Below are 863,686 nucleotides of genomic sequence, written 5' to 3' on the forward strand. Positions count from 1 at the left end.
GATTCACCTTCTTTGCAGGATTTCCAGGATTCTGAGCCCTGGCTGGTTGCCTGTGACTGTGTGCTCATAGTTGGCTGCATCCTCCACTTTTTTTTTTTTTTATGTGTGTGGTTTGTGTTTTGGGGTGCCGCTGCTCCCCTTGTTACTCTCCAGCTCTTCCCCAGTAGTTTTCTACTAATTGTGTTCTTTACATTCCTTTTTGATTTTCTTTAGCAGTCTTTCCTCTTGATTCTGGAAGCAGGTCTCTTCCTTCCGCCACAGCCAACAAGGTGCGGAGGGCACAGGAGCTCTGGGGTTCTAGATAAAAGGGGTTGCGTACCCATGTGGTAAAGGCGAAGGCTGCATCTCCATCTTGGTGCACCTGGTAATTGGCGTCGCCCCCACCTGCCAGCACAGGGGAGGGGGAGAAATGCTTGGGGAGGGCGGTCTGCAGTCTGGGAAACCTATTACTAGGAGTTGGAGTCCCCAGATTGCAGGTTTCAGGGTAATAGACACTCGGTGCAGTGTCTCAGGAAAATTGTTTCTTGTGGAGTCTTAGTTGTGTCTAGTGTTTGTAGTGTGCAGAAGAGGAAAGGGAGCGTCGAACAGGGAAAAAAAGAAGACTCCTGGTATAAAAGAGGATATCCCTGGCCAGTTGGTGATATAGGGAACTGCTGCATGTGAGTGAGAGTGTGGCTGGGGGACACGATAGAGGAAGTGTTTGGTATTTAGATTTTTGTTTTTGTCATGGGTCACAGCTTATCTCTGCCTGTACTAGAGCCACCTGTTAATGCACCAGCCAGCTGGTTGTGGCACCTCTATGAACCCACCGATGTTACTCACTTGAAGAGATGACATTCTAGCACTAAAGATAGCAAGCAGATGTAGTTTCCCCTTGAGGGAACCTATGATTGGGATAAAACTGTATACCTGGAGAAGGTATTAAAAGAAAGAGAAAAAGTTAGTGCAGGTAAATGGTTAGCGCTATCAGCATGGACAGCACAAAGTATCATTTAGGAAAGGCAAATCTGGCAAAGCTAGTCTGAAATCTCAAAAAGAGGAAGTAGCACCCCTGCGCAGTGAAAGTTTAAACGAGGAAGTGAAAATGCGTGCCCATGTCTGGAATCTGCAGCTCAATAGAGATGAAAGGTGTGAAAGGGCTTGCCCTTGCCTCTAGCCCAGCCCTCCCCACCCAGATATACCGCTGTCCCTTTATAAGCACCGATATTTAAGATCTGGGGCAAATCTGGGTGTATTAACCTCTGTGAAGATCAAACATAGATTTGATCTTCACAGAGGTACAAACAGGGTGTATTTACTAAAGGTTTTCTCCCATTCTGTGTCTATGGGAAAAAATGCTTAGTACATGACCTCCTTAGATTGTAAGCCCTCTGGGGATTGGGAAATACCTGCTTATAGTACCTGAATGTAATCCACTTTGAAGGGCTGAAAAAGTGCGAAAAGCGGAATATAAAAAAAAAATCTAAATCTAAATCAACAGAGGTTGCCTATATGGAACACTATTCCCTGACTTAGAGTAATTTTGTGAAATACTAATGTGCATAGCACAATGTGCTCCGTGCTACATCTTTCAGCTTATATTGCATCTATCAGATTTTCCTGCAAACTTTGAGAAAGCTTTTGCTTAAAAAAAACTTTTAGAAATGTTTCCTAAGTCAATCAGAAAGAAACTCAGAGAAAAAGTGACAGATTTCTTCCATTTAAGTCTAATGCCTTCACAGAAAAAAAAGAGCAGTAACTGCCAGCCTAATGTTGCAGATACTGGAAGTGAAAAGGGGGCGGGGAGGGACTCTGCTTGCCAGCCTGCAAAACTCCCTCTTCGACTCCTGCAAAATCTACACACTGCACATATGTACTGTTTAGAAAGAAAGCCTGGTGCAGTGGCAAAATAATTTCAGTTTCTAATGCTTCCGTGCTACATTCAAATATTGGTTAATCAGAAAAGACATTCAGTAACAGAAGGAGGAAAGACATAGGGCTCTCTACCCGTAACCCTTACCCACTCCACCCCGTCCCACAAAAAAACATAACCCTCCATTGGCGTTTATAAATTGGCCGCAGTTTATTTCACTGAACCCGAGCCCTTACAATCATAACATACTCTTCCACCCCCAGCTCCTCCCCCTCTCCCCCTCAAGTTTGCCTCCACCACCATGAGCCCGAATGGTGGATAACCTCTCCCCCCTCCCCCCACCTGCCCCACCTCGTGCCAGCGTGAGCAGGCATGCACCGGGAACCTATGCCCCACGGCTCACCGGTCTTCCAGCATAGCAGCCCCCCCCCCCCCACCGGCTACACAGGGCCTTACCCCCCCCCCCCCCCCAACTCCCCTTTACAACAATAATAATAACTCTGGGCTCGGGTTACCCACCAACACTGCCACAATATTCAAAACCACACCTTGATTATATTTGCTGGTGAAGGGCGGGAGGGCGGGACACTTTACCTCCGCCTGTCTTCAAGCCTTCCTCTCAACTGACGCTCTCCTCCCTGAGGTCACCCCTTTCCACCAATCGCCACCTCCTATTTGAATTTTCTCCCCCCCCCCCCCCAATCACCCCTCCCCCCCTTTCCCTTTGCCCGCTCTTATGGCTGCTCCCCTCCCCCTGGCCCACTTACGATCGCGCGCTTTCCCTCTGTTACTCTCGTCGCGCCGTAGGTAGCACGACTTGCTTGAAATAGCTTCCTGTTCTGGACAAACTGCATCGTAAATCATTGACTATTTTATTTTCTTCATAATTCTAGTAATTACCTAACAGCTTTCTTTTTAGATAATTCTTTTAGAAGCAAGAAAACTTTGTAAGCTTTCTATATTTGAAACAAACATAATAAATGTCAGAAAAAGGAAAAGAGAATGGACTTTTCAACTGCCAGAAAACACATATAAGTGTAAATTCCTCAGTTAGCACATTCATCAGAATAAGCTGCATTTTTTTCAGAAGCTGTTAGCCAAAAAACACATAATTAATTGCACTAGGTATTTACAAAAGACATCAAGATTTCACCTCTGTCTTTATAGTCTTTTTGAAAAGATCCAAAGGTCTCATTCTTCATTGTTGGATGCATCACTTTTAACTTCTGGTTTTTTGCACAGAGACACTCCCTTTGGCCAGCCCATGTTTTAGTCACTTCTTTTCTTTAAGATGAGAAAGTGCAAGTGTAACTGGCCTAAATCATTTTTTAAAGAAGCACCTGTTGTTATTAACAGACTTTCTGAGCATGCTCAATTTTTAGTTTTCTTTTTCTTGTTATGAGAGGAAGGGAGTGACATCAGTGCCTCTCACTTGAGTATTTTGCTGCTTTATTGGGGCCCCGGATTCTTTTAAAATACTGTATCACTGATACCATTATTAGAATGTTCCATTTTCTTTCAGAGATTGCTGTACTGAGGTATTCTCCAAAAATGCCTGCAGATTTCTTTAAAGCTTGTAGGAGTACTTGCATATGCATGAGGCCCTCTCTGATATTTACATTTTTCCTCCCTCATTGACACTTTGTTCCCCTTTTAGGTGCTGGACCAGATTTTTGTATCTGACCTCCTCTTCTTACAGAATGAAATTACTGAAGATCAGCTTGTAGAAGAGTCAACCTTTGTATGCCCGTCCTACACGGGAGCCCCCAATCGATGTCCAGTGGCTCCTTACCTGGTTCCTACAAGTTTCCATGCGTGCACAGGGGAAGGGAGTGATATTGCTTTTGAGTGTTGTAGTACATGCCTAGTCCATAATATTGGAAAAGGCCTTTGGGTTGCATCCCTGCACCTAAACACCCCCAGGGGATCTTTTGTTAAGTTGCAGATGAACTTTATTGTGATGCTACCTGTGTTAAAATGGAGATATTGGACATGTTGTTTGTAGGTTGAACAAGGTGTTTCCTGTAAGTAATGATGATTCCCATGAATGTGTAAAGAAACTGTTGACTGAGGTAATACCAGAGACAATTTAAAATGATAAGGATACACATTTTACAGGAAAGGTGATGCAAGTAATGTGAAAGGTGTTAGGGGTAAAACTCCACTGAACATTTAAATTAAGTCCTGAAGAATAAATTGGCCAAAACACATATAAGGCTTCCTTGAATTGATGTTCTGCTCTACCACTTGTTCTTGCACTCCAGAGTCTTTCTAAATCAAGTTCTTCTAGATGTCTAACCTGGTGATTTTGTTTATAATAAAGTGTTCCACAAAAAAAAACCTGTTTACAGCCTAAGTAGAAAGGCCCTTACCAAGTGCTATTGGTATTCACTCAGCCTTAAAGCTGCAGGGAATTGATCACTGGGTGCATGCCAACCACTGCAAAAAATCTTACGAGCCAGAGCCACAGATCTTAGTGGGCTAAGCAGAGCCTGTTTCCAGTAATCCTACCAGAGTAGCTCCTTTGGATCCTGGTAGGGCCACTCGGTGAGGCATGCCTGGCCCTGCAAGGATCTCCCAAAGCCAGTGCATCTTCTAGCCCTCATATGAGCCCTGACACAGTCAGGTGTCTGCTGGAGTCAGGTGCTGCTACATTTTGTGTGCCTAAGGGAGTGGAGGCATTGTCTGGATTACTACTTTAAAGTGTTTCCTGACTCATCTCCTGACCATGTGGATTCCCCTGACAGTGACTAGGTCCTCCCATCTGGTTCATGGAGGGATCCTGCTGTAAGATCAAGTTTCTTGGTCATGATTTTGTCAGTATTCCTGGTCCTGTGCTTCCTGCCTGCTGAATTTCTGGGTTCACATCTGTACCATCGCCACAACCATGCCATTAAGTTGTTCCAAACTATCAACTCTGGACTCAACCTCTCCCAATGCTGGCTGTGTACCAATAAACCTCCTATTGTGACTAACTTTGCTAATATGTTCACAGCATTCCCCGTGAATCTCACTATTCCAAAGTGGGGAGATCTTTGCAACCCATCAGCTGTTTGCCAAGTGAAAAAACCTATTCTGAAAGTTTCTCTTACTCATATTACTTTATCTGATGTCTTTGAACCAGCTGAATAGTGTTTCAAGTTTTGGCCTAACAATTTCACACCGCCTTCTTCTCCTACAAATATCTCCAATGATTATCCACTGTGCCATAATTTTCTGTATGCCTATTCTGATGGAAACATCATGCTCACTAAAGCTTGGGAAAAGAATTCTACCTACCTAATGTGGTTTCCTTGGAGCTCTGTTTTCAGCTCTTATGTCAACTAGTTCTCTCTGACTCCTATCAACATATACCAAAAGAAAGTGCACTCAAGGGGTCTCATGAAGGTTTATTGTTTTGCCAAACTCCATTGCTACACCTGAGAACTCTACCCTAATGGCCAACATTTAATTTCAACCCCTATCCATGATCCTTAGCCTTTGGGCCTGCATGGATGACCCCTATGTCAGAATAGACATTGATACCCGAGATAAGAAACAGACTGGGCAAGGGCAGTTGTCCCACTACCCTCATGGTCATTAGTGTCATATAACCCTTTGGCAATGCTAGGAGCAGTACTTGTAAGACACCAAATTCTACTATGACAACCCATTACATTTTAGGCCATGTGATGCCCCACTTCTCTGTTCATTATCAGGTCACCAATAATCCCTTCTCCTATCATTATGACATCCATCCCCATCACAAGTGAAAGAGTTACTATCATCCCCTGAGATAAAGTAATTGAGATAAATGTGTTTGTTTCCTTTTTCCAAGTTTAGGAATCACAGAACTTGAGACATTTGTCCTCAAACCTTTCTCCACCATTGAAGATTTAGCAAACCAAAGTAGTACAGCTATAAATGCCCTTCAGCAAGAGTTTCCTCCCTTTCCAGAGTTGTCCTGAATAATTGTATGGTCTTGCACATATTGCTAGCCAAAGAAGGTGGTGCTTGTCAAGTGATTAATACTATCTGTTGTGTTTATATTGATAAACAAAAGGACATTCAAAGATCCGTCCTTACCCAGAGAGATTTAACTAATCAAGCCGATGAAGTGAGTGTGGGTGGTTTCCAGATTGATGGGACCTGGGATTTTCTGGGAATAGGGGACTTATTTGGAGGATTGGGAAAGAAATTTTCTTACTGTATTCTTTTGATTGTTGATGGATTGGTTATTATATTATCTATCTGTTTTCTTGTACAGTGCCTTATATGTCTTTCTGCAGGAAGAATGCCTCCTTGGTGTCTTCTACCACCATCATGGCAGTTGGCACCCTTCTGCCACCTCCACCCCTGGAATTGTTGCTGTTGAGTTATCACAGAGCTGAGTGGTTACCTGAACCACACAGTAGAAGCAGGGAGAACTTCCCCAGTAGTTTAGTTTAGGATTATGATGACAATTAGCATAAAAAGAAGAGGAACTGTGGGAAATTTCAGGATTTACAGCTTGAAATCCTTAGTTTGGTTATCTTAACTGCTGTTATAAGGTTTGAAATTGTGCTTTAAGCCTAGCTAGTAACAGCTAAAGGAAGAAGTATTGAAAAAGACATAGCTACAGCATGCTAAGAATTATATATTTATATCTGTAGTAGCCAAGTGTAACCATATATGGAGGTATTTAGAGTTATTTACTCCAATATGTTAACTGCAATTTCTTAAATTACACCGAATTCAGTATAAGCTCTTGGAATTTGATTAATATTGATAAAATGTCATCCACATTCATGTATGGTATGAGATGCTGACCGTTGATTTGTCCAGAGCTTGTTATCAGTGTCTTAAGATCATTTATAAGGTGTGAATTGTTGCTGCATCAGAGCTCTCACATTTTGGGTTGCCACTGGTAACCTGTTTTATCTGTGTGCACATGATCAGATAATAAAATAAGGAAATAAGCTAATTGCATTCTGTTTCTTTCGTGATTACAAAGTTTTCTTTAAAGCTTTTAAATTGGTACAGACAGAAGTGTATAAAGCCAGGCTAAGGGACCTCCAAGGTAAGTCCCATCTATGGGATTTTCCACAGGTGTGTAAGGGAGTCTGTGAGAAAAAGCATGAGCCTGTGTGTGAGTGTGAGAGGGAAGAAAAGAAGAAAAGAGAAGGAGAAAGAAGAAAGAAGAAACAGAAAAAGAAGAGTGACCCTGAAAAAGGAATTAAGAAAAGACTGACAAAGGGAAAGTGCAAAAAAGAGGCCGGGACCAACTGATTTGAAAAATAAAAAGATCAAACAACAAAGGTAAAAAAAAAAAAATATATATATATATATATATATATTTTGAGTTTTTAGTGAATAGAATATACCATCTTTGGGTCTGTGGAATTCTTATATTTTTCTATTTTGCTCTTTAGAGTTCTACTGTACAGAGTCTGGTTTCTAATTTGTAGCTCCTTACTTTTGTATTAGGTAAGGGTTGGTCTATGTTCTGCCTGCGTGTGACTGAAGTGCAATATTTCTGCTAGCAAGTAGTTTCTTTGTAGGGATTTGTAGCAGTCCGGCTTGTTCTGTTACCCCAGTTGGTGATGTATTAATGTTCTAGGGCCTGGTGTAGTATTTGCATTGTTGCTTTTTCATAAGGTTGCTGTTCAAACCTGAGAATTAGTGCTGTGATTGTATGGTATGGCATGGTCCTAGGCATTTTTTTTTTGTAAACGTTTGTGTTATAATCAGCAGCCTACAGGTTGCCCCACAGACTGCCGCTATTCCTCCAGGCCTGGTCCCGATGCACATGGCAGGATGCTGCTAATGATCCCAGGCCAAGCCAGCCCCTTCTTGACGCGGCGAGACACCGCCGACGGCTCTGACTCGGCATACCCCCATTAAGCGTATGTGGCTCTTCTCAACATTTAAAGGGACTGCGGAGGGAAAACCCCTGTGGGCCCCTATTGATGACGTCAGCGCTAAAGCCCTATAAAAGGGCAACGAATCAGTCTCAACTCGCCTCAGCAAATGGTCCTCTATGTTCCAGTAGTGCGAGTTGCTCCTGTGCCTGTCTTCAGTTCCTGCGTCCTTGTCTTCATCTCTTCAGTGTCTTCCTTGTTGCCCCCACCTGTCCATCTCCTTGCCTGCCTGCCCTGCCTATCCACCCCACCTTTCTCTTTGGATGGATTCCTGGAATTGACCTCAGCCTGACCTCCCGACACGCCTGACTGCCGCCTGCCACTGACCACTGCCTACCTCCGGATATGCTGACCTTTGCTCACTCCGACCCAGCTACCTTGATGGACTTCTCCATCTTCAGCAGAGGCCCCCCCCCTAAGACCTTCTGGCCCTGGCAGCCAAAAGGCTCAACCCAAGGGGAATGAGGGCTGGTAAATGTGAAACTCCAATATGTATCTGCCTCATCCAGCTCCATCTGCTAATAGTGAGGACCTGCACGGCTACTCCCTGCAGGTTGCACCAACCCTGCCTCAGTCTAAGGGTCCACGAACGCAACATTTGAGTTACTTCACAAAATGTTTAGCAGTGGAGGGAGTCTTTTTGCTGAGAAGGCCCCAGAATTTGAATATATTTTTTTTTCAGGTTGGGCTGTAATGTGCTAAATAGGAAGTGTAATTGCGTGTGCATAGTTTTTTTAGTTAATCACATGGCAACAGCAAATTTTCAGGTACACCACTAACTTCAGCAGTCACCCTATGCCCCTGATGAGAATACATTTCATAATAAAGAACTGTGATGTCATCTATCTTATTTCTGTGTGTAGGGACCCTTTAATATGTTCCCTACTAATGTGGGTTCCTTTTACAAGGGCATGTTTTTGTAATAGAGTGTATTATATGGTCCATTTGTAAGAGCATCCTTTTATGTGAGCTATTGTGTAATGTGTCTTTCAAAGGAGATATACAGTAGACCCTAAATGTTTCTAGAAAGGTCAGTGAAGCAGTGATGCAGTCTCTCTAGGCTGCATTGGGAGCAGCTGCAGACTCAGAGGCAACTGGGAAGATTTTGCAAGCACCATCCCAAGGGAATAATGCAGAAGTTTTCCATTCCCAAAGTACTTCTTAGCATCCTAAGATTGAGAACAAGTTAAAAGTGCGACTTTCTTAAGAATTAGAAGAAATAGTCAGTGATGGCGAACTCCAGTCCTCGAGTGCCACATACAGGCCAGGTTTTCAGGATATCCACAATGAATATGCATGAGAAAGTGTTTGTAGCACTCAGGGACAGGAGTTCGCTATCACTGCTCTAAGTAGTTTTCAAAAAAGCAAAGGATGATAGTCTTGGATCAGGAGAGCAGGTTATCCAGAAAGGATCTGGGACCCATGCAGCAGTCCACTGTGATCTTGAGGAGGAGGAAGGTGAAGTATACTGACTTGTTCAGACCATGTAATACAGTGCTAATAAGGTACTTTACATCTGCGGAGGCAAGGAGCTGTACTGACTGGTGCTAAAAAAGAAGAATCTGTTCTATAGATGTGCAGTTAAACAGAATTTTCATGTACCAAGTGAATGAGTTCCCTTCATATAGTTCAGTGGGAGAATTTGCCACAGTGAAATAAGAAGAGTCTGTCTGAATTATTTGATGAGTTAATGGAGATTACAGATTCCTGATCATGTATATGCACTTTGTCAAACCTACTGAATAAATTTTGTTTCATTAAAGACTTTTTTTTTTTTTTAGAACACCATTCTGAGTGAGGAGAGTGTTATTTGGGTCCAAGTCATTATACTTTACTGGCTTCAGGAACAAACTACAACCAGTGTTACCCCAACCCCACCCTCCCAGTGATGGCTCAAGAGTGAGGTTAAACCTCCTCGCCTTCATATCAAAGGCGGTGCTGGTAGGCAAAAAAGTTATCCTGGCTGGTTGATATCAGCTAAAGCTCCAAATATTGAACATTGGTTTCAAAGAGTACTCAATCTTAGCTCCCATGAATATCATACTGCACAACAACAATCTAGTAAGGGTCTAGAGAAAATGCAAAGGATATGGGGAAAATTCCTGGAATATTTAAAACCGAAAATTTTGCCATCCTCATAGACTCCAATATCTAATACCAAATTAGGCCATCAACAACAGAGATCCTGCCAGGCATAAATAAGATGCACCAGTGATAGGATCTACACTAGAGAGCCTGGTCGTTCGCATGACACAGTCATCCAGACGATGTATAGACTCATTGCCAACAAAGGAAGTACATGCCCGCTCTGAATCATTCCGGCACGCATCTACTAGCTACCAGTATTATGACTACGAGTATCTTCATGCTTAGCCCATCCAGCACTGGCTTCCCTCAGTTACCTAAGTTGCAGTTGTAGGTGCAGAGGTAATTATTCCTATAAATGGCACTTAGGATAATAGAGGGTGGAGAGGAGGGGGGGGGGGAGAAGGGTCTGGGGGGTTCAAGGAGAAAAGGAGAAAAGTAGAAAACTGATTGGAGTACAGCACCAGCTTGTTATATGGATTAGGACATCAGTTATATATCCTGTAATATGTCTAATATGTCAGGATTACAATTTAGACACGACACTTGTTTATGGTTATTGAGGATTTTATATGCACTCTTATATGTTACTGAGTTCAATATGGCAAGTTACTATGTAAACAAGCTACATGGTTCATTTATATATGTTTCTTGTTACTTCAATAAAAAATTAAGATTAAAAAAAAAAAGAATGGGGTTAAATTTGCCTGACAGTTTCCTGCTGCTTCTAAATTCTGGCTTACACTGAGATATGGTGCTATGTACCATCATTTGCAAAAATGTGAATTTTTCCTTCTTTCACATCCACACTTCCCATGTAGTTCAATCACAGAAGTGGCTACTTCTGAAGCTTACTACATGTGTACCCTGAGTCTTACCACTAGGTGTCACTGTTGTATAATGGCTGAGATGCCTTCCCTATATAGGCTGTAAGCAATGCATCCACAGCATCCCTAGCCTGCCAGAGGAGCAAAAGCAGGGCTCAGGAATTAACACCAGGACGCCTGCTTGAGCCATCAGACCAGCCAAAAATGCATTTTTTAATAAAATTCTTATTCCATTTTGTATATATGAGAAAGAAAAAATTAAAATGGTTGTATTTTCCTTGGTTTCATAACTCACCTATTCATGGAAAACTTCATGTTTTCCTTAAGAGAGACATTTCTACCTTTAAAAGTTAATAAGTTAGCTTGCCCAAAGAAAATCATATTCTCCAAAGAAAAGCATCTCTAATATTCACTCTAATGGGTTATATCATATCTTGTGCCCTGAATCTGTTACGATCCCCCCTGTTGCTGCGCTACAGGTGGTCTCTCACCTTCCTCCGGAGGCCGCTCCGAAGCCAGGGCCTCGCCTGTGTTCCATCCGGGACTTGCTCCAGGGCCTGAGAGGCCTAGCTGTTCCTGTGGCCTGCCTGTGGCTTGCATGCCTCTGTGTTTGGACTTCCTGTTTGGCGACGCCCTTCTCCTAGGGGCCGGCCCGCAGCTCTCTACACCACTTATAGGGCCAGCGGTGGGCGGTCCTGGCAAGCTCCTCCCAGGGAGTTGCCTTCTACCTCCAGTATATAAGGACTTCCTTGTCACTTGCAACTGGCCTTCGGATCGGGCTCTACAGTTGTCTGTAACCTTGCCGATCCAGGTCTACCGTGGTCTGCCTTGCCTTGATGGCTCTCTGTTCCTGACCTTGCCTTGATGTCTGTTCCTGACCTTGCCTTGATGTCGGTTCCTGACCTTGCTTTGATGTCTGTTCCTGAAGCTGCCTGATTCCGTTCCTGTTCCAGTTCCGGTTGTTCTGCCCTATGTCTTCGTCTGGTTCCTGAGCCTTCTGTCCTGTTGGGCCCTGGAGTGGCCAACAGGAGGGATTCGTCCCCCGGGCTCTTGAGCTTCCCTGCCTGCCAGCCGAAGGGGCTTCGGATGTCAGTATCCCAGCATCGGAGTTCCTGCTCGCCTGGATCTTCCCAGCACTCTCCTGTTCCCAGCGTGGTCCGCGACCAGCCTTCCTGGGCTGAGTAGGGCGCGTATGGGACGGGGTGGTCCGCGACTCAGTCCAGTGGGTGGGCTGAGTAGGGCGCCCTCAGGGACAGTGCCCATGTCTCCTTCCTGCCCTCTTCTACAACGTCTTGCTTCAGCCTGTCTTGGATGTCTGCTTCAGCCCCCGTCTGACGTCTTCAGTGTAAAGGACTCTGTCTGCCCTCGCCTCTGTCCGGCCTGCTGCCCATTGCCGTTCCCAGCGGCACGTCCGAAAGGGCCGGGAACAGTCGGAGGACCATTCATCAGTCAACTTCCCAGTGTTGGCTACCATGGGCGTGCAGGTCCGGCTGAGGGTCAGACTCCGTGCCTGCTCCCCTGCTTTTGTACCCGCCTGGCTCACCATGCCTGCCCAGCTCACCTACCACGGTGTGGCTTGGGGCTCCTCCTTGAGTCCTGCCGTGGCCCAAGGGCTCACCACCAGCTCGAGACGACCGCGCGCGCTCGTAACAGAATCTATTGGCCAGTATCCCATATTTCAAATAGCTGTTTTGATTACTGCTCCAGCTACTACAGGCAGCCTTTTATTTTATTGTATTATTTATTTTTATTTATTTCATTTATATTTCGCCTTTCAGGCACTTCAAAGCAGATTCCAGCCCCTCCCTTACCTGTTCTTTAGAGAACAGGTAAGGGAGGGGATGAAAAAGGGAGCAGAGCAATTCAATTGCTTTCTGCTCTCCAATGTGTGCTCCAAATTCCCTCTCTCCCACTCCTCCTGGGGAGATGAGGAAGTAGTTGAATGCTGGGAGGAGCTTGAAAAGGGGTAAATGCTGGGAGGAGCTTGAAAAGGGGAGGTGAATGTGACTTTCTCCCACAATTCCCCTGAAATCAGCAATGCAAAGTGATGAGAGAGAGAGCCAGGGTATGGGAGTGCATGAGAACTCTGTGGGAGGAGGGGATGTGTGTGGAGGAGTTCAGGGGTGCAATACCTGGGGAGAGAGTACAAAAAAGCTGGTGGTAATGTGGTGCTAAAGAAAGCCAGAGGGGGAGGGTATGTGTCATAGAAAATCACAGATGAGCTTGTAGTGGTGGTGGTGGGAAAGAGATGGTGATGCAGGTGTGTGCATGTGAGAGAGAAGAAGTGGTGAAGAGGTATGGTGGGGATGGAAGAGAGTCAGAGATGTGATGGGTTTGGGGTGGAGGTGGAGGTGGAGGTGAGACAAAGCCAGAGTTAGTGTTTGGGAGGATGAAGGGTGTGAAACAGAGGAGGAAAGAAGGTGATGGCCCTTAGCCCATACCCAGAGATCTCTTACCCTCTTCCAAGGATCTGCAGTGTAGAAAGGAGCAGAGGTGATCCAGATGACTATTCTGCTGAATATATCTGGATAATTTTAGGATGGGCATTTGTCCAACCAAACCTATCTGGCTAACTTTGTCCAGGAACTGCTGAATATCAACGCTGTCCAGACAAAGTGAAATTGCACCCTGGGAATGCTTCAGCACTGCTTCTTTTCACCTGGGTAAATTTTGTGCAGGTAAGAAGTTATCCAGACAAAATTTAGCTGGGAGTAAGAAAAATATTCAGATTGTGGGTTCTTTCCAGCTACCTCCAAAATGTTATCCAGACAAACCTTATTTGTTGCTGTATAAATATTATGCTGTTTTTATTGGATGGGGAAAAGAGATCTCAATTATAAGTACAGGGGGGAGTTTACAGGGATGGGGAGAGGAAAAGGAAGGGGTGAGAGGACCAAGGAAGGGGAGAGGGAGGACCAGAGATTTGGGAGAGGAGAGGGAGGAGGAACAGGAATGGAATGAGGTGGTGAGAGAACTGGGGATGGGAAAGATTAAGGAAGGGTGGAGGAAGATAAGAGGGCGAGAACCATAAATTTGAGTTGGGGGAGAGGGGAGGAGGATCCAGGATCTAGGAAGAAAAGAAAGGTAGGAAGGAATGGAGGTTCCATGATCTGGGGAACAGAATCCAAGATAAAGGGAAAGATGATTCAAATTATGGTGAGGGGAGGGGGATGTCTCTCTACCTACTCTGGTCCTGCTCTATCCTAGCATCTCCGTCTTCTCTCTAACCTCCCACTCAATCTGACACTTACACATACACTCCCAGAACAGATCCATTCACTCCCTGATCCAGAAACACTGCCCTCCCAGCTGATTCCCTCAGCCCCTAATGACTTGCCCTCTCAGCTCCATCCTATGTCCCCACAATGATCTTTCTTTGTAAAACTGGCAGCCATAACTAGAACATCAAACCCAGTCCTGCTCCCCCCTCCTGCCACACACGATGAGCGAAGCCAAGACAAGCAGTAGGAACACAAGCAATGTAAATTGGAAGAAAAGGCTGCAGCTTTACAGAATAACCATTAACCTATATCCGAGCCATGGTAATGAACATCCAGGCTGTGCCCATAAGTTTGCCGCCCACTGTGATCCAAGCAAGGCAGCGATATTTTGGACCCAGCTCCCCCCCCCTGTTGCTAAGCAAGGAGGCCTCACCTCCAAGGCATAACCATGCCCCACCATTTTGACATAAAGGTGTTCTCTTGCCAGCTGACGGCTGACCACTCACTCTGGTGAAACACTAGTGCCACCTATTAAAAGCTCGCCACTGGCTCAGGTACCCGCCCCTGTTGTGACAACACAATCAACACAAATTACAACATTTTTAGCTAACTAACATTGAGTACCAGGCTCAATCTAGTTAACGTCAGCCAACTGTCTACCAGATGCCAATAAGGTAAATTAATCTACACATGCCAATATAAACATACAGAGAGCCCAGCACCCATGTTGTCTTTCACATATAAAGAAGATTAGGTAAATTGTCAATAGATATATGACCCACCCCTGCTTGCATGCAGGCCTACACATGTGCATCTACACAAGTCCATATATACACATATGAATAGTGCACATATGTATGTGCCTAATGTACAGACCTAACCAACTGTTTAACCGATATACCCAATCATTCAACAATTTATTCAATTGCTTAGAGACAAGGCCCACCCGATGAGTAGATGCTTATTAAAAATGGGGGGAGGGTGGAAAAGATAGAGCAGGAAATGGGGAACAGCAGCTTTGTGGACCCCGTATTTGAGGGGTTCATGTTGTCACAAATCCATGACCGTTGTCTCCCTCTGTCAACATCATCTGGTGCTATCAGTACTCCCAGGTGATGACCCCCAGTGCACTGAGATAGGACCAAGGAACAGAGAAGGCTGGAAACATAGCCCACAGACTCTGCCGAGGCAGAGGAAGTGTTAGGTTTGGCAGTCTGTGGACTACTCCCTGAACTGCTCCACTCACCTCCCTGGCCGGGCCGTTCCTTCCAGCTCCTGATGCGGCCAAGCGCTATTGGCACTCCATGTGGCAGGACACTGCTAGCCCCATCTTGATGTGCTCCTCCTGAGGCACACGTGCCAGACCTCATGCCTTTTAAAGGGCCAGTGGTGGGAAAAGCCCCAAGCACCAGATAATGGCATCACACACCAAGCCCTATAAAGGGCTCACTTTCTCATAAGAACATAAGAAACTGCCATGCTGAGTCAGACCAAGGGTCCATCAAGCCCAGCATCCTGTTTCCAACAGAGGCCAAACCAGGCCACAAGAACCTGGCAATTACCCAAATGCTAAGAAGATCCCATGCTATTGCCTCAGCAACAGGTCCTCAGCAACAAGTCCCACTACTTCTTAGTAGAGCTTGTTGCTTCCAGCATTCCTGTCTATGATCCAGCCTTGTCTTTAGTCTTCATTCCAGTCCATCCTTGTTGCCCATTTGTTTATTTATTTATTTGTAGACTTTTATATACCGTTGTTTGGTGCTAGCCTTCACAACGGTTTACAGGTAACATAAAACATAAGAAGATTAACGTCTGTAAGATACAAAAAGGTAACTTACTGAAATAAAATTCCTAATACCTCGAACTGTAGATAAATAAACAGTATATGCAGAACTTAAGATTAAACAGAGTTGAGGATCAGTTAGTCATATGGTTAATTATTGTCTTGTCCTTGCCTGTCTGCCTGCCTGCCTTTCCAACCCTCTTCTCCTCCCTTGGACAGATACCTAGTTCGACCTCGGCCTAGACGACTGACCGCTGCCTGCCTCTGACCATTGTCTGAACCTTGGACATGACTGATCATTGCCTGCCTCTAATCATTGCCTGGACCTTGGGTATGCCTGACTGCCACCTCTCTATGATCCAGCATACTATGGATCTTCTCTGCTGCCATCAGAGACCCCACCTAAGTCCTGCAGCCCTGGCACCTAAAGGATCAATCCGAGGGGAATGTCAGCTGGTATAGGTGAAGGTCCTGATTGGTCTCTGCTTTGCTTGAGTCTGCCTGCTGATGGTGGGAACCTACAGGGCTCCTCCCTGCAGGTAGATTCAATCCTACCTCAGTCCAAGGGTCCAGAGACAAAACAGAAAGGAGGAGGGAACCTGGACACGATGCCAGGTTACTCATGGGCTCCAGGTCATTCAGCCTTGGCCTGTTCATTTCTCCTTACTATTCAGCTGAACTCTCTCTCATGATCTCTCTCTCAGGTCTTCCTCTGCCCCCACCACATTTATCCCCCTCTCATTCCCTCATCTTCAACCCTCATCTCCATTCACATGATCCTCTTCTCTACACCAGTTCACATCTCTGTGCTTGAAGTAGGAGGAGAGCAACAATAACAATACAGGAGGGGAGGGACTGGACTAGGGAATCAAGCCATTTTTCCTAGGCTCTAGTCTGGTTTCCTAAGCCTCACCTTTCCCTCCTGTTCCCTGGGAGGGGAGGGGATAGAGCAAGATGCAGAGTGTTGTAACCTGCAATGAGAGCCAGCATAGCTGGGCAACAACAATTTTGCTGCCCTCCAATGCCTAGATTTTTGGCTCCCTAGGCATAGATCTATAGTGTGCCTATTGGCAAATCCAGACCTGGTGATCCTGGATCAAAAGTGGCACTGGTCGGCCCTAAGGCACATGAACTGAGAATAGTACTATTCATGGTGCCTGTGTAAAGAAAGTACATCTGTTTTAGTGTAAGCCTTGCCCCCTGGGAACAACTCACACCCCAAGTCTCCGCTAGAGTAGTCGCTTTCCTGGCCTTCTAATATAAGGGGTGTTTGTTAGCAGTGGGGCTAAAGGTTTACAAGAATAAAGAATTAGAAACCAAAAGTTGAATTTTTATACCTTTTTGATCACTAGGTAAATGTACACTATCTTAATGTGCTTAGGGAGAAAACAGACTCAAACTGGTAGAGTTAGAGCAAATAACTTCTTTATTGTTTTTTTTTTAGTTTGTTATATAACATTCTGAAAATATCCCACGTCCAACAGAGTTGACAACATAAGTCAGAAAAATATAAATACAAAATTTGCTTTCTCTATCGTTTAACATGTATCTTTCCTTTTTATTATAATTTTATTTTTAAAAATAGGTTCTTTAAATTCCTTGTAAATTCAATGAAAACATCAGGTAAGTAAATTTTTCCTTGCTCCGTCTCTATTTTGTTTTTTTTTAAACTCTCTTTCTTGCTAGAATGTTTCTCAAATTCCCATGTAGAGGTGAAATATATCATTTAAATCATAAATATGTTTTTTATGAGGTGACTCAGCTTCAAAAGTTTTTAAGCTCTCATATCCCAGGAACCACAGGAAATGGTTAGAAGCAAGTATTATTACCCAGTGTAAACTCTGTTTCTTGTAGTATAGATTTTTTTTTAATATAGTTTAAATACCACTTATTTTCCTGACTAGCTCGTATTTACCAGTAAATAAAAACAGGTTTAGGTTTGAAGATATTGGTAAATGTTTAACTCATATTCTTGATGGAAAATTTCAACCTATGACACCTGTATTTCATTTATAATGTAATGTTATAATGTTATTTAGAAAACCCTCTTTCTTTCCTTTCATAAATGTCTCCGTTTTTATACATAACCTCTAACACTCTTTCTGGAAATTCTTGTATTGTCTTTGTTTTAGTGAGCTCAGCAACTGAACACCGGTGGGGCCCTTTCTTTCAGATTTTGCTTCTTTTTCTTGTTTTCAAAGACTCCAGTTTTCTCCACTGCAGGTCTTCCTCAGATACCTACTACATATCTAAAAAAAACGAATTAAAAGAATCTATTATATATTTTTTTTTTACTTAAACCCTACCTAACTAATACAAATAAATGAATAATTATAAGCCCTCTAACTAAACCCTTAACCAGACAGTTTCTAAAAAAATGTAAATAAATTATAGGTGGTCTTTATGCATTACATTGTTTACTTGTGCACATATACTGAACCTCTTTAGAAGGTAATAATTCAAAGCTTTAGTTATAGGCACTTAGGCAATAAATATGGCCCTCGGTCTACAGCTCAGAACTGGCCAATTTTTAACCTGTGCCTCAGCTTTTACAATATTTCTTAAAACTTAAGAAATTCCCTTGACATCAATATAGGATCCTCAGACTCCTAAAGGGTTCCTTTAAATTCAGGTGGTAACAGCAGCTTAACAGCGGATCTGCCTTCCCATCAGTCAGGTTTAAGTTCAATCGGCTTGAGAGAGGAAGTTATGTTACATTAACTAGACCACTGTCAGTTTAAAACTAAATCTTCAATAAAATTATTATTATTTATTTATTTATTTATTTATTTCCACACGCTAGAGCCAAACTCCCATGGGGCTCTCTAAGTTAACAAACTCTCACTCACACAACCACATCCCCAAACTCTCAGACTGTCATAAAACAAACTCACAAAAATGCCTTTGAGAGAGAGGATCTTCCCATACACGACCTCTCTCTCTCTCTCACTGTTTAACTGTCACACTTGGAATGCTGACAGCAGCCGTCCCAAGCTCAGTGAGCTTGCGACAGCCACATGCATACAGAACTTTCATTCAGACACACCTAAATTTGCCCCTTTTATTCCCCCTTATCTCTTTTCAGAACCTTTCTTCTTTAATTTATTTTCCATCCTTTGCTTTTCCCCCTACACCAATTTCCCAGCCTGAGATCCAGGGAATTACATTTTTTTTATTTTAACCCATATGGGTTACATTAGAACCCCTGCTTTAGGAGTTGTATGAACGTATTCCTCAGTCACAGCGCAGGATAACCTGCTTTACAGAGAAGCCTGGTCTCCCTTACTTTGAGTGGGAGTTCACATTCAGTTCCATTGCGCCATCTGATTGACCACCTTGAAAAAGAACCTCATCCTTACAGAGATCCAAAGGTTACACTATATAGTGGTCAGTTTTCAAAGGAGTTAGATGGCTAGATGGACTTTTGGGGAAGAAGCCAGTCACCCTGAAAAGATGTGCACAATTGAACCAGGGACTTGTAGTCCTTGGAGACTGAACCAAAGTGCACCCCTGAAGCAACACAATGATGGAGTCTTCAACTGCATTAGTTTCCCTTTTAAAGGCTTTTGAGAAACTACACAGAAGAAGAAACTGCAATTGTTCTTCTATCAGACATCAATCTGCACCTCGCAATTTATTAGTACACCCTGGACACATGAATTGCTATGCATGTCCTTGGTGGAAACTTTATATCTAGCCATGAAGCATGTTATGAGGTGGGTATTGCTCATGGATGTCCATTGATGAACCTAATTACCAAAGGTGAGAATATGCATATACATCTCAATTCAGAAGATATCAGCATTCCATCAATCATGTGCCTCTGGATGGTGGAAACATCCAATCCAGATCAATGTTTGGACCCTATGGAACTGAACATGCAATGAAGTCCCAAGCAGAGATAAGATTCTTGATTACATAGACTGTGGAATCTTTTCCCAGGACTGCTCCTACGTGTTACACTTCTCACCTCTGATCCAAAGCAAATCTGGCATAGCCTCCAGCAGCATGCTGCTCCAAGGACCTGGGATACAACGTCCTCCAACTCTGGATTGCCTTTATAGGTTCTCTAGCTGGGACTTCCTGTGGCACTGGCTGATGATATCACATCCTCTCAGAGTATAGAAGAAAGTCTCTTGCAACCAGCCAGCACCTCAGCCACAGGTCTCCTGGTGTCCTTGTGTTCCACAGTGTTTTGTTATCCTCATCTTGTTCCTGCCTTGTACTTTTTTCTATGTTCTTTGTTGTGGTTCCTTGCCTTGTCCCTTGCTCCTCAGTGCTCTGTTTTTCCAGTTCCTTGTCCATCCACTCTTGTTCCAGTTTCTGCTTGTCCTGTTGGTCCTGTCTGTCCTGTTTTTCATGGACTGACTTCCTGGATCCTGACCTGGCCTCTGTTCTTCTGCTGTCTACTGTCTGCTTAACCCACGCTTTCCTGGACTCTTCTCTTGGATTGCCACCTAAGTCCTGCTGGCCCTTGAAACCCAGGGGCTCAAACTGCAGGAACAGGGCTGGTATAGGTGAAGCTCCAGTCGGTCCCACCACAGGGTTTCTCCACCAGCTGATGGGGTGGGCTTAGTGGGCTTGCTCACTAGGCAACATCAACCACCCCTCGGCTCTAGGTCCACTTCTTCAAAAGGCATTATACTATGACTGCCCTGCTGACATAACTGCCACCTATGCAGAGCTTTTCATTAAACACATGAACTAGCAAGCTTTAAAAGCTCTTAGCTCAGCACAGCCTGCTCTGTTAACTTTCAAGTAATTGTCTTGTCATATTTTCCAATTGTTCCTGCCTGTTCATAGACTTACGAGCATCTTTGTCTGGTTATACCTATTATTTGCTGGAGGTTTAACTGGATTCCCTCTGTGAGACAAGGTCCCCTGACCTTCTCCAGAAGTTTAACTTCTATAACAGCTGAGAAAGGGTGAGATAAACTGGCTTTACTGCTTTAGCTGTGGGTAGCTATTGCAATTTTCCTTTGCAAGTGCAGGTTTGTTTTAGGGTTAACACAAAGGCATGTTATATATTCTTTGTATACACAATCAACCACCTGTCATCGACCACTAAATTTACTTGTGAGGTAGGGATCAATATACTAACCACCATTTATCCAACAAATCCCGTTATCTCAATAATCCAAATTCAATAGCGCATACATTATATGACCTTCATACTAGGCGTCATAGTGTTGCAATCCATACCATTTTGTCACTCTGCCTTATGCTTAATCATTGGTCAGTCCTTTTTATAATATTTTTCTTTGTGCAAGTGCTCCGTGTATTAAAACTATCAATATTTATATTTTGTATTTTCTTCTCAATACTTATCTTGAAATGCCATGATTTCTTTGCATGTATTAATTGCAGCCCGAGTCTCTCCAAACCGATGGTCCACGGCAATATGACCAATCTCACATTGCCTCACCGTGTCTGTGCCCGACACTGTACAGGGTTTCGGACTTGTCGTCCTTTCTCAAGGGCAAAAATTCATTTCGGGTTCATAATGGCTCTCAGCGTTTTCCGTGAACCCGAAATGAATTTTTGCCCTTGAGAAAGGACGACAAGTCCGAAACCCTGTACAGTGTCGGGCACAGACACGGTGAGGCAATGTGAGATTGGTCATATTGCCGTGGACCATCGGTTTGGAGAGACTCGGGCTGCAATTAATACATGCAAAGAAATCATGGCATTTCAAGATAAGTATTGAGAAGAAAATACAAAATATAAATATTGATAGTTTTAATACACGGAGCACTTGCACAAAGAAAAATATTATAAAAAGGACTGACCAATGATTAAGCATAAGGCAGAGTGACAAAATGGTATGGATTGCCACACTATGACGCCTAGTATGAAGGTCATATAATGTATGCGCTATTGAATTTGGATTATTGAGATAACGGGATGTGTTGGATATATTCTTTGTAATCATGGTGCTTTGCTCTGTAAAACTTAGAAACTTAAGACAAAACTATATTTATCATATGATCTACCATTATCTGCTATAATAAAACTGATTGACTACCTCACAAAAGTGCACGTTTTACTCCTTTAAACTACTAAACTAGGATTGTAAATTAGGTAATCTATTCTGTGGCCAAATTACCCTACAGGCTCCATGGAAAACCTCTTGGGGCCGAGTGGCTAAATTTAGCTGCTCTAAATGTGGGCAGCCCTAGAATAGAGTTTGGTCAAGGAAGTTAAGTACCAAAATCCTAGGTGTCACAATACCAGGACTATTTCTAGCCACTTAGACATGGGGTAGCTACATTTAAGTTCATTTTCAGTTGAAAATGAGCTTAATTTAGCTGCTCAAAATCTAAATGGCTATGTCGGGCACTCAGCTGCACGGATATTTGGGACTATACCCATAAAGGGAAGACTGATGACAAAAATGTTTATTGGAAGGATTTGGGACGCATTTTCAGTTAGAGCTTTCTCATTTTTCATGGTTAAGATAACTCCAGATTTGAAATGGAAGAGAAGTGTTCCAGCCTTCAAGTTTGCATCGTAATTTTCGTGACAAGACAATGTGTTTCATTTCATTTTCACTTTTATGTTAAAAGAAAATAGGTTTAGCAGGAAGGAAAATAGCCTGCATCAGCCTGAAGTACAGTATTTCTGTGTCTTTGCGTCAGATTCATTCTTTCTTTATAAAGCCATTTGGACGAGAATCCTGTGGCAGTAAATGTTATCTGACAAGCTTTCTTTAAAGTACAGTAGCCAATTTCCAAATGCTGGCAACCAGACATTACTGTGTCAAATAAGACAGTTACCGCGACAGAACTCATCACTTCATTACACTGCGGTTATTTATAAGAAGATAGGGTTGCTACGGAAGGTGGGATGGTCTACATGGCCCAAAAAATCAGGAAAAGGGACAAGAGGTACATATTTTCCATAATAATTCCATCCTTCTGGAATTACTCCTGGGGTTTTGCTATGTGAGTTAATGGGTGCATAAAGAAGTATCTTATACCAGAAAATAATTTTTTTTTCATTTTTTTTTCAAGAGGACCATCAAAAAAAGATTTAGGCACAGTGCCCCCCCCCCCCCCCCCCCGCCTTCCCACATCTGGAAGCTGCTAAGCCACCATGCAACCTACAGTTTTTAGGATCATGCCCAAGGGACAGAAAAAAACATGGCGTAACTTCACCAACTCTCCAGTCTGTGTCTAACTGGTCTGTACCAGCCACAGTGGGCTCCTGATTTTTAAGAATTACCGAAAATAAAGTATCAGCTTTCTTCTGAAAAAGCTCTGCAGGCATTCAAGTTTTTATAGCTTAGGGAACTTTTCATTGAACACTTAAAAGGTCAGTGCATACTCAAAAAACATTCAAGTGCTCACCCATGCAATACTGAATATTCAAGTGCTACATTTAATTTTTAAGATGAGAGCATTAATGTCAGGGTGGTCTGTGCTGATTTTTGAGAAGCATTTCTCAGTGGAAAGCCTCAACATGGAAAATATGTTAAGAGAAATAATGCGTAAGAGGAAAAACCCTTTCAGAACTAGCTTTGTAGCTGTCATGTAAGTTACAGTTTCATCAAGATTATGATCATGGTGAACCATGATTTGCTATAAACAATTTCTGAATGCAATAGAACCTTGAATTTGCAAAATATTATGTTACTTTTTCTCTTTCAAGACAAAACAGAATTTATGTTTTATTTGTTTAGGCTAGCAATCTGAATCCGGACAGTAACTTACTAGATCAATGACCAAAGCTCTTGAAAAAACAAAAATGAAGCAACTATCTGGCAATACCGGCTGACAGCCTCACCAATGAATGCTAACTATATACAAGAAATCTAGTTAATTTTATGTTGGTTACTTGATAATAAAGATAAATATGAACTATTGGCTCATATTTGCCCTCTGACTTCTCTTGGTATTTTAATCCCTTTGTATATTTGGAATCTCTGATTTATGTTTTAGAACATCTATGTATTGGTTTCATTATTCATCTCTCTGATGATGCCATTAGATAAGAAAAGGACAACCCAACTCTGTCCCAACTTCACCCCAAGAAAATAAATGTATGTATTGCTTGCCAAGTCTCAAAAGAGTCTAGGTGGGTTACAATATCATCTTATAAAAGATAATGTTGAACACAGATATAAAGACTAAAATTTATATTTATCACAGACTAATAAGGCATAATAAAAGTACATATTATCCACAATGTTGATAAATCAGCATAACAGAAGTACAATTAGGGTTAAAAAAATGTTAATGGAATAATCCATTCAACATTTCCATGCTATAATTCATGTAATGGCAATAATCCATTACAACAACATATCATGAAAATTCCAGTTATTTAAAAGCTACATAAGTAGACCATGATTTACTTAGCTTCTGAAATACTGTAAGATCATATGCAAGCCTAATCTCCCTTGCAACTGAATTCCAAAGGGTTGGGCCACAAAAGAAAAATGGCCTATTTTCCTCTCTCACTACATTTTGCCATCTATAAAGATGGAATACACACTGAACAGTCCTGAGAAGAATGCAGTCATAATCGGTGAATAGAACTGCAGTTTCTGCTTTAATTATTCTGGGCTCCCATTAACAAAAAGCTTTCAAATCAATTCAAGAATTTTAATATTTACTGTAAAGAAAATCCTAAGCCAATGCAGACAATCCAAGGCTGGGGGTGACACAGTCATACAGCTTCAAATCTAACAGGATTCTGGTTGCTGAATTTTGGATGTATTGAAATCTAAACATTTGGAGGTCCATATTCAAAAGCATTTTGGGTACATATCTGGCAAATTTGTAGCTAATAAGTTAGTTAGGGGTATTCTGGGGGCATAACTGGGAGGAGTTCAGTTAGCCGACTAAGTCTGGTTGGGCCAAAGAGCTGCCCTATAGTTAGTGCAGCTGCACTATTGAATATACCTCCAAAGTTAGCCAGATAAGTTTATCTGGCTAACTTTGCTATCCAGATTGAGTCTGAATATTGACCTCTTACTTTTGGGGAAGACCTATATATAAAGCATTACAATAATCAATATATTTGATTACCAGAGCTTGGTGGACTGCCACTAGGTCATCCTTTTTAAGATACAGATGTCAATTACTCATCAGTTATAATTGATAAATAGTATGGTCAAACAATGCAGTAATAATGGGACATTTCAATTACCCCAATACTGACTGGGTAAATGTATCATCGGGACATGCTAGAGTTCATGGATAGATTAAAAGGCAGTTTTATGGAGCAGTTGGTTCAAGAACAGACGAGAGAGGGAGCAATTTTAGATCTAATTCTCAGTGGAGCACAGGATTTGGTGAGAGAGGTAATGGTGCTGGGGCCGCTTAGCAATAGTGATCATAATATGATCAAATTTGAATTAATGACTGGAAGGGGACAGTAAGAAAATCCACAGCTCTCATGCTAAACTTTCAAAAGGGAAAATTTGATAAAATGAGTAAAATGAGAAAAGGAGCAGCTACAAAGGTAAAAAGTGTGCAAGAGGCATGGACATTGTTAAATAATACCATCCTAGAAGCACAGTCCAGATGTATTTCACACATTAAGAAAGGTGGAAGGAAGGCCAAACAATTACTAGCATGGTTAAAAGGTGAAGTGAAAGAAGCTATTTTAGCCAAAAGATCTTAATTCAAAAATTGGAAGAAGGATCCAACAGAAGAAAATAGGATAAAGCATAAGCATTGGCAAGTTAAATGTAAGACATTGATAAGACAGGCTAAGAGAGAATTTGAAAAGAAGTTGGCCGTAGAGGCAAAAACTCACAATAAAAACTTTTAAAAATATATCCGAAGCAGAAAGCCTGCGAGGAAGTCAGTTGGACCGTTAGATGATCGAGGGGTTAAAGGGGCACTTAGAGAAGATAATGCCATTGTGGAAAGATTAAACGATTTCTTTGCTTCAGTGTTTACTGAAGAGGATGTTGGGGAGATACCTGTTCCGGAGAAGGTTTTCATGGGTAATAATTCAGATGGACTGAACCAAATCACAGTGAACACAGAAGATGTTGAAGGCCTGATTGACAAACTGAAGAGTAGTAAATCACCTGGACCGGATGGTAAAAACCTCAGGGTTCTGAAGAAACTAAAAAATGAAATTTCAGATCTATTAGTAAAAATTTGTAACCTATCATTAAAATCATCCAGTCTACGTGAAGACTGGAGGGTGGCTAATGTAACCCCAATATTTAAATAGGGGTCCAGGGTTCAATCTGGGAAACTACAAACCAGTTAGCCTGAGTTCAATGCCAGGAAAAATAGTGGAAAGTGTTCTAAATATCAAAATCACAGAACATATAGAAAGACATGGTTTAATGGAACAAAGTCAGCATGGCTTTACCCAAGGCAAGTCTTCCCTCACAAAACTGTTTCACTTTTTTGAAGGGGTTAATAAACATGTACATAAAGGTGAACCCGATTGATTAAAGATGAACTGTATAAGTAATGATGTATATATTGACACTTAGCTCAAAAGGAACATCATCAATGTAACTGTGTTGTTAGGATGTGACACCTCATATTTTGTGTGGAGCCTCTCAATACTTTTCAGAGGGTGCTCTCGTCAAGTCGTTTTTCAAGCGTTAACCATGATATGTGGACTCGGTTATACGCTGTATGGACTTGTTGATTTTATAATCACTGGTGTCAGCAATCCCTGATCTTAAAGCAATGGATTTGCAAACATGAAACAGAAAAAATTTTTTAAAGAATTTTTTAAGGTTAATTATGCGATGGAAAGCGTTCACTTATCGTATTCTGCTGAGCGTGCATGGGTGACAGCTTTTTTTCACAAACTCCGTTTTGGAACCGCTAGCCATTACTTATACATTTCATCTTTAATCAATCGTGTTAAATAGTACTGTAACATGGATCTGGCGAAACTTAAGGAGACATTCAGTTACTCAGCAGATCACGTGTCTAACCTATTACAGCATCAAACCCTACTTACTATGGAGACGACTCCGGTAAAAATTGATTTTGAGGCTGAATATAGTGAGTTACAGAAAAAATTAATAAGATCTGAACTCCATTCAGCGACATTAGTTCAGTATTTACATCAACAAATGATCCCGAGGGGTCTTCGAATGAATAAAGCCCCCCTGGTATTTCAAGAGGATGACGAATTCATGGCAAAATGGATTTCCATCCTTAACAAATGTTCCATCGATTTAATGGTACTAATAGTAGAACGAACAACAATAGCCATTCAAGAAACTAAGGATGAAATCAAATCCATACAAGAACGGATCACGTCTGAATTATCCTCTGACCACTACCAAGAAATTGTGGATAAACAAAAAAGTAAACTTGATGAGTTTAAAAACTCTATCAAACAATTTAAAATCAAAAAACTTCAAAGGGATGAAGGCGATTATTCGACCAATAATGTTTACCGCTGGCTTAATCCAGATAACCCCAAGCCAGAAAGTCATGTTACTTTCGCAGACTCAGAAGGCAGCGGATCCAGCGATTCTGATGATGGAAACTACAACAAATACCAAAAACGAGGCTCTCACAATCAGCCTTTTTTAGGTTGCGGCAACCGCGGCAGACGCGGCAGATGGCAACCACGCAGAACCAACCGTATGGACCCAGTATCACAAGCCCACTCACAGTGGCAAGGTCCACAGACGAGATCTCGCACACGCCACGATCAGCAATCATAAATATTTCTGATTATACCTTAACATCTGCTCAAAAGCAAGTACTCAATTTAGGATTATCCTTCGTCCCATTCAAGAATCACAACGCGTTTCAAAGTAGAATCGCGATAGCTAGATTCATTCGTAAGTTACAAATCAAACTTTACTGTGATGTAAATACGGTTCCCTCTGACACTATATCCATAGTGCGCCCCAAATCCAACTGGATTCCACCTGGACCCATGGACCCAAACATCAGCACATTCCATTCTCTGATTCTTAAAGACATCGAAGAATTTGAAAAAACACCAACTCAGCCTTATGTAAATTTATCCTCAGATTTAAAATCATCTTTACAATCTCTATCTGAAAATAGAGATATCATCATTAAGCCGGCCGATAAGGGAGGTAGTATAGTGGTGCAAAATCGCACCCAATACATTGAATCCTTGTCCACCCAACTCATAGATGAAAAATATTATCGTCGACTCCAAGAGGATCCCACATCACAACTTATTAACAAGATCAAAGACCTTCTAGATGAAAAAAGTCCCCTTTTTTGATACGTAAAGAACGACGTTTTTTACAAGTGACTCACCCACGTATCCCAATATTATATGGGGTACCAAAGGTTCATAAATCTACACACAATCCCCCTCTCAGACCCATAATTTCCAGCAATGGGTCCGTTTTGGAACCGCTAGCCATTTTTTTGGACTCTTTTCTTCAGCCTTTTGTAAAAGAAATGCGTTCTTACGTCAAAGATTCAACACAAGTTTTAAAAAAATTACAGGAAATTCAGAACACATCACCGGACGTAATTTTAGTCACCATGGATGTAATTTCCTTGTACACAAATGTATCCCAAACTACAGCATTGTCTATTGTGGAAGATTGTCTAAAAGAGAAGCAAAAAGGCAGTCGCATTCCATTCAAATTCATCTATGAAATAGCACAACTTGTTTTACAGCACAACTACTTTCAGTTTAATGATGCATTCTTTTTACAGATCCATGGCATCGCAATGGGGGTCCTCAGTGGCCCCCTCAATAGCCAACTTAGTTATGGACCGTTTCGAATGTTCATTCATTTACTCTTCAACCTGGTTTTCACACATCAGTTTTTGGATTCGTTATATAGACGATCTTTTATTTTTTTGGACAAAGGAAGAAACAAATTTACAGAATTTTTTATCGTGGATTAATAGTTTGGATCCTGATTTAAAATTCACCTTGCAATCCAGCAAAACACAAGTGCCATTCCTAGACATCATGATCTATAAACAAGCTACCACTCTTCATACCACTATATACCGTAAGGATATTGAAAGAAATAATCTCTTGCGTTATAACAGCTTCCATCCGTGTGCATTTAAAAATGGCTTACCTGTCAGCCAATTTTTTAGAATACGCCGTCTTTGTTCCACTAAAACTGATTTTAAAGCCCAAGCGCAAGTTCTGGCATTAAGATTTTTTGAAAGGGGATATCCATTTTCAGCGGTACATCGGGCTTACAAACGGGCTCTTTATTCCCCCCGTGAATCACTCTTACAGTACCGAACAAAGGATCCAGTGACAGCTAGTATCTGTGTTTTACCACACACAGACAAATCGTATCTAATTGTTGAAAGTATTAGAAAACACTGGCACATCTTACAATTACATTCCTCTTTCAATGAAACTCCATTAATTTCCTATCAACGCAGCAGTAATATCAAGGATCAGGTGGTGCATGCTTCTTTAACGCACACTAAACCTAAAATAGCTGATGGCACACACACCAGATGTGGAAGATGCGACATTTGTGAGCTCACCATTGAAGGGCATGAATGGCAACATCCCACTACTCGAAAAATCTATTACAAAAATGCAAATACCACATGTGAATCCACACACATCATTTATCTAATCCAATGTCCATGTCCCCTACTATATGTGGGTCGCACCAAAAGGCAGATAAAAGTCAGACTACGTGAACATCGGAGCCGCATTAATACAGGGAACATCGAAGCCCCAATTGTCAAACACTGTTCCCAATATTTGCATACATTTGACCAATTAAAATGGACTGTTTTAGAACAGGTACAAATCAATTCAAGGGGCGGTGACGTCATGAACCATCTCAACCACAGAGAACAATGGTGGATTTTTACTTTGGCTACTGAAGCACCAGCAGGACTCAATGACACCATTGAGTGGACATCATTACTTTAGCCTGAGTCTGTTAACGTCACTTCCGGCATTATTTCGACTGGTCTGCAGCTGACTGAGAAATGTCTCTTTAAATAAAGCGCGGTAGAGTAATGGCGGATCCTGCTTTTTCAAGCTGTGATCGCGCACGAAGCGTCTATAAGATGGGACAAGCTTTCAACTATGTATGCCTACAGCATTGGATGACGTATGTGTTAACATAACTTTTATTTGAAATTACGGTCTAGAAGTTTAACCTTTATTGTTTATATTTCAGACACCGTTGAGAAAGTAAAAAACCCCTGAAGAAGTCCACGAAACACGGACGTGTCGGGTTTAAACCGGTGTTTGTGAAAAAAAGCTGTCACCCATGCACGCTCAGCAGAATACGATAAGTGAACGCTTTCCATCGTATAAAGGTGAACCAGCAGATGTAGTGTACTTGGATTTTCAGAAGGCCTTTGACAAAGTTCCTCATGACAGGCTTCTAGGAAAAGTAAAAAGTCATGGGATAGGTGGCGATGTCCTTTCATGGATTACAAACTGGCTAAAAGACAGTAGGATTAAATGGCCAAAAATGAGTTGGATTAAAAGGACAATTTTCTCAGTGGAGGGGAGTATGCAGTGGAGTACCTCAGGGATCTGTACTGGGACCCATACTTTTCAATATATTTATAAATAATCTGGAAAGGAATATGATGAGTGAGGTAATGAAATTTGCAGATGATACAAAATTATTCAGAGTAGTTAAACACAAGCGGATTGTGATAAATTGCAGGAAGATCTTGCGAGACTGGAAAATTGGGCATTCAAATGGCAGATGAAATTTAATGTGGATAAGGGCAAGGTGATGCATTATAGGGAAAAATAATCCATGCTATAGTTAGACAATGTCAGGTTCCATATTAGGAGCTATCACCCAAAAACATCTAGGCGTCATAGTGGATAACACATTGAAATCGTCGGTTCAGTGTGCTGTAGCAGTCAAAAACGCAAACAGAATGTTGGGAATTATTAGAAAGGGAATGGTGAATAAAACGGAAAATGTCATAATGCCTCTGTATCGCTCCATGGTGAGACCTCACCTTGAATACTGTGTACAATTCTGGTCGCCGCATCTCAAAAAAGATATAGTTGCCATGGAGAAGGCACAGAGAAGGGCGACCAAAATGATAAGGGGAATGGAACAGCTCCCCTATGAGGAAAGACTAAAGAGGTTAGGACTGTTCAGCTTGGAGAAGAGATGGCTGAGGGGGGATATGATAGAGGTGTTTAAAATCATGAGAGGTCTAGAACGGGTAGATGTGAATCGGTTATTTACTCTTTCGAATAGTAGAAAGACTAGGGGGCACTCCATGAAGTTAGCATGTGGCACATTTAAAACTAATCGGAGAAAGTTTTTTTCCACTCAACGCACAATTAAACTCTGGAATTTGTTGCCAGGGAATGTGGTAAGTGCAGTTAGTGTAGCTGGGTTTAAAAAAGGATTGCATAAGCTCTTGGTGGGAAAAGAGGATGGGGTAGAGGAGATAGAATACAGGGTAGGGGGAGGGGGTAGTGGGAGATGAGAGAGGGAGTAGTGGACAGGGAGGTAGGGAGCAACTGCAGGCCGGTCCCAGTTATTTGGAGGAGAAAAGGCATTAGAGGGAGGTACGTTTTTCAGTTGAAAAAAAGGATTTGTTTGCCAAGAAGTGTATGAGAACTACCATGCACTCTTTGGACAAAAGACAACCAGAAGGTTAAAGAAAAGAATATGGGAGAGTATAGCCAAAAATGTAAGCAGCCTGTCGGTGGCAAACAGGTCAGTGGAACAAGTAAAGCATTACTTTAGATGTAAATGCCATTGTGGCCAAGATAGAAAGGTCACAGCGCTAGGCAGGAGGAGGGCCACCATACCTGCCTGCAGTAATATGATGCCAGGATTGCTCGAAGCAGACCTGGCTTGACAGAGAAAGGGGGGAAGGGGGTGGGGGTTAGCTGGACTGGTATTCCAGTCAGTTAGTGCAGGGATAGTGGTTTGAATTTCAAACCACTGGGAAGTCAGGAAATGATTGGTTCCTGTGGGCTGGGGTTGTCAGCTGCCTGCTGCTGCATCTGGGTGTCTTCCTTTGCATCTTTCCGATGGATTCTGAGGAGGCCACAATGGGTATTGGAGGAGACTTCTGATGCTGGCAGCGATAGAGTCTTTACAGCGATGGAGGTGACTCACAGCAGCATGATTGTCCCTGCAGCACCTCCCCCACACCCCACCTCTGTGGTGAGTGTCTCCGGTGCGCATTGAGCTGTAAAAGGTTGGGCCGGCGCGGCTTTTTCTGTCCTGCCTGCCCCTGATAATGCCGATGCTAGCGCTGCCTCGGGAGACTGGGGTGGGGTGTTGGGCTGCGTGCTCATGGGTGCACCGCAGCAGGCCTTCGGAAGTAAAAAAAAGACAGCACCTGCTTCTGCTTTGAGTCCTTGCATCAGGCCTGCTCCCTCTGATTCTTGCGAGGCTCCGGGGCCTCGGCCGTTGGCAGCTGCTCCTGCTTCAGCGAGCACTTGGAGCTGTCTGGAGCTGAAGCTGCCAGCTTTTCAATTGCTGTTGCTACAGAAATAAATTATTCTCATTTGGGTCCTGTGCAGAGTTTGGACCCAGTGATGGGAGGTGCAGGAGGTCCGCGATCTATATGGGGTGAGTCTGGTATGGGGTCGGAGTGAGGTGGGTCCAGTGGATGGCCAGAGTGGTGTGGGCCTAGTCCTTGGGGGCTCCTCATCCTGGCAGAGAGGCCCCTGTTGGAGCGATTGGATCTAGGCCCGCTCTGAGTGCCAGTTTTGTTTGGCGATTGAGGGCTCGGTGCAGGTGGTTCGTCAGCAAACGTCAAGGGCTCCTGGGACAACTGGGGCCTGTATTTTTCGGCTGGGGTGAGGGCTCTTTGGCTCCGTGGTTTGCACCCTGTCTCCAGGGGAGGTTTCCTTCTCCTTATGGAGCTAACTGAGATGCCCCTTCAAGTTTATGGCATCCTACTCCTGAGGCAGGGGCTTCTGTACCTGGTGCCCTGGGTCTAGGTCCTTGGCATTCTGCTCCAGGTTGTTTTATGGGTTGGGGCCCCTTCGCAATGACCCAGTGACCAATACGACTGGTTCTTTGATCCCGTCTCCCAGAGAGGCTGACCTTGGTAGTGATCAACAGGATGAGTTATCTGCTGATCCTAGTGGAGGGTGTATTATTCCTGATCAACCTGCTACAGTGCATTCGGTTGGGGGTTCGGCGTCATCTGCCCCATGGGTGGGCTAGGAGATCCTCCTGATGTAAAGAATCGGGATAAGTCTAAATGGAAGAAAAAGCATTCCAGATCTAACTCTTCAGATTCTTCATCCTCCTCTTCTTCCTCGACATCTTCCGATTCTTCAGTTACTGTGCCTGCAGTGTCTGTAGGTTCTGGTGAAAAAGGGTCTGAAAGGGGGCTCCTCCACTGGTTACCTTCTCAGAATCGTAGGAGGATGTGCTTAAGTCCCTTAGAAAGAAAATTAAGCAGCATAAGTACATAGACATTTTTCAGCTTTTGGAAGGCCGCAGAGGGAAGAGGAGGGAGAAGAAGAAAAAAGGGGATGTCAAATGATTTCCAGGGATGCAAAAGAAAATGGCGCACAACGTCCTAAATTGGATTCATTCCTTCCTTCCTTTAGCTAGTTAGTGTGGTGGGGCGTCATTATCCGTCTCAGTATGGGCCCCCTTCTTGCTTACGCGGATGCTATCCTGGCCACAAGCCGCGTATACGAGGGATTGTCCTGGCTCAACTATGATGAGAATTTTCACTACTGGATGGAGAATAAATTCATGTCCTGGGGCACTCAGGATATAGGGCTCTGGTTGATCCAGATGAATAATAATGTTGTGTCATCATCAGGAACCAATCTGGCAGGAGCAGTTGGTGGATTGGGTGGGTGGTCCTTTCGTATGGGGCCTACTATGACCAGTGTGGGTCATTTGGGATCTGGACTATCAGACGTGTGCTGGCGGTACAATTTTTCTGCCTGCAACTTTACCGATTACAAATTCAAGCACATGTGCTTGAGTTGCGGGGCCAGTCGTTCAGTCTCGAAATGTCCGAAGCGGTCCGGGGATGGAAACACTGGGGGTGTTACCTCAAAAAGTACTCCTAAGTGAGTCTTTTTGTCGGGCCCCTACACCCATCCACATCATGGCTTTTTTTTCTCTAGTTAGAGAGGAATCCGAAAGTAGAGGTTGCCTTTTTGTTTTGCGGTTTCGAATACAGTTTTCATATCCCTTTCACAGGTCTTGTAGGGGGTCGGGGGGGGGGGGGGGGGGACGACGACAGAGTTGTCTTTTAGTACAGAAACTGACACACACTGTAGCTTGCAAGTTGCATGGGAAGATTAATTTAGGAAGAATCGCTGGTCCTTTCGTGGAACCTCCGTTCCTTGGAATGGTTCTGTTGCCTTTATTGGTGGTTCCAAAGAAGGAACCTGGTAAATTCCACCTGATTCACAATCTCTCATTTCCGGATGGTATTCTGTCAATGGCTTCCATTCTGTGGGACCTATGTACTGTACGGTATGCTTCTTTTGACTCAGCTGTGAGCATGGTTTGACGTTGCAGTCAGGGAGCCCTGATGGCTAAGGTGGACATTGAGTCGGCCTTCTGGTTGCTCCCAGTACACCTAGAATGTTTCTCCTTGCTAGGTTTTCATTTTAATGATGCATTTTATTTTGATAAAGGTCTGCCCTTGGGGTGTTCAATTGCATGTGTCTATTTTGAGGCTTTCAGTACTTTTGTCCATTGGGTAGTGGCTGAAAGCATAGGTTCAGCAAACATCATTCATTATTTGGACGATTTTTTGTTCGAGGATGAAGCGTCTTCAACTGCCTGTATTCAGTTGTTGTGGTGTTTTCAGGATATTGCATCTGAGTTCGGTATTCCTATCATGGAAGGTAAGACAGAGCCCTTGCACTCGATTGGTTTTCCTTGGGATTGAACTGGATTTGGTGGAGATGATTTCACAGTTGCCCGCAGAGAATGTAGAAGTCCTGAAGGATCTGGTGTCCAGAGCACTTCTCTGCAAAACGCTAACCTTGTGTCAAATGCAATTCTTGATGGGTAGCCTGAATTTTGCTTGCAGCATGATTCCCATGGGTAGAGTTTTTCTGTGTAGTTTGAATTTTGCTATGGCCGGTGTGAGAAAGAGCGATCATCGCATACGAATTGCCCAAAGAATGTGTGAGGATTTGTGGTATGGGATCATTTTCTGTCAGATTTTAATGGTAGTTTGCTGTGGAAATCTGAGTCCTTGTCTAATCGGCGGGGTCGATAGGTTTTGGTGCCTACTTTCAAGGTTCTTGGTGTGCGGCTTCTTGGCCGGAAGAATGGAAGTCTTCCGGTGTCATGAAGAATATCACTTTTTGGAGTTGTTCCCAATCGTTGTTTCAGTATTCCTGTGGGGTTCACATTTGCAGGACAAAAAGGTAGTTTTCTGGTGTGATAACCTAGGTGTGGTCGAGGTTATCAATAAGCGTTCTGCAAAATGTATTTTAGTTTCAGACTTGTTGCGGGAGTTTGTGTTACCCTGTTGTGGGGTTGAATATTACTGTGTGGGCTCGTCAAGTTCCTGGGATATCTAATGCTTTGGCTGATTCTCTATCTCGTTGCAAGTAGGTCTTATTTCGGAAGCTTGCTCCAGAATTGGATCAGCATGGAGCATCAGTACTGCCGCTCCTATGGAAATTTGGTTTCTGGAAGCATGGAAACTGCTCCGGGCATCCCTAGCTCTTCCACCTGGAACAGTTATGTTAAAGGAGCTGACAAGGTGGTGTCTTTTCCTTGCAAGTTTGGACTGGCAGTGGGGTCCAGTCTCGGACATATGCATCTTGCAGTTTATGAAAAAGCTAAAGCCAACGGGGTCTCGAAGGCAGCTATTGGGGTTCTTCTTTTTCATGAGAACCCACAGCTAGGGTTTTCCCATGGGGAGGTTTCCGGTTGGTTGATAGCTATTGAGGTGGTCCCGAGGCGCTGTGCATGAATCCAATAAATATTTGCCCATTACTCACGATATTCTGATCAAATTATGGGATGTGTTGTCGAGTATTTGTGACTTGCAATATGAGGATGGTTTATTCCATCTAGCATTTGTGCTTGCCTCCTTCTGAGCTTTCCATGTTACCAAGCTGGTCACCAAAGCGACTAAAGGGGCAGAGTCTTCTGACCTGCTATATCAACGTTACATTGAATACTGACTCTGTTATTATTTTCATTCCCAGATCAAAAACAGATCAAAGTGGTAGGGGTGCCTCGGTAGTACTCCAGGCCATTCTGGGCTTGCAGACCTATCCCGTGGCTAACTCTGTCGCCTTCAGGAAAATTTGCTCAGCTGGGGGTTCCCGTTTTTTGGTCCATTGCAACTTGCACCCTTTGACTAAATATCTGTTCGAGATGGTTTTTGCTGTTGGGTTTGACTGCGATCGTTTGGACGTTGGACGTTTTGGAACACTCATTTTGGACTGGGGCCGCAGCGTCTATGGCTTCCTCTGGATTGTCAGGTGGTGTTATTCAAAAAATTGGGTGAAGGAAATTGGACACCTTTGCTGGGTACATTCATCCTGGGGCTCCTTAATCTATATATGGTACTAATTGTTTTCTTCTTGCAGGTGCTGCATGCTGGGGGACTCTTGCATGGATAGTAGGCCATTCATACATCATCTGGGCCTATACGCATACTTGTGGGTGTCCGTACGGGACACAGCTGGACTTGGGGTGTTATGGGGTGACTGTTTTTTTGGTTGGGGCATAGAGAGATGCACTGGGATGAACTGCTTCCTTGCTTGCATTGTGGGCTTGTTTGTTTTGGACATCTACATGTTTTGATTATTCATCTTGGAGGTAATGATTGAGGCAAGATGTCTGGCCGCAAGTTCATCAGTATGGTCAGAAGGTACTTGATGTCCATTTCAACCCTATTGCCTGCTGCTGTAATTTGCTGGACTGACAAAATTCCAAGGCCTGCTGAGAATAATAAGAAAATATGACGACGTAGCCGAGACAAAGCCATTCAGTAGATTGGTTCCTGGCTGGCTGCTATGGGAGGCTTCCATATTAGAGATGACTGGTCATGGGACCTGCAGTGGGGGGGGGGGGGAGGGGGGGTTGTTTCAGGGGGAGAGTATTCACTTGTCCTTCTTTGGTTTGGACTTATTCTTGAACATATTCCAGGAGGCCTTGAAAGTCATTGTTTGTGGGGATCCTGGTCGCACCTTTGGGGGTCACAGGTAGTTCCTACCTGTGCCTGTGGCGGGTAGCCCAAGCCAATTTGGGGTTATGCCTGGTTTAACGGTTGACTGACTTGATGGTGGTCATGTCAGGGATTCTAGCAGAACAACTGGGTGCAGTTGTTACTCATATGGCTCCTTGCTGGGTAGTGGCGGGGGTCGTGGGTATGCTTATTGTTGATGATATTAACATACAGGTTGGGTAGCCTGGTTGTGCCCAACTTACTGGTCGGTGGCGGATGGATGCTGGGGTTGATTGTTATGTACATCTGGCTCGGGCTCCTGGTTGTGAATTGTAATAAAGATATGGCCTGTTTTGACTCCACTCATTTGTATTTATTGTGTTGTTTGTGAAGGGACGGGTGCGGGAGAAGCGTTAGTCCTGGCTACCCATATTATGCTGTAGAGGAGACAAGAGCAGAGGAAGAAAATTCATCCTTTGCAGCAAATGGGTTGTAGGAAGAATCGATAATGTTGATTAGTGAGCCCAAGGGACAATGATAATGTTCAGCTAAATTTAACTTGCGTTGAGACATTACCCATCTCTGGGAGAAGTGGGTCCCCTGCCATTGAAGAGGCCTCTAATGGCAATGAGGAGGGGATAACAGTTGAAACTCCATGTATATCCATGGATGCCTTTGCAGAAAACCTGGCAGCTGAACTCATTTGCTAGGCAGGAGCAGATTCAGGGCAATATGACAACAGGATGGAGGGCTATCTAGTATGAGATTAAGCAGCTGTGCAAAGAAGTTAGAAGGATGCAAAGGCAGGCTAACCACTCAACTCAGAACCTATGTGCTGCTAATCAGGGAGTTGAATGCTACTTTGCAAACTCAGCAAAACTCAGCAAGTGAAAGTTCAGCCACCCATAATAACCCCTCTCGCAGAGATAGAGGCAGAGGCAAAGGCAGAAGGGGAAGGGGACAGAATCAGAATAGCCAGAAATAGATAAGGCAGTTCTAACTTCATCACTCATCCATGCTGTTCACGGAGAGGAGCAGCTTCTGCACTTCCTTCTGGTGTTGACAGACCTCATGTCTGCAAGCCTCGCCTCTTCGCAGACAGCTCTCCCTCCCTGACTTTGCCTGTCCTGCCTTTGCTTGTCACTGCTGTACGTGGATATGTACAATGAGCTAGTGCATCTCTAGCCGGTGCAAATGCTTCTCGCATAGTCAAGTGACTGGCCTATCTTCATTCGTTGCTGCTGTATGTGAGTAGTGGTAACCTCACCTCCCCCACCCCTCTTTCCTCTAGTTACTCACTCTCCCATCCAACCCCTTTTCATTTCCCCCTTCCCCTTTCCTCTTCTCTTATACAAGACTTGCTCATGACAATTTTTCCAACCCCTCCTCTAACACCTTCTTTCTTCTAGGTGTTACTCTCCCAAATCCCCCTTCCTTCCCCCTTCTTCTGTGCAAGATTTGCTACTCATAAATTCTCCAACCTCGCCTCCCCCATCTACCCCTTCTTTTCATTTTCCCCCTTCCTCTTCTCTTATGCAAGACTTGCTCATGACATTTTTTCAATGCCTTCATTTGTTTATTAACCTCTTTTCAGGTGGATGTCATTTTTGCTGCTCATCGCTGCTGTTCGCGTAGATGGCAATTATTGGCTTCTTCAATTTCTTTGAGTGTTGATGCTTTTTATTACTGAAAGCCTCGTCTATTTGCAGAGACCTCTCCATCCTCAACCATTGTCATTTTATTTTAATGTTAAATAAACCATTTGCTAAGAATTCACCTTGCTTTATTTAAAGGTTCTGGCCATCAATTTCTAAATATTTTTTTCACCTAAGGTACTCCCTTCTCCCAAACCACCTTCCCACCTACTCCCTCCTCCCCCATGCAAGACTAGATCCTCACATCTTCTCCACTCACTAACCAAACCCCTATTCTCATTAGGTAATCTCTCTTCCAAATCTCCTTCCTCCCTCCTCTTCCCACTTTCTTTATTATCCTCACAATTTGACCTCTTGCCTCTAATCACTTTTATTCTGCCCTCCCCCCCTTGTCATAAGCGAGTTGTGTTCATCACAGCACTCCCTTCTCTTCCCTTCCCCCTTCACTAAGTAAAAACCCCTAATGTTACCCTCCATCTACTGTCTTCCCCCACCCCGCACACAACCTTCCCTCTCATTGCAGAAACCCAACAAAATAAAAGATACACTCACTTTTGGAATTTACATTTTTTTTCAAATCCTTAAATATATTTATAAAATAACTATTTACAATATAAAAAAAAAAAACAAAGGGAAGGGGTGGGATTATCTAAGGAGAAAAAAATATTTACATGGAAAAAAAATGGGCCAGGACAATAGGGAGGGCAGGGGCAACAGATTTAGGAGTGTTGCTGAGGCGGAAACAGGCCCATGTGCCTAGCTAAGGCCAGCAGAAGTCTAATGTGATTCTGCTGGACCTCAGCTAGGTGTATGGCAGCCTCCCCCTCCAGCATATGGACAGCTCAAGCAAATTGCTGCTGAGTAACCGGCTCATTGCCTACAGCAGTTGCTCCAGGCGATGAACTGGGTTCTCCAGCCAAGCTGCCAGATGTTGAGGGAAGAGATGGAGGGCAAGACAGGCCTCCCTCATGCAGCAAAAGCTGTCCAGTCTATGTCTTTGCCTCCCTACTGTACCATTCATAATGGGAAGGAGGTCCTACGGGAGGGGGGGAGAGTGCTGTGGCTGAGGTGGGGGGAGGAGCATCCCGTCTTCCCCAGGATCGAATGCAGCTGCCTGGGTGGGGCCTGGGACTGGTGCATTTCCGGCCACCATCTTTTCTTCCTCCTTCTCCTCCTCCTTGTCCAGCAACGGGATGTCATCTGTGAAGAGAACAAAAAATAACTGTGAGAGGGTATAGCTTTAACAGTGGAGATGTAGGGCAGAGGAAAAACTAATAGGTCTGAGGAGCCTTAACCCATAGAAAATACCTTGGACTTTCAGATTAAAAAAATAAAAGGGATGTACTTTGATGTGTGAATACCACTAGAAACTGGGCCTAAACTGACCGTATGGCCTTGATAGCTAGAGATAAAAAAAACCTACCGCCAGTCCTGGCCCACCAACCTCACTTCCGATCCATCCACTGCTGCTTCTTCAATCAAAGCCATCTGGCAATATTCTTGAGGTCCTCAATCTATAAGATGAAAATGCACAAACATAAATGTAACACTGGATTAAAATTTATGCATTATTATATAAATAAAACTATGGCGTTTTACATAAATTACATAAAAGAGAAAAATTAAACTAAGTAACACCCCCTGCACAACATTACAACTCCCAGAACCTAAAGAACCCAATCGAGGCACTACCTCTTGCACAGCATTACAACTCCCAGCACCTAGAGAACCCACCCCGTGCACCAAGAACCCACCCCCCAAGGCCCTAACCTAGGTACTACTTACTCCATGTGGGTGGGTGTCTCCTCTGTTGAACTCTGCCTTGAGTTGGTCCCAGCTTGGGCCAACCTTCTCATATTATGCCTCTCACCAGCTTGCCGATACAGGTATTCTTCACTTGCCACCACCAGGGATTTCAATAGGGTTATGTTCCCTGGTGGTAAAATTGGGCTGGCATGCTGTTGGAGGCATTGTGGTGACGCACCCAAGAAGAACAGGAAGTTCTCTCACAGAAATTAGCATGAGCATGTGTGTTTGCATTTGTATGCGCTTAGGTGCACATGGTTCTACATGCATATGAGTGGTGCTGAGATAGGCACCTAGCTAAGCACGAATCTGGCTGCTTGGCCACCAGATAGGAGCTCAGCTGGGTGTGATTCTGGATGCTCGGGTGCACAGAAAGACACCTAGTTAAGCATGAATCTGGTTACTTGATCAGAAAGATAGATGCTCAGCTGGCGCAAATCTGGATGTTTGAGTGCCCAGAAAGGCACCTAGCTAAGTACGAATCTGGTCACTCAAGCACTGAGATAGGTGCTCAGCTGGACATGAATCTGGATGTTCAGGCACCGAGACAGCTGGACATGAATCAGGATGCTCAGGCACCCAGAAAGGCACTTAGCTAAGCACGAATCCTGCCGCTCAGTGGTCGAGATAGATGCTCAGCTGGGCATTAATCAGGACACTTGGGTGCCCACGAATTGGCTGTCAGTTACCTATAGATGCTCAACTGGGTGCTCGGGTGCCGAGATAGGCTCTCAGCACCAAGCTAGGTGCTTAGCTGGCCACGATTTTGGATGCTCAGTTGCTGAGATAGGCACTCAACTGGGCTGGGTGCTCAGGTGCTGAGCTAGGTGCTCAAATAGGCTAGATGCGAGTTTGGCCACTTGGTCACCATAATAGGTGCGAATCTGGGCACGAATCTGGATGCTCGGGTACCCAGAAACACACCTAGCTAAGATGAATCTGGCTGCTCGAGCATGGGTTTCTCCTAAGACTTTATCCTCCCCCTCCCCCACTACTAACACCTCTTTCAACTGTTACCTCCATCCACCCCCTCTCCCACCACCCTTTCCCATATTCCCTCTCCCCTCCCAAAATTCCATCAATTCCATTACTCTTTCCTCCCCCTCCCCTCCGAAGCAGGGGTTTCCTCTATCACCTGATCCTGTCCTCCCCCACTACTAACCCCCTTCCAACTTTTATCTCCATTCACCCTTCCTCCCTGAAATTACCACCCCAGTGAGGATAGAAATAAACTGCAATATGGCTGCTGAGCTTGGCAGAGGTGTGCTTTGTGTGCTGCCTGTCTAGTTTTGTAAGCCAGTGGACACTAGGCTGTCAACCCCAAAAAACCACCCATACCTGAAAGGATAATCAAATCATTGCCTTAATGAAGAGATAATTGCTTTGAAGAAACCGCTGAGCTATGGCTGACAGCATCCAACACAGATAGAGACCCAAGGACAGCATCCAACACACAGGTCGATCCAGTATCGTCCGCTCGAGGATTGCCCGTCTGTAACGTGCTCGTAGCGCACAATTCGGGCGCGCAAGGCAATTCAGCGATACAGTCTCCAGTTTCACGCGTCCGTATCGCTTCTGAAAACAGACGCATAACCCTTTCCGCACCCGGCATGTAAATGAACGAAAAAGCTGTATAATGAAGGAATTAGCTATTCCCCTGCGATACTGTAACGGGCGCTGATATTATCTCCTCCGTAACCCGCTGTTCTGCCGCGGCCTTAACCTGCTAGTTTACCGCCTCCCCCTAGTAGGAGTTAGTGTAGTGTAGTGTAGGGTAAAAACATTGCTTACCCGCCCTGGTCCCGTCCGGTCTCCTGCAGCCCCGTCCGGACCGGACGGGGCTGCAGGAGACCGGACGGGACCAGGGCAAAAAAAAACAAACGAAAAAGTAGCAAGGCTCGGGCCTGCTATGGTAAGTTTAAAAAGTGTAAAAAACAAAAAACCTGTGTGTTATATAAAAAAATAAAACAATTTTAAATACCTGTCGGAGGGCCGTGGGTCCCGGTGGGCGGCGGGCAGCCATCAGCGGCATCCGGTAGTCCCTTCTCCCTTCCTCCCTCCCTCCCCTGCCTGGATGAGCGCCAAAATCGCACGGGCGGGTCGGCAGCGGGGGGGGGGGGCGGCAGCAGGATCCGGGAGCGGCGGGTAGGCGGCAGCGGGGTCCGGGGGGGCAGCGGCAGCGGGGTCCGGGGGTGGCAGCGAGATCCGGGGAGCCAGCAGCGGCAGCATGTTCGATCGGGTAGGCAGCTAGGTGGCAAAGTAAAGATGGCCGCCTGCACGGGAAAATCGTGCAATTGGCCGCTGAAGACGTGACGTCACGACGTTTGGCGTCACGGGGTGTGACATCACGTCTTCAGCGGCCAATTGCACGATTTTCCCGTGCAGGCGGCCATCTTTACTTTGCCACCTAGCTGCCTGCCCGATCGAACATGCTGCCGCTGCTGGCTCCACGGATCTCGCTGCCACCCCCGGACCCCGCTGCCGCTGCCCCCCCGGACCCCGCTGCCGCCTACCCGCCGCTCCCGGATCCTGCTGCCGCCCCCCCCGCTGCCGACCCGCCCGTGCGATTTTGGCGCTCATCCAGGCAGGGGAGGGAGGGAGGAAGGGAGAAGGGACTACCGGATGCCGCTGATGGCTGCCCGCCGCCCACCGGGACCCACGGCCCTCCGACAGGTATTTAAAATTGTTTTATTTTTTTATATAACACACAGGTTTTTTGTTTTTTACACTTTTTACACTTTTTAAACTTTTTTACACTTCCTGGTGCCTGTCATTTCAAATGTCATTTGAAATGACAGGTACCAGCGCACCCAGGTTACTGTATAGGCGCTGTTACAGCGCCTATACAGTAAAATGGGTTGCGCGGGCATAACCCTTCCCTAAAGCTTCACAGCCGCGGCATTCATTTGCATGCGATTAGAGGAGAGTATCGGGGAGTTAGTGAAGAGAACTGTGCGTGCGGGGAGGAAGGGTGCGCCTGACACTACCTCACTGTTTTTACCGCGGCCTTACTGGATCGACCTGACAGATAGAGAACATTTGGAAATAAATGTTTATTTCTTCACAAAATACTTATTAACAATAATAACCAGTATGTAAAAGGACAAATAACCAGCTGAAGAAGAGGTACCCATTAAGACACAATTCTTATTCTAAGTCTCCAAAAAAGTCTTGTATGACACGCCTACTGACCTCATTTCCCCAGCTGTGTTCTCTCCAGGATCTGCAGAGCTCACAGCTAGCTCTCCCTCCAGGTCCTGTGGAAGGCCATGCTGCAGAGCGAGGTTGTGAAGCATGTTGCATGCCACCACAATGTCCGCTACCTTCTCAGAAGAGTACTGTAGCGCCCCTCCTGAATGATCCAGGCAGCAGAAATGACTCTTGAGGAGACCAAATGTTCTCTCTATGATGCTTCATGTCCTGACATGTGCCTCTTAGTACCTCAAATCAGCAGCCACCTTTGCATGCATAGCCAGTATCATATGTAGAAAAAAAATTATTTCACCTAAAATGAACTAGATTCCTTTAAGCTGACATCTGTAACATTTTCTTTTTAATTATTTGTTTATTTATTTGAGAATTTTTTTTATACCGGTATTAGTCGAAACATCATATCGGTTTACAGTGGAACAATAGAATGGAAAATACAATGAACAGGGGAGAGGGGAATTACAAATGAAACTCCTATATGCAATAAAAAAAAATCTTATTATTCTGCCTTTGGGACTCAGCCCTGTTTACTAATATGTGCTACATATTAATAGACGTAGTGACTGCCATGTACAAGATAGCATGAACAATGTTGCCATTACTTATCTGATTCAGGGGTGCAAAATGTGGCCCATTCTTTACCATCTGTTCTTTAACTCACAAACCTCCATACCCTTTAAAGTCCATATTATCGAATAAAAACATCAGTTACATGAAATATTAGACTAATTTCCTGGCTGTCTACCTTACCCACCCTCAAAAACATGGTGATACCAATGAGGGCAACCCCCTTCAAGTCCAATTTGAAAAAAAAAAATAGGTACAAAACTATTATCCTCTCCCCTGATGAATAATCCTCTACTTTCCAAAACAAAGCTAATATAAAAAGTTGATCGTACAGAGGCGAGGAGGGTGATTTTCCTGCCAAGTGGCTGTGTTTTCCTGTATTGCTTTACCTGTGGCGCCCTACCTATTTGATTGCTTCGTTGGAACAAGGAATTGGACTTCCGGGGGTTGACGTGCTTCAGCCTCGACGGCATTAACAACAGCCAATCAGCTGCCTTAACGTCACTAGGAGGGGCCGGTAAGGAGCTATAAACGCCAAACCTCTAGCGGAGCTACTAGAGGCGAGGAGGGTGATTTTCCTGCCAAGTGGCTGTGTTTTCCTGTATTGCTTTACCTGTGGCGCCCTACCTATTTGATTGCTTTGTTGGAACAAGGAATTGGACTTCCGGGAGTTGACGTGCTTCAGCCTCGACGGCATTAACAACAGCCAATCAGCTGCCTTAACGTCACTAGGAGGGGCCGGTAAGGAGCTATAAACGCCAAACCTCTAGCGGAGCTACTAGAGGCGAGGAGGGTGATTTTCCTGCCAAGTGGCTGTGTTTTCCTGTATTGCTTTACCTGTGGCGCCCTACCTATTTGATTGCTTCGTTGGAACAAGGAATTGGACTTCCGGGGGTTGACGTGCTTCAGCCTCGATGGCATTAACAACAGCCAATCAGCTGCCTTAACGTCACTAGGAGGGGCCGGTAAGGAACTAGAAACATACAAGCATATCGGCACGCAGCTGCCGACAGCGCACCGCCAAAGGGGCGCGCGGCTCTGACCGGATCCGCACGGAGACGCAAGGATAATTCTTGGTACGGTAAATTGCGAACAATGTAAAGGTAATGACAAAGACAATTTCATACTTTATTTCTGTATCTGGTTAAGGAAGGTACAATTTCTTTTTATTAAAAAAAAACAAAACCCTCAGCCTCCACAAGAGAAATTTTATCTAAAATTGTAAGTTTTGCCTCTGCTTCTCCTGACCTAAAGCCATAAGTGGAATTTGTTACATGCCTCATACAAAGAGAAAAGCCAAGATAAGGCCAATCTCTAGTACTCCAAACATGGAGCTAGGTCAAAGGACTGTTGCAGATTGGCTAAATTCTCCACAAACCACCCCTGTTGAGGGGGCCGCTATGGGGTTGGATTTAGGGCAAATTCCACCCTCATTGGCCGAGGACATCTCACTAAGTCCAGGGGCGCCAGAAGTACCTACACCACCCGGCAAAGAGGGGTCACTATCCCCTAGTTTGCCGGATACCTCGCAAGGAGATCCTGGGAGTGTGGAAGAGATCGGTGAAAATACAGAGGAACAACAAGGGAAACTGAGTGTAAAATTTGACCTGCCAAAAAAAGTAGATCAGAAGTCTATTCAAGATGAAAAGAATATCCATGAAGTGGTAATGAGACCTCCTAATATAACATTAGAAACTTTATGGACATTTATGACCAAGTTAGATTCTTCAATTAAAAATTTGACCAAAGTTACGAATGAGATTAATTTAGCTGTTAAAAGTAATGCTGAGATGATGCGTAACCAACAAAATCAAGTGAAAGAAATTGCAAATAGATTATCACAAGTAGAAAAAATTCAAGTGAATCAGATAAAAAGTGAAAATGAGTTTAAAAGGAAAATAGAGAATATTGAAAATTATTCACGAATTCTAAACTTGCGGATAATTAATTTCCCAATTATTAGTAAAATGAATCCAATTGATTTGTTTAGAACTTATGTAACACAAGTATTACTGATTCCAGATCAATGCATGCCTACAATAGTAAAGGCCTTTTATATTAATACCTTAAATGAAAGGAAAGAGCAAGTACAAGATGAAAAACAAGTTGAAAAACTGGGAGACCAAGATAAGATTGATACCTCGCTAGATTTATCTGATCTACTTGAAAAGTCTCAAAGTGAATTAGTAGTTGAAAAAAGGGGAAATCTATGAGTTACACTAGCATTCATCTCAGACAAAGACAACATACTTAAGTTCTTTTTTCGAAACAGATTGAAGACTTTCTATGGATACAAAATCTGGATTTATCCAGATCTTGTAAAAACTACCCAACTTAGGAGGAAGACGTTTTTGACTTTGAGACAATTGGTAATTGAAAAGGGTGGTCAGTTCTTGCTACGTTATCCCTGTAAATGTCTCATAACATTGAAAGATCAGAAGTATTATTTCACTGATCCCGAACACCTCAGTGTATTATTGGGGGTAGATAAGCAGGCGGAAAAATAGATAGATGGAGAAACTAAACTTACTTTCAGTAATATAAAATTACAATGAAGTTGCTCTATATTTGATATTATTTCTCTTTTTTCTTGCAAAAGACTACAGAAAATGAAATAAGGAGTAATTGTTTTTCTTGTTGTAATTATATAGATTTCTTTTTTCTGTAATTATAATATTGCAAGTTAATACTTGTATTGTATTTGAAAATCAATAAAGAATTAAAAAAAAAAAAAAAGTTGATTGTAATATACCCCTTTTTACCCCAAACCAAAAATGTAAAAAAAAAAAAAAAAGGTATTACAAATCTATAAAAAAATGTGAGATCACAGATTAGTAAGCACTTTAGCACCAAAGTACAAGAAAGCACTTACTACTATGCCTTAGGTTCCCACCCCATCACACTTACTTTTTAAATTATGTTTGTGCACACCCTCTACCCCACAGAGCTCACAAACTTATTCCAAATTCTTGTACCAGCTTTCTTTTCACACTTACCCAGCAACCAGCCTTCACCATATATCCCTTCAGTGAATTGCTGTGCCAGGATGAAGGAATCATGGCTGCTACCAAGAAATTTTGCCACTACTCTGAGAATCTTTGGTTCAGCGTTACACACCACTTGCAGGTTAAGGAAGTGGTGATGTTTCCGATTCTGGTATGCCATCTCTCTTCCATGAGGAGGGGTGAGAGCCACTTGGGTACACAATCGATTGCACCCATCACATCTGACACACCAGCTATATCAAAAAATGACCTCATCAAATACCCCACCTGAAGCTGCTGTGGGTATCTGATGTACTGCTTAACACTCTACAACATAGCCCTCAATACCTGGGTGAAGTGACGAGAGAAAGTGGATTGCTCCATGCCAGCCACCACAGCCAAGGTATTCTGGAAAGAACCAGTGGCCAGAAAATGAAGGGCTCCGAGCAGCTTCACCAGGCCTGGGATGGCATGTCCACGTTCTGTGAGGGGATCAATGTCCTCTATGAGCTCTTCATACAGGCTCATGATAGCCCTGGAGCTCAGTCTATAGGTCCTCACCATATCCGACTCCAGCATCCTCAGCAGTGTGGTCCTGAAGCGAAATGTCTGCTCCCTCTGTAATCTTCTTTTGGCCTGTTCTAGCCGGAATAACCTGCTCTTCACAATCCCTTCTCTCTGCCTGTTCCCTCCGGATCCTCTCTCTCTCCTGCCACAACCTCTGTCACCTGCCAAACCTTCTGCTGCAATCATCCTTCGGCAAACCCGCAGGATATACCACAACATCAGGAACAGCTGGACACAATTCAAAATCTCCATCATAGAAATCACACCGGGGCTGCACGAACACACAACCACACCACACCAATGCAAGCAAAGGAATAAAATGGCCCCCAAATTGGCCCTGTCACTTAACTCATGTCCTGACTGTGGCGGTAAAAAAAACCTGCATTAAAAAACACACACTAGCATTAACGCATCTCCCTGCATTGCCCATGATTAGATAATTGTGCCCTTTCTATGCACAAGTGCAGAAAAAAACGGTGGCCAGTAAGCACGTTCGTACTCATTTTTTCCCGCACACAAAACCCTTATTACATCCCCGTTTAGGGCTTCGTGCAGGAAAACATACATACAAATGCGTGTACATACCCGCGGCAGCTTCAGCGCACCTTATTACATTGGCCTCAATGTCCGTACACATAAGGTAATCCAACATTCCTGAACATAGAGGTTAAATTGCAAAGCAAAGAAGATGGACCCCCACATTTAGATTTTCAAGCATCAGAGAAATTCTCATCAATTTTCATTTGCTGTATTCTGTGATATAAAGAGAACTCAAAAGAGAATCTGTGATGAATGTGTCATTTTCATAAAAGCTAAAACAAATAAAATACAACCCTTCCCCTGCACCACCATCAAAAAGTATCCTCTTACAAAGTCATTTAAAATGCAGGATCAGGCTGACTTAACTATTGATCCTGTTATTGGTATTGCCATAGTTATAAGAATATGAACCTTCAAGGACACATTTCAGAGTAAGTACTATTTTACTTTATGAATACAGACAACTGCAACATTGTAATTTTATTTATTTATAATGTATTTCTTTATAAAATTTATAACCCCGCTGATCTAGCATTCTCAGTAAGGAACAGAGAATGCATACATATTAACCATCAAACAAAAAAACAACATAAACATATTATTTAGCTAAGCTGGGAACATACAGCTGGGCAGGATTTGGCCTGGCACTTTTCCTCCTGCATCTTTCGGCTTTCAACTCATTTCAAACTGGCCAGTGAGGTTTATAAAATCATGAGAGGCATGGAACAGATAAACAGGGAACACCTAATTTACCCTTTCAAATAGTACTAAGACCAGGGAATGCTCCACCATGAAACTAACTGGGAGCAGATTCAAAACAAATTGGAGAAAGTGTATTTTTTTTCACTCAACAAATAATCAAGCTCTGGAATTTGTTGCCGGAGGATGTTGTCAAGGCATCTAGCATTGCTGGTTTTAAAAAGGGATGGACAAATTCCTGGAAGAAAAGACCATAAACAATTATTAGCCAGGTGGCCTTAGGAAAACTACCCCTTATCCCTGGAGTGTGCAACAAGGAATGGATGTGCTAGGTAACTCCTGGTGATCTGGTTTGGCCACTGTCAGAAACAGGATGCTGGAGGTGTCGTCAGACTTTATTCCCAACTATCTGAGGATTTTCCACCTATTTTACATCCCCTCCCAGCTTGCCGTTGCAGTGACAATATGGGTGGCCGCTGCCCCACTGACGCAGCATGTGGCGGGTGGGCAGGAGCCACAGATAACGTGGTGACTGGGAAGCCCACCTACCACGGGCAGCTCTGCTACTCTTCTCCTCCACTTTGCCCCCCGCCTGGCATATCGAGCGGTCTGCTGCATCTAACAATCACCGGACGGGCAGAGGGGAGGATCGTCCCACCTTCACCGGGTGGGGATTCCAGCAGCCAGGGGGGAGGGGGCTTCTTCTTTGCCTCACGGAGGTGGCGGGATGGACGTCTCCTCCCCTCTCCGGGCCGACATCACGGTGCCTGCCATGTGCGGCGCACCGTTGCACGCTGAGACCTGCAGGTGGCCCGCCTGACGGGGTGATTGATTGGCTGCTTGTCGCCATCGGAAGCGGGTCTGATGGGCTTTAAACTCTTCTGGCGGCGGTAAAGAGCCCTTTTGCAATCGCCACTGCCAGCCAAAGCTTGTGCCTCAGCCTCTGCTGTTGGCCTGCAAACAGGGTGAAACCCTCACTTAGCGCTCCCTCCCCTCACCAAACCAGTAAATTTTATAACTAAATCGGTAGAGTTGTAAACCTGCTTGCAGCCACTTTCCTAAAAACAAACCAGCAAAAATAAAAAAAACAAGGAAGACAGGAATTGAATTGGACAAAGAAGCCTGCCCCTTTTAGTGGTCTCCTGTATTACCTGAAACTCTAATCAGGACATTTTCATCTCATGTGGTGAGTGCTTCTCACTACTCCCTGCCTCCTTCTCTCATATTATGCCCCGTAAATTTTGTGGCAGGGCTGGGAATTTGGAATTCACTCCCCTTAGAAATTCGACAGTGTGATTCTATCAAAACTTTTAGAACCCTTTTAAAAACGTTTTTGTTTAAACTTGGTTATTTTTAATTTTCTTTGTGTTTTAATTTGTTTCTTTTCATGTTTTAAGAACTTATAGGTTTTTTTTAAATCATTAATTATTTTATGTTTGTTCCTCTTTTATGTATGTACCTTTTGTAAATCGCCTAGACCTTCGTTGTGATAGGTGATTCATAAATTTAATAAAATGTAAATGTGACCGCAGCGCAGGCCTGTCGTGCCCCAATACAGAAACTCTGAACAATCCCCCTAAAGTTAAAATGATCAAACACTTTTAAACAATAGAGCTGGATTTTTAAAATTCACTAATAAAAATAATTTTCTGCCTCTCCTTTTAATTAGGAAAGTGCAAAGAAAAATGTGTTTTGGGGTTCTGTTTTTATTTTTTGTTTTTCATTGCATTTGTTTATTTTGATTTATTAGACAAACACCAAACAGAAAGAAAAAATAATCAAAAGAAAAAAAACATAATGAGGGGAAGGGACACCCCCCTGCAGAAAGCTGCCCCAGCACCGCTGACATTTAAAATTTGAAAAACTGCAACCAGCCCGGACCTTCCCTTATGCCCCCCTCTCCCCACCTTCTCAGAATGGCTCTTAGCTTATCTTTGGGCTTTTCCAATGTTGACATGAGAAAGGAGTGATCCTCAGTGGTTCCAGCCCCACTAACTCCCGTTTTCAAAAAGGCACTGAACCATCCTAAGGTCAGTGTCATTTTGTGGTATAGACATACAGCATTTAGCCAACCAATAAAATGGTAGTGGTGCAATTTTGAAAATAAGATCCAGCGAGGCAGGAGAAACTGGGGATTGATTGTGCATCCATGCATTCATAGGAGCCAAATGTGGATCGCAGGAGTAAGGCCCTTTTGAAAGGCAACTGCATGGACTCTACAGTCCACATAAGAACATAAGACTTGCCATACTGGATCAGACCAAAGGTCCATCAAGCCCAGTATCCTGTTTCCAACAGTGGTCAAGCCAGGTCACAAGCACCTGGCAGGATCTCAGGGGATAGACAGATTCCAAGCTGCTTATCCCAACAATAAGCAGTGGATTTCTGCAATTCTACCTTAATAATGGTTAATGGACTTTTTCTCCAGGAACTTGTCCAAATCTTTTTTAAACGCAGCTACATTGATAGCTTTCACCACATCCTCTGGCAACAAATTCTAGAGCTTAATTATGCATTAAGTAAAATAATATTTTCTCTTATTAGTTTTAAATATATTACCTAATAACTTAATTGTGTGTCCCCTAGTCTTTGCACTTTTCAAAAGAGTAAACAACTGATTAAGGTTTACTCATTCCATTCATTATTTTATAGACCTCTATCATATCTCCCCTCAGCAATCTCTTCTCCAAGTTGAAGGGTCCTACCTCTTTAGCCTTTCTTCATAAGGAATTGTTCCATCCCCTTTATCATTTTGGTTGCCCTTCTCTGTACCTTTTCTAACTCTGTTATATCTTTTTTGAGATATTGTGACTAGAACTACACAATATACTCAAGATGAGGTCGCACCATGGAGTGATTCAGAGGCGTTATGATATTCTCTGTTTTATTCTCCATTCCTTTCCTAATAATCCCTAGCATTCCATTTGCTTTCTTGACTGCTGTTGCACACTGAGCAGAAGATTTCAACATATTTTCAACGATGACACCTAGATCCTTTTCCTGAGTGGTGACTCCTAATGTGGAACCTTGCATTTTGTAGCTATAGTTTGGATTACCCTTCTATAAGTGCACTTGTCCACATTAAATTTCATTTGCATGCACAGTCACCCAGCTTTGTAATGTTCTCTTGCAATTTCTCACAATCCTCTTGCGATTTAACTTTAAATAATTCTGTATTACATTATAGAAAAGAATGAAAAATAATGGAAAGGCAAAAATATAATTATATATGAAGAATCAGCTAATAAACAGGCCGATACAGTAAAGTGCGGCCTCGGTTACCCTGCTTCTAACCCGCTTTCTACTCATAATTTGGCCGCGTTAGTCCAATCCGCGATTCACTATCACTTTTAACCCATCCTTACCGCTTCTTTAAATCTACGGGAAACCCTTTCGGCCTGCGGCATGTATACGAGATGTAAACGATCGGATTAGCTATTCCCTCCCATACAGTAATGTGCGCCACGATTATCGCTTTTTTAACCTGCAGTTTTGCCGCGTGTTTAACCTGCTAACTTACCGCTTACCCTTACCCCTGCGTTAGTATGGAGCGTCAGGTCAGAGAGACAAAATTTAATGGGCAAACATCCCCCTCACCCCCCCGGGACAAGAGTCAGGATTGGGCAAACTTTCCCCCAGCCCCCGCTCACCTGCCCTGGTTGCGTCCATGGTGCCGGTCTCCCATGCGGGCGTGCTGACTGCTCCGGAGCAGGAAGGAAGGACCTGTTGTTTCCAAGCATAACCTAAACTCTTGCCTGCCCAACCTAAAATCCAACACACCGGGAAAGCCACTCTTCAGATCGTGACTAATCCCATCCCCCAGCCCCCGCTCACCTGCCCTGGCCGCGTCCATGGGTGCCGGTCTCCAGGGCAGCCCCAGTCCTCTCTCCCATCCTCCCGGGGGCAGCCGGCGGTGAGAGCGAGAGCAGCCCGGGGCGGATCGCGAGGCGGCTTCCAGCAGCCCCCGCCGGCGAGGGTGCATGAATGCACGCCATGACCTGAGCGGCCGGCTGGACGTCAGAGGTCACGGCGTGCGCTCATGGCAGCGAAGGTGCATGAACGCACGCACGCCGTGACCTGAGCGCCCAGCTGGACGTCAGAGGTCACGGCGTGTGCCCATTCACCATCGCCGGCGAGGGCTGCTGGAAGCCCCCGGGAGGATGGGAGAGAGGACTGGGGCTGTCCCGGAGACCGGCACCCATGGACGCGGCCAGGACAGGTGAGTGGGGGCTGGGGGATGGGATTAGTCGCGATCTGAAGAGTGGCTTTCCCGGTGCATTGGATTTTAGGTTTTTAGGTTTTCTTTTGCTTAAAGTTGGGATCCACTTCCTGGTACCTGTCATTTCAAATGTCATTTGAAATGACAGGTACCAGCGCATCCAGGATACTGTATAGGTGCTTCATGGACGCGGCTTGCATTTGCATGCCATTTAAATACAGTATCGAGCGGTATGTGATCCAGACTGTACGTGCAGCAAACGCAGGTGCGCCCGTCACTAATGCACCTCTTTCTACCGCAACTTACTGTATCGGCCCGAAAGATAGAGTATAACAATATTAGAAAAGCTTTGCCTTTCAAAACAACAGCAGGAACTTTACAGTTGCAAGCAACATCCAATCACACTCAAAACAGACACTATAAATTGCAATAGAAAACACATATAGTTGTACATAAGACAGCAAGCTTGCAATGTTGGAAAGATCTGGCAACATTAGTCAATGGTGAATTCACGAGGCCAAATTTCCTGTAGCTGCTCTTAGCCATCTATTAGGACACTAGTAGCAACTAGTAGCAACAGCTACAGGAAATTTGGCCTCGTGAATTTATTTATTTTATTTATTTATTTAGAGGTTTTTATATACCGCAGTACGTAAAAAGATACATCACCGCGGTTTACAATTAAAAAAAATTAGCAACAGGCTTTACAGATAACAGGTATATACGATAACCGGCAGTACAGATAGTAAACCATAAATTAATATAATGTTTTACATACAAATAACTGAATTCACCATTGACTAATGTTGCCATTCTTATGGTCAGGCAATGACCATCAACAAGGGACACCTGCATGTTTATATTATGTAGCATGTCTATAAGGGCAATGCTGCTAAACCATTTCAACAGCTGTCATCTAGTATAGCAAAGGTCACACTGTATGAATACATCCTGCCATATATTTCCCCAATATAGAGCCGCTTTTAGAAATGGACAATAAGAATTAGTGGAAGGTCTCAACTCTTGTCTCCAGATATGTCCATGCTTTTGTGCATGCCTTGCTTGTCAGGATGTGTTTATGCAAGCAGTCTCCTTGTACAGGTCTGAAAAAAAATATGAGTAGGGTTTCTTATGGTATAGAGCACTTTCCCAATACGTATGCTGGTTGTGTTTTAGAAGGTGGTAGAGAGCTCACGGGAGATGGATGTATGAAAGCAGAACCCTCTCAATTATGCATGACTGACTGTGAGAGATGGAGGGGAGATGAGGCTCTTTTGTCCACTGCTCTTAGGCTTGCTGTTCTGTATTCAATGTGTGGAAAAGGGTTGTTAGGGATGTGCTTTCGTTAGGAACAAATGTGTAATCCAACCTGAAAAAATCCATTTTTGGTTCATTCCAAGAAAGTAAATGAATAGGAGCTTGGAAAATTACAAAAATTGCATGAAATCCAGGAATACGGCTCAGCGTCCCCAAATCCCCAGGTGCCAAAACATTCAGCTGGCATGGTAAAACAGAAATATAAACAATATGGTGAATAAAATTGAGCAATAACCAGTACAATAATAAAGTGAATCAGATATTGCATGATTACATGAGCTGAAGGAAAATATTCCTGCAGATGTTCCCATTTTATCATATGCAGCAGTCTCCAAAACATTAACATTGTTTTTTCAGTTGTGCTGGCAAATGGTGGGAAGAGGCATTAATCAAATTTACCAGAGATTCATAGATGTGAGTAGGATTGAACAAATTTCTTAGAGCCACCCATTTACACTAATTTAGGTACTTACTTAGTAAAGCTTTGCCGGTCAGTTTTAAATTCTTACAGTCAAAAAGATCCATTGCCCTGCCTGTTTAACTTAAATGTATTAGGAATAAAATCTCAGGATTCTTCCGCTCATTCAATGGAGTATAAGCAGAGCTCAAGCTAATGAATTTGTTTTATACTATGGGACAGAATATAAATAACTAATTCTTACTAATTTGATCAAAAGTTATGGAACACTAGGGCAACTTTTTACAGGCTTCTCAATACTGACTCCATTTCAAATTATAAAAACTTACACAGACGCTTGTCTCAGGAAAGTTGGAAAATGTGTGTTTTAACCCCACACAGAACACAGAGAAACAAGCAACTGTAGATTAAGAAATTCCCATGATTATGAAAAGTTATCCTGGAACTTACATTCCATCAAAATTATAAAAATACAACACAAACCTAGAGAAATGGATTTTGATTCAAGCACATTTATTTAGCATAACAATTTGCATAGCCTACGGGAATTAGAAGCCTGCTGCTTCACTGTGTCCCTTTTCCACTTCTTAAACAACTTCTGTTATTCAAGCAGCTAGTTTTCTTTCAGTGCTGTCTTCACACTAAACTTTAAGCAGTTATTCTTGCACAAAAGCTCCCTGCTTACAGAACCTATTGGATAAGGGGTAGATTTTTAAACTTACATGCGCGTGTCCATGTGCGCGTGCTTCCCGGCGAGCACACGTGGGCGTGGCTATTTTATAACACACGCACTTTATAAAATACCAGGGGCGCGTGCACTTGCGGCAGATTTTAACATCTGCGTGCGCATGTGTGCACAGCCCGCAAGTCGCGCACGCATGGGGGGTACATTTTTAATTTAGGCACAGCGATACAATGGTCCCTTTCCCCAGTTCCCGTCCAGTCCACTCCAATTAAGGAGCAGACTAGGAGGGAGCTTTCCAAACAATCTAACTAAACTTTCTCCCTCTTCCCCTCCCCTCCTCCTATCCCTATCTTATCTAACCCCCCAAAGTCTTTCCTTACCCGTTGTTCAGCTTCCGGAGCAGTAGTAACTTGAACGTGCCGGCAGCCTGCCGGCGCGTGCATCCCCGGCGCAGCGGCAAATGGCTGCTGTACCAGCCGTCTCCTGCCCTGCCCCTCCCCTTCCCCCGGAACGCCCCTCCCCCCAGGATCGCCCCTTTACCTGGGCCCGGCCCTTCGGCGCATATCAGGGGTTACGCGCGTGGCCAGGCCCCTTTGAAGATGCGCGTGGCACGTGCAAGGCCTGGCCATGCGCATAACCTCTGTTTTTTACGCGCACAGGGGAATACAAATTTGGCCATAAGTAATCCCATTCCTTCCATACTATGAATGATGTGCAACTCAAAGAAGACTGCAATCACAAATCTAAAGTTTCTCAAGGGCAATGCTTCCTTTCCCTGCAGCACCAGTTACAGCAACTAGGATCAACCATTCTACATCGCTCATTTATTTATTCAGAAAGTTTTTTACCTGCTTATAAGGAGCCAGTCAGGCTAAGTGGGTTATGACAGTAAGAATGAACAATAAGATATTTCATACATCGTAATAGCCATTTAAATAAAATATTAACAAAAAAAAACAAACTATGAAACACTCTGCACTAAAATCCAAATGGCCGCAACTAACTCAACCATACTTTTCACAGATATCTCCAAATGTTTCTCTAAAGAGGAGGGCCTTCAACTGTTTTCTAAAAATCTTTATATCAATAATAGCAAGTAAGGCATTCTACACTAGTGGACCGATAACAGAAAAGGCTCGGCTTCTGGACTCTTTTAGATGTATTGATTTAGCGGAAGGGACATCCAATAGGCCCGTCCCTTGAGACCGTAAAGTACTAGAGGGAGTATAGGATGTCAGTAGCTCCTCCAACTATAACAAGAGCCTTCCATTTTTACTAGTTTAAAAACAAATACCAGTATTTTAAACTGGATCCATTGCTGAGGTGATAACCAATAAAGGTTGTACAGAATTGGACTAATATGTTCGAAAGGGATTCCTTGCACAATTAATCATCCAGCGGCATTCTGTAATTAACACAATGCCCGAATAATTGAGATCGGGAGCCCAACACAGAGGGGGCCAGATTTTAAAAGGGTTACGCGCATAAGTTATGTGCGTAACCCTTTTAAAACCCCCCTGTGTGCGCCGAGCCTATTTTGCATAGGCTCGGCGGCGCGCGCAAGCCCCGGGACGCGCGTAAGTCCCGGGGGTTCGCTAGGGGGGCGTGTTGGGGCCAACGCGACATTCGGGGCGTTCCGGGGGGTGTGGTGCCGGCTCGGGGGCATTTTGGGGCGTGGCCGAGGCCTCCGAAACGGGTCCCGGGCCGGGGAATCGCGCGCCAGCAGCCCGCTGGCAGGCATAACTTTTAAAACACAGGTGGGGGGGGGGGGGGGGGTTAGGTAGGGGAAGGGAGGGCAAGGTGCAGGGGGTTGGAAGGAAAGTTTCCTCCGAGGCTGTTCCGATTTCGAAGCGGCCTCGGAGGGAACGAGCAGCATACACAGGGCTCGGCGCGTGCAAGGTGCACAAATGTGCACCCCCTTGCGCGCGCCGACCCCGGATTTTATAAGATACGCGCGGCTACACGCGTATCTTATAAAATCGCGTGAACAAAAGTACGCGCGGGCGTAGATTTATAAAATCTACCCCAGGGTGTTACAATAATTATTCATTAATAGCACTCGTCTTGTCCCCCCCACCCCTCTACATTTAACTGTGGGATGACAACAAATGACAAATAACCTTGTGCACTATGGGGTCATTTTGTATCATAATTCATACATTAGCTGGCAAATGTGTGTATAAATTATACCAGTTTTCAAGGCAGACTTACGTGCATAAGCCAGCTTTGAAAATTATCCCTGCAAAACTACACGCAAGTATACCTATTTGGTGCATTTGTTTTTGCCAACAGAATTTATGGCCATACTTTTAAAAATAAAAAATTATGTGCATAAATCCCAACCCTGCCCAGTCGTCACACACCCTAGAATGCCTCTCCCCTATGCGTGTAAAAGTATGCGCATTTAGGGCCTGATTTTGAAAAGCATTTACATGTATATAACTGGGTTTACATGTGTTAATACACTTTACCCATATAAGTGGGCTTTTGAAAATTGCTACAACAGTGTCTTACATTTACATGCATAACTTCTTTGAAAACTCACCTGAAAGTGTGCATGCATGACATAGTGGTTAAAAATTTTTCTAAAGGGCCATTTCTGTGGCTGAAGCCCTATTTTACTTTAAAATGTAATTTTCTAAGGGACTTTTGACATCCTAAAAACTAATTCAAGTTTCAGAGATACAATACACAGACATAGCCATAAGCTAAAACATTACCGTAAAGAAATGTATACACTTACTGAACCAGCCACAGGCACACACATCATTCTGGGTAAGTTCCAAATAGTCAGGAACTGGATTTTAGGCCTTCCTGATAGTCTTTAGGGCTCCTAAAACCTTGCTAAAAGATGTGGACGACCTCCTGATCTTTGTCTTTATATCTGTGATTATTAAATTCTGCATTCTTAGCAGCTTGCGTCTCTTGGTTCACTAGCTTTTCCGTTATTTATCTGAACATTATATTTCTTTGTGAACTAAAAAGAAATAGGTAAGCTAACACCTCATAACCATAAAAAACAAACTGGAGAGGTGCCGAATGAAAATTACCACTATACAATTTTTTAAAAATTCTTTTAAGTAATGGCATCAGAAATTATGTCCTGAAATAGCGTAATCTACTGTCTTTCGCCCACACTCAGTTGTCATGTCACATATCGAACCAAAACATTTTTCACTTTAAGTAATAGCTACTAAGTGAGAAACTACCATAAATTGTACTTAAAACTTATAACTGGTGCCTTATGCCCTTCATTATACCCAACATGGCCAGTGTTTCAACATCAGAACACTGTCTTCATCAGGGGTCAAAATCACCTTTTCTGTGCGTTGAAAAACAAAATATAGTTCACATACATATCTATTTAATATGACTAAAAATATATATATCAACTATAATTTACAGGTTCCACTTACATGGAAAAGTTTCACATGCTGCCTATAGGAATTGCAAAAGATGGCACTATCTCATAACATTACTACCCAAACTTTTATATATAAACTGAACTTCATAAACTAACCAATGATAATCAAGCAAGAAAACTATTATCCAATCATTCACCAACTTATCTTCAGATATGCCTACAAGGCCCATCTTCAAATACTGACCAATCAAACCACAAGAAAATTAGTAACAACAGGAACCACCAATCAGCTGTTATGACTCTCTTAAATTCCCTCACCAAATTCTCACAAAATCCCTCACTTTATTTATGGTAGTTTTTCACTTAGCAGCTATTACTTAAAGTGAAACATTTTTTGGTTTGATAAAGGACGTGACAACTGAGTGCTGATGTCTGACAACTGTTTGTGGTCCACTGCGGGCAAAAGACAGTAGATCACAGTATTTCTGCACACATTTTCTGATGCCAATCCTAAATACACTAAAAATTGTTTGTACAGTAGTAATTTTCAATGGACCCTTCTTCAGTTTGTTTTTCATTATATTTCTTTGCCAAATACAATAAAAATGGTTACACCAGCCTTTCACCATTGACATCAAGGAGGGATAAACTACCTCTATTTCTATACCTTACTAACCGAGTCATTCATCAAGCTGTGTTAGGGCTCTAACAAATGCATGCAAAGAAGGTCATTAATAGGCAATTTGATGCAAATATGTTATCACAGCCAGCCAAGGTGGTCAGCCGCAAAAAAATAACAATTCCTATGGAAGCCATGTAGCAGGAGGTCCGGGACCCTAACTTGGGTCCTGAGGCTCCCGCCGCACATTTAAAAAGGTAAAAAAAAAAAAAAGAAAACCCCAAACTGTAGCCAAATAGGGAGGTTCAGCAGGTGTCAATGCTGACCCATTTCAACCCAGGGCCATCTGCTGAGCCGGCCCAGACTTCCCAAAAACAAAAAGTAAGTGCACATTTGCGTGTCCCGGGTTGAAACGGGGGTCAGTACTGACCCCACTCAACCTCTTTGTTTTGCCATTTCTTTTTTGGAGGGGGGACAGCAGCCCTTTAAGACAATGGCGGTCCCATGAAATTGGGGCCACCATTGTGTTAAAGGGTCGCTTGCTGTGCTCTTTTGTGTTGTGGTGTTTGGATGCGACACAAAAGAAAGTGCCATAGAGCTGCGATGCTTTTTTGGGGGAAAGGCCCCACTATAATGGCGACAATTCCCTCCCCCCCCCCCCCGTGATAGTGGGACCTCTCCTTTAAGAAAACATCACGGCTTGATGAATCTGTTTGTAAATTTGATAACTATTGCCATTACTTAACACTTCTCGGTATCCAAATTCCAAAACCATCAAGCACCCTACTGTGTCACATCATCATAAACCAGTCCTGTTTACTCATTTTTTTAAGCTCCATAACGTGGTACTTCTGTTATCAAAGTCCTGGAGGGACAACTTACTCCCAAATTCCACCCATTATGGGACAATTTGCTCTGTTATTACTGTGTTTTAACCAAGCCTGTACGGCCAAGGGGATACAAATGTTATCAGAACCACTTAAAATTATAAGATCACAGAACGCAATAAGAAGATTTGTCTTTATTTATCCATTAGCATTTTTCTTAAGAGAACAACACACAGTTATTAGGAGTGTTTGGCTTATCTCAGCCTTCTGCCAGTTTCTCCCAGAGCTCTGATCAGAGGGTCTTGTAATATTTATACTGAACTATCCAAACATTATCCCCTCTTATCAGTAATTTTCCAACAACTCCCTCTAGCCAGCCAGACACCCTCCCACCCAATTCACCGTTTTTTTTTTGTCTGAGCATGTTCTGTTCAGGTTTATAAGCAAAGAATAAGTTCTGCCTGTTTGTCGCATCATTGTGCTGCATGGTCCAAGATGCCCCAGCTTCCTTATAATTACATTTAACATTCTTTTATAAAAGCCTGAAGCTCTCTTCTTTGGGCTAGCTATAACATTTCATCTCTTCAGGGCTAGAAAACCATTCCCTGCTTGGGATTGGCTGCTTGCTGGTTTTTTTCTTTTATTAAGAAACACACTAAAGTACTAGCAGTGCTATAAAGCAGAGCAGTGGAAAAGCATGAAATTAGGTTTTCAAGTACTTTCAGTTCAGAATTATTTTTCATTGCTATGGGCAATTTTTTGTTTGCTTACTATTTTTAAAGAAAATTTGACGATTGTGAAAGGCATTAGACTGACAACTCCAGAAATGTGTGGAAATACAGATTTCAGAGCAGATGCTGAAGGGGAATGGCAGTGCAATCTTATCTATACAGTATTACTCATCTAAAGTGTCTTAACTCCACTTTGGAAAGGCTACAGAGAGTTTAGTTCAGATTTCATGATGTTCACTTAGCCTATCCATAGATGTCAGCTATGTGGGTGTTTGAGAAGCCCCAATATTGTCTCCTGTACTCCTCTGGATCAGGAGCTGAGAGCCCCATGCTGCAGTGGAAGCAGGAAGCAAGTGCTTCTGTCCCACCTTCCCTTGTAGCTTGTCTATGGCATGTCTGAGCAATGGGCTTTGGAGAGGGCAGGCACTGCACTTGTCTCCCAACTACTGGTCCTGCCTTCCCCTGCAGCTATTGGTTGAATAAGGCATGTTTGATTGATGAAGAACAGAGACCAGCAGGTTGTCTGAGGGAAGGACTGCTGATAGAAACAGAGAAAATGACGGCAGAAAAGAAACAAATGGTCCATCCAGTTTGCCCAGCAAGCTCATGGTAGCATGTACTGCGCCATACAGGTCACCCCCTTACTTAGTTTCCCAAACTGAAAGTCAGGGTCCTTGTTGGTTGCTGTCTGAGTTCAACTCCCTGTTACCTCTTACCATTGAAGCAGAGAGCGATGTTGGAGTTGCATCAAAAGTAGTCAGGGCCCTTGCTGGTTGCTGATTGAGTCCAATTCCATGTTACCTCTTGCCATTGAAGCAGAGAGTAATGTTGAAGTTGCATCCAAAGTATCAGGCTTATTGGTTAAGGGTAGTAACAGCTGCATCAGCAAGTCACCCCCATGCTTGTTTTCCCAGGCGATAAAATCCAATGTCTTTGTTGGTTGCTGTTTGAATCTAATTCCCCTTTTCCCCCTGCCATTAAAGCAGAGAGCAACAATGGAGTTGCATCAACAGTATGAAGGCTTATTGGTTAAGGGTAGTAAATGCCACACCAGCAAGTTACTCCCATGCACTCTTTTCTTCATTTTCATCCTCTACCCTTTAGGGATCCACAGTGTTTATCCCATACCCCTTTGAAATCTTTCACCGTTTTTGTCTTCACCACCTCCTCCAGAAGGACATTCCAGGCATCCACCACCCTCTCCGTGAAAAAATATTTCCTGACTGTTCTGAGTCGTGACCCCTAGTTCTACTGATTTTTTTCCAATGGAAAAGGTTTGTCGATTGTGCATCATTAAAACCTTTCAGGTATCTGAAGGTCTGTATCATATCTCCCCTGCACCTCCTCTCCTCTAGGGTATATACTGAAGGGCTAGAAAGGAAACAAGGGACAGAAGAGCTATAAGCGGGGTGAGAGAGGGGCTGAGAGGACTGCTGGGAGTTGGCTGTAAAAGGGGATTCTGGTTGGGAGAGGAACTGAAAGAAGGAAGTCTGATTGGGTGAGGAGAAGTTATGAGGGGAAAAGGGACTGGGAGAAGAATTGAGAGGAGGGGGAGGAGTAGAGAGGCTGTGAGGGTGAGAGGGGCTGGGAGAATATCAGAGAAGGCCGACAGAGAGGGAACATGGGCTGTGAGGAGACAGGCTGTGAGAAGGGAAAAAGGGATAAAAGCTAGGAGAGAGGACATGGGCTGTGATAAGAAGAAGAGAAGGGGGTGAGGGGGTTAGATGAAGGGAATTATAAAAAGGAAGAGAAAGGTGAAGAGGACTGGGAAAGGAGCTCTGAGACAGGAGCAGACATAGGCTGTGAGGCTGAGAGAGGCTGAAAGAGCAGCAGAGGGGGGCTTGAGAAGGGAACAGTAGCTGTGAGAAAGGAAAAGAGGACAATCTAGGACAGAAGACATGCACTGTGATAGGAGGAGCAGGGGAGAGTGGTTAGGTAAAAGGAATGTTAAAAGGAAGACAGAGGTGACGAGGGCTGGGAAAGGGGCTATGTGGGTTGTGAGAAGAGGAAAGGAGAGGTGAGGAGAAAGATGAAGTGGCAGGAGGGTGTGAAGCAAGTAGGAGGTGAGAAAAGATAATGAACTATGGAGAGACAGCTGGTAGATAGAAAATTATACACATAGAGGAAAAATAACAAATAACAAAGAAATGTCAGAAAACTAGAAAGTAAACTTTAAAAAGAAAAGGAAGGTCTTAGACAGAGAGGAAACTGAGAAGAAGCCAAGAGCCAGCAGAGATGGGGGACAGAGAAATTACAGACGGAAAATTATTTATTTGAAGTTTAGTAAAGATTTCTATGCTAGCTGGGCAGGATCAAGAGAGGAGGCAGGTGGTATCTTTCTGCCCTGCAGCCACCAGGGTAAGTTAGATATTTTACTGGAAGGATGGGGAAGGGGAAGGAGGTTGTGGTGGCATCTGCTATCATAGGGTCAAAATCTCTTAAAAAAAACTGGCAGCTCTAGTATTAAGAGGGGCTGTGGCTAGGCCTCGAATTGAAATGAGCATTGCTTTCCTTGCTACAAACGTAAATGAAACATTCCCCTGTTATATCCCACAGAAGACATTAGTTATCTAGGGTTTCCAAATCGAGGTCAGGAAGCACCACCTACAGCTGTGGACCTGGAGCTGGGGAGATTCTAACTACTGAGCTGCCAGGGTTCAGGACATGCAAGTAGCAGAGTGTCTTATGGGAACTCTGCAAACATGGGACTGGGATCTGTGAGAGCCAGGAGGAGGCAGGGATAGTTCCAGAAAAAAATAATGCCTGGACTCAGGGGGTGCAGAGTAAGCTTGTAGAGGAGGGAAATCATAAACAAATGTGTGAGCAAAGGGAAGCCTAACCTGCTGATGAGGGATGGGAATCGGTGAATGGATGGGTGAACCAAGACTGCACAGGTCAAGGAGTGGTGAGGAGGAACCTGCTGGGGAGTGTAGGGATGGGAAGAGGAACTGGGAGGGGAACAGAGAAGGACAGGGTCAGTAGGAAAAGGGGAGCAGAGCATTCTAAGGGGATGTAGGGAGAGAAGTTGGAAGGGGGGAATTAAACCCTCTCCCCCATGCAGAGTATGTCCATGCAGGAGGGTGAGAATCAAGAGAGGCGCGGGAATAAGAAGAGGAGATTAGGAGAATGAGAGAAAAGGATAGCTGAGAAAGTGTGATGGTAGCAGGAGAGGGTAGGGGAAGAGACTGTGATGTGGATGGGAGATTGGTTGGGGGGAGGGATGGAGCAACAAGGAGGCGGCTGGTGAGAATGAGCTTGGGTTGGGGAGAAGAATGAATTGTGGGATTTTGAGTGCTTCCCTGGCTTTTATTTTAGTCACATGAGTCTGCTGCATGTTCACATCATCTGTTCCTCTCTGGATATTTAAATACAGGCTATTCAGTCATATTCACAACCCACTGTATTCTGTGTTTTCTTTTTTGCTAAGGGCATTGTAATTTGTGTTGCGTTCAGCAGCTCCTATGAGTATCAATTGTCTATTGGTTTCAAGCATTAAAGAGCAAAATAATGTTTTTCATATTTCTTCTTATAAAATTCACAGATAACACATTTCACATAAAGAATTCTTTAAAAAAACTAATAAAATGGTGAAATGGATGACATCTCATGCTTGGATGTTCCTGACCAGTGAGAAAATGGGGAGCACCTCTAATTTCAGCAAAATCAAACTCTGGTTATAATGAAAAAATCTTGGGAACACGAGTATTTCTGTGTAACTAAGACAGAAGGGCAAAATTCAAGGACAAAAAAACCCCAAACAACAAACCACAAAACACAACTAGATACAAATATTTTACATTTATTGGTAGAATACAGTAAAAAAAAAAAAAAAGGACTATAGACTCATTAGTGGTCCATTTTAACAGAAAACAAGGTGTCTAAAATGGTCTGCAGTTCAAGAACACTGAACTTTTGTTTTACACCAGTAAAAGAAGTTAAAAACGATAAATGTTAGCTTAAGTTCAAACATGTAAAAATGGCAAATAAATAAAGAGTTAAAATGCAGATCTGTGTTAAAATTATAAAGGACAGACAAATAATAACTGTTGTAGATATCTAATAATAATCTTAAGACTCTAAAGCCAGATAAAAATGTACTAGGATTTTTATTACACATGTACTTTCTGGAAGAAGCACCCATTTCCAGTGTTATGTATTATCAGTTTCACAAATATATTATTTTTAACAATACAAATTAAAAAAAAAAAAAGCAAAAAAGGTGCTTTACCTGATATTAAACTTGCTGGTGCATACTTTGGCACTAACTGGAAAAACAAAATCTAAACAAACATTAAAGGTGAAATCTTCAACAGTGCTCTGCTCAAAGTTTCAGGTGTTCAAAGTCTAGTATACTGCTAAGTAAGGCTGATAAAAAGGGGAATGCCTTTTCATTAAAAAAAAAAAAAAAAAAAAAAAAAAAAAAAGAGTCATAGATGATTAGACAGAGACGCTCATAACAATACACTCAAGTGCCCATTTCTGAAAAACATTGACTGAATATGTAAATAAACTGCTTCTGAGAGCAAAAAAGGGTCTTACTTTTCAATTAGTGAACTCAGTAATGTGTATAACTTAAGAGAATGTTTTTTTGTGATATTGGTGGATTGCTGATGTCTTGGAAAAAAAAAAAAAAAAAGACTGTGCCTAAAACAGGAATCTGAAAAGCAGGTTTCTTTACAACACAGCACAAAAAAAAAATCTGTTAACCATGAAACAAACAAATCAATGGTATTAATAGTGACCATAACCAGAATTGATAATGGACCATCATGGTAAGCACTCCAGGTCAGAAAGACCTTCACTGCATTACCAATAATCATAGGTCCTCAATGTTCAAGACATTTTATATTTTTAAATGCACATGAAAATTGACAAGCAACTTAACTTGTAGTCGCTGCTATCCAAATAGTAATCCCAAGAGTCCCGACACGTGCCGTATTTCGAAGATTCTGCATCAAGGAATTAGTATGTTGAAGCACCGGGTTGAGCCGGTGGAATGGATGAAGGAGTGGATGACGCTATAGTGCTTCAACATACTAATCTCCCCTGATGCAGAATCTTCAAAACACGGCGCGTGTTGGGACTCTTGGGATCACTATTTGGATAGCAGCAACTAAAAGTTAAGTTGCTTTTCAATTTTCATGTGCACTTAAAAATATAAAAAAGTCTTGAACAATGAACACCGATGATTATTTGTAATGCAGTGAAGATCTTTTTGACCGGGAGTGCTTAGTATGATGGTCCATTCTGAATTCTGGTTATGGTCACTATTAATACCACTGATTTGTTTGTTCTCTGGGGGAGTTTAAGCTGATAATTGACTCTCTATTTTGATAACCATGTAACAAAACCGTTGATGTCACTTTAAAAAGCAGGCATTTATTTTAAAAGCAAACATTTATTCTGAATTAAAACTGCAATATCAATATATAAACTATAAACCAATTCCAACGTGAAGTGCACTTGACTCTTTTCTACATGAGTCTTTGTTAAACAGGGCTATTCTACCTTGGCTTTTACATTCCCAACACATTTAAACCCCTTTCAATTCACTGCATTATAACACTCAAATTGCTCAGCCCACAAGAGTAGCCTCAGAGAGAAACTACATTTCTAATTCAATTAATTAATAAATAATGTGTGTGCATTAACAGATTCTCCTAACTACTTTCTTCTCTTCTGAACCTTCACATCAACATGCCATTACCCCCTGTGACTACTGTCAATCTGACAACCAACTTTTACAATATATCATAAGGGTCAATAACCTCCTAACCCCTGATTTCCCAATGTCTTAGGAAGTAGTCATCTGCAGGGCCTCAAGGCCCATGGATGCAAAGGAATGAATATGAACCAGAAGATACAAAAATAAGTGACAGAGAGAAAAAATAATCCTATTTGCAAGTAACTTCTGCTAAATATCACAAAAGTAGAAAAATAATCATGGATAAGTGAAAGCACACCGAGTTATGTTTCAGTAACACACATATACTTATAATAATTGAATAAACATAAAAATCTATCACCTATAGACAAAGGTAGGTGGCATGATCAGTGGAGGGAAAAAATTATTGTGGCTTGAAGCTAAAAATAGTTTTGTTCCTAAATAAGGATGAAGTTCTGGACCTAAGGCAAGCTGCACTACCAGGCAATGCTTCCTTATAGACAAATGGTAAGAGTGCTCGGAGAAGCAGTCATACTGCAGTATGAGAAAAAGCTCCTATGGAACACCAAATCCAAACCAAGATTCAAAAAGATGTCAAATGATTGCAAATGCTTAAAGCATGGTTTATGCTTTACATCTCCAATAAAAAGGCAAATCCCTTAAATATTTAAAAATATTGTGAACAGATGTCATACAGCTTTAGGATAGATGTTTAGCTTTCAATTCTTTCTACTTTACAGTATTGCACATTACATAAAATTATGACACTGAATTTTGACACATTCCAAGATGACATTTTAAAAATGTTAAAACATATTTAATATGCTAGCTCCAAATGTGAAAAATCAAAATGCATAACAGCATTTTGACCCATGTCAGACCTTTCATAAATGTTATCATTTGAAAAAGTTACAGATAAAAAAAAAAGTTAGTACCTCACTTTCATGGAGAACATTGAAAGGGATTTAAACAATGGACCTCCAACTCCATCTTACATTATACAATGTTTAAAATGCTGACTTTAATGGTGCTAGTCCTATAAAATTGAAATAATACACAGTCATTAAAATGAAGGACAAAAGCATCCAATTAAATTCTAAAGCATTAAGGACTGCAAGCCAAATTCTACTTGGATCTGTTATATTCCCTGTAAATGGAAGCCTTTGATATTGTATCAACATATTGTACAGAACATAGTACAAACATTATATGGTCAGTATTTGGTTAACTTATTTAATATTACATGGTACTGTACTCAGCTTAATTACAAAACATTAATACTATATAAAAGGCAGAGAAAACAATTGCACCTTTGGTTCTTGAATGCTACAACTACCATTTATTACTAAAAATCACAGTCTTTTCTTCGAACAATTGCAGCCCTCATTTATAAGCTTGTACATTAAATTACAGTATATAAATGCAAATACTTGGTCAAGATTGACTTGATACAGTAGTAATAACTATAAATAACAGAGGGGATAACTAAATTATATCACAGACATACTAAGTGAAAATAAATGGTTCAGGTTTTTTTTTTTAAATTTAATATGAATTCCCATGTTAGATTTAACATTCTAGACAACTGGCTGCTTGGAAGAAAAAAAGGAACTAGGCCAGGTTATATGCATATAAATATGAAGTCCTCAGCTCATTCCTCCCCTGGCAAGGTGAGTCTCCTGCAGCAGCCTTTGTGTAAATGGATCCCTCAGAAGGAAAAACTCCTGCTAGGTCTTTGGGAGGCCACAGGAAAATATGGTAATTGGTCAGTTTCTCAGGAGATAAAAGGAGAGTGAGTGGGTTACATGCCTCCTCCTTGCCTCTCCCTGAATGGACATGTCCTATCATCTACTCTACAGAGATAGCAATTATTAGGATAAGGGGTGGAGGAAAACAGAGTGATAGATGCATCTCAGCTTGAAGAAGGGAAATTCGAGCTAAGGGTGTATTTTCTGGAGGGGTGCTGATGAAAGCAAAGAGTAGAAGCAGAATCCATTTGGGAGACTGTCTAGTGGATGGCAGTCCTAGTTAGGAAGTTTTGAGTGGAGAAAACATGGCTGCTTCCCGGCCCTCGTAGTTTGCGGGTGGCATAGTGCTGGATGATTCTAGAAGACCATTTGTGAACCATTTGTGCTGGGTTCAGCAGCACAAAGAATTGGGCAATTTGGATGGTAAAACCATGGAAGGCTGGATAGGAGAGCAATGGCAGCAGCCTACCTGATCCTAGAGTGCGCAAGGCCTAAAAGTGGGAGGTAGAGATTGAGCATCCAGTCCATGGTAGGCAGTTCACTAGCAGAAGCATAGGATATAAGTGTTTATGACACACAAAGATTAACACACAAATGTTTATTACCTTCTTTAGAGTTGGGAGTACCTCTGGAGGACTCGAGATACATGTGGTTCCTCTTCACAAAAGTGGAAGTAAGGAGGAGGCTGGGAACTACAAGCTGATTAGTTTGATCTCTGTAGTGAGTAAATTAATAGAACTGCTGCTACAAAAAGAGGATCGTGTAGTTTCTGGAATCCAATGGATTAACAGATCTGAGGAAGCATGGTTTTACCAGAGGTAGATCTTGTCAGATAGATCTGTAAAATTTCTATGAAAGGATGACCAAAGAGATGGATTGGGAGAGTGCTGGGGGAGGGGGGGTGGAAGGTAGTGTACTTAGAGGTAGATTTTTAAACATATGTGTGTGTCCATGTGCATGCGCTACCCGACGCGTGCATGTTATAAAATCGAGCACACTGGGTTGCATGCACACAAGGACGCATGCGCGTATGTTATAAAATCCTGGGCAGCGATGCAAGGGGGGGGGGGTGGTATAAAGCTATTTTCACACAGCGACACATAGCAGCCTTCCCCCTACCCTAACCTCCCTTCCCATCTTCTCCCCAACCCCTAATTCTTAACTTTCTTCTTCTTTTCCTTTTATTTCACAACTACCTTTAGGGCCCTACCTGAAGTAAGTCACACGTGCTGGCATGCGATCCCCCAACACAGCGGCAAATGGCTGCTGTACTGGTGCCTTAAGCTCCAACCCTCCCTGCCCCCCCCCCCCCCCCCGGGCTGCCCCTTTTCTTCAGTCCGGCTCTTGTGTGCACAACGCGGCCGGGCCCCTTCTAAAATGCGCGCAGTGCACCCAAGGCCAGGCTGCATGCATAACCATGTATTTTACATGCGTGGGCGATTTAAAATTTGGCCGTTAGATTTTAGTAAGGCCTCTGACACAGTTACACATAGGTGACATAAATATACTGAGTGCCCTTTTTATGAGCCCAAAAATGATTGACTGAGTTAGAAAACAGTTGAGTGGGAGGTGACAAAGGGTACTGTTAAAAAGATTTCTCTCCGAGGAGAGAGGCATTACTAATGGTGTGCCAGAGGGATCAGTCTTTGGACCAATTCGTGATATTGCAGAAAGACTAGTGGGAAAGATTTTAATTTTTGCAGATGATACCAAAATCTACAACACCCAGGAAGGTGTGGAAAACATGAGAAGGGATCTAATGAAGCTTGAGGAATGGTCTATAGTCTGGCACCTAAGCTTTAACGGTAAAAGATGCAGGATCATGCACTTGGATTGCAAAAGTTCAAGGAATCGGTAAAGTATTGGGTGAAATCTTTCTATGCCACAAAACAAGAGAAGGATCTAAGACGATCATTTCTGAAGATCACAAGACCGAAAAACAGTTTGATAAGGCGATGACAATAGACAGAAAATGTTTTGGTGCACAGGAAGAGGAATAGTCAGCATAAAAAAGGAGGTAATATTGCTCCTATATAAATTCCTAGTAAGACCTCATTTGGAATACTGTGTATAATTCTGGAGACCGCAACTTCAAAAGGATACAAACCAGATGGAGTCGTTCAGAGGATGACTACTAAAATGGTAAATGGTCTTTCTTCAAAAGCATATGGGAACATTCTAGATCTAAACACGTTTACCTTAGAGGAAAGGCAGGATAGGGAAGATATAATAGAGATGTTTAAATACCTCCAAGGTATCAATGAACAGGTGGCAGGCTGCTTACATTGGAAGAGATGTCTGAAACAAGAGGTCATAGAATGAAAGTGAATGGGGCTAAACTCAGAAGTAATCTAAGGAAATATTTTTTTTACAGAAAGGGTGGTGGATGCATGGAATAGCCTCCAATGAAGGTGATGGAGAGGACAGTACCTGAAATCAAGAAAGCATGGGACAAGCAAAGGGGATCTCTGAGGGAGTGGTAGGGATTGTAGAGCTGAACAGCTGGTGTGCTAGGCAGACTAGATAGGCCATATGGTCTTCTTCTGCTGTCATGTTCTATGTATAAATAAGGTTATGGCTCTCATTATTCTATTATGGGATCTATTTACTAAGCCACATTAAAACTTGGCAGTGACATTGGTTAATTCCTAATGCACAAATCTCATGAGATTTAGTACAGATCTGTAACACACACATATCATAGGTATAACACATGCATCTTAAGGCCCAAATTCATTGGGTATTAAGTTGATCATCAACATACTTAAAGTCTTGTGCTTAACAATCCCTGTGTGGTTAGTCCCACTCCCCCCATGAGGGCCCATGGCACCTGATCTCCATATCAGCTCCTCAGACTGAAGGCCAAAGGACTCCGATCTCCCCACTCTTCTGCAATCACCCCTGAGTCAAGTACCTCCCCCAAGGTAGCTCCCCCTCCACAGTTTACTCGCTTTTGATTTATTTGCATGAAGATTAAAGCAGGAGTGATTCCCTCCTGCCTTGTTAGCACCAAATTCATATAACACTGACATCACTGTTGCCATTTTGATTTGGGTGATAGTGAGGCAGGAGGGAGCTATGTCCCCTCCTGCTTCAATCTTCCAGTGAACAATGTTGAAAAAGGTAGACCATTAAGCAGCTGGGTGTGGTTTCACCTGGTGAGAAAAGTGAGGCCAGCATAAGGGGCTTAGTTGGGGTAGGGGAAAAGAGCCTAATGACTCCTTGTTTTTGACTGTGAGGTATGGGATGATCAAAGGCATGGAGGCTGAATTTTTTGTGTGCCAGTAGGGATCAGAAGCCCCTTCTTTTAGGTACTGGAGAGGAGAAACTGGGGGTTCCATTTGCACTTGTGTTAGCTTGCTTAGGAACACACAAACTTTCGCATTACTAGTGTGTTAGCAGAGATCACAGTACTTAACATGATTTGCGCTAATCCATATACATTTTTAATGAGCTGCTTAGCATGTGCTTGAATGCTAATCATCTCATTTTCATTTTTTTACATTAGATTGCGTTACATCTACATTATGCTAATGTGGACTAATGCACAAATTTGCAGATGTCGACAAAAGATGCATGCTAATTAACACAGATGTCTAACATGCATTAAACCAAATATGCTTTAGTAAACAGATCCTTAAATGGTCTCTGGTACAATTTGTGTTTCAGTGAATAATGAGTGTAGTAAGCAAGTTTGGGTCGGAAGGCATTATTGAGGCTGGAGGGGAAGGAATACCAGGAAGGTCGTAGTTCTTCATCTGCCATAGGACAAAGAAAATCAAATCTAACTACTGTAGTTACTTCCATGTTTTGCAAAAAAGCTTTCAATTTGAACAGTTTAAAAATTTAGATGAGTGAAATATAAATGCAGCTTTCATCTATTGCATTTATACTCTGCAAAGAGAGAGAACTGAACTAGTTTGCTGGATAACATTTTCTTCAGGAATAGTTTTAGGGCTGAAATCTAAAGTTCTTTGAAAGACAACAATACCGAGAAAGTGACTAAATTAATGAGTATAACTACCCTAAAGTTGCCATTAGTTTATTATGGGACTCAAGATAAAACAAATTAAAGAAAACATATCAATATAAACTGAAGAAAACACTATTTTTCTACATATATTGAAATTACTTTCATGGGGTGGAGGGAAGTATTATGATTTTTTGAATGATCAGAATATACATACTAACTGCCCATTTAACTCTGTCAATAGATTACAATCACTAAAAATGCAGAGCAGCCAATTTAGAATGCCCAAAGGGCCTATGCTCACTCTTATCTAAACTCCTATTTATTGTTGCTCTCTATTTTGTGAAGAAGAAACTGACCAAACCCTATACAAACATCAAAAAGACAAGAAATAAAAAAGGAATTTTGCAATAGAAACTTTCCAACAGCAGCATGCTATAAATACATTCACTTAATAATTATTCCAAGTCATATTCTGGTAGCTGCTTTTCTGAAGCAATCTCAGAAGCAATCACCTTTCTTGGGGAATTAAAATCTGAGAGTACATTTCTCATTATTGAGATTTCTAATCCTGATTTCCAGAGTGACTAGTTACTTTTTTACTTTGAGAAGAGAGACAATACTCATTACAACCCATGTACCCTAAAATGCCTTTAGCCTGTTTCATATACCATTTTACAGACAGCTTATATCCCCTTGGTGTCAGAAAGACCTCAGGGATTCCTGCTAGTGTTCTGTTTCTTGGCATTGAGAGCAACTGAGTGAAAGACAACTGCAATTCAGTGTTGTGAACACGTCAAAGGCTCATAGAACCTTCATTTTAAGTCATAAGAAAATATTACACAATGTGATTTGTGAAACATATCTTTGTTTCTTACTGTATGCATGTCAAGTTTACTACTCTTATTTCTTCTTCTTTGATATAGTGCACACAGTGCATTGCACATTAATATATAGTTCAAGATAAAGTAGCTGAAGAAGTTTATCTTGGACCTGCCTCGGCTCACTCCTGAAATTCATGACACTGACTTTCTTTCTTTCACACACCTCAAAATCCAAAACACCTCCTTACTGAAAGCATCCTTACATGCACATTAAGATTCAGATATTTCCTTATGATTTTGCAAAAAAAAAAAAAAAATATATATATATTATAGGTTTTTTTTTTTTTTTTTTACTGTGAGTGACTCATATCGTGATTTTATATATATATATATATATATATATATATATATTGTCTTCCATAAAATACTGAATCTTAAAACCTTTATTACCTAAAATATGAGAATTTCAAAAACTCAAATGAATTTCCTATGAGATACCTGTGAAATTTAGGCCACAAATGCCCTTCATGTAAAGACAAATTTCTACAAAACTGTGGCTTCAGCTAATAGTTTAACAGGCTTAGTGTAACATCTGACTTGAGCAAATTATGAACTCAGAAAAGAAAACATTAAGGAATCCCTACAATAGATACACGCTGTGAAAATGACATTCTTCAGTCCCTCTCATTCTGCACAGCATGTACATAGTCCATATGCCCTAGCAGACAAACCTAGAGGAACCTGACAATGCAGAGTCTGGCAGTGTGGTGTGTTTCTGTATCACATGCCTAAAAGGCACACATAAATGCAAGAACAAATGTTAATTTAAAAAATGGGGGCTGTAGAAGAATACTACAGTTAATGCTCTGTACTGTAACTTGTAGTTCCAAAAAAAATGACTGGACAATTTACAATTCAAGAAGAAAGTCCTTTAGGCTGTGTCTGTCACTATGTCACTTTCTTTTTGATTGAAGACAGCTCTTTCTGCATTTCATAAAATTTGGGGCGGTTTTCTGGTTTGTACTCCCAACACCTCTGCATGATTTTAAAGATTTCCTCTGGACACTTTTGGGGGGCTGACATTCTGTAACCTGGGACAGAAAAGAAGGGAAAAACTTGTATAAACTTGTATAATAGCTATTACAGCAATATATCAGAATGAAGACAAAAGGTATTTCAACATCATGAGTACAATCTTCAAAACAAAGTTCATGGGCTGAGAGTGGTTTTTTACCCAAATTTGTTAGCTGTCTGAAAATTGCTGTTCCTCACTGCAGCTAAAACTCAATGCATGGACGTTTAGCTGAATTAAGAGAAGGTGTTCCCAAGAGCATGTTTAGACTGTGGAATAGAAATAATGTGAGTGGACTGTAGGGATTTGCATTTATTTAAAACAAATGTGCAGTCAACGACAAATCACTCTAATTCATGTTCAGGGCCCACAAATAAGAATGGGCACTTTCCACAAATGAAATGTGTCATTCATTTCATTCATTTACTTTTCCCATACAATAGCATTGGCTACATTCAAGACCATTGTAAAGGCTGGGTATATGAGAGTTTCCATAGCAACCAGCCTTTGTGCCTATGACTCGTGTGTGAGGTCAGAGAGGGGATGATGCAATAATGTTTGCTGACTTTTCAGCGCCCGCTTTCTTAACGCACGCATGGAGCCCGCAAGGGGGGTGCCATGCAATATGTAAATTAGGGGGTCACGCTAGGGTCGCTTGCGTGACCTTAGCGCCTCCTTGCTAATGCGACCCACCGCAGCTGTCGGTTATGAAGACAGACACCGGTAAACCCGGCCTTGGTTTTCATAACCTGCCTGTCTGCCAGTAATGAAAACAGACGCCGAGTTTACCAGCGTCGGTCTTCATAATTCGACGGTCTGCCAAGTTATTTTATTTTACTTTGAAAAAGAAGTACAGAAAAGCAATTTTTTCTACTTTTCTGTACTTCTTTTACCTGTGCTCAGCTATTAACGCCTGCTCCAGGCAGGCGTTAATAGCTGAGCAATAAATGTGCGTCTGAGACTCTGCGTCTGAGACGCATGCGGAGTGAATAATAGGCTCATTCACATGCATTTGCATGTGATGAGCGCTATTTCATTCACTCCGCGTCGGTCGCACGTTAAATAGGCGTTAATCCCCCTATTGCATTAGGGGCTGGATTAGCGCCTATTTATCCTGCGTCCGACTGTGGGCTATACAGTGCACTCGGCTGAGCGTACTGTATTGCATCGGCCCCAGAGTAACTGGGATCTGTTAGCAAGGAAACCAGACAGACAACATATGAGAAAGAATCAGAGGGAAGCATTTTTCTAAAGCAGTGAATCACTGCTCTGTCTATTATTCTTATAATATGTGCAGACTGTTTGAAAGTGCATTTGAATCTTTCTCTCCAGGAAGAAACATTGCTAGCTGTCGTGTGAGTTGTGTTGTTCCATATTCCACAGTATTTTAAATCAACAGTGAGCTCTTGTTCAATATTAGAAACATTCCATTCCAAACCTTTTGGCTTCTGCATATGTTCATCTGTACAGGTTTTTAATTTTTATTTATTGTAACATCTCACTGACACTGCCATTGAAGAGGAAGGTTTGTGTGTCAAGCCTTTTCTCCTCTGTTGGGGAAAAGCTGAAGACTGCAGTTTCTGTCTTCAGTGCAGTGACTGATTTAAGTTTGGACTTGTTGCAGTGAACCGGCAGCTGTGCCAGGCAGCGAGCTAGCGCTAGACAGTCTTACAATAGCTGTGCCACAGTGCCAAAGATAGCGAGGCTTTTTCTATACTCTCTATCTGTCTGGGTCTGTGCAGCAGAGTCAGTGCATCTACAAAGAATGCAGGCAGTCACTGTCAGAGGTACAGCCAGCCACTTTGTAGATTAATTTTGTTACTGCAGTACTATTGCATGCATGGCTGCACTCATGCACATATTATAGCATTTTTCATCATTCTATGCTTTGTGCGAGTGTATTGTTCAGTGCAGTAGTCTAAAGAGGAAAATACAGTATATTAAAATAGTACTGTAGTGCATTCTAGTGCATTGGTGTTCAATCTTACACTCAGAGTGATCACTCAGTTTAGTCAGTGTCACACACATTGACCTGATTGAAAATAATAAAGATTAAAACATATTTTGTCCAATCCATCATTTAAATCCCAGTAAGCAGGTACAACATCTGATAAAATCACATCATCTCAGGCAAAGTTAGAGGCCATGGCAAGTTCACATTTGGAAAAGGATTATTTTATAAGACAACAGTGAATCCCCCCAGACAAAATAAAGAAGAATGTTTCTAAAGTCCAAAATATCAGCAGGAGAGGCAGGCATGTCAAGCTGCAAGAAATTGAAATTTTGGGAATAGGATATGCCAGCACCAGCTGTATCTCAGCCAGTCTCTGTTGTGTCAGAGGAAAGGGAAGGGGCAGGCAGCAGCTGTAGGGTACAAATACCACCATTGCTTGTGGAGGTTGAAGTGCAAGAGGTAAAAAACCTAAAGCAAAGGCAGCACAATCAACCATTGGTGTAGCAGAAGCAGCAAAAGAGGTTATGTCATCCTCTTCGTCTGAATCAGAGTTTGAAGAATATCCCCTTTAAAGCTTTCCTGAATTAGAGATGGAAGGGCTGTTAGCTACAGATCGTGAATTAGGAGGATTAATGAGTACTGTTTTAGCCTCCACTTCAGTGATGGAGGAGAGAGAGGCAAGAGCTGATGCTGGTGAAGGAGAGCAGGCCACTGACAGTGCAGGAACAGAGAATGAATGATTCCTCTGTCCCAGTTTATTGGGCTCCATCTGTCTCCATCGCCACTTCAGTGCCACCAACATCCACTCCCTTGCAGACAGAGGCAAGGGATCACAAAAGAAATCTGTGATTTGGAGCCATTTTCAAATCAGGAAGAACCCATGCTTTGCGCATTATAACTACTGCACAAAGGAAATCAACTGAGGAAGGCAAGCGGGCCATTTAAGTAATTCAGGGATGGAGCATCACATGAAGAAGCAACATCCCTTTTAATATGCATCTGGGGATGGTGGTAGAAGCAGTAGTCAGGGGGACCCTTCTGCAAGGCAGAGGACAATAATGTAAAAGGGGACGAGTGTTCCGCCAGCTGTTTCCAAGCCTTCAACTCCTTCAACCAGTCAGTTGACAGCCCAGGAGCAGCAGCAGACCCCAGCTATACCTAGGAAGTGACAGCCCACAAAGGAGGAAATGGGGTGGTGTTCAGTGGCACTGTCATGGGAAAAGAGTCAGGCATCATCCAAAGTGGTGACTAGGACTACTGGCAAGATGATCGCTTTAGATAACTGGTTCCTGCAGATAGTGGAGAACACGGGTTTCAGGCGGTTGCTGCATCTATTAGCGCCAAACTATAAAGTGGTCTCCAGGACCATTTTCAGCAGAAAGGTCATCCCCAGTTTCTACAAGCATTGCCGTAGTTGCATCCAGGCGCTGCTGGAGAAGTCATGCCTCACACTCCTTCCCTCTCTCTGATGGCATACTGATGGGACTTGGCTGAGGTAGAAGCAGGCAGCAGCTCCCAGGGGATGCAGTAAGAGGGCGCAGGTGGGCTTTGCTGCACACTCACCTGGCGGACGGGGCCTATACCTCGGCCAATATTTTAAGAGGCACTAGAGGAATGCTGAAAGGCTGGCAACTGGATCAGAGAGCCAGAAGTGTAAATGCACTCCAAAATGGTAAAGGCAGCATCTGACGGGGTATATCAGGGTGTATGATGCTTTGCTCACACCCTTCACTTAGCAGTGAAAGAGGCCCTGGGGCAGGGGTTCTGGGAACCACAGAATATCTACCTGCATGGTTTAATAGAGAAGTGTAGGAAAATAGCTAGGTAATTCCACTGAACTGTGAAAAGCAGGAGGAATTAAAAATGCCTCACAAGTGTCTCATTCAAGATGTGGGCACCCACTGGAATTCTACCTACCTGATGCTGCAAAGGCAAGAGGAGCAGCAGACACCCCTGCATTATCTATCTATGGGAATGGAGATAGGTGTGCAGGCTCCCTTAGGGCATCATGATCTGTCAGCCATGAGACAGCTTGTGACAATCTTGAAGCCCTTTATGGATGCAACAGAGGAGCTGAATGCCATTCATGCCACCTAGGGAGATGTCATCCCTACACTAAACATCATGTTAGAAAAGTTGGAGGACTTTCAACAGGAAGAGAGATTGAGAGATGAGGTGGCTGCATGGTCCAGCATTTTTGGAAAGCAGGAGATAGAGAGACTAGGATCTTGGACCAGAAACCCCACATACATGCTTGCTATATTTGAACCACGTGTGAAAGGGAGACTTGCAACTGCAACTGGAGGTCAACAATCTGGCACATATGAAGAGCATGCTGACAGAGGTCTGTTAACTAGCACGCCAGAAGTTGAGGCAGAGGAGGGATATAACACAGAAGAAAACTCCATCATTGGCCAGGTCAGACAGTAGTGCAAGTCAGAGCAGCACCCTGTCATCGCTACCTAGCACTCCCCTCCCCTACAGTAAAATGGAAACATTCCTCACTTATATCCCAGGCAATCACAAAAGCAGCTGGGAAGAAAGAAATATATCCGATACTAGCAATGGAATCGGCAGCTCAAATCTCAGTGCCACTCTATCTTACAGAGCCCATCAAAAATATGGCACAGATGTGCTGGCATATTGGTCCCAGAAGTCCGGCATCTGGCTAGACCTCGTGAGAGTGGCTCAGCACTCTCTCTCTTGTCCACCAATGAGTGTCCTCAGCAAAAGAGTGTTTTCAATGACAGGGGACATCATAAGCCCTAATCACTCCAGGCTGACACCACCCTTGATGGAAAAGCTAGTGTTCCTGAAAATTAATCTGCCTTTGTTTGAGTATCCAGAATAGTCATGCAAATTGGCCAGATGAATGAAAGGAATTTGAAGGGCCACACATCTACAATCACACTGCTGCTGCCGCCCAGGAACGAGATGCCAGATTGAGGGCCACACTATCTTGAAAGCTGAGTCCCCAACACTCATTTGGGTCACACACAACCTGCTTCCTCCTGCCATGTCTCCAAAAACATCACTGGGGCCAATATGCACTGACGACTACTGCTTGCCTAGTCCTTAGCAACATCACTGGGGACAACATGCACTGATATAATCTACCTGCCTAGCCCTTAGCAATATCACTAGGGCCAATATGCAGGGACACTTTGCCTGCTTAGCCCTTAACATCACTGGGTTCAACATACACTGACACAGTCTGCCTGCATAGCCTTTAGCAACATCACTGGGGAAAACATGCAATGACACCCTGTGCCTGCCTAGCCCTTAGCAATATCACTGAGGCCAATATGCATTGACACCTTCTGCTTGCAACAACATCACTAAGGCAAACAAGCACTAACAGAATCTGCCTGCCTAGCCCTTAACAACATCACTGGGGCCAACATGCACTGACATCATCTGCTTGCCTTGCCCTGTTTACCATCCCTGGGGTCTGACCAATCATGATAACTCCTGACTGACTCCCATCAACAACACTGGGCGCTGTCACATCCTGCTGCCTCCTGTCATGTCCCCAATGGCAAAATTGGAGTCTGACCAATCCTGCTGCCTGGTGTTATGTCCCCAACGATAACATTGGGGTTAGACTCAGCCTGCTGCCTCCTGATTTGTCCCCATCAACAAAATTGGGGTCTGTCACACTTTACTGCCTCCTGACTTATACCTATCAAGACAATTGGGGTCTGTCACACTCAGCTACCTCATGACTTATCCCATCAACAAGGGCCTGTCACATCCTACTGCCTCCTGATTTGTCCTCAACGATCACTGGGATCTGACCAATTCTGCTGCCTCCAGTCACGTCCCCAACTAAAACAATTGGGTCTGACCAATCCTGCTGCCTCCTGTCACATCTCCTACGACAAAACTGGGGTCTGACCAACCCTGCTGCCTCCTGTCATATCCCCAATGACAACTCTGGGGTTTGACTCAGCTAGCTTCCTCCTGACTTTCTCCCATCACCAAATCTCAGGCCTGCCACACCCTGCTGCTTTCTGACTTGTCCCAACAAGATAACTGGGGTCTATCACATCCTGCTGTCTCCTGACTTGACCCCCATTAAGACAACTAGAGCTTGTCATATCCTGTCTCCTGACTTGACCCCATTAAGACAACTAGAGCTTGTCATATCCTGCTATCTCCTGTCTTGTCCCCATGAACACTGGGGGGCTTTATTCCTCCTGCTTCCTCCTTATACGTCCCTAACCACAACAGTGGGACCTGACTCAGCCTGCCTCCTTACACATCCCAAACAACTCTGGGGCTTCACTCTCCTGCTTCCTCCTTACATGTCCCCAACAACAGTGGGAGCTGACTCAGCCTGCTTCCTCTAAACACGACCCCAACACCTCCAATGGAGCTACATTCCTCCTGCTTCCTCCTTACACACAACCCCAACAAAAACTCTAGGGCTTCACTCCTCCTGCTTCCTCCTTACACATCCCCAAGAACAATGGCCCTGACTCAGCCTGCTTCCTCCTTAAACATTCCCAACAACAACACTGGGGCGTTACCCCTCCTGCTTCCTCCTTACACGTCCCCAACAAAAACAGTGGGAATTGCCTCAGCCGGCTTCCTTCTTACACATCTCCAACAATAACAGTGGGGCATCCCTCAGCCTGCTTCCTCCTTACACATTCCCAACAACACTTGGGCTTCACTCCTCCTGCTCGCTACTTTCATGTCCCCTACAACAACACTGGGGTTTCACTCTTCCTGCTTCTTCCTTACACAACTCCAACAACAGTGGGTTGTGACTCAGCCTGCTTCCTCCTTACATGTCTCCAAAATCAACACTGGGGCTTCACTCCTCCTGCTTGCTACTTACACATCCTCAACAGCAGCAGAACCTGACTCAGCCTGCTTTCTCCATATACGACCCCAACACCACTGCAGGGGCTTCATTCCTCCTGCTTCCTCCTTACATGTTCCTAACAACAACACTGGGGCTTCACTCCTCCTGCTGCCTCCTTACATGTTCCCAACAACAGTGGGACTTCACTTCTCCTGCTTCCTCCTTGCAGGTCCCCAACACTGGGGCTTTACTCCTCCTGCATTGTCCTGACATGTCCCCAACAACACTGGGGCTTCACTCATCCTACTTCTATTTACATGCCCCCAACAACAACAGTGGGAGCTGACTCAGCCAGCTTCCTCCTTATATGTCAACTACAACAGCAGGACCTGATTCAGCTTGCTTCCTATGTTCATGACCCCAACACCACCACTGGGGCTTCATTCCTCTTGCTTCCTCTTTACATGTCCCTAACAACACTAGGGCTTCACTCTTCCTGCTTCCTCCTTGCACATCCACAAGAACAGTGGACCTGACTCAGCGTGCTTCCTCTTTACATGTCCCCAACAACTCTGGGGCTTCACTCCTTCTGCTTGCTACTTACATGTCCCCAACAACAAAAGTGGGACCTGATTCAACCTGCTTCCTCCTTACATGTCCCCAACAACAACACTGAGCCTTTACTCCTACTGCTTCCTCCTTACATGTTCCAAACAACAACACTGGGGCTTTATACCTCTTGCTTCCTCCTTACATGTCCCCAACAACAGTGGGAGCTCATTCAAACTGCTTCCTCCTCACATGTCCCCAACAACAACACTGGGTCTTCACTCCTGCTTCTTCCTTACATGTCCCCAACAACAATGGGACCTGATAGCCTGCTTCCTCCTTACAAATCCCCAATAACAATACTGTGGCTTCACTCCTCCTGCTTCCTCCTTGCACATCCCCAACAACACTGGGGCTTTTCTTCTTCTGCTTCCTCCTTACATGTCCCCAACCAACACTGGGGCTTCACTCCTCCTGCTTGCTACTTACATGTCCCCAACAACAAAAGTGGGAGCTGACTCAGCCAGCTTCCTGCTTGCACATTCTCAACAACAACGGCAGGACCCAACACCACCAATGGGGCTTCAATCCTCATGCTTCCTTTTTACATGTCCCCAACACTAGGGCTTCACTCCTCCTGCTTACTCTTTACATGACCCCAACAACACTGGAGCTTCACTCCTCCTGCATCCTCCTTACATGTCCCCAACGCAATAGTGGGACCTGATTCAGCCAGTTTTCTCCTTACCCATCCCTAGGAACACCACTCAGGCTTTACGCCTCCTGCTTCTTTCTTACACGTGCCCAACAACAGTGGGACTTGACTCAGACTGCTTCATCCTTACATGCTCCCAACATCATTACTGGAGCTTCACTATTCCTTCTTCCTCCTTACACACTCAACAACACTGGGTCGTTACTTCTCCTGCTTCCTCATTACATGTCCCCAACAACACTGGGGCTTTACTTCTTCCTCCTCCTTACATGATTCCAACATTACTGGGGATTCACTCCTCCTGCTTCCTCCTTACACATTCCCTTCAACAACAGCGTAAATACACTCAGCCTGTTTCTGCCTTACATGTCCCTAACAGCAGAACTGGGGTTTCACTCCTCCTGCTTCCTCCTTACACGTTCCCATGAACAGTGGGACCTGACAATCTGCTTCCTCCTTACATGGTCCACCACCACCACTTGGGCTTCATTCCTCCTACATCCTTCTTACACATTCCAGACATCATCAGTGCAACCTGACTAAGCCTGCTTCCTCCTTAAATGTTCCCAACATCACTGGGGCTTCACTCCTGCTTCCTTCTTACGCGTCCCCAACAGCATTAGGACTTCACTCCTCCTGCTTCCTCCATACATCCTTGAGAACGACAGTGTGACCTGACTCAGCGAGCTTCCTCCTTAAACATCCCCACAACAACATTGGGGCTTCTCTCCTCCTGCTTCTTCCTTACACCTCTCGAAGAATAACACTGGGTCTTCACTCTACAAATTTTTGGCAGAATGTACAGTATCAGCCTTCCACTGCCACATCCTAACGCCAACAACACAAGAGTCTGGGAGCACATACAGCAGCAACCTTCCACTGCTATACCCGATCACCACCACAGGGGTTTTTTCACATCTTGATTCTGCCTGCCATATTCAAAGCACCACCAGTGGGGCATAACTCTACTGATTTTCTCTACCTGCTTAGCTCCAAGAACCATAGCTGGGGCATGACTCCACTGAGTTCCTCTTCCTGTTGAGTCCTCAGCACCATAGCCGGGTCATGACTCCACTGAGTTCCTCTGCCTACAGAGTCCCAAGCACCACAGCTGGATCATGACTCCACAGAGTTCCTCTGCCTCCTTTTCCCAAAAAACAACGGTGGCATGACTTCACAGAGTTCCTCTGCCTCCTATTCAGCAAACAGCACTACTGAGGCATGACTCCACTGACTTCCTCTGTCTGCTTCACCCCAAATAGTTGTTGAGGTGAAGCTGCAGGGGAAGTTGGCGGAGTCATGCTTCAGTGGTAGCATTTCTTAAACACCACCATTGGGGCATTTCTCCACTGATTTCCTCAGCTTCCTTTGCCACAATCATCACCACTGGGCATGACTCCAATGACAGCCTCTGTCTCCTTTGCTCCAAACACCACCACTGAGGCCTAATGCATCCTCTATAAGCTTTTCTTGCTCTAACCATAACCATCGTGGCCTGATCCTTCCAGCTGCAGCACATCATGCTTCGTCATATCCACTCAGGTCTGATGTATCCTGCATAAACCTGTCTTGCTGTAGCCATGACCACTGTGGCCTGACACTTCCATCTGCAGCATGCCTTACTCCAACCATAACCACTTTGACCTAACACTTCCAGCTGCATCATCCCATTCTCCACCATATTCACTGAGGATAGAGGCTTAGTGCCCATAGTGCACTAACTTTAAAAAGGGGTGTGCTGTGCACCATCAACTAGTGGAATCCTTAGTCTGGGCACAAGGGCCTGTGCTCCGAGTCTGATGATCAGTGCCCTGATTTTTTTTGTTGCGGTAAGAAAAAAAGAAAAGAAAAAGAAAAGGTTTATCTTCTGATTTCACTGATTTCATCAGTGAAAAGATCCCCACCTTCTGTTACCTCCTCAACCATGCCTTTTGTCACTCTTTTGCTGGGGGAGGGGAGTGGGGAGTCAGCTTGGCAGACTGTAATAGACACGCACCATGCTGCCTGCATTCCAGCTCTATCAGCAATGCAGACAGGGAGCAATTGCTGCAGTGCAGGCCGTGGGGGATTCACATCATGCATAATGCTGCTGATCCCCTTAGCCCCCTCCTGCTCCTCTGCACTTCTGAAACAACTGGCAACAGGAAGGAAGGAAGGGAGGGGGCCACAGAAACAAACATCACTGAACATGTTCGAAGTTCCCATAGCCTGCACTGCAACAATTTCTGTGTGTTTGTGTTGTTGATAGACCTGAAAAGCAGGCACCACATAGCACCTCTACTACTGTCTGCTCAGCTGACCTCCCCCTGAAGCCCAAAATCATGAGATTCTGTGGGCATTAATGGCCATAGTAGAGGTTCTCGAGGTCATTACAAAAGTATTATATGTCATGCAAACCAGATTCTTTTTATACTCTTCACTGGTCTTCAACAGAAACTTCTGCTCTTAACCCATCTAAATATGGCTTGGCACGGATGGCAGCAAGACAGACTCAGGGTAACAAACCTGATTCAGCATCAATATGCTTGGCACTGAGAGGAGGAACATTTGACACATCAAGAGGCACTGAAGTGCCTGACACTGGAACCTCAAAGTATTTGGTGGATTTAGTGAGTGATTCTCCCATCCAGTTATGCCTCAAAGAGTTCCTAAAACTAGGATCAACTTCATAGAGAAGTGGATGTCCTCAATGGCTTTTTGAAGTACAAGGTTGAAGACTATAGGCTGGATACCAACATGTCATCACCTGAGCCTGGGAGGCAGAGTTTACATTCAGACATCACTGCTTTGCAGAGTGCAGAGATTTCTGTGCCTCTTAGAGTCCTGTTTCAAAATGATGCATTGTTTCAGAGCATCTACTTCATGCTGGCTCCCTCTGGTATTATGCTTGAAAGTTCAAAGCCCATGCTTCAGCTCAATTTGGGGAAATGACCCTTCTCTCAGCTCCTAGATATGTCCTCTAACTGTGAAACAGAAGAGGTTGAAGGCCTCTTTGGCATGATCTGGCCACCAGCAGTTGATATGGCTCTTTGGTCCTTGTGTTGAGCTTTTGGTGCCAGCTTTTGAAGAGTTGGACTTTTGTTTCACAGTAAAGTAGGCAAGAAGCGTGACTTTCTGAATCCAAACTGCTCAAGATGACATCTTTGTGCAGATGTCACAGCCAGAAGAATTATAGTCTTGTCCTAATACTTGCAGCAAATCTCACAGGTCAGGGATAGAAATCATTGGTTTGAACTTGAGGCAGAGCTTTAAGTAGCTGGTCTGTTTCTCTGACATTGTAAGGAAAACTGACAAGGCAAAATGAAATTGGGAAATTTTATTTCTCGAAAGCCAGGAAAGAAAAAATGGCTGGGTGGATTACTGGTGAAAAGCTACATCAAAGAAAAAATCCCACAGGCTAGTTCAGCATAAAGAAAAAATTAAAATGTGTTTGAATAACTAAAAACTTAACTGGAAAGAACTAAGAGTATGGCTTTAAACCGGAGTCTGAAGAAAAAGGCAGATTCAGGTGAAGTGCAACAGGGCAGTTCAAAATTAATCTGCATCCAATGCTACTGGCAGATAAAAAGAAAGTGAAGGGAACTGCCAACCTGCAATAGCATGGGAACTGCCACACATGAGCAGTAAAAGACCTTTGTTTTCTAGAAAGTTCTAGAAGAACTTTCTTTGGTGCCAAGATCACATGATCCACTTGTGTAACTTGATGAACCTGCTTCCTCAGAGAAAATATATTATGGAAGCATTTATAGTATCAAAAGATCATAGGCTCTGTAACAATTACAAAGAAACTTTTTTTTCTGTCCTCAGCAATTCCTTCTGCTTCTATGGGCTTCCAAAAACAATGGGAACCAAGACTGGAATTTGGTACCATGAGACTTCATTTGCAACTACCCAGTGATTTCCCCTCATTTTATATCCCCTGATGTAATCCGCCTTGAACTGTGGGATGTATGAAATATATTCTCTAAATAAATAAATAAATAAATAAATAAATAAATAAATAAACTCAGCCAAGTCATTGTGGCAAAAGTCCTCTGCCGGGGGCCATATACAGGAGCTCCTTCCAGAAACCTGTACATATGGGCTCTAAATTTGGCTGCCAGCAGGCCAATGCAGTAGCGGCGTGCGTTAAATGGGCGCTCAGTCATGAGTGCCCGTCCACCTCTCTGGGGCACCCAATGCAAAATGCAAATGGGCTGCTGAGGTAAAAAGGAAGCACTAAGGGAAACTGCCCGCCCCTACCGCCTCCTTGGCAGCTGGCGCCCGGGAGAGGTGGCTGTCAGCAGGTTAGGAAAACAGATGCTCAATTTTAGAGTGCCGTTTTTATAACCTATGCATAGCTACAGGTTAGGAAAAAGGATGCTCATTAATTGAGCATCCTTTTCCTAACCTGACCGCCAGCACCTTTTTTAAAAAATGTATTTTTTCAGGACATTCTTATTTTTTTGTTCCTCTGACTTAATATCGCCACGATATTAAGTCAGAGGAGGTACAGAAAAACAGTATGTTCTGCTTTTCTGTACACTTTTTGGGCTCCTCCAAAATTAATGCCTGCTCAGGGCCAGCGCACGTTATTGTGCCAGCCTGTAGGTTTTGCCATCTGGCTTGGGAAAAGGGAAGACCTGACTCAGGAATTGAAAATAGATCCTCCCCTAGCAGTGTGCGGCACTGGGTCTTCCCCATGGCAGCATGCAGTTACAGGACCAGCCCTGATAAATACAATTCTTGAGGAAATTAAACACATCTTTACCATCAAGTACTATAAACAGATTTTTAACTAAGCTGGGTGTAAATAAATGCTAGAAAACAAAACAAAAATGAGCAATGCACTTAAGGATTTATTAAAGCGTGTTTCACTGTTCAATGCCATGGTCTAGATAATTCCTATGACAGAAAGGCTTCTATGCTGAAATTAATAGCACGTTTCACATTTAGGAAACACATTAAAAAGCTGTACAACATTCCCAGTCAAAACATATTCCTACTTAAATACTTTAATATTTAATGCAGAATAAGAAAAATAACATCACCTTTCAACAACCTATGTTCTGAAAATCAGATCTGATATCTGAAGAGAAAGCATCCATTTAGAGGATCATCCAAAGTCAGACATCTAAGACACTTAGACATAGAATGCAGAGTGTTTGGAAACAAGAGGTGGTAAATTTTTAATAGGGTGCCTGATTGCTTTTCAATCCACACAAACCTAGTCAATTGTTAAACAGGTTGATTTTGATTATTGGCTTGTTATACAACTAAAAATATGCATATACAATTAAGCAATGCTGAACGACAGTGTAAAGAATGTATGATAGCATGCCTTCTACATACATTCATTTTTGAAACTTTAATGAATGCGCATTTTCAACCATGCCCCTGAAACCCATTCTAGAATGCCTCTTTTTAAAGTGGCTAAAAGTATATTTACTGTGAAAGTAGGAACTCTAATTTTATAGGGTGAATTTTCAAAATGCTACATGCATAAAAGTGAGCATACAAGTGTATAAGTAGTCTCTATTCACGTATTCTGTATTTTATAGAAGTTGAAAATATGCGCATACTTTCACTTTTGTGTGCACATATATGCATGTAAAAAAGAGGTGATCAAGGGACGGCGTCAACAATTACACGCATAAATTGCTAAGAGAAGCATGTATATATTTGCCAACTTATTTATGTATTTTTATACCTTATAATTATCTAGCATAAGTGTTTATTGTGTAGTACTGACTCGGCGGGAAGTCTGGGTGAACTGGGGTGAGCTCAGGCTGAAGAACCATGAAGGTCTTGCTAACTAGGAGGATTGGGCAAAATGGTGGGCTAACTGGTAAATTGGTTAATTTCATTTAAGTATACCTTTTAAAATTAGCCAACTTATAGAAATATTAAATACTTCAGTTCGGTATTTATTAAAGAAGACCCTGGAGAAGGCCTGTTACTGATTAACATGATTGTAGATGGGGATGGAGTAGACGAAACTCCATTTACAGACGAGAATGTATAGGAGGAGCTAAGGAAACTGAAAGTGGACAAGGCCATGGAACCGGATGAGATATACCCAGGCATACTGAGAGACTTCAGAGATGTGCTGGCAGGTCCGCTGAAGGATCTGTTCAATAGATCCCTGGAAACGGGAGTGGTGCTGTGGGACTGGAAAAGAGCGCCTGGTTGTCCTGCTTCACAAGAGTGGTAGCAGAGAGGAGGACAGAAACTATACACTGGTTAGCCTCACCTCGGTGGTGGGAAAATTAATGGAGACTGCTGAAAAAGGATAGTGAACTACCTACAGTTCGGTGGGTTGCTGGACCGGAGGCAGCATGGATTCACCAGAGGAAGGTCCTGTCAGATAAATCTGATTGATTTTTTTGATTGGGTGAATAGAGAATTGGATCGAGGAAGAGTGCTAGATGTGATTTACTTTGATTTCAGCAAAGCCTTTGATACGGTCCTGCATAGGAGGCTTGTGAATAAAATGAGAAATGTGGGAGTGAGTGCCAAGGTGGTGGCGTGCTTTAAAAGCTAGGTGACTGATAGGAGACAGAGTGTAATGGTAAATGGTACCTACTCTGAAGAGAGAACCGTGTTAAGTGGAGTGCCACAGGGATTGGTGTTGGGACCGGTTCTGTTCAATATTTTTGTGAGTGTTGTTGAGGAAGGGATAGAAGGTAAATTTTCCTATTTGCAGATGATACTAAGATCTGCAACAGAGTGGATATGCCTGAAGGAGAAGAGAGAATGAAAAGTGATTTAAGAAAGCTGGAAGAGTGATTGAAGATTTGGCAGCTGAGATTCAATGCCAACAGGTGCAGAGTCATGCATATGGGATGCAGTAATCCAAAGGAGCCGTATGTGATAGGGGATGTAAGCCTGATGTGCACAGACCAGTGTTTGGAGATCAGAAGATGGCCAAACAATGTGAAAAGGTGATAGCTAAAGCCAGAAGAATACTGGCCTGCATAGAGAGAGGAATAACCAGTAAGAAAAAGAAGGTTAAGCCTCATTTGCAGTACTGTGTTCAGTTCTGGAGTCCGTATCTGAAGGGGGATAAAGAAAGGATGGAGGCGGTCCAGAGAAGAGCAACCAAAATGGTGTGTGGTCTGTATTAGAAGACCTATGAGGAGAGGCTGAAGGATCTGAATATACATACCCTGGAAGAGAGGCGGCGCAGGGGTGATATGATACAGACCTTCAGATACCTGAAAGGTTTTAATAATGCACAACTGTCAAACCTTTTCCGCTGGAAAGAAATCAGTAGAACTAGTGGTCACGAAATGAAACTTCAGGGAGGACGACTCAGAACCAACCTCAGGAAATATTTCTTCAGAGAGGGTGGTGGATGCCTGGAATGCCCTTCCAGAGGAGGTGGTGAAGACAAAACGTGAAAGATTTCAAAGGGGCATGGGATAAATACTGTGGATCCCTAAAACTAGAGGATGGAAATGTAGAAAAGAGTGCACCCTTAACTAATAAACCTACATAACGTAAATGCAATTCCATCAGTGCCCTCTGCTTCATCGGCAAGGGAAAAGGGTAATGGGATTCAGACAGAAAAGAATGAGGGCCTTGACTTTTCCAGTCTGGGGAATCAAATAAACATGGGTGTAACTTGCTGTTGTACCGGTTACTACCCTTAGCCAATAAGCCTACATACTGCTAAAAACAACTCCATCATTGATTTCTGCTTCAATGGCAAGGAGTTACAGGAAATTGGATTCAGACAGTAACCAACGAGGGTCCTGACTTTTATGGTTTGGGAAACCGATAAGCATGGGGGTAACCTGAATGGCACGGCAGATACTACCATAAGCTTGCTGTGCTGACTGGATGGACCTTTTGGTCCTTTTCTGCCATCAATTCTATGCTTTTATATTACACAATAAGTCCTACTGTATATTTGTGCATAAAATATACGCTCATATATTTTTTAAATAGGTAAGAAAAGTATGCACATTCAATGCATTGATATACATGGTTTTAATACACTGCAAGTATTTGCGTGTAAGCCTTGGGGTAGAGATATGTTTATTTTATAAAATGAATGTATATCACATATGTGCATTATAAAATACTTGTGTAGATTTGCTCACAGTCATATACGCACATATATGACACCATGCATTTTTGTCTGAAAGTTAGCCTCCTGTTGTGTAACTGCTCATTGTATGTACATGAATCTCAACTAAACCTTTGAAATTTTATTTCAAGATGTCTAACATGTTACTAGCTGTCCAAGTGCAGATTTTAGACCTCTAGGTTCGGTTCAAGTTTTGAAATCTTCCTAAAATACTTAATATATTTTTCCATCAGTTCGGTACAGTACTGTTCTAAAATGGTGCACAAAGTGCAAATATTTAACAACAGTACCAGTTTTGTTATGTAAGGATTATTCACTCAGGTCAGAAGCCACCTATGGTTGTTCAGAATGCTTAGACTAGCTGTTTTATACCACATAATTGTTAAAATATCAAAGCTGATATGGGGGAGTAGCCTTGTGGTTACAGCTGCAGGTTGAAAACAAGGGAAACCAGGGATCAATTCATACTGTTATTCTTTGTGACTTTGGACAAGTCACTTCATTGTCTCAGGGACAAACTTAGGGGTATTTTTTACTAAACTACAATAAACATTTAACGAACAAAAAATAGAGTTTATTGTGCAATGTTAAACACGTGATATTTATTGTGCAATGTTAATCACGTGATATTTTCACTATCATGCAACAGCCCCCCCCCCAAAAAAATGTCCTGTATTTAAATGAGCTACTTTGCAAAGATATAAATATGCAAATAAATGCAAAGCAGCTCATACATACCTAATCTAATGCAAATAGAAACACGGCTTGCTTCACATAACGCAAGCCACATTAATTTCCAAAACGTCAGCAACAAATCAGGAACTGTAACTAACTTTTCTCAGATGCATCAGGATGCTAACTTGCATCCCAATACCTCTGTGCTGAAATTTAAAGGGCCACACCAGGCCAAATAATCCCTCCCCCAATGTGTGAAAGTTCCCACCCCTAGCAGCAGTATCAAAGATATCATAAGATGATCTGATCTCATGCTTGCCTGCCTCAAAACCTTTGTTTACTATGGTTTGGAGCTGTTCTTGAAATTGCTGAGGCAGGGAGTCCGTCAAGTCTTTTATTTGCTTAAAAGTGACCCTGTTATATTGGGTCATATAGAGCTGATAAGCGGCAATTCGTGAGATGAGCATTGATCCTTGGAAGACTCGGCGACCAATGGCATCTAGAAACTTCTGTTCCTTGCCAGGGGGAAAAGAAGTGTGAGGCTTTGATCTCTTTGCTCTCTTCTGTGCAGATTCCACCACTACAGATTGGTGATCCAATTGTGGTTTCTGAAAGCTGGGAGCTGACTGCACCAAATAGGTAGTGTCAACTTTCCTGTGGACTGGAGCAATGGAGCCAGGATGTTCCCAGTTCTTCTTCAGGAGATCCAGAAGAACCTGGTGGATAGGGATGGAGGTTATTACCTTGGGAGCATCCAAGAATTGGAGCAACTCCATCTGATGCCTATCATCCTGTTCAGTCTGTAATTGGAAGGGAACCAATTCAGACATTTCATTTACAAAATTTATAAAGGAAAGGTCCTCTGGAGGAGAACGCTTTCTGCTTTCAGTGAGTGAAGGTGGTGAAGGCAAATCATTGGTGTCTGGTGAGGAATCATCAGTCCAGGTATCATAAGGATCAGATGTAGAGGGGGACGGGATGGTGGGATACCTGAAGGTCCTGGTCTAGGCTCCGAAGGAACCGAAGGAATAATTGGAGGCACCGATGAAGGTATCAAAGGCACCGGCACAAGCATCGAGGGCATCGATGGATGGCTCGGTGGTGCCGTCTGGCGTATCGGCACCGATGGTTGGATTGGTGGCGATGGACGAATCGGCATTGATGGCTAAGGCAGAACTCCCGAAGGAGGGATGCGAAATGGTGTTTCCCCTCCCGATGACAGAGTGAGCAGAGAGGGCACCGGCGCCATCGGTGACCCAGGATCCATCGGTGGAAAAGCGGCATTTGGCGCTTCCATCCTGGAGAGCAGCGGTGCCAACGCTGCCAAAATCGGGTCGGTGATCGGTTCTGCAATCGGTGCCAGAGGAACCTGGAGTCGTTGCTTTGCCTTGTCGATGGCCTCCGGAACCATCCGGTTCAGTTCTTCTCAGAGACCTGGAGCAAGCAGCCCCAGCTCCGGAACATAAGGAGTCAGAGGCATAGCCGGAGGGACCACCGTTAAAGGCGAAGTTGTGGCTCCCGATGCCCCATCGGGGGAGGGTTGCTTCGGTGACCTGGTCGTCGAAAAGGTCGGTGTCTTTTCTGGACGGGGTTTCTTCAATGGCGGTTCGGACAATGGCGAGGTTGATGATTTCGCTCCCTCGATGGTCTGACACTTTCTATGCCGGTGGCGATGTTTGTCTCTACAATCCCCTCGGTTCTGAGGGGGAGTAGAGGGTGTCGAAGGCTGAGATGTCATCGATGCCAGATGGTCACCGGTCGGTGGACGATGCTGGCATGAAGTTGACGGTGCCGGTTCCGACGATGTCGATGCAATGGACGGAGTTGGGGTTTGAGCACGGAAGAGAAGTTTCATCTTCTCCATTCTGGCCTTGCGACCTTTTGGTGTCATTAAGGCACATTTGGTGCAGGTCAAGACATCGTGCTCTCATCCAAGACACATTACACAGACTTTATGGGTGTCTGTGATGGATATGGTGCGATTACAGTCCGGGCACTGATGGAATCCTGATGCCATGACCATGAAAGAAAATTGAGCCGCGGTACGGTCAACTGCCAGTAGGCTGTGAGGGCCAAACTTGATGGTAATCGACGGAAAAACGGGTAAAAACTTACTGAAGTATTGCGGCTTGAAAAAATTAGAAGAGGGACCCCTGTGGGGCAAATTAACTTTTAATAATTCCGTGAGGAAAATTCCTGTCAGGAATCTCTGCAGAGCTCCTTAACCGCGAGGCTACTGCTGCGCGGAAAAAAGAAGACTGAAGCGGGACCCAGCTGGCTGCAGGGTTAGTGCCATGCTGGGCATGCCCAGTAGGGGCCAGTCAAAGTTCTGGAAACTTTGACAGAAGTTTTCCGTGATTGGGCTCCATCCTGTGATGTCACCCATTTGTGAGGACTACCATCCTGCTTGTCCTGAAAATTCATATACATTTAGGAACCTAAATTTAGCCCTGCTATTTATTTTCCAAGAACTGAGACCATAAGTTACATACATGGTTCTGAAAATCAGTGCTAAGCTCCTAACTTTGTCTCCTGCCCTAAAACTGCCCCTGTAGTCACCGATTTTTTAGGGTCCTAATGAAATTAGGTGCCTAAATTTTCAAACATGGCAAATTAGGAGCCTAATTCCAAAAGATAGGAGCCTAAACCCTTTGAAAATTGACTCTAATGATTATATTGTATGCATAATTTTGCAGAATTGTAAAATGTTGTGTACAGTACTCCCTTAGGAATAAAACATGGCTGTATGAGACTAGGATAACTGCTATTGAATGACAATGATCAAGCATCACTGCATTATTCCCATAGCTATATAATTTTCTTTACACCCATCAACAAATTCAAATTCCCTTAACCCAGACATGAATTTTAGCAACAACCTTTCTCAACTTGCTCTCGTGCTTGCTGATTAGTCATTCCAGGGTATGGACAGACTCCCAAACTGAAGGTCTCCCACAGAAGAATCCCAAAACTCCACACATCACTCTCAGAACTGTATCTCCCTAAAAATAAAAGAAAATAAACAATACATTTTTTGAGCAGGTAGACCAGTGGAAAATATTAAAAATATACATTAATTTAACAATTTTTGTTCATTTTTTCCCATGTAAATAGTTCATAAAATGAGAACAGGTGCCTTGTGCGAATTACTGTGCCCCCCCCCCCCCCCCCCCCCGTTCATTCATTCATTCTCTGTCCCAGGCCCACAAAACAAACAAACAAAAAAAAAACCAACCCACCCAGCTCCCTTCAGTGATACAAACTTTAAAAACTGACATCATCCCCCCACCCTCCCCGAACCCATAGCTGGTGAATCTTATATCCATGCACAACACCTCCCGCACCATTCCACACACTGTTAAGAGTTATGCATTTATATTTTACATGAAAAATGTCAAAGTACAGTAATCTGCAGTAAAAATATCACTCAAATTAATGAAGCAGCTACCTCTCCTTAATCTAACACGTAACAAAGGAGAGAGGAGAATGAGCTCACTCAGTACATCTTAACACACAGGCGTTTTGCATAAACTGTTTTACTCAAAGTGACTAACTAGACAAATGACAATATCATACGATGTTTATGCTCAAACAGTGTAATCTGCAGCCTCTCACCGCGCAATGGGTCACAGGCTGTAGTCAGCTCATAGAGCTTAATTTTTTGTAATCATTTACCGTCATTTGTCCACCCACTACCTTTATTTAAACCATTTCATTAACTATCTAAAGAATTTTTTATTAGTGATTTTTAATTAGAACAGAACGTTCTTCTAAATGTCAAATCCAAAAATAGAATACTTAGCCATCAGTATTTTTCAGACCAGCCACTCCGGGCTTTGCTGTTTAAATTTTAACCAACCCAACATGAATCACGTTTCAACTGAAATATCAGTCTTCTTCAGGGGAGATATAAATTGTCAATTCAGGCCAATATATTCTGTGTACCCCGGACCAAGTTTAAAAGTCTCTTTATTGGGATACAAAAAATGGCGGGTCAGCGTCTCAGATGACGCGCCATTTTTTGTATCCCAATAAAGAGACTTTTAAACTTGGTCCGGGGTACACAGAATATATTGGCCTGAATTGACAATTTATATCTCCCCTGAAGAAGACTGATATTTCAGTTGAAACGTGATTCATGTTGGGTTGGTTAAAATTTAAACAGCAAAGCCCGGAGTGGCTGGTCTGAAAAATACTGATGGCTAAGTATTCTATTTTTGGATTTGACATTTAGAAGAACGTTCTGTTCTAATTAAAAATCACTAATAAAAAATTCTTTAGATTGTTAATGAAATGGTTTAAATAAAGGTAGTGGGTGGACAAATGACGGTAAATGATTACAAAAAATTAAGCTCTATGAGCTGACTACAGCCTGTGACCCATTGCGCGGTGAGAGGCTGCAGATTACACTGTTTGAGCATAAACATCATATGATATTGTCATTTGTCTAGTTAGTCACTTTGAGTAAAACAGTTTATGCAAAACGCCTGTGTGTTAAGATGTACTGAGTGAGCTCATTCTCCTCTCTCCTTTGTTACGTGTAAAAATATCACTTACATTACATGCACCGATGTGATGCCAACCAGAAATCCCTGCAAAAAATCACCTGGAACCCATATGGCATTAGGCCTATTGTGATGTGTGATGGGTGTAGGCTTGACCCTCTGAAAGCCCGAATACACTTCCTATTAGGAGGATGCCTCACCTCAGTCATACATGCAGAACATAAAAGACTCTCACCAAATACAGAATAGAGCAACCATAAAGTAGAAATACAAACGCACAGACAAAAACTGAACTGGAAACCGCAAGATGCCAGACACTCTATGCAGTACAACAGTGAAAACACAGAATCATCACCATTCCTCAAATGTCAAACAATAAAATCAAGAAATAAAATACATATATAAGCATAATATTAAAAACATACTATTTCAAAAAAAGATGATGAATCAAATAATTAAAAACTCATATACAAGTTTTTTAAAATGTCCCAAACACCAATAAAATATTTCAAAACAGCAGACACATCAAACAACACCTGAAAAATAAAACTAAAAAGGATTTTAAAAATTCACACTCTTTATACCTGGGAACTTTGATTTCCAGTCTCCCTCAGATTGTCATGGATTAGTGGGAGTGGGATGCATAAACTTTTTCCTCGTTTTCTTATATACAAACAAGTTCATATACACATACGCTCCCCTCTCAGAAAAACTCGCAGGTGTCTCCAGCTCTTCTTTGGTTGGGATTTACCAGCAGCATCAGGCTCTCATCTTCATTTCAGCTGCTGGCAGGTTGAAATCCACCTGCAGCACCCCTTCTCTCACTCTCACTCACACACACAACCTCCAACCCACACCAGGCAGCTCACATTCTCTCCCCCCCCCCCCCCCCCCAGTCAAGCTCCCATTTACACCCACACACCACAGGCAGGCTCCCATTCAACATCCACCCAAATACCAGGCAGACTCCCATTCTCATACCCCCACCCATCCCAGGCAGGCACCATTCACATCACCCACTCACCCCAGACAGGCTCCCATTCACACTCACACATATGCATACCAGGTAGGCTCCATTCATTTATCCACCCATCCCAGGCAGCCTCTCAGTCACTCACACACATATGCAGACCAGGCAGTCAAGGTCCATGGATCATTCTTTCTTGAGAGCAGCTGTTCTGCAGCAACTTTTTATGTGCTGACCCTGAGGTAATTCAACACTCGTGATACTAGGACTTCCTATATTCTCATCGCATGCATCGCGAGATGAGAATACTGGAAATGCAAGCACTGCGAGTGCTGAATACCAGTGGGGCAAGCACATGAGGAGGTATTGCCGGATGGACTTCCTCCTCTGCTATGGCCTCCTTTTTCTTCTGCCGCCAGTGGGATCGGGTCCACCGGTGGCACCATGTGCATCCTGCTTCTTCTGCCACCGGTGGAATTGGGGCCACCAGCAGCACCATGGACCTCCTGCTTCTTCTGCCACAGTGGACCCGATCCCACTGGCTAGCTCTACAGGCCACCACTTCTGCTGCCGGTGAGATCGGGTCCACCGGCAGCAACACGGGACTCTCCCTGCTCCCAACACTGCCCCACTAGGTATGCCGCCCTGTACAATTGCACGGTTTGCATACCCGGTGGCACTGGGCCTGTCTGTCTTTCTGTCTGTGGCCTAGTATTACAAGACAAACTGCCAAAAAGAATGAGCTGATATTTTACAGTTTATACTTTGTTACCTAGAAGATGATTTTGATTGAAATCTTTCTTGGAAATGTTATTGCCTTCCATTTTCATGAGTTTCTTTCTCCATGTTCTAGTATCAACAGCGCACCAACTGGGTGTTATGTGCGGAATACAAGAATGCCACTTCCTCAGGTTTACTGAGCCTTCAAGGTATACAGATTTCTCTCATGCATATTCATTGTGGAGATCCTGAAAACCTGACTGGCAGTGGGGTCCTCAGGATAGGTTTGAGAAGTCCTGTTCTATTGCTGGTGGTGAGCGGGAATGCTCCATAGTAGGTCGTCTGGGTGTCCGAACCTCTTGGTGACACTCTTGGAGGCGATGATCAATACGGCCTGCCAGGTCGATAAGATCCTGGGAGGCCGGTAGGGAGGAAGGTAGCTCATGGGCCGCGAACTCATCCTTGAGCTGGGGGGACAGACCATCCAGGTAGATGGCTCGGAGGCAATATTCTTGCCACGATAATTCTGTAGCAAGAGTTCGAAACTCAAGGGTATAATCATTGAGGGCTCATTGACCTTGCCGCAAACGTATAAGACTGGTACTTGCCCCAGCCTGCCTCCCTGGATCATCAAAGGTCTGACGGAAGACAGCCACAAAATGAGACAGTTCCTGCAGGAGAAAGTCAGAGCGCTCCCACAGGGGGGAAGCCCATGCCAATGCCTTACCCTCTTTGTCGAGAGAGAATGAAGGTAACCTTCGTGAGTTCATCCTGGAAGATGGATGGCTGCAGAGCAAACTACATGAAGCATTGGTTGATACACCCTCTGCAGAGTTTGGAATCCCCGTTGAAACAGGGAGGAGCGGGTAGTGCCAGCAGAGCCCTAGAGGGCGAGGAAAACGGTTGATGGCTGGCTGGAGTCGAGGTTTGTGCAGAAGGGCCTGCATAGGTAACAAGACAGGCATGGATGCGCTCGACGGAGGCCAGTGCCTCTAGGAACCACTGCTGCTCCTGGACCTTGGAAGCCAGGCCTGGAATGGCCTGGAGGGTGGACGGCTCCGTCGAGTCCATGGCCTTGGCAACTTGATGCGCCGGAGTGGACCCTTGACCTAAGGTGGGGTTGACACTACCCGCAGGGCAAGCCCCATGAATCCCCACTGTCAGAAGGCAGAGCTGGCTGATCGACGGAGGCTGGCAGGAGCTTTGCGAATACCAGCCCTCGTTCCCCGCAGGTTGAGTCCTTGGGTGCCGGGGTCGGCTGATCTTAGGTGGGCCTCTGTCCAGGGTATGATGATGGATTCAGCTAGGGACCAGCAGTGGTAGCAGGAAGATGAAGACGAGTCCAGACGAGGCAGAGATCCAGAGACCTGGGCGCCAATGGAGTACAGGAGGCAGGACAGGTGGCTCCCGAGTAGTAGTAGGCCGAAGCCTGTGAAGCCAAGTCCAGGGTAGAACCAGTAGAGGCATTGGTGAGCAGGCTGTGGTCAGGACAGGTGGCAGACAAGGACAGGCGGTCAAATGAGCAAGGATCAAACTAGGAGACAGTCCGAGAATGGTCAGATAAAGCAGGGGTCAAGCCAGGAGTCAATCCGAGACGTGGTCAGGCAAAGCAGGGATCAAACCAGAAGTCAATCTGAGATGTAGAGGCAAGGATTGGGTATAGGAGCAGGAACGAGGACAGGATCGGGAACCAGGAACGTAGAAAGGATCACGTACAAGCAACGAGCACATGAGGAACGTGGAGACCTGTTGCCAAGGCCAGGAAGCATTGGCTGGGCCCGGCCTTATATACCGGGACCCAGTGACATCATCATCCAGGGCCGTGGGGTGGATTCCCGCTGTGGTCCTTTTAAAAAACAGAGAGGTGCGCACACACCTAGAGGGTGGCGTGGTGCTGGATGGCGGCATCTCCCCATGGACCACGCGTTGAGGCCCGCTATGGAACTGAGGAGTCTGCGGAGGAGCCGAGGACGGCAGAGGAAGCTCGGGTGCACAGGTGGTTGCCTACTGCTGCGAGGGAGGTCGAACCAGGAGCAGGAGCTGGCAGTTGGGGTAAGTGGGCCCGGATGTGGGCCTGCTGTGGGCGGCACATGCAACACTTCATAGTTCCACGTGCAAGAATATTGATAAGAATTTCTGACATCGAGAATTATAAATTCAAATCTTCCTCACTGCAGTAACAGTAAAACAACCCAACCATAGAACTCATGTTGGCCAGTGATTTGCATGAAGCTGCTTCAGGGCTCTTCCTAAATAAAAAAATGTATGTGTCAGAAAGACTTACTCTCTTAAAAACAGTATAATTTATAATATATATACTCTACAGTACCATATAACTTCATAAAGCAAACAAACTTTTCAAATGGAGCTATACTACTAATTTTGTGTGGCTTAAAATGGTGCAGGCAAACAAACTTTTATATGAAGAAAGTAGTACATGATTAAACTGGTATAATCAATCAAAACTTGAACAAATATGCACTTAAGTCCCATTGGTTATTTCATATTATTCATGAATTTCTATGTAAAGTCAATTCTAATATTATGATTGTTCATTCTGTAATCTTTAAATGAAGCAAATTTGAAAAAAGAATCCTAAAAATCAAAACAAAAAATAGTCCCCATTCAATTATTGAATTTAAGATTAAAACAAACAAAAAAAAAAAATAGTCCCCACTAGATTGCTGAACTTAACCTGTAAGGTACTACTGCATTGAAATGAAAATTCCATCATTGTTCAATTCAGGATAAGTTTGTCTCTATTGCCTCCTCTCATACTATTCTCCTGAATGTGATCCAATGCAAAGAACCTAAATGAGTCAAATTATGTCTGAAATGATAACCAATGGGACTTAAGGGCATTCTTGTTTGAGTTTTGATTGGTTACCAATTTAACCGTGCCTGCACCATTCTGAGCCACACAAGATTAAATCAATAGGAGAATGGTTCAGCTATGTTTAAAGAATTTGATTTATGAGGCTATATAATGCTGTGAGTATATATATTTAAAAATTATACTATTTTTAAGAGAGCAAGCCTTTCTAAGAGATATATATATATATATATATATATATATATATATTTTTTTTTTTTTATTTAGGAAGAGTCCTGAAGTAGCTTCATGTGAAACATTGGCCAATATTCGCTTCATGGTTTGGTTGTAAGGAAGATTTGAATTTATACACCTCGATGTCAGATAAGTTCTTACCAGTATTCTTGTACATGGAACTATGAATTAACAAGAACAGTCACATAATTTTTTATTAAAATTATAAAAATCACTTTTATGAAAATAAAGGATAGGTGAGGGGGGATTTTAGATCTTGGGCCAAGTTGCTTTTAGCAAAAAGGCATGCAGAATTATCTGAAGTCTTTTCATCCTTGTAATATAACAGCCCTATTGTGAGTGTTTTAGGGTGACGTTTTCTCTGACAGTTACTTTTTCTTCACATGTTGTTCAGTGTTTTGGATTTAACTGGATCATAACATATTCATAAATGACTCACAGATTTATGCATAGGATTCGCTTAAGATTAGCAAAATAATGCTAGAATGCACAGCTACTACTAGTCCTTGCAATGCAATCAACAATGTCCCAGCTCAAGTGTCTTACTGTGTAGCTGATTTGAATGCAGGATGGCAAGAAAAGTCGATGCCGTTACTTATGCTGAAGAGCTACTTAAAAAATCTACACTGAATTGCCATCAAAAAAATAAATCTTCTGCTTCCATGAAATCAGGCAACTCTGAAGTCTTCACGGTGCATAAATCCTTAATTGCAAACAAATAATAACTTTTAAGCATTGCATCAGAGGAGATTTCCTTCCAGACTTCTGTCTTGGGCTAGCAGAATGAGCGATCTGCCTACACATGCTCTGTGCTAGCCTGTAACACTATAACTTTTAAAGAGATAGCACACACAGGCCTGGATTTATCAAAATGCACTAAATATCACATGCGATAGGAAACCAGCCTAGCTGTCAGTGCCCTTCTTCTACAACCACCGCTGGGGGGGGGGGGGGGGGGGAGGGAAGGAAGGAAGAGGAGAGAGAGAGAGAGAGAGATTAGCCATAATGCCCTCATCCTAGGTAGGTATTTATATCTCTATAGGAGGCCCACCTAGTAACTCGAAGTCAGGTTTAGGTATTAGTGTAAGGGTTAGGGGCCCCTTTGACATTCAAAGTGAGACGTATGAACAGAATAGTGCTCTCTTGTGAAGATTTGATGACCTTCGGAGTGAGGAAACTCACCCAAAGATGAGAATTGTTGAATGTTCTCTCAACCTAGCTTGATGGACTCTCTACCTTTTATGTCACACACATTGCTTAGCATTGAGACCAAAAGGCGTCACTTTGGTTTCATCAGACCACAAAACCTTTGCCAACATGTGCGGGATTTCATTTTTGATTGTAAAGTTATGAGGCATATACTATGGCTTTTCTTTAGCAGTGGCTTCCTTCTTTCCACCCTCCCATATAGGTTTGAGGAGTAAGAGCAGGGATGGGCAATTCCGGTCCTCAAGGGCTGCAAACCAGTCGTGTTTTCAGGATATCCTTAATGAATATGCATGAGAGAGACCTGCATACACACTGCCTCAGTTGTACGCAAATCTATTTCATGCATATTCATTAGGGGTATCCTGAAAACCTGACTGGTTTGCAGCCCTCGAGGACCGGACTTGCCCACCCCTGAGTAAGAGTAATCTTGAAATTGCTGAACCATCAACATTCTCCACAGTTTCAGACAGAGTCCTCTGTAGTTCCTTAAAGTAATCTTAGGTAGCCCCAGTCCTCTCCCCCCTCCTCCCAAAGCAACGAAAGCGGAAAAAATCTAAAAATAGAAAAGCGAAAAAAAAAAAAAAAGTAGCAACGAAGTGGACGGTCGGGATTGCCAGTCCTCTCTCCCCTCCTCCCTAAGCAAGGCTGCTTTACTGGATTGACCAGACACGCTTTGAAGCTTTCCCGTATTTTTTCTTCCCCTCCCTCCACTTTCTTCCAGCACTTTGCCTGTTTTCTTTTGGGGGACTCTCGTTTTCACCACTTCAATTCCCTGCTCCCCCCCAGCAGCTAAGGCCTCCTCCCTCCTCACAGTCCCATGTGTAAAGCAACGACTAACTTTTTTTTTTCGGAGCCACTCGAGATTGCCAGTCCTCTCTCCCCTCCTCCTGGAGCAAGGCGCGAAAAGCGCAGTGTAAAGCAACGACTTACTTTTTCGCAGCCCTACTCCGAAGATGGACATCGGCTCCCCTGCCTCCCGGAGGCGAAGATGGATGCCTGCATGGGCGAAAGCAGCCCCTGTGCGTGCAATTGGGCCGCTCAATGCGTGACGTCACATGCCGTGACGCCAAACGTCGTGACGTCACGCCTTAAATCCCTCCCCTAAACAATGTTTATAAACATACACCTATTTAAAAATCTATCAAAACCTAGCAATTTTTATATCCCTCAAAAAAGGATTTGAAAAAAATCCAAAAAAATAAAGTGATACCAATCAGAAGCAAAAAACTGCTTTGCAAAAATGTAAAAAAACAAAATAAAAAAATCAAACAAATATTTGGCTATAAACAGCAGTCTTGTTGTTTCACTATTATCCACCCATATTAGTGCTGCTCCAGATTTGCAGTCATTGATATCGATGAACCAGCAATCATGTTGCTCCAAACTCACAATGCAACTTTCATAGAATGGTTATCAAATGCAAAAGAATGCCAATCCAAAAGTTAAGACACCTGAAACTAAGACCTTTGGGGATTAGGGCACAATATGAGTGGGGAATGGATTTCCCCCTGAGCGATGGGTTGTAGGGGATGGGTGGGATAGGGAGTGGGGGGGATGGACGTTGCTAATGGAATAGGAGCACAAGTAGGTGGGGGGGGGGGGGAGGGGAGTAGGCATACCTGGTTAAAGGCCAAGCTGTTCTTAGAGCAGCCTTTTTCATTGTGCAGAAACCACCCCAAATTTTACCTTAGCTTCAGGCCTTTTGTCCATATGGCCTTTGTAGGGGCCATGTGGCATAAAGCCTTCCCACTAGAGGTGACAGTCAAGGAGCCAGTATAAAGAAGAGGCTGTCACAGGCACTGTGGGACCATGCCTGGCTAGTGTGAGACCTGCTCTCCTCCTTCTAATAAGAGCAGTGGTCACACCTGGACAGGGTTTAGGCCTCAATGGCAATTGCGACGAAGTAACTTCTCCGTTCATTGGCAGAATGGGGTCATCCTCCCCCTTACCTATTCTGGTTGTACGATGAGTTTTTTCTTCTCCTGCATACAGATAGTTGATGGAGCAGTGGGAGGGAGCTCAGGCTGCTAAATGCTTGATGTGTGGGTAGGCTGAGTCCTGCAGGGGAGGGGGTGAACCAGAGCCGTTTTCATTTCCTTGAGGCACTGATAGAGGGGGTGCCTACTGCACACATGGGTGGGAAGAGTCTGTCGGGCGGAGGGGGATAGAAGCGAGGCAGGCTAGGCACTAAGAGTGTGCTAGGTATTGTGGTGGATAAACTAAAGTGTAGATTTTAAAACGTGAGTGCATGTGTCCATGTGCGTGCGCTTCCCGGCGAGCATACATTGACACGGCTATAACATGCGCGCGTATGTTATAAAATAAAATTCCCCTGCACACATGTAAATTTGGGCATGTTTCCATTCTGCAAGTTAAACCTAACTGTATTAATATTCATTCCAACTGTTTTGGTTATGTTTATGTTCATTTGTGTTACACTGCAGTCATATTGGGAATTCCTTCCGTGGGATGGGCTCGACAGAGGGGGAGGAAGATGAGGAGGAGGGGTGCTGCTGATGGAACAGGAGCCTAGATAAGCAGGTAGGTAGCATTTGGGGAAACATTAGAATTGTCATACTGGGTCAGACTGAGGGTTCATCAAGCCCAGTTTCCTGTTTCCAACATTAGCTATAAGTCACAAGTACCTGGCAAAACCCCAAACAGTAAAAAGATCCCATTCTGCTATTGCACAGTGATAAGTAGTGGCTATTCCCTAAGCCTACTTGGTTAATACCAGTTTATGGTCTTCTCTCCCAGGAACTTGTCCAAATCTTTTTATTTTTAATTGAGCTATACTAACTACCTTAACCATATCCTCTGGAAATGAATTCCAGAGCTTAATTTAAAAGCACTTCTATTCCTGCCAGGCTAAGTGGATTATTAAAAAAACATGTACAAAATATAAATATGCAAAATACAATATGAAACATAACTCTGGAACACCCTCCCAACCGAACTGAGAACACAGCAAAATTTAAAAACCTTCAAAAAAGAACTAAAAACCTGGATGTTCACCAAAGCCTACCAAAACACCCAATGACTCTATGTTCTCTTTTAATAGTTTTCCTGTATACTTGTGTTAATGTATTCTGCCTTGAGGCAACTGTTTTAATGTATTTCCGCCCTGGAGGCGTATGTTCAGTTCCTTGTAAACCGGTGCGATATGTATTCTTTACAGGAACATCGGTATATAAAAATTAAAAATAAATAACTAAATAAATAAATAAATGTTATAACTTCCTCCCTACTGACCCATATAAACATGTAGATCTAATCCATAGCACGTAATTTAACCTGTTCAATTCAACAACCGAACTCTCTTATAATGCCTACTATAACTATGTTAACAAGCACGTAAATTTTTGAGCACCCTGTTAAACATCGAAACTTTGTAAACCGTTGTGATGGCGAAACCGGACAGTATATAAAACTCGATAAATAAAAAAAAAACTCGATAAATAATTGTCTGTTGAGTGAAAAAGATTTGTTTCTGATTTATTTTAAATATGTTACTTATTAACTTCCCCTAGTCTTTGTATATTTCAAAAGAGTAAGTAACTGTTAGGGTTGTGGACCCTTGGCCCGAGGTGGTGTTGGTGCAACCTGTGGAGGGTGAACTCCACCGGTTCCCACCATTGGGAGGCGAGGCAGGACGGGAAGCAGAGGCCGGCAGGAGCTTCGCCAGTACCAGCCAATGTTCCCTGCAAGTTGAGCCCTTGGGTGCCAGGGCCGGCTGGTTTTAGCTGGGCCTCTGCGTGGCTGGTCCTGGGAGCTGGCAGAGGATGGTGGTGTCAGGTCTTGGCCCAAAGGTGGAAGAAGAGTCAGGTCCAGTCCAAGGTCGGAGGCAGGCGGCAGTTGGCAGGGTCCATTCTGTGGTCGAGGCAGGCAGCGAGAGTCAAATCTGGTCCAAGGTTAAAAGCCAGTAAGAGCAGACGAAGAAGGAGTCAGGCCAGGGACCCCCAGGGGGCCCGGGAGGGCCGAAGCTGAAGGCCGGGGTCCAGTGGCTAGCACCCCAGAGAGACGAGGAGTCTGCCAAAGCTGAAGACTAGAAGCAGGAACACCTGGAGTGAAGAACGCAGAGAAGGAATCTTCAAAGAAGTACACCGAGACAGGAACCAAGAAGCAAGCACCTGGGAACTCATTGCCAAGTCGGTTTGCTGGTCTGGGAGCTCCCTTAAATAGACCAGAGGATCTGATGTCATTGTATGGGCCGGACCTGGTTTTCCCGCCGCTGGCCCTTTAAGAAGGGGCAGACAGGCGCATGTGGACCTAGGGAGGGCCCAGAATAGACCAGTGACCGGCGGCGTCTCGGCCTCCCCGTGGACTGTGGGAGGATCGAAGCAGGGGCGGAGTGCAGCAGCTCGCCGCCGCTGCAAGGATGCCGGGACCAGAGTCAGCTGCCGGGCGGCAGGTAAGAGAAGCCGACCACGGCCGGCAAGTATAACAGTATCCCCCCTTCTAGGCCCCCTCCTAGGGGGTTTCAGTTTTCGTGGGTGAGATGCATGGAATTGTGCGAGGAGATTCTTGTGTAGGATATTGGAAGCTGGTTCCCAGTTATTTTCTTCAGGGCCAAAACCCTCCCAGGCGAGCAAGTATTCCCATTTTCGATCACGTCTCCTCACATTCACGACAAATTGTATTTGGTAGGTGACATCTGCCTCGGAGGAGATGGGCTGTGGCTCGGGTGGCTTCTTCGGCCAGGATAATACCACTGGTTTCAAGAGGGAAACATGGAAGGAATTATGGATCCTGAGTGATGCTGGTAGCTGGAGTTGGTAGGAGCCTAGGCCCAGGCGACGAAGCACCGGGAAGGGTCCGATGTATAGGGGTGCGAGGCGCATAGATGGGGGCTTGAGGCAGATGTACCGCATGCTGAGCCAAACATTGTCGCCGGGTTTGAATTGTGCGCTAGCCCTACAATGGGCATCCGCAATTTCTTGGCTTTCTGGCTGGCCTTATGTGGTAGTTGTTGGCCGAGGTCCCAGAGTTGGTGTAGTTCATGGGCGGTTAACTGTGCCGCCTGTGAGGGCACTGCTATGGGTAGTGGCAGTGGAGGAAGTGGTTGTTTGCCGTAGACCACCTAAAAAGGTGAGGACCCGGTGGCTGAAGATGGGTGTGAGTTGAGGGCGAATTCTGCCCAGGTGAGTAGATCCACCCAGTTGTCTTGTTTGGTATTTATGTAGGCCCGTAGGAATTGCTTAAGGGTTCGGTTTGTCTGTTCCGCTTGCCCATTGGCTTTGGGATGATAGGCGGTCGTGAAGTCCAGAGAGATGTTGAACTTCTTGCAGAGGGACCTCCAGTACTTAGCAGTGAACTGGGTCCCACAGTCAGAAAGGATGTGTTTGGGTAGTCCATGGAGCCGAAAGACATGGCGACAAAGAGCTGGGCTGGCAGTGGAGCTGAGGGAAGGCCGGGCAGGTCGACGAAGTGCGCCATCTTAGAGAAGCGATCTATCATCGCCCAGATGGCGGTATTGCCATTCGATGGATGGTGATAGACAATGAAGTCTGTTGAGATGTGCGTCCAGGGCTCAGTGGGAACAGGTAAGGGGTGCAGTAAACCCCAGGGTCGGCCCGTGATTGGTTTATGTCGGGCGCAAATATGACAAGACTCCACATAGGACTGGTCGTCCTTCTTCATGTCTGGCCACCAATAATAGTGTTGGAGGTACGCAAGTGTCCGAGCTTGTCCGGGGTGGCCTGTAACTCGGGAATCATGGGCCCAGAAAAGTACTTTCTTGCAAATCTGGCAATCCCATCAAAAGTTTTGGCGTCATTCTTGATGCAACTTTATCATTTCAGTCTCAAATTAAATCAATTATTAAAACGGGTTTTTACAAATTACGTTTAATTGCTGGACTACGTCACTTGTTATATAATTCCGATTTTCACACCATTGTACGTGCACTCATCTTTCCTCATGTAGACTACTGTAGCAGTCTACTATTAGGCTTACCGAAGAATTCACTTAAGCCATTACAATTGTTATTAAATTCAGCTGCCAGACTTGTATCGAATGTGAAACGCTATGATCATATTACACCAATTCTGAATAGCCCGAAATGGTTATCCATTCATGACCGTATTTGGTATAAAATTGCTATGTCCACCTTTACATTGCTGAGCCGTGACTCTCCATCTTGGTCCAATGCTCTCTTAAGGATTTATAAGCCAACCCGGGTTTTAAGATCATCCCAACGTGGAGTATTAGACATTCCATCTGTTCGTCTTGCCCGTTTGACTATAACTAGAGAAACCTCATTTTCAGTAGCAGCCCTTCTTTATGGAACTCACTGCCATATGATCTCCGTCTTGAAGGTAATCTTAAAAAAATTCAGACTCCAATTGAAGTTCTTCCTTCTGCAGCAGGCCTATGGCTAGCCCGTGCTGATAGTGGTCTGATAAGGTGACTTTTGTCTATACGACAATTCTAAAAAAATCAGACTCCTTCTGAAGAACCCTCTATCGTAATATACCCATGTTTATTCTGTGCTGTTGTCGGTTGGTCCTTACTTTTATGTCTTTTTATTGTGTATGTTTTGTCATCAATTTTAATTTTATGCTTGTTTTACTGTAAATCGCTTAGGCCTATTTTGTGTTAAGCGATTAATACATTTTAATAAATACAAATACAGCTTCATATCCCTTATGTTACTTTTCTTATAATAAAACAAAGAATATCTTCTTACCATAGTTGAGAGCCTCTGGAGCAGTCCACTTGATGGGAATCTGCTTTAAGCCAGAAGATGAATATACCCCATCATCCTCTTGACGAGACATTCCAAAGTCACTGATTTTCAGAATATTATTTTCACCTACCAAACAATTTCTTGCAGCAAGATCCCTGGATTAAAGAGACAGAAAACATCTGTTATAGTGGGCTAAAAGCTGCTTTTAGATTTTCAGTTATAATAGCATATTACCTTCTAAATAGCTTAAAAGACATGGGGGCCTATGCAATAAAACTCATGATAGGTAAAAATTTAATATGTATGGTAAAATACCACTTAAAATGGTATATAATAAATTTTCAAATCATCAAATAGGAGGCAGAGTCTAACAAACATACACCAACAAGATTCCAAAGGGGAAAGTGCATTGCATCAAATGAGGGCTATCCTCAAGCTCTAAGTCCAAAGAAATCAGAATGTTTTAATAGCTTCAGTTTACTAGAATATACAACAGTCAACAGTAAAGATGGTTACATCAAAGTTCAGTCCCCCGACATGGGCCGTGTTTCACCAGGGGTTGCACTGGGAGAGACGAGCAAAACAAGTAGAAATGGTGTTATAACATTTCTTTTAATATTTCTTGTCATTGTAAGGTTTAGTGGCTGTAGAGCACATTAATTTTATTGCCACAATAATGTGGCCATGGTAATAGTGGGCATAGAAACAAAAAAATCCTATTGTGCACACTAGCTACAAGCTGAAATCTCTTTACTAACTGATGTCAAATTTTCAGGTTTCACCAGACCCACAGGAAATAGCAGGTAGAGAGCAAATCACGCTATTTCCTGGGACTGGTAAAAGTTGTAAATGACACTCCCTCAGGTACATTCACGCACGTGCTAATTTAACACTCGCATGTTAATGTGATGAGAGACCATCTTAATGTGCATGATGCATAGCACAATATTTTTAGTGTGTACATTAAAATTTATTGCATAAGTTCCATAGTGCTTGATTATTATCTAGTGAAATCTTAGTAAGTTGTGTTACTTATTATTGGTCCAGCATAAGGATAATAAAAAGATATCATATTATATAAGCTTTAGAGACTGTATGGGCCCCTTCTTCAAGTATTGCAATTTATTGGGATTCCAGTTGTCTAAGTCCAACATGTTCACTAAAATGTTGTACTACAGATTTTTTTTTTACAAACATATTTATCCTTGGAGAGTTGTATATAACTGCTAACAGGAAAAAAAACATTTTTTAACCAAACTATCATATTTTATTAAACAATAAATTAAATGGAAAGCAGTATGATGAAATAAAATTAAACTTATAGACTTCTAAATATCACGCTTGATTCAATTAGATAGCGTACTAAGAAAGCATGATTTGCCTTTTACCACTCGAGGCAACAAGAGCCTGCTGGACTTGCCATCCTCCAGCTTCCTGTTCCACTTTGCCGCCTGCTGTTCCCGCCGCCTGAGTCCGAGCACTGCCTGGTCCCGCCAACACCAACTCCTTCCCCGTGACACGTCATCAGGGGGTGCGGGATCAAGAGTGAGCATGTGACGCCAGAGGCGCCTTTAAAGGTCCCCACTGCTGTCTATCGAGCCATTTGCCTTTTACCACTCAGGGCAACAAGAGCCTGCTGGACTTGCCATTCTCCAGCTTCCTGTTCCACCTTGCCGCTTGCTGTTCCCTCCGCCTGAGTCCGAGAGCGCCTGGCCCCGCCGACACCAACTCCTCCCCAGAGTGACATCATCAGGGGGCACGGGATCAAGAGAGAGTGCGTGATATCTGAGGCGCCGCGCACCAAAGGAGTGCGTTAAAGGGGCAGGCCCCTTTGCGCACCCCTTTGTGTCGTCCCTGAGCGCCAAATCTCTGGGACTTTGCTGGTCTTTGCTGTCTTTTCATCTGTAAGTTTCTCAGAGAATTCTATTTTGTTACTTTCTCAATCATGTCATCATCATTTATAAATACTATACCTGTTGTCTCTAACCGTGGAAATTATATTAGTTTTAGTAAATTATACTAGCTCAAAAAAAAAAGGTTACCACTATTCGTTATTCAATAAGTCACCGTCTTTGATTCATCCTAGAATTTAGCGCAATATTCCAATAACTGCACCTATTTCCTTAACATCCTGTCTGACATTAACTTGGATTCTGCTTAATGCTCAATCTATTAGCAAAAAAATACCTATCATTAATAACTTATTATCAGAATACTCCCTATTTGTGGAATAACTGAAACTTGGTTAAAACAGTCACATATTGCTTTAGTTAACCAAATAAGAAATGCTATTTTTGATGTTTTTTTCTTTTCCATGTCAGAACTGCAAAGGTGGAGGCATCATGCTAATAGTGAAAAAAGAATTAATGTTACAACAAGTGCAGTTCAACATCTCTGCTCCTTTTGAAGTATGTCTTTTTAAATCCAAATTTATGCAAGTATGTCTTGCCTATTGCCCTCTGGGCTCTTTAGATTTTAATTGCTCACCTTTAGTTGAGTTTTTAGCCACCCATTTATGCCCTGATGTGCCAACCATCATAATGGGAGACTTTAACCTTCATACTGATGTGGTCCCATGTTCCTCTGCTTGTGAGACTTTTTTCGATTCCCTTAAAGCTATGGGATCAAAGCATCTTAGGTCCAATCCACAAAGCAGGGCATACTTTAGATCTAATATTTGCTAACGACTGATGTTCTGATTCTAAATTTGATATTAAAGCTGACCCATGGTTCAATCATCATCTCTTTTCCAGTACCCTATCTTTTAAATCTCTTCCATCTGTACAGTCCACGACTAACTCTATATTCTCTTCTCGGAAACCATTTAAACCTGAAGACCTACATAATGATCTTCCTGATGCAATCAATAGTATCACTTTTGAAAATGATGCTTTAACCACCTCTCAATGGTCCAAGGCTCTTGAAAAATTAGCAGACAAAATTAGCCCACTGATTAATAAAATGTTAGAACAAAAAAAACAACAAACCCTTGGTTTACACAAAGTTTAAAAGAAATGAAAACTTTACTTAGAAGAAAAGAGCGAACTTGGAAGAAACATCCAAAAATGGATAATCTTTCCAGTTACAGAATTCTGCTCTCTAAATATAGAACAAGTATTAACAAGGCTAAACAGACATTCTATGGAAATAAAATACATGGCTTAAAATTTAACCCTAAGGCCTTATTTACCTGTGTACAAAGCATAATTACTCCCTAATATTCTATTCAATTTCCCAACAGTGATGATATCCAAAAGAAATGTGACAACATTGCTATTTTCTTCAAAGAAAAAATCTCCAATCTTACTTCAAAATTATCAGCCATATCCAACCAAACAATCTCGTTGGCAGAAGATCCTTCCATCTCCTGGTCTTCTTTTGAACTGGCTAGTTCTTTAGAAATTTCTTCAATCTTATCTAATCTTAAACCATCCTTGGGATCCATTTTCCCCAAAACACTTAAAACCTGTCTCAAACCTGATTCTTCCTACTATCACCAATATAGTTAACCTTTCCCTATCAGAAGCTTTCATGCCAATGCCGTTAAAAAGTGCTATTGTCAAACCAATACTTAAAAATAACAAGAAAGATCCTTTTGATTTCAATAATCTATGACCTGTTTCCAATTTACCTTTTCTTACTAAAATCATTGAAAAAGTAGTTCAAAAACTATTATCAGATTATCTAGATTCAAATAATATTCTCTTTCCCTCACAACATGGATTGAGAAAACACTGAAACCCTTTTATTAGCTTTCCGACACTATCCTTAAGGCTTTGACAATGGTACTTCTTATTTGCTTGTTCTTTTAGATCTGTCTGTGGCCTTTGACACTGTAGACCCTTCCATTTTACTGCAAAGATTAATCGATACTGGAATAAATAAACGTTTAGAATAGAAATTGTTAATCTATCCTTTCTTCTAACAACCATGTTCGATCTCCCTGTTTTAATGTAACTTTTTCGCTTCCTATGTTAACTGGTTTCCCCCTTGTTTATTGTAAACCGGTACGATAAGACCTAGTCTTGAGCATCGGTATATTAAAAGAACGTAAATAAATAAGATAAATAAATAAATGGAACTTTTCTAGCATGGTTTATATCTTTCCTGTCTGATTGTTATTTTCAAGTTCAATTAAACTCAAAATTTATCTCTTCAAAAATTGCAATCGACTTTGGGGTTTTCCAGGGAACTTCCCTTTCAGTGATTCTGTTTAACATCTGTTTTTTGCCCCTTTGTAAACTTTTAACTGGATTAGGTATTTCTCATTTTACATATGCAGATGACGTTCAACTTTTGATTCCTATCAAAGACTTATTGGCTGAACTCTGAAATGAGTTGAACTCTATCTCTCCTCTATCAGACAGCTTCTTTCACATATGAATCTAATACTCAACCATCACAAAACTAAAATAATCCTGTTGAGTAGAAAAGTGTCCTTAGACAAAAATTTCCAATTTAAGATCAATTTTATGCGGATAGACGCCACAGTCTAAGTTAGAGATTTAGGGATCATGCTAGATAATGAATTTAACCTGAAAGGCAACATAAACCACAAAATCAAGAAAGGTTATTATAAACTCCATGAACTAAGACGGCTAAAACCTTTACTAGAATTTAACGACTTTCAAACCATTTTACAATCATTAACATTCTCCACGGTCAATTATTGTAACTATTATTTGGTCTACCATCTTCTTACTTCAGACCATTTCAGATCATGCAGAACACAACTGCAAGAGTTCTATGTGGTGGTAAAAAACCTCCACTCATTAATCTGCACTGGTTACCTATCAGTTATAGAATAGAATACAAAGTTTTATGCTTAATTCACAAATCCATTTATCATAACAACGTTGAATGGCTTAACGCCTCACTTCACCTTCACACCGCAGAAATAAACTTAAGGTGTGCCAATAAAGGGTTCCTATCAGTACCATCCATCTGTTATGGTAAAGCGGTGTTTGGATGGATTCTTGTGTACTGTGGCAGATGACCACGCCCACGGGGAGGAGCCCCGTGGGGAGCCACAGTACTGGGCTAGATTCAGGATGCACAAACACAGAATTAGATCTTTTATTGTACAGCTTGAGGTATACCACCAGAGGTGGTAGGAGTGAGGTAGTCTGGATGTTGCAGTCGTGGGACCCTCGGCAGAGGGGACTCTTCTCACTCCATTGGTATAGAGGAATTCCGGTGAAGGTTTCCCAGCAAAGCAATGCTGTGGAGGAGATAGACAGAGTTAGATTACTCACTAGATGGTAGCTGTAGGTATGCGATTCCACCAGGCTGAAGTAGATGGTACTGGCACCGAGGCAGGGAGAGCAGGCCCTCGAGGCGCGAGTACCTGATCCCTGTAAGGCACCTGAAATAAAGCAGAGAGCCACCGAGGAGCGGGTACCCAAGTTAGTCAATACCCCGAAGGGCAGAGAGAGAGCTTCCAGGGGCAGCACAGAAGCGGCAGAGTAGCTTAGACAGGACAAATCCGAGTCTTTGCTAAGAACATAAGAAAATGCCATACTGGGTCAGACCAAGGGTCCATCAAGCCCAGCATCCTGTTTCCAACAGTGGCCAATCCAGGCCATAAGAACCTGGCAAGTACCCAAAAACTAAGTCTATTCCATGTTACCACTGCTAATGGCAGTGGCTATTCTCTAAGGGCCGGATTTTAAATGCCCTGTGCGCGCAGGCGTAAATCTGCCAACAAAAGGTGGGGGGGGGGGGTTTAGATAGGGCCGGGGGGTGGGTTAGGTAGGGGAAGGGAGGGGAAGGTGCGGGGGGGATGGAAAGAAAGTTCCTTCCGAGGCCGCTCCGATTTTGGAGTGGCCTCGGAGGGAACAGGCAGCGCGCGCCGGGCTCAGCGCGCGCAGGTTGCACAAATGTGCACCCCGTTGCGCGCGCCGACCCCGGATTTTATAAGATAAGCGTGGCTACGTGTGTATCTTATAAAATCCAGCGTACTTTTGTTCGCGCCTGGTGCGAGAACAAAAGTACGCGCTCGCACAAAATTATAAAATCTACCTCTACGTGAACTTAATAGCAGGTAATGGACTTCTCCTCCAAGAACTTATCCAATCCTTTTTTAAACACCGCTATACTAACTGCACTAACCACATCCTCTGGCAACAAATTCCAGAGTTTAATTGTGCGTTGAGTAAAAAAGAACTTTCTCCGATTAGTTTTAAATGGGCCCCATGCTAACTTCATGGAGTGCCCCCTAGTCTTTCTACTATCCGAAAGAATAGATGCTCAGTGAGCTAGCAATTGAATACAGGCTATATACCCGGATGGCGTGACATCAATTGAGGGGGACACCCCCGAGGTTCGCGCCATAGCTGGAATAAAGATGTGGGTGGCGTGTGCGTGCGCACCCTAGTAGGCCCTTGGGAGGAGCATGGCGAGAGGCAGCACCATAGCCATTCCGGGGATGCCGGAGAGGGCGGCTTGCAGACACGGTGGTAGCCATTTTCCCCAAGGTAAGCGGGAGGAGCAGTGAACAAGGTGAGGCAAACAGGGGCGAAGCCGTCTAGGACCGACAGACGCAACACCATCCGATTGGCTCATTTAACAGAAGTAAGAGAAAGAGCCTTCTCAATAGCAGGCCCTATATTATGGAATCAATTACCATGCAAACTGAGGACACAAAAAGATCTTAAAGCTTTCAAGAAATCATTAAAAACTTGGGTCTTTAAAAAGGCATACAACATCTGAATTTGCAGTGATGACATGCTCTTGAAAATCATGACACATTTTATTTCAAGTTTTATTTAATTGCTTGGATGTTTTCAATTTTGTTTTATTATATTTATGCTTTTATCTTATCTTGTATTGTATTATTATATTAGAGTATTTTAACCTGATGTAATTATTTATTTTTTATTTTTATTAGTTGTTTTCTTTTATGAATATTTTTGCTAATCATGTTTTATCTTTTTGTAAACTGTTATGAGTGTATTACAGACCAGCAGTATATAAAAAGCATCAAGTAAATAAATAAATAAATGCTAAATAGAAGAGAATGTAAAAGCTTTAAGTCCCAAGCACAAATTGGAACATTATTTATATTCACCAGAATATACAATATGCCAAGTGCTGATCTGCCAGTCTTCAAGTCAAATGTGAGAATCTGGCTCCGTCCAATTTCTTAACTTTGGTCTTCTATGCATTCTGAAACTTGTATAATCCTACTTTCCCTACTAAGATGTAGAGCTGCTGTTGCGTCCGTCGGTCTCAGACGGCTTCGACCTCTGTGCCTCACCTTTCCTCCTCCTCTTTCCTCAAGCCTTGGGAAGATGGCTGCTGCCGCGTTTTCATACCGCTCTCTCTAGCGTCCCTGGAACGGCAATGGCGACGGTATTCGCCATGTTTCTCCTGAGGGCCTCCTAGGGTGTGCGCGCGCACGCCACCCACATCTTTATCGACGTCATGGCGGGAACCTCGGGGGCATCCATTCCGAGTGACGTCATGCCATCCGGGTATTTAGCCTGCCCTTCGTTTGCTAACAAACAGGTCGATACTGTAACGTGCGGTTGAAGATTTCCCGTCTGTAACGTGCTGGGAGCGCACAATTCGGACGCGTAAGGCGATTCAGCGATACAGTCTCCAGTTTCACGCGTCCTTAGCGCTTCTTAAAACAGACGCATAACCCTTTCCGCACGCAGCATGTATATATGTAAATGAACGAATTAGCTGTATAATGAAGGAATTAGCTATTCCCCTCCGATACTGTGACGCGCGCTCAGATTATCTCCTTTGTAACCCGCTATTTTGCCGCGTCCTTAACCTGTTAGTTTACCGCTACCCTCTACTTGGTGTTAGTGTGGTGTTAGTGTGGTGTTCGAAAATTAAAACGGGAATAAAGTGTAAAAAATGGTGTAAAAAAAGTGTAAAAACATTGCTTACCTGCCCTGGCCCCGTCCGGTCTCCGGTGCAGCCCCAGTCCTGACCCCTCCTCCCGAAGCAAAAAAAAAAAAAACCGAAAAAGTAGCAAGGCTCGGGCCTGCTACGGTAGTCCCTTCTCCCTTCTCCTCTCCTCCCGATTTCGGCGCTCAAGGCGGCCGGGTGGGCGTGCATTCATCTAGGCAGAGGGAGCCGGCGGCGAAAGCGGCCTCCGGCTCCCTCTGCCTGGATGAATGCACGGCCCCCGCCGGCAGCGAATGAATGCCCGTGCGATTTCGGCGCTCAAGGCATGAGCGCCGAAATCGCACGGGTATTCATTTACTGCCGGCGGGGGCCGTGCATTCATCCAGCGGCCCCTGCCGGCAGTGAATGAATGCCCGTGTGATTTCGGCGCTCAAGGCAGTCACATGACGTGACGTCACGCCTTGAGCGCCGAAATCGCACGGGCATTCATCCGCTGCCGGCGGGGGCCGTGATTCATCCACGCAGAGGGAGCCGGAGGCCGCTTTCGCCGCCGGCTCCCTCTGCCTGGATGAATGCACGCCCACCCGGCCGCCTTGAGCGCCGAAATCGGGAGGAGAGGAGAAGGGAGAAGGGACTATCGTAGCAGGCCCGAGCCTTGCTACTTTTTCAGTTTTGTTTTGTTTTTTTTGCTTCGGGAGGAGGAGACAGGACTGGGGCTGCACCGGAGACCGGACGGGGCCAGGGCAGGTGAGCGGGGGCTGGGGGATAGTTTGCCGAGCATCGGGGAACAAAACTGTCCACTTCCTGGTACCTGTCATTTCAAATGTCATTTGAAATGACATTTGAAATGACAGATACCAGCGCGGCCATGAAGCGTTAGGCCCACGAACCCAGGATACTGTATAGGCGCTCTATACAGTAAAATGGGTTGCGCGGGCCTAACGCTTGCCTAAGGCTTCGCAGCCGCGGCATGCATTTGCATGCAATTAGAAGAGAGTATAGAGCGGTAGGTGAAGAGAACTGTGCGTGCGGGGAACGAGGGTGCGCCTGACACTGCCGCACTGTTTCTACCGCGGCCTTAGAGTATCGACCCGAAACTGAGTTAGCAAGGATCGTGAATGGATTGGAACGCCTCCAGTCTAAGCTGCTCTGCCACTTCCTTGCTGCCGCTGGAAGCTCTCTCTGCCCTTCGGGGGTCTTTCATCTCTAACCTGGGTACCCGTTACTCGGGGGCCCTTATGCTTTCCTTCAGGTGCCTATCTAGGATACCAGGTACTCGCTCCTCGAGGGCCTGCTCTCCCTGCCTTGGTGCCTGCAATTCAACTACTTCTGCCTGCCAGGATCTCCATCAATACAGCTATCTACTTCAGTGAGTAATCTAACCTTGTCAGTCTGTCTCACCTACAGCTCAGCGCTGGGAGTCTACATCCGGGACTTCCTCTACTACCTCGCGCTGCCTACCATCTATTCAAGTGTGGGACTGGTCTCCTCTGCTGAGGACCCCTGAACTGCTTCTACTGGATTATCTCACTACTGCCACCCCCTGGCCAGTAGCTCCAAGCAGTATAATAAATACAAATTCTCTGTGTCTGCATGTATAGAGTCTAGCCTAGTACTGTGGTTCCTCACGGGGCTCCTGCCCGTTGGAGTGGCCATCGCCGCAGTACCCAAGAATCCACTCCAATACCTCAAAACCATAACACTGCAAGTGTTAGTATGCATTAGTTGTAATTCTAATCATGTTATGTATTATTTTATTGTTGATGTATACCACTTTGGTTAGAACAACTGGTCTACAAAGGTGGTTTACACATTAATAAATTAAATTAAATTGAGACAGCTAAAATAACAGGCATGACAAAAAAGTCAAACAGATGACTTGGAATTGGATATCAGGCACAGTACAAGCACTAAGCAAAACTTATAGTCATATAAAAATATAAATATTTGTGTGCGAAAGAACAGGCTAGAAAACTAATAAATAAAATGACATGAAATTATAAGTGTAATATTCAGACTGCAGAGCGATAAAGTCTGCATGTGCATTGAACACACAGACTTTAGCAAGTATTTTCAAAGCAAACTTAAGTGCATGAAAATACCCAGGTAATTGGCCGAGTACATGCACATATTCACTCGCATAAAGTTATAGCTCCTCTTCAAAGGGCTAACTTACATGTGTACACTTATTCATACACCTTTTTAAAATAAAAGTGTATGCAAGTTCTGAATCCAGCTCTGCCCCAGGAACATCTCTCAGTATATAAGAAAGCATGCATGAAACAGAGTTTCAAGCACTGAATGAACTTTAGTATAGCCTTTTATGCATATATAACTGGTTTTGAATATGTGGCACCTATGCCACAGAAAGTGCATGAAAGTTAATAGTGTTAAAAAGTTAATGGTAAAGTGCAGAATTCCTCTCTAATGGGAGCCTTGAATAGTTTAAGCTGTGTGTAAATATCTGCTAGAAGTGCACAGGATGTGCATGGGGCAAAAGGTTAAGCTGGAGCCAGTGTAGGAATATTCCAGAGCTCTGGGTCAGGTAAATGACAGAAGCAGGAGTGGATTGGCGAATCGGGGCTTTGGTAATGACCGAGAGGGCCGGTCCACCCAATCACATGGTTAGTGAGGGTTGCAGTGGGTCCGTGTGGAGCCACTGAAATCAATACCAGGTCCCCAGGGCTTCCCGCGCAATAAGAGCCACCGTATGTGGCCTATTCTGCTGCATTCACAGTGGATGTCATGGCTTCCCATAGGCAGTGAGAAATGTGATTATAGCGGGATGAGCGGCACCATAAGTCCCCTTCTGCTGTCTGCACGTTTTTCGCACAGTTCCCTATCCTCTTACGGCTCTATTGGATCCTCTCCTCCACCTTCAGCCATCTCTCCTCCGCGGCCATCTCGGCATTGCAGAGGAGAGATGGCTGAAGGTAGGGGACGAAGATCCAAGAGAGCCACGAGGATAGGGAACTGTGCCTCATGTGTCCTCTGCTGACTCAACCTCTGCTGCAGGCACCGCCAAAACAAAAGCCCCCCCACTAAACTAGAGAAGAAGAGCGAGAATAGCATCCCTTTAAAATCCTTGAGTCATTCCTAAACTGAGATATTTGGGTGTTCCAGGGTGAGGCGGGGGCTAGGCAGAATTATGAAGTGGCTGCCTCACCCTGCCTCATTGGCTCGTGAGCAGCGGCGTCCCCCCCTTATGATTGACGCCCTAGGCCCAGGCCTAGTTCACTTAGTGCTTCCACCGGCCCTGCTAGTTTCATTGTGGGTCCCCTGGTCTTTGACAAACTAGAGTAGCATTCGCTCTTGTGATTGGTTAGGTTTCTATGATTGTTGCTTTTCTATGAGTTCATCTAATTGGTCCTCCTCCATTTTTTATTATATAAAGTCAGTGGCAACAAAATGGATGCTTAAGATGAAGCTGGAAATGGTTTCCTGACGCAAAAACTCCTTTGAAACATGAACCGTGGAGAAATGAATTCGTCATTGTTTTGCCTTAAGAACTGAGACAGACCGGCATGTAATTTTCAAGACTGTTGCTGAGGAACATTTTTAATTGCATCATAAAATTTACAAAAAATTGTTTACCTGTGTGTTGGTTTTAAACAGACTGATGATTATACCACTGAATCTTGCAAAGTAGCAAGTTTCTTCACTATGAAGATTCCATTTTACTAATGTAACCCAGCATCTTTCTGGGTTACTAATAAGCCCTGGGACCATACATGTTAGTGCAGTTAGAGAGGGAAAATTAGGGGGAGGATCCATTCATTTGGCAGCCCTCCTATTACAGGGCTATAATGGATAACCCCTGCAGAAGGGTTTATAGCAGAGCTCTGCAAAGGGTTCTAGGGGCAATTTTAGATGAAAGTCAGAGAGAGAGGTTGGAGTTTTCTTGAGTTATATTTTATGTCCACCTGGAGCCTTGGAAACCATATGAGATCCTCCAGAGTGGGTCTAGACATTTCTGCTATGCTCTCTTTCAGAGGTACAGTGGGTATCTAAGGAATAATTTGGGACTTGGACAATTTGCTTGGCGGAGCCTTGTTGAACACCTGGGCCTTTCCGAGACAAAGGGATTGGGGAACTTTAAACTCTATTTGATCTGCGCTATATGCGCATGTGCCACAGGATTCACATACACATTGGAGGCCATCAAATCATCTATTCTCAATATAGGCCAAACTGATGTCTGCTAACTCTGTATTATACCTCTCATAATAGCCTCAATGTCATTGGCTCTGTTCCTGAGGAGATAGGCCATGACAAGAGTCACAGCTAGCACAAACAAAATTAATTACAGTTGAGGTGATGGGTCTATATAAGACTTGAACAAAAATGACAAAACCCAAAGGTCTACACATGGATAGTGACTCACATGGATTCATTTGCCCCTGACTGAGGAGTGACAATGGTCAGCCAATCATCCCAGCAAAGAGAGAGTAAAACACATAAACCACCAGTTGCTTAAAAAGATTAAAACAGCTAGGCATTTGATTAAAACCTATGGAGCTGATAAAGGTAAAAAGATAGTATATGGTACTGGAGATGCAGGAGTGCTGCCACAAATGTATAGAGATATCGCTTTTGACTATGATGTATTTCCAGAGGCCTCCTTGAGATCCAGGAACAGAGACAGTTCCTTCTTTTTAATAATAGAATAATGGTACCTTGAGAATTCATTTTGAACTCCTCATGAATTTGCTCATGTCCTTGAATTGGCCTGAATCCTCAAGTCCTATGGAGATCAGACTATACATGCAGTAAAACCTCCAACCTCTATCCTGTGGTAGGACGTTTTTGATTGTTTTGTCCAGCAAACAGTAGTAGATTCCTGTTAATGGGAGGATGATATAAATTACTATCAACAGATATAACTAAGAATTGTTTCTTATGATCTGGAGGACTCATCTGCCCAAAGTTATGATTGGTCAATGGTTTGAGAAAACCTCAGCATCCCCCTCCCCCAGGGAGATCTTCCAGAACAAAGACTGGGTCAATGGCTATCTCCTCTGGGTCTAATCAAAACTCTGACTCCCAGTATTGACTAGGTGACAGTATATGGTTTTGAGCTAGTTTGATCTTGATGATGAGATCAAAAGCTCTGTTGCCTTGGGCAAGAGGGCCTCTGTAAATGCCTACTAGGAAAAATTTGCTTCTTCAGGAAACCACTTGAGTGCCAAGGTTGGTTTACATTTAGCAGTGGAGATGGTCTGAAGCAGTCTGTTCCTCTATGACATTCACTGCCTCCTTGGCCAATTCTCCAAACAGACAGCAAGCTTTTCCTATTCGTCTTGATAAAGGCCTGAAACTCACAGTTAAGAGAGCTTACGAGTGTCTATGGCCTTTGCAGAAGCTCTTAATGCTGCCTGGAAAGCAACAAACTCCTATCAAACTGAATGTTTCTGAAATCTTTCACCTTTCTCCAAAAGGGTGTGAAATTTGTTTTGGTTTCTTGAGGGAAACAACAAAAATCTTTTTGTGGCTTATTCTAAAATGTTATGCAAGTACTCAGCCATGGTTGGAAGCTATATAAGAATATAGCCTAACAATGGAACTTAGCCTTAAGCAACACATATCATTAAATGTAAGAGAAGGCTACGCCAAACTAATGGTCCTTAGGAGACTAAAACCCTTACTAACTCAAAAACACTTTCGTACAGTACAACAAGCACTAATATTTGCTAGCACAGACTACTGTAACATAGGATTACATGTTACCACAATCAGGCCACTACAAATACTACAAAACTCAGCTGCCAGAATACTTACTGGAAAAGGCAGGAGAGATCATATCACCCAAACACTTGCGGATTTACACTGGCTCCCAATAGAACAAAGAGTGCAATACAAAACACTATGCACAATTCATAAACTAATAAATGACGAAAATGCTGACTGGCTAAACACTGCACTACGTCTGCATGTCCCTCAAAGAAATCTCAGGTCTGCCAATAAAGCACTACTAACCATACCCTCAGTCAAAACAGCAAAGTTGACAAGTCAGAGAGCGAGCACTATCCTTAGCAGGGCCATTGCTATGGAACACATTACCACTTGAGCTAAGACTAATGAAAGAACTGAAACTTTTCAAAAAAAGCTTAAAATCCTGGCTCTACAAAAAAGCATTTCACAGTGAGGACGCTGAATAACAACAAAATATTCAGGCGAATGTCACCTGTAAAAAAAACTGAACTGATTATTTTATTATTTTAGTCATAATTAAATATTAAATTAAAACAGTATTCTCATATGATTATCTCATTAATCAGACAAATAGTAACCCCAATCCACTTATCATTTAGAATATATTATTGATCTATGTAACCGTATAATATTGGCACCCTATGGATAACTTAGAAACCAACCAAACCTATTTTGTGCCTATATGTAAACCATTGTGATGGTACACCACTGAGCGACGGTATAGAAAAGCTTTCAAATAAAATAAATAAATAAATAAAATATAATAAATTAAACTCCTAATAAAATCCATAGTCTTAGGCTTACAACCCAAGGGCACAAATAAATGGATCGTAGTATTCTTGCACCTTTTAAGTGTGGATTCAACAACCAGACTGTGTGGCAGTTCCATGAGCTGCCCAAAAATGCTTTGTGTTATCCTTTTCCCATGAGCAGAATGTTATATGAGGTTTCCCCCACATTCTTGTGCACATACCTTGTGGAAAGGTGGATAGGTGGTGCTCTCAGGTCCTTTGGGGCATCGAGGTACCTTAAGAGATAAAGTAAATGCATCTTAGGTTCTCCTGCCATCTCTAATTAAAAGGGAGAGCCTTAGCCATCCTTTGAACGAAACACGGGAGGGAAAAGTACTCAAGTGTTTCATTCAAAGGATGGCTAAGAGAAAAGGGGTGGCTCCAGCTGCTGAAGAACAACAGTGGCAGCCTCCGGGCCACAAAGAGGAGCTCTGGGGTGGCCTCCTGGCTGCAAAAGAAAGAAAGTGGAGGCAACGGTCCTGCTAGCGCCAAAGGAGGAGGATGTCGGCGGCTCCGGCCGTGAAGAGGGAAGCTTCAGGGCGGCCTCCGGGCCGCACGGGGACGGCGTCTGCGGCCTCCTGGCCGCAGGATGGAGAAAGGTGTCCGTGGCTCCTGCCGCAACAGAGGCAGGATGATGGCGGCGGCTCCAGGCCGCGAAAATGGCATCGGGGGCTGGCTGGCAAAAGGTGAGAGACTGCTCATGGCCTAGCCGCAGGCAGGATCGTAACATATTAGGTAGTACTGTGTTCACCAGATGAGATCTGAATGATGAACTGTAACTGGAATGTGTATGTGGGTACAACTGAAATATTAGTGCAGACGTTTTGTCTGATAAAGATATGACTATATATACTAGTGCTAGGAGTAGTGAGGGTGATTGAGTCCTGCATAGATTTTATGAAACTTATGACTCTTAGAAGACTAAAACCACTACTAACGCCCACTAACTTCCTCTCAGTCTTACATGCCTTAATTTTTTCCAGTACCGACTATTGTAATGCCCTCCTACTGGGCCTGCCATACACCACAGTAAGACCATTACAGATACTACAAAACACAGCGGCAAGAATTTTAACTGGGAAAAGTAAGAGAGACCATATCACTGAAACCTTAATAGAACAAAGAATACAATACAAAACTTTATGCACCATTCATAAATTAATACACGACGAAAAAGCAGAGTGGCTGAACACAGCCCTCCGCGTACATACCCCCCACAGAAATCTAAGATCAGCAAACAAAGCGCTGCTAACTATTCCGTCAGTCAAGACAGCCAGATTAACACAAGTAAGAGACAGGGCCCTATCCCTAGCAGGACCTATAATATGGAACACCATGCCGGTGGAAATCAGATTGGAAAGAGACAGCAAAACCTTCAGAAAAAATGTAAAAACATGGCTATTCAAGCAAGCATACCACAAAGAGAACCAAGAGTAGAACCCAGGGAAATGTTAGTTGCGGTCAGGCAAACTCCCACACACACACCTTTCTTCTTAAAGTGTGTCTTCTCTTTTATATTCTAAATTCTTCTTTTTATTTTAAACAACAAAGAACTAGAGTTAAGTAACACCAATCTTATAGCGGAGTAAGAAAAACTGGACATGACTTATAACACTCACCAAATAATATTTATTATGATATTATGTTACAGTATTTTTGATGGCACCTGTTTAAGAGCTAGAATTCTAGACACTTTATACAACATAGTTTTTGTGCCCTATTGTGATGGCACCCACTTAACGACGGTATAGAAAAGATTTTAAATAAATAAATAAATAAATAAATAAATAGATGAGCGTTTCTTATATTCCCTGCCTAGAATGTTAAATGATGATTATTTATTTGATTTATATTTTATTTTAGGCACTTCAATGTGAATTACATTCAGGTACTATATTTATTTATTTATTTATAATTTTTCTATACCGAACTTCCTGTACAAGTAGAAATCACACCGGTTTACAATATAACCAAAAAAATTCACTAAGGAGCGTAGGCAATTTCCCTATCCCCAGATAACTTATAATCTAAGTTTCTGCTAGATGATTGTGGGTAATAAATCTTTTTTAAATAAATAAATGTAGCAGAGCTGTATGCCAATACAGTTTTTATATAGACCTAAAAAGACAGTCCTTTGGAAGTTTGCTGCATTTTTGACTGGATGAAAACGTTTTCTTTTAGAAAGTATGTACAGTGCAATTGTGACTGTACATGGTCTAAATAAATGAATGAATGTGTATGTGTAAGAGAGGGAAGGGATAGTTCAAATGTGAAAGCAAGAGATATTGGTGTTTGGGGTGAGGATAAAATGTGTGTGCATACTTTCAAGGGAAATATAAGAGTCATTCTAGGCCACAGCATTATTTTAAAGGAAAGCACTTACAGGGAAGAAGCTTATCAGGAGAAGGGTGTTAATATTCTTTGGGAGTAGTAACTTCAAAGAGTAAAAGTAAAAGATTTGTCATATCCATATCTGTCTGGGCAAAATGAAGGGCAATGACAAACTATCTATGGAAGTTCTTTTTGCATGCTTTGCTTTTGAGATTAATCTATCTATACATATATTCATACATACACACAATGACTATCTCAACAACATCTCCTTGTTTACAGTTATTATTCAGTAAAATCAGAATATGTTCCCATATTTTCATTCCAGAGGCCTAAACTCTGGTAGGTCAATCAATTTCACATCGAAAAAGTGGCCTGTAAGATGTAGACCTTAGCAGGATTTATTTGTGAAAAAAAAATCCTCCCCCCCAAAAAAACCACACATATATATATATATTCTAAAAATAAAACAAAATTAAACAAAACAATGCAACTTACATCTTTCAGATATGGGGGAGAGGGATGGGGAAGGGGGAAAGAAGTGTAAAGAAAACTTTGTATATACTAGGCAGCATTGTTACTTCAAAATATTTGAAATATTTCTTGGACCCAAATATTATTCTGTATGGTAGACTGCCTTGAAAATATTTCAGGAGCTTGAAAATACAAATTTTTTTTAAAGAGATTTCTTTACTGAGCTTTTATTTATTTATTTTCTAATTAAAAAACCGCTTTTCCCCAATGAGGCTAAAAAGTTGTGAACAAAAGCACGCAAATACAACTCAACATCAACACATACATTTTTTACCATTTTATAACAATGAAATAAAAACTGAAAACAAAATAAGTAATCTATGGAGGTAATTTTCAAAAGAGGTGCACAATTGTAATACTATTGTAGCAATTTTCAAAAGCTATTTACTCGAGTAAAGTGCACTTATGCGAGTAAATCCTATGAAGAATTCAATGGCATATACTGTAGCAATTTTCAAAAGTTTACTTATTCGAGTAAAGTGTATTTACATATGTAAAACCCAGCTTTACACATGTAAATGCTTTTGAAAATCAGGCCCTTTGTTTTTATATATTGTAAGAAAACAGTTTCAACTCCTAGATCACAAGCATGATGAGCCTTAATTGCCTTATACAACTCATATCTTCTCAATTTTGAAAATGTAAGCAATTTCCAATTTTTCTAAAATGTATAACTGCAATTCCTATCCAGATAAACTGCTTTCTCATTTGGGTTCATCAAGTAAAATGTCTGCCAATCAGTCTTCCTTAGGTGGTGCCTGTGCTATCCCTTCATGCTAAAGCCAGAATCATCACCAGATTAGTATAACAAATACTCACAACTTCATCTTCTTCCAGACAGCCAAAAAAAAGAGTTAAAGGATTGACAGGAATTACTCTATTGTAAACCTTATTAATGATGAATGCAATATCATTCCAATAGCAATATATAGCCCCACAGAGCCACACCATATGGAAGAAAATGTCCACTATATATTTACACTTTGTACAATTTGAAGACCCTTTCCACCCTATTTTGAAAAGCCTTTGTTAGCTACAATAAATCTTCTGAACAAAGTTAAAGTGAATAACTGTCAAATTAGTATTTAGAGAAAAAACTGTGAAGACATCAACACAATTTTTCTTAAGCTTCATCATAAAAGAACATCATCACCAGACTATGTTAGACTGTGGTGGCTGTTGTTCATCATTCCCTTAGAATATTATAGAAGGCTGAGGTGAATTTAAAGAAACAAATCCAAATATCCAGATATTGAAATGTTGCGATTACTTACCTGATAATCTCCTTTTCCTTAGTATAGACAGATGGACTCAGAACGAATGGGTATAGTATGCTCGTGCTAGCAGTTGGAGACGGATCTGACGTCAGCACGAGTATATATACCCCCACAGGAAGCTTGGCAACTCAGTAATCTTCCTTGCAAAAGCTGTTTTGGATATATGTGTACTGACGATCAATGAAATAGTGAAACAGGATTCCCCTGACCGATTGATAGTAGCTGGAGACCGCCAGCATTCACAACCGGAAGGCGTCGACACCTGGCAAAGGGGACGCTCTTATGTAAGAAAATGACATGGCCTACCTTGAATCGGTGAAACCCATGTATACCGGCAGCCGGGCGGGATGCTGAGTCCATCTGTCTATACTAAGGAAAAGGAGATTATCAGGTAAGTAATCTCAACATTTCCTAGCGTGTAGCCAGATGGACTCAGAACGAATGGGATGTACAAAAGCTTTACTCCCAGCCTGGGCGGGAGGCTGCCTGAGGACCGCGTAGGACTGCCCTCGCAAATGCTGTGTCCTCCCTGGCCTGGACATCCAGACGGTAGAACCTGGAGCAAATTTAGTAAGTAGAATAGAGAAAGTAGAAAATAGAAAGTAGTATTGGAAAACATGCTCTGCGAGCATGCAGGCTCTCCAAACTGCTTTGGAGACAGAAATTACTGAGTTGCTACGCTTCCTGTGGGGGTATATATACCCGTGCTGACGTCAGATCCGTCTCCAACTGCTAGCACGAGCATACTATACCCATTCGTTCTGAGTCCATCTGGCTACACGCTAGGAAATGTATGTGTTTCCATTTTAAGTGTCAGACCTGCATCACTTATGAGTCAGCCAACTTCTCCAAATTGCCCCAAGATCCTGAACACTACCCCTGACCTGTCCTGCCTCCAAGGGAAACACCTTAGATAATAACCCATTTGTGTTAATTCTTGCCTCTGGCAATTAGCTTAATCCAACTCCAAAAAGTAGGCCCAAAATAAAACTTAGAAAGTGTGCTTTGCAAGAAATGTCATTCCATGGAGTCAGAAGCTTTCTCAGCATCCAGTACTAAAATTCCTAACGATCTAGGAGTTAATTTCACAGCCTCAAAAACTTACCATAACTTCCTAATGTTGAAATCAGCAGACCTCTGTGGAATGAAACCAGTTTGGTCAGCATGAACCAAGCAGGGATTAGCTCCCAATCTGCTAAAACTTTAGCCAAGATCTTCAGATCTTCATTGAATAATGAAATAGGTTTGCATGATTCACAATCTAATTTGTCTTTTCCTTTCTTTGGTTTCACTAAAATAACAGAGCATCTCAGGCAGAATACTGGTAACAAAGCACTATTATAGGTATCCATTAGCTTAGGAGCTAAAAAGTTCTTATTTAATTTATACCAGTCTGATGAGACTCCATCGATTCCCAGAGCTTTTCCTGTCTTCAAGAATGTTGTGGCTTCCAGATCTTCACCTACTGTAAATGGTTTACCTGTCTTTCTCAAAAGGCTATATATATGGAAGTTGGTCAAGAAACATTTGTATGCTGAGCCCCTAATCATTGTTTGAGAGGCATATAGTGAAGTGCAATATTCCACAAACTGATTATGAATGCCTTTTCAGGGTCTAGTACTTCACCATCTGCAGCCTGGATTGCAGTGATATACTGTTTATCATTCTCAACTTTCAATAACTGAGCCAGGGAACTATTTCATTTCCAAATTCATACAAACAATGGCCTTGAGCCATTAGTAGCTTCGCAGCTTGCTCAGCATTAAGCAAGTTGATATCTGCTTGAACTTTTTTACGTTCTCTTAGGTTTTTCTAAGGATTTAGTTTCAGCAACCTTTTTTCCCCCCAAGTAGAATAGTTTACTCTCCAACTTCCTTAGAGCTTCGGCTTTATTATTTTGTATTAGCAACTTAAGCAATAACATACCCCCTGAGGACAGCCTTAGAAGCTTCCCGGAAAGTATTTTTATTTCTCATAGAAGGTTCATTTTTTTAAATCAAAGTATAACACCATATGTTTCTGTAAATATGCCAAAAGTTCACCATTATTCAGCTGCTGGTCATATATTCTGCATACAGGAGTAAATGGTGGCTTTTGTACCATTAACTCAATTTGAAGAGGCAAATATATATGATATGATATATTGGGGCGGATTTTCAGAGCCCTGCTCGCCTAAATCCGCCCAAATCCGGGCGGATTAAGGCGAGCAGGGCTCTGCGCGCCGGTGAGCCTATTTTACATAGGCCTACCGGCGCGCGCAGAGCCCCAGGACTCGCGTAAGTCCCGGGGTTCTCCAAGGGGGGCGTGTCGGGGGCGGGCCCGGTCGTCGCGGCGTTTCGGGGGCGTGTCGGCAGCGTTTGGGGGGCGGGTACGGGGGCGTGGCTACGGCCGGGGCGGTCCGGGGGCGTGGCCACGCCCTCTGTACCCGCCCCCAGGTCGCGGCCCGGCGCGCAAGAGGCCCACTGGCGCGCGGGGATTTACTTCTCCCTCCGGGAGGCGTAAATCCCCGGAGAAAGGTAAGGGGGGGTGTAGACAGGGCCGGGCGGGTGGGTTAGGTAGGGGAAGGGAGGGGAAGATGAGGGGAGGGCGTTAGTGGATTCCCTCCAAGGCTGCTCCGATTTCGGAGCGGCCTTGGAGGGAACGGGGGTAGGCAGCGCGGCTTGGCGCGCGCCGGCTATACAGAATTCATAGCCTTGCGCGCGCCGATCCAGGATTTTAGTGGATACGCGCGGCTCCGCGCGTATCTACTAAAATCCAGCGTACTTTTGCTGGCGCCTGATGCGCCAGCAAAAGTATGCCTATTCGCGTTTTTTGAAAATCTACCCCATTATGACTAAGATAATACATATCAGCTACTCTGCTTAAATTCCTTTTTGGTGTCAAGCATAAATCGAATATAAGTTGCAGAGAAGCAGGAGTAAGCTTTTACATTTGGATTTTACATCTTCACAATTCACAGTAGCTCAGAGAAGTCATGGTATCTGCTAGCATGGATTTCACCTCCGGTAACATATGCAGTCCAAAGTCTATCCAACTTATGTTATAGCACTACACTGAAGTCTCCCATTCAACAAAGATTTTTCTAGGGGAAGTCAGCCTCCAGCAAAACTACTTTATTAAGTAATTCTCCACTTAATGGTGGGGGCACATAGATATTAAAAAATATAAAGGTCTCAGAGTTTAAGAGATCAAACACCACCAAATATTGACCATTAGATCAGCAATAGCCTTAAGAGATTGTATAATACAGGCAATGCCTCTAGAATTATTAGTAAAGGAGGCATGAAATACATGTCCCATCCATCTTCTTTTCAACTGCTGTGCTGTCTGTTTTGAGATAGGTTTCTTATAAAAGAATGCCATCTACATTCTGCTTCTTAAGATATTGCAATACCACTGCTCTTTGTATTGTGTAGTGGGTCTCCTGTTTGTGCATAAAAACAACATCCAGGGGTGCTACAGGTTTCCAAGGTTCACGTCCGGATGTGGGGGAAATTATCTTCAAGGACCACTTCCGCAGAGGGTCACTATTGAATCAAGGGGTCACTCTCCAGCTGGATGATTCCTACCACATGCAAGTGTGTTTAATATAGGAGCAAGGAAGCCAGAATTAGTAAAATGGGTAAAAAGCAAAAATCAAACCAATGTCAATCCATTCATATGGGGCGCAACAAAAATACTTCGCAGTTAAAGATTTAAATATTTTTCCATCATACTAGGCACTACTGGTATCATGCCTTCATTGCCTTTCCAATAATCATATGGCATTAAACAAGTAGTGTCCCATCTTTTTATATATTTTTTTTTGCAAATAAAACTTATCTTAGTCTTGGCTTTGCTTGTTCAAGTTCAATCATCACCCCCAAATTCTTCAACAGAAGCTAAACTTTGAAGAGTACATATAATATAAGAGTACAAATACCTACAGTACCTGAATGTAATCTGCTTTGAAGTGCTTAAGAAAAGCGGAATATAAAAAAAAATATATCTAAATCTAAAAGAGCTAATTTCACAGAAAATGAAGAATTTATGAACAAGAGGTTTTCTGTTCTAGATAAATGTGCATTATACCTAATGCTTTTGATTAAAGAAACTACAAAAAAAAAAGCTAAACTTTGAAGAGCTGATTTGGATACTTGAACTGTTTGTTTCAGGTCCTCTGATTATTGTTTTGTAATTTCTATAATTTTCTTATTCATAGAACATACTTATTTTCTTATTCATAGAATTTTCTTATTCATAGAACTAATTCATAGAACTAATTCATAGAACTAATTTTCTTATTCATAGAACATACTTATTCATACTGTTATTCTGCTTGTTTTTGGTTAATAAGATATTTTATTTTAGTTCTTTGTAATTGTTTCACATTTGAAGCTCTGTCAATGTTCAATGTAATTGCTTTCATTTACTGAAGCACTGTTTCTGTTCAATGTAAACCGAACTGATTTGTAAACCCTTACAAGAATTTCGGTATATAAAACTGTTAAATAAATAAATAAATAAAAAATACTATGGTTATTATACTCTATGAAGTTAGCAAGTTATCCTTGAAACACGTTATATTTATAAAGCCTGTAGCCATTTAATGTTCTACTGTTTAACCTGTTATATGTAAAGCCTGTTGCTAATTTATTGTTTCACTGTGAACCGAGGTGATGTATGATTATACGTACCACGGTATATAAGAACCTATAAATAAATAAATAAACATATGGGAACAGACTAATTGATCTAAAAAATACTTTGGAGGAAAGAAGAAAAAGGGTTGATATGATAAAGACATTTAAATACCTTCAAGGAATAAATGTACTGAAAGTAGGCTCTAGAAAGAGCATAGACTCAGGAGTAATCTAAGGAAATATTTTGTTACAGAAAGGGTGGTAGATGCATGGAAGGCGGTAGAGACAAGGACAATATCAGAATTCAAGAAAACATGGGAGAAGCACTGAGGGAGAAGAAGGCACTATAAAACTGAACAAGAGAAGTGGATGAGAAGACTGGATGGACTGTATGGTCTTTATTTGCCATCATGTTTTATGTTTCTATTTATCAACATTTACCAGTAAAAACGGAATCTTACCAAGTCTACCTATCAGCAGTATCTGTCAGGTAAAACAAAATATTGTTTATGCCCATTACTGATGGCCAAAAGATAGAGAAAAGCTAATTTAATGAAAACAAAGATAATAATTACATAGTAAAAAGAATATTTAGATAAGACAGCATAAATACAAATTGCTAAAAATTCTATTACAAAGTCTAAGATGAAAACACTTATTTAAATTTCTATCAAGGTAGCATGTCTATCTTAAAAATTAATTTGTCAACATTTTTATTTTTCCCTGCATGCTCTTCCACGTCTATATTATTTATTTATCTAAGCTTTGGCTCAGATCAATACTGATATAAAACTTTCTATGCACAGTGATGGGTCATACTGAAATTCTGCAGCTCAATTCACAAGAAAACCCACAGATGAAAGACAGGCATAAAATATGAATTATACTGTTTTCCCTTAATCAAAGGTACATGGATCCCATGGGCCACCCATTCTATTCAGATCCATTAAAACTGGTTTTATAAACATAACTAAAATTGTTCAGCTATGCTATTTTAGATATAATAATATAAGGGAAAAAAATGTAGGGATGGAATTAAGGCAGAGGAATATTTAGAAATAGACCAGGGGGAAGCAGAAGTAACAAACAACTTTATGCACTATTCTCAGTAAAAAAAAAAAAAAAAAAAGGAGATGGTGGGACTGTAAATAAAGAGCACAAATGAAAGAAATTGACCTAGTTTGTTTTCAGCTGATCACGGGTCTCAAATTCCACTCAAGGACTACAAATAGCTCTCGTCAGGATATCAATATTCATGAGGTTCATTTGCATAATGGAACTATTGTGCAAGAAAATAAATGTCATCAATAATCACTGTAGATATCCTATAACCCAGACCTGTTCAGATCCCTTGAAAACTGGAATATGAGACCTTTGGTATAGACAGAACTAGCAAAACTGGAACAGAACAAGGCAAAGGATAATCATAGCATATAAGGGAATTTAGAGAGAAGCTGTCACTAACAGCTTGATCACTCTTGAGAGATAGCAGTGGTTTCAGGGAAGGGACGGGAAGCAGTTGCCCCTTTCCACAAAAGCTGATGTAACTGGAGATCAGGGGATTATCCTGAATGCTCTTAGGGTAGGTAATATTCTTTTGTAGTTTTGTTTATATCTTTTTAATAAGCCAAAGATGGAAACTGAAATTTGGACTATGACTCATCACACAAAGATCCAAATGCAAATTCTCACACAGGTCCAATGAATCTAAAAAACTAAATACAGCTAAAAGGATTGCATTGAATTCTAATTGCAACTAAAAAGTTAAGCACAGAATGCCTGCATTCCACAGCACCTAATATGACAGTGAAGACTGATACAGCTGCTCAGTGAAGAGAGGTAAGAAAACATCTGTGTCTTCAGGAGGATGGGGTCTAGCAGAAAAGAACCAGTCACAGACTGCACAAAACACATCACTTTTTGCCAAGCAAACTGGCCATGGGAACAGTCAGAATAACACATCATCATCTGGGAGACAAAGACCTGAAAATACTCTAACAATATGAACTTTCCCATTATTGTTTGAGGAAATACCTTAAGCTCTAGAACCAGATGCGCAGCTCAACACCACCTAAGGTATGGCGAACCTTAGGTGTTCATTAATACAGAGATGGTAAAGTATACATTCCAAATCCCTATCTTATAGAAAAAGTTCCTCTGCTACTAAATAAAGTTTAGTAAATGATGAGTAATGTTTGGGTATGACTGACAGCTAACACTAGGGTTTCTTTTAAATGGAAATTGATGTACTGGATTGTGGGTGAAAACAATCAACATTAAGGATGAGTACTCCTATTTGTATCAGAAAAGTTTTCTTTAATCAGGCCAAAAATAATGGCAGAGCACTACAAATCTGATAACTTATTTACAACTTGCTCCACAGGCACCATTGAGTGTACATGGGTCTCCTAAATCTGTGCTGAGCATCTGGACTGTGCAATTCACAGTTTAAGTGGAGAGATCCCTGAAATTACTCAATACATAAGCAAATATCTTAGTTTAGGAATGACTCAAGGATTTTAAAGGGATGCTATTCTCGCTCTTCTTCTGACGTCAGAACAGCGTTGGGCGGAGGCTTTTGGGCACCGAAAAAGGAGCAGTAGCACCAAAGAAGGAGCAGCAGCGGTTTCTTGTGACATTCAGCTCTTTGAAAAAAGACAAAAACAGATAGACAGTTCCTGAGGAAGGCATTTTTGCCAAAACTTGTACAAGTCGAACATTGTTACCATCTTTTAGAAGGAGGACTTGGTTACTATCTTTCAGAAGGATACTGTCGCTATCCAACATCATGGACTCTCAGAACGCAAAAGCTAAGTAACAAAATTAATTTATAGCAAGTGAATGTGCTATACTGACAGAGATAATATTTAGGAGGTGTGTGTACACACAAAAAAATCACATATATATACACAAAAAGCAAAAAAAAAAAAAAAGAAAGAAAAAACAAGTAAGATACATAGAGCAAATTTTATTGCCAAACTCAAAAAAAATTTTAAAGAAAATTTTGATTAATAAATGGAGGTTGGAAGGTGAGTTAATGATTAAGCAGGAAAGGCAACATGGAGAGTGCCCAATGGTAAAAATATGAAACCACCAAACAAACAAGGAAAAAAACTAATATCACAGGGCTGTGCTCTAAAGGTTACGCTCAAAAATTTTTTTTTCGAAAAAACGTTTTTGAAATAAGACTGACCGTATCGGCAAGCCTGGCGACAAGTCCCTGGAATCATTCAACAGGGGTTGTCCGGACTTCTCATCATTTACAGTCAACCTTAAATACACTATTTTTTACTATACTTTTTTAAATTTGGTTTTTTAGTTGTTTTTTTAATTTTTCAAAATATTTTCAATAACATTTATAAATCCAGAGCAATTTGTTTCTATTTTTAACTCAGTCCAAGGAATTATTTCCTATGTCAAAGGACAAGAAAATAAATAATCTCGACACCCAGCCGATGTTTCGCTACTGCTTCATCAGGAGCGCATGTTTTCTTCAAGTATCTCCCGTCGGTATTTATTTCACCGGGAGCATACTGACATCCTTCTTGCCCAGATAGTACTTCAAAAGTTAGAATTAACTTGTGGTGTCTCCCGCCAGTATTTATTTCTCCGGGAGATATCCGCTGAAATTCAAAAGCGGTTTGAATCTCCTACACCCGCCAAATTTTCGGCGGTGTCTCCTCACCGAAAATTTGCCATAGTTTCTGATTTAGCAAAATTATGCTGTAAAGACTCCATCTTTAACAATCTTTCCTCGTGTTGCTGAATTTTCCCTTTATTTATGCCAATCATGTTATCATTTGACTTAGTTTGCAGTTTAACTTCAGTAATAGACTGAGCAGTAGATTTTAAAGCTGAATCAATGGCTTTAAGAGCATACCAGACTTTCCCCAAAGTTATATCTTCAGGCAGTCCTAAATTTACTTTAACTGTAGAAGATTCCTCTCGGGTTCCACCCAAGAGGGCTGATGTCAGATTGAAATCTGATCCATCTCCAACTGCTATCAGGAGTACACTATACCCATTGGTCCTGAGTCCATCTGCTACACGCTTGGAAATATGGCTTTATCGCGCTTTGCGATGTTTTCACAAATACCGTTTTTAGTATTTTAAGCTGCTGGAGAGCCAGCCTAGCTATCAGGGCCCTTATACAGAGAGAGAGCGCGAGCCTAGCTATAAGGCCCTCATAGTAGTTAGGTATTTATACCCTTATATGAGGCCCACCTAGTTACTCGAGGTGAGGTTTAGGTAGGAGTGTAGGGGGGTTAGGGGCCACTTTGACATTCAAAGTGAGATGTACGAACAGAACAGTGCTCTCTTGTGAAGATTTGCTGACCTTCGGAGTGAGGAACTCAACCAAAGATATGTTACCCAGGTAGAGAGTCCATCAAGATAGGTTGAGAGAACATTGCAGAAATCTCATCTTTGGTTGAGTTTCCTCACTCTGAAGGTCAGCAAATCTTCAGAAGAGAGCACTGTTCTGTTCGTATGTCTCACTTTGAATATCAAAGAGGCTCCTAACCCCTACGCTCCTACCTAAACCTCACCTCGAGTAACCAGGTGGGCCTCATATAGAGGTACAAATACCTACCTAGTATGAGGGCCTTATAGCTAGGCGTTCTCTCTCTCTCTCGTTATAGGTAGGAATTACAACAATTTGGGTATTTACCGCAAAGTGCGAAAAAGTTATCGCAGTCTGCGATAATACCTATGCGCTAAGATAGGCTGTTTATCGCAAAGTGCACTATTACCATAAAACACACCTCTTTTCCTATCGCATGTGATATTTAGTGCATTTTGATAAATCCAGGCCTAAATTTGTTTCTGTCCATTGATCCTTTATCATGGGTATAATGGTATATTTTGATTTTAAAAAAAACAAGCAGTATCAATAAAATTCAATTAATGAAGAGCTGACTAGGAACATAACGCTTTGCTGGAATGAAGGAAAAATAAACAATTGATGTCATAAGCTCAGATACATTTGTTCCATCCTGACAATATAAAGGCTTAATTGCAGATGTGCAATAGTACACTACATTCTTGATTTGTAATGCATCATTAACTGTACATAATGCAAGAAAATAATTAATAGGACAATAACAATTTGGTATATACACATCAACTTGCTAAGGTTTTTGGTGGGATTAGGTGGGAGAAGAGATATTGAGTTTTTGATCCTTGGATACCAGATTAGGGCATGGACGTTTGGTACAGGGTCTATGGCACTAACCTCTAATAGAAAGGGTTTGTGTTAAGGCTGAAACTTAAACATTTTAGATTGTAAAAATTAGTTAAAGTAATTAAACACTTTAATAGAACATTTTTTAACATGGATCAAAGAAATTTAGAGATGATAAAATAACATGCTTCAGTAGCATTTTATTGCAAAGGTCTTAAAAAAAGTAACCCTATTCAAATGATTTAAATCAGACATCACTGTTACCAGTACTGCTATATTCACATGACACATTTACTGGCTTTTATGAAATTTTCTCTATTCCCATTTCAATCCATAATATGCTTTTCTCGTTTATATATACATGGTTATATCCCAGTTGACTGTGTAATACATTTTTCTGCACTACTGCTGTCAAAGTACAGTACTGAACACAAATAGAAGACTAAATTATGAATACAGGTAGTTTTATCATAATTCAATTTTTGCTTGAAACAGAGGCCTGAAATTTAATTTCTTTTCTCTCTCTACATATTTTATTTCTGTAGCCAGGAAAGCTTGCCCTATTGGTGACCAATTTGAATAATTCAGCACTGCATCGAATAAGGCTTTATTTTCTCTATTTCATTAGAAGTTCAAACTCATACATATGGTTTTCATTTCTTGTAGTTACTGTTTATAATCTAAAACTTCTTTTGACAATCTGTTCACTACTAAATCCAATATCCATGCTTAGTTATATTCCATGTAATATGTCTGTTGCATCTGTGCCACACAGTTTACATTTTATACCTTTGAAAAATTACTTCACATGTTTATGTTAGCTGTATAATCTGACAGAGTAGGTTACCAACAATATTTTAACTTCACGGTCTTGAAACCTTATATATTACATCATCTTTTATATTGGTTCTTTAAAAGGTATATCACAATTCACAAAGACTCCAGACAATTTAAAGAAACTGATGACATAAAATAATGTTTAAGAAGACTACCAGTTCGGCTGTTAGAAAAGTACTACCATGAGTGCAGAAAAAGACCATAAGGTCCATCTAGTCTGCCCATCTGTCCAATTTATCTAGCCATTACAATTCCCATCACTTCCTTATAGATCCCCCTGTATTTATTCTTGAATTCAGATGTCGATTTTACCTCTACCACTATCCACTAGGAGGCCATTCCATGCATCTAATACCCCCTCATAAAGAAATTTTTCCTAAGATTACTCCTGAGTCTCCGCTCTTTCACCGTTATCCCATGACCCTTTGTTAGCTGCTCCTTCCATTTTCGCATTCTGTACGGCATCAGAGCTTCCCATTCAGTATGTTCTCTGTCCTTGGATTTGCCCTGAATTTTAAATTTCCACAGTGCAGCAGGGAAATAACCTCCTTTTTTTTTATCATGTCATAGTGGGAAGAAATTTTGGACACCTTGGTTCGGTACACAGTGGAAACCTAAGGTAAGTAGTGAGGGAGCTGGATTTGTTTTAGACTGCCGTTTCTGATTCCTCATTCATCATGGTCTTGTCATCTGGGAATTTCGTTATTTTGGGACTAGGGAGTGGAGGTAGGGTGGGTTTGTCCATCTTTTGATTTCTATACCAAGGATGGAATCTTTCACCTTCAGAAATGGGATGTACAAATGTCTGGTCATACCCAATCCCAATGGACAGGATGGGACCTTCACCCACGTCAGGCGCTGATTCACAACCATAACAAGGAAAGTTACTGGGAGTGGGGTGGCTTCTTGATGGCAACTGAGCACCTAGCTGTCAGAAGAGGTTGGGTATCTATGGCTTAATCTCTTATAGAAGACTAAGTGCATCTGCAGTTCCATTCTCCTGCAATGGTGATTCCAGGAAGTGAGCCATTTAAGTCCTACTGGCAGAGCTAGCTACTGCACTGAGGTAAGCAAGTATATCTTGAGGAGGATCATGCTGGCATGAAGCTGACAACACTCTCATATATCTACTGGTGGCAGAAGTGTGTGGGGGGTGGATAGCAAGAGTAATTGATGTGTGTGTAACTCAAGAATGTCAATGAGACTATCTGATTGGCTGTCTCAGGGTTCTGAGGACTCTATTTAGCAGGTAACATTGATGAATATTTTGATTTAAACTCCTAATTGAACAGGATCCCAAGACAGACAATTCTTCAGGGACTGAAAACCTATCTTCACAACAAAAATATATTAGTCATAGCCTGTTATAAATTGGGTAATTAGTTAAACCAGTTGAGCTTTGAAGAAATGATTAATTCAAGAACATATATAGTCTACAATGATTAGTTTCACTGCCTTTATCTTTCTTTAGCATTTTCATTAAAAAGACAGCTTTAAAACTAAAATAATAGAGAAAAAGAATTACTTGCGGTGTAAAATGGATATCGTCATTATGTAGGCCACAGATTGGCAGCTGTAATTTCCTCTCATGGATGCATTATATGCCATTTGAGGCATGAAGAGAAATGAATGAATGAAATTAAAAAATTAAAGGTTAAATTATTTAGATTACAAATAGTTTCCAACCAACTAACTACAGGCTTGCTTATTTCCATGATTTTCACAGAATTAATACATACATAAAAAAAATAAACTCCTGAAGCTCATTTTTAAATGAAAGATCTGATATTTAGTGCAGGCTGGGATTTCCAAATAATAACCTAGAGCATAAGTTCAAAATTATAGTAGCAACTCTCGAGAATTGACACCATAAAAACAGAAAATTCATTGGTAACACTCTACTATTTCATGTAATAGGAATTATTTAAATTTTGGATACCTATCAATTAATTATGCCAAACCAAGATAAGGAGTCAGAACACATCTTTTAAAATATATGAATTCCACAGAGCTACATCTAGGACTGCAATAAAAACAGCTTTATCTCAAGGAACAATGCAAATAAAAGCTATGACAATTACCCAGCTGTGGATTAAAAAAGGAATTCCAATAACTTTCATAATGATTCCTCAGGAGGAAAAATGCTGAGGATATATTTTGATTTATTTTACTACACATAGGGCTCTAGTAGCACTATGGTTTATACACTGAATGAGAGTTCAAACATTAACTATTATTCACAACTTAATATATAATGCATCATCTATATGGCTATGCTCGTCTTAACGCTTCTACCAACCTCCATGCCATTTACGCTTAATTGAAAAAAATTACTTAAGTCCCAAACGTCAAAACCGCCAAACTAGATTTAACTCGCAAATGTGCCTTCTCTGTAGTGGAACCCTTATGCTGGAACTCACTTCCTAATTTCATCCAACAATGTACCACAAAAAACGAATTCAAAAAAGCTGTTAAAACCTACCTATATTCATTAGCATTCCCTGACTCTCAAACATGAGTCCACTTTCATTACTTTTCTACAAAGACAAAATCTCCCCCCCCCCCCCCCCACAATCTTTGTCCAACCCATAAAGTTTTTTAATGCGTTCATTTTTGTTGTTTTATACTGATTATGTATGTATTTTATCTGTAAACTGTTTAGATCTGCTACAGTTTGCATAGATGATATAGAAAAACTTTTAAATAAAATAAATAAATGGGCAAACTATGGCACAGAGGCCAAATCCAGCCCATCATCAACTTTCTTTTGGCCTGCCTATTTAAAATGTATATTATATGCGGACCATGTGCTAGTGGGGTTCCCATGCCTGCCAGCAGGAAGAGGACCCGGTTGCCTTGTGGCGCATAAAATTATGCGCTGGCAGGGTTCCCATTCCTGTCAGCATGGAAAAAGACTGGCACCGCGTCATGGCTCACTGGAGAGGTTCCCACCCCTCACCAGCAAGAAGACGACTAGCACCACGGCATGGCTCACTAGCAAGGTTCCCATCCCTTGCCAGCAAGAACAGGCCCTGCGGTGCTGTGGCATAATGTGATAGCAGGGTTCCCACTCCCTGCCAGCAAGAAGAGGCCCTGCAATGTGGTGGGCCCAAAGTTGACCTGCCAGTGGGCTTCCGGCATCCAGCCGGCAGGAAGAAGACAACAGAACCCCAAGAGGAAGGGTGAGTCACATGGTGGGCTGGGAAGGGGAGGGGGTGAGGGTAGGGAGTGCATGAGAGAGGAGAGACTGAATAGGGGGAGGGAAAGGGAGTGAATGAGGGGAGTGAGAGGGTGTGTAACTGAGAAGGAAAGGAGTGAGTGGGAAGGTGAGAGCCTGACAGAGAGGAAAGGGAGTGAGAGGGCAGGAGGGTGCATGACTGAGTGAGAAGGGAGTGGGAAGGAAGGAGCATTACTGAGTGGGAAGGAGGGAGAGTGACAGAGGGAAGGGAATGAGTTTAAAGAAGGGAGAATGACTGAGTGGTAAGGAAGTGAGTGGGAAAGAGGGAGCCTGACAGAGGGAAGGGAGTGAGGGGTAAATAAGATGCAAGGGAAGAGGATGAGTGGGAGTGAGGGAATTGAATGGAAAGGTGAGTGACTGATTGAGAGGGGAAAGGAAGGGATGAATGACTAAGGGGGTGAATAGGTGAAAGGGGAGGGGAGGGAGGAAGTGGAAAAGGGGAACACGAAGAGAAGGTAGAAGGATTCATGAGCGTAGGAATGTGTATATAAGAGAGAGAGAGAGATAGAGGAGAAAGTATGTGCTCTCCCCACCTCCCCTGAACTAATCGAATCTCAGGTTAATTGGTGTTGTGTTTGGTGGACCGCGGGCTGCCATCCTTACCTTCATGGCCGCACTCCCTCTCAGCGTGGCGGGAAGCTGCCAACACTCACCCTGACTGGACACCATCAGACGCCATACAGTAGGATGCCACCAGCTTCTGATCTTTGTGCCTCTGCTATGTGCGCACATGCTTGACATCTGGTCATTTAAAGGGACTGCAGCAGGAAAGTCTCTGTGGCCCTATCTGATGATGTCACAGCACTGCCCTATATAAGGGAAGTTCTCCTGATGCACCTTGCCTCAGCAACTGGTCCAGCTATGTTTTTAGTATGTGTTGATACCAGTCTTCATTCCAGCCTATTCCAGTCTTTGTTGTTCAGCCTGTTCAAGTCCTTGTCTACCCGACCTGCTCCTGTCTTGCCTGCCTGCCTCAGCCCTATCTGTTCCTCTTCCTCTCCCTTGGACAGATACCTGATCTTGACTTTTTCCTGGACACGCAATACACCTGACCACTGTCTGCCAATGGCTATTGCCTGGATACCTGATTGCTGCCTGCCTATGACCCTAGCCCAGCCTTGGACCACGTCTCCAGTCATCAGTAGACACCCTCACCCAATTCCTGCTGGCTCCGGCACCCAAAGGATCAACCCGAGTGGAACATGGGCTGGCAAAGGAGATGCTCTGACCGGTCTCTGCTTCGCCTGGGTCCGCCTGTTGACAGTGAAAACCTGCAGGATTCCTCCTTGCAGGTAGTGCCAATCTCACCTCAGCCCAAGAATAGGGAGAGGAACATTTTTATCCTTATTAGTTTTATTTATTGGGTGTTTGATATGACTGCTGTTTTGAAATATTTAATTTATTTTGGGGAAACATTTAATTGTTTTTATCCTTATTCTTCTTAATTATTATATGTTCCATTCTTCACCTGTTCAAAATATTCTTTTTATTAGAATGGTTTACTCACTGTTATGATTCATAATTTATATTTCTTAACTTTGCTTTATGAGGAATTGAGATATTTCTTTTTTCGCACTGTTGCACTGCATAAGAGTGGTTTACAATTCATTTTTTGGTCTGCATCTTTCTATTTATACTTTACAGCCTTTTAATTCTTATTTGGTGAGGGTCTGTCTGTGTTCTACATTTGTGACTGAGGTGAGGTAGTCTGCTAGTTGGGAAAATGTCTTGTACCTTGCTGATTTTGTTAAGAGTCTGGGATCCATGATTGAAAGGGCTCCTCGGGTGCTAAAAATAATTGTGCATAAGTCTGCTGTGTACTGAAATGCCTACAGCAAGTGCTGGGGATTTGGGTGTTGTGTCAAGGAGCTTCAAGGGGGACCACCACTGAGCCCCACCCCGCCCAGCCCTCACTGTGGTCGATAACTTGAAAGCTGGCTCCAGCACAAAACTGTTTAGATCTTTAAGTCTATCTCAATATGGTTTAGAACGAAGACCAGTGACCAATTTAGTAGCCAACCTCTGGACTGACTCCATCCTGTTTAAATCCTTTTGAAGGTGCAGTCACCAGAATTGTACACAGTGTTCCAAGTGAAGTCTCACCTAGGACCTATACATGGGCAATATCACCTCCTTTTTTCTGATGACCATTCCTCTCTCAATACAGCCCAGCATCTTCCTGACTTTTACCGTTGCTTTATCCACCTATTTGGCCACCTTAAGATCATAAAATACAATTACCTCAACATCCCACTCTTCCTTTGTGCTTAGAAGAATGACACCTTCAACACCTTCAGTATTAAATCTTAGTTGCTAGACCTTAGACCATTCTTTGAGCTTTGCTAGATCCCTCCTCATGGTATTATTGGCAAAAAGACAAACCTTTCCTGACAATCCTTCTGCTATGTTGCTCACAAAAATGTTGCAAAGAATCAATCCAAGTACCGATCACTGAGGTACACCGCTAGTAACCCCACTCCGCAGAGAAAACTCCATTTACCACCTTTGTTGCCTCCCACACAGCCTGTTTCTAATCCAGTCAGTCAATCTAGGATCAATACCAAGGGCACACAATTTTTTTTTTTTTTATAAATCTTCTATGCAGAACCGTGTCAAAGGCCTTACTAAAATCCAAGTACACTACGTCTAGCACTCTCCCTTGATCCAACTCTCTGGTCACCCACTCAGTGAAACTGATCAGATATGTCTGACAACTAAACTTCACAGAATGTGAGATTTCTATGCCTGTCCAATATGAGATACTTAGTTTAAAATGAGACACAATTAATATTTGCTTTATTTATTGCCCCCCTGGTCTCCTCAAACTAGATTTAGCAAAAAACATTATTCTAGGAGATTTCAATCTCCAGTTAGATTAAAAAACATTGACCCATGCCACACGTACAATTCTTTATACTTTTTCATCTTGTAACTGGCATCAGATCATATCAACCCCAACTAATACAAGAGGTCATACTCTTGATCTATTTTTTGTTAATAAATCCAATTTAATGGTGATAGAATCCGCTGTTTCAGTTAAAAAGATCATCCAAAAATAATCCAAAGTGGATGAGAGTGAAGAATTCAAATCAAAAAACAAAAACACTCATCCATGCAAATTAAATATTCAAATAAGCAAAAGACTAAATACAGTGTGAAAGAATTAGGGGTAGATTTTCAAAGGGTAACGTGCATAAGATATGCACATAACCCCTGAAAAGCTGCACCAAGCTGCCCCTGCGCGCGCAAGCCCCGGGGCTTCGAAAAAGGGGCAGGAAGGGGGTGGGTCCGGGGGCATGGCAGCGGTCCGGGGAGGCAGTCCCGAGTCCTCCGGCACAGTGGCCTGTGCTGGGGGATGGCGAGCCGGCGCGGGCAGGCGTAACTTCGGAAACAAAGGTAAGGGAGGGATTTAGTTAGGGCTGGGGGTGGGCTAGATAGGGGAAGGGAGGGGAAGGTGTGGGGGAAATCACAAAAAATGTTCCCTCCAAGGCCGCTCCGATTTTGGAGCGGCCTTGGAGGGAACGGGGAAAGCCATTGGGGCTCCCCTTGGGCTCAGCGCATGCAAGTACACCCCGTTGCCCCCGCCAACCCCGGATTTTATAACATGCGCGCCCATGTTATAAAATCTATACCTGCGCATAAGTTTAAAAATCTGGCCCATAATTTGTTAAAGGTCCATCATAACACCAGAGCAGATACTTAATTCAACATTTTTCTCCGCACGAATGGTTATGTATAATCATGGGACCAAGGGTCTTTTTTAAGATTGCTTATTAAAGATCTGTGCAATGTCTGCAATAATTGTGAGTTGTCAAGAAGAAACACAATTCTCCAAATAATCAAAAATATGCTTACTTTTGCTCAAAATTAAAGTTCCACCGTGCCTGACATGGCATCATGTTTCAGAGAACCTGCTTCAGGGGCTTCAATTATAGATGAAAAATCTATCAGCCCATGAACCCATAGCGGTAGATTTAAAAAATCTGCGCCGGATTTTAATAGATACGCGTGTAGTCGCGCGTATCTTTTAAAATCCTGGGTCAGCGCGCGCAAGGCTGCGCAAAATTGGCAGCCTGCGCGCGCCGAGCTGCGCAGCCTGCCTCCGTTCCCTCCCACCCCCCCGCACCTTCCCCTCCCTTTTTCCTACCTAACCCACCCCACCTTCGTTGGACAAGTTACGCCTGCCCGAGGTTGTCGGGGAACACTCCTAATGATGTGCAGCATTATTTAAAAATGGCTGTCGGGGAACACCCTAACAGCGTACATTTCTCAAGATGGCTGTCGGGGAACTCCCCTAATGACATACGTTGTCTCTCAAGATGGCCATCAGGGATCGTCCTGATCACAACATCGAGGACTCAATTAAAAGAATATGGTCTATTCGATTTCTTTGTTTAGCCCATCAAGGGCCACTGTATTTAAATGAAAAATCCAAGATTGTTCTTTTTGTGCCAAATTGAGAACTCTATCTCCCCATGCCAATGTTCTCTCACAGTCTCTAAGATGGCCCAACGCATGTCTGAGAAAATGTGATGATGTTCCAAAAAGAGAGCAACCAACGGTGCTTCCATTTTACAAGTGTGAAGACAACTTTTGTGTTCAATCAGACGAGTTTGCACCATGCGTTTAGTCATTCCAATGTAAAATAAACCACATGGACAGCTCAGAATATAAATCACAAAAGATGCTCTGCAAGAAATGTCTGTGATGGCAAGAACAGATTTACTTGATTGTTAAGATAATAGAGTTTACTTGAATTTTAAGTGCACACCAAGGACATTCCTCACAGCGCTTGACTGAGCTCACTTGAGGTTCAGGCTGGAAATTTGAAGCTCTGATCACCTGGTGACGTATGTTGTGACCTCTTGAGAAGGAAAATCTAACTGCATCTTGAAACACAGGGGGACTGCATTGTAAAATTAGCCAATGTTTGCGAATGGATCAACAAATTGATTTAGAAATCATGGCATGCTTTAGGACCAATGTCTGTCTGTCAGATGGATCAGGTGTACATGGTTGTAACAAAAGGTCACGATTGCCAATCAAAGATCGTCGATACGCAGTCTTGACACATGAGACAGAGTAACCTCTGTCCAAAAAACGATTGGCCATCACTTTGGCCTGTAATTTAAACTCATTGATGTCAGAACAAAGCCTTCGTAATTGAAAAAATTGTCCCAAAGGGAGATTTCTTTTGAAATTAACAAGATGAAAGCTGTCATAGGAGAGCAAGTTATTGCGCTCAATTGGTTTACAATGTATCAACATTTTTAACATCGATTGATCTTTAGAAATTTTGATTTTGAGAAAAGCAATCTCCTGCTCAAGATAATACACAGTGAATTTTAGAACAGAACCATGAAAATTTAGCCATGAATGGAACTGCATAAGAGATGTAGATGAACCCTGTCAAACAATGAATATGTCATCGATGTAACGCTTTCAATATTTAATCTGTTTCCCACGGATTGCCAAGTAAATATCGAGATTCAAAGGTGGAGACATAAATGTTGGCAATATCAGGGGCCATAGCTACTCCCATTGCTGTACCATGCGTTCATATCATCAAAGGCAAAATACTGGAAGGGGGACAATAAGTAAATCTGCAGCTCTAACACTAAATTTTAAAAAGGGAAACTTTGATAAAATGAGGAAAAGAGTTAGAAAAAAACTGAAAGTTGCAGCTGCAAAGTTTAAAAGTGTTCAACAGGCTTGAACATTGTTTAAAAATACAATCCTAGAGGTGCAGTCCATATGTATTCCGCGCATTAAGAAAGGTGGAAGGAAGGCAAAATGATTACCATCATGGTTAAAAGGTGAGGTGAAAGAGGCTATTTTAGCCAAACAAACATCCTTCAAAAGCATTGTCAAGGTAAGTGTAAAACATTGATAAGACAGGCGAAGAGAGAATTTGAAATGAAGTTGGCCATAGAGGCAAAAACACATAATAAAAACTTTTTTAAATATATCCAAAGCAAGAAACCTGTGAGGGAGTCGGTTGGACCATTAGATGAGAGGGGTTAAAGGGGCTCAGGGAAGATAAGGCATTGCAGAAAGACTAAATGAATTCTTTGCCTCCGTGTTTACTAATGAGGATGTTGGGGAGATACCAGTTCCGGAGATGGTTTTCAGGGGTGATGAGTCAGACGAACTGAACGAAATCACTGTGAACCTGGAAGATGTAGTAGGCCAGATTGACAAACTAAAGAGTAGCAAATCACCTGGACCAGATGGTATGCATCCTAGAGTTCTGAAGGAACTAAAAAATGAAATTTCTGATCTATTAGTTACAATTTGTAACCTATCATTAAAATCATCCATTGTACCTGAAGACTGGAGGGTGGCCAATGTAACCCCAATATTTAAAAAAGGCTCCAGGGGCGATCCGGGTAACTATAGACCAGTGAGCCTGACTTCAGTGCCGGGAAACTATTCTCAAGATCAAAATTGTAGAGCATATAGAAAGACATTATTTAATGGGACACAGTCAACATGGATTTACCCAAGGGAAGTCTTGCCTAACAAATCTGCTTCATTTTTTTGAAGGGGTTAATAAACATGTGGACAAAGGTGAACTGGTAGATGTAGTGTATTTGGATTTTCAGAAGGCGTTTGACAAAGTCCCTCATGAGAGGCTTCTATGAAAACTAAAAAGTCATGGGATAGGAGGCGATGTCCTTTCATGGATTACAAACTGGTTAAAAGACAGGAAACAGAGAGTAGGATTAAATGGTCAATTTTCTCAGTGGAAAAGGGTAAACAGTGGAGTGCCTCAGGGATCTGTACTTTGACCGGTGCTTTTCAATATATATATATATATATAAATGATCTGGAAAGGAATACGACGAGTGAGGTTATCAAATTTGCGGATGATACAAAATTATTCAGAGTAGTTAAATCACAAGCAGACTGTGATACATTACAGGAGGACCTTGCAAGACTGGAAGATTGGGCATCCAAATGGCAGATGAAATTTAATGTGGACAAGTGCAAGGTGTTGCATATAGGGAAAAATAACCCTTGCTGTAGTTACACGATGTTAGGTTCCATATTAGGAGCTACCACCCAGGAAAAAGATCTAGGCATCATAGTGGATAATACTTTAAAATCGTCGGCTCAGTGTGCTGCAGCAGTCAAAAAAGCAAATAGAATGTTAGGAATTATTAGGAAGGGAATGGGTAATAGAACGGAAAATGTCATAATGCCTCTGTATCGCTCCATGGTGAGACCGCACCTTGAATACTGTGTACAATTCTGGTCGCCACATCTCAAAAAAGATATAGTTGCGATGGAGAAGGTACAGAGAAGGGCAACCAAAATGATAAAGGGGATGGAACAGCTCCCCTTTGAGGAAAGACTGAAGAGATTAGGGCTGTTCAGCTTGGAAAAGAGATGGCTGAGGGGGGATATGATAGAGGTCTTTAAGATGAAGAGAGGTCTTGAAAGAGTAGATGTGAATCGGTTATTTACACTTTCAGATAATAGAAGGATTAGGGGGCATTCCATGAATTAGCAAGTAGCACATTTAAGACTAACTGGAGAAAATTATTTCATTCAACGCACAATAAAGCTCTGGAATTTGTTGTCAGAGGATGTGGTTACTGCAGTTAGTGTATCTGGGTTCAAAAAAGGTTTGGATAAGTCCATTAATGGCTATTAATCAAGTTTACTTAGGGAATAGCCACTGCTATTAATTGCATCAGTAGCATGGGTTCTTCTTAGTGTTTGGGTAATTGCCAGGTTCTTGTGGCCTGGTTTTGGCCTCTGTTGGAAACAGGATGCTGGGCTTGATGGACCCTTGGTCTGACCCAGCATGGCAATTTCTTATGTTCTTATGTTCTTAATATTTACTTAAAGCAAAAGAAGCCAATTCAATCACATAAGCTGTTGGAATTTATGCTCCCTCTCATCTCTAGTGTTCAAGACTTCAGTCAAAGTGACTAATGCCTCGTCTTGTGGAATAACTGGACCTATGACTATACTTTTCGTGAAGAAAAATATTGAATTAAGTATCCGCTTTAGTATTATGATGGTCCTTTAACAAATTAATTCTTTCACGCTGCATTTAGTCTTGTGCTTACTTGAAGATTTAATTTGTGTGGACGAATGTTTCTGTTTTTCAGTTAAAAAGATTCCATGGAGAGACCAATCTCTTAGGACTTCAGGCCATGTATTATCCTGGTTTACTTCCTATCTTTCCTATAGATATCAACAAATTAAAGTTGATTCTTTTACATCAACCTGGCATCCAGTTAGCTCTGATGTCCTGCAGGGATCCGCGCTGTCTGCAGCATTATTTAAGATCTATATGACTCCACTTTGTCATATACTAGCAGAATTATTAGGAAGGGAATGGTAAATAAAATGGAAAATGTCATAAAGTCTCTATATTGCTCTATGGTGAGACCACACCTTGAGTACTTTGTACAATTCTAGTTGCCGCATCTCAAAAAAGGATATAGTTGCAGTGGAGAAGGTACAGAGATGGGCAACCAAAATGATAAAGGGGATAGAATAGCTCCCCTATGAGGAAAGGCTAAAGAGGTTAGGGCTGTTCAACTTGGAGAAGAGACAGCTGAGGGGGGGATATGATAGAGGTCTTTAAAATCATGAGAGGTCTAGAATAGGTAAATGTGAACCAGTTCTTTACTCTTTGATATAATAGGATGAGGGGGCACTCTATGAAGTTAGCAAGTAGCACATTTAAAAATAATCAAAGAAAATTATTTTTCACTTGATGAACAATTAATCTCTGGAATTTGCTCCAGAGGATGTAGTTAGTGCAGTTAGTGTAGCTGGGTTTAAAAAATGGTTTGAATAAGTTCTTGGAGGAGAAGTCCATTAACTGCTATTACTGGCATCAATAGCATGGGATCTACTTAGTGTTTGGGTCCTTACCAGGTACTTATATCCTGGATTGGCCACTGTTGGAAACAGGATGCTGGGCTTGATGGACCCTTAGTCTGACCCAGTATGGCAATTTCTTATGTTCTTATGACTACAAAATTTATACTGACAATATCCAGTTTTTCTTTCCCACCAAAACTACTTGGGATCAAACTAAACAATTTCTCATACAATGTCCCTCTACTATTCAAAATTGGCAATCGCAAAACAAACTTGCACTGAATATAAGTAAAATATAAATTATGTTTTTGTCGAGATTTATAGTATCCAATGCTCCAAAGAACATTTATTTTAGAAATCATGCATTGCAGTTTAAGAATCTGTCCAGAATCTGGGTGTACTAATTGATCCATCATTAGCAATGAGTAACCATATCAAAAGTCTAGTACAAACTTATCACCTTAAACCATTTCTTGCGACACCTTAAACCTTCTTGATGCCAATGATTTTCACACTGTTCTGCAAACTCTTCTCTAGTTTTAATTAACTGCAATTCGCTATTAATAAGTCTCCCAACATATGCCACTCGTCTTCTTCAAATCATCCAGAATTCCGCTGCACACCTATTAACTGGTACTCCAATTCGTGAACACATTACTCCTGTCTTACAATCAACTCCACTGGCTTTCAATAACTTATCAGATACAATATAAACTGGCTACCATTGTTCACTCCTTCATTAATAATCTATACTCCCCTTGGATTACTGCTATTATGAAAATTCACACTCCCACCGGAACTATGCACTCATCTAGCCAAAATCTGTTAGATACTCCTTCGCCTAAGGTGGCTCACCTAGATGAAATTGGGGAACATGTGTTTTCAATAGCAGGCCCAACACTTTGGAACATACTCCCTAAGGAACTTAGAAATTTGAAGCAGCCCGAGTTCTTTAAGAAGGCCCTTAAGACCCACCTATTTAAGCAGGCATTTGAATGTTAAAATATGTTATGCAGCCTCCAATCTTTAATTTCACGTCATTATGTTCTGTTATGAAGCATGTTATTTTGTATTGTTTGTTTTATTGTTATGATGTATGCTATTTTTAATATGGTTTGTTTTAATGTAACTGATTTTGGATGTTATGATGTACCCCACCCTGAATGTAGGAAAGGCAGGTAAGAAATGTTTTAAAATAAATAAATAAAAATAAAAGATTTACCTCTGGTAAAATCATGCTGCCTTGGCTCTTGCAATCCATTGGATTCCAAAATTACACTATCCTCCTTTTTAGCAGCGATTCCATTAGTTTGCTCACCACAGAGGTCAGTCTAACTGGACTGTAGTTCCCAGCCTCCTCCTTAATGAATAGATACCACAACTGCCCTTTCCAGTCCTCTGGAGCTACTCCAGACTTTAAAGAAGCATTGAAAAGGTTGGCCAGCGGGGCTATTAGGACATCTCTATGTTCCCTTAGAACCCTCAGGTGTATTCCATCTAGCCCCATCAACTTATCTACTTTAAGATTAATTAGCTCCTCATGAGCACACACTGTTCTTAAAATCAATTGAACTCTTACTCCAGGCTCTTCCACAGTGAACAAGGAACATAAATATTTGTTAAACAATTTTGCTTTTTCCTCCTCAGCCTATATATATTCCTCCCCTTCACCTTTGAGTCTCACAATGATACTTTTGTGCTTCTTTCTATCACTTACATATCTAAAAAAAAAAAAAAGTCTTCCTCGTATTTGCTATTTTTTCTTCTATTTGAAATTTCGCATTCCTGACTACTTTCCCAACTTCTCTTAAGTTTCCAGGTATCACCTGTCTTCCTCTTTCTGCAATCTCTTGTAGTTTATCAATGCTAACCTTTTTTCCCTTACCTTTTCAGTTACTTCTTTAGAAAACCATAACAGCCTCTTTTTCCTCGTTCCTTTATTTACTTTCCTAACAAAAAGATTAGTTGCTCTTACATCTCCTTTTAGTTTTGCACACTGTCCTATTTCCCCTAGAATTTTCCATCCATCTAATGACTCCTTGAGTTACTCGCCCATTTTGTGAAAGTTGATTTTCCTCACATCTAGGACCCTAGCCTTAGAATTAACTTGCAACTCTTGCGTCCTAATATTGAACCAAACCATCCAGTGGTTACTGGTTCCCAGATGATCATCCACTACAACATCATAAATACTGTCTCCGCTGGTAAGCACCAGGTCCAATATAGTCCCCCTCCCGTGTGGGTTCCATTACCAGTTGACAGAACATTTATTGCAGAGAATCCAGGATCTCCCTGCTTCTAGAAGACTCTGCAGTTGGGATGACCCAATCAAGATCTGGAAGGCTGAAATCCCCTAGCAGCAGCACCTCCCCTTTCACAGAAATCCAATGAGTATACTCCACTAAATCTCTATCTATCTCCTTTGTGTGTGATGGAGGTCTATATATTACACTAATATAAACAGATGTTCCATTCCTTCTTTCCAGATTAACCCATCATGCCTCCTCCTTACCTCTTAAGCCCAGCAATGCTGTTGCTTTAATACTGTTTTTTATATATAATGCCAAGCCTCCTTCCTTTCTTCCTACCCAGTCCTTCCTGAATAGATTGTAGCCTGGTATAACTATATCCCAGTCATGGCTTTCTGTGTACCAAGTCTCCATGACAGCTACTACATATATCTAAATTTTAATTCTCACTAAATTCATAAGATATTTAGTAGATTCTGCTACTTCTGACCTAAGTTTCAACAATAAATTCTGATTAGGATATTTTTCCTCTACAGGTGGGACTTTTGCCACAAGAGTCTACAGCAGGGCTTCCCAAACTATGGGTCAGGACCCCAAATGGGGGTCACAAAACCTTCAGCTGGGGTGACAGGTTCCTCAAACAGCAGTGTTCTTCAAGTGCCAGCAACATTAATAGTGGAAGTTAGCATGAGGCCTGTGAGCCAGCACACACTAACAGGCTCTGTAGTGATCCCACCCTCCCATAAGTTTCCATGGTAATGAGAAAGGCCTGCTCGAGGAGGGATCAGAGCCTGTAAATTTGCACTGGCTCAGGCCTTGTGCTGATTTTCATTACTAATGCTGCTGCCACCTGCAGATCATCATTGGGCTTGGGAGCAGCCATGAGGGAAGACTGAGTGTGCATAGGCCAGTGGAAACTGCCACTGCTCCTCTCTTTCCACATAGCACAACCACTGAACTTACCCAAAGAAAAATGTTGCCCCTTTCAGCTGCCTGCCCTCTTTTCCCATCAGTTGTCATCCAACTGTGGCCCAGGGCCAAAGGAAAATGTTGCAGCTGATCCTGACAGGGAGGCTGTTTGGAGAAGGGGCTGCTTGAAGGGATGGATTAAATGCAGGAGGGTTTTGAGGGTTCAATCAGCTAGAGAGGGATTAGCTATGGAGGATGAGAGAAGAGGAATATCAGAAGATTAACTGGGGAAGAGGAGTTGGGGAATGAGAGAAGGACTGGAAATGAGGCTGGGAGATTTGAGGAAGAGGATGGGAGATAGGGCAAGAGAGAGAGAGAGGATGACGGGAGTCAGTAGGTGGTTAGAAAGGACTTGGGGCAAGAAAGAAGCAGCTAGGGGGATATGAAAATGTCTGGAGAAGGTGAGAGGGGATGGGCTGGGGAGATGTAAGAGGGGCTAAGGTTGAAAAAGGGGTTCTGCTGGAGGGGAGGAGGTTAAAGCCCTCTGGAAGGGGTGGAGATTAAGAGAATGGATTGACTAGCGAGGGTGGAGGTTGAGAGGCAGAATCACCTAGAGAGCAGGGAGGGTGGCGTGACCATAGGAGGGGGACTGCATCCTTACTAATTTGTTTTGGTCGTTTTCAGGGGTCATATGAATTTTCAAGTGCTAATATGGGGTCATATTGGCTAAAAGGTTGGGAAGCCCTGGTCTACACCAAAAGGTTTTCTTGAAAATTGTCAACTTTTAACATATATTCAAAATTATAATTTAGGATTTCCAATGTAGTCATCCTCTCATTAGAAGTCCATTAATATTTATGTTCAGCGTTTAGTGGGAAAGCCCATCATCTTAATTTTTTATTTTACAGTTTATTACTAAGGGCCTCATTTCCCTCTCTACATAATGATAAACATTTTCAAATATTGTTGTAATGGGCTTTGCTGAATCTAAAAATTATAATGGGTGATTTTCAGACCTAATTTGTCAAATATTTTCCCTATAGGCACAGCATGGAAGAAAATATTTGAGAAACAAGGCTTTTTGCACTACAGCTTATAAAATGGTGGCTAGCTTGCTAAAGCAAAGAGACAGATTATATGAACTGAAATGGTAACTTTATAATAACATTTCATAAGATTTGTATAACTTCAGTTTCCTTTTCCAAGCTGTTTTCAGTTTACAGTGACACAATGTGGACCAACAGGTTGTCTGTGTGGGAGAGAATCTGGTTTAATGATTTATCATGGAGACATATAGTGTCTATGTTAGTTTCTACCTTATGTTCCAATTGGCAAAGAGCAAAGTGCCAGCAGTTTTCCTTCATTAATATTGATAATCTGAAGCAAATGCAGAGAGGACCTTAATCTTTGCTATTTTATGGCAGATATAGTAAGATATTTTTGGATCAAAGAGAACAGAAACTCATTTTGAATTCCAACTATTTAAAAATATGTTCTCTGCTATGATTTTTTTTTTTTTAAGAGGTCATCTTTAAAATCTTAAGCTAATGCCAAGATAGTGTTTGCTATTCAATGACAGTTACTAAGGGCCAGATTCACTTAAGTCTTTTTCCTCACAAATACAGAACGGGTGAAAAGCCTTACTAAATCAGATTCTGAACTAAATAGCAGTGTTATGTGGGATACTGCACATGCCCCTATTTTTATGGGCAGAACCCTCAGACCTCGTGTGTTTTCTTTCATGTTCCTGCTGGTTTGTACCTATTCTTATTTTGCTTGAATGGAACCATTTTCAATCTAGTGTCCTGGATTTCATATTTATGATAAAAAAAAATATAGAAATGTGTTTTCAGCTTATTTTATATCATGTAATTCAATATTTTTATTTTGCTAGAATATAATTTAAATAACCTCTCTGGTGGAAATCTTTAGTAAGTGTGGATAAGGACCACAGTAATAGGTAGCGGAGTGAACAGAGAAAATGGACCAGAGTGGTAAAAGATGAAAAAATAAAATACCATCTCTGTTTCTAGAAAATTGACATTACATTTTGTCATATGCTTAAAAATATATTCCCATGTTAAGTAACTGAAAAGTAACTGAAAAGAGAACATTGATAGTTTAATCTCTTCAAGGTACTCGAGCAACACACTGCATTGTCTCCCAGGGAGCAGTATATGCTGGGGGATGAGGTAATGAGATGTGCACCAAGCAGGAGAGACAGTTTGGAGGTGATAATTCCTGATCATCTCATATTAGCAAAACAGTGTCACAAAGCAGTAGCCAAAGCCAGAAGAATAACCTGAAGAAAAAAAAGGAGGTGATAAAGCCTCTGGACAGGACATTCATAATACTTCACTTGGAGTATTGTGTCCAATTCTTGAGACTATACCTCTAAAAGGATATAACAGTGAAGTAGATCTAGAGAAATGGCTACAAAATGGTGAATGATCTGCACTAAAGTCCGATGAGATAAGATGAAAGAATTTAATAGGTGAATTTTAAGACCCATGCACATTTGTGCAAGCGTATGCTGGCTTACGTCAATGGATGAAGCCATTTTATGATATACGTACACATATGCACATATGTTATAAAATCGGCTATACGTGCGCTCAATTTTATACAGATGTGCATGTGCGTGCAAATGCCGCATCTAACATGTAAATGGGGGGGATTTTTTAAGGGGTGCGCACTGAGGCTACTTACCTTTTTCTCAGTTCGTTCCCAGTTCACCCAGTGTAGGGATAGGACTTCCTAACCCCCCTATTTTTGAAGGCTCCCTTCTCCTCTGTTAGACCTGACCCTTTAAACCCTGTTGACTAGCCTTGCTTTTTGTTATTTTTTGACTTACACACCAGCAAAAGCAGAAGTAAAGTTTCACAGTGGGGATCCCTGGTGCACTCTTGTGTGCTTAAGTATTCATGCGTACATCTCTTGGTCTTCCCCCAACATGCTCACGCCCCACCCTGACTTGCCCACGCCCCGCCCCTTTTTTGAAATTTTTGATTTGTGCGCATACACAGGCATTTCTTAAAATCCATATAGTGCATGCTGGCCGGAGACACGTGTACATCTCCTGGCTTTGGCATACATAAGACTTTTAAAATCCACCATTGCTGGACACAGAATGCTGAGCTCAATGGATCATTGGGCTGACCTAGGTATTCAGATGGGCTCGAATATATTAGTAGAGTGCAGGAATCAAAGTCTGCCTACACTTTTTGATCATCAGGCTCTTGTCATTCTTCGCTTCTACCCTACAAAGGGTTATTCACCCACCTAAATATATGGAGGTCCATATTCAGACACAGTCCGGATAGCCAGATAAACTTATCTGGCTAACTTTAGAGGTATACTCAATAATGCAGCTGGCTAATTTTATGACAGCTCTTTGGCTCGATTAGCCTGCTAAATCATTTGTCTAACTCTCAATATTGGAATTAGTCAGTTAACTTAGACAGCTAACTCAACTCCCAGTTACACCCCCAGAATGCCCTAACTTATCTGGCTGAATTCTAGCTCCCTAACTTGGCTGGCTAGAATTTAGCCGGGTATGTGCCCAAATATTTATTTAGATGGCTAACTTTTGATTAGATGGCTAAATGCTTTTGAATATGAACCTCATGTCTTCTATTTGCCTGAGGGTGTATACTTCAAATAGACTTACTCCTTTTTAAAGAAGAGTTAAGTTTGGACAACTTCTCTTTTGCCTGTGTAGCTCCCATTATTTCCTAAGGGAGGAAATATTTGTTCTTTTCTTTTCCTCTCATGGACAATCCTGGGAGTCATACCACTCACTTTTATTTAACTTTATTCAGTTACACTGGAATGAGAAAAAAGCCTTGGAAAAAGCTACAAAAAATTACAGTAGAATCTATATAATCTTGGGGGAAACAGGAAACAAAGCTGCTATGACTTTTTAGTTTTCATAGAAGCCTCTCATGAGGGACTTTGTCAAACGCCTTCTGAAAATCCAAATACACTACCATCTACCGGTTCACCTTTATCCACATGTTTATTAACCCCTTCAAAAAAAATGAAGCAGATTTGTTAGGCAAGACTTCTCTTGGGTAAATCCGTGTTGACTGTGTTCCATTAAATCATGTCTTTCTATATGCTCTACGATTTTGATCTTCAGAATAGTTTCCACTATTTTTCCCGCCACTGACGTCAGGCTCACTGGTCTATAGTTACCCGGATCGCCCCTGGAGCCTTTTTTAAATATTGGGGTTACACTGGCCACCCTCCAGTCTTCAGGTACAATGGATGATTTTAATGATAGGTTACAAATTTTAACTAATAGATCAGAAATTTCATTTTTGAGTTCCTTCAGTACCTTAGGATGCATACCATCCGGTCCAGGTGATTTGCTACTCTTTAGTTTGTCAATCTGGCCTACTACATCTTCCAGGTTCACAGTGATTTCGTTCAGTTCGTCTGACTCATCACCCCTAACAACCATCTCCGGAACTGGTATCTCCCCAACATCCTCATTAGTAAACATGGAAGCAAAGAATTCATTTAGTCTTTCTGCAATGGCCTTATCTTCCCTAAGAGCCCCTTTAACCCCTCGGTCATCTAACAGTCCAATCGACTCCACAGGTTTCTTGCTTTGGGTATATTTAAAAAAGTTTTTATTATGAGTTTTTGCCTCTATGGCCAACTTCATTTCAAATTCTCTCTTCGCCTGTCTTATCAATGTTTTACACTTAACTTGACAATGCTTATGTTTTATCCTATTTTCTTCAGATGGATCCTTCTTCTAATTTTTGAAGGATGTTTTTTGGCTAAAATAGCCTCTTTCACCTCACCTTTTAACCATGATGGTAATCGTTTTGCCTTCCTTCCACCTTTCTTAATGTGTGGAATACATATGGACTGCGCCTCTAGGATTGTATTTTTAAACAATGTCCAAGCCAGTTGAACACTTTTAACCTTTGCAGCTGCACCTTTCAGTTTTTATCTATTTTCCTCATTTTATCAAAGTTTCCCTTTTGAAAGTTTAGTGTTAGAGCTGCAGATTTACTTATTGTCCCCCTTCCAGTTATTAGTTTAAATTTGATCATGTTATGATCACTGTTGCCAAGTGGCCCCACCACTGTTACCTCTCTCATCAAATCCTGCATTCCACTAAGAATTAAATCTAAAATAGCTCCCTCTCTTGTTGGTTCCTGAACCAATTGCTCCATGAAGCAGTCATTTATTACATCCAGGAACTTTAGCAAGTCCTGATGTTACATTTACCCAGTCAATATTGGGGTAATTGAAATCTACCGACAATATCCGTGTACTTTATCCAAAATACAACGAATTATACAAACACTGCAAATGAACACATTGTACAAAAATCTTAAATTTTTCAATGTGTTGAATTTTTTATATAAGTATATTTGGGACCATCATAACACCCGCGGTCTGCATGCATGTTATGCCTGTATTTTCAGCCACTCGGGTCATTTTTAATCATCGGTCCAACACTGTGAATGTCTTTTTTGTATTTGTCACTTTTTTCAATATTTTTTTCAAGATTTTCAATAAAATATGTGGAATGGGTACTTCCCTTTTTTTGGCGCTGCCGCACAAGTCCAGTCCAGGTACTTCCCTTTTGCTGGCGCTACCACGCTGCCGCACAAGTCCAGTCCAACGTACGTTTCGCAGGGCTATTGCTTCAGGGACTATGATAGACCAGTGTACTTGGAACAGTATCTTTGTAAATAATTTACTTCAACTCCACATAAGTTTCCAAAGCTTATGAATTCTTATTGCTTTGCTTCAGGTTTTGCCGGAAAGAGGATATGGCAGCAAAACCTGAAGCAAAGCAATAAGAATTCATAAGCTTTGGAAACTTGTGGAGTTGAAGAAGTACATTATTTACAAAGATACTGTTCCAAGTACACTGGTCTATCATAGTCCCTGAAGCAGCAGCCCTGTGAAACGTATGTCGGACTGGATTGTGTGGCAGCGCCAGCAAAAGGGAAGTACCTGGACTGGACTTGTGCAGCAGTGCCGAAAAAAGGGAAGTACTCATTCCACATATTTTATTGAAAATCTTGAAAAAAATATTGAAAAAAGTGACAAATACAAAAAAGACATTCACAGTGTTGGACAGATGATTAAAAATGACCCGTAGCGGCTGAAAATACAGGCATAACATGCATGCAGACTGTGGGTGTTATGATGATCCCAAATATACTTAAATAAAAAAATTCAACACATTGAAAAATTTAAGATTTTTGTACAATGTGTTCATTTGCGGTAATTGAAATCTCCCATTATTATTGCACTGCCAAATTGGTTTCCTTCCCTGATTTCTCTTAGCGTTTCATCATCTGTCTGACCATTTTGTCCAGGTGGATGGTAGAATACTCCTATCACTATACTCTTACCCAACACACATGGGATTTCTATCCATATAGATTCTACTGAGCATTTAGTCTCTTGTATGATCTTTATTCTGTTGGACTCTATACCCTCCTGGACATAAAGTGTCACACCCCCGCCAAGTTGATCCTCCCTATCATTGCGATATAATTTGTACCCTGATATAGCACTGTCGCATTGGTTATCCTCCTTCCACCAAGTTTCTGTGATGCCAATTATGTCAATCTCATCATTTGCTGCTATACACTTTAACTCTCCGATCTTACTTCTTAGACTTCTGGCATTAGCATACAGACATTTCAAAGTGTGTTTTTTGTTTGTTTTAACAACCTGCTTTTCAGTTATTTGGGATAATTCGGAAATCATTAGCTTTGGTGATTTTTTATATATAAGCATATGGACTATGTTTGCTTTTAATGGAACCTCTCTGTTGGGATGCCCTAACTCTCCTGTTTCATTAGTATCCTTCAAGGATATATTTCTCCGAACCATGCACTGCTGAGGGACTGTCAGCTTTCCCCTTTGTTCTAGTTTAAAAGCTGCTCTATATCCTTTTTGAAAGTTAGTGCCAGCAGCTTGGTTCCACTCTGGTTAAGGTGGAGCCCATCCTTTCGGAAAAGTCTCCCCTTTCCCCAAATGTTTTTCCAGTTCCTTACAAAGCTGAATCCCTCTTCCCTGCACCATCGTCTCATCCACGCATTGAAACTCTGGAGCTCTGCCTGCCTCTGGGGACGTGCAAGTGGAACAGGAAGCATTTCAGAGAATGCCACCCTGGAGGTTCTGGATTTTAGCTTCCTACTTAAAATCCTAAATTTGGCTTCCAGAACCTCTCTCCCACATTTTCCTATGTCGTTGGTGCCCACATGTACCACGACAGCTGGCTCCTCCCCAGCACTGTCTATAATCCTATCTAGGTGACGCGTGAGGTCTGCCACCTTCGCACCAGGCAGGCAAGTTACCAGGCGGTCCTCAAGTCCACCAGCCACCCTGCTATCTACATTTCTAATAATCGAATCACCAACTATGATGGCCAGCCTAACCCTTCCCTCCTGGGCAGTAGCCCTGGGAGACTTGTCCTCGGTGTGAGAGGACAATACATCACCTGGAGAGCAGGTCCTTGCTACAGGATCATTCCTGCTACACCAGGGTGATGTTCTCCTACTGGGAGACCTTTCTGATCCAAGGCAGCACTGGGGCTGCCAGACTGGATTTGGGACTTGGCATAGCGCCCTGATACACCATATTACCTAAAGCATCCAGCACCCTTTAAGCCCAGCCCAGAGGGGCAGAGGTGTGGGTGCAGGAGCGCGGACTCCATCACAAATATTGGTGAGGGAGGTGGCACTTCTCAAATCTCATGTAGATGGCATCTGCCTTCCTGTTAACAGGAGGAACTGATATCAGATGTTCCCAAATCCTAAGGAGAAGTTCCTTAAAGATATCATGGACTGGGGCAGCCACTATCTCTTTCAGGGCATCGACGAACTAGAGGACTTCCAGCATCTTATGTCGAATGTCCTCCTCTGTGAGGAGCTGAAATGGGATGGCTTCAGCCATGGCCTGGACAAAGCCTGCAAAGGAAAGATCCTCCAGGGGAGACCTATGCCTCTCATCTAGTGGAAAAGGCTCTGAAAGGAGATCACCGGAGTCCTCAGAAAAAGACTGCGAGGTATCATCTCCCCAGAGGTCATACGGGTCCTCTTCCTCGCTAAGGTCCCTTGGGGGCTTGAGTGGATGGGCCCTGTTGAAACTGCTCAGTCTAGATACTGAGGGCACCGATGGCCTTGAAGGTGGCAAAGGCACTGATGTCACAGAGGTTCCCGACGGCCTAGAAACGGGATCGGGGAACTCTGGTCGTGGGACAAGTGGACCAAAAGGTGCCGGTGGCCATAGCAAATCTTCCTCCTCGGAGGACCCAATAATGGGAATAGCTCCGGAGAAGGGCATCTGTGGCTGCTAGGGAACTGAAGGTCCCCCGGGTACCAGTTGCGTCGAAAGAACACAGAGTAGGATGTCCAGACGCTCTAGCAGGGGCACCAAAAGAGATGGTGCAGGCTCTGGCTCCAGTATGGGGGCTGGTGCCAGGGGCGGTTCGATACCTCGCAGGGCTCGAAGCACCATAATATCAACCCTCGGTCCAGATCCTCCTGGAAGTCCGGTGAAGTTAGGACTGATGAAGGAGGAGGAGGACAAGGCGTCACTGGAGCCTCCTTGGAGCCCCGAGGAGCCTCGGTACCCGGCACAGATATTTGTGGAGAATACCTAGGACACCCAGGTCTGATAGAGGACAATGCCTCCTCCCCACGGGGTTGCTTTGGTGGCAGCATGGTGGCCGCTGATGCCGCATCGGTTCTGGGGCCGTGTCGATGGTGACTGGTGCCAGTGTTTGCGGTGGTGCTCGACTTGGTCTTTCCTTGTGCCGAGGAAGAGAAGGCTCATCTCCAGCTCCTCTCTAGAGAGAGGGGCCCGCTGGGGGAGTGGCTTCTAGGAGTCAACGCCCCCGATGCCAGAGTGGATCCAAAAAGCTTTTCCATTTTATCCAGCTGGGCACAACCACCCTTGGGGGTCATCTGATCACACAGATGGCACCCATGGACATTGTGCGATGCCCCCAGGCAGAGGATACAAACCTTGTACAGATCAGTAATAGACATGTCCATTGGGGGCACCGTCGAAAATCAAACAACACCATAAATAACAGCCGGCAGCAGTCGATGGCTGGCGGCCACCAACGAGCAACATGCCGGGAATCGATCGCTACAAAGGGGAAAAAGTACCTACTACGCCGCTGGATAGCACTGACCAGAGAAGAGGAAAAAAGTTGAAAAAACGAATGGGAACACTTCTTTTAGAAAAAAGGAAGAGCAGAGCTCCAGAACCTTGAGGCAACTACTTTGCAGAAAAAAAGAGACTGAAGAGGGACCCCACACAGACATGTGGATAGTGGCATGCTGGGTATGCTCAGTGTGCTAGTCAAAGTTCTAGAAACTTTGACAAAAGGTTTCTGTGCCAGGCTCCTTGTGATGTCACCCATCTGTGAGGACTACCATCCTGCCTGTCCTAGGAGAACTGTGTTTTATTATCCTGTGGTTAGCAATCTAACAGGTATGGATGCTGAGGGAAGAGGAAAGAGAGCTCTCAATTGCATTTAACAAGTCTAATGGTCACAGAGAAGATGAGAGGAGTTAGTCTTGGGAGGCGGCAAAGATAGAAACAGAGCAGAAAGCTGGAGTTGGAGCTGAACTGCAAAACATTTCCCTTGAGCCTGAAAACTGAACTGCAAAAAATGGAAACTGAACTGCAAAAAAACTGAACTGCAAAAAATTTCCCTTGAGACTGAAGTGGAGGATATAGAATATTTTGATGGCCTTGCAGCTTTAAAGTATTAAATAGGAGAACTGTAATACAGCTTTTAAACAGAGTAACTCTGTTTAGTCACTGTGTGGGCAGCTGGTGGTAGCAGTTAATGATGTGCTACCGTAAGAGGGTTTTTTTCTTTTTTTTTTTTCTTTTTTTATAGCAGAGTGCCCAGTTTGAAATACTGCTAAAAACAGAAGTATGTCAATATAATATAGAAAACAGCTCAGCATCTTAATATATCATTGCTTGAACTGTACATTGAACTTTTTGGATAAACTTTGTCAATCATAGATTATACACTTCAAAGTTTGTTTAAAGTGAAGAATATAGCTTTGCACTTCAATTCAGTTATATCAGTTTATCCCGGTAGCATATCCCTGGGGTTGGACTTATATTGGCTAAAGATTGCATTTATCCTATGGTGTTTGAATCTATGGAAGCATAAATCTTTACCTTTGATGCTGTGAGGTGAACTTATCAGAGGAAGCCCAGGCTGGACAAAGCAACTGCACTTTACAGATTTTTTCATCTAGGAAGAAGGAACTATAGAAGAAACTACCCAGAGAAGAGAGACAAGGGCCAATATACAGTATACATATATATATGCACACAAACACATTGAAGCATATAAAAATACATATACCAGCTACAGAACTGAGTCCTCAGCACAAAAAAAATCTAGATGCTCCGCTCCAACCATCCAGTCATAACCAATATGGGATGCAAACTGTTCACTATGACTTTTGATCATTAATACATTTGTGAGTGAATTCAATGAATTTTTATGCTAAATATGTTAAATACTGACATCATTGTGTAGGATGTACTGTAAGCAGAGATCCACCACTCTCTTTTGACTTTATGACTAATAATATAGCATTATGAATCAATTTGTTATGAAATACATGTAGGTAGCAATCAGTTCTCATGCATATTGTTTATGGTTCATATGTATGAATGATTTTGCCTCATACTAGAGATTTAGCTGTAAAGGTGCCCATTTATTTTATTTTTGAAGAAAATGTTAATAAAGATTTGATTTTATATAATTGAACACTAGTGTTATCTCTCTCAACCTTTTGGGATATACTTTTTCTGTTTATTGGCTGAGCACTTCATACAACATATATATTGCCTAATTTCTGGTAGTTTTCTCTCTCTCTCTGTCTCTCTCTCCATAGATAGATATATATATATATATATAATTTTTTTGTGTTTTGGGGTATTTTCATGGTAATATGTTTGGTTTTTATGACCCTGACAATTTGTAACAATTTCTAAAAGTATCTAAGTTACCTCATTGTTTGATGATGTGGAACTTCTCTGACAGCTGTGTGCCATGTTTTAAAATTTCCTAACGTATTTACATATAATATTTTAACTCTTCTTTGGTCTTTTCCACAAAGAGGGTAATTTATAACAGCCCATAAAGGGCTAAAGTCTACATATAGAATGTACACATAGACTTTGGACCAAATTTTCTAAGACAACTATGCATACAAGTTCACTTTGAAAAGTAGTGGGCAATGGCATACATGTATCCCTGCACTACATCTGTGTATACATTTAGATCTGTTAGTGATCAGATGTAAATGTGTACACATTCATCTATGCACATAGTTTCGAACATCAAAAGAGTGCACATAAATGGTTTTCCTGCCCCAACTCCATCCCCTGGAATGCCTATTTGCAGTGCATATAAAAGTACCGGTACATACAGAATGACCTGTGCATAAAACCACGGACAAGTTTCAAAAGCTGATTTACATACATAAAACCAGGTTTTGTGTGCATAAATGCTTTTAAAAATTCATCTTAAAATATTCAGCAACTTACAGTGCAATAAATGTTTCTAAGTTACTTAGTATTTGCTAATTGTAAAGGTTTCTAACAGCCAGAAAAGGCAACATTTCTAGAATACTTTTATAGCGGGTAGATGAGAGTCGTCAATTTGCTATTATCAAAAAATTGCATTCTCTCACATTATTCTTTATTAGTGCTTTTCAACACAGAGTATGAAACTGCTTTAGCAATTATTTAATCCATCTTTCTATTGGCCCGACTGGAGACATGATAATATTTTCTAAACTGAACCAATTGGCTCAAAAGTTAGAAGGAAAGTGTTGCGGAGGTGGACCCTTAGCTCGAGGTGGAGTTGGTGCTACCTGTGGGGAAGCCCCCATGGATCCCCACCGACGGGAGGTGGAGCAGAACAGGAAGCGGAGGCCAACTGGAGCTTTGCCAATACCAGCCCTTGTTCCCCCACAGGTTGAGTCCTTAGGCACCGGGGCCGGCTGGTCTTAGGCGGGCCTCTGCGTGGTTGATCCCGTGGAGGGTGCTGAGGCTGGGAGTCAGGAAGCAGCAGAGACACAGGGTCCACTGAAGCTGGGTTCAAGACAGAGCCTGGACAGGCTGAAGCAGACTAGGAGTCAGGAACACGTTAAATCCGGGCTTATAAATAGGCAAAAGCCCAAGAAAGGCCAAGTCCAAGTAATCAGCCAGAGACAAGGTCAGGTACAAGCTGAAGTCAGGGCAGGCGGCTGGAGAGAAAGTCAGTTACAAGCAAGGGTCAAGCCAGAGAACCCGTCCAAAGCGTGGTCAGGAACAAGCGAGGGTCAAAGCCAAGAAATCCGTCCAAAGGGTAATAAGGAATCAGGAACTAAGGCACAAGTACTGGAACAGTAATGCAGGTCTGGAACTAGGTCAGGTACAGGTACAGGAACAGGAAGACGAATGAGCAGCAACTAAGCACACGACTGGAAGCGTGGAGACCTGTTGCCAAGGCAAAGACCGGATGGCAGAGCCATGTTGCTGAGTGCCAGATGGGAGAGGCACGCGACCGATTACAGAGGGTGGAGCGTCCTGTGCGGGCTGCCTCTGCTGAGTGGCATATTTGTATTTTTGTTCAATTGGTGATTTCCCGCCTCCCACTTCAAAGAGGATGCTGAGGTGAGCGGGGACACCATGAGCAGGCAAAACAGTTCATCTCCTGGCTGCCGCAGAGCTCTTGAGGACCAAGGTTTTATCGGGAGAAGGCAAGGCAAATTGTAAGCAGTGTTCCATGGTGGCCATATCAGCCATAGGCTAGCTACGGCTCTGTCTACATATATGCCTTTAGTTTCCATTAGAAAGATATGGCCTATCTATAGGAAGGCCCTTACCCTCCAACAACCTTGCCCTAAAATATCTGAATGACTCATCATCGCCTCAATCTTCCTCAAAGATACTAACCCAGATTTGCCTCCACCCCCACCAAATGGTCTGGCACCCACTAGGCCTCTCAGTCTAGTAGAAAGCTCCTCCATCCGCAAAGCCTGTAATCTGTCACAACCTTGATAGGCAATTTGGGATGTGTAAGACATGCCTGTAAGGAATATTGGTGGCCTTGCTGTATGTTCCTAATGTATGTTTTGGTAATGCAGATAACATCAAACTGCTTTGATGCCTTGTGGATGTTCCATGGACTCAGGAAGGTCACTGATGACTTCTAGACAATGTTTCAGCAAAGCATTGCTTTAGCAGCATGAAGAGAAATGGACAGATAGGGCCACTTCCTGTCTTCCTGAGAAAGGTCTAGATCTAGGTAGACTTTTCTGTGATGTCCCTTTTGATGTGTTTGATGTTCCCATGGGTGACTACGAGATTGCTGATACCTGATGCTATTCATTGCCAAATGCACTCCTTGGCCGCCATGGCTTTTCTAGTGTAATTTCCTGAATAGCACAGTTGAGTTTTGATTATCAGTTTAATAATCATGTTGCGTGAAGCTAAACATGCATTGGTAAGGTTGTGCCCCTGCCTCTGTGTAGTACTGTGTTCAGCCTCAAGCACCAATTCCTCCTGTAACTACTCAGCACTTTCCTTCTCTCTTCTGCCACAACGTCTCTCTCTGAAAATTTGCATAAAGTATGCATGTTTGAAAATTGCCTCCTTAAGGATTAGCTCCTCTCACAAAAAATATCATCATACAAGACATAATGAAGAATATATTAAGCTCAGACATGCTGTTTGTCTTTATTCAATGTGCTTTTCTCAAAGAAGGTACCACCTGAACAGTAAAATATTTATTTATTTAAACGTTTTTATATACCGAGGTATAGCTAGCAGCCCTCACTCCGATTTACAAGTACGATGCAAACTGTTTTCTCCATGTAAAAAACTGTGATATGGAGACAGTCTTCAATCATGTACATCAGCAGAAGAAAAGAACGTAAAATGATCATTTGCGCTCAACATAATGCAAAGCATAAACATGTTTTAGCAAGCAACTTTAGTCAACACTGTATTTTAATCATCTTTACTTTACTTTATAAACATGGCCTTATAACTTAATAGCTAAAAACTGAATAACATTTCATTTTTGTTTTACCATGCTATGCTACAGATAATAAGGAAACAGTGACATCTTTTGCAACAGCAGAGCTATTAATAGTAGTGACTTGGCTTGAATTTTCATTTCCTCACTTAATAATATTGGGTAATTAGTAAAAATTGCTGGAATGAGAATGGGCTGTCAAGAGGTTTTTTGTTTTTTTTTTTGCTTAGCAGTTTCTTCCTGCTTCTTTGGGTTTCCAACTTAAATTAAATCACCTCAACTGATCTACAGTGCCTTAGCTTTCATCTGCAATTAATAGTTTTTACCATTTTAACCCTCTCATCCCCTTCTGTCTAGTCCAGCTATTGTAATAGCAGTCTTTGGCTAGGTACCACAGACAAAATCTGGCATGTGCATATCCTGGTTTGATCAACAGTACATTGCTAAAATCCAGTTACAGGTGTGAGCCAGAAACTGGTCCATTAATAAATCCAACATAATCTGAGGTTTTGAAAAAAAAAAAAATCAGCTAAATGGATGTAGACATTAGTGTCCACATGATGGAATGATTTGCCTTCTCAGAAAATGTCTCAAAACTCACAGTTTAATCTATATTTTAATAATAAGGTTCCTGGAAGGTTCATCATCTCAGCTTTGACTCAAAAGCTCTATTCGCTTTCGTTTCCAGCCTCACTAAACCGATCACTCCAGATATCCCACCCGAACAAGCCCAGACTAAAGCAGACGAACTGGCTCTTCATTTCAACAAAAAATATCGGATCTCCTTAATCAGTTGTCTCCAAACACTACTTCTCCAGATAACACATACTTCCCCCAAAACAAAGAGATCCAGCTTATTGCCTTCGAACCCATCACAATCACAGAGATACTAACGGTGTTAAAAAGAATGAAACCATCATCTCACCCATTTGATCAAATCCCGTCCAAAATGCTCCTTCTCATCCCAGACACAATAGCAAAAACCCTAGCAGATATCATAAACTGCTCTCTATCACATGGTATCTACCCTGATGACCTAAAAACTGCCTCAATCAAGCCACTGTTAAAAAAACCAAATCTAAATGCATGTGATCCCAACAACTTCCGCCCTATTTCCAACCTCCCATTCATAGCGAAAATCATGGAAAAATTGGTAAACACCCAACTATCCAACTACCTAGAGGACCACAGTATTCTGTCCCCAAACCAATATGGTTTTCGCAAATCCGCAAGCACTGAAACGCTACTACTCTCACTCACGGACTTCCTCCTCTCTGGAATTGATAAAGGTCAAGCATATTTACTAATCCTCTTTGACTTTTCGGCGGCCTTCGACACCGTCAACCACGCCCTCCTTCTACAACAGCTGGCAAACATTGGTTTAACAGGTGCCACACTAAACTGGTTCAAAACATTTCTAGAAAACAGAGGATATAGAGTCAAAGTTCACAATAAAGAATCCCAATACCACCATTCCAATAGAGGGGTGCCGCAGGGTTCATCACTTTCACCCACGTTATTCAATGTCTACCTCCTACCACTATGTCAACTTCTCACAAAATTAAGCCTGAAACACTTCCTATTCGCAGACGACGTACAGATCGTGATCCCCATAGAAGAATCAATATCAAAAACAATGGAATTCTGGGACAGTTGCTTATTAGAAATTAAACTTCTCCTCAACAGTCTAAACCTTGTACTTAATGCTTCTAAAACAGAATTCCTGATCATATCACCGGAAAACAATAACACACTCCCAAAACCACCCACACTCCTTCAAACAGCCCACATAAGAGATTTAGGAGCCATACTGGACAATCGACTCAACCTCAAACCATTCATTAACCAAACCACCAGGGACTGCTTCTACAAATTACATATTCTGAAAAGAATTAAACCACTTTTCCATGCCCAGGACTTTAGAACAATACTGCAAGCAATAATCTTTTCCAAATTAGATTATTGCTACTCATTACTACTAGGCCTCCCAGCTTCTTACACCAAACCTCTACAAATGGTTCAGAACTCTGCAGCCAGAGTCCTTACAAACTCCAGGAAAATGGACCACATTTCACCTATCCTCAAAAACCTCCATTGGCTACCGATCCACTACAGAATCATGTACAAAACCATCAACATCATATACAAAACTATTAACCAACACACGCACCTCGACCTACAAATACCGCTTAAAAAATACACTTCCGCCAGACCCATCAGGGAATACTACAAAGAGTCACTCCAAATTCCAAAGGCCAAAACCTACCAACATAAATCATTGAGTCTCAGAGCCTTCTCTTCAGCAGGTCCAACTTTCTGGAATTCTATCCCACCAGATTTGAGACAGGAGCCATGCTCTCTAACATTTAGGAAAAGACTAAAAACTTGGCTTTTCAGAAAAGCATTTCCAAGCTTTGAATAAAACCTCCACTCAATAGCACAAACTATTATCCAATAACTGGACCTAAATACGAATTAACCAACTTTAAATTGACACTCATCAATACCTGCGGTGCTTTTATCATACCATTGTCGTATTTATGCATTTGATTATTTATGTACCATTCATAGTGATGTACTGCCACAGTTACTCACATATTTTATTTACTCACTCTGCTACTCTATTACATTAATAGGCTGAAATGTAAATATTGCTCTGTTCTATCTCTCCCCTCTTCCAGCTCCAAGTTAATTTCCCTGTTTTATTGTAACTTTCTCACATCCTCTATCTGATCCACTATATCTAAAGTTCAAGGTTCTTATTGAGAACATTGTATACGTTTATTGAGAACATTGTTTACGTTATGTTATGCTTTACACACTCTGTTAATTGTAAACCGGGTTGATGTGATGCATGTCATGAAACTCGGTATAACAATAAATAAATAAATAAATAAATAAATAAATAATAATACTCAAAAACTTTTTTCAAAATGAATGTTAATTTCTCTAATAGAAAGGGAAAATAGAATACCGATGTTGTGTTAATGTTAATATGCATAGCTCTGCAGGGGAGGCAACAGAGACAAAAACAGTAACAATAAAGCATGGGATGAATAAATAGTATACCTAGATGTGAATAGAAAACTAGAGATCAACTGGAGTCTGTGGCATGCACCAGAAAAAAACAAAACTGGGTATTGTAGATGGGGCTTACGATTTTTATCTGCTGTCATATTTTATGTTTCTATCTATATTCCAATGGAGATTATAGATGTGCTCTTGTATAGTTCCAGTTTGAGCTTTATTACATTTACAATTTTGTTTAGCTTTTTATTGCAGTGATAGAAAAGTTTTACACTGGCATTCTAAGAAACAAGGCAAAAAACTATAAAGACCAGGATATGTAATCTTTGAATTAGAAAGATTTTTGTTTGGATTAGCAGGTAATTCCTTGACTGGTGGTAGCTGCAATTGAACTAATGTTGCGACCTCTGCCACCTGCTTGATTTTTTCCAAGACAGCCGATTTTCTAGCTGTAGCAGACCCTTTTCCTTCAAAATTTTGATGGTTAATGATAATACTTTAAATTTACAGCAAGATCTTATTGAGAGCCAGTGTAGTTTTTTTTTTAAAAGGGGTGCCACTGGATCTTGCCTTGTGCATCACAACACTACCCTTGCAGCCATTTTTTAGATGACCTGCAAACACCTTATGAATGTTCCAGGAAGACCACAATAGATCACATTACAGTAGTCAACCATGGACAATACCAAACCATAGGCCACCGATTTTAGTGCATGAATATTAAGGAAAAGCCTCAACCGATGGACCATTCTCAGACATAAGAATGCCACATGTACTACCTTAGAGATTTGCTTGTACCACTTTACCTCCAATCTGCAAACTAAGCTTTTCTGGACCACCTGAAATGTGCAAAATAAGAAAATTATTATTTACCTGCTAATTTTCGTTCCTGTAGTACCATGGATCAGTCCAGACAGTGGGTTATGTCCCCAATCCAGCAGATGGAGTCAGCACAAGCTTTGAGGGGGCGTATCCATATATACTACTACCCCCTCTGCAGGAGTTCAGTATCGAGTATATCAAAGCCCGAGTAGAAACCCCCGAAGGATCAAGTTTGTGGAAACAGATAATGAAAACAATTGTAACCGCAACAAGTAACTGCAAACATCCTACCAACTTGTAGGGAGCTGTGAAAAACAGCGAAAAGAAACAACTGTGAAGACACAGAACACTGCGAGCAAGAAGCAGCGCAGAGCTGAGCAGGATCAAGAACCCAAACGCGGTGGGCGTCTGGACTGATCCATGGTACTACAGGAACGAAAATTAGCAGGTAAATAATAATTTTCTTTTCCCTGTACGTACCTGGATCAGTCCAGACAGTGGGATGTACCCAAGCTTCCCTAAATCGGGTGGGGTCCTGCGAGGCCTGCTCGGAGAACCTGCTCGCCAAAGTGTCCAGAGACCGAAGAGGCGAGGTGCAGACGATAGTGCCTCGAGAACGTGTGTAACGATTTCCAGGTGGCTGCCCTACAAATTTCCTGCGAGGATACCGAGCGAACCTCCGCCCAGGAAGCCGCCTGAGAACGTGTAGAATGCGCTACGATTCCGGGTGGGGGAGTCCGACCCGCCCCAATGTAAGAAGCAGCAATGCCGGCCTTCAGCCATCTGGCAATGGTAGTCTTCGAGGCCTGAGACCCCTTCTTAGGACTGGCCCAGAGTACAAAGAGATGGTCAGAGGTTCGGAACTCATTTGTAGCCTCCAGATAGAGGCGCAGAGTGCGCTTGACATTCAAGAGACGGAGAGACTTCGGCTCTGAGGAAGAGAAGGACAGCAACTCCACCGTCTGGTTCACATGGAATGCAGAAACCACCTTCGGAAGGAAGGAGGGAACGGTGCGAAGCGAAACTCCAGAGTCGGAGAAATGGAGATAGGGCTCTCTACACAACAGAGCCTGCATCTCCGAGATGCGTCGAGCGGAACAGATGGTCACAAGAAATACAGTCTTGAGAGTGAGATCCTTTATCGTTGCGCTGCGCAGCGGCTCGAACGGTGGTCCCGACAGGGAGCGAAGCACAAGGTTAAGACTCCAGGAGGGACAAGGGTCCCGTAACGGAGGACGCATATGCTTGACACCCTTGAGAAAACGAGCAATGTCAGGATGCTGTAGAAGAGAGCCCCCATCGCTCAACAGCGAACCAAGGGTGGCCACCTGAACCCGTAGTGAATTATAGGTGAGCCCTTTTTCCACCCCCGCCTGTAGAAACTGAAGGATCTGAAGTACAGAAGCCTTAGCGGGTCTCGTGGCCTGGGTGGTACACCACAGCTCGAACACCTTCCAGACTCGAACATAGGCCGATGTCTTTCGTGCCCGCAATAGCGTGGATACTACCGCCTCCAGGTAGCCCCGACGCCGGAGGCGGCGCCTCTCAAAAGCCAGGCTGCAAGACAGAAGAATTCTGCCTGCTCGAAAAATACCGGGCCCTGATGTAGGAGCTGGGGGAGGTGCCCCAGCCTGATTGGCCTGTCGATCACCAGCTGTAGCAGGTCCGCAAACCAGGGTCGCCTGGGCCATTCTGGGGTGACGAAAACCACGGTCCCCTGATGGCTTTCTATTCTGCGGAGCATCCTGCCCACCAGGGGCCATGGTGGAAAAGAAAGATATGGCGGCCATGGGAGGACCAGGGCATCCACTCCCTCCGCGCTCTCTCCGGCGACTGAAGAAGCGTGGAGCCTTGGCGTTGAGAGCGGACGCCATCAGATCCAAGTGGGGGGCCCCCCACCGATGGACGAGAAGTTGCATTGCTTTGTCGGAGAGAGACCACTCTCCGGGTCCAGCAGTTGACGACTGAGGAAGTCCGCCTGGACGTTGTCCACACCGGCGACGTGCGAGGCCGCTAGCCGGACGAGATGACGCTCCGCCCATTGCATCAGCAGCGCCGCCTTGAGCGCGACCTGCGGGCTGCGCGTGCCTCCTTGTCGGTTGATGTAGACCACGGTGGTAGCGTTGTCCGATAGGATTCTGACTTCTCGGTTCCGAAGAAGCGGGAGGAAATGTCGCAGAGCTAGCCGGACCGCTCTGGTTTCCAGACGGTTGATTGACCACTTCGCCTCCACCGTGGACCACGTCCCCTGCGTGGCGCTTCGATCGCAGACTGCACCCCAGCCTGCTAGACTGGCATAGGTGGTCACCACCACCCAATTTGGCAGATCGAGGGACATGCCACGGGCCAGGTTCGGCGGATCCAACCACCAGCCCAGACTGTCCCTGGCATTCTGTGGGAGCGGGAGAATCATCTGATAGTCCTGCAATACTGGTTTCCAACGGGAGAAGAGCGCCCACTGTAAGGTCCTGAGGTGCGCGAAAGCCCAAGGTACAAGGTCGATGGTGGACCCCATCACTCCCAGGAGTTGCAGGTAGTCCCAGGAGGTGGGCTCTGGTAACGCAGAGAACCGTCGTGTGTGATCCCGCAAGGATTGAGCTTTGTCCTGGCGCAGAAAAACTTTGCCCAGTAGGGTGTCGAAAGTTGCCCCCAAAAAAAAACCCAAGCGTTGCGAGGGCATGCGGGAGCTCTTGGAGAAGTTCACTACCCATCCCAGGGAATGTAGAAACCGTACTACTCGAGTCACCGCTGAGCGTCCATGATCGAATGACTTCGCCCGGAGGAGCCAATCGTCCAGATAAGGATGAACCAGGATGCCCTCCTTCCGGAGAGCTGCCGCCACAACTACCATGATCTTGGTGATGGTGTGCAGCGCCGGCGCCAATCCAAACGCGAGAGCCGTGAACTGAAAAAGCTGGTCCAGAATTTTGAAACGAAGGAAACTGTGGTGGTCCGGGCGGATGGGAATGTGCAGGTAGGCCTCCGTTAAGTCCAGGGAGGCGAGGAACTCCCCCCGATGCACCGCCGCAATCACTGACCGGAGCGTTTCCATGCGGAACCGAACGACTCGAAGGGATTTGTTGACTTCCTTGAGGACTAGGATAGGCCGGAAGGAACCGTCCTTCTTTGGTACGACGAAATAGATGGAATAGTGGCCCGAGCCCACCTCTCCGAAAGGCACGGGCGCAGTAGCGCCTATCTCCCGGAGTCTGTCCAGAGTCAGCTGCACCGCTCCTCTCTTGAGGTCCGAGCCACAGGGGGAAAAGATGAACCTTCCCTGCGGGGGGCGGACAAATTCCAATGCGTAGCCGTGTTTTATGGTATCCAGGACCCACTGGTCCGAGGTGATCCGTGCCCACTCCGCTTAGAAATACGTTAGTCGGTCCCCAATCCTGGGGACAGGGGAGTGGGCAAGACTGGCATCATTGTGAAGACTTGGTATAGGGGTTCCCGGTTCCGGGAGTAGTGCGTGCGGGCCGATGCCCGCGGAAGGCGCGCAACCAGGGCTGAGACCTGGGGGCGGATGGCCGGGAGCCCGTCTGTCTGTAGCCCCTGTAGCGCCGTTGCGCTCTGGCTCTGGTCCGAGAAGAAGAAAACGCTCTGGATGGTCGAAACCTATCCTCCGGCAGCCGATGAACAGCGTTCTCCCCCAGGGACTTGATGATCTGGTCCAAATCCTCCCCGAAGAGGAACTTGCCCCTGAAGGGAAGAGAGCCCAGACTGGACTTAGAGGACGTATCAGACGCCCAATTGCGTAGCCACAGTAGTCGTCGTGCTGCCACTACCGAAACCATGGATCTTGTGAGGACCCGAAAAAGGTCGTACGAGGCGTCCGCCCCATACGCCACTGCGGCTTCTAGCCGATCTGCCTGGGCAGCCTCATCGGACGGCAGGTTCTGAGACGTGAGGAGTTGTTGCACCCAAAGGAGACTAGCCCGCTGGGCAAGCGAACTGCACATCACCGCCCGCATACCCAGAGCGGAGACCTCGAAAACCCGCTTAAGGAAAACTTCCAACTTACGATCCTGTGTGTCCCGCAACGCCGCACCTCCCGTCACTGGGATAGTCGTCCTCTTCGTGACCGCCGACACTGCGGAGTCCACCTTTGGGACCTTGATGAGGTCCAGAAAATCTTCGGGGAGCGGGGTACAGCTTTTCCATAGCCCGGCTGCTCTTCAGGGAGGCCTCCGGGGTGTCCCATTCCCTGGTGAGAAGTTGTAAAAACGAGTCATGAATGGGAAAAGCCCGAGCCCTCGGCCGGAGTGCCGCCAGGACAGGATCTCCCTTCCTTGAAGAAGTGATGACAGCGGGAGCTACTGGGGCAGGCGGGTCTGGTGGCGGATCCAAATCTAATTCTTGGATGATCTGCGGGATGAGGTCGTCCAGCTCTTCCCTCTGGAAGAGGCGTAGGGTACGCGGATCATCCCCCTCCTGTGTGCCGTCCCCTTGTCCCCCGTCCGGGAGGTCAAGTCCATGTCCCGCTGGGTCTGGCACCGCCCCCACTGCCGCGGGCGTGGATCGGACCCGGGTAGGAAGGCGGGAGGCCCCCACTCCCGGAGGGTCGGGGGGGGCCGGCGTCGAGGGCGACATCCGAGGGATCTTAGGAGGGGGGGGGTCCCACAGGTGCTTCCAGCCCCTGCAGATAAGCGGTATGCATGAGCAGGATAAACTCCGGAGAGAACCCCGGCCTGCTCGGGTGCGCTTCGGGGGCGGCGTGGTTCCTGCTCCCTGGCTCTGGGTGCTTGGTTCCTGCACCAAAATCGGGGGAACACCCCCGCTGGTAGAGTCCTCCAGGGATCCGTTCTCCCTCGTGGCCTCCAGGGATCCGTTCCCCCTCGTGGCCTGCGCCTCAGGGCGCTCAGAATGTAAAATGGCCGCCGTTCCCGCCAAAAATGGCGGAGTGGCCGGCCCGCACCGCCCGGGCAAAAAAGAGAAATCAGTCAGGGACTGTGAGGTACCTTCCCCCCCGGGAAGGCATCGTGCACAGATGCCCTCCCGGGAAATCCGGGACCCCGGGTCTCCGCAGGCCGCACAGCGGGACGGCCGCGGCATCGGGATCGCTGCAGGAGAAAAGAAAAAGCCACGGGGGGGGCCACGCGCACAAAGGCGCCGCTGCGGGGGGGCCCGGTCGGCCCGCACTGCCCGCTGTCTGAAAATAGAGGAGGGTGCCGCGGGGGGGGGGGGCCTTCCTGGCCACACGACCCGCCCCAGACATCTTTCCCTAAATGGCTCAGCAGCCCATGAGGAGCTGTAAAATGGCCGCGGGTGAGGGAGTAAAGAGCGAAGAGGCCGGCTCCACCGGCTTTCGCGGGCACCGGGGGCTGAGCTGTGAAGGAAAAAAACTACAAAGGAAAAACAAACTTACCCCTGGCTGCAACGAGAAATAAACAGCAAGGCTGCAGAGAAGAGACAAGGAAGATAAGCCACTCCCCAGGAGTTGAAAGAACTCTGCCTTTTTTTTTTTTTTTTTTTTTTTTTTTTTAAACTTAATACAAACTTGATACAAACTTGATCCACAGAAAAAGACAACAACAAGCCATAATCAAGCAAGAAAGTGAAGGAAAAGGAGGGGAAGCCTGATTCCCCTACTCGCATCTGCTGGAGTCAGAAGATACTGAACTCCTGCAGAGGGGGTAGTAGTATATATGGATACGCCCCCTCAAAGCTTGTGCTGACTCCATCTGCTGGATTGGGGACATAACCCACTGTCTGGACTGATCCAGGTACGTACAGGGAACTTGGTCTTATTAGAGTTCAGTTTCAAGCCACTGTGATTCAGCCACCTATCGACCTCCCCCAAACAATCCCTAAAGGTCTATTTGCTTAGCATGCAATATACATTTTCAAGCCTGTGTCACTTCATTTTGAAAAAAAGATTACTATGATTATTCTGAAGATATTAAGCAAAACTAACTTCTCTATGCAACAGACTTCTATGGTCGTCTTTGTATTCTAGACATTTTTCAGGGAGTCTAGTAATTCAATTTTGTTACACCTATTCATTGATCTGTTTTCACCCATAATAGTTACTTTGTAAATATCTTGTTTGACATGCCTGTATTCTTTGTGTTTTTTAGTGACAATTAATGTGACTCTCTTCTGCCACTGGTCTGTAATGCAAATGAAACAATTATCATGAATGCACAGAATTTCACATTTATACATAAGGCAGATAGTACAGGTCAACTAATGGAACCTCTGTGCATAATAAACCAAGAAAAGAATAGTGGAAATAGTGCTCTGGTATGTCCTGCTTTGAATAAAAACTACAGATAGGAATGCCGTATATGAAAAACTAATGACTCTTGTGAAATTTCAAGAGATTCAAGCATTTCCAAGCAACATTAATTAAGACCATTGGAAGGAGAGCCACTTAAGCATCACTGAGAAATGGCAAAAATCTTGCCATTTGAAGCTTAACACCATACAATTCAACAGCACACAAACATATACATTTAGCCGATGGTCAAGCTCAAACTGCTCAACGTGATGGTCACAGCAGTGTGCAGTGGTCTAATTGCAAGAGATCAGAAATGCAGTTTCCAAATATGTTTCTTTTGTGATAGGCCATCTGTTCATTATGATCATGAGGAATGTCATAATAAAAGATATAGAAATCAAAATATAACAGTATATATCTGAAATAGGTGATAATATTCTAACCACAGAGTTGGAGAAGGAAGATATGGTTGCTAAAAATGCAAATATCATCTGAAGTGTTTGAATAAACCATACAACTCTTGCCATCCAAAAGTCAGAACTCCTGAAAGTGATTTGTCTGCAATCCTTCAAGTTATTGTTTTCTCTCAGGTTCTGAATTTCATTGAAGAGTGCTGAAATACATAAATTGACACTTTCCCCATGTGACAAGTGCCAGTCTAGTTAGGTCTTGACTCTTCATGAGTACAGGAGATGGCATCACCGCATGGAATATCTGAACACTTTCTAGAACCACATTCTGTATGTATAAGAAATTAACTGTTGGGAGGGGCTTCAGTACGGCGAGGAGGAGTGGCATTGGAAAGAATATCCGAGTTGGAGTCTGCTTGTGTTGTGCGGTGTCAGGGGTGAGTGTCATGGCTCGCGGGGCCTGTCTTGCAAGCCACAAAGCGTAACTATTCCCGACCCCCTCCTGAGGACCTGGGACCAGTATATCACTGCTGTCAAGCAGAATAGCCTTTGCAGTTTTACTCTGACTGCCTCTTTCTTCTCGACAGAGACAAGGGGAATCCATAATGTGGTACAGGAAAGGACTACATAGCTCCTATAAAAGGCAGGCACAATACATCCGTGGGTTCAAATATCAAAGGATACACCTAGCTGATTGTCCTCTCTATATCCCACTTCAAATTCTTCCTATTTTCTAACACAAATGGATGGATACTTTCAAATCTATGTAAAAGTATGGGCCTGTATATTCTTAATGGGAAAGCTAGAGGGAAGACACCTTAGACAGATTTCTTTCAAATATATATAAGGCTACAGTGTTACTGAATATGCTATAACCAACCTGAACATTAAACAGAGACCCCAATGGAGAAACCCCAATCTTATCTATCAGAATATAGTCAAATGCTCATATACATCAAAAGATCACCAGCAGCCAGTGTCCCATCTGAAAATCTCCAGAAACATACACTAAAATATATATGGACACAATAAAGTAAAGAAAAGTGGCAAAGAATCCTTAAGGTCCCAGCAATGAAAAACCATATCAACACTTTCCTGATTAATATTTAGAACTAGTCCCCAGAGTCACCAACCATGTAGTAAGAGATTTAAATGCAATTTTCAAAAGTGTAGCAAAAGAACCACTAATCACTAGATCAATAACAAGAAAATCCACCAAACAAAACATCTAAAATGGTGTGATTTGATAGGGAATGTAAAAGCCTAAAACAAAAGGTTACGAAAATTATCTAACCAGAAGCAGAGAGAGCTCACCAGCAGGGAAGATTTAAGGAGCAAATATCCACATATGCTGCAGGATTATATAACAACTCTCAGACAGGAAATGACAGTATACCTGAACAAAAAACTATCTGAAAGAAAAGGGGATATAGATAATAATTTCCTCTGGAACTTGTGAAAGGAACAAACTCCAAAACAAACGATGTGGCAATACAAAAATGTAAAGCCTGGACTGAGCCTTTCCAATATCGCTATGAAGATATCAAATCTGAAGACTTCACATAAGATAAAAAATACATAAAAAAAGAAACTAAACCTGCTAGAAGGTATAATCAAATTTTATCAAAAATCATTACACTCTTAAAACAATACAGGAAACAAAGGAAATATTTTGACAAAGTTCCTCAAGAGAGGTTTCTAAGAAAAGTAAAAAGTCATGGGATAGATGGTGATGCCCTTTCGTGGAATACAAACTGGCTAAAAGACAGGAAACAGAGAGTAAGATTAAATGGTCAATTTTCTCAGTGGAAAAGGGTAAACAGTGGAGTGCCTCAAGGATCTGTACTAGGACCCATGCTTTTCAATATATTTATAAATGATCTGGAAAGGAATATGACGAGTGAGGTGAGCAAATTTGCAGATGATACAAATTTATTCAGAGTAGTTAAATCAGAGGCAGGTTGTGATAAATTACAGGAGGACCTTGTGAGACTGGAAATTTGGGCATCCAAATGGCAGATGAAATTTAATATGGACAAGTGCAAGGTGATGCATATAGGGAAAAATAACCCATGCTATAGTTACACGATATTAGGTTCCATATTAGGAGCTATCACCCAGGAAAGAGATCTAGGCGTCTTAGTGGGTAATACATTGAAATCGTCAGCTCAGAGTGCTGTGGCAGTCAAAAAAGCAAATAGAATGTTAGGAATTATTAGGAAGGGAATGGTGAATAAAACGGAAAATGTCATAATGCCTCTGTATTGCTCCATGGTGAGACTGCTCCTTGAATACTGTGTACAATTCTGGTTGCCGCATCTCAAAAAAAATATAGTTACGATGGAGAAGGTACAGAGAAGGGTGACCAAAATGATAAAGGGGATGGAACAGCTCCCCTATGAGGAAAGACCAAAGAGGTAATGGCTGTTCAGCTTGGAGAAGAGATGGCTGAGGAGAGATATGATAGAGGTCTTTAAAATCATGAGAGGTCTAGAATAGGTAAATGCGAATCTGTTATTTACTCTTTCAGATAATAGAAGGAACTAGGGGGCATGCCATGAAGTTAGCCTGTAGCACATTTAAAACTAATTTGAGAAAATTCTTTTTCACTCAACGCACAATTAAACTCTGGAATTTGTTGCCAGGGGATCTGGTTAGTGCAGTTAGTGTAGCTGGGTTTAAAAAAGGTTTGGATAAGTTTGTGGAGGAGAAGTCTATTACCTGCTATTAATCAAGTTGACTTAGAAAATAGCCACTGCTATTACTAGCATCAGTAGCATGGGATATACTTAGTTTTTGGCTACTTGCCAGGTACTTGAAGCCTGGATTGGCGACTGTTGGAGACAGGATGCTGGGCTTGATGGATCCTTGGTCTGACCCAGTATGGAATGTTCTTATGTTTCTAACACCTAAGCCAACAAAGTCATATCTTAACAGAATGCTAAATGAGATGCTCAAATGTAGATAAGAGCTGATAATATATATCTAGGGACCTTCATTTTCATCTTTTATTTTTTTCCCTACAAATTTCATTATAACAACCAAAAAAATCACTGGAAAAATGACTTCGCTATTACACACAGGAGAAAAATCAGTGGAAAAGTCATTTTTCCACCAATTTTGTTATAACATTAAAATTGCCAGGAAAAATAATAGAAAAACTAAAAAACGAAGGTTCCTATATAAATTGTATTAACATTATAGAAATAATTTTATGGGAATAAAGAAATTTATTCTGGTCAGTTGATATGAAACACAGTAGCCACAAAATCTACTTTATAGATAAAGGAGTGAATTTTCAAAGTTACAGTTGTAAAACTAGCATATATCGTAGTAATTTCCAAAAGCCCATTTAAGCACCTCTGACCTTTTGAAAATTCAGCTCTATGGAGTAAATTTCACAGTGTGTGTAAAAGCAGCAATCTTGATGTCAATTTATACATGTAAATCCTTTTGAAAATTACTTCCATATTCTGTAAAAAAAAAAAAAATTTTAGAGTATAACAGCAATTTACTTTTCTGTTTTGGGTCCAGCAGTTTCCTCCTGCTCCTTTGGGGCTGAGATCAAGTCTGATAAGCCTTCATTCGCATCTACTTACCCTACTTTATATTCCCTCCCAACTTAGTCAGGTGATTGTATTGATGGTTCTCATTGTATTGATGGTATTTATACTGATGGTGTGGCCACTTTGTAATGACTATGGCTTCCTCTCTCCCAAGGACTATGAATGCTGTGTCTCCATGGCTTCCCTAACCTTCCCCCCACCCCCATCCCATCTCAGACAGCAAAAGACCTGAGCCAGGAATCAAATCCAGGTCTTCTCAGAGCATAGCACTGAAACTGAAGCAATCCCACAATTCAGCATCTTAATACATGTTACACAGTGAATGAATAGGAGAATAATATTTGTTAGTGGAAGAGGATGACCAAAAAAAAACAAAAACCCAGATATATTTTAGTAGTAGACAAACTGTTCACCAAACCTTCACTTCAATGCAATAATCTAATTTATTGAATAGAGAGGGCCACATGACCACTCTACATTATGACCTGGGAGCTGACTGCAGGGTGAAAGGATGGTGAAAGGCATTAGAGAGTTATAAATAAACTTATGGCAGCATTTCTCATATTGAGAGTCATTTGCAGTAGTCACAGCACTCAAATTGCATGAAAAAGACATTACGTTCTGAAATAAATGTACCAAAATTTAAACAGGACAGGCATGCAATATACATGTGAGTTATGTGGCTTCTCCTTATCTTCAATTAACAGATGATATACCATCTATTGTATGATAGTCTGTCTGGAAAGCAGAAGTTGCAGATGCAGATTCTGCCTTTTACTTGGCAGCCCAATTGAAAATAAATGTAAAAATACCTAAATTGTGGCCTGATTGACAAAGGCCCTTAGGGAATTGAGGCTGTTCATGAAAGGTCATCCTTTAATATTTGCCTACATAATCCTTATTTTAAAGGTTTATTTAGAAACCTGGTAAATTTTAGAGTTAAAACAACTCTATTACATGCTATCATTTACATAAATATCAAAGAGAGTCACTAAACAACATATCTTGATTGCTGAGCTGTTCTGCTAGTTGTAACCAAATGTTTATTGCTGAAGTCATTTTTAAACCACATATTAAAAATTAATCATTTCTGGCAAGTTATTATATATATATACAACTATTTTTCTATGCCACAAAGTTCCAACTGCCACACTTTAATGCCAAGGTAACAAATAACCACCTTTCCATGAAAACATGATGAAACAAAATAGCTTTCACCTGTCTGTGATCCTTAGCAGATGGCAGTATTGTGAAAAGTGAACTGCATTAGTCATTCTGAAAGCTTATACACTTCACAGCACAGGTAACAGCATAAAAGCTAATGTATAAAAATGGGGACAGTGCATGCAAACCTATTTCATGAATATTCATTGCAGATATCCTGAAAACCAGGCCTGTTTGTGGCTCTTGAGAACTGGAGCTGACCACCCCTGAAGCAAGATGATCAAAACATCCATGGTGTTCCCACTCCCAGCCGGCCTGAGAATCTCAAGTCAAGGTGCAAGAACTGAATCTTGTGCAGCAGCGCACAGAGCTACCACTGTGCTTTCAGGTCAGACCTAGAAATGTATTTCTAAAATTAGAAATGACTCCCAGAATACCTTTTCAAAGTGGCTAAAAGTACATGCATATTTTCAGGCAACTAAAAATCCACTAAAGTGCATCCAGCAAAATTACTTGCAGGTAGATTCCAACTACCCATGCTTTTCTTTATAGCAGAACACATGCTTCCACTGTTGCTATAAGAGGTTTTTAGATCCTAAAATATATTCCCTTACTCTATAATTGAAGCAAGGGTATTTGTCTTAAATGAAACCAGGCTTCATAAGCATGAATTCTTTAATTCTGCAGTAATGGGCCTACCCTCCTCCCCAATCAACATTGAAGCAATGACAGCATGGCTTGGACTGTAACTTTCATAGTGGCGCATGGGCGCATGTGTGCGCGTTCCTCGGCCCATGCCCAGGGACACGGCCATTTTATAATATATGTGCAAATATGCATATCATGTGCACACAATTTTAAATGGACGGGCGCCTGTGCATGCAAATGCTACTTTTATCGCATAAGGGGGAATTTTAAAAGCCACATGTGCTGATGCAATTGGTTGTTTTCCCAGTTCCAAACCCCCCTAGTTTAATAGTCTCCCTTCTCCCGTTAGCCCAGATCTTTAAAACCCCACTGATGAGTCTAGAAATGTTTTGTTTCACAACTTACATGACATCCATAGCTGAAGTAAGTTACATGGCAGGGGATCCCAACTCACGCCCCTACGTTTAAGTATTTGCACACTAATTTCAAGTTAAAATCCAGGAATGCCCATCCCCACCCCTTTTTTGAACTTTTCATTTGTGCACGCTTCAGCAAATATGTGCGGATCCAGGTCGCTTTTAAAATCCACTCGGTGTGCACCAGCCAGACTTGTGCGCCTATCTCCCAGTTTTGCCGCACGCTGGGCTTTTAAAATTCTCCTTTTACTGTATATCCCAGTAGGTCTCAAGTCAAATAAATTGCTTCAGATTTTACACAAGATTACATTATACCATGCTTTAAAAACCCTCTCCTGCAGTCCAATATGATCCACAAAGCACCATTCCTCTCACAGCACGATGCAGCAGCCAAGGAAAAGATCTGTGGCCCTTTACGGACCACTCGTCCCTCTTTCAGAATGTGATTTCTCCCTTAGGAATGGTTCTGAAGAAGGAACCAGGCAAGTTCAGACTCAACTACAATTTCTCTTACCCAGAGGACAAGTCAGTAAACGAAAAGATTCACCTGCACTTATGCGCATTTACTTATGCATCATTGGACCAGGTCATAGCTATTATTCAGAACCTAGATGACTGGTCACACTTGGCAAAGATATTCATCAAGTCTGCTTTTCGCCTGTTCCCGGTTCATCTGAAATCATTTCAACTTCTGGTTTTTAAGTTCACATGAGAGAACTATTTCGACAAAAGCATCCCAATGAGCTGCTCGATCTCATGAGCACATTTTGAAAATTTCAGCTCATTTGTACAGCGGGCTGTTGGGCAGGTTTCAGGATCCCCAATATAATACACTACCTGGAGATTTCCTTTTCATTGGCAGGGATGCCTGAGAGTGTAATTTCTTACTATGTTTTCCAAAGGATAGCAGCAGTTTTTGACATCTCCCTAGAACAAGGCAAGATGGGCCCTTCCTCTTTCATTGTATTCTTGGGCACAAGTTTCCAGGATCCCACGGGAGAAGACCATTAGATTGAAGGAAGCTCTGGTATGTATGTGGCAGGCAAAGAAAGCCATCTTGAGGCAGTTCCAATCTCTCATGCGATCTTGTGGGGGAGGGTATTCATATGAAGGCTAGCTACAGCTTCTGCTGGCATTACATAAAAGCACTACTGCATCAGAGAAAATGAGACCATAAAACAGGATATTAAGATTTGGGAATACTTCCTGCAAGAATTCAGTGGGACAACAATATGACAGGACCCATTCAGGTACAACAGCAAACTTGAACTTTTCACTGATGCATGAAGAGCTCAAGGTTTTTTGCATACATTTCAGAAGGGCTTGATGCTTTGAGGCGTAGCCTCTAGAGTGACACAGATTGGGGGCCCACTAGGGGCATAACTTTGCTCCAGTTGTTCCCTACAGTTGCCACTTTGTGGATCTGGGGAAAACACCTGTGCAATTCAGGTGTGGGTTTTTTTTTAGTTCAGATAACATGTCTGTATTTGAGCCCATAACTAGATTATATTGCTAGAATTATTAAGGGATTTAAGGGCAAACTTTCAAAAGCAGCCGCATGTAAAAACCGGAAGATACACGTGTGCCGCAGGGATTTTTAAGGGGTGCCGGCTACGCGCATATCTCCTGGTATGCACGAAAGACTGGCTTCGACAAAAAGGGCAGGCCAGGGGTGGGGTCTGGGTGGAGGCAGAGCCATTAGGCACTGTCCCAGTGAAGCACATGCTGGCAGCCAGCCAGCACGCTCAACTTACTACTACACTGGAAGCAGATAAGTATAAAAACAAGAAAAAAAAAAAGCTAGCTAGAGGGGTTTTAGAGGTCGGGGAGTATAGGGGATAAGGCAGGCAGGGTAGGTAGGGGTTTTAGGAAGTTCCCTCTCAGTCCGCTCCAGTAAAGGAGGGAACTGGAGAAAGGCCCAGTCCATTGCCGCATGCTTGTCCTAAAATCTCCCCTGTTGCGTGCGCTAGTCAGCACTCGCGTGCACATGTATACACCAATATAAAGCTGGATGTGCATGTGCACGTGGGTAGCCAATTTTATAACATGCGCACGCATGTCATAAAATTGGAACATCCGTGTGCGCGTGCCAGGAACCGAAAATAACTGCTGATTCTCTCTCTCGCTTTATGTGGCCTCTTTCATAGTCCTGACTCCGGAGGTGGACTGGAACAGGACACCTGACCCTATGGCGGTATGGCTGCTTGGCCGCCTGTGATTTGGAAGATGATTCTAGACTTCTTGGCTGAAATCACAAAGAAGAATTACTTAGATGCATATCTGATATTCGGCTATTTCCTTTCAGTGTCAGCAGTGCTCTGGACTGGTCTACTTTTGTACAGACGTTAAGTATATCAGAGCTTCTTAACCTTTTTTTTTTTTAATATCAGGGCACACTTGCAAATTTGCTTGATTCTTATGGCGTACCGAACCAAATTTTATATTGCCATATATTCATATCTGCTGGTCACTGGTCATGTAAAGTGAAAATGCCAAGAAATGTACTTTTAACTAAACTGAACAGTCTAAAAATCCTAAAATATAATTAGACAAATTAAGAAATATAGGATGGAAGTCACAGCAGAAATATAGGATGGAAGCTAACTTTGTATTATAATGTGCTTCCACATTCCCCTGCAGGCTTCGTCTCTCCATTGATATTTAAATTTCCTAATAGTAGTTTTAAGAAATTGTAAGCCAGTCCCCCTCCCCTCACAACAGACCCCAGCATCTCCCCTCATGCCATTCAACTCCAGCACTCTCATCCACACTGAGGCAGGAACAGTCAGTATTTTCCTCCTCCCCACCCCAGCAATAAAATCAAAAGATATAAAACATTTATACTATTAAAATGAAACTAATAAAAAGAATGTCAAAACAGCTGAACATCCAATAATTAAAAAAAACCTCACATAAATTTGTTTTATTTCCTAACCACCAATAAAATATTTCAAAACATCTGGGGATGCCTGGAGAGAGAAGCGGCGAGCTATGAGTCCTAGATGGGAGAATGCCAGCGTGGATATCTTCCTTTCCCCTCTCCTGCAGAGACTGTGACTTCATCAGAAGAGGCCGGGTCACATCATAAAAGTGGCATGCCTGTGGCCCTAAGGGAAAATTTTGGCCCTTAGGGAAAGTTTTGTCATTTGTGTTTTCCCCTCTGTTAATGGGAAAGAAACAGGAAGGGAAACTCCAGGCTTATGTAATATCAACATCAGCAATTTTGGGCACAGTTGAGGAGGACTCAAGTTCATCATGTGCCTCCCTTAGCCTGGTTTTCAAATCCCCCTCATTACAATCTAAGTATCTGGGTCTTAAAGAGATGAAGGAAAGAGCCTCAGTGTTTTCTTCGACCCCCAAGGCGATATCCTCCTTAAAGACTATGGAGGTTTTGGAGAACTTGGAGACCACTTCTTATTCTAATGCCACTTCGATCGAAGGTCCAGGAAATAAGGGAAGAACAGAATCATCATCTGTTGGAGAAAGCAGAGTTGCATACCTGTAACAGGTGTTCTCCCAGGACAGCAGGATGTTAGTCCTCACATATGGATGACATCATCAGGATGGAGCCCAATCACAGAACACTTTTGTCAAAGTTTCTAGAACTTTGACTGGCACACTGAGCATGCCACTAATCCTGCATCCAGCAGGGGTTCCCCTTCAGTCTCTCTTGTAGCAAAAAGTACGAGCGAAAAATAAAATAAGAAAATGTAAGCGAACCCAACTCCGCGGGGTGGCAGGCAGGTTTCGTGAGGACTAACATCCTGCTGTCCTGGGAGAATACCTGTTACAGGTAAGCAACTCTGCTTTCTCCCAGGACAAGCAGGATGGTAGTCCTCACATATGGGTGAATAGCGAGCTACAGGATGCCCAAGTAAAGTGACCCAAAAGCACCCAACGAAGTACAACAGGCACAACAACAGGGATGGTTTTGGGTATGAGGGCAGCCTGAGTTTCACAGTAGGTCGCAGGAAGGAAGTTGGATTATTAAACTGGAAACAAATTATGCAGGACAGACTTGCCAAAGATGGAATCCTGCTTGCCAGGCTTGTCGAGACAATAATGAGCTGCAAAGGTATGGAGAGAGCTCCATGTAGCAGCTCTGCAGATGTCAGCAAGAGGTACAGAACGGAGGCGCACTACTGACGTTGCCATGGCTCTTACTGAATGCACTTTCACGTGTCCCTGTAGCGGAAGGCCTGCTTGTTGGTAGCAGAAGCTAATACAGTGCTAATACAGTGCGAAAGCCAGGTGGACAGGGTCTGCTTGCCCACCACAAGTCCCAGTTTGGTTTTATCGAAGGAAACAAACAGTTGGATGGACTTCCTATGGGTTGCAGTGTGGTCTAAGTAAAAGGCAAACGCATGTTTACAGTCCAAGGAATGCAGGGCCCGCTCACCTGGGTGTAAGTGGGTTTTCTACACCGAAGGCATCCTTCGGTGTAGGAAGTATTATGGACTGATTTAAATGGAAATCAGAAACTACCTTTGGCAGAAATTTAGGGTGAGTGCGGAGTACCACATGATCGTGGAGAAATTTTGTGTAAGGTGGGTATGTTACCAGCGCCTGTAGCTCACTGACTCTGCGAGCTGATGTTAAATCAAGTAGAAAGAGCACTTTCCAAGTGAGATGATGTAGCTCGCAGGAGTGCGGGGGCTCGAACGGAGGTTGCATGAGCCATGCTAGTACCACATTGAGGTCCTATGCCGGAACCGGAGGACGCAGTGGAGTCTTCAGTTGTAGCAAGCCTCTCATAAAGCGCCCTACAAGGGGTTGCGCCAAGATCGGGGCATCTCCTATGCCTTTGTGGTAAGCAGCTATGGTGCTGACATGCACTTGAATGGAGGAAATTTGCAGACCAGACTCCGAAAGGTACCAGAGGTAGTCCAGGAACTTCGTTGTGGGGCAGGAAAAAGGGTCTATTTCCTTTGGGGTGCACCACAAGGAGAATCTTTTCCACTTGGAATGATAAGATTTCCTAGTAGAAGGCTTTTGTGACGCTACGAGGACCTGGGACACATTGTCAGAAAGGTTAAGGGATTGCAGTATCAACTTTTCAACATCCATGTTGACAGAGACAGGGGGTGGTGGTTCGGATGACACAATAGTCCGTTGCTCTGCATTATCAGAGTTGGATCTGTGCCCAGGCAAATTGGTTGCTGGACTGAGAGGTCACAAAGGACGGGAAACCAAACCTGACATGGCCAGTAAGGGGCTATGAAGATCATTGAGCCCCGGTCGTGTCGTAACTTCACGAGAGTCTTGCTGATGAGTGGAAGTGGAGGGTAGGCATACAGAAGACCCTGTGTCCACGAGTGGGTGAAGGCATTCTTCGGTGATGTCTTGCGGCTGTGATGTAGAGAGTAGAAATTTTCCACTTTATGGTTGTGAATTGACGCAAAGAGGTCTATGTGCGGGTGGGCCCCACTGGTTGATAATTCTGTTTGCTACAGTGGGATCCAGGGACCATTTCTGGGGATTAAAGGTCCGGCTGAGATTGTCCACCATCACATTGTCCACGCCTGCCAAGTAGGTCGCTCTCAGTAGCATGGAATGGGAGAGAGCCTAGGCCCAGATCTGCGCCGCCTCCTGGCATAGCAGGTAAGAGCCTGTGCCCCCTTGCTTGCTGAGGTACCACATCGCTACCTGGTTGTCTGTTTGAATTAGGATTACCTTGTTGGATAGGCTATCCTGGAAAGCAAATAGGGCATATCATATTGCTCTGAGCTCCAGAAAATGTATCTGGTGCTTTGATTCCGCTGTGGTCCAGGTTCCCTGGGTTTGCAGGTTGTTGACATGGGCTCCCCAACCGAGGTTGGAGGCATCAGTTGTTAGTGTAATCTGAGGTTCTGGAGATTGAAAGGGTAGTCCTATCAGAAGACTGGACTCCTGTATCCACCAAGCTAGTGAGAGACGAAGCTGGCTGGTAACGTGGACAATGTGGGACATATGTTGATATGAATCGGACCACTGGGACTTTAAAGTCCATTGTGCTACTCTCATGGCTAGATGAGCCATGGGGGTAACATAGACCGTGGACGCCATGTGACCTAGTAATTTAGTAGATGACGAGCTGTCGTGATTCGGCGAGTCTGTATTGCCTTGGCCAAGGTTGATAATGTGTGTGCTCAGTCCCTTGGGAGGAACGCTTTGGCTTGTATGGTGTTTAAATACACTCCAATGAACGAGAGAGTACATGATGGAGTCAGATTTGACTTGGGATAGTTTATGAGAAACCCCAAGAATTGTAGAGTGAGATGGAGGGAGTGAAGTACTACCTCCTTGGATGGACCTCTGAGTAACCAATCGTCTAGATACAGATAGACGTTGATGCTTTGTTGTCTTAGGTAAGCTGCTACTACTGCTAGGCATTTCGTGAACACACGGGGTGCTGATGCTAGGCCGAACGGTAGCACTCTATATTAGAAATGCCGGTGACCGACTAAGAATCTGAGGTATTTTCGATGAGGTGGGGTTATTGCTATGTGGGCATACGCCTCTTGAAAATCTAGAGAGCAAAGCCAATCTCCCTTTTGGAGGAGAGGGAGCATGGAACCCAAGGTTACCATCCTGAACTTTTCCTTGCATAGATGTTTGTTTAGGGCACGAAGATCCAATATAGGACAAATGCCTCTCACTTTTTTGGAATTAGAAAATATCGGGATTTTCCATGCTGCAGACAGGGAACCGGTTCTATGGCATTGGACTGGAGGAGGGTTGAAAGTTCCTCCTCGAGAAGTGGAGAATGGTTGGTTAAACTCCACACCAGATGAGGTGGAGAGTCCGATGGTAGCGTGAGGAAGTTTAAATTGTAACCTTGGGCAACCACAGAAAGGACCCATTGGTCCGTTGTGATTGTGTGCCATATGTTTGCAAAATGGCACAAGCGGCCTCCTACAGGAAATGTTGCTGGAGGTGGGAGTTGATTGTTGTTCTCTAGATGGGAGTCAAAATCTTGATGCAGGACCAGTCTGCGGAGCTAGTTGGGTTTTTGGAGGCCTGTGCTGACGAGGTTGACCTTTTTGATAGGGCCTGGTTGGACAAGTCCAGGACAAAGGAGGGTAATACCTACAGGTTTTATAGGTCAGCCTCCTGGAATCCCTTCTGAACTGCCTTTTGGTAGTGGACGAAAAGTCAGAGGGAACAGCAGATAGTTGGTGCAATGTCTCATGATGGTCTTTGAGTTGAGCAACTGTTTCTTGGATTTTCTCTCCAAACAAGTTGTCCCCTGTGCAGGGAAGGTCTGCCAACCTGTCTTGGACGTCTTGATGCAAGTCTGAAGATTTTAACCATGCCCATCGTCTGGCACTTATGCCTGCTGCTGACACTCTGGAGGCAGTCTAAAATATGTCATTGGCAGCTCTGACTTCGTGTTTTCCAGCATCAAAGCACTTCTGGAAGATGGAATTCAGCCCTTCTTGAAACTCCTCTGGTATGGATTCTGAGAAATCTTGCACCTGCTTCCAAAGGTTTCTGGAGTAGTGTGTCATTATAGCTGGTAGGCTGCTATACGTGCCATCAACATAGACCCCTGGAACACTCTGCATCCATAGGCGTCTAAAGATTTTTGCTCCTTGCCAGGAGGAGCAGAAGAATGAGGGCGGGACCTCTTTGCTTTCTTCTGAGTGGATTCAACCAGTACAGAGTGGTGAGGGAGCTGGGTTTTCTGGAGCTGAATGAACCAGGTAGGTAGTATCAGTTTTCTTGTTCACCGGTGGGACTGTACCTGGGTGTTCCCAGATATGATGCAACAGGTCAAGCAGAACTTCGTGGACTGGAATTGCCATCACTTCTTTGGAAGCATCCACGAATTGCAGCACTTCCAGCACCCTGCGGCTGCCATCCTCTTCAGTTTGCAGCTTAGAAGGTATGGTTTCATACAGTTCCTTTATAAAGCTTGCAAACAAGAGGTCCTCTGGAGGGGAGCGTCGTCTTTCCTCTGGAGGTGAAGGCTCCGATGGGATGCCCTCAGAATCCTGGGAGTCAGAGGAATCATCAGTCCAGGGATTGTATGGCTGGTCTCCACCACTCTGTGGTGGAGACCAGCCATACATTTCGATGGAGGGAAAAGTCCTAATCCAGCCGGATTAGGAGGTGGCATCGATGGAATCGGTGGAGGCACTGAAATAGGTGTGGCGGCACCGAGGCCAGTGGAGGCACCGATGGACACAATGTTTTCGATAGGCACTGGGGTGGTAATATACCCGATGGCCCTGGAATCGGGTCTGGCATTGATGGATCACGGTCTTCATCATCCGGTGGAAGAATCGATGGTCTCGGAGGTATCATCGATTCGTGAGGCATGGGCACCGATGGAAGTGCGCCGATAAGGGTGTCTAGCCTTTCGAGTAGCGGAGCGGCATCGTAGGCAAGATGTCATAGGAGTCGGTGCCGGTGGCTACTGAAATCATCGAAGAGCTTGGAGGACTGCCTCTTGGACCATCCGGTCCAATTCCTCCCAGAAGGCTGATGTTGGTAACACAGCTTCCGATGTTGGAGGCTCCATGGGGTGTTGCCGGAGTGTCCCCACCTGACACCGTTGCAGGTGGGGAACACCTCAGTGTCCTGGGTCCAGAGGAGGATGGGGGCTCCTCTCCCCAGGACATTTTGGTCGGTGGTTCCATCGATGTCGATGGTTTATTGGTGCCCGTTCCAGAAGATGGGTCTCGTCGATGCCGATGCTTTTCTTGGTGCTCGGCCCAGTCCTTCTCCAGCGCCAAGGACGATGATGTGGAGGTCTTTGAATGAGACAATGCCAGTGATGGCCGTTCACCTGTGTCCCAATGCTGAGACGTTGACGGAGATGAAGTTGATGACGATGACGGCTTCCGGCTCGGTGCACTTTTGGCCGGCGAGGTGGATATCGAGTGCTTAGTTTTGAAAAGGTGTTCCATTTTCTCTAAGTGGTCTCGGTCCACTTTCAGTGTCATTTGGGAGCAACTGGTACACAGTTGGATGTCATGGGAAGGCCCCAAACACAAGATGCAAACGTCATGAGGGTCCATAATGGACATAGTCCTCGGATAGGGCACTTCCTAAAATCGGTTGCCATTTTTTTTTAAATAAACACGGTGGGCGGTCGGTGGACATCGGGTACCAATAGGTGCTCTTTTGGGAATTGACTGCGAAGAACGAGGTAAAAAACTTACCGGCGTTAATGATGGTTGATGGTCGATGGGGGACCTCGGGATAGGGAAAAGGTTTGAAATTTTTGAAGAAAAGTTCAGTGAGGAAAAAGTTGTGAGAAATTCTCACAGAGCTCCTGAGAACCGTGAGGCAACTGCTGAGTGGAAAAAAAAAGAGACTGAACGGGGACCCCTGCTTGATGCAGGGTTAATGGAATGCTGGGCATGCTCAGTGTGCCAGTCAAAGTTCTAGAAACTTTGACAAAAGTGTTCTGTGATTGGGCTCCATCCTGATGATGTCACTCATATGTGTGGACTACCAACCTGCCTGTTCTGGGAGAAACAGACGCTTCTAGTATGCCCTGATTATCGAGATCCCTGCAGTTGGGAATTGTTTCAACACCTATTATATCTAATAATATGCCTGGTATTGTGACTTTAATAGATACATGAAAGGTTTTCTTTAGGACAGAGAAAGATTTGTTTCAATTGAGTGCTCAAATAGTTAAGATCCCTGAGGACTCAAACAAAAGTTTATAGAACAGGATGATGTTTAGGTATAGTAAGAGCTGACTGAAGTAATGGATGATCGGGCTTTAAAATTTGCTCATATTAAATATATTCTTATTATTAATAATTGTTTGGAAATATAGAGAATTTCCAGCGAGGGAAAAATGTGAGATTCTTGAATTTCCCAATGACACAACTCTTATCTCCATATGAAATGTTTGTGACATATTAGGGTTTGCAGATAATAAAATCTCATTGGTTTCTAATAGCTACCAAAAAATAAGAGGTTGGTTAATGAAGAGGAAAGGGCGATAAATCATTTGATTAGTAATGAACCTAGTCTTTCCACATTTCTTGAATCCTCTTTGGAAAATATTCTCTTGAGGGCTACTTTATTGGTTTCCTTTTGTCTAGATAGGGAGAACGATAATGTGTTTCATAAATATTTTCCTTGTAAGCAATTCCAATTTTGTGGACAGCAATTCCAATTTTGTGGACAGAGAATTCAAATATTTCCTGTTTCAGTTATTACTCAGAAGAGATGGAAACAGTTCCTTGTTTTAAAGCAGAGCATGCTATCTATTGGAGCTACATTCTTTCCCAAGGTCCCATGCAAATGTCTGATTAACAATTTTGAAACCTTTTTAAATTAAGAAGTAGAGTTAACAATATTGATTCTTGAGGAGCAAAAGATTTGATACAAGTAACTAATAAATTGCTTATCTTCAGTTTATTTTTCTTGTGATTTACTACCTGTTTTTTTGCATCCCATTTGAATGTGGACTAGAGATTGTAATGTTGATGTCTACGTACTTATTTTTGTATTTTGGGGTTTTTTTGTAAATTTGTATTTTGTATTTATCTTGTAAATTTCTACCTATAATGATATAAATTTAATAAAATATAAACTAAAAAAAAATTTCAAAAACATCTCAGTGATGAATAAAACATTCAATAATTAAAAAATATTATAAATTTCCCAAGACAGCAATAAAATATTTAAAACAGCAGAAACATCAAATAACACCCGATAATTAAAATAAATAAGGATCTAAAATATTTTCTGCTTGCCATACCTGGGATATTTTGATTTCTAGTCACCCTCAGATTGTCATGGATTGGGGGAGATAGGGCCACACAAACTTCATCTTCTCTCTTTCACACACACTCTGCAACACATTCATTCTCTCACATAATCCCTCTATCACATACATGCCCATGCTCTCTCACACATTTCCTATCTCTCCCTCACATATACACTCTGTATGTGGGCCTGTGAGAGCCTATATGTGACACATAGGCTCTCACAGGTACACATACAGGCTCTCAGACACACACATACATATACATGCACACAGGCTCTCACACAGAAACATATATACACATGCAAGCAGGTTCTCACACACACAGACACTCAGTGCCTCTTCTCTTTGGGCCACGTGGAGATGGGCTCCACTATGGCCTAGCTAGCCTCATCTCTTTGGGCCATGGCAAGATGGTCTCCAACACTATCTCTCCAGCCTCCTTGACTTTTTGGGCTGTGGTGAGATGGGCTCCACTGCAGCTCCCTTGTCTCTTTGGGCTGTGATAAGATGGGCTCTACCGCAGCCCTGCTGGCCTCTTCTCTTTGAGCCGAAGTAAGGAAAGGGGGGGGGGGGGGAGAGAGATCACCAGGGCATAGGAGGAATCTTGCTGTGGCACACTAGTGTGCCGCAGCACAATGGTTGAGAAGCTCTGCAGTATATATTACAGCACAAGTGAGAGGATATAGCCAGGTCTACAGTGACGATTAGATTACCGGGCACAGTCTTCTTTTCAAAAGCATTGGGTTGCGAGATTCCTGCTGGCAAGCTTGCAGTTAAAAGAATAATGCATGGATGGGCCTGAGCTTCTGGAACACCCCTTCTGAGATGATCTGCTTGCAACCACCACTGTAGTTACATGCTGATCTCCACCGGTAACTGAAGCCATATCGAGTAGTCCTGAGACTGTGGACTCCAACGTGCAAGCAGTGTGCGCTGAAGAGGATGCATATGCGCCCTTGCCCATGGAACCACCTCTAGGGGGCTGCCATCAACCCTGTAGATAAGAACATATATTGTTTCTGTCAATAGTTGCACCTGTGCCATCGGTTTCTGAATTTGAATCTCTGGCAGGAACACTCTGCCTTGCTTCATGTCAAAAACGAACAACGAGATACTCCAGTGTCTGGGATGGCTGCAGAATGCTCTTGGCCAAGTTCACAACCCAATTTAGTTCCTGCAGCAAGGAGATCACCTTGCGCGAGGCCTGAAGGCTTGCTTTCATGCTCTTGGCTCGAATTAGCCAATCATCTAAGTACAGGTGGATCAGAATGCCATCCTTTCTCAACGCTGCCGCTACCACCACCATAACCTTGGAAAAGGTTCTGGGTGCGGTGGGCAGACCAAAGGGTAGCGCTTGAAACTAATAAAGTTAACCCAAAACAGCGAAAAGCAGAAAACCATTGATGCTCCAGCCGGATATGAAAATGCAGAAAAACCTCTGACAAATCCAGAGATGAAAGAAACTCCCTCACCTGTACTGCCATTATCACCGAGCGTAAGGTTTCCATGAGGGAATAAGTCACAGTTAACTCTCTTGAGATCCAGAATGGGGCGAAAGGACCTCTCCTTCTTGGGTACAATGAAATAAATGGAATATTGGTCCATATTTTCTTGTGACATGAGTACTGGGATCACAGCCCGCAGGCTGAGGACCCTTGACAATGTACATGCCACTGTCTGTCTCTTCTGCGGAGAGCTGCAGGGAGGCACCATGAAAACGACCCAAGGAACGCTGAGAAACTCCAGAGCATACCCGTCTCTTATCACCTCCAGAACCCACTGGTCTGACGAGATCTCGACCCACCTCTGATAAAAAAGAGGCAGGTGACCCCCTATCTCCTGTTCCTAGGGGTAGGTCGGCAAATCCTCACTGAGGGGTCGGGGGCGTCTGGGCTGCCTGGGATGAAGGACTGAGACCTACCCAAAGGTCGAGCCCTTTGAGGAGCTGCTCCTCTGTAGAGTCAAAAATGTTTGAAACCCCTAGCATGAACCCTTGCGCCGACTGAGCGTGGCACATGGTTTTTATCCTCTGCTAACAGAGGAACCTAGGACTCACCTCAGTTATTGGCCATTTTTTCCAACTTACTCCCAAACAAGAGGGATCCTTTAAAAGGCAATTTCATAAGATTAGACTTTGAAATTGTATCGCCCAACCAACTCCTAAGCCATAGCTAACACCTGGCTGCTACCACTGAAGCCAACCCTCTGGCAGAAGTGCAGACCAGGTCCAGCTTGCAACTGCCAAAAAGGCGGCTGCCAGTTCCATCACTGCTATGGAATTCAAACCAAACTCACTAACTTCCTGAAAGAGAAACAAGCAAGAATATGTCCCCACCAGGGAGAAGAAGAGGCTATCTGCAAAATCATAGGGAGGAGGAATAGCCTAGTGGTAGGAGCAGTGGACTATGACCCAGGAGACCAGGGTTTGAGTCGCGCTGTCGCTCCTTGTGACTTTGGGCAAGTCATTTTACCCTCCATTGCCTCAGGTACAAAAAACTTACGGGCGGATTTTAAATGCCCTGCTCGCGTAAATCCGCCTGGATTTACGCGCGCAGAGCCCCGGGACGCGCGTAAGTCCCGGGTTTTTTTTTAAAGGGGGCATGTCGGGGGCAGGCTGAATGACACAGCGTTTCGGGGGTGGGGGCGAGGTGCCGGCCCAGGGGCGTGGTCGAGGCCTCCGGACCAGCCCCGGGTTGGATGACGGCGCGCCAGCAGTCCGCTGGCAGGCGTAAATCGAGGGACAAAGGTAAGGGGTGGGTTTAGATAGGGCCGGGGGGGTGGGTTAGGTAGGGGAAGGGAGGGGAAGGTGAGGGGAGGGCGAAAGAAAGTTCCCTCCGAGGCCGCTCCGATTTCGGAGCGGCCTCGGAGGGAATGGAGGCAGGCAGCGCGGATCGGCGCTGATCCAGGATTTTATAAGATATGCGCGTATCTTATAAAATCCAGCGTACTTTTGTTTGCGCCTGCTGCGCGAACAAAAGTACGAGATCGCATTCTTTTTTAAAATCTACCCCTTAGATTGTAAGCCCTCTGGGGATAGGAAAATACCTACAGTACCTGAATGTAAACCGATATGATATCTCAGATCGAATGTCGGTATATAAAAAAATAATAAATAAAAATTGCTACTTAAAAATAGCCTCAATTCTCCTATCCAGCACATTCTTCAGCGCTGCTTCCCCTTCTACAGGGATAGTTGTCAGCTTGATCCACACCAGTGCATCCACTTTCAGAAAGAGTAACTTGCTCTCTCGCTGCCAGATCCAGGGGATACAGCACTTCCAAGGCTCATCCCCCTTTAAAATTAGATTCTGAGGCGCCCTATTCAAGATCAATCAATTCTTGAATAGCATCCATAATGCTTTACATAAATAAACTAAAATAGGATTTTTCTTTGGCTCAGACATAGCATCACCACCTGGCACCCTTAGTATCTTCAGTGTCTGGGAGATCAGAGCTGGCAACTCATCTCTATGAAAGAAATGGAACATTATTCTCTACGGCTCCAACCCCGGAGGAATTTCTCCATCCTCCAGAGAGTAAGGACCACCTTTCCTCATCCGTGCCATCTGGGTCCCTATCAGCGTGTTCCACAGCAGGTCTGGACATACTCAAACGCTTGCCCACAGCACCAGGCATGGAGGGATCCACAGTCTGCGATCCTGAACTCTAAGCTTTGGCCAGCTCCACAGACTGTGCCTGACGAAAGTACTGCAGCCCTTGAAAAAATTCCACCCAAGAAAGGGTAGAAGTAGCCATACCAAAGCCAGGGGGCGTCGGTCCTGCGCCCACTGAGTTGCTTTCCTCTGCAGACAAACCAGTTAGAGGAGCCCCAAAACCAGGCAAAACCTCTGACAGGTCTCCCTCCGGACCCATTCCCGCATCATGCTGGGAAGGGCCAGGCTCAGCAAAATCAGCCAGAGACAACTCTCCCTGAGCCTCCAAGCAATGCTGACACAAGTTAGAGGGGATACCAGGCTGAGATGCCCGAATATGTCAAGCAGCACAAAGGGTAAGGCATTTATGTTTCTTTGCTTCTGGCGCCATGGATAAACTAGCACTAGCAGCACACTCCCAAAGGCATCTGACAATTGTGTGTCCAAGGGCTCATCTACGCAAGCAAGCCTGGACAGGGCACCCAAAAACAAGCTCTGTCCAGTAAACGCATACTACGGATGCCCAAAATTTAGGCACCCAATACGCGTTCCAGGTAGGCACCCATCGGAGCGCCCACCTAAGTGCCAAGCCGGCTGTTACCTTGTTCTGTCTTTGTGAGGGAAGTTATGTGTGTAGTTGGGGGATGGGAAGGGCTTCAGTCTTTTTATGTACAACTGTACTGCAACTAGACTGTATAGGTCTATGTGTTTGAGGCAGTTGGTTTGGAATTTTAAGGCCATCTTATTCATAGTTGAAAAACCAGCCCAGAAAATTACAGCAGTGGCACCAAAATAAACAACCAAGTCAGTGTCTAATTTGGACTTTTTAACATTGAGTATTAATAGGGTACTAGTTTTGTGAGAACAATGCTTTGCACCTTTCTAAAGGCTGCTGTTCCTATGACTGGTTTGTTCTGGTTTATAGCTGATATTACTAACTAGCATCTTCCAATTTTATTTAAAGTTGCTTATGTAAATTCAAGTGAATTTGCATATTTCAAACATTTTTCTTGCTGCATCTTCATGCTTTATTATTTGCAGAGGAACATGTTTAATTATTCACTAATGAACTAAATATTCTTGTTGTATTGTTACATAATGCCAGAAGATCATGCTTGAGTGAACAAGTTTATTCTGTGAGGAATGAGTGTTATGAGTTTGGTTTAAGAATCACAAAAATTAAGGAGTTCATGTTCAGGAAGCCTTGCTTCATTTAAGATAAACACCTTTAAAGTAAGGGAATATATTTTAGGATCTAAAAACCACTTATCGCAACAGTGGAAGCACATGCTTTGTCATAAAACAGCATGGGGTATATTTTCAAAGACTTAGTTGAGACCTACCTACATGCAGATAAATTTGCTGGATCCACTTTAGTGGAGTTTTGCTTACCTGAAAGTACACAGATACTTTTAGCAAAAAAGGTGTCCCGGGAGTTGTTTTAGGGATATAACATGTGTAGACGTGTGCTATCTCCTCCTGACCTTTCCTGCATAGCAATTTGCCTCTCTAAATAAATGAAGACACAGCCAGTAGGTATCAAATTGAACATGATTTATGTGGAATTAGTATGGCCAGAGCATAACATCAACAAAGAAAATAATCAAATAGATAACAGAACCACAGATACAATTATCATTAAACCTGACAAGCTTAACCTACAACTAAAACCTGTCAGTGACCAGTATCAAATGTTATCGGTCAACACAATGTTTTAACACTAGGCTCAGACCAACATAAAACATTTCTTAGCATTCAGACAGGTTAATCCACGACCAGTGGGTTATGAAACCTCCACCAGCAGATGGAGACGGAGCAAAGCTGACATCACAGTATATATATATATACACCTCTCCACTGACATCAGTCCACCAGTATTTTCTGTCTGCAGTAGCCTTTCAAAATTCACATTACTTGATATCTATTTAAATATTTTTCTGCCTGAACAACAGAAGAATTGTTGTGCTAGGTTAGACCAACGGTCAAACGAACCAAGCATCTTGCTCTGACAGTGGCCATTTTGGATCACTTGTAAGTACCTGGCATCCTAAATGGGAGAATCATTCCTTGTTTTCACTTCCAGAAGTAAGAGGTGATGATCCCAAGTCTACCTGACTAATAACTGTTAACGGACCTGCTCTCCAGTACAGTGTTTCCCAACCCTCTAGTGGAGGTACACCTAACCAGTCGGGTTGTCAGGATATCCATAATGAATGTGCATGAGATAGATTTGCATACATTGGTGACCAAGGGTATGCAAGTTTATCTCATGCATATGAATTGTGGCAATCCTGAAAACGCCAACTAGTTAGGTTTGTCTCCAGGAGAGGGGTGGGAAACATTGCTACGGAAGCTTTTTTAAACCCAGCAATACTACTAGCCTTGACCAACATCCTTGTGTGTTGATTGAAGGAATGCTTTCTTAAATTTGTTTTCAACTGGCCACCAGTTACTTTCTTGTTTTTTAAAAACAAGAGTTATATTGGCTACCCGCCAGTCCTCAGGTACAGTGGCAGATTTTAATAATAGGTAACAGATAATATTAATATACTAAATGACAGCAGATTAAAGACCAAAATGGCCTATTAATTTGCCCAGTTGAAAATCATCCTCTTTTAGTAGATATGCATAAAAAATTCTCAAATTCACCTCCTCTTGGGTATTCCAACCTATCTCTCCATCCTCTTATCATATCTGTCCCAAGCAAGGCTGATGCTTCAATTAGGTATACTAGGCAGTCGCTTAGAGTGCCAAAATTGTGGGGTTAGCAAAATCCTACCAAAACAAGGTCCAGAGGGGTGTTGTGCCAGAGCCATTAGGAGGGAGCGCTATGCTGGACTTGTCGCCAATAGGTTTGTTGGGGAGGGAATTGTGCATGATCAGAGATTTGCCAAGGGCACCACAAGAACATAAGAAATTGCCATGCTGGGTCAGACCAAGGGTCCATCAAGCCCAGCATCCTGTTTCCAATAGAGGCCAAACCAGGCCACAACAACCTGGCAATTACCCAAACACTAAGAAGATCCCATGCTACTGATGCAATTAATAGCTGTGGCTATTCCCTAAGTAAACTTGATTAATAGCCGTTAATGGACTTCTCCTCCAAGAACTTATCCAAACCTTTTTTGAACCCAGCTACACTAACTGCACTAACTACCTTCTCTGGCAACAAATTCCAGAGCTTTATTGTGCGTTGAGTGAAAAAGAATTTTCTCCGATTAGTCTTAAATGTGTTACTTGCTAACTTCATGGAATGCCCCCTAGTCCTTCTATTATCTGAAAGTGTAAATAACCGATTCACATCTACTCTTTCAAGACCTCCCTTCATCTTAAAGACCTCTATCATATCCCCCCTCAGCCATCTCTTTTCCAAGCTGAACAGCCCTAACCTCTTCAGTCTTTCCTCATAGGGGAGCTGTTCCATCCCCTTTATCATTTTAGTTGCCCTTCTCTGTACCTTCTCCATCGCAACTATATCTTTTTTGAGATGTGGCGACCAGAACTGTACACAGTATTCAAGGTGCGGTCTTCACCATGGAGCGATACAGAGGCATTATGACATTTTCCGATTTATTAACCATTCCCCTTCCTAATAATTCCTAACATTTGGTTTGCTTTTTTGACTGCTGCAGCACACTGAGCTGATGATTTTAAAGTATTATCCGCTATGATGCCTAGATCTTTTTCCTGGGTGGTAGCTTCTAATATGGAACCTAACATTGTGTAACTACAGCAAGGGTTATTTTTCCCTATATGCAACGCCTTGCACTTGTCCACATTAAATTTCATCTGCCATTTGGATGCCCAATCTTCCAGTCTTGCAAGGTCCTCCTATAACGTATCACAATCCGCTTGTGATTTAACTGCTCTGAATAATTTTGTATCATCCGCAAATTTGATAACCTCACTCGTCGTATTCCTTTCCAGATCATTTATATATATGTATATATATATATATATATATATATATATATATATTGAAAAGCACCGGTCCAAGTACAGATCCCTGAGGCACTCCACTGTTTACCCTTTTCCACTGAGAAAATTGACCATTTAATCCTACTCTCTGTTTCCTGTCTTTTAACCAGTTTGTAATCCACGAAAAGACATCGCCTCATATCCCATGACTTTTTAGTTTTCTTAGAAGCCTCTCATGAGGGACTTTGTCAAACGCCTTCTGAAAATCCAAATACACTACATCTACCGGTTCACCTTTATCCACATGTTTATTAACCCCTTCAAAAAAAATGAAGCAGATTTGTTAGGCAAGACTTCCCTTGGGCAAATCCATGTTGGCTGTGTTCCATTAAATCATGTCTTTCTATATGCTCTACAATTTTGATCTTGAGAATAGTTTCCACTATTTTTCCCGGCACTGAAGTCAGGCTCACTGGTCTATAGTTACCCGGATCGCCCCTGGAGCCCTTTTTAAATATTGGGGTTACATTGGCCACCCTCCAGTCTTCAGGTCCCAGTCCATCATGGTCATCACACAGTTGGCCTCCCTATGTTTTCTTTGAGCTCCGATGAGGTCTTACCACTGCTGTTTTGGGGTTGTAATTGACACTCAGTTCAGGCTACCCCCTTGCAATTGTACCTCCGCTGTTTTTGAGTTTTAACTGCCACTCCATGCATGTTATATCCCCATGTTTTTTGGAGCCCTGATGCAATTGTACTACTGCTGTTTTGAGTTGTATCTGCCACTCTATGCATGTTATCCCGATGTACTTCAGTTCCATTCTCTTGCCACTATGGATCCTCTATGCTTATCTCATGCATTTTTTAATTCCGCAACAGTTTTTGTCTTTACCACTTCCTCCAGAATGGCATTCCAGGCATCCACCACTCTTTCTGTCAAAGATATTTCCAGACATTTTTCCTGAATCTTCCCCCTCAGAACATTTCTGCTTTTTCCTCATTTCTTACTACCCATTTTTCTTTTTCTGCTCTCAATCTTACAATTCCTCCTTTAGTTTTCTTTCACCAATACACCTGAAAAAAGTTGTTACCTCACTTTACCTCATTAGCTATTTTTTCTTCCACATGGGCTTTTGCCATTCTGACTTCTTTTTCTGCCTCTTTCAGATTTACTAGATATTCTTTCCTGTGTTCTCATTTTTTAGGTCCTTTGAAATTTTTCAATGCTAATCTTTTGGCCCTTATGTTTTCAGCCATCTCTTTGGTAAACCATGCTGGTTTCCTTTTTTCTTGCTTTTATTTACCTTCCTGACAAAGACCAGTTGCTCTTACTATAGCACCTTTTAGTTTAGTCCACTGTCCTTCCACTTCACCTATCACATCCCAACCTGCCAGAGCCTCCTTAAGGTACTCGCCCATTTTATCAAAGTAGTTTTGAAATTCAGGACTTTGTGTTTTGTGAGGTTTCTCACCATCTTGACAATTATATCAAGCCAGACTGTCTGATGATCAATGGGCATCTACCTGAAAATTAAAAACACAGTCTCCCTTCATAAGTATCAGGTCCAGTATAACTCCTCTCATATGCTCTATTATCATTTGTCTGAGGAAAGCACTTTGAAAGGAGTCCAGGTTCTTTCTACTTCTAACCAAGTCTATAGATGGAATACTCTCATCTATATCTTGTAGGTTAAAATCTCCCACCAATAACAACTCCCCCTTCATTGCCACTTTGTGTCTGTCTTCAATCAGTTCTTTAGCCAGTTCCTCTCCCTGAATGGGAGGTCTGTAGACCACACCAGTGCCAATGGAAGTGCCATCTCCCTTTTCCAAGGCAGCCCACACCACATCCCCTTTTCCCTGGATAATATGTAGTTCTACTTCTTTGTTATTTTTAACATAAGGATCAATTCTACCCTCTTTTCTGCCAACTTTGACTTTCCTAAAAAGATTATAACTTGGTATGGTCATATCCCAATTAAGGGACTCATTTCACTAAGCCAAGCCTCTGAGATTGCAACAATATCCAAATCCACCTTTACCATTAGGACTTAAAGATCTGGAACTTTGTTGTACAGATTATGAGAATTTGTTCTAATCATCTTCCAGCTGTTTCCCCTTGGCTTACTTAACCACCATATAACCTTACAAATGCTTTCTTCAATCTTGATTACCAGTAGGTTTTCAATTTTGTACTTGAATCCCCTTTAAAACTGTTGGTGAATACCACCTAATCCTGGTGATTCACTCAGATTTAGTTGGCAATTTGATTTAGTACTTCTTCCAGATTCACAATAACTTGCTTCAGTTCTTCTGAAATATTACTTTTAAAAGAATGGTTTTAGTATGGCTCTCTCTCCAACATCTACTGCAGTGAAGATTGAAGCTAAGAATTAATTGTTTTTCTTGCGATGGTTTTATTTTCCCTGAAGGCTCCCTTTACCGCTTGACCACCTAATGATTCATCTGACTCCCTTGCACACATTTTGCTTTTGGTGCACTTAAATGTTTTAGTATTAGTTTTTGCCTCTTTGGCTAGTTTCTGCTCAAGTTATCTCTTGACCTAGCTTAACAGATTTAAGTAATTATTTTTCTCATCATACTATCCTCTACTCTCATCTTGTATTCTCCGGACTTTTTCTCTAGGCTCTTTATGTGCTTCTTTCTCTCTTTTCCACCCTCCAACATTTTTCCCTTTTTTTTTTTTGCTTCTCAATCTGTCTTTTATGTCTCTTTCTTTCCTCTATTACTACCTGCTAAATTCTTTCCCACTCCACTTTTTTCCCCTTCCCTTCCATCTTTTTCTGACATTACTTTCTAGTCTGCTTTTGTATCCCCCTTGAAGAACTGTCAAGTTAACCAGTTTCAAACGAGATACTTTAGGCCAGTCCTGGACTTTTGACAACTTGATCCTTATCTGATATGGTACTTGCAGCACTGATTTCAATAGTTAGAAGCAGGGACAGATACCACACTGCTTTGGAATGTAAATTTCAAAATGAGGACAGGCTAAAAAGTCTCCTTCATAGAATTGAGTAACTTGGCAGCTCCACCATTGATATGCCCATGGCAACTGAAGAATAATTGGCCAAAGATCAACTGTGAGCAACCCCAGTGACTTGAATGAGCACTTCTGGAATTGCCTCAGGGCACACTGCTGTCCTGTTACTGTGATCCAAGATGGAATCTAGAAGAAAGGCAGCTCTATTGGTTATCCTAATGAATTGTACACTCACCCCCTGCCGTTGGGTTTATATTACTTTATGCCAGCAGCCAGCACTCCACCTCCACCAGTTGTGATGGTCACAAGGCAGGCCAGAGACCACACTAAACTTGTTTGAGGTCCACATGGGGTCTAAGGTCACCAGTGGACCAGCACAGATTTACACATCAATTAGTACTAAAAATGCCGACCTTTCTCCCTATTAGGTTAAAAATAGGAAAAAAAAATGCATAGAACTGCATTGCAGTGCTCACATCTCCTATCCTGAAAACTGCAGCAATTAAAAGCTTGATTTTCAGTTAACTGATTTCAAATGTGCCAAAGTGCTCTGATTTTAGACCACATAAGAAATATCAGAATTTTTAAAATAACACACAAATGGTTATAAATGAAACAAAAATATAACATTTTACATTTTATACAAAGTGCATCCTTTCACAATTATGAAAGAGAGCCTTTTGCAGTTTTGTACAAAACAATTTTAAGCTCTTCAGCAACAGGCACATACTGTAAGAGAATAATTTGGAAAATTACATATATATTAGAAACTATACATGCCAGTGTGGGCATAAGAATACATTTCATTACTTCTGTAGTGACATGAGACAGATTAACATAAGGGATTCTCAGGACTCTTCAGCTTGGAGTAGAAATGTCTGAGGGGAGAGAGATGTTAGAGGTCTATAAAATAATGAGTGGAGTATAATGAGTAAACATTAATGGTTATTTCTCTTTCAAAGAGTACAAAGACTAGAAGACATACAATGAAGCTACTAGGTGATACATTTAGAACTAATAAGAGAAAATATTTTTTTTCTTACCACATAAATAACCTCTGGAATTCGTTGCCAGAGGATGTAATGAAAACTATTAGTGTAGCTGTGTTAAGAAAGGTTTGGACAAGTTCCTGGAGGAAAAGTCCATAAACCATTATTAAGATGGAGTTGCAGAAATCCACTTCTTATTCTTATCCTGGGATAAGTAGCAATGCATTCAGAGCAAATACTTCAATGCATTGAATGCATATAGTTATCCTCAGTCTCAGTAAAGTAGGCAGAGATAATTAGCAGGTCAGCAGTGAGCTGACACATTGAGAGCACATTCCTGGTCTCTGAAGCTGATCTTCCCTCTCCTAACAAAATATTATCTTTCAAAACAGGAAGTGTGCACTGAGGGCAGGAGGAAGAGTTAAAGGAGCAGAAGCACAGTCTTTTGCTATGTTCCTGCATTACTGATCTGCTGACTCTCACCTGCTGTGGGCCATGCTGATTTCTGTGGCCTGGGGAACTAAGTACTCAAATAGTCACTCTAGAATTAAGTAGAAGAAGCAGTGCAGAGTGAGGCCACTCTAGTCTAGTGGCCTTAGCTGAGCTGCAGACTCTAAGGCATTTTGAATTGACTCAGGAAACAGATGCCACTGGAGATGTTAGGTGAGAAAGAAAGGTACAGGGGTCTGACAGCAGGAGGCGGTGGGGAAGCAGAATGCAGTTGGGGGTAGGAAAGCCCAGGGAGTTGGGGGAGAAGTGGGTCCAAGAAACAGTGAAAGCAATCAGTTACTAGGGGAGCAGAGGGAAAGCTGGTGGAAGGTTTGAGAAGGTAGACAACCATACCTTGGTGTCTGTTCACACACTCTTCCAAATGCAGCCCTAACCATGATAACCTTCCTGTGAAATCGTACAAGTTTCCATTTGTACTATTTTATACATTGTTTTAATTATACGACGTCTCTCATATCAACTATCTGCATCTGTTTTCATTATAGGATTTTCTTTTTTTCTTTCATACAATATACAATAATCCAGATAAGGAGGATAACTTTAAAGTAACTCCACTTGGCACCATATACGTGCTTATATGGTCGTGCAGAGATCTACAATAATATTTTATGTCCCGCACGTGTCAGATATGCACATTTTATAAAATACTTTCAATTCAACCCCGCAACATACGCACATATGTATGTTTGTGCAAATACATGCAATGCAATCAGAACAAATATTTCAATGCATTGAACGCATATAGTTATCCTACCAATTTAAAAAACATATGCATATTTTCCATGGAAAAATAAAGTAGGACTGTCGCATAAAACTTGATTTACACACAAAAGTTGGTATATTTTAAAACATGCATGTGTAATTGAAATGATCAATCTTCCAATTCCTGTACCAGTTTTCTCTAGCCATGGAGACCTTCCTGGTTCTTCAGACTGGACTCCTTCCAGTTCACTCAGACCTCCCACCCAGCCAATAGTAGACAATAAACAAGTCTGATATCAATTACACAAGATAATTAGCAGGTATTAAATTACACAAGTTGCCAAACCTACACATGAAATAAAATACCAATTTTGTAACTGTTGACTCCACTCTAAACTGTTCCTTTTTTGCACGTACGTGCATATTTTTTTTTTTTTATAAAATAGCGCTCTCGAGTACAAGCTACTTATGCGAGTATATACTAATTTTTACATGCATAACACTTTGAAAATGTATTCCATTATGTTGATAACATTTGTTACTTGATACTTCTCTTTACTATGGGATCTGTTGTAAGTATACTAATAATTAAAAAAATATATATATACCAAAGAAAGCAAATTTAAAGCAACTGCTAATACACATAATTTTAGAATATCCAACTATAAAATGCATTAAATCTTAGTGAAATAATTGCAAAACAAAAAGAACATGAGGCTTTAAATTAATATAAAATATATTTTTTTAAGTGAATGTAATATAAGGCCCGATTTTAAAAGGCCCATGTGTGTAAAAAATGGGGGTTACAAGCGCATTTTAGAATGGGCCCGGCCACGCATGTAACCCGTTACACGCAGACATGCTGGGCCAACAAAAAGGGGTGGGCCGAGGGCTGGCTGGGACAGCAGCCATTAGGTCCTGTCTCAGCTGGCGCGCAGAAGATATTTCTGGTCGGGAGGAGCAGTAAGTATTAAAATAAAAAAAAATGGGGAAAGCTAGGGTACGCTTAGGGGTCGTGGAGGAGAGGGGAAGAGGGTGGAAGGATAGGATTAGGGTTAGAAAAGCTCTGTCTTAGTCCGTTCCTTAACTGGAATGGACTGGGAGGGAACTGGGCAAAGTCCCAATCGTGTCACTGCACATACTTTTTAAATTTCTCCCCTCTGTGCGCGCGAGTTGTGGGCCATCTGCACATGTGCACGCAGATGTTAAAATCCAGCGCGCATGTGTATGCAGATATTGCACTTTATAACATAAGCACGTTGACGCGTGCATGATATAAAATGATCGCATCCATATGCGCGCACCGGGAATCACACGCACATGGACGCACGTGTGCTCGTTTTGAAATCTACCTTTTAAATGTTTAACGTTTGAATTAGTTGAGCCTTTCTACTCTCGCTGTGAAATATCCCCAAGCTAATTCTGAGAGGCACTAGGCAGTAATGTTACCATCTTTTAGAGTGGCAGTGAACCAAGATCCTATCAACTTTATAGAAATTATAAATTCTATGGCACTTTTTACAAGATCAGAGATATTAATCCTAGAATCATGGCTACATGCTAACAGATTACACAGTCTGACATAACATAAAATCTGAACTTGGATTATTGCCTAGAAAATAAACGCTTCAAATTTGCAGATGATATCAAGATAGGTAGATGACAACATCAGAAGTCTAAATGATCTTGACAAATTGGACTAAGGTCAGAACAAACAGAATGAAATTAAATAAGGACAGATGCTATGTTCCACACTTAGAAACAAAACATCAAATACATATATACAAAATAGGGAATGACTAGCTAGGCAGTAGTAATACAGTAAAAGATATGAGATCTTTAATAGACCACAGGAAGTGGAGGGGGCAGGGGGCGAAGAGAGCACGTTAAAACAAGGATAGCGATTAGTTGTTCTCTATCTTTACAGAGAATAGGATAAATAGTAATTGCAGCAGGGGAGATTCAGACTAGACATTAGTAAAGAATATTTAACTGTAAGGGCAGTTAAACACTAAGACAAGTTTGCTAAGAAAATAGTGGAATCTCTGTCAGTAGACAGAATAAGATTAATAAACATAATAAAAACAGTTAACAGAATTTCCAAGTAATGATAAAAATTGGGTATATTTTTGTAATTTTAATAAAAAATATACAGTAAAACAATAAGAGCAAAGCAGATTATACCCAATAATTCCTAATTAAAAGCCTGTTAAGAGCCATGTTTTAATTTCTTTTCTAAAAAGTAAACAATCATTTAACCGCCTAGAAGTGATGATAGCGCAGTCTACAAATTTTATAAATATTTAAATAAAAATAAATAATAGTTGAGTCTCCTTAGGTACTGAGTTCCATAATTCTGGACCAAATTAAGTAAAAGCTGGTTTCCTAGTGCTGGCATCTTTAATAAATAAATAAATAAATAAATGTTAAAAAAAGCTTCATCTGCTGAATACAAATATTAAAGCGCTCTATAAGGAACTAATCAATCCTATAAATATAATGGCTCAGTATCATGTAAAGCTTTGAAAATAAGGATCAAACTGTTATATTTATATATATATCTAGCAACTACTGTTCCATGTAGCCCCAAGCCTTCTGTTAAGAAAAATGATCCAATATATAAAAATCTAAGCGTGCAAAGTTGGTGGAGACCTATCTCAAAAGACTCAGCTGTAATTGCTGCCAAAGGTGCTTCCATCAAGTACTGTCCCAGGGATGATAGAGACTTATTCAACTGTTGGATTTTAGTTTTGATTTTTGGACATATATATGCTTTGTCCAACAATAAAACATTTTTGGCTTCAAAAGGTATTAAGTATGGTGATGTTTGTGAGCAGGATAAAGCTCCTCGTTTAAATGCATGCAAGTCTGACGCACTTACACAATAAAATCTGAAAAATGTTCAAAGGGATGCAAACTTTTGATAGCCATAGTAATTGTTCAATCTGTATGCAGAAGAACTCAACATGTAAGTGTCTTAATGTTTCCTTCAGTAAACCTATAATCATTATACTAATGTACATAAAATATTCATAACAAAATGCTGGGAAAGTTTTGTCATTCAGTACAGCTAAAGAAAAATTCAAATTTTCAAGTGATAGATTTCTTCAAAACATACTACCTTACCTATGCTACAGCATCACCATTTTAAAGCTATAAATAATGTAGCAGCTTAAATATATTCAACCAGTACAATTAAATTTGGAAAAGAAAATCAGTCATAAATGTTTACTCTACCTGCCAAATTCTATTGCGTCTTTATGCTAATCTTGTTTTTCTAATTAACAAAATCAAAAAAGGAATTATAGAAGGAAACAATCCTTCTAGCTCTACTTAATTAAATGGAGCAGCAGAACAGTACACACTTTGCTACAGGTTGCACAGCTGGTTGGTTAAAACAGAAACAAAAAACCAATCTCGATGTAAAATTATATTTTATTAATCTGACTTCTGCTGCCCTTACGTATTTCATTTTAGATGAGAATGCCGAAAGTCTCCAACAAGTAGATATAACTTTTATTTCAACTGAGTGAATGACATTTACTGTATATACTCAGTGATATATCCAGGTCTAACACAGGGAATTTTTCCAATTTAGGAAACATCAAAATATGGTCATCCCCTGGTGATGTCTACTGCTACTGCCACCCTGTGCCTCCTTTTTCATGCAAAGCAACAGGTGGCCCCTGACCCCATTGCTATCTGCAAGCCGTGGCGGCAGCATTCACTCTTTCACTGCCTATGGGGATTGAGTCAGCATATGCACAGTCCATGCAATAATCCTATTGCTTTCTGCTCTTGCCAGTTTACAATTTAAACAAGAAGCCTGCCCTGGAGCTAAAACCTCCGCAGGAATTATGATCACATGCTGGTTCACTGAACATGTTTACAGGCAGGGAGAGATGCTGCTATCTTCAGATAGCAGCAGAACCAAGGGCTACCTCACTGCCAAAGAATGGGGTGGCAGCAGGTGCTTTGAGAGAGCAAGGTAAAGTGCAGACACACAAATAGATGGTGGAAGGAGGAAGGACAGCAGTGGTGGAGGCCCACTGTAATAGCTTTGCCATAACACTGGGCAACAAATTTTCACAAAAGTCATGTTACGGAAAAGAAATTAGTCAATTCTTATAAATTTCCATGTGCTAAACACGAATGTGATTGTGAAAATGCAAAATTGGCTCTAGTTTTTTTGTAATATGCAATAATATAATTACATCTTGAACTGTATGCCAGTAGCTCACTGGGCAACAAATTTTCACAAAAGTCATGTTACTGAAATGAAATTAGTCAATTCTTATAAATTTCCATGTGCTAAACATGAATGTGACTGTGAAAATGCAAAATTGGCTCCAGCTTTTTTTGTAATATGCAATAATATAATTACATCTTGAATTGTATGCCAATAGTAGGAGACCTACGGTTAATACAGTTTGAAAAATGAAGTCATAGACTACGTCTTAGATTTCTTTGCTTGTCTCTTGTAGGGATGTGCAGACAAAAAGTTTGCGTTGATAAGTTGAAGTTGAGGGTCGATTTCGGTCAATATGGACATATGGAGAATTCCATAAGTTGAGGGTCTGTCCATACGTTCACCGGTTCCCTAAATAAAAATTTAAACCCCTCACCCTCCTTAATCCCCCCCCCCCAAGACTTACCAAAACTCCCTGGTGGTCCAGCGGGGAGTCAGGAAGCCATCCCTATATTCCTTTGCGAGGAGCACGTGACGTCGGCGTCACGTCGGAGTGACGCGGATGTCACGTGCTCCTCGGCACCTCCGCTCCGGGACCCCCGTTGGACCCAACCGGAACTTTTGGCCAGCTTGGGGGGATCAGGAGGCCCCCCCAAGCTGGCCAAAAGTTCCGGTTGGGTCCAGCGGGGGTCCCGGAGCGGAGGCGCCGAGGAGCACGTGACGTCGGCATCACGTGCTCCTCGCAAAGGAATACAGGGATGGTTTCCTGACTCCCCGCTGGACCACCAGGGAGTTTTGGTAAGTCTTGGGGGGGTCAGGAGGGTGGGGGGTTTAAGTGTTTATTTAGGTTCAACGTATTCAACATAGCTATGTTGAATAAGTTGAAAATCGCGATGCGTTGCGCATCACTTTTTTAAGTTTAAAAAAAAAAAAGTTGCGTTTTACATATGCGTTCAAAACGAATGCACACCCCTAGTCTCTTGTACACCTGTTCGGGAGCATCTCTGCGGAGTGTCCAGCAGTAGTCAGCCAGCATGAATATTTCAAATGCTCACCCTTTCTGACTGGGCTTCATATAGTACACTGCTGACGTCAGCTTACTCAGCAGCAGCATGGCAGTAGAACTGCATTGCATCAGAAAATGATGTAATAAACTCTGGATGATGTGTGCATGATGGTATTATGCAATATGATGCAATATTACATCATTCTAGGCTTATCTACAGTCCTACTGGATAAATTTACATGACTAAACATAGAAAATGAACTATATTAAATATCTTCAAAACGAGAGCCAATAAAAACTTTTCATGGTCATATTCGTGTTCAGCACATCAAGATACTACAGAGTAGGACCTTTTTAAGTCAGTAACACTTTCATTGCTGCCCAGTATAATCTGCAGCGTGCCGAACTACAGAGTCACCTGAGCTGCTTAACTGGTAGATCTGGCTCAGATATCTCATGCTTTCCAACCGATGACATTCAGTTGAAGTTGAAGAAGGCTGCGCCATCTTCAACTTTAACATCAAAATGTTTCTTCATTAAGTCAAGATTTAAAGGAATTTAGGTGTTTTCCAAATAGTTTTCCTTCTGCAGTAAGAGGAAAAAAAGTGATTACAACATTTTATCCATTTAATTTATATTCTCTTTTATGGCATTTCAAAGCAGATTACGTTCTGGTTCTGAAGCAAGGGACTGAGAGAAATCTCTTCCCCTGGCAAACCCGATACTCCTTCACCAGTGTCTGCAGTAAGGACTATGCCCCTGAGTATAGGACATAAAGCTGGCCATGGGGAAGACTTGTACCTTCCCCTTCCTTCGTGAAGGCAACTCAGAAGCAAAAGCAAGGTAAATTAGAAACAATACATCCCAGTTCAGCTCTATGGTCACCTCACGCCATCAGACTCCTGGGGGAATTCTGCGCAAAAAATTTTAAAATTCTGCGCACAAAAACTGAAAATTCTGCAAAATTCTGCAAACTTTATATTGTTCAAAATAACACAATTTACATGACAATCTTTAAGTAATTACATTTTAAATTATTACAGAAAAAAGTTATTACTTAAAGTTGAGGATTTTTAAATATTTTGAACTGAATTTCCTCAGAAATTCACTGTAAAAGTGTCCCTTCCACATACACACACCCTCATACAGGCTTCCCTCACTCTCTCGCACACATACATCCCCTCATACAGGACCCTCTCTATTGCATACACAACCACACAAGCTCCCTTTCTCTCTCATGCATACATCCTCACACAGGCTACCTATGTCTCTCTCTCATGCATCCCTTCACACAGGCTCTTGTCTCACACATACACAATCCCTTCACACAGGCTAGCACCTCACATACACACAATCCCTTTTTCATACACATGAGCTCCCAAACTCACACAAATACACACTCCTTCACAATCTCCTCATATAGGCTCCCTCTCTCTGAAACCCACACTCAAGCATCCCCCAGTCCCCTTCTCTTACCTCCCATGCTCCCTCTCACACTCTCCTGCTGTCACCCTCCCTTCATATAGGCGCCCTCTCTGAAACCCACACTCAAGCATCCCCCCCACTCCATCTCTTACCAACCAAGCTGTCTCTCACCCTCCCCCACACCTCCTCTCCTCATATAGGCTCCCTCTCTGAAATCCACACTCAAGCACCCCCCCCACTCCCCCCTCTTACCAACCAAGCTATCTCTCACTCTCCCCCACACCCCCTCTCCTCTCACACACACACATTCTCTCTCACTGGCATCCCCCTCCCCTTATAGAGGCTCCCTCTCTCTGAAACCCACACTCAAGCATCCCCCCCCACCCACCCTCTTACCTCCCATACGCTCTCTCTCACACCCTCTGCTCTCTCTCACCCTCCCCACCCCCTCTTACCAACCATACTCTGTCACCCTCCCCTCTCTCTCACACACATTCTCTCTCACCGGCATCCCCCCCATGCTCTCTCTCACACTCTCCTGCTCTCTCTCACCCTCCCGTCCCCTCTCACGGCATGCCGCGGGATGCACTCCGTTCGTGGCAAAGATGAAGGCCTGGCGTGCCGTTTGCGGCGAAAAGGGAAGGCCCCCATGTGCCACGAACGGTGCGCTGGCCCTTCATCTTCGCCGTGAACGGAGCGTGTCCCGCGGCATACAGGGGCCTTCCCTTTTCGCCGCGAACGGCACGCCGGGCCTTTATCTTTGCCGTGAATGGAGCGTGTGTCACGGGACGCTCCATTCGCAGCATGCCGGGGGCTCCTCTGCTATTTTCTGCGCAGAGTTTGGCAATTCTGCGCAGGGGGGAATTCTGCGCAAATTCTGCATTCCGTAGTAGCGCAAAATTCCCCCAGGAATAACCATCTTAATTCCTTTGCATTGCTGCCAGCAACTCCATTGTTAAATTTAATTTTTCCCCCAGGCTTTCATAGATGTAAGCTTGCAAAGCACAATTATCATTGAGCTAGATTCATCATTTTGCTACAAATTTTGCGAGAACAGCACCCGCGCTTAAAAAAAAAAAAAAAAATGGGGCCTATTTAGGGTAATTTTCCAGATACCGTATAGCTATTTAACCGCAACACGTGTAAAATTTCTATTTTCACATCGCAAGCTGAGAAGTACCCAGACAGGCTTTTATTGCATTCTGGGCTGCAGCTGGAGAGAGGGAGAGGGAGACACTTTATAAGGCGCTCATATGAGTAAACTGTTTGTACCACTGTAAGAGGGGCAACTAGTAACTCAAGGTGAGGTTTTGGTGGTAGCCGAGGTTTTGGGGGGCAGTTTTACATGTACAGTCAAAGGTAGGAACAGCACAGTAGACAGTGAAGATTTTATGTGATTTGGAGTGATGAAAGGTACACAAAGATGAGATTTGTACATTGTACTCTTGACCTAGCTTGATAGCTTTAATGGCCCCTCTAACAGTGGTATAAAAAGTGGCCTAATATGTGTGCCTCCCCAGAGGCTCTCTCTCCCCTCCCCTCTCCCCCTTTGAAACGGGATTTGCGATATTTATCTCAAATCCCATTTCAGGTATAATGCATTGCATAGCGCTAGGAAAAAAGGTGTAGTTATTTTCGGCATTAAATCCTGCAATAGCATGCGTTATGCTATCGTATGCAACGTTAAGCACCCATCATTTTCATAACTCCGCCCAAACTCCTCCCATTTGACTACATTTTAAAAATTTGCATACACAGATGTGTTAATTATCACATACATTATGGCATTATCACGCGTGTTAGGGCCTTAATGCCCGCGATAAGGCCTTAATGCGATTTGATAAATGACCCCCCCCCCCTATTATCATAGCATATTAACATAATAGTGTTGACAGATAAAATCAGATAGGCCATTCAGTCTACCCAGCAATTTGCTTTATGGAAGTAACTGCCACTCTGTGAAGATTATTCCCATGTGTTAAGGGTAGTAACTGCCACTCTGTGCAAGTTATCCCCATGCAGAAATGTTACACCATGCTTTTCTTTATGCCTTTAGAAATCTGCCATGTTTGTTCTTATTTATTTATTTATTTATTTAATTAACAGCTTTTAATATACCGGTGTTCGTGCAAGCACATCACGCCGGTTCACAATAAACTTGAGGAAGGAGGAAATTACAAAAAACAGGGAGTGGGGGATGGAGCAGGAGTGAAAAAGGGGGGGAGAGAGATGGAGGAGGTGAAAGGAGGAAAGCCAGCAGCTGAGAAAGGTAGAGGAACGTAGCAGAGTTTACATGAGAGGTAGATTAACGGGGTTAAACATAGTCGCTTAATTACAGTAGTTAATGGGGATATATAGATTATATAGAGGATATATATGGAAGCTTAATTACAACAGTTATGGCAGGTTATACAGATAACTTATTTAACATTTAAACAGTTATGGCAGGTTCTTGCCTTCACCATCTTTTTTGGGAGAGCATTCCAGGCATCCACCACCTTCTCCGTAAAGAAATATTTCCTGATATTGGTTCTGAGTCTTTCCCCGGAGTTTCATATCATGACTCCTAGTTCGACTGTTTCCTTTCCAGTGGAAAAGGTTTGAAGTTTGTGCATTGCTAAAATCTATCAGATATCTGAATATCTTGTTGTGCCTGTGGACCATTGAGCTGAGGTGAGATTGGCTCTACCTGCAGGGAGGAGCGCTGCAGGTACTCGCCATCAGCAGGCAGACCCAGGCAAAGCAGAAACTGGACATGATCTTCACCTTTCAAAAGCCCATGTTCCCCTCGGATTGAGCCTTTGAGTGCCGGGTCCAGCAGGACTTAGGCGAGGATCTCTGCTGATGACTGGAGACGTGGTCCAAGGCCAGACGAAGGTCATAGGTAAAGCGGCGAGTAGACGTGTCAATGTCCGGACAAGGGTCAGAGGCAGGTAGCAGTCAGGTGTGTCCCGAGTCCAGGCCCAAGTCAAGGGCAGGCAGCGGTTAGGCGTATCCAAAGTCCAGGCAGAGGTCCACCCGAGGAAGAGGAAGATATAGGGCTGGGGCAGACAGGCAAGGCAGAAGCAGGTCTGGGTTGAGCAGGTGATGACTAGAGTAGGCAGAGACAAGGACTGGGGCAGGCTGAAGACAAAGAATGGAACAGGCTTGGGAAGCAACACGCACTACACTCGGTAGCTGGACTCGTTACTAAGGCAATGAGGGAAAGACAGCGAAAGCCTTTTATAGAGCTAAGTGTATCAGGTATTCAGGAGGTGCTGCAGGGCTTTTCTCGCATTGGACCCTATAAATACAGTGACGTCAGGCATGCGTGCACCTAAGAAGAAGCATGGCTGATTGGGGCCAATGGCATCCTGCTACGTGGTAAGCCAGCAGGGACTGCCTGGCCGGGGAGGTAAGAGAGGTGGTTTGCAGGAGCAGCCTGCGGACCAAACATAACTCTGTATCATATTTCCCCTGTACCTCCTCTCCTCCAGGATAAACATATTTAAATCATTCAGGCTCTCCTTGCAGGTCTTCTGAAACAGACACCAGGTACTTGTGACTTGGATTGTCCACTGTTCGAGACAGGATACTGGGCTTGATGGACCCTTGGCCTGACCCAGTATGGTATATCTTAGGATGTACCGCATCCAGCCCCATGGCCTTGTCCACTTTCAGATTTTCTAGCTCTTCCCATACATTCTCTTCTATAAATGGAGTTGCATCTACTCAACATCGGTCCCTTCTTCAGGGTCTTCTTTAGTGAACACAGAACTAAAGTATTTAATATTTCTGTTATTTCTTTGTCTTTTTCCACACATTGCTCCTCGTCACCTTTCAATTTCATTATATTACCTCGGGCCTCCCTTTTTCTTATATATCTGAAAAATGTTTTGTCACCTCACTTTACCTATTTGGCGATCCTTTCATCCGCTTAATCTGTTGCTTTCCTGATTTCTTCCTTCATCTCCCTCAGTTTCACCAGGTATTCTTCCCTTTGCTCCTCTTTTTGGCATCCTTTATACTTCCTGAATGCTGTTCTTTTTGCCTTTATTTTTTCAGTCATCTCCTTTGAGAACCAGCTCGGTTTCTTTTTCTTTTGTTTACTTTTCTAACATATAGATTTGTTGCCTTTGCAATAGCTTCTTTTAATTTGGCCTACTGTTGTTCCATCTCACCCATTTTCTACCAGTCTTCTTGTACTTCCTCCAGGAACATCCCCATTTTTGAGAAAGTTGGTATTTCTGAAATTCAAAACTTGAGTCTTTTGCAACTTCTACAAATCTTATTTGCGATATCAAACCATACCGTCTGATGATCACTGGTGCTCAGATGGGCACCTACTCAGACATTAGAAACATTATCCCCATTTGTGAGCACCAGGGCGAGTACCATACCCTCCCTTGTGGATTCTATTACTATTTATTGAGCAGAGCCTCTTGAAGGGCATCTACTATTTCTCTACTTGTAGATTCCGCAGAAAAGATACTCCAGTCTACATCTGGAAGATTAAAATCTCCAATGAGCAACACTTCTCCTTTCTTTCCCACTTTTTGAATGTCTTTGATCAGATCTCTGCCCAGTTCTTCTGACTGAATCTGAGGCCTGTAGCCCACACCGATGTAAATGGAAGCACCATTTTCTTTTTCAAGAAGAGCCCATAATGCTTCTTCCCTACCCCATGTCGCTTACATTTCAAGTTGCTTGGATATTATTTTTGACATAATACACTACTCCTCACCCTTTCCTGTTCTCTAATTTCAACTTTATTCTCTTTTTAATAACATGTACTAATATATAACTGAATTTATTTCTTCACATGTTTAGTCTGTAATATAGTTATAGCATATGTGAAAGCATAACTGTGGACATGAGAAGAAAAATCAGAATAATAATTGAGGGGAGAAATGACAAAGTCCACATTCATACCAAAATTAACTACTATTAAACTTAGAGCATCAGATGTGAAACACAATGCTGGGTATCATTCTTGTATGTAACAGATATAAAAGAGGAAACACTTTAGAAGCTTGTAGTGGATCCCAAGGGAGGAAAATGGTAATTCTAGCAATATTCAAGATTCATAGAGAAAATACGCAGTATAATAAGTTTCCAAAATTTGCACACAAGAAAAATTTGCAAGGTAAATGATTTTATTATTTCCCACACCAGCTATGTATTATATTTGATGGACAAGATATGTAAGAATGACTAGAAGCACATTAAAAGAATACATTTCAGAACACAAACCAGCTTTTGATAGACTATAAAGATATCTTAATTTTGCTCTATATGGTTAATTTTAAAATTTTCTTTTCAATTTTCTGTCACTCTAAAACTTTTATATATTAATAAAACTGTCAATTACCAATACATCAAATCTGAGCAGTAGGCATCCCACGCCCAAAATGCACAATGTGGCATGACATAGCTTGTGTTATTCTAAAGATGGACATTATAGAGAAAGAAAATTAGACTAAAGGTAACATTTTGTGAGAGCCTGAGTTCTACTGTGATTTTAAAGCCTGGGAATCATAATATGAGTGTGATAGCATTGAGATTTTAAGTGGTTTTGGCAACCTTTACTTACTTTGAGCCCTTTGAGCTATAAACCCTTCTCTTCCCCTTTTACTGTGGACTATAGCAATAAGAAAATATATGATATACTTTTCTTTTCATTGGGTTATAATCTTGGGCTCTAATTGAATTTTCTCATTCTGTTTCTCTGCAAAGTTTATTTGCTTTGTAAATTTCAGATATAATTAATAAAGATTAAAAAAAAAACCCCAATGAAATTACTCTAGAAAATAAAGTGGCCTATTAAAGGTCAGTTTCAGTTTGTAGCATGATAGGATTTTGAAACAGAGTCATCAGATTTTGCTGCTCTGTACGCTATGCTACCAATCTAATAACTGCTACTTTATTTTCACATTTTCAAGTCAAATAGATCCCATTCTGAGCAATTTATGATTTATGGGAAAGAAAATATTTTCTGCCTAAAATTTAAGTTGATTTCTGACCAACAAGTAGCATCAATATGGACTCTGAAGGTTATTCTATTGCCTCTTACCTCCCGAGTAGTGCCTTCTGGCCGTAGGCTCCTCCGTCATAAGCTTCCAGCACTATACTGCATCCAGTGACACTGATTAGGATGCAGACTGCAATCTCTGAGCCTTCAAAGGCCCTGTATCCGGGACTTTCTGTGGCGCTGACAGATGACAATCAATGCCTTGAGATATAAGGAAGCTCAGTGCACCTAGCCGGCACCTCAACAGTAGCTCTCATGGATTTCTTGCCTAGATGTCATTACTCCTGTTCCTGCTTCCGTTCCAGACTTTGCCTGCTTCCTGTCTTGCTCTGCTTCTATCTCCGTGCCTTTCCTTCACTTTGGACTGTCTTCTCGTTGCTTCCCTGACCTCAGTTTGTCTCATAATCTCTGCTTGAATTCTGCCAGCCCTGACCTCGGCATGTCTCCTTGTTTCTGCTTGAACTCTGCCAGCCCTGATCTCAATTTGTCTTCTTGTTGCTGCTTGAACTCTGCCAACCCTGACTTTAGCCTGCATTCTGTTTCTGCCTCGACACTGGCTGTCCTGACCCTAGCCAGTAACACGTCAGTTGCTGCCTGCTGGGGCCTAGTCCGTGCTCTTATGAACTAGGCTGTGCCAATCCAACAGCAGCCCAAGGGCTCACTATCCTAAGACATAACAGTCTGCTGAGGCCATGAGCTCTGCTGATGTGTCTCTGCCTGAGTTCTTTCAGGGCCTGGTGTGGATGGTCTATCAGTATCAGTGTCACCTGGAACACATTACTGGATTTCTGCAAGACCATATCCTCCACATAAATGATTTTCAGGCTGTCAGACCCATAAGCCTCACCTGCCCCTACTTGACCAATGACCCCTGTACCAACTTTGCTCCATCGGTAGCTACTTTGCGCTTGTCACTGCCACCTCGTTATGACAGTGACTCCAAGGCTTGTTGAGGTTTTATTAATCAATGCCTCATCCAGTTTGAGCTGTAAGCAACCAGTTTTGCTTCTGACCAGGCCAAAGTAAGATTTATTATTTCATTATTTTCGGGCCAGGCCCTGGCTTGGGTTTCTCCTCTTTGGGAGAGAAATGATCCCATCTTTGCTGACCTTCAGGCATTCCTGGTATTCAATGAACCAGCTTGAGCATCTTCGGCAGCTGCCGAGTTGCTCCGCTTGTGTCAAGGTCCCCAGACCGTGGGGTAGTATGCTATCCAATTTTGCTCCCTTGCTTCTGAGCTCCATTGGAATGAAGAGGCGCAGTATTCTGTCAGGGCTTAACAGAAAAGATACAATATGAGCTGGTTGGCTATGAGATTCCTGCATCCCTAGGTGACTATCTCGCTGAGCCAGAAGGTGGATATCCGCTTCCAGGAAAGAGCCTGGGAGCATGATGCTCAATGATGGAATGTATGCTTGGCACCCAAGTATCAGAAGCCATCGCTGACCTGGCCTCGCCCTAACATAGCTTACTAGAGAATATGCAACTGGCCAGCCTAAACTACCTGATGAGGAAAAGCCTGGTTCTCTCAACAGCCAAAGTTGTAAAAGAGAATGGAAGATATCTTCTAGGGAAGAACCCACTGATTGGGAGAAAGGGTGAAGGAGCACCTCTGCTTGAATTTCTAGAACTCGGTCAAAGGAATGTCCAGGTTCCTGGCAGAAACAAATGCAGGAGATTGGATGGTTATGGTTCTACAAGAATACCCAAAACCCGGGGCTCCTGCTTTTCTTTTTTGGCCGAAGAACTTACTCATCTTGGAGCTTCAGTGGGTTGATCTGAAATCCATTCACATTGGTGCCCCACCTGATTGCTAGTATGGCAGAGGCTGCTTCTGCCAGTCCTTAAAATTCAGGGCCTCAAGAGTATCAGTTCAAAACATTTGTCTGTACAATGATGATGTTGGCCATGTGAGCTGCTGAACTCCACCCCAGGCCAAATCTGACTCACTTACTAGGGTACCTGAGGGCTAAGAGACTTCCTCAGCTTGTTCACATCGGTTAATGCTGTTACACTGACTTCAGGCAGCTGGGCTGCCTTTTCCCAAACTAACGGCCAGGATTTCTAGAGAGATAGAGAGCCCTTTTTACAGCCTTATCAGAAGAAGGGGACAGGGAAGAGTTCACCTCATTCCAAATCCAGCAGATTGTAATATGAGTCTGAGAGACAATCCAGGGAAAAGGCTTTGTTGGAAACCTTTTTTTTTTTAAGTAAATTTTATTACATCCTTGTTGCTCTTCCAGAATAGAAGGAAAGTGTGCAGTCCATAGCTCCTGCTGCTGGACCAACCAAGGGAACAAAGGAGAATCACCTGGTGCTTGACTCATCGATGTGGGAACTTAGATCCCAATTGAATCGGTTCCTAAGAGGGAAGGGATAATCAGTCCCACCCAGAGTGCTCCCAAGACTTGGCCTACACTCCACTGCAAAACTGGACCTAAAGCCTTTCAGGGAGCAGCCTACTTGAAACTGCAGCATCAGTCCACATGTCTGCACCATCTGCTGGAGACAGAGAAATACTGAAGAACTGAAGGCAGCAAAGTCAAGAGTGTGAAGTAAAGTTTTAGATTTTTCTCTCTGTCTCCATCTGCTGGCAGGGGGGTACATAAACTATTTGTCTGGTTTGGACAACATGGATGTTTAAATCTTTAAGTCTGTCCCCATATGGTTTAGAATGAATACCACAGACCATTTTAGTAGACACCCTCTGGAATAATTCCATTCAGTTTATATTCTTTTGAAGATGCAGTCTCCAGAATTGTACACAGTATTATAGAAACATAGAAATGACGGCAGAAGACCAAACGGCCCATCCAGTCTGCCCAGCAAGCTATGCATTTTTTTTCCTTTTTTTTTTTTCCTCTCATACTTCTGTTACTCTTGGCTCTTAGTAACCTTTTGGTTCAATTTCCCTTCCACCCCCACCATTAATGTAGAGAGCAGTATTGGAACTGCATCCAAGTGAATATCTATCATAGTTAGGGGTAGTAACCGCCGCAATAAGCAAGCTACACCCATGCCTTTGTTTACCCAGACTATGTAACTCAGTCCTTGTTGGTTATTGTCTGTATATAGATCCACCTTTCTACATTCCCCCTGCCGTTGAAGCAGAGAGCTATGTTGGATATGCGTGAAGTATCAGACTTTCTCCCCTGCTGTTGAAGCAGAGAGCTATGTTGGATGTGCGTGAAGTATCAGACTTTCTCCCCTGCAGTTGAAGCAGAGAGCTATGCTGGATATGCCAAATGAGATATGGATATGCCAAATGAGGTATGGATATTCCAAATGAGGTCTCACCAATGTCATGTACAGGGGAAATATCGTTTCCTTTTTCTGCTATTTCTTCCCCTATACACCCATGCATTTTTCTGGCTTTTGCCTTTATCTTATCCACCTATTTGGCCACTTTGAAATCATTAGATATGATCACCCCAATACCCCACTCTTGTTTCATGCACAGAATTTCAACACCTTAGGGATTTTAAGCGGGTTTTAATTGAAGAAACCACTTATACTATGCCAATCCCTTCACTTTATGCATTCCAAATGTATAACTGCATTTTTTATCATCAAAACCATTTCTCAAACATCACTAGATCCTGCCTCTTATTCATTTATTTTTACTGCACCTCCTTGGGTATCTATCTTGTTCCTGAATTTGATATTATCCATAAAAAGCCAAATTTTACCATATAGCCCTTCTGCAACATCACTTACAAAAATGTTGAAAAAAAAATAGTCTAAGGACCAATCCCTGCAACACACCACTATTAAAGCTCATCCCCTTGGAGTAAACTTCATTTACCACTACCCTTTCTGCCTCCCACTCAACCAATTTCTAACCCAGTCAGTTACTTTAGGGCCTATACCAAGAGTGCTCAATTTATTTATAGTTGCCCATGTTGAACTGCGTCAAAGGCATTACTGAAATCCAAGTACACTACATCTAGCACTCTCCCGTGTTCCAACTCTCTGGTCACTCAGTCAAAGAAATTAATAGATTTGTCTGACAAGATGAAGGTTAAGGAAAAGAATGAAATAAAGAAATAGGTAAGCTGATACTGTAAGGAAAATAAATAGAGCTGACAAAGCACAGACACCAAATACCACTTATGTTTCGCAACTTTGCAGTAACCAATAATTGCATTTCTCTGCTATTTAAAACTGCAGAAAAATTACACATGTTTTTGCTAAATAATTCTCTTTACCTGTGAATACAGTTTTTAGACTCAAGGTAAGCCATTCCAGCAGCAGCATCTAATGCAAATTTCACTAACTGTTTGGGTTTCAGATCATCCTTCTTCTTTCTTAAAAAGGAAAGGAAATCACCACCTAGAGAAAAAGAAAGATGAATGATAAGATATCAGCAATGACATAAAATATAAAATATATATACATATATCTCACACAGCAGCACACAAATTGTCAATATAATGGTATAATTTTGGGCAGCCGGCTTGCGCAAGGCTGCCCAAAATCGGCAGACTGCGCGTGCCTAGCCGCGCAGCCTGCCTCCGTTCCCTCTGAGGCCGCTCCGAAATCGGAGCGGCCTCAGAGGAACTTTCCTTCGGCCGCCCCCCACCTTCCCCTCCCTAACCCACCCCCCCAGCCCTATCTACACCCCCCTACCTTTGTTGAACAAGTTACGCCTGCTCGAGGCAGGCGTAACTTTGCGCGCGCTGGGCCGGCTGCCGCGCGCCATGTTCCGGTCCGGGGGCTGGTCCGGAGGCCGCGGCCACGCCCCGGAACGCCCCCGGATGACACGCCGGCCGCCTCACGCCCGACCCGCCCCTGATGACACGCCGGTCGCGACACGCCCCCCCCCCACCCAGAAAAGCCCCGGGACTTACGCATGTCCCGGGGCTTTGTGCGTGCTGGAAGCCTATGCAAGATAGGCTCGGCGTGAGCAGGGGGGGTTTGGGGTAGGTTTTCAGGGGTTACGTGCGTAACCCTCTGAAAATCTACCCTTAAGGGAATAGCAATGGGGGCCACTATGGCCCCTGATGTGGCTAATCTATACATGGGACATTTTGAATATATCTGGCTTCCAATAAATCCTTTTCTGCAACATATCAAATTGTGGAAGTGTTATATTGACGACATTTTGATTGTCTGGGAAGGGGATGCCAGTGATTTCACTAAATGTATGTAATTGCCAGGGTCTTGTGACCCTAATTTAAGTTTCACTTCTTCTAACAGTGAAGTAGGCTTACCCTATTTAGATATATTTATTACTATTCAGGAATTGAATTTTGGTTTTACTATACATCGGAAACCCATGCATAGAAACACAATATTATGTTATGATAGCTGTCATCCATTACATCTACGGAGGAACCTCCCTTCTGGACAGTTTTTACATTTGAGAAAGTTATGTTTCAATATCTAGGATTATAAGCTGAAGGCAAAAGAGATGATTAGTTACTTTGCTCAGAGAGGTTACCCATAACATATTTTGAGAAGAGCTTATAAACGTGCCCATTGGGTTAATCGTGACTTGCTGCTTATGCCGACTAATAACATCTTGGACACTGAGGCACAGAAATCTATGTGTGTGTTACCTTTTTCTTCTTCCATATATTGGGTAAAAAATAGTATAAAAAAACACTGGCATATTTTAGAGTTACATAAAAATTTTTCAGAAATGCTGTGTTTTGCCTTGAAGCATGGCAGGAACATTAGAGATATGACTGTTCGTTCAAACTTTGAGGAGGAAGCAAGCTGTATCCCTGCAGTTGCATTGGGTAATTTGGGACATTATCCTTGCAATAAATGCTCAATTTGTGAACAATATTTGTCTGAAGAGATCCTTCCTTCTTTTTTTTTTTTTTTTTTTTTTTTTTAGAGGGGGTAAATTCTGGTTACGAGCTTGTCGAATTGTTTTTCTGTAGGTGTAATATATGGTATATGGTGCCCTTGTCCACTTCTGTATATAGGTAAAACAAAATGGTGTTTGCGTATGCACATGATTGAGCACCGCAGTGAGGAACCGGTTGGAAGCCCCCTTGATTCAGCATTGTTCTACTCAGCAACATTGTTTTGCGGATTTAACATTTGCAGTAATAGAGCAACCTAAATACTTCTCGTGGTGGCGATTTTGATAGGTATTTGTTACAATGAGAACAAAAGTGGATTTACTATTTTGAAACCGTGACACCTAGAGGATTGAACAAAGAAATAGATTGGTCTGTCTTTTGATTTTGATAGAGTTTGCAAGAATGTTACTACTCAGGATTTGTTGATTGACAGCTGTGCTGAGGCTTACTTCCTGTGATATTAGTGTAGCAGGCATTTAAATCGAGGAAGTGTAGGGTGGGAGCTGGGAGCGTTATGGCGCTATTTGTGAAAACCACATATCTTAAAGAAGGTAAGATTTGTAGTGTTGTATATGGATTTTGAGTGGGATGTTAGCCTGTGGTTTGGAGTTATTTGTGAGTAAGAAGTTTTTATTATAATATACATAAAAACATTATATATTTTCTAGGATATGGTTATGCAAAGATGTTTTGGTGATGATTGATTTAAAATTCATCCCCTGATGAAGGCCGGTTGCCTGAAACATGGTCCATGTTGGGAAAATTTTGAACAGCAAAAATTTTTTGAACACCGGATTACATGAGCTAAGTATTTTGTTGTTTTTAGTGTGGGGCAGCTAGTAGGGATGGAATAAAATAATATTTTTTTTGTAAAAAAATAATTAAAGGCATAAATCTTAAATAAAATAATACTTCATGAGCATGACGGTAGATGATTACAGTGCTGTTGAGGCTGATACTGCCTGAGGCCCATTGCGGGCGAGAGACAGTGGATTAAAATAGAGGCACTTTTGCTCTGATACCGTCTCTGCTCATTTAATGGTTTTGTTTTGAAATAAATGAATGGTTTTTTAAGTAAATAATTGTTTGGGAGATTTACATTTTCCCTCTCCTTTCTTTTGGTTTTTTACTAATTTAGTAAACAGGCCTCTTTTACTGTAATATAAATTGTGTTAAAATCAGCTGCTAAAGCACATTAATAATGCACATTATAGTTGCCATATTTTTGTGAGGTTTAATAAATCAGTCTATGTTGTAGAAGCTATTTTTTCTTTTAAATTCCTTTATTAAATGTTTACAATATATATAGAGAAAAAAAATAAAACAAAAAAAGAAAATAATATGTTTAAGAAATATATAGATACACTACAGCAAACCCTTCAGTTACATAAAGCTATAACAACAAATAACTAAGTGACACTAATGACTATTATTTTTCAACACAATGAAGAACCAAGACAGTAAACACAGAAAAAAGATTTTAAAAATTCACATAGTTTCTCAAAAGAAAAATTAGAAAGAGCTGCAAGTGAGGCACAATTATCTAAATATGGGATAATGAATCTACCATTCTTCTCCTCACTCCCATAGAAAGAGACCATAATTAACAGGGTCATCCCTGGATATAAGCCAAATTTTACTTTGAAGAAACATTTTTACATGATGTGGTTCATTAAAAAATATATATCTTCTTGAATTCAAGCAGTTACAAGGATAATGAAGAAAGTATTGTGCATCTAAGGAAAGTGCTATTGAACAATAAGACAAAAATTGCTTCTACCTAAGTTGTAAGGATTTAGAGATATTTGCAAGAATTCCAATCCCATCCCTGGGTGTGGATTGCTACCCGATGAGGCCATAAAAATATTTTACTCGTCGGGACAGTAACCTTCCCAAGCTAGCTTGTACACCGATTCTTCCTTCCAGGGCCTGGCTCCTTTGTCAAGTGGGGGGTGGGAGATGACCCAAGTCCCCAAGTGCTAAAGGTGACTCCTGTTAGTCCTTTATCTGATCTCTGGGGTAATCAATGTGTGTTTGCCCCAATGTGTGCTGAGAATGCCAAATAAACAACTAGAGTCACTGTGTTAGTGTCATAATTTCTTTACTGTTGTAAATGTATGGAAATGGCACAGCTCTTGATCCACAGCAGCACCATGTTCTCTTTGTATAATATCTTCCTCTATCTGTGCAGGAATATCGGCTGCCAAAGCCAGGAGAACGTCTACCCTCCAGGGAGTGGAAAAATAGATTCCTCAAGTGGGCAGGTGTCACGTAGATGGGAAGAACTCTCTTCCAACTGGCAAAGATACGTTTCAGTCTCTGCACAGAGAGATAAACTCTCTCCCCCAGGGGTTTGGAAGCACTGGATGGGTGCCCTTTCGAATGTTAGACTTCGTCTTTATTCACAATTTGTTGGTATTGGTATGTCCATGTTACTGATGCAGTCCTTATTCTTTTTTTGGCATGTCAAAGCAGATTAGATTTGTGAGCCCTCTGGTCACAAGGAGCAGCAGTGGGCTTTGAACCTTGGTCTCACTGGTTCAAAGCCCACTGTTCTAACCACTAGGCTACTCCTCCATGCCAAGTCTATCCAGTAAATATGTGAGATGATAGGTGACTTCAAAATTCAACAGATGCAAGTTAGGACATGCTGTTTTTCAAGCTTTCAGCCTTAGCTCTTGGTGCCACATTTTCCTCAATTATGGCAGATTGAGCAAAAACCGGTGGCAGGGTTTTGGGGGCAGACACTGCCTTTGCCTGGGTTTCCTCACTGGCCGCTGAGGCCTAGATCTCACGGCAGGAGGGTAATACCTGCGGGGCCGGAAAAAAGGGCACTTCAGATATGACCGAGCGGGCTACCTAGGAGGCTGGGTGTCAGAAGTACTAGCCGACAATTGTTGAAGGGTCTCTAAATAGTCCTTCAGCTGAGCCACAGCCTCCTTGATCTGGTTGCCAAACAGGTTCTCTCCAGTGCAGGGCAGGTCTGCAAAACAGTCCTGAACCTCTGAGTGCAAGTCATATGTACCCACTTGCAAGAGGGAGGCACTGGGGGCATCGGAGGGCCTCAAATTCTCAAGAGGTCCGAAGGTGCCATCGGCATCAGGGGCACCGAAGGAATCAGTGGAATCAACTCTGAGGGCCCTGGAAGAGCTGGATGGTGAAGGGTCATCACGAGCCTCCGGTCCGCCATCGAGCCCAATGGTGTGTCCTCTTCCGAGGAGTTGCTCATCGGTATGGGGGCCGGTAGCAATGGCAGCGATGTGCTCAAAGGCCTCTGAAGAGCCTGAGGCACCAGTGCTGGCTGCGTAGGGAACATCCCGAGCAGCATGTCAAACCTTTCCAACAATAGTGCAAGCACAGGTGTAGCAGGCTCCTGCAGTGGAGGCTGTACCCAGGGAACCAGAGGCTTGAGGCCCTGCAGGGCCTGGCTGACCGCCATCCACACACGCCTTTTGAGCTCCTTCTCGAATGTTTGGAAAGAGAGCACTGTCTGAGGAGGAGCGGGCGGAATCGGTGGAACCTCTGGTTGGAGGGGAACTGATCACTCTACCGGAATCGGTGGAGGCCGCCTAGAGGCATCGGTGGGTTCGGAGACAATGATGTGCTCTGCCTTTGATCACTTCGTAGGAGGCACCGAAGTTGATGCCCTCTCTCGGTCCCTCTTAGAGGAAGAAGAGGATTGATGCTGATGCTTTCTGAATCATTCCAGGTGATTTCCACAATCCTTCGCCAAAGCTGAGGGGAACGTCGAGGAGCCTGAAGGGGAGTGGGAAGGGACAGACAGTGGGCAGTTTCCCATGCCCACCTCGGAGCATGCCCGACAGGCACAAGGGAACAAGGCTCCGGAGGTTTTGCCTCAAACAATTTCTTCATTTTGTCAAGGCAAGCCCTGCAACTCTTCGGGGTCATTTGGGTGCAAAACTCTCAAACACAGACATCGTGGGAGGCCCCCAGACAAAGTACATAGACCTTGAGGGGGTCTGTGAAGGACATAGTCCACGGGCACTGGGGGCATCGGCAGAAGCCGGACGATGCCATTGTGTGCGTTAGATGGTCGGCGGGTATCTGGAAGGAGTTCCATCTGCGATCGACCGCGAATACCTGAGGAAACTTATCGATCTCCAAAGGAAGGGAGAGGGACCTTACGTGACGCGTGGAAGCAAGGAAAAAAACACATTTTAGGGAAAAAAAAGTGCGAGCTCCTGAACTGCATGGCGACAGCTTCGCAGAAGAGACTGAAAAGGGACCCCGTGTGGATACGTGGTTAGCAACATGCTGGGCATGCTCAGAAGGTTGGTCCAAGTTTCTAGAAACTTTGACAAAAGTTTTCCGTGCCGGGCTCCATCTGATAATGTCACCCAGTTGTGAAGACTACCATCCTGCTTGCCCTTGGAGAAATAATATTATTAAGACCCAATCGCCATTTATATTGAGTCCAATATTACTACTTTCGGTGTTCTCAGTCCACTGGACCATTTATCCTGCCTTGTCTCTGTGACTCAAACTGCCTCTCTTTGTTGACCTCCACTGCTGACAGTCCCATCTGAGATATAATTTGGGATCTGCAATTGACAGACTTCTTTTAGTCATCGTATAGAGAGTCTCAAAGCTCACAGGGGACAGTTACAGAAAGATTTCACTGAAATGCACAACCGTTTTAGTATTTCTTCCAGGGGTAGATTAAATCATGGTCAAAGCCACCCTTTCATCTGCTTTTGGTAGCACCACTTTCACTGGCTCTAGCACAGTAGGACTGCTGTTTCTTCTCTGTGCTCAAGGTGCGGAGGGAATAAACCCATACTCTGCAGCTCAATAGTGTCTCTCTGACAAGGATAGAACTCCCCCAGCCAAAGACTCATCCAGGGCTTTGCTCCTGTTGAACCAAAAAACTGTCCAAAAATGCTGGCAGGGACAAATAAGGACTCAGCAGAGAAGACCTCAATTTCCTTTTCTTTTTCACCATAGTGGTGAGATAAGAATGTGCCATTATGAAAAACTGGACCTGGTCAGGTAAAAGTTCAAATCAATAATTCCCTTGTGACTGCAATCATGGACCAGTGTTGTCCATCTAGAAACTTCTTTGAAAATTTGAGATTACAGAGTATCCCCTCTCCCCATCAACCTAATAATTGAAGGTTGACCAACGTGCCGCAAATGCGCGGAAGAGGCAGCGGGCGGCGGCGGCCAGTAGCGAGGGAGGGAGGAGAGAGAGAGAGGGAGGGACGGACTGAGTGAGAGGGAGGGAGAGAGTGGGAGGGAGTGACTGAGTGAGAGGGAGGGAGGGAGAGAGTGGGAGGGAGTGACTGAGTGAGAGGGAGGGACTGAGTGAGAGGGAGGGAGGGATTGAGTGAGGGGGAGGACTGAGTGGGGGGGAGGGACTGAGGGAGGGGGAGGGAGGGACTGAGTGAGAGTGAGGGAGGGGGAGGGACTGAGTGAGAGGGAGGGAGGAGTGGGTGAGTGTGTGGGAGGGAGGTAGGGAGTGAGGGGAGAGGGAGAATGAAGGAGAGGTGAGAGACAAGGATGTGAGTAAGTGGAAGGGGGAGAGGGAGAATGAGGGAGAGGTGAGAGACAGGGATGTGAGTAAGTGGAAGGGTACGAAGTTGTGGAGCAGAGAAAAAGGGAGTGGAGGAGGGCTAAGGGGGAGGGGATGGGATTGAGAGAGGGTGGGGAGTGACTGAGGGAAGGGGAGAGAGGTGGGAGTGACTGAGGGAAGGGGAGGGAGGTGAGAGTGAGGGGAAGGAGGCAGTGGGAGGCAGAGGGTGAGTAAGACTGAGTGGAGGAAAGGGGAGGAGTGAACGAGGGGAAGGGGGAGAGAGGGAGAAAAAGTGTAGAAGGGTGCTGTGTTAGAAAATGGACTGAAAAAAAAATGTAATGTAGCCCGTTTTAACGGGCTTAACGGCTTGTATATATATAAAAAATGCTCTAAAATTCAATGTGCAATGAGTGAAAATTATACATCTATATAGAAGAAAATAAGAGTTATACATTTATGATTACACTAAAATGAGTTACATTTTCAAAATAATTTCTAAAAACTAAAACAAATCTATTTTTTTGAATTACTTAATAAACTTACATTTATGAAATCAAGGCAACAAGGGGAAATTTTCCCAAAAGAAGAAGACATTTTAAATAGAAAATGAAATATTAACTTCCTTTTCCTCTGTGTAATGCACTCTGTTCAGTACTTCAGTGGGTATAAAAGAGAAATATGCTTGCATTTTTTTTCACCCCAATTTAATTAGTTAACTATTCTTTCATAACTACAGGGATCTCTTAGTGACCTTTTGTAGCTAAGTTCATTGGCTTCTAATCCTTCAAAATAAGTTACTGAAAAAAACCCACAGGTCCTATTAAAAAAAACTATGGAACAGGGACTGTTTTCTTCAGTGTCTCTGTATATTAAAATCAAAAGCAGGCTGAAGAGGGTCCAACCAGCAAGAAATTCCAAGTGTCTAAAGCTTTCCCAGCAGGGCCTTTATATATCCTGGCAGAGTTACAATTTGGTACCATTCTGATACAATAATGAAAAATAATAAACTATGATGAGTTTGAGACACTGTAATTAGAATAAGTAATTTTAAATCCTTTAATGAGGATCCACTGGAGGATAAGTCTAGTGTCATGACCTTTAACTGTCACTAAATCAAACCTTGGAATCAGAATCAGTGCTTTTATCCAAGGCACATTGTTCAGTGGGCTTATATCACTTTATTCCAGCGATTCTCAACCAGTGTATCGCCAAGCACCGGCAGGTGTGTCTCGTGCTACCCGCAGCCGGCGAAGTGAAGATCAGAGTGCTGCTGCCACCAGAGACCAGGCTGGTGGGGGCTGAAGATCGGAACGCTGCAGCCGCCGGAGACCAGGCCACAGGGCCTGAAGACTGGAGCACTGGCGGGGCCCGAAGACTGGAGCTCTGGCTGCTGCCAGAGACCAGGCCAGTGGGGGCCAAGACTGGAGTGCTGCCGCCACCGGAGACCTGAAGATCAGAGCGCTTGGCCGCTGCTAGCCGAAGACTGAGCTGTTCAGCTGAGGCCAGTGTGTGTGAGTGTGGTATGTATTTGAAACGGGGAGAGTGCTTGTGTGTGTGTGTGTGTGTGTGTGTGTGGTAGGTATGTGAGGGGGAGGGTGCTTCAGTCTGTGTGTGTGCGTGTGTGAGAGAGAGAGAGAGAGAGCATGTGTGTGACTGAAAGCCTGCATGTGTGAGAGAGAGAACACATGTGTGTGATTGAAAGCCTGTGTGTAAGTAAGAGAGAGAGAGCATTGTGTGACTGAGAATGGTCAGAGAGGTGACGTGTGTATGTGTGAGAATGACTGGTTTGTGTGAGACACAGAAACTGGTCCTGAGGGTGTGACTGGTGCGTATGTCTGTGAGAGAGAGCCAGAGACTGGTTGTTGTCCCTAAGGAAGAGGACCATGAGGATAGCTTCAGCAGCTACTGCTGCTTCTCGTGTGGCCTGTCAGGGAAAGGAGTAAGAGAACTGTTGGAGAGGGTAAGTAAAGGTGGCTTTTCAAGTTCATTTTTCTTGACTGACTGTCATTTAAATTATTGGGAATTATGTGATGTATCTGCTGTTTTGAAATATTTTATTGGTGTTTGGAGAATTTTTTATATTTCTTTAAGAGTTTTTAATTCTTTTAAATTGTTAGATGTTGTTCTGTTCATCAGCGCTTTTGAAACATGTATTCATATAGTTTTACAACTATAAAACTATGTAGGGATATACAGCAGCTTGGCATTTTCTGTTTCCCTAACTGGAGGTGTATTGGTGTTTAGGGCCTGGTTTAATATTTGTAATGTTGTATTGTAGAGTATTTTTATAGGTAGGGTTGTTCCATTTGAGTGCATGCCATAATACAGGTGTAACTTTTTGCTGATTAGTTTGTATGCATTATTGCAGATCTGGTTCTAAGTTAGGTGCTATATATCTGTTTCAATTTCTCCAGTTTTGTACTGCATGCAGAGTGGCTTTTTTGGGTTTCCATTCCAGTTTCTGTCTCCATAGTTATAATTTGTGGTCTTTTTGTACTTGGTGATGGTCGATTTTGTGTGTGTGATCAAGGTGAGATATTTTACTAGCATATAGGCTAGTAAAATACCTCATTATTTGTTGTGTTTTCTCAATAAGTTTATTGGTGGTAAACTGCAGTCTTTTTATTGCGCCTGGCAAGTAGAGGGAGTTTGTGTTGCTGTTATTGAGATAACACTCAGAATATCTTTTTTGTATGGTGAGTTGTATGGGGAATGTTCTAGTTTTGATTTCTACCCATTGCTGAGGGTTGGGATGGGGGTGGGGTTCCCGTGGCTACAAAGCGTACATTTACATTTCGCCTTCTGACAGTCATGTGTTCAGTGTGTCATGCATGTGAGAACTATCAGATGTGTCCCGACAGAAAAAAAGTTGAGAACCACTGCTTTAATCAATACAATAAGTATGCTTATTATTCTATTTTTTTCTCCAGCTATCAAGAGCTGATGGGTAATAACCTAATCTTGGTACACTATTACAGCTCTGAATGGATCTCAGGTATTAATAGTAACTTTGTTTTAAGTGGATACAAGAAAAAATATATTTATATTTACAAAGCAGCCCTGTTAACAGGAATGCTGTGAGGAAACTGCCAGATAGCCTAAAACAGCCAGGCAAACTTGTGTAAGCAGTTTTTCTACAATATAAAGGCTGACATAAATCCCCATGCAACAACTGGAAATGCCCTTTAAAGCTGCAACCTGCTGCTCTCTAACAGGCCGATACAGTACAGTGCCCTCCAGCGGAGCGCACTGTTAACCCGCGTTTGGATGCGTGTTTTCGACGTGCTAACTTTACCCTTTATTCAGTAAGGGGTAATAGCGCGTTGAAAACGCGCTGCCAAACACCCCCCCCCCCCCCCCGAAACTAATAGCGTCCGCAACATGCAAATGGATGCTGATGGCCCTATTAGTTATTCCCGTGCAATTCAGTAAGTAAAATGTGCAGCCAAGCGGCACACTTTACTTTCAGAAATTAGCACCTACCCAAAGGTAGGCGTTAATTTCTGCCGGCACCGGGAAAGTATACAGAAAAGCAGTAAAATCTGGCTTCCTCTGACCTGCCCTTGCTTCTCTGGTTCTCCTGCCTTCCTGGTAGACTCCACCTGCTAATTTATAGTCCCTCTGTTTATCAGCTGCCTTTTTCCAGCTTTTCTAAGGACTTCTTTTTCTGCTTAAACCATACTCTAAATCAGCCACACTTTTCTGCATGGCTTCTGTTCCCTTACAATGCCATTACAAAACAGCACATAGCTATAAATGACATCACTTCCACTTCCTCTTTAACTGTCCTCTATGCAGTATGCTTTGCTTCCCTGATGAGCTAATGGTTCCTTATCTTAGGTCTGCGCCCAGCTGTAGGGAGATTGTAAGCCCTTTGGGGATAGGGAAATATCTATAGTACCTGAATGTAATCCACTTTGAAGTGCCAAAAAGCTGAATATAAAAATCTAAAAATAAATAAATATCCCATGTTTTACCACTGAAAGCACCTAATATGAATCATAATAGCCAAAGAGGGATGCAGACAAGTATGCTGACAAGCCCCAAAACACTGTCACAGCTACAGAAAAGAAACTTTGCCCAGATGAGAACTTTAAACAAGAAATGAAGGATGCATATCAAGATCTGCCTGTTTGTAAGCTCCTCTGTAAATAAAACCAAGGCAGAGGGACAATGCAGCAATTTAAGCTCATAAGCTGAAGTCACTGACCAACCCCAAGAAGGAAGTCCAGAGGTCAGAAGACCCCCACCCTTGGATGAAGGGGGAGCATTCTGAAATGGAGAAAACGCTGACACTGGCATATAGACATGGCTGTCGTCCCCCCCCCTCCGAAGAAAAGACCTGCAATGCACAAGCTTAATCATATTTATCAGCTAGAAAGTATAAGACAGGGCAAATAAGGAGAAAAAAGGAGCAAACCCAATGCAGCCTAGCACCCTCTTCTATCGTGGAGGGGGAAGACTAGGTGTGGCCAGGAGACTGTTGAGAGGAGACGTCCTGCTTAGGGTTGGACAGTGACATGGCAGTCTGAGGCGGTGAGGAGCCAGGAGCAGCCCAGCAGCTCTGCCAGTACCTGACCCGGAAGCAAGCCCCAGACAGCCTGGCATCTCTGCCAGTACCAGACCCAGAAGCAAGCCTCTTCCCCTGCTCACATTCTCCAGACCTCCAGCCAGAGCCTAACAGGGAAATCCCCTAAAGTTGGCACCAGGGGTAAGTAAGTTAGCCATAAGTATTAATATATTAGGCAGGCTAAGGTTTATGGCATCTTTGCAACCACCCATGGTACAGAACTTTCTTTAGGGTAAACTGGTGCTTAGTGGCCAGGATGTCAGAGACAGGAATTATCTTCTAAATGCTAAATCCTGACAAGTCTGATAAATAAAAGTCTAATTCTGAGAACACGTTGTCTTTTCCTAAACTTAGGCTTGTGAAGTGAAGTGGGAGGGGAGCTGGAAATGTCCTGTAGTGTTCTGCACCCCTAAGCATACTTACAGGTAGAGTCCTGACTCAGTTATAATCTACAACCTCCTACAATCTCTTTAAAATCACCTTCCTTCTCTTCTGCTCTGCCCTTTCAAACGGTTCTTTATATCACAGACAGCCTACCACTCCATATCACTAGTCTGTCTCCATGTGTGCGGAGCATTAGTTTCAACATTATATTATTATAAAATTCTTGATTTACCAATGAACCTGAGATAAAAAGTTAAATGACTGCAGGAGAAAAGTATTCATGTCATTTTTGTAATAAAACATTAACAAACAATTTCTACATGTCGCTGACTTGAAGGCATTATGCTCTAAGTTTAAAGATATAAGAAGAAATAAAATGAGACATGCAGAACTTCTTTCTGCTCCAAAACTTCATCCACTGGTCTGCTTTGGAATACCATGTAAAAGTTATTAGAAACAAGAACTCTAAACTTTTCACTACACTAAATTGAAAGAATTACATAAAGAAACCTTAAATTCAAACCAATTTTAACAAGTGATTGCTTTGCTAGGGAAGTAAATCTTACAAGAAAAAAACCCCAGGGTATTACCTCAATTAGAACACTGTGCTAAGAACAAGAGGTTGAAATATTGAAATTACAGTTGAAATTTGTTTTCTTTAAAACATGGTGGAGATACTTTGTTTAACCTTGGCAGGGACAAGGCTGCTAGTTTCATTCTTTTTTCGGACATGCCTGTATTTAGTGCATTGCTTTGCTGAAGCACTAATGAGGGTTTTTTTTTTTAAGGAGAAGAAAAATATGATTTTTCCATTATCATGCTATGCTTTCATTGAGAAACTGCATTTATATGGTGTGCCGAGGCCAGTTTGTAAAATGAAAGTATTGTGGAAATTTCAAGACAAGCAGCTATCATTGGAATGATGCAATGTTTTTGGCACAAAGCCAATTTCAGATCTAAATTAAATAATCCCTCTGCTTTCATTCTAAACTAATACTACTAACTTTGACAAAATGAGGAAAATAGTTATAAAAAAAGAAAAAACCTGAAAGGTGCAGCTACAAAGGTAGTGTGCAAAAGGCATGGACATTGTTTAAAAATACCATCTTAGAAGCACAGTCCAGAAGTATTCCATGCATTAAGGAAAGTGGAAGGAAAGCCAAACGATTGTCGGCATGGTTAAAAAGTGAGGTGAAAGAGGCTATTTTAGCAAAAGATCTTCATTCAAAAATTAGAAGAAGGATCCATCAGAGGAAAATAGGATAAAGCATAAGCATTGGCAAGTTAAATATAAAACATTGATAAGACAGGCTAAGATATTAGTTTGAAAAGAAGTTGGCCGTAGAAGCAAAACACATAATAAATTAAAAAATGAAATTTGAAACCTATTAGTTAAAATTTGTAACATATCATTAAACACTGTTGTGTGTCCTGGCCGCATCCGCTCCGCGGCCCGCGCTGCTCACCTCGCTCTCCCATCTACTAGCTCCGGGCTCTCCTCCATTGCAGTTGCTCCCAGTTCACGGCGTCCCCAGCTCCCCCGCTCGTAGTCTCCCATGCAGGCCTCACAACAGAACTCACATTGGGGCTCCGCGTCCTCCGCCCCGCCCCTAGGCGTGCGGCCAACCTGCAACCCTTTAAAGGGCCAAGCGCGGGAAAACCCCGAAAGGCGTACGCTGATATCACGAAGACTCCATATATAAGGCAGGGCTCAAACCTATGATCCCTGCTTTGGCAATCGGGTCGTACACTCTGGTATGTCTAGTTTGCCTTCCCAGCGTTCCAGCATCTCTTGTTCCAGCCTCTTCTGTGTCCCCTGTTCCTTCGTCTCTCCATTCGGACTGATCTCACGGTACTGACCTTTGCTTGTTCTTGACCTCGTCTGACTAATGCCTGGATTTGACATCTGCCTGACCTGACCATTCTTGATTGCTGCCTGGAACCTGACCTCTGCCTGACCTTTCAATCTTGACCGCTGCCTGACCTGACTACTCCCGTATTGACTACAGGTACTGACCCCTGCTTCGGCTGACTATTCTGGACTGATACTCTGGCCTTGATCCTTGCTATCCACTCGAACTCTGTTTTGGCCTCCTGTGACCTCCGAACCTTCCTGTCTGGACATCGACCACGCACCCTTGTTCGTGGTGGGCACTCCCCTGTGATTCATCTCTAAGAGACCCTGTGAGGCCCACCTAAGACCATGGTGCCCAGGTAACCAAGGGCTCAACCTGAGGGAACCCCGGGGTGCTAGTGGTGAAACTCCAACACACCCCTGTCTCCTCTTGTGCTCCGCCTCCTGGTGGCAGGCACTCTCCGGGTCCGACCAGAGAGCCGTACCAATCATGCACCAGGCCAAGGGTTCACCTCCAGCACAACAGGTTGCCAAGGCCATGGACTTGGTGGAGTCTCCCGCCTTGCAGGCCATTCCTGGCCTAGCAGCTCATGTCCGAGAACAACAGCAAACCCTAGAAGCTTTGGCTTCATCTGTGGAGAGACTAAGGTCTCAGTTACAGGATTCTGTTATGGCCAATTCAGGGGGTTGGGCTCAAACCCCGCCTTCACGGGCATCACTGTCCCTTCCAGCTCCACCCCGTTTCAATGGGGATCCGTGCCTCTGCTGATGCTTCATCAATCAGTGCTTTATGCAAATCGCACTGCAGCCTGCATTGTTTCCAAGTGAGACCACCAAGATTACCTTCATCCTCTCACGCCTTGAAGGGAAGGCCCTGGCATGGGCTTCCCCACTTTGGGAATCTTCTGATGATATCCTCCGCCATCTCTCCAACTTCATGACCGTCTTTCAGCGGACCTTCGAGGATCCCGGCTGACAGGCGGCCGCGGGTTACCAGCTTCTCCACCTCCGTCAAGGCTCGCATTCGCTCGCCAAATTCACAATAAAATTCAGGACACTAGCCACAGAACTGGGGTGGCAAGAGAACTGCCTACGGGCGATCTATCTGGAAGGCTTGTCTCCTGCCCTCAAGGACAAGCTGGCTGCTTGTGAGATCCCCACATCTCTGGATGACCTAATTTCCCTGGTTGGCAAGATTGACCACCGCCTACGTCAGCGACATCAGGAAGTAAAGGTCCCCCGGTCTTCTGCCTTTCTCCCAGAGGAGCCGATGCAAATTAATCATGGGTGCCTATCCCCTGAAGAGCGCCTCCGACATAAGATACTGTGGTGGCTCCGGACACCTCCTGCAATCCTGCCCCGTACGTCCGGGAAACTGCAGAGCCTGAGCCTGGCGGGGGTCCTGAGCTTGGGCGCTACTGTTACTGGCCCCCAACTACTACTCCCTGTATCCCTCTTTAGGGAATCACGCTCCTTTGCCACTACTGCACTCATGGACACTGGGGAGAGTGGTAATTTCATTCTGGACGACATCATCACACTCCTCCAGATTCCTCTTCAACCTCTGGAAAAACCTCTCCGATTCGCATCAATCCAGAGAGAGCACCTCCCAGGACACATCACTCATCGCACCGTGGCCTTCCGCCTCATCGTGGGAACCCTCCATGATGAGGAGATCTCTCTGTTCTTCTTGAAGCATTCTACGCACCGAGTAATCCTAGGACTTCCTTGGCTCCAGGAACACACACCCTATTTCGACTGGCAATCTCTGCAGTTAATTCAGTGGGGACCCCAGTGCTAGAACCGCTATCTGCGACAAGTGCCTCCAGCAGTCACCGTCCTGAACACTACAACCTTTACCGGGTTACCTGCTCCATATTCTGACTTCCAAGATGTGTGCTCCAAAAAGAATGCTGACAATTGCCTCCACTCCAAAAATTCAATTATCCCATTGACCTCCTACTGGGCACCATGCCTCCCAAAGGCAGAACCTATCCCCTCTTGCTTCCGGAAACCAAAGCAATGTCAGAGAACATTAAAGAGAACCTGGAGAAAGGGTTCATAAGACCCTCTGATTCCCCAGCAGGAGCCGGGTTTTCTTCGTGAAGAAAAAGGATGGCAGCCTACGTCCTTGCAACGACTACCGTGGGCTAAATGCCATGACCCGCAAGGATCGTTACACTCTGCCACTCATCAGCGAACTATCTGATCGCCTACAAGGAGCCCAGATCTTTACAAAGTTAGATCTTCAAGGGGCATACAATCTTGTACAAATCCAGCCCAAGGATATCTGGAAGACCGCTTTCAATACAAGAGACAGCCACTACAAGTACATAGTAATGCCTTTTAGACTTTGTAAGTCCCTGCAGTCTTTCAGCTCTTGATGAATGAGATCTTCTGGGACTTACTATACTCATTTGTCATGGTATATCTGGATGATATACTGATTTTTTCCAAAGACCAGAAGTCCCACCGCTCACATGTTCAAACTGTCCTCCAACGCCTCCGAGACAATCACCTCTACGCAAAGTTAGAGAAGTGTATCTTCGAACAGACCCGTCTTCCATTCTTGGGCTACATCATATCCAATTGTGGTTTCACCATGGACCCCGAGAAACTTCAGGGTATTCGAGATTGGCCCCAACCAGTAGGCCTCCGCGCCTTGCAAAGATTCCTTGGATTTACAAATTATTACAGAAGCTTCATCGCTAACTACTCCACACTAGCTGCTCCACTCACGGCCATGACTAGGAAAGGTAGTAACCTTCATGTTTGGAGCACCAAGGCTCAGTCTGCTTTCCACGCCTTGAAAGAGGCCTTCTGCACCGGACCATGTTTATGTCATCCAGATCCTAACCACCCCTTCATCGTCGAAGCTGACGCCTCCGCCATTGGAGCGGGGGCAGTCCTGAGCCAGTATTCCTCCAAGGGGTTCTTAGTACCCTGCTCCTTCTACTCGCATAAGTTTTCTGCCGCAGAGCAAAACTACGCGATTGGAGACCGTGAACTATTAGCCGTGAAATTGGCCCTTCAGGAATGGGGTCCTTGGTTAGAAGGAGCACAGCATAAGTTCACGATATTTACAGACCATAAGAATCTTGAACACTTAAGGGAAGCCCAACTCCTGAACCCTAGACAGGCCCGCTGGGCACTGTTTTTTGAACGTTTCCATTTTGAACTCCACTATCATCCAGCAACCAAGAACGCCCGAGTGGATGCTCTCTCTCGCTCCCTCGAGCCAGAAGATATGCTCGAGATCCCGAGTCATATCATTGACCCAGCGAGCATAACCTCGCAGTGACCAACACGGTACCAGCCGGGAAGACGGTGGTCCACGCTGACTCTGGGAACGCGTTCTCTGCTGGGCCCACGACTCAGAGTTGGCCGGGCTCAAATCCTTGAAATGTTAAGAAGACATTACTGGTGGCCTAGCATGGTTAAGGACTTCTGCAGTTATGTGGATTCATGTCCCATTTGTGCACAGCAAAAGCCCCTGACTGGCCATCCATGGGGACTCCTCCAACCACTTCTGGCTCCCACCGAACCCTGGTCAAGCATCTCTACTGATTTTATGGTTGATCTTCCCCATCAAGGCAAGGCCACTGGGAGACCTACACAGGAGGGCTACTGCGAGACTCACAGGAAGAGGAGAGCCACTGGGAGGCTCACAGGGAGCCAGGCAACAAACAGGCAAAGAACACAAGAACAAACAGAACAAGAAAGCCTAAATAGGCCACACTGGAAACATAGGCAAGGCAAGAAAGCCTCTAATAGGCCACCCAGGAAACCAGGCTAAGCACAAGGTTGGCCAAAGCAAGGAACAAAGGTGAGTTGATGATGAGGCCTCAATCAAACTCTAAGGGAAGGTTTTATAGGACTGACCTTGCTGCATCATACAGCCTTCAAGGTGGAGGTAAGAGCAGAATTGTGTGGTCCACTGAGGGCCCCTCTCACAAGGGGGCTGCCTAGCAACCAGAATTATGACAGAAACAAAGGAAAACAGAAAATTAACATTAAATGTCCTAAGCCAAAACGTAAGTACTACATAGAAGAGTGTACACATACATCATCAGGTACCCAAAGCACCACCTTAGCATCCAAAGAGAAATGGAATTGCATGGGTACAAAAAATATATATGAAGTATTTTCCAACTTCATAAGACATTTACATGGGTATCAAACAATAAATTGCACTCCGGAAGGAAACTACCTCCTGGAGTACTCACAAAACTTGTTTATGATGTTCTTGAGCCTTTCTACTTAAGTTTGGGAAAACCCAGATTCCCCAAGAAATAAAATATTATGATTGAAGAAGGAGCATTATAGAGTCCTTATTATCTTGGACCAAGACAAAGGTCACTAATAAGGTGGCCCTATTGACTTTCACTCCAATAAACTTGTCAAGTTCAAACTGTCCAGAAATAAATTACCATCACCCTGTGCCTCCCACTATTCTTCCAAATGTTAGGTAATACATTTTATTCAGTAGAGAGATAGCATTTTCCGTAACCTCCCAAATTTCAATCAAATATTTCTTAAAATGTTCTACTGGTGTCACTATAACCATCTTTGGGAAAATTAATCAGTCACAAATTAAGATGTTTCACAAAGCATTTCAGGTTTTCCAACTTTATGAACTAAAATCTTATCCTGAATTCAAGTACTTTGAAGAGCTGTTACTTGAGTGAAAATTCTTTTTCACTCAACGCACAATGAGGCTCTGGAATTTGTTGCCAGAGGGGGTGGTTGGTGCGGTTGGTGTGGCTAGGTTCGAAGAGGGTTTGGGTAGGTTCTTGGAGGAGAGGTCCATTAATGGCTATTAATCAATTAAACTTAGGGAATAGCCACTGCTATTAATTGCATCAGTAGCATGGGTTCTTCTTAGTGTTTGGGTAATTGCCAGGTTCTTGTGGCCTGGTTTTGGCCTCTGTGGGAAACAGGATGCTGGGCTTGATGGACTCTTGGTGTGACCCAGCATGGCAATTTCTTATGTTCTTATCAAAGGGCCACACAGTTATCTGGGTTATTATCGACCGCTTTTCAGAAATGGTCCATTTTGTCCCATTGCAGAGCCTCCCATCGGCCCCTGAGATGGCGAAACTCTTCCTCAATCATGTATTCCACCTACATGGATTACCTAAAGAGATCGTTTCTGATTGTGGACTGCAATTCACTGCCAAATACTGGAAGTCATTACCCTGAATCTGACGTCGGCCTACCACCCTCAAGCATAGCCAGGCCGAGAGAACAAACTGCTCTTTGAGGACATTCCTAAGATCTTATGTCAATGATCAGCAGGATAATTGGGCTGAGCTCCTGCCATGGGCCAGGTTATCTCACAATACCCATGTCGCCTCTGCCACTGATATCTCACCTTTCTCGGTAGTATTTGGACGTTAGCCATGCCTGCCTCTTCCAGTGCCTCTCTCCGTACCCTCGCCTGCAGCCCAGTCCACTGTACAGACAATTCGATGACTATGGAACCAAGTCACGGAAAGACTGACCCAGGCCAAACACTTCACGGATGCTCATCGTTGCACCACTCCCCTGTTCCATCCCGGCCAGAAGGTTTGGCTAAGTACCAAACACATCAGGCTATGCCTTCCGTTACAACGACTGGCCCAGAGGTTCATCGGGCCATTCCCGATCATCCGGCGCATAGGAGCAGTTACTTATCAATTACAGCTCCCTGCTTCCATGGGGATCCACAACACGTTTCACGTGTCTCTTTTAAAACCGCTAGACCTGTCCTGGCTTTCACGAAGGCCTCCTGCTCAAACTCAGCATGACACCGAACCTGAGAACACCTTGCAAGTAAAGGACAAATTGGACATCAGACAACAGAGAGGCCATTGGGAATACCTTCTGTCATGGGAGGGCTTCGGACCGGAGAAGAACTCGTGGGAGCCTTCCCACCACATCTATGACAAGTACCTCCTGTCGGACTTCCATCGGGCTCACCCTGATAAGCCCAGGCCAGTAAGGGGGAGGCCTAGAAAAGGGGGTACTGTTGCGTGTCCCGGCCACATCCGCTCTGTGGCCGGCCCTGCTCACCTTGTTCTCCCATCTACTCGCTATTGGGCTCCACTCACTGCTCCTAGTTCGCGGCGTCCCCGGCTCCCCCGCTGTCTATCTCCCGTGCCAGCTTCACAACGGAGCTTGCGTCGGGGCTCCACGTCCTCAGCATCCTTGGCCCCGCCCCTAGGCACACGCGTGGCCAACCTGCAACCCTTTAAAGGGCCAAGCATGGGAAAACCCCGAAAGGTGCACGCTGATGACATCACGAAGACTCCATATATAAGGCAGGGCTCAAACCTATGGTCCCTGCCTTGGCAATCGGGTCATACACTCCGGTGTGTCTAGTTTGCCTTCTCAGCATTCCAGCATCTCCTGTTCCTTCGTCTCTCCATTCTTGGTAGTACCCTTCGGACTGATTTCACAGCACTGACCTTTGCTTGTTCTTGACCTTGTTTGACCGCTGCCTGGATCTGACCTATGCCTGACCTGACCACTCTTGATCGCTGCCTGGAACCTGACCTCTGGTTGACCTGACACTTGACCTCTGCCTGACCATTCTTGATCGCTGCCTGGAAACTGACCTCTGCCTGACCTGACTACTCCCGGATTGACTATAGGTACTGACCTCTGCTTCGGCTGACTATTCTGGACTGATACTCTGGCCTTGATCCTCATTATCCACTTGGACTCTCTGTTCTGGCCTCCTGTGACCTCCGAACCTTCCTGTCTGGACATCGACCGCGCACCCTTGTTCGTGGTGGGCACTCCTCTGCGCTTCATCTCTAAGAGACCCTGCAAGGCCCACCTAAGACCAGGCGGCCCAGGTAACCAAGGGCTCAACCCGAGGGAACTCCGGGTTGCTAGTGGTGAAGCTCCAGCAAGCCTCTTGTCTCCTCCTGTGCTCTGTCTCCTGGTGGCAGGCGCTCTCCGAGTCCGACCGGAGGGCCGTACCAATCCTGCACCAGGCCAAGGGTCCACCTCCAGCGCAACAAAAACTGCCCAATATACCTGAAGACTGGAGGGTAGCCAATGTAACCCCAATATTTAAAAAGGGCTCCAGGGGAGATCAGGGAAACTATAGACTGGTGAGCCTGACTTCAGTGCTGGGAAAAATCATGGAAACTGTTATAAATAATAAAATCACAGAACATTTAGATAGACATGGTTTAAAGGAACACAGCCTCCATGGATTTACCCCAAAGGAAGTCTTGCCTTACAAATCTCCTTCATTTTTATGAAGGGGTGAATAAACATGTGGACAAAGGTGAACTGGCAGATGTGGTGTATTTTGATTTTCAGAAGGTGCTCGACAAAGTCCCTCACGAGATGCTTCTAGGAAAACTAAAAAGTCATGGGATAGGAGGCAATATTCGATAACAAATACATCAGTACTAGAAATAATGTTAACAGAGTGAGCAATAAGCAATGAATGATGTGACCTACAATGAAGTTAATGGAGCGAGCAATAATAATGAATGATATGATGTACATTGTTAGTAGGATTAGAACTTGTATTCCTGTTAGGTCGACTGTGAAAATGCATGAATATGAAATTAGAATAGAAAATGCACGAATAAGAACTAATCAGTAGCTAGTGTAATTTCCTAAAATACTTATGATTATGAATGAGAACATGTATACAATACGGTGTCCAACTAGAAGGTGAATGCTAACACAGTATAGGAGCGTTGACCATGAATATGTTTGCAGATCTAGTAAACCATTGTGATCTACATTTGGAACAACGGTAAAGAAAATGCCCAATTAAACAAACAAATAAATAAATATCCTTTTGTAGACTGGAAAATGGCTAAAAGACAGGAAACAGAGTTGGATTAAATGGTCTGTTTTTACAGTGGAAAAAAGAAAACAGTGGAGTGCCTCATGGATCTGTACCACGACCGGTGCTTTTTAATATATTTATAAATGATCTGGAAAGGGTACAAAGAGTGGGGTGCTTAAATTTGCAGATGACACAAAATTATGCAGAGTAGTTAAATCTCAAGCAGATTGTGATAAATTGCAGGAGAACTTGTGAGACTGGAAGACTGGACGACCAAAGGGCAGATGAAATATAATGTGGACAAGTGCAAGGTGGTGCATATAGGGAAAAATAACCCTTGCTGTGGTTACACAATGTCAGGTTCCACATTAGGAGTTACCATCCAGGAAAGAGATCTAGGCATCATAGTGGATAATATATTGAAATCGTTGGCTCAGTGTGCTGTGGAGGCCAAAAAAAAGCAAACTATGTTAGGAATTATTAGGAAGGAAATGTTGAATAAAATGGTGGATGTCATAATGCCTCTGTATCGCTCCATGGTGAAACTGCATCTTGAATACTGTGTACAGTTCTGGTCGTCGCATTTCAAAAAAGATATAGTTGCACCGGAGAAAGTGCAGAGAAGGGTGACCAAAATTATAAAGGGGATGGAACGGCTCCCCTATCAGGAAAGGCTAAAGAAGTTAGGGCTGTTCATCTTGGAGAAAAGATGGCTGAGGGAGATATGATAGAGTTCTTCAAAATCATGAAAGGAATTGAACAGGTAAATGTGAATAGGTTATTTACTCTTTCAAATAATACAAGGACTAAGGGGCACTCCATGAAGTTAGCAAGTAGTCATGTAAAACAAATGGAAGAAAATTCTTTTTCACTCAGCGCATAGTTAAGCTCTGTAATTCATTGCCAGAGGATGTGCTAACAGCAGTTAGTGTATCTAGGTTGAAAAAAGGTTTGAATAAGTTCCTAGATGAAAAATTCATAAACTGCTATTAATTAATAAGCAACAGTAGCTTGAGATTTATTTAATGTTTGGGTTCTTGCCAGATACTTGTGACTTGGATTAGCTACTTTTGGAAACAGGATACTGGGCTTGATGGACCCTTGGTCTGACCCACTATGGCATATCGTATGTTCTTATCAATTAATCGGAGAAAGTTCTTTTTTACTCAACGCACAATTAAACTCTGGAATTTGTTGCCAGAGAATGTGGTTAGTGCAGTTAGTATAGCTGTGTTTAAAAAAGGATTGGATAAGTTCTTGGAGGAGAAGTCCATTACCTGCTATTAAGTTCACTTAGAGAATAGCCACTGCCATTAGCAATGGTTACATGGAATAGACTTAGTTTTTGGGTACTTGCCAGGTTCTTATGGCCTGGATTGGCCACTGTTGGAAACAGGATGCTGGGCTTGATGGACCCTTGGTCTGACCCAGTATGGCATTTTCTTATGTTCTTATGTTCTTAGTTATATTATATTTTTTAGAGTGGGAGAGTGAACGTATTCCTCGGGCTCTATCAGAGATTAATATATATTTGGAAAAAGGGACATATGTCAATATCTCTAGTTTATAATTTGCTACACTCAATTAGTCAATATTAAATATTAAAACCCTCGCAGACGGTTGAGTAAAGATTTACAAGTGAATTTGCTAGAGGATGATATCTATGAGTGTAATGCTCTGACAATCAAGGTAGCAGACAGCATTATGCTGAGGGAACTGCATTTTCAAGTAGTAAAAAGAATCATTTTTTGGCCCTCTAAGGTTTCAGGGCTAATATAGCTCCATCTGACAACTGTCTAAAATGTCACCATTCAGGAGCTTCCTTGACACATTGCCTATGGAAATGCCCTATGATCCAATCGTTCTGGCAGAATATTTTACATTTTTTAATGATTACAAATAAAGAGGTTTCTGGATGATATCTTTCTCTTGGGTTATCTTGCAAAGTCTATTTGTATCAGTAAAGTTCAGAAAAACTTGTTGGCTAAAAGCAGTCTCATTGCAATAAAATGAATTTTAAACAAATGGTTAGATACTAAGGATCCTGTTTTCACTGTATGGAAAATCTGTATTTTGGAAATATTATTGCTTGAACACAACTCAGTTGCACAAATTTCTCCTAGGGCTATCTTCAATTTAAAGACATTTGGTACCCCTTTTTTGCTCAGATACCAGTAGAAATACAGCAAAAAATACAGTGCGGTGAATGTTTTCCTTATCGCTTATTCTTTTATTTTTGATAGGTCAGACTTGTTTATGGTTATTAGTAATCCTCAACTAGTCCTGAGAGAGAATAATATTTTTTGCTATTGTGGGATTTAGGGGTGGGGTAAGGGAGGAGGAAGAAAAGGGAAAATTGATGATATTCTTTGTCTATTATTGAGATTAAAGAGGACTCAGTTTTGAAGAACTGAGTTCTTACAATGTTTCTGGATTATTGTTCTTGTTTGAGAATTGTATGCTATTTTGATGGACTTAATAAAGAGATCTGAAAAAAGAAAAAAGAGGAGGAGGAGTACAGTAGGACTGATCTACCTTGATTCCTATTGCCTCCTCTTCCCCCTGCAGTTGATAGAGAATTCAACAGCAAACACTGCAGATGCTCAACCTGCAGCTCCGCTCCTTCCTTCAATCACAGTACAATTACATCACTTTTAAGTCATCATGCCATCCACCAGCTCTGGGATTCAGGCAGGACTCCCTGAAGCTCCTCTTTTCTCCTCCACGTCAGACATTAGAAGGGAGGGGGAGAAATGAAGCCCAAAACCCACTGAAAACACTGCCATACGCAAGCAGAATCATGACTAATATCATCAGTTGCCAGTCAGTAATCTTGACACAGATTAGAGCAGTAAATTTTGCAGAGTATTAACTTGCAGCAGAATTCGTTAATAAAGATTATTTTCCATTCCATAGGCAGCTTGACAACTGTTGGTTTCTGATCCCAAGACCCCTTCCCCCAACTCTGCCCTTTTGGGAGCAGAGGAAGAACTCCTGAAAGCCATCAAAGCCGCTGCTGCATGCCCACATCATCAGATGTGGGTGTGTAGCAGTGGGGGTGCATCATCAATGGACCTTAATCACAGATTTCATAAAAACAAAAAGTAGTGAAATAAAATTGAAAATATATAGAAGGGAATAGATGTTCAAGCTCACTAATCTTTCACTTTAACCTATTACAGTTCAAGAGCAGGTCAAAGTTTAAATATAGCACACAAGTGTCACAGCTAGTTTTGCACTCATACAGCACCACCTATCTGTTTCTTCTCTGTCCTCACAGGATTCAGATAAATGGCATGCTGCCCCAGTTCCATACTGTCACTGTTCTGATCTTCTTCTGAAATTTGGTTTAACTGTTGTTAAGGCCATCAATACGTTTAATACTGTTTAGGAAGTCGTGAGCTGCCCCACATCTTTGAACCTTTTTGTTTTACTCTGCCAAATAATTTGGAGAGTCTCAAGGTATAAGGGGCCTGTAGTATAGTCCTTACTAACTGAATTGTTTTCTTAATGGCGTAAATGTCTGTCTTTGGTTATTTCAATAGTAAGGTCTGGGAAGATAAGGACACAAGGATCGTGCCATTTTAAAGGATATGTATTCATAACCTTAACTATGATGTCATCCCAACTGGCAGTGTGGCATAGTGGTTACTCAGCCCCTAGATGGGACTGGACTGACCTATGTGCCCTTTAAATTTTAACCAATCACATGCTTGGTGGTTACGCAGACCCCGGATGGGATTGGACTGACCTGTGTGCCCCTTAAATTTTAAAGTTAGTGACCTTGGGACGTGATAGTGTTTACGAAAGCACATTATAAATTCATAAAGCACTGCACCATTTTCAGCCCCCTCTAGGACCTTTACTATTCAGAAGTTGTTCTGCCGGAGTCTATTTTCAAGGTCATCTAGTCCATACTTTAATGCAGTAATTTCTTTTGTATGCGTGGCACTGAGTACATGGATACTGTGTGAATATAATTCTTTGCAGCTGAAATTCTCTGCTCTGTCTCCTGGATATGACTGCTTAATGTTGCAGTATTCAAATTTGTTCCAGTAATATCTTCTTTGAGCACAGTAATGCCGTTAGCTACTGCCCTAACTGCTCAGTGTAGCAATTGAATCTTTTCAAATATTCTGTACACGTTTTCCTGCCAGTGGGACTTGGCAGAGTCTGGCTCAGGTACATTTTCTACTTCCCTGCCTGGTTTTGAAATTTATGCAGACTGATTTCTTAGCTTTATGTTTTGGTGCCAGATACAAGTTCTTAATTAGCCAGCTGATTCTATTTTTTTTGCTCACTTAAAGCACCTATTGTCATCCATGCAGAACATCATCCATGCAGTACAGAACTCTCATGCTTACCTAGCTCACCCTGTCTATGTATCCCCAAAATGTCCTATTTGCTTGGTTGCTTCCACTTTTCAATAAATGTACTATACTCTCTTTTGCTGTGTAATGTAATTCTGTACTATGTCATAAAACCCTATAAAAATATTACTTTACTCTTTCAGTAAAGGTGAAAAGTAGGAAAAACACACTTTTTAAAGTCTACATTTACAAACAGTATACATTGCAACTAAACCATATCATCTATGGACATTTGATAAGTTTCATACTGTATGGGCTCTTTAGAAGACCTGTATTTTTTTGCTGTAACCAAGTAGAATCTAGTAATTCATTTCAGAGTAATAAATTCTGTCTACGAAACTGTACTCATGTTAAATTGATCACAAATTGGTTGGCTGACTGACAGAGTGGTATTGTGAGGCAGAAAAGATTCACATAACCACTAAAACAAAAGGAGATTAGCTGTCAATAGGAATTACTAAGGAAAGGCAACAAAAACAAGACTCTGATGTCTGGACTATTTGAACATAGTGATGCAGTTGATTTCTACAAGATCAAACATCATGCCTATCACCTGAACATTCAGAAAGGAATTCATTTATTCTGTCATCTGTAAAGATGTTGGTTAGTGATGAATATTTTCCACAATGGTTTTTGTCTTCCTTTTCAAGCAATTACCTTGTCTCCCTATACTCTGCAGTCTTATTATTTATTTATTTAAAAAATTGTAGCTCACAGATACACAATTCTAAGCACGAATTGTTTAGATCTAGCAAAACCCTGCTGATTCTTACAAATTCTAAAAACAAACACACCCCTACAACAGGTCTGTGAGATTGCAAGGGGATTTACAATTTTCATACTGTATTTAATAAATATCTATAGAGAAAACCTAAAGGTGTAGCGTCAAAGGGTATATATACAAAACAAATGCATTATTCAAATGACTTACTCATTCATATATTATATACACAACAAAGAATTTAACTAGCATTCAATCTTAAATTTATCACAAAAAATCCCTTATTTTACAATCAGCATGTTTCACTGAAATAGTTTTGAAATTAGTAGTACCTACATACTGAATAAATGTCATCTTAGAGAAGCATGTAAACACATTGCAAATAACGCTATTAAAGTATGACATCAGAGCAGCTCAAGAAATTGCTTTGTATGCACTCATTTCTTTAGTATTGATTGATTACAATGTTTTATGGCAGGTACTAAAGTACTATGAAAATCAATCCAGTGAAACCATGCATGCATAGAGGGAAGTCAAATGCTATATTGTTTAAAAAAAAAAAGTTTTAATTTCTAGTTTACCAGATCTTGTACAACTCTAGCAATTTCCAGAGATCGCCATGTTCCTTCATCATAAGAAAACTATTTTATCCTATTTTACTTATTTGTCTTATGCTCTCCTGGGTTCCATTAGATAGATTTTTTTTTTAAAAGATGACTGAATTATGAATGTATATAAAAAATGTATGGAGAGTAGCCATGGTTAAAACCTTGACAATTGGCACTATTGTTCATAAGTTTAAAACTTATGCTAATTAACCCCTTAGTGGATTTGTAAACATGTGTCCACTAAACATGCACATATTTTTCTGTGTAATTACAGTTAGGTGGATTTTGCATATTATGTACCAAAGATAATCTCTTTATAGATCCAAGGAAATAGATCCCCTGTGTGGCTAGATCGTCACAGCTTTGAGTGTATCAAGAATACTTGTAATTATATTGGACAGTCTAAAAGCTTAAAAAAAAAGTTAGGCATGCTTTGGAATTTATATAGTAAAGGGATGAGGACTATGGCAGAATAGGGGAGTAAACTACAATTTTTGCTTTTCTTCACAAGGGCACCTGCTTACACCTGGCCTTGCTACTGCCCGGAGGCAATAACAGGGGGAGCAGGTAGCCCATAGGGAGGGGCCCCTTGCTCCTCTGGAGGGTTTCAATGATACTGAAGCAATGTAGCCTTGGGACTGGTGGATGCCCCAAAAAGGGCATCCACCAGTCCCCAAAAAGGGAAAAGAGTTACAAGTGGGTGACAAAAGGCGGGAGAGGTGTTGCCTGGAAGGTGGTTTTTTTTAGCTGGTCTGACGTAGAATTTCTTTCGCAGGGCTGAAGCAGCTTACTGGCAGGTTTCTTCAAATTTCTGTTGCTTACTCGATTGCAACGTGGCATGGAGCTCGAGCTGGTGTAGACGAGAGGTGCCTGTGACTGCATCAGCAGATGGGGATGTCAATGGACAGGCTCTGTGTATGGATGAGGCGGTGGGCATGCAGGAACCTGCGACGGGAGGAGGCTGGCTGTGAAATGTGACTGCCAGTAGAGAATGTGACCGTGGCAGCTGGGCAGTGGTAGCTGGACCTTCGGGGCGCAGTGTGGGACAGGGGGGCAGAGCTAGGAAGAGTTGCGGTCGAGGGACACGTGCAGGCCCGAGGTGGGGAGCAGTGGAGCGGTGCTGGCGGTTGATTCGGAAGAGATGGGAAAGGGGGTGTTGGTCAGCTCGTGACTGCGCCTGATGGAGGAGATGAAGTGCCAGAACAGCTTGACACACGGAGACAGTTTAGGTATGTCTTCTTCACCAAAGGGAGTGTCTAAAGGGGTAAATCCACAGAGGCATTTTGGGAGGCCCTTGTCTGCACACATGCCAGGGTAATTTTCAGGAGTAGGGAGTCTGAGGGGCTGTTGAAAGATGGCTATTGGAGCTAGCAGGAGAAGGGGGTAGCGCAACAGGGTGATTCAGTCCCTGGTGAGAAATCAATCCTGTGTGTGTGTGTCTTTGGGATGGGGATGGTGTCAAGCCTGGTTGTTAGCGAAGGGCGAGCTTTCCAGTGGTCAGGGGTTTTGGCAAGGCCAGGGGGCGGTGCTCAGGTGTTAGTTAGGGGATTCCAGTGTGGAAGGAGAATCAAATGGATTAGTTTGCACCAGGGTCTTTTGGCAATCAGGGAGATTTATTCAATGGGTCATCCAGTTTGGTGGGGAAGGTGGTCAGAGGGGGATGCATCCCAGTTCTGTCAAAAGGGGCATGTGGGGGTTTTCGGGAGTAGAGGGTTGTCTGGGCCTTCTTTGCAGGTTGCAGTGTCAGCTAGTGCTCCTGTGGAAGCTAGGGCGAAAGAAGGCCCTGGTACCTCACGAGAGGAGAATTGGAGAAACCAGAAATTCTTGACGAAGTAGAGGGTCAGTAGGGAAGAGACAGAAACCATATCCGGACAGTGAATAGATGTAGGGGTGGGGGGGGGGGGGGCAATGCCCCAACCACTGGTGGAGCATGGTAAGATGGGGGATAGTGTGATCTGGGGAGATAGGTCTGTAAATGGTGTGGCTGAAGGGAGAGGGGAAGCCCAGGTTGGGCATAAGATGGGGTTGTGGGCACGGAGGGAGCACCCAGAGAGGGGTAATTTGAGGCCATGGAAGGGGGGATTCCAGTGGCCATTATTGGGGTTGGATGAAGTGGTGATATTCCAGTGCAGTCTACTGAGGGTGGGGTCTCAGTAATTCAGCTATTGTGGGAACGAGTGTGGGTGATAAAGGGAGTCAGGCAGTGGGGAAGTAATGGAGCCAGGAGCACCACCAAGTTGCCAAAAAAGAAGCATAAGCATCATGGTAGGAAGAGATATTCGTTGAGAACCTCGGAATAATCTTCATCTTCTACCTCCAGTTCCTTGTCTTCTTTGTTGGGGAGCTCAACTTTGGCCTCCATGACGAACGCTGGACAGAGTGTGGATACAGGTGCTCCAGCCTTGGTTGCATTAACAGAGCTGTGGGAGGGAGTAACTCATTCATACAAAAATAAGTTAAAGAAGTGAAAATATAGACATCTTTTGGCTCCTCGAGGAATGAAGGGGAAGGAGGAAGAAAAAGAAGAAAAGCAAACCTGAAGGTTTTTGGGGAACAGAAAGGAGAGTTACTTGTACAATCCTCAATTGGATCAAGTGTTTTCTTTGCTTGGCCAATGTGGTGGATCACTTTGATCCATCTCAGTATGGGGTCTTATTTGCTTATGCAGACAATCTTGGCAGCACACAAAGACTATGAAGATTGAGCTTGGTTCAACTATGATGAATGTTTCTAGGATAAGATAGAGGAGAACAAGTTTGTGTCTTGGGGCATTCAGGATGTAACCTTGTGGTTGACTCAGATGACGAACAAGGGGCCAGGAAGCAGTCAGACAGCTGATGCTGTGCAGTCTGGTGCAGGAAAGCTTTTAAATGGACAAGGGGTTGCAGCAAAGACTACAAATGCTCCCTCCCCAGCATCTTAAGTGTGTTGGTGCTTTTAACTCTTCCACCTGATCCTTTATAGATTGCATATTTAAGCACTTATGATCAACTTGTGATGCTGTGCATCCAGCCACCAAATGTACCTGTTGTGGAGGTGGCAGCTCCAGTGGCAGTGCAAACAGGGGGTGTTTTGATAGAGCTACTCCAGTGTCCCTAGAGCACATGTTGCCCTAGTTAGACTGTTACCCATGAATGGAAGCAGCAAGCATTTTGCGAGATGATTTTCATTTGGGTTTCCAGAATCCATATACGGGCTTCTTGGTTGGGAGTGCAGCTAACTCAGAATCAGCGTGCTGCAGGAAGGAGAAAAAGTTGGGATAAGAATGGCAACTAGGCAGGATTGCTGGCCCATTTCCCAATCTTCTTTTTCAGCATATGATTCTTTATCCATTGACAGTGATCCCAAAAAAGAAGTCTGGAAATTTTCTTTTGATACCCAATTTGTCATTCCCCAAAGGTGGTTCAGTCAGTGATTTTGTTCCACATGAATGTTGTATGGCACAATATGCGCTTTTAATTCGGTGGTGCAGCCAGTTCAATGTTGTAGTGTGGGAGCATTTATGGCAAAGGTGGATATTTAATCATTCTTTCGTTGTTGCCCTTTGTTTGGTTTTCAGTTTCAAGGGCAGTTTTATTTTGACAATTTATGCCAATGGGTTGTTCCATTTCCTGCGCTTATTTCAAAATGTTTAGCATTTTTGTGCACTGGTGTTCTGATTGTATCATGCATTACTTTGATTTTCTTTTTGTGGGTCCTGCAGCTTCAATGGCATGTTCAGAGATGCAGCTTTCTTTGTCATTCTAATTGCTTGTGACAAAACGGAAGGGCTGACTGCTCATCTTGTTTTCTTAGGCATTGAAATGGATTCCTTGGGAATGAATTTGCAGCTCCCGGAAAGGAAGGTGGTTCAATTGAATGACTGGGTTAATGAGATGTATGGGGCTAAAAGTCACATTGCAAAGCATGCAGTCTTTAGTGGCCAGTTAAAATTTTGCATGTAGAGTCATGCTGATGGGTGGAGTGTTTTTGAGGCATTTGCCAGCAGCGAAGTTTGGTGTGTGTAAGGCTCATCAGGATAACCCAACATATCAAGCAAGACCTCGGGGTGTGGGCTACGTTCTTGGTTCACCTCAATGGAGTGTCTATGTGGTAGGTGGCTTTAGTGGCTAATAGTGAATTAGAATTATTTTCGGCTGCAGCAGGCTTGCTGTGTTTTGGGGTCTATTTCCATGGTTCTTGGTGTGTAGTGTCTTGGCTGGAAGACTGTGAGTGGGCTGGACTACCAAGAACATCCTTTTTGGAGCACTTTCCAATAGTGGTATCTTTGGTGATTTGGGGGGACAGGTTGAGGAATAGAAGAGTATATTTTTGGTGTGATTATAACCAGTACCACCCCCAATTTAACAGGCAATTGGCAAAATGAGCTCTGGTGGTGGATTTGCAGCGCAAATTTGATATGTGTTTGCTGCTGAACAGGACATTTTGTGCCCATCACGTCCCAGGAGTGCATAACGCAATTGTGGATTCATTTTCTTGTTGTAAGTGGTCACAATTCCGGATGCCGATGCCAGAGGCAGATTGATATGAAAGCAGTGATTCTAGATTTCCTATGGAAGTTAGGTGTCCAAAACCCTGGAGCCTATTACGAAACTTATTAGTACCATCAACGTGGCCTGCATATACCAGTGGGTCTGGGAAGATGGATGAGTTATTGATGGAGTGTGTTATCATTGCCAAGGAGGCAGGGTTTTCCAGGGCTGCAGTCTCTAGTCCTCTATCTGGATTTTCCTTCTTTGCAAAGGTGCATGGATGGGGGTTATCTGGCTGATCATTTTTTGGTTAAGTGGTTATTGTCAGAGTGGGCTAAGGATTCGACTTTGGTTTGGATATTAGATTGCCCATCACAGAATGTTGGGAATTATTAGAAAGGGAATGGTGAATAAAACAGAAAATGTCATAATGCCTCTGTATCGCTCCTTGTGAGACCGCACCTGGAATACTGTGTACAATTCTGGTCGCCGCATCTCAAAAAAGATATGATTGCGATGGAGAAGGAACAGAGCAGGGCTACCAAAATGATAAGGGGAATGGAACAGCTCCCCTATGAGGAAAGACTAAAGAGGTTAGGACTTTTCAGCTTGGAAAAGAGACGGCTGAAGGGGGATATGATAGAGGTGTTTATAATCATGAGAGGTCTAGAACGGGTAGATGTGAATCGGTTATTTACTCTTTCGGATAATAGAAAGACTAGGGGGTACTCCATGTGGTACATTTAAAACTAATTGGAGAAAGTTCTTTTTATTCAACGCACAATTAAACTCTGGAATTTGTTGCCAGAGGATGTGGTTAGTGCAGTTAGTATAGCTGTGTTTAAAAAAGGATTGGATAAGTTCTTGGAGGAGAAGTCCATTACCTGCTACTAATTAAATTGAATTAGAAAATAGCCACTGCTATTACTAGCAACGGTAACATGGAATAGACTTAGTTTTTGGGTACTTGCCAGGTTCTTATGGCCTGGATTGGCCACTGTTAGAAACAGGATGCTGGGCTTGATGGACCCTTGGTCTGACCCAGTATGGCATGTTCTTACTCATAAGCTGCTACTCTGTGAGATTCTTTGTCCTCTGTGTATCTTTCAGATTACGAAACTTGTTTGTTATGGGTGGTCTTCGTCCTGGCCTTCTTCAGAGTTTTTTGGGTGGATGAACTGGTGGCAAGATCAGCAAATCTGTGGGTCTCTTCCAGTTTGTTGTTCGAAAATGTAGTGTTGGAGGGAGACAAGGTTCGGCTGCTGGCTTCTCATTTTAAGACAGATCAGCTGGTAAGAGAGGCTTGGTTAATTTTAAGAGCTTTTAATGGTTTGGTGACATGCCGGGTGGATAATGACAGGAGATTTCTCCTGCTATTCATCCCGATGAGGATGAGCAATTTTTGCTCACAGTAATTTGAGCCCACTTACCAAATATTAATTTTCGGCTGTGTTGTGCAGGACTGTGGGGATGTTGGGTTTGGAGGTGAATCGCTTTTGTACTCACTCCTTTCAGATTGACACGGCAACATCAGCAACGGTATCAGGTTTGTCAGGGGGTGTAATTCAACATATGGATATCGGAAGTCTGGGGCTTTTCAGTCTTACGTGAGAGTGGGGGAAAATGTTTAAATGGGTAAGGAGATACTGTGTAACATTCTTTGTTTTACAAATTGCAGAAGCACAGGCTGGACTGAATAGATTATTGGCGATTCCTGTATAGTGCAAGCTCATGGGCGGGCTCAACAACTATCGTATGGACCTCTGCTGGGCCTGACTTTTCAAGGTGCAATGGTGCAGTGGTTTGGCAGATGAGGAATATGCTGGGATCACTTACTGGCAATTCCTCAGTCAGTTGCTGAAGTGTTGGGCCTGACCAGACTTTCTTTTGTTCCATCTGGGGGGGGGAATGGACATGCTGATAGTTAATGCATGCAGCCCAGGAGGACATTTCTCAAGCAATTGTGGTTGCTGCATACCATGTTTTTCTGGCAGACATTATTCCAAGGCTTGTTATACCAGATCAGGTTATTTGGGAGGTGGGAAGAGCAAAATTGAATCAGCAGATAGCATCCTGGTTCTCCTCACAGGGGTGTGGACACAAGACATCCCTAGTCCTGGGATCTGTGTGTCAGGTTGTTTAGAGGGTATGTGGTGCATTTATCTGGCATTGGGCAAGATCTATTCAACAATGATTTCCAAGAGACCTTAGAAAAGGTCTTATCTCAGGAATCATAGGGCGCATCTTTTGGAAAGGGGGGGGGGGAGGGCACATCATCGCATATCTGCGGCAGAATACCTAAACAGGTTAGGGACTGGCTGGTGCCAACTGTTTGACCGGGAGACCGGATGGTTGGCTACAAAAAACCTTGTGGGTATTGAGGGTGGGTACAGTTACATCTGGTGCAAGGCTCCTTGCTGGGATGTGGTGGGGACCTCAAGGGGAGTAGCAGATGCTGTTGGATGCCTACAGGTTGGAAATGCCTAAGGATGGTGCATTTTGATGGGGAGTGGCAGATGACCACCATGGCATTTTAGGGGGTAGATGTTTCCATTATGGTTCAGGTATCATGTTGATTGTTGTGTTTTCCTATAACAAAGCTGCGGCTTTTGATTCCCAATTTTGCTTCTTGGTGGTTATTTCTTGGCAGGCAAAATATTTATATGACAATGTTTGTGAAGATTGTGCATACGAGAATATGCTGGCTGTCTGGGCTGCCCATATTATGTGATTTTTAGCATCTATTCCTCAGGACATCTCAGCTACTTTACAAAAAAAAAAAAATGTACTTCTCTCCCAGTCCCTGCCTTCCTCCCCGGACAAGCATTGCATCTAAAACTTGTACATTTATTTATATTTAAATTTTCCAAGGTTACTCCTTAAGAATTCCCAGCTGCATACTGCCCAGCTATTTCTGATGCAAGCATAAGGTAAATGAAAGTGTGTGTGTTATACTCTCCATTCAAGATATTTTTTCTTTTCAAAGATGACTGAAAAATGAATATATATGAAAGATGCACAAATGGACAGAAGCCAGGATTCAAGCCTCGACAACTGGCTATACTGCTTATAAGTTGCAAACTTATACTAATTCAATCCCTTTGTGTGTCCACTAGATGAAAAATCGGGAAAAAAAAATCCTTTTGCACATCTAGCCATGAGTGCATACAGCAGAAAACTATTTGTCAATTTCTCTTGAATCAGCCTGGGCCAGCATTGTGTCTAATGTAGAATTACAGTTTATTCCATTGAGTGAAGTATGTCTGAGGACATCTGATCAACTCTACTGGTACTCTGAAGGTTCACTCAGTTAAAAAATAAAGGAAATCTAATTGATAAAATATTTTAAAAAGTTCTTCCTCACTGTATTAGACTAGAATATTACCACATTTTCTACAAAGCTTTTACCACACAATCAAGGATCTAGTTTTATCCTCAAGAGTCAAGTAAAAGTACAGTGTGCTTTCACTTTTAGAATTTAAGTGGCCTGTACAATAAAAATCACACTAAAATCAGTCGTTAAAACAGCAAAGAACTGATCACACAAAGGAGAGAGACCAACAGAGTTAGAACTACCTAAATTGCCTACATTTAGATATAGGGATAACAATGATTTAGAAACATACAAGCCAGAAATTATTCTTCAGGCATACTTCCCACCTATAATCTACTGAGTATCACATTCAATAGTAGGTAAGTGTTATTTCAAACACTGATATCATCATCATTCAACTGTCCCAATAATGCACTGAATTTCCTAGGTAACATTTGTGAATGACACAGCCCTCAGCAATTTTTTTTTAATATTACCACACTTTTAAAGCACTCTTGAACACTTGGCAAAGCTGTCCATTTCTAATACAGCAAGACAGGTCTGTGGGCAGAAATAAGTAGGCAGTGCAATAATTCCCTCTGATGTTTGGTTAACGGCATACCCTGTTAGTCTATTTCAAATACTGTCATTAAAGGGCTTAGTTTTCTAGAAACTCACCAGCATAACTATACTTTTCATTATCTTGGACCAAAATTCACAGATCTTCGGACAGGTTCAAAATATAAATCCTGAGGTTTCAATCTGCCCACACATACTGCAGCAAACCAATGCCACCTGCTAGTTTCATCCTAAATAACTGTTAAGTTGTAACATGTGCCCACTGTTCTATCAGGTACTGCATATCACAAAGTCTTGCACAGTAGGAGATTTTTGCTATAATACTTGAATGAGCAACTGAGATACCAAGCTCTTTAGCCCACAAACTACAAAAAAATTTCTTTTCCATCTTCATTTCAAGTAATTAACAATTTAAGCATGTCAACAATTATCAGACATCTGCTTTAACGTTCAGTTACCAGGAACTGTATGTATGGAAGGTTCCTAACTAAGCAGAATATGCAAGATCTTTTTAATGAGATAATGGGTAACTGACTAAATGCAACTCTATAGGAGTTTACCAAAATCGAGAATGTCATCAATGAGCTGGTTTTTTTAAATACATTTCTACAATATATTCAAGGTAATCATCTCGAAAAAGACAAAGCATTGAAACTTCAGTTGCAAAGAGAAATCAAATATTACATCACTTTCCTGATAAATCACCATGCTATTAAAGTCCACAGTAAAAAGAACTAAGACCAAAGAACAAAACAAAGAAAAACAATTATTTAATAGCACCAAAGATAATCCACATGAGAAAACTGAGGAAATACCATTACTGAACAATTCTTAATACTACATTACTTTGTGTGTCAGCTGAGCTAGACAGACTGAAAAAAAACCTGATGAAACAAAATTCTATTTCTAATTTTTCTTTAAAATACCTTCAAATACCAGTGGGTCAAAAATAATTTCTTTCAGCAGGTGCCAAAAGCTCCTAACAACTGAAAGATGGCCATGAAACATCATATTGCTAAAACTGTCACTGCTGTTACTACTACAGCTCTGTCCAGGCAGATGTCCTGATCCACTGTGAGGAACCAGTTCAGTGTGAAAGATATTTGTAGATCAACCCCCTTAAGTAACAGGTGGCGAAATTCAGAGAGGTGGCGGTGAGATTGAGAAGCGTCTGGGAAAATGCGGACCACGTCGATAAAATGCTTATCAAGGCATCAAAGATGGAAAATTCAAGCAGAGAAGAAAGTGAAACTGGACCCAGATTACTACAACTAATAGACTTTACACCGCAACTCTAATTTTTCTTGAGCTGAAGAACCGATATGCAGCTCGGGAAGTAGAGGAGGAAAAATCAGCCCAGTATGAGGAGGAACCAAAACGTACAAATCCCAACGCTATGGATTCAATAACCACAGCACCTAGAGGGCAGAGGGTAGTGGTGCTTAGTGACTTGCTTCTGAGGGGCATGGAGGAATCCATCTGTTGACCGGACATGTTGTCCTGGTGTTCTGGAGTTAGCAATTAGAGAAAAAGAACATGGACGTCAGGTAGCCTTATATGTAAAATGAATCACTGCCAAGGGCCACACACACATATACTGCTTGCTTATTATATTTGATTATTTTATGTAGTAAGAAACTGAAAAGTGCAGAATGAGACTGCTTGCATTAGGATGTTATACATATTATAGTTAGTATTACATATATGAAACTACATTTGAAATGTTAAGATAATATGGAGGCATTTTCCCATGAGAGAAAAGCCATCTCTGTTACCATTTCAGCACTTACAGTAGACTTGTAGGCATCAGAACCAGACTCTCTTATAATAGCTAGGAATAACTGTTCTGTCCATCTGCTTCAATGGGACATGCTAGAGAGATAAAGTTCCTAGATGAATAAATAACAGTTTTATGGAGCTATTGGTTCAGGAACCAAAAAGAGAGGGAGCAATTTTAGATCTAATTCTCAGTGGAGCACAGGATTTGCTGAGAGAGGTAACAGTGGTGGTACCGCTTGCAACAGTGATCATAATATGATCAAATTTGAATTAATGATTGGGAGACAGTAAGCAAATCCACGGCTCTAGTGCTAAACTTTCAAAACGGAAATTTTGATAAAATGAGAAAAATGTTTAGAAAAAAACTGAAAGGAGCAGCTACAAAGGTAAAAAGTGTGCAAGACACATGGACATTGTTAAAAAATATCATCCTAGAAGCATAGTCCAGATGTATTCCACATATTAAAAAACGTGGAATGAAGGCAAAACGATTACCGACATGTTTAAAAGGTGAGGTGAAAGAGGCTATTTTAGCCAAAAGATCTTCATTCAAAAATTGGAAGAAGGATACAACAGAAGAAAATAGGATAATGCATAAGTGTTGGCAAGTTAAATGTAAGACATTGATAAGACAGGCTAAGAGAGAATTTGAAAAGAAGTTGGCTGTAGAGGAAAAAAACTCACAGTAAAAACTTTTAAAAATACATCCGAAGCAGAAAGCCTGTGAGGGAGTCAGTTGGATCATTAGATGATAGAGGGGTTAAAGTGGCACTTAAAGAAGATAAGGCCAGCGAAAAGATTAAACAATTTCTTTACTTCGGTGTTTACTGAAGAAGATGTTGGGGAGATGCCCATTCAGGAGAAGGTTTTCATGGGTAATGATTCAGGCCTGATCGCCACACTTCCCGGTCCCCCGCTGACCCAGCTGCTCCCCGGTCCTCCTCCGCCCGGGCTTAAAATGCTGTCAGCCTGGGCGGAACGCGGCAGGACAGCTGGAGTCAGCGGCATCGGCATGGTCTCTTTTTCCCGCCCCCCGCGGCCCGGAAGAGGAAGTGGTGAGCAGCGTGCACGGGAAGAAGAGACCATGCTAGTGTGGTCAGAATCGGCCCGAAGAACAGAAGAGAGGCGCGGTCTGAAGAGTGTGCAGCGCGGCTCGGAGGAAAATGAAGAAGAGCGTCAACCCCCGCGGCCAATGGGACTTCTCCTCCGCGAGGGCTGAAAATGAAGGAGGTTAGGGTTGGGAGGAGGCTGCTGCTGCCGCTGGTTCTGGGGGAGGGAGAGAGATTGAATGAGCAAGCAAGCATGTGTGTGAGTGAGATAGCATGCATGTGTGTGATTGAGAGCCTGTATATGTGAAAGAGAGTATGTCTGTGATTCAGAGCCTGCCTGTGAGAAAGAGAGCATGAATGTAAGTTTACGATTGGGAACCTGTAAGTGTAAGTTTGTGATTGAAAACCTGTTTGTGTGAAAGAGTATGTGTGTACGATTGAGATCCTTTGTGTGTGAGAGAGATCATGTGTATCTATGATTAAGAGCCTGTGTGTCTGTGTGTGATTGAGAGATGGTTTAGGGGAAGGAGCACATGAGTATGTGATTGAGAGCTTGTGTGTAAATGAGAGAGAGAGAGAGAGAGAGAGAGAGCATGTTTGTAAGCATGTGAATGAGAGTCTGTGTGTGAGAGAAAAAGATAGCATGTATGTGTGTGATTGAAAGCCTGTGTAAGCGTGAAAAGATAGACAGCATGTGTGTAAATGTGTAATTAAGAGCCTATATAAGTGAGAGAAAAAGCATGTGTATATGTGAGTGACTGAGAGCATGTGCATGTGCACATTTAAAACTAATCGGAGAAAGTTCTTTTTTACTCAACGCACAATTAAACTCTGGAATTTGTTGCCAGAGAATGTGGTTCGTGCAGTTAGTATAGCTGTGTTTAAAAAAGGATTGGATAAGTTCTTGGAGGAGAAGTCCATTACCTGCTATTAAGTTCACTTAGAGAATAGCCACTGCCATTAGCAATGGTTACATGGAATAGACTTAGTTTTTGGGTACTTGCCAGGTTCTTATGGCCTGGATTGGCCACTGTTGGAAACAGGATGCTGGGCTTGATGGACCCTTGGTCTGACCCAGTATGGCATTTTCTTATGTTCTTATGTTCTTATGTGTATAGGTGTGTAATTGAGAGCCAGTGTGAGAGAGAGCGCTGGTATGTGACTGAGAGAGAGGAGAAAGTTCCAAGCAAACCACCCCTCCTCCTGCTAATTCAAAACAATCTCAGGACACCTGGATATCAAACGTTTACAGGTATGCAGAGCAAAAACATTTTTGTATCCTTATTTTTCATTACTGGGTCTTTGTGTCTGCTATTTTGAAATATTTTATTGGTATCTAGAAATTTTTTATATGAGTTTTTAATTATTGGATATTCCACTCATCAGCTGTTTTGAAATAACTGTTCTTTTTGTTAGTATGGTTTTACTGCTACTGATTTTAGATTTCTTGATTTGTTTTATAAGGATGGGTGATGTTTCTTTTTTCCTTTATTACGCTGCATATAGAGACCCTGGCTTGTTGCAGTTTCCAATTCAGTTTTTGTCTGCATGCTTCTAGTTATGCGTTTTGGTCTCTTTATTCTTTGTTAGGTGAGGGTCAGCACATGTGATTTAGGTGAGGTTTTCTGCTGGCGTGTAGTTTCTGTGTAGGGCTCTATAGCAGCCTGACTTGGTCCGTTTTCCTAATAGGAGATGTATTGGTGTCTTAAGGCCTGGTGTAATATTTCAGTGTTGCCTTTTCTTAGGTAAGGTGGTTACTGTTTAAGTGCTGGAAATTGGTGCTGTTTTGGTGTGGGATGTTTACTATTTATGCAATTTCTGTTCAGACAGAATGTGTATCTTTTCCTTGTGTTATTTTAAACAATAAAAATAATTACCGGACCTTTATTTTTTATTTCCGCCGTGAATTGTAATGAGCAGTGTGTCACACATGTGAGCGTGGCCTGTCAGGTGTGTCACGATGGGAAAAAGGTTGAGAACCACTGGCTTAGAATATACTGTTTCATAATATTTTGGTTAAAATACAGAAATGTTCTAACATCTTACTTTTAATGCTTTTCTTTTGAGTATTTTATGAGAGAAATATTTTCGCTTACATTAAGAAGAAATATTAAGAAGGCATGGGGTAGATTTTAAAAAGGTGTTCGCGTGCGCACATGTGCACCCGATTTTATAACTTGTGCACGGCAAGTTATAAAATCAGGGGTCGGCGCATGCAAGGTGGTGCACAATTGTGCACCTTGCGTGTGCCAAGCCGCGCTGCCTTCCCCCGTTCCCTCCTAGCCGAAATCGGAGCGGCCTGGAAGGGAACTTCCCTTCACCCTAACCTGACCTTCCCACCCCTTCCCCTAATCTTTCCTCCCCCTAGCCCTACTCTAACCCCCTCCCCCCAATTTTTATTTTACCTTTTGCACCTGCCTCCGGGCAGGCACAAGTTGCACGCACAGGCAGGCTGCTGGCACGCGATCCTTCGACACAGCAGCAATGGCCGCTGTGTTGCAGGCCTCCGGATTTACACGCGTACTGTTTAGAAAGATGACGTTATCTACAGTAAGTTCAGACAGCACAGAATTAGGAAGCACATTTCTGTTTCAGTGAAAGATGAGGCTAAGATGTGTTCATGATATCTAGGATGTAGCTTATGGACTCCCTCTATTCTTTCTAATTGGGGTGATGAAAATATGGCCAAGAATAAAGAAAATTAAATTGTGTCTGCACAGTCAGAAAGCCCTAGATTGCTAACCAAGACTTTGCTGTCATTCCATAACTGAATGGTAGAAAGGTACTACTTCTACAATTAAGAATATTTAAATTAGAGGTCTGGAAGTAGCTCATTGCACTGAGTGGACAAATGATCCTGATTGCTGACCATGCAACCACAGTGCCTGGTGAGTCACCTGCTTCCCCACAGAGACCTTTCTTCGTAGACACTGAGGAGGGTGAAAGAGGGGAGACATCACTCAGAGAAGTATCTTCTGTAGATATCCTTTCTTCCTGGTTATTCCTATAAGTGATCAGGTGTATATATGCTCTTTTATATGATATTGCCTTTACATATTCAATTATTTGCTTGCTAAGATATAATCTGAATGCTTTGCTGCTACATTACTCTTTTCATTGTCTATAATTTTTGAGGGCATGTTTGAGGTGAGTTATATTACTGCTATTAGTTCCTGTCTAGGAATAAAGCTTACATATAATTCTTTTGCCAATTTATCTCAGTAAGTGTCCCTTAGTTCCGCTGGGTTACATAGGGCAAACATCTCACCCTACCTGTTGTGTTTTAGTGAAAATAACAATGCTTAAAACCACTAGCTGTAAAGAAAACATTTTTTTATTAACTGCTATAATGTAATATAAATCTTAGACATTAAATAATAAGGTACCTTATGGAGAGAAAGAGTGCCAGGCAAGACACTAGCATAAACTCCCTCTCAAATGATTTTATTGATAACACAAAATTATCTAGAATTTCAGTTGTATATTTCCAACCACTAAACTACGTTACATAATTGTCAAAATTTATATGATTTGTTTTCTATTGTAAACAAATAATCTAAATGGTTGTACGGTAATTTGCTTTCATTCTCCAAGTTTATTAATCCTCATCTTTAATGCAAATGCTTTCTTGGAATTTGCCAGCATTAGCAACCTTGTGCTTGTTCTAAGAATATTTTCTATAATCTTAGATGGAAGATCATTTGGCCTTGTCCTTGTTCTAGATATGCTTCTGTAATCTTAGATGGAATGTAAACTGACCTCATCTATGTCCTTAGATGGAATATAAACTAACCTATCAGTTCAAAATGTTCTACAGCCTTGTATTTCAGCATCTTTTATCTGGCTTATGAAGTCTTCTGTCTTGGAAAAACAAGTGCAAGGCCGAGACTATAATTTTGTAAGTAATTACAAAACTGCTTATGATCAAAAATAAAAAAACCCAGGAGTACAGGAATAACAACTTCATATGTGACATGTCACAAAGTGTTTCACTGAGACTAAGGGCCTATGAGCACCCACATCTACCACACTATGGCTACACTACACCTGGAAAGACTGCTTTCTGCTGGTGTCAAAATCCAAGACATTACTGAGAGATTGCCAAACATCCTTCAAGCCTACTGACTATTATCTGATGATGTTCATCCATGGTGGCACTAATAATAGTGTTAGGTATCACACAGGTCATATCAAAAGTGATAAAAAGGCTCTGGGAGAGAAAGTAAAACATATGTGCATAGGTGGTATTCTCGTCCATCCTTCCAGTCAAATATAAAGGTCTAGGCAGGAAAGCTCGCATTTTGGTGATAAATGAAGGTCAACGATATTGTTTTGGCTTCCTGGACCATGGGAAGCTGATTCAAAGACTGCTGAACAGAAATGTGGTCAACCTCAAGAAGGGGTGCAGCGTCTTCCAACAGAATGGCAAACCTATTGAGGAGGTGGGCTTTAAACTAGGATCACTGGGGCAGGGTGAACAAAACCCAAAGGTAAGTAATACATTAAATACTTCTAAAGAAATGGCAAAAAAGGGCAAAATCTGGAAAGCTATGAAGACTAATGCTCATAGAGGTAGACCTGGAAGAAGCTGATTTAGAAGTGGTGGCTGTCATGGAGACATGGTACATAGTTATCCTGGGCTGCAAACTATTCAGGAAGGAGTAGGTAGAAAGGAAGGGAGAGGTGTGACATTATATATAAAAAATATTAAAGAAACAGAATTGTAGGGCGACACTCTGGAAAGAGGGAATGGAACATGTATTTATACTGGTGTAATATACAGACCTCTATCACATACAGAAGAAATGGAGAGAGATTTAATGGAGGGTATTCAAAAAATTGTTATGAAAAAGGAGATGTTATTGCTAGGGGATTCCAATCTGCTGGATACTGATTGGGACATCCCGGCTGCAGTGTCTCCTAGAAGCAGAGAGATCCTAGATTCTGTCAACTAGTAATGGAACCCACTTGAGAGGGGACAATACTTCAACCTGGTGCGCACCAATAGGGACAGTACTTCTGATACTTTAGTAATCATCTGGGAGCCAGTGATCAGCAGATGGTGTGCTTCAGTTCTAAGGACCAAGAGATATAGGTACATTCAAAGGCAAACTAGAATGAACAGACTTCAGGAAAATTCAACTTTTTTAAAATGGCTAAGTACTTCAAGAAGTTAGCTGTATGGCAAAATCTAGGACGTAGCAGTAGGCAAAAATAAAAGGAATGCAAAAATTCAAATGGAAGAATAAATAGCAAATGCAATAAAATAGGGGGACAAGACTTATTTTTAAAGATATGTTAGTAATAGAAGAAAGTGTAAAAGTGGCATTGTGAGACTCAGAGGTGAAGGGGAGGTATATGAAGAGGTTGATGAGGTAAAAACAAAATTGCTTAACAAATATTTCTATTTGGCATTCACTGTGGATGAGCCTGGAGCAGGATTACATAAAACAAATATAAATAAGATTGGCAGTGAAGTAATTTATTTTAAGAGTTTTTTTATACCGAAGTATAGCTAGCTGCCTTCACTCCGGTTTACATATACAACAACCTATTACATTTAACAGTGTTTGTACCAGAAAAAGCTAATTATTACAATCGACAGCAACATTTATAACAGGATATATCTGTGGTCAAACCATGTGCAAGAGGTGAACAATTCTGGGTAAAGATCAATAAGTTTTTCCGAATTATCTAGGTTAATTTCAAGAAAAATTTTATTTGTGAGGCGCTAACTAAATGTAAAGTACATTAGGCGATGGGGCCAGATGGATACATTTGAGAGTACTAAGGGAACTTAAAACAGTCCTGGCAAATCTGCTGGCTGACCATTACAAAACGTAAGAGTCAGGAGTAGTTCTGGAGCACTGGAGACAGGTGATTGTGGTTCCTATTTATAAGAATGTCAATAAAGAGGAGGCTGGGAAGTACAATATTTGAATTCAAGAAGGTATGAGATAAATATAGGGGATCTCTGAAGGAGTGATAGGAACTGCAAAGCTAAATTAGTTGGGCAGAGAGTAGCAGACTAGATAGTCCATGCAATATTTTTCTGCTGTCATGTTAATAATTAGCTTAATAAATAATTTCATGCTTCCATGGACAGATGTCGTAACAAAAACAAAACTCCAATCTGAAATATAGCTTGGTAGAGATACAGCGCAGTTTTTTACCTGTAACAGGTGCTCTCCTAGGACAGCAGGATGCTAGTCCTCACAAGTGGGTGACATCATCCGATGGAGCCTGGCATGGAAAACTTTTGTCAAAGTTTCTAGAAGCTTTGACCAGCACATTGAGCCTTCCTAGCATGCCGCTATCTGCATGTCCATGTGAGGTCCCCCTTCAGTCTCGTAATATAGAGAAAAAATACGAGTGAAAAAATAAAACAACAAACCGGAAGGAGAACCCAACTCCGTATGGAGGCAGGCAAGACCACACGAATGTGAAAAAACCTCATGTAAATGACCAAGGCCTAAAGCTCACTGACCCTGCGAGCCAAAGTAATCGCCACCAGGAATATCACTTTCCAGGTGAAAAACTTCATGTCGCAGGAACGCAGCGGCTTAAAGGGAGGACGCATGATCAGGACAATGTTAAGGTCCCAGGCTGCAACCGGAGGTCGAAGAGAGGACTTCAGCTGGAGCAGATCCCACCATAAAGCGGCCTACTAAAGGCTGTACAGATATGGGTGTGCCAGCAATGCTTCGATGGAACGCACTCATAACGCTGAGATGGACCCTGACGAGCTGATTTGAAGCCCAGAATTGGAAAGGTACCACAGGCAGTCCAACAGCTGGGGAAGGGGGCATGAGAATGGATCTAAGCCTTGCCGTGCACACCTGATGGAGAATCTTTTCCATTTCAAGCTGTAGGACTTTCTGGTGGAAGGTATCCTTGAAGCCACCAGCACCTGAAAAACACTGTCCAAGAGGGCCAAGGGCTGAAGGATTAGGCGCTCAACATCTAAGCTGTCAGGGCCAGCGCCTGGAAGTTCGGATGGCATAGGGTGCCCTGGTTCTGCATGATCAGATCGGGTGTGGTCCCCAGCTGGATGGGGGGCCTGGTCAACAGGTCGCGCATTAGAGGGAACTAAGCCTGTCAAGGCCAAAAGAGTGCCACGAGGATCATGGTCACTCTCTCCAGTTGATTTTTCAGCAGGGTCTTCAGGAGGAGTGGAAGAGGGGGGGTACGTGTACAGCAGACCTCTCCCGCAGTGGAGGGAGAAGGCGTTGCAGGCAAGATGCCCACCCCCTCCCAACAGGGAATAGTACCTGCTCATCTTGTGATTGTGTGGGGAGGTAAAGAGGTCCACCTCTGGTGTCCCCCACTGATGAAACAATTCAGTTGCTACCTCCGGGTTGAGGGGACCATTCGTGTGGTTGGAAGGAAAAATTCAGCCGGTCCCGCCAGCACGTTTAGAGTCCCAGGTAGGTAGGTCGCACGCAACGATATCCCCTGCGACAGGGCCCAGGTTCATACCTGCAATGCCTCGTGACAGAGGAGGAACAAGCCCGTACCTCTCTGTTTAGTTGATATACCACATTGCCACCTGGTTGTCCATCCGGATCAGGACTGCCTTGTGTGATAATCTGTCTCTAAATGCCCATAGGGCGTAACAGATTGCCCGAAGTTCCAGAAAGTTTGACAGCGGGCTTTATGAGTGGTCCAGAGACCCTGCATGTGGAGGCCATCCAGATGGGCTCCCCAGCTCTGAGGAGAGGCATCAGTAGTGAGGATTGCTTGAGGAGGAGCAGATTGAAAGGGAATTCTTCACTCCAGATTGGAGAGGTATTTCCACTAGGACAGGGATGCCCACAGGGGTTCTGTAACAGCAACGCAAGTCTCAAGGTCCTGAGAGGCCTGCTGCCACTGTGACCGCAAGGTCCACTGAGCCCTCTGCATGCACAAAGCTGGAGGTGTAACATGGACAGAAGCCGCCATGTGGCCCAGGAAGCGGAGCAGAAGACAAGCAGTCATCTGATGACTGCTGCGGACGGTAGCTGCCAGTGAGGCAAGGGCAAGAGCCTGATCGCGTGGCAAAAACGCCTTCGCTTGCATAGGTCTGGTGCCTATGAAGTCCAGCTGAGGAGACGGGCAGAAGTGAGACTTTGGGTAGTTGATCACGAACCCCAAGGCTTGCAGAACCCGCACTGTCAGGGCTAGAGCACTCAGCGCCCCTGCGTGAGTATCACACTTTATTAACCAGTCATCTAGGTACGGGAAGACATGCACCGCAAGACGCTTGAGGTACACAGCCACTACCACCAGGCATTTGTTGAAGATGCGAGGGGCTGAGGCCTAACCAAAAGGCAGCACCTTGTACTGATAGTAAGCCTTCCCCACCACAAAACAGAGGTATTTTCTCTGGCTGGGGAAAACGGCTATGTGAGTGTAAGCTTCCTTCAGATCGAGGGAGCAAAGCCAGTCCCCTCTTTTGAGGAGGGGAATCAGCATACCCAGAGAGACCATCTTGAACGTTTCTCGAGAGAAACTTGTTCAACGCCCTGAGGTCAAGGCGTTCATTTTCGGAATTAGAAAGTATCTCGAATAGAAGTCTCGGCCCTACTGGGGGAGAGAGACCAGCTCTACTGCTCCTTTAGCGAGAAGGGCAGAGAGTTCCGTTTGAAGTATGACCTGCTGGGTGGACAAACCCCACGATGGACATGGGGGAGAAGTCCCTGGGAGATGCCGGAATTTGAGACAATACCCCTGACGGATTATGGTAAGAGTGCCTGGCTTTCTTGAGGGCAGAATCCACAACCACGAGTGGTGGGAGAGGTGCTGTTTCTCGAACCCCACAGCTTGTATCAAATAGATAGCATCTGCCTTCCTATTGACCGGAGAGACAGAGAGATCGGATGCTCCCACATCCAGAGGAGGAGATATTTGAAGATGTCATGGATGGGAACCGTTACAATCTCCTTGAGAGCATCGACAAACTGAAGCACGTCCAGCATCTTGTCACGCATCTTTATCCATGAGGAGTTAGAAGGGGATAGCCTAGGCCATTGCCCTGACAAACCATGTGAAAGTCAAGTCTTCGGGGGAGACCAACGCCATTCCTCTGGCGGGGAAGGCTCTGAAAGGGATTCATCTTAGTAATCGGAGGAAGACTCTGTGGAATCATCACCCCATGGGTTGTAAGGGCCTTCCTCCTCACTAGGACCAGTGCGACGCAGGCAAGACCTGTGGAGGAAATCAGCCCTGGGCTCCGACGGCTTTGGAGGTCTTGAGAGCACTGCGAGAATCAACGGCTCCCCTGGCATTGAGAGGATGGGAGGCCGCAGAAGACCAAAAGGACCCGGTAGGGGCTTGGGGAACAGAGGCATCGAGAATGATTTACAGTCGCATCTTCCTCCTCGGATGACCCAAGAATCAGAATCGCTCCGGTGGGGGGCATTGGTGGCTGCTGGAGAATCAAAGGCCCCTTGGGCACCGGTTGCATTGGTAAGGTGCCTAACAGGACATCAGACACTCAAGCAGAGGTGCTAGAACAGATGGTGGAGGCTCAGAACCAGCATGGGGGCTGGTGGCGCGGGCGGCTCGACAGTCTGAAGAGCTCTGTGCACCGCAGTTTGCACCCTGCTGTCCAACTCCTCCTGAAAGTTCGGAGAGGCCAGGACAGAGGAGGTGAATGAGGCATCACCGGCTCTTCCTCGATTCTCTGATGTGGCACAGTGCCTGGCACCAATATTGGTGGGGAACGTCTGGGACTCCCAGGGAATTCAGAGGATAAGGCCTCCGATGGCTGGGGCTGCTTTGGTGGTGGTACGGCCATCGCCAGTACCGCACCAGCACTGGTGCCGACAGCAATCAGTGCCAGCTCTTACGGGATCTCCCACGGTGCTCAGTCCTGTTTTTCCCCGGCGCTGAGGAGGCGGAGGATCCCAATGTTCAGAACATCGGTGAGATCATGGAGGATTGGTCACCGTCCCCGCGATCCTTCGTAGGAAGTGGAGAGAGGAGTAGCGAGAGGAATTGTATCGACAGGCTCCCCATTACCTCTGAGTGTCAATGATTCTGACACTAGAATGGATGGAGCAGACTTGGAAGAACCAAAAAGCTTCTCCATCTTATCAAGACATGCACGATGGCCCTTGGGGGTCATCTGATCACATAGGCAACACCCCCGGATGTTGTGCGAGGCTCCCAGGCAGAGGATACAGACCTTATGCGGATCCATGATGGACATGGTCCGCAGGCACTGGGGGCACTGGTGGAAACCAGATGACACATAAAAGTTACCCGGTCACTTATTTATTTATTTACAAACTTTTCTATACCGTCGTTCAGTGATATACCTTCACAACGGTTTACAAATAGGCACATGAATAAATTTGAAATAGATTTTACTTTAAACAGGGGGTGCCGAAGTTATTCAGATACATGATTCAAAATATTATCAGCTATATGTAGTGTGTATTGAACTTCCCATTATGGGCTACCCATATATGCGATATACTGTAATTCTTTAACTTAAAACTTAGTTGTGATAAAATAAAAAACGCATATATGTTATCTGGTGACTTTGCCTGTGTATATAAGTCCTTTTCTAGTTTCTTAGAACTACCTATTCCCCACTCTCATTTTGAAAAGCTTTTTTGAAAAGCCATGTTTTTAGGCTTTTTTTGAAGAGTTTATGGTCTCTCATTAATCTTATTTCGGGTGGCACTGAGTTCCATAATATAGGGCCGGCTAATGATAATGCTCTCTCCCTTACTTGTGTCAATTTAGCTGTCTTTACAGAGGGTATGGTTAGTAAGGCTTTATTTGCTGATCTGAGATTCCTTCACTTAGGGTGAAAAAGTTGGGAATCGACTGCAAAGAAGGTAATAAAAACAGCAACTTCACCTACTACATCGAAAAGGCACCGACCGCGAAGGGGGACCTGACGATGGAAAACGGGAATAAACACTTTTTGCAAAAAAGAACTGAGAAAAAGTGGAGCTCCACGAACCACAAGGCAACTGCACCACGGAAAAGAAGAGACTGAAGGGGGACCTTGCGTGGACGCATGCATAGCGGCATGCTGGGCATGATCAATGTGCTGGTCAAAGCTTCTAAAAACGTTGAGAAACGTTTTCCGTGTCGGGCTCCATCGGATGATGTCACCCACTTCTGAGGACTACCATCCTGCTTGTCCTAGGAGAAAAATATGTCCTTACAATGAGGAAGATATGGTAGCCCTGCACTTCAGTGTTAGGGCTGAATTGGTGCAAGGGACACAGTCATGGGGATAAGTTCCTGGGCACCAGTCCTTTCAACTCCAGGGCATGAATTATTTTGATGGGAGGAGGCTTAACCTACTGGGACCAAGGCATGCAAGGGGACAGGGGAAAAACTTTCAGTCCAGTCATACTCTCTTTTTCTGCTATGTAATCATAGGCCCATTGGCTCACAGAGATAATACCTTCGTTCAGGAGAAAAATGAGCAGGACACTGGAGGTGGGGTTCAAATAAAATTTACTATGACAAAAACTAGCTGCAAAGCCAATTCAAAAGATAAAGTTCAGAAATCTTCACAAAACACACAAAAACTCCACAGTGCCTGTTTTTTATTTGATGTTCTCTGAACCAGTATCCCTATGGGGTAGGAACAATTTCAGTACTCATGTTCCTGGGCAACTGAAAGTGGGCTTCTGATAAAAAGGCCAGGTCTCTCATGGTTAAAACTCCTTGGAACTTGGATGGCAAAGTCAAAAACTTCCAAAACAAATACTGGGAAAACTAATCCTTTCAAAATACTTTTCTCAAACAGATGCAAAAGTCACCCCACTTCAACTGGGCATAGGGCAGGTACAGCAATCACTCTCTTTCCCACAGGCCAGGGGGGGAGGGAGGTTCCCTCCTGAAGTTGCGATCAAGTCTAAAAAAACAAAAAACTCTTCACCAAAATCAGTCTCTCTAGCACCTCTGTCCCTTTCTTCTCCAGGGACCTTCACCAAAAACTCTCATCATCAACTCCAATCCAGCTCCAAATCCTGTTTTTTGCACATGCTGAGCTCCAATATATAGGGCCAAGCTGCCCAATCCCAGCCTTAGAAGAAGGAACATTTTAGGGATGGTCTAAAAAACTTAAGGTCCCTTAGTATTGGTCAAAAGGGGTCCAGTTATTAGTAAGTGATCAGAGTATCCTTTTCAATAGTATGCTACAATTATTGGTGGGAGAGCTTCCTTAGCATTTTGAAGCACTTCTAGTAAATATCTTTTAAACAGATCCAAAAGTAATATTCTTCATCATAAGATAATTCATCTTTCACAAACTTTATGAGTTTAGGGCAAAGTTTCCCAACCCTCTCCTGGAGGCATACCTATCCAGTCAGGATTTCAGGATTACCATAATGAATATGCATGAAATAGATTTGCATATCCTGGGTCTCCAATGTATGCAAATCTATCTTATTGCATATTCATTATGGCAATCTTGAAAACACGACTGGTTAGGGGTGCCCCAGGAGAGGATTAGGAAACATCTACCAACTGCAATGCAGTTGTTTTAACATTCTAGCTTTTTTAACTTCCCCATTAATTAAACTTTTTACCTTGTTCAGAAAAGTTTATACAAAGAAGAAGCAAAGTTGATGTCATGTTGTTTATCTTAGACTCAAATATCTGAAATTAAACAACAGACAAACCAAACAGAAGAACCTGCTGCTCTACGATCAATTTCCTAAAATGTAACCACAGAATTCAAATTTTTGCTCTAAGATATTTTGGGTGATGAAATCAAAATTGGAAAGATTTGATATTTGATGTCAATAAAAATTTCCTTTACTAATAAATCTGAAACTGAAGGAAAGTTTAGCAGAAAAGAATGTTTGGTTTAAAATTCACTGCAGTTGTTTACAAATATGAAAAAACTATTATATAAAAACAACATTTGTAAAGAACATGAGGAAGGATATTAAAGAATGTGTTATTTAGGACATCTGCAGCTTGAAGGGATACTAGACAAGTCAATTAACCTGAAATTAAATAAAAAGTCAAATTTATTAAGGAAATGAAACCTTATTGACCAATAAATGCAATTCTCTGAAGGAACTGTAACTTGTGTGGCTTATGCTTTCTTGCATAAAATACTAAAGAAGCTTTATCAATTTAAATTTTAGAAGAGAGTGTGAATGATTCCGTTACCTCTGGAAAAAATTTCTACCTATAATCTAACACAGTGCCTGAAGACTGGAGGACAGCCAAGTTCACACTGATTTTTACAAAGGTCTCCAGAGGTGATCCAGAAAACTACAGACCGGTAAGCCTGATGTTGGTGCTTGGCAAAATAGTAGAAGCTATTAGAAACAGAAACATGATGGCAGAAAAAGACCATATGACCTATATAATCTGCCCATTTTCCTAATTTACAGGCCAATACAGTAAGGGTGCGTAAGAAAAAGTGCGGCACTGCCGGGTGCTCGCTCATTTGCCGCGCGCACAGTTTGGATCACAAACCGCTCGATACAGTATTTAAATAGCATGCAAATGCAAGCCGCGTCCAAAGTGCGTCCATGAAGCGTAATCCATTTTACTGTATAGAGCGCTATACAGTGCCTATACAGTATCCTGGGTGCGCTGGTACCGTCATTTCAAATGACATTTGATATGACAGGTACCAGGAAGTGGATGGTTCTCCTACGCTCGGGCATCGGGGATTGCCATTCTTCTCTCCCCCCCTCCCGAAGCAAGGCGCAGGGCGAAAATCGACTAGACATGTTATTAAAGCAAATAGAAATTTTAACAAAAGTAAACTTACTGCATGCTTCCAGCAGACCCAGTCCTCTCTCCCCTCCTCCCGAGGCACCCACCACGGCTCCCCTGCCTCCCGGGGGCAGCCGGCGGCGAAAGCGGCTTCCAGCAGCCCCGCCGGCGAAGATGCATGAACGCACGTCCAATTTGGGCGCTCAAGCAGTGAAGGCGCATGAGCGCACGCTGTGACCTGAGCGCCCGGATGGACGCCCGAGGTTACGGCGTGCGCTCATGCGCCTTCGCTGCTTGAGCGCCCAAATTGGACGTGCGTTCATGCATCTCCCCTCCTCCCGAGGCGCCCACCGCGGCATCCCTGCCTCCCGGGGGCAGCCGGCGGCGAAAGCGGCTTCCAGCAGCCCCGCCGGCGAAGGTGCATGAAAGCACGTCCAATTTGGGCGCTCAAGCGGCGAAGGTGCATGCGCGCACGCCGTGACCTCGGACGTCCATCCGGGCGCTCAGGTCACGGCATGCGCTCATGCGCCTTCGCCGCTTGAGCTCCCAAATTGGACGTGCGTTCATGCACCTTCGCCGGCGGGGCTGCTGGAAGCCGCTTTCACCGCCGGCTGCCCCCGGGAGGCAGGGGAGCTGCGGTGGGCACCTCAGGAGGAGGGGAGAGAGGACTGGGGCTGCTGGAAGCATGCAGTAAGTTTACTTTTGTTACAATTTCTATTTGCTTTAATAACATGTCGAGTCAATTTTCGCCCTGCGACTTGCTTTGGGAGGAGGGGGAGAGAGGACAGAGAGGCCTAGCAATCCCAGATGCCCGAGCGTAGGAGAACCAGGCCACACCATGTTACTCGCTTGCTCCAACCCACCCACTTATTTGACCGGAGCCTGCCTATTGCTGTCACATCCCTCTAACGCCAGGGTCAGGGTAGGCGGTAAATTAGCGGGTTAAAAATGCGGCAAAACAGTTGGTTAAAAAGGCGATAATCGGGCCACATGTTACTGTATGGGAGGGAATAGCTAATCCGATCATTTACATATCATATACATGCCGCGGGCGGAAAGGGATACGCGTCGATTTAAAGAAGCGGTAAAGATTGGTAAAAACGGATAGTGAATCGCGGGTTAGACTTACGCGGCCAAATTGTGTGTAGAAAGCGGGTTAGAAACAGGGCAACCGCGGCCGCGCTTTACTGTATCGGCCTGTAATTTAGCTTTACAATTCCCTCAGAGATCCGCTGTATTTTATCCCATGCTTTCTTGAATTCAGATACTGGTTTTGTCTCCACCACTTCCACTGTGAGGCTATTCCATGTATCTACCACCTTCTCTGTAAAGAAATACTTCCTAAGGTTACTCCTGAGTCTACCCTCCCCTATCACTCTCATCCCATGACCTCTCATTCTAGAACTCACCTCCTGTGCATGGAAATGTTTGAGATATTTAATGTCTCTACCATATCTCCCCTATCTTGCTTTTCTTCCAGAGTGTAAATGTTTAGATTTTTAAATCTATCCCCACATGCTTTAGAATGAAGACCACTAAACATGTTAGTAGCCATCTGGACCAACGCCATCCTGTTTATATCCTTTTGAAGGTATAGTCTCCAGAATTGTATACAATATTCCAAATGAGGTCTCAGCAGGGACCTATTCAGGGGCAATATCCCCATCCTTTTTCTGCTGATCATTCCTCTCCTTATTCAGCCAAGCATCTTTCTGGCTTTTTCCTTTCTTTATCCACCTTAAGATCATTAGATACAGTCACCACCAGATCATGCTCTTCCTTCATTGCTAAGAATTTTACCTCTAATACTGTATTTCTCCCTTGGGTTTTTGCATCATAAATGCATTACTTTGCATTTTTTGCATTAAATCTTAGCTGCCATTTCTCGAGCTTTGTTAGATCCCTCTTCATGTTTCCCACACCTTCCTGGCTCTCCACCCTCTTAAGAATTTTGGCATCTGGCAAAAAGACAAATATTTCGACAATCCTTCCGCTATGTTGCTCATGAAAATGTTGAAAAGAATTGATCCAAGGACCGATCCCTGAGGCACACCACTAGTAACATCCCCTCTTCTTCAAAGAAAACTCCATGTACCACTACCCTTTGTCACCTCCCACTCAACCACTTTCTAACCCAGTCAATTACTCTAGGTCCCATGATGAACTGCAAAGGCATTACTGTAATCCAAGTACACTACATCTAGCACTCTCCCTTGATCCAGCTCTCTGGTCACCCAATCAAAGAAATTCATTAGATTTGTCTGACAAGATTTACCTCTAGTAAAATGATGCTGCCTCAGATCTTGCAATCCATTGGATTCCAAAAACTGCACTATCTTCTCTTTTAGTAGCAATTCCATTAATTTGCTCATGACAGAAGTCAAACTAACCGGCCTATAGTTCACAGTCTCCTCCTTACTTCCACTTTTATGAATAGAAATCACATCTGTCCCAGTCCTCCAGAACTACTACTGACTCTAAAGAAGCATTGAAAAGGTCAGCTAGTGGAGCTGCCAGGAAATCTCTAAGTTCCCTTAGTACCCTCAGAGGTATCCCATCTGGCCCTATCGTCTTATCTACTTTAAGTACTTGTAACCTGGATTGGCCACTTTTGGAAACAGGATGCTGGGCTTGATGGACCCTCGGACTGACCCAATATGGCAATTTCTTATGTTCGTAAGTTTAGTTAGCTCCTCATGAACAAACTGTTCTGAAAACTGACTTAGGTTTACCTCACGCCCAATCTTATTTGTGTTTGTTTTATGTAGTCTTGCTCCAGGCCCTTCTACAGTGAACACAAAGCTGAAATATTTGTTAATCAATTTTGCTTTTTCCTCATAAGCTTCTACATATGCTTCTCCTTCACCTCTGACTCTCACAATACCATTTTAGCACTTCTATTTATCACTAACATATCTAAAAAAAAGTCTTGTCCCCCTGTTTTACTGTACTTGCTATTTTTTCTTCTATTTGAATTTTTGCATTCCTATTTTCCCAGATTCTATTTTTCCAGATATTATCTGCCTATCTTCCTCTTTCTGTGATCTCTTGAAGTTTATGAGCGCTAACCTTTTCTCCCCAACCTTTTCAGCTACTTCTTTAGAAAACCATAGCAGCCTCATTCTCCTCATTTGCCATTATATCTCCTTTTAGCATTTGGTCACTGCTCTTCTGCTTCCCCTAGATCTTTCCATCTGGCTAACGACTCTTTCAGGAAGTTACCCATTTTAAGAAAGTTAGTTTTCCTGAAATCTAGGAACCTTGCTTTTGAATGAAACTTCACCTCTTGCACCCTGATTCTGAAACACACCATCTGGTGATCATTAGATCCCAAGAGATCATCCACTACAATATCAGAAATACTGTCCCCATTGGTAAGCACCAGGTCTATTATCGCCCCCTCCTGTGAGGGTTCCATTACCAGTTGACAGAACAATTATCCTTGCAGAGATTCTAGGATCTCACTGCTTCTACAGGATACTGTCAACAGGATGTCCCAAACATTTGGCAGATTAAAATCCTCTAGCAATAGCACTTCCTGTTTCACAGCAACCCTGTGAATATCATCCATTAAATCTCTATACCTGCAGAAATTATTTTGAAAATTAGATTTTTAAGGTGTAAAAAAATGTATAAAAAAGTATTTGCTGGGACCAGTGATTAAAGACACCCAGATAAAAGCTGATCTCTAGTTCATAAAATTCTTCTTAGGTGATCACCTGGTCTTTGTTATTGCCTTGATGTAGCTGCAGTTGGTCTCATTATTTTTATATGATGTAAGGTCACTCCCCACCCCAAAACTTATCCTTTAAAAATATTTGCAAATTAGAAAGAGAAATGTTCATTTTTCATCTCATTACATTTTTCTTTCTTAACTACTGTTCAAGAATATTTTATTTGTAATGCATACCTCAAGCATATTTCTTTTGCATAAAACCTAGCTCACTTATTAATGGTAAAATATGCACAGAGTCCATAGTTGATGGAAGATAGTTAAAAAGCAAAGTATTCATAGAGATCATTTTCATATAGATATGCATTTTTACATACCATGAAACTATTTTCTCATTTCAGAATTTCTCAATATGCAGAGAAAGTTATGGAGTTTAAGGATCTTTGATACATTAATTCTATAAGTAATCTAAAATTAAATATCCTTACTTTCATTTTTACATAAGATCAAAAGATATTCCATACTGGATTACATCAAGGGTCCATCAAGCCCAACATCCTGTTTCCAACAGTGGCCAATCCAAGTCACAAGTCCCTGGCAAGTACCCAAACATTAAATAGATCTCAAGCTACTATTGCTTATTAATTAATAGCAGTTTATGGATTTTTCCTCTAGGAATTTATCCAAACCTTTTAAAACCCAGTTACACTAACTGTCATAACCACATCCTCTGGCAATGAATTCCAAAGCTTAACTATGTGCTGAGTGAAAAAGAATTGTCTCAGATTTGTTTTAAATGAGCTACTTTCTAACTTCATACTGGTCTTCTCTCAAGATCTCCAGTGCCATCATCTAGATGTCATTAACATTCTGCAGAGATTACAAGACAACCGCCTATATGCCAAATTGGAAAAATGTTCCTTCCACCAGGAGTCTGTCCCCTTTTTAGGCTATGTGGTATCCAGAAAAGGGTTCCAGATGGATCCGCAAAAAACCAAGAGTATTTGGGATTGGCCACAAACCACTGGCCTCAAGGCTCTGCGAAGATTCCTAGGGTTCACTAATTACTACAGATCATTCATTCACCATTATTCTACGTTGACTGCGCCTCTTGCAGCCATGACTCAAAAGGGAGCTAACCCCTCTCACTGATCTCCAGAAGCCGTGACCGCCTTTCAGGAACTTAAAGAGGCGTTTCTCCAAGAGCCATGCTTATGCCACCCAGATCCTCGATGACCCTTCATCGTAGAGGTGGATGCTTCCAACATCGGGGTTGGTGGCATCCTCAGCCAACATAATGACAACCACACCCTACATCCCTGCTCATTTTTTCTCAACGCTTCTCCCCTGCCGAGCGAAACTATGGGATTGGAGACAAAGTTATTGGTGATTAAATTGGCATTCGACGAATGGCGTCCATGGCATGAGGGTACACAACATCAAATCACGGTTTACACCGACCACAAAAACCTTGAATACTTACATCATGCGCAATGCCTGAACACAGGCAGGCCCGCTGGTCTTTATTTTTTAATCACGTCGACTTCCTCTTGCGGTACCGTCCTGCAGACAAGAATACCCACACTGACGCACTCTCCCGTTCCTTTTCCACAGAAGATATACCTGATACTCCACGTCACATCATTGACCCTACAAGAGAACTCCTCTCTGCTACCCAAATGGTTTGGCAGGGAAGACAGTGGTTCCCCAAACACTTAGAAAAAAGATCCTCAGATGGGCACATGACTCTCTGCTCATAGGTCATCCTGGACAAGCCAGAACACTTGCCACCCTACAAAGATTCTACTGGTGGTCCACCATGAAGAAAGATGTCCAGACCTATGTTGAGTCATGTTCAACATGTGTTCGACAGAAACCACCAGTTGGTCGTCCCTGGGGACTTCTTCAGCCACTCCCTGCACCTAGCGAACCATGATCGCATGATAGCCATAGATTTCATTGTTGACTTACCCATATCCAATGGCAACAATACCATCTGGGTCACTGTGGACCGCTTTTCAAAGATAGCTCATTTTGTGACATTACCCAGGTTGCCTTCTGCTCCTGAATTGGCGAAGCTTTTCATCCGCCATGTTTTTCGCCTCCATGGCCTGCCAAGACACATCCTCTCCGAACGAGGGGTCCAATTTACAGCAAATTTCTGGAGATCCCTATGTAAAAAATTTGACAGCTCCCTAGATCTCACTTCAGCTTACCATCCGCAGGCCATTGGACAGACAGAAGACGAACCGTATATTAAAACAGTTTCTCCGGGCACACATTAACTTCAGACAGAGTCACTGGTCCGAATCGTTTCCCTGGGCTGAATTTGCTTTAAAATCACACCATTCTGCTTCAACTGGATCTTCACCTTTCCAAATCGTCTACAGACGTCAACCTCTTCCTCCTCTCCCAGTAACTTTGTCGGTATCGTCCCCTGCAGCACAAGCTTCGTTGCAAGAACTGCACCAACTCTGGGTGCATACCAAGCAACTCCTCCAAAAGGCTGGACAAAAGGCTAAGAAGTTCTATGACGCTCACCATCAGGCAGCTCCACAGTTGCATCCCAGAGACAAGGTGTGGCTCAGCACCCGTTTCATTCACTTAAAGCTGCCTTCTGCTCAATTTGCACCCAGATACACTGCACCTTTCTCTGTACTTCGTTGCCTAGGCCCAGTCACTTACAGTCTTCTGTTGCCTTCTTCTCTTAGAATCCACAATGCCTTCCACATCTCCCTTTTCAAACCACTCATTCTCTTGGAATTGTCAAAGAGAACACCTGAACCTCAACCTCTTACTGCAGAAGAGGACATCACTTATCAGGTCGAGGATATATTGGATGTAAGAAAACGTGGAAGACAATGGGAGTATCTCATCTCATGGGAAGGATATGGTGCCGAGGAGAATAGTTGGGAACCTGCAAGCAACATCCTCGACAAGGAGTTGATCAGACAATTCCACATTTCTCATCCTAGGAAACCAAAACCGTCAGGGAGGGGCCTTAAGAAGGGGGTACTGTTACACCCATCGGTCGCAGATGGCTGCGACCACTAATGCTCACCTCTTTCTTTGCTGCATGATCATCTGTTGGAAGAATGGCGGCCTCTGACAACCACCGCCTACCAGCCTGGCATTCCCGGGACGGTGTGGGCGCTGCCAACCTCCATCTTGTTCCAGGAATTACTTATGCACACGCGCATGGGCCACCTTTGTACACGCCATGGCAGGAACCTCGGGGGCGTCCCCTCCGGATGACGTCACCCATCTCTGGTACTTAAGCTGGCTGGCCCTTCACTGTGATGAGTTAGCAAGGAGTTCCCTTTTGCTGAATTCCGCTTCATCCTTGGACTTCCGGTTCCAGATTCTACGTTCGGTGTGAGACACTCTAGGTACCCGCTCCTCGGGCCAGGGGTACACACTTTGACAAGACATAACAGTACATTTTCTTTGTAAACAGCTCTGAACTTCGGAGGAAGCGGTATATAAGAACTTTAAAACAAATAAATAAATAAAGAGATGTTGCTTGACATCCAAGGTCTGCAACAGACTATGTTCCTTCACATCTCTTTCCCTATCCAGCATCAGCAAGGAAATCAATTGATTCAAGTAAAAGTCAGAAACACCACTTTTGGCAAAAAAGTCGGAACAATTCGCAGCTGGACCACCTCACAGAGTCACTCGCAGGAATGGTTCCCAGCAAGAAAGTTTACAGCTCAGAAACTCTATGTGCAGAACAAATTGTCACCAGAAAAAACGTCTGTATGGTAAGTAACCTGAAAGAGTGGGTACACAGTGGCCGAAAGGTGGAACCCGCCAGAAAATCCAGAACCAGATTAAGGTTCCACAAAGACACCAACAACTGCAAGGGAGGATGAAGATGCTTCACCCCCTTCAAGAAGTGGGCCACATCCGTATGGGCCGACAAGGATCTACCATTCATATGGCCCTGGAACAGGCAATAACTCCCACCTGTACCTTCAAGGATTTAAGGGCCAAGTCTTTAATCAACCCATCCTACAAAATGTCCAAAATGAGCGGGATATTAACTGAATGAGGATGAACCCCTTGTTCCGCACACCAAGCCTCAAACACTCGCCAAACCCAAACGTATGCTAAGGAGGCTGAGAACTTCCAAGCTCGAAGCAAGGTGGAAATCATAGCAGTGGAACATCTACACTTCAGCAACTGGATCCCCTTTCAAGGATCATAACATAAGACAAAATCAAGTCAGATTCTTGTGAAGAATAAGCCCCTGTCGCAACAGATTTCTATGGAGTAGAAACCGGAGAGGACAGCCGGACAAGAATCTCTGCGGATCCCCCCCAGCTGGGAGCCACCAGAAGCACCATCTCCATATGCCTCTCGAATAGGATTGCCAAATTTCAGTCATGAAAATTCAGAACACTTGGAGGTGCTGAACAAAATTTTTGCTGACAGTGTACTTCCACATTCATGCATGAATGTTATTGCTACCCCACCATTAACAACATAGTAAATAACAGCAGATTAAGACTAATTATTCAATAGCATTCAATCAATCCTCATTATGAGTGATCATCATTAATCCCCAACCTATACAGAATAGAACAGAACCCCTATAGAAATCCTGCATCTCCAGTTCTGCAAATATTCTGTATCCAGAGAAACACCCCAAAAGCGTGCAGAGCAGGAGGAGAAGGTTTCCCCTTAGTATTCTTTTTCATATGGTGAAAAGTCAAATTTAAGTATCATTTCAGTAGCAATTACACAAACTTCATCCTGTACCACGCACATGAAGCAACATAAAACCCTACAAAAAAGCAAACTCTGCACCTATGTTGCAAACCTGCCATCCCCAATAGCCCTAACACCCGGAACACAAATAGCAATAACCCTACATATGAAAAGGCGGAACTGTAAATATTGCAATGAGCTCTAGAAAACTAGGAAAACAGAAGCAAGACGACTGCTATTAATCTTTACACAAAATACATACTGACAGTATACCTCGCCTCAACCATATGCAGAACACAGCCAGAAGTTCTTCTATGTACATAACAAGAGTGGGATCTGGTTTAATCATATTTGATGATCTTAAGGGCAGCAAACAAGTATTTAAGGCAATGGCAAAAGCCAGAAGGTTACTTGGGTTCACAGGCAGAGGAACAGCCAGCAGGAAAAAGGAGTTAATATTGCCCCTATATACGTCTCTGGAGTACTGTGCATAATTCTGTAAACTGTACTTTCAAAAGCATATAAATCAGATGGAGTCAGTAGCTGCGGGCAGCTACTAAAAGCATATGGGGCAGACAAAGATCTGACCATTTATATACTGGAGGAAAGACGGGAAAGGGGAGATATGATGGAGACATTTAAATACCTCCATGGCATCAATGCATAAAAGGCAGGCCTCTTTCAATGGAAAGGAAGCTCTAGAAAAAGGCATTATGGGATGAAGTTGAAAGGGGATAGAAACTCTGTTGTAATCTTAGGAATTATTTCTTTATGGAAAAGGTGTCGGACTATAGAACCGACTCCAAGTGGATGTGCTAGAGACAAGGATAATATCAAACTTCAAGAAAATATGGGACAAGCACAGAGGATCTCAAAAGGAGAGAAAGAGACTATAAAGTTAAGCAGGACATGTGGATGGATAGACTAGATAAGCCATATGATCTTTATCTGCCATTCTATGTTTCAATATATAGTCCTCAGATGCTTTTATACCTACAATTCTCAACTCTATTAAATGTATTTGTACCTTTACCTATAATTGTAAGTGTTTAGATTTATGTTCAGTTTAGCAAATTCCAGCCAAGCATCTGCAGCACTGAAGAAGGCATCAAAAGGGCAACAGATACATTTATAAAATGTAGATTACTTTTTTTTTTTTAACTACATACCAAAGAGCAAGTTAAAATAGTACCCTCAACAAATTAACCCATAAAGGGGAATTCAACCAAACTGCTCAATCAATTGTCTTTGAATCACTGGAAATATTGTTGCACATAGAAGAACAGCAACTGGAGAATTCCACTTCAGGCTGTGAAAAGCATGTTTACCTAAGGCACTTTCTGAAACAAAAAGACCGAATTTTATGAAAAGGCACAGTGACAACTTTTCACCAAGAGACCCATTTAAATATGCAAACTAGAATATTTCTTCCAAAAAACTAATGTAAAATAAAAGACTATAAACACAGAAGCCCAAACACTTAGAGACAATATTTATTATTTTTCCTACAAAACGATACAAAACGTTTGGCACATTGGTCCCTTAGTGGAAGTTTGCTGCCCTTACTTCAGACTCACCTAACAGCAGTCCAAAATTTATCTGTACTCATACAGTAAACCAGGCCTTTGGCTTTAAACAACAAATACTAAGTCCTTAGGAATAACAGCTTTCCCCATCAGTTAGAGTACTTCTTCTAGCTCTAGGACATACCAATTTTCATCTACTCTCACTCTTTAAGAGTCAGACTACAAACTAGCTACTTTTATACTGCTTTAATTGCAGATTTCTGTCACCTGGCCTAGTCTGTGATGTTGGAACAATAAATCTGTCCTGTTCCCTGTGCTCCAAACAGGAATCATTATACATAGGTTGGCCTCTACCAATATATTCAGAGGCTAGCTTTTCCTTGGGGCTTTTCTCCTCATGTATCTTCTTTAATAACCCTCTGCAGGGTCCACTCAGCCTATCAAAGGCATCTACAAACAAATATTTCATAAACATTTTTTAAGTTATTACATTACCATGTGCTGTTAGTGATATATCTTATTATAGTGTATCACTACTTACACATTTGGCTGACAAATATTCACGTGACAACATTCATATAATAAAAGACCAGCAACAGTAGACATTGATGACCGTATAAATTAAATGAACGGTGTAGTTATTTCCTCAGTAATAGTAGAATGAAAAGCTTTAATTAGTCTGTATTTTTTTTTTAACAGCCTTTAAGTGCTTGGTTTGACTTGGAAGAAATGAATAGCAGCCCACAGAGGTTTCCAGAATGTTTAAAACAAAGAATTCATAGGAGCAAATAATAGCAATTATAAGATAATGAACCTGTTACTAAATTTATCCTGGCAAAAGAAAGTAAACATTTACCTGGTACAAGTTCCATAACAATATAAATAGGTTGCCTCTGCGTACACACTCCTATAAGCTTTACAATGTTGCTATGGTCATATTGTTTGAGTATTCTGCCGGAGAATGAAAAAAAGCATAAAAATTACATCGATTATACAAATTTATTACGAAAATCTTCATTAGAAAGCATTCTGCATTGTGCTGAAAGGTTTTGGTTGGTAGGAATATGTACAGTTGTTGTATGTCAACTAAAACTACAACTAATACACAAATTAAAATATTTGCAACAAGGCAAATATTTCCCAAGATTATTTAGATGCATATCTGATTAATATATAAAGGAAAGCATATTACACTAAAATCTAAGAGGATTAAATATGAAAAGGGGACCTAATATAGCATGAAAAAAATATATGTCAAAAAATGAAATCTATAATTTGAATCTTAAACCTCATTTATAACCTGAGGGTTTTCCCTAAGGTATGAATTTATTGGATCTTGATCACAGAACACAACTATATCCCTGGAAATTAGAATGAAAATGGCCAATATGACTGGGAAAGGTGTCATTTTCTCTCCGATTTCCAATAATTTTATTGAACCAATTATCATGGTCTGATAACCCACAATCATGTAAAATTCCCCAGGTTATAGGCAGAATTTAAATTTATCAAGCACAATTTTTATCCATCTTTGCATGAAAAAAAAATGGAGAACACATAGCAGATGAAGAGAATCTACTATGGGTAACTAAATATCAATTATCAGTAAAAGAAGAATCTTTAGGGCCATTTTGACTTATAGAATATAATAAAATAGAAAAGCATGAGAAAACAAATGAAAACATTAAAACATTACTAAACAAATTATCTAACAATTTCTAAATGAAAATGTTAAAAATGAAAGATTTTCAATAATTTTGACTTTCTTGTGCACATTAATCATTAAAAACAGCATGTTATTTAATATAAATGTACAATACAAAACTGTTAAGCTATTGTATAATACAAAACTGCATATTACTTTATTCAAATGCATCACAGAATTGTAATGGACTCAAAAACGAACATAGAATGTTCCAGCTCTTGCTGCTGAATCTAACTATCAGCTGCTGCATAAAACTAGAGACTTGTTCAATTATATATCAAAACAGGCTGAATATTGCTGCTCCCCAAATGAGGCTGTGAAATTTGCTATTACATTTTATGTGAAGCCTTTTTTTTCAAAATGATTTTTAGACTACCAATCTTCATTTTTATTTCCATCAAATCCTTTACAAATGTTCTTTACAAACATCATTTCTTTATTATTGCAAATATTATTATTATTATTGCATTCTGAGTTCTTTAAAACTGGTTTATCAGGAAAACCACATTAAGATAAAAAAAAGGTCAGTGTTCAAGAACTATTTAGTACAAGCAAGATATGTTAAATAGTATAGCTTAGGATACAGTGGCAACAATGAGGTGGAAGGAAGGCAAAACGATTACCATCATGGTTAAAAGGTGAGGTGAAAGAGGCTATTTTAGCCAAAAAGAATCCTTCAAAAATTGGAAGAAGGATCCATCTGAAGAAAATAGGATAAAACATAAGCATTATCAAGTTAAGTGTAAAACATTGATAACACAAGCAAAGAGAGAATTTAAAAAGAAGTGGGCCATAGAGGCAAAAACTCATAATAAAAACTTTTTTAAATATATCCAAAGCAAGAAACCTGTGAGGGAGTCAGTTGGACCATTAGATGACTGAGGGGTTAAAAAGGGGCTCTTAGGAAAGATAAGGCCATTGCAAAAAGTCTAAATGAATTCTTTGCTTCCGTGTTTACTAATGAGGATGTTGGGGAGATACCAGTTCCGGAGATGGTTTTCAAGGGTGATGAGTCAGATGAACTGAACCAAATCACTGTGAACCTGGAAGATGTAGTACGCCAGATTGACAAACTAAAAAAATAGCAAATCACCTGAACCAGATGGTATGCATCCTAGGGTACTGAAGGAACTTAAAAATGAAATTTCTGATCTATTAGTTAAAATCTGTAACCCATCAATAAATCATCCATTGTACCTGAAGACTGGAGGGTGGCCAATGTAACCCCAATATTTAAAAAGGGCTCCTGGGCAATCTGGGTAACTATAGACCAGTGAGCCTGACTTCAGTGATGGGAAAAAAATAGTGGAAACTATTCTAAAGATCAAAATCGTAGAGCATGTAGAAAGACATGGTTTAATGGAACACAGTCAACATGGATTTACCCAAAGGAAGTCTTGCCTAACAAATCTGCTTCATTTTTTTTGAAGGGGTTAATAAACATGTAGATAAAGGTGAACCAGTAGATGTAGTGTATTTGGATTTTCAGAAGGCATTTGGCAAAGTCTCTCATGAGAAGCTTCTAAGAAGACTAAAAAGTCATGGGACAGGAGGCGATGTTATTTCGTAGATTACAAACTGGTCAAAAGACAGGAAGCAGAGAGAAGGATTTAAATGGTCAATTTTATCAGTGGAAAAGGGTAAACAGTGGAGTGCCTCAGGGATCTACACTTCGACCGGTGCTTTTCAATATATATATAAATGATCTGGAAAGGAATACGATGAGTGAGGTTATCAAATTTGCAGACAATACAAAATCATTCAGAGTAGTTAAATCACAAACGGATTGTGATACATCACAGGAGAACCTTGCAAGACTGGAAGATTGGGCATCCAAATGGCAGATGAAATTTAATATGGACAAGTGCAAGGTGTTGCATATAGGGAAAAATAACCCTTGCTGTAGTCACACAATGTTAGGTTACATGTTAGGAGCTACCACCCAGGAAAAAGATCTAGGCATCATAGTGGATAATACTTTAAAAATCATCAGCTCAGTGTGCTGCAGCAGTCAAAAAAGCAAACAGAACATTAGGAATTATTAGGAAGGGAATGGTTAATAAAACGGAAAATGTCATAATGCTTTGTATCGCTCCATGCTGAAACCACACCTTGAATACTGTGTACAATTCTGGTCGCCGCATCTCAAAAAAGATATAGTTGTGATGGAGAAGGTACAGAGAAGGACAACCAAAATGATAAAGGGGATAGAACAGCTCCCCTATGAGGAAAGGTTGAAGAGGTTAGGGCTATACAGTTTGGAGAAGAGATGGCTGAAGAGGGATATGATAGAGGTCTTTAAGATCATGAGAGATCTTGAACGATTAGATGTGAATAGGTAATTTGCACTTTCAGATAATAGAAGGACTAGGGGACATTCCATGAAGTTAGCAAGTAGCACATTTAAGACTAATCTGAGAAAATTCTTTTTCACTCAATGCACAATTAAGCTCTGGAATTTGTTGCCAGAGGATGTGGTTAGTGCAGTTAGTGTAGCTGGGTTCAAAAAAGGTTTGGATAAGTTCTTGGAGGAGAAGTCCATTAACTGCTATAATCAATTTTACTTAGGGAATAGCCACTGCTATTAACTGCATCAGTAGCATGGGATCCTCTTGGTGTTTGGGTAATTGCTAGGTTCTTGTGGCCTGGTTTGGCCTCTGTTGGAAATAGGATGCTGGGCTTGATGGACCCTTGGTCTTACCCAGCATGGCAATTTCTTATATTCTTAAAAGTCACATTTTCAGTTTTACTTTAAATAGGGTCAACTTTTGGGATATGCGACCCATGCGGTTCCTCAGGGTGCCATTCACTAGGGGGGTCACCAGTTCCCCTCCCAATGCATCCGTAAAAGAGTTGCTGCAACCCCAGGGATGAAGAAAGATTGCTGGCCTGCAGGGCAGTGACAGATTTACGATTTTGCCACCACTACGCACACTTTGTGCTGCCGTCCCTTGTCCACCCCACCCCCACAGGTTGGACAACAGGAAGCAGAAGGTCTAAAACACAGTCTCACAGTTTTCCAAGGCTGTTCAGGGTATTTAGTGGCAAAATTTTGAAAATTCTGAAACATTTCCATCTTTTATACTACATTATAAAAAACAGTTTTCCAAATTTTATTTATTTATTTATTTATTTAAGGTTTTTATATACCGGCAATCATGAGAACATATCTTGCTGGTTTACATGAAACGGGAGTGCATTAAATACATCAACTAGGAACTGTTGTGACCGAAGAAATAGTTACAAATAACGAGGGTAGAAGAACTTGGAGAAGGAGGAAGAGATAGGAAAGAGTAAACGGTTAACGGTATACAGAAAAATTAAATTAAATGTGCTTGTGTCTCTCTAATTTATGTTTTGTTTTTATTGAATGAAGAAACAGAATCTCAAGTATCAGTACAGGGAAGAGATCTCGGGTACGGGGAAAGAATGAGAGGACTAGGGATGGGAAAAAGGGAGAAGGCTAAAGAATGCGGTGAAGAAAAGGTGAAAAAAATGGGTATGGGGAAGAGTGTGAGAAGCAAAGTGAACTAGGGATGGGGAGGCTTGGAGATAGGGATGAGCAGGAAACTGAGCTGGGGAAGAGGAGGGAGAGAGTGGGAGGTTCTAAGATTGAGAAACAAGAAAGGGAGGAGTAGGAGAGGTTGGGGAGTGGGTTTCAGTAGCTGGAGAGAAAGGAAGGGAGGGAGGTTCCAGGATCTAGGAGACTGCTCCCCCACTTCATTCACCTTCTCTACTTTTGCACCCTCCACACTGTTCATTTTCTGAAATCACAGAGAAGAAAATAGCCCATCTTCTCGTCTCCTTCTCTAAGCTCACTACTTGTTCTTTTGACCCCATTCCAACCCAGCTCTTCAGTTGTCTCTCTCACTGCAATTCCCTTGTCATCTGTTCTATCTTAAATTGATTACTTTCCACTGCAACCATCCTCTCTTCTTTCAAACATGTTGTACTCACATTGCTCCTCATAAAACCTTTCCTGGACCCTACACGCCCTGCTACTGTCCCAACTCTCTCCTTCCTTTCACATCCAAACTGCTTTAGTGTGCCATTTACCACCATTGTCTTGACTTTTTTTCATCTCAAGCAATTCTGGATCCTCTCAAGTCTGCCTTTTGCCCTCTATATTCCACAGAAACTGCTCTTGCTAAAGTCTCCAGGGACCTCTTTGTGGCCAAGACCAAGGGTGTTTGAGTCTCATCCTCCTTGACTTACTATTTGCTGCTTTTGACATTGTTGATCACTGTCTACTTCTTGACATGCTGTACTCAACTAGATTTCAGGACTCTGTTCCATCTTGGTTTTCTTTGTCTCTCGCCCATCATACTTTTACAGTATCTCTGGTGTTTTTCTTCATCCACTGCTTTTGTTATTGCTTGATGTGCCTCAAAGCTAGGTCCTGGACCCGCTTTTCTTTTCCCTTTACGCTTTTTCCTGTGATGCTCTGATTTCCTCTCACAGGTTACAGAACCACTTTTATGCTAATGAATCCCAGATCTACTTCTCTACATCAGAAACTGCACTACAGATCCAGTCCCAAATTTTTGTGTGCTTGTTGGAAATCGCTGCCTGGATGGCCCCCGTACCACCTTAACATGACCAAGATGGAACTTCTTGCGCCCCCCCCCCCAACTTGCTTTCCATTTTTTTCTCTCTCTGTTGATGGTTCTCTCATCTTCCCTATTCTCTCAGACCATACCCTTGGGATCATCTTTGATTCCTCCCCTCTTCTCTATGCACGTCCAAAACACTATCAAAGCATATCATTTCTTCCTCTGTAACGTTGCTATAAATTAATTCCTTCTTTTCTGAACAAGCTATCAAAATACTCATCCACTCTTAACATTTTGCACTTATATTATCACAATTTGGTCTTCACAAGCCTCCCACAAAACTGTCTTTCTCCACTGCAATCTATTAAAATTTTGGCTTCAATACTTAGTTCAACATCGCAATGACCTTTGTACCCCTCTTCTGAAGTAGTTACACTAACTCCCTGTCTGCTTCTGCATAGAGTTCAAGCTTCTCTTACCTGCCTATGAATGCATTCACTGCAGCTCCTCATTACCTATTTTCTCTTCTCTCTCCTTATATCCTTGCTCAAGAACATCATTCTTCAAGCGAGTCACTTTTAACTGTGCCCTTCTCTTCCACTACCAGTGATGCACTTTCATCCTTGCTGCGCCATACGCTTGGAATAAACTTCCTGAATTAGTGCCTCATGCTCCATCTCTGGCAGTATTCAAATTCATTTTAAAATTTCCCCAATTTGAATCTGCTTTTAAATCCTAAGCACTTCATTACAATAAGGCTCATTTGTCATGTATATTTGTCTTGACTAGATTGTAAGCTCCATGGAGCAGATTCATGTGTATCTATACATCACTATGTATGCTAGAAGTGCTTAAGAAATGTTAAATAGTAGTAGTATTTAATATTTTTTTAGCAGAGAAGTAAACATCTGCTTGTTCAGTCATTACTGGGTTGGACTAATGGAAATACGTAATCCACTAGTTAACCATATTTATCAATACCAATAATAGATATTGGATTAACTAGGCATCAATTGTAAAGAGATAAAGAGCCATTAGGCAGCACCATTCTGGGCAGCTCTGCAGTGTCTGCAGGATGGCAATAGCACCCTCCTGCAGGCAATATTGGAAGACTCTCTGGAATCATGAGTTGAGATTCCGGGGGGGGGGGCTAGGGATCCCAGGATGTCAGGATCTTCTGGGATGAGAGGGAGGTGCCACCGGAGGGTCTTTATTATTTGAAGGATGGAGTCTGGGGGCTGTAGGAGAAAGCAAAATTGCTTACCTATAACAGGATAGTAGGATAGTAGGAAAAAACAGCCACACAAATGGTGATGTTGCCGCATGGCACCTGTGACAGTTGTCGTCCATGGGTTGTCCCAGAAACAAGTAGCCTAGAGTCAAGAGTCAAATCAAGGCCACTGACTATAGAAGGTCTTCTGCTTATGCCAGCTACCTTCCCTTTGGGTTAAGCTCTCAGGTGCTGCTGGCTGGCAAGATATGAGAAATGGGGGTAGTCCCTAAATGCAAACAAGGAGTGAGAGGTCTGGAATGGAATGATAAGCTGGAATAAACCAGGAGCCCAGGAAGGGAAATAGACAGGAGTACTGAATGTAGAATCTGGAGACGAAGAAGTCTTCTGCATACTGGAAAACAAGAGTATGAGGAGCAAAATGTAGGACCAAGCTCTGGCAACTGACAACTTAAGACTGCCTCATTATGAAAATACAAGTCTGTACAGGAAAAAAGATGACCGCCGGAGGGGAAGCGGGGGGCACAGGGCTGGTAGGAACGTACAGATAGTCCAAGCAGCTCACAGCACCACCCGCAGATTAGAGGAGAATTTAGCAATAGATTCTTACAGTACCCCCCTGCCCCCCCCCCCCACCCACCTTCAGGGATGGCCCCTTGCATTGCTTTGCAAGACATTTCTTCAAAAAAGACGAGATGTATAGAGGTCAGTTGCATTAACCCAAGATCTATCTTTGGGCCCATGGACCAGATAATTAACTCTCTTATGGGACACTCTACAGTGCAGAATATCTTCAACCTTGAATTCATACTGGCCATGTTAATGTTTATTTCTTGATTAATCGCAACTTATTACATTTATAAAACAGAGCAATGTACATATCAATTTAAAATAAGACTAGCTCAAATATAACATAAAAACAACTAAATCAAATAACAACTGGATCAGCAGTTAAAATAAACAATAAAATGCAAAACAAGTAAAAGTACAAATTATAAAACCAAGCGAATATAAAACCAAGAGAAAGAGAACCTGCCTCAGAGGGAACTTTCTTTCCGGCGCCCCCCACCTTCCCTTTCCTTCCCCTAATTCCCCCCCTACCTTTATTTGAAAAGTTACACCTGCCCGAGGCAGGTGTAACTTGCGCGCGCCGGCGCGCCATGTTCCGGTCCGGGGGCTGGTCCGCATCCACGGGCCGGAACCACGCCCGCGACCCTGCCTCAGAATGCCCCATATGATGCGCCCGCCGCAACACGCCCCCCCGACACGCCCCCCCAGGGAAGCCCCGGGACTTGCGTGCGCAGGGTTGGAAGGGGCAGCTTTTCGGGGGTTACGCGCAACCCCTTTGAAAATCTGTCCCATAGTGTATTTGCAGAAGTTGGGTTATAGCTTGTAACAATCTGAATATCATTTGCATAAAAGTACCCTGAAAAAAAACAAATTCTGTATTAAGGTGGCAAGATATAAGCTAAAAAAAAAAAAAGTTGAAAGAATGGAACCTTGAGGGACATCACAAAGTAGAGGTGAGGATGGAGAAAGTTCAGAGTTCCAGCTGACACTATAAGTACGCTGTTCAAGAAAAAATTTGAACCAAAGTAAAGATTTCTCTATGATGTCACAGTGAAAAGGTTGGTTAAGTAGGAGCTGGTGGTTAACGGAGTCAAATGCTGCATTTAGGTAGAAACAAATGAGACAAGCAGCATTACCTCTATTCTAGGCACAGTCCAATTCCATTTAGCAAAGAAATGAGTGGTGTTTCCATACTATGGTCCTTTTTATATCTGGACTGCATAAGCTGTAATGCCTAAGGCTTAAGGAGAAAGCCAGATAATTGAGATTAGACTACCTTCTCAATTACCTTTGTGAGAGTGGGGAGATTAGAGATAGGACGATAGTTCTCTGGAAGTTCTGGATCTAGATGTCTAGATGACTTTTTTTTTTCAAGACAGGTTGAATTATAGCAAACGTAAGGGAGATTGGAAGGGTACATGTTTCAAAACTAATACTGACAATGTCGGCAACTAGAATCAGATCCGGAGGCACTCCTTGCCTTTGAAAGGATCTGGCGAGGCTGGCTTCACAAGAAGATGTGAAATGTGGATAATATCTTTAGAGTGTTGGGAAGCTGAAGGAGCATGGTTACTGGGTTGATTTTCTCAATAATGCAAATGGCCCTATGTACTTGGGTACAAGCTTAGCACAGGGAGCTTCAGACATTGATTCTTTGTAGAGAGCCGAACCTTATTGTTGACCTGAAAATAGGGTTCACATCTAAGATGATGATCAGCAAATTTCTTCTGCTGGGCCATGGTTGTCTCCAAATTATTGCACACCTATACACAGGTTTTCTTTAAGTGTGGCACCAAGTCATCAGCCACAAAGATTTTCAGTAGCTGGAGCTTCAGGAGGTAAACAAACAGGGTGCCGGCCGTAAACTGTGAAGAATGGTGAAATCCCCATAGATTTGCTAACATGATTGTTGTGAGTAAACTCAGCCCAAGGGAGCAATCTGGTCTAATCATTCTGATGAGCAGAGATGAAACATCTAAAGAACTGCTTAAGATCTTGGTTTTTCTTCTTCATAAGGCCATTTGTCTGGGAATGGTACGCTGATGAACACTGCAAATTGTTACCCAGTTCTTTATAAATGACCTTCTAGAATCTGGCAACAAACTGGGGATCTTGATCTGATATGATAGTGGTCAGGATTCCATGTAAATGGACCAAAACCCTAATGAAGATGATGGCCAGTTAAGGGACCAGAGGCAGCTTAGAGATGGGAATGAAGTGCACCATTTGAGATAAAATGGAATACTTCCACCAAAGATGTAGTATAATCAGTGGAAACTGGAAGGTCCTTGATAAAATCTGTGGAGAAGTGAATCCACAGTACAGAAGGAACTGAGAGTGAATGCAATTTACCTGAAGGTGCAGCATGAGGGACCTTGATTCTAGCACAAACTGAATAAGCCAAAGCACAAATTTTTTAGAATCCTAGTGCAGGGAAGGTCACCACAAAACCCTGTAAATCAGTTCATAAGTTTTCTTATTCCTTGGATGTTTGGAGAGTTTGGAATCATGCCTCCATTTCAAAACATCTGGGTGGCAAGTATCTAATAACAAAAGTATATCTGTTGGGAACTCCCAGATGTTTCTCTGGACTCCCCAAGAAGTTTTTACTTAACTATTTTTTTGGAACAGACAAATGAGGAAATGAAGGATCACACTACTTTACTGATTACTTGCATTTCTGAGACTTACAAACATTTAAAATTGAGATTATTTTTCTGTAATAGAGATTCTTTTATAAAAGGGACCTTTAGTTTCTCCTTCTTAAAGGAGTGTACCAATTAACTGGGAAGGTTCAATAATGAAATAAGTGAAAAAGGTTTGGGTTTAGCTCTCCCATGTGAGACCATACAGATGGTTTGTCCTAGTTGTTTATCATCCCACAGCACAGTCTTTCTTTGTGGATTTTTAATTTGGAACTTGGGTTAACAGGTTGAGATTTTTAGTTACCCTTTCAAGGAAGTAGGTTGCTCTCTGTCTACTGCTTATTTTTGACTAATTTATGGGGCAGGAGTAAGGATGTGTCCCTATGTAGGAGTCACCCTTCAGCCCCTTAAATATTGCTCTGGACTCTTTTAAGACAATTTTTTGAGAATTCCCTGTGAGAACCTACCTCCCTGGTTTCAGTGGACTGTGGTGTCCCTGTATTTGAGGCTGGATTTGGAGTAAGGAAGACCTGCAGTGTACTATAGCTCCTTCACAGTATAGACCTGACAGAGACCTGAAACACAAGGAAGAATAATTTTGCATTAACTCTCTTTTGAACTATCTTCTCTGTTGGAGGCACAGAAGCTTTATTCTACCTTTCCTGCTTCTTACTTGATTTCCCCCTTTTTGATTTATCTAATATTTTTGTCTACTTGGAGCAGATAATCCATGGTACCTGGAAGTCAGTACACTAAACCATTGGAAGATGGAAGTCTTTCATCCAGAAAGATACAGTGATGTTACAAATTAAATTTAAAGCAAGGGATCACAGTAATGTGCACTACCAGGAGAAACAAAGAAGAAGGTAACAAGAACTTTGTTGCTATTAAAAGAAGTCTTAGATGAGGGAGTGAGAGGTGCCCACCAGGCACTGCCGAAGGAGTTAAAAGAATCAAAAAAGAGAGTAAAGTACCCTTCTGGTGCTGCATGAGGAGTTAAATATTTCAAAAGTATTTCATGGAAAGATACATCTGGGACTAAGTCCTGGTTAAATACTGGGACTATATACTACATTCTACCACCTTCAGAGGGAAGATGTAAGAATTATATTAGGAGTTAAAGAAGGAATGTATTACATTCAATTTACTAGGATATTGGAGAAAGAAATTTTAGGAGTTCAGTGCGAAGATGAGAGCTTCTAGTTGAGAATAGAGACTTTGATGAAGAACTGGAATCACAGGTTTATTATACCTTCTTGCTATCTTATTTACTTGAACTACAAAAAGAATTACATTGTAAATAGCATCTAATAACCTAGGCAACTATCAGTAAAGAAGTTTGAAAACCACCATTCTTCTCCTGTGTGTTATTTGGATGCAGAGACAGTACAAAGCTTAATGTTGTGTAGCAAGGATGGGAAAAAAGGGTTGAAAATGCAAAGAAGCAGGGTATAAGAACTATTGTTCGTCCTCACACTTAAGAGCCTAGACCTCAGAAAGGAAAGCTATCCGGTGGGAGGAAAGGAGTTTCAAGAAACATTGATGGTGAAAAAGGGTCCATCTCTATTTCTTTCTATATGACCCTGGGTGCTAATTAAAGGATCTGTCCCACCCAGGTGTTACATTTATATTAGGTCAGAAGATCTGGGTACATCCAGATGTTTTTAAACAGACCCAAAGCAGAAGAAAATCCTTTAGATGTGAGATACTGTTCTGGGTTGAGGTGGGGAATATTGATTTTATGTTAGCCAGCCAAGCATTTAATTAGGATTTCTGGAAGTCAATATATCTTCTTTGAACCTAGTCATCTTAAGTGTTTTCTTGATAATAGAATTACAGATGTTCTTGCTTCTACTCCAGAATAATTTTATCATCAGGTTGTATGGCTTTATGTATTTTCTCCTTGGGTCAGTGCTGTTTCTTTTTATTATGTATATTATCTTTGTTAGTCCTTCATTTTGTGTTGCGGACACGCCTTGTAGCTACGTATTCCGTGGTGAATGTGGGCAGGAAGCCCTGGAAAGGGGCGTAGAGGCGTGATCACTTACTCCTGTGTGAGTGTGAGCCCCTGGTCCATGAGATAACTCAGAGGAGCACAAGATACCCCGAGGATAGGAAAGCAAGTGTGAGTTTAGACACAGTTCAAACTCATGAAGAATGGAACCAGGACAGGGGACTCCTGGACCGGAGAGCTTAAGAGTCAGAGTTCATAGAAGAAGGAGGATTCCTGGAACTTGGACAAGATGAGGACTCCCAGACATGGATGAAGAAGAGGTGTACTCTTGAAGATGAAGACGAGACGAGGCTCTTGGAGATGATGAAGAGGAACACTTTTGAGTAGGAACACAGACAAGACTCTTGGAGACAGTGAAGAGAAACACTCTTGGGTATGAAGAAGAGTCGAGGCTCTTGGACTGGAGAAGAGACGAGGCTCTTGGAGTTAGGGAGTGCGATCCCTCAAGGCGCCCTACACAGAGGACTGGTCGCGGATCACATTGTAAGCTGCGCACCCTACACAACCCGGAGGCTTGTCGCAGACCACGCTAGGAACGGGAGGAGCACCAGATGGAGAGGAGTCGGGCAGCACTCCACGAAGTCCAACGGAGAGATTCCAATCTATCAAGCAGAGACTGATTGGAGAGTCAGGGGAACACCAAGATCTGCTGACATGTTCTCCAGGCTAAAGAAGTGCAGTGAAGAGAGAGGTACGCAGAGGGCAGTATATCAGAGAAGCCATCTTGACATCAGTACATCGAGACATCGGAGAGTCAGGGACATCTATGAATAGACAAGGGATCCCGAGGCTTATGGAAGGGAAGCCTGAGACTGGAACATACCATGAGAAAGGTAGACGACAGGGGAGACCTGGACGTCGGACGAAGACATCACGAAGAAGACATCACTAAGAGAGAACACTTGAAGACGAAGTCTTCTGGACAGAAGCTTGAAAATATCCACGCTGGAACAGTAGAACTCTGAGGATGGAAGCTGGAGGATGTTACTCCGAAGATGGTGTGAATCCATCCAAAGGATGTTGATCCAAGGAAGATGGTGTGAATCCATCCGAAGAATGTTGATCCATCCGAAGGCCCTGAAGGAATGAAGCAGTACCCTTTTATAGGGAAGGAGCAGGAAGAGCCCTGAAGATGTCATCTGGGAGGGCTGAAGAGGAACTTCCTGCGCTGTATTAAATAGGAAGAGCAGCCGTGTGGCCAGCCCCTGGAGGGATCCCTGAAGCACAGGGGGCGGAGCCAAGGCCTGCAGTGATGCTGAGACGAAGAGGGAAGACCGGAGGCAGCTCCTGCCACTGAAGAGGAGCAGCGCTGGGGCTGGACCAGCCCCAAGGAAGAGGAGATGGCGTTAGCGGCTCCCTGCCGCGAAGAGGAGTCAGCGGCAGCACTCAGGCCACGGTGGAGGGGAATCCCCATGAAGGGATTCCCCCAAAGTGGAGGAGCTCCGGCGGCGGCACAGGCCACGAAGAGATGAAGATTCCCAGTGGGGGGATTCCCCCAAAGACGGTAGGAAGCGCGGCTCCAGTCACGCAGGAGGGCCTGCAGCATGGCAGCAGGCTGCGAAGGGAGGAGGCAGCACGGCTCGGTGGCAGACCGGGCTGCAGAATAAAGGTAAGGCCCTGTCCGCAGAGCAGCTGCGGGCAGGGGCGCAACAATTTTGAATGATTTTCCTTTTCACATTTTGGGCTTAGAAGAGGGTACTATGTTTTAATTTTCTTCTTGTATGGTATTGTTTCATTTTTTTCTTTTGTAATACACTGTTGTCTGTCAGATGGAAGCCTTGCTTGCATTGTGTTATATTAAATCCTATAAATAAAAGTTAAAAAAAAAAAACAACCTCATAGGAGACTCCTGGATCAAAAATTCCAGATGAATTTTCTCCATCAGATCACTCTTGATTGTGTTTGTGCACTGATCCTAGAGGTTAGTATAATGGGGCCTTTATCGCCAAGTACAAGAGTCTCTTCAGAGGAAAACTGTCATGACAATGCATCAGCCTTAACATTCTTAGGCCAGAAGTGTAGAAATTATGGTGCAATACATTAAATTGTGATGAGTTCTACAATCACTGGTCATAAGAACTTAAGAACATGACATACTGGGTCAGACCAAGGGTCCATCAAGCATCCTATTTCCAACAGTGGCCAATCCAGGCCATAAGAACCAAACCAGGCCATAAGAACCAAACAGAAATGCTAATTACAGGTCAGTAAACCAACTAGTGGATTCTTATTGCTACCCTCAAACATTCAATGAATGAAGCATCACCTACACATTGAAAAAAATAAGTATATCCAATGGGTTTGTATTGTGTGTCACTCAGTCACTAATAGAAAAACAGCACATTGTCCGGAGGGTGAAGCGTAGGTGGCAAAAGGATAAAACTTCTGAAAATGCCACAACTTTAAAAACAGTTCACAAGGCTTATAGAATAGCATTTAATCTAAGCAAAACAATTATATGCGATAGCTTAAAAAATCCTTTAACAGGCCATCAGAGCCATTCTTTATAGTTCGTTTATTATATAGAACTCCAGAGACAAGATCTGACGAAGAACTGACTCACAGTCAGATGCTTATTTTGAGAATAAGATTGACTCATTAAAATCAGTTAATAATAATACTTTAATAAATAATATACTTTTGATTCAATCACTTCCATTCAGATGGAAACCATGCTTAATAGTTTAAGAAAGTTCACATTGTTTTCAGACCCATGCCCAGTGAGATATTATTGTAACAGAAAGGAACTTTTTTGAATATTTTACTTACTATAGTGAATGGCTCTCTAGCCAATGCCATTTTTCTAGTTGCTCTTAAAAGAGTTAAATATAAGACATTGATAAGACAGGCTAAGAGAGAATTTGAAAAGATGTTGGCTGTAGAGGCAAAAACTCACAGTAAGAACTTTTAAAAATATATCCAAGGTAGAAAGCCTGCGAGGGAGTCAGTTGGACCGTTAGATGATCGAGGGGTTAAAAGGGCACTTAGAGAAGATAAGGCCATTGTGGAAAGATTAAATGATTTATTTGCTTCGGTGTTTACTGAAGAGGATGTTGGGGAGGTCTTACATATGAAAATGGGCTTTTGAAATTTTCTACTGTATATACTACTTTTGCTTACGTAAATCCTTTTCAAAATTACCTCCTTTGTTTATAATATGAATAAGGTTAATACCTTCCTTCTTAGATAATAATATTGTCTTTTATACATGATAACAAATCACACATTTGTGTGCTCATATTGTGACACTGTGCGATAAACAATTACTACGTGACCGCATTGAACATAACGCCATGACATGCAAAAACTGTGTGTGTATGTATGTCTAAAAACAGAAAACGTGGTAAACTGGAGAAAAACTGTGAAGGGGAAGATTTATATGTTGTTAAGCGCCTGTACCAATGGTAGCTTATATTATCTCACGCAAGCACAGTGTGAACACTATAAGAGAGGGAAATAGTATCTTAACTATTCACCCAACCATATATTAAACTAGACTGGAGACAATATCATAGGCAAAATGCTCACAACCAGTTCTCGATCTGCTGTCTCTCGCCCTCAATGGGCCGCAGGCAGTAATCAGCCTGTGAGCTCAAATGGTTTTTAATCATTTATTGTCTCCTGTCTACCCAACCCTCACTCCAACGAACATACTTTATTTAATCAAATAATCTCTAAACCATGAAAATGCAAAATTTATCAAAGCGGCTCATGTATTACTCAAAATCTGTAGACTTACTACCGGTTAGTAACCCACTAATAATCAACAAGTATTCAGCCACGTGAGTGGTCATTCAAATATCAAAAAGGTATACTTCCATTATCCACCCCGACATGGTCCATGTTTCGACTCACAAGGAGTCTTTTTCAAGGGGAATGAAGATGACAGATCACTATGTCACCGGTATATTATTTTCATTCAGTTCCTGTGAAACAATATGAAAAAATATGTAAAATTAATTAAAACTGAAATCCTAAACCCACACACACACACTGGCAAAATGCTCCCAACTGCTCAACTGAAAAACTCCGTTAGAACTTGAAGGCTAACAGGTAGATACAAACATCATCCTTAAAGATGACAAACCATTCAATCTGAAAAATAACATATCATTCGGTGTAAAGGAAGTAAGAAACTCACCGGAACGCCAGAATCATTGTAATCAACTTCACAGCATGGCGATAAACGCCTTTGTTCAACCGAACTGGCTCGCCTGATTTAAATAGACCGCTGAGTAATGCAAAACCGGAAAACACAGAAACACCTGGTTTCCGGTAAAATGTTTATACACCGAAAACTACTAGTCCCAGCATGCCCTGCCGTGATAGATTAACCCTGCTGCTACAAAACATAAGATTTCAAAAAACAGACCAATCAATTTCTTTATTGAGTCCTCTCGGAATCACTGAATCAAAAAAGTGTATCCATTTTTGTTCCCTTTGAGTAAGGTACAGATCGAAATTGCCCCCCCGATTGCTCGGAATGGGCTGTTCAATCACAGCAAATTTTAATTCTGCAAAAGTGTGGCTCTTGTCAACGCAGTGCTGGACGCATGGTGCCTCCAGTCTGCCTCTAGTGATGGCGCTCCGATGTTCAATCATACGTGTCTTGAGACATCTTTTGGTTTTTCCAATGTATAAGAGTGGACACGGGCACCACAAAGCATAGACCACTCCTCTGGATTCACAGGTAGTGGCCGCTGCTAATTTAAAGTTCCCTTTGGCAAAAAATGGCAACGTGTTACCATCATATGACTGATCACAAACCGAACACTTCATACAGGGATGATGCCCGGCATGAAAACTTGTTGCCATCAAGTTATCCTTCATCTCATCAGAAAAATCTGAATGTACTATCAGGTCCCTGATGTTTTTACCTCGTTTGAATGCAAACATTGGGAAACTTTGAAAACCATCATGCAGACTTAATATATGCCAATATTTTTTGATCACTTTTTGTACTTTAAAAATTTGGGATGAAAATGGTAATACACATACCAACTGTTCTGTATCAGTACTTCTGCAAGTAGGTTGTAGTAGTAAATCTCTATTAATCCAGCGGGCACGCTTATATGCCTTTTTGATGATATGTAAAGGGTAACCACGTGAAGTAAAATTTTGAATCATCACCTGTGCCTTCAATTTATAGTCAAATACGTCTGAGCACAGACGTCTTAATCTTAAAAATTGACCAAAAGGTAAGTTGGAACGAAGATGAAAAGGATGACAGCTGTCAAACCGGAGAACCGTATTCCTATCGGTCGGTTTTCGATAAATAGAAAATTGGAACCCCATCTGCTGAATGCTGATAGAAATGTCTAGGTAAGAAACGTTTTTTCTGTCAAAAATATAAGTAAAACTTAAGTTGACGTCACAATTCTGTAACCATTGCATGAATCCAGAGGAGTGGTCTATGCTTTGTGGTGCCCGTGTCCACTCTTATACATTGGGAAAACCAAAAGATGTCTCAAGACACGTATGATTGAACATCGGAGCGCCATCACTAGAGGCAGACTGGAGGCACCATGCGTCCAGCACTGCGTTGACAAGAGCCACACTTTTGCAGAATTAAAATTTGCTGTGATTGAACAGCCCATTCCGAGCAATCGGGGGGGCAATTTCGATCTGTACCTTACTCAAAGGGAACAAAAATGGATACACTTTTTTGATTCAGTGATTCCGAGAGGACTCAATAAAGAAATTGATTGGTCTGTTTTTTGAAATCTTATGTTTTGTAGCAGCAGGGTTAATCTATCACGGCAGGGCATGCTGGGACTAGTAGTTTTCGGTGTATAAACATTTTACCGGAAACCAGGTGTTTCTGTGTTTTCCGGTTTTGCATTACTCAGCGGTCTATTTAAATCAGGCGAGCCAGTTCGGTTGAACAAAGGCGTTTATCGCCATGCTGTGAAGTTGATTACAATGATTCTGGCGTTCCGGTGAGTTTCTTACTTCCTTTACACCGAATGATATGTTATTTTTCAGATTGAATGGTTTGTCATCTTTAAGGATGATGTTTGTATCTACCTGTTAGCCTTCAAGTTCTAACGGAGTTTTTCAGTTGAGCAGTTGGGAGCATTTTGCCAGTGTGTGTGTGTGGGTTTAGGATTTCAGTTTTAATTAATTTTACATATTTTTTCATATTGTTTCACAGGAACTGAATGAAAATAATATACCGGTGACATAGTGATCTGTCATCTTCATTCCCCTTGAAAAAGACTCCTTGTGAGTCGAAACATGGACCATGTCGGGGTGGATAATGGAAGTATACCTTTTTGATATTTGAATGACCACTCACGTGGCTGAATACTTGTTGATTATTAGTGGGTTACTAACCGGTAGTAAGTCTACAGATTTTGAGTAATACATGAGCCGCTTTGATAAATTTTGCATTTTCATGGTTTAGAGATTATTTGATTAAATAAAGTATGTTCGCTGGAGTGAGGGTTGGGTAGACAGGAGACAATAAATGATTAAAAACCATTTGAGCTCACAGGCTGATTACTGCGTGCGGCCCATTGAGGGCGAGAGACAGCAGATCGAGAACTGGTTGTGAGCATTTTGCCTATGATATTGTCTCCAGTCTAGTTTAATATATGGTTGGGTGAATAGTTAAGATACTATTTCCCTCTCTTATAGTGTTCACACTGTGCTTGCGTGAGTTAACTATTGAGAGGTGTTGCTTCTGTTGAGTGATTTTATATCAGCTTATATTATCTTACATGAATAATATAAGAACTTCTCATCACATTAATTTGAATTACTGGGAAACAAAAAATACATAATGTTGTATGGGAAATGTACACATACTCACATGGAGTGAATTTTTGTCAAAAAGAATAATTAAATTGAAATGTTTTGTCAAAAAGAATAATTAAATTGAAAAATTATTCTTTTTGAATAATTAAATTGAAAATAATTAAATTGAAAATAATTAAATTAAATTGAAAATTCAATTTAATTATTCTTTTTGACAAAAATTCACTCCATGTGAGTATGTGTACATTTCCCATATCAGTTTACCTTCTCCTGAAACATTCCAACGCAGTACTGTAACTTTGAATGAGTACTCATATTATTATGACCTTCATACTAGGCATCATCGTAATTGCTTGCGCATATATCAACTCTGCCTTATATATATAATCATTTGGTCATTTTCAGTTCCAGATTTTCTCTGAACCAAGTCCTTATTTTTTTCAAAAACTTTTTTGTTTGCACTTAAAAATTATTATTAAAATTATATATCTGGCGCTTTAATTCTGCACTTATCTTTCACGCATTATATTCTTCCTTAGTGTTGATTGTTGTCTTGCTGAAATTCACAAGAAACAGTTGACCCAACTGGGTAGATGCGAATGGACGTAATTTCACATTAAAGCATCATGCAGACTGTAAATCTACACATGTCATTTATTTGATCGAATGCCCGTGCAAATTGTACTATGTTGGAAGAACAAAGAGAATGATTCGAACACGATTAATCGAACACAGAAGCTGCATAACTACTGAAAAAATTACAGCCCCCTTGGTATTGCATTGTAAAGATCATAATCACATCTTCAATGATTTACGTTGGAGGATTTTGGAAAAAATATATATTCATCCTCGGGAGGGTAATATTAATAAAACTTTAAATTTGAAAGAACAACAGTGGATATTCAAGCTTGATACAGTTGCTCCAAATGGTTTAAATGCTTCGATTGAGTGGTATTCATTGATATAACCCTACCGCGAGGTAAATATGACGTCAGATAACAAATTAGTATAGGAGGCGGAACGCGAGAGTAGTGGAGAATTTAAGTGAGTTCCGGTTGGGTTCCGGATGTGAACCATAAGAAAAACGCCGAGACGCATTTGCAAGAGTGAAGTTCAACATGGACAAAATGTAAGAATAATTGTGAGTACACAAGATCACAGTGCCAGCTTGCGGTATAACTAAAGTCCAAGTTTGTATATTTAATCATCTTTTGGAAACTTATAGTAATTAAATTACAATATATGGTGTGTTTAGACGCAGATTAAATTACCCTTGACAAAGGACTGAAGATTGTTCACAGCAGTCCGAAACACGGTCCAGTGTTGGGTCAACTGTTTCTTGTGAATTTCAGCAAGACAACAATCAACACTAAGGAAGAATATAATGCGTGAAAGATAAGTGCAGAATTAAAGCGCCAGATATATAATTTTAATAATAATTTTTAAGTGCAAACAAAAAATTTTTTGAAAAAAATAAGGACTTGGTTCAGAGAAAATCTGGAACTGAAAATGACCAAATGATTATATATAAGGCAGAGTTGATATATGCGCAAGCAATTATGATGATGCCTAGTATGAAGGTCATAATAATATGAGTACTCATTCAAAGTTACAGTACTGCGTTGGAATGTTTCAGGAGAAGGTAAACTGGTATTGGCTTTAAGATTGATGTTAGGTGTGTTCCGATACAGTTTGACATAAAACTCTAGTATCCTCACTTTGAGTAATTGGAGGTATACATTTCCCATATAACATTATGTATTTTTTGTTTCCCAGTAATTCGAATTAATGTGATGAGAAGTTCTTACATTATTCATGTAAGATAATATAAGCTACCATTGGTACAGGTACTTAACATATAAATCTTCCCCTTCACCGTTTTTCTCCTGTTTACCACGTTTTCTGTTTTTAGACATACATACACACAGTTTTTGCATGTCATGGCGTCATGTTCAATGTGGTCACGTAGTAATTGTTTATCGCACAGTGTCACAATATGAGCACACAAATGAGTGATTTGTTTTTAATTTGTCAGTATTTTTAATTGTCAGTATTTATATATATGCTTATCATTTTATTTAAATGTTTTATGCTGATGACACTTTATATGTTGTAACATTTTAATGTTTATTTGTCAGTGTATAGGTATGTCTATTATATGTAATTTTAAATAATATTGTTTTTGTAGTAGCCCCTGAGGCAGTTCTTGTGAGCGAAACTCGGCCAGAGTCGGGCGAAGACCAATAAAGAATCCCTTATTTTACCGATGACCATATTGTCTCCTCCTTTTGAAAATAAGCCCGGCGCGCTTAAGTCCATTTACACGCGTAACCTTTTGAAAATCTGCCCCATTATGAATAAGGATATGAATGATAACTGTGAGCTTATATTGTATCCGAAATGAAATTGGGAGCCAATGTAACATTTGCAAAGCTGAGGTGATGTGTTCGCGTATGTCTGTTCCAGTCTGGCAACAGAATTTGGAATAACCTGTAAAGAGAGAATTGAATAAGCAGGCAAACCGGTGAAAAGTGCACTGCAATAATCCAAACCAGAGAAAAGAAGAAATTGAAGAACTGCTTGAAAACCAGAAATGGTTTTAGATGGCGCAAGAGTCACAGCTTGAAAATGAAGTTTGTGTAAGGGCCTTGATGTGAGTATGCAAAGAGAGACCGGATCAATGAGAGTGCCAAGATTACAAACTGTTTTGGTATATTTTGATTTTTGAAGACAATTTTTTCAGGAACATAAAAAAAGAGGGAAACGAGATAGGATCATAATTTCAGCTTTCAGGACATTTAAGGCAAGTTTGTTTTGAAAAGTCAATCATGAATGGTTGTTAGACATGATGAAATGAATTGCTCTGTGAGATGCCAAGTATTCTTGAGGGATAAAAAAAAAAACTGTATGTCATTCGCATACAGTTTACAGTGTACCCCAAGGCCAGCAAACAGCTGACATAAAGGAGTCAGATGTTGAAAAGGGCTGTGATAATGTTGAGCCTTGGAGTACACCAGAGGTCTGAGGGACCCTAGTTGAAATTTCCAACCCAATTTTTACTTGGTGATAACGACATGTTAAGTATGAAGTAAACCATGAAATCACAGAATCAACAATATCAAGAGAGTGCATCCTGGAGAGAAGCATATAATGATCGATGGTGTCAAAGGCAGAGAAATATCTAGAAGAATGAGTACAAAAGAAATTCCACAATCAAAACCCCGTTGAATGGTATCAAAACTAGAGAGAAGGAGCATTTCAGTATTATGAAATTGCCGGAACCCAATTTGATACTGATCCAGAGAGGGGTTGGAATCGAGAAAAGTGGTAAGTTGTTAGAGTACAGCATTCTCTACTATTTTGGCCAAATATGACAGGGACAAGATGGGACAATAATTCAATAGTAATGTTGGGTCAGCAGAAACTTTTTTCAAGATTGGATGTACCAATGCTCTTTTCAGTGAGTCAGGAAGACTACCTGCATTCAGTGAGGTATTTACAATTTTGAGATGAAACTGGCTGATTCAACTTTGATAAGTTTTAACAGAGCTGTAGCGGATGAATTAAGAGAGCTAATTGATAAATTCATTCTATTAATGATGGAAATAATATCAACCTCTGACAGTTTCAAAACATTCCTATGTCATTCCCACCATTAATATATCGATTACAGCATTCACAGAAGTTTGAAATGTTTGCCTGATAGTAATCATTTTTTCATTAAAAAAATGTGTGTGTATGTGTGTGTGTGTGGGGGGGGGGGCTTCTTTGATATCTATTTTCAGAGACCACCAAGTACCTGACTTACAGGCCGATACAGTAAGGAGCGTAGGAAGAGGTGCGTTAGTGCCGGCCGCACCCGCGTTAGCCGCACGCACAGTTCGGATCACCTACCGCTCGAGACTGTATTTAAAGAGCATGCAAATGCAAGCCGCGGCCAAGAAGCGTCCGTGAAGCGTTAGGCCCACGCAATCCATTTTACTGTATAGAGCGCTATACAGCGCCTATACAGTATCCTGGGTGCGCTGACGTTTGAAATGACAGGTACCAGGGGGGATTGCGAGTCCTCTCTCCCCCCCTCCCGAAGCAAGGCGCAGGGCGAAAATTAAAACAAAAGTGAATAAAGTGTAATAAAAGTAAACTTACTGCATGTGAATTTTCTTTGAACAGTCCTCTCTCTCTCTCCTCCTCCTGAGGTACGCACCGTGGCTCCCCTGCCTCCTGGGGGCAACCGGCGGCGAAAGCGGCTTCCAGCAGCCCCCACCGGCGAAGGTGAATGAATGTGCGCCTGTGCGTGCAATTTGGGTGCTCAAGGCGTGACGTCACGACGTTTGGCGTCACGGTGTGTGACGTCGGTGTTCGCTAATGCACTGCCCTGAGCGCCCAAATTACATTCATTCACCTTCGCTGGCAGGGGCTGCTGGAAGCCACTTTGGCTCCCCTGCCCCCGCCGGCGAAGGTGAACGAATGCACGCCTGTGTACGCCTGTGCGTGCAATTTGGGCGATCAAGGCAGTGCATTAGCGAACGCCGACGTCACACGCCGTGACGTCAAACGCCGTGACGTCAAACGCCGTGACGTCACGCTTTGAGCGCCCAAATTGCACACACAGGCGTACACAGGCGTGCATTCATTCACCGCCGGCGGGGGCTGCTGGAAGCTGCTTTAGCCGCCGGCTCCCTCCGCCTGGATGAATGCACGCCCGCCGGCGCGTACGGGCGTGCATTCATTCACTCACCTTCGCCGGCGGGTGTGCATTCATCCAGGCGTCCATTCATCCACCTTCGCCGGCGGGGGCTGCTGGAAGCCGCTTTCGCCGCCGGCTGCCCCCGGGAGGCAGGGGAGCTGCAGTGCACACCTCGGGAGGAGGGGAGAGAGGACTGTTCAAAGAAAATTCACATGCAGTAAGTTTACTTTTATTACACTTTATTTACTTTTGTTTTAATGACATGTCGAGCCGATTTTCGCCCTGCGCCTTGCTTCGAGAGGGGGGGATTTTGACCAGAGCCTGCCTATTGCTGTCACACCACACTAACACCAGGGTAAGAGTCCCGGGGGGGGGGGGGTGAGGGGGTCGTTTGCCCATGACATTTCATCTCTCTGACCTGACGCTCCACACTAGCACAGGGGGGGTAAGGGTAGGCGGTAAGTTAGCAGGTTAAACACGCGGCAAAACTGCAGGTTAAAAAGGCGATAGTCGGAGCGCACATTACTGTATGGGAGGGAATAGCTAATCAGAGCGTTTACATCTCATATACATGCTGCGGGCGGAAAGGGTTACCGGTTGATTTAAAGAAGCGGTAAGGATGAGTTAAACGGAATAGTGAATTGCGGGTTGGACTTGCGCGGCCAAATTGTGAGTAAGAAGCAGGGTAACATTGTTCTTATGGTACAATTGATTTTAACATAACATTTCAAATTAAGATCCGTTTTTAAGAAACCAATTTTGTTTTAATTCTAAGAACTTTTTGCATAGATTCTAAATCCATTTTTGTCTCTGTAGTCTAATTGCATCATCTAGATACATTATCCATAATTGTATGGCATGTAGGGTGAAACCTGATTTTTTACTGCTGTACAGGCTGCCAAAATGGATTCTCTGACATAAATGATATGGATACTTGGCCTCTATTTATCTGCATTGGATGAAAAGATGATGGACTTTACTTATCAGGCAGTGTACATACCTGGCTTATCTGAGCTACAAGGGCTCACTATTTATAGAGCCATTTATTCTCTGTAAACACAGAGGGGCCCATGCAATATAGTGCGCTCAGCTGAGCACACTGTATAACTCACAGTCGGATGCGGGTTGTATAGGCGCTAAGTAATCCCCTTATGCAATAAGGGGATTAGTGCCTCTACAACATGCGTCCAATGCAGAGTGAAGCTAATAGCGCGCATCACATGCAAATGCATGTGAATAAGGCTATTAGCTATTCACTCCCAAAGCAAAAAAAAAAAAAAAAATGCATCTAGGACGCACATTTCAGTGATCAGAAATTAACGCCTGCCCGGAGCCTGCCCGGAGCAGGCTGTACTCGTTTTAGTAGCAGGTTGCTACTAAAACTAGTACAGAAAAGCAGAAAAAAATGCTTTTCTGTATTGCCTCCTACTTAAAATCATTGGGATATAAAGTAGGAGGACAACTCTTTAAAAAAAAAAAAAAAAAAGTTAAAACAAAAGTGCTGGCAGTCAAGTGCAGGAAGCAGATACTCAGTTGAACCCCTGGCACATCCATGGGTTAGGAACCCTGGCACATACACGGGTTAGGAAAACGGACGCTGATAAATTCAGCGTCCATTTTCCGAACCTGATTGCCAGCACCGTAAGGAGTGAATAAATCAATATTAAAGTTTCGGGCACTTAATATTCATTTATTCACTCCTTCACTTGTTGCTTATTGGTCCTTTTCATGCAACGTTTTTGCATCAGTCCCAGAGAAAACAGAAAGACAATGGAAGGCTTATATATGTGTAAAAAACAGAGCTTCTGAGGCCCTCAGAATTGCTCAGGTAAAAGATGGTAAGCCCTCCAACTGTTAAGCCCGTCGGTCACAGACAGCTGTGACCACTAATGCTCGCTTCCTTTGTTTCTGCATTACCATCCTTTCGACGCATGGTGGCCTCCGCCAACCATCGCCGACCAGCCTGGCATTCCCAGGACGACGTGGGCGCTGCCGACCGCCATCTTGGTCCAGGAATCACTTAAGGCGCGCGCACGCACATGGGCCACTCTTGTACACGTCATGGCAGGAACCTCGGAGGCGTCCCCTCTGGATGACGTCACCAACCTCCGGTACTTAAGCTAACTGGCCCTTCACTTCAACGAGTTAGCAAGGAGTTCCCCTCTTGCTGAATTCTGCTCCTTGGATTTCGGTTCCAGTTTACACATTGTGGTGAGACTCTGGGTACCTGCTCCTCAGGGGCTCTATCTCGTCTTGGGTTATCCGCTCCTCGGATGACCCTCTGCCTTGGTCTGCTACCGGTTCCGCTCCCCGGAACCTCTACTGGAACTACCTTCTATGAGTACCTAATTCTATGACTTCTACACTCTAAGCCTCATTCTGGGATTCGCTGCTGTGTACCCCGTGCCTCGGGCCACTACCGCTTCTTCCCTGAAGGAACCACTCCGGCATACCCTGCCTACAGGTTATTGCTGCACATAGGACAACGTTCTCATTTCCATCATGGAGACACATCCCTGGTGTACCCCGCTCCGTGGGCCACTACCGGATCGTCTTCTGAGACATCATTATTGGGTATACCCCCTACTCTGAACTTTACTTTCTGCACCTCCCGCTCCTCGGGTTCTGCCCTTCTGTGCTATCAATAAAGACTCTATTCCACAGCTGTCTGACGTCACTGAGACCGCGCCTACCAGCGGTGAGGCTCACAGGGCTCCTCCCTGTGGGCGTAGACACCTCTCACCTCGGCCCAGGGGTTCACACTTGTACTAAACATAACACTAACAAGCAGTGGGGGATTTATCAGCCAGATCCCTGCTTACACTGTTTGACAGGTGGTCCTCTTGCTGGGGGGGGGGGGGGGGCACTGACGCTATCTGAAGCGGGAAGAGAGATCAATCACACCTCCAATCATGCATTACCTCATACATATCAAATCCCTTAAAACAGCAGGAAAAACAGACAGGGATGTTTCACAGTCAAAGAAAAGAACCATCATCAGAAGACAAGAAAAACATCCTTATCAGAATCTAAATCCTGAAGCTGCCTCCCTGCAAGGTCTGAAATCTCCAGAGACAGGACAAGGATAGTCAAGCTAAAGTATCCCATCCATGCTACCCTTTACCCTAAGGTTGAACTAACTTTGTTCCTCTCCAGGGATAAAGTGGGTCCCCACATGCCTAAGTGAGAGACCTTGAGAAAAGTGTTGGAACTGCAGCTGAGAATATTTCTGTAACAGCTAAGATCATAGCACGGACAGTGGTAAGATTTGGGGTTTTCTCCAAGCTCATATCAGCAAGTCAGGAAGGCTGTTTAGCTATATTTAAATGCAACTTCAGGATAATGTGATGTGTTATCATCTTGATAATTTTCTAATATCTGCTAAGTTCTTAACCACCAAGTATATGCTATTTGTAATGTTTCTATTAAACCCTTTCTCTGACAATTGCCAAGTTATTATGGTAACTCCTGGTAATAAACCTAAAGATCCCTATAATAAAATTTCTTATCTGACACAAAGGTATTGTGTAAATCCCTGCAATACTCAGATCTTTTACAAAGGTATAATAAGTGAATAAATATCTTCAACATTCTCCAGGAAAGAAGGAGAGAGTGTCATTACAAGCAGAACGTTTACGCTTAGTGCCTACAGCATCCTTAATTGATGAATTAATTCAAGAAACAATTCCAACAAGATTTTATATTTTAATGTTGTGAACTCACCTGGCCTCTGATAAAAATTTTATTTTGAGTTCCTGAGGAAGATCTTCTTTACATGTTTTTACAGCAACAGGTGTTTTATCCTTTAATGTTCCCTTAAACACTTCACCAAAGTTACCCTGAAATGGAAAATACATGTCTTTTAAAGTAAACACATTTACAGAAGACTAATATTTGCTAGTTGTAACCCTCCTTATGATAAATGCAAATAGACAGTTGAACTCAACTCTAATAAAATATTTACTATATTTATTTTAGTTATTTCTAATTTGATGATAATGGAAAAGTGAGTAGAGTATTTTGCATCTAAGTTCACAAAATATAAACAGTCTTTTCTGTTTAGTATGAGTGTGAACTATATTACAGGAGAATGAGATTTATTTAAAATATGAACTTATTTGCTTGCCCATGAATGTACCCTACTATAACCTGAGGATTATAGAACAATCCTTCAAGCGATCATGTTTGCAGGTCTGGACTACTGTAACTCTCTTCTTATAGGAATTCCAGCAAGTTCTGTAAGGGTTCTACAACTTCTACAAAATCTGCAGCTAGACTTCATACCAGATTATCTAAATATGACCACATAACTTCAACCTTAGCAGCATTACATTTGCATCCAATTAAATTCTGGATCAACTATAAAATCCTGACATTAATACATAAGATTCTCAATAATGATGACTCTATATGGTTAGGGTCATCGCTACATGTTTATACACCACAACGTCCCTAAACAATTTCAGTCGCAGGACCTATCCATTGGAATACAATGCCTGAACACCTATGTTTAATATCAAATACGAAGATATTTAAAAAGATGCTAAAGACATGGCTTTTTAGACTTACATTTGAAAAAACATTCTAAATAATTTCAGAGGGATCAAGAAAATTGAGACAGTTCATTCTAGTTGCTAATTTTATTTTTATTTTTTATTAATCTATTGATTTGATATTGTATGTTTTAGTCCTTGTCAACAATTATGAATGTTTCAACTGTAAACTGCAGTGAATAAATATATTAAATAAATAAGACGAAGTACTTGTGAACTTAATATATAAATAATAAAACAGTCAAATTATACAAATCATTAAAACACAACTACCAATCATCATAATTAAATTCACATCACAGGAACAGAAAAGTCAATTCACCAACAAACAAAATCAGAGGAGAAAAAAACCCCCTATAAGACAATGAACCATAATCATAAAACAAAATGGACCATCCATTCCACTAAAACAAACCCCATAACTCTGCGAATAGAAATAACTTCAATGGCCAACGTACAACACAAAAATTAAAATAAACAAGTAGAAGACCCAAAAGAGAACAACATATGTAAATATCAAAAAAACATCTCATATGTTATTTAAAACTTTAGGAAGGCACATTCAGAAGTTGTATGCAGGTAAGTATATTTATCTGCATAAAAATGTGGTTTGGAAAGTCCACTCCTTCCCCCTCTGCAGGTAAAAACGGGCTGGCTTAGGTCCGGGGAGAGAAAGTATGCAAGGTGAATGCATTTTCAAAACATCACATGTACTTTCAGTACACACTTTGCAGGTACGTTGTGCACACCACCCACTTTTTCAAAGAAAAACTCAGTGGGAAGCTGAAGGAAGTATTATAACATATCTCTTATTTGTTAGAGTATTATTTATTTACCATTCCATACTCAGGATGTCTTTGACTTGTCAAAATTTAAAGTAATTTACTATGAGTTTTAGCAATTTAATATAATTGATCAGGTATTACATAATCATACAATTGTTTTAATGATTCAAGATAGATTCATTTTCACTTTCTAAATTTCAACAACAGATCACTGACTAAAGTCCGAGTGACGTGTCAACCAATGCTGGTGACATCACTGACGTGGTGAAACCAAGTTTGTATTATACTTAGATAAGTGAGAGCCACTCAATTTTATCATTAAGTCCAAAAGGTTCCAATGTGTTGAGACGATGAATCCAAGCGTTTTCTTTCATGTTCAGAATACTGACCCGATCTCCCCCTCTCCACAATGGGCGTATATGCTCAATTATAAACCATTTAAAATCGCTGAATGCATGACCATAAGTCAATACAATGCTGCACTGTGGGGGCCCTCTGGTCCTGATTATTGATCCTGCATTTGTGCTCAATGAGATGTATTCTGATTTTACGTTTAGTCCGTCCAATATATACTTTGGGACATGGGCACTGGAGGGCATAGATGACTGTCTGTGTTACAATTTACATCACAATTGACTTTTACTCTAAATCCTGTGGAAGGATGGCACCAAATGGTGCCTTGATGTGCTTGAGAACAGAAGGCACATTTGCCACAAGGCATTTGGCCGGTGACTACTGGGGTTTTTAATTCTGGAATAGATGCTCTGATAACCCGTTGTCTGATATTCTGGCCTCTGGAATACACAAACATAGGTGCTTGGTGAAATGCCGAATATGGACTTAAAACGTGCCAATATTTCAATAAAATTTGTCTGATCTGTGGCGTCAATTGGGAATGTTGCAAAACACAGACTAAGTCCCTATTTGCCAGCTTGTTCTTATATCGTAAGAGAGATTCTCTGTCTGAGAACATCGCTCTTTTATTCATGACTGATGACTTGTTTGGGATATCCTCTGGCTAAAAAACGAGATGAGAGTGAGCGCGGTTGGCGATGGAATTCATCTTCCTCTGAACACAACCGATGAATACGGAAGAACTGACCTATGGGTAGGCCTTCCTTGAATCGCCTAGGATGGTGGCTGTCAAACCGGAGAAAATTATTTCTATCTGTTGGTTTCCTAAACAGCATGGTTTGCAATGTAGATCCTTGCTTATGAATTTTAATATCCAAGTAGGATATTGGATCTTGATGATATGTAAGGGTAAATTTGAGGTTTGGGTGGGATTGATTTAACCACAAATGAAAAGAGAGAAGTGATGTTTCCGTGTCTGTCCATATGAAAAAGATATCATCGATGTATCTTGACCACTGTGTAATATTGGCAAAATATGGTGAGGGGGCATAAGACCCCGAAGCATCCTCTTAATTTTTGGATCCTAGCCACTCTTTGCCTCTGGGTGCGTGCAATTAGCCTGATCGTGATTTGGTCCCAGGCAAATGTAGCAGCGGGTATGTCCGTCTGTAACGGATATGATCTTCCCACACCAACAGAATTTGAATCCTGGTGGTCACAGCATTTTCTATAAATCGATGAAATAGCCGGAGTAGATGTAGTTAAGCCTAACTACAGCGATTCGAGGCACGAAAAACACCTCGGGTTTCTTTTACTTCTGAAAATCTCTCTGAGGAGACAGAAGAGCTCCGCGTGCTGTCAGGCTCGTGGAAAAAAAAAGGACTGAGGAGACTAAGGGAAGCAGGGGAAGTGCCAAGCAGGCACACACTACACCAAGACTCAGTTCTTTACTTTGGGAGCTCCGCACCTACAGGGCTGGAGGACGTTCCAGACAGCATGGCTAATTCATGCTGTTTATCTATGGGAAAATAAAATGTCTTTCAGATTTACGAAAATCTTTAGTATTTTCAATGTAAACTTTTAAACATTTCTTAACATCCAGATACTTTAATGATTCTAAGTCTTCTTTACATTCCTTCTTATTAAAGGCAGGAAGAACAAGACGCTGATTAATATGAAACAAATATACTACCTTAGGTAAAAAAGAAGGGACCAGTCTCAAAATAACACAATTTTTAGTGAATCTCAAAAAAAGGGTTTGGCATGACAAAGCCTGGAATTCAGAAATTCGCCTTGCAGAAGCAATTGCTCCTAAGAAGATTGTCTTTCAGGTTAGATCCTTTATAGTTGATTGACTTAAAGACTCAAAAAGAGGTCTAGATAAAGCTTACAAAACTAAATTTAAATTCCAATGAGGAAAAACACTTTAGATTGGTAGACATATATGCTTCATATAGATGGGAATCATCTATATGGGAGGAAATCAAACTACCCTTTATTCATCCACGAAAACAAGAAATGGCAGCTATTTGAACCTTTAAAGAATTTAAAGCTAAACCTTTATCCAATCCACACTGTAAAAAAGCTAGAATATCCTCTATCTGTGCAAACCATGGAGATAAATTGCTATTTCTGCAAAATTCCTCAAAAATGTGCCAAACTCTTATATAAGATAGAGAAGTAGATCTTTTCCTAGAGTGTAATATCATAGTAATCACTGAGGAGGAATAACCTCTCTTTGCTAAACTTGCCCTTTCCATAACCAAGCCATCAGCAAGAATGGAGTTGGATTGAAGGCTCTTGACTTTCGGCAGATGCAGAGGCTGATCTATTAATAACCTCCTTAGGTCTGCATACCATGGCCTTCGTAGCCATTCAGGAGTTACTAAGAATACTAACATTCTTTCCTTTTCTATTTTCCTCAACACGCGAGCTATTAGCGGCCATAAAGGAAAAAGATACAAAAGCATGTATCTCTTCCAACTTTGTTGAAATGCATCTATCACCTTGCTGCCTACTTCTCTGTGGTGACTGAAATACCTTCTTATTTTGACTGGAGGCCATCAAATCTATCTGATAAGGCCCCCATTTCTGTACTACCTGAAAATAGGCATCCCGACTTAATGCATGAACATTGATCTGGCCTGCTATGTGTTGAGCTGTCAACTGAAATAGAAGGTTCTCAGCCTAAGCAAACAAAAGATGTCTCCTCCGAAATGCCCTGACTGTGTGTCCGCCCTGTTTGTTTATATATGCAACTGCTGTTGCATTGTCACATAAGACTCTCAGTGCCTTCCCCTGAAGGAGATTCTGAATATATAATAAGGCAAATCTGATGCCTCTGGTCTCTAGGCAATTTATAGACTAATGAGCCTCGTTCTGGCTCTAGAGACTCTGAGCATAATGATTCTTGTAATGAGCACCCCTGCCTAATAGACTGGTATCCGTTGTCAGCAGATCCCAATTGGGACTTTCTAAAGGCATTGCTTTTTGCAAATTCGGAGGATGCGACCATTTTAGAGAAGCATGATTCTTGTTTGATAATGGAAGGCATACACTGTAGTCCTGAAGTTGTGGATTCCATCTCGATAGGAGTGAGATCTGTAGATATCTCATATGAGCTTTTGCCCAAGGAACTAATTCCAGAGTCGAAGCCATTGAACCTAGAAGCTGCAGGTAATGCCAAGCAGTTGGTGCTTGTTGAACCGAAAAACTCTTCACCTGGGAAAAAATCTTTGATATTCTCTTTTGCAGTAGGTATACCATACCTGCGGTTGTTTCAAATACCGACCCTAAATGTTCTATAGTTTGGGATAGTTGCAAAGACATTTTGCAAAATGTATCACCCAACCTAACCTTTGCAATAATGAAACTACCATTTCCATCAATGCTATTCCCTCAGATTCCAATCTCCTTCTCTTATGAGATTTGGAAACTTCAGCAGCTGAATTTTCACCTTATCCTTGACCTACTATGCCTTCTCGCTGATCCTGTAAGGCTTGAAAGGCCTGTAGTAACAGGAAGCCCTGCATGAGGAAGGATCAGGGCCACTGCAGGACTTGTGTGCTTGCCTGGCTCACAGGCCCTGTGCTTATGCTGCTGTTGCTTGCAAACACCATCAAGCTTAGGACCAGCCATGAGGAGAGGAAAGGGCTGAATGTGCATGAGCCAGTAGAGATTGACAAAGCTCCTCTCTCCTCACCAACCACTGAACCTACCCAAGAGAAAAATGTTGCGCCCCTGTCATCAGCCTACCATCTCTTCTCACCAGTTTCATCTACCTTTGAACTGGGGATGTTTAGAGAAGGGGCTGTTTGAAAGGAGGGATCAGATGGAGAGGGAATGGCTGTGAAGGGGATGAAAGAATTACTGGTGATGTAATAAAGGAGCTGGGGGTGAGAGGAGATCAAGAGAATACGAGAAAAGGGTTGCAGGAAAGGAGGGGAGGCTTGGAGACGAGTGAGGCGAAAGGATGGAGTGAGAGGGAAATGATGACAGGATCGAGTTTGGGGTTATAAGAAGGCATAGAAGTGAGAGGATCAGCTGGGGATACAAAAAGGACTGAAGGAGATGAGAGGGAGTAGGCTGGAGAAGCAAGAGGAGCTGGGGGATATAAAAGGGTATCAGCTGGAAGGGTGGAGGTTGAGAGAGGGGGTATGCTGAAGTGTAGGATTGGGACTGAAGGAGGGGGTGGAGGTTGAGAGAGGAGATCAGCAGGAGTGTGGTCAGGGTGAGAATGGAGAAACTGTTGTAGAGGACTACACCCCTTCTAATTTGGCCCTCCCCTGGGATCACATGAATTTTCAAATGCTAAATGGGGTCACAGTGGCTAAAGTTTGGGAAACCCTGGGGTAAATAGTACCCACAGGCTTTGCAGCAATGTGGGCAGTTTAATGTGGATAGTTCGAATATTGTCCCCAGGGAGGATAATTTTAAAAGCTATTTCCATAGGTAAAACAGTATTTTACCTATGGAAATGGGCTTTTGAAAACTGCCCACCCTATCTGCAGGTGAAGTACGCAGCAGGGGGCACCAGTGAGCCTGATCTAAGATGGCTGCTTAGCTCTTCAGCTCCCTTCCCTTCCTATAATTATTAGCATTTTAATTTGCAGTAAATGATTTTTTACATCTCCAGATGCAACATACTGGGTACCTTAACTTCAATGCTTTTTTTTGTTTTGTTTTGTTTTTGAAGCATCAAAGCCATTCCCCAGATAATATTTTCAATGCAGTGATTTGCCATGGACCAGGAGCAAGGAGAAATGTGAAAGCAGGATTTAGAAGTTACCTTTCCCTGAGGATTTGAAGATGAGATTCAACCACAGGGACCGGCTAAATCGTGCCTTCGCTACCTTGGCTTACTTGGATATGGAGAGTTGCCCAACTTGCCATAAGTCTGCAAGCGAGAACGCAGGGATAGCACCACATGATGACTTAAGAGGCTACACTGCTGGAGCATCAGGGAAAGCCTCTGGGCTTGATTTTTAAGCAGATGTCATAGCATGGGTACATGGCACAAGGCCTACAGCATAAATTCTTTACTTGAGTCTCTCCCATGTGCCCTTTCAGCAGGGCTTGTGCTTAAATGAACTCAGAAACTGTAACTGTGGGTGCTAGTGCTAAGGAACAATTCTTAGCAGGAGGCATAAGGGACAGCACGGGCACATGACAGAGGAAAAAATCAGGAAAAGAGGGCAAACTGACATTTCCCTAAAAATACTCTGACTCATGAGTAACTCTTGCCTTTACCTCAGTTATGTTTATTTTTTATTGTTGTTTTGATCAATGTTTAAGCCCCACGTATAGCTCTATGGATTTGCTGAGCCTGGGAGAATTTTCAAGCCATGTGAATTACTTTACTTATTATATACAACGGACAATATCCATGTCATCTGATTATGATGTGACCTGTTTACTCATTCCAGCATGGGTCTTAAATGGATAGATGACAGTAAGTTCATGACAACCTAACAAAAAAAAAAGCTACACAGCAGCCTTAGCAGAGTTTAATAGAACTTTACATCCTTAAGAATGTGGCTAAGAAGAAAGTAGGAGACTTCCCCTGTTAAAACTTGTTCCTGAAGATTCGAGGGTTGATGCAAACTCTCCTGATCCCAAAGCAATTTGGCAGCCTTAATCCAGGAAATTAAAGTTAATTGCCATAACAAGCACAATCTCTACTATGTAGAAGAACATTATGGAAATTAAAGGAAGAATTGAAATTTCTGAGGCTCACACTGGAGAACAAATTGATAATATGGCTTGGTTCTATAAGAGAATAAAATCTTTGGAGAAGAATGTCAGTGAATTGCGAGCAAACAGGAAGATATGTAAAACAGAATTCTGGGGGTCCTGGAGAAAGAAGATTAGGAAGATTTTGTGAGCATAGAACAGGAGATCTCAACCAAATTCTTGGTCAAGAATTTCATAGCATTATCAAAATTGAGAACATGTAACAAATACGTAGATGTATTGCTCAAAATTGAGAATGTGTACCAAATACGTATACATAGATGCATTGCTCGGCATCCAAGAGCAATAGCAGTACGTTTCCACTCTTTCATGGATAAGCAAAAACTGATGGTGAAAGTCAGAGGCAAGGATTCATTAATGTTCAAAGTATTTCCAATCAAGATCTTTCCAGACTTGGTTCAGCAGATGTTGATTAAATGAAGAGAAGTTAAACGCCTTACCATGTGGTTATGTGAAAGGAATGTAAACTATAGATGGGGTTTTCCATTTGCCTTTTACTTCTCATATGACTCCACAAGATTTCATCCAGAGTGTGTACAGGTCTGCCAAGATAATTAGGGAGAGCTAAAGGTCAACAGTTCTAGTGGTCAGCAAGAAAGATCTCTGACTCACATCTATGGAGAGAGGTTAACAGTAAATGTAGGCGACTGGCATCTGAAAGATGTCACTTCCCCGTGAGATAGGAGAAAAACATCTGACTAGAGAAGAATCATCTACTGGTGCCTCCCAAATCTGAGGATTTGAGAATGTCCTATAATTTATGTCTTATATGATATGATATGATAGAGTTGGTACCTGTTTAGATATTCAAAGGGATAGCCTTGTTAGTCTGGTGTAGCAAAAATGACACAAGACAGGTGGCACCTTATATACTAATCAATTTATTGAGGCATGAGCTTTCAAGGACAGAGTCCACATCATCAGATGCATGAAGTGAAGTACAGAGGTGGGTAACATTTATTGGGAGGGTGAGAGGGTGGAGATACAGAACAAAGAGAAGGCATTTAATAGGCAAGTAGGGTGTGGAAACAAAGTGATAATATCATTATAGTCCAGACTAATGACAATTTATGTAAATGTGAAAAGACAGAATGATCAGTTTAGTGGAGTGTTTTGTCCTTTCCTTATTCCCTCTATTTCTTTTCTCTCCAGTTATTTTCTTTTTCCTGTTTTGGCTCATCTGGATCCTGGAGTTTATCAAAACAGGGCATTATTCTCCTGACTTCTCTTAATGAATAACACTTTTTTGTCCTTCACTTTATTTTCTTTAGGGAAGAGAGGAGTGTGTCTTTTCTGCCTGAGAGGAGACATACAGGCTGTGCTCCAGTTTGATGCAGAGCCTAATGGGGACAAGAATTTCCTTGTTCCGTTTCCAGGGAATTTACAGAATGGAGGGGTTAGAGTTCTAAACCTATTTGCAATTATGCTATATTTTTTGGGAATATTAGTAGGAAAGGGCATTTTTAAGGTTTGTCCTGCTGAAGGTATTTTGTGTTCGTCAAGGCCCAAGAGTCAGTCCTATTATTTGTTTGCTGTAATATGAGTATTTGGGCCAATGTGAAAATTCTGTCATTAATCGTGAAGAGTCCAAATGCCCCATCTAAGCATATAAAACTATACTGAGAATTAGCACTATGGAAACCACTGGTTATTTTGGTTTAAAAACCCCACTTCTGTAAATCAAGAGAATTCAGTTTAGTATCTAAATTTGTTGATCGGGCTTTCTATGCCTTGAACGAGAAGAAAAAAAGTGAAGTGGGCATTCTTTTAACAAAGCGTTTTCCTTTCACTCTAAATAAATCCGGAAAGATCTGGAAGGCAGATTTATCATTATAAAGAGCTCCATCTGCAAACAAATGATTATGCTAATTTCAATATATGTGTCCAATGTAAATTAGTTGAAATGTGGTGTTTTCTTTATTTATTTTTAGCAATTTTATTGTATAAGTAGTTATTGGGGCAGATTTTCAAAGGGATACACGCGTAACCCCCGAAAAGCTGCCCCTTCCACCCCCCTGTGCACGCTGAGCCTATGTTGCATAGGCTTGGCGGCGCGCGTAAGTCCCGGGGCTTTCCTGGGGGGCGTGTCGGGGGCGTATCACGGCCGGCGCGTCATCCGGGGGTGTGGATGCGGACTCCGGACCAGAACATGGCGCGCCGGCGCGCGCAAGTTACGCCTTCCTAAACTATAAAGGTAGGGGGGGAATTAGTTAGGGCCGGGGGGGGGGGGCGAGTTAGTTAGGGGAAGGAAAGAGAAGGTGGAGGGCACCGGAAAGAAAGTTCCCCCCAAGGTCGCTCCGATTTCGGAGCGGCCTCGGAGGGAATGGAGGCAGGTTGTGTGGCTCGGAACAAGTAGGCTGCCGATTTTGCGCAGCCTTGCGTGCGCAGACCCTGGATTTTAAAAGATACGCGCGTATCTTTTAAAATCCGGCGTACTTTTTAAAAATCTGCCGCACTGTGTGTGTGTTGGGGGGGGGGTGGGAGACTTCAACTTGACTGTGGAACCGACATTCAACAAGACAGGAGGGATGACACCACAGAACATCTCAAATCTATTTTTCCAGCAAATGGTTGCAGGTGGGTTAAATCGATATGTGGAGGTATGTCCACCCATGGGACAGGGAATACACCTATTCTTCTCCATATAATTTTTATACCAGAATAAACTATGTCTGGGTTTCTAAAGATTTACTCCCTGACTGTTGGTCAGACCATGCATGTCTTAGTCACTTGCGAATTGCAGCTACAATCTCCATTGAACAGGAAGTGGATATTTGATGTCTCAATTGGTAATGCATCAGAGAATACTTTGTTTTGCTTAACACCACTGAAACACACAATATTATTATTTGGGATGCTAATAAAGGTAGTAATTAAGGCCAACATCGTTGTGTTAAAAGGTGACATTAATTAATTTATTTATTGGGTTTTATATACCGTCATTCAGATTCATAATTATAAATCCATCATAACAGTTTACAACAAATATGAAGGTTACAATGTTAAGGGGGATAAACAGGGTTTCAAAAAGATTCAAACTGTTGGTAAACATAGGGGTATCAAATGCTAGCTATTTAATGATCTGTTTACGTTTAACTTCTTAGTTATAGTCCATAGTTGTGATAAGTTAATTTATTCATTTAATCTTCAGGTTGAAGTGGAGGGTGAAGTTGTTGTGTTGTTCATTGGGTGAGTTGGTATGCTTTGTTGAACAACCATGTTTTTAGATATTTTTTGAATGTTTTTAGGTTTTCTTGCGTTCTTAGTTCAGTTGGTAGGGAGTTCCATAGTTTTGGGCTACCTAGAGATATTGCTTTCTTTTGGTTGAGGTGAGTTGATTGGAACGTGTAGGTGGTGTTTTTAGAAGTCCCTTGTTTGCTGATCTGAGGTTTCTATTTGGGGTATGCAGTTTTATAGATGAGCTTAGACAATTTTCTAAGAGGAGAAGATGAGGCAAGATCCCAGATGGAGGCCAGGATTTTGGATGCGAGAAATTATAGGTACCCCACAGAAGTTAAGAGAAGAAGCCTGACACATAAGAAGGGTCTCCTTAATGCCTTTATCGAGTGCAAAGTGGTGGCTTCCCTAAGAAAAACTAAACATTAATTCTACAACTAAGGTAACAAAACCTGGAGGTTACTAACTTGACAATTTAATTTATTGATGGTAAATTGCAAGGTTCTTGTGGCCCGGTTTGGCGTCTGTTGAAAACAGGATGCTGGGCTTGATGGACCCTTGGTCTGACCCAGCATGGCAATTTCTTATGTTCTTAATAGATACAGTATGTTAAGGAAATAGAGGGGGACAACTGGTAACTAATCCCATTGACATCTCTGAAGCCTTTGCCTCCTATTACCAAAAGCTATACTCTAAAGAAGCATCAGGTCAAAAACACAGAATGGAGGAATTCTTGGATAGGGTAAAGCTGTTCTCTTTGAATGCAGAGGAATTGAAAGCTTTGGAAACAGAAAGCTCGCATTTTGAAATATAAAATGCTCTTAAATCTTTGAGCACAGGGAAATCTCATAGCGAGGATAGATTATTTAAAAAACCCTTTGCTTCCTCTCTTATTCCTATATTAGTAAACCATACAGACATTACTGGAGACGTGCTACCACCAACTCCTCAGGGACTCTGAGGGGGCCTAGAAATGAAGCCCTGGCCTAACCCTCAATCTCTAAATTAACAGGGAATGGAAAAACTGGAAAGAACAGGACCTCAGGAGGGGACCTACTGTATTTCTCACCTGTTAAGGGAAGGTCAGGAGGATATTCCTCTTCAGTCTAAAATTCTTCAGATCTATAGGCTGATCCCAGGACCCTCAGATTCAGAAAGTATGACTTTAGCTATAGTTTGGAATAGCACTGACCCTTAAGCAATAGCCTCAGTATGCATATAGGGAAAAATAACCCATGCTATAATTACACAATGTTGGGTTCCATATTAGGTGCTACAACCCAAGAAAGAGATCTAGGTGTCATAGTGGATAACACATTGAAATCGTCGGTGCAGTGTGCTGCGGCAGTCAAAAAAGCAAACAGAATGTTGGGAATTATTAGAAAAGGAATGATGAATAAAACGGAAAATGTCATAATGCCTCTGTATCGCTCCATGGTGAGACCGCACCTTGAATACTGTGTACAATTCTGGTCGCCACATCTCAAAAAAGATATAATTGCGATGGAGAAGGTACAGAGAAGGGCTACCAAAATGATAAGGGGAATGGAACAACTCCCCTATGAGGAAAGACTAAAGAGGTTAGGACTTTTCAGCTTGGAGAAGAGACGACTGAGGGGGGATATGATAGAGGTGTTTAAAATCATGAGAGGTCTAGAACGGGTAGATGTGAATCGGTTATTTACTCTTTCGGATAGTAGAAAGACTAGGGGGCACTCCATGAAGTTAGCATGGGGCACATTTAAAACTAATCGGAGAAAGTTCTTTTTTACTCAACGCACAATTAAACTCTGGAATTTGTTGCCAGAGAATGTGGTTCGTGCAGTTAGTATAGCTGTGTTTAAAAAAGGATTGGATAAGTTCTTGGAGGAGAAGTCCATTACCTGCTATTAAGTTCACTTAGAGAATAGCCACTGCCATTAGCAATGGTTACATGGAATAGACTTAGTTTTTGGGTACTTGCCAGGTTCTTGTGGCCTGGATTGGCCACTGTTGGAGACAGGATGCTGGGCTTGATGGACCCTTGGTCTGACCCAGTATGGCATTTTCTTATGTTCTTATGTTCATAAGAAATGGCTTCCTTTGCATTGAGACTGAGCATTGCTGGACAAGTGGAGAGGTTTCCTTCACCAAAGCAGTTTGGATTCAACTCAGGACAGAGCTGATGTTGAGTCTCAGAACTTAGATAGTGATTTTAGCACCAGACCACTTGGCGCTATGGCAAAGATCTCAACGACCAGCTCCATCAGTGTCAAGGACAGTGCTCAGAAGATAAGCACCAACAACTCAACTTGCTTGTGATGCCACTTGAGAACCTCAAGGATTCTTCTATCAAGTTCCCTCTCAAAGATTTCAGAGGCCAACAGTTTAAAACTCTCTATATGCAAATTATATAACTTATTCCCAAACAAGGTTATGAGAACATGTTTTTCTGTTAATACACCAAAACTAAGTATAAATTCATTAACATACAAATGTACTTGTTCTACTATAAAACTTAAAAATGGATAAGTAGTACATTTAATAAAATTATATACAATTGTAAAACTTCTCAGGCAATATATTTCTTATTCATAGGCAAATTAATATCTTTAATCTGTTTAGCTAAGTTAATTACTTACTTTGCCCAGTAATTCTCCCAGTGTGACATCTTCATGATTGAGAACCCATTTCTTATCCTGTGGCAAATAAAAAATAAAATGATTTGCCCAGATAATATTACATTTTCTAAAGATGTAACTGACCCTATGGGATATTTTCATGGAGACTATGACCAGACTTTTAAAAATGTTTCATTGCAGTACTACCCTTAGGAGAAGGCTGGTGGTAGCCTGCAAGACACAGCAGTTGCTACTACTCTTAACAGAAGACTTGAGGGTAGCCTACATGAAACGGCAATTGCAACTATCCTAAAAAAAACAAAAAACATGCAGAGCAAACAAAATGGACAATTTTGGTCTTTATCTGCTGTCATTTGCTATGTTACTATGTAAAATAGTTATGCCTCCAACAGACATGACCAAAAAATTGTTACATTTTTTTCACTCGCCCCAGAAGTTTTGTGTATTTACTTTGTTAATAATAGTTTATACACTTTTCCTCCAGGAGGTCTGGACATGTTCTAGAGGTAAAGTTCATAAACCATTAGCAAGGTAGACTCTGCAAACCCACCACATCTCTTGGAGGAATGAACAATGAGGACGGAACTACGTTTTGGGATACTGCCAGGTTCTTGTGACCTGAATTGGCTAGTGTTGGAGAGAGGATGCTGAGCTTGATGGATCTGTAGTCTGACCCATCAAGAAACATCTTACACTCTTATATTCTATAAATTTCACCTAATTTTATTATTTTCAGTTCAGTATATTGGTTATGCCTACAGTGCTTGTGTAACCATCTGTCTTTTTTTGTTTAGTGAATCTGCATTATACCAATAACCTTTTTCTCATCACTGTTATTTAGTCAATCTAAGTCCATTAAAGAATCCATTAACTATATTAGTCATGAACCAGATGAAGAACGATGGGAACAATAAAGAAATACAAATATATGTGTACAATATATATATTTCAGGATTTTATACATTGCTAAGTTTCAATCATAAAAGCAAATAGGTTTGAATGCCAAAGGGGCTGACAATCATCATCAATTTTGAATAATTACCTAAATTAAATAATTTTACATCCAGAATAGCAATTATGCAAAAAAAAAAAAAGTACCAAACAAAATTTGTGTCCAAAAAGATAGGCAAATTTATCTAATGAATATTAGAATAAACAAAAAAGTTAATTCATAAGAGTTAGTTCCCTAACAAATAGTCTTGGAGAAACATCAACCCATGTAATACCTTTTAAACTTCTCTGCTCTCAATATGAATTCAAAGTAGCACAAATACAAATGAAACAGTACCCAAAGCAACCTGTATTTTGAACTAGTACAGTTCAAGGGAAGTTTATTATCTGTCACTTTTCTTTCTTTTTTTTTTGCCCAACTTCTCTCAAGATCATGGTGTCTACCCTTCTATAGAAGATGAGGTATTAGGAACCCATATTTCATAATGCAGAAAAACTAGTGTGGCAGGAAACAGGAAAAATATGAATGCATCAGACACTATATTTAAAGTAATAGCTCAAAGTTCTTCCTAAATATATTTTCTACTAATTCTGACACACATGGAAGCAAAATATATGATTAGATTATATAGTGATATTCTATCCTATCTACATTTTTTTCCAAATGTGACCAAAAACATGAGTAGTAGTTATTTCTGCTTTAAAATCTACCTCAATAACATCTTCAGAAAGATAACTTTTGGTATCATGATAATTATAAGCTCAGAATAGTATATACATGTATATATTGCATATATTTTAAGTTTTACAATATCTACTGCTGCTGATTGTAAAAACTTCTCTAGTTAACATCAGATAAGAAAATTCATTTTGCAATATATTTTCTCTTTATTCTTTGAAATTCTAATTCTCTAATTCAGATTTGATCAACCAAAAAGACTTTATTCTTCTCTGCAATGTATCAACCAGTTTTCCCCCTGAATGAACAAACCATATGTTAAGCACTTATAAAGTTTAGAATGTGCACTTGCATATTTTTCTCAAATATCACCCTGTACTTTACTAAAACCACCAAGGTCAAATACTAGTGTCAAGGCACTACTGTTTAGTGATTATGCAAATACAAGACACCCTTTCAATATAGTGTGAAAAGATATTAATACTTAATATTGGAAAAGATTAAGCCTACTACACTGAACAATTAATATACAGAATTGGAACACAAGATTTTCTTTTATGTTTATTAACTTTAAATAAAATAATTTTGGAAAATTCATAAACAAAATAAATATAGAGAGCCTTATTCATTAAAGACAGATTTTTCATAGGAACAAAATGAGAAAATGTCCTTTTTGAATAAAGCCCCTGGCTTGGATTTCTGCACCCCAAATATATAGCCTGCAATTTTTTTCATTAAAACTTAGCTGCTGAGCGCACAACCACTTCTTGAGCTCTTTTAGACCAAAATGCCGATGTACTAAGCTGTGATAACATGAACTGTTATTGTATGTTAATCACATTTCACACAGATTACAATGCAAGAGAAGTACAGAAAGGTTACAGGGACACCAATAAAGCAGTAGTTCTTCGTTTAACACACTACAAGATATGAATTTCCTGCCATGCCGAGTGTTGCTAATTTATCTGGGTAAATCTAGTCACGCCAGAGCGCAGTCCTAAAGTAATCTGAATCATTTTATTCAAATAACTTGGACTTTATCCTGGTCTGTTCAGCTGAATACACAACTGGCTGCATTCTATTGACTATACGAGTAAAGTTATCTGGGACTCTTTACTCATATAGGATATGTAGAAGATATGCAAGCAGTATTTGCGTAGGACAGGAAAAGTGATCTAGGATCTTGGTCTTACATCAGAGAGTAAACCTCCTCTAGTTGCAATCATATGACCTTCTAGTGGATTCCTTTCTAGAAGCCAGAAGTATTTGAGAGAGCAGTTTGGAGAGGCCATAAGAATGTATTACTTTGCTCTCAATATTCAAGCCATGACAGTAAGGGATGGGGGTGATAAAACATTTCTTTGATCTGTGATATTAGTGTTTGAAAAACATCCAACCCGATTGGTTTCTTTATAAGTAAGCCCTGAAAAATCAGAAATTATATTTGTCTTAGGCAAGAGGGAGCTATGAGAATCATAATTCCCTAAATTCTTCTGAGTTTTATCAAGGTTTTTGTCACTAGAGGTTTTAGAAGATATATATACACAAGCCCCTTTTCCCATGGCAGAGAAAAAGCATTCAAGGCTAGTCTGCTTTCTGATCTCTTACTAGAATAGAAGCTGGCACTTTCCTGTTCTGAGTTGTAAATAAATCTATCTCAGGAGTTCCCACCAAGAGAGGATACAAATCACAGATTCAGAGACAACCAATGAGGGTTTAACTGGCAACTAATCCTGTCTGCCAAAACATTTTCTTTCTGTCCCTGCCAGATAGTGGCTCCTAAAGTCCTCCAGTTTGAGATGGCCAAATACTAAATTCTGGCAACTTCCCGAAACAAGACAGACCCCATTCCTCCCTGCTTGTTAAAGGAGAATATGGGTACCTGATTGTCTATCTGGACCAGGACAATTTGGTTGATCACCAGATTTCTGAAAATCTTTAGAGCACAGTAAATTGTTCTTAGCTGCAAACACTATGTATTTATTTATTAATTATTTTTACCGCTAAATAAGAACAAGTCTAATCAGAACTGTGTACAATAACCTAAAAAATATAATAGCTTAACAAGGTACAAACCATTAGAACACATTACTCCAATTTTACACTCCTTACACTGGCTCCCTGTCCACTATAGAATACATTATACACAATTTAATATATAATGATTCTTCTACCTGGCTTTGTTTATTACTTCGTATTTACCAACCTAAGAGGCAATTACGCTCTCCACATAAAAATCTCCTGGAAGTCCCTACTGTCCATCTTGCAAGGCCTTGATATTACTAGAAGATATGCCTTCTCAGTTCCTGGCCCACTCACTCATGAAGATGTGTTATGAGGATTATGTGGATTGCTGAGCCACAAGGCCTGACATTCTCAGCATTGTCCAGGATGATCTCAGTTGACTCCGTCTTACTTATTCCATTGTAGACACTAAAGGGCCGATTTTAAAAGTAATGCATGCAGGGTACATTTGAGCGCGCCACTCAGCATGCACATATGTACACCCGATTTTATAACATGCACGCCCCTGCAGTGTGCTTGTTATTAAATCCGAGGTTGGCGCGCGCAAGGGGGTGCACACTTGTGCACGCCAAGCCCTAGGAGAGGCCTGATGGCTTTCCCCGTTCCCTCCAAGGCCGCTCTGAAATCGGAGCGGCCTTGGAGGGAACTTTTTTTTTTGGTCCCCCCCCACCTTTCCCTCCCTTCCCCTATCTAACCCACCCCCCAGCCCTACCTACATCCCCCCCCCCCCACCTTATCTCGATGAATTACGCCTGCCTCTGGTTTAGAATGTGCACTTACATATTTTTCTCATCCCCCAGCACAGGCTGCTGTGCCGGAGGATTAGGCCCCACCCCCCGGACTGCCCCCGAACCGCCGCCACTGCCCCAGACCGCTGCTCCGCCCCTGGCCCGCCCATTTTTGAAAGCCCCGGGACATACGCGCGTCCCAGGGCATGCGCGAGCCGCCGAGCCTATGCAAAATAAGCTCGGCACGCACGGGGTAGGTTTTCGGGAGTTACGCGCGTAACCCTTTGAAAATCTACCCTTAAGTCTGCAATTTTGATGGCAAGAAGAAAAGCCATGGCTCACAGGTTGTCTAGCAGGACTCCTATGAATTCCAATTCAGATGTCTTGATTAATTGGATTTGGTATAATTGACTACAAACCCTAGAAATTTCAACTTCTGGATGCTGTTGCACATGGATTTATTGCTTCTGCCTGAGAGCTACCTTTGATCAGTCATTCAATGAGTCAGTCGCAAAAGAATGTTACAACAGCAGCAAACAGTAAGAGATTTAGTGAAAACTTGTGAAGCTGATGCTAGGCCAAAAACAGTACACACTAGGAGTTAGTGGTCCTCTACAAATTTGAGTTTAGCTATATCTCTATGTGTGAGCATTCTTCCTTCAAATACAGAGAAAACAGCCAAGCTTCTTTGTTCAAAAGGGGTATGTGTTGGAAAAATGGACCCTTAAGCCAAGATGAGGTTGTTGCTACCTCCAGGGTAGTGACCCTGGAGGTCCTCATCATCGGGTGGTGATTCTGGAAGAGAAGACCCAATTGGACCTTCACCTATACCAACCCTCGCTCCCCGCAGGTTGAGCCCTTGGGTACTGGGGCCAGAAGGACTTAGGCACGGGTCATCCCAAGCGTGGAACCAGAAGACGAGAACTGAGGCAGCGTTGGATGAATCAAGGGGTCGAGGCAGGCAGCTGACATAAGAACCAGGAACAGAACAGATGTTGGGACAGGTAGCAATCAGCAGAGTCGGAAAACCAGGCAAGGAGTCAGGGCAAGCGGAGATCAAGCAGAGTTGAATACCAGGCAAGGAGTCAGGGCAGGCGGAGATCAAGCAGAGTCAAATACCAGGCAAGGAGTCAGAACTGAGAAACCAATCCCAAGAATGAGGAGCAAGGCAGGAACCGGAGACAAGGATCAGGAACACTGGAACCCGGAATCAGGAACAAGGCAAGGCAGAGTCAGGAACTCTGGGATCAGGAACACAGACAATTCACACTCTCTGAAGAACAGGACCTGTTGCTGAGGCAAAGTGGAAGCAGAAAGGCAGAGTTTAAATACCCGCCTAGCCCGACATAATCAGCCCGGGCCGCGGGGAACTTTTCTGCCACTGGCCCTTTAAATCCCAAGACTCAGCGCGCATGCGTGCCTAGACAGGCAGCCATGAGGTGCTGGAGTTAGCGGCATTCAGGGCTCCGTGAGCGCAGGCTGCGGTGGAGTCGGCGGCAAGGAGCGGTTATGGAGTGAGCTGAGCCAGGCCTCTGACTAGTGCAGGTGAAGGGATGCAGTCACAGGCCTGTGCATCCAGGGATCCTAACAGTATGATGGCACCTAAGATAATCATTTTGAACTTTTCTGTTGACAGATTATTTTTCAAGGCCCCTTAGTTGGCGTGGTTTAGGATGGGACATACTATGTTCCAGTTTTTTTGGGCAGCAGGAAGTGCCTGGAATAAAATTCTTGCTCTCTCTCCTGTAGTGATACAAATTTCACTGCTTTTGTTTTCAAAAGGGTAGAAAGTATTCTGAGAAAGTTTTCTTTTGCTGAGTGTCAATATCGTGTCCCTCATTTTGACTGAGTAGCAGTGTAGTGTTTAGAACTGCTACATCTATGGTGGTGATGTCCAAAGTCCTGATGTTACTACAAGCGAGCCAGACTTTGGAGACACTTTATTTGCTGAAAAAAGAAATACTTCCTGGACACTGAAAGAGAAGGTTATATTGAAACTTGTGGTAGAAGTGAGGATCTGAGGCATTGCATGGTGGTCCTTTAGGATATTCATAGCTCCTTGAGCATATATCCAAAGAGATTTCCTCTTGTACAAGGCACATCAGCAAGTCTTTCCTGAACATGGCCAGATGCATATAGTCATGAGAGTCCACTTTTATCTATAGCCATTGCAGATACTCTCGATGCTTTATTTATTTATTTATACATTTTTATATACCGACATTAGATCAAAGATATACATCGGTTTACAGATAAAAAAGGAAATAAGCGGGGGGGGGGGTACTTATTTCTTACAGTGAAGCATTTTCTTTAACAGTGCAATGAAATGAAACTTGAGGTTTATCAACGGGATAAGGAAACAAAATGGGAATATAAAAAGGATGAACAATTATATGTGAATTCTTCTAGCGCAATTTAAAGGGATTGGATAGCCTTAAAATGACACGTGTTGGAGAAAGCAGCATGCGACCGGGGACGGGGGTCGGACAACATGCTAACAGGGGAGGGCTAACAAGGAAGAATGATAGGGTGGTTGGGAGTATGCTCATTGGGGGAAGACTAGCCTGAAAAGCCAGGTTTTTAGGTGTTTTTTGTAGAGCTGTATTGAGGGTATGGATCTTAGTTGAGCTGGAAGGTTGTTCCAGAGAGAAGGTCCGGCTATGGAGATTGTGTGTTCTCTTGTCGTGGTTAGATGTGCTTCCTTTGGGGTGGGGTTGTGGAGAAGACAAGTGTTAGAGGATCGGAGAGTTCGCTGCGGTGTGTGGTATCGTAGGGGAGTGTTTAACCAATCCAATTTGTCATTGTGGAGTTACTTGTGAATGAGGGATAGAACTTAGTATTGTGTCCGGAAGGCGAAGGGTAGCCAGTGGAGGTCCTTGAGGATGGGGTGATGTGATCTGACTTCTTTTGGTTTGCGATGGATCTGGCTGCCGCATTTTGTAGTAGCTGCAGCGGTCTGATTGTGGCTGTGAGTAGGTCAAGCAGAAGGGAGTTATAGTAGTCAAGTTTTGAGAATATTATGGTCTGAAGGACGGTTCTGTAGTCGCATGGGAAGAGCAGCGGTTTGAGTCTTGAGTGTCTGGAGCTTGAAGAATCCGTCTTTGATGATTTGTTGCCAGAGGAGGTGGTTAGTGCAGTTAGTGTAGCTGGGTTCAAAAAAGGATTGGATAAGTTCTTGGAGGAGAAGACCATTAACGGCTATTAATCGAGTTTACTTAGGGAATAGCCACTGCTATTAATTGCATCAGTAGCATGGGTTCTTCTTAGTGTTTGGGTAATTGCCAGGTTCTTGTGGCCTGGTTTTTGGCCTCTGTTGGAAACAGGATGTTGGGCTTGATGGACCCTTGGTCTGACCCAGCATGGCAATTTCTTATGTTCTTATGCTTTTTGAGGTGGATTTCTGTATCAAGAGTGATTCCGAGGTTTCTAGCTGTAAGGGCTAGTTGATGGTTCGGGAGGGTTGTTGGGCTTTGATAATTGAGATGGCGGTTGGGGGTGTTGGAGATGTGAAGGATTTCAGTTTTTTTGAGGTTGAGGGAGAGTGAGAGCTGAGCGAGGAGTTGTGTTATGTCCGACAGGTGGGTGTCCCAGGTTTTTAAGCTTTCAAGGGAGGATTTGAGGGGGAGTAGAATCTGTACATCATCTGCGTATATGTAAAATTTAAGCCCTTTTTTAGAATGAAGGTTGCAGAGGGGGAGCATGTAGATATTGAACAGTGTTGAGGAGAGGGATGATCCTTGGGGAACGCCATGTGGTAGGGGGAATTGTTTTGATTGGGATGATTCTATTTTTACTGATAGGACCTGCCAGAAAGGTATGAGGCAAACCATTTGAGTGTGGTGTCACATAGGCCAATTCCTTCTAGTCTGGTCAGCAGGATGATGTGGTTGATTGTATCAAATGCGGCGGAGATATCAAGGAGTATCAGGAGGTATGATGTGTTCTTGTCCAGACCTCTAAGAATGGAGTCAGTGAGGGCTAGAAGGAGTGTCTCTGTGCTGAGGAATTTTCTGAAACCGTGTTGAGCTGGGTTTAGAATGGTGTGGTGTTCCAGATGTTCAGAGAGCTGTTTGTTGACAGTTTTTTCCAGGATCTTGGCAATGAAGGGCAGGTTGGAGATTGGTCTGTACTTGGCAGGGTCTGAGATGTCTAGATTCGGTTTTCTGGGGATAGGTTTGATGATTGCAGATTTGAGTGTCTGGGAAAATGCCCTGTTCCAGGGAGAGGTTAATGATGTCGGCAATTGGCTTGGCGATGATGTTTTGAGACTTGTTTTAGGAACTTTGTTGGAATATGGTCAAGGGGGTGTGTGGCTGGATTTGCTTTTCGAATTATTGGCTCCACTTCCGTTGATGCGATGTGATCAAATTGAGTCCAGGAGGGGATGGATATGTTGGGTGGTTCGGTAGGTTTCTAGTTGGTGTTAGGGATGTTTGCAATCAGGCTGGCGGTTTTGTTGCTGAAGTATTGTGCAAGATCTTCGCAGATTTTGTCTGGGTTTTCGTTTGCAGAAGGATTGTGGGAGGGGCTGGTCAGGTCGGATACATAGGCGAATAGTGTTTTAAGGTTGTATTGATAGTTGTGGATCCTTTCTGCGTAGAAGAGGCGTTTGGTGTTGTTAATATCAGTGTTGTAGGTATGGAGGAGGGTTTTGTATTTGTTTTTTAGTTCGGTGGATTGATTTCTTCTCCACGCTTTTTCTGTTTGCCTAAGAATGCGTTTAGAGTTTTTTTTAGCTCCAGTGTGTACCATGGAGTTTTGGTTTTGTTGGGGGTTTTGATTTTTTTAGTTATGGTAGGGCATAGGATCTTTGCTGTTTTAGCGGTTATTGAGATCCAAGAGTTAGTTGTGGTGTTTGCATCGTTCATTTTTAGAGACTTTAGGGCTTCTGGAAGGGATTCGATGATATCCTCTGACTTGCGAGCCTTGGTGAAATGTATGTATTTCTTGGGGGGGGGGGGGGTGTCGGTGACGGTTGGGGATTTTTTTAGGAATAGCTCGGACTGGATGAGCATGTGATCTGACCAGGGGATGGCAGAGGTTATGGGAGGGTTTAAGCTTGAGATGTGTTGATTGATGAAGATTAGGTCCAGGATGTGGCCTGCCTTCTAAGTGGAGGAGTTGATGATTTGATTGAAGCCAATGGCCGTCATGGTGTTGATGAGTTCACAGGTGGGTGAGGGGGGTGTTTTGTCAAAAGACCTGTGTGCTAAGCATATATGATGCTGATCTCACTCTTTGCCTTGAGCCATTAATGAATGGAAATAACCTTGATCCTCTTAAGAGATATAATTGAATTCTTGTGCTCCTTCCAAGATGGCAGAAACAGGGCCAATTAGGTTTTGAAGGATGCTATTTGAGATTGGCAATTAGCATTCCAACAGTACCTTCTCCCAAAACAGCCTAACATTTATGGCCTGGGGTGTGCATCTTAGACTTCTTAGTACATTTAAAGACAAATTTAAGCAGCACAGACTAGTGCAGCAATTGTGGCTGAATTCCTCAGCTAGATGGCCACAATAGTTGCTATCCAACATCTTATCCACCAGGGTTACAGTGTGTAGAGTTTCCCACAACCTATTCTAAATGCTTTGGTAGAGAGAACATAAGAAATTGCCTTACTGGGTCAGACCAAGGGTCCATCAAGCCCAGCATCTACTTTCCCAACAGTGGCCAATCCAGGCTACAAGTACCTGGCAAGTACCAAAACACTAAGTAGATCCCATGCTACTGATGCCAGTAATAGCAGTGGCTATTCTCTAAGACATGCCAAACATCTAAGACAAGCCAAACCTTTTTTAAACCTAGCTACACTAACTACACTTACCACATCCTCTAGCAGAAAATTCCAGAGCTTAATTATAAGTTGAGTGAAAAAGAATTTTCTCTGATTAGTTTTAAATGTGCTACTTTGCTAACTTCATGGAGTGCCTCCTAGTCCTTCTATTATCCAAAAGAGTAAATAACCAATTCACATTTACCCATTCTAGACTTCTCATGATTTTTAAAGACCTCTATTATATCCTCCCTGAGCCGTTTCTTCTCCAAGCTGAACAGCCCTAACCTCTTTAACCTTTCCTTATAGGGGAGCTGTTCCATCCCCTTTATCATTTTGGTCACCTTTCTTTGTACCTTCTCCATCACAACTATATCTTTTTTGAGATGCGGCAACCACAATTGTACACAGTACTCAAGGTGCAGTCTCACCATGAAGTGATACAGAGGCATTATGTCATTTTCCGTTTTATTCACCATTCCCTTTCCTAATAATTCCTAACATTCTATTTGCTTTTTTGACTACCACAGCACACTGAGACAATGATTCCAACTTATTATCTACTATGACACCTAGATCTTTTTCTTGGGTGGTAGCTCCTAATATGGAACCTAACATTGTGTAACTGCAGCATGGATTATTTTTCCTTATATGGATCACCTTGCATTTGTCCACATTAAATTTCATCTGCCATTTGGATGCCCAATCATCCAGTCTCGCAAGGTCCTCCTGCAATTTATCACAACCTGCTTGTCATTTAACTACTCTGAATAATTTTGGGTGGATGGGCACTAACACCAACTTTTTCGGTCTATCTAGGTATTTGAAGAAGTGAACTGGGATGCCTTGGGCTGACCCTTGACTTACAAATCATTTGAAATGGCCTTAGGCATTACCTGACCAAAATCAGAAAAGGAGAAAACATGTAGTTGAAAACTATTCTTTTTTCTGTGGAAAGGGTCCAAAGAGAGGTCAGGAAAGTATGTTTCTTTAGAGCTCAACACCTCTGACTCACAGAAACACACCAATGACTGCTTAGTCACTCTTTATAAAAATCGGAAGCAATATCTGAGGTTGTGCCAATCCTAGAACTAAGTGTCTTTCCAGATCAAAGGCTGGCTTGGGGCCTCAGAGTTAATTGTTGATTAGGATCTGGGGAGGCTTCCCCCTCTGAGATAGTTTCATTCTGACTCAGTGTGCTCAGCACCAACATCAATCCTTGATGCTGGAAGCTAAATGTTGACACTAAGATGCTCGACACAACATGGGAGGCCAAAGAAGGTGAGTCACTCGACACTATGAATGGAGTCCAGCCTAACACCAGTCATTCAGTACTCCTCACATATTGAGTAACTGCCTCTGCTATCTGCCTTCAAAGTTCTTCCTTATAGATAGCTGAGCAGAAGAGTCAATGAAGCTCAGAAGGAGGGCTGACCTTTCTCAAAGCTTGACTTCTGGAGACAGATAAAGGTGAGTTCTTAAGACAGAAGGCAGAACTTTCCTCGAAGCTCAGCCATTTCAGTAGTTGGCATCATGCTCCATCTACTCTTGGGTTGCAAGATGAGAGAACAACACATAAAACTATGGCAGCCAGGTATGTTAAGTGATTATTATGTACAGCAAATACTAATGCTTGGAAATACAAACTCCAGCTATGCATATAGGCTGAAGATAACCACAAAATAATCTGTTATGGATTTGAGAGGTTAAAGAATTAGCAGTAAGAAAAATGTACAGTGCTAATAATCAGGAGACCAGAAAGTCACTAAAACTAATATTGTATTATAACATAAAACTTTATGATAGGCATAGCCAATTGTAAATTACTGTGACTTCTGCTCATACAGAGAATAATTCTACTCATTAGCTTTGGTTTAGGATCTTTCAGAAAGTATATGTAACAGCAACAAAGATTTACAAATATTCCTGCAAACTAATCCTCAGAAGATACTTACACCAAAAGCTGGCAGTCAGCCAAGCTGAATTAAATGGAGATGGCATTTCAGAGATGAGAGCAATCTTCATGCAGGGCGTGTCTAAATCCCTTGGTTTGCCCAGAGGACATCGGCTTAAGCTGTAAACTCAGAATGACCCTGTCACACTGTTGCCAGCAAACCTTGGGAAAAAGCAAATGTGCTCGTGTTTTGCATGTAGTATTCTGTACTTTTCCATCTGTGTTCATACAGACATTCTAATGTTATTTCTTTTGTACATGTCCAACAGTGTACTGTCAGCATGGAATCTATCTTGTTTAGTTAGCAGAACTACCAGTTTACAGTTGTCTTCTTCAGCTTAAATGCATAGCTGAAGTTTAATGTATTCCCAAGCATTAGTATTTACAATACATAATTTCATATAACCTGCCTGCCACAAAGCCACAGTTAAAAGAGTAACACTATCAAAAGTTGGACTACAGTTAAAAGAGCTGCAATATAAGTTGTTTGGCCAAATATAGGTTGCTTAGCACAAGAATAAGCAATTCCATACTGGGTTAGACTAAAGTTTATCAAGCCCAGCATCCTGTCTCCAGCAGCATCAAATCCAGATCACAAGTACCTGATAGGAGCCTAAAGAATAGGTTCAATTCTTCTTGTTCATAACCAGGGATAAGCAGTAGCCTTTTCCATATAAACAGCTAATAGTTGTTTATGGATTTTTTTCTCCAAAACTTGTCCAAATCCTTTTTGAACCCAGCCATGTGAACTGCTTTCTTCACATCCTCTAGCAACAAATTACATGTTGAGTAAAAAAACAAACTTTCTTCAATTTGTTTTAAACGTGCTACCTATTCATGGAGCATCCCCTTGTCCTGCTATTATTAGAAAATGTAAAGAACCATAACATATTGATCCACTCCATCCCACTCAGAGTTTTATAGACCTCTATCATATCTCTTCTCTACCATCTCTTCTCCTGATTCAAGAGCCATAACCTCTTTAGCTTTTCCTCTTAGGAGAGCCGTTCTATCCACGTTATCATTTTGGTCACCCTCTTTTGTACCTTTCCTATTTCCGCTATAACTTTTTTGAGATGGGGCAACTAGAACTGCACACAGGGCCAGTGGAAGCACTAGGCGAACTAGGCCTTGGCCTAGGGCGCCGAGTATTAGGGGGCGCCGCAAGCAGTGGTATCCCGAGGGGAGCCAATGCCCCCGGGCGCAGGGAGGCTCATGCGGCCGCCAGTGGACCTCATCCCACTGGCGGCTGAGCAGCGACACGCATACAGCAGGCAGATCGGCAGGGCTGCGATGAAGCTCACATCACCACGGCCCGAAGAAAAAGATTGCGTTTAAACGTGCAGGTGCTCCTCCTCCTTCCTGCCTGTACGGCCCTGGAAGAAAACGTTGCCGGAGCCGCATGGGCAGGAAGGAGGAGGAGCATCAGCGCATGCAGAAGAGGAGCAGCACTTACGGGCCGCCGCGAATCCCAAGTCACAGCGGCCCAAGAAGAGGAAGAGGCCCGGTAGCAGGGTCGCTACGGCCTGAGAAGATCAGGGCTGCTGCAGAGCCCATCCTGCGGCGACCCGTGAAGAGGAGGCCCAGAGGTGAGAGAGAGGCTGAGGGTCTGTAGAGTGTGTGTGTGTATGAGATGAGTTGAGAGACTGTGTGTGGGAGTTAGGACCTGAATGTTTGCAGAGACAGCATGTGAGAGCCTCTGTGTGTATGAGAGAGAGAATGTAACAGTGAAAGCCTGTGCTTGAGCAGAGACAGCATGTGGGAGTGAGACAGAGCCTGCGTGTGTGAGAGTCAGACAGCATGTGCCAGTGAGAGATGTGTGTATGAATGATTGTATGAGAGAGAGCATGTGTGTGTGTGTGTATGAGAGAGAGAAATGCATGTGAGAATGAGAACCTGACTGTGTTTGAGGGAAGAAGATGGAGAGAAAAGAAATAGAAAAAAAGACAATATAAAAGGGATTGGCAAAAAAAATAAGAAAGGGAAGGTGGAAAAAAAAAGCCTGTGACCAACCGATTAGAAAACTAAGATCAGACAGCAAAGGTAAAAAAAAAAAAAAATTACTTTTTAGTGTGGCATATGTAATCTTTGGGAATGTGCAAGAATAGCACTTTCTTTATGTGGATCTCACAATGTACGAGCGCCGGAAACCCTTGGTATGCCACTGGGTGCGAACCATATGGGGCCGCTAGCGGCAGCAAAGAGGAGTGAAGATTTGGCAGGCCGCAAGCAGTGCCCAACCTGCTTGCGACCCAGAAAACCTCACAGCCGGTGGGCGTGATCGAGAACGATGTAGGAGTCAGGGCTGAGACTGGGGGGGGGGGGGGGGGGGGCGTGCCTAGGGCGCCTAATCCTCTTGCACCGGCCCTGACTGCACACAACACTCAAATGGCAGTTGTACCATGATGATATCTTCTGTTTTATTTTCCACTGCCACCCACTTACCTGATGATTTCAAAAGTTTTGTCCACAGTGACTCCAAGATTCTTTTCCATGGTGGTGATGCCTAATATAGAATCTAGCAGTCTTTATCTATCTTTGATTTATGCTTTCCTATATTCATCACCTTCCAATTTCCCACATTACATTTCATCTGCCATTTAGACACCCAAATTCCCCAGTCTTGCAAGGTCCTCTTGCAATTCCTCATAATCAGCTTATTTAACTAATTGATAATTTTGTGTCATATGCAAATTTGATCACCTCACTCATTAATCCCTTTGCCAAACCATTTATACTAAAAAGCACCAATCTCAGTAGTGATCCATAGGGCATTCCACAATTTACCTTTCTCCCCTGAGAGAAATGATCATTCAGTCCTACCGTTTGTTTCCTATCTTTTAGTCAGTCACCAATTCACAATAATAGGGATGTGAATCGGGCTTTGGACGATTGAAAATATCGTCGATATTTTCAAAATCGTCAGAAATCGGGGGCTCCCCCAAAACGATAAGGAAAACCCCACGATATTGATCGTGGGGGTTCCCTTATCGTTTTGGGGAGGGCAGGAAAAACGGCACACAAAAATAACCCCTAAACCCACCCCGACCCTTTAAAAGTAACCCCTTAGCTTCCCCCACCCTCCCGACTCCCCCCAAAACCTTTTACAAGTACCTGGTTGTCCAGTGGGGGTCCCGGGAGCGATCTCCCATGATCTCCCGCTCCGAGCCATCCTCCCGCTCCTGGGCCGTCGGCTGCCACTAATCAAAATGGCGCCGATGGCCCTTTGCCCTTACCATGTGACAGGGTATCCATGCCATTGGCCGGATCCTGTCACATGGTAGGAGCACTGGATGGCCAGCGCCATCTTGTGCTCCTACCATGTGACGGGGCTGACCAATGGCACCAGTAGCCCCTGTGACATAGTAAGGGCAAAGGCTATCAGCGCCATTTTGAATACTGGCAGCCGACGGTCCGAGTGCAGGAGGTCGCTCCCAGACCCCTGCTGGACTTTTGGCAAGTCTTGTGGGGGTCAGGAGGGTCCCCCAAGACTTGCCAAAAACCCTGGGGGTCCAGCAGGGGTCCGGGAGCGATCTCCTGCACGCGGGCCATCGGCTGCCAGTAATCAAAAAGGCGCCGATGGCCTTTGCCCTTACCATGTGACAGGGTATCCGTGCCATTGGCCGGATCCTGTCACATGGTAGGAGCACTGGATGGCTGGCGCCATTGGATGGAGCTTTGCTGAGCTGGAGAGCGGGATCCGTTCGGTGCTGTCGAATGGCATCACACACTTGTGGCCAGTTTATCCTGTTGCATATGGAGAAGCCCATTTATAACAAGCAAGCTCACTTTTCTTCTAGTTTGAACAGCTTTACAGTTGAAGTCAATTTATGTGAACATTTCTGGGGAGAATAAGTTATCTTTCACTTATTCTAACCTTCCCTCATCTCTTAATTTATGTTTGTTGGATATTTACATTTCCTTTTATTCCAACTAACTTTCTTGAAGCAGTCCTTGCAGGAGATTTGCTGTCCTACATGCCTACTTCTCAATTCGGTTGTCTTTTGCAATTGCCTCTTTTTCCTTTGAAGGTACATTGAAGTATGAAATGTTACAATCTTCCCATTTTCACCTTTACCATTTCTTACTCTCTTTTAGGCGTTGCCAGTCACATATTGATGCAAGAAAGTATGCCCTCTCTCTCTGTATCAGTTTTCTCTTCTCTTCCATTTCTTGATAAATAACTTTAAGGTTCAATTTTGGAGCTTCTAAATATGAGGAAAATTAAATAAAAATTAATGCTGTTCGTAACCTTCATATTTGTTTTAATTTTCTTTTCTTTAACCAGCATCTTTTTACCACTCTCTCTAATATTAGATAATTTTATATGGATTACAGTAAATATAAAACATTTAAAATGATAAAGAAATGTTTAAAATGTGTGCAATTTGAAATATTGCTGTTATTGTATTGATTTTAATTATGCATGTATCCTCTATTACCCGCCGAGATTTGTAGATCAGCAGGCTACAAATTGTTTGAATCTAATTTGATTCTATTTATTTATTTAAAGTTCTACATTACATCAGGCTACACTACCATTATCCAAGTGACATTTGTATTCATTATCCACAGAATATCAATCAAGGTTATAACAAATCTCTTAATTGTTTCCATTTACACTTTAGATTTTGTCATTTTAAAAATTCTGATACAAAGAGGAAACTGATGAATGCTAGCAAAGAGTATTCATGGGCCAGCGATATGTTTATCCCTTCTCTGGGTCTACCAGCAAATGTCTCTAGGTTGAAGAGAAGGGATCCATGACCATTATATATAATGATGTTAGTGGCAGCTGATTGAGCTGGGCTTTTGTTTATTTGAGAGAGAGAAGAGAGAGAGAGAGAGAGAGATTAACAATAGTAACTAACAATTGCCACAAAGTTTTTTAGCTTTCTTTGTTCCAAGTAAACAATGTACTCTTACTAACCACTACAATTTTTGCAGCAAAGCCATGATATTTACATATCCAAACACCTTAATCATATCCCAGGGCAACAGAGAATGCACAACAATTGAGTTTGCACAAGAATGCTATTCTTATACAGATAGTGCTATCAGTAAATACTAATGTGCATTTTAAAGTTTTCAAACATATGGAATGTTGGAAATACTTATGTAAAAGGGATCTGTGTCTCCCAGTCTGGGAGTAAAATAACTCAACAAACAAGGGATAGACAATCATCAAATTTGGCTCACTGGTCAAAAATGGGAATATGCTGGACAAGATTCAAAAAGAGAAGGGCTGGGGGAGACTATGAAGAAGCAGACGAGCATAAAGGGTAATTTTTTAACAAAGGCTTCTGTTCTGTGTGTACTGAGGAAGGGCTTGGAATAGGACCTCAGAAAACAGACATAATTAGGATTGAAAGTGATGCAAATCTCAATGAATTTTCAGAAGGCTGCATTTGCAAGAAGATAGCAAAACTTGGAGCCTGATGCAATACATCCATGAGTATTAAGGGAATTTAGGGAAGATCTGGCAGCTCTACTGTCTGACCTACTGAATGCTTTTCTAGAATCAGAAGTGGTTCCAAAGAACGGAGCAGGTGGATGCGATTTCTCTTCAGAAAAAAAGAAGTAAGAAGATAAATGGAACTAGTCTACCTTTGGTGGTAAGTAAATTAATAGAATCAATGCTAAAATAAAGGATAGTGCAATTTCTGGAATGCAATGGATTAAAAGATCCGAGGCAGCATTGTTTTACCAGAGGTAAGTCTTGTCAGATGAAACTAATCCATTTCCTTGGACTGGGGGACCAGAGACAGGCCAGAAGAGAGATCAGCTGCAGTATATAACACGGCATTACAGATGGTTAGGGTTAACCCGCAGGGCAGAATCAGGCTGGATCCAGGTACAATTAGCTAGAGCAAGAACAGGAAAAGGCTGTGCAGGACAGGACTGGCTGAATGACAGGATCCTCTGCCTGACCAGCCATCTCTCCCTCAAGTTCAGCCTTCAGGCTCTAGTGGCTGGAAGGACTTCACAAGAGGTGCACTTGGGAAACAAGACAGCACCCACTAGGGCAGGACTGGCTATGGAAACAAACAGGGAACAGAAGGATGCCTACAAACAACACACAAGACAAGAGTGCCCCATAGGACTCCATTCCTTTATTGCTTTTTTCTTCACAAACTGAAGGCTGTTCCGTTAGCAGTTTACTTTTCTGTCCTGTGATATTTTATTAACATGTTTTGTTCGATTTGACTGATTTAATTTATGTGACTTTTCTTTCCTGCTCCGAGCTACTGGAGAATGTGGGATATAAATTTTTTAAAATAAATAAAGTGCACTTGGGAAACAAGAAGGCACCCACTAGCTCAGGCCTGGCAGCTGAAATTAGCAGAAAACAGGAGGATGACCACAAACAAACACAAGGCAAGAGAGCACCACCAAACTAGACAGAACAAAGCTAAGACAGGACAAGCACAGACAAGAGGACTAACAAAACTAGGGCCACACACCAGGTAGGAACAAAGCAGACAAGGCAAGAGTTAAGACAAACTACAACACAAACAGAACAGAGTATACACCAGTCAAAAACAAGAACACGAACAAAAACTCGTGCCCAATACCAAACAAGGAGAAGGACTAAGATGCAGGAACAAATGGGGGACACAGTAAGAGCAGGGAAAACTCAAAGATGAATCCAAGTACTCTGTATGATATAGGTTTATAAGTTTCTGGCAGTGTTTGAAAATAGCCACCAGCAGGACCTCCAAGTCATAGGGTTTAGAGGACTGAGACAGCAGATTACATAAGAACATGCCATACTGGGTCAGACCAAGGGTCCATCAAGCCCAGCATCCTGTTTCCAACAGAGGCCAATCCAGGCCATAAGAACCTGGCAATTACCCAAAAAACTAAGTCTATTCCATGTTACTGCTGCTAGTAAAAGCAGTGGCTATTTTCTAAGTCAACTTAATTAATAGCAGGTAAATGACTTCTCCTCCAAGAACTTATCCAATCCTTTTTTAAACACAGCTATACTAACTGCACTAACCACATCCTCTGGCAACAAATTCCAGAGTTTAATTGTGCGTTGAGTAAAAAAAGAACTTTCTCTGATTAGTTTTAAATGTGCCCCATGCTAACTTCATGGAGTGCCCCTTAGTCCTTCTATTATCCAAAAGTGTAAATAACCAAATTCATATTTACCCATTCTAGACCTCTCATGATTTTAAACACCTCTATCATATCCCCCCCTCAGCCGTCTCTTCTCCAAGCTGAAAAGTCCTAACCTCTTTAGTCTTTCCTCATAGGGGAGCTGTTCCATTCCCCTTACCATTTTGGTCACCCTTCTCTGTACCTGCTCCAGCTGGCATGAGGGCAGCACGGCACACATAGTTGGATTTCAGCAAGGCCTTTGATATGGTTCTGCATAGTTGACTTATTAAAAGAGAGGAAAAAGAGAGTAGGATTAAATGGTCAGTTTTCTCAGCGGAAAAAGGTAAATGGAGTGCTCCAGGGATCTGTATGAAGACTGGTGCTTTTTAATATATTTATAAATGATTTGGAAAGGGATATGACAAGCGAGGTGATCAAATTTGCAGATGACACAAAATTATTCAGAGTAGATAAATCACATGCGAATTGTCATAAATTGCAGACGGACCTTGTGAGACTGGAAGATTTGGCATCCAAATGGCAGATGAAATTTAATGAGGACAAGTGAATATAGAGAAAAATAACCCATCCTGTAGTTACACAATGTTAGGTTCATATAAGGAATTACCACCCGGGAAAAAAAGATATAGGTGTCATAGCGGACAAAACATTGAAATAGTCAGCTCAATGTGCTACTGTGGTCAAAAAAGCAAACAATGTTAGGAATTATTAGGAAGGAAATGGTGAATAAAATGGATAATGTCATAATGCCTCTGTATCACTCCATGGTGAGACCACAACTTGAGTACTGTTTGGAATTCTGGTCACCGCATCTCAAAAAAGATATAGTTGCACTGGAGAAGGTACAGATAAGGGCAACCAAAATGAACGGCTAAAGAGGTTAGGACTGTTCAGCATGGAGAGGAGATGAATGAGGGGGGGAATAGGATAGAAGTCTAAAAAATCATGAGAGGTCTAGAACAGTTAAACGTGAATCGGTTATTTATTCTTTCAAATAATAGAAGGACTGCAAGTCATTTCATGAAGTTAGCAAGTAGCACATTTAAAACAAATTGGAGAATGCACAATTAAGCTCTGGAATTTGTTGCCGGAGGATGTGGTTAAGGCAGTTAGTGTAGCTGGGTTTAAACAAGGTTTGGCTAAACTCCTGGAGAAGTCCAATAACTGCGTGTTTACTAATTAGAATGTCGGGGAGATACCAGTTCCTGAGATGGTTTTCAGGGGTGATGAGTCAGATGAACTGAACGAAATCACTGTGAACCTGGAATATGTAGTAGGCCAGACTGACAAACTAAAAAGAGTGGCAAATCACCTGGACCGGATTGTATGCATCCTAGGATACTGAAGGAACTCAAAAGTGAAATTTCAGATCTATTAGCTAAAATTTGTAACCTATCATTAAAATCATCCATTGTACCTGAAGCCTGGAGGGTGGCCAATGTAACCCCAATATTTAAAAAAGGCACCAGGGATGATCCGGGTAACTATAGACCAGTGAGCCCGACTTCAGTGCCGGGAAAAATAGTGCAAACTATTCTCAAGATCAAAATCGTAGAGCATATAGAAAGACATGGTTTAATGGAAAACAGTCAACATGGATTTACCCAAGGAAAGTCTTACCTAACAAATCTGCTTCATTTTTTTGAAGGGGTTAATAAACATGTGGATAAAGGTGAACCAGTAGATGTAGTGTATTTGGATTTTCAGAAGGCGTTTGACAAAGTCCCTCATGAGAGGCTTCTAAGAAAACTAAAAAGGGATAGGAGGCGATGTCCTTTCGTGGATTACAAACTGGTTAAAAGACAGGAAACAGAGAGTAGGATTAAATGGTCAATTTTCTCAGTGGAAAAGGGTAAACAATGGAGTGCCTCAGGGATCTGTACTTGGACCAGGGCTTTTCAATATATATATAAATGATCTGGAAAGGAATACAACGAGTGAGGTTATCAAATTTGCGGACGATACAAAATTATTCAGAGTAGTTAAATAACAAGCGGATTGTGATACATTACAGGAGGACCTTGCAAGACTGGAAGATTGGGCATCCAAATGGCAGATGAAATTTAATGTGGACAAGTGCAAGGTATTGCATATAGGGAAAAATAACCCTTGCTGTAGTTACACGATGTTAGGTTCCATATTAGGAACTACCACCCAGGAAAAAGATCTAGGCATCATAGAGGATAATACTTTAAAATTGTTGGCTCAGTGTGCTGCAGCAGTCAAAAAAGCAAACAGAATGTTAGGAATTGTTAGGAAGGGAACGGTTAATAAAACGGAAAATGTCATAATGCCTCTATATTGCTCCATGGTGAGACTGCACCTGGAATACTGTGTACAATTCTGGTCACCGCATCTCAAAAAAGATATAGTTGCAATGGAGAAGGTACAGAGAAGGGCGACCAAAATGATAAATGGGATAGAACAGTTCCCCTATGAGGAAAGGCTGAAGAGGATAGGGCTGTTCAGCTTGGAGAAGAGACGGCTGAGGGGGGATATGATAGAGGTCTTTAAGATCATGAGAGGTCTTGAACGAGTAGATGTGAATCGGTTATTTACACTTTCAAATAATAGAAGGACTAGGGGGCATTCCATGGAGTTAGCAAGAAGCACATTTAAGACTAATCGGAGAAAATTCTTTTTCACTCAATGCACAATTAAGCTCTGGAATTTGTTGCCAGAGGATGTGGTTAAGGCAGTTAGTGTAGCTGGGTTCAAAAAAGGTTTGTATAAATTCTTGGAGGAGAAGTCCATTAACGGCTATTAATCAAGTTTACTTAGGGAATAGCCACTGCTATTAATTGCATCAGTATCATGGGATCTTCTTATTGTTTGGGTAATTGCCAGGTTCTTGTGGCCTGGTTTCGCCTTTGTTGGAAACAGGATGCTGGGCTTGATGGACCCTTGGTCTGACCCAGCATGGCAATTTCTTATGTTCTTATTAATCAAGTAGTCTTAGGGAATAGCCACTGCTATGAATGGCATTGGTATCATAGAATCTACTTAATGTTTGGATACTTGCCAGATACTTCTTGTAACCTGGTTTTGCTGCTGTTGGAAACAGGATGCTGCACTTGATGGATCCTCAGTCTGACCCAATATGGCAATTTTCTTACATTCTTATGAGTGGTAGGCAACAAAAGGTAGTGGTAAACTGAATTCATTTTGAGGAAAAGAGTTACCAGTGCTGCAGGAATTGGTCCTTGGTCTGGTTCTAGACAACATTTTCATTAGTGATACTGCTGAAGGGCTACTGGGAAAGGTTGCATTTTTGCAGATAACAAAATCTGCAACAGGTTAAATACCATGGAAGACCTAGAAAGTATGAGGAGATCTAGTGAAGCTTGAGTAATGTTCTAAAGCAGGATTCTCCTGTCCTCGAGGGGTGCAAACAAATCTGGTTTTCAAGATATAGCTAATGCAGAGGTGGGCAATTCTGATCCTCAAGGACTACCAATCAGTCGTGTTTTCAGGATATCTTTAATGAACATGCATGTGTAGGGATGACAGAGCAAATCTTCTGGGCTGGAGCAGAAAACCACCCTGCATGAGAAAAGCCTGCAGTCAATCTTAATTTTTATTAATATTAACAGAAAATCAACATACCAGTAGACGCCTATCTTTGGAGTTATTCTGACAACAACTTCAGAAAGGGTCAGGATCTCCTTGCTCCTGGAGATGCAGGGGCCTCCTGATCCTAACTGGGCTCACATTCTTATTCCCCTCCTAGCAGGGTCCCACTCACAGAGCTCTCTCCCTCTGTAGGATTGAAGGTGGACCACAGAGCTCTCTCCCTCTGTAGAATTTAAGGTGGATTTAAGGTGGACCCCCTTTAACCTAGGTAGAAGCAGGCTCATTCCATTGCATCATGATACATACTTGCATACAATTAAGGCAATGTGCATGCAAATCTATCTCATGCATATTTATTAGGGATATCATAAATACCTAACTGGTAGATAGTCCTTGAGCACCAGGATTGCTTACCCCTAGACTAATGCGTATACATGAGATAAATTTGCATACAACTGAGGAAGCAAGCATGTTGAATTAGGAATATCTGAAAGCCCGAACCGTATGTGAATCTCGAGCACCAGAGTTAGACAACCCTGGTTTAGAGTCTGGCAGCTAGGATTTAATGCTAAAGCCTAAGGGAGCAGTACAGCATAGAGAAGTGAACTTCTAAGCACAAAACGGGGGGGGGGGGGGGGGGGGGGAATGATCATATCTGATGCTTTTAAGGTGGCTAAGCATGTAGACAAGGCAATGACAAAAGCCAGAAGGCTACTTGGGTACATAGAGAGAAGAAGAGACAGCAGAAAACAGGAGGCAATATTACCTCTGTATAAATCTTTTTTAGACCTCATGTGGAATACAATTCTATGTACCATTCCAGAGAATCATTAAAAGGATATAAATTGGATAGAGTTGGTTCAGAGGGCTTTTACTAAAATGGTTAGTGGTTTTTGATATAAATCATATGGGGACAGATTTAAAAATCTAAACATGTATACCCTTGGGAGGAAAGGAGAGAAAGGGGAGATATGTTAGGGCAATTATAAAATTCCAAAGAATAAATGCACAGGAGGTAAGCTTCTTTAACAGAAAAGTGGCTCTGGAACATGGCACCATGGGGTGAGGGTGATAGGGGATAGACTCAGGAGTAATGTAAAGAAATATTTATTTACAGAGTAATTGATGCATGGCCCAGCCTCCCTGTGGAAGTGGTGGAGATTAGAATAGTACTAGAATTCAAGAAAACATAGGCTAAGCACAGAGAATCTCTGAGGTAGAGGAAGGGACTATAAAGCTGAGCAGGAGATGGGTGGACTGGATGGGCTGTATGATTTTCATCTGCAGATATGTTCATTGTCTCTATGTTCAAATACCAGAAAACTTCAGGTAAACATTTTGAAAGAATGGACCCTCTAAAGACTGCTCATTGATTTTGCATGCGACACACCTCCCTCTCCCCACACACACAAATATAGACAGACACACCCATGCTGATATCTGAGATTTATCATGGTTTGTGTGCATATTTGTCTGCTTCTCCAAAATGTCATTTTTCTTCTGATTTTTATTATACTAAACAATTTTAACACTGGGGATCCACTTTGCTTTCCTTGCTTTCTAAAGTTTTAATTTCCACCAGAAAGGTTGTAGTAACTGCTTCAGTTGTTCCCCCCCATCTATGCCTGTCTGCTTGTTTTGCTCTGGGCAAACTGCTGAAGGGTTGTTTGGGGGATGGGGTTTGCAGGGGGGGGGGGATTTTGGAATGGTGCACTTACAAACATTTCACCTAAAGCCTCCTATAGACACACATGAACAATCTTAAAAAATACCATGTTTTATTCTGAAATAGTCTTGTCTCCTCTTTTCTAGAAGATGTTTCTTTGCTTCATAGCCATGACACAAAGATTCCAACATGTTAAAACAAGTAAAAATCCATACTGAGGAATAGCATTAGGATTGTTACCTGGCTCCATATCAAAAGGAACAGGCTAATCCAGTTCTGGTTTTACCCCATTGCAATCAGAGACTTAATAGTCCTAAATGCCCCACTGGTTTACCTAAAAAAAATCAAAACTACAATTCCTTGCATGCAATAGGAGCAGGTAGCATCCTACACAGCATATAATATATACGGTAGCAGAAGAGCTCAACTACACCCTTCTACACAAGTGTTAGAAAGCACTCTTGAAGCTATGCCCTACTTATTAGGACTGTTGCATATGACTGGCTGCATGGCTCTCTCAAGTGGGATAAACATAATTCAAAAATCAGTTTCAACGGACGTGACCATGTGGTTTGGCTAAAGCACTGCATGAAAAAACAGTGTTTCTAAGGCTTCAACATATCTGGCGATTAAGCGTTTGGGTTGGTTTCAGGAGGGAGAAAGGATCACTAACTTACAGGAAGAATCTTTGCTGGGGTTAAAGAAGTTCTGAGGCCAGTCTCAGAGGAGATTTCTCCTTTAAACTTTGACCAGCAAGATAACAATCACCCAAGTCAGTCATCTAAGGAAGTGGGAGAAAAGGGAAATGGAGGGGAATAAAAGCAATCATTTTTACTATTCATTGATTTATGACATGCTAAGTATAAATAATATCTCAGTATGGTATAGCCAAGAAATAAAAAATGCATTATACATAAAATGACAAAAATCAAAGCATATAAGAAATTAAAATTCATAATGCAAATCACAAAGAAATAATGGCAATCATAAATTAGCTCATAAATGCTAAACGGTAAATTTTATATTAGCTATCAACTTATCCTTCAGAGCTACTAGAAATACTATAATTAGACGGCATGCTATCTACTGTCAGTTCTAATTAACATAATAAGTATCAGTCCCATAAATCCATCCATAATAGACTAAATTTTAACAACCATATCACTTCTGAATTTAGAATTTCAAAAGACAGAGAATGTTCAGTTATTAATCATTAGATACTACAGACTTGTCTAAACAAAGGAAGAGTATTCCATAAAGGTAGTTTGTGGCATGAAAATACATGCTGCCTAGAACAGGCTAGATGAGCTATCTTAACAAATGGCACAGAGAGAAAGGAGGTCCCAAGAAGATCTTAGTTATCTGGCAGGAAAAAAAAAAAGGTGTTAGAAGGGTATAGACATAAACAGGCCCTGCCTTATGGAGAGATTTGAAGGCCAACAGAATATTTTTAATCTGGATATGGCAAAAAATAGGCAGATAATAGAAGCTGTGAACAGTAGGGGTAATATGATCTTTAATGCTAATATCAGAGAAAAGTCTGGCAGAAATGTTTAAATTAATTGAATCTTGTTAATAGACTTAGCAGGAAGGCCCGCTAACAAGTTGTTACAATAGTTGAGATAAGAAATTATCATCTGGACCACTGCCAACAAATCTGTCCTATTCAGTAAGGTCAGAATAGTCCTAAATGTTAGAGATGGGGGGGATGAAGAACTGATATGCACTGACTAGGACAGGTTCCTATGTGTAATAGTGTATGATGATCTCAAGGTAGGGGAACAGCATAAGACATTGGCCAGAGCCAGAGGAATACTGGGATGCATAGGAGGAAGAATAATTAGTAGAAAAAAAGAAGTGATACTGCTTCTCCAAAGGTCATTGTTTAGGCTTTACCTAAAATGCTGTGTTCAGTTCTGAAGGTTGCATATCAAAAAGGACAGAAATAGATTAGAGGTGGTCCAGAGAATGGCAAGCAAAACGGTATGGAGTCTGCACCAAAAGCCATATAAGATGAGATTGAAAGACCTAAATATGTACATCCTAGAGGAGAGGACAGACAGGGAAATATGACAGAGACACAAATTCCTGACAGGAAAGTGTAGAATTAGGAGTTGTGATAAGAAGCTTCAAGGGGGTAAACAAACTTGGGAACATCAGAAAATTTGTTTTTCTTGGAAAGCATGGTAGATGCCTAGAATGCTCACCCAGAGAAAGAGGTTAAGAAAAAAATGGTAATGGAACTCAAAAAAGTATTGGTTAAAAACAGAGGATCAATGGAGATAAGAGGATGGTAATTAAGCATGGAGAAGCGGTTACAACCCTAAACAGTAGTGATATGATTACATCAGTTAACCAAGAAAGCTCAGCATGATCATAAGTAATGGAAGCTATTTAGGTCATACTTTGATAATACAATCAAACTAGAAGCAGAGTCTATTTGGCAGGCTGCATGTTCTGTAATTCCTATGGTAGACATTCTAGTAGAAAGACAGGCACTCATTTAGCCAGGTTTGTCTGGCAGATTGCACAGGAGATTGGATGATTGGCCAATGGGCACGCTAGTATCACTGGATATTAAGAATTATCACAGATCATTATGGTTAAGCATGGCAAAAATGGGCACTGGTGGAAAATAAGTGGGGATCTGTATAGTCTTTCACCTAAAATAAAATACAGAGAAAGACAAAATAGACTACCCTGCATATGATGAAATCTTGTACATGGTCTAACTCTGTATAGCTGGGATATATATTTAGCAGTTGGACAGGACAACTGGGCAGTCTGGATGGTCTTTTTTTGCCATCATTTATTATATCACTATGGGCCTCATTTTCTAAAGTATCACAGGCCTGAAATACTTTAGAAGATGAGGGGCGGGCCTGCGCTAGCCGGCAGCGATCGCACCATCGCGGTGCGATCGCTGCCAGTTTCGCACCCAATAGCGCCACCATAGGAGGTGTAGCTATTGGGAGCGAAATAGGCAGCAAAAAGGCACTTACCTTTTCGCTGTCGTCGCGGAGTCGGCCCCGGTGACGCCCCGACGACTCCTCTTCCGGGGCCGACTCCACCCCCATTTTGGTATCGCACGCGAAAAGGGACATTTCGCATGCGAAACGTCCCTTACCGCGTGCGATACGTTTGGAAAATGAGGCCCTATGTTTGCTATGTTAGAACATATTCCATTGAGGTTTCATTATTCTAACCACTAGGTTAATGCTTAATTTCCCCTTTGTCAATCATATTAAGTGATGAAGGTATCTAACTGCCTATTGTTTGATAGCTCACACAAATCAGCTATAGCCCAACTCTGCTGGCCAAGTGGATATAACATAGTAACAGCAGAAAAGGTCAAAATGGTCCATCGAGTCTGCCCAGCAAGCCTCTTATGGTAGTATCTGCTGTGCCATGCAGGTTACCCTCATGTTTCTCTTAAGGGTAGCAACTGCTGCTCCGTGCACTTATTCCCAAACCTTATGATAAACCATTAAAAAAAACCTAACATTTTTACTGAGTGATAAACCTTCTTGAAAATTCAGACAGTGCTGATGTGTTTTGCTTATGGACTTGGTCTTAGAAGCAGTCCTGTGCTTTTTCACATGGATGATTGTCAGTACCCCAAGACAGTAAAAGTCAGGACCCATGTTTGTTGTCATCTGAATCCAATTCCTCTTCAACCATGACCCCCATCAAAGCGGACAGTGATGCTGTAGACATGTCAAAGCATCAAGGCTTATTGGTTAAAGATAGTAATACCTTGTCTTTTAAGGTTAGTAATTGCTGCTCCGTGCAGGTTACCCCCATGCTTATCAGTTCCCAGGACCATAGCAGTCACAGCCCTCATTGGTTGCTATCTGAATCCAACTCCCCTTTTCCCCCTGCCATTGAAGCAGAAAGCAATGATGCAATTGCATCAAAAGTATAAAGGCTTATTGGTGAAGCGTAATAACCACCACACCAGCAAGCTACCCCATGCACCCTTTTCTTCATTTCCATTCTCTCGCCATTAGGGATTCACAGTGTTTATCCCATGGCACTTTGAATACTTTGACTGTTTTCTCCTCCGAAAGGGCATGCCAGGCATCCACCACTCTGTCTATGAATAAATATTCTCTGGTGTTAGTTCTGAGTCATCCCCCCTTGAGTTTCATTTCATGATCCCTAGCTCTACTGATTTCTTTCCAACTGAAAAGGTTTGAAGCTTGTACATCATTAAAACCTTTCAGGTATCTAAAGGTCTTTGTCATATCTCCCCTGCACCTTCACTCTGCCAGAATATGCATATTTAGATCCTTTAGCCTCTCCTCATAAGTCTTCCAATACTGACCCCATACCATTTTGGACCACCTCCATCTTATTATTTATCCTTTTTGAGATATGGGCTCTAGAACTGAACACAGTACTCCAGATGAAGCCTCACCAAGGACCTGTACAAGGGCATTATCATCTCCTTTTTCTTCCTGGTTATTCCTCTCTCTATGAAGCCCAGCATTCTTCTGGCTTTATCTATTGCCTTCTCACATTGCTTCGCCACCTTCAGTTGCCAGACACTATCACCCCCAAATCCCTCTCTTGTTCTGTGCACATCAGTCTTTCAACCCCCATCACATACAGCTTTTTAACTTTTCTAATCTATTAGCAAGCACCAGATAAATACCATTTAGTAAATGGATTTCACATTTAGGTGACAAAACTAGACAAGCCACATTGCTAAAATGCTCATGAGACACAGAAATCATCAGCAAGTAAATCTGCTGACACTAGTTTCAAGCAAAAGTGAGAAGAAGCAAATTGCTTTACTTCAGATGGCTGAAAAGAAATACAGTAGGAATTAAACAGATGATTACTGAAAAAAACGTAAAGGAACTTTTTTTGTATTTTTTAAATAAAAATTTACAAAATCTCAAATCTCATGTATTTTCACTAGAAGATGAATCATCACTGCCACCTAAATTTATGATAGTCAAGAACATAAAACAGAAATACTAAAAATGGATCTTCATAATCAATGAAAACATTAACTTTCTTCTTCCAAAACTCATGCCTTACCCAATAAACATTTGTTGACTACAAAACCATATTAGACATAAGATCTAAACTTTTTCATTTTTATAATCACAGAGGGCAAAGGGGGTACTAAGACTAAATTCCTCGGCCCATTGCCTTACCTTGACTGCTGTAATAGGGAAGAGAAAGGGCAGAATGTGGATCTTACTTTTCATGGATCCCCAGACTGCCTTGGTGCCCATCAACAACTCTATATAGCACTTAGCTGCATTTGAGCCTTGTTCTGCGAGTATTCCAAGAGGGGACATGACTGTTTATGATGCTATTTCACTCTCAAAGACAGAGGAATCCTTGTTCTTTATGTAACTATATCTCTGTTTCCAGTTGGCTGCAAAGCCTCCTAGTAAAACTCCTAGATGTACGTCATGGGCCATGACTACTGATCCAGTTATGGCCTGAATCGAAGTATACATCAGGAGCAATGAGAAGTAAAATTAGGCCTTAAATTTCTTTTATAAAAATTTTCACATACTTTGCTGGCCCATAAAAATGGTGGTATGCTCATATTAGGTTCCAAGCTTTACACAGGAATTTAGCAGTAAAGGTTGTAATCATCCACAAAACTTCAGGCCCCTAACAGGGGTTTGGCTGCAGTGCCCAGACAAAGTGGCTGTTTTGTGTTGTGCGGAGCACAGTACTCTAAAAGTGACTCTAAAAGTGACCTTCATTCAGCTCTTGAACCAATAGAGATCCCAGCCGAAAAATTCTGCATAGTTTTGTTTGAGACCTTAGCAAACATCCACACAAAATTTTATTCAATTTGAAGGAAGTTGAGCGAGGATGATTTTCTAAACTGGTCCATTTGACATGGAATGTCCCAACAGAAACATTACCATTCCTCACATAACATATGTGAATACTGATTTTGTAAACCATTGTGATCTTCTTTTGGAACGATGGTATATAAAACACCTAAATCAATAAATAAAATAACAATAAAATTAAGAAATATAAATATCACTAATAGGAAACCAATACCAATAAAAAGAATAATTCAAAAAGCTAATGAATAGAATAACATACAATAATTACAAACTCATATACAATTTTTCTAAACACCAATAATATATTTCAAAGAAGACATCAAATAACACCTAATAATTAAAAATACTTTTTTAAAGGATTTAAAATAATCCTGCACTCTGTGTCTACGAACATTTGATTTCCAGATGCTCTGAGATCATCATAATACTTTTGGAGTGTATAATTTATATAAGGTTATCCACAGTGTATAAGGTTATACACAGTCCCTTACTGAGTGTATAATTTGCAATGCCACTTATGTTCTTTTTTTTTTCCATCAGGTACTGTTCCCTTTTCTCCTCTTCTTGTTTTTCCCTCTCTTCTCTCACCCCTTCACTCTTCCTATCTGCTTCCTCTCCCCCCACCCTGGTTTTTTGTAATTTCTTCCTTCAGTTATATTGTAAACCAGCATGATGTACCCACGAATGTCGATATATAAAAGCTAATAAATAAATAAAATCATGTATCAGCAGGCAGAGAGAGTTGCTGCATACAAATGTTCTCCTCTCTCTCTCAAATACACACATTTTCTCTCACTCACTTTTTCCCCACTCTTGAAGCAGAAGCAGCAGTCTCCTCCTTTAGCCCCATGGCTAATGGGATGGCTACTTCTCTGGGCTGCGGGGGCCAACCATGCTCCTTCCTGTAGGGCAGGACATGCTGTTGCTCTTCCTCCTGGCCACGCTGTTAGTTTGGGCAGGGCCGTACTGCTCCTGACAGCAGTGGCAGGTGGCATCTTCTTTTCTGCGCCAGTGGAGCAATGGAGCCCTTCTGATAGTGGCACCAATGGCTGAGGCCATAAGCACGCTATGGCTCTGGAATCTAGAAAGCCTACAACCCGTGGTTTCCCCCTTCACTTAGGGATTCTTTTAAAGTTAGTAATTATTATAGTCCATGTGAATTAACCTCTTAAGACGTATCTTCATTTCACTAGAAATTACTCAAGTTTAGCTTTTCCCCAGATTATGTTCCTCTGTTTTTTTAATTACTTTTTTTTTTTTTATATATATTAGACTAGATGAAACTTATTTTTCTGTTTAATTATATCCTGACATATACAAACATGTATTTGTCATTAGGTCCAATTATTATAGGTTATTCATGACTGTAAATGAAATTTGTGAAATTAATAAATTAAAAATTACAAGGGGGCAAGTCTTAGAAAGCAAATTAATTGATTACACTTGAAGCACTTTTTACTACTGAAGGTTGCAATAAAGTTCAATGAATGGATGAGGATTTCAATACTGTTCTCCCAAGTCTAAAATAAAAATTCAACCATGCAATCCTCAACAGTACCTACATTGGTATGCGTCTAAAGAATAAGATGGGAGAAAGTACAGATCTGAATGAAGAGGTACACATAACTCGCATCTTAGAGACATGGTGGAAAGGGGATAATACATGGGATAGTACTATACAAGGGTACAAATTATATTGCAATTATAGGGTGGATCAACTTGGTGGGGGGTGTGGTGCTTTATGTTAGGCATGGCAGAGAGTCCAACAGGATAAAGATCCTGTAGGAAAATAAATTCACAGAAGAATCCCAAAAAAGATATAGTTGCATTGGAGAAAGTACAGAGAAGAGCGACCGAAATGATAAAGGACACGGAATGACTCCCCTATGAGGAAAGGCTTCAAAGTTTAGGGCTATTCAGCTTGGAGAAGAGAAGGCTGAGGGGGGATATATACAAAATCATGAAAGGAACTGAACAGATAAATATAAATAGTTATTTACTCTCTCAGACAATAAAAGAACTAGGGGGCACTCCATGAAGTTAGCAAGTAGCTCATTTAAAACAAATCACAGAAAATTCTTTTTCACTCAGCGCATAATTAAGCTCTGGAATTCATTGCCAGAGAATGTGGTTATGGCAGTTAGTGTAACTGGGTTTAAAAAAGGTTTGGATAAGTTCCTAGATGCCAAGTCCATAAACTGCTTTTAATCAATAGTAGCTTGGGATCTATTTAATGCTTGGCTACTTGCCAGGTACTTGTGGATTTTCAGAAGGTATTTGACAAAGTGCCTCATGAGAGACTCCTCAGAAAATTACAATGTCATGGGGTAGGTGGCTGTGTTCTATTGTGAATTGGTAACTGATTAAAAGGCTGGAAACAGAGGTTAGGGCTGAAAGGTCAGTTTTCCAAATAGAGAAAAGTCCTTAGTGGAGTACCACAGGAATCAGTACTGGGACCTGTGCTGTTTAACATATTTATAACTGATCTGGAAAAGGGATCAATGAGTGAGATCAGATTTGAAAATGACACAAAATTATTCAAACTTGTTAAATCAGCAGATTGAGAGGAGCTGCAAAAGGACCTTGTGAGACTAGACAACTGAAGGGAAGATTAAATTTAATGTGGAAAAGTGATGCAAATACACACAGGAAAAAGATTTTGGAGTCCTTGTGGACAATACATTGAAATTCTAAGCTCAGTGTGTGGCGATGATCAAAAAAATAGTAGAATGTTAGGCATGAACCAAAAAGGAATTGCAAATAAAATGTAAAATGTCATTTTACTTCTGTTTCAAGCCATGTTGCGTACTGTGTGCAGTTCCAGTTACCCCATCTTAAGAAAGATATAGCCGGGGCAGGCAAATCAGAGCACAGAAAATTTTATGCTCCAGCATTATTATAAGGATAAGTGTCTTTTCAAATTTTTCATGCAATGCTCTTTAAAGATTATGTGGCTTCATGGACATAAAACAAGCGTTGAACCCCGTGATTAAAATTACCAAGCACGTTCAGTGTTACACTTTGCAAGGTAAAAATTGCATTATTTGTAAGTGAACATCCACACAAAACGTTTGCTTACGTTTGTGTTTGTCTGCTCGTTTATGAGGGTTATCACTTAAAAAAAAACATCGCTTGAAATATATAAAAATTAGTGGCATTTACTACTATTGGTGCATCAGCACTGCATGTTGCTCCCATGATCAAGCTCTCCAGCTCCTTCTTGAAGATTGCACTGCTGAAATAGGCTGGCAGATAGAAAGGGAAGCTACATCATCTAGGACACCAAAGGTGACAATTTTCTTGGGCCCATAGAAACTAGCATGGTTCCCAGGATTGTAAGGAGGATAAGCTCTTCTCCGTATGGGACACACTCCATCTGGCATCACGTGTCCTAGATCCCTCGATGTTGGGGCCTCCATCGATGACCATCGGTCAGAGTCTCAGACCTTCCGCCTGGAATGCTATCTAAACAAGGGGGAGGCCTCATAAGGAAGGGCCACCAGAAACACCATGGTCTGTACGCAAGCGTTCATGAACCTGGGGTAAGAGACCTAGCCTGCCCATATAGGGGCCCTGAAAACTGCAGACTCCATGAGACATTAGAATAAGGCAAAAACATGTCACAAAGGCTGAGAAAAAACCTTGACCAGGCTGTGCTGGGCACCATACTTGTGCATCATGCAGTCAACAGAAATAAAAGGTAAAAAAAACAAGGAAAAATCAAAATAGGCAAAACCTAGCTAAAGGTACTCGAAAGAGAAAACAAACCCGCGAGGCCCTGTAATAAAAAACACAGCTCCTTCAGCTCCAGAAACATTCAATGCAGTAGCAGTGAGAGAGAACAAAGAACTGTGATTTGCAGGTTCTGCAGAAACAATGAGACTGAGGGGCCCTGCCTGGGAGGCAGGGAGGTGGCTAGGGCTGCACATGCCCAGCAGGGAGAAGCTTTGAAATCATAGTTTTGTGCCAGGCTCCATCTGATGATGCAGCCCGCATGTGAGGACTGCCATCCTGCTTGTCTTCAGAGAAATGTAATATTCACTTTGAAATTTGTTTTTTTCTTTCATCAATAAAGCTGGTTTATGAAAAATATCCTATCCTTGATTACTGTTTTTTTGCCTTTTGGCTAAGATCAAGTGTAGTGTAAAAACAGTGTTTTGAGCTATGAGCTAAGAATGGCATTTCAGCTGAGAAAGAAAACTCCTGAATACGGGGGGGGGGGGGGGGGGGTTAATTCCCTGCCAACTGACCCCTCTGGAGACAATGATGTAAGCATAATTGTAAAGACAAGATAATTAAACCTTCTCCTGAAAAAAAAAAAAATTACCTTAATATGGTTTGTTCATCCATAGACCACTGCAGACATTCTGGGGTAAATAATCAAAACTGGGCACCTTAGTGTAAACTGCATGGGTACTTTTATCCATGGCGTTTATGCCAATAATGAAGGCAAAATAAGAATGGCAATTTTGTTTTGATTATTGCCCAACAAAAATGTATGTATACAGATTTTTGCCTGCTTTTTATGCACACAAGTTTCACCAAAACTACATGCACAGTTGCCTCTCCAGACTTAATTCTGCCCTGGGAACACCTATAACAGGGGTCGGGAACCCATGGCTCGCGAGCCAGATATGGCTCTTTTGAGGGCTGCATCTGGCTCGCAGACAAGTGTCGCCATACTTCGCGGTTCCCCGCTGACCCAGCTGCTCCCCGGTCCTCCGCCGCCCGGGCTTAAAATGCTGTCAGCCCGGGCGGAACGCGGCAGGACAGCTGGAGTCAGCGGCACCGGCGTGCTCTCTTCTCCCCCCCCCCCCCCCCCGCGGCCCGGAAGAGGAAGTGGAGAGCATCGGGTGCCTGCACAGGAAGAAGAGACCACACTAGCGTGGTCTCTTCTTCCGCGCAGGCACCCGATGCTCACCACTTCCTCTTCCGGGCCGCGGGGGGGAGGAGAAGAGAGCACGCCGACTGGAGTCATCCGGGTGCCTGCGCGGGAGTCATCGGGTGCCAGCCGGGTGCCAGCGCTGGAGTCATCGGGTGCCTGCGCGGGTCTTCCCGCGCAGGCACCCGATGCTCTCCACTTCCTCTTCCGGGCCGCGGGAAGAAGAGAGCACGCCGGAGGAAGTGGAGAGCATCGGGTGCCTGCGCGGGAAGACCCGCGCAGGCACGCTAGTGTCCGACGGGAAGAAGATTGCAGCGCGGCTCGGAGGAAAATGAAAATCTTCAACCGCGGCCGATGGGACTCCGCCTTCGCCTCCGCGAGGGCTGAAAAGGAAGGAGGTTAGCGTTGGGAGGTGGCTGCTGCTGCCGCGAGTTCCCGGGGGGGGGGGGGGGGGGAGAGAGAGTGTGAATGAATGAGCGAGCAAGCATGTGTGTTTGAGATCCTGTGTGTGTGAGTGAGAGATTGCATGTATGTGAATGATTGAGAGCCTGTATATGTGAAAGAGAGTATGTCTGTGATTGAGATCCTACCTGTGAGAGAGAGAGCATGAATGTAAGTTTACCATTGGGAACCTGTATGTGTAAGTTTGTAATTGAAAACCTGTTTGTTTGAAAGAGTATGTGTGTATGATTGAGATCCTTTGTGTGTGAGAGAGATCATGTGTATGTATGATTAAGAGCCTGTGTGTATAAGTAAGAGAGAGATCATGTGTGTCTGTGTCTGATTGACAGCTGGTTTAGGTGATGGAGCATGTGAGTATGTGATTGAGAGCCTGTGTTTAAATGAGAGAGAGAGACCATGTGTGTCTGTGTGATTGAGAGCTGATTTAGGTGAGGGAGCATGTGAGTATGTGATTGAGAGCCTGTGTTTAAATGAGAGAGAGAGACCATGTGTGTATGTGTGTGATTGAGAGCTGATTTAGGTGAGGGAGCATGTGAGTATGTGATTGAGAGCCTGTGTGTAAATGAGAGAAAGAGAGGACATGTTTGTAAGCATGTGAATGAGAGTCTGTGTGTGAGAGAAAAAGACAGCATGTATTTATGTGATTGAAAGCCTGTGTGTGTGTAAGCGTGAAAAGATAGACAGCATGTGTGTAAATGTGTAATTAAGAGCCTATATAAGTGAGAGAGAAAAAACATTTGTATATGTGAGTGACTGAGAGCATGTGTGTATAGGTGTGTCATTGAGAGCCAGTGTGAGAGAGAGCGCTGGTATGTGACTGAGAGAGGAGAAAGTTCCAAGCAAACCACCCCACCTCCTGCTAATTCAGAACAATCTCAGGACACCTGGATATCAAACGTTCCCAGGTATGCAGAGCAAAAAAATTTTTGTATCCTTATTATTTTTCATTACTGGATCTTTGTGTCTGCTATTTTGAAATATTTTGTTGGTATCTGGAAATGTTTTATATGAGTTTTTAATTATTGGATATTCCACTCATCAGCTGTTTCGAAATATGTTCTTTTTGTTAGTACAGTTTTACTGCTGATGATTTTATATTTCTTGATTTGTTTTATAAGGATGTGTGATGTTTCTTTTTTCCTTTGTTACACTGCATACAGAGACTCTGGCTTGTTGCAGTTTCCAATTCAGTTTTTGTCTGCATGCTTCTTGTTATGCGTTTTGGTCTCTTTATTCTATGTTAGGTGAGGGACAGCACGTGATTCAGGTGAGGTTTTCTGCTGGCGTGTAGTTTCTGTGTAGGACTCTATAGCAGCCTGACTTGGTCCGTTTTCCTAATAGGAGATGTATTGGTGTCTTAAGTCCTGGTGTAATATTTTCAGAGACTTATTGTACTTTAAAAGTGTGATCTTACATAAAATGCACACATTTACTTGTATTTAGTTTTAAACATATTGTATGGCTCTCATGGAATTACATTTTAAAATATGTGGCGTTTATGGCTCTCTCAGCCAAAAAGGTTCCTGACCCCTGACCTATAAAGTATATGGGTAAAAGTACACTCATTGACTAACGATGCATGTACTTTTATCTGTTTAGAGGGTGAAGGAGTGGAAATGCCTTTGTTTATTGCCCTCCCTAAATCTGGACTCAAAATAGTTTTCTGGGAGAAAAAGGTTCTTTGAGGTCAGCACTTTTTATTTGTTGTTTGACTTTGGAGCTCTATTCTGAGAGCTTTGACGACCTCCTAGACTATGTCATTATTTATTTAAAAATCTTTATATTCTGCCATGCTAATCGGAGTACAATAAGACATGCACCACTAAAATCATAAAAGGAATCAAATGAAAAGTTAACAAGACATCATAATTCAGTTAGCTTTCTTCTTCATTTTACACCCTATTATACTAGGACCTGAGAAAAAACCTCCTGGAAAAAATGCCTTCAACATTTTCCAAAGCTATGCATAATCAGTTAAAAGTTGAAGTTCTACTGATAATGTATTCCAAAGTATGGACCCTACTACTAAAAAGGCCAGATGGTTTTCTTGAAGATGTGCCATCTTCAATATAGATACAATTAGTGGGACTTTATCTACAGAGTGTAATGCTCAAGGGGGGTACGGCATTTTACAAGTAAATCAGATAAGTAACCTGGTCACTCCCATTAATAGCTATAAAAACTATCATTAACATTTTAAACTTCACTCCTTAAGTGACCAATAACCAGTACAGTTGTGCCAGTAAAAGGGAAACTTCCTATGCAGCTTCAGCCAGGTTTGCATTGGTCTCTCTCCCTTCTCCCATACACAGGGCACCAACACTACAAAAGCTAACTATGGACTCCAACATTACAAGTTCTCACAAACAGGCCGATACAGTACGTGTTTTCGACGTGCTAGCTTTACCCCTTATTCAGTAAGGGGTAATAGCGCGTCGAAAACATGCATCCAACCCCCCGAAACTAATAGCGCCCGCAACATGCAAATGCATGTTGATGGCCCTATTAGTTATTCCCACGCAATACAGAAAGTAAAATGTGCAGCCAAGACGCACATTTTACTTTCAGAAATTAACGCCTGCCCAAAGGCTGGCATTAATTTCTGCCGGTGCCGGGGAAGTGCACAGAAAAGCAGAAAAAACGATATTAAGTCGGAGACCCCAAAAGTAAAAAAAGTACCGTATTTTTCGGACTATAAGGCGCACATAAAAACCTACGATTTTCTCAGAAATCGGAAGTGCGCCTTATAATCCGGTGCGCCTTATATATGAATTCTTCTGCTGCCACTCCTTTTATATTGTCTTTTTTTCTGTTTCTTTTCTCTCCATCTTCTTCCCTCAAACACACAGGTTCTCATTCTCACATGCATTTCTCTCTCTCACACACACACAGGCTCTCACTGTCACATGCTGTGTCTCATACAATCATTCATACACTCAGTCTCTCACTCCCACATGCTGTCTTGCTCAAGCACAGGCTCTCACTCACCTCTAGGCCTCCTCTTCACGGGTCGCCACAGGATGGGCTCTGCAGTGGCCCTGCTACCGGGCCTCTTCTTCTTCTCGGGCCGCTGCAACTTGAGATTCGCAGCGGTTCGTAAACGCAAGAGCTGCTCCACGTCTGCACGCGCTGATGCTTCCCCTCCTTCCTGCCCTCGCGGCTCCAGCAACGTTTACTTCCGAGGACGCACAGACAGGAAGGAGGAGGAGCATCAGCGCGTTTAAACGCGATTTTTTTCTTGGCGGCCGCCCACCCCTCGCTACGCCACTGCTGCGCCTTATAATCCGGTGCGGCTTATATATGAACCAGGACGCATTAGCAGGCGCTTATTGATAATGCGCCTTATAATCCGGTGCGCCTTATAGTCCGAAAAATACGGTAAAAAAAAAAAAAAAAAGTAAAAAGTAAAAATCGGCCTGCGGCCTGGAAGACGGACGCTCAATTATGCCGGTGTCCGGTTTCCAAACCCATGACTGTCAGCGGGTTTGAGAACTGACGCCGGCAAAATTGAGCGTCAGCTGTCAAACCTGCTGACAGCAGCAGCTCCGGTCAAAAAGGAGGCGCTAGTGTCCCAGGCGCCTCCTTTTACCTCAGGCCCTAATTTGCATAGGCCACCCTCCTGAATCGCTCGCCCAGGAGAGTGGCCTTTGCGCTCGCCAGCTCTCCCGCGTGTTTTTCTGAATCGGCCTGAAAGGGAGGGATGAACAAATGCCAGTATCCTTCAGAGTCAGGGCTGGCAGACTTTCCTCTCTGGCATCACTGTGTTGGATGTGCTATGAAAGGCCCAAACACCATCTGATGTCAGTCTCTCGCTTCCTTGAGGACTCTCCTGGCTGGATGTATTTATGACCATGAATTTTTGTATTATTCTTATTTTTTTACATCTTTTATTATCTTGTTTTATGATTATATTTCATCTTATGTTTATATATATTTTTAATGGATTTTGTCTGTTTGAAATGTTTGTAAACTGTTGTAATGGCTAGTCTAAACGACGGTATATAAAAACGTAATAAATAAAAATAAATAAAATGTTATGGATCCAGCAACCTGGGTGTTTGTGGCACAGCCTTCAGGATAATGCCATCATCTCCCTGCTACAATTCATATTAACATCATAACCTAGCAGATGACAGCAAAAAAGAGACCAAATGGCCCATTCAGTTTTCTCAGTTATTCCTGTTCACCCTGCCAAAGATACATGGCACTTTCCATTTCTCTCTCCTACCTTTTCATCCCCATCAGTGTCTTTCCTCAACCACTACTGATCTTCTCTACTAATTTCTCCACCCCCACCCTACACAGCCTTTCTCCACCAGTCGCTCCCCCCAAGCCATCTGCCTAGTCTCTCTCGCTCCACTCTTGTGATCTCCCATGCCACTCCTTGCAATCTCTCTCCCCCTCACTGCCTATCCTCATTAGTCTCTCTCCCTCCTCCCTAGGCTCTACCCACCATTTTATTTATTTATTTATTTATTTATTTATTTAGCGTTTTTCTATACCGGCATTCATGATTAGAATCACATCATGCTGGTTTACATTTAACAGGGGGTGTAAATTAAAATAAATAACTGAACAGAACTGAAAAAAAAACTGTAACAAGTGAAATGAAAAACTCTGAAGTTACAATAAAACAGGATGCTAAAACTGGGTGGAGGAAAGTCTAAAGGAACTTAACAAAAAGAGCCATTATTTACAGTATTCTAAGAATGTCTGGTTCTTTTCACACAGCCACTCCCCACTAGTCTCTTACACAAAGCCCATCTTCACAAGGCTCATTTTCTCTATTTTAGCCTCCAGACCAGTGTATACTTATCAGTATTTCTCACTACCTTCCCCACTAGTCTCTCTCTCCCCCTGCCCCCACCAATCCATACCCACCAGATTTCTTCTCTCCCTCCAGTCCACCCACAAGTCTCTTTCTCCTCTCAATCCATCTCCACCAATCTCTCTTTCCTACCCTGGCCCAGCAGCATCAGTCTCCTCATTCCCCTGCTCCCAACCAGTCTCTCTCTTCTCATGATATGGCTACTGTACCACCGATCCCCTGGCCCATGCTGGCTGATGCTGAATCTGCTGCCACTGCTACTGGCCACAATGCTGCTACTACTTAACCCATACAGGCTGCTGCTGCTGCTACTGCTCCTGCTGCCAATAACCCAGCCACATGGAGTACAGCTTCATGAAGGGACATTTTTTTCCCCCCGTTTACAGTAAACCCATTGGGATATCCTCATAGAACATAAGTTGTGAACCACTGTATTACACTGAAATCTTGTGGAAACATCTGGTACCGCATTATTTCACATCTTATGAACAATAAACTATCTGTATTTTTTCTTAATATTCCACTTTTCAGCACTTCAAAGCAGATTATTAACCTATCCCCAGAGGGACTTACAATCTAAGACGGTAATTTTAAAACAAGCGTGCGTACGCCCATACATGTGCATACTGGCGTGTGAGTGAAGATATGCTGGAAATTTTAATCGTGTGCACTCTTGAGCGTGTATGTTGTAAAATACACCAACTGTTCATAAGTATGCTCCTAATTTTAAGAGGTAACTCGAGCACAACTAGTGCGCGTGTATCTTCCATAGGACTTTGTCGGCTTTTAATTTGTGTGTATGTCAGCGGATTTTAAAACATGCTCATGCAAGGCACATTCCCAGTTTTTCAATTTGTCCACCAATTTGTCCTGTTAATATCAAGGTCTTTCAGATCCCTCTGGTTCTTCATCCTGCACGCCATCCAATTGATCCAGACCCCTCACACTGTTGTATAAGCCCTAAAACGCAAGATCTACAGACAGTAAAATTATGCAGATATCTAACCTACACCTGCTGCGATTTTAAAATATGGAGGTGCGCACATGTATGTCTCGGCCCGATCCTGGAATGCCCATACCTCACTCCTTTATTCCCTCTTATTCCTCACACACACACACACACACACAGGGACATATGCGCATATTTTGCAGTTTTTAAAAAATCTGCGTTGCCTGGGCACAGCCCACATACGTGCATATTTGGGTATTTTTGTCCAAGGTCACAAGCAACAGCAGTGGGATTTGAACTCTGGTTTCCCTGCTCTAATCACTAGGCTTCTTCTCCACTGTAATTAGGCTATTTCTTTTCCTAAAGAAGTGGTAAGGTAGGTAGTCATACAAAGTGAAATGTTTTAAATGTAGGAACCTGTTAATTATGCAGTACCCTCTACTAAAAATATTATACATAACAGCTGGTAGTAGATTAATATTTTTATCCTTACAGCTCAATTAATGAAGTAGAGAACCTCTACAAAAGGTACCAAAGAGAAGACATATTTCAAGATGATAATGTCCGATGAACTAAAGGTAGCAATAAGGTACTGATGAGAGATAAAAGAATGCCAAGTTGCACAGGGAGAGGTAACACCAGGAAAAACAAGTAAGGAATTGAAATCATGATCATTCATCAGTTTTCTATCACTTTTCTACCACACACCTCGCCCAGTAGGCCATGGTGGTAGCGTTGGACTGCTACTCTCCCTCTCATGCAGATTTCAACCCCTTCTCCCACCTCAATCCCACTCTTTTTCTTCCTTTGAAGCCCATTCCATCAGCCTATTCACTCCACTACCTCTCTGGGTAGCTGTTACCTATTGACCCCCTGATAAATCTCCCTCCTTTCTCACTGGCTTTGATTCCTGGCTTTCCTTCTTCATTGATCCATCTTTCCCTCCCCTTATCCTTGGTGACTTTAACCTCCATGTTGATGACCCCTCTTATGCCTCAAAACACCTTTCTTTAACTTCTCCATTTATTTATTTTTTTTATTTAACATGTTTTGTATACAGTCATTCGGTTTCGCCATCAGAACGGTTTACAGACAAGGTTAGATAAACATCATTGCGGCAACTTTTCATGCATATGGTCTGAGGTTTTGGGATATCAGTGTTAGTTAATTATATAAAGTTGTTATTAGTTATACTTATTAGATTATTATATATATATAAATATACAGCAAAGATTATTACATAAAAACTGTTGTTACATATAGTAATAATCTCCGCCTCTGCTCACCAGCATGCCCACTCTGCCTTGACTTAGTCTTTGCTTCCAACTGCTGTCTCTCAGTCTTCGCCACCTCAGTTCTTCCAATCTCAGACCATCACCTGATAACTTTCACATTAAACTAACCTCCCCCACAAATTCGTCCAGTCATCACTTACACCTTTAGGAATCTCCAAGCTGTTGATCCTTGCATTTTTTCCAATACTGTTTCATTTCTCTTTTTCCTCCACAACTTTGTCTGAATCTGTTGATGAAGTAGTTTTTGCTTACAACACAATACCCTGTTCAGCTTTAGACATTTTTGCCCCTCCTATCATCTGCCCTGTAAGGCGCACTAAACCCCAGCCTTGGCTCACCCCTACAATTTGCTACCTACGTTCCTGTGCCCGCTCTGCAGAACGTCTCTGGCTAAAATCTCATGCCCATGCAGACTTCATACACTTTCCAGTATGCTACTGCACTTGCTAAACAAGACTACTATGTCCATCTGACAAACTCTCTTACATCCAACCCTCGTTGTCTCTTTGCCACTCTCAAATTCCCTCCGCAAACTTCCCTCCTCTCTCTGCCCAGACTATGGCTGACTACTTCCATGACAAGATTCATAAAATTAGTCTTGAGTTCTCAACTACTTCACCTTTACCTGCCTCTTCTTTCCTCTACCTTTCCCCTAACCTCCATCACTCTCTCCTCCTTTCCTGAAGTCACAGTGGAGGAAACTGCTCATCTTCTCTCTTCCTCCAAATTCACTACTTGTTGTCTGACCCTGTCCCCACCCGATTCCTCAGCCCCATCTCCCCTGCAATCACCCCTTCTATCTGTCACATCCTCAATCTATCACTCTTCACTGCCACTGTTCCTGCTGCATTCAAATATGCTGTAATCATACCACTCCTTAAAAAACCCTCACTGGATCCTACCTGTCCTGTCAACTATCATCCCATATCCCTTCTCCCTTTTGCCTCCAAACTACTTGAACATGCTGTTCACCGCCACTGTCTTGACTATCTTACATCTCAAGCCATTCTTGATCCATTACAGTCTGGTTTTGATCCTCTACATTCAACTGAAACAGCCCTTGCCAAAGTTTCCAATGATCTGTTTATGGCTAAAGCCAAAGGTCTTTATTCTATCCTTATTCTCCTTGATCTGTCTGCTGCTTTTGACACTGTTTGATCACCACCTACTCCTTGATACCTCTGTCCTCGCTTGGATTTTAGGACTCTGCCTGTCTTGGTTCTCTTCTTATCTCTCCCATCACTCTTTTAGCATTTCCTCTGGTGGTTCCTCCTCTACTGCCATTTCACTATCAACTAGTATGGTTCAGGGCTCCATCCTGATCCCTCATCTCTTCTCACTATATACTAATTCCCTTGCTGCTGATTTCCTCTCATGGCTTTCAATACCATTTTTATGCTGATGACTCCCAATCTACCTATGTACATCAGAAATTTCACCAAAAATCCAATCCTGGATCTCGGCCTGCCTGTCTGACATTGCTGCCTGGATGTCCCACTGCCACCTTAAATTCAACATGGCCAAGAAGGAGCTCCTTATCTTCCCCCCTCCCCAAAGTCCATCTCTCCTCTTCCTCCTTTCTCTGTTTCTGTGGATAAAACGGTCATCATCCCTGTCCCATCAGCTCATAACATTGGAGTCCTAGACTCCTCTCTCTCCTTCTCTACTCATATTTTATTTATTTATTTGTAGTTTTTTTATATACTGATAACCATTTTCACATCGTATCGGTTTACAAGGTTTACACTGCTAAAACGTTGTTTCTTTCTTTATAACATTGCCAAAATCCATCCTTTCTGAACACACTACCAGAACCCTTATCCACTCTCTCATTTTCTCCCACTTAGACTATTGCAACCTGCTCCTCACAGGTTTCCCAGCAAGACATCTCTCTCCACTGCAATCTGTCCTAAATTCAGCTGCGCAAATTATCTTTCACCAAAGTCGTTATGCTTACATAACCTCTCTTCTGAAGTCACTGCATTGGCTCCCTATCCACTCCCGCATACAGTTCAAGCTCCTCTTTCTCACCTACAAATGCCTTCATTCGGCAGCACTTCACTACCTCTCCTCTCTTATCTCTCTCTATACCCCTCCTTGTGCACTCCGCTCGTCGGAAAAGTCACTCCTACCAGTGCCCTTCTCCACTACTGCCAATTCCAGACTTTGTGCTTTCCACCTGGCTGCACCGTGTGCTTGGAATAGTCTACCTGAACTGATGTGTCATGCTCCCTCTCGTGCCATGTTTAAATCCCATTTGAAGACCCACCTTTTTGAAACCGCTTTTAAATCTTATGCCTGATTGTCTGCTTTTACTCTTGATTTTCTTTTAACCAAGTCTCTTGTCCTGTATGTTTGTCTTATTACATTGTAAGCTCTACTGAGCAGGGACTGTCTTTTTGTATGGTTGTACAATGTTACGTATGTCGTGTAGCGCTATAGAAATGTTAAGTAGCTGTAGTAGCAGTAATAGCAGCAGCAGTAGCAGTACTTTCAACTTTGAATCAATTGAAAATGAACTCATCCATAATGGTAGGTTCCAGGAACTTGTTCTCTCCCCCAAGTTTGGACTAGGTCAGTGAATTTTCACATATTATTGTACCTCCAGATGGCTGGACAAGCAGATTAAATTAGTTAAGTGGTTTTATACATGAATAGGTGAAGTGATAATAAGGAGATGAAAATGCCTCATTGATAAGATCTCATCTGGAGTATTGTTTTCATTTCTTGACATATAGCTTTAAAAGAACATAGACAAGACTAGAGAAGTTAACAGAAGTGCAGATTATACTTCCAAAACTCTATGAAATGAATCTTAAGTATGTAAGTAGGTATATACTAGAACAGAGGGTTCTCAACCTAGTCCCTCAGGACACCTTGCAGTCAGGTTTTCAGTATTTCTACAATGAGATAGATTTACATACGATGGAGGTAATGCAGACAAATCTATCTTACAGATATGCATTGTGAATATCCTGAAAACCAGACTAGCTGTATGTGTCCTGAGGACTGGATGGAGAACCACTGCCTTAGAAGAAAGGAGGTAGAGGGAGGATATATTAAAAACATTGAAATACTTCATAAGTATAAATAATGCACGAAAAGACGGAATTTTTCAGCAGAAAGGAATTTCTAAACATGAAGTCATGATTTTAGGCTCGAAGGAGATAAACTCAGGATTAACATAAATAATATATCTTCACAGAAAGGTTAGTAAATGCAAGTGACAGCCTACCAGTGGAGGTAGAGGAGACAAAAACAGTAACAGAATTTAAGAACGCATGAAATAAACACAGAAGATCCTTAGTTGTGAAGATAAAGCCTGCAAGCAAAAATTCTCTGAGGTATTACAGCTTTGCAATCCTATTGCTATCATATTTTGTGCTTCTCTCTCATGAATTATGAGTTCCACTTTCTCCCCTGTGAGCAGTGAGGATGAGAGCTGTTTTTGTCAATCAGTAAGGATTAAAAATATATTCGAAGATATTGGCACTACATAAAAATGTATTATAATAATATGAAGATTTGCTATGAAGTAGATATACAGTGGCAGACATTTAAACCTCGCAGCAACATCCAATCAACTTTACTGGAGTCAAGGAAACTGCAAACTGTTTTCTTGACAATCCCAGGCAAATCCTAAATGGTCTGTCTGGCACAGCTAAATTTGTGAGACTGCTAGTTATGCCGTATAATGCGTTATTACCACTGGAGCACGGACCATAAAATTCAGTACATTAATCTTCTACCCAATATTGCAGCTTAATCTGCTAGCATACTCCAATTTAAAGAAACCTTGTTTCACTGTATATTTTGTTGTATTAAGCTTGTGTCAAAGTGTTGAAAAAGTGTTTTCCTTCTATGGTAAAAGCGCCATTATCTAGCACATCACTATTAGGAATGCTCTGTTAACCGGCATCTTGCACGCCTTTTTTTTTTTGGCACAACTGCATGGAGGCAGGGCCTTCCATGGGGCAGGAAGCACAATGCCAATGCTACTCTACAACCCCTCCAGCACCACACAGAAAGCAAAGTTGCTTACTTGTATCAGGTGTTCTCCTAGGACAGCAGGATATTAGTCCTCACACATGGCTGACATCATTGGATGGAGCCCGGCATGGAAAACTTACATCAAAGTATGCCATGATCTACGCATCCACACGGGGTCCCTTCTTCAGTCTCACAGAATTACGAAAAAATAAAATAACAAACATAGGAGAAACCCAACTCCGCAGGGTGGCGGGTGGGTTTTGTGAGGACTAACATCCTGCTGTCTTAGGAGAACACCTGCTACAGGTAAGCAACTTTGCATTCTCTTAGGGCAATCAGGATGGTAGTCCTCACCCATGAGTGAATCTATAGCTATAGACTGTTCCCGAACAAGAAGCGTGACCAACACACACACAACCAGGTGCTGTTCGTAACAGAGGGAGTTAGCCTGAACCCAAAAAAAGGGCCATAGGCAGAAAAAGTTGGGTTCTACAGCTGAAAAAGATTCCGAAGGATAGACTAGCTGAAACTGCTGTCGTGATGGCCATCCCTGTCCAAGCAGGAATGGGTGGCGAAAGTGTGGAAAGAACTCCATGTTGCAGCCTTGCAGATCTTGACTATGAGAACCGCTCACAAGTGGACCACCGAAGCCACCATGACTCAGAGAGAGAGCCTTGATATGGCCTCCAAGCTGAAGGCCTGCTTGGGCATAGCAGAAGGAAATATAATCCGCCAGCCAGTTTGACGGTGTTTGCTTGGTAACCGCAACTCCCAATCTATTCTTGTCAAAAGAGATGAAGAGCGGCGTAGACTGCCTGTGGCCTGCTGACCGCTCAAGATAGAAAGCTAAGGCCCTCTTGCAATCCAGATATGCATTGCCCTCTTAGCTAGGAACATAGGGTAAGTATGCAGGACCATCCTATCATGAAAGAATTCTGTATAGGGTAGATATGCAAGCAGCAAAGGTCCTCCCTCCACCTCAGAGGGACACGCCCAACAGACGGCTGCAAGGCAGCCAACCAGCTGAGGCCAAGTAGCCATTTAAATCAAAAACCACCCAGACGCCACGAGTCGAACGCCACACGTCGAAGGAGCGCGTCAAAGGGGCTGGCCCCTTTGTGCGCCCCTTAGTGCAGACCGGAGTGCAGACCACCGCAGACATCAGAATCAACACCGTCCCACTTACTTAACAACCTAACAACTGCAGGCTCATACTCATACCTGCCTCCTCAACACTCACCCAGACTCGCCAGCTTGCAAGTAACAACGACAGCAATCGTCCTGCCTCACCAGCTCCCATCCAGCCTCACCAGCAATCATCCAGCTAAGACAGCTCTCATCCAGCCTCACCAGCTCCCATCCAGCCTCACCAGCAATCATCCAGCTAAGACAGCTCTCATCCAGCCTCACCAGCAATCATCCAGCTAAGACAACTCTCATCCAGCCTCACCAGCAATCATCCAGCTAAGACAACTCTCATCCAGCCTCACCAGCAATCATCCAGCTAAGACAACTCTCATCCAGCCTCACCAGCAATCATCCAGCTAAGACAACTCTCATCCAGCCTCACCAGCAATCATCCAGCTAAGACAACTCTCATCCAGCCTCACCAGCAATCATCCAGCCTCACCAGCAATCATCCAGCTAAGACAACTCTCATCCAGCCTCACCAGCAATCATCCAGCTAAGACAACTCTCATCCAGCCTCACCAGCAATCATCCAGCTAAGACAGCTCTCATCCAGCCTCACCAGCAATCATCCAGCTAAGACAACTCTCATCCAGCCTCACCAGCTCCCATCCAGCCTCACCAGCAATCATCCAGCTAAGACAACTCTCATCCAGCCTCACCAGCTCCCATCCAGCCTCACCAGCAATCATCCAGCTAAGACAACTCTCATCCAGCCTCACCAGCAATCATCCAGCTAAGACAACTCTCATCCAGCCTCACCAGCAATCATCCAGCTAAGACAACTCTCATCCAGCCTCACCAGCAATCATCCAGCCTCACCAGCAATCATCCAGCCTCACCAGCTCCCATCCAGCTAAGACAGCTCTCATCCAGCCTCACCAGCAATCATCCAGCTAAGACAGCTCTCATCCAGCCTCACCAGCAAACATCCAGCTAAGACAGCTCTCATCCAGCCTCACCAGCAATCATCCAGCCTCGACAGCTCTCATCCAGCCTCGACAGCTCTCACCCAACCTCACCAGCAAAAAACTCACCAGCAAAAAACCAGCAAAAAAAAAAAAAATCACTCACTAACACTCACTAGGATTCTATATCACTCACCAACAACGCATCATGCTCCCTTTCTCTATACCTACAATCCCATACAATTACCAACCTACACCCAATAAACCCAGAACTCTAGGCATCAGGCAACAGAGATTGATTCCAATCATGATCTCTCCAATCTCCCAAACACTGGGTCTAGCCCTATTTACGCTCACATTGTTCAACGCACAGTCGATCTCTAAAAAACTCCACCTTCTCAACGATCACCTGACTGATGACAACCCCGACATCTGTGCGATTACGGAAACATGGCTGAGACCCACTGACTCAGTTCTATTGAACCAACTCCCCAACAACCTCTATGACTTACATTCTATCCCCAGAACCAAAAAAAAAAAAAAGGTGGAGGGATCCTGCTTGCCTCCAAAAAGAGCCTAGGGCTCTCACTACAACTCTCCACCACAATAAACAATACTGAAATCGCCTTTTTCAATTCAGACCATCTACAAATAGCTCTAGTATACTCACCTCCAGGTACCTTAGATACTGACCCCTCACCATTAATTGAATTCACTACCAAACACTTCAAACAGGACAAACCAGCTATATTGATGGGTGACTTCAACCTACATGTAAACAGCACTCGTTTAACCCACAATTGCGACATCCTCCTCACAGCTCTAAATCACCTTGGCTTCAACCAGATTATCAAGGATCCCACACACAAAGCGGGTCACACGCTAGACCTGATCTTTCTCAATGGCATAACTTCGACCAACAACCCCACTTGTGTCCCAGTCCCTTGGTCTGACCATTACTTCATCTCTGCGGAACTTCAAATCAAAGACCAGCCTCGTCTTAGCTTCCCAGCAACTACTATTCACTACAGGAAGCCTTGCACCATTGACAGTCTTAATAAAGTGCTCTCTAAAGAACTCGACCGCCTGGACCTCTCAGACGCCTCATCAGCAATCAACTCCTGGCTTAAGATAACAAAGGAGGTCGCAGATCTATCCTGCCCTACCACTACCAAAACTCTGAAACCTCCGCAAGCTAATAGACACCCGTGGTACACCCCGACTCTAAAAACTCTCAAACAAGAACTTAGGAAAAAGGAAAACATCTGGCGCAAATCTCCATCCACCAACACAAGTCTAATCTACAAATCCCACCTCAACACATACAGACTAGCTATTCTCAAGGCAAAAAAAGACTTCTTTGCAAAAAAAATCCATAACTTCGTATTCGACTCTAAAGCCTTATTCTCATTTGTATCATCCCTTACAAAACCCTCTCCACCAACCATCCCGGACGAACAAGCAGCCGTCAAAGCATTGGAATTAGCAATCTACTTCGACAACAAGATCACCAATCTCCTCAAACCAATCACCACCCAACAGCTGACAACAACAACTCACCATAGCACCGCTAGGCCAATTTCCTTCCAACCTCGGACTCCTACACCCACCAGCACTCCGACCCACAACAAAAAATGCAGCTTATCATCATTCGAGACCCCATCATCCCTGGAAATTGAAATCATCCTCAATAAACTTAAACCATCTTCTCACCCTCTGGACACCATTCCTTCCAATCTATTACTATCGACTCCCAACACCATCTCCAAAGCATTAGCAAACATCATTAATTGTTCTTTAACCCAAGGAAAGGTCCCAGAACAACTGAAAATAGCCATTCTTAAACCACTACTAAAAAAACCTAACTTGCCAACAACAGACCCTGCTAACTTCCGCCCGATAGCCAACCTGCCTTTAATCTCACGAGTAATGGAGAGATTTGTTAACAAACAACTGTCTGATTACCTGGAGGAGAATAACATCCTCTCCCCCTTACAGTTTGGATTCAGGAAATCACAAAACACAGAAGCCCTATTAACTTCACTATCTGACACTATCCTCCTCAACCTTGAAAAAAAACAATCGTACCTCCTCGCTCTTCTTGACTTATCCGCCGCATTTGACACCGTAAATCATGAAATCCTCCTCGAGCGGCTTTTGGACATAGGAATCCAAGGACAAGCCCACAGTTGGTTTCAATCATTCCTAGAAAACAGATACTACAAAGTCAAGATAAATAATGTAGAATCACCTCCTATCAAATCAACCAGAGGAGTACCTCAAGGTTCTTCACTCTCTCCTACCCTTTTTAACATCTACCTGCTTCCGCTCTGCCACCTACTCTCCAGCCTCAAGCTAAAACACTATATCTTCGCCGATGACATTCAGATACTTCTTCCCATCACAGAATCACTCCAAAAAACCTGGGCGCATTGGAACAATTGCCTATTATCCATCAAATCCTTGTTATCCAGCCTCAACCTTATACTCAACACTAATAAAACAGAAATCCTCATCATCTCGCCCGATGAAAACCACACACTCTTCAACGTCCAAAACTCAACACAATCCATAAATCCACCTATCAACCACTCACCTTCAGTCAGAGACTTAGGGGTGCGCATCGACAATCAATTCAACCTTAAATCTTTCATCCACAACACAACTAAGGAATGTTACTTCAAACTACAAGTATTAAAAAATCTTAAACCACTCCTTCACTTCAATGACTTCCGCTTAGTAGTCCAGTCTTTAATACTGTCCAAGTTAGACTACTGCAACTCCCTTCTGTTAGGTCTTCCGCTATCATCCATAAAACCTTTACAGATGGTACAAAACGCCACGGCGAGGCTACTCACCAACTCCAACAGAAGAGACCACATCACTCCAATTCTGCACTACCTCCACTGGCTTCCCATAAAAGCTAGAATCACCTTCAAGACACTATCAATGATCCACAAGGATATTATGGGAAGCGCCCACCTAAATCTTACCTCGCAACTCCGCCTTCACACATCAAAAAGACCTATCAGATATAACTACAAAGGTTCTCTACACACTCCCCCGATTAAAACCTCGCTAGCTAAACGAGCACTCTCCACAGCCGGTCCCACCCTTTGGAACTCACTTCCGCCAGATCTTCGACTCGAAACTTGCCATCTAACCTTCAAGAAAAACCTTAAAACATGGCTCTTCCGGCAAGCCTTTCCAGAATCGCAGGAACACTTCGACACAGGTCAAAGAACAAAATAGCGCAATTTAAAGTCCACCACCAACCTAATACCCTCAGGACCATCAGAACCTTATTGATTGTTCAAAGTAACCCTACACGTTCTCTGTTCAATACTATGTTTATGGTTTAATGTAACGACCTTACTTATTGTTTAAGGTTACTCTGTTCAATATTATGTTTATTGTTTAATGTAACGCCCCCCGACGATAGTTGTGTTATTTGGAAACCGACTTGATTTGATATATATATATATCAAGAAAGTCGGTATATAAAAACCCTAAATAAATAAATAAATAAATAAATAAATATGCCACCTATGCCTGAAGTTCACTGACCCTGTGTGCTGAAGTGACCACAACCAAGAAGATAACCTTCCAGGTCAGGTACTTCAGATCTCAGGAGCGCAGTGGCTCGAAAGGATCTCGTATGAGATGAGCCAATACCACATTGAAGTCCCAGGACACAACAGGAGGCCACAGGGAAGGCGTCAGCTGAGGCAAACCCCCACATAAACCACCCCACTATGGGCTGTACAGAAATGGGTGAACCATCAACACCCTGGTGGTAAGCATCGATGGCACTCAGGTGTACTCTAAATGAGTTGGTCTTTAAAAAGGATCTGAAAGGTGCAGCAAGTAGTCGAGCAATTTCAGAGTAGAGCAGGAAAACATATCCAAGCCGTGGCCCTCACACCAAATGGAAAACCTCTTCCACTTCAGGCTATAAGACTTCCTGGTGGTCAAGGGGCTGCAGAACTAGCCTTTCAACCTCCAGGTTATCAGAGACAATGCCCTGAGGTTTGGATGGTGCAGCCTGCCCTGATCCCCAGATCAATCATTTCTCTGACAGAGAGATCCTGCAGGAGCAGGAAGCAGACTTGCCTCGGCCAACGAGAGGCAATGAGAATCATAGTCCGTTTGTCTTGCCAGAGCTTCAGAAGAGTCTTCTTCACCAGAAGAAGTGGAGGATACGCATACAGAAGGCCCTTGCCCCAATGGCAGACAAAAGCATCCAAGGCTGCTTCTCCGTCCCTCCTGTACAGGGAGCAGAAATGCCTCACTTTACTGTTGCAGGAGGCAGCGAAGAGGTCCATGTCTGATCAAAGATGTGATCCGCCACTGCTTGATCCAGGGACCACTCATGGGGTCAGAATACTTGACTCAGCCGGTCTGCCACCAGATTCTCCGTCACGGCCAGGTACATGGCTTGGAGCAGAATGCCCTGGGTCTGCGTTCACGACCAAATTTGAACAGCCTCCCGACATAGGAGGAATGACCCCGTACCTCCCTGCTTGTTGATATACCACATGGCTACCTGATTGGTTGTCTGGATCAAGACCACCTTCTTGGATAAGTGCTCTCAGAATGCCCAAAGAGCATTGCAGATCGCCCGTAGCTCCAGGAAGTTGATTTTGCACTGAGCTTCCTCAGCAGACCACAGACCTTGTTTGCGGAGGCCGCCACACGTGCACCCCAGCCCAGGGTGGATTTATCCGTTGTAAGCACAACCTGGGTAACCCCCTGCTCCAGATTGGGCAGATTTTCCTACCAGGACAAGGAAGTCCAGATAGGTGGCGTGATGCGGATGCACACACTAAGGTCCTGGGTGGCCTGCTGCCACTGAGACACAGGGTCCACTGAGCCCTGCCCATATGCAGGTGAGTCAAGGGAGCAACATAGACAGATGCGGCCATGTGACCCAGAAAGCAAAGCAAGAAGTGGGCCAAGACCTGCTGGCTTCGGTAGACCAGACTCGCAAGAGATGCTAGAGGATGCACCCAATCACGAGGTAGATGGGCATGGGCAATGCCCAGCCAAGCACTGATAAAAACTCAACTGAGGCGATGGGGTGAGATGGAACTTCAGGTAGTTGATGACAAACCCGAGGGACTCCAGGACCCGAATGGTCACGCACAGGGAGCACAACGCCCCCTTCAGGTTGGTGCTCTTGACCAGCCAATCGTTCAAGTAGGGAAGCAGGTGCAGCCCCCATCTGGCGGAGGTGTACACCCACTACTGCCAGACACTTGGTGAAGACCTGCAGGGCCGAAGTGCCTCCCACCCACGAGAAGCCACAGATACTTCCTGTGACTGGGGAAGATCTCAATGTGGGCATACACATCTTTTAGACTGAGGGAGCAAATCCAGTCCCCTCTTTGCAGGAGGAGAATCAAGGTGCCCAATGAAACCATCTTCTTTGCTTAGAAATTTGTTCAAGGCTCTCAGATCCAAAACGGGGCGGAGTCCCCCTGTTCTCTTTGGAGTCAGGAAATAGCGGGAGTAGTATCTCTGCTCCTGCTGCCGCAGCGGTACGTGTTCAACTGCTCTGGCCATTACAAGGGTGGAAAGCTCAGTCAAGAGAATTTCTTGATGAGAGGACTGGCCTCAAGTTGGGCATGGAGATAGATTCTGGAGTAACCTTGAAGCAGTGGTCAGCAAAGAACCGCAGCCGACCACCGACTGAATGGCCCAACGTTGAGGGTATGGTCACAAAGCTTATGCTCCCCCGCAGCCAGTCAAAACCCCACAGCGAGGCTCTCCTGGGGTGCCGGCTGAGGCCTGGGGGTCCCTTGCTGTCTAGAACAGCCCTGAGAGTGCACGCATGGAGTTTGAGCATGCGAGGCAGGAGGGTAGTATTTATTCTGGTGCTGGAAGGACCACCTAGGTCTCTGATGTGAAGATTTCCTGGTGAAGGATGGCGGATCAGACGTACTGGCCAAGAGATGCTGAAGGGTCTCATGGTGATCCTTCAACTGAGCTATATCATCTCTCACCATATCCCCAAATAAGTTCTTGCAAGTACAGGGGAGGTCCGCAAGCTTCTCCTGGCCCTCTGGTCAGAAATACAGATGATCAACTTAGCGCCCTGGAACACCTTCCTACCTAAAGGCATCCAACGCCCTGTGCTCCCAACTCAGAGGCTTGGCATTCTTGAGGGCCGACTCCACCACAACTGATTGATGTGGGAGCTTATGCCTCTCAAATCCTAAGGCCTGCTGTACTAAATAAACCGAATCTGCTTTCCGATTTACCTAACCTAGATCTTTTTCAAATTTGTTGCCTTTCTCCATAAGGGCGTGAAAATAATTCTTCTTTTGAAGAGATAGCTTCTTACCAATTCTGTATGAATATCTGCAAATTAACTATCAGGCCGATTCAGAAAAACGCGCGGGAGAGCGGGCGAGTGCCCGCTCTCCCGGCGCGTGCACAGGCCACTCTCCTGGGCACGTGATCCAGGAGTGTGGCCTATGCAAATTAGGGCCTGCGGTAAAAGGAGGCACTAGGGACACTAGTGCGTCCCTAGCTCCTCCCTTTCGACAGGAGCGGCAGCTGTCAGCGGGTTTGACAGCCGACACTCAATTTTGCCAGCATCGGTTCTCAAACCCGCTGACAGCCCCGAGTTCGAAAAACGGACGCCGGCATAATTGAGCGTCTGTCTTCCGGGCCGATTTAAAATTTTTTTTTTTACTTTTGGGGCCTCCGACTTAATACCGCCATGATATTAAGTCGGAGGGTGCACAAAATAGCAGTTTTTTCTGCTTTTCTGTGCACTTCCCCGGCGCCGGCAGAAATTAACGCCAGCCTTTGGGCAGGTGTTCATTTCTGAAAGTAAAATGTGCGGCTTGGCTGCACATTTTACTTTCTGTATCGCGCGGGAATAACTAATAGGGCCATCAATATGTATTTGCATGTTGCAGGCGCTATTAGTTTCGGGGGGGTTGTACGCGCATTTTCAACACGCTATTACCCCTTACTGAATAAGGGGTAAAGCTAGCGCGTCAAAAATGCGCGTCCAAATGCGGGTTAACAGTACGCTCCACCAGAGTGCACTGTACTGTATCGGCCTGTATGTAGGACCATAGCATGGCATTCTGATAACTGCATTTCCTAATAAGTTCCAAGGTTTCAGGTTCACTATCTGGGGGCACCTAGGCATCACTCTTAGTAGTTTTGGCCCTTTTGAGGGTAGATTCAGCAACTGTGCTGCAGCCCAGCATTAGGGTTTGTCAACACTAGATGTTGGCCCAATGGCCTGTTTCCTGCAGAAAAATACATCAGAGCATTACGAGATGTGATCAATTCAGTAGAAACATTAAAGATAATAAACTTAATAAAGAACTGAAAGCCTGGCAAGAGAAAAAAGAAGAAAAATAGTAAAATTCACTGCATTTTGGACATGCCAATCTCTTTACTGCATCAGCTGCTAGTCTTGCGCACCCAAAATGCGTGCCCAAATGTCAGGAAACCCGTGCGCTAGGCTAGGCACACCTTATTGCATTGACCTATCAGTCTTTAATAGAAAGTTCGGAAAATTTATTCTGCTTGGTCACACAGAATGATGTGATCCACTTGAATGACTATTGAAACTGCTTGTTTTCAGAAAAAAAAAAAATATTTAGTTACTGTATACCTCCCAGAAGCCAATCAACAAGGATTAAACTGTTCCTAATCTAATTTTAAAAAATCCTACTGGAAATTCAGGAATACCAAAAGATACCTGAAATGTTATAAGTAGAAAATAGAAAATCCAGACTCCAGAATAGATCTAATTACTTTGAGGGCAATATTCAGAAAAGCAGCAGACAGATAACTTATTCTATTAGTAGAATAAAATTGCCAGGGATTTTTAGCGGGATAAACATTCTGCTGATTATCCTCACTTAAAGCTATCCAAATATCTTTCAAACCTAACTGGTTATGTCTAGAAATACCCGGTTAGGTTTAAAGTTATCTGGGTATAAGACATAGGGGCAGATTTTCAAAGCCCTACGCGCGTAAATCCAGGCAGATTTACAAGTGTAGGGGGGTTACACGCACCGGGCCTATTTTCAAAAGGCCCGGCAGCACGCATAAAGCCCAGGGACGCGTGTAAGTCCCGGAGCTGAAAAAAGGGGCGGGGAGGTCGGGGGCGGTGTGTGGCCGGAGCCTCCAGGCACAGCAGCCATTTGCTGCTGTGCCCGGGATCGTGGGCTGGCCATTGACCGGCACACGCAACTTGCGCCTGCCCAAGGCAGGCATAACTAGATAACTTTTTTAGGGGGGTTTAGCTTAGGGCTGTGGGGCGGGAGAGTTAGGGGACGGGAAGGTGGAGTGGGAGGGTGGGGAAGCTCCCTCCGAGGCCGCTCCGATTTCGGATTGGCCTGGGAGGGAATGGAGGAAGGCAGCGCGGCTTGCCGCGCACCCCCTTGCACATGCCAACCCTGATTTTATCACAATCTCAAAAAAAGAAAGTCACATATATCACACAGTTCATCGAATAAGGTTTACCCTCATAGGTGGGCTAATGTACACTTCCGCTTGCCAGCGTTTTTAACTTTTATGCACAGATGCCACTCTGGCTGCCCATTCACAATACAATCATAGGGTAACTTTTTTTTTTTTTTTTTGAACCGTGGTTCACGCTGCCGCTTATTTTTCAAAAGTGCTGCTGCTTATTTTTTAAGGCAGAACTTACTCAATCATACCTTTCACAATATCTTTTTCAAAATTTTTTGCAAAATATTTTTTTCGGAGTTTTTTTCAAACATCCTCCAATTTATGTTAAAGTTCTTCTTCACTATGAATATGTGTACTTATCTCATTATCATAGCAATATGGATAGAGTCCGTATAGTTCCTTTGCTCGCTCTATTCACTTGCCCGGCACCGCTGGTGTTTCGAAGTTTTCTTCTTCTTCTTCTTTAGGGGCTTGTATGAACATTGGAGACAAACTTTAACATAAATTAGAGGATGTTTGAAAAAAACTCCGAAAAAAATATTTTGCAAAAAATTTTGAAAAAGATATTGTGAAAGGTATGATTGAGTAAGTTCTGCCTTAAAAAATAAGCGGCAGCACTTTTGAAAAATAAGCGGCAGCATGAATCACGGTTCAAAAAAAAAAAAGGTTACCCCATGAGGAGAGATTGAAGAATCTAAATATGTACACCCTGGAGGAGAGGAGGAGCAGAGGTGATATGATACAGACTTTCAGATACTTGAAAGGTTTTAATGATCCAAAAACAACGACAAACCTCTTCCGTAGGAAAATAATCAGCAGAACCAGGGGTCACGATTTGAGGCTCCAGGGAGGAAGATTCAGAACCAATGTCAGGAAGTATTTCTTCACGGAGAGGGTGGTGGATGCCTGGAATGCCCTTCCGGAGGAAGTGGTGAAGACCAGAACTGTGAAAGACTTCAAAGGGGCGTGGGATAAACACTGCGGATCCATAAAGTCAAGAGGCCGCCAATGAAGAGTGGGTGACTCGCCAGAATGATGGCTATTGACACAATACCCTTATTAAATAAACATACACATGCTTACTGTGACTCCTACATCGCTCTAAGCTTCAACAGCAAGAGGTAATGGAAAAAAGGATTTGCACTCATAAAGAGGGGAGTAGCTGGCTTGTTACGGCGGTTACTACCCCAAACCAAATATGCCTGATACTTCACTTTCAATGCATATACAGCATAGCTCTCTGCTTCAATGACAGGGGAGAAGAATAACTGATACTTCACACATCCAGCAGAGCTCTCTGCTACAACGGCAAAGGAGAGGAAAAAGGGTTCGCACTCAAAACGCGGGGAGTAGCTGGCTTGTTACGGCAGTTACTACCCCAAACCAAATGTGCCTGATACTTCACTTTCCATGCATATCCAGCATGGTTCTCTGCTGCATCGGCATGGGAGAAAGACTGACACATCACGCATTTCCAGCATAGCTCTCTGCTTCAACGGCAGGGGGAAAAAACAAAAAAAAAAAAAAAAAAACAAAAACAAAAACAAAAAACTGATGCTTCACGCATATCCTGCATAGCTTCAACGACAGGGGTGAAGAAAAAAAAAAGGATTCGCAATCACAAAGCGAGGAGTAGCTGGCTTGTTACGGCGGTTACTACCCCAACCAAATGTGCCTGATACTTCACTTTCAAGGCATATCCAGCATGGCTCTCTGCTTCTACAGCAGGGGAGAAGAAAAAAAAAAAAAAAACCAACAAGAGCTGTACAACATAGTCTAGGTAAAACAAATAAGCATGGGTGTAGCTTGCTTATCGCAGCGGTTACTGCCCCTACTACCCCTAACTAATCAAGCTAGATATTTCACTTGCATGCAGCTCCATCACTGCTCTCTACATTAATGGTGGGGGTGGAAGGGGAATAGAACAAGGAGCTAAGAGTAACAGATAAGAATGAGAGAAAAAATGTGTGAGGCTTGCTGGGCAGACTGGATGGGCCATTCGGTCTTCTTCTGCCGTCATTTCTATGTTTCTATGTTTCTATGATTGTATTGTGAATGGGCAGCCAGAGTGGCATCTGTGCATAAAAGTTAAAAACGCTGGCAAGCGGAAGTGTACATTAGCCCACCTATGAGGGTAAACCTTATTCAATGAACTGTGTGATATATGTGACTCTTTTTTTGAGTCTGTGTCAAAATTTAGTCACTTTTTTCCAGTTTTTCAGTTTAAGAGTAAACCCTGATTTTATAACATGCGCGCGCATGTTATAAAATCAGGCGTACATTTGTGCGAGCCAGGTTGCGCTCACAAATGTACGCCCGCGCGTATGTTTTAAAATCTGCCCCTTAGCGAGTAAGTTATTTGACTAAGTTAGCTTTATTTTGGAACACCACCAGAATGCCTCTAATTTATCTGGATACATTTTATCCAGTTAACAATTTAGCCTGATAAAATACTGTATATCCAGTTTCAGAGGTCAGATATTTCAACATCAGGGTTTGTCCAGCTAACTTAAAAGTTATCCAGACAAACCGCTTTGAATATGAATCACTAAATTTTGACAGATGAGTACCTGGTACTTAATAAGGTGTCTCATACTTCCTGTATTGGTCAATTAGATTGACGACACTTTTGTATACAATAACACTATTACTTTTGACCCTTATGTACAGTGAATTGTCACCTATGATATGATGGGTTCTGTCATATATTATCTTGTAGGAGTCAATTCACAGTGACCTGAACTCACTTCATTTTCCTCAATTGGTGAACTTGCTTAGAAACATTAAGAATGAGGGAAGCAAGGCCACATCTGAACATACTTATGTCAGTACCAAAAAAAACCTCAGAAATGCCTATGTAAGCAGAAAGCAAAAGTTGGCAAGGGAGGTCAAAGAAAAGGTGAGAGAATATTACAAACTTTATTTTCTAAAACAAATGTTGTTCAAAAAAGTAAAAGTCAAAACAGGAAGTATTAATATGAAAAAACTTCTATTCCACAGCCTACCAGAATAAAGGGAAAACAAATTACTTGCTTGCCACTTTATTTTTAAACAGAACAGCAAATTTTTCAACCACATGTGCAAGCAACATTCTGCTTTCCCTAAAATTATTTCAATCTTTCTGATTTGTGGATATTAGCTAACAATTCTTTTAACTTCACATTACTAAGAAGTAAATATTCAAAAACCCATTGAAGAGGAAAGGTAGCTAAGTATTATTTACCCAGTTTCCATTAGCCATATATTAGCTGGTCAAAGTTTAAGCCATAAGATTTGTAAACAAAGCTAGTTAAATCTGAAAATAAATACTAGTCATTTAAGAAGATAGGTAGAATCAGGAACATCATCAGGAAATATTTTTTCACGGAATGGGTGGTGGATGCATGGAATGGCCTTCTGGTAAATGTAGTTAAGCCAAGAACTGTAATAGAATCTAAAACAGCTTGGAATAAACACAGAGGATCACTAGTGGTTAAAGGTTGGAAATGAAGATAAGGGATATCCTGCATTGGGATAACCTGTATGAAGCAGGCGTTACTAAACAGAATAAAAATTAATTAAAATAAATAAATAAAGCTTGCTGGGCAGACTGGATGGACCTCTTGGGTCTTTAGTTCAAAATAATTTTGATAGTTATATAAAGAACAAGGAACAAGATACATGACTCTGGAGTACAGAGGCTCTTATGTACAACAGAGATCATAATACATGGTGTTGAAGACGACGAAAGAAAAAAGAAAAAAGGTTTCGGGAAGATGGGGGGGAGGGGGAGAGGGGGAGAGAACCAGACCTGAATTGGGCAGGTGGAAGGCAAGGAGTGATATATGTCTACTTGACAACATAGCAAAAGGAGGTCAGACTGCTGAAATAAAAAGGTAACAGAAGAGGAACATAAAACACAAACTATCATTAACAGCATCAGTGAATAAATGGCTTCTACAAGACGTATCAGTTGCTTAGACGGTGATACCTTCAGGCCGCTTTCCTTTTCATATCGATAATATAAACAAACATTATGCCACCAAAAGGTAGCATTCAAACAGGAAGGTTGCTTTCAGTGGAGCAACACTAACTTAACAGCTACAGACAATAAGAAATCCAGTAGTTTCCCCCTGGGGGAGGGGGGTGTGTGGGGGGAGGTGGTATCACAGTGAGGGACTTAAGAATGACCAAGCTGTAAGACATTGTACATGTTAAATGCAGCATCTTAGAGATCATAACCCAGACCTCCTGCCAGAATTGATTAGTAAGGAAGCAATGATGCAAAAGGTGAGACAGGGCCGCCTATGGAGCATTATAAGACCAGCAAGAGTGTGACTGCGAGAGCCCAGCGTTAAACTTGGTCCAAGGTGTCCAAATCGCACAGTAAGCCAAAAAGAACATAGATTGTATAAGGTGAGAAGAAAGAGAGACACAAATAGTTTTATTCCAAAACGTAGGCCATGGGAAAACATCAGCAATCAGCAATTCACAGAACCAAACTTTCTCCAAACCAGCACAATGGGGAAAGGAGTGCAATTTAAAATATTTATATATGTGCGAGGCACCATGCCCATTAATGATCAGGAGGCGAAGAAGTTGCAATGCATGCGGCAATTGGTAAGTAAAGAAGTATCAAGGGATAAGTGACACAAGCAAAAGACCAACTGAACCCAATAATAAAATTGTGACTGGGGGAGGTGATAGTCAGATTGGAGTTGAGAAAACGTTAGCAATTTACCATCCCGATATAATTGATTAAGAGACCACAAACCAGCTGACTGCCAGCTAGGCCAGGACAAGGGCACAGAGGTGTGAGCGTAGATGATTCCCAAGGAAACGATAATTGGGGAATAGCACATTCAAAGGCATGAAAAGCAGAATATGTAGCTAAGAGAATAGGATGAGAACAAAAAGGAGTCAACGAAGCCAGTCCTGGAACAGCAGAGAGGGTGAGCGGGTGTACCAGCGCCCTCTCCAAGGGGAGACAAACTGGAGTAGAGAAGGAGCAGATATGATCCAAAACCCAGGCAAGACCCTGTTGAAGAATAAAAGAAAGATGGTAAAATTTGAAGTCAGGAAATTTAACCCCCCCCCCCCCCCCCCCCGGACTGCCTAAAGTGCACAGAGAGCAATACGAGAAAGTTTATCTTTCCATAAAAAGTGAGATAAAAGGCTATCAACCTTATGATAAAAGTGAGAAGGAAATAACATCGGAGCATACTAAGCATAAAATTAATCTGAGGAGTCAAGACCATCTTAATTGTGTCCAGGTGGCACCACCAGGAGAGAGAAAGTGACGACCATCTATTCACATTGTCTTGTATAAGAGAAATAATATGCTCCTCTGGTTTGGAAAATGTGGAAGACAAGGAAGTATAAAAATGTATACCCAGGTATTTCAGGTCTTCTGGAAGCCAACCAAAATGGAGTAGGCTCCTCATATCAGAGGCAGACATAAACTCTGACTTAGCCCAATTAACATGATAGCCAGAAATTACAGAGAAGGAAGCTATATATGCCATTATTTTGGGATTTGCAACAAGCCACCAATTTTGACTCAACTCCATGATATTGAAGGTTGGATACAACAGGGTCTTGCTTTAGGGCAAGAAGGAGAGGTTCTAAAAGAGATGTTGAATAAGTAAGGGAGAAAGGGCAACCTTGACACAGTCTTCATTGTAGCAGCACCTGTTGGGAGAGGAAACCATTGATAGAAAGAAAGGAAAGCAAAGAATGGTATAGCAATTTAGTGAGAGAAAGAAAGGAGTCGTCACAGCCTTATTTTGGTACAGAGAAGGGCTACCAAAATGATAAGGGGAATGGAACAGCTCCCCTATGAGGAAAGGCTGAAGAAGTTAGGACTTTTCAGCTTGGAGAGGAGATGGCTGAGGGGGGATATGATAGAGGTGTTTAAAATCATGAGAGGTCTAGAATGGGTAGATGTGATTCGGTTATTTACTCTTTCAGATAATAGAAAGACTAGGGGGCACTCCATGAAGTTAGCGTGGGGCACATTTAAAATTAATCGAAGAAAGTTCTTTTTTACTCAACGCACTATTAAACTCTGGAATTTGTTGCCAGAGGATGTGGTTAGTGCAGTTAGTATAGCTGTGTTTAAAAAGGATTGGATAAGTTCTTGGAGGAGAGGTCCATTGCCTGCTATTAAGTTGACTTAGAAAATAGCCACTGCTATTACTAGCAACGGTAACATGGAATAGACTTAGTTTTTGGGTACTTGCCAGGTTCTTATGTCCTGGATTGGCCACTGTTGGAAACAGGATGCTGGGCTTGATGGACCCTTGGTCTGACCCAGTATGGCATGTTCTTATGTTCTTAATGCAGAACATTAAAAAGGTAGTCCCATTCAACATGTTCAAACTTTCCTTCAACGCTGAAAAAGCTTTTGATCAAGGGTTCTCGGATATCTTTGGTTATATGCAATAAATGTAAAAACAGCTGTGCGTTATCTGTAATAACTCGGCCTTTCATAAAACCAGATTGAGAAACTTGTAAAAGTTTACCAATAACACCATAAGAAGCGAAAGTTTAATAATTTGGCAAGGATTTTTTAATTCACATTTAGTAAGGAGATTGGTCTGTAATTAGAAACCAGAAGGGGGTCTCTATTCGGTTTAGAGAAAACAATTATCTTAGCTTCATTGAAACATGGTGAGATTATGCCAGATATCTGCATGGACAGGTATAATGACTCAAGATGAGGGAGAAGTGGGGAGAGAAAAATTTTATAAAATTCTACAGGTCCAAACCTTAGGCGTTCCCAAAGCTGAGCGATGAGATAGCACTTTGGATTTCAAACTAAGTAATAGACATATCAAGCTTTTTGTGGTATGGTCTAATGTGGAAAGGAAGAAATAAGAGAGAGATTGAGGAGGGACTCCTAAGTATAAAGAGAAAGGTAGTATTTCCAGAATTCATGAAGGATTTCAGTGTGAGTGGAAAGTAATGTTCCATCGGTAAATTTGACAGCAGCTATCTTCTGGCGCTCCTTATGAGTGCAAATAATTAGCTAAGAGTTTGTCAGATCTTTTCTGGACTTTTGTAGAAAGAGAGCTTTACTGGCATGGTTGCTAAGAATTGAATTGTATTGATATTTCAATCTATGAAGTTGCATGAGAAGGGAGGCATCTCGGGATTGAATATGAGCCTGCTCCAGGCAAGAAATTTGGTTTTCCAAGTCTGAAAGTTGGACATTGAGGGCTTTGCGAGAGTGAGAAGACAATTTTGCCACGCAGAGAAGCCTTAAAGGCCTCCCAGATAATGGGCTGGGAAACTTCCATAGAAGTATTAAAGGAAAAAAACCTCCTCAATAAAAGTGAAAATATTGGACTGCAAGGAAACATCGTCCAGCAAAGTTAGATTAAATTTCCAGCTAGGATCGCCAGAAGACGGGAAATCCCAATGAATAGAAAGAGACAATAGCATGATCGGAAAGCAGAATCATGGAAAGCTTGGAGGCAAAGACCAAGGATAGCAAGGAACTAGAGATTAAGAAATAGTTAATATGAGAATAAGACTGGTGAGAGAAAGAAAAAAAGGTGAAGTCCTTATCTGTAGGGTGTAATAAATGCCATGCGTTGTTCAAGTGCTAAGTAGACATGAGATTCTGGACGGCTGCATGAGACAAAGAGGGCTGAGAGGGGGCAGCAAATTGGCGATCCAAAATCAAATCAACCAGCTGGTTAAAATCACCACCCATAACAACTGGAAGGTCAGCATTAGAAAGTAGTAGGGTAGAGAAAGTAGTAGGTGTAGAAAGTTGTAACAACAACATGCGGAGCATAAACATTAAACAGCAACAATTTAGTGTTATGAATGGACACCACTGCAGCTATCCAATGACCGTCCGAGTCAGAGTCTGGTTGAATAAGTTGTAATGGTTACGGATTTAGACCAATATGGCCACGCCACACTTCTTGTGGACCACCGAAGCAAAGAAAACCTGACCCACCCAATCTTGTTTAAGCGACTTGGATGGAATAGATGGGTTTCCTACAAAAATACAATGTTGGGATGTAAGGATTTAAAATGAGAAATTATTTTCTTGCATTAGATACAGTAATTAAGACCATTCATATTGAGAGTAAAAAGGTGTAAATCAGATGCCATTGCAAATCAAAAAGGTCAAGGGGCAGCTGCAGGGTGACCAGTAGAAAAAGAAAAAGCACTGAAGTAGGCATGAATTGTAAAATGTCCGGGATAGTGAAAGGGGAGGTTCCAAGGGTCCGGGGGAAAGGCATAGGAGGGAGCAGAAAAAGAAAAAAAAAAGCACACATAAAGGAGTGCGCTAATGATCCCTTGGAAGAGGGAAAAAAAATCCAGAACGGAGGTGGTGAGGCAAGGAGACAGGCAACTCAGTCCTCCCGTATATCAAGAAAAGAACAATAAAACCACTACTCATTAGCAGGAAAGGTAAAAAATGAAAGCAAGAAGGAAGCCCAAAGAAAGAACGAGAAAACAAAAACCAAAATGATACAGTTACCCAAAAAAACAATTCAGGAAGTGCCAAAACACAAAAAATAGGGAACATCTTGCAACATGATAAAAATTATCACAGTCCCAATGAGTCAACAGAACGATAAAAGTCTATTGGCAAAACAACAAACCAAACAATCTGTGGTGCAGTAAGGTCTGTAGTATTCTGCGCTGGATGACAAAGAGAAACACAGCCATCACAGGTAAAAACAAAAAGACAACCAAAAAAATCTAAAAAGGGAGATAGACGTCATACGCTGCCCACATAAATAAAAAGAAAACCAGACCCGCACCCTAGGGATGCAGAGAGGAGAGCAAGGAAGATGAAAAAACTAATACAAAATGGCTGTCTCCAGTCTACATGAAAAGAATATGACAACATCACTGGTGAAGCTATGTTACCGTTTGAGGTCAGCATGGTCCTGGGTCCTCTGCAGTTTCGCCGTGCAGCAGCCGGCAATAAAGTTTCTCAACACACTTCGGGCTCAGGCCCCGCCCCCTTTAAGCACATCAGTTCCCGGAAGCCCTGCAATCACATGGGAACTCTCTACTATTTAAAGCCTCAAGCCCAGCACAGCATTGCCTCTGCTACAGACTTGCTTGTGCTGGTGCTCTGTTTGGATCATGTTGCCTTTCTGCCTGACTTGGTCTGCCTGTGATTACCCCTGTCTGCTGACTGACCTGATCTTGGTTTCCTGGACACTCTGCTTCGCTGCCTGCCTACAACCCAGACCGGATTTGGACTTGCCTTTGCTCGCTGCCTGCCACGACTTATTTGTTCCCCGGACATTCTACTTTGCTGCCTGCCTACAACCCGGACCGGATTTGGACTTGCCTTGCTTGCTGCTTGCTTATGACCTGGTCTGGAGTTGGATTACCCTGCCTGTATTTGGTTATACACTGAACTGAGTTTGTTGCGTGATACTACCCTTACCAGTTACCTCGACTTATCCATCACGGCCTAAGGTAAGACTGTTATCCATCAAGGATTCACAAATTCATAACAAGCTATAGAAGTGGAAGATGTGTAAAGCATCTTCAGGTAACCATGAGGAAGGAGAATCGCAGGGTATCCAAATATTTGGCTAGCTCCAAGGGATCTTCATAAAAACAGATGGCGTTATTATGGATCACCTGCATCTGAGCTAGGTAGAGAAGGCCAAATTGAGCACCAGCCTCATGCAAGCGGGGCCGCAGACCAAAAAAGGCTTTGCGGCGAACTGCAGTTGTTTTGGCCAAGTCCAGCATGAAGGTGAGATGCATGTCATCAAAAGTGATCTGGGATTTGGCTCTAGCCGCCGCCAAGATCACTAGTACCTGCAGATATCGTAATAATTTAAGAATGATGGGGCATGGGGAAGAAGCATGCTGTGGCTTCCGCAACAGGGTGCAGTGCGCTGGCTCGATTTCCAACGGGAGGTTGAATTGGAGATCCAAACTCGCTGAGATTAGGTGCCATAGGAAGGGTAGGATGTCAGACCCTTCTCTGCCTTCTGGAACCCCCAAGAATATGGATATTATTGCAGCGGTTCCGATCAGAAAGATTCTCAACGTCGTGTTGCAGAATGGAAATCTTCTGTGCCAGCAACAGCAAATTTGTGTTCGCCGCTTCACAAGCTTCTACCCATGTTCCAGGGAGTCAATGCATGAAGATAAAGTGGCAACACTGGTAACCAGGTCTGGTGGTTCCAATTTGATTGCACAAGTGGTGTCAGTATTAGCACATAGCAATTCTTTCAATTGTTGCAATTTGACAAGAATCGGTTCTTCTGCAGATGGGACCCGGTCAGTTTGATCCTTCATGGGTGATGAGGGGTTGTGTTTTGACTGTTTGGTCCCAGAGGCAAGCGCAAAGGCTGCCTTGATTTTCCCAGATTTTGAAGTAGACCTCGCAGGATGTACAGCCAGCACAAAAAAAAAAAAAAAATACGATGAAAGGCACAACAGGATGCGGTAGATAGAAAAAAGAGCCGGGAGTTCTGAGGAGCTTAACAACTAAGCAGCCATCTTCCTTTGTGCTCACCAGCGCTTCCAGATCACTTAGTAAATGAAATGACTGCAGAAAAAGAAAAAGATCCAAGTACTCTTCACAAAACAAAATAAATAAATAAAATCTGCAATGCCTCCCCTACTTCCCTGCTCCCAGATTTGGGTAACTGTATCATTTTGGTTTTTGTTTTCTCGTTCTTTCTTTGGGCTTCCTTCTTGCTTTCATTTTTTACCTTTCCTGCATCAGAGCAAAGCTGGAGTGGAATATACAGGAGGAAAAAGCAAATCATCCTGCCTGCTCGATATGGCTTCAACTTTGGGGGTCCTGGATTGGGGGGGGGGGGTTATCATTGTGGAGAATCAGGAGAGGGTGACTAATTTTGATTTTTGGGGAAGGAGGGATTTGGGATTTACATCCTGGGAAAGTCTTCTTTTTAAAATTGGAGCTGGGAATGGGGAGGGATACATTATCAACAAACTTTTTTTTTATGAGGTTTGACAGAGCAGATTTAGGTTTGCTATTGCTGCACCCAAATTTGCCTAGCCCTATTTAGCCCATTAGTACTAATATCATGATAAGTGGCTAAATACTGGTGCCTGCCCCTGGCATGCTTCCACTTCGGCCCCCTTTTTGACTGGCTAAATCTATACACACAGCAAGAATATTTTAAACATAACAAATTTAATCAGATAACTATCAAAGTTAGTTAAATCTTCTAAAAATTGATCTAAAAGGGTTTTAAATAGCATTTCTAAAAGTTTACAGCATAATTGTAAAATGTAGTTAGGAAGCAATGCTTCTCACTAGTAGCTTCTGTGTCAAGGGTTACAAAATTCTGTACAATTTTTACATTGGGCAATAATTATGTGGTACGATTATAAATATTCGTGCATGAATATATGCATAAAGCATCTTTTACATTTTATAAATGTTGAACTTTTTTTTTTTTTTTAATTGTTTTTCAAGATTATCTGAAAGCCTTTTTTATTTTATGTCTTTCATATATTTCTCTCTCATTTATCTTTTCACTTCCTTATTCCCCTTAATTACTCTATTTATTTTCTCATCTTTCTAGAGGTTCTCACCCTAGCCTAAGGTGTTCTCCTTTCATCTCACCTAACAACTCTCTAATCTATCCTGCATGCTCGTAACTCCCTCCTTCCCTCTCTCCTCATCTATCTACATCTTTACCTTCCATCCAGTATTTATTCTCTTCCAGTCTAGTCTTCCTTCCAACTGTCATTCCTACTCATTTTCTTACCCTTCTCCTCCCACTTCTAGTGATGATTTCCTCTCTTCTTTTCATTCCCTCTGTCCCAGTTTCTCCCCTCTTGTGCTCCTTTATGTTCTCTCTTTTGATGCTCTCAAAATTTTCAACTCTTAAGCTGTCTTCTTTGTACAGCAGCAGCTTAGGACAGACCTGCAATAAACAGCTGGCAGTAGACCTGTCAAAGTCCTGAAGGAAAGAGCCAGCTGTGTCTCTGCTTTAAATGGCTTGCAAGGAGGTGTCTGTCATTTCTACTTGGGACTCCCTGGGAAATAGCCTGTAATGGAGTGGTCACTAAGGATAAGCAGTACCATGCATCAGAGCATAAGTGAAGGGAAAAAGACAGCAAACACCCAAAATTACACTTGGAAGACAGTTTGCCAAGATTCTGTGGCAAGGGACAAATTATGAAGCAGGTTAACTCCTCAATTTTAACACTTTATACCTCAATACTTACAGGGCATCTAATGTTTCATATCATAATCTCATATCTGCTAGTGTTGTGCAGAACTGTCTTTTTGCTACCCAGAGATATCAACTTGTGCTGCTGGATGTTTCTGTACCTATCTTCACTCACCAAACTTGTGTGCATACAGAGCACAGTGCCCTCCACTGGATAAGGGAAGAATTTTGCAGAGATTCCAGAAGCAAAACTCCTCACCTCCACCTTCTTAAAAAATGGAGGTATAAAAAACTGAATTAATTTGACATTTTACACTAATGAGAATAGAGGAACTGGGGCACTGCCCCATTATGGAACATTTTCACAAAAAGAAAATGTTTTCCTTCAGAATCCTCTCAGATCTTATAAGTGGTCATCAGGAAAATGGTCCACAACCATAGCTCCCACAAGAGTTTGCATGAATGAAGATCTGGGAAAAGGTCTTCAGAAGCCTTTTAGGTTCTCAGATCTTCAATTAATGCAGCAGTTCATGCAGCATCACAGCAAACTCCGGCCTTGTCAATTGTCAAATCATGTGGCATAGACTGCTTGACTATTAAGATTACTGATGTTTATACATTTCTCACTCATACAGACTAACTTTCATTATACACAATCCTCACACATTTGCTACGCTCAAAATCCTTAGTCACAGTTGATTTACAGAGCCCAGGGATTATTCCAACTACGATAAGCTTTGTCACTGCCTTTCTCATAGTTGCTGTTTTTAAAAAAAGATCCTTATTGACAAGCATATGCAAATTGCTTGGCTTACCAGAATCAGTTTTTACAAGCTTTCCATAATTGAACACACATTTAAATGGACTATAAATTAATACCATTTAATCCAAGAGTTCCCCTGAATAAAATAATGCTTATTTATGAGGGATTTGTTCTATCAGTGTAGATGAATTTAATTAGCTATCTAGGTAAGTTCATTTCACTTTTTGCAGTATCATTTTTTTATTGTCTTCAGAAATTTTTAGAGTTTTTTTTTCTAAAGAAAATACCTTAATCATCACCTGTAAATACATTATTTAACAATCTGATATAACTATACAGGTTATCAAAGGTCTTTAAAAAACTCGAATATTGATGCTTTTCCCCCTGGGAATGCCTCTATATAGTGTAGCCTGCAGATCAGCATCAGATTTCTGTGGAAATTGAAGATAGTTGTGAAAGTTAATTCTGTATTTGAATGCCACCTTTCCAAACTAATGCACAAGGAAGACATACATTACAAAACAATATTATTTATCTACCCATTAAAACAAATTAAGATCAATATAAAAATCATACACATTAATAAACTAAAAACATAATATTTTATCAATGCCATTCTATTTAATCTTTTAAAATCATAATACAGGAAGATAAAATCCTTATAAAACAAACCAAACAAATTAAAACCTTATCTAAAAAGCCAGAACTATACTATATATCAGAAAACAAAATAGTCATTCTTGAACATGTATTCTTTGGGGAGTGAATTCCACATCTGGTGGGGGGAGGAAAGGGGGAGCTGAGGGAGAAAGGGGATACCCCTGAAAAAGTTCTAGTTCTTATTTTCATCAAAATGCATTTCTAAGAGTGAAGGCACAGCAAATCTGATAAGTACAGCAAACAATCCTTTTAAATTACTTGAACCAATCTTGTTCAGAGACCAGTGAGTAAATGAAAGATATAGCACTCTGCTGGGCTCTCTTCCATGCAATGGGAAGGATTAGATGAAGATTAACAGGCAAAGTAGCATTGTGGATTTACTTAATGTCCCCCTTCCAGTCATTGAATTAAATTTGATCATATTATGATCACTATTGCCAAGTGATCCCACCACCATTATCTCTCTTACCAAATCCTGTGATCCACTGAGAATTAAATCTAAAATTGTTTCCTCTCTCTTTGGTTCCTGAACCAATTGCTCCATAAAACTTGGCAAGTTAAATGTAAGACTTTGATAAGACAGGCTAAGAGAGAATTTGAAAAGAAGTCGGTCATAGAGGCAAAAACTCACAATAAAAACTTTTAAAAATATATCCAAAGCAGAAAGCCTGCAAGGGATTCAGCTGGACCATTGGATGATCAAGGGGCACTTAAGAGAAGATAAGGCCATCGCAGAAAGATTAAACAATTTCTTTGCTTCGCTGTTTACTGAACAGAAGGTTTTCATGAGTGATGATTCAGATCAACTGAACCAAATCACAGTGAACCTGGAAGATATGGTATGCCTGATTGACCAACTGAAGAGTAGTAAATCACCTGGACCAGATGGTATACACCGCAGGGTTCTGAAAGAACTAAAAAGTGAAATTTCAGACCTATTTCAATTAATTTGTAACTTATTAAAATCATCCAATGTATCAGAAGATTGGAAGATAGCCAATGTAATCCCTATATTTAAAAAAGGGATCCAGGAGTGATCCGGGAAACTATAGACTGGTGAGCCTGACTTGTGCCATGAAAAATTGCGGAAACTGTTATAAAGAATAAAATCACAAAACATTTAAATAGACATGGTTTGATGGGACACAGCCAACATAGATTTACACAAGGGAAGTTTTGCCTCACAAATCTCCTACATTTTTTTTTAAAGGGGTGAATAAACATGTGGGTAAAGGTGAACCGGTAGATATGATATATTTGGATTTTCAGAAGGCATTTGACAAAGTCCCGCATGAGAGGCTTCTAAGAAAACTAAAAAGTCATGGGATAGGAAGCGATGTCCTTTTGTGGATTGCAAGCTGGTTAAAAGACAGGAAACAGAGAGTAGGATTAAATGGTCAGTCTTCACAGTAGAAAAAGGTAAACAGTGGAATGGCCTCAGGGATCTGTACTTGGACTGATGATTTTTAATATATTTGTAAATAATCTGGAAAGGGGTACGATGAGTGAGGTGATCAAATTTTCAGATTACATAAAATTATGCAGATTGTGATGAATTGCAGAAGGACCTTACGAGACAAAGACTGTGCTTCAAAATGGAAGATGAAATTTAATGTGGACAAGTGCAAAGTGATGCATATAGGGAAAATTAACCCTTGCTGTAGTTACACAATGTTAGGTTCTATCTTAGGAGTTACCACCCAGGAAAGATCTAGGCATCCATAGTGGATAATACATTGAAATCATCGGCCCAGTGTGCTGGGGCGATCAAAAAATCAAACAGAATGTTAGAAAGGGAACGGCAAATAAAACAGAGGATGTCATAATGTCTCTGTATCGCTCCACTATGTGCAATTCTGGTCACCGTATTTCAAAAAGGACATAGCTGCACTGGAAAAAAATCAAAGAAGGGCGACCAAAATGATAAGGGGCATAGAGCGGCTGCCCTATAAGGAAAGAGAAGACTGAGAGGGGATATGATAGAAGTCTACAAAATCATGAAAGGACTTGAACAAGTTAATGTAAATCGGTTATTTACTCTGTCAGATAACAGAAGGACCAGGGGGCACTCCATGAAGTTAACAAGTAGTTCAGTGCATGGTTAAGCTCTGGAATTCATTGCCAGAGAAAGTGGTTACAGCAGTTAGTGAAACTGGGTTTAAAAAAGGTTTGGATAAGTTCCTAGAGGAAAAATCCATAAACTGCTATTACAATAATTAATAAGCAATAGTAGCTTGTGATTTATCTAATGTTTGGGTACTTGCAACTTGGATTGGCCACTGGGTAAAATGACAGAGTGTGGGAAAAAGTATGCTTGCTGCCTACAATCCTTTTGAAAACTTCCAGCAGAATGTTTTGCACAATGGTTGGAAGGTGATGTTAGTCTGAATACTGTTCCAATCATCATTATTTGTCAACAATTTCCAGTATTTTCATAATTACAGATTACAATAGCAGATGACTGTGATTAAGCCCATCTAGTCTGCCCATTATTCTTTCCTATTACAATATCATACAGCCTACATGATCTCTAGTTACCTTCATTTCCTCTTAACTAATGAACCTTTTTTTTTTTTTAATTCCTTTTTTGAATTCTATTACTATTTTTGCTTCTACTACTTCTAAATTCTGCAATTGCCATGCCTTCTTTATCTTTATACCACTTTACCTTGTGTACATTGCACCTCCAAAGTGCATGGGGTAAAGATTCTCCATGGCACTGGCCCACCACAGATTTTAAAAAGGAAACTCCACAAGGAATTTATCTTTGAAAATCAGCTTTTACCCTGGGGGAGGTTGAAAATTGGTCTTTAAAAGTCCTGATTAAAGAAGGGCCAACAAGGAATAAAATCACTACAGAAGTAAATATTTCCATTCCCTGCTACTTGCTCAGGTATCCAATGCCCAAATATACATTTCCAAGTAAGCACACAAGATTAGATAACTCACTGACATATCTGTTAACAGTAACATCTCTCAAATTTGAAGTCTAGCAGCTAAAAACTATTTAGATTAACTGGAAAATGTTTGTAATAAGCACATCATGGGAAAGACAATTTTCAAAGTCATTTATGTGGGTAATATGCAATAATTGTCTCTCTTATCAGAGTTGTCATCCAAAGGTGTTCAAGAAGCATTTGCCTATAGGACAGTTTTAGTGGATCAGAAGGTTATGCGCAGGCACACAGAATTATAAGACTAATACCCAGGAGTTGAGTAATAGATTCCTTCAAAGAGGCTATCCAATAAAGCATTTGAAGCAAGCCTATTCTAGTGCGTTACTTGCAAATAGGGATTTTTTTGTTACAACAGGCACACAAAAAGAAAACAACCAGGCAAATGGGCATTTTAAGATGCATTACAACTTTGGGTACAAAATTATTAGAACACATCAGAGAATTATGCAACAATATGAGATTTTTTATGAGCTTCTGACGTTTGCTTTTTCCTGTGGTTGTAATATTAGAGATCAATTAGTAAGATCAGCATTGCAAGTGAGAGATTCAGGTTCCCAATAGCGGTTAGAAAAATTTGGGACATCCCCATGTGGTAAATCCACAATGTGTGCATTAATATGACATAAACCACATATCAGCTTTCTATCGGGTAATAATTTTGCAATCAGAACTCATGCAACTGGGTGTGTCTATACATATATGGGTAGATTTTAAAAGGCCTCTGCATGCCAAAGCCGGGAGATATACATCTCCAGCCAGCGTGTGCTACACAGATTTTAGTTTAAACAATTTTTATTGAGCAAACATGAAGTAAAGAAAACCAAACCACCGGGGGGGGGGGGGGGGGGGGCCTTACACTCTTAGCCACCCCTGAACAGAGTGTGCACATATCTCCCAGTATGTGTACAAATCCAAAAGGCAAAAAAGTAGGTGGGGTATGGGCGGAGTATGGGCGATTCAGATCTATAAGTAAAAACGTGCGTGTAAGTAATTAAGAACATAAGAAAATGCCATACTGGGTCAGACCAAGGGTCCATCAAGCCCAGCATCCTGTTTCCAACAGTGGCCAATCCAGGCCAAAAGAACCTGGCAAGTACCCAAAAACTAAGACTATTCCATGTTACCATTGCTAATGGCAGTGGCTATTCTCTAAGTGAACTTAATAGCAGGTAATGGACTTCTCCTCCAAGAACTTATCCAATCCTTTTTTAAACACAGCTATACTAACTGCACGAGGTCCCCTACCATGTAACTTTACTTCTGCTATGGAGGAGGTCTAAGTAGGGGGGGAAAAAACTAGGTTACTCAGCAGGGTTTTAAGGGTTGGGGCAGGTAGGGTAAAAGAAAGGCTAGTCAGCTGGGGGTTAAGTCCTATCCTTTAACTGGGTTAACTGGGAATGAACTGGGGAAATGAGAATTGGTGTTGGCACGCCTATCTTACAAAATCCCCCCACTTACACAGTAGACGCATTTGTGAACACCCATATAAAATGGGGCGCACATGCACACACGTCCTGCCGATTTTATAACATACGTGCATATGTGCAAGCATGTTATAAAATGGATGCGTTCATGTGCGTGTGCCGGCAAACATGCGCACCAGAATGAAAGTTACTGGCATAGTTTATTTGATAACTTGCCCTTATAATAAATACTGTAGCCCTTACTGGGAGGTGGGGTTAAGTCCCAAGGGCTCACAAACATATTTGATTTCCTTTGAGGCTGGTCCAGGTAGCAGTTAACTCCCATGCTTGACTCTCTATCCCAGGGTGGATTCTTTTTATGGGGGGAAGCTCTCGCTTAAGGTCCAGACCACGGTGTCTTGTCTTCAGTGAGTGTAGAAAGTAGCTGCATCCCCAAGGGCTGAGATGCTGCAACAAATCAGAGAGGATCAGGCTCTGGATGTTAAAATAAAATTTACTGATTTGGCAATGATTCAATAAAAGTACATTTGTACATGTGTATTTCTCTGTAAGTAGGTGTCCTTAATTTCAGGCATCTGGGAAGAGCTCCTATGGTAGTTTAAATTGCACAAAGCTCACCCAGTAGTTTACCAGGAATCCTATTGAAGGGTTCCCTCAATAACAACAAAAACAGTCCTATCTGAATCCATATCCTTCCTGTTCACCCAGCCCCATCCTGATCCCAAGGATGGCAATCCGATTGGGCTCTCCCGGTCTTATGCGGTCCTGTCCTCCTAGTTGTGGTTACTGAGGACTTCTCTTTCAGGAAAAGCCAAAAGGGGATCAGGCTACCTAGGTCCTGCATCCCTGTGGGGAGGAGTTAATCGGAAAAACCTCCCCACACAGCCAATCTCCAAAAAATACATCTAAAAGGTAAAGCTGGATACAGCTTCAGCCATCACTGTCTGCCTCAGAAGGATCTGTCACTGGTGCTTGCCTCATCTAGGTTGTAGAGTGGGCTCACAGGACTTCAGCCCTCTGGTTGAGAGCTCTTTTGCCCCAAAAGGGAATACGGCAAAAAATCTCTCTCTCTCTCTCTGTAATTAATTTGAGAAGGATCCTCTGGGCAGGGAGTGCTCGATGAGGTATCATTTCAAACAAAATGCAGAGGCTGGGAAGTCTCACCAGAGAGAAAAACCAAAACATTGTTTGGAGGCTCTCTAAAGTTAATCACACTGAGTTCTAAAATGGCTGTGCTAAATAAGTTGAGGTGTTCAACCACAGACCTCCAGGTTGGGAGAGGCTGAGAAGGGATAGAAGGCTCATCGTTAGTGTGCTCTATACAGGGACCTTGTAACATCTGGTGGCCAACCCACAGGTATGCCACATTATATTAAGAAAATGAAGCATCAGGTTTATACATGGCTGATTGAACATAAGAGCTGCTTTTCAACTGGAATATGAGAAGCAACAAGGGTGGTACTGGATTACATTCCAGAGGGTAGACAGGGTGGTGATAGACTATTGAAGCTGTCACAATGTGAACAATAATTGATTTTCAGGTTACAGACAACACAACTCTACGGATTAAACAGAGAAGTTGAATGGGGAGTTTGGGCTTAAATATAAGTACTCTATCCAGTTTAGTAAAGCCTCAATGAAATGAGCAGTATTTCAAACAGGACACTGTTTGCATCTATAATATTTTTCAATGTGATATTTTTACGTGATTTCATTGGCAGACAAAGATATAATGAATCCTGTGTGTTCTCATTCAGATTTTTAAAGCAAAATAGAGGTTCCGCCCAAATTCAGTGAAATACGAAGGGATAAATTACTAGAAGAATCCCTCTAATGCAGAGCATATAGCTCTGAAACATGGTATCATGTCAGGCCTTAGCTTTGGGGAAAGGAAAGTAATATTTTATCATCATAACACGTTGGATATTTTATATGCATAAAAACATTATAAAAACAGACACTGAACCAATGATTATAATTATTCCAGAAAGAATCATGCTTCATTATTGAAAGCTTCACTCTGCTTATATGAAGGTCCTTAAATAATTCGTTTTGGGTTATGCTACATTGCAATCAAGAAATTTAAGTGAACGGTGAATGCTTTTTCTCTGAGACTTGTTGGGGTGCATTCATTTCTGACTTTGGTGCGAATGTAATAAACCTTTAAAAAAAGCTGTCACTTCAGTTAGCAAGGCCTTCTTTTAGATGCATGTTTTACTGTTCTATATTTAAACTACATAGGATATAATTGATTAGCTATTTTAAAACTATTACTCTAAATTTACATAGCAAAGCATAAACTAAAGCCTATGCTGAAACACCTAACTCTTATATTGCAAGAAAGAAATCCCAGAGAAAAAATACACAACAGCAGATGTAAAATATGTACATGTGTCTCAGTCTAGGCTTTTTCCCCACCAATAAAAAATTGTGCATTCCATTTCTATAGCATTTCTAGACTACTAACTCGTATATGAACAAAATGATGCTAGATATGCTTGGCTATTCTGTTTATTTTACATTGCGTATTTCTAGTTTACCTATCTACAAAAAACTCTAGCAAACTAAGATCTTGTTTATTAAAATTCAACAGCATGTGCTGCTGCTTATCTTGAGCTAAAGTAATAATCCTCTGCTCATGACATCACAGTCTGTTGCTGTAGCAATTATTGTGAAAGTACAAGTGATAGATTCTAAGACTTCAGTTGAAGAAAGGCAAGGAGAATGAGAAAATAGTAGTCAACATCTATATTAAGTAGAATGTTAAAGCGGTTCAAAGTATGGTTATAATTTTACAAATATTCATTGGCATGTCAAAGTAATCTAAGTAAATTAATACCTCTCTTCTCCCCATCTATGACAGATGGTATTTGGTTCTGACTTTTGATAGCTAATTCTAATTGGCAAACATTTTTTTAAAATGTCAAAGGCAAAATACATTTGAACACGTTCCATATCAGAACATTGTGATTCACCGTCCTTAAAATGTGGATGGTTACAAAACAAATTATCTAGATCTAAAATTTAAAAATAGTACATGCAGTTTAACTATAATGAAGCATTTATTCTAATGGAAAGGCAAACATATCCTGTGGCAGTTCTGGAAAGATGGCCGCCAGCCGGACCTCCAAGCTATAGGACTTGGAGGACTGAGCAGCAGACACCATGGCCCACTGAGGGACCCTGCTGGCAGGAGGGCAGCATTGCACACTGCCCCTTATATACAGCTTTCCAAGAGTATAAATCAAGCCCATGGTTTATCCCAAGTTATGCCAGAACGTGAAAAATAAGCATCTATGTTGCAATTTGCTTGTTTTTGAGGCAGGGCAAGCTTAGTCTCTGCAGGGAAGGAGAAAGTAGATAGATAGATAGATAGATAGATAGATAGATAGATAGATAAAAAACAAAGTGGAATTAGAAACATCTTCCATATTACCCAACATACAATTACCTATACAGATATAAAAAAATCAGGCAATATATAATTGTAAAATGTGCTCGACAACAGACCCAAATACACTCCAATGGAGTGGGGAAAAAGCACTATGAATGAAAATAGAATCAATTAAAAAATACAATTTTAGTAACGTATAATCACAGATAATAAAATAGAACACTTTTGTCTTCTTACCAAGAATTATTTGTGTACATCTATGGTTCTGACTATAAAGTGCTGAATCCTCCCTAATACACTGTTAGAATAAACAAGACAACTATACACATAACATTGCACATCCTGACAATTTAGTTACAATGTAAACAGCTCAAAATGTTGTACATAAGCATCAAGTGATTATAGTATGATGTAATCAGACAGGGGTTTCACAATATAATTGCTCTGTTATAGCACTCTTAATAATCACATCATACTGTTTTAACACAATAGTGTACATTCACACAACAGCCACCAAAGGAAACTAATACAATGGTAGATTTAAATAGTGGCATTTATTTAATGATCAATGAGAGAAAAGATATAAACATGGTGATCCTCCTGGGTATGATGTCAAATGCCCCAACAAGGCCCTTGTTTCACCAAGTATGGCTTCCTCAGGGGGAAACACTGACAAGATGGACACCAAAAAATCTATTTGCCACCTTGATATTTTTGCATCTCTTAAAGTTGAACAGAGCACAGGAGATAATGAATGTGACTGTGTATTTCAGAAAGCAAACCTCACCTTTAAACAAGGATAACGGAAAAAAAATTTGTTTCAGCCACTCAAGGCTTAAAGAGTTCAGATACTGTGCAGATGAAACCAGAATGGCTAGCTGGATAAGGTGTAGGAATACCTCTCATTACAACAGCTTCCTGTCGCAGATCCCGAATCGGGTAAAACTACTAGCAAAGCCATTTGTGATGTCTTGCTCCCGTGCTGTACATGCTTGAAAAAATGTTTGCAATTGACATATATATATATATATATATTAGAGATGTGAATCGGAACCAGAATCGGTTCGGATTTCAGTTCCGATTCACATCTCTAATATATATATATATATATATATATGCAGTAAGGCTTAGCTACTGACCTAATTTCAGTACAACACACAGGCTGATGTATAACTATCACCATACTTTCCAACTAATGAGCTAATGAAATTATGGTAAAACAATAAAGCTATAACATTTTTCTTGTTTGCAGGAATGAAATTTATCATTTTATCATTTTCAAATTAAATTAGGATTTCATTAATTATAAATACTTCAAGTCAGTGTACACAGAGATGTACAACTGTATGCAATTGTAGAAAGGCAAAAGAGTTACACACAATAAATGAACAAAATAAAAGTAATACTTAAAAAAAAAATGGGACAGATACTCTTCGGAAGAGCTTACAATTTAAGTGAAGGCAACAGTGGAGAACACATAAGAGAAGGAATAAAAAGAAGATGTAGGGCAGAAGAAACAAAAATAGGCATAGCATAAGGTTACTTGAAAAATGCAGAAAATATTTTGCTGTTAGGAACCCCGGGACAAATTAGCGGATGCCAACATTAGAAGTAGGATACTGAACAATGGAGCCACAAAACACAAAGTAAATAAAGATTGATAGATACTCCAGGAGAGCTCTAGGATCATTAACTTCAAAAAGTGAGGGTAGAACCTTAACAGGGAGCAGAATATAAGGACAGGAGGAACAGACAGACCTTGCTTGCACAATAACTGCCTTGCCTGGTCTCTAATTCCACTCTTATAGCCACCCACTTCCATTGGACCTGAGACTTGAAGCCACTTGTAGATGCAAAATATGTGGAAACTTTGCTCCAAGATGGCCTACAGCTCATTCAAAACTTGACATTTGCTGACTACAAGTAGACAAACATTTAGAGAAAAATAGTATGGATTTTTAAGTATGCTAATAAAAAAAGGGTTTAAAACAGAAGAAAACATTCAGGAAGAGGCACTAACAATCACAGGAAAAAAAAATCTAATAAACTTTTGAAAACATTAGATTATGTTATCACACTGAAAAATGCTAAACTAATTTTCACATTGTTAATAAGCCAAATGAGGGCCACTCAACCGCCTCCAGATCATCATCAGAAGGCTGCCTACCTATATGCCTTAAAAAAAGCCATGGTTAGACCCTTACTTGAGAAGCCAAGCCTAGACCCAACCATCCTTACTAACTAGTCTCATGGAGAGTGGTGCATCATGCCACATTCATCTCTCTCGCCTCCCCTCAGCCCAGCCAGTTCTCATCAGTTCCTCTTCCCCAGGAACAACTGCCAGTGCCCTCATTCACTCCCACTAGCCAGATCCCATCAATGCCTCTGTATCCTCTTTGTGACCCCATCTCTCTCTCTCTCCCCCTCCTTACTTTCTCTCCCCTCTTTTCAATCCAACCACTACTCTCTTGCTAACCCCACAATCACCCTCTCTCTTCCCCAATTTGTTCCCAGTGTTTCATCAGTCTCTTTCTCCTACTTCAGCTATTGCTTCTGCACTTTTCTCCCAGGCCCCACGGGCTTGTACTAGTCCCACCCCTCTTGCTTCACGCTTGTGCCATTGCCGTTCCCGCCCCCTGGCTCCTGCTACTTCGGGCCTCGCAGCTTTTGGTGTTCCTGCTCCCACCACTCCTGCTGCTGCTTCTGGCCAGCAAGATACAGTTTCAGAGGCTGCTTGTTTCCCTTTTCCTATGTTACGCAAACCCCCTGGCATGGATTCACGGACTAGCATAGATCAGAGTTTTCAAACCTTAAGATATTTAAAATAAGTAGTGATTAATCCTTATAACACAATTAAGTGGAAAATCTAACAATTTTCACAACGCAGCGGATAACATCCATGGTGTTTCCAAATCTTAACCAAGATTCCAGACCTGCTTGGTTTAGCATGTTGGCTTATTATTCTTATTCCCTATACCAGGTAGTCTCTCAGCCCTGGAAGATGGAGATTGTCAATGCACCAGATCAAGAGTACAGGATCTTGACAACAACCCAAACTCCCACAGAGCTATGCTGCTGGCATGCTGCAGTTTTTTTCAGTTTTGTACTAAACTGTTACACTAATGAAAAGTAGCCAGCATCTGAGGTTTACTTAAGTGCTGCAAAACCCTGAAAAAGATGCAAACAAAAATGATTCACCATACTTCCTTCAAAAGAAACAATTTGTTCTCCCTGTAATTCATGGTTTCCTACCATTATTTGTCATTGTCAGCTTTTTTCCTAGCCCGTAAAGAGCCTTAAGGAGTCATATGCTTGAGCAACAGTTCCCTGGTAGCTTTTATACTGCTGTTACTATAACTAGACCTCCAAACTAAACCCAAATGAGTGGATCCCCTTGAACCATTCACTAGGTGGCTGTAGCACTCTTGAGCTGCTGTTGTAAAGTTCAAGTCTGCTGTAGGTGTCAATGTCGTAACAAATAATTCATAATTCTGAGTGGCAACTTTTCCTAAACCAAACCGATCGGGGTCGCTTTGGGGGCAGCATGGCAAGCACAGGTGCTGACCCAAGCCCTGCACCGAAGGCTACCAAAGCTTCTTCAGCTTCCCTCGATGCTCTGCCCGGTCCTTCCCTAGTGCCAAGGTCGAAGACAACAAACCTGATGTCCTCGACTTGGAAGAAACTGACAGGGGCCGGTCCCCGGCACCCCTATCCACCAGCAGTATTGACAGAGCAGTTGGCCCCGCTGATGTCGATGTCTCAAGCTTTCTCACCCCGAAGAGCTTCTCCATCTTATTGTTGCAATTGCGACGTCCCTTTGGGGTCATTTGGTCACAAAAGCAGCTCCCCCAGATATCATGTGATGCCCCCAGGCAGAGGATACACACATCGTGTGGATCTGTAATAGACTTAGTCCTTGGGCACAGACAAAAATTCGATTAGGCCATGATGTCGACACGAACTTAAAGAGAGAAAATGACAATGGAGGCAGCGGGCGACCGACACACAGCTGCCACTGGGGAAAGGAAGGCAAAGAAAATTTACCATACCTCCGAAAAACCAAAGGGACCCTCACATGGGAAATAAACAGAAAACGATTGGTGACATTTTTCCAAATACTTTTTTTTTTTTTTTTAAAGTAAAAAACACAAGCTCAGTAACTGTGAGCAAAAGCACCACGGAAAAACGAGACTGAAGAGGGACCCCGCCTGGATGTGTAATATAGGGCATGCTCAGTGTATCCAAAGTTCTAGAAACTTTGACATAAATTTACCATGTCGAGCTCCATGTGATGCTATCACCCATGTGTGAGGACTACCAGCCTTGCTTGTCCTAGGAGAAACCAGTCATATCGCCTCTCAATAGACTCTTCTCCAAGCTGAAGAACCCTAACCAGTACAGCCTAATGGGCCAATCAGTAAAAATCACGGGAGGCGTGCGCCCAGGATACTCTCCAGGGGGAGAGATACAGTAATTTATTTAAATTAGGGTCCGTGGCAAAAGAGGCGCTAAGGACACTAGCGCGTCCCTAGCGCCTCTTTTTGGACAGGAGCAGCGGCTGTCAGCGGGTTTGACAGCCGACGCTCAATTTTGCCGGTGTTGGTTCTCGAGCTCGCTGACAGCCACGGGTTTGGAAACCGGACGCCAGCAAAATTGATCGTCCAGTTTTCAACCCGCGAGCCGCGGGCCCATTTTTGTTTATTTTTTTTTTTTACTTTTTTTTTTTTTTTTTTTAACTTTTGGGGCCTCTGACTTAATATCGCCATGATATTAAGTCGGAGGGTGCACAGAAAAGCAGTTTTTACTGCTTTTCTGTGCACTTCCCCGGCGCCGGCAGAAATTAACGCCTACCTTTGGGTAGGCGCTAATTTCTTAAAGTAAAATGTGCGGCTTGGCTGCACATTTTACTTACTGTATCGCGCGGGAATACCTAATAGGGCCATCAACATGTTGCGGGCGCTATTAGGTTCGGGGGGGGTTGGATGCGCGTTTTCAATACGCTATTACCCCTTACTGAATAAGGGGTAAAGCTAGCGCGTCGAAAATGCGCGTCTAATCGTGGGTTAACAGTGCGCTCCGCCGGAGCACACTGTACTGTATCGGCCTGCTTGTAAGGGAGCAGTTCCAGCCCCTTAATTTTTGTTGTGCTTGCAAACTCAAAACAGGGATGCACCCAGCTACGATCAGAACCTTGGTACTTGCTTTATGTTTTTTCAATGCTGATTACAGTTGCCCAGTACAGGAACGCTCTGCCTGTGCACAAAAATCAAACTGGTGCTGAAATTTCTACTGCTGAATTATCACAGGCTTTCTGAAACCAAATAATCGCCCCAATTTATCTATTTTTACTGGAACACCCCCAGCTATTTTAAGAGTTGTGGTAGCAAGCAGAGGACACTAGATATCTTGTGTACCATCACACCATGGGAAAAAGTCTCCTGAAGTCAAAAAGAAATTATTTATGATAGAGGGAATTGATACCACACCTGTGACTGCCCATGAGGCAAATGCACTAGGAACAACTTAGTGATGATGATGCTGCTGGGATTAGCAAGAATATTAGAGTGACTGAGCAGTTTTCTATAGGGATGGAAGAGGAAGAAAGGGCCACCTGAAGGGCCCTGATTTGTTTCCAAACCCAAGTCAGCAGGTCAAGAGCTAACATGGTAAAATGGAAATACTCTACCTAACCCGAGACCTTTGACTGTGGTGAGAAGCAAACCATGTAACACTTTTTGGACTGCCCACTGCTCAATGATGGCCCCTGTACAGTTGGGACATTACATACAATCCCATACATCAAACAGAGCAGTTCCTGGATCACTGAACTGCACAGCTGGCAGAGAACCCATGCACTGCCAGAAGAACAGAAGGCAATGCCAAGATACCTGTGTGGCACAGCTAGCAAAGAGATCAGGCCTTGCCAGCCAAACAGTAAGAAGCAGTGAAGGAACTAAGTGGCAAGGCTAGCAGGAGAGAATGGAGGATGGAAGAGAAAGTAGAGGAAGAGTTTGAGGAGATTCCCTATCATTTTTGATGGGCTTACTAATTACTTGTAGTCTGAATCAGTCTGAATGTTTTTAGAAAAAATTAAAGACCTGGCTTTTCTCAGAAAACAGATGAATACTCTGGGATGACAGGTACAATTATACTCAGTAACATGTAAGATGATGGGTTCTATTTTTATATATTAGTTATAAATTTGTAGCTGAGACTTTAGTTATAATTTTAATTGTATAATCTTATTTTATAAATGTTGTATACCGCCCTAGATCGATTCTAGCGACCAGGAAGGCAATATAGAAATGTGCTAAGTAAATAAATAAATGAATGAATGAATGAATGAATGAATGAAGTATAAATTAATATATGGGGATGACAATTTTCTGATGATTTTATCTAGAAAACTAAGCAGATGCTTCAGTAAAACTTCCCTGCCTTTCTGTGGATAAAATTCCCCACACTATTTCCCAGTGTGGTTACTTTTACCCACACTGTAAAGGGGCCTGCACATAATATAGAGCAGATTTTATTTTTTAAATCCAAAAGGCTATTTAGGGTATAGACTTTGCACTTGCTGCACAGCAGGTACAAGGTCCACAGGTACTTGGCAGGTCCTATATTTTCAAAATTAAACTCCATGGGGTATTTTTCTTTGAAAACGTGCTTGCAGGTCACAGGTGCAAGGTACTTGAAGAGTTTCAAAATTGCCAAGGAAATAAAACATCATAAAACCAAGCAGCAGACCCAAGATCTACATTGCTGACAAAATCCAGAGATACTATTTTTCTGGGAGATTAGTATACTCCAAATTATTCCATAATTTATCATTGGGTTTTGTTGAATTCAGGATTCCATTCCTGATGGTAACTTAAATATGCATAAGACCTCATCTGAAGCCCTGGAAATATTTGGGGATTAAACTATAACCGGATGCTTTTTCCAGCCATATGACAAAGAAGGCTCCATTCAGAACAGGCTACACTGTCCCTATTCTTCCATAGGAAAATGTAGCTTCTTGGCAAGTACACCCTGCTTTTACGAACAGAAGAAGAAAGATCAAAACATCTACCTTAACAACAGGATTCAGCAGAACTACACCCGATTTCTTAGTAATGACTTGTTTTGTTGTATAATGATGGTCTATAAGCTGAGGGATAGTCAAGAAGCCAGTTCCTTCAAACCGATATTGATTCTGCAAGGTAAAAAAGCACATTCAAATCAATGACAAAGTTTCAAAAAAGAATAAATTTATAAGCAAACAATTTTTCTCTGAATGATACTAAGTGATTAACACCATACAACATATATAATCTACACAAGATAAAATATCCACTTACGATCAACATAAAATCATAGAAATCAATAAATAAAAGAAAAACCATAAAAGATATACAACATCAAGACAAAACATATAAAACATCCTTGCCCAAAATTAAATCGGCCCACTTAAAATATATCTTAAGGCTGTTTTAAAAAAAAAAAACAAACAATCTCAAATCATAATATATGTAACAAATAATCTAGTAAATCAAAGATAGGTAATCTTGTTATAAATGAAATATACTGAATATTTTATATACTGCACATATTTTTTATATCCGTAGCCAGTATCTGCACTTAAAAGCTTAAATATGTCTATTTCTAAATAACAAGTATTGGTAGCATGCTTTTTTGTTTGTTTCCTATGTGGGGAGGGGAGGCAGGAAAGTTAATTAAGCTAGCAAATCAAATATTCTCTTCTATTCCTGTTCTGGTATACATATACACACATACATACATAAAATCAAAATATATGGTGTATGTGTGTATAACACAGCTCAGATAGTTTATGCCATTCAATGCCCATAAAACATGGTATATATAAGGCACACTTAATTATCCATTAAGACCTGGATTATTTAGCATAAGAGTTGTATCCAGACTAGCAAGGAGTCCCCATTAGTTCAACACTGGGAAGAACTGGCCCATTGATTGGATTAGCTAACATTTTTTTTTATTATCTAACAAGTCAGATGTTCTAGGAACAGTAATACCTCTGAAGCGCTAAAGCACTGTGAACACATTTTTTTTTCTTGGCACACCATTGCTCCTGAAGGTATCATTTTGATAATAGACTAGGAAGCCTTCTTATAATTGATATTTATTATTGAGCTTGTACCTTTCTATTTTTGGTGTCAGCTTCCTAGCCAGCCTCGGTTTCATTTTTGCACGCAGTTTTCTCTCCTCAGCTGTAAATCTAATTGCTTAAAATCCAGAGCGTTTCCAAGGGACTGCACCCCAGTTTGATTTCTCTTTTGCAATAGTCTAAGAAGGAAGGTCTGAGGTACGTTCTGTGCGTTCATTGCTTAAATTGATTTAAATTTCATTTTAAATATGTATTAGAAAGAGCTTCTGATATTTTTGTATTTATACATGTTTTCAGTTATTAAAACTTTGATAAAATTTTAATCAAGATGTGACATGATCGGTTGTGTTTTTGTAAGTATCTACACTAGGAATTTGATCTGTATTAAAGGGATTTTTATTACACACTGATATTTTGTTGATTTGGTGATTTTACAGCATTAAGACGCAATCAGTTGTGCATTTCGCTGATAAACTGTCTCTATCCTGATGAATCACTTCCATGTTCATATCCTCTTCCACCCGAAGAAGCCATTTGATGGCAAAATAGGGGCCTTTATCAAGGAAAGAGAAATATCAGGAAAACTGATCTGAAAAAAAAAAGAGATCTGAACAATATTTCTGATTCATCTAGCTTTAAGTTATCATGGAGCCCAACACGGAAAAACTATTTTTCAGTTTCCAGAAATGTAATGAGCTTCACTGGGCATGCCCATGCATTCATTAAACTATATGTACTCACGGAGTCTCTTCAGTCTCGTAATTTATTAAAGAAAATTTCTGGAGAAACCAACTCCATGGGGAGGCTGGTGGGTTTCTTGAGAACGGACATCCTGCTATCCTCTGAGAACACCTGTTACAGTAAAACAACTCTACTTTCTCTGAAGACAAGCAAGATGGCAGTCCTCACACATAAGTAATCCCTAGCTACAGGCTGCCCCTAATGAAGAAAAGGGCAACATCTAAACCAGTGCGAATGGTCACAAAAACGTTTTTGTTAACAAGACTGTTTTGTATTTGATGCTTAAGCTATGGGGGGCAGTCTGGAACAAAAACAACGAACCCTAAGCAGAAAAGAGTTGGGTTCTGCATCTCAAACAAGTTCCTAAGAACAGACTAGCCAAACTGCTGTCATGTTGGCCGTGTCTTTCCAAACAATAATAAGAAGTGAATGAGTGGCCACGTCGCAGCCTTGCAGATCTCCTCCATGGAGATTGATCACAGGTGAGCCGCAGACGCTACCAAGGCTTGGACACCAGACTGAACCCCGCTTAGGCATAGCAGGAGATGCAATCTGCTAGCCAACTATATATAGTCTGTTTGGCAATGGCAATCCCAAGCTTGTTGTAAAAAAAACAATAAAACATTTGGTGGACTTTCTATGGACTTCAGGCTGCTCAAAATAAAAGGCTAAGACTCTTTTGCAGTCCAAACTGTGCAGTGCTTGTTCACCTTGGTGGATATGTAGCCCAGGGAAAAATGCTGGAAGGACGATTGACTGGTTAAGATGGAATTCTGACACCACCTTAAGCAAAACTTAGCATAGGTGTGCAGGACCACCCTATCATGGTAAAACTTGGTATAAGGTGGATAGGTTCATAGAGCCTGAAGCTCACTGACAACCACCAAAGATATGATCTTCCAGGTCAGGTACTTCAGGTCACAGAATTGCTTCATCAGGAGCTTCATCAGCTGAGAAGAAAATAACATTAAGGTCCCAGAGAACAACAGGAGGTCTGTTGGGAGGTTTCAAATGAAACAGACCCCACATGAAACCTAGAGGCTGTACAGAAATGGGTTTACCTATTACATGATAATAAGTGCCAATCGCACTAAGGTGGACTCTTACAGAGTGGGTCTTGAGACCAGTCTCGGACAAAAGTAGAAGGTAATCAAGCAGCTTTTGTGTGGAACAGGAGAAAGGATCTAGGGCAAGGGTAAGCAATTCCAATCCTCGAGGGCTGCAAACCAGTCAGGTTATCAGGATATCCCTGATGAATATGCATGAAATAGATTTACATACAACTGAGGCAGAGTACAAATAAATCTGTGTCATGTATATTCATTAGGGATATCCTGAAAACCCAACTAGTTTGCAGCCCTCAAGGACCAGAATTGCCCATCCCTAATCTAGGGCCTTTTGCTCGCACCACACTGAAATAGCAGGTCTAAATTATCCGGCTAACCTAGCCAAATAAGTCTGAATGTCGTTACTCATCCAGCTAAGTTAGCCAGATAAGTAACTCCTCCCCATTATGCCCACATTTGCCTGCCATTTAGTCAGCTAACTACTTTGTTGGATAAGAAGTTACCCAGCTAAGTGCTGGTGGCTCAATGGAGCTGGATAGTCAGATGTCGCTACTTAGCCGGGTAAGTCTCTTCTTATCTGGCTAAGTAGTGCTGAATGTTAAGAAAAGTAAACCAAACTATAGTTACATGATGTTTGCTTCCATATTAGGAATTCCCACCTAGAGAAAGAATCTAGGTGTCATTGTGGACAATAGTTTGAAATCCTCAGCTGAGTGTGTGGTAGCAGTCAAAAAGCAGAAATGTTTGGAATTATTAGGAGAGGAATAGAGAATGTCAAAAGCCCTCTGTATTGTTCCATAGTGAGTCCACACTTAGAGTACTGTGTACAATTCTGGTCGCCATATATCAAAAAAGATATAGATACTTAGATACTATATAGCTGATCGGAAAAGTGCAGATAAAGGGAACTAAAATGATAATTGGGGTGGAAATATTCCCCTATGGCAAAACGCTAAAGAGGTTAAGGCTCTTCAGCTTGGAGAAGAGATGGCTGGGGGGAGGGGGATTATAATAAAGGTCTATAAAATCATGAGTGGTGTGGAACAAGTAAATGTGAATCATTTATTTAGTCTTTCAAAACACACAAAGACTAGGGGATACTCTATGAAGTTACTAAGTAGCGCATTTAAATTAGAGAAAATATATTTTCACTCAATGCACATTTAAGCTCTGGAATTCATTGTCAGAAGATGTTGTAAATGCAATTATCATAGCTGAGTTTAAGAAAGGTTTGTTCAGATTCCTGGAAGAAATGTCTATAAATCATTATTAAATGTGTAGACTTAGGGAAAGCCACTCCTTATCCCTGGATGTTAACATTATAGGATCCATTTACTATGTGGGATTCTGCCAGGTACTTGTGACCTGAATTGTTATGAGTTTTGTAATTGATCGAACATGCAGCTATTCACACAGTGTTTAATTTAAAATGGAATGGTCATGGAACGCCTCAAATGAAAATGCTTCATTGGTTGTCAATTTATGAGGACACAGTTTAATATTCTGATTATGCATAAAGTACTCTATATAGAAAACTACTATTTAGCTAAAAAGGTACACTTTTACAATCCAGTTAGAGTCTTGCGTTCTTCTACTTAGAATTATATTGCTGTTCCATTGTTGCATCTTTCCATCAATACCATATCAGTGAGACAAGAGCAAAGATTTTTGTATTGCTGGACCCCTATTGTGGAATAATTCGCCAGTGGAAACTCATGAAAAGCTAGATTATTTTAAGTTTAGGCAAAAAGTGAAGTCCATTTTGTTTGCATAGTCCTATGTTCAATGATTTTAATGTTTACTGTTATTATTAGGCATAAGTAAGAAGAGTTTTAGTTTTAATTGTATTTAAAATAATGTAGTTTTATTTTTTTTTTTTATTATGTTTGTGTGTTCTGTACTGTTTTCTTTTATTAAACTAAGTTTATCTGCATTGATTGATGTAAATTGTGGAATATAAGAACAAATAAATAAATAAAATTGATCAATGTTGGCAACAGAATACTGGGCTTAATGAACCCTTGGTCAGATCCAGTTTGGCAATTCTTATGTTCTTATGCGTTGAACACTGTTTCCCTTGCTCACAAAAATAAATAAAACATCCCCCTATTATATCTCACATGAAACAGCAGTTATCTCTGGGGTTTCCAACTCGAGAGCAGAAAAGCACCACATGCAGTTATGGCACTGGAGCTGGGGAGTTCTAACTGCTGAGCTGCCAGGGCTCAGAATATGCATGTGGCAGAGAATCCTACATGAACTATGCAGGAATGGGACTGGCTCCGGCTTGGAATCTGTGAATGCTGAGAGAAGTGCCTGGTTTCAGAAAGTGCAGAGCTGGATGTGATCTAAGCCTGTGGAAGAGGGGAAAATCAAATTCAAAGGTTAGCAGAGCCTGCCAATAAAGAGAAATCTAACATGCTGATGAGGGGTGGGAATCAGTGAAGGGACCGGTGAACCAAGCCTGCAGAAAAGGGCATCTGGTTAAGAGGGGTGAGGAAGAACCTGTCGGGGAGTGTTGAGAGGAGAAGTAGTTTTGGCTTGCAGCTGAAAAAGACTGGTAAGTTTTGCTTGCTGGGTAACACTGGGACTTAAAAGTTTGGAGAGAGGTGAAATAGTGGGGAAATTAACTTCCAGTGTGCTTGTCTTAATTAAAAGCTAGAAAAGGTAGGTAATTTCTTTTTGGGTGCTTTGCTTTGAAAGAATAGACTAGGGAAGGCATTGTCTGTATGTGTGTGGCTTGCTTTGAAAGAAAAGACTAGAAAGGCTGTTAATTTATTTTAGCGTCATTCTTTCCCTCCTCCCACCTACCTCTAAGCTCATACTTTGATTAATAGACTCTTATCCTAGATGAGAAGACTCATTTTCCCTTAAAAAATCAATCAGGGATTTATCTAGAACAAGGGGGTGACCTAGCCCTTATCAATTAGATTAATTGCCCCTTGCAAATCACTGCCAAATCAACATTAAATGCATCACATAAATGAAAAGGACTCTGATTTACACCTCTTACTCCCAAAGCAACCTAAACTAACTAGGAACTGTCCAGCAGCAAGAGGGGAAGCTTCCAGTCTTTTGCACTGAGTTCCACATGTATGACTATCTGCCAGATGGTGAGAGGTTATATGTGTGAGCCTGGTGCAAAGAACTCCTTGTTCTCAGAGGAGGAGTCTGATCTCTGGAAGCCACAGTGGCAGACCTGGAGGAGCTGAAGCAAGCAGAGAGTTATATAGAAGAGACCATCAGGGACATAATAACCAAGTCCCAACTCCAGTCTGGCAGCCCAGGAGGGAAGGGTTAAATCGGCTGTCATAGATGGGGTTTCAATTATTAGAAATATAGACAGCTGTGTGGCTGGTGTCCGTAAAGACTGCTTGGTAACTTGCCTGCCTGGTGCAAAGGTGACGGACTTCACCCGTAACCTAGATAAGATTTTTGACTGTGCTAGGGCAAAGCCAGCTGAAATGGTACATGTGGGTACAAACAACAAACGGGCCGATACAGTAAAGTCCGCGGAGGCACGCACAGGCCACACTCCTGTGTGCGCGATTCCGTATTCAAATTAGGTCTGGCGGTAAAAACAGGTAAAAAGAGGCGCTAGGGACACTAGCGCGTCCCTAGCGCCTCTTTTTGGACAGGAGCGGCGATTGTCAGCGGGTTTGACAGCCGACATTCAATTTTGCCGGCGTCGGTTCTCAAACCCGCTGACAGCCAAGGGTTCGGAAACCGGACGCCGGCAAAATTGAGCGTCCGGTTTTCAACCCGCGAGCCACAGGCCGACTTCAAATTTTTTTTATTTTTTAAACTTTTTGTAACTTTCAGGACCTTGGACTTAATATCGCCATGATATTAAGTCAGAGGGTGCACAGAAAAGCAGTTTTTACTGCTTTTCTGTGCACATTCCCGGTGCCCGGAGAAATTAACGCTTAACTTTGGATAGGCGCTAATTTCTGAAAGTAAAATGTGTGGCTTGGCTGCACATTTTCCTTTCTGAATCACGCGCGAATACCTAATAGGGCCATCAACATGCATTTGCATGTTGAGGGCGCTATTAGGTTCGGGGGGGTTGGACGCGCGTTTTTGACCCCTTACTGAATAAGGGGTAACGCTAGCGCGTCGAAAACGCACGTCCAATCGCGGGTTAACAGTGCGCTCCGCTGGAGCGTACTGTACTGTATCGGCCAAAAGTAAAGTATGGGAGGCTTTTAGGTAGAAAGTTGAAATCCAGAACCTATAGGGTAGCATTTTCTGAAATGCTCCCTATTTCACGCAAAGGACCCCAAGACAGGGAGCGCCAGAGTCTCAATGCATAGATGAGAAAATGGTGCAAGAAAGAGGGATTCAGTTTTGTTAGGAACTGACCAACATTTTAAGGAAGGGAGAGCCTATTTCGAAAAGGATGGGCTTCACCTTAACCACTGTGGAACCAGGCTGCTGACACATTCAAAAAGTAGATAGAGCAGCTTTTAAACTAGATCATGGGAGAAAGCAGTGCATGGTTCAGAGGGAGGTATCTTTGAAGAATACTAAAATAACAGAGGAGTTAGAGCATCCCAATAGAGAAGGTCCGATAAAAGCAACAATAGCCCACATGCCTACAAGTAAAAAAACACCAGAGTTAAAAGATTCCAAAAGACCTCGTCAAATGATAAACAGATTATTAATACCAAAAAAAAAAAACCATACTTTGAAATGCCTGTATGCTAATGCCAGAAGTCTAAAAACAAAGATAGGAGAGCTAGAATGTAAAGCACTGCATGAAGAGGTAGACTTTATTGGCATCTCAGAGACCTGGTGGAAAGAGGATACCCAATGGGACACTGCTATACCAGAGTGCAAATGATATTGTAATGACAAGGTGGATCAACTTGGTGGGACGATGGCATTTTATGGTAGGGATGGCAGAGTCCAACAGGATAACAATCCTTATGAATAGAAATTCATATCTGATGAGGAAGAATGTAGTGGTGGGAGTATACTACCGTCCACTTTGCCAAAATGAACAGATGGATGATGAAATGCTAACAGAGATTAGGGAAGCTAAAAAATTTGGCAGCACAGAAAATAATGGGAGATTTCAATTACCACAGTATTGACTGGGTAAAAGTCACATCAGGATATGTGAGGGAGGTAAAGTTTATAGATCAAATAAATGGCTGATACATGGAGCAGTGGGTCCAGGAACTAACGAGATTCTTATGGAATGCATTATTTGGTGCAAGAGGTTACAGTGGTGGGGGCTCTCAGCAATAGTGATCATAGTGCAAGTAAATTTGACTAATGGCTGGGAGGACATTTAAGTAAATCTACAGCTCTAGCATTAAACTTTTAAAAAAGGAGATGAGGAAAATACCTCGAAAAAAAAAGAAAGGTGTAGTTGCAAAGTTTAAGAGTTTACAACAGGCGTGGTCATTGTTTAAAAATATTATATTGGAAGCCCAGTCCAGATGTATTCCACACTTTTAAAAACGTGGAAGGCCAAACAACTGCCAGCATTGTTTAAAGGTAAGGTGAAAGAGGCTACTTTAACCAAAGGATCTTCATTCAAAAATTGGGAAAAGGATCCATCTGAGGAAAACAGGAAAAAGAATAACCATTGGCAAGTTAGATGTAAAACCTTGATAAGGAGGGCTAAAAGAGAATTTGAAAAGAAGCTGGCACAGTGAAGCAGAAATTTAAGATCAAAAAATCAATTACTGTTACAAACTCCATCACCAAAATCAACCAGGTTGAACATAATACGTGAACATACCTTTTCAATTGCAGGTCCAATTCTATTGAACACTTTACTTCCTAGCCTTAGATTAATTTCCAATTCCAAAGAATTTAAGAAAGCACTAAAATATCTTTTCAAAACTAGCTTTTCCAGAATTTTGTGACTCTTCTACCTCCCAAAATTAGCCTTATTTTTATTTTATCTCTTTTCTCCAAAATATTGGTTTCTATTTTGATGTTATTTTCATTGGTCATTTTATTATGATGTCTTTCAAGTTTTATTTTCTAAATGAAGGTTTAAGATTAGTCTTATTTCTGCATCTATGCTTTAATGTTTGATTTATTTTAATTTATTTTTACTCTGTTTTATTCAGTATTATGTATGTTCATTGTAACCTGCCCTGAACATTGCAGGGCGCGGGATATAAATACTTTAAAAATAAAATAAAGCACCCGTACCAGATGCCATACACCCCAGAGTTCTGAAAAAAAAATAAAAAATGAAATTGCAGATCTGTTACTGGTAATTTGTAATCTTTCATTGCGATCGTCCATTATGCCTGAAGATTGGAGGATAACCAGTGAAAGCCCGATCTTTAAAAAAGGCTTCAGTGTCGATCCAGGAAGATATAAATTGGCAACTATTGTGGAAACAATTATAAAGAACGAAATTACAGAATATATAGAAAGGCATGGTTTTTAATGGATTTACACAACAGAAATCTTGTCTCACCAATATGCTACATTTTTTCAAGTGGTTAATAAACATGTGGATAATGGTGAACCGGTGGATGTACTTTATTTGGATTATCAAATGACATTTAACAAATTGCCCCATGAGAGACTCCTGTGAAAACTAAAAAGTCACAGGATAGAAGGCAATGTCCTATTGTGGACTGCAAACTGGTTAAAAGGTAGGAAACAGAAAGTAGGACTAAATGGTCAGTTTTCTTAGTGGAGAAAGATAAACAGTGAATGCCTCAGGAATCTGAACTGGGACCAGTGCTTTTTAATATATTTATAAATGATCTGGAAAAGGGAACGAGTGAGGTGATCAGATTTGCAGAGAACACAAAATTATTCCAAGTTGTTAAATCACAAGTAGATTGTTAAAAGTTGCAGGAGGACCTTGTGAAACTGGAAGACTGGGCATTTAAATGGGAGATAAAAGTTTAATGTGGACAAGTACAGAGTGATACTCATAAGGAAAAGTAACCCACACTGTAGTTACATTATGTTAGGTTCCACATTAGTTTTGTATTTGTGGACCCTTAGGCCGAAGTAGGGTTGACACAACCTGCAGCTAGGAGACCTGCAGGTTCCCACAGGTAGCAGGCAGACTCAGACAAAGCAGAGGCTCAGCTGGAGCTTCACCTTTACCAGTCCATGTTCCCCTTGGTTTGAGCCTCTGGGTGCAGGGCCAGCAGGTCTTAGGTGGGTGCCTCTGCTGGTGGGAGAGACATTCATCAAGGCAGCTGGATCGGAGGAGACGAAGGTCAGGCATATCTAGTAACAGGCAGTAGTCAGTGTCAGGCGAAGGTCAAGCATATCCAGAGGCAGACAGAGGTCAAGCGTACCAAGAGGTCAGGCTGATCTGAAGGGAAAGGCAGAATGGATAGGCATTCTGCCTTTCTCTTCAGACAATGAGGGAGACACTGTAGAACTAAAGAGCTGAAGACAAGGATGCTGGAACTGAGCAGCTGAAGACAAGGACACTGGAACTGAAGAACTGAAGACACTAGAACAAGAGACAAGACCCTGGAGCAACAAGCACTGCTATCAGAGCAGGAAGACCTGTTGCTGAGGTGTTGGAGAAGAATCAACAAGGGCCTTTAATAGGCCTAGAGCGGTGATGTCATCAAGAAGTGCTCCATTTCTTTCCTTCCACAGGCCTTATAAATAAGGCGACGTCGGGCTTGTGCCCGCCCTAGGAGGAGGGGCAAGCAGATGTTGGCGGCATCCTGTCGCGTGGACTGTCAGCGGTGTATCAATATGTTGGTGTGCGGCTATTCACTGAGAAGACGCCAGGAGTGAATGCACCACATCAGGAACCAGTTAGTGAGGCCCTACTGGGGAGGTGAGTACGGCAGGTTGCAGGAGAAGCCCATGGACCACCAAGCACAATAATTAGGAGTTACCGCCCAAGAAAAGGACCTGGGAGTCCTTTGAAATCCTAAGCTCAGTGTGCAGTCAGTGGTAGTCAAAAAAGCAAATTAAATGTTAGGAATTATAAAATGCTTTGTAGACTGAACTTGTACATTGCTCTCCTAAAGAGAAAGTCTATGAAATGATTCAATTTTAGAGAAATGTGTACATACAGGTATGGCACCAATTCAGACTACTTTGGTCAATTATTGGGCTCCAAATAATCTCTGACTCAAAGTTTTCCACAGGCTGTAAGAGATATAGGGGGGGTTTCTGGGTGGGAGGGTCCACTCTGTGTGTTTAATGCTTGTTTTTAAAACACTAACCAATTTCATATATTGGCAACCAAACAACTGCCAGATGTTAACAGCTTTTCAATCACCAGTGAAACATTTTATCTTCGACAATGTTTAACAGAAACATAATGTAGTTTAAAAATAATTGCCAACATCCCATGGTCTTTTGCATATTATTACTGACCTGTTGTTGTTTAACAAAATCCTTTGTAGATATGGCTTGTGAGAGGCAAAAGATGTGGGGGATATTAAAGCTTAATTCTTGGAGCAAAAGGGGTTGCTATGGAGGGGAGAATAAAGCTATAAAACCTAATGGTTCATTTTACAATGGATGTTTAATATATTTCAGAAGTTCATGTTTGATGGATTTTTATACACTTACTAATTTTTTAACAAAGTTTCAACATAAAAATATTTGCCAAATATTACCAAAAACATCAGAAACCTACTTCAGCATATTGAATGATAAAGTGCCTCCGTTGTCCATCTGAAAACACAGAAAGGACATATTCACCAGGTTTCCCATGGCTCTCTCGCACCAAAAAGTCTCCCTGCTGTTTTAACAACTCCTGGGCTTCCACTCTTGGGATTGCACCATGATACCAGTCCTGCTCCGCCAATGGCTTCTCACTAGTTGATATCACATCAAAGAACTGAAACGAACATAAAAAAAAAAAAAAATCACCATTTCAACTATACTCTTAACACGGAACATTATTCTTTTATTAACAAAGTCTTTAACTGCAATCCACTGCATACCTGAGTCTCCAAACTGCTGGCTATAAATACTTAAATTGAGTTCTACGTTGATTAAATATAGAGAGTTTCAACTGTTGCTTATTTCAGAAATGTAAACATTACACCACTGTTAAGTACACCTAATTTGGTTGGGCATCTTAACAACATGTACATTTAAGATTTTATGAAACATTCTACCAAGCCATGTATTAATACACGTAACGGCATATATTTATGGTCTATAAAGAAGACAGAAAATGAAAAATATTACTAAATTATCTCTTACTATTAATTTTTATTAATGTGTCTATTCTTCCAGTGAACATCTCCTAGATTTCTCATCCTTGGCTGTAGATGAGCAATGTGGAAAAGCTGTTGCAGATCAATAACGATTTCAATATGGATACATTACACTAATAGGCTGTTCATTTTTCTGACAAGAGGCTGCAGTACTAAAACAGGGCACAGTATAATGGATTAATCAGAGGTCGCAATACCTACAGCAGCTACAATGTGTAAGTATAATCTTGATTTTCATTCATTCATTTCATTCATATTATTAATCCTTGCTGTATTTTCTCTGTCCTTCTCCTAATCTGATTTCGATAAGTCATTCAAATTTTTCAGTTATTGAACAAGTTTTGTTTTTGTTTTTTTTAAATAGTTCATATTGACTTGAAATGAGACAGTGAGATACATATATATAAATATGGCGACATCTCACTGTCTCATTTCACACATGCAGAAGAAAAGTATATATTTACAAATATTTGATATTCCTCCATTCCCTAAGATAGTCTCAATTACAATTACAGTTGTACCATAATTTACACGGAGGGAGAGGGGGCACTGACCACAAGGGAGAGGGGAGGTCAAAATCAGATATGAGCAGGCATACAAGGTAGATTAATGTGGCTATCTGAGATGTGGGGGAACAAATGTTAAATCACCCATCTGCTTGACAGAGTGTAAGATTAGAGACAGGAATGGGTGCAGATGCAAACATAAGGCAAGCGCCAAGTGTAGAAGGAATATAGATCCGAACTCAATTCAGATCAACCCTTCTCCTGGTCAGATCACTACCTAGTGTGGGCCACCTTTCTAATCTCAAAACAATCTCAGCTAACCCTTGTGCTCAAGCTTCCTACTAGAAATTTCTCCTCACACGAGCGACAATCTAACTGAACTCCTCAACATATTAGAAACCTCAATTGCCTTGAAATCAGAATTCCCAGTACAAAAATGAAACAATGAATTCACCATAACTAAGGAAACCCTAGACCTACTTAAGCCAACTCCTAGGAGACTATCTCCCCACCCTCAAGAACAACCCCTGCTTCTATGAAGGCCTAATTCTACTCAATCAACAATCTTGTCAACTCAAAAGGAAATGGCAAAAAAACAATCTGCAAGAAACACTTGAAGAAATATAAAACAGCCATTCGGCAAACAAAAAAAACAGACCATCTCTATACAAATAAAACAAAAAATCACTCTGTGAAACTTTCAGTTAGTATGGAAACACTGCAAGCCCGATCCTTAAATACCTACTTACAAATGCAGACAATCCTTCAGCTGAGGACTTTGCAGAATTATTTATAGATACAATTCAAACTATACATTCCATCTTCATTATATCCTCTTCCCCTTCACTCACCCTGGCCCACATTTTTCTCCAATCACCCCTCTGTCAAGCAAACCTACAGTTCCTGTGACACCAGACAAACCAGTTCAACTTTCTTCTGACAATCTCCCCCCCCCCCAAAGAGACTGAAAAAAATCCTTCAGAGGATCAGCCTTATCCACCTGCCATTAGCTCTGTTGCCTCTCAAACATATCTGCAATTTAAGACCAGACTTAGCCCTCTGGCTAACTACCATGGTAAATGCTATGCTAACCCAAGGCTCCCTGCCACTCCAAATAAAAAAGGCCATAATCAAATCCATCCTGAAGAAACCAAGTTCTGCTCCTAAAATAGTCGACCACTATGGTCCAGTCTCTAGCCTGCCATTTCTCGCTAAACTAATGGAAAAAGTGGTCTACCTCCAATTCCTAGACTTTCTAGAAGAAGGCAACATCCATTATCCTCATTAATCTGGGTTCAGGAAAGGCCATGGAACAGAATCCATCATATTAGCCATAACTTACAATATTCACAAAGAATGCCGACCAAAGTGGAGACTACCTCTCAGTGAGACCAGATCTCTCAGTTATCTTTGACACTGCCGATCACCAATTTCTGATACAATGCTTAAGTGACCCCAGCACTAAAGGCACAGACCTTAAGTGGTACAAATCTTTCCTGGATAACAGGACTCAGTCCATATCACATGCCAACAAATTATCCTCACCCAAATATCTCAAATGTAGAGAACCGCAGGGTTCATTACTAATACCAGTCCTTTTCAACATTTACATTTGTCTGATCTGTGACATCCAGTCCTTTAACATTGATTGTCACCTTTTTGCTGAATGCATGAACTCTGCATCAAAACAGTATCAAACCAAACCTCAGCCATTGCAAATCTTAATCACTGTCAAAAAGCAGTAGCCTAATGGCTCTACAACTACAAACAAACTCAACTCCCCCAAGATAAAACTCCTCTGGTTAAGCAAACAAGGATACCTCTTATTATCTCTGGCTTCTTTATTGGGCACGCATTCCCCTAAGAACATAAGATATGCCATACTGGGTCAGACCAAGGGTCCATCAAGCTCAGTATCCTGTTTCTAACAGTGGCCAACCCAAGTCAGAAGTACCTGGCAAGTACCCAAACATTAGATAGATCACAAGCTACTACTGCTTATTTATTACTGTTACAGTAGTTTATGGATTTATCCTCTAGGAACTTATCCAAACCTTTTTTAAACCCAGTTATACTAACTACTGTAACAATATCCTCTGGCAAAGAATTTTAGAGCTTAACTATGCGCTAAGTGAAAAAGAATTCAATGTGAAGTTTTGGAGTCCAACTTGTTAGCAATGCAAATTAAACTGAGTCCAATATATTAATTACTATTACTTTTTAACAGTTTTTAAATGTGACTATATTATTGTTTTTGAAAGGTTTAAATGCTTATGAACAATTTGTGAATATTCCAGTAGGCAACAATGAAGCCTAGATAATTGACATTATCTAAAGGTTTGTATAATTACTAAATTAAAATTATTAAATTATTTTTGTTCACAATTTTATTTTATTTTATTTTTAAACTCTTCTATACCGTTAAGTTAGATAACCATCATAACGGTTTACAGAAAGGCACGATAAAGAAAATTATAAGTGGTATAGATTACAAATTAAACATGTGCCATCATAGTACGGTAACATTTTAATACGATAAACTATGTGTTTAAGTTAAGCCTATATGTTGGTTAGGAAACTGTTAAGCGGTTCAAATCTAACATTAATATGCATTTGTAGGTTAAAAACAACAACTGCTTGCTTGGTGCGCCTTATCTATTAACTGTTTTTCTCCTTCTCTTTGTCTTTATAAAAAGCTTGTTTAAAGAGCCAGGTTTTCAGGTTAGTTTTGAATATTTTCAAATTTCTCTGCAGCCTTATTTCGAGTGGCATGGTGTTCCATAGCACAGGACCAGCCAGTGACAGTGCTCTTTTCCCTTACTTGAGTGAGGCGTGCTGATTTAACAGATGGGACAGTTAGTAGAGCCTTATTAGCAGATCTCAGGTTTCTGTGTGGAACATGTACGCGCAGTGCTGTGTTAAGCCAGTCGGCTTTTTCATCATGGATTAGTTTATGAATTATACACAGTGCCGTATACTGTATTCTTTGTTCAAATGGAAACCAGTGTAATTCAGCAAGTGTTCCTGTCATGTGGTCACTTTACTTTTTGCCAGTCAAAATTCTAGCAGCGGTATTTTGCAATATTTGCAGTTGTCTAATCATAGATTGAGGTAGCCCTAGTAGCAGGGAGTTACAATAATCTATGCTCGTGAATATCATTCCCTGTAGAACTGTACGAAAATTGTTTAGCGTTAGCAGGGGTTTCAGTCTTCTCAGGGTCATTAGTTTGGCGTAGCCTTCTTTTAATTTCTGTGAGATGTATTGTTTCATGTTAAGCTCAGGGTCAATTATTTCCCCTAGATTTCGTACTTTTTTTATGATGAAACAAACATGAAATATACTTCTATATTGCCTTATAAACTTACGAAGATTTCATATGGCATGCCTGAATGTGTTATCTCTATTAGCTACTGTCCCATATTATAAAGGCTGGTTTCTATTTCTCTATCATTTTGTCTGTAATGCTCAGTACTACATCACACACCAAAAGTAATTCAAACCAAGAGTTTAGAAGCTACATAGATAAGGTGATGATATGGTTGTATGTTAAAAGACAGTAATAATTGAAATACAGAATAAAGTAAGAATCCACACAATAATTCCAATATGGTATAGAAAATGATTAACTCGGTGGTAGCAACTCCAAAATCTTTACACAGTGTCTTACAATATTCTTAGCAAGTCCCCCGACACGGAACCCGTGTTTCACCGTGAGGCTGCTTCGGGAGGGACAGAGCAGAAAATTCTAAATTGTTTCTGTATGTTAAAAGATTCAGGTTGAGCCAATAGACGTTTTACTCTATTGCAAGCATGGAGATGTTGGTCTGAATATATGTCTATGTACTTCCCCTCCATCCTTTGATCATGTAGGGTTATTTATGCCATAAGTAGTATTCACAGATGGTCTGCTGTATGTTGTATTGATGAGAACAAGATCAGAAAATAATTTTAAAGTGTTTGTTGCTTAGGATGGGAATCGAGGAATGATGAAAAGAGTTAGGAAAGTGGACCCTTGAGCCAAGACAAGGTTGTTGCTACCTCCAGGGGGCGGCCCTTGGAGGTCCTCATCATCGGTGCGGCGGTACACTGAGGGGGAAGACCCAACAGGAGCTTCACCTATACCAGCCCTTGTTCCCTGCAGGTTGAGCCCTTGGGTACCGGGGCCAACAGGACTTAGGCACAGGTCTTCCCGGGTGTGGAACCAGTAGGCGAAGAAAAGTGGTGTCAGAGGAGTCCAGGTGTAGAGGCTGGTGGCGAACAAGCAGTGTGAAGTACCAGGCAGGGAATCGGGGCAGGTGGAGATCAAGCAGAGTCAAGTACCAGGCAAGAGGTCCAGGCAGGCAGAGATCAAGTGGATTCAAGTACCAGGCAAGGGCAGGTGGAGATCAAGCGGAGTCAAGTACCAGGCAATGAGTCAGAACCAAGAAAGCAATCCAGGGGACAAGGAGCAAGGTAGGAAAGGAGGCAGGGAACAGGAACTCTGGAGCCAGGGATCAGAAACAAAGCAAGGCAGAGTCAGGAACTTAGACAACTCATACTCTTCAGGAGATCAGGACCCGTTGCTGAGGCGATTTGGGAGCAGAGAGGCAGGGTTTAAATAACCACCTAGCCTGCAGTCATCAGCCCAGGCCATGGAGAACTTTCTGCTGGCCTTTTAAATCCTGTGACTCGGCATGCGCGCCTGCCTAGGAGCACAACCATGAGGAGCAGGAGACGGCGGCGTTTGGGGCGCCGCAAGAGCAGGCTGCGGGCAGAGTCTGTGGCCGGGAGCCGCAGCCGAGCCAGGCCTCTGGCTGGTGCAGGTGAGGGGACCTGGTTGTGGGCCCACACAGCCAGGGTTCCTAACAGTACCCCCCTTTATACCCCCTCTTAGAAGGCCCAGGTTTATCAGGATGTAAGGCGTGAAACTGACGAAGGAGAATCTTATCGAGTATGTTGGACGTAGGCTCCCAAGTGTTTTCTTTGGGACCAAAACCTTCCCATGCAATTAGATACTCCCATCTCCTGTGTTGGCGTCGTACATCCAGTATTTCTTTTACCTACTAGATCTCTTCTTCTGCTGATAAGTCCTGGGGTTCCATGATCTCCTGGTGAGGCCAGGAGGACACCAGGGGCTTAAGGAGGGAGATGTGGAACGTGTTATAGATCCTTAACAAGGAAGGCAGTCTCAGGCGATAGGTGACTGGACCGATGCGTTCTGTGATGGAGAAGGGACCGACGTACCGTGGGGCCAGTCTCATTGAAGGTAGTCGTAGCCGGATGTGACTGGTGCTAAGCTATACCCAGTCTCCAGGTTTGGAGAGAGGCGAGGTCTGCCATTGCTTATTGGCCATCTTTTCTGCCTCCTCGGCCGCCCTTCGAAGGCGGTACTGGTGTGTGGTTCCAAAGGGTATGTAGTTGCTGGGTGGTAAGCTGAGCTGCAGGCAATGGCACCGAAAGGGATGTGGTAAGTGGCGGAGCTGGTTGCCTACCATAGACCACCAAGAAAGGTGAAGAGCCAGTTGAAGACTGGACGTGCGAGTTGTGTGAAAACTCGGCCCATGGGAGTACTGTGGACCAGTTGCCCTGCCTGCTGTTCCCAAAGGCACGTAAGAAGGTCTTTAGGGTCCAGTTAGTGCGTTCAGCTTGGCCGTTGCCATGTCATAAAGTCAAGCTGGATCCCGAATTTCTTGCACAAGGAGTGCCAAACGTTAGCAGTGAACTGCACTCCGCGATCTGACGCGATGTGCTGGAGAAGTCCATGTAGTCAGAAGATATGTTGGGTGAACAGGTGGGCTAACTCCGGGGCTGATGGCAGTTTGGGAAGGGCGGTGAGGTGGACCATTTTGAAAACCTATCTATACCCAAATAATGTGATAACCATTAGAAGGTAGCAGGACTATCACGAAGTCCATGGATAGGTGAGTCCATGGTTCCTTGGGAATGGGTAGTGGTTGGAGTAGGTCCCATGGACGTCCAGCAAGGGATTTCTGTTGGGCGCAGGTTGGGCAGGACTCGACATAAGCCTTGACAACCTTCTCTACTTGGGGCCACCAGTAATAGCATTGCAGTAACTCAAGTGTGCTGTGAGAGAATCATAGGCCCAAGACAGCACCTTCTGCCAGAATCGAAGAGGCACCACCATCTTCCCTAGCAGAGCAGTCTGGGTGGCAGCCAGGACCACCCTCGCTTGGTCAATGATGTATTGGGGAACAGATGGAGAGTCTTCTGTCTCATAGGCTCTAGAAAGAGCGTCAGCCCGAGTATTTTTGGAAGCCGGTCGGTAGCGGAGGAAGAAGTTGAATCTGCTGAAAAATAACAACCAACGGGCCTGGCGGGGATTTAGTCGTTGGGCATGGCTGAGGTATTCAAAATTCTTATGATCTGTGAAGACTGTAACGGTATGCTAAGACCACTTCAAATACTACAGAACCCTGCAGCATGAATTCTGACTGGTAAACATTACCGAAACCCTGGCTGAATTACACTGGTTACCCATTGAGCACAGAATACAGTACAAAACACTATGCACTATACACAAATTAATACATAACGAAAATTAGAATGGCTGAACACAGCACTTCGTGTACATGTCCTTCATAGAAACCTGAGATCAGCCAACAAATCACTCCTAACTGTCCCTTCCTTCAGAACAGCAAAACTAACCCAAGTAAGAGAAAGGGCATTATCATTAGCAGGACCTATACTATGGAACACCATGCCTCTAGAGATCAGATTACAAAGAGACATCAAAACTTTTTAAAAAAAGTTTAAAAACCTGGCTCTTTAAACAAGCTTATCACAAAGAGAATGGAGAATAGAAAACAGAAAGGAGTAGGGAGCGGGCAGTAGAACATCCATGCACAACACCTAACCCAATATGTGCGTATTTTTGTTTTATCTCACTACTAAAAGAAAGATTCAGTTTTAAAATTATACTTGTTATTAAATATGATGCAGCTTATAAAAGGACAAGATTTATCACATTCACCAAACAGTATTTATCACAAAATTATGTAACCGAACCTTTATGGCACCTGTTTAGATTAGATGGTTCTATACACTTATCAACATTAATTTATGTGCCTTACTGTAAACTGTTGTGATGGTATTTAACTTAACGACTGTATAGAAAAGTTTTTAAAATAAAAATAAATAAATAAATGCTGGGCCCCCTGAAGCTATTGCCGCCATTCCTCGAACGCCATTTTGATGACTAGGAGTTCTTTGTCTCCAATGCTGTAATTCTTCTCAGCAGGCATGAACTTTCGGGAGAAATAGGAGCAGGGCAGCAGGGCTCCCTTTTGAGAATGTTGGCTCAGAACAGCCCCCACGGTGGTGTCAGAGGCGATTACTTCCACCCAAAATGGGCGTGTGGGATCCGGGTGCCGCAAGCAGGTGTCTTGGAGGAAGGCACACATTGCCACGAGTGGCCATTGTTTGGCATTGACCCCTTCTTCGTGAAGGCAGTAAGGGCTGCTGCAAGCTGGGAGTATTGCCGGATGAAATGCCTGTAGAAGTTGGCAAACGCGAGGAAATGCTGCAGAGCCTGAAGTCCTGTAGGTTGGGGCCAATTCTGGATGCTAGAAACCTTTTCAGGGTCCATGTGAAATCCTGTGGACGAAACAATGAAGCCCAGGAAGGGAAGTGCCTCCTGTTCGAAGAGGCATTTTTCCAGTTTGGCGAACAACTTTGTAGTCCCATAAGCGTTGAAGCACCCGCCTGATCTTCTTGCGATGGGAAGTGAGATCCTTGGAGAATATCAATACGTCGTCAAGGTACACAATGACGCAGGAGCATGTCCCGGAAGACCTCATTCATAAGGTGTTGGAACACAGCTGGAGCATTACAAAGACCAAAGGGCATCACTAAGTACTCATAGCGGCAGTCTCTTGTATTAAAGGTGGTCTTCCACTCGTCACCTGGCTTTATGCGTACAAAGTTATAGGCCCCTCAGGGGTCCAATTTTGTGAAAAGTTTGGCCTCCTGTAGACGGTCCAGGAGTTCGGGGATGAGTGACAGTGGGTACTGCTCTCTCCAAGTAATGGTGTTCAGCCCATGGTAGTCAATACAGGGCCAAACAACCCATATGTTTTTGCCATGAAAAAGAAGCCAGCTCTCACCAGGGATGTGGTTGGCCTGATGAAGCCCCTGTCAAGGTTCTCCTGAACGTACTTGGACATGGCTTGGGTCTCTGGTAGAGATAGGGGGTATTCTCACCCCCGAGGGGGTACCTGGAAGGAAGTTGATCGCACAGTCAAAAAGGGCGATGTTCAGGGAGTGTCTCGGCCTTCTCCTTGGAAAAAAGTCCACAAAATCAGTCGTACTGAGGAGGTAAGTAAAAGGGGTGGTAGCTACGAGGAGAGCCAGGCGAGACACCTCTTGGAGGCAGGTAGCATGGCACTTTGGGCCTCAGGAGGCTATTTGTAGCATGCTCCAGTCAATGCGAGGAGAATGTTTCTGGAGCCAGGGAAGGCCCAAGACTGCCAGGTGGATCGTCTTTTCCAGGATGAAGAAGGTGAGCTCCGCTTCATGAAGAACCCTGGTGCGGAGTCTCACCGGAGCGGTGGTGTGGCTGATCCTCCCAGGAAGAGGGTCTCCGTGGATGGAAGAAATAGTCAATGGTAGTTCTCTGAATAGTGTGGGCAGATCCAGATGTGTGACTAGATCCGCCAAGATGAAATTCCCTCTGGCGCCAGAATCAATCAGGGCTTGGGTAGTGAAGTCCCCTTGGGCATGATGGAAGGTCACCGGAACAATACATTGGGGAGCAGAATTGGTGCAGCCCAAGGTCATCTTCCCCACTGACTCCTAGGCTCTGGCGTTTCCCAGCCTCTTGGGGCACCGGGCCAACAAGTGCCCTTTACCAGCACAGTACAGGCATAGGCCCAAGGTGCCCCGTCGCAGCCTCTCTTCAGGGGTCAAACGGCTCCGCACCAGCTGATTGGGTTACTTCATGAGAGGTGTCTTGGGTGAAGCCATGGTAGGTGGAGTTACAGGCCACGAAAAGGACAGGGTTAGCACCACTGGGCCTGCGGGAGGGGTGCAATTCTCAGAGGCATTGCTGCAGTCGTCGGTCGACCCAACCAGCAAGGTCAATCAGGGCCTCGAAATTCTCAGGGAGGTACCGGGCAGCCAGCTCATCCTTAATTCTGGACGACAACCCTTCCAGACAGATACTCCGGAGGCTTCCCGCCATCCCAGCTCAGATGCAAGGGTGCGGAACTCTACCGCATACTCCAGCAGGAGGCATGACCCTGTCATAAGTACAGAAGTTCAGAAGCAGCTGTAGACTGTCTTCCAGGATCAAAGACCTGCTTGAATACTTGGACGAAACTTGGGAGGTCCTGGAGCAAGGAGTCACCTTATTCCCAGAAGGGGGAAGCTCACGCAAGCATCTTGCCATCCAGGAGTGACAGAATAAAGGTTGTTTTGATTCTGTCATTGGCAAACTGGATCAGATGTAAGGAAAAGTGCATGAAGCAGTGGTTTAAGAAGCCATGACACTACCGGGGATCTCCTGAATAGCAGAGTGGCGCCGGCAGATGGAGGTTCGCTGTGGGAGCCGTGGGTACCAGAACTGGAGCCAGCTGGGGACTGAAAGACGGGGTGGAGTCCAGTCGATTCGCCAGGCGTTCCACGGTGGCAGCTAGCACATCCAAACACTGCTGCTGCAGTTGCTGGGCTAGGCCAGGAATGGCCTGTAAACCGGACAGGTCCGCTGGGTCCATAGCCTCAGCAATCTGTTAGTAAAGTGGACCCTTGAGCAGAGACTAGGTTGTTGCTACCTCCGGGGGCAACCCCTGGAGGTCCTCATCATCGGTGCAGTGGTACTGAAGGGGAAGACCAAAAAGGAGCTTCATCTATACCAGCCCTCGTTCCCCACAGGTTGCGCCCTTGGGTGTCGAGGCTGGCAGGATTTAGGCACTGGTCTTCCTGGGTGTGAAACCAGTAGGCGAAGAGAGGTGGCATCAGAGGAGTCCAGGAGTAGACACTGGCGGCAAACAAGCAGTGTGAAGTACCAGGCATGGAATCGAGGCAGGAGGAGATCAAGTGGAGTCAAATACCAGGCAAGGAGTCAGGGCAAGTGGCGATCAAGCAGAATCAAGTACCAGGCAGGGAGTCAGGGCAGGTGGAGATCAAGCAAAGTCAAATACCAGGAAAGGAGAGAACCAAGAAAGCAATCCAGGAAACAAGGAGAAAGGCAGGAATGGAGGCAGGGAACAAGAACTTTGAAACCAGGGATCAGGAACGAAGCAAGGCAGAGTCAGAAATGCAGGAATCAGGAACGCAGACAACTCACACTCTTCAGGAGAGCAGGACACATTGCTGAGGCGATTTGGGAGTGGAGAGGCAGGGTTTAAATACCCACCTAGCCTGACGTCATCAGCCCAGGCCGCTGGGAACTTTCCCACCGCTGGCCCTTTAAATCCTGTGACTCAGCACGTGCACACGCCTAGGGGGATGACCACGAGGAGCAGGAGTCGGCAGTGTTTGGGGCACCGCAAGAGTAGGCCGCGGGCGGAGTCTGTGGCCGGGAGCAGCGGCCAAGCCGGGCCTCCGGCTGGTACAGGTGAGGGGACCCAGTCGCAGGCCTGTGCAACTGAGGTTCCTAACAAAAGTATTCTCAAGAAATGCTGTCTACCATGTAATATCTGAAGTATAATATAGGTGTGATGATATAATGAAGTGGAATACAATAAAAATTGAAATAAAATACACAACCATAAATAACAATGAATAAGTTGCAACCTCAGGGTTTGTTTTTTTTGTGGGGGGGTTGTATTTTTTAACAGGCATTTAAGCTAGATCACAGAATGTTTGTGACATTTTTAAAAAGCACATCTCAATATAAAATGCAATTACGCATTTATATTACAAACTATAAACAAAAGATTGGGTACAATGATAAGGGCAGGGAAAATCACTGCAACCTATCATATGAAGGAAGGAAAAGGAAAGAGGAATTTAAAGCATAAAGAGAGACTGAACTTGACTAATATCTTTTAGCTGCTAAGGGCAAAGAATAGACATACATAAAGAGAATATTATGCTACAGATGAGGAGCAGCGAGACTACAATGGCTAAAATTAGTGGTATAATCATAAGTACATAGAACAAGTAAAGGATCAGCTTTGGAGCAGAAAGGGTACAGGAGAATATAAATAAAAACCCAGGAAAAATTGGGCCAGAGTTTATGAGGATATTTATTTATAAATTTTTATAGACCGTCAATCAGAATATACCATCATAACGGTTTACATAAATAATTAATTTTAAATAAAAACAGTTAAAAGAATATAAAACAGAATGCAATCTTAAGCAATAATAATATTAAGCAAAAATAAAACATAATATAAAATAGATTCAATAAAATAATAATATAAAGAAAATGTCAATAATAAAAGAAAAACGATAAAATCAAGTAATTTTAAAACTTGATTTCGCCTCATGTGTCCTGCATAGGTATTCAATCCAATCATGGAGTTTCTTCATCATATGCCTTACAAAATAGCCATTTTTACATCTTTCTTAAATGATTTAAGGTTCTGCTGTAGTCTTATCTTTTCAGGTAATGTATTCCAAATTTTTGGGCTAGCTAGGGAGATCGCTCTCTCTCTGACTTGTGAAAGATGGGCTGATTGTACCAATGGGATTGATAGCAGCCCTTTATTACTGGATCTTAACTATCTTTGGGGTGTATGTAATGTAATGGCTGCATTAAACCATTCTGTTGCTTCTCCGTAAATTATTTTGTGTATAATGCACAATACTTTATACTCAATCCGGTAGTTAATTGGCAACCAGTGTAAGGAAGACAGTATGGGGGTGATATGATCATATTTCTTTGTATTTGTTAGAACCCTGGCTGCTGCATTTTGAAGGACCTGTAGTGGACGAATAGTTGATTGTGGAAGGCCTAACAGTAAAGCATTACAGAAGTCAGTATTAGAAAAAAGCAAGGCTTGGAGTACAGTTCTAAAGTTGTTTTGGTCCAGTAATGGTTTTAGTCTTTTAAGTGTATGTAATTTGTAAAAGGGATGGTCCAAGAAAACAAACCGGTAACCGATCCAAGATGGCTAGCAGCAAACAAACAACAAGGTGGAATCGGTATAAATTGGACTTTATTGAATCTTGCCCGACTCTGGCAGAGTTTCGCTCAACGAGCTGCCTCAGGGGTTTTAGAGCCACTTGAATTGGCTCAGATTAGCACAGACTTCACATGTATCATAATTGAAGCAGCATTAATCAGCTAACTATCGGACCTGTTTTGAAATAGATACTTTCAACAGCAGACCACTGTGAGGGCAATGATATCACAATTCTACTCGCCGCTCAGTTCTGCACAGCATTTGTTGAGCGGCGAGTAGAATTGTGATATCATTGCCCTCACAATGGTCTGCTGTTGAAAGTATGTTTCAAAACAGGTCCGATAGTTCGCTGATTAATGCTGCTTCAATTATGATACATGTGAAGTCCGTGCTAATCTGAGCCAATTCAAGTGGCTCTAAAGCCCCTGAGGCAGCTCGTTGAGCGAAACTCTGCCAGAGTCGGGCAAGATTCAATAAAGTCCAATTTATACCGATTCCATCTTGTTGTTTGTTTGCTGTAATTTGTAATAGCCTTCTTTTAACTTAATAGATATATGCTTTTTGAAATTAAATTCAGAGTCAATAATGACTCCTAGATCACGTGTGTTGCTTCTGAATTCGAGAATGATGTTGTTATTTTTAAGTGCTATGTTCGGTAACTTATCATGGCATGTTCTTCTATCCAGATAAATGATTTCAGTTTTTTCTATATTCAGTATTAATTTCATATTAGTCAAAAGTTTTTTAATCATGGATAGATACATAACTATCAGCTCAATAGTCGACTCGATAGAGGAATTTATTGGAATTATAATTTGAATGTCATCTGCGTATACATAATGCAGAAGTCCTAGTCCGCTCAGGAAATGACAAATCAGAATCATGTAAACATTAAACAAGGTGGCTGATAGGGAAGATCCTTGAGGGACTCCCGTACTCAGTTCTTTTTTTTATCTGAAAGCGGTTTTTTTTAATTTTAACTTGGAAATATCTATTTTTAATGTAAGAAGAGTACCGTTTGATTGTGGAGTCAGTCAACCCTATTTCAGTTAATCATTCAATAAGTATTGAATAATTCACCGTGTTGAAAACTGCAGAGAGGTCTAACAATATAAGGAAATATTTTTGTCCGCTGTCGAATCCTCTGAGAATTGTATCAGTGAATGCAATCAGTAGTGTTTCAGTGCTGTAATGTTATCTGAAGCCGAATTGTGAGGGGAATAAAATATTATTGCTTTCAAGATGATCTGTAAGTTATTTTTGTACTACTTTTTCTAATAATTTTGCTAAGAAAGATAAGTTTGAAATTGGGGTTGTTTTTTTTTTAGAATTGGTTAAATTATTGCACTTTGTATTGGGGGGTAATGACCTTCCTGAAGGGAAAGATTATTTTTGCTATGGGAGTAGAAATCAAATGTGCAGTTGCTTTTAGTGCTGGAATGGGAATTTTATCAAGAGGATGCGTTGCAGGGTTCAAGTTTTTTTTGGTTTTTTTTTATCAGATTTTCTATTTCTATAAATGAGACCTCCTCAAAGTTGGACCACTTCGTGTATTCCCTGTTACCCATAGTAATTCTGGCGTCTTGTTATCTAGCCCATTTAGTAAATTTACTATTTTTTGCTTAAAGAAATCAGCAATTTCTGTACATTTTGATTCTGGTAGAGAATCACTGTTTTCAGATGGATTTCTGATGAGATTCTGAACCGTTGTAAACAGGATTTTAGGATTGTGCAGATAATTTTGAAATTTTTTTTTTTTTACTAAAGAACTCTTTTTTTTAGACTCACTAATAAGTTTCTTATATTGGGCCAGGAGACTTCTATATGCTGCCAAGTTTGAGTTTGTGGGTTTTTTTTCTCCAGGTTTTTTCCTTTTTACGCAATTTTTTTGGGTGAATTTTATTTCTTTACTGAACCATGGTTTGTGTTCCTTTATTTTATTTTTTTTTAACACTAAGAAGATCCCATGCTACTCAACGTACAATAAAGCTCTGGAATTTGTTGCCAAAGGATGTGGTTAGTGCAGTTAGTGTAGCTGGGTTCAAAAAAGGTTTGGATAAGTTCTTGGAGGAGAAGTCCATTATCTGCTATTAATCAAGTTTACTTAGGTAATAGCCACTGCTATTAATTGCATTAGTAGTATGGGATCTTCTTAGTGTTTGGGTAATTGCCAGATTCTTGTGGCCTGGTTTGGCCTCTGTTGGAAACAGGATGCTGGGCTTGATGACCCTTGGTCTGACCCAGCATGGCAATTTCTTATGTTCTTATGTAATAAATTTCTAGGGTGAGGAGGGGTAAAGAAATATAATATGCTAAAGAGTAATAATAATAATAATTTATTTATTTAAAGAGTTTTATATACCGTCATTTGGAAAATGTCAGAATTAACGCCATCATAACGGTTTACAAAAATGAGGTTATAAGGGATAGGGGGTAGATAAGGGGAAGACAAAAATGTTATAAAGGTTATCATCACCTTCCCTCTTCCTGACTCCTTAGCATCAACATCACCTTCTCTTTCCACCTCCTCACCCCTGGAATCATTATCACCAACTTCCCTTTCCTTCTACCCATTTTCCCTACCCCCTGGCATCATCACCTTTCCTCTCCCATTACCCCAATCATCGTCAACTTCACTTTCCCACCATCTCTTCCTCCACTATTACATCATGATCGTCACCTTCCCTCTCCCTTCATCACTTAACCCCATCCCCAGGCATCATCATCACATTCCCTCTCCCTTTACCCATCATCACCTTTCATTTCCCCCTGACATCATATCCCTCTCTCTCTCTGCTCTACCCCTCTCCCTCACCCATTGGCATCATCAATATTCCTCTCTCTCCATCCCCTGGCTTCATCTTTCTCTTCCCTATATATGAGTTTTCTCTTCCTCTCCCCTCCACTCTCCATGCCAATCAACTTCTCTTCATCCCCTGGCATCAACTGCCCTCTCCCTCACCCCCTAGCATCATCACTTTCTTCCTCTCTTCATTCCTCCACCCCTCACTGACATCAATCTTCCTTCTCCCCCACCCCCCTGGCATCACCTTCTCTTCCCGCTCCCTCTACCCCCTTGCACCATTATCACTTCCCTCTCCTTTCACATCCCCTTAAATAATCATCTTCCCTCTCCATCCATCTTTCTCCCCCAACCCCCTGGCATCATCACCTTCCCTCCCCCTCCCTGTGGTATATCCATCTGTTCTTTTCCCCACTCCACACCTTATCTCTGAACAGCAAAAGTCTGGGAGCAAGCTTACTGGTGCTGCTCCTTCCTCCATTGCCAACTTCCCTCTGCAATCTAAACTGCATGGAGCCAGCAAGTCTTACAAGCCTACAGAGCCCCATGCAGTTTCTGTTGCAGGGGAGAGCCAGCAGAGGGGAAAGCAGGAGCAACTGCCGATAAGTATTGCTCTCCCATGCCCCCTGCTAGCGTAAGGACATCCTGAAGGCACCGCACTCTAGTGTGCAGTGGTAAAAAGTTGGGAAACACTGCCTTAATGGATCTCCAAGCTATTGACCCCCACATCCTCTCCATGACCTATCTCTCCTAAGCAACCTAGTCAGAATCTGTTGAAAAGGCAGTTTCTCTTTGCAACACTGAATTCTGATAACAAATTCTTGCCCCATCTGTCCTGTAAGGCATATCAAACCTCAAACTTGGCACATCTCCAGATTTCACTTCCTACATTCCTATACCTATCCTGTAGAGTACCTCTAGCTAAAATACGCTCCCATGATAACTTTCTACATTTGAAATTCATATTTCTTTCCAGTGTTACTATACTCGGCAAGCAAACCTGTTACATCCATTTATAAAAAAAAGTCTTTGCCTGCAGCCCTTGCTATCTTCTAACCAAACTCATCACTCTCCTGAAACTTCCTCCACCATTCAAAGCCTTGCCCCAAATCCACCCCTTTACCCTATACTCAGAGCATGACAGACTTCTTCAATAACAAGTTAAACAAGTTTAATCTTGATTCTCTATATTCCCTCTAGCTCCATAACTCTTCCCTTATTCCCTGCCAGTCTTTCTTCCTTTTCTGAAACCAGAGGAAGACACTGTCTATTATTCTCTCCTCCTCCAAACTCACTTGCTCCTCTCAACCCATCTTTGCCCAGCTCCTCAGTTCTATCGTTCTGTAATCATCACCTCCATCTGTCACATTCTCAATCTATCAATTTCCATTACAACTATTCCCACCTCCTTCAAACATGCTCTGATCACACCTCAAACCTTCAAAGAACCCTACCTGCCTAACTATTGTCTCATCTCCCTCCTCCTCTTCACTTCCAAACTACACAAACTGTTGCGATTCTGCATTTGGCAGTCTCTCACCTTTCTTTTTCCCCTGCTTCTGTGGCCTGGAGGCCGCCAACAATCCCACCACACAGCTGGAGCCGCTCTGAGTGCTGTCCTGTGCAACCCAGAGGTCACTGACTTTTCTGCCGCTGTACCACGGCAGAAAGCTGTTGCCATGCCCTGTGCGGCTAGGCCGCTAACAGTGTTTCCACGAGGCCCAGAGGCCGCCGGTTATCCAAGCGGCTGGGAGGCCGCCGCCGTCACCTCCACCATCCGCGGCGGGAAGCCAATGCTGCCCGGGTCTCCATGCAGTCCGGAGACTGCAGATGATGCTACTTCACGGCTGCTGGCCACTGCTGGTGCCTCCAGTCTCTTCTTCGTGGCTTGGACGCCGCCACTCCAGCGTCAGGGCCTGTTCTACGGCCCAACCCTGCTCCTACTTGCTCTGCAGCAAGGACGTCACTGTCCAGGGTCTTGCCCACTTCCTGCTTCCTCCTTAGGCGCAAGGCTACGTCTCTCTTCACCTTTTAAAGGGACAGCGTGGGAGAGGTCCTCCTGTGATGTCATCTTGGAAGCCTCCTCTTCAGCCCTTTAAAAAGGGCCTTTCTTCATTGCTTCGTTGCCTTCGCAAGGAGCCAGTCCTCCTTAGGACTTCTCTTCCATCTTGCTTCTCGTTGGTACTCTGTTCCATGTTGAAATTCCATAACTGTCTTCGTTCTTTGCCAAGGTCTCTTGTCAGATCCTGTGATTTCTTCGTCCAGATTCTGATGTTCCTGATGTGTCGTCCTTCATTTCCACCGAGGTCCTGATGTCCTCTCGCCCTCAGCTTCCTTTATCCAGATGTCCTTTGCTTCGGCAGGGTAAGCCTCCCGAGGATTCCGGCTTTTAACCCTCAGCTTCAGGTTCCATACTCAGAGTTCGCTCGAGCTCCTTGCCAAGTCTTTTACTCAGAGTCCCTGGGATCCTGAAGTTCTCGTCCATTCCTATATCTTGTCCGGGTCTTGGGAGCCTCTTGCGTTTGCCTCCATCCATATGAATTGAACTCTGCATAACATGTATCGTAATAGTGTGGTCCATGCCTTGCCTTAACTGGCTGTGGAGGGCATGCCTCGGAGTCTTTGTTGTGGAATCTCTAAGCAACCTGAGTGGGGAACCACCAACGTGGTCCACGACCAGCCCTGATTGGCTGTGTAGGGCACGTGATGTGGCAGTACCAATTCAGAATTGTGGATTTATTTATTTAGGGTTTTTATTTACCAACACTCATCAGGGATATCACATCGGTTTACAGTAAACGTAAACTGCACATAAAGGGGCGGATTTTAAAAGGCGCGCGAATAGCCTACTTTTGTTTGCGCTCCAGGCGCAAACAAAAGTACGTTGGATTTTAGTAGATACGCGCGGAGCCGCGCGTATCTGCTAAAAACCTGGATCGGCGCGCGCAAGGCTATGGATTTTGTATAGCCGGCGCGCGCCGAGCCACGCAGCCTACCCCCGTTCCCTCCGAGGCCGCTCCGAAATCGGAGCGGCCTCGGAGGGAACTTTCCTTTGCCCTCCCCTCACCTTCCCCTCCCTTCCCCTACCTAACCCACCCGCCCGGCCCTGTCTAAACCCCCCCCTTACCTTTGTCGGGGGATTTACGCCTCCCTTTGGGAGGCGTAAATCCCCGCGCGCCAGCGGGCCTCCTGCGCACCGGGCCGCGACCTGGGGGCGGGTACGGAGGGTGCGGCCACGCCCCCGTACCCGCCCCCAAAACGCTGCCGACCGGGCCCGCCCCCGACACGCCCCCCCTCGGAGAACCCCAGGACTTACGCGAGTCCCGGGGCTCTGCGCGCGCCGGGAGGCCTATGTAAAATAGGCTTCCCGGCGCGCAGGGCCCTGCTCGCGTAAATCCGCCCGGTTTTGGGCGGATTTACACGAGCAGGGCTCTGAAAATCCGCCCCAAAATGCGCTTGACAAATAACAATAGAACAGGTACATAAGAAGAACTTAACAGAGAACATGCTTAAAAGTCTAAATGATATATGTATGGGACAGTGTAGTTGGAAATAAAGGAAACTTATGTACAGAGTAGTAGGGTTATTTACAATCAATTGCAATGCTATTCAACTTGTGGACATTTTAAATGAGTGAAGCCGGGGGAAGCATGCTGGGAGTGTAGGGGTGTAGGATTAGGTGTACGCTTGTGCGAACAACCAAGTCTTTAGTTTGTTTTTTTTAATGTTTTTAAGCAGTTTTCCTGGCGAAGGTCTACGGGAATTTTGTTCCATAGGGCAGGGCCAGCTATGGAGAGAGCATGTGCTCTGGTAGATGCCAGGTTGTTGTTTCTAGGGGAGGGTGTGCGTATGGTTTATGACTCTGTCGGAGTCCTTCTCTTCAATCAACCTGAATCTGTCTCAGTTCTTCAATCAACCTAAGTCTTTGTGTCAATTCTCAACCTTCAAGTATCCTGACTCTTCGTGTGAAGCCCTCACATATCCTGAGTCTTCGTTTGATGTCTTCGCCCTTCAGCTTCTGTCCATCCTGTCGCATTTGCTGTGCCGAACGGCAGGTCCGAAAGGGCTTTTGAGTGGCCGGAGGGCTACCCCAGAGACCAACATTGCGTTGCTGGGTCTCTTTGATGCGATCAGGTTCAGCAGAGGCCAGGGTCCTGCATCTTCAGCCTGTGATTGGACACTCCTCGCCTGCCTCGGAACTTCACGGAGCTCCTCTGTGGTTGCGTCGTAGCCAAAGGGTACACGAAATCCCAGAAATGGGACCGCCTCAAGCGTTCCCACTACACAAATATGCAATTTGCTTCCAGCGCCTTGACTTTCTTGCTTGCCAAGCTATTCTGAATCCACAGAAATCTAGCTTTTGCTCTCTACATTCACAGAGGCATCATAAAAACATAAGAGTTTGCCATACTGGGTCTGACCGAGGGTCCATCAAGCTCAGCAGCCTGTCTGCAATAGTGGCCAATCCAGGTTACAAGCACCAACGAGTACCCAAACATTAAATAGATCCCATGGTAATGCTAGTAGCTATTCCCTAAGTCAACTTGACAAATAGTTGATGAATGTCTCCTCCAGGAATTTATCCAAAACTTTTTAAAATCCAGCTACACTAACTGCCTTAACCACATCCTCTGGCAATGAATTCCAGAGCTTAAATGTGCACTGAGTGAAAAAAAGATTTCTCTGATTTGTTTTAAATGTGCTACTTGCTAACTTCATGGAGTGCCCCCTAGTCCTTTTATAATCTGAAAGAGTAAACAACCAATTCACATTTACCTGTTCTAGTCCTCTCATGATTTTGTATATCTCCATCATATCCACCCCTCATCTTTTCTCCAAGCTGAACAGCTCAAACCTCGTTAGCCTTTCCATCACCTTTATCATTTTGGTCACCCTTCTCTGTACCTTCTCCAGTGCATTATGACATTCTCCCTAATAATTCCCAACATTCTGTTCGTTTGGTTTTTTTTTGATTGCTGGAGCACACCAAGCAAACAATTTCAACGTATTGTCCACTATGACACCTAGAACTTTTTCCTGGGTGGTAACTTCTAACATGAAATATATCGTCATATAACTACAGCATGGGTTAATTTTCCCTATATACATCATATAGAAACATAGAAATGATGGCAGAAAAGGACCAAATTGTCTATCCAGGCTGCCGAGCAAGCTTATGATATCTGCTGCTCCATCTAGATTACGCCCATGCTCACTAGTTTCCCACATCGTAAAAGTCAGGGCCTTCATTCGTTGCTGTCTGAATCAAATTCCCTGTTATGCCTTGCCACTGAAGCAGAGAGCAATATTGGAGTTGCATCAAAGTATCTGGCTTATCCCACTATGTGAAGAAATATTTTCTGACGTTGGTGCTGAGACGACCTCCCTAGAGTTTCATTTCATGACCCCTAGTTTCTACTGATTTCTTTCCAATGGAAAAGGTTTAATATTTGTACATCATTAAAACCTTTCAGGTATCCGAAGGTCTGTATCATATCACCTCTGCGCCTCCTCTCTTCCAGGGTATACATATTCATATCCTTCAGTCTCTACCCATAGGTTATAGCCCTTCTCTGGACCGCCTCCATCCTGTCTCTATCCCTTTTGAGATAAGGGCTCCAGAACTGAACACAGTACTCCAAGTGAGCCTTCATCAAGGGCATCACCATGTCCTTTTTCTTACTGGTTATTCCTCTCTCTATGCAGCCCAGCAAACGTCTGGTTTTAGCTATTGCCTTGTCACATTGCTTCGCCATCTTCAGATCGCCAGACACTATCACCCCAAGATCCTTTTCTTGGTCCATGCATATCAGCCTTTCCCCCCATCACATACAGCTCTTTTGGATTACCGCATCCCTGCACATCTTGGCATTAAATCCCAGCTGCCAAATCTTCAACCACTGTTCAAGCTTTCGTAAATTGCTTTTCATTCTCTCTTGAAGACCTCATTATCAACTGGACAAACTGGTGGACTAATTGGAAAAACTTTTTCCCTCGCGCGAGCATGTTTTAAAAAAACTCCTGCATACATGCATAGAAGCTGTTAAAGCCCTTGCAGAAATACGCGCAGGACATTTACTTGAGCCGCCTCTTAAGATTACACATGTGCGGCAGGGGGATTTTAAATGATACGTATGTACTTGCGTGCACGATATAAAATTGCAACATATATCTGCTCGCACGCCAGTATGTGTGTTTTTGGGCTGTTATGGTTAATGGTGTTTGGGTGGATCCTTGGACACTGTGGCAGCTGACCACGCCCACGAGGGGGCAGTCCCGTGAGGAACCACAGTGTCAGGCTAAACTCCGGACAGACAAACACAGATTTGAATCTTTTATTAAACAGTTTATGGAACCACCAGAGGTGGCAGTAGTGAGTAGTGGTTGTAGAGTCCGGCTGGGCGCATCTCTCACAGAACGCTGGAACAGCGGGTCCTCTGTAGAGCAGTGCTGTAGTGGAAAGAGACAGAGTTATGAATACAGAATAAGATAGCATTCAGAGTCCCAAATAGAATTAGGAGAGCTCCGAGACAGGGAGAGCAGGCCCTCGAGGAGCGAGTACCTGATCCCTTAGAGCAGAGAGACTCAGTGGTGTTGTACTCACTAGCAGTTGCAGAGATTCCACTAGACAAGAAGTCTGGCACCGGAGCAGAGAGCAGGCCCTCGAGGAGAGAGTACCTGATTCCGGCAAAGCAGTACAGTAGAGAGATGTTTTCTGTACTCACTGATAGTGACTGTAAGTTAATTCTTCCAAGTAGAAGGGTAGAAGTAGAGGCAGTGACACAGGGAACATGGGCCCTCGAGGAGCGAGTACTAGTTTCCTGATAGCACCTGAAAGAAGCAGAGAGGCCCCCGAGGAGCGGGGAGCCCGTTAGCAACCCCGAAGGGTAGTAAGAGTTCCAGATAGAGCTGGAGTGTCAGAGTAGCTTAGGAACGGAGGGCGAATCCCATCCGTACAAATCCTGTTGCTAACTCAACGAGCTAGCAAATACTGTAGGTAGATATACCCTGGAGTCGTGACGTCAAAACAGGGGGACGTCCCTGAGGTTCACGCCAACGTGAAGATAAAGATGAGGGCGGCATGCGCCCTAGAGGTACCTTGAAGGAGAATGGTGGGAGGCAACACCAAAGCTGGTCCGGGGACGCCGGAGAGAACAGCAAGCAGATGCCGTGGCGGCCATCAGTCCAAGATGAGCGGGAGGAGCCGCAAGTAGAGAGAGGTAGGCGAGGCAAAGCCGTCGAAGACCGGACTCAACATGGGCACACACACATTCCTTTCAAAATTAGCCAGTAAGGGTTTACTTAGTGCAGTTGGCACTTATAACAGCAGATAGAATGTAGGCCCATCTTTGTACAGACTTTGGTTGTCCAATTCATACAGAGTCTGCTTCATTTTAAGCTTTCATTGATAAAACAGGCTGAGAGAATTTGAAAAGAAGCTGGTTTTAGAGGCAAAAACTCATAATAAGTATTTAAAATATATCCGAAGCAGGAAGCCTGTGAGGGAGTCTGTTGGACTGTTAGATCATTGAGAGATTAACAGAGCACTTGCAGAAGATAAAGCCATCACAAAAAGACTAAATGAATTATTTGCTTCGGTGTTTACAAATTAAGATGTTGGGGAGCTACCCATTCCAGAGATGGCTTTCGAGGGTGATGAGTCAGATGAACCAAAGCAAATCAAAATGAACATGGAAGATATAGTAGGCCAGATTGAGAAACTGAAGTCTAGCAAATCACCCGGTAGCAAATTGTCCAGACCAGATGGTACACATTCCATGGTTCTGAAAGAACTCAAAAATGAAATTTCAAATCTGTTATTAGTAATTAAATCACCTATTGTACTTGAAGACTAGAATGTGGCCAATATAACTGCCATCCTGCTTGTCCTCGGATAATACATTGTAAAACTGGTATTTAATTTATACTTTCCTAAGAAATATAGATTGTTTCCAGAGCTGGAAAAAGCAAGATAATGCTGAAGAACTCAAGCTACTATCCCAACCCAGACTGACTACTGACCTACAATCATCTGGCAGCATTTAGTAAATAATTGTTTTAGGTCTACTAAAATACTAGTTTATTTCAAATGAAAAAAGAATATACAGCATAAAATTGTATATTATCAATTTCCTTATTTCATTTATTTTACAAAAAGATTTTTGTTAACATTCAGGCCGATACAGTAACCTGAGATTGGACGCGCGTTTAGGACGCGCTAGCTTTACCCCTTATTCAGTAAGGGGTAATAGCACGTCCAAACGCGTCCAAAACGCGCGTCCAACCCCCTGAACCTAATAGCGTCCGTAACATGCAAATGCATGTTGATGGCCCTATTAGGTATTCCTGCGCGATACAGAAAGTAAAATGTGCAGCCAAGCCGCACATTTTACTTTCAGAAATTAGCGCCTACCCAAAGGTAGGCGCTAATTTCTCCGGGCACCGGGAAAGTGCACAGAAAAGCAGTGCTTTTCTGTGCACCCTCCGACTTAATATCATGGCGATATTAAGTCGGAGGTCCCGAAAGTTAAAAAAAAGTAGAAAAAATAGAAAAAAAAATTTGAAATAGGCCCGCGGGTCAAAAACCGAACGCTCAATTTTGCCAGCGTCTGGTTTCCGAACCTGTGGCTGTCAGCGGGCTCGAGAACAGATGCCAGCAAAATTGGGCGTCAGCTGTCAAACCCGCTGACAGCCGCCGCTCCTGTCCGAAAAGAGGCGCTAGGGACGCGCTAGTATCCCTAGCGCCTCTTTTTACCGCCGGCCCTAATTTTAATAAATTAAAATACTGTATCGCGCACACAGGAGAGTGGCCTGTGCGCTCGCCCGCTCTACCGCGATTTTACTTTATCGGCCCAACTGTTAGATTTATGTTTTCATTCAGGGTAACATTGTACTAGGGGACATGATTTGGGGCAGAAAAGTTTAGACATGGGAGTAAGATAAGGAACTGTTTCTTTGAAGTAATGGATGCATGGAAAAGTCTCCCAGTGAAGACGATGGAGGCAAAAATTAAACAGAATTAAAAGAAAGCATGGGATAAGCACAGATGATCCTTAATGGGAGAAAAATGACAGTAAAGCGGGAGATCAAGCAGAGTCTGCAACAGGAAAGGAAAATAGGCAGAGTAGTTTAAGCTTTGAGATCTTCATCTGTCATCATATCCTATATTATGATTTTATTGGGATAAAAATAAGAACCTTCAAGAAAACTATTAAAGCTGGCATGGGTTTCTGTTACCTGCTCACAGTGAAGTAAACAAAAGTTTGACTTTATTTGTACAATTGTATTCCTTTAAGACAGTATATTTAATAATGTATGTAAAAAAATATATTTATTCTGTTAGAAATAAACTGTTTTATTTATATGTTTATAACTATCTGATATACTCTACTTACGGATGATGAGCTCAGCACAGATTTTGGAGACCGTATTATTCCAGCTATAGAATGACGAAGCGTATCAAATTTGGACACCCTGTCCTTCTTATCCTAGATAGCAAATCAGAAAACATCAAGGTAAGATTTCAGCAAGGAAAAACTGTTGCACACATTAAACCTGCATATGAGCAAGTTATACTTGCTTCCTACCTATATGTAGGATACAAGAAGAGGAGAAAAAGTGGTATTCAAAATCTGCACAATACTGAATCAACAAGTTACCATAAGGATAAAAATCTTGGAAGTTTATACCCCTCCCACACAGACACACAAAATACCCTGAAAAGTTAAACTGAACCAAGATGATCTCTTCTGGAGCTCTTAGTGGAATTATTACACCTAGTCCTATCTATGTATGAAAAGTATTTTGTTTGTATCAGACAATGAGCCTTTCGAATGTTTATAAGACATGTCATGACTGTCAGTCTGTTTAACTCTGAATCTGTACCAAACTAGAGTTTTAACATAAAAAGTTTAATTAGTGTGAAGCTGTTAAACGTATATCTATTGGAACAGCTGAATAAAGCATTTTGCTATGCACTTACAAAAAATAAAAGGTTTAGGAACCAGATTAAAACTGTTCTTTTTCTTCTGTTTTTTTTACTGATTGCTAAGAATGATTTAAGTTATGTAGGCAGTGTGAAAAACTTGGTGGCACCAGTTTGTCACCAAAAATGTCAAGCTGGTGAATGACTCGCCAGTACACCAACATAAGTCAGTGCTGACAGACCCTTCTCTCAAGCACGGTTTTTCCTGTGTCTTCCAACAGCCTATTGGTTATGAGCAAAGTACTCACAATTAATAGGTCAGGAGGAGAGGTGGTAACATCCGCACTTGAATCTAACGTTTCCTGACTCTTCTTCCCATGGTTCACTCATGTTGCGGCTCCATTTCTATACAGAGCTTCAGTATGAAACAGCAAATGAGACAGAGCAGTAAGGGAAATGAGAGCAAAGGGGAGAGGGAGAACAGGAAAAAAAAGGATAGGAGACAGCAAGCAAGCAAAGGGAGAAAGAAAATAGAAAGAGCAAAGGAGGAGAGATAACGGAGGAAAGGTCTAGGATAGAAAGCAAGCAGGACATTTTCTCAAAATGATGAGAGAAGCAAAAAGTCACCTTATGTGCAAGGAGGAGCCCACCAACAATATGCCTCTCCACCCATTTCCTTTACCTAATCTTGTTGATGGCAACTAGTAGAAGTTTGCGGCATAATCAAACGCACCACAAAATAGTGATTACATTTTTTACCCCTTTCTCACACTCCACATCCCCAATGTCCCAGCTAATGTCAAAATAAGAGCAAGGAAAATATATATATATTGGCTAATGCATTTGGATCTGAAATGTCCTGCCCCATGTATTTTTTTTTATTTATCAGCTTTAAGATATTTAAGATACATATCCATCTTATATAAGAACATAAGAACTGCCATGCTGGGTCAGACTGAAGATCCATCAAGCCCAGTATCCTGCGTCCAACAGTGGCCAATCTAGGATACAAATATCTGCAGTATTCTAAATAATAGATATATCCCATGCTACGAATGCCCAGGGATAAGAAGTGGCTTTCCCCAATCTACCTGATTAATAATGGTTTTGAACTTTTCCTCTAAGAACTCACACCCTTTTATAAACCCAGCTATGCTAATTATCTTTATCACATGCTTCTGGCAATAAATTCCAGAGATTAGTTGCGTGAAAATGAATTTTCTATGATTTGTTTTCAATGTGCTACATACTAACTTCATGGTGTCCCTTCAAGTCACTGTATTTTTTAAAAGAATAAACAGATTCACATTTACCCTTTCTGCTCCACTCATTATTTTATAGACCCTTATCACATCCCCCCCTCAGCCATATCTTCTCCAAGCTGAAGAACACTAAAAAGTTGCACAACCACATGATCCATACTATACTGTATTTTACTTTTTGATATACCTCTTTTAATCCTACTCATTTTAATGTTTTATCATTTCATGTTTTTGTATCCTATGTTACGGCTATGGCTGCTGTGCAACCGCCTCACCACCAGGGGTCCCTCTAGAGCTGGATCTCCTGACAGGCCCAGTCCATCTCCCTTCTCCTCTCTATGTTCTGGGCTGTCCCTTATAACCCTGCCTGACAGTTCCCTCAGGGCTTTGGCATCGAGCTCGCCTGGGCTCCCTGCTCTAGCCTTCCTTGCTTGCTGTGCATTTGGTCCCTGGACCTTCCCTTGCCTTGCGCGGCCTTCGGGCCTTATTCCTTGCCTTGCCTTGCGCGGCCTTCGGGCCTTATTCCTTGCCTTGTCTTGCCTTGCCTTGTGTGGCCTACAGGCCTTCTGTGTGTGTGTGTGGCCTACGGGCCTTCTGACCTGCCTTGCCCTGCTTATGGTGTGTGGCCTACAGGCCTTGTGTGTGTGTGTGGCCTACGGGCCTTCTGACCTGCCTTGCCCTGCTTACTGTGTGTGGCCTACGGGCCTTCTGTGTGTGTGTGGCCTACGGGCCTTCTGACCTGCCTTGCCCTGCTTACTGTGTGTGGCCTACGGGCCTTCTGTGTGTGTGTGGCCTACGGGCCTTCTGACCTGCCTTGCCCTGACCCAGCCTGAACCCAGACACTGCTACTTGCCGCCTGCCCTGACCCAGCCTGGACCCAGACACTGCTACTTGCCGCCTGCCCTGACCCAGCCTGGACCCAGACACTGCTACTTGCCGCCTGCCCTGACCCAGCCTGGACCCAGACACTGCTACTTGCTGCCTGCCCTGACCCAGCCTGGAACCAGACACTGTTTCTAGCCATTCCTGTCTCTCTCCACCTGGAGCCACCCTGCTGGGTGGTGTTCACGACTCCTGACCGGAGCCCAAGCGTAACATCCTATGGTTTTATCTTATTGTTTTGCATTTTATTCTCCTTTAGATTTCTTTTACTCTTTTTTCCGCCTTTTGAATTTTGTATCTTCTCATTTTATTGTAAACCACTTAGATCTTACAAAACATTTGTATAGGTGGTATATAAATGATTTTAAATAATCTCTTTGGCCTTCCTCATAGGGAGCTGTTCCATCCCCTTCACTATTTTGCTGCCCAAGCAAAACCACACATGAAAAAAATATATGTATATCAATTAAAGAAAATGCTTGCTGCTGTTAAGACCACAAAAAGTAAAGAGGGAGAGTCACAAAATACTAATATATCAGCTAAGAATAATGCTATCATATTATTTCCAGGATCCCAGGTACTTAACTATTCAGTTTCTTACTCTCGTTCTAAAGAAGGACCACCAACTGGTCAGGATCCAAAAAAATATCATCACACAATCTAAATTTACATTTATAACAATGATATAATCTGAATTTAGCATCCAATTTCAACATGTTTGCTTTTGAATCCAAAAATCTTTTTCTCCTCAACTGCGAAGCTCTGAATCTTCTCCTCCAAGAACAAAACATCCATTTTAAGATTCTTAAAAACCAGTCCTGAACCATTTTGAGAAGAAAAGTAACCAATAAAGTTTTCTTTGCAAGCACTTGATAAACAAAAGTGTTTAATTCTAAGAACAAATCTAATAAAATATGTTCAGAATTACTGGTGCTAGGCATATCCTTAGATAGAAGGCAATACACCTTCAATAAAGGAGGGGCAGACTCCTTTGGAATCAGTAAACACTCACATACAATGTATTTTTTTAAGTTCCTGAGAAGAAATCCTTTTAACCACAGGAAAGTCTACCAATCTAATGTTCTAATATTTCAGAGTATTCTCATAGTACCCCATCTGTCACAATAACCCATTATGTCCCAAATCGTTTATGAAGCTGCCCTCTAAATAGGACACTGGGACATAATAGGTTAAAGCTATAGTATCCTGAACCAATTTATTTACCATCAAAGTAGTTGCTTCAGTTTTTCTTCCCCAAGCACCCAATTCTGTTGCTCTGTAGCTTGAAGTTTTAAATCTGACCCAGTTTTATTCAAGCTATTAACTTAAGGAATCAAAGCTTGTTTTTTATCATACTTATTCAAAAACTGTTTAAGCAGTAGCTAATGTTAAAGTCTTGACGATTGGCATTACTGCTCACAAGTTTCAAACTTGTGCTAATTCAACCCCTTTTTGTTTCTGTTACCCTGAGTCCAATATATGCGCACACGCTTTTCTTTGTATGTTTTGATACCTTTTATTAGGCAAAGAAAGACAATGCCATACACATAATTCTTATGTTGGTCCAAAAATAATTAGTTCCCTAACGGCCTTTGCCTTCTGCCATACTGTGTATAAAAGCTGATAGGAAGTTATTACAGAATACGCTACACGATGTTGAGACCTACTGGTTAGTTAAACTAGGGATAGCTGTGCCTTCAATGATCTGCATAACAGAGATGTTAAAATGCAGTTAGTAAAGCAGATCAAGATCTTACTTCATTATGTTTCCAGCACATTAAATTATTTCCTTTATAGATGAATTGGCTGCAAAACCACCTTTTATTTCTGGAAATAAGTAAGCTAGCTTATCACCCTTCTCCTTATGTAAAAAGAAAGAACTGGGTATAGTGGAAGTTTATATTTGCTAACAAACTATGGGCTGCTTTATGAAGCACACTGGGTAATGTTTATGTTTCAATGTTTCTAGAAGAGAAAAGGGAGAGGAGATATGAGAGATACTAAAATGCCTCAAAGATATAAAGAATGCACTTGAGGCAAGCATTTTACAGTGAAAAGGAAGTTTAAGAACCAGAGGACAAGTTAAGAAGTTGAAAAGGGGTCAACTCAGAAGTAACACAAAGATATAGTTCAGAAAGGTATGGAAGCAGCACAGAGAATCATTAGCTGTGGGAAACAGAGTAAAGCAGGTGCTCAAGTATGATCTGCATTATTACAACAGGAAGGAAAAGACTAGATGGGGCTTGCAAACTTTATCTGCAGACATATTCTCTGTCTGTAAATATATTAAATGGAAATATAAAGGACTGGTGGGTATTCAAGTAAATTGCTCAACTGGTTAATATAACCCTTGTCTGCAATTCTGATATACGACAGAATGGCAATAAGGCTGCTCTACTGTAAACAGTCTGAGGGGACATTTTCCCTTTAAAAATATTATAAAGCACATTTGGTGTGCACTATATAACAAGATTTGTGCCTTTTTACATAAACCTTGCCACTCACACATTTGGCTTGCCAGATTCCTCAGACCAAACACGTACACACTGAAGACATATCAGCCTGCAATTAAATTATATTACGTTGCAGTTACAGTGCCTAGTGTTTACAGTTTATATTCTGAACCCATAAGTTTTTCAACAAGAAACCATAAAAGATTAAACAGGTAAACTTGTTCAATCTGTTTATTGGTTGTAAATCCTTTTATATTTGAGACTTTGCGTACGTGTATGTGTTTTTGAGTCTCTAATTTTCCACTCCTATTTTCAGAATGATTATAGACTGCAATATCTATCACTAACACCCACTGATGGAGGCAGAACTGCTGTCTTACAACAGGGCTTCTATTAACAGAAATCTGAAAGTACTAACTACTCAAAGTACAATACACACAGCTCAGCAAAAACAAAGTCACACTAAATATCTTCCTCTTGATTTTCCTCTCAACTAAAATACAAGAATTAAAAACATAAGAACATGCTGGGCAATTAAGAAAATTGCCATGCTGGGTCAGACCAAGGGTCCATCAAGCCCAGCATCCTGTTTCCAACAGGGACCAAAACAGGCCACAAGAACCTGGCATTTATAGAGGTAAGGCTTTCTCGTGGAAGGCTTCCGTGAAGCAATCAGGACACGGGAAACTGGCTCCGAAAGGTTAAGTGGCTGAAGAATTAACCTTTCAACATGCAGGCTGTCAGGAACAAAGCTTGAAGATTGGGATGGTGTAGGCACCCGTCATTCTGAGTGATCAGAAGCGGGTCCGTTCCCAAGGGAATGTGCCTGCGAATAAAGAGATCCTGAAGTATTGGAAACCACACTTGGCGAGGCCACTGAGGTGCTATCAGGATCATGCATCCTTTGTCCTGACGTAACTTCACGAGAGACTTTGATAGAAGTGGAAGTGGAGGGAATGCGTATAGGAGACCGGTTGCCCATGAGAGGGAGAACGCATCTCTTGGCTGAGAGTGCTGGCTGCGAGTGAGAGAGCAAAAAGTTCCCTACTTTGTGGTTTTGAGGTGACGCAAAGAGGTCTATGCAAGGATAACCCCAATGTTGGAATATTGAGTCCGCTACTGTTGGGTTGAGGGACCACTCGTGCGGATGGAAAGCGCGACTTAGCTTGTCCGCCAACACATTGTCCACTCCCGGCAAGTAGGTGGCCTTGAGGTACATCGAATGGGAGAGGGCCTTCGCTCATATCTGTGCAGCTTCTTGACACAGGAGGTAGGAGCCCGTCCCTCCTTGTTTGTTGATGTACCATATGGCTACCTGGTTGTCCGTCTGAATCAGGATGACTTAATTGGAAAGGCGATCCTGAAATACCCTGAGAGCATATCTGATTGCTCGCAGCTCCAGGAAATTGATTTGATGTTTGGCTTCCTCTGGAGACCAAGTTCCATGTGTCTGAAATCGGCGACATGGGCTCCCCAGCCGAGGTTGGAAGCATCGGTGGTGAGAATTATTTGAGGGTCTGGAGCCTGGAAGGGTAGGCCTTGGAGGAGATTGATCTGATTTTGCCACCAGGCTAGAGACTGACGAAGTGAGTCAGTGATATGGACAGTGGTCAATAGAGGTTCGACGGACTGAGTCCATTGTGACCTCAGAGTCCACTGCATGACTCATGGCCAAGCGGGCCATTGGGGCAACCTGTACTGAGGACGCCATGTGTCCTAGCAGGATGAGGAAGTGGCGTGCAATTGTGCGGTGTTGAGACTGTAACTGGTGTGCGAGAGAGATGAGAGTGAGAGCTCGCTGTCGAGGCAGGTGTCCAAGTCTGCCCCTATGAATGATAAAGTTTGAGATGGGACTAAGCAGGATTTTGTGTAGTGGACGAGAAATCCTAGTGTATAAAGTAAGACGTAGGGATGACAGAGCAGCTTGCTGAGTGGGAGCCCTGATCAACCAATCGTTTAGGTAGGGGTAGATGTGAACACCTTGAGTCTGAGGAAGGCTGCTGCTACTACTATGAGGAACTTGGTGAAGACTCGTGGTGCAGATGCCAGGCCGAATGGTAGCACTCGGTACTGATAGTGCTTGGGACCTACCAGAAATCTCAGGAACCTGCGATGAGATGGAGTTATCGCAATGTGTGTGTATACGAGTCTTGGAGGTCTAGAGAGCAGAGCCAGTCTCCTTTTTGCAGAAGAGGAAGGAGGAAACCCAAGGTTACCATCTTGAACTTTTCTCGGTGGAGGTACTTGTTAAGGGCATGTAGGTCCAGAATTGGGCGAATGTTGCCTGATTTTTTGGGGATTAGAAAGTACCGGGAATAGAATCCTAGGCCTTGTTGGTAGTAGGGCACTGGCTCTATTGCTCTGGACTGGAGGAGGAGGGAGACCTCCCGCTCCAGGAATAGTGAGTGGTCGGATGTTCTCCACATCGGGAGAGGTGGGGAGTCCGGTGGGATGGAGAGAAAGTTCAGGTGATAACCCTGATAGATTATGGCAAGGACCCACTGGTCTGAGGTGATTATGTGCCACCTGTTGTTGAAATGGCACAATTGACCTCCCACTGGTATCTGAGGCAGTGGAAACTGGCTGCTGCTCTCTATGCAGGAGTCAAAAGCCAGAAGCAGGGCCCGGCTGAGGAGCTGCTTGTGGCTTTTGTTTACGAGGTTGACGAGACCTTTGAAAAAGTCTCGTGGAACGAGTTCTAGACGGTGGTGGATAGGACTTCTTTGGACGGAAGAATGACTTCTTAGTATCCTTCCTGAATGGCTGTTTGGAGGAATACTCAGAGGACATCAGAGAGAGCTGGCGAAGGGTCTCATGATGCTCCTTGAGTTCCGCCACCGTCCGCTGAATCTGTTCGCCAAACAGATTGTCTCCTATGCAGGGCAGATCAGATAATCTGTCTTGTACCTCAGGGTGCAAGTCCGAAGACTTAAGCCAGGCCCATCTTCTTGCAGAAATAGCAGTTTCAGATACCCTGGAAGCGGTGTTGAAGATATCATAAGAGAATCTTATTTCATGCTTCCCTGCCTCAAAACCCTTGTGTACCAGGGTTTGAAGCTGTTCCTGGAATTGCTGCGGCATGGACTCTGCAAAGTCCTGTATCTGCTTGAATAAGACCCTGTTGTACTGGGTCATATACAGCTGGTAAAGAGGCGATATGAGCATTGATCCCTGGAAGACACGCCAGCCAATGGCATCCAGGAATTTCTGTTCCTTACCTGGGAGAAAGGAAGAATGGGGTTTTGATCTTTTTGCCCTCTTTTGAGCAGATTCTACAACCACAGATTGATGATCCAGCTGAGGTTTCTGGAATCCTGGGGCTAACTGGTATCAGCTTTTCTGTTGACTGGAGCAACAGAACCAGGGTGTTCCCAGTTCTTTTTGAGGAGATCCAAAAGAACCTGGTGAATAGGGATGGAGGTTATTTCCTTGGGAGCATCCAGGAATTGCAACAGCTCCATCATTTGATGCCTGTCATCTTGTTCAGTCTGCAATTGGAAGGGAACCAATTTAGACATTTCCTTCGCAAAATTTATGAGGGATAGGTCCTCTGGAGGAGAACACTTCCTGGTTTCAGTAGGAGAAGGTGGCGATGGCAAGTCATTGGTGTCTGGAGATGAATCATCAGTCCAGGTATCATAGGGTTCAGCACCTGTCCCCCTAGGAACCTGAGAAGGACGGGATGATGGAATTCCTGAAGGTCCTGGTCTAGGCTCTGAAGGCATCGAGGGAAGAACTGGAGGCACCGATGAAGGCATCAAGGGCACCGGTGCAGGCATCGAGGGTATCGATGATGGATCGTTGACGCCGATGGACGCATAGGCATCGATGGTTGAGGCATCGGCAAAACTCCCGATGGAAGAATGCGGAACGGTGTTTCTCCACCCGATGACAGGGTAAGCGGGGAAGGCACCGGAGCCATTGGTGACCCAGGATCCATCGGTGGAAAAGCGGCTATAAGCACGTCCATCTTCGAGAGCAGCGGTGCCAATGCTGCTGGAATGGGATCAATGGTCGGTGCCGGGGGAACTTGGAATCTGTGCATCGCCTTGATGGCCTCCTGGACCATCCGGTCCAGTTCTTCACGGCGATCTGGAGCAAGCAGCCCTGGCTCCGGAAGGGAAGAAGGAGGCAGAGGCACAGCTGGAGGAACCACCATTAAAGGCGGAGTCGCGGCTCCAGATACCCGTCCGGATGAGGGTTGCCTCAGTGACCCGGACGCAGAAAGGGTCGATGCCTTTTCTGGATGGGGTTTTTTCGATGGCGGCTCAGACGATGGCGAGGTCGATGATTTTCCTTCCTCAATGCTCCGAGACTTCCGGTGTCAATGCCGATGTTTCTCTCTACTATCCCCTCAGTCCTGAGAGGGGGTAGAGGTAGTCAAAGGCCGAGAAGTCATCGACGCCGGGCGGTCACCGGCCGGTGGCCGATACTGGCGCAAAGTGGACAGTGTCATTTCAGATGATGTCGATGCAATAGACGGTGTCAGGGTTTGAGAACAGAAGAGAAGTTCCATTTTCTCCATTCTGGCCTTGCGACCTTTTGGTGTCATTAAAGCACATTTGGTGCAGGTCAAGATAACATGCTTGCACCCAAGACACATTACACAGACTTTATGAGGGTCTGTTATGGACATGGTGCGAGTACAGTCCGGGCACCGACAGAACCTCGACGCCATGGCCTTTGAAAAAATTGAGCCGCGGTATGGTCGACGGCCAGTAGGCCGCGAGGGCCAAGCTCAACAGGAATCAACCGAAAACAGGTAAAAAAAAAACTTACCGGAGTACCGCGGAGTCAAAAATTCGTAGGAGGACCCCTGTGGGGTATGAAAGTTTTTAGTAATTCTGTGACAAAATTCCTGTCAGGAATCTCTGTGGAGTTCCTTAACCCGCGTTGCTACTGCTGTGCGGAAAAAAGAAGACTGAAGGGGGAACTCTGCTGGCTGCAGGTTTAGTGCCATGATGGGCATTGCCCAGCAGGTGCCAGTCAAAGTTCTAGAAACTTTGACAAAAGTGTTCCGTGATTGGGCTCCATCCTGTGATGTCACCCATATGTGAGGACTGCCATCCTGCTTGTCCTGTGAGAAACCTAGGGACCTTCATTTTCAGTTTAAACCAATTTTCACCCTAATTTTGTCTTCAACAGCTGCAGAAGCAGCTTTTCCAAAGCTCTCCAAAGCCAGTGCAGGCAGAACAGCCTGCTGTGTTTCAAGTCTCTCCCCTCTTCCCTCCCCCAAGCAGAGAAAATATGTGTCAGACCTTTTCCCGAAGTCAACCATGTTCCCCTAAAGGAGTCAAGAGGAACCTTGCAAGCTCAGGTCTGCTGATTTCATCTCCATTTGTCTGGGAAGGCATTGCTTAAGTGAAGGTTTTCCTGGTGTATGGAGATAAGGTCATCAGAACTGAGTGTGCAAGGTCCCTCCTGGTTACTGTGGAAGAGTGTGGCTGCCATCAGGAGAAGGGTCAGTTTGCTGGTTTAATTCCAGGAGAGAGCTGGAACCAAAGCATTGCTCATCAGAGAATTGCTTCATGTCAATCACCCACCAGAAGTAGTAGTTCCCCAACTAGAAGAATTTCCTGGCAGGATTCCTGGTGTATGGAGATAAGGTCAGCAGAATTGAGCATGCAAAGTCCCTCCTGGTTACTGTAGAAAAGCGTGACTGCCATCAGGAGCCTCTCTGGCTCAGTGCAGACTCAGATGTGCAGTGCAGGTCTGCAATGAAGAGTGGAGGAAAGAAGCCGAATCTTTCAAGAGGGGAGACAGTTGGGGGATACTTTGAAAGGGACAGAGATATGGGGGATGGATTCTTGGGGAAGGGGGATTTTGTGGGAAGGAGGATTCTTAGGGGAAAAATATTTTTGGGAGGAACTTTTGAGGGAGAGGGGTGTTTTGGATATGGAGAGTGTTTTTGGAGAGATTCTTGGAGGAAAGGGGGAGAAGATTTTTGGAAAGAAGGGAGACAATACAAGAGCAGGAGAGTGAGAAAAAAAGAGAAATACTGGGGAGGGTGGGGGAATCAGGATTACCTGAAGAACTTGGGGGGAATGGGACAGTGGGAGGCTTCTGCCCACCAAAATAAATTCCAATCTTCTCCTTGAAAAATGAATATTTTTTTCCGCTAATTGTCTCCTGTATTTGTTCTTGTAAAAATAAACTCTGATAAATTCCCAGGAAACATTTAAAAAAATAAAAGCCTAAAATGAAGGTCCCTATTGATACTCCCTCCTTAATTGGGTTGAAAGAAACAAACAGTTGTGAAGATTCTAACACTTTGGGGTCCATTTTCAGCTGCTGTCCAGTCAGCAAAGTTAACTGGATAAACTTATCTGGCTAACTTTGCAGAATATTCAGTGGCACAGCCACACCACTTAAAATACTCGACTATCTAAAAGTTAGCCAGATAAGTTACCCGGCTAACTTACCTCTTTCCACGAATTCCCCTACAATTATCCAGCTAAATTGTAGCCCAATAATGAGTTATCAGCTAACATTTAGCCAGATAAGTGGCAGAAATATTCAAACGTCAGCATTTAGCAGATAACCCATAAGTTATCCAGCAAAATGCCATTAAATAAGGACACCTTTGTTCTGTTCAAACAGAATAATAAAGACCTTCCACGGTCTAATCAACGGAGAGATTTTTCACCGTTATGGTTGTAAGGCCTTGGAAAGAATGTTGGCAGTATAATAGACTGATGTAAATGAAATAAAGAAACCACTTTCAGTAGAAGTTTGGATGAGTCTTCATAACTATTCTGTTATGGAAAAATTGAGTATAGGGAAAGTATGAGACTAGATCAGTGATGGCGAACTCCAGTCCTTGAGTGCAACAGACAGGTTAGGTTTTCAGGACATCTATAATGAATATGCATGAGAAAGATTTGCATGCACTTCCTCCATTGTATGCAAATCTATCTCACATAAGATATGCTATACTGGGTCAGACCAAGGGTCCATCAAGACCAGCATCCTGTGTCCATATTCATTGTGGATATCCTGAAAACCTGGCCTGTTTGTGGCACTCGAGGCTAACTAGTAGGGTACATTCAGTGGCACAGTTGAGCTACTGAATACACCCGGCTATCTTAAAGTTAGCCGCATATGTTTATGCGGCTAACTTTAGGACAGGTCCACAGCAAGACGAGGACTGGAGTTTGCCATCACTAGACTAGACCTTGCAATTTGTATACTCTTCAAAAAGTAGTAACTGTTATATTTAAAAAAAAAAACAAAAAAAAACCTATTTTCCAAGAAAGGAATTCTAGATGTGTTATAGCCAGTGGTTCAAATGGGGGCTTCATGAGCTAAGCAAGAAGTACATTTAAATCCCAAGGCATAGGTGGATTTTTTATTGGAGACTTTAGATTCATGAAGCCCTTTATGAATCTTGCAACTGTAGACATAAGAAATAGGAGCACTATCAGATATGTTTTTGTAAACAGACTCACTTAAACATAGTCCAACTCAAAGTGTTTCACAAAAGATAAAATACAATAAACAGCAATATATCATAAATATAATACATCATAAATACAATGTATATCATAAAATACATTAAATATACAAATGCATTTAAAATATGTTAGTAGAACAGCCAACTTTTTTTTACACCATAGAACAGCCACCAGCACATTTGTATGACATTTCTATTTTAGGCTCTATCAGTAAAAGAAAAACAAATTTTATAGTGAACAAATTGATGCTCTGCTAAATACAAATGTTAGAGTACAGATAGAAGTCAAAGCACCTCAGAAGATGAATCGGGATGAGCAAAAATTAAGAAAATCAACCAGTGGCACATTTTCGTTGTTGGTTGTTTTAGGGTGTACAACATATGGAGCAAAAACTGGATGGGGTAGAGGGGTAATATTTTCAGGAATCAAAGTTCATCATAAATGAAGAAATCTCACAGAATTACAACCTGCTGTGATCATGTACACTGATTGTGCAAAACTTTAAATGTTCCACCAGCACATAGTTATGTCACTATATAGTAGGCTCTATCAATAAAAGAAAACAAATTTTTATGGTGCACGAACTGATGCTCTGTTAGACACAAGAGAGTACAGATAGAAGTTAAAATACCTCAAAAGATAAATCAGGATGAGCAGAAATTGAGAAAATTCACTGGCACAAAAACATGCCGCCAGTTGTTTTAGGGTATACGACTTCTGGAACAAAAACTGAAGGGGGGGGGCTAAAATTTTCAGGAATCAATGATAATCAAAAATGATGAAAAGTCATCAAATTTCAACCTGTTGAGATCACATGCATGGACTATGCAAGCCTTTAAAACTTTCTCCGGCAAACAGATTTGCTGTTGGCTGTTCTAGTGTTCATAGCTTGGAGGAAGTCTGCAATTTTGGCTCCCCATACTTCTCCAACATCTGCCGTCCTGTATCCTCCCCTCCTCCACTACAAAAACTTCATGGTAAGCTGCTATAGTACTCTGATGAAGTGGGTTTTCAAACCTGACTTAAATTGGGTTAGCAGATACTATAGTAAAAAAGACAACAGGACATTTAAAGGGGCCTTGATGAAACTGAACACCAGATAGAAAATCTTTTCTATTTAATGCTATAAGATCTCCTGATAGAGAACTTTCTTGAAGCAAGAAGAACCTTTTCAATTTTTAAAGAGATCCTCATAGATACTAGATGACTTTCAGCATCCAAGCAGTGAGAGCAAAAGATTGAAGATTGAGATAAAGTAGATTCCCTCTGCACTGTGTGATGAGCTAAGGGAATATTCATAATCTTATTGGTGGATGAACAGCTAGGCACTGCAGTCAGGAAACCTAACTCAATGAGGCCAAAAAAAGGCTATCATTATCTGCCCCCTCCTCCTTTTCTTAAGCATGCACCTCATAGCATGTACCCTCAAGAAACAAATGACATAGGCGCCCACTATATAGGCAAGGAAGGCTCCAATTACAGATAGAAACAGAGGTTCAGAGCAGTGTTTCTCAAGCTAGACCTTAAGTACCCCCTAGCCAGTCTTGTTTTTAGGATATACACAAATCTATCTCATGCATATTCACTGTGTATATTCTGAAAATCAGCCTGGTTATTCAGTACAACAGGGTGGCTTAAGAAACACTGGTTTAAGGGACAGACCTGTTATGATTATTTATTCATCCAAAATACTTATATACCACTTCGTCATTCTTAGAAGTTGGCCCAAGGCGGTTTACAGTCTTAAACCAATGATTATAAAACCAAAGTAAATCCATATCTTATAACAAATGAATACTAACCTAAAAAAGAAACCTTTGACCAACTGTAAAAATCCCAGCTGGAAGCCATGACAACCTTAAATCAAACATCAGCTGAAATCAGAAATATATCTATTATTATGCAAATCCAAAACAACTGTTTCTGACAGCTCCAGGAAAACTAAAAATCTCTAAGGAGTAATCAATTATCCAGTATCAATTAAATCTTAGGAAAGAGAAATGCTGTTTTCTAAAATTGCTTCCTAAAATTTCCCAAGGACATTTCTTGTTTATTTATTTTATTTTTGAATAGAACATTTATAGTCTGTCTTTCCAATGATCAAGGCGAGTTCCAATAATAAAAACATACATAATCTATTAGGACATACTTGTATATAAAATTAAATCATAACAGTAACGTAAATTCAAAAATGACATAATACAGTCAGTATCTCCTGCTAGAAATATCTATATGTGCAGCATAAGCTGCTGACATTCAATAGTGATACTTGTGGAATTCTACAATCTGAGAAAGCTTGTTTAAAAAGTCAAGTACCTGATTCACTAAGGGTTCATCTTAAACTCCTTGATGTCAGTTGTGAGCCGGAGCTCTTTAGGTAAGGTGTTCCACAATATGGGACTGGCAACTGAGATTCCCACTTGCACACCTCACCTAGGTGGCCTGGTGCATTGTTGGGATGACAAGTAAGCCTTTGTTTGCCAATCTAAGAGTTCTTTGAGGAGTATAAACATGAAGAGCTGCTCCCAGCCACAACGAGTCCTTACTGTAAATGACTGTCAGTACTTGTTTAAGAGCATTAGGAAGATGGTTCCAAAATTTAGGTCACTCTACAGAGAACATCACATCATGTAGGCAGAATCTCCCCACCACCTTATATATAGATATACAAACTAACTCTGCATGACTGGACCACAGACGAGTTAGAACATACCATTCCAGCAAGATACAGAAGGCCATTTATCCTCAATGCATGAAAACACTAAGTATAGAAATTTAAACTGGGATCACAGATGTATTAGAGCCAATGCTGCATTCTGCATATAGGAAAGGAAGAAGTTCCTCTAGAAAATAAAAGAATAGTTCTCGCAGCAATATTTTGGGCCTTCTGCAACTTGCAGGTGTCTCTTTGTGAGGTCAACATACAAATAGTTGCAATAATCGAAGTGTTAACTCACTGTAGCCTGCACTAAAGTCCTAAATAGCTATCAATCTAGAAATGGACAAAATTTACTAGCTAACGTTAATTTAACAAAAGCCATCCAAACTATGCAAGTGACTTGAGATGTCATGTCAAAGTCTGAGTCCAAGAGCATTTCCAAAGATTTCACCTGTGAAGCCAACTCAATCATACCAAGCTTACTGTTCAATAGGGAGAGAGAAGGCCCTGACCTCAGACCATCAATATGAAGAGCTTCCATTTTTTGTACATTCAGTACCAGTTTACTTTGTTTTACCCACCTGGCAATAGTATGGAATGTAAACAAAACATTAAAATGATCAACCAGTGGATCTCATGACATCACCAACTGGATATTTTTAGCGTACCTATAAGGCTGTCAGGTCAGATGCCTGCAATAGATGACCCAAAGGTTGCAAAATGTTAAAAAGAGCAGGTGAAAGTTAAGACCCTTGGGGTACTCTGCAAAGCAAGGGTATGTAGTAGATAAATAACTCATAACTCTAATCTGGACCCTTCTGGAAGAAAAAAAGGAAACCAGCCAGCCAGCAAATATTTCCTCGAATCCCAATATTTTACATCCTTCTAAAAATATTACATGAACTACTAGATCAAGTGATTATCAAGTGTTTCAGATAAATTTAGTAAAACATGCTGTCCCTGATCCAGCCAGTATAAAATATCATCATGTACTAAGACTATAAGTCTCCTTACTGTATTCTTTCCAAAATCCTATCTGGCTATCAGCCAAACTCCTGATCTCTTCCAGAAAGAGTCCAATCTGATGATCGCCTATTTCTTCTGTATTATTAGCCAAAAAGGGCAGGTTGGCAATAGAATGAAAGATTTATAATTTGTTTTTTCCAAGTGGGGTGGCTTCATATTTGGGGCAATAATAGCCTGCTTCAATGAAGAAGGCACAGAGCCCTCGGCTAGTGAGGTGTTCACAATTTCAAGTAAAAAATTAAGTTACCTGTAATAGAAGATCTCCAATTGGCAGCAGGATGTCTGTCCTCACATGTGAGACCGATGCCATCTGACAGAGTCTGGCATGTAACTTTGATTTCAAAGTTTCTAGAAGCTTTTAGCATGCTTTGCTGAAGATGCACAGATGTACTCACCTTCCTGCCACCAACCCCTTGTCAATGGCGACTGGTACTGATCTGTGACACTCAGCATTGGGGACACTCAGTGGTGCCTGACCACACTTGGCAATGATGGCCCAATGACACATGATGGCACTGGTTATTGACAGTGCCTATGGCACTCAACAGCATTGTTGGCATCCAATGCACCCATGAAGATCAGCAGCATCCAAGGCACTACACAGTGCCCCTGGCATCACACATTTGATGGTGCTTCATGGTCTTTAATGGCATCCGGCACTTCATTCTGTTTAGCACCCAATGCCACTGGGCTCTACGCCCACTGTCTATGACCACTGGTTGCTCTAGCAACCAATGTCAGGGCTTGGCACAATCGCTGCATCCGTGTGCTGATTGCCCATGCTCTTTTCTTTGGAAACTGCCCTGCCAAAGCATGCTGGCAGATAGAAGGGGAGCTATGTCATTCGGGGCATCAGAAGTGAAGACTACTGGGCCTGTGGAGACAAGTGTGGGATGAGCTCCCCTCCCCATAGGTACACTCTGGTGCCCTCCGCCATCCCACGTATGACAAGGAGAAAGGATCAATTCTGTAATCCTTCACTGTCTGGGCCTCCATTGAAGCCCAGCGGTCATAGTAAATTTGACGGAGCTCATGCCTGGATGGGAACTCAGGTACGTCCTCAGACTAGAAGCCTAGCCAGACCACACAGGGAGCCTACAGACAAACACAAAAAAAAAGCATGAAGGCTGAGAGAAAGAAGAAAATGCATAAGCTGCAATGCAGCATTATTTATTAAAGTAAAAGAAACCTTCAACCAAGCTGCGCAGTGCAACATGCACTATGCAGAAGAACAAACAAACAAAAACTATCTAAAGGTACATGAGGGAGAAAACAAAACCCACAGAGGCCTTCAAGGAAAAAGCTTCTGCAGCAGCTTTGTGAAAGAGATGGGATTGAAACTTGCAGACTCAGTGGAACAAATGAGTCTGAGGGGCCTGCCTGGGAGGCAGGGAGGTAGCTACAGCTGCACATGCTCAGTAGAGCATACCCATAACTTCTAGAGGCTTTGAAATCAAAGTTCCATGCCGGAATCCATCAGATAATGTGTCCCCCACATGTGAAGACAGCCATCCTGCTTGTCCTTGAAGAAAAAGAAGCAACTCATCTGGAAAGTTTTGTTTTGTTTTTTTTACCACCCAGGAGAGAAAAAGCTAGCAGCAGATCTCAATTTATCTAGAAATATCTTAGGTTCAGGCAGGGCAATACTATCAAATGATAATAAAATTTGATTTTCTGACTCTAATGATAGAATAAGTGCATTCAAATGTTTTCTGCCCTCTTGGAAAAAGAAATCAATCCCAATCAAATGTGACTGAAGATATAGTATTTTGATTTGAAAATATGATGCAAAACAATTGGCTTCTCTAACAACTAGGTACCTAACCTCTGTGAAAAGTTCACATACATTACTAGCTGCTCAAATCCTACTGTTATACAACTATTTAGCTTTCAGTAATTCCGCTTTTTAATAATTAACAGCAGGCCTCCACCTTTTTGTATTCTGAGTTACTCAATTAGCTAACCAACATCTCTCAAGGCAACATACAGAGCTTCTGAAAGAGCGCAGCTCCTTGGAAAACCATTCCTCTTTTTGAAAGTGAAGTTTAGCATTTTTAGCAGAGCAGCAGTAGTCTCCAAAGCCCTATTCAAATTATAATTCCAAATTGTGATTAAAGACTCCTTCTCCTCACTCAAAGACCATTGAGGCAGGTAAGACAAATAGCTTAGCATAAATTATACCATAGGAATATGCTGGCTCTTAACTAACTTACTGCCTCTAAATCATATAGATAAAAGCTAAAAAAAAAAAAAAATACAACAGAATGAACTGACCATGGTACCACTTGCATGTGATTCACCTGAAGAGCACAGGACTCCATGAATGTCTTGGAACAAATCATCAGATCCAAAACATGACCATTAATGGGGGGAAGGGGGGGGGCCTGATTCACCAGCTGTAACAAGTCTAAATCACCAAGAAAAGAAATAAAAGCCCTGGGCTAACACATGAGATGGGTCATTCATGTATGGCCCCCTCTCTTGGTCCAGAGTATAAATTACCCCGATATTTGGGATGGGGAATACCACATGAGAAATTATATTTACCAGTATGATTTATCTTTTGGATCATAGCCTGAGTGGGGGATGAGACAGGGTCCCAGTCACCCTGATACCACCATTCTGTGCCCTTCCCAAACAACCTCTCATTGTAGCACCGCAGACCAGATAAAATCATCACACCAGAATAAAACAGTAAACCCTTTTACTAGGATTGTGTGAGTAGAGAGTAAATCTATCCAGAACATTAAATGGGAGAAGTACAGTAGTGAAGTACAATATAGACTTGTAGTTTTCATATTTTAAATCAAGCAATGCAAAAATATCACTGGGTATGGCCTGGTTAGCCAGGGCAACCGACATATTCATATGGAAAGTAAAAAAAAAAAAAAAAAAAGAAACTAATAGAGAAAGGCTGGGGGGGGGGGGGGGGGGGGGAAACAGTGAAGTATGCAGCTTTCAAAAATTGTGTTTAACCTTGAGTACTCAAAAGGGGGGAGGGGGGACTGATCCACCCCAAAGTCACCAATTTATAAAGGGTGCACCCTGTCCCAAACACAAAATTGTGTAGGAAAAAAAAAAATCAAGAAATGATTATGTCCCTCCTTATGGAGGAGCTGGCTAGATGACAAACCAAATAGATGAGTACTGCAGTGTGGGAAATGTCTCTCTCTCCTGGGGAGTTTTCCCCAAATGGCTTACTTGGTACTAAACAGAAAGCTGGCCTAGTTTCAGCTCTTACAGAAAGACTGCAGTCTATCAGCTTTTCTTTCCCATCCCTATCTTGTGTGGATGTTCCTGTCAACGAGGGATTATGTTTGACTTCGGCTGAAAGGCTGAAGCAGTTAAGATGAGATACTGAATTTGGGACAAAAGGCAAAGAAATAAACCTTCTCCCTCCTCTGCTAAGATGCTCCCTGTGCAAAGTTTAGATTACTTAACTAGGTCTTTTAGGAGGGTGACCCAACTATGTGCTCCTGAGCCTGGATATCTCTGGAAAGGAAGTCTCTCAGCTCCTGGCTTCTCTGTCCCTTGTTGAGATTTTATATTTAGCTCAGCTATAAAGCAAGAACAGCTGTCTGTCTACTTCCTCAGAGCACTCCTCTCTTCCTGACTCCAACTCCTGGCTGTCCTCACCACTCACACAGACAGAAACAGCCAAATTGCGGCTTTTCTTCCATAAATGGTCTCCCAGCATTCCTTTGGTTTCCTCCTCTGCTCGCTATGTAGTGCTGTTCTCTGGGCAGGCTAAACAGTACATCCCTTTTCCCAACTTGGTGGTAAGCAGTGAGAGCACTGAGGTATACTCAGACCGAGCTGGTTTGGAGGCCAGACTTGGACAGATGCCAGAGATAATCCAGCAAGTGGGGAAGCAGACAGGAAATTGGGTCCAGTCCATGGCCACCGTAGCATATGGAAAAGCGCTTCCACTTCGAACTGTAGGATTTCTGGGTGGAAGGTTTCCAGGACTCAATCAAGACCCTGGGGCACCATCCAAGAGCTGCAAAGGCTGGAGGATCATGCGTTCAACATCCATGCTGCGGGGGCCAGGGTCCGGAGGTTTGGGTGGCACAGGATACCCTGGTTCTGCGATATGAGGTCGGGAGCCATCCCCAGCAGAACTGGTGCACTCACTGACAGGTCCTGGAGAAGAGGAAACCACACCTGCCTTGCCCAGGAGGGTGCCACCAGGATATTGGTCCCCGTCCCCCCGTCCTCTGCAGTGAATAGCTGGTATGTAGCCCGCTGCTCTAACCACTAGGCTACTCCTCCACAACCTGATTCAGGTCAAAACTGAATGTCAGTTGTTGGCAGATAACATTCAATTTAGCATTACAGTAGGATCCAACTATGCTTATTCCATTGCCAATGTCATTGTCTTACGGTGGTAGCCCAATGGCTTAGTAACCACAAATTCAAACTTAACCACTCCTAATCTGAACTCTTCTGACTGAGCCGCTAAGGCTCAAAGTTACTGCCATATTCTTAAGCTCTACAGAGAACATTTTCAATTCCTAAAGAATTAAGCTGCTAGATCCCTTGGAAGAAAAGGAATTTCTACCTCCCATCAGCTAAACCTAGCTTTCCATTTTCACTAGATGGTTAAATGTAGCTATTGCAAAAGACGACTGCTACAGAGGTATTCCCAGGTTTCAGAGAAGAGGGCACTTAGGCCCATCTTTTGTGCACTATGGTTTGGCAAAATGCCCACTAAAGGTTTTACTAACATGTTCAACCTAAAACACTTGATCAGGGTTTTCTAACTCATTCAGAATGCAGTTGCCCACATTACAGATTGTAGATATCACAAGCAAACCACCCTATTAAGCAACCTTCAATGGCTACACCAATAGCTCTGCAAGTCAGGTTTCAAATTCTTATATTGGTCTTTAAGGCCTTTCAAGGGGAAGCCCCCTATTATTTGAGGGCTGTGTTGAAGAGTTTGTACTCTCCTGCCAGTTACAATCTTCAGGGAAAGTCATGCCATCTCTTCCTTTGCTGAAGAATGCTTATATAGTTGAAACATGTAAAAGATCTTTCTTCATAGTGGCCCAATGCTTTGGAACATTCTCTCAGTAGAGCTCAGGGGAAAAAAAAAGTCTATCTGGCTTTTTGGAAAAATATGAAAACATCCTTTTCCAGCAAACTTTTGGGTCCAATGACAATTCTGTTAATTGTGAACAGATGTGAGGTTACTAAACAAATGTCGGTATATAAAAACTGCAAATAAATAAATAAAATGGGGTACTTCTATATTTCTAATTTCTCAGTCATGGATCTTACATGGAACCTTCAGGATTTAGACTTATTTACTCGTTGTTGCTGGTTTCATCTGTCATTCTCTTTAAGAAACTGTTTATGTCTTATGATTGTACTTCATAATTATTTTATTGTGATATTTATTTATTGAGTTGTTTTACATACCGTCATTCCAAAGAAGATCCCAACAGTTTCAAAAATCGGTATTCATATTCATGGTCAATTATCACAGAAAGCAAGATTTAATAGCATCAGCAGAACAGAAACTTTGGTAAATAAATTATGTGATAACTACAATTATCATTAATTTAAAAAAAACTTGATTTAACTTCCAACTTATTCTTGTGCTCTGAATACATTAATACAGCTACCTCTGTAACCCATGTTATGATGCAGAAGGTAGTGAGTGCCTAAGTGGAAAGCCTGGGATATCATAACATTTAGATATTAATATCTATCCTCCATAGCACTGCTAACAATTTCCTACCATTAGTCTCTGCTACTTATCCACCTGTTCCCCTCCATGCTGTTAACTGCACCCATTTAAAATATGGCATCCAATAACAGCCTTAAAACACTTCAGAAGGTGTGAACAACAAACATAAATCACCATATCATAGTACTTGATACTATAGAGGGCATATATAGCCTGTATAACCCCCATCCATAATGAAAAAATGGCAGGCATAGATTATTCTAAATTCTCTCTTTATACTGTGAGCAATAAGTAATTCTCCAGTTTTTATTTATATTTAGAAACAAAATAGTCTCTGTAATATCTGTTTCAATTTGGGTGCAAAAAGCATTGACAGCATAGGAGCAAATTATTTTTAAGCATTTTGGTTTGTTTTTACCTTAAGCGCCACCTACTGATCTTTTATTTAATTTTTTCCAATCTGTACAGCATTATTCAGCATGATTTAAAAAAAAAAAAAAAAAACTGTCTTCCTTTAGATAGAATGAGAACCACATTCCAGGGTTAGAGAAGGAAAAGAAAGGCTAAGCATGTACAGTATCTTATCCCCAGTAGTATTCTTTGCCTGTGTTTGGAGTAAAGTCAATAATCAGGGGAGCTCAAGAAAATACAAACTGCTATGCTGGGTTAGACCAAGGTCCAATGAGCACAGCATCCTGTTTCCCAGAGTGGTCAGACTGGGTCACAAATAGCAGGACTGCAGAGGAAGAAGCAAAGAGCAAGACATGGAGCAAGGACTGCAGAGATGGATGCATAGCAGGAACAAGGCCAGACAAGCAGAGACTCCAGAGGACATATCCCAAGAGACGGTTGTACTAGCAAAGATCTGTCTCTGTTGCTCTTCATATATAGTCACCAATCAGGGCACACCCTATGCTGGACCTATGAGGCTTTCCAAGGGCACGTCTAATTCCCTAGCAACCAGAGGGAAAACATTCCCTGGCCTTTGCCTAACTCTCATGGCTTTTCTGCAGCTTCCCTACCAGTGTCACAGATTCAAATACCTGTGGAATCTGCTGGCACCTGACAGTGCTGCACAAAAGTAGGGCCCAGCTATCCACACCCTGCATGAAATGCATTAATTCCCACACTCCAAAGCTCATGCTAATGGCTAGGTAGGAGAGGCATGACTACCTATGTCTCAGAAAGGAGCACCTGTACATTTAAGAGCCACTGCTGGTGTGTCTTGTCGCTGCAAGCAAAGTCCAGGTACTAGTAGAGACCTGAGCATCAGGAAGTGGTGACTTTTCCAAGGCATATCAGATCAGATCTAAAGACCCACTGGTAGGGGGAACACTGTTTTTTTTCTAATGGTATCTCAATGTGGTTGATAAAAAATTATACTATCAGGAAAGAAAAAAAAAAGCAATTAACTGTCTTCGACACAGTGCACAATGTATTAGGTTTAATAATCATGAATGATTTGATCAGCTACATATAGGCTAAAATTGTCCAAGTGCTTACTGACAATAACACTGGTCTACATTGGCAAAAAAAGTGTTTTCTGCTGACCTAATTATTTTTGCTGATTTTACCCAAATGAAAGGTGCTGATTCCAAATATGAATTAAAAAAATATGCAATACGTCAAATTTTTTCACAAATCAGAAATGTTTGATTAAAGATTATGAAGTCAAATATCAAGGGTAACAAGAAGTTCTGAAGAAGCAATAGCACGTAATGGGCCAGATTTTAAGAGGTACGCCCGATTTTATAACATGCGCGCGCAGCCGCGCGCATGTTATAAAATCCGGAGTAGACGCGCGCAAGGGGGTGCACACTTATGCACTTGCGCGCACCGAGCCCTAGGGGAGCCCCAATGGCTTTCCCCGTTCCCTGAGGCCGCTCCAAAATCGGAACAGCCTCGGAGGGAATTTTCCTTCCGCCCCCCCCCAACCTTCCCCTCCCTAATCCGCCCCCCAGACTTACCTAAAACCCCCCCTCACCTTTGTTTTACAAGTCGCACCTGCCTCCGGGCAGGCGTAGGTTGCGCATGACAGCCGACTGCCGGAGCGCAATCCCCTGGCCTAGCGGCCCTACGAAGGCCTCTGGCCACGCCCCCGACCCACCCCTGACAGCCCACGCACCGCCCCTTTTTTCAAGCCCCAGGACATGCGTGCATCGCTGGGCCTATGCAAAATAGGCTCGGCGTGCGTACCCACCCCCCTTTAAAATCTGCCCCAATTTGTTTCATTTAAAAAACGAGTCTAACCACGACAGCAATAGCTGTGTAAATATTAATTGTTAGGGAAAAATTTTCTCTTTTTGGATGCTCTGGAATAGTTATGATCAGGGTTGTCACGCTGTAAACACCAGCATTAGTCTGCCATCATGTTTGTGTTCCATCTGCCTTGATATCTATGTTCTATGGTCTTGATGTCTTGGTGAAAGCATTCTCCTTATTCTTCACTCATAGCTCCAAGATTTGAGGGGAAGTAGTTCAGGTGGCTATCAAGGAAATACAATTTGACACTCATGTTTGCTCCCAGTCTTTAAAAAGCAATTAACAAATTTTGAACTAAAAGGTTATAATTTTCGGCCCTGAAGTTGCCAAGAAAGTCTGTAATCGTGTCAGAAAAAGCAGGCCAAGCATCTTTTTTTTATGGTTTTCATTGTATTGAGGAATTCTCTGTCTTTGATTAGAAGCCTAATTTGCGGGCCATCAAATATGCCAGCTTTCAACTTCTCATGTGAAAGAGCAGGACATTTGGTTTACAGGTATTTGAAGCACTCACCATCTTGATCCAAAGCCCTAACAAACTGTTTCATGAGTCCCAATTTTATATACAATGGGGGGAGCAACACTGAGGATTAACAAGTGGTTCATTCTTAATATTCTTTTCACAGATCTTAAATTTCTCTCTAGCGGGCCATTCTTTCCTTGTATAATGTTCTGCCTTTGCTCGGCTATCCCAAAGGCACAAGAAGCAAGTTAATTTTGTGTAACCGCTTTGTTGTCCTAGAAGCATCGATATAACCTTCAGATTACCACATAAAATCCAGCAATGATCATTATATTTGATTTTTTGGAGAATGGTTCTCATGGATTCATAAGTTTCTTTCATATTTACCGAGTGAGCAATACGAATGGAAGCTAATTTACTGCCATTGTGAAGCAACACACACTTTAGACTTCTCTTTGAACTGTCAATAAAAAGCCTCCATTCAGCTACACAACTGTCACATCCCATTCACTCAATAAGTCCTTTGATGTCGATGCAGTATACAAGCTCCTCGTCCATATGGAAATATTTCAGAAGATCTTTCTCTGTTACAATACATAAATGTGGTACCGAGAGCCAAATGGTTCTTTTCCTTTAGCCTTGAACCCAGTAACTCTGCTGACGACTTTGGCAGATCAAGATCTCGTACCAGGTCATTCAACTCAGCTTGATGAATGGCTGGCACATTCTGGCATCAACTTCTGAGGCCACAAAATCTTCGGAGTCTTTGTAAAAATTGGAATGACAGAATTCATCATCGTCGGAACTTTCCAAAGAACTGAAGATAGGTACAGGGACTTCGTCGCAGTGAGCAACCGGTCTTATAGCTGAGGGGAGATTTGGGTACTGGATGGAAGATTTTGTCTTTGTATTCATGCCTGTAATAATTACCATGCAGAAGTAGCAGTCATCAACATGGTTTTGGGGCTCTCGCCACACCATTGGAACTCTGAAGCTGAGACTTTTTCTCTGACATTTAGTCCACTGTCTCAGGTTTTCAACACATGTCCTGCACACTTTATGTGGTACCCAAGGTTTGTCCTGGTCACCCAGTTTAACCCTGAAATATGCATGATAAGGTTTTCGTACAAAATCAGATATATTTGTCCTTTGTTTGGGTGTTGTAAAACAACCACAAATTTAAAAGAATATATCAGGATCATTCCGGCACCGTCCACAAACTATTCGAGTGTTGGATAACACATTCAACAAAAACAGATTTAACACAGTTAAATCTGCTGTAACTTCTAAGCCTCTTGAATGACTGAATGCTTCCATCGGTTTTCTCACTGCTTATATCGGTTTTCTCACTGCTTATATAGCCACAAAATGCCGACATCAGCAGTTTTAAACTGTTTAATAAGCAGTCTTCCTATTGGTTATACCAACTGCATATTCAGCATTTCCTTTTGCGTATTCAGCATGTCTTTCTGCGCATTAATTATCTTTTTCCATATTCAGCATATCTAAATAATAATGTTACTTTATTGCCATAAGAGTTTATGAGTAGACAGCGTTTTGTGGAAAAACTGGATGTGACTGGAGGAAACGGATGTGATTTTTGAATTCAGCACACAAAATACATAAAGATCACATGTTATCTTGTAGTCAGCAAAATTGATGTAGACCAGTGTAATCAGTAGGAGCTGCTTTTTAAGTCAAACTTTTCTGCTCCCAGTATTTGTTTGACAGCAAAATGAATTCTAAGATATGTAGTAAAATAGAATACGTTAAGTCAAATTGTTCTAATGTGACCAGTTTTAATCCTATGTGATAAATAGCTTGTAGTAAAAAAAAAAAAAAAAAAGCATAAAGAAAAAAAACATACATTTTAAATGTGGTGTTATAGAAGAACAGTAAAGATTAACTGAAGGAAAAAGATCTCAAATGAAAGATGCATAAGATGACAGAGAGAAGAAACCTGGAAAAAAGACTTAGTTAAAAGAAAAAAAGATCTGCTGATCATATAGTCAGTTCTGGTAGCTAATCTAGTACTGGAGGGAATAGTAAAAAGCAAATGGGAAAGAAACGCAGAGCCCATCGGGAACGATGACATTTAAAAAAGATCCAGACCTAGAAACCGGAATGCAACTGTCAGGATCAACAGGATTTGAAACCAAGACCCTGGGATTTCTAGGCGCGAACCTGCAGCAGAGCTGCGGAGACTGTTAGCTTTCCCAGGATTTCCAGTGTATTTGACCTGTTTTCTACGACAGTCAGACACCCCCCCCCCCCCCCCCCGCAGCCATCCGATTGGACAAGCACTGCCTCTTTATTCGCAGCAGAATATAAGGCATGCTTAGAGGACACATAGTGCTGGTTCAACAGCCACCTTGGCATCTGCCCTGTGGAAGCACAACTGGTTTGTTTCCTAATTTCCAAGCCTTGCCTTATCTAAGTATTCAAGCCTTGCTCTGATTAATGTAGTCCTGATCCAAGTTTCCTGCATTTGTATTTGAAGATTCCTGCACAGCATTCCTGCACATAAAGCTTCCTGCTTCACAGTTCAGTTTCGAGTGTCCTGCTTGTGTCCGGATCAAGAGTTCCTATCCCATGTGTTGCTCCTGGTGACTCTCCAGTTTCTGACTTTGCCATCATGTCTCCACCCTGCCTCTCAAGTAAGCACCTTCCCTTCAGGACATCCCCGATTGCCAAGCCTAGACACCCATTCCAGAAACCTAGAGAAAAGCCGAGCACAGAGAGATCAGGATAGTTGATAACCTTTGTAATGAAGACAGCACTTGATAATATCTGATAGAAAAGCAGTCTTTTGTCCACTGCTCTTAATTTTAAGAGGAAAGATTTAAGCACTTCAAATGACACCAAAATTGAAAACTTCATAACATAAAACTCCAGTATTCAATGATTTTCCATCTGAAATTTCTGCTCATATGTCAAATGTTCTTCACTGTCTCTTTGTTACTATAAACAAAAGTTTTATAAGTGCCATTTCACTCAATGCAGGCAAAAGGATTTCATGATTATAAGTATTTCACCTTTTGTCATTAGACCATGAACAAGTGTGATAGAGTTATTCAACAATTTTTTTCCCATAAAACTTTTTCTTTCCCCAGAGATAAATAGAGACACAGAATATTTTATCAGTAATAAAGTAGGTTGAACATAGTGTATCAAAAAATATCTCAGTAACGATAAAACATTAAGGCATACTGACAGCACCTTCTCAAAAGACAATAAAAGCATACCACTTAAAATAAATTGCTCAGCCAATATTATTTTTGCCTCTACAATAGAAATATCTTCAATATAAAATGAATCATGCACAAAGTATTGTACAACTTTTTAAGAGGCCTTGCTACATTCTAATTATAAAAGAAGTAAAGTTGAAAAGGAGAAAGCAGGACAGTTAAAAATTCAAATATCTGTTTTCAGATAGGACTAAGACTCATGTTTGTGTAGAGGAAGAGGGATAGTACAGAAATACAGCAAGGGCCTTACTATCCCATTGCTTCTAGCCTTATATTGTCTCATTATTGAATCTGTACTAAATTAAACATAACTAACTAGCTAATGTTAATACCATGCCTTCTGTTCTTCAGAAGCAGTCATGAAGTCAAAGCACCAAACCGTAAGTCAGGCAATCCATCCTGGAGATGGCTGCAACTAAAAAAAGAGAATTAAATGTATTGGAATCCAACATGCTATCAAAGCTTAAAAGGAGGTGGAGACAGCCGAGGCTCTAAAGGCAATACTTTCTGGGGAATTTCTTTTTGTTTGTTTGTTGCTTGGTTTTTTTTGCCAACATTGGTATTGTCCTTTTCTTTTGTCACAGAAGGTGCGTATATATGATAGTTTACCAGTGGTGAGCTACAGGAAACAGTCCAGAGTCCAGTTATAGTCAAGATTTTTATAAGCAAAATTGAGTAAGATACCAAAATCTGCAACAGGGAAGAAGCCATAGAAGGTATGGAAAACATGAAGAGCAATCTGGTGAAACTTGAGGAATGGTCTAGAGCAGTAGTTGTCAACCTTTTTCCCATCATGACACACCTGACAGACCACACTCTCACGTGTGACACACTGCTCATTACAATTCATGGCGGAAATAAAAAAATAAAGGTCCAGTATTATTTTTATTGTTAAGAATGTCTGTCTGAACAGAAATTGCATAAATAGCAAATATCCTATACCAAAACAGCATCAACTAGCACTTAAACAGTAAACACCTTACCTAAGAAAAGGCAACACTGAAAATATTACACCAGGCCTTAAGACACCAATACATCTCCTATTAGGAAAATGGACCAAGTCAGGTTGCTATAGAGCCCTACACAGAAACTCCATGCCAGCAGAAAACCTCACCGGAATCACATGTGCTGACCCTCACCTAACAAAGAATAAAGAGACCAAAACGCATAACTAGAAGCAATCTGACAAAAACTGAATTGGAAACCGCAACAAGTCAGAGTCTCTGTATGCAGTGCAACAAAGGAAAAAAAGAAACATCACCCATCCTTATAAAACAAAGCAAGAAATATAAAATCAGTAGCAGTAAAACCATGCTAACAAAAAGAACAGATTATTTCAAAACAGCGGATGAATGGAATATCCAATAATTAAAAACTCAAATCAAAAATCTCTAGATACCAATAAAATATTTCAAAATAGCAGACGCAAAGTCCCAGTAATGAAAAATAATAAGGATACAAAAAATGTTTTGCTCTGCATACCTGGGAACATTCAATATCCAGGTGCCCTGAGATTGTTTTGAATTAGCAGGAGGAGGGATGGTTTGCTTGCAACTTTCTCCTCTCTCTCTCTCTCTCACACTGGCTCTCAATCGCTCAGATATACATATGCTTTTTCTCTCTCACTTATATAGGTTCTTAATTACACATTTACACACATGGTGTCTATCTTTTCACACTTACACACACAGGCTTTCACACACATACATGCTGTCTTTTTCTCTCATACACAGACTCATTCACATGCTTACAAACATGCTCTCTTTCTCTCACTTCCTCACATGCTCTCAATTACATACTCACATGCTCCCTCACCTAAACCAGTTGTCAATCACACGCATAGTCACTTTCACATATACAGGCTCTCAATCATTCACATACATGCTATCTCACTCACACACATATGCTTGGGGAACAGTAATATTCTGGGTGAAATTTGTCTTTGCTATGGTCTTATCCTCTCCTGAGCACACCTTTTAACCCTCAATCATCTAACAGACCAACTGATTACCTTGCAGGTTTCTTTTTTTTTTTTTTTTTTTTTTTTTTTTTTTTTTTAATGCACTTGAAAACTTTTTTATTATTAAGCTTTTGCCTTTTTGGCAAGCCTCTGCTTAGCTTTATTAACATTTTACATCTAATTTGGCAGCACTTATGTGCCTTCCTATTTTCTTAATTTTAGGGAATGTGTGTGCACGTTTAAATAGTTATCATAGTTTGCAATTACTCGAGCTGTTTAAAAATTGTCCCATATGCTTTTAAGAGTAGAAAATAAATTATGAAAAAATGATTTTCTTTAATTTTCTCTAATTTTCCTTCTAAATTAGTATTGTGAAAAAAATAGTGCAATTCTTAATCCTTCAATAATAGTTTACCCTGTGTTGCTTTTTAAAGAAAATTTGAGCTTTTTTTTGGATTAGATTAGTTTGATAGTGAATGATGACTCATCTTTGGCATTTTCCAATCAGATTGTAAACACACGATCATTAATCCTATTTTGAAAATGTCGTTATCTATACAGGATGCTGGCTATTTTAGACTAGCCTCTAACATTCCTTTTAACAAAGAAACATGACAGCAGAAAAAGACCGTATATCCACCCAATTAAATTAGCTTTATAATTCCCATCACTCCCTTAGAGACGCCCTGTATTTTTCCCAATCTTTCTGGAAGATAATTAAAAAGGTTGCTGAAAAACAGCTAATGCAATTTTTAGTTTCAAATTATCTTACTGATTCCCTGCATTCAGGTTTTTGCAGGGGACATAATACAGAGATTTTCTTGTTAACTCTATTGGATTGTCATAAACCTGATCAGAGATTTCCCATTATGCTGATGCTGCTTCATTTGCCTGATATCCTGGATCATGCAATATTGCTATGGTAGCAACATGTTCAGGGTGTCCGAGGCTTGACTTTTAAATGGTTCCAGTCTTTATCTCTTGAATTTAACCCAAAAGGTAGCTATTGGAGATTTTTGCTCCAATCCATGACCTCTAGATTGTAGAGTACTCCAAGGGTCCATATTGTCTCCATTGCTTTTTAATATCTATAGGAGACCCCTGGGAAAATTCATCACAGATTGTAATGGTTTCTACTTCATGTATGCTGATGATCTGTAATTCAACATGAAATCTGGCTCTAATCCACTGGTAGTTTAAGAAGTTCAATATCTAGAGAAAACTGTACTTGGCTGAAGACCTTTACACTTGCCCTAAATCCTGCCAAGACAGAATTATTGTAGGTGGGAAATGAAATGTTAGAGGATTTTAAGGGTAAAGTGAACCTCAATGGAGTATCATGTGTATTTTGCTCCCAGGCTCTCACAGCCTAGGGGTGCTTTGGGATTACTGGTGATACATGAATTCCCAGCGACAGATTAATTCTAAATCTGCTTTCTTTAATCTACCTAAGTTTAAGTGCCCCTTTACAAATTATATAGAACTTGTTTCTTTAATTTATGCTTACATTTTTCCCAAAATAGATTACTTCTTCAAATTTATTCTTTACCTTATACCCATAACACTCTAAGCAAGTTACAATAAAGCAAACATAATATCTCCAAAAAGCTGTCAACTTAATTCGTGGGAGGCTTGGTGAAAGCTAAGCAACTAAACAACTAATTAGGCTATATAGTCATTTTAGCAGACCAGGAAAGATGGACTTGGATATGTAGGAAGAGGAAGAAAGAAAAAGAAATCCTTGGTGTTAAGAAACATTGTTGAGCAGAGATTATGCTCCCCTGCCAGCAGATGGAGATGGAGCAAGCTGACATCACAGTATATATACTCCTGCAATGACCCTAGCTAGTAGTCTCTTCAAAAAGCAATTGTGGACAGACTAGCAAAAAACTTGATTAAAAAGTCAACCATTACTGTACTCAACCAACTGGAAATGTTGAACTTAAGCAATGTATGTATCCTAATCTATGGACTGGATGAACACTTACCAGTAATCTCCTGGAATAGATAGCCCCACAGGAGGACTGCTGACACCATCATTCAGCAGCCGAAGGCGAGAAGCTGAGACCATCTGTCTATACTAAGGAAAACAAAATTATCAGGTAAGTTGTAATTTCTCCTTTCCTAGCTTGTCGACAGATGGACTCAGACCAGTGGGATGAACCAAAGCTACCCCTGAACAGGGTGGAAGGCTGCCCATAGTCCAGTCAACACTGCACGTGCAAAGGCTGCGTCCTCCCAGGCCTGCACATCCAGACAATAAAACCTGGAAAAAGTATGTAAGGAGGGCAACTTCCCAACTTGGCAAATGTCGACAGGGAATAACAAACTAATCTCAACCCATGACACTGCTTGAGACCTAGTGGAATGAGCCTTAACCTGAGTAGCTGACGGCGTTTCAGCATCCATATATGCGGCTGTGATTACCTCCCTAATCCAGTGAGCTATTGTAGCCCACGAAGCTCGTTCACCATGCTTCCTTCCACCATGAAGGACAAACAGACGATCTGTCTTTCAGAAAAGTTCAGAAACCTCCAGATACTGCACAACATGTCTCTTGACATCCATGGGACGCAAGAAGTGATACTCCTCTGTATCTCTGACCTTATCCAAGGATGGCAAGGAAATGGACTGATTCAAATGAAATTCCAAGACCACCTTAGGCAAGAAGGATGGAACAGTATGCAGTTGTAACAACTCTGCAGTCACCCGAATGAACAGCTCCTAGCAAGACAAGGCCTGCAGCTCAAAAATTCGAAGCACAGAACATATAGCCACCAGGAACACTGTTTTCAAAGTCAATAACCGCAAGGAAAGGCTATGCTGTGATTGGAACGTAGGGCCTGCCAAGAATTCCAACACCAGGTTAAGACTTCACAATGGAACCGGCAACCTCAAGGGCGGCCGAAGATGCTTCACTCCTTTCAAGTAACGGGCCACATCAGGATGAACCATTCACCTGGCCCCTGAATCAGGTAAGAACCACAACCTGTACTTTCAAGAAATTAAGGGCCAAGCATTTATTTAACCCATCCTGTAAAAATTCTAAAATGAGCGGAATCCTAACCGAACGAGAAAGACCACCACGATCCTCACACCAGGCGTCAAATACTCTCCAAACCTGCAGATAGGCTAAGGAAGTGGACAACTTTCGAGCGTGGAGCAAAGAAGCAATCATTCCAGAAGAATATCCATGCTTCAACAAGCGAGCCCTCTCAAGGGCCAAACCGTAAGTCAAAACAGAGTTGGATCTTCATGAAGAACAGGTCCCTGATTCAACAAATTCTTATATGGCAGTAGAGGAGGACCGGAAGGCTCATCAGCATACTGCTCCCAGCAACCCCCGGGAGAGGAGTCCAGAAGTCACTGCAAGCAATCCAGGGATTGATGTCGACAGCCCCAGGTTCCAGAGGCTCCGCCCCCTTTGCAGTAGAGGAGGACCGGAAGCGACTCTCAAACCCTTCCATTAACTGAGTGAAGATTAATTTATAGGTGGTTAAAGAAGATTGGTAAGTATAATTTTCAGAAATTTTTGGGCTTATAAATGTTTGGTGAAAGGTGAAATTAAGGGATATATTCTTTAGAGTTTGTGAGTGTCTGAGATAATAAGCAAGCCAGAGATAGTTAATTCTAGGGTCTGCCTTTCCAACCCACTCAACCCTTGATTTTTAGGCACGAGACACTTTCTGATTAAAAATCAATCAGGGTCTTATCTAAATCATACTATTGTACCAGCAGTTATTGAAAATGTAATCATCCCCTTGTAGGACACTATCTGATTAATTAGTAAATTCACCTGTACATTTAAAGTACTCTCATTCCAACTCCCTTAGTATCCTAAACTTAATTAGGAACTCAATAAAACTAAGATGAAGGCAGCAGTCCAGCAGCAAGAGGGGGGCTTTCCATTCTTTTGCATTGAGTGTCACATGTATGATTTTTTGCCCGCCGGTGAGAGATTGTATGTGTGCACTTGGTGCAAAGAGCTCCTGGCTCTCAGAGAACAAATCTAATCTCTGGAAGCTAGAGTAGCAGACTTGGAGGAGCTGAGGCAGACAGAGAGGTACATTGGTGAGGCCTTCAGGGACATAGTAGCCAAGTCCCAAATCCAGTCTGGCAACCCCAATGCTGCCTTGGATCAGAAAGGTTTCCCAGTAGGAGAACATCACCATGATGTAGCAGGAAGTGATCCTGTAGCAAGGACGTGCTCTCCAGGTGATGTATTGTCCTCTCGCACTGAGGACAAGTCTCCCAGGCCTACTGCCCAGGAGGGAAGGGTTAGGTCAGCCATCATAGTTGGTGATTCGATTATTAGAAATGTAGATAGCAGGGTGGCTGCTGGACGTGAGGACCGCCTGGTAACTTGCCTGCCTGGTGCAAAGGTGGCAGACCTCACGCGTCACCTACATAGGATTATAGACAATGCTGGGGAGGAGCCGGCTGTCTTGGTACATGTGGGCACCAACAACATAGGAAAATGTGGGAGAGAGGTTCTGGAAGCCAAATTTAGGATTTTAGGCAGGAAGCTGAAATCCAGAACCTCTAAGGTGGCATTCTCTGAAATGCTTCCTGTTACACGTGCAGGTCCCCAGAGGCAGGCAGAGCTCCAGAGTTTCAATGCATGGATGAGACGATGGTGCAGGGAAGAGGGATTCAGCTTTATTAGGAACTACAGGGGAGACTTTTCCAAAAGGATGGGCTCCACCTTAACCAGAGTGGAACCAAGCTGCTGGCACTAACTTTCAAAAAGGAGATAGAGCAGCTTTTAAACTAGAACAAGAGGGAAAGCCGACAATCACCCAGCAGTGCATGGTTCGGAGAAATGTATCCTTGAAGGATACTAATGAAACAGGAGAGTTAGGGCATCCCAACAGAGAGGTTCCATTAAAAGCAAACATAGTCCATGTGCCTATATGTAAAAAATCACCGAAGCTAATGATTTCCGAATTATCCCTAGCAACTGAAAAGCAGGCTGTTAATACAAACAAAAAACACACTCTGAAATGTCTGTATGCCAATGCCAGAAGTCTATGAAATAAGATGGGAGAGTTAGAGTGTATAGCAGCAAATGATGAGATTGACATAATTGGCATCACAGAGACTTGGTGGAAGGAGGATAACCAATGCAACAGTGCTATATCAGGGTACAAATTATATCGCAATGATAGGGAGGGTGAACATGGTGGGGGTGTGGCACTTTATGTCCGGGAGGGTATAGAGTCCAACAGGATAAAGATCATACAAGAGACTAAATGCTCAGTAGAATCTATATGGGTAGAAATCCCATGTGTGTTAGGTAAGAGTATAATGATAGGAGTATAGCAAATGTTGCTTACCTGATGTAACAGGTGTTCTCACAGGACAGCAGGATGTTAGTCCTCACAAATGGGTGACATCGAGGATGGAGCCCTGTACGGAAAACTTTTCTGTCAAAGTTTCAACAAGCTTTGACTGACACTGGCACACTGGGTGCACTGAGCATGCCCAGCCTGCAATTATCCCTGTGAGCCACAGGTGTCTCCCTCAGTCTCGTCTTATAGCTAAAAAGCGCAAGCGAAACTAAAATAAAAGTATACAGACCCAACTCCGCGGGGTGGCGGGCGGGTTTCGTGAGGACTAACATCCTGCTGTCCTGTGAGAACACCTGTTACATCAGGTAAGCAACATTTGCTTTCTCACAGGACAAGCAGGATGGTAGTCCTCACAAATGGGTGAGTACCGAGCTGAGGATGCCCGGGAATGCACCAGATACACCGCAGATGCGCAAAGGCGTAACGACTGAGGTGGAAATGGGAACGGAGGGCATCCGCAACACCATAATGGGTTCGTGGAAGGATGTTGGGTAGTGAATTGAAAAAAGTAAGAGTAGGCGGACTGGCCAAACATGGAGCATGCCGGCTAGTCAAATGTAAGCAATAATAGGCTGCGAAGGTATGGAGAGGACTCCAGGCTGCAACCTGATAAAAAAGTACAAGCAGCAGTAACCAAAGGGAAGCTGTTAAGGCTAAGACGGACACAACAGTATGTGGATACCCACAGTGTTGTAGTGAAATGTCTGCTTGTTGGTAGGAAAGGAAATATAGACCACTTAATCAGAAGGATTAGGTCTGTGTGGCCACTGGAAGTAGCAGCTTGACCCTTGCATGAAGGAAAGAGTCAAGTGGAATTCACATGGAATGCAGTGCAATGTAGATAGAATGTAAGCGCAGCATTACTGTCCAGGAATGTGGAAAACCCAGTCTCTCCCTAGGGCGAGAGAGAGAGGTTAGGAAAAATTAATAGAGTATTTCCTGAGGAAAGGAGATACAACATCTACCTGAAAAGGATAGAAAGTTGAATGCGTAGAACTACTCAGTGGCAGAGGAACGGAGTCAGGTGAGTATGGAAAGAGTGCATAACTCACGGACCCTGCTGGCAGGAATGACATTAAGAGGGAAAGAAGTTCCCTTGCCAAACTGTGGAAGAGAGGAATGGAAAGGCTCAAACGTAGAATGTATGAGACTTATAAGGAGAATATATATGTTCATTCCGTGATTAGAGAAATAGAGGCGGCTTGATCAGTGGATAATCCATGGTAAGCCGACTCAGAGAGGATTACCGAAAACGGGAACCCAACTCCCAAAACGATACACCTCCTAAGAGAAAGGTGTATCTATGTGGAGGATGTCTGGAGAACAGAATCCGAGGGAGTAAGAAAAAATGGTGGAAAAGTAAAAGGGGTAATACCTCTTTTTTTTTTTTTTTTTTTTTTAAGCGTCAGGAGGTAAAGCCTGCCATATTAAACGGCAAGATTTATGTTTAGAAGGTTTTGTGACGCTACCAGAACCTAAGAACATCAGTAAGTCTATGATTTGGGACTGACTGGTGAGGGAATAAAAGGTTACTGATATGATGGATTGAGAAGTATGGGAAAGCATACTGATCTCAGTCAGGGAGTGGGGAAAAGAATACTGAACCCCATCCCAGTTCAACATTAGAAGAATGCTGGCTACGAGAGGCAGCAGAAGAGATATATTGAAGAGGCCTTTGATGGAAGAAAAGGCATCTAAGGGAACGCATAGGAAACATGTGTAGGGAGCAGAACCTGTGCATCGTATGGAATGATGCAGACGCAGAGGAAAGTTTAGTTAAACTCAGCGTTAAAAGATTTGCCCTGTACACATGTAATTGAGACCATTCGAGAGGATAGAACCTACGTGGAGAAGGTCAGATAGAGCGTTCATTAAATCTCTTAGATATGTGGCCCAAGGACGCATGAAGTGAACAAGGGCCAAGGGTAGAGCTGCGCAGCTGTCTAGCAGAACAGCTAAGAGGTAATGCGTGCTTATGAGTTGGAAAGCACATTGTCCCTATGCTGTCTGTCTGTATGCACAAAGAATTGTTGCAAAAGCAGTATTGGAAGGCATAAGGGCATAACTCATGGGTGCAACGTCCAGGACGTTTATGAGAAACTATGCTGGAGTGCAATAGATGCATAATGGGTTGACAGCTTTCAGGAGAAACTTTATAACCCTAAGGAATTGCGAGCATGAGTCGAAGGAGACTAGGTCCTAGTTCGAACTGGGATAAGAATCAAGGACGAAAGCAATGAAACCACTTAGGTCCATTGAGTATAGAATGTCACTGAATATAACCCATAGCAGTTTTGAATTATGAGAAAAATGCATAGTGGGAAGAAACCCCATAGCCCAACCATGAAAAGTTGAAAGGCTGAGGTTATGGAAAATATGCGCAGGGACATATAACAATGTATCAGAATGTCTGTGCGCATGCTGGACAAGAGGGTCTTAAGACTGTGGTGTCCAGAAGTGTTACAGAAGGGATTTATGGCAGTGACAGTAATCCCAGTTAGTAAATGTATAGTGAGTCCTGAAAAAAGTGAGAGCTCCTTGCATGTACTGAAAGTGGTTAGCAGTAGTCTATGCAATGAAAGTGAATGATGTTACACTCCGCAGAGAAAACAGCATTCACCAACAGTGATGCAAGAGACAGTTCACTTACCGAAGCTGGTGCCAGCGGCAGAGCTTGGGGTTGTAATGTTGACTCACCATAAAGCACATAGAAACATTAAAATAATGTACTTACTGCAGTATGGAGTGATGGTAACCAAAGATACCATTGTACCTGTGACGTCTAAAGAAAGTTGGATTTTCTTAGGTCCAGGATGTGCGGAGAGTAACTATTTTCTCTTAAAAGAAAGAATAGTGCAATTAAAACTCCCCAACCCCCCTCCCTTCTCCCCTCTGCACTTCGTAGCGCCTGGGGGAGTGTACCGGGACTTTGGTACAAGGTGGGGTGGCCGCTCTGATATCTGACCAGATGGGAGACCAGGAGGTGTCCCAATGGAGGATATCATGTAGGCTCCTGCAGGTGTGTGAGCGGTAAGTGGTACCCGCATTTCTGTATGCTGTACAAGGAGACACTGAGACCTGTGGCCAGGCCTCAAGGTGGACTTGTACATGGGGCAATGGTTGCTGAATCTCATGTTTAGCAGATCAGCCAATGCAGCTGGACCTTGGTTGGGAGGGAACCAAGAGTCAGAGCATTGGTCGGCAAAGGGACTTGTTACTGACAAGAGAAGAAGCCCTGCTGCAATCCCAAGAAGATAGAGGGGTTCTCCTGATATTGTGGCTAACATAGCGATATGTGACACTAATACAGTTCTAAAAGGCACATGACCCAGAACTTTTCGAACCACGGTCCGAATGGGAGAACACAACTCTATGGGAATGCCGCCGAAGCGGGGTACTTACCATCCGACGTGGATCGCCGCAAGACGAGCCGGTGAAGATTGTTGACTCCGACGGTCTCCGGAGTCCTCGAGGGTAAGGCCGGGGACGTAAACGTCCATCTCGCTCTGAAACCCGGTATGGTGGCACAGGTACAGAGGAGACAGGCCAGGCGTGAGTGGCGTTTAGACTGCTAAGTGTAACAGATGGCCATAGTCCCACACCACTTGACGGTGGGGCACGCCAGGAACAGAGGAGCCCTAACGGAACTCATGTTCCCTTCCCTCGTCGCAGCGGCTCGATGTGTCGTGACGCCAATGCAGAAGCTGTCGGACCTGGATCCGGAAGTTCTGGATCACCAAGGACTGCCAAAACTGTAGGAACAGTGCTGATGGCAGTGGTGATGTCGCTCTGCCCGAGCGTTGTCCAGCCTGGAGAAGGATGGCACTGATGTGCTGGATGGCGTCAGCGGCGGACGATCACGATGTCGGCGATGATGGGTGCCACGGTGCTCGGCCCGGTCTTTCCCCAGCGCCGAGATGGAAGCCCTCGTCGTCCTGGAAGGCGATCGATGACGAACTGTCAGCACGCCTGCTCTGCTCCTGACACAATGGAGTGTCTTAAGCTAATACGGGGCTTAAAAAAGAACCCAAAGCGTGGAGCAATGTGAGGAGGCGAGGGTATTATGTGGCGGTGCTATATCGGTATTGACGATATTGAAGGCAACCTAAGGGGCTTCGAGGATATCATCAAAATGGATATGAAAAATCGTCGATGACTGGCCAGGAGAATGATGACAGTGACGGGCACTGACAGCAGTGGCATAGGTATCTTTGAAACGATGTGGAATCGAATAATCGAAAAACATTGCCGTTATTGAAAAAGATACCGGCATCGACTGAGTCGAAGTCGAATCAATAGGGCGTCAAGGACACCGAAGGAAAACGGAGGTGTCGAGGGCATCGATGCATGGAGGCGGGCATTTATGCTGTTTGTGGCATGGCCACGGGCATCAACTATAGGGCCACAGACGTTGACGGTATCGATTTGGACAGACTCAGATTTCCAAGTGTACATGGCATCGGTGCCCCAGACACGTGTGTCAGTGGCATCGATATGGACACGTATGGAATCGATGGCATGGATCTCCCAGTCGATGAATTCCATCCCGGCATCAACGCCAGTCCTGGAATCGGCATGGGCATCGATGCCAGCCATAAGGCTGGCATTGGCATCAACGCCCATCCACGGAATCGAGCCGGCATGGATACCCACCGATGGGACCCACCTGGGCATCGAATTTCACCGATGGGAGCAGCCTGGCATCGACTGCCCTCGGTGGATGCATTCTAACATAGATGCCCATGGATGAAACACCTGGGCATCGGTGTCCATCGATGCAAAAGGACCTGGCACCGATGCCATCGACGGACGGCCATCCGGCACCAATGCCATCGACGGACAAGCCATCCGGCACCGATGTCCACCGATGGGGACCATCCGGCACCGATGTCCACCGATGGGGACCATCCGGCATCGATGCCCACCGACGAATCGATGTGGCACCGATGCCCACCGATGGAAAAGGGCTGGACATCGGTGGGGAGGATGGGGCATCGATGGCATCCCCAAAAGGGGGGGTGGCATCGATGAAGTGACCCTGGGATCGTTAAAAAGTGTCTCGGGCAGCGGTGGCGGCGACCCGAGTATGCATGGCAGTGACTAACAGCGTGTGCGTCAATGGCATGCATCCGGGTAGGGACGGCACAGAGGAAGCCCAAGGAAAAAAACAGTGCGTAGGAGGAAAAAGCCTGGTAGCACTGAAAAGCAAAAAACATGGATAAAGGCATCAGGGCACCGTGGGGGGAGGGGCGCTGATGACATATAAAAGCCCAGGGCGGTTTAGGAGGGTCCCGGTGTAGCGATAGGGTATCGACTGCGTGAGGGTACCAGGGAACGAAGGACTTGAAGCTACAGAGGTCCTAAAGTTAAGGAAAAAATCCCTACCCCACTAGCATAAGCAAGCAGAGTGTCACAGAGATACTCGCAAGCTGTTTAAAGCTAACTGAAAAATGGGGGAAGGGAAGGCTTCAGTCAGTTAACAGCCTTAAGATAGTGACAGGAACCGACCGAAAAATAAGAATTAGTACTCACCGAGCGTCGTAAAAACGTACGCGGAGGGAGACCTGTGCAGGGAAAAGTGTTTTTTGAAGTGAAAAGTTAAGTGTTTCCATGAGGTAATTAGTTAAAAAATCCTCACAGAGCTCCAACCGCTATGCTGACTGCAGAGCGGAAAAAAGAAGACTGAGGGAGACACCTGTGGCTCACAGGGATAATTGCAGGCTGGGCATGCTCAGTGCACCCAGTGTGCCAGTGTCAGTCAAAGCTTTTTGAAACTTTGACAGAAAAGTTTTCCGTACAGGGCTCCATCCTCGATGTCACCCATTTGTGAGGACTACCATCCTGCTTGTCCTGTGAGAAACTACTGTTCACCTGGACAAAATGGTCAAACAGATGATGAAATGCTTAATCAGGAAAGATAACCAATTTGGCAGTGCAATAATAATCGGAGATTTCAATTACCACAAAAGTAATAACAGTTAACCTTGATGCACAACGAACCACAATATCTCATAAAAATACATTGTGAAGCTATGGTTTCTCCTTCAATGTGTTGTATATTATTATTAATGTGAATTAATTTGTGTGAAGGACCGTCATAACACCCACGGTATACTAGCTATTACAGCTTTATGTATTAACCACTTTATGTATTAACCATTTTTAATCATCGGTCCAAGTCCTTTTATTAATAACTAACCGTTAAGCCCGTAACAACGGGCTACATTAAAAAAAAAAATTTCGGTCCATTTCCTTCCCCCTCATTCTCCCTCCCACCTCCACCTCCCCCCTCATTCTCTCTCTTCTTCCCTTTCCCCTTCCTCTCATTCTCCCTTCCACCTCCCCTTCCTCTCATTCTCCCTTCCACCTCCTCCCTCATTCTCCCTTCCACCTCATTCTCCCTCCTCTCCCCTTCCACCTCCACCTCATTCTCCCTTTCCCTTCCCCTCATTCTCCCTTCTACCTCCCCTTCCTCTCATTCTCCCTTCCACCTCCACCTCATTCTCCCTTCCACCTCCCCCTCATTCTCCCTTCCACCTCCCCTCATTCTCCCTTTCCCCTTCCCTCCTTTTCCCTCCCCCTCATTCTCCCTTCCCCTTCCCTCCTTTTCCCTCCCCCTCATTCTCCCTTTCCCCTCCCCCCTCATTCTCCCTTCCCCCTTCAACTTCCCCCTCCCCCTTCTCACTCCTCCCTTCCCCTGCTCATTCACAACCTCTTTGGATGGTGTGCGCGCGGCGGCACTGCCGCCGCTACGAATCCAGGTCCTCGCCGCCGCCGGTCCGGGTCCGGGTCCTTGCTGCCACTACGGGGCCATTTTTTTTTAAATAGGCCAACTCTGGCCGACGTGCTCGCATGCGCAGTAGAGCTGCTCTCTACTGCGCATTTGCGGCACGTCTGTCCCATCCCATTTATATGGTAGATTATGCTTTTTCATTTTTTCTCATATTGTTGCTTTTTCTTAATTTTTCTTAAAATTAATGTGGAACTGATACTTCCCTTAGTAGTTGACAGTGCTACCGCGCTTCAGAAAATCCAATTCTTTTGATGTCGCTGCCGCACTTCAAAGAATTAATTTTACTCAGGGGACAGGACTGGATTCGTTGAACAACTGTACCATTTTGAAATGGACACAGCGTTTCGATGTCTCTTCGCCGGAAGAGCCTTTGCCTTCCGGCGAAAAGACATCGAGAAGCTGTGTCCATTTCAAAATGGTATAAGTGATGTGACTTGCTATTATTGATATCACTGCAAGCCCCTGAAGAAGCTTCACAGCGAAACACGGGCCGTGTTGGGTCTGTTGAAATAGAATGCGAAGAGTCTTTCACTAATGCATATTTGAAGATATTTTATAATAATTTAAAATCAAAACAAAAAGTACATTTCATTAAAAAGAATTTTTGAAGGTGGGTGATGTGTAGACCGGTTAGTCACTTTCTAAGTGTCACAACGACAGGCTTGCTGACACCTTTTAGGCTATAATATAAAATTATTTTGGTTTCCACTAATTTTTTGCTGGTAATTGAAGTCTCCCATTATTACCGCACCCTTTCTCGGATGATCCTCCTGCAACCACCACTGGAGTTGAGAGCAGATTTCCATTGGCAAGTGAAGCCAAACCAAATAGTCCTGAGACTGCAGGTTCCAACGAGACAGCAGGGAGCGCCAAAGAGGACACATATGCATCTTCACCCACAGCACCTGACAGCACAGCAACCTGACAGGATAGGTTGAAGCTGAGGACTGCGCCTGAAAAAAGGTAGAGTTTTTTCAAGGCTTGCAATCCTAAGAAAAGGTAAAGGATCTAGGCCAAATCCAGAAGGAACTAGAGTGGGGCACTCTGAGCTGCCTCCTGCAGAGAAACCAATTAAGGAAGTTGCAAGGTCTGGCGTACCTCCAGACAAATCCTTAGCCAGACCCTCATCAGGCTGGGAAGACCTAGGCTTAGTAAAATCAGAGGAAGACAAATCTCCCTGAGCCTCTAAGCAGCACCAAATATGACAGGCAACACAGAGAGAAAGGAGCTTAGGATTCTTGCTCACTGGCACCATCAGTGCACAGCCGACGGAGAATGTGTGTCCAGCCGGCTCGCGCTGAAAAATTTCAAGTGCACAAAATTTATGCACATAAAAATTAGGCACCACAAGAGTAAGTGCCACAAAAATACACGCACAAACTGTGCGCAGCACCAATTATATTAAAAATGTACGCACAAAACTGAGCACACAATGTGTGCGCAAAGTCAAACACACCGCGCACACAGACGTTCCTGTAGAAGGTAGTCGAATACGCACAAAAGCACGCAAAAATGCCACCACAGCCTATCATGCAGTGCACAGGAAAAAGCCTAACTGTGAGGCCTAGCCCACCCGGGCCGCTCAACCCACCAGGCTGCCCAGTTCCCCTAACCCCAACAGGAGCAGGAACGGCGCACCGAGCACAGAGACCGGAGGAAGTCCTACAAAACCCCTCTACACTGTCTCTGCCTTTATTACATTTTTTCTTTTTTTTCCCCCCCAAAACTTACCTGAGCTCAGCCCTTACTGGCTAAGTACAGAGACTGTCTTCGGCTGCAGGGGGAAAAGGGCATGTACCATCACCGCCGCGCTCAGCCTCCTGCACCCACTGCCTTTAAGCTGTACAATCAGCTAAGTCCACACTAGAAAAACTAGCTACCGGACCAAGGCACACATCTGAGGGACCACGGAAATCATCTCAGGAATTCTCAGCTGGCAGAGGGACCATCTGATATCACCACAGGAGAGCAGAGGTTTAGTTTTTTTGTTGTTTAGTTTTTTTTTTAATTCTCCATCCAAAATCTGAAGCAATCCCCATAGGGAGATGCATATCCACCATCTGCTGGAGATGGAGAATACACTGGCAGGCTGGGGTCACTGCAGGAGTATATGTACTGGAATGCCAGCTTGCTCCATCTCCATCTGCTGGCAGGAGAGCATAATCCACTGGTCCTGAGTCCATCTGTCTACACACTAGGAAACACAATATTGCTTTGACAGCAATACTAGATGTGCTGGAAGCCAACAATTCTTCTGTGCTCCCAGCCACTGTAAGGGGTTTGGGGAGTTCCGGTTGGGGCAGAAGGGACTTGGATTGGATTGACAGTGGAGTGGGGAAGGGGAGAGGGGGCTTCTGCAGGGCCAGTCATTTGCAGTATATTTTTACAATTTGGGGAGAGGAGCCTTTCGGGCCTATAGGCCTGCAACAATTTCTCGCTATTTATGGGGGAAGGGAGAAATTGGCTGGAGGGTCAATATTTGTATTTGTTTCATTGCTTTTTTTTGGGGGGGGGGGGGGGGGGAAATGAGGGTTCAGGCCAGCAGGCCCACTCTTTTCCCCTTGGGAATCACTACTTAACTCTATTCTTTGAATAGAGCTAGTAAAGGTTAGTTATCCACGTACAAGTTCCTGGATAACTTTGAACCCTAACTGACAATATTCAAACATAGCCAGTTAGATTTCAAATATGTTTGCCCTGATAACTTAATTTGGGGCTATTTAGATAGATGTTTATCACATTGAATATCCCTGATATCCAGCTAACTTTAGACTGATGAGGTATCCATTTTAGGTTTTTTGGAAAACTGTCCTCATGTTCAGAATGGCTAACTGGTAAGAGCTTTCAAAAATTTACTTTCACTCTGAACCTCAAGTCCCTTCTATAACTAACAAATTTCCAAAAAAAACCTGCTATTTTAACTATTGCCTCAGCTCACAGCAAATGTGTACGTCACAATTACTATTATAAAATACAAATTAAAATGCTTTGTTGCTGTAAAGATCAAGAAAAAACCAGGATACTATTATGAAGAAAAAGCTTCTTTGAATATATTTACATCCTCTGTACTGCTGCAGAGATATCTAAAAGAAGAGACCTATGAAGTTTCAAAAGTTCAAGTAAAATAACATCTAAAGGTAAAATTTATATGTCCAAGAAAAAATATCACAGCCTTCACAGTATCCTATTATAAACAGCCAAACCATAAGTATATAGTATAAAAACACAGAGGTTTCTTGGCAGAGTACTGTCCTGCTTTCTGAAGCATTTACGCACAGCATGAGACTCCCAGTATTCTGCTCACAACTGTCCACAGGTTCATATTTAGTAAGACAATGTAAACAGCAGGTTTTCCTTTTATGCTGGTCAAAGAAGAGTTAGGGGTCAGCTGGTACCATTATGGATTTTGGCACCAGTGGGGCACGAGAGAGTGGGGATCACTAGGCATATGGAGATAAGGTGATACAGGGAATCCCCAGGAGGAACTGAAATATTTTGCATGGCAGCAGGGCTGGGGGACAATCCTCAGGAAGAGTTGAAATACTGTGAATGGGAGGAAGGTGTGGAGGCCGGGGCAGGGTTAGTTGCTGGGTTATGAACAGGGAACAATTTTGAATAGGAATGTGCCCAGTGGGCGGAAAGGAAGGGGGAAGCATGCTACAGAGCCTTGCAGCCCTTTTAACGTGATGGCCAGTAGCACCACCAGGCACCCTGCCCATTGACACTCCCAGCAGAAAATTAGCTACACCTCTTATTCATCAGCCATGCTACTCATTGGCATAGCAGTGAGTTACTTTGTATGCACCTGCATGTAACACAGCCCATTACCATGTTTGCAAAGAGCCAAATTTGTGTGTATTAAATGCCAAAATTGGTGATTTATGTGCACAAATACATTATCAGAGCTTAATAAATCTGTGCCATAGTTTGACTGACATTTAAAAAAAAAAAAAAAAAAAAAAAAACTAATTTGAACTATTTTTGTATAGCTATGATTAAACAATATCATCTTAAACCGTCAATATAAACTCTGCTATCACAAATCAGAGGGTAAACAAAAGATAAAAACAAAACATGCTAAAGAAGGGGCCCAGAAAACCACTTAATTTAAATAAAAATCTAACACGGATATCAGACAAAAAGAAGCAAACAAAATGCAGAATACTGTGGATTTTTTGGCAACAGGCTACCCACAAAACAAAGGAACAGTTTTCTAAATGAATTTTTACCTCCTAAGAACGAACAGTAGTATAAATTAGTTTTATACATCAAAGAACATTTCCTCATAGTCAGCATTCAAGATGGCTACACTGAAGTGCAGCTTCAGCTTTAGGAATGCTGGCTTTTAAAGTAAATACACTTGCCATAGAAGTGACTGATCTGGCATCTTCTTCATAATTTACAACAGGAGGCGGCTCTTTTCCATCATTGTCTTGCACCTTTTGATCAAGAAGTTCTTTCTGAGCTGCAAGCTTAGCCTCGGTGCATTTCAACTGCTGAACGGTTTGCTTGAGCTCTTCCAGAGATTGCTTATGGCTCAGCAAAAGCACAATACTAGAACCAAGAGGCAAGAAGGGAAACTGGTTAAGATTTATCAGCTTGAGTAGTCAGTGATAAAATAGTAACAGTATTCAAAACTCTGTTTTTGGGCTTCAGTTTTAAAGCCTATTATATCCTCCTGGTTTTTCTAGCATGAACACTAAACCTGCCAGGAGAATTTTACACCCCAGTTTCCAAACTAATAGCATGTGTACCCCTAGGTGAAAGCGAGAGCTGAAAACCCCAATGAAGGCAGCAATGTTATTTTGAGGGTAGAGCTGCAGGCGATCCACACCCCACACCTCTTGCCAGTTTCCTGCTTTGTAAACCTTCTGGCTGCAGTAGAGGCAGGGGCAGCTGCAGAGTGTAGCAGGCACATGTAAGCAGCAAAGCTATTCTGCATCCCGTTGCTGCCACTGCTGAAGTCATCGCCACTGAATGCTTAGGAGCCAGTGCCACAGAGAAAGACTCGTCCACCCACAAGTATGGGGGAGAGACTCGGAAGACTGCTACTCTTTGAGAAGCCCAAGAATCAACCTGTTGGGAGGGAGAAGAAGGACAGAGGGAAAGCAAGAGGAGTTTTGCTGCTCAGCAGAGTTTTTTTTTTTGGGGGGGGGGGTAAGGGAGATGGGGTGGGTGATGCTGAGTTACATGGGCAGGGGGAAAAGAGAGAGGATCAGGCAGGAGATATCAGGTGCTAGGAAAAAAAAGGGAAGCTGCTGAGTACTAAGTGCAGCACATGGTAGTCAGCTGTGATATTGGTGCTGAGCAGAAGGTAAGGGAGGGAGAGCATGAATAAGGTGGGGAGAAGACAGAAGGGAAGCTGCTGAGCATGATCTGAAGAGATAAAGATGGGTTGGGGGCACAGAGAAAGAGCATGGCAGCTGGGTCAAAAAGAATAGTAATTAGGAAGGAAGAATTGAGGTGGAGACAAATGAAAGAGGTGGGAAGCTGCTGGGCACTGTGCAGGGGCAGCGGGTTGTGGGCAGAGGAGAAAGGGTAGAAGCAGGGGAAGAAGAGGATTAAAGGGGAAGCTGCTGGGCACTGTAAAGCGAGGATGTGATAGCAGGAGCAAAGAGAGGGAGTGGGGATAAAGGGAAAAGAGAGGGGGTGGGGACAACAGAGTGGGAAGCTGCTGGATACTTTGTGCAGGAGAAAGATGGGGTGAAAACCAGGAAGGAGAGAGCAGGGGATTAGTGGAAGTAGCTGCTGAGCACTGTGCATGGGAAAGGAGCATTGGGAAAGAGTCAGGGCATGGGGGAAACAAGAGGGGTAGAGGGCAGCTGCTGTGCACTATATGCAGGGAGAAAGAGATGAGGAATGGAGAGAGGGGGTGGAAGCTCCTGAGCACTGCTTGCAGGGGGAGAGAGAGAGAGGAGAAAATAATGGATAATGGTGTTGTTCTTGTAGGGGGGGGGGGGGGGAGTTGGTTATGTTGGGACCATTAAGCCACCATTGTTGTTGTTGGGGGGGAGGGGTGGTATGTGATATGTAGGACATCAAGTTCCTGCTGTCATTGTTCTTATAGGGAGACAGATGTTATTTTGATCCCGCCAAGCTCTTGTTCTCCGGCGGAGGAGCCCTTTCCTCTCAGAAAACTATGGCAAAACTGGGCATATGGAGTCCTGGCTACTCCTCCCACATCCCATGCAAGTATCCTCAGTCTATGATAAAGCAAAGCCTTGAGAAACCAGCTCCAAGGTCTGGGGAGGACTGTCATCCTGCTGCCCTGGCAGAAACCCTATTACAGGTAAGTAAGGCCAAGGACAAGCAGGAAGGTGGTCCTTATGCATAAGGAATCTCAAGCCAAAGGCTTCCCAGAACAAACAAACAAATAAAAAAGGTAAAAATAAATGGTAAATGAATTGTCAAGGCTTTCTTTGAGTGCTTTTACTTACAGGGCATATGAAACAGCAGCATTAACTGCTTACTTTCAGCAGTAATTACACTTAACAGTCAGCATTCACATCCAGGATTCACCTTTAGGCCAGCCTTTGTTTCAGGAGCTGCCTTCTCCTGGAGACCCGAGCCTGGCCTAACTATTCCCATCTGAGTCCTAGATACCTGCTCCAGCGCTGGTTAAGGTGGGTTTAAAGGGACAGTCTTTCACAAGTACCAAAAGGGAAAACCTGTTTATGGTAGCAACAGGCTATTCTAACATTTTCTGTGTTTTATTTATTTATTTATTTATTTTTAACAACAAAACAAAAAAAGGAAGTAATAAAGAAATAATAAATGAATCAAATATTTTATCATTACTGGGATCATAACATGCGGACAGCAGAGAAATAACGCATGCTGCCATCTTCAAAACATGTCTACAATCAACATCAGTGGCTAATGTTTTGAAGAAGGCAGTAAATATTGTTTCTCCATTATCCAACTTGCCTCTGAAGCAGACAATTTCTGTCGAAACCCTGGCAAAGTTGGGCTGAGGTTTCTCCAGTGGTTTTGCCATCTGATTTGCACCAACTACAGCAGTGCTACAAGTCCAAGAGATTTCTTCAGGTTAAGTGGTGGTTAACTTCTACACATGAGTTTTAATTTGGGGTATTTTTCCCACCTCGGGGACTCTAATACTGGTTGGATACTGTTGTCCGTTGTTAAATATGCAAGCTGCCTATTCTTGAAAGTTTGTTTTTGGTTTTTTTTTTTTTACTGAATAGCAGCAATTTGGCTTTACTTGACTTTATCTGCACAGAGAAAATTTGAAGCCCACTGGTATATGATTATATTAAAGCCACTTAATCCACAGTCAGTTGCTATGCTCGAGATGATATATCAGTAATGATAAAATGTTTGATTAGTTTATTATTTCATTATTATTCCCCCTCTTTTTGTTTTGTAATTTTGAGCATCTTGGGTTGGGGTTCTAGCTGCTCATTTTTAAGAACATAAGAACAATAAGAAATTGCCATACTGGGTCAGACCAAGGGTCCATCAAGCCCAGCATCCTGTTTCCAACATTGGCCAATCCAGGCCATAAGAACCTGGCAAGTACCCAAAAACTAAGTCTATTCCATGTTACCATTGCTAATGGCAGTGGCTATTCTCTAAGTGAACTTAATAGCAGGTAATGGACTTCTCCTCCAAGAACTTATCCAAACCTTTTTTTAAACACAGCTACACTAACTGCACTAACCACACCCTCTGGCAACAAATTCCAGAGTTTAATTGTGCACTGAGTGAAAAAGAACTTTCTCAGATTAGTTTTAAATGTGCCACATGCTAACTTCAAGGAGTGCCCCTTAGTCTATTATCCAAAAGAGTAAATAATTGATTCACATTAACCCGTTCTAGACCTCTCATTTTTGTAGGGTTGGGTTTTGGTTTTTTTTTCCAAAATGGCAGTTTGGAACCAAAATAAGATCTAGGAGGAATGTAATTGAGTTGTACACTTCAAAGAGACTCCAAAGGACAGATTGGCCAAAACTACTGTCCAATCTAGAGCCCCAATTAAAAACAGCAGTGAGATGTGAACATGCAGCAAGAACTCCTCGCCACAACCTTGTGTATCCTCTCCAGGAATGCTGCCAATACTGCCATGTTTCTATCATTGTGAGGCTTAACATGCACCATCAGATCCAGGCCTGCCTGGGCATAAAAGAAAGAGATATAGTCTGATAGCCAAACAGCAATTCCAGGATTACTGGTGACAAATGAAACAAAAAGGTCAGTGAACTATTTGAATCTTCACTCTGCTCCAGATACAAAACATTGGTTCTCTTGCAATCTAAATTGTAACACTGTTCACTTTTGTGGATTCCAACGCAAACACAGACAGACTTAGGATGTGTGCGCAAAACCATTGTATTGTGAAAGCGTTTGTATCACGTGGATAAGACACTAGTGCCTGGAGCTCACTGATTCTGCACACTGAAGTAACCACCACCAAAAATATGACCTCCCAGGTCAGGTACGTCAGTTCACAGGAGTAGAGAAGCTAGAAGGAAACTTTCATAAACCATGTGAATACCACATAGAGGTCACAACACAGAGGGAGGGCTAATGGGAATCTTCAATTGAAGTAAGCCCAGCTTAAAATTGAACAACTAAAGGTTGTACAGTGATGAATTTACCTTCTACATGGTGGTGGTAAGTGCCAATTGCACAAACATGAACCCTAAGTTTTTCTCAAACCCAAATCAGAGATATATAGAATGTACTCAAGCAGTTTGTGTGAAACAGGAGATCTACGGCCCTTCCCTCATAACACCAGTCAAAAGTCCTCCATTCTAAGCCATAGAATTTCCTTGTGAAAGTCAGAAGAATATGAGACACACTGCAGATTCAGAGGTTGCACAGATACCCTTTTCAAAGTCCAGGCTGTGAGAACCAGATACCCAATAATGGGGTGACATAGTAGTCACTGATCCTGAGAGATCAGCGTTGAGGAATTCCCCAACCTGAATGGATCCCTGATGGACATCTCCCGAAGGAGCTGGAACAAAACTTGTCCTGGCCAATAAGAAAGCTATGAGAATCATAGTTTTCCTGTCTCTTCTGGGTTTCCATAAAACAATGCTATCAGAGAAGCTGAATGATATGCTTACAGAAGGCTCTGGCTCAACTCTAGGGGAAAAGATATCAGAATCTAGCTATTGTGTGCTCCTTTCTTGTAACAGAAGTCGGGGGTCATTTCTGATCAGAGGAGATGTAACCACAGCTATCATGGGCATGCTCCACATGTAGAATACCTAGTTTGCTACTCTCCTATTCAGGGACTATTCAAGGAGTTCCAGGATCTGACTCAGCTTGTCCACTAGAACAGTCGCCTCATCCAATAGATATGTGGCTCGGAGGACCATTCTGTGAAATGGCTCAGTGCCAAATCTGGTTAGTTACGTGCCACAGGAGGTACGATTCCCTCCCCCTCCTCCAACACACATACACCTGAATGTCTGTTTGGGGGAGGAAAAATTCATTGGTCAATCAAACCTTGAAAGCCTTCAGAGTATACCTTACCACCCTTAGCTAGAGGAAGTTTATCTGATGAAATTCCCCCTGAGCAGACCAGTGACCCTGTGTGTGTAACACTTCTATATGAGCCCCCTGCATGCATCCACCTATAGTTAGCACCAGAGGAATTTGGCATAATTCAGCCACCAGGACAGAGTCCTCAAAGACCCAGTGATGCGGATGTTGTCCCAGAGTTGCTGAGTGTCTGGAATTCACTGATATTTTAGGGATTGTGAAGAGGTGTCATAAAAGCCACATATACAGTCGAAACCATAAGAAGCAATAACCTCAACATGACTAATTCTTATCCTCTCCACATCAGATAGTAAAATGTTCATCCTTTCTGGTGGAAAAAGGGCTTTTGCCTGAGATACATCCAACTGAGGTGACAGGCACAGGTGGGATTTGTGGTAATATGATTAAAAAAAAAAAGAGCTAGCAATTCCAATACCCGATTGATTTTGCTTAGTAATTCTGTGGCATCTCCTTGAGATGTGCTCTTGACCAACCAATCATCCAGATAGGGAAAACATACATTTCCAATTTATACCGCTGTATGGCATTTTGTAAATTCACAGATGCGAGACCAAAAGGCAGCAATATCAGAGGCGGTATTTTCTTACTACGAATCTGAGATACTTCCCAAGATATCTCTATGCTGGTGGTAAGCATCCCTTAGGTCAAGAAAACACAGACATCCCCTTTTTCCTAGAAGAGGAATCAGGGTGTCGAGGGAAAACATTTTGAGCTTTCCCATGCTCTAAGGTCTAGGATGAGGTCAAGTCCCCCTCTCTCCCTCCAACTACTCGCATGATTAGCCATTGGGAAAAACTAAGAGTAGAATCCTATCCTTTAACCCCTGGTGAATCATGTTCAACTTCATGGGCTCTAAAAGAGAGGAAAACTTTTGTTGCAATACCCAGTGCTGAAAGGTTGCCCAAATGCTTCTTGGTGGGAAATTTGGAGGTGTATCCAATAGACAAACTACCCTCTTCTGATTATGTAAAGTCTTCCTTCTTTCCCCTGGTCCTCCTGTTACCTCCTGGGCCTGACTACTTATACACCTTACCAGGGAGCTCCACCCGGACCAGGATTCCCTGCTGTCTTAGACTTAAGGTGGACCGGACCAGATCTCTCCTTTAAAGTATTTTGGGGTTTGCTCCTGTACACTCCTTTACAGGTATGTAGTACCAAAGAGTCCTGGTGAATCAGCACTTGAAAGTCTGTGTGTCATAAATCCTTGCCTTATTGCTTAAGGAACCCCATGTATGCACAAACCCTTGAAAACTAAATCAAGAGACTGTATGTGTGTTTAGACACCACTAGTGTTGTAATTGTATATAAAAATTAGGTAGTTCCAAGATGCAAAGCAAAGAGTGTAATCAGGCTAGCTCTAGAAGCAGTATAAAAACTTATTGCAACTCTTTCTTAGGCTGCGCTCACTCTTTGCCCCAGGAATTAAATGCAGAATTATCAGCTGAATTTTCTCCTTCCAAGAGCTACTTCTGGTCCCAGCAGCTAAAGACTGTTAGTAAATATCTCTATCTTATAATGAGAATGAATCAGGTGAAAGAGCCTTAATATAGCAAGTTTGTTTACTGTAAACGGTGTTCTCCGTGGACAGCAGGATGAATTAGCCTTAATATGTAGGTAACATCATCCAACAGCACCAAACAGACCCTTCTCTCTAAGCTCTTAAAGCTTTTTCTCTAAGCAGCATGTATGGGAATTCCCACGTGGGCACTGCCTAGTGTGCCTCTCAGTTGATTTCAGAATTACGTCTAGCTAAGTAACTGACTTTTCAGGGAGGCGGGCGAATAATTATCATGGCTAATTCATTCTGTCTATGAAGAACATCATTTACAGTAAGCAAACTTGCTTTCACCATCAACAAGCAGGGCTGAATTAGTCATGACACTTTGGGAGTATTCAGCTGAGAGTCACAGTGGAGCATTTACTGAATAAGCAACTTGCAGTCTACCATGAAGAGTAGTCTACTAGGTGAACAGGTTACAGAAAAGTGCTTGTCCAAATTTAATGTCATTCTTCGAAAAATAGGACACAAAGGTATGTATAGACAACAAGTTTCAGCTTTGTAGATGTCTTCAACAGATACAGCTCGCAAATGAGCCACTGATGGAGCAATGGCTCTAACTTGATGAACCTTAATCATGTTTGTAACCTGTAGGCCTGCTAAGGCATAACAGTGTGCAATACAGTCTGCTAGCAAGTTGGACAATGTTCATTTGGCAACTGCTTTGCCCAGTCAGTCAGTTAGGATCTCAAGAGACTAAGAGTTATGAGGCCTAACAATAGGCTGAGCTCTTTTCTAGTAGTAAGCCAAGGCTCATTTACAATTTAAGGAATGAAGGGCCTTTTCACATTCATGTGCATTTGGTCTTGGAAAGAACATAGCTAACACAAAGGCTTGATTTAATAAGGAAATCTGAGGCCACCTTTGGTAGAAACTTTGGGTGGGTGTGGAACACCACTCTATTGTGAAAGAACTGCATATAAGGAGAGTAATGAACTAGAGCCTGGAAGCCCATTGACTCTTCTGGCTGATGTGACTATAACAAGGAATAATACTTTCCATGTGAGATATCTGAAATAAGCAGACTCCTGTGGGTCAAAAGGTGGCTTCATAAGTTATGCCAGAACCATGTTCAGGTCGTTTAAGAACTGGAGGTTTGCTATGTCAAAAGCCTTGCATGAACTTGGTTACCAATAAATGAGTGATGACTGGCCTACCCTCAATGCTGGAGATTGGCCTATTGCTATGGCACCAATATGTACTCTCACCGACGAGGAACTGAGACCCGAAGAAGAAAGAGAGCACTTGAAATCATACAGAGAACCGTTTCCATTTAAATCTGCAAAGTTGATGGCTTCCTGGTGGACACTATTCTATTCTCCATGTCTTTGGGTAAGGAAAAAGGGACAGTCAGTGAGTGTTCAACATCATGGCTATCAAAATGAGATAGGGAAGGTTCGAATAACCAGATGTCCCTTTGCTTGAGTTAATAAGGATGGATCCATCCTTAGATGGATCGGAGGGCTCCTGGATAGATGTACCAGGTATGCAAACCACACCTGTCTGAGTCGAAATACCCTGCTAAGGTAGTCCACTAATGTGCTGGCAATCCCTAGAAGGTAGGACAACTTGATATCTGCATGCCGATTCCCTTATCTTGATTGCCTCTTGGCAGAGAATCCATAATCCTATATTACCCTGTTTGTTCACAAAGAATATAGCTACTTGGTTGTCAGTTGAAATGAGAATACTCTTTCCCTCAAGTAGCTGTGTGAAGATTGCTCAAGCATATCTGATCGCATGTGGTTCTAGAAGGTTGACCTGAAATAATTTTTCTGCAAATGACTAAGTCCCTTGAGCTGGGAATGGGCCTGTGTGGGCTCTCCATCCCATCATGGAGGGTGTCTGTCTCCAATGTCACTCGATAAGGAAGCAGAGGGAGTGGTGCCTCATCTTGAAGGATGAAGGGGGTCTGACCTCCAAGCAAAGCTCTGGTTTCATTTTCTGGGAGACATTCACCTTAGTCATCAGAGCTTGAGTTATCTGGTCCCATTGGGAGAGAAAGCTCCAGTCACTTGTGAAAACAAGTTAGTGAAACTACATGAAAGGCTGCCACCTTGTGGCCCGCAACAACCAGAACTTCCCTGGCTGTTGTCTGACCTGTGTTCAGCAGTCAATAAGCAATGGTCCCTAGTGTGTTAGCTCAATCTAATAGAAGGAAAGCTCTCTCTTAAGAGTCTATCCATGCCCCAATAAGCTTAATCTTCTGAAATGGAATTAAAATGGATTTTTCAAAATTCACTAGGAATCCTAATGACTGTAGGAGATGAACTGACTTCTGTAGGGAAGTCAATACACCTTCCCAGAAAGTCGCAGTCACTAGTCAATAGTCCAGGTGAAGTATGACACAGATGTCCTGATGACACAGGTGCGCTGCTACTCCATCTAGGCATTTGGTAAAGACCATTGATGCCACTGATACACTGAAGAAGAGTACTCTGTACTGTTAGTGAGAGGAATCCACCACAAAGTGTACATAGCACTAGTGGAAGGGATGGATGAGAATATGAGCATAAGTATCCTTCAGATCCAGAACACACATCCATTTCCCCATCCAGATGAAGGGGAGAACTATGTTAACAGAGATCATTTTGAATCTCTCCTGGAATAGATCCTTCCTCGGCCTTCTTAAATCCAGAATGGGTCTCAATCCCCCGGTTTTCTTGGGGATAAGGAAACAGGAGAGAACCCCTGGCTATGCTAAATAGGTGGAACAGGTTCTATCACCTGCTGATTAAGGAACAACTCCACCTCTAAGGGGAGCTTCTCTGAATGAGACAGATCTGGATTGAAAGCTATGCACTGAGGAAGTGTGGGCTGGGAGAAATGCAATAGGTTACCCACTCCACAAACTTGAAAATCTAGCGGTCTTTGAAAATCTTGTGCTATTCCTCTAGGGAGAGACAAATACTTACCCTTACCAGAGAAGGTTTAAAGACTGGTCAAAAACTTGATCCAGGTTTGGGCTGGATTTGTGTTTCTTTTGGTTGATGGTGTTCACACTGCTGACTTCAAGTTGGAAGTTGCTGCTGCTGTGGAAGTAAAGGCAGGATGCAGTACGTTTGAAATTGCCAGTAGGGGCATCTCTGGAAGTATGATCTTTTAAAAGCATTGTAGGGGCACCATGGACTGTTGCTCTGGAGCTGGTTGAGAAATCATTTATTTGAGTTTGTCTCTGAAAAGATTATCTCCCAGGCAGGGGATGCCAGTTAACTTATCATAGATATTGTCACGCAAACTACTAGATCTCAACCAAGCCACTCAACATACTCCAATAGAGGCTAATGAGGAGTGGGCTATTGTATTGGATGCCTTATTAATCGACTGAATAAGATGGTGTACACACTCTTCCGCATCTAGAAGTGGCTATGGATATTCAGAGCCATTATCACCTGAGAGCGAGAAAGCATGTGCGTGTATTCGGGAATGCAAGAGCATGTGTGTGTGCACAAGGGTGAGGGACACCGAGAGTGTGTGTGTGCACAAGGGTGAGGGACACCGAGAGTGTGTGTGTGTACAAGGGTGAGAGAGATCAAGCGAGTGTACGCACGTGGGAGAGCAAAAAAGCGTGTACATGCGAGAGATTGAGACAGCATGTGCATGTGTTAGGGAAAGCGCAAGCACGTGTGTGTGTGTGTGATGCAAGGGACAGCGAGAGAGCATGCGCATGTGAGGGAAAGCAAGAAAGCGTGTGTTAGGCAAAGTGAGAGCGCGCGCGCGTGTGTTAGGCAAAGTGAGAGTGCGCGTGCGTGTGTGTGTTAGGCAAAGTGAGAGCACGCGTGCGTGTGTGTGTTAGGCAAAGTGAGAGCACGCGTGTGTGTGTGTGTGTTAGGCAAAGTGAGAGCACGCGTGTGCTGGACCGTGAGAGAGCGCATACATGTGAGGAAGATCGACCGAGCCTGTGTGAGGGAGAACAAGAGAGCATGGGTTTATGTCTGAGGGAGAGCAAGAGAGCGTGTGTGTGTATGTGAGTGTGCATGTGAGGGACAGCAAAAGAACAAGTTTGTGTGAGAAAGATCAAGCTAGTGTGTGTGCATGTGAGAGAGTGTGAGAAAGAGTATGTGTGTGTTAGAGAAAGCAAGAGCTTGTGTGTGTGTGCATGCACGTTTGAAGGACAGCGAGAGAGTATACATGTCTACGTGTGTGAGGGACAGCAAGAAAGCGGGTGAGAGATCAAGCGAGTGTGTAAGTGTGTGTGTGAGGGAAGAAATCGTGTGCATGTTAGGGAAAGCAAGAGCGTGTGTGTGTGTGTGTGTGGAACAGCGAGAGAGCGTGTACGTGAGAGAGATCAAGAGAGCATGTGTGTGTGTCTGTGTGTGTTAGGGAAAGCAAAAGCACGTGTGGGGGGGACAACAAGATATTGTGTGCATGTGAGGGAGATCAAGACTGCGTGTGTGTGCGCACGTATGAGATAGAATGAGAAAGCATGTGCACATTTTAGAGAAAGCAAGAGCACATATATGGGACAGTGAGAGAATGTGCATGTGAGGAAGATAAAGAGTGTGCGCGCATGTGTGCGTGAGGGAGAACAGAGCATGAGTGTATGTGTGAGGAAGAGAGCGCATGAGTGTGAGGGAGAGCTGGACAGCGCATGTGTGTGAGGGACAGCACATGTAGTTTGTGTCAGAGAGTGCCAAGTGTGATTGTATGTGTGTATATGTGTGAGAGGGAGAGAGAGCAAGAGAACCACTGAGTGCAAGACTGTGTGTGAGGCAGAATTTCAACGTTGTTTTCTTTTTTTTTGTAAGGTGAATTTTAAGGTCACCATCCTAGGTCCGCTCTTGAGGGTTTTTCTGTGGATAGAGACTGTGATACAGAACTGAAAGTGCAGAATTAATATTGATGGTCTTTTTTTTTTTTTAATAAGAGTTTAGACTTATTATATCCATATAGAAGAACTGGGCATATGAGACTATCAAATAATTTTAATGCTTGTTTTACTGGGAGATTGAAATTGGCTGGATTTATTTTTAATTGCACAGAAGGACCTTGGGACTTTTTCTTATTGTATCTTTTATAGCCAATTTAATGGCAGGGGATAGTGATGTTTGCAAAATGTCACTTTGGCTTGCCACCCCAAATATTTCTGTCTAGACACGCCACTGATGTCTGTCCATAATGGATATTTTCCTATCACATACACAGTCTTTGAAACCATTAATAGTGCCCTTCTTGCAGCTGGACATCTTGTGAAGTTTTTTTTTGTGGGGGGGGGGGGGGTTTGTTTGTTTTTTTAAATAGCACTGAAAAGTGCTGTTTGGAGGGGCTGCCAAGACAGTATGGTAAATTAATTGAAAAAATGTATAAGGCCAAATGTATCGAAAGATATCAATCAAGAAAAACAGAGATAAAGCACATGTTCGTGTTGATGCTCAGATGAAAAAAAGACTGAGGGAGCTCACGAGGTAACACCCACTTTGGAATTTCGGCACATGCTCAGCAGAGAAAAAGCTCTAGGAGCTTAGAAAGAAGAGTTCATTTGTCACCGCTGGATGATATCACCCACGTGCCATGGCTAATTCAGTCCTGCTTATTGACAAAGAATCTTGGGATGCCCAATAACTGGAGGCAAAATCAACAGTTCATAGAAGCAGAGACTCAGTCCACTGCTACGTTGCTAAGTGCCTTTGAGTCTTATCTCTAAACCACGATGGTTTTTCCCAAGAAATAATGCACAATATTTCCTGAACGGTAGTAAGCCAAAGCTGTCACAACTGCCTCAGAGCAAGAATGGATATGCAATTACTCCAACATATACTGTGTACTGAACTTATAAATACTCTTCTTCTGTAAATAAAACTAGACCAGATGGAACCACCAGAAGGTTGCACCTTGAAGTTACTGCAGTTCTGTCAAAGAGAGAGTTTCTCTCTCTAACGGGGTTATTTTCTAAAGACTTATCACACGCGATACGGCCATATCGTGTGCGATAAGCTCTATCGCACGCGAAAAGGCCCTTTTCGCGTGCGATAGCATGCAAAATCAATTCGGGGCGGTGAGGAATCAGGGCGGTGAAGGGGCAGACTCAGCGGTATCTTCGCTGGCGGTGATAATGTTACTAACATTATCGTCGCCAGTAGCACACCGAATATCACCACCTTTCACGGTGGCGCTATTCGGTGCGAAAGCCGGCAGCGAAGACACCGCGGTGGTGCAAAGGCTGTGGGCTTTCGCAGGCCAGCCCCCCCTTTCGCTGGATTCATCATTCAGCGTTGAATGATGAATCCAGGCCTAAGAGAGGTTTGGTCAGCCTTACAAAGTAAATTGTTTACATTCTATTCAAGGGGTGCTGAAACCAGCCCTAAGGGACCCCCCAAACCAATTGGGTTTTCAGGATATCCCTAATGAATATGCATGAGAAACAGAATTTACATCCATAGGAGGTAGTGCAGGCAAATATTTCTCATGCATATTCATTAAGATATGCTGAAAACCCGACTGGCTGGGAGGACCTGTAGGTTTGGTTTGAGCACCCCTGCTCTATTCTACAATAACATTTTATCAACTATTTACAACCCTAGAACTTGTGTCTGCCTTGTCCTCAGTACCAGTTAACCACTCATGAATGCTTTTCTGTTGATACCATTTAGTTAGGTTCCAATTGGATCCAACTGTGATGATTTTAATTATGAAAATCCTTATGCTCCAAGTATTTATTTATGAGATTTATATGCCGCATTTTTACAGCCCTAAGCAGCTCACATATAAAACATACATAAAAGTACAATAAAAACATCATAAAATGAACTAATAAAAACAGATTTAAAAAAACCAAGATGAATGGCTACTAAAATGGTAAAAACACCCACTAGGAGGAGCTGGATAGTATTTTGTTGTGGATACCTCATATAATGTACTCGGGCTTCATTTGAAATGCCTCAAAGCTCACAAGGTAACACCCACTTTGGAAAGCTCTGACTTTGAGGCATTTCAAATGAAGCCCGAGTACATTATATGAGGTATCCACAACAAAATACTATCCAGCTCCTCCTAGTGGGTGTTTTTTCTATAGTATTTAATGCATTATACACCACTGTACCACAGTTTTTTCACTCAGTACTAAAATGGTAAGTCAAGTCCACTAATTCATTTCAAACACCCAAGCCATTGTTAAAGGCTGACCATTATTGGTCACTGCCAACTCAGAAGCAACGAGAATTGCCATCTGATTATTATTACACTGTTCTCACACAATAATAAACATTCAAATATACTAATACAGTTTCTTTATTAAGTAAGCAAGTTGGGGTAACCTTAAATTGCTCCTTTAACAGAAGCAAGACAACCCAATTTTATTCTTTGTCAGCATCTGATGGCTGCCATGAACGTACTCAGATTTCTTTTCGCAGCTCTTAGATGATTCCTCAATCTTCTTCTCCAGTTCCAGCATCTGCGCCTCTTTATTCAGAAGTGTCTGCTGTATCACAGTCAATTCTGCTGCTGCTGTTCTCAACCTAGAATAAACGTTCAAGGCTAAAGTCAACAATTCATATGAGAGTAAACATTTTACATAAGTTGCATAGTCACCTGTTTCTTAATGAACAGATAAAAGACCCACTTCATACCTGCCCTGTTGCTTATCTGGCATATATAAGGGGATTATACATCAAAGAAATTTCAAACTGGCCAGTCAGGGGGATATCTGCCAGGTCTAAATGTTTAAATCTAGTTCAGACTGAACAGCAGATGTATTCAAATTCGCTTCACATTATATGCCACTTGTGAGTGAGTACAAGCCAGTCATTTTGGTTTTACCAACTGAGATTTATGAAAATGCATCACCAACTTAATTGTAATCGATCTTCAGTAATGCTGAGGGGCTTGCTATGGCAACCTGCAATCAGCATTGTTGAAGCCAATGTTTTCAGAGTGGGTTACTGAAAAAAAATGATAGAGTCATCCTGAAATTGCATCAGGCAAAGATGGCAAGTAGCTTCAGTCTTCCGAGCTTGATACACTAGGTGATAATTATTTTTTATTTATTTATATTCCACTTTTTGACACATCAAAGTGGATTGCATTCATGTACTCTGGGTAATTCCCTGTCCTCAGAAAGCTCACAATCTTAAGTTTGGTTCTAAGGCAATGGAGGGAAAAGAGATTTGCCCAAAGTCACAAGGAAACAGTAGGATTTGAACCCTAGTTTCCCTGGTTCATAGCCCGCTGCTCTAATCATTAGGCTATTCATATCATAGATGGTACAACTATAGATATCATCTGCTAGTGCCAAATAACCAATACAATCCCTGTGAGCATCCATCTTAAGCATCATCAGATTCCATGAGGGGCATTATTTGAAATCACAAACCTGCTTCTCTGTAATAGTCAGGAAAATCAACCAAATAAAATCAAATGAGATTTTGATGGAAAAATGCTCAACATGCAGCTTCTATTAAGTTTCACCAAAGATAAGAGAAAGAAATAACTGAGTGCTGCAGTTATGGATGAAAACCAATTAAAAAAAAAAAAAAGGCTTACAAAGTGCCACAATCAGCTGAGAAAAATATGGATCCAATTAGTAAACAGACTGAAAAAAGGACTAAGAGAGCTCATGTGGTGGCAGCTGCATGAGAAGTCCCATGCATGCCCACAAAAGCCTTCCAAGCCTTAAGCTTTGTGAGAAACACATATGACATTACTCACTTGTATGGCTGATTGATCCTGCTTTCAATGAACAAATAAGGAATACATATAAAACAGCTCAAAGAATAGGAGCTGCAAACTTGGATATGCAGAGTACTTAACATCAGCTCGTCAAACTGTTCCTCATGTTACATATTTTAACTCTCAGCCTGCTTTAAATTAAGTTTATTTTGCACTAGTTTCTACCTATGTTATTTAAGTGCATATTATTAAATCATAGGGTGAAATTTATTTATCCTCACATTTTTGCTCAATTACTTCCATTTCATAACAAGGGTTCACAATCTCCCATGATTCCGGAGCTGAGGGAAGGGCTACAAAATCGATCTTTTCCCTTGGAATTTGCCATTCCTTGCGGAATCACTACTGGAGACCAGGAATATAAACTGAACTGGTATATGGAGGCAGAGGCTTGTCAGTGATGTAATCTAAATTCCACCCCCCCCTTTGGCACACTGTTCTAGTAGCCAGAAGGCAAGCAGCAGCAGCAGCAGCATCGGGCCACATCTGCAGTTGTGAATGCACAGCTTTGTCTCCTATATGTTTCAAAGCTACAATCAAGCCCCAGGAGGCAGGAGGAGGAAGATGAAGACTGATAATGCTGCCACTGCAGTTCTCTTCTTCCTGCTTCCAAATCAGCACAAGGAGGGTGGGGAGAGATCTAGGAAGAGAATGGTAGCAGAATTGTTTAAATAGAGGGGCTGGGGGATTGAGAGAGGTGTGGGGTTCAAATCCCACTGTCGCTCCTTGTGATCTTGGGCAAGTCACTTTATCCTCCATTGCCTCAGCTACAAAATTAGATTGTAAGCTCTATGGGGATATAAGAACCTGAATGTAATCTGCTTTGATGTACATACACTTTGAAAAGCCGAAAAGAGGAATATAGAAATTAAATAAATACATAAATAAATAGAAATATAGACATAGAAACAGACAATGACAACAGAAAAGGACCAAATAGTCCATCCAGTCTGCCCAGCAAGCTTTTGGTAGCATCTGCTGCACCATACAAGTCACACCCCTTACTTAGTTTCCTAAACCATTAAAGTCCGGGCCCTTGCTGGTTGCTGTCTGAGTGCAATTCCCTGTCACCTCTCGCTGTTAAAGCAGAGAGCAATGTTGGAGTTGCATCCAAAGTATCACGTATGTTGGTTAATGGCAGTAACCGCCACGCCAGCAAGTTACCCCCAAGCACTCTTTTTTTTTTTCATTTCCATCCTCTAAGCCTTTAGGGATCCACCAGAATTTATCCCATGCCCCTTTGAAATCTTTCACCAATTTTGTCTTCACCACCTCCTCCGGCAGGGCATTCTAGGCATTCACCATCCTCTCCATGAAGAAATATTTCCTGACGTTGGTTCTGAGTCGTCCTCCCTGGAGTTTCATTACGTGACCCCTAGTTCTACTGATTTCTTTCAAATGGAAAAGATTTGTCGATTGTGCATCATTAAAACCTTTCAGGTATCTGAAGTTCTGTATTATATCTCCCCTGCACCTCCTCTCCTCCAGGGTATAAATATTTAGGTCATTCAACCTCTCCTCATAAGTCATTTGATAGAGACCCCACACCATTTTTGTCACCCTTCTCTGAACCGCCTTCATCCTGTCTCTGACCCTTTTGAGATACGATCTCCAGAACTGAACACAATATTCCAGGTGAGGCCTCACCAAGAACCCATACAAGGGAACTATCACTTCCTTATTCTTACTGGTTATTCCTCTCTCTATGTAGCCCAGCATTCTTCTGGCTTTAGCTATCGCCTTGTCACATTGCTTCGCAATCTTCAGATCGCTAGACACTGTCACCCCAAGATCCCTCTCTTGCTCCGTGCACAACAGCTCTTCATCCTCCAAGACGTACAACTCTTTTGGATTAGCACACCCCAGATGCATGACTCTGCACTTCTTAGCTCTGAATCCCAACTGCCATATCTTTGACCACCGTTCAAGCTTCCTTAAATCACGTCTCATTCTCTCTACTCCTTCTGGCGTGTCCACTCTGTTGCAGGTCTTAGTTTCATCCACAAAAAGACAAACTTTACCTTCTATCTCTTTGAAATGTCACTCACAAAAATATTGAACAGGACCGGTCCCAACATCGATCCTTGCAGCACACCACTTAACACTATTCTCTCTTCAGAATAGGTTCCATTTACCATCATACACTGTCTTCTATTCGTCAACCAGTTTGTAATCTAGGCCACCACCTTGGCACTCACTCCCAAGCTTCTCATTTTCTTCACAAGCCTATGTGGGACCGTGTCAAAAGCTTTGCGGAAATCCAGGTAGATCACATCGAGCTCTCAATAAATAAAATAAATAAATATACATATCTGGAATGGGGTCGGGAAGGAGGAGAGAGAGAGAGTGCGAGAGAACAGGGGTGGGAAGCAGAGGGAGAAGGAAGAGTGGGATTTGAGGACAAATAAGTCTGGAGCCAGGGGAGGAACACCACCCTCTTCTCTCTGTGGATCCCAGAACCTCTTTCTCCCTACTCTGTATCCCCCCTCAAAATTCTACAACCTTTTTCTCCTTCCCTCTATCCAAGATCACAGATTTTAACCCCTCCTTTTCCTTCCTCAACCCATAATCCATCTTCCCATCGCCCCATATTAAATCCCCCCTTCTTTTCTCCAATCCCAATCCTTTCCTCCTCTCTTCTCCCCATCCCTGAGATCTCATCTTCCTCCATCTCTCCATATTGATACCTGAAATTCCCCATGCATAAAACTCTCTAAAGAACAAAATAAATTATTCAGATACAAAGCAAAGTTGGAAATGAGAAATTACTACTTACCTGATAATTTCCTTTTCTTTAGGACACTCAAATGAATCCACAACAAGTGGGTTATGCACCTCTACCAGCAGATGGAGATGGAGTAAACTAACATCACAGTATATATCCCCCTGCAGTGACATTAGCCTGCCAGCATTTTCTTCAAAAGCAACTGTGGACAGACTAGCAAAAATCGTGATTAAAAACAGATAGCCATTGCAATACCAAGCCAAGAGGCAACAATGTGCTCAAACAAAAATGTAACACTAGTCTAGGGACTGGAGTAACACTTACCACTAATCCCCATAACACGTAGGCACACAGAAGGATCATTATACAGGCATTCGGCAGCCTAGGGAGGAAAGCTGGATTCATCTGACTGCCCTAAAGAAAAGGAAATTATCAGGTAAGTAGTAATTTCTCATTTCTTAGTGTCCATTCAGATGAATCCAGAACAAGTAGGATAAGAACATAACATAAAAACATAAGATATGCCATACTGGGTCAGACCAAGGGTCCATCAAGCCTAGTATCCTGTTTCCAACAGTGGCCAATCCAAGTCACAAGTACCTGGCAAGCACCCAAACATTAGATAAATCATAAGCTACTATTGCTTATTAATTACCATCATAGCAGTTTATGGATTTATCCTCTAGGACAGTCTAGGAACTTATCCAAACCTTTTTCAAACCCAGTTACACTAAATGCTGTAACCACATCCTCTGGCAATGAATTCCAGAGCTTAACTATGCGCTGAGTGAAAAAGAATTTTCTTCGATGTGTTTTAAACGAGTTACTTTCTAACTTCATGGTCCTTCTATTATCTGAGAGAGTAAATAATAGATTTACTTGAACTTGTTCAAATCGTTTCATGATTTTGTAGACTTCTATCATATCCCCCCTCATTCGTCTCTTCTCCAAACTGAACAACCCTAACTTCTTCAGCCTTTCTTCATAGGGCAGCCGTTCCATGCTCTCCCTGCCTAGTACCACCATAAAGGACAAACAGGAACTCCAACTTTCACAAAGGCTCAGTAATTTCCAGATACCTGACAATATGCTTCTCGACATCCAAGGGTCGCAAGAGATGACACTCCTCTAACATCTCTCTCTCTGTCCAGAGACAGCAGGGAGATAAACAGATTCAAGTGAAACTCAATGACCACCTTCAGTAAAAAGGAAGGAACAGTTCACAGAAATTGTACCGCCCCTGGAGTCACCTGGAGAAATAGCTCCCAGGAAGACAAGATCAGCAGTTCGGAAACCCTACACGCAGAACAAATTGCCACAAGCAACACAGTTTTCAAGGTCTCACTCTCCGAACCCGCACATAGGCCAAGGACGTGGAGAACTTTCTAGCTCTTAGCAAGGTGGAAATCACTGCCGCAATGTATCTACGTTTCAGCAAGCAAGCCTTTTCAAGGGCCATGCCATAATACAAAATAGAGTCAGATCTTCATGATCTGACTCTATATTGTTTACATGTTTGAATTAATAACCTGTCCTTTCTCTTCTTTCTCCGCAAAGTTCTAATCACCCTGTTATATGTAACTGCATTTTCCGCACCATTGTTTTTAGTTTATGTTTACGATGCACCCCTGTTTTATGTGAACCAGCATGATGGGACTGCATTCTCGAATGCCGGTATATAAAAACCCGAAATAAAATAAATAAAATAATAAAATGAAAAATGGGCTCCTGTTGAAACAGGTTCCTGTGCACTGGAAGTCAAAAAGTCAAATCCACCAGAAGCCTCCACAGATCTGCTTACTACGGATACCTGAGCCACTCTGGAGCAACCAAGAGCACTAGCCCTCTGTGGTGTTCAATCTTTAGAATCAACCTGCCCACCAAGGGCCATGGAGGAAAGGCATACAGCAACTTGTCTTCCGGCCACTCCTGTTCTAGGGCATTGATCTCCAATGACTGCCTCCTGCAGCTGAAGAAAAACGGAAATTTCGCATTGCGCAAGGTCATGAATAGGTCTAGGAATGGGAGACCCCAACGATTCTGAATCAGCTAAAACACCTAGTCTGACAACGCCCACTCTCCTGGGTCTAGAGTCTCCCTGCTGAGAAAGTCTGCTCTTAACTTGATCTCAGCCTCACACATTGTGGGCAAAGACAATCTGGAGCTGCACCTCTGCCATTCCATAAGTTGATCTATTTCCTGTGACACTTGTTGGCTCTTGGTACTTCCCTGCCAATTGATTTAAGCCATAGTATTTGCATCATCCAACATTATTTGGACTGATTGACCCTGCAACCTGTCATTTTACTGTAAACATGCCAACCAGACCACCCTGGCTTCCAGCTGATTGATACTCCAGCGTCCTTGCGCTGTCAGCTGCTCACAGTGGCCTCCCCAACCAAGGAGGCTCGCATCCATTGTCGGTACTAGCCAGTCCAGTAGGGAAACTCCCTTTCATGGATGATCCACCTGCAGCCACCACTGAAGGTGGGAGGAGACCTCCATCGGCAGGTGGAGCCAAATCGAATAGTCCTAAGACTGTGGATTCCACCGAGACAGCAGGGAGTGCTGAAGAGGACGCATATGCACCCTCGCCCATGGTACCATTTCAAGGGTTGCCATCATTAAGCCAAGTACCTGCAGGTAAGACCATAAGGTCAGGGGCAAGAGTATTCAACAACAGTCAGAGTTGAGCTAGCCACATCTGAATTTGAACTTCTACTAGGAACACCTTGCCCAGCTTCACGTCGAATCGAACTCCAAGGTATTCCAGCGACTGAATAGGCTGAAGACTGCTCTTGGTTAGGTTCTGTCAGATATATGATCCAAACAAAAAAAAACCCAAACTTCCCAGCCTAATCGCAGCTGCTGAAGGACCTGGCAATTTTAAATATCTCCAATGAGCAACTGTTAGTTTCCATTTCACATTTTCTAGTTACTAATAGTTATTCTACTAAAAAAAAAAATGCAACATTTCATCTTTCATTGTCTTTGTTAGGCATAAAATTCTACAATGCTATGACACAGTTGCTCTATTCATACACTCTGAACCCCTTAGCCCCCAGGGCTCATCTCTAATATCTTTCATTAACACGGCATGCAACCAATCAATGCTTCATTCCCTGATGACAAGCATTCTTACATCACATTATTATTCTTATTGTCACATAACTGGTCCAATCAGAGACCTAATTTAGGGCCTGCTGACAATCATTTATTTTCCCACTCTAACCAAGTCCAAATATTGAAACCATACCATTTTTCTTATATACTAGGTGTCATCAATTATATCATGCTAGGTGTCAGCTGCAAATTCTGATGCAATATTACATCCGGCTGGGAAGAACCAGGTTTAGTGAAATCAGAGGAAGATAAATCTGGAAGAGAGATTTATCTTCCTCTGATTTCAAACAGCACTGGCATAAATTAGCGGGCACTCCTGGCTGAGATGCCCTAATATGACAGGCAGTGCAAAGAGAAAGGCGCTTAGGCCAACAGTGCACTGAGCGGCGGCCGGAGGCATGCGTCTGGTTTTTTTTTTAATACTTCCAACTTAGGTGCCCAAAAGTTAGGCAGCCAACACTTAGGCGACCTACACCTAGACACCTAACTAGGCATCCAAGGTTTAATCATCTCAAAGATAAGCGCCCTAAAAAACTTAAGAACACAGTACAACTTGTGCGCACAGGTAAGCGTGTAGCCACTACAGTGCTGTGTAACTTGGACTCACAGACTATAAGGCCCAACGGTTCATCTAAAAACTGAGCACACAACCTGGATGCACACCTAGATGCACATGCTGAACCAAAAATCCCATAGAGGGCATCCTAAGAAAGCACGTGAAATGCCATTACAACCTACCACACAGCACGCAGCGAAAAAGCCTCAGAGTCTAGCCTAAGGAGGCTGCTCCTTACCTGGCTGCCTACATCCCTAGGCCTCCCACAGAACGGGACAAACATCGGAACCGTGCGCCAAGCACGAAGACCAGGAGAAAGAGGAAGCCCTATGCAACAAAAGCCTCCTCCTAAACCTCTGTATGTTACATTATTTATTTATTTATTTGCTTTTAACTTACCGGAGCTCAGCTTTACCTAGCTGAGTACAGAGACAGTCTCTGGCTGCGGGAGAAGAAGGCATGTGCTGCAGGTGCAGGAAGCCATTGACTTGGCTTCCTGCACCTGCTGCCTTTCAGCTGCTTAAGCAGCTAAGTCCACAGTGGCTGAAAACCAGCTACTGGACCAAGGCACTCATATGGGGGACTACGGAAATCCCCTCAGGAATTCTCAACTGGGGGAGGGACCATTTGGTATCACCGCAGGAGAGCAGGGAGAATTTATTTCCTTAATTCTCGTTTCTCAAAATGAAGAAATCCCCAGTAGGGAGATGCATGTCCACCATCTGCTGGAGACAGAGAATACTGGTAGGCTGATGTCACTGCAGGGATATATATACTGTGACGTCAGTTTGCTCCTTCTCCATCTGCTGGCAGAGGTGCATAACCCACTTGTTCCACATTCATCTGACTGGATGCTAAGAAAACCACTATAGACAAAATAAATTAAACATTTAATATGCAAAATAATTTTAGTGAATGCAAATATGCCACAGACTTGCCACAGAATTTCAGAACTATGCTGTAGAATTATCTAACTCTTGCCTCTGAATCTGCCCCTGAGCTGCTGCAGGAAACTGGGGGCTGTGCTCATAACTCTGAGTCACACTTTACCTATAGAAAGCCAAAGACACATTAATTGTCCAGGTGCCTTTAGGGAGAATGAAAAAAAGTGTATTCTAAGAACCCAAGCTCCAGGCTGGCAGAAAACAGACCCACTAAACTATATTCTATTATTCCTCTATTTTCAGACGCATTGAGCTGTAATCCTGAGTTACAAGCAAAGGTTAAAGCAGAGGCAAGATTCAAGTCTTCATTTCCCCCAAGATACTGAAAAAATGAAGATCAATCTTTGCTCATTTTAAATTTGATAGTTTCTACTATTAACACAAATGTGAATTAATTACAAGAATTGAACATCAATATAAGAAATAATGAAATTAATTTCCTTAGATGAAAACACCTGAAGCAATCTTTGAGCAGTGTCTTGAAAGAAATCTATAGCAGGGCAAAACGTATTATTGCCCAAAATGAATCAATGTTAAGTCATATTCTGGAAACCACAAAAAAATGCCACAACTCACACAAGAACAAAATATTGTAGATTATGTATTTATAACAAATGTAGAAATCCCCCAACCTAAAAGCTCTAGGTGATGTACAATAAAATAAACACATAAGCATTAAAAAAAATCAGTAAGACAGCAAAGAACTTCAAAAACAAAAAACACAAATGTAAAATAAAATCTTCAGGAAAATTAAAATTAATGGACATACAATAAAAACTACTAACTGCCATATTCATTAAGGCTTTTGATCTAGTTCCACATAGGCAACTTGGTAATGGGCCCTAGAGTGCCTGGGTTAGAAACTGATTGTGTGTGAGTTGACAAAGGGTAGTGATAAATGGAGTTCACTCTGAGGAGGGGACAGGCTAGCAGTATGCCTCTGGAATTGGTCCCTAGATCAGTTCTTTTCAGCATTTGTGTGAGCATTTTTGTGAGCGACATTGCAGAAGGATTGTCTAGACAGCCAGGAAAGTACATAAAACAATATGAGGGGTCTAACCACGACAGAAGAACAGGATCTGAGGGTGATTGTATCTGATGATAAGGTAGCTAAAATGGTAGATAAAGCAATGGCAAAAGCCAGAAAGCCGATTGGCTACAAAGGAAGAGGAACAGTCAGCAGAAAAAGGAAGATGATATTGCCCCTGTATAGATCCCTAGTGAGATCTTATTTGAATACTGTGTACAGTTCTGTAGACCACATCTTCAAAAGGATAAAAATTATTTGGAGCTTGTCCAGAGGGTGGTTGTTAAAATGGTCAGTGATCTTCGTTCTAAAGAATGTAGGACTCAGACGTAAAGATCAAAAATGTACACTCTAAAGAAAAGGCAAGATATGATACAGATACAGATATGATACAGAATGCTCTAGAATGAGGTGTCATGGGATAAGGGTGAAATAGGGTAGGCTTCAGGAGTAATCTTAGAAAGGAGATTTCTAAGGCCGATACACTACAGTGCGCTCCGATGGAGTGCACTGTTAACCTGCCTTTGGACGCGCGTTTTCCCTTACCCCTTATTCAGTAAGGAGGCGGAAAACGAGTGTCCAACCCGCGGCACCTAATAGCGCCCTCAACATGCAAATGCATGTTGATGGCCCTATTAGGTATGCCCGCGCGATACAGAAAGTAAAATGTGCAGCCAAACTGCACATTTTACTTTCAGAAATTAGCGCCTACCCAAAGGTAGGCGCTAATTTCTTCTGGCACCAGGAAAGTGCACAGATATTAAGATGGCAATATTAAGTCGGAGGTTCCAAAGAGTAAAAAAAAGTTTAAAAAAAAAAATTTTGAATTAAGCCCACGGCTGTCGGGCCGAAAACCGGACGTTCAATTTTGCCGGCGTCTGGTTTCCGAGCCCGTGGCTGTCAGCGGGCTTAAGAACAGACGCCAGCAAAATTGAGCGTCGGCTGTCAAACCTGCTGACAGCCGCTGCTCCGGGGCAAAAGGAGGCGCTAGGGACGCGCTAGTGTCCCTAGCGCCTCCTTTCGCCCATTTTTACCGCCGGGCCGGTGCATGCGCCGGGAGAGCGGGCGTTTGCCCGCTCTCCCACGGACTTTACTGTATCTGCCTGTAAATGAGCAATGGGAATTGTCAAACTAAATTAGTTGGGCAGATGGGCAGACTAGATAAATCATATGGACTTTCTCTGCCATCACCTTTATGTTTCTAAGGAAGACAATGATCTGACAGCACAATCACATAAGCAAAGCAGTAAAAACTAACGGTGTTAGAATCCTCTCTCAAACATTCATGGTGAAAGCCTGGAATAAATCATATAGTCTCCTTGTAATAAGACTGAGGCAATGTACTAACCGGTGAACAGCCTCACAAACTCAATTCCTAATGGTGCACAATAGGGCTCACAAGTTTCAATGCACATAATTTTGCATTTGTGAAGCAGTTTACAAAAATTATGAAAAATCACTAACAAGAATAATCAGCAAATCAGCTGATTAGCAATTCTGCTATAGCAAAATTCAAGTGGAAAATAATGGAAAGTGGCAGTAAGAGGAAGATGTAGTAAGTTTTGTTTTGTTTTTATGTTCTTTTTTGCAACAGAGTTCATGATTTTGCACAGATTTTATCACAAAAAAAGATCCTTACAAAGCCATGTGCATTACATTTAAATTAGTTGGTATTGTGAGAGAAACGTCTTGCAGTAATGGACATATCGGCAAAGAACTTCACTGTTATTACATCAAGTTGTACATTCTTTGATGTTAGAAATCTGTAGCCATCATTTATCTTGTATAACCCATTTAAGAAAACAGTGCCATAAAACAAACAGTTCAAGAGGTAGTCATCATCACTGTCTGAATTAACCAATTTTTGCCACACCAATCTATAATATTAGAGTGCTACTAGTTTTATGGTCAAAATGAAAAGAAAACTGCTACAGTTTTCAGCCTTCCTAGAGCAAAACAGCTGTATATATTCAAATTTTCCTAAATAGAAAACCACTATAAACGGGTCTTATATAGAAGCTATTCAGAACTGATAAAAAGAGTTTTAAAGGGCATGCACCTCCAATATAGCTTTCTGTTCTACCCTTAACCAGCCCCAAAGTGATTAATCACCAACTCACTTATATGAATTTTATTCGCCTCCCAAATGCCTTCACCCAAAGGCAGAACCAGGTTTGACTAGGCCTCCTTTCTGCTGTGCAGCTCCCATGATGTTCTATGGGAGAAAATATATCCAAATTATTCTCTTTTCATCTCACATAAAGCAGGATTGCTTACCTGTAGCAGGTATTCTCAGAGGACATCAGGATGTCACTCCTCACACATAGGTGGCATCATCGGATGGCGCCCAGCACGAAAACCTATGTCAAAGTTTCTAGAACTTTGACTGACTGAGCATGCCTAGCATGCATTATACTACGCACCCACGCGGGGTCCCCTCAGTCTTTTAACATAGAATTGAGGAACAAAAAATGAAAATAAGAACAAGACCCATGAAGTGGAAACCCAACTCTGCAGGGTGGCGGGCAAGTTTCGTAAGGACTAACATCCTGCTGTCCTCAGAGAACACTTGTTAGAGTTAGCAACTCTGCTTTCATAGAGGACAAGCAGGATGGCAGTCCTCACACATGGGGGAATCTCTAGCTACAGTTGCCCCCCAACATAAAAGAGGACCAACAAAACAGGTTCCAACAGGCACAACAATAACTAGTTTTGTTGGTAATCGGGGAGGGGGGGCAGCCTGAACAGAATTGGATTCTGCACCTCAAACAAGTTCCGAAGGACAGATTGGCCTAATCAAATATCGCGTTAGCCATCCCTATCCAGACATTAATGAGATGTGAATGAGGGGATAGAACTCCATGCCGCAGCTCTGCAGATCTCCATGGGAACTGCTCGCAAGTGGGCCACAGACACCATCATGGCTCTAACAGAATAAGCCTTGACATGATCCCCAAGAAGCAATCTGGCCAGGGCATAACAGAAAGAAATGCAGATTGCTAGCCAACTGTAAAGCATCTGCTTGGTAACAGTGATCCCCAACCTCTTCTGATAAAAAGAAACAAAGGTTTGGGTGGACTGTCTATGGGTTGCTGTCCACTCCAGACAGAAGGCTAAAGCTTGTTTACAGTCCAAAATGTGCAGAGCTCATTCACCTTGGTGCAAATCAGGCCTGGGAAAACATGTTGGCAGGATAATAGACTGGTTAAGATGGAAGTCCAACAACATCTTAGGCAGAAACTTGGGGAGCATGCGCAAGACCACCCTATCATGAAAACATTTTGTGTAAGGTGGATAAGGCACTAAGGCCTGGAGTTCACTGACCCTGCGAGCTGAAGTGACTGCCACCAAAAATATGACCTTCCAGGTCAGGTACTTCAGATCACAGGAGCACAGAGACTCAAAGGGAGCTTTCATCAGCTGAACTAAAATCACTTTGAGGTCCCAGGACACATCAGGAGGCCCTTAGAGGAAGCTTCAACTGAAGTCGGCCCTGCATGATTCGTACAGCTATAGGCTGTACAGAGATGGGCCTACCTTCTACATCACAGTGATATGTACCAATCGCAGTGAGGTGAACTCTAATGGAGTTAATCTTCAGACCAGTCTCCGAAAGGTGTGGAAGATATTGAAGCAATTTTTGTGTAGAGCAGGAGAAAGGATCTAGGGCCTTCTGCTCACACCACACTGAAAACCTCCTCCACTTCAGTGCATAGGACTTTCTAGTGGAAGGCTTTCTAGAAAACACCAGGACCAGAGAGACATCCTCTGAGAGATTGAGTGGTTGTAGGATTAGCCTCTCAACATCCAGGCAGTGAGTACAGGGCCTGGAAATTGGGATGCCGCAAACTAAGCCAATTCTGGGTGTTGAGATCTAGGGAAGTCCACATCTGATCGGTTTCCTGATGGACATCTCCCTAAGGAGTGGAATCCAGACCTGTCTCGGCCAATGAGGGACTATGAGGATCATATTCCCTTTCTCCTCTCAAAGCTTCAACAGAGTCTTCAACACCAGTGGAGTTGGAGAATATGCATACAGAAGACCCTCGTCATAATGGAAGGCGAAGGCATCTGAGACTGGTTTGTCATGTGACCTGTAGAGGAAACAGAACCAAGGAACCTTTCTGTTCCAAGGCACCACAAACAGATATACCTCCAGGCTTCTCCACAGGCAAATGATCCGATCTGAATCGCCACCCCTTGGTCCAGAGACCATTCGTGGGGTCGGAAGGAATGATTCATGCTTTCTAACATATGCTCTGTTCTGGGGAGATACATGGCCCTGAGCACTATCTCTTAGGACTGGGCTCATGACCATATCTGAACTGCTTCCCGACACATGAGGTATAAGCCCGTACCTCCCTGCTTGTTAACATACCACACTGCAATCTGGTTGTCTGTTTGTATCAACTCAATTTTGTTGGACAGTCCATCTCTGAAAACCCACAGAGCATACAGCATCACCCGAAGCTCTAGGAAGTTGAACTGGCACTTCTTTTCCTGGGCATACCAAAGACTTTAGGTGCTGAGCACAGCTACGTGAACTTCCCAGCCCACAGTGGACGCATCTATGGTGAGGACAAATTTTCACCCCAGGACTTTTGAATTGGACCCCCGTTACAGGCTAGAATCTACCCACCACCAGGGCAAGGATTCCCAGAGAGACAGGGCGACTCGGATGCAGTCTCAAAACCCCCATGTGGCCTGGCATCACTGGGACCATAGTGTCCAATCGGCTATCCTCATGTGTAACCTTGCCCAGGGAGTGAAGTGGACTGTTGCGACCAGTGGCCCAACAGCCTTAACGTGTGTCATGCTGAAACCTGCTGGCTCTCCGCTGCGATGGTCATTAAGTTGACAGCTCTCTGTCAAGGGAGAAAGGCCTTGGCCTAGCCATGTCTAACAGGGCTTCTATGAAGTCCAATTTCAGTGATGGGCTGAGATGGGACTTGAGATAGTTAATGACTAACTCTAGCAACTCAACACCTGGATGGTCAAGCATATGGACTCCTTGGCCCCCACCTGAGAGGTGCTCTTGACCAGCTAATTGTCCAGGTAAGGATAAACATGGACTCCTAGTCTGCAAAGATGCACCGCTATCATTTGCCTGATCATGGTTAGGTCCCATGCAATAATAACAGATGTTATGTCCATCCTACCACATAAACATCCTTATGGTGGGCTTCTTAGAGCTGGACATCTTGTGAAGAGAATAAAATCCTCTTTATTATTATTTTGTTTTAATAGCACTGTGAGTAGCTGCTGAGGCAGCAAGGTATCTATAAGTTGAAAACATTTAATGATTACAACACAAATGAAGAAAATACAGAAAGATAGGGTACACATTTCTAATGAAGCTCAGACGAAAAAAAGATAGCAGAGGCTCAGTAAAGCAAAAGCTCTATGAGCTTAAAGAGAAGGGTTCATTTGACATTATTGGATGACATCTCCCACATGTCATGGCTAATTCAGCCCTCCTTATTGACAGATAATAATATGGTATCATTCTCTTTATCAAGATCTCATCATAAATTACCTCTAACAGCCATCAAATGTATGCCTGTACCAAATGTAGGTCTGAAGCCAGATTAATAAGGATATAAAAGCCCCCAGTTAGCTAAAAAAAACTCTTTGAGTACTAACACATCTTTCAATAATTTTATTTAAAAAAGGTATATCATATATAGGCCTGTAATTTTCTGGGTCATCAATTTCTAAGTTTGCTTTTTTTCCCAACAGAGGATGTTGAAAAATAAATAATTAATACTTCATTGGATGAAGGCTATGATTCTTATACATCCTTTTTGAGGTTTTAAGAAGCCAAAGATGGACAAGGGTCAATGCAGCAAGCGGACTAACAGATAATCTATAAAAATGTATAACTTCATCATTGCTAACCTCTTGAAACACAGCACTACTGGACCCATTCCTAATCTAACAGGATCAAGGCAGTCAGAATTACTGTCATCCAAGGTCTAAGAGATGTTACAAAATTGGAATAAAATAACCTAGCAAATTTTGTCACAGTCAGAATTAGATTGTTCAATAGGCTGCTAATGAAGAGAATACCACACAAGACCCTTCACTAAGATGAAAACATATCTAGGATGGTTTTGTGAAGAGTGGAAAACAGTGAAATATTTCTTCTTAGCCTCCTTAATGGCTAATTGATAAGATTTTCAAATGTGACTTATACTCTATTCTCTTCTTTCATAGATTTCTGCCAGACCTTCTCTGAAGAACTGCCTCTATGTTTTAATATACCTAAATTCTCCAAAAAGTAAGGAACATATTTCAATTTCTTACTATTATACATCCTTTCTGGGGATAATATGTTAATGATTGTAAGCCCTCTGGGGATAGAGAAATACCTACAATACTTGAACGTAATCTGCTTTGAGTGCTGAAAAGCAGAATATAAATCAAATAAATTAATAAATGTTAAGGAATTCAGTATTCCAGGAGTCAACCTGCTTGGCTCTAGAACTACAGATAACAACCCAGAAGAGTTTGAAGTGCTTTTGGGGTAAACGTTTCCAATAAGGTTATCAATCAACTTTCCTACCAATCGGGAAAAGGAAAATGTAATCATAATGTAATCATATAATGGTTAGTTCTTGAAATAAGTAAAATATATATTTTCTAGATTACAATAGTAAGTCCTTCATCAAAAACAAAAATTAAAAATGAATTTATGGGTGGAATTCTGTACAATTTGAAGAATACCCATAATACTCACAGTAAAGAAAGAATGCGTGTGTGTGCCTGGTGCAAGGAGCCCCAGCTTTCAGAAAACATGTAGAGTAGCAGACCTGGAGAAGATGAGGCAAAGAGGTATACAGGGGATACCTTCAGGGAAGTAATAAAACAGTCCCACCTCCACTCTAGTAGCAGCTTTGCTCCCTTAGAGAAGGATGACCACAAGAATCGGAGCACTCTGTTGATTCAAGAATGTGCAGAGGAGGGGGGTGACTTGATCATTAGGAAAGCAGTTAAATGAATGGCTGGTGACTGTGTACATATGCCAGGTATCAAGGTAGCAGACTTCATGTTCTCAGAGAGGAATTAGAGTGTGCTAGGGAGGAGTCAGCTGACATGGTACATATGGGTACCAAAGTGTAGGAAGGTATAGAAGGGAGTTTCTGGAGGCAAAATTTAGGCTTCTAGATGGGAAACTAAGATCCATAACTTTCAGGACAGAATTATCAGAAATACTAACAGTTCCATGAGGAGGACCCAGAGGGGCAAGCTGAGCTAAGGAATCTCAGTGCATGGATAAGACAATGATGCAAAGAGAATAATTTTAGATTCAGTAGAAACTGTGGAACATTTTGGAGAAATGGGACCCTATTTCAAAAGAATGGGCTTCATCCTAACCAGAATGGAACCTGGGTTTCCAATGCCAACAATTAAAAAAAGGAAATAGAGTGGTCTAAATTAAATAATGGAGGAAAGCTGACAATCATGAAGTCAGAGAGAAGTATCTTCAATGGATTCTATTAAAAGAAGGAAAAGGCCAAGGTAACTAAGGTGCATTTAAATTAAGAGCAGACAACTATGGATGATTCTAAATTAACCAAATCAATGGCTTATAAATAGATTATGAAAAGAATAAAAAGAATGGGGTAGATTTTCAAAAACCGCGAATAGGCGTACTTTTGTTGGCACTCCAGGCGCAAACAAAAGTACGCTGGATTTCAGTAGATACGCGCGTAGCCGCGCGTATCTACTGAAATCCGGGATCGGCACGCGCAAGGCTATCGATTTCATATAGCCGGCGCGCGCCGAGCCGCACAGCCTACCCCCGTTCCCTCCGAGGCCGCTCCGAAATCGGAGCGGCCTCGGAGGGAACTTTCTTTTGCCCTCCCCTCACCTTCCCCTCCCGCCCGGCCCTGTCTAAACCCCCCCCTTACCTTTGTTGGGGGATTTACGCCTCCCGGAGGGAGAAGTAAATCCCCGCGCGCCAGCGGACCGCTAGCGCGCCGGGACGCGATCTGGGGGCGGGTCCGGAGGGCGCGGCCACGCCCCCGGGCCCGCCCCGGGCCGTAGCCACGCCCCTGGGCCCGCCCCCGGAACGCTCCCAACACGCCCTGAAAACGCCGCGCGGTTCGAGCCCGCCCCCGACACGCCCCCTCCGAAAACCCCGGGACTTACGCGAGTCCCGGGGCTCTGCGCGCGCCGGTAGGCCTATGTAAAATAGGCTTACCGGCGCGCAGGGCCCTGCTTGCCTAAATCCGCCCGGATTTGGGCGGATTTAGGCGAGCAGGGCTCTTAAAATCCGCCCCAATATATTTAGGTGTCTATAAGCAAATACCCCTGCTTTGCTGAATGGGATGGCACCAGCATGTCTTGGAGGGAAAGGAGGAGAAAGTTTCCTATAAGGTCTGTAGACTGAGCCTACCAAAAATGGACAATGTGATGAGTAACAGGTAGAGGGAGGTAAGCAGGCGGGAAGGAAGGATGGAATTCACCTTTTGGATCTGAACCCCTTCCCCTTGATTTCTCATTACAAAGTTTGGATGGGAATTGGGGAGAAAAGTCACCACTGTGGTAATTGGCACCTCAGATCACCAAATTTAATTTGCATAATAATTTATAAGCCAGATTTCTGGATTACAACTCTGACCAAGGCAATTTACAGTAAAAATAATGATAATGTCAACAAATAACCAGCAAATCACAAAGAGCAAATATTGCGAACCTATCTAATCTTAGTGGTAAAAACACAAAAGGTAACGCCAAACACCTACAGTTACCACCGTTCGCCAATTCAATTATATATGGTTCCTTGATAAAGTCTAGCACACGACCCAATTATTTTCATAAAGTCCAGCAAACGAAAAAAATTATTTAGAGAAAACAGGACTGCATCAGTAAGCCATTGTCGACGTGCTCAGGAAGGACACACCGAGAAGTCCAGTCTTTTCAATCATTTGCAGCCTGTATGTTGGAATCAGCCCCTCCGGTGTTTCTCAAATTATGTATCAGTATGTGCAGCTTATATATTCACATCGTACTCTCAAAAGATGTTTAAATTAAATTAAATAGTCCAACAGTGCAATAGCCTCAAGCACTATTCTCTAGCAGGATAGATTATCATTGTCCTTTCGATGTCTCATAGTATGATCCATTTGACATAGATGACTGTTGATACACATATCTTATATTCAATGTATGTTAAATGCTGACTCGACAGCGGCCGTGTTTCGCAGCCTTACGGCTGCTTCTTCAGGAGTCAAATAATCTTAATGAGATATCTATTCATAGCAGGACATAAAGTCTCGATGAAATCCCATTCAACAATGCCGGGCTAGATAATTTTTTTCGTTTGCTGGACTTTATGAAAATAATTGGGTCGTGTGCTAGACTTTATCAAGGAACCATATATAATTGAATTGGCAAACGGTGGTAACTGTAGGTGTTTGGCGTTACCTTTTGTGTTTTTACTACTACAACAAATAACCAGCAACAGGATATTAATGCATACCAATTAAAATACAGAATACAAATTAGAATCACACTTCTGATACACAGAACTCAATTTAGTGTCACAATAAAATATTTTCAATTAGAAATAGATACCAGTTCTATTTACCACCCTATCCAAACTGCATCTAAGCAGTTAAATATCCTTGAGCTTGCAAAAGCAGAGGTGCACATCCTCCAAAAAGGTGGCGTTGCAAGATTGGTGGGAAGAGAGCAATAACCGTGATTTAGCCAAGCTTGTTACAGCTAGCAGAAATGGGCTAAGCTTGTTATGACAAGTAAGCATAGCTAGCTGCCCTTTATGGGACAATTGCCTTCCTTCCCTACCTTTTAATTGTTTTATTTGAGATTTTTTTTAAACCAGGGGTAGGCAACTTCAATCCTCGAGGGCTGTAAATTTGTCAGGATATCAGGATATCTACAATAAACATGCATGAGATGTATATGCATGCAATGGAAACCGAGCACACGTACATCTCACTAATATGCAGTGTGGATATCTTGAAAACCCAATCAGCTTACCACACTCAAGGACCAAAGTTGCCTACTCATGGTTTGAATTCTACTCATTGTAAAAGAGCTAAAGATGTTAACATTAATTGATAAAGGGTGAATTTTAAGAGAGATGCACGCAACAAAAAGCACAGATGCGCATGATTTTACCACATACACGAGTCCGATCTATTTTATAAACCTCACATATACATGCACAGGTACTGGTCAGCAAACTAATCAGCACGCTTAAAACATGGGTGGGATACGGGCAGGGTTATTCTGGGACGGGGCAGCAGTTACATGCATAACTTCTGATTTTATAACCAGTGCAAATGGTGCATGTATGGCTATTACCTGCAGCCACTTACTTCTCCTATTTATCAGGTGTAAGTCACAATAATACTCTTTATAGTCAATTACTGACTGGGTGAAGGGTCTGGATGCACTGGGGGGGGGGGGGGGAGTGCCAACTGAATAACCAGGGGGTTTCCAATAACCTAGGGATTGACTGGGCAAACTGGTGGACTATTTTGTAAAACTGATTATTTCCTGTGTGCACGCATGTTATAAAATTTCCTCACTTGCACATATAAAAGCTGACATTTCCTAAGGAAAATGAGTGATTAGCAGATGCTTGTGCAAGGAAAATTAGGAGCCTGGGATGTGTTTTATAAAATGCGTGGACGAACAAAATGCTGGTGCATGTGTGTTTGCACCCACATATGCACGCATATGGGACCCCACACACTCATTTTAAAGTTATCCTTCCTCTATATTGTTTGAATAAAGTTGAGAACCTGTGATTCTCCTACAATATGCTCACTGATTAGTTACTGCTTCCATTTTTCTCATCATCCATTTCTCAAAATGAAATGGAAAAATAGAAGCACTAATCAAAAAACATTTATTATTAAACTTTAAAAAAAATTTGGCCAAAAGTAAAAATTAATACACAAGTCTAATCTGCAAAAAAAAAAAAAAAATTGTAAAACCATCAGGCAAAAATTACATTCAAGAAAAAGTACTTACATAGCTTGCAAACTCTCTGCTGTTAAATTGTTCCACATAATCTCATTAGCTTGAAGATTTTCTATTTCTTCTAATAAAGAGATATCAAACTCAATATCTTGTTCCTTGACTTCTGGTGATCTATTTAAAAAGGGCCAAAAACAGAAAATTCATCCCATGGATTATTCTTTAAGCATACAAAATCAGATGATATTAACAAATGAAAAATAACTAATGCTCATAGCAGAAGTTATCTACTATGGATGCTGTGTCAATGTGAAGGCAAGTCAAAATAAACTAACAATTCAGTGAAATGAAACAGGCATTCCTAAAAAATAAGCAAAATATAAATTTCATGAAAAAACAAGTGTTGCTTACCTGTAACAGGTATTCTCACAGGACAGCAGGATGTTAGTCCTCACATATGGGTGACATCACAGGATGGAGCCGTGTACGGAAAACATTTCTGTCAAAGTTTCTACAAAGCTTTGACTGGCACTGGCACACTGAGTGCACTGAGCATGCTCAGCCTGCAATTATCCCTGTGAGCCACAGGTGTTTCCCTCAGTCTAGTCTTATAGCTAAAAGCGCAAGCGAAACTAAAATAAAAGTAAAAACGTATACAGACCCAACTCCGCGGGGTGGCGGGTGGGTATCGTGAGGACTAACATCCTGCTGTCCTGTGAGAACACCTGTTACAGGTAAGCAAAACTTGCTTTCTCACAGGACAAGCAGGATGGTAGTCCTCACATATGGGTGAGTACCGAGCTGAGGATGCCCGAGAGTGCACCAAATTCACTCAAGACACGCGAAAGACGCAGTGACGGAGGTGGAATTTGGAACGGACGGCATCCTGAAACCCTTAACAGGTTGGTGGAAGGATGTTGGGTAGTTAAACCGAAAAGAATAAGAGTAGACAGAATGGCCAAACATGGAGCATGCCGGCTAGTCTTATCTAAGCAATAATGGGCTGCGAAGGTATGGAGAGAACTCCAGGTTGCAGCCTGAAAAATATGTACAAGCATCAGCGGCCGAGGGGAAGCTATTAAGGCTGGGACGGACGCAACAGAGTGTGGTTACACACAGTGTTGTAGTGAAATGCCTGCTTGTTGGCAGGAAAAAGATACAGACCGTCAATTAGGAGGAAGAGGTCTGTTTGCCCACTGGAACTCGCAGGTTGACTCTTGCCACAGAAGGAAAGAGTTAGGTGGAATTCCTATGGAATGTAGTGCGATCTAGATAGAATGCAAGTGCACTATTACTGACAAAGAAGTGGAAAAAACCCTCTCTCTCTGGTGAGAGAGAGAGGTGTTGGGAAAAATAGGCAAAGTATAGTCTTAGTAAGGTGAGATGCAACATCTACCTTAAGAAAGATAGGAAGTTGAATACGTAAAAACCACTTGGTCACGGAGGAACGCAGGGTCGGATGAGTATGTAACAAGGTATGTAACTCACTGACCCTGTTGGCAGAAGACATTTATGAGGGAAAGAATTTCCCATGTCAAACTGTGAAATGAGAGGAATGGAAAGGCTCGAACGGAGAACGTATGAGACTTATAAGGATAAGATATAGGTTCCATTCCGTGACTAGTGAAAATAAGAGGCGGCTTGATCAGTGGATAATCCATGGTAAGCTGACTCAGAAGCGGTTTACTGTTAATCGGGTATCCCCACTCCCAAACATACACCAATTGGAACAGAGGTGTACCTATGTGGAGGATGTCTGGGGAGCAGAATCCGAGGGAGCAAGAGAAGACAGTGGTGTAGAAAAAAGAAAAACGGTAATACCCTTTTGTATGCATCATGTGGTAAATCATGCCATGTTGAATGGTAGGATTTACGTGTGGAAGGTTTTGCGACGCTACCAGTACCTGAGAACATCATTGAGTCTACAATTTGAGACTGACTTGTGAGAAGGCGAATTGGTTACTGGTGTGATAGATTGAGAAGTTTGGGAAGCATACTGGTCTCGGCCAGGATGTGGGTCTGAGGAACAGTGAACCCCATCCGGTTCAACATTAGAAGAGTGCTGGCTATGAGAGGCCCTTGATGGAAGAAAGGCGTCTATGGGAACGCATTTGAAACATGTGTAGGGAGTAGAATCTGTGCACCGTATGGTTCGATTCGGATGCAGAGGGCAAGTTCGGTTGACCTCAGCGTTAGAAGATCTTTCCCGCTACACATGTAGTCCGAGACCATTCGAGAGGATGGAAACCTACATGGAGAAGGGTCTGCTAGTGCGTTCAGTAAATCTCTTAGATAAGTGGCCCGAGGATACATGGAGTGAGCAAGGGCCAAGGGTAGAGCTGCGCAGCTTACTTCCAGAGCAGCTAAGAGGTTGTGCGTGCTTGTGTTGGAAAACACATTCTCCCTATGCTGTCTGTCTGTATGCACAAAGATTTGTTGCAGAGGCAGTATTGGAAGGCATAAGGGTATAACGCATGGCTACAAGCTCCAGGAAGTTCATGTGGAACTGTGTGTAGAGTGGAGCAGACGCATATTGGGTTGAGAAGATTTCAGGTCAAACTTTACAACCCTGAGTAAATGCGAGCATGAGCAGAATCAGACTAGATTTTGGTTCTAGATCTGCAATATGGATGAGGGACTAAAGCAGTTGAACAGCTTAGACTCACTGATAATGGAATTTCACGGAATCTAACCCATAGCAGTTTTGGATCTATGAGGAAAATGCACAGTGGCCCATGGCCTGACAATGAAGAATTTAGGGGGCTACGGGTGTGGAAAAATGCGCGCAGGGACATTAAGAATTTATTAGAATGTCTGCGCGTATGCTGGACAGGAAGGCCATTATGACTGTGGTGTCCAGAAGCATTGTATAAGGGATTTATGGCAGCAACAGTAATCCCAGTTAGTAAATGTATAGTGAATCATGAAGAAGTTAGAGCTCCTTGCGTGGACTGACTGTGGTTATGCAGCTGTCCATGCAGGGAAAAGCGTTAATGATGTTGCACTCTGCAGAGAAACAGCATTCACCGATAGTGATTCAATGAAATACCCCAGTTGCCGAAGCCAGTGCAACTGGCAGAGCTTGGGATTGTAATATTGTTGACTCACTATGAAGCACATAGAAAGATTAGAGGTAATGTACTTACTGCGATATGGAAGTATGGTAACGAGAGATACCATTTTACCTGTGCCTTCTGAAGAAAGTTGGTATTTCTGAGTTCCAGGATGGGCAGAGAGTAACTACTTTCTGTTGAAAGAAAGAATAGTTTAATTAAAACTCCCCAAACCGCCCCCCTTCCCCCCTCTGCGCTTTGTAGCATCTGGGGGGAGTGTGCCGGGATCTTTGGTACAAGGTGGGCTGGCCGCTCTGATATCCGGCCAGTTGGGAGACCAAGAGGTGTCCAACTGGAGAGACTGATGTAATCTGGATATCATGTAACCTCCCACGGGAGCGTGAGCGGTAAAGTCTTACCCACATTTCTGTGTGCTGTACAAGGAGACCGAGACCTGTCGTCAGGCTTCGAGGTGGACTTGCACTTGAGGCAGTGTTTGCTGAATCTCGTGTTTAGCAGATCAGCGAATGCACCTGGAACTTTGGTTCTGAAGCAGGAACCAGAAGCCTGAGCATTAATCAGTACAGAGCCTCGTTGCTGGAAAAGGGAGGATGCCCTGATGCAATCCCAAATAAATGATAGCGAGTTTCTCTTGGCATTGTGGCTGACATAGCTGGCATAGCGATATATGACACTAATACGGTTCTTGGAAGGTACATGACCTAGAACTTTTCGAACCATGTGGCTCGAATTAGAGAACACCTCTCAATGGGAATGCCACAGAAGCAGGTACTTACCATCCGACGGGATCGCCAAAGGACGAGCCGGTGAAGATTGCTGGCTCCATGGATTCCAGGAGTCATCGAGGGAGTAGATGCCCGTCTCAACTATGATGCCTGGTATAGTGGCGTAGGTCTAGAGGAGACAGGCTGAGCGTGGCTGGCGCTACCACAGTAGTATTTTGTGGAGGGCCACAATCCTCCACCGATGTCGGTGGGGCACGCCTCGGGAACAGGGGAGCCAATTAACAGCTCGTGAACCCAGCCCTCGTCGCAGCGGCTCGATGTCTCGTGATGCCAGTGCAGAATTCTTCGGAACTCGTTCTGGTGTTTCTGAAGCACCAAGGACTACCAATACTGTGCGGCCCGAGCATTGTCCAGCATCGAGAAGGATAGCAGCCGTGTGCTAGATGGCGTCTGTGGCGGACGGTCACTGTGTCGGTGACTATGCATGCCACGGTGCTCGGCCCAGTCTTTCCCCAGCGCCGAGATGGATGCCCTCGCTGTCTTGGATGGCGACTGATGACAGACTGTCAGCATGCCTGCACTGCTCCTGACACTATGTAGTGTTGTAGGCTAATACGGGGCTTTAATAAGAACCCAAAGCATGGAGTACTGTTTTCAGGTGAGGGCATTACGTAGCGGTGGTATGTCTGAATTGACGGTGTCGATGGCGGCCGAAGCGGCCTCAAGGGTATCGTCAAAAATGTATATGAAAAAAACAGCGATGACTCAGCCAGAGCAATGATGACAGTGACGGAGCACTGATAGCATTGGCGTAGGTATGTATGGGAACGATGTGGCATCGAATAATCAAAAAAACATCGTTGGCATCGGGAAAATGATACCGGCATCGACTGAGTTGATGACCGCATCGATAGGAACGTCGAAGACACCGATGGAAATGACGTTGGCAACGAGGGCATCGATGTATGGAGGCGGGCGCCGACAGCATGGCCATGGGCGTCGACGGTATCAATTAGATCGACTCTGGCACCAATGCCCATCGATGGAGTCAACTTGGGCATCGATGCCCATCGATGGAATGGAGCTGGGCATCGATGGAAATGACCCTGGCATCGATGGAAGTGCCCCGGGCGACAGTGGCATTGACCCGGGCATGGATGGCAGCGATGAGACAAGGTGTACGTCAATGGCATCCATCCGGGCAATATGGCACCGATAAAACCCAAGGAAAAATCAGTGCCACCTTCCACCTACCTTCCAGTTCCGCACTAACAACTCCACCAAACCGAAAAGAAGAGCATACCAAGGCACTCTATTCATCCCACAAGCTAAAACTTCTCTAAGGAATAGGGCCCTTTCCACAGCAGGTCCTACTCAATGGAACTCTCTCCCACCGGATCTCCGACAAGACCCCTGTCCAATCTCTTTCAAGAAAAAACTCAAAACATGGTTATTCAGCCTAGCATTTCCAGAACCCGCATGTTAACCAATACATTCTCTCCTTAGTCTCAACATACCCTTTCTAATTCTCCTTTCAAGTATGGCATGTTATAATTCGCTCTCAAATACACTCTCATAGTCTCTATTCACCCTTTATCCCTCGTTAAGGGCCATTGATACCCTCTGGTCCTGTTTCTCATGTCTCTTCTTTCTTTCAAGCTCTTTGCACTTCATCTATCGTCCGCTCACCCCTTCTGCAACCTGCCCAAACTGTTTAAGGTAATCGATCGCTTATTTTAACTTCATTGCTATGTAACTCAAATTGTTTATGATATTATTTAACTCTCATACTATGTTACTCAAAGTTTTTTTAGATGTTTTTTGTTCTATGTAATTGCTCACAGGCAAGTTTGTTGTTTCACTGTAAACCGGTTTGATTTGTATATAAAAGTAATAAATAAATAAATAAATAAAAACATGGATGCACTCATAGAAACGATGCAGGGATGATGGCATCAGAGTACCACGGGGGGAGGGGTACCGATGGCATCTAAGAATCCAGGACGTCTGAAGGGGGTACCGACGGTAGCGATGGGGGCATCAACTGCGCGAGGGTACAGAGGAAATCGAAGGACCTGAATCGACAGGGGCCCTGGCGGCAACGGAAACCGTGGAAGTCCCTATCCCACTAGCGCTAATAACCAGGCAGAGTGTCACAAATGTGTGGCTAACTGAAAACATAGGGAGAGGGAAGGCCACAGTCGGTTGGCAGGCCAGGGAGGTGACAGGAACTGACCGAAAAAACAGGGCATAGTACTCACTGAGCATCGAATAAACGTACGCGAAGGGAGACCCATGCAGGGAAAAGTGTTTGTGAAGTAAAAGTTTAAGTATTTCTGTGAGAAAAAGTGTTAGAATTTCTCACAGAGCTCCTAACCACTATGTTTACTGCACAGCGTAAAAAAGAAGCCTGAGGGAGACACCTGTGGCTCACAGGGATAATTGCAGGCTGAGCATGCTCAGTGCACTCAGTGTGCCAATGTCAGTCAAAGCTTTATAGAAACTTTGACAGAAAAGTTTTCCGTACAGGGCTCCATCCTGTGATGTCACCCATATGTGAGAACTACCATCCTGCTTGTCCTTTGAGAATATATATATTCAAACACTGAGTTAATGACATTGATCCTCCATCCAGTCCCAATAAAGGTTCAAGAGTGAGAATAAAATGGCTCAGTATTTCAATATCTAAGTCTTTTAACATATTTTGATAAATGTTTTGCACAGAAATAAAGGTTAACAAAAACAATTAAGGTGATACTTTATTAAGTATTCTAATAAAATGGATCATCATCATCCTCATCATTTATGTACATAGGAAAATTGGTTCATTCCTGCTAATTTTTGTTACTGGAATATCACAAATGAGTCCAGACAAGTAGGATGTACCCAAGCTCCTGTATACTGGGCGGGCACTCGAAAGACCCGCTCACAGGACACCCTCACCAAAGCTGGCCTCCTCTGGCAACTGCACATCTAAGAGGTAATGCCAGGTGAAAGTGTGAAGGGAAGACCATGTCACTGCTCTCAGATCTCCTGTGACGACACCAACTGGCATTCTGCCCAAGAATTCGCACGCAAACCCTCTGCAATTTTCTGACCTTTACAAGGACAGGCCGAAAAAATAGTCTCCTTTAACCAATGAGCAATAGTGGCTTTAGACTCCTTAGCTCCTTTTTTAAGCCCCCAAACAAGACAAATAAATGATCCTATCGTCAGAAACTGTTAGCAACCTTAAGATAATGCATCAGGGTCCACAGCACATCCAATAAGTGAAGTTCTTTTGCAAGTATTCCCTCCACAGACAAATTTGGAAATGCTGGTATTTCCTCCATCTGGTTGAAGTGGAACAAAGAAACAACCTTTGGCAAAAACGAGGGTACTGTACACAAAGACATGCCATCCTCCGAAATCCACAGGAACAGTACCCTAGAGGACAAGGCCTGAAGCTCTGAAATCCTTCTGGCCAAACAGATTGCCACCAGAAAAACCACTTTCAAGGTGAGATCCTTCAGCAAAGCCCTCTGCAAAGGTTCAAACAGAGGACCACAAAGACCTCTCAAAGCTAAAACTAAGTTAAGATTCCACAAGGGATACATCCTTCACACCGGAGGTCGTAAATGTTTGGCCCCCTTGAGAAAACATATCTGGATGAGAAGCCAAAGATTTTCCCTGCAACTTCTCCCGAAAGCAACCCAAGGTTACCACCTGCACCCAAAGTAAATTGTAGGCCAGACGCTTTGACAAGCCCTGTTGTAAAAAGCCAAGAAGCGTGGAATATCCACTCGCAACAGATCTACGCCCTCTTCCACACACCAGGACTCAAACTCTCTCCACACTGACATAAGCCAGCAAGGTGGATGGTTCCCTTGTCTGTTGCAACATAGCAACAACCACCTCTGAGTACCCTTTTGATCTTAAACATCTTCTCTCAAAAGCCAAGCCGCGATACAAAAGTGATCCAACAAGATAGGCCCTTGCCTGAACAAGTCTTGCAGATGAGCCGACCTACAGAGAGATAAATCAGATCCACAAACCACAGACACCATGGCCACTCTGCCACCATAGGACCACCCTGCCTGGATGTCGCTCTATGCACCGCAAGACTAAGTAAGATACAATCTATAGAAAAACTTTCCACATCCTCGTCCCTTCCATTTGGCATGGGCTCATCCAACTGACTCTCCTCCCTCTGATCTTCCAACCTGGTCTGAATTACCCATGGGAGTGGGAGAGGGGGAGTCCCTAGACTCCTGAGAGACTGTCTGCCTCTTGCCTCGCATCACTTTCCTGCCTGTCAGGATGCAATCTCCCCCTGGAATTTCTCTAACAGGACCTTGTGAACGAGTGCCCTCCTGGTGCCTGCAGCTTCCGCAGAGGGTCTCTCCCCTCCTGCAACACATTCCCCACATAGCAAAGCTGACCTGAGCCATACACGGTTGGAGCCACAGGCCCAACACGCTTTCCCGCACTCTGAGGCCAGCGGCAGTGCCATCATGAGCACACGAGGCTGAGTTTGCTTGCCATGCCAAAATGTCGGCCTGATCACGGCACAAGACACCAGCTGACACCACTGCCCTGAAGCTCTGGAAATCAGTGAGCCCTCATCTCTTCCTCCCCGATGGCCTGCTGTGTGACTGCACAGTCCGATGGTCCTCCAGCTGCTAGCTTTTTTTTTTTTTTTTTAAAGAAAATAAAGCAAATAAAACAACCCAGTCAGAAGCAAATAAAACAACCCAGTCAGAAGAAAAATACTTCCTTGCCACTGGAGAACCCTTAGGGAAGAAGCCTTCAGAAGGAAAGATGGAACCAGGATCTCTGGTTTTCAGACTCTTGGATACTGCGGGCTAAATCTGATCAGGGATTGCCAACCCCCTGCTTGCCCGACTCAACCTGAGGGATGATCCTTGAAGATACCCAACACCTCAAGGAACATCTCCTTCAAATCTTCTCTTTTCTTCTGTACTAATCTAAACTCTGTCCTCCCCCTCCCCACCCCCCCAGACTGCAGGTTTGTACCTCTACCATCTGCTGGAGACAAATATTGAGGAAGTGCAAGTTGCACTCTCGGTCATGTAGCAGTGCCTGAAAGGTTTTTATTCCCTGCCTCTATCTGCTGGGAGAGATGCAAAACCTATTTGTCTCAACAGATCTGGGGTATGAACAGGAATATGCTTTTACAACAAGACTGCCCAAAGCAGAACTGTCCCATTGAGGGAGAGGGCTATGGTGATTGCTCCGAGTCCCAAGCTGCTGAGTTAGCCCTCCATCCAGTGTCACATCCTTAGGCCAGGCCTCCTTCCACACAGACAATGTAGCTGCTTGTTGCTGCTCCTCCTCCACCTCCTCCATATAGCCTGTGCCGAGCAAAAAACTGCTCAATGCATCCAGCTGGGGCCCAGAAGGAGAGAAGTATTTCCCTCAGCAACCCAGCCGGGAAAGTGAGGCTGGTGGGTCCAGTACTTTGAATCCACTCTGCTGACGCTGATTCCTGTAGGCCAGAGCCAAGATTTTAAACTTAGTACAGTAGAGTGTTGGGAGACATTGAAGGATTTTTAGGACAGGAATAGTTCTGCTGAATTTGTTTACATTCAGTATCATATGGACCACAGCATTCTGTATGAGTTGTAGATGATGGTTTAGTTTGCTAGGGATCCCAAGTACAACGAATTACAGTAGTTTAAGCAGGAGAGTGCTCATTCTCCATGTCATCAGGTTGAGATGAAGAAGGTCTAGATATTCTATGAAACTAAAAACTTTGTAGGAATAAATCCTGATATTCCATGAAATGAATATTATCAAAATTCTGAAACGACATTGGCCAATGATTCGTGCAGGAGAAGGCGATCAAGAAAAGCCGTGAGGAACAAAAAAGAAAGTGACCGGAGGTCCTTCAGGAGTTCTTTATTAGTTGCCCGACTCTAGGCCTGAGTTTCGCCTAAAAGGCTGCTTCAGGGGCTTCTTTAAATATCTCCAAAGGATTTAGAGATATATTCTCTAATGCAAGCAGGTGTTATTAATCCTTCCATCAATCGGGATTTCCTCGATTGTGGTCAAGAGCAGTTTAAAATTCAACAAAACTCCCTGGTGGTCCAGCAGGGGGTCTGGGAGCCAATGATTCAATTAATTGTTGATTGATGGTTTTGAGAATAAAGAGATACTAATAGCAAACAAAAGATCTAAAAATATTAAAGATTATATTTCTCCGTCAGCTCTTCCACAGAAACAGCCAAGAGACATTAGACCAGCTGGACACAGACCATGTAACGCATGTTCTGTATGTAATGTTAATTTTAAGACAAACAATGTCGTCATCCCTGGTACTGGTAAAAAATTTTTATTAAAGCAATTCACAAACTGTAGGAGCAAAGGCGTTATTTATGCAGTCATTTGCCCCTGTAATAAGATGTACATTGGGAAAACAGTGAGAGAATTTAGAAAAAGAATTATAGAGCACAAAAGCAATATTAATAGAAAAATTGTATCTAAACCACTAGTTGATCACTCATTAGAAGCAAATCATAAATTCAACGATTACAAATTTTGCGTCCTGTTGCAACCCTCATTGCATTGGAGAGGAGGTGACCTAGATAAAATACTTTTGCAGCAAGAACAAAAACTTATTTTTGATTTTAATACAATGTCCCCACATGGTCTAAACCTAGACATTGATTACTCTGTATTTTTATAATAATAGGTGGTCTTTATTGCACGACAGGTGTTTTATATACTTTTACTTTTTATTAATCTTTACAGAATTGTGTATCTGATTTTTTCGTCGTGTATCTTTTGGTGTATATCACAGGCTACAATTTTACTCATTTTAACTAAGCAGTTATATTTTTCTACTATTTTAAAGGTTTGTTTTAGAAAGAATATTTGCCTTTTAAGGTGTGATTTCGCCATAAAAGTTTTTTCTCGATCAAAGGTTCATTGTTATTTACATTATTCCGATGCATGTCACACATAACTGAATTTAATTACTTAGTTGATCACATTTGGGTCGTTTTGTGATTTGATCATTATCTAATACTTTAAGAGACATCCTTTTAAACATCAGAGTCTATTTATTACAAGTTATGTTAGTGCTTGTCAATCAAAATTTTTTGTATACATTTTTTGTTTTTGTATAAATATTGCTCTCTTTTTTTCCTTTTTTTCCCCTTTTTGTGTTATCAATATAATTAATAGATTTATAGTTCACATTTCATAAAATTAACATATTTATAGTTTGCCGTTCATTTTAGTTGTTTGCCATTTTTTTGTTTTTCATTTTAGTTCATTTATTTATATATTTTTTTGTGATCCTAGATATATAGTAATCACGGTGTATTTGTCTTAATATATAAAATTGGGTTGTTTTTTAATATGTATTCACTTATCCGAGTATTTTGCTATAGCAGCAATTCTGATCACCAGTCAAATCACTAATACACACTGTGTTTGTATAGCACAAAGATGACAAGCCTGCTAGTTGGTTAAGAACAAGACAGGCGCTTTACATTTTTTGTGAACCACGCCCACATGAGGTGATTGATAGTTTTGGTTAACCACGCCCACACGAATTTACTTATCTTTTCCTAAGATTAATAATTTTTTAGTTTTTCTTTATAAATTTTGTAACATTTATTTTAATTCATTTTTTGTCTAATCATATTTTTGTTCACATTGTTAATTAAAACCGTCGTTTTCATGTTCGCCCACTGCCCACTCCCCTTTTAGTTGATTGACAGCTTTTTTGGCGCCAAATACAAATATATAAGCTTTTCTTGTTTGAACGCTCCCGATGTTTGGTTTAATTTTGTGTGACTCCAGACGCGCAGTAAGTACGACGTAAGTTTCCTTCGTGCACACTATTTAATTGGGTATTTCCATATTGTTTTTTAAGTATGTATTCATTAGTCCGCGTTTTTTTTGATGGCTCCTTTGTGTATGTTGCCGCAGTAGTCTCGATAACTAACCAGAGCAATGCACGAGTTAAATTGCTAAGAGACTCTGCGACTACATAGCACATAAAGGAAAGTATTTGTTGGGCAATTAGCAATGCATGAGTAATGCAGTAACAATTTTGATAACTAACTAAAGTTATGTATTACCGAATTCGTTAAGATATTTTGCGAGCATTAAAAAGAAAAGAATATGACAGGCAAATTTTTAAAAAAAATTTTTTTTACATTATAAAAACTACGGTCAAATGAGTTGACTTGTATTATAGGTAAACTATGCCGATATGAGTTTAAAAAATCTTTTTGTTATAAACTCTTTCTTAACTATATTAAATGTTTTTCACTTTTGTTGTTTGTCCATTCTGTGTTTGATATTTTGGCGCTGAACATATTAATTATTAATTTTTGGTGTTTAAATGTCCCTGTTTTTTGACATAATAAATAGTGTGTGTTTGCCTGTCTAAGGCAGTACCTAAATATTTATAATTATAATGTTTCAGAACCACATTCATTAGTCCTTTCTATTTATGATGTCTCTCCAAGGTAATACTTTATTTGACTTGTTACGATTAACTGTGGTTATATATTATAATGATGATTACTAAGTTGATTCGAAAGCATTTTCTTTTCATTCTGTCACTTAATTCAAAATTTTTATTGTTATTATTGTAACAAAAAGTAATTGATTAATATTTTAGATTAATTATATAATATTGAGATGTGTGCATATACTTTTTGCCTTGTGTTTCGTTATAATTTAATTAATAAGAAATACTTAGTATTTATGCACAAATAATCATCACAAATATTTCACATGCGTAGCAACTATAATCAATAAGAACATATTAGATAAATCACATTGGCACACTATTCATTTGTTCCATTTGATTTTTAATTGACACACGCTTGTAGCAATTTCATCACTCTTCTTTCTTAATTACATATGCTTTTAATAGTTTGTTGTCTCACATATTTATCACACTGATTTAGAAGACATATTAGATTTTAGGTGCACAAATGAAGTGATTTTTGCATTAAAGATATTTTTTACAAACCTTTTTTCAGTTGAATTTTAAACTGCTCTTGACCACAATCGAGGAAATCCCGATTGATGGAAGGATTAATAACACCTGCTTGCATTAGAGAATATATCTCTAAATCCTTTGGAGATATTTAAAGAAGGTAAATGCAATTCATTAAGAATTTCTATAATTTTAATAGCAGTTCATATTTATTGTTTTTTTTATATTTTGCCTGTGATATCATCCAATTGATCATGTTTTTTAATTCATTTCAAGTTTGTTTAGGTAAAATTTTTTTGCTTAATTAGCATTTTAAACACCTGTTTTACGACCATTTGTGTTTAATATTCCTGTTCTTGGTCCCTCCTCTGCCTTTTCTTATCATTGCATTTTTAATTAATTATGAGTGCACAGCTTTATGTATGTTCAGTACTTTTTATGCGTCTGTTTTATTCATGTTTTTAATTTTATTAATTTTACTTTTTAATTTTCTCAAATATGTATGTTTGTTATTTGATTGTTTGTATAATATTTATTGTTATTTATTATTGTAGCCCCTGAAGCAGCCTTTTAGGCGAAACTCAGGCCTAGAGTCGGGCAACTAATAAAGAACTCCTGAAGGACCTCCGGTCACTTTCTTTTTTGTTCCTCACGGATACTCTGGAATAGAGCACACACCAGAGGATTGAGTCACATTTGCCTGGATACATACGAACCAAGTTTTACACAAAAACAGAAACCATACATCGTACCTATGCGTGTCAGTGAAGTTAGTGTACTCTGTGCCAGGATCGATCTGCTCAACAGACATCTGGATCTCTTTATGCACATTAACTATTTCTTCTGACACAAGACTAGTTATCTGAATGTATTCATCAAGGATTCCCCTCCTAAATGGAAAAATATATATTAAATATACACACAGACATATACATACATATATAAATATAAACATACAGACACACACATACACCAGCATTACATTTATTCATGTTGGGCCTGATATTCATAGCACATTCAGCGCTATTTAGCCGATTACGTTCCCTTGAACTAGGCTGTTGTTCGCACCTTACTTGGTTGTGTGTCTTGGTTTCGTTAACAACAGGATTCTCCGCGACAGCTAATGGAAGGTTTTGAATACTGAGAAGGGAAGGTGCTATCGAAACCTCTTATGGAAATACAACCAAAGGGTTACTAAGAGCCAAGAGTAACAGATAAGTATGAGAAGAAAAAAAAAGTGCGAAGCTTGCTGGGCAGACTAGATGGGCCGTTTGGTCTTCTTCTGCCGTCATTTCTATGTTTCTATGACTTATGCGACTAGCAGCCACTGAATATGAACCCACATTCAGCAGCCGACATTTAGCCATACAAGTCCCTTATATGACTAAAAGTCAAACCCACAAAAAGTAGGTATGTACAGGGCGGATTCAGGGTGGAGCAAGTTAGCAGTATAACTTATATGGCTAACTGCCAATATTCAGTGTTAGCCGTATAAGTATACGTGTAAGTTTAGATGCCCCATAGAGCAGGTGTAAACTTAGCCAGGTAGACTTATCCAACTAAATACGTACATATTCGGGTATATTCAGCGGCTTCACCGTGCCACTTAATATACATCTTAACTTAGCCAGATAAGTTCTAACTGGCTGAGTTACTTACACAGTCAGCTTTGAATATCGACCCAACATCAGGAGAGAAATCTATTTAACAACTGGAAACAAATTATGTAGTTTGAAGATATTTATTAAGCAGCTTACCATATGCATTTCTAATTGGCTAACAATGTAGAACAGTTTTTGAATTTAACAGCAGACTTCAAGAAATCCTAATTATGAAAGGTTTTAATTCAATAAAATAGACATCATGATATACTTAGCGTCATCTGATAAACAATGATTTCATTTGTTTTTCATAGGCATATTTTATTGGTTAAATAAAAAAAAAGAAAAGCCCTAATTACAATAGAAGCATCTAATAATTTAAGGTATATTAAGATAAAAATGAACCAGATATAAATACAGCAGAGAGCACATCTTACAGTGATTGTATCATTTCTTCCTGCATCTTCTGAAGGGAGTCAAGTAATAAGGGGAGGGTTGTGTCATAATACTGATGCTGGTGCAACTGTGCCCCCTTCAGTGCCAACACATACTGATTATGAAGCATGTGAAGTTTCATAGTAGCTCTATCATAACGATCTTTTGCCTTTTCAGTCTCCTTTCCTAGAAATAAGAAAAATAATTCACGTTAGCTAGTGCAGACAAGAACACATAATATAGAAAAAATGATGGCACCAAGTAACTGATAAACTAGAAGACTAAAGTTTGAACCAGGGACAATTCAGAAACCTCCAAGAACTAACGGGCCGATACAGTAAAATTGCAGGAGAGCGGGCGAGCGCCCCGCTCTCCCAGCGCGCGCACAGGCCAGTCTCCTGTGTGCGCGATTCAGTATTTTAATTTAATTAGGGCCGGCGGTAAAAAGAGGCGCTAGGGACACTAGCGCGTCCCTAGCGCCTCTTTTTTGACGGAAGCGGCAGCTGTCAGCGGGTTTGACAGCAGACGCTCAATTTTTCCGGCATTGGTTCTTGAGCCTGCTGACAGCCACGGGTTTGGAAACCGGACGCCGGCAAAATTGAGCGTCTGTCTACCAACCCGCCAGCCGCGGGCCCATTTAAAAAAAAATTTTTATATATTTTTTTTATATATTATTTACTTTTTTAAACTTTCGGGACCTCCGACTTAATATCGCCATGATATTAAGTCGGAGGGTGCACAGAAAAGCATAAGGGGTAAAGTTAGCGCGTCCAAAACGTGTGTCCAAATGCCGGCCAACAGTGCGCTCCATCGGAGCGCACTGAACTGTATCGGCCTGTAAGTTTTTGCCACTATATACTGTTTAATTTCTGTTCTGCCAAACTTCTCAAGGTATATATGCCCTGAGACTGCCCGACTGAGAAAAAGACTTATGTGGTGTCAAAAGATCATGTACACCCATCATCTCTAAATAATACTAAAATTGACACATTATTAAAATTACATGATATATCTTTTAAAGTTCCAATTAAATGTGATTTCAAACCTCAAAGCTGAGGATGACAATTTTCTTCGCAGGTATAACAAGGGAAAAGAAAATGGGTATTTAAAGATTATGGCAATATAAGAAATCACAGCTACTGAAAATTCTTGAAATGCTATCACTTACAGAAACGCACATTTTGTGTGCAAACAGTTCCCAATTGATATCGTGACAAATGCAGTTATTAATAGAACAAGAATACATCAAACAAAAGTTACAATTTAAAAAAAAACAAAAACAAAACAGAAACTTTCAATACCTCCCTCCAGCATACTCAACCTGCTAACATTAGCAGTGAAAATGCCAAAGGAAAAAGTAGCAAAATGACAAAGTAGTTTTTTGTTTTCTTTCCAGCACGTAGTTGGCATTTTAAAATGGCAGATAAAAGTTCTGTGATGAAAATTTTAATTGACAATTGCATTCTACGAACCAGTATACAATGCTGCATTCCACACCATCTATTCCACCCAGGAGAAGGATCTCAGAATCAATGTGAATAGACAAATCCTCAGCTCAGTACACAACAGCTTCAAATAAATAAAGATGAAATTTAAATTTACCTGTTAATTTCTTTTCCTTTACTCCTGTGAGACAAGTCCAAACAAGTGGGTTATCTTCTCTTGCCAGCAGATGGAGAGAGGGGGGGGGGAGGGGAACACCAAAAAAAAAAAAGCTAAAAGCTGAATTCAATCACCCTATAAAGCACTGGTGCCAACTTTAGCTCTTGAGTATCCTGTGTCAAAACTAAGACAATAAAAGGCAATTGTTTGATTTGGTTTCCAAACCATCACAACCAAAACCTGATACAGCCAATAAAATATTTCATATACAAATCCCTACACCAAGCCACAATTAGACCAACTGCCTTCAGAATGGGCAGCTACATATTTGCTGTTAGATTTCTGAACTTTTCAGACTAAGAGCTCTTAATCACCTTCTGTACTGATCTGGCAGGATGAAAGGAAAGGAAATTAACAGGTAAATTTAAATTTCATCTTATTGTCCATGCCAGATCAGTCCAGACAAATGGGATGTACCAAAGCTCCATCCAGACAAGGCAAGAGGAATCCACGATAGACCACAAGACTCCTGTGCCCAAGATATAACCTCTCCCAGCCTACATACCCACACTGGTGTATACAGCTGGGATGTAATGTAGGCAAGAGTACTGCCCAGCCATTATCTTCTGGAAAGACAGATTCTGACTCTGCCTACAAGAAGACCTGCACCTTCTGAGATCTGCATAATCTTGCTGGAGCGGGCCCCCATGCTCTTCTCCTCAATTACTTTTGAAATTGATGCCTTAGAAACCACTGTACTTTAACAGGACCCACTAACAGATCAAAGACCTATCTGAGAAGAAACTGGTCACCTATAAACAACTCAAAGATGACCTATAATGGACTTGAAGTAACCATCCCTATCCCAGCCTACATCTCCTGAATTTCTCACCCTCATAAGTGAGAAAAGCCTGACTCCTAGAGAAGTGAAACACTACCCTCCAAACAAAGAGGTAGTGGGCACAGAGATACATTTTCCTTTAAAATAAACAAAGGCCGCCAAGGAGACCAACTTCAACAACATGACTCAGAGATGCTAACTTACAAAGCTCAAGAGGAAGGAATGCCAAAGCCCTTCAAAACTAAGCTCACTTCCAAGTCGAGAAGACCTCCTGCAATGGAGGACTTGTGCTCTTGAATCCTCTAAAGAAAGTATCTAATCAGTGAGAAACCAAACAGCTTCCATGACTGGGTCTCTTGCAATAAGCCAGAACAAGTCAAGCAGTCATCCCAATCTCCTCTGGTAAAAGGATAAAACTGAAAGAATGGATCTCTCAAAGGGAAATATTTTCCTGTAAACTAACCGTGCAAAAGCTCCAAACTCTAGAGCTTTTGGTGGCATGAAAAAAGACCATGTGGTAGATTTAAAATTTTCCACAAGTAACTGCTGGTTTTTGGAATTGCCTGAAACAACAGATATTAAAATGGGACTAGTTTCAAGTAGTCTCATAGTTCAAAATCACTCAGATTACTGCAGCGCTCAATTTCTGATCATGTCCTTAGAACCCTTATTGAGGGGCAGGACAGATACTATCTCCCCCTTACTACCATTGTTAACTTATCACTAACAGAGGAGAGACCGCAAAGTATCTTGAAACGAGCCTTACTGAAGAAACCAAGTTTTGATCTGACAGACCTTGCAAATTATCACTCAGTTTCCTCTTTGTCATTTCTTTCCCTGATCATTCAATCAGCAATATTGAAACACTAGATAGTTTTATCCAATATTATCATGCTCTAGAACAATTTCAATTTGGTTTCAGAAAGTCTGTAAGTACTAAAGCTCTTTTCCTCTCAAGCTTGGATAATATTAGAAGAAAGTTAGACCACGTACAGAGTTATGTTCTTGTAGTGCATGTCATTTCTGCTGTGTTTGATACCGCTTAATCATTAAATCCTGCTTTACATCTGAGAGAGTATAGTGAGAAAGTATAATGAGAAAGTATAGTCAGATAGTATGGGATTTCAGGTATAGTCTTTGACTGGTTCAGATCTTCTCTCTGAAAGCCCACATCAGCTAAGAATTGGTGCAAGTAGCTCAGCGTGGCACTGTTGTTCCCCAGGGACCAGCTTTGTCAGCCTCCCTGTTTAATATTTATAGGACTCCAAATTGCAGATTGTTCGCCAGGCTTTGTGCTGGATATACTCTGCATACAGATGTTATACGGTTCTTTATCCCTGTGCTGTTGATCTGGTCTACCACCTTTGATATGGTTTCAATTTGTCTTTACTTTGAGGTAGTGGATGCTCCATAATAAGCTTGCCCTAAATATCAACAAAACCGAAATTATCACTTTGCAGAGGTCTAATATTGCTACTGTGTCATCTTCTTTCTGTTTTGACAATCTAGAGCTACCAGTTATAACTTGTGCAAGAAGTTCAGGGTTCATCATTGATGCTAATTTTATCATGCATGATCAAATTAAAGCCATTGTCAAGCAGAGTTGGTTACCTGTAACATGTGTTCTCCGAGGACAGCAGGATGTCAGACCTCACACATGGGAGACATTATCCAATGCAGCCCATCACAGAACTTTAATCTCAAAGATTAGAGAGCTTTCAGCATGCTCAACTGAGCATGTGCACCTGTAGTCACTTCCCTACCCTCTAGGCTGAGCCTCTCAGACCATAATATAGCTAATATAGAAAGAAACCAACTCGCAAGGGAGGCAGGAAGGAATTCATGAAAACTGACATCCTGCTGTCCTAAAAAACACCTGTTTCAGGAAAGCAACTCTGCTTTCTCAGAGGACAGGCAGAATGGCAGTCCTCACACATAGTGAATCCCACAGGCTGCCCAAACAGGACAAAGCAGAGAAACCCCATAATGCTGAAGGCACTGCCTTTCTCCCTTTCATTTGAGATAGCCAACCCAAAATGGTGTTTAAGAGGGAAAAAAGTTCTACATAAGAGACCCATAGGTCAGAGAGAGAAACAAAAATCCTGATATGCTGTAGAGATGCCTAAGGAGGAGAGTGAAGCAAACTCCAGCGAGAAGTGGACTGTTCCTCACAAAAATTAATACCGAGGCTCTGAACAGCAAACCCTGACAAGTAACAGTAGGCCTAAATTATCCTGGAGACAGGAATAGGCACAAAGAGCCAACCAAGAGAACAGCTCTTGGACAAAGACCACACAGTTTTCTTTGGTGTCACAAGACAACTGAAAACCAATCTGGGGCTAGATAGCTCTCCAGAAAGAAAAGTGTGTTTCGCTAGCATCTGAAGAACAGAATGTATTTGCGAATTGCACCTGATGATTGGCCAAAGGGTATAACGGGCATAGAAACCAAGAAAACGCTTGGAAGAATAGGCGGCAAAAAGCATCAAATTCTGTGGCAGATCTTACCTGCCAAACACTACAAGAAAAGATCTGAACCCTCTGGTCAGATGGCGAAGAATCAAATGTACCAATGAATGGAAAGGCTAGCCCTCTAACAGGATCGCCACTCCAAGACCCTGAGCATGGATGATGAGCTGTGACTGAAGCTCACCCAGACTTGGTACTGCCATTGACAGGTATATCCTTCCACCCAGCAGGATAGCTCAGATGAAAATGATAGTATCTTGGCCAAGCAAAGCACGAAAATTCAAAGGCAGAACTAGCCAGAATTTGGTCAAAAACAAGAAAAGAATGGCCACAGCTTTTCCCTTCTGACTGGACTGCAAGAAAAAAGCCAGTAGGTTGTAGAAATCAACGTTGGGCAACACCCCAACAATACTACCTCCAGATGATTCCAGCAGGGAGTCGCTACCGAGGCAGATCTCTCAGTAGACAGGAACAACAGAAACTGAGAGCGAACTTCCCAAGAAAGAAGTCTGGAATCTCCCCACCGAGAGATTAAAAATAGGGATGTTACAAAAGCCAACCCCTGTAGAAACAGGACTTCTTCACCACCCTAGGAACCCAGAGGGTACCAGATCAGGTTCATTCTGATGAGCAGAACAGACTGCTCACTAACCTGGCAAAGGTGTCAAAAACCAATTGCCATGTTAACTCGTACTTCTACCTGATAACCTCACGACTCATGAAGTGGATCATCATCTGCATGGACAAGGACCGCTTTGTGTGCCTATGAATGCTGCCACAGACAGAGGTCAGAACTATCAAATGACTGCAACAAAGGTGCAGGACCTACATCGCAAGATACTCCATCCCCTAACACAAGGCCATGGATAGGGAGAGTTGTTTGAAGACACACCTGCCATTCAGGATGCAGATGGGCTAGAACCTTCCTCACAAAGGTAGAGCCCATACAGAAGACAGACTGGCAACAGCGGTCAAAAAAGAAAAAATATGTGTTGCACCCAGCAGGTATCAGAAGGGGTATTCCCACGCAGGAGAAATCCATATTTCTTGCTGGGGAGTAGCCAAGAGAAGGAACCCTGAACACTATGGGGAGTCTGAATCCTCAATAACTGCCCCATGAAGTATCCTTGCTATACAGTAGTACAATGGAGGAATGAGCACTCCTGCCTGACAGGCTCTTGGATCCAGCGGAAAACAGAGAGGGGCCACTAGTCAGAAACAAAACACACCCCCGGCAGGAGAATGGGGAGTAAGAACAACCCCTTCTCGGGGTGGAACACAAAGCACCTGAGAGGGAATCCATAAGGGTTGCCTCTGGAAAGCCAACAGCGATATCTCCCCTCCTTGAAGGGACAGGAAAGTGCAACATGTATCAGGTCAGCCCAATCCTGAAAACCTCCCTACTCTGCGAAGAGTGGCATACAGTCGCACTGGCCACTACAGTGCATAACATATGTCAAGAGAAAACACACACTAGAGGGCAACTAAAAAGGTAAAGCCCCTGTGTCTAACCTCTGCTCTGCAAATGCAGTACCTTTCACTTGTGCAGCAGCATTCTGTCCTGCTGACGGAAGTGCATATGTGCTCAACATCGCACCACCTGTGGGCACAGCCACAAGCCATAGCCTAGACCAGTCGCAACCTGCTAGAGCCAGTGGCCGCACACTGCAAAAAACAAAATCAAAGTGTGTGATGGCACCCTTCTCATTGGTGCAACAAATGACCTATATTGCCAGACACAGGATGCCTACCTGACAGAAATTAAATCGATGGGGGCCCATGGTAGCAACGCCATCCATCACACAGACAGTGATAATATCTTCCAGCAGCACTCATGCACTTGGAGAAGTTGACAACTCCTGCCGGTGTCAACCGCACTTGTCGCACTCCATTGTCTCAATGACGCCTTATGGAGTCAGCATGCACAGTGCTATAACAATGTCCACAGTGCCCATGGCAACCCAACTGCATCGGTCTAAGCACTGAGCAGCGCTTAACAGCATAGCCCTCAGGAAGCCTCCAGCGCCTGATGACACCCTTAGTGGCAGATAGCAGCCCTGATGATAGTACCATCAGTGGTGCCCCCTGCCCACCATGGTGTCAGGGAAGCCCATAATGCCCGAAGGCACCTATGGCGCTCCACGGCAGCGTCCTGCGGCATCCAACCACATCTGCCGGTGCCTACAGCAGTAATGGCACCCATGGCGCCAACAGTACACTCAATGGTCAATAGTGGCCAACCATGTCTATGGCTCTGAATGACATTGCACCCAGGGCATCGACAGCGCTTGACAATGCCAAAGGCGCTGAACAACACCTATTATTAAAGATTCAAGCTTATGTATCCATTTTTATGTTTAGATTTTATTACTATAATTGTAATTTATTGTATTGTACCCCGCATAGCTCACCTGGTGTGCTATACGTGGGCTAAAAATGTTTTTAAACAAACAACTAAATAAATAAATAAATGCGGTGCCACTGAAGGCATCCATGGCCCAGCACCACCCAAAGGCAGCCAACGGCATCCTAAGGCAATGATGGTTCAGCAGCATTGATGGCACTCAATGGTGCTTGAAATAGTCTATAACATTTGGCAGCATTAACAGTACCCAAAGCAGCAATGTCGCTTACTTGACAGCACACCTGGCAGTCGACGGCCTCAACATTGCCTCCCACTATGCTCGACAGAACCCATAGTGCTCAAAGGCACCCACAGCACCCCAGGGCGCTCAACAGCATCAGTGTCAAGGGCGCTCGAAGGCATCTATGACATCAATGGCACTGCATGGCACTCACAGAGCTCAGTGGGACTCATGTGGACTGCTTCGATGGCACTCGCCAGGACCTACATTGCTCAACAGAATTGAAGGTGCTGCCCGCATATGACAGCACTTGAGGTACAACCACACCATTGTGTACCCAGGATGCTTGTTCCCTATGCTCAATGGTACCCTGGCACTCAATGGCATTGAGGATTTCCATGACATGATGGCATCCATGTTGAACCACGTCACCAAATGCATCTGTAGTACTCAAGGGCATCCATAGTGCTTGGGTGACCATTTTCCACTTTTATTTTATTTATTTATTTTAGTTAGGGTGATAGCTGCCCCATGTTTTGGGTGCCACCATCATGCGTAAAGGGTAGATGCCGCAGTGTTTTTCCTCGCAGTGTTTTCCAGCAAGACAAAATGAGGCAATACAGCTGCAATGTTTTGTTTTTTTTTGGGGGGGGGGGAGGGGCCCACTATCACAGCTACACCCCTCGCAATAGTGGGAACAAGCCCCCTCCTGCAGCTTGATGAATCCTGGCCTTAGATTGTAAGCCCTTTTGGGATAGAGAAAAGCGCAGTTGCTTACCTGTAACAGGTGTTCTCCTAAGACAGCAGGATGTTAATCCTCACATGTGGGTGACATCATCAGATGGAGCCTGGCACTGAAAAATTTTGTCAAAACTTCTAGAAACTTTGACTGGCAGACTGAGCATGCCCAGCCTGCTGCTATCCGCACATCCACATGAGGTCCCCCCCTTCAGTCTCGTAACATAGCAAAATACGAGCGAAAAATAAAACAACAAAACGAAGGAGAACCCAACATCATGGGGAGGTGGGCGGGATTCCTGAGGACCAACATCCTGCTAATCTAGGAGAACACCTTTTACAGGTAAGCAACTGCGTTTTCTCCTAGGACAAGCAGGATGGTGGTTCTCACATGTGGGTGATTACAGAGTTCCAGATTATCCCGTATGATCAGAGGGACCCACAGCAGCTGAACAAGGTGCCAACGGGCACAAGACAACTGCGGCGCTGTGGGAAAAACAGGGACAGTCTGGCCCCATAAAGAGCACGATGAGAACAGTCGGGTTCAAGACTGGAATAAATTGTGGAGGACAGACTGTCCAAAAGTGCTGTCCTGGCGACTATCCCTGTCGAGGTAATAGTGAGCCTCGAATGTGTGGAGTGAACTCCAGGTCGCGGCTCTGCAGATTTCAGCGCAGATACCACATGCAGCTGGGACACTGACACCGCCATAGCCTGCACAGAGTGAGCCTTCACCCTGCCGGCCAGCTGAAGGCCTTCCTGCTCATAGCAGAAGGCAATGCAATCCACTAGCCAGTTGGATAGGGTCTGCTTCCCCACTGCTGCTCCCAGCCTATTGGTGTCAAAGGACACAAAGAGCTGGGTGGACTGTCTGTGCCTCACTGTACGATCCAAGCAGAAAGCGAGCGCTCGCTTGCAGTCCAGGGTGTGAAGAGCATCTTCCCTCGCGTTAGAATGAGGCCGTGGGAAGGATAATTGACTGGTTGATGTGGAAAGCAGTCACTACCTTCAGAAGAAATTTGGATGCATGTGCAGCACTACACGATCATGGAAGAATTTCGTGGAGGACGCGAACGTAACCAGAGCCTGGATCTCACTGACCCTGTGAGCAGAAGTGATCGTCACCAGGAACATAACTTTCCAGGTGAGGAACTTCAGGTCACAGGATTTGAGAGGCTCGAACAGATGTCATATGAGCCTCGCCAGGACAATGTTGAGATCCCATGGGGTTGCCGGTGGGCAACACGGGGCTTCAGTTGAACTAGGCCCCGCATGAAACGCCCGACCAGTGGCTGGACTGAGACGAGAACCCCCGCAATGCCCTGATGGTAGGCACGGAGGTGTACTCGGACCAAGCTGGTCTGGAGGCCAGACTTGGAACAGGTACCACAGGTAATCCAGCAGGCAGGGGATCGGGCAGGAGAAAGGGTCCAGTCCATGACTGCCGCACCAGGTGGAGAATCGCTTCCACTTCAAGCTGTAAGATCTCTGAGTGGAAAGTTTCCGGGATTCAATCAAGGCCCTGAACACACCATCCAAGAGCTTTAAGGGCTGGAGGATCATGCGCTCAACATCCACGCCGTGAGGGCCTGGGCTTTGGCCCAGGCCCAAAGGTTCAGGTGACACAGGGTGCCCTGGTTCTGCGATAGTAAGTCGGGAGCTGTCCCCAGCAGAACCAGTGCGCTCATGGACAGGTCCTGGAGCAGAGGGAACCACACCTGCCTTGGCCAGGAGGGTGCCACCAGGATCATGGTCCCCCGTCCCCCCCCCGTCCTCTTGCAGCTTCATCAGAGGCCTCGAGAAAAGCGGAATAGGGGGTATGCTTACATAAGACCTTGACCCAAGTGAAGGGAGAATGTGTCGCAGGCCGGACGGTCCTTCCCTGGAATCAGGGAGCAGAACATGCTCACCTTGTGACTGTGGGAAGGGGCGAACAGGTCCATGTCCGGCATGCCCGCCAGCATGTTCAGGTGGCCCAGCAGGTATATGGCCCATAGCTACACCCACCTGGAGAGGGCCCAATCCCAGCCCTGTATCGCTTCCTGGAAGGGGGGGGGGGGGGGGGAAGGAGCCCGTGCTGCCCTGCTTGTTAATGTACCACATCGCCACCTGGTTGTCCATTCTGATGAGGATGCCCGTGGAGGACAGCCTGTCCTGGAAGGACCACAAGGCGTCCCGGATCACCTGCAGCCCCAGAAAATTTATCTGGCAGCGGGACTCGGTTGCAGTCCAAAGGCCCTGGGTATGCAGACCATCCGTGTGGGTCCCCCACCCCTGAGGCAAAGCATTGGTGGTGAGGGTCACCTAGGGTGGCGCGGGCTGGAATGGGAGCCCAAGTTCCAGATTGGACCGGGCCTCCCACCAGGTTAGGGAGAGACGGAGAGGGTCCGTGACCGTCACAAGTGCTTCCAAATTCTGGGATGCCTGCCACCACTGGGACCGCAAGGCCCACTGCGGATCCCTCATGCAGAGGCGGGCCAAAGGGGGTCACGTGGACCGAGGCCACTATATGGCACAGCAGGCCAAGCAGCAGACAGGCCGGTACCTTCTTTCTGTTGCGAACAAGGGTTGCCAGCAAGGAGAGGGCGACCGCACAATCCCTGGGCAGGAAAGCTTTCGCGTGTGCCGTATCCAACCTGGCACCGATGAAGTCCAGCCGTGGAGACGGATTGAGATGTGACTTAGGTAAGTTGAAAATGAATCCCAAGGTCTGTAAGGTTTGAACCATCAAGGCCAGAGCATTCACAGCCCTGGAATATGATTCACTCTGGATGAGCCAATCGTCCAGGTACGGGAAGACGTGGACCGAACAACATCTGAGGTAGGCAGCCACCAGCGCCAAGCATTTTGTGAAAGATGTGTGGGGCTGAAGCCAGCCCAAAGGGCAGCACTTTGTATTGAAAATGTGCTGACCCCACCAGAAAGCAGAGGTACTTCCTGTGGTTGGGGACAATTGCAATATGGGTGTAAGCCTCCTTTAAGTCGAGGGAGTAGAGCCAGTCTCCTCTTTGGAGGAGCGGGATCAGCATGCCCAGAGAGAGCAACTTGAATTTTTCTCTTATGAGAAAGCAATTTAACGCCCTGAGGTCAAGAATGGGGCGCAAGCTGCCATTCCTCTTCAGAATGAGGAAATACCTAGAGTAGAAACCAAGGCCCCCACTGCTCATGGGGAACTGGTTCTACTGCGTCTGTGCTAGAAGGGCGAAAAGCTCCAACTGAAGGACGACCTGATGGGTGGCCGTACCCCAAGATGAACATGGGGGAGCGGTCTCTGGGTGCCTGCTGAAATTCAGGCAGTAGCCCTGGCAGACAATGGAGAGGACCCAACGATCCAAAGTGATCATCTCCCAGTGGCGGGCGAAGCAAAGAAGCCTGCCACCAACTGGGGGATCGGCCGCCATGGGAACCAGCGTTTGGCTCATGCCCCCTCGCCACCAGTCAAAAGCTGGCAGACGGGGCCTGCTGGGGGCTGGTTGGGCCCTCGGAACTCGCTGCTGCCGGCCAAGGCCTCTAGGGCTGGACCGAGGCAGGTGAGTATGAGCAGCCAGAGGGAAGTATTTCCTTGACCTGTAGAAGGGCTTGCGATAATTCGGCCTGGAGGACTTCCTGGCGGCGGAATGGCCTTCTGAGGGGCTGGCAGAGAATTGCTGAAGAGTATTCATGCTGATATTTCAGCTGTGCGATGACCTCTTTCACCTTATCCCCAAACAGGTTCTCTCCTGTACAGGGGAAGTCCGCGAGCCTATCCTGAACCTCCGGTCGGAGGCCCGGAGCCAAGCTAGTCATCTGGTGCAGACTCCACCGGCGGCTAGGCGAGCAGCGGTTTCGAAGACATCACAGGTAGACCTGACCTAGTGTCTACCCGCCTCGAGTCCCAGCGAGGCAATGGCTGCAAGGGGCTCCTGCTGTTGCTGGAGAAAGCCCTCCGCAAACTCCTGAACTTGCTTTCATAGGTTGCGGACATATTGGGTCATATACAGCTGGTAGGCCGCAATACGGGCCACCAGCATAGCCCCTTGGAACATTTTCCTCCCTATGCCATCGAGCTCCCTGTGTTCGTGCCCTGGAGGGGCAGAAGCGTGTGTCCAGGAACGTCTGGCTTTCTTAAGCATGGACTCCACTTCTACAGTCTGTTAAGATAAGTCTCATCAGCTTTCCTGTTCACCGGGGTAACAGACACCAGGTGTTCCCACAAACGGAGGAGGAGCTCTTTAAAGATGTCGTGGACTGGCACCGCCACAATCTCTTTTGGAGCGTCGATGAACTAGAGGACCACCAGCATCTTATGATGGGTATTCTCCTCCAACAGAAGCTGGAAAGGAATGGCCTCTGCTATGGCCCTCACAAAGCTGGCAAAAGACAGGTCCTTGGGGTGGAAAGTGAGCCGCTCCTCTGGAGGAGAAGGCTCCAAAAGGGGGTCGTCTGAGGATGCGTCAGAGGAGTCATCGCCCCACGGGTCCCTCCTCCTCACTAGGGTCTGGACGCCGAGGGCAGGGACCAGGAAGGACAGAAGGCCTGGGCCCCATGAGCACCGAAGGCCTTGGGCACCAGGGGCATCAATGGACCCCCCAGGCATCAAGGGGGGCATAGACTGCGATACGCTGGGAGGAACCAGCAGCGGCCCCAGAAACCGGGGGCATGGTCGCCTGGTCCCCAAGGCCTTATCCTCTTCGGAGGACCCGGGAATCGGGATCACTCCAGTGGAGGGCGTTGGTGACAAAGGAGGCACAGAGGCCTCTTGGACACCGGTTGAGTCAGTAGGACGCCAAGAAGGACATACAGATGCTCCAGAAGAGATGCGAACAACGAAGGCAGGGGCTCAGGCACCAGTATGGGGGCCAGTGGCACTCGCAGCTCGACGCGCTGAACCACTTTGAGCACCGCAATTGCACCCTGCGGTCCAACTCCTCTTAAAAGTCCTGACTAGTAAGGACTAATGGAGGGGAACAAGGCGTCGCCGGCACATCCTCGGAGGGATCATGAAGAGGCATGGCGCCCAGCACTGTTGCCAGTGGGGAATGCCTCGGGCTACCGGGGGCACCGGAGGATGGGGCCTCCGGTGGCGGTTCGCAGTCGCCGATGCCACTCCGGAAACAACCATGCCGGGACTGTGACTGGTGTCTATGCTTCCTAGGTTTCCAGTGCTCGGCCCGGTCTTTCCCCAGCGCCGAGGACGAAGACAACTCTGAGGTTAGGGGGAGGGGAGAGGCCACCGAGGATCGAACTCCCTCTCCTCGATCCTTAGGAGTACTGGAGAGAGGGACCGCCAGGGGAAGCGAAGGAGACGGTTCCCTGCGGTCCTTTGGCATGGAGGACACAGACGCCGAAGTGGAGGGTTTTGGAGAGCCAAAAAGCTTCTCCATTTTATCTAGGCGCATATGACGCCCTTTGGGGGTCATTTGATCACACAAACGGCACCCTCGAACATCGTGTAAGGCCCCCAGGCAGAGGATACACACCGCATGCGGATTTTGTAATGGACATGGTGCCCCCAGTGTCTGCGGAACATTGAAAACCTGACGATGCCATCGAAAAAAAGAGGCCGACGTGTAGTCGATAACCGATGGGAACCCAAAGCAGGAGTCGGGAATCGATCACCAAAAACTGACATCAAAAGCCACAGGTACCTACCAGAGGAATGGAATGCGAAGGGGGACCCGATGTAGAAAAAAAACCCAGAAAAATTTAGGAAAAACTGCTTTCAAGGGTTTGGAGCTCCATAATCACGAAGCTACTGCACAACAGAAGAGACTGAAGGAGGACCTCGCGTGGATGCGCGGATAGCAGCAGGCTGGGCATGCTCAGTCTGCTAGTCAAAGATTCTAGAAACTTTGATAAAAGTTTTCCGTGCTGGGCTCCATCTGATGATGTCACCCACATGTGAGGACTACCATCCTGCTTGTCCTAGGAGAAATACATTCAGTACCTGAATGTAATCCACTATGAAGTGTCACAAAAGGAAGAATATAAAATTAAAAAATTAAAAAAATACTATGGTTTTGCTATAATCTTCCCTTCTCTATCTCGCCCAAACCCAGAGAGCATGCCTAAATATAATGCTAGATCCTTCACTGGCTGTGGACTGGCAGAAAGTCTCTTCAGAGACTCACCATCAGTACAGCTTGTGTGCCAGCAGGGGTTGACATAAAAGTAGAAGCTGTATTCCATTCCATCACAGAACTGAAACCCATCATCTTCATATCACACTATGCACATAGACTCTAGTTTGCTTCAAGCCCTGTCAGACAAGAAGCAAACTAGAGTCTCCTGCACCTTATCACACAGTGCTACTAAAAAAACAAAAAACAAAAAAAAACCATAGGGCTACACCATCTCTTGCTTCTTTTCAACTGTTTTGGTTGTCTCGCCTATGGGGCCAAGCACTCACTTGGCATGTAAGTGAATTGCCCTCTCAATTCCTACAGCCTGTACACCCAGAAGAATAACTGAGGGAAAGGAAATTTAGTTGTGCTGCTGCTGCTTTACACGTTTTGCAGAAAAATAAAGTGCTTTGGTTTTCAATTGTATCAAACCAGTAGTTCACACAGATACACTGAAAGTTGTTTTGAAAAGTTAATCCCCACCTAAAAAAGGGCAGTCCTGAAAACAAAAGTCGAAGCATTTCTCTATAAGCGACCTTTTCATCTATGTTGAAATGCTGCTTTAAAATATGAGTACCTTCTATATGGTTTTAGCAAATCAACTTTTTGCCATGTTCACAAAGTAAAACATTAAGCTCAGCAACTGATATAAACTCACAAAACACACACCTTTTGTTACAGCTTCCTTGAACTTCTCCTTAGCAGAGTGCATTTCTTTTGTTAATTGTCTGTAGTTGGCTTTTAGTTTCTCCAATTCTGTTTTTGTCACCTGTCAAAACATTTAAAAAAACAGCTATTATGATAGCAGTTGAAAGCATTTGCTATTATTACTGATAACTTATAGGGCATAAAATCAAAATATTTCATATGCAAATCTAGTTTATACATCTTTAGTACGTAATACAATGAAAATCTACCTTTGCAGATGCCTATTATATTGACTCCAATAAACCACCTTTTGGCCTTAGATTTCCTATTTAGTTCTGCAGCACCAGTCTGTTTGCACTTTATGTTTCTTCCTTTTCAAACACCGACCCAAATTTGTGAAATATTCTCCCTCTGGAATTGAGGGAGGAAAAAGATTTGAAGCAGTTTAACCATGTCTTCAGCGTTTTCCTAATGTCTAAAGCTTTTTAAAAGGTACCATCTATTAACCTGATAGATAAAGAAGTTATATGAGGCTTAGTAAGTTTGCTTTAATCCTGTTTATTGTCTTTGTTTTATTGTTTTAACAAATTTACATCATTTTGAGCTATTTTTAACCAGAAAAACAATAAATAAATGCATGTGTAAATCTACCTTTGAAAACCAATAGCTGAAATAGTGGTTGACTGCCTTTAAAAAAAACATTTTTTTTTCTGGAAACTGGCCTAATGGCCCTACAGCAGTGCTGAATGTTGCCATGTGAGACAACTGGGTTTGATTCTCAGACATGTCTTCTACTCATTAGGCCCACGGGGTCAAATGAAGTTGCTTCAGAGGCAGTATTCACAATTCCTAGGGTTAGAGAATCTCGGCCACTGCAGCAGTGAAACCTGTCAATGAGCTTCTGGGTGCATGTGTTGCGCCAGAGGTGGACCCTTGGGCCGAGGTGGGGTTGACGCTACCCGTAGGAGGGATCCTACGGATCCCCACCATCGGCAGGCAGAGAGGGCTGACGGACGGAGGCCGGCTGGCACTTCACCAATACAAGCCCTCGTTCCCCACGGGTTGAGCCTTTGGGTGCCGGGGCTGGCTGGACTTAGGTGGCCTCCGTCAGTGGTCATCGATGGGTGGATCGAGGTCAGCCCAGAGGCAGCAACTGGTATACATATCAGTCTGTACTGGACGAGGTGGAGTCCTGGAGACCCGGGCGCCAATAGGAACACAGTCTGACAGAGGGCGCCCGAGCAAGAGCAGGCCGAAGCCTGAATGAACCACGTCCAGGACAAAAAGGCTGAAGAGGCGTCTTTAAGCAAGATGGGTTCACGGTTGGCAGATGTCTGGAAGCAGTGGTGAGCAAGGCTGAGGCCTGGAGGAGGAGAGAGTCAAGGATGGTCAGGCGATGCAGAGGTCCGGGGCTGGAGAGAGGCAACGGAGTAGTCAGGCGATGCAGAGGTCAAACCAGGTTAGCAATCCGAAGGAGAGACGAAGGAACTCAGGAACAAGGAAATAGAAACGAAGGCAATCAGGATCAGAACAGAAGAAGCATTGACCACTCAACTAGCAAGGGGACCTGTTGCAAAGGCAATTTGAGAATGCAGAGCCCGGGCTTATATACCAGAGCTCTGCCGACGTCATCATCCGGGACCACGGCCAGGTTCCCACCGCGGGCCCTATTAAAGGATCAGCTGTGTGCACGCACGCAGCTAGGGAGGGGCGCGGTGCTGGTCAGGACGGTGTCTCTCCGTGGGCCACGCGGAGAGGCCAGACGCGGAACATCAGGAACTGCAGTAGAGCCGGAGGCCCCAGGGCCGGCCTGAGGACGGAGCCGGCGGCCCAGGAGCTGGATCACTTGTGAGGGGGCCGAGCCGTGGGTCTGCTGTGGCCAGTGCCCGTAACAGCATGCACACAAAGAATCATGGTATGGGGTACTCTATTACAAACTGTTACTGTGATGGCAGCATTTTATAAGGTGAGTGGACTCTAAGCAATGAAAAGAAACCCTGAACCCTGCTTTCAAGTCAAACAAGAGTAATACTCAGAGCTAGCACAAATATAGCAGGGCCAAGAAGCTATGAAAAATCTGCGGCAGTTGTTGAAGCTGGAATGCCCCAATAAACATCTGACAAACTGAAGTCTCCTATGAGCAGTACAATCCTCTTCATTCTAGTCTTAACTGTGACTTCAAACTAAATCTCTATCCCTAAATCTTCTCCCTGTGCTGGATGTCTGTATATCACATAACGTAAATGGAAGTTTGTGCGTGTTCCTTGATTGAAAAAAGTTTGGGAAGACAGGTAATTTCATTTAGTTTGTATGTGCCTTGATTAAAAAATAAAAGTTAGGAAAAAGTAGTTAACTTGCTATGAAAAGTGTTAGAAAAGTGTGATTGATTTGAGTAGGTGTAAAGTTGATAAACAGGAACAGCAGTAAAGGGTCAGACTGGCAAATTAATTTGGAATATGTGTGTATTAAAGTGTGTATTATCAAAGAGATTTGTTAGTACTAATTTGCCTTTGAAGTACAAGATATATTGCAAGGGAAGAGCTCAGTAACCCTCAATCCTGAGGGCGTATTGAGAGGAGGAGAAGATTTTGCTGGTAGCAAAAGAGCATCGATAAGTATTGCTTGCTGAGCAATATTGGGACTTAAAATTTTGGGAAGAGATCATATTGTGAAGAAAATTAATTTTTAAAAAAAGGCTAGGAAAGGCAAGTAATTTCTTTTAATGTCTTTCTTTCCTTCCCACCCACCCCAAGCTCATTCTTTGATTTATAGACACTTATGCCATATAAAAGGTCAAGAGACATTTTCACATCAAAAATCTATGATTAGTCTAAACAAGAGATTGACCTAGCCCTCAATTGTCCCCTTCCAGGTTATTGCCAAATTAATGTTAAATACACAAGATAATTTAAAAACTGATTTATACATCCCTACTCCCACAGTAACCTAATTTAATTAAGAAATCAACAAAATTAAGTTGCAGACAGTTCAGCAGTAAGATGAGGGTGCTTCAAGGCTTTTGCATAGAGTGCCACTTGTATGATTATCTACCAGGTGGTTAGACATTGTATGTGTGCACCAAGTCCAAAGAGTTCCTGGCTCTCAGGGAATGAGTTCAATCTCTGGAGGTTAAAGTGGCAGACCTGGTAGAGCTAAGGCAGGCACTGAGGTATATAGGGGAATCCCTTTGGTACATATTAGCCAAGTCCCAACTCCAGTTCATCAGCCCCTATCCTGTTTTGGAGGAGCGAGGTCACCTGAAAGAGAGCATCACGTTGGTGTCGCAGGAAGAGATCCTGTAGCAAGGACCTGCTCTCCAGGTAATGCATTATTCTCTCACAGCAAGGATGTGTCTCCAAGGCTTAGTGCCCAGGAGGGAAGGTTAGGATGGCCGTTGGTGATTTGATTATTGGGAATGTAGATAGCTGGGTAGCTGGTGTATGTGAGGATCACTTGGTAACATCACCTGGATAGGATTTTAGACCGTGGTGGGAAGGAGCTGGCTGTCATGATCCATGTGGGCACCAATAACACAGGAAGGTGTAAGGGAGATCCTGGAAGTCAAATTTAAGGTGTTAAGTAGAAAATTGAAATCCAGAATCTCTAACAATATTCTCTGAAATGTTCCCTGTTCCATATGCAGGACCCCAGAAGCAAACATAACTCTGGACTCTCAATGCATGGATGAGACAATGATACAAGGAAGAGGGCTTTATAGGAATTGGGCAACATTTTGGGAAAAGGGAAGCCTATTCCAAATGGATGTGCAACCAGGCTGCTGGTATTAGCTTTCAAAAAGGAGATAGAGCGGTTTTTAAACTGGAACATGGGAGAAAGCAGAAAGTCACTCAGCAGTGCATGGTTCAGAGGGAGGTTTCTTCGAAGGATACTAAAACAGAAGAGTTAGGGCATCCCTATAGACAGGGTCCGATAAAAGCAAAAGTAGCCCATGTCTATAAGTAAAGTACCACCTGAGGTAAAAGATTCCAAATTACTCCTGTCAATTGATAAGCACACTGTTAATGCGAACAAAACACACACTTTGAAAAGTCTGTATGCCAATGCCAGAAGTCTAAAAAGTAAGATGAGAGAATTAGAATATATAGCACTGAATGAAGAGGTAGGCACAATTGGCATCTCAAATACTTGGTAGAAGGAGGATAACCAATGGGGCAGTGCTATACCAGGGTACAAATTATATCACAATGATAGGGTGGATCAACATTGTGGGAGAGTGACGCTTTATGTTAGGTTTGGCAGGAGAGTAAATGCACAGTAGAATATAGGTGGAAATAACATATGTGATGGAGAAAGTGGTGGGGATATAGTATCATCCACCTGGGCAAATTTAACAGATGGACAATGAGGTGCTAACAAATTTGGCAACCCAGTAATAATGGGAGGTTTCAATTACCTATAAACAATGAGGGAAACCAAAAATATAGGTCTATAAAAAAGCTTTTCTATATGACGCAAACCAAACGTAATTTCTCCCCCTAGCTCCCCCCTGCCCTCCCCCCTTCAGTTTCCGCTCGGCCCGGCCATCCCTCACCCTCCTCCCGCCTGTCTTATCCCTTTCTCCTCCCTGCCCCCTGTCACCCTCTCGTTTCCGCGTCACCCGGCCGCCACCCTTCCCTAATTTTCCCCCCCCCCCCCCCCCCCCCCTTTTTTACACCCTCTGAAGTAACTATTTCCCAGTTTTACCGCCTTCTCCAACTTTCGACGTCTCCGTAATTCTACGTAGTTAAATGACACCTATACAGTTCTCCTGTACATAGTCTCCCCCTATTCTTTTTGTATTCTCCCCTTACCTCCTTCTAACTATGCTTTCCCGTTCCCCTCCTACCCCTTGCCCACCCTCCCCCTCCCCTCCCCCCTTTTTCCCTCCCTCAATTCGGCTCCCATGGCTTCATTTTTTTGTACTGTTTTATTTGTTCACTTTGTTATAATGTTACATTGTTATATTATATTGTTATATTGTTTCATTGTATCTCTCACCTGAGTTCTTTGTAAACCGGCATGATGTGCTTCACGAATGTCGGTAAATAAAAGTTAATAAATAAATAAATAAATAAACGTATATTTTTTGTTTACCTCATTGCTTTTCTATAGACCTATATTTTTGGTTTCCCTCATTGTTTATAGGTGTTTTGGGGTTACTGTATTGACTCTCTATGATAATAGATTTCAATTACCCCAATACTGACTGGGTAAATATCACATCAGGACATGCTACTGAGATAAAGTTTCTAAATGAAATAAATGACTGCTTCATGGAGCAGCTGGTACAGGAACTGATGAGAGTGGGAGCCATTTTAGACTTAATGCTTAGTGGAACTCAAGATTCTGTGTGAGAGGTAATGGTGGTACGGCCATTTGACAGCAGTGATCTTAGTGCCACCAAATGACATTGATTGAGGGGAAAAAAAAGTAAATCTACAGTTTTAGCATTAAACTTTCAAAAGAGGAGAGTTTAATAAAATGAGTAAAATAATTGGGAAAAAAACTCAAAAGTGCAGCTACAAAGGTTAAGACTTTATATCAGGAATATTCATTATTTATAAAAACATATGCTTGGAAGACCAGACCAGATATATTCCACGCATTAAAAAAGGTGGAATGAAGGCCAAACAACTATTAGCATGAGTGAGGATATTTTATCCAAAAGAATATCTTTAAAAAAAAAAAAAAAGCATAAGCACTGTCAAGTTAGATATAAAACATTGATAAGGCAAGCTGAAAAAGAATGTGAAAAGATGTTGGTCATAGAGGCAGAAAGCCAGTGAGGGAGTCTGCTGGACCACTAAATGACTGTGGGGTTAAAAGGGCACTTAGGGAATAATAAGGCTCTCGGAAAGATGACATTACTTCTTTGCTTCTTTTTTTTTTTTTTTTTTTAAACTAATGAGGAGAAACCTATACCAGAAAATGTAGTCAATAATGATGGTTCACAAGAATTGAAACAAATCATGGTGAACCTGAATGATGTAATCAGGGAGATTGACAAACTAAAGAATAGTAAATCACCTGAACCAGAGAGTATACACCCCAGAATCCTGAAAGAACTCAAAAAAAGAAATTGCAGTTCTATTACTAGTAATTTGTAATTAACATTATCTACGTACCCAAAGATTACAGGATGGCCAATGTAACCTCGATCTTTAGAAAGGGCTCCAGGGGTGATCCTGGAAACTAAAGGCAGGTGAGTCTGACTTCATTGCCGGAAAAATCATGAAAACTATTCTAAAATAACAAAATCATAGAACATATCAAAAGACATGGTTTAATGGGACACAGCTAACATGGATTTACCCAAGGGAAATCTTGCCTCACCAATCTGCTATATTTTTTTGAAAGGGTTAATAAACATGTGGATTATGGTGAGCCAGTGGATATAGTGTATTTGAATTTTCAGAAGGCTTCTGATAAGGTGTTCAATGAGAGACTCCTGAGAAAATTAAATAGACACAGGACAGGAGACAATATCTCATTGTGGATAACAAACTGGTTAAAAGATAGGAAGCAGAATAGGACTAAATGGTCAGTTTTCTCAGTGGATCTATACTGGGACCAGTGCTTTTTAATATATTTATAAATGATCTGGAAAGGGGGAACGAGTGAGGCGATCAAATTTGCAGACACATTATTCCATGTTGTTAAATCACAAACGAATTGTGAAAAATTGCAGGAGGACCTTGCGAGACTGGAAGACTAGGCATCCAAATGGCAGATGAAATTTTATCCCGATAAGTGAAAGTGATGCACATGGGGAAAAGTAACCCATACTGTAGTTACACGATGTTAGGGTCCATTTTATGAGCTCCCACCCAGGAAAAGGATCTGAACATCATAGCGGACAATACTTTGAAATCCTCAGCTCAGTGCATGACAGCTATCAAAAAAATCAAACAATTTTAGAAATAATTAAGGAATGAATGCAGAATAAAACGGAGAATGTCATCATACCTCTGTATCCATGGTAAGGCCACATCTAGAGTCCTGTGTGCAGTTCTGTCACCACATCTCAAAAAAAATAGTGACACTGGAAAAGGGACAGAGAAGAGTGACCAAAATGATAAAGGGGATGGAATGGCTACCCTATGAAGAAAAGCTAAAGAGGTTACGGCTGTTTAGCTTGGAAACGAGACGGTGAGGGGGGAATATGATAGTGGTCTATAAAATCATGAGTGGAATAGAACTCGTAATGGTTATTTACTCAATGAAATATCCCTTAGTCTTTCTATTTTTGAAAAAGTTAAGGACTACATTCAAAATAGATTGGAGAAAAGTTTTGTTCACACAACCCATAATTAAGCTCTGGAAATTCATTGTCAGAGGATAAGTTTAAGGCAGTTAGCTTAGCAAGATTTACAAAAGGTTTGGGCAAATTCCTGTAGAAGAAGTCTATAAACTAAACTGTTATTAACCAAGAAGACCTAGGGCCTGATTTTAAAGGGGTTACGCGCGCTGGGCCTATTTTATAAAGGCCCGGCGACGCACGTAAAGCCCCGGAATGCGTCTAAGTCCTGGGGATTTACTAAAAGGGCGGGGCGGAGTCAGAGCCTCCCGGCACAGCGGCCATTTGCCGCTCTGCAGGGGATCACGTGCTGACAGTTAGCTGGTGCACACAACTTACTTCAGCCCCAGGGCTAAAGTAAGTTATGTAACAAAACGAAAAAAAAAGAAAAAGGTAGGTGGGGAAAGGGTGGGTGAGGTAGGGGAAGGGCAGGGAAGGTGGAGTGGGGGGGGGGGGAACAGGGGAAGGCAACGCGGCTCGGCGCACAGAAGGTACACAATTGTGCACCCCCTTGCACGCGCTGACCCTCGATTTTATAACTTGCGCACGCAAGTTATAAAAGCGGATGTACATGTGTGCGCGCCGGGTAGCGCCCACACATATACACCCGCGTGCTTCTATTAAAATCTACCCCTTAGGGAATAGCCAGTACTTACACTGCATGATAGCAGAATGGGATCTATTTACTGTTTGGAATCTTGCCAGGTACTTGTGACCTGGATTGGGCATTGTTTGAAACAGGATATTAGGCTTGATGAACCCTCAGTCTGACCAAGTATAGCCATTCTTATGAAGTTTCATTTCCCCTATTTAAAATAATCCAGTGCATCCTCATTTCCTGCATTAAATTGCTTCTGTTATTCTTTATGTAAAATACCATTCCTCCCTCTTTTCTACCTATCCTATCCTATTCTTCCTGAACAGATCAGAACTGAACACTATATCACATTCTCAACATTCATTGTGTCATATCTGTTACAGAAACCATACCCAAACCTGCCTCTGCCATTTGGATTTCTAGGTCTGCATTATTACCAACACCAGAAGCATTTGTAAACACTGCCTTCCAGATATTGCTTTTTCATTTCTTGACATCTCTCTGTTCATTTTCATTCCCATTATCCCCATCCTCCATGTTCTCCAGAGGCACTTTTGTGTTTCCTGCCTTAGTGTGGTTCTCTCCACTTTCTTTATTGAAGTCAAAAATCTTCCATCTTCTGCAAACATGTCTAAATTCATATCAATGCAGGATCTGTATTGTTCACAAAGGATCATGATTCTCCTTGAAATAAATGAAGGTCATTACACCAGCATAGTTTTCCACTCCTACAGTAGGAGCCCCAGTCACTTCTTCGCACCAGTTCTTCTGCCTTGCATTTCCTAGCCACACACAGGCGGCAGCATTACAGAGAGGGCCATCAAATATTTTTCAATGATAAATTACTTTCGAGTGCTACTGACCTGAACAAGTATGGTCAAGCATGTACAAATAGAAGCAGAATGTAGCTAAGCGCATAAATAATGTTTTCCGTAGATAACAGGATGAATTAGCCATGCTGTCCTGGGTGACATCATCCGACAGCGCAAGATGTGGAGCATTCTCTCTAAGTACACAGAGCTTTGATGGGGTCTTTTGTCTACTGGAGTTGTTTGGTGAGGCGGAGAAGTTTCTGGGTGTCTACTGCCCTAGGTGGCAGAATAGCTGCTAGTTCAATATCCAAAATCGGAAATCAACATGGTGTGAATTCCAAGGGTTTTTCCCCATAGAATTCTGTCCCTCGGGAACAGTTCTTCTTGAAGATGAGACTCCCTTTGTTTGCAAAGTGAATCCAAGGACAGGTTAGAATATACCCTCATATCACTTTGAGAGGAGCCAGATGAAATCACTGATTGTGGTTTTGATGGTGAGGACCATGGTTTGTTACAAAAGGTGTGCAGCACAAGTTCCATGTCAATTAGGACGTCAGTTTGAGGTGACACTTTGTCCTGAGATTTCTTTTTCTTCGATGAGCCTTGGTTCATCAGTGTTTCTGGAGCTGGTGTGCATTTCTGGGCTATGGACAATGCATGCCCCTTCCTCCTCTTGCAGCTGGGCAATCTTCTGGGCTCTCAGACTTTGAGCTCATGGCGACATGCGGCCATAGTCCCAGCATGCAGCCTAGTCAATGTCTGGGCCCAGACAAATATAACAATAATTATGTCCTTCTGTGACGAACATAATGGGGTAGATTTTAAAAGAAGCGCGATCAGCCTACTTTTGCTTGCGCATCAGACTCAAGCAAAAGTACGCTGGATTTTAGTAGATACGCGCGGAGCCGCGCGTATCCACTAAAATCCTGGATCGGCGCGCGCAAGGCTATCGATTTTGTATAGCCTGCGTGCGCCGAGCCGCGCTGCCTCCCCCCGTTCCCTCCAAGGCCGCTCCGAAATCGGAGCGGCCTTGGAGGGAACTTTCCTTTGCCCTCCCCTCACCTTCCCCTCCCTTCCCCTACCTAACCCACCCGCCCGGCCCTGTCTACACCCCCCCCTTACCTTTGTCGGGGGATTTACGCCTCCCGGAGGGAGACGTAAATCCCCGCGCGCCAGCGGGCCTGCTGCGTGCCGGGCCGCGACCTGGGGGCGGGTACGGAGGGCGCGGCCACGCCCCCGGGCCGTAGCCACGCCCCGTACCCGCCCCCAAAACGCTGCCGACACGCCCCCGGAACGCCGCGACGACCGGGCCTGCCCCCCGACACGCCCCCGACACGCCCCCCTCCGAGAACCCCGGGACTTACGCGAGTCCCGGGGCTCTGCGCGCGCCGGGAGGCCTATGTAAAATAGGCTTCCCGGCGCGCAGGGCCCTGCTCGCCTAAATCCGCCCGGTTTTGGGCGGATTTAGGCGAGCAGGGCTCTGAAAATCTACCCCAATATGCCCACATTGGCCCGGGGGCTTCTTCTACATGATAAGCACTGAAAAGTGCTGTTTTGGGGATTGTGATTAGTGAAAAGTGAATTAGCTAAGGAGAAAAAAAAAAAAAGGAGAAGGTTCTCTACATGACCGTGCCTTGGCACAGAAAAAAAATAGAACTGAAGAGACTCTACATCAGTCAATCACGTGGGAACTGCCGTGCATGTGCAGAGCATCAAAGCTCTGTGTACTTAAGAGAGAAGATTCAGCAACATGCACCACTGGATGGCGCCACCCAACGCAGCCTGGTTAATTCAGTCTGCTTATTTTCCGTCGATAATCTAATGAGTGTGAAAACATGAGCTACGAAACAAGGACATTTATACTATAGCTAGAATCACATTTAAACAAGTAGCATAGAAGATATTACAATACACTAAAGGAAGTCAAACATCTAGTACATTTTACAATCATATACCTAAACTGAAAAAAAAATTGTATTAAAAATCTTATTAAATCCCATAAAACTGACTCTTGAAAAATGATTATTACTTAAGCCACAAGCAGAAAACTCAACAGCCCTGTTTTGGAATCACTGTGCCTGTCTTAGGATAACTTATAAAGGAAAACACTAATCACCAGTGTTCCAAAGTATAATGCAGTTGTCCAGCAATAAAAAAAAAACTCACAAACAGAAGTTGATAATTATTCTTAAACCGCAATCTTCAGATTTAAGAACAGGAAAAAAATCTTTTTAAAGGACAAGAATTTGTATTCTACTGTGACTGAATATAGAATGCAGGCTCAAGATATGGCCACACAGTTTCTGTAGTGAGGTTATGTTATAAATATGTCAAACAAGCAAATATACAAGCTCTCTTTTCCAATAAGAAACTATTACTCCTGCCAAAGGCAAATGGACAGCAGGCATGAATTGTGTGTATACTGCCTTACATTTTCTCTGTATAAAATGGGAAAAAAAGAGAACACACTAAAGTGATTGAACTTTTCCATTACTCTGCTTCCAGGAGAAGAGAAAATAAAGGGGGAAAAAAATCATGATTGAACAATGTACCTTACACATCTCTGCCTCGATCTGCTGATGAATACTTGCATAGCTCTTCTTTACTTGCTGCTTATCTTTGATCATCATGGTAAGCCTGTGTAGTGGTCCAGAGTTAAGGTCCTCTGCATGAGTCTTCATGATCCGGCTAAGTTGTTCTGTCTGCTGTACCATATGCAGCCAGGACTGGGGGGGAAAAAAATTCAAATGATATACTTTTCAAGGCATTTTCATGGCAAGTATGCATAAAAATATTTGAAAATTATGTGAACTTTTAAAGTGTTACTGGGTACATGGAGAGTTCAATAGATAAATTGATAAATATTATCCATGCACCAGGTAACTTTTTAAATTCAAATGCTCAAGAAAAATAAAAGGATACTAGTGCATTCACAAATCAAACTCGAAAATATTAACAAGTTAAACAAAGCACCTTACAACCAGAACAAAATCTCAAATTACTTTACAATCATAACAGCTCAGAAGATATAATCACTTCACAAGTGAATGTTGTATGGCAATTATTAAAACGTATAAACCAGGGCATGAAGTTTCAGGTCCAACTGCACCAGTCAAAGAACATCTTTATTAACATGTGAATTAACAGTATATTACATATATATATGTCTGTATGTTAGGGCGATGGGAGGGAGAAAGAAATTCAATCAATATTTTCTGTACATGTGCCAGAAACCACAGTGTTTTCATCTTACATGCAAATAGGCCCACAAACAAGGTAAAGAGAAGCAAACATTAAGAGATCCATCTTTTAGATGGCCCCCATTGTATGTAAGATGAAAAAGCTGTGATTCTTTTGCACCATCATGTGCATCAGAAAACACTGAGAAATGCCAGTCTTCTCTCAACATTTTTTCCTACCTCACTCCTGCACTCCTTACCAGTATCTATTTCTTTTCCTTTCCTCTTCCCTCTGTATCTTCTCTCATCTTCCTCTATCTCTCCATATGAAGCCTCATCTTTTCCTCCCCCAAGTGGGACAGGACCTAAAATTCTCTCCAGTCCCTTTTCCTTTGTTCTTGTTCCTCCTCTTTCCAGCTGTGCTCTCTAGTCTCCTTCTCACCTTTGCTTTCTCTCCTATGCAATATGTCCCTCTTCTTTCTTGCTGCCTCTCAGCCATTTTCCATTCTTTGTAACCTCCTCTTCCCTCCATGATTCTTAGCTCTCTCCACCAAATGAAATAAAGCATGAAGAAACCATGTGAGCTATTTTCACCTCACATTTTCTTTACTCCAGCAGTAGAAACTGAGTTAACTCCCACTGCAGAAAGCTAAGGCAATACAACACTAACCTAAAGACGTGCGGACAAAAAATGTATAGCACACATAAAACACGGTTTATGCACAAAAGGAGAGCTGCTTACCTATAACAGGTATTCTCCAAGGGCAGCAGAATGTCTCATCACCAGCTTAGTGACATCATCTGATAGAGCTCGGCCCAGAACTTTTATGTCAAAGTTTCTAGAACTTTGACCTACTGAGCGTATGCAGGCTAGCATAAAACCACATGTCCATGCAGGGGCTCCTCAGTCAACTTTATTCTTGGAAAAACCTACTTCAAGGGGAAACAGGAAGGTTTCAAGAGGACTGATATCCTGCTGTCCTCAAAGGACACCTTTTATAAATAAGCAACTCTACTTTCTCAAAGGACAAGCAGGATGGCAATCCTTAACTACAGACTGTCCTGAACAAAAAAGAGGGGAAACAAGTGCCAATAGGCACATAATAGTATTTTTGTTGGAAATAAGCCTTTTCTTCATTTTATACCTAACCTATCAGGGGCAGCCTGAAACAGTTCATTCCCTAGGAGGGAAAGGAGATGGGTTCCACACCTTAAACAAATTCCACAGGACCAAATGGCCAGACCTACTGTTGTGTCAGTATCCCTATCCAAATAGTATTGTGTTGTGAATGTGTGGAGAGCACGCCACATTGCAGCTTCTCCATGGGAACCAATCACAAGTGAGCCACAGACACTGGAATGGCTCAGACAGAGCGTGTTTTGACATGACTCACCAGAACCAGGTCAACAATGGCATAACAGAAGAAATGTAATCTGCTAGCCAATTAAGTAAAGTCTGTTTGGAAATGACTATCCCTAGTTTATTAGTATCAAAAGAAACAAAAAGCTAGGTAGACTTTATAGGAACTTCAGTCTGTTCCATGTAAACCACCAAGTCTCTTTTGCAATCCAAACTGTGCAGTACTTGCTCACCTTGGCAGACACATAGCCTGGGAAAGAATATTGGAAGAGCAATTGACTGGTTAAGATGCAATTCCAACACCACCTTAGGCAAGAACTTAGGGTAGTTGTGTGCATCCATCCTATCATGATAAAATCTGGAGCTCACTGATCCTATGTACTGAAGTGACCACCACCAAAAACACGACCATCCAGGTCAGATACTTCAGGCCACAGGAGCACAGTGGCTCAAAGGGAGCTTTCATTAGTTGTCAGTACCACAAAGAGCTTCCTGATACAGGAGGTACAATTCTGTGCCTTCCTGCTTATTGATGAAATACATCGCAACTTGATTGTCTGTTTGAACTAAGACCACTCTATTGGCCAGCTGATCTCTGAAAGCAATTGGCATGTACTGATTGCCCTTAGCTCTAGGAAGTTTATCTTACAAAGCTTTCCTTGAAGAGACTAAAGACCCTGGCTACAGAACCCCACTACATAAACCTCCCAATCCTAGGTTGGATGCATCCGTGGTAAGACAGTTTGAACTGGAGAGATTTTGAAGGGTATACCTCTGCTCAGATTGGAATTGTCCCACCACAAGAACAGAGAGCTCATTGGGCTCTTCTCATGTGGAGACGTGCCAAAAGGAGTGATATGTACTGTGGATGTCATATGGCTCAACACATCAACATGTTCCATGTTGATGTCTGCTGATTCATTTGACTCCGTTCCATGGTAGATATCAAGGTGATAGCCCTCTGTTGTGGAAGGAAGGCTTTTGCCTGAGTAGTATCTAGCAAAGGTGTGATAAATTCCAATTGAGATGACACACTCATTGTGGTAATTTGGGTAAATGAAAATGAACCCTAGTAACTACAACATCTGGATGGATTTGTGCATCAATTTTGGGGCACCCACCTGTGATGTGCACTTGACCAGCACATCGTTCAAGCAGGGATACACTTGCACCCCAGCTTCTATAAGTGTGCTGCCACCACAGGAAGGCATGTGGGGCTGAGACTAGGCCTTGAGAATAAGAGAGCACAGCCAGCCCCCTTTTTGAAGAAAGGAAATTAAAGAGACCAGAGAAAGCCTCTTGAACTTTTCTCTTTTGATAAATTTGTTCAAGACCCTTAGGTCTAGGATGGGATGGAGTCCACTTGTTTTCTTGAGAGTCAAGAAATATTTGGGTAAAATCCCCATCCTATTTCCCCTGGTAGAACTGGTTTGACAGCTCTGGTCTCTAAGAGGAAAGAGAGCTCCTTTTGAATAAGCTCCTGATATTGTGAGTAATCCCATTTTTGGTACAAGGGCCAATTTGCTCAATAGATTTAAATTAGGAACTTCTTCTCATGATAACAAGGACCCACTGGATCAAAGTTATATTGGGCCAACTATTTACAGAAACCCTCAGCCATAAATGATTCTGCAACCAATTTATGCAACACAATTGAAAAGCAAGATCATAAGGCAAACCACGAACAGTAGGCTCCATGGAAAAGAAGAGACTCAAGAGGCCTCCACATGGACATAGGATACAGTGATATGATGTGCATGTCCAATGAGACAAAGAAAGTTATAGAAACTGTGACATAAAAGTTCTAGACTGGGCTCCATCGAATGATGTTACCCCATATGTGAGGACTGTCATCATTAAAGTCCTCAGAAAAAAATAAATATACCTCGCCACTCAATTTGTATCCCAGCAGTGTCTTGCTCTCAGGGATAAAACTAGCTATAAAAGATGTTCCTAACCTTTTTAGAAGTGTGGACCCCTTTTCAAACTCCAAAATTTTTGCAGACCCCCACATGCTTCTCTTTCATATATACTTGCAGTTATGTGCCGTACATAGAAACATTATTAATGTAATAACAAAGAAATAATTATATACACACCAGACTAATATATAAAACTTATTCAATTATGCTTATGGATATAAACTGAATATATATAATTGCAAAGCACAGCCATAAATGTGCAAGAATGCCCTCATATTCGGTAACATGTAGTGTAATTACAGGCAGCCACACAGCTTGATATGTTTGGATATGGATTGACTGGCGGAGCTGGCCTGGTGGAGGGTGAAAGAGAGAGAGAGAGCAAGCAAGCAACTGGCAGGGCTGGCCTGGTGGAGGGTGAGAGAGAGCGAGCAACTGGCAGGGCTGGCCTGGTGGAGAAAGAGAGAGAGAGAGCAACTGGCAGGGCTGGCCTGGTGGAGGGTGAGAGAGAGAGAAAGCAACTAGCGGGACTGGCCTGGTGGAGGGTGAGAGAGAGAGAGCGCACAACTAGCAGGGCTGGCCTGGTGGAGGGTGAGAGAGAGAGAGCGCACAACTAGCGGGGCTGGCCTGGTGGAGGGAGAGAGAGAGAGCGCACAACTAGCGGGGCTGGCCTGATGGAGGGTGAGAGAGAGAGGGAGAGAGAGAGAGAGAGCACACAACTAGCGGGGCTGGCCTGGTGGAGCGAGAGAGAGAGAGCACACAACTGGCAGGGCTGGCAGGGTGAAGGGTGAGAAAGAGAGAGCATAATTAGCGGGGCTGGCCTGGTGGAGGGTGAAAGAGAGAGAGAGCGCGCGCACAACTAGCAGGGCTGGCCTGGTGGAGGGTGAGAGAGAGAGAGCGCACAACTAGCAGGGCTGGCCCGGTTGAGCGAGAGAGAGAGAGAGCACACAACTGGCAGGGCTGGCCTGGTGAAGGGTGAGAAAGAGAGAGCAAGCAACTGGCAGGGCTAGCCTTGTGGAGGGAGGGAGAGAGAGAGAGAGAGCACAACCAGCGGGGCTGGCCTGGTGGAGCGAGAGAGAGAGAGAGAGCACACAACTGGCAGGGCTGGCCTGGTGGAGGGAGGGAGGGAGAGAGAGAGCACAATTAGCGGGGCTGGCCTGGTGGAGGGTCAGAGAGAGAGAGCACAACTAGCAGGGCTGGCCTGGTGGAGGGTGGGTGGGTGAGAGAGAGAGAGCGCACAACTAGCGGGCCTGGCCTGGTGGAGCGAGAGAGAGCGAGCACACAACTGGCAGGGCTGGCCTGGTGAAGGGTGAGAGAGAGAGAGCGAGCAACTGGTGGGGCAGGCCTGGTGGAGGGTGAGAGAGAGAGAGCAAGCAACTGGTGGGGCAGGCCTAGTGGAGGGTGAGAAAGAGAGAGCAAGCAACTGGCGGGGCTAGCCTGGTGGAGGGAGGGAAGGAGGGAGAGAGAGCACAACTAGCGGGGCTGGCCTGGTGGAGGGTGAGAGAGAGAGCGAGCGAGCACAACTAGCGGGGCTGGCCTGGTGGAGGGTCAGAGAGAGAGAGCACAACTAGCGGGGCTGGCCTGGTGGAGGTTGAGAGAGAGAGAGAGAGAGAGAGAGAGAGAGAGAGCGAGCAACTAGCGGGGCTGGCCTGGTGGAGGTTGAGAGAGAGAGAGAGCACAACTGGCAGGGCTGGCCTGGTAGAGGGTGAGAGAGAGAGTACAACTAGCATGGCTGGCCTAGTGGAGGGTGAGAGAGAGAGAGCACAACTAGAGGGGCTGGCCTGGTGGAGGGTGAGAGAGAGAGAGAGCACAACTAGCGGGGCTGGCCTGGTGGAGAGTGAGAGAGAGAGAGAGCACAACCAGTGGGGCTGGCCTGCTGGAGTGTGAGAAGAGAGAGGGAGCGCAACTGGCAGGGCTGGCCTGGTGGAGGGTGAGAGAGAGAAAAAGCAACTGGTGGGGCTGGCCTGGTGGAGGGTGAGAGAGAGAGAGAGCACAACTGGCAGGGCTGGCCTGGTAGAGGGTGAGAGAGAGAGTACAACTAGCATGGCTGGCCTAGTGGAGGGTGAGAGAGAGAGAGCACAACTAGAGGGGCTGGCCTGGTGGAGGGTGAGAGAGAGAGAGAGCACAACTAGCGGGGCTGGCCTAGTGGAGGGTGAGAGAGAGAGTACAACTAGCATGGCTGGCCTAGTGGAGGGTGAGAGAGAGAGAGCACAACTAGAGGGGCTGGCCTGGTGGAGGGTGAGAGAGAGAAAAAGCAACTGGTGGGGCTGGCCTGGTGGAGGGTGAGAGAGAGAGAGAGAGCAAGCGACTGGCGGGACTGGCCAGGTGGAGGGTGAGAGAGAGAGGAGAGAGAGCACAACTAGCGGGGCTGGCCTGGTAGAGAGTATGAGAGATAGAGAGGGAGAGAGGGAGAGAGAGAGAGATCGACTGGCAGGGCTGGCCTAGTGGAGGGTGAGAGAGAGAGAGCGAGCAATTAGCGGGGCTGGCCTGGTGGAGGGTGAGAGAGAGAGAGCGAGCAATTAGCGGGGCTGGCCTGGTGGAGGGTGAGAGAGAGAGCAAGCAACTAGCAGGGCTGGCCTGGTGGAGGGTGAGAGAGAGCGCACAACTAGCGGTGCTGGCCTGGTGGAGGGTGAGAGAGAGCGCACAACTAGCGGGGCTGGCCTGGTGGAGGGTGAGAGAGAGCGCACAACTAGCGGGGCTGGCCTGGTGGAGGGTGAGAGAGAGCACAACTAGCGGGGCTAGCCTGCTGGAGCGTGAGAAGAGAGGGAGCGCAACTGGCGGGGCTGGCCTGGTGGAGTGCGAGAGAGAGAGAGAGAGAAAGCAACTGGTGGGGCTGGCCTGGTGGAGGGTGAGAGAGAGAGCAACTAGCAGGGCTGAACTGGTGGAGGTGAGAGAGACACTTGTGGGGATGAACTGGTGGAGTGAGAGGGAGACTGGTTGGTGTGGACTGAGGAGCAAAGACAGAGCGAGACACTGGTGAGGAAAGGGAAAGATGTTTGAGTCAGGCTCATCACTAAAAGGGAGATGTGGAGAGAGGCTTGGTAAACATTTCCCTCTCAAACCCCCCCCCCCCCCAATCATGGTAGTTTTTTTAAATTATAACTATTATTTTTAAAGAAAATCACCTATATGACAGGGAACCACCCTAGTTAGTTTGATTTTGGCAGATGTGCAATGGCTCTCTCCACACCTGCCTGTCACCAAATTCCATATCTGCAGAGACAGGACACCCCCGCTCATAAAATAAGAGGTACTGTTATAAACAATTTGCACTATTATTGCAAGGTGCTGGACATGCATGTCAGCTGCATCTCTAGAAAGAAGAACCTTCTAAGTAACAAAAACACCTGAACAGTTTTAACCATCTAGTAAAATTACCACTAAAATTATTCAAGAGCATCAGTCTAAAATTCTTCCATATAGGAGTGGGACAAATCCCAATATACCGTATTTTTCGCTCCATAAGACGCACTTTTTTTCCCCCAAAGGTGGGGGGAAAATGTATGTGCGTCTTATGGAGCGAATATAAAAAAAAAACCAAACAAAAATCTAACAAACCCCCCCCCGACCCCCCCAAGACCTGCCGATTTAATTTCCTACACCCCCCCCCCCCCCCAAGACCTGACAAATTAATTTCCTGCAACCCCCCACCCTCCTGACCCCCCCAAGACCTGCCAAACGTCCCTGGTGGTCCAGCGGGGGTCCGGGAATGATCTCCTGGGCGTGGGCCATCGGCTGCCAGTAAACAAAATGGCGCTGACGGCCCTATGCCCTCACTATGTCACTGAGACCGACCGCTGCTATTGGTCGGTCTCAGTGACATAGTGAGGGCATAGGGCCGTCGGCGCCATTTTGTTTACTGGCAGCTGACGGCCCTATGCCCTCACTATGTCACTGAGACCGACCAATAGCAGCGATCGGTCTCAGTGACATAGTGAGGGCATAGGGCCGTCGGCTGCCAGTAAACAAAATGGCGCTGACGGCCCTATGCCCTCACTATGTCACTGAGACCGACCAATAGCAGCGGTCGGTCTCAGTGACATAGTGAGGGCATAGGGCCGTCGGCGCCATTTGTTTACTGGCAGCCGACGGCTCACGCCCAGGAGATCGTTCCCGGACCGCTCCTGGACCCCCGCTGGACCACCAGGGACGTTTGGCAGGTCTTGGGGGGGTCAGGAGGGTGGGGGGTTGCAGGAAATTAATTCGGCAGGTCTTGGGGGGGGTCAGGAGGGTGGGGGGTTGCAGGAAATTAATTCGGCAGGTCTTGGGGGGGTCAGGGGGGTGGAGGTTGTTAATTTAAAGGGTTGGGATGGGGGGGTTTTGGGGGTTCCCACAGAAAGAAAAATATTCTGATCTGGGGAGTGGACCGAAATGGCCCTCCCCAGACCCGAAAACAAAATGGGGAGAAAAAAAAAACCTATGCACTCCCCTAATTTGCTCCATAAGACGCCCAGACGCAGAGCCGGTTTAGCACAATTTTTTTTTTTTAAATTTTCCCCCTCTGAATCCTAGGTGCGTCTTATGGTCAGGTGCGTCTTATGGAGCGAAAAATACGGTAAAACTTGCACTTCACTTTCTACAGAAACTCCCCCAACAAAGGATGCAGAGCAGAACAAGAACATTTCCCCTTACTACAGAAAAATAATATTCAAATTCAGTTGTCACCTCAGTAACAGTAACACAAACTCTCTCCACCACCAGGAATATTGGATAATTCAAAATTCTGTAAAAAATGTACTCAGAATGAATAGGAAACCTGCTATACCATAGCTGCAAGATGGGTTACAGCGGCAAACTATCGGGCTTCTTCTTGGTTCAGGCTTTTCCATCTTCTCCCACAGCTCACAGATCCCCTGTTATGGTCTGGTGAACCCCCTAGGGGTCCACGGACCAAAGGTTGGGAACCACTGAGCTACAACATTTACATAGTGCAAGACTGAGCCAGAACACGATTACAGTTACCACAGCAACCGCTCTTCCTCCAAAACATGCTTCCTTTCCTAGAAAATAAGAAATTGGGGCTGCTACAGAAACTGAGTATATACAGGTTCAATCATAAATCCACTGAATTGTTTCAATCAGCATAATTTCTGAAAGCAGTGTCTTGCACAGTTGAGACCAAGATCAAGCGAAAATCAGCTAACATGAAAGAGCAGGTGAAGGCAGTGGAAGCAGGTCATGGGGCAGAGATGGGTACACTTGCAATGCAAGATGACCACTTGTATTTTGTGAGCAGTATTTTTGAGGTTTCAGTTAAAATAAACACACAATTAAACTAACTGTATAAAGAACACAACCTTTCAATAGGTGGCAATTCCAACAATGCCTTTGAGGGGGTTAAAAAAAAAAAAAAAAAAAAGAGACCTGAAGTTACTAGTATAGAGCCTACTTGTCACAGACTGAAACCTTCCCTGCATGGTAAGAGTTTATTTCCCAGGAACCCAGTCACATGGATGCCTAAAATGTCAATCCTGGTGCTCAGATCTCAAAATGAAGCAGTTCATCAGTATTTCTCCACCCTACTTTGAACCAGTGAGAAGACAGGAAGGAGAAGAGTCTGGACAGCTACCAAAGAAAACACTTCCCATTGCGGCTTTCCTCCTGAGTTCCAAATTCTGCCAGGCCAATGAAGGAAAGGGATCAGCAGCTTCAGACACACAGTACGAGTCCATACAGCTGCTTCCTCTCTAAACAGGAAATGTTTGAGGGGAAAAGGGGAAGCTGCAGGACCCCAAGCACATGGATCTCATGCAATCCCCATGCTGCCAGCCACCCAGTTTCAATACTGAGGGGATCATATGGTGATAAAATACGAGAGGAGGAAAGACAGTAGCATATAACAGGTTGGAGATAATGAGAAGCATCACGGGAAGAGATGGGAGGAGACTGAAGGAATGTTGGGGAGAGAAAGTCAGTGTCTTTCTAGTCGAGAGATGGCAAACTGAGACCTCAACTGTCACAGGCAGAACTAGTTTTCAGGATTTCCGCAATGAATATTTGATACACACTAGCATAAATTTGATTTACGATCCAAGAATATGTGCATAATTCTGCTGTCCTGAAAAGATCTTTGTGGCACTCAAGGACCAGAGTTCAGCAACCCTGCCTGGCTCCTAAAATTTATCCAGCAGTGCAAAGGGATTGCCTAATATTTTTCCACCTCTGTTTATTTACATTTGCAAATAACCTAAGCAGTACACATTTTAAGAATAAAACTACTACTTTCATGTTATATTTAAATCTGTAGTCAAAAAAAAAATGGCTCATCTTTAACAGAGAAAAGCAGCAGCACTAAGAATATTACATGACTGCATTTTCAAAACAGGCGAACATTTTCATATCAAGTTATAAACAGATAGACATGCACAATATTTACTCAATATATTGTCCATGGGTTAGAATGCAAAACAAATGAAAAAAATAAACAGTCGTGCTACTGTTTTCTTTGTGTTTGCCATGCCATGCTGTTCATGACAAAGCCCTGCATTAATTAATGGACTGTAGTATTTAAGATGCTACTAAAACTATACCACAGAGAAGACTTGAGAACTACAGAGCATCAGAAGAGAATGTCAAAGAATGTCACAGGAGTATGAAAAGGAAAAACCGAGCTTTGGATACAAATTCTCATAACTCCTCATTCTTGAATGCCATATCTCAAGTGCATCCACATTTGGCAGTCCAGAAACCAGCTCAACACATTTTATTACAGGAAGCCTTCTTGCTGAATAATCATCATTTCCCCTATACACAGCATGAACTTACAGGAACTAGACTTCTCTAAATATAACATTTAACACATTTTGTCTATTTTTTGGTACATGCTGTTCATTTCAAAAAGATACTTTAACTCCTCACAGTGAACATAATTCTTTTTACTTCTCATGGCTGGACTTTGCAGCAGTATCCATTTGGGAAGAATGATGATAATTTAAAGAAAATTACAATTTGTGAATACAGTGACCATGGTAGTTTCTGTGTCAAGAATTGTTTTTTTAGCCTATCTTCTAAAGGAAATGAAGGCTTAAGAGATATAGGTCTCTTCATGTCCATAATAACTTTGGTGTTTGTTTCCTATCCAAACCAAAATTTCCGGATATATCAGAGGAGACTAAGTTTCTGCCGGGGTAGGGTTGTTGGGGGGTTTTTTTGGCATGCACTTGCGTCCTGGAAAATAGGTTCCATTAGGACTGGAAAGAACTTATTGTTAAGAAATAGCAGTGAAACAAAATGTTTGACAGCAAAAAGTCATTCTCTCTTACATTCTTTATTTAATACATGGTTCCAGCTGGCATTTCCACCACAAATCTTATTTTTGTCCCAAAGTAGTAATCTTTTATTGATATTTGTCAAGCATTTATAATATAATTGCTCAGTTCACAATCCTGCCAATTACAGGCTCCAATTTCTTGATCAGAGAAGCTGTAGAAAATAATTTAAGTGAATCTAGAAACTTTGCTGTTCTCTGAATCTCCCTTTAAGTTACTATAGAGGTAGAAAAGCCACAGAGAATCAGATGTGCCCGTTATGATCTGGCAAAAGGAGAGAAAAGGTAGAGAAAGCATGACAAAGAAAAAGAAGAGTATCAAATGAAGAAAAAAAGGAAAAAGTAGGCAATCAGTACAACTCTGAAGCAATTTCATTTACATTTCTTTGCTCATTCGAGTTCATAAGGAAATCAGCAGTTCAAGATTCAGGTTAACTGCTTACAACCCACACAGGTGGGTCATGTGATTCAGTCTCATTCTGGCAGAGATGACTATTCCAAGTTTTCTAATAAAAGTCAAGCAAGAACTCATTCAAATAGGAAGGCAGGAGAGTTGATTGGACAGTAGTCCTGTGGTTCACAGAGAACAACTTTGACAAGTAAACACGTATCTGATAATTAGAAGAGTACAGATGCAACCCGCTATCATGAACCAGTTAATGATAATCAAATAAAAAGGGAAAAACGACATATGCTATACAAATGCAAATGAATTAGAACACGTAAAACATATTTTTGTCTCTCTGTAATTTGTTAAGTCTTGTCAACAGGTATTCCTGGATTCACAAGGCTTCCAAAACTTCAGTGTGAACTTTTTGATGTTTAAATTATTTTAGAGTCAAGTACAGGAGTTGGGTACAATTGCATTATTGTGTGCCTTTGGTTTTTGGAAGGGGCAGATTTAACTTCAGGAAAAAAAATGTGCAATGTTGGCTCCTTTTGTTTGGTAAAATTATGGAAAAATAAAACCTAATTTTCAATGGATTAGATAAACTCACAATAAGGGCCATGTCAAGGAATATTTTGTTCACCGATAGCCTCAACTGTTAAAAGCTCTCCCTTCCTACCCCACAACTCATCCACCCCAGAGCTTGTTCTTCTAATATAGTTTTGCTGGGGTACATAATTGAAGTGATTGGTAACAAGATAATTTGCTGATTATCAGGTTAAAGGTGTTTTCTATCAAATCAAATGAAAAAAATTACTATTATTCAATGTAACAACTGTGGTGCCTACAATAAAAAAGTACTTAGCAACCACCAAGGAAGCCTCACCCACTTTATAGTTTTCAGGAATCTTTCCTCCACTACCATAGAAGATTCAGAAACCCAGAAACATGTGGTTTACAGTGGTAGCAGAGAGGAAGCTAGAAAACTACAGGCCGGCTAGTCTCACCTCAGTGGTGGGAAACTTAATAGAGACTCTGCTGAAGGAAAGGATAGTGAACTATCTACAATCCAGTGGGTTGCTGGATCCGAGGCAGCTTGGATTCACCAAGGGAAGGTCCCGCCAAACAAATTTGATTGACTTGTTTGATTGGGTGACAAGAGAACTGGATCAAGGAAAAGCACCTGGATTTCAGCAAAGCTTACCATAGAGCCCCGCACAGGAGGCTTACGAATAAAGTGAGAAGCTTGGGAGTGGGCTCCAAGGTGGCAGAGTGGATTACTAACTGGTTAACTGACAGGAAACAATGTATAATGGGAAATGGAACCCACTATTGGGCCGATGCAATAAAGTGCGCTCAGGCTGAGCGCACTGTTAACCCCCGTTTGGCCATGGGTTTTCGACGCGCTATTTTTACCCCTTATACAGTAAGGGGTAACAGCGCATGGAAAACACGTGGCCAACTCCCCCGAAACTAATAGCGCCCGCAACATGCAAATGCATGTTGATGGGCTTATTAGTCATTCCTGCGCGATACAGAAAGTAAAATGTGTAGCGAAGCCGCATGAATTAATTTCGGCCGGAACCGGGAAAGTGTACAGAAAAGCAGAAAAAAACTGCTTTTCTGTACACCCTCCGACTTAATATCATAGTGATAGTGATATTAAGTCAAAGGCCCCAAAAATTAAAAAAAATTAAAAATCTGCCCGCAGCCCGGAAGACAGATGCTCAATTTTGCCGGCATCCGTTTTCTGAACCCATGGCTGTGAGCGGGTTTGAGAACAGACACCGGTAAAACTAAAAGACAGAAAACAGAGAGTAGGATTAAATGGGCAATTTTCTCAGTGGAAGGTAGTGGACAATGGAGTGCCTCAGGGATCTGTATTGGGACCCTTACTGTTCAATATATTTATAAATGATCTGGAAAGAAATACGACGAGTGAGATAATCAAATTTGCAGATGACACAAAATTGTTCAGAGTAGTTAAATCACAAGCAGATTGTGATAAATTGCAGGAAGACCTTGTGAGACTGGAAAATTGGGCATCCAAATGGCAGATGAAATTTAATGTGGATAAGTGCAAGGTGATGCATATAGGGAAAAATAACCCATGCTATAATTACACAATGTTTGGTTCCATATTAGGTGCTACAACCCAAGAAAGAGATCTAGGTGTCATATTTATTTTTATTTTATTTATTTCTTTTGTATACCGACATTCGATCGAGATATCACATCGGTTTCCAGATAACAGGTTGAATAGGGCGAGAACTGCCCTATTTTACATTGTAACAAGATAACAATTAATTAAACAATTAATAAATGAAACATTGTAACAGTTGAAAATAATTAAATGTGGGTATAGAGTTATGGCAGTGGATAACACATTGAAATCGTCGGTGCAGTGTGCTGTGGCAGTCAAAAAAGCAAACAATGTTGGGAATTATTAGAAAAGGAATGGTGAACAAAACGGAAAATGTCATAATGCCTCTGTATCGCTCCATGGTGAGACTGCACCTTGAATACTGTGTACAATTCTGGTTGCCGCATCTCAAAAAAGATATAATTGCGATGGAGAAGGTACAGAGAAGGGCTACCAAAATGATAAGGGGAATGGAACAACTCCTCTATGAGGAAAGACTAAAGAGGTTAGGACTTTTCAGCTTGGAGAAGAGACGACTGAGGGGGGATATGATAGAGGTGTTTAAAATCATGAGAGGTCTAGAACGGGTAGATGTGAATCGGTTATTTACTCTTTCGGATAGTAGAAAGACTAGGGGGCACTCCATGAAGTTAGCATGGGGCACATTTAAAACTAATCGGAGAAAGTTCTTTTTTACTCAACGAACAATTAAACTCTGGAATTTGTTGCCAGAGAATGTGGTTAGTGCAGTTAGTATAACTGTTTAAAAAAGGATTGGATAAGTTCTTGGAGGAGAAGTCCATTACCAGCTATTAAGTTCACTTAGAGAATAGCCACTGCCATTAGTAATGGTTACATGGAACAGACTTAGTTTTTGGGTACTTGCCAGGTTCTTATGGCCTGGATTGGCCACTGTTGGAAACAGGATGCTGGGCTTGATGGACCCTTGGTCTGACCCAGTATGGCATTTTCTTATGTTCTTATGTTCTTAAACTAAGCATAGGCTGTCAAACCACTGTCAAACCCGCTGACAGCCGCCGCTTCTGTCAAAAAGGCGGCGTTACGGACACACTAGTGTCCCTAGCGCCTCCTTTTACCGCGGGCCCTAATTTGCATATGGGCCGATACTGAATCGCGCGCCCAGGACACTGGCCTGTGCGCGCATCGGGAGAGAGGGCGCTCGCTGGCTCTCCCGCGACTTTTATTGTATCAGCCCGTATATGAGAGAATGGTGTTAAGTGGAATACCTCATGAATCGGATTTGGGACTGGTTCTGATCAATATCTTTGTAAGCAACACTGCAGAAGAGTTAAAAGGAAAAGTTTGCCTTTTTGCGATGAAACTAAAATCTGCAACAGAGTGATACCCCTGAAGGAGTAGAGAGAATGAAAAGTGATTTAAGAAAAAACTTGGAGTGGTCAAAGATTTGGCAGCTGCAATTCAATGCAAAGAAATGCAGAGTCTTGCACCTGGGGTGCAGAAATCCAAAAAAGCCGTATGTGATGGGGGCGAAAGACTATCGTGCATAGATCAGGAGAAGGACCGTGGAGCGATTGGGTCTGGCGATCTGTAGGCAGTGAAGCGATGTAATAAGGTGACAGGAAAAGCCAGAAAGATGATGGGCTGTATAGAAAGAGGTATAACTAGCAGGAAAGGGGAAGTGTAATTCCTTTGTACAGATCCTTGATAAGGCTTCACTTGGAGTGCTGTGTTCAGGTCTGGAGACCGTATCTCAAAAAGAATAGACAGGATGGAAACAGTCCAGAGGAAGACAACCAAAATGATGTGGGGTCTGTTTCAGAAGACATACGAGAAGAGTCTGAAGGATCTAAATATATATACCCTTGAGGAGAGGTAGTACAGGGGAAGTATGATACAGACTTTCAGATAACTGACAGGATTTGATGCACAAACTTCAAACCTTTTCTGCTGGAAAGGAAAAACAGTAGAACTAGGGGTCATGATATGAAACTCCACGGGAGATTACTAAGAACCAATATCAGGAATATTTCTTCACAGAGAGCATTGTGGATGTCTGGAATGCTCTTCCAGAAGAGGTGGTGAGAACAGTTAATGAATTCAAAAGGGCATGGGACAAACACTGCGGATCCCTAAAGGCTTAAAGAAAGGGATGGTATAATATTTCTGCATGGGAGTAAACTGCACGAATCGGCAATTGCTACCCTTAATAGAACACATGGCGGTACCTCGCATGGAATGGCAGTTACTACCATAAGCAAATTGCTGGGAAGACTAGATGGATCATTTGACCTTTAACTGCTGTCATTACTATGTTACGATGTGAAATAAGTTCTTTCTGCTTCTTCTCTCTTTTTTAAACCATAAATAAATATGGAACATAAGCCTGGAAATAAAAAGAATTGGGGCCCTAGATGGGTGGAATTTGGGCAGTATGCCACAAACTTGGTAAGACAAACAGTCTAAACCACAAATTCTGCTAACAGGTCACATCAAGCAATAGTAATTGGTGAATGCAAGTTTGCAAATTATTCAACTGAATTATTCCCAATGATTGATTGACTATTTTGTGGCTAAGTATTCTTTGATTAATAACTGTGGGTTACCAGCCGGTTTAGTGATAAGAAAAGATAAAAAAAAGATGCTTTAATAATTTGCACTTTAATGCTTTAATAATTAGCACTTTAATGTTTCACATAAAAAAATTTTTAAAAATAATTTTTGGAGTGTTGGTCGGGTAGACATGAGACAATAGATGATTAAAAACCTTTGAGCTCACAGGCTGACTACTGCCTGCGGCCCATTGCGGGCGAGAGACAGCGGATTAAAGGTTTACCGTGAGCAAATGCCTATGATATTGTCTCTAGTCTAGTCTTTGACATGTGTTGGTGATAAATAGCTATAAGACTATTTCCCTCTCTAGAGTGTTACACTTTGTTGTGGAAGAAATAGTTTCCGCCATGTCCTTAACAAAGTTTGAAAAAGATGTCTTCCGGAGGAGACTTCCTACGGTCCTCAGGAGGTGATGGTTCAGACAGTATGTCCTCTTCTGAAGAGAAATCTGTATCGTATCCGTTCCTGTATCTCTTGGGGACCTCAGTGGTTGTGGCCTAGTAGGTACCAACGGTGTTCCCCCTTTGGCATTGGTGGAAGTAAAGGGGACCGAGGCTGATGAGGCCTAGGAACTCCTGAGGGTCCTGGAATAGGTTCATCCTCTATGTCTTTTGGTTTCTTCGATATGGCATCGAGTAATGAGTCCAGTTTATGCATCAGTAGTTGAAGAATCGCAAATTCTGAGGATGGCATCGATGGAGTCATCAGTGAAATCGATGCAGGCATCGGGCGCGGCACCGAGGGCATCGGTGGCGGAATCGATGGAGGTATCGGCATCGATGGTGATGGATCCGAAGGCATCGGAGCTGGTGTCGATGGCGACATCGGTGTCGATGGCTGGAATGGTACTGCATCGAGGAGCGCTTGTCGGATATATCCATCAAGTTCCGCCCGCATAGCTGATGGTATCAGAGCAACTATGGGGGGAGGAGGTGATGGCAATACCAATACTTCCTCAGAGCCCTGAGGAGGTATGGTGCCCTGCACCGGTATCGGTGGGGATCGCCCTGGTACCGTAGGCCTCGGAGCCTCCGCGCTCATCCGAGCTTTCTTAGTGGAGGAGGCCGACTGTCGATGGCTCAGCGGGCACCGGTTCGATGGCGTGCTGGCATCAATGCCGATGCTTTTCCTTTTGCCTTTCACTGCCGGAAGTGGACGCCTTCGACGATGGCGAGGGGGAGGGAGTAGAAGCATCTCTGGCCTCACCTGGAAGTCGTCTTAAGAACTACTTGCCGTATCGATCCAGAAGGCGATGACTGGGCTGACGTCGATGTTGTTGGGAGCAGTTGAATTTTGAAGAGATGCTCCATTTTCTCCATCTGGAGCCGACGTCCTTTCGATGTCATCTCAGCGAATAAATTGCAGAACTTGACGTCGTGTTTTTCGCCGAGGCAAAGCACACATTCCTGGTGCAGGTCCGTAATGGACATATTTTGCGCACAATTCAGGCATTTTTTTAAATCAGAGGCCATTTTTGCCGGACAGCCGTTGATGGCTATGGCTTGAAAAATGGTATGGAACCAAAGAAAATCACGGGGAAAAACTTACCACGATGGAACGGAAGGGAGACCCTTGCGGTGAAGAGTTTTTCCTAACTTTTTCTAAAGTTTTGTGAGTAGTGAAAAATCACCACAGGACTCCAGATTAACCGCGAGGCTAACGGCTCCGCGGAAAAAAGAAGACTGAAGGGAGACCCCTGTGGCAGGGAATATCATGGCATGCTGGGCATGCTCAGTGGGCACTCTGGTGCCAGTCAAATGTTTCATAGAAACTTTGATAGAAGGTTTTCCGTATAGGGCTCCATTACTGATGTCACCCATATGTGAGGACTAGCATCCTGCTTGTCCTGGGATAATACAACTATCTTTGTGGTGATATAGCGTTGCACAATCTGAGAGTAGTGCAGTTTGTTGATGCTCTTCTGTCTATTCCCATATTTTTTTCTATTCTCCGGTCTCTTTATCGTATGCTTGTTTAAAAAGCCATGTTTATAAACTTTTCTTAAAGGTTTTGAGATCGTTTTGTAATCTGATCTCTACCGGCATTGCGTTCCAGAGGGTGGGGCCTGCTAAGGATAGAGCCCTCTCTCTCATCTGTGTTAGTTTTGCTGTCTTTACTGAAGGAATGGTTAAGAGTGCTTTATTCGCTGAATGGTAAAAGCAGCTATTGCTAGCCTGCCTTCTGAAGGCCTCATGTTACAGAAGACTGATACCGTCTGGCTCGTAACAGCTGAAAATAGATCTACTACCAGAATACCCCACTCATCAAATCTGTTTGCCATGACTTACATAAGACACCACCAACGGAGACCTAGTAAATGACAATTTACTTTGCATCTTTTGTTTTCCCTACAGATAGGGACTTAGTTTTGAGACTGTTTCTTCAAAATTGAAATAAGTTGTACTATGGACAAAAAGTCTGGATATATCCAGATATAATAAAAGACACGCAAACTCGCAGGAAACTTTGTGGGAATATGTCAGGAGGCTAGATCATTAGGCGCTCATATAAACATCAGATACCCATGTAAATGCATGATGAAAATAGACATTAATAGATATATTTTTATGAACCCTAACAATTATGGAGTTTTTTGGATAGTCGTAAGGGTGAGACCAGTACTACTTAACCAGTTCAGGTGATAAAAAAGGATAATGGGCTGGTTTCCTCCTTATTTTCTTGTATTTGTTTTCTTCTATATAATGTCTTGTTCCAGTAATCCTTAGATCCTTTCATTTCCTTATGACATTGTTAACAGTAAAAGTAGCTTATTTTACTTTGAATAATATGGAAATGAATTTTATCTTTATCTATTAAGGAGATGAGATATAGGAATATACTTGTAAACTTTTCTGTTTGTATTATATAAAAATTAATAAAGAATTTAAAAAAAAATTTACTTTGTCAGCAAGAAAGCCTTTCTTTCCCACTATGAAAATGGTTTTTAGAGTTATCTTGTCAGAGTGTCACACCATAATGGCTTCCCATCACAAGGGATGGGATCCCATTGCTCTCTGTTAAGACAGTACAAAACTCCAATATTATTGGTCTGGAATAGACCAATTCTGTAGCCACTCCATTTCTAAACGCCTTAAGAATATAATATGGGTAGCCAGGTCATATACTTCCCTCCCTCCACATTCGCCCTCTTACAAAGAACGAAACAATGAACACACAGACAAAGTGGAATCAATAGGCTGCAGCTTTATTACATGAACCACAAATGTGCCCGAGCCCACCAGGCCCAAACTTAAGCAACTCCCAGTGAACATCCACCACCAGCCAGCAAGATGATCAGCACCAGGCCACCCGCCCTGTATCTTCCTGAATAGCATAAACTCCCACGACTCCCGCCACTGCCCAGCAAGGAGCCGTACGGGGACAACTGCACCCAGTTGCTCCCCAAAGTGTTCAAACCTGATCACTGTCAAGGCAGCATACAAATCAGCTCAACACTGAAACCCCAAACAGGCTCAGGCAACCTGTTACAGGAACAGGTATGAAAATAACCTGTGACCCCCAAATATGCAGCCCACAATTCCTAAGATTGTACCCAATAGGGGCCACAGCGGGAAGGCGTAATTCAGAGTCTCCTGTAGCCAAGTCTGTACCAGGGTATCGATTCCCTGGGACTGGGGTTCCCGCCTGCGGCTGAAGAAGCTAGGCACTTGGGCATTGGACTGGTTTGCCAGGAGGTCCATGGATGGTGTTCCCCAACGGTTTACTATCAATCGGAATGCTGTGGTCAACAGCCTCCATTCTCTGCTGAGGTAATCCGCAGTGACGTTGTCTTTTTCCGCTATGTGGACGGCAGAGATCTCTTGAAGGTTCGATTCCGCCCATGACATTAGGGGGTCTATTTCCAGAGACGACACCTGTTGGCTTCTGGTTCCTCCCTGACGGTTGATGTAGGCCACTGTTGTGGCGTTGTCTGACATTACTCTGACTGACTTGTCTCAGAGTCTGTGACCGAACTGTAGGCAGGCTAGTCTGACTGCCCGGGCCTCTAGGCGATTGATGTTCCACCCCGACTCTTCTTTGTTCCATTGCCCCTGAGCAGTTAGCTCCTGGCAGTGTGCTCCCCATCCTCCTAGGCTGGCGTCCGTGGTGAGCAGGATCCAGGATGATGATGATAGTCTCACTCCCTGGCTCAGATGGCCTTCTTGTAGCCACCATCGTAGTTGGGTCCGAACTTTGTCCGGGAGCTGAAGGCATACGGTATAGTTCTGAGACAGTGGATTCCATAGTGATAGTAGTGAGCATTGTAGGGGTCTCATGTGGGCTCTTGCCCATGGCACTATTTCCTGTGTGGATGCCAAGAGGCCACTCAACAGGGTTCGCAACTGGGTCATCAATTTCAATCTCCTTGACAGTGTCAGGATGACCTTGTCTTGTTTGGTGTTGAACCAGACTCCCAAGTATTCTAGAGATTGGGACGGCTGCAGACTGCTCTTGTTTGTGTTGACCACCCACCCGAGGCTCTCCAGTAGAGTTTTGACTCTGTTGGTCGCCTGGTGGCTTTCCTCTGGGGATTTCGCCCTGATCAGCCAATCATCTAGATAAGGGTGTATGAGGATTCCTTCCTTCCTCAGTGTTGCTGCCACTACCACCACCACCATGATCTTGGTGAATGTCCGGGGTGCTGTGTCTAACCAGAATGGTAGTGCCCGGAACTGGTAGTGACGGTCCAGGGTCATGAAGCGTAGAAAACACTAATGCTCTTGACGAATCGGAATGTGTAGGTAGGCTTCTGACATGTCCAGGGATGTAAGGAACTCTCCCGGTTGTATCGCTCTTATTACCGAGCATAGGGTAATCTTCAAGTGGTAGTTGATCGACTTGAGGTCCAGGATGGGCCTAAACATTCCTTCTTTCTTGGGAACGATAAATTAGATGGAATAATGCCCAGTATTTATTTGTTGTGTGGGCACCGGTGTTATATTCTCTAAGGCTAGCAATCTGGTCAGTGTAGCTTCCACTGCCATTCTCTTGGTGGGGTCGTGGCAGGGGGATTCCACAAACTTGCCCAGAGGGGGGTGGTGGAAATCCAGGTCAAATCCCTCTCGAATGATGGCTGGGACCCACTTGCCTGAAGTTATCTCGACCCATCTTTGGTAGAATAGGGCAAGCCTGCCCCCTAAGGCTTCTTCCTTTGGACGGGTCGGATGAATTTCATTGTGGGGTGCAGCTGGGGCCTGGGCCCAAGCTGGCTCCCCTTTTGTTGTGCTTGTTCCGAAAGGACTGGTTCCGGCCTGCGGGGTGGGTCGCTTGATATGTGCTTCTGTATAGGTTGAAGCGCTGTGATCCTCTGCTCCTAGAAGTTCGGGGGAAGGGTCGCTGGTTTCTCTTATTCCTGTCTTCCGGTAGCCGCAGCAGTGGGGATTCGCCCCATTTGTTGGCTCGTTTCTCTAGTTCGTTTCCGAACGGGAGGGTTCCCTTGAAGGGCATCCTTGTGAGTCTCGTTTTGGAAGATGCGTCGGCCGACCAGCTTTGGAGCCAGAGTTGTCTTCTGGCTGCCACGGCTGATGACACTCCTTTAGCTGCGGTGCGCACCAGATCAGAAGCGGCATCCGTGAGGAATGATACTGCTGGTTCCAGGGCTTCCCCAGGAGGGTTGTTCCTGGTCTGTGATAAGCAAGCGCATGTCACCACGGCACAGCAGGCCTTGATCTATAGAGACATAGCGGAGACCTCAAAGGACTGTTTGAGGATGGATTCCAGACGTCTGTCTTGAGCATCCTTGAGTGCTGCTCCTCCTTTCACTGGGATAGTAATGCACTTCGAAACCGCGCAGACCATGGCATCCACTTTCGGACATGCCAGGAGATCTTTGGCAGCTGGGCCCAGAGGATACATGGCTGCCAGAGCACGCCCCCCTTTGAACATAGTCTCCGGGGCATCCCATTCCAAGTCAAGCAGCTGCTGGATGGCTTGTAATAGTGGGAAATGACGGGAGGTCTGACGGAGCCCCTCTAGTAGGGGGATTCATCTTAGGTTCCCCCGAGGCACTTGTGCCCGGGATAGCAAGCTCTTTCAAGCTGTGTGTGACCAGGTCTGGAAGCTCGTCCTTGGTGAAGAAGTGTCTCATGGTTCGGTGGGGCTCCGTCCCCGGAGAGAGTTCCCCCTTCCTCTAGGGGTTCTGAATCCTCATCTCAGTTGTCCATGTCCCCGAAGGTGGGGCTTCTGGGCGCTGGAATCACGTCCCTGGGCATAGAGGGTCCCGGGATGTTGAGGTCCTCTGGTGGACCTTGTGGCCATATTATCGGAGGCTCCGGTTGCGTGTGGACAAAGGTATGCAGACCTTTGAAGAATTCCACCCAGGAGATAGATGCTGGGTCTAAACTCAGAGGCGCCGTGTCCCTAGGGAACCCCGTTTGAGGGAGGGTCCCGCTGGGAGATGCTAGGTCTGGCGTACTGTTCGAGAGGCTGGAACCCGGCACCAGCTGGGGAGGGCCATGGGCTGGATCCCCTAGGGCCTCCTCGCACTGTATATTACAGGGCCGTGGCCTCCTCATGCTGTGCAGCTCTAATGTGGCATGCTGGGCAAAGGCCCTGAGCCTTGAGCTTCTTTTCTGGTGGTGCCATGGCTTGTGCACATTAAATACAGTTAGCGCTCCGGTGCATCGAAGTTGTGCATGTAGATTTGGTGCTCGCTCAAGATGTGCACGTTGTTGTGTGCACAGCTCGAAGTTATGCGCCCAGCACAGTAAGCGCGTGGCTATGCACATCGCTTGTGTGCACAGTACTTGGGCGCGCGACGTGCGCACTGTCATCTAACAGTCCGAAAAACTCTTTCAAACGTTTTTTGATTTTGATCTATTTGAAAAAACGTATATTATTAACATTTGCCTCTTTGGCAAGTCTCTCCTCTAATTCTCTAATGGCCTGCCTTATTAATATTTTATATCTCATTTGCAAGTATTTATGCTTCTTTATGCTTCTTCATTAGGTCTTGTTTTCAAATTGCTTTTAAAGAATGTCTTTTTTGGCTTTAAATGCTTCTTTCACAGCAATATTTAGCCATGCAGATGACATTTAGTCTTATTTTCATCATTATTAACTTTTGGAATAAATATATTTCATCTGCTTTTCCAGGATGGTATTTTTAAGCAATCTCCTCACCTTATACAGACTTTGTACCTTCAAAACTGTTCTTTTTAGTTTCCTTCTAATTTATTTTATCATAGTCTTCTTTTTAAAAAGTTAAATATTACTTGTCATGTTTATCCTCCCACAAAAGATTATATCCAATTTGATTGCATTATGATTACCGGGGCCTCTGGTTTCCTGCGGCAGATTTTTCAAGATTCTATGGCAAGTGTTGTTGAATTCTGTGGCAATTATGTGGCAAACCTGCATAAATTTGCATAAGTAAATGGTTTTCCTTACTTCATAGAAAAAGTAATTTTCTGATACTTGTGTCCAGTTTATTTGGTTCTTTATTAGAAGAATAGGGAGCTTAGTGATTGGCACTGGGGACTAAAGGGATGAAGGATGGGAAAGGATCTGGAATTGAGGAGAGAGGGAATCTCAGAGGACGAAAATGAAGAAGGATCTCAAACAGAAGAGATAGAGAGACAAGGGATGGAGGAGGATAGCAGCACAAAGGGAGGAGAGAGAAAGGGGAGGAGAGATAAGGGAGTGGAGGGGGGGGAGGTCTAGGATCTGGAAAGGAAAGAATGATCCACTCACAACACTGCCCCCCATCAGATCCTCTCTCTCACTCACATGCCCTTCAGTCCCCTCACTTACATCTCCTCTGATCTTGTCCATATCTACAAACTCTCCTATCTCCTCATTCACATCACATAGCTTTTTGATTTCCTCACTCACACTCCACAGCTTTTTGATTCCCTAACTCCTATTCTACAGCAACTCCAATCAACTCCCTCCTCCCCACATCCACCCTTGCTCCTGCCCTCCCCCCTCCCCCCACCTAGAGGACAGGATCTCTGAGGGAGATGGAGAAGGGATCTCAGGACGAGGGGCAGATGGACAGGAGATACAGGGGATGAGGGGAAGAAGGGAAGCTCACAGAAGAGGAAGCATAAAGAGGGGGGATCCTGATCCATGGCCTGACACTGGTGCCTAGCAGAATTTCTGCCAGTCTGAGAAGTGATGGCAATTGCAAGAAGATAAGGAGGAAGCAAAATCTGCCCTGCAGCTCCATAGCCAGAAAAGCCTTTTCCTAACCCACCTCCCCTCTCCTGCTCTATGGACCTCCCCCCCCCCCCCCCCCCCCCCACCCCATATGGGGCCAGTATTCAGGGCCCATCACTGGGAGTGAAGCAGCTACTGCTGAATGTTGAGCTAGGACGAAACTAATTCAGCATTTCCTCCACTCTCAGGCCCTGCACCACGTAAAGAAGCCAGGAGAGGATGAAGTCACCACAAGGCTTGAGAGCAGAGCAGACACTGACTCAGTCTCATGCCGGCTCAACAACAGTTGCTTCACTCCCACTGATATTCATAGGATAGACCCCAAATGAAAAAAAAAAATCCACGAGGAGTAGGTATTAATTTTTGTAGTGTTGTTGGCTGACAGGGGGGAGGGAGAGGATTTTTTTTTTAAACAAGCTGGTGGCTGACTGTGACAGAAGAGAAAGAGAATTTTTTTTAAATGACTAACTGGTGGCTGACTGGATAGGGGAGAAAAAAAAAGCTGGAGGAATTTTGTTTTCAATGATCAATTAGTGGCTGACTGGGAAGAAAAGAGGTTTTTATTTTTATTTCTGAGGATAATGCTGTTGGCTGGCTGGGAAAGGAAAGAAGAGGGGGGAGAGTACTGTTCTTTTTTTTAATAACAGGAACTTTTAAAAAACAATTTTCTTAAGCTGTCTAGCTAACTTCTTAAAATGATGCAAATCAGTGGCAGGGCTGATCTATGAGATTAAAGACCATATGAGAGAAAGAGCATATTCTTTCCCCTACATGTTTAATTTTTTTGGAGGATCCTTCCCCCTCCTTTCATCAGCGTTGAATTTAAGGAAAGTAGCTAGCCGGTCCCAGCCATACAAAAGATTGGAACAACTTCTCCAGAAGACCCCTTTTCTTGCTCACTCTCAAAAAGTATTGTTTTATGTTCAGTTATACTTTAATACTGGCTTCCTTGAAAAAAAATTCAATCCAAGGTAATCTACATCAAACAATACTATCAAAATAGATCATATGCCCCACACTTCATCATTCACTCTCACAAATATATTCCACACCGCTTTTATTCTCCTTACTACATGCACACTTTTTCCTACCTCCCACAACCCCTCACCTGCTCTCACACATTCACCGGGCCTATACTGTCTTTAATCCCCTCACTCATCTCACCCACAGACATTCCACAATCCCCCTGGATCCCCTTACTTTCCCATGTCCTGTCCCAATTGTAATCCTCCGTCACTTCCTTGCCTTACTAGCACCCATACTGAAACCCTTTCTCCCTCTTAAGACATATGATCCAATCCCAGCTTCCTTGATACAAAGCATAGTAGCAGGAATGTGGTGCTTTAGACTGCTTCCTCTTCATGAGCACAGGGCCGGAATATCATTTTGAACCACAGGGGCTGGTATATTGCAGACGGTTTAAAGCATGATTCTTGCTTATTATCATTCTTTGAGTAATTTGTAATTATTAATATTTGTCTGCTCGTTATCCAAATTCACTTGAGTTACCTTGGGTCTTTCCACATCTTTATCAAGATGTTCTAATATCCCTGTTTTAACGGTGTCCTTTTAAGTTACTTATGCACTCCTGAGTGACGGTCGACTTCCCCCTTGATCTAGTTTAACTACTCCTCTCTATCCTTTTTCATTCTTAGCATTAGCAGCCAGGTTCTTTCTGGTTAATATGGCTCCCATCCCATTGGAATAAGTTTCCCTTCCCCAAAAGATTCACCAGTTCGTAATGAATCAAAAGCCCTGCACCATTATCTCATTCATGCATTGAGATGCTAAAGCTCAGTCTGCCTCTGGAAGCATTTCTGAGAAACAGTTACTTACCCTTTCAAATAGTACTAGGACTAAGGGGGGGGTCAACTCCATGAAGCTAATAGGAAACACATTTAAATCAAAAGAAGTATTTTTTTCCACTCAGCACACAATTAAACTGTGCAATGTGTTGCCAAAGGATGTGGCGAAAGTAGTTAGAATAGATAGTTCCAAAATGATTTAGGACAAGTTCCTGGAGGAAAAGTTCATAAACCATTACTAGCCATGAGGGGAAAGTCACTGCTTATCCTTGGTTTTAAGCAAGGAGAATTGGATCTATTCTTTTGGATCCTCCAGGTAATTCTGACTCAGATAGGCCACCACTGGAAAGAGTGTTAGAATGCTCCAGCGAGCATCAAGCATGTTTTAAGGCAGATTCCACCACCACAGAAGTGTGGTAGCTGGACAACTCTAAAACCAGGGAAGGCCTGGACACCATACTTTAAGTTGATCTTGAATGCCACCAACAGACAAGACATGGGATAATGCCACATTCTCATCTAGAGGCCCTTTAGCAGACCGTACACCAGGACAGAAGCTGACTCCGCAGGAGGTTGGATAAACTAACAGTCCAAAAACATTTGTTCGACAGTCTTCATCCTGAGATTACATTGCAGCATGATTGCCATTTTCTCCAGAAAACGAGAGTAGTTAAGGTCCATAGGGCCGAGGTTTATTTTGGCAGGGCCAGAGAAATGGTATCCCCTGTCAACTCCTCATCCTCAGACCATGGCAGTATATCATATATGACCCTGACGAATAGAAAGGCGACCTGGGAGGGGATCTTTGATGGTCTGATGGAGAAGGGACTGACAGGAACTCTGAACGGATTCCACAACTTCTCCCTCTGCATTCCTAGTGGGCGATGCCTTGAAGAGAGGGAAAACTAATCATGACCTTGAGTGGATTTGCTCCAACCAGTGAACCTCCTCAAGGGGATGCTTGGACATGCCAGGGACTCCATTGACCCCCCACTTGTAAAGAAAAAGCTCCTCAACCATGGATAGGAGAGACTCCATCCTCCCTCTCTGGTCCTCAGGAAGTAATATAGTAACATAGAAATGATGGCAGAAAAGAACCAAAAAGGTCCATCCAGTCTACGCAGCAAGCTTCTTGTGATAGTATCTGCTGCACCATGCAAGTTACCCCTACATGGCATGGCAGATACTACCATAAGAAGGTAAAGAAATTCCCCACCATCTCAGGTGAGAAAAACATTTTCCTCTGATACCCAATGGGATCTTCGTCAATGGGTATCACAGTGGCAGATGATGGTGAAGAAGAGCTTGGTGGAGCAAGCACAGAGGCCTGGGACACACTGCGCCGATGTACCTTGTGACAGTTGCACCAATATGCTCAGTGCAGCTGGTCTTCTGCCAACCATCGTTACTCACTGGTTATGGCTGATTAATCCTATGTGTCGATGAAGAAATAGATTTCCTTTTCAACTTTCATACATACTTTTCTTTCAGTAACTCTGGAGATTTACTTCATGAAATTGTAATACTGCAAAGTAAAGAGGAATGCAAACCATAGGATGTCTCCCCAACCTTCCCCAAAACCCAGAATGAGTGAGCAGCAATATATGAATCTTCTGTCACAGAGCCTAAAAATAACCTGTATGTCACAAAAATTATATATTCCAGGTCTACATGTGTGTTAGCAATGGAATGTTGCTGCGTTGCCCCAATTGGTATAACAGCATTGAAAAGTCCAGTTTCCAAGGGAACACCACAAAAACCATCCACAGATAAACATTTATTTTTATTAGGAAAAAAAAAAGTCAACAACCAAAAAAATTAAGGTGGTACCTTTTTATTGGACTAACTTAATACACTATTCATCTAACTTTCAAGAGCTATACTGATGAAGGGTGTGACACTTCCAAAAGTTATTAAAAAATATAGTAAATTAGTCCAATAAAAAAGGGTTATCACCTTATATTTTTTTGTTTACTTATTTCTGTGCATTCAAGTAGACTAACACTACCATAATGGAAGAAAAGGGCAGGGGTAAAAATAATAAATAAAATTCAATCAAAAATGCTATTTTTCAAAGAATTACAAATTTAGGACTACCCGTCATTTAACATGGACCCAGTTCAATCTTTCTAACCAGTATACATCACAAAATACTTTACTAGCCTACACTAAAAAATGTACATGTCAGCTCGAGCATCACTTTGTGCAGAATTAAAACAAATCTTAACTTACAGGTGTTTCTACTAATTGCAAGAATATAAAAACTAAATTATAACAAACTACCTCTACTTCATATTACTATTGAAATTAGTTTTCTTACCTTGGACAGATTGCTAATGTAATCCAACTGCAAAGCACTCTCTTTATCAACTTGATTACAAAGGTTCTGCAAAGTGGACGCATAATCTTTGTCACTTTTTATTCTCAGGGTCATGAATTTCTTCACTGTTTCCAACAGTCGTAGCTCCCAGTCTTGCAGTTTTAACAAAGCATCATGGGAATACTTCAGATCACTTCCAAATCCCATTGTTACTTGAAAGCACTACAGTCACCACAAGATACAGAGGAGACTCTTCTAGTTAGCACATGCCCATATCTGTGGAAAGAACAAAAGTGGTCACAAATTAGCTAAGAGAGACCCTAGTAATATACTAACTTTACGTCATTTAACAAAGCAATTGTATCCAAGTAGTCACTAATGAATTTGAAATTGCAATATATTCCCAAAACATGATGTAAGAAAGGACTTGAATCGCTAGCAATCACAGGTTCCACTTTAGAGAAACATATACATAAGGGCTCAAGAAAACATCAGTTACTGATAAATACAAATAAAAAACATTTTAGTGCATGCCACACTGATATAAAAATTTAAGCACCCAGGACCTTAATTTTTATTCATGTGTTCAGAAAGCAATCTCTAGTTTTGGAAAGTATTATTTATTTATTTGCAGTTTTTATATACCGACATTTGTTTAGTAACCTCACATCGGCTCACAATTAACAGAAACATTGCAACTGTGCTAAATAAAACAAACATTTGCTACAGTGCTTTACAATTAACTTAACTTATTAACCGGGGGGGGGGGGGAGGGGGTGGAGGAGGAGACGGAACAATGGAAGGGAGGATATAATAGTAGTACATTGTTGTATCGCTGAACGTATAAGACTATAAATAAATGGGATGTATTTTTTTTTAATACAAAGTTGGGAAAAGAAAATTAAATAAGGGAGAAAGGATTGGGGTAGAAATGTTTTATATACAAACGATAGGAATAGATCAAAACAGATTAGGAGTAGTGAGAGAGAATTAGGGTTGTATTCTTAAGTAAATTAGTGCGCAAAGCTGTAGGAATAGGAAGAGAGCATATAGGTTAAGTATAGGCCTGTAGGAAAAGCCATGTTTTCAGTTTTTGTTTAAATTTTATTGGGCATGAAAATGCTGTCAATATTTTTTTTCTGTTAATAAAATAAAGAAACCATACTGTTGGTTTACCAGAAATATTCCTTTTAATTATGAATTTCTGATTTCTTATCTGTGCAAAGTTTTGGGAGGGGGGGGTTGGAGTTGGCTCCTGTTTTACATGTAAACTGCAATAAATTAAGGGTTTAGGGGGAAGTCATGTGATGTGGTGAGCTAGGACGGTCACTCCCTTCTGAGCTCCAGGTACCTCGCTCCTACTTTGCTTTCTTACAGCTCCAACCACCCTTTTCTACGGAGCAGATCACCTCCATACCTGCAGAGCACATGTCGATAGTGCCCTATATGAACAAATCTTCCCCGGGGATGCCCACACGGAGTGGAAAAAAGGACAAGGAGATACCACGTGGAACTGCAGTTAAAATGGCGGCGACAGCAGCAGAGCAAGAACTCATTTCAATTCAGACCCCGCAGGCTATGATTATGTCTGAAATAAAAGTGGTGCTCCTCACTGCGCTTGATGAAAAGCTAGCCGGCATTTCTTCACAATTAGAAGTTAAAACTGCGATTACAGACTTCGGCCCTAGGATGGATCAGGTAGAAGGTGCGTCTCGGCGCTAGAGGATGACGCTTTAGCTGGCACGGCTAAAATTGTGGCCCTAGAAAAATCTCTGTCTGAGCAGGGGCAAAACTGGATGATTTAGAAAAATCGCTCACAGAATTCCAATCTAAGATTTATGGGCCTACCAGAATCCATCACAGAACAGAACCTGGGCAAAATTCTGGAAATGGCTCCCAGATGCATTGGGCCTCGAGGGCATTAAATCTCACTTCCGTAGTGAAAAGGCTCATCGCATCGGAGTAAAAAAAAAAGGATTCAGATTCTAGACCACGAATGGCAATTGCGAAGCTCCTTAACTTCACACATGAAGGGATACATTTTAAAAAACAGCGTACACCGGATTTTTAAAAGATCCGGGGTCGGCGCGCACAAGGCTGCGCAAAATTGGCAGCCTGCGCGCGCCGAGCCGCACAGCCTGCCTCTGTTCCCTCCGAAATCGAAGCGGCCTTGGAGGGAACTTTTTTTTTGTCCCCTCCCTTCCCCTATCTAACCCCCCCCCCCCCACCTTGCTCGATGGAGTTACACCTGCCGCTGGCAGGCATAACTTGCGCGCGCCGGCTGGCCAGGCCCCGACACAGGCCGCTGTGCCGGGGCACTCGGCCACACGCCCTGGACCGCAGACACGTCCCCCGGACACGCCCCTGGACCGCCCATTTTAGCAAGCCCTGGGACTTAACGCGCGTCCCGGGGCTTTGCTTGCGCCGGCGGCCTATGCAAAATAGGCGCGCCGGTGCGCAGGGCTTTTAAAATCTACCCCAAAATGTTGATTATGCAAGCATTTCTCAAATGCCCTGCACTGACTTTCCGAATCCACAGGATCCGAATATTTCAAGATTACTCCGCTAAGGTTGCAACACCTCTGCTGAAGCTTCTCTCCAATATGTTCCACTCTTTTCAAACGCCAAATTCGTTTTCCCTGCAGTTTCCAGCCAAGCATATAATATAATATAATATAATATAATATAATATAATATAATATAATATGGTATGGTAAAATTAAAGTCTATGACTGTCCTAAAGAGGCCCAGACTTTTGTGAATAAGCTTCCCGAAGGAGCGAGCGACTGAGCCTGGCAACTACCAATCAATCAGAGCAGAATGGAGATTCTGCTTAGACAAAAGGATTGGAGGCTAGTGCCCTTCTCAGCAAGATTTCTGTTCCTTTAAAACCCTCTCAATTGAGCCGCTACCTCGTTTGCGGCATCTGGCTTGCACAGGTAATGGGTTTGCAGCATTCACTTTCGAATGGAAGAGCGAAAAGTGAGAGGTAGAACCCCGACCCAGCCTGATCAGTTAAGTTGATTAATTATTTTATTTAATTTAGATTTATATTCCACTTTTCACACTTTTTTCAGCGCTTCAAAGTGGATTACATTCAGGTACTGTAGGTATTTCCCTATCCCCAGAGGGCTCACAATCTAAGTTTCCAACAACCATATGGAACTTGGGACTTTTACTTCCCTTTACGGAGTCCATGTTAGATGGAAGCATGTTTGTAGATGAAGAAGGCTAAATTTGAACTATGTTTATGCTATCTGACTGGACCACTGATCACAGTAATTTTCTCCCTGATTTAAATGTCTCCCTTTTCTGTTTTAAATTTGTAATGGTTACTGGTATCTTTTTAAGAAATCCTTTGGTCGAACCGGGCCACCTTCCTTTTACAGTGGTTTGGGGCACGACTCCTGATCACGATAATCACATGATTCCAATCCCCTATTGTGTTAGGGGGATGAATTTGTTCTATTGTGTGTCGAGGGGGGAAGGGGCGGAGGTATACCAGGTAAAGGGGTATAACAGAATGCTATTCTTTTATGGGATTTGGGTTATTTTGGCAGCATTTAAGTCTTCCCTTGGAGGCACTCAGGGACAGATGAAGCAGCTTATTCAGCTAAGACTGAGCCAGGGCACTTTGGCCCTTTGGGGAATTTGCATGCTCTTTCACTATAGCATAATGGACTCTCTATATATGTCCCTGCAAAGCATATAGTGAGCAAGGTTTGGCTGGGAGCCGTGCCTGCTAACCATACATACATCTGGGCTTTTAAGTCGCTTTATAGTTACTATTCCTAGATGTAATGCCCAGAGTGATTTCATGGACTGGGAATGGTTTAAGCTCCCCATTAAGAGGAAGACGATATTGCAACATTTGCGGAGATGTAAAGCGTCAGTGGCATGCAACCAGGAAACTAATTTATCAAGAATCGAGAGCGAGAAAGTACGTAGGGTTTGGGTGGGCTCGTGTTATTTTTCCCCAGCCAAAGATAAAAAGGCAGGAGTCGCCATCCTGATTAACAAAAATATTAATTTTACAGTAACAAAATTCCTGTCTGATCCAAATGGCAGATAGATTTTTCTTACGGGATGCCTGAACAGGAGGGATATTACTATTTGCAATATATACACATTCAATGATTATTTGCATTCTTTCTTTGTTACTCTGTATAACATGCTAGTCCTACACTCCCAGGGGGCCCTCTTCCTTGCTGGAGATTTTAACTCTGTCCATGACACCTCTCTTGACAAATGCCCTCCAACCCTCTCAGAGAAAGTGTAGGGGAGTAGCATACCTTTGCCAGAAGCTTGGAGTACTAGATATATGGAGAACATTACACCCGGAGGAAAAAAAAACACACATGTATATAGGGCTCATGCCTCCCTGTCCTGCATAGACTATATTTTGTTTGCCCAGGAACTCTTCCCACCTATTACAAAGGCTGAGACTGGCTCACACGTAATCTCTGATCATGCCCCCATTTGGGTAGATTTTGCCTTTTTGGGTTTGGGAATACGGGATTATATTTGGAAATTTACAATTTTCCTTAGTTCTGAGCCTGAGTTTCAGATTTATTTTTTTTTAAAGAAACGACAGGAGGCTTATGCTTTTCACAATCAACACACAATATCTCCTCCACTTTTTTGGGAAGCTGGGAAAGCTGTTATGAGGGGCGAAATATTTGCATTTTTAAGGGCAAGAAAAAAGCATTTTAAGTCAAACTATCCTTCAGTTAGAAGCTAAATTAAAAATGGCTAAGGAGTCTGAGACGGTTCCCCAACAAAGAGAATAAGAATGTATATTGTACCATCTTAGAAAGTCTGAATGTCTACCTGAATCCAAGGGCACAGCAGAGCTTACAGGTTGCTGAGCACTACTTTTTCAGATTCGGGAACAAGGCAGGGAAACAACTGGCCAATTCAGTGTGTACCTCGTGGGGTAAAACAGCTATTCAGCAGATGAAGACTGTGCAAGGGAAAATAGTGTCACCTAAACCAGAGATCTGTGAGGAGTTTAAACTTTTTTATGATTCCCTCTGCACTGATGATACTCCGGGTGGGAAAGAAGAGGAGGATATATTTTTCTCAGATTTAAAACTCTCAGGGCTAACAAAGGCTCAATTAGAGTTTCTGAACAGACCGATCCAATCTTTTGAGGTCCTCAATGCTGTATCTGACATCAAATCGGGCAAATCCTCAGGCCCAGACCAACTATCTTACAATTTTTACAAAGGGCTGAAATCTCAGTTAGAGGCCCCTCTGACTGCTTTTTATGTAGATGCCCTGAGTAAGGGTTCTTTTCCAAAAGATTTTAATGTGGTGCATATTATGATTTTGGCAAAGCCAGGTAAAGACCCTCTACTCCCCTCTTCATACCGTCCCATTTCACTACTTAACTGTGACTTTAAGATTCTGGCAAAGGTATTGGTAGACAGACAGACAGACTCAGCTTGATCTTGTCCTCACTCATCTCAGAACACCAAGTGGGCTTTGTTAAAGGGTGGACAGCTAGTACACATTATTAAATTGCTCACAGCTATGCAAATCTACCAAAAAAAAAAGCAAGAATCAGCTTTAGCTATCAGCTTTGACTCAGAAAAAGTTTCTGATCGTGTATCCAGGCCTTATCCCTTTTCTGTGTTAAGAAGATATGGGTTTCAGGGAAATATAATGGCGAATATTACTCTTTTATTCTGACCCCCTTTCATATATCATTGCAAATGGTTAAGTCGAATAGTGTAATAATACAATGGGGAGTGCAGCAGGCATGCCCTTTATCTCCTATTCTATTTATCCTATCTATAGACCCTCTCATGAGGAAGACAGCCTCTAATCCTAATATCACTGGATTCAATCCTGGGAAACTGTCCTTTCAAACTACTGCTTTTGCAGATGTTTTAATTTTTCTCACACACCCAACGAAAGCTCTAACTCTCCTCCTGGCCCTGTAGGAATCCTTTGGCTATTTTGCAGGTTTGAAAATTAATCAGGACAAGTCTGAGGCTTTAGACATAAGTGGGAATGTTGCACAAGCTTGGGTGGGCCACTTTCCACTGAAATGGGTTACCAAAGAAATTAAGTATTTAGGAGTTAGAATCCCTAGAGAACTGAGCTCGCTGTATAGGGCGAATGTCATCCCCTTGATTAAGGGAATGTCGAAATCCCTACCCAGTTGGAGAGCCCTGCCATTGACTCTCATAGGGAAAATTCAGCTTTAATAGCTGAATAGATGAAACTATCCTCTACCAGACATAGAGCCTTCTCTATAGCTGGACCAACAGAATGGAACTCTATCCCAGGATACCTAAGTTCCATCAAAGATTCCAAAACATTCAAAAAAGAACTAAAAACATGGTTGTTTAGACAATCATTCACAGACTGATATGATCAATATATATATCAATATCAACCTTCATCTTGAACTCTAATACTTCTTTAATAAGTTTCTTCTAAATTAAGCCTTAAATTGTCTCATTCTAACATGTTATACTCTGCTGCTGCCGAGATGTTATAACTATGTTTATATTGTGTTATAATTTATAACCTGTTCATTGTATGAAGTTGTTACACTGTAAACCGGGGTGAAGGCACTCAGCTATACTTCGGTATAAAAAAGAACATAAATAAATAAATGATTGTCCCGAAATGGTTATATGTATTGAAATGGTCCCCCTATGGTTAAACAAAAAAGATATTAAAAAATTGATTGTTTAATGCGTACCTGTTTGTGGGTTGGGCAAAGAGCATGCCTCCCCTTTCGGGTTCTGTGTAAACCCCAGGAACAAGGGGGTTTGGGCTGCCCAGATTTCAGACTATACAACTTAGTTTGTATGTTGAGATGTGTGACAGATTTTATACTTGAATCATACTTCTCAATTCCCTATGAGCCTTTAACCCAATGATTAGAGGTGGCCTCTCTTAATTGCTTGCTGCAAATAGAGGCTAAACTACTATCTCCAGCAATAAAACAACTTTTGTTAGTCCGATCATGTAGAAAGGCTTGGTCATACCTCTGCCAAAACACTGGCGATCCACTAAGGTGTCTTCCTTATTAACTATTTGTAATAATATCCTATTCCCTCCGGGGATGGGACAGTCGTTTTTTTGTGGTTGGAGGAAGAAGGATCTAATGAATGTTTACCAGTCACAGGAGAATTATATAGCTTCCAGGAGTTACAGAAGACGTTCCAGATATCCTGGAAGGAGTTTTATGCCTACCTTCAAAGTAAGGCATTTCATTTGGACTCTGGGAGACACTTTTCAAGAATAAAACTGCTAAATTGTTAAGAGATATAATTGTAGGAAAAAACAAAACAAAACACATAAGCCTTCCATGGCCTAGTTTCGTAGACTTTGGCCTCTCCTTTCCGGAGTTTAAGGAATGTTTTCTGGACATCCCATGCTTAACTGAAAATACCATTTTAAGAGAAATGCAATTCTAATTTCTCTGGCAATACTATTCGACCCCGGATAAGGTGTTTAAAACAAAACAGTCCCCCACCAATACCTGTTGTAAATGTGGTACCGAGGTGGGAACTTATTCACATGTATTTTGGTCCTGTCCTTGTATTTACTCATTTTGGTGCAAAGTGGGAGAGATCTGTGCTGCAATTACAGGGTTTCAGATCCCCATACACCCAAACATCTGGCTATTTGGCAATTTCACCTGTGTCAAGCAACAGTATGAGAAGAATATACACCATTTACTGAAAAACAAATGAGTCTGGTGGGGAGGAAAACTCTACTTGCACACTGGAAAGGAGATTCACTCCCTAGCCCAGAAGCTTGATTTGCCCGCATGGAGAAAAAATTCACCTCCGAGTTTCTCACTACACGCTCAAGCACACCTAAACATTTTCATTCTATGTTAAACACCTGGAGACCTTTTGAGGCACATCTCTCCCCCTAATGCTCGTCCAAGCACAGTTGCACCCGATTAGACATTTTCTTACAAATTGCCTCAAGTGTTACTCCTGGAGGAATTCTGTGCAAAAAAATTTAAAATTCTGTGCACAAAAACTTTAAATTCTGCAAAATTCTGCAAACTTTATATTGGTCAAAATAACACAATTTACATGACAGTCTTTAAGTAATTACATTTTAAATTAATACAGAAAAAAGTTATTACTTAAAGATGCAGAATTTTAAATATTCTGAGCAGAATGTCCCTTCCAGTCGCTCTCCCTACTCCCCTGGCCACTTTGGCCTCTCAGGCCCCAACTCCTCCACCTGCCAGTATCTCTCCCCTCCACCTCTAGGCTCAACCCCTTCCACTCTATCGCCAGTCCCAGAGTTTGACCCTGTTCTCAGTACTACCCCTCACACAGGCTCCCTCTCTGTCCCTCCCTCCCTCACACACACACATGCTCCCTCTCTCTAATACACACACCCACATACAGGCTCCCTCACTCTCTCACACACATCCCCTCATACAGGGCCCTCTTTCTTGCATACAAATCCACACAAGCTCCCTTTCTCTCTCACACATACATCCTCACACAGGCTACCTATGTCTCTCTCTCATGCACCCCTTCACACAGGCTCTGTCTTACACATACACAATCGCTTCACACAAGCTAGTACCCTCACATACACACGATCCCTTTTTCATACACATGAGCTCCCAATCTCTCACACATAAACACTCCTTCACAATCTGCTCATATAGGCTCTCCCTCTCTGAAACCCACACTCAAGCACCCCCGCCCGCTCTCTTACCTCCCATGCTCTCCTCTCACACCTTCCTGCTCCCCCTCCCCCCTCTCTCTCTCTCTCACACACACACACACATATATACACATTCTCTCTCACTGGGGTTTTCCATCTTCGCCGCGAGCAGCGCACACTCCATTCGCGGCACATGGGGGCCTTCCATCTTCACCCCAAAAGGCGTGCCAGGGCCTTCATCTTCGCCACGAACAGAGCACATCCCGTGGCACATGCAGGATGCGCTCCATTCACGGCATGCCAGGGTTTCCTCTGCTATTTCCGGCGCAGAATTTGGCAATTCTGTGCAGAAAATGGGAATTCTGTGCAAATTCTGCACTCTGCAGTAGCGCAGAATTCCCTCAAGACTAAAGTGTACTCAGTAGTGAAAACTGAAAGGTCAACTATGCCTCTACTTTACATAGAATATGCATTTTTGAATGATGGTGTTGGGAGGGGTAAGCCTGAAGTGGTTTGTATACAAGTTCGTTAGCTACAATTTGGGGCTTTATACTTTGACGTGTGCCTATGACCATTGATTTGCTTGTGTATAGCTTTGACTTACATATCCTTTCTTTGATGAACATGATTTATTATGTTACAGTATTCTTTCATGTACTGCTTCAAAATTTCAATAAAAATGATGGAAAAAAATTAAGGGTTTAGGGGATGTATGATCTAGTGGTACCACAAAAATAGGTGTATCCTAGAGTTAACCTGCATGAAGCAACAATTCCGAACCCAACAGTGGTATGGGTGCATTGGGCTAAGACCATGGGATAAAGGTTAAAATCCAAAATTCAATGAACACAGGGAGGCTGGAAATTGTGGACAATTACCTCACTAATTTTGGTGGCTGCATGGATTATTATAAAATGTGACAGTAAGACATGGGTAGGGGTCCTGGATGTTAGATTTGGTGTTAGCCTTGCAAAACTCTGAGAGAAAAATGAAAAGACCTGAAGTAGCATACCAGTGGAAGTGGCCAAGGCCAGTGCTTTGGTGAATTCTAGGTATGTTTGCGACTGATATGAAGGGCAATGGTGGAAAATGGTGGGTTGACAGATCAGGTGAAAGATATGGGAAGTTGGTATGGGGATGCACATGGGAATTTGAATTCTCATCTACACAAAGTGGAAGAATCTCAACTACATAGACTGGAATGGCCAATTTGGTCGTCTTCTGTTGTCATTTACTATTTTATAAGTGGCATTTTAGTAACCTGTCACAAAAGGTATCTAACTAAAAGTAATGTCTTAGTGCAGTGTTTAAAGTGCTCAGTGCAGATTCTAACACATCACTGTCAATTTAAAAATGCACTGTTAATAATCACCGACACTATCCAAAGTAGATATTATAGGATAAATACAGTATACCAGGCATGTTTCCCCATAGGCTAAAAATAAGAAAAATCATAAGTGTGGATCACTTCTGCAAAAAACTCAGTGTTAAATATCATGATTAGAAACAGAACAGTTTGACCACAGTTGCTAGCATGGGCAGTGCTTTCTGATGAATGCCTTAAGAGTACACAGCACCCCAACATCACCAATACAATGTAATGTGCACACATCCTGGCACCAATAGACAGCAAGATGGCTGTAGGCATGCTGATCCTAAGGCTTAGAAATAAAGTAACCTTATTAAAAAAAAAAAAAAGAAGCATAAAAACTACTCTTTGCAACTTATTCTATGGTACTCTCCTTTGAGCTATTTGAAACTATTACTCATCCATCATTAGACAAGTTGTAAAGAGCACTGTAAAGTAATTATTAAAATTATAGATAACTACTATCTATAGTGAATGATCGTCCTAAAAACACACCCTGCCAGTCTTGTTTCAGAATATCCACCACAAATATGTATGTAATAGTTCTGCGTACAATGGAGGCACACTCAGATTTAAGGAATCTACCATTTTCTATGGGAAGCTAAGCAGGGATGGGTTGGGCCAGTTTTCAATGTGTTTTCCTGATGCAGATAATGGTTGAACACCAAAACAATGGCCATGTCAGATGTTGCTTGTTAGCAAGAGTACTGTGGGGATTCCTTCAATCTGAATGGTGACAGAGTTGGCGAGGTACAACTGGTTAATATTTTGCCCTTGTCTGACAACCAACTAATTAATGCACTTAATAATTAAGCATTAATTATGCATATTAATGCATTTAATAATTAAAAATAACCCTCCTCAACACAAAAACTCATGGAATAATCAAACTTTCACCTTCAGAAAAAAGATTGAACCTGAAATATTTGAAAAGTCAATCAAAAATAAGATAATCAAGCCTCCTCTGCTTTTGACTCCTGGGATAAAATAGTCAGCGAGATAGCAGATACCCTAAGCCCAGTCCAGATAAAAACATTCCAAAATTAACAGAATAACTCAAAGGATAAAAATCCATGGTACAGTGAAGAGCTTAGATGCACTAAACAGACACTGAGAAAAACAGAGAAACAATGGTGGAAATGCCCATTGGCAGAACCTCTAGGAAAATACAGCTCTCTCCTAACAAATTCCGTGCACAAATCAATACAGCTAAAACGGAATACTATGCTAAACGGATCCACAGTGTGATATTTAATTTCAAATTACTCTTCGAAACAGTCAAAAATCTAATTAAAGACCCATCTTCCTCAATTACAAGAAACTACTACTTTTTAAAGAACATGTCACTTCTTTGTTAGATAAAATCAATAGATTAAAAATTCAATTCCTCACTTTCTCACCAACAAAAGAAACTGAAGAAAAACATGAGCAGGCAAAATGGGACACATTCAACATAGTAACTAAACTCAAAATTAACCAAATCATAACAAGAATTAAGCCTGCTATACACTCCACTAGACCCAATCCCAGCAAGTTCTCTAAAAATGGTACACAACATAATTACCCCAACAATCAACCACTCGCAATCAGAAGGATTTTAGTCCCTGCAAAGGCAAAACAAGCAGTGATCAAACCAATCCTAAAAAATAAAAAACTGGCAGAATTGATAATTGGGACAACTATCGACCCATATCCAATCTACCATTTATCGCAAAGGTCCTAGTTATCTTAACTAGAAAATCACCTTGAAGACAATATTCTATATCCAAACTAACTCTGGTTCAGAAAAAGAAATTGATCTACAGAAACCTTACTCATTTCTTTAATTGACCCAGTACTACAAGGGTTTGACAATGACAATCTTATATACTGGTACTAATTAAACAGCAGCCTTCAACACTGTAGACCATATACTGCTAAATAATCAACTGAGAAAAATTGGCATAGACGGTAATGTTCTCAATTGGTTCTCTTCCTTCCTAGCAGAAAGGACATGCCAAGTCAAACTAGTCAATCACACATCTGACACCTTCCCAATTGATACTGGTGTCCCTCAAGGTTCAGCACTTTCGGCAACACTGTTCAACATCTCATGCTGTCTCTGTGTAGATTACTAGCAAAACTAGAATCAACTTCTTCTTATACACAAACAATATACAGTTCTACATTCCATTCACCAATTCATTTGAAAAAACTACTTTGACACTGTCAACATACATGAAGGCTATACAAAAAGAACTCTCTCAACTGAAACTAACTCTAAACACAAAAAAAATCAAATTGTGTGGTTAAGGAGAAACTCCTCCATAGTCTAACTGCCATTTCTAGTCTTGGGTACTTTTAATATTACACCTTCAGATCAAGTACAGGACTTAGGAATACAGATCGATGAGAACTTGACAATGAAAAAGCACATAAGCAAATTAATTAAATCAGGATACTCCAAACTGAGAATATTGTATCGGTTAAAACCTTTACTAACCTTACAAGACTTCTGCACTGTTTCACAAACACTAATATTTTCAAACATAGATTACTTTAACTCCCTTCTACTAGGTCTACCTTCAGGACTATTAAAACCTCTACAGTTATTACACAATGCCTCAGCAAGACTTCTATTAGGGGTAAGGAAATCTGAACACATCACCCCCTCGCTGATTGCACTGCACTGGTTTCCATTACAATAAAGACTTCATTATAAAAGTACTAATAATTTTTAATATCATCAATGACACAAACCCTACTTATGAGTGACACTGCAACCATACACACTGCAGCGAACATCAAGATTACAAAACAAAGGACTATTAACTGTGCCTACAACGCCGAGTACACACCTAACACAAATAAGAGACCGAATGTTTTCCATAGCAGGTCCCAAGTTGTGGAACTCTCTATTAGAGATATTAAGCCTGAGAACAGAAAGACCCGACTTCAAAAATGCATACAATTTAACTTAAATTATCAATATGAAGATAATGTCTTTTATTTTTGATGGTGAACTTATCAGGAGAATGTCATAATATACTTTACATTGCTCAAATTACAGACTAATTGTGAAGATCACTGAAATGGAACTTACATATTACAAACTACTGTCCTGACCTCTAACTTGTATCTGATGTTATGTTGACCTAGAACATGTATTTGTTGTTGTAGAGACCTAGAATATGAATATTATACCTAGAATATGAATGTTTTTTTTAAACCGTTGTGCTCTTCTTTTGGAATGACAGTATATAAAATGCCTAAATAAATAAATAAATAAATATAGTCCATGTAGAATGTATATTGGATGTACAGCCAGTTAAGGACGGGGTATGGTGCTGTTTTCCATGTTGATATCAGTGTGCCAGAAATACATGAAAAATAGCTTAATTATTTAGAGTAATAATCTGAATAGTATTTGAATAAAGAGTGGATTTTTTAATAGGAAGATATATGGGGCTTGGTAAATGATGTGATTAACTATGCTCTTGCCTGATGCGGTCTGTAGCCATTGCGGGCAAGAGACTATGAATTATATTCTAAGTACAATTATTAATGGATACCAACTCATTTATATAGAATACGATTGAGGATGTTATTTTAATGAAAAAAAAAACACCTTTACACATTTCTGTATATTTTTTTTTGGTATTTTCTAGATCACTGCTGATTTTAACTGATTGTAAATAATTAAAAAGTGAATATGTCATGTGCAAAAGTTAGAACACTCTTCCACTTGATTCATTACTCTTTTTTTTTTTAAGGTTTAAATAAGGCGCAAAAATGTAATTGATTTGTTAGGCCTTCAATTTATCAAATAAAATCAGATCACTGGGAGTGCCAGCTTGGGGTTTAAAAAGTAGGTATTAAGAATATGAGCTATTTTTTTTCCCTTAATTTCCCTGCAAATGTGTTGTGATGTATATTGTTGATAAGTATGTATTCAATGATCCAGAACATCTTAAGAATCTTTTGTTTGGTAACATGTCTAAATGATGGTGATGTACAGCTATATACTGGAACTTTTGTTTAGTCCAGTGGTCCTCAAATGGGTATATTACTACTCACTGGTGTATCACGAGGTCCTAGGGGGGTGGGGTGTATTGCAGGATCAGCAGAATGCTATGCTCTCATCAGCACAGGTTGGAGTTGGTTGACTTCTCCGTTAAATTGGTCCTGACAGGAAACTACTTTCACTTCTTTCTGGCTCAGTGGGAGCTTCACCTAGCTTAGAGCAAGATATCGCCAACACCTGCTCTTCTGCGCCCAACAGGACACCAACCTTATCTTTCCCAGATGAGCCTGGATGTGATGCTGCTGATGCTCTCTTCACCCTGGGGAGGGGGTGGAGAAAAGGATGTGGGGGATGTTAAGCAGGGAGAGGTGAAAGAGAGAGGGAATGTAGGGGCTATTAAGCAGGAAGGGGTGGAAAAGAGCAAATAAAGGATAGCTGGGCAGGGAGGGGAGGAAGAGGGAGGATAAGTCAAGCAAAGGAGAAAGGGAGCACAGGGAAAAGGATGTGGGGGAGAGTGTTGGGAATGCTGGGCAGTGATAGGAGTTTGAAGGAATGATTGAAAGGAAGTAACAGAGAAAAGATAAGGAAAGGAAGCATCTAAAAAAATAAAATGTTAAGAACATAAGAAAATGCCATACTGGGTCAGACCAAGGGTCCATCAAGCCCAGCATCCTGTTTCCAACAGTGGCCAATCCAGGCCATAAGAACCTGGCAAGTACCCAAAAACTAAGTCTATTCCATGTTACCATTGCTAATGGCAGTGGCTATTCTCTAAGTGAACTTAATAGCAGGTAATGGACTTCTCCTCCAAGAAATTATCCAATCCTTTTTTAAACACAGTTATTCTAACTGCACTAACCACATCCTCTGGCAACAAATTCCAGAGTTTAATTGTGCGTTGAGTAAAAAAGAACTTTCTCCGATTAGTTTTAAATGTATTTATTTATTTATTTATTTGAAGAGTTTTATATACCGTTATTCGGTTGAGCCATCATAACGGTTTACAATACCTTGTTATTGGGCATTAGTAAGAAAAGTGAATAGATTCTTAACATAATGTGTATAAGTATAGCGACATTATAACCATTGAACAGTCTTAGCAAAAAGGATAACAAGTCCCGAAAGGGATAAAAGGGTAGAGGAGGAGGGGAAGTAGGTAGGGAGGAGAGGGATGAGATTAAGGGTAAGTAAATGGGGGATCAGTTAACAGTATGATTAGATGGTTGAAAGTCAGTGAGGAACCTGCAGAATAATAATGTTTTTAAGTCTTTTTTGAATGTTTTTAAATCATGTTGAATTCGTAAGAACTTCGGTAATGTGTTCCACATTATGGGTGAGGCAATTGAGAAGGCTCTTTCTCTTGTGGTTGTTAGATGTGCCTCCTTGACAGGGGGAATGTATAGGTATCCAGAGTTGTTGGATCGTAAGTTTCTTGCAGGCTTTTGAGGGATTATGTTTAGTGAGTTGAGACCTTGATTATCATTATTTAAGATTTTGTGGATAATAGTCATTGATTTATAAGCAATCCGTGCTTTGATGGGTAGCCAATGAAGTGCTGATAGAATTGGTGTGATGTGTTCGCTTCTTTTTGAACCAGTCAGGACTCTGGCAGCTGAGTTCTGTAAAATTTGTAGTGGTCCATGCTAACTTCATGGAGTGCCCCCTAGTCTTTCTACTATCCAAAAGAGTAAATAACCTATTCACATCTAAACCTTTCTAGACCTCTCATAATTTTAAACATCTCTATCATATCCCCCCTCAACAGTCTCTTCTCCAAGCTGAAAAGTCCTAACCTCTTTAGTCTTTCCTCATAGGAGAGCTGTTCCATTCCCCTTATCATTTTGGTAGCCCTTCTCTGTACCTTCTCCATCGCAATTATATCTTTTTTGAGATGCGGCGACCAGAATTGTACACAGTATTCAAGGTGCGGTCTCACCATGAAGCGATACAGAGGCATTATGACATTTTCCGTTTTATTCACCATTCCCTTTCTAATAATTCCCAACATTCTGTTTGCTTTTTTGACTGCCACAGCACACTGAACCGATGATTTCAATGTGTTATCCACTATGACGCCTAGATCTCTTTCTTGGGTTGTAGCACCTAATATGGAACCCAACATTGTGTAATTATAGCATGGGTTATTTTTCCCTATATGCATCACCTTGCACTTATACACATTAAATTTCATCTGCCATTTGAATGCCCAATTTTCCAGTCTCACAAGGTCTTCCTGCAATTTATCACAATCTGCTTGTGATTTAACTACTCTGTACAATTTTGTGTCATCTGCAAATTTGATTATCTCACTCGTCGTATTTCTTTCCAGATCATTTATAAATATATTGAAAAGTAAGGGTCCCAGTACAGATCCCTGAGGTACTCCACTGTCCACTCCCTTCCACTGAGAAAATTGTCCATTTAATCCTACTCTCTGTTTCCTGTCTTTTAGCCAGTTTGCAATCCACAAAAGGACATCGCCACCTATCCCATGACTTTTTACTTTTCCAAGAAGCCTCTCATGAGGAACTTTGTCAAACGCCTTCTGAAAATCAAAGTATACTACATCTACCAGTTCACCTTTATCCACATATTTATTAACTCCTTCAAAAAAGTGAAGCAGATTTGTGAGGCAAGACTTGCCTTGGGTAAAGCCATGCTGACTTTGTTCCATTAAACCATGTCTTTCTATATGTTCTGTGATTTTGATGTTTAGAACAGTTTCCACTATTTTTCCTGGCATTGAAGTCAGGCTAACCGGTCTGTAGTTTCCCGGATCGCCCCTGGAGCCCTTTTTAAATATTGGGGTTACATTTATTTTTTAATTATTTAAAAACATTTCTGAATTGCATGTATCACTGCAATTCAAGGCGATTTACATAGTTAATATACAAAAGTGTAGCAATAAATTAAAAAATCAAAAACAGTAGACATTAAGACAATCAAAAATTAAAGCCACACATTATGTGAAAAAGATTTTTTTCACTTTTTCTTTCATTGTTATTGGAAGGCAAGCTCGAATAGGTAAGTTCTTAACAACTTTTAAAAAAATACCAACATGGAGTGCCTCTGGAAGATCGTTCCTGAGGCGAGGGCCAACGACTGAGAATGCTCTATCCCGGGTGATCCTCCAGACTTGCCAGTTTTGGAGCTGGAATTTCTAAACATGTTCTAGTTTGCTGAGTGGAGATGCCTTATAGGTTTCTACAGATGTAAAATGGATGCTAGCCAGGTAGATTAATCTTGGTTCAGCAGTTTATAAATGAGAGAATATATTTTATAATGTATTCTCCATCTGACTGGTAGCCAGTGAAATCCAGCAAGGACGAGAGTTATATGGTCATTGCATCTGGATCCTGTGAGGATGCTAGCTGCTGTGTTCTGTATTACTTGAAGTGAATTCATCACATAGACTGGAACTCCAATTAGTATGATCTGTGTGGTAGGAAATCCGGGAAACTATAGACCGGTGAGCTTGACTTCAGTGCTGGGAAAAATCGTGGAAACTATTCTAAAGAACAAATTCACAGAATATACAGACAAACATGGTTTAATGGGACATAGTCAGCATGGATTTACCCAAGGGAAGTCTTGCCTCACAAATCTGCTACATTTTTTTTTTAAGTTTTGAATAAGACTGTGGATAAAGGAGTCCTGGAAGAAATGTATTTGGATTTTCAGAAGTCCCTCATGAGAAGCTTCCAAGAAAACTAAAAAGTCAGGGGATGTACTTTTGTGGATTGCAAACTGATTAAAAAACAGGAAGCAGAGATTAGGATTAAATGGAAAAAGGTAAACAGTGGAGTGCCTCAAAGATCTGTACTTGGACCCGTGCTTTTTAATACATTTATAAATGATTTGGGAAGGGATATGACAAGTGAGGTGATCAAATTTGAAGATGACAAAATTATTCAGAGTAATAAAATCACATTTGGATTGTGATAAAATGCAGGACACCTTGTGCAAGACTGGAAGATTGGGTGTCTAAATAGCGGATGAATCCTAATGTGGTCAAATGCAAGTTGATGCATATAGGAAAAATAATCCATGCTGGATTAATAATCCACGATGTTAGGCTCCATATTAGGAGTTACCATCTAGGAAAAAGATATAGACATCATAATGGATAATATACATTGAAATCGTTGGCTCAGTGTGCTGTAGTGGTTATAAAATCAAAAAGAATGTTAGAAATTATTAGGAAGGGAATGGTGTATAAAGCAAAGAACGTCATAATGCTCTGTAACACTCCATAGATAGACTGCATCTTGTGTGCAATTCTGGTCATCACATCAAAAAAGATATAGCTGCACAGGAGAAGATACAAAGAAGGGTGACTAAAATGATAAAGGGGATGGAACGGCTCCCCTATGAGAAAAGGCTAAAGAGGTTAGGGCTGTTCAGCTTGGAAAAGAGATAGCTAAGGGAGGGGATAAAACAGAGGTTTATAAAATCATGAGAGGTCTAGAACGGTTAAATGTGAATCTGTTATTTACTCTTTCAGATAATAGAAGGACAAGGGGGCACGCTATGAAGTTAGCAAGTAGCACATTTAAAAAAAAACAAAAAAAAAACAGGAGAAAATGTTTTTCACTCAACGTACAATTCTGTTCTGGAATTCATTGCCGGAGGATGCTGTTAGGACAGTTAGTGTAGCTGGGTTTTAAAAAGTTTTGGATAGGTTTCCGGAGGAGAATCCATAAACTGCTATTAATCAAGTTGACTTAAGGAATAGCCACTGTTATTAGTGGCATTATTAGCATGGGATCTATTTGTTTGGGTACTTGTAACCTGGATTGGCCACTTTAGAAACAGGGTGCTGGGCTTGATGACCCCTCAGTCTGAACCAATATGGCAACTTATGTTCTTAAGTGAGGCATGATGGAGGGATGGAGATGAACAGACAGGGTGCAAGAGCCATAATATGTCAGTTATGGGAATTTGAATTGCTTCTATCTTTGTACTTTGTTTAGTGGAAGAGGAAATGTGTTTCTATTTCCAGTTCTCCACTACATACAGAGTGACTTTTTTGGATTTCCAAGCCAAGTTTGGTCTCCACATTTGTAATTTATGGTCTTTTATTCTGTATTTGTTGAAGGTCAGTTCTGCGTGTGACTGAGGCGAGGTATTTTACAAGCATACTGACATTTGTATGTCTTATTTTTGTGTTTTCTCAATAGGGATATGCATTAGTGGTGCACTGTTGCTTTTTTATAGATAGTTTCAAATGAACCCTATATGTGCAAGAAATGAATATACACAAAACCATATAATCTTACTCCTACTATAGACCTAACAATTCAAAAATAGACTATGCGAATATTTTTATAACATCTCAAAGTGACCATCATACATTGCTATTTTAGAGTGTGGTATATAGAGATATGCTTTCATTTCAAACAAAATAGGAAATAAACATTTCCTCTTTCACTTTATAATGTTTTCAAAACAAAACATTAGAAAACCCAATGAAATTTCGTTCATTTTTTTTGTTTTGTTATGAAAAAAAAAATGTAAAAAAAACATGTTGGGCAACAGAACTAGGGCTGGAACCAGGCCAAAGCCCCAGCAACCCAACCTCCCAATGCCAAAGCCAGGCCAGGAAGCCACCACCCGACCCCCACCCCCCCACAAACTTGCGGGAGCCAACACCACCCACGGCCCCCACTTACCCCATCCATATGGGGGGTTCCAAAGACATAGCCAGCCTAAGACTGGTCTCATCACAGGGCTTCAGCCAGGCCCAAGTCCAGCGTCAGGGCCCAACCTAAAGGTTGGGTCCAGATGCCTCAGCCTAGGCCTGTGTCCAGGCCCAACCCAGAGGCTGGGTCCTGACACCAAGGCCTCAGCCTAGGAATGACAAAGAGGCCCTGCCTGGAGTTTGAATCATGTCATGAGGGCCTAGGCCTAGGACCAGGCCCAGAGGATCAAGCCACAGAGATCCTCTTCTTTCTGCCATCTTCTTAAAATGATGACCTCCACTTGGAAGATGCACTGGAATGAGAAATGGAAGAAGTGCCAAAAAGCAGAATATAAAAAGCTAAAATTAAATTAAAAAAGAAGAAAGGCACAGAAGTAGAGTCACTACAGTGCATCTTCCATGCAGAGAATGTCATTCTAAACAAATGGCGGAAAGAAGAGGATCCTTGCAGCCTAGTCCCTGGCCTTAGCCGAGGCCCCAGCTGATGCTGCTACTCCTCCTTCCTGCCTGTGTGGCCCCAGAAGTAAACGTTGCCAGAGCCGCGTGGGCAGGAAGGAAGAGAAGCATCAGCGCGTGCAGAAGAGAAGCAGCGCTTGCGCTTATGCGCCGTGAATCCCAAGTCGCAGTGGCCCGAGAAGAGGAAGAGGCCCGGTAGCAGGGCCGCCACGGCCCGAGAAGATTAGAGCTGCTGCAGAGCCCATCCTGCGGCGACCCGTGAAGAGGAGGCCCAGAGGTGAGAGAGAGGCTGAGGGTCTGTAGAGGGTGTGTGTGTGTGCGTGTATGAGATGAGTTGAGAGATTGTGGACCTGAATGTTTGCAGAGACAGCATGTGCTTGAGCAAGACAGCATGTGGGAGTGAAAGAGAGCCTGTGTGTGTGAGAGTCAGACAGCATGTGCCAGTGAGAGACTGTGTGTATGAATGATTGTATGAGAGAGAGCATGTGACAGTGAGAGCCTGTGTGTGAGAGAGAGAAATACATGTGAGAATGAGAACCTGACTGTGTGTTTGAAGGAAGAAGATGGAGAGAAAAGAAACAGAAAAAAAGACAATATAAAAGGAATTGGCAAAAAAAATAAGAAAGGGAAGGTGGAAAAAAAAAAAAGCCTGTGACCAACCAATTAGAAAACTAAGATCAGACAGCAAAGGTAAAAAAAAAAAAAAAATTACTTTTTAGTGATTGGCACATGTAATCTTTGGGAATGTGCAAGAATAGCACTTTCTCTATGCGGATCTCACAATGTACAAGATCAGCATGGAGAAAGTGGAAGCCCACGGGGCCTGCACAGAGGAGGCAGCAGAATGGGTTTCAGTGTCAGTAGCAGCAATCGGCACCTCCCCAATAGCCATGCGGCAGCAGTGACAGTGGCAGCAGAGGAATGAGAGCAGTTCCGAGGTTGCTGGTAAAAGAGAGGGGGGGGTCTGCCTGGGGGTGTGCGTGTGTGAATGCATGGGACTCTGCCTGGGGGTGTGCGTGTGTGAAAATGCATGGGAGCCTGCCTGGAGGATGGAGCGGGAGCCTGTGTGAAAACGTATGTGTGTGTGTATGTGTGTGTGTCCATGAGTATGTATGAGAAAATCCAGGAGAGTAAGAGTTTGTGTGGGGGGAGAGAGTGTTTTAATTGAAGATTTAGCCAATGAAATTCAGCAACAAAAAGGTCACTAAGCAGGTAAGGTAAAGAATTATTTGTTTTTGCTTTACTAATAAATACAGTACATACATTTATTTATTTAAAGTCTCTTCTATACTGATAATCGTTCGCACATCGTATCGGTTTACATCAAACAAAAAACTTTTGGGCAGGGCCCTTACAAGTAACAGTCGAAGAAAGTTAACTAATGACAAGGTAACTAAATAAATATATTAAAATAAATATATTAAAATTATAACGTTTTGTTATTAGAGCTACAAATATCACAAAATTATGGATTTTTCTAGAAGTGACACACCACCCGAATTATGCTCGTTTTTTTTTTTTATGAATTTTGACACACTGAGCTCAGGTTGGCCATCACTGCCATAGTGCCATAGTGCTCTCAGCATGCTATTAAAAATGTATACGAATGAGCGCCCAGTTTCCATTGCCGCTCAGGCGCTCAGCTCAGCACCTAGTGAAAAGGTAAGTTTGTCGCTCTTCTCGCTGCATGATCACATAGATGTGCGACCAGTGAATAGGTAAGCTGGGCACCTTTCTGGGTGCACATTCGTTTAGATTTGTGAACTGCTAGGTGCTTAGCGGAGCTCCTAGTGTAAAGGGAAGCTAGGTGCCTTTCTGGCTGAATGACTGTTTACATTTGTGACCAGCTAGGCACTCAGCTAAGCACCCAATATATAGAGAAGCTAGGCGCTCTTCTCGCTGCATGATCGCATAGATGTGCTACCAGCTAGGCGCTCAGCTTAGTGCCCAGTGAAAAGCTAAGCTGGGCACCTTTCTGGCTGCACGTTCACTTAGAAACAGCTGGACACAATCAGAAATTGCCATCATAGAAATCATACCAGTACTGCACAGACACAGAACCGCACCACACCTATGCAAGCAATGGAATAAAGTTTGGAAAAAAAAAAAATGGTCCCCCAAGTCGGCGCTGACACTTAACTCGTACCCTGACCATGGCAGTAAAAAACCTGCATTAAAAAACCCACACTAGCGCGGCTCCCTGCATTGCTTATGGTTAGCTAATCACCTTCTTTGCATGTCATTAGCATGCATTCGCACAGGAAAAGACGTAGGTCTGTGAGCGCATTCGTACGCGCTTTTTTCCCCGCACACAAAACCCTTATTACATCCCTGTATAGGGCTTTGCGCAGGAAAATGCGTGTACATGCGAGCACAAACCCATGGCAACTTTAACGTACCTCATTACATCAGCCCCATTGTATCAGCTTCTGTTTATATAGATTCACTGAAACATACAATTTGAACAAGGGTGCTCAGACTTCTGCATCAACTGTACCTTTCTGATTAAACACAAAACTATATTTTAGCTAAACTGAACTTTTGAATTAAAATAACCTTTTGGCTGCAGTGGGCACCTAAAATACTGCTTCCTATCACAGACATACAGATTCGTAGAAAAATAGGTCTGGAAAAGATATTAAGATATTTTCAGTTTGTCCCACTGTTTCCAGGTAAGAGTCAAACAAATTTTATCATGGAAAGGATTTCCTAAAAATTGCCAACAACAACAACCTGCCAACAGGCACGGCGCAACCACTGTGCAAGCTGTGCACGGTGGCGACTTGGGAGGGCACAGGCAGACCATTACCCATTGGTGCCCAAAGTCAGGAAGAGACCACAGAGCTACCAGCACACCTGACCCCACCATTGGATGAAGTCTAAAGGAAGTCATGGGAACCCCCTCCCCCCTAGACTCAAATGGGAAGAAAAAAAAAAAAGATAGAGTCCCAGGTGAGACAGAGTGTGAGCGTGTGTGAGAGTGCATGTGAGAGAAGGAGCATTGTGTCAGTGTTCGTGTGTGAGAGAGAGAGAGACAGAGAGACAGAGCAAGCATGTGTACATGTGTGAGAAAGAGGGAGCATGTATGAGAGTGAGAATGTGTAACAGGGGAGCCGGCAACAAACCAAAATTTCACAAATGCTCTCCCATCTCAAGAAAAATTAAATAATGCAATCAAAAATAAATTTTTGTAAGGTGCCGCATCAGCAAGCCTGTCGACGTGTTCTATAGAAGCTATTAGAACCGTCCGAACTATTAATCATTTGCGGCTTAGATGACAACTCCTTGCTGAATGACATTCATTAGTAATATGTATTTTTGTAATAGATGCTTTTATGTCAGTGTCCCGTCACACTTGCTATAATTTCAACCCACCCAACAGCGGCCGGTGTTTCGCTACAATATCATGAAGCTTCTTCAGGGGTGAACCGGTTCTCGTTCGAGACTTGGCATCCTTAATATGAAGCGATTATATGTAATTCACCCCTGAAGAAGCTACATGATATTGTAGTGAAACACCGGCCGCTGTCGGGCAGGTTGAAATTATAGCAAGTGTGACGGGACACTGACATAAAAGCATCTGTTACAAAAATACATAGTAGAATGGAGTGCCTTCTTATGATTCCTTTTTAGTAAATATTTTTCAATATGTTTCTTGATTTTTTTGAAGTTTTGATATTGGGTTTTTTTCCCCATGGTATAGTTTAAGGGAGTTCTAAGTAAATAGGTTTGTTTTATATCGTTTTTGAAGATTGGTTGTGCATCTGTGTTGCTATTGGTAGGTTCTAGTTTAAAACTTACAGGCCGATACAGTACAGTGTGCTCCGACGGAGCGCACTGTTAACCTGCCCTTGGATGCGTGTTTTCCCTTACCCCTTATTCAGTAAGGGGAGGAAAATGCACGTCCAACCCACGGCACCTAATAGGGCCCTCAACATGCAAATGCATGTTGAGGGCCCTATTAGGTATGCCCGCGCGATACAGTAAGGAAAATGTGCAGCCAAGCCGCACATTTTACTTTAAGAAATTAGCGCCTACCCAAAAGGTAGGAGCTAGTTTCTGCCGGCACCGGGAAAAGTGCCCAGAAAAACAGTAAAAACTGCTTTTCTGTGCACCCTCCGACTTAATATCATGGCGATATTAAGTCGGAGGTCCTGAAGAGTAAAAAAAAGTTATAAAAAAAAAAAGTAAAATGGGTCGGCAGTTGTCGGGCCGAAAACCGGACGCTCAGTTTTGCCGGCTTCTGGTTTCCGAGCCCGTGGCTGTCAGCGGGCTCGAGAACCGACTCCGGCAAAATTGAGTGTCGGCTGTCAAACCCGCTGACAGCCGCCGCTCCGGGCTAAAAGGAGGCGCTATGGACGCAGTAGTGTCCCTAGCGCCTCCTTTTGCCCGTTTCTACCGCACCACCTAATTTAAATACTGAAGTGCGCGCGCCGGCGAGTGGCCAGTGCGCGTACCGGGAGAGCAGGCATTCGTCCACTCTCCCGCGGACTTTACCGAATCAGCCTGTTAGAGAGAACGCTTACATAAACGTTCTATATTTGGTAACAGTGAGGTATGCACTGAAGGGATACACTGTAAATAATGGTTTTCTTGGGGTATATTTAGGGTTTTTTAGTGATTTTCTTTAAAGATTGATGGTATGATACAATGATATCTTTTCAGAAAGATGATCTTATTCCCCTGATACAGGCAGTTGTTCTGCTGAAATGCTGCAGAGTCGGGAAAGAATGGAGCAATGTGCAGTTATGCTTTCTGCTGTTCCTAATCGTACTGGATTAGTTTTTTCAAGGAAAACAAAGGAGTAATTGCAGCAGACACTATTCCCCGAATGTAATGAAATAATGTGGGTATGAATTACAAATGAACTGCAGTCAAGGGACGTGAATACCATGTGAGGAGCTTTTTTACATTTGAGCAGAAGAGCTGTGATCGTTTTGGATATCTGACTGTTGAGAAGATGGACAAAGTTCAAACTATCTACAAAATGTTCAGAATAATAGCTGCACAGTTGCACATTTGACTGTTCCCTAATCTTGAACATTGTTTTATATATTTTGTGTTTATTTTTTCTAAATTTTCTTTTCCCTTTTATAGATATCTTTTTCTGGCTTCTATGTTTTTATTGTGATGAGGGTGGGTTGTTAAGAGGCAAAGTGTACGGGGGGATTTTTGTAGCTTTGTAAAAAAAAACTTTATTATACTGAACATAGGGTAAATACATAGACAGAAGTGATAAGAACATAAGAACATAAGAAAATGCCATACTGGGTCAGACCAAGGGTCCATCAAGCCCAGCATCCTGTTTCCAACAGTGGCCAATCCAGGCCATAAGAACCTGGCAAATACCCAAAAACTAAGTCTATTCCATGTAACCATTGCTAATGGCAGTGGCTATTCTCTAAGTGAACTTAATAGCAGGTAATGGACTTCTCCTCCAAGAACTTATCCAATCCTTTTTTAAACACAGCTATACTAACTGCACGAACCACATTCTCTGGCAACAAATTCCAGAGTTTAATTGTGCGTTGAGTAAAAAAGAACTTTCTCCGATTAGTTTTAAATGTGCCCCATGCTAACTTCATGGAGTGCCCCCTAGTCTTTCTACTATCCGAAAGAGTAAATAACCGATTCACATCTACCCGTTCTAGACCTCTCATGATTTTAAACACCTCTATCATATCCCCCCTCAGTCGACTCTTCTCCAAGCTGAAAAGTCCTAACCTCTTTAGTCTTTCCTCATAGGGGAGTTGTTCCATTCCCTTTATCATTTTGGTAGCCCTTCTCTGTACCTTCTCCATCGCAATTATATTTTTTTTGAGATGCGGCAACCAGAATTGTACACAGTATTCAAGGTGCGGTCTCACCATGGAGCGATACAGAGGCATTATGACATTTTCCGTTTTATTCATCATTCCTTTTCTAATAATTCCCAACATTCTGTTTGCTTTTTTGACTGCCGCAGCACACTGCAACGACGATTTCAATGTGTTATCCACTATGACACCTAGATCTCTTTCTTGGGTTGTAGCACCTAATATGGAACCCAACATTGTGTAATTATAGCATGGGCTATTTTTCCCTATATGCATCACCTTGCACTTATCCACATTAAATTTCATCTGAGAGTAATAAAGTTAATGATACTTATTTAAAGTTTTTACTATACAGACATTTGTTGGATACATCACATCGGTTTACAATGAAACACAGCAATAGCAGCATTGCTTTATAGTGGAACCCAGATTGAAAACAATGAACAATAGATAAAGTTCAAAGGGGGGGGGGGACCAGGGGGAACTGGGAGGGCAATTATAGATGTTGGAATTAAATTAACTATAAATAGAGATCACAACTTATTTACAAAATTTATACATATTAACATGTCAGGGAGGTTGCTATGTGGGATTGAAATGGTGGGCTTGGGGGGGGGGGATCGGAAGGGACGGGGGGATGAGGGGAGAGAGGAGTGTGGATCATGAGTATGCTTGTTGGAAAAGCCAGGTTTTTAGTTTTTGTTTGAATTTTTGCAGGCTGTGTTCTTGGCGAAGGTCGGTGGGCAATGTATTCCATAGGGTGGGACCTGCAATGGAGAGGGTGCGTTTAGGGTTGCTAAGTGGTGAGAGCGAGTAGGTCTGTTGGTATTGCGGAAGGTGAGGGAGTTATTGAGCCATTGCATATTATGGTTATGTAATGTTTTGTGTATGATGGTGAGGGTTTTGTATTGGATGTGTTGTTGGATAGGGAGCCAATGTAGGTCTTTGAGAATGGGGGTGATGTGCTCGTTCCTGCATGTATTGGTGAGGATACGAGTGACTGTGTTCTGGAGCATTTGAAGGGGGGTGATGGCTATTTTTGGAAGGCCGAGGAGGAGAGCATTGCAGTAGTCGACTTTTGTAAATTTGGTGGATTGGAGCACTGCCCTGAAATCGTTGAAGTGTAGGAGGGGTTTTAGTTTTTTTAGTGTTTGTAGCTTAAAGTAACAGTCCTTCATGGTGGTGCTGATGAATTTTTTAAAGGTTGAGTTGGTCATCAGTGATGACGCCAAGATTTCTTACGTGATGTGAAGTTAGGATTGAGGTAGGGAGGGAGTTGATTTGGGTAGAGGTGAAGGGATTGTGTTGGGGGGATATTGATAAAAATGATAAAAGGTTGTAATGTGTTTAAGTAATTACTGTTCTGGTTCTGTCAGGATTTATCTTCATTTTCTTTCACCACCACAGTTCTTTTGTACTACTATGCTTAACTTTGTACCATGCACAGTATGTGTCAGCTTCTTTTCACTTAGAGATTCATTGAAACATACACAGGACGATGCAATAAGACACGCGTTCAAAACAGGCACTCGTACTGACTGCCTTTTTTTTTTTTTTTTTTTAAATGCACACACATCCATATCCCCCAAGTGTCTGATGTAGTATTTAAAGGAGTGTGAAAACCTGGGGCAGCGTAGAAAATGGAGTTGCGTACCTATAACAGGTGTTCTGAGGATAGCAGGGTATCAATCTTCACATATGGGTAACATCGGAAGGCGTCGATGGACAGATGGTATTGATGACGCCAGTAGTGTCTGAAGGCAGAGGCTCTGTGGCCCCCATCACAGCACTGACATGCCGCATCAGTGCCCAAATGAACCAATGACTGCCAGTGCCATCGGCCTTTCCCCTAGGCTCAATTATGTCCCTGAGAGCATCAATGCTGCGAGCTTGATGGCGTCCCTCACTAGCGCCCATGGCAGACAATAACGGCAATAACAACCTGGCACTCATCAGCACCAAAGGTGCTCAAAACCCAGCGGGGTCCCCGATGCCCCATGACCATGTGATCCGTCAGCATCCATAGGCCATCAATGGGACACCACAATACTGCCTCAGGGCCCCATCTAAATACTGCAAAGGAGCTCATCAGACCCCTCAATGCTCAATAGCCTTGAGAGCACCAAACCATTGCACACCCTAGATCTAGCGGCACTCTAGGGTGCCTTGGGTCAAGGGCAGCCCTGGCGCTCAACAGCACTGAGGCAGTCGAAGGACTGCAGTCCCTGTTGCCCAAAAACTTCAGTGGCACTCAAGGGCGACCAAGGAGCTTGATGGCAATTTCTGTGCCCCTTCAATGATGAGAGCGGCAACAGATGGCATCTCTGGCAAACACACTCAATGGCATCTACTCCACCATATTGAGGCCCATGATGTTCAGGTCAATGCCATACCTCTGGTGCATCGAAAGCCCATGGCGCTTGATGGCATCTACAGTGCCCACCGATTCCTACATCACAGAAATCACAGTCAAGGCAATCAACAACATGCACAGCGCTCAATGGCATCCACGGTCAATGGCCCTTAGGGTTTTGAGGGCAGTCACGCACCTCAGTGGCATAGAGGATACCCCAGCACCTCACAACACGAGTGACCATGACACTCAAAGGCATTCCTGGTCCCCAACACAATCCTGACATTGTCGCGTCAGACCACTGGTGCACTGGCAGGGGTGTGCACCGGAACCGTTACCAAGATTGGCACCGAAGATGCAGCAGCAATGCTACTTGCCTAGGCTCCTGCTTACCCTCTCTCAGAATGAGACTACACTGCTATCACAGGCAAGCAGGAAGGGGGTGCTATGTCTTCCAGGACTCCTGCACATGGTGACTAGTTCCTTTGAATGTGGGGACGATGAGCTCTTCCCCTCACAGTAACAGTATGATCATCAATCTCTTCACTGTCCAAATCTCCATCGATGCTGGTTGATCGGTGAAACGACATGGAACTCCTGCCCGGGTAGAACGCAGGCGAGTCCCCAGGCTCAGCAGCCTACATGAATCACCCATGGATATATTCTGTCAGTCTTACTAGCACCAGACAAAGGTTAAAAAAACAGACAGGGCAAGGAAGCGATACAGAAACTAAACTGCAGGTGCAGTATTTATTTAATAAAGGATAGAATTAAACTCTGCCAATCTGCACAGCAACTAAGGCCTGCCATACGGCTGGAAAAGAGTGGAAAGAAGACGATAAAATAAAAAGAAACAATAAAATAAAACTACCATAAGGTAAAGGAAAAAAAAAAAAAAAAACAAACAGCTGTAGCTCCAGAAAAAAAAAATCACATTACAATAACTGTGAGGAGAGAGCAAAGTTAGGCTGGGTGCACTTTATTGCATCAGCCTGACAATCTGATCAAGGAGTTTAAACTTCTGTACACTGTATTACTTTGCCCAAGTCCAAAAAATCTTAATGTCTGATGTTGCTCACAAATATATTTAAAATATTTTTTCTTGGGTTTTCACATTTGGAGGTATCGTAAGAGTCAGAATAAAGAGTTGGTACATATGCATATAATTTACATCAGTTTTCAAAGCAAACTTGTGAGTGTATGTTCACTTTGAAAAATGATCCCTCTAAATCTTACAAAATACCTGCTTATTTGTGTGGCTAGTCCCAAAAAAAAAAAAAAATACAAACATACTTAAATTCAAAATAATTCATTTAAATGAACCCCTATCCCTGGAAACACCTCCACTTACTGCGGGTAAAAATACACACATACAGGCCCTACATGTGGACTTTTACGAGCATACAAGTCGAGCAATTTTCTAAAAGTTCAGTTCCACTGGTAAAGCACTATTTACTACTAGACATGGCTTTGAAAACATCATGCCTAACATTCAGACCCAGTTTTGACAACCATTCTCCCATTGTGTGCCAAAAGAGAAAAAAGTGCTTCATAAATTAAGTCTCCAAATCTATCAAAGGTGGTATATTTATAGCTTATGTTGTTGTTAAATGGTATAATTATTCTTTCCAAATCTCATGCAATAAATCCTATGTACTTTTTTACTACCAAACACATACAAAGAAGCTAAAGTTCCTACAGGAGCTCAAAAAGATTTTACATGCATTATTTACAATGAGTATACTTTCCAGAATACAGAGACCGATCTATAATATCAAACTGGTGCACCTGAATCAAGTCCTAATTTCACTGGATTTTGAAGAAAAGGACGAATTTTGGTTCTGTAGTCTTTAGAGATTACTCTGAACTGTTGTGGCTAACCTCGAAAGTATGGGAAGAATCCTAATTTGTCATTGTTTGCACACATTTTTTTCAATTGAAAGAAACTATGTTTTACAAAAAAAAAAAAAAAAAAAGGAGTAGCCTGAAACTGTTTTACAGAGACAAACACCAATCCATCCACCAATCCATCCACTTTTTCAGCCCAAGAGATCTAAATAGCCCTTGTCAAATCAGCTTTGATTGACTCAGGATGAAAGATGTTTCTGCTTTGTACACTTTACAAAGCATCTTGCAAGCGCTTGCTACATAAGCTTTGGACAAAAAAGAAATCTGTTTTTTTTAGTAACTTGAAAGTATGTTTTAAAGCATGACCAATTATCAAAATCAATTTCTTTTTCTCTTTTCTACTGCCTGAACAAGGACCCATCTGAAGATGGGAAATAAGTGAATTTTGAGATTTCATTCAGAAATGGGTCACAAACTTGTCTGTTCTGTAGTACAGAGTTCTCACAGCCTTACTGGCCCTGGAGAAAAAACTCTTTACAGTTTGTGATTCTCTTCAATGCATCAATGTAATTAGTCAAAGATGATGACACACATAAGTATTCAACATTACACAGGATCTAAAAATAGAACGACTGTATATAAAATGTCTAAATAAATAAATAAAAGCATAACTTAGGTGTAGTAACTCACAGATCTTAAAAATACTGTGAAAGAACTATCCATCTTTACAATTTAAACACAAATGCTGTGTGTGGTATTTGAGGAAATTCTCAAATTTCAAGCCTTGACTGCTCTTTCTTGCTATTTTTTTAGTTTATATTTTTATTATTTTAAAGAAAAATATACAAACTTAAAGAACCATTTAGATTTAGAATAACGCAAAGAAAGAAAGAAAGGATGAAGAAGAAAAAAAATATTACTCTAGCTCTAAGCTTAGGAACTCTAAATAAGGGAGATAAAGTCCACAATCCTGAAGAAAACTAAATAAAAATAAGAAACAAATAAAAATGGGTAGAATGCAATTGAGGCTATAATACTGCACTGAAAAGAGACTCTTGATCATAACTAGTTACTTATACATGCCGCACCACTTTATCACTTAGGAGAAGCATCTTTCCGTTCCTATATCAGCCCCAATCAATCCGATCTCCTATTACAACCCCATTCAGTTCAATCAATCAGCTGTTTAGCACTTGCTCTGTTAATTTGATTTATTCGTACTATCAAGAAATGTTATAATAGTTATATTAAGTAATTTCATATTCATATACAAATTCAGTTTGTAATGTTACACAATGTTCTAAGGTTAACTGTATGTATTATGTTGTTCTCATGTAAACCGGAGTGATGGCAGAATGCTATACTTTGGTATATAAAAGATCCAAAATAAATAAAAGCATTAAATGAGATGGCTCAGAAAAAGCATAAGAAACAGATGTATTCCACACATTAAGAAAGGTGGAAAGAAGGCAAAACGATTACCGGCATGGTTAAAAGGGGAGGTGAAAGAAGCTATTTTAGCCAAAAGATCTTCATTCAAAAATTGGAAGAAGGATCCAACAGAAGAAAATAGGATAAAGCATAAACATTGGCAAGTTAAATGTAAGACATTGATAAGACAGGCTAAGAGAGAATTTGAAAAGAAGTTGGCTGTAGAGGCAAAAACTCACAGTAAAAACTTTTTTAAATATATCCGAAGCAGAAAGCCTGTGAGGGAGTCAGTTGGACCTTTAGATGATCGAGGGGTTAAAGGGGCACTTAGAGAAGATAAGGCCATCGCGGAAAGATTAAATGATTTCTTTGCTTCGGTGTTTACTGAAGAGGATGTTGGGGAGGTACCCGTAATGGAGAAGGTTTTCATGGGTAATGATTCAGATGGACTGAATCAAATCACGGTGAACCTAGAAGATGTGGTAGGCCTGATTGACAAACTGAAGAGTAGTAAATCACCTGGACCGGATGGTATACACCCCAGAGTTCTGAAGGAACTAAAAAATGAAATTTCAGACCTATTAGTAAAAATTTGTAACTTATCATTAAAATCATCCATTGTACCTGAAGACTGGAGGATAGCAAATGTAACCCCAATATTTAAAAAGGGCTCCAGGGGCGATCCGGGAAACTACAGACCGGTTAGCCTGACTTCAGTGCCAGGAAAAATAGTGGAAAGTGTTCTAAACATCAAAATCACAGAACATATAGAAAGACATGGTTTAATGGAACAAAGTCAGCATGGCTTTACCCAGGGCAAGTCTTGCCTCACAAATCTGCTTCACTTTTTTGAAGGAGTTAATAAACATGTGGATAAAGGTGAACCGGTAGATATAGTATACTTGGATTTTCAGAAGGCGTTTGACAAAGTTCCTCATGAGAGGCTTCTAGGAAAAGTAAAAAGTCATGGGATAGGTGGCGATGTCCTTTCGTGGATTGCAAACTGGCTAAAAGACAGGAAACAGAGAGTAGGATTAAATGGGCAATTTTCTCAGTGGAAGGGAGTGGACAGTGGAGTGCCTCAGGGATCTGTATTGGGACCCTTACTGTTCAATATATTTATAAATGATCTGGAAAGAAATACGACGAGTGAGATAATCAAATTTGCAGATGACACAAAATTGTGCAGAGTAGTTAAATCACAAGCAGATTGTGATAAATTGCAGGAAGACCTTGTGAGACTGGAAAATTGGGCATCCAAATGGCAGATGAAATTTAATGTGGAAAAGTGCAAGGTGATGCATATAGGGAAAAATAACCCATGCTATAATTACACGATGTTGGGTTCCATATTAGGTGCTACAACCCAAGAAAGAGATCTAGGTGTCATAGTGGATAACACATTGAAATCGTCGGTTCAGTGTGCTGCGGCAGTCAAAAAAGCAAACAGAATGTTGGGAATTATTAGAAAAGGAATGATGAATAAAACGGAAAATGTCATAATGCCTCTGTATCGCTCCATGGTGAGACCGTACCTTGAATACTGTGTACAATTCTGGTCGCCGCATCTCAAAAAAGATATAATTGCGATGGAGAAGGTACAGAGAAGGGCTACCAAAATGATAAGGGGAATGGAACAACTCCCCTATGAGGAAAGACTAAAGAGATTAGGACTTTTCAGCTTGGAGAAGAGACGACTGAGGGGGGATATGATAGAGGTGTTTAAAATCATGAGAGGTCTAGAACGGGTAGATGTGAATCGGTTATTTACTCTTTCAGATAGTAGAAGGACTAGGGGACACTCCATGAAGTTAGCATGGGGCACATTTAAAACTAATCGGAGAAAGTTCTTTTTTACTCAACGCACAATTAAACTCTGGAATTTGTTGCCAGAGAATGTGGTTCGTGCAGGTAGTATAGCTGTGTTTAAAAAAGGATTGGATAAGTTCTTGGAGGAGAAGTCCATTACCTGCTATTAGGTTCACTTAGAGAATAGCCACTGCCATTAGCAATGGTTACATGGAATAGACTTAGTTTTTGGGTACTTGCCAGGTTCTTATGGCCTGGATTGGCCACTGTTGGAAACAGGATGCTGGGCTTGATGGACCCTTGGTCTGACCCAGTATGGCATTTTCTTATGTTCTTATGTTCTAACAGTATTTTATTTAACTAGAAATTTAAATGGCAATTTCAGAAAAAAAAAAAAAAAAAAGAATGCCCCCATTTGAAGCACCCAGGCTCTAACTGATAGAATTTGCTTTTATTATAACTTAAGAGCATAAAATATGCCATACTAGGTCAGACCAAGGCTCTATCAAACTCAGTATCCTCTTTTCAATAGTGGCCATTCTAAGTCACAGGTACCTGGCAAGTACCCAAACATTAAACAGACCCCATGCTACTATTGCCAACACAAGCAGTGACTGTTCCCTATTGATTAATCGCAGTTTATGGACTTCTCCTCCAGGAACTTATCCAAACCTTTTTTAACCCAGCACCACTAACTGCCTTATCCACATCCTCTGGCAATGAATTCCAGAGCTTAATTGTGCATTGAGTGAACAAGAATTTTCTCTGTTTTAAATGTGCTGCTTGCTAACTTCATGGAGTGCCCCCCACCCCCCAAGTCTATTACCTGAAAGAGTAAATAACTGATTCATATTTACCCATTCAAGACCTTTCATGATTTTGAAGACCTCTGTCGTAACCCACCTCAGCAGTCTCTTCTCCAAGCTGAAAAGCCCTAATCTCTTAATCCTTTACCTCTTAGGGGAGCCGTTCCATGCCCTTTATCATTTTGGTCGCCCTTCTCCATACTTTCTCTAGTGCAGGGGTGAGGAACCTATGGCTCGCGAGCCAGATGTGGCTCTTTTGCTGGCTGCATCTGGCTCGCAGACAAATCTTTAATAAAAAAGTAAAAATCTAACAAACCCCCCCCCCACCCACCTGACGCCCCCCCAAGACCTCCAAATTTAATTTACTACAACCCCCCACCATCCTGAACCCCCCCCCCCCCAAGACCTGCCAAAAGTCCCTGGTGGTCCAGCGGGGGTTCAGGAGCGGTCGGGAGCGATCTCCTGGACTTGGGCTGTCGTCTGCCAGTAGTCAAAATGGCGCCGACAGCCCTTTGCCCTCACTATGTCACTGGGGTCGACCAATGGCGGCGGTAGCCCCTGTGACATAGTACGGGCAAAGGGCCGTCGGCTGCCAGTAATCAAAATGGTGTCAACAGCCCTTTGCCCTTACTATGTCACAGGGGCTACTGCCGCCATTGGTCAACCCCAGTGACATAGTGAGGGCAAAGGGCCGTCGGCGCCATTTTGACTACTGGCAGCAGACAGCCCAAATCCAGGAGATCGCTCCCGGACCCCCGCTGGACCACCAGGGACTTTTGGCAGGTCTGGGGGGAGTCAGGAGGGTGGGGGGTTGTAGTAAATTAATTTGGCAGGTCTTGGGGGGCGTCAGGAGAGTAGGTGATTGTAGTAAATTAATTTGGTAGGTCTTGGGGGGGGGTCAGGAGGGTGGGGGGTTGTAGTTAGTATGGCTCTCACGGAATTACACTTTAAAATATGTGGCTTTCATGGCTCTCTCAGCCAAAAAGGTTTCCGACCCCTGCTCTATTGCAACTATATATTTTTTTAAATGCAGGAACCAGAACTGCGCACAATATTCAAGATGTGGTCTCACCATGGAGTGATACAGAGGCATTATGACATCCACCATTTTATTTGCCATTCCCTTCCTAATAATTCCTAAATTCTGTTTGCTTTTTTGACTCCCACAGCTCACTGAGCCGACAGTTTTAATGGAATTTCAACTTTGATGCCTACATCTTTTTCCTGAGTAATATATGTTCTGTGATTTTATTATCTATAATAGTTTCCACAATTTCTCCTGGCACCGAAGTCAGGCTCTCTGGTCTATACTTTCCCAGATCACCTCTGGAGCCCATTTTAAAATATCAGAATTACATTGGCTACCCACCAGTCTTAAGGTACAATGGATGATTTTAATAATAGGCTACAAATTACTTTTAATAAGTCTGAAATTTCATTTTTGAGTTCTTTCAGAACCCTAGATTGCTTACCGTCTGGTCCAGGTGATTTGCTACTCTTCAGTCTGTCAATCTACTATATCTTCCAGGTTCATCGTGATTTGGTTCAGTTCATCTGAATTGTCTTCAGAACAGGTGTCTCCCCAACATCATCATCAGTAAACAGCGAAGCAAATAATTAATTTAGTCTTTCCACGATGGTCTTACCTTTGTCAAGTGCCCCTTTAATCCCTCAATCATCTAATGGTGCAACTGACTTCCTCGGGGCTTCCTGCTTCACATATATTTTAAAAAATTTTTGTTTTGCCTCTGTTAGGCTTGTGACCCCTTGGGCCGACGGGAGGATGGTATATCTTAGGAGGAAGATCCATAGGTTCTCCCGTCGGGTGGCGAGGCAGGAGCAGAAGACGTGACCAGCTGACCCTCGGCACTGGAGACTGAGGCGACTGTGGAGGCAGACGAGGAGTTGTGACATCGAGGAAAGGAAAGAACTGTGTCTTCGCCACTGGAAGCCCGCGGTCCCCCCGGGAGGAGCCCGTAGGGACCCAGGCCGCTGGGACTTAGGTGGGCCCTTAGAGACGATGGTCAAGAAGAAGTCCAAGGTCAAGTGCCAGAGGGTCGTCGCTTACCAGTCCGAGGTCACACACCAAGGGATCGTCGCTTGCCAGTCCGAAGTCACAACCAGGAATCACCGCTAGCCAGTCCGAAGTCACACACCAGGAATCACCGCTAGCCAATCCAGTCAGGAACCAGGAACACCAAGACAAGACAGGCAGGAGGAGGCGCGGCCTTGCACCTAAAGATGGCGGTGGCCATCTTGGATTCCCTCCGCGGAGAGAAACGCTGCTGGACACCGTGAGGGAGGAGCAGGGACGGCTTCCCCCCCGGCAACTATCACTGGGGCCCATGCCGAAGCGACGGGCAAGGATCAGGGACCTCCCCCGGAGCTCCCGCGGCAGATCACCGTCGCGGGCATGGTAGGGGACCGTGGTCATGGCCTTCCACGGCCGCGGAACACAACAGCCTTTACAGCCAATTTCTTTTCAAATTCTCTCTTAGCCTGTCTTGTTCAAGTCCTTTCATGATTTGGTAGACTTCTATCATATCTCCCCCTCAGTCGTCTTCTCCAAACTGAACAGCCATAACTTCCTTAGCCTTACCTCATAGGGCAGCCATTCCATGTCTCTTATCATTTTGGTCGCCCTTCTCTGTACTTTCTCCATGCAACTATATCCTTTTTTAGATGCAGTGACCAGAACTGCACATAGTATACAAGGTGCAGTCTCAGCATGGAGCGATACAGAGGCATTATGACATCCTCCATTTTATTTTCCATTCCCTTCTTAATAATTCAAAACATTGTTTGCTTTTATGATCGCCACAGCACACTTGGCCAACAGTTTCAATTTGTTATCCACTATGACGCCTAGATCTCTTTCCTGGGTGGCAACTCCCAAGATAGAACCTAGCATTGTTTAACTACAGCAAGGGTTATATTTCCCTGTATGCATCACTATGCACTTGTCCACATTAAATTTCATCTACTGGTTCACCTTTATACACGTTTATTCACCCTTTCAAAAAAATATAGCAGATTTGTGAGGCAAGATTTCCCTTGGGTAAATCCATGTTAGCTGTGTCCCATTAAATCATGTCTATCTAAATGTTTTGTTATTTTATTCTTTATAACGGTTTCTGGGATTTTTCCTGGCACTGAAGTCAGGATCACCAGTCTATAGTTTCCTGGACCACCCCTGGATCCATTTTTAAATATAGGGGTTGCATTGGCCATCTTCCAATCTTCAGGTACATCGGATGATTTTAATGATAGGTTTCACATTTTTTCTAATAGGTCTGAAATTTCATGTTTTAGTTCTTTCAGAACCCTGGGGTGTATACCATCTGGTCCATGTGATTTAATATTCTTCAGTTGGTCAGTCAGGCCTACCACATCTTCCAGGTTCACCATGATTTAGTTCAGTTGATCTGAATCATCACCCATGAAAACCTTCTCTGGAATGGGTCTCTCTCCAATATCCTCTTCAGTAAACAATGAAGCAATAAATCATTTAGTCGTTCTGTGATGGTCTTATCTTCTCTAAGTGCCCCTTTAACCCCTTAATCATGCAACGGACCAACAGACTCCCTTACAGTCTTTCTGCTTCAGATATATTTTTTTAAAGTTTTTATTGTGAGTTTTTGCCTCTATGGCCAACTTCTTTTCAAATTTTCTCTTAGCCTGTCTTATCAATGTCTTGCATTTAACTTGCCCATGCCTAAACGTTAACCTATTTTCTTCTGAAGGATCCTTCTTCCAATTTTTGAATGAAGATCTTTTGGCTAAAATAGCCTCTTTCACCTCACCTTTTAACCATGCCGATAATAGTTTTGCCTTCCTTCCACCTTTCTTAATGTGTGGAATACATCTGGTCTGTGCTTCTAGGATAGTATTTTTTTTTAAACAATGCCCATGCCTGTTACACACTTTTTACCTTTTAGCAGCACCTTTCAGTTTTTTCCTAACTATTTTTCTCATTTAATCAAAGTTTCCCTTTTGAAACTTTAACATTAGAGCCATGGACATATAAACTGTCCCCTATCCAGTCATTAATTCAAATTTGATCATATCTATGATCACTATTGCTAAGCAGTCCCACCATTGTTACCTCTCTCACCAAATCCTGTGCTCCACTAAGAATTAGACCTAAAATTGCTCCCTCTTCTCATTGGTTCCTGAACCCTGTTGTTTCACTTACCCAGTCAATATTAGGTTAATTGAAATCTCCCATTATTATTTTATTTGTTTTTATATACCAGTGTTCAATCTGGAATATCACATCGGTTTACAGTGCAACTAGGGCTCTAAGAAGACGAAGACTTATTTTACATTGTAACTTCATAATATTTCTTACATTATATTTTAAAATGAAACGGGGGCAACAATATATCCTACAGGGTATCTAACAGTATAACATAATACAATGTAACTTACAATAAATTATAAATAATATTGTATTATAACTTGCAATTATAAATAAATTAAATTCTAATATAACTTGCAATAGATTATAATGAAACAAAATCAACATTGTTTTCACTCTCTAGTATAGAGTAGTATAGCAATTTTGTCATCGAATAGAACAAGTGTCTACGGATTGTCATAGTGTAATTTGTAAAGTTTAAATAAGGTCAAGAGATAACATTGAGGACATTCAGGTGGAGATGGGGTTGGTTATTGCTATGTATACGAGTGTATTAAAAGGGGAGTCAAGGAGTCTTGAAGTTAGTGAGGTGTATGGTGCTGCTGGTGGTATGGTGGGGGTAGGTATGGCGGGATAACCGGAAGGTCTGAAAGGGAGGGATGTTCATCTAGGGCAGTTGGTAGATAGGCATTAGGTTTTTTTTGGGAAAGGATTGAATCGTGGGGTCCATTCTTAGTTGCATTTGGCAAGTTGTTCCATTATTACTGCACTACCAGTTTGGTTAGCTTCCCTAATTTCTCTTACCATTTCACTGTCCATCTCACCATCTTGGCCAGGTGGACAGTAGTATATACCTATCACTATTCTCTTCCCCAACACACAAGGGATTTCTTGTTAACATGTTATACTTGTTCGATGTAAAGCGCCATCCCTGGCACCTGTTTGCGTTACACTGTGAACCGATGTGATATCCCGGATGAATATCAGTATATAAAAATTTTAAATAAATAAATTGTACATTTAGTCTCATGCAGGACCCTTATCCTGTTGGACTCTATGCCATCTTGGACATAAAGCACCACCCCACTACCAAGATGCTCATCTCTGTCATTGTGATATATTTTGTACCCCGGTATAGCACTACACCATTGGTTATCCTCTTTCCACCATGTCTCTGAGGTGCCAATTAAGTCTATGTCATCATTCACTGCTATATACTAATTCTCCCATCTTACTTCTTAGACTTCTGGCATTAGCATACAAACATTTCAAAGTGTGTTTTTTGTTTGTATTTACATTCTGCTTTTCAGTTGACAGGGATAAATTGGAATCTTCTAGCTCAGGGGAGTTTTTAATTATAGGCACTTGAACTACTTTGCTTATTAGTAGAACCTCTTTGCTGGGATGCCCTAACTCTAATGCTGATTATCCTTTGAAGATACCTCCTCCGAACCATGCGCTGCTGAGCGACTGTTGGCTTTCCCTTTTGTTCTAGTTTAAAAGCTGTTCTATCTCCTTTTTAAAGGTTAGTGCCAGCAGCCTGGTTTCATCCTGATTAAGGTGGAGCCCATCCCTTTGGAAAAAAAGACCCCCCCTTCCCCAAAACGTTCTCCAGTTCCTTACAAAACTGAATCCCTCTTCCCTACACCATCATCTCATTTATGGACTGTGACTCCGGAGCTCTGCCTGCCTCTGGGGACCTGCACGTGGAACAGGAAGCATTTCAGAGAATGCTAGCCTGGAAGGTTCTGGATTTCAGCTATCTAAGAGCCTACATTTGGCTTCCAGAACCTCCCTCCCACATTTTCCCATGTCATTGGTGCCCACATGAACCAGAGAAAGAGGAAACAAAAAAGGAACAGAGAATGAGAAAAAAACCCATAATGAACCAACAAAGTGAGCCAGAGACACAAAAGGCTGGAAACTTTAGCCCAAAAGAGAATAATCGATAATTCATCAGTGTAATGTTTCCTGGGACCTATTTCAAAGTCTCTGACCTAGATGTGTCTCCCACCTAAAATTTACATGGTAGCAACAATTAGATTTTGTTGGGTAATTTGACTTTTTATGGGATATAATTAATTTTTTTGTATACAGGACACACCTGCCAGCACTAAGATTTTTGTACTACGTTGAAAAATATTTTGTAGTAACAAAACTTACAGAACGTATTTTAGGTATATTTTGATAGCAGATTACTACAATTTTCCATGGGGACAGCCCACCAGACTCCCCTCCTCCCACCAGCAAAAAAATATGAGCTGCTTATTCACTGCTAGCACCACGAGGAAGAATGTCTCAGGTTCACATACCAGAAACCTGGTAACTTCTCTTCCTTTCCTCCTTCCCACTGGCTTCTTACCTGTGTGCTCTGCCTCTGCAGGCTTCAATCTGATGTCTGAAGCCCTGTAATTTCACAGGCCCTGCATGTTCAGATGGTCAGAATTCAAGCCAGCGGAAAAAAGCGTGCGCACACACATACACAGAAGTGCTGCTCTCTTCCTGCCGGTGCAAGGGGAAAGAGCGAGAATCTTGTAAAACTTGGTTTGATATGACAAGGACTGAGCAAACTTTTTTCTTTGGCACACTTTTTAAAGAGGTTAAGAAGCACTGCTGCACGGAACTGATAGAATCTGTAGTGGTTATTTGTTAAGTTCTCTCTTTTTTTGTTGGTGTTTTTTCTTTTTTTTTATCATGACAATTAAAAAAAAAAATGAACAGACTGAACGAGTTGGGGGTTGTAGCCATATCAAAGTCCTGTTCAAATGTTTGTATTAATTACCACTTACATACACAGAGATGAACACAACTTATAAGCATATTATGTCTGCTCATCGATAAAACTATTTCAAAAACACATGGTAAATATTTGTTTCCTGATTTTATAAGATGTTTCTTAACCAATAACTGTGCTTGCTAATAACAAATCAGTTAAAATTTTAGTACTGTATTCAAGACAATTATGTCCTGAAAAACCACAAACAATAAACTAGCCTTGAATCTTCCAGTACCCATCTCCCCCATACAGGAGGTACTCAAGTAGGGTACATTTTAAAAAACAGCGTGCGAACAAAAGTACGCCGGTTTCTTTAAGATACGCACATAGCCGCTCGTATCTTGTAAAATCCGGGGTCAGCGCGTGCAAGGGGGTGCACATTTGTGCAACTTGCACGTGCCGAGCCCTGTGCGCGCTGCCCGTTCCCTCCGAGGCTGCTCCGAAATCGTCCTCAGAGCGAACTTTCCTTCCACCCCCCCGCACCTTCCCCTCCCTTCCCCTACCTCGAAGCAGGCGTAACTCGCACGTGCTGATGGCCCACTGCCGCGCCATCACCCGACCCGGGGGCTGGTCCGGAGGCCTCTGTCACGCCCCCCGGAACGCCCCCGGGCCAGCACCACGCCCCCCCGGAATGCCCCCTGGAACGCCCCGAACGTCACGCCACCCCCCCTCCCGACACGCCCCCCTAGCAAAGCTCCGGGACTTACGCGCGTCCCGGGGCTTGCGCGTGCCACCAAGCCTATGCAAAATAGGCTCGGCACGCACGGGGGGGAGGGGGGTTAAGGGTTGCGCGCTTAACTTAAGCGCGAAACCCTTTTAAAATTCAGCCCAGTGGGCTTAAGAGCTTGAATCTAGACCTTAAATATTTGGTGTTTTTATGCTATTGACAGTCACAGAATATTTCTTTTATTTAAAAAACAGTAATATTAATTCTACTGCAAAAAACATCCATTTACAAGTTTTGTTTCCTTGCTTCCTCATTTTGTCTTATTTCTAGGTATTCTGTCTCTCTCTTTCCACGATTCTCTCATATATGTTATTCTGGAAAACAAGATGTTCAGTGCATGCCTCCCATTTTGGGCCTCCACAAGGTGAACAGCACCAGATATTTGGGATTTGCCAAATATTAATTATTCAAACAGGGTTTGTTTGGAGCAGGCAAAAACCTATTTAGGGCAGATTAGAAAAAAACAAAAATCAGGCCATGCAAGAAAATGAGCCATCATAGCCATTTATTAATGCCCTCCACAAGGAGTTAATCACCCATCCACTCACATGGATTTCATTCATCACCTAAAGCTCTCCACAAGCATAAGAGTAATTTTTGAGACCCGCTTTTTGCAGCACAATTCCCATTATCTTCTGAGGGATGGAAAATCTTATAATTATTTTCCTTTTCTTCCTTGAAAAATCATAGTAGCCAAGCCCTGTCACTTTCTTTCCTTTTACTCCATCATATTCCAGGCACATGGCATATAAAAAGAGATGTTATGCAAAACCACTTCCCTAAACTGCCCTCTGAACCACTGCATAACAGTGGCTCGCAGCAGGGCAGTTTAGAAAAAAACTCTGGATGCTGAATTTTCACTGAAAGGGAAGTGGGTCATACTTTATTCTGAATTTAACTTATGTGGGATTTCCTAAGAAAAGGCTTAGAGCCACTATGAAAAAACGAGTAAAACTTAGAAAAATTATGGACTCTTGGACCAATAATTAAAGATGACCCCCAAAGCGGTAAAAATATTGAGTGATTTTGCTCTCTATCCGCAGGGTGTTATGAAGGTCCATTAAGTAGAAAATAGGAATACATATATGGTAATTGGGATTTAAAAATCAAACGAAAGAGGATTATTAAATTTATTACATTTTTGTAATCAACGTTTTGCATAACAACGTTTGGATTCGTTGACCAAGGGAGGATTATATTTTTACAATATAAAAAGAGGTACTAGGACAAAGCAAAGAAAAAGCAATCTATAAGTATAAAATGAAATGAGATGGAAGACCACCAAGGATCCCATTTTGGGAACCTTTCTTGTCATTTTAAGACAGCAACGTTTTCTCTGCTACACATCATGGCTCCAGCATTTTATAGAAACATAGAAATGACGGCAGAAGAAGACCAAACGGCCCATCCAGTCTGCCCAGCAAGCCTCACACATTTTTTCTCTCATACTTATCTGTTTCTCTTAGCTCTTGGTTCTATTTCCCTTCCACCCCCACCATTAATGTAGAGAGCAGTGATGGAGCTGCATCCAAGTGAAATGTCTAGCTTGATTAGTTAGGGGTAGTAGGGGTAGTAACAGTCGCAATAAGCAAGCTACAACCATGCTTATTTGTTTTACCCAGACTATGTTATACAGCCCTTATTGGTTGTTTTTCTTTTCCCCTGCCGTTGAAGCAGAGAGCTATGCTGGATATGTGTGAAGTATCAGTTTTTCTTCTCCCCTGCCGTTGAAGCAGAGAGCTATGCTGGATATGCGTGAAGTATCAGTTTTTCTTCTCCCATGCTGTTGAAGCAGAGAGTCATGCTGGATATGCATCGAAAGTGAAGTATCAGGCACATTTGGTTTGGGGTAGTAACCGCCGTAACAAGCCAGCTACTCCCCGCTTTGTGAGTGCGAACCCTTTTTTCTTCTCCCCTGCCGTTGAAGCAGAGAGCTCTGCTGGATGTGTGAAGTATCAGTTTTTCTTCTGCCCTGCCGTTGAAGCAGAGAACTATGCTGGATATGCATTGAAAGTGAAGTATCAGGCTTATTTGGTTTGGGGTAGTAACTGCCGTAACAAGCCAGCTACTCCCCTCTTTGTGAGCGCAAATCCTTTTTTCCATATTTCCTCTTGCTGTTGAAGCTTAGAGTGATGTTGGAGTCACAGTAACCATGTGTATGTTTATTGAATAAGGGTATTGTCTCCAGGCAGTAGCCATCATTCTGGCGAGTCCCCCACTCTTCATTGGCGGCCTCTTGAATTTATGGATCCACAGTGTTTATCCCACGCCCCTTTGAAGTCCTTCACAGTTCTGGTCTTCACCAGTTCCTCTGGAAGGGCATTCCAGGCATCCACCACCCTCTCCGTGAAGAAATACTTCCTGACGTTGGTTCTGAATCTTCCTCCCTGGAGCTTCAAATCGTGACCCCTGGTTCTGCTGATTTTTTTCCTACGGAAAAGGTTTGTCATTGTCTTTGGATCATTAAAGCCTTTCAAGTATCTGAAAGTCTGTATCATATCACCTCTGCTCCTCCTTTCCTCCAGGGTGTACATATTTAGATTCTTCAATCTCTCCTCGTACGTCATCCGATGAAGATCCTCCACCTTCCTGGTCGCCCTTCTCTGCACCGCTTTCTGAATTTACCATTTTCAATTACTACAAACTATGCAAGGATTCTTCTATGTAGATCCAGTGTTGCAGACAGCACATGAAGCAGAGGTAAGACACCTGACCTGGAAAGCGGAAACGTTCTACATCATACAGTCATGTCTTTTAAGTCTATTGGGGCCCTTCCTGATTCCTTCCAGCCATGACAGCATCACATTACCAAACTTCCTTCCTACATCCCAGCACATCTTTAAGAAATTCTATAATGCATTCCCTTCTGTGGTATGCATAATTCTCCTAAAAATACAAAGTATTCATTTTACCTATAAAATACTTATTCACAGCTCCCCAGAGGGTCAATTTTGGTTTTTACACTATAGTAACTCCTCTAACCTACTGATTATGCACTGTGAAACACAACTCCAAAAATAAGTTGGGTTTTGTTTTTTGTTTTTTTTGAAACCCGGGAACCTTGTTCATGATAGTCCGAAGATCTTGCTAACCTGTGAAAGCTAACAGAAAACTGATACTAATCAGCTGTCACAGCTAATAGAAAAAAAACCCAAAAAATGTTTTGGAGCAATGCCAGTCTGGTTTTCGCCAGTGTATCACTACAGAGACTGCTGTTGTAGTTTTACATCGATGATATGAGGAGGAAACTCCATGAGAGTAACAATTCAATAACTGTCTTTTTGGATCCATCCACTGCCTTTGATACCAGGGACCATATCATTTTCATTTCTCAATTGATTGTCTTCATTATGTTGTGCACTTAATGCAGGTAAAATCTATTGAAAATGCAATGGTATACATTGCAGCAATTTTCTAAAACCCATTTACACGGGTAAAGTGCTTTTTACATGTGTAAAACCCAGTTTTAAGTGTGTAGATGTGTTTTGTTTTAACTTGGTTTGTGGGCCCTTGGGTCATGGAGAGAGCTGACTCCACCACAGGGAGGAGCCCTGTGGGGACTCTCCACGACAGGCAGGGTCTCAGTAGTGATAGACACAGGAGTCGGAGAATATTTATTATACAGCAAAGAGAAACCTGAGGAGCGGGTTGTAAACTCAGTCCTGGAATTAGAAGATCTGGGATGGATTCTCCGGTAGCGGTCCGCAGAGCGGGGTAACCCGGGGAATCCTTGCTTCTTGATAATTTTGTGCATGGTAGCTCCGGTAGTGGTCCGTCGTGCGGGGTAGGCCGGAGGCAGATGTGAGTAACTGATACAAGACAGCATAAATCTGGTAGTGGTCCGCATGGCGGGGTAACCCAGAAAATACTTGCTTCAGATATAGCTTGTGCGTTGTAGCTCTGGTAGTGGTCCACAGAGCGGGGTAAGCCAGAAATAGGTATTGGCAATTGGCACAAGACAGCATGAATCCGGTAGTGATCCGCAGAGCGGAGTAACCCAAGGATCCCACACAGCAGGATAGTTGAGGTAACGAAGAGTAGGTCTAGTTTCACAATGCAGTTGAGAATACGTAGTAGCAGGACAACTCACTTAGCTGAGAGCTATGCTGGATGTGCATTGAAGTGAAGTATTAGACTTATTTGGTTTGGGGTAGTAACCGCCGCAACAAGCAAGCTACTCCCTGGTTTTTTTGTGAATGCAAATCCTTTTTTTCCACATTTCCTCTTGCCATTGAAGCATAGAGCAATGCCGGAGTTGCATTAACAGTGAGTGTGTTTATTGAATAAGGGTATTAATCTCCATGTAGTAGACGTAATTCCCGCAAGCTACTCCCATGCCTCTTCATTCACATCCTTTAGACTTTATGGATCCACAGTATTTATCCCACGCAACTTTGAAGTCCTTCACAGTTTTGGTCTTCACCACTTCCTCCTGAAGGGCATTCACCACTTCCTCCGGAAGGGCATTCACCACTTCCTCCGGAAGGGCATTCCAGAGGCATTCCAGAGGGTGGTGGATGCCAAATAAGTCTATACTTCACTTCAATGCATATCCAGCATAGCTCTCTGCTTCAACGGCAGAGGGGGAAGAGGAAAAGAGGATTTATATTCAGGCAACAACCAACAAGGAATGAATTATATAGTCTAGGCAAACAAATAATTATGAGAGTAGCTTGCTTGTTATGGCGGTTACTATCCTGAATCAATTAAGCTGTATACTTCACTGGGAATACATATCCAGCGCAACACACTGCTTCAACGGCAGGGGGAATAAAGAAAAGAGGAATTATATTCAGACAACTAACAAGGACTGAATGGCACAGGCTGGGTAAACAAGCATGGGAGTAACTTGCTTATTGCAGCAGTTGCTACCCCTGACCAATTGAGCTGGATGTTTCGCTTGGATGCAGCTCCAGCGCTGCTCTCTATATCAATGGCGGGGATGGAGGGAAAAAAAAAAAAAGTGGAAAGCTCGCTGGGCAGATTGGATGGGCCGTTTGGTCTTCTTCTGCAGTCATTTCTATGTTTCTAAGGTGAGACAGGCAGGAGAGGCTCTCCGAGGAGCGGATAGCCCTGAGTGCAGCAAGGCCCCCGAGGAGCGGGTACCTGAGTCACTCAGCCAGAAATACCGGTACAGTGATGCGAAGCGTCTCAGAGAAAGAAATAACAAGAAGGAATCCTTGCTAACTTGTAGGTAGGAAAGTCCGGTTAGCTTAAATACAAGTAGGCAGTGACGTCATGCGGAGGGGATGCCCCCAAGGTTCCCACCATGACATGCACAAGAAGGAGGCAGGCGTGCATGCCCTAGGTTACTCCGGGTTCAATGGCGACCGGGATCGCCCTCTCCGTCCTGGGAACGCCAAGTAGGTCGGCGTGCAGAGGCAGAGATGGCCATCTTAGCCAGAATCGAGGCTACTGGGCAAAATGAGGTGAGCAGCAAAGGTCGCAGCTGTCTGCGACTGACGGGCGCAACAAAATGCTTTTGAATATCAGGCAGAATATGTACAGACACTGATTCAGCATAGGCCCAGGAACACTCCCCTGCCTCCCAGCAAACGCAAGTGGCTGTAGGTCACAGGGCAGTGTGCAGCAGAAGGAAGATCTCACCAGCTAAAACAAGAGGCCGGTGGGTGGGCCAACACAGAAACTTTACGTACATACAAGCCACACTTAAATAAGAATACAATATTAGGACTGTATTATGGACCAGCTGAGCAAGATAATTTCCCTCCCAACTAAAGTATGGATGGATGGCTGGCTAAAACAATTCTTCTAAAAAGAGCTTCTATGGATTACAAAGCAGATGCTCAGTTATCCTCCCCCAGTACTTAGATGAATGATTATATTTTCCCATTAAGAGAGAGGAAGCCATTATATTAGGAATTGAATTGATTCCTAGTTATCTATGCAACATATTTCCACTGGAGTTAGTCTTATTTTTTTCAACTATGTACCCTTAAGAATTTGCACCATTATTTAGTTAAAGATGATCTGACCTAGGCAATGCACACGATTGCCACACAGTTAATTACTACAATATTTTATATATCAGGCTGCGGAAAAAACAATTACACCTCAACTGGTACAAAATAAAGCTGCACATCTTCTATTGAAGTTTAAATTAAGAGATCACGGTTCTCCAGCCTCACAAAGCCTCCACTGGCTGCAGTTTGCTAGTACAGCTAACTTCAAAATCCTCTCTTCATTCTTTACAGCCCTTAATTAGAGCCCAAAATACCTGCGAAATGGCCTGGAATGATACAGTCCATCCAGAGTACTTCACGCCACACAGATGATATATTTTGAGGGAATAGAAAAAGAAAAAAAAAAAGTACAAGGAATCAAGGAGGTGAGGTGAATTGGGAGGAAGATTTGCATGGAAAAGTGCTAGCCTTATGGATGAGATGGCTTGCCTCTCCCTAAAAGTGTCTAGTGACCTTCTGCCAGTATCCACGATTCTTAGAGTTGGTGGTCCATAATTATGACTCCTAGAAGGCACGTATGGATCTACAAAGACAGACAGCAGAAGAGTTACAACTTTTTCCAGTGTTTCCTGCCACAGCTATGACAATGGGTCAAAAAAAAGCAAAGTCTGCCTCATCTGCAACTATTCTTCACTATGAGTAATTAGACTTCCAACGGAAAGGCAGCGTGTGCCTCACTATAGAACTTCTTTGGCACAGATTCCACGTGAATTTTCACAACTAAAGTCTGCAGAAAGGACGCAACATCTGACTTGCAAAGAATAGGCATTTAAACAGCTGGAGCTCTGATGCAGCATTAGTCTCATACAGCTTGGCTGCATTTTAAGCAGTTAAACACACTAAACAAGTTAGATTATTGCACTAGATATACCTATAAACATTCAACACATCTCCTCTCAAGATCCAACTACTGCTCCAGAATATATATATATATATATATAAATATATATATATATATACACATATGCTTCACAGGAACCTCTTGTGTTAGTTCCTGTGCAGGGCTGAGAGGATGAGCTGAAATTTCAACAGAAAAATAGCTGAAATGCAGAGATGGAACTACCAGATTAAAACTTTTAGTAAAGGGCAACTGCATCTCAGCACCGAAACATCTCTAGTCAGTCAATATTAGTCCCTGACAATGTTCTCAAATTTTAAGACTGTGTTCATATATGATCCCATAAAATGGTTTCTAGCTCCCAGTTTATAAGCAAAAGTTTTTATCAGTGAAAGAGGTAAAATGGCAGTTGCTACCCTGGTTTGTGGGAAACTTGAATAATATCCAAGTAAGCAAAACTGACTGGGCTACATAATCGCAATCTTAGGAGACTGTTTAAGACAAAGACATTAAAATCAAGGAAGAAAACTTCTCCGGTATAAAAAGAACTCAGAAGCAGTGCAAGATCCTTATGTTACATGAGGCAATTAGACAGAAAATGCATCTGTTGGTACTTGTATCCTCTCTCTACGACAGCCAGTACACTGGGAATAAAGTTTATATACATTCTGAATAAAGCAGAGAATTCAGAAGTATTTCTTTACCTTATAGAGAAGTTTGGGAGACGTCTGGCTATAGGAAACCAAACGCAGAAAAATAATATACAATGTAGAGGTCTAGTTGTGTGTGAAGATATATACCCATACCTCATCAAGAGTATAAAGCTACTTGGAGGTTCCCTGAAGCTACTGAGCCACGACAACCCCAGAAGAGACACTCTGATCACACAACATATGTTTTAAGCCTTTCCTCTCTGAACAGGCTCAGATGATGCAGGAAAAGAAGGTAAAAAAAATTAGGAAAAAAAGAGGGAGCCTCCTCACCAGAGGCCTGAGGGGGCTCCAAATCATTCTCCTCCTGCAGTGGTTGGGTGGGAAAAAAGCAAGTTTGCTTACCATAAATGGTGTTTTCTGTAGATAGTAGGATGAATTAGCCACGCTGTTTGGGTGGATTCATTGACAGTTTGCTCTCATGGACTTCTCCCAGAAGGCAAAGCTTCGAATGCTGCTGCATCTGCGCAGTTCTTCCCACGCGTATTGTGTCAGTCTCCTGAGTGCTATTTAAAAGCTAAAAACGGCAGTGACGTGAACAAGAAAGAGCAGGCATGTCCAGGTAGGAGAGAGGGTACGCCTGGCTAATTCATCCTGCTATCTGTGGAAAACGTTTACGATAAGCAAACTTGCTTTTTTCCTTTGATAAGCAGGCTGAATAGCCATGGTGTTTGGGAGTCCAAGCTTTGGTAAATAAATAAATAAATAAAAGTTACAGAAGAGGGGTCGGAAATCTGTGGATCAAGATACTCAGTGTGACCTGTTATTTATTTTTTCTCTCTACTCTTTACTTTCCTCTTTTTTACCTTGGTTTCTCCATGGACATGTCTTGCTCATCAACCACATTTGCTAACACTGCATGTCCCAATTTGCTAAACAAAGCAGCTAGCTGATCCAGGCAGTAGTGAGCAGTGAAAGTGTGCAAATGTCCTCGATTGGTACATTTCAGAGATGAGCAATAGAGGCTGCCACGGCTTTGACTGAGGCAGCTAAGGGCATGTGTGTTTTCATAACAGAAGCAAATGCAATTTGTGATCCAATTGGAGATGGTTCTTTTGGAGACTGCCACACCAAGTGAATTGGGATTAAAGGAAATGAACCGTTATGATGATCACCTGTGCAGTTGATTCCTTTGCTTATAGTAAGCTAGAGCTCTTTTACAGTCCAAAGAGTGAAGCAGGGCCTCTCTTTTGTTACTGTGTAGTTTAGGGAAGAAGATGGGTAGGGAAATAGCTTGATTGATGTGGAAAGCCAACACTACCTTCAAGAGGAATTTGGAATGCGTTCTGAGTACCACCTAGTCATGGTAAAATTGTAAAAAGGGCAAAAAGTGCACTAAGGCCTGTAGCTCACTTACCCGTCGAGCTGAGATGATAGCTATGAGGAATATTACTTTCCAAGTAAGGAACTTTAGGTGGACTGACTGTAGTGACTCGAAAGGGTCCTGCATGAGTTCCGACAATAGTAAATTTTAATCCCAAGGCACCAGAGGCTTTTTGACTGGGGGGATGAAGGTTAAGAAGCCCCTCCATAAAGAGAGTAACCAACAAATTGGAAGCCACTCAAGTTTCTTCATGTTTGTTGTGATAAGCGGCTATAGCACTCAGGTGGACACTGACAGACAAAGTGGCCAGGCCCAATTGCGAGAGATGAAAGAGGTTAGTCAGACATTCCCCCCGGTGATGAAGAAAAGGGGCAAATATGATTCTCTTTGCACCAGGTTACATATATTTTCCATTTGAAAGAGTAATTCCTTCTTGTTGAAGGTTTCCTTGCCAGTACGATATCTTGAATGCTGGGCAAGAGAGCAAATTGCTGCAAAATTTCACGTTCAACATCCAGGCAGTGAGGTTGAGAGAGGCGTGAAGAGGAGGAAGGAGAGAGAGAGAGTCCCCTTCATGTGTTAGGAGATCTGGTTCATGACCCAGAGGGATGGGCAGATCTACTGAATATTGAACTAGATACGTGTACCAATGTTGTCTTGGCCACACTGAAGCAATGAGGATCATTCAAGACTTATCTTGAAGAAACTTTTGAACGGTCCTGAAGATCAAGGGTATTTGAGGAAAAACGTACAGAAGACTGGTTGACTAAGACAGAAGAAAAGCATTCTGAGACTTCCTTAAGTAGCTGGGGCATTTTGAGCAAAGGTCCCTGACTTTTCGATTGTCCTCGGTGGCAAAGAGGTTCGAGCATGGAAGACCCAAACGCAGGAATAGTTTGTCTACCACCAACTGATTCAGAGACCATGCGTGGGGGTGGAACACCCTGCTTAGACATCCCGCTAACGTGTTTGCTATCTCTGGCAAATACGTCATGCGCAGTGTCAACGAATTCTTCACGTCCCATTCCCACATCCATACTGCCTTATGACAGAGGAGCCAGGAGCCCGATCCTCTCTACTTGTTCACATAGAACACGGCCACTTGATTGTCTGTGTAGATCATTAAGGTGCGGCCCCCGAGTAGGTGAACAAAGGCTTTTAGAGCATATCTCTTTGCTCTGTGTTCCAGGAGGTTGATTTTCTAAGACTGTTCCATCAGAGTCTAGAGACCTTGAGTTTTGTATTCTAGAAGATGCACACCCCAACCTTGCATGGATACGTCTGTGGTGAGAATGAAAGTGTGGATCGACTCTTGAAGTGGGGCCCCACTATCAATATGTCTGATTGCCGCCACCACCACTGGATGTCCCTGCGCATGTAGTTAGAGTTATCCTTTTTTTGGCATAGGTTCTAGATATTGGGATTTTAGCCCCCACTGTAGACGCCTGATGTACAGGCAGGTGTGAGATACTACATGAATGGCCAAGGCCAGATGTCAGAGTAGTACTAATAGTTGGCATACTGTGACGTCCTGTTTGGGGAGTAATTCTGCAAAGACTCCGAATTTTCTGTACTCTGTCGCATGGAGGAAGGCTCGGGAATGAACTGAGTCTATCCGTCCGTCTATAAACTGAAGTGTCTGGGTCGGTCTGAATACTGTCTTCTTGTAGTTTATAAGGAAGCCCAGAGACTCTAGGCATTTGATGGTTGTTTCCAGGTGGTTCTGTAATGAAATCTTGTCCGGGGAGACTATTAACTAGTTGTCCAGTTAGGGGAAAATCCGGATTCCCTAAGATGAGCAACTGCCACAGACAAACACCTGGTGAAAACCCTGAGAGCAGAGGAAAGGCTGAAGGGTAGTGAGTTGAGGCAACCTGGAAGTAGAGGAATTGCCAACAGGAGGGGTGTATGGGGTATGTGCATAAGCATCCTTTAGATCCAGAGAGTACATCCAGTCATTTTCTTGGATGAATGGAAGGATAGTTTGAGTGAAGTCATTTTGAACTTTTTCCTCCAAATGAGCTTGTTGACAGAACAGAGGACCAGAATGGGATGAAGATGCCCTGATTTAATCGGGTTGCAAAAGTATGGGGAATAGTAGCCAATGTTGATTGGTATTTTAGTACTGCTCTGATGGCTTTTTATTCGCGAGTATTTGGGCCTCTTGTTGCAAGAGAGATAGTTGGGATACATTTCTCAACTGTTTGGGCAGGTAGGGTAGGAGGGTAGCATTATGAAGAGTAGGCGATAACCTTTGCTTACTATATTCAAGACCCACTTATCTGAGGTGATACAGCTCCATTCTGAGGAAAATTGGAGAATTCTGGCTGCTACTGGCAAGTGAAGCTGTGGCTTTGCTATCTTCAAAAAGTCTGAGGGGGTTTTGGGAAATTGTTTGTGAGGGGTTTTGCTGTTTCCTGTCTCTTTTACATGCGCTCTGTTGAAGTTGTTGAGATTGCTGTCGAGATTGTTGGAATTGCTGATAGATTTGCGATCTAGAACATGGAAACTGCTTGAATGGTCTTCTTTGGTAGTAAGTGGATTTCCAATATGATTGGTAACATCTAAGAGATGTGGACTGGGAATCTGATATTGATGAAAGCAACTGCACCGCCAAATTTTGTTATTTAATTTGTGCAACATGTCCTTCAGACAGTTGTCTCCAGAACATGGCAGGTTTGCCATTTGTCATGAAAGTCTTCTCTGATAGAACTGGAACGAAGCCATGGCAAGCAACATGCTGCGATTGCTGTGGCAGATGTTCGGGAGGAGGTCTCAAAAGATTCAAACCACTCTCAGCAGGTGTCTCAAAACTTCTTCCATGTTAAGGAAGGGTTGATGGGGGGGGGGGGGGGATTGGTTGGCCAGTCTCAGGAGTGTAGAAATGGTTTCAGCGACTAAAACACTCATATAAATACTGTACCATATAAAACTGATGTTGTTGTATTCTGAATGTCAGCATCACACTTTGAAAGGTTTTCTTGGCCATATCATCAAGGAGTCTGTGGTCACATAATGGTGGTGCTGACGCGTGCAACTTGGTTTTCTTAGCTCGATTCATCGCAGATTCCACCACCACAGAAGCATGTGGAAGTTGAATTACTCCATAAGTTGGCGATTTCTGTAACCTAAACTTAAGGTCCAATTTTCTAGAGACAGGAAGGATGGCATGAGGAGATTCCCATGTCTTGAGCAGCACTGCATCAAGAATTTTATGGGAGGATAGAGCAGAAGGTTCCGCTGGTTTTTCCAAGATATTTAAGATTCCAAACATCTCTTCTCGAGGATTGGAAGTTTCTTGATGTCTACACCCAGAACTCCTCCTAGCTTTTCTATAAACTTGGAGTATGTTAGATCTTCTGGTGGTGAAGATTGATCAGTGGGTTCTTCTGGCAGGTCAGAAGGGATGCCCGTGGAGCTCGACTGTAACATCTGGCAGAAAGTCCTTTGGCACTGATGTAGGAGAAAATTGAGGCTCGATCTGTTTACCTGGGGAAGAAGCCGTGGACTAGAGAGACCCGTAGATGTTTAGGGAGACCTCCACTCGGACTTGGGGGATTAGGCAGTGGCAACACTGGATGCCAAGTAGAAAGCACATCCCATACAATCATGGCAATTGTGGCTTGCAGGAACTGTGGTAATGACCGACTTGGTCGCTGTGATTGATGTTTTCCCGGGGACAAATAACTGCGGACAAGATATCTTCAGGATTTTTATTTGGAATGCAGGAGCATTTTTCTGGCGGAGTTGATCTATCTCTGGGGGATAGTTCTTCCTGAAGAATAGGACGTTGCAGGAGAGATCTACTGGATAAGCCTGAATAGATAGTGTGACCTTCCTGTTAGGAAGACGATCTGAAGTTAATAGAAACCGGTTTCGGAGGTGATACCCAAGGTGGCCGTGACAAAATGTCCAATAATTGGGTCCATCTGCTTGGTCGGAGGGACGGTGAGAAAACTTCTCCTCTTCTTGGTATGCAGACTTCTTGCCTCCCAGGGAGGATGCTCTTCACCATCTAACACAGGTATTGTTTAAGTGACACACATGCCATCTGAAGTGTTCTGTGCATCAAGTGTGGTGTGCGCCGATGCATCATGCGCTTTTTCTGGCGTCAAACCATGGGGTGCCAGCGCAGGCTTCGGCGGTTGCATCGGCGCATCCCATGCGACGCGATTCTTTTTTCCAGATGACTCGTCCAAGGCTTGAGTGGATACATCACAGAGACGATGCGAGGACGACGCAGATGACTGGTCGGGTCAGCACTTTGACATGTCCGACAGCTCCGTCAACGCAGCAATGTTATTATCCACTCTGGGGCAACTCACAAACTGGACCTGGGTTTGGACGGTGCCAAGGTGACCCTGTCACCTAGTCTCTTCTGCTTGAAATTTGATTTTTCATGGAGGTCCACCAAAGAAGCCCTTCATGGACTTCGTGGGATTTAGTTTTTTGTCCCGGTGAGGAGGGAGTAGAGTGCAGCGGGAAGGGTACATAAAAGTGTCAGAACGAGCTTCCTCCATTTCCTTTAGACAGCCGATTTTGTCTGCTCCCTGTCTCCTCGCTCTGGGAGACATCCACCCACAGTCTTTATATGAGGCCTGGTCATGGTCTGGATCAAGACACAGGTAACTGTGTCCTGGCTATTACAACACTCCAGTCTTGATATGTCAAGATCCCAGTAAGCTGTTTAGTCTCCCTAGATGTGCAATCTTAATATACAAAAATACAAATCCTGAGTATATGTATGGAGTGGGAAATGATTTTTATAAAGTTTCAAAGTGACCTCATATGGGGGTGCCCGAAGGGCTACAGGCTTCAAAAAAAGCTTTCAGCGGCAAGGGCCTTTTTTAATCATTGGTCACTGGGAGACATATTTTGAAACATTCCTTAAAATGGAGTTGAGTCGGTATACACTTATCTTATGTGCGCTTCAGTCTCAAATTTAGCAGAAGAAGACAAGAACCAAAGTGAAGTCCGGCTGAGTAAGGAAATCAGACGCTATCCACGCTGTGTTTCGGAGAAAACCTCCTTCTTCAGGGAGTCGGATCTATTTTTGCCAGCACTGGAGATTTGTGAATAGAATCAATTTTGGCTGTGATGAAGCATATTTGTGCGATGCTGAAGAATGTCGCCTTGCCGTGAGTCATGTATCAGCCACTGTGATTACTGTGGATTCTTGCAATCTTAATATACAGCATCCATCTCCTCTGCTGCTTGCACGGTGTAACAGGAAAATGAGTAGTATGTGTGAAGGTACTTTTTACTTGCTGAGTGCATCCTGGTAAGTACTGAGAAGTGCTAATTCCTTCAAGAGATCAAAGTGTTGTGGTAACTAACCATGCATTGAGAGTCTGAGCTTAAGTAAAGCATATTATTACTGTCTCCAGCAGACAGCTTTGTAAAAAATTGGTGCGAACGGTTTATTGACTAATTACTGATACTCCAGACAGCATTCCTCTGCAGAAATTCACTATTCTTCACTCCTCTCAATTGGACATTTTCTAATGCTGACATGGTTCAACTTTTATTTTCTCTCATTTAGCTGACACAGCAGCTGCACAAGTGAGGCCAGCAGCTCAAAGCTATAAGACCACCACTGGCAGCTGGGAAAAAAAAGAAAGAGAGAAGGCATACCTCACTGCTGCTTGCTGGTTTATTGACACACCAGAGATGGTACTTCTCTGCAAATTTTCCATATCCTGTAATTTTTTAAAATGTTCCTCTTTCTTTTTCGTTACACTCAGCTGAAACAGCAGCAGGCATACGTGAAACCTATTTTACCACATCCTTAAGCAGGCTCAGAATACCCAAAACTGCTTACTGAACCTAAAATAGCACATGCAGCCATTAAAATAAAGAAGCCATGAGATGACAGATTATTTCACATACGGAAAGTGCACTACTCTGAGCAAGTTCAGCCACCAGTAGCTATTTTCTATCTTTAAAAGCTCCACAAAAATTGTCTTGTCAAACTTTTCATTGGGTTAAGGGTTTAAGTGTTGAGAAAAAAAAAAAAAAAGAGCTAACTTTTTCCAATACAAATTCCCTAGGGCTCACATGAATGTTCAGGTAATGAAGCTGCATCCTCTGCCTAACCTCAGCCTTCGTATTCTGAAAAGAGCAACATTTACTCAGATTCTGTCACAGGGTGTCTAAATCTTAATTGAAACAATCTTAAGTGCTAAAGCATGATCTAACATTTATTGCGCCTAAAACTGCCACAATAAGCATGCACTAAGTACTTTTGCAGTTTGCATTAAAATCATATAAACTTTAATGCAAATGCCCATTTTTCATGAAATTAAGCACTTTGTACTATATACTAAACTAAACCATGACAATGTTTTGCTCCCACACTGATGGAGATTTTCTCATCGCCACTCCTCCTCCTCCTCTGCTGCAAGACCTTCTTTGTTCTTGAGTTTTGTTATTTTTGTGTTGCAGAGGGGGCATTTGGGCCAGTAGATCTTCCTTTCTCCTCCTTCCATCTCAACAGGAACTAGCGCAGGGGATCCTCCCATCATGAGCCTAAATTTGTAAATACCCAAGGATATTTTCCTGTCTTAATAGAACCTCCCAATGTTCCTAGTCTGATGATTGCATCAACAGTGTTGAGGATGAAGTTAAGCATCAAAACCCTTTCTGGAACTCTGTATCATGGGCCACTATGAATACTGCCTCTGCAGCATCACCAGTCAACCTGGGGTCCTGAAGACCAAAAACCTTCCATATAGAAGTGCACAGCACTTGCCAATGAAGCACCAGACCAACCCATGCCTGTGGTTTTCTGTGGCAAATAATGGACTTTTGTTTTCCCAGCTTTCTTATAATGCTGGTAAGTCCCTTCTTTCTTTTTTCAGGAATATGGGGCATTGCAACTATGGTCTGCTAATCAGAGAATCACCCCCTCAGAAGCACCCTGCAGCCGTGTTTTCTTGAGAAAATACCAAGTGTAGATGATTTTTTACTACCACCGCCACAGTTACAAATAATTAGATCTTCCTTCGTGAAGATCTAAACTTGAGCACTTTGAGATTTCAAGCATCAACTTTAGGTGCCATGCTTGAAAAACTAGGTAGGTATCAGATACCTACGCAAAGTTTTTATGATTCTTTGGAGTGCTGCTACAATAATAAAAGGATGTATCAATCCCATCCCTCCTTTAGATCTAAATATCGTTCTTGATATCTTACTATAATCTCCTTTTGAACCATTGTTTTCTTTGTAAGAAAATTTATGACACACAAAGTAGCTTTTATGATGGCTACTTCCTCAGTCACAAGGACAAAAGAATTTACCTACACTTTCTGGGAACTCTGCACAAAAAAAAATTTAAATTCTACACACATACATTTAAAATTCTGCATACTTTATATTTGTCAAAATAAAGACTGTCATGTGTACTGTGTTAAGTAATTAATTTAAAATGAATACAGAAAAAAGTTATTACTTAAAGATGCAGAATTTTAAGTATTTTGAGCAGAAATTCCCTAGAAGTTCACTGTAAGAGTGTCCCGTCCACTTTCTCTCTCTACTTCTCTGGCCACTTTGCCCTCTCAAGCCCCAACTCCTACACCTGCCATTATCTCTCCCTTCCCCCTCTAGGCTCAACCCCTTCCACTCTATCTCCCCTCCCAGAGTTTGAACCCTCTCTCAGTACTACCCCTCAAACAGGCTCCTTCTGTCCCTCTCTCTCACTCACAGGTTCCCTTTCTAGTGCACATACATACCCCCTCATACAGGTTCCCTCTCTCTCACACATCCCCTCATACAGGGTCCCTCTCACTTGCTCGCACACTAACAAATAATAACCTCCTCATACAGGGTCCCTTGCTCTCTCTTGCATACACACCCACATAGGCTACCTTTGTCTCTCTCTCAAACACCCTTTCACACAGGCTCTCTTTCACACATACACAATCCCTTCACACAGGCTCCCTCTCTCACAAACAAGCAAGTACCCTCACAAACACACAATCCCTTTTTTCCCCACACATACCAGCTCCTTCACAATCTCCTCACATAGGGAGGAATGTTGAGATTACTTACCTGATAATCTCCTTTTCCTTAGTGTATGCAGATGGACTCAAAACAAGTGGGATATAGTGTGCTCGTGCTAGCAGTTGGAGACGGATCTGACGTCAGCACGGGTACATATACCCCCACAGGAAGTGCAGCAATTCAGTAATCTTCCTTGCAAAGCTTTATGGATATATATGTGTGACTGACCGATCAATTAAATGAATTTAGTCGTGTAGAATTTGGAAACACGCTCAGCGAGCGTGAGGGAGCTCCAAACTGCTTTGGAGACGGAAATTACTGAATTGCTGCACTTCCTGTGGGGGTATATGTACCCGTGCTGACGTCAGATCCGTCTCCAACTGCTAGCACGAGCACACTATATCCCACTTGTTTTGAGTCCATCTGCTACACGCTAGGAAAGAATAGCTTAGTGGTTAGAGCAATGGGCTATGAACCAGGAGACCAGTGTTCAAGTCCTGCTGTCGCTCCTTGTGACCTTGGGCAAGTCACTTTACCCTCTATTGCCTCAGGTACAAAACTTAGATTGTAAGCCCTCTGGGGATAGGGAAATACCTACAGTACCTGAATGTAAACCAATGTATATAAAAAAATAAAATAAAATAATAATAATAATAGGCTCCCTCTCTCTGGCACCCACATTCATGCATCCTCACACATGCTCTCTTCTCACCACCCCTATCCCCCGAGGCTCAGTGTCTTATACACACACCTCTACAAACTCTCACCAGGGCCTTCATCTTCGCCACGAGAGGGACAGGCTTCACTCACAGCGCAGCCGGAGCCTTCATCTTCACTCGGACTCTGCTCATGGCACACCAGGGCCATCCTCTTCACCACGAGCGGGACAAGCTCTGCTCATGGCACGCCAGGGCCTCTTCCATCTTCGCCAAAATCTGCACAGAAAATGGCAATTCTGAGCAGGGGGAATTCTGTGCAAATTCTGCGCTCCGTGATACCACAGAATTCCCCCAGGACTAACTTTCAGTAGGACAAAACTTGTCCTTCACGTTTTCTGCTTAAGATGATTCTGGTTTTCTTTTAAATTCAGAAGCTGCTTTGTACACTTTGGGCTTTATTTACTGAAATTTTTTTTTCAATGAGCCCTGTGTATTCATATCCTAGATTCTCAAAAAAAAAAATAAATAAATAAAATTTAAGGCTTATTAGGCTTAAAGATAGCCTCAGCATAGACAACCAGGAAGGTGAAAGCTCAAGAAATGGTCTAGAATCTGGCAGCTAAGATTTTATGCTAAAAAAATGAAGTCCCTCATTTGGGCTGCAAAAACTCAAGAGAGAAGTACAGTATAGGAGATGAAATTCTAAGTACAAAAGATAAGATTATCAGATATGATAATCCCTAAGGTGAACAAACAGGTTCATAAGGCAACAGCAAAAGCCAAAAGGATGCCTGGCTGCATAGAAATAGAAAAAAAGGAGATGGTCTTGCTCCTGTATAAGTCCCTGGTGGAACCTCATTTGGAATACTATGTATTCCAAATGAGTTTTGTTGACCACATCTTCAAAAGGGTATAAACCAGTTTAGACGGTCCAGAGGGTGACTAATAAAATGGTCAGTATTTTCATTCTAAAGCATATGGGTACAGACAAAGATCTGAACATGTTTACCCTTGAGGAGAGGCAGGATAGGGGTAACATGAGAGAGACATTTAAATACTTCCAAGGATTCCAGGCCCAGGCGGTGGGTCGCTTTCAGAGGAAAGGAGGCTCTAGACCGAGAGATCATGGGATGAAAGTGAAAGGGGCAACTTCAGGAGTAGAAATATACAGAGGGTAATGAATGAAGGGAATAGCCTCCCTATGGAGGTGGTGCAGATAAGGAGAGTATCTGAATTCAAGAAAGCATAAACACAAATGTTCTCTCTGAGGGAGTGGTTGGAATTGAAAAACTGAATAGTTGGTGTGAATGGGCAGACTACATAGACATTTTACTGCAGAAAAAGACCATATGGCCTATATTTCTTTGCCTGTCAAGAAGTCAGCATTTCAGACAAATTTTATTGCATTCAGTGAACATAGCAAAGGCAATAACACTAAATTATTTTCACCTGATAATTTGCTTTCCATGACACCTGCTAGACCAGTCTTCACAGAAGGGATTTCCTCCTCCATAGCTGGTGCAGACACAGAGCACGCCTCCACATTTGTCAGGGTGATATCAGTTCCCCTATAAGGGAGGTCTGCTGGAGGCAGTCCCTAGTAGCCTTCTGCCAAAGCTGATCTTTACCCGGACTGCCTCGCCCTAGATAAGGTCCCTAGGGGACCTTAACTTGGTACTCAGGGCCTTGACAACCTTCAGAAAAGCCTGATTTGGTTACTATTCCCCCTGAAGCAACTTGTTTCTGATCAAGAAATCCGCCTGGGTATTGTGCTATCACTGGTTTTAAGTCCTGTTCTGTCAAATTGCATATCACTTTTGCCTCCTGGGCTAGTGCCTGGCTGCAAATGCCCTTGGCAGTTTTCATGGGTCACTGCAGTAGCGTTGTCTGAAAAGATCTCTGGAAAGCTTGCCTTTACCAAGGAAGAAAATGCCTGATGGCCCATAGCTCTAATTTATTTAAGAACCAAGCTTCCTCCTGCTGGTCCAACCATCATTGCGCCAACCAATCTATGCTACTGGTGTCTATGGTCAGGACGACCCATTCTGGGGTAGCTGTTTGCTCCTTTTCTAGCTTGGGCGAATGTGTCTATCAATTCAAGCTGCTCCTGACTAGCATTTGTAGGGGTAGCTGCCAAGCATGGCTTATCAAGTTGATGATCATCTGTCATCACAGCTTCCTACTGAAGGTACCTACATGCCTGAGCCATGAAACCAATCTATGGCTGCTGCCAATAAGCCTAGCAAATGTAAATAGACCCAGGCCTTGTGGGTGGACTTGACTTGGAAACTTATCAAATGGGAAATTAACATATTTCCCTTTCTTCTGGGCGAGGTACTCCTGACCCAACTCAGTATAAAATAGCACCCAAAGAGACTCTCGGGCTCGATAGGGCAAGCGACTGTTCTTTACACAGTCTATTACCCAGCCTAGCCGCTCCATCAGGCATACCATAGTGACAGTGTCCTGGGCGGCCTTGTCCTGAATGAGTCAATCATCTAAGTAGGGATGGATCGAACATTGTTCCTTTCACAGGGTTACTGCTGCCACCATTGGTAAAAGATCTTGGTGCATTTGCAATGACAAAAGGGGAGGGCTGGACACTGGAACTACTTGCCCAGTATACTGAAAAAGCGTAATATAACTTTTTTTTTTTTTTGGTGAGATTCCCTCAAAGGGATATGAAAGTATGTTTCGGCTAAGACTAAAGAAGAGTGGGACTCTGCCTTTCTCCCTATGGCCATGACTGAATGCAGTGCCTCCCTGTGGAATGTGGAACCCTGAGGCACTTATTGCCATCCTCAAAACCTATACCTGGATGAAAGAATCCGACCTTCTTGGGTACCAAGTGAGTAGAATGTGTTCCCATGCCAACCTCTTCAGCTGGTACAGAGATACTGCTTGTAACCTTTGCAACTTGGACAGGGTAGCCTCTATTGCTATCTCCTTCCATGGTGAGAAGCATGGGAAACTATAACCTCTGGGATACTGCCTTGGCTAGTTCAGAGGCATATCCTATCCAAACTGCTCCCCATACCCCTCAGTCTGAGGTGAAATGGGTCTGCATAGAGTAGAACCTCTGTAGGGAATCTCCTACCATTACTGGACTCGACCATCACTGGGGCGGACAGCCAGAGCCTGACATCGCTGGTCACCTACTTGGCTGCTTGGCTTCTTGAAAGGACAGAGTCCTAGATCTTCTTTGTCCTTTAGCAGCCGGCAGTCCCAATCATGTGTCTTTGGTAATCCCCAAGAAGCTGGCGCCTCTGTTTTCTAGAGCTAGACCTTGGCCTGTGTTCTGGGAACCCTTGGGGTTATGCCAGCCTATGTAGTTTCTCTATGGACAGTAGTTCCCTTTTGAGGGAAATTTACCCCAACAAGTCTCCGAGATTTCATCTGCAGCCCAGATCCGAAACCCTAATAAGTCTTCTCACTGCTTCTTCTGAGGCTGAGGCACTGGAAGCCACCCTAAGCAGGCTATAGCGGGTATCTGCTAGGCAGGTCACTCCAGATTCAATTCGGGCTGTGGCTTAAATATCCAGCAGGTCACATAGCCTCCACCCATGGAAGCTTTTAGAGTCAGCATCAGTTATGGAGGAGGACTGCCTTACTATATTTTTCTAGCCAATTGATCCTTCCACCGGAACAATGGTCTTGTGAGTAATGGCTAGCACCAGGGCATTCATTTTGGGGCACCTAAAGAGGGAAACCTTCTTCTCTTGTGGTAGCGGGTAGACTTTCCCACAGATCTTAAACCTTTCTAATGGCCCCCTGATGGGATTCCCTTCTGCCATCACCACCCATTTCAGATCAGAGTGCAAGGGGGAAGGATATTCTGGAGAATGGGATCTACCTTGAAACAATTCTTAGAGAGTCTTCCATCCTGAGGGCCTCCAAGGCCTTCATAAATAAGGCTGGCAATTCCTCTCTGCAAAACCGGCACACACCTGCTGTATCATCCTCCTCATCAGAGAACTACTCATACTCTGCTAAGGAATCTGGGTTTGGCTTCAGCTCACTCTGGAGTCTTGAGTCCTTCAGGACCAGCCAGGATTTGCGGGCACTGCCCTGACTCTCTTCTGAGGTCCGGTTGACTTGCACTTGTCAAGCTTGCATTAACAGCACCAACTTGTTTGAGAAAGCACCTGAGGGTCCCCCCATGAAGTCACTTACCTCTCTGGACTTCACTTGTTCACTTATCTGCAGAGGCAGCTCTGAGACCTCCAAATCACCGGTAATACCACTTAGCTAAAGGGTATTCACTCCGTCTTGTCCCCATCCTCACTCTGTGTAGAGGCATAGCTACCCCCTTGTTCTACTGGGGGGGGGGGGGTGTTCCAGGCTCAAATACTGTCAGATAAGAGCCGTAGAGAAGACTGAGGAAACCTGCCACTGTGGGAATTCTTAGAATCCCACAGGCCAGGCATCTTCTCTCTCTCTCTCAGCATCATGTTAATCTACCCTGCTTGCTGCAACAAGTACTATGCCACTAACGCATGTAGCGGCACGTACGGGGAGGGGGTCAGGTGTCACTAACAAGAAAGCATGCAAATACATGCTTTGCTGACATGTGCTTGCAAATACAAGTGTTCCTGAAGCACACAAGTGCACATGAGAGTACACAGACACAGGCGATCCCTGTATCCTCTTGACTCCAGTGTTCCCTATGCAGATTCCTCCCAGCACTCATACTTCACTGCTGCCCCAGCGACATCTCTTCTGTTGGGGGAAAAAAAAAACACCACTTTTTTTTTTTTTTATCTACACCCTGAAGAGACAGACATGAGCGGTGAACGGGAGAGTCAGGGCGAGGTACTCTGTATCTGCAATTCCCATGTCCCTGTAGAGAGGAGGAACTCCCCTACCAAGGCAGCCACTCCAGGGAAGAGGCCAGATCACCTCATGGTACTGGGAGATTCATCAACCAGGGGAAGGCCCTTGGGACTACCCCGGGAATTGGGAGAGTCTTCAGAGAAATGAAATTAAAAAAAAAAAAAAACTGCTGAACAGTACTCAGACACACCTGCTGTGAGACCGAGAACTACTGGGGATTCCTGCCAGCAGACTTTCCTTATAGAGGAAGTGATGTCACCCCAAAAACCATGGAGGCGTGTTCTCTGTCTCCAACAGCTGAGGAAGAGGAAATCCCTATTGTGAAGGCTGGTCTAGCAGTGGGATAAGGAAAGCTCCCACATTTTCAATCAGAAAGAAGGGAATAGGTACTTCAAAAGCAAATGCTTAAAAAAATATATTATTCCAGCACTAGTGGGAATAAAAGCCCATCCCACCAGAACATCACAGTAACATAGAACTGACAGCAGAAAAAGACCAAATGGTCCATCCAGTCTGCCCAGCAAGTTTCTTATGGTAGTAACTGCCACTCCATGCAGGCTACCCTCAAGCCTTATATTAAGGAGTGTAATACTATTAGCAACATTTTTCCGGGGTGAGCAACCTTGATAATTCAAGCTTTGCTTTTGGATTTGGCCTTAAAAGCGCTTTTCCCTAATGTCTGCATATCAGTAGTCCGGATCATAAAAGTCAGAGCCCAGTGTTAGCTATTGTCGGAATCAAATTCTTCTTTTACCCCGGCTGTTGAAGTGGAGAGCGATGTTGCAATTGCATCAAAATTATGAAAACTAATTGGTTAGGGGTAGTAACTGCCGCTCCATGCAGTTTATCCCCCTACCCCCCCTTTTCTTTATTTCCTTGCTCTAGCCTTTAGGGATCCAGTGTTTAGCCCATGCCTTTTTGAATTCTGTTTTTGTCCTCACCACCTCTTCTGGAAGCGCATTCCAGGCATCCACCACCTCTCCGTGAAGAAATGTTTTCTGGGGTTGGTTCTGAGTCGTACCCCCTGGAGTTCCATTTCATGACCCCTAGTTCTACTGTCTGCTTTCCAACTGGAAAGGTTTGAAGTTTGGGCATCCTTAAAACTTTTCGAGTATCCTGCACCTCCTCTCCTCCAGGGTATACATATTTAGATCCTTCCGATACAGACCCCACACCATTTTGGTCATCCTTCTCTGGAACGATTTTAATCTCATGAGTCAAAAGAGCCTTGGCCTTCATAACCATAGCATCTTATGCTTTATTAATTTGATATATCTCAAACATACTAATCCAAGCAGTTTATAAAGACAAACAGTTGCTGGATTTGAAACTTGTATGTAACTAACATAAAACAATTTTATATTTAGGTTTTTGTGCCCTTCACGGGGCTCAGGCAATGAATCTGTCGAACCTGTTGGTTCCTTACTATCTCATAAGATCCTTGCACTCTTCTCAGTAAGGCTTATTAAGTCTTCCCTCACCTTCCTACATCCATCTAGTAATTACTACAATTTACCTAACAGGTGCCATTATTATGGAATGCTCCATCAGCTGATGTTCAGGCATAACAGATTTATTTAACATTCAGAAAGAGTGAGAAGGCCTGACTTTCTGTCCAGGCTGTCAACTGTTGAATTATTCCTCATATAATATTAGCTGTTATTTTGTGTGAATTTAAAAAGGACTGCTTATGTATTTTTATTTGTGTTTTAAGACTTTTATAGAACATAATATTTTTAATTTAGTAAAACAAAACTGGCAGCCACTGTAAATGTTTCAATAAAGGAGAACCCATGATATTTATTTTTCCCAAAAATCAACTTTATAACAGTGTAAGACCTTTGTAAGACCCGAAACTGCTTGGTTTGCATTAGAGGCAAACCCAGGCATACAGTGTTGCAATAATCAGTATGGAAAAGGAATAAAGCATGGACAAGTATCCACAGATCATGAGTTTCTATAAATGGCGAAAGACAGTGTATATAATGAAAAAAGAAAAAAAGTAAAGTTGTATCAGTTGGAAATTTGATGGGCATGATGAGTTTGGAATCTTTTTTTTTTTTTTTTTTTTTTTTTACTTTTTATATAACAGGCAAGGACTCACATGTACTATGCTGAGAAGCTTTAACATCAAGTGTTATCACCACTTAACAGGAATTGCTACTCCTGCCATACATGAAGCCATTTCAATGGTATTGTTTTGCCTGGTTACCAACAAAGCCTCCGGTTTCTGGGGACTAACCTTAAATTTAGCTGAAATCTTTGTTCTCTGATTATTTCTTGTAAATTTTTGTAAACTAGTTTTCCTCCTTTGGTAATTGTTTCTGGTCTTCTGTTAACTATAGTTACCGTTCCATGTAAAGGCCTTGCCTACTAGTTCTAAGTTAATTGTAAACCGATACGATGTACAAACGGTTGTCGGTATATAAAAAATGCCAAATAAATAAATAAATGCTGGAACAACCACTGAGTAATATGATCCAAGTCATTATTATATTTCTATAATTCCCCTGGACATTTTGGGTCTAAATATGACCAGAATATAAACTGCAAATAAAAATACGGTAACCCTATAGTTCTGAACAATAGTTGAAAGTGAAGCTAAATAGACATTAAATAGAAGAGATGCAAGTACCAAACCCTGTGGGATCCTGCAAGGTAAAACTTTGTATAAGGACTGTGTAGACCTCCAACTGATCTGATAAAACTAACCTGCCAAAAAGGACACAAACCAGGCTAGAACTGACCCCTGAAGCCCTATTTCCTGAAGCCTATTAATAAGCAGCCCAAGATTTATGGTATAAAAAGCTACACTTAAGGTCAACAAATAGAACAGACCTTACCACTGTTCATTTCATTTATTGAACTTATATACGACTTGTCAAGCAAGTTACTCAAGCAGTTTACAAAATAAAACCAATCTAATCTCATTGTTCAAGGCAGTAAGAATAGATTCTGTGCTATAATCTCACCAACATCCTGCTTGTTAGGGATGGGGCACACTGGTTTTAGAGACAAAAATCAACCAGTTAATCTCCCACAAGCTTCTCGATGTCTTTAGTCACAAACACAAGGTTAGATACTGGGTAATAGGGATAAGCTACAACTGCATCCAAAAAATTGTTTTGGTTTTTTTTTAAATCTGTCAATTTTGCATTTGTTTTAGCATCAGTGCAACATATACAGCTATTTAAACTGTTTGCCAACATAACAAATAGAGAAACACTTTTTTCTATGGATAATTGTGTACATTCAGCAGAGGTTTTTGCTGATTTTTTTTTTTTATTTAAAGATCAGTAAGATTCAGGAGGAATTTTCTTCTTTGGTTATCAAGCAGTTGAAGATCCTATAGAGGGGGGTCTTGAAGTACCTTTTCTTTTCTAAATTTGACATCAGTAAGAATTGAACAGACACTTTCTATGATGGGAGAGCACTTCTCTTTTAGACCCATTACCTATCAAGCTGATAAAAAAAAGCCCGAGTTGGGTCTTTCAAAGACACTGGCTATTATAGCTTATCCACAGATCCGCATAATTATCAGAATGGCTGATATGCTCAGATAAATAGTTTTTTTGCTCATTTAATTTCTGCATAAGATTCAATTGCCGCTTACAGAGGCTTTTGTTAAAATCAGATTTATCTTTATAGTGGCTTAACTGCCACTTAGACTAAGCCCTGGATGGTACCAAAACTGAAAAGATGTCAAAATTCTTATTTGACAAATTTTCTTTTCTTGAGTCTTGCTAGACCAGACCATTACCTTTGGGATTCTTCCCCCTCCTCAGCTATTGGAGACAGAGGGCATCCCCGCCTTGATGACCTCACTCTTGGTCATAAAGGGGGCATGGCCATGGCCCTTAGCCAGTAGTCTACTGTCAAAGCAACGGGACAGGGACCCCCCTTCTCACCCCTTCTAAGAAGAACATCTTTTGTTTGTTTTTTGTATTTTTTTTTTTTTTTGCTGGCCTTCAAAGTTCCTTCCCCATTGGAAGAGGACAAAAAGAGAAAAGAAAAGAAAAAAAAAAAAAGGAGGTAGAGAAAGCAAGAGAGCAAGCCAAATTTCCTGGGTGGGGCCTAGAAGAGTGTAGCAGGACTCAAGGAAAGAAAATTGTCAGGTAAAAACAATTTTACCTTCTTTTTCATCTGTAAGACCAATCCATTACATTTGGGGGGAAAAAAAACAACGCTTCCCCTGGGCTGAGAGGGAGAAGACAGGGCTGCTTTAAGGTCCCCAGATCCAAAGACTGCATCCTCCTTCACCTGTATATATGGCCTGTAATGTTTGGCAAGTGAATGCAGGAATGACTGTGGCTGCCCTGCACTTCTTGCCTGTGGAGGCCAATGATGCCTCCTTTCATGATACCGACTGCACCCTTGTGAAGTGAGCATGGAACACCCCTGGCACCAGTTTACAATTATGTATGTACGCTGAGATGATCAACTCTTTAGTCCCCCTCTTTATGATAGCCTTTGGAAGCTGCTGCCCCCATCCACGGTCTCTCCAAACAAACACAAATAGTCTGATTTCCTAAAGGAAATCACTTTCAAGTACCTTAAGGCAGCAAGCCACACATCCATAAGGTACAGACTTGGATCTTTACCTCTACGTTCATTTCTTTGAGAGGCTGGAAGTGACACCATTTGGTTCAGGTGGAAGGGGGACAGTACCTTCATCTGGATGGTGACTGAATGTGCAGAGATCAGCAAATATGGTTCTCCTCATGAAAGGGCCATTTCTGGGCTTGGGAGGGGAAAGGAGAGAGGGGTGGAGTGGAGTGGAGAGAGAGAGAACCTCTGGGGAGGCCCTCACAGTGTGCAACTATTTATATGCCTATAGGAGGGGCATCTAATAGCTCGAGGTGAGGTGTTGGTGGTGGTTTAGGGTCAGTTTTCAATGCAGAGTGAGACATACGAACAGCTCAGTAAACCTCGGTGAAGATTCGATGTCATTTGGAGTGAGGAAAGTCTCAAAGATGAACTATGTTATCTCAGCCTAGCTTGATAGTACCCTGTTATAGAGTCTATCAAGCTAGGGTGAGAGAACATAGTAGAAATGTCATCTTTGTGAGACTTTCTTCACTCCAAATGATGTCAAATCTTCACTGAGGTGTACTGTCTATTTGTATGTCTCACTCTGCATTGAAAACTGGCCCTAAACCACCACCAACACCTCAACTCGAGCTATTAGATGCCACTTCTATAGGCATATAAATAATTGCACTCTCTCTCTTTCCAGTTTACCATACCATGCGATACTACAGATGCGAAGCAGTAGGAAGTATTGCGTGGTGCAGTAATTATAAAATTTCCATAAACATGCCCCTTTTTCTAAGAGCGGGCATTATCCATACGTTATCGCATTTTGATGAATCTAGGGGTATATTTGTAAGCAAATGTGTATCCTATGGTGCTAGACAAAGCATGTCACCCACATTTTAGTTAAAAACAGTATTTGTAAGCTACTGACAATTAAATCCATAATCAAAGAGAATTTTAAGAGTAGAGATCTAGTATTAAGAAGACCACACTTCTCCGCCAATAAGCACTGTCACAAATTTTCAACTCAAAACCTTTGTTTAAAAAAAAGAGAACCGACAAAAAATTACTGTGATCAAATTAATAGTAATAGAGAGACTAGCTTGATTCAAGTCTCTATATTGAACTCTCCCCATAACAACTGATACTGGCAATTCCACATACTCAATGTCAAAACTTCCCCCCCCCTAAAATAACAGAAATAGACCAAATCCTTTTTATATGCGCTGAAAATGTCTTCAGAACAGTACCACAAGCAGCTTCCTAGCTGTTTCTGTCCTAACTCTTTCATCAAATTGTGATCTCTAATTTTCCACCCATATATCTGTGTCTTAGCCAAATACTGCTCATATACAGGCCTGTGCCTAGGGCAGCAAGTATCTGGGGGGGGGGGGGGGCAGGGGCAACAGGCTGGCTGAAGATTTCCTGTTTTCCAGCTGTGCTGAATTTCACTCAGCAGAGAGCAGCCCTCCAATTCCTGATTCAGCCCCTCCCTTCCCAGGCAGCATGCAGGGAACAAAATGGGAGGTGAATGAGCCTGGAACAGAGAGAGCAAAGGGCGTCATTCTGTAAGATTAGAGGGGGGCTGAATGGTGATCATTGGGGGTGAGAAAAGATCCTGAGGGATAAGAGTGGATCAGATGGGGGAAGTGTCTAAGTGTGTATGACAGAAAAGGGATTGATGCTGGTATGTGTGTATGCCAGATTGAGGTATTGTAAGGGAGAGCAGGACCAGAGCAGAGTAGGAATATTGCCTCTCCTTCCAACTCCCCCACCCACTGCAATTCAAGTTCTTCTTCCCTTGATCTCAGATTCTGTCCCTCAGATCCTGGAACCTTCGTTCCAGATCTTGGAACCCACCCTCATTTCCTACTCCCGCCTCCCATCTCTCAATCCTAGCACCTCCCTCCTTTTTTCCCCCCATCTCTCATCCTCCCCATCCCCTTTCCTTTTTATACTCCTCCCTCTTCTTTCAACTTCTCTCCCCGTCGCTGGTCCTCTCATGCTCTTATCTTCTGCCCATCCCTGAGATCTCCTTCCTATACTAATATTTAAGATCCCTTTTCCTCATCCAATAAAAAATATTATACAGATTTTTCCAGTTTTTGCCACAGAATCTATGTCTGAACGACCACAAGAAACCATGGGACTCTGCCTTATACCTCCTGCTCACTGGTGTCTGACCTTACTGTGGAGGGGGAGCACAACATCAGCAACAATGCCTAGAGCTGGCAAACTCCTAAATCTGTCTCTGCTCATATACATCTGATTGGTCTGGAAACTAAAATTTATGCTTGCATAATCTCATTCCTTATGGGTTTCACATAATTAATTTTCAGTCACACCCTACATTAATCACCTACTAGCCTGCATGCTTAATGCCTTTTTGCTAACAATATTTATGGAAAAAGCAATGTTAAAAAAAAAAAATATGGAACATCTTGGTAGAGATATCACATTTTAAGTATCATGCTGACAAAGTGTATGTGTCCTGCCAATATAATTTAAGTTGAAGGCTTCACCTGAACATAAAAATAAAGAAAGGCCATGCTGAGTCAGACCAAAGGAACACTGAGCCCAGCATTCAGCCTCTAGGACCCAATCCGTGTCACAAGTACACAAAAGAACCAAAGACTAGATTCATTTTTTGTTGCTCTCCTCCAAGGATAAGGTAAAAATTATTTGATCATTTTCTTTCCTTGAGTCCTGCTTGGGATGGAGAACAAGGGCAAGGATGACCAAGTGGTGGCCCTGCAGATTTCACCTGGGGAGACCAATGTTGCTTCTACCCAGGATGACACTTGGGCTAGAACAGTGAGCATGGATCACCACCAGCGCTTGCCTACTATTGAGCATATAAGCCAAAGAGATGGTCTCGTTATTATGGCTTTGGAAGCCTCTTATCCCTTTCATGATCTGACAAAGAGCATGAGCAGCCTAACAGACTTCCTGAAGGGGTTCATCACCTTCAAGTGTCTTAAGATCAGCTAACACACTTCCTTTACATTTCCTCTTTCTGTGTGATTCAGATGCAAGGGGAACACTGCTTTTGGAAGGAATGAGGGTACTGCATGCAGGGATATTATTAAGTGGGGCTCTCTACATGTGAGGGCTTCCAACTCTGAGATGTGTCTGGCCAAACAGATTGCTACAAAGGAAGGTAGCCTTTAGTGACAGATCCTTGATGGATGCTCAAAGGGTGCTCCTTCCAATTCAATTCTCAAAGGACCAAGTTAGGGCCCCACTGAGGAACAATCAGCCTGAAGGGCGGTCATATCAACTTCACCGCTCTCAGAAAGCATACCATATCCAGATGTGCGGCAACCTGAGTGGCTTTAATGCGGCCCCTGTAGCAGGATATGGCTGCCACCTGCACTGTCAAAAAATATAGAGCTAAGCCCTTGTCCATCTCTTTTTGTAGACAATCTAGAATTTGTGAGATATCTGACACTGAGAAGTTGTTTTCCTGGCAGTAGGACTCAAACTCCAAAACCTAAAATAGGCTAACAATGTTGAGTTCTTACGAGCTCTCAGCAGAGTTACCACTACTGCCTGCAAGTATCTTTTGCTTTGCAGTCGAGCTCTTTCAAGGACCAGGCCTTAAGACAAAATGGAGATGGGTCCTCCACAGGTATCGGACTTTGCCAGAGAAACCACTGGTAAGCTGCAGGGGCGTCCCTGCTAGCAGTGTTATTTGATCCACATGCCATGGTCTCCTTGGCAATCCACAGCCACCAATAATCACATCTGAGAAGAGATTTTACACCCTCTTTATCAATTCGCCTATCAAAGGCCAAGGCAGGAATACTTACCAAGCCTGCCCTTGGGCCAAGATATCTATCCCCCTGGACCCTACCTCTTGCCACTGACTGAAGACCCAGTCTGTCTTGGCACTGGCTTGAGTCGCCATTAAGTCCATCCTTAGTAGCCCTTCTTTCCATTATCATCTAGAAAGCATCCCATTCTCTTGGGTCCAGTTTGTTCCTGCTAAGAAAATGTGTTTGCGCATATTCCCTTCCTATGTGAGATGCTGACAACTGGTCAGGTTTTTTTCTGCCCAAATGAGAATCTCACTTACTTCCAATGCAAACCTGGGGTTGCACATGACCCTCTGTTTGTTCACATATGCCACTACCTTGGCACCATATGAGAAGACTCTGAATGCTTTTCCCTTCTAACTCTTCCTCAAAGAACACACAAAAAAAAAAAAAGTACTCCCCCTCACACAAATACAAGACAATAAGAAAGTGTGGATAAAACCTGCTTTTGCTGCTGTTCTAAATTTCTACTGCCTAATCTTTCCATTCTTTTACCACAAAAATGTTAGCCTCTTCTTTAAATACACTGCGAACAGCATTCGATCTTTAGAGTTATCCTATCATATGGTCTGGAAAAAAGAAGCCCAGTAAACTCTGAAGAGTAACACCACCTAGGCACGTCAGACAGAATAATCATGTACGGAAATCTGAGAAATGAAAGTAAAGATGATTGACTGAAGTAAAATGGAGAGGCATTTTGCTTTTTTTTTTTTTTCTTCTAATGGAGAAATTACTTACCTGATAATTTCGTTTTCCTTAGTGTAGACAGATGGACTCAGGACCAATGGGTATAGTGTACTCCTGATAGCAGTTGGAGACGGGATCAGATTTCAATCTGACGTCAGCCCTAGTACATATACCCCTGCAGGAAGTGCAGCTCTTCAGTATTCTCCTCGAAAAGCATTGTGGATATATGTGTGACTAAATAATTTGAATAACTTGATTAACTTTATAACTTGGTTGGCATCCATGGTGAGTAGGATCCAGGTTGGTGAGGATAGTCTCGTTCCCTGGCTCAGATGGGCTTCTTGTAGCCACCATCGTAGCTGGGCCCAAACTCTGTCCGGGAGCTGAAGCCATACGGTGTAGTTCTGGGACAGTGGATTCCATCGTGATAGTAGTGAGCATTATAGAGGTCTCATGTTGCCAGAGGATTTGTTGCCAGAGGATGTGGTTAGTGCAGTTAGTATAGCTGTGTTTAAAAAAGGATTGGATAAGTTATTGGAGGAGAAGTCCATTACCTGCAATTAAGTTCACTTAGAGAATAGCCACTGCCATTAGCAATGGTAACATGGAATAGACTTAGTTTTTGGGTACTTGCCAGGTTCTTATGGCCTGGATTGGCCACTGTTGGAAACAGGATGCTGGGCTTGATGGACCCTTGGTCTGACCCAGTATGGCATTTTCTTATGTTCTTATGGGAGCTCGTGCCCATGGCATTACTTCAAGTATGGATGCCATGAGGTGGAGAACTTGTAGGTAATCCCCATGCTGTGGGGCGAAGTTCGCTCAACAGGATTTGTAACTGGGTCATCAGTTTTGATCTCCTTGTCGGTGTCAGGATGACCTTGTCTTGTTTGGTGTCGAACCAGACTCCCAAGTATTCTAGAGACTGGGAGGGCTGCAGGCAGCTCTTGTTTGTGTTGACCACCCACCCGAGGCTCTCCAGTAGAGTTTTGACTCTGTTGGTTGCCTGGTGGCTTTCCTCTGGGGATTCCGCTCTGATCAGCCAATTGTCTAGATAAGGGTGCACGCGGATTCCTTCCTTCCTCAGTGTTGCTGCCACCACCACTATGATCTTGGTGAACGTCTGGGGTGCAGTGGCTAACCCGAAAGGTAGTGCCTGGAACAGGTAGCGATGGTCCAGGATCGAGAAGCGTAGAAAACGCCGATGCTTTTGATGGATCGGAATGTGTAGGTAGGCTTCCGACAGATCCAGGGATGTAAGGAACTCTCCCGGTTGTATCGCCCTTATCACCGAGCGTAGGGTTTCCAGGAGGCATCCCATTCCAGGTCAATTAGTTGCTGGACGGCTTGTAATAGTGGGAAATGGCGGGAGGTCTGACAGAGTCCCTCTAATAGTGGGTTTGTCTTAGGTTCCCCCAAGGCACTTGTGCCCAGGATAGCAAGCTTTTTTAAGCTGTGTGTGACCAGGTCTGGAAGCTCGTCCTTGGTGAAGAAGCATCTCATGGTTGGGTGGGGCTCTGTCCCTGGAGGGAGTTCCCCTTCCTCCAGGGGTTCTGAATCCTCATCTGAGTTGTCCGTGTTCCCAAAGGTGGGGCTTCTGGATGGTGGGATCACTTCCCCGGGCATAGAGGGTCCTGGCGTGTTGAGGTACTCTGGTGGAGCCTGTGGCTGTATTATAGGAGGCCCCAGTTGCATGTGGATGAAGGTATGCAGACTTTTGAAGAATTCCACCCAGGAGATAGATGCTGGGTCTAGAGTAAGGGGCGCCATGTCCCTGGGGAGTCCCATTTGAGGGGGGGGTCCCGCTGTGCAATGCTAGATCCGGCATACTGCTCGAGAGGCTGGAGCCCGGTACCGGCTGGGGAGGGCCATGAGTTGGATCCCCTAGGGCCTCTTCGCACTGTATACACAGGGCCGTGGCCTCCTCATGCTGTCAGCTCTAATGTGGCATGCTGGGCAGAGGCCCTGAGCTTTGAGTTTATTTTCCGATGGTGCCATGGCTTTTGCGCCTAAAATACAGTTCTGTGCTCCAATGTGCGAAGTTGTGCACTAAGGGAGATGTGCACGGGTGTGCGCACAGGTCGAAGTTATGCATCCGGCACAGTAAGTGCGTGGCTATGCGCGTCACTTGTGCGCCCAGTACTTGGGCACACGACGTTGTGCGCACAAGGATCGAAACAGCGGACAGGGCAGCGAACAGAGCAAAATGGTGACGATGACGACGACCACACGGACAATATGGTGACCACCTCGAGGGATCTCCACGTGGGAGGAACCTCGGATCTGACCGGGGTCTAGTCCTGCTAGGGCAGATCAACCCGATGGCACTGGTCCCGGCTGGTGACCTGTGTGGCTCCTCGAGCTTCGGAGACCAGAAACTTTTAAATAGATTTCTACCTTACCTTGACTCGGCGCTTCCCGGTCTCGTTCCGGGTGGTCTCCGGTTGCGGGGGGGGGGGGGGGGGGGGGAAAGAGGGAAAATACCTTCATCGCCGCACTCGAGGTTGCGCCCGCTGCCTCTCAGCCTCACCCAATGTCAGGGGCTAGGTCCCCGCCGAGGGTCGGCCGCCAAATCAAGGCTTACCTCAGAGGGATCACGGAAATCACCTCGGGAAATCTCAGCTGGGGAAGGGACCCAATGGATGTCACCGCAGGAGAGCTGGACTCGTCAGTAGAGGTAAGATTTATTATTTTGGTTTTCTTTGGTAAAATTACTCTAACGCTGTGCGAGCACGCATAGAGTCTATAACTGCTATGGAGACGGAAAATAGTGAAGAGCTGCACTTCCTGCAGGGGTATATGTACTAGGGCTGACGTCAGATTGAAATCTGATCAGTCTACAACTGCTATCAAGAGTACACTATACCCACTGGTCCTGAGTCCATCTGCTACACGCTAGGAAAATTATGAATATGCTCCTCCTTCCTATACTTCAAAGCCTTGCTGCATAGCACAGCGGAATAGCCAATGTACTTCCTATCTTTATCTGAATAAGGTAATGATAAATTATCATATTCAGGTGGGATTAGAAAGATAACTCTGTGTGCACAAAGCATTTTGTTGAATTAGGACTTTAAGTAAAGACCTCAATGATTGATTACCATGCACAAGATGCTAAAATTAACAACAGTTGGGAGGAAGTAATGCCTCTAACTACAATGGTTGTCTGAGCCCAAAAGTCTGATCAGATGAGATCAAAGTAGCGAGGCAATCAACAGTAATCTGCAAAATTATCTTGTCCCAATTACAGCATCCATTCCATTAAGAAACTCTTGACTATGGTGATCCAATAGAAAACAGCCAATTTAAAAAATTAGTTTGGTTCCAATGAGCCAACCTTGATGTATGCAGTGAAAAGAATGGCCCGACAGGGATCTGTCTTCTTTAACTCAGAGGAAGAGTGCAGCAAAAAAGAAAATCTCAGGGCAGTGGAACAAGTGGTTACCAAACCTAAGTTCCATGCTTGGTTCAAAGACCTTAAAAAGAAAATTGTGTTCATGAAAGGTGAACTGCAGGAAATTTCTTAAAGGACCTTACTGAGGTGGGGAACCAGATCGATGAGAGTGAAAAACTTGATAAGTAAATGGGAGGCTTGGCTGAACTTCAAGAGCGCACAGTTTAGAGGTGGCAAATGGAGAACTTTTATTTAAACTAGACCATATTGAGGAGAAGCAACCTTAAAAGAAGAGGTACCAGAAATAAATGACTCCATTAAATGAGTGGGAGTGGTCCAAAAACTAAGGTGCTTTTAGAGATGGGAGGTAAACAGCCCACTAAGATCAGCCAATCCAGCCCTTACTGAAGAGGGAGAGAAGGAGAATAAGCAAAGTTGCTTACCTGTAACAGATGTTCTCGGAGGACACCAGAATGTCAGTCCTTACAGCCGATGGACTCTAGCCCAGAACTTGTGTGTCAAAGTTTCTATTACTTTGACTGCTTCAATGGGCATGCCCAGAATGCCACTATACTATATGACCACACAGGGGCCCCTTCAGTCTTGATCCTTAGCATTATAAGGGGAAGCCAACTTCAAGGAGAGGCATGAGGATTTTTTTTGAGGACTGAAATCCTGCTGTCCTCTGAGAATGTTTTCTTCGATGTCAACCAAGACGGCAGTCCTCAAATGTGGGGAATCCCTGGCTACTGACTGACCAAACAAAAAAAGGGGAAACAAAAGTGCCAAAAGGCACAACACAACTATTTTTGTTGGCAATAGGCCTTTTTAAATCTTACCTATGAGGGGCATCCAGGAACAAAAACAAACAGGCGCTAATAGGAAGTAGAGTTTGTCCAGTGGAATCTGTTTCAGCTGTAGAACCAAACTGGCCATCCTACTGTCATGTTGGGAATCCCTCTCCAAACAGTAATGTGATGTAGATGAACAGAGAGAGTTCGGCATCACAGCCTTTCAGATCTCCTCCACAGAGACCGATCATAGGTGAGCCATTGATGCTGCCATGACTCAGACAGCTCGAACCTTGACATAATCCAATAGATTCAGGACCACCTGGGCATTACAGAAAGATATGCCATCTGCTAGCCCAAGGTTTCTCAACCTTTCAGGGAACACAGACCCTTTTCAGCTTCAAAATTTTATCCTGGTCCCCCATACACTTTTAAGTTTTGCATGCCATAACAAAAGAAATAATGAGATGCACTCCAAATCAACAATAAAGAAAACACTGATCTAAACTGATTATGTAGGGAGGGCAATTTCCAAAGCTAATTAAAAATTGTCCTCATAACTGAAGGATGAGGCCAACAGTGGCCTCCAGCTGTGATGAATGGGCAAAAGGAAGCAAATCCAAAAACATTACAGAGTGGCAACTTGGTGTGAGCCGGCAGAAAACCAGCACCGGTACCTGCAGACCTGCCTGCAGCGTTTCCTTTTGAAAACTCGGGACAGTCAAGGAAAGCCAGTACTTTTTATAGCTGTGTACTTTGCATATGATTTGAGGCAGGTGCAAAGCATGCATGTGAAAGTACGCAAGAGGATTTCAAAATTAAATCCCTGCATGTACTTTCCCTCCCTAACCTAGCCGTGCTCATTTTTTCTCCGCAGGTAAAAGTATGCATACAGTTCACAGCGCAGATACTTTTACTCTCAGAGGCGGGAAGCAGCAATCGTCAAACAGCCTTTTCATGAGAGCTAAGAAGTGCTTACCCACATAAAAAGTTTTGAATCTTATCCTCCTGAAACCTGACCCCTTTTACCTTGCTTTTCTTTAATACTTCATTGTTTTCTTTTATGATCCTTACAAACGCATACAGAAAATGATAGTCACTAAATAATTTAACATTTAGAAAACACAAAACAATAGCCTGCTTTTCAAAAGGGAAAAAGGCTAATAAGCTTTCCACATTTGTCTTGTGTCCCCCTAAATAGCTTTTCTTTAATTCATATCCACACCTGGCTATTGTCTCCTCTTCCTTGATATATGGTTCTCTCTCCTTTCTTCCCTCCTAGACCATGGTGATCCTCTCTCTCTCCCCCTCTGGTCCAGCACGATTCCTGGGGTCCTCTCCTTCTCTTCCCCCAGTCTCTGGCGGTTTAATCTCCCCCGATAGGCTGCCATCTACTCTTACTGCCCAGATCAACCATAGATTCCAGTCTCCTTCTATTTCTTCATTTCAGTCTCATTCCTTCTCTGCTATGTCTTCCCCATCATACTCCAATCTCATTTCCTCTCTTTGTTCTTTTGAACCGTTCTACTCTCGTTTTTAGTGTAGTGTTCCTCTCCTCTCTATCAGGCCAGTGGCAGAACATGTGGCAGTAGAAGGAAACGCTTCACACCACTGTGATCACCCTGCCCTTTTTTTTTTTTTAGTTTATATTCCGCTTTTCAGCACTTCAAAGCGGATTACATTCAGGTACTGTAGGTATTTCCCTGTCCCCAGAGGGCTTACAATCTGAGACTGTACCCGAGACAATAGAGAGTAAATGTCACAAGGAGTGGCTTCTTCTGTGTGCAGCAATGGCTGCTGAAAGTTCCAACAACCACAAAGAGCTCCTCTCTTCTCCACATCCTCATGAAGTGAAAAATAGGGTTTATGATTTTTGAGGATTGCAATTGATCCCTCTAACCACCGAACATGCAGCAGTGGGGGTTGATGCTTGTAATAGATGCAAACATCCTCCTCCTAGTCTGCAGCAATGTGGAGTAAAGTTTTCAGGGCAGCAATAGACCCCACTTTCACTCTCCTGGCCTATGGCAACAGCTCAAACTTACAGCATGCAGCAGCAGCCTCCTAATCTTTCTTTCTAGCCAAACTTTCACCCCTTTTGGAGGACCACCAGGATGGTCTCGTGGGCCCCTGGGGGTCCATGGACTCCAGGTTGGGAACCACTAGTTTAGGAGGTAAAATTCTTCAATGCACAAAACAAGAAAGGATTCATCACAGCTAATGATCTCAAGGTTGTCAAATAGGTGAATAAGGCAATAGCAAAAGCCAGAAAGCTACCTGGGTGCACAGGAAGAGGAATGGAATGGTCAAAAGAAGATCATATGGCCCCTGTATAAGTCCCTGGTGAGACCTCTTTCGGAATACTGTGTACAGTTCTAGAAATCAAACCTTCAAAAAATAAACCAGATAACCTGACACAATTATAGCCAAAGTTGTTTTTGCTAGATACTTCAGGATTACACAAGATATCCTATCTAAATGGTATCATTCTCACAACTGAGCTAACCATTTAGTGATTCTCACGATTCACAAAGCCTCCGTCTATCCTAGTACCCAGGCAAGTCTCTCAAAAAAACTCAGACACTCAGGCTGATGCAATATCAGCGCATAAAAAATGTGCGTCCAAACTGGGCGCACATTTTTTTGAACATGCGCACATCCACCTGTCCTGGGCGCTCAATGCAATATGGAAATGAGCTGCCATGCTAAAAGGGGTGAGCAAAGAGTAATTGGTGCATCCCTAGTGTAGGGATGCACCAAATATGAATCATAATAGCCAAAAGAAGTATGCAGACAAATACTGACAGGCCCCAAAAACATGGTAAAGGCTGGAAGAAAAAAAAAAAAAGAAACTTTGGCCAGATGAGAACTGTAAACCAGAACTGAAGGATGCTATCAAGAGCTGCCCGTTTGTATGCTCCTGTGTAAATAAGACCAAGGCATAGGGAAAATGCAACAACTTAAGCTCATAAGCAGGAGTCATGGATCGGCCAAGGTAGTCCAGAGGTCAGAAGGACCCTCACCCTTGGAAGAAGGGGAGGGGGGCTGGTAGTCTGATACGGAGAAAATGCTGACACTGGTATAACAGCTTGGCATACAGCCTATGAACAAGACATGGCAGGACCACCCCCCCCCCCCCCCGAAAAGAAATGGGGAGGGGGGAAAAGACCTGCAATGCAGCAAAGACCCTCCACCCACCACGTGATTATGCATGAGCATACACATATTTATCAGCGGGAAAGTATAAAACAGGGGGGGTAAATAAGGAGAAGGGAGCGAAACCAAAGGAGCGACCCTGAAAGCAAACCCGAAGCAGCCCAGCACCCCATGCTAGAGGACAAAGACTAAAGTGTGGCCAAGAGAATGGAGAGAGGAGAGGTCCTACCCAGAGTCTGACAGTGGTACGGAGCCTGAGGCAACAGGGAGCCATCAGCAGCCAGACAGCTCTGCCAGTATGGGACCCAGAAGCAAGCCCCCAGACAGCCGGTAGCTCTGCCAGTACCAGACCAGAAGCAAGTCTCCTCCCCTGCCCTTATTTTCCAGCCGAAGCCTGCTCCAGAGGTGAACAGAGGGATATCGCCTGAATTTGGGACCAGGGATCAGTAAGTTAGCCATAAGTATTAATAGATTAAGCAAGCTAAGTTTTATGGCATGTTTGTAACCACCCATGTACAGAACTTTCTTTGGGTAAATTGGTGCTTACAGGCCAGGAAAATGTTAGAGACCAGTCTTGTTGTTATCTTCTAAATGCTAAATCCTGCCAAATCTGATAAATAAAAGTATATTTCTGAGGAGAACACGTTGTCTTTTTCCTGATCTTAGTATCGTGACGTGAAGTGGAAGTCTCCTGTAGCAGACGGGTCCCTGCGCCCCTACACTTGCTTACACTATTGCTCTGCATCCGGCACCCAGGAGAAGTGGCTATGCGTCTAGAACAGCCTGGCCAGAGCTTCCTTCCCACCACCAGGGCTGCTCCTGATTGGTCCTTTTCACTGACACTTGTCAGTGGAGTGAAGGATTTTGTAATCAAGGCGAGTCTCAAAAGCAGTTGTTAAAAGCATAAATGCTTCCCTCAAATTCAAATCACAAAGAGACAAAAACAGAACCTCTAGAGATCTTCCCAGATGGGAATTCGACAGATGGAACAAGGGTTTTCATACAGTAGTAAGGCATCCCAATACACCCGTTGACCCCCTTCTGACTGAGAGAGCATTAGAAGAAACCAGCTTTTTACTTTCAGAACCCAAACTTGGAGTACCGACCTAAAACATGAGCCTCAATGGTCCTGGAACATAGCTACCAACTCTGCGGCCTCCCTAGAGCCACTTTCACTACCCACTTTTGGAGGCTGATAAGCAGGGAAAAACCATGAAGGCGTCAGAACAAAGGAGTGGCAACCTCTAGGGACCACCTGTCCCATAGCATGACCAGAACCACTGGCTTGACACCTAAGGAATCACTCATAATAAAGCCGCTGTAACCACTGCCTCCCAGAATTGCTTCAAGGAAGGACCTAACAACCCTCAGTGGGCCAGATTAGTAGCTGAAGAAGTCTTTGTATCAACAATTCTAGTTTATCACCCTACAAGTGGGCTGATCGATATCTGTACAGATTACTACTATCCTAGCCTTATTCTTACAACCCTAAGGCCACCGTGGTTTTAAATAGCCCGAAGCCAGCAAACCCCATCCTCTGGGAATCACAAGGATAAGCACTTCCAGACCCTGTGCAGAGAGTATCCCTAACAGGAATAGTTACTAAGGGAGGCCTTACATCAGGACATCAACTTGAAAGACAAGCAAAATCAAGCCCTTCTTTCTAGAATAACCTGAAGGAGGCACCCTCTTCAGAAGCAAACTCTCTTTGCTCCAGGATACTGTGCAAAACACTGCATAGCACCCATTTCACTGCTGAACTGCTGTCTCCATTCTGATATTTTTGAACTGTTAGATATTAAATAAGTTTAATCATAGGAAAATAGACTATCATGTGTGGGAGAGATTATGTTATCATGTGATATCAATCACATGTATTACCATCTGTGAAATGGTGGTAAAATGAGCCTTACAATCCAACTCGTGTCACAGGAAACATATTGGAATGAATGGTGATCAAAATGTGTTTATAGTACAATTGTAAAAGCCATCCATTGTGTACTATCTTTGTTGCTGATTACATACATCATGTATATTCAGGGTTGAACCATTGTAATCGTCAAATGTGGTTAGAGACACAATACAAATTAAATGTTATCTAGAATGTTAAAATTGTGTTTATATATAATTATTGCATTTTCCATATAATGACTAATGATATTATGTTGTGGGTTTATACATAAGATGCAATTCTACTAATTTACTTTATTCATGTATGCTGACTGTCCTATGGATAATGCCTTAACAATGAAGTAATGTTAAATATTGTATTCTATGCATGATTAATTATTAAATAAAAAACAATTTCTTGTTCCACAGTTTGCAATGATGTACAACAGCATAGAAGAATGATAAACAAAACAAAAAGAAGAGCCATGCTCATTTACACAGCTGAGGCCAGAGGTGCACCAAGGGTCTGTCTCCCAGGTGCCAATGCAATTGTGCTGCCTCCCTCAGGCCCTCCCCCTCCATCCTTCTTGGAATAATGCTTACGGTTACAGAAAGTCACAGTAATATGAAAACAAAACAAAACTTACCGATGAAAGAACAACAATGCAAATATATCAGATCTTAGAACACCAATATACTTAATATTAGGAAAGAACAATCCAGGCTGCGCTAGATCCCCATACAGAAATTGCATCCTTGCAGAATACAATAGACTCTCACCAAATACAGAATTAAGAGACCATACAATAGAAATACACAGACAAAAGAAAACTGGAAACCACACCAATGCAGAGCAAAAATAGAAAAATAGAAACACCACCAATCCTCATGAAATAACATCAAGAAATATAAAAAAACAATCATAATATTAAAAAATTATATTAATAAAACGAATATTTCAAAACAGTTGAATATCCAATAATTAAAAATCATAAGCAATATTTTTTTTAAACACTCCCAAACATCAATAAAATATTTCAAAACAGCAGACATCAAATACCCCTCACTCTCCATACCTGGGAACTTTTCCCATCATCCTGAGATTGTCGTGCATACAGACTTTCTCCTCTCTCTCATATGCACACACTCGCTCACTGATACACACACACACCCACAGTCCAACACAGCTCACCGACATAAGTAAAAAAATACATTGTTTCTCCTTACTCTGGTGGTTAGTGGAGGATCCAGGCAAGGCCCCAAAAGAACAGTGTCTAGGTGGGTTGCCAGTTAATACTTTGGGAAGAGGTGGGTTGCAAAGGCTTTATGGGGATTTTTTTCTTTTTGTCATGGCCTCTCCCCTTACTCTCTCCTCCACTTCATCATCTCCCTTCATCCTATCCCCTAATCCAGCATCTCCCCTCACTCTCTCCCCCCCACCCAAGCCCAGCATCTCCCCCTACCCCAGCATTTCTGCTCACTCTCTCCCCCATTCCAATGCATGCCCCCCCTCACTCTCTCCCTCCACCCCACTGAAGCATCTCCCCTCATTTCATTCTCCCCCACCCCATCATCTTTCCTCATTCTCCTCCACCTCACAACAGCATAGCATTTCACTTCATTCTCCCTGCCCCGCCTAGCATCTCATCTCATTTTCTCCCTTCTCAAGACTCTTCCCAACATATTTCACAGCCCCCCAACCCGGATCCTCCTTCCTCACCTGTCTTGATCTAGGACGACTCTGGGACCACAGAGGAAGGAGTGGGGGCCAAAGCAGCACAAGATATTAGAAAGGAACCGCTTAGGCCTGTCTGTGACCAACAGCGTTCAGGCCCTTAAGCAAACCCCAGCATCAGGAAGGGGCAGGTTGCTTCAGAGCATGCACGCCCTCCATTATATGCAAATCCATCTCATGCATATTCAGTATGGATATCCAGAAAACCTGGCCTGTTTGTGGTTCTAGAGCACAGGAGTTGGCCACCCCTGCCCTACAACCTTTTCTATGGAAGCGGTTTGCCTTCACAAACATTTTTTCCCCCATCTGCATCCTTCAGTTGCACTGATCTACATTAGGTTTTCCACTTAGATTAATACAGATGAAAATGAAACTTGACTATGTGCTTACAAATTGAACAGTTCAAAACAGAGTTTAGAAACAATCATTTACTTCACTAAAAAACTCTTTTCAGAACCCTTACTTGGGCAACAACATTGCTTATGCTCTACCATGCATTTCACAAAGTTAACTGCCCAGAGGCCTACATATATGGAAAAAAAAAAAAAAGAGAGAGAAGAGAAGAAAACTAATTAAACAGGAGTCTTTCAAATGCTGAATTCTGATCCCAGAAAGAGGTCCAAAAGGATGATTATTCTGCGTTACACATTTAACAGTACCAGAAATAGCAACTGGCTGTTTAAAATCACATTTTGCAAACAAACGTACATCTACTACCACTAGAGATGCCTAGTAGTATACAGAATGCTGCAAGGCAGAAACTGAAATGTGATTTGAGACTCAGTATAAATTATTTAAACACAGACAACACAACTCAAACAGACTAATGAGTAACTTATATGAGAGAGGTAAGACATACAACAGTAAGAAAACTAAAAATACTTAACAATTATCCTTTTAATTCTTCTAAACTTTCACTCTAAGACAGACTAAACTCTGAACATACAAAATAGTGATAGGACTACTTCCTAATAAAAGGATCCATCAACATAGTTCAGTTCTTCTACCACTCCTATGGTCAATAAGAAGTTTAAAGAATATATAAATGGAGAAGGATGTTTAACTATAGTAGCGAATTCAGCTGATGGTTAGGTATCTGGTTTTACTTATCTCCGTTTTCTAACACTAGATATATAAAAATGCTTTCCTACCTGTGTTTCTCGGAACTCCACTAGGAATAGCTCAGTGCACTGGTTAGTTCATCCAGCCATGCCTCTGTCTCAGTTTCAAAGCTGAAAAAGAACCTTAAACATTACTTAACCATCTTAACTAACATTCACCCCCCCTTAATACATCAGGGCTAGAAAGCGTAGTACCTAATTTTAAATCTGAGCAACAAACATCTGTATATACATAATATACGCTTGCCTCACCGGATGTTGTCTGTCTGTCCGGGAGTGGAGGGGAGCGCATGCGCACCCTTCCACTCACAGTAATAGAGGAAAGTCTTCGCTGGGTGAAGAAAGCAGCTGGCTGGTGGCGTGGGCACGTACGGTCCCTGCAAGGGCCGGATCGAGCGGAGGGGAACGTCTGGTTGGTTGTTGGTGTGCGCATGCGCGCTCCACACGTCTTCTGAGGCTCGGCAGGTCCCGGAAGAAGAGCCCCGTGGTTCTGACTTTCAACTTTACCCCTTCTTTCCCCTACCTCCCCCCCCCCCCCCCCGGTAACGACAACAGGCAAGCCCCTAGCTCACCCCCAGCCCGAGAAAGAGATCCCAAATTCATTTCTGATCCTGAAAGCAGAGGGGAAAATGTCTGTAGGAGGGAAATCTGCAGCCTGATTGCATCCCTGCAGCTGCACCATTCAGCGGTCCCTAAGTTCCAGAAGCACAGAGGAAGAAAGCAAAAAGAAGCTGCAAGATTACCAGGCCCCCTTCCCACTACAGGGAGGAAGAAAACGCTGGTATTTTTCTGGCCTGGGAAATAGCCTTTTTTTTCTACCAGCTAGAAGGACTTCCCCCCAGAAGCATTGCAGTAGTAGATGGGGGGGGGGGAGGGTTAGGGGTTTTTTTGGGCACTGTTCCCTTCCTCACCCCCCTCCTCACATTACCTCATTTTTTTTACAGCACAAACCCTCCTGGAGCTCCGCTGAGGGAGCAGGAGGCATGGCAAGTCCTGCAGGCTTGTGCAGCACCTTTAAGGTCAAGTATCAGTTGTTGTTAATGCTGGATATTTCCAATACCCCCACTCTAGACTCCATGCCTCCCTGATCCCTTTCTTCCTCTCACCTTTCAGGCTGGACAGTTCAAACACCCCCTTTCCTTGTTTGAACCCGGATCAGTCCAAACTCCTGGTTTTTGCCTCCCCTCCAGCAGATGGAAACAGAGACGTTTTAATGGACTCCGTCCTATACCCCTGAGGTGCCACCTAGAGTCTGTCAGTATATCTCTGTCTCCAGCAGATGGTGAAGGTGCAAATCCCTTTAGTCTGGCTTAGTTGTGATTGGTTTTGTTAGTTAGCTAGCTAGTACTGATTTGAACAGTAGTTTTTTTTCTCTGTTGTAAGGTACTAGCTTTAGTTTAAAAAAAAAAAAAAATTAAAAAAAAAGAAGGTTGGTCCTTTAAGCCTCCCAGGGGATTGTCAGGTCCTGGTGGGACTATCCCCCCTGGTAGCAGAGGCTGCTGAGGAGCAGAGGGTTGGGAACCCGCTCACCTGCCCTGGCTGACAGCTGAGGGTGATACCGGGGAGCCCTGTTCACTCACCCTCAGGGGGGGACGGCAGTGTTTTTATTTTGAAAAAAAAAAAGTACTGAAGGACCTGTCAGGACAAAAGAGGTAATTTTTATTTACTGTGACGGCTCAGCATCCTCTTCGTCCCGTCCCCCCGCTCATTTTTCTTCAGCCTTCTTTGATTTCGGGCTCCCGGGTTATTTTTAGCCGATTGGGATGCCATGTGGTGCAGCTCTCTAGAGCCGGGGTATGCTCCAACTGCCTTCCTGGGAGGGGGGGGCTCGTCGGGGAGGGTAGCGGCAGATTCTTCACGCGCTGGCAGTTCCTGAGAGAGCAGAGAGCCTGGGAGGCGGCAGCTCTCAGATCCAATCCTGCTTAGCGCGGGAATGGAAGCCATATGGCAGACCTTCAGGGAGAAAGAAAAAGCAGTGCTGAGGGGAGGAAATTCCCCTCCACCGCTTTCCCCGCAGCCTGGAGCCTCCGGGGGGGGGGAGGGGCAACTTTCAGGCGGACCTTGAGCATTCATCTGAAGAAGGCCATGGGGGGGACTCGGATGACTCTCTCGTCGTTCTCTGAATTTATTTTAAGGCTCCATAAGGCCTTTAAAGCTAGCAAAGCGGCTAAGAAGCATGGAAGCAAGGTCTCATGGTCCGTACCATCGCCCTTTGAGGGGGCAAGGTTGCCGACTTGGCTCGGAAGCGCTCCAAGTCCTCGCCAGGGATGGAGGCCACAAAATCCAAAAGGCCTTTTTCATTGATTTCTGGCCCAGCGGACATTTCATCTTCAGAGCAGTCAGACTTGTCTGAGACCAATCCGCAGGATCCTCTGGGTCATGATTTGGATCAGGATGGTCAGCTACCGTCTCCCAAACAAGCGGGCATGCCAATGGTTGACGGGGATGACCCGAAGGTGGTTCGGTTATTCCAAAAGGATGAGTTGGGTCCCCTCATACCCGCAATTCTGGAAGAGTTGGGAATTGAGGTACCCCACAAAGATTCACGGATGGGAGCTGTGGACCCAGTAATGGTGGGACTTAGGGGTCCGGCTCGATCTTTTCCCTTCCATATGTCGGTCACTGACCTATTATTTCGAGAATGGGACACTCCGGACTTGGGCTTGAAGGTCGGCCGGGCTATGGACAAGTTGTACCCGCTACCAGAGGATGCCTCCTCAAGGTGCCCAAAGTGGATGCAGCAGTTTCCGCAGTCACAAAAAAGACCACCATCCCGGTCACTGGAGCCACAGCCCTTAAGGATTTACAGGATCACAAGTTGGAGTTACAGCTTAAGATTTTTGAAGTCTCGGCTCTTAGAGTCTGTGCCACCATGTGCAGCAGTTTTGCTCTGAGGGCCAGCCACCGCTGGATGCAACACTTGCAGTCGATAGCATCCCTTTCAGACGCAGAAGCGGCTCAGGCTGGTTGCCTGGAGGCTGCGGTTGCTTACAGTGCAGATGCTCTGTATGATCTGCGTACTTCGGGCAGAACTATGGTTTAAGCGGTCTCAGCCTGTAGACTCCTCTGGCTTCGGAACTGGTCTGCGGATGTTTCCTCAAAAACTCAGCTGGGCTTCTTGCCTTTCAAGGGAAAGCTGCTCTTTGGCCAGCAGTTGGAGGACTTGATGGAGTCTCTGGGAGAGAATAAAGTCCATAAGTTACTGGTGGACAGGCTCAGGATGAGAGGATCCTTTCCCCAGCAGTCGAGATTCCAGGGGAATCGCTGTTTTCGCTCTTCACAGTCATCAGGATCCTCCTCTCAGGGTCCCAACCTCAACATTCCTGGAACCAGTCCTTTTGAGGCCGATGTCCTTCCAGAGATTGTGGAGCCCCTCGGGCTCATGGAAACATCAAGTCTGCACAATAAAGCAAAGCCGGTTCAGTCCTCCGTTCCGAAGATAGGGCGAAGACTGTCTCTTTTTCTGGAGGAGTGGACCAATTTGACCTCAGATCAACGGGTCATAAGTGTAATAGAACACGGCTATGCTTTAGATTTTGCTCAGCCCCTCCAGGACCACTATCTGGTTTCCCCATGCTCTTACCACCAAAAGCGTTGGGCAGTACAGGACACCGCAAGGCACTTGCTGGACCTGGGGGTGATAGTTATGGTACCCGCAGGAGAACTCAGGCGCGGACGCTATTCCATCTATTTCGTGGTACCCAAAAAGGAGGGCACCTTCCGTCCCATCCTCAACTTGAAGAGAGTCAATTGAAATCTAAAAGTGCCTCAGTTTCACATGGAAACTCTTCGCTCGGTAATAGCCTCTGTTCACAAAGGGGAATTCTTGGCGTCTCTGGACCTGACAGAAGCATACTTGCACATACCCATCCACCCAGATCATCAGAAATATCTGTGATTTGCAATCCTTGGGCATCATTTCCAATTCTGTGCACTCCCGTTTGGTCTGGCTACGGCGCCCAGAGTATTTACCAAGATAATGGTGATGGTAGCAGCGGCCCTGCGGAAGGAGAGGATACTCGTACTTCCTTATCTGGACGATTGGCTGATTCAAGCAAAGTCAGAAGATCTTTGCCGAAAGGTGGTTCAGAGAGTGCTGCAGCTACTGAGCTCGTTGGGTTGGGTTGTCAATCTCCAGGGTAGCATTCTCTGAAATGCTCCCTGTTCCACGCGTAGGTCACCAGAGGCAGGCAGAGCTCCGGAGTCTCAATGCGTGGATGAGACGATAGTGCAAGGAAGAGGGATTCAGTTTTGTTAGGAACTGGGGAACCTTTTGGGGAAGGGGGAGTCTCTTCCGAAGGGATGGACTCCACCTTTACCAGGGTGGAACCAGACTGCTGGCGCTAACCTTTAAAAAGGAGATAGAGCAGCTTTTAAACTAGAACAAAGGGGAAAGCCGACAGTCGCTCAGCAGCGCATGGTTCGGAGAGAGGTATCTTTAAAGGATACTAATGATGCATTAGAATTAGGGCATCCCGACAGTGAGGTTCCAATAATTAGAAAAGTAGTCCAAGTGCCTGTAACTAAAAACTCACCTGAGCTAAAAAATTCTAACTTATCCCCATCAATTAAAAAGCAGAATAAAAATACAAACAAAAAACAAACTTTGAAATGTTTGTATGCTAATGCCAGAAGTCTAAGAAGTAAGATGGGAGAATTAGAATGTATAGCAGTAAATGATGACATAGACTTAATTGGCATCTCAGAGACATGGTGGAAAGAGGATAACCAATGGGACAGTGCTATACCGGGGTACAAATTATATCACAATGACAGAGAGGAGCACTCAGGAGGAGGTGTGGCGCTTTATGTCCGGGATGGCATAGAGTCCAACAGGATAAACATCCTGCATGAGACTAAATACAAAATTGAATCTTTATGGGTAGAAATCCCTTGTGTGTCAGGGAAGACTACAGTGATAGGGGTATACTACCGTCCACCTGGTCAAGATGGTGAGATGGACAGTGAAATGCTAAGAGAAATTAGGGAAGCTAACCAAATTGGTAGTGCAGTAATAATGGGAGACTTCAATTACCAAAGGTAATCCAAGACCAGCAAAACACAATGAGCAATTACTGCACCTAATGCAATATCGTAGAATAATGATGGTGCAGATGAATATACAGTCCTGACAAGGAACCTTGACAAACATATAAAATGTGAAAGTGTTTTATTTCTTCAATCTGGCAACTCCACAAAGTTATGCAAGCAGCAGTTTAATGGCGTCCCCCGACACGGACCCGTGTTTCGCCGTGGGCTGCATCGGGGGAGATCACCACTTCAGGCATTCAAACTAAGAGCTGTAACATGAAAATAAACAAATGTCAGGAAATAGAGGGACTTACAACCGACCATAATTCGTTAAACAGAGATTAACATACCTGTTTGCAGCGTATAAAGATAACCGGGAGCGCAATGCCCTTACAAAGTGCCAGGTATTTAAAGATCGCAATTGGCGCCAAAACAGCAGGAGAGGTAGCCACGTGAGTCAGGAGACTCCATTCATTGGCTACCGATCCTGCGAGGCACCCAAACAGCACCAAGACCAACCAATCCTGCTAGGCAGTGTTCTTCAAGTAAATAAAAACCATTCAATCTCGCGGTTTAAACCTTTCGGAGATACTGTATCTAGGGTAAAAATCCAGCGTTGTTCAATCCTACCAAGTATCTCAGAATAATTACCTCCCCGAGGAGGGCGTGGAACAACTTCGATGACACAGAAAGAGAGATCTGAAAGTGAGTGTGATTTTGTAAGCCAATGATCAACTAGGGGTTCTTTTACGCGTTGCAAGCGGATATTAGAGCAATGCTCTATAATCCGGGTTTTAACCATCCGTGCAGTCTTGCCAACATACACTAAGGGGCAAGGGCAGGTAAGCATGTAAACAACCCCAGATGTAGTGCAGTCAGAGTGGAAACGGAACTGGAACTGTTTGCCTGTAGTCGGATGCCTCACACTGGTAGTAATACTGGTATACATACACACAGTACAATGGCCGCAAGGGTAATGGCCAGGTTCACTGATAATAGCCGGAGGCACTGGAAGGTCTGCGTGAATCAATTTATCACGAAGGTTTTTTCCCCGCCGGAAAGTAAACCTCAGAGGATCAGAGAACAACATATTCAGAGATAAAGCTTCCCAGTGTCTCCGGATCAAATGAGTGATGGGCCGGCTCAGGGTAGAAAAGGGTAAAATGAAATTAGTTACTGATGAATCACCATGTTGTGAAGGAGTGAATAACAGATCCCTGTTGGTATATAAAGCGCGTTTCATCGCTTTTTTGATCACAGTTCTAGGATATCCTCTAGACACAAAGCGCGCAGACATGTCATGGGCTTTAACTAGAAACTCCTGATGGGTGGTACATAGTCTGCGCAGCCTAAAGAACTGGCCTGTCGGAATGTTTTTACGCAATGCACTCGGATGGCAGCTTTGAAAAGACAATAAAGTATTGCGGTCCGTTGCTTTGCGGTAAATGGTGGTCAAAAAACGGAGGTCCTCAACTGATACCAGCACATCTAGGAACGCAATCTGAGAGCGGTGTAAACAAAAATTAAACTGCAAATTGGGGTTACACGCATTGAGATAGTCAATGAACATGAAAAGTTGAACCTCTGTACCAACCCATAGTAAAAAAATGTCGTCAATATAGCGAAGCCATAATGTGACATTTTGAAAGCTCTCAGCATCGTACACGAAAGAATTTTCAAATTCTGCCACATAGAGGCAGGCCAGGCTAGGGGCCATGGTGGCCCCCATGGCAGTCCCTTTAATTTGCTGGTAAAATGAGTCATTGAACCGGAAAAAGTTCTTAGTGAGTGCCAGTGTAGCTAGAGACATCAAAAAAGAGGTTGGAATCCGTTGAGGACCAATCCGGGAATTCAACACCTGTTCAATTACCCGCAAAGCGTCAGGTTGGGGAATGCTGGTGTAGAGGGAGACAATGTCAAGTGTCACCAAAAGAAAGGGCTCTAGGGGAACCGGTGTTTGGTCTAACAAAGTAATAAAGTGCGAGGAATCCCTAACATATGATTTTATGTTTGGTATGAACGGTTTAAGAAACAGGTCTACGAATTGAGACAGGGGCTCTAGGACAGAGCCAATCCCTGCCACAATGGGGCGGCCTGGGGGATTCTGCAGACTTTTATGTACTTTGGGGAGAGTATAAAAAACCGGAGTAATACAATGTGCAGGGGTAAGAAATTTTGCCTCCCTAGTTGTTAAAAAATGGCGATCTACTGCCTCTTCGACCACTTGTTTAATCTGCTGATGAAGTTGCAGTGTTGGATCATCTGGTAACGGAAGGTAGAAAGAGGTGTCACTAAGTTGCCTCATTACTTCTGATAGATAACATGATTTGTCCTGCACTACGATCCCACCACCCTTGTCGGCCGGTTTGATAACTATAGATGAGTCATTCTGGAGAGACAGCACCGCCTGGAATTCAGGTTTAGAAAGATTAAATTTGGTATACTGCTGATTTGGCGCCAGCTGAGTAAGATCTTTGTCCACTAGGCGTTCAAATGCTGAAATCAAAGGATCTACAGGTCCCGGTGGAACCCACCGGGATCTGGGCCGAACTACTGAAAAATCATTACCAGGAGCGGTGTCTCCAAAGAACGATTTAATCTTAAGCAACCGGACAAACCGGTGCAGATGTACTTTGAGATCAAACAGATTGCATTTAACTGTAGGTACGAAGGATAAACCTTTAGTTAATAGTTCTAATTCAGGGGGAGAGAGCACCCGTGAGGACAAATTAAATATTGCGGATGAGTCTAAATCCATGGATCCGGAACTGCTGGAGTAGCTCTGGTGGTACGCGGAGGAAATGATTGCTGGTGCTGCTGCTGCTTCTGCTTGGGCCGGCCTCGTGACCGTGTAGAACGAGGGGTCTTGGTTGATGGCCCGGGGTCTGGAGGGTGTTGGCCAGAGTCTAAAAAAGAAGCTGCAATCGAAGCATAGCGAGATGAGGCAGTAGAGGAAGATAATGGTACTGCAGAGGTAGGCTCCTGCCTTGACCGGGGGGGATAAACATCTTCGCCGGAGGAATCGCCAGATGAGTCGTGAGCAAACGTGACTCTCGGTGCAGACTGCAGACGGGGCTTGGCCATCCATTTATAAACAAAACCAGACTTATAATCGGTCTCGTCGCGGATAAATTTCTGGTATTTAACAGTTTTCAGTTCAGATCGAAATTTAGAAAGCTGGACCTGGAATTCAGAGTGCTCCTGGTCAAACGACTCGATAGTTACAGAGTTTTTAATAATGTCCAAATGTTTATTTAAGTCTTCCTGAAGAGACACTTGAAGGGTTTTAGTGGTTTCAATAATCAGTACCATTAAATCTAAAGAACATTTGTTCAATATCTGATTCCACCGGGTAATGAAAGTGCTATTGTCCATATGTAAACGCGGTTCTTTTTGGACTCGAAGACCCCGCGGGATCCGACGGACTCTGCAGTACTCTATCAGGGTTGCAGCATGAAGTTCTGCCCGGGTGAGGCGTTTTTGGATGTCTATGGCATCAGCCCAAGACACCTGGGGTGAAGCCGCGGGCGGAGGATCATCAAAGAAAGGCTGGTCAGAAAGTACCGCATTCAAGTCTGCTTCTGAATAACTGAAAGTCTGGTCGTCGGCTGCCATTTAAAGCCCAAAGACCAAAGGTAATCCAAGACCAGCAAAACACAATGAGCAATTACTGCACCTAATGCAATATCGTAGAATAATGATGGTGCAGATGAATATACAGTCCTGACAAGGAACCTTGACAAACATATAAAATGTGAAAGTGTTTTATTTCTTCAATCTGGCAACTCCACAAAGTTATGCAAGCAGCAGTTTAATGGCGTCCCCCGAACTAGGGGTTCTTTTACGCGTTGCAAGCGGATATTAGAGCAATGCTCTATAATCCGGGTTTTAACCATCCGTGCAGTCTTGCCAACAAATGGCAGATGAAATTTAATGTGGATAAGTGCAAGGTGATGCATATAGGGAAAAATAACCCATGCTATAATTACACAATGTTGGGTTCCATATTAGGTGCTACAACCCAAGAAAGAGATCTAGGTGTCATAGTGGATAACACATTGAAATCGTCGGTGCAGTGTGCTGCGGCAGTCAAAAAAGCAAACAGAATGTTGGGAATTATTAGAAAAGGAATGGTGAATAAAACGGAAAATGTCATAATGCCTCTGTATCGCTCCATGGTGAGACCGCACCTTGAATACTGTGCACAATTCTGGTCGCCGCATCTCAAAAAAGATATAATTGCGATGGAGAAGGTACAGAGAAGGGCTACCAAAATGATAAGGGGAATGGAACAACTCCCCTATGAGGAAAGACTAAAGAGGTTAGGACTTTTCAGCTTGGAGAAGAGATGACTGAGGGGGGATATGATAGAGGTGTTTAAAATCATGAGAGGTCTAGAACGGGTAGATGTGAATCGGTTATTTACTCTTTCGAATAGTAGAAAGACTAGGGGGCACTCCATGAAGTTAGCATGGGGCGCATTTAAAACTAATCGGAGAAAGTTCTTTTTTACTCAACGCACAATTAAACTGGAATTTGTTGCCAGAGAATGTGGTTAGTGCAGTTAGTATAGCTGTGTTTAAAAAAGGATTGGATAAGTTCTTGAAGGAGAAGTCCATTACCTGCTATTAAGTTCACTTAGAGAATAGCCACTGCCATTAGCAATGGTTACATGGAATCGACTTAGTTTTTGGGTACTTGCCAGGTTCTTATGGCCTGGATTGGCCACTGTTGGAAACAGGATGCTGGGCTTGATGGACCCTTGGTCTGACCCAGAATGGCATTTTCTTATGTTCTTATCTAGTTCCTTCCCAGTCCTTGGAGTTTCTGAGTGCTCGGTTCGACACGATCTTGGGGAAAGTCTTTTTTACTGAGGAGAGACTGGCCAAGCTTCTAACTCAGGTAGAATCTTTGCGGTCCATGCCTCATCCCAGAGCCTGGGATTATTTACAGGTTCTAGGATCGATGGCTTCCACACTCGATCTAATGCCTTGGGCCTTTGCGCATATGTGTCCTCTTCAGTCGGCTTTGCTCTCCAGATGGCATCCGCTTTCCGAACAGTTTTATCTTCACCTACCTCTAACAGACTTGGCGCGCACCAGTCTACCTTGGTGGCTATGCCCGGACAATTTGTGTTGAGGGGTGGACTTGAAATTCCGTCTTTGATAGTGGTAACCACCAATGCCAGCCTCTCTGGTTGGGGAGCAGTCTGTCAGGGGAGAGCGGTGCAAGGACAATGGACAAGGACGGAGTCTTCTTGGTCGATGAATCGGTTGGAAATCAAAGCAGTCCGGTTAGCTCTACAGGACCTCCTTCCCTTAGTAGAAGGACAATCAGTCAGGATACTCTCCGACAATGCGACGACGGTAGCTTACATCAGTCGTCAGGGCGGAACCAGGAGTCATCCGGTGGCAATGGAAGCTCAGCTTCTAATCAACTGGGCGGAACAGCATTTGTACAGGATAGCAGCCTCTCACATTGTCGGGGTGGACAATGTGCAGGCCAATTTCCTCAGTCGCAACCAGTTGGACCCGGGGGAGTGGGAACTCTCCCAGGAGGCTTTTCATCTTCTCTGCAACCGCTGGACCACGCCCTTCATGGACTTGATGGCGACGTATCGCGATGCCAAGGTACCTCGATTCTTCAGTCGACTTGGGGAACCAGGAGCAGAAGGGATAGGTGCTCTAGTCCTTCCCTGGCCGAAAGACATTCTGTTATATGTACGTCTGCCGTGGCCGTTGGTCGGCAAAGTTCTGCGCCGCATCGAGGCTCATCTGGGCGATGTGATACTCGTAGCGCCAGAGTGGCCGAGACGCCCATGGTTTGCGGACCTCCTAAATCTAGCAGTAGACTGTTCGGTGAGATTTCATCCCTCTCCGAATCTCCTGAGCCAAGGACCCGTTTTGTTAAAGAGAGGCAGATCGCTTTTGTCTAGCGGTATGGCTTTTGAGAGGCGGAGATTAAGAAGCAAGGGTTACTCGAATGCAGTGATTGCCACGCTATTACATTCCCGTAAGACTTCCACTTCCATGGCGTATGTTAGAGTTTGGGGTGTTTTCAAGCCCTGGTGTCTGAACCACGAGGTGGAGCCGTCCGGGGCTTCGGTTGCTGATGTTCTAGCCTTTCTACAGGCGAGTCTAGATAAGGGGTTGCCCTTTAATTCCCTAAGAGTGCAGGTATCAGCCCTTGGTTGTTTTTGGGGGAAGGTGCAGGGCGTTAATCTGGCATCCCATCCAGATGGTGTTCGGTTCCTGCGTGGGGCTACACATTTGCGTCCCCCAGTTCGGAACCCCTGTCCTTCGTGGAAGCTGAATTTGGTACTCCGCACCCTGTGTAATGCACCTTTTGAGCCACTGAAGCGTGCTACTCTAAAGGATCTCACATTGAAGGTCGTGTTTCTCGTGGCTATTTCCTCCGCGAGACGTGTTTCAGAACTGCAGGCCTTATCGTGCAGGGAGCCCTTCTTACGCATTTCTGAGGCAGGAATTTTCCTTGAGAACAGTTCCCTCCTTTCTCCCGAAAGTGGTCTCCTCTCTTCATTTGAATCAATCTGTGGAGCTCCCTTCCTTCGCAGGCCTGGATTTTTCTACTCCAGAGGCTAAGGATTTACGGAAGTTGGATATAAAGAGGATGTTGTTGCACTACTTGGAGGTCACAAACAGTTTCCATCTCTCGGACCATCTGTTCGTCCTGTGCCGTTATCGCACACTGGCTAAAATAAGCTTTTGTTTCGGCATACCTTGTTCAGGGCCATCCAATTCCAGTAAGGCTTAGAGCGCATTCTACTCGATCGCAAGGCCTCGTGGGCAGAATGTCAACAGGTGTCGCCGCAGGAAATTTGTAGGGAGGCTACCTGGAAGTCTACACAAACCTTTGCCAGGCATTGCTGTCTAGATGTCTGGGCCCCAGAGCCCGGTTCCTTCGGGGTCAGTGTACTCCGAACGGGACTTTCTCGATCCCACCCTGGTTAGGGAAGCTTTGGTATACCCCAGGAGTCTGGACTGATCTGGGTACATACCAGGAAAGGAAAACTGGTTCTTACCTGCTAATTTTTGTTCCTGTAGTACCACGGATCAGTCCCGCCCATAGATAAACGGAAAGTCTGCTCAGTCGGTAGTTAATTTTTCTGCAATTTCCAAATGTTCGAGTGTCATATGCCCCCCTTTTACAGGGAAAGAGTATGGGCAAGGTTTTGTTCATTGAGTTACAATGTTTCATTCCCTCTGCTCTTCGGGGGAGGTTGATTTTTATAGTGGACATTAGGTTTATATTTTTCTGCTTGGGTACAGTGTAATACTGACAGACTCTAGGTGGCACCTCAGGGGTATAGGATGGAGTCCGTAAAAACTTCTGCTGGAGGGGAGGCAAAACCCAGGAGTCTGGACTGATCCGTGGTACTACAGGAACGAAAATTAGCAGGTAAGAACCAATTTTTCTTTCAGTTACAGGAACTCATTTGAGGTGGGTTGTGGTTTAATCCTTGTTTTTCTCTCCATATTGCACCTCGCTCATTAGATTGCCTCTTCTCCCGTTTCACACAGGCAATCTACAAACTGAGCCAGCACCAATTTAGGTGCCGGCTGACTCATTCATGAAACCTTTTTTGGATCTTTTAGCTTCCACTGTCCTGCTCTGCTATGAAGAGCAGGGAGAAGGTTGTTTATTTTTTCTTTTTCCTGTATTTTTTCATTCCCCCCTTTTTTTTTTCTAGCCAGTTAACCCTCTGAAGGAGAGGATCTTCCTCTTTACAAGACCCCTTCTTGAAGTATGGGAGAGGGCCAAGAAAAAAGGAAAAAAAGGAGAATGAGTGCTGTAAACCCCTCCCTTTCTCTCTAAAATTTAATTTTCTCTCTTTATTCTCCCCTTGATTATTACTGGCTATAGAAGCCCCTTTTCTTTTTAAGCTTCCTGTCTTCAATTTCAATTACTCCCTCCCCCCCACGTTTTTTTTTTTCCTAAAACCTTACATCTACAGCTCAATGTCTCAGCATCGCTGAACCAATCATTTTTCAGGAGGTTGTTTTCAACTTTCTTCCTCTTACCCCAGAGTTAGTGGCCAAGGTAGGAGAACTGCTTTCCCAGCCTCATCCCATTCCAGAACTAGGAGCTGAGATGGGAGCAACAGCTCTGCAGCCCCACTCCACCACTGTATCCCATCTACAAAGGGAGGACATTTTAACTCCTCTCCACCCCAGCAACAAAGTCAAATCCTGTCGTTGCCGTGGGGAATATAGGAGGGAACATGGAAGGAGATCCAGATAATCCAAATAGTGCCTCAGCCAGATGAGCAATGGGAGGAAAAGCGGAAAAGATGGGAAAGGATAGTGATCCCTAGCACATAACCTACCCAGCCAGGTCCAGGATTCCTTCTGAGAGGAGCTAAAGAAAGACACCTCAAGGGCAGACAATTCCTCCAACAGCCAGGGAGCCACCACTCTTCACTGTAGGGAACAAAATTATCCTGCAGGCAAGAGAAGAAAGCCCCCCCCCCAGCAAACAGAAGAGGAAAACAAAAACTTGGAACTGTCCCACTCCGAAGGGACATTCCCACCCAGTGAAATGCCTTCCCAGAAGAGTAAGGGCTGCACACCCCAAGTCTACACTTCCGTTGCAAGAGGCAGAGGCAGTTTGAATCGGGTTGAATAGGCGCTAATCAATCCCTTAATTCAATAAGGGGATTAGCGCAAATTCAGCGCGCATCCAACGCGAAGTGAATCCAATAGCACTTATCACATGCAAATGCATATAAATGACTCTATTAGACAATCGCTCCGATGAAAAAAAAATGTGCATCTCGGACGCACATTTAGCAATCAGCTATTAACGCCTGCTTGGAGCAGGCGTTAATAGCTGAGCGCATTTAAAACAAATACAGAAAAGCAGAAAAAATTGCTTTTCTGTACTTCCTCCTACTTAATATCGTTGCGATATTAAGTAGGAGGAAAAACTTAAAGAAAAAAGTTAAAAAAAAAAAAAAACACTTGACAGTCGGGTGCAGGAAACGGATGCTCAACTGACAAGTGTCCGTTTCCTGAAACCCTGGCGTCAGTTTTCCTAACCGGCAGATGGCTGAGATAGGAAAACCGATGCTATTAAACTCGGTGTGGTTTTCCTAACTGGCAGATGGCCGAGTTAGGAAAACCGATCAGGTTCTCATTAGCAAGGAGGCGCTAGGGGCACGCAAGCCCCTAGCGCCTCCTTGCTAATGTGACCCCCTAATTTAACTATTGCATGGCGCATTAAGAAAGTGGGCATTGACTGTTCAGCGCCTGCTTTCTATGCACTTTTATTGCATTGGCCCCATGGAGAGAAGAGCAGTGTTACTCCTTCCAATTCCCTCACCCCAACACCTGCATGCACAGAGCAGACACCTAGAAAGAAGGGCAGCACTGCCCTTTCCCTGGCTCCCACCCAGCAAATATAGACAGAAAGGCACACAAAAGGGTAGTGCCCCCTTCCCTCACACACACACACATCTGTGGATGTGGGCGCAGGGCAGAAACATGAAAAGAAGAGTGATGCTGCTCCTACTCCTCCCCCAGAAAGAGCAGTGGGAAAGCCAAACTATGCTGCAGCGGCTGCTGCTTCACTTCCCTCTGGTCTCCTTACCAATCCAATATCAACATGTCCCTTTCGGCAGCTGGGGGAACATCAGGCCGTCCTTAAAAATTGGCATCTGATGCCCTATATTAGCCTCCCCAGATATAAATAATTATATCTCGGCTCTGTCCAAAGTGATAGGACCTAGCAAAGTCAATTCTGCCAGCAGGATGTATGGAAAGGCTGTCCTTTTTGCCCATTTATTCGCCATGGTCAAAAAGGTGGTGGAACAGGGCTTGGTTGTAGACAACATATGCCATCAAGTGGAGCCCCTCGTCGGACAAGGAACAAGTGTAGTTCTTTATAATGTAACTTAACCCACTCATCTTGCAATTGATGCTTTATGTATAATGCATCAGCAAGCCTGACGGCATGCCCTCTCAAAAACAGGTCGCCCGGACAGCTACATCATTTATGACAAAATATTTTTTATCAATTTTCATTTTATGCTTTTAAAATTTCTGTATCCTTAGCACCAATTGTTAGTGATCATGGCTCAACAGCAGCCGATGTTTCACAAGTAGCTTCTTCAGGATCCCCGTGACCACTTGGATGAATAAAGTCTTCCAACTGAATTCACTTGAAATCGAAATCTCCTGTACAATTTCGTAGTTGTACCTCGACGACATTCTGATCTTCTCTAAGGACATAGAATCCCACCGTGAACACGTCCACATCGTCCTCCAATGTCTGAGAGAGAACCATTTGTACACAAAACTGGAAAAATGTCTGTTTGAGTGGAATTGCTTACCCTTTCTGGGATGCATCATCTCTGATTGTGGATTCTCAATGGACCCGGAAAAACTTCAGGGAATCCACGACTGGCCCCAGCCAGTAGGCCTTCAAGCGTTGCAACGCTTTCTAGGCTTCACCAACTATTACCGGAGCTTCATTGTGAATTACTCTTCCTAGTCATAGCAGTGAATTACTCACTGCTATGACTAGGAAAGGGGTCAACACCCGAGTTTGGACACCTAAAGCAATTGCTACCTTCCAGAAGATTAAAGAATCCTTCAGCTCCTACCCTTGCCTCTTTCATCTGGATCCCAAACGTCCCTTTGTGGTGGAGTCGACGCCTCAGCAATCGGCACCAGAGCCGTTCTGAGTCAATGCTCCCCCACGGGTAAGCTAACTCCTTGCTTGTTCTACTCTCATAAGTTTTCCCCCCACAGAACAGCGTTACACCGTGGGTGACCGCAAACTCCTTGCGGTCAAACTAGCGCTTCAAGAGTGGTGCCCTTGGTTAGAAGGGGCGCAACATATGTTTAGCATCTTCACTGACCACAAGAACCTTGAACATCTCAAAGAGGCTCAACTTTTGAATCCCCGTCAGGCCCGGTGGGCCTTATTCTTCAAAAGGTTTGATTTCAATCTGTGCTTTCGTCCTGGTTCCAAGAACCTGCACGCTGATGCGCTTTCCAGATCATTCGAGCCTGAAGACGTCCCGGAAGTTCCTAGCTTCATTATCGACCCTGCTTGTATTTCCCTTGCTGCGGCAACCACAGTCCCTGTTTGGAAGACCGTCGTTCCTCGTCGGCTACGTGAATGCGTCTTAAAGTGGGCCCACGACTCCAAACTGGCAGGCCACCCTGGTCGTGTCAGGACACTGGAAATGCTGCGAAGGCACTATTGGTGGCCTACTATGGTGCAAGATTCACGAAACTACGTAGACTCATGTCCCTCTTGCACCCAGCAAAAGCCACCAACGGGGAAGCCTTAGGGCTTACTCCAGCCTCTCCCAGCACCTACCGAGCCATGGTCCAGCATTTCGACGGACTTTATTACTGATCTACCTCCTTCCCAGAACAACACGGTGATTTGGGTCATCATCGACCGCTTCTTGAAAATGGGTCACTTTATCCCCTTGCTGGGCCTTCCTTCAGCCCCGGAACTGGCAAAGCTCTTCATGAAGGAGATCTTTCACCTCCTGCTATTTGCAGATGATATTCTAATGACATTAACTAATGTTGATAAAACGGAAGTCATATTCTTGGACAGAAGACCACCACCATCCAATTTACCAGTCTTAACACTGGAAGATCAGAGTACTAAAATAAACTTAGTAACCAACTCTCTGTTGCGCTCGGGGGTGGACCCTTGTCCTAGGGAAGAGGTGGAACACCTCCTGAAAGGGAACAGGAGGTAACTTCCCCCAGAGGGTGGATCACTGGAGAAGACAGAGGCTGGGAAGAGCTTCACCACTGGAAGCCCGAGGTCCCCCCGGGAGGAGCCCATAGGGACCCAAGCTGCTTGGACTTAGGTGGGCCTCGCAGGGTCTCCTAAGAGAATGAAAGTCCAGCGTGCCCACGGAGACAGGGGGAGCGCGATCGGGTTCAAAGGTGGCTGCTAGTTGGAACAAGGAGAACCAGAACAGAGTTGGTGATGACAAGGCGAGGAACAGAGCCAGAATCTGGAGACAAGGTCAGGCAGGCAAAGGTCAAGATCCTGAGATCAGTCCGAGGAATGGTCAGCGAAGCAGGGGGACAGGTACCGGAGGTCAGACAAGGTCAAAGGCAGGCTGAGGTCTTGAGACAGGAGGCAGGCAGACAGGTCAGGAACAAGCTGTGGTCTTTGAGGCAGGCAGGTCAGGAACAGGTGTCTTTCAGGCAGGCAGGTCAGGAGCAAGCTGAGGTCAGTACCAGTAAGACAGTCCGAGGATACTACCTGGGTAGACAGACAGACGAACACAGGAACAGAACTGGAAGAGAAGGATCCTGGAATGAGACTAGGAACAAGCAGGAACAGGTACAAGTGCAGAGGCAATCTTAGAACAAACCGACCCAATTGCCAAGGCAAGGAAGAAGCGACAGGAACTTCCTTATATCGGGGGATCAATCAGGGCCCGCCGCGGGGCTAGGACCCGTCCTTGGCCCTACATGAGTCCGGGCAGTCTGCGCATATGGGCATGGCCAACATAGCTGAGGTCTCCAAACGTCAGTGTGAGGCCTGGCGTGCATTGGAAGGCCCAGCGACCGCCGCCATGGGACACGGGGCCTGGCAGGACTGGCTACTACCGCGAGGGAGGTTGTCCCGGGGCCCGCTATGGAATCATGAAGGTGAGCAGGCCCGCGCATGGGATGGCCACAAGTGGGGCGCCTAACAGTACCCCCCCCCCTCCCTTCTAGGCCTCCCCCTACGCGGCTGTGGTTTCTCAGGGTACAATCTATGGAAGGTCCTCAGGAGATCCTTATCAAGGATGTTTTGGGGGGGGTTCCCACAAATTCTCCTTGACCCCATGGCTCTCCCAGGCTAAGAGGTATTCCCATTTGCCTCAGCGTCACCGGACGTCGAGGACCTCTCTTACCTGGAGAAAAGTTTCAGGTTCTGCAGAGATGCGTGGAGCAGGAGGATCTTTGTGTGAGGGCCAGGAGAGGACCAATGGCTTCAACAGGGACACGTGAAACGTGTTATGGATACCCCATGAACGAGGTAGCTGGAGTTGGTATGAGACAGCTCCCACTCTTCGGATCACAGGAAATGGTCCGATGTATTTCGGAGACAGACGGGGGGAGGGAAGTCTCAGTCGAATATGTCGAGCACTCAGCCATATTTTCTGGCCAGGTCGAAAGAGTGGAGTGGGTCATCTATGAAGATCAGAAGTGCGCTTGGCGCGTTCAGCAGCTCGTGACAATCGCTCTTTTACCCGTGTCCACACTTGGCGAATGGTTTGAGCCGCTGGAGACGGAACTGTCAGAGGAACAGGAAGAGGCAGTTGGGGCTGCCGTCCGAAAACTACCTCATACGGGGATATGTCGGTGGCTGCTGCAACATGGGTATTGTGCGACAGCTCAGCCCAGGGGAGAAGATCCAACCAATTGTTTTGCTGGACATTTACATAGGAGCGTAGGAATGTCTTCAAGGTCTGATTGGTCCTTTCGGCCTGCTCATTGGCCTGGGGATGGTAGGCCGATGTATAACTCAGGGAAATGTCGAACTGTCGACACAAGGAACACCAATACTTGGCAGCAAACTGTGGTCCCCGATCGGATACAATCTCCTTGGGGAGTCCAATGCGAATAAGTGGAGATAAGTCATTAAAGCAGCAGCTTTTTCATCAGCAAACATGGACTGGTTTTCTGTCAACTTTGCCAATGGAGCTACATACCATAGTGGCTCCAGTCAAGCACCAAAGTACTGTAAAACAGCATATGAGCAAGGATTTAATCAATGTTTGAGGATTTACAGTATGCAGCTCAGGGTGGGTAAGGATGGGGAGTTTGAGGTTCAAGAGAATGTTTATGTATTACATTGGCTAGTTATGCTTGTCTTTAAGCTTTAATTGGTGGTATAATTGATCCTAAATAATACAAATATTGTTGAAAACCCCCAAACAAACCAAATCTATCCAAGCTCACAAGCTCTTTGTGACCTTGGGCAAGTCACTTTACCCTGTATTGCCTCAGGTACAAAACTTAGATTGTAAGCCCTCTGGGGATAGGGAAATACCTACAGTACCTGAATGTAAACCGATGTGATATTTCAGATCGAATGTCGGTATATAAAAATAATAAATAAAAATAAGTTCCATGCATTTTTTGGGTGATCAGCAGCAGAAAGGGGGGAAAAACAAAAAAAAAAAAAGGGGGGGAGTGAATTGTGCTGTCACCCTGGCAAGGGAGGCTGTGGGATTGCTCTCACTTGCCTAATGCATGAACCCGAGGCCCATGGTTGAATGGGTGAGGGCACCTCACTGCCCTCATGCAGACTAGCTATGCTGGGGTCTGCCTGCTGCCCAACTTGGGAAGGGAAGGGGAAAAAAACAAATGAAAAAGGGGCCACTCTAAATGTGCAGTGTGAGTGCATACGTTGGGGGAGGGGAGCAGAGCACTCTGCCCACTGCCCATTGGTGGGTGAACTCCTCCACTTTGCTCGAGGACACTGCATAGAAGTGCTCCGCTTTAATATGGGCATGAACTGTGGGTTGAAAGAGGACTCTGCATTCTGAGAGATTTAGCCCAGTCAGCTCATCGTCCCTGGTCTGCCAAACTATCTCCTTGGCTGAACTCAGGAGTAAGCAGACCAGGCGCCCATATGTAAGGAGATTGGGGGCGGGGGGACAACATTCAGCCAGCATAGCAGAGGGGAAGAGAAGAAGGGGATAACATGAGGACAACATAAACCAAAATGAAAAAGGTCTTCTTGAACACAAAAGGGACAAGAAAGGGTCCATCTGAGTAAAACGAAATAAAAACCTGCTGGTGGCCAGAGCATCATATGCCAGCCTCCAGCTTCAGTCCCCGTTATACCTGGAAGTCAGCTCTGAGTAGAACTCCTCCCAGGGGGGCCATCCTTGCCTCTCAATTCATCCCGCCATGTCGTGTTGGGACGGGAAGCGAGGGTGAACCAGTGTACGGAGTGGACCAACAGAAGCTAGAGCTTCTTCTGAGGCACAGTGCAGAAGAGCCTACTAAAACTGTGGGGGTTGTGTTTGTGGCATTGTGGACCCTTGGTCGCAATGGAGATTACTCCGCCCATGGGGAGGGGCCCCATGGGGAACCACTGCGATAGGCTGAACTCAGCAGACACAATATGGATAGAGGCTTTATTGTACTGCTATAGATAGATGGTAAAGCAGGGAGGTAAGGCACTAATCCAAGGTGCCAGTATGTTCAACAAGCTCAGATGTGAAGTCTCACCCAGATGTTTCAGAATAGGCGGAAGCCCGCAGTGCGGGTAACATCGCAGCTGGTGGGTGGAGCTGGAGCACCGGATCATAGAGGTACTCACAGGAATAATGGCGTCTTCTTGATGGTGGAAAGTTGGGACCGAAGGTCCGTGGTGCAGGATATAATGGCTGGTAGGTCCTCGAGGAGTGAGTTCCCGATGGTCCGATATCCTGAAATGTAGACGAGAGAGAAAGACCCCCGAGGAGTGATAGTCTAGTTAGAGAGGACCCCGAAGGGTAGTTGGAAGCGAGAGACCCCCGAGGAGCGGGTATCTTTAGCTTCTACTGGAGCGAGGCCCTTGGAGTGAAGCAGCATCTAAGCATGCAGCTTAGAACGGTCAGAGTAGCTTAAACCAAAGTTCTTACTAACTCAAGGTGGTAGTGAAAGCGGAGGCTAGATATACCCGTAGGTACTGACGTCATGCGGTGGGGCTGTCCCCGAGGTTCCCGACATGACGTGTATTAGAGCATAGGAGATGTGCGCACTCACGCCCTACGAGGCCATGGGAGTGAGCATGGTGGATGGGGATGCCCATGCTGGTCTGGAAACGCCGAGACCCTCAGCACCGGAGGTAGCCATCTTGCCCAAAGAGAGAGAAAGGGGAGAAAAAGTGGTAAGGCAGAGTGGTCGCAGCCTTCTGCGACCGATGGACGCAACAGTACCCCCCTTGAAGATTTAGGTTATTTGTTAATTGCTGCTCTAAGAAAAAAACTACCTCATGTTAACAAGTAACTGGAATAAGAAGGCATGAAGAGAGAAAAATGTAATTGTCAGCCCAAGGCTGAGAACAGTGTGAGAATGCAGGGCAAATGTGATATAAGAAAGGTGCCAAGAAAGTTAGACAAAGATGTACTAATGTAAGTAGAATATGTGATGTCTGAGGCGCATGAAGGAAAAGTACCAGCAGACTTAGGGGATGAGCAATGGGAGGGGTAGAGCCATGTTTAACAGTGTATAAAAGAGTACTGCAAATTTAAAATGATGAGTAAATGGTATTGCTCACAAAACAATATATTCTGTAAGCTGGGCTCCTTTACTACCATAAGGAAAACACAATCTTGATTTCCTTATAGATTCCTCTATCCTAACTTGTATGATTGCATGAAATAAACAGATCTTGCCAATTCATATAAGATCTCTAAGCTACTTAATAAATGTTATGTTTTGAAACTGAAAGTCTGTTTCATCACTGACTATCTCTAGGGAGGAAACCAGGCAAGGGAAGTTCAGGTCTTTTAACATTTTTGGTGGAGAATGTGGGCATGAGCAGACTGAACTCCCTCTGGTTTCACTCCCTGGGTGTGCTGTGGACCTCAGGTAATTTCTTGCTTTTCCTTTCTGTACTTTTCTTTGCTTTTCTTAATAAAGATTATTACTTAGAGATATAAGGTTGAGAGTTTTCCTTTGGATTAATGCTGTGAACTCCCTGAGAGATATGATCCTCGAGTAATGATTCTTTGAACTCCCTGAGTGCGTGGAGCCCTCAGGTAATGATTTATTGAACTCCCTGTAAGCACAGGTAATGATATTGAACTCCCTGAAAGGTCAGGTAATGATTTGAACTCCCTGAGTGATGCAGCCCTCAGGTACTGATTTGAACTCCCTGAGAGATACGTACCTTGGGTAATGAATATTTCTTTGTGCCCTGTGATGTGATTATGGACACATAATTACACGTAACACTGCTGATGAGATTGAAGTAAGCAAAAAAATTGAAGAAATAGCACTTGCCATCATTGGGGTAGATTATAGTTTTGTTTTATCATAATATATTATTGTTATCCATTTGTGCGCACTTTTTATTGTTCTATTGAGCTGCTTTCTTTTGTGAGTTCTATACAGCCCTGGTTCTGCAACAAATGCTGCTATTCATTAAGGGGGTAATTTTCAAAAGGAGTTACATGCATAAATATAGCTACTATTGTAGCAATTTTCAAAAGCCATTTACTCAAGTAAAGTGCACTTATGTGAGTAAATCCTATAGACAAGTCAATGGCATATATTGTAGCAATTTTCAAAAACCCACTTACTCAAGTAAAGTGAATTTACTCCAGTAAACCTGGTTTTTACTCGAGTAAATGCTTTTTAAAATCAGGCCCTAAGTATAAAAAGACAGGAAAATCCTTAATATGACATTTGCATTATTTTAACGTTTATAGGCACCGGATTAGATTCCCAGCGTTCAAGATCAACTCTACCCTCCCCCTTATGAGAGAAAGGAATCAGAATTTAACCCTTGGTTAGGCTATGGTACAGGGAATCTTACATTTACAGTCTTGGACTGCTTGTTTTGTTTTTATAAGTTTGTAAAAAGATTTGTATGTTGTCCATAATAGCTAGTTTTGTTTGAAGACTGTAGTTTCTCAGCCCCTATCTCTTGTTTATTTTGGGAAACAATCTATATGGCAGGATGAGGAGAAACATGCAGTTAGTGTCTGAGTGCCTTTCTCTTTGAACGGGGCAGATGTTTGGAATTGTTTGTGCAGAGATCTGATAGAGATGGGATAGGATTCCTTTCTACTTTTCTGCTTTAATATATTAAAAATCACGTGGTTAGAACGGATTAGGGTTTCTTTCTTTAGGTAAAAAAAAAAATATTCACAGTAGTTTCTTTAGTAAATGAAAATGTCTTCCCAGGTGAATAGACTTAAAAAGAAAGCGTTTTTACTATTTGCCTTCATTTTGGGTATTATCTATTGGCATTTCTGCTTCCTTCTCTGCACTATATAATTGTGAGACATGTTTGTGCAAGATGTGCTCATCTGAAGTTATTTTCATATACTAATTAGATTTAGAAAGGCTTTGAGTATTTAATTTATTATCAGAAGAGGGTATATTGTTTTCCTGTTTCAGAATTAAAAAGCATTCCTAGAGGAGTTAATTACTAGTGTTAAAGTTTAGAACTTGAAAGGACACCGGCAGTTAAGGGTTAACAACAGAGAGGAAGAGGGTGAGTGGAGGAATGCAGGGATAGTGTTTCTCAGGAGAAGACAAACTGAGGAGAAAAATTCCATCCAATGAATTAATCTTTTAGTTTAAAAACAGATTGGTGAAGAATTAAAAGATATAAAGAATAATAATAACCTTGATTTAGCAAGAATATTTAATTTCGTTTGCAGTAAATAGAAATCTGTATCTTGTCAGTACAGGGAATACAGAATTGAATGAGCTTTTTTGGAAAGAGTTTAGTTTGTTTAAGCAGAGCGTTACTGCTGTGAAGTTGTTTGAGGGTGCGCATAAGTAAATCTGATGGAGTAGGTTTTGGCATGGTGATGTTATTCAATGTTAAAGTATGTTAGTTAAAGAGTATGTTATATCCTAATGATACCAGATCACATCCCTGTTTTTCTAAGTGTCTGTAATAAGAGTTAATCACAAAAAATAAATCCTGGCCAGTATTAAATTACTAGAGAATTGAGGCTGTTTTGATAGTATAGGTCCCTGGGACATTGAAAAGTTATATGCATTCCTTGGCAAGATATTACTCGTGGGAGTTGGTCTCAGCAGTCAGGGTTCTGGCTATTATAAGCATTTAAAGATTTGGTCATCACACCGGCACACCTAAAGTACCCCTAGGCCTTTTCTTGTAAATCCAAATTGATTTTATCAAATTGTTTATGAGTTGCCTTTATGTCAAAATTACAAGTATGCATTAACGATTTGCTGTTTCTCAGAGTGGGAGGAGGCTTTCCCAGCAGTGAAGACAGATATCTCTGTAGTTAAGTTTCTGCTGAGAGAATTTATTCAAAGGTTAAAAACTAAAACTGGTATTATTCTACACCGCAGCTTGTGGAAGTGCCTCCTAGAGGCATAACAATAGAAACAAGAAAGTAGCTTCATGACTGCTATTTGCTGAATTAAGGCATATTAGAATGTTTAGTTTTAATAGAACTGTAATTTCACTGTAATCACTACCTAAATTTTGTTGAATGCCAGGCTTATATTTTTCCAGGTTGACTCTGCTATGAAAGATGTAATGCTTGAATATGACATTTTTCCCAGTTTAATTTCTTTTCAATTTTGAACAGATCTATTTTTAATTCTGACTTTTGTTTTATCCTGGATTGATCCAAACACTTTTTGGTCTATTTATTTTAGCTCAAATATGTGTTAATTTTTTTTTGTCTTTTGTGTTATTTGTGTGTCGTGACATCTGAAGAATGCAATGAATGAAATTATGTGTAAGTTCAGTGAAATATATGTTTCTATGTAATGTCTGAACACTTAAGTTGTTTGTGGTTCTGACTATTGAATATTACCTAATAATAAAGTGGGAATACTATAGTAATAGTATATTGTAGGGATTAATAGATGCAGGGAGTTATGGTCATGATGGAATCTTCTCACTGATTAATTTGAATTTGTTTTGCCCTTAATAATAGGTTCTGATTCGTAACATACACATCTCACTTAATAATGAATTAAGAGGCTTTGCTTCGATGTCAAAAAGAAATACACCATACTGAGAGAACCGTATACGCCATATGTTATTGATTTCAGAAATCATCCCATCCTTTGCCACAGAAGCCATCCTGCACCCTTCATTGAACTGAAATGTTTACACTTCTTGCCTGATTGGCTCTTTAAGTTTGTCTTGTTCTATGGAGGGGTGGTCTTACTTAGATGCTGTTTCCTTTGTTTTATGAGGCAGTGTACTCTTATTTGACATAACTGAGTGTCATAACAAAACTATTTTTATGATATAGCTAGTTAATAACTAGTTAGGTATCAATTTGCAGATGTCATTATTTAGATTTCTAAATTAACGATAACAGTCTGAGTTGATGCAGGTTTTATTAGTCCCTACATTCCAAGTGTTTTGCAGCATTTTCCAGTCCTATAACTTTTAATACGTATATGCATTTACTTACTGAGTCAGCTCTCCTCTGTCTTTATCTATGGAAGCTAGTCTGATCACATTCAAGGTTCAAAAGGGATCAAGAGGGGTATATAATTCTTTTTTTCCCTTATTTCTTGTTTTTATTTTCCTGACTTTCTTCACTCTCCTGTGCAGGGACTTGCCCAGATTTGGTAGCTCTACAAAAACATAATTTTGTATGTGGACACAAAACATACCAAGCACTTCAGTGCAAGTGTTTTATCCTACACACACACATTTATCTGAATTTGTCTGTAATTTCATATGTTTGCTCTAATTATTCCCAATTGAAGAGAGATTTGCAACAGTCATTTGATTTCCTTAATTCTAACAACCCTCCCTACTTACTGAAGATCCATAATGTAGGTTTAGCCATCACAGGTGTCATTTCATTAGTTACAGGGATTCCTTTTTCAATTTATGGTACATAAATACAGCGCTTACAACATTTAACAAAACTATTAATGAATTATCACAGACATATGTACAAATGATTATCTGTTATTATCCCCCCCAAGACTTCCCAAAAGTCCCTGGTGGTCCAGCGGGGGTCCTGGAGCGATCTCTTGCTCTCGGGCCGTCAGCTGCCAGTATTCAAAATGGCGCCAATAGCCTTTGCCCTTGCTATGTCACAGGGGATACCGGTGCCATTGGTCGGCCCCTGTCACATGGTAGGAGCACAAATTGGCGCCGGCCATCCATTGCTCCTACCATGTGACAGGGACCAACCAATGGCACCGGTAGCCCCTGTGACATCGCAAGGGCAAAGGGCACTGGCGCCATTTTGATTCATGGTAGGCCCGACGGCCAGAGAGGGAGACATCGCTCGCGGGACCCCGCTGGACCACCAGGGTTTTTAGTAAGTCTTGGGAGGGATCGGGATGGTGGGGGGATTGTAATAAAGTAAAATTGAAGGGTTGGGGCGGGTTGTTTTTTTTTTAATAAATGTGCCCCTCCCCCCGCACTAACCCGAAAAATGAATTTTCCCCGAAGTTTGGGGAAAAATCCGTTTCCCGAACCACGACAAATTAGGCAATTTCGTTGAAATTGCCTAATTCATGATAAACGAATGCACATCTCTACTAAACATATCCTATCTGACAGGGAAGTGCAATTTACTGCAAAGTTCTGGAGAGCATTATGTCAAAAATTTGACATCGCCTTGGACTTAACATCTGCCTACCATCCTCAGTCAGACTGAAAGGATGAATAGGACTCTGAAACAATTTCTGTGATCTTATGTTAACTCTAGACAGAATGACTGGGCTGAATTAATGCCTTGGGCAGAATTTGCCATCAATTCACATCCTGCTTCTTCAATGGGGTCTTCCCCTTCCCAGCTTGTCTACAGGAGACAACTATTACCTCCGCTGCCAATTCCATTGTCAGTAGCTTCTCCTGCTGCCCAGGCTACCGCAGCAGAATTATCCCAATTTTGGAGACAGACGAAGGAGCTTCTCCTTAAAGCAGGACAAAAGGCAAATGGAACCTATGATGCTCATCATCAAAAGGTACCCCAGTTTAAGCCTGGAGACAAGGTTTGGTTAAGCACCAAGTACCTTCGACTGAAGCTTCCTTCTGCAAGATTTGCACCTCGCTTTGTGGGACCTTTCACCATCCTTAGGCGATTGGGAAATCTAACATACAGTCTAAAACTGCCTCCATCAATGAAGATACACAATGCATTTCATGTATCTCTACTAAAGCCATTGATACTCTCCGAGTTCTCCAGAAGACCCAGAGCCTACCAGCCTGGATTCAGAACATGACATTGAATATGCCATAGACCAGTGGTCCCCAACCCTGTCCTGGGGGCCCACCAGCCAGTCGGGTTTTTAGGATATCCACAATGAATATGCATGAGAGAAAATTTGCATGTTATGGGGGCAGTGCATGCAAATTTTCTCTCATGCATATTCATTGCGGATGTCCTGAAAACCTAACTGGCTGGTGGGCCCCCAGGACAGGGTTGGGTCCCACTGCCATAGATGACATCCTTGATGTACATAAAAGAGGCAAGACGTGGGAGTATCTCATCTCATGGGAGAACTATGGCCCAGAGAAAATCTCCTGGGAACCACTGGCTAATATTACAGACAAGGAGATGGTATGTCAGTTCCTCCTGGCACACCCACGCAAGCCCAGACCACCTGGAAGAGGTCTTGGAGGGGGCCCTTTGAAGGGTGTTAAAAGACCTGAACTTCCCCTGCCTGGTCAGTGATGAAACAGATTTTCAGTTTCAAAACATAACATTTATTAAGTAGCTTAGAGATCTTATAAGAATTGGCAAGAACTGTTTACTTCATGCATATATACAAGTTAGGATAGAGGAATCTATAAGGAAATCAAGATTGTGTTTTCCTTATGGTAGTAAAGGAGCCCAGCTTACAGAATATACTGTTTTGTGAGCAATGCCATTTACTCATCATTTTAAATTTGCATTACTCTTTTATACACTGTTAAACATGGCACTACCCCTCCCATTGCTCATCCCCTACATCTGCTGGTACTTTTCCTTCATGCGCCTCTCAGACATCACACATTCTGCTTACGTTAGTACATCCTTTGTTTAACTTTCTTGGCACTTTTCTTATCTCACATTTGCCCTGCATTCTCATGCCGTTCTCAGCCTTGGGCTGACAATTACATTTTTCTCTCTTCAGGCCTTTTTATTCCAGTTACTTGTTAACATGAGGTAGTTTTTTTCTTAAAGCAGCAATTAACAAATAACCTAAATCTTCATTCCCCTCTTGATGATTGTGGACTGTCTTAGGTTGTCAGAGGGCGTGCTCTGATCTTACCCGTGATTGTCAACATGACTCATCCTGAGGAGGTCTCTTTCCAGGGAAGCTGCTGTATCAAGAGAAGCATAGAGGTTCTGTGTCATACTTGACCTCGCTGCTGGCACGTTTTTATGCCACTTCTATTTTAGGCTCTATCAGTGAAAGAAAAAATGTTTGTAGTGAACAAATTGATGCTCTGTTAGATGCAACTGTCAGAATGCAGATAGAAGTCAAAGCGCATGAAGATGAATCAGGATGAGTGAAAATTGAGAAAATTCACCATCACAAAAACGTGCTGCTGGCCATTCTAGGCTATACAACTTGTGCACCATTCATTTATGCTGGTATCTTATTAGTGTTGCACCCCTGCCCACAGACAGGCCTTACCTCCAAGGCCGGGGATCGCTCCTTCTCGGTCCGGACCTCTGCTGCCTTCGCAGCTGGAATAGCAGACGACCAGGCCTCATGCAGTCTGGATGCCGCTGCTGACAATGTTGGGCCTGTCTGCCCTCGGACGCCGCTTCCTTCATGGCTAGGAGGCCGCCCTCAAGGTTCTTCGTGGCTGGGTGCCACCTTCGGGCCCAGCTCTCCAACCCGTCAGGGATGCTGCTGATGTCGCCTGCCTCTGGGCCCTCCTCCTACGTGGCCAAAACGCCGCCGACAGGGCCTGCCTCTTCTTGCACTGCAGGGCCGCTATCTGAGGTCCTGTAGCTTGCTTCTGGCCTTCCTTTAGGTGCACAGCCGTGCCGCTTCATTCCTTTTAAAAGGCCAGTGCAGGAAGTGGCCGCGGCCCCACCGACTCCCAGTCTCCGCCTCCCTCCTGGCTCAGCCCTACTTAAGGGAATTTCCATCACTTCACCGTTCTCTTCGCATCTGCTCGGATGCTCGTGGAGTTCTCCTCATCTTAGATGCCTGTTCCAGATGCTCCCTGTTTCCAAAGATGTCTGTGAGTCCGTTCCAGAGAGACATCCGTGAGTCCGTTCCAGAGAGACGTCTGTGAGTCCACTCCAGCCATGTCCGTGACTCCACTTCAGCCTTATCCAGCTGTCCCTTGATGGTTCTGTTCCCAGCTGTCTTTAGATGTTCCATGTCCAGTTGTTCCTCAGATGTTCCAGTCCTGATGTCTCACACTGGTCCTAATGCTCCAGGTCCTTTCTGACTCATGCCTCCGGAGGTTCCTGTTTTTAACGTCGAGGTTCCGGTCCTCAAGTTCCCAAGTTCTAAGACTTTACCCTTCCGACTCTGGAGGACCCCAGGGGTCATGTTGCTCCTGTGCTAAGAGACTTCCCAAGCTCGCCCCGCTCCCCTCATGGTCCGCGACAAGCCGTCCGGCTGTGTAGGGCACGTAGGGGGCAATGTGGCCCGTGACCAGCTTATGGGCTGTATAGGGCGCCTGAGGGGTCTTCCTCTAGCCTCTTGTGTCTCATCCAAGTTCCAAGTCTTCGTCTCCACATCCAAGTCTTCGTCTCCTCATCTCCAAGTTCCACGTCTTCCAAGTCCCATGCTCCACGTCTTCCAAGTCCCAAGCTTCACATCTTCCAAGTCCTTGCCTGAGGCTTACGTCACAAGCCCAGTCTTCCAAGCTCCTTCCAGCTCTGTTCCAGTGTCGCCCCAATCTGCACACATACCTCACCATGGGTGCGACTCATGTCCCGACCTAGAGCCGTCCCGTGGCCCAAGGTCTCCGCTCTCCTATGAGCTAAGTGATGCGCACTGAGCCCATGCCATCAGCTCCTGAAGGCTGCGCTTGCAACAATTAGGCTCTGTCTGTGAAAGAAAAATTTTTTTGATGAATGAATTGATGCTCTATTAGACACAAGTGTCAGAGTGCAGATAGCAGTGGAAGCACCTCAATAGATAAAGCAGGATGCATAGAAATTGAGAAAATTCACCGGCATGAAAACATGCCACCGGCTGTTCTAGAGTGTATGAATTGTGGAGCAAAAACCGAAAGGGGGGGCGGGGCTAAACTTTTCAGGAATCAACATAAAAAATGATAAAAAGTCAGCAAATTGCAACTCATTGCTACCATGTACATGGATTGTGCAAGCCTTTAAAATTTTCACAAGCACGAAAACATGCCCTTGACTGTTCTAGATTTTTGGATACTTGCCAGGTATTTGAATCCCAAATTGGCTTCTGTTGGAAACAGGATGCTGGGCTTGATAGACCCTTGGTCTAACCCACTATAGCAACTTCTTATGTCCATAGTTCCATCCTTCCCCATCTCTTCCTATTACTGTTTTCTCATACCTTCCTCTTCTTCCCCATTTCTCCATATCTTTCATTCCTCATCCTTCTCATATCTCTCCTTTCTTCTATCTTTTTTCATCTTTCTCCTTCCTTCTTTTTTCCAACTTTCCCCTTACTCTCATTTGTCCTTCTAACCATTTTGCCCCTCTCACTCTTTTTTCATTTGTCATCTTCTCTTCCCTTCCAACTATTTTATTCATAGTATCAAAATAAAATCATATTTTAGATAAATACAGTAAATCACCCTATTAAAATCCCTGATGAGGCACTGTGTTGATAGTGTTTAGACATGGTTATTGTTACAGAAGGGGAGCGCTAGGAAAGCGATCCCATCTTGAGGGGATTGTGTGCCCTTGGGCCTCGGCACGACCCCAGAGAACTCCAAGGCAGCACTGAGGGTTAGCTTGGCGTGTCCCAGCATGGGTGGAGACAGGCGGTCTGACCCTCTGCCAGACCTACATGCTTCTGGAGCCAACACTCTGACCTTTCCCAGCCCTTTCGGACCTGCTACAAGGAATGACAAGCAGTAGGCCGGACTAAAGACGAGGGCAGACGAAGGCTCTGGAACATAGAGGCTCTAGATGTAGATGAGGAACTTGGCATACAGGACATCAGGAACAAATGAGGAACATCAGGATGGGATCACAGACATCAAGACGAGACCTGGAGCTTCAACGAAGAACAAAGGCCTGACAGCGCGCTGGAAGGTGAGACATCCAGGAGCATGTAACTCCAATGCAAGGCAAAGCAGAACTGAAAGAGAAGTCCTTTTATAGAGCAGGAAGCAGGCAACTCCCTGGGAGGAGTTTAGATGGGCCACACCCAGCTGGCCCTATAACGAAAGTGAAGAGCTGCGGGCCGACCCCTTAGGGGCGAGGCCCAAACCAGAAAGTCAAGGAGGAAGCAGAGCAGGCCTCAGGTAGGCCCAGATGGCAACGGTGGCCTCCCAGGCCATGGAGCAAAACCGGGATAGACTGTCCAGGCAAGGCCCCGGCTTCGGTGCGGCCTCCAGAGAAAAGGTGAGAGGCCTCTCGTGGCACAGCTACGAGAGGAATCGTAACAGTTATTTCATAGGTTGGGCTGATTATGTAGGAAATCTTTAAAGACTGTCACGTTGGCTGAGAAATAAGCTCTTAGATGGCTGTTAAGTTTTCACAGCCTATTTTGTGCACTCAAAAAAGAGGCCTTAAAAGGCAACATCTGAATAACCGCAAGCCAAAATCTTCTGCCTAGTCAACCACTTCTCCCTTGGGTTGAGTCTGCAGGTTCCTGTGGCTGGTAGGATTTACAGGCCAAGGAGAGAACAAGGCAGAGTCAAGATCCTGTCCAGGGTCGAGGCAGGCTGAGAGCAATTCTGAAGGGAAGCAACACAGGGCAGCCAAGAGGGAGAGAAGAACGAGGAACAAACAAACAGACAAGGAGACCAAACCAGGAAAGAAGCAGGAACAAGAGGAAACAGACTGGAACAGGTAGAGAGGCATAGGAAAATGCTGGCAAAGAGCACTGCTGAAGGTGAGCATGAGACCTCTTGTGAAAGCACCATCAGCAGTATGAGTGGAGTTTATGTTCTCTGAACAGGTTACATCTTCAACATGTGCTGCAGGGGATTTCCTATTGAGAGACCTACAAATCAGGTATGCACACTTGCATGCCTAGGAAACAGCATTGATGGAGGCATGGTGTCCTGGGTGAACGATTTTGACCACGGAGGATAGCACAAATGGCCAAACATAACAAAGGTGCTATTAAAGAAAAAAGTTTTCAGTGCCTTTCCAAGTTCCTTAGTCCTCAATATCATGCAGATATTATGGTAGGGAGTTCCATTGGGTAAGACCAGCATTGGAAAAAGCCCTTTCCCTTGTGGAGTCAAGCCTGTTGAATTTTGGAGATGGAATTTCTAGGAAGTGTTGACCAGAGGAACAAAGGGAACAACTGGCAGTGTATAATTTTAGAGTAACATTTATCCAGGGAGAAGTGTGTCTGTGAAACAAGCTACGAATAACGGAGGCTAACTTATGTTAGATGCACCCTCTCTCTTCTTCCATCTCCATCTCTTCCACCCCTTAGGTTATGTTTCACAAGATTTATGAGAACTATGTAGTTCATATTACTTTAATGGCATCATGGTAGAGGAGAGTAAGCCTATTTCAGAAGTACTGCTCTGTTCCCAGCAAGGGATAGAGTGTGGCTTAGGAGAAGGATGCATGGAATTAAGTGACCCATAGGGAGAAAAGAGAAAGAGAGAGCAGAGATTAAGTTGCTTGACAGAGCAGGTATGGGCTGTTGGACGGGATACAGCTGGTCAGGTGGGGGGTGATCTCAACTTACCTGGCTTGGCTCATTCTCAGCAGAAGAATAAGCCATGCCAATGTTGTAAAACCAATTACATTTACATTTATTAAATTTCTTAATCACGCAACACAGTGAAGGCCTAAGCGATGACCAAAAAACATACATAATAAAATTAACGAAAAATCAGGCCACAGACAATAAATTATATCATCTAAAATACTAACTTTAAATTAAATGACACACTGTAAAATCATAAAAATGTAAAACTAATACTGCAAACCTAAAACAAAGTAATATAAAATCAGAAAACAGAAGGTAGAAACTGAATAAATCATTAAAAATAGCATAATTTAAACAAATATGTTTTTACTAATTTTCTAAAAACTGTAAGCAAGTCACATTGTCTTAAGTCAAGTGGGAAATAGTTCCAAAATGCGGGTCCAGCAACTGAAAACTCACACTCTCGAGTGATGTGTAGCTGCACCACCTTTGGGGAAGGAACCTCAAGAAGATCATGATGCACTGACCTTAGGGTTCTCATTGGTTGATAAAATTTAAGCATCAAATTGGCCCACTGAGATGTATCATCATTTAAAAATTTGAATATTTGGAGGCAGAGAGGAGAAGGAGTGAGTGACCAGACTCAGTGGCCATTCCAGGGGTCAGAGAAGTAATCAGCCCCGACGGGGTTCAGCTGGGCCCTACTTGAGTGACGACATTGGAAAGGGACAGGAGAGGCCTTAAAACCGATCTTCCTGCAGCCCTTTCTGCATTAAAAGGTATTGTTCCTTGTCTTTTTTACCTTTGGTAATTTTTATTTTATTCTGATCCTCTGAAGCCTCCATTAGTAGTGGGAGGCTGATCCAAGAAGGTGCCGTGAGCAGTGTTTGGGCACCACTGTGTTTTTATTCTTCCTATCATTACCCTGAGAAAATATAATGCTTCATACTGCCCATAAATATCGAGCTAAGGAGAGGATAGACCCTGATAATCCCCTGGAGGCTCCAGTTTATGGGCCAATGGATGCCCATGTTCAGCGGGGAAGCAAATCAGAGGGGTCACAGATGGTTGAGGAGGGCAAAAGGTTACAACTATCCTCCCCACCAGACCTATCAACATCATTGTCTCCAATTTACAGGGTACCACCAGCTAATCCGGCGTTTTCCAGGAACCGGGGATTACTGTCGGAGGGTACACAAGCGGAGGTATTGAAAACCCTTGAAAGTGTTGTGCAAAATTTAAAGGTATATTGTATATGGTTTTTTTCCCCTTCGCAGCTAATAGTTTTTCTAAGCGATAAACCACTTTCTGCACAAAAAAGTAATGTTTGATTATATTACCCTACATAAGACTAGGTAGCCCTATTATATAAAAAAAAAAAAAACCCCGCTGTAATTACTGTGAATTAGTATATATTTATTATTTTCCTTTTTTAAATTAGTAAACTTGAATCAGCATTATTGTGGACTAATTGAAAAAAGATTAATGATGACTATAGTACAAGAATAGGAATTGGAATATTGGTTTGTTGTTTGTTCTTTTTTCTATTTTTCAACAAGAGTTTCTTGTAATGATTTGTTAAAAATTGATAATTTTAGAAAAATAAATAAAAGTTTGAATATTAACATAGCAATTTTATAATTAACTTTCTTGTATTGATAACCAATGAAGATCTATGAGAACCGGTGTAATATGTTCTGTTCTTTTCAATACGGACAGCAGTCGAACAGCGGAGTTAAGTAACAACTGTAAGGGACATAATGAAGTGTAGGGTAAACTGTGATAGAGACTGTTACAATAATCAATAATGGGGAAAATAGAGGCCTGAAGACAGTACGAAAATCATTGTCATGAAGCAGTTTTTTTAAACCAGCAAGAACCCGTAGTCTATAGAAGCCCTGTGAAAGTACTTGTTTGATCTGTGGGTGAAAAGACAAAGTTTCATCCATTATTATTCCAAGACTTTTTATATTCTTGTTCATCATGAAAGAAGAATTGTTGATCGTGACGGTATTATCATTGAAAGCTAAGTATGGACTATGAATTGCAAGGAACTCAGTCTTGCATATTTTGAGATAATGTATTATGATGGAGCCATTTCTGAAGGGCTGAAAAACAGATATTCAGAATTTCTATGGTTTCATCCCAAGACTGACGAATTTGAATCACAAACTGGATGTTGTCTGCATAAATTTTGTAGCAGTCAGTTAGAGAAGCAAGAATTTTACAGATGGGAGTGAGGTAAATATTGAATTCAGAAGCAGATAGTGAGGATCCCTGAGGGACACCAGATTTGATATCGGAAAAGGAGGAAAGAATGTTGTTAAATTTTATGGCATGAGATCGACCAGCCAGATAGGATTTGAACCAATTCAAAACAGTACCTGAAACTCCGCATTCTTGCAATCGAAATAAAAGTATGTCATGGTCCAATGTATCAAACGCAGATGAGATATTGAGGGAAACAAGCAAGTATTTTTTTACCAGAGTCAATTCTTCTTCTTAAAAAGTCAGTAAAGGATAGAAGCAATATTTCAGTACTAAGAGTGGAAGCCATACTGATGTGGATCAAGAATTTCAAATCTCTCAAGATGTTCAGTAAGTTATAAGCGTACTGTAGATTCAAGTATTTTAGCCAGAAATGGCAAAGAAGAAATAGGATGATAGTTACTTGGATTGACAGGGTTAAGAGTGTTTCTTTTTCAAAATGTACGCACAATTGCTTTCTTTAGAGAAGTAGGAATGAAGCCTTCACTCAAGGAAAGATTGATTAATTTAGCAAAAATTGGAGAAAGTATATTTTTTGAAGCCTTAAAAAGGGAGGAAGGACAATGAGTCTGGGGACAAAGAGTGTCGCTGGATTTAGATATTAAAGTATCTACTTCAGTAGATGACACTGGTTCAAAATCATTCCATGTTGTTAAAGATAATGAAGGAGAATTGTTAAACCAATCAGGGACTGTAGAAAATGAAACACGAAGTTTCTCTATCTTGAGATTAAAATGAACAGAAAATGATTCAGCACTGGGAGAGTTAGTGGAAGAAGATGGGGTAGAAACAGGACTGATTAGTCTTTGGCTATATTAAATAAAGCTTTAGGATTGCATCCTACTTCACGGATTTTCTTTGAGAAATGTTCTTTCATGGCATAATTGGTTAGAGCTTGAAATTCAGAAAGATGAATGCGAAAAGATTGGGCAAGATCAGATGACAGAGTTTTCCTCCAAGCACTTTCAGCTTTCCTAATCAAACAGTGAGCATTTTTAACAAAAGATAAATATAACCTGAGAGCCTTTTTGGATTTAGACGAATCGACTAGTTTCAGAGGGGCAATTTGTTCAAGAACATCATTTAAAGTGGAATCCCATTGAGTGAGAGCATTATCAAGACTAGAAAAAGATATAGTAGAAAGAAGAGGTGTAATAGAGTCATGAAACAAGGTAGAATCAATAAATCCACAATAAAGTTGTGGGTTAGCTGATTGCATGGTGTTTCGGGTTCAGACCGTGCACACTGGAATCCTGCCCAGGGTCTCTGACCTGGGGGGTTAATCTCATATAAACATACAATTACTGGGATTATACCTGGGGGCTTGAACCCAGGGGCTTATCCCCTACACAAATGGCCATACTCAATTACTGGCCATACACAAATACTGGGATTATACCTGGGGGCTTGAACCCAAGAGCTTATCCCCTACATAAAGAGCCACACACAAACTTTGATACAGTACATCATGGTTCCAGGTAAGAAGATTTATTTGAGCAATAGCATGGTTCCAGGTAAGAAAGTTTATTTGAGCAATAGCAATTTGAGCAAATAAAATCAGATCAAATAGAAGAAGTAATGATAGATAATAACAACTGCTACATAGATATAAAAAGCTTACATTTCCAAAGGATAAGCTGTACCATCATGTCCAGGGCTCTCTCTCTCTCCTCTCTTTCTCACTGTCTCCCCTTATACACTACAAACGCTTGTGAAAACAACAGCTTCCCTCCCTCTGAGTTCTTATCAGTTTTCAGAAACAGCTTTGCTGCCTTCATTCTCTCTCTCAGGCTTTAGTATACGTTAATTGCTAGTTTTCTCATCATAGACTTAGTGGAATAACTAAATAAACTCTCTTGCTTGTTCGTAAACATTTCACAGTACAATATGGTTTCCGAAAACATCTCAGTACGGAAACCCTACTCCTCTCCCTTACTGATACCCTTATCAAAGGAATGGACGTTGGCAACTCCTATATCATTGCTATGCTTGATATTTCTGCCGCTTTTGACACCATCAATCATAACATCCTTTTCAACACCCTCATCAGCATTGGAATCTCCGGCACTGCCCTATTATGGATTAAGTCATACCTCCAAAACCGTAGTTACACAGTCTTCACTGACAACATTCAATCCTCACCTGTAAAGCTCGACTGTGGTGTCCCCCAAGGATCCTCCCTTTCCTCCACCCTATTTAACATTTACATGCTCCCTCTCACCAACCTTCTTTCCAACCTTGGCGTGACACACTTCATCTATGCAGATGGGGGCAGATTTTCAGAGCCCTGCTCGCCTAAATCCGCCCAAAACCGGGCGGATTTAGGCGAGCAGGGCCCTGCGCGCCGGTATGCCTACATTCAAAGAGGCCTACCGGCGCGCGCAGACCCCGGGACTCGCGTAAGTCCCGGGGTTTTCGGAGGGGGGCGTGTCGGGGGCGGGCCCGGTCGTCACTGCATTTCGGGGGCATGTCGGCAGCGTTTTGGGGGCGGGTACGGGGGCGTGGCTACGGCCCGGGGCGGTCCGGGGGCGTGGCCGCGCTCTCCGTACCCGCCCCCAGGTCGCGGCCCGGCGCGCAGGAGGCCCGCTCTCGCGTGGGGATTTACTTCTCCCTCCGGGAGGCGTAAATCCCCAGAGAAAGGTAAGGGGGGGTGTAGACAGGGCCGGGCGGGTGGGTTAGGTAGAGGAAGGGAGGGGAAGGTGAGGGGAGGGCGTTAGAGGGTTCCCTCCAAGGCCGCTCTGATTTCGGAGCGGCCTTGGAGGGAACGGGGGTAGGCTGCGCGGCTTGGCGCGCCCCGGCTATACAAAATCGATAGCCTTGCACGCGCCGATCCAGGTTTTTAGCAGATACGCGCGGCTCCGCGCGTATCTACTAAAATCCAGCGTACTTTTGCTTGAGTCTGATGCGCAAGCAAAAGTAGGCCAAATCGCGCTGTTTCAAAATCTACCCCATGATGTGCAAATCCTCATCCCTTTCACAAATTCCATTCTCACCGCACTCCAAAAATGGGACACCATTCTTGCCTCCATTAACCAGCTCCTCACTGACGTGCACTTATCCCTCAACCCTCAAAAAACTGAACTCCTTTTCATCTCTTCCAAACATTTGTCAACACATTCCCCCTACCCTCTCCTCTACTACTTTCCCATCCAATACACGAAACCTGGGTGTTATACTTGATAACCATCTCAATTTCAAACCCTACATCAAATCTATCCTCAGCAGCTGCTATTTCAAACTACAAACCCTTAAAAAACTCAAACCCCTTTTATACTTCTCTGATTTCTGTACTGTACTCCAATCTATTATTTTTTCGAAGATTGATTACTGCAACTCTCTCCTCCTTGGCCTCCCTGCTACATACATCAAACCTTTACAACTCCTTCAGAACGCCACTGCACGCATCCTCACAAATGTCAATAAGAAAGACCACATCACTCCCACCCTCATTGATCTCCACTGGCTTCCCATTCAATCATGCATCATATACAAAACTCTTACCCTCATTCACAAAAGCATTACCAACGAACATTTCAACTGGATAAACCCACCGTTCCTCCCTCGCACCTCCATAAGACCAACCCATTCCTCCCTACGTGAAACACTAGTTTCCCCCTCCATAAAATCTACTAGACTTATCTCCACAACCAGTAGAGTCCTCTCTCTCGCTGGCCCCACCCTCTGGAACGCCATGCCTCTAGACCTACGCACTGAAACCTCCACACCCATTTTCAAAAAGAAACTCAAAACCAGGCTCTTCCTCCAAGCCTACCCCCCTTCATCCTCGCCTACTGACCCTCCCCCTCTTTGACCTACCTCTAACATTTACCCTCACTAGCCCTTTACCCGTCTCCTTCCCCACAAACAAGAACCAGCAATTTTCTACGAAGACATCATGAAACTCTGTACATAACATTCTTATGTTTTATTATTGTTTTTACTCTCTCCCCGCTCCCAACTTATGTTATTCCCAGTTGAATCCCTCTCACCAACTCATCTAGATCTTGTTTTGTTAGTATGTGTTATTGTATGCTGTTCCTTGTAAAGGCAATGCCTATATATACTTTGGTTAGTAAGTTATATGTAAACCGACACGATGTGCAAACGGTTGTCGGTATATAAAACTGTTTAAATAAATAAATAAATACAAGATAGTAAACAGGAGTTCACTCAGAGGTTGGCCTGTGGCCTTCAAACTAGTCCTTGTCTGGGTGAAAACTCTGAATCCATATGGCCTAACCTCTATATACATCCTCAGCAAAAAGTAACAAAAAATGACTCCAACTTATTGTAGAAGAGAATCCTAATTGGATTGGTAGCAAAGATGTGATCAAATGATGGTCCAACCAGGGAACAGGTTCAACACTTAAAGACTGCAAACAATTAGAAGAGACAGAACTGTTCACAAAAATGAGGTCCAAAGTATGGCCAAATTCATGGGTAGGGCTGTGGATAATTTGTGACCAACCAAGGAATTGCAAAATATGTAAAAATAAAAAACATTGGTTAGATGGAGGAACAACGTCAATATGTAAATTAAAGTCCCCTAGAATAACCATTTTATTTAGATCAAATTTTGAGAGCAGTAAAAGCTCAAAGAGAGGAGAGAAATCTGAAGATAGTAACTTAGGTGGGGCATAAACTAAACAGAGAGCCAATTCTTTGAGCAATACAGTCAGTATCTCAAGGGAACCATTTTGACTAAAAGATTCTGACTTAACTTGCCAAGAATCCTTATAGATGAGTAATAAACCACCACCGAGCTTTTTAGGGCGGGGCTGAGAGATATATGAGTAGCCTGGTGGGCATATTTGATTCAAGACAAGGTAATCAGAATCTAACAACCAAGATTCAGTCATACAAACAAAATCAAGTTGCTCATTAGACATGAAATCATACAATAAATGTGATTTGCTTCTGACTGATTGAACATTAATTAAGCAAATAGCAACTTCGTTAGGCGAAGCCGAAAGCTTGGGATTTGAACAAGATAACGAGGTCTAGCAGGTAATTTGTATGCAGACAAGAAAGCAAGCTCCCCATATTTTCCTTGGCCTGTAATAGAAGGAATGTTAAAGGAAGAGTCAGAGAAATAGTCCAAACTTACATACTCTCTGGCAGTACTCAGCACGAACGAAGGAGCAAACAAAGGAGCTCCTTTGTAATGATCCTTCGTTTGCACCACAGAGCACGCATGCCTTACCTCCAGCATGGCTCATCAGCTATTCACCCCCCCCCCCCCAGTATGGTGATGTCATTGGGGGCGAGGCTTGATGCCATCACTGTCAAGGGAGCCAGTAGAACACAGGCAGACATAACAAAAGAGGTCCTGGTGGAGCCTAAGATGTCAGCAGGCCTCAGTGAACCAGGGACCCGAGAGTCCAGTATGACAGCTCTTCCTGCTCCGGCATTGCTCATCAGCTCTTCACCCCCCAGTATGGTGATGTCATCAGGGGGCAGGGCTTGATGCCATCACTGTCAAGGGAGCCAGCAGAACACAGGCAGGCATAGCAAAAGAGGTCCCTGTGGAGCCTAAGGTGTCAGTAGAGCTTGGTGGACTGGGGACCTGAGAGTCCAGTATGGCAGCTCTTCTTGCTCTGATGTGGCTCGTTGGCTCTTCACCCCCCAGTAAGGTGACATCATTGGGGGTGGGGCTTGATGCCATTGCTGTTGAGGGAGCCAGCAGAACAAAGGCAGGCAGAGCAAAAGAGGTCCCTGAGGAACCTAAGGTGTCAGCAGGGAGAGAAGGATAATCTTTGCCCTCTGTGCCACTGCTTGGCCGCATTCTTCCTGGGGAAAGGGAAGAATTAGAGAATCCCTGCCCCTTGTAGTCCTCATGGTTACATCAGACTCATGGGTGGGAATAGGAGGATGCTGATGGCTACCTGCCAAATTGGTGACACAGTCAGATGCAAATAGCTGCTGGACACAAACCTCTAAATTGTGGGACATTCCCCCATAATCAGAGACATCTGATAACCTTACATTTCATTTGCTTCTGACTCCAAAGCAGAAGCACATCACAGAAGAGAAGGAACTGTGGAACTGAACAAAAGTACCAAGGCAGGCATTGTAAAACCAGGAAACTCAAAATATAGGGTTGTTGACTTTTAGCTGTGAAAATTGAAATTTTTGTAATATGTTGACATAAATTGAATGTAATTAATTTTCAATGTGGTGTTTGGTGGGGTTGAGGTTCTTTTTTTTTTTGTTACATATATTTTTATTGAATCCACAGGAATTTTTATAAACAATTTCCATTTTGTAAACATTACATTCTCTCATGTGAGAGTATACCACTACCGTATTGCACAGCATATTTTATCTAGCAATACAACAAAAAGGTAGCAATATCCCACAGAGTACAAAGTTTAATACAGAATATTACATTCACTTGAGTAGCCGATGGTATGGATGTGACAAGAGCATACTGATGCCACTCCCTGTTGCTGCTGTTATTAAACCTCTCTCTACTTGAAGGGGCTAGGTGGGCTGAGGAAGGTTGAAGGGTTATTAAATTTTGGAAAATCTTAATATCTACCAGTATATGTATTTACCTGTCTTTACCTGGCAGGGTGCAGCATTAACTCACTGGTTTATTTCATGATTTGTTATATTTTTGCTAAATACATATATTCAATAAAAAGATTTAAACATAAAGGGGTAAATATTCAGCCGCTAAGTGGCTAGTTAAATTAGCCGGATACCCTTATCCGGTAACAACTGGGATATTCAGCAGCGCAGCTGTGCTGCTGAATATTCACAGATAAGTTACAGTTAGCCAGATATGTGGTATCCAGATAACTTTAGACCTGCCTTATGGCACATCTAGAGTTAGCTGGCTAACTCTGAATATCGGAGATAGCCAATTAACTGGCTAACTCAGCTCCTCCCTGGAACGCCTACCTCCCGCCCCAGGAATGCTAGAATTTAGCTGGGTAAGCATTTTAAAAATGCTGCTAAGCCACTTAGATGGTTAACTTTCCCATTATCCATCTAAATGGCTTTTGAATATGCACCCCAAAGTGTCTGGGATACTTAAGTTTATCAATATTTAGTGTAACTCCTCTCTACTGTGTCTTCACTACATAAGGAGGCACACTGAGGGGCTCGATGCAATAATCGTGTGCTCTGGCTAGCGCAGTTTAACCAGCAATTGGACATGTGTTTTGGACATGCTAGGCTAACACCCACTGCAATAAGGGGATTAGCGTGCCCAAAACACATCCAAAACAGCGTAGCTAATAGCGCTCATCGCATGTCGTTGACGCCCCATGCATAGGATACACTAGGGATACATAATTGATCCCTAGCGCATCCTTTTTTGCGTGGCACCTCATTACCATATTGCATCAGATGCCTAGGAGACGTATATGTGCACTCGTTAAAAAACAGGCATCCAGTTTGAACACATGTTTTTAAGGAGGGCTTATTGCTTCAGCCCCTGAGGTACCGAGACCTGACCACAAAGTCTGTTCTGAGCAGGGGCAAGATAAGGTCTTTAAGACTCTTAGGAGCACAGGACTATAGTCACGCACCAGCACTCAGGTACCAACAAATAAAAGTTTACTGCTCAGTGATGATTGTTTTACAAAGTACACACTTTCTGGATGATGAATTTTTAGTTTCAATACAGTTATAAATCTCCAGTTCACTCTTCTTAAATTCCTTGCTCCCAAAGCAGGAATTCTTTGGGGAATGGGCTCTAGGAATTTCTCTTTCTGAAGGACATCACTGGTACCTCTGGCTCCATCCTTGTTCTGATAGGTATTTCTAAAAGGAGAGATGTCATTAATGGATTACCCGTTAAAAGTTACTCTCTTGACATTAGAAACCCATGTCACATAAGTTAACACATCAGCACCTCTAAAGGATTAATGCATTTATTGAGCTCAGTTAATTTTTTTTATGAGATCAGAACCATTCATGTTATTCAGAAAAAGACATATTCTCAAAAATAATGTATTTATATTTTACATGTGAAAAGTATATAATTAAATTCAATTCATAAATATAATTGATTAAGTCAAATCAAGTCATATGATACGAAAAAATGAAATTCAAAGTGATTGCTTACCAAAGAGTTAAACATTATTTTGCCAGAGCCTCAGGTGGGCTGGGATCAGAATGGGACAGCAGCAGCATCCCCAAATATCTGGACCGTACTGAATATATGCCCTCTTTCCTGTCTACTATTAATGATTGACCATAGTAAGCTTATGAACAACTAACTTAGGCCTGGATTTATCAAAATGCACTAAATCGCATGCGATAGGAAAAGGGGTGTGTTTTATGGTAATAGGCTGTTTATTGCAAAGTGCGCTATCTTAGTGCTTCGCATAGGTATTACCACAAACTGGATAACTTTGGAGTGAGGGAGGGAGAGAGAGAGAGACTAGCTATAAGGCCCTCATACTAGGTAGGTATTTATACCTCTATATGAGGTCCACCTAGCTACTCGAGGTGAGGTTTAGGTATTAGTGTAGGGGTTAGGGGCCACTTTGAAATTCAGATTGCGACGTACGAACAGAACAGTGCTCTCTTGTGAAGATTTGATGACCTTCGGAGTGAGGAAACTCACCCAAAGATGAAATTTGTGCAATGTTCTCTCAACCTAGCTTGATGTTACCCAGGTAGAGAGTCCCTCTCTCCCCTAACAGCTTAAAATACTGAAAATGCTATTTGTGAAAACATCGCAAAGTGCGATAAAGCCATATTGCACAACTTAATGCAAATCCGCGTTAAAGCTGTACGATATGGCTTCACAAATTGTGAAGCCGGCCCACTTGGCCAGAAATCCTGCTCCAAACTCTTCCCCTTTTCCTAATTTGCATTGCATGTGAAAATGCCATATAGCACTTTGATAAATGACCCCCTTAGAAATCTTCTATCCTCGTAAGTCACTAAACCTCTAAGTGTACAAAAAATATATAACTATAAAATATATCAGATACACTGTCAAGTCAAGACACCTGTGTGCTTTGATCTAGTATAGTAATTCTATCTAATTGATAAAAGAATGCATTTTTCACTTCTCTGATTTTAATATTATATATATGTAGCATGTGATACTTCTAATATTTAACATTAAATACAATAGGTATAAGTTTATCATAATTGTAAATGGTCAAAAGACATCATCATTGGGGAGCACTCTCAAGCAGTGACCAAGATGGCCGCCTGAACTCATGACTCCGTGAGTCCTTACCTTCCATCTAATAAAAAAAAAACTATTGCTGGATGCATATTACGGATAAAACCATCTGAACTTCTTCTATTATGGCTACCTCCAAATCGGGGAAAATCAAAGCCGCCTTCACAGCTGCTGCCAGCAAAAAAAGAGCGAAGCAGGATTCTCCATTGCTGGACAAGGCCCCGTTGCCGAAATCAATGGCGTCTGCAGAATTAGTTTTGACTGAGCTGAAACAACTGAAAAAAAATGATTCAGCTGAATATAGACGCTACTGCTGCTATTTAAGGAGATCTACAATCTATGGCTGCTCAAATGAGCAATTTTCAAATGAGACTTGAAGATATGGAAAATCATGATAGTAACTGCACCACTTCTGCGATTAACCAGAAAGGTAGAAAAGTTACAACAAGACATGGAGGACCTCTCAAACAGGAATCGCCGGAATAACATAAGAATCCTTGGCATCCCAGAAGGTACAGAAGGATCTGTTATAATGGACTTCGTACTTAAGCTAATCTCCTCCAGTTTGCAGGTAACTTTTGATCAACCTTTTGAGGTGGAAAGATCCCCTCTAAGCCTCCCCGCAATCCCAAATTTCCTTGGCCAATAATCTTTAAAGTTTTACGATATCCTCAAGCTCTGGCGATTCTGGCAGTGACTCGGAGCAAGGCTCCAGTTCAATATCAAGGCCATACGATTCTTTTCATCCCGGACCTAGCGAAAACGACAGCGGACCGTCGAAAGGCCTTCTTAGCGCTGCGGCCCCGGTTACAAGCATTAGGAGCGAAATATGGCCTACTCTACCCTACCCAAATGAAGGTTTCCTGCCATAACCAGACCAAATTCTTTCATCACCTGAGGGAATTGGAGGAATTTTTGCAATCTCTAGAAAATGCTCCAGGAATGATTACTTGAGTGGGCACCTCATCCACATGGTTACTTAATTCCCCTCCGCAGTGCCTGAGCTTTTCACTTCTGGCTGAGTGCTACTTTCAGGTCCTACGATGACTCTTGTTTTTTTTCTTTTGCACTTATTTCCACAAGGAAGATGTTCACAAGCCAAGATGGCTTTTCCTGCCTTCAATGACTTTTATCTCTCCTAGATAACAGCAACATCCCTATTCAGAAAGGTTTATTCTGTAACTATGATGGTTTTTGTTTTTTTTATACTACCAAGTTTGCTAGCACATGATTCTCACGGAAGCTGAGAGTCAGGACCTACAGTGCTTGCACTAATTGGTCTTGGAACCTTTGGAACTTTTTTATCTATCTTTTTCAGACTTGGGCTTAGCCCCTGTCATGTATTTTTCTAGTTTCTTACATCCCTTAGTATGCACTCATCTTTTCACCTGCCCCAACTGTGCTCCCCTGGGCACTGACATCCAAGATGCTCAATTCCACACAGACCCATTTTCCTTATGGCATCCACCATATCTACTTTTACACTCGTTTCTATGCAAACTATCATCCCATTTCTCTTCTTAATACAGACTATAAGATTTTTGCGAAAATATTGGCCATTAGGTTATCTCGCCTTATGCCCTGCCTCATTCATTCGGATCAATCCGGTTTTATTAAGAATCGGTTGATTAACAATAATTCTCGTCTTTTTTTACATATCCACAATACAATGTTTTCTGCTCATTTTCCAGCAGTAGCGGTATCGTTAGACACAGAAAAGGCCTTCGACTGTATCTAATGGCCCTTTTTATTCAGTGTGCTACAATGGTTTGGAATTGGTCCTACCTTCTTATCGTGGATACAGCACTTATACCACTCCCCATCCGCTTTTCTTTACATTAATAATCAGACTTCTACACAATTTCCCTTGTTTAGAGGTACCCATCAAGGATGTCCCCTCTCCCCGCTCCTTTTCAACCTGGATCTGGAACCATTGCTCTCTGCCATCCAGACTGATTCTTCTGTTGAAGTTGTTACTTTTGGCTCTGACACGTTTAAATTATCTGCATATGCTGATGATGTTCTCCTTTTTCTTTCGAACCTTGATATTTCCCTTCCTAACCTTTTTACTCTGATCTCAACCTACTCCTCCCTTTCTGGATACAAAATTAATTGGCACAAAACGGAACTCCTTCCCTTAAACTATCTTGGGTCTATGGTAGATCTATCTCAATTTCAGATACAAAAGGTTCCCAAAGGGCTTAAATATTTAGGCATCTATTTCTACACAAGCCCGAATGACACGATAACATATAGTGAACTAACGATATTGCAGCAAATTCAGGAGGCAGCATTAAGGTGGTGACCGCTACATCTCACCCAGTTGGATGGCTAGAAACTATTAAAATGGTTCTAGCTCCTAAGATTACTCTCTATGATTCCCATTTTTTTCTCAAACGATTTCTATATCCATAACAAAGCTCCCAAGATAGCACTAAAAAAAACTGAAAGCCAGCAAACAAAATGGGGGAGTTAATTTTCCAGATTTTTATGCATACCATCAAGCTTTTATCTTGCAGCAAGGTTGTCACTACTTTGTTCCCAAGGAAGCAACATTGGACCAGCCGAGATGGTTATGCATAGAACGGAATCTACTCTCTCCCTATCCTCTGGAGAGTTTTCCAGGTATATCTCTCTTCTCCAAACATGCCTCTAATCCAATTCAACGCTCTCTACACCATGCGTTTTTGGAACTGGAAGCCCTATGTCCGTCGTCGACGTGCTCATGGTGGGCTTCTAAACTGGCCCCCTTATGGCACAACCCCTCAATTCGAATTGGAGACTGTCCCCTTAACTGGCCTACTTGGCAGGCCAAGAACATTTGGCTACTATCTTCAATACTTCAGGATAATACTTTACTGCCATTTCCTTTGCTGAAGGAACAATTTGATTTACCCCACTCTCAATTCTATGCCTGGTTGCAACTCCGTAATGCTTTACATTCCTCTGTGTATCGTGAACTTTTCCCTGCTAAATTCCCATATCTTTTTAGAATATGGTGGAAAAGGACACATAGCGTCCTGCATATATAAGCTTCTTAAACACCTCTCTCCTGGCACTGTTTTAAAATCATTATATCACATTTGGTCCTCTGACATAGCAGAAACGCCTTCCACAGAGGCATGGACTAATGTCTGGAATAGTTCTGTGCATATCTCTCTATTTTCCAGTTTGACTCAGACGTCCTTTTTTATTTTACACAGAGCGGTGTGGACCCCGTGGAATCTCCACAGAGCAGGACTAATCCAGTCGCACGCTTGCTGGTCATGTTCCTCTGCTAACGCTAGTTTACACCATATGCTATTTTCCTGCCCCTGCACACACACACATTTTGGCAACACGTTTGGTCAGTTATTTCTGCTATTTTGGCAATAGATCGGCCTATTTCATACTCCATAGTTATTCTTAAGTGGGCTTATACCCCTCTACCGCTCTCCAATCCTCACCATAAATTATTAGATTTTTTACTTACAGTCGCACAACATAATATTTTGTCTAACTGGAAGCATAGTGATATGCTCTCAGAGCATCTATGGTGGAATTCTGTTTGTCTATACAGAAAAGGCTATGGCTATACAATTTAACAGATTAGCTACGTGGTTACAGATGTGGAAGCCGCTGGACACCTATCTTGCTTTTTAATAAATAAGTGATTTGTGTGGACGACCTCCCCACTTGAGACCTGTCCAGGTGCCCCCCCCTTACCCCCTCCTCTTCCTGCCCTCCTTCCCTTTTCCTCCTTTTTTACCTTCTCCTTCCTTCTTTCCTGCTTTTATTCTCTCTTTCTATCCTTCTTCCCTTTCCCTATTTATTCTCTCTTTCCATAATACAATTTTACTTAGCTTTATCAAGCTCTTACCTACTGTTTGTTTATTTGGTTGGTTATCCAATTATGTTGTAACTCGTCCAATTATGCCACTGTTAATGTAACTGTATTCTTATTGGTGTCTCAATAAAAAGATTTAAACACACACACAAAAAAAAGACATCATCATTGTTTTATCCAGAGTCCAGTGCTAATCAAAGACACAGACTCTGGGAACTCTGCCATGCCTGGGACATAAATCACCCTTAAAGCACTGGCTGGTTTCCCAGACCTGACAACTGCAGAAAAAAAAAAATCATTGTCTTTTAAACTAGAGCCTGCTTCACATTTAGAGATGACTTGAGCATTGGTCATTTTTAGATAAAAAATTATTCAGAATTGGATCAGAGATTATTGATTTTCATACCTCTGTTTTAAAGGTACAGGGGAATATGTCACCTGATTCTCCAATGTGAAGACTGGTAGAATTCTCCTTAAGTCTTCTCTTCTCCAGTTAAGTGCTAGAGAGGCACTTGCTCCTTTTAATTCAGTGCCTGGAAGGTCCCTGTGTATCACCTGAGCTAACTGACATCTCACTCCTGCAAACCACTGCAGGAGGAGAGAAAAGATTACAATATCTCTCTCCAAACTCTAACTCTACTTCTAGAACTCTGTTTCTATATGAAACCTTAGGAATGCACCATGGTATCTCTTGTGGGGGAATGGATTGCTAATTGTTTGGTCCACTTTTCTCCAACTCTAATATTGTCCTCATTGTGAGAGAGGCATTCTCCTGGTAAGAATGCAGTGAGTCTGTACATTAGTATGTCTGGAGCGTATATTAGCTTATCTGCCTGGAGCATTTAGGCAATCAAGAAGGTAAAAGATTAAAGTAAATAAATAAATCATCTTTATCCTTCCCTATACCCCTATCCAAAATCTGCCTCGAGGCAGGTGCAAAAGGTAAAATAAAGATTTGAGGGGGGACTAGGTTAGGGGAAGGGGAGGGAGGTTAGTGTAAGGTGTTGAGAAGTTCCCTCCCAGTCCGCTCCGAAATTGGAGCGGACTGGGAGGGAAATGAGGAAGGCTGCGGGCATCGGCGCGTGCAGGATGCGCAAGTGTGCACCCCCTTGCGTGCGCCGACCCCCAATTTTATAACATGCACACCTGCACGCACATGTTATAAAATTGGGCGTCAATGTGTTTGCACCGGGTAGCGCGCATGCATTCTTTTAAAATCTACCCCTCACCGTTTAGTGAACAGACCGAGAATGTGAAAAGACCTAACGTGCTCTTGTGAGGCAGTAGAGAGAAATTAGAGCAAGGATTTATTACAAGAGCACCAATACAACTTGTATTATTTACTAAGCCAAGTTGTGCAAGTTGTAAATCTATAGCTTAGAGTTCATATAGGGGCAGATTTTATAAATCTGCGCACACGCGTACTTTTGTTCGCGCACCAGGCACGAACAAGAGTACGCGAGATTTTAATAGATACGCACGTAGCTGCGCGTATCCATTAAAATCCAGGGTCGGCGCGCACAAGGCTGCCCAAAATCGGCAGCCTGCGTGCACCGAGCCGCGCAGCCTGCCTCCGTTCCCCTGCCTAACCCACCCCCCCCCCCCCCCCCCCCCCCGGCCCTATCTAAACCCCCCTACCTTTGTCGGCAAAGTTACGCCTGCTGGAAGCAGGCGTAACTTTAAGCGCGCCGGGCCGGCTGCCACGCTCCATGTTCCGGTCCGGGGGCTGGTCCGGAGGCCGCGGCCACGCCCCTGGAACGCCCCCGGGCCGAAACCACGCCCGCGCCGCTGCCCCCGAAATGCCGCGTCGCTTGCGACATGCCCCCGAAACGCTACATCACTCTCGGCACGCCCCCGACACGCCCCTCCATGCAAGCCCCGGGACTTACGCGCGTCCCGGGGCTTGCGCGCGCCGCCGAGCCTATGCAAAATAGGCTCAGCGTGCCTATTTTGGGGTTTGGGGTAGGTTTTCGGGGGGAACGCGTGTATCTAACTCGCGTACCCCTTTGAAAATCTACCCCATAAGGAAGAGAAAAGCTTAAAGGGGTTTTGGGGCAGATTTTAAATACTTGCGTGATTGCGTACTTTTGTTCGCGCACCAGGCGCGAACAAAAGTACACTGGATTTTATAAGATACGCGCGTAGCCACGCATATCTTATAAAATCCGGGGTCGGCGCGCACAAGGGGGTGCACATTTGTGCAACCTGCGTGTGCTGAGCCCAGCACGCGCTGCCTGTTCCCTCCTCCCACCTTCCCCTCCCTTCCCCTACCTAACCCACCCCCCCGGCCCTATCTAAACCCCCCCCACCTTTGCGCGCGTCGCCGGCAGCCCCGCTCCATCCTCCGGTCCCGGGGGCTGGTCCGGAGGCCTCGACCATGCCCCCGGGCCGGCACCACACCCCCGGGCCCGCCCCCGAAACGCCGTGGCACGCCCCCGAAACGCCGCGTCGTTTCGGGAACGCCGCGTCATTTCGGGAACGCCCCCGGACACGCCCCCCTCCCGCCCCTTTTCGAAAGCACTGGGACTTACGCGCGTCCCGGGGCTTTACGCGCGCCGGCGGCCTATGCAAAATAGGCGTTCTGGCGCGTGCAGGCCTTTTAAAATCCGCCCCTTTATGTGGTTTACTGTTTTTAAGGCAATAATGTGATATGTTAAGTTTGATAATGGTGTTGTCATGAAATGTTCATGGGAGAATCCACTTAGACACACAGATGTATTCCTTAATATTAAGAACCTAACCCTAACTTAATATTCATGCAAAAATCTTAATAATAATCCTAATTAGGTTTTTTTTTTCTTGTTGAGAGGATATTGATTGAAAAAGATATGGTAGATCTGTAATTGTTAGATGATATACATTTTCCCAAATAAATGTTCTGGTTAACATTTGTGGCCCATATCTCTGCATCACCTCTTTATTCAACAGATACAGTTGCCTTTACAGTGGTTTATGGTAATCTAATGATTTTCAGAATGTGCACGAATATGTCTATAAACCCCAAACCAGACAGGCTGGATGATAAAAGTACACCGTCCAGTAATGCTATCAGTGCCATCAAAGCAATGACATCGCATCTGGGATTTACTGGCATTTGGTGAGTTTTTAATATAGAGAGAGATACTTAGATACGTTCATATTATTTGTCACTGCACAATGTTTTTTCATAATGTTAGTCTATTTAATTTTTAATATAGAAATAAAAGAGTAAGATAACCAAAATATTTGCCTGTGAGCTTTTTGGATCACTTTCCATGCATCATAACTGTTTGAAAGAGGGATACAGTATCTAAAGGCACAGGCATTATTAACATAGTATTACTGAATGGAATAAAAATATATGCAGTACTTAAGAAACCAAATCACTGACTATTTTAATTTAATCCCCCTAAGGTCTAGAATCCATGTATGTTTTGTGAGGCATTTATGGCTGCTTTTAAAGGTCAAGTTATTTCATATTCAGTCAGCTCTAAGAAGATGTGAAATGAACAGATAATTAATATAGAAAGGAAAATGTAGACTCTTCAAGCAGAATATATTAGAAATCATGACCTCAATATTGTGGAACAGTTGACTAAGAAATGAGCTGAATATGATTCATTCAACACCATTATGAATGAAACTGTATTTAAAGTTAAATAGTATGATCAAGGAAATAAAGCTGGCAAGGTAGCCTGAAAGACTAGAAAAAAAGATCACTCTGATTAAGAAAAGAAAAGGAAATGTTACTAGTAATCCAAAGTTAATAGATGAATTCTTAGATCAATATTATAAGAAACAAGTAAAAGTCCTCACAGATTCACAGGGAGAGTATTCCCCCTTTTGCTTTGGGCCTTCTTCATGGCTGCACATACAGAATCATTTGGCCTGCACCAGTTCTCCTCTCTTCTAGCCTGTGGGGTTAGGGATGTTTGGTTTTACAACAGCAACGAAAAAAAAAAAGCAAAATATTGTTTGTTATTTATGTCATGTTAGCCTGTGTTAAAGCATTTTCATAAGCACTATTCACAAAATTTAGTAAATTGGTATATTAAAACCAATGGAGGAAGAAATTGCTTTGTTTCTTGGGAATGTACTATAATTTATATTCTGTTTTACAGTAGGGATATAAGCAGAAAACATTTTTGCTATGGTTCGTTCATTTGGTATTTATGGTTCAGTGATTCATTTTGTTTGGTTTGGGACCCAAAATGGCATTGTTTGTTTAGCTCATTTGCTCAATTTTTCCCGTTAAAGACAATGGGGGAAGCAATGTATCCTATTTTGGATTCTAAAATTGAAGTTTTCTATTTATTTATTTATTCCCATTTATTTCCACTAGATCACCAAGGAAGCTGTAGTGTGGTACTACAAAACAATCATACATAATGTAAACTATATTGCATAAATGACTTAACTAACATTTAATATAAACAATAAACAATAAAACTTCACATGACAACCAAATTTATCAACACAAAAACAAAAAAAATACAAATTAGGAGGTTCATCTCCCAAAACATATCCCTCTTCAGCCAAACCCTAAATTTAAAAACAAATTATCCCATCTGGATAATGCAGAATACTTATAGCCATCAAAACAGATTTTAGCCAAAAGTTGACTTTAATAACCAAGACTTAATGGCTTTACAAGGGTTACAAATTCCTGAGGTAACCTCATATGTTTTAAACCAAGGATCTGCAACCTTTATGTTAGGATTTGTAGGTGTGTGGGTCCTTTGGCCAAGATGAGAGATGGTACCGCCCAGGGGGAGGAGCCCCGCTGAGCCTCACTGTTGGTAGGCGGAGTCTCAGCTGCCGGATGATATATAGCAGATGTGTTGATGGAGAAGGTTTAAGGTTTATTTATCATTTATATACCATTGCCTCAGCACATCCTTCACAGCGGTTAACATTTCAATAAAATAGATAAAAGCAATGAAATAACAATCATATCATAAAAGAATTAACAGCTAAAATAATTAAAAGATCAGAAATTACAAAACAAATTAGCTGTTAAAATAAAGATTAAAAGTAAAGCATAGTAAAACAGATGTTAAATAGATAAAAATACTAAAAGCACATATTTAGGATTCAGGAATAATAGTTAAAAGAAAAGAAAATGCTGTAAATGTTAAGTTAGTGTGCATGCCTATTTCTCATTTTCAATGTAAGCAGCATTAAACAGCCATGTCTTAAGATCAGCTTTAAACTTGTTTTTATCCTGTTGTAGCCTTAGTTGAGATGGTAGCATATTCCACAGTTTTGTTCCTGCTATAGATAGAGCTCTCTCTCTTACTTGGCCGAGGCGTGCAGATTTAATTGTGGGGATTGATAGGAGTCCTTTATTGGCTGATCTCAAATTTCTTCGCGGAGTATGCAGCCGTAACGCAGTATTCAGCCATTCTGTCTTCTCTCCATAGATTATATTATGTATTATGCACCCTGTTTTATACTGTATTCTAGAGTTAATCGGCAGCCGATGTAATGCTATCAGTGTTGGTGTGATGTGATCACATTTCTTTTTTCCCCATCAGAATTCGGGCCACAGCATTTTGGAATACTTATAAAGGTCTAATAGTGGACCGTGGAATGTTTAATAGCAGCACATTTCAATAGTCTATGTTGGCAAAGAGTAAGGCTTGGAGAACAGATCTAAAGTCATCTGGCTCTAATAATGTTTTCAATCTACTCAGGGTTAGCAATTTAAAGCATCCGTCTTTTAACTTGAAAAGAAAGAGAGAGCGACCCCAGGAGGTGGACCACAGAGCGGCGGCGCCAACACTGCCATCAGACTCAGCTCAGGAGACTGGAGTTAGGCAATAGCTGCGGCACTACCCAAGAAGTGGGGAGTGTCGGAGGAAGTCACAGTCACTGTAGTTACACTGGGTCCGTAGGAATGTACTCAAGAGGGTCCCTTAGTGGGAGATCACAGTAGTGGTCCGCAGAGCGGGGTACACCGGCGAGAGTTCCTCTTAGTAATCATGGCAATGGTCCGCAGAGTGGGGTACACCGGCGAGAGTTCCTCTTAGTAATCACGGCAATGATCCGCAGAGCAGGGTACACTGGAGAGAGGAACCACGTAGATGACCCAAGTGGTGGTCCACAGTGTGGCACTCACAGATGATGGAGATGAGTAGAAGTTCCGAAGAAAGCCTTGGAAAACGAGGCAGGTAGGAGTCCAGGTGAAGGCCCTCCGAGGAGCGGGTACCTGATAGTCTCACACCACGGCAGCAGGAACCAGAACAATGCTGAAAGAGAATAGGTAAATGCAGCAAGTGAACTCATTGCCAAGTCGCCGGCTGTTTCGGTTGGTGAGCTTAAATACCGGAGTAGAGTGACGTCTTATGATGGGGACGCCCCCGAGGTTCCCGCCATGACTTGATTAGAGCTGGTCGGGACGCACGCGCGTCTAGGGAACCCTGAGGGGAAGATGGCGGTCGGCAGCATCCATGCTGCTCAGAAAGGGCCAGGAACAGAGGCCGGAAGGCCGGTGGTGGCTGGCAGAGGCCATGAGTTCGCCCAATGGAGCTAATGCAGCAAAAAGAAAGGTGAGCAGTTTCATAGGTTTTTGTTTGTCCAATATATTTTGAGAGCCATACCCCTGTCGTAAATCAGGTCACTCGTAAATCTTCTTCTCCTCCCTTGCAGTCTCACTCGCAATCCCCTCTTCATCCTCAGATCTCTTTCTTAATCCTCTTCATCTCCAGCAGGCACTCTTTCATCTCCCCAATCTCTAGCATCCCCCATCACACTCTGAATCCCCAGCCCACCATTCTCAAGCAGTCTCTCTCTTAATCCTCCATCTCATTGCAGCAGTCTCTCTCTCTCTCTTTCATATCCCATCCCAAGCATTCATTACATCTCTCTATCCCTACCCAGGCACAACAGTAAATCTCTCTCCCTACCCCCTCATCCCCAGCAATCACTCTCCCTAGCATCCCATCCCGTTTATTCTCTCAATTTTTTCTATCCCAGCAATCTCTCAATTTCTTCCATTTCCAGCAATCTCTCTTTCAGCCCCTCATCACCCTCAGCCACTGTCTCTCAATCTTTCCCATTCTCAGCAATCCCATTCTATCACTTTTCCAATCTTTTCTCATCGCCATCAATCAATCTCAATCTTCCCTCATCCCCAACAGATACACTCTCGACCCCACCAATCACACCCTCTCTCCTCTCATTCCCAGTCATCACTCAGTCCTCCCCATTTCCAGCAGTCAAGTCCCTCTCTATGACCCCTCATACCCGGCAGTTATTCTCTCCCGATTCCCCCACATCCCAATTATCTCCAGCTGTCACTTTCTTATTTTTTTCTCTTTGGCTCACGCCACTGTACATCAGCACCCCATTACAGAGCCACAAACAATTCTTCATAGAACCGCATATGGCTTAGGGGCCATAGGTTGCAGACCCCTTTTTTTTAACCTGAGCAACTTTCAGAGAAGAGACAGTTATGAAAAATACCCTGAAAAGATTGAAGTACCCAAATAGGGGACTATAAACAAATTCAATTCTGCAAATACCCTGAACCAACACCATGAATAGCTTTAAATACAAAGCACAAAATCTTAAACTGTGAGCGATACACTATTGGGAACTAATGCAGTAGTCTCAAAACAGGGGTCATTCTTTCATCATAAGCAGTGCCTGCAATCATACAGGCAACTGCATTCTGAATCAATTGTTTGCTCCGGAAGTATTTCACCGGCAGTCCAATTAATAAGCTATTCTTGTAGTAGTCCAGGCATGCCAGAACAAATTACCTGGACTATACTACTTAGATGTTCAGGTGGTAAAATATATTGAGTCTTGTGAATAAGACACAATTGTGTGAAAAAAATGATGACACACCTTGCGAATATGAGGAACCATAGATAGTATGCGATCAAACCTGACCCTGAAATTATTAACATCTGAGCAAACAGGTAATTCCATCCACTGAGATTTAACTTTTTCACTTTTGTTTACCATGCCTATTAACCCACAGAACCTCTGTTTTCCGAATATTTAGTACAGCAGGTTCTTCAACAGCCACTACATTTCTGAAGAGCTGTATGATGACCTGCTCCAATAAGCTGCATATTATCAGCATAGAAAAAGTACTTACTATTGAAACCCTGAATAATACAACCTAAAAGGGTAAGTTATAAATGAAACAGGCAAGGTGAGAGAATGGACCCTTGCAGGACCCCTCAGGTCAAAGGGACTACTATGGAGGAGTAAGACCCCATCACCATATACTGAGTGCAATTCTGCGGGAATAACTGCAACCACCCCAGAACTATACCGTCTGTTCCCAAATTAGTCAATTCAATTCAATATGATAACATAATAAATTATATCAAACACAGATGACAGGTCCAAAGGTACCTCTAAACAACCTTCCCTTTGTCACACTTCAGTCTCAGGTCGTCACACAGGGTTACAAGACTGGTTTCAGTCCCGACTGATCCAGCTCATGAAAATACTCCCATTGCTTTGAAACAAAATGTGAACCTAGAGAAGAAGGAGCCTCTAATTCTATGAAATTAGATGTAATACTAAGCTGTGTAAATAGGTCTTGCCTAAGGGTCACAATTTTCTGAGAAAAGAACTGTATAAAGTTAGAACACCACTCCTCTGAGTCGGGCATGTCCTTTTTAAAAGAATTAATATTTTAAAGCTTTTTAACTATGCAGAATAATTCCTCTAGTTTACTCATTGATCTTGTCACCCTGGCTGAGTAATAAAACATTTTAATTGCCTGTAGCTTTCTTTTATATAATGTTGCCTGCTGCTGCCACTGCCACTTTTTTTTTGATCACAAGGTTTTCTCCTCCAGGTTCTCCCCAATCATCTAAGTACCCTCATATCCTCCCTAAGCTCCCTGGTATACCATGGAGAATGTTTCAAACCAAAATGTACCCAATGTTTAAGCAGTGAAATCTTATTCAAAGAATTACATAACTTTCTATTCCTTAATGAAACCATCTTCTGCACAGATAGATTTTTCATAGAAGCCTTCAAGCCTAACAAGTTTTCTGCAAATTCATCGGGATTTAAATCCTCAGTGAAGAGAATATTTATAAATCCCTCAGTTAAGGTCTGATCATAGACTGGCAATCATAAATCAGAACTCAATACAAGATTATCCATGTTTAATTAAACTTCCAGGCAGGCATCAGCAGAAGAAGGAAGAGCACTCCAAGACAACAAGAGTGTGGGGCAAGGTGACACCAAGAGTGGCATGAATAGCCCAAGGCACCGTGATAGGATAAAGCAACCAAAACAGAATCATGACCTCCCCAAGCCACCTTATTTCTTCCCCCTTTCTCTCCCTTTCCTTCCTCGTATGCCCTTTGCATGGTAATGCTGTAAATCTTTGTACAGTGGCAGTATCTTGAAATAAAATTAGCACAGAGCCTGTGAGCCTGCACTCATAAGGCCTGAGGCAGCTCTGACCCTTCTCCCACAGAAGTTTATTTATTCTGGATGTAGGGCCCCCACTGGGATCCCTACTAAAGGAGTATGGCCTAATACAGGGGTTGCTCAAACCGGTCCTAAGGGCCCTCCAACCAGTTGGGTTTTCAGGATATTCTTAATGAATATGCATGAGAAATATTTGCATGCACCAAAGCAACCATGCATGCAAATATTTCTCATGCATATTCATTAGGGATACCCTGAAAGCCCGAATTGCTGAGGGGCCCTAAGGACCGGTTTGAGCACCCCTGGCCTAATAGGTCATGCTGTTGTAGAGTAGAGCAGTGGTTCTCAACCCAGTCCTCAGGACACACATAGCCATCCAGGTTTTCAGGATATCCACAAGCAATATGTATGAAATCTATTTGCATGCTGTGCCTTCAGGGCTGGTGCTTCTATGAAGCAGAGCGCCAACCCTTAGGGGGCACCAAAACTGCCAGCATGAGCCCCATTGCCAGCCAAAGAGAGAGAGGGGCCATAAGCAGAGCCCATCCCTCCTGTGGCTGAACATTAGCAGGAGAGAGACCCGGGCAGAGACTAATCCACCCACAGCTGAAGTGAAAAGGGGCCCAGGCAGAGCCCATCCCACCCATAGCAGAAGACGATGAGGAGAAGCCTGGAGAAGAGAGAGCAACAGATGAGGGCTGAAAGAAAAAGAGGCCACTGCTGCTGCTGCCACATTTATTTTTTTGTGCTTGTGTGTGTGTGGGGGGGGGGGGGGGGGGGGGGGGGGAATGGGTTGGGTGAGTGAGTGAATGAAAGAGCATGTGTTACTGGTGAACAGGTGCCATGATGTATTACCAAGCAAGCAACACAAGGTTAAAGTAACAACAGAGGCAGGAAGCAGAAAAATAGTGAACTACAACAATCAGTTACAACATGGCATCAACTTACAAATTAACATCTGTAACACTGATTGAGCTGAAGGCCCAAAGGAATAGAAGAAAACTGCCAGCTATGAAAAAAGAGAGTGCTTGATCACTCAGATTTGAGTATCATAGGAGCATAATGGAACTATTCTTTGTCCTTTTTAGACAGTGTTTGAACATCTGCCTTTTCTTTGAGCTGATGCAAAACCTTGTACTAATTAGCTAATAAAGGACCAGATATCCTAAACATGTTCACATAGACACAAAATAGGAAAAGCCCTTCAGCAGGGGCGGCTCAAGGCAATCTGCTGCCTGAGGCGAAGGATGAAATGGTGCCCCCCATGGCCTGGTGCAGGTGAGATCTCTGAGGGCCAGGGCAGGGGGAAGGCAATGGAGGGTGAAGTGACTTGTCCAAGGTCACAAGGAATGGCAATAGGATTTGAACCCTGGTTTCCCTTGTTTGCAGCCCACTGCTCTAACCATTCAGTTTTTTGGCCTGTTATTTTTTTGTTTTTAGTCTTCAGCGTCCACACTAGGGGACCGCCCCACCTCCTAGGTCTAGAAATAGGACTCCTCCATCCCCCATTGCCTGCCTCCCACCTTTCTCCAGGATCTGCCCCCTGGGGGTGTGAGAGGTTGGTGAATGGTGGGAGTCTGTGTGTGTGACACACTCTCTCTTGGGGCTGATACAAGGAATATTAGATGTCCTAGACAAACCTTACAGCCTTTCATTCCCCCTTCCCTCCCCTCCCCACTTAATTAAAACTTATGCATTCTTTTCCATTTTAAAATGTATTAACTTCCCCAACCTAAAAAGACAGATTGCATATGGAAAACAGACATTCAAAGTACAGTCTTCTGAAGTAAAAATATCACTTACAACAACATATATATTATATACTGCAAAAAAACACACTTTTAATAATAATAGTTTAATAGACTTAATAAATTACCTTTCTCATAGTAATCAAGACGATTTACTGGATCCCATATGGTATTAGGCCTATGGTAAAATGCACTGGGTGTGGACTTGGCCCACAGAAAGCCAGGACTAGACTGAACTACAATTTAGTAAGCCTTCCATATCATAATTGCCAGCACTCAACCTATGAAAAAGACAAACTGCAAATATTACATCAGGCCCTAAACACCAATACATCTCCTATTAGGAAAACAGATTAAGCCAGTCTGTTGTAATTCCCTTCACAGAAACTACATGCTAGCAGAATACCTAAAGCCTCAGTCACACAAGCAGAACACAGATAGACTCTCACCAAATACAGAATAAAGAGACCATAAAATATAAATTGAAGTGTACAGACAAAAACTGAACTGGAAATCACAAGATGCCAAACTCTGTAAGCAATGCAAACACAATAAAAAATATAAAACATTAAACATACCAATTAAAAGAATGTAAAATCTGCTGATAAATTCAGCCAATTAAAAACAAGTATAAAAATGTTTAAAGTATTACCAAATACTAATAAAATATTTCAAAACAGCAGATACATCACATCCAAATAGTAAAAATAACAAAGATAAAAAAAAAATCTCCCACTCTCCATACCTGGGAACTTTAGATTTCCAGTCCTCCTGAGATTGTTGTAGTTTGGAGGAGGGTGAATAAACTTTAACTTCTCTCACACACATATATATATTTATTTATTTAAAGTTTTTATCTACCGACATTTGTGGGAACATCATGCCAGTTTACATCGAACATAGTTAACAAAAGAAATGAAATTACATAAAACAGGGGCGGGGAAACAGGGGAGAAAGAAAATAAGGCTTATTGACGATATGTCAGATAGCAGAAAATATAATAACGAAACTTAAATAAATAGGGAGAGCGATGGAAGTGACAAAACATTTATCTGTCAAACTGGCAGGAAAGAGGGGCGTTAAAGAGGAACAGGCATAACTAAATGAATGTAAGATGGCGGTGAGGTACAATAAGGAAATTCAATAAATACGGAGAATGAAGGGGATAACAATATTTTTATGATTCAAAAGAGGAGGGCCAAAATAAGGGGAGGAGTAAACTGAGAAATTAAATAAACTGGAGGGGAAGAGGGAGAGGGGGTGGACCAGGGAACTAGCAAAGGGCATTTACGAATGGGAGTGAATAGCTGTTGGTATATATACAGGTACTCTCATACATGCATACACATATATACACACACAAAAACCCTCTCATACACACACAAACACACACTCCTCCCCTACCACCCTCTCATACACACACACATCACTCCCACCACCCTCTCATACACACACACACCCCTCCCCTACCACCACCCTCTCATACACACACACATCACTCCCACCACCCTCTCATACACACACACACCCCATCCCCTACCACCCTCTCATACACACACACACATCACTCCCACCCCCTCTCATACACACACACACCCCTCCCCTACCCACCATCTCATACACACACACACATCACTCCCACCACCCTCTCATACACACACACACCCCTCCCCTACCACCACCTCTCATACACACACACATCACTCCCCACCACCCTCTCATACACACACACACCCCTCCCCTACCACCCTCTCATACACACACACATCACTCCCACCACCCTCTCATACACACACACACACCCTCCCCTACCACCATCTCATACACACACACGCATCACTCCCACCACCCTCTCATACACACACACACACACCCCTCCCCTACCACCCTCTCATACACACACACACATCACTCCCACCACCCTCTCATACACACACACACACTCCTCCCCTACCACCCTCTCATACACACACACATCACTCCCACCACCCTCTCATACACACACACACACCTCCCCTACCACCACCCTCTCATACACACACACACCCCTCCCCTACCACTCTCTCATACACACACACATCACTCCCACCACCCCTCTCATACACACACACCCCCTCCCCTACCACCATCTCATACACACACACACATCACTCCCACCACCCTCTCATACACACACACCCACCCCTCCCCTACCACCCTCTCATACACACACATCACTCCCACCACCCTCTCATACACACACACACCCCTCCCCTACCACCATCTCATACACACACATCACTCCCACCACCCTCTCATACACACACACCCCTCCCCTACCACCCTCTCATACACTCACACACACCCCTCCCTACCACCCTCTCATACACTCACACACACACATCACTCCCACCACCCTCTCATACACACACACACCCCTCCCCTATCACCCTCTCATACACACACATCACTCCCACCACCCTCTCATACACACACACCCCTCCCCTACCACCCTCTCATACACACATACATCACTCCCACCACCCTCTCATACACACACACACCCCTCCCTACCACCATCTCATACACACACACACACACATCACTCCCACCACCCTCTCATACACACACACACACCCCTCCCCTACCACCCTCTCATACACACACACATCACTCCCACCACCCTCTCATACACACACACCCCTCCCCTACCACCCTCTCATACACACACATCACTCCCACCACCCTCTCATACACACACACACACCCTTCCCCTACCACCATCTCATACACACACACACACACATCACTCCCACCACCCTCTCATACACTCACACACATCACTCCCACCACCCTCTCATACACTCACACACACACACCACCATCACCACTCTCTCATACACCCCCACACCCCCACCTCGATCCCCGGGACTCTGGGCTGCAGCCACCAAGCTGCCCCGCTCTCTCTCTGCCATGCTGCACTCTTTCACCTGTGCCGGCACCACCATGGAACCTTTCTTTTGCTGGCAGGGAGTGGAAACCTCACCAGGATGTCGCTGCTCCACCCCTCAGTCCTGCCGCCGGAGTTTGCCTGCATGAAGAGTGAGGCAGCTGGGGCTGGATGGTTTTAGGGGGAAATTTTGCCGCCTCAAAATCTTGCTGCCTGAAGCGGCTGCCTCACCCCACCTCATTATAGAACCGCTCTTGCCCTTCAGTACATCTGGCCCTTTGTGTCCAGAGGATGAAAAAAATTCTAACCCTACGATTTAAAACAATTCAGGGGGTGGTGCCTGCGTGCATATCTTTGTAACTCACGGTGTATGTCCCTTCTGGGGGTCTTCATTCTGTTGTTTTAATATAATGGATATATGGTGTTTATGTTTAGTATATTGTATGTGATTTACTGAATATGTTTTATTGGAATCCACTTAGGACAGTTGTTCCACCATAAGCCAAATATGCATTTTTTAAAATAAATAAATAAACATTTAGTAGTCCATCTGACCTAAAATGTGCTAAAATATCCCCCCACTTCAGTTTCTTTATACTTCCAGTTCAATCAGAACCAGTGCTGGGATCTGGCATCATGAGCCTTCATTTGCAATTACCCAGGCATATTTTGCTTATTTTATATCTAGGGCTTCTGATTTTAGGTGTTTATTTTCCAGCTAGTTCTTTGGGGGTACCAAAAATCAGTGTTTTTGGTGTTTTTGCTGCTCAGGTACTACTTTCAAGTACCTTTTCCAATTGAATCCAATCCATACATTTGTGCAGTTGAGGAGTTATTAGCATGGAAAAGGCATGAAAACAAAGTGGAGGATCCAGGGTAGGCAAAGGAGGGGTGAGTGAATACTAGGGGAAGTGATGTTTTTCCAGTGTTTATCTAATAAGCACCTTTTTTTTTGCATTGGGATATTTTTATTGGAGCTTATCGATATTTTCATTCATTCTCTTCCAACAGGAAACATGTAAAGCCCTATTTCTATCCCCTCCCAACTTATGCTTAGTCCTGTCATTGCACTGACAGTCCTCAGCCAGAGGTGGTGTACTAGGGCTCCTTGCAGAAGCCTGCAATCATGGGATCTACATTTTGCCACTAGATGTCACCATTGCACAATGATGAGGATTCACTTCCTCCAAGGGTTGTGAATGCTTCCTCTGCAGCCCCTACTGTCCTGGGAAACAGAAGACCTGAGCTGGGAATCCAACCCAGGTCCTTCTACATGAAAGAGCACAGCACTGCCGCTGGGCAGGCCAGTACTTACATTTTAATTTCAGTGTGACGTTGATTTCTGCTGCTGCACCCTTCCCAGCTAACCTGTTCCATAACTTAACAAAAAGCCATTATGAGAGCAATACATTTTCCTTGGATCAGAGCATAACCTGCAACCAATTATGGTGGTAATAGTAAACATAATTTTTAATCTTCCTTTCATGTATTATAATAGCAAAACTGTGCTAGACATTTGAGAAGGGATATTGCTTAACAAATAGGGTCACACTTCTGGACACAACATTTTACATTTATTTAAACTTCTTGTTAATTTAAATTCTGTCTCCAGTAATCACATATTATCTATCAAATGAGTATCTTTTGCTCTTTGAACTTACTGATTCCTTGACATTGTTTCAGGTCTGATATTAGTCCTTGTGTCCTTCCTAGATTTCACTGTGGATTAGCTAAAACTCCCTATATAGAAGACAACTTAATTAGGGTCTCTTTTTCTTCTGTATGTATTTTTTACAAAATTATTCATGTGCTGTGGATAAAAGAGCTATCAAATTACATCTGTAACTATCGGGCCGATACAGTAAGGACGTGTAAGAAACAGTGCGGCAGTGCCGGGCACATCCTCATTTGCCGCGTGCACATCTTGGTTCACATACCGCTCGATTCAGTATTCAAATTAGATGCAAATCCAAGCAGCGTCCACAGCGCGTCAATGAAGCGGTAGGCGCTCGCAATCCATTTTACTGTATAGAGCGGTATGCAGCGCCTATACAGTATCCAGGGTGCGCTGGTACCTGTCCTTTGAAATGTCATTACAAATGTCATTTGAAATGTCATTCCACCAGGTAAGTGGATGGTTCTTTTCTACAGACCCCGCAACCTTGGACATCTGGCCGGGCACTCAAGGCAGCGGTGCCTCCGATCATGGATGCCCGGATACAGGCGGGAAGGTCCATGAACGGACGCCGTGACCTTGGACGTCCAGCCGGGTGCTCAAGGCAGCGGGAAGGTCCATGAACGGACGAGGTCGTGGCGTCCGTTCATGGACCTTCCCGCTGCCTTGAGCGCCCGGCTGGACGTCCAATCTGGACATCCGAGGTCGCGGCTTGGATGTCCAGTCGGGCGCTCAAGGCTCTAGAATGGAAGTAACAGCTGTTTACAGAGTCAGTCCGTCCTTTTCACCCCATTTATCACCTCAGTCAGCTGAGTCACGTAATGGCTGGCGAAAGAGATCGATGTTATTCCACTCTCCACCGCTCCATTTGCAGCCGTGGAGAAGGGATTCCTGCACCTCCAACTCTGATTCTGTGCCTGCGGTGGCAGGGCAAGCGGGCCCAGATCGGGCCTTCCCAGCTGAACTGGCCCACCCGGCACTAGAGTGAAAGGAACATGTTTTAAATGACTTTTGCCTAAGAAAGATACCAACTGTATTCCCTTTTTATTATTATTCTAATTCAAGATGCTACGATTGACCATCATAATAGGCATCATAGTACAATAAAGGGTCTCTTTATTGCTCAGCCTTATCTATAATCATTGGTCAGTCAATGCTGTTATTGGTTTTTTTGAATTTTTTCTTTTCGCATGTGTCAACAACCACCATAATTAGTTAAAACATTATTAATCTTCACTTATCTTGATATTTTTCTTCATCCATGCGGATACTTGCTGATGCCAAATGACCATTTAAACTGGTGCCAAATGCCCAACACAGGGCCGTGTTTCGGATAGGAAAGTCCTTTTTCAAGGGCTTGTTTCTGCGTCAAACAAATATACAAATTCTATTAGTCAATCTTATGTTTAACCCATCAATATTCAAAAACAACAGGTACAACTTACTCTTGCAACCAGCATATAACTTCATGGCGTTTATCGGCGTTTTTTTGATGCTTCTCTTCCGGTTTTTCCAGAAACTCTATTAAATCTAGCTCATCTGTATACGTCACTCTGCACTAGAAATTTCACTAAGTCCAAATAGGGTCAATGATGTCAAGGTCACATGATACATTCCAATATTACTAAATCAGGGAATTCCAGTCAATTGCAGCATTTAAACCTGTCGGTGCCACCGTATTCATATTGAAAATCCATTGTAATTCCCGTTCATTCAACAGAATGTTAGGATCACCTCCTCTAGGATTAATTGATACTTGTTCCAAAATTCGCCAACGTAAATGTTGAAAAGAATGTTGTTTTTCTAAACAGTGGACAACCATGGGAGCTAAAACTTTACCTGTAGCGATGCAGCTCTGATGTTCTGAAAGTCTTACCCGAATTGGGCGTTTTGTATGCCCAATATAGTATAGTTGACATGGACACTTGATTATATAGATTACCCGAGCAGATGAACAATCTGTACTATGACGTGCAATATGTGTGATCCCCCGTACATCTGTCCATTGGGGACCCACAATTGCCTGACTGCAAAATGAACAATGATGACAAACCCAATGGCCTAACGACAGGTTGCTATCATGACATGTGCTAGATCTTAAAAAGGAATGTGTTACAATGTCCCCGATATTTTTTCCCCTGCTGAACGTTACAATTGGTAATTGTTGAAACACTTGATGAGTCTTCAAAACAGACCAATGTTGAATGAGAGACGCTATGATGTGAGCCTTGTCTGAATAAGTAAAGTACAAACAATAGGACAATAGGGAATACAGTTGGTATCTTTCTTAGGTTATAATTTTCAGCGATTCCCTAATATCTGGTAGTGCTTGGTACTATTTAGACATAATTAAATGACTTTTGTCCATGAATGTCTGGCTGGACGTCCGAGGTCGCGGCTTGGGCATCCAGCCAGGCGCTCAAGGCAGCGGGAAGCTGACTGAACACCACACTAATGCCAAGGTCAGGATAGGCGGTGAATGTGCATGTTAAAGATACGGCAAATGAGCTGGTTAAAAAGGCGATAATCTGGGCGCACGTTACTGTATTGGAGGGAATAGCTAAATCGATCATTAACATATCATATACATGCGGCAGGCGGAGAAGGATACGCATCCATTTTGGCAAGCAGTAAGGATGCGTAAAACCGGATACTGAATCGCGGGTTTGCCTTACGCGTCCAAATTGTGCGTCCAAAGCGGGTTAGAAACAGGGTAATCGCAGCCGTGCTTTACTGTATTGGCCCATATGTTAGATTAGTAATCGTATAATAATACCTTTGTGGACTCATGGTATCTGTCTGACTGTGGAGGTTCACTCCAGCCAGGACCACAAGGTGGCAATATGCTATTATTCTAATAGACAATAAATCACACTAGTATTGCAGTTTCTTGCATTTCCAAAACAGACACAAAAGCATGTAGGGAACTGTGGACAAGCACTATAGCATCTGGCCATGCTGGGTAGTGATGCCCCCTTCAAAAAGCCTGGTTCTCATAGCATTCTGCAGGCTATAGTGCTTTCCCCTTAGTTTTTAAAATTTTACAGGGTGGCAGTGGATGCTACTGCTAAGATCTGCATCACAATCAGTCTAGGGCCATGGAAACACAGGACTGCATTTGTGATGGGAGCGAGATCAGACTATGATTTTTGGGTGGCATCAGGGCCAAAAAGTGGAAGAGAGTTGGGTGTAGTAATGAGAAGATGGGCCACACAAGAGCCTGTAGCAGTTCAGCTACATTGAAGCTAGAGTCAATGGTTCTGGAGACCGTATTGGCCATCGGTGAAAGTCGCGCAGCCAGAGATGTTGTGCACTCAATCAGCGGACTGCATCAGCCACATGGGCCACACTCATGGTGCGCATGATGGCAAAGCAGGAGAGAGCAAATGAGTCATAGGCAGACAACCCAAGGCTGAGGCGGCAGAGGAAACTGGTTGTCCTTATGATAAAGGTGAGGGAGAAAGGAAAGAGGATTAAGGTGATGGAAGGATGAGATGGGTAAAGTCGAAAGTGGGAGTTGGCGAAGTGGGCAGAAGGATGTTACAATAGAAATACTGGACTGACCAGAGATATTTTACAAGTTTTAGCAAGTTAGAAATAATACAACAGAGCATTAGCTGCTAAGGCATGAAAGCATAGGTACTATAAGTCCCGGGTAAAAAGTGAACCTGGAGATTTACATTCAGAGGGTAATTTTCAAGACCATTTCCATGGATAAAACAGTGCTTTACCCAAGGAAATGGGATTTTTTTTTTTTTTTTGAAAATTCACCAACCTATATGTGGGTGAAAGTATGCTGGTAGTGCTGCTAGGTTCAGACTTTTACCAACAGTAGTGAGAGGTTTTCTAGATGGGGCAGGGTTTAGAATTTAACAGACAGTTTTGAAAATTCAAAAAGTATGCTTGTATTTTTAGTCTGAAGAATTAAGCACACACGCCCAAATTTTTGATGGCCTGCGTGCATTAAAACCGGGGCTTATATGCGTGGTCGGGCCATGCGCATGCCAAGCGCATTTTAGAAAGGGCCCAGCCACACACGTAACCCCCAATACGTGCAGAAATGCTGGGCCAGCGTGATCTGGGCTGGGGGTGGGAGCCGGCCGGGACAGCGGCCATTAAGCCCTGCCCGGGGAAGCGCATGCCGGCAGATGGCAGGCACACGTAACTTACTTCGGCTCCAAAGGAGCAGGTAAGTTAGAAAAAAAAAATAGGATAGGTAGGTAGGAGTTAGGGGTCAGGGAGGAGAGGAGAGGGGGTATAGGGAAGTTCCCTCCCAGTCTGCTCCTTAATTGTAGCAGACTGGGAGGGAACCGGGAAAGGCCTACTCGCATCGCCGCACGTTGGTTTACAAAATCCCCCCCCCCCCCCATTGCGCGCACTCGTGCACGCAGATATCTGATTTTATAACACGCTCGCAGCGATGTGCGCGTGTTATAAAATCGGAATGTCCATGTGTGTGCGCCGGGAGCTGCATGCACATGAACGCGCGTGAGCGGGTTTTAAAATCGACCCCCGCAGTGCGTAGCAGGTGTACATGCATACGAGCAGTTTTCAAAGTGAAAGCACTTTTGAAAATTAGTGCAATAGTCCATGGGTAAAAAGTACTCACAGCCTTTGCAACAACCACCCATCAGTGGAGAAGCAGATCACGTGATACAGCACCAGGAGTGAAATCGTTTGGCAATTTAAAATGTATGGGGACTAGTTTTGTCACCTATAAATTCTATGCAGTTGTTTCTCTTAAATCTGTGCCTTTAGTTTACCCTGCATAGGTTTAAGAAAAACAACTAAATTGATGTGCCATAACTGTGGAGGGGAAAGCACTAAGCCTGGTTACAGAAGCATTTGAAAAGTAAACAAGCTAAGCTTTCCCAGATTTCATTTTGGATATTTTTAGGACAGATTTATTTTAGGATATTTCTGGGATGTGCTTTTAAGACAAAAATTTCTCCCCCATCTACATTATCATTTTTTTCTTCCCAGAATCTTTTTTTTTTTTTTTATGCTTGAACATTTATTTCCTTTGAGCCTTTCCATTCTGACCCTAGTAATTGATGTATCTCACTGCTGGTGCTTTGTTGCAGGGCTTAAAGAATGAAATACCTCATAAAACCCCTTCTTTGGGTGGCTCCCAGAATGTAGGGGCACACAACCGTCCCCAGGGCCACTGTCTCTCACCGATTTCCTCTCTCTCTGTCTCTCCCTGACACAGCCCAGAACTCCACAGTAGGCCTCTGGGGTGCCAGGGGGCCTGCCAGAAGGGGGAGGACAAGTTTCTGGGGCCCTAAGCTCATGGGGGTGGGAACCCTGGATCAGTCTCCCACACTCCACTACTCCTCGCTGTCTCAGCTGGAACCTCCTTGACTTGAAGGTAGCAGGCTGGACACGTGAGGAGGTGTTCAAGTAAAATGTCACCGCAACTTAGGGAAACCTGATCAGAATCAAAAGTCACAAAAAAAACGGCCCCAAAAATCTCTTAATACAATTCAAAGGAAAACTCCAAGTGCCTTAAGTCCCCTCTCTCTAACCTCTGAGTCAATGTCCCTTCCTAATGACAGGAAAGGTAGGACAAAGTCTTTTGGGTGTTTAGAAATTGGTGGTAACAGGTTCCTTCCCCCACCTCCCCAACCCTCCTCAAAAAATGAAGACAACTCTGCCAAATCAACTCTCTCTTCAGGCAACTGCAGTCCCCACTGAGAATGGTAACAGGGCAAGCAGCAGCCTATCCTATTCCCTCCTGAGCTGGCAGCAGGTCAAGAAAAAAAACCCAACTCTCACAAAAGTCAAAACTCCTCTTCCAGGACAGTCCCTCTTCCAGGTCCATAAGATCCCTAATGAGTAGGGCAAAGTCCTATCTCCTCTGGAGCAGGCTGCGGGGCCTGAAGTTGGGGACCACCAAAAATCTCTTCCTTACTTTCCCAAACTAAAATAAACAGCCATACTCTGCACATGCTCAGCCTGGTTTTTATACTGCTTCACTCTTGCACTCCCCACCCCCACACCAAGACTTACCTGCCTCTGGCAGCCCTAGTACAGTGCTCCCATCTTTGGCAGAACTGGCTCTGGCACAACCCACCCCTCGATCTCTTCCTCCATCCTCTGCCCAGCATCCCAGGCTTTGCCCCCTCCCATGGGGTCCAGCCTCCCCCTCCCTCTAACCTTGCCCAACACTCTTCTTCCCCCTCCCCCAGTATCCTCCTTTCTCTCCTCCACTCTATGCTCAGCATACCAGCATCATCTCGGCCTTTGTATCCTCATTTCATATTGCCAGCATCCTCTCTATCCACCCAGCACCCTTTCTCATTGGCTGCCCTGCCAACTGCTCAGCACTCTCTGTTCCCAACTCCCACTCAGCACCTTTTTGCTTGCTCTACCCATAAAATTCTAACTACCGTATTTTCAGATGTATAAGTCACAGCTTTTTAAAAAAAAAATGTAATCGGTGTGACTTATATACAGCTTTTGTTCTCTCTCTTCTCACCGGCGCATCTGTGTCCCATCAACCAAAGTTTCGCTCTTTCCCCGGTGTATCCATACCCCGCCAACTGAGGTTTCTCTCTCCCACTGGAGCGACTGTGACCTGCCAACCGAAGAAGAGACTCAGCGCACTCATGTTCAGTTCTCACACGACACTCAGAAGACTCACTTCCCAACTATGCCAAATCCACGAGTATGGCGGAGGACAAACAGGTGCGTCTTATCTACCAGTGCGACCTATCTACCAACTTTTTCTGCAAAATTGTTTATGGAGGTGTTTGAATAAAACACTGGTGCGACTTATACACTGGAAAATATGGTAATTTAATCCATAAAATTCTAATTTGGACACTATAGATTTTCAAAGCAGGGCGCACGCAAATGGACGCGCCAATTTTACAACATGTTATAAAATCAGATGGCCACGCGCACACGTGCACAGGATTTTAAAATCTGCGCACGCATGTCCTGGGGGGGGGGCAAATTTTCGTAAAATACGCACGGCGACACAATTGGGCCTTCCCTAGTTTCCACCCAGTCCGCTCCAATTAAGGAGTGGATTGGGAGGGAACTTTCCTACCCCCCCTACCTACACTTCACCTCTTCTCCCCATCCCCTAACCCCCCACTGTCCTGGTCAGCCTCCTCTCGCCCCGCCCAGACCACGCCCCCAGCCCACCCCTTTTTCAGGGCCCGGTGCTTGTGCGCGTACCAGGGTTTACACGCATGACCGGGCCCATTATAAAATGCACACTGTGGGGTAGATTTTCAAAATTCACGCACGCGCATCCATGTGCGCGTGCTACCTAACGTGTGCACATGGACGTGCGATTTTATAACGTGCGCACGCTGACACGCATATGTTATAAAATTTCATGTCGGCATGCACAAGTGGGGATATAGTTTAGCAAATATGTGTGGCGACGCATTGGGCCTTCCCCAGTTCCCAACCACCTAACCTAACCTCCCTTCCCCTTCCCCTATCCTGCCCTCCCCCTATCTCTATCCTAACTAGCCCTAATTTTTCTATTTTACCTTTTGCTCCTGCCAAGGAGCAGGAGCAAGTTGTGTGTGCCGGCACAGTGGCAAATGGCCACTGTGCCGGGTGCCTCTAGCCCCACCCCACCCCCCTGGACCACAGCTTTTTAAAGCCCTGGGATGTAAACTTGTCCCAGGGTTTATGCGCTTAAGTCTCAGGCCCGTTTGAAAATTGGCCCGGCGCGCATAAGGCCAGGCCACGCGCGTAAATCCTGGTTTTTACACGCTTAGGCCTTTGAAAATTTGGCCTTGTATGGCTTGGAGCACCATTACACAAAAAGCACTTTCAGAGGTGCCCTCACTCCCTCAGTTAGAGACCAAGTTCCAAGATTATGGAACTTGATGCCAGAGAATCTGAGAGTAATAATCAAAGTTAAAGCTTTTAAAAAAAGCCTTAAAGACCAGCTATTTAAGACTGATTATGATATAGGGTAATAAACAATCTGATAGGGTAAATAGCATCTGCTCTATTACCCCCTACACGAAGATGTTAATTGAGGAAAACTGAGAGATTTCCTCTTTTAATGTTAGTTTTTAACCCATTTTGTATAAGCATTAATGATGGCAAATTATGTATGCTTTTAACTTTGTAAACCCTACAGTCAATGAAGAAATGGTACATAAATAGTTTCAAATAAATAAATACCCCACCACCTGCTCAATACACACTCCCTACATCCAGCTACACTAAAAGCTTTTTATCATATCCTCCAGCAACAGAGTTTAATTATGCATTGGGTAAAAAAATATTTTCTCTTATTAGTTTTAAATTTGCAGCTTAGTAATTTCATTGTGTGTCCTCTAGTCTTTGTACTCTTTGAATGAATAAACAACCAATTGTTTACTCGTTCAACTCCATTCATTATTTTATAGACCTCTGTCATATCTCCCTTTAGCTGTCTCTTCTCCAAGCTGAAGAGTCCTAACTTTTTTAGCCTTTCTGCATAGGGTAATTGTTCCATCCCATTTATCATTTTAGTTGCTCTTCTCTGTATCTTTTCTAATTCTGCTATATCTTTTTTGAGATGTGATAACCAAAACTGCACACAATACTCAAGAATGTTTTTTTATTTTAATTATATATTTTTTAAATACATCGTAGATATTTTTTATTTTTATTATTATTTGTAGATATTATACAGTTTTTGTAAATTTTATATCTTTATTTTATGTTTATGCTTATTTTATTTTATTATCCTTGTAAACCATTTTGATCAAATATCCTTTGTAAAAGCGGTATATAAATACTTTAAATCAATCATTCAATCAAATAAATGATACAGAGGCATTATGATACACTCCTTTACTATGATGTCCAGTTTTCTAGCATGAAGCTTTTTATCAGTTGGCCATAGCAGCCATAGAAAATGTACCGAGAAGGGTGACAGAAATGAAAAAGGGGATGGAAAAGCTTCCTTAGAGAAAAAGGCTAAACAGATTAGAGATCTTTAGCTTAGAAAAGAGAAAGATGGAGGGGGATATGATTGAGATTTATAAATTCATGAGTGGAGTAGAATGAATAAATAGGGAATAGTTATTTTCCCTTTGAAATAACACTAGGACTAGGGGACATTCCATAAAATTAGTAACCTGCAAATTTAAAACAAATCATAGGAAGTATTTTTTTTCACTCAGCGCACAATCAAGCTATGGAATCTGTGCCCGAGGACGCACATAAACAGTTATTGCCAAGATAGATTTAGGAAAGTCAGTACTTATCCCTGGGAGGGAGATACAAGATCAACTATGGGGGATCTGCTGGGTACTTGTGACCCAGACTGGCTATTGCCAGAAACAGGATGCTGGGTTCGCTGAACCTTGGTCTAACCCAGCATGGCAAATCTTAGGCACAGCATAGAAGCTTAACAGAGAGACAACAGAGCCAGAAGCTTCCAACAGCTCTTGAGACATATTAACCCGCAAAAAGAACAAAACAAAACAAAACAAAAAAAAAAAAACAACAGAGAAACAACTGAGAGACAAATTCAAAAATGATAAATGAATGCAGAATAGAGTTCAGTATAGAAGTGGAAAAACAGGGGAGCCGCGACATACCTGCTGGTGCTTGGCAACACACCAGTTGAGAATCGCTGGTTTAGAGTGCATGCTTAGACACTCTTTCCTGGATTACCACAACTTATTTCTTTGTTCCTCAACTTTAAAATATCGCATACTAAAAGAAAGGCTAAGATAAGAGAAATTTCAACATCTTCTCCTTGTCAGCAATGAATTGAGCCATTCTTCACTTCTCCACTGCAGTCGGCACCGGAGAATGGGGCCGCTTTGGAGCCTGACAGGGAGCAAACAGCGACTTCTTTGGCCAAAGAAACTCCAGTACTTATTCACTTTTTTAGTTTTTACTTATTTATTCTCTTAACATTTATTTTAGTTACTGATTATTATTATTGCTATTTTAAGTGCTAAATGATTTTAATACTGTATGTTTTACCCTCTGCATTTTATAATTTGTAAACCGTTGTGATGGCTCGTCTTAATGATGGTATAGAAAATTTGGTAAATAAATATCTCTGAGTCCTGGTGTGCCGATGGTACCCCCCTTGCCATTTGCAACCTTTGAACACCTTTCAACATCTTGGATAAAGGACCCAAGTAATGAATAAAAGATTATTGCCCCGAGAAGAGACGTCATTTTGATGCCGTCTTCGGAGAGTTCTTGTATTCGAGACTCCATGGGCTCTGTGGGATCTTTACAGACCTCTGAGGCTGGGAAGAGCAATGGTAACCCCATGGAAGAAGGAGGAATTGACCCCAAAGTATGTTTGATTTTGCAACCTTCTCTGACTCGACCACCAGTAATAATTTTGGATTCTATATGGAATGTTTTGACTTCACTGGAGAAAGCTATTACTTCTTTAACACAAGCCATGAAGGATACTAATACTAAATCATAGACAATGGAATCTCAAATAACATCTTTAGAGTCCAAAGTGATAGTAATGGATACAAAATTGTCTTCAGTTGAAACAATTTAGAGTAATTTGGTCTAGTCAGACATTGGTTCACTCTAAAAAGTTAGAAAACATTGAAAATATGATGAGAGTTCTGAATCTGAGGGTCTGTGGTTAATAATTACCTTATATAAAATACCCCAGAGAAGCACTTCCTGCAATAATGAAGATTTATTATATTTCTTCATCTTTACAACCAACTTTGGGTGTCCAAGATGCTTCTTTAAATGTTTCAGATATTCTAGAACTTTCACAGGAAACAGAAATACCGACTAGAGCAATATTATCAGTAACCTTTGTATTTTCATCTGAAAGATACTCTGTTTTAAAATTTTTCTTTCGGAATCGGGCTCTGTTATTCCATGGACAGAAAATCTGGATCTATCCAGACCTAACTAGGACTACTCAAGAACGGCATAAGAAATTTTTATTAATGAGACCAGAAGCTGTATCACTAGGCGCTAAATTTTGTCTTTGATATCCATGTAAATGCTTAGTTAATTATCAAAATTCTATTTGTTTCTTGAGCTTGCTCAGTAACGTGCATTTTTGGACTCATACTCCTAATGTTATCTTCTATGGGATACTCGGCAATCTAAATGTAATGCAGTGGATATCTAGAAGGCATTTCTTATAGTGTATTTCTTTTTATATCACTCAATATTATCCTTAGCTCCCCCTGTTTTTCTTATTTTACTTTAGATACTATTACTGTTACTTAGTTTTGTTTTGCTTAATTACAGTGAATGGTAATTCATAGGGGCAGATTTTCAAAGGGGTATGTGCATAAGATACGCGTGTACCCCCCAAAAACCTGCCCCAAGCTCCCCCTGCATGTGCTGAGCCTATGTTGCATAGGCTGCCGGCACGCGCAAAGCCCCGGGACGCGTGTAAGTCCCGGGGCTTTCCTGGGGGTGTGTCGGGGGCAGTTGCAGCCGGCGCGTCATCGGAGGCATTCCGGGGGTGGGGGCCGTGGCTGCGGTTCTGGCCCAGGGGTGTTCCGGGGGCGTGGCCGCAGTCTCCGGACCAGCCCGCGGACTGGAACATGGCGTGCTGGCAACTGGATACGTGCGCTTTGGAAGAGCAATGGAGCCTGGCAGAGTACATTGGGGAACAGACGTGGCACAACCTAAGGTCACCTCCCTACTGACACCTAGGTTTGGCAGTTTCCATGCCGCACTGGGCACTGAGCCAAGAGGTGACCCTTTTCGGCACAATAGAGGCAGAGACACAGGGAACGTCTTCACTGTCCTTCTTTAGGTGAGAGATGGGTATGGCCCAACTGCATGGGTTCTTTGGGGTGCAAAGAGCAAACTTTAGCAGTGGGAGTTGGTGACAGAGGGCGTGAGAAAGATGGAGCCAGCAAGACAGGTCAGCAGGGTGGTTGAGACTCTTGAAGCCATTGCTGGAGGCGACAGTCGATTCTTCCCGCAAGATCTATAAGGGCATCCAACCCATCACGAAGATCCAGGGCAGCAAGCTCATCCCTGACCCTAGAAGACAGGCCCTCCAAGAAGATGCTTTGGAGGCTATCCTCCTGCCAGTCCAACTCAGTAGCCAAGGTACGGAATTTGATAGCATATTCTGCCAGTGTCTTGGAACTCTGTCGGAGATGAAGAATGTTGGAGCCAGCAGTGGTTAGGCATCCAGGCTCATCAAAGACCTGCTTGAAGGTCTACACAAAATGTTGAAGGTCCTGCAGTATTGAGTCACCACGCTCCCACAAAGGGAAGACCAAAGCCAAGGCCTTCCCGTCAAGCAAGGAGAAAATAAAGGTCATCTTGACGCTGTCGCTGGAGAACTGAACCAGTAGAAGGGAGAAATGCATGAAGCATTGATTAAGGAAACCCTGACACTGCCTGGGATCTCCTCTGTACAGAAGAGGTGCCAAAAGATGGATGGTCACTGCTGCCGCTGCAGGTGGAGCTGGTGCCGGGATCATGGAACCAATGGAACAAGCCGAAGTAGTCAAATCCAAATGGGCTGCAAGGCACTCCACAGTGTTGGCCAGCATCTCGAGGCACTGCTGTTGCTGCTGAATTTTTTGGGCCAGGCCCAGAATGGCCTGCAGATCGGGAAGATCTGCCTGGTCCATGGCCTCAGCAAACTGTTATATGGTGGAACCCTGGCTGAGACGAGGTTGATGCTATAAACAGGAGGAGACCTCCAGCAGGTCCTTGTCATTGGAGGTGGGTACACCCGGCATGGAGACCCAACAGGACTTTCACCAATACCAGCCCTCGTTTCCTGCAGGTTGAGCTCTTGGGTGCTGGGGCCGGCTGGACTTAGGCGGGGGTCTCCAAACGATGAGAACAGGTGTAGACAGGCGTACCAGAGGTGAGGGCAGGCGGCTAGCAGCAATATCCGGAAGAGGGCCAAAGATCAGGGCAGGCAGCTAACAGAAGGAACCAAAGAACAGGCAGGTGGTCGGGGCAGGCAGCAGACAAGACGAAGTCCAGGAACGTACCAAGGTCAGAACCAGAAGAGCAGTCACGGAGTGGAAGGAGCAGGGACCAGGAACACGGAGGCAAGGCAGGAACTGGAACATGGAGCAGTATCAGGAATGTGGAGCAGGATCAGGAACATGGAGCAGGATCCGGAGCAGACAGCGATTCTAAGGCAGAGTGGGACCTGTTGCTGAGGCAAGGAACTGATGATCAGGCAGAGTTTAAATAGTCCCCTAGCCTGCCGTGATTGGTCGGTGCCATGGTGAGTTTTTCTGTCGCTGGCCTTTTAAATAGTAGAAAGAGCCGCGCGCACCTAGAGGGGCCTGTAGCAGGGACGGTGTCAGCAGGGTCGTGCAAGGCAGAAGATGCCAAAGAACGGGGCCAGGCAGCATGGGGACGACCATGGACCAATGCAGCTGGAGTCGGGGTAGGAGCGGGCCTTCTGCTCCCTAAGGTGAGGGACGCCGACCGCAAACCTCCAAGGCCAATGACCATAAAACTCATCCTCTGGCAATGAATTCCAGAACTTAACTATATGCTGAGTGAAAAAGAATTTTCTTCGATTTGTTTTAAATGAGCTACTTGCTAACTTCATGGAGTGCCCCCAAGTCCTTCTAATATCTGAGAGAGTAAATAACCAATTTATATTAACTTGTTCAAGTCCTTTCATGATTTTGTAAATCTCTATCAAATCCCCGCACAGCCTTCTGTACTCCAAGCTCAGCAGCCCTAACCTCTTTAATCTTTCCTCATGGGGAAGCCGTTCCATGGCATTTATCATTTTGGTTGCCCTTCTCTGTACTTTCTCCAGTGCAACTATATCTTTTTTGAGATGCAGCGACCAGAATTGCACACAATATTCAAGGTGTAGTCTCACCATAGAGCATTACAGAGGCATTATGACATCCTGTGTTTTATTTGTCATTCCCTTCCTAACATTCTGTTTGCTTTTTTGACTGCCACAGCACACTGAGCTGACTATTTCAATGTAATAAGAACGCCCATATCGTTTTCCTAGGTGGTAATTCCTAAGATAGAACCCTACATTGTATAACTATAGCAAGGGTTCTTTTTCCCTGTATGCATCATCTTGCATTTGTCCATATTACATTTCATCTGTAATTTGGAAGTCCAATCTTCCAGTCTCTCAAGGTCTTCCTGCAATTTAGCACAATCCACTTGAGATTTAACTATTCTGCTTAATTTTGTTCCATCTGCAAATTTGATCACCTCACTCATCGCACCCCTTTCCAGATAATTTATATATTAAAAAGCACTGGTGCATGTACAGATCCCTGTGGCACTCCACTTTTTACCTTTTTCCACTGTGAAAACAGAACATTTAATCCTATTCTCTGTTTTCTGACTTTTAACCAACTAGCAATCCACAAAAGGACATCGCCTCCTATGTCATGACTTTTAGTTTTCTTAGAAGCCTCTCATGAGGAGCTTTGTCGAATGCCTTCTGAAAATCCAAATACACCATATCTACTGGTTCACCTTTGTCCACATGTTTATTCACTCCTTCAAAAACATTTAGGAGATTTGTAAGGCAAGACTTCCCCTGAGTGAATCCATCCTGGCTATATCCCATTAAACCATGTCTATCTAAATGTTTTGTGATTTTGTTCTTTTTTTTTCATTATACTGTGGTGTTTTATCCCTAAAATTTAAATGTGAAAAAAATTAAATTCAAATTTCTCTCCAATTCCACCACTCTTCTGGTTCACCATCTAATTGTTTTGTTGTACCCTTCTACAATCCCAGCCTAGTTTTCAGACTCTGCTTATTTCTTGGTTACTGGGGTGTTTTGTTCCCCCCAAAAAATACAAGTTTCTTCTCCGCCCCAGCTGTTTTCTGATTGTATGCCTTTCTGTTGAAGCCTGATATCATTGCTGCCCCATCTGCTCCTCTCTTGGTGCCTTGGAGAAAACCTGCCAATTCGATCACCATTTTGCAACTTTGATGTTCCAGTGGGGATATTCATGCCACTGTTGGTGCCTCTCCACTGTCTTGGCCTGTTTAAACAACTATTGTTGGTTCCCTTTGCTTATCTCATGTTTCCTTGAGAGTTTTAATGCCTTTGTGCTGTTTGTGAGTCCCTGTTCTCTATGCCTTGAAGGTCCTGCTGCCACTCTGTCTGGCTGTCATACCCCAGAATCTGCACCTTGTGGTCTTGCTGCCATTCTGCCTTGCTGCCAGACCCCAGACTCTATACTTTGGGGTTTTCTAGCCACTTTGGGGGGATGCTTTGTACCTCTCATGGTGTCTTGGACTCTTGATGCCACTATATATGCTGTATTTTTTCTGCCAGCTTTGTGCTTGTTTCTCATTTTATGGTGCTGTAGGATGTTTATTCCTTTCTTGGTGTCAATTTGCCCTTCTTGTGCTGCCTTTGGAGGTTTATTCTACTGTTATTGATGTCCTCTTCTGAAGCCTTGGGGTGTTTTTGATAATCTTGATGCTGCTTTGCTCCTCTGTTGGTGCCTTGGTGAAAACCTACAATTGCTGGTACCCTTTTGCCCCTTTACAGTGCCTTAGGCTATTCATGCCACTTTTGGTGCCATTTTGCCACAGTCTTGGCATCTTGGAGTTCTCATCTCCCTTCTGATGTTGTCTATCCAGAAGTTTCATTAGAACTGGTAAGAAAATCCTAATTTTGGAGCAGCGTTGTGTTTCCGATTGACTTTACTAGGAAACATAAAAACAAATGAAACGAATAAACAATTTTTTTCATCTTAAAGTAATGAAATAAATGAAGGCGATCTACAACTTGAATAAATGAACTGAAACAAAAATTTGCTTCTCCACCTCCCTAATGGCCAGTCCTCATTCAGGACTGAAAATTGGCTTTTTAACTTTACATTTGAGATGCACAATTGCATATCTTTGAAAATGTAGCCCAATAAATGAGACTGAAATAATTTCAGTACCTAGGACTGGTATGTTATATCTTACAAGGCTCATTTTGTGACAGCCTGCTTAAGAAAGTTGGCACATACTCACATAAGTTACACCAATTTTCAAAGTAAACTTATGCATGTATGCTTGCTTTTAAAATTATCCCACCCAAACTACCCAGACACAATTACACCTGCTAAATTTATGTACAGATTTAATTTTTTCAGGAGAATTTATGTGCATTCTTTTGAAGATTCAAAAGTATGTGCATATATCCAAATCCCTCCCAAACTTCACCTGTTAGGAATATAACCACTCAGTCTAGTTAAACTTAAACACATACAGGATATAACTATGTAGGTATATCTACATCTCTGGCAGGCAATTTTATATCAGGCTATTTCCATAAGTAAAGCATCGTTTTATCTGCGGAAATGGCTTTGAAAATGACCCTTTCCATATAATTCAACAAATTTCTCACCTTTGAGAGCCTCATTTTCCAAGGTATTTTTAGTCATATGATTTTAGAAGAAATAACTATTTTATTTTACTCTTCAAGTACAATTGCTATCCCATTCTATAAAATAAGCCCATAATCTAAACATAAATGTATTCCTATACTGATATATTTCTCATTCACTTCTTCCGCTCTGGCTTTGCTCACCATAGATTCCAGAAGCCCAGATGGCTCTCAGAGAGTTCTGCACAGAAAATAATTAGAGCCTAGTCTCAGACAGCACGCTATGACTGGCTATCGCTTTTAACTACTAGAGCTTCCAGTTAGGGTCCTTGGTACAGTAGGAAACACAAACATGAAACGATGCTTCAGTGATTTGACAGTCTTTTGCTCACATGGTGGTTGAGAAAGGAACATTGACAGAGGTCAAATTGCCTGAGAATTTTTGCCGCAGGCAGTATCATATATACAAAGGCTTTTCTCATTTAACTGCTGCTCCTATGACAAATAAAACCCTTTCCCCCTTAATATAAACTGACAGGTATCCAGCAAATAATCAAGCCTGCTATTCACAGAATTAATGGGCTTCTGCGACAAGATGTAAAACACTATTACTAAGGGAATAGCTGCCATGTGTACTTGACATTTGATTTTTGAATCCTTTCAGCCCACTCATTATCTCCGCATAACCCACAACCTCCAGAATAAAGGAAAAACTGTACGCAAGTTATTCATAACAAACCTCTGGGAGCACATCAGCATTCACCAATACAATATAATACAATACAAGTAGTTTGACAAGCAGAAGCAAGCAACACTGATCACGGAATATGTTCCAATTCTGCTTAATGGACCCAATTCACCTGCAGTATAAAATTATTTGTCATAACCTGAAAATAGATATTCTAAGTATACATGGAAACAGAATACGATGGCGGGTAAAGGCTGCAAGGACCATCAGATCTGCCCATTTTCCTTTTTAGTTGCCATACTAAAGTCACTACTAAATCTCCAGCCTTACCCTCACTTCCTTGCAATTAACTGCTTATCCCAGGCTTTATTTAATCCTATTCTATTGTTTTCCTCCACCATCTCTCCTGGAAGGCTGTTCCATATTTTCACTGTGAAGTACTATTTCTTTAATGCTCTACCAGAATAGCCAAGACCATGATGGTTTAAAGGAGTATACCCAAGAGAACTCCAAAAAACATTAAAAGACTGGATACAGAGATCTGGTCCAGTCTACTTTAAGCACAGACAAAAGGGAATCCTCGTCTGGGAGGAGGATCCTGGGAAGGGGTATATTTAGCCAAGCACAGGAGGGGAAAAAAGGCCCATTGCAGAGAAGGAAGCCTAGAAAAAGAACACACTACTAGTACTAAACTGTAAGTTGTGATACTAAATTTTGTTATTGAGCTGCAGGGAATTAAAAAAGTGTGTTTTAGTGTATTTTTTTGTCACAAATAGAAGGTTTATGCAAAGATTCTTACCAGAGTCCAGACTGAATCTGTCCTTTAGTTACTCTGAGGCCACCCATGTTGCCATATATGGGGTTAAAAGTGGGATTTCTGTATTAAGCCTTGCACACGCAGAGAAACCATGGCAACAGAAGAAAAAAAACCTTTTTTTTTCCTTGTCGCTCTTTCTTTCTTTTTTTTTAATTAGCAATTTTTATTGTATTCCATGTAACATATAATTAACCAAACACAACGTGGCCCTAGGGCCAGTACATCTTCAAATGACAAAGAATAACAATATCATTTGTATAAACCAATTCCCCTTCCCCACCCTCCCCCCTACCTGCTGTTGACCATAAATCCACTGAGATCACAATTCACAGTCAATAAATAATCATGAGTAGGAACCACAAATATTGAAGAACAAACAGTATTGCCAAAGAAATATACATGAGAGCATAACAAGAATATTAGGGGCACTGTCGTCCAGCTGAGCCAGACCCAGGGGCACTAAGCATTGGGTGTGTTCGGCTCCATGTTAAGTAGGATGACCAAACTTTATCAAATTTATCCATTCTATGGTGTTTGGCACCAGTAATCTTGTACAACGTACATGTTTTATCCAGATGTGCCAAGACCTCGCGGAAGGTCGGAGCATAAGCTTGCTTCCAGGACTGGGCAATCTCCATTCTTAAGGCAATACAATAATGCTGAATGAATATTTATTTTTATTTATTTGTTTGTTTGTTTTTATATACCGGGGTTCGATTTACATATCACATCGGTTTACAAATAATTTGAAAGGTGCAGGAAGGAAGTCCTTTCTTTAGACAGGTACAGTAAATGATTAGAGAAATGTCATAGGAAGTTATTTATTTATTTAAAAATGTTTTCTATACCGTCGTTAAGTTAAATACCATCACAACAGTTTACAGAAAGGCATGATAAAGAGAAATATGGGTGGAATAGATTACAAATTACTCGTGTGCCATCATAGTACGGTAACAATTTAAAATAATAAACTAGGTGTGTAAATTAAACCTGATTGTTAGGAACAAATTAGGCAGTTTGATTTTAACATTAATATGCTTATGTAGGTTACTAAAAACTTCTAGCTTGGTGCATCCTTATCGCTCAACTATTTTTCTCCTTTTCTTTATCTTTATAAAATGCTTGTTTAAAAAGCCAGGTTTTCAGATTAGTTTTGAATAATTTCAGATTTGTCTGTAGTCTTATTTCGAGTGGCATGGTATTCCAGAGTACAGGACCAGCCAGTGACAGTGCTCTTTCCCTTACTTGCATGAGATGTGATGATTTGACAGCGGGGACAGTTAGTAGAGCTTTATTTGCAGATCTCAGGTTTCTTTGTGGTACATGCACGGGCAGTGCCGTGTTAAGCCAGTCGGCTTTTTCATCGTGGATTAGTTTATGGATTATACAAAGTGCTTTATATTGTATTCTTTGTTCAATTGGAAGCCAGTTATAGCAGCAACATGGGTGAAAAACAGTGCCAAAAGAGATAGCATAGATAATAATGGAATAACAGTGCCAAAAGATAGCATAAATAATAATGGTATGGCAAAAAGGAATAGATAGCGTAAATAGCGGTAAATATTAGAGTAACAGGCTAACAATAATTATCATTAGGTATATTTTGTGTCAGAGATGGTAATAGGGATGGGTAGCATAATTAAATAGATAGCATAAATAGATAGCATAAATAGTAATATAATGACAGTAATTAGCATTAGGGTCTGGTTTCGGGTTGGTTCGTGTGTGATGTTGGAAAGGCTTTGCGGAATAACCATGTTTTAAGATTTTTCTTGAAAGATTGGGTGGATGGATCTGTTCTTAGTTCTGTGGGGAGTTTTTTCCATAGGATGGAGCCGGCAAAGGAAAATGTTCGTTCCTTTGTTGATAACCATTGAGTGGCTTTAGGGGGCGGTATTTGAAGGAGGCCAGAGTTTGAGGAGCGAAGATTCCGTGTGGGAGTATGGAGGAGAAGGAGGGTGGGCAGCCAGTTAGTTTGGTTGTTGTGGATGATTTTGTGGATGATGGTTAGAGTTTTGTACTGTATTCGCTGAGGGATTGGAAGTTAGTGTAGGTCTTTGAGGATGGGTATGATGTGGTCTGATTTCTTGCTGTTTGTGAGTGCTCTGGCCGCAGCGTTCTGGAGTAGTTGAATGTGTTTGAGGGTGGAGGCTGGAAGGCCTAGTAGCAGGGCATTTCAGTAGTCAAGTTTAGAGAAGAGAAGAGCCTGTAGAACTGTTCGGAAGTCTTGAGGGTATAGCAGTGGCTTGAGCTTTCTTAGGATTTGGAGTTTGTAAAATCCGTCTTTTAGTAGGTTGTTGATGTGTTTCTTGAAGTTCAGTTGGTTGTTGAGAAAGATGCCAAGGTTTTTTACTGTGGCAAGTGTTTGGTTTGTAGGATGCTGTGTGGAGGGGTCGGTGGGGGGGTTTGCTGGATATGTATAAGATTTCAGTTTTTGCGTGATTGAGAGTAAGGGATAGTTGTGATAGTAGGTGCTTTATTGATGAGAGTTGTGTGTTCCATCGCTCTAGGGTGTGTTCGATGGAGTCTTTGATTGGGAGCAAGATTTGTACATCTGTGTGAGTGGATTCCAGATTCCTCAGCAGGTAAATAGAGAAGTGCTTGAGCCATGGTTAATTTAACCGAAGCATGAAGTAATTCAGAAAGAAAACCTTCTAGGGCTGCCCAAGTAGCCGGGTTGAATGGGCAATCCCACCACATATGTCAATAGGAACCTAGTTGTGAGCAATTGTGCCCGCACAGACCGCTGGTTTGGGGATTGAATTTGCGCAAGCGGACAGGTGTGATATGCCATCTATATAAAACTTTATAACTATACTCTACAATTGCAGAGGAGACAAAAACTGACTTGGTTAGCATAAATACCTGGACCCACTGATCTTTGGAAAATGGTAACCTCAAATCATGCTCCCAAGCAATAATATGCACAGGTTCATGCTTTAATTGTGTATTTAAAAGTTTGTATAGTTTAGAAATCCGATCCTTCGACAACTGTGGATGCCTGCAAAACCCTTCAAAAAGCGATCTCTTGGATGCCAGTAGAGATCCCCTCTGTAGATTAAGTATAAAATGAGTTATTTGGAGATAAGAGAGAAAGCTAGAGGAGGGCAGGCCATGGGAGGACTGAAGCGAAGTGAAAGAAATCATTTTATCATTGGACAGAAAATGTGTGACTTTTATGAGGCCTCTATCTTTCCATGCAGCAAAAGATAGAGTGGGGATGCAGGGGGTAAAGGTGATATTATGAAAAAGATAGGAGGAGTAGAAATATGTAGACGAGCCCACCAGTCTATCCCTCCAAGTTGACCATACATTCTGGGTGTGTCTAGTGGTCGGGGCTAAATTTATGCATGGGCGCCAAGTAGACCTGGGTTGCCAAACCAGAGCTGTCAAAGGCATATCTCAAGCCCAGATTTGTTTGATTTATTCCCAGGGTTTAATCCCTGATGAGCTGTGCCAATCAATAAGAGGTCAGAGTTGTGAGGCAGCATAATACCAAGACAAATGTGGAATGCCCAATCCCCCTTCAAGTTTATTTTGAAAAAGTATATTTCTGGCTACCCTGGGAGGGCGATGTCTCCGGATGAAGTGCATCAATTTCTTTTGCCAGAGCTTTAAGGTAATGGACGCTATAGGAATGGGAAGGGTTTGGAAAAGATATAATAGTCTCAGCAGAACGTTCATCTTTATGATGGCCACCCTGCCGAGCCAAGAAATGGTGAGGTGGGACCAACGTTCCATATCCCTCTCAATTGTACGGGTCAAGGGAGTGTAATTTAGTTGGTAGAGGTCCGAAATATTGTTTCCCAGTTGGATACCTAGATATTTAAGTTTAGACTGAGCCCATTTAAATGGATGATTAAATTTCAAGAACGATATGGTTTGGGAGTCACATGTAACATTCAAAATTTCGGACTTTTCCTAGTTAATTTTAAAGCCTGAAACAGCACTAAAAATCGCTAAATTATTTTCAATGGCCAGTAATGAATCATGGGGATCAGTGATAGTGAATAGAATGTCATCAGCGAAAAGGGAAAGTTTGTAGGTCTCAGATCCTAGAGGAAAACCCTTGACCAGGTGATTGTGGCCTGAGGTTCTAAGAAGATGGCAAAAAGAATGGAGGATAACAGGCATCCTTGTCTTGTGCCCCATTGCACAATAAAGGTACTGAGTACCCTCCATTTATTTTCAAACATGCCTTCGGGTGGTAATAAAGAGCTTGTATCCAGTTATAAAATGCATCACCAAAGTTCGTGACCTTTAGAGTCTCAAAGAGGAATGGCCAGTGGACCATATCAAAGGCCTTCTCAGTGTCAATGGCCAATAGGAGCATGGGCACCTTCTGAGTATGGACTCCCCAAATTAGATTTATAATTTTCTGCTCATTGTCACTGGCCATCTTGCCAGGGATGAACCCAGCTTGGTCAGGATGGATAATACGGGCGATAATGCCACTTAGACGGGCTGCTAAGACCTTGGCCAATATTATAAAATCAAGATTAATCAAAGAAATTGGGCGGTATGAGCCACAAAGGTTTGGCTATAATTGTGATACCAGCAAGGTTCGAGTTCAGTAACAATGAACCTCCATTACATAAGTGGTTGAATAGCTTTTGCAATGGCACAACAATCTGGGAGGCAAAGGATTTATAGAATCGAGCGGTGAGCCCATCAGGGCCAGGAGCCTTTCCCGCTTTGAGACCCTTTATGACCAACAACAATTCAGCAGTAGAAATATCAGCATTTAGAGATTCTCTCATTTCCATGGTAAGACTAGGAAGGGAGAGAGATCCCAGATAGGATTGTATAGCCTCTGAAGCGATCTGGGATTCAGCGGCATATAGATTTTGATAGAATTTCAAAAATTGCTGGCTAATCTCTGACGAGGTGGATAGTATCTCATCACTGTCATTTTTAATTTTTAAAATATGATTTTGGAAGGTGATTTGGTTTAGTTTATTTGCCAGGAATTTCCCTGATTTCTCACCGCCTTCAAAATGGGCCTGGCGTGAGAGGACCAGGGAATAGGCAATATGATCAGCCTCCTGTCGGAGGAGATCTTCTCTGGCTTTAGTGAGGCAGGTCAGAACAGCTGGTGCACCTGTCTGAGTATGTTGCTTCAAGAGCTGGTGAATTTCATCTCACAACTGGGAGCATACCTTATTCTTTTGTTTCTTAAGGAAAGAAGAGTGAGAAATAAATTGGCCCCTAATATATGCCTTGAAGCAGTCCCAGATCACTACTGGAGAGGAAACAGAGTCAACATTGGTGCTAAAAAGTTCAGTAATATCTTGAGCCATTCCCTTAGTATATGACAGGTCAGATAATAGAAAGTCATTAAGGGCCTCATTTTCCATTATCGCATTGGTAACGCATTAGGGGGCGTTACCAATGCAAATGAGGCTTCTTTCGTGCAGTGGGGAAACATTGCATGCGGCGATGTTTCCGCCATTCGCGAAAACATTAGCACCGCACACAATGTTTTGGAGAGAGAGAGAGAGAGAGAGAGAGAGAGAGAGAGAGAGAGAGAGAGAGAGAGAGAGAGAGAGAGAGAGAGAGAGAGAGAGAGAGAGACTTACTATAGTCCCTATGCCCTACATAGGTATTTGAATCCCTATGGGAGGGCTACCTACTAACTCGGGGTGGGGATTAGGTATGAGCGTCGGGGGTTGGGGGCCACTTTCGCATTCCACATGAGACCTACGGACAGAACAGTGGTCTCTAGTGCAGATTTGCTGGCCGTCGGAGTGAGGACGCTCACTCCAAGAGGAGATTTGGGCAACATTCTCTCCACCTAGCATGTTGTTGCCCAGGTAGAGTGTCCATCAAGCTAGGTAGAGAGAACGTTGCCCAAACCACTTCTTGGAGTGAGCGTCCTCACTCCGACGGCCAGCAAATCTGCACTAGAGACCACTGTTCTGTCCGTAGGTCTCATGTGGAATGCGAAAGTGGCCCCCAACCCCCGACGCTCATACCTAATCCCCACCCCGAGTTAGTAGGTAGCCCTCCCATAGGGATTCAAATACCTATGTAGGGCATAGGCACTATAGTAAGTCTCTCTCTCTCTCTCTCTCTCTCTCTCTCTCTCTCTCTCTCTCTCTCTCTCTCTCTCCCTCCCCCCCCCCCCCCCCCCCCCCTGGGAGCCTGAAACAGGCTGTCTGGGACTATTGTGGATGGCGATAATCCTTTTCTGGCCCGTAGTGCAGTCCATAACGCAAAGTTGGAGTTGTAGTTAGCAGCCGCGCTAACACTGCGGCTGTTTCGCCACACACAATAGCTTTGCATATACTCCGCCCCCTGACGAATTTGCATTCGCAAATCGCGATAACAGCTGTTATCGCGATTTGCGCTTACAGGGGCATGGTCAGACCATGAAATGATACCAACCTCAGGATGTAGTACATAGTGAAAGAGGGACTTGGCTACCAGGATATAGTCAATTCTGCAGTAAGAATCATGGGGTTGGGAGTAAAAACTATAGGAGTGAGGGTACTGCAATCTCCAAGGGTCTACCAGCTGTAGGTCAGACATAATGGTACTTCTGTGAGGATTGGCAGTCTGAGCATGTCCTTTAGAGGTATCTAGTTGATAAGAAAGTGCTATATTAAAATCTCCCCCCAAAATTTACTGGCCCACGCTATGTTGCAGCAAAATTTGGTGGTGCTCATGGAAGAATAATGCCTGGTCTCTATTAGGTGAGTAGACATTTACTATAGTGTAAGGATTCCCATTTATTTTAATGCAAAGAAAGCGGCCCTTTGGATCAGTAAGATGTAGCGTGCATTCGAAAATAAGAGTTTGCAGGAACAAAATCCCAACTCCTGTATATCTGGCAAGCTTATTATTGGGTGTGAAATATTGTCTATTATATTTGGAGGATCTCATCGGATGCTCGTACCTCTTGGACAGATGGGTCTCCTGTATGAGCACTGTCTCAGGTGATCTTAAATCCAACTCTCTGAATAGAACACTCCACTTCCGTGGTGAATTCAGCCCCTTAACATTTATGGACATGATACCTAGTTTAGCCGTTTACATAAGTTATAGGGAGAATAGCAGAAAACCAGTAGCTCTCCCCATGCACAGCACAGGAAAGACCTTATCTGATCCTGGTACATACAGCATAGAGTGCCCGTCGACCCCTGACTCGCGTGTCCATCTAAAGTATGCAGGACAAATAAAGAAGCAGCTGACGACACTTACTGCAGTGAGGGATATGCCCGTGAATGTGACTATAAAAATCTCGGATAACAGCATGTAACCCAGGGGGATGAGAGATATCCCCAAAACAAGAACCTGTGCCTCCCTGCAGGCTATACACTCTCCTAGCTTGGGGGGTACCGTTGGCACAAATGGGGATGAGATCCCCCCACCGCCACCGCATTTGGCAAAAGCGTATATCAAAAGGTAATTAGCAATAATAAAAAGAAAATAAATCATGAACAGGATTAGAAGATAACCTCCTATAAAGTCAAAAGTGAGTAATGCCTGACTCCTGTTATGGTCCAAGACTAAAATGCTGCCTGAGCCTTCCATTATGAAGCCAGGTAATATTGAATTACTCGCTGTTGTCTCTGATCGTAGAATCAGGTAGTAGCTTGTCTGGATTGGGAACCGCCGGAGTGCCTTCTCAGTCGGCTATTCTTTTTTCTAACCCTCTGCCAGGCTGGTGTTTGTAGGCCTGCTGTGGATGTTGTGGATGAGCCAGCCTGAGGCAAAATAGTTGTGAAGCCACATGGTTGCAGGATAGGGAAGGTCTCTGCTGGTGTGAGGATTCTATGTGATATTCCCTCAGGTGAGAAAGAAAGTCCAAAAGGATGAAGCCAGCGGTATTTAATATTGTCTTTTCTGAGGAAAGATGTGAATTCCCGGAAGTGGTAATGGCTCTGAAGTGTAGCTTGAGACAGGTCAGTGTAAACAGAGATATCCTGGTCTTCCCACCTCCACATGTTTTGAGCTTTCTCAGCATGAAGAACCTGTTCCTTTGTAGAGTAATCACTGAAGCAGGCCACGATGTCTCGCCCCTTGTTTGGCATAGTGGGGCGAAGAGCTCTGTGGGCTCTGTCAAATTTAATTTCTGGCACATTGTAGTCCCCTGCCTCATGAGACAGTAGAAGGAGATGGTTGCAAAATCTTTTAAGCACCTCAGCGCAGTTGTCATTCGCAGTGGTTTCCATGAAGCCCCGGAAGCGCAGGTTGCTGCGCCGAGCTCTAGTCTCCAGGTCAGCTATTTTTGTTTTTATTTGCTGGATTTCTGTCTGCAACTCTCTGCAAGTGGAAGTAGTCTGCTTAATCGATTTGACCTGACTGTCTACTCTGGCATCTAATTCATCGATCCTATGTCCCATCGAGGACATTTCATCCATGAACTCCTCCATATGTGTGGCCATTTCTTGTCGATATGTTTTAATATCAGCCCTGAGACTCGCGAACTATTCGTGAAATTCGACCCAGGTGGGGTGCTTGGAGGGTGCCTGAATATCACAATTGACTGATTCAGTGTCAGTGTGTGCATTTGGGGGGAGGTGAGCCGGCACCATCTTGGGCCTCATCAACGCTTACCTCGCGCTCCTTGGCCTCCGATAGTCCACTTTTAGAATATGAGAAACATTGAAAAACAACGTTTTTCTTCTTGGCCGTCATGGCTGGCCTGTGATGGACACAGGTTGTCAATTTCAGAGGGTTTGGGAGGTAAGATTGTGCGGATGGTAAATGATTAAATTCAGCAGCGGCGGGAGCTCCTACTTCAGGCTACCTTCCCCATCCGTAACGTCACTTCCCCCTGTCTCTCTTTCTTGGGATTAACTGCAATAGCAGTTGGAATTAAATTACAGTAGGAAAAGGAGGCTAGCTCCCCCTAGAGATAGGGTTTATATTCAGTGGGTTAATACTGGACAAGCAGGTTTTCTTTAATCCTTTGCACCATCAGAAAAGGTGGTGAAACAGGGTACAGGCACAGGGCATGGTCCCTACAGTAAGTGAAGATATCTGAGGTGGTGCGTGTGGGCATGAGGCACCAAGGTCCAATAAGTCAACATGGACCGGATGATACAAGTCCTGAGGAAGAACCAGCAGCTCATTCAGCAAAACCAGCAAAATCTCCAGCAAACCCTGAGGGAGGGCCAGCAGAACCTCCAGAAGAACTTTCAAACCTTATGTGAGACACTCACCCAGCTACATGCTGCATGATTCATGTGACTCCCTCTACTTCTGACTTGTACAAGATGAAAGCAGGGAAGAACCTGGAGATCTTCCTGAGAAACTTTGAAAGGATCGCCCATGAAGGTTGGCCCAAAGGTAACTGGAACGCATACCTGGCAAATTTTCTTATAGGCAAACATCAAACAATCATTCAAGTGGTCAATCCAGAAGGAAGGGACACTTATGTAGAAGTCAAGGTTGCCATAAGGCTATACTTCAGAAACCTTCCGACAGCAGTTCCAAAGGGGCGTAATACAGAGTGGGTAAAGTCCCCAAAGCCTATTCTATTGACTAAACGTTGCTAGATAGAAATAGCTGCAATCCGAGAGAAAGACTGGTCTGGAGATAGCCAATCAGATGCTTCTAGAACAGTTCCTAGACGGGTTTGACCGGTTCATGCAGAATTGGGTCTGTCGTCACCCCAGATGCACACTGGAAAAAGCATTAGAAGTGGCAGAGACCTTCCACCAAGCCCAATTAATTCTGGATCTGGTCAGGAGGCTGGAAAGGCAGCCTGTAATGGCACCATGGTACAGTAATGAGAGGGGAGGATCCCAGAAACAGGCCTCAGCACTGCACAGCTGGAGGGGGGAGGTGCTTGAGACAGAGCCAGGGTGTGACCCCGACATGACTGGACACTTGACCAGACATGGCTGAGCTGAGGGAGAGGGTATGTGATGGAGTATACCAATTACTCCGTCATTCTTACTTAAGGAGCCTAGTTCAGGCTTTTAACCCAGGTTTCCTTAAGGTAGAGGGCTGCAAGAGATTCTGGGTGAAGGGAGGTTCCCTTCACCCTGCTATAAGAACCCAGGCCTAGAAAGGCTTGGGGAGGCTCCAGTGAGCTGGTAGGACCTCATGATACACTCAGATGGTGGATGTTTACCTGTTAGTTAGGTGAGCTATTATTTTGATTCTTGTAGCTTTGAAGCACTGTAAATAAATACCTGCACCATAACTACATTGGTCCAGTCTTATTGCATTCCTGAACCATTCCTGTGGCTGCAGCAGGCTCAGATACGCTAAATACACACACACACACACACACACACACACTTAGAGAATTGGACTCAAATTGTCTATGTAAGCAAAGAACCCAAGAGTTAAAAGAGGTCAAGGAGCCTAATACTCTCAAAGCAGGGCAGGAATAGGCCTTTAAAATCCTTGTGCTCTTCCAAAGAGATAAGCTTTGGTGAAGTATTCAGTAACTTAAAATCATAAGAAGTTGCCATACTGGGTCAGACCGAGGGTCCATCGACTCCAGCATCCTGTTTTCAACAGTGGCTTATCCAGGATACAAATATCTGCACGTACTCATACTTTAAATAGATCCCATTGTATGTATGCACTGTCTTTCTGACACCCCTTTGTGCTGTATTCCTGTGTTAGACAAAGAATGCAGAGGACTTTGACTATGTGCTGGAATGCAGCCAGCCAACACCCCAGACCCATTAGCTGATAAGTCACCTTGATTAATAGCAGTCCATGGCCCTCTCCTCCAGCGACTTATCGAAACCTTTTCTAAACCCAACTAAGCTAAGTGCCCTAACCACATCCTCTGGCAATGAACTCCAGAGCTTAATTGTGCGTGGGGTGAAAAATAATTTTCTACAAATTAATAAGCAATAGTAGCTTGTGATTTATTTAATGTTTGGGTACTTGCCAGGAACTTGTGACTTGGATTGACCACTGTTGAAAACAGGATACTGGGCTTGAAGGACCCTTGTTCTGATCCAGTATGGTAATTCTTATGTTCTTATGTTTGTATGTTCTTATAGACTTGGGGGGGGGGGGGGTGCATACACACAATATGTTCCCTCTGTCTCCCACAATCACTCGATGAGAGACAGAGGAAGTATGTGTGTGTGTGTGAGAGAGCCCCCCCCCCCCCCCCCCCCCCCCCACACATACTCCACTTCTATCTATTTCTCATACACACAAAATATGCTCTCTATCTCACAAACATACATGCTTGGTGAAAGACAGAAGGAGCATGCATGTGTGTGAGAGACATATGCATGCTTCCTCTATCTCTATCTCTGACACACGCACATGCTTCCTCTGTCTCTATCACTCACTCGCACACTCACTCACACACACACATGCTTCCTCTAACTCACATATGCTTCCTCTGACTCTATCACTCACACATACATACACACACATACACATACACACACTCTTTCTGTCCCTGTCACTCATACATACACATTTTATAGGGCTCCGTGGGACTGGGATGGCAGAAGAGGAAGGCAGATAAGGTGAACCAGCAGCCAGCAGTACAAGGAAGCAGGTACATTCCTTTAAGAAGACAGTAACTATTTTTCTTAAGTCTGCAGTGGTGCTGGCAGCGTTTATGTAGCACTCAAGAGACGGCTGGGAGTGGAGGAATCAGAGAGATGACCAGGCCAGCCTACGACTTGGAGGGAGGCAGTGCAGCAGACTGCAGAGCGGCAGGCAGCGCTTTCTTAACTATGACAGCAGCAAGAGGCTGTAGGCCCGAAGCCTCTGGCTGCAGTGGATCAATGGTGCATGCTTGCGGAACAGGAATGTGGCACCGTGGTGCGGATCGGCACTGTCGGGGATGCAGATTCTGGATGTGGCCAAAAGGCCGAAGGGGTTGTGAGTGCTCTCAGGCTTAGAGTTGACGCTCGGAGAAGCCTGGAGGAATGTGGCCATGTCTGATGTCGGTGAGGCACGATTGAATTGGAAGAGAGATGAGGCATCAAGAGCGCTACTGATGATGGGTTAAAGGGGGAGAGGGAAAGCTGCTGTCGACCGGAGAGTCAGGGCTGCCAAAGAAAGGCTGGGGTGGTGAGAGCAGCATCTGGAGGCCTGGAGCCATTCCTTCTTGTTTTGCGCTGCCACCCATTGCTTCCCCAGAGCCAGTCGGCAGATGCTTGCAGCACCCTCTCCAAATTAGGACTCAGAATCAGCACTGCAGCAGCAGCAGCCTCAGCGGAGCCAGCCAGGAATCCTTATTGCATCAGGAGGATCGGGAATCAAAGAGCAATGCCAGCATAGCACAGCCGAGAAGCATGCGCCCAATGGACTCAATGCATGCTTCTTTTTTTCTCTGCAGCTGCACCAATAGGCACTACTCACAGCAGCTGAATGGTCGCTGGCACCCCCTCCTTGATGTCACCTGGGATGAACCGCCCTCCTGGCCTCCCCCACCTTAGTACCCCATGATACTGAACAGGAACGAAGAAGGACATGTGCTTTTCAGGTATGGTGATGAAACTAAGGATTTCAGAGGAGAAAACTACAAGAAGGAAGTAGGAAATAAAATGTCTGTGTAATACAAATTCCAGCAATTGATACTTCACCAATATTGGGAAGGAAGCCATTAATTCACCCTAAATCCAATGGGAGGGAAAATATAAAACAACTTGAGAAGTAAATTGAATTGCTTGAACATCAAGAGCTTGAGAAAGACTATGAGAAGTCAATGACTTTAAATAACTAAATTAATAGGCTTTAACAATTGAACTTAAAAAGGACTGTAAGAGACCACAAACTTACTGAAAGCATTTGTACTATCTGGAAAATGAAGTACACAGATGTAAAGACTTTAAAACATCATTTACATCTTCTCAGTAAAAAGAGAAGTGTTAGAAACCAGTAAATAACTCTTCTTGTGATTTATTGAGTGGTGACATCATTATTCTCTATGCTGTGATTATCTGTGCTGTATGCAAAGACTTAAAAGTGGGAAACCTAAAAGCAATGTGAGGGCCTTGAAAGGTAACTTTACCTCCGTGCAGAAAACCCTAGAATTACACCTTGTGTTATAGTGACAGTGTCCATCTAAAAAGAATGTGAGATATGGCTTCTGGAACTCTTATCCAGGGGCAACTATCACAGGGGTTACATGTACACATCGGTGTTTGGCATTTTGATGCTTTTTAAATGTTTTTAAGATAACTCTTCTGATCACTGCACCTTGACAGCACTGGGGCCTTTAACATTAAGTTATTTGGAGAGTAAGAAAATTATGTAAAATTAAAAAAAAAAAAAAATATATATATATTTTAAAGAGATCTTTTGACCAATGATTGGAGCAATTGGACTTTGATATTACATTTCATTACCTAGTATGGTCTGAGGTCTTTTTCCTCCTAATGAAAGAGAATTTATCTCTATGTAGAGGAACCTATTGACATTTAGAAGTCAATATTCAAAGCTGGCTGTTTAAGTAACTTAGCCAGATATATCTTATCTGACTTAGTTACAACGTATATTCAGCAGCACGTCTAACTCTGCCCCCGATCCGCCCAATGCATACCAACTTTTTTTATTCATACATTTTAGGCATATAAGGGACTTGTATGGCTATGAGGTGGCTGCTGAACATATGCGCATATTCAGCGGCATCCACATAGCTGCATAAGTCCTGCTTATCCGACTAAATAGTGCTGAATGCACTTTGAATATTGACCTCTTAGTAACTTTTGGTGGGGTATATTGTTGCTTCCTTCTGGTTTACTCACTTGCCTTCAGCTGTTTTTGGTTGTTCTGCTGAATACTGGGTCCATTAAGTATAGGGAGAGTAATTTTCAAACAGCCAGTATAATGGTAAATCTGTGTGCACGTTGTACATGGCTGAATATGCACACGTTCCCTCACTTAAAGTTACACCTCCTCTTCGGATGGCATAACTTAACATGCGTACAGTTACGTGCATACTGTTCTTAAATGAAAAGGTATACGTGTAAATGCTTACTCTGTCCCATCTGTGCCCCTCTCCAGAATGCATCTACTCAGTGAATGCGAAAGTACTCACAAACCAGGTTACCTACGTACTTTTACATGCACTGAGCCCAGGCCAGTTGTAGAACAGCCATTTATGTGTATAAACTCGGGTGTTATGCACGGAAATGGCTTTGAAAATTGCCCCCAAGATCCAGCCCAGTGGCCAGTGCTGCACAGTTCCCTACGACCAGGTGAGGATTTCAGAGGTCATAACTGATTGGAATTAATTAGGACCTAAAGCAATAGTAAAGGCTTGTTTTTTTTTCAATTATAATCATTTTTTAGATAAGAAAGATTTAGCAACACTCATTCTTGTCCGTTTTACAAATAGGTTAGCTTATTGTAATTATCTGAGGTTAGGGTTTTCCATGAGGAGCTTGCAGGAGTTGCAAAGAATTCAGAATTCTGCAGCACAACTGTTGTTGAACTTACGCCCGTGGGACCATATTTCCCCTTCTATGGAATTGTTTTAGTAGCTCCTGATTTAAGGTTTTATCTCTGAGTATCAGAGTAGAGGGCTTGCAGTGGTATATCCCAGCTAAGCAACTAAGATCTTCCAGGGAGGGCCTCCTGTGTGTCCCACTTCCGAGAGTTGAGGCTGGTAAGAACTGGCAGGAGAGCTTTTCTACATGTCACTCCCAGACTGTAAAACTCTTTATGAAGGTCCTTTTAGGTAGAAGAGGTTTATGCTGTCTTCAGAAAGTTAGTAGAGTGCTGTTTTTACCTTGGCTTTCAGGCTGTTGACTTAGCTTTGGCCTTTTAGGATGCTCAATCAGTTTGTAAGTATTCTTTCACATGAAGAAAGCAGAGCTTTATGACAGAAGTTTCTATTTTATTTATTTGATTTATATTCTATCTTCTTGAAGGTGTAAATAAATGTGTAGATAAAGGTGAGTTGGTAGATATAGTGTATTTGGATTTTCAGAAGGCTTTTGACAAAGTCCCCCATGAAAGACTCTTCAAAAAATTGTAAAGTCAAGGAATAGGAGGCAGTGTCCTATTGTAGACTGGTTCAAAGGCTAGAAACAAAGGGTAGGAACAAATGGTTAACTATTGAATTGGAGAAGAGACATTAATGGAGTACCACGAGGATTGGTAATGTGTTCTATGCTGGTTAGCATATTTGTAAATGATCTAGAAAATGGAACGACGAATGGCGGTATCAACTTTGCAGATGACACAAAATTATTCAAAGTTGTTAAAACAACAGTGGATTGCGAGGACCTACAGAAGGACCTTGTGAGACTAGGAGACTGGGAAACTAAAAGGCAGGTGAAATGTAATATGGAAAAGTGCAAAGTGATGCACATAGGGAAAAATAATCCCATCTACAGGAACACAATGCTGGGTTCTGCATTGGGACTCTCTACCCAAGAAAAGGATTTTGGAGTTCTTGGGGATAATACTTTGAAATCCTCGGCTGTCTGTGGCGACGGTCATAAAAGCAAATAGAATATTAGGAGTGATTCAAGAAGGAATGGAGAATAAATGGAAAATACCATATTGACTGTATCGAGCCTTAGAGTGTATTGTCTGCAGTTCTGGTCTCTTCATCTCAAAAAAGACATAGAACTAGAAAAGGTGCACAGGAGGGCGAAAAAAACGATAAAGGAGATGGAATATCTCTCCTATGATGAGAGGCTATGCAGGCTAGAACTCTTCAGCCTGGTAAAGAGACAGCTGATTGGGGACATGATCGAAGTTTCTAAAATCATGAGTGAGGTGGAATGGGTAAATAAAGGATGCTTATTCACTCTTTCAAACAATACTCAAACAAGGGGATACTCTATGAAAAAACCAGCAGACGCAAAACAAATCATAGAAAGTACTTTTTCATTCAGCGCACTATCAAGCTGTGGAATCTATTGCCAGGGGAATTGATCAAGGCAACTAGGATAGCAGGGGTTTAAAAGAGGTTTGGACTTTAGTGATTAATTCTGGAAAACAAACCAAGTCCCAGAATTGATTCATAACTGAAAATAAAGTCTAGTTCCCTAGGAGCACTTACTAATACTCCAATCTCCTAATGGAATTCTGCCCTGTATAAAAGCCCTATCTTTCCAGTTAGTTATTGAATACCTCATATTCCAACTAATTTTAGCCATTTTCTAAGTGACTTTTGGTTTATAACATAGTAACATAATGATGACGGCAGAAAAGGACCAAATGGTCCATCCAGTCTGCCCAGCAAGCTTTTTAAAGTAGTATCTGCCTCTCCGTGCAGGTTACCCCCATGTTTCTGTTAAAGGTAGCTACTGCTGCTCCGTGCAGTTTTCCCCAAGATTTATGATAATCCATAAAATATTTACTACTAGCAACATTTTTACTGGGTGAGGAGCCTTCTTGAAAATTCACAGTGCTGCTTGATGTACTATGCTTATGGACGTCTGTAGAAGCAGTCCTGTGCTTTCTCCCTTATGTCTGCACATCAGTACCCCAGACTGTGTTGGGGGTTGTCTGAATCCAATTCCTCTTCTCCCCCTCCACCCACCCTCAAAGAGGGGAGTGATGTTGCAGTTGCTTCAAAAGCATCAAGGCTTATTGCTTAAGAATAGTAATTCCATGCCTTATGTTAAGGGTAGTTACTACCCTTAACATAAGGCAGGTTACTCCGTGCAGGTTACTCCCATGCTTATCACTACAGTTCCCCAGACCATAAAAGTCAGGGGTCTCATTGAATATTGTCTAAATCCAATTCCCCTCTTCCCCAGCCGCTGAAGCAGAGAGCTATGATGCAGTTGCATAAACAGGGATCTGGAAAAGTCCAGGCTTTTGCCAACAGTCTCTACTGTGTTTGGTTCTCTGTCTGGATTCAGCTGATGCCTTTATATTTTTATGTTATTTTCTACAACGATGCCCAAAATAAAGTTTGCCACTTTCTATTCACCTCAATTACATCTGAAAGCAGAGAGAATGATACAATTACTACTCCATCCCAGAAGACTTCTTCTTCCACTGTATGCAATTATAGAAGCTTTTTGTGTTCTTGGTTATTTAAGAAAATTATAGCTGCAGGTTGGAACTTCTGAAATACATACCACCTCTTACCCTTATCTCCACTTCCTAGTTACATATTGAATTGAAAATATGACTGACATTTATCTTAAGATAGTATGCTGCCATCTTGAGGATATCTTCTTAGGGGCTTTCAAAAAATATTCTTTATTAATTTTTCCTTATTACTGTTTTACATTCGAAACAACTAATTTGTTTTTGTATATCTTTTTAGACCATATTACAAACATCACATCTTTCTAATTTAATATATATCCACAAACTTTTTTCTGCTTCAGAATATAAGAACATAAGAAAAGCCATGCTGGGTCAGACCAAAGCAATTGAGCTCAGCATTCTGTCTCCGATAGTAGCCAGTCTGGGTCAAAAATACTCATCAGATTCCCAATAGCTGTATCAAATTCGCAGAGATAAGCGCTGGCTTTCCCAAGTCTACCTTGTCTATTCCCCAAGCCTTGCCCTTGTCCTTTGCCTCAAACCCAGCCTCAGCTTGTGCTCCGTACCCAGCTTCAGCCAGTACCTGCATCCAGCCTTCAGTCAATACCAGTATCCAACTTTCAGCCTGTGCCTTCTCTCAGCTTCCAGCCTGCCTTGCCCTGTCCAGTCCGCCTTGCCTCATCCAGCCTATGCCTGACCTCAGCTCCCAGCCTGTACTCAACTCCCAATCCATGCCCTGATATTCCACAGAAGACAAGTCCTAGCAGCCCCCAGAACTCAAAAGCTCAACCTGCAGGAAAGGGGATTGGTTAGGCAGAAGACCAGCTCCATTCCTGTCCTGCAGCCTTGTACTGCCTTTGTGGGGGTACTCCCTGTCTTCAGTCTGCCAATCCATCACAAACTACTTATGGACTTTTCTTTTAGAAACTTGTCCAATCCTCTTTGAGCCCCACTGTGTTAGTTGCCTTGCCTACCTCCTCTGGCAACAGATTCCATAGCTTGATTGTGCGCCGAGTGAAAAAATACTTCATATGATTTGATTTAAATCTGCTAGTTTCTAGTTTCATGGAGTATCCCCTAGTCTTAGACTGGTTTGAAAGGGTAAATAACAATTCTCTGTTAACCCATTATACCCCACTCATGAGTTTATAAATTTCAATCATATTCCTTCTCAGTTGTTGTGGAGCGCTAGGAGAGCGATCCCACTCCTGGGTGATGTGTGTCCTTGGGCCACGGCTCGACCCCAGAGGACTCTGAAGAGGTGCCGCGGGAGGCATGGCATGCCCGAGCATGGGCTGGACGGGAGCAGGGCTGGAGAGACATGGAAGACAGGCCCTCCTCCGGACCTGCACGCTTCGGAAGACCCAACAACGCAATGTTGGTCTTGTGAACAGTCCTCCGACCGTTCCTAGCCCTTTCGGACCTGCCGCAGGGTACGGCACGAAGCGGCAGGCCGGATGGAGGCCAGGGCAGCGAAGACAGGAACATGGATTCAGACGAGACTCAGGAACGATGTAGACTCAGGCATAGACATGGACTTCAGGAACGAGGCGCAGGATGCAAAGACGTGGACAGGCACAGACGTGGACTCAGGACGAGGTACTGGATGCACAGAGGTGGAGTCAGGAACAAGGGCTGAAGGAAGACATGGGCACTGTCCCTCAGGGCGCCCTACTCAGACCACCCGCGGGACTGAGTCGCGGACCACCCTGTGAGCGGGAGAGCACAGGGAAGAGCAGGTTGCTGCACTCCTGGCAGCTTCGAGGCAAGGATACGCTGCACTCCTGGCAGCTTCGAGGCAAGGATACGCTGCACTCCTGGCAGCTTCGAGGCAAGGATACGCTGCACTCCTGGCAGCTCAAGGCAGGTTAAAGCATCAGGATCAGGAACAAGGATTAAGACAGACCTCAGTGCTGGAACAAGGACATCTGGAACAGCAGGAACAACAGGACTGGAACACGGATACTGGAACAGGAGACACACCTTAGGGCTGGAACATGGACATCTGAAACAGCAGGAACATCAGGACTGGAACACGAGTACTGGATCAAAAGACAGACCTTGGGACTGGAACGGCAAGCAGACATCAGGACTGGACGAGGAGCTCCGACAGGTAACAAGAAACACAGGACCTTGCAGAAGTGCTGGACCACGGACGACTTCCTGGAGCGAAGGATCTCAGGAGTGACCAACTCCTTGCGAAGGCAAAGACAGACTGAAAGCTGAGCCCTTTAGTAGGGCTGAGGTGGACAACGCCCAGGGAGGGGTCAGCAGGGGGCCACACCTGGCTGGCCCTTGAAGAGGAGCAGAGAGACGCGCGCTCGCGCCCTAGGGAGCTGGAGAGAAGAGCTGGAAGCTGGTGGCGTCCTCAGCCACGTGGAAGGCCAGGGAAGCAGTGGAGCAGCCCTGGGCTGGAGCTGGGTGAAGGCAGGTCAGTGGAGCAGCTCCCAGCTGCAAGGACAGAAGCAGGAAGAAGCAGAGAGAGGTAAGGCTGGCTGCAGGCACCGGCAGAGAGAACAGAGAGCTGCAAGGACTGAAACAGGAGAAGGGCCGACTGCAGGAACGGCTCCATGCTGTGAAGACAGCCCCAGGAGGAGAGGTAAGACTGCAGGCAGAGTAGAGAGCTGTAGCAGGCTGCAGGCACTGGCAGGGACGGCTTCCCAGCAAGGCAAGGACCCGGGCTGTAGCAGGCACCAGCAGAGACGGCCTGCTGACTGAAGGGCCCGGGATCGCAGCAGCACGTCGGGGGAAGGCAGGAACAGAGAAGCCGGCCGCATGGGAACAGCTGCGGGGACAGCCCCAGCTGATTCAGGGAGAAAGCAAGCAGCAGCGTCAGCAGCCCGACTAGCTGTTTGTGAGAAGGTAAGAGCCTGCCCACGCTTCTTGCGGGCAGGAGCATAACATCAGTTGTCTCTTTTCCAAGCTAAAGAGCACAAATATATTTAAGCTTTCTTCATAAATTTAGCAGGAGTAGCCTCCTTTATCAATTTGGTTGCCCTTATCGGTACCTTTTCTATGTCTGCTATGTCTTTTTTTAATTGGGGCAACCAAAACTGCACACAATATTCAAGGTGTGGTCGCACCATGGATCTATATAAAGGCATTAAGATCATGGTTCCCTCCAAGCTGAATGTGTGAGCGATTGCTCATACATTTTGGAGCGTCGCTCACGTAGGTTTTTCTTTGTGCTATATACAAAAATGCCTCGCTAATACTGGTGCTTAAAAATTGCTAGTTTAAAAAAATTGTTGCTCACATGAAAAACAATTTGCACACACCTAGTCACTCCTTGGAGGGAGCATTGATTTATGATATTCTCAGTTTTGTTCTCTATTCCTTTCCAAATAATTCATAACATTCTATTTGCATTTTTGACTGCCGCCACACAATGAGCTGAAGATTTCAAGGTACTGTCCACAATGACTCTAAGGTCCTTTTCCTGGGTGGTGACTCCTAAAATGGAACCCAGCATCATGTACCTGTGGCTGGAATTATTTTTCCCTACATGTATTACTTTGCATTTGTCCACATTAAATTGCATCTGCCATTTAGAAGTCTAGTCTCCCAGTTTCACAAGGTCCTTCTGCAGTTCTTCATGATCTACTGCTGTTTTAATGACTCAAAACAATTTACTGTCATCTGCAAATTTGGTCATCTCATTTGTCATTCCTTTCTCCAGATTATTTATGAATATGCTAAATAGCATAGGTCCAATACAAATCCTTGTGGCACTCCAACTGTTCTCCATTTGGAAAACTGACCTTTTAATCTTACCTTCTGTTTTCCTGTCTTTTATCCAGTTACCAATCCACAATAGGACACTGCTTCTGATCACATGACCTCCAAATTTCCTGAGGAGTCTCTCAAGCATGTTTATGTTTTGTGTTGGATAAGGTTTTGTTTCTATATATTGACTGAGATTGGTGGATCAGCAGAATAGAAATTGTGGACATAAATAAATGAACGCCTGGTCAAATACCTTCTGAAAATCCAAATACATTATATCAACTGTCTTGCTTTTGTCCACATATTTATTTATAACCTTAAAAAATATCTTGTAAATTGTTAAAGCAGGGCTTCCCTTTGCAAAACCCATGTTGACGCTCCTCCATTAAACCATGCCTTTGTATGTGGTCAATAAATTTGTTTTGAAGATGAATTCTACATTTCATAAGAACATAAGATATGCAATGCTGAGTTGGAAAAGACTATCAAGCCCAACATCATGTTTCTGACAGTGGCTAGCTTGGGCACAAGTATCATGTAGATCCCAAACAGTAAATGTATTTCTTGTTGCTCACTCTTAGGGATAGGCTATGGCTTTTCCAAGTCAAACATTGTCCTCCATGGAACATTCTATCTGGTATAAATTGGAATCTGCAAACTTATATCAGTGGAGAAAGTGCCAGTCACAAATAATTATGCCACCTGATCTCGGAAATAGACAAGGGCTGCCACCTGTATCTTCAATGAATTAAGGGCCAACCCTTTTCACAATCCATCCTGCAAAAACTTCCAAAATGAGTGGGATCTTAACCTAACAAGGGGGAATAGGATAAGGAAGTGGAGAACGTTCTCACTCGTAGCAAGGTGGCAATCACTACAGTGGAATATCCACGATTCAGCATTTGAGCCCTCTCAAGGGTAAAACTGTAAGACAAAATCAAGTCGGATCTTCATAAAGAACAGGCCCCTGCCATAGCAGATCCCTGTGAACCGGGAGTCTTTGCAAATCTGCATACCACAGCTTCCTGGGCCCCAGAAGCACCTTCCCTTTATGACTCTCACTTGGATCGAGAGTCAATCTGCCCAACATGGGCCATGTGGGAAAGGCATATAGGAACTTCTGCACTGGCTCCTGCACAAGGGCTTTGATACCCAAGGACTTTTATCTCTCCTTCAACTGAAGATGCGAGGAACCCTTGCATTGTGAGAAGTCACCAACAGGTCTAGAAATGGTAGACCCTATCGGTCCACTATGAACTGGAACACCTCGTTTGACAATTCCTATTCTCCTGGGACCAGAGACTGTCTGCTGAGAAATTCAGCTCTAACATTGTCTTTTCCTACAATGTGGGAGGCTCAGATCTCCTGAGCTGCACTTCCACCCATTCCATGAGTTGGGTTATTTCCTGCAAAACTTGCTGGCTCTTAGTTCCTCCTTGGTAATTGACGTAAGCCACTATCATTGCATTGTCTGACATTATCCAGACTACTCGGCCCTGCAATCTGTCAATGAATCAGAAACAAGATAACCAGATGGCCCAGGCTTCCAGTTGAGTGAAGTTCCATAGAGATTCTTCTGTACTCCAGCATCCTTACACAGCCAACTCCTGACAGTTGGCCCCCCCAACCCAGGAGGTTCATAACCATTGTGAGTACTAGCCAGTCCTGTGATCGTAGGGAAACCCCCTTTCATAGATGATCCACTTGCAACCATCATTTCAGGTATATGCTCATTTCTGATATGGTTTTGAGGTGTTGGAGTGGGTTATTGGGAACTGCGGTGATGGTCACGCCCACGGGGAGGAGCCCCATGAGGAGCCGCAGTACTAGGCTAGACTCTATACACGCAAACACAGAGAATTTGTATTTATTATACAGCTCGGTGGTACTGCCCAGGAGGGGCAGCTGTGAAGTAACTTAGTAAAAGCAGTCCAGGGGTCCTCAGCAGAGGAGACCAGTCCCACACTCAAGTAGATGGTAGACAGTGCAGGGTAGTAGAGGAAAGTCCTGGATGCAGACTCTGAGCGCTGAAGCTGGAGATGAGACAGACTGATAAATTTAGTTACTCACTGAAGTAGATAGCTGTATTGATGAAGATCCTGGCAGGCAGAAGTAGGTAGTAAGGCACCAGTGTAGAAAGAGCAGGCTCTCGAGAATCGAGTATCCAATATCCCAGATACCTGTAAGAGAGCATAAGGGCCCCCAAGGAGCAGGTACCCAAGTTAGAGATGAATTACCCCGAAGGGTAGAGAGAAGGCTTTTTGCGGCAGCAAGGAAGTGACAGAGCAGCTTAGACTGGAGGCATTCCAATCCAATCCAATCCTTGCTAACTCAGTTTGTTAGCAAACGAAGAGCAGGCTAAATACCCAGATGTCGTGACGTCAGAGGGGATGCCCCGAGGTTCCCACCATGACGTGGATAAAGACGTAGGTGGCATGCGTGCCCGCACCCTAGGAGGCCCTCAGGAAATCCATGGCGAACACCATCGCCATTGCCATTCCAGGGACGCCGGAGAGAGCGGCATGGAGACGCGGCAGCAGCCATCTTCCCAAAGCTTGTGGAGAGAGAAGGAAGAAAGGTGAGGCACAGAGGTCGAAGCCGTCTGAGACCGACGGAAGCAATGGATGGTCAGCCCTATCTTGTGCTCCTACCATGTGTCAGGGGTCGACCAATGGCACCGGTAGCCCCTGTGACAAAGTAAGTGCAAAGGCTATCGGCGCCATTTTGAATACCGGCAGCCGACAGTCCGAGTGCAGGAGATCGCTCCAGGACCCCTGCTGGACCACCAGGAATGTTTGGTAAGTCTTGGGGGGGGACTCCTGACCCCTGTCACATGGTAGGAGCACAAGATGGCGCCGGCCGTCCATTGCCCCTACCATGTGACAGGGGCCGACCAATGGCACCGGTAGCCCCTATGACATAGTGAGGGCAAAGGCTATCGGCGCCATTTTGAATATCGGCAGCCGACAGTCTGAGTGCAGGAGATCGCTCCAGGATCCCCGCTGGACCACCAGGGACTTTTGGCAAGTCTTGGGGGGGTCAGGAGGGTGGGGGTTTTAGTTAATTAAATTTAAAGGGTTGGGATGGGGCTTTTTTTTGGGAAATGAATACATATGTAACTAATGAACGGATCAGGGTCCCCCGAGAATGGATGCAATGGATTTGGGTCCCGACAAATACGAATACCGAATGGGACAAATCCGTCCCTGCTGCACATCCCTAGGAGGTACTCCCGATTTTTCTGATCTGTGAAAACAGTGATCTGATGTTGTGCACCTTCAAGCCAGGGGCGCCATTCTTCAGATGCCATTTTTATTGCCAACAGTTCTTTATCCCCAATGCCGTAGTTCTTCTCTGCTGGCGAGAAGTGTCAGGAAAATAATGAACAGGGGTGTAAGATCTTAGCATCACTGGTCTGGCTTAGCACGGCCCCCACACCTACGTCAGAGGCATCAACTTCCACAATGAAGGGTTGTGTAGGGTCCGGATGGCGGAGACATGGTTTGCTTGAGAAGGCGTCTTTTAACTTCTGAAATGCTGTCACAGCCTCTGTATACCAAGTGGCAACATTGGCTCCCTTCTTAGTCATCGCTGTTAAGGGAACAGTCAATGAAGAGTAATTTTTGATGAAGGTCCTGTAGTAGTTGGTAAATCCCCAAAATCGTCTTAGAGCCTTCAGGCCAGTAGGTTGAGTCCATTTTTTAATACTCTCAAGCTTCTGAGGATCCATTTGGATGCCTTTGTTGGAGACAATGTACCCTAAGAAGGGCACGGATTCCTTGTGGAATTCACATTTAGATAACTTAGCGTACAAGCGGTTCTCGCAAAGTCTCTGCAGAACTCTTTTGACATCTTCCTGATGGGATTGCAGATCCTGGGAAAATATCAAGATGTCGTCTAGGTAGACAATGACACATTGGTAGAGTAGATCATGCAGAATATCGTTCATTATGTTTTAGAAGACAGCTGGGGCATTGCACAAGCCAAAGGGCATCACCACGTATTCAAAGTGTCCATCCCGGGTATTAAAAGCCGACTTCCATTCTTTGCCAGAGCGGATGTGAACTAGATTATATGCTCCCTTGAGGTCAAGCTTGGAGAATATCTTGGCTCCCTGTAACCTGTTGAATAGCTCCGAGATGAGTGGTAAGGGGTAGCGGTCCTTTATAGTGATCTCATTCAGACCTCTGTAATCAATGCAGGGACGTAATGTTCCATCCTTCTTCCCCACAAAGAAAAAGTCTGCACCGGCAGGAGACTTGGACAGTCTTATGAAGCCTTTTTGGAGATTCTCCTGGATGTACTCTGACATCGCTTTATTCTCTACCACGGAGAGAGGGTAGACCCTTCTTTTGGGGGGTTCGGTATTCGGCTTCAAATTGATTGTGCAATCGTATGATCTGTGTGGAGGCAAAACATCAGCAGCTTCTTTTGAGAATACATTTTGGTAAGATGCATACTGAGGCAGCAATCCAGGCAACAACGGGGTAGTTGGCATGCATGGTATTGGAGAAACTTCCATCAAGCATTTGCCATGGCAATCTGGACCCCAACGTGAAAGCTCCAAAGTGGCCCAGTTGAATTGTTGCATATGTTTCTGCAGCCATGGTAGCCCAAGTACCAAGGGTGCATAGCCTTCTCTAGCACAAAGAAGGAAATAGTCTCTGTATGAAGAGCACCGGTACGTAAGCTCACAGGTTCTGTAAGCAGGGTTACTTCACCCGGCAAGGGCTCTCCATGAATAGAGGACAAAAGTAATGGAGATGTCATGGTAGTGGTCGGGATACGCAAATGTTCCACTAGATGTTTCAAAATGAAATTTTCCCCTGCCCCAGAATCCACTAAGGCAAGGGTCTGGTATTCTAGAGGACCACAGATTAAGGATACTGGAAGAGAGAGTGGAGGAGAGGGTGCAGTTAGACCTAAGAAGAGTCCTCCCACAGGACTTAGGTCTGCCAGTTTCCCGGACATATAGGGCATGTTTGAACAGCGTGTCCAGCCTCTTTTTTCATCTTTTGAGTTCATCTCTCTTTAGACATCAAATGACTGCGGCCCAATTGCATTGGTTCTTCTTTGCCAGTCACAGGACCTGAGGGTGTGGGCCGGGGTACTGACTTGACTCGGGTCTCTCCCTGGAGAGGTCTTCTGGGACTCTTGACCTCTTGGACCTTGTCGTGAAGTTGGCGATCAATCTTCGCTGCCAACTTCATCAGCTCTGTTAAGGTTTTAAGCATCTCTCGAGCCACCAGCTCATCTTTCAACCGGGAGTTCAGGGCTTCAAAGAAGAGGTCTTCAGGCACCTAGGGTCCCAATGTAATTCAGAAGCCAATGTCTTGAAATCAATGGCGAAGTCTGGCAAAGGTTTATTACCTTGTTTTAGATGAACCAAAGTTGATCCTGCTGTCGAGTACCAGGCAGGGTCATCAAATACTGATCTGAACAGTTCAAGAAACCCGGCAAGATCATTCAGGATAGGGCCAATGTGCTCCCACAGCAGTGAGGCCCAAGCCAGAGCTCTTCCGTCCAGATACGAAAGGATATAGGTGGTCTTGGCATACGCTATTGGAAAATGGTTAGGTTGCAGAGAAATGTGCATGCAACGTTGATTGATGAATCCTCTACATTTCCACACTTCACCCGCAAAGCCTGTTGGAGCAGATAGAGGCACAGTAGTCTTGACCATCACTTCTGGCAGTGTAACTTCTTTACCTGCGGTAGTCAGTGTATTCATCTGTGCGTGTAACTGATTAAAGGCAACAGTCAAGTTGTCCAACAAATTCTGTTGTTCAGAGATTCACTGGGCCAGGCCCGGAATGGCCTGAAACGTGGTGAGCTGAGCTGAATCCATGGAGTTAGCAATCTGTTATGGTTTTGAGGTATTGGAGTGGATTCTTGGGTACTGTGGTGATGGTCACGCCCACGGGGAGGAGCCCCATGAGGAGCCGCAGTACTAGGCTAGACTCTATACACGCAAACACAGAGAATTTGTATTTATTATATAGCTCGGTGGTACTGCCCAGGAGGGGCAGCAGTGAGGTAACTTAGTAGAAGCAGTCCAGGGGTCCTCAGCAGAGGAGTGTCGGTTCTGCGCCCACTGCATTTCCTTCCCCTGCTGAAGAACCAGTTAGGGAAGCCCCAAAACAGGCGAAACCTCTGGCAGCTCTTTTTTATTATTTTTTTATTATTCCTGCATCATGCTGGGAAGGACTGGGCTTAACAAAATCAGATGGAGAGAATTCTCCCTGAGCCCCCAAACAGTGTTGTCACAAGTTAGAGGGAATGTCAGGCTGAGATGCCCGAATATGGCAAGCAACACAAAAGTTAAAGTGCTTAGATTTCTTTGCTATCAACAACATAGAGTTCCAACAGGCATCTGAGAACTGTGCGCCCAGCTATGCTCGCAATAGGCACTTGAAAAATTAGACACTCAAAAATTAGGTGCCTAACACACCATTCAGGTAGACGCTCAACTGAGCGCCTACCCAAACTCTCACTCCGTTTGCAACTTGAGCGCCCACCTAGGCGCCCTTAAGTGCACCACTGTGCACCCACCTAGGCACCCCTACATGTACCACTGAGCGCCCAGCTAGGCTTCCCTATGTGCCCAACTGAGCACCCAGCTAAGCGCATAACTAGACACACAGGCGGGCGTGCAAGCATAAACCTGAGCTCAGCTCGTTCCAGCTGAGTACAGAGTCTGTCTCTGGCTGCAAGGGGAGAGGGCATATACCTTCACCTCTTCACCGCCGCACTGGGCTTCCTGCACCCGCTTGACTTTCAGCTGTTTTTTTTTTTTTACATCTGTCCACTCCAAAAAAAGCCTGCTATGAGACCAAGGCACTCACCTGAGGAAGAATTTAAAGGAATCACCTCAGGAAACTTGACTGAGGTAGAGACCATAAGGTATTACCACAGGAGAGTGGGGCAATAAACTTCTTTCTTTCTTTTTTCCTTCTATAAAAAAATTCTTAAGACAATCCCCAGTAGGGAGATACACATCCACCATCTACTGGAGACGGAGAATACTGGCAGGCTGATGTCATTGCAGGGGTATATATACTGTGACATCAGCTTTGCTCTATCTCCATCTGCTGGTAGAGGTGTGTAACCTACTGGTTCTGGATCCACCTATTCAAATGCTAAGAAAACAAGTATTGACTCTATCTCAGAAATACACTTTTGCTATGTGCAAAAGGAAACTATTTTAACAAAGTTCAACATTACCCATCGTTTGCAACATGAGTGAGTGAACAACAGTCTCTTTCTTTCTTTCTTTCTTACTTTGGGACCTACTTTATATTCAAGAGACCCTTTCCCACTAGGTCGGGAGGATCTTCTGCAACAAACACAGTCCATGCCTCTGCAGTTTAGACCTGGCAGATTTTAACCTTATTCCTGCCAGGTCACAAGTGGGGTCATTTATCCTATTACAAGCTGCTTAGCTGACTTAAAATACTTACTTTTCTCCTTATGCTCCTGCTCCCTAAGTATCAAGCAGGACCCTGTGTACATGAACATTGTTACACTCGGGTGTTTTGTGTGCCCTTGGGCCTCGGCCCTACCCCATTCGGATCCAGGTCCGAACCGAGGGCTGATGGCATGTTCCACCATGGTTGACGGTCTGACCCTCTGCCAGACCTGCAAGCTCCCATGGCCAACAACAGATGATGATGTTGGAATGTGAATGGTCCTTCGACCATTCCAAGCCCTTTCGGACCTGCCGCTTGGATCGGCATGGCGCAGCAGGCCTGGCCTGAGGTTGAGGGCAGACGGGCCTTGACACGAAGACATGACAGCAGGATCGATGCAACGGCATCGCGGACGAGGACTTGACACCAAGGCTGATGCAGACTGCGTCAGAAACGAGAGCTGGCACAAGACAAGACACCAAGGTAGCTGAAGACATGACACCAGGGTCGATGCAACGGCATCGCAGACCAATGGTCGATGCGACGGCATCCTGGACCAGGGTCGATGAGATGACATCAGGAACAAGATATGATACCAAGAGTGATGCAACGGCATCCAGGACGAGACGAGGAACTTGACGAAGTCCAGACGAGACGAGAAGCTGGGCGGAAGGACATTGGACTGTCTCTCAGGGCGCCCTACTCAGTTCACCCGCGGAACTGAGTCGCAGACCACCCTGTCCCACTGCGCGCCCTACACAGCCCAAGAAGGTTGGTCACGGACCACGCTGAGAACGGGACAAGCGCAGGGAAGGATCCAGTCGAAGCAGAACTCCAACGACAGAGCCGATGTCGTCCGAAGCTCCACCAGCGGCTGGCAGGACATGACGGCTCAGGAGCACAGGACACCAGTTCACCTGCAGGCTAGTCCACGCTTGGGCAAGACATCATCCGAGGGACCCCCGGCCTACAGGACCAGAAGGCTCAGGAGCGCTGAAGACAAAGATACAGGAGCAGGACATCTAGGAGCTGGGAACATCAGGAAGCAGAAGATCAAGACGAGACACCAGAACACCTGGACGGGGACCTCAGGCAACGAAGACATGGCATGACATGATGAGAAGAGACGAAGAACTCCATGGAGAAGCCGAAGAAGACCTGACGGAGCTCTGGCAGGCAGGAGCCTCCAGAGAGAAGTAACTCCGATGCAAGGCCAAGACTGACTGACGGAGAGCCCTTTATAGGGCTGGAGCAGGAAGTCCACTCCCTAGGTGGGGCCAGCACACTTCCTGTGCCTGGCCCTTTAAATTCAGTGGAGAGGCGCGCACCAGTGCCTAAGGGAAGCAGGAAGAGCTGTGCAGGACCGCGGACAGCGGCCTGCACCGACGTCTGTACGCAAAGACGCAGGGCTGGCCTGGAAGGCAGGCCTCGACGACGGCAGCGGCTCCGGCCGCTGCAGGAGGCCCTGGGAGTGGCTCCAGCCGCCACTCGAGCCCGGGGATGCGGCCTGCAGCCCCGGGGGAAGACGGTGAAGTGGAGCCTCGAAGGGCAGCCTCTGGGCCGCAGGGGAGATCAAGTCCGCGGCTTCCAGCCGTGTAGGCAGGCCCGACGTCGGCGTCCATGCCACGTTGGGTGAAGAAGCAGCATGGGTGAGTGCCTGCTCACAGGGGGACCTGCAGGCAGGGATTTCATAACAAACATATCACAATTGTGACATGTTTTTTGAGCACAGCTGGAGTAGTGGGAATATGTTTTAGAGTGTGGAAACACTAATTTTTCAAACTTTAATTTCTGAAAAAGGCAACCTTAGAAAACAGTCAACAATTTGTCATCCTTTCATATTCCCAAGAATGAAGAAGATGATTTATTTTCCTTACTTCCCTCACCTCTTCCAGTATGCCTCTGCCACTTATTCACTGTGCTATTTCACTTATTCCTTTGCTCTGTCTGGACCTATTTATAGAAGTTACTAATACACCTTTTCTTCTCATGAGGAAAACAAGTAAGGTGGCAGAATCCGATGCAATTGTTAGCCTTTGCTCCACAGCGGTCCATTACTGAAATAGCACAGATATAATCCCATCGCAGCTGAGCTGTAGCGGCATGGCTGTGCGGAAAAGCTTCCACAGTATGTGCTTGCCTTCATCACAAGTGTCACATGCTGACTGAATTGCATTTAAAAAAGGAATAAAAGCCTCCTAGCAATGCAATGCTCATACCATGCTACATGGCTCCCAACGTATTGAAGAATGCTACCTAAACTACCTTAAGCCAGCTGTTGCTGGTATTAGTTCAGTAGATACTGTAGAAATATATTGATAGATTTCTTAAAATAACAGTAACTAAGCTGCCATCATATGTCAGACTATAAGAAAATCATTTTGATGCATAGTAAAAAAAAATGGATATCAATTCCATTATGTATTTGGTAAGCTGCAGAAGCAGTCCATGTCTTATCGCTGTCATTTTATTTGTAAGCAGATTTAGACTATGTTTTTCTTTTGTTTTATTTTTCTTTTTGTCTTGACAATCATTCTATGTCTTTTGGCTACGATTCCTGTCCTTCTCCAATTTACCTTGCTCTTTTGATATTTCTTCTCCCCTTTTGTACTCTCCTGTTTGGCATCCTTCTTTCTTTCTCAGCTATGCCCTCCCTCTCCAGTCCCATCCTTAGTTATATCCTTTCCTCTGTTCAGCTTCCTTGCCACACACACACACTACTCTGGGCATAACATCTCCAATCTGATTTCACTCTTCTCTACTTAATAATGTCCCCCCCACCCTAATCTTCATTCAAGGACTCTCTCTAGAGCTGTCACTAGTAAATCAAACTGTGGCCTTGGCCTTTGCTTTGCCAACAAACCCTTTGCTCTTGCTGAAACATGGATTCCGCCTCCTGACTATACATTCAGTGCTTCTCTTTTTCCTCTGTAAGGAGCCCCAGGTTTCCTTAATGAAACGTTTATGTTCCCTTCGCACAGGACACCTTTGTGAAGCGCAGTAAACGGTATGATGCATTTCGGAAGAGCACTCCTATCAGAGGTTGCCAGAAGGTGTTGCGCTGAGGATGGTGTAGAGATGGTTCAGGTAGAGAGGGGAGGAGCGGCAGAAGAGTGCAGCAACCATAAGAGGGAGAAGGAGTTTCTTGCTCCCCCTGCAGTGAGCTGCAGGAGGGACATTGCGTGCAATCGTGGTTGCCCTTTGATTTTTGGAGATACAGCTTTCTCGTCTTATTTCTTGTAAGGTTCCCCAGGGTTGGACTAAAGAAGGCCTTTTGAGTTTCCCCCACTTGCTGGGAGGATAGCTCTAGCTCCAAGGATTTGTTCAGAGGAGGAGAGCATCCTGTTTCATCTAAAGTAATTTTTTTCTCAGGTGGGTTTTTGCCAGTAAGGTCTCTGGAAATCAGTCAGCTTACTGCTGAGGTTTGGTGAGGAGAAGGAGTTTCCCCATTAACCATTTCAGTTAATGCCCAAAGTGCCAGTCTGATCTTATATCAAAGGAAGAAGCAGAGTACACCAATCTGGTACTGCAAGGAGAGAAACGGAGAGTGTGCCCACGGTGCCCATCCAGTACTAAACCCAGAAGAATAAAAAGAGGAGATTGTTCAGCTGTAGCTCCTGTAAAAGAAAATTTATGCAGGCATCAAAGGATTTGGATTCACACCACTTTTTTTTTAAATCTCATATTTCAATATTATGCTTAATTATGCTAATCATGCTATAAATTGCAAATCTGCTATTAGAACCTTATTGTGCTTAGATTTTGGCAAATGTAATTTTACGTTACTGATTTGGCAAAAGTGGGACAGGAGATGGTATATTTTTGAAACTGTTTTCTGCTATGAATTTGATAGGCATCATTTTGGTGATATATCTAATTTTCCCAATGGGAGAATGGTGGTTTTACAGGCAAAATTAATTAAGCTCAATGGGATGTAGAATGTAAGATGAAGCATCTATTCTTTCATTAGCAACCCTTTGCATTTAGGAATTCTGATTACTGTGATAGAGAGTTGGATTTATACATAATCTGTGTCGTCTTCTGATGTACTTTGTATGGTTTTATTGTAATGTGCCTTGGCTATATACCCTTTTTCGGCAGCTTTGCCCATCTCCAAGTCCCCATCATGGTCCTCTTGTCATCCGGGTGGTGTTGCACTTTTACCCGCTGAAGGGTCTTGAAGCACTTGATCTTCAAAGAGCTGTCGGCCTTGCAAGACTTTGGGGGCTTTGTGTGGTTCAAGCTTCAGCAATAAGTCATCAGAAGAGTAGGAGGCGGCCGGTAAGTAGTGCTGCTTGCTGATTCCTGTTCCCGGTGGTAGGCCATCTTGCTGGAGATGCAGGGGAGAAAGAAAAGATAGAAAAACTTTGCTGCTGGTGGTGGCTGAGGCTGTAAACCACTTCCTTTTTCCCCGCATGGAGGCCAAAACTTTGAGGCACACCTGAAGTTTCCCACATGGGCCATCTCAGGTTCCCGCCTCAGCCCGCCTCTGGTTTAAACTCTTGAATCATTGTCAGGATGCCAAACTATGTGGCAGGTTGCTCAGTTATCGTTTTAGCTTCCACTCTGTTACGCTACATTTCTGTCACTATTTAGTCCATTCTTTTAGGCCCTCTTGCATTTTCTCCTTGTCTGCTGAACGTTGATAGAATGTACATGGATTTTATTTTCCATAGACAAAATCCAATTAAGGAAATAGTTATTTGCCCTTCAGTTTAAGTGAGGTTACTCTCCTGATGACTATAGGGATTGTAAGATAGGTTCAAATGAGACCAGTCTGGCTCAGTTTTCTCACTGCCACAAGTTTCTTTGTGTGTCTAATATCACACATTTATAACTTTTGTTATATTTTGTTGAGCACTGTTACGACTGTTGCTGCCCGATGTTCTTCCACTCCTTCCCTCCTTACCTCTTTGGTGACTCCTCCCCACGGTTGATGGACGTCTGGCTGCCGTGGGGTCTGCCTGCCGTCCTCTCCGACATTCCTGGTCCAGCTTGGGCGCTACATCCCGCCATGTTGTTCAGCTACCATAGGGTGCGCGCGCCCCGCGGCCCTGCTTCTTATTCCTTTTTTGGAGCGAACCTCAAGGGCGTCCCCCCTGTGATGATGTCACGCATGCTGGATACAAAAGCCTACTCTATTTGCTAGCTAATCGAGTTAGCAAGGGACTCCTTACGGATGGCATTCGCTCTCCGTACCTAGCTACTCTACCTCTCCTTAATTGGACTACTCTATCAGGGTTCCCGCCTCCTCAGGGGTCTCTCTCTTTTCTTTCAGGTCGCTGTCTGGAACCGGTATTCGCTCCTCGAGGGGCCCATGTTCCCGGAACCCGCTGCCTGAGCTCACTTCTGCTTGGAAGAAACCACTGCCTACACCATCAGTGAGTTACCATCTATATTCTCTCAGAGCTGTTCCCTGGAACCAGGTACTCGCTCCTCGAGGGCCTGCTTCTATTCCAGCTTCTGTGTTACCTTCCGGGAGAAACCTCTGTGTGAGTAATCTACCAATGAGGCTCTATACCAGAACCCTATGTATGCTCCACTGTACTCACTATCTCATTTTCTCTCCACTACAGCACAGCTATTGAGGGATCACTGTTCCAGTGTCCTGAGGGACTACAAGCCCAGCTAGGCTTCATCTCTACTCAATACTGCCACCTCTGGTGGCTTCTCAACTCTGTTTAATAAAAGATAATTCTGTGTTGTGTGTCCTAAAGCTGAGCCTGACCTGTGGCCCCTCAAGGGACTTCCCCCCATGGGCTTGGTCATCTGCCACAGTGTCCAAGGGTCCACCCAAAACCTTACAAACAATAACAAGTGTTTCTAATATCATCTCTCAATGAAAATTTGTCCATGTGGGTACATTCTCCCCATTCAAAGAATCTCAGAGCACGTATGGGCAGTGGGGACAGAAACCCTGAAAGCACAATGAGCAAAATGTTTTACGGAAGCACAGTAAGCAGCATTATACTATGACAAAACAAAAAAATAATAATGATAATAAACCTAATGATTATTTGACTGGGTCACCATTTTTTTCTTTTATAGGCAGGCGGTCTGTACTGTGCATGTCTGTCAGTGAAATCATTAGACAGTTATCTCTGCATGCTCCAAGGTAATGCTGTCTCTGAAAACAAAAAAATATCCATTGACTGAGGATGCCCAATGATGACCTCATTTCCTATGAGATCATAAAACATGGCTACCTCCGCATGCTCCATGGTAATGTTTACTGCGCATGATTGGCCTGCAAGTGTTTGGCAGTGATGTTGTTTCCTGCACACACCCCCCCCCCCCATACTTCCCTGGTGCCACAGCACCTACACAGACTGGTAAGACAGAACATATAGTTGAAACCAAAGAATTTTTATTATAAATTTTATTAGTTAGTTTCTAAACTACACAGATTACGAAACAGATTACATAGTAGCTTTTGTTATTCAACTACATTTCATTTCTGAAAAAAAGAGATGCAAGAACTTCTGTCCTTGGTAAAAGAGAATTGGAAGCTGTGATTCATTTTCAATTCACATCTTTTGCATCAAACTAAAGTGTGTAAGTCACAGAGTCAAATTATAATATTTTGTAACAAAATCTGAGAATTAAATTTACATTATCACATAAAATACTCATTCTTTATAAAGAAATGCCCAGAGAATATTAGACTATTTTTCCATCTGTCAGCATGCATTGTTTTGTCTTACATAAGAACATGCCATACTGGGTCAGACCAAGGGTCCATCAAGCACAGCATCCAACAGTGGCCAATCCAGGCCATAAGAACCTGGCAAGTACCCAAAAACTAAGTCAACTTAATTAATAGCAGGTAATGGACTTCTCCAAGAACTTATCCAATCCTTTTTTAAACACAGCTATACTAACTGCACTAACTACATCTTCTGGCAACAAATTCCAGAGTTTAATTGTGTGCTGAGTGAAAAAGAACTTTCTCCGATTAGTTTTAAATGTGCCACATGCTAACTTCATGGAGTGCCCCCTAGTCTTTCTATTATCCGAAAGAGTAAAAAAATGATTCACATCTACCCGTTCTAGACCTCTCATGATTTTAAACACCTCTATCATATCCCCCCTCAGCCGTCTCTTCTCCAAGCTAAAAAGTCCTAACCTCTTTAGTCTTTCCTCATAGGGGAGCTGTTCCATTCCCCTTATCATTTTGGTAACCCTTCTCTGTACCTTCTTCATCGCAATTATATCTTTTTTGAGATGTGGCGACCAGAATTGTACACAGTATTCAAGGTGTGGTCTCACCATGGAGCGATACAGAGGCATTATGGCATTTCCCGTTTTATTCACCATTCCCTTTCTAATAATTCCCAACATTCTGTTTGCTTTTTTGATGCCGCAGCACACTGAACCGACGATTTCAATGTGTTATCCACTATGATGCCTAGATCTCTTTCTTGGGTAGTAGCACCTAATATGGAAGAGAGTAAGAGAGGATCAACAAAAAGTCTGATTTGTTTTCTATTCACATCTTTTTACAAAAAGCAGGGAGCATGCCAATCATAGATTTTGTTAAACGCGTTTATATCATTCTTTATTATGGATAGTTTTAAAATACCCATACACAGAGATTACAAAAAACAAAAACTGCTTATGAAATTCTACACATAGTACTGTGGTTATTTTAAAGTGCATCTTGGGTCACTTCAAACAGCTACAGCTGTTTTCATTTCTGTAAAAATATATAAGAACATCACTGAGCTGTTTTAAAATATGAGTTTTCTCTTTTACAAATTATGCAGTTGATAAGCCTCATTTAATCTTTACTGACGTCGGCCTTAACTAGTTGGCTTAGAACTGTCTGGGGGTCCTCTGCATTTTTGACAGACTTGATCAGCTCCATAACCAAATTTGCATCCTCATTACAAAGCTCTAATTTCTACATCTTATGCCTTGCAGTTATCGTGTAGGACCTCTTGCCAATATTTCTTTATAATGCATTACACCGTTGATCATATGATCGAATTGAATACGCTTTTAAAGAGCATGTGAACTCACTTGTTTCCAAAGCCCCAATTTGTACCACCATCTCATGTCCCCCCACATCCTCTAGTCTTGAAGCCCATTTGCAATCTCTGTGTTTACCTTCCACATCTTCTAGTTTGTCATTGTTGCAAGCGCAAAAACAGCATACACAGAACGATGATCAATGGTGGATCTCCTGCCTCTTCGTTTTCTCCAGTCAGTAAAGATCTGTCAGTGAGCTATAATATAAAAAATGTTTACAAGATTAAAAAAGCTGCTCTAAAAATAGTTCTGTCATAACAGCCATAAATTTTTTTTAAAATATGCTCTTAACTCTGCTACTATGGCTGAACAATCTTCTTCTAGTTTGTTAAAGTAATCCATCATCTCATCATCCATCTCTGCGTGGTACAGTTCCATGTCCATACAATCTATACTGCTGTCGCTGTTGTCTATGTCCATCACTGGATCTATGTTTTCTCTGTCCTCTTCGTTATTGAACAGGTCTTGGGAATTGAACAACTTTTGCACCAACAGCTTCTCATCTAGGGCATTGGTTGGCCCTTCTTCAGCACCGGTAATCCTCCCCAGAGATTCCAACAAACTTCTGACAGCTGGTTGCCCTTCTGACTCCATTTGATGAACGAGGTCCCTAAGAAAGTTGCAGAGGGTTTGCCCCTCTTTGAGAACAATGGGCTCTTCCCCCAATGCACACAGAAATTCCATAATAGAATCAGTAACCAAAGGAAAAAGCTCATTGTGCTGGGTGACTCTGTCATCAGAGGCACTAATCTGGGAACTCTTAGCGAGGGAAACACTACAGTTACAGTGACAGGGCCCGGCCAATGGCATGGATACCCTGTCACATGCTAAGGGCAAAGGGCCATCGGCGCCATTTTGTTTACTGGCAGCTGACGGCCCGAGCGCGGGAGAATGCTCCCGGGACCCCCGCTGGACCACCAGGTATTTAAAAAAAAATTTTTGGGGGGGGGGTCCAGAGGGTGGGAGGATACTAAAAAACTCATTTTAAAGAGTCGGCTATATATTTTGGTTATCGGCTCGGGTGCAGCCGATAAAAAAAACCAGATCGGACTGCAAGATAAAAATTTCACGATGTGAATCAGAACCGGAATCCGAACCGATACCGGTTCCGATTCACATCTCTACTCAATACCGCCTTTGTGACATAATCCAGAGAAAACAAAGAAAACTGTTAAAAGGTTATAACACAGTAACGCCACTGGCATGTCTAACCATGCTGTAACTCAATTTTAGTTTTTTTAATTCTTTCTTTTCTTAAAAAAAAAAAAAAGAAACATTTTATATATGTTTGGGGAAAAAGGAGGGCTGAGGAATCTTGGTTTGCCTACAGTTGTTTTTTTTTTTAACAACTTCTTGTACATCCCTACTTTCCAAAAACCTTGATTAAAATGTGCTGTAACATCCTTTTATTTTCACAAGTTTGCTTATGTTCATGTTTAAAGCCAAAAATAAAAAAAAATAATTTAGTAAAAAATGGAGGGAGGCGGGGTTGGTTTGTGGTTGGGGGTTGCAGTACTGCTTCTGGCCTCTGGATGGCAAAAAACAGGGAGGCCATGTGGGTATTGCCTAAAGCAGGGGGTAGGTGGGGTGCAATACTTCTTCTGTCCTCTGGATGGTGAAAAGCAGGGGGAGGGCGTATGGTGGTTTCTATGGTAATTACCCATAATGCATTTTTCCCCAAAATTCCTCGCACATTCAGTAATGGCTGCCAATATAGGTCTGTGTCTCTTTTCTCTTTTCTGCATATTCATGATATTGTGCAAACAAGACTGGCTAGGTGTGCCTCTAGGACATGGTGTTCAAAAACTCTGCCTTAGATGAACTACCCTTGAATTATGCTGTTATTGTAGCCTTTGTGTTCTAGGATTCCTGAAACAGCTATGTGAGTTCTTAGTTCAGCAGATTGTGTAGTGCACCACAAATGTATACAATCCTTAGAACAAAACTGCAATCCATCCTGTTATTTTCTTCTAAAAATGAAGACTGCACATCCTAACTTGGCTAAGAGAATCCATTAAAGAGCATATAAACAAGGTCGATATTTCATCATTCTTCAGACAGAAAATTCCACTCAAACGTACAATATCACAATGGGTAGGGGACCTTCATTTTCAGATTTTATTTTTTTCCATAGGAATTTATCAGTTTTTATTATAATGAACAAAAAAGAGAGAAACTCAGTGGAAACAAGTCATCTTTTTTTTTTCACTGACTTTTCTTCTGGTTTTGTTTGTTAAAATAAACTGATAAATTCCGTGAAAAATTCAAAATTGAAATTCATTTGGATTTATAGGATATTTAGTTACTGTACTGGTTGCCATGATCCTCCCTTGAGGCATGTGGTATCCTGCCAGGGAGCCATAAGTAGCCCCTCTCCATGTTAACTTCTGTCACCATGCTCTCTGTCTCTCTCTCTCTCCTTAAAAAAACTGCCCCAGTTTCCATAGTGTTCCAATTTATGTGCCTTAAGTTGGTTTATAAAAACATTTAAATAAATAAGTATGCACCACAATTCCACATTATAATTGTAAATCCCATTAGGTCTCACCATAGAATAAAGTGAGGATGATTCTAGCAATAGTTGATTCCAGGTGAGATGTAGCAGAAAGCTGAGTAATAGTAATAGTAAGAGTCCATCCCAAAAGGGTGGATCAGCTGAGAGGTAATATAGGTAATCCAAGATCCACAGGAGTCAGGACAGCGAGGAGTTACTCAGTCATATACAGGCCATGAAATTATCATTCTAGTCAAACCAGAGGAAGAGCCAATGTCTGGGATCCCCAGGGAAATCAGGAGAGAGAGAGGTTACTCACTCATACACAGGTCCCACACCTCTGGAACTCGCTCCCACCGGATCTTCGTATAGAACCTTGCCACACTACGTTCAAAAGAAGCTAAAGAACCTGGCTTTTCGCACAAGCATTCCCGGACATCTAAGAGTCGAAAGAATACAATCTCTGTATTCTACCAAAGGATAGACTTTGAACCACCTCCCCCTGTACATAGGTTTGTACATAGTTTTCTCAGCAGCATTATCAAAACAAATTGGACATGCTAAACACATGTCGTTCTATAGTTTACTTCCTATAATCCCTGTTATGCCCACCTCTTTATCTGTTACCTGTTTGAAGTGTTTTCTCGTTTCAATGTAAATCGCCCTGCGAGGCGTTAGTTTTATTTCCTTGTAAACCGAGGTGATATGTATTTTATACAGGAACCCCGGTATATAAAAGCTAATAAATAAATAAATAAATAAATTCATAATCACTGGGAGAAAGTTGAGAAGAAACATCTTCCAGGGAACAGTGAGAGACAAGCCATGTTCTGTGGCTCTCAACAGCTCTAGAAGAAAGAGATGTTTGCCTTTCTGTTTTCCATCTGAAGGTGTGGAGTGAATTCCATATGGAAGCAAATCTACATTCAGACTCGGAAGGATTTCTTATCCCAAGGACTAAGGGACAGAATAGTTTCTTCAAGAAACATGGTCACCAACATGATAGCATTTTCCTATCGGGCCTTCTAAAGGAGTGAGAGCCAGTATTTTATTTATTTATTTATTTATTAGTTTTTATATACCGAGGTTCTTATAGAGACTACAAATCACTCCGGTTTACATATAACGATAAACTGCCCAACAGAGATAAGGGGCTTTACATAGAACAGTGGCACATATGGAACAATATAACTGGATGACAATTTAACATAATGATAATAAATAATATAGTATAGTTTAACATTGTAATTAATAAAATTACATAATTTTATTAATTACAATGTTAAACAATTATTATTAAACAATTATTAATTATTAATTACAATGTTAAACAATTATTACAATTTTATTAATTACAATTAATTAATTACAGTAGCGGGTCTTAGCCTTACATGCTAATCATCAGAAGCTGATTTTTGTATTTTCTGCTTTTTTGTAATGCTGGACTGTTCTTTTGGATTCAGTAAACTTTACTTTTGTTTTGGAGCACAGCACATAGTGTAGACTGTTTTTTTTATTATTGTTGTTGTTTTAAGGGTCTTATGGGTTAGCCTGTCCCCTATAGCAGAATCCGGATCTCAGAGTTTCACTGAGTAGAAGAGTGCTCTGCAAATTGTGAAGTGTGGCCCCTGGTGAAAGAGGGATTACATAATGAAGTATCACGCTGTCCACAGATGTGTGTGAATATATACTTACTTTATGAATATCAGCACAAGTGCCAAGTAATAGATGTATAAGTCAATACTATGGTTGAAGATGGAAAAGGACAATGAATTAGGTTTCAGTTTTTTGTGAGCAGTGTAGAGAGTCTAGGCATACAGCCAAAGGATGCTCACTAATGAGAAAAAGAGAAATATAACAAGAGGGATAAGTATATAGAAGTGCTAAAAGATAACAGTTGTTGCTGAGATGCTGTCATCCTATCCAGGTAACAAATTGATCATCTGTAACTGAATTAAGAAATCTATAAGAACTTTGTGGTTTATGTGAGCTAAAATGACTTTTTTGGAGCTGTGAATTCCCCATTGCGCTCTAAAGATAGGGCCATGCTGTGAGATGGGACAAAATGAGCTGACAAAAAGTATAAATAATTTATAAGATGCAATCATTTTCAGTGGACAGGCAATCTGTAATCGATCTAGTGAACTAAAAGAATAGTGTAGTTTCTAAAAGTGTCTTAATTTTCAGCTGTTCTAATACGAAGAAAAGTGATCAGAAAAAGGACATTTCACACAGTTGAAAGCTGACATAAAGTAAATATTTCTTGGCATGTGTCTTCTCCCAGCCAAAAATTATTTTGGGTTCCATGACCTCTTGGTTCCTGTGAACCAGGCAGCAAGTAGCCACCAAAAGAAGATTAAAAACCTTTTAAAAATAAATGTATCTTTGCTAAACTTTGAACATAGGTTTCTGGAGACAGATAGAGGAATTTCAAACTAATTTGTAAGATATATATATGTAATTGTTTCTGAAGTCCATTCCTGAAGAAGGTTCTGTTTATGAAAATGAAACAGTGGATTAAAGATGGATATATTAAATCATTAACTTTATTTGCTTCTTCTGGCTGAAGCTGCTTATTTCCATAGGGTCTATACATTTCATTTTCTGACCTTCTTCTAAGTAGCCATTAACTCCCCTCTCTACTACAGACAAAATTTGATGGTATTTCTTTACAGTATAACTGAGAGGCGCAATCTTCATCTCACTGAGGACTATGTGTAATAGGGATGTGAATCGTTTTTCAACGATTAAAATTATCGTCCGATAATGTTTATATCGTCTTAAATCGTTATAGAACACGATACAATAGAAATTCTAACGATTTATCGTTAAAAATCGTTAAATCGTGTTAGTGCGCACTAACTCGATTTAGTGCGCACTAACTGAAAATGATACAAATAAACACTTTCCAGGTCACTGAAGGTCAGTTAGGAATGAATATGTGTTCCTATTGGCTGGCTGCCCTCTTATCTATTGATGTTACCAAGGTTACCACTGAGGTGATGGTTGGGGGGATGGGAAATGGAACTGGAAACTAACGAACACCAACAGAAAATGAAACAAAGTGTTCACACTTCCCAGGTCAGTAAAGGTCACTTAGGAATGAATATGTATGTATGTATTCCTATTGGCTGGCTGTGCTCTTATCTATTGATGTTACCAAGGCTAATACTGAGGTAATGGTTGGGGGGATGTGAAATGGAAACAGTTGGAAGCTTGACAAAAAAAGTAATGTAATGATCAGCACTCACGTGACTAGAACTTGTTTGTTTATTATTTTTTGTTAGCAGGCACCTGAAATGCTAGTGCATGTTGAATTTTGCCCAATCACTGTGCATTTTAGAAAGGTGGTCCTGGCTGGAACTGTACACAGTTCAAATATATGTAATGATTGTTGGTAAGTGTATTTTTTAAGTAGCCACACTGGCACCAGTATGTTTACTTTTCCTCCTACTTAACTCACTAGCTCAGCTTTGTAAGAAGGGCTTCTCTGCTTGTGTGTTGTTTTTGTTTAGTTGAGGAGAGCAGAAACATCAGATCTTTATTCAATCTACTACAGTCATCTCTTACAGTGCCCTATCCCTATTAATACCAGGAGTGTTGTGATCTTCCTGCACACAGTGCCCTAACCCTGATACCAGTCTGAGACAGCTCCCTCCCTGCATTACTAGTGAGAGGCTGGCTTCACAGACAGGGGGGAGTTTGCCTGACCCTCACTCCTGACTTCCCCCATGTCCCAGCTAGTGAATGGTGTGTGGGTGAGGGGGGGGGGGGGGGGAGGATGGTGAAGTCTGAGACAGCTCCCTCCCTGCATTACTAGTGAGAGGCTGGCTTCACAGACAGGGGGGAGCTGCCTGACCCTCACTCCTGACTTCCCTCATGTCCCAGCTAGTGAATGGTGTGTGGGTGAGGGGGGGGGGGGGATGGTGAAGTCTGAGACAAGCTCCCTCCCTGCATTACTAGTGAGAGGCTGGCTTCACAGACAGGGGGGAGCTGCCTGACCCTCACTCCTGACTTCCCCCATGTCCCAGCTAGTGAATGGTGTGTGGGTGAGGGGGGGGGGGATGGTGAAGTCTGAGACAGCTCCCTCCCTGCATTACTAGTGAGAGGCTGGCTTCACAGACAGGGGGGAGCTGCCTGACCCTCACTCCTGACTTCCCCCATGTCCCAGCTAGTGAATGGTGTGTGGGTGAGGGGGGGGGAGGATGGTGAAGTCTGAGACAGCTCCCTCCCTGCATTACTAGTGAGAGGCTGGCTTCACAGACAGGGGGGAGCTGCCTGACCCTCACTCCTGACTTCCCCCATGTCCCCAGCTAGTGAATGGTGTGTGGGTGAGGGGGGGGGGGAGGATGGTGAAGTCGGAGACAGCTCCCTCCCTGCATTACTAGTGAGAGGCTGGCTTTACAGACAGGGGGGGAGCTGCCTGACCCTCACTCCTGACTTCCCCCATGTCCCAGCTAGTGAATGGTGTGTGGGTGAGGGGGGGGAGGGGGGGGGAGGATGGTGAAGTCTGAGACAACTCCCTCCCTGCATTACTAGTGAGAGGCTGGCTTCACAGACAGGGGGGAGCTGCCTGACCCTCACTCCTGACTTCCCCCATGTCCCAGCTAGTGAATGGTGTGTGGGTGAGGGGGGGGGGGAGGATGGTGAAGTCTGAGACAGCTCCCTCCCTGCATTACTAGTGAGAGGCTGGCTTCACAGACAGGGGGGAGCTGCCTGACCCTCACTCCTGACTTCCCCCATGTCCCAGCTAGTGAATGGTGTGTGGGTGGGGGGGGGGGGGGAGGATGGTGAAGTCTGAGACAGCTCCCTCCCTGCATTACTAGTGAGAGGCTGGCTTCACAGACAGGGGGGAGCTGCCTGACCCTCACTCCTCCGGGGTATTGTGATCTTCCTGCACACAGTGCCTATCCCTGATACCAGGGGTGTTGTGATCTTCCTGCATGCAGTGCCCTATCCCTATTAATACCAGGAGTGTTGTGATCTTCCTGCATGCAGAGCCCTATCCCTATTAATACCAGGAGTGTTGTGATCTTCCTGCATGCAGTGCCCTATCCCTGATACCGGGATGTGTGCAAGAAGATCACAACACCCCCGGTATCAGGAATAGGGCACTGTGTGCAGGAAGATCACAACACCCCCAGTATCAGGAATAGGGCACTGTGTGCAGGAAGATCACAACACCCCTGGTATTAGGGATAGGGCACTGTGTGCAGGAAGATCACAACACTCCTGGTATTAATAGGGATAGGGCACTGTGTGCAGGAAGATCACAATACCCCTGGTATCAGGGTTAGGGCACAAGTTCTAGTCACATTGACTGATCACATTACTTGTTTTGTCAAGCTACCAACTGTTTCCATTTCCCATCTCCCATATACTGTCAGTAGGAAACTTGGTAACATGAATAAATAAGAGGGCAGCCAATAGGAATACATATTCATTCCTAAACTGACCTTAACTGACCTGAAAAGTGTCAAATTGTATCATTTTCAGTTAGTGCGCACTAACTCCCAGTTAGTGCGCACTAACTCGAGTTAGTGCGCACTAATCGGAAAAAACGATTTTTAACGATTTTTTAACTAAAAAATCGTGCCTAAGACGATTTTCTTGCCCTGCCACACGATTTCTATCGTTAAGACGATATGGAAAACGATTCACATCCCTAATGTGTAATACTACAGAGCTTGAAGAAGTTTAACCTTTGTTACTGGTCCAAATTTGCAATGTTCTGGGATGGGATCTACATTCTTATCCTAACACAGCATTCAATACGAAGGTAACTCCCTTTTCAATTTGTAGACTGAATAAAGGGGCCACTCAGTTCCCAGAGCTAGCTATACAACCTCCTGGACATCTTATTCTCTCTGCCATCTCACAATGTAACAGCCACTGGGATGCCAGGGTTCCTGCGGTGGGGAGGAGGTATAAACCTCCAAGGTCCTTGGTACAGAGAGGGGAGATTCAAAAACACAGCTGATCACTCTTCCAATTTCAGTTCAGAAGGTTCTCACATAGGGAAGAGTTGAATCACTTGAAGAACAGCAGCCTGCAGTTCAGTGATGGTGTTTAACAAAAATAGGTTTATTTCAATTTAAAGAACAGAATCCCTGCCAAAATGGAAAAAAAAATCATTAACAATAAAAACAAAATAATGACTCCTAGGGCTGCAGTTTCTTTGTTCATAGTGCTCCTCCTCTTAACTCTTCTCCTCTAATCTGAATCAGTGTTTAAAAGGCCCTTCCCTTGAAGGGTAGGAAAATTCTCCTCTCTCAAAATCATAAGCAGGAGGTAAAAATGAAAAAATCCCCCTTAATTAAAAATCATCATAATTTTAAAACTGGATATCAAAACGTCTTCTAAGCCGGTAGTCTCTGTCCCCACTGTTAACTGGTTGCAGGGGCAAGGTAACTGGAAATCACACCCTTCCAGCTAGGGTATACTGGCTCTCCTGTTGGGAACTGGTCAAGATCACAAAAATCCCTTTCTATCCACAAAAACTCTTTGATTGGTGGGCCATGAGGCCTACCAGGAACTCCACCTCCAGAGAACACCTTCCTCAGCTCCATATACTCCAGCTCCTCAAAAAAAACAAAAAACAACCCCTCCTTTGAGCATGCTCACCTCCATATATATATAGGGTAAGATCCATCCCAAAAAAAGGGAACTGTCCTGTCATGGGGTGCCTAGCTGGGGTTAGGATACACCCCCACAAGTGTGGTACAGGACTGCAGGGCTGGAAAACAGCTTGTCTTCTGCCTGGCCAGCCCCTCCCCCACAGGTTGAGCCCTTAGGTTCCGGAGGCCAGTGGGGCTTGGCTTCAGTGTTAGGGTCAGAAAATCATGGCTGGTCACAGATAAAAGCTGGACTGGTCTTCTGCCTAGCCAGCCCCTTCCCCCACAGGTTGAGCCCTTATGTTCTGGGGACTGGTAGGGCTTTGCTGGATGAGGCTGGACAAGGCAAGACAGACTGGATAAAGCAGGGCAGGCAGAAGCTGAAACTGAGGTCTGGCACAGGCTGGACATTGTGGGCAGAGACAGACTGGAAACAGAAATCAGGGTATAAAACAGGCAGGGAGTTGAGGATTGGATACTGGCACAGGCTGGACAAGACTGGACACTAAGCAGAGATGAGGACTGGATACAGACACTGAGCTTGGACAGGACACTGAGCAGGGACTAGGACTGGATATGGACACAGGCTTGGGCAGGATACTGAGTAGAGACTGATATTGGATACAGACTGGGGCAAGGAAAGGCAATAGCAAGGTAGGGAATGGATACTAAGAACTGGATTAGGCAGGGCTAGACAAGACAGACCAGGACAGGCCTGGATAAGGACTAGACAAGACAAGACAGAACAAAGGCAGCAATACAAAACGCCCGTAGGCCGCTAAGCATAAGACCCAAGGCCACTAGGTGAGAGAGGCCTGAGTATGCCACAGAGCAAAATCTAAGATAAGAGCAGACCTGGAGGCCAAAAGGTGAGGTAAGGCCTGAGTAGGCCACAGAGCAAGTTCCAAGGAGACAGAAGACCTGGAGGCCACAAGCCATGATAAGGCCTAAGTAGGTACAGAGCAAGGTACAAGGAGACAGAAGGCCTGGAGGCTATAAGGCAAGGTGAGGCCTAGATAGGCTGCAAGACAAGGAGCAAGGTAACAAAAATCCCAGATGCCACAACGCAAGGAGCAAGGTAAGAGTGGCTAGGTCAAAGAACCAAGAGTGACTCCATGAAGAGGCATCTAGGTTCTGGCAAGGCAGGGTTAAATGGGGCTGGAGCTTGGGTGTGGTCAAGCAGCCAGGAGGAGCTTGGCAAGGCTAGAGGTGAAGCTCGTTGAGGAACCCTGGTGGACAGGGTGCTACACCAAGCTGAGTCAGTGGCCAGTGAGGAGATGGCTGGGATAACTAGGAAGAGAGCTCACTGGAGTCCTCTGCTGGTGGGGAGGTGTCATAGCAGACAGGACCAGGCCACAATGAGGCTGCATGCAGGCAAAACTGTGACAAGTCCTGTGATATGGGAGGATTCAACTTGTTCTGTTTATTGTTTTTAACTTTATCTAAATTTTACCTATTTATTAGTATATGTTGTTTGTTCTGTATTTTTAATTTGAAACTGCCTTGAATTTTTTGGCTAGGAGGTTTGGTGTTGCGTCCGTTGGTACTAGATGGCTTCGCCCCGTTTGCCTCACCTTGTTCACGGCTCCTTCCGCATCCCTAGGGAAAATGGCTGCTGCCGCATCTACAAGCCGACCTCCCTGGCGTCCCCAGAATGGCTATGGCGCTGCCTCCCGCCATGTTCCTCCCAAGGGCCTACTAGGGTGCGCACGCCACCCACGTCTTTATTCCAGCAATGGCGCAAACCTTGGAGGCGTTCCCTCTACTGACAAAAGGCTATCCGGGTATTTAGCCTGTACTATGTTGCTAGCTCATTGAGTTAGCAAGGACTTGGTCTTGGACGGTCTAAGCTACTCTGCCACTTCTGTGCTGTCACTGGAAGCTCCCTCTCTGCCCTTCGGGGTAATTGCTAACCTGGATACCCGCTCCTCGGGACCCTCTGCTTTATTTCAGGTGCCTTACAGGGATTAGGTATTCGCTCCTCGAGGGCCTGCTCTCCCTGCCTCAGTACCTGTACCATCTTCTTCAACCTGGTGGAATCGCGTACCTACAGCAACCATCTAGAGAGTAATCTAACTCTCAGTCTATCTCATCCTCAGTACTGCCTGACTAGAAGACCTACACCTGAATTCCCCTTTACCAACGGGGTGAGAAAGGTCCCCTCTGCCGAGGGTCCTGAGACTGCTACATTCAGACTACCTCACTACTGCCACCTCTGGTGGTATACTTCAAGCTGTCTAATAAAGAACTATTCTGTGTTTGTGCGTCCTGCGTTTAGCCCAGTACTGTGGCGCTTCACGGGGCTCCTCCCCGTGAACGTGGTCATCTGCCACAGTACCCGAGAATTCACCCAAACACCGCTTAACCATAACATCTAAAAATCTTTTAAATAAATAAATAAATAATGCTAAAATCCCCAAAATAACTGTAAACAGAAAAGTTTTCTGAGGGTTGGAAAGCCCACCATCACACAAAATGAAATAAAAACTGGAATAATTAGCAAATACATTATTCTTCAGTTTTTCTTCAGACTGAGAAAATGAAAAAGTAACCAATTTCCTTACAATACAAAACAAGCTACTGATTCCAAGATTTCATGGTAAGACAAACTAATAATTTTGTATCTATTTATTTATTGTTATTACCGTATTTCTCCGATAATAAGGCAGGTCTTATATTCTTTTTTATCTCCGAAAAATGGCTAGGGCTTATTTTCAGGGATGTCTTATTTTTGGGGAAACACGGTACTAGGTATCATATGGCTGACTGGGCTGATTTATTTCAGCTGCTCCCCCCCCCCCCCCTGAAACGATACCCGAAACCCACCCCGACCCTTCAAATTTGATTAATTAAAACAGGTTTGTAAAAAAAAAAAGAAAAACCCAAACCCACACCAACCCTTCAAATTTACTTCATTGCACCCCCCCAAGACTTACCGAAAGTGCCTAGGGGGGGGGGCCGAAACCCGGGGGGGCAGATGGGGGGTTGTAAAAACAAAAACAAAAATACCCCCCCAAATCCACCCCAACCCTTCAATTTTACTTCATTGTAACCCCACCCACCCACCCTCCCGACCCCTCCAAAACTTGCAGAAATTGCCTGGTAGTCCAGCGGGGGTCCCGGGAGCAATCTCCCGCTCTCGGGCCATCGGCTGCCAGTAATCAAAATGGCGCCGATGGCCCTTTGCCCTTTCCATGTCACTGAGGCCCCTTTCTGGCAGGAGGCAAGAACTGTCCTACAGGTCTTCACATTGTGAGAGCAGGAGTTAGGAGGAAGCATCCATTAACCTGTTTCTGCTTCCCCACCTCCCAACGTTAATTAGTTATGTGAGCAGAGTGAGCAAATCAGTGGTGGGATACAGGGAAGCAGCAGTGTGCTCCGAAGCACTTTCTCCTTATTTTGCTATTGTTGCTGGCATAGGACCAATCAGGGGGCTGAAAAGGGTTGAGTGAAAGTAAGAATGAGGAGAATGAGAGCAAGATGCAAGAGTTGGGGGAGAAAGGGAAGAAAAGGGAAAGCAAAACTGGGGAGAGAGAGAGCAGGAGTGCAAGGAAAGGAGTAGAGACCCCTTCTTTCTCCACCCCTATCTACATCTCCAACAAGTTCATCCTGCTGGTGGCCATGCTGTTCCTGTGTGGACCATGTTACATTCCAGCTTCACAATAGGCACTCTGCCAGAGCTTTGGTATTGTCTTGTTCCTAGTCACAGTCTTAGTCCTGTTCTCTGACTCTGGTCCTGTTGGACCTAATTTGAGGCCTTTTGTCGACCTTACTCTTGGGTCATGTATTCCGTGTTTTTGTTGTGTCCTGTTTTGCCCCTGTTTGTCTAGTTCTACTTTTTTTTTTTGTTTCCTGAGTCTTGTCTTTTTAGTAGGCATTTTACTGTTCTTTAGTCCTGCAGCAGTTCACTCTCTCTCTCTTATGGGCATCTTTTAGTTCCTGTTGTATGTGTCCCCTATCTAAGTCCTGCAAGCCACCAGCTTGTACATAATAGGCATGGCAGTTGAGAGATCCTCCCAGATCTCTACCAAAACAAGATTTCTATCAGAAGGAATATTCCTTTTAGCATGGGGAGGAGCTAGAGAATTCATTTTTATGGGTGTGTAGTTTCCCATACAGAGCCTAGAATGGTGTGCTCATAAATCCTTGCCATTATCTTAGGGTGTGGAATTCTTAGTTGACCCTTACATGGATAGCATGTCCATAGCTATTCCCTGGTTTTATTTAGTTTTAAAGAGGGTGGCCTCTTGGTTCTCTGGATTGAAAACTGGGTTCTGAAAAGGAGAAAATGAGCTTTCAACCTTTTTGAAGGACTATGTTTGGAACAGTGCAGACCATGTTTGGAAACCAGTTAATGCTTTGTGTTTGTGAGAGAGGAGTTTTTTCACCCTCCTCATCTCATGTTTTGATTTCCCTTTTGAAACTATTTTTCTACATACATGAATACTCAACCAGAGGCTCAGTATATGTAACATAAAGGAGTAATGTGTCTCAGCCAGATAGCACTGTAAGAAGAGTTCACAAGAAGAGTGGGTTGGCATCCATTCCTGGATGAAAGAGTGAAAGGGAGAGAAGGAATTACTTGACCTAATAGTAGGTGCACTATCAGTTCCCTATCAGCTCAAGGAGATTCAAGGAGAAGAGGCTCATCAAGTACTGTAAGGAGAAGGAAGAAGCTCTTCAGGAGAGGTAGGAGTGATTCGGAATTTTCTGTATGACTAAATTGAATAAGAACTATCTTCTATCAACTGAGAGGGCGCTTACAACCCACCTAGATTGATTGGATGGAAGAGACTTTAAATGTATTCATTGGCATTTGAAGTGATCTATTAATATCAATTGGATTGGAAAGAGAGAAAGTCAGAAATCTACTTAAAGACTTAATTCTGCAACATCACATTTTGAAACACTAAAGCTGTAAAGAACTTTCATCAATTTCACCATTCATTAGTAAAAGTTATATTGGAAACCATCCAATGCTTCCATCGTTAATATGCTGCTGTTATCATTAATGCTGTTTATACTTGACTTTAAAATTTGGATTTCACTTAAAGCAATGCACAGGACCTAGAAGAGAATTCTTCTCCCCATTCAGGGAATCATGTACACTCAGATAATATAACAGCTTGGGAAAGCTTAACCTTAAGAGTTTGAGGTGTGGTTCCTGGGGGTTTTTATCCAGGACTATCAGCTCAGAGGTTACAGCAGGTAGGCATATTAACAGTATGACCCCCTAAATTGATATATCAGGGGCAAGGCAGGTAGGCAAATCAGCAGAAAGGCCTCTAAGGTGCTTTCAGCCATCCTGCTATCTACATGGAAATTCTGGAAAACCAAGCAAGGGCAGATTGATTTTCAAAACGACCAGCTTTTCCATGAATTCTGGCACCAGCCTTGAACGATGAGGGTTCATAATATCCCCTGCCATTGAAAAGGCATATTCACTGGGCACACTGGTTGGTAAGTAGGAAAGAAAGAGCTGATCAACCTTGGCCAAGTCTGGCCAAACTGAGGACTTGTGCACCCAATATGCCAGTGCATCTGTATCCTTGTCCTCGATGGGCTCTGCAAAATAGAATTTCACAGAAATTTCTGCTGCAGTCTCCTTTGCTGGGATGGGGTGAGACTCTCTCTAACCAGCTACTTTAGCTATGGCCTGTGTCAGGAAAGATGGTTCTTTGTGGATAACATGACTTTGGTGTATTGAGGTAGGGGAGGAAGTGGGAGCTGATAGGGTGCTGCTTGTGCTTGCACTACTCTCTGAGGTGGTCTCTCTTTCCTCTGCCTAATGTGCCTCTGCCTCTGGCATTCCTCTTCACATACCTTAGCTAGCAGCATCTTCTTCATGAATGTGAGACACTAGGACTGGAGGGTAAGACACCTTTTCCTTCGTGGATTGCAAAATGAGGCAAGCATGTATGTATTGTTTTGTATGAAAGGTTTCAGCCTCTCTTGCACCTGCTACTGCAAGGAGTCCAGAAACTACAGCATCTCTGCTTCCATTCCCTCTCGCTTATGGAAGCCCTATTACTTTTCCTCCAGATTATTTATTATAGAGATGATCCCACCCAGGGTGGCCCTTCTGGAATTCATATCCTTGAAGGGCTTCAGGATTTGAATCCAGTGCTTCATCACTACCTATCATGATGCCCCAGGGGGGTCAATGCACACCCATCTCTGTTTCCAGAGAAAGATCATGAATGGGTGTCTGCTGCTCCACTAACCTCTGCAGCATCATATAGGTAGAATTCTGGCAGGTGCCAACATCTTGAATCGTATGCTTGTGAGGTATCCCAAATTCTTCCTGCTTCTCACAGAGAAACTGCCTTGCCTCAATGCTTCAGTTGAAAAGCCTTGTTATTTTCCTGCACCTCTCTTATCAGGTTCTTCAAGAATTAATTCACATTGTCCTTGGCCCTCAGCCTCAGGGCAACCCTGACTGCCAGGTGCAGCAAGTGTGAAAAGCAACAAATACCCTGAAAGCCCTCATCTTCTGTTGCTTTTGTCATATTTGCACAACTGTCTGTCACAAAGAAACCTGCCTGAAGACTCCTGTCCCTCTGGTCTAGCTGCCAATTTTCCAGTATAATTTTTAAGGGGCTAATAAAATATTGCATGAGATATGAGGGCTGTGCATCAACTGGATGTGCAACAAAGCCCACAACAACCCTGATGCTCTCTCCCTGCTAGATTTGCTGCCAGCCCCTGCCTCAGCAGGTCTCACCAGTGTGCCATCAGGGAGAGGTAGGCATGCGTAGCATTCATCCTGGTCCAGATGAAATGTATGCAACTCCCCTCTGCCTTAGTCAGCTGCGCCTGTATGCACTTACGGCACTGGTTGTAAGTATGGGGATGACCTTCCTACTAAATGTAGTCCTGGAGGACACTTTGTAATTGGGGGCTAACCCATGCAGCAGATGTTTAAAGCCCATGTTCTCCACTGCCTGCAGTGGCTGGGCATCAAGGGCAATAATTTCCCCAGTGCTCATTACTTTTTTAAATGTTGCCTGCCTCTTGTCCTGAGCCAGTGCTATGGAACACCACCCCAGCTCATCTGTGGTGGGTTCCCGCTTTGGATGCATGGCTGGAGAATGCTGGCCTGTCACTTGACTGGTGGAAGGGACTGGGAAATCAACTTGGGGAAAGTCCTCCCCTTTTCAATCCCTTTCCTTTGGCTTTCACTTGGCGTGGCAGAAGGCTAGTACTGCCATTCTCTCCTAATGCCAAAACTAGTGGGTGCTGCTTCTGCAGGTGATGCAGCATAATCAGCATTTGAGAGTTGTGTCACTTGCTCCTCTCGATTGAGATCCTTCCTGCAGTGAATACACTGAGCAAAAACTCAGGTCCTCCATCATTTTAAAATGCATCCAGATCAGGGATTTCTTCTGTGATCCCTTCTCTACATCCTTGGAGGCTGATGCTGGCACTGGAGTTGAGGTAGAGGGTAGACCCTGAGGACAATTGCTCTGCTTGCTCTTGCTGGGGGTTGCTCTTATGACTGTCAGTATCATCATCTATCTCCCCTCACTGAACTGGAGACTATGAGGTAGATATTCAAAAGCCATTTATTTATTTACAAAATTCTTATAATCCGCTTGTTCCTGGGATGGTTCATAGCAGATTACAGGAGTAACTCAAAAGTTATCCATTTAAATGGCAAAAATGGCATATTCAGCCACATCTGGCTATAATTTAGGTGGTGTAAATATCACAAGTGCAAAAAGTGTGACTTAGTCCAAAGTGCTTCTAATTCATTTTTTATTAAATCTTTATATAGTTTATATATCGGCAACTCCACTGTTTAAGATTACAAAGGGTCGGGTCCCCCGACACAGACCCGCATTTTGCCGTAGCTGCGTAGGGAGGGACATGGGCTTCAAACAATTCTGTAAACAAATATACAATGAAGGACTAAGTAAAAAGGCATGCATACCGGCAATATAACAACTTGCTTAAACATTTAAAGATACAGACATACCCATATACTTCAAGATGATATTGTGGCAGGGAGCGCATAGTAAAATGGAGTACTGGAGTTTTAAAGCCCTTGAAAAAGGTGCCGAGTCCACCAATCAGAATCCAGAAATCAAGAACCAATCAAAAGGAGACAACCTTATGCCGTGGAAAGATTTTATTAATATATTCTAGTAAAGAGCCCGACTCCGGCCAAGTTTCGCCAATTAAGGCTGCATCAGGGGATGACTTCTGATGGCAAAGAAACTACATAGACATACTCTTATGTGGTAACGATTGTCAAGCCAAATTTCAGTCTTAATCATGCAGACAACTCTCTCCGCTTCACAGACTGACAGAGTCAGTGTATCTTCTATAATTATTCTGTTTCCTCTCAAAAGCTAGCACCGCGAGGATCTATCCTATTGCGTAATAGAAGGCAAAATACACATCATTTCTATTCTTGTTTTACCCTTTAACAACATACTTTTGAGAGGAGAGAGTTGTCTGCATGATTAAGACTGAAATTTGGCTTGACAATTGTTACCACATAAGAGTATGTCTATGTAGTTTCTTTGCCATCAGAAGTCATCTCCTGATGCAGCCTTAATTGGCGAAACTCGGCCGGAGTCAGGCTCTTTACTAGAATATATTAATAAAATCTTTCCACGGCATAAGGTTGTCTCTTTGTTTTTTTTGCCTTGGCTATGTGGGACCGCCTTCCGATTTGCTTTATTGGACCTAAGTGAACAAATTCCATTCAAGATCTTTATTAAGGCCTTTTGGTGTGACAGTGTCCAAAGTATATATCCACCACTGTTCTCTCCGTGTTAGAAACTCTGAATAATCACCGCCCCGAGTTGGGGAGACAACAACTTCCAAAACAAAAAAGAATAGATCTTCAATTGAATGTGTGAAACAGGTCCAATGTTCTACAAGAGGGGCATTTTCACGAGCATTCTTAATATTTGAGTGATGCTCTATAATTCTAGTCTTAATCATACGTGACGTTTTCCCTACATACAAACTCGAACAGGGGCATCTAATCACATAACAACACCTTGAGTGGTACAATCAGAATGCCCTCTTAGATTATACATCTTCTGTTGTGTTGGATGTTGAAAACTTGAGATCGTATCTGTATGTAAACAGACTGAACATTGTCCGCATGGTTTATGCAAACCAACTGAAGGCTGGGTGTCAGTGGGTGCAAGGAAGCATATGTGTTTGTATATGTGCCAGTGGGTGCGAGGGAGCATGTGTGTGTGTGTGAGGGAAGAAATATTTTGTGCACTCCCTCACCCCCACTAATCCAGAACAATCTTAGTGTTACTGGAAAGTATAGAAAGGGGAATTATTTAATTCTTACTGCTATTAATTATTGGGTGTTATCTGATGTGTCTGTTTTAAAATATTTTATTGGGTTTTGGGAAATTTTTAAAAGTTTTATATGAGTTTAATTATTGGATATTCAGCTGTTTTGTAAAATTTATCTTTTTTATTTGTATGGCTTTACTATTGCTGATTTATATTTCTTGATTTGTTGTTTTAAAAGGAATGGTAATGTTTCTCTTTTTTCTATGATTGTACTATTTACAGGATCTAGCTTGTTGCGGTTTCCAATTCAGTTTTTGTCTGCACATTCTTATTTATACTTTATGGTCTCTTTATCCTGTATTTGGTGAGGGTCAATCTATGTACTGCTTGTGTGAAAGAGGTGAGATATTCTGCTAGCAAGTAGTTTCTGTGTAGGGATCTATAGCAGCTTAGCTTGTTCTGGGTTCCAAACAGGTGTTTTAGGGCCTGGTGTAATATTTGTAATGTTACTTTTTCATAGGTAGAGTTGTCAATATTTGAGTGCTGGCTGTTATTGCTGTTTTGGTATTGGAGTTTTACTATTTTAATTGTAATTCAGTTTACCCAAGGCTTTCTGAGATCTGAACCCACACACAACATGTATAACAATAGGCTTAATACAATATGGGATCCAAGTGTCTCTTTATTTTTTATTTTGCAGGGTTTTCTGTTTGGCACTAAAGCACTGCATGTAAATATAATGTGCCATGCTGTTAGTGATACTTTTACCTCATACGACTGTACTTTGAATGGCCTTTTTGATCTAAAAACTACTATAAATGTATAATTTTTAATTGTGTGTGAGGAGAGAGGAGCTGGGGGGGTACAAGGCTGTAAGCTTTACCTATGATGCCTAATATCCTTGTACCAGCTCAGGTTAGACTGGATCCATGTGGGAAAGCAGGAATTTGAAGCTACTTTGGGTCATGTGTCTCTCTCCAGTCTCTGCCATTTTTCTTTTTAAGCCCTGGAGGTTCAGCATAGATTAGTCTGGTCTCCCCTCCCCTTCTTTAGAGTAGGTAGGCAGTGCAGAGCCTGGGGAACCGTAAAAGCAGCAGACTCCGTAGCACTCAGCCAATGGGAATTCACTAGAATGGGGGAGGGGGCAGGTACAGAGAGACGCTTAGAGCCAACAGATGTGGAATAAAACTTATCAAATAAAATACTATAAATAATGTAATAAGGCATAACTTATGGAGAAGGATATGTAGTGCCATGCAAGACACATCAGTAGAAAGCTCTCTCTCAAATGATTTTACTGATAATAATCGGAGAAAGTTCTTTTTTACTCAATGCACAATTAAACTCTGGAATTTGTTGCCAGAGGATGTGGTTAGTGCAGTTAGTATAGCTGTGTTTAAAAAAGGATTGGATAAGTTCTTGGAGGAGAAGTCCATTACCTGCTATTAATTATGTTGTCTTAGATAATAACCACCGCTATTACTAGCAACGGTAACATGGAATAGACTTAGTTTTTGGGTACTTGCCAGGTTCTTATGGCCTGGATTGGCCACTGTTGGAAACAGGATGCTGGGCTTGATGGACCCTTGGTCTGACCCAGTATGGCATGTTCTTATGATTTATATATCTTCACATCTCCAGTTCTTAAAGCAATAAGTGGGTTACACAATTGTTAATATATTTCTATGATTGGCCTTTTATTATAAACAATCAAAATGGCTGTATGTAAATTTGCTCTCACTATGATCAAAAATAAAAAAAACTTAGAGAATAAGAATAACTTCTTGTGTGATATGTCAAAAAGTGCTTCACTGCTTCTTCACCGCTTTTTATCACAAGCCATGCATGCAATAAGGCCCTGGGCACCCAAATCAGTTAGTTGGTTATGTATAACCAGCACTAACTAGCACAGCCACTGTGAGGTGCGGCATGAGAGTGAGCCCTTGTTGCTGTGGCGTAGTTGATGCAATCTTATGAGTGAACCTACAAGGCCTATGCTGACATCTGGTGAATGTACCCTGATGCTTCACCTATACCAGCCACTTCCCCCGCAGGTTGAGCCCTTGGGTTCTGGCGGTGGGCAAGACTTAGGTGGGCCCCTAGAGTGGAGGAGTGAACAAGAGTCCAGAGGCATGCTGGGGTCACATCAGGCAGCAGACTGGAGAGACCAAGAACAGGCTAATGGTCAGACAGACAAACATAGACAGGGTACAATGCAAGAGGTCAAGTCCAGGAAATCAGGCCAAGGAAGGACAAAGACACACAGGAGAGGCTCGACGAGTAAGCCTGGGCAAGGCAAGGCTGAAACACGGGAACAAATCGTAATGCTGGACAACCAGGAACACAGGAGCAGTATGCACTGCTACTAGGCAAGAGACCTGTTGCTGAGGCGAGGTAATACTGCGGGGCCTTTGCTTAAATAGACCAGTTGGGCTGTAGTCATTGGGAGTTGCCGCTCAGTGTTTCCTGCCACAAGGCCTGTATTATGTGTGCACGTGCTCGTGTGCGCACCTAAGGGGAGATGGCAGCCTGGCCAGAATGGCAGCATCAGCAGCAGTCGGCAGCGTGCAGTGACAGTGGCATTCTGCCACAAGAGGAGTCCTCCAGCAGTGTCGGGCAGCAGCTGGGGTGAATTCGGCAGATCACGGGGCAGTCCTATGAGCTACCAAATGTAACAGCTGTGCAGCAGCTGAATATGGACCTCCCTACAGGTAATTGCTGCAGGCTGGAAGTGGTAGATCTTTTGTACAACCTTGAGTCACTGCTGTGTTACCAAACTGTGGGCCTGACATACTAAGGCAGGTCTTCCCAAACCTGTCCTGGTAATCCCACAGTTAGTCAGGTTTTCAAGATATCCACAATTCATACTCCTGAGATAAATTTGTATACAAATCCAGTTGATGAAGGATGTCACATTTTAAAGTTCTTAGCCCCAGCAACCATGTTTGGAAGAAGTAGTAACCTAGTGGTTAGAGGAGCAAGATAAAACCTAGGAATGACAGGGTTCAAATCCTGTGTCTCCCACTGCTGTTCCTTGATCCTGGGGAAGTCACGTCATCCTTTATTGCCTCCTGCACATACTTGGTGCTTTATTTATTAAACATTTTTCCCATAGACACAGGGAGGGTAACTTTCAAGTGGGCATGTGGGTGCACACATACATGTGTATATGGGTGCACGGCCAGATATGCGCATGTTCTGAAATAGCCCTGGCATGGGCAGATGTGCCCCTAATTCTAAGCTTGTGTGCACACAGCAGCGTAAGTCAGCTTTGGGATGCACAAGTGAGGGAATTTTAAAACAAACACGAGTCCAGACCACGACCAGTTTCACCAGTTTGTCCACCGGTTTGTCCAGTCTAGAGCTAGGTCCTCCAAATGCCCCTGATTCTTTAGCCTGTACTCCCCTCCCCCCAGTTAACCCAGGGCCCTCACACACTTCATAAAGTCCAGAAAATAGTTTCATAAAAACTTACACCTCCTCCATAGCAGAAGTAACTTTGTGCTGAAATATACCTGGGCATGCACCCAGGTGCGTGGCTACTTGTGCGCATATCTCTTGGCCCCATCCTGGAACGCCCATGCCCTGCCACATTCCACCCTTTTTTCATGATGCAAGATATTCACACATCGGTACTTGTGCACGCACGAGTGCGGCTTAGAAAATCTGGAGGATGCTAGATGCGTGCCAAACTCCCAATTTTGGTGCGCGCCCAGCTTAAAATTCACCTTTCAAAGGAAGAAAATTTTTAGTAGATAGATCCCTTAGATTGGAAACCCTCTCAAACAGGGAAATACCTACTGTACCTGATTGTAAGTCAGGGGGTGGAAAAGCAAGTAATAAAAATCTAAAATCTAAATCCATCATATGCAAAAAGTATTTCATGCATGTTCATTGTGAATATCCTGAAAACTTGACTGGTTGTGGGGTCACCAAGACAGGTGTAATAAACCCTGTACTTAAAGGGTTTTCATCTAATGTCTATGAGAAAAACGTTTAGTACATTGGGCCCTGTGGTAGCAATGCAGTTTGCTGTATTATGGCACTGCTGACAGAAACTGCTTTCCATTAGCTCTTAGTGTGACCTTTTCTTTAAATAAAACAGGGCAGTTGTGGAGAAAAAAAAAAGACCTATGAAGCATTCTGATGACAAATTAAGATTTTAAGTGGCTCATTACTGAAAAAAAAAAAAAAAAACTGAGTGTAACACTGCGTGTTGTGTTTCTTGGAGCTGGCTTAAGTGTGCAGCTATTTTTCTTCCATGCAACAAGAGTGGCACCCAGTGACGAAGCAGAATAGTACAGAGTTCTGCTGCCAGTGCAATTTTTATTTCCATCAAAAATCGATATGCAATAGAAAGTTTTACCTTTCCTTTGTTAGTTGCAGTAAAAACATATTTTGTATTTATTCAGGGCCATATAGATCTTCCTCAGTAAGCCAAGTACCTCGATGTAACTGTAGCGGGACGCCGGGTTCACCGAGGGGCTGAATCTGGGCTGCTGCATAGTTCCCAGGGCCTATCTTGTTCTCTCAGAGGAAAATTACACAGCCGCTGGGGTGCCGGGGTTCCTCCAATGGGGAAGAGGTTTACACCTCCAGGGCCCCCAATGCAAAAATGGGACAAACACCCTCAGTCCAATGCTCAAACATACAGATCAGTGGGTACTCACAGTAGCTTATCTGTCGGGAAGGATGATGCACTCTTCCAATAAAGGCTGGAGACCAATATTGGTGTTCAATGTTGTGCTGATGGTGAACCCTTGGCCCAAGGTGGGGTTGACGCTACTCGCAAGGCAAGCCCTACGGGTCCCCACTGTCGGGAGGCAGAGCAGGCTAGGAGACGGAGGCCGACTGGAGCTTTGCCAATACCAGTCCACATTCCCCTTAGGTTGAGCCCTTGGGTGCCGGGGCTGGCAGGCGGGCCTCCATGTGACGACTCCCAGTTGATGTAGACAAGGGTACGCTAGAAACCAGCAGAGGTATTGGAGGGCCGAGGGCGGTCCGGACGAGGCAGGGTTCCAGAGACCCGGATGCCAACAGGAACAATGGAAGACAGGGGGTGTCCAGGCAAAGATAGGCCAAAGCCTGAGAGGCCAGGTCCGTAGGATACAAGAGAGGAGTCCAAGGCAAGCTGGAGTCAGGCGGCAAGAGGTGAAGTACCAGTCAGGCGGCAAGAGGTGAAGTACCAGAAGCAGAGCAGAGGTCAGAGCAGGGAGATCAGATCAAACGTAGTCCAGAAGAAGCAGGGGTCAATACCAGAGAATCAGTCCAAGCGTAGTCCAGGCGAAGCAAGGGTCAGTACCAGAGAATCAGTCCAAGCGTAGTCCAGGCAGAGCAGGGGTCAATACCAGAGAATCAGTCCAAGCGTTGTCCAGGCGAAGCAGGGGTCAATACGAGAGAATCTGTCCAAGGGTACAAGGAGCAGACGAGGGAACAGGCAGGAACAAGAACCAGGAACGATGACAGGAACAGGAGACAGGAACAAAGACATGAACCAGGAACGAGCAACGAGCACACGAAGAATCGTGGAGACCTGTTGCCAAGGCAGGGAACAAGTGGCTGAGCCCTGCATTTTATACAGAGGCCCAATGATGTCATCATCCGGGGCCGAGGGCTACTTTCCCGCCGTGGCCCCTTTAAGAGTGCGCGAGTCACGCGCGCGCCTAAGCCAGGGCCCCAAGGAAGTAGGACTGTGGTGTCACTCCGTGGCCCGCGCAGGGGGACATGCCGGGTGCAAGGAGGAACCGTGCAGGAGTCAGAAGCAGCAGAGGTGGCTGCAGGTGCTCGTGGACAGAGGCGGCTGCCCACCGCCACGAGCAAGGGTGAACCAGAACTGGCAGCTGGATTCCTGGGATGAGTAGGCCTGGGCGTGGGCCTACCACAGCCGGGACATGTAACATTCAATGCAGAAAACTTTATTGTAATGTAAACAGAATGATCTAAGATAGTATTGTAAAAATCATAAAAAGCAAAATAAAAATCATCACAAGAAAAGTACTGGTTTCTTTATTCATGGTGCACTTTCTAGCCACTCTCCTTCCTCCAAATGACCAAATCTCCAAAGTCTCCCCTATCTCTTCCCCATAGGGTGGGATAATTATCTTCATTAACTATCAAAAAAGTGGGGGTAACCCTCAAAATTTCCTTTATGATTCAAGAATAGCTGTTAAAAAAAAAAAAGCTTTTCACGATCAAAGATCCTCAGATTATCTTCTTTGCTGTTAACTGCAAAGAGGTAAGAACCCTAAAAACTCAGTCCTTCCAGAGATGGGGGTTTAGCCTATCAGGAACTGGTCCTCACCAGCTAGCAATAACAAAACTCTTCTCAAAACTCCTCACAAAACTCCTCTCTTTTCAATACTTTTAGAACTTTCTAATTCCCCAAAATTCCTGGGTCAATCTACCAGGAGAGCAGAAAAACCTTTATCAGTCCTCTAGGATAGACACCAAGTGGAAAAGACCCTTTGAACATGCTCAGGGAAAAATGTATATCCCTAAGACACATCCTACTGAAAGGTGGGGTAAAGGCGAGTGGAGGGCCCTGCTGGTCCCTGGAACCCAAGGGTGCAACCTGCAGGGAACGGGGCTGGGACAGGTGAAGCTCCTGTTCAGTCCCAGACAGGGCGTGTCCACCAGCTGTTGGCATGGGCCTAGTAGGTTCACCTGCTAGGCTGTGTCAACCATGCCACAGCACATGGGCTCACTACTGAAACAGAGGGTGGTTAATAGAGAGTGACTGCATCCCTGCAACAACACATATGTGCTGTTTATCACAAGAAGGAGGTAGCTTCAGGTTTTTTTTTCCAGGGAGTATGTGCAGGTACTGAGTACTGGTGCCTTTTCCTCCACCTTTTTTAATTGCCCTGTGATCCTCCCCCATCTCCCTCCTCCTAGGCAGGCTGATTTCCATCTCTCTTTCCTCAGGAGCCAAGCATCAGTCCTCTTCTCTCCCCCATAGGCAGCAGTCTCTCTATCCTTCCTATGTCACGTCTTCTGCATGGAGAAGGGATAGAGAGACTGCTGCCTATGGGGGAGAGAAGAGGACTGATGCTTGGCTCCTGAGGAAAGAGAGATGGAAATCAGCCTGCCTAGGAGGAGGGAGGTGAGAGGCAAAGAGGACTCTGGGGGCAAGGGGTAGAGAGAGAGGGCAAAGTAGCATGAGATGGTTGGGATAGGGTAGATAATCAAAGTTGGCTGTGTAAGTAACTTAGCCAGTTAGAACTTATCCAGCTAAGTTATGAGGCATATTCAGCGGCATGGTGAAGCTGCTGAATATATCCGTATATATAAACGCACTTAGCCGGATAAGTCTACCTGGATAAGTTTAGACCTGCTCAATGGAGCGTCTAAACATGCATATAATTATGTGGCTAACTGAATATCGGTAGGTAGCCTTAAGTTATATGGCTAACTCACTCCACCCTCGATCCACCCAGTACTCGCCCACTTTTTGTACATGTAACTTTTAGCTGTATTAGGGACATATTCAGTGGCTGCTACTTAGCCGCATTAGTCCCACTTATCTGGCTAAATAGCACTGAATGTACTTTGAATATTGGGTCCAATATGTTTTAGAGCTGCCGAACCCACATCATTCATGTATGGGAGGGAGGTCTTATGGGAGGTCTTATGTATGGGAGGGAGGTCTTATGCTGAGGCATCAAGCTCCCATCATTGTCCATTTGTGTTTGAGGAAGAGGTCTTATGCTAGAGCTGCAGAGCCCCCATCATTATTCTTTTGTGTGTGTGTGTGTGTGTGTTTGTTTGTGCAGTGGAGGTCTTACATCAGGGGCACCAAACCCCATCATTTGTTTGTTGGGGGGGGGGGGAGATATGTTGGAGCTGCTGAGCCCCCGTGATTGTTGTGAGAGGGGAGTATTTATATTAGAGTCTAAAATGTCCAGACAATAAACATAGAAAGTAAAAAGCCTTTTCCTTTTGGTTTAAGTGATTGGAATAAGTCAGCTTTAGAAATGTAAATGTGCAGCATCACTGATATATTTGTATTTTGCACAACACAGGAGGAAATACATTTCTGTGTCTGTTTCTCCAGTGACAAGAGGCAGATGCACCTTATAGACTAACCGATTTATTGAGGCATGAGCTTTCGAGGACAGAGTCCACTTCGTCATATGCAGCTGTATTTCTACAATGTTGCACTGCATGCAGAGTCTGGCTTCTTGGGGTTTCCATTTAATTTTTTGTCTGCATTTATAATTTGTGGTCACTTATACTGTATCTGTGAGTGTCTATGTATGTTTTGTCTGTGTAATCAAGTTGTGATATTCTGCTAGTGTGTAGTTCTACATAGTGATCTGTAGCCATTCGGCTTGTTTTGTTTTCCGTTTAGGAGCTGTATTGGTGGTGTTCTACAGTCAGGTATAACATTTGCCAAAGCTATCATTTCATAGACTCTATGACCAGTTGCACAAGTTGGGGCTCTGGGTGGTTTTCTCTTATTACTCACATTGGATATCTTGTACATAGGTTTTTGTACATGCTGGATGAAGTCATGTTTGTCTGAGCATAATGAGGCAGATTTTCAAGGATTTACGCTCATGGGGGGTTACACACGCCGGGCCTATTTTCAAAAGGCCTGGCGGCACGCGTAAAGCCCCAGGACGCGCGTATGTCCCAGGGCTTTCCTGAATGGGCGGGCTGGGGGTGGGACGGGGCAGGGCAGATGGTCCAGGGTGTGGCAGGGCGGTCCGGGGGTGTGGCGTGGCGGTCCGGGAGGCATGGCCGAGGACTCCGGCACAGCAACTGGCGCGTGCAAGTTATGCCTGCTTCTGGCAGGCATAACTTCTAAAACAAAGGTACGGGGTTTTGGGGTTTTTTTGGCTGGGGGGGCGGGACAGATAGAGGAAGGGAGGAGAAAGTGGGGTGGGGGGGTAGGAAAAGTACCCTCTCCAAGGCCGCTCCGATTTCGGAGGGGCCTCGGAGGGAATGGGGAAAGCCAGCTGGTCTCCCTGAGGGCTCGGCGCAAGCAAGGTGCACTAGTGTGCACACCCTTGCATGTACTGGTACTGTCAAATCTTAAAAGCCGGTTGCAATCAATAGTTTTTCTATAAATAGTAGTTTCTAATTTCTCACATTTCTTATAAATTAGAATGTCTAAAAAAGGTATCTGATCACAGTGATGTTCTATTTTCAATTTAAAGTTCCAATCAAGCAAATTCAGCCACTGAGTAAACAACTGTAAGTTTTGTAAAGTAGATGTAAAAAAAAGTATATCATCAGTGAATTTCGAATAGAGCCGTATATCCTGGAATCATGGTACTGTGTAAAAGTATTGTTCTTTGAAGGCATTGACATAAAGATTGGCTACGTTGGGAAGAATAGTGGCTCCCATTGCAATGCCATGTTTCTGAAGATAGAAATTCTCTTGAAATAAGAAGTCATTCCAGGGGGGGTGTGGCAATGACGTCACCATGAGAAGCCGCTCTCCCATCCCACTCCCTTGAAGCCAGTGGTGTTTTAATGGAATTTTCACAATCCCGGTTTCGAGTCGGTCCTCCTTTAAGCGGCTCAAGTGGCAGAAATCATTGGCACTCTGACAGCTGCGTTTGCGGAGCAAATGGCCAGGCACACAAAGAAAACTGGTGCAGACAAACTTTACAGAGGTGAAGACAAAATGGCGCAGGAGGTAGCTTGTCCGATGTGGAGCTGCAGGAACTTACTTGCACTGTTTCCGCCGCTCTTACATATCAGCTGCAAAAAATTCAGAGCTCGGTCGATGAGCTGCATGATAAAGTGGATGTTTTCAATTCCACTATTAGCAGTAGGCAGAGCAAGCTTTCTGAGCATGATGACCACGTGCTCTCGTTGGAGGTGATGGCTGGGGAGCTGCAGGAGAAGAACAAAGCATTGGAGCTCAAATTAGATGAGCTCGAGAACAGAAGCAGGCGCAACAACCTAAGGATCCTGGGAGTCCCAGAATCAATTCAAGGGGAAGCTTTTCTTCATTTTTGTGAGAAATGGCTCCCCGAGGTGCTTCAAATAAACATGGAGGCCTGACCGATTCTAGTGGAGAGAACCCATAGGTTGAGGGCCTAGATCAGGCGTGGCCTAGGCAGGTGATTGCCAAGTATTTGAATTTTACTGACAGAGAAAAAAATCTTGTCAGTGTACCGTAAAATAAAGGATCTTTCCTATGAGAATGGCAAGTTGCTTCTGTTTCTGGACTTCTCTGCTAGGGTCCTGGCTGCTCATAAAGAATTCATTCCGTACTGCACCCAATTATTTCATAAAGGGGTGTACTTCTCACTGCAATTCCCAGCTTGGCTTAAAGTCTTCTATAATGTGGAATTGTGGTTCTTGGCCACGAGTGCTGAGGCCAAGGAGTTTGTAGCTCAACTTGGCTGAATGGTGGGCATGGCTTCGGCTGAAGGACTTTCCATCATCTTACAAGTGAGCCTTTTTGCTGGATCGGTTTATTTTCATAGCTGATGGACTTGTCAAATAAGGCTGGCACACCAATGAGGTCCCAGGCACTTGGTTTGTGTGAGGCGCCCCAGCCGCGGGCCTGCGCAGCTGTGTCTCCTCACCTTAGGGGGCTGAGGACGCGTGCCTGCCCCGTCCTTCGCCAGCCCCTGTCACCGGTTCCTGCTGCCGCGACCCGCCTCCAATCGCGCTGCGCCCCCCTGAAGCTGACACTGCTGAGTTCCCCCAGCGTGCGTGACTCTGCCTCAAATTTAAAGGGCCAGTAGTGGGGAGATCCCCGCTGCCCGCAGAGATGACATCAGGCAAGGCAGGTATTTATACCCTGCCTTGCCACTTCCTCCTTGCCTTGGCAACAGGTCCCGTTCTGCTCTGAGCTGGTGGTTGTTCCGTGTGCTCCTGATCCTACTCTGCGTGTTCCTGCTCCTACTCTGTGTGTTCCTGTTCCGTGTTCCTGATCCTGCTCCACGTGTTCCTGGTCCTGCTCCATGTCCTCCTGTTCCAGCTCCTTGTCCCTTCGGCTTGCTCTTCTGGTTCTCGACTCAGCTCGTCCTTGAATTCTGCGTTGTCTGCCACCTGCCCTGAAAACTTGCCTGCTCACCATCTCTCCTGCTAGCTGCCAGCCCCGACCTCTGGTACGTCCAACCTCGCATCCTCCTTTTGCCTTCAAGATTGTCTTCATCCAAAGACCCACTCCTAAGTCCTGCTGGCCCCGGCACCCAAGGGCTCAACCTGCGGGGAATGAGGGCTGGTATAGATGAAGGTCCGGTTAGGTCTCTACCATCTGTATCCACCTCCCGACGATGAGGAACTCTTCTCCTATAGGTGGCACCAACCTCTTCTCCTATAGGTGGCACCAACCTCGTCTCAGTCCAGGGGTCCACCACTCCGTGCAACAGTTTGTTATGCTTTTCTAAATTTGATATCTGCAATGTTAGCCTACTTGTCCTGGGTTTTTGGGACAGAAGTTCTGGGCATCTGTCTGCTTTCACATCACAGGGAATTCTCTTTTCTGGCCTTGTCATCCTTCCCTCCTATTGTCAGCACTGAGCTGCTAGACTGTTCTGTGCTTTTTTCATTACTCTCCTTTGCTCAGCAGGAGGGCTACAGATTGGGAAGGGAGACACTGATGGATAACGTGTGCGCCTGTGATGGCGGGCTAGTCTCAAGGGACTTGACAGGGTCTGCTGGTTGGATTTTCATCTGGATGCTCCGACTTCCTCGGATTGGGTTACATACAGTGCTTCAGTACACCACTGGCTTCAGGAAGCCCCAGCTTTGAGAGATCGACTGCCTGTTGGCAAGGATTCCAGAACCAGGACTCTTCGCCAGAAACACAGAGGGTGGTTTTTCTGGTCAGGGGTTGAGAAGTGTTCTTTTGTTAATGGGTGGGTGGGGAGCTGGGGTATATGAATGTGTGTGAGTGGGTGGCTACTTTTCTTGGGGAGGAGCCCTTGTGTACTGGGAAGCAAGTCACAGAGGACTTGGGAGGAGACCTATGCTGGGGGATCTCATCCCAAAAAGCGTCTGAATGTAGCAGTTTTGTGAAAAGTCTTGGGAGTTGCTCATGACCACAATTACTGTTTGTTTCATTAATGTAGGTGGTTTGCATTCCCCTATAAAAAGGAAAAACTTGCTTGCTGAGTTAAGGAAGGGCAATGCAAATGTGTCTTTCCTTCAAGAAACCCATTTGGAAGATGGAGAGCATCAGAAATTGCATTGGGCATGGGTAGGTCAATGCTTCTTCTCCTCTTTCTCTGCTAGGAAGAGGGAAGTTGTGATTCTTAACAAGAATGTGGTTTTTGAGAAGGAGAAATTGTTTACGGATCCAAATGTCAAGTTTGTCATAGTCGCGTGGGTGTTGCGGGGCGGAAAGTACTCTTGGTAAACATTTACATTCCCAAATAATACTCTCGTGGGTTCTTTACCAATCTGATGGGGAAGCTAGTCTCCTGGGAGGGATATGCTATTATAATGGGGTGGGGGGGGGGGGGGGGATTTTAATTTGACAGATAACCCGTTAGTGGTTTGCAAACTAGCTAAGACCCCTAGGAAGAATCAAGTGGATCTTGGGGTTGGTTTTGTGTGTCAAGAGCTACAACTGATCAATAGTTGGTGCTCCTTACACCAGGATGATATAGTGTTTATGTTCTATTCTCATGTTCACAATGTATATTCACATACTGATTATATTCTTGTCTCTGAAAGGTTATTTAGCAAACTGCTCTCTAGCTCCATTTGAGATGTCCATTCTCTGACCATGCTATGGTGACGACTGTGGTGGCATTGACGGATACTAGTCCTAGGCCTCGGAGATGGTCAGTGCCCCCATATCTACACCATGATAAAGCCTTTGCAGACTATCTGTTGCAGTCTGATACTGCAGACGAAGTAGTGGACCCTTGGGCTGGCCTACCTCGAGTGATAGGGTAGGCCGGGAGGCGGAGCCAGAGGCTCGAGGTGTTCACCCGGGAACCAGGAACCCCCCAGGAGGAGCCCGTAGGGTTCTGGCTCCTTGGGACTTGGGCAATAGAGAGAGTCCAGTGACAGGAATGAGAGCAAGGAAGTCCAAAGGTACTTGGTAGGCAGGAGACCGGATACTGAGGCAAGCGGAGGATAGTAACAGAGTCTCTGTGGCCAGCGGGAACAGGAGCAGGCATTGCCTGAAACAAAGTCTGTGACAAGCAGGAGCTGGCGCAAGCTGTAACCTGGAACGGGTTCCGCAGCAAGCAGGAACTGGAGCATGCTGAAGACTGAAGCAGGACCAGAATCGAGCTGAGATCAGTGGCAGGCAGCAGGCTGAGCAAACAGAAACAAGCCAATATCAGGGCAGGCGGCAGGCAAAGCGTAGTCAGGAACAAACCAGGGTCAGAGGCAGGCAGCAGGCAAAGCGTAGTCAAGGCAATCCAAGGTCAGCGACAGGAACTCAGTGAAGACGAAGCGCAACTCAGAACTACAAGGCAGTAGTGAACCTCGTTGCAAGGCGATGAGATGGCGTCCGGGCGCCGGTTATATCGCCCTGGGTGCGTGACGTCATCATCGCAGGCGGAGCTCGATTTCCGGGTGCTGGACGCACAAAGTGAGCGCACTCACGCGCGCGCGCGCGAGGCCGCGGCGGAACAGGCAGGAAATGGCGGATGCCACGTGGAGCCATCAGCGTCTTGGGATCCTGGGGTCGCGGAGCGCGGCGTCTCCAGCCGCGAAGGTAGGCACTGGTCAGGTACAAGGGAGAGGAAGCGGTGCAGACCGCAACACTATCGACACAGTAAATGGAAAGAATACGTTGAGTTTAATTTGTTTCCTAATACTATTTATTTATTTATTTATTTATTTAGAACTTTTATATACCAGCATTAGTATCCTCACTAACTCTAGGAAACGTGACCACATTACGCCTACCCTCATCGAACTCCACTGGCTACCAATACAGTCCCGTATCCTGTTCAAAGTTCTCTCCCTCATTCATAAAAGCATCACAAACGAAAATACTGACTGGATCAACCCCCCTCTGCTTACCCGTACATCCACTAGACCCACCCGTACTGCCCTCCAAGGGACACTCCGTACCCCCTCTATCAAATCCACTAAACTTATTTCCACAATGAACAGAGCCTTTTCCCTGGCCGGCCCCACCCTGTGGAACTCTATGCCCCCAGACTTGCGCACTGAAACATCTACTCCCAAATTCAAAAAAAAGCTAAAAACCTGGCTATTCTTACAGGCCTACCCCTCCCTCAACAACCATTCTCCTGATGTCCCCCCAAGCGGTGTATAATGCATTCCTTGTATCACCATTTACAATGTGCTTCTGCTGACTTTTCTCTCAACTCCCTTCTCCCCGTTTATCTCATTATATATTTACAGTGCTTTACATGTATTACCTTCACATTACATGTATTACCATCACAATGTATGCTTGTTAATTTTCTTTCATCTGCTCCCAATTTAGGAACCATCGTTCCCTGTATATAGTTACCCAGTTTCTGTTTGCTGATGTTTATCTATTGTATGCAAAGTTTACTGTTCTATGTAATGGCAGTGCCAAAAAATTCTGTTTAATGACACTGTCAAAAAGTTTTAGTTTTCTGTAAACCGATACGATGTGCAAACGGCTATTGGTATATAAAAACCTTTAAATAAATAAAATAAATAAAAAAAAAAATTAGTATGCAAACATCATGCCGGTTTACATCATAACTAACAGACTGAAAATACAATTAACAGGGCAGGGTAAAAACAGGGCGCATGGATACAAGTGCAGACAGTAAGGAGGAAGAGAGCAAACATCAACTTTGAACGGTGACAGGAAGGCAAACGAGAGTCTATATACAATTTATGTACTATTTACAGGATATACAATTTAAGTACTATGATATTTTGGTATGCTGTAAAAGTGGATATGCGGGGACATATTATTGCATATTTAGTCGGGGTTAAAAAAGACAGAAATACCAAAGTTCTAGAATTAACTAAAAATATTGCAGCGCTCTGGCGTTTACATATGAAGGATCATTTGCAGCAGTCGAAGGAGAGGTTGTTTGCCACCAAAAGAGAGCTTAATGCTATTTTGGAGGTGAGGGACAAGCAAAATTTGATGTATCTCAAGTACAAACTTTATAGGTGAGGAAATAATTCAGGACGTTTGCTAGCCCATTTGATTAAGTTTGGCTCCTGTGCTATAGGCATTGTGTCCCACTTACACTATGACTCACAATCATATTCTTCAATGCCTCATATTAAGGCGTTCAAGGCATATTACAGAAAGTTGTTTGCGGCTGGGCCTAGAAGTGAGCTTTCAAGGCAGTCTTTTTTCCAGGGCTTTGCTCTGCCTCAGTTGGGTGACAGTGAACAACGGGTACTAGATGCTCCCATATCTGAAGGGGAGATCCGAAGTGCTATTGCGTGTTTGCAGCTTGTTAAAGTACCAGGGCCGGATGGATTCAGGCCCATGTTTTATAAACTTTTGGGGGATCTTTGTCTCACCCCACTTAAAATTTGTTTCATTTAGCACAAGAGAAGGAAGATTTTGAGTGGTGTCATAACTTAGCAGCTATTACTCTGCTAATTAAGCCCAGTAAAGACCCTTTACTGCCCTAGTCCTACAGGCCCATATCTCTTTTGAACCAGGACATAAAAATTTTAGCAGCTATCCTGGCCTCTCGGTTAAATTTGGTGTTTGGGAGTGTAGTCTCCCCGGATCAAATGGGTTTTGTTATTTTTCCCTATAAGCTTCACCTAGCATTTATCCACATTAAATTTCATCTGCCATTTGGATGCCCAATTTTCCAGTCTCACAAGCTCCTCCTGCAATTTATCACAAGCTGCTTGTGATTTTACTACTCTGAATAATTTTGTACCATCTGCAAATTTGATTACCTCACTTGTCATATTCCTTTCCAGATCATTTATAAATATATTGAAAAGTACAGGTCCCAATACAGATCCCTGAAGCACTCTACTGCCCACCCCCCTCCTCTGAGAAAATTGTCCATTTAATCCTACTCTCTGTTTCCTCTCCTTTAACCAGTTTGTAATCCACAAAAGGACATCACCTCCTATCCCATGACTTTTTACTTTTCTTAGAAGCCTCTAATGAGGAACTTTGTCAAATGCCTTCTGAAAATCCAAATACACTACATCTACCAGTTCACCTTTATCTACATGTTTATTAACCCCTTCAAAAAAGTGAAGCAGATTTGTGAGGCAAGACTTGCCATGGGTAAAGCCATGCTGACTTTGTTCCATTAAACCATGTCTTTCTATATGTTTATATAATAATAAATATTGTTTGAATGATTTAATACTCCATTAATTTTCTGTATAAGTTAGGTATTTAATTAAGCCATTGGGGTTCCCCCTTTTTTTTGGTTATTTATAAGTATATATATATATATATATATATATATATATATAACAATAGCAGGATGTCACTTTTGATAAGAAAGGCAACCCCAGAAACTGCAAAAGGCAGGGAAGCAACCCTAAACCCCAGTGTAAGCTGCTAGAAATAAAAATAGTTTCCCAAGTCCTGATGGTGCATGCATAAGAAAAAAAACAAAAGTGTGGCAGGACCCTGGAATTCCTGAAAAAACCAAAGGCTGCTGTGGCAGGTTGATATGGACCCTCCTGTGAAAATGGGTTTAGTTGAAAGTTCATGTTTGAGCAAGCAGCCACTGATGGTCCCAGTGTTTACAGCACAGAGGGTTTTCTTGATTTAAATCCCCCTGCAAACTGTCCCTCCTGTAGTATTTGCAAGTGTAGGGCAAAACTCCTAGCACAGTACACTCTGTGTTGCATCCAGTAAAGGAATACACCTTTAAGGAACATCCTCTGGTTCTCATTATTAGAGTTAAGATTTAGATTGTTTTGTTGGTTGTTTACTTATATCTGTTGGCTCCTTCAGCAGAGAAAGGACACCCCCTCCACAGAAACCGCAGCCAGTGTCTCCTGAAGGCAGGAAGAACAGTAAGGGAGGAGTTTATTCCCAGCTCCACCCTGTCCCCTGTTAAGAGATTAATTCCCTTTCACTGGTGCTCAGCAGTGCTTCTCTTAGTGTAACACACCTCTGTGAGGTATTTTTTGCATGGGATTCACATAAAATCCAGATCCTGGTCTCCTTTCATTGCCAGCTCCCTGTTGCTACTGTTCTTTCCTTTCAACAGAAGCCAGAGTCTCTCCTTTTCCACTCTCCCCATTGGTCAGAACCCTCCTTGCTTCCCAGGTAGTTCTGAGGCTCCCATTGGTCGAACATACTTTCTGCAACATCACAGCTTGACTGTCCTCAGGAGGGGAGGGGGGTCTTTGAAGAGCAGTGAACATTTATTCTGTATTCACTGTCAATTCTCTGCAGGTTTTTTTTTTTTTTTTTTACTAAATATCCTTTTTATCTCAGTAAAGGGCTGTCATAGCTGACAGATATTTTCCCTGCATGGAACTTAAAAGAGGCTTGTCAATATTAAGTCACTTAAAGTCCTTGTGCTACTCAATCCAGAGTCATATACATGCTCATGGGGACAGGTACCCTTGTCATATATGAATTCACATACTCTGCAATTAAGACATTTTAGGCTATGGTTCCTAGGCAGCTGATGACAGGATTACCTGCAACCACTGTGAAGCGAACAAGTTAACTATAGAAATGTATGAAAAGAAGTTAGTTTTCAGCTAGCCTGGCTGGTTTTGATTAAGGAAGGAAAATATCTTGGAGTGTTTGTAGACAATATTTTGAGATCCTTGGCTCAGTATGTAGTGATTGTCAAAAAAACAATTAGAAAGTTAGATATTAGGTTAGGCAGTTTTGCTCTGCCTTTTCGGTTGTTCTGTTCTGTTATGGCTGCCGGCCGTGTCGGTCTGTGGCCGGGACCAAATGCTCACCCGAGGCGCTGGGCTCTCTCAGAGGTTCCTGCTGGAGCAGGCAGCCTCCCTCAATGTTCTCCCCGTGGCCTTGGCCACCGCTGAAGACCGGCCGCATGGCCCTGCTGAGCCGGGAAGACTCCTCCTCCCCCAGGTTTGTTAGAGCCGCATGAGTGGCTGAAGAAATTATTTAAAGGGGCCACGACAGGAAGTTGTCATGGCTCCTTCCTGAAACTCCTCCCTCGATGCTAGTATTTAAAGCAAGGTCTGCTCCTCAGACCTTGCCTTGGTATTGAGGCACCTTGCTGGGTTTTGCCTGAGCTCCATGTTCCTGGTTTTTTCTGCTCTTTGTCCTGCTTCTGCTCCTCCTCCCCGTTGGACTGATTCCTTGGCTTTTGACCTTCGGACCGGCTGTTGTGACTCTCTTGGCTTGATCCTGGACAGGCTTTGGACCCTTCTCCTGGTTTGCTCCTGGACTGGCTTCGGACCCTTCTCCTGGTTTGCTCCTAGACTGGCTTCGGACCACTCTCCTGACTTGCTCCTGGACCGGCTTACGACCTTCCTCTTGAATTCGACCCTTGGACCGGCTCTTGACTATTCTTCGACTCCCACTCCTGGACTGACTACAACCTGCTGGAGGCGCCAGCCATCTGGAATCCACGACCTGCAGGAGGTGCCTGTATCCAGACCTACATTCAGTCTTCAGGGAGTCTCCTAAGTCCCAGCAGCTGGGTCCCTATGGGCTCCTCCTGGGGGGATCGCAAGCTTCCAGGGTGAAGTCTTCATTCAATGTTTGCATCATCAGGCCTTGCCCTCTGACGGTAGAGACCTAAAAGAGTTGACTCCCTTTTGGGTAGCGCTGACTCTACCTTGGAACAGGGGTTCACCTTCTGATTTGTAACAGAATACCAAGGCCATGGACCCGGCAGAGGCTTTAGCTCGCCAGGCCATTCCTGGACTAGCCCAGAAAGTCATGGAGCAGCAACGCATATTAGAATCTATGGCATCTTCCTTGGAACAACTCAACACCCGTCTTGATTCTATAGCTGCGGCTCAGGCAGCCCCTCCACCATTACCATTATCATCGGTGTTGCAGAGTAACACCAGGTCCATGATTCCATTACCTATTCCTCCACATTTCGCTGGCGAACCTCGCTTGTGCCAGGGATTCCTCAACCAATGCAGCATGCACTTCCATCTTCAAGCCTCCCTCTTCCCAGATGATCTTACAAAAACTACATATATCCTGTCTCTGTTAGAGGGTAAAGCCCTGGCCTGGGCTTCTCCCTTCTGGCGACGGTCAGATCCAGGCCTACAAAACCTTCCTAAGTTCTTGGAATTGTTTCAAGCGGTATTTGACAATCCAGGGAAACAAGTGGTCGCTGGCTCCAAGCGTCTACAACTTCGACAAGGAAGTCGGCCACTGGCTGACTACACCATTGAATTTAGAATCCTTGCATCTGAACTCCATTGAGAGGAGAACTGTCTCCGGTCCATAAAGGATGAAATGGCAGCCCAGGAGTTACCTCAATCATTGGATTCTATCGTGGACTTGGTAACCCGGATCGACTGCCGGTTACAGGAAAGAGCTCGTGAGGGATCGAGTACGAGAAGGCACATGATGGTTACTACTCCTTCTCATATTTTTGCTTCTGTCTCTCAAACTGCATCTACCTCAGAAGGGATTGTTGAAGAACCTATGCAATTGGATCGTGGTCCTCTCTCTCCTGAGGAATGGCAAAGAATCCGCAAGGCAGGCCTCTGCCTATATTGTGGAGGAGCGGGCCATTCATTGTTTGTTGTCCAACACGTCCAGGAAACTCCCAAGCCTAGGCTCCATCGAGGGAATAAACCTAGGCATCACTTCTCCGGCTCCCCCACTAACTCTGCATGTCACCCTGTGTCTCAGAGATCACCAGTTCTCCACTCTGGCTTTAGTAGATTCTGGAGCCGGAGGAAATTTCATTCTGCAAGATGTGGTAGAACAACTGCACATTCCTACTCGCCTGTGTCTAAAGCCGTTAATTATATCTTCCATTCACGGAGATCCCCTGCCGGGGAGGATAACTCATCGTACAGTTCCGATGGAGTGCCACATTGCACCGAACCACACTGAAAGTATCTCCTTCTATATCATCCAGAGAGCCATCCATCCTATAGTTCTTGGTATTCTGTGGTTGCAACATCACAATCCACAGTTCAAATGGACATCTTTAAAACTTATCCACTGGGGCCCAGCATGCCATGAGATCTGCATTAAATGATCAAACTCCTCCTGTAGTTTCATCTGTACCTCCCGTCCTGAGGGACTGCCGTCACAGTACAATCAGTTTGCGGACATTTTTTCCAAAAAGGCTGCTGACACTTTGCCTCCACACCGAGAATTTGATTGCAGCATCAATCTGATTCCTGGAGCTACCCCACCCGTTATCCGCCTTGGAGACCCATGCTATGTCCGAACATATCCAAGACAACTTACAGAAGGAATTCATTAGGTGCTCTAAATCTCCAGCCAGGGCCGGCTTCTTCTTTGTTGGAAAAAAAGATTGGACCCTGCGTCCATGTTATGGAGTCTCAGTTTAGTGGACCTTTGGGCCGACCTGCAGGAGACTGGGAAAGGTATTCAAAAGTCTCTAGTATACCACAGGCTGGGAGGCAGATGTTCAGGCTGGACACAGAGGTGGTCTTCACCCTGGAAGCTGGTACTCCCCCGGGAGGAGCCCGTAGGAGCGCAGCCGCTGGGACTTAGGTGAGGCTTCACCCTTGGAAGCCGGAGCCCGTAGGGGCCTGGCCGCTGGGACTTAGGCGGGTAGTGGATCAAGACTGGTAACTGGAACCAGACTAGGACAGTAGCAAGTACTGTAACGGGGACTCGGTTTCTGGAACTGGATCAATTTGAAACACCTACAGTACCTGAATGTAATCTGCTTTGAAGTACTGAAAAGTGGAATATAAATAAATAAAGAGGTTTGGGGAAACCAGACTTGCAGTGTATTGGATCCAATGATGTTCTTTTTATAATAGCCTTTTCATTATAATCATTTCAAGAAATCACTCAAAACTTATCTTTTTCAATTAGCATTTAAAACACCCACTCCAGAATAAACATAAAGTCGCATTCACTCCTTCATTTACAGTCACCATCATACTTCTCAACTCGTCTTCATTTCGTTTCCCCTCCCTTCCTTTGTTTCCCATCTGTTCCCTACGTTTCGGACACACTCTGTCATTTCTCTACCCCCTTCCCCTTCCCCCCCCCCCCCCCTATATTATTAGAAAAGTCCCTTGGCAACAGTTTTTATATTTTTATTTACTTTATTAAACACGTGTTTATTTTTAGCCGGAATTCGTTCCGGCTATTAAGCAATTTTATGTATTTTTAATTTTATTTAATTATTACCTTTTTCTTTTTATTCTTTTATTTTATTATTTTTCTCTAATGTAAACCACTTTGACAAAATCTAATTTTATAAAGTGGTATATAAATTCCTTTAAATAAATAATAAATACATCTCGCTGCCAATCATTTTCCACTAAATGACACAAAAATGTAGATCTGTGAACTCATGTTGATGTTCAATACACTGTGTGACCAAAGCGGTGTTATACAACATTTTTTAAAACAGGTTCAATGTTCTATGATTCTAGTATTTATATTACGTGTAGTTTTCCCCACATTTATTTATTTATTTATTTATTTATTTATTTATTTATTTATTTAGGACTCTTATATACTGATATTCTTGTAACAAGTTACAAATCACGTCGGTTTACATTATAACAAAAAGAGAATGCATTACATTAAAACAAGGATGAGCAAACTTGGAACAAGTAACCTGGTATAAACATGGAGGATTAACATGGGGGTAACTGGAAGAGATTCACTGCATAAAGAGCAGTAAGCTAGAGATGTTGTTCTAGTGGCGAGCAACATAACAGACTCTGAGGTATAAAAAGACTTTACTGTTCGTTTGAGCAAGAGAAGGCTTGGGTGAACAGCCAGGTTTTGAGTCTTTTTTTAAATGTAATCATGCATCTTTCGAGCCGGAGATCTGGTGGGAGAGAGTTCCAGTGAGTTGGACCAGATGTGGAGAGCGCTCTCTTTCTTACAGATGTTTTGATGAGGGGGGCATGGAGGGTGTCTCTATACGCTGATCTCACCGGTCTAGCGGGTATACGTGGCTGAAATGGGATCTGGAGTTCCAGCGGTGTGATGTTGTGAATGGCTTTGTGGATGATTGTTAAAGTTTTGTATAAAAATCTGAATTTGATTGGGAGCCAGTGGAGATTCCGCAGGATGGGAGTAATATGGTCTCTTCTGTTGGTCTTGGTCAGAATTCTTGCCGTTGCGCTCTGCAGCATCTGTAAAGGTTTGGTGGTGTTGGCAGGGAGGCCGAGGAGGAGAGAATTGCAGTAATCGATTTTTGAAAAAAATGATTGCCTGGAGAACTGTGCGGAAGTCCTGGAAGTGGAGGAGGGGGTCTCATTCATTTTAAAACTTGAAATTTAAAAAAGCAATCCTTTGTGGTGTTATTGATGAAACTTTTGAGGTTCAATATGACTCCCAGGTTTCTGACTTGTGGGGAGAAAACTGGTTGAATTGAGGGGTGTGTGTTGGTCTCTAGATCATTTCCGTCTTGGGTGACAAGGAGAAGCTCTGTCTTGTTAGTATTCAGGATCAAATTGAGGCTTGTAAGAAGGTTGTTTATGGATTGAAGGCAGGTGTTCCAGAAATCCAGTGCTTTATCTAGCGAGTCGGTAATCGGTATGAGAATTTGGACGTCATCTGCGTATAAGTAACGAGTTAGATTTAGATTGGAAAGGAGCTGGCAAAGCGGGAGCAAGTATATGTTGAACAGAGTTGGCGATAATGAGGATCCTTGTGGTACTCCCAAATTAGAGCTGATGGGGTGTGACTCTTTATTGTTGATTTTAACCTTATAGAGTCTGTTTTGAAGGAACGATCTGAACCAGCTGAGGGCGGTACCTTTGATGCCAATGTCCGATAGTCGATCTAAGAGTATTGAGTGGTTCACTGTGTCAAATGCCGCTGATAGGTCGAGGAGAATTAGAAGACATGGTTGTTTTTTGTCAAGATTTAGAAGGATGGAGTCTGTTAGAGATATGAGGGATTCTGTATTACGGGATTTGCGGAAGCCGAACTGTGATGGATAGAGGATTTTGTTGTAGTCCAAGAATTCCGAAAGTTGTTTATTTACTATTCTTTCCAAGATTTTGGAGATGAATGGAAGATTTGCTATAGGGCGGAAATTAGCAGGGTTGTCTGGAGATAGATTTGGTTTTTTCAGAAGAGGTTTTAGAATGGCAAGTTTAAAGGGTTCGGGGACTTGGCCTTGTGATAGGGAGCAGTTAATAATCTCTGCAATAGGTTTCGTGATAGCTTCAGGGATGGAGATGAGAAGGTTGGAGGGGATCGCGTCCCATGGGTGTGAAGCTGGTTTGATCTTCCTCAGAACATTTTCGACCTCTAAGGAGGAGGTAGGCTCGAAGGTTTCCATGTTTGAAGTCAGGTTTATAGAGGTTGTGATGAGGGGTGTAGGAGTAAGGTCTTTCTTATCCTTAAGTGGCGCAATAAGGTTTGAGATTTTTTCCTTGAAGAATGTAGCTAGATCCGCGGCTTTGTCTGCCGCTTGCTCATCCGGAATGGTTGTAGGGGATGGTTTGGTGAGGGACAAGACAAGAGAAAATAGAGCTCTCGGGTCAAAAATGAAGTGGTGTATTTTCTGAGAAAAGAAATCCTTCTTTGTGCGGAAGATGGAGGTCCTGTATTGGTGCATAAGAGATTTGAATGCTGTCAGGTTTATTGGTGACGGGTTTTTTCGCCATACGAGTTCTCTGCGTCTGAGTTCTCGCTTGATGTTTTTTAGCTCAGGGGTGTACCAAGGTTTTCTGTTGTCTTATTTATCATACTTATAACCCATTTATAATAACACTGTCAGGTTAAGTGGGATACAATAATACATTAAAACATAATAAAAACTAACAACAATTATAACAGAAGACATATATACTTTAAAGATTTTTGTTATAAAAACTCTACATAAAAGAAAAAAACAATATTATTGCATAAAAGTTTCTTGAAAAAAAAATAGCTTTACAATTTCTTTCTAAAATCTTTAATATCTGAGATAGTTCAGATTTCTGGAGCAGTGGTTCCCAAACCTGTCTTGTAGGACCCCTAACCAGTTTATTTTATTTATTCAATACTTTTATATACTGATTTTTCATGAGAACATATCAAATCGGTTTACAGTAGTTAACATATATTCATTTAAAAATATTTGTATTTACAAAAGAGAAAAGGAAGTAATACATAGTTTTATAATATAAATAAAATAAATAGTAAACTAAATAATCATAACATTTAAATAGTTAGAGAGGAAGTAAAGTAAGAGTAGATATAATAAAATTAAAAATATACATTACCTTGGTATATAATCTGTAGTCTGAGATCATTACGTTAGCAGCTGTGTTTAAAAAAGGATTGGATAAGTTCTTGGAGGAGAAGTCCATTACCTGCTATTAATTGAGTTGACTTAGAAAATAGCCACTGCTATTACTAGCAACGGTAACAAGGAATAGACTTAGTTTTTGGGTACTTGCCAGGTTCTTATGGCTTGGATTGGCCACTGTTGGAAACAGGATGCTGGGCTTGGATTGACCCAGTATGGCATATTCTTATGTTCTTAGCTCTTGGAAGGTTTGTTTGAATAGCCATGTTTTAATGCCCTTTTTAAATAATTTAATGTCTGCTTCCAATCATAATTCCTGTGGCATAGAGCTCCATAATTGGGGCCCAGCAATAGAAATAGTCCTTTCTCTTACATTATTTAGATGAGCAATCTTAGGGGAAGGAATTGGTAACATCCCTGTACCAGTTGATCTAGTAATTCTTGAAGGGATATGGAAATGAAGTGATGAAGTTAACCATTCAATTTTATCATTGTAGAGCGTTTTATGAATTAGGGACAGGATTTTATGTTGAGCTTTGAATTTAACAGGCAACCAGTGAAGGTCTTTTAATACTGGGGTTATATGATTAGATCTTTTACATCCGGTCGGTCAAGTCTAGCCGATGAGTTCTGTAGAAGTTGTAATGATCCTGTAACATTTGCTGGTAGGCCTAAAAATAATGAATTGCAGTAGTCTAATCTCAAAAGAACAACTGCCTGTAAAACTGTTCTAAAATCTTTTGGGAATAGAAGAGGTTTTAATCTTTTAAGGACATTTAATTTAAAGTAACCGTCGTTAATTATTTTTTTAATGCAAGTTTTCATTGTGAATTCGCAATCAAGGAAGATCCCTAGATCTCGTACTTCCATGGCTTCTTGAATTTCGAGTTCCTTTGCCTTGCTTCATTTAAGTGAGATGTATAGAATTTTGGTTTTATTTGTATTTAGGGAAAGATTAATTTGGATTAATCAATGGCGGATTGATATATATATCCCAGAGCTTAAGAGTTAGTTCGATAGATTTTTCAATCAGAATTAAAATCTGTACTTCGTCAGCATAGACAAAATGTGTTAGACCGAAGCCGGAAAGAATTCTACATAATGGCGGCAAATATATATTAAACAGGGTTGCAGATAGAAAGGATCCCTGTGGTACTCCATAAAGGAGATCAATTGGTTGATTCATTATTAAGAAATTTTACTTTGAAGGTTCTATTTTTTAAGTAAGAGTCAAACCATTTCAGTGCGGAGTCTTTAATGCCTATTTCGTTTGGTCTATCCAGGAGGATTTTGTGATTAACTATCAAAAGCTGCTGAAATATCTAGCATGATTAGGAAGTAAGTTTGGCTGTTATTGGCTCCTCTGAGGATAATATCATGTAATGAAGTTAATAGGATCTCAGTACTAAAATATTTTCTAAATCCATGTTGTGCCGGATATAGTATACTATGCTTTTCAAGATAATCTGTTAGTTGATTGTTTACTACTTTCTCAAGAATTTTTGAAATACAAGGTATTTAGAAATAGGTCTTAAGTTTGATAGATCATATGAATTGGATTGTGGTTTCTTCGTGATTGGTTTACTATTGCGGCTTTTAAAATGTGTAAGACATTTGCTTCAGTAATAGATAGGTTAATTATATCGGCAATAGGTCTGGAGACTATGTTGGTGACTGTTTTTAATAGTTTTATAGAGATGTGGTCAACTGGGTGAGCAGCTGGATTCATTTTTTTGATTATACCTTTAATTTCAAGAGATGAAATTGTTTCAAATTTATATGGTCTTTAGGGTTGCTTGGTAGAACAATTTGGTTCGAATTCTGCGAAGAGATGTTTTTTAGTATGTTTAAAGTATTTTCCTTGAAATATTGTCCAATTGTATTACAATTAAAAGAATTGTTTGATGTGGGGTTTTCAATGGGATTGGTCAGATCTTTTACATATGAAAACAATACTCTTGGATTACATTGAAATTTATTTATTTTGTTAGAATAAAATTCTTTCTCTTCTTTATTGGTGGATTCATTGTATTTATGTAATAAAGACTTGTAGTTAGTTAATGTGTCTATAGAGGAAAATGCTCTCCACTGTCTCTCAGCTTTTCTTAGTGTTGTTTTTAGTGTTCTTAATTCATTGGTGTACCATGGGGTGTGGTGTTTTTTATTAATAGAAATATCTTTTTCGATCAGTGGGCAGCAATTATCAGCTACTTTAATTTCAGGATATCCATAATAAATATGCATGATATAAATTTGAATATACTGCTTCCATAGCATGCAAATTCTATATCATGCACTCATTGTGAGTATCCTGAAAACCCAACTGGATGGAGGTCCCCTAGGACAGATTTGGGAACCTCTGCTCTAGAGGGATACTGTTCTACAGGGTTGGCCCAATGATCAAAAGGGCACGCTTCCTTGTTTCATGCAGATGTGACACTTTGACAATAGGTATCTCAAGTAGATTGTTATTATTAGATCGAAGAGATTTTCTGGGTGTATATTTTGAAAATAATTCAGATAGGTAGAAAGGTGCATCATCTTGTAAGGAATCAATATCTTAAATGTTATACATTGCTCTATTGGCAACCAATGTAGTTGCTTTAGCTTGTGATGCTGAACAGTCAGGACTAGTTAGAGATCAGACTCCAGGCTGGTCTCTGGCAACAATCTTTACAAGTATCTTTATTGTTAAGTAATAGGGATGTGAATCGTTTTTGAATGATTAAAATTATCGTCAGATAATTTTAAAATCGTCCAAAATCATTAGAGTGCACGATACAATACAAATTCCCCCGATTTATCGTCAGGGGCATTTGTATTGTATCGTTAAATAGGGCGCGAGAAAACCGGCACACCAAAAAAAACCCTAAAACCCATCCCGAACCTTTAAAACAAATCCCCCACCCTCCCGAACCCCCCAAAATGTTTTAAATTACCTGGGGTCCAGTGGGGGGGTCCCGACGCGATCTCCCTCTCTCTCTGGCCACGGCTGCATTGAGAAATGGCGCCGGTGGCCCTTTGCCCTTATCATGTGACAGGTCAAAGGTAGCGCCGGCGCCATTTTGGTTCCTGGCTCCCGACCTCACGCGTGCAGGAGATCGCCCCCGGACCCCTGCTGGATGCCGTATGACATAGTGAGGGCAAAGGTAGCGCCGGCGCCATTTTGAAGATTGGCAATACGGCCCGCGTGCAGGAGGTCGCTCCCGGACCCCCGCTGGACTTTTGGCAAGTCTTGTGGGGGTCAGGAAGCCCCCCCCCAAGCTGGCCAAAAGTCCCTGGGGGTCCAGCGGGGGTCCGGGGGTGATCTCCTGCACGCGTGACGTCGGGAGCCAGGAACCAAAATGGTGCCGGCGCTACCTTTGCCCTGTCACATGATAAGGGCAAAGGGCCACCAGCGCCATTTCTCAACGCAGCCGTGGCCAGAGAGAGAGAGGGAGATCGCGTCGGGACCCCCCACTGGACCCCAGGTAATTTAAAACATTTTTTTGGGGGGGGGTTTGGGAGGGTGGGGGATTTGTTTTAAAGGTTCGGGATGGGTTTTAGGGTTTTTTTGGTGTGCCAGTTTTCCTGCCCTCCCCCGATTTACGATTTTTAACGATTTAAAAAAAAACACGACGATAAGATTTCCCTCCCCCCCAGCCAAAATCGATCATTAAGACGATCAATCACACGATTCACACCTCTATTAAGTAGTAATAAATAAAACAGTTAGCTAGTCTGAGCACATCAACAAAATAATTGTAACTTACAGTTTGTTTTCTCGAGGCTTCTGTCTGTCTCCCTGGGCCTCCCTAACCCTCTGGTCCTGGTCTCTTATCTTTGCTTGCAGTGCTCTAACTTAGCCCAGAATCCCTTGCTGAGTTGGGACTTAAGGAGAACCAGTACAGATAGCTGTACCCGGTCCTTTAAGGTGTTCTAAGGGAGTTCCTTACATGTTCCCTCACACACCCTCCTCCTTAGCTTAGCCTTGTCAGGCTGGGTGTTCAGCCATGCCTGGGCTAATTCTCAGCTGTTCCTCACCGATGACCCACCACTGTGTGGGCTACCCTATAAGCTGCCGACATAACGCTCCTTCTTCGCGGCCCTGAGTGCCACCGTTGCTCCATGCAGTTCGGGCTGCTGATACCACTGCGCTTGTTCTTCGCAGCTGGAATGCCACTGACGTCCTGCTCCTGCAACCCAACTCCTAGGCACGCGCACCTCTCTTCTACATTTAAAGGGTGTTATGGTTATTGGTGTTTGGGTGGATCCTTAGACACTGTGGAAGCTGACCACACCCACGGGGGGCAGTCCTGTGAGAGACCACAGTGTCAGGCTAAACTCCGGACAGACAAACACAGATTTTGAATCTTTTATTAAACAGTATATGGAATCACCAGAGGTGGCAGTAGTGAGTAGAGGTGGTAGAGCCCGGCTGGGCGCGTCTCTCACAGAATGCTGGAAACGGATCCTCTGTAAGCAGTGCTATAGTGGAAAGAGACTGAGAGTTATGAGCACACAGTAGAATTAGCATTCAGAGTACCAAGTAAAATAGGCGAGCTCCGAGACAGGGAAAGCAGGCCCTCGAGGAGCGAGTACCTAGTCCCTTAGAGCAGAGAGGCTCTAGACGTAGCGTTGTACTCACTAGCAGTAGCAGAGATTCCACTAGACGAGAGATCTGGCACCGGAGCAGAGGGCAGGCCCTCGAGGAGTGAGTACCTGATTCCGGTGAAGCTGTACTGTAGAGAGAGATGTTTCTATACTCACAGATGGTGACTGTAGTTAGTTCTTCCAAGTAGAAGTTGCAAGCAGCGACACAGGGAACATGGACCCTCGAGGAGCGAGTACCACTTTCCTGATAGCACCTGAAAGAAGCAGAGAGGCCCCCGAGGAGCGGGTACCCCATTAGTGACCCCGAAGGGTAGTAAGAGTTCCAGTTGAGCTGGAGTGGCAGAGTAGCTTAGGAATGGAGAGTGAATCCCATCCGTATGATTCCTGAAGTTGCTAACTCAACGAGCTAGCAAATGCATTAGGCAGATATACCCTGGAGTCGTGACGTCAGAACAGGGGGACGCCCCTGAGGTTCGCGCCAACGTGGACCTAAAGATGAGGGCGGCATGCGCGCGTGTGCCCTAAAGGTACCTTGAAGGAGCATGGAGGGAGGCAGCACCAAAGCCGGTACGGGGACACCGGAGAGGTCGGCAAACAGATGCTGCGGCGGCCATCAGTCCAAGGTGAGCGGGAGGAACCGCAAGTAGAGAAAGGTAGGCGGGGCGAAGCCATCAAAGACCGACGGACGCAACAATAGGCATGTAGCAGGAAAAGCCCCACAGCCCTTACGGATGATGTCAGCGACCTAGATCTATTTAAGGCTGGATCCGGCTTCCAGCCTTTGCCTTGACAATAGATCTTATCTCTTCAGAGTGTGGATTGCCTTACAGAGCTCCTGAGTTCCTTCCTGCCTACCGTGTTCCTCGACTTCTTCCTTCGTTTATCGGACTGATCTTGGCTTTGACTTTGGACTGGACCTTGACCACGAGTTCCGCCGCCTACCTTGACTCCTTGCCTGACCTTGACCACGAGTTCCACCATCTGCCTCGACTCCTTCACTGGACCTTGATCATGAGTTACACCATCTGCCTCGACTCCTTGCCTGGACCTTGGCCATGAGCTATGCTGCTTGCCTTGACCCTTGCCTAACCCTTGACCTTGAGCTTCGCTGCTTGTTCCGAACCTTGGCCTGAGCACCAGCTTCATCTCTACACCTGGACTCTCTTTGCTGCAGAGGTCCCACCTAAGTTCAGCCAGCCCTGGCACCTGAGGGCTCAATCTAAGGGGAACATGGGCTGGTAGTGGTGAAGCTCCTGCTGGATCTCTGCTGTCCACCAGCCTCGCCTACTGATGGTGGGGACCTGTGGGGCTCCTCCACACAGGTAGCGTCAACTCCCCCTTGGTCAAAGGGTCCACCAGAATACAGATCGTCAAGCCCTTGGACCCGTCAGAGGTCTCCACCCTGCAGACCATCCTGGGCCTAGCCCAGAAAATTCGGGAATAGCTACGGTTCCTATGGTGCGTCTCAGCACCTGCCTAGACTCTTCAGTTCCAGTGGGAATGCCAAATCTGGCTACACTGGTGCCTACCTTTCTGGCACCGCCTTAACGCTCTGACATACCACTTCCAGCTCCTCCTCCTCCTCTTTATTCCGGGGAACCTCAACTCTGTCAAGATTTCATTAACCAGTGCAACATGCATTTTTGCCTTCAAGCTCTGTGGGTTCCGGATGACACCACTAAGATGACTGACATCCTTTCTCTGTTGGATGGTAATGCACTTGCTTGGGCCTCTTCCTTGTGGGAGCGCTCTGACCCTGTCCTTCAAGACCTCCCCTGGTTTTTGGAACTTTTCAAGACCATCTTTGATGACCCAGATCGTCAGGTCGCTTCCGGCTCAGAGCTCCTCCACATCCGCCAGGGCAGCCATTTGCTGCCTGACCACACTATAGAATTCTGGACCCTGGCCACGTAACTCCATTGGGAAGAGGATTGCCTTTGCTCTACCTTCCTGGACAGTCTATCCTCCTGAATCAAAGATGAACTGGCAGCTCATGAGCTCCTTGCCACTTTAGACTCTCTTATAGAGTTGGCCAGAAGGACTGACTGCCACCTCCAGGAACAGACTCAGGAATTACAACTTTCTAAGAGATGCATGCCCATCTTCAACTGCCCTAAGCACTAGTCTCCTCCTCCAGGAGTCTTTCTTTCCTCTGGAACCCTGATTGAGAAACCTTTGCAGCTGGGCCATGGCTGGCTGACTCCTGAGGAATGCCTTCAGCGATGCCAGACTGGACTTTGATTATACTGTGGCGAGGCTGGCCTCGTTACAGCTCGTTGCCAGTCAGGCCGGTAAAATCCCGGGCCTAGGACTCAGTGGAGAACTGATTCTAGGCCTCACCTCTTCAGCTCCCCCATTAACACTTCCAGCGACTCTTTCTGTGGGCACTGAGGAATTCAACATGCTAGCCCTAATAGATTCTGGGGCTGGAGGGAATTTCTTAATGCAAGCTCTTGTGGAACACCTCCAGATTTCCACGGAGTCCTGTCTGATTCCTTGGTTCTCTCCTCTATCCACGAGGATTCTCTTCTGGGGAGTTACCCGCATTACCATTCCCTTGAAGCTCTGCATCAGACCTCTTCACGTGGAACACCTGGCATTCCATGTGCTCGAAAAATCCATACATCCTGTGGTTCTGGGATTATCCTTGCTCTAACAACATTTTGCCACAATTTAATTGGACTTCTCCTTCAACTATCCTGAAGGTATCGAACCGGTCATGTCTCTCTACTACCAAGGTTCCACCTGGTCTTCCTCTGCAGTATGTGCAATTCACTGATGTATTTTCTAAAAAGAAAGCTGATATCTTATCGCTTCACAGGGAGTTTGATTGTGCCATCGATCTACTGTCTGATACCCCGTTCAGTTTGATTTTTCTTAGAAGTCTTGGCTGGTTTACAGTCCACCAAGGGATTGTCAACCATGTTAAAATCACCTCCCATAATGACCGCATACCCTTCCCACGCCGAGACTTCAGCAATGAGAAGAGAGAAAAAACTGTTACAATAAACATTAGGAGCATATAAATTAACAAGAACCACCTTTATCCCTTTTAATTCCCCCACCACAATGACATAATGGCCATTGGGGGTCAGAGAACCATTTTTCCTTTGTAAAACTGACCTTTTTGCTAATCAAAATGGCTACTCCCCTCTGCCTGGAGGTAAAGGAGGAGAAGAAACAGTGACCAACCCATTCTCACTGCAGTTTCTGGATGTTCCCCATTTTCCAAATGGGTTTCTTGAATAAAAACTACATGAACCCCACTTTTTGCAAATCAGTAAAAAGCTTTTTCTGTTTAATCAGAGAATGGAAGCCATCAATGTTAAGAGAAGACAAAATTACACATGAAAAAAACATTAGCATACATCCAAAGCATAATGCAACCTACTATAGGAGGAGGGATCCCCCAGTATAGATCCATTCCCCCCCCTCCCAAAGTGTTGCAGGCACCCATAAACAGAAAAGAAACTGGACTCAAGTCGGCAAACAACCACACGATAACATTCATAATCATTCACACATACCAATCGCACACAATTCTCATCCCCCCTCAAAATAGTCAACCCAGACTCTCAAACCCTCGAGAGGTACTCCTCGAAAGGCACTCCAAAAACACCAGCGAAGCAGTGGATACTTCTTCCCTCACTGGCAAGAGGCATCCACTATCCATCGAGACCTTCCTGAGTGTTATTGACCAGCTCTCCCGAGGGGAGGAGTTAGCAATCTGTTATTGACCACCTCCTCCGAGGGGAGGAGTTAGCAATCTGTTAGTGATCACGCCGCCAGGGGGGCAGAGTTAGCAATCTGTTGTGAATCTGCTAAGGAGTTTGCAATCTGTTATGGATCACCTCCTCCAGAGGGGAGGAGTGAGTAATCTGTAATACTCCGTAGGCGGGGTCAATGATCTGTTGTGGGTTGACTCCCACAGAGTGGCAGTCTGTATGATACCGCTAGTAGTGTAAGGAATAAACACTTAGTGGAAATTGGTGAATCCTTGGGCCGATGGCAGATGACAGTGCCCCCAGGAGGATATCCTGAGAGGGACTACCGGCTAGGCTGGAGTATGGAGACAAACACAGATAGTTCTTTATTAGACAGGAAGTAGAACCACCAAAGGTGGCAGTAGTGAGTTGATGTGCCCAGCAGGGCTGAAGTCCCTCAGATACTGGAACTGCGATCTCTGGGTTGCTGAGCTGTAGAGAGAGACTATAGGTAGTGAGTAGACAGGGTATGCTGGAGACATAACCAGTAGTAGATGATACACTCACAATTGTAGCTATCTGTAATGGCTTCTATGCAACAGAGAGTCTTCAGTATATTCAGGAACAGGAGCCGTAGGTGAGTACTGGTTCCTATATGCAGTCTGTAAAGAACTCACAGTATCTGTATATGAGATGGCTTCTGGAATAGAAGAAAGTCTTTGGAGAGTTTTAGGAACATAGGCCCTCGTGGAGCGAGTACTGGTTCCTATCTGCAATCTGTAATAGTAATGTACCAGATATAGGTATGCGATAGCTTCTGAGATAGAAGAGAGTCTATGAAGGGTTTTAGGAACATGGGCCCTCGTGGAGCAAGTACCGGTTCCTATCTGCAATCTGCAATAGTAACTCACGATCTCCGTACCTGCGATAACGTCTTAGACAGAAGGGAGTCTTCAGAGATTAGGAACATAGGCCCTCGTGGAGTGAGTACTGATTCCTATCTGTAATAGAACTCACAGTGTTCATGTCTGCGATCGCTTCCAGGCAGTAAGGAGCCTTCTGAGCATTCAGGGACGTAGGCCCTCAAGGAGCGAGTACCAGATCCCGTCTAGCAGTCTTAAATCATGAAGAGAGAGCGGGGCCCCCGAGGAGCGGGTACCCCTTGGTAAGTTTGTGGAGGCAGAGCAGCAGAGAAGTTTCCTCCTTGCTAACTTGATTCGAAGTAGCAAACGAAGACCTTTTAAGTTGGAAGCAGATGACGTCACTACGGGGGGATGCCCCCGAGGTTCGCGCCCTTGCCGGTACATCTCTGGAGTGTGCGCGCCCTTATGTCATCAGGAACATGGCAGATCCGCAGCATCAGGCCAGCCCGGGGATTCCAGGAAGACATGGCGAGGAGAAGCCGCAGCAGCATCTGTCCGTCAGACTCGAAGGGAGTCACCACTAAGGTAGAGAGTGTGGAGTGAGGGCGAGAACAGGCACGAATGCAACACTGAGCCGGCAAGGTCCCTTTCCAGGCAATCCAGCTGCAAGCAAGCATCAGACAAAAATCAATGAGACACAGATAAAGACTCATGGTGCAGCTAAATACAAAACAAAAAGATTGCCCCTACTGGATGTGAGCATGCAGGATAAGTTGAGCAGGGCCAATAAACATGTGGGCAAGAAATGGTCATGTTGCAGTAGACATTCAAAAGGCCAGGAGTGCCATGAAAAGTAAAATAGCATAATCCAAACAGCCAGATTCTAAGATAGCCAGTCCAAAACCAAAGAAAAAAAATCCCCAAAGCAGACCCATGTCGGTCAGAAAACAAAAGAAAAACAGGAATTGTCCATAGAAAAATAGTGGGACCAAAGATCACAAATCCACAACATAAAAAACAAGATAGCAAGGAGGCGCAGCAAAACCAAATATGGCACTAAGAGTCGAGCATTGTGCCAGCTAGGGACAAAACAGAGGTCATTATGTGCCACCAATAGAAACAAAGGTGAGAGAAAAGTACCAGTTGAAAATGTGTCATCACACTGGAAGCCCCACTGAGGAAAACCCGCATCCTCGCAGGGTATTGAAGGGAGAATTTAATCTCATGCTGATACAATTATATGCAATACCGGGGTAAGCTCCTGGCGTGCCACCTGCACTTTACTGGAAAAGTCCGGGAACAGCAACAGTTTAGCGTCCTGAAACTTACTTTTTTTTTGCAATAAGCCTGTAGAATTCTGGTTTTATCCGTGTAGTTCAGGTAGCGGACAATAACCTGGTGACGTTGCTTCTGGTTCGGTCCCCCGGTTCCCAGTCGGTGCACACATTCAACCAGAATTGGCCTATCAGCCAGGCTGAGCTGCAACTTCTCTGGGATTCATTTTTTCACATAACTGCATTAATTCTTCTCCATGCACCACCTCAGGGACACCCATGATCTGCAAATTATTTCTGAGGCTGTGATTTTCCAGGTCCTCGATTTTGTCCTTGAGGGACCTGTGTCATCTCCCAAGTTCAGCCGCATTGGATTCCATGACCGCCATATGCTTGTGTTCAGCTAGCTTGTTCTGCACCCCTGTCATGGCAGGCATGTAGGCTTCCACTTTAACATGAATTTTGTCCACAGAGGACCGAATACACTGCAGTTGATCCGCAAGGGCAGCAGAAACAGTGCGGGTGAGATCTTTCACCACAGCCTCAGAGAGGCCCTCATTAATAGGGCCTTCCGCTGCCATCTTGTCTTCTCTGACAGGTTTCTCCAGACCTGTGCGTTTGGGGCGATCCGCCATTGCTTACCAATAGACTCAAAACAATTCAAAATCAGCTCAACTTTCTCTTAGAACTTAAAAGTTGTTGGTATTGGCAATCAAATTGCAGATTAAGTAAAGGAATCCTGCCGGCTCCTAGGGAGCAAGAGAGAGAAGCGTGCACTTAGGCAAATGGTATGGACACACCCCTATTTTCAGCCTTTCTAAATGGGCAGCATTCCTACTGATGACAATTCCTCACACAAAGGGCACAGAAGGAAAATCTGTCGACAATTTCGTTCCTGAGCTGATTTGATCTCCCTGAGATACTTTTCTTCTTCTGGGGTGAGAATTTTTCCTGCTTTGGAGTTTTTCCTTTATCCCCAGAGAGTCTAGTGTTGGCTGGGTCACTAAGCTGATGTCCATAACTTCAAGCCCTTGAAATGTCAGTTCCTTGCTAAATGAGCACTCCAACTACAGTTAATGCATGTGGAAGAGACTGTGGCTTGGGTTCTTGGTACAGAAGACAAGCTCTCCACTTCTTTGGGTCGCTGCCGGGAAGGTTCACTCTCTGTGCATTACCAGAAAGTTTGTGTGGGTTGTCTTTCTAGCTTCCTTACCACATAGGGCATTAACTGCACCTGGTGGAATGCGTCTGCCACTTCTAGAGCTCTTTCCAACATGAACCATGTGTCTCTGCAGACCCAATTTTGCATAGGCCAGTCAAGCCAATCTAAAAATTGTTCCAGAAGCATCTGTTGGGCTACTTTGAGGCCAGTCTTTGCCCCCAGCTATACCCACTTCCAGCTGGCTCTCCCTGGACTACAGGTATCCCCACCGGAACTGCTGCTGCTATGTTTCTGAGGTATACCCAGCTCTCTCCAGGACAGCAGCTTTGACTTCCGCATAGATAGCCATCCTATCTGGGTTGGCTGCTTGGAAAGCCACTTGACCTCTGCCTGTAAGTTAGCCAAGTATGATTTCCAATTGGCTTCGGGTCAAGCCAAAAGGTGGGTGGTCCTCTCAAAGTTTTTCAGGAAGACCTATTTATCACCGAGTGGAAGTTATATAAATATTAATCTGACATCTCCGGTCCCTTGGGATAACAGAAAGCGCCCGTTCCCCCCACCTCGAGTTCTCCTAGCAAAAATCCTCAACTTCGCGCATAAAGCCGAGATTTGGCGCGCCTCCTGATCAAAGCCAGATCTGCAATATCAATCTCATCGAATCCGGATTTTTCAGGTCTTCTTGGCCACGGTGTCGGAGGCAAGATGTGGCTTTTCGGCGATTTGTACCACGTTACACAATCATGGCTTTAAATTTGCCTTGCTCTTTCCCATGCGCCTGCAGATATGGCAGGCTGACCAAGCGCACACCTTTGAATCAGCGTCGCAGGCTAAGGAATTTGTAGATGCCATGGTTCCATAGGAGAATGATGTCAAATGATATGCTTTGCCGCGATTGAGCCCATGCTAGGAGAACTCGTGGTGGGGGGAACGGGAGCTTTCTGTTATCCCAAGGGACCGGAGATGTCAGATTAATATTTACATAACTTCCACTCGGTGATAAATAGTCAAATGCTCCAGGATTTGATTCCTTTGACTTACCTATGCATTCCCTGCAAAGTATCTTCATTAACAGACCCAGACAGAGGTTATTTTTCTATGGCCGGGAGGTGTCTAACAACCCCCAGGATTTTTCGTGAGTCAACGCATATTTTTTACTTGACTAGAAACTCTTGTAAAGTTTCGCAGAAAGACATTTGCTGAACTATAGTATGGACCATTTCATACTACAGCATGTTTTCCACGTTTGTTACTCGTTATCTTTTTTCTTTTCGGAACTTCCAACTTAGTTACTTTATTGTTATATCTGGTGTTGCAGGTCTAAGGAATGACGATGTGGAGGTGGGGGTTAATAAGTTAGTACTGCATAACTGTTTTATAAGGGCTGTTTCGGCTTCTCTTGGGGGGGATTTATACATTTCAGCTAGGTTTGGGGTGGTGTCAGGGGCACATCTGATCGTGTACTCTCATCCCTTCGGGGACAGTATGGGAAGTGAACAGTTAATAGTTCTAGGGGGCAAAACTAGATGTCTTGGGGGGTTGGGAAGGGAAGGGTGATCTAAAGGTAGAATGGACAAGGGGAGGGGTGGAGAAGAAGGGAGGTGGGCAGGGACTGGGGGAGCGAAATGGGCGAGGGGAAGTTTTTCTTCACAAATGGTAAATGGCATTGTTTTGATGTCTTCATTTTTCAATTTGCAGTTCTCAATCTGGGGGACGGACTGGGGGGAGTCTCAGCAGGGAGGACTCTCTCTTGGGAATGATTACTCTCTATATTTGCATTATATTAGTATTGCTAACATCTGAGTAGACCAACAAGGTTTGTGTCATGGAATGTGTGTGGGATATACTTTCCTGTTAAACGCACCAAAATACTTTCGCTGCTGAAAAAGAAATCGACATTAGTAGCCTATTTGTAGGAGACGCACCTCTCTTCCTCCGAGCACGCTAAATTATGCCGAGACTGGGTGGGGGAAGTGAGAAGTGCTGCCGCCTCCACGAAGTTGGCGAGAGTGGCCATTCTAATACATAAAAGTCTTCCCATAACCATTACTAAAGAAATTGCAGACCCGCAAGGCAGATATCTTATTCTGGTCACTGAGCTGTATGGTCAGACTGTCATATTTTGCAATGTATATGCACCTAATATATATAATTCCAATTTCTACAGAGGATTGTACACTCATTTACTTCCCTATCTCAACAATGTTCTGATTTTGGGGGTGACTTTAATACAATTCGTGATGCCGAGTTAGATTCCTCCACATCTCGTAGACAGGAAAGGGCCAAGGGCTGAGGTCCTCAATTTTTGGAGAATATGTTGCACTTATTGGATACGTGGCGTGTCTTACATCCTATGGAACGGGACTTTACCCATATGTCGCGAGCGCACGCCTTTCTCGAGACTTGACTACTTTCTTGTGAGTGGTCACGCACTCTCTCGAGTGCAGGCCGCTGGTATTGATAACATAGTTATTTCCGACCATGCTCCAGTTTAGATTGATTTTCAGTTGTTGGACAAACAGACCCTGACTACACTCTGGCGCTATCCATACTTCTTAGCCCATGATGAACGATTTCGTGAATATTTGAGGACTAAGTGGGAAGATTATGCATCGCTTAATCAGGCTCACACTGCCCAGCCCTCCTTGTTCTGGTACACCGCAAAGGCAGTCCTCCAAGGAGATATTATTTCCTATATATCGCACCGCCGGAAGGCTCTACATAAACAGATTCTGTTAGTTAATAGACAGCTATGCAAAGCCCGAGTGTTATTGGCCAATACCGAGAGCAGAGAGGCTCGGCTAGAATATCGTTCACTCCAGATGGCACTTAATTATCTTCTATACCAATGGGCAAAATAGAGTTACATACACTACCAGTTCCAATTATATCAGTACAGTGACAAGACAGGACAGATGATGGCAAATTTAATTAGGTTAGCTTGATCAAGTTGGTATGTCCCTGCGTTGAGGATCTCACCCACTGAGGTAGCCCGAGACACCAAGTCTATTCTCCAGGGGTTTCGAACTTTTTATTCTAACTTGTATACATCTAGTGATGGAAATGGGGAGGGGAGTGAGCGGTTTTGCTCCGAGTTGACCTTACCCCGTTTATCCAAGCTTCAGCAGGAGAAGCTCAAACAACCTATAATGGCTCAAGATGTATTTGGCAATACAACAGCTGTAAAACTTTAAAGCGCTGGGACCAGATGGGTACACTACAGAATTCTTTAAATTAATGGGAGATCTGATATCAAGTTCTTTGGCTGTGGGATTTTCTGAATTGATAACTCTGGGCTACTTTCCACCCCATAAGTGCAAGGTTATGCATATAGGGAAAAATAACCCATGCTATAATTACACAATGTTGGGATTCCATATTAGGTGCTACAACCCAAGAAAGAGATCTAGGCGTCATAGTGGATAACATATTGAAATCGTCGGTTCAGTGTGCTTCGGCAGTCAAAAAAGCAAACAATGTTGGGAATTATTAGAGAGGGAATGGTGAATAAAACGGAAACTGTCATAATGCCTCTGTATCGCTCCATGGTGAGACCGCACCTTGAATACTGTGTACAATTCTGGTCGCCGCATCTCAAAAAAGATATAATTGCAATGGAGAAGGTACAGAGAAGGGCTACCAAAATGATAAGGGGAATGGAACAGCTCCCCTATGAGGAAAGACTAAAGAGGTTAGGACTTTTCAGCTTGGAGAAGAGACGGCTGAGGGGGGATATGATAGAGGTGTTTAAAATCATGAGAGGTCTAGAACGGGTAGATATGAATCGGTTATTTACTCTTTCGGATAGTAGAAAGACTAGGGGGCACTCCATGAAGTTAGCATGGGGCACATTTAAAACTAATCGGAGAAAGTTCTTTTTTACTCAACGCACAATTAAACTCTGGAATTTGTTATTTATTTTATTTATTTATTTATTTAAAATTTTTATATACCGACATTCATCCAGGATATCATATCGGTTCACATTGTAACATAAACTGGCGCTAGGCATGGCGCTTTACATTGAACGATTAAAACATGCGAACAAGGTATTAAAAGGGGGTGGGAGATAACATGGGAAAGTTTGCATTAAATTATATTATAGCAACGTTTGCAATTATATACATATGTACAATGGAAAATAAAGACTAAGAAGTGCAGGCAGGCTAGTGAGGGAGAAAGGGGAGGAGGAGAGAGGAGAGCTGAGAAGGAGGGAGGAGCGGGGGAAAGAGGTAGGAGGGGAAAGAGGGAGGGGAGAGAGGGAGAGAGGGACAGTGAAGGGGAAAGTAGAGGGGAGAGTGGAAGGTGGATATAATGGATAGGAAGAGTGAAAAATTAGGTGTATGCTTTAGCAAAGAGCCAGGTCTTGTTGCCAGAGGATGTGGTTAGGGCAGTTAGTATAGCTGTGTTTAAAAAAGGATTGGCTAAGTTCTTGGAGGAGAAGTCCATTACCTGCTATTAAGCTCACTTAGAGAATAGCCACTGCCATTAGCAATGGTAACATGGAATAGACTTAGTTTTTGGGTACTTGCCAGGTTCTTATGGCCTGGATTGGCCACTGTTGGAAACAGGATGCTGGGCTTGATGGACCCTTGGTCTGACCCAGTATGGCATTTTCTTATGTTCTTATGTTCCATGAGAATCTGGCATTAATTACACTCATACCTAAGACAAGCAAGGATCCCCTTTTACCAGAGTCCTATCGCTCAATATCCCTCTTAAATCTGGACCACAAACTTCTGGCTAAAATACTGGCTGATCACCTAGCCCCAATTATACCGACTATTGTTGGCGATCACCAAGTACGGTTTGTAAGCAGCCGCTATGCTTTAGAAAATATTAGGCTGGGGCTGACAGCCATGACGATGTGTCGCCAAATGAACATTCCTTATCTAGTTATCAGGAGAAGTCCATTACCTGCTATTAAGTTAACTTAGAGAATAGCCACTGCCATTAGCAATGGTAAGATGGAATAGACTTAGTTTTTGGGTACTTGCCAGGTTCTTATGGCCTGGATTGGCCACTGTTGGAAACAGGATGCTGGGCTTGATGGACCCTTGGTCTGACCCAGTATGGCATTTTCTTATGTTCTTATGCTGCAGAACCAAAATGAGAACAAAAACTTACAGAAATACTCAAAAAACCTACCTAATGAACTCTACCAAGTAACCAAGCCGCGGGACCCTGTGGTGAATGACCCTGTTGACCAGATAAATACTGAAAGCATACGAGCAGGAGTAAGACAAAAAAACATGACCTGAGGGATCCATGGAAAAAGAGAGATGGAAAGGGTCCTCGCATGCCACAAGGCATAATGGCATGTGTGGGCATGCTCACTGAGGCAGAGTCAAAGTTCTAGAAACTTTGACATAAGTTTTCTGGACTCTGCTCCATCAGTGCAGAGGACTGCCATCCTACTTGTCCTTGGATAAACATATTCCCAAAACCAATATTTGTTTATTAAATTTTATATTCCACCTTTACCTAAGGTAAGGCACAATGCAGATTACATAAAAATGATGGAAGACCCATAATACAAATATAGTGACTGATAGATTTATCAATTGCTAAACCAAAAATAAAATGTTTTTTATTACTTTTGTCTAGGCATTTTTTTTTTATTAATCTTGATGGTTCTGGTCTTTTTCCTAGCATGTTTTATGTTATATAGAGCACTTATGTCATCAGTTTGTCTGTCTGCGATACATACATCATAAATGGGGACACAACTATCACATAAGCTCAACAGGTATGGGTTGGTGTGGGAGCTCCAACACCCTCCACCAAGACATTGTTAGCAAATGCTAACAAACACCTGGGGATCAATGAAATATGGGCATGCTAAAAAATATGGGCATGCTAAAAATGGGCATTCATATTGAACGCCCATTTTCCTAACACGTGCCCATCTACCTCTCCTGAGCGTGTGATGCAATAGGGGAATGAGCTTCCGCGTTAAAAAGGAGGTGCCCGGGAGAAATGGCTAAGTACAAGTTAGGAAATGGACACTCAATACAAGCATCTGTTTTCTCCCACTACCAGCACAACATACATGCACAATATACATAGCCTGGACTGTGTATATTGTGCGCCCTGAAAATTTTTTTTTCCTGGTCAAGCCTTTTTTTTTTTGTCTTCATACATCTTTCTGTGGCTCCTCCTCCTTAGTATCACGATGATACTTTGTAGGAGGAAGCACAGAAAGCATATTTTTTGTTTTTTTGTTGAGCTCTTAGGTGTGGAATGACTAAATTTTCCATGTTAAACAGGGCAAGCTAGGCACGCAGTCATTTTTTGCATCACATGGTATTGGCTAATAGCCTCATCTACATGAATTTACATGTAATGAGTGCTATTAGCTACACGCTTAATTGGATGCACATTTTGGACGCACTAATCTCGTTATTGCATTGGGCATTAGTTTAGCAAGTCCAAGACACACGTCCAATAGAGTTAACCTGTGCGCTGGCCTGAGCACCCGATATTTCATTGGCCAGTTGGAGCAACGAAATACTAACACCAACCCAGATCAACTGTAACACACTGAAAGCTCTTCTAACACTGACACTAACACTCATAAAACTTTTTTCATAAAATGCTCTTTTAATTTGCCACATAATGATACTTGTTTT

At 43.1% G+C, this 863,686-nt stretch overlaps 1 protein-coding gene across 2 annotated transcripts; it reads right to left on the minus strand.

The window, feature by feature from the left end:
• Positions 1–73,482: 73,482 nt before the first annotated feature.
• On the minus strand, positions 73,483–685,813 carry FER (FER tyrosine kinase). 2 transcript variants are annotated; one of them, XM_029572126.1, is made up of 20 exons: positions 685,649–685,813; positions 685,484–685,564; positions 600,077–600,352; positions 571,493–571,666; positions 560,255–560,354; positions 545,253–545,436; positions 543,967–544,104; positions 530,505–530,624; positions 509,787–509,909; positions 495,728–495,917; positions 449,329–449,421; positions 423,964–424,167; positions 412,495–412,617; positions 326,830–326,886; positions 313,309–313,424; positions 286,278–286,372; positions 223,176–223,299; positions 108,121–108,275; positions 93,844–93,966; positions 73,483–74,203 (listed from the first exon to the last, which is right to left on the minus strand). In XM_029572126.1, exons 3-20 carry the CDS (start codon positions 600,281–600,283, stop codon positions 74,061–74,063), a joined length of 2,469 nt encoding a protein of 822 aa, XP_029427986.1. In that variant the 5' UTR covers positions 600,284–600,352; positions 685,484–685,564; positions 685,649–685,813; the 3' UTR covers positions 73,483–74,060. The 2 variants fall into 2 exon arrangements, with proteins under 2 accessions (XP_029427986.1, XP_029427995.1); XM_029572135.1 differs by lacking the exons at positions 73,483–74,203; positions 93,844–93,966; positions 108,121–108,275; ... (6 more) ...; positions 449,329–449,421; positions 495,728–495,917 and having other exon boundaries at positions 509,665–509,909; positions 685,649–685,797.
• Positions 685,814–863,686: the final 177,873 nt, after the last annotated feature.

This window comes from Rhinatrema bivittatum, chromosome 1 (assembly GCF_901001135.1).
Source record: "Rhinatrema bivittatum chromosome 1, aRhiBiv1.1, whole genome shotgun sequence".
In the NCBI taxonomy this organism is placed as follows: Eukaryota; Metazoa; Chordata; class Amphibia; order Gymnophiona; family Rhinatrematidae; genus Rhinatrema; species Rhinatrema bivittatum.

What these genes read in the sequence shown, in the direction of transcription:
- FER (XM_029572126.1), bottom strand. Translation starts at nt 600,283, where the DNA reads ATGGGATTTGGAAGTGATCTGAAGTATTCCCATGATGCTTTGTTAAAA. An exon ending in CCAGATCAGTCACTTCTATG is followed by an intron (nt 449,422 to 495,727) that starts GCAAGTGTATTT and finishes TTTGCTATCTAG; the next exon opens with GATAAGAAGGACAGGGTGTC. An exon ending in TTATCATTCAATATGCTGAA is followed by an intron (nt 412,618 to 423,963) that starts GTAGGTTTCTGA and finishes TTTACCTTGCAG; the next exon opens with AATCAATATCGGTTTGAAGG.